At 35.8% G+C, this 1,153,433-nt stretch overlaps 5 protein-coding genes, 2 non-coding genes and 3 pseudogenes across 23 annotated transcripts; 4 read left to right on the plus strand and 6 right to left on the minus strand.

The window, feature by feature from the left end:
- The first annotated feature begins 104,457 nt into the window (after positions 1–104,457).
- LRRC7 (leucine rich repeat containing 7) lies at positions 104,458–658,107 on the plus strand. Of its 4 annotated transcripts, none has more exons than XM_043575239.1 (27): positions 104,458–105,210; positions 208,753–208,850; positions 299,735–299,937; positions 347,696–347,813; positions 370,913–370,991; positions 380,190–380,279; positions 386,060–386,116; positions 451,652–451,715; positions 508,629–508,703; positions 514,648–514,792; positions 520,107–520,179; positions 538,674–538,803; positions 539,811–539,926; positions 544,758–544,827; positions 546,790–546,889; positions 548,803–548,927; positions 550,948–551,196; positions 556,106–556,306; positions 564,168–564,279; positions 564,492–564,672; positions 566,573–568,253; positions 572,198–572,338; positions 581,667–581,786; positions 612,568–612,789; positions 626,065–626,157; positions 640,330–640,404; positions 656,944–658,107. In XM_043575239.1, coding segments are annotated over exons 1-27 (4,728 nt in total). In that variant the 5' UTR covers positions 104,458–105,208; the 3' UTR covers positions 657,052–658,107. The 4 variants fall into 4 exon arrangements, with proteins under 4 accessions (XP_043431174.1, XP_043431176.1, XP_043431177.1 ...); XM_043575240.1 differs by lacking the exon at positions 104,458–105,210 and adding an exon at positions 249,425–249,500 and having other exon boundaries at positions 208,770–208,850; XM_043575241.1 differs by lacking the exon at positions 572,198–572,338.
- Positions 149,483–150,139, minus strand: LOC122481978 (annotated as a pseudogene).
- Positions 653,741–653,870, minus strand: LOC122482364. Its single transcript, XR_006297149.1, has one exon. It is a non-coding gene; the product is annotated as a small nucleolar RNA SNORA51 (small nucleolar RNA).
- A 13,856-nt stretch (positions 658,108–671,963) lies between the features above and the next one.
- On the minus strand, positions 671,964–723,494 carry LRRC40 (leucine rich repeat containing 40). Of its 3 annotated transcripts, none has more exons than XM_043575243.1 (15): positions 723,234–723,494; positions 712,195–712,376; positions 710,729–710,802; positions 708,850–708,979; positions 705,249–705,372; positions 701,663–701,805; positions 700,249–700,421; positions 698,184–698,271; positions 698,022–698,067; positions 691,436–691,544; positions 688,669–688,776; positions 684,932–685,042; positions 682,795–682,872; positions 680,047–680,232; positions 671,964–677,836 (listed from the first exon to the last, which is right to left on the minus strand). In XM_043575243.1, exons 1-15 carry the CDS (start codon positions 723,382–723,384, stop codon positions 677,731–677,733), a joined length of 1,809 nt encoding a protein of 602 aa, XP_043431178.1. In that variant the 5' UTR covers positions 723,385–723,494; the 3' UTR covers positions 671,964–677,730. The 3 variants fall into 3 exon arrangements, with proteins under 3 accessions (XP_043431178.1, XP_043431179.1, XP_043431180.1); XM_043575244.1 differs by having other exon boundaries at positions 680,066–680,232; positions 723,234–723,433; XM_043575245.1 differs by lacking the exon at positions 684,932–685,042 and having other exon boundaries at positions 723,234–723,435.
- A 22-nt stretch (positions 723,495–723,516) lies between these two features.
- On the plus strand, positions 723,517–768,285 carry SRSF11 (serine and arginine rich splicing factor 11). Of its 11 annotated transcripts, none has more exons than XM_043575246.1 (13): positions 723,517–723,623; positions 740,315–740,536; positions 746,965–747,098; positions 750,856–750,965; positions 752,910–753,002; positions 753,732–753,781; positions 755,191–755,318; positions 757,147–757,228; positions 761,025–761,156; positions 763,675–763,764; positions 766,136–766,252; positions 766,648–766,786; positions 766,892–768,285. In XM_043575246.1, exons 2-13 carry the CDS (start codon positions 740,337–740,339, stop codon positions 767,087–767,089), a joined length of 1,473 nt encoding a protein of 490 aa, XP_043431181.1. In that variant the 5' UTR covers positions 723,517–723,623; positions 740,315–740,336; the 3' UTR covers positions 767,090–768,285. The 11 variants fall into 11 exon arrangements, with proteins under 11 accessions (XP_043431181.1, XP_043431186.1, XP_043431189.1 ...); XM_043575251.1 differs by having other exon boundaries at positions 766,157–766,252; XM_043575254.1 differs by having other exon boundaries at positions 766,157–766,252; positions 766,895–768,285.
- LOC122482288 lies at positions 743,908–744,007 on the minus strand (annotated as a pseudogene).
- A 4,782-nt stretch (positions 768,286–773,067) lies between the features above and the next one.
- On the minus strand, positions 773,068–864,162 carry ANKRD13C (ankyrin repeat domain 13C). Of its 2 annotated transcripts, XM_043575258.1 has the most exons (13): positions 863,390–864,162; positions 840,117–840,158; positions 823,308–823,412; positions 817,739–817,824; positions 816,518–816,563; positions 812,666–812,732; positions 807,638–807,782; positions 801,488–801,619; positions 798,210–798,371; positions 787,935–788,014; positions 786,143–786,241; positions 780,914–781,014; positions 773,068–775,701 (listed from the first exon to the last, which is right to left on the minus strand). In XM_043575258.1, exons 1-13 carry the CDS (start codon positions 863,832–863,834, stop codon positions 775,571–775,573), a joined length of 1,641 nt encoding a protein of 546 aa, XP_043431193.1. In that variant the 5' UTR covers positions 863,835–864,162; the 3' UTR covers positions 773,068–775,570. The 2 variants fall into 2 exon arrangements, with proteins under 2 accessions (XP_043431193.1, XP_043431194.1); XM_043575259.1 differs by lacking the exon at positions 786,143–786,241 and having other exon boundaries at positions 863,390–864,156.
- A 35,532-nt stretch (positions 864,163–899,694) lies between these two features.
- Positions 899,695–923,737, plus strand: CTH (cystathionine gamma-lyase). Its single transcript, XM_043575260.1, has 12 exons — positions 899,695–900,060; positions 903,074–903,155; positions 905,657–905,752; positions 907,751–907,860; positions 909,891–910,022; positions 913,937–913,994; positions 914,453–914,530; positions 916,074–916,226; positions 917,321–917,442; positions 918,912–918,964; positions 922,553–922,691; positions 923,158–923,737. Exons 1-12 carry the CDS (start codon positions 899,893–899,895, stop codon positions 923,182–923,184), a joined length of 1,218 nt encoding a protein of 405 aa, XP_043431195.1. The 5' UTR covers positions 899,695–899,892; the 3' UTR covers positions 923,185–923,737.
- A 63,958-nt stretch (positions 923,738–987,695) lies between these two features.
- Positions 987,696–989,536, plus strand: LOC122479415 (annotated as a pseudogene).
- A 2,141-nt stretch (positions 989,537–991,677) lies between these two features.
- LOC122482254 lies at positions 991,678–991,784 on the minus strand. Its single transcript, XR_006297057.1, has one exon. It is a non-coding gene; the product is annotated as a U6 spliceosomal RNA (small nuclear RNA).
- Positions 991,785–1,153,433: the final 161,649 nt, after the last annotated feature.

A 1,153,433-nucleotide genomic window follows, 5' to 3' on the forward strand; every position in this document is an offset into this window, starting at 1 on the left:
GATTGTACGAATCTGGTAGACCTTCCATATTGAAATATGAGTTATCTATTTTTTGTATAACAAATATTGCTTTAAAAATAAAAAGTATTTTAAAAATATTAATTCATTAATCCTCATATGCACCTTATGAAACAGATACTATTAGTACCCCATCTTACAGATGAGAACTGTGGTAAACAAAGGTTAAACAACTTGTTTAAAAGCACCAAGTTAATAAATGTTAGAACTGAATTTATCAACCCATGCCATGCTGCCTATGATGTTAAAATTGTATAATTCCCTAATCCACTTTATAGTACTAATTCAGCTTCATACTCTAGATTCCTAACTACTGTCTTGTCTCCTCTCTCTCACCTTTGCTGAGCCTCTCCACATGTGCACACCTGCTCACAACTCACACACACACACACACACACACACACACACACACTTCAGGCATCAGAAATATAAAACTGCTGGTAGTTCTCATAACACAACTCACTGATTCCTACTTACATTCTTTTGTATATGCTTCCTCCTCCCTAGTAGGCTTTATTTTACTGTATCAGCCCAGAGAGCACCTGCAATACACATACACACTTCTGATAGAATGTTTAGCCTTTTTTAATCAACGAGGTCTCTGACACTTATATATACTTTTATTTTTGCAATTATTGTTTGTATGCCTGTTTCTGTTATTATACTCTAAGAACAGTGAAGATAAGGTTCAAGTCTCATTTACCTTTATACCTCCAGTGGCTAGCACAGTTGCTGATACATTATATATATGTATATATATATATATATATATATATATATATATATATAATACTTGTTATGTTTAATTCACATTCATTATTGCCATTCCTTTGCTTAAAAAAGACATTCAAAACTTCCTACTGCTTGTGAAAAGAAAAAGCCTAAATTCCTTAGCACTGAATTTTAGCCCTCCTTATTTTTTTTCCTTCTTTAATTTTTGCCTCCAATTTACTTTTCTAACTTCAGTTCTCATTTAAGCATATACAAAAGCACACATCATTTTGGGCTCCAGTAGAAATAAACCAGGACCACTTGAACATTCTAGAAGATAATTTCTTCTTTTTTTATTGAGATTATAATTGGCATATAACATTGTGTAAGTTTAAGGTATACACAGTATATATATATATATATATATATATATATATATATATATATCTTGCAATATGGTCACCACTGTAGTGTTAGTTAACAGTTCTATCATGTCCCATAATTATCATTTCTTTTTTTTGTAGTGAGAACAATTAAGATCTAGTCTCTTAGCAGCCTTAGAAGTTTGTAATACAGTATTATTGACTCCATTCACTATGCTGTACATTAGATCTCCAGAACTTATTCATCTTCTAGTTTCAAGATAAATCTATTTAACATCTCCACAATTATTCTGCCCTCCAACCCTGGTAAGCACCATCCTACACTGTTTCTACTAGTTTAGCTTTTTTAGTATCCACAGATAGTGGGGGAAAATTCTAAAATATTTGGGCCAAAATTGATCATTCTACAAGCATATGCTGTAGTTTCTTGCTTTGAAAGTGCCTTTTCTCACCGTCTTCTCCACCTAGAATGCGCTTATCCAATTCTCACTGTTGTTTGAAATTCTGCTGAGCTTTCCATGCCCCACTTAAACACCATCCTCCATTAAACTTATTCCCTAAATAAGATCAAGTTTACATTTTTATCTTTTGTGAGAGCACTCACAAAAGATAGTCAGTTTTTCTCCCTTATTTGTATATAGCTATGGTTTATTGCATGCAGTGCATCGTTGTTTTTTTGTTTTTTGGTTTTTTTTTTTCATGCAATGCACCTTTAGGTCCATGGGGACAGGTGCTTATTTACCTCTGCATCTCCCATACCTACTCCCCAGAGCACATTTCATTGAGGCTTTCCCTCAATAATTACTCAATATTAGCTACTGCACTGACAGTAGAATGGTATTCTTGTCTGCATGCCTACTCATGGCTAAGTAATTATAGACATATGTATATTATGACTCAATGATTAGATATAATCAATAACAGAATAAATGTTTGCAGTCACATTCCATGCTGATTCAGAAAAATTGGAAAAATGAAGCCAGAAAGTAATACAAGTAGCTGCTATTTATTAAATGCAAAAAAAAAAAATTAAAATGAAACATCCAGTTTTAATTTTTTTTTAATGTTTATTTATTTTTGAGACAGAGAGAGACAGAGCATGAACGGGGGAGGGGCAGAGAGAGAGGGAGACACAGAATCGGAAGCCCGTTCCAGGGTCTGAGCCATCAACCCAGCGCCCGAAGTGGGGCTCGAACTCACGGACCACGAGATCGTGACCTGAGCTGAAGTCAGATGCTTAACCGACTGAGCCACCCAGGCGCCACTGAAACATCCAGTTTTAAAGAAATATACTTGCTTCAACTAATTTGTGCTGCTCATCCAGAACCATGGGGGTTTTGCCTTCACTGTCTTAAGCATTGAGGGTATAATTTAAGGAGAAAGATTGAGATGCGCTGAAACATATTATTTCTTTTGAAGCCTATGAATTAGATAAACTCTTCTATTGGTTTTACTCAGTGGATCAGGGTGATTTTTATGGTTGTGGGATAAGTATTTTAAGGTTTTGAAGTCAGAATCTCTATTTCCTGCCTTTTCCACTATCTACCTGGGTATTCTCTGGACGAACGGGAGATGAGTATGTGCTCTAAGAAGATGAAGACAACCCATCGACTTCCACCCTTGTGCTGCCTGCAAATGTTTCATTAATACTTACAGACTCTTTTCATTTTTCCTACATTTTGGATTACCCTACTTATTGTGACTCAGTATACCCTTTGCATGGTGCTCATGACCAGTTGACATTAGAAAATAACCAATGACACTTTCAGACCTGATTTTATCAGAGTCAATAGCAATAATTCTGCCAGTGCTATCTGGTTTCTTTCATAACTTGATTGCAGCAATCGTGTCCCAAGTGGTACTCAGTCATTCTAACCTAAATGTTTTATCACACTCCTTATTTCTATCTTCTCTACTAAGACAGACAGACCTTCAACATGCAGCTGTTACCTTCAATGCATGCAATCGAACATAGCATTTGGGAACAGTATTTTGGAGTGATTTAGAGCTTACCCTCTGAAGTCAGCAGACCTGGGTTTTAATCCCAGCTCTAACACTGACAAGGATGTTATTTAACCTTTCTAGAATCAATTTATCACCAAAATTAATACAATATCTTGTAGGACTGATATGGGAGTTAAGTAAAACAATAACCTAAAATCCGGTGTCCTTAACTTAGAATAAGTGATTGGCAGATCATAGTCATATTTGTTATTCTTTTTATAAAGTTTTTAATTAAATATAAAGTGAAAATTTCAAAAATCTTTGGTATACAGCTTGATAAAGTGAATGAGTATAGGAGCCATGTAGAAACCACACAAGCACAGGATATCAGTACCCCAAATCCTTGCTCATGCCTTCATCCAAGTCTTATCTTAAGGAAACAATATTTTTACTCCTATCACCATCAATTAGTTTGTATTTGATTGGGTAATTTACATCAATGGAATAACATTATACATACTCTTTTGTGTCTGGCTTTCTTTTCTCAATTCTTTTTTTTTTTAATTTTTTTAACGTTTCTTATTTATTTTTGAGAGACAGAGACAGAGCTTGGGTGGGGGAGGGGCAGAGAGCGAGGAAGACAGATTCTGAAGCAGACTCCAGGCTCTGAACTGTCAGCACAGAGCCCAATGCAGGAGTCAAACCCAGGAACCGTGAGATCATGACCTGAGCCAAAGTCGGACACTTATCCAACCCGACTAAGCCACACAGGAGCCCCTATATTTCTGACTTCTTTGTGTTTCTGCCTAAAGCTGCAATTTGTTTCATTCTTATTTCTGGGTTACATCAGTATAAAATTTTTTATTCATTTTTTGTTAACTATTTTGATAACTATTCTCCTGTTAAATATTTGAACATTTATTTCTATTTTGGGACTATTTTGAATAAGGCTGCTATGAACATTCTTGTACATGTCTTAGTTCTCAGTTTGGGTGGGTTTATACTTAGCCTAGGGTTGTAGGACCATAAGGTACATATTTTCAACTTTAATTGATATTGTAAAACAATTTTCAAAATCACTGATCCAATTTATACTTCCACTAGCCATGTATGAAAGCATTAGTTGATCCACATCTGCACCAACGGTGAGTATTGTGAATTTTTCAACCATTTTAAGTGGAATGGCATCTGATCTAAGGTGTAATTTGTATTTTCCTGATAGTTAATGACATTGAATATATTTTAATATGCTTATAGTCAAGCCAACATATTTGTTCATCTTTTGTTGATATTCCTATTGTGCCACTTGTCCCTTTTTTATGGCTTAATCCACATATGAGTTTTTTGTGAAATATCTGTACTGCAAATATTGTTATCTAGTCTGTGCCTGGGGTTTCATTTTATGAATGGAATTTTTGATGAGCTTTTTTTATTTTAATGTAATTCAGTGTCAATCTTTGCCTTTGTGATGAATGTTTTTGGTTTCCTAATTAAAAAAAAAAGCCTATCTCAAGGCCACAAAGATATTCTCTTGTGTCATCTTCTGGAAGGATTATTGTTTTAAATTTCACATGTAAGGTCTACAAACCATGTAAAATTGTATTTGTATGTATGAATTAGAGATTAAGGTTCATGTTTTTCCTATAATTACATCAATCAACACAGCATCAATTACTTAAAAGACCATCTTCCTCCATTGCACAGCAGTGTCCCATTTGTTTATGGACTGTTTCTCTTCATCAGTCTATTCGTTTCTCCTTGCACGAGTATCATACTCTTTTTATTAGAGTAGCTCTGTAATAAGTTTATATACCTGATATATAAATTTATGCTCAAGTAGCTATTTTATTTTTAATATTATCTTTGTTATTCTTGGCTTTTTAGATTTCCATAAACACTTTTATTTGGCTTTTTAGTTTCTACCCCTCCTCCCTCTCAAACAAACAAACAAACAAACAAAAAACACCTTTGGGATTTTAACTGGGATTGTATTGAATCTATAGATTATTGATGAAAGAAATATCATATTTACAACATTGGGTTTACCAATACTTGGATACACAATACCTTTTCAATTATTTAGGTCTTTAGCTTTTCTCACTATTTTGTAGCTCTATCTGTAGATGTCTTTCATTAGGTTTATTTTTGGTATCAGATATTATAAAAACAATTTTTTAAGTTTTTATTTTAATTCCAGGTAACATAGTGTTATATTAGTTTCAGGTGTTTAATATAGTAATTCAGTAATTCCATACAACACCCAGTAATTATCATGACAAGAGCATTCCTTAATTCCCATCACCTTTCACCCATCCCCCACCCACCTCCTTTCTGGTAACCATAAGTTTGTTCTCAATAGTTAAGGGTCTGTTTCTTGATTTGTCAGTCTCTCTCTCTCTTTTTTTTCCCCCCTTTTATTTGTTTGTTTCGTTTTAGAGTCCACATATGTGTGAAATTGAATGGTATTTATCTTTCTCTGACTGACTTATTTTGTTAGCATTATACTCTCTAGTTCCATCCATGTCTTTGAAAATGGCAAGATTTCATTCTATTTATGGCTGGATAATATTCTGTTGTGTGTATATATATATATATATATATACACACATATATATGTATATATGTGTGTGTGTGTATCTATATTAATATATCTATATCTATATCTATATCTATATCTATCTATATCATCTATATCTATATCTATCTATATCAATATAACATCTTCTTTATCCATTCACCAATTGATGGACCCTTGAGCTTCTTCCATATCTTGGCTATTACAAATATTGCTGCTATAAGGGTGCCTGGGTGGCTCAGTTAAGTGTCTAGTTCTTGATTTCCACTCAGGTCATAGTCTTATGTTTTGTGGGATCAAGCTCTGCACTGAGCTCCATGCTGACAGCACAGAGCCTCCTTGGGATTCTCTCTTACTTCTCTCTCTGCCCCTCCCCCAGCTCACACTCACTCTCTCTCCTCCTCCTCTCAAAATAAATACATAAATAAAATATTTAAAAACAATGCTGGTATGAGGTGCCTGGGTGGCTGAGTCGGTTAAATGTCCAACTTTGGCTCAGGTCACGATCTCATGGTCCATGAGTTCAAGCCCCGTGTCAGGCTCTGTGCTGACAGCTCAGGGCCTGGAGCCTGCTTTGGATTCTGTATTTCCCTCTCTCACTGCCCCTCCCCACTCATGCTCTGTCTCTCTCACTTTCAGAAATAAACAAAAAAAATTGTTTTTAAAAACAGTGCTGCCATAAACATTGGGGTGCATATATCCCTTTGAATTAATGTTTGTATTCATTGGGTAAATACCTAGTAGTGCAATTGCTGGGTCATAGGGTAGTTCTATTTTTAACTTTTTGAGGAATCTCCATACTGTTTTCCACAGTGGCTGCAAGAGTCTGATTCCCACCAACAGTGCAAGAGGGTTCCTTTTTCTCCATATCCTCACCAACACTTGTTGTTTCTTGTATTGTTGATTTTGGTCATTCTGATAGGTATGGGGTGATATCTCATTGTAGTTTTGATTTGCATTTCCCTGATGATAAGTGATGATGAGCATCTTTTCATGTGTCTTTTGGCCATCTGAAAGTCTTCTTTGGAAAAATGTCTGTTCATGGCTTCTGCCCATTTTTAATTGGATTATGTGGGGTTTGAGTGTTGAGTTTTATAAGGTTTTTTTTAATATATTTTTGATACTAACCCTTTATCAAATATATCATTTGCACGTATCTTCTACCCTTCTAGAGGTTGCCTTTTAGTTTTGTTGATTGTTTTCTTTGCTGTGAAGAAGCTTTTCATTTTGAAGTCATTCCAATGGTTTATTTTTGCTTTTGTTTCCCTTGACTTTGGAGACATATCTAGAAAAAAAATTGCTATGTATGATGTCAAAGAAGTTACTCTTCTGGAAGTTTTAGGTTTTAGGTTTCACATTTAGGTTTCTAATCCATTTTGAGTTTATTTTTCTGCATGGTGTAAGAAAGTAGTCCACTTTTCTTTTCTTTTCTTTTCTTTTCTTCTTTTCTTTTCAAGTTGCTGTCCAGTTTTTCCAGCTCCATTTGTTGAAGAGACTGTCTTTTTCCCATTGGTTCTTTCCTACTTGTCAAAAAGTAATTGATCATACAGTTGTAAGTTTATTTTTGGATTCTCCATTCTGTTCCATTGATCTATGTCTGTTTTTGTGCCAGTACCATACTGTTTTCATTACTACAACTTAGCAATATAACTTAAATTCTGGAATTGTGATGCCTCCCTTTGCTTTTCTTGTCCAAGATTGCTTTGGTTTTTTGGGACCTTTTAGGGTTCCATACAAATTTTAGGATTGCTTGTTCTAGCTCTGTGAAATATTCTGTGGGTATTTTGATAGAGATGGCATTAAATCTGTAGATGGCTTTGGGTAGTATAGTTATTTTAACAATATTTGTTCTTTCAATCCATGAGCATGGAATGTCTTTCCATTTCTTTGTGTCATCTCCAGTTTTTTTCATCAGTGTTTTCTAGTTTTTAGAGTACAGGTCTTTTACCTCTTTGGTTAGGTTTCTTCCTAGGTATCTTATTATTTTTGGTGCAGTTGTAAGTGGGATTGTTTTCTTAATTTCTCTCTGCCACTTCATCATTGGTGTATAGAAATGTAACAGATTTCTGAAGATTGGTTTTATATCCTGCAAATTTACTGAATTTGTTCATCAGTTCTGGCAGTTTTTAATTGAGTCTTTTGTGTTTTCTATATATTGTATCATGTCATCTGCAAATAGTAAAAGTTTTACTTCTTCTTTACCAATTTGTATGTCATTTATTTCTTTTTGTAGCCTGATTGCTGTGACAAAGACTTCCAGTACTATGTTGAATAAAAATGCTGAGAGTGGACATCCTTGTCTTGTTCCTGACCTTAGGGGAAAAGTTCTCAGCTTTTCCCCAGTAAGGATGATGGTAGCTGTGGGTTTTTCATATATGGACTTTATTAAATTGAGGTATGTTCCTTCTAAACCTACTTTGTTGAGAATTTTTATCATGAATGGGTGTTGTACTTTGTCAAATACTTTTTCTGCATCTATTCAAATGATAATATGATTCTTATCCTTTTTTTTTTCATGTTATCTAACACATTGATTGATTTGCAAATATTGAACCACACTTGTAACCCAGGATCAAATCCCACGTGATTGTGGTAAATGAGTTTTTTAAATTTATTGCTGAATTTGGTTTGGTAGTATTCTTTTGAGGATTTTGCATCTATGTTTATTAGGAATATTGGCCTATAGTTCTCTTTTTTTGCGGTGTCTTCATCTGGTTTCGGTGTCAGAACAATGCTAGCCTCATAGAATGAATTTGGAAGTTTTCCTTCCTTGTCTATTTTTTTGGAATAGTTTGAGAAGAATAGATACTAAGTCTTATTTAAATATTTGGTAGGATCCACTTGTGAAGCCATCTGGTCCTGCATTTTTGTTTGTTGGGAGTGTTTGGATTACTAATTTAATTTCGTTAATGGTTATCAGTCTGTTCAAATTTTCTATTTCTTCCTGATTCACTTTTGGTAGTTTATATGTTCCTAGGAATTTATCAATTTCTTCTGGTTGTACAACTTGGTGGCATACGGTTTTTCATAATATTCTCTTATAATTGTTTGTATTTCTGTGTTGTTGGTTGTTATTTCTCCTCTCTTATTTGTGACTTTATTTGAATCCTTTCTCTTGTTTTCTTGGTAAGTCTGGCTAGAGGTTTATGAATTTTAATGATTTTTTTTCCAGAGAAGCAGCTCTTGATTTCACTGATCTGTTCTATTATTTTTTATTTTCCATATCATTTATTTCTTTTCTAGTACTTATTATTTCCTTCCTCCTGCTGTTTTTCGTTTTGTTTATTGTTCTTTTTCTAGCTCCTTTAGGTGTAAGATTAGGTTGTTTATGTGAGATTTTTCTTGCTTCTTGAGGTAGGCCTGTTATTGCTATAAACTTCTGATTGGTTGAAATTCTTTAGTAATATATTTGGATTTCTTTCTCTTTACTCTTTGCATATCTATTAGTGTTTTTTGATATATGTTATCATTAAGTTTGTATATAACCCCTTTTGCATATAGCGGTCTAGATTAAGTTAATGGTCATTTTAACTTTGAATACATTATTACTCCTCCCTCCCCACATTTTAGGTGCATGCTGTCATATTTTATATCCTTTTATTTTGAGTTCCATGCCTGATTTTACACAGAAATATTAATTTTTATTGCCTTTGTTTTTCCCACCTTTATACTGTCACTTTTTGCCTCTCTTTTCCACTGAAAGATTCCCCTTTAATATTTCTTGCAAGGGTAGTTTAGTGGTCGTGAACTTCTTTAGTTTTTGTTTGTCTGGGAGAATTTTTATCACTCCTTCTATTCTGAAAGACAGCCTTGCTGCATGGAGTACCATTGGCTGGATATTTTTCCCATTCAGCGCTTTGAATATATCTGGCTTGGAATGTTTCTCTTGAAAAAATCTCCTTCTAACCTTATGGGTTTTCCCTTGTAAGTTATTGTTTTTATTTATCTTGCTGCTTTAATTTTTTCTTTATCACTCACTATATTTTGCCAATTTAATCACAATGTGTTTTGGTGTGGGTCTGTTTTTGTTGATTTTGATAGGAGTTCTCTGTGCCTCCTGGATCTGGATATCTGTTTCCTTCCCCAAATTAGGGAAGTTTTCAGCTATTAAAATAAATTTTCAAATAAATTTTCTGCCCACTTTTCTCTATTCTTCTTCTGGGATTCCTATGATAATGAATGTTATTACATTTGATGGAGTCACTGAGTTCCCTAAGTTTGTTTTCATTTTGCATAACTCTATTTTTCTCTTTTGTTCATCTTGATTACTTTCCATTACTTTGTCTTCAAGGTCATTAATTTGTTCTCTTCTTCTTCCATCTTGCTCTTCATTCTATCAAGCATGTTATTCATTTTGTTTATTGAGCCCTTTAGTTCTGCTATGTTCTTCTTTATCTCTGCATTAAGGCTATAACTCATGTTTTCCACTCTTTTCTCAATTCCAATGAGTATCTTTATGATCATTACTTTAAATTATCTATCAGGCATTTCACTTCTGTTTTGCTTAGATTTCTGACTGTGGCCTTGTCCTGTTCTTTTATCTGGAATAAATTTCTCTGGGAGAAATTGACTGGGAAGGATGATTCCACTTGAGCATGGGAGGGATGGGCAGGGCTTGGTGTAAGCAAGTTAGGTAGCAAGTGTGGTTCTGTACTGGTTCGCACAGGTGGCCTTGTGCTTATGCTGAGGGGTTGGGGAGGGAAATGGCACCTGCCATTTCCTTTGTTCCTGGAGAGGTCTCTCTGTGAACACTTTCTCTGAGACATGCTCTGAGATGGGCAACTATTCTCCCAACTATGTGCCCCAGGCACACTTCAGATCCCTTTCTATGCTGTATATTCCCAGACTATTTGCTGTCCCTCCTCTCCAAGAGCAGCCTCAATGTCCTCTGAGCTCTCCCAGAGGCAAGCATGCTGAACTTTAAAACTCCAGGCTCTAAGCCCTGGTAGTTGCAAGAACTCACAAAATTCAGCCCCCCTTCATCTTCCCTGTGCACTATGCTGTGTGTTAGTTTGTCTCTCACCATTCTTCGTGACCTCAGCTCCCTTCCCACCACTGTGGCCATGATCCATTTCTCTCTAAAACCACATTGCTGCATTTTCTACTGTCTTAATTTTGGCTTCTTTTCTACCATTAGTTGTGGAGTTTGTCCTGCCACTCTTCAGGTCAACTTCCAGGGTATTTAAGATGATTTTGTATTTGTGGGATGAGGTGAGCCTAAGTTCCTCCTACTCTACCACTATCTTCCTCTCCCCAAGAATATATAAAACTATTTTCAAAGATATTTTTTCAATCCCATGTTCTAATTTACTAGAAGTGTGTAGAAATGCAAATGATTTTTTATATTGACCTTGTATCTGATGGCATTTTTAAATTCATTCACTAATTCCAGTTATTTATTTGTAGTTTATTTTGGATTTTCTATATCCATAATCAAAGCTTCTGTGAATAATAAAAGTTTTACTTCTTTTTTTCCAAACTTTATACTTTTTATTTGTTTCTTATTTTATTGGAATGGCTTGTTTTGCAGTTCAACATTGAAAAACTTGTGATAGGAAACATCTTTATCTTGTTTCTACACACAAGAAACTTTTGATATTTTTTGCTGAAGAATTTTTTTATAGATTATTAGGTTAAGGACATTCCTACCTATCCTTAGTTTGCTAACAGTGTTTATGAATGGGTTTTGAATTTTATCAACAGCTTTTGCTATATCTGCTGATATGATCATGTGGTTTTTCTCCATCTTGGTAACACAGTGAATCCCTTTGATGCCAAAACATACGTGCCTTCCTGGAAGTAACTTAACTTGGTTATGGAGTGTAATCTCTATTATATATTGTTAAGTTGAACTTGTTGATATTCTGCTTAGCATTTTGCAAATGTTCTATAATTTATTTTTCTTAACACCCTTTTATTTTGTTTTCAGTATAATGCTGATTTCATAAAACAACTTGTGAAGTTTTACCTCTTTTTCTACACTGAAAGAGTTTATATAAGATTGTTGTTATATCATAAGTGAAAGAATTGGTTTCATTAACTGTTGAGGCAATTTGAGTTTTTTTTTTTCTAGTAGTTTTCTTTGTTAGAAGGCTTTAGTTATGGATTGAATTTCTTTAATGAATATGAAATTATTAAGATTTCTAATTTTAATTTTATTAAATTATTTTGTAAGAAATTCCCATTTTTTTTAAATTTCAATTTTGTTTGCATAAAGTTTTCATAATATCCTCTCTTAAACTTTGTAATATCTTTAGGATATGTGATTATATCCTCCTTTTTATTACTGAAGTTGAGTCTTCATTCATTCTCTCTTTTTTTCTTGGTCACTCTTGCTAAAAGATGAACAATTTTATTTTCTTTCATAAAGAATCAACTTGTATGTTTTTTTGACCTCCTCTATTGTATATCTGTGTTTATTTCATTAAATTTTTCTCATATTGTCATTTCCTTTTCCCCATATTTAGGGGATAATTTGCTGCTGTTCTTTTTTTTTTTTTTTAGCTTTTTTTAAGATGAATGATTATGATCATTTATTTTCACCTTTTCTTATTTTCTAATTTATGGATTTACATCTCGACAGATCCCTTTAGCTTGTCCCACATCTTTTAATAAGTAGCATTTTAATATAATTTATTCAAAATATATTCTAACATTCATTTTGAAATATTCCATGGGTTATTTACAAATGCGTAGTTTAACTTAAAAGTATTTGGGGATTTACTGGTTATCTTTTTATTACTGAGTATTTGCTTAAGTACTCTGGTCAGCAAATGCTCTGAATTATGATGAGACTTGCTTTATGGCACAATAATTGGTCAATTTTAGTAAGTGTTCCATGTGTACTTGAATATAAAATGTATTCTGCATTTGTTGATGCTGTGCTTTAAGCATATAAATTAGGACATTTTATTAATCAAGATATCTAAATCTTCTATTCCTTAGTTCAAGTTATCTATTATATAGTTTGGCTTTCTTTTACTTACAGTTTTTATAGTATCTTTTTTTTCTTTTATATATACTCTTATAGTATCTTTTTTATTTTCTTTAACTTACAGTTTATAGTATCTCTTTTTTCTTCATTTTATTTTCAATCTTGGTCTGTCTTTATATTTTTCATCCCAGTTCTAATTTTTTTTTTTTAACTGGGCATTTAGCTTATACCCATATATAAATGCTAATTTACGTGGGTTTTAATCTTACCATATTATTTTTTTGCTCTTGTCCCATCTCTTTTGTTTCTATTTGTTTTCTTATATTTGTGGATCAATTATGTTTCATTATTCTGTTTGTTTCTGTATTGAGCTTATTAGTCATGCTGTCTTTTGTTACGCTTTTAGTAAGTTCTATCAAAAGTTCAGGAATAACAGAAGTAAAACCAATGAATTACCAAAGTAGTGATTAGTAAAAGTTTATTATGCACACACCAAAAAGGCAGTTTTCAAACTAGAAGCACTCATCCAAAAACACAGAATGAGGCTCAGGGGTATATAGCACATTATAAAACATTGTTATAATATAATATATAGTGGGAAGACAGTGGCCGTTTATTCTTCACAGTGATTGCTTACAATATCAGAATTTTTTAGATGATAGGGAATTGGTTAGTGGTTACTTCATATTGATTTTGGAAAACAGTTTTAAGTTTTGTTTATAATTTTCAGGGATGTAAGCAAGAAATGACCCAGGGCAAGTTAGTCTTGCGAAATAATCTCAGCTAAGCTTTGTTTGTATAACTACACTGGTTTTATCTCCTTAGGGAATTTTCAAAGCTAGCCTCTATATGTATTTGATTTTAACAGTCCCTTAGAGATATGGATAAATATCCTTGACTTGGTACTTTCTACCTCAAATTAGTATGTTTTCCATTTTTTTAAGACATGCCAAAGATCTTAGAAAAATAACCCTTTCACCTCACTCCCAATTTTTATGCTATTATGATACTTTGGATGTATCATCTGAACAATTCTTCTTGCCATCTGGATCAATGTAAAATTTTGTCATTAGAGGACTCTAGTGACAATGGAAGTCAATAGCAGCAAAAAGACAGTTTCCTTCTAGGTCAGGTCCTTCGGCATGGATGCCCTATAGCCCTCACAGACCAGTTTCAACCACACCCTCAAGCCCTGCTCTCCCCACCCAGAGGTCCTATTGTGCTTTTTTGGTAGCCCTGTCTGGATTCATTTCTCCCCACCCAATGGCTGTTCCTGAGAAGCCCTAGTGGGCTGCTTTCATAATAACTATGGTTGCATCTCAAGCAACTTTTTCCATCATAGAAAGCTAAGCTCCAAAGAACATCTTCAGCCTTCTCCTGTTTTCCAGCCATGATTGATCGTTCATAAAGATCAGTGCTGGCCTGTGCCCGCTGGAAACTGTCTTCACCACTATGAGGTAGCCTGCTCCTATGGGAGCCATGGTCTCTTTTTCAAAAATCTGAATTTTGGGGGCGCCTGGGTAGCTCAGTCGGTTAAGCGTCTGACTTCAGCTCAGGTCACGATCTCACGGTCCGTGAGTTCGAGCCCCACGTGGAGCTCTGGGCTGATGGCTCAGAGCCTGGAGCCTGCTTCCGATTCTGTGTCTCCCTCTCTCTCTGCCCCTCCCCCGTTCATGCTCTGTCTCTCTCTGTCTCAAAAATAAATAAACATTAAAAAAATTTTTTTTTAATCTGAATTTTGGCTTTAGGGTGCAGCAGGGGTAGTAGGGAGTGACTCTTAAGCCCTCAATTCCTTTATTTTTCATTCTCCCTCAGTCTAGAAATAACAGCTGGTTTTCTTTGTTTTGTTTTGTTGCCCATTCTATTTATAGACCCCCTTTACCTTTTTAAATAGTTAGCTGTCTTTGACTAGTGAACAAATTTTTATATTAAACTTTCTCTCTTCTAATAACTGGTTTGGTTTCCTGTCTAGATCCTGACTAATATACTCTAATTTCCAGTAGTGCTTCCCATTGTTTATCATTTTTAGTGCTCTTTATTCCTTTCTGTATTTCTGTGATTTCATCTCAAATAATTTTCTTTGAAGAGCACTCCAGTATTTTTAAACTGCATGTCTGCTGACAATAAATTATCTCAATCTTTGTCTAAAAATACTTTACTTTGCATTACCTGCTAATGAATAATTTTGCTTTGTGTAGAATCTGAAGTTGAAGTTACCTTCTTTTCAGCACTTTAACAATGCAATTTGTTGGCTTTGGCTTTATCATTTTTATTGATGAGTAAGCTGTTAGTCTCGTTTCTTTGAAAGTGATGTGCCTTTTCTCTGGTTATTCTTAAGGTTTTCAACTGTGTGTGTGTGTGTGTGTGTGTGTGTGTGTGTATGCATGTGTGTGTGTGTTTAAAGTAGATTTTACTAGTATGTGCCTAACAGTGATCTACTTGAAATGTCTTCTTAGGTTCATAGAAATCCTTGAATCACACTGACTGATATCTTCAATCAGTTTTAGAAAATTCTTAACTACTATTTTTTCAAATATTACTTTTATCCAAATCCCCTTTTTCCTCTTTCTGACTCCAGTTATATTTATATTAAGTCTTTTCACCATGACCCTTTCACTCTTTGTATATTTTCATCCTTTCTTTTTATCTCTGTGTAACAATTTGGAAACGTTTTATTACGTTTTAATTTGCTGTTGTTTTCTTCTGGTCTAATTTGTTGTTATAACAGATCTATCAAGTTCTTTATTTCCATTATTATATTTCTCATATGAAGAATTTCTATGTGAATCTCTTTTAGTTTTTTACACAGACCAGCTCTCTTTCAACAATTTCCTCTACTTCCATGAACATATCAATAATAATCATATGCCCATGTCCCATTACTCCAATATCTGCATCATGTGTGCATCTATTTCTGTTGCAAACATTTTTTAGGGGGCATTTGGTTCTGTTTCCTGAAATGTCTGTTAATTCTCGATTAAATATCAGAAATGGTATGAAATAATTATAGTTCCTACCTTGCTTTGCTTTTTGGTGTTTTTTAATCTTTGCATTGCCTTCCAAATAAAGTAAAAATTCTATATCTAAAGAAAATTAAAGTTTACATGTATACATTTTTTTTCTTTTTGATATGTGTATTCTATTATGGGGTATATTTCTGGAATTAAAATGTATAAAGTTACTATTTAAACCACAATATTTTCATTATCGGCTTTATTTTTTTATTTTGATATCTTCTAATACCTTTATATGTAAGAGTGCATGGAATGTATATTTTGAAAGGCTGTACCAAAGGAATATCAAATAAATATCATCTTTATTAAGGAAGTAGGTTGCACTTGGAAGAGGTTTGCTTTGCCTGAGGCATTCATGATATAAATATAGAACAGATAATTATATTTTAAGTCTAACAGTTGCTATTAAAATGAAAAAAATCTACCAAGCATTTGAAATTTTTTATAGATTTTGTTATTTGTTAAGTCAGTAACACATAGGTCACTGATAGATATTTAAAGTCCGGGTACATGTTTGTTTTAAAATCATCACTTATTATTTTAAAGTCAAAGAATTGCATATTGAAAAATACTTGTGGAGAAAAAAAATCCTTAAACAGCTGTGGAGAGAAAGAGAGATAAAGATGGGGAGAGACACAGAAGAAAAGGATACATAACAAAAGATAAATATTTCAATGAATTCCATATTCTACCATTGTGGGAGAGTTATATTTATGTCGGTCATATCTAAATATAACAGAACAATTCAGTATGCTGAAGACAGGGTATTAAAGTAGAAGTATTTAAGCCTGAATGTTAACAGGCAACAGGGCGGTCTTCAGATTTGCGTCTGGAAGAAGGTATTTTATTCCTGTGTTCTGGTTCTATATCTATACTTCCCGTGGGTGTAGATAAGCAACACTTTTCATAAGCAGCACTGTCAGCCTGAGTTGATTCACCTTGGAACCACTGCTATATACTTTTAACACCTACTCTTTTCTCCAGAGTACCTCAGATGTCTCAATTTTTACATTTACATTGGACATATATCAATATGGCTGTAGGGGCAGTGGACCAGGATATTGAGGGATCTTTATGTTTTTGGTGGCAATACTGTTAATTACACAATGACATGACTTATGTGAATACAATTAATGTTCTGTGTCTTTCTGTGTCCTACAAAAGTTATGTTTGTGATGGTCTAAATTAACACAATTGGGTGTCAAGATGTTTATTGCTAATTTTAGGATCTATAAAATATTGAACTTTGGTAAGAAAAAAGAGAGAGAATGATTACACAGTAGACAATAAAGTTTGTTACATAAATCTTTAATAGAAATTAAATATAGAGGGGCGCCTGGGTGGCGCAGTCGGTTAAGCGTCCGACTTCAGCCAGGTCACGATCTCGCGGTGCGTGAGTTTGAGCCCCGCGTCAGGCTCTGGGCTGATGGCTCAGAGCCTGGAGCCTGTTTCCGATTCTGTGTCTCCCTCTCTCTCTGCCCCTCCCCCGTTCATGCTCTGTCTCTCTCTGTCCCAAAAATAAATAAACGTTGAAAAAAAATTAAAAAAAGAAATTAAATATAGAAATATTAAATTAAATATAGAATATATGCTTATAGAAATTAAATATAAAGGTTAAGCCTTGTGGACTGAAGTTAGTTCCTAGATTTCAAGAGACATTTTAGGTATAAAACTTATCATACTACTATGAGAAAATTAAAAAAAATAATTTTTAGAATAGGAATTATTTTCTAACTCTAGGAATACATAACGAAATGACAAATTGAAAATACTTCATTTTAAATACTTCTTTTCTATTTATCAATAAGCATAATTATTCTTTTCTATGTCAATAGTCAAGTTTTTGTTGTATTTAAGAGGTATATATTTTGTTTTACAAAAGTATTGCAATGTTTCTGGGAAAAAAAATTTATGTCACTATCAGTGGTCATATCAACTTGGAATTTCTTTGAAAAATCTTACCCTGTTAGTGGCATTCCATCTAGACCTGTTTTGTGCAAGTAACTGTGTTAGGCACAGGGATAAAAAGATGAGTACTATAGATTTCCTGACATTAAGAAACAAGACATAAATTTACAAGAAGATGCTCTGTATTAGTTTAAGTATGAATTTCATTCTGGTGTTCTAACTTATCTTCCAGCTCCCTAGGGAAGAAATTTTCTAGATATTTTAACAGATTTTACATCAAATCATAGTAATGAATCAAAGTAAAATAAGTACAAGCTTTTTCTTTCCTATTTTGCAGATGACAGGATTTTTGCTTAGTTTAACTCATAAATAATAAACTTCATAAAAATAAGAAACTGTCTCAGAGATAAATTAAGTAGTAGTCATGTGAGATTTTGAGATTTTCTTTATAAAAAGAGTTCCAATCAAAATGCGTTTGTGAAATATTTTTGTTCCTTAATTTCTATGTAAATAATCCCACTATACATGAAATATCAAAATTTTTGAGGAGTCCTGTGATTTAAAAATTCTAAGTTTGTTTAGTCTAGCATTTCCCATTACTTAACCATAGATCCTCCCTTGTGAAGTACACACACAGTTACACACACTACATATATATGTGTGTGTGTGTGTATATATATACACACACATATATATACATGTATATGTATACACATACATGTATATATACGTATATGTGCATATACATATATACACATACATATATGTCTGTATGTATAGATACATATATGTATATGTATACACATATATGTATATGTATACATAAATGTATGCATATACGCATACATAAATGTATGCGTATACGCATACATAAATGTATACATATACGCATACATAAATGTATGCGTATACGTATACATAAATGTATATGTATATGTAGACATATACAAATATACACAAATATACGTGTATGTATATATACACACACATATATGTATACGTATATGGAAAACAGTAGCCTAAGTAGAGTTCACCCAGCAAAGAAAATGACACCTAAGTTTTTATTCTCAGACCTGAGTGCTTTTCACTAACCACACTTACCTGGCCAAGTAATGATAAAATGTAGTTATCATTCTCACATGAAGATTGAATCCATGGCTCATTAAGGCAAAAGGCCAAAAGGTGGGTTATTAACCTTTTTGCAAAAGGTGAAAGAAAGAAACTGTATTAGAAAGGGCAACAAAACTTTCCAGAAAAAGCCTATGTGGTAGTTAACAACCAGGGCTGTGAACCTAGACTACTTGTGTTCCAATCAAATCCAGTGTGACCCTGAAAATTTTCCTTACTCTTTATGTGCTAAATTTTGCTATATGTAAATGGAAATAGTAATAGAGGCTATCAAATCATGTATCATGATCACTAAATTAGTTAATATTGTTAAAGTATTTGGAATAATGTATAGTTCATAAGAAAAAGTACTTAAGTGTATAAATAAATAATCCTCACAATTCTTTGTCTTTGTTGGGTCTCATAGTTGATGAATTATCTTCTTTCAATTAAGAAATCCATTTTTTAAATAAATTCAAGCTCACTGGGCTGACACTCAACAAATATCATCTTTGAGAAATTTATAAAATGTGTTTATGGAGTGAATAGAGTAAAAGGAGAAGAGGAAATTTTTCTTTACACAATCTTCAGCCCATGTTCATATCCAATATCTTGGGGCATGTTCACTGGAGAAAACCAACTAACCTTATGTAATGAGAACAATAGATTATTTTCTATATCGGTCCCTGTTGCCTCCAAATATTTGCTTGTGGACTTAGTTACGCAATATTAATAATAACGATATATTTAGTGAGTGCTTACCATATGCCATGTGTTCTTCTTAGGGAATTTAGTGTAATTTTTTCACTGAATTCCTACAAGAATCCTACAATTTGGATTGTTATTATCTGATTTTTTATGGAAGGAAAAATAATGTGAAATGTCTTCTTACTACTAAACAAATTTACAGTTTTAAAGTATTTTTAAAAATTGCAAATATTTTAGTTCTTTCAGCATAGAAAATTGTCCTTTCACAAGTCTTTCTAGGATGGACTGCTAGGAAGAATAATTCATAGGTGGCAAATAATGAATATTCACAACTTTTCAGTGTATACATCAAAATAGTAACTCTTTGATACTCACCAAACCCATGAAGTTGCTTTTTTTAAATGTATAGTTATTTATTTTGAGAGAGAGAGAAAGAGAGCAGGAGAGGGGCAGAGAGAGAGGGAAAGAGAGAATCCCAAGCAGGCTTTGAGCTATCAGCACAGTGCCCTATGTGGGGCTCGATATCACAAACTGTGAGATCATGATCTAAACCAAAATCAGGAGTCAGACCCTTAACCGAATGGGTCAGCCAGGCACCCCCATGAAGTTTCTTTTATTATTCCATGTTATAGAAGCAAAGTGAAGTCAATTAGGTTAATTCACTTATCCATGCTCACAATGAAAATGATCCACTTATTACTTTCAAAATGGGCCAAAATATCATCTGATCATGAAGTACAACTACCTTTACCACTGAGGCTAGAGAAAGGAATGTTAGCAGTAATGGTAGATACATATGAGGTTATCAAACACAGGAAGGTCTCCAGTACTGAGCTAGAGAAACAACATAATTCAGAACAGTCTTTACTGAGAATTTTTTTCATACTGCTCATTTTCACTGTGCAAAAGCTGATTATGGATTCATTTATCTCATCAAGAACAAAACATAGGGAAGTTGCTTTAGTATGTACTAAATAGGACAAACATTTAGGAAATGAACATTTATATAATTCAGAATTTCCCATGCAGGTATGTGCACATCTCTAAATTGAACACAGGCCTTTGAACAACTATTGCAATTACAGGAGTTGTCAGAGGAAAATTTATAGTGATTTCTTATCGTATCTTCTTAAGTCTGGTCTCCCTGTCAAAATGACATGGAGCAACCTCTAAACAGCATAAATATGTACCTCTTAGCTATGTGCATATTTTGAAATCACTCCAACACCTTCAAGTTTTAACAGAAAATACATTGTTTTTCTATTTCTATGCAAGAAGCTTGCAATGAGTCTGTCTTCCACAGGAGCAAAATAAAGAAATGTCATGACTTTGTAATTATCATCTTGAAAACTTTCACACCTTAGTTTATCTATTTAAGAAAAAAAAATCTTCATAATGCAACTGATACTATTTATTTCATTGTAACGGTTGAAAAAACATCAACTAATTGTCAGGAAAAATCCAACTTTATATTCAAGGTTTCCAGCATTAATTATCATGAAAATGCAAAGAAGACCTTCTAGTTCACTTCTCACCCATTCTAGGATTTAGAGCTACTGCCTAAAATTAGATAAATTGTTGAGTGACAATTAAATTTCCTTTGAATATAAGTTATGCAAAGTAAAAAGAAATGTGATTCAACTCTCTCTTGTTTATATAAATGCAAGGAAACAGTAATCCAATGTAAATAATGTCTGGATTTAAAATCATAGCACATTCAGAGCACTTCAAGTAGTTACTTGTGGCCATTATGTGGAACATAGAATCCTGGGGTCTAGCAGTGGGCTGACTTGTATTTGAATTCTACTCAGCAATGTTACTAACTAGCTGTGTAACAATGGGCTAACAACTTTACTTTTTTAGTCTCAATATATTCTTTCCTAAAACTAAAATGATTATAAATATTAACTACTTATGAGGTATTATGAGAATTATATATTATATATCTATAAATGTTACTCAATTCCCACTATAAAGGAATGTTAAAAAACTTGCATGAGATAATGAATTCAGTCTCCACATTGTGTGTTGTAAATAGTAGGTACTATTATTACTTTGGCTAGATTAAAAATCCGATTTAAACCAGAGGGGTCATAGCCACAGCTTGCAAAATCTGTTATGACATATAAGGGCTTTAGACTTCATACAGTGTTAGACAATAGAATGCCACTGAACATTTTTACCCACAGGAGCATTGTGATACACTTTGCATTAAAAAAAATCATTTTGCGGGGCCCCTGGGTGGCGCAGTCGGTTAAGCGTCCGACTTCAGCCAGGTCACGATCTCGCGGTCTGTGAGTTGGAGCCCCGCGTCGGGCTCTGGGCAGATGGCTCAGAGCCTGGAGCCTGTTTCCGAATCTGTGTCTCCCTCTCTCTCTGCCCCTCGCCCGTTCATGCTCTGTCTCTCTCTGTCCCAAAAATAAATAAACATTGAAAAAAAAGTTAAAAAAAATAATAAATAAAAAAAAATCATTTTGCTGGGTCACCTGGGTCGCTCAGTCAGTTAAGCATCTAACTTCGGCTCAGGTCATCATCTCCTAGTTCGTGAGTTTGAGCTCCTCATCAGGCTCTGTGCTGACAGCTGATCCTGGAGCCTGCTTTGGATTCTGTGTCTCCCTCTCTCTCTGCCCCTGCCCCACTCACGCTCTGTCTCTCTCCTTCAAAAATAAATAGACATTGAAAAAAATTTTTTAAATCATTTTGCTTACAGTATGGAGGGCTAGTTGGAGGCCACAATAAGGAAAGCAGTTACAAGACTTTTTTGATAGTCCATGAGAAAAATAATAAAGACTTGAACCAAGTCAACCACAGAAACAACAGAGAAAGGAATATGTATGAGATTATAATAAGCTGGAAATAATGGAGCAGTCACTAACATAATGTTGCCCCATGTAAAAGGGAGGAAGCAAGAATGACACCCAACCTCCAAAATGATGATAACTTGGTCAGGATAGCAAATGCAAGAGGAAGCACAGGTGGGTGAAAGGGGGAAAAGGTAGAACTAGACGATTAAGGTAAGGTTGGTTTTGAAGTAGAGTTTGAGGTGCCTGCAGGATATAAAAGCACAATTGGAGCCTGTATAAGATTTTCTCTCTCCCTCTCTCTCTCTCCCTTTCCCTGCCTCTCGCTCCCTCTCTAAGAAAACACAAGAGTGCTTTTATCAACGGTACATTCTGAATAAGTTTTTGTGTAAGATTTGAGGATTAATTCAAGCTGCAGTGTTTTCCATACATATGGCCTAGCACCATTTATTAAAAAACGTTCTTTCTCCACTACTAGTGTTATCTCTGTAAGCATGTATGTGTCAATCAGCTTTTGGACTCTATTCCATGGGTCTGTTAGTTTTTCCTTGTGCAACAAGGTACTCTATTTATGACTGTCGCCTTCATATTAAAACCTTGATTGGTGGTAGACCTCAAGCTTTGTCCTTAAGATTGTCTTGGCTATTATTTGATCTTGTACTTTCATTGTATTTTAAAATAACTTGACATTTCCACAAAAATAAAATCCTAAAGTGATTTTGATTGAGATTTCAGTAAACCTATAGAATAATTTGGAGACAATTGATATTTTCATAATATTGAAACTTATTTTTTTAATCATACTTTTTAAAATGTTTATTTTGAGAGAGAGATAGAACATGAATGGGCAAGGGACAGAGAGAGGAAGAGAGAAAATCCCAAGCATTTCAATCCCATAAACTATTAGCCCACAGACCTGAGCTGAAATGAAGAGTTTGATGCTTGACTGACTGAGCCTCCCAGGTAACCCTAAAATATTGAAACTTCTAATTCATGAAATTGAGTGTTGTCTAGAGGTTCGTTCATATCATTGCTGATATTGTTAATTTGTTTCTTTTTATTACTGAGTAATATTTCATTGTTGAATATACCAGTTTGTTTATCCATTTTTCTAGTGAAGGAAATTTGACTCATTCCACTTGTTGGGTATTATGAATAAAGTTTCTATAAATATTCTTGTACAAATATTTTCATAGACATGTTTTTTAAATATCTACCTTGAATAAACACTGCAAATAGGAATTTCTTGCCATTTGTATAGTTTTTGCAGTGTTCAGTTCTTTACCCAAATTTTTAATTAGATTGTTTGCCATTCTGTTTTTGAGTTGTAGGAGTTCTTTATGTATCCTGGATCCCAGTTATTTGTTATATATGGTTTTAGAAATATTTTCTCCTAGTCTTTGGCTTGCCTATTTATTTTCTTAATGATGTCTCTCAATAAGCAGAAATGTTTAGTAATAATAAAGTCTAATTTATTAAATTTTCTTTTTGGTCACTAATTTTTGGGATTGGTCTAAGGAACTTCTACCTACCTACCGGTTAAAAATATATTCTCTTATATTTGCCTTTGAAATTTTTATCCTTTTAGTTTTAATGTTTAGGTCTGTAATACCTCTTAAAGTAATGTGTGTTTGTAGTATAAGGTCAGAAAAGGTTATTTTTTGCCATATATATATATACATATACATATATATACATACATATACATATATATATATACACATATACATATATATACATATATATATATATATATATATATATATCTCCAGTTATTCAGCACCATTTGTTGAAAAGGGTTTCCTTTCTTCATTGGATTTGATACCTTTGTTAAAAGTGGGGATTTGTTTGTGGATTATTCTATTACGTTGATTTATTTATCATCCCTTATCCAGCACCACACTGATTTGATTTTTGTAAGTCTTCAAGTTAGATAGTATAAGTTCTCTCACTTTGTACTTTTTCAATATACCTTTGGATATTCTGTCTTTTACATTTCCATATAAAATTTCAAATTTCCAATCAATGAATGAGATGGGTTGTCTGTTAAGTTCAATTCTTAAAATTTGCTCAAAAGTTTTTTTTTAAATATTCAGAGAAGAAATATTGTACATCTTTTATTACATTTGCTACTTAGTTTGGTTTTTGTTGCTATGGTAAAGGTAATTGGTTTTTAAATTTTATTGTCTGATTGTTTGCTACTGGCATGTAAAAATAAAATTGATTTTTCTGTATTAATCTTCTATCCCTACAACGCTGCTAAATTCAATATTGTGTTCTGTATTTGTTTTGTAGATTTCATTGTTTCCTCCACATAAATAATCATGTTATCTGTAAGAAGATGTTTTTCTTCCTTTCTGATCTGTGCCTATTGTTTTTCTTGTTTTGTCTTACAGCTAGGTTCTCTAGTACAATGTTAAATAGAGGTCATGAGAATAGAATCTTTATTCTCAATTTTAGGAAGTGTTATTGTATTCAGTTTATATTATTGAACATCATATTTTTCATATAATTTTTATCATATTGAAGGAGTTCTTTTCTATTTTTAGCTCGTTGAGCTAAAAGGTATATATATATATATATACATATATATATATACCTTTATATGTCTATATAAAGGTATAAAGATATATATATATATATATATATATATATATATATGTGTGTGTGTGTGTTATTTTGTGTCAATTGGGCTAGTTACATTTTTCATACTCATTTTTTTTCATCTAAGTTGACAAATATGTCACCATAAACTTGGCCATAAAATGCCCTTGTAATACTTTTAAGATCTGTACAATCTGTAATGATAAACTTTTTTTCATTTTTGATATTGAGAGTCTGTATTCTCTCTTTTGTGCCAAGTCTAGTTTTGTTCATTTTCTCTATTGCTTGTTTTCTCTTTTATTGATTCTTCCCTTTTCTTTGTTATTTTCTTCCCTGTTACTTACTTTGGCTTTAATTTTTTTTTTTTCTGCCTTCCTAATTTGGAAACTTAAGTCATTAATTTTAAATATCTTTCTATTTATGCTATATTGCTTTAGCTTAGATACTGCATAAACACTGCTTTATGGGGCGCCTGGGTGGCGCAGTCGGTTAAGCGTCCGACTTCAGCCAGGTCACGATCTCGCGGTCCGTGAGTTCGGCCCCGCGTCAGGCTCTGGGCTGATGGCTCGGAGCCTGGAGCCTGTTTCCGATTCTGTGTTTCCCTCTCTCTCTGCCCCTCCCCCGTTCATGCTCTGTCTCTCTCTGTCCCCCCCCCAAAAAAAAAAAAAAAAACACAAAAAAAACCAAAAAACACTGCTTTAGCTTCATCCCATATATTCTGATATACTAGATTTTCCTTGTCACTTTGTTGGAGATATTTTATAATTTCCCTTTGATTCCTTCTTTGACCCATGCATTATTTAGCAGTATGTAATTTAATTTCTGAGTATTTGTGTTTTCCCTAGGTATCTTACTGCTATCTAATAACTCTTAGTTTCTAACTTAATTCCCCTGCGGTCAGAAAATATGATATTACTTTAATTATGTTTTAATTTATTGAGAATTATTCTATGGTTTAAAAAACAGTCTATATTGATGAACATACAATATGCACTTGAAAGTGTACTGTACACGGGGCGCCTGGGTGGCGCAGTCGGTTAAGCGTCCGACTTCAGCCAGGTCACGATCTCGCGGTCCGTGAGTTTGAGCCCCGCGTCAGGTTCTGGGCTGATGGCTTGGAGCCTGTTTCCGATTCTGTGTCTCCCTCTCTCTCTGCCCCTCCCCCGTTCATGCTCTGTCTCTCTCTGTCCCAAAAAATAAAATAAATGTTGAAAAAAAAAATTAAAAAAAAAAAAAAAGAAAGTGTACTGTACAATTGCTGGATATAGAGTTTTATCAAAGTCAATATGGCTGATAGTATTCTTCAGATCATCTATATCTTTACTGAGTCTTTTTGTATACTATTCTATTAATTGCCAAAAGAAAAAAGAAAAAAGCTTCAACTATGCAGAATTGTCTGTTTCTCCCTTTATTTTTGTCAGCTTTTGTTTCAGCTTTTTGAGATTTTGGTATTAGCTGCAGAGACATATATGATGTTTAGTTCATCCTTATAATTTGACTTATCACTGTGAAGTGTTCTTTATCTCTGGTAACACCTTTATTGAAGTCCATTTTATCTAATATTAATATACGGATTCCAGACTTTTTATGCTTGCTGTTTGTACAATATATCTTTTCTATTTATTTTCAACTTCATTTCTGTCTTTATATTTAAAGCACAAACAGCTTGGTTTTGCTTTTTTAAATCCATTCTGATAATCTCTGACTTACAATTAGAGTGCTTACTACATTAAACTTTAATACAGTTATTAATGTGATTGAATTTGGGCCTTATGTTTTATTTTTCATTTGCTGTTTGATACTGTTCCCTACTCTGTTTTTGGTCTCTGTCCTTTCTTGCCTGCTTTTAGACTATTAGAATATATTCAGAATTCCATTTTAACTTCTCTGTTGGTATTTTAGCAATAAATTTTGTGTTGTTATTTTTGGTTGTTTTTCAAGATATTTCAATATATATCCATAATATTATGCAGTCTTAGAGTTAATATTGTATTAATACACAAAATAATGTAGAAACCCTGTAACCATGTGGGTTCATTTATCACCCTCCATCCTTTGTGCTATAGTTATGTAACATTTCTAGCATATATTATATACTCCACCAGAAAATGTCATAATTTGGTTTTAAATGGAACTTTATTTTAATTTAATTTGATTTGATTTTGTTTTTAAGGTGTGTAAATACCGTCATTCTTATTTACCCTGAAACACAGAGCTCGAACTACACAACTCAGGTTGGTTTTCCCAGTTGTCTCACAATTCGTTAGCCTACCCCTCCTAACTTCTCACTTCACTGTTTTTGTATTTATTAATTTATTTTTTTAATTTTAATTACAGTATAGTTAACTTACAGTGTTATATTAGTTTCAGGTGTAGAATATAGTGATTCAACACTTACATACATCAACTAATGCTCATCACAGCAAGTGTTCTCCTTAATCCCTATCACCTATTTCATTCATCGCCCCACCTACTCCCCTCTGCTAACCATCAGTTTGTTCTCTATAGTTAAAAATGTTTCTTGGTTTCTCTCTATGTTTTCCTTTGCCTGTTTTTTGTTTTGTTTTGTTTCTTAAATTCCACATATGAGTGAAATCATGTCTTTCTCTGAATATTTCCCTTAGTCATAACCTCTAGCTCCATTCATGTTATTGAAAATGGAAAAATTTCACTTTGTGTTACGGCTAAATGATATTCCATTGTATATATAAATGGCACCTTCTTCATCCATTCATTTATTGATAGACACTTGGACTTGGGCTTCTTCCGTAATTCAGCTATCATAAATAATGCTGCTATCAACATAAAGGTGCATGTATCCCCTTTAATTAGTGTTTTTGTATTTTGGGATAAATACCCAATAGTGTGATTACTAGATCATAGTATAATTCTATTTTTAACATTTGAGGAACCACAGTACTGTTTTCCAAAAGTGGCTGCACCTGTTTGCAGGTGCAACCTTGCAACAGGTACAATACAGTTCTCTTTTTTCCACATCCTCACCAACACTTGTTGTTTCTTGTGTTCTTAATTTTAGCCATTCTGACAGGGGTGAGGTGATATCTCATTGTAGTTTTGATTTGCATTTCCCTGATAAAGAGTGATGTTGGGCATTTTTTCATGTGTCTGTTGGCCATCTGAAAGTCTTCTTTGGAGAAATGTCTGTTCATTTCTTCTGCCCAATTTTAATTGGATTATTTGGGGTTTTTTTGGGGGGGTATTGATTTGTATAAGTTCTTTACATATTTTGGATACTAACCCCTTGTCAAATACGTCATTTGCAAATATTTTCTACCATTAAATAGGTTGCCTTTTAGTTTTGTTAATTGTTTCCTTCACTGTGTAGAGGCTATTTATTTTGATGTAGTTCCCATAGTTTATTTCTGTTTTTACTTCCCTTACCTCATGAGACATATCTAGAAAAATGTTGTTATGGCCTGTATCGAGACCTTACTGTTTGTATTCTTTTCTAGGATTTTGATAGTTTCCTATATCACAGTTAGGTCTTTAATCCATTTTGAACTTATTTTTGTGTGTGGTGTAAGAAAGTGGTCCAATTTCATTATTTTCCATGTAGCTGAACAGTTTTCTCAACACCATTTGTTGAAGAGATCTCCTCACTTCTTTAAATGCTTATTATGTCATTTATTATTATTACTATTATTATTATTTATTTTAATTTAAATCCAAATTGGTTAACATATACTGTAATGATGATTTCAGAAATAGAATTTAGTGATTCATTACTTACATATAACACCCAGTGCCCATCCCAACAAGTGTCCTCCTTAATACTCCTTGCCCATTTAGCCGATTCCCCACCCAGCACCCCTCCAGCAGCCCTCAGTTTGTATTTAAAAGTCTCTTATGGTTTATCCCCCCCCTTTGTTTTTATATTATTTTTGCTTCCCTTCCCTTATGTTCATATGTTTTGTATCTTAAATTCCACGTATGAGAGAAGTCATATGATATTTGTCTTTCTCTGACTTATTTCACTTTGCGTAATACACTCTAATTCCATCCACATTGTTGCAAATGGCAAGATTTCATTCTTTTGATAGTTGAGTAATATTCCATTGTACACACACACACACATATGTATGTACATCTTCTTTCTTTATCCATGCATCAGTCAATGGACATTTGGGCTCTTTCCATACTTTGGCTATTTTTGATAGAATGGCACGTTTATTTTAAAGGAATTATAAGATATTTACAATCACCCAGATTTTTAACAAATTGTGATGCTATTTATATTCTCCTAAAAAAAATTCCTATCTGGTGTAATTTTCCTTCAACTGGAAAGACTTCTTTTAACAATTTCAAACCAAACAATTTCGAACAATTTCAAACCAAGGTAAATACATCTCCTCTCGTGTACATAATCCACATAGGCATAGGGGAGCAAGCAACCACAACAGACATGGAATAGTCTGTCATGCCTATACTAACACCACACACAAGGGGGTCTTCCTGAGCACTGAGTGAATCTCCTCACCAGTCAGTACATGGCTTAGACCCATGAGGTGGGAAGGGTTCAGAATAAACTGTGTGCCACACACACAGGTCGGTGGTATTTCTTTTTCATCGAGAATAGCCCTATACTTGCTATAAAATCCTTGAAGGCTAATTCCAACATCTGGGTCTTCTTGCAGATGGCCTCCATTTTGTCTTTTCTCTTGCAATTGGGAAATGTTTGCCTGTTTTTCATTTTGTTTTTTTTGTATCATGATAGACATTGTGAAATTGTGTTTGTAACTCTGGCTTCTTTTCCTGTAAAGGGTTTGGGTTTGTTTGTATTGCCTATTCTTTTTCTTGATCCTATTTTTTCATTTATCAAAAATATATTTTTTAATGTCAGATGTTGCATCTGAAAGTTTATGGACTTGGATAATGTTATGTCCCTTTAGAGATGGTTTACCCTATTCTCTGATGAACAACAGAAGGCATATCAGCTTGATCTAATCATAGATTGAACTGACTTAAAGCTGGTTTTAGTGTCTGTTAGGCTCAAACTTTTTCTTTTTTGCCCATGTTCCTATAGTATAGCCCTCCAGGGGTCCCAGTTAACAGTCTGGGCTATATTTTAAAGCCCTCATTCTTGGGGGCTTCTAAACTCCATTTCTTTACCTCAACACCAGAAGACTACCAAAATTCTACTCTGCTTTGCAATCATTTTTTCTTGATTTCTTAGCTTCTCATTATGTGCAGCTGAAATGGCAAGTGTATTCATGAGTAAACATGTGCCCAGTGTCAAGGTGACTTATTTGCACCCTTCTTCTCACTGAGATTTTAAACTTTCAAATTCAGCCATCTTTGGTGACGCTAAACTCAACTTTTATCTTCCCAGACTAAAGAGATGGTCTTGAAACTCTGCTGGCTTCTCTGCCAGTGCCTATTCTGCAAGCTTCTTGGCCTTTTGGTCTCTTTACCTATGCAGAATATGAGCAAATATCCTCAGAGAAAAAACAACATGAAGAATGTTGGGCACACTTTAGTAAAGGTCTCTTCTCTGTTTGATATGGCCCCTCACATGCTGGTAACTTAGAAGCTCTCTAATATCTTTATCAAGATTTTAGTGGAGTTTTTGTTGTTATTATTTTTTTGTTTTTTAATTATTCTAGGTGAAAGTACTGGTCTACTAGATAATACTCTATCATCGCCAGCAGACTTACCTTGAATTATTATTTTTTTTGTTTGTTTTTTAAATTTGTTAATGTATATTTTTGTACTGCTTTTGTCTTTAATTTTTTTTAATTTACATCCAAGTTAGTTACTATATAGTGCAACAGTGATTTCAGGAGTAGATCCCTTAATGCCCCTTACCAATTTAGCCCATCCCCCCTCCCACAACCCCTCCAGTAACCCTCTGTTTGTTCTCCATATTTAAGAGTCTCTTATGTTTTGTCCCCCTCCCTGTTTTTATATTATTTTTGCTTCCCTTCCCTTGTGTGGATCTGTTATATGTGTTAGAGTCCTCATATGAGTGAAGTCACATGATATTTGTCTTTCTCTGACTGACTAATTTCACTTAGCATAATACCCTCCAGTTCCATCCATGTAGTTGCAAATGGCAAGACTTCATTCTTTTTGATTACTGAGTAATACTCCATTGTATATATATACCACATCTTCTTCATCCATTCATCTTCGATGGACATTTGAGCTCTTTCCATACTTTGGCTATTGTTGATAGTTCTGCTATAAACAATTGGGGTGTATGTGCCCCTTCAAAACAGCATACCTGTATCCCTTGGATAAATACCTAGTAGTGTAATTTCTGGGTCATAGGGTAATTATATTTTTAATTTTGGGGGGGACCTCCATACTATTTTACAAAGTGGCTGTATTAGTTTGCATTCCCACCAACAATGCAAAAGAGATCCTCTTTCTCCACATCCTCGCCAACATCTGTTGATGCCTGAGTTGTTAATGTCAGCCATTCTGACAGGTGTAAGGTGATATCTCATTGTGGTTTTGATTTGTATTTCCCTGATGATGAGTGATGAGCATTTTCTCATGTGTCTGTTGACCATCTGGATGTCTTCTTTGGAGAAGTGTCTATTCATGTCTTTTGCCCATTTCTTCACTGGATTATTTGTTTTTTGGGTGTTGAATTTGATAAGTTCTTTATAGGTTTTGGATACTAACCCTTTATCTGATATGTCGTTTGCAAATATGTTCTCCCATTCTGTCAGTTGCCTTTTAATTTTGCTGATTGTTTCCTTCATTGTGCAGGAGCTTTTTATGTTGATGAGGTCCCAATAGTTAATTCATTTTTGCTTTTGTTTCCCTTGCCTCTGGAGAAATGTTGAGTTGCTGCTGCGGCGGAGATCAAAGAGGTTTTCCTGCTTTCTCCTTTAGGGTTTTTATGGCTTCCTGTCTTATGTTTGGGTCTTTCATCCATTTTGAGTTTATTTTTGTGTCTGGTGTAAGAAAGTGGTCCAGGTTCATTTTTCTGCGTGTCACTGTCCAGTTTTCCCAGCACCACTTGCTGAAGAGACTGTCTTTATTCCATTGGATATTCTTTCCTGCTTTGTCAAAGATTAGTTGGCCATAGGATTATTATTTCTAAAAGATCACTAAATTACAGGCATACCTTGTTTTATTGTGCTTCTCTTTATTGTGCTTCACAGGTGCAGTAAAACCTTGGATTCCAAGTAACTTGTTCTGTGAGTGTTCCACAAGATGAGCAAACATTTCTAATAAATTTTAACTCCATAAAGAGCAATGTCTTGCAATACAAGTAGTATGTGACGCTGAATGTCACATGATCACAACTGAGCCAATGGTTCTTGAAATTCATTTGATATACAAGTGCTTTGGAATACAAGCCTGTTTCTGGAATGAATTATGCTCCCAAACCAAGGTTTTACTGTGTTAATGTTTTTTTTTAACAAATTAGAGTTTATAGAAACCCAGCACCTAGCAAGTCTATGAGCAACATTTTTGCAATAGCATTTGCTCACTTTGTATCTCTGTGTCACATTTTGGTAACTCTTGCAATATTTCAAACTTTTCCAATATTATTTTTATTATTGTTATGATGATCTGTGATTAGTGATTAAAACTTGTTGAAAGCTCAAATGATGGTTAGCATCTTTTAACAATAAAGTATTTTTTAATTAAGATGTGTATGTTGGAGCGCCTGGGTGGCTCAGTCAGTTAAGCATCCGACTTCAGCTCAGGTCATGATCTTATGGTCTGTGAGTTCGAGCCCCACGTTGGCTTTGTGCTCAGAGCCTGGAGCCTACTTCAGATTCTCTCTCTCTCTCTCTCTCTCTGCCCCTCCCCTGTTCATGCTCTGTCTCTCTCTGTCTCAAAGATAAATAAAAACATTAAAAAAAATTTAAGAAAAGATATGTACATTGTTTTTTAGAGATAATGCTGTTGTACAGTTAATAGACTATAGTATAATGAAAACATAACTTCTATGTGCACTGACTTGCTTTATTGCAATATTTGCTTTATTGCAATATTTGCTTTATTGCAATCATCTGAAACTGAGCCTACAATATCTCCAAGGTATACCTATATTTTTATAACCTAAATGTTAATGATCCCATTATATTTCATTGAATTGGTTTTATATAACTTTCTCAATGTCCTCCTATTTTATATTTATGATGATCTCATTTTAAAAAATGTTGCAGTTAACCTCTAAGTTTATATAGCTTTTTTTCTGAAGAATTATTTTTTCAGAATGAATTCAAATATATTGTGCCAATCTGTAGTACCACTTACAATGTGTACTTGCTGCATTTTTCTTTCTAGTTCTCTAGCATTAAAGACCTTTATAATAATTTATTTTATATTACTTAATAATTATACATAACACCTTATTTCAATTTGAATTCTCTTTGATCCCTTACAAAGTTAAAAACTGTGTTATATCTGGGGAGTGGGGAGTAATCTCAAAAACCGCATGTCAATAGGTTAGTTAGGTTAATATCCTATGATTAGATTAATACCTGTAATTATAATAACATATGAATCTATTTATCCAGTTGATAAATAGATCTATTTATCCAATTGATAAATAGTTGATTTATCCTGTATTCTTCTCATAATTTTGCACAATACCCAATATATAAGATATACTCAGTAAATATTTATTAACTTGAATACCATCTTACTTTTCTTTTTTAATAATTTTAGACAGTCTTTGAATAACATTTCAGAGGCTTTAGTTGTACATGGTACAAAATTGTGGCTTATGGTGTTTAAACCATTTACCATATATCTAATATCCTTCTTTCCTGGATGCCTCATTCTGATCTATCTTATCACCATGAGAAATAATAGATTCATTAGTTACATATCTGTTATCTAGAATTATATTGGTAGGATTTTCCTTTATCTATAGCAAACTACAAAGATGAACGCAACTATATTCCTGGACTTCAGCAGGCTCATAATGACAGAGTTTTGAAAAATGAAGACATTATTCATGGCTTCTAGATAAAGCATGTCAGCCAGAGTTTTGACTGGAAAAGCAGTCAGTTCTGCTCAGCCATCATTCTCTAAACTCCTATCTTTCTGTAAGCAAAGATAATGTAGCCAACTTGTCATCAGTAATATGGTTTTGAGTTGCCTTTTTGGAAGTAGTAACCAATTTGCAATGATCTTTTCTTGCATTGTAAAATTTCTGGACAAGATGAAATTGTGGCAAAGCAGTTTATTGTTATCAATATTTTTAGGAAAAATCATTTTCACAATACACTTTAAAATGTATACTATAAAATACCTTTTAAAATTCTTGATAAGTTTAAAGCATACCTTTACTTAGAAGCATAAAATATATCTTGATTTTCTCATAAAACCATTATATTTGCTAAATTAAGTTTAGAAGTAAGGATTATTCAACAATAACTACAAAGGTCCTAACTGAATTTTCACATAGTGTTGTTTTTTTTTAATGTGAAACCATAAGCTACATAACATGAAGGATATCATAATCTCTTGATATATTGAGAAACAGGACAAATTTTGTGGCAAATTTATTTAAAAAATTTTTAAAGGATATGTACGTTCGATCCACTCTTTTCTAGAGAAACAGGTAAAAAAGAACTTTTTTTAAAATGAGACAAAAATACAGGAAAAAGTCCTTTAACTCTTAAGAGAAAATTGTATTTATTTGGTTTTATTTTTAGACTGGAAAAAAACTTTATATATATTTTATTCCTCCACTATTCAATGAACAAATACCCTTTCTATCATTCTTTAACATAGTTACCTATACGCTGGGATTTCATGGTTGATGAAAGTTAGACATTTCAAGAGGTATCCAGGGAAGCCAGTGTTGGCTTTGATATCTTATCATTTTGTCAAGTTGAAGACAATAAAAATATCAACCAAGAAAGCCTAATATCTACAAATATCATTTCCCAATAGAAAGAGAGAAAGAGTATCTTAACATAAAGAAAGAAAGAAAGAAAGAAAGAAAGAAAGAAAGAAAGAAAGAAAAAGAAAGAGACACAGTTTGAGTGTTAAGAAAGGCTTTTCACTGAAAGATTTCACTTTGTGGAAAAGTCATAACTTTTATATTTTATTTTTTTATTTTAGCTTTATCACATAATATTTTATTTCTGGAACTGAATGTTGGTTACGGGGTGGGTTCACTTTGCCTCATAAGACAAAAATTATCTTAAAAAGAACAAAAAACTTCACAGATGAGAGTCCATTCCCAGACTAACATATACTACTCTAAATATTTCCAGCCATTGAAAACTTATTATTATTATTGATGTTTAAAGGTTAGAATCATATTAGTAATTTCTAAATGTCTTTCTGCCACATTTTATCATTTTCAGGGACTCCTGAAACCCAACGCTTTGAATGTCTTGAGAGCACCTTCATATAATTTAATGGGCTACTTTGTTTTTTGATTTTGTCTGAATTCAAGCAGTACATGAGCTTAAGATAATGGCGAGCATCTTGGAAGCAAGAAGTAATAACCAGAGGCCTTGCCCACAGAGTGCCAGAAGGCTTTTCTTGGCAGCATTTGAGACTGCATTTCCAGCTCAAATAGCTCGGTGTACTCTGTTCTCTAGCTGCTGGAAATACCTTTCCACCATGAGCCCTCATGTGCAGGATGGTTTTCCATCCTATTGAGTGCCATAATAGCATAGCCCTTATCTAATGAGAAGTGTCCCTGGAGGCAGACATGAATCTTGCTTGCTTTTGAGAGTTGTATTATTTGTCCTTGGTTACAGAAATAGTGATGATCTTTTCCTGTGTAATTTAACATCCTCCTCCTGCAGCATTTGTAGGAATCACTCTGGGGGAGTAAAAGCTGAGTAACAGTATTACAGTGCTTAACCAAAGGAATTTAGTTCTAATATTATTCCCATCCTATTTATTTTTCATGCTGCTACAAAACTACTCTGCAAATATGTTCATTGCCTTTATACTGGCACCTTGTAATTTTCAGGGTAAAATATGGGATCTTTGTGGCATGGAGAATCTTCCTGACCTGATTCCTCCTCTCCCTATCTTCAGGAATGCATGATCTTTTGCCATGACCGCCTCCCCCACCCCCCCCACCCCCACCCCCACACACTGAAAACTATACTCCCATTGAACCACCAGCTCCTCTGTGATCTTGTGCTGGCTACTCCCTTAGCCTAAAATGCCCTTTGCTACCATGCTTCTCCTGCATTATATACACCAATAGTTATCTCATCAAATAAGTTCTCTTTGTGCTCTCTCTGCCGCTCCTCTTTGTGCTATCATAGCACTCTGTGTGCAGCTCCATCCCAGCATAAACCACACTTGTATCAGAGCTTTAATTTTGCCAACCCATAGATTGTGAGTATCTTGAAAATGAGGATCTTATTGCATCCACCTGCGTATCCCCAGCATTTTGCACAGTGCCTAGCAGATGGTACTCTCCCTGGAAAATTTATTTTTCTTCTCCTCTACTTTGATAATTGATAAATGCTCTTTAATATGATCCTTTGTCAACCAGCTGCACACATTTATAGGACAACTGACAAGAAACTAGGATGAAAATTGAGAGAAACAAATCTATCTGCCTCCAATACCTATTGAAACAATACAATTAACCTCATTGCTGAAGTTGTCCAACCACAGTGAATAAATCATAAACCTTTCGGTAACCCCTGTCTTACCAGGAATAATGGGCATTTCCTTTCATGATAGTGCAGTGATGTTTGATGTTTTTGTAAAGATATATTGAGCTCTACTGCTAGTGACAACCATAGTGCCTATGTGACCACTGTGTGTAGAATAGCTGATGACTGTGAAGTCAGGATAACAATGAATTTGTCATGCTCTTTTACGGTGACAAGTAGAAAACACTGCTTTATATTTTCAGCTTCTTGGTAAATACAATTTGTATTTTCTTTAAAATATTTCCCAGTCATCATGCTGATGGATTGACAAGCTCAAAATCATTTTCTCACAGGGAAAATTTAGCAAAGCTTCACAAACCTGGTTCAAAATACAATGGAGTTCAGAAAATAAAAGAACATGCATAAAAGAAAATAGTGTGTGCATCAGGGCATACTCCACTTAGATTAAGGAGAAAAGTCAAAAGACATTTCTCTGCATGAGATCATCCCACTTTTATATCCATAGACACATGCATTATTTTTTTCATGCAGAAAAATAAAAAATAAATGCTGCCAATAGAAAATTGTAAAAACAAAACATTTGTTTTACTTAGAAAAAACCTATTAATAACAATCTAGTGACTACCCCTTTTAATTGAAATAATCCAACTAATTTTTCTTTATAACTGCATGTAAATCTGTTGCTATAGATATGACTAGTTGAATTAGCATATCGGTAGGGTGAGCCCCACCATTCTCAGTTGTATTCAATTACATGTATTGTGAATGTGGTATGTATAGAGTCAGAGTATTGTATGTGAGAAATGTTTACTTAGCACTAACTCTTTGCCAGGCACCACATCAGTTTCATTACATGATTATTTAATCTTACAAGGATCCTATAGGTATTTATATCTGCTTTTTAGAAAGGAGAAAAATGTGGCTCAAGTAAATAGCCAACTCAGGATTAAAATCCAAGCCAATGTGATTTCAAAGCCTCTATTCATTTCAGTGTCACATTATCCAAAGACACCTCACTTGTCATTTCATCTTCATATAGTCCATGTCAGTACTGAGCAGGATAACCTCCAATGGGTTTGTTATGGGGCAGCCATGTGACTTGATTCTGCCTGATGACATATGAGCAGAGGTGTGCTACAGATATCTGGTCATGTTTTTCTTGCTCTTAAAAAGAAACACATATCTCAAAAGGCTACATCCCATATGATGATTCTAACTCTCTATCTATGTGGAAAAGCCAAAACTGTGAAAGCAGTAAAAAGATCAGTGGTTGCCAGGGGATAGGAAGTGACGAGAAGATAAACAGGCAGGGCATAGAAGATTTTTAAGGAAGTGAAACTCTTCTGTATATGGTGAATGCATGTCATTATACATTTGTCTAAACCCACAGAATATACAACACTATGAGTGACCCCTAATGTAAGCTGTGGAATTTAGGTGATAATGATCCATCAGTGTAGGTTTATAAAGTGTAACAAATGTACCACCGTAGTGTGGGATGTCAATAGTGGGAAAGATTTGTGCATGTCTGAAGATGGGTATATGGGAACTCCCCATATTTTTCATTCAATTTTCCTGTGAACCTACAACTACTCTAAAAAATTAAGTTTTATGACTTTAAGAAATAACCACAAACCATATAATGTTACATCAAATTACCAAAATTATTTTAAGTGTGAAAGTAATATGTAGAAGTACTCATAATTTTTAAAATTTGGAGCACATTGATACAGATCTGTGTCTTTCCTGGAGAAAGGGATTTTAAATCAGTTTGTTCTGTTGTTTGCTTATTTCACTTGATGATAACTGTTGACTAAGATAGCAATTATAATTTTACTTCCAAAAAAGGACAAGCAATTGGAAACAACTTTCGTAAACCACAGTTCAGCAGTCTACACTTTCCTCATTAAATTGGCAGACCATATTCTCAGTGAATGATCCTCCACTTTCACCAGAAGAGACAGGATTGAAGAATATTCTTTATATTCCATTTATATTTTCTTTGGTTTTGGTTATAGACAATTGCATTGTTGTTTATCTGATTAGAGATAATCTCACAGTAGGGCTTTCAAAGTCTTAAAATCATCCCTAGAAGTGAAGGAGCACATTGCTGTTGAGTGAGTGTGTGTGTGTGTGTGTGTGTGTTTGTGTGTGTGTGTGATTATGGTTTTACTGTATTCAACAATAGTACCTTGTGCTTTTGTAAGTGCCTTCAATTCTTACCTTTCTGTCCTACATATACCTAGGACCTAATGTGGGACCATGCACATAGCCAGCATGATGAAGGAAAAGAATCTCCCAATTCCAATACTTAACATTGTGCATGGACTAGCTCCTTAGCCTCTTTGTGCCTCAGTTTATTCTTTGGCCAACACCTTTTCTGATAATTAACCATATCAAAATAGAATAAAATATCCAGTAACATTCAAGGAAAATGAGGGGTTACTATACAACAAAAATCTTACTAGACAGTAGTATTAACGTGGAGTGATAGGAAGCAATGGGATTGAGAACTGACAAAACTGGTTTTTGGTCTTCTCTTAATGATAGGGATGTTTTGAGAGTCTAAGAGGCCCGGTGAAGCCTCAGTGGTTTGAAGTTAACAAAGGTCTTGTGCCACCAGCACCTGTATCTGGGTTAATGCAGTGGAGAATAAAGCTGCTTAAGAGAAATTATCCATCTCTGCTGGAATCCAGCAGCCCAAATGGACATAGTGTTTGGACAAGGGCCTCCAGAATTAGGACAATGGGATCCAAGACATCTGGATTAAAACCCTCTAATAAAATGGGACATAAAGGGCTATCCCCAAAGCAGATAAATATTTCTCTAAATCTCAGGGAGTTTAAGCACTTTTGAACATATCTTGAGAGTTTGTTTGCTTGGTGGTAAAGGACATTTATTGACGGGAAAGTGGGTGTCACACAAACGTACTTTTGTTTTCATTTCCCTGGAAGTTGCCCCAAGTACTTCAAGTGAGAAGTGCTAGAAGAAACAGGGGGCTTAAAGCGAGTCTTTCTGAAACTTTAGTAGAAGATATGACAATAGGACAAAAATATTGCAGTAATGGGGTCATCTTTGGAAGAGCCTAATGTGGAGGAAAGGGACCACAGGTAGAATTTTGAGAAAAATCAGCCTCATAAGAGACATTAAGCACTTCAGGTAACCACTAGAATCTAGAAGAATAACAGTGACACTTCTAGCTCATGACGACAGAGTGGATAACAGTATGAATAATAAATGTGGCAGAGATGGGGAAGAAGGAGACTTTACCAGAGATACCAATGAATGATAAAGGGACTTGAGTCTCATCTTTTTTATTGTGTTGAACTTGGAGCCTCATGTGTCTTTTCAAACCATTCCTATTATCCACATACTTCATAATGTTATGATCCAAAGATGCAAGAGACACAAAAATAAGTACATTTAAAAACTAATCAATGATGAATATGTTGGGAGGGTAGTATTTGTTAAAGAAAGAAATCAATAATAATAGTAAGGCTAAAAGCAAAAGAAAATGAAAATACATAGATCTCTTCAGTAAGGATTCATGAATTTGTAAAAATAACATTGATTTACTTAATTCTGTAAATAAAATTTTTAAGGAATTAATTCTTAATTTGTTTAATTCAGTAAGAGATAAAGATCAGCCAAACTGAGGTATAAGTACTAGATCTAACATGTAGATCTGTCTTTGGTTCATATCAGTTCAGTTTCACAGGAATTTTTCCAAGACTATCTTCTTTGGAAAGGACCATAAAAACACTTCAGTATTTTCACCTAGGGAATATATAAGCCATCATTTTTTATCCTGAAAGTTTTTGTGTAATATTCAATGGGAAGACAAAATACCTGCTTTTGGAAATAGTATCAGAAAAAATATCCTTTAGACAAACTGAAAAAAATACTTCAGAAATGAATACACTTGAAATGAAGGTTTCAAACCTACAATGCTTATCTTTTATTTATTTTTTTTAATTAAAAAAAATTTTTAACGTTTATTCCTTTTGAGACACAGAGACACAGAGTGTGAGCAGGTGAGGGTCAGAGAGAGAGGGAGACACAGAATTCGAAGCAGGCTCCAGGTTCCGAGCCGTCAGCACAGAGCCCAACACGGGGCTCAAACCCAAAAACCTTGAGATCATGACCTGAGCCCAAGTTAGACACTTAACCGACTGAGCCACCCAGGTGCCACAATGCTTATCTGTTTAAACATATATCACGTGAATGAGATAAAAATATCAGTAGAAAGTGTGTTTGTATCTATATTAATCAGTATTCTTCATAGAAACAAACCAGTAGGATAACACACACACACACACACACACACACACACATACATACACATACCTACACCAATTTAGAAAGAGATTTAGAAGTGGAGATTTATTTGAAGGAATTGGCTTACATACTTATGGGGGATGTAAGTTTAGAATCTGCAGGGTGGTCAAGCAGTCTTTAGACCAAGGATGAGCTGTTGCAGTTCAAGTCAAAAGGCCCTCAGGCTGGAGAACCAAGAAAGAGCGAGTATGGCAATCTCTCGTAGAATTCCATTGTGCCTGGGAGAAGGTAGTCTTTATCTATGAAGGTGTTCAGTTGATTAGATGAGGCCCACTCAAATTGTGAAGGGCAATTTGCTTTTATGGTTTTAAATATTAATCTCATCCAAAAACCCTCTCACAGAAACGTCCTGAATAATGTTCGACCACATATCTGAACACCATGGCCCAGCCAAGTTGACGCATAAAATTAACCATCACAGTATCTATAAAATCTATTGATTTTCAAAATTTAGGCTTTCTTGGGGCGCCTGGGTGGCGCAGTCGGTTAAGCGTCCGACTTCAGCCAGGTCACGATCTCGCGGTCCGTGAGTTCGAGCCCCGCGTCGGGCTCTGGGCTGATGGCTCAGAGCCTGGAGCCTGTTTCCGATTCTGTGTCTCCCTCTCTCTCTGCCCCTCCCCCATTCATGCTCTGTCTCTCTCTGTCCCCCCCCAAAAAAATAAATAAACGTTGAAAAAAAAATTTTTTTTAAATAAAAAAAAAATTTAGGCTTTCTTTCCAAAATCATAAACATGTAAGAAAAGACCTCCTAAATATAAAATATTTCATTGACTGCCTACAATTATTAAATAAATAAACAATAAATAATAATAAATAATAAACATTTATTAAATAAATAATAAACCCATTATTATCAGTACTTCAGATAAATATACCCCTGACATTTTCTCAGCAATTTGTAAGTTAGGTCAAAAATTTGTCACAGAATTATATTTTTGCTTAACAAACATACAAAGGGAGTATGAGAGACTATTTCCAGAAAAAATTCTCTTCCTCTAGATAGCTTTACATTCCAAGCACCTTGAACATTACTAATACTGGACACACACAATGCCAGTTTACTGAAAGAACTGCTGATTGGGAAGCCCAACTTGAAAGGCAGTAGTGGTTGGCATATACTATGCATACAATAAATGTGTATTGAAAGATGGCCATGAATAGCATGTGTTCTTCCTTGCTTCTTGAGATGGCATAAGCCAAACATATTGAAAATTTGATGTCACTTGTATGAAAACCTTAAATAATTCTTAAACATTCAGCCCAGGCTTTATGTTCATGATATCAGCAAGCATTGCTCAAGCTGATCTTTGAAATTTTTGAAATACATCTCTTAGTACATGCCTATACCCAATTCTCAACAGAAATTTATGTATTTCCATTTTGTTATTATTCCTTTCTTCTCTCTAACTCATATTTTTTTCTTTTTTATTACTATCCTTTCTCATTATAGCTCTCATTTTTGTTTTCTTTTTTTCTTCTTGGTAGAGTTTTAAGTTTGATGTTGCCCTTCCCTGTCCCGTATCGTATTATTTAGGCCTTTTACAAGCACTTGAAACTAAGCAGCATTTAGCTTTTTAGTGATTTTAAACTCATTTGTTTTGCTATTTGCATTTGTGTTTGTCTCAAAGTTCTATCTAAAGTTCTATGGTTCTTTCTAAATGTCTATCTCACGAAGTATAAATGTCTATTGGCAAAGTGTAAAGTTAATCATAGGTGTATAAGGATGACGATGGTTGAAGATGATGATGGTGATGATGATGAAGATGATGATGATATCATGAATAATGGCAAATGACTTGCAGACTGAACTACTGGCAGTTATCAGTATCTTCCCTACCCTCCCTCATTTTGATATAATAGCTACCCTTTGACAAACATGGCCTTTACAACTTAGCTTTTTTTTTTAATAAAAGACACAAACAAACAAAATTACACTTGACAATTTTGATCAAGCCCTGGGTGGATACCTGATTCAGAGAAATACATATAGGCTGGCCAGTGACTTGTAGAATTGTTGGAAAATTGAACTTGGCTCAATCTGATTCCAGTTTCAGGAAGTTGAAACCTGAAAGACTTTTTGTTAATAAAATATGCTACAACTGGGAGGCCATGACATAAAGCTGAAGATTGTGGCCATTATCTGAATATATGCATGTATATACATTAATCAGGACAGAGCATGGTGGGGACTGGTGGTGGAGATAAATGCAGCCAACTCTGGAGCATAACTGAGTACAGACAGACCATACAGTGCTTGAGAGATACAGAGTAAGCTCCTAGTTTTCTAGTTTAAAGTTTCTACTTTCACTCTTACCTAAGACTCTTACCTAAGACTCTTAAAAGTCTAAGAGACTTTTAGTGGCTCTCTGTTCCTTGATACCAGAAGAAGCGTAAGAGTTTTCATGACTCTCTGCTTCAGAAAGAGGAATAATTATGGTTTATTTGTTGTCATATCTTAACATATATTCTACATAGCTATTCAAAATATTTATGCAGCATCTATTATAAATAAAAATCTACTCAGGAATCATAATTAGAAATAGAATACACCAATTTTGTATTTCTTCTTCATAGAATTGGATGACATCTGTTATCACTTCTTTCTTGCTGTTTAGTAACAGAACTCCCAAGTTTCGGTATGTCACATATTCCAGGAAAGTTCTATATCTCTCAGTGTCCCTTGCAACTAGGCAAGGCTAGGATTCATTCTAGTTGTGAATGAAAGTGAAATGTGCAACTTCCAGGCTAAGTCTCTAAAGGAAGGAAGCATGTTCTTGGCTCCTCCTTATCTCTTTCCCATTGGCTGGAATGTATCCCTTATAATCTTAGACTATATAATAGTCACACTATGATAATGGCAATCTCTGATATTATGGATCCTTCATTTAAGATCAGGACTCTTTATACTTGTATTCTTGCATGATATCTCTATGTTATTTAAACCAATGTTACTTTTTCTTTGTTAGAACATCCAAAGAGATATCTTAAACACAGACAGCATTAACGAAAAGGGGATTCTGTTAAAAAGAGGAAGGGGGACAAAATCAAAGGTAATTAGGTTAAATAAGATTATTTGGTTTTGGAATTTAATACCAAGGGTATACTTCATCAAAATGTTGAAAGTAATGAATAAAAAAGTACATCTAGATATATACGAAATCAACTGGCCTATGTTGAAATTCTAAATGGTTACTTTTTAAATTATTTTTTTAATGTTTATTTATTTTTGAGAGAGAGAGAGAGAGAGAGAGAGAGACAGAGACAGAGACAGAGCATGAGCGGGGGAGGGGCAGAGAGAGAGGGAGATACAGAGTCCGAAGCAGGCTCCAGGCTCCGAGCTGTCAGCACAGAGCCCCGCGGGGCTCAAACTCACGAACTGTGAGATCATGACCTGAGTGGAAGTCGGACACTCAGCCAACTGAGCCACACAGGCTCCCCAATAAATGGTTACTTTTTAAAAATTTGTTTTAATGTTTCTTTATTTTTGAGGGAGAGAGAGACAAAGAGAGGGGGTGGGAGAGCGGCAGAAAGAGAGGGAAACACAGAATATGAGGTGGGCTCCAGGTTCTGAGCTGTCAGCACAGAGCCCAACACAGGGCTCAAACTCAAGAACAGTGAGATTGTGACCTGAGCCAAAGTCAGTTGCTTAACCAACCAAGCCATCCAGGTGACCTGTAAATGGTTACTTTTAATTGGTATATTATGTTTCTATTGCTCGTCCTAAAATAATAAAAGTTGTATCTTTTTATCCTGAAAAAAAAATACTACATTTGGATTAATGCTCTAGTTCAATGGATTAAAGCCTGTTTGGGAAAGGAAAAAAAAAAAAAAAGAAGAAGTAGAAGAAGAAAAGGGAAGCAGAAAATTGCACAAAGTTTATGTGCTCTTAATATCACAAAAATGAAGTAAGTAAACAACACAGCAGGTTTTCACTGAGTATATACTGTGCTGCACATGCACTCCCCCTGATTGCCCTGGAAGGAGAACTTCTCTATGGTAATGCTATTATGGTGAATAATATTATATGTAAATGAATAAATTAGAGATAGAACTAGCCACACATTGTCTAATCAGCACCATGTCAGAATAGGTGCCATCACGAAAACTAAGGTCATGAGTGAAAGAGCTTGAATTGTACGCAGAATGCTTAATTTGAACGTGTGCTTGAAAAATCTTTTATGAATGACATACCTGTTTTTCCCTGTGACTTTGCTAGAAGTTAGGGTATATAATAAGTAAATAGTTGGGGCACCTGGGTGGCTCAGTCGGTTAAGTGTTCGACTTCAGCTCAGGTCATGATCTCATGGTTTGTGGGTTCAAGCCCCGCATCGGGCTTTGTGCTGACACCCTGGAGCCTGGAGCCTGCTTCGGATTCTGTGTTTCCCTCTCTCTTTGTTCTTCCCCTGCTCACGCTTTCTCTCTCTCTCTCTCTCTCTCTCTCTCTCTCTCCCCTTCAAAATAAATAAACATTAAAAATAATTTTTTTAAATAAGTTAATAGTTGCATATTCATGTGGTCTCACCAGTTCTACATATTGGAATCACTGTCTTAAAGAACTCTTTATCTGAGAAATGGTGTCAATTCCTTTTTCTTGGTAACCTGTGGAAGCTGCTTTGGGTTCAAAATGGTTGTAGAATCTTTCTGCTTAGATTATGTTCCTTGTGCTGATCACTATCAACCAGAGGGATTAGAATGGCCCAGAGGAGGCAGTGAGAGTAAGACAGACAGAAAACGATCTGTGGGAATTGTAAGGATTTAATTAAGATTCCAAAAACAAACATTCTTAATCCAGATCCTTCAACAACATGAAAAGGTTTTGTTTTGATGATGGTAGGACTGGACTGTCCTTTCTACAAACACGATAATGGTTAATTAGAGCTAGCATATAAAGTTAATCAAAGATGTTAAATATGTTTGTTCCTAACAAATACTGGCTTTATGTTTTGTATGATAATAATGACCAATTTTATAGAATTATATTCTGTTAAAGTAATTATTATTCATCAAGTTTTATAAAGGGCTGTAAACTTGGATTTCTAAGGACAGTGAGGAATGAGGAAGCAAATAATACTCATTCATGTGGGCGTGCCACATTTCCAAATATCAGAATAAAAACTTCTTATCTTACAAGACTCAGACTTACAAGACTTATGTACTCTGGGAAGCCTTCTCAAAATTTCTACTCTTGTGCCTAGGTTAGGTTCTCCTGTTCTGTGCTCCAACGGTACAATTTATTACCTCTATTATAACACTTTTGTGAATTTATTGAAGATCTGCCTCTGTTGGGTTAGGTCTCTTATAGTGGGAATATATATTACTGGATCCTTGTATGTTCCAGTTTTTAGTTGGTGCACAGCAAATGACTCTAAAGCTTTGTGGCTTAAAACAAAAGTAATCATCTACCATCTGGACAAGACTCAGCAAAGATGGTTTGTCTTTGTTCCACACAGTATCAGTGGAGTGGCTGAACCAGAGCAGGAAAACCAACTTCCAAGACGGCTTTTATGAATGGCTGGTATATTAGTTATTTATTAGTACATAACAATTTAACTGAAATTTAGTGGCTTAGAAAGACAAAAGCATTTGTGGGTGCTTTTGTTTTTTCTACACAGTTTCTGTGGGGCAGATTTTTGAGAGAAAATTAGCTGAGTATTTCTTCTCAGGGTCTCTCATGCTGCATCATGCATCATGCTAGCCAGGCATTGACGAGGACTGCAGTCATCTGAAGGCTTGATTGAGGCTGGAGAATCTGTTTTTAAAATGGCCTACTCACATGGATGGTTAGTTGGTATTGGCTATGGACGGAAGACCTTAGTTCCTCACCATGTGGACCTCTCTGTAAGGCTGCTTGAACGACCTTATGAAATGGCAGCTGGCTTTCCCCAATGTGATATGAGAAAGAGCAAGACAGAAGTTGCAATGGCTTTTAATACTTAGTTTACGAAGTCACACCATGTTGTTTCTGCAATATTCGATTGGTCAAGCATAGTTCAACTTAATTCAGTGTGAGTGGATATTATGTAAGGCCGTGAATACCAGAAAGTAGGGATCATTGTGGGCCACTTTAGAAACTGGCTACCACAGATGGCATATTGGTATTGGCTGTTACCTATGTTTTTCCATATGCCTGTTTGAGCTTTCACACAGTGTGGTGACTAAATATCAAGACAAAGAAGAGGCAAGAAAACCAGTGAGCAGGAAATGGCACAATGGTTGTGTCAGTTTTGGGGTGTGTACTCAGAAGTTTGTACCACATCATCTCCGTATTATTCTACCAATAAAAGCAGTTATTTATCCTACACAGAATATTCAATAGAAAGAATGTCAAAGGTTTTGTGGTCATCTTTAATTTTGGACAAGATTGTTTTGGGTTTGACATCATGTAAAAACAACCATGTGTGTGACATCTGCACTTAGCACAATGTTCAGTGAGCATTCATTAAATATGGGTTCAAAGAGCAAATGAACTTTGTGTTTATTTTGTAAAGTATTGGTCGGGACAGGTACATAGAAAATCATTTTAGGGGCACTTGGGTGACCCAGTTGGTTGAGCATCTGCCTTTGGCTCAGGCCATGATCTCCCTGCTTGTGGGATCGAGTCCCATGAGAGCTTGCAGCTTGGAACCTGGAGCCTGCTTCAGATTCTGTCTCCATCTCTCTGCTCCACCACACTTGCACTCTGTCTCTCTCTCTCTTTCTCTGTCTCTCAAATATAAATAAACATTAAAAAAATCAAAATCATTTTAGAATTGAGATTTTAACATGTATTAGTGCATTCACAAATAAAAGGAATAAAAGCTGCTTTTATGTTCTAGTTAAAAGACACATTATATTATTTAAGATTACTCATTAGTATTGCTTTTTCATAAAGAGAAAATCAAATTATAGAAACTGCTTTTTCAAAACAGCTTTCTAAAAACGAGTCTTGAGTAAGACCTGCAGCTATTAAAGGCTGTGATGACATAACATGGTTATTATTTAATGTTGAATTAGTAGGTAGTAAACATCATAGACAGTAAGGAATGGAATTCATAGAATTTCTTGCAAAGAGTTGAGGTCCTGGGTCACCTGGGTGGATCAGTCGGTTAAGCATCCAGTTTCAGCTCAGGTCACGATCTCATGGTTCGTGGGTTTGAGACTCACATCGGGCTCTGTGCTGACATCTCGGAGCCTGGAGCCTGCTTCAGATTGTGTGCCTCCCTCTCTCTCTGACCCCTCCCTGTCTGTCTGTCTCTCTCTCTAAAAAATAAAAAATAAACATAAAAATTTTAATAAAAATTTTTAAAAAAGAGATGAGGTCCTTATGAGGTAGAATCAGGAAAAGGTTCATAAGATTTCCAGATACCTTGTAACATACGGCTTATTCATAACCAATTTTAGTAAGAATATGTAATTTCAAATATCAGGCATGGGCAAGGGGGGCATTATTACACAAAGATATGTCCAAATTGGTTTAAGCAAACTCCTTTAGCTGAAGACAGCACCTGAAGCATCAATGTCTGTGTTGTTTACACTTTTAACAAAAGCTAACTGTATTTTTTGAAAGGTAGTAAAATAAAATTACAGTGCTGCTGAGTCCAGGCTCACCTTTAGACAATTCTTTCAACCAAATTATAAAGGTCTGGTAAAAGCAAGGTAGACATTTAATTACTATCACAAGAGCAGCACCATTCCAATATAGCCTTCAGTAACACATAATATCAATCACATTGAATTTTTAAGAGTGATTTGTGCAGAATACATACTTGATTCTGTACTCTGTGTCATGAATAGTTTTCTAAGGACCTTAATCCATATTGGCTTTAGCTCTGTTCCCTAGGGTTCTTTCAAGCATTAAATCTGGAGTGAGAATATGTAATGAATAAACAGCACAGTACAGTATCAAATAGTAGTATGCAAACGGTAACACAGACTGTTTTGTTGCGATTTCACAGTGAAGCACAAGCTACAGCAACTTGACTATGACCTGAATAATCAAAAAAAAAAAAAACCCTTGCATTAACTTTCACCTTGAATACTTATAGAGAAGTTTTATGTATCAAAAAAAAAAAGTCCATAAAGTCTTTTCTTCATTAGCACTTGTCCTAGTAAAATATTTTGAAAACAGCAAATTCTATAATACTTCGCCTTTATTAAAGGCTGTATGCCATGAAGGTAACTTACACTGATGTGCATTAACAACAACAAAATCTTCTTTTAATTTTTTCCCCATAAATCAATAAGTAGAAAATGCAGTTACTTTCAGAGATATTTAAACTTAAACCTAAACTATGAGAAGAAGCCAGATTTCAAGGAATGCCAGGATGATGATTCTAGTTATAGGAAAAGAGAAGTGCAGAGTCTGAGATAGGAAAGAGCTTTGCATATACCAGAGACTATCAGAAAGTGAATTTGGCTGAAGTGCAGAAGTGAAGCAAGAGGGAGACTGATGCAATATGAGTTTGGAGGGTAGGCAAGCAACAGTGCATACCCGTAGGCAGGTTAGAAAATATTTTGCTCATTTGAGTGTTTAATGAATAGATTGTAAGGGTGCAAAGTGAAACTGTAGAGACAAGTTAAGAGATCATTCAGATTGGACATGATGATACTTAAGGGCAGCAACAGTGATGGTAGAGTGGAGCAGACATATTTGAAATACATTATACAGAACCAATGGAACTGGGGTGGATTGGTTATGTAATCTACAAGAGATGGAGATATCAGGAATGACTCTCAGGGTTCTGAATTGAACATCTGATTCGATTTTAGTGACATGGGGGAAGCGTTTGGGGGCGATAGGTTTGGGGGGAAATGCAATAGTTTTATTTGAGGATATGTTAACTCTAAGATGCTTGTGAAATACATAACTGGCAAAGTCAAATATTTATTCAGTTACAGAAGTCAAGATATCAGAAAAAAATGTCAGGATTGTGGGTATAAGTATGGAAGTTGACAGTGTAAAGATAATTTTCAAAGTCATAGGAATGGATGAGCTCATCTAGCAAGAAAACATAAAGACAAGAACCAAGAACTGAGCTCTAGCACAGAATTTTAATAGCTGTATATAGAAAAAGCAGCTAAAACCTTTGTGAGAAAACCAATAGAGCATAGTGTTATAAAGATTGAGAAAAGGACTTATTCAGAAAGAAGGTCCGATAAGATAAGCATAGGAAATGGCAATTTCAGTTCCCTGGTGGGGATAGAAAACTTATTAGAAAAGTCAACAAAATAACAGGGTGTGAATAAATGAAGGGAGTAGATGACTTTCAAAATATGAACAGAAACAAAGAAATGTAGAGAAACAAGGGGACACCTGTGGGATCAAGGGCAGATTTTCTTTGGTAAGATGGGAAGAACTTTGGTAGGTTTACATACTGATGGGATTGGTACACAATAAAAAAGAGAAAAAATGATGATGCAGAAAAAGGGGGGTTATTGTCAGAGCATCTCTCTACCTGACTGAGGTAGAGATAAAAAGAAGGAAAGGGGTAATGAATGAAAGGTTAAGAGTTACACGAAGGTGTCAGTTGCTCAAGAAGGGAAAGACAGAATATAGAAAACAAGGAGGAGGGAGTCTTTATCCACCATAACTGGGGAAACAGGAACAGATGGGATAATGTGTGAAATAATTATTTCAGAGAGTGAGGAATGTTTTTTTATAGGAACACACAGCAGAAAGGATGTGCAGAATCAGGGACCTGTTTGAGGTTTGTAGGTATGAATCTAAAATGAAACCAGCACTCTATGGTTTTGTCTGGCAATATTCATTTCCTTGTGTATAGGCAAAGAAGAGAAAGGAATTTGGTTTCTCTAGGTTGGAGGCTATCTCAGGTGATAACAACAGAGAGAGAGAGAGGAGCAGGTAAGCTGAGGATGCTTGCCAAGGTGTGATTATAATTATAGACTAGGGAATTTAACCTGAACAAGGAATGTAGTAAAGACAAGAGGGAAGAGGAAAAGAGGTAGCAAGAAAAGCCAAAGTACAATGTTTTAGGTCTCAAGGAAGTTGAATTAAAGGAGCTGTGGTTCTATAGCAAATGTCTTAGAGGTATAGAGAAAGTTTTGATGAAATATTGGTGTGTCTGAAACTCAGATCTAAGAGAAGGCTCAGTTTCTGATGACAGCATCCAGGTGCATCCAGAAGAACAGATGGCTGAAATGGAGTGGAAGAAACCATCATTTGGAAGCGGAAAGAAAAAAACAAAACAAAACAAAACAAAAAACTGAGATTCCAGTTTCCACAGACATCATTGATGCATAAGTCACTAAGGATAGAGGAGAGGAAGAAGGTGATTCTGAGCCAGGAATGGAAGTATTAAATGTGTGCAGTAAACCAGATTTCAGTCTCCAGGCCTACAAGGAACAGAGCATATTTATTTCATTGAATTGGTCTTTTTAATGCAATCAGATTTATTTCTCTTTGGTTTACATGAACTCATGAAAAATGGAATTTTTTCAATAGTTTTTCAATTATGTTTCCTGAAAATTTACACATTGCAAACCAAAACACTGCAGTTCTGGGAAATGCTGAACCCAGAAATGACTGAAAAGAGCTGCTGAGGTAGCAAGACAGCACCAGGGGAGTCACAGAGGACCTAGACACCTAGGAAAAGAGGAGACAAAGGCATTCAATCGCAAATTACATGGGAATTGAAGACAGATATGAATTCAGAAAAAAATCAAATGCTTGTTTAAAAGGCATAGGTTAGGGGCACTTTGATGGCTCTGTTGGTTGAGTGTCCGACTTTGACTCAGGGCATGATCTTGTGGTTTGTGAGTTCAAACCCCACGTCAGGCTCTGTGCTGACAGCTTGCAGCCTGGAGCCTGCTTCAGCTTCTGTCTCCTTCTCTCTCTGCCCGTCCGCCTTGCTGTTTCTGTCTCTCTTGAAAATAAACATTAAAAAAAATTTTTTAAATAAATAAAAGGCATAAGTTGTGTAGTCAAATACTTTCTCCATTCTATGTGAACCAAAGACTCGATCATTACATAGCCTAGCATTTTGAACATTAACACAGAGATAATGCCCATGTCATCTGGTTGTTTTAAAGATCAAATGAGGGGAAATACATAAAGCCCATTTATTATTCACAGTATATACTGAGGTGCTATAACAAAAACACCAAAAATTATAGGAATTTGAAAAAAAGGAACATATGTCTTTGCCACTGAAAAGACCAAGATGGGTCAGTGAGTCCTGCTTTGCGAGGCCTTTCGGGGATATTAGTTCTTTCCATGTTGACATTTTCTCATATTCTATGGCATGGTTGTGCTCATGGTTGAAGCTGGCTGACCTCCACATCTGCATTTCTGTTCTGAGTGATGACAGAGCATGGAAGTCCAGGGTAGAGAGCTTGTTGTCAGGAAGTTAGCACACATTGTGCACATTATTTCAACTTCCATCCCACTGGCCCAAACTTTGTCACATGTCTCTAGCAGGAGCCTACTTCTCAGCCTTATTTTGGAGTTTGGGATTTAATACCAAAAGAAATAAGAGGAAAATGGAGACTGTAACTCTCCCCCATAGCACCTATCACAATACGTGGTCCATGTTAATGCTAATCATCAATTCCATTAATTACCCTTTTCAGGAATTCCTTTTATTCATCCTTTATAGATTCTGTTGACTTTGAAGTATGAACACATTGGATTTTTATTTATAAATATATAGTAAAATTGGATTCCTTGATGGTTATTGACATATCTATATCTAAATTTCAGGAACACTTTACAAGTATAAATGTTTAACCTGGTGTTTTGCCGAATCTATTCCCATAACAAAATGGTGGCTGACTATGGTTTAATTATATGGAGAACTTTCATATGGAGTCCATACTCAAACACTTGTGATGTCCATATATGGGTGGAAATGAATCTATTATTTGACTAAGTGCAACAAATTTATGTACATGGACCCAGCCCAAGTAAAACTACTCATAAGTAACAAGTTAATAAAATGGCAATAAATCAAGTTCTATTCACTTAATTTGGTAAATGGCCTCACAGCAATATATCATCTCTGCCAAAAAAAAAATCTATGAATGTCTAGTTTTGTTCCCTCTGTTTTACTTATTAAGCATTTTTTGCTTATGAATATCTCTGGTTGTTCAGCATATGCCCAGTGAAGCAAGAGAATATTTGCCTCTGATTCCATCAAAGCATTTCCAATAATGGGCCTATGCTGACTAAAGCAGCTGTAGCAGCACTAGGGACATGTAAATCAGGATGTTAATGAAGAACTGAACACTCAGATTTAAAGAGTTCACAGAAATATGGCTCATAGAACTAAATTAGGTCATTACAACTCAAAGTCAATTTTATTGGGGAAATAAAACACTTAACTTCTATTGGCAAATGAAGAACTTTATAACAAGGACCCTGAAAAATCAATGAAAAAAAATACAAAACTAATTCTGTTTAAAATAATAGCTTTTACATGTGGATCTCAATGGAGGGCAAATTACCTTCTCACTTCCCTCCTTTTGGTCAATATGTACCATATCCTTTAAAGTCATTTTATATTTTATCTTCTTCAAGAGACTTTCCTGGATTTCTTGTAATCTTGTGTTCCATTATTTTAATTTTTTTAATATTTATTTTTGAGAGAGTGCGAGTGGGGGAGGGGCAGAGATAGAGAGGGAGACACAGAATCCCGACCAGGCTCCAGGCTCTGAGCTGTCAGCACAGAGCCCCATGTGAGGCTCAAACCCACGAACCATGAGTTTATGACCTGAGCTGAAGTCAGATGCTTAACCGCCTGAGCCGCCCAGGTGCCCCTTGTGTTCCATTTTTTATAGTCTGAAAATATTTAAATTTTTTTAGACTTGTTGATACCTGGATTTGTAAAATTACAATAGTACTACTATGATTTCATTGTTTAGCTATGAATATCATAAATTTAAAATAGAGGAAAAGGGAAAGAAACTGACATATAATTGGCACATGTTATGTATCACTTACATTCACACACATATTTTCATTTAATCCTGTGCAGTGTTTTATGATAGTAGACACTCATGTTCTAGAATCAGACAGTCCTAGATTTGAATTGCCTGCTTGCCAATTTTTGTGTAGTTACTTTATGCAAAATAACACTAAATTTCTTCATTTTTATAATTATAGAAGCTACTCAGCAAAGTTGATGAGTGATGAAATAAAATAGGTATGTAGAGCACTTAGATTATGTGGATATGAGGTAAATGGTAAATAAGTATTAGCTTTATTGCTGTTATTACTAATTACTTCTCAAACTGCAGATATTTTGAATCCATTTGTATCAGTAACATATCTGGGTTCAGAGATTTTAGGTAACTTGAAAAATTTAAGTGTAATTGAGGATTTAGAATTTAAAACCAGGTCTAGAAATCCAAATGTGTCATGCTTTCCGATCACTTCTTGTTCTTGTTCTTGTTTTGTTTTATTTGAATCTTGCTCTCCTACAATATCCAAGCAAAACTATTGTTTTAGAAAGATTACTGAAACAGCAGCCCACTTCCAGCCAGGGGGCTAGTTGGATATTTTATATCCTGGATGGATTGGGAAAGAGAGGGAATAATTGCTTTCTCATACATTTTGGCTTTAGTTACTTTTCATTTTGGCATTGTTAGAGAGAACAGTATCTTTTATTATTAACTGACTTTGTTCTACAAATCCATCTGCCTCCAGGGGGAGGTGGTAAAAGGAACTGAAATGGGTCAGACCTAAAACTAAATGTATAGCCAATGAACAGTGAAAGAGTTCTGCACTCAGTGCTGAAAAGTTTGGATTACTTTCTGATTTGCAAGCTAAAATTTTTACTGTACTATGATATGCTGCTTTTCTTTGAAAGAAGCAATATTTATTATTTCGTTAGAAGTGAAGTAAGACTTTAAGAGCTGTAAGTATTGAGTCAAGCAGACTTTAAAGAAAAAAATCAGATTCAGACAGCAAAGAGAAAACATACAAATATCATATTTAACAATCAGGACTGCGAGTCACCAAGCTGCAATGTATTGTTCATCCTGTCCCTTGGGGGCAATTTGCAATGCAGCCACAGTTATGATATTCATATGGTTTGTACAGATTATCATATATATATAATATAAATAAAACCATATATATATAATTCATGGTATATAATAGTATGATATATAATAAATATTATATATACTATTAAATATTATAAATTATATATTATCTAATATATAATTATATATATATATGCATACAATCTCAATTGAGTTCTAAGACTTGGCACTTTGTTAATTCACAATAAATTTCTTTTATTTATCTCAAGACACAGCAGTGTTTTGACAGGCATGTTCTACTTCTACACAGATCTTTTTGTGAAGCCAGATGAAAAAATCCCTAAATGAATCCAGTGCTCTGGTGAACGGATCCTACTTTTAGAAGCAATGGATAGAAGTTGCTTTGGTGGGGGCAGGAGCAGTGGCAGGTAAATGGACAATTGTGAGATTTTAGCTAAGAGGTGATAAGAATCTGGATTAAGAGGAAACCTGGTAGAGAAGTATCAGGCTAGTTTAGTACTTGGAAGTTAAGAAGGAATACAGAAAAAAAAGGAAGGCACTTGGAATGAAACTTGACTTTGGACTATGATGGCAAGTGAACAGACTTAAAAGAAAAATTAAAAAAATTAAAGGGGCACCTGGGTCGCTCAATCAGTTGAGCATCCTACTTCAGATCAGGTCATGATCTGGCGATTTGTGAGTTGGAGCCCCGCATTAGGCTCTGTGCTGACAGCTCAGAGCCTAGAGCCTGCTTCGGATTCTGTGTCTCCCTCTCACTAACCCCTCCCCCACTCTCTCTCTCTCTTTCTCTCTCTCTCTCTCAAAAATAAATATTATTTTTTTTAAAAAAGTTAAGAACAAGTAAGGATTATGAGATAATAAAAGTCATTCAGATGAAAGTTAAATATACACATTAACGAAGTTTTGAGAAATTTTATGAAGGTAATTATTCAATCATTAATTATAGCAAACACCTATTCTGTGCTTCACAGTAGCTCTCTTACACATCATTTAAAGATTTTATTATTATGTTGAAATTTAACCCAGATAGAGATGTAGTATTTTGAAGGATATTAATTGAAAATGTTAAAGCTATAATAGTTTATTTCTGTTCAAGTCTTTTAAGTTTAAATATGTTTATACCTTTTATATCTATTTACAGCTTATTCAAAGATTTGTTTGGTTTCAATGTAGGGTTCTTTTACCCAATAGAAAGATATTTTAGTTTGGTTATTGCTGAACACTTGCAGACCACAGTTTCATAAATTATATAATGGGTTATATTTGTTTTAGTTAAAATGTTGTCTAAAAAGGATTTTAAAAAACCTTTAGCTCATTGCTTTGATTTCATCATAATCAAGTCACATTCATTCCACTTAGGCTGTGTCAGCACCCAGATTCAGGTCAAACATTCAGTTAATTTGGATGAGCCTGGGACATTGCAAATACTACCTCAAAACAACAATTCAGTTTTAGCATATTTTTCATCAAAGAAACTAAATTTCCTATGATTTCTTAATATTTCAGTCCACCAACTGTTCTGTTGTTATAGACAATCCAGTTCTTTACCAGAATTCAGAAGACTGATTCCAATTATGAATATAAATGAAATATGTGTTTTACTTTTATCTGTGGCATTTTATTGACACAACCTTAAATAAGACAGCATAACATAAATCAACCCTTCAGTTTTTTTTTCTTTCTGTCACAAGGAGATTTTCCATTTTAGATAGAGTGGATTGGGAATAGAAAATAATTTAGCAATGGTGATGACAGCTTTCTTTACCAATGTTCCCATTTTCCATATAGAGGCTATTAAGTAGGGTACAGGAAGCATGTTAATCATATGAGTTTTCTACTTGATTTAAGTCTCTTTTTCCTTCTTCTTGTTGAAAAACCAGATTGTACAAATTGTAAAATATTTGTCTATCTTTCTAGCCTCAAAGTAAATATGAACACAAAATGCATTGCCTTAGATTAGGAAAATAGTACATCATTGTAAGTTTTGTGACGATGAACAAGGCACTGAAACTATCTGAATTTCAGTTCCCTTACTTGTGATATTAAAATAAAGCAATATAGTTCTTACAATTAGTGCAAGAATGAGATAGTAATTGAGATAACAAGTAAGATAATAAGTAAAAAGGATTTTATATTGTTGTAAATCCCCATTAATTGCAAGGAATAACTTGTACATTCAACAAACACTGAATGCATTTTATGTGCCAGCCATTAGAGAGATGAAGAAAACAAGGCAAAAGCTCTGCTTTTAAGAATCTCTAGGCCTAGATGAAGGTATGATAAAATAAACAAAGACTGTAAATACAATGAGACAGGAAGCACAATAAGATGTGCCCATGGCTTTGAGAGTGCTTAGAGAATTACGTATCCAAATCTTTTGAAAGCTTAAAATAGAATGTTCTAAGTATCAGATGTTTTATGTAAGCCTCATGGTAACCCCCCCCAAAAAAAAAACCCAAAAAAATAAAGAAGATACACAAAAGAAACATAGAAAGGAATCAAACCATATCAATACAAAACAATCAGCAAATCACAGAGGAAGACAGCAAAAGAGGAAAGGAGGAACAAAATAGCTACATAACATAAAACAATGTAAGAAATGGGAATAGTAAGTCCTTAGCCATCAATAATTGCTTTTAATGTAAATGGATTAAACTTCACAATCAAAAGACATGGAGTGGCTGAATGCATAACAAGACAAGATGCAACAATATGCTTTCTACAAGAGACTCACTTTAGATTTAAGTATGTATGTGTATAGTCTAAAAGTGTATAGTCTACACTATATGTGCATAGTCTAAAAGGAAGCAGGGGTGGCTATACTTATATCAGACAAAGTAGAATTTATATAAATAACAGTCATTAAGAGACAAAGATGGTCACTATATGCTAAAAGAATTCATTGAACAGGAAGATACAACAATTATAAATATGTATGTACCCCAAATCCAAGCATATACAGAGCAAAAGTGTCAAATCTAAAGGGAGAAACAGACAGTAATAGTAGGAGTCTTTAATATCCCATTTTCAATAATGAATAGAACATCCAGACAGAAAATCATAAGAAGACAGTAGATTCGAAAAACACTTAGACCAAATGTACCTAAGAGAAGCAAACAGAGTATTTGACCCAACAGCATCACTCAAACAAACATGTAACCTTCTCCATGGATAAGTCCATGCTAGGTTAAAAGATAAATCTTAATAAATTTAAGAATACTGATATTATACCAAGTATCTTTTCTAACCACAATAGAATGAAACTAGAAATCAATAGAAGGAATAGTGGAAAAGTCACAAATATGTGGCAATTAAACAACACATTCTTAACCACTGAATCTAAGAAGAAATCAAAATTGAAATTAGAAAATATCTCCAAACAAATGAAAATGAAAATACAACATACCCAACATATGTGATGTAGCAAAAGCCATATAAGAAGCAAGTTCACAGCAATAAACACCTACATTTAAAAAGAAGATCTCAAATAAACAACCTAAATGCATACCTCAAGGAACAAGAAAAAGAACCAACTAACCCCAAAGTAAGCAGAACAGAGGCAATAATAAATATTACAGCAGAAATAAATGAAATAAAATAAAAAAAATAAAACAAATTTAAAAAAAGAAAGAAATGAAATGGAAAATTGCAAAATAATACAAAAAAATGTATGAAACTGAGTTGATTTTTTAAAAGATAAACAAACAGAACTTAGCAAGACTAAGAAAAAGGAGACTCAATTAAATAGAAACAGGAATGAAAAATAAGACATTTCAACAGATGCCTTAGAAATTTTTGAAAATTATAAGAAACTTTTATGAACAATTATATGCCAACAAACTGAATAATCTAGAAAAAATGGATAGTTTCCTAGAAACATACAATGTATCAAGACTGAATCAAGAAAAAATAAAAAGCTTGAAGAGACCAGTAAGAAATAAGAAGATTGAATCAGTAATCAAAACCTCTCAACAAAGAAAAGCCCAGGACCAGACAGTTCCACAGATGAATTCTACCAAACATTTAAACAATGATTACCAGTATTTCTTAAACTCTTACAAAAAAAAAAAGGAGACACATCTGAACTCATTTTATGAGGCCATTATTCCCTGATACCAAAGCTACAGAGACACTGAAAGAAAAGAAAGCTATAGGTCAATCTCCCTGGTAAGCATAGAAGCAAAAATTTCAACAAAATACTAGCAAACCAAATTCAACAGCATGTTAAAAGGATTGTATCCCATACTCTGGTAAGATTTTTCCTTGGGATGGGAGCATCACTCAACATGGAATAATCAATGTGATAATACCACATTAACAGAAAAAGGGTAAAATAGCATTATAATATCTATATGTGCAGAAAACTATTTGACAAAATTCAGCACCCTTTCATGATGAAAACTCTCAACAAATAAGGTATAGAGAAATTTACCTCAACACAATACAGTCCACAGCTATCATACTCAGTCATTAAAAACTTTGTTGTTCTTTAACATCTGTAACAAGGGAAGGATGCCCTCTCTCACCACTTGTATTCAGCGTAGTATTGGGAGTTCTAGTCAGAGCAATTAGGCAAGAAAAATAAATAAAAGTCATCCAAATAAGAAAGAAAGAAGTAAAATCATCTTTGTTGGCAGATGACATGATCTTTTATGTAGAAAACCTTAAGACTCCACACAAAAAAAATAATAAATTTAGAAAAGTTACAGGATATAGAACCAATATATTAAAATGCAGTTGCATTTATACATACTGGCAATGAACAATTGGAAATGGAAATCAAGAAAAAAACTTTATTTACATTAATATATAAAAGAATAAAATACTTAGGAATAAACTTAACAAAGGAAGTGAAAGATTTACATACAAAAATTATAAAACATTGATGAAAGACATTTTAAATGGTAAATAATTAGAAAAATATGCTGTGTTATTGGATTAGATGAATTATTCATTAAAATGTCTACTGTACCCAAAGCAATCTAGAGATGCAATACAATCTCTATCAAAACCACAAGGGAACTTTTTACAGGAAAAAAATCCCAAAATTCTTTTGGAAACAAAAATACTCTGCATAGTCAGAACAATTTGAGCATGACGCTTTCTAATTTCAAATATATTATAAAACTACAGTAACCAAAACAGGTACAGTTATAAAAACAGGTATATAGACCAATGGAACAAACTAGAGAGCCCAGAAATAAAGCCATGCCTATGTGATCAACTGAACTTCAACAAGAGTGCCAGGAATACATACTGGGGAAAGGCAGTATCTTCAATAAGTGATCTTAAAAAAACTGGATATCCACATGCAAAAGAATGAAATTGACCTTTATTACACCATAAACAAAAATAAACTCAAAATAGAATAAAACTTTTTTTAAGTTTATTTATCTATTTTGAGAGGGGAGGGAGGGGCACAGAGAGAGGGAGGGAGAGAGAATCCCAAGCAGGTTCTGCACTGTCAGTGTGGCGCCAGACACAGGGCTCACTCTCACATAGCATGAGATTGTGACCTGAGCTGAAATCAAGAATGGGAGGCTTAACCAAGTAAGCCTCCCAGGGACCCCTTAAAATGGATTAAAATCCTAGATGTACGACCTAAAACCATAAAACTCTTTGAAGAAAACATAGGGAAAAACCTTACCACTGGCTTGGGAATAATTTTTTTGGATAGAACACCAAAGGCACAGGTAACAAAAGCAAAAATAGACTATTAGAATTATGTGAAACTTGAAAGCTTCCACACAGCAAAGGAAACCATCAACAAAATTAAAGGCAACCTACAGAATGAGAGAAAATATTTGCAAACCATATATCCAATAAAGGGTTAATGTCCAAAAAATGCAAAGGACTCTTACAACTGAATAGTAAAAAATAAATAATCCAATTTAAAAACATATAAAGGAACTTAATAGACATTTCTCCAAAGAAGGCTTACAAATGGCCAACTAGTATATGAAAAGGTGCTCAACATTACTTATCATCAGGCAAATGCAAATCAAAACCACAAGGAGATATCACCTCACACATGTTAGAATGGCTATATATAATAATATAAACATATATAGTAAATATCAATTTTTATATATATCTAAATTAAACATGTATATTTTACATATATGTAAAATATATGTGAAAAATATAACGATAAATGTTAACAAGGATATGAAGGAAAGGAAACCCTTGTATGCTGTTGGTAAAATGTAAATTAGTGCAGCCACCATGGAAAACAATATGCAGATTCCTCAAAAACTTAAAAGTAGAACTACGATATAGTCCAACTATTTCACTGTTGAGTATATACCCAATAGAATTAAAGTCACACTCTCAAAGAGATGTCTGCACTCTCATGTTCATTGCAGTGTTATTTACAATAGCCAAGACATGGAGGTAACTTCAATGTCCACTGGTGGATGAATGGATAAAGAAAATGTGATATATGCATACAATGTTATATTATACCGACTTACAGAAGAAAATCCTGCTATTTATGAAAATGCGGATGAACCTGGAGGATAATGCTAGGTGAAATAAGCCATACACAGAAGGGCAAATACTACATGATACCATTATATAAGGAATGTAAAATAGACTCATAGAAGCAGAGAATATATAGTGGTTGCCAGAGGTTGGGGGTATGGAAGAATAAAGAGTAATAGCCGAAATGTACAAAGTTCCATAGATTGTGGTGATTGTTTCATGGGTGTATACTTATCTCCAAACTCATTAAACTATCTTAATGAATTATGTACAGCTTTTTGTATGTCAATTATACCTCAGTTATAGGTGGTTTAAAAAAAAAACAACAAAATTAATTCGATACAACTAATAGGGGAAATGATGAAAAAAGTAGTGGGGGAAAAGACAAATAGAAGTCTAAATTAATAATACCAAGTTTCTATTTGTTACCATATTATATGAATAATACTCATATTAATTCAGTATATTATTTCACTAGTATTCACGGAAAATTTTTGAGAGGAAAAAGATTAATATTGTGTTCATTGATTGGAATATTCATATTAAGGACATCAATTCTCCCCTACTTGATCTATAGGCTTAATGCAATTTTTATCAAAATCCTTGCAAGGTATTTTGTAGACATAGACAAGCTTATTCTAAAATGAATATGGAAAGATACAATCTCTAGAATAGCTAAAATAATAAATAAAGTGGAAGAAATCTGATATTAAGGCCTATTATATGGCTACATTGATCAGAACAATGTGATACTGATAATAGGCCCACACAAGTACAGCAAAATGATTTTTGCAAAGATGTAAATTCAGTTCGATGGAGGATGGAGAGGCAGTTTGATCTGCATGCAGGGATAACCATTTTTTCTCTTCATTATGCACTCTGTTAGTAAAAATATCTGACCATGTACCTCCAAGACTTGTGGACTCATTTAATTATTCATAAATTAACTGTGTGTTCTACTGTATTAACTTCTTATGAAGAACATAAGCAAACTATATACAATTTTTGAGTATAAGATAAAATATATATAATTATGGATTTTAAAAAAATTATTTCTATACTGCAGTGGATCATCTTGTGATGCAAGCCCTGCAATTTGATGATGGCCAATTGTAAACAAAGGGTAGTTACTTAAGGGTTCTCTTTTTACTCTTCTGTTTTAGTAACACTTTTTTTTTTGCCCGAAATCACTGCTTTGAAATATTACAAAGGACCAAATAATATAGGTGATATTCTCACAGTGTCCGAGCATACCAGGATTCTCTAGAGAATATTTTCTGTGTTGTTAATAGTGGAAAGTTAACCAGTTTCTAGAGGCAAGAGGAATGTGAAGAATCTTGGGTTTGCTCATTATATTTAAAGTATGTGTGACAAATTTTGCAGTGCTAAGAGTAAAGAAAACCAAAACATACTTTTTTCTGCTAATCAGTATCTCCTTATACTTTCTTCATATCTCCCTGCAAAATATATAGCAATTGAGAGCTGTAATTCTTTCACAGTATGCATATATGTATGTATACTTCAATATTTAGTAGTGTTGAAAGATGATGGGAATTTACTGAACTAAATATATTACTATAAAATGTTCATATCTTCTGAGTTTTTTTTTTTATTTTTTCCCGTAGCATATTGAAACAGATAGAACGAATAAGTCAGTTTTTTTTATAAAGGCAGGGCAATGCTTTTGTGTTTTATTTCTTCTTATATGACCAATAGATAGACTTTGGTAAGTAAATATTAGAATAACATGTATAAAGCATATATAACATATATATGTAACATATAAGTGACATGTATGTAAAGTATAAAAAAGTAACAAATATTCTAAGTGCACAATGAAGAGCACTGAAAGGGTGGACTTTCAACAAACATGGTAAAATTTTTGGAATAAGTATATATTAGCAAATAACCCTCTTTAAAACCCAAGGAATTTAACAACAAAAAGGTCCAACTGGAGATAAAAATATTATCTGTTCCAAAACCAGTGAAGAATTCAACCGCCTGCCACAAATTTTAGTGAAAACCCACCTGATACGAAAATTCTGAACCAACTTAAGGAAGGATACTGGTAACCAATGTACGGCTCGGCTCAGTTGTTCATGAGCATGGAGCAGTATTATGAGGAATAAATTAGAAAATTCTACCTTGAGGTTCTAATAGATGAAGGTTAAGTAAAAGTGGGCTTTGTGATAGGATATAAAAGACCCATACTTCTTCAAGTCATCAAATCAGGCATGACTAGAAGAACATTTATTATCTAACCTGGCCTTTTAATGAGAAAAAAAATGAGAGCTAGAAGTACAGGTATGAGAAATAACTATATGGAGATAATATTTGGACTATGATATAAACAAGTTTCACTAATTATGTGTCTCTCTCTCACTTTAGTTTTCAGCAAAATAACTAGGCCAGTCACAATAGAAAGGAGAATCTTAATTTCAAGGTAACTCACCATGAATGGGACAAGACATATTCCTGGTCTAATAGAATGAATCTAATGATTTAAAAAAAAATCAGGTAAACCACAGTGCATTGCTTGGGGTCCCAGCTCCTTGGGACCTCAGTAGACAATCAAAATACCAAACACTGAATTTATAACTTAGTTTCTAACATCTTCAGGAAAGCTTTACCTAATATTAGCTAAATATGCATCAGTTTTATAGTCATGCTTTACTACATTCCCACATGTCATTTTCTCCATAGTGTTTACTGATGTTAAACATCATCCTATGTATTTGTCTTATTGTCTAAGTTTTCACACTATAATACAACCTCCTGGAGGGCTGGTCTGTTGCCTGTCTTGTTAACCTTTATACCTCCAGGGTGAACAATAATGCCTGGTACAGATTAGACACTCAATAAATGTATGTGCATTGAATGAACAGATAAATACTAAGAGAGTCAAGGAGATTATACTTGTAACTTTGTGACATATAGGTGTGAATAGAATTTACCCTACTTAAACATAAGTAAACAGAAAAAAATAGGACCTCAGCAAAAAAAATTGACAAAATATATTTAAAAAGAAATATATTGCAACTCAGGACATTGAGGAAACCAGATTTTATGAAATAGAAGTTATGATAATAAATTAGATAACATAGACTAAAGCAGAAGAAGGGAAAAATAAAAGGGAACAATAAAGATAGAACAGAACTTATAAACAAACCGAAGTACAGAAAGAATGCAGTCTACTTTCAGATCAAATCGATGGCATGCAGTAGAGATTTCAGAAATCACATAATACCCTAGAAAGCAAATAAAAGGTAATTGGTGAAAAAGATAGCACATATCCAACACAGAGATTACTGGTATGCCAAGAGAAGAGAACTGAGCTAGTAAACAAGAAAAAAAAAATCAAAATATTAATGAAAGAATACTTTCCTGAAACAAAAGATGACATAAATTTGCACCTCCAAGGGACTCACTGAGGTCTACCTGTCAGAAAAAAATTGCAAAGCTTCAGAGTTGCAAATTCTATTTGTCGTTAATTTTATATTTAGCTTATCTAAGAAACATTCAGCTAAAATAAACAGGTCTCTTACAAAGAAAAAGAAATAGATTTACCTCACACTTCTCTTCAGCAACTTCGGATGTTGACAATGGAAGCAGTGTGCAAAGCTGAAGGCTAAGAGGCAAATCAGGACCTTTAGCCATTCAGATTGTCATCCACCTGTGTTGGCAGTATAAATACATATTAAAATACACCAGCACTCTACAAGCATCACCTTCGTATCATTTTTTTTAATTGTTTGAAGTCATCTAGTCAAGTGGGAGATGAGTCAAAAAGAATTTATATAGTAAAATTATAAAAATAAAACATGGAAAAAACAAAATACTTTTTTATGAAATGTTACATTTATTTTTCTCATAAAATATCTATTCATAATTCTATTTAAATTAAGAATTAAATTTTAATATCTATAACAATTGCAGCTATAAAACAGAATGTGAATGTAACTTAATCTGCTTAAACTAGAGGAGTTTCTGCTATACAAATGAAAACTGTTACAGAGGCATATACGTGTGTCAGGGAAGTGCAGTCTACTCTGAATGCCACCCTCCCTCTTTACTAATCTTCACTGCCAGACATATGGTCACACTCTGCACTGGCATCAGCTGCTGGTGTCACTTGAGTTCTTGTCCCATATTCCACAGACTCTGCATGCTCTTCCTTTGCCCTTTCAATATCTGTGACCCTCTACCATTGATGCTGGTGGGAAGGTCTTAGCTACTTGCCTGCTTGCTTTCACCAAATGGACAGTTCTTTTCAGATGATCTGTCTAACCACATACTCCCTTCCACTGTTCTTTAGTCTTACTGGGCATCTCTAAGAAGTTTGCATCCTCTCTGGATGTGGAAGTGCAAAGCCAAATCCCTGCTCATCTGTATAATTACGTTTTGGGAGGTCTCAGAGCAGAAAGATCATCTTTATCAAATACACACGCACCCATGTATCCACCTGCATGCACATTGGGATTTGGCCTGCAGGAGGTACTATAGAGATAGCTTGGGAATTTACCAGCAAATAAACGCTACGTCTCTCCCTTATGAGCTTCCTCTTTCTATAGTCTTGCTCTATGGCAATTTTTTTTTCAGTCCTCCCCAGTTTGCTTCTTATAGTTAAAACTCAGCTTATGAAAATAAGGACAATCTTCCCTTTCAACTAAAATCAAATATGTTTGACTTTAAAACCTTTGTGCTAGGTGTGCTCAGTCGGTTAAGTGTCCAACTTTGACTCAGCTCATGATCTCACGGTTTGTGAGTTCAAACTGCACATCTGGGTCTCTGCTGTCAGTGCAGAGCCTGCTTGGGATCCTCTGGTCCCTCATTCTCTGCCCCTTACCCACTGGTGCTTTCTTGCTCTCACAAAAATAAATAAAAACATTAAAAAATTTTTAAATACAAAAATGAAACCATTTTCCCATACTTGAAATTGATTTTTTAAATTTTTTTAATGTTTTATTTATTTTTGAGAGAGAGGCAGAGCATGAGTGGGAGAGGGACAGAGATAGAGGAAGACACAGAATCTGACGTAGGCTCCAGGCTCTGAGCTGTCAGCACATAGCCCAATGCGGGGCTCAAACTTATCAACTGTGAGATCATGACCTGAGCCAAAGCTGAACACTTAACCGACTGAGCCAACCAGGTACCCCCAGACCTGGAATTTAAATCTCTATCTTAGAACTTAATACTGAGCAATGAATTCCCTGACTGTTTTGTTCTAGTCGGTATCTGCCTTCTCTATGATATCCAACATTTCTAGTTTGTTTTTTTTTTTAATTATACATGGTAAGCTCAGAAATACTCTCCATTATAGTATATCTTCATAAATATATTTATAATATAAAATATATAGTAATATATAAATTTATTTTTCTGTTTTACTAGTATTGATGTTGAGTTTGGGATCTGTTTTATGGTATCAATTTTTCTTGAATTGTCAATGCTTCTTGGTTATTTTCTCATATTTGTGTTGAGATTCTCTTTTTGCCTGCCTGCCTGTGGTGCTTGTGATGGAATATGGGGATATGTAGACTGGAAGTTTGTCTTTGGCATCCAGGTGCCAGACCAGTTGGGTGCCAAACTTGGGTTGTTAACTACTGCGGGTATTCTCTGTTTCTCTGGTTTCAATGTACACTCTCACTCCTGTACAATATGCGGGCAAATAACCCAATTTACTAACTATTCAGCCAACCATGAGGAAATAAAGAGACAATCCCTAAACTGCTTCAAATACAGCTTACTCAGAGATCATCTTAACATTCTTCTTTTCTCCACTTCTATCCATGTGCTCTGAGCTTGGTTTCCCCAAATCACTCCTCCCTCCAGGGATCTCTCCCTGATACGCCCTATATTCTATCTCAGTAGTTCATCAGTTTCTGGTCTAATGTCCTTGCTGTTTGCACACAGCAGAGTAAGGAGTTAATGTGAAATAGGATAAGGGAAGACATCTGGGAGAGGTAACATTTCAACAGAGACCAGAAAGAAATGAGTCATAATATCTTATATGATATCTAATATATCTGTGAGAATAGTGTTCAAGGTAGTGGGGGTAACAAATTCAAAGATGCTGGGAGAAAAAAATAAAGAATCCAGTGGTACTAAAGTATAGTATACTAGTTATTTCTTGATGGCATTGAGAGAGGAAAAGCTATGGCTGTGTCATAATGTTATAAGGGTAACAAATACACACAAAGAAAAAAAATCAACTCCAAACAGAATAAGATGAAAAAACAAGAAGTCCCCGAATTTCATGATAAGTGACTGTAAGAATAGGAGAGATTAGTTAACATGATAGACCAAGCAAGATTGTGTGAAAGACCTCAACAGAAGTGTTTTATTTCTTATTTATGCAAAAGTGTAAGTTTGTTTGTTGACTGTATTGAATGACTTCATCAAGGGATCCATAGTTTGTAAAGTGTTCTTGCCTGAGTGGTATGAAATATCTCACCACTGTGCTGACATTGCAGTTAGCAAAAAGGGAAAATGGAGGATAATGTGAATCATCTCTTCCTAGGCAAGACTTGAAAATCACACATACCACGTTTACTTACACTCCATTGGTTAAAAACTTAATCATGTGGACAACTTAGCTGCCATGGAGATTTGGAAGTATAATCTTCATGTGAATTGCACTCTAGCTAGCTAAAGTCTCTATTGCTTTGGGAGAAAGGAGAAAAAAATGCAAGGGGAAACTGGAAGTCTATACTACACTTTTTAAGAAGAAAATATTTATGATTATAGTAATTTAAACCTATCCATTATTACACAGTTTAAAGCTCGAATGCTATAATGGAACTTGAGTTCCATTAACCATCTAAAGAATCACATTGATCTTTAGGCAGTGCTAACCCCACCTTTCATTATATTTAGCTTTAGATACTATATGGAGCATTTTTGACTTGTTGAATTACTTGACTAATAGGCTGTAGCATGAATTAAGTAGACACTCTACATCCAAACAACAAATACTTCATAGGTTACCTGTCAGATTTCAAATTATAATGAATAAAAGTTTTATTACTTTATTCTGCATCACACTCATGGATTTTTATATTACCATTTATAAGGGTCCATTCTATTTCAAATTTGATGGATGTGCATAGTATATGAAGCAATCTATATTTATGTTCCTTGCAAAGGCCAAAAGTTGACTAAACACATCTAGAAACTGTTCCTGTTGAAATGTAGTTGTACACAGCATGAATACATTATTGCTGCCGCAGCGTCTGCAATGCATTTGGCACAAACCACTGCAGACATCCAGCAGACTACAGCAAATGGCAAATATATGCTGCTCTTTTATCCAAAGGGGAAATACTGCATGGTTTTTGGTGAAGGTATGGTCCCCAAGTTAACAACAAAACACAAAAAATAAGTACTATGCAACAGTTGTGATTGTCTATAAATGGAGGGTTTGAATAATTCCACTCATACACTAATCTGCAAGAAAATTTGACTGTCCTATATTATCAGTGATCCAAATATAAATATGGAATGAAACTTAAACGTTAATCGCAATTTATTAATATAGTGGTTTTGTGACCAGAATGCCAAAGCTACCATCTACAAATCATTATATATGCAAATGGAATAAGTAATTCATAATTTATTAAATGATATAAGTAACTGATATTTTGTATTACTACTTAAATTGTCTGTTGATAATAAATAGTCCTATAGTTAAATAAAAGATAATACAATGAAACAAGTAGACATTTTAACATTCAGGTAAGTTTTATTTATATTTTAAAATAAAAGACTTCAAATTAAAGTACAGCCATCAAGAAATGATCGCTGAAGAAACTATTCCTAATATATACCCCATGGCCCATTGGTTTTGAAAAAAGCAATGAAGAACTGTAATTAATATGAGAAAGATAACATATTGCATTGATAAAAGGGAATTATATAAAAATGGAACAGAGAAGAATAAGTTTTTGAAAATGAGAAATATGATAACCAAAATAAATATATTCAAAAGAATAGTTCAAAGTGTTGAAAAATAACATCACCTAGGAAGAAAATAAAAAGACAAAGATCTCAAAAATAGGAAGGAAGAGATAGAAAATTAAAGAGTGTAGAAGGTTATATATATCTGAATAATAGAATTTCTTGAAAGAATAGAGAAAAAGGGAGAAGTTAGCAAATAATTAATAAAATACAGTTTTCATAACCAAAATATTTGACTATTCCCATTGATAAAACTCAGCAAGGATCTAACAGAGTGAATAAAAATGATACATATCAAGGCAGCATTATAAAATGTCGGAACAGTGGGTACCAAGAAGAGTTGGAAAACCTTTGGATGAGAAAAACAGGTCAGATACAAAGGAATAAGAAAACATTGTATTGAACTTCTCAATAGCACTTGCAGATACTAGAAACAATCAGCAGTGTTTTCAATATATTTAGGGAAAATCAGTCCCAGCTTAAAATAATGTATCCAACCCAACTCTCAATCAATTATGAGGGTAAAATTTTCATACATGTAAAGAGTAAAAATACATTACATTTAATTCATTATTTTAGGGGACCAATGATTGTTGAATCTAAGAAGAATAAGGAAATAAAGAAAGAAAAACCTAAGCAACAAAGAAATTAAGCAAAGGGGATTTCCAAAATAAAAGTGAAGGAAGTCCCTGGATAGCAGCTATTCATCAGGCTGAGAAAGAAATCTGTTCAAAGTGGAGCAGAAAAAAACAAAGGATTGCATGAAGGAAAACTAGAGAGAGGAGGGACACAGAGAGAAAACAGATGAAAATAAAAACATAGAAATGATAAATCATCTGATGTTTAGCAGTATTTGTGAACATTACTGTAAGGTGTTTGACAGACCTGTGAGAGAATTTAGAAAAAATAAATAAATAATTGGTACATGTAACACTAAGCAAATGGATAAAAATGAGACAATAATTAGCTTAGGTAAAATTAAACGTGTTTTTGCAAAAAAGAAATATATTCAGAGTCCATGACAAGGCTCAGCAACTTGCTTAATTCTAGTACTCTAAATACTCACAATTTCACAAAAAAATTATGATGTAGTTGTCTTTGTACAGAGAAGATAAAAGAAAGAATGTTAGCTCATCCAAACTCTTAACTGCTATAATGAAAAGTTTAATGGATTCTGTCAAAATTAATCAACCAAGAGAAATCAGAGTAGAAGTATGGATGTAAATACCAGAGGAAGCAGCTAAAAGGTTGAGAAGTGGCTGCCTCTGGGAAGCATGACAATAGAGAAGACATTCTGGACACAGATCCTTTTTGATATAAGGGTGACAATTTTATTTTATATATATGAGCAGGATTCAATAAGGTGCAAGTAGAAAACAAATTGATGCCTCCACTGCTCTTTCAAATACAATCTTCTGTCTCTTTATCTCTTGGGTAAATTTTCTTGTAGATAAAATAGCTATTGTAGGTTACTCATTGACAATAAAATGTACTCTGGTCATTTTTAGACGTAGCATAGTATTTACATTGTCTGGTTCAGGTGATAAGTGCAGAGAGGTATAGTCTTCCCCATTTAAAAAACTTTCTCTATTCTTCAGGGCTGTTATAGGCTGGGAGGCCTACAGAGAGGGCTGCGGAATAGTGACAGGAGACAATGGAAGACTTCTCTATTTATTGCTTTTCCTTTTCCCTCACCCTCTGACTTTTTTTTTCTCCTGTGGGTGGTGGCACTTTTGTGTTTCTCAGGGCTACTTGTTCTGGGGCTCCCCCAATAAAATCTCCCTTTTTTTGCTTTGGAATATAATGGCTCTCTCTGGTAACCTGCTCTCCTAGGTTGATACCCTCCATTTATGAATCCAGTAACACCTTCATCCTATAAGATACACTATTTTAACTTGGCTGCAGACCATGTACCTCTTATGGGTCCACTAGACTCATGGGAAAGTGTCACATTCCTGCCAGGCAAAATGGAAACGCATCTTTCTCCCAAGGAGAAAATGGGAAAAAATGTGCTCTGTTTGCTCTGCTGCAGGCAGGCAACTCTACATACTACTTTTTACTTTAATTTTCCTAGATGTGAGTCAGTTACGTGTATTTATGTCCCCATAAAATCTAAGAAGTCTATGCAAGTTATCAGACTGATCCTTTCAAGGCCCTTCTCATTCGTTTTGAGAGGGAGGCATCCCTCGCCCTCCACCTTCTAGAGGTGAAAACTATACAGTACATGAGAGCCTTCTTTGGGAATTCTCTTTCCCAAGTCTTTAGCCTCCCCTCTATTGGCTCTATTCTGGGGAATCATGAAAGTTGGGAGAATCAGTTCCACAATTGGTTAGCCTATACAGCATAAGTGTAGCAACTCGATTCAGAATACAGGGCTATTTGGTAATGATTTCTTTATTCTTGGCCTTTGGTCATCGAATAAAACTAAAAAAGACATTTAATTTTATTATCCTATTGCATACCTTTTTAGTACTATTTTTTGAACTATATGCATTTTTAATTAGACCAAAAATCAAGGTTAATTTTTCTTTAAAAAGGAAAAATTATGAAACTCCACAGTATAAACTAAATATCTTGTAATCCTGAGTCTTTTTAGTCAAGTTTCCTGATAAAGAAAGACTTGAAAATGATACATATCATGAAGCAGCAAGCCTTAGGTAAATTTCAAGGGTCTGATCTGCAAAAGTTACAAACTCAAATGCCTACCAGAACCAGACAAACAATAGGCATACATGAAGGAGGGTAACCTAAATAGAAACTGTGGTGCAATTCCTACCTCCCCCAAAAGATAAATATGTGAGTTGATGGATGTGTTAATTAATTAGATAAGGGAAATCTTTCTACAATGTATACATATAGCAAATCATTACAGTACCATGAATTTACATTTTAAATATGTTACAAATTTATCTGTCAGTTATGCCTCAGTAAAGCTTAAGAAAAAACAAAAACACTGCAGTGCAAACATACTGAGCAATGGCAACCATGTCAGAAAAGGAAGTGAGGGGCAAGAATTCTGAGAACCTGAACTATCTAAAGCAAACAGCTACAGAGGCTGTGTGCTGATGGCTGATGCTTGAGATTCTGTCTCTCCTCTCTGCCCCTCCCCCGCTTGTGCACAGGGCACCCTGCTCTCTCTCTCTCTCTCTCTGTCTCTCTCAAAATAAATAAATAAACTAAAGCCAACAGCTATTATGTTTCAGCTGTTTGTCATGCAGCTGATTTAAAATCTTCCAGTTTCAAAGAGAAACTAATTTCATGTAGACTCTTAAAAATTTTTTTGACAACTAATTAAAAAAATGTTGAAACGTATGTAAGACATACAAAACTTGTCTGTCAGCCAGACCCAGCAGGTAGGCAAATCCTGATCTTCAGATTTCTTTGCAACAATGCCTGTTGTATATCAATGCTGTTATATAGGTAAATTATTTCCCATGGTACTGTGCAATTTTCTCTAAGAGTGTTAACCCTAGATTATAGAACTGCCAAAATCATGGTCACTAACTAAATCCATTCAAGCATTCAACATATTTATTGAGTGCCTGCTATGTTTCTAGAACTATTCAAGGTACTAGAGCTATAGCAGTGAAAGCAAACAAACAACACTTCTATCCTCATGTAACTGAGTCCATTGGCAAACAAATAAGCACACCAGATTATGGTGAATGCATGTGTGTAGGGCAGAAGTGTTATCTTTATAAGCATCATTGCTGGTTATTGACTGAGAACTTGTTTAATCATCAGAATAAAAGATAATGAAGATGCCATTGGTTTCCTCATTTTACAGAAGAGAAAATTGAAGCCTAAGAGAGATTAAGTGCCTTGATTAACTTAACACAATTATTTGGCACAATAAGGGCTTGAACTCAACTTTGTCTAACTCACGAACCCTACATTATTGTATCATGTTGAATGAAGACCAACAAAACAGGTTTAGGAGGTAAGCAAAAACAGAGAGACTACGTGTGGGAAAATGATATGACGATTACACATGTCACAAATGTGTGACATCAAGGAATAACTTATAGCCAGAATATTGGAAAATAAGAAACACAAGTGCACAAACTTCATGTTTAGATATCAAAGGTAAAAAAAAATCTTTAGACAAACACATGATATGTATGCAGAAAAATTGTCTCAGCTAGAACTAAGTAAAAGAAGGCATGAACAATAGTAACTCATACGGGACATTTTGTATTTGCTAACAAAACTAGAAGTCAGTGGTCCCAAATTTGTTTATAGAAGCTTAACAACATTGTTAAGATCCCAAGTTTTGTTTCTTTTTCTTTCTTTTTTTTTTTCTTTTCAATTCTTCCTCTCAAGCATATGTGCCTTGCTGGCTTCTTGTCATTAACTTATTTTCTCAAGGTCACAAGGGTCTAAATGAAGATGAGAGGGAAGTGTTCTTCTTTCTCTCTTTTGTGAGTTCCTACCAGGGAGAAAAATATTTCCCAGAAGTCCTTCCATAGATGTTTGCATTTCATTGGTCAAAACAGTAACTGACTAAGATGAATGGGATTGTTCAAACAAATTATGATAGGCCTGGACAAATGTTGATTCCTCTATGTAGTCAGACACATTGAACAAAATTATGGTTTTACTAGCAAGGAGGAAGGGATAAATGGTTGTTGGATAAGCCACTAATGAAGTCTTCCAAAATAATAGAAAAGCAAATATTTATTGTGCTCATTATGTACAAGATTCGCATAATACTAAGAAATAAAACAATGCAATGATCTGTAAGTACAAAACCTTTATTTGTGTGAATATTACAGTCAGAATTTTGAGTCAGATAGTTCATGGATTTGATCAAATGTATTAAAGTAACTACCTGCAAGAAATGAATAGTGTTTTAAAGAAGAGTCACAATTGAAAACAAAAATACAATCTTGACCTGAGTACAGTAGGAAAGACAGTGGATTCTTGCATATAGAGAGCACAGGGAAACCAGAGGTGCCCCTTCCATCTACCCAGTACCATGCAGTTCCCCTAATCAATAACTGTTGTGTGTAGGAGTTCAACAGCTCCTGCCCTCCTGCCTCTGACTAGAACAATTGAGAGGTGGTACTTACAGTGTTCACAGACTTCTTGAGATTGAACCAAAGTCACCTTTGTGGACCTTTATCCCCTTGTTTGTCTGCCTTCCTTCCCATCTCAATTCCTCTTCCTAAATGCCCCCAACAACTTGTATTTGTTTCCTAGGGCTGTTATAACAAACTACCACAAACTGGGTGGGACTTTATTATCTCACAGTCCTGGAAGCTAGAAGTTCAAGATCAAGGTATTGGTAAGGTTACTTCTTTCTGAGGGGCTATGAAAGAATCTGTTTTATGCCTCTCGTCTAGCTTTTGGTGGCTTATTGACAATTTTTGTTCCTTGACTTGGATAAGCATCATCTGATCTTGGCTTTCAGGTTCACATGGTGTTCTCCCTGTGTTGGTGGCTATGTCCAAATTTCCCCTTTTTATAACAACACCAGTCATTATGGATTAAGATCCCACCTTATTCCAGTATGACCTCACCTTACCTAAGTACATCTGTAATGACTTATTTTCAAATAAGGTCAAATTCATTTGTACTGGGGGTTAGGACTTCAACATCTTTGGTGGGGGAGGCACAACTCAACCCATAACAAAGTCTGTCCTAATAAATCACTTTCACATGAATTCTCATCTCAAGGTTTGCTTCTGGCAGGCTCATTCTGTCCATCAAATATTTAATTACTGTCTCAGTTACAATGCTGTCACTTGCAAAGAAAAGATAGTTCAACTTAAATTTACTTACATAATAAAAGGAATGTATTGCTTTATGTAAATAAAAAATTCAAAGAGAGATCAGACTGTAGGCAAAATTTCTTTCAGAGATTCATGAGTCACTCAACAACAAAGTTTTCATTAAATGCCAACTCTGTGCCAGGAAATGTACTCTGTTTTGGAGATATAACAGCAAACCAAACAGAAACATTCCTAGAACTTATATTCAATTAAGAGAAGACAAAGACAAAAAAAGTTAAAATTAATAAGTAAAATGAATAGCAATTATATGATGATAAAGATGATAAAGGAAAAAATAATTCTGAGAAGGAAGCAAGCAGAGTTGTGGTGGGTGTATGTGGTAGACGGTGGGGCTTGTAATAATAGTGTGGTCTTAAAAGGTTTCACCTAAAAAGTAACATCTGAATAAAGACCTAGACAAAATGCAGAAGTGATCCATAAGAATATCTAGGAGGAAGGCATTCCAGGCAGAGGAAATAAGTAGTGAAAGAGCCTCAGGTAGGAGTTTGCCTGGGATGCTAAGAAGCAGAAAGGAGGCCATTTGGGTCTGAACAGAGTGAGGGAAAGTTAGGTAGAGAGCAATGAAAGAAAAGAAACAGCAAGAAAATAAACAGTGTTCATAGAACCTTAAGGGCTATTGTAAGAAGCTTAGATTTTACTCTGAATGAGATGGGAATGTCTTAGGGGACACTCAGCAGAGAATTGGCCAGATCACACATTTTAACAAGTCTCTTGGCTACAGTGCTGAGAATTGATTAGGGGCAAGGGTAGATGCAGGGAAACCAGTTAGAAAGCTATTGTAACAAGCCAAGTAAGAAATGTAGGTGGCTTGGACTAGGCCATAAAGATAGATGTGCAAGTTGGTCAGATCCCAAATATATTTTAAAGATAGAGTCAAAGGATTTGCTGAGAACTTTTTTATAAAGAGCAAATATCTTTAACATGCATCTACATTTCTTTACAGCTACATTTCTCTTTGATTCTCTCAACTTAGCCATCATTACGGACTAGGTGCGTCTTCAGATTGCTTTTCTCGTGGTAGGAAAACAGCAGCTTAGTGCCTTCGTGATAACATCCAGAAGGAAAAGAGGGCTTCTTTCATTCATTCATTGCCAATAATGTGCTAAGCTCCCTTCTAATAAGATAACTTTAGTCACATTTACTATGATCAGGAGAATATCCTATACCAGATGGCTTGGACCTGAGTTATGTACCCATTCCTAAACTATTAACTGTGGCAGGAAACAGAATTTCCCTGATTGTTTTAACCCAACTGTTGCACATGGGGTGGTCAAAATCACTGAACTAGCATGGTGGCCACAAATGGGAAAGAAGTAAAATAGATACTAGCAAGACAAGTCATGTCTGTTACAAATACCACTCTGTGGTCTAAAAATTACTTTCAACCCATAGACCTATGGCTTCCTTTGTAAATATGATCAGATATAAGCCAAATTGTGACTATATATATATATAGTCCATGAAAATTGCTAATTCTCCAATTGCCAATTCTGCATGTTTTCTTTGGTTGGTACACAGTCAGATATAGGAGAATGAGAAAAGAAAATAAGGGTCTAATCGTATATAATATTTTATGTAAATAATTTATTATAATTTACTCAGTCTATCCTGGTTATACTCTCTTTGATTATATTGTTCACTGTGGGCCTTACCAAATACTCAAGTTTAAGACTGATCTGTAGTATTGATACTATCTTTGATTATGTTAGCCCCCGTTAAAATGTAGACAACCACGGTTAACACAAATCCAGAAAATGAAAAAAGTCTTAGATCACCTGGAATCACAATTTTGCAATACTGTTCTTGTCCAGAATCTAAATTTCCATTTGGAAATGGCTCATTTGTTTTGGGTAACTAAATTCCACATTAGTCTAAATCCTTATAAATCCCCATAAACCTTAGTGATCTAAATAATTCAACATACATTTTCTTCTCCAATTTATCAGATGTTCTTAGCTACCTTGAAGATTCTCTACTGTCACAGTTATTACACTGGTAGTAAAAACTAATAGTCAGACTCATAGGTTTCAAGCATGGAATTGTGATTCCTGGGGGCTGGAGAGAGGAAGAAATGAAGGAGGACATACAGAATTATTTATCAATGGGCTTAAATTTTCATTTAAGCAAGATGAATAAGCTCTAGAAATCTATTGTGCAACATTATTTTACACTTAGAAATTTGTTATGGATATAGATCTCATGCTAAGTGTTCTTACCAAAATAAAATAATCAAAAATACAATCACCAGCAAAAGCAATAATAGCTGACTCATTCACTATTAACTCTGCATGAAGTACTCTTCTAAACACTGTACATACTTAACACATGTCATTCTCACAATGGTGTTTGGAACTCCATTCTGTGGATGGAACTGAGGCACAAAAAGGTTAAATAACTGACCCAGAATTGAAGCCAGACAGTCTCACTCCAGAGTCTGTAATTCTAACTGCTATGCCAGTGGAAAACTGCTACCCATTTCATTATTTTTGTTTATTTTTTTATTTCAAAAGAATTATTATGGGAATAAGTCAATATTTGTGTTGTCTCTAATTTCAAATCCAGTAACAAACATCGAAGCAAAATGCTAGATATAGCATTTTTTAATATTTTACTGTGAGTTTTGTAACATTGACTATTGATTTCACCATGTCAAGCAGCCACATTAAAAATAAGGAATTTTCAAACAAATCAATTCTGTTGTCTAAATAGATGTACCTTGATCTTATAAAGTACAGAATAAATTGATTCAGTGGTAATGGATGTTTTAAACACCCAGGTTTAAAATGAATAAAATAAACATTTTATTTTGTTAAATTACTTTACCCTTTACACTTTAGTACATTGATAAGAATCATAACATATTTGAAAGATAATAAAACTAGCATTTTAGTTTTGGTTCTGTTTTGATATTATTTCATCTTTGAAATAAGAAGAGAGAACTAAATTATCTCTAATTTTGCTTCTAGCTCTTCCATTCATAAATAGAAAACTGATAAAATATCTTAAAAATGTTTAGTCCCCACAGCTTAGCTTTGTATGAAATTAAAACATGATTATATCATGAAGTCAAAAGGATCTAAAACAAATGTTTATATATGTTTATATATATATACTGTATATGTATGCATGTCTGTGTGTTTGCATACACACACACACACATACTGTTTCTCATAATGTATTGATGTATTAATTAAACAATTGCTTTCTCTATCTCAGAATCTCTGGGGAGAATCTCTAGGATTCTCTCCGTCCCTCTACCCCTCTCTCTTACTCATGCTCTCTCTTGCTCTCTAAAACAAAAACAAAAACAAACAAACAAAAAAAAACCCAAATTTTTTTATTCTAAAAAGAAATAAGATAAGATAGGTATAAAATTTTGAATCTCAATTATTTTTTTAAGTTTATTTATTTATTTATTTTGAGAGACACAAAGACAGCATGAGCAAGGGAGGGTCAGAGAGAGAGGGAGGGAGAAAGAATCCCAAGCAGCCTCTGCACTGTCAGAGCAGAGCCCAATGCAGGGCTCGAACTCATGAACCATGAGATCATGACCTAAGCAATGACCAAGAGTCGATGCTTAACTGACTGAGCTACCCAGGCACCCCGATTCAAGTCAATTTTAAAGAAAAAGTAAGTTTAACTTCTTGACATGGAGTACAAAACCATTACACGTTGTTTTTGTTTTCTCCTATGTAGTTCTTACGAAAGTAGTCACTTATCATGATCTTACCTCGACCCAAAGACTTTGACCACATTTTAGATCTCAGGATAGGTAAAATAGGCACAGCACATAAAATATTGATAGAAAGTCTGGCTTCTTTCTGATATGGCTTTCATATTCTATAATCTCTCATTGAGATAATGCCTCAAATTTTCATTACATAGAATAATAGTCATGTTGTCTGGAAAGTTTCACCTACACTTACAAGCAGCCTTAGAAATAAAAGAAATCTGTATTTGGAGTTAGTATCTTGAATAATCATCTTGGTTGTAACTGTTACTTCTGGGTAATTCATTTAATCTCATCTTTGGTTTCCTTATCTATAAAAAGAAGATAAGGACCATACTTGTCAGACAGGGTTGTTGTTATGAAGTACCTAATAAGCCAAAAATGTATTATCTTCTTAGTAAATGAATATAGTAAATGAATCAGATCTCTCTCTTAAGCACTAGATCCCTATATCCACCCAGCTGCTCAATAGTGAAACAGAAAACTGGGGTTAATTGACCATGTATTATGTGTCATGATATAAAGAAATAAATTCCAATATTATGGCAGACTGGGTTGGCATGGAGAAGACTCCTGCTCAAATATATAGAAATACTTGATGAAATATAGCAATTTTTAAATACATAATCAACCTCAAATGGAAGAGATGAAAAATTCCATGTGACTGAAAAGAAGGTCAATTTAGACAGACATTGAGCCAGATATAATTCCTAGGGGTTGTGATTTTAACAAACAACAGGGAGTAGGAGATGAAACCTTGGACCAGAGTACAGTGAGGATCTGAAACCTAGATACTTATACTAAGGTGATATCCTGGAAGAGGTTATCTTGGCTCTAAAATAAGGAAAAGAAAGACTTCCATCTTACACTGTGTCTTACATAGTTTGGGGTTCATGTTGACACTACTCATATGTTATAGGAATTCCAAGGTATTAAGTATAAATATTGGCCCAACACAGGAAAACTCTAGGGAGTCCAACAAAAAACAAAAGTTTGCATTATGGAAAGTTTGAGAACCTAGAACTCATGGGATGCTCACAGAAAAGATACACACACACACACACACACACCAAAACAACAAACAAATAAAACCTCCAGGGTAGGGGGGGTGAGTACAGAAAAAAGCAAAACAAAACTGATAAACCTTGAAATTAAATCCTTACCTTACACAACTCACAAAAATGAACTCTAAATCAATCAAAGACTTAGACTTGAAATCATAAAACTCTTAGGAAAAAAATAAGGAAGAAATTTCTTCACATAGTCTTGGCAATGATTTTTTTAATATAACACTAAACACACACACACACACACACACACACACACACACAAAACAAAATGAAACATCAACATGTGACACTGTATCAAACTTAAAGCTTCTGCACAGCAAAGGAATAACCAAAGTGAAAAAGGCAACCTACAGAATGGAAGAAAGTTTTGCAAACCATGTATCTGATAAGGGGCTAATATCTGAAATTTATAAAGAATTCATCACAATTCAATCTGATTTACAACAGCAACACAAATCTGATTTTAAAATGGGCAGAAGAGGGGCACCTTAGTGGCTCAGTCGGTTAAGCGTCCGACTTGGGCTCAGGTCATGATCTCATTTGTGAGTTAGCCCTGCATCAGGCTGTGTGCTGACAGCTCAGAGCCCGGAGCCTGCTTCAGATTCTGTGTCTCCCCCTCTCTCTGCCCCTCCCATGCTCATATTCTGTCTCTGTCTCTCTCTCTCTCTCTCTCAATAATAAATAAACGTTAAAAAATTTTAAAAATGGGCAGAGGAGCTAAATAAGCATTTTTCCAAAGAAGACATTCAAATGGCCAACAGGTACATGAAAAGGTGCTAAACATCGCTGATAATCAGGGAAATGCAAATCAAAAACAAGATGATATGTCACCTCACATTTTAAGAATGGCAGTCATTAAGAGGATGACAGATAAGTGTTGGTGAGGATGTGGAGAAGAAGGAAGTCTTGGGCACTGTTGGTGGGATTGTAAACTGGTTCAGCTACTGTGGAGAACAGTATGGAGATTTCTCAGAAAGTTAAAAATAAAACTACCAGAAGATCCAACAATCCCATGTCTGTATATATGCCCAAAAGAAATGTAAACAGATTACCAAAGAGACTTATGAACTCCCATGTTTACTGCAGGATTATTCACAATAGCCAAAATATGGAAACAACTTAAGAGACTATCAATGAATGAAAAAAGACACACACACACACACACACACACACACACACTCACCGTATTATTATTCAGTCATGATAAAGGAGGAAATCTTGTTCTTTGGAACGATATGGATGGAGCTTGAGGACATTATACTGAATGAGATAAGTCAGACAGAGAAAGGCAGATACCATGTGATGCTTCTTATATGTATAATCTAAAAAAGATGAAATCATAAAAGCAAAGAGTAAAATGGTAGTTACCAGGGGTTGGGTCTTAGGGGGTGTGGTGGTGGGAGAGATGTTGTTTAAGGGTACATACTTGCAACTGGTAGATAAATAAATCCTGGAGACCTAATTCACAGTATAGTGACTATGGCAGCAAAACCGTATTATAAAGGTTGAACTTGTTAAGAGACTAGATTTTAACTGTTCCCAACACTAGAAGAAGTGATAACTATATTACACAATAAAGTTGTTGGCTAAGGCTACCATGGCAATCATATTGGAGTATAAATGTATCAAATAAATATGTTTTACACCTTAAACTTATATTTTATGTCAAGTATAACTCAATAGAAAAATGAAAACAAACAAACAAAAAAACTAGTTCTGGAAGCTCCCACTGGGAAATGGATATAGTCATCTTCTGCACATACATTCTCCTCTCAAAAAAAAAATTAAACTGATAAACCACTACCACGTAAGGAAACAATTCCTCATAAGGGAGAGTTAGAAAATATAAACAAAAGAATCAGCAACTTAAAAACCTGAGATAAAGAAAACGTCAAGTGAAAAAATATGCATGTTTAAAGTAGTAACAACAGTGATGAAGATTAATTTTGAACTTACTACGTGTCATACTCTCTTCTACTTGTTGTATATGCTATAAGATATTTAATGTTTACAGTTTCATGTACAACTTAAAAGACAGATTACCTTTAAAGAATGGTATTTAGGCAGACAACAATAATAGCAATAGTCATAAAGACAGAAAAATATTGGAATATTCAAAATGCTACTGAAAAGTAATGGAAAATCTGTTCCCATATAAATTGTGAATCAATGGGTCACCTGAGTGGCTGAGTTGGTTAAGCATCTGACTCATGATATTGGCTCAGGTCATGATTTCATGGTTTGTGAGATCAAGCCCCAGGTTGGGCACTATGCTGACAGCTCAGAGTCTGCTTGGGATTCCCTCTCCCTCTCTCCCTCTCTGCCCCTCCCCTGTTCGCATGCACACTCTTTCACCCTCTCTCTCTCAATCTCAAAATAAATAAATAAACATTTTTTTTTGAAGAATGAAAACAAGCACATGTCAGACAAAGTCTAACAGACTAGGCCACTCACAGACCCTGTTTGAAATCAGCACTAAAGTCAACACTTTACTATGGAGATATTCAAATCCAGAAAGAAAGAATGTGATAAAAGAAATTTGACAAGCATAGTAATTAGTATTGTCAAATCTAAATAAATATCAATTGTATAAAACCAATAATAATGATGATGGCTAATTTGAGGTATAAGATCAAGTTGGAGCTAAATACTGGATATTAGCATGGAATATGAGGAAGTGAGTTTAAATGCTATTGGATCTCTATAGTCTTCTGTTGTAAGCCAGAAATATGGATTAAGAATAAACTTCATTAAGTCAAGTATTCACCTAAAGAATAATGTGTAATGTACAAACTTCAAATCAGCTAAAGAGAGGAAAATCAAATGGTTATGAAAACTGCTGGAACAATCTAATACAAAGCAGGAAAGGAGGAAAAAAAGCTAAAAGTATGATAAGAAGAAAACACAAGTAAGATGTTCAATGGAAGTCAAAATATATCGGTTATAACAATGTATGTATATGTAATAAACTCATTAAAAGATAGTTTCAGTCTGTATTGAAAATACTAAAATCCAATATATGCTTCTTAACAGGACATCTGCTGCTTCAAGCATACACTGAACACCTAAAGATTGACAAAAATTGGAAATAAAGGCATGGGAAAATAATATGCTAGGCAAATGCTAATAGGAAGATGGTGTGGTTCCATTAATATCAGACCAAAGTGAAATAATGGCAAAAAAAAAATTATTTGAGAAAAAGAAGTTTCTAAGAAATGATAACATTCATCCTGAAGATACTATAATTCTAAATGTAAATACATGGAATAACATAGCTTCAAAATACATAAAGCAAAATTACAAAATTACATAAAAGATAATGATTAATCTATAATCAAAATACATTTTAATATACTTATTTAGTAACTGATGAATTGAGTATAGAAAAAATTAGTGAAATAATAGATGACTTGAGCTACATATTTATTAAATTTAACATAGAATTCATTGAGTAGAGAATTTGTATTCTCCTGAAGCACATATAAAACTTCCTCAAAATATGATCATCTACTAGAAAGAAAATATCCAAAAAAATATGAAAAAAATATAAATTCAATTATCTTATAAAATGTTTCAAAGAAGAAATCACAATGAAAGTTGCATAATGTTAAGAATTTGACAATAAAGACATTAAAAATCAAAACTTATGAGATATCTTGGGAAATCAATGGCATTAAGAAAGTAAAAAGATTGAAAATTAATGAGCTAACAGGTTAATTCAAGAAATTATAAAAAGAACAAAGCAAATGGAAATAAGAGAAAGGTGATAATGATGATGTATATAAAAAATTATTGAATAGGGAACATAATAGAATCAGTGAAAGCAAAACTAGATCTTTATAAACAACAAGAAAACAACAAAGTTGACAATGAGCTAGGCTTAGGAAAAGAGAGGGAAGAGAGAGAGAGTATATTTGGAAAGAAAATGGACTATAAAAATAATAATATTAGAGGGGCACCTGGGTGGCTCAGTTGGTTGAGCATCCAACTTTGGCTCAGGTCATGATCTTGTGATTCGTGAGTTCAAGCCCTGCATTGGGCTCACTGCTGTCAGCATGAAGCCCAGCATGAAGCATGAACTCTGTTTCCCTCTCTGCCCCTCCCCCACAGATGCTCGCTCTCTCTCTCAAAAATAAAGTAAAAAAAATAAAAAATAATATACTGTAAAACAAAACCCACTTTTCTAGAATGCTCCTCCCCAAATACCTATACCACTTGCTTCCTATGTTTATTCTCTCCCCAAATGTTCCTTCCAACTGATCGGTGTAGGTATTTGGGTGGAAAAAATAATATACTATTCCTCACTGATATGAGTGAATATGAGACTAGCAGACTCAACAAGTTCTGAGAACTAATAACTAAAGTCTAATAGCTAAATATTAATCAGTAAGAATATAAGATCACTGTCTAAAAGGGTGTCATATGTAAGAGATGAATCATCGGGTTCTACTCCTGAAGCCAAGACTACACTGTGTGTTAACTAATTTGAGAATAGAACAATTAAAAACAAAAAACAAAAAAAAAACCCACGTCACCGTGCTTGGTATCTATTGCTGTATAATAAACAACCCCAGACTCAAAAAAGAGAAGTAATAATTTCCATTCAATGTCAATATCAGTTGGATAATAAGTTTTCAATAGTGGCATTCATAATATTAAAATAATCTGTAGAAAAAAAACAAGAATAAATCTTAGTGATGAGCAAGATCATAAAGAACATGAAAGAATATCTGTATAAATCTAACAAACTAACATATTCATGAATGGATAGACTTGCTCTTGCTACAAGGTAAACTGTCTCAATTTAATCTGTACATTCAATGATATTCCAATGAAAATTTCACCAGGGTTATTCAATGATTTTGAAAAGCTTAACCAAAAAATTATATTTATGTTAGTGACTAGACCAGAGGAGCCAAGAATACTTTGAAATATATCGAAGGGGAACTTGTCTAACCAGATATTAAAACCCACTATATTTATTTTATTTTAGACTCATTTGATTGAGAGTCATTCATGAGAATGGAACAGAATTGGACTCACATGTATAGGGGAACTTGATTTATCATAAATACTGCAAATCAGCAGGGTAAAGACCAAATGATCAAGGCATGGCATTGGGAAAACTGGCTATACATCGGGACAATAATGAACTATTGTTATTTCTTCTAATTTCCAGGAATAGTCATCTAGAACACATTTCAGTTGTTCTCACTCTAGATCACACCCAGTGTTCCTGCAACTTGGAATTTTTTTTATATTTTATTTTATTTTATTATAATTATTATTATTTGCCTACAATATACCTCTTTCTGAATATAATGAGGAACTTGGTCCTTCTATTTCTGGTATCCATTTTATTTGTCCCCTTCTGACCTCAATTTCTTATCTGGATTTTTCTGTTGATTACATGAACTACTCTCTTGCCATCATGCTCAGATCCTTCAAATTCATGTTTTTTTGTGTTGTCCACGTAGCAAAATCTCAACTCTGGATCACTTTCACAGTGGCCTTTTCTTACTGAGTGCTGCTTGATAAAAATTTTATGACCATGCACATTGTTGCCACTAAATTCATGGGTTCTAGTATCAGCACCTAATTACTTTTTATATTCAGCTACTATTTTAGTCACTTTCTTTACAGAACTTTTCAGACCTCCACTATTTTCCTCCCAGTTTTCTTCAAACCTCTTACACTAATTACTCCCAGCAAATATCTTTAACAAAATGTAAGGCAGTCTGGCCTGAACCGCCATCATCTTCTCTTCACTCTGTGTAGAAACATTTGGACATTTATACACATGCACAGTTCCATCCTACCTGCCTCCAGGGCACATATGGCCCTCATCTTGTTTCCAGAGTAACCCTCTGTTTGTCATCCTTATCTGAATCATCTTTATGGCTTTTTGGACCTTGCTCCATTCTCCTTTCTCCTAAATCTCCAATAACTTTCTCTGAGTAGCTCATTATCCTTAGTGTAGACATGCTTATGCTTCAACCACCAAAAAAGAAGTATTCTTTATGAAGTGACTCCCCTCTAGCCACTGCCCTAATTTACTCACTTCTCAACCAAACTCCTTGGAAAACATAGTGTCACTCATTGCCATTTTCTTATCTCCTGCTTATTTCTCAGCTCTCTACAATCTCATTTAAAAAGTAAACAAAAGTGGGGCACCTGGGTGGCTCAGTTGGTTAAGCGTCCAACTTTGGCTCAGGTCATGATCTCACAGCTAATGAGTTTGAGCCTTGCGTCAGGCTCTGTGCTGACAGCTCAGAGCCTGGAACCTGCTTTGGATTCTGTGTCTCCCTCTCTCTTGGCAACCCCCCCCAAAAATAAATAATAAATCATTTAAAAAATTGTTTAAAAAAGTAAACAAAAGCTTCTTAACATCTCCAAGAAATTCCCCATTAATCACTTAGCAGTGTATCCCAAGTCTTCAACTTTCTGAAATTTTCTCCTGTATCTGATCTTGTGGCTCATTTATTCCTTTTTGAAAAACTCTAATGTTTCTCTGCCCCTCCCCCACTCATGCTCTGTCAGTCTGTCAGTCTGCCTCTCTCTCAAAAATAAATAAAAATATTTTTAAAAATTAAAAAAGGAGGGGGACACCTGTGTGGCTCAGTCAGTTAAGCATCCGACTTTTGCTTAGGTCATGATCTTGCAGTCCACGAGTTTGAGCCCCATGTCTGGCTCTGTGCTGACAGGTCAGAGCCTAGAGTCTGCTTTGGATTCTGCGTCTCCCTCTCTCTCCGCACCGCCCCCCCCCCCCCGCCCCATGACCAGGGGGTCATGCTCTGTCTCTCTCTGTCTCTCTCTGTCTCTCTCTCTCAGCAATAAATGAAAATATTTTTTTTAAATTAAAAAAAGAAAATCTCCAATGTTTCCCAAATTTTCAAGAAAATTTATCTCTTGAAATACTCTTTTTATTAAAGTTTTATGATTAAGTTTACAAAAGAAAGAAAAAAAAAAACCACGGCACATCTCTTTCCTGCAGTTCCTCCTACATTGTATATTAAAACGTCAGAGGATATACTTTACTGTCATATAAATTGTGCCCATTGTATTCTTTCCACTAGTATGGCCTTGGGAAGGGAGAATAGAATAAATGACTTTCCCAGAAGGAGTATAGAATGACTTAGGGAAAATACTAGTGAAATCTGGGGTAAGTGGAAATTTTGCCTGTTCTGACCTCAGATGAATGTTGGGAAGGTGGAGAAATCCTGAAGTCAAGGAATTAGGCAATAGGACCTGTGTGTCCCAATGTTTCATTTCCAGAGTAAAGAAGGGCTGTTTACTATATAAATGAGAGTCAATTCTGGGGGTGAAAGCTATTCCTTAACTAGTGTTGGTGAAGTTAGCCTTCTGCAGAATGATTCTGCACACCAGAGGCAAACCTATTAAACAAAATAAGGGCAGTGACACAGTGTGGACAGATGTTAACTAGTTACTCACCAAGTGTGTCAATGCCCAGAGTGCCCTGTGGTTTGGCCGGCATCTAGACATTCCCAAGTGCCTGCAGGGGTCACAGAAAGTAGCTTGCTGGTGAGTTTAGTATAGAGACTGCTGCAATAGAAGAAAGTAAGTCCAAAGATGCAGGTTAGGGTTTAATTGGGTTGTATCCAAAGTTCAAATGCCAGTGAAGACTCACGTGGGACCACATTATCAGGGAGGACAAGAGGCCCGTAGTTAAGCTCAGGGAAAACATAATTTCCACTTGGTCACAATGTCAGTTAAAAAAGCAATGACTAAATAGACAAGGAAATAATCAGTACAGAGTCCAAAAAAGACACCCCATTACCCAATGGATATGAAGCACCTTTTCTGTACTGATAGCACCACAAGGACACAGTATTCTCCCCTAGAATTCCAAATGCCATTTTGGGGAAGACCAAAGGAAGGATGCAAAAGTATGAAAAACAGCATTTATCAGTAAGGGACTAACTTAAGGTAACATCTGTTACAACTAGGTAATCTTTGAAACCTAGGTCTGGGATAGTACTGATTATTTTAAGAGTCCCATTCCCCCTTGTCTAGAGTTATGAAGAATGGGCAAGAGATTCAAGTCAAGCCAGTAAGAACCAGAGAGAAGTTTGGAAGTAGTTTCTAGAAAAATGATTCCTAACATTTAAAACAGAGTCACAAAAAGCCTTTAGTCCTCTCATCCCATGTCTGCATATGGACAAGAATGAATACAGCTTCAGTAACCACTGGCAAACACCCAGTCATCTAAGGTGCCTATGAGTAAGGATATAGAAAGAACCTGGGTTTTTGGTAAGGCTCTTGACATATTAGGCCAACCACCCCTGAGAACTTCTCTCCAACTGGAGCTCATATCTGAGCAAATTACTTTCCTTATTGTTTAAACTAATTGGAGTCCTACTTTCTGATGTCTGTAGCCAAAAGTATTCTAAGTGCAATAAGATAGCTATATTTTATTCTCAAACTTCCCATTAAGTAGAATGTTATAGATTTTTGACCTTCATCTGTTGCTTTCTTGCCATGAGGAATAATTTGCAGGGCAACCGATGTTCATGTTCTTCCATTTGTCTAGAACACCGTCCCCACCTATTTGGCTGATTGATTCAGGCCTCAGACAAAGTCTTTTCAAACTTTGGCTTTATGTTTTTTATAGCAATAATAATTTATGATGCTGCACCAACAGATTTGCTTTTTAACTACAATTGCTAGTGCTTAAACAAATTTATCTTCTCAGCACTTTTGAGAACTTTGAGAATAATATTATATCAAACTAAGTATTATATTGATGGCTATCCAAGGATGTTACTATTTTATTCAAAATGTATACTATGTTTTCTATATAATATTCATTGTGTGACAATAATACTAAACCAATAGATTAAAATATAAACTAACTGCATAATTTCTTTTACACCAGATCCACACTAACTCCCCATTAATCAGTTAGAATGATTTTGATTTCAGGTTAGACAATGCACAACTAAAAGTGGCTTCAGATCATCTGGGTTAATAAGTGGAAGAAGATAATGGCTGAGCATAGGCAACCAACAATATCTATACCTTTCCATCTCCTAAATGAGATGCAATTTAGCCCTTTTTCTTCTAAACAACTTTACTCCCACCAAAACCTACAACTTACCTCTGGAAAATCAGACTTGTTTTCACTTACTTCAGAAGACAAGCAGGCTGTTAACACAAACCAAGGGAGGGGAGAGGAGTAGCAGGAAAATCAGTGTCTCTACAAATGAGTCACCTATAATAAAAAAGGTGACCTAATCCAGTGAATTCGACACTTTGTGATTTAACAAGTAATGTATATATATATATATATATATATTTTTTAAATGACATTTTCACTTAAAAATTTAAAAAATGCCTAATCGCAAATGAGAGTTCTAATGAAGAGTAATTCAATTGTAATCTACATTGATAATAGGTAGATAAGTAGAGTTTATTTTTATTTTTATATTTTTTTAATATCCTTCTGGCCCAGCACTAATCCTCAGCCTCATCTAGCTTAAGTTAGCTAAGGACACATTAGAAGTAATATCTGAACAAACTGAGGCGTTAAAGAACAAGATTTAAAAGAAATACAAATCCCTTTGTCCAAGTCATTATCATATCATTTCTTTCTAAATTCCCTCCTAGTCCCTAATTAAAATAATCCAACTTTGGTAGTCTCTTCTACATGTCTTTTAATCCATCATCTTGCCTTACTCTTATAGATCAATTAATTAATTTAGTATCTTAACACTTTTTTGAGCATATATTGGATGTAAAGCATAGTGCCACATGCTTTAGCAATATAATGATGTTCAGAACCAGTCCATTTCATTACCCTCCTCATTCCCCAATTCTTCAGGTTCCCTTAGTTTTAAAACATGTTCCTTCAAATATTAAAAATCTTACCTAAATCTTATCAGGGAAAAGGAGAAACTGTTCAGCTTAAGTTTTCCTGTTTAAATTTTTTGTGTTATTTATTCTGAGTCTGCTCTTAGTTCTTACAATAAGCTATATTTATATTCTTTGCTATATTTAGAAGAACATTTTTAAAAGTTTAACTTTAGGGGCTCCTGGGTGGCTCAGTCAGTTAAGCATCTGACTTCGGCTCAGGTCATGATCTCACGTTTTGTGAGTTCGAGCCCCGCATCAGGCGTTGTGCTTTGGAGCCTGGAGCCTGCTTCAGATTCTGTGTCCCCCCTCTCTCTCTCTCTCTGCCCCACCCCTGCTGTGCTCTGTCTCTCTCTGTCTTTCAAAAATGAATAAGTATTAAAAAAGAAAAAGTTTAACTTTAATGTCAGCTTTACAATCAGAAACATCCTCCTGTCATTTGCTTCTGGTGCTTTCTCCTTCATAGCACTTGCCACAAGAAGTGTTAAACGGTAGCTCAATGTGCTTTTTTCCTGCTGGCCTGGAATCTCCTTGAGGACAGTCAGAGCCTGCTATTCACTATTTTATCTCCAGTACCAGGAACAATTCTTGAACAATTGTTAGAACTGAGCTAGTTTTTGTTGAAGGAATAAATGAAAGAATTCATAACCTTATTCAACGTCAACTTCTCCATTTTCTACTACTCAGTAATTAATCTGTATTAACACTACAAATATTCATCAAGCAAAGATTGAATGAAAATGTACTACATGCCAAGCAATGGAAAGATAAAAGCTTGTGATCTCAAGGAGCTCACAGTACAGTGAAACCTATTTAATCACATTTGAAAACTTGATTTTGATTTTTAAAACAGGTAACACTGGTGCCTAACATGACTGATGACTCCTTCATACCACTCTCTGGTTATTATTTTTCTTGGAATATTTTAAATACAATTTGAACATATGAAACTGATTTACTTTAAAATCAGAGCTGTATACTACTTTACTGTTAAGAAATCATTCAGGCAATAGAGAAGCTGAAGGAAAAGTTTGGAAGAGGAAAAAGTCATGCAAAGTGCATTCAGGACTATTTGTGATGTCACATGCTCATGGAGCAGAAGTTAGAGAATTGCAAGCACAAATGAATGAAAAATACACCTGAAATATCCAAATAATAATCACAATCACACAGATAATATTTCTTTCTAATTATATGGTGAAATCCATAAGAATTCTTAAAGAGTATTTTTAATTGTGAAATGTAGTCTTTTTTATCTTATTCTCCAGATATCCTTCTCTTGCTTCTAAATCTTATTCAAGTTCTGGCTCTCATAAGAAGTTTTCAGTGATTCTTCTACCTAAAAATAATTCTGTCTACAACACAGAATTGTCAGAAAGGATAGTAAGTTGAGAATAAAATCAAGAGATCATGGGAGAACAAATGTGTAGATCATATAAGGATTTATTTACCAAATGTATTAATCAGTTATTAGTAATTACTTTTTAAAATTAATAATTAAATATTTCCCCACTTGAGCATTCACAGTACATTTTGATGGTACTTTCTTAATGGTACTTCTTTAATGGTCCTTATCATTCTTTTCCTTGTATCAATGCTTTTATTCTCTATTAGATCACAAGATTAAATCTTACTTATCATTTACAATGAGCAAATCACTGCTCATAAAAATAAGAGAATAAATCCAAATCACTGAGTTGACTTCCATTAGTATTTTTATCATGAACAGATGGCCACAAACTTGGCTCCTCCTTCATATGAACCAAAGCAGGATTCAGTGAAATTTCACAAATTTGTTTAGTCATAGTCTGAATATCTGATTGACCCTCTGTAGATAAGTGGTTTTACAAATTTGGTTTGGGACCATTAAAAGTTCCATAAAAATTCCCCGGATGATACATATGCACCCAATAAGTAAACATGTACAGTTCAATGACATCCATGCTCTAAGACTTATAGGTATGGGATCGTAAACATGATAAACATCCCTGCCTGCATAACACTTATACTCTAATGGGAAGTTAGAACTCTATTTGTAGTTATAAAGCCACTAAGCCCTTTTTAGGTATGGTTTTATTTAATATTCATATAATATAGACAATTAGATATCATTTTCATTTTATAAAGGGAGACATTGAGGCACTGGCATTTTTTAATGCCAAAATTTGGGCAATAATTAGCAGAACCAGAAGCAGAACATAGAGTTGCCTGACTTCAATATCTTATTCTTAACCTCATAACCAGTTACTTCCACTTGGTAACTTTCTCTAGTGTAGGTATCATCAGGAATTTTTTATTTGTTAATTAATTTTGTATGGCAGAGGAGAAGTTTGGGTTCCTTGAAATTTGTCTTATTTCAGCTTGTGTATAATGTCCAGGACTATAAAAACATCCAAGTTACCAAGATATTGAAAATGGGTATGTGAATAATCATAGTTCAAGAGGACAATAAAGAGTATAAGTAGGACCCAGGACTATACAAATATAGTCCAAGAATATTAAATTTTAGTAAGGATAATACTTCATACTTAAGTAATACTTTAGTGAGGATAGTACCTAATAAACTTAGCTGTTATTTCAAGCTGTTTCCATATTCCTTTATAAATATTTTGTGGTTGCTTGGATCAATTATAAGAATGTAATTTAAGAGACCATGTCTTAAGTTCATAACATATCTTTCTGAGAACTCCAAAAGAAAAAAAAAAGACTCAGTTTTCTTCTCTGTCGCATAATATAGACAGAGGGGTGCCAAAACCTTTAAAGGAAATGCTTGATGCCAGAGTTTGAGAGGTTAATAATGATTTCTATGATAGACACTTGTCCCCATGTACAATAATCATAATTAGTCTCTACTGCCTAGGCTAAGAACAGGGCTGGAACATATTCTCATATTCTCCAGAACATAAATTCTGTTATGTATATTCTCTACTGGTGCACACAAGCCTGCTCTCCTAAGGAGCTTTAAGTTCTCCTGAGATTTGTGAGGTATGTAGGAAACTGTTGCTTGGATTACTATTTAGCAGTGGGTGGTTTTCGACATAAATTTGCAAAGGCTTAGAAATCTTCCCTTCTATATGAAGAATTTCCTGACCACCCTTGTCTGAAGTCATAAAATACTTCCTGTTGATGTATTCTTTCAGAAGTTGTTGTGTTCTTTCATAAATTATTACTTACATTTTCAAATGTAAGAGGTTCATCCTCATAGGCTGATATGACACTTTTCCCCTCTCCAGAAGTAGACTCCCCCATTGCTTGTTATAGAAATCTAAATACAATCAGCATTTCCTCAATCTAGCCCCATTTGTGAAGATTTGATGGAGTCATGTAACTGACTCATATGTTGGCATTTGACTCCCATAATCTCACCATCTGATTTTCTTCCCCAAACTATCTCATTCCCTGGTATATCTTCTATAATCCTACTCCAAATGGTGGCCAATATCCTAGCCTCTACCTTCTTTGATTTCCCCTTTCTATCTGTTGTCAACACTGCCACTGCCCACTTTACTTGCAGAATAATGTATTCAGTATGAGCTTCTACACTCAGCTCTTATACCCAGCTCCAAAACCTCAGAAAAATAACAATAGTAATACATTTATTCAGTTGTTATGAATCATCACATCCTAGAAAATAATAAGAATTATAAATAACTTATATAGATATGTATATATATATATATATATATATACATATGTGTGTGTTTGTGTGTATGTGTGAATACATGTCAAAGGCTTTCACTCTACTTTTCTATGTTATCCATAGACCCTTGCACTGGGTAAACACTGTATTAAATATTATTTAGTTTGCTTAAATAGAATAGACCATCAGATAAAGTAAATTAATAAAAAAAGATTTCCTTATCTCCAATGCTTCTGGAAAGGGGTGTATTATTTATTCAGTTTTATGTTACTGGAAAGGAGAGAATCCAGTAGTCCTTTTTAGTTAGGAGTTTTTCAAATACCATCTATGTGAACTTACTGGACTTTAAGCTCTTAGAAGCCAGAGACTTGGTCTATTTCATCTTCATTGTGAAAGGTCATGAGAATTTAGAGGCAGGAATTGATAGACACATCCATAATGGATGTAGTTTATAAAAGAAAAAAACTTGCATGACTGCCCTGCTATGTCATGAGGAAAGTAGGACAAAGATGGGAAGGAGGAAGAGCGAAGGTATATGCACATGTTCTGCCCATGTTTGTTTGTTTGTTGTTATTGTTGCTTTGCATATGTTTCAAACCTTATCTGTGTTACACTTTGATTTACTTTGCCTGAGAGAGAAGTTATGCAATTTATGGAAAAAAAAATCTTTAAGCTCTTGTGGTGGCATCATCAGAAAAAAGGTGTCTGGAGGTGGTGCATCACAGAGCAGCTGTGTGGAGGTGCAAATAATAGACTCCTTCCTGGAAAACAAAAACTTTAAAATGGAGTCTACCTTCTGGTTGCAAATTCTCGGCATCATAATGGGGCAAGGTAACAGATACTGTTATCAACTGTACACATTGTTGAATAAACGTCATTAATTGAATAGACATTTTTACCTTCTTCCTATTCTCTGAGAGACTCAAATGTCCATGCTGATCCGGGAGCCATGATACCGTCATTTATATTCTCCTTAAAACACTTAAAGCGTTTTGCATTAAATGTGTTGAACATCATTTTACACAATTAACCATACCTTTAGTATGAAGTAGAATTTGGAAACAGAATTCAAAGTTTTAATTTCATGGTCATTTTTATGAAAATCAGCTAACAATATAATTTCCAAAAAAAATGGATGTATTAGAGGGCATAAATATGGTGAAAGTATAAAAATGAATTTTTTTGTTAAATAATTTTGGTACAGATTGTAATTACAAAGACACTTAAGCGCACATTGTGGGTAGTATAAGCCAGCAACTTCAATTTTAAATTAAGGAGTTTTTAATGTAATAACTCTGCTACCTATATAAAATGTTGAGTTATTTCTGGGGAAGTAAAATAATCTCTTTAAATTTAATGTTACCATAAGCATAGAAATCTTAAGTTATCCAGGTGTGTACTTTAGAGAAACAGGAATATTATCTTGACATATTTAAAGAATACAATACATAAAGGTTAAATAGCAATGGTAAAATCTTCCTGGTTATTTTAGATATGCATTTAACATTATAATACCTTATTAGGCTTTAGAAGATAGTATACTCATCCAAAATCATTTATATAATGAAAGTAAACAAAACAAAACACACCGTTGCAGGTTTAATAGTATAAATAAATTATTTTCATAATGATTTTCATATTATCTATTTATTCTCAACCTTCCCAAATTCTTACTTGTTTTTTAAATGCCTTGTACATAAAGAAACTGTATAGAAACAAATGCTACTCATTTTTATTTGAAATATCAAGCTTAAGACAAAATGACTGACAGTGAATTATATCTAATTTTCTCTTCCTATGCAGGAACAAATACACTAAGTGATCCATGCTCAGAGATAGCAGTCTGTGGCATTTTCAGACAATGAAACTAGGAAAATGCTATTGAGCTTGAAGATTACACAATGTGAACTGTCAGTGTCTGGTAGGAAGAATAAGGTTATCAAAAACCCTTTGGCAATATCTATGTAATGGCCAAATTCCTGTCTGAACACTAAAACATTCCTTTCAGTCAACTAGGTGAAGGTTAGTTTATTGATGTGGTTTAAATCCAGGAGGATATCAGACATTCTCAGATCTGTGACCTTTTTCTTGGTAGAGAAATGAGAAGGAGCTGGGGGTTGGGATTGTGGGGATATGTAATGAATTGAAAGAACTTCAACACTTTTCCTTTTACCCCTAAAGTCTCATGGGATTTAACTAAAAACTGATTTTCTGTAGGGAAGATTTTGATTTCTGTACTGTTATCTTATTCCTGGTTATTTTCTTGCCACAGGTAGAAGATAGGATGAAATGAGACCATCTTATCCACTTACAAGTAATAAGGTAAACCCTCTGCATTTCAAATTTCATAAGAAGACATGCTTAACCTCAATTTAATAATTATTGCAGATATGCAAGTAATGAAATGTGCTTGTCTATTAGATTGGGAAGGTTTAAAAGATGACTGATACCCAAGATCAACAGTGGTGTGAAAAAACAAGAATTGTGATGCACAATTTATGACAACATGAATTAGTTTAACATTTTTGAGAGGGACTTTGGTACCATCTATCAATTTTTACATATTATCATTTTCAGTAATACTATAACAATTACAATATGACTATATTTTATATTATTATTAATATATATTTATATTATTATAAAATATTTAGTTTATCAATATTTCAAAAAATATATGCTATATATTCTCACATAAGAATACAAATACATGTGTACATGGAAATGCATTACAAAATTGTTACAATGGTGAAAAAATTACAAGTCACCAATAGCATTAATAGGAAAGAGGTTGCATAAATTATGGTATATCCATGGAGTGGGATTCTATAAATCCTAAGAGAAAAGGAGATTACTATATTGAAACTGAAATAGAAGGATATTTCACTATATGTTATTCAGCAAAGAGCATGTTATAAGGCAACATACATAGTAAGAATACCTTTCTGCCGGATAAAATTAATAATATAACTGTATATTACTATATACTGAGAAAAATTCAGAAGGATACACCATTGTAATAAATAAATGTAGCTATTTCAAGGGAAGAGGTTATAGAGCATTTTAATATTTTACCTCATAAAACTTCTGCATTTCCTGGGATTTTAACAATAAATATATATTTCTTCTATGATCAGAAAGGAATGAAAATATAAAAATGTCTGTCAGAGAAACAATTAGGTAATATTTAATATGTTCTTTTCTTTAACAATGCTATGTTGTTACTAGTCTCTTTTTCTTCCATAATTTTCTAGATTACTGAATTCACTGCTATCTTTATCAAAGAGTCCATGTATTCCAAATGGGGCTAAATTTGCATGTTTTTTTTCTTTTACGTCTCATATTTAAACCTTTAATTGGTAGATAAACACCATTCGTGATTCAAGTTGTTTGTGATACTGCTATCAGGGGAGTTGGCTTTAATCAAATAATAACTGAATGCTATCTCATAGTTCGACCTGTAATAATAATAATAATAATAGTAATAATAATAATAAAATTTCATTTAGTAGAACGTGTTCATTATCTAACTGATGAAGATAACTGGTATTGAAAGAGATTTGTGCCTACACTAACCCTGAAAATATATTAGGGAAATCAAAAAATAACTAAATGTGTTTTTGTTTATTTTACTTAAAATCTATCAGTCAGTAAAGTCACCACACTATCATTTGTAACATCATGGTGGCAAAGCTCATGCCCACTGCTACCACTTATAATAGCATGCTCTACAAAAAAGAAGTAAACAAATGCTATTTCAGCTAACTTCAACATTTTGACAACGAAAATATCACCTCAAAAACTGTCCTGTAAACAGATAAATTAGTTCCACTTCCAAAGTATGGCAGCCTAAATATCATGAAAATACTTGAACAAAATATCTAGAAATCCTGGAGCAAAATAACAAACTGCTTTTATTTATTATTTTGCGGACAGAGAAATTCCAAAAATAAGATAATTTCTTAGAGGTCAAAAATTAAGAGAAAACAGAAAATTATAGTGATAAGAAGCATTTAATTAAAAAAAAAAAGGAAAAAGTTGAGAGGATACATTGCCTGGTTGGCTTGGTTGGTAGAGCATATGACTCTTGATCCTATGGTTCTGAGTTCAAGCACCACATTAGGTGTAGAGATTACTTTAAAAAAAAAGAAGAAGAAGAAGCAGCATTAAATATTTAACTCCTCTGAAGGCATTATGCCACTCAGTAATCTAGAATGTACCTATTAACAGGCAGCTAAATAGAATACTAGACCTTTTGCTTAAGAAAGATGGGAGTTAGGGGAGCTTGGGTGGCTTAGTTGGTTAAGCGTCTGACTTTGGTTCAGGTCATGATCTTGTGGTTTGTGAGTTCAAGCCCTGCATCTGGCTCTGTGCTGACTGCTCAGAGCCTGGCGCCTGCCTGGGATTCTGTGTATCCTTCTCTCTCTGCCCCTCCCCTATTCACGCTCTGTCTCTTAATACTAAATAAACATTAAAAAAAATTTTAAAAAAGAGAAAGATGGGAGTTAACTGAGACCTCTATTTAGAAGGTGGGAAACACATGAAGACCTACATTTTTACTAAAAGGTTAATTTAAAATTATCTACCCCTGGTAAACAGGGATTACAAGGTACATTATCTGCTTCACTCTTGGCTCTGAGTGGAGAAGAAAGTCTTTCTCTGAGAATTTATCATCACAGCCATCTCCTTTTGATCACTTGGAACTTATTTGGGTGGCCTGGGAAACCCATAGAAGTTATTTGGGTAGCTAGCTCTTCAGGGCACCTGAAAAAACAAATATAGATCCTTCTTGGAGGAAAATATCTTCAGCCCAAGTTTCACATTATTTCCACATGTAACATCTAACTGAAAATGAGCTCAGAATCCAAGGTGATATACCACCCTGAATAAGAAAATAAGTCAGCACCCCAAATTAGACCCCTTGAACTTCAGATATTAAAACAAGTAGACACAGAATGTAATATAAAAGAAGGAATCAAAAACAGTAAGAAACATGACACTTTCAGAAAAGATCAGAAAATTTTGATACATAAAATAGATTTTGAAATATAAATATAGTTAGTGAGATTAAAAACATAATCATGGCTTAAATATTACATTAGATAATTGAAGAATTAGTCAACTGGGAGAAAAAGCACACAAATTTACACAAAATGTAGCACAGACAGATGAAAGGAAAAAATGTTAAAGAGTGGTTAAGAGACATGGAAGATAAGGAATCAGGATAGGCAATGATGGAGAGGCAAAATATATCCAGAGAAAGGCTTCATTTTTTTCCAAAATGAATTTTTAATTCATAGCAGCATAAAAAATAATAAAGGAAATAACATTAGATAAAATCTAGGAAATAAAAGAAAGGAAACCATTCCTAAAAACATCAGTACTCACAGACAAAAAGAAAATATCTAATAGCAAGAATAAAAGAAATGATTGGCTACAAATAAATGGCAGTTATATTGAGGGCAAATATTTCAGCAGCAACAATGAACACCAAAACCCATGGAGTAATATCTACAAAATACTGAGGAATAATAACCATCAACTTTGAATTGTACACTAGTTAGATTATTATTGAAAAATAAGGTGTAAGAAAGATTTTAATCTAACATAAAATTTTGGAATTTGAGTTTTTATAATTACATATTGTAAGATATCAGGTGAAAACTGTTAGGGAGAAAAAATCACTGAAATAAAATGTTATCAAATAAAATCCATACAATAGGAAGTTATTCTTATTAATCAATAGTATCATGACTCTATTTTCAACGTTGGCTATATTCCATGCTAAATATTACCATTCTGAAACATACAGAAAGAGTCTAGTATGATTTATGTACTGAAAGGCATTTCTTTGGCCTTGAAGTAAACAAAATAGTGAGACCTAACCAAAAAGTGCTTGGCTCCTGACTACATAAGATGTCTCACCCATTCCATGCTGCTTTTACTAAAAATAAGTAATTTAATCAACCCATCAAATTGTTTGGCACCACCATTTGACTATTTTCTCAGGCAAATAGACTGACAAGATTGTGCAGACTGAAAAAGAGAAAAAAACATAAAACAAAATTACCAAAGTTGTCACAGCTTGATATATCTTTCTATAATTAAATTAGGATTTAATTCTATTTAAATTTACCTTCAACATTTCCATCTCTCTTTAGATGTTATCTTACATAACAAAAACATACTCATAATATTTTTTTCTGGCTATGTCTATTTTCTCATCATTGAATGGAAAACTGTTCTTTCCTAGGAATTATTTTTCTGGACCAGAGCAAATTCATGATACTATAATTGAAGTCCAAGACTTGTGTTATATAAGAAAACAATTACAGATGGGCCAATATGACTTCATAATATTGACCATAGCAAGGCACTATTCTAGCAGGTATTTGATAAAGGAAAACTTGAAAAAACTTAATGGTAGCTAATTTTTCAGTTATCCATCTGAAGATAGGACAAACCACGAAGCAGAAAAAGAACAATGAATTTTTTTTGTCCTAACTTCTAAGGAAAGATAATTAGCATTTCTACATAGAAAACCTGGTTTAGCATAGAAAAAAAATTATCATTGCACAGATTCCTTAGATTAAAGGATTATATCATCTTAAGGGAAGTAGAGTGTTATATATGATCTGGATTGTGTGTACATGTAATCTTCTGAACTCTGGCTGGTTATGCAATTTGAATTCCTATATTTGTAAACCACTGGAAGTTCTTCAGTAGCTTATAGTTGCATTAAGAAAAAACTTTGCTGGGAAAAACATCAATTTCCTACCTGTTTTTATAATTCTTTCTTCAATTAATAATAATGTACTATATTAAAATTTAAGAACATACGACTATACAATTGTAGAATCATAAAGACCTTTAGGATGCTTCAACTACAAATATAAATGTTAGAATGAAAAGTGTATTTTAAATTTTGTACATAGATATGAAACTACCTAGAGATAACAAAGATGTTCTCAATAAATTTGTATGCATAATATGTTAGTTAACTCACATGCATTGCTTTTAAAAAGAGATTTCATTCCTGTCAGTTGGTCTTTTTCCTCACATGTTATCTAAGATAACCTTCCTGTTAGACTACTGGCATGATACATTTAGTCTGAACTGCTTGTGAGAGAGAATTGCCAATTTTATACAGCACTAGACAGAGCAAGATCTTGGTCACATCTGTTATCAAGATATCTGTGGTGTGAAAAACATTAAAGAAGCTCTCATGGATCTATACCATGCTTATAAATCAATATCCCAAAAGAAAGGATGTAGAAAAGTCAAAGACATTTTAAAGAAGAACAAGATGAGATGCCATGTTCTTCCTATATATCAGTATCGATTATGAAATGACAGCAATTTAGAACAGTTTTTAATTGAGACAGTATAGCAAGACAGATGGAACCAAATGCACAGGCCAAAAATTGACCAATAAGCTGGTATATGATAGAGGAGGCATCAGTTTCTCATGAGGAAAAAAATGGAAACAAAAATTGATCCCTTACCTCACACCATATACACAATCAATTTCAGATGGTTTAAAGTCTGAAAGTAAAACATTAAAATTATGAAGCTTTTGGAATATAGTATAGAAAAAGGTATTTTTAATGTTGGGATAGCAAAGGTTTTGTTAAACTAAATGCACAGCATATATCATAAAGGAAAATGCTGATAAAGTTAATAATACTAAGTTAAAACTTCTTCTCATAAAAACATCATGTTAAGGGCACCTGCATGGCTCAGTTGGTTAGGCATCCAACTCTTGATCTCAGCTCAGGTCATGATCTTAGTTCAGGTCATCTGAAGGATCATGCCCCGCATCAGGTTCTGCACCGATAGCATGGAGCCTGTTTGGGACTGTCTTTATCTCTCTCTCTCTCTCTCTCTCTCTCTCTCTCTCTTTCTCTGCTCTCCCTCTCTCTTCCCCTCCCTTGTGCTCACATGCATTCTCTCTCTTTCTCTCTCAAAATGAATAAAATAAATAACATAAAAAAACATATTAACCATATTAAGAGTGATAATTAAAGGTGAAAAATAACTGACAAAGGATTAGAAAACAGGTCACACACACACACACACACACACACACTCCCCCAAAATTGAAATAAGTGAGGTATATAAACCAAGAAATTCAAACTGGAAATGTGGATTATTAATAAACCTATGAAAAGGTCCTCTATTAAGTAACCAGGAAATTCTGCATTTAAACCATAATGAAATAACCATTTCACAACCCTAAGACTAGAGAACGTGAAAATATCTGATAATACCAAGAACTATCGAGATGTGGTTCAAGGGAGACTCTCATAAATGATAGTAAAAAAGTAAAAATAACTACCAAACTCCTCCAGCTGTTTCAAATTTTAAACATGTTTGTCTATTTTCCCAACGACCAGTATCTAACTAAGCTACTAACAGTTGGTAAAGCTAAAAGTGTTGTGCTTCCCATAGTAGTTTTACTTTAATGAGGAATTGCCAGAGAGGAAATCTTTTAAGACAAGGGTGACATTTCAGGCCTCCAAAGAGAAATATTAGGAAGATAGTTGGCACTTGATTGTTTAACATCACAATATGTCTTTATTCTCTAGGAATTTAATCCTGGGAATAGATTATCATTTCAAAAATTGTAGTAGTGTGAGTAAAAGGGATTGATTAACAATTTACAAAATTTTAGGGGGTGATGTCTAGCCATTCATAGATGTAATCTGAACGGCTAATCTGGTAAAACTACCTCAATCTAATTTTTGAAATTGTTGTTATTTCTGCTTTTAGACCTCTGCTTGAGTGACAGCCTAAGGGTATTCATTCATCTTTCTCCAATTATCACGCAGTCATCTGCATTTCCAGAGGGTTGATGACAGAACAACTTGGAGTTTAAAGACAGCACCTGTATTTGCATTTCAATAGTTCCATAATTCTATGAAAGCATTGACATCTCTTCAGTGTGCCTCATTGTTTAAATAGTGAAGGTAGCCACATTTTGTTCAAGATTCATAAATCTTAGAAAAAAAATAGGCCATAGTATCCAAAGCCTCTTCTACATAAAATATTCATCTCCCTCCTTTTCTTTTTTTAAATGCTAAAATTATGTTTGCTAAAAACCATAGGTACTACATCCCATCTGTACATATATAAAAACTTTTATCCATTTGGGTCTTTATAACCTGAAATCAAGGTTCGAGGATAAAATAAAAGGAAAAGGAGGACATATAGTTTGAAGTATATTAAAAGGACATCATCAATTTTTAATTTGGAGTTTCAAAACATCTGTCTCCCTGTTGGGAAGGAACAAGTTTGTTTTGAGTTAGGGACACAGTTCCATGTAACACAAGGGAGGTAACTTTATTGGTGGGTATGTAAGCAGTTACTTATAGTCATTTATGATTTTAAGTAGAATGATTTTTGTCAAATATTTTGGTACAAGAGAATGAATCCTAGAGGAAAAATAAGAAATTCTGAGTTCAAATACAAGGCACCTGGGGACCTTTCTGAGTTGAGCCTTTGTACCCTTCCTGTAAGTGTAGATAACATTATCCACCAAGTACTTTTAGGAAAGTGAAAATTCTGTGTAAACTATATCAAAAAAACCCTGGAAGTTTATAAAAGACTGCACAATTGTATAATTGTTGTGTGAGGTTAGTTTTTTATATTTTCAATCAGTACCTAAAATTTTTCATCTCACTGCATCCAGCTGAGACACTGAGATGTGGTAATACGTTTACAAGGACAAAACTATGGGTGGAAAAGAATAGAGCTCCACAGAGGTCAATTCAAAAATTTGTCATTTTAACATTCTTTTTCCATCTCCTTGTCATTTCAGAACCGTTCCTCTGTGGTGTTTTATAATACATTTAAAAAATGATCTGACTTTTTAAAACATATTCTCTCTTCCACATGCAAATGATATCAAATACTGGGAAGGTGTCCTTAAAAGTCAGCCCACCTTCATGGCCCAGGTAAAGTGGGAAATAATCCTTATTCTTGGTACTCTGCAGATTAGATGTCAATCTCAGAAGTATCTTCCTAGGTAATCCCAGCAGCCAGGAAGGTTTTTGACCTTGAAGATTTTAGCATTGCAAATCTAAGAATATAAGCAAGTGCATTTTCTTTTTAGCAAACTCTGAGTTTACATCCACCCCAGAGTGGCAATTGAATGCCATGCAGCCTGACTGTATTCTTAGGAAATGGAGATTCTTTCTCTTCCATGTGGAGGAAACAAAAAAACCCTATAGCCTATATTGCACAAAAGAATGATTCCAGGATAACAAATCCAGTTTCAAAGAGAATTCATCAGATGGGTTTAAAGAATAAAATAGAAGTCTAAAAATAGTACTAACTTCATCAGTATGTTTCTTAACATATTGCTGCTTATAAGAGTTTAAAGAGAAGTGTGTGAGAATAAAGTGTCTGTGTGTGCCTTTATGTGAAGGAGCTAGGAGTGTGTGTGAGTGTATGCTCATGGCAGGAGGAGTGGCGGGGAAACCATGAAGGGTAGTTGGGAAACCCCTTCTCTTTTTGCGCACTCCCAGGGTAGCAGCCCTGGCCACAGAATGAGAAGGAAATGTCAGAGCAGGCACAAAGGTCGCTGCCTTGACTGATGTGAAGTGACCGACCCGCAAGCAGAGACTTTTCTCCTTGGCAGCCAACAACCTGCAGCAGGAAAGGCGGGCGGGGGAGGAAACCCCGAGGAGGCGCTCCTGGCCGCCTCTTTGCTGAGATAGCAGGAGCAGCAGCCTGCGGAGCCACGAGCGCAGCGTCACTGAGCTGGTGCGGGTGCAGGGGCGCTCAGGGAGGCGCAGAGGCCCGGAGCCGCTACAGCCTCGGAGTCGCCCGCGCTGCAGGACGCCGCGCCGCGCCGCGCCGCGCCACTCGAGCGCCACGGGCCAGTCCGGCAGCAGGAGGAGCCGTTGGCGGAGCGCTGCCCTGCACGGTTCCTTGAGCACCTGCCTAGCCCACCGCGAGCTACGGGAGGAACCCAGAGATCTCGGCCTTTTGTCCCGTTCTCTAAAAGCAGCTTGTGAGCAAGCCCGGAGAAGGCGAGCATCTCAGTTCTCCGCCGGACTGGGATTTTTCTTCTCAATTTGGGGGAGCCCGTGTGTAGAGGTCAGAGAGGCAGGCGAGGATCCTCAAAAAGGGGCCGAGGGCTGTGAAAGTGGGCACCCCCTCTTATCACTGGAAAATCTCCTTGACATTTTTCACACTTTGAGGCAGCTGCAGCTGGTGTCGTCGGAAAAGGGGGTGGGAAAAAAGAGAGGGGGCGGGGAGAGCCGGGAGACACAGCCAAGAGCCACGAGCGGCGCCTCCTCGCCTGCCAAGCCTGGCACCTGTGCGCCGAGCCACTGCACGGAGGAGGACCCCACTCCAGGAGAACCTCGGGCTTGAAACCACGGACACCCAGCCCCTGGGCAGCGGGTTCTCGCCGGAGGGACCTGCAACCGCCCTCTCGGACCGCCGCTGTCGCCTGCAGAAGCGGGAGCGCTCGGCCCCTTAGAGCCGCCACTGCGCCGGGTCCTCGGGGATTCTTGCCCAGCGGCAGGCAGGGTGTGTTAGAGTTGGGTGCACGATTCGCCTTCTCTGCTCTCCTCTTCTCCGCCCGGGATTTATTGTCTGTGGAGCCTTCTGGGGGTGGGGAGGTAGCTGCGCCTCCGCCACCGCTGCCGCCGCCGCCGCCGCTGCTGCTGCTGCTGCGGTCGCTAGCGCGGCGCGCAGGGCAGGCGGAGGCAAGGGAGTGAATGCGCTCCTGCCTCCCTGGCCGACGCTTTGGGCTTCCCCTCAGCCGCTTCCCGCCGGAACCTCTCCAGCCGTCCACCTGAAGGGCACCGGCATCATGGTCTAACGCGGCACCTGGCTGGAATCCCCTTTCTCCTGGTCTTCCTCCTCCTACTCCACCCTCCTCTCTTCCTCCGAGGACCCTCGTGCCCACTCCACTGCGGACCCCCGAACACTTTAAGGAATAAGCCTTGGCAGCTGCACGATTCACTCTCTCTGGAACCTCATGGGCAGTTTCTCCCGCCGGCGATGTGAGTAGAACACTCTTGTTTCGTGGCCAGTGGGGGCTGCGGGGACCTCGCGGTTTTTGGCCTCGGCGACCATGAGCGCCCGAGGTGTGGGACATAAGCCCCCGCGGGGGGAGGGGTGTGGGGGGAGGACACGAGTCTTCAGCGCTCTCAGGGAGCTGCTCGAGAGGTGGCCCGCGGAGGCGGCGGGGATGTGGTAGGTTGCGGGGCATTTGGAAATGGGTGCTGGCTGTGTGGGTGCATGGGAGCACCGAGTGGCCTGGGCTGGCGGGAGACCCTAAAGGGTTACATACTGCGAAAAGGAAAGGTAAAGAGCCAGTGTTGGACGCTGGTGCTGGGACCATTGGTGCAGCTGAGGTTAGTCTTAGCTCCTCTTTATTATCTTGGGTATCTCCTGTAAGCTTTTTCTTGGAGGTGTTTGAGGGATGAAGCGCCCGTTTGATCGTGTCACACACGCACACACACACACGCGCGCGCGCACGCACACACACACACACACACTTGTGGAAGGTCGCATTTGTCCCTTTATCTTGGAAGGTGTAGTATTACGGTTTGGTGTTCGTTTGTTTGGCAAATGCAATTAGAAAATCTTTATGCCTTTGGAATTGAAGGGAAAGGGTGGGGTTTGTTGGGGGGGGGCTGGAGGGGGAAGAGGAGTATGACAGATTGGAGGACAGAAAGAAGTGGGTAGCAATGGAGTGAAAGCTTTTCCAGGGAGTCAGGGAGAATGATGCCTCTCTCCCCTTAAGCTAGACAACTCCTACCCACACATCTCCTTTGTGTTGCAAGGCGAAGCTGGTGAACCTGCACGATTCCCAGTCCCAGAGCTGGGCCCCCTTCAGCATCTTGCCTCCTCCTCTTAGAGTCATTAAGGATGCAGGACTAGTTTCGGATCCTACATTGAAAGAGGGAGGGAAGCACATTAACATTACGGTAATCATGGCATCCTAGCTCATGAACAATTAGATTGGTTCCCGAAGGTCTCTAGTCTCACAGTTTGCAGACTCAAGAATGAGGGTGAGGGGATAGGGGTTGAACAAAATGCCTTTTAAAATAGTGTGACTTCATAACGGAGATGGCTGCAAAACTGCTTCATTATACTACTTCTTGGCCATCAGGGCTGAATAAAGGACCCGCCTCCGCCCTCTCCCTCACTGTCTCCTCCCCACCAAGTCACAAAGCGAACGGGCTGGGCGAGAGGGCACAGCGCCAGGCAGAAAAGGGAAGGGGTCACTTTCACAACTCCCGGGAATCGGCTTCAGAATGCAACCATCTGCGACTCCCACGTTCCTTTCGAAGTTCTCCTTCAAAGGGGATTAGAAATGATGGGGGAGGGGTCAGTGAGACATAAAGGTTCTCCACCTGCGCTTTTCGATTACTTTCCCATCACACTTTCAACACACTGAATTTACCTGCAGTGGTAACTGGGTCAGCACGTAAATATGTGTACCTGTATACACTGAAATGTAGCTCTTTTGATAGATGAAAAGCAATTCGCATGACAGCATATTTTAACCTTGGCAAAATTTCTAAGCACAATAGAGATTTTTATAGCGTGGGCGAGAAGAGTGCATTCCAGCGAAAGCAGGACACGTGATCTCTCCGACGGGAGAGATACAGTATTAGGAACTCGATTTTCTTTGTTCCAGGCTGAGCCTATGAGATGCTCAGCATCCGGTTGCTTAAGTCCTCCTATTAGCAGGTAAAATAATAAAGTTGACCAGGGGCGAGAGTAGGAGGTGGAGAAGCACAGGTAGATACCGGTGGAGGGCTTGGATCTTCTCCCCTGCCGCCCACTTTTTTACCTCCCACTTCCCGCCCCACCCCTCGCCCCAGCTAGTCTCCTATTTAAAAGTGAGGCATTCCTTCCGGGAGACGTGGCAGAAAAGTTCTTCAGCCCCTGCACACGTGAGTTCTCCAGCGCCTCAGGACCTGCTGCTGCTATTCGCAACAGATTCCGTCACCTCCCCAGCCCGTGTCACGCCTCCATCCAGGCGTCTTGAGTTGACTTCACCTACTCTAAGAGAACCACCAGGAGATCTTTTTGCAAAAGACAGTAGAGGAGGGTCAAATCCCTGCTTCCTGAAAATCATTCATCGCACCGGGGCAAGAATGAAGAAGCAGGGATGTTCGAATGATTTTATTTTTCCTTAAAATTAAGAGTCCTAGGACTCAAGTATATCGAAAGGGGTGGTTTAGCCATATTTGCATTTGGACTCCCGGGGAGGTATCTCAGGCCTGTGGAATGTCCCAAGGTGTGATTATTTATAAATTTAATGGATGTAGAACGTGTTCTAGTCTCGCCATTTAAATAGAGTTATCTGACCTGGAGTTCTCTTATTTCATTTTTCACTGCTTGTTTTTTATTAGCCATCTTAATGGGCTGAAGTTTTAAAAATGTGGGCTATTTCTGTACTATACTGCATTGCATCACATAATACGCTGTGGTAGGGAAAGCAGAGTCAAATTCCATGACATATTATGAAGTGAGAGTTCTTTAGACATTTTTTTTATACTTCACTGTCCAAGAAAAGATGTGTACTTACCATGGCAACCCTTACATTCTCTGTCACGTGTGCCTGCACATATGCAGCTTCAGAATTAGAAACAACTTCTTAAAGAAATAAACCTGGTCCAGTGGCAGTAGCCATGTTTTATTCAGAATTTTAGCACTGTTTTAGGCTAGCATTAAAATTTTCTTAATTGAAATCTTATTCCACTTTCTTTTGTAGGCTTTCAATGTTTCTGTTTCCTCTGTAAAATACAGAACATAGCTTTAAGTTTTTGTGTATCTGTATTTTTGTTTGCTTTGGATTTGTTTTTAAATGTGCAGATACAAGTGACTATCACTATGAATTTTTATCACTTATGAAAGTCATTAAATAATTATCTTACCCACATGGAGTTAATTCCCAGGGGTATTTCTTAGCGCTCTCTTATTTGCAGTTCATAGTGTGTGGTAATACTTGATAGACAAACTTGGTCTGTTTAATCATGTCTTAAAATGTCCACTCTAGAACAGTTGAAAATTTGAAGATGTTATATTTTACCTTGATTAATTGATAACTTAATAATCTATGTATCGAAATTACACCTGTTTATACTATAATTTTATCTTTAGATGACTATGGTCTTAACATAAGGATAGATCACACATTCCATGGTATTATAAGTTCATGTATATCCAAATTAACAGAGTACACAAAGAGTAACCAACTAGTGATGAATTACCATCCAAGTTATTTCTGGATTCTTCTTACATTTTCTTATTTCACATAAATTATTTCATAATTTTCAGAAAATTCTTCATTTAAAGAATATATGTAATTCATTGAGTATAACAGTTGTAACAACCACACCATCAATAAAAGACATTATTTGGAACATTTTGTTCTTCAATAACAATGACTGCTCTATAGTGTTACCCATATTCTTTTTTGGCTGAGTCTAGTCAGTCATGTGAATTTGCAATATGACTCTGGGGAGATGATTAATTCAAATCTGTGACACAGGACACATCTTTTAGTTTGTGCCAAGGCAAATGGTCACTAACTAGTTCATATTTCCAAGGAAATGACTTGGAGATGACCCTAGGATCTTCTGAGAAGCCTGAAGTTGTTTTGTGTTTTTGTTTTTGTTTTTCACATTGACTCTCTTAAATCTAGAATCTTAAATCTTAAATCTTAAATCTCCACTATTCAGTGGAGAGGTTTTTATACCTCAGGTTTAAAAAAAATGGAATCTTAATATTAAAATAACAATTTGACCGTGTAGTATAGCAATTAAATTGTATTCTGAGGAAACACAAAAGCAGAGAGGCGATGCATAGATGGTAAATTTTACATATGTGTTGAAATACTGAATTGTGAATTGTCAAGGAAAACTCAAAATTACAAGTGGCACTATATATGAATCAACAATGTTTGGAAGATGATGACCCTAAAACCAATAATATTTTTCCTTTATGAAGTTTTTAGCCATGTTTGGTTAAACAAATTTGAATCATTATAAGTAGTAATGCTTTATAGAAAATACTCTGGTGAATTATCCTGACGTAGTCAAAGAGGAGTAAGAAAACCTTAGTTTTCTATGGTTTTCTACTTTTCTTACTTCCAGAATTAACATGTGATCTTTGGTAATATAAATTAGCCTCTTTTAATGCTATAAAATAAAGGTAGTAATAATTGCTAGTTTATAATTCTAGTGCATAGCAAGTAAGACAAAATGGTACATGAAAAGTGGTTTGAATACTTTAGAAGAGTGGGACATAAAAATTTGTGATACAAACCAATTTTCCTAGTCATGTGGGTGGTGGGGGGATGTTGCATATAGTGATGGCATAGTAGTATATTTTTAAGGTATGCCATTGAAATAGTTACACATATCTGTCTTCTATATTGGAATTAAGTGAGTATGCTCAGAAATCCATGAGCTTTCATGATTGGAAGTCATCCCTTGTCATCTTGATTCCCTTACCATAGTGCATGAACTATAATCATAATTATAATAGCAGCCACCAGTTACTAAATACCTATCATGATTCAGATGCTTTACTTCAAAATAGTCTTGCCAGAAGCTTATTCTCACCATGTGAAAGATTAGAAAATTGGGGTTCAGTGACAGAAATGACAAGTCCATGTGACATAGCTAGAAAGTGATAAAGATTTAAACCCAGATTTGGCTCCTATGATTTTTTTGTTTCATACCATGCCCTCTCCCTCATAGGTATAAATTAATACTTGTTAAATGACTGAGATCTGTAGATCATAGAATTATATCTTTTTTTTTAATTTATTTGTTTTGAGAGAGACAGACACAGCATGTGGAGGAGAGGGGGACAGAGTGGGGAGAGAGAGAGAGAAAGAGAGAGAGGGAGAGAGGGAGAGAGGGAGAGAGAAAATCCCAAGCAGGCTCCACACTGTCTGCACAGAGCCCTACACAGGGCTCAGACTAACAACCCTTGAGATCATGACCTGAGCTGAAACCAAGAGTCAGACACTTAAGTGACTGAGCCACCCAGATGCCCTTAGAATTATTTCTTAATGAATAAAGAAAATTTAATATCTCAAACCAGCTTTTCAAAGTTATTTACATATTTGGCAATAATGCACCATATTAGTTTTGTGACCGTAATTTAATATTGGCACAGAGATACTGCTTATCTTTCTGGTAATTAATTCATGACAGAAACATTTAATAAGCTATTAGAATCTGTCATATAAATGTACATTAAGGAGACTTTCAATAAAGCAAGTTTGAGTCAAGAGCTGTCATGTCTACTTCGAAACTATTATGATATATTTGATATATAAACCTCTGGAGAGGTATCATATGTGCTATTTAAGTTGTTAATCATAATAGAACATTATCATTTGTTTTTCAATGACACATGGAAAAAATATTAAATAAATTTAATGACCCACAGGAATTCCTGCATATACTCATTTTCATCACATTGTTCCTTGCTTGAAAAATTACTTAAAATCTCTATACAAAAATATTATTTTACTTTAATGCACATGAAAGCAACAGTCACCAGAGATGAAGTATTGAAATTTAAATTAGCATTGACATGATCTGCTTAAATATTTTAACAATGGAATAATTACATTGTTGAAAGAACTCATTTATTGGCTTCTTAAAGATGTAGTTTCTTCAGTTGTGCCAGGGTATTTTTGCTCCACATGAATTTCAGCAAGTTTGAGAACATATTTAACAGATACCATGCCCAAGGTAACAAATTTGTTAGGAACGATGGAATTGTAGAATTTGCATGTGCTTGTGTGTGTGTGTGTGTGTGTGTGTGTGTGTGTTCTGATGAAGAGAATTAAATTTTGTGCTATCCAGGAAGTAAACACATGCTATATGTTTTAATTCAATTATAGAAAATATTTTATAGATGGCTGGTTGCATTATCAAATTAATTGGTAATAGAAAGGCAGGAAATGAGCTTTTCTGAGATAGGGTCTAAGTGTTAGGAAGACATTTGTTGCACCAAAAACGTGAGCAATGGGCACAAACCTAAACTATTTTAACTAAATTTAAAGAATTAATGTGACATAAATAGTGTAACTAAAATAATTTATTTTTTTAAGTTTATTTATTTATTTTGAGAAACAGACAGACAGACAGACATGTGCGGGGTTGGACCAGAGAGAGGAGAGAAAGAATCCCAGGCAGGCTACATGCTGTCAGTGCAGAGCCTGACGTGGGGCTTGATCTCCTCAGCCATGAAATCATGACCTGAGCTGAAATCAAGAGTCTGATGCTTGACTGACTGAGCCACCCAGACATCCTGTAACTAAAATAATTTAAAAGTGCAAACAATTAGACTCCTTGAGTAGTAACTATTTAAGTATTCTGCATCTAAGGTATTCAACGTTATAGCTCTTACCATGAGCAGTCTTAGAGTCATGTAGGATGCAGGTGCACCTCAGACTACATATTGTGAACACTGATACCACATTGGATATTTACTCTGGTGTTATTCTGAGACGGTATAATTCAAGACATGAAAAAAATTTCTTCCCCACTTCAAGTGTGATTAATTTCTTAAGACAATTATAAAAGCTATTGTAATTAAATCAAATACCTATTTAAACTCTGAGTGATTGTTAAATATTAGCAATGTCCTTAGGGTAATACCATATTGAACATTGGGCATACCACACACATGTACATACATACACGCTATAATTGCTCCATTTTGTAACACACACACACACACACACACACACAGCTATAACCTTACTATTTCATGAGTTTATAACACTTTGGAGATGGTAAGGACTCTATAGGGTCTTACTTTACAAAATAGGAAACAGCCCCACTGTTTGTTTTCTTGCTCAGAGGCACATAGTTGTTAGTGAGAGAAACAGAAGTAGAACCAGATTTCTTGGCTCCCGACCTCTGCCAATAAAACCATACCCTTGGAACTATTGGAGTCCTTTACCTTTAAGGAAAGGGAAATAGGAAAAAGAAGCTTAATCCTATAAATCCAGTTAATGAAGCCAACCAACATGATGACTTTATCCAAAATACATCTATTTCTCATGTCATTTTTGGCCTGAATTTTGGTCTAAGTTTTTTTGATAATTATGTTATCTTTCCACTGTGATTTGGTGGCTTAGGCAGTTTAATACTATAAATTTAACATCTATTAAGTATTTTATTTTTTAAAGGATACTTTTATTTAGGAAATATGGACTTAATTTCACTCATATAAAATATCCTAAATTTGGATACTATATCCTTTTTAATGAATATTAAAATATTCTTTTAAATTACTGGTATTTTTTTTAGTATAATACCCACTAAATTAGTGTTGGATGATGGAGAAATGTTTAATTCATTTCAAATAAATGAATTATCCTCTAAATTTGCTAATTTAATTAAGGATCAATCATTCAGGTAACTTACCAAAAAATGAGAATGATTTAACTTGAGATTAGGCCTTTCTACATAATATTGCCTTAGATTTTTATTAAGAAAACATTTTAATCAAGAAAATAAAATGTGAAGAGTGCCTAGGTGGTTCAATTGCATAAGCGTTGCATATGACTCTTGATTTCAGCTCAGATCATGATCCCAGGGTCCTGGAATCTAGCAGGGCTCTGGCTGAGCATGGAGCCTGCTTACAATTCTCAATATCTCTCTCTCTCTCTCTCTCTCTCTTTTTTCTGTCTCTCTCTGTCCCCCTCTACCTCTTTCCCCAGCTTGCATGCTCTCTTGCTCTGAAAAAAAAAAAAAGAAGAAAAGGTGATGCAGTTGGAATTTGTGAAACATATTCATTTGTATGATTTTTTTTTGCATTACAAAGTTACATTTTGAAGGGTTCTTCGTCAAGTTTTCTCTAACTGCTAAATAACTGTTTATATATCTGTTATGGCTTAATTCTCTCTTTTTTCATGAGACAAATTTGAAATAATTTTTTACCATTTAATGTTTTTTCTAATGCTAAAATTCCGAGTTCACTTTATCAAGAAGTTTGGTTACTAGGAAACTTAGAGCAGGATGATTTTTTTTATTTTTTAACCTACTGCCAAAACATATTTGCAACAATTATAAAGCACTTTTAAAATTATGATGTACATCTCTTAAAATATGCATTTAATTTATAAGCAATGACATATAGAAATATTTACAAACAAAAGTATTGATTTAACAAGACATACCTACATAGTTACATCTAAGAATCCTCTTTCAAAGGGAAATTAGAACATTTTAGTGCAGCGCTGGTGTTTAAAATGGAAGAAAAACCATGATGACTAAATTAGTTCATTACATATCAGCAGATTAGCTATGCTTTTCATTTGTAGAATGTTTCCTATTCATGCCAGCTTTCAGTGTACTGTTCTGGGACTCGTGGGTGTGATAGAACGGAACATATTTCTGTATCTGTGAATATAATCCCACACACCGTTTTACATGACAAAATCTGAATGTCCTAAAACTCGGTGTTAAAGATAAGACAAGATGTCAACCTTTGCCAGTTCGGGATTTGAATTATCTCCATAATAATACCATTTTATCTTTCAAAGTATCTAATTTTATTTAAAGAGATATTTAGACAGGTAATACAAGGAGTATGAGTGTTTGTGTTTGCTCCCTTACTTGCTCTCTTGCCTTTTCTATCTTGACATAGCTAAGGTTCACTTGCTGCAGATAATCAGCAAGCCGCTAAAACTCAAACACAGTAGACAAACACTAAAGTAGGATATGAACAAAGGAGGAGAGGTACAAAAGTGATGTACTTTTGTACTTTGGAACAGGAAGAAACTACTAGAACTGTAAGGCACGTATATAAAAACCATAAAGAAAATAAGTTTTATTAATAGTTAATAAATATATGGATTAACAGGATCACATTCCATACTGAGATAAGTTACATGCTATTTAAGAAAAATACATTGGGAAGACTAGGAAGACAATGGGTAATTGAGAATCATCTATCTTAAAGTCTAAAATGTGCTGGTAAATAAAAAAAGTTGAAGATGGTTTGTATAAACAGTGTTTAATGTCTGCTTTTCCTAGATATAATTATACATATGTCAAGCTCTTAGTCCCAGGTGCACTCTTTGTAGATCTACCCAAAGATAGTTTCTGAGCCAGGCCAAGGGTACTTGTCTTCGTAGACACTTGTAGCAGTTATTGGGTATATACGTTCTCTAACACTTATTAATTAACGTGAATTCAGACTTGAAGACATGGTGTAGCAGTGGCTGCTAACAAAATAACATACCAGTGTCTGTGATCAGTCTTGAGGATGCACTTGTCACTCTTTTTGACTCTGCATGTGACCACGACAGCCCCAAACCTCACAGGTGCATGCCTTCTTTGCATGTGTAAAATTATCCGTAATTTTACAAACGTAATGTGTTCTTAATCTTATTCCCCTTTCTTCCTACATAGTTTCTTTTATTTTTAAAAAATTTTTAACACTTATTTTTGAGAGAGAGACAGAGCACGAGCAGGGGGAGGGGCAGAGAGAGAGGGAGACACAGAATCTGAAGCAGGCTCCAGGCTCTGAGCTGTCAGCACAGAGCCTGACGCAGGGCTCAGAATCACGAACTGTGAGATCATGACCTGAGCCAAAGTCAGACACTTAATCGACTGAGCCACCCAGGTGCCCCTTCCTATAGAATGTCTTTGTGTGATCATGTGTGAAAAATAGGAATGCAGAAAACAGAAAGTTGAACTTGAATTTGGGGAATATGAATGAATAATTTCTTGTTGTAAATGTCACCTAATATTTTTAATATTATTGCTTAACAATGGACAAAATAGTGTATTTGGGGTATAGAAGGTAGAATATTTTATTGGGAGTCAAGAATTATAGTCTGATGCTCACATTATAAAACTAATATGATGGCTTCTGGTATTTACACCAAAAAGGAAGGTAACAAAAACCTCTATGATGCTACTTGATAGACTACTTGAAGGATTTTGCAGTCTCTTCTGGGTCTGAATCAAGTCCCTTAATCTACCCTTAAGCTGAGTAAAGATCACTGTAAAGTTGTTAAGTTCTTTTTAGAGTGATTGAATGGAAAATATGTAGAATGCGAATGTAGTGTACTGAAACTTTAGAGTTCCTTGATTAACCTTTGTAAAATGATCCTTCTTTTAAAAAATTGTATAATTTGTGTGATCAAAGATGACTGTGACTTGGTCTTTTCTGGATAATGCAGTATGTGAATACACATCATTCTTAGCATTAAGTAATTGCTTGAACGACTGTCTCCAGTCTCCAAAACCAGCACATATATAGTGGTTTACTTGATTTTTTTTTATCCCTAGCAAATTAGCTCACAGCATATTGAAAAATGCACGTTACATCAATGCTTCTGAATGCTTCTAAGTGACTCTTGTAGCCATTAGTATTCCCTTCAATTTCTTCTTCTCTTTCCTTTCTAAGAACACCATTATACTCCTCAGTTTATCTTCAGTGTGAGGCATGGTATGTGACTTACTTTGGCCAATGCAATAGGAGCAAAAAGTGAGAAGTGTCTCTTTTGAATAGAAATATTTATGACCTAGTACACACTTTACTTTTTCCCTGATGAAGCAACTATAGAAATGTGTGTCATGATACGTCCTCCATCAGCCTGGTCCCTGAACAACAACACTAAATAAAGTCATCCCTGCACACATGCATTCAACATGTAGCATGAGAAAGAAAACTATTAAGATTTGGGGAATGAGGGTATTGTTTGTTACTGAAGGTAACCTAGCCTTTCACTCATTCCCTGAGTGAAATTCTAGTGAAAGTGGAGTCCTAATGTCCAGTATATGGTGTGACAATTAAAGGGATGTTATTTACATATGTCTCTAATTTTAATACAAAAATATATTTTATTTAATGACTGATTAAAATTATAATAATTAACAAAGGTATTTTTGAAAGATACAAAGATCAGGAGTGCCTAGGTGGCTCAGTCGGTTAAGTGTCTGTCTTCGACTCAGGTCATGATCTCGTAGCTCATGGGTTTGAGTCCTGTATCGGGCTCTGTGCTAACATCTCAGAGCCTAGAGCCTGCTTCAGATTCTTTATCTCTCTCTCTCTCTCTGCCCCTCCCCCACTCATGATCTGTCTCTCTCTCTCAAAAATAAATAAACATTTAAAAATTTTTAAAAAGAAAGGTGGCACGTGGGTGGCTCAGTCAGTTAAGCATCAGACTTTGGCTTAGGTCACGATCTCATAGTTCACAAGTTCGTACAAAGATCAATCTGCTTGCACTGTCAACAATTGCCAAAATATGGAAAGAGCCTAAATGTCTATCAACTAATGAATGGATAAAGAAATTTTGGTTTATATACACAATGAAATATCACTTGGAAATGAGAAAGAATGAAATCTGGCCTTTTGTAGCAACGCGGATGGAACTGGAGAGTGTTATGCTAAGTGAAATAAGTCATACAGAGAAAGACAGATACCATATGTTTTCACTCTTATGTGGATCCTGAGAAACTTAACAGAAGACCATGGGGGAGGGGAAGGAAAAAAAAGCTATAGAGGGAGAGAGCCAAAGCATAAGAGACTCTTAAAAACAGAATAAACTGAGGGTTGATGGGGGGGTGGGAGGGTGGGGATGGTGGGTGACGGGCATTGAGGAGGACACCTGTTGGGATGAGCACTGGGTGTTGTATGGAAACCAATCTGACAATAAATTTCATATAAAAAAAACAAAGATCAGTCTGCTTGAGAAAATTTGATAAATTTTAAACACTTTGACTTTCTCAATTTGTAATTTAGTGTGCACTCATATTTTTGATTCACTGAAAGTCTAAGAACTCTGCTACTGTTCTTGCACAATGTAATAACAGCTCCTCTGATTAGTAAACAAATGAAACATCTTCCTATTTGATACATATTTTCCCATTCTATAGATGGGTAGGGCAATGTATGTAATAAAGAATCTAACATATCTACTAGAATCTGTAAAATTTTCTCAGTTTAATGCATTTTATTCAAGGGTATGTATTCATTCATTCATTCTAAATATCTATTTTGCTGTTACTCTGTGCCAGGGCCTGTGTTAGGGAAGGCTGATTACAAATGTGACCCCTGTTTCCATGGCACTAATGGGATAGGCAGACAATAAATAAATAATCACTCTAGGGATATAATAACTTCATTGTTATGATAAGAGATAAGAAGGATAAGATCAAGGAACTGAGAAAGAATATAATGAGGGTCTGAGCAGAAGAAGTAGCATCTCTGAGGAACTGATATTTAAATAAGACCTCTAAGATGATAGAACTTAGCCAATAAAAGGGAGGAATCGGGAGAATTTAGGCCAGGCAAATAGTATATGCAAAGACTTTAAGACAGGAGAAGATGGTGCATTGGAAGGAAGAGTGGTTGGAAAGAGGTTGGTGTAACTGGATGTTAGGGATCAGAGGAAGATTGGCACAATATGACAAAAGCATGAGGCAGATCACCTCGGGGGTTATTGACCAGGTTAAAAAATTAAGATTTTTATTCTATATTCTATGTGAAGTCATTAAACATTTTTAAAAGGAAGGATAGTACAAACTGATTGATATTTTAAATGATCACTTGGGCTGCTGTGTTTACAATGTGTTAGAAGCCAAGAGTAGTAGTAGGGCTTTATAAATTAGGAAATGCTTACAGAAGGCTGGGCAAGACATTGAGGTGTCTTGGATTAGGATTTTGGTAGTGGAAATGGAACAATGTGGATAGAGCTGAGTTATGCTTTGTACAACCTATTAGATTCATTGCTGAATTGGTATAGGGAGACGGCTAGTGAGTAAAAGTGTAGTATCAAGAATTATTGCAAGATTTCTGACAGGAACAACTGGATACATGCAGGTACAATTTCTTGTCTGGGGAAACCTGGAGAGGGAGCTAATCTATTCACGTATAACCAGAATATTGACACTAATAGAAGGAAACTGAATAACTGGCTGACATATTGAGGAAACATGAATCAGAGCATCAATTTATAAAACTAAACATCCCTATATAAAATTACTGGAAATGTAGTGAATAAGTCTGTGGGGATAACAATTAGAGCTTCTTTTGAAGAAAACAGATTCTTTCAAATAAGTGATTTTTGAGTATGCATTAGAGTGACTCACTTATATTGCTATCATGGTTTTTTTTTCTAATTGTTCTTTGGCATGAAGAGAAAACATGAATTCATATACATTCCTTCTGAATACTGATTTCTTCCATCTTTCTCCATCATGCTTTAAAGTTTTAAAAGAACAATCTACTCCTGGTCCTTCTATATTTGGTTGCCGTAGATGTGCAGAAGGATGTTAACTACTGGTGGAGTTTGTTGAAACAACTCATCTCAAGTACTTTGTAGCACCTTGTAACTCTGTAGCTACCCAGGTATCCATACTGTGGACTTCTCTGGGCAAGGCCACACATATTTGCAACTTATCCTGTGTGTGTAGTCCCTTTCCTAGAACCTTTCACCATTTTAATTTCCTGGCACTAAGTTTTGTCAGTTAAGACACACTGTAAATTGCTGCCCAGAGAGTGCATATATAGGTAAAGTGATACTCATTCATTCATGTACATATCATCGGTACATTCTTTAGGAATGTGTTCAGCTGCAAGTAACCAACAATTAGTGGCTGCATTAAGATAGTGATTTTACCCCTTCTTCCAGTTAGCATTTGCAGTGGGCACTAACAATCCCCAAACATCTCCTTGGCTTACAACCACAGAGATTTATTTCTCACTTACAGATCTGTGAGGTAGTCAGAATTCTGTTTGGCTGTATTTACCAGTCTTCTAACTCCAGCATCCAGGCTGGAGGAGTAGCCCTTATCTGAGATGTGGTTTTCCCCTGGTAGAGGGCAGGAAGAAGAGGCCTCACTGACCCATTCAATGAAAGTTTCCACTCACATATAACATATTTTGTGTCCACTCATATTCCCTTGGCCGTAGCAAGTCACATAACCAAGAATGGCATGGCAAGAGAATAGATGGGTAAGCATACACACTGGTATTACGGCTCAGTGACGCCATCAGGAACTCTGACTCTTTTCAAATCATCATCCACCTTTTGGGTACTGTTCTTAGCATTTATACTCTGAGTTTTCCTACCTTAACATAATTGCCTTCAAGTGGACTGGCACCAAAGATAATAACAATGGTTATCAACTGCAATTCTCCAGTCTCTCTCTTCTTCTTCTTCTCCTTCTTCTTCTTTTTATTCTCCTGCTTCTTGTTCTTCTTGTTCTTGTTCTTTTTCTTCTTCTTCTCCTTCTTCTTCCTTCTTTCTCCTTTCTTCTTCTTTCTTCTTCTTTTAATCCTAGCCAGAATGCAGATCCGTTTAATATAGTAATACTTGTGAATATATTTTGTTTTTTTTCTTTGATTGAATTGAAATGTATTTTATAAATTTCTCTAATAAATTACTTTTGTTATGCCCTTCTATTTCCCTAGCACAACTATTTTCCTAGCATGGGGCACTAGGAAAAAAATAACATTCATCTTGAAATTTAGATTAATAGTAATTTGTTTTTAGCTTGGGAAAACAATTTCTTTTAAAGCACTGAAGCTTAGTTAAGAAATAAAATTTTATTTTTTAATGAAAATTTTGAGGATCTGTGGAGTGATTCAGATTTTAAGAATGGATATACTTTGGAGTTTTCAAGATGACTGTTAGTTGATAAAGCTATAATCTGAAATTCCCTTTAATGTTGAAACCTTATATATTTTACTTTTGTTCACGTCTACTTTAGCTATCACTTTGAAATGTAACCGTTGTTTGTTGCATGAACCATATTTTCACAAAGAAAATTTTAATTTTTGTTTTGTCGTATTAACATGTAGAATCATTAAAATTGATAATATTTATAATTAAAATGCTTCAGAAGTAAATAGATTAAATCATTCATGTTTAACCTCCTTTGGTGTTCTTTTGAAACCACTTGTACTCAGACTTTGGATTCATCACCAGTAGATGAATGCTTTTCAAACATTTTTGTAATTGTGGAACCGTTTTAGCAAGTGAAATAGCACAAACAACCCCAATGCATAAAACAAAGACAAGTAAGACTGCTGTGTTGGAAATCAGTGTGTTTTATATTCAAGAACCATCATGCCACAGTATAATTATTTTATAATTTCTCACATCTTATTTTAACAGAAATTTTTTTTACCCAAAATGAGGAAACTATAAGAAAGTGTAGGCATTATTTATTTTCTGCTACAGGCTACCAGCAGATTTAGAGCTGAGCAAAGTCATTTGAATTGTTCAAGGACTATGAATAGGGTTGCGTTGTGTTAGCTCTTCATTTTTTTTTCTTCAATTGACAGAGGGTGATATTATCCACACAAAAACTCTCCAGAGAGTTTCACTTTATCACGCCAATTATCAGTGTGTATTCGAGGCTTCTTCAAGACAGAAAGGTATTTGGCAATGTCACTTCTGCTTCTTAATGAGTATCTTCTGTGCCCAGCTAAATAAGCAAAATGGTAGAGAAAACACAACTCTGGGATAATCTGAGGCAGATGAAAAGACTCATTTTGCTGAATACAGCTCATTAGGATGGTTTTAGTGTTTCTACTTGTGAGGCCTTGGGATCACTTCTGTCATCCTAAATATCCTATTGAAGCAGGTTTCAGTTTTTATGAAAGTGGACCCCAGGCTGATCAGCAAAAAAGAACTTCAGAGGCAAAGGTAGACAGAGTGATCATTTCCTCAGAATTTCATTTCTCTGTTTTTACATATGACCGAAATATTTGAGGGTATTTTGAGGCCTTCTATTTCAGAAGACACGGAATTCTTATCACCTTTGTTGGCTAACCCATAATAATCTCTTACCATCTGCCACCCTGGACTTGAAATTTTTATTTTATTATATAGCTGTCAAAATTTTATTTTGCTGGCATCTGTAGTTTGGTGACATGTATAGTTGAACTGCAGGTAGAGCAAATACATGGGTTTAAAGTTTCTTATGGTACTTTCTTGCTAGGTGATCTTAGGAAAATTATTTTTAACTCTCTACTTCATAATTTACTAATCCTGGAAATGAACATAATAATACTCATTTCACTACTGTCTCAGCGTACTCTGGACATTCAAATCAAAATTACTTTATCTCCTACACATTGAAAATAGTTTATTGATTTCTATTGATTCATTTCTTTTAAGATAAAGGCCAAAAAGTATTTTGTCTCTTGTTGAAAAGCTAGAGAGTTACAGGAAAGTTTTATTACATAAGGAAAATTTCATGTTGTAGAATATTTTAATTCTTTTTCCCCCCAAGGATACACTTACACCACTTGCATAGATCAGACTAAATGAAATATAAAGCTTTTGAAAAGACGATGGTCTATATCTTGTGCATAATTTATATATTTATAAATGAATTCACTATTATAAAAATACTCCCATTACATATGGAAGTATCTATGATATCAATACTCATTTACATCATAAAAACAAAAAGAGAAGGTTTGAAAGAGGCTGCAGATGTCAAGAATAAGTTGTGGGCCATCACAGTAAACATTTCTTAGAAGTAGAATATGCGATAAAACACTTTCAGCCAGTTAAATGAGGGCCACTGACCTTGTCAGGATGACACAGCCAGCCACCAGGGAATTCAGAAAGAACTACATTAACTATTACCAGGAAATATATCCCTCTAAAATTTTTAGTTAGCAAACTGTTCCATTATTTATCTTATATGTTTTACAAGATGATGCCTTTGATTCCTTTATACCACAAATATGGTTAATACCAACTAGATAAAAATCTTTGTGTACAAAAACTTATTCTTAAAATGGAAGGACTGTGGATTCTTATATGAATCTGTAGAGAATAGAGGGTTATTGTGGACTTAAATCTACTATTGCCGTGTAGTGGAGGTACTAAGAACTGATCTGACACTCAGCCAGGCTTACTGGCTCCAGTTATGTTAGATGGTAAGCCAAAAAATTCCAAAAATAAATGTAAGTTTTTGTCTGTTTAAAATATTTACCCACTGAGAAGTTTTGTTTTTTTTTTTTTTCATTCTGTCTGCCTATTTTCTTATGTATAAGAATTTAATGTATTATTGTAATTGGTCTTTCTGACTTTAGTGTCCCTCACCCATCCGTCAAATTAATCCATTCTTTGTGAATGCCTTCCTTACAAAATTAATTTTCCTCTGGGAGATCTTTAGGAGTTTCCCACTGCTTATAAAAAGTCTTAATTTCTTAAGCTGAAGCTCACCAGCCTTAACATTCCGCTTACAGGTTTCTCAAACACTCTGCTTTTTCTTTCTACAAATATTCCACCCTGTTTAAACTGAGCTGGGTTCTCCAAAGTATGTTCCCTCAAGCAGACATGGTGAGGAGTTGCATGGGTCTCCATTCTACTCTGCCAGTAGGCTGTGAGCTTTGTGAGTCCAAAGCTTTCTCCATTCCCCTCTGATTGGGTTTCCTCCTCTTTCAAATGGGAACAACTCTGCAATAATAATTACACGTACCCTCATAGGAATGTTTTAAAGTTACATAGGATAATAGATACAGAGCAACATGTTTTAAAGTTACATAGGATAATAGATAATAGATACAGAGCCCAGCACTGCTAGTTGAGGCTTAATAAATGCGAGATCTCATACCACTTGCTTTACTGAGTTCATATATTCCCCAGAAGTACCAGTGAATTGCTCAAGGTCACAGTGAAATGCCTGTTTTTGATTATGAAGACAAAATGAGAAGAGAGATTGTGTCGATTTTGTGGTCAGGAGCAAGAGTTCCAGCTTCAGCTGGTCTGGAACAGGTTCTAGTGTTGCTTCTTTTCATCTGGGGGACTGTGGACAGATTAGTCTCTCATTTTTGATGTGTAAAATATGCAAAGTATTCCTGTTCTGATAGTGTATTGAGGGAGGATTAATGAGACAATGCATGTCATTTACCTAAAATAATTTCAGTAAGTCTTGATAAATGTTATGTATTTTTATTGTAATTGAAAAACAAGTCTTTTGTTTAGTAGATGCCAATGTAGATTTTTAAAATGAAGCCATTAATGTAAAAAAGCATTTTTACCTGTTATTCTTGGCATTTCAAGTGTTACTTAAGGCTTTAATTCACATTTCATAAAAACTTGTTTTTTATTTCTCTAAAATACAGTTCTTTGTCCATTACTAAGCAACAAAATCTAAGGTCTTAAGAAATCCCATTCATTGTTAAACCTTAGTTTTACTGTTTTCTGCATTCTGAGGAACAAAATGGAAAGTGAGTGATTCTAATAACTCCTAACATATTCATGCCCTTCTCACAATTGTATCTAAAAAAATGTCATTTGTAGGAGGTATTATTTTCTTGGCCTTAACGTATTTACCTGAAGAAATATATTGTATGTGTTTGTATACCTAGATGTCTGTTATTAGGAATATTTTTAAGTTTTCATATGTTAAAATATTGTACAATATCATTGAGTACTTTACTGCTATAGAAAATGTCTTCTTCCTTAAATCACTTCTCTCTGATTGTTGTTTCTCTTCCTTCCTCAGTAACCCAAACTTGACATACCTTACTTTTCCTTCCCTTATCAACATAAGCTTTTTCTTTTAGTTGTATGATTTCTAATTCCTAAACAGTTTTCAAATTCCTTTTCCCTTATTGGTTCGACTACTCCTCTCCTAGTTCAGGGCCTCCTTAGGCCCTACTGCAGTGGCCCCTGACTTCCTCTATACTGTTCTTCCTCTGTGAAAAATAGGTCTACCAGGACAGTTCTGGTTAAAAACCATCCCTGACTGTCTGTGCTCAAACTCCTTGACATGGATGGCATATACACACAGAAACTTCTGCTCCAACTCTGCTCCCATATGCCTTTAATATTTTGGCCATATTAAGCTACTAGAAGTTCCAAAAATGTACCCAGCTTTTGTGCCAAGCCATGGCATGTACCAGAAATACTGGCAAACTTCTTCTACTTATTTTTTACATTCTAATTCCAAATGTTACTTTCTCCATGAAGGCCTTCTATAACCTTTCTCCTTCTAGCATTCCAGAGTAAATTAGTGGCTTTTCCTCTGTTTTGAAAGTAATTTGCGTGCATCTCTATCAAAAGACTAATTCTGTTGTATTTTAATTGTTTATGTGTCCTTTCCACTAGGAAGACCATTGTGATATTAGAACTAGCATCTTATTCTTTTTTTTTCTTTTGGTACTCCCAGCTCTTAGCACACAGTACCTATACAATAAATATTTGAGGAATAAATGAATAGTAAAAGTATAAATGAACTTGATAAGAAATTGACAACTAACCTATGTACTCACTGCTAATTATTTCAGGCATAATGTGATCAAGTCTGCATTCTAAATTACCTTTTTATTCTTGTCATTAGATGCTGATTAAAGAATATACTAAGCATTTAGTTTCCTAAATTGAGTATATCAATATTAAATAAAATGAAGCCATATAGAGTAGTGGAGAAAGCCTGAGCTTTATCATTTGTAGAACCTAGAATTTGAGTTCTGGCTTTCCAAGAAATAACTAGGAAATTTGGAACAGGCTACATAATTTTTCCAACGGTTTGTTTTTTTTAATCTGTGTAAAGAAACTAAAAATATTAATGTCTACCTCACCATCTGTCCATAAGAATCAAATGAGACAAATATATTGAAATTTTTTATAAACTATTAGAGACTGGATGTTTTTAATTTAATATTTTGGTAGGTTTAAATTTATAGTCACAGTCACAAACTCTGATGTGCCAAAATGTAACTCTAAAAATCTACTTTTACCTAATGTCAAAGTATCTCCCAAGGTCTCATTTTGTTCTTGTTAAATGTATATATCCTTGACAAATTTATCAAGTCACTTTTTGTCTAAAATAGTCTTTGTCTTTCCTTCTCTACACTGCTGTGTGTGTGTGTGTGTGTGTGTATGTGTGAGTGTGTGTGTGTGTCACATACATTGGGTGTGGGATACCTTATCCTTTAGGCCCTTCTTTTCCTTTGCTCTCTGGCCTCTGCTGAGCTGAGGTATCCAACCACTGGGTTAGCCACCATCACCATCGCCTCTATCACCCTTAACATTTCTATATATTGTTACTTTCTGTATGTTGTTACTTTAGCTCAAATGTCATAGTATTTTATGTTCTCATTATCTCAACTCTCCATCCCTAAAGATGCCCATCTTTTCAGCACTTCATGCTCACCTCAGAGAGTTTTAGTTCACAAACTTTCACAAAGAACTATGGGATATGAAGAACTCTGTGAGGTGGCTCTTGGCCCCATGTCTATAGAGATCTCCTCAGTTTTTGCTCAGATACCAATTGTAGATTTGGGGTAGTTTTTTAAAGTTTATTTATTTATTTTGGGGGGGGGAGGGGCAGTGAGAGAGGGAGAGAGAATCCCAAGCAGGCTCCATGTTGTCAGCACAGAGGTAGTTGTGGGGCTCAAACTCACAAACTGTGAGATCATGACCTGAGCCAAAATCCAGAGTCGGATGCTTAACTGACTGAGCCACCCAGGCGCCCTGTAGATTTGGGATGTTTTAAGAGGCTTGTAAACTTCTAGGGTTATATTTTTGGGAAGATAAGCACAAGCCCTGAAGAGATGCCATTAATGCCACTTGGATATTTCTGTCCCTTCCACCTGAGATTTTGATCCGAATAATGGGCTGATCATTACCCACCCATGGTATCCATACTCCAGTTTTGTTCACTTTGAATCGTTCTGTCTTATATGGTAAATGCCTGTTTCCTTTGGGATAGGAAGTCAGGTATTAAGTCATCAAATACTTGTTGGTATTCTGTGGCTGACAGTTACAATCTTTGCCCTTTCTCCTAGCTTATTCTTGATAGTTAATGTCCAGCTTTTGAAATTCCAAGAAAAACCTTTATCTCAACAGGTATTTGGCTTTCTGACTATTGTGCCAGATAAGGGCTTTGAACACTCTATTTTGAAATTTAAGGCTGAGCAATAACTTCTTTGTTTTCAGCCATATTCACTCTCTCCCCCTAAAATGAAGGCCAGTGGCTCCACAGTTGCAGGGGACATAGGAGGTTGTAGACAGGGAATGTAGGAAAGAGTATTATCCATAAAGCATCTCCAAATATTACATGGTCATAATATTATTAGTCTGTGCAATTTAGATTCTGTTTCTTTAAAATAAACCACCAATTATATCCCACAATTTCCTCAAAAAAGTAAAGTAACAAATTTGTTTGTTCTGTCTGTTCTGTATCCCCAAGTAGATCAGAAATTGAAGACAAAAGCTATGCTTAACTTTCTTTATCTACAAACCGGGTATAATAATGCCTACCCTGTCAAGTTACTGTGAGCATTAAATGTGATAATATCTGTAGAGCACCCAGTTAATTCCTAGCATGTGGTAGGTGGTCATTAAGTTAGCGCTCTACTCTTTCTTTCATCTTGTATTCTTCCATAGCTCTTAACAGAGCTAATCAGCGGTCAGAATTAGCAAAGTCTAATAACATTAGCAATGATGCAGTACTAACAATTGTTGCTTTATCAGCCAGCTATGGTGGACTTTTGCAAGTGTTACAGAAGCTTTAGAAAACATGATATTTTGCACAAAAGAAGCCTACTTTACCCCCAAAATTGTTGGCAACAATGGGCTTTGGAAAGTTTTTCCCGGAAGTCACTACCACAATAAGTGATACACTAGTATAAAATTGACTGGGATGTAATGTGAAGATATGTCTTTGGAGCATTTAGGAAGTAGTGGATCTTATGTTCCAGGTTTCTAACTTGATGGTATGTCCAGTTAATCCTGACAATGCCAACTATGGTATTGCATCTGCCCACAGATGTTCTGTTCAGCTCTTAGCATGTGCAGTCCTAAGCAGCTCATTAATCCTGGCCTAATATCAAATATGAGCTAATATCAAAAATATATAAAAGATATGATCTTTGTAGAAATTTAATCTCTTTTAATTCTGTTACTTTTACAGAGTTGCAAAAATTGGAAAGAAAATAAATAAGAAAACACTTTAAAATATAAGATGCAGTAAAATATCATAGATAATCATTTATTAATATTATTATGTGAAGAAGTAGTGGTTAGAAACTATAGGTATTTTGCTTACAAGTAGAAAATCTTAGCCATACATAAACTGAAGTTTAATTTTCATCAGACGAAGATGATAATCATTAATTGAAATGGGAAATAAACTGTAAGAAATCCTATGAAAATAGCAGGATAGAATCTTTGATCTTTGATTGTGGATAGCATACCAGAGGCTGTGGTCAGCAGTTATAGGACTTCCATTGCTTTCCTCCTTGCAATTTTCGAGATTTCTTCAAAATAAATGGGCAGAACCAAAAACAGTGATAATCAATGACAAAAAAAGATAGCATGTTCAATTAACACGGAAGATCACTTTACATACATTTTAGTTCTTTCTTTATGCCAGTATCTAATGTTAGGAGCATTTTATGTTGCTGCTACATAAAAAGGATGGGGGTAAGAGCTATTTGGCAGAACAGTTGTTTTCTCATAGATGTCAAGAGGAAAAATCTCTCTACCCAGCAAACATAAATCATACATGCTTTGAAGTAAAGCTATATGATCCTCAAATAATCTCCCTATAGAAAAGTATAATAAAAACGATAGCTTCCATGATGGATTTGTTCTATGGACATTTATAAATCTGATCTTTAGTATTTTGACAACTCCCTCTGATTTCACAGTTTTTCATAACTTGGTATCACAAAGATAAATATTCTTTATTTTTCTATATTAACTGGAAATCCACCAAAAATCTAATCTGTGATTCAGGATGGATGATCAAGTGGTACTTAACTATCCATTTCTTCATCCAATTAGAACAAAGAAAAATTAGATAAAGAAAGAATGGACATTTTTTATTTTTATTAATAAGACATTAGCAAATTTATCCTATCTATCTGTACGATATCTCTGTAAGGTTTATCTACCATTTTCCCTCAGTAATACACAATCTTTCCTCATATCTTTCTGTTGGCAGTCCTCCTTTTATTTCCCCCTTTATCTTTTCTGTCTCTTGTCCTGTAAACACTTATTTAAAAATATATTAATCTAACCATGTTCCCTATGTACAAGGAACCATGTCAAGTGCTGGGGATGGCCTTAATTTCTACTGTTAAACACTTTACTGTCCAGAGGAGCAAAGGCAATTATGTTACTTTGCACCACGTGCTGTGATAGGGTGGTATAGTTTATCTTGCCTCATATGCTCTTCCTTTCTCTTTCCTCCTTCCCTGTCTTCCTCCCTCACACACGCACACACACACACACACACACCCCAACACACAAGACACAAACCAACCCTCATACCATTTCTCTTCAGTCTTTAAACAGGAACAGATGTGGGCTCCTGGGTGGCATAGTCGGTTAAGCGTCCGACTTCGGCTCAGGTCATGATCTCACGGTCCGTGGGTTCGAGCCCAGCGTCAGGCTCTGTGCTGACAGCTCAGAGCCTGGAGCCTGCTTCAGATTCTGTGTCTCCCCTCTCTCTTTGCCCCTTCTTGGCTCACACTCTGTCTCTATTTCTCTCAAAAAATAAATAAACATTAAAAAAATTTTAAAAAGAACAGATGTTCCAAATTAATGAAAGTTTTAAATGAAATTAAATCATTATGTAAAATCTACTGATTCAAAAGAACATAAGAACATCACTTGAAAAGGATCAAGAATAACAAATTTAGAGCAATTATATTTCATTCCTAACAAAGGAATAACAAGAGAAAAGAAAGACAGAATAAGCAATATTTTCTCCCAGAAAAGCTGACTTTTTGGCAACACTTGATCGTTTTCATAACTTTTGAGTTTTAAGTCATCCCATTGTAAGTACTGAATGCTAGCCTACACCACTGTCAATTTTCTATCTAAAGGGCAAAGATTGCCTGATTTGACTTCATGACTGAATTTATGGCAGTGAGCATTTAGGGGGCACTGTAGAAATTTAAGAACTTATATTGGAAATAGAAATGCCAAGAATCCTATTTTTAGATTTAAAAATAACAGCTAACATTTTCATTTATCAGGCATATGTTAGTAATGACCAACATGTACTTAAGTTTGCCAACATCTCTAGAAGAAAGGGAATTTTATCTTCCCAGTTTTACTAATGAGGAGAGTGTAGGTGTGTGATTGGATAGGATAGTGATTTTCTCAGAGTCTTATGAGGTGGAGCTAGAATCCAAACCAGGAATCCTGACACTTAAATGCTACCTCTTAATGCCTCATAAAAGTTTCAGTTTTTTAAAATTTTTACATGATATTTTTAATTAATATCTCATTTTATTCTGTGTACAGGTTTTTCAAAAAATCAGCTTTTTCAGAGAATGGAGTTTATTTAGGTTTGTAGTATGTAGCATGTAAGAAAGGCTGAGTAAATGAAGCATAGAAAATGAGAATTCTATAATTTGGATCATTTAAAAAGTTGATTATTCTTAGAATTTTAGTTGAGAAAGAATCATATTCTGTTTTAAGCAAATTGGCGAAAAGTAATGTAAGTTCATGACCACAGTAGAATCCAAGTGGTTTTAATAATAACAAAACTATATTTGGATATCTAATACTTGTTTTGTATTGTTCTGCTTTTAGAACCAATCCATAGGTAGTTAATGAATTTTTCATATATATTCTTAAGGAAATAGTAGCTACTGAATAGCTATTCTTTGATTTTTTTCTTTTTTTTTTAATTTTTTTTAACGTTTATTTATTTTTGAGACAGAGAGAGACACAGCATGAACGGGGGAGGGGCAGAGCGCCGACCACGAGATCATGACCTGAGCTGAAGTCAGACGCTTAACCAACTGAGCCACCCAGGCGCCCCTTCTTTGATTTTTTTCAAGTGTGCTGACAATTTGAGATGTCATCAAGAGACTTGGTGTGTAAAATAGAATATACAATATATTTTTCTAAACTCTAATATCCACATATTTTTAAATGTCCTTTCAGAGTAAAACCAAATTGCAACCTAAGGAAATTTTAAAACTTAACAGAACACAACAGTTCTCATTTCTCCTGTCTCCTTTTGCTATTTACCTTTAAGGCATGCACATTTTACATAGACTGCACATGGCATTCATCTCTTCTTATTTAAACACAACTTGGTAAGCCTGGTGTTCAGAGCACAGGTTTTGTAGTCAGGTGAACCGGACCTGACCTTAAATCCTTGTTCTGGTTTTCATCTGTGGAAGTGGAGACTGTGGACTTCTTACAGCCATGAGCACATATAGCTGGCCCTATCCCTTAACACAAGCTATCCACAGCCCCCATCTCCAGTCCCTTTGCCACTCATTAGCTGGGTGAACTTGGGAAATTTTCTTAATTTCTATGAAGCCTAATTTTCTAATTTGCAAAATGAGAATAACAGTACTTACTGGGGCCTGGGTGGCTCAGTTGGTTAAGCATCAATTCCTGGTTTTCTGCTCAGGTCATGATCTCATGATTCTTGAGTTCAAGCCCCCTTCGGGCTCCACGCTGACAGTACAGAGCCTACTTGGGATCCTCTCTCCCTCTCTCTCTGCCCCTCCTGCACTCACACTTGCTCTCTCTCTCTCTCTCTCTCTCAAAATAAATAAACTTAAAAAAGGGCTGACTGTTGAGAATTATGATAGTTAAATAATCTAGAAAGTGTACTATACTATGTATAAAGTACAATAACTCAGAAAGCGGTAGGAGTTATTACAATCTATAATTCTTGTTGTCTGTATAACATTCTATGAACTTGATATACAACATGACTAGTCTCTTCCTGAAGGTCATTCAGGCCATGCAAACATTTTCTCTAATGTCAGTTATGTTCAAAGTACATCTTTGTGGACACAGTTTTTTATCCCTGTACTGACTAAACTCATTGAAATAGTTTATTGGAAGTGAAATTCTTATATGGTTGATTATGAACGGTTTTATGACTCTTTATGCGTACCGTCAAATTGTTTTCCAAATGGATTATACTAATGTTGGGCGCTTACTGTGACCAGTTTTATTTGGCAAGTGTTCCAGAATACAAACACTAACAATAAATGCAATTGTATACTCTTCTTCAAAGGAACCCTTAGGAAGGCTCTATTCTGATGCTAACAATTCTGTTATGGCTCCTAACGGTCCTGAAATGCCTTTGGAATTACTCTTATTACTTGCTTCTCAGGACTTGATATTGAATTCTCCCTCTCCTCAGCATCCTATATCTTATTCATTACTAAGTCCTGTCCATACTCTCCATACAGATTTTCATGCTCGCCCATGTTTTTCTCTGCTTATTGTCAATGCCATAGTCTAGATCCTCATAATCTCTGGCCTGAAATATTCTGATAGCATTTTACCTGGTCTCTCTGCCACCCCTGTCCCCCCACCCCCTTGCACTAAGTCATAGTCTCTGGTGCCAGCAGAATCTGGTCAAATCCTGCATTTATTTTTCATTCATTATGTTGCTTCTCTCCTCAGTGACTTTGCTACCAGTTTGCCTGGCTAACTCCTACTCAACCTGGAGGAGGTGTTATTTAAACTATCTTAAAAGATGAGAAGGAGTCTTACATCATTCTCTTTTAATATCAACATACATAGAAGATGATGTCACTGAACCTAAAGAGAATTTTATAAAAATGATCAGTGTTAATTTTTGTGATAGTTGTCATGTATCAGGCACTATTTTAAACATTTCACATGGATTTATTCATTTAAACCTCACAACTGCTTCATAAGATAGGTACTATCATTGTGTCCGTTTTTCAAATGAAGAAAGTGAGGTATATGAAGCTTAAGTAACTTGCCCAAGGTCTGTAGCTGGTAGTGGATTGGGCGAGTTTCAAACCCAGGAAGTCTGGCTTTTAACCAGTACAGGGCAGACAGCTGCCTGACAACTTATATCTTTTTCAATAGTAATTATTGCAGCTGCTAACTTTAGAGCATTATTCTCCCTACCTTGGTTTCCTTGCTCTAATGGTGCAGTAGACACTACCACACGTGGTAAATTTCAACCTATTCTGGCTTTACTGCATGTCGGATGTGGTGAAAATGTGTATCATGTTATTCATTCCAACAACAATTAACTCTTCCAGATGGCACTTCAATATTATATGATATGATGACATATTATGAAATCTGTATAGATATCCCATCCTTTGCTTCTTTTGAAAATATTGAACTACAATATACTATTTGACTTTTCAGTAAATTTTCTTTAACCTGATTAGCTTTTATAATAAAGCACATGTTGTTATTCTGAAAATATATTTAATAATGTATTCAGTAAGTGATTGCCTACTCTTAGGATATTAAACTGTCTCATAGAGTAGCTTGTATGGTGTGATTCGACATGAGGTTTTACTTGCCTTTTACTTGACTCTTCTAAGTAAGAAGAACGTGTCCTCAATCACGCACACGTGGATGGTCGTACCTGTGGGTCTACATCTGTAAGAGAAGGACTGGCCAGGTACCTTAAAGCAAACACTTTTTTTTTTTCTGTTCTGAGTCCAGTGTTTCGTCATAATAAGAGCACTTAGTCTGTGCCACGCATTATTCTAACTACTGTACTAGGATTGCCCCCTTTGCTCTTCACAGCAAAGCTAGTGTCAGTATCATTTTTAGATATAAAATTAAAAACCTAGAGAAGTTAAGTAACTTGCTTAAGACCACACAGCACATTAAATGGAGAAACCCGAACAAAAACTCTGACCATTTGATTCTAGAGACCTTATTGTTAACCACTGTGCAACAACTGTCTGGTAGAATGTCTCTGTGCCTAGATTTCTGCATAGAAATCTAATCATACTTACTGCTTCACAGAGCTTAACCAAGGCACAAGCAAGCTGGCACATAATGGATGCTTTGTATTATGGAGATAAACCAATGGATAGAAACAGCAGTATCTGTTGAAGTGTCTCAGAAAGATAACCTGTTTTATAACTAAATAGTGCTTATAAATACATTTTCAGCTTTACTTGGAATAAAAATAAACTTTCTTCTTCCATCTCAGTTAACAGGATATCAGGCATTTGGATCTGTGGGAAATTTGTTACTAGGTTTAGCTAAAACCTGGAACACATATTCTCATTTGGAGTTAAAGCTTACTTTTAAGCATCTCCTCACGCCTATTTTGAGCGCAGAAATGGAGTTCACCCACAAATGTACCTTTCGACTCAGTTATGAAGTATGTGGTTATAACGTAAGCAGCATTTCCTTCCCCTCTTTGACTGGTGTAAGAGCTGCACATAATTTACACTGAGCTGGTTTGGGAACAGGCCGGTGGCGTCACTTGGTGTGTTGGCGAAGCAGGCAGATTAGCTTCAAAAATTAATTCAAATTTTCATTCGCTACCTTATAAAACTGAGAAATAGAAACCATAAATACTGGTATCTTTCATCAGTATTATTATAAAAGGATGTTTTTCTGATTCAGTATTACTGATACTACCTGGCACTTGGTCAGTAATTCCCAATTTGCTTTCATAAATATTATCTTACTTAACCTTCACAGAACTCTGTGTGGTTTGTACTATCAGAGATTCCCAGCCAAGTTGGGATGGGGTTAACAAAATCTGGGGCTTTAATCTGTAAACCAGAGTTCTTTCTATGGTACGTGCATTAATTTATTTCATTCATGCAACAAATATGTATTGAGTAATTAGTATGTGCCAGGACTATTCTAAGACCTCAGGGTAAAGCACTGAACAAAATAGTCAAAAATCCCTGTCCTCATGGCTTATATTCTAGTTAGGGGGTATGGCATAAGACATGTTACTGTGATGAATCTAAAAAATAAGTACTTTATAGAGTATATTGGAAATAAAAAGTATTTCAATATCAATAACTGATGACCTAGTTAATTAACTAATTCATATCCAGATATGCTTTCTTAAGCAGAACATGTTGAGTATTTAATTCTGATTTTGATATACAGCCTTGAAGCTTAACACAGAATTTCTGAATGAATACATGAAAGAATGAATGAGGTAGAGACATGAAGATCATTAGATTTGGGGAATGGCTGTGTAATTTCTCTATCGATTGTGGTGTAACCGATCCAATCACTTATTTATCTGACAAATAATTATTAAATATTACTGTTGGCCCTAGAGATAAATATCAGTCAAGAAATGCCTGGCCTCTGCTGTCAGAATGTTAACAGTTTTGTGGGAGAGACGAATAAAACCAAGACAAGCATTATAATTTTATGATGGGGAAATTACATGGTGACATCAGACAGGAACATACTCATGTAACCAAGACTCAAAACGAGGGTAGATCTGAGTGGAAGTGACATTTACATTTTGGGATGAGAAGGGGAAAAAGCTGGAGAGACAGTCATGGATTAAGGGGAAGAAATCATGTACAAAAGTCCAGAGACCACAAAGATTGTATTTAATTTTCTAAACTATTAGGATCCATTATCATTTAAAGGGCTTGGGTTCTTAGAGCCTTTAGAAGGTAGGAAAATTTACTGTTTTTCCTACCTTTTCTAACCTGTCTGTCCCCTTCTACCATATAGTATAAATATAAATTTCCATTAAATGAGACTGATATAATTTAAGTAATAAATCTTCCAGGTTTAATTCAAACCCCAGCATCAAGCACAGTGTATCTAGCACCTAGGAAAATACCAGATCCATAATAAATGTTCAGTAAATTACTGTAGACTGAAAAGTGGTTATTGACTTGAAACCCCAAAGTGAGTGAGTGCAGAAAAGATACTAAGAAGAAATGTGTGAGAAGCAATCTGCTAGACTGACTTAACTATTTCAGATGATGTTCATTTGCCTTTAACTTCAATGTAGACTGCTAGCATATTAAATAAAATGATATATAAAAAAAACATGTAGCAATGTGATTGCTTTCCTTATAATTACCACTTTTGCAAATAGAATACTTTTGTGACTCATTGAGCTCATTTCAATCATAGTCATAGAAAATAGGGAGAAAGAAAGAAAGAAAGAAAGGAGTACTTGTCAGGAAAAACAACACTAGGGAATGTTCTATGAGGGACTGTTCCCAAAAACCAAATGGAGTTTCACATGCGTTGATATTTATAGCTATCTTGTAAGGTAGATGTGATTACCACCATATACTAAATAGAGAAAATAGAAGCCCAGAGGAGTAAAGCAACTAAAAAGAAATCAAAGAAACTTACCAAGAATTGGGAAATAACAGAACTCTAATTGAAATCGAGTCTTCTGTTCTCATTATATGTGTCTTTCCATTATGTCAAGAAATGTTTAAGGCAGGCTCAGTATACATACTCTATTAGAGTTCTCTAGAGAAAGAACCAACAGGAGATAGATAGATAGATAGATAGATAGATAGATAGATAGATAATGTATGTGTATATGTATTTGTGTGTGTGTGTGTGTGTGTGTGTGTGTGTAGAGAGAGAGAGACAGACAGACAGACAGAGACAGAGAGGATTGATTTCAGGAATTCACTCACGTGAATATTGTGGAGGTTTGGTGAGTTCAGAATCCTATGGGGTAGGCCAGCAGGCTGGAGACTCAGAGAAGTGTTTCAAGAGAAGGGTGTAGAGCTATTTAGCCATGTTTTAAGTCCAAAGGGAGTTTCTAACAGAATTCCTTCTTACTTGGGGAGGAGGTCAGTCTTTTTTCTATTAAGGTCTTCAACTGATTGAATGAGGTCCACCCACATTATGGATGGTGATATATTTATGCAAAGTCTACCAATTTAAATATTAATTTACCTCATCCTAAAAAACACCTTCACAGAAACATCCAGAATAATGTTTGAACAAATACCTGGTCACTGTAACCCAGCCAAGTTCATACATAAAATTTACTATCACAAATACCAAGGTGTTTTCAGCCAAAATGTACTAAAAGATATTGGATGTAATGGTTAAGTGAAGGATGCCATTATCAAAGTCAGTGATCCAACATTGTTTACAAATTTTGCATTCTTTAGTATTTGTACTGGACGTTATTAACTTTGGCCCCATTCAGGAGTACTTGTGCACGCTCTCTCTTATTCGCATATTTCAGACAATTTCACAGTCACCATGGATTTCATATACTTTGCTCACACACTATTTTTTTACCTGACCTGGCATGGCAAATGAAACATAATAATTGCCACAAATGTGCCTCAAGCTCTAGGAAGAGTCTCTATAGAGAAAGTAGAAACAGACAAACAGGATGTATTGCTCTTTTCAAGTGTGAGGTAGAAATGATCTCAGTCTTACAAGTGAGGAATCAAAGGACCAGAGAGGGTAAATCATAGGCCTAGGATCACAGGAATAGAATGCACATGTGGTTCACACTAATTTCTTTTGGGTGTATGTGTCCTTTTACTTTTGCTACATTTACCAAGAATCCTTGTGCACACCTGGAGAAGCACACTGGCAGCTTTCTGCATCTTTTATCTTGTTATAGTGCTTCTCTAATCTGTAAGCACATGCACAGGCTAAATTTTCACGAGACACTTTACTGCATTGCTTAGGACCTTCTATTCTCATGAAATAATTTATATAAATTATAGCAGGGAACTAGGCAGAATATGGAATGAACTCCAGTCTGCATCCTTAGCCATGTTGTAAGTTATCTGTCTTTTTTTAAGTACAATAAAACTATAAGACTTTTTATTTATTTTTTTAATGTTTATTTATTTTTGACAGAGAGAGAGAGAGACAGGGCATGAGTGGGGGAGGGGCAGAGAGAGAGGGAAACACAGAATCTGAAACAGGCTCCAGGCTCTGAGCTGACGTGGGGCTCGAACTCACAGACTGCAAGATCATGACCTGAGCCGAAGTTGGACGCTCAACCGACTGAGCCCTCCAGGTGCCCCATATAAGACTTTTTGATTACATAAGCCTTAGAAAATAATATTTCATTCATCAGGAAGTCACATCTGATAAATTGAAGCAACATACTACAAATGAAAAGGAGCAGTAGTTGGAGCCTGGGATTTTTTAAAGCCTTGGTTCTTTCATTTACTTGATTGTGGTATGGCAGCAGACATAACTACTTATATATGTGACATACAGTACCTTTTTCTGCCTTGCTGCCAGAACCATGATTTTATTTGGGCATTTTTTTTCAGGTATCTGCCCTCCCACACAAGTCTCAGGAGGAGGTATCTCTTTCCATCTCTAGGGTAAACTATAAGTAGTCTAGCCCAGTTATGACCATTTCAATCTATTGATCAAGGATTGGTTAGACCCAGTTCCGGCCAACAAGACATGAAAGGAGGTCTGAAAAAAAAAAATTCCTCACTCTTAAGAAGATACATGCACACACACAAATAAACTGCCCTTTTTATTCTTTTGCATATTTTCTTATTTGGATATTATATCTGAAATTGATGCACCCATATTTGACCAAAAAACTAGCCTGTCTTAGAATTAATATAATTTAGGAGTTGACAGAATAGGGAGATAGAAGCCTCCCAGTTCTTTGGTGACACTTCCAAGACACTGCTCAGACTAAGTCTAGAGCCACTCTAAGATTTACCTTATATGTCAAGTTAAAACAGTATTCTTTATTGTTTGAGCCAAAGAAGCCAAGTTTTCTATTACTTTCAGTCAAATCCATTCTAAATGACACAATTGACTTTAATGAAGAAGAAACAGCACCTTCTTGGAGTGATGCTGAGTCTTGCATCTTTTTTCTCTACTTTTTCCTTTTGCTGTTGTTTATGAGACCTAGAAAAATTAAAATGTAGCAAGAATTAATAAAAAAAATCAATAAAATATCACTCCAAGTTGAAAAATAATGCCCCCCACATTTCAGCACCAAAGCTCATATGGGCAAGACATTTAAGGTCTCGAGGGCTCAATTTCCTTATCTGTCAAAGGAAATGGTAATAAGTCTACTACATAAGGATTTAATATAATAATGGATATTATGCACTTTAATATAGTGCTGGACATCTTATGCTCTATGCTCATTTTATGAATTCTAAGCTTTAAATAAAGGCTGATCCTCAATAAGTGTTTATTGACTATTTATACTGTTAATTTCTACTCTAAGTATTTTTTGTTTCAAAATTTTTGTTATAAAGCTTAGTTACCTATTTGCACTTCCAGGAGAAAACAAATAAAATAACTATATATAGACTTTAGCATATGTCTCATTGTATCCTTATACAATCCTTAGAAGCTCAAAAAAGGTTACAGATTTGTTTCAAATTATAAAGTTGTGAACAAGTGGCAGGACCCAAGACTTCCAACTCTGTTGCTTGTGTTCTTTTTAATACAATGTAGCAGACTTCCCAGAAGTAACAGAAGTGAGGAAGGGAACTGGCTGTTGAAGGGTGGCAAAGTATATGACAAAATGAAAACTAGAAATATGGTCAGGGAGGTAGAGATAGCTGATTACCACCATGTGATTGCAAAAACCAAGTTTAGAATTGCAGGCAAAGCACACATACTTACACTCAGGGAATCACTGTATTAGAGAAAAGCCAAATATATGGTGTTCAGAAAAGATATTTAGTATATTCTGTTAACTAAAAAAGTAAAATGTACAATATGATATTTTCTAAGTGCTACTCAGTATTTTCCAATTAAATCTACCGGTAACAAATCACTGTGAACTCCGTTGAAATGATGCCACATAGATAAAGTATTATTGAATTATGTCCAGGGTCAATTGAAATGGGATCAGCAAGTAACAGAAAACTAAAGCCGTGAGTTTTATATTTGTCTTCAGAAATAGATTGATATTGTAGTATAGTGGACAATACATTGAACTAAGTATAACTCTCAGTTTATTTCATTTAATAACTTTTGTGAGCATGAGCCAATGTGTATTTCAGTTTCCTACATAAGCTGAGGTCATTGGAATGGGGGACTTATTAAGCCCACTTCTTCCATTAATATAATCTTTTTTTTTTTTTTACTGTCTTGAAAGTAAGTGTATTACATTACAGAGGGCTCCCATATACCGCCATGCCCACTTTCCCCTTTATTATGTTACATTAGTATGGTACATTTGTCACCATTAATAAGTCAATATTGATATTGACTTATAATTATTTTTAATTAAATACCATACTTAATTCCTATTTTCATAGTTTTTACCTAATGTCTTTTTCTGTTCCAGAATATCATCCTGAATACCACATTGTATTCAGCCATCATATCTCCCAAGATTCTTTTGGCTGTGACACTTTTTCACATTTTCCTTATTTTTGATGATCTTGACAATTCTGAGATATGCTGGTCAGGTATTTTCTAGAAGTCCCTCCACTGAGACTTGTGTTATGTTTTTTATTATGATTAGGCTAGGGCTATAGGATTTGGGGAGGAAGAACACAGAGATAAAGTACCAGTATGGACTCATGGATCTTTGTTTTATACTTGAAGTTATAATCCAACTTTATTTTATTGTTCAAATTGCTTCAGCTTTAACCATTAGGTACTCTTTTATTGGACTCCTATGTTCCTTTGACATACTTTTTTTTTAATTAAAAATTTTTTTAGGGGCGCCTGGGTGGCTCAGTCGGTTAAGCGTCCGACTTCGGCTCAGTTCATGATCTCACGGTCCGTGAGTTCGAGCCCCGCGTCAGGCTCTGTGCTGACAGCTCAGAGCCTGGAGCCTGCTTCAGATTCTGTGTCTCCCCCTCTCTCTGACCCTCCCCCGCTCATGCTCTGTCTCTCTCTGTCTCAAAAATAAATAAACATTAAAAAAAATTTAAAAAAATTTTTTAAATGTTTATTTTTGAGAGAGACAGAGGGCAAGTGGAGTAGGGGCAGAGAGAGAGAGGGAGACATAGAATCTGAAGCAGGCTCCAGGCTCCAACCTGGCAGCACAGAAGTCTTGAACCCACAAACTGTGAGATCATGACCTGAGCCAAAGTTGGACACTTAACTGCCTGAGCCACCCAGGCGCCTCTAAAATTTGTTTAATGTTTATTTATTTTTGAGAGGGAGAGAGACAGAATGTGAGCGAGGGAGGGGCAGAGAGAGAGGGAGACACAATCCAAAGCAGGCTCCAGGCTCTGAGCTGTCAGCACAGAGCCTGACGCAGGACTAGAACCCACAAACTGAGAGATCATGAACTGAGCTGAAGTCAAATCCCAACACCGACTGAACCACCCAGGTACTCCATCCTTTGACATACTTTTTATCACTTCTTTACTTTGTGTCCCTACAAGATGCTTCCACGGTCATCTTGTATATTTTCTGTCCCAGTCCTAGAAACATTTCTCAAGAAGCTCTGGTACATTTTGTAAAGAATGTAGCAGAAAAGAAAATGAGAGCACTAGCTGTGGTATTGCTACTAGGGTATTACTGCTTCTAGGCCTTCTCAGCTGACAGAGCAAGGAAATGTATGTGTGCATACTAATATGTGTATATATACATATCCAGAAATATTTCTATGTGTAACCATGTATCTATATTAATTTAAACATGAATTCTTACGGTTTCTAGCCCATTACCACATGGATCATTCTATCCTCCACCTCTTGTTTCTCTGAGATCCCCTACTGCAACAATAAGAAACCTGATTTCTAGCATTCACTATCCATTGTTCAACACCACTATATATATGCCAATGTAGTCATTTTTATCATACAAAACATACAACAATGTAATCTTCAAATTGGTCATGAATAATATCTTAAAACAAGTATCAGTACACAAAACTTTTCCCAGCTCCACGTGAGAAAATAAAGATACTGGGGAAGGAACACCAGGGTGGTTTAGTCAGTTGAGCATCTGACTTTTGCTTTCTGCTCAGGTCATGATCCCAGGGTTGTGGGATGGAGCCCTGCGTCTGGCTCCACACTCCAGGTCCACTGAGTCTGGAGCCTGCTTAAGATTCTCTCTCTCTTCTTCTGCCCCTCTTCACCACTCATGCTCTCTTAAATAAATAAATAAATAAATAAATAAATAAGTAAATAAATAAATATTAGGTTATGCTATCCACTTCTTTTGTATTGTCTTTTTTCATTTAACAATAATGACATGAGTATACTTGTCTTGAGGCTCAAATGATTTTCATGTTAAAATTTGGTAGTTAAAGTATTGCTTTTGCACCTTTAGAAGAAGCCACAGTTTCAACAGCTGGATTTGGTTTTATAAAGTTACTTTGATTGGTTCACACATATATAGTTTTTCTTTGCAGTTTTATGATAAACATTACTTAAATAAGAAAACTGAAGTATGCAACCCCAATAATGTATAAAATATGTTCATATACATTTCAGTTTATTTCAGAGAGAATCTCAAGGAGTTATATAGGCAAGTTTTGTCAGTTTTACTTTACAGATAAAGAGAGATTTAGTTAATTTCATGATCATATGACCTTAAAATGCCAAAGAAACAAAACCCAGATCTCTGTCTCCCTGTTCAATTATAATTTTGACAGCATTTTTCTGTCATAAGCAAATGGATTCATTTTAATACATACACTATTATTTTTTTTTTTACATTTTTATAATTACTTGATATTACTAGATTGCATAAGTAGGGGCACTTAGCTGGCTTAGTCTTTAGAGCATGCAACTCTTGATCTGGAAGTTGTGTATTCGAGCCCCACGTTGGGTATAGAGATTATTTAAAGAAATTAAATCTTAAAAAAAAAATCCTACTTAGAGGTGCCTAGGTAGTTCAGCTGGCTAAGCCTCCTACTCTTGGTTTTGACTCAGGTCATGATCTCACGGTGTCATGAGTACGAGGCCCACGTCGGGCTCTCTCTCTTGCTGTCTCTATCTCTCTAAAAATAAATAAATAAACTTAAAAAAAATTAAAAAACAATCCTGCTTAGGGGTCCCTGGGTGCATCAGTGAGTTAAGTGTCCAACTTGTGATATTGGCTCAGGTCATTGTCTCAGTTTCTTGAGATCAAGCCCTACATGGGGCCCTCTCGGCTGACAGTGTGTAGCCTGTTTGGGATTCTCTCTCTCTCTCTCTCTCTCTCTCTCAAAATAAATAAATAGACATTTGTTTAAAAATTAAAAAAATTTAAAATCTTGCTATAAAATAAGTGAATGAATAATAAATAAAATAAATAACATAAGCAATATTCCTTTTTTTTTTCAACGTTTATTTATTTGTGGGACAGAGAGAGACAGAGCATGAACGGGGGAGGGGCAGAGAGAGAGGGAGACACAGAATCAGAAACAGGCTCCAGGCTCTGAGCCATCAGCCCAGAGCCCGACGCGGGGCTCGAACTCCCGGACCCCAAGATTGTGACCTGGCTGAAGTCGGACGCTTAACCGACTGCGCCACCCAGGTGCCCCTATAAGCAATATTCCTAATCAGCAGTGCGGCATTGACCATAATGCTTAGTACTTATAATATTGTACACAAAATAAGCTGTAAGAGAAAAAACGTACTTTGAAATAAACCAATGATTCCTCAAGTGTTATATGCCTAGATGACATGGTACATATTTCATTATATATCTGAATTTTATGAAGTCTTATAATGGAAAATTTTAAATAAGAATTTTGGTAAAATAAATAAAATTTTCTTAAAAATTATTGCTTTCATTATCATTTTTTTACCCTTGTTCTATATGTTATATTAGTTTCCTGGCACTACCTTAACAAATTACCACAAAGTGGGTGACTTAAAATAACATAAATTTATTCTCTTATTGTTGGAGACTATGAAGTCTGAAATCCAAGTGTTAGCAGGAGTGGTTCCTTCTGGTGGCTCTGAGGAAAAATCAGTCTATTCCATGCCTCTTTTGTACATTCTGGTGGCTGAGACTCCAGCAATCTTTAGCTCTCTGATTTATACATGTATTACCCCAGCATCTAACTCCATCTTTACCTGGCTTTTCCCTTGTGTCTCTTTTCTCTTTTTCTGTTTCTGTTCTATGGACACTCATGGTTGGCTGCAAAGCCTACCCTAAATTTGCATCATCTTGAAATCCAAAGACCCTGTTTTCACATAGGATCACATTCATGGGTATCAAAGTTTACGACTTGGACCTATCTTTTTGAAGCCAGTATTCAGTCTAATATAGGTACATAGCTTAAATAGTAGAATTCAGATGACTCAGAATAACATCAATAAATTTTGTTCATTATCTGAGCCTGGTGAAATTTGGTAATGCTGATGATGGATGTGATAAATGGAAGAGCTCCCTTGATTGTTAGGAAAAGAACTTAAGTATGTTGAAAATAACTTGAGATGTAATAGTAATTATATTTTATAACTTTTCATTTCATAAAAATGTAACTACTACATTTAGTGTAAGTCATGTTATGGATCATTACTGAAACACCACTTTACCAGATATTCTCTACACATTATAATTTCTGTTTGACTAATATCTTAATCCAAGGACTCATGGAAACAGAAGTTTTTAAGGAAAAAATAAGTAGAAATTTTTGTTTCACTTATTGCTTTTTAGATTCTAGGGCCTAGATATTTGATATCAGAGGGCTAAAATTATTTTATTTTTATGCTATATCTCATTAATAATATTCAAATTTCTGACTCATTTTTAAATTTAAATTTACTATATATTCTTTAGAATACCAGAATGTAGATGACAAGGTAGGAGGCACAGTAACTACTCTCCTTTGTAGTTGCTTTGCTTATGCCTTTCTCTTTCTGCATCCTTAGTAGTTTGGTTTCATTCCCAAAAATTTGGTTAAAAATAAATGGACTATATTCAAACATATTAACAGTGTAAAGTAATTCAATTTATATCAACCTTATGAATTGTTAGGGTTTTTGTTTTTTGGGGTTTTGGGGTTTTTGTTGTTATTGTCGTTATTGCTGTTTTTTGTTATCAAGCTCTTGAATATTTTAAGATCTTTTTTCCTTTTCTTTGGACCTGGAGAATCAAATTTTATATCTGGGACATTTTGGAAGGAAAATTATAACCTCTCTGTTGTTATTTTTAAGACTTTATGTAGGTAGATATGCTTTTTTCAAATTCAAGATCTAAAACCTCAAACTGCTAAAAAATTATAAAGTTTCTGATGTTATTTTACTTGGCCAAGTCATTCCAGATTTGAACCTAGCCCACAGAGCTAAATACTGCAATTTTTTTTTGATTTTCATAACAGTATGATTTTTAATTTTAATTGTCAATAAGAAATAATCAGTTTTGTATTGACCTTTTCAAATAATTTAAAACTTGTAAAATCCCCAAATAATCCTCTTGATTAGTGAGAAGCAGATGAGTTACAGAAGTCTTCTGTTAAGATTAAGATGTTATGTGGAACTAGAAAAATATTGAGTCAATAATACCTTAACTTGATTTAGTGATTTGGTTTGTTGGATTACTTCTACTAGAGAACAGAATTATATGCATGATAGATTAGGTTTTGAAGTACTATGATGTCTTTGGCATAACTTTTTATTGTTTCATGTGTTTTGCTATAATTACTTTATAAGTAGTTTTAAATCTGCTGACATTTTTATCACAGGCAGCATTAGGGTAGCTCTAAGAAACTTCCTGCCGTTTAGGATTTGAGTGATAATACAAATCAGTAAGTGTGTACTCTGTAAAAGAAAGTTAAACTATTTACTACTCTTGCTATTACACAAGAAGGTAGAAAAGACACCTCATTTATGTGATAGCAAATATTTTAATAATAAAATATTACAAATAAGTCATTCAGGAAATCTGTGAGAGCAATCTGGTTTTGACATATGGCACCCCACTGGACATCTGAGTGATTGGCTAGGTAAGCAGGTGTGTTCTCAGCTCAGTGAGGGTGATTGTCCTGATAGAACTGGACTGTTTTATTAAATATATAGAATGCATTCAACAAAACTACTGACAACTTGTTTTGTGCAAGGTACTTGATACATGCCATAGAGGATGCCAAAATTAATCAGACAAAATGTCTTCTTTAGAAGTATTTAGGTCTATTAGGGACATGCAATTTGTATACTGTTAGTGTCAATTGAGGTATATAGATAAGTGTTATGTGACTATAGTTCTGATTAGATAGATGAAACTACTGGCTCAGGTACTCCAGGATAATCCCTGGAAAAGAGAATATTTGATGTAAGTCCTGAAAGATGGAAAATATTTCAGTAGTTTAAGATGAGATAAAGATATGGTATGAAAAACACACATAGAAGCAACAGAAAGACAAGTCAAGGAATTGATCCCATTTACAGTTGCACCAAAAACCATAAAATACCTAGGAATAAGTCTAACCAAAGAGGTGAAAAATCCATACACTGAAAACTATAGAAAGCTTATGAAAGAAATTGAAGAAGACACAAAAACAATGGAAAAGGATTCCATGCTCCTGGATAGGAAAAACAAATATTGGTAAAATGTCAATACTACCCAAAGCAATCTACATACTACCCAATGCAATCCCTATCAAAATAACACCAGCATTCTTCACAGAGCTAGAACAAATAATCCTAAAATGTGTATGGAGCCAGAAAAGACCCCGAATACCCAAAGCAATCTTGAAAAAGAAAACCAAAGCAGGAGGCATCACAATCCTGGACTTCAAGCTATACTACAAAGCTGTAATCATCAAGACAGTATGGTACTGGCACAAGAACAGACACTCAGATCAATGGAACAGAATAGAGAACCCAGAAATGGACCCGCAAACGTATGGCCAACTAATCTTTGACAAATCAGGAAAGAATATCCAATGTAATAAAGACAGTCTCTTCAGCAAGTGGTGCTGAGAAAACTGGACAGCAACATGCAGAAGAATGAATCTGGACCACTTTCTTACACCAAACACAAAAATAAACTCAAAATGGATGAAAGACCTAAGTCTAAGACAGGAAGCCATCAAAATCCTCGAGTAGAAAGCAGGCAAAAACCTCTTTGATCTTGGCCCCAGCAACTTCTTTCTCAACACGTCTCCGGATGCAAGGGAAACAAAAGCAAAAATCAACTACTGGGCCCTCATCAAAATAAAAAACTTCTGCACAGTGAAGGAAACAATCAGCAAAACTAAAAGCAACTGACAGAATGTGAGAAGATATTTGCAAACGACATATCAGATAAAGAGTTAGTATCCAAAATCTATAAAGAACTTATCAAACTCAACACCCAAAAAACAAATAATCCAGTGAAGAAATGAGCAAAAGACATGAACAGACACTTCTGCAAAGAAGACATCCAGATGGCAAACTGACACATGAAAAAATGCTCAACTTCACTCATCATCAGGGAAATACAAATAAAAACTACAGTGAGATACCACTTCACACCTGTCAGAATGGCTAACATTGACAACTCAGGCAACAACAGATGTTGGCGAGGATGTGGAGAAAGAGGATCTCTTTTGCATTGTTGGTGGCAATGCAAGCTGGTACAGCCACTCTGGAAAACAGTATGGCGGTTCCTCAAAAAATTAAAAATGGAACTACCCTATGACCCAGCAATTGCACTACTAGGTATTTATCCAAGGGATATAGGTGTGCTGTTTTGAAGGGACACATGCACCCCCATGTTTATAGCAGCACCATCAACAATAGCCAAAGTATGGAAAAAGCCCAAATGTCCATCGATGGATAAATGGATGAAGAAGTTGTGGTATATACATACAATGGAATATTACTCGGTAATTTAAAAGAATGACATCTTGCCATTTGCAACTACGTGGATGGAACTGGAGGGTATTATGCTAAGTGAAATTAGTCAGTCAGAGAAAGACAAATATCATATGACTTCACTCATATGAGGACTTTAAGAGACAAAACAGAGGAACATAAGGGAAGGGAAACAAAAATAATATAAAAACAGGGAGGGGGACAAAACAGAAGAGACTCATAAATATGGAGAACAAACAGAGAGTTCCTGCAGGGGGTGTGGGAGGGGGGATGGACTAAATGGGTAAGGGGCACTAAGGAATCTACTCCTGAAATCATTGTTGCACTATATGTTAACTAATTTGGATGTAAATAACAACAACAACAAAAAAAAAGCATGTAGGGGGGCATGAATTTTTATTGGTTTTTTTACTTATTTGTTTATCTGAAATGAAAATCTATGGGGTGCCTGGGTGGCTCAGTCGGTTAAGCCAAAGCGCCCAGCTTTGGCTCAGGTCATGATATCATGGTTCGTGGGTTTGAGCCCCATGTTGGGCTCTGTGCTGACAGCTTAGAGCCTGGAGCCTGCTTTGGATTCTGTCTCTCTCTCTCTCTCTCTCTTTCTCTCTCTCTCTCAAAAATAAACACACATTAAAAAAAATTTAAAGAAGAATTAAAATCTATTTTGACTAGAATATAGGGCTCATTGAGAATTATGGCTGGAAAAATAAGTGTGCCAGGTATAGAGAATGATCCTAATGTTAGGCAAAGATTTAGAGTAAAATAATCTAAACATTAAATTTTAGATCAAACTGAGAATTATGTTTTTATCTTATAAATATTATTTTGAAAGGCACAAACTACACTTGCTTTAAAACTAAAGATATATATATATATATATATACACACACACACACATATGTGTGAACATAGGTCTCAAACTTTCTGAACTGAACTAATTCCCTCTCATTGGTTGATGAAAAAATTTATATAAAGCAAGTAGAAACTGTCCTTGACATTCATGCATTTAATGTTTTAAATTTTTGACTCAATAAGAGTTATCCTGAAAATCTGCAACACTAGTATTGTGATTTTGCTGAAGCATCACTTTAAGCACCATATTTTTAGAACTAATTCAGAGATAGTCACTTACTTAGTTCCTGAGCCTAAGAAATCATCAGTTCTCTAATCATGATCTCAAAAACATTTTATTTGAGAAATTAAGTACAATAGTGGTATAGGGATTTACATGCAACTTAAGGCATGCTCTGAATGTCCAGTAGTTACTTTACTGAAATATTATTTTAAGGAATTTCAAAAGCCCCTCTGCTTGTCTTCAAAAATGATGCACTTTCATCTCTTGCTTAAGGAAAAAATGAAGATGCCAAACATAATAATTAAAATATCTGTAGATAACATGGAACAAACTGATGATTAGCAAAATGGGTGAAGGGGAGATGGAGTTACGGGCTTCTAGTTATGGAATGAATAAATCATAGAAATAAAAGGCAAAGCATAAAGAATGTAGTCAATGATATTGTGCTAAAATTATTTGGTAATAGATGGTAGGTACGTTTGTGGTAAATGTAGGATAATGCAAAAACTTGTAGAATCACTATGTTATATACCTGAAACTAATGTTACATTGTGTGTCAACTATGTTCAAATAAAAAAGTAAATTAAAAAAATAAAGAAAACATCTTATTGATTTCCGATGAAGTATAATATATATTTTGAATATAATTAGGGTTACAGGCAGTATAAGAAATCTGCTATAATCCTATAATAGTACTTAAGTCCAGCTATGTATATTTAAAAATTAAGCTTAACTTTATTAAAGGCATAAGATAAAACATATTTTCAGTATAGTTTTGAAGAAGTGTTCATAATCTATAGAGTCCATGACAGTTTGACCCATGGCAGTTTGACCCAGTGATGTACCACCTTACAGATTCTCTGTTTGAGCAAAGAAAGGGAAGAGGTACAGGACATATTTCAACAACAATCATCTAATTCAAGTGCCATTGTATTTGATTTATATTTTTTAGAGTTGTAGGTTTTTGTGTACACACACCTAAATAAATTCCCTTTTTTAAATTTCAAAGCGAGTTAGAGTCTTGTAGCTCATGCTGAATGTGTACCTACATTTAGGCAAGGTCAAGGGCTTTCTTTATTCTTTGATCTTTTTTTTGGAAAAAAGATCTAATTTTCTGATTTTTACTAAAGGAGACAAATAAACATTGATGATATCTTTCAGAATAAGATGAGGTGATTGAAGAGTTTCAGATGGCATACAGATAACAGTTTGTGTTGGTTTGGAATCCTTAGTTTATTTTTCACTGGTATGTTTTAGTCTCTTTAGATGGAGTCCTGGTGATCAGGCTCCATATGATTTACTGGCAATATTTTGAAGTATTCACAAGCATTTTGGAAGGCAAATAGAAGTAATTATAATAATCTCTTAGACTTAATTCATTAGTGCTCATTTCAGGCTCATTGCTTCTTTCTTGTCTTTAGAATCATTTCTTATTTTGTTTTGTCAGAAAGGAGTAACATAAAATCAAATTAAAATTGTAAGCATTACTGGAACTGATAGTGCCATCAAAATATTTCTTGGAAATAGTTCTTTATTTAAAATTTTCATCCAGGCTCCCTCTATACTTTGATGTACACATTGATTTTCTACTTCTGTTAGCTTTTCTTTTCTATTTTTCTTCCTTGTGAATTTCTAAGTTTAGTTTTAATTTGTTCAAATTTAGCTTTGAAGATAACTTCTTTTGTGTTGATGATCCTTTCTAGGTGAATCAGCCTTGGTAATAATTTTGTCGTTACATTGACAGAGTTTTGTTCTACATTTTCAGCTAGTGTGTACGTTTACTAGAGGATCTGCAACTGTTATTCTTTTCAATTCAAAAGATTTCCCTGGAAGTAACTCATTTCAAAGTCATCAAAGCTATCAAAGTTACTAAGATAATTAAAACTTTTCTTCCAGGTGCCATGGATGGATAGATAGAATTCTGTAAAAGATATTGTTAGTAGATTACGTTCACCTGAACTGGTATATTCAAAATCAAATTGTCTATTTTGAGCAATAGCAGGTATTGGCTCTTCTATTTGTAATGATTTTCCTTGTTCTGGAAAGTCAGCTTCCTGAGGAGGAACTTGATATAAACACCTTAAGTCTTTGGAGTCATCATTACTATTGGAATCCATTCCAAAGGGACATACTCATTGGTCCTGAGCAGGTTTTCTTTGTTCCAAAATATGTTTTTCTTTCCAAGCAAATAGCTGACATTCAAGGTAGTAGCATTTTTTCTCAGCTGTAAGGTGATATCTTGGGCTTCTCTCACTTCGGATCTTTCATTTTCCAAATCTAAAACTTACATTCTATTGTAGTTCAGATAATCTTTAAACAATATAGAAATGGTGATTATTTGATATAGCATAGCTACAGATGATTTTGAGTTTCTCACTCTCTGTTAAGTTATTATTCCTTTTTTCTCTCTTTACATCTTCAAGACTAACCTGAAAAGACTTTTTGAAGCACCTCTCTTAGGCCATCTTTTTTTAGCCACCACCTCTGCCACAGCCGTCCTCCTCACGTCCCAAGGTTCTTTGAGGCTGCTGGCATGCCCCTTACCCTCAAAGACTGTGACACCATCTTCTGTCTCATGCAGCTATTGTGGCCACCTTTGGAATTCTCTGCTGCACTCGCCCATTGGCTCACTGGATGTGGTCTTGTGACATGAAGGCACTGCCAGTCACTCAGGGAGAGTCCCTCTGTGCCACTGTCCCACCACATCTTAAAATAACTTAATAAAAAATATCATGACCAGTTACCTTGCCATATACAGTTCCTAACTTAGTTTCTTTTCAGCTTCTTCAACAAATTCAGTAAATACTTGTTAGATGTTTTTAATATACTAGACATTTTGCTGGGTGATGGAGTACAGAAGTGAACAAGACTTATAAGAACCCTGTCCTCAGAGGTGATATATTCTACCACGTGTTTTGCTTAAATAGCTTTAAGGTAAGAACTGCTATTTTCTCTGAGTCACCATGTATGTCTTTAACTTTACATACTAGAAAAAGTAGAATTTATCAGAATACATGTTCATATAGTTTAAAACAACATGATATTTATGAAATTGGTATTTCTCCATAGAAAAAATTTCCAGATGAATGGGATATTTGATGATTAGCAGAGGCAGCATGAAAACATTAGGCTTTCTAGTTGTGATGAGAAATAACCAGTCTATAAAAGCAGACAAAGAAGAATGGTAGGAGACTGTGGATTTCACAGTTTGACCTTGCTTTGTTACAATTGTTAGAATACTGCTTCTATTCTCTATTTCAGTCATATAGCACTTTATTTTACCCTCTAATTATTCAAATCTAAACCACTTATACATATTCATAAAGATGATTAGTTACATAGAACAATAATAGAAAATTATTCAATATGTTAATCTTTACATTATTCTAATCTTAGCTAAAGAAAAAAATTTACTGTATGAAATCAAAATATTGGATAAATTTATGAGCCTATCAATTTTTACATATATATGTAATATATAGGTATTATATATATATATATATATATATATATATATAATAGAAAAAAAACCCTAAAACTATAAGGAAGAAAGGAAAAAATCAACACGTATCCCATAACCCAGAAATAAACACTAATAACACTTAATCTTAAAAATATCTCACTAATATGAGTACTATTATTATGGATAAATAAATTGAGGCTTAGCTATGTTAAGTGACTTATACAATGGGGCTTAGATAGTACGTGGCATAGACATGATTTGAACCTGTCAACTTCGAAGCCCTGTTTCAAGCCAATGTGAATAATTGTTCTTATGTTATGGTTTCTAATGAGTGGTATGTGTGGGTATGTGTATTTTATTTAACCAACACTCCATTTTTGGATAGTTAGATTGTTACATTTTTTGTATACATTGCTGCAGTAAACACTGGACATCTTGTCCACTGTTTTATTTATAAAAATGCCTAAAAATGAAAGAATTTGTACAACTGACATTTTACAAACTACCTTTCACAATTATTTCCCACAATTTGTTCATATATAGAGAAAAAGTAAAAAGAATATTAAAATGAACCCCAAAATATCCCATCAGCTAGCTTCAACAGTGATCACTTTTATGACTTTTGTTTCCTTTATACTGATGTTTATTTACTATAATTTATAAAGAAAATTCAGGTAATGTATCACTTTACCCATAAGTGCGTCAGAGTATATCTCCAGCAGATAAGAACTAAACTTTAAAAAAAAAAAGGAATTCAAGTTTATAATGATTTTCTGTTTCTTTCTTGCAATTTATGTGTTGAAGAAATAGCATCATTTTTCTTCAGCAAATTTCTATGCTATAGATTTGACTAATCTATTGTGATATTGTTTAGCCTGTTCATTTTCCCATCTTTTATTTTTTGTTTTCCCACCTATCTCCTCCTATGAACTGGTGGTTAGATCTAAAAGCTTGAGGAGAAGCATCTGGATGGCTTAAGTCAGTAAAGTGCCGGACTTTGGCTCAGGTCACTATCCCAGGGACTGGTTCCTGGGTTGGAGCCCTGCATCGGGCTTTCTGCTCTCTGCTCTGCTCTGCTCGCAGCATGGAGCCTGCTTTGGATCTTCTATCCCCCTCTCTCTTCCCTTCCCAGCTCACATGCATATGTGAACTTTCTCAAAAATGAACATTTAAAAGCTAAGGAGATTCAGGTTTTTTTTTTTTTTTTTGCAAGAATACTTTATCAGTGGTACTGTGTACTATATTAGGAAGTATACAATTTCAGGTTGCTGCATTTTTAGCGATGACAAGATTGTTCACTGGGTTCAGAGACATATCCTTTGGTCGATGTTCCTTCTTAACTTCCTTTCCCTTCCCTTTCTTCCTTATTCATTTTTTCCCAATCTGATAGCCTAAAATTAGTAACTCATTGTTTTTCATTTCTATGATTACTAGTGATAGCGAGGTGTTTTTTTTTTTTTTCACATACTTATTGATTGGTGTTTTGAACTGTCTTAATAGATTGTTTCTTGGTCTTTTGTTCATTGCACTATTTGCCATTGTGGAAAAATGAGCAAGTCGTTTGTTGTATTATAATGTAACCTGGCTAGAGACATGTTTAAATTTTTTTTTATATAAAACATTTTTAAGAGTGCTTTAAAAGTGTTTCTAATGTAATAGAAACCTTTGTTATATACTGCCTTAATTTATAACACATCGTAGGTAAATGATTATAACACTGGTGAATTTGTTCAGTCTTCAAGACAAAAGTATTTCATAAATTTAAGGAAAACACAATTTTCTACACAGAACATTTTTTCAACATTTTATTTATTTTTTTTAATGGTCATTCACTTTTGAGAGAGAGAGAGTGCGCGTGCGAGTGAGTGGGGAGGGGCACACAGAGAGGACACACAGAAAGAGCACACAGAGAGGGAGACACAGAATCCAAAGCAGGCTCCAGGCTCCGAGCTGTCAGAATGGAGCCTGATGTGGAGCTGGAACTCACAAACTGCGAGATCATGACCTGAGCCAAAGTCAGAAGTTTAACCAACTGAGCCACCCAGGTGCACCATACACAGAATATTACTTTTAAATACAGTTTTCTATGGCAAACATTTTCAGATTCATATGGCAATAGTTCTTGAATGTTTACTAAATCTGACTATAGGAAAGATCTTTACTCTTATTTAATATACTTAGATAAGAAATCAACTCATGATGAAAATATATAAAATGAGTATAAATTTATGGAAAATGTACATATATATTTGCTAATTTTCTCCAACAAGTTAATGAATAACTTGGTGCTTTTAATCTGAAAACACTTATGTCAATAGCTTTTTAATGTTTTACTTCAAGTTTTTCATTAATAGTCTTGAAATTTGTGACCAATGATTGTATTTTCAATTTTAGCAAAAGTGAAATTTAAGTCATTTAGCTCTTAATATGTTTTATTTTCACATCCTTTTCTATTTTTTTAAATATATTATTGATACTAAACCTTTGCTGCCTTAAGTACTGTGAATATTTTCCTAGATTGTCATTTGCCTTTCACCTTATTTACCTTCCTTTAGATGTATAGCAATTTTTAAAAACTTTTTAATGTTTATTTTTGAGAGAAAGAGAGACAGAGCACGTGTGGGGGGAAGAGCAGACAGAAAGGAGGACACAGAATCCAAAGCAGGCTCCAGGCTCTGAGCTGTCAGCACAGAGCCAGACGCAGGGCTCAAACCCACAAACCATGAGGTCATGACCTGAGCAGAAGTCAGATGCTTTACAAACTGAGCCACCCATGTGCTCCACGTAGTAATTGTTAAATTATATCAGATAAAATATGACAGGAGAGTTTTTTTTTATTTCATAGTAGTTACATTGTTAATAAGTTGCTGCAAACATAGAATAAGTGAATATTAAATCATTGCTCCTAGTAGAAATACAAATTTAGGTTCCTGTGAGACTCTGGTCAAGTTTTTATTAACCAATCTGTATATAACTTTGTTTTATGTGTGTTCTCTTTAAAGGCACCTAATTGAATATATATTATTGATTCATTAACATTGAATTCATGGCCAGAGTACTCTAACACATGTTTGAACAGAACTTATCTAATGTATTTTCTCTATAAGATGCATGACAGCCTTCTCATGCTTAGGAACACTGACAGCATTTCAACAGTTATGCTTGGGGAACATTTTAAAGAGAAAAATTTCCAACAAAAAATACAAAAATGCCAAAATATGACCCTAAAGACCACAAAAAGGACACTTGTTTAAAATATGAGTGGTGGAGCAAGAAGGCAAAGCATTCCACCTCGGCTGGAAGTGTCTATATTGAGCTATTCCATTTTTTTGCCACCATGTATCCACCTGACCACAAATGGCCAAAAAATATGGCAATTTTTATGTTACAAAAAAAATTCATGTTACAAAAAAATTTTTAAACTTAAAAAAATTTTAAAAATTTTGTGAAAAGGCAACTTGATAAATTCAGAATCTCCAAATATTGAGGATTGACCATATTTCCTTTCTGATTTTTAATTTGCTTTTTTAAGTCACCCACATTTTAATGATGTCTTTGAGTAATTCCTATTATGCTCTAATGTTGATGAATCTATTTCATTAAAAGTAAATAATTGTATTTCAGCAAACTGTGACTTAAATAATATAAACCAGTGTTTTCTGCAATAAAATACTGTACTATACATTCTTAAGAATTTAAAAATCTACATGACTACATCAGACCTTGATCTGAGAAGATTAAAAATCATCACTCATGCCTTTTTTCAATTAATAACACTTATATTTTATATAACTTTCTGTATTCTCTTATTGCAATTAGTATTCTAACACCTCGAAAATATTTAAGTACATGTAAATTAAGTTTGTGAGAGTTTTAAGAATTTGGTTATTGGTTGTTCTGCTATATGCTTTAATACAGAGTTTAATTACTAGAAAGTGGCCATAGCCTGGCTTGAAAATAAGCCCTTGTGAAATATACTTAATGAGAAGATTAGCTTTATTCTGAAACTCTTGTTACTTATGTAGAAGCTTCTTTTTGCCTTAAGTGCATACCCATAATGGTGAAGGGAACACATCAGGAATTTTAAAGTGTTGGTATGAGGAACTGTTTTCTTAAATTGGTTTGTGTTTTATACCAGGTAATGTAATTCTACCTGAAACGTTTCTAATGTTTTTAACTTAATTAAGTAAAATAAATATATGCACACACACATAGGCATTTTTACAACTCTGTATTAAACATATCATTATTTTCACCATACAAATGAGGAAACGGGCGAGGCTTGGGGGCTTAAAGAGTTTACCCAAATCAACTAACTTGTCCAAGATTACATAGCAAGTAAATGCTAACACCAAGGCTCATCTTTTCACCCTGTGCACTGTCAGCTCTAGTTATATTAAACAAATCACGTTCTGTAATTTGGAACATTCTTTCTCACTTTTTGTCCTTTCCATATGCTAGTTCCTTTTCCTCAATCTTATCTTTCCCCACCGTCTTCACTTAATGAACTTTGACTCATCCTTCAGTTTTCCTTCCCTCGTCTTTCAGTTTTCAGTGCAGACCCTACCTTCCAGTCTGTGGGAGGTGTCTCTCAAGTAGAGGCAGGAAACGCTCAACACATTTCTGTTGATATTGACTACATTGTATTATGTTTGCTGCTTTTCTTACTTGTATGTGCAATCAGGGAATCTGTCTTGTTCATTGTTGTATTCTCAGTCCCTAGCATACTGACTAGCATATAGTGAGCCCATTTGATTTGAATTTTTTGCTGCTTAAATAAAGGTATATTTACAAATGTTGAACAAAGCAACCTGCTTCTAGATTCAGCAAATGTAAGCATTTTGTAACTTTTGAGATGGTTAATTTCCTGATGCTATTATAATTGACTTATGAGAGAAAGCTAGAGAAGAGGAATTATCCTGGAAAGGTGTTTTTGTAGTGTCATTAAGTTATACTTGCAGTTAAATGACAGTATAAACATAAATGTGTGTGTGTGTATATATATATATATATATATATATATATATATATTCCAAGGTGTATATATAATTCCAAGAGGAAAGGATAATAAAAAATAATTATGGCTTTTCATTAAAAGCCTGGACAACAGGGGTGCCTGGGTGGCTTAGTCATTAAGCTTCTGACTTCGGCTCAGGTCATGAACTTGTGGTTTGTGATTTCAAGCCCCCTATACGGTTCTGTACTGATAGTTCAGAGTCTGGAGACTGCTTTGGATTCTGTATCTCCCTCTCTCTCTGTTCCTCCCCCACTTGTACTCTGTCTCTCTCTCAAAAATAAATAAAGATTAAAAATAGAAATAAAGAAAAAATATTTAAAAAGGCCTGGAAAACAGTAAAAACTAATGTATAAAAATACTTACCTGACATACGTTTGTAAGAACACAATATTATCATTCATAACGCATTAGCAATTAGAAAACATTCATCTCATCACATATACAATCGCTCTTTTCTTGACAAACCAGTTCATTTTTTATTTCATATTAATTAAGATATATCCATGAATATGTCATATTTATACACGAACTCTTTATTGTAAAATTGTATTGGTTTACTTACATTTGTATTTGTGGGGTGCCTGGTGGCTCAGTCAGTTAAGCTTCCAGCTTTGGCTCAGGTCATGCTCTCATGGTTGTTGGGTTCGAGCCCCACATCAGGCTCTGTGCTGAACCTGCTTCAGGTTCTGTGTCTCCCTCTTTTGCTGCCCCTTCCCCACTCACACTCTGTCTCTCTCTCTTTCTCAAAAGTAAATAAATATTTAAAAAATCAAAAGAGTGGGGCGCCTGGGTGGCTCAGTTGGTTAAGCAACTGACTTCGGCCCAGGTCACGATCTCGCAGTTTGTGAGTTCGAGCCCCGCGTCGGGCTCTGTGCTGACAGCTCAGAGCCTGGAGCCTACTTTGGATTCTATGTCGCCCCCTCTCTCTACCCCTCCCCTGCTCATGCTCTGTGTCTCTCTTTCTCTCAATAATAAATAAATGTTAGGAAAAAATTAAAAAATAAAAATAATAAAAAAATTAAAAGAGTATTTGTTAATCATTTTTGTGCTTGAAGGAGCACATGAGAGGCACACCAACATGAAATGACTGTAACAAACACATATCCTCTTCTCAGAAACTTGTTAAGACAGACACCCAAGAGCATAATAATAAACTGTTCATTATAACAAACAATTTCCAAGCCCAATTCCATTGTCAACATATTTCAAACAATATTAAATACAATTGGAATACAACCCTGGAGTATGTGATAACTGTGTGTCGCTCTTTTCTGTGCCACTAAAACTGAATGCAAACCAGCTAGGGAATGTGTTTGTTTTTACCTATCAGTGCTGTAGGCAGATAAAACTCATTTGTCCTGGCCTCTGTGGCATGTTGATATCACTGACCAAACACCAATTTGGGCTGTGTTCTTTTGTGCAGGAAGGAACAGGAGCAATTTAAATCACCCTTAGGCAACTTTCATTGTCTTCATTCATGTTCCCTTTCTTGGCACTGATTACTTATCTTGGCTCTCCTATTAACTTCTGTGTGACTTGAGGGATACAGAAATTTAACAATTTGTGTGATCTATCTCATTTGTAAAATGCAACTAATCTACTTACTGTGGAAATGAACAGAATTCCTAATAATACCAGGCAACTCTAATTACTAGAATTACTAGAAACAATTTGCCACAAATTTGGAGACTACATATAGGCTGTATAAAATGTCTCTCAGTGTAACATAGAAGTATCTCCACAATGTACCCCACTGGGTAGGATAAGATCTAGCTTAGATACACTCTATTTGTGTCTTTGCAGGAGCCTAGGGTAGTTTTCTCCCACTTTTCCTTATTTTTAGCCAAATATTTGGCATCAGATATTCAGATTAAATATAAATATGCTGGGCTATAGATCCATGTAATTACTCTTCCCGCTCTAAAATCATCTGTTAGATTTTATCAACATTTGAATCCCTTTTGTAAAGAATTTATGAGCACTTTTGCAAGAAACATTCTTATTTCCCCTCTCTCTCGCCACTTGAGTTTACCGAGGCTAAAAATATAATTTCTCCTTTCCCCAGCCTCCCTTGCAGCTAGGGTTAGCCTTGTAATAATAGTTCTTGTCAGTGAAACAGCAGATTACTGGGGGAGGTTCTTGAAATGGTAAAAGAAGCAGAGGCTACTGATACTGTTCCTTCTCCCTTCTTATCACATTGAAAGAAATCTGCAGTAGCCATCTTGAAAAAAAGACTAAATTATAAGAGAGAACAAGGAGTTGACTTTGCTGAGCTATGAAATCTATACCACCAGATTCCTACTTTCAAAATTCTAACCATGTGAAGAAAAATAAGCCTTTATTTATTTAAATCACTCTAAGTGGATTTGTTGTAAGCTAAACACATTCCTGAAATGAGAAAAGAGTATAAATGTACATGCAATACTATATATATGCATATATATGTTAATGAAGCAAGCAATTTAAGAAGGGGGGTGCAGAGATATTTAATTTATGAAATTTTGGCTCATGTTGCGATGAGGTTAATGAAAATCACTATTTTAGCAGAAATAGTATAATTATAAAGATTTAAAAAACGTATACTGTTATAACCACATACTGCATTGAGAAAATCCCCACTGATCAAGCAGCAATCACTTCCTAACATCTTTAGGCATCCCCCTTCACACACTCACCACAGAAAAGGTAAGAATTTTAACTCTCTTGGGGCTGGTCAGAGGGTAAGTCTTAATCACTGATTATGTATTGCCAAGATTCCTATTAATGAAACTATCAATTTACTGTAACTTAAAAGACAAGGCAAAATTGAAATGTGATTATCAAAGGAATTCAATAAATATTTCTCAAGTGTCATCTGTGAAAGCAGTGCTGTGCTACCATTGCAACGTTTAACAAAAAAGCATGATTCTTAATATCTGCTGTTAAGAAGCTTGCAGAAAGTATTGAATGTATTTAAAATAACCTTTAATGTAATCATGGTGCAATAAATAAAATTTAATGTCAATTTCAGCTACGTAGAAAGTGGATTTTTATTAGTAAAATCCAGTAAAATTTTTATTTGCAAGAGAATTAAATTAGTAAAAGTATTAATTTTTTATTAGTAAGAAAATCCTTTTTGTTATTGTAAAAAAGTATGCCTACCTTTTGTACTCACATTCTAAAATAATTAATAGGTCAATTATTCTCTGTTAAAATAAATTCTTTAGTAGTACTAATACCACATATAAATCCAGAGTACCCCCTCATAGGCAAGTTTTTAATAACATAAAAATACTCTATACTGTACTAAAGCCTTAAAGTCCTGTGTGTTTGATTCCTCAATTAGCTTACCAATCTTTTATTTAAAGTTACCATTATTATGATTTAGACAATTCAATGGGAAATTTCCAAAGGCTTGATGACTTAATACATTCATGGGCTTTATGATAAGGAAAAATAATAATCTAAAGCCTAGAAAGACCAACCAAAAATAAATTTCACTTAACATATTTCACATTGCTAATGAATAACGAAGGTCAGTCTGGCTTCAACCTTAAAGATATGTTGTCAAAAATGTTAGCCTTAGCAGGTTTTCAGAGAAATGAGATGACCTGTATTTCAAAGTGAAAGGGACACATTTAGACTAGGCAAAGGATAGGCTAGAGTGGGAGCAATAAGACCGATTGAAGCATTGTTGTCTAATGAACTACTTAATACTCAATGAAATGTCCATGTTCAGAATGTACTGCAGGAAAGTGAGAGGAACATGTGTTCCTGAACTTAACTTTAAACCACTAGAATATTTAAATGTTGGACATCAAAGTTATTCATTGTTCTTTGAGAAGAATTTAATTTCCATATTGTATTTGCATTTTTAATCCTCCATCTATTTCAAGCTACATGACAAAGAAATTCAATTTCTAATCAGTAACACAACCAGCAAATTGTCTGGTGGCAAGTTTCATTGTTAGCACTCCTTTTTTTAAATACATTTTACTCACAGCTGTGATATTTGAATGGATGTCCTCATTACATTGGAATATGGGTGGGAGCAGCTAGAGATTAGAGTTCCACTCGAGGAAGGAGTAGGATGGCATCTAACATAAAAGCAAGAGGCTATAAGTCAAATGCAAATAAGTCAGCAAAAGCCAGCGTATTGTTTTTATGATGGAAAGGGATCACATCTGATTTGCTTACCATTGTATCACCAGTACCTACAACAATGCCTGGCACATGGTAGGTTCCCAATTGATAGTTATTGACTCTCCAGTTTAAAAAAAAAACAATGTCAGAAATATCTTGAGAGTATGATTTGTAAGAAGAACACTTAGCAACAAAGATAGGATGTGGTGCAAAAATCTTTGTAAGATGAAAGATGCGTTATATGCTTAGAGTAAAAAATCGGAAATACTCTGAGAGCTGGTGGGGCTTAAGTCCACAAATGGAAGAAATTATTTTGTCTGAAGAACTCAGCAGCTCAGTGTTTATAGTCAGGGTAGCTGACTGCTATAAAAAAAAAACACAACAAAACAAAACAAAAAACAAAAAACCTCCCCAAATGTCAGCAGATAATTATAATAAAAGCTTTATCTCATATTCTTTTGAATGTCCAATGCAGTCCAATAGACTGCAATAGAATGTCCAATAGAGTGCATAATGTGCACTCTATACAAGCAGTCATCCAAAGATCCAGGGTCCCTCTATTTGTTTTTACAAGTATTTCCTCTAAATCTTTAGATTTTTCTCCATCAGCCAATAGATGAAGAAAGACAAAGAGGTATTTATGTACTCAGAAATTGGTACACATCACTTCCATTCACATTCCATTGTTTGAAAATAAGTCACAAGGCCACGCTTAAAGGGTATGGAAAATGTACTCTCACTTTGCTCAGGAACAAGGGGAGAACATGTAAATTGGTCAGTACTAGTGGTGTCTGTCATAGTCCTCTTTTCTGAACATCACTGTTTAACTCTTTTCCCATGCATAGAATATACTCCTTTCTCCTCCAGAGAGACAAACCAAAATCACATTTAGTCACTGGATCCAGATCAAAGCACAAGGACAGTACTTGGGTGATAAGCAATCTTTGTAGGATCTCAATGTTGTTCCTTGTGGGCCAGTAGCCTAAGAACTGAAAGGAAGAGCAATCCACACTCTCATATGTAATAATATGCAGTGACTGAGCTTAATAAAAATAACACAGTAGAAAATTGTTTGTAGAGAAAGAGCAGAAGACACTCGTCCATAAAAATTATGAAGTATGACTAGACAGGATGTGAAGACCCCCACTGTAGTGCAATTGAGAGGGATATTCCTTAATTAGACTTCAGTTCTGCTAAGAACACATTGATCCATTTTTTTCCTAAGACCCCTGGCTCCAGACTCTGGGAAGTTTTTCCTCTTCCATTAGCTTCCATTGCCAGATGTGGTGTGAGCACTGGGTGTATACCTACCTTGGTTGCTGCCCCATATTCACAGCTTATTGCTGGCAAATGCAAGTATTGGGGCCAAAGAGCTATTTTAAATATCAAATAATGTCAGGCTCCTGGTTTCTTTAGCCATAAAATTTCCTTGAAAACTTACTGGGCTTTGATCTATTTGATTCTAGTTAATTCTATGTCAGTAGCTATATCCAAAGTTCTTTCTTGTACATGCCAGTCTCTCTCCATTGGATGGTGGCTACTTTAGGCCATCAGACATGGATGGAGAGGTTGTATCCTGAATCTGATCTTTGCCATAAAGGCTAACACTTAGGCCTTTGAATCCCAGAGATCCCAGAGACAAATTATTTCCTATTGCTTGAAGCCTAGAAGTAGTTGTCTTCAGAATTCCTTCAAGCCCTCAAATTTGTGGGCTTTCTCTTAACTATCACTTCTGCTAACAACCCTGCCCATTTTTGCTTAAGCTCATCTCTTTCTCTCAAGATTCTGCTAAAAACAATAGCGTCCACCACTTAGACATGTGGATTCTTTCTCATTACTTTCCTTAGAGCTATAGGCTCTGTGAACATGTGCCTGATTTCCAAACTCTTGATAGTTTTACCAAATGTTTGAAAAACAGAATAGGGCTTTCCAGCCTTGAAACTTCTGATTCCTTGCCATCTATGGCCCACATGCCTGCATTAGCTTAATGCCCTCTATCTCAGTTTTTGTTATGGTAGCACCCAACTTCAAAGTACCAATTTCTATATTCAGAGAAGCTCACTGCTGCAATCTCAACATTGAGTGGCTTAAGCAATAAAAGTTTATTTCTTACTCATGTCACAGTTAAATGTAGCTCTATGTTGAGTTCAGGGGTCGGCATGTTGACAGGCTTTACTTTAGTGCCTCAGCGATCCCTGCCCCAGTTACCTGTGACCCTGTGACTCCTAGACCAACAGTTCTCAAATTATGGTCCATGGACCTTTGTAGGGAGGTGGTGTCCTATAAGGCCAAACTTTTTCTTTTTATTTTTTAGTAACTTGTGGACATTATATGACTTTTTCAGTATGTTGACATTTGTACTGATGTAAAAAAAAAAAAAAAAAACAATGGTAACACTGCTGGTGCCTTTTCACCAATCAAAGCAGTGGCATCAAAATGTAATAGTAGCTCCTGTCTTCTTCACTGCGACTCACTTGCAGTCAAAATGTAATCAGTTTCTTAAGAACGTCCTTGATGAAGGAAGAATAATTATCTTAATAAATCTTGATGTTTGAGTGCAAATCTTTTTTGTTAAGTTTATTTATTTATTTATTTCTGAGAGAGACAGAGACAGTATGAGCTGGGGAGGGGCAAAGGAAGAGGGAGAGAGAATCCCAAGCAGGCTCTGCACTACCAGCTGAGAGCCGGTACATGGGGCTTGAAGTCCCGAATCATGAGACCATGACCTGAGCTGAAACCAAGAGTCAGACACTTAACCCACTGAGCCACCCAGGCACCTATGTGCAAATCTTTTGTATTTTGCATGAAGAAATGTTTGTATGCATAAAACAACTTACGTTGAACACCAGATTGTCTCAAGAAAAAAGCCCTTTTTCTATTGTTTTTTTCTATTATTTGAGTTTCAAGCTAAACTTGTCTTTTTTTCTGGAATACTATTTCTGGTTGAAAGAACAGACAAGTCAGACTTTGGTATTTTGTGGAAATATCCTCAAAAATTAACAAAGTGAGTCAACTATTTCAAGAACAACAATTGTCAGGGTTTGTGACAAATGGTAAAATTCAAGGTTTCGAGTAAAAATCAGAATTTTAGAAATTTAGAATATAGAATTTAAAAATTTAGAAATTTGTGCTGCTATGAGCTTAAAGGCTTCTCCAGTGTTTAAGACTTTTCTGATGAGATTGGTGGTAATATTGATATTGTATAATGATATGTGTCAACATTTGGAAGATAATTTGGAAGAAATTGATCAACTTGGTGATCAATTGTTTTCCAAAGGACCACTGCTTAGTGAAAAATCATGTACTGGTTAGCTGTCCATTCAGAGTGCAACATAGAACCATGGATTTTAATGTAACAGAATATTAAATGTTTGCTGGTATAGTTTCAGATTCTGTATTTTTTTAAAGTTTATTTATTTCAATAGAGAGATCCTGTGCATGTGCAAATGGGGGAGGGGAAGAAAGAGGGAGAGAGAGAATCCCAAGCAGGCTCCACGCCAGCAGCACAGAATCCAGTGCAAAACTCAATCCCACAAACTGTTACATCATAACCTGAGCCAAAATCAAGAGTTGGATACTTAATCTACTGAGCCACCCAGGTGCCCCCAGATTCTGTATTGTAATGAGGTTTAAGAAACCAGGAGCTTTTGTGAAGTATCCAAAATCATCTTAACATACTTGCCTTTTCCAACTATTTGTCTATGTGAGGGTATTTTTTTTCATATACAGAATTAGACATGAAAATCTAGTTATATTAAGCCAGCATTAAATAAATTTGCATACCGCAAATAATGTCACTCTCCTCAATATTTTTTGTGTTTGAAATTATAGTTATTTTTTATGTGCCTGCAAGTAGAAAGCTCTTGACAATATTCCTCCCCTTACAAGGATTGTTCTCATCTTTCTCTATTCATTTCTACTTGGTATTTGTTTGTTTTGTAAATATGTGTCCTCTTTTCCGTAATTATCATTTATCAAGGCCGCACTATGAATTGATCTTGACAAGGTTCTTTACTTTTACATTTAAAGTAATACTCAAAAAAATTTCATGAGGAAGGATATCCCCATTTTGCAGAAGAGAAAATCTAGGTGCAAAATGGTAAGGTAACTTAGCCAACCTCCTCTGGGACCAGATTTCAAACTAGATTTATCCAACTGCATTGTCTCTGTTCTTTTCACTTTCTTATATTCCATTATGGGAAAATGACTCTCCCAAATCAAAGCCTGGCCATCTAATTTTCTATTAAATTATATTAGTATTAATAGATTTTCTACTCTAACTCACATTGTCTGGAACCTTAGGATTTTAGGAAATCTTTAGAAATTAATTCAGAACATGTTCTTATGTCACATACAAGAGATTTCCTCTCACTAGAAAACACCCTGGCTGAAATACCTTTGTCATTTAATAATTACCCTCAATCTCTTTACTAGAATATGGCATTTATTTTTCTACTCTTGAAATGTTAGCTTGCAAATTGCCTTGTCAGGTTCTATCATTTTTATTTGTAAAGATATGTTAGTACCAGACTTTCTAACTAGTTTAGTAGCAGCCACTCTGGCAAGTTCAATCCCTGGAATAAATATGCAATAAATATGCTCTAGAACTGTTGCAATAAATATGCTACATAATTCACCTGCTTTTCCTCATTTTTTTCTATTTTTCTCTGTCCAGCTCTTCCTACTCATTACTGACTGGTGGAACCACTCCCATGTTTCAAACATTCAGTGCCCCTCAAATGTCTACTGAATTAAGTATAAATTCCAACTTGGAATGTATTCAAAGCCTCTGCCCATGCCTTGGCACTTCTTCCCTTACTGCCATGGACTTTCTGTAAGCCTTTATTGGACTGGACCACTCTTTTTCTAACTTGTGTTGTACTCTCTCAGCCCTGTACCTGCCTATGCCTTTTCTTCCATTAAAAAAAAAAAAAAAAAAAAAAAAAAAAAAAACAAAAACAAAAACAAAAAACAACAACCAAGGAAGTCCTCTCCATCCTATTCAGACCTAATTAAATCCTTTTGATTTTTCAACATTTCTCTGAATTCTGACCTTTACACAAAGCTTTACCAGATTATTATATATACTTCTCTTCTCTGAACTCCCAGTTTCATTTGTATCTTTCTTAGAGCCACTATTATGTTTTATTTTACCTTATCTGTTTGTGTACCTGGCTTACTCTGAAATTAGACTCATAACTTCCTTGAACAAAGAAATCCAGCCTTACTCATCTTCTATCTTAATAATGCCTTATGTATAACAGTTGTTCATTTTGTGTAACTGGAGGTAAATATGCTTTTTATCCTTCTAAGTTTACTAATTAATATAAGCAGAAAATTCTGTGAAAATGAACATCACATAGAAAGTAGATGATTTTTTAAATTATTATTTTCTTGGCACTGGTTTTTGGATGGAAACTTTCTTATCCATGTGTGGATTACTCTTTCACTGTAGTTATTCATCAAATGATGTTTATCCACATATGGCTTTTCGTTAGTTCAGGACCATTTTCTACATGCTAATCTAGTCAAAAAGGTCAAGAAAAGATGAAATCTGTTTTTCATCTTATAACTTGAAGATAATTCATTATTCTGTTTGGACTTAGCATCTCTGATATGGACTTTAGGACAACCCATGATTCTTCTATAACTGGAAGAAGAGATTATGGACTTTATTATACATTAATACCAAAGGTGTATAACTCCTAGGAAATACTGGCTCTCACTGAAACCCAAGACCTTGGGTAATGTTCAGAATGAAGAGAATCTGGAACACTGTACAGAAACTCACCTTGAAGTGGTGGTAAAATGAGCTATATAATGGATTTTGAAGAGGCTCAGTGCCTCAGGGAAAATAACAGTATTCTCATCTTATACGTTGCTTTTCCAAGTATAAGAAAGCTCTTTGCAATAATTCCTGATAACATATCAGAGACCAAACTATATTCAGTTTAGCAAGTGAAAGCTAAAGATACTAAACATGCTCAAGTATTGGAAGCTTACAACTCTATTAGAGGTGATTGCTCCAAATAGATGATGGGCTCAAGACTGGCCTCAGGTCCTTCTCGAGGCTACATCTTGAGTAGTTCTTGGTTCCTGGTCTGCCTGCTCAGGGTGGAAACAATTTGTCTGCCATCCCTGAGAGTGCTCAGAAAATCTCTATAAACTACAGTTCAGGTTTTCTGCCCCTTGGAATTTTGAGAAAGGAAAAACTGTGGGACAGGTGCACACATTTCTTTTGAGTATTAGACACCTTATAGTCAAATGGCTTGGTAATAAGATGTATGTATATTCAACTTCAGTAGCTAATGCCAAAGAGTTTCTCAAAATTGTTGAACTATTTGCAGCCATTCCAGCAGAGAATTCCTGTTGTTATTCATTGGCCCCTATGCACAGTACTGTCAGTCATTTTTAATTTTAGCCATTCCAGTGGACATGTAATAGAATCTCACTGTGATTTAAATTAACATTTTCCCAATGACTAATGATGTTGAGCACCTTTTTATATGCTTATTAACCATTTGGAGATGTTTATTTATGAAGTACCTATTCAAGACTCATGTACTTTTTTATCGGTCACCCTTTTCTTATTTATTATTTCTTTAAACATTCTGTATAAATGTTTTGTATTGATTATATGTGATTTAAATATCTTCTCCCACCCCGTGGTTTGTTTTTTTCTGTTTATCTTTTAATAAAAGAGGGTTTTAAAATTTTTAATATCTAATGTATCAGACTTTTTTGGGTAGGATATGTTTTTGGTGTTCTCCTTAAGAAACGTGTGGTTGCCAGAGTCATGAAGATATTCTTTTCTTTTTTTTTTATGTTTACTTTTGAGACAGAGAGAGAATGAGACAGAATGAGAGGGGGGAGAGGCAGAGAGAGAGGGAGACACAGGATCTGAAGCAGGCTTCAGGCTCTGAGCTGTCAGCACAGAGCCTGACGTGGGGCTCGAATTTAAGGACCGTGAGATCATGACCTCAGTCGAAGTCAGATGCTCAACCGCCTGAGCCACCCAGTCACATAGAAGATATTCTCTTATATTACAGTCTATAAGTTTTATCTCTGCTTTTTATATTTTGATCTATGTTCATTTAGATTTAATTTTATATGTGGTATAAAGTAATAATCAAGTTTTATTTAATTTTCCTATTATGGCTACCTAGTTCATCTAGCAGTTATTACTATTCAAATGGCCACATATGCATCATTTGTTCCTAGACTCTGTTCTTTTCCAGTGACCTATTTCTCTATCCTTAAGTCATTACCACATATTTTAATTACTGTGGCTTTATAATTATACTAATTGTGAGAATAGCCCTCCCTCCTTGTTCTTCTATACTGGCTTGGTTATGTGCTTTATATAGTTGACTATAATTTCCTATACTTGTATAGATTCCTATTTCTATTACATGATACTAAACTATACTAGGTCCATTTTCATATTCATTTTAGAAACAATTTGCCAAATCCTTTAAAAAAAACAACTTGTGATTTTTATTAGGAATTATTAAGCCTGTAAATAAATCTAGGAAGAATTGACATCTTAATAATGTTGTATCTTCCAATCTGTATATCCTCTAGCTCTATAGATCTGCTTTACTTTCCCCCCAATAATGTGCCATGATATTTTGTAAGATATTATATGCATAATTCATTCTACTCTTATGTATTTGTATGCTATTATGAATGGTACTTTTTAAAAAAATTTATTGAAAATTTTATTGAAATAATTGACATTTGCATATAATTAAGGTATACAATGTGATGGTTTTGTAAGCATATACAACATAAGAATAGCGAAGAATTTCTTTAATTAAAGTATCTATAAAAACTTTTATCAGTTATCATACTTAATGATGGAATATTGAAAGTTTCTTCTGGCTGAAAACCAGACAAAGGTACTCACTGTTACTATTTATATTTTATGTTGTATTTATATTGTCATAAGGTAGGAAAAAAATTCTGATATTTGGAAATAAAGTTGATTATTAATTTATATCCAGCCACTTTAATAAACTCCCATGTTAATTAAAATAATTTATGTTCAGATTTTGGGGGATTTGTATCATCTACATTTGTACTATCTTTCATAATTATTATAAATTGTGCTTTTTTTTTCTAAATTATGAGCCTAATTTTTTTCATAATAGCCTTCAGTTTTTAATGTTATAGAACCTCTAGTGATGAATTCACTTTCTTTCTGGTATTATATATGCTTTATCTATTTTTTTCTGAATCAGACTCAGTTATGAGCTTTAGTAATTTTGTCAGTCTTTTCAAAGAACCACCTTTCAACATTGTTAATTTTCTCATCTGTGTGTTTATTTGATATTTTAATAATTCCTTCTATTCCCTTTAATATTTCCAAACTTCTTGGGGCACCTGGGTGGCGCAGTCGGTTAAGCGTCCGACTTCAGCCAGGTCACGATCTCGCGGTCTGGGAGTTCGAGCCCCGCGTCGGGCTCTGGGCTGATGGCTCAGAGCCTGGAGCCTGTTTCTGATTCTGTGTCTCCCTCTCTCTCTGCCCCTCCCCCGTTCATGCTCTGTCTCTCTCTGTCCCAAAGATAAATAAAAAACGTTGAAAAAAATTTAATATTTCCAAACTTCTATACTTTGAGAAGTTTAATATTTTACTTTTTCTAATTTCTGTAAATGGATGCTTGATTATTGGTTTCAGTCTTTGTTTTTAATTAACACACTAGTCTATGGCTATAAATTCTCTTCAGTTTTGGCTATAAACAAGTTTAGATATAAACAAGTATGTCTATAATTTTTCACAAGTTTGGCATGTAGAATTTTTATTATCATTCTTTTAAAAATATTTTCTAATTTTCACTTTGATTTCTTCTTTGATCCATTATTTGTTTGTTTGTTTTAGAACACTTATTCTGGATTTCCAAACATCTGGAATTTTTTTTAACCATATGATTTCATTTATATTGGAATTAAAAACAAAAAAAAAAATACAAACCAACAAACAGACTCTTAGAGAACAAACTGCTGGTTGCCAAAGGACAGGTAGATGGGAGGGATAGGTTAAACAGATACAAGGATTAAGAGGTATAAACTTCCAGTTGTAAAATAAATGAATGGCAAAGATGAAAACTATAGCATAGGTAATATAGTCACTAATATTGTAATAACATTGTATGGTGACAGATGGTGACTATACTTATTGTGGTGAGTGTTGCCTGGTGCAGAGAGAAAAAAAAATATTCAGAAAGGAAATAGAGATTTTTAATTTTAATGAAGTCCAGACTACCAATTCTTTCTTTCATGCATCATGTCTTTAGTCATGCACCTAAAAAGTCATCATCAAATCCAAGGTCATCTAGGTTTTATTCTATATTATTTTCTAGGAGTTTTATAGTTCTGCAATTGACAAGTAGGTGTGTGAGCCACAATGTATAAGTTCTATACAAGGAAAATTAAATAAATGGAGATATATTCCATGTTTATTGGCTACAGTAATCAAGACAATGTGCTATTGGTGAAAGAATACACAAATACTGTGGTTTAATATAATGTCAATAAAATCTTGCCAAGTTATTTTGTGGATATTGACAAATTGATTCTAAAGTATAAAATAGCCAACACAATTTTGAAGGAGCCACAGAATGGAAGAAATCCATAAAAGATGTATCTGATAAAAGACTTTTATCCAAAAAACACAAATGGGCAAAAGACCTGAGAAAGACACATAATCAAAAAGGCATATAAAAGATTCTCAATACCATATATCACTAGGAAATTGCAAATTAAAACAACAATAAGATACCACTATATATCTACTAGAAAGGCAAAAATCTAAAACACTGATAGCACCAAATATTGGTGAAATTGTGGAGCAACAGGAACTATCCTTTGTTGCTAGTAGGGATGCAACATGTTATAGCCGCTGTGGAAAACAGTGTATTCACACAAACTTGCACACAGATGTTTATGAAAGCCTTATTCATAATTGCCACAACTTGGAAGCAACCAAGATGTCCTTCAGTAGATGAATGGATAAGCTGTGGTGCACCCAGACAAAGCAGTAGTATTCAAAGCTAAGAGTGAGCTATCAAGCTGTGAATAGATGTGGAGAAAACTTAAATGAATATTGCTGAATAAAAGAAACCAATGTGAAAAGGCTACATACTGTATGAGTCCAGCTGTATGACATTCTGAAAAAGGCAAAATTGTGGTAACAGTGAAAAGATCAGTGATTGCCAGACTTTAGGGAGTGCAGGAAAGGATTAATAAGCAGAGCACAGAGGATTTTTAGAGCAGTGAAACTATTCTGTGTGATACTATAATGGTGGATACATACATGTGTTATACATTTGTGTTTTACAGTTATGTAATAACACACAATGCCTACATAATATTATGTATATTATCTGTTGATCAAAACGCATTGGTTGTAAGATTGCAAGAGTGAATCCTAATGTATATTAGGGACTTTGGGTGAAAAAGATCACAACGTATCAATGTAGGTTCATCAGTTGTAACAAATGTTCCATTCTGGTGTCTATGTGGATACTAGGGAAGACTGTGGGTGAGAGTAGGGCAGTGAGTGTCTGGGACTCTGCACTTTCTGCTCAGTTTTGCTCTAAACCTAAAACTTCTCTAAAAAATAAAATCTATTTAAATAAAAATCTATTGTTTTTTTCTCAAAAGGCATTATGATAACCGCTTTGAAAGCATTTTTAGTTGCATAAGAATTTTGATAAACTTCAAATAAAACTTTACATTAAAAGATTGATTGATTGCTCCTTCAAGGAGCATGTTGTTCATACCTCGGATGTTACCAGCTAGAAATGCCAACTCTTTGTAACCTTACTTAGGTCTCTTATTGTCTGTAACCTGCCTTCTCTAAACTCAATCATCCTATCACCATTCTTCAAATGCTTTGAGATTCCATTACCATGACAACTCTACACTTTTTATCGATTCTGTTTCATCTCAGTTTTGACCTAGTTTTGATCCTTACTACATCACTTTAACCACTGTCTTTACAATGTTCCCTCAATTCCTTTCTCTTTGTCCTTCTTGGTCAGTGACAAGTTTTCTCTCTGCTTTTACTTAATTATTGACAAAAGTAAATAACCCCAAGGATAGGTGCCATTAGAATTAATATTTCTATATTTTATTATTATGCTCTTGTCCTCAATATATACACAGGCTCTTTATTATCTTTTTTTACTTCCCCTAAATATAACTTGACTATATCTCCTCCAACTTGCAGAAACTAAACTACTTTTAAATCAGAGAGAATATAGACATCGTCAGATGTGAAACTTTTCAATCTCTTGTCACTAAATCCACAATCACACTGGCGTATGTACCTATTCTCTTCTGTCCCCTCCTACAGTTCTTATAAAGTGAATCTTCTGCTCGTGCTTAGGATTACATTATCTTCTACTTCCATCCATCCATTACCTATGTAATGTCTTTGCATTTTAACATCTCTCTCTTGTTCATTTCCTTCCTCATTTAAACTTCCACAATTATCTTTAATTAAAAACAAACAAATTATCCTCCACTACTTTGGTTTGTGTCCACTCTATCTACCATCTATTTCTGTCCTGTTTATAACAAAACTTGTTGAGAGGGTAGTCTAGTTTCACACTGAGGACTATTTTCAATATTGTGCTATTCAGACAATAGTGAAATTAGCAGATATTTGTGTAGAGTGGAGGTACAGGATTGTTACTGATGGGCTATGGGATTTTAGTGTTTAAAGACTCTATAGTTGCTGCCAAATTGACTTACAAAAATATCCGTAACAATTACCAACACATCAACAGTTCCATTTACCTATACTTGCCACCATTACTTTGTTACTAATAACTAATTTTGGTTAATCTAAAAGTTGAATGTTATATTTAATTGCTTTAATTTTTTTAATGATATTGGTACTTCCTCAAATATTCATTGGCTGTTTCTTTTTCTATTAGTTGTGTTTACCCATTAGCCTTTTATCTTTATGTTTCTAGGATGTATTAGTAATGTATGAATATGTATTACAAGTATTTTCCCATCTGCCACCACCTACCCCTAAAACTTTAAGCTCTACTTTTGTATATTATTACACTCTGGCTTGCTGCTTGATAAAGAAATGCAACCCAATGATCAGCAAGCAGCCTTCTCTCAGTGTGTTCACAATCTATTTTCAACTCTGTATCTAGCCACTGTGTTCATCTTAATCTTAAATCTGATCATGTCTATCTCCTACTTAGGTCACTCCACAGACTCCCTGTTGACCTAAGGTTAAAATCTAAAACCCTTATCATGGCTTAAAAGACTTTTTGATTGACCCTTATTTCCTTTTTTCCCCCCTTTCTGAATATTTTTCTTCTCTCTGCACCAGACAGTCTGAATCTTGTTTGTATTATCTAATAAAATGTGTTCTCTCTAACCTTATGGACTTTTCACAAGCTGCTCCTTCTGGCCAAGACCCCATGCATTTCCTGTAACCCTTTCTTGAACCTCAAAGACAGGGTGAGTGGCCACTCTTAGTTGTGCCCATAGCATCCGTTGCTTCTTTCCATACACTAACACTTATCACATTATATTTTTCTTCCTTGGATACTTTTTGTGGCCCCCACACCAGACTTTATGCTATATAAAGAAATAAAACCGTTGTGTTCACCATTTTATTCCCAACACCTAGCACAGTACATGGAGTCTATTATATAGTCTATAAATATCTGTAGAATTAATTAACCAAGTCCCAAGTATCCCTTTATACATTTAAAATTTTCTACATGATTTGTTCTTACTTTTGCATGCTTTTGATTAGTCTTTTTACATAATTACTATGTAAAATGCCACTCTACTGCTTTTTTCTTTCAAAAGTTATTTTATATTTATTTTTCACTTTAACATCTTTTGGTACTCCAAATCACTGTTTTATTAATCACCATGTTTTGTTCTTGCTTTTCTCAGCGTTTTTTCCCTCTTTGATTATTTGATAACTTACTGGTTTACTGAATTAGTGGCTGAATGAGTTAATAGGTGCCTTTCTTTCCTCACCAACAAAAATATAAGCTCCATCCAAGCAAGGACTGTGTTGTCTTATTTATCACGGCAACCTCAGAGGCTAGAATAGTGAATATATATAGGATTAATGAATAAATACTTAATTTTAAGCCTATAATTTTAACTAGTTTGAAGTTTCTATTTTAATTTTCTCTCTAGCTTAAGAGTTAAATAGGACTTTCTTAATAGTTTTTTTTTTAAGTTCATTTATTTATTTTGAGAGAGAGAGAGGGTGGGGGAAGGGCAGAGAGAGAAAGAGAGAAAGAATCCCAAGCAGGGTTGCAGTGTCAGCACAGAGCCCAATTCAGGGCTCAAACCCATAAACCATGAGATCATGTCCTGAGCTGAAGTCAGGCGCTTAACCAACTGAGCCACCCAGGCACTATTTTTGTCTAATAGTTTATTTTAACATTTTCTGTCATTTTTCTTTGAGTTAAATCCTGATAAATAACTTACAGCTGGACTTTGTCTTGTGATCCAGTCTGTGAGAGTCTTTGCAGTCTGATAGGATTTAACTTATTTACACTTAGTGACATAAAAGGCAATGTTTAATAATAACTAATAATTTAGAGGTACTTACAATGTGTTCTGTACTGTTCTAAATACTTTTATCTAGTATTGCATTCTTATAATGGCCCAATCAGATCACTATTAATAATATATACATTAATTAATACATACATTTTACAGATACAGAAACTGAGACACAAAGAGATTCTAAGTGATTTGCTAAGATTACAGGCATAGAAAAATAGAAGAGCTAGGAAGTATACCTAAGCGGTCTGGCTGAAGAGTCTGCTTTAACCACCGTGCTTAATTTCCATGTAGTTTTATGTTGATTTTGCAAACTTTAGATAGTACCTTACATAATTATTGTGAGGTATGCAAAAATCTTTGAGACAGTCATTTAAAAATACTGTTTTCATTTCCTTTGGATATATACCTGGAGGTGGGATTGCTGGATAATACAGTTGTTCTATGTTTAATTTTTTGAGGAACCTCCATATTGTTTTCCATAGTGGCTGCTCCAATTTCCATTCCCACCAGCAGTGCACAAGAATTACCTTTTCTCCACATCCTCACTGATACTTATCTCTTGTCTTCTTGATAGATCAAGTTATTTACAGCAGCCAAGGAAACAACCTAAAGGTCCATCAATGTATACATATACATTGAAGATATGTGCACACACACACACACACATGCACATGAGCAATGGAATATTACTCAATCATGAAAAATAAAGAAACTACTATTTGCAGCAACATAGGTGGATCTTGAGGGCATTATGCTAAATAAGATAAATCAGAGAGAAAGGCAAATACTGTATTATGTCACACGTATGTGCAATCAAATAAAGGCAAACTTGTAAAAATAGAAAGTAGAATGGTAGTTACCAGTGCCTAGGAGATGGGGGAACCAGGGAGATCTTGGTCAAAGAGTACAAATTTGCAATTGGAAGATGAATAAGTTCTGGTGAGTGGCTCAGTCTGTTAAGCATCTGACTTCAGCTCAGGTATGATCTCACAGTTCATGAGTTTGAGTCTGACATCACGTGAGCTCATGCCCCATTTCTGGTGAGCTCATGCCCTGCTTTGGATAAGAACAAGCTCCACTTTGGGTGAACATGAACCCTGCTTAGGATGAGCCCTGCTTCTCTCTCTCTTTCTCTCTCTCTCTCTCTCTCTAGCCCCCCTCTCCCCCATACCCCCTGGGATTCTCTCTGTCTCTCTCTCTGCCTCTCACTCACTTGTGGCCTCTCTCTAGCTCTCAAAAAGTAAAAAAAAATAAAGTTAAATCAACCATGCATTCTGGGAATAAACATATTAATAAGTTTTAAATATTTATATCTGAATGGATTTAGTTTGCTAATTTTATTAATATTTCAACTATGTTTATGAATTAAATTAGACTCTAATTTTTTTCACATTTCCCTGTCTTGTTCTTTGACATATGATGATTCCATATTATTTGGGCAATAGTCTCTCTTCCCTTCCTTCCTCACTGTTCTTTCCCTTTTTCTCTCTCTTTTCCCTTACTTTCTCTTCTTCTCTTTCCTCTATCTAGAATAGGTTGTGTAAAGTAGATTATCCAAACCATCTAGGCTTAGGGGTTTTGTGGTAGTATCTGATTTTGTGTTTGATTTTTACTGGGTGGATGTTTTTAATAATTCTAAATAAATTTAGATTTGGTAATTCTTCCTGGAATTGTTTACATTCCTTTACATTCTCAAGTTTAAAAGAACGATATTGTTTATAGTCTTGGCATTATTTCTAAAGAAATGGTCAGTATTGCAGAATTAGGCAGGAAAATACTAATATGGGACTGGTAGTTACAAGACCTGATATATTATCACATCTCTGTCACTAACTATACATGCTGGCTTAGGCAAGATATTTAACTTCATCAATTCTATTTCCTTACTGAAAAATTTAGAAAATTGGCCAAGTTATTCTGAGATTTAAATCAGATAATTTATTTAAATTGTCAGACTCCTTCTAAGAGAGGGATCACCAATTATGTTAGTTTTCTTTTTCTTTTTTCGTCTCTTTTATAGCTGCTTGAAATCTGTAAATTACCTTTTGTAATTTCTCTACCTTATATAATTCCACTCCCTATAGTCACCATACTCCCCGGCCTATTTCTTTTGCTTTGTGTGTTTATACTTAATTTCATAGAATAATTTTAATATGTCAGTGGCTGATTTTCTAAAGGACAAAGAAATTCTTAAAAGATAACCAAAGATATGTCTTGGTCAAACAAAGCTAACTTTCTTAAGCCTAGTACAATAAGTAATAAAATACTACCGTGAGAGAATCTTGGTAGTATGTCAGAATAGGGAGGTCAGGGTGGGATCTTTCAGGGTTTAAGAGAGTAGAGATTTTCAGATAGGTTTTGCAAGGAAAGGAATAAGATGGGATTGGGATTGAAGGGCAAAATGAAGTGAGTGTCAGTAAAATATAATGTTGACAAATAAAATTTTTGGTTAATCCACAGAATTATCTTTCAGAAACAAGTATTTACTAGAACAAAAACCAAGTTTATTTTGCTTGTTCTTGATGTTAACATAAGGACAGGAAACTATGCAGTATCTCAGCATTGGTTAATTTAGATGTAGGAAAATACTCCTACTCTTATTCTTAACACAGTGTCAAGAAATTACACTTATGGTAGTCTTTAATCACATTCTTTTGTTCATTTCTAATCCTAAACTGCAATATAGGCCATCAAACAGAAGTAAAGGTCCGGACTAACTATTACCAGACCGTATAATTTTAAGGTGAATTACAAGGTAGAGAATTGGTTAGAGTTGGTCAGTTTATGACATAATAGCTTTGAATTGTTGGGCACAGCTGGGCAAGTGTCTTGAATCAGTCTTGATGAGTAAGCTGATAGGCTTGATGTATAAACTATTTTTATTCTCTTTTTAATCTTGGTAAACTATTTTCATTTTAGTTAGTTCACAATCTCATTTTATAATGCCAACTATTTCCTGTAACAATTTATTGTTGTCCGTTGTCAGTCTGGGTTAACATAGGGACAGGAAGGTGTGTCTGTGCCTGGTATTGTTAAACACAGGTAAAAATTATGTTGCTTTCCATCCTGAACATTAGAGAAGTATGGATCATACATGCCATATGATTCTATTTTATTTTTGTATTTTATAGCAGTAACTTAAAATTTCTGTTAAAGTTCTAGAGACTCATATATATTTGTTTTACTTTATCCTTTTTTCCATCCACTAAGAGTATTTTTAAAAAGGGACATCAAGGTCTGTGAGATCGAGCCCTGTGTGTGAGGCTCTGTGCTGACAGTGAAGAGCCTGCTTGGTATTCTCTCCTTCTTTCTCTCCCCCTCCCCCACTCATTCATGTGCATTCTCTCCCTCTCTCTGAAAATCCAAATAAATAAATAGGAATTGTGTCTAATATATTACCAATAAATATTTATGAAATAATGAAAAACTGTAAGGCAGTAGTCACTGTAATTCACATATTTTTGTTAATCAAGCAGGATTTATTAGTTTGTTTTGTTTTTATAATAAAAATTTATCAAACATTATTTTTGTTTGAATTTACATTGAATAGAGTTATACCACTTCAGGCCTTTCTTTCCTATACATCACATACTTAGTTCCTTTATTTTTTTTTTCTTACAAAGAAAATACATTTCTGGTTAAAAAATTATTCTGAATTTAGTTGGTAGGATATATGTAACTTGGATTATTCTTACTTAGCCAAAGATACCAAACAAGGGCTCAAACTAACTTAGCAAGAGGTCTGAAGGTGGGAGAGTCTACAATTCATTTGTTTTTAAGAGCTTGATAATATTCAGAACTCTATGATTCTCTTTGCCTTTCTGAATCTAGGTCTCATACGGATTCCTTAGTCTCAAGCATCCCTAAAAGAAGGAAGATTTTTCTTTCTTTGAGGTGGAATAACATTCCCAGAAATCTCTCAATAGTCTTACTACCCATAGGCCAGAATCAGTCCACATGCTCACATCTAAGGAGGCTTAGAAAACGTATAGCAGGGAAAGAATTGGATTCGCATATTTGTTTTAAAAAGCTTGTTCATATTCTGAGAATAAGCACATCACTTTCTTTCCTTTCTTTCTCAACTAACATCTCTCTCTCTCTCTCTCTCTCTCTCTTTCTGGTTTCAGGAGTAGACTTTACTGATTCGTTACTTACATATAACACTCAGTACTAATCACAAGTGCCTTCCTTAATGCCGATCACCCATTTAGCTCATGACTCCATCCACCTCCCCTCCAGCAACCCTCAGTTTGTTCTGTCTTTAAGAGTCTCTTATGGTTTGCTTCCCTCTTTGCTTTGACCTTATTTTATTTTTCCTTTCCTTCCCCTGTGTTCATCTGTTTTGTTTCTTAAATTCCACAAGCACTTTCTCAAACCAGTTGGAGTTTAGTTTTAAAAAAAATGTGAATCACTGCTAAATTGGCAAGTGATAGGCTTTCCCATATTTACTGGCCCACAGTGCTTTGGTTTTTTGATTATCAAAAGAGGTGTGGCTTTCTTTTTCTATGTTAAATAAAAACCTACTAAAAGAAAAACTGTTTAAGACTTAGAAAACTGTATTCATGAAATGATTTTACTATTCCCTTGCACACTTGCAGGTATTAATAGTAAAAAATGAGTTAAGCATTTGAAGAAATTCCAAAAATTCTAAAGAGGAATAAAAACCACTAGTTACAAACGTCATACAAAATTTACTTCAGAAAGATTCCGAAACAGTCATATTATATTCATCAAAGAAATACATTTTGACAATTTTTATCCTCAAATGTTAATACATAGCTTTATCATCTGGGAATTCACGACTATTTGTTAAGTATCTAGCATGCTAATTTGTTACAAGTTAGGTTGTAAAATTCAGTGATTCCTTGAGTCAGTTTGAATATAAATGAAAATACCTTTCACTAATATGAAAAATATTTTAAGCTTAGCCCATAATCCTTTTTTTTCAGATTTATTTCAAGGAAATTTAATGATTCAATAAAAAATTGTGGATTTCCTACTACATGTTAGGATCTATGCTAAATGCTAGGTTACTAATAGAAAACAAGGTAGACGTGACCTTGCCCTCATGGAACTTACCCAGTAAAAGAAAATGGAGATTTGTTTGTCATGAGTGTTGGTAGGTTTCAATGAGAATCTGTATGGGATTTAGTGTCTATCCCATTTTCATCGCTCACAAATTGTTCACTATTGTTCATTTTATTAAAAGATAATACTTAAAGTGTTATGAGAAGTGAATTGTATGGTTTGGTGGGAGAATGTAAGAGGAACAAGGAAATGTTCCTCAGGGAGGCCTAAGAATGAGGCATTGACCAAACGCTGAGCCTGTGTGCCCTTAGGGTCAGTCCTTGCTCTTCCTCTACCTGCTCCAGGGGATGTCCTGTTGGCTGGTTTCTGAATGAAGCTAACCAGTGGGAGATTCCGGGTGGAGAAGAGAGAAAGGGGAGAGGGAGAAGCTAGAGTAGTTCTCTCCCACTTTGTGCTTAGGGGCTTAGCTACTGGCAGCTACGTCTCAGTCTGGTTCCTGCCAGACCAGCCTATTGTAGTCCCTGCTTGTGCCACATGAACTGGATACGGTGGACTTCAGAAACACACCTTCCTCCTCTCTTACTACACACCAGCCTTGACAGTGGCTTCCTGCTAGTGCTAATCTCCCTCCCCTGTTGGGCTTCTCAGCTCCTCCACCTCCCATTTAACCAATTTCTCCCCATTTACTTCTCTCTGTTATAAAAATTTGAAGTGGTTTTTGTTTGTTGGTTTGTTTACACCATGAGACACCAGGAAAAAACTGAGGCGACAGGACATGTTGTAGATAGCACAGGCATGTTCTAGGAAGCACGGAGTATGCGATACTCTTTCTATGCCTTATGGAAAGCCACCAGAAAAGGTTGAGAATGTATTATTATTATTATTATTATTATTTTGAGAAAATAATGGTGTGCTGACACAGAAGTAAATTTTTATTAATAATCTTCAGTTGCAGTTTTTCAAAATCTTCAGTTTCTCTAGAGACAATTTTTACTGGAATGTGAGCATACATTCTTTGATTCTCTGTCTCCCTCCCTATAGTCTTCAAATCCCAGTTCCACCACTTACTTATTACCTGATGTGTTAAGTTACTTTACCTCTCTGTGCCTTAGCTTAGTTATTTGTAAAATGGGAAATCATAATAGCAACTCTTCTATTGTACCTCAGAAAGAGCTTAGAATGATGCCTATCATACAAGGAGTACTCTAAAATTGTGAGTAGTTATTATTATTATTTGCCAATTGTGAAGGGGCAGGAAACTACTTTTTGCTCTGGAAAATGGGGAACAGTTTATTTGCTTTGCCTAAACTAGACTTGAGACAGACTTGCAGGGCTATGGCAAATGGAACTGAATGCTGAAAAGGTTTTGAAGGACCTTGCATGACATATAAAGTTTCATTAAATATCTGGAATATAAGGAACTGTCAACACTTAAGGGGATAGTTAATTATAACTATCGTTTCGTAATTATTTTTTTTAGAAAATAGCCTCTGATACCTTTGGGTGATAGAATTGGAAGGAGGTGAGAGTGGAGACTGGGAGGAATATAAGAAAGCTCTAGAAACCCTCCAGGACAGATGTCAACAAAGACACTGCTAGCCCATATGGTGCCTTTGCGCTAATTGAAAGGAGACTCCCCTTCCTTCATGCAGATGGAGCATCATGCAAGAACATATGGTTTGGTGAACAGACTTTCCAAGCCAAGAGTCCTTGTTCAGTTAACAAACTGCCCCAGTTTGCATAGCAAGCACCTCTAGACTTTACCCAGGACCTGGCAAAGGCAGTTAAGAATGAATAAAGAATAAGGTGGATATCAAATAAGATGCCCTTATAGGCTAATACTTGACCTTCAATGACAGTCACATGGGGATGGGGCTCTCTTCTCAAGGATGTTTAATCTCAGTACAGGCATGAATCCCTTATGAATGGTGACAGGCAAGCATACAATAAGAGATTATAAGATATAGTAAGAAAATCCGTCAGTATTTCCCACACAAAATATTAAAATAAGCGTGGCTCTCTGCTAATGAAACCAAGGACATAGCACAACAGTAGAAATATTACTTTGTTATTTATTTTGTGTTTTTCTTCTTCAAGGCAATTCTTTCCGTGTCATCTTACTGTTAATTCTGTTTCTTCCTCATAAAAAAGAACAAATTTACTTCTTAGAAAATGCTTTGGAGCACTGTCAAAAAACTTTCGGATAAAAAGCCAAACATATATCTCATTTGTTATAGAGGAATACATTGTTTCATTCACAAAGCAAATATTTATTAACCACCTATTGGGTGGGTGGGTTGTCTGTGAAGTCTTCAACTGACTTTTACATGCAGGCCTGTAAGCTTTGTGTTCAGTTTGTGTTTCTAACCGCTCCTTCTGAATAAGATGTAACGTGCAGTTTTTTATAATCAGAAATTTTTATTCTTTCTTCTTAAATGCACTCTGAGTGCTTCAAATTTGCAGACACACTTTGGCAGAACATGAGAGCAGATTGCAAGCATCATTACTTTGGCACTGTCAATAGCTTACCTAATTTAATGGGTATATTTTAGCACATTTTTCACTCGATTATAGCTGCCACAGATAGGAAGGCTACCCTCATGTGAAAGTTACAGCAGTGATGACAAGTATAGATGTCAATTCCAGAATTATGGACTGAGGCCTCCAGCTAAATCATTCCCCGAGACAGTTTGGCAGATCTAGATTCATAAAAATAAGTGATGAATGTCAACTCTTTCTAATTAGGTGACAAGCCAAAGGTACAACCTGAATATAACTAAGTTCTAGAATAAACTTAACAGACATAAATAATTATAATATTTTAAATATTTTATTCCTATTGTTCATATATAGTTTCAAATGTGCAAGTCTATTTAAAGAAATAAATACATTTACAAAAGTTGTTTGCTGAGGGAAGTTTAACCTAGTTTACACATCAGCTATGACACTGATTTAAAAAAAAACATTAAAGTTTGCAAGGAAAGTAATTTTAATTCTTTTTGTAGTTGAGACCAAATTATGTATCCTCTTTGGTCATAATGAAGTTTTGAAAACCCAATTACATCTGTGAATTCAAAGATTATTTATTTTGCCTCACAACATCTACTAGAGGTATTTTAAAAGGCAGTAGCAGATAAAATTAACTGGGTAGTTTACATAAAAGTCAGAAGCAGAGGGAAAGCATAGACATGATACTAAGAACCTTATGTTTATCTTAGAAACAGGATAAAATATCAAAATATAGCAGCATGAGAAACTTCAGATTGTTTCATTCAAAACAATCCAGATAAGAAAAAATATACTTTAATTGCGCTTATTCCAGTTTAAATTCCTAATCGATACTTGCTTCCCAAATAAGAGTTGAGATAAGAAGAAACAACAATCATTCTTGAAGTAGTCACTCTTATCACACAGAGTATGTGTCATAGACCTTACGATGCCTGCCTGCCAGTGCACTTAGGTAGTGATGCCAGATAAAAAAGCAAAGCTATCATTCTTAAGACAGAGCATCTGACTTTTCAACTTTAATAAGTTATTTCTGAATCCTTGCCCAATGTACTTATTTTATGCATTTTAGGTGCATTTTTAAATTTTTTTTTTTCAAAGTTTATTTTATTTTTTTGGGACAGAGAGAGACAGAGCATGAATGGGGGAGGGGCAGAGAGAGAGGGAGACACAGAATCGGAAACAGGCTCCAGGCTCCGAGCCATCAGCCCAGAGCCTGACGCGGGGCTCGAACTCACGGACCGCGAGATCGTGACCTGGCTGAAGTCGGACGCTTAACCGACTGCGCCACCCAGGCGCCCCTTAGGTGCATTTTTAAAAAGATGGTAGCTGCTATTAGGCTACAAGAGAAACTGTACATGTTATCGTTTGCAAACAAGTGAAAGTTAAGTTAAAAGAGGATATGGCAACTTGCCTGCCACTTATTCACCGTTAATAAGTGGTAAATTGTTTTAATAACATAAATGGGTTACCCTTCTCAGAAATGAAATTAATAGAAAAATATACACTTTGATGAAAAATTATCAGAATTACCCACAGCAGATATGCTGGCCAGTATCTCAAAATTATTGGCTTCAGTGTGTGTACCCTGTTGCCTTTCATCATGATCAAGGTTTTCTTCTAAGATGGTATAAGATCCATATCTCACAACTAATTGGTCTCCTCAGGCCAGTAAGCAAATGAATCCCAGGAGTAATTAGGCAGGTTGAAAAAGCTATGAACTTGTTCAGATTTCTGTAATAAAATTCTACTTAATAAATATTTAATGAAATTAATTACAAGAACTCACAGACCTTATATATATGCTTGAATACGTTTATTACTAAAAGATGTCTGTACAGGTTATGGATTACATTCAATTTTTAGTAATACGAGTCCCCCAAACTGACTGTGACTTAAACCGGTATTTTTTATTTTTCTATACTTGTCTCCACTAGTAAGTAGTAATAACAGGCTGGTGAAGTAGCTCAGAGATGTTGCCAAAAACACCAGCTTCTTCCAGCTGTCTACTCAGCCATATACTTTTTGTCCTGCTTATTGCCTGAATGTTGCATGTGCCATCGCTAACATCATATCCATGTGATAATCAGGACAAAAGGACAACACATAGAGAAGAGGGTAACAGTGTTTGCCTCTTTTAAACAGTTTCCTCAAAAGCCCCTAGACTTTGACTTATAGAACTTTAACCTGATTAGGTCACATTGCCACCCCTAGATTCAAAGGAGTTTGGCAGATGTAGGATTTTAGTATTTAGGGAGCAAATACCTTGAACAAAATTGGGACTCTATTAGTAAAGAAGGGAGAAATGAGTAGAGGACATCACCAGAATGCTTCTGAGAGTTTGAAGCATTCACTTAAAAGAGATTTATTTCAGACCCAAACACATATGCATATTGAAAGTGAAGAGATGGAAAAGCATTCATCATGCAAATGGAATTTAAAAGAAAGTTAGGGGGCAGCAATATTTATATCATACAAAATAGATGTTAAAACAAATACTATATAAGAGACAAAGAAGGACACTATATAATCATAAAGGGAATAATATAACAAGAACATATAACAATTATAAATTTTTATGCACCAACATGGAAGCCCCAAAATACTTCAAGAAGCTAATAACAAACATAAAGGAAGTAATGAAGAGTAATACAGTAATAGTAGGGGACTTTAACACTCCACTTACATCAATGGATAGATCACACAAACAGAAATATCACAAGGAAACAGTGGCTTTGAATGACACATTGGACCAGATGTATCTAACAGATACAGTCAGAACATTCCATCTCAAAATAGTAGAACACACATTCATTTCAAGTATGCATGGAACATTTTCCAGAATATATCCCACATTAAGCCATAAAGCAAGTCTGAACATGATCAAAAGAGCAAAGTCCTACCATTTATCTTTTCCAATCACAACACTATGAAACTAGAAATCAGACACACATACACACACACACACACACACACACACAAATCTGGAAAAAACACATGGAGGTTAAGTGACATGCTACTAAACAATCAATGGGTCCACCAAGAAATCAAAGAGTAAATGAAAAGATACATGGAAACAAATGAAAATGAAAACACAACGGTCCAAAACCTTTGGGATGAAGCACAAACTGTCCTAAGAGGGAAGTTTGTAGCAATACAGGTCTACCTCAAGAAGCAAGAAAAGCATCAAATAAACAACCTAACCTTACACCTAAAGGAGCCAGAAAAAGAATAAACAAAACCCCAAACCAGCAGAAGGAAGGAAATAATAAAGATTAGAGCAGAAATAAATGAAATAGACACTAAAAAAAAAAAACACAATAGAACAGAATAATGAAACCAAGAGCTGGTTCTTTGAAAAGATTTTAAAAAATGATAAACCTTTAGCCAGACTCATAAAAGACAGAGAGAGAGAGAGAGAGAGAGAGAGAGAGAGGATTCAAATAAAATCAGAAATGAAAGAGAAGAAATAACAACAAACCCCACAGATAGAAAAGGATTAAAAGAGAATATTATGAAAAATTATACACCAACAAGTTGGACAGCCTAGAAGACATGGATAAATTCCTAAAAACATATACTTCCCAAAATGGAATCAAGAAGAATTAGAAATTTAAACAGAATGATTGCCAGCAATGAAATGGAATGAACAATCAAAAAACTCCCAACAAACAAAAATTCAGGATGAGATGGCTTCATGAGTGAATTCTACCAAACATTAAAAGAAAAAGTAATACCTATTTTTCTCAAACTATTTTAAAAAAATAGAAGAGAAAGGAAAGCTTCAACTTAGTTCTATGAGGCCAGCATTATCCTGATAACAAAACCAGACAAAAGACTGCAAACAAAACAGAACTATAGGCCAATATCTCTGATGAACATTGATGCAAAAATCCTCAAAAAAATATGAACGAACCAAACCTAACAGTACATTAAAAAAAATTATTCACTACAATCAAGTGGAATTTATTTCTGGGATACAAGGGTGCTTAAATATTCACAAATCATTCAAATTAATATGTCACTTCAACAAGAGAAATGATAAAAGCCATAGGATCATTTCAATAGATATAGAAAAAGCATTTGACAAAGTAGAACATCCATTCATGGTAAAAACCTTCAACAAAGTAGGTTTGGAGGGACCATACCTCAACACAATTAAAGCCAGCTATGAAAAACCCACAGATAACATCATCCTTAATGAGGATGAGAGCTTTTCCTCTAAGATCAGAAAAAACTGAGAGCTTTTCCTCTAAGATCAGAAACAAGACAGCAATATCCACTCTCACCACTTTTATTCAACATGGTACTAGAAGTTCTTGCCACAGCAATGAGACAAGAAAAATAAATAAAAGCTATCCTAATTGGCAAGGAAGAAGAAAAACTTTCACTATTTGCAGACGACATGATACTAGAGATATTGGAGAAAACTTTAAAGATGCATCAAAAAATACTAGACCTGAAAAATGAATTCATTAAGGTTGCAGGATACAAAATCAATGTACAGAATTATTTGTATTTTTACACACTAATAAGAAAGGAACAGACAGAGAAATTAAGAAAACACTCCCTTTTACAATTGCATAATGAATATTAAAATACCTAAGAATAAACTTAAACAAGAAAGTAAAATACCTATACACTAAAACCATAAAACATTGATGAAAGGAATTGAAAATACAAAAAAAAAAATAGAAAGATACTCCATGTTCATGGATTGGGAGAACAAATATTAAAATGTCCATACTACCCAAAGCAGTCTTCAGATTTAATGCAATCCCTATCAAAATACCAGCAACATTTTTCACATAGATAGAACAAACAATCCTATGGGGTCACAAAAGAACCCAAATAACCAAAGCAATCTTGAAAAAGAACGACACTGGAGGTATCACAATCCCAGATTTCAAGATACATTACAAAGCTACAATAATAAAAACAGCATGGCACTGGCATGAAAATAGACAAATAGATCAATGGAAAAGAATAGAAACCCCAGAAATAAACCCACAATTAATCTTGTCAATTAATCTTTGACAAAGAAGGCAAGAATATGCAATAGTAAAAAGACGACTCTTCAACAAATGACATTGGGAAAACTGGACACCAACATGCAAAACAATGAAACTAGGCCACTTTTTTATACCATACACAGAAATAAATTCAAAATGGATTAAAGACCTAAGTGTGAGACCTCAAACCATAAAAATCTTAGAAAAGAACAAAAGCAGTAATTTCTCTGACATTGGTCATAGGAATATTTTTTAGGTGTGTCTTCTAAGGCAAGGGAAATAAATAAATAAATAAATAAATAGTCATTGGGACTACATCAAAATAAAGAGCTTCTGCACGGAGAAAGAAACAATCAACAAAACTAACAGCCTGCTTATGGGGAGAAGATATTTGCAAATGACGTATCCAATAAAGGGTTAGTATTCAAAAGAAACAAAGAGGGGTGCCTGGGTGGCTCAGTGGGTTAAGTGGCCGACTTCGGCTCAGGTCATGATCTCATGGTCAGTGAGTTCAAGCCCCGCGTTGGGCTCTGTGCTGACAGCTCAGAGCCTGGAGCCTGTTTCAGATTCTGTGTCTCCCTCTCTCTGACCCTCCCCCGTTCATGCTCTGTCTCTCTCTGTCTCAAAAATAAATAAACGTTAAAAAAAATTTAAAAAAAGAAACAAAGAATTTATATAACTCAACACCAAAAATAAATCATTCAATTAAAAATGGACAGAAAACATAGAGATATTCCTCTAAAGAAGACATCCAGACAGCCAAGAGACATAATGAAAGATGCTCAGCATCTCTAATAATCAGCGAAATGCAAATCGAAACCACAATGAGGTAATACCTCACACCTGTCAGAATTGGTAAAATTCAAAACACAAGAAAGAACAAGTGTTGGTGAGAATGTGTCAAAAAAAAGAACCTTCATGCACTGATGGTGGGAATGTAAACTGGTACAACCCTTGTGGAAAACAGTATGGAAGTTTCTCAAGAAATTAAAAATGGAATTACCATATAATCCAGTAATTTCACTACTGATATTTACCCAAAGAATATGAAAACAGGAATTCAAAAAGATATATGCACTTCTATGTTTATTGCAGCATCATTTTCAAAAGCCAAATTATGGAAGCAACCCAAGTGTCCATCCATAAATAAATGGGTAGTGGTGTCTGGGTAACTCAGTTAAGAATCCAACTTTTGATTTCGGCTCAGGTCATGATCTCACAGTTGTGAGATGGAGCCCCATGTTGAGCTCTGTGCTGGACATGGAGCCTACTTAAGATTCTCTGTTCCCCTCTCCATCTGCCCCTCCTCTGCTCATATGTATTCTCTCTCTCCCTCTCTCTCTCAAAAAAATAGATGACTGGATGAAGAATATGTGATAGGTATAGATATAATTATACACAGTGGAAGAGAGTATAATGCTAAGTGAAATAAGTCAGTCAGAAAAAGACAAATACCATACGAGTTCAACCATATGTGGAATTTAAGAAACAAAACAAATGAACAAAAGGAAGAAAGAGAAAGAAAGAATCAAGCCAAGAAACAGATTCTTAACTATGGAGAACAAACTGATGGTTACCAGAGGTGAGGTGAGTGGGGAGTTGGGTGAAATAGGTGAAGGGGATTAAGAGTACACTTAATCATGATGAGCACTGACTAATGTACAAAATTGTTCAATTACTATATTGTACACCTGAAAGTAATATAACACTGTATATTAATTATACTGTAATTAATTTTTATAATAATTAAAAAGGAATTTGAAGCATTCCAAGAACAGTAACCAACAAAATGGAAACATTCTTACTTATCTGTCAAATTTTGAGATTTTGCCCACAAATATTAATTTAAGAATTGCTATAATTTTGAGTTATTAAATTTATGAGGTTGTATATAAGCCATAAATTGATCTGATGTCTTTTGTGATAATAATACGCTATATAGGGGCACCTGGATGGCTCAATCAGTTAAGTGTTTGACTCTTAATTTTGGCTGAAGTCATGATCTCATGGTTGATTTTGGCTCAAGTTATGATCTTATGATTTGTGAGTTCAAGCCCCACATTGGACTCTGTGCTGACAGTGCAGAGCCTTCTTGGGATTCTCTCTTCCTCTTTCTCTGCCCCTCCCTCACTCTCTCTCTCTCTCAAAATGAATAAATACTTAAAAATATATATATGCTATGTAGTAACATGAACAAAACTGCAAGTGTTTCAATGTTAACAAGGCTTGATGAGGTATCCTGCAAATAGGAAAGTATTATATAACAATTGTTATATGAACTTATATAACACTAGGACTGACTAATGCTTTTTGCAACAATGTGACAGTTGGTTTAATTCACCTTATGTTGAATGGTAACTTTTTCTTGATGCCTAACTCATATATTAGCAGGTGACACTCCCTCTTAAATAGTGCTTTATAATTGAAAAAACTCCAAGTCTTATGTTATAATAAAAAAATTTATGCCAGCATTTGTTTATTTAATATTCATCAAATTGATTACTGATCTATCCCAACCACTTTCATTGACATTGAGGCTATACTAGTGAACATGGTTTACTTTCTGGTCTCAGGAGTTGATAGTCTGACGTAGTGAATGCCAGTTTGAGCTCATGGTTGCCAGGATCCACAATTCCACAGGCCATCATTCACATTGTACTCTAAGTGAAAGATGCCTCCTCCCAGGTTGTTATAAAGAGAAGGCTTCAGGTTACTCACATGTGTATTCCAAGAACTTCTCATTTTTCCACCATATTTGGGAAATGGAATTTTTCTCAAAGGGAAAATGTTATAATGTTGGTTGGAGGATTAAATATGATTCCATATAGACATTTTATAGGTACAATAAATTTTAGTTTTAAAAGAAATGTTCAGTTCTTTTGATTAACAACAGTGTGGGTTCTGGAGCCACATTGCCTGAATTCAAATTTTGGCTCTGCTGTTTTCTAGCTGTGAATGACCTTGAGCAAGGAATGTCCTTCTCTATGAAATGTTGACCTTATAGGGTTCTTGTGAGGATAAATGAGCTATGTAATTCCTGTAATCATACATTCTCAATACATTTTGGCTATTAGCTGATTACTTGATTCTGAGTTATTAAGGCTCAACATCCATTTTATTCAACAGTATTTGATAGATATTTTCCTAGCCATTTTATGCACTTTTCTTTGCCTTTGTTAATAAAATAAATATATTTTAAACTTTTCCTCATATTTAAATACCATTACTACAAATATTGATATACTACAATTTTTAATTTTCGGTAAAATTATCTCACATTTATTGATTACTTACTGAGCACAAAGGACTCATATAAGCATTTAACATGTATAACCTTACTTGAGTCTCAGAACAAAGTTTGCTATTATGAAATTTAGAGGTTTTATTTTATTTTTGTTTTATTGTTGGTGTCTTTGCATAGTGTCAGCTGCAATTTATATAGTTGAGGATTTTTAATAATAGAAAATAAGTAAAAATGGATATTTTTAGTACTTTGCAATGAACACTGCTTACTAAGCTCACAAAAGCATTCTAGCTTAATGTTTCTCTGTGTTTTCTATAGGATAGGTATATACCCACAGAAGGAGAAGCTATGATTCTGACTTAGAAAGTTACCTCCACCCCCCACCACAACTGTAGCTATTTGATTTACTCCCTGTTGAGAATTAGTGCTCTTTGGTATTTGGAAAAATTATGATAAGCCAAGGTAGTACTTCATGTAAAAAATCCCCATCCACAGAAAATTATTTAATGCCAATAAAGAATTCCAAATTTATAGAAGAGATTGTTTAAGAGTTAAGCTTTTGTTTTAATGGAGGATTCTTATTTTTAAAAATCCTGTTCTACTCCCACACCATAAAGTCATTGTGTCTTCATCTCAATCCAAGACCACAAAATCTGAGTTAATAAAATAATCAATTAACCTTTGACAAAAAAGACTGATAGAGATGCAATCTGTGTCATTTTGCTAAGGATGTCATGACAAACTACTGGATGCCTTAGACAACAGAAATTTATTTTCTCACAGTTTTGGAGGCTATAAGCCCAAGATCAAAGTGACAGCAGGTTTGGTTTCTTCTGAGACTTTTCTTATTGGCTTATAAATTGCTACCTTTTCACTCTGTCCTTCAATGGTCTTTTTTTTAGCGTGCATGTCACTGGAATGTCTTCACATGTCCAGGGTCCTCTGCTTATAAGGATACCATTAAGATTGGATTAAGTCCCATCCTAATGCCTGATTTTAATTTAAGCATCTCTTTAAGGACCTTATTTCCATATAGAGTTACATTCTGGCATATTGGGGATTAAGGCTTTAACACAATGAATTTTAGTTGAGCCCATAATACAATCTATTTAGACATCATTTTTCTTCCATACCTCCTTATTTATTATTACACTTAATGCTAAAATGCACAAAATAAGTAGTAATATGAAATAATATATCTTTTCATGTTGTAGTAATACATCATGATTTCTGATCAAGAATTTGCTATTATTTTAACAAACAGAGGGTAACTTATTTAAGTACAAGGTCTAATAAAATCTTAGTTTTTGTGATGAGAGCCATTTCAGATTAGATAACGAAATTGACATATAATGTCATTAATGCATCTTTTTAAAAAAAATTTTAATCTTTATTTTTGAGAGAGAGAGAGAGAGACAGAGAGAGAGACACAGACAGAGTATGAGTGGGGGAGGGGCACAGAGAGAGGAAGACACAGAATCTGAAGTAGGCTCCAGGCTCTGAGCTGTCAACCTGACGCAGGGTTTGAACTCACAAACCATGAGATCATGACCTGAGCTGAAGTCAGATGCCCAACAAACTGAGCCACCCAGGTGCCCCATCATCTATTTATATAACATTATTTTTTACCAATGCCCATTTAATAATGCTGGCTAGCATAGGGAAAAAATAGCATTCTAGGTAAAAAATTTAGGACTTGTGCCATTCAACGCTAGCAAACACAACTTTGATTCAATACTAACAAAATAGGGTCTGATTGATTATTTTTAAAGACTGCTATGTAAAGTAATATTGCTTTAAAAATGATAAAATATATTTTTTTATAAAGGATAGTAGACTCAGGAAAGACTGTTTTCTTTGTTGCCATTTTTGCCTTTTAAATTTTCTACTGAAATTGAGCTGGGTTTATAAAGGAAAATATTTTTTTCTTTTTTTTTCCTCTCTTACATTTTCAGATAAATCTTGATTAAGAGCTTTTCTGCTGTATATTGGCTTTTAGAGTTTGTTTCCTTATTCACTTGTGCATATTATATGCTTATCATTATGGCGCTGCCAGGCACATAGTCCTCAAAATCAGTTCAGTGTGCAACACTTCTGACTGGGCAACACATTCAAATATATCTACCTATATTTACAATTGTACCTTCATTCATTAGACATGGTCTCTGGTGCTATTTTTTGAATGCTTACCATGTGCTAGGAACAGAGGTAAAGTTTTCCTTTTGCTTTTTGGTATTTTTCCTTAAGCTAGAGTATTACCAATCTCCAACTTATCATGCTGGTCAAGAATGCCATGTTTTCCCAAAAGATCCTCTCCAAGATCATGCAATTCACTGGTCCCTTGCCACTGGAATTTCGCAAAGCAGGGGTATTTTTTTAAATAGTTTGGACATTTTATTAGAATAATAATGATAAATTTACCATTTATTATCACCACCATCATATGAAAAAGAACATCTCAACACCAAAACGTTGCTCAATGCAGAGTTCAAAACTTTGCTTATTATTCTCATTTCCCTAGTGAAGCTTTTGACATCCACAGTCCAAAATTTGGGAACCACTAATCTAGGAAAACAGAACAGAGAAAAAGAGAGGCAGTAAATATCAATAGGACTAATTAAAGATCTATGTATAGAATAATGCATCTCTTCTGAACATGTTAGTGATTTTCTAATTAAAACATAAAAAAATGTTGCTGTGTAACATTTGAAAGAATGATATTTAGCTTATTTAGTATATGGTAATTGATAAATAGGAAAGAATATTTGTTAAAAAATGTGAAGTCATCCACTTCTGGCTTTAGTTTCCTAACAAGACTTTTCATGTTATTTAACATAACTTGTAATACAAACATTTCTCTCAAAACAAAAAGTAGAGTTTCAAAAGAACTTTTTCATTGAACAGAACTTTTAGAACCTAAAGATTGATTATATGCTGATAAGTATCTATGATGTTAATTATAGTAGAAATAAATTAGAGTGACAATATAATGGAAAGTATCAAGAAATTACTATAATCCTTTACTACATCATAATTATTAAAAAATGAAAGAAAGAAAGAGAAAGAAAAAGAAAAGGAAAAAGGAAGACAAAAATATTTGATTAGAAGCAAAATCATAGTTGTTTGTTAAGGTATAAAAAGCCACAGTCAATTATAGACACAAAATTAGATACTTGCATTGTGAGTCTGTCTGCATATGAGAGAGATACTGTTTACTGACCCAAATTCACATGACCTAATTTCTCACTCACAGTTGTGTGTTTCCTAATAGTAGTGATAAATGTTCCCGAGATATGATTACTATATGATTAATGTGAAGGACCAAACATAATAATATTTGTAAAGTATAATGACTAGTCAAAAACGTTATTATTATTTGTTTAAAACAATAATTTCTTGGATTCTTTATTTTAATGTTTACTTATTAATTTTGAGAGCAAGAGAGAAAGAGAGCACACACGTGGAGGTGGGGCAGAGAGGGAGAGAGAGAATCACAAAGCAGACTCTTGGCTGCCAGAGCAGAGCCGGACATGGGGCTTGATCTTCTGAACTGTGCGATCACGACCCAGCCAATATCAAGAGTCAGATGCTTAACTGGTAGAGCCACCCAGGTGGCCCCAATCTCTTGGATTCTTAATGGCATTATCTTTTGCATAGATGACTTTATGTAAAGAATTATCAGTGCTTCAAGAAAATTCTTATAGGTAGAATTACTTCAGAATGACACATAGAACCATATGTGGAAACAATATAGACAATATCTATATTGTCCAATTTGAAAAGTACTATAAAGATTCCCAAGGATCCCCTTCATCCAGGTGCTGTTTCTAAACCACCATAAGTAAAATGCATACATATTCTTTTGCCTGATACATCTTTCCTTTATAAAATATTCTAAGGGGTAATATTGATTGAACCCACCATAAAACGTTGTTGACTTACCCAGATCTGCAGAGACTGGGAGAAAGCGGAGAAAGCATGGGAAATGAGAGAAATGAACAAAAAGATATTTGAGGGCTAATGCAGATTAATTTTTTTCTATTTAAAATTTTTGTCTAGGAATAATTTTGGATTTTTATCATGCTATCTTGCAGGTTCATTTATTTCCTGTTTTTTACCAAGTACAAATATTTATTGATTTATTAATATTGTAAATGATGGAAATCCATTGGTTAAAAAAATCTGTATACTAGTTTGCTAATATTCTCTGGTGCACCTTGTAGCAGCTGTTTTTAACTCATCACTTTTATACTAGTACCATGAGAATTTAATGGCTCTTACTTGATCTCAAAGTAATTATTTATATTCTTAGCAATATTATTCTGATACAATGCAAGGAAGCCAGGGTTAACAGAGGTCTTATAACATAGAGATTTTGAAATTAGAGAAATGTGAATTTGAATCCTCTCTTTCCTACTTCCTATCTGTGTCATATCCTATAGCTTACATATTTAGCATTTCTAAGGCTCAATTTCCTCATATCTTGAATACAGTGGTAATATTTTAAGTAATTCCTATTAGTTTGTTTTCACCTTAGCAAAATATATCATGGTAACTGAATATGTTTGTTTTGTAAAAAAAAAAAAAATGTTACTTCTGTTATTGTCAGCATGAAGTACTGCATACCCTGAAAGAAACTTCCCACGAAAGCAATTTAAAAATCTGGATGAAATATAAACTACATTTCTTTAAATGAATTGCTGAGCTGGCTAGAAAATAAGGAAGTAGCCAAAAGTTAAATCAAGGAGAAGTCCATGGAAGATAGGTAAGAATTGAAACTAGACTTACCCTAAGGCCATCTGCTAAACTGTAGGAAACATGAGCTCTTGTTTTAGTGGCTGGAAATGGCCAGGCAGTCGGGAAGTAAATCTTAGATATTCTCTGGACTAAACACACTCCAATCAGGACCTCAAAGAATCCTCAAAGATAAAATTTCCAAGAAAAATGAGCTCATCTTATAATGTCACAAAATGCATAAAGAAACCAGAAACCATAGGAAGCATGGCACTATAAATCAGTATCAGCAGAAACAAGAACCAAAATCATCAGATCACAAAGTTTTCAGACATTAGAATTATCTTAAATTTATGTGTTTTAAGAAATAAGAAATGAAAATGTGAGAAAAGAACAGGAGTCTATAATCACGTGGATTTATAAAATCACAATTGGCAGAACTAAAGAAATCAACAGTGTATGATGAGGCATTCTGGGGCTAACAACAGCAAAGAGCCATTTTCACACCTGTGTCTAAAATAGCATGGAAAAAGACAGATTTTGAGAAACTTAAGAGAGCTGTCTTTGTAGCTATAGCAATGCATCTTCTGAAAGGAACTGCAAACTTTGGTAGAAGAATGCAACAGAAAAAATAAGTACCCCTGCCTCTCTTCTCTCACACTTAGTTTCCTGATGATACCTTTCACTGGTCAAACACACCTGGATGTCAAAGGCAGGGGGACTTTATTGATACATGACATGGAGGTTAGTGTCCCAGGATGCAGAGCAGAGTGGATGAAATGGGGCAAAGAGAGAATTTCCAACACAAGATGTTAAGAGACATTTAAGATCGAGTGCAAAGGCCTAAATTCCATTTAAAGTTATAAAAAGAGAAAAAACAAGAACGAGCAATAATCAAAGGTACAATGAAAAACTTTTCAGAATTGCTAAAAGACAATATATCTCAAATCAAAAAGCAAAGCCAATATAAAAAGAAATTTATAAATAGACAATGTCATAGTGAAACTGAAAAACAGAAAAGACAATGGAAAGATCTTAAAATCAGCTAGACAGGAAAGAAAGGTTAACTCGCAAAGAAGAGTAGTAAATCATACCGGAATTCTTTACAGCAACACTGGGGCTGTAAATTGCAAATAACACCTTCAATGAGCTCTAAGCTGTCTGTCCACATTTAATTCTTTATCTTGTAGAGATATCTCTTAAGAAGATACAAAATGTAGACATTTTCAGATGAGCAACCAAGAAGTTTAAAATCTCCTGACTCACTTCGAAGGCAATTTTAAGGGATGAACTTCAGGAAGAAAGATTCTTATCAAAGGGAGAATGTCTGAGATGGAAAAGAATAATGAAACCAATATTAAATACATGAATATATCTAAACATAGAGGTCATAATTTCCAAATGAGAAGACAAAAATAAAATGAAAATAGAAAAAAAACCCCTCAATTTGAAAGAAGAAAATAGACAATCTGTATAAATAGAAAGCACAAAATAAAACTGCAGGAATAAATCCAAATTATTTTCAGTAAAATCAGATAAATGTAAATATAACATTCTGATTTCAAAATGAATCTGTAAAAAGCTAGACTTAAAATACACAATATTTTCTTTCCAAGAAATAGAACTTACTTATAAAGACCCAAAAAAATTTAATCCAAAAGTATGGAAAGTGATATTCCAGGCAATTGCTATCCATGAGAGTTCTTGCAACTGTATTATCAGATAATTAGATTGTAAGGTAAATAGCCTTATTAGATCTTAAAATCACTACAAAATGACAGAAGATTCAATTCATCAGGATATTATAGTTATAGCTTCTATATACTCAGTAATATAGACTCAAATTGTATAAAACAAAAAAAAAAAATGACAGAAGTACAAGGAGAAATAGACAAATTCACCAGGCATACAGGGAAAGTAGTCATACATTTCTCACTAATTAATATATGTAAGCAAAAACAAAAAACATCAATGCTTGGATAATGGTAATATACATTCTTTTCAAAGCACACATAGACTTTACAGTCAATAAGCAATTAATTTTACAAATAAGTAGATTAAAAGATTATGTTGCCAGTTGATAAGCCCTAGGGTAAAGGAAAAGCACAACAGGGCAAGAGCGATCAGAAGTATTGGTGCATGAGTGAAATATTGGGAGAGTTGCTCAAAGTATGGTATTAAATGTAGTTGTTAGGATAGACATCATTGAAATAATGTAACCTCTGAATAAAGAATTGACAAAGTGAAGGAATTCCGCACAGAGGACACTGCCAGAGTATGGGCCTAAGGCAGGAGCATAGTGTATATGCTCAATTGGATTGACTAAGAGGGAGAGAAAGGGGTATGAGGAGAGGCACCATAACAAAGGGCCCCACAGGCCATCTTAAGGACTTTGGCTTTTCATGTGAGTAAAATCTGAGTCCTCAGAGTGCTGGGAACAGTGCAGTACAAGATCTGACTCCTGATTCAAAAAGACTCCTTGGGTGCCAAATTGAAAATAGACCATAGGGAAGCAAGGGTTGTACCACAGACCCTGTGAATGTTTGCTCTAATATTCTTTTAATGGATAATAATGTATTTACATATGTACAACAGTAGGCAATAGAAGATAAGCAAAAGGAAACAAACAAAAAAGCAAATCCCTCTGGCAGGGTAATGGGAAATCATTGTGACAAGAAATGCCAGGTGAGAGGTTCTGAGGTAAAATAGCCATGCACCATGTGACATGATCCTTCCTTTGATCCATAAATTTTTAGAAAAAGCAGAAAGATTTTTTAAATGCTCCTAGAAATAGCAAATAATTATGTGATGTCCATCTGAGTAGTTCAGGCTGTTCGGGTACTCAGCCTCAAATAGGAACTTAATTGGGTTTTTCCCAGAAATCTATCTTCCTAGATGAATCATCTTGACTTCTCTTTCTTAGTAAAACATACCACATATTCCATATTCCATAAAAGATTGAAAGTGTTTATGCTTTAAAATATCCTAGAAATTTTAAATATGTTTCTGATTATGATGTCATCTGCTTTTGTCGTCAGTAAGAATTATAGCCATCAAACAGTACTCACTTGATTAATCATAACAGTTCATTTATTTGAAGAACATTTTGAATATCTTCTGTGATTCTGCACCATATGCAACAATTTTAGAGGAATTACTAGAACATTGTCCTAGCATTCAAAAAAACCTCAGTGTAGTGACCGTGAACCATTGACCTGTGGGCCTTTTCTGTGACTAAAAGAGATTCATCAGGAACAGGATGCAGAAGAACAGGCTGAAGACAGAGAACTACAGGGAAGAACATGGTCTTCACATCCCTACATTGCAAACAAAGACTGATGCCATTCTATTTATATATTATACTATATGGTTAGATATTTATGCACATTTTGAGAAGAATAATATTTATTCATATTTGCCAACTCTCCCCATTTCACTTTGAGAAAGGAATACATTCTATTCTTGCAAAATAAATACAGAACTTTCATATATATTTTTTTCTGCATCTAAACAACTACCCTATGTGATAGTAATCCCCTGTCTGAGACTTAAGAAGGCTCCTAGTGAAAGTGGAATCATCTTAAAAGGAGCAGAGCTGTTCCTTCATTTAGGCAGCTGTGCCGAGGTGGGAAGATCAGCAGGAATCCAAAAATATGGACATGAGTCTGGCTTTGTGCTGACCTTGGGTAAATGAGTCTCAGTTTCTTCATCTGTAAAATACTAAGTTCGCAGGCTCTTTATAAGGAATAAATATATGAAAATGTTGTATAACCATACATCACATTAGAACTGTAGAGGACAGGGGCGCCTGGGTGGCGCAGTCGGTTAAACGTCCGACTTCAGCCAGGTCACGATCTCGCGGTCTGGGAGTTCGAGCCCCGCGTCGGGCTTTGGGCTGATGGCTCAAAGCCTGGAGCCTGTTTCCGATTCTGTGTCTCCCTCTCTCTCTGCCCCTCCCCCGTTCATGCTCTGTCTCTCTCTGTCCCAAAAATAAATAAACGTTGAAAAAAAAAAAGAACTGTAGAGGACATACATTTATTTCTAACACCGTTTATTCATTTAATCACTTAGAAAGGAATATTTAATTTCCATTGTAGTCTATGAATTGTGCTAGATCCTCACAGAGGAGACAATTCTGCCCTCAAGGATTGTTAGTGGAGGCTGGGGTGATAAGATATATGCATAGGACCCTTAATAGGACAGAGACAGAAGATAGTTGGGGAAGTGGGCAAAATCATAGAAGGCTTTTCAAAAAAGAGATGATTCTGTATTCTGGTGGCATTAGTATTCTCCTTTCATAAATGTTGACTCAGGTGTCTTTCTCTTCTTTAAAGTCAAAGGATGGGTGGAAAGAAAATAATGTGGAAAAGGAATCAAACTTAGGCTTATAAATGTATTTTTAAATTTTCTTAATGTTTATTTATTTATTTTTGAGAGAGAGAGAGTACGCACACAAGCGGGGGAGGGGCAGAGAATGAAGGAGACCACAGAATCCAAAGCAGGCTCCAAGCTCTGAGCTGTCAGCACAGATCCCGATGTGGGGTTCAAACCCACAAACTGTGAGATCATGACCTGAGCCAAATTCAGGTGCTCAACCAACTGAGTCACCCAGGCGCCCCAAGGCTTATAAATGTATTAAATTGTAATAATTTCTAGATGGCAGGTAATTTAATTATATTTCTGGATTTCAACTTATTCAAAATACAATTTTTTAGAGGAATAATTGCCATATGCTATTAAATTTTAAGAATGATGGATAATTCATATATAATTTGTAATGTTATCATAATCTGAGTGGTAATATTACTGAAGAACCTAGCATTATTGCTCTGTCTTTGCTCTTGAGAGTGGTTTGGATGTATTGATTTTATTTTTTATTATGCCTTCTTCACATTTTTGTCATCCTGTGAATGTCATTCATTTTTGTAGGTGAAAGTCTCTGTTAATTTAGTCACTTCATTTGTATAATTTTAAGGAATTTTTTTCAATAACTCTGAGTTTAGTGAACTTAATTGATTATCCTTTTGTAATTTTGGCAATGAATATGTTCTTAAATCTTGCATGTAACTATTAATTTATGTAAGGACTTTCATAAGGGAAGCTTGCTACACCTTGTACCAATTGAATTTGTCAATAAAGTACCTTCATATAGATAACAGACTTCTGATACAATATTATTCTGTGTATGGGTAAAAAACAAAAATATTTTTTCTTAAATAGGAAAGAAGCAAATCAGTTTAAAACTAGAATTTTGTCAATAGTGTGCTTTCCTGAATTTATGAGGAGCTAGACTTTTTTCCCATTGCTAACACATGTTCTTCCCATTAATTTCATAGATTTTTATGGGACAATTGTCTGCTGTAACCTCTATAAAGTAAACTATATGTAACCCTCCACTTTTCAGGTCTGATTTGTGGTTTACAAAAGGTAGAAACAATATACTGTAGACTTTTCATCCCTTAAATGACCATGTAAAAACAAGCTTCTACTCTTTGAAACTATGGATGATCCCTGCAGTTTTGGTAAATCATCACTGGCCCTAGAACTCAGACATGTGATACTTTCCCAACTCAAAAGTGTGTTGTCTCTTTCTGTTCTGTTAAGCATTTCAATCTCTTTTCAAGCAGTTTAACTGTAGTTAAGAAGTGATTTCTTTTCACAATAATCTTGCTCTTTAACTTCAGTTTGTCCTTATTAAGTATCATCTCAACACATTTGGGTGAGATAATTGGGTATTGATTATCTTTGCTATGTCATTTGCAGTTCAAATTGGGTCTTTATAAACACTCGAGACTTTTTAATGGCTATTGTTTGCTCAAGGTGCATGCATAGTTTTATGCTGGGGTTTGGTTCACTGTGCTGAATTTGGGCTGAACTTCACTCACAAGAAAACAGCAGTTCAGTGATAAAGCAAGAGCACTTTCATTGCTTCTTCAACTTTTTCCCTTTTTTTCTTGAATTCTAAGCCAATTAAGGAATTCTGAAACTTGGCTTCACTTGGGGTCACTTGGCTTTAGAACTTGGTGAGGTTGGATAGTCACAGCATGCTGCTCCCTAATTCTTTTATTCCTTTGGGCAGAACAAACCACTAATCATTATTTCCAAAAATAATAGAAATCTTATCCTTGCTTCTTCCGTATGGATGCTTAAGCACACTTTAATTTTTTAATCCCTATTATTTGTATTTATTTTAGTTTACTATGAATATTTTTGTTAAGTGCTCAGCCATACAGAAGAATAAATTAAAGTGACAATTATTTGTAACTATTCAGTATTTTAAGATTTTTGAATATCTATGACTCACTTCGTAAAAATCTTACCATACAAGACCCTAGCAAAAAGAAAAGAATAAATATTTTGTATGCATGGTGGCATGTGAAATGAAGAGGGATTTTTAGAAGTCAAAGAAACAGAGTTCAAGTCCTAACTCTGGCTTTTCTGTGTCACTTTGCACGTGTCACTTAGTAGCTCAGACTTCCAATTGTCTCATCTATAAAATAGTGACATACTAATATCTGTTTCAGAATTGTCATGAAAATGAAATGAAATAAGATATGGGGAAACATTTTAACAACCGCAGTGCACTATATCAAAGCTCTCAAATAGTTTAGAATCTATATGAGTAAAGGGCACAAAAACTGAAATGGAGACTAATACTAACTTGAAAATTGCTGGTTACTCTTCCAACGTTTAGTAGATATAATATGGAAAATTCAGAAGGCAACCACTGAATATACTTGAAGTGGTTGGATTTGTTTCTGAGTGGAACTGGGACTGAAAAATCGGCCTTCAGGGATGGCACCTGGTTCTGCTGGCAAAAGTTCCCACAGAGCAACATCATGCTAAGGAGAGCAGCTCCCTCATCACCTACCATTCCTAAGCCCTGCAACGAAGGGAATCCAGGATTGTCCATCCTGCTCTCTGATGTCGTGTAGCCTTGGCAGCTGAGGGGAGTGCAGTGCTGAGAGGCTGTTATTGAGCTCACGGTATGGGTAAAATTTGTAATGGAAAAGAAGAATCTTCCAAATGTTCCTGCTAGGAAGGAGCAGACTTCATTCATCCATTTATTTATTCCATCTTTTGTTAAGTATTTATGGAGTATTTACTGTAGTCTAGGCACTGTGCTAAAGAATACCATGGAAGATGGAGTGCCTGTGGAAAGAAAAAGATGTTTGACTTTTGTCACATGATATATATTTTAATCTTTGGACTCTGATGAGTTAAAAGGTAGTATGCTCTTTACCACAAAATTATTGGGTAAATTTTCTGATTGTAGTCAATATCATATATATAGCTCTGTACTCTAACATAAATGCTCCTTGTATATGACTGTTAAATTTGAAGGCAACAAATGCTACCATATTTTACTATATATATTACTGAGCTTCCTACTCATATTGATTGCTATTTTAAATATAAGGGGTTGTGTTCATAGGTATGTAGTTTATTGTGTTTCATTCTGCTTATAATCAAATTAAATAAAAGCTCAATGGAAAGTAAGTCTGATTTTTTTAAATGTCTGCATTTGTTCAAGGTTATTTAATTAAAAATAATTATTAAGACATACTTGAAATGTTTACTGTTTTAGAAACCAAGTCAAGGATATTTACTCTTTATAATTTATTTTATATCTACTTAACTGATTTAAAAAATTCCTTCAGGAGTCCTAGGGAGCCTACAGAGCACAAACAAAGAGACTTGCAAATACTCAATTCATTGCTTGTGTGCTGAACTTCATTTAAGGGCTTTATCTAAATTGTCTATTCATCAAATAAACCCACTAAGCACTATATTTCTCCAGTTTGAGGTGTGTTCACAAAGCAGCAAATATAGTAATAAGCTCAGTGAGAAGGGAAAAATTAGCCTCAGTATATTTGGTATCTTGTAAGCAAAACAAGTTGATTTCACTTTTTAATCCATTTCCTTTATGTCATGATTAAATCACTCTCCCAACACACACACCAGTTGGGGCACCCGGTTCTGCTGGTGAAAGTTCCCACAGAGCAGCATCACACTAAGGAGAGCAGCTCCCTCATCACCTCTCATTCCTAAGCCCTGCAACGAAGGGAATCCAGGATTGTCCCACCTGCTCTCTGATGTCTCGTAGCCTTGGCAGCTGGTGGAGAGTGCAGTGCTGAGAGGCAGTTATTGAGTGCAAGGTGATGGCCTAGTAGGAAAGTGTTAGGAGGTGCTGTTGAATGACTGAGGGGAAGCACATAGGTTGGGGATGAGGGAACAATAGCAATATTTAGAAGGTCACTCACTAGTTTAACTACCTGGGTCATACCCAGTGATCCCAGAGCATACAATTTCCCTCATGGAAGGATTAGGAAAGGCAGGTTTATTCATTCATTCAAGCAGAAAATAATCCATGAATGCCAAACACCATGCCCATTTCTTCACTCCACCAGTAAGGTGGAAAATAAAATCAACATCGTCTCTGCCTTCATGAGGCTTATACTCCAAGAGGAAAGCAGACATTAAATAAAAACTTTGGAAGACTAATATATAATTGCAATTTGTGATAACTGTTATGATGGAAAACTTCAGGCTGTAGGATGGAACCATATTTTGGGATCTCATTAGATTAAGGTGTCAAAGTGATCCCTTATTATCTCAAAAAGTGATATTATAATGAAGACTAGAAGGATGATTATGAATTCTTCAGATAGGGCCACCTGGGTGGCTCAGTTGGTTAAGCATCCAACATTTGATTTCAACTCAGGTCATGATCTTATGGTCATGAGATTGAGCCACACATCAGACCACTTGGATTCTTTCTCTCCCTTTCTCTCTGCCCCTCCCCTGCATGCACACACTCTCTCTCACACACACTCTTTCTTTCTTTCTCTCAAAATAAATAAATAAACATTTAAAAAAAGCATTATTCAGATAGATTAGGAGAAGAACTCATTCAGTGTTATATGTAGAGGCCCAGAGATAGGAATGAGTTTTAAGCACATAAGGAAGGCACTTAGATGTACTACAGGCAGAGTTCCATAGTTGAAAACCATAGTTGCATGAAAAAGTATTTTGTTTAATGTTTATTTATTTATTTTGAGAGAGAGAGAGAGAGCTCATATGAATGGGGGAGGGGCAGAGAGAAAGAGGAGAGAGAGAGAGAATCCCAAACAGGCTGTGCTGTCAGTGTGGAGTTCCACTCAGGGCTCAATCTCATGAACCGTGAAATCATGATCTAAGCCAAAATCAACAGTCAGACGCTCAACCAACTGAGCCACCCAGGTGCCCTGAAAAAGTGTGTTTCTGCCAAGAGGCTCCTAAGAGGTCACTGTGAACCAATTCTAGGTTGAAGAAGAGTTCATTTGTTCATTTGTCTCTAAAGACCTTCATGTGGAATACTTGTCCAAGATTTTACTTCCCTATCAGGGGCACCCGGGTGGCTCAGTTGGTTAAGGATCCGACTTCAGCTCAGGTCATGATCTCACAGTTCGTGAGTTCAAGCCCCACATTGGGCTCTGTGCTAACAGCTCAGAGCCTGGAGCCTGCTTTGGATTCTGTGTCTCCCTCTCTCTCTGCCCCTCCCCCACTCTCTCTCAAAAATAAATAAACATTTAAAAAAAGATTTTACTTCCCTCTTATTGACTAATTCAGAATTCTTCAGTGGAGAATTGTATTTTTACCAGTCATGTGCTGAACGGGGACTTCTAGGCCTGTCGTGCTATCTACTACAGTAGTCACATGTGGCTATTGAAATTGAAATTTAAATAAATTAAATTCAATAAAATTTCACAAATCACAAATTCAGTTCCTCAGTCACACTAGCCACATACTCAGTGCTCAATAATTGAATATGGCTAGCAGCTACTGTCTCAGCACAGATATTGAACATTTCCATCATCATAGAAATTTCTATTGCACAGTTCACATAGTAGCTAATAGCCTGGGCTCTTGAGTCAGACATATCTAGATTTAAATCCTGAATGTTGCACTTACTGTATGATGCTAAGTAAGTTACTTAACATGTCTGAAATTCAGGTTAACCATGAATAAAATAAGGATGACATAGATAATGCATATATAAAGAACCTAACATAGCACCTGACACATAATGGACATTTTGGAAATACTTACATCTCACGGTTCTCTTCTCTTAACCAAACACCTTTGTCTTCCAGTGACTCAGTCGTTCTCCCTCATCTTCCTCCATCCAGTACGAATTCATTTCAACCATATTTATACCCAAGTTTCACTTCCTTTTTCAACTAGTCATACTCCCAATCCAACCCACAATTCTCAATTAATCCAAACTTGTTCTCTGTTCCAGCTGAGTCTACCAAACCTTGTTGGAGGAAATCATTTCACTGTTGAGATTATCAGCCTTATCAGTGGGCAGCCTCCTGGTTCATCTGGTGGACTACCAGAGAACTTGGCAAGCCTTTGACAATATCTCTTGGGCTAATCTTCTCATTTTTGATAGTACCTGTCCTAACTGCAGTCTTTTCACCTTTGTATCAGCAAATGGCTATATCCTGGAATGACTTCACTGAACTTCCCTCCCCTGTATCTCCCAAGTGTATATTTTTTATTTATAGGGTTTCCCAAAAGCCAGTTTTGGGATCAGTGTAAGGCTACTTTAGAAGTATTTGATTCATGTTAAAAAATACATCTACTTGTACTTGACCCCTGCCTACTGAATGAAAATCTTTAGTAGTGGGAATGGGGGAATGTGTACTTGTTTAAAGCTCCTCAGGTGATTTTGTGACCTAAATTTAGGGTACACACCAAGAGAGCTGTAGACACCTTTGCTCATAATCTCTGATTTCTTTTTCACACTCTTTAATATTAATGTGTCTGTCTCAATTTCTTCCCAGCAGTTGACATGTAGGCTGCACTTTTCAGAGCTCTTCAATGAGTTGTTAGAGCATCTGTCTTGCCTGTGGTCATCACACTTAATCTCTCCTTGCTGGCACTGTTAACACACTCCCACTGGCGGCTTGCCAAGTTTGAAAGTAGCAAGAAAAGCTCCTTTGCTGTGTCCTGGCTGTGCTCCAAAGCTTCATTTTTGGTCTTTTTGTCTGACCATTTAATGCAAACTGTAGATCATAGATGACACCGGTGGAAGAGTTCATGTAACCAAGAGTGTAATCTCAGGAAGATGGAAGTCTCACAGTTATGTAATAGTTTGGACATGAATATTGCTCTGTAAAATTTTAACTTAATTCAAATTGTGTTTTCTACTGGGCATAACATTTGGCATTCCAGAGAAAAAATGAACTTTCAATGCTTTTTACAATTTTTTTCATCTATTAGTGTGTTGTATATATCATTTATAGTGAATTTCTTGGCTCCAGTTATCTTTTTGGCAGTTATCAAAAACTTAAAATGTAATGAGTTTGAGCCCCTCGTTGGGCTCTGTGCTGACAGCTCAGAGCCTGGAGCCTGCTTCAGATCTGTGTCTCCCTCTCTCTCTCTGCCCCTCTCCTGCTCACACTCTGTCTGTCTGTCTCCCTCAAAAATCAGTAATAAGCATTAAAAAAATTAAGTAATTAAATAGTCACTGATAGAAAGGAACATTTTAGTGAAAATAGCTGAATGATCAAAAATGAACATGTAATTAGCAAATAAACTTATATACTAATATATATGTATATATATATATACTTGTGTAGTGTTATGTTTATATAAATATCTAATATGTATACTATTTATATACAGGCATAGATTAATGTAAATATTGCTGTGTTTAAGAAGAACGTTGCCACTAATTTTTCATTACACAGTAGAATCTCAAGTATCAGTTTCCTAGTGGAATTATAATGAATAATCATAGACTCATGGAAATAATAGATTAGGAAACAAGTAGAAAAAGATAAAAAGTCAGAGAATCTTGATTAAATCTCAGTTGAACCTTTACTTAATGTGTGGCCATGAGCAGGTTACTGAACATTTCTGAGCCTTCCTCATTATAAAATAACCTTTCAGGAGGTTGTTGTAAAGACAAAATGGAATAAACGATAAATGGTAATACATTATAAGATAAATTCACTTGTTGCTAAGGTCAAAGGGCACTGTACAATTCTGAAATATCTTATAAATTCTCTAAGAATACATTATGTAGCACTTTAGTTAATTTATGGGAATAGCAACTCACTTTTATCCATCTTAGTATCCTTGAAAGATTATCATATAGTAAATCTTAAATCTTACTAAATAAAATGAAGTATATTTTATTAAGTTCTTTATTTCTGAAAATTGGCAATTCATATGCATGGATGTAATAAATAAACATTTATTTAGCCAGAATTTCTTTTTTCCTCAACATTGCCATCTGCTCTTTTTCTTAGTTAAATAAAGGCAAGTTTTCATACTTTTCCTAACATACTAGACATTTAAAATTTTAGTATATGATTTCATTTTTACTTGGGATAGTTAGGATAAATAATGGATATATTTGTTGAGCCCTCAAAGTGTGATGGACACAATGTAAACTATTTTACATGTATTTAATCCTCACAACAGTCCTATGAAATGGCTTGTGTTCCCCATTTACTGATGAAAAAATAAGGCGCAAAATAGGTTATCTTTCTCTAAAATCATCCTTTCATAGACAAAATGGAAGTTTGAACTTAGGCAGTCTGATTCCCAGAACCTAGGCTCACACATTTAAGCCATTGCTAATATTGCATAATCTGCAGATCTGCTTGTGAATGTTCTCAGAATACAAGCTTTGGTCACCATGATTCCTGGGGAGATTGACCTGGAGATTCTTGGGTCCAATAGCAACCATATGAGTAAAACTCTCCTGGACCCCTAGTAATGCTTCCTGACTTGTTCTATAAAAATAAAAAAATAAAAAAAATTAAAAAACCCACCATAATTATATGGAATCAATTTCACATATTCAGTAGTCAGAGATACAAAAGGAAAAATAATAACCCATCCAAGAGAGTGGTTTACATAGATTCTGATCAGAGTAAGTTGTCTGAGTAAAATTGGTTTCTAAAATCACATCACAATTTTATGCAGACATTTGTATGCACAGGTTATGTTTATTGTATTTTACTGCCTTGAGCTTGTAAATACTAGTGAATAATTATTAGTTCACTTAAAGTTATTATTAGATCTAATTGTAATTTGTATATTTGCTGAAACGTGTAATCAAAATTGTGCATTGAATTAATTCAAGAGTCAGAAACTAGAAAATTTTATATAATTTAGTTTATACAGCTAATCTTTATGGTTAAACTGTAGGGACAGGCCTGAAAGCTAATTTTCCTCTCATAAACAGTGCTAGAGTAAATTATGTCTTAAACCCTTCAGGTTTTTGCTTTGTTCCCTGTCACTGTATTGCTATACCTCAAGAGAAGTAATTCTTTTTCTCAGTTGAAATGAACTTCAAGTGAAACTAAGGCCCAACTTACCATCACATACTAAGAAACATTTTCTTGTACTTTACATACACAGGCATGTACATTTGAACATACATGGACACACATATACACACACACAGAAGCCCCTACAAACAAATGGATTAATTTCAGGAAGTATATTGAAAAGTTTTTTTAAGAACTAATGACCATTTCCCATAGAAATAGTGTTATGTTACTACCCCACTACAAAAGATTATTTATCTCACATTTTACATAATTTTAAATAATGCTTTTATGGGATTGTCCTCTCCTAATTTTGCCCCCTAGACACCAGAAACATAATCTTCTGCACCACTAACTAGGAGACCCTACACCACTATCGCCCATAATAACCATGCTGTTTTCAATGGTATATATGCTTTTGGCAGCTGTTATCAAAACCAGTGATATCCCATTAGAATAATCTTGTAGATGTTAAGAAGCTATGTTTATATTTTCAAAGTGATAATAGATGGTTTTGTTCTGAATTTTCAAATTCTGAACTCTCAGTAGTTTTAGTGTTATCAAAATGAGTAGACTATGTACTGGTGGCACAAAACTATGTTTACTGAAACCAAAAAATACTGAACACAAAGTATGTGCTATAAAATATGCTAGTCCAACTTGCATTTAATTCATTTATTGTTATTCTCCAGTGGTCAGCATCATATATTGCTAGTAGCTGAGAAGTTACATAGGGGATTTCAATGCACAAATTTGGGGATGGGGGGTATTCAGTTCATAGCAACCTGTAATTGGAGAGTAGGTATATGAATTTTGTCTACGTGGTGTTTTTTAATTTTTTTTAAATTTAGAACTCCTTGGAAAAGCCAAGCACTCTCCACTTGCCACAGTCCCTGCCACTCCCTACTGTCTCATTCCTTGACAGACACTTAATAGTGTTGTCTACCAAGCCTTAGTAGATACTTGAATTATTGACTCTTGATTTAGACCATTTGGAGAGTCAAAATTTATAAAGATTTTGGTATTAAATTTAGTTTTGATTCTCTCTTATAGGATGGAGAACCTAATAAGGGGAAGGAATCCCCCACAATATCAGAGAAGTCCTTGTAAAGAAGTTCGTGCAGCACTCAGGAAGAGGCCTGAAGAAGAGTGTAAGTATGTTTAATAGGGTTATGTTCTAGATAGAGTTTGGTGAGTAGCATTTACAATAAAAGATTAACTTTTAAGTGATTAGTCAAATAACAGAAGTACTTAATAAATATTTATTGAATCAAATTGAATTTATTTTTAAAACCGTATGACTAAATGATGCCTTGATTCAGACACTAGGAACATTGTTCTGTTGACTGTTTCTCTTGTACATCAAGATATTCTACTGATAATTGGGTTCCATGTTCAAATGAGATTGGAAAAGGCTGCATAGTCTACCACGTCTTTGTTAGATATTCTTACCATGAATATTAATGTTTCTGAGGAGTCCTGATGTAAAAGAACTTTTGAAATGTGTTTCAAATCAATAGTTTCTGGTTTCATTTGACCACAACACTCTTTCAACATTTTTTAAAACTGAGAACCCCTTGAAAACCATTGCATTAGACTAAAGAATAAATATCTAATGGTAAACATAAAACCATTGCTCAAAAGGAAACATTTGATCAAAAACATTGATCAAAAGGAAACAATCAAATTTACGAAAATATTTTGAAAGATGGAAGTCATATGTCTTACCATAAAATCATGTTATTCCATCTGCAGATTAGTAAATATTAGAATATGGAATTGTCTATGGAGACTTTATTTTAATATTTCTAGCCTGTAGCATTGTTGGAGACGTTTTACATAATATTTGCATTTTAAGTTTATAAGATGACCAATAATACTAACTTTCCTCTTGCTATTTGCATATAATTATTTTCAGGGAACTAAAACACATTCTATTATGACCAAAATGTATGTGATTTTTTTTCCTTTTACAGAACTTACATTTTATAAGGATAGAGCTAATGTGGTTGGTTCACTGGCATATGTAGTTTAATTGACTTTTTAGATAATATTGGCATTTTAAATTAGTTTCGAGTATGCAGTTCTGAGTAAAGACCGTATAATTAGAACTGGGCACACTCATGGCAGGTAGAGTGTTTTCATTCTATTTTGTTTTATTTTAAAGTTAATAGACAATCTGATTGGGTTATCATCTATGTCATTCAGGATAGTGTTAGTTTTTTTAGTGTTAGTTTTCTTTTATTTCATAGATTTATGGCTTTTAACACTATAACAATATCCAATTAAAACTAAAATTTGAAAATGAAAATTGAATTCTGGGCATGATAAAATTAAAAGTATAAGAAGCGGACTCTTACATAAAAGTACTGCTCTTTTATTGGGTTCATAGGGAAGCTCTGGGGTTTCTCCTCTATGCTGGTTTAACACAAATAGCTTAGTTCTCTATAAGTTTTATTTTAAAACTTATAAGAAAGTTTTGTGAATGAATCTACCAATGATTCTCTCAGAATTGCTATTTAACATATATAAAGTGTTTTTTCAAAACTCTGAGTTAGTCTAGGCCAGAGGTTGACCATTGAGTCCATTGACCAAATCCAGCCTGACACTTGTTTCTGTAAAAAAAAAAAATTTTTTTGAAACATAGCCATCTCTGTTTATTTAGGTATTGTGTATGGCTGCTTTCACACTACAGAGGAAAAGTTGAGTAATTATGACAGAGATTAGATGGCTCACAAAGCCAAAAGTATTTACCTGATTCTTTACAGGAAAGGGTTTCTAAAGCCAGATCTGGGCCATTGGTTCTCAAAGTATGCTCTCCAGAGCAAACACAGTAGCAGCATCTGGGAAGTGTTTAGAAGTGCAAATTTTAAGAGCTGTGATCCACAACTACTGAATCAAAACCTCTGAGAGTTGGGTGCAGTAATCTGTGTGTTTAGAAGAAACCCTGCAGAGCATTCTGATGCCAACTTAAATTTGAAAACCACTAGGCTAGGTCAAATGACTGGCTGCAGATGATAGTAAATCATCATGGATACAAAAGACTAATGAAGGTAGGCATATTTTAGAGTTAAGTTTTATTCTTGTCTTATGGAAGGTATATAACATAACTGATGCTTGTATTCACAAGTAAGTCCTCATCAATTGTATTGTGGCAGTCAGGGCATTTTTCAAATATCATCTCAGGAACTCAGTTGGGTTGACTAAGTTATTGAACATGGGAAGACATAATAAGAAATAAGAAACTTATAAAATGTTATTCTTTTCTAAAGAGGTCTTCGTTATCCCTTGTTAGTATAATGAACAATTCTTCTTGCTTTGTTACCAAACAGTGTTAATTCCCTAAGAAATCCTCTTTTTCAGAATGGAAGCAGTATATCATATTAATTAATTAATACATTAACTTCAGAATCTCACAGAAGAGTTTATTCTCTAATGTGACACTAGTATGACCAGCTGCAGGAATCTGGGTATTATTTTTTTAATCTAAGATGCCATTTACTAATCTGAAAAATGAGGATAGTGATAGAGTCTACCTTATAGTGTTGTTTTGAGAATTAAAGGAAGGTATTTATACAGGCATACCTTGGAGATATTGTGGGTTCAGTTCCAGACAATGGGAATATCATAAAGTGAATATCACCATAAAATGAGTCAAATGAATTTTTTTGGCTTCCCAGTGCATATTAAAAGTTATGTTTAGGGGCGCCTGGGTGGCGCAGTCGGTTAAGCGTCCGACTTCAGCCAGGTCACGATCTCGCGGTCCGTGAGTTCGAGCCCCGCGTCAGGCTCTGGGCTGATGGCTCAGAGCCTGGAACCTGCTTCCGATTCTGTGTCTCCCTCTCTCTCTGCCCCTCCCCCGTTCATGCTCTGTCTCTCTCTGTCCCAAAAATAAATAACGTTGGAAAAAAAAAATTTTTTTTAAGTTATGTTTATACTATACTGTGGTCTGTCAAGTCTGCAATAACATTATGGTTAACAAATTGATGTACAATCTAAATAAAAAAATACTTTATTTCTAAAAAGTGCAAACTGTATCTGAGCTTTCAGTGAGTTGTAATCTTCTTGCTGGTGGAGAACCTTGCCTCAGTGTTAATGCCTGCTGCCTGATGAGGGCAGTGGTTACTGAAGGTTGGGATTGCTGTGGCGATTCCTTAAAACATTTTGCTATACTGATTTACTTTTCACGAACGATTTCTCTGTAATATGTAATGCTTTTTGATACCATTTCACCTATGGTAGAACTTCTTTCAGAATTGGAGTCAAATCTCTCAAACCCTGCCACTGCTTTATCAACTAAATTTATGCAATATTCTCAATCGTTTGTTGTCATTTTAACAATCTTCACAGCATCTTCACCAGGAGTAGTTTCCATCTCATAAAACCACTCTCTTTGCTCATCCATAAGAAACAACTTATCTGTTAAGGTTTGATCATGAAATTGCAGCAATTCAGTCACATCTTCAAGCTCCACTTCTAATTCTAGTTCTTTTGCTAGTTCCCCCACATCTGCAACCACTTCCTTCACTGAAGTCTTGAGTCCCTCAAAGTCATCCAGGAGGTTGGAATCAACTTCTTCCAAACTTCTGTTAATGTTGACATTTTGACCTCTTCCCATGAATTACAAATGTCCTTAATCACAAATGTAGAATAGTGAATTCTTTCCAGAGTTTTCAATTGACTTTGCCCAGAGTCATCAGAGAAATCACCGTATATGGCAGCTATAATCTTACAAAATGTATTTCCTAAATAATAAAATTTGAAAGTCTAAATGATTCCTTGATCCATGGACTGCAGCATGGAGGTTAGGTTAATAGGCAGGAAGACAACATGAATCTTTTTGTACATGTTCATGAGAGCTCTTCAGTGACCAGATATATTGTCAGTAAGCAGTAATATTTTGAAAGGAATCTTTTTTTCTAATCAGTGGCTCTCAACAGTGGACTGAAAATATCTGGTAAACCGTGCTACAAACAGATGTGCTGTCATCCAGGCTTTGTTCCATTTATAGAGCATAGGCAGAGTAGATTTAGAATAATTCTTTTTTTTAATTTTTTTAAAAAAATTAGTGTTTATTTTATCTTTGAGAATGAGAGACAGAGCATGAGTGGGGGAGGGGTAGACAGAGAGGGAGACACAGATTCTGAAGCAGGCTCCAGGCTCCAAATTGTCCGCACAGAGCCCATAAGCACAGAGCCCTATGCAGGGCTGGAACTCACAAACCAGATCATGGTTTGAGATCATGGTTTGAGATCATGACCTGAGCCAAAGTTGGACACTTAACCCACTGAGCCACCCAGGCACCAATGATTTAGCATAATTCTTAAAGGCCCTAGGAGTTTTGGAATGGTCATTGAGCACTGATTTCAACATAAAGTCACCAGGGGCTCTAGTCCCCTAAGAGGAGAGTCAGCCTGTCCAGGCACTGATTTTTCCTTTCTAACTAGGAAAGTCCTAGATGACATCTCCAAACAATAGAAGTCTGTTTTATCCACATTAAAAATCTGTTGTTTAGTGTAGCCATCTTCATTCATTATCGTAGCTAGATTTTTCTGGATAACTTGCTGCAGCTTCTACATCTGCACTTATTACTTCACCTTTCATTTTTGTGTTATTAGAGTTGGTTTCTTTCCTTAATTTTCATGAACTAATCTCTACTAGCTTCAGACTTTTCTTCTGCAGCTTCCTCACCTCTCTCAGCCTTCATAGAATTGAAGAGAGTTAGGACCCTGCTCAGGATTAGGCTTTGGTTTAGCGGACTGTTGGGGCTAGTTTGATCTATCCAGACCATGCAAACTTTATCCAGATTAGCAATAAGGGTATTTTGCTTTCTTATCATTCATGTGTTCACCGAAATAGCATATTTAATTTCCTTCAAGAACTTTTCCTTTGCATTTACAACCTGGCTAACTAGCACAAGAGTCTTGGCTTTTGGCTTACTGTCCTCACTGAGCTTAATCATCTCTAGCTTTTGATTTAAAATTAGAGACATGTGATTATTCCTTTCACTTGAACACTTAAGAGGGTTATTAATTGACCTATTTCAATATTGTTGTGTCTCAGAAGATACAGAGGCTTTAGGAGAGGGAGAAAGATTAAACTTGCCATCTTACATGAGCATAGTTTGTGGCTCCCCAAAACAATTGTAATAGCAACATCAAAGATCACATGATATCACCATAACAAATATAATAGTAGTGAAAAAGTTTGACATATTGTGAGAAAAATGAAATGTGACAGAGATGTGAAGTGAGCAAATGCAGTTTGAAAAATGATACAGATAGACTTGCTCGACACTGGGTTGCCACAAACCTTTAGTTTGTAAAAACACAATTATCTGTGAAACAATCAAGTGCCATGAAATAAATTGAGGTATGCCTGTATTAAGTACTTGGTGTAGAACCTGGGACATAGTTTTCTTTTCTTTCTTCTCTCTTTTGTTTCACTTATTATTATTCTTATTTCAAACTTAGCATCTGTGTGAAGATAATAAAGCATGTTTCTGATCACAGAAATGGAAATTAATAGAAATAACCACCACTATCTTTAGAAACAATAATGCACAGCAAGCAACAGTTTGTGAACAAATGACATAAATCTGAAATTCTTGCAGCAGTGTTAAATAGTAATTCATGTTAGGTAGTAATTTTTTCACACAGCAGCATTGTTCTTTATTATTCTACAAATTCCATATGGGATCTTGACCAAGACTTGCTGGGTCAATTCCCATGGAAAGCTGCCACCTTAGAAAGCCATCATAGAAAGCTAAATGTGGCTTCCCCTTTGAATTGGAAGGAACAGTAGAAATTGACTCCTTTAGATGCAAGGAGAAGTCTTTTTTATTTGGAGATATTGCATACAGAAGGTTTTGCTAAGTAGCATAATTCATACTGCTCTCTTTTATAATATTTTATACTTTTCTGCAGTATTTTCAAGTGAAGATCAACATTAGGTCACCAGACATAACTCTTAACCAATTATTTCATGTGAATTATATCTTGATATTTTACATCTAGCATAGTCAAGCAAACTTTCAGTAAAAATAAATTGCTCCCTGTAAAAGACAGGCTTTGAAATATGCTCAACTTACATCCTATTAAAAAAAACAAAGATATAAATTTGTCTGCCAAACCACAGCCCCATTCAGCTACAGCACTACATTCTGTTTTATTCCTAGGTAAGCCTCTGTAAAGAGTCATCTATACTCACCCCATTTACTTATTTCCCACTCAGTCGTCCAAACCCATGCAATCTGGGTCCTACCCAGTCACTCAACTAAAATAGCTTTCATTCATACCACCAATAATTGCTTTGTGTTGCTGTTATTTGTTTTTAATTGCCATGCAACAGATTACCCAAACTTAGTGGCTAAAACATCATTTATTATCTTGCAGTGCCTGTGGGTTGGGAGTCCAGGGTGGGCTTAGCCAGGTTCTCGGCTTCAGGATCTTACCAGGAGCTCAGTTGAGGGAACATCCATTTCTGAACTTACTCAGGTTGTTGGAAGAATTTGTTTCCTTGTGGTTGTATGGCCAAAGCCCTGCTTTTTGCTGGCATCTAGCAGAAAGCCATCTTTAGGTGTTAGATACCTCCTACAGTTCCTTGCTACATGTATGTTCTCAGTATGGCTGCTCACTTCATTGAGACAACAAGGAGACTCTGTCCTCAGGGAAGGCCCTATCCATCTTTTAAGGGCTTCCAGCCGATTAAGCCAGGCTCACCCAAGATAATCTCACTTTTGTTTAATTCACAGTGAACTGATTTGGGATTTTAACTACACCTTCACCTTTTCCATATTCTGTTGGTGTCATTGACTCTAAGTCTAAAGTTCTCTTTTGGCCAGCAAAAGAGCAGATGCAGGATTAAAGCAAGAGATGGCTAATGTCTGGTAAAAGACAAGAGCCCCAAACAAGTGTCCTTGCCCATTTTTATTAAGATCAGAAGGCTTACAAACATGGCGATGGACGTGCACAGACAATGAATCTGTGAACATTAACTTGTGGACCTGAGCAAAAGAGGGTTTTGAAGATACTTGGGATTAGGGGTCTGGGTTAATACAAAACAAAATCTGGGATCTGGGCAGTTGGAAGGAAGGTTGTTTACAGGGGGCATGAAGCAGCACCTCTGTTTATCTTAGCTAGTCTAGGGGATGAGACAGGTAGGGGAAATAACCTCAGGGTTGACAAGGCACCTTTTCTTTTGTTAACCATCTCCGTTCTGGTCTGCTTTGCCTGCAGTGGAGCAGTCCATAGTCCAATTCACCAATTTACCGAACTTGGCCCTATTCTCCTGTGAAAGCAGCCTTTATGCTATAGTACTAAATTAGGGGTGCTTCCACCATGAATATCTAATCTTGTTTATTTCATATACCTATGTATTGTGCACCTTTGTGCCCGTTCCTATTTTGGGCCTTTGCCCCTCCAATTCTATTCTGGGGGCCCTGGACCTCCTCTCTATTTTGGGGTGTCTTTGCACCTCCCTATTCCTGGTACCTTTGCATCTCCCTATTCATGAGGTGCCAATCTGGTTTACCCAAACTTCAGTGTAAGCATTTATGGCTTTGTATTTCTTTATGCCTTGTTAACCCATTGGTGTAATCCCAGGGCCTTCCTAAGCTTATCCCCCACATATTGGCTATAAACAAATCACAGATCCTACCCGTATCCAAGGGGAGGGAATTATATAGGGCTTGAACTTGGGGTTCTGAACTTGGGGTTATGATGACCATGGGGCCACCTTAGAATTCTGCCTACCACTTGCTAAATTCAGTGAACAAATTTTATAATGTCCTTTTTATTTAACTTCTTAGCACAAATAAATGCTATTGATTCTCTTTTGAAAGAAATTTTTTTGACTACCATAATACAATACTGATTTTTGTCCGTCTCTCTGATTACTTTTTTGCATGCTCAACTTGCTATTTCCATCCATTACATATTAAAATTTCTGAAGACTGTTTGAATTCTTCTTCCAAAAATACTCTTTCCATGAACAATCTAATTACACTCACAGCATCAATTATTACTATAATCAGATTCCTCACAGATTGGTACCTCCAACCCAGGCCTCTCTCCATATATTGGAATATCTACTTGACACATTCCCTGGTTTTCTTAAAAGTACCTCAAAGTGGATGGCTCAGTTGGTTGGGTGTCTGACTTCTGCATGGGTCATTATCTCACAGTTCATGAGTTTGAACCCCATGTCAGGCTCTGTGCTGACAGCTTGGAGCCTGGAACCTGCTTTGGATTCTGTGTTTCATCTCTCTCTCTGCCCCTACCTGGTTCATACTCGGTTTCTCTCTCAAAAATACTCTCTCTCTCTCTCAAAAATAAACATAATTAAAAAAAAATACCTCAAAGTCTCAAAATCAGTGCTCTTTCCCTCAAAACCTGAGCTTCTTCCACTGTTTTTTTTTGTCTGCATGTTGTATCTTCTGAACTGTCCAGTTTCAAAAGACATAAAGCTAGAAGTGATTATTTTCATACCTTTTTCTCACTTTCCTCCTATAGCCACCATAATTTCAAGGCTTCTTAATTTTGCCTTCTGAATACATTTTGAATCTGCTCACAAATCATTTCCTTTGCAAAGATTTTAAGATTCTACCAGATACTCCAAAAAGTGGTTCTCCTATATACACTTCTTAAAATCTTTCATTTTGAAATGATCCTATGGATTTCCATTGCTCATTCAAGAAAGACAAAAGCCTTACTATAGTTTATAGGACCTCCAAGAGTCTAACTTGTACCCACCCCTTCAACTTCATCTAACACTCTATCCCTTTACTCTCTGTATTTCAACCACATGGGTGTTCTTTTAATTCCTGAACATATTCAGTGATAGGGGGACAGAATATACATATTTTTAAATGGTATAGAATCAGAGAACAACAACAAAAATTACCTTGGAAAGGAAGAGTATACCTTTGAAAAATATTGAATGTAGAAATGAAAAAAAATAAAGTAGTATGAATTTTTTAATAATCACAAGAATATAAATATTCTATTAAATACTTGCAAGGTATAAAGAGATTTTTTGAACATTTATTTATTTTTGAGAGACAGAGAGAGACAGGGCACAAGTGGAGGAGGGGTAGAAAGAGAGGGAGACACAGAATCTGAAACAGGCTCCAGGCTTTGAGCTGTCAGCACAAAGCCCAAAGCAGGGCTCAAACCCACAAACCTCGAGATCATGACCTAAGCTGAGGTAGTACACTTAACCAACTGAGCCACCCAGGTGCCCCATTGCAAAGTAAAAAATAAGGAAAAGGCAGGATTTTTTTTTTGACAAGTAAAAAGCAGAAATAAAAATGAACTCTGATGAGGAAAGGTATTAGACGAAACTTGACATAATCTTCATGGGAGTCCATAAAAGAAAATTTGACATTGTAAAATGTTAGATGTTTTTAAAATTTTTATTTGTTATTTATTTATTTTTGAGAGAGAGAGAGAAAGAGAGAGAGAGAGAACCAGCAGGGGGGGAAAGGGGCAGAGAGAGAATCTCAAGCAGGCTCCATGCTAATCGTAGAGACTGACATTGGGCCTCAATTCCATGACCCTGGTATCATGACCTGAGAGAAATCAAGAGTCAGACGCTCAACCAATTGAGCCATCCGAGCACCCCAAAATATCAGATATTTGAAGAACAAATATAGAAAACCCATGAATACAAGGGAAATATGCCCCCCAAAAAGATGAAGGGAAATAATGACAAATATATGAAGAAATAAAAAATGAGAATCCAACCTAAGAATTACAAATTGTTTTAAGAAAGAAATCAGAGTGATTCAAAGGAAAAAGTCATCAGACTTAGTTGAGTATACTTGTCCAAGTAATAAACACATGTGACTACATATTAAAATCTCTTGCAGTATGCTATACAGTCACTTAAATGAGATCTGCCTCCAGAAACATCTAGACAAACATTTTTATTTAAAATTTTTTAACGTTATTTTTGAGAGAGAGAGGCAGAGTGTGAGTAGGAGAGGGACAGAGAAAGAGGGAGACACAGAATCCAAAGCAGGCTCCAGGCTCTGAGCTGTCAGTACAGAGCCCAACATGGGGCTTGAACTCACAGACCAGGAGATCACTACCTGAGCCAAAGTCAGATGCTTACCCAACTGAGCCACCCAGGTGCCTCTTGATAAGCTTTTTTAAATCACACTATCAACTCTTTGAAGAGCAAGATATCTGTCTTATTTACCATTATATCAGCCACACATAATGTAGTGTCTCGAACGTAGGAGATATTTAACAAATATTTCAGAAAAGTGAAGAAATTAATTACTTAACTTTTAAAATAAAAGTGTACCATAAGAGTCCCCTTGAAAGAGAGGGGAAGAGGAGAGAAAGAATTAGAAACAGACAAAGACAAGGAAAGAGAGAAAGAAAGAGAGAAACAAAGGAAAAGAGGAAGGAGGAAAGGAAGGGAGGGAGCAAGAATGGAAGGACAAATTTTTCATTTTAAAACAGATGCCAAGAACTCAGTTTTCCCTGATTTTCCCTTCTAATTTTCCCTGAGAATTATTCAGTGAAAGGACTCTGAAAGCTTAAAAGAAGAAGAAAAACTGGCTGGGACTTCAGTAATTGAGGAAAGACAACATTGTGTGTTTTTTGAGTTTTGTTTTGTTTTTTTTTTTTATCTTCCATATATCCCTGGACTGGACACCATAGACAACTGCAAACTGGCACTGTCAAAAGACATGAATAACAACAACAACAAACACATAGTAATAAGCAAGAAAAGCCTGTTCTTCCAATCCAAAGGAATGGGAGAGAAGCCCAGTAGATATCTTTTAGAGAGCCCTAACCAACATTCTAAAATCCCAGCTGACAAGCACTTTAATCCACCTTCAGTAGCAGGTAGCAGGGGAGAGTGGCTGTGAAAGCCTGTGTTTTCCCTGCCTTCCACCCAGTGGCATAAGTAGACCCAGACCCTGTGGTTTCTGTGCCTTCCCAGAAAGGTACTCTGCAACATTAGGGTTCCCAGAAAGGCACTTTCATTGTGGCAGATGTCACCAGTAGTGTGTGAGCAATAGCCCACAGTGCCAGAAGAATAAAGCAGACCAGAATAGCATTAGCATTACAAGGGATTAGAAAACTGTCATTGTAATTAAAACCCACAAAAGTAGTCCAGAATCTATATGCTAAATCTAAGTAGGATAAGTGCCTGGTAAAAGTAGAAGATTCTTACAGGTTCAAGAGTCTCCAACCATAACAACCAGAAATGTCCAAGATAGGATTGAAAATTGTATTATTCTGGGGTGCCTGGGTGGCTCAGTCAATTGAGCATCCAACTCCAGCTCAGGCCATGATCTAATGGTTCGCGAGTTAGAACCCTGCATCAGGCTGTCTGCTGTCAGTGTGGAGCCAGTTTTGGATCTGCTGTCTTCCTCTCTCTCTGCACCTCCTCCACTCACACTCTGTCTCTCAAAAATAAATAAACATTAAAAAAAAGAAAACTATTATACCAATGGATTTACTATATATTTGTAAGGCAAAAATGGTATTATACTAGTATATCAAGAACCAGGAAAACCACAATTATCTGACACCAGTACTAAGATGAATCAGATGTTGAAGTTATATGACAAGGAATTGAAGCAGGCATTACAAAAATGCTTCAACAAACAATTACATAATCTCTTGAAACAAGTGAAAAAAATAGAAAATCTCAACAAAGAAATAAGTTATTAAAAATAGAAATCATATAACTGAAAAGTTTAATAACCAAAATAAAAATCTTGCTGAATAGACTCAATAGTAGAGTGAAAATGGCAAAGAATAAGGTAAGTGAGCTGGAAGACAAATTATTCAAATTTACTCAATCTGAACAACAAAGAGAATAATAGACTTAACAAAAATGGACAAAACTTCTAGAATTTCTGTAAAAATAATAGGGTCTTAGAAAGAGAAGAGAAAGAGCATCTAAAAAAAAAGAATTTGTAATAGTATTGGTTATACTTCCAAAATTGTTAAAAGACATAAGTTTAGAGATTCAAGAGGCTAGATGAACTCTAAAAATGATAAAACCTAAAAATCCCCAATAAGATATGTCATAATTAAACTTACGAAAACTAAAGATAAAGAAGAAAATCTTAGAACCAAAGAGAAATAACAAAGACTTAGCCCTTTACCTATAAAGGAACACAAATTCTAATGATGTGAAAGAAGAACAACAAAATTGAGTAAAAATAGAACTAAACTTAATAGGACATTCTTTTCTGTCATATTTTATTGTTGAAGTAAAAATTATAGCAGAACTTGATAAAGTGCACAACATATGCAGAAGAACTAATTAACATAAGAACATATATGAAGTAGGGAGAGTAAAGGGACCTAAATGTAAATAAGGATCTCTATTTCACACAAAGTGGTAATGACATTGAAAATCCAGTAAATTGTGATAGTTACATAGTTATGTTATACAGAGCAACCGCTAAGAAAATTATACAAAATTATATACTCAAAAATCATAAATAAATAAAAATAAATTATAAATAAAAATTGAGCTAAAAATATCCAAATAACCCATATGAAGGCAAGAAAAAAAAAGCCAGAGGAATGAAAAACCAAGGAACAAACAAAAAATAATAAAATGGCAGCATTAAGCCTTATGATATCGATAATTACATTAATTATAAATGGTGTAAATGTTTCAATTAAAAGGCAGAGCTTGTTGGAGCACCTGGTTGGCTCAGTCAGTTGAGCTTCCAAGTCATGATTTTGGCTTAGGTCATGATCTCAGGGTCACGGGATTGAGCCCACCATTGAATTCTGTGCTGAGCTTGGAGGCCTGTTTAAGATTATCTTTCTCTCTACCTCTGCCCCTCCCCTGCTCATCTTCTCTTTCTCTCTCTCTCTCTCTCTCTCAAATTAAAAAAAAAAAAAAAAAAAGGTAGAGCTTGTGAGATTGGATAAAAAGGAAAGACAACATGTGTTGCCTATAAAAAAAATCTCTTTAAAGACACAGATGATTAAATATAAAAGGATAAAAAAGTATATATATATATATATATATATATATATATCATACTATTTAAATGAAAGCTAGAGGAACTATAATTATATTTTTAAAAAGTTCAAAATCAAACATAATAAAGAAAGTCATTCCATAATGATAAACAATCCTCAATTTATTTTTTACAAACATATTTTCTTTGATTTTACCTGTATATAACTTTAAACTGTATATACTTCCCCTTTAGTTTAGCTTTGTTATAATGTTTGTTTGTTTGTTTGTTTGTTTTTATAGTTTCTTTTTCAAGAGCTGTAATTCTAAGAACTGTAATACTAAGAAATTCTTGGTAGCATAGTTATGACTCTGGCCTATTTAAACAAAAACACTACTATTTTTATATAGGGAAATGTTTATGAAGGTGTAATTTTTCCTCAGAATTAAACTGAGTCTGTATTATGGAAACTAAAATTCCACAAAGCCTATCTATCTATTGAGTTTCTGAATAATAAGAAAAACACATTGAAAAGGTTTTTTTATTTAAACTTCTTATAGAATTTAAATTCCTAAAAACATAATTCTACCCTCATGGCAATGACATTATACTTTCTATTAACAAAAAAAATCTATTTGATATTATCAGGAGATAACACTTAAAATTATATTGTTTTCAAATAATTGAATGTTACCTTTCCAAATGCCAAATATTCTCGTATTAACCAGTTTAGTGAAAATCGTGATGATTAGTCATGTTCCTTCCTTCATGTTAGAAGTTATTGAACATGATTGAAACTTCTCCTGATGATTCAAGGAGTTTTATAGATTCCCATTACTATGAACTGTGGTAATAGAATTCCATCTGTGCTTTCTTCCATATCAAGTTGTCATCTGTCACTTTTGCCATGATAATTATTGCTTTTAAGCTACTTCTTTTTGACATTTTGTTTACTGTCTTAGTTTCCTCCTTCAAAAAGGTGATAAACCATCCTTGTTAAGAATCATAAAATAAATGTTAATGAATCAAGGATTGAAAAACAATCAAGCCTTGGATGATCTATGGTAAATAAGATAAAGAATTATAGAACATTCAGTTGCAGAAGTGGTGTGCTTTATTTTAAAATATCCTGAGGTTACCTTTTTTCTAACTGACCTCATTTCAGGTCTGTGCTAGCTTTCCAGATACTTGGGTTCTTTTCTAGCAACATGTTGTAGTCACTCAACCATGATGTTAGCTACCTGGTGCTACTGTCATTTCGCTCACTTGGTTGGGGACTTAGGCGTTGGGGGATGGAGGGGAAATCTAATGAAGATCATATCCAATAAAGAAATCTAATGAAATTCTCAGGCTATACAGTTATAGACCTTGCTTATGTGTATAACAATGTCAAGGTACAACGAAAATTTCCTGGACTTCTCTTTCTGCTAGAAAATCTCCAAGAAGCTCCTAGAAAATGTTCCCTATCATTTCACTAGCTTAAGTTTTGTTATATATCTGTTTGTGTACCATTACTGTATTCCAGGGAAATGCTATACAGTCATTGGCTTAAGCCTATAATAATGTGCCAGTCACTTTAAAGAGTTAATTTAGTATTAAAAGTAATCTTAGGTAATGTATTTGCCATTTGGCTTCTCATATAGTTATCCAACACTGTATCACATACTATGGCTTGTAATATTTGTAGTATTTGTCTATATTTTTTCAGCTATCCCAAAATATTTTAAGGTTGGGAATAGGAATAAAGGAAAGAAGGGATGTTACCTGGAAGATCAGAAATCTGCGCACTGATATTAAAGGGACCTCATATATAATTCAGCACCTTATTTTCCTATTCAAGCTCTACACTTTATGGGCAGTTTGTGTTGCCATTATTTTCAGTTTTTCCTTTAATTTTCTTTTTTTTAATATAATTTATTGTCAAGTTAGCTAACATACAGTGTATACAGTGTGCTCTTGGCTTAGGGAGTAGATTACCATGAGTCATCGCTTACATACAACACCCAGTGCTCATCCCAAGAAGTGCCCTCTTGAATGCCCATTACCCATTTTCCCCTCTCCCCCACCGCCCCCATCAACCCCCAGTTTCCTTCTGGTTTGAAATGAGACCCACTTCTCCTGTATCTCCCATTCTGGGGGTAGCTCTTCTTACTTTCAAGCTTAAATAATTATTAGTCACATTTTATAGATGAGGCTATAGAATCTCAGACTTGTTAAGTAATGTATACAGTTTTCACACATCTATGTGCCAATGCTGGAATACAAACCTAAGTTTGATTCTGAAAACCATCTAATTTCTTCTGTTGCATTCTACATAACTCCACTATGCTGTGTCCTCATTTTAGTTCTTTAAAATTCATCTTCTGCTTAATCCTTACAGATTTTTAAACATAAAATATCATATATACAAAGAAATAGCATATATGTACAGTTTAAAGAATTATAAATTAGCATTGATGTGCCTAAAATATCAGAATTTCTAAATTGCATATTCCTACCCACCTCTGCTCTTCTCTTTTAGTTCAATACCTCCATTCCAGGAGACCAGTCTTCCCTACTCCTCATTGCTTAGACCCATTTTTAAGGTGAACATTTAAGTCCTACAACAAAGCCAATAATGTATATACTTTTAATAGAAGACAACTCAAGAGAAATAAATGGTCAGTGATTGCTCATTGGCTATGAAGACTTACTAAATGTTACACTTCTAGTAATATTGTAGATTGTGATTATGCAGCGCCATAACAAAAACTGACGTTGCACTCAGTTGAATCACCACTTGAAATTAACATATGTTATTGACTAATTATTTTGGCATGATATAAAAATAAGATTAAAGGAAGATTAGATTAAACTTGATCTGCAGACTGAGCATTCTTAGACCTATTAGAAAATTGAAATCAGGCTCATGCAAATTCAGTATAGAGTTGATATATTTTAGATACATCATATCCAAGGTTGTAATAGAAATCCAGGCAAGTAACTTACAAAAAATATGTCTTAAGATCTCTGGAAAGTCCATAGGTTTAAGCCAGCATGCTTAGTTGTCACTGCAAACAGCTTCTTCCAAGATTTTACTTAAGATGCAATTTCAGAAAAGATTATTTTGTAGCATCACTGGCTTAACATATCATTCATTCGTGTTAGGGTTTCAACCTCCGCTGGACTTCTAAAATGCAAATTCCTTCAAGGGGGAACTCCAGTCAAATCATGAAACTTTTTGACATAAAAGCAATTTTAGGTCACTGACCTTAATAATTAGAAGGAATCAAGCATCAAGACATATTTGGATGCCCAAGAAGAAAAGGAAAGTTCTCCGAAAAAAGAAAAATACATAGATGAGGAGTTTGACAAATAAATTTGACTTGCTACATATTTTTGCTAAGAGTTGGTTCTATTATCTGGTGAAAAGCTTTTTCACATAAAATTTCAGCCTTTTCTACATCCTTCCTCTCATTTCAGTAGTAACCACCCTGCTAATTCATTCCTTCTTACCGAAGCTTCTCTTCTTGACAGAAGGCAGTACCTCCCTCCTATCTGTCTCTGGAACACTTTGTGCAGATTGTGAATGCAGTGCTTAGAGCACAATATTTTATCCTGTTGCTTGCATGTCTATTTCCTCTCCATTGGATTATAAGTGGCTTAAGGGCAAGCGGACACATCTTATTCATCTATTACTAGCATTGAGCACAATATTTGATATATAGTCATTACTCCAATAAAAATTTACAAAAAAAGAATGAATTGTGAAATTTGCAATTTGATTCAGTCATGACACCTACTAGAGTTTAAAGACATCCAGTAAATAACTGCTGCATTCTAGAAAAATTTTGGACCAATTTAAATATTGACAAAATGTCAGAGATCAAGAATCATTTTTAATGATAGATAGGGGGACATAGCTAAGATGTTTGGTAACAATTTGCTACTTCATAGTACACTTCAGATGTATGCATATGTACTGACTCAGCCACAGCAATAAGGAAAAAACACAGGCTTCTTTCTGTGGGGAATTTCTCTTAAAAAATTTATAGCATTGAGGAACAGATCAATGTAGCTTATCTCCTGAAGCAACTTCATCTCAAAGAAACATGCAGGAACAAACTGGGCTACACATGTCTACTTCCCCTTCAAAATTTATGAATTACATAAATTGCTTCACTTCCTAACAAGAGTTAGAAAAGAAATAAAGGTCAAGGGTGCTGGGGAAATTTCTGCACCCAGAAACTAGATGAGTGCATAAGAAGAATCTCCACTTACAATGTTTCCTAGGGTTTTTATCTCTTAAGCTACTGGGCTTAAACTTTAGGTCCTCAGACAATGCGGGGGGTAGGGGGCGGTGGGATTTATTAGGGCAGTCTCTAACCAGACATCAAGTGCTGCTCTTCCATGGATCCTTTTGGGATCATTGGGGACAGAGAGAAGTAGTATAAATTTCACTCTAAGACCACTTTAAAACAAAATCTTGACACTTCATTTCATGTTCTACTTGTCATCCCAAATAATGTCCTATGTGATTATCTAGGGTTCTGCAATACGCTTAAATTCACTCATTTATTCAACACATATTGATTGAGTACCTGCCTTGCACCTCTCACCCTGTTCTGGGTGTTTGTGATACATAGTGAGCAAAAATTTAAAAACCAAAAAAGGCAAACTTTCCCATTCTCAACAGAGTTATATTCTAGTTGGAGAAAACAGACATTAACCAAAATAAATAAGTAATAGTTCATTAGAAGGTGAGTCATTTTGTAGAAAAATATAAGCAAAGTTATGGGGGGTTAGGACCAGAGAGAGATTTGAGAGCAATTTTAAGTGGGGAGAATAGAATAAACCTCACACAAAGGATGTCATATAAGCAAGGAGGTAAAGCTGTTAGCCACACCAGTCTACTACTTATCTAGAATCCATGACTTCTGCATTTAAATTCAGCTGGGAGAACACCCCCAAAGATTAATTTTGGCTTGATGCATTTATGATATGTCACCTGTATATATAACCTTCTCTCAGAGGCTATTAAGAGAGTGGGTTTTTTTTCCAAAACTTAGAAATTTATAATGATGAACACTGTAATCATCAGAGTGCCTTTCTTTCCCATGAAATATTTCCAAACTTTTAATTTTAATTTTTGGCACTCTTTGAGTGCCATCAATGCACTGAATTTGAATCTGTCTAATGGCATGTATTTTACAGTCTGGTGAGCAAGTGTCTTTGATCCTGGAAGCCTAGTGGCCACTGCCATGTGCATTGCTGTGGAATTTCTTAGACCTGTACAACCGCTGTCATTCTTGCCTGTCTCTTGTGGGGAATTAACCTCAGCATGTTCCTGACCAAAAGCAGCCATTGTTATGGCTGAATTGTGTGCCTCTGAAGACCTCATGAGGGCAAATGCCTCCTCTTTGGAGAAACTTGCTTTCCTTCACATTATATTGTTCCAGATATATCTTGAGTAGAGTTTCTTTCTACTGTATCTTTTTGATAGAAGTGACATAGGCACATAGTGTTCTATTCCTTTTAGAGTAAGGTTGACAGATAAAATACAAGACACCTGGTTAAATTTGAATTCAGATAAGTAATAAATAATTTTTTAGTGTATGTCTCAGACAGTATTTAGGGCACATTTATACTAGCAATTACTCATTTCTTATCTGAATCTGAAATGTAACTGAGTGTCTGTATTAGGGTTTTCCAGAAAACCAGAAACAATAATATATCCATCTATCTATTGTTAAAAAAAAGTCAACCAAGTAAATTTGAAGATCTAAATGCCTTTGTTAAGTGATTCATGAATTGGGCAGCATCCCATCCAGCAAGTAGAGAGATGTTCTGAGGAACTGTACGAAAGAGGTTTATATAAGAAGTGTGGGGCAAGAGGTTATTAGCAAAAGACAAGAAAGGATTGTCACATCTTTTTGTGGGGGGAAAGGATGGCAGGGTTTTTATCACACAGATTACCTCATTAGTGCTGTTCTGGAGATTTTAGATTGATTGGTAAAAGCTCACATTCCTGGGAGAGGTTGAAACTGTAATTAAGTCTTGGTGTGCTATTGCGGGGGCAAATGACTCCATTTGGGGCTTGTTGTTTCATTTTTAACACTATATCTAATTGTAGGCATAGGCATAGATATCTATATCTGTAGATACAGATAGATCTCTGTCTATAGATCTCCCTGTGTGTATGTATGTGTGTTTGTGTGTGTGTGTGTGTGTGTGTGTGTGTATGATTTACTAAAGAATTGGCTCACATGCTTATGGAGTCTAGCTAGTCCAAAATCTGTAGGGTAGCTTGGTAAGCAAGAGACCCAAGGTGGGGCCAATGTTGCAAGACAAGTCTAAAAACCATCTGGTAACAGAATTTGGTTTTTCTCAGAGATCAATCTTTTTCTATAAAAGGCTTCAGCTGACTAGATGATGGTCTCTCATATTATGGGTGACAATCTGCTTCACTTAATGTCCAGTAATTTAAATGTCAATCTCATCTAAAAACACCCTCACAGAAACATCCAGAATAATGTTTGACCACATATCTGGGTACTGTGGCTAGGTTGATGGTCAGATTAACACAAAATTAACCATCAGAATGTCCTTTATTTTTGTGTGCTAAATCTGGCAACTTTCAGGGGGCCTCAGTTGAGTTTATAAGAGTTTAAGTTGTGCCTTTAGTTGATCTATTTCTTTCTTTAACAGTGTAAAACTAGTATTACTTATTGGTGCCTTTTGTTCTGTTTTGTTTTTCATTGCTTTTGGATTCAAATATATTTTTTTCTAATATATTTTTTAAATATTGTCTTGTGAGGTCTCCCATATGAGATATGAAATCAGTAAGTACTGAGTCTTTCAAAGCCTTCAGTCTTTAAACAAATCATATCCATGACCTCCTTCCTGAGTTGGATAATCCCACCCAGGAAGATTCCCATGAAGTAACATCAGGCTAAAGCCTGGACTTAAGCTCTTATTATTCTGCATGCTTTTCCTATAATATGTCCTCTTTAATATGTCTTGTCTTTCTTTGCTGGATATTTCCTTCCTTTCTCTCTTTCTCTCTCTCTCTTTCTTTCTTTCTGTCTTTCTTTGCCTCTTTCTTTCTTTCTTTTTAGAGAGAGAGAGCACCTGTGGGTGCACATGAGAATGAGTGGGGGAGGGGCAGAGGGAGAGGGAGAGAGAAAATCTCAAGCAGGCTTACACAGCCAGCACAGAGCCCCAGACTGGGCTCCATCCCACTACCATGAGATTATGACCTGAGCTGAAATCAAGAATTGGACACTTGGGGTGCCTGGGAGGCTTAGTTGGTTAAGCATCAGACTTCATCTCAGGTCATGATCTCATGGATCCTGAGTTCAAGCCCCATGTCCAGCTCTTTGCTGTCAGCACAGAGACCGCTTTGGATTCTCTGTCCCCCTTTTTCTCTGCCTGCCCCCACTCATGTATGTGCACACTCTCTCTATCAAAAAAAATTTTTTTAATTAAAAAAAAGAGGTGCCTGGGTGGCACCTAATCAAGGTGCCACCCAGGCACCCCTTTGTTGGATCTTTCTTTAAAATGCTGATTCTTTAAATTTCTGGAATGTTACCCAAGGGCAAGGCATTACTTGTACCATTACCTCTAATGGTTGTGTCACTTTGAAACTCCTCCAAGAATGCTTTAAATATTTTGTGTTGGTTTTTTGCCTCCTACCCTTAAATTTGTCCAGGTTTTCTGGACCCTTGGTATAGTTCTCTATTCTTCAAGTTGTAATTCCCAATAGCTGTCACTCTGAACTTTTCATCCACACATTTAAAAGGCCACATCCTCAGTTCCTCTGATCCTGCCCTATCTCCAGGATTCATTTTAGTTTGCTCTCTCAAATTCTATCACCCTGCTTTGGTTAGATTTCTTTAGGATCCAGTCACAATTGTTTGATTTATACAGCTGAGACATCTACTTTTCTACTTGGCTTTTTAAGATTAGTCAGAGCTGGGTCTGCCCATTTCCTTTAAAAAAAAATTAACGTTTATTTTGGGGGGGAGAGAGACAGAGACAGAGCATGAGTGGGGGAGGAGCAGAGAGAGAGGGAGACACAGAGTCTGAAGCAGTCTCCAGGCTCTGAGCTGTCAGCACAGAGCCCAAGGTGGGGCTCGAACCCACAACCTACAAACCGTGAGATCATGACCTGAGCTGAAGTCAACTGCCCAACCGACTGAGCCACCCAGGCACCCCTGCCCATTTCCTTTTAATATTTGTTTCTCTCAGCCTTCAAGATACCATTTTCTGCTTCATATCTGTCTAATCTATCCCATATGATTTCAGTATTTCTCCTAAGGAAATCTCTTTTTCTCCAAAGGAATAAGCTAGTTTTCCTGTATTTTGTTTTTATTTTTTTGTTGTTGCTTCTATTCTGATAATAAAACTGAAGACTCTTTTCACATCACTGCAATTCATTCTGGATACCCTACACAAACTCACTTCTTAAAGGCTATGTGTTCCAAATGCAGGCTTTATTATTTCTTTGTATATCCATTAGGTATGCAATAATTTCACTGACTTGTTTGTTATCTTTTTCAATTCCACCTAGGAAAGGGCATATGCTCATTATTCTAAGGGCTCCATTTTACTTTCTATTTGTTTACTAATCAGATTCACCATTCTACTGTGAGCGCCTCCACAATGAGTGTTCTCTGAATTATAAGACCATGGACAGTGCTTATGTGCTTATTCAACCCAAAGCTCAGGTCATACATTAGTAACACAAGCCCTGTTGCTACTATCCACTAACGTCAGCAGGGCCAGTACAGTGTTGATAAAATAGTTCCACCTGTACAAAAACAACCACTTCCTTGGGAATAAAACTGCTGTGAACTATAACAAGTGCCTAAATCAAATCCTGCATGGCTCACTTGTTAAAGCTGAAAGCCCATAGTCATATGCCCTGGTCCCATCAAAAACTTCTCCAGGTATAATTTAAATCACCCAAATCTACTTTTTGTCTATTTATGTTTATTGTTGATAAAACTGACATTGTAGGATGTGGTTCAAGTATGTGGCTACAGTCTGAGAATTAACCCATGTAGCCTCATCTCATGTGGCCTACTGTAGTACAGCTGAGGTCTTGGAGGGTAAAACCAAATTTTCACAGGCAGGCTCTAGGAGGAAGAGAGGGTAAGGATCCAAGCTCTGCATCTATGCTCTTTCTGAAGAAAGAACCCTCTACATTCATGGAAAAGAGAGAATGGGGCAAGTGCCTAGGAAGTTTAGGAAAGTTTAGGAAAAATGGAATCTGAGAAGTAAACAATAAGTCTCTCCTCTCCTACTACACTCCTATGTCACTTATAACCATGAACTGTCTCTGGCAGAAGTTATCCCCATTCAGTCTGCCATGATGCATGCCAATACTTAGAACACTTGCTTCAGAATGAAAAGCCAACCCAGAAAGCTTCTCCTGATAAGACTTACCCATCCATGAGGTACCATAACACCATACAGATTTTCCTATATTAGTTAAATTTAGTTTTCAACCCCCATACTTCTTAGGTTGAGCCACCTCTCTGGTACCTGACAAAATTGACCTCCTGCCAAAATACTTGACCCAGAATGACTTCAAAACCATGCCCCAGAAAGCAAAGACTCTATCCAAAGCTGCCATTAAATAAATCAACAAGAAGCCTCCCATAATTTGAGAATCCAACCTGACTCTCCTTTTATTAAATCTACTCTCCAGGAACACATAGAAAAGTGCACAAAATTTCTAGAATCCTCTCGTATCCCTACAACCAAATATGTTGCATTCTACTTTTGTTCTAGACATCCCTATATAATCAATATGTTGAGCAACCACATTTCATGACATAATTGAGATGCAACTATATTTTTTGTCTCCCTGTATCCTTCTAAAAGGGGATAGTCATCTCCGGGCCCTAATGGTATTGATCCACTCTTAGGGAATAGTCAGCATTGTAATTGCTTTAAGTCACAAATCACAACCTCAATTTTGTCATTAGACTATGTCAGTACAAATTATTGATTAATGCTTTAATCTTCATTCAAGTTTAAGATTTTTCTTCCCTCACATCCCAGTCCATTTGTAGCTGTTTTTTGACTTTAGGCAAGTGGGTGTGGTCAGAACCTCTTAAGACCAAAAAAGGAAGTGGAGAAACTTTAAGTGACATGGAAGATCTTGCTTGGCTAGAGATGTTAAAAGTAACTATTTGGGTAGTTATTTCTATGGTTTTTCTTTGGCAAATCGCTTCACTGGCAGAACTTCTCCCTAGTCTTTGCAGAAACATCTCTTTTCTGGATGTCTTTGCAACATCTTCTGCAATTTCTAGGAATCCAGAATTTGCTTCCAGGTTATTGCCTCAGGGTTCATCTGTCCTTCTAGGCAGCCATATTGGACATAAACAAAGATGACCCCACCTGAGTTCTCTCTTTTGTGTGCCCTACTTCAATGGACAGGTACACTTACACATCTCTTGCTCAAAAGTTGGGCATGCATACAGATCCTGAGGTAGCCATGTAGCCTCCCATAAACTGCTGTACATGCTGCGTTCTCACTCTGAGCATGAGTCAAATACCAGTCTTGTGTGTTTCCAACTGCAGAGACTATATTTCAAGCTCTCTGAACGGTTCCGTGGATGCTTCACTCAGCAAGCCTGAAGTGATGGAAGGAACATCAAGAATTCCTTACCCCTGGGTGGGGAAAGTATTCATAAATGCCAGTAGCTTCTCCAAAGAAATCTTTTCATAAACTCTTTCTCTTTCAATATTTTGATCCCTTATAAATTATTGATTTGGCTGGGAAATCCAAAAGTTGCAGAACCTGAAATTAGGTAGCATAGAACAATTGGGAGTAGTTTACAATACAGATCCTGTAGCCAAGCTGCCTGTGTTCAGTAACAGCTTTACTGCTTAACTAGATGTGTGACTCAGGGAAATTACTTAATCTCTCTGTCCCTCACTTTGTTCATTGAAGACAATGGTAAGGATTAAATTAGTTAACATATATAAAGTTCTTAGAACAATTGCTGGCATACAGTAAACACTATATAATGATTTGCTATTATTATTCTTTTGTAAATTCTGTACACAGATTTAGCTTTGGAATATCGTGTTTATCATATCTTTCTGCCTCTGCTGAATTCTGTATTTGAACATCTTGTTATACTTGTGAGTACTTCCCATTTTTCTGCTGGCTAACAGAAACCCACATTAACCTGGCATCTTCATGTCCTTCCCCACACCATTGGATGGAAAACCAGAGTAAAGCAGTGAGGCCATGAGAGATTTCTACCTACTATGAGGTTGGTTCCCTTACTTCATAGAATAGCAGTGCTAGCCCCAGGGGGGGAAATCATCTAGTAACTTGATGATACATTCAACTTCCTCACTCAAATAAAAAAGAAAGAAGAGGAAAAAACAAAACAAAACAAAGAAAAGACAGGGACCTACAAAATTCTAGGGAATTCAGTTAGGATTCATGGCTATTCTCTCTCAAGTGACACCATTAATGTGACTCAGATCCAAAGATTAAAAATCACCATCTCCCCCATTTCATGTTTTATTTGTAAGCAGAGAAATGATACGACCAGTCAGTTTGAGTCAATTCTCTGTCCCCCAAGTCCAGGGTCATGCTGCATTGTGTACTAAAGCCATTACCAGAGAGAAAGAATTTTCACTGGTCAAATGATTCCCAGGAGGTATCCACTGCAGTTTGGAGCTCATGACTTTTCTATGTCCCATTTTGGCTACCTCTCTATTATTAATGTCTGGCATCCTTGACTTCTGACCCATTGCAGCACTAGCTGCAAAATGACAGGTGATTTGCATTTGGTTCAAATTATTATTTTTTAATTGTACTTTTGGCTTTAAAATCATGGATAAAAGTGTAGACAAAGCCTCCAGAAACTTCTTCTCTAAATTGTCAAATCAAATGATGCATTGAAAGGAACCAAGAAGGGGCGCCTGGGTGGCTCAGTCGTTAAGAGTCCGACTTTGGCTCAGGTCATGATCTTGCGATGCGTGAGTTCGAGCCCCGCGTCGGGCTCTGTGCTGGCAGCTCGGAGCCTGGAGCCTGTTTCAAATTCTGTGTCTCCCTCTGTCTCTCTGCCCCTCCCCCGTTCATGTTCTGTCTCACTCTGTCTCAAAAATAAATAAACATTAAAAAAAATTTAAAAAAAAGGAACCAAGAAGTATATATTAAGAGAATAACCTGTCAGTTAGAAAACCAATGCAGTTTAAATGTTTCAGGTTTATTGGAATAAACTTAGTGTAAAATACCCACCAAAAGCAGAAATGCTTCTAGATAGAATGTTGTGTTGTGAAGTTTGCTTCACTAGATTCTTAGTTCTGTGGAGATAGAGATGGTGCCTCCATTGCATCTGCATCACCAGTGCTCAGCCTAGTGCCTGGCACATGGGGATGCTTGCTATAAACTTACTCATTAAATGAATTAATTAATGAATAGCAGAATAAATATGCATTAAAAAAATACACACACTTCAATTTTTGTTGTTTCATCTATCTCCCATGCTAAAATGAAAAAGAAAGTCATTACATTGACAGCATGTTAAAGCCAGTGGAATATATATGAATTCATGTTCCTTGGAGTTTGTTGATAGACCCATAACCTCTAAAACTCTGATCCACATGAGGCTGTTTTTATATGTAGAATAAGTAATTGTTTCTATTAAATAAAGGTTCTGAAACCAAGGAATGTATTCTAGCCCCTTTGGAAGATTCTCTGGTTCTATTAAAGAAAAAGGTTTAATTGGAGCATGCTATTTTAGAAAGAGTTGGCTTAATTTATTTTCAGATTGGTACACAGAGGGTATCTGTACTTAAAGATTCTAAAATGGCATCCTCAGTATTGTACAGGCCAAAAGAAGGATGACATTTTGCATATTTTAACTACTTGAACTGATGGTGTGTCCATATGGTACAAAGTGCAGAAAGTCTTGCTCTAAATTCTGTTTTTAAGTTAATTTACATTTTTTATAACAAATGCCCCCAAACCAGGCATCGTGTTGCTTTAGTTTGTGTGAGTTCGAACATTCTGTCATCAAGACCAAAGCTAAATACTTCCTTCTTAATTTTCAATGTGTAAATATATGTGACTAGTTCTGCCATTTGGCTGCATCCTGAAGAGTGACTAATGTTACCTATGTATTCATGGGTCATCACACACCATGTTTAATCAAGAATATATTTTCACCTCTGGTATTTGACATGTCACATGCCTATCAGTTTACTGTCAGGCAAGATAGAACATGTCAAAATGGGCATTAATTCTTACTGCTCTCTTATGGAGCCAAGCACTGCAGATGACAGTGAATATGACAGCTTTTGTGATCAGCAACATTTCTGCTGGCATCCTGTTATTAATAATACTTTGGCTAGACAGTATTACCAAGGATAATCTATGGTGGAACAATAAATAGTTCCTGCATCATTGGCCACAGAATGATTTTTAAGCTTGTTCTAAGGCTTTTAGTTTTTCAGGCATTTTTTCCCCTTCAGGCAAACTCTTAACTAAACTTGTTATAAAATTAATTGGAAAGAGGAAAAACGGAAAAGTGACTATTACAAGCTCACTTTTTCATTCTTGGCTCAAAGGCTATATTTACCAATTTTTAAGAACTGCAGTGCATATCGAAGGATATCAAGACTGAGTATGATAGAGAGGTGAACTTAAAGATTATAAATAATGCAAAAAAAAAAGATTTTTGATTAAACAAATAATTATATCACTTGGGAAACTTATTATTGAGATGAATATTTCTGATGATATGTGAAATGCAGGCAGTATCCTCGGCATAGTATAATATGTACTTAATAGCCACAATGACCTTTGTATTAAAAAAATTCACTAACAGTGAGGAAAGGGTGAGCAGCTTTATGGCTAGCATTATCCAGACATGTTTTTCTTTTACTCCTAGGATCAACTGCAATGGTTATTGCATAGACATAATTTAAATTTCTAGTTATGTATTACCTACACCATCATTAAGCAAAGTTCTTGAGGTGGCCAATCCCTGGTTCACTGATCCATCTGCGATTGGATCCATCCAATCCAGCCTTCAATTATTTAATGCTTTTTAGTGCTTGTGAGACCCTGCAAGATTCTGAAGAGAAAATACCAAAAGTTTTAAATGAATAATACCTCAGATTTACCAACCCCATTTTATTTTTACCTTGTCCTGATTTATTTTGTCTTGTAAAATCTCAGTGAAATGAGTCTCTCCTCGCATCATTTTTAAAGATTACACATGGTTGGGCACCTTGGTGGCTCAATCAGGTGAGCGTCTGACTCTTGACTTTGGTTTAGGTCATGATCCCAAGGTTGTGGGATGGAGCACCACATAGGGCTCTTAGCTGAGGGCGCAGCCTGCTTGAGATTCTCTGTCTCTGTCTCTCTCTTTCTCAGCCCCTCCCCCCCATTGGGCATGTGCTCTCTGTCTCTCTTAAATAAAATTTTAAAATATATATTTATTTTAAAAAGATTACACATGGTTAAGACCACATAATTACTTTTTCTAGTTGTTTAATGCTTCAAAACAAAAGCAAATAAATCTTATTTTCCTTTGTTTCATAAAATTGGTGCTGTATTTTAAAATTTCAATGTTAAATCTAGACAAATTTTATATGGAAATATGAGAATTGAGAAGGTTATTTTTTAATCTTAAATTTGCACTTCTTAGCTTGTTTACCCAAGGATACCATAACTTTAGAGTCTTTTATGATAGCACACTAACTACATATTTATATACCTATGTAAGAATAAATTGAAATTTCTGATATGAGGGAATCATACAACAGATTATGTAAATGTTTCAGATCCTCAAGATGGTATAAATGTGTTTGTGTGTGTGTGTGCCTATGTCTCACGTGTATAATGCATATGGTAAAATCAACTTCATTGTGAGACTTGTTCTTTAACTAATGACACTGATTTATCACAAAAGACTATCAATATAAAAGTATAGAGGTAATCATGCATCTGACAATCACTTTTGTTTGATTTATCAAAAGTTCTTCCATTTCTTCTTAAACTTGAAAAAGTAAAGGACTTGGTTATGTTCTTATTTAGAGGTATTCTTGGTTAAAAGGTACATAAATCAACAAATTAACACCCTTTAAGAATTTAGGATCAGAATTAATGAGCTTCCTTGAAACTGACTACCAAAATTTGTAGCTTGTGCTTTTCCACTGTTGCCTTTCTTCCAGGAAGCAAAAAGATTCATTCAATGCCAGTCTTTTAAGAAGTTTTTTCTTTCTTTTCCTTTTTATGTTTTCTCTATTTTTTTACTTTTTTTAATTGTCCACAGAAAAATCAGACAGAATAATTTTCTTCCAATATGCAAATATCTGTAATAGCTAGAACTTCATTTAAACCTGATAGTTTATGGCACAAAAACAGACACATAGACCAATGGAATAGAATAGAAACCCCAGAACTAGACCCACAAACGTAGGGCCAACTCATCTTTGACAAAGCAGGAAAGAACATCCAATGGAAAAAAGACAGCCTCTTTAACAAATGGTGCTGGGAGAACTGGACAGCAACATGCAGAAGGTTGAAACTAGACCACTTTCTCACACCATTCACAAAAATAAACTCAAAATGGATAAAGGACCTAAATGTGAGACAGGAAACCATCAAAACCTTAGAGGAGAAAGCAGGAAAAGACCTCTCTGACCTCAGCCGCAGCAATCTCTTACTCGACACATCCCCAAAGGCAAGGGAATTAAAAGCAAAAGTGAATTACTGGGACCTTATGAAGATCAAAAGCTTCTGCACAGCAAAGGAAACAACCAACAAAACTAAAAGGCAACCAACGGAATGGGAAAAGATATTCGCAAATGACATATCGGACAAAGGGCTAGTATCCAAAATCTATAAAGAGCTCACCAAACTCCACACCCGAAAAACAAATAACCCAGTGAAGAAATGGGCAGAAAACATGAATAGACACTTCTCTAAAGAAGACATCCGGATGGCCAACAGGCACATGAAAAGATGTTCAGCGTCGCTCCTCATCAGGGAAATACAAATCAAAACCACACTCAGGTATCACCTCACGCCAGTCAGAGTGGCCAAAATGAACAACTCAGGAGACTATAGATGCTGGAGAGGATGTGGAGAAACAGGAACCCTCTTGCACTGTTGGTGGGAATGCAAATTGGTGCAGCCGCTCTGGAAAGCAGTGTGGAGGTTCCTCAGAAAATTAAAAATAGACCTACCCTATGACCCAGCAATAGCACTGCTAGGAATTTATCCAAGGGAGACAGGAGTACTGATGCATAGGGCCACTTGTACCCCAATGATCATAGCAGCACTCTCAACAATAGCCAAATTATGGAAAGAGCCTAAATGTCCATCAACTGATGAATGGATAAAGAAATTGTGGTTTATATACACAATGGAATATTACGTGGCAATGAGAAAAAATGAAATATGGCCTTTTGTAGCAACGTGGATGGAACTGGAGAGTGTGATGCTAAGTGAAATAAGCCATACAGAGAAAGACAGATACCATATGGTTTCACTCTTATGTGGATCCTGAGAAACTTACCAGGAACCCATGGGGGAGGGGAAGGAAAAAAAAAAAAAAAGAGGTTAGAATGGGAGAGAGCCAAAGCATAAGAGACTGTTAAAAACTGAGAACAAACTGAGGGTTGATGGGGCGTGGGAGGGAGGAGAGGGTGGGTGATGGGTATTGAGGAGGGCACCTTTTGGGATGAGCACTGGGTGTTGTATGGAAACCAATTTGTCAATAAATTTCATTAAAAAAAAAAAACCTGATAGTTTAGAAAACTTTTATAAGTAAACACGCATTAATATTTTAAAGGTACAAAAAAGAACAAAGTACGTTTTAGGAAGCCTTTGAAATCTATTTTGCAATTTGTGGAATTATTAAATCGAGTAAATTACCATAATTTTGGCTTTGGGCAACTTTAATTCCTCTATGCCTCTATTTCCTCATCTATAAAATGGGAAATATGGTACTGCTTCATAGTGACTTCTGTTATTGTGAGGTTTTAATATTATAGGAAGACTTTTCTGCACAGTCAAGAGTATTTATGGCTATTTGCAATTTTAAATTAATTTTTATTTTATAAGTTAAATTTTTTTACATTTAAACCTGGCTTTTCAGTACTTTTTTTAAAGCTAAACATACAAATCTTCCTCTATTTATAAATCTGGTACATTTTAACAATTAGTTTAAAACTTTATTATTTAAAATCTATTAAATTTTTAAAATATTTTTGTTTTCTTCATAAATCTAATACATTTTATGTTCCTCAATTATGTTCTTCAAGCTGTGATGTAACATGCAAAACCTCCCTAAGCACTTAAACCACTCTTGCAAATGTAATCAATTAAATGTATAAATGTAGTATATTTTAAGTTCTTTTAGGCATCACAGTACTATCGTTAACCAAGTAAATAAAATTCTCCTACACATTTCAAATAAACATCTATAGGGGCAGGAAACTTTCCCTTTCTTCCCCTGCAAGTGCTTTGTCTGGCCTGGTAATTAAATTGACATAGACAAATTAACAGGGGAAAAATGAATTTAATTTTGTAGACAAAAGAAAGGATAGACAAAGAATACATTTGTAAAGAACTGACAAAGAGGTTTGGGCTTAGGGTAGTAAATTAGTGAAGAAGTAACAAGATTTGTTTGTACTGCTTCCTGAGCCCTATAATTCCCTATTTTTGGGTGTAAGAAGACCTTCCACTCTTCTGGTCCAGTGAGGGTACCTTTCGCATGGGAAAATTTATTTCCTGCTTTCGGGAGACAAAGGAGAGTCGGAGCGTCTTTTTTGTACCAGCTGTTCTGAAGTAACTTTAATTCAAAATAATTAACATGCCAAAGTGGCATATTCTGTTCCCCATCACATTACAACTCAATAATTCATTTCTCATTTTGTTTGGAATCACATGTTCTTATGCCCTCATATGTCAATTTTTTTAAATATTATAAGCACTTTTAATGTCATTTATAAATTTTTCCTACGTTAAACTCAAAATTATGAATAGAAAGTGGTTTTCTTCATGATCTCAATTTTTAATTTGTAAATTTTCCCGGAATTAGAAGGACACTTTTACCCACTTCTTCTTACACAACTTTTACCATTCCAGTAATAACCCCAAACCTTAGTGTTTAAAATAGCAAAAATTTATTTTTCACTACCATTACACGTTGGCTACACACTGGCTGGGGCTCAGCTCTGCCTTCTCTTTGTTTCAGAATCTAGAAAGAAAAATGGAGCTTGTAGCTAGGGTTTGCCACAGACAGCACATAGCACGAGTAGTAGCACAAGCTGGTGTAAAGCTTTCCCATGGCTTATATTCTATTAGCCAAAGTGAGTCACATGGCCTGGGCTAACATTGCTGGAGCAGGAGCTATAATCCTCCCATGAGAGGAGGCACCTACAGGAGGAGCCTGATAGCATGGGAAAATGCTTCACGTATTTTGATCAATCAATGCATTCTACAACATCTTTCCTCAAAAAAAAAATTGGTTATATTATCACCTAGTTATTTCTTATATGAATTTTTACTCTAGTGCTCAGTTGCTTCTTTACTGCAAGACTGAATGTTAAATTATTTTCTTGCTTTTGTCAGGTCTTACAGCCATATTGATGACCTTGTCCTAAGGCTTAAATGAGATCATACAAATGAAAGCATCTATACATTCTTAGCAAATATAAGTAGGAATACATTGTGGGTATTTTTTTATTCTCTTATTTTTTGGCTTCATCCTTCCTGATTCTGTTTTGCTTGTATAGTTTATGGTTTTCGTTCAGGCCCAACTATCTAAAGCAAAATCACTTACCTATGCATGGATAAAAGGAATTTGCTATTCTATCATTAGTTACTTTGAGTTCCAGTCATTTTGGCCTCAGAAACAGTGTTGCATTCCACCAGCACTCACACCCTTCCTTTGGCTGCTCTAAATATTATATTTACATTCACTGAGCCTTTATTTTTTTTTTGAGAGAGAAAGAGAGAGTGCGTGTGTGTGCAAATGAGTAAGGGGCAGAGGGAGAGGAAGAGAGAATCCTAAGTAGGCCCCATGCCTAGTATAGAACCCAATGAGGCTTGATCCCACAATGCTCAGATCATGACTTGAGCTGAAATCAAGAATGGGACGCTTAACCAACTGAGCCATCCAGGCACCTCTCATTTAGCCTTTTATATTGGACTTTCTGGAGGCCAGATCACACTGTTTTCTCATATTAAGCTAGTTATTGACAATAAGCAGCCTGTAAGTCATTTTTACATGTGGCTTTAAGCAACATTTCATTCATCCTATAATGTATTTATGCACAATTTTTTTAAGACGCACGAATAATCTAACTAGCCAGATTATAGAAGGAATTGAAAGTTAGGCAGAGGAATTTAAATTTAATGATGCAGGAAATAGGAAATAATTGAATTTTCTGAGGCAAGAAATAGAAAAACAGCATGGTATCATTATCACAGTACGGGATTTTATGTCAGACCATCCTGGATTGGCATACTGTCACCACCAATATGGCCCTAGTATTCCCAGTTAGTAATGAAGATCATACTACCTACTTCATAGAGCTGTCATTCAATAATAGATTCAGCAAATACTGTGTTCCTACTTTGTACTAGATGTCTTTGAACAAAAAATGAACTTCATTATTGACCTTGTTATGCTCACATACTAGGGACAAATACAGAAATATATTGTGGGTCTCCTGGGTGGCTCAGTTGATTAAGCATCCGACTTCAGCTCAGGACATGATCTCATGGTTGGTTAGTGGGTTCGAGCCCCACGTTGGGCTCTGTGCTGACAGCTCAGAGCCTGGAGCCTGCTTCAGATTTTGTGTCTCCCTCTCTCTCTGCCCCTCCCCTGCTCACGTTCTGTCTCTCTCTCTCTTTCTCAAAAATAAACATTAAAGTTGTAATCATTTGATTTTAGTTTAAGAAAAAATAGTGAACAATTGTGATATAGGCTTAGAAGGAAAGGAACAAATGACAGAGAACTGGGGTTTGTATTTTTAAATTAAGTGATCAGGAAAAGCCTCTGTAAAATGGTGACATAATTCATATGTGGAATTTAAGAAACAAAACAGATGAACATAGGGGAAGGGAAGGAAAAGTAAGATAAAGATAAAAAAAGAAAGGGAGGCAAACCATAAGAGTCTCCTAAATACAGAGAACAAACTGAGGGTTGCTGGGGGGGTGGGGGGGATGGGCTAAATGGGAGATGGGCATTAAGGAGGGCACTTGTTGGGATGAGCACTGGGTATACTGAATTCTATTCCTGAAATTATTAATATACAATATGTTAACTAACTTGGATTTAAATAAACTTTAAAAATTAAAAAAATAAGAATAAACAAGAAAAAGGTTCTGTAGCTGCGGGGGACCCATCCATGTCCTCTTGATCCTTAACATTCTACTGTGTGCCCATGGTATCTAAGTGCAAACACTGTTGAATCCTCTTGAGAACATTCTTCTAGCAAATGTTCAGTGCAGCCTGGAAGTACATAGGAGTGGATGCCTCCCGGTGCAGATTCAGTCATTGACAGATGGGAGTGAGGGAATAAATAGCTTACCTTCCTCACCACCCACCCCATACCCACCTGACATATATTCCATACAGATACAGCTTAAGTTGCCCAGAGTGGCACTGGCTTCATTAAACACCACTTACTGGCTTTCTTCCCTTCCTTGTTTCACTTCTTTACTCTTAAACTGGTGTTTCATAGGATTGCCTCCTAAATAAAGCATTTATTCTCTAATCTATGCCTTATGCAGAATCTGCTGCAGGGGGAAACCAATCTGAGAGAAATATCATCTCTAGCCACTTAGGATAATATCTGTAACAGATTATGTACTCAGTAAATGCTAGTTCTCCGTTTCCTCACCCTTGTTCCCCCAAGTCAAGCATGCATGATGAAATGTTTTAGAAAGTCATCTCTAGACTTTATTATTGTTTTGGAGGTAGCTAAAGCTACAGTCCTAGAAACCAGTGAAGAAGCAGACAACAGCTTTAGGGCTGACAAAAAGCAATAAAACCCCAGTCAGGACAATGTGAGATGCCAGTAAAATGTAGTTACAATGGTCTGTTTATATTCTTTTGCATACTTTACTGCACATTATATACTCTGCTGGACTACGTGGTTCAATGGAATATTATAAGACAGTAGTGGCGCCATAAAGATACCACTGGGTAAAATATATATATCTATATATACATATATATAGATATATATATGTATATATAGATATAGATATAGATATAGATATAGATACATACACTTTAGGCCAATAAAAGTAGGCTGAGAGATCAGCAAAGCATTCTATAAGATTGGTCCGAGATTATCTGTCATACTAGGCTTGTCAGGTAGCAGTAGCAGTGGAAATGTGAAAGGACCTCTGATCTCCATCAGCACTCAAAGCTGCTATATATACAGTTGACCCTTCAGCAGTGTGGGGATTAGGGACACCAACTCCCCACTCCCATGCAGTCAAAAATCTGCATATAACTTTTGACTCTGCAAAAACCTAACTACTGTAGCCTACTGTTGAATTGAACCCTTATCAATAACATTAGTAGGGGTGCCTGGGTAGCTCAGTTAAGCGTCCGACTTTGGTTCAGGTCATGATCTCATGGCTTGTGAGTTTGGGCCCCACCTCGGGCTCTGTGCTGACAGCTCAAAGCCTGGAGACTGCTTCGGATTCTGTGTCTCCCTCTCTCTGCCCCTCCTCCCCTACACTCTGTCTCTCTTTCTCTCTCTCTCTCAAAAATAAATAAACATTAAATTTTTTTTAAAAAATAACATAAGGGGCGCCTGGGTGGCGCAGTTGGTTGAGCGTCCGACTTCAGCCAGGTCACGATCTCGCAGTGCGTGAGTTCGAGCCCCGCGTCAGGCTCTGGGCTGATGGCTTAGAGCTTGGAGCCTGTTTCTGATTCTGTGTCTCCCTCTCTCTCTGCCCCTCCCCCGTTCATGCTCTGTCTCTCTCTGTCCCAGAAATAAATAAACGTTGAAAAAAAAATTTTAAGAAATTTTAAAAAATTAATTTCCTACCAGGGCATACAACATCTGACCTGTCACCTCCTTATGTCTCAATCTATTCTTGGTTTACTCTCCTTCATGCTGATTAGGCTCAGGCATAGTGGCCATTATTTAGTTCCTCAAAGTATGCCACATGCATTAGTGTCTTTTTTAATGTTGATCTTTCTTCCTGGAATTTAATTATCAGCTGTTTACATAAAGAGGTCTCTCTCATTCCTTAGGTGTCTGCTTAATTGTCACCTTCTCAGTGAGGCCTTCCTTGACCACCTTATCTGAGATATATCAGTTATCTATTACCACAGTAATACTGCATAACAAACAACAAAATCTCAGTGGCAGGCAATAATGAACATTTTTTTAGCCCAAGTGTCTGGGGGTTGGCCGGGGAACTGTCAAGGCAGCCTGGGCTTCACTCAGTGCCTCTGCTGATTTGTTCATGCCTGGAGGTCAGATGGAAGTCAGCTGATCTCTGATGCTTCTGCTCTACAACTGTGCTCCATATATTTCTCATTTTCCTCCTGGGACCAGTGGGCTAATCTGAACATGTTCATTTTATAGTTTTTATACATGGCAGAGGTGTAACAGTATGAACAGAAACACATAAGGCCTTTAAAGGGCTGGAATCAGAACTGGTCCACCATTACTTGCACCTGTTCTATTGACTAGAGCAAGTCACAGAGCCAAACCCAGCATCGGTGGTTTATTCCTCCCATGGAAATAAGAGGGGTGGGAAGGGAACACAACTAAATACTTATGATCCAATATACTGCAAAAGGTCTTCTCTTTTTATTCCAGTTTAAAGTGCTCAGTTTATTACCTTCCAAGCAATTTTGGCTTTTTGTATTCCATTGTCTACTGTTTGTCTCACCTGTGAAATTTTATATTATATGAGAAAGGAAGAACAGACCATACTATGGTAACAAATTAAACCCCAAATATCAGCAGTTCTATGCTTGTCTATTCCTCCTCCTCCCTGAAGAGTTTAAGGGATTTGAAGAGGGGAGTAAATATAAAAGGAACACAAAGGCTTATAGTGATTCACAAGGCGCTGTCATATTGGTCTTTTTATTGGCCTTCAAAGTAATACATATACAGGGAAGAAACTTAAAGAATCTTGGTTTTATAAATTGAAATTCAATTAAAATCTAATAAAATGTATAAAATGTTCAGGGCATCTAAGTCACTGACTGATCACCGAGTCAGAGCCTTCCAGAAACTTCCAGATTGTGTCGAGTGCCCCGCCACCCCAGCTCCCGTAGCAAAATGTGTGCACTTCTAACATATCCTGTCTCAGTTTATACTTAAATCTGCTTTGGATCACTGCCCCTCGATGATCAGCTCTTCTAGGGTTTATTCATAATTTATCTGAGAGCCTACACAGGCAGGATATCTAGAAGGCCTTAGTCTCATACTGGAAATTCTGTTTTGCCCTCCGGTTTCTGAAAAGCCTTCATATCTGAACTTGCAGGCTCTTCTTTAAAGTCAAATGACGTACAGTGCCACTACTAAGACATCCTTTGCTCCACTCAGGTCTCACAAATCCAGTTTTAAGTGTATGGTCTCATGCTTTTTGGAAAGCCTTCCCCCTAGAATTCTTATAGGTTGATACTTGCAAGATGTGACAACAAATCCTGAGTTTGCTAAAGATACTGATGACCTTCAAAATACCTTCACTTGCTAAGGAGGGCTGTGATGAAATTCCTCCTACAACAGACTGTGGGTATTTAAAATTTGTTTTAACCTTGTAATTCAACCTAAGTTTGTTCCCTACCACATAAGTCTTTCCTGGGTTGATATTATCAAGTTTCTGTGATAAGCAGAGTCTGTACCTCATTAGCTCTGAGAACATTACTGGCATTAAATAGTTAATGACTATTAGTAATCACATCACAGAAACACTAAGAGAACATTAACCATGAGACAGAGTTAAACTTCTTAGCTAATTCAGTATCTATTTCACAGCATTCTTGACATTTCAAACCCTCTGAATTTTCATTTATCCAGTAGTAGTTGGAAACCTATGTCTAAAATTTTAGTGTTGTCAAGAATACCCACTGTGCCCTCTCGATACGAAAGGTTAATTTTAATGAACATTTAAACACTTATATTAGGCAATATCATTTAAATATAATTGAAATGTGAAGCTGGGAGTTGTAGTGCTTAGCATCCAAATCTGGCCTGTTTACTGCATAGTCATAGCTCAAAGGCTGTACCAGTACTTGTTAAATATTACAGCCTCTACAGAGTGAGACGCACTGGCTAGAGCATAACTGAATATAGACTTGCCCCCCCCCCCGCTGTATTTTAATTAGTAACCCATACTTTAAGGACTTTTCATATGCACTTTGTTCTTTTGAGTAGCAAGTTGAAGATGCAGGTCAGATTGGGGTTAGTGCAGCTCAGACTATCAAAAGATATGGACAGTTTGGGAAGAAAAGGGGTGTAATAAGGAGCACTAGCTAGTGATAATTAGCATCCATTTAATGCATAACATGGATTGTTTTTGTCATCCTTTACATACAGTTTAGGCACTGAGTGAGTAGGTTATATTGCAAGACTGTTGACTGAAAAACTGGAAACCAGAAATACCACAAAATGAGTGTACCCTGAAGCAAGAAACCTTCCAAAAGACTTGCACACAATGCTTCCATATGTAAGCTCTTGCACTAAGTCTTTTAAAATGGACTTTAACCTGGGGCTCAGGCACTTAGCCAAACATACAATGCACCAACTGGGGCTCAGGCACTTAGCCAAACATACAATGCACCAACTGGGACAGTGATAGTGCTGGGAAAAAAACAAACAGAAAACAAAAAACAAAACACACACACACACACACACACACACACACACACTGGAAAATTCTTTCTCTTTTAAGCATTTTAAGTTATTTAGTAAAAGGTTGCCATCAAGGCTGGTATGCTAGTCTCTATTATAACCAAAGAGTTCCTTTTTTCCCCTTCAACATCAGCTTTAAAAATGTGGTTTTATCTGTAACTAAGTATATTAGGTCATTTATAGAAGTAAAATAAAATACTGTGTTTAAAAGAGTGTGTGTCCTCCTAACATTGTTTCCATTTCCTGCTGAGTGTGCATGCCCAGCTAGCCATGGCAAGGCCCAATTCCAGTGATTTACAAATAACAAAAGCAAATCTACTCATTCTCAAAATAACGTAACTATATATTATACTATAATAATATAATGATATAACTATTATAATAGTATAGTATAGCATACTATACTATCGGATCATATAGTATAATAATATAACTGTAATAATAATATTAATAATTCAGACTTTTTTTCATTATATTGAAAGGGAATCTGCCTGAAGTAGAGGGACAATTTTTATTTCCAACAAAGTAGCAAGAAGAAAACAGAAAACAATAATATAATAATTTATTTTAAAGTATATATCACTTTTTAAGGCACTAGAATAGTATATTTTAAGCTTATAATTTAATTGTTACAATAAAACAAAATAATAGCAAAGACAGATCTCCTAAGTTGTATGCTTAGCTACTAGAAACTTACTTTACTTTATATTATTTTTTTAAAAACTATTTGTGAGACACTTAAGGTTAATTATTATCGCCGCTATATAGATAAAGAAGTTACAATAGATGATTCTAGTTTTCTAATCTAGACTCTAGACTATGTTAAATGGTATTGAATCAGACTGCATCTGTGTAGTTCTACAGAATTCAGTATACTATATTGCAGGCTGTAAGCATTTCATTATGTAACCTGTAATGGTGGTAGGTAAATCATTTTTAATTTTAGTATAAATGAAAAGACAAAAGTATTAAGAATAACTACAAAAATTGTTAATTTCTATTTCATTTCAATATTGCATTTATAATCAGAAAATTACTTTAGCCTAAACATATGGTTTGCTAAGCCTTATTTTAAAACCATGCATTTTATACAAGTAAATAATTGCATCAATTAAATAAACATAATCTCCAGCATTTTAATTGCTATTTATATATTTCATTACAGTTTTTATCTTCCGAAATATCTTTTAGAGTCTTAATTTCAAGAAGAGATTTTTTTGGTACCTGAATGTCACCATGTACAATTGGCTTTATTAAGCAGATCTTGAATATTTTCTTAGCCCTTTAATGCCCCTTTTCAAATTTTTTATTAGATAATTGTACTAAAATATCAATAAAGCTTTCTTTTATGACTCCTAAAACACACCAGGCTCTGCCTGACTCTGTGTCGACTAAATCCTTCTCTGTTCCACTGATAAATGGAGGTTCCATATGATGAGGTTTTTGGGGTGACAGTGGGGTTTGTGGGGTTCATGGGGTCTGGAGCTGATAGCCAAGAAAGAATTCTTGAAGATGTCATTGGTGCAAAAAGGTGATTTTATTGAAGCACGGGGATAGGACCTGTAAGTTGGAAGAGCTGCCCTCGGACCATGAGGAGACACTGGTTGTTGGGGGAGGTAAAGTCCAGGGGAAGTTTTCAGTGATATTTTCATATGCTAGACAAGACTCCCTGTATAGTGGAGGCTTAGCTATTGTCTAGCTTAGGGTTATTTTTTCCCTCTAGCAAAGTATTAGCATTAAGACAGTAGGGAGTTCCAGGAGAAATGTTTTATTCTGCCAGCCTCAAGTGTTTGTCAATGGGCTGCAGGTTAGAAGGAAATTTCGTTTTGTCTGCCATTTCCTTCTACTTTGGTTTCCCACATCACTATGGAGGGGTGATGGAGACTTAAGTCCTGCAGGACTATGATCTCTACCACTTAGCCATTTGTTTTTCTCCTTTCCTTTGTTCTTGGGCAGCCAGGAATATCACACATATCCCACCTGGGGGTAAGGGGTAGAGCCTTTGAGGCCTTTCAGCTTGCCTTAGGTTCCCTCATCGCCTTATAGTCCTGACTTACACATTTAATAATTATATCAAAATTCTTGGGTTTTATAAATATGAAGCCTTTACATTAAGTATTCAAACAAATAATTTCAAGGTGTCATTTTCTTCTTTATTTCCCCTGTCAACCATAGGTTGTAACATATCGAGTGCAAACTACAATACTAAATAAATGTGCGTATGTGCATTAATCTCATTAAAGTCACTTTAAAAAAATAAATGTGATTATTACAAATGCATATGGGTATTCTAGGCTGGGTTATTTTCATTGTACTATATCAAACACATTAAGCTATGAATATCCACACACGTAATAAGTGCCAGTGTCAAAGCACTTTGTTTTAATGATCACTGGGAATTACCAAATCAGGGTTGAAGGTGTAATAGTGAGAACATAAAACTTTATTCATTCAAAATAATTAGAGGAAAGGCAACTCTTACCTGTAAGAATCTAAATTATGAAATATTTTAAAAGAAATTCTGTTTCTGTAATTTTTAAAAACAAGGTAAAAATAACATTTCACATTTATTATGTAGTTATTAGGAATCAAACACACAAGGAAGAAAATCACTATACAAAGAATTTTCCTCGCAGAAACAGAATTGTTTTTAGAAGGAATATTGGACAATATTATCATTCTTTGTTCCACACTGAATTTATATATTCAAAGCTCAAATATTTAAAATGGTAGTGTTTGTGGAATTATTCTGATTTAAGATGTGTAATCTGACAATTAGAAAAACATCTGATTAAGCTCTTCACATTCCATTCTTGCTTATTATGTTCATTTAGATGCATTTGTCAATTTATAAGTACACTTAATTAAAATTTTTTAAATTTTCTTTTTTTTTTTTTAAAGGAGCCCGCTACATGAAAAAAATGCAAGTCAAAGTGGTCACAACCTAGAAGTCTGCAGAGACAGGAATAACTAGCAAGTAGATACTATGTTATTTTACTATGCTTAAGTATATAGAGTTCAGTAGTGTTCTGGGAATTTTACTCTATAATTACAAATAGCCTTGTAATTTTAAATTCATATTTAGTAGTATTTGTGTTAACTATATTACATCACAAAAATAGTTAGGAAGAAAATTGGTAACTATGGATTTCAGGAAACAGATTTTTGGTCAATAATAATGAAGTGATTTTGGTCAAAAAGATGAGTTTAAATATTGTATCTTTTCCTAGGTCTTATTTTTAGAGACCTAATTCAACAATATATTCCTTTCTGAAAAGACTGATAATCTCCCTGTATCTTGCAACACATTCAACCACTGTATAAATGTATTAATTCCTCTCCTAAACCATTAATAGGAATTATAATACAATCATGCTTTTAAGAAAGAGAATGAAGTTACATTCACTTTTGAAGGTTACATTTTAAAAGTTCAAGGTGATATCAAATGAAATCCAGACATAAAGCAGGAACTTTCCCTTCATCAGTACTCACTGACATTTTCAAGAAATGAAATAGGAGGTTCAATGATAAAAGCATGTAATGTTTGGATGAATGGATTTTAAAAAAGACTTAAGAATGTGGAAAGGGTAAATAAGATTATTTGAATGGCAACAAGAATCTTTGAAAATCTCATTGTTCCATATTAAAGTGTTTGAAGCTGATTCTTTCTCCTGAAATGCATCTTGGAGATTGTAATAGAATCAGAAAATGTTAAAACTAAACTCATTTTAGAAAGTATTTGCATCAAGTCTTTCATTGGTACGGATTAAGGAACTAAGTCTGCACTTAGAAACTGATTTTACATGTTAAAATTACACATATACACACACATAAACATATTTATATGCACATAAATACATAATATACATGTATTTTTCAGGATAATAATATAATTAGTTCTTAATTTAACAGATATTTTTCAATGGATGGTGATTAAGATATATCTGCAAAGAAAAATCTATAAGAAATTATGGCAGTATCCACAATCAAAACTTTTAGAAATTATATATGTATTTTAATTTAAAATCCTATAGTAGTAGAAATTTCTATAATTACAGACATCATTTAAAATTATATTTCAATTGCTTAACAGTACAGATTCCTAAAGAATTATATAAGCCAAAAAAATTTCTTCCCTTTCAGCCTTTTTGTTAAGGCTTTATAAATGATAAATCATGGTGGATAAACACCTCACATACAAATTATATCAAATGTTTATACAATTGAAACCACATATTTTGATAAGAAGAATGCTAAACAATAACTCAAAAAACACTTCAGAGATAAAAAAGCATGAATGAAAGCCTAATGAATCTGGTTTATAAACTTAGACTTTTTATCTTAGGATGTCATACAGTGATACAAGCTTACACTATAAGGTGTAAGAATTTTGAAATTCAAAATTCAGACTTTTGAATAGTTCAGTTGGGCTGTCTTTGTATTAAATTAGAGAAAATTCTGAAAATGGGTTTAGAAATGCCTTGGTAATAGTTAGCATCAATTTCAGCTCAGAAGGAAATGAAGAAGACTATAATTTAAAAGGAATTAAAGAACTTAAAAGAATTATTTTTAAAAAGAAAAACATCTGGAAGATGAGAGTCTGGTGGTGGGAGCCCAGGAAACTGACACTTGCTGGGGAACTTAGGACTCAAACTAAAGTGATGGCATTAGAGAGAGAGAGGAGGACTTTGATTTGAAACAATACCTTCTTCACTGGATTCTATAGGAACTTCATTTGGATGCATAGTGACCCCATTATTTGAAATCTGGAGCATTAAGAGAAGAGGAGTTTACCTTCAGTAAAAGATGTTAAAATGGTAACTTTAGTTCAGAATGTGAAGTTCAGGTGCCTGGAGCATATAGCAAAATGGGGACATCTCAGGGTTGGTGGAAATGCAGAACTGGAGGTAGGACTAGAAGATTTCTCTGAATAGACTCAGTGGTTGAAGCCACCAGGATTTCACCAGGCAGAAAACATGTACACAGTGGAAGGGGAATATTACCATAGGTATAGTTCCTAGGATCAATATTCAGTCATCAAAATTCTGCTTAGAGAAAGAGGAATCAGCCACAAAAACTGAGCAGTGGTCAGCAGTAAGAGGAAAACTGGCTTCCAGTATTTTGTTCTGTTTTTTAAAGAAACAAAAGCAGAAATATTCATAGAGGTTAGCCATGTCAAACGCTGCTGAGACGCCTTGGAGGAGGATGACTGAATGAGAAAAAACTTTTAGATATCTGTCAGTGCTTAGGAACCCCATGGAGATAATCCAACTTTGGAGGCCAGATGAATTTGTGAATCCTTTCCAATATAGCACCTTTATTCTTTACCTTATCTCCTTCATATATCAATCCCAATAATAGAATTATGTTTTTCAGATTTGTCTTGCATAGTCTCATATTTTTAACTCAGATTTGCTTATTCTCAGAGTATCATCATAACTCCCTGAAACTTCTGATTTGAATAGCTAATTCAACTTAATGTATTTTGGTTGAAGAACTCTTTCTTACAGGGTAATCCTATCAATTATATATGGCCCATTATTATTTCATGTAGTAATCTCATAAATGATTTCCCATTGTAGGCTGACAAATACTCCATTTGCCACTGTCAGGAAAAACCCAGTCCTTCTCCTGTGTTCCTTCTTTGCTCTCACATGACTGCCGTTCTCACAACAATTCTAACATGTCTGTCTTTCATTTCTTCCTACATGTCTTGTAGCCCCTGGAAGCCACCATTCTACTTTATCTGAATTTGACTACTCTAGAAACTTCATATAAGTGGGATCCTATGGTATTTGTACTTTTGTGATTGGCTTATTTCATTCAACATTAATGTCCTTCAGTTTTGCACATGTTGTAGCATATGTCAGAATCCTCTTCCTTTTAATATGGAATAATATTCCATTTCACGTATATACCACATATTGTTTACCCATTCATCTGTTGATGAATACTTGGGTCGCTTCCACTTTTTGACTATTGTGATTATTGCTGCTATGAACATAGGTGTGCAAGTATCTCTTTAAACCCAAGCCTTCAATACTTTTTGGGTATATATCCAGAAGTGGAATTGCTGGATTATATGATAATTCTGTTTTTAGTTTTCTGAGGAATTGCCGTATTGTTTTCCATAGTGGCTGCACCATTTTACATTCCCACCAATGGTGCAAAAAGCAAGCCAGTTTTTCTACATCTGAGCTAACACCTGTTTGTGTGTGAGTGTGTGTGAGTGTGCCTGTGTGTGCGTGTGATGGTAGCCATCTTAATGGATATGAAATGATATCTTATTGTAGTTTCAATTTCCATTTATCCTTTAATGAGTGCTTTAATGAGCATCTTTTCATGTGCTTATTGCCTTTTGTACATCTTTGGATAAATGTCAGTTCAAATCCTTTGCCTAATTTTTAATTGAGCTGGTTTGGGTTGTTGTTATAGCCTTTTAAGATTTTCTCTTCATTTTTTTTTTTTTATTTTCAGCAATTTGATTATGATACACCCAGGGGTGGTTTTCTTTTCAGTCTTTTTCCCATAGTTTACAGATTTTCCTGGGCTAGAGCTTTTCATCAAATTTGTAATATACTTAGTCATCATCTTTGTAAGTACTGTTCCAATCTCATTCTTTCTTTCTTCTTTATGGGACTTTAGTTATATAGGTCTCTCCACTGTGCCCACATTTCTCTTGTACTCTATCCTTTATTTTATATTCTTTTTCTCTCTAATTGGGTACTGTCTATTGATCTGTTTTCCAGCTCATTATCCAATTTCTAATATGATTTTTTTTAATTTTTTAATGTTTATTTATTTTTGAGAGAAAGAGACAGAGCGTGAGGGGGAGAGGGACAGCGAGAGAGGGAGACACAGAATCGGAAGCAGGCTCCAGGCTCCAAGCTGTCAGCACACAGCCTGTCACAGGGCTCGAACTCACTGTGATGAGATCATGACCTGAGCCGAAGTCGGATGCTCAACCGACTGAGCCACCCAGGCGCCCTCTAATATGATTTTTAAAATATTTGTTAAATTCTGAACTTCAGAGATTATGTTTTTCAATTACAGAACATCTATTGGATCTGCTTTTATAAATTCTAATTATCTGGAGAAATTTTATTTCTATTCATCTGATCTATCATGTCCATCTTTTCCACTGTGTTCATGAACATATCAATTGTAGTTATTCTGAAGTTCTTGTCCATAATACCGTGATCACCTGCAAATCTATTTTTAGTGTCTGTTTATTCCCTTATACTTTGGCCATTATGAACCTACCTTTTTAAGTAATTTTTTATTAAATGCCAGACATGGAGTATGAAAACTTTTAGAGTCACCAGGTGATAATATCCTGGCAAGTAAAGCAGAAAAAAATATTCCACCTAATTTTTTTCAGGGATTAAAATGAGTAGAGGCTGAATGCTTCAGTCTGTCTCTGGTTGCTTCCTTTTCTGAAGCATAGCCCTCTAGGATTTTCAACTGAAATCTTGGAGTGTTTACTATGATTCTTGCCCCTCATGAATTTGTTGATAAGGCAGGACATTTTGCTCTGTGTTTTAGACATTTTTATCTAAAACTCTAGTGTTCTGTGTCACGAAGCATCAAAATATACCAATGACTCTCTCTCAAAGGGGAGTATACATTTAAGGTTCCTCAATTCTCCAATGTTTACATTAGGCTTTCCAGACCACCCAAAGCTGTTATCTGTCTTTCCCCAGTTGTGGCCCTCTGATCAAACTAAACCCAGATTATCAGACTCTAAATTCTATCATAGAATTGGCAAATGCTTCCAGAGAAAGGAGATGAGCTGGGCATCAAAAGTTCCTTTCTTTTTGGTTCTCCCCACTTTGAAAACTTACCCAAGTAACTAGCTTTGTTGCTTCCTCAGCTCTTTTAATCATTAAAGCAGATGTTTACATTTACATGGGTTTTCCAGTTTCTCTCTCTAGAAGCATTGATGCTGCAAAAAAACACTTTGTGTGCCTTGTTTTTGTGTATCGTGGAAACTTTTACATGTCAACTAGCATAGATTAATGTCTTTTTTCATTTCTTCTTCTTTTTTCTGTTAGAATTTTTTCTAAAGTAGACTTTTGGGTTTTTTTAGAGCAGTTTTAGGTTTACAGCAAAATTAAGTGGAAACTACAGAGAATTCCCATATATCACCTGACCCTGCACATGCATAGCCCCCATACCATCAACACACCTCACCAGAGTGGTACATTTGTTACAATCAATGTTGACATATTATTATCACCCAAAGTCCATAGTTTACATTAGGCTTCACTCCTGCTGTACATTCTGTGGATTTGGACAAATGTATGATGACATTCATCATTATAGTATTACACAGAATAGTTTCACTCCCCTAAAAATCCTCTGTCCTGCATCCCTCCTAATCCCTGACAACTGCTGACCTTTTTACATAACTACAGTTTTACCTTTTTTAGAATGTCATATAGTTGAAATCAAACAGTATGTAGCCTTTTCAGATTGGCTTCTTTCACTTAATAATATGCATTTATATTTCCTGAATATCTTTTTGTGACTTGATAGATAATTTTTTCTAGCACTGAATAATATTTCATTGTACAGATGTACTGTAGTTTATTTATCCATTCATAATGTAATCTTTTTAACAGTTGTATTAGATTCTATAATATCTGGGTACATTTTATTAAACAATCCCCTACTCGGGGATGATTTACTCTATTTCCAGTTTTTCCCTCTTAGTATAATGGTATATGAGCTAACTTGAATATATCCCCATTTATTTACTTGTGTTTCCAAGGGGGAACATACCCAGATATAAGCTTGGTAGGACATAAATACACTTTACATTTGTAAATTTGTACATATATAATTTTTAAATTATATTATTTTACTTTTATATAGGACATAGATTTTAAATCATTTCATTGTGATAAAATACACATAACATAAAATTTACCATGTTTAAGTATACAGTTCACTTGGCACTAAGTACATTAGCATTGTTGTACATCAATGTAACTGGTATTGTCAGTTTCTTATATAGACTTCCAGAGATATCTCTCCAATATATAATAAGCCTATGTATACACACATACATATTTTTTCTTTCTTTTCCTTAGATTATGGCATTTTTTCCCCAGTAAGGAGAAAATATAAGACATAATTTCATATTTGTTTTTAGAAAACTTGCTTATTTTATTTTCATTTTTTAAAAACTCCTAAATAGCACATTTGTGTGGATTTATATAACTCCCAGTCTTTTGCTATCACAAAAAGCTACTCTAAATGATCATATGCATAGCTTATTTTGCATCTATGCAAGCTTATCATAAGAAGAGTGGAATTGCTATATACAATGTCATGCCTTTTTGTAATTTTGGTAGAATTTGTAAAATTGACCTGCATAGGGCTTATTCCAGTTTTTACCATTATCCATAATGTGGTGCACATGACTTTCTATATTTAATAGGTGAATATTGTACTCAAAGCTACAGTGATTTATAGTGTCACAGATATGTTAACATCCTTTCCCACATTGCTACTCAGAAATAAGTCATAATCACCGTTTTCTTATTTTTCTCATTCTACTGGATATAAAGTAATATCTGAATTACCTCAGGTTATTCTTTCCTGACTACTAGAGAGATGAACCATTGTTTCATATGTATATTAGTCACATGCTCCTCTGCAATTTGTATATTGAGATTTTTGCCTACCTTTGTATTGTGTTGGCTTTTTCTTATCACTTTGTAACTGATCTTTTTATATTATATATACGAGCCCTTTTTTCTTTCATATATATTGCAAATATTTTCATCACCTGAGGTGTGATTTTAGTGTATGGGGAAAATACATTTTTTCTTTGTTGGTAGAATTAATTCTTTTTTTGCTATAATACTTCTATAGATAATTTATGTTGGTATTTATTTCTTTAGAAGCAGTTGGGAATTTCTTATAGATTATGACAGGAAGTCTGTCTTCTTGAATTATTTTATTATTTTAATCTTAATTCACTTGTGATAATCAAAGAGTTTTTACAATTATGGAACATTTTATATTTAATGTGGAATACAAAGATGATTTCAGACTTAAAAATTTGTTTTTATTTTATATGCAGAGAGCAAGTGCAAGCTGGAGGGAGGGGCAGAGGGAGAGAGAGAGACAGAAAGAGAGAGAGAAACAGAGAGAGAGACAGAGAGACAGAGAGAATCTTAAGCAGGCTCTACGTTCAGTGCAGAGCTCAGTGCATGGTTCAATCCCATGACCTGGGATCATGACCTGAACCGAAATCAAGAGTTGGACACACAACAGACTAAGCCACCCAAGCACCCGTAAAGATGATTTCATACTTTTATAGCAGCTATCCTGAAAATGTTATTTTATAGATAAGAGATGTCAAATAAATGAGAGATAGTAAACCTCATCTGAGACTTACTGGGTTAACAGAAAAAAAGTACCACAAAATGCCAAGATGGGGAGAAGAGTATTGGTGTTTTTTGTTTCAGTTTTTGACACTACATAAGTTGCCAAAAGTCCTTGGGTTCTCTCTTATTTATCTCCATGTTTTATTGGCTAGTTGCCACAAAGTTTTAGGAAGATCACTGGGAATTAAAGCTTTCTTCTTATCATTATTCATCTTATGTGATATTTAGAGTCCCCTATTCTTTTCAAGTTACGGTGTTAGATATGCACCAAGGGGTAACAAAGATGTCTACGCCATGAAGGCTGCAGGGTCTAGTGGCTGAAGTCCATGTTCTGGAGTTGAATTATCTACTTTAAAGTCCAGCACTTCCACTTAAAGCTGTATAAAATAGAGCACATTCTTTAATTTTCCATTGTTTCTGTTTCCTCATTTGAAAAAAAAAGACATAATAATCGCATTTGCCTCATAAGATTGCCTAGGTGTTGGGAATGAAGCAGCAAATGAAAATGACAGAACCCATTCCTTATAAATGAGGAACTTTGAGCTATTCATGTAAAATTTAAATTTGAGAACAGTATAAGAAATAGATTGGCATAAGAAGCAACAGAATACATGACGCATAGCAAGCACATAATATGCAAATAAAGAAAAAAGAAACAAACAGAAGAAACAGACTTAAATATAGAGAACAAACTGGTGGTTGCCAGAGGGAAGGTGGGTAAGAGGATGGGTAAAATTGGTGAAGGAGATTGAGTACACTTATTGTGATGAGCACTGAGTAATGAGTAGAATTGTTGAGTCATTATATTGAATGAAACTAGTATAACATTGTATATTAATTATACTTGAATTAAAAACCCCCAAAATCAATAAATAACAAAATAAAAATAAAACAAAAATAAAATAACGTGTTTGAGTCAATAAATATAAACCAAATTAAACAAATTTATTTCAAAGGAAAGCATATTTAAAGCAGAATTTGTATTCAAACCTTAACCTATTCTAAACTATTTTGAAAAAAGTTTTCATTTATAGTTTGTAAAGGAAAATATAACGTTAGAAAATTATACCCCAAAAAGGACAAATTTATGTTATTTTTAAATAGGATTTATTTATTCAACCAATATTTATTGAGCATATACTACAAGCTTCACCCTATTCTAAGTGCTGGGGTTACAGCAATAAATAAAATATGAAATCCACATTCTCTTGAGTGTGTGCGTCTTGCACAAAGGAGTGATCGTTTAGGCCTATGAATTTGGAACACAAATCCTGAGAATTGTGCGACATATGGATTGGAATAGGGAGAAACAGGAGATGTAGGAATCACTCAAGATGCCATGTCTCTTTTGAGGTGAGAAGTCAGAGGTCTATACTTATAAATGGCAGAGAGACTTACAAAAATTATACAATAATGTTACTGAATTTTTGTAAATAAAATCATTTCAATGTACAATGAGGATTTGCTATTTTTAAATAAATCCTCTTCAACTGTTTTCACAAATAATTATGTATTCCTTTATTTGGTTTATATATTTGGTTCCCTTAAAAATGTAGTAAGCCTATACTACAAAAACAAAAACAAAAACAAAAACAAAAAACAAAAAACTAACCTAAACCACCTCCAAGTCAATATCTTACTGAAAGTGTATCAGTCATGTTTGCTAGAAATTTAAAATAATTTAATATGGTTTATTTGAGAATAACCTAAAATTGAAAAACAGCTGTTACAGATTACAGATGGCATCTATAGGGACAGATATTTAAAATATAAAAGATGAAATTGATGCCATCATTCTTTAAATCCTATAATATCTGTATATAACTTAGATGTCAAAAGGTTTTGAATATTATGAGAGGAAAGAAGTCACTAAATGCTGGGGTAAGCCACAAAATAGTGATCATAGGAGAGGGAAGCTATAGGGAAGCAGTGAAGTTGATACAAATCGTACTTGACTGTCAAGGCCACGATAAGCAGAGAGAGACTATGACCAGGTGCATACCCCAGGCTCCTGGCCAGATGTGTGCTGCTCTGGGGATCTCTGCATGAACCAGCAACTGGCTTCTGCACCCTGAGGTGTTCTGATGCCAGGTGAATGAGTTCCCAGTGCTGCCATGTCTATCTGACTTTATACCTAATTATCTGTGCTGAACGAAGAGCCCACTTCCTACCTGTGGTCTGGTTGAGCAGTTTTTAGCTGGAATTTAGAAACTGAGTTGAGTTGTTTAAAGCATAGCTGGAGCAATAAACCTAGAGAGGAGAGGAAGGGCAGAAGGGAGAGAACATGACATTTATTGAGTAACTTTTATGTAGTCCAAGTACATTTATACACACATTTTCTCACTTAGCCCTCATGATATCTCTATAAGAGAGTTGAGGAACTGAGCTGCAGAGAAGTTAGTTAAGTGACTTTTCACGGTTACCACAGTTAACTAAAGGGATAATCAGCATCACAGTCTATTTCTATATGACTCAAAGGACCATTCCCTTTCTACTGTATTGCCAGCAAGAAAGTTTGCATGAGAGAAATTGGATGGAGAGAACATCATAAAATTTCATAACCATTATAAAACTGTGTAGAGTCATAGGTTTATGAAATAGAAATGGAACAAGTCCTTCTTAAAGCAACAACAATGGGACAGTGACAGTGGCAGTAAGCATTGAAGCATTGAAGCATTGAATGTGGTACCTCTGGTCATAGTGTGAAGGGTAAACTGGTGGGGATCATGGAGGTAGAAGAATGTCTATTGGGAGCAGCCATATAATATCCAGGGACCAATACCTAGTGGGTTTCTGAAATATAGGACAGAGATCTGAGCTAAATATTTGGATTCAGAAGGTTTTACTATGAAGATGGGGACTAAAGCCAAGAGTGTATATGAGATTTCCCAAGAAAAAGTACAAAGCAAAGTAAGAGGAGTACTGAAAGAAAAACTTGAGTTAAAACCAAAAGCAAAAATGGAAAATGCTTAAAGAAGTAGGAGGATAACCAGGGTAAAGCAGTTACATGTAAGCAAGAGTATAAAGAATGCTAAGGGAAAGACAATGATCAACAGTTAGATAAAAACTACAAGGTTTAAGGGTTCATGGAATCTGGCGGTTAAGATAGTGTTGAGGACCTGTGGAGGACTTTATAATTCTGTAGAATAAGGAATCAAATGTGTCATAGATTGGGCTCCTTGGAAATGGGATCTAAGGATAAGGATAAGGATTATTGGGGAGTGTTGAGTAGAAAGAGAAATTAACTACAGTGAGGTAGTAACAGAGGCTTCGACAGAGCCTATTTGTAGCACTGGAGCTGGGGAAGCCCTTCATAATTATGCCAAAGTGAGAAAAGGTGGCTGGGATTTTAAACCAGCATGCACCAGTTATCAGAGGAGTATAACCTGGGCAAGATAATCCACTTCAGTAAAAGGCAGTGCCAGAGAGGAATGCACCTGTGAGCCATTAACAGGCAGCCTTCCAGCAGCTGGGAGAATGAATGGTTCCATCCACAACCGGATCTGGGTTGGGCAGCCACCTCACAGCATCGGAGAAGAGAGTGGGGAAAGGAATAGGAAGTGCTAAGCTTCTATTTTATTTTATTTTTTAAATGTTTATTATTTATTTTTGAGAGAGAGAGAGAGAGCATGAGCAGGGAAGGGGCAGAGAGAGAGAGGGAGACAGAATCGGAAGCAGGCTCCAGGCTCTGAGCTGTCAGCACAGAGCCAGACACGGGGCTCAAACCCACGAACTGTGAGATCATGACCTGAGCCGAAGTTGGACGCTCAACCGACTGAGCCACCCAGGTGCCCCTAAGTTTCTATTTTAAATACTTTTTTCTAAGAGATTTTTATTATTTCAGCCATTAATGCTCTCTTCCTTTTTCTTTCCCGCCACCATCTTCTTGCCAGCTAACTCCTTTATTGCCAGGTTTTCTTCTTAGATGTTTCATTTACTCACATGGCCTTCAATTAAGTGGCTCTCTTTTCTTTCACTGTTCTTCACTGTTACTCTTGGTCTATCCTGTACCATATGAGCAGGAGTAAGTTCAGAGGATCCTTATAGCACGTCCATTAATACATGTTATGTGAAAAATAACCATATTTTACAGAATTGCTTTTTCTAGATCAATTACCATTACAAAGGAGGTTTTCCATGGAAGCTCTAAGTTAAGGAGTTTGGAAATTACAAACCAAGACTTGATGTATCACTGTAAGCCCCTGTATTGAAGAGTCTGGTTTTACATATTTCATGTGGGGCTTTATATTTCCTTAGAAGACACTAAATAAACAGACTCTACAATTATAAATATGAACTCTTACTATAATTTCACGCTCATGAATACAGAAAAGGTTAAATAAAAGCTGTTAATCAATTTGATGATTATTAATTTATGGCAGCTCTGATGTAAGGGTAGTATAAAAATAGTTCCCAGGAGGAATTTAAGTCAACATGCGATATATCATTATGTCAACCACTTTTTAATCATCCTGCATCCTTACGTTCCTGTAGTGCTTAATGCATTATCAACTGCCTCTGGCAGTCACCTGGGATATATATTTACTGGCAGCTTTATTACTTTTCTCAGAATATATAGGGCCATATTTTTATTTATCTTTTTAAATTATCAATAGAATAGTTTGATATTTGTGATGTATTGGCTGGGTTTTCTTTCGGCGGGGGGAAACTATGAAGTTCCAATATATTGAATTCCCATTTAATCAAAAAACACCCCTCCCCTCTCCCCCCACAAAACAGAATCATGTGCAGTTTTACGGAGTTCTAACTAGAGACTATTTGAAAAGGCAGATTTGTTCTTGCTTTGAAAATACCATATAAACACCAAAAAAAAGAAAAAATCCATCCCATCTGTCAAATTGCCTGGAGTATGCATTTAACAAGGGATGAAGCTACACATTAAAGGCAATAAAATATGCAGCAAGGGAAAAAGGGATAAAGCCATCCTGCAGTTCACTGACTGCACCTACTGTGTGGGTCCCTCCTTGTGAACAAGACAGATTGGTTATTTCTTGCTACATCAAATATCTGCCATTGTGGAGAATAAGAGAATTGGAAAGAGAACACTGGATTCTAAATTCCAGCTTCTTCCATCATCAATAGCCAAAGAATTGTGAAAATTAATTACATTTCCTTCATTTTAAGGAAACATCTACTTTTTCTACTAGGAAAAAAAACCCCACAACTTTTTTATTTGCAATCAAGGAATTTGACACATGAAAGAAGTAAACTTTGATGTATAGTTTTGCAGCTATGCCCAGGGGAAAGGAACACATTGCTAAAAGGTATGCTTTATAAGCTAGGTAATGCCAGTTGTCTGTGGTTGCTATTGTTTTACCAAAACACGGAAACATCACATTATACACAAATGTATAAGATACATTTGGAGGATGGTAACATAAAACAAAATGCACCTGACTTATCTCTGGCAAAAAAGAAAAAACAAAGTATTTAGACACCCTTTACAAGGTGAATTTTTACTTGGATTGTAATATTGAAAGGTGTTCACCTTCTTGTAGAATAACACATTGGAAAACTGCATCTGGAACAAAATATTCAATGCTAAAATTATTGAAAGTGGTTTCCATCTGTGAATGTTATCAAGTCTATCTAAGGATTCTCTATTGATACATTTTGAAGATAAGATAATATCAAATGTTCTGAGCAGTTATAAGCAATAGAATTATGAATTAGGAGTGACATTATTAAAAGATCTTGCTTATTAGTAATAAGAAGTTATTGCTTGATATTTACAGCTGAAATGTGAAAATGTCCTTTATACTATGTGATAGTATATGTGATAGTCCTTTATACTATCCCTAAGTTTTCTCACTTTACAGAAAAATGAACATTTTTATTGCTAACTAGTTAATTTAGTTTAAAAAAATACTAGACAAAGAATTTTATTTGATTTCTTTTATACAAATTATGGAACTACTCTTCAAACCATTTAATGCTTAGAAAATGTATTAAAATACAAAAACAGTCTTTCAATTAAAAATGTATTAAACTTGCAAAAAATTCCAATTTAGTAATATTAATACTTAGCTAATTTTTAAAATAATGACTTCCTTTAAAAAGATCTGAATCATGGGGTGCCTGGGTGGCGCAGTCGGTTAAGCGTCCGACTTCAGCCAGGTCACGATCTCGCGGTTCGTGAGTTCGAGCCCTGCGTCAGGCTCTGGGCTGATGGCTCAGAGCCTGGAGCCTGTTTCTGATTCTGTGTCTCCCTCTCTCTTTGCCCCTCCCCTGTTCATGCTCTGTCTCTGTCTGTCCCAAAAATAAATAAAAACGTTGAAGAAAAAATTAAAAAAAAAAAAATCTGAATCATAACTTCAGGAAAAAAAGAGGAGTTTTTTTTTTAAATAAAGGAAACATTTATGTTTTTATAAAAGAAAATCAATTTTTGAAGGTTGTTTGTAGTTTTAAAAAAATCAGACAGTGTTGCGCAATCTAATGAAAGATAGGAAACATATATGTAGCTAACTGTTCAAAAGAAGACACATACAATTATGACTAAAATATGCAATCACTGAGAAATCCCAAAACTTCTAGTCAATTAAAAAAGGTAAACTTAAAAACTTAGAAGTAAAGAATCTAAATATCTCATCCAAATTCAGGAACTGTGAAACAGCAGTTATTTTAAAGCTCTGTTCATTAACATTCTGTTGTAAGGGAATGTAATAAAGATTGTTTGACATTGAGAAACAAGGACAATAATCTAGAGAAAAGTGAGATTTCAGTAAATATAATAATGAAGAAGATACAGCCATCTCTTGAACAAGATACAAAAAATTTATTCAATGCTCAATTGGGCTTAATATGTACTTGGCAATATTTTGACTCTAAATTTTGAACATACATGTTTGCCAAATTATTTCTATAGTGTAATCCACTCTAACACCTTAGAAATAAAGCATTTTTATGGTTAATAGGACTCCATACATTCCTGAGAAAGTAGAAATCAGTCAGTGGCTCCAGAATTGATCCAGAGGCTCTGTACCTCTGTACAGCTAGTTGTGAAAGCAATAGCTAATTCCTAAGGGAGATCTCAGTGTAGGAAGAGATCTAGATGGGTTTGCATAGAAAATACAAGTAAAGAAAAATTAACTGGAACATGTATTTTCTTATCTATTTAAGACATGGTAAAGTTAGAAAATTATAGTAATGGGGACCAGGGTACTCTATTTATAGATAAGAACACTTAAAAAGTAAAAGGTGATTTGATTCAGATCATGTGGCTACTTAATGGCAGAACTGGGACTAGAATTCAGGTCTCCTGACTCTTAATCCAAAGCTTTTTAGTGGAATTCTGGCAAGATTCCTGATGATACTTGATGTTCCCTGTTAGACACGCAATTAAGCTTATAATTGGTCCTTGTTCCACTTCTCTGTGAACATGCCTTTCCTCAGATTCCATAAGATGACACATTATTCACCCAGGGACAGAGAGAAGAGTGTGCAAATTAAGCCAGTGAAGTAATTTGATTTAAGTTGTACAGAAAACAGGGATAATAACATGATTTGATTATTTATTTTCTGCTCATGTTTCCTTATTTGCATTAATGAAGTACCTGATTCATCTATATTAGGTACAAGTGACTCCCAATTTTTTTTTAATTTTATTTCTGAATAATGGTGGGAAAAATTGTTGTATATTGGTGCCTCTCACATCAATTTTTGCAGGTTTTCCCTGAATTTTGGTGTTATATGTCATGACCAACATTTCTCTTCTTTAAGCTATCAAACCATTCTTGGCTAAGACGAAAAACCTCTTGCACAGATTTCTTAACACTGCACGTGTTTTTTGTTGTTTTGTTTTTTAATGCAGAGAAATACCGTCTTTGATAAAATTGTCATTTTCTTCAAAGGCATTTAGCTTTACTCCTCCATTTATGACTACCTAAAACTTTTAGAAAGTCTTAGCCAGTCATCTTTTTAAATGTCTGAGATACTGAATTTGTCAATCGTTTCCTCATTTTTATATTTAGGTAACCCCTCTGGACAAGACTACCAGATTGTTGGTGCTGTATGCTTTTTGTCACATCAGGAAGCATATAATATCATTTTTTCCCACAACTGATGGTCCTAAATTTGACCACATAATTGAGGTGGTGTCAAATCCCTCCATTATACATTTTTGCGTTTGTGATTGGTAATTACTGTGTGGGATTTGAAAGCTTATGAACAGCCTAACTCCAACAATTTTTTACCCAATAGTTTTAGCATCCACTGATGATCCTTAACTGAATTCCCATTTAGGATTGCAAAATGGTTATGTTCTATCATTTTTCTACGTTGTACTTAGCATTCTTATAAAAAGTTCCCTTTTTCATCTATCTCTCTTTCTTCACGAGGGACTCGTGAATTTATTTTTAATTCAATGAATTTTTTAAGTTCAGTAAAAGCAATAGAAATTTAATTGTAAGTCTAGCTCACTTTTTCTGGTAAAATGCTCAGAATTTGGTGCTTGGAAAATATATACATTTGTTGACACTGGCATTGCTCTCTTCTTTTTAAAGTAAAATTTTTGCCGCTTTTCTGCAAGTCTCACTGTGACATATGTTGAAATTAATTATTTCACAATTTTCTATTTTGAAAAATGACATTTGGAATCTGTGAGATTAAACACTACAGGAAAAGTGTTATATAGCTTGCTTTTTTAATCCCCATAAGATTTGATTACTTTTTCTGACTGATTACTTCTTCTGAATAGACAATTGAGAATAGACAATTACTGACTTATTCAGTAACTCTATGATATTTAATATTTGAACATTTGCTAAGTCACTTTGCTGTATCTTCACCTCTTAGGAAATAAGAGACTTTATATATAGTTACTATTTCTCTATTTTTAATTTTTTACACAAATAAAAATTACTTAATGTTTTCTTCATATTTAACAAAATCCAGTAGTATTTCAATGACAATGAGACATTTTCAAAAATACCTCATTAGTATGCATGAATAAGTTAAGTAATGGTCTTTCAGAGGAACAGAACACCTTCTAAAACAGAATTGCTATTTAGAAAGTTGCAGAAAATCTGAGTTAATTTTCGTACAAAACTTCATTCTCATGATAAGAAGAGAATGTATATAGAACACAAATACAGATTTTGTACTTAAACAGATTTCATGTGTTTGAATCTCCATGCATTCACTGCTTTGGGACTTAGTCTCCTTATTTGCAGTATAAAGGGATTAAAGCTCCCAACTCTTTCTTAGGAGATTCATTATAGGCCCTCACCTAATTAAGGGAGCCATCATGATTATTAATATCATCATCATTGTCTTTACATTGCCTTTGATATTATCAGCCCCTGACTTGAGTGGAGACAATAAAGTTGTAAACAAAGGTTCTGAAAGTATGAGTCTTGGTTATATAAATTAGTTAAAGATGACCTCTGTGTATTGGCCCCTATATTTATTTCTTCACAGCAAGCTAAGACTGCTGGCTCAAAGCCTGCCAGAGCCAAATTCAAATTCTTCTGTATCCAATTGCTTTAAAAAGAGTCCAAATAAGTATTTTTTTAAAGCGATTTCAAGTCTGCCTGCTTTGCATGCCCCACAAAAGTGAACCCATTATGCTACCTATAGATAAGGCAAACCTTATGGCTACAAAGGCCTCAAATGGCTGTTAACCTTGGCACCTCTCCAACTCAGAGACTCCCTATTTTGCTGCTGAGCAACATACTCTACACATAAAAGCCCCCTCTCCATTGCCCCATTCCTCTTCTGAGTGCTGATCTCACCCCACTGTCTCTGGAAGGTCTTCTTTCCAGAGAGAATTCCCAGAACTCTTGCAAACCTGTCCATGTGCTACGCAGTAAAGCTTTTAAAATACTGCTTTATTCTGATATGTCTTTCCCTTGATCAGCCCTAATATATTTAAACTTCCCACAGTCTATACTGGAGTTTTGGATCAAAGATTATGAAGCTGAGTCTTTTAATAATTAGTAGGTCTGGAATTTATTCTTGCTTTTTTTAGGATAGGCGGGAAGGAAAAGAAGAGCTTTTGGCTGCATTTATTTCACACCCTCACCCAAGGGAATTTGACTGTAGGCTCACATTGCACTTGTCCAACAGGGAATATGACTATGTTTGGCAGAAACTGCCTCATTTTATTCCAGAGGGAAAAATGTCTTGTCTGGGCTTACTGAGAACCTTTTTGGGTGCCAAATGAGGGCTGAATTGTTTGAGGAAAGCCATCTTCGGCTCAATGAGACCATAGAAAATGGGAAATGTATTGAGGTCTAATAAGGAATTTTGCACTAATTATTTTACTCTGTCCTATTTAGAAGGGGACATCTCTATTTTAGTGGGAAAGTTAACTGTGATTATAGAGCTAGTAACTGGTAAAGCTGTGAATTTGAACCTTGATCTTATAATTCCATGGTCCATGTTCTTGACCTCTCATTCTGCTTTCTGCTTTCCCTACTCTCCAGCTAATACTAATCTGCAATTGAGTGTCTTTTGGGACCTCTGATAGTGCTATAAACCTATTTAAAAATTGTTTTTTCTGCCATTTTTTACTGGTTTTTTTTGGTCAGTTCATCAAATGTCTTCTAAAATTGAAACCTGGAACTCTAAAACAAAAAGCCTACCTTTAAAAAATTAATGTGTTTTTCTTGTTATACAAAGTGTTAGTGTAATAGTAGGCTGCTGTTTGAGCCAATTGCTGAGAAATATTGAATAGTACTCCTTTGAGAGAGAGAGAAAAAAGCCTATTTTTATTCAAAAACAACACACTGATGGATCTGTTAGTTGTAAAAGGCAAGGCCCCCCAGGGGTAGTTTATGTGAGAGAAATGAGACACGGAATGAGCTAGACTGCTTTACTTAATAAACTATCAGGAATTACAAATATGACTCTTGGCAGCTTGAAAAGAAAAAAAAAACTTAAGTGGACCCTGGAGACTCAGTAAAAAGTAGATAGGCAGGAGTAAGTCCTTGGGAGACTCTTAACAGCTTGGAAACAAACAGGACCTAAAAAAAATGGCCAAGTGAGAAATTCCTTAGAGAGGAAAAACAAACTATAATTATGCCCCAAACTGCAGTTTTTAGGTTACGGGGTATAATGCAAAATTCTTATATTGAACAATAAAGAGGGGTTGAGAGACTTGACTAAAAGCAAGATAGCAGTAGCTGGTCACTATGGTAACCAGAGGTGAAATGATGCTGATGGGAGAGTACACTGCTGAGATTATGTTGAGCTTATGTATAAGGGCTATAGAGAAAGCAAATCAGGTTGCTTTTCCCCATCTATTCTTTTCTAACTTGGAAAAGAAAAGATAGAGGGATAGGGACTAGCTAGGAAATATCATAATTTAAATTATATAGTTTCCCCTGCCCTCACTGGGGCTAACAGAAGGCAGGCCAAGATAAGGGTAAGCATAGTAATTAAAGGTGCTGGCCGTAGAGCTGTGGGCTTGCAGCACGTCCATTCTAAGCCCAGGAATATAGAAGAATGAATGCTTTCAACTCACAAAGATCAGGATGGCTTGAGGCCATCTTTTTACTGCCAAGACTGCTTAGGAGACATGGGACGATTTAAACTGTACAGTCTCAGAATGGATACAACATGAGAGAGCACAAGAGTAAAATAAGATTGGGAGCCTACTTTTAGAAAGTTAATTGATTTGACTGTAGGCCTGTGTGTTCTTTTTCTTTTCAATTGCTCTGAATATTTATATTTTTATTATCAGAGGAAGCAGGCTATTTGGTGGTTTACGAGGCAATTCACTGGTTAACTGTGCTAGAGAATTTATACCTCATTTAATTTAATGAAAAACTAGCTAACGAAGATATAGTCCTATTTTGCCAAAACAAAGTTTAATTTTTGTACAATGGTGGCTATAAGTCTGAATTTTCAAGATGTCAATCATCAGAGGAGAAACTGGCTCCTGGTTTACGCTATTAAACAAAGAACTATCATTAGGTAAATTGAATTCATCTGAAAAGTTTACAATAAAAAAAGCCTTTGTCATCTGTCAGTCACAATATGGTTTCATAACTACCCAGCATTCACAATATGAGTAATATCAAAAATACAAATACAAAGAGCAACCAAATGGAGAAAATAAACAAGAGATGAGTGGTTATGGGCTCTATTGTATGATTGGTCAGTTTTCTAAATAGAAGGGAAAAAGCATATTGATTGATGATGGCTATGCATACCAAAGATTGCTATATTCATCCCCTAGGGTGGCCATAACAAAATATCACATACTATGTGGCTTAAATAGAAAGAATTTGTTTTCTCATGGTTCCAGAGGCTGGAAGTCCAAGATCAAGGTGCTGGCAGGCTTGCTTTCTCATGAAGCTTCCCTCCTTGGCCCACAGATAGCCACCTTCTTGCTCTGTCCTCACATGACCTTTTCTCTGTGTTTGTATGTCCCTGGTGTCTCTTCCTTTTCTTATAAAGATACCAGTCCTTACTGGACTGGGGCCCATTCTTATGATTTCATTTATCCTTAATTACCTCTATAAAGTCCCTCTCTCCAAAAAGAGTAACATTTAAATTAAGGTTTCAACCTATGAATTTTAAGGGGACACAGTTCGCTCCATAGTATTGCCAAACCCCAAACCAGAGCAAGTTAATAGAAATATCCATCCATAAATGTATACACCAAATATCCATGAAATATCCACTATGTGCCAGACACTACACTGGGCACTGGAGGAACTGCAGTAAGGAAAAGGAGACTTAGAGATCTTACTCTGTAGATTAGTGGTGAAGGGAACCATTCAAACAACTAAAGTATATTAGGTAGAAAGTGCCAAATTCATTGAGCTATGTAGCATCTAGCGGCAATTCTCTCTTGCCAGATAAAATACAGAATGCCCAATTAGATTTGAATTTCAAATAACTGTCCCAGATATTGCATGGGACATACTTACACTATCCATTGTTTATTTGAATTTTAAATTTAATTGGGCATCCTTTTTTTTGGTTGTGCCTGTTGTTTGCCATTATTATTATTATTATTATTATTTATTATTATTATTATTTTGTTTGCTAAATCTGGCAACTCTACAATCCAGGAGTATCAGGAAGGCTCCACAGAGGTAACATATAACCTAAGACCTGAGGGAATGAATAAGACTAGGAAAAGAATAGGAAACCAAAAAAAAAAAAAAAAAAAAAAAAAAGCAAGAAGAATCCTGGCAAAAGAAAAATGCTAGAGATCAGTTGTGAGTGTAGAAATCACCAAAATGCCAAGTAGAGAGAAATAGTGGAGGGAAGCAGGCGTTTGGGAAGCAGAGTAAAGAACAGAGGAATGTATGAGGAGGAGATAGAAGAAATAACCAAATTTTACTAGCCCCCAAAGGTACTCTGTACAGGAGCAAGCTAAAGGAGATTTACCAACCATGACCAGTCAATCACCAAGTTTTGCTGATTATAACTGTAATTTATCTATTTGTTTCATCTATTACCATATTTATTTCTCTTTTCTCTGTCTCTCTTTTGGCCACAGAACTTACTGATAGCTTTCCTAACCTTCTTCAAATTATTCTCTAGCAAGATAGAAATGAAGACCTGATCAGATCCTTTCCACTTAGAACACTCAGGATATTTCAAGATGAACTTTCATCTTGTTTAAGCTAATACAAATTATTCAGAAAATGATGCTAAGATTTAAAAGCTAGTGGAGATTTGGGCATAATTTTGAAAGAGCAAGAACAAAACAGAAATGATATGTGTGTATGTGTTAATGTAAATTATGTGACACAAAAACTCAAAAGGAAAACTCTAAAATTCTTACAGACTCTAAATAAAATAAAACAGAGCTAGTTATATGCAAATAGTTAGAATTATAAGCTATTAGTTTTGCTAAAGGTCTGAGAAATTCCAGTAAAAAATTATTATTTTACTTATGAAGAACTAAACACGAAGTAGTTTAAACTTATTGGTTTGAACTATTTAGAATTCGTATTGCTTAATATTTGAATACAATATACTTTAACAATGCTACTTTGTATAATTTATGTGTAACCAACTAATAGAGAATATTTCCAGTGAAAGGATTTCCAAACCAATAGTAATTCTGAAGGCACAATATTTTTGTAAGTAAAATAATTTTATGTCATTTTATATATTTTGTTTTGGGTGTGTTTAGTGTCTTCAGATTATAGTCATTAGAAGATATTTACATATGTGTGTTTGTGGGTATAGTTGTGTGTGTGTGTGTATGTGTGTGTGTGTGTGTGTAAATATTATAAGATATTTCAGTAATGGCTGAATATATAATGAATAATTGGGAGATATAAGACCCATTTATTTAATAATATTTTTACCAACCAGTTTCAGCACTTAGCATGGTCAATCATTCTCAAATTAAATCAGAAAAATTATATGATTTCACAGAGATATGTCATAGTCCTTCATTATTTTAAATCTTTGGGACTAAAATATATTAATGCTCTCAATTTTGTCAGCCATTTTCTTATTGTTTACAGGGCATAATTGTAATGTATAAATGACAAAGAATTTTAAAAACATATGCATTGTTTTATGCTTAAAGCAGAATTACTAAGTATATAAGATATCCTATTGTTAAAGAAATCAGGGTTGGTCTTGTTTATTATAACCTGCCAGGGTATTCTTTAGAACATAAATGTTATTATAGAAGACATTTCATAAGAAGTATGATTCATCACTTAGATGTCACCCATATGTAATGTCTAATAAAGGATGAAAGTGCTGTGACTCGCCTTTCTGATGAAATTTAAAAAGAAATTTGAATTGTTAGCTGGTTAAGGATGGACACTTATAAAATAAAAAATTCTGGAATTGTCTGTCTTGATCAAGACTGAGTAGGTTTGGGTTGTGATAATTCTTTAGAATGAGCTTTGACAATTTACCACAATCAATGCAGAAGGAGGTCTAAGGGCAAAAGAAGAAAATATCTTAGATTCTAAGGAAGTTGGAAATGATTTGAAGAGGGAGTGACATTTGAGCTGTCATGAGGATGAATGATTAAGATTTCTACAAATTAAAAAAAAAAAAAAAAAAGGAGTGAAGATCATTCCTGGCAGAGAAAAGCATTTCCAAAAGCATGGAAGAAGGCAGAGGCATCATGGATGTGTTGGGTGGAAAAAGTTGACAGCATTTATAGGGTAGGCTATGTACAAACCAACTAGAAAGTTATTTAAGAAATCAAAGGAAGAGGAGAAGCAACATAATCCGACATTCCTGCAATGATTACAGAGAGGAGCCACATTTGAAAACCTGACTCATTTGTGACATTGAAAGAGAATAATGGTAGAAAATATAGAGTGGGGGATGATTCTGAATGTTTAGTTTAGGAGACTGGATGAGTGTTAATTCATTAACTGCAAGATGGCAGTACACTAAGAAGGTCAGATTTGGGGGGAAAATAATAAAAGCATCAGTTCAAAGGACAGTGATAGTAGTTGTCAATTAGAGAATCTGTACAGGGGCAGAAATTTACTGGGAAAAACAATCTGAGATATTTATCTGAAATGTAAACTTCTCTAAAAAATTGTATTAAGTTTTGAATTTAATTCCAGTATAGTTAACATACAGTGTTATATTAGTTTCTGGTGTATAAGATAAACAATTGTATATGTTTCTCAGTGCTCATCTGATAAATGTACTCTTTAATCCCCATCACCAATTTCACACTTCCCCCCAACCACCTCCCCTCTGGTAACCACCAGTTGTTTTCTATAGTTCAGAGTCTGTTTCTTATGGGTGAGTTAAGATTGTGGAGGAGTAGGGGGACCCTAAGCTTGCCTCACCCCTCAAACACAGCTAGATAAATATAAAATCATTCTGAACACCCAAAAAATCGATCTGAGGACTGAGAGAACAAACTGCACATCTAGAGGTAGAAAAATGGCTACATCATGGGAGATAGGAGGTGCAGAGAGTTCATTTGGGGGAGAAGAATTGTGAGTGCTGCAGAGGGAAGGGAGCCCTAATCATGGAGAGAGAAGTGAGAGGGAAAGAGAGAAAAAGAAAGAGTGAAAGCGGCATGCAGGGAAAGGAAATCTCTTTCCCAAAACCATTCACAGGGAAAAGAAGAGGGGCTGACTACCACAAGTTTTTATAAGCAGCGGAGCTCTTATAGGCATCAAGATCTTACAATGGTTAATATTTATGCCCCCAGCTTGGATGTACCCAAATATGTAAATCAATTAATAACAAACAAAAAGCAAATCATTGATAATAGTACAATAATAGTAGGGGACTTTAACACCCTACTCACAGCAATGGACAGATCATCTAAGCAGAAAATCAATAAGGAAACAATGGCTTTGAATGACACATTGGAACAGATGGATTTCACAGATATACTTAGAATATTTCATCCTAAGCAACAGAATACACATTCTTTTGGTGCACCTGGAACATTCTCCAAAGTAGTTCACATACTGAGTCACAAATCAGTCCTCAACCAGTACAAAAGTTTGAGAATATATCATGCTTATTTTCAGATCACAACACTACGAAACTTGAAGTCAACCACAGTAGAAAGTTTGGAGAGACCACATACATGGAGGTTAAAGAACATCCTGCTAAAGAATGGTTAAACAGGAAATTAAAGAAGAAATAAAAAATAATAAATGGAAGTCAATGAAAATGAAAACATGACAGTCCAAAACCTTTGGGATGCAGCAAAGGTGGTCCAAAAGGAAAGGATATCCCTCCCTCAAGAAGCAGGAAAAGTCTCAAATACACAACCTAACCTTACATCTAAAGGAGCTAGAAAAGGAACATCAAATAAAGCCTAAGTCCAGCAGAAGAAGGGAAACAATAAAGAGTAAAGAAAAACAAGCAATATAGAAACTACAACAACAACAACAACAACAATAAAAGAGTAGATCAATGAAACTAAGAGCTGATTCCTTGAAAGAATTAATAAAATTGATAACCCCCTAGCCAGACTTACCAAAAAGAAAAGAGAAAGCACCCAAATAAATAGTCATGAATGAAAGAGGAGAAATCACAACCAACACCACAGAAATACAAAAAATCATAAGAGTGTTATGAAAAATTATATGCCAACAAATCAGGCAATCTGGAAGAAATGGACAAATTGTTAGACACATACAAACTATCAAAACTGAAACTGGAAGAAATAGAAAATTTGAATAGACCCATAACCAACAAATAAATTGATCGCTCATAAAAAATCACTGAACCAACAAAAGTCCAGGTTCAGGTGGCTTCCCAGGAGATTTCTACCAGACACTTAGAGAAGAGTTAGGGGTGCCTGGGTGGCTCAGTTGTTAAGCATCTTACTCTTGATTTCAGCTCAGGTCATGATCTCATGGTCATGATATTGAGCTCTGTATGGGGCTCTATGCTGAGTGTGAAGCCTACTTGGGATTCTTTCTCTCCCTCTCTGTCTGCTCTTCTGCTTGCATGAGTGCTCTATGTCTCTGAAAATAAATAAACACATAAAAATTAAATAAATAAGGAAGAGTTAATACCTATCCTTCTCAAAGTGTTCCAAAAAAAATAGAAATGGAAGGAAAACTTCCAAACTCATACTATGATACCAGCATTGATTCCAAAACCATACAAACACTCCACTAGAAAGGAGATATATAGGCCAATATCCCTAATGAACATGGATGCAAATAGTCTCATCAAGATACTAGAAAATTGAATTCAATAGTACATTAAAAGAATTATTCACCATAGTCAAGTGGGATTTATTCCTGGGCTATAGGGGTGGTTTGATATTGGCAAATCAATCAACATGATACACCACATTAATAAGAGAAGGAATAAGATCCATATGATCCTCTCAATAGACAGAGGAAAAGCATTTGACAAAATATAGCATCCTTTCTTGATAAAAACTCTCAAGAAAGTCGGGATAGATGGAACATACCTCAACATCATAACGACCATATAAAAAAGACCCACACACAACTAATATCATCTTCCATAGGGAAAAACCACTTCCTCCAAGGTCAGGAACAAGACAGGGATGTCCACTCTTAATCATTACTATTTAACAGAGTACTTAAAGTCTTTGACTCAGGAATCAAACAAAAAGAAAAAATGCATCCAAACTGGCAAGGAATAAGTCATACTTTCACTATTTGCAGGTGGCATGATTTTCTATGTAGAAAACCTGAAAGACTGCACCAAAGGCTTGCTAGAACAAATACATGAATTCAGCAAAATAGCAAGATATAAAAATCAATGTACAGAAATCTGTTGCATTTCTCTTTTTTAATGTTTATTTATTTTTGGGACAGAGAGCACAAGTGGGGCAGGGGCAGATAGAGAGGGAGACAGAGGATCTGAAGCAGGCTCCACACTATCAGCACAGAGCCCAATGAGGGACTTGAAGTCATGAACTGTGAGATCATGATATGAGCTGAAGTTGGATGCTTAACTGAGCCACACAGGCACCCCCGCTATACGCCAATAATGAAGCAGTAGAAAAAGAAATTAAGGATTCTATCCCAATTACAACTGCAATGAAAACAATGATATACCTAGAAATAAACCTAACCAAAGAGGTAAAAGATTTGTTCTCTGAAAACTATAGAATGCTTATGAAAGAAATTGAAAAGGCAACAAAGAAATAGAAAAACATTCCATGCTCATGGATTGGAAGAACAGACATTGTTATAACGTGTATACTACCCAAAGTAATCTATACATTTAGTACAATCCCTATCAAGATACCACCAGCATTTTTCACAGAGCTAGAAGTAACAATCCTAAAATATGTATGGAACCACAAAAGACCATGAATAGCCAAAGCAGTCCTGAAAAAGAAAAACAAACCTAGAGGCATAGCAATTCTGGACTTCAAGCAATATTACAAGACTGTAGTCATCAAAATAGTATGGTACTGCCACAAAAACAGGCACATAGATCAAGGGCACAAAATAGAAAACCCAGAAATGGACCCACAACTATATGGTCAATTAATCTTTGACAAAGAAGGAAGGAATATCCAGTGGAAAAAAGATAGTGTCTTCAACAAATGTGTTGAGAAAACTGGACAGCAAGCAACATGCAGAATAATGAAATTGGACCACTTTCTTACAACACACACAAAAATAAATTCATAATGGATGAAAGACTTAAATGTGAGACACGAAACCATAAAAATCGTAGAGGAGAAAACAGACAACAACCTCTTCAAACTTGGCTATGGCAATTTCTTGTTAGACACATCTTCAGAGATAAGAGAAGTAAAAGCAAAAATGAACTATTGGGACTTCATCAAAATAAAAAGCTCTGCACAGTGAAGAAAACAATCAATAAAATTAAAAGACAACCTTCAGAATGGGAGATTATATTTGCAAATGGCATGTTTGATAAAGGGTTAATATCCAAAATATAAAAATAACTTCTCAAATTCAACACTCCAAAAACAAATGAACCAGTGAAGAAATGGGAAGAAGACATGAACAGACATTTTTCCAAAGAAGACATTCAGACAGCCAACAGACACATGAAAAGATGTTCAGCATCACTCATTATTAGGGAAATACAAATCAAAACTACAATGATATATCACCTCACACCAGTCAGAATGGCTAAAATTAGCAACATAGGAAACAGCAGGTGTTGGCAAGGATATGAAAAAAAGGGAACCCTTTTACATTGTTGGTGGGAAATGCAAACTGGTGCAGCCACTCTGTAAAACAGTATGGAGGTTCCTCCAAAAGTTAAAAATGGAACTACCCTATAACCCAGCAATTGCACTACTAGGTATTTACCCAAAGGATACAACAATATAGATTTAAAGGGGTACATACATCCTGATGTTTATGGCAGCATTATCAACAATAGCCAAATTATGGAAAGAGCACAAATGTCCATTGACTGATGAATGGGTAAAGAAGATGTGGTATATATACACAATGGAATATTACTTAGCCATCAAAATAATGAAATCTTGCCATTTGCAACATTGTGGATCTAGCTATAGTGTATTATGCTAAGCAAAATTAAGTCAGTCAGAGAAAAACAAATACCGTGTAATTTCACTAATATCTTGAATTTAAGAAACAAAACAGATGAACATATGGGACGGAATTTTTTTTTTTTTAAAAAAAGGGATAGGGATGCACCCCATAAGAGACTCTTAACTACAGAGAACAAACTGAAGGTTGAAGAGGGGGATGGGAGGGGGGTGGGCTAAATGGGTGATGGGTAATAAGGAGGGCATTTGTTATCATGAGCACTGGGTGTTGTACGTAAGTGATGAATCACTAAATTCTGATCCTGAAACCAATATTACACTATATGTTAATTAACTAGAATTTAAATAAAATTTGAAAAGAAAAAGAGTCTGTTTCTTGTTTTGCTCTCTTTTTTGTGTGTCTTGTTTCTTAAATTATACATATGAGTAAAATTATATGGTATTTGTCTTCCTCTGACAGACTTATTTCACTTAGCATTAATACTCTCCAGCTCCATCCATATTGCAATTGGCAAAATTACGCACACACACATACACACACACATATATATATACCATTTCTTTCGCATATATAGTATATATGTACAAATTTCATATATATTATATTTTATATATTTTTTATATTTATTATACATATGATTTATATATTATATATATGTACCATTTCTTCTTTATCAATGGACCACTTGATATGTGTGTATATACATATATATATATATATATATGTATATACACACATACTATTTCTTCTTTATCTATTTATCAATGGACACTTGGGCTGCTTCCATAATTTGCCTATTGTAAATAATGTTGAAGTAAACATAGGTGTGAATATATTCTTTAAAATTAGTGTTTTTGTATTCTTTGGGTAAATATTTAATAGTTCACTTGCTGGATCATAGGGTAGTTCCATTTTTAACTTTTTGAGGAATCTCCATACTGCTTTCCAGAGTGGCTGCACCAATTTGCATTCCCATCAACAGTACAAGAAGGTTCCCCTTTCCCTGCATCTCTGTTGTTTCCTGTGTTGTTCAATGTATCCATTCTGACAGGTGTGAGGTAATAACACATTGTGGTTTTGATTTTTATATCTTTGATGATGAGTGATATTGAGCATCTTTTCATGTGTCTATTGGCCATGTGAATGTCTTCTTTGGAAAAATTTTTTATTCATGTCTTCTGCCCATTTCTTCACAGGATTATTTGTTTTTGGAGTGTTGAGTTTGAGAAGTTATTTCTATATTTTGGATACTAACCCTTTATCAGATATATCATTTGCAAATATCTTCCATTCTGAAGGCTACCTTTTAGCTTTATTGATTGTTTTCTTCACTGTGCAGAAGCTTTTCATTTTGATGAAGTCCCAATAGTTCATTTTTGCTTTTACTTACCTTGTCTCTGAAGATGTGTCTAGTAAGAAGCTGTTATGACTGAGGTCAAAAGAGGTTGCTGTGTTCCTCTCTAGGATTATTATGGTTCTGTGTCTTACATTTAAGTCTTTTATCCATTATGAATTTATTTGTGTATGTTGTAAGAAAATAACCCAATTTCATTCTTTTGCATGAAGCTGTACCGTTTTCCCAGCATCATTCATTGAAGAGACCTTCTTTTTCCTATTGCATATTATTGCCTCTTCTGCTGAAGATTAATTGACCATAATCATGGATTTGTTTCTGAGCTTTCTATCTTGTTCTATTGATTTGATTATTTTTGTGCCAATACTATCTGTTTCCATTACTAGAACTTTGTAGTAGAACTTGAAATCTCAAGTGTCATACCTCTAGCTTTGTTTTTCTTTTTCAAGATTGTTTTGGTTATTTGGGTTCTTTTGTGGTTCCATCCAAATTTTAAGATTATTTATTCTACTTATACGAAAATTACTGTTGATATTTTAATAGGGATTGATTTAAATCTGTAGACTGCTTTGGATATTATGGACATTTTCACAGTATTTGTTCTTCCAATCCATGAGCATGGAATATCTTTCTATTTGTGTTGACTTCAGTTTCTTTCATCAATGTTTTATAGTTTTCAGAGTATAGGTCTTTCATCTCTTTGGTTAAGTTTATTGTTGGGTATTTTATTCTCTTTGGTACAGTTGTAAAGGGGATTGATTTCTTAATTTCTTTCTGTTGCTTTATTATTAGTGTATAAAAATGCCACAGATTTCTGTACCTTCACTTTGTATTCTGCAGCCTTACTGAATTTATTTATCAATTCTAGTAGTTTTTTGGTGGTCTCCTTAAGGTTTTCTACATAGAGTATCATGTCATCTGCAAATGGTGAAAAGTTTTCCTTCTAACCTTGCCAATTAGGTTGTCTTTTATTCCTTTTCTGTCTGATTGCTGGGATGAGAACTTCCAGTACTATGTTGAATAAACGTGGTGCAACTCCATATTCAACTCTTTTTCCTGAGGTTAGGGGAAAAACTCTAAGTATTTCACCATGGAGTATGAGGTTAGCTGTAGGTTTTTCATATATGGCCTTTATTATGTTGAGGTATGTCCTCTAAACCTACTTTGTTGCATGTTTTTATCATGAATGGGTGTTATACTTTATTAAATGGGTTTTTTTTTTGCATTTATTGAAATGATCCTAAGGATTTTATCCTTTCTATTGCTGATGTGATGTATCATTTTTATTTATTTGTGAATACTGTACCACCCTTGCATCCCAGGAACAAACTCCACTTGATTGTGGTGAATAATTTTTTAAATATATTGTTGGATTTGGTTTGTTGACATTTTTTAAATTAATTTATTTATTTTTGAGAGAGAGAGAGCACAAGTGCAGAAGGGGCAGAGAGAGAAGGAGAGACATAATCCCAAGCAGGCTCTATGCTGTTAGCATGAGTCTTGACTCACGCTCAATTTCATGAACCATGAAATCATGACCTGAGCTGAAATCAAGAGTCAGATGTTTAACCGACTGAGCCACGCAGGCACCCCTGGTTTGCTGATATTTTGTTGAGGATTTTTGCATTTATGTTCATCAGAGATATTAGCCTGTAGTTCTCTTTTGTTTGCAGTCCTTTATCTGGTTTTTGTGTCAGGTTAATGCTGGCCTCATAGAATGAATTTGGAAGATTTCCTTCCTCTTCTATTTTTTTGAATAGTTTGTGAAGAACAGGTATTACATTTTCCTTTAATGTTTGGTAGAATTCACCTGTGAAGCCATCTCATCCTGACTTTTGTTTGTTGGGAGTTTTTGGTTATTGATTCAATTTCATTGCTGGTAATCAGTCTGTTCAGATTTTCTTTTTCTTCCTGATTCAGCTTTGGAATATTATATGTTTCTGGGAATTTATTCATTTCTTCTAGGTTGTCCAATATTTTGGCATATAATTTGTCATAATAGTCTTTTATAATGCTTTGTGTATATGTGGTGTCAGCTGTTATTTCTCCTCTTTCATTTCTAATTTTATTAAGTCCTCTCTCACTTTCTCTCTCTCTCTCTCTTTTTTTTTTTTTTTTTTTGGATGATTCTAGCTAAAGGTTTATCAATTTGTTTGATCTTTTCAAAAAACCAGCTCCTGGTTTCATTGTTCTTTTTTATTGCTTTTTAACTTTTTATTTCATTTATTTTTGCTATAATCTTCATTATTTCCTTCCTTCTGCTAGTTTTTTGTTTTGTTTATTCTTAACTCTTTTAGCTCCTTTAGATGTAAGATTAGTTGTTTATTCAATATTTTTTCTTCCTTCTTGAAGTAGTCCTGTATTGCTATAAACTTCCCTCTTAGAACTTTTACTGCATCCCAAAGATTTGTACCACTGTGTTTTTCTTTTCACTTGTCTCTGTACTTTTTTTTAATTTCCTCTTTGATTTCTTGTTTGATGCATTCAATGTTTAGTAGCATGTTATTTAACCTCCATGTACTTGTGCTCTTTCCAGATTTTTTCTTGTGGTTGATTTCTGGTTTCATGATGTTGTAGTCACAAAAGATATATAGAATGATTTTATTTTTTAAAAATTTATTGAGACTTGTTTTGTAGCCTAATATGTGATCTATTCTGGAGAATGTTCCATATGCACTTAGAAATAATGCATATTCTGGTGTTTTAGGATGAGCTGAAATGTAAACTTTTAAGAAGAAAAAAATAATTATTGAGGTAGTATGGCTGTATATATTTACTCTATTTCTATTTAAAAGTGGAAAATGTCTAAAATATATGATTACCTGCTCTTTAATTTCTATACTCTGCCCAATTATATCTATTATAGTCTTTACAAAACATACCACAATACTCATGATAACTGTGAGACAAGCAGAAAAAAAATAATTATTCTAAATATATCCCCTTTACTGTGGGGAAAATATTTTTAAAAATATAAATGAAATGTTTATTCTAAGAAGATAAAAAGATTACTTTAATAACCAGGTATATTCATTTATCTCAGTGTCCAGCTTTTTCCCTGCTCTGAGCTCTACATGCTCTTAACCTCAGCATACACATACAAACACACAAACATGATGCATATAAATTCATTTAATGAGTTCCTTTCTAATATTATTAAAAACTAAGAAGATGTTCCAGGAGAATAATGACATTATGTTACTTTTTTGCTTTAGATTACAGTTGGCCCTTGGTTCTTAGCCTGTCTAGGAAGACTGTTGTTGCTACTTACTGAGAAATTAGGTGCATTTTTTTCTCCATTGATGCTTATCTCTGTACCTTGTTTTGTTCTACATATATCTGGAAAATGTGAAATAGAAAGAAAACTTGTTCTGACAGCATTTATATGTTTATCTCACTATAATTGGCAGAGGTAGGTTGCCCTCTAACTGGGTTCATGAAACAAAGGAAAAACAGAATTTATATTACTATAAAAATTATTTGCTCTGTGGCATCCTGTATAAGTAAGAAAAATAAGTATTCTTGATTTAAAGTTTGATGCAAAATTTCAAGGTCAATCAACATAAGTGCTATCAAGAGGCATTTCCATTTGAAAGGATCCATCTATGACAGTGGAGAACAAAATCTTATAATTTTTCCCCATTTATTCACATTATTGTATATAACACTTACATGAAACACAATCAAACGAAGGATTAAATTCTATTACCTCTTCACCTATAAGGATACATCCTTTGTATGGTCATTTATGTTGTTCTCTTGGACACACCTGCTCAAAAACTATGACCAATAGTAAACCTACAAAAATATCTGGATTATTCACACACGAAGACTGAGACTAACTGATGAAAAATAAAATGTTTCCTATTTGAAGCCACTGAGTTAAGTCCATTCAGCAAACTGATTTTATAAGCACAAAGAAGGAGCAAACAAAGAAAAGGATTGAAAACACTTCAAATTATACTTTCCTCTATCAAACTTACAATGACTGAAAATAAACTGATAACATATATTATTCAAGGGAATAGATATTCATATATAATATTCTGGGCAGTAGCAATTGGGTGGTTTTGTAATATTTATCAAGAAGGACAAAAGTGTTTAAATCTCTCTCACCTAGTAAATGCACAAGAACTTGTATTTGAAATTGTTTATCAAGGTATTAGTTATAATTAGAGAAAATGGCAAACATATAAATTTAAAGCATAGAAGAAAGATTGGTTACATAAATTGGTAGACATATTCACAACAGAATATTTCATCATCTTCAAAAAGTATGTTTCTAGGAATGTTTAACGATATGAGAAAATGTTTATAGTATAATGCTAAGTAGAAAAGTACAACACAGAACAATATATTTAATTTTAATGATATGCATGTGTGTTGCATGTTTGTGCCTGTGTGTATGTGTCTGTATGCATGTACCTAGAGTACAACATTAAGTGAATGATAGAAAATACTCCACTATGTTTGTAGTGCTTTATATCTGGATAAGAATGTGGTGAATTTTCTTTTATTACACTTTTCTATATTTTCTAAGTTCTTAATAATAAATATGTATCACTTTTATATTCTGGAGAAAATAACAAATGAGATTTTAAGTAGCAATATTTTGATTGAACTGAACTATGTGCCCACCATGTCTAAACAACTCTTCTCTCATTATTCTTATTTTTTTCTCTGTCAGTACAATAATATTCATTAGGAAAGTATCCTTCAGATGTATTTCACATGATCTGGTAGTTAATAGCGTACTTTCATGTCGTAGACTCCAGATCTAGAGTTCTTTCTTGTCCAGCAAGAGAGCGGATGCAGGGTTGAAATGTGAGAGAGGCTAATGTCCAGGAAGAGACAAGAGCCCTGAGTATGGGTGCTTGCTCCATTCTTATTATGATCAGAAGGCTTACAAGCGTGATGGACACGCACAAAGAGAAAATGAAACCATGAACATTAACTCATGGGCATGGAGGAAAGGGGGTTTCGAAGATATGTGGTGTTAGGGATTTGGGTCAATACAAAACAAAAGTCTGGTGCTGGGTGGAAAGTTGTTTACAGCAGATGTAAGGCACCACCTCTGTTTACCTAAACTAGCCTAGGAGACATGAAAGACAGAGCATGCTACCTCAGGGTCAACAGGCACCTTTCCTTTGCTAGTTAACTCCCCTGTGGGCAACTTCTCCCTGCTGTGGTCTATAGCCCTGTTTACCTGTTTACCTATTTTTGTCCTTCCTTCCTGTGAAAGCAGCTTTGTGCTATTGTACTAAATTGGGGGGCATTTCCTCCCTGAATACCTAATCTTGTCTATGTCATTTTTGATGCTTTTATCCTGAGGCTTTTCTATTCTATGTCTTTGTCCTATACTGGGGACTTTGCCCTGTTTACCTAATCTTATTTACCCAAACTTGGGTGTGTTCATCCTGTGCTTTCTAATTCTTTGTGCCTTGTTAGCCCATCAGTGCGGTGCAATTCCTAAGCTTATTCTCCACACTTTCAAGGTAACATAATTTCTATTTTTATTCTCTTTCAAGTGTTCTTTAATTTACTTCCATTATCAGTTTAGGAGGTACATATTGACATATAGTGCTATCTCTTTTCTATTAGAACTGTTCCTTCTAAACAAGATATGCCCATCATTTTTGCATGATAACTACCATATCCATTTTTCAAGACACTTCTGAAATCTTTATTTAAGTCTTTGGGTTAAATTTTTATGTTAGAGTAGTTTATTATAGTCACTATGTGTATTCATGAAAAACACTGACAGTCATTTCTTTTCCAGGATGTTTATTTCTGAGAATGAGGAGGTAACCTATCCATTTTGTTCTTCCTGCTATGTCACACATAGCAGAGTGTCTAATTTTATACTTTTGTTGGGCAATTTTGTCTGTAACTGAAACTGAAGTTTTAAATTTACTTCAAACAGTTGGTGAATTTAAGGCAAAACAAAAGTTCCATCTTTGCCTGTCTTCATTAATCAGTACAAAAGAGAATTTCACATTGCATGTCTATCTTGGATTAGGAGAACAACATCAAAAACAAAGGACAGAGCTTATGGTCTAATTAAGAACTCACACTACCATGGAGTGCCTGGGTGGCTCAGTTGGTTAAACGTCTGACTCTTGATTTCAGCTCAGATCAAGCCCCGCATTGAGCTCCATGCCACCAGTGCAGAGCCTGCTTGAGATTTTCCCTCTCTCTCTCTCTCTCTCTCTCTGTACCTCCCTGGTTCATAGGTGAGTGCACTCTCTCTCCCTTAAGATAAATAAATAAACTTAAAAAAAATAAAAAGAAGGAACTCACACTACTTCAGGAGACTGACAAGAAAACAATTGTAAATAAGTCTTTGCCATATTGGGCCCTGAGTTTTATAGGCGCTGGTTAAGGGCCACCTAACTTTTGAATGGAAGCTGATAAAGAGAGTTGAGTTAGTTTGTTAGGGCTGCTATAACAAAGACCACCAACTAGATAGCTCAGAATTTCTGGTGAAATTCTTTGTCTCATAATTCTGAAGGCTAGAAATCCTAAATCAAAGCATTGTTAGTATTGATTCCTTTGGAAGACTGACGGATGGATCTGTTCCAGAACTGTCTCCTTGGCTTATAGATGGATGTCTTCTCCGTGTCTTTTCACATCTTCTCTCTGTGCGCATCTCTCTTTACATGTCTTCTTTTCTTTTTTTAATGTTTATTTTTGAGAGAGAGAGAGAGAGAGAGAGAGCATGAGTTGGGTAGGGACAGAGAGAGGGAGAGGCAGAATCCGAAGCAGTCTCCAGGCTCTGAGCTGTCAGTACAGAGCCTGACAGGGCCCAAACTCATGAACTATGAGATCATGACCTGAGCCACTTAACTGACTGAGCCACCCAAGCGCCCCCAACATGTCTTCTTTTTATAAGAATGTCATTTATATTAGAGTGGGGTCCCATCCTACTCTGTTATGACCCCATATGAACTAGTTACACCTGCAACAACCCTATTTTCAAATTCTGAGATATGGTAAGTTAGAACTTCAACACATGAATTTTAGGAGGATATAATTCAACTATAACAGGGATAGTAGAGGAAATTTTTCTACAAGGATAATCCCTGAGTCTAGTTAAAAACAGTAAGGAAGAGTATTCCAAAAGAGATGATCAAGCAAGATAGTTACAGGAGAACAGGAAATACAAAGGCACAAAAGCATGGAATACAAGGCAAAAGTGTGGTTTGCTAGGGAGACTGTAGTCTTGGCAGAGGCTTATATTCTGTGCTTCGAAAAATAGGATTGATAGTGAAGGTAGCAGGGAGCTGTGAAGAATTTTACATGTGTTTAGATTTGAATTTTAGAAATGTTTACTCTGGTAGCACTGTGATCTTTGTGAAGTACACTCTGTCCACCAAAATGACCCCATTATTTAGGTGTGCTCTTTTCATCCCAAGAGCTCTCCTACCTTTCTAAAGCTTTTTCCAATCCTCTTTGCAAAATGGTTTTTCCTGGTTTCATTCTCTTAATTCTTTCAAATTCTGTTGCCTTTTACCATTTCCTAAGCACTTTAATTCAGTAAGAATTTAAGCAAACAACAAAAATTCTATATGTAGCATTTGTTACTTACAAAATGAATAAAGATAAGCATTTAAATACTGAAGATGCTTTAATTTGTTATGTGAAATTGTACTTTTACTCATATCAGACACTAACAATGAAAACCATCTCAGAATTATTACAAAGTAGTTCCTTTTAAAATGAGTCCTTTTAAAGTTGAGCCTGGGTGGCTCAATCGGTTAAGCATCTGACTCAATTTCAGCTTAGGTCATGATCTCATAGTTTGTGATTTTGAGCCCCGCATCAGTCTCTGCGTTGATACCACAGGTCCTGCTTGGGACTCTCTGTCTCCCTCTCTCTGCCCCTCCCCCATTCATTCATTCTCTCTCTCTCTCCCCCACCCCTCTCTCTCTCTCTCAAAATAAGTAAATAAACATTTTTAAAATATGAGCCTCTGATTCTGCCATGGTAACTTTCATGAACATTTCATTTAACAATTATTAAATCTCTAAGTGTATTATGACATGCCTTTAACTTCCTAGCAGAAAGCTTCTTAAATTAATTTTTCTTTTATTTTAACTCTTTTTTCAGCCTGAAGGTGACATCAAGTAGGCTTATGTGTTTCATAATCTCTTAAAATCTTTCCAATTATAAAGTAACTGCCTAGATTTATACCCAAAGCAACTTAATTGATTAAAAGATCATCACTACAAGCTCTGTTTATTTAGTTGTTTCAAAATGGCAACATTTGCTCTAACCTGAAGGCACAAGTACCACCATCATCAGCATTAATTAAAATATTAATAAACATAGACAGTTTTAGAAGTTATCTATAGTTATGATTGAAGAATGAATATAAAGCAGCATGAAATACCATTTAAAAATCCTTTGTTCAATCTGCTTATGTCAGATTGAAAGCATAGGTCTTTTATCATGTCTTGTGAAAGGCACTATATTGACATTGTGTCAACATCACAAAAGGCAAGGAATCCCTGAGATGAGAGAACTACATGGAAAATACTTTCTTAATAGCTTCTACTAAAGCTCCTACTCAAGAAAGTATGAAATGTTTCACATAAAAGGACTTTTTACAAAAATAAATATTGGTCATCATATAACTAGATTTTCATTAAATAAAATATTTGACCAGGACACCTGGGTGGCTTAGTCTGTTCAGTACCCAACTCTTGAATTTGGCTAGTCATGATCTCCAAATTTCTTTCGTGGGTTCAAGCCTTGCACTGGGCTCCATGCTGACAGTGCAGAGCCTGCTTAGAATTCTCTCTCCCTCTCTCTTTGCCCCTTCCCTGCTCATGCTCACTGTATAAATAAATAAATCTAAAAGAAAATAAAATATTTAATTAAACTACATCTAAATATACTATACATATCTCTAGCTCTTCAATAAATCCTGCTGAATAACTGATCTTTTCCTAGTAACTCAGCCATCATTAAGAACATAAACCATTGTCTTATACCACAGTATAAAAATATCTCAGGAGATATCAGAGTATAAAACCATCATCTGAGTAGCTTATTCAAGGATGAGATAAGTGATTAGGCTAAACTTCCAAGCAAACTTAAGTTTCTAGTAATTAAATAGCTTATATCTGACTACTTCCAGGCTACTACCTTATTCTGTATCTCTGTCTAAACAAGCCTTCAGAAAATATTTTAGAAACATTATTTTAGGTTTTCACCTTATTAAAGTTAGATCCTTGAAAGTGTCCTAGTGGTTTGTAATTGGTTTCTTCGTGCTACTCTTGGCTGAGGTTCACAACTTGCCTGAGAGCAATATTCTTCAAAAAATATAACTGTAACAGTTTTTTTTTTAAAAGAATTAGAACCTTTTCCTGAACTTGAGCTATTTTTAATCTAATCTTGAAGTTTGTTCTCTACTGTCTTCTATAGCTATATTTTCACCTTTAAGTCAATCAGCAGATAAAAATTCTAAGACAGGATGTATGGACAGAAAAAGAAGTATTAAAATATTGTTATTAATCTATGTGGTACAATAAGGAGAAATTTTGAGTAAGTATATGCCATTACTTATTACAAATCTTCTCTCAAGAGATTTTTTTTCCAGATTGATTCTATAATCCTTAGGTTGATGTTCTTTGGGGTAGTTAGTGTTATGATGACAATATAAATAATGAGGAGAAGGAAGACAAGGAAAGCAGCATTATTTATAGTCTAGAATACTTAGACAAGATTTTATAAAGAAGAATTTAAGCTTCCATAAGTGATCCAGACTCAAGTGGATTTTTTCTAACAGCACATACTGTGACCAGTAGGTGAGAAAATAAGTAGAGTGAAAAAAAATATTCCATTTATTATTCCAAGAAGTTCCATTCCACAGAGTTTTGTAACATCTGGTACTGTGATGTTTTAAGACCTGAAAATCAATTATAATAGCCAACAAAAGAAATCACTCAATATTATTTATAAATATTTAAGGGTTTTATCATAGATTGGTTGGATGAGTATAGAAGAAGAAAATGAATAAGAGACATTAGGTATTAGGAGTGGTGCAAGCTAGAGCATAGAACTGGAAAAATATGTTCCTAGAAGTAAAATGGATGAAAAATTAGGTTGAAGATAGCTTGAATGCCAAGCTAAAGAAATTTGTAGACTAGCCTTTCCTAAAATGTGTGATTCAGAACACTAATTCTTTTCAAAAATATTTATTTATGTATTTATGTATTTATTTATTTATTTATTTATTTATTCATTTATTTATTTAATGGTTTATTTTTTTTTAAGTTTATTTATTTTGAGAGACAGAGAGAGCAGAGGAGGGTCAGAGAGAGAGGGAGAGAGAGAATCCCAGGCAGGCTCCATGCTGTCAGTACAAAGCCCGAGGCTGGGCTCAAACTCAGAAACCATGAGATCATGACCTGAGCCAAAACCAAGACTTAGACGCTTAACTGACTGAGCCACCCAAGTGTCCCAATTTATTTTTGAGAGAGAGAGAGAGAGAGAGAGAGAGCACTTGTGCACAAGGGCGGGGAGGGGCAAGAGCACACGGCCTGAAATCTTGAACCATGAGATCAACCTGAGCTGAAATCAAGAGTCAAACACTTAACTGACTGAGTCATACAGACACACCCAGAATACTAATTCCTAATTAGAGTGATGAACTTAAAGTTTTTAGCTTTTAAGTTTTTTTTTTAAGTGCCTTAGGCAACACTGCTTTGAATAAAGATAAGCATATTTCTTTATCACAAGACCTTTCTGAGCCCTTAATATGCTAATGTACACTGCTTATTTCTTGGAGGAGAATATAACCCAGGAACATGGGCTGGGACATATTACTGTTGAAAACGTAGACTCAGTGAAGCTTCTAGAACAGGGGAATGGAGATCATTTTAGAAAACTAATCAAGATATTTAATGTACATGTCCATATATAAAATGATAAAGCATTAATATTTTCTTTTATAGTAATTATCATAATGTGCAATTATAGATTTATTTGAAAAACTCTTTATTTAATATTCATCTCCCTCACAGTCCAGTGAATTCATTAGAGCAGTGACCAGAGTTATTTTACTCACTGTTTTTTTCCTAGCATATAAACCCGTATCTAGCACATAGTAGACATTTAATAAATATTTGTTGAATAAATGATTGTAGAGGAAAGATATCTGGAAATAGTATACTTTTATTCAGTAGTACTTTCAGCAATACTACTAGGAGATGGCAAGCGTCTGAACTAGATTGAGTGCATGGTAAAGAAAGGAAGGGGAAGATGTAAAATGTGTAATACAGAAGAAAGAAAAGGAGCAATGAAAGATAATGCCAAGGTACAGACTTGAGAGAATGAAAACACAATCAAAACAAGAAATCAAGAGAGCACAGTGTCTGGTACAGAGTAGGAGCTTAGTAAATGTTTCCAAATTCTGCGTTACACAAGTTGAGTTTTAATTAAAGAGTGAGTGGTAGCTCATTAAGCAGTTAGAAACTAAATCGGGGATAATGGTTTATATTAGAAATCATTCATAGAAACTCTTTGAAGTCTCTTTGAAGTCAGTAGATGAAAATTCCTGGGAAGACTGTGCAGAGAGAGACAGAGCATTGCCGTTCTTAAAATAAGTAACTTGTCTAAAAGCAGAACTTAGAAATATTTTTAATATGCTCCTTCTCAGTACGAGGCATCATGCTTTCCTTCTTGATTTCTTGTTTTGATTGCTGGCATGATAGCATCAGCATTAAAAACTACAAGGGGGTTTGTCCTAATAACAGTTCATTGATCTTCATGAAGATAAACTGGTTTCCTTATGTTGATAGCAAATCAAACCATGTATAACAGTTGCAGGCTTGCAGATATTATAATGATAAAATGAAAACAAACCCATGAAATCTGAGTATTTTTTTAAATATAATTATTTCAACAGTCAAAAAACAAAGAAAGAAGCCTCAGATGTTCCACTTGGAGTCCCAGAATCACCGTGTATCTTGTCTGGATAAGGAGGTTTCAGAGACATACTTAAGGTTAGGTAATGGCTGTAAAGATGTTTCTTGAAGTAGAGCATGGAGAGAGTTTGGCAGGTTTCCATATCCCTGTGGCACACTTAGTAAAGCAAAGGGTTTCTCAGTGAATAAATTAGAAACATTTGTCATTTGAAAAATGTAAGACTGTGCCAGCTAATGAGGACAGCCAGAGTATTTATCACAAATCTTAGAAAGTTTGAACTTTCCTTTGTCCTTTTATCTTTCCAGGTATGGAATATTAGATAAGGATAACAGGGACAAACATGGGTCTAAAAGCCTAGGGAATGCAATGGTATAAATCCAGGTGTTTTGATACACATATTCTTATTGTTTGAGTCACCTATCACAGGTATAATTCTCAAGTGGTTGAGATTATCTTTCATTTAATCAATAGAGAAGGATTTGAAGAAAGTAGCAAGATAAGTCTTTTTGTTACTTCGCCTATACTAGTCCAGGTTAGCAAGCCCTGCTGTATAAATGTGTTTGACTTTGGGAGAGTGCTTGAAAGGGGGACTATTGATTGCACAGTGGTATGGAAGAAGAAAAATCTTCTTTAGCAATTCATATATATATATATATATATATATATATATATATATATATATGATTGAGTTTTAAATCCCTTTGAAAAAACAAAAAATCTAAGAATTACTTTTTTTTGGATATGTGCTAAGGATCTGTGCAAAGGAAGTCAGACTGCTTCTGAGTTAAAGTACAAATATTGGATGTGGAGCTTCTGTGGTATACTGGGCACTGTTTGTGTTTCAGAGAAAACCAAATATGTACTTCTGTATATTATGTATGTAACATGTATGCGCTTTCTTGTGTTTTGGGCTCTTCTCAATTCTTGAAACACTTTCTCCATTCTAACTTACTACATTCCCCTTCCTTTGACATTCAAAAAAGTCTTTAATACTGATTGCTAGTTAGGAGAACAATGTTATTTGTACCTATGTAACAATGATATTGTACCTATGAAATATTCTATGTGTAAATCACTGTCAAGTGTGTGTGTATGTGTGTGTGTGTGTGTGTGTGTGTGTGAAAGAGAGAGAGATAGAATTACTGGTAAATTAATGTCTTAGTAAATTTTTATATGTTAATCTATATACATGACTGCTAATGTAATACATAGTCTGCTAAAGGAAAAAAAAATCAATGGCTTTAGAGTAAGGAGATATGAGATCTAATTTCAGGTATATTAATTATTTTGTGTGTGATATATACATCACAGACTCACTAACTTCAGATTATGATTAAAGTATGGAAAATATGGGGTGCCTGGGTGGCTCAGTTGGTTAAGCGTCCGACTTCAGCTAAGGTCATGATCTCACAGTTTGTGGGTTCAAGCCCTGAATCAGGCTCTGTCCTGACAGCTCAGAGCCTGGGGCCTGCTTTGGATTCTGTCTCCCTCTCTCTCTGCCCCTTCCTCACTCACAGTGTGTGTGTGTGTCTCTCTCTCTTTTGAAAATAAATAAACATTACAAATAAAATAAGGAAAATAACATATGAATACTTATTTCTTGTGAAAAAAACCAAGGTGATAAATTGTAAACTGGTTTGAAAATTTCAAATACCTGCACAAATAAAAGTCATATAATCATGTTTAGCCCCCAATTTTCATTTAATAGTTAATATTTAAAAAAAAATTTTAAGGTTTATTTATTTTTGAGAGAGACAGAGCATGAACCGGGGAGGGGCAGAGAAAGAGAGACACACACACACACACAGAATCTGAAACAGGCTTCAGCCTCTGAGCTGTCAGCACAGAGCCCAATGCAGGGCTTGAACCCACAAACTGTTAGATCGTGACCTGAGCTGAAGTTGGATGCTTAACTTACTGAGCCACCCAGGAGCCCCATAATAGTAATATTTTTAAAGTACTCTGAACCAGATACTAGACAAGTTACTGGAAATATGCTTTGTTGAACAGACTAAACATGGTACCTCTCTTCACAGAGCTTTTAATCTAGTGAACACTATCAATATTGATTAAATTATTAAAGTGTGAGAAAAGGGAATTGCAGCATATAGTTGGAACATATTCTTAGAAGTCATAGCCTGCCTTGATGAATAGAGGCTATTTTCCCTTAATATTATTTTTTTAAAGGCAAGGGAAATTGTGCTATATAGAGACAGCCCTATTTCTGAAGACCCTAGCTAAAAAAAAAAAAAAAAAAAAAAAAAAATTAGTTTTAGTAATGTGAAAGAAATACTGAATGCAAAGAGCTCAGAAAACAATCAGAAAAGTGGAACCTGGCCAGGCTGCAAGGGGGCTAGGTGTGAGTGTGGAAGGTAGGAGTTAGACCTATAGGACTATATTATTCTTAACAGGCCAGTAAAAATTTTTGACTTTGCCTAGAGGGCAGAGAGGACTCAGTGAAGTATTTGCAGCAAGAAGGTGATATAATATTTGTTTTATAAAGGTCACTCCTGCTGTACTGTGGAGGGAGAACAATAGAAAGACAGAGACAAGTATACATGTAAGAGATAATAGTCTGAGCTAGGTTGCTGGGCACCAGAAGTGAAGAAAAATAGGCTTCATTGAAGAAATATGTAGGCTATTTAATCATTACTACTTGGTGATTGTTTGATGTGGAGTGTAGGTACTAGAGGAGTCAAGAACAATGCCAAGGTTTCTATCTTGCAACACTGGGTGAATCGTATTGCTGCTCACAGAGACGGAGAACACGGGAGGGGGAAGAGATTTAGGCAGAACAGTAATTGCTAGCACTTAGTGAATGCTTAAAATCTGAAGACACAATTCTAAGTGCTTTGTACGCACTCTGTTATTTGATGAGGGACTAAACATAGGGATAAAATAGTGTGCCTCGTCACACAGCCAGGGAGTTTTGGCTCCAGCGTCCAAGCTCTTGACTGTGATGATGGGCTCTATACCTTTCAAGAGCATCATGTCAATTTTGAACATGTTATGTTTGAGATGCCCCTAAAATATAAAGTGGAAATGATGAGGGAAATAAGTCTGAGTAGATATAAAAAGAAATTTCATAGCCACCTATTGTCAAAGTTAAATGAGGTCAGAGTTGAGAAAGGTGAATGAGATTGTAAAGGGAGAACTCTCTTTACAGTTAGAAGGGTACCAAGCCTGAGGACATGGGGGCATATCTAATATTATAAATCTCAGGGTTTGTTAGAGAGGACGGCACCTTCTCAAAAGACTTAAACGGAAGAACCGAAGTGGAAGGATAAATGTCAGAAGAGAATGATGTCAGGAGAGCCAAAGGAAGAGAACATTCTCAAAAGAAGGATGTAGTTCCCTGCCCAGTGCTCCTAATAGGTTAGATAAAAAAGAAAAAAAAGTATGACAAGGATTAAAATAAAACTTTATTTTAAACATGGAAGTTAATCCCTCACCATCCTTATTTATCTAGTCTTACAACCCAAATTATTCCATTAAACTAAAAGAAAATTTAAAATACATATACTCACAAGGGCAGAGAAAATAGAAGAGAAGGTATCAGGAAATACTAAATTTCAACAAATTTTGAGATAAAAGTGAAAGAAGATGTAGTTAATATCATCTACATACAAAAAATACACTGTTAGCTACAATATAAAGTACCCACAAAGGGATATGAAAACTGATTTACTGCATAGACCTCCTTAGAGTCTGGGAGATAGCAAATACCAGGCAAGGAACTGAAGATACTTAGTACTGAAAATAGGAAAATTGACTGAACTACTCTCTATTTAAAGCTACATCACTGTGTCCCAGACAGAAGACCAGAATATTCTTTGGCTTACTGCCAGATCATCCTGCAGTGAAACCTATCCTGCATACCAAACTTCCAATTAACTTCTTAGAGCTTCACTCTTTGATACTAAAGGACAGTCACGAATCACCAGATATTTATAGAAAACCCCTATTACAAAAGACAAAGATCAAAAGAAACAAACAGAAAAATAGAACTCAGAAATAACATAAGAAGCAGGGGACAAAGACAAAAAGTCTATAGTTAATATCTTCTGAAAGAAATGAAAACAATATTGCACCCTGAAATACAAACAGGATACTATGTAAAAATAGCCTTCAGGAAGCAACAAATAACTTTTGACAGTAAAACTATGCCATCAGATAAAAGATCATTTAGAAGATAAAGTTCAGAAAAATCTCTCAGAAAATAGAATAATAAGACAAAGACAAAGAAATTACAAAAGAAAAAATAAATAAATGAATTACAGGGTAAATCTAGGAGAAAGGTCTTACATCCAGCTGATCAAGATTGAAGAAAAAGAGAAAATAAAAACAAAGAAGATGATAAAATTAACAATTAAATAATAATAGAAAATTTAACAGAATTAAAAGACAAGTGCTTCCAAAGTGAAAGGGTCTGTCAAGTACCCAGTACAGTGGATTAAAAAACACATCAAAGCACATTATCATGAAATTTCAAAACACTAAGGATAAGATAAAAATCCTAAAATGTTCTCATGGAAGAGAAAGGTAGGTATAAAACAGGATTTTGAATAGTAATGGAACTGGATTTTGGGGCAACAACTTTAAAAGCTGTAAAATAAAAAAGATGTCTTCAAATTTATGAAGCAAAATTACTTCTGACCTGTAAATATATATCCTGTCAAACTTTCAATTGTTTTTGGTGAAGTTAAACCATTTTCAGACATGCAAAGCTCTCAAAAATGTATCTACCTGAGATCCTTTCTCAGGAAGTTACTAGACGTTATGTTCTACTTTGGCAGTTATATTCCAATAAATCCAGAAAGAAAAAAAGACACAGGATTCAGAAAATAGAAGACATAACATGAGAAAGAAATGGAAAATTCACAGAATGATAGTGAAGAGACATTTCAGGAAAATATATATATCAGATCTAGAAAAAAACAGACATTCAAGATAGGAACAAGAAAATACAAACAAACATAAAAATAAACAAGAGGATTATTTCAGAGGAAAAAATGACAGATTACACTTATTTGACTATACTAAGTGGAGATAGTCAGAAAATCGAATTAATAAAAGGTACACAGAAAAATCAAGCAAAGGAAAAAATAAGGAAATTAAAAAAAATTAAAATGTGATTGAATTACAATAGTGTATAGTCATAATAAAATAAATCCTATTGATTTGAAACAAAATTTCTGTATTTTTGCTTGGTTAGAATAAAAGTGTGTTGGAATTTATTAGAAGGAAGTTAAACCAGCACATTACATGTTCGAAACCTGCAAGGGGTGGCTGAGTGGCTCAGTCAGTTAGGCGTCTGGCTCTTGATTTCGGCTCAGGTCATGATCTCATGGTTTGTGGGATTGAACCCCACATCAGGCTCAGCACTGAGAACATGGAGTCTGCTTGGATTCTCTCTCTGCCTTTCCCCTGGTCACTGCTCAGGCTCTCTCACTCTCTCACTCTCTCTCAAAATAAGTAAACATTAAAAAAAAAACAGTATTGAAAAATAAAGGAGGAAAACTATAATCAAGTTATTTAGAAATTTAGAATGAAGAAAAGCTAAAAAATTGAAAGTTATTAGATATAGGGAGTATAAATCAGGAATGGGAGCAGTTATGATTAAGAAATAGTCCAGGTAATGAGATACCAAAGTCATCAAAGGGTGAAGAGGAGTGTTCAAGAGATGGTAAATGAATGGCATGAGGAACAGAGGAAGGATGTTACTGCTAGGTAATAAGACTACCAAAGGAACAGGGGTTTTATAGGATGTGAGAAAAGTAATCAGTTTTAGAGAGCAAGGGGGAAAGCAATTCCACTTTCCAGCCCTGAAGTATTTAAGGCATGAGAATGTCAGCATGCTCTACTTTTAAAGGCTTCAAGTGAACCAAGTTTTAGTTGAGACTGAGAGAGCATTCAGTGAAGAGGACAAGGCTCAATGAAGTTTTTGATCATGATATAAGGCACATTCTCCATGTGCACAGGGAATAGAGAAGAGAGAAATTGGGCCAGGGGAAAACTTCGGGACATTGTGGGGATGAGAGAAGGGATACAGAGGATGACCAACAGAGACTCCATTTTGGGGAAGTGAAAGGGAAAGAAGTCTTAGTGAACTCAGTTCCTAAAGTCTTGGTGGACAGTGGATCCTCTGACCAAATGGTTTAGGTGCAGGCCTGAATATTCTTTTTCCTCTTGGTTTATAATAAAAAATTTGCAGTGGCAACAGCAGACAAGTATCAAGACATAGTCACATGGTTCAACACAATAGGGTGAGTGCAAGTCACTGGACAACACAGGCAGGGACAATTGATTCCACATTCATCTGTGGGTCAGAGAGGCAGACAAGGGCATGTATATACCTTGAGTTAGCTCTATGACAGTACAGCTGGGTGGTTGGTGTGAGTACTAGTGACTCAAATTAAAAATCTGGCAATCTTTCAAGACCTCTCCATCCCTCCCTCCACAGTCTCCCCTTCCATCTCTCATTTAATGTATCACCAACACATTGGATTCTGTTTCCAAAATGTCTTCCTAATCCGTCACTTCTCTCTATCCTTGCTTTCATTCTCATAGTCTAAGCCATCATCACTTACCTTTATAACTGTAATAACTTCAACAAACATTTACTAGGTGCCTAATATGTGTCAGATATTTACTAGATGCATTTACTGGCTGCCTAATATGTGCTAAAGCCCAGGTAGAGACATGGAAGCCACCAACTGACAATCAGGGATTTCAAGTGTCAAGTAAAATAACAGTTACAAAACTTTCTGATTCAGGTTCCTAGAAATGTAAAATGTAGGAGTTCAAGAGATAGAAAGTAATGAAGAAGAAAGGTCATTTTTTACTAAAAGGCAACCAATGGAATGGGAAAAGATATTTGCAAATGACATATCAGACAAAGGACTAGTATCCAAAATCTATAAAGAGCTCACCAAACTCCACACCTGGAAAACAAATAACCCAGTGAAGAAATGGGCAGAAAGCATGAATAGACACTTCTCTAAAGAAGACATCCAGATGGCCAACAGGCACATGAAAAGATGTTCAACGTCGCTCCTCATCAGGGAAATAAAAATCAAAACCACACTCAGATATCACCTCATGCCAGTCAGAGTGGCCAAAATGAACAAATCAGGAGACTAGATGCTGGAGAGGATGCGGAGAAATGGGAACCCTCTTGCACTGTTGGTGGGAATGCAAACTGGTGCAGCCACTCTGGAAAACAGTGTGGAGGTTCCTCAAAAAATTAAAAATAGACCTACCCTATGACCCAGCAGTAGCACTGCTAGGAATTTATCCAAGGGATACAGGAGTACTGATGCATAGGGGCACTTGTACCCCAATGTTTATAGCAGCACTCTCAGCAATAGCCAAATTATGGAAAGAGCCTAAATGTCCATCAACTGATGAATGGATAAAGAAATTGTGGTTTGTATACACAATGGAGTACTACATGGTAATGAGAAAGAATGAAATATGGCCCTTTGTAGCAACGTGGATGGAACTGGAGAGTGTGATGCTAAGTGAAATAAGCCATACAGAGAAAAACAGATACCATATGTTTTCACTCTTATGTGGATCCTGAGAAACTTAACAGAAACCCATGGGGGAGGGGAAGGAAAAAAAAAAAAAGAGGTTAGAGTGGGAGAGAGCCAAAGCATAAGAGACTCTTAAAAACTGAGAACAAACTGAGGGTTGATGGGGGTGGGAGGGAGGGGAGGGTGGGTGATGGGTATTGAAGAGGGCACCTTTTGGGATGAGCACTGGGTGTTGTATGGAAACCAATTTGACAATAAATTTCATATATTGGGAAAAAAAAGAAAGGTCATTTTTTTTAATGTTTGTAGTTGGCCTTCTACACAATACTAAAGGTAGATAACCATCTGTAAATTCTAACTCATAAACCTGTCCCCTAAATTTCATTTTATTAATTTCATAAGTTAAAACTTGGGCTGAATGTCCAACATCTCCTAAACATTTTCTACTCATTTTCCTCCAAATAGGATTTAACCTGAGCAATTTAAAAAGCAAAATTCTGGGGCACCTGGGTGACTGTTGGCTGAGTGTCCAACTTCAGCTCAGGTCATGATCTCACAGTTCATGAGTTTGAGCCCCACATTAGACTCTGTGCCCACAGGGCAGAGCCTGCTTGAGATTCTCTCTCTCCCTCTCTCTCTCTGCCTCTCTCTCTGTCTCTCAAAATAAATAAATAAACTTAAATAAATAAAAAGCAAAATTCTATATTGTTTTTATAAACTATCACTACTTTCTAGCAATAAACTTATGCTGGTGAGTCAAATAAATGAACCAAAATTTGCATGTTTCAAGTTAATGTTCATTTAGTATTACTCTGCAGCTGGCAAACTGTACTGTGTCCGTGAATTCAAAGATGAGTAAGACAAGAACTTCTCCTCAGAGAACTCACCTAGTGGGGAAATAGAACATGTAATTGGGAAGAAATATGATTAGTGCTCTGAGAACTCAGAGGAAGACTGTAATCATTCTTCCTGGAGAGACATTCACAGAGATAGTGACCTTTTAGTCAGAATGAGAAGTGCTTCAAGCAAATTATCCATAGCTGATGGTGGTTGGGCGGGAGGGAGGGGGGTCCTAAATATATTCATTTATTCATTCATGAATTCATTTGTTTATTCTACATTTATTATGGAATAAATTCATCTACCATATGTCAAGCATCAAGACAAATACAAAACAAATAAAACACTGTTCTACTCTCAAGAGACTTACATTCTAGAAGAATGACATGAAAGTTAATAAATTTGATAAAGTGTTATAATGGCATGTTATAAAAGGCACAGGCCTGTGCAAGATTTTATGGCATTTGGCCAGTTTAATCTAGACAAAGATGTTACAGGAATTCCTGCCATGATTGTAACCTGTTTTCTCCCAGTGAAATCATAGGATTCATAAAGCTAGGTTCTCATTCTGAAGCAAATAACCAGTCTAACTCTAATCTGTAGTTCCAGTACAATAGAAGCTTCATGAAAACAGGGACTTTGTTCAATTTATCACTCTATCCCACTAACTACATCAATGCCTGGAACATAGTGGTTATTTAATAAATGTATGTTCACTAATGGAATGAATTTGTGGGTAAAAAAGAGGTTATCATAAACCTTAGGAATGAAACTTGAATATTTTGGTGGAAATGGAAAAAATATAGTTTTTTCAACAAATTACAGATGTTTGTGTTCTGTAGTGTAATATGCGTAAAATTAAAAAATACTGATTCGTGTGTCAAATGAGAATGTAAGTATGGTGATTGCATTGCACAGAGTCAGGATTGTGTTCTGACTAGATTCTGCCATTCCAAAGCTGTGTGATGATGGGAAATCTCTTAATGTCTGTGAATTCCATCTCTTTGTCATTAAATGGGAATAAAACCTATAGCTTACATACCATACAGGGCTATTCAAGTGTTAATAATATAATGCGCACTTTCTATATAAATTTTAAAGCATCACATAATTATGAAATTTATACTAAAAGTAAATTTCTAAGGCTTTAAATATTACAGGAATTCCCTTCAAAGGTAGACAACTAAGCAGATTGTTTTTCTCTTTTTCTCTAGTGCAGTGCCTGGAGATGACCACCAAACGGAAAATCATCGGCCGACTGGTGCCGTGCCGATGTTTCCGAGGTGAAGAAGAAATCATCTCAGTTTTAGACTACTCCCACTGCAGCCTTCAGCAGGTGCCAAAGGAGGTCTTTAACTTTGAGCGGACATTAGAGGAGCTTTATCTAGATGCCAATCAAATTGAAGAACTACCTAAGGTAATTTTTGACAAAACCTAAAGTATATATACTGTAAATGAGTATTTCATAATTTCAAAGACTTTACTAATGATGTTAGCTATAGCCTTCTATCTGGAAAATTGACAAATTGTTCAAACTGATATAACTTTCCCCAATATTCTTTTTACCTTTTAATACCACTCCATTTGTCATTTCACGTGATATGCTTATAACCAATTGAACTCCATGGAAATCATCATTTTATGAATTATGCATTTAGATCAATATTGGTGCATTGAGATCAATAGTTAGGTTTGGAAAAGAAAGGAAAAACATGACACTCCATTCTAGAACTATAATTTGTATGTTGTGTATTAAGGTAACATTGTTTTTAAAACTTTGAATTGTATGTTCTAAGTCTAGGAAATACTTTTACACACACACACACACACACACACACACACACACATACTACTATTATGAAAACCATGCTGTCGTTTCCGGAATTTTGAATCTTTGATTATTATAGACATTACTGGATTTATATGACATACAAGTATAAGCACAGTGTAGCTAAAAATTTTAACTAATATCAAACTTTGTGCACACACGCATACATACACATTGCCATTATGACATTATGCTATGCAAAGGAAATGTCCTTGTTCTCTACCGCAGAAAAGATTGGATGATAAGAGAGTAGCTAACGCAGACCAAAACCGCACAGCAGAGAGTTTCAAAATCTAAATCATTGTATATTAATGATCATTTAAATAAGTGACTTATATTAAGTAGTTGGTATGGCATTTATCTGTGAAGGATTTACACCATGGCTCAAAGGGAAACAAAAAAATGTCTTGCAATACATTTCCATTGCTTATGCTTAAAAAATGCATATTAAATACCTAGAAACCAGAAAAAGAACCTTCCATAATAAAAGCTAGCTTCATTATCAAATTCTGAGAATAATATGCTGATCAAAACAAATTATGATTAGTTGTTTCCACTTAGGATTATGAATTATGGTGTTTATATAATACTTCAGAGACAGGAACTATTTAATGTGTACTTCAAAACCAAAATACTTCATTTTTGACAATCAAAGTATATAGTGTCATCTTGGATCTTTGGTCAGGAGGTGTGGGTCAGTCCTAAAGGAAGTTTTAACTATATAGATTAGCATGTACATGCACATCGAATAGAGACTGGCATGAGCTGAGCTTTTTCTCCCAAAGAATATGAACTTCTTGAGAACAGAGATGGCACCTTATTCATCTTTGCCTCCCTGTACAGGAACATTCATGGTGACTTTCACATAATGGATATTCAATCTCTTTGTTGTTGCCGCTAGGTAAAACAATGCAGAGAACTTCGTGTATTGCAGAACTTGATTAGCAAAACTGTGTAAGGTTTAAATGATTCATAAATGTGACATTTAGTTTGAATTTAGAAAAATAAGTACAAGTGTTTTTTTAGAGTAGGCTAATATAAGATTGCCAGATTAAGTAAAGGACATCCCATGAAATTTGAATTTTTAACTAAAAATCAGAAGATTTGTGGTATAATTATGCTCTAAATATTGCATTTGATATACTAAAAAAAAGGATTATTTATCTTAGCATCCTGTATTTTTGTTTGTTAAATCTTCACACCCCTAAGCCAACTAGTTATTTAAAATCATTTTCTAGATCCATGCAACAGTTTCCATAAGACAAATAGTAAAAGCATGGTTACTTTTTTTTAAGTTTATTTATTTATTTTGAGAAGGTGTGTGTGTGTGGGGGGGGGAGAGGCAGAGAGAAAGAGGGAGAGAGAGAATCCCAAGCAGGCTCCAGGGCTTGAACTCACAAACCGTGAGATCATGACCTGAGCTGAAGTCAGATGTTTCTCCTACTGAGCCACCTAGGTGCCCCAAAACATGGTTTATTAATCAAGCAAGTATTTATTTAGTGTCTATTCTTTTTACATAGTGTTTGAGGCTATAGGGGGATACAAGAGACATAAATCTCAATCCTTACTCTTAAGGATCTAACAACCTAATTACAGAGAAAACTGAAGCATTAGAAGCAAAAGCATGATAGCGTGTAATCAGAGCCCAGGAGCCAAATACCATGGTAGAGGAGTTTCATCCTTGCAGGTGGAGTGAGAGGGCTTGACCAAAAGGTATAGATGCAAAAATTGAGATGGTATATATGGAGAGGGAGATGAGAGTAACAGCAGAACTGTGATGAGTCTAGAGCTGCAGTTACATGTGAGGGAGTGTCAACAATATGTAGGTAGAAGAGAGAGAACAGGGAAGACCCAGATTAGGAAAGGTCTTGAGAGTTGCACAGCATTGTTTGACTTGATGCATTAGGCAGATAATGTCATTAGAGAGCTTACATATCAAGTAAGTAACTAGGAGCCTAAGTGAGCTTGGATTAACAATACATATAAATTGGGTGGCTAAATTGATTAAGTGTCTGGCTTTTGATTTTGGCTCAGGTCATGATCTTACAGTTCATGAGTTCGAGCCCCACATTGGGCTCTGCAGCCAATGGTGCAGAGCCTGCTTGGGATTCTCTCTCTCTTTCCCTCTCTCTCTGCCACTTACCCTCTTGTGCTCTTTCTCTCTCAAGATAAATAAATAAACAAAAAATAATAATACAAGTGAAACAAAGACTCAATGTAATTTCCCAGTGTATTGAATTGAGGAAAAATTGTTGGTATGCTGTATATATTTCAAATATTTTTCACATAATCTCTCAAGGTTTCTTTGAGTTTCCAAATTCAAAGTTGTTGCTAAAACAGTCCTGTGTTACTTTCTTCTAATGTATTTGATATTGAGATATGTTCTAAATTATCTGACATTGAGATATGATCATAATAGTACATGGATATATTTGTGCATATTAGAAAAATAAGAAGTTAAGAAATAAAAACTCTCTCTTTCTGAGAAGAGCAAGAAAGTCCTTATTTGTTCTTAGGTCTCATTGGCCTTAACTGTGTTACATGTTCATTGCTGATCCAATCCCTTTGCTGTGAAATCCACTATGGCAAGAAAAATGAGATTACTTTGATTGAGTTAAACAATGATGAGCCACCTCTGTGGATTTGTGATTGCCGGCTGAAACAAAAAGCAAAAAGGGAAGGGATGCAAGGACTCTAGGGAGATTACCACAATGCACACTTCAAACAAAATGTTATGCAGTCATTGCTTCGTGAGGAAAAGTTGCTATTAATCAGACAATTTACAAAGTTTTTAAGGATTTGTAAACAAAGTATTGAGTCTCTAGGGAGTTTAATCTTCAAAGTTAAATGAAATGAAACCCTATTTGTCTGCCATCTTATTTTATTGTTTTCTTTGTGTTTCCTTGGCATTGTTACCATGGCGACTTCAAATTTGTTGAGTAAATGAGATAGCTATTTGTATTTTTGATTTTACATTATGGTAAGAATTACCTTTTGCAAATGTTTTAATTTTCTTTTTCTTTCTGATATTTTATACTGAGAATTTTCTAGCTGGCCAAGAATTTCTATTGTAAGATGTTATACAACAGGTATAGAACAGTGTCAATGTTAATGACATTAGAAAAAAGTATGTCAAAACTGTCAGAAAAGATGCAAAAATAGAAGTGAAAGAACAGGAAGTTTTTTGATTAAGAATAGTTCAATCTGGGGGCGCCTGGGTGGCGCAGTCAGTTAAGCGTCCGACATCAGCCAGGTCACGATCTCGCGGTCCGTGAGTTCGAGCCCCGCGTCGGGCTCTGGGCTGACTGCTCAGAGCCTGGAGCCTGTTTCCGATTCTGTGTCTCCCTCTCTCTCTGCCCCTCCCCCGTTCATGCTCTGTCTCTCTCTGTCCCAAAAATAAATAAATGTTGAAAAAAAAAAAAAAAAAGAATAGTTCAATCTGTGTTAGTTAATTTTCTGTAGTAAAAGGTAAAAATACAAAATGACATGTCTTTCACACAGTGATAGAAAACCCACACAGCTTATAATTTAGTACTGTTTTGCTTTCTATTTTGAACCAGGAACTTAAAATTATATACAGAGTGATAGACCATAACAGGTGTATATTATATACAAAGTAGTATGGGAAGGCAAAGTAAAAAAAAAAAAAAAAAAAAAAAAAAAAACAATAAGGAGAAAAACTGCTGAGAAACTTCTTGAAACTGAAGGAGAACTCTAAAAAAGAGAAAAGAAATAATTTTGGAAAAGTTAATATGTGACCAAAATTGAAAGATATAGAGAGTGATTTGGGTAGGTGAGGTCAATTTAACCATATATAAAAGAGGATGGAACTAAATCTGAAGCACCCTACCTACAAAATTTTCTTCATATTAAAACTTACAACCTACTCTTGAAATATTTTACAGGTTAAGAGCCTGACCTTTGGACCCAGACAAACCTGGGATTAGATCATAGCACTGCTTTTTGGTTGAGAAGATATTTTATTTTCTGGGAGTCTCAGTTTCATCTTTAGCAAAACTGGGAAAATAATAGAGGTTACTAGTAGTGAGATAGATGACAGATAACAGGTAGATAAATAGATGAGTATTGGTGAGATAATGTATGTGGAACACCTTGAATAGAAAAATATTCAATAATCGGTATTCATTATTCTCCTCTCACAGATGAAGGAAAATTCCCATGTTAATTACCCTGAGTAAAAGAAAAGTAAGATTTTGTAACATCTCAAGGTAGTTCTGGGCATTGGCTCTCTAACAAAAACTGTTGTGGCATGACTTTATTTCTGCCTGAAAGTTCCAAAGACAGCTTCTAGGAAAACAATTCCCTGACTACAATGGGTGATAGGTTTTTGACTCTACCAGCTGCACCAGCAGGTTTGTGATAGCATCACTGTTTTCCCAGAAAATTTCTTTGATTCACAGAATCACAATGTTGTATTATTTTTAAGTAGGAGCAACCTTGGAGATTATTTTATTTAGCCCTCAATTATTACTAATAAGCAAATCCAGGCCAGGAAAGTTAATTAGCTTCTCTTAGCCCACATAGGATGTTAGATTCCTGTCGAAAACTATTACCAAATACGGTGTATTCATTAGGGTAGAATAGGTTATGCTGCAGTAACAACAAGTCAAAAGTTCAGCGCACAAATGAACAAAAGTTTTTCTTGGTGTCCAGTGAGTGTTGGAAGGAAGCACTGCCCTTTAGGTATCCACAGTCAACTAGTCTAACTTTCCACCCAGTGCAGAAATGTTAACTTTTTGTTGCTCTCGCAACACTCATCCAACCTCTTCATGAACATTTCTATTAGTGAAAGAAATCATTAAATTAAGAAGCACATTAGTGTATTATTAGAAAGTTCTGGTTATTAGAATGTTCAACAATATGTTAATGATGTTTACCCATATTCATTCATCTAAAACTGCGTGAGGTACTTGGTGTGATACAAAGATTATTAAGGCATGCCTTCTCTGGACAAGGAACTATGCTTGAGCCTTCAAATATTTGAAAGGCATTCATATGCTTTGCCTTAGAGTTCTATTTTTCCAAGGCAAGTTTCCAAATTTCTCTGACATTTTTCAAAGACATGCTTTCTAAAGCTTCACCATCTTGGTTGCAATATTCTGGACACATTCTAATTATTAGCTTGGCTTTAGACATTGATACATCAATTAAAAAAATATCTGTCCGTGTGGAAATATTCCACAGAGGAATAAACAAAATGTGAAAGAACTCAGGAGAGAGGTCAGAGTTGGAGATGGATTTAAGAGTCATCTACCTAGAGTTGAGAATTAGAACTAGAAGACAAGATCATGTCCCTGATTGCTGAGAAACAAATAATTAAAATTTTAAAAACAAAACGATAGTACAAAACTACCAGAGGACTTGCCTAGAACTTAACCTTGGTTTCCCCCCAGTAGTCATGGCAACTGTATGTACAAGGATAAAATAAGGAAATTTTATTATGCTCATGTAGGTAAAAATAAATAAATAAATAAATAAATAAATAAATACCTCCATGGGTAAGAGGAATATGACATCTGAATTAATCTTGATCTCGGTTTCTATAGCTTACAAAAAACTATTGGTTCATAAAGAATAGAAGATAAGGATAGCCCTAATTGTGTAGTACTATCAAAGCTAATTCTGGAAATTTCCAGTCTTCCAAGACATTTGAAATTGAAGGTCATGAGCATTTTACTTAGAAAATATGAGATTTAAATACGAGAAAGGATAGGTTCTAGCTTTCTATCAAAATGCCATAAAACATTCAGAAGGTCACAAAACAGTTATCATCATACAACATTTAATGATACAACTATTGTAAAATGATTAGCAAGAAAACCAAAGAAACAAATATTCATTTGAATATTAAACTTTACATTCTTAAACCTTGCTGATTATCTGGAGGCATATTGACAATGTCTCCAGGCGGCCTCTGTTTCCCCAGCCTGACCCACATCAGTTGATTCCTCACTTCTGGATTTCAAAATCCAGCAAAGCATGGCAACTGACATTCTCTTTCTTGCTAAATAAACATTTTAAAGTCTCATACAAGACTTTTATTATTTTACTGTAAAAGAATGCTTTCACAGCCAAAGTGGAAAACATTCATAAACACAGAATAAATGGCATTCTTTCACAAGAAAAGGTAGGCAGTAAACCTACACTCTTAAAAAAAAGCAGTTTTATTGAGATATAATTTACATACCTATCAAATTCGCCCTCCCAAAATATACAATTTAGTGCTTTTATTATATTCGCAGAATTGTAATACCATCACCACTGTCTAATCCTAGAAAATATTAATCATCCCCTCAAAATGCACTCTACCTGTTAGCAGTCACTCCTCATTCTTTGCTTCCCCTAGTCCCTGGAAATTTCTTTATGGTTGTGCCTATTTTGGACATCTCATCTAAGTGTAATCACACAACATAGGGCCTTTTGTGACTGGCTTTTTTCACTGAGCATAATGTTTTCTAGTTTCATTGACCTTGTAGCATGTGCCAGTACTTCATCCCTTTTTATTGCCAAATAGTATCCCTTTGCATGGATATACCACATACCACTTTTAAAAATAAGATATGACACTTTGTGAAATGCAGGCAAATTGCTAAAAGTGTTATTTTTCTGTAATCTAAGTGTGTAATTATTTTCCGAATACAAATACATCAGTTTTGAGCTTTATAATCCATAGTATACATGAAGTTGAGCTCCAGTATCCAACTACCTCAGTATTTTGTTTTCAATGAAGCAGTTGCTTAAATTCAAGTTCCCAAAGGTATATAATAAAAATGAAAGTAAGCTCTTACCAATATACATCTAATATACAGTATTGTCAGTAAGCTGACAGATCCTAGAAAAAATGCCTACATATCTATCAGTTGCTTCTCCAGGGAAACAGACAGATGCTTGGGATCCAGGGACCAGGCAAGGGCTACATTAAAAAACATTGTTTGGTGGGGGTGCCTGGGCGACTCAGTCAGTTGAACCTCTGACTTCGGCTCAGGTCATGATCTCACAGTAGGAGAGGTGGAGCCCCACATGGGCTGAGTGTTGACAGCGCAGAGCCTGCTTTGGATCCTCTGTCTCCCTCTCTCTCTGCCTCTCCCCAGCTCTCTCTCTCTCTCTCTCTCTCTCTCTCTCTCTTTCTCAAAAATAAATAAACATTAAAAAATGTTTTTTAATAATAAAAAAAATAAAAATTACAAAAAAACATTGCTTGGTGCCCACTGCTCACGTTGGTCACTCACGCAGGGCTGTGCAGCTGAAACATTGATCCTACAACCTGAAGCAGTCAGGAATTTATCAAAGAGGGATATTTTAGACGGATGGAAATTTTGTCATGGCGTGGCTCCAGTCACTGGGCCATGAATAGCAAAAATCCTCACTGACTCTACAGAAAATAAACAAGCAACAAAAATGCTCCTGAATTGTGCCAGCAGCCAGCAGGTAAAATAGAGCTCAAAGTTAATGACCGGCAAATGAGCTATGACAACTGTGTTGGAGCTGTTTGTCCTGAGCCTGCACGTTAAAGCCAAGGAGCCCTCTGCTTAGAGACACGGCCCCTGCTCCTCCCTTTGCCAGCATTCCACATGGCCTGTGCCTTCATTTCCTTCAGGTCTGTGTTCAGACATCACCTTACCAAAGAAGTTTTGACCTTCTATGAAATAACAACACCTGCCACCACTACCACCACCACTTGATCCTTCCAACAAAATTTAAGACTTAGTTACATCTCTCGAGTTTTTGTACATTTCAGTTGTGTTAACCAGTATTAAGATACTGCCTAAATACTTAATCATCGTAATAAAACATCAGCATAGATAGCTTCCTCTGATATGTCTGTTAGTTTAGACATAAAATAGTTATTGCTACAACTACTAGTTGTTAGTTATTTTATCAAAGAGTATGACCTTTGATGGTGGCCAGAGGTGAGGAAGGACAGGAAAAATTAGAGCATATCAACCTAGGACACAGAAACTAAAACTCATTTAATGGTGGTTTGTTTAATTTTTGATGCTGATTCTGGGAGTTGAAATGAGGTACGGTAATTTTTGTGGCTTCTCCATAATTCACGACCTAATACCCTGCAGTCTCCATTTTTTGTTTTACTCTCACAACTCTAGGGTTGTGCCTATTTCGGACATCTCATCTAAGTATAATCATACAACATAGGGCCTTTGGTGACTGGCTTTTTTTTCACTGAACATAATGTTTTCCATAATGTACTTTAACCATATAAAGTAAATCTGTCACAATATTTTCTCAAATTAAGGAAGATTAAGGAATGTGTTCTCTGACTCTAAAACAGTCCACAGAGGGATGTCATGAAGTGCACTGTCACATATATGGGGATGGAGGAGGAATAAATCCTCTAAACTTAATTTCTTTCAAACTTAATGTTTTGTGATTCACTCAGTTGAAATTCCTTTTAAATAGATAACAATGATAAGCAATAGAAGAAAGTGTTCTGACAAACAGAATAGTGACTGTAATCACCGGTTATTATCACATAATAATGGAACAACGTAAAGAAGTCTAGAGAAAGCGGGCCTAGGTTTAAACACAAGTTCTGATACTAGTTAGCTATGTACCTTCAGACATATTATTTAACCCCTTTGAACCTTAGCTTCTTCATTCCCAGTAGGTACAAACAAATTTGTTCTTGTTCATTTCTGAGGAGTGTGGTGAGGATCCAATAACATAAAGTATCTGAAAGCTCTATGAGAACAATAAAATGAAAAATAACTCTTGAGTAAACAGAAATGACTTAGTGTGGTAAGAAAGGGCACATATTTGATAAAGTTGATTTTTTCATTAATAGAAATTTAGACAAATCCAGTGGCACAATCACACACAAAAAATTTAATTGGTAAACAAATGATGGGGATTTTCTTTGAATATGGATTTATAGTTGTCTCAGTTTTTTTTTTCTTTTTGTTTTTGTTTTTTAAAATATAGGCCACAAAACCAACTGTCCAGTTTAGGTAAAGATGAACATTTATTGGAAATATATCAGGGGCTCATTAACTTAATAGGAGCCTAGAGAACTTTACCTGGGAAAAGGATAAGAACCAAGAGAGCTCTGGATTGCTGCACAGAATCCGCAGCACGGTAGCAGCATGGGTCGCGCACTGCTGCTCTTGTGAGGAACGCAACCTCCAAACACCCCCATGTAATCATGATGCTTGTCCAAGATACTAATTCCACATTCCTCCCCAAGTAATATACAAAGAGAGATGCCCTTGAAAGGAAGGTCAAGGTTCTAATGGAAAAAGAGGAGAGTGGATGCTGGACAAGCAAAAAAACAGTGTCCTCCAATGTTTTACGTATCATATATCTTCAATTTAATTGATTCTTTTTTTCTTTTTATTCACTGATATTTGCTAACCAGGATTCAGCAGTCTGAGGGCATGTTTTCCTGAGGCCTTTGAAATCAAGGGCACTTGCTTATGTTGTGAGAAATCTAATGAGATCAAAGGAGCCACAGAAGAAATATTTTAGGGCATACAAATCTCAAAATGCTAGTTCATGATTCTAACTTTAGTTTATCAAAACTTGGATGATAATTGATCCTTTTTTCTTCTACTCCAAGGAATCTTTCAAAATGGAAGGCACTACTTGTATGACTATAGTTGCTGATTAAACAATTGTCATGATTGAGAAATATGAAAAGCCTTGCCCTAGATTAAACATGGCCTAAATTTACAAATGGCGAACATGAAAACTACCACTTGTTTAATAAAGTTGCCTCAGTTTTTGAACTGCACGTTAACAAATAATTCCTTAAGTATTTATCTTTCAGACACAAAGAATTATCCATAACCTTGGCATTTTACATGAATAAATAGCCTCACATATATCTATGGAGGGTTCTTCTAAGATCCTGGGTTTAAATAAAAGGGGGGGGGAAAGACCTTTTTAATTCTATCACTCCCTCAAAGATATTCATGGTGCATCACTCCCTCCTCCAGTGCCAGAGGTATGGAATTTATCTGAATATATAAAACCACCTCCAGAATGACACTTTCACATGAGTGATGCATACGTAATCAAAATTTGACTTTGTTTAATCTCTTGCCTGAAGCATCTTTCTCCAAATATGTTAGTTTATTACAATTATTTTGGCATTCAAATGTGTACCTTTTTTTTTCAGTAAATAAAGATGTAAATGGATTCTGTAGGGGCTCAAGGGACAGTGAGATGAAGAAAAAATTTGTGAAAAACATAGTTTATATGTGGAAGATTTTAGATCATTGTTATCATACTCTGCTTTCTATTTTTGTTTAAAATATTTTGCTGTTTGAATGTTTATAGTATCAATTTCTCTTATTTATGTATCAGTGAGAAACTAGGGCATCCATAGTAGCCCAGTCATTTTTTGAACTGTTTCACAATCTTCCAACTGAAGTCTTACTTATCCTATCATTTATTTCTTACCTTTACCCAATATCAAATCTTGTTGAAATCTGATTAAGCAACCCATTTGCTGACTTTTACTGCCAATATTTTTGGAAATGGTATAAAAAACACATTTTAGGCAAAATATATTCATTGATTGATTTGTTAGTTCATCCAGCAAACATTTCTTGAGTACCAATTATGTATATAGACTAGGTACCAGAGATACATTATTGAGCAAGACCTACAAGTTCTGATTTTCACAAAATCTACATTGCTGCAAAAAGAGATTGCAAGTGATTTTTAAAAGAAAATGTTACGTAACAGCGAGTGCCATGATGGAAATAAAGCAGAGGAATTACGTTGTATTTTGGGTGACAGAGAAGAGTCAACTATGCAGTTCTGACAAGAGCATTCCAGGCAGAAGGAATACTCTAAGGCAAGAATTAATGTAGCATGTTCAATGAACAGAAAGAAGGTGGAGGTGTATTGAGTAAGGGGAAGAGGGGTACAAGATGTAGGAGGAGAGGTAGGTACTTAGTGAGGCTAAATAATGCAAGGTCAAGTAAGCCAGGGAAGAACTTCAGATTTTATATTTTAAGTGAGATGAGGGGCCACTGATGGATTTTAAGGAAAACAGGTGATGTGAAATAATGTATATTTTAAAAAATACCACTCTGGCTGAAGTGTGGGAATACATTGTGACTAGTGGAGAGTGAAGGTGAGGAGATTAGAGGCTATGGTAGTTATTCAGGTGAGAAGTTAGTAGCTTCAACTAGTTTGATAGAAGTGAAGAAAAAGAGAAACATTTCAAACTAAGTTTTGTAGGTAAAGTTAATAGGATTTGCTAAGGATGTGGATTTGAGAGATAAGAGATAAGGACCTGCTGAAAGATTTAGAAAGAGAACAAGGAGAGAAAGGACTGCTGTGGGTATAGGAGGAGGAAATCAGGTATTGTCTTAAAAGCTAGAAAAGAACAGAAAGTGATCTAAGAAGAGGGAGTGGCAAACCAAGAGATTGACTAAAATGACAGAGGAGGGACCATTGTATTTGCTAATGTGGAAGTAATTAGTGACCCTGATACGAGGAGTAGCATGGAAACCCAGTGAAGTAGATTGAAAAGAAAATGGAGATACACATCTTTCTTAAAAGGTTATACTGTGAGGAAAGGCTGAGAAAGGAGACAAACTAGAGAGAAGTTTGAGGTCAGGATAAGTATTTTGTTTGTTTTAAGATCAATGACATTAGAGCACATTTGTACACTAATGAGAAGAAATTAGAAGAAAATAATTCCAAGTCTTGAAAGTAAAAGGACAGAGAATTCACAGAATGCATGAAGGTGTTACCTTTGAGAGAAACAGACATGCTTCCTCCATTTTAATAAGAGAGAAAAAAGAAAACATGGGTACAGATGATGATGGTTTGTATAACTTGAGGGACATGATGGATATTGACATTTGGTTCAAATGGTAAGGGTCTCCATGTGTTAAAGAAATGCTGGAGCCATTGAACTGAAAGGATACGAAGTGTCAATCTTTATGTGAGCTGACAGGGTGAAAACATGGGTGCATGAAGTTTAGGATTACAGAGGATTATAATTTACAAAGAAAATTGAGAACCTTAACTGTATAAAGTAGCTATATTATGTAATGTTTCTTTCTTGACATGGTCGGTAGCCAAGAAACACATGCAAGAGGCAAGTTAAAATTACATTAGCTTACGTGCCTGGACCAGTGTGTTAGCTGTGGAATCAGAAAAGAATAAAAAAACAGGTGACAGGGCAAGTAAAGAGAAGGCAGGAAGTGCAATGGGTATTTATTGAGCACCTACTGTGTACTAGGTACTTCACATGCAATAGCTCTTTTGTCTTCAGAGCAACCCTAACAGATAAGTTTGTTTTCTTCATTTTAAATGTAAAGGCACTGAAGCAAAATGGGTTGAAGAATTTGAAATAATGAATTGGCCTATAGCACTACAAATCTCATGTTCTTTTCACTTTGCTAATCCAAGGGAAGACCTTTAAGAGTTTGGCATTGGGGCGCCTGGGTGGCGCAGTCGGTTAAGCGTCCGACTTCAGCCAGGTCACGATCTCGCGGTCCGTGAGTTCGAGCCCCGCGTCGGGCTCTGGGGTGATGGCTCAGAGCCTGGAGCCAGTTTCCGATTCTGTGTCTCCCTCTCTCTCTGCCCCTCCCCCGTTCATGCTCTGTCTCTCTCTGTCCCAAAAAAATAAATAAACGTTGAAAAAAAAATTAAAAAAAAAAAGAGTTTGGCATTTAGTAGACTCAGGGATGAACAAGGATGGATTAAAGATGATAAGATTTTCATCCTAGAGAACTGGGAAATAACACTATTGAAAAATATATTGGAAGAGGATATTATGTAGAAAAACATGACAAATTGTGTTTTAGATGTATAATATTTGATATTAGCAAAAATTCTCAAAAAGATACTAGAAGATCGTGATAGATCAGAAACAGCCTCATCAGATCAATACTAGCAATACATATCTATTCTTCACCCACAGGACTGAAACAGGAAGCCATGTTTTGTTAGGCCTGTCTATGCTTTTGTTTTGTTTTCTTTTGTTTTTAATGAGTTAGTGTTCAAATTATAAAACATCAGATTTTACTGAAAAGTCCACATTGCTGGCTTGTCTTTAACAACAACAACAAAAAGGGTAGATCTGGTGGAGTCCATATTCCTAACTGGTAAAAAATAGGTAGAATTGAGTATTGAGTATTACTGGGTTCTTTCCCCACCCCCCAACCCCCATTGAAAATGATATTTTATTTAATTAATTTTTTTATTTACATACAAGAAAGTTAGCATATAGTGCAACAATGATTTCAGGAGTAGATTTTGTAATGCCCCTTACCCAATTAGCGCATCCCCCCTCCCACACCCTCTCCAGTAACCCTCTGTTTGTTCTCCATATTTATGAGTCTCTTCTGTTTCATCCCCCTCCCTGTTTTTATATTATTTTTGCTTCCCTTCCCTTATGTTCATCTCTTAAAGTCCTCATATGAGTGAAGTCATATGATATTTGTCTTTCTCTGACTAATTTTGCTTAGCATAATACTCTCTAGTTCTATCCATGTAGTTGCAAGTGGCAAGATTTCATTCCTTTTGATTGCCGAGTAATACACCATTGTATACATATACCACACCTTCTTTATCCACTTACCCATTGACGGACATTTGGGCTCTTTCCATACTTTGTCTATTGTCGATAGTGCCGCTCTAAACATTGGGGTGCCTGTGCCCCTTTGAAACAGCACACCTGAATCCCTTGGATAAATACCTAGTAGTGCAATTGCTGGGTCATAGGGTGGTTCTATTTTTAATTTTTTGAGGAACCTCCATACTGTGTTCCAAAGTGGCTTCACCAATTTGCATTCCCACCAGCAGTGCAAAAGAGATCCTCTTTCTCCACATCCTCGCCAACATCTGTTGTTGTCTGAGTTGCTAATGTTAGCCATTCTGACAGGTGTGAGGTGTTATCTCAATGTGGTTTTGATTTGTATTTCCTGGCTGATGAGTGATGTTGAGCATGTTTTTATGTGTCGGTTGGCCATCTGGATGTCTTCTTTGGAGAAGTATTTATTCATGCCTTTTGCCTATTTCTTCACTGGATTATTTGTTTTTGAGTGTTGAGTTTTGATAAGTTCTCTATAGGTTTTGGATACTGACCCTTTATCTGATATGTCATTTGCAAATATCTTCTCCCATTCTGTTGGTTGCCTTTTAGTTTTGTTGATTGTTTCCTTCTCTGTGCAGAAGCTTTTTATTTTGATGAGGTCCCAGTAGTTCATTTTTGCTTTTGTTTCCCTTGCCTCCGGAAAAGTGTTGAGTAAGAAGCTGCTGAGGCAGAGGTCAAAGAGGTTTTTGCCTGCTTTCCCCTTGAGGATTTTGATGGCTTCCTGTCCTACGTTTAGGTCTTTCATCCATTTTGAGTTTATCTTTGTGTGTGGTGTAAGAAAGTGGTCCAGGTTCATTTTTCTGCATGTCGCTGTCCAGTTTTCCCAGCACCACTTGCTGAAGAGATTGTTTTTATTCCATTGGATATTCTTTCCTGCTTTGTCAAAAACCAGTTGGCCATATGTTTCTGGGTACATTTCTGGGTGCTCTATTCTGTTCCATTGATCTGAGTGTCTGTTCTTGTGCCAGTACCATACTGTCTTGAGAATTATAGCTTGGTAATACAGCTTGAAGTCTGGGATTGTGATGCCTCCTGCTTTGATTTTATTTTTCAAGATTGCTTTGGCTATTTCTGGTCTTTTGTGGTTCCATAAAAATTTTAGGATTGTTCTTTTCTCACTCTTTGAAGAATACTGGTGGTATCTTGAGAGGTATTGCATTGATTATGTAGATTGCTTTGGGTAGTATTGACATTTTAATGATATTTGCTCTTCCTATCCAAGAGCATGGAATATTTTTCCATTTTTTTGTATCTTCTTCAATTTCCTTCATAATATTTCTATAGTTTTCAGTGTATAGATTTTTCATGTCTTTGGTTAGACTTATTCCTAGGTATTTAATGGTTTTTGGTGCAATTGTAAATGGGATCAACTCCTTGATTTCTTTCTGTTGCTTCATTATTGGTGTAGGAATGCAACTGACTTCTGTGCATTGATTTTATATCCTGCAACTTTGCTGAATTCATGGATCAGTTCTAGCAGTTTTCTTTTGTGGAATCTTTTGGGTTTTCCATGATAGAGTATCATGTCATCTGTGAAGAGAGGAAGTTTGACCTCCTCCTGGCCAATTTGGATGCCTTTTATTTCTTTGTGTTGTCTGATTGCTGAGGCTAAGACTTCCAATACTGTGTTGAATAACAGTGGCCAGAGTGAACTGTCTTGTTCCTGACCGTAGGGGGGAAGCTCTGTTTTTCCCCATTAAGGATGATATTAACAGTGGGTCTTTCATATATGACTTTTATGATCTGGAGGTATGATTCTCCTATCTCTACTTTCTTGAGGGTTTTTAGCAGAAAGGATGCTGTATTTTGTTAAATGCTTTCTCTGAATCTATTGAGAAGTTCATGTGGTTCTTGTCCTTTCTTTTATTGATGTGATGAATCACATTGGTTGTTTTGCAGATATTGAACCAGCCCTGCATCCCAGGTATAAATTGCACTTGGTTGTGATGAATAATTTTTTTAATGTATTGTTGGATCCAGTTGGCTAGTATCTCGTGGAAGATTTTTGCATCCATGTTCATCAGGGAAACTGCTCTATAGTTCTTTTTAGTGGGGTCTTTGTCTGGTTTTGGAATCAAGGTAATGCTGGATTCATAGAAAGAGTTTGGAAGTTTTCCCTCCATTTCTATTTTTTGGAACACCTTTAAGAGAATAGGTGTTAACTCTTCCTTATGTTGGGTAGAATTCCCCTGGAAGGCCATCTGGTCCTAAACTCTTGTTTTTTGGGGGATTTTTGATTACTAATTCTATTTCTTTACTGGTTATGGGTCTGCTCAAATTTTCTATTTCTTCTGTTTCTAGGAATTTGTCCAGTTTTTCCAGATTGCCTGTTTTATTGGTGTATAATTGTTGATAATATTCCCTTATAATTGTTTTTATTTCTGCTGTTTTGGTTGTGAGCTCTCCTCTTTCATTCTTGATTTTATTTTTTTGGATCCTTTCTATTTTCTATTTGATCAAAGGAGAAGTGTTTATCAATTTTGTTGATTCTTTCAAGGAACAAGATTCTGGTTTCATTGATCTGTTCTATTGGGTTTTTTTTTTTCGGTTTTGATAGCATTGATTTCTGCTCTAATCTTTATTATCCTTTATTCTGCTGTTTTTGGTTTTATTTGCTGTTCTTTATCCAGCTCTTTAAGGTGTAAAGTTAGTTTGTATATCTGTGACCTTTCTTCCTTCTTTAGGAAGGCCTGGATTGCTATATACTTCCCTCTTATGTCCTCCTTAGCTGCATCCCAGAGGTTTTGGGCTGTAGTGTTATTTTCATGGGCTTCCATGTATTTTTTAATTTCCTCTTTAACTCTTGGTTAGCCCATTCATTCTTTTTTTTTTAATTTTTAATATTTATTTATTTTTGAGAAACAGAGTGAGACAAAGCATGAGCGGGGGAGGGGCAGAGAGAGGAGACACAGAATCTGAAGCAGGCTCCAGGCTCTGAGCAAGCAGTCAGCACAGAGCCTGACGCAGGGCTTGAACCCATAAACTGTGAGGTCATGACCTGAGCCGAAGTCGGACGCTGAACCGACTGAGCCACCCAGGTGCCCTGTAGCCCATTCATTCTTTAGTAGGATGGTCTTTAGTCTCCAAGTATTTGTTATCTTTCCACGTTTTTTCTTGTGGTTGATTTCGAGTTACAAAGTATTGTGGTCTGAAAATATGCATGGTATGATCTCGATCTTTTTGTACTTATAGGGGGCTGATTGTGTCTCAGTATGTGATCTATTCTGGAGAACATTCCATGTGCACTGGAAAAGAATGTATATTCCACTGCTTTAGGATGAAATGTTCTGCATATATCTGTTAAGTCCATCAGGTCCAGTGTGTCATTCAAAGCTGTTGTTTCCTTGTTGATTTTCTGTTTAGATGATCTGTCCATTGTTGTAAGTGGGGTGTTAAAGTCCCTTAGTATTATGGTATTATTACCAATGAGTTTCTTTATGTTTATGATTCAGTGATTTATATATTTGGATGTTCCACATTTCAAGCATAAATGTTTACAATTGTTACATCTTCTTGGTAGATAGACCCCTTTATTATGCTATAATGCCCTTCTTCATCTCTTGTTACAGTCTTTATTTTAAAGTCTAGATTGTATGAAGTAAGTATGACCACTCCGGCTTTCTTTTGTTGACCATTAGCATGATAGATGGTTCTCCATCCCCATACTTTCAATCTGAAGGTGTCTTTAGGTCTCCAGTGGGTTTGTTTTAAACATCATATAAATGGATCTTATTATCTTATCTATTCTGTTACCCTATGTCTTTTGATTGGAGCATTTAGTCCAATGACGTTTAGAATGAGTACTGTAAGATACGAATTTATTGGCATTATGTTGCCCATAGAGTTGGGGTTTCTGGTGGTGTTCTCTGGTCCTTTCTAGTCTTGCTTTTGGTCTTCTTTTCTTTTTTTTTTCTACCTTTTCTCCTCTCAGAGAGTCTCCTTTAAAATCTCTTTCAGGGCTGGTTTAATAGTTATGAATTCCTTTAATTTTTGTTTGTCTGGGAAACTTTTTATCTCTCCTTCTATTTTGAATGCCAGCCTTGCTGGATAAAGAATTCTTGGCTGCATATTTTTCTTATTCAGCACATTGAATATATCCTGCCACTTCTTTGTAGCCTGCCAAGTTTCTGTGGATAGCTCTGCTCCAAACCTGATCTGTCTTCCCTTGTAGGTTAAGGACTTTTTTTCCCTTGCTACTTTCATGATTCTTTCCTTGCCTGAGTATTTTGTGAAGTTGTCTATGATATGCCTTGTTGATGGCCGTTTTCTTGTTGAATCTAATGGGAGTCCTCTTTGCTTCCTGGGTTTTGATGTCTGTGTCTTTCCCCAGGTTAGGAAAGTTTCCTGCTATGATTTGCTCACATAACCCTTCTATCAATTTTTCTCTCTTCATCTTTTGGCACCCCTATGATTCTGATGTGCCTTTTTAATGAGTCATTGATTTCTCTAATTCTTAAATTGTGCTCTTTTGCTTTAGTCCCCTCTTTTTTTCTGCTTCATTATTCTCCACAAGTTGTCCTCTATATCACTAATTTGCTGCTCTGCCTCATCCATTCTTGCTGCTGTGGCTGCTATTCGAGAATGCAGCTCAGTTGTAGCATTTTTTTTTTTAATTTTTTTTTTCAACGTTTATTTATTTTTGGGACAGAGAGAGACAGAGCATGAACGAGGGAGGGGCAGAGAGAGAGGGAGACACAGAATCGGAAACAGGCTCCAGGCTCTGAGCCATCAGCCCAGAGCCCGACGCGGGGCTCGAACTCACGGACCGCGAGATCGTGACCTGGCTGAAGTCGGACGCCCAACCGACTGCGCCACCCAGGCGCCCCAGTTGTAGCATTTTTTATTTCATCCTGACTAGCTTTTACTTCTTGTATCTCCACAGAAAAGGATTCTAATCTATTTTCAACTCCAGTTTGTATTCTTATTACCATGATTCTAAATTCTGGTTCAGACATCTTGCTTTTATCTGTGTTGGTTAAGTCCCTGGCTGTGGTTTCTTCCTGCTCTTTCTTTTGGGGTGAATTCCTTTGTATTGTCATTTTGAAGGAAGAAAAGGAATTAATAAGGTAAAAAAAATTTTAAACTAAAAAATTAAAAACAGCACACACAAACAAATAAAATAAAAACAAATCAAAGAAAGGTCCTAGATCCTAGGTGTGTTTTGGTCTGGTTGTTGAAAGGAGCTTGATAGATTAGAGAAAAAAGGGAGTAAAAAAAGAAAGAAAAACGTTTGAAAATTTGAAAAATGAATACAATGAAATAGAATAAAATGAAATGATAGAGGTAAAATAGAATTTGAAAAATTTACAAAAAAGTAAAAAGTATAGTAGAAAAAATAAAATATTTAAAATATTTTTAATAAAATTTGAAAATAAAAATAAATTTTTTATCTTTTTGTATTCAAGAAAAAGAAAAAAAACGAAAAAGACAAAAAAGAATATTGAATAGTTCGACCAGCAAACAGACTGAAATATGATTGAAATTACATCATTTTCCCCTAGAAGTCAAACTATGATGCACTTTATAGTCTGTACATTAAGCAGGCAGAGAGACTTGTATTGTTCCTGAAGAACCAGGTTGGCCCAGCCAGGCAGGGCTTAGTGTAACGGCTCTGTTCTCCACTAGAGAGTGCTACTCAGCTTACTGTGATGGATTGTTGTGGCGCCTGTAATTGTGTATGTGCATGCCCAGGAGGGGTGAAAATGGTACCACCCAGCTATTCAATCTCTAATATCAGAACTCTGTGCTTTCCCTGACAAACAATTGTGCACCCCTCCTTTGCTTCCAGCTTCCGTCCACTCCCTGCTTTTACATTCTCCATGACCAAGCCGTCATATTGCCAGGAGGCACTTCCCTCCTGAGTTTTATCTCAGATGCAGCTGTGTTTCCCAATCCCTCACTTCTGAGGGACTGTGGCTTTGACCTGCTCAGACATTCTGGTGGAGGGTCTCACCAAGAAATGGCTGGGTGCTGGCCACACCAAGGAACGTTGTGGGACCGTGCTGCTGCTAATGCCCAGAGACTGCGGCTGGGTGCCAGCCTGCCCCAGAAAAAGTTCACACAATCATGTAGCAGCAGTGTTTTAGGAAATATAGGAAATCACAACACACATCTGGCACCAGGCTTCATCCTTAACGTCCTTGTTCCAGCACCAGTGAATGTGGTTGTTGTCTGGGGTCAGCTAGGACCTTTGCCTGTGGGGTGGCCACACAGCCTCTACCAAATGTCCTCCCAGCAGGGGAACTGCCTTTCCCTGTGTGGCCCAAAGACCACCTGGACCTCACTCTGATCCTGAGGATTTACCCTTCCCACCATAGCACCACCAGGTATTGAGCCGTGGAGTTTCAGACTCTGTGCTCCCCCTGTTTATAGAGTCTTAATGGAATTTAAACCCTCTCCTTTCTCCTTTCTCCCTTTTTAGTTCAGTCCCTACGGCTGTTTCTACTTTTCCACTTTCTTTCCAGCTGCTTTTGGCAGGGTGGGGGGTGCTTTTCTTGTATTCTCCCCCAGTCTCCATCCTCATTCTGCAAGCAAAAACTGCTACCTGCCCTCCACAGCTTCTCTCTCCCCCAGTTCACCTCTCCTCGCTGTGTACCTGCTGAGTTCTGTGGTTCAAGTTGTGCAGATTGTTGCTTTAATCCTCAAATCTGTTTTCCAGGTGGGCAGGATGGTTTAGTGTTGATCTGCTGTATTTCATGGACATGAGATGCAAAAAAACTTCCATGCTGTTCCACCATCTTGGCTCTTCCCCCACTTGCTGGGCTTTTTTTGATATAGCAGATCTAGTTTGCCACAGATTCCATGCAGTCTGTCCCCTAGCATTGAAGTTGGCTGTCTAGCTCCTATAGAAAATTGGAGTTTGCAACCTAATATAGATATTCACTATTTTTTTCATGAAAAAATAATTCACTTTTGCTTTGTGCCTGATACTTCTCTAGTCACTGAGAAGCAGCTGTTGAACAGATGTATGTACTCTGTAGCATGGAAGTAAGACATTGAACAAATAACTGTATAAAGTATACTGTTTATTATGATGGGTGGAGAAGGAATGGGTGTTTTGGAAACATGTAGTGGGGCATCCTTCCTGAGTAATGTCATTGCAACTAAGACTTAACGACAGTAAAAGTTCACTAGAAGAGGAGAGAGCTGTATTTCCAGAGACAGTGCAAATGAGGCATATTTAAGGAACTGAAAGAAGTTTAGTATTGCTTAAATATACAGTGTAAGAAATATGGTGAGAAACAAGGCTGGAGAGTTATGAAGGCCATCTACTCTAAGATTGGCAGTTTGAATTTTATCCTGAAATATATGGAAATTTATTTGAGAGTGTATCTGGTAATAGCATCATCACATAGTTTTGAAAGTTCTAGCTACACTAAGAATAGAAATAAAAGAGTAGTCCCAGAAGCAAGGAGACCAGTTAGACATATCTTCTAGAAATCTATGAGGTGTGATGATGGTCTGGCCCCAGATGGTGACCCTTGAGGATGGAGCAAAGGACACAGATTGGAGATGCTTTTTGGAGGCAAAATTTACTGGATTTGGTCATCTGCTTTATATCTATATTTCAAAAGAAGAAGTAAAATGAGTGACAGGTGACTCAGGTTTCTAGAAGAGGATGTGAGTGTAAACCAACAGACAAAGTATGGAATTTGGGAAACCAGACCCCAGTTCAGGGGACTGGTAATGAGTAACTATGGAAACCATGTGCATATCACACTGAGAGAACAATCTGCCAAGACTGGAGCTGGCTACACAGGATGCAGAAGTGAGTTCCTCCAGAATCAAATTAAGATGAAATTTATCTAATGTGCTTTAGCATTTGAAAATATAATTGCTGGGCATTTGATAGAGCTGTTTGAGCATTTGGGGGAAAAAATAAGGATAGATGCATAGGAAACCAAGCAAATAAAACCTGAAGGAACTTCAGGAAAAAAATCTTTTTTGAGTAAACAAAAAGACAGTGTACAATAAACATTATTAATATTAGCATTAACTACTGATTTGACAACAAATTAGGATGTATGTATAATGGGAAGATGAGGAAAAAGAGAGGAAGTGATGGTGAGAAATGATATGATTTTTCAACTGCCATAATGTGAAATACACTTGGCCCTTGAACAACACAGGGGTTAGTGGCATCAACCCCTGCACAATCGAAAATCCACACATAACTTTTGACTCCCCCAAAAGTTAACTACTGATAGTCTACTGTTGACCTGAAGCCTTACCAATAACATAACAGTTGGTTAACATATTTTGTGCTATATGTGTTATATACTGAATTCTTACAATAGAGAAAATGAAACAATATTAAAATTATAAAGAAAAGAAAATATACTTATAATACTTAACTGTATTGATAAACACTCACAGATAAGTGGTCCTGTGCAATGTAAACACTTGTTGTTCAAGGGTCAGCTATATATAGACAATGTCTACAATTGATAAAAGAGGACGTTTAGGGGTGTCTGGGTGGCTCAGTTGGTTAAGCATCCAACTTCAGCTCTGGTCATGATCTCATGGTTTGTGGGTTTGAGCCCCATGTCAGGCTCTATGCTGACAACTCAGAGCTTGCAGCCTGCTTTGGATTCTGTGTCTCCCTCTCTTTCTGCCCCTCTCCTGCTCATGCTCTCTCTCTCTCAAAAATAAAAATAAAAAATATAGTAATAATAAAGAAGAAGAAGAAATACATGTGTAATCTCTAGAAATATGGAAGAAATTATAAGAAATAAAAGCTTAAAAAGTTGAAAACAACTGCTTCTATAAGAGGAACTGTAGGTTGCAAATGAGAGGACAAAGAAGTGATGTAATGTTTTTATCAAGGTAAACGTTAATTTAAAAAAAAAAAATTAAAAGAAAGAAACTTGAGCTGGAAGAGAGAACCAGGGGTTAACCTCTTGCTGGATCTGACCGTATTGTGGTCCTTTTGAAAATGATCTGTAAGATGCAGTGGTGAATGCAAATGTCCAGTGCTCAAGTAAATTATAAAGTATTATTTGAGAAAATTAAATGATATAAGAAGTAAAAATGTAAATGTACAAAGGTGGGTCAGTATCTGCTATCTATTGTTTTAATTAATTCTTACAATAGTTATTAGCTGATTATTACTTGTTTTGAATGTTATTTGTTTCCTGGCTCAGTCATTATTATGTGAAGTGGTTCTAATGCAGAGGGGGCATTTTACTAAAAAAGCAATTTGGACTCACTTCTAGAATGATATCAGCCTTTAGGGAACTGATAGAGGATTATTTCCCTAGAGTATAAATGAAGTTGCTTCATTTCTTATTTGCTTGTTTTTTTTTTATACATTTATCCTCTAAATTTCTAGAGAAATTAGGGCACAATTCCTCTATCAAATGTTTTATTATACTGTAGAGAAATAATGCTCCATCAGTTCCCTAAAGGCTGATTTCATTCCAGAAGTGGGTCCAAATTGCTGCATTAGTAGAATGCCCTTTCTGATTTAGAACCACTTCGAGATCCAGTTTTTGACCAGGGACTCCTGGAAAGTCAGGCCACTCCCAACTTGTGATTAGGGCATGAAATTCCTTCAACCTGATTATGAGGCTGATCTTCCATAGATTTACCTCTAGTCATATGTAAAAATCACCATGTGAACATTTGCTTCCAAAACTCAGTACAGACATATGAGGCCGTGAGTTAGGATCTACTCTAGTATACATGTGCTATGTTTTTCCAGAATGGCAACTAATTAAGAAGATTTCTAAGAGAGAAATAGGAATACGTTATAAAATCAAATACAAAATTCATCTACATTGCAAAGTTAACAAGTCATGTTCACCGTATTCTGTTGTTAGAGGTACTGTACCGTGGCAGAAAAGTTTAAGAGACCCTCAACTAGACTTCAGAGATAATGAACTGTTCCCCAGGTGCTGAGAAATGATAGGAAACAAGAGAAGCAAAGGATATGAATAATGTAAACTCACACTTATTGCCTGCTAGCTGGTATTATTTAACTTGGAAGGTCAGCTTCATAATTCCACTAGAGCCTGTAGTTGCTGAGACAAAGAGAAGTTAGAAATGAAATGTCTGGTGTAGTGGAAAACAGTAGGGCTTTAGAACCAGGCAGATTTGAATTTGAATTGCAGACTTCCTGAAAGCCCTGCATCTCAGTTTCTCCCCTATTTAAGAGATAACCTCTACCTTCCAGGATTGTTTTACCAGCATCTTGTGTTTGTCATTTATTGACCTTGTGGTAATTCTTTGTTGTTACAGATTAAAAACAATGCGTGTGAGGTGTGAGTGTGGGACCTGGCAAAACCTCATTTGTTAGCAGCTGCTAGACAATAAAGGACACCAGAAAGCTGACTTTTTTCTGTGAAATGAGAAATGATAAGCCACTTTACAGAAAGGAAGTTATTTCCTTTTTTAAATTAACAGTGATATGAAAAAAGAAAATCTTTTGTAGATACCTATTCTTCCAGAAATTATGTGAAAATTAGTTTTCTACAAAATCCTGGAGATATTTATCCTTTCTATACCAAGAAGTAGTTTGCTGTGTCTGTAAGGAACCCACAACAGCAATAAATTAGTTAAATCTTAAGCATGGATTAGAGGAAATGCCAATAATCTATGTATCTCTTTAGAAACGTTTTGCTTGATTTCCTAGTATCAAGTAGACTCACTGTTGATTTTTCATTTTGGCTTCAGTGAATATGCATGTGCATGAGTGTGTGTGTGTGTAGGGGGGGGTTATTTATTGCCTAAAGAGTTAACTCTGTTGTCTTTAAATTTTAAGCAAATGAATTAAACATTTGTTCTCTTTTTTGAGGTGGCAATAAAGGTTAATTGTGTTAAATTTAACTCTCAGGGCCCTCAATTGTCCCTTGTCTGTGTCAGTGGCCTTTAATAGGAATAAAGGTTCTCTTCTTTGTTCTAAACAATTAAGAATTGACTACATAAAAGCTTGTAATATACATTCACCACATGAATCTACTCATTAACATTAACGATGGCTCTTTCTGTCACTGCCAGGGAGGGACTGTCAGCAGCCTGCTCAGAAGTTCTAACTCTCTGGAGAGATGGAGCAGGGTACAGGCCAGAGGAGCAGGGCATGGGGGATGCTAACAGGGAAGTCCGAACTCTGTTAAGAACAGAGCCAAGGGAACTAGGGAGCGGAGAGTTCTAAGGAGGGACTGATGGAATTGTCGAGGAACGGGGATGCCATGCAAGGCGAAAACTAGGTAATTCGTTAGACTGGGCAATACAGTTTTATTTATGCCTTTTACAATAACAACTTGAGGCTCTTCATCTTCCCACTTTCTCTAGGTTATCACATTCATCCATTCTCGTGCTCTTAGCTACTGTACTGAAGACACAAATCTATTTTGCCTGCTCAGCCCTATCTCTCAGTCTTCAGATTTATATGTGCTTTCTGGATTTTCTTGAATATTCACACTCAACAAGTCTACTTTCCTCCCTTTAAAACCCTTCCGTTCTATATTCTGTCTCAGTTGGTGACTCTCCTTTCAGTAGCAATAGCAGGACCCTGTCATTCTTTCCCTCCTTATTTACCTTCCACCTCAAGTCAACAGCAGTCGTGTCAATTTTGCTACCAAATATTTCTTAAATCTAATCTCACCTCTCCACCCTGTAAACAGAGCCTTTGTGAGGCCCTCAGCATCTCATTCTGGACTAATGGAACACTCTCCTTATTGATAGGCCTGAAGCGTGCTCTTTTTTGCCCCAATTTATTCCTCACACAGCCAACAGTGATATATCCAAATGTAAATATGACCAGGCCACAGCATAGACTAAGACTGTTCCCTGTCTCCTCTTTAACTTACAGAACAAAAGCACGCAACTGAGCTTATCATGCTACTGTGAGGCATTGTCTGGCTACAGCTGACCTTGCCAGCCTCTCACCTTTGCTGTCATGTGAAGTGTCCCTCAAACACAAAACCCTTTCTTGCCTCTAAGCTCTTTCTTCTGCCTCATAGGTCCCCTTAAAAGTCACCTCACTTGTCACCTCCTCCCACAACCATCATTCTTCACTCACTGGCAATTATTTAACTCTCCCCTGTGTCTCCATATTACCACGTGTACAGTTCTGCAGTGGCACTTACCAAACCTAAGGTAATTGTTCATTCAATACACATTTGTTGAATACCTACTGGACTCTAAGGAAATAGGGTTGAGGAAGAAAGGCATTAGGATATGGGACTATGTCTATTTAGTCTTTGTTTCAACAGGAAACACAATGTTTGGTTCACAGTTAGGGTCTCACTAAATATTTGTTGCATAATTAATTGGAATATGATTTTGTAAAAGTGGATTGTAGAACTGCATACACAAGATTATATGAAACCACAGTAGAGAGACAACCAATCATGCTTTGCTGGGATGCGGGGTCGGGGGGTGGGGGTGGGGGTCAGGGAATTATGCTGGGCAGAAGTGCATTGTTAGAGGTAATACTAGAACACAATCCAACTGGGCTTTTGGAATGCTAAATTGAGCCTTAGAGAAAATGTATGAACTTGCTCAACAGCAGGTGGCTAGTTAGGGTAGAATCAGAATTCAAATCTAGGTGTGTTTGATTCCAAAGTTTATAACTTTTCTACCATGACTACAAGTGGAAAAGAGACTCCAGCTATACTACAAGCCATCTTTTGTTTGATTTACTGATTGGCAGGGCTATCCAGCACAAGTTGGATTTTTAGTTACCTGTAACTGATCAAAGCATAAATAGAAAAAAACCTTGCTATCTATATAGGAATCTCTAAATTAATGCCATTCAACCCAATTGCTCACAAACCATATTGATTACTCTCTCTATAGACAAAGCCAAGACTTTTATAAATGTCAATTAGCCAGTTTTTTTTTTTTTTACCAACTACTAGTTACTAAAAAGGCAACAAAAGAAACCCCCAAGGTATACCTGTGGGCACACAAGCAACACCAAAACACACGTGCATATGCATGCCATTGCATCACTTGTCTTAAATATTAGAGAGATACCAGGAATTTGCCCCAAATGCTTAGCAGCAAGTTCAAAATTAAGAACATTTAAAGTGCTGCTTTTGGGGGCACCTGGGTGGTTCAGTAGGTTAAGCCTCTGATTGTTGATTTCAGTTCAGGTCATGATCCCATGGTTCATGAGACTGAGCACTGCGTCAGGCTCTGTGCTGACAGCGTGGAGCCTGCTTGGGATTCTCTCTCTCCTCTCTCTATGTCCCTCCACTGTTCATGCATGCTCTTGCTCTGTCTCAAAATACATACATACACACATACATACATACATACATACATATTTTAAAAAAAAAGTGCTGCTTTTATATTCAGCTTTTACTTTTTTTCTATTTCTTTTTTGGTATTATTAGCTTGCTACCATCAAGTGAAGTAATTATGGATATGTGAGTTTAAAAACATTTTCATTTAAAAACTTCCAAACGCATGTTTTTATCAAGAAGAATGGTTATGGCAAGGTTGCTATGCCTTGTATATTCAAACTGACAGCTGTTACTCCAATAAAATAGATATATCTCCTTCCTTCTAAGATGATGACAAATGCTAGAATAACCTTGCTGTTCTAAAGGAAGAAATGATTCAACAACACCCTTGTACAAATTGTTGCTGAAAAAGATCTATATTTTAAAAACAACAGCAGTGATGTTTATTGTTTTCTGGGATAAAATGTTTAGGTATTTCTTGTAGTTGTCATCTTTATGTGAGGGAGAAAAGAGCTCTTCTCTGCAGCACATTCAGTATTACTAAAACGCCCTAGAAGGGTTTTTAAGTGCCCCCTTTACCTAGAGCTGCAGTCTTATTTCATGCATCAGCACTGCCAAGCCCACACCTCCTACATCAACCTATCGCTCCACTGCTGCCGGGGATCTTAATGTTTCTTGTACCCCAAAACCCTCCCTTCCTTGACTGCCTCAAATCAAGTCTGAAGGATTTCTCCTCCCAGTGTGTCTGCCTCCTCACCCTTCCTGACAGTGCCTTAACTAAGACTCTTGTTGTTTTTAGCCTAGCTATTTTCCGACCACCCACCTGTCTGCTTCTGGTCATAGGTGCCAGTTGTTTCTCAAAAAACAAAAAACAAAAAAGAAAAACCTGAGTCAGTCACTTCCCCCAATTATGAACACTTAAGGAGTGAATATTAATGGATGGGAACAGTATAGAACAGTTTGAAAGGCACGTGAATCCACACATCCCAATTCTCTAGGTTAAAAGCAAGGTCTAGAAGTGTTTCTTTGGAAATAAAATGCACTTTGCAAAGGCCTCTTTTTATTATAGTATTTATTTCATTGCATTATATATTTTTTCTGTATTTATAACTACTAGCTGACTGTATACTTGAGGAAGGGGATATTTTGTTATTTATCTTTGGGTCCTGTCACTGTGTCTGTTACTGAGTAGATGTTCAAGGGTCCTCCCTGAATGCAAGCAGTCAGGAAGGAAGGGAAATGAGAAAAAAGGCAGAAGTAAGGAAGAAATGGAAGGAGGGAAGGAAAAGAAAAGGGAAGGGAGAGAGGAAGAAAAAAAACAAGCAAATGAACATCATAATTAGAAGCTTACAATTTTATTTTTTTACTCTATTATTTTTGAGTTGGCTTTTTCTAACTAAAAATAATTAACATTTGTATTAAACTAAAGAATCTTCAAATTGTTATTATAATGTGCATAAAATTATTATTTTTTAAACAGCTTTCAAAAGAACTTGGAAACACCATACTGCTTGAACACTTGTAAAGGGGTTCAAAAGAAGAACATCTAAGAAACCAGCCATTCAGCAATGCCAACTCATCAGACAGTCATTTTCCCTGTTGGAATCCCCTTGTGCCAACACATGGCATTAATAAACCTCTCATTGAATATTTATAATCTTATATGATACTTTTCTGGAAAAGTGTTTATTTTTTAATTCACAAGCAACTAATATTTTTTGTTTGTGGTGGAAAAATAAACATCTTATATCTTAGTTTTTCTAAGGAACTGTTTTGAGATATAGTCATTCACATTCATGACATTTTTATTGTGCCCTTAATTTTCCAAGTCTGAGTCTAAAGGTGGCAATAAAATGTTAATCCAAGTTATAACAGCTTGCATTTGTATAGCACCTCAGGGTTAGCAAAGTGCTATAACATATACTCACATTTACTCTAATTTAGGTCCTTGCTGTTAAATATAGTCCCTGAATCTGAGTTTCCTTCCCTAATCTTCCTGGGACCATAATGAAGGGTTCAAGGTTCCCACTGTCTTATTCACTCTTCCCTCTTAGGCAGCTGCCAACTTCTGTCAGTTGTCACTGTTATCTTTCCAAAACACAGATCTGATGGCGCAGAGGGAGCAGCGTGCTGCAGTAGAAATGGTTTTATAGCAGACAGAACCGAATTTGAATGCTGGCTCTGACACTTCTCAGGTGTCTGATACTGGAAAAGTTAACCTCCCCAGTTCTCTCATCTGCAAAGTAGGGATAATAATGCCTTCCTTGCAACATTGTTGTAAGAAATAGAGACGATATATTTTAAAATCTAACTTAGTGGCTTGCACCTATATAATAGACACTCAGGAAATGGCGCCAGGACCAGGACTATCTTGTTATTTACCATTCCCCTGTATTAGAAAATTCATGAAAGAACAATGGTTTACTGAGAAAGTACAGTGTGTCAAGCATGGCATGATACCCTGCAGATGCTGCAGGAACTACAGAAACTTACAGTCTAACAATCTCCAAATAGTGACATCCAGGCTTCAATAGGGATAAATATCAAATTTTGTGAGTGTACATGAGTAGAGCCAAGTAAACTGATATTAAGCTGTGACCTGAAAGACTGGAGGGCCTCATCTTGGAGATGGGGTAGAAGGGAGGTGGGATAGGGTGGAATGGAGAAAAGCTTCAGCTGAAGACCTGGCTTTGCAAAGACAAGGCAGAGTAAAGTGGGTACAGAAACTGGAGCTGCTGAGTGTGGCAGGAGATATGGTAATGCAGGCCAGTAGAAGGGAAGGTGTAAGGAAGAGACGGGACAGGGGAATGACAAGATGAGAAACAGGAGAGGTGAAAGGCATTGAAAGCCACATTGAGGAATTTGGGCTCTGCTCAGAAGAGAGCAGGAAGACAATGAAAACATAAGCAGGGGATGGACCTGATTACATCTGCTTTTCCAGAAGTAACATGTTATGACCTACTACAAGGGTTCTTAGCCTGCTCCACAGATCCAAGCATGGGCTTCTGGTGGTTTGCAAGTTCTTGAAATGGGTGGCAAATATGCATGTTTGTGCATGTGTGTGCGTGCGTGTGTGTGTTTCTGGAGATAGCAACTGTAAAGTTGACACAAATGATTAAAGATTACCATCCAAGCGCTTCCTGTAGGATAAAGCCTAGGCTCTTAGACCCTCTCACATTCTGGCTAAAACCTTCATTTCCTGTTGCCTTCCACAAAATTTAGATGGTCGCCACTTTTTTTTTTCTTTCCACCATTCCTAATATGTCTCTGAGCCTTTCCTCCTAGTACAGCTTTCTAGACTGCTCTGCTTTTCCCAGTCTATCTTCACCTCCCCAGCCCACCTTCTGCTCACAGAACTATCCCTTTCTTAAAGTTGGATGAAATGTTTCTACCTTCTTGAGGCATTCTCTGGTATTTTTCCCCTGCTATTCTCTAGCACAAGACAAAGTCACAGTCATAGATTTCTGAAGATCCAGCTGTAATAAGAGATAGATAAATAGACCAATGTACTAGAAATAGAAAGTCCAGAGACTAACTCATACTTACGTGGAAATCAGATATACAACAGAATTTGTCTTGTAAATTGGTGCAGAAATAATGGACTGTTTTAAAAATGGTGCTAGAATAACTGATCATCTATAAAGGGAAAAGAATGGATCCTTACTTCACATCCTTCTCAAAAATAAATTCCAAATGAGTCAAGTCAAAGCATTAAAGCTTTTAGAAGAAAAGAAAATAGGAGACCATCTGTACATATTAAAACTGAGGGATAAATTTGACTACTGTAAATGACTTTTTATCAAAAGATACCATAAAAAGAATGGAAAGAGGAGCCATGTATTGAGAGAACTGGCAAAGAATTAGTATCCAGAATATGTGATGGAACTCTTTCAAATGAATAAAACAAGAAAAATATGTTCAATTTTATTAGTTATTAGGTAAAATGTATTACCATTGTTTATCCCACAGATTGGGAAAATATTATATAGTCTAAAAATACCAAATTTCAGAAATAGTATGAAGAAACAAGAATTCTTATCCTTGGAGCACCTGGGTGACTAAGTCAGTTAAGCATCTGACTCTTTGTTTCAGATCAGGTCATGATCCATTGGTTCATGAGATTGAGCCCCATGTAGGGCTCTGTGCTGACAGAGAATCTGCTTGAGAGTCTCTGTCTCCCTCTCTCTCTTCCCCTAACCCGCCTGTGCAAGTCTCTTGTGATCTCTCTCTCTCTCCCTTTCTCTCAAAATAAATAAATATTTTTTAAAAAAGAATTCTTATCCTTGTTTGTGAGAATTTAAATTGTTACAGCTACATTGGAAAAAAATTTCTATAACTTAGTAAATTTGAGCATATGTCTACCTCCTTAGAGAAATTTCTGTATATGTGCACTAGCAGACATGTATAAGAATATTCTTAGCAGTATTGCTTTATATTAGAAAAAAAGGAAAAAAAGACAAAAGTCTGTCAATAACAGAATATATAAGAAAATTGTGTTATATGAAGTGCAAAGTAGTAACAGTGAATCAATAGATTATATACATCAACATGGAATAATTTTGATAATATTGAGTGACAGCAAGTTGCAGAAGAAACCATGCAGTATTATTCCAGTTTATATAAGTGGACTAATCTTAACAATATGTATTTTAGGATTAGTAGACTTGTGGTAAAAGTACAAATAAAAAGTGAGCAAATGAGTAAAATAAAATTCCAGAAACTGGTTGCCTCAAGATGGGTCAGGTAGGAAACAAAGGACATGACTGGGAGGAGCAGAAAGTAGCTTTTTAAACTGGATTGAGGAATATGGGGTTTTGTTGTATCATCATAATTTTTATTTTTAATTTTTTATACTTATTTAAATTTTTTTATACTTATTTATTTTCAAAAGAGAGGAAGAGACAGAGCATGAGTAGGGGAGGGGCAGAGAGAAAGGGAGGCACAGAATCCAAAGCAGGCTCCAGTCTCTGAGATGTCAGCACAGAGCCTGATGTGGGGCTTGAACTCATGAACATGGTTCCTTTGCTTAAGGGACTCTTCTTTATTTTTGTTTTTTTCTACATTATGTTACCATTTTTCTCTCTTTTTAAGCTTCATACTTAACTCATTCATTTCAGCCTTCTATTTTTCCTAATGTAAGCTTTGAAGGCGACAAATCACTCCCAATTTCTCGAGCTATCTCCTGCCATTCTTTTTTTTTTTTTTAATTTTTTTTCAACTTTTAGGTATTTTTGGGACAGAGAGAGACAGAGCATGAACGGGGGAGGGGCAGAGAGAGAGGGAGACACAGAATCGGAAGCAGGTTCCAGGCTCTGAGCCATCAGCCCAGAGCCTGACGCGGGGCTCGAACTCCTGGACCGCGAGATCGTGACCTGGCTGAAGTTGGACGCTTAACCGACTGCGCCACCCAGGCGCCCCTCTCCTGCCATTCTTAAAACACGTTTTATTATCACTTACTTGTATTTTGTAATGTCCAATATGATTTCTCCTCTGACTCAAGAGTTCTTAAATTTAAATTTTTACAAAACTTTTAAAGTTATCTTTTGGTTAATAATTTATAACTTGAATTATGGTCCAAGAATTTGGTCTTTTTATTACAAGTTCTTTGAAGTTTGTTGAGAATTTCTTTACATCTGGTACATGGTTGATTACAAGTTTTTCATATGCACCTTTAAAAACATTTATTTAATGTTTGTTTGTTTGTTTGTTTGTTTGTTTGTTTGTTTAGAGAGACAGAAAGAGTGTAAGCAGGGCAGGGACAGAGAAAGAAGGAGACACAGAATCCAAAGCAGAGTCCAGGCTGTGAGCTGTCAGCATACAGCCCAAAGCCCAGCTTCAACCCACGAACCATGAGATCATGACCTGAGCTGAAGTCAGATGCTCAGCTGACTGAGCCACCCAGGTGCCCCTCATATGCACTTAAAAAAAAAATTACTATGTAATGGTTGAGTTCAGTGTTCTCTATGTGTCCATTAGTTCAATCTAGTGGCCATCAATTCTATATCTTTTCTTTTATTTTTGTTTGTTTATTTTTTATTTATTTTTATTTTTAATATAATTTATTGTCAAATTGGCTTACATACAACACCCAGTGCTCGTCCCAACAATGGCCCTCCTCAATGCCCATCACCCATTTTCCCTGTCTTTTGATTTGCCTCCATCCCTCTCTGTAACTAATTTTTCCCCTTCCCTTCTCCTATGGTCTTCTGTTAAATTTCTCAAGATCCACACATGAGTGAAAACATATAGTATCTGTCCTTCTCTGACTGACTTATTTCACTCAGCATAATACCTTCCAGTTCTATCCATCTTGCTGCAAATGGCATGATTTCATTCTTTCTTGTTGCCAAGTAGTATTCCATTGTATATATAAACCACATCTTCTTTATCCATTCATCAATTAATGGACATTTAGGCTCTTTCCATAATTTGGCTATTGTTTAAAGCACTGCTATAAACATTGAGGTACATGTGCCTCTATGTATTAGCACTCCTGTATCCCTTGGGTAAATTCCTAGTAGTGCTATTGCTAGGTCATAGGGTAGTTCTATTTTTAATTTTTTGAGGAACATCCACACTGTTTTCCAGAGTGGCTGTACCAGTTTGCATTCCCAACAAAGTGCAAGAGGGTTCCCATTGCTCCACATCCTTGCCAGCATCTGTAGTTTCCTGATTTGTTCATTTTAGCCACTCTGACCAGTGTGAGGTGGTATCTCAGTGTGGCTTTGATTTGTATTTCCCTGATGAAGAGTGACATTGAGCATCTTTTCATGTGTCTGTTGGCCACCTGGATGTCTTCTTTAGAGACATGTCTATTCGTGTCTTTTGCCCATTTCTTCACTGGATTATTTGTTTTTCAGGTGTTGACTTTGGTAAATTCTTTATAGATTTTGGATACTAACCAAAATTGACTAACCTTTATCCAATATGTCATTTACAAATATCTTTTCCCATTAAATCAGTTGCCTTTTAGTTTTGTTGATTTATTCCTTTGCAGCACAGAAGCTTTTTATCTTGATGAGGTCCCAATAGTTCAATTTTGCTTTTAATTCCCTTGCCTTTGGAGATGTGTCAAGCAAGAAATTGCTGTGGCTGAGGTCAAAGAGGTTGTTGTCTGCTTTCTCCTCTAGGGTTTTGATGGTTTCCCTGTCTCACATTTAGGCCTTTCATTCATTTTGAGTTTATGTTTGGGTATGGTGTAAGAAAGTGGTCTAGTTTCATTCTTTGGCATGTTGCTGTCCAGTTCTCCCAGCACCATTTGATAAAGAGATTTTTTTGTCCATTGGATGATTTTTCCTGCCTGTCAAAGATTAGTTGGCCAGACATTTGTGGGTCCAATTCTGGGTTCTCTATTCTATTCCATTGGTCTATGTGTCTGTTTTTGTGCCAGTACCATACTGTATTGATGATTATAGCTTTGTAGTAGAGGCTAAAGTCTGGGATTGTGATACCTCCCACCTTGGTTTTCTTCTTCAATATTACTTTGGCTATTTGGGGTCTTTTGTGGTTCCATACAAATTTTAGGATAGTTTGTTCTAGCTTTGAGAAGAATGCCAGTGAAATTTTGATTGGGATTGCATTGAAACAAATGAAAATGAAAACACAACAATCCAACCCCTTTGGGATGCAGCAAAGGCAGTACTAAGAGGAAAATACATTGCAATCCAGGCCTGTCTCAAGAAACAAGAAAAATTCCAAATACAAAATCTAACAGCATACCTAAAGGAACTAGAAGCAGAACAACAAAGAAAACCCAAACCCAGCAGAAAAAGAGAAATAAGAAACATCAGAGCAGAAATAAATAATATAGAATCCAAAATAAAAAACAGTAGAACAGATCAATGAAACAGAGTTGGTTTTTTGAAAAAATGAACAAAATTGGTAAACTCATAGCCAGACTTCTCAAAAAGAAAAGAGGGAGGACTTAAATAGATATAATCATGAATGAAAATGGCTTTATCACAACCAATCCCTCAGAAATATAAGCAATTATCAGAGAATATTATGAAAAATTATATGCCAATAAACTGGACAACCTGGAAGAAATGAACAAATTTCTAGACACCTACACACTACCAAAACTCAAATGGGAAGAATTAGAAAATTTAAACAGACATAAAGCTAGTGAAGAAATTGAATCATTTATCAAAAATCTCTCAGGAAATAAGAGTCCTGGACCAGATGGCTTCCCTGGGGAATTCTGCCAGACATTTAAACAGAGTTAAATACCTATCCTTCTCAGGCTGTTCTTTTTGTCTGTTTTCAATAAATTTTTGAGATATATTTGTTAAAATACCCTATTATCATGTTACCTCCATGTAGGCAAGTTAAACTTTTCTTCAAATATTTTCAAGGTAATGATAGTAGGTGCATACAAGTTTAGAGTTATATATTCCTCATGAGCTGGTATTTATTAGCAGATGGGCACTCTCTCTCTAGTAATACATTTTGCTTCAAATCATTATTGTTGCATAAACTTTCTTTTGATTAATTATACAAGTTTTATTATTTTTTCATCAAGTTTTCAGTGGATCACTAGTAATAAGATATAGCTTGACTTCTTTTAAATGTTTATTTATGTATTTTGAGAGAGAGTGTGAACAGAGCTGGGGAGGGGCAGAGAGACAGAATCCCATGCAGGCTCTGTGCTGCTAGCACAGAGCTGGATGCAGGGCTCGATCCCATGAATGATAAGATCATGACCTGAGCCAAAATCAAGAGTTGGATGCTTAATGACTGAGCCACCCAGGTGCCCCTCACTTGAATATTTTTAATATTAATATACATGATAGTTTTTGTTTTTAATTGGAGAAACAAATCCATATTTATTGAAGGCTACTCTGGGTATATTTTCATTAATATATTCCATACTAGTCTTCATTTTTATCTATATTGCTTCTGTTAAGTATTTACTTGTTTTCCATTATATTTACTAAATATATATGTTTTATTTTTATCTTATTCCATTTATCTTGCTTCTACCCTGTAGGAAATTATGCACCTTATTAATATTGCTTTAGTTGTTACCCTAGAAATTTTTTAGCTACTGTAGAAATTAATTTAAAGTTAATCAGTATCTTTAACCTCCTCATAAAGCAAATATCTGAGACTTTTTTAATAAGATTATCTTTTCCCTGATACATATACTTTTCTTCTTCAGAATTTTAGTTCTATGTAGATTTTTCCAGCTTTATTGAGCTATTAGTGACATGAAACATATATAAATTTAAGGTATAGAGTGTGATGATTAAATACATGTATATATTACAAAATAATTACCACAATAAGTTATCAGTAAGTTACCACATCTCCATCCCTTCACATAATTATGATTTGTGTGTATGTGTGTGTGTAATAACATTTAAGATCTACCTTCTTTAAAACTTTCAACTATATAATATAGTATTGATAATTATAGTCACCATGCTGTGCATTAGATCTCCAGATCTTATTTATCTTATAGCATGGAATTTATAACCTTTAACCAATATCTTCCCATTTCTCCCATCCCACAGTCCCTGACAACCACCATTCTACTTTCTGTTCCTATGAGTTCAAATTTTTTAGATTCTGCATATAATTGAGATCATACAGTATTTGGCTTTCTCTCTCTGATTTCTTTCACCTAGCATAAAGCCATCAAGATCCATCCATGTTTTCACAAAAGGCAGGATTTCCTTCTGTGTATGGTTGCATAGCATTCCTGGAGATACACACACACACACACACACACACACACACATATATATATATATGTATTTTGAAAGAGAGAGGGAGAGAGGCAGAAGCAGAGGGAGAGAGAGAATCCCACCCAGGGTCTGCACTGTCAGTGCAGAGTCTAATGTGGGGCTCGAACTCATGAACCATGAGATCATGACTTGAGCTGAAATCGAGAGCCAGACACTTAAACAACTGAGCCACCCATGCACCCCACACCATACCTTCTTTCTTCATTCATCTGTTGATGGACACAGGTTATTTCTATGTCTTGGTATTATGAATATGCTGCAACGAATATGGATGTGGAGATATCTCTTTGAAGTAAGTGTTTTCATTTCCTTTGTGTATATACCCAGAAGTGGGATTGCTGAATCATGTGGTAGTTCTATTTTTAATTTCCTGAGTAAACTCCATACTGTTTTTAATGGTGGCTGCAGCAGTTTACATTTCTACCAAGAGAGCACAAAGGTCCCCTTTTCTCCACAGCCTTGCCAATACTTGTTTCTTGTCTTTTTGGTAATAGCAATTCTAACAGGTAGGAGGTGATGTGTCATTGTGGTTTTGATTTACATTTCCCTGATGATTAGCGATGTCAAGCATATTTTCATGTACCTGTTGACCATTTGTATGTCTGCTTTGGAAAAGTCCTTTGCCCATTTTTTGATAAGATCATTTTGTTTTTTTTTTATTTTGTTTTAGTATTGAGTCATATGAGTTCCTTATACATTATGGATATTAGCCCCTTATTCGATAAATGGTTTAAAAATATTTTCTCTTATTCCGTAGGTTACCTTTGTATTTTGCTGATCATTTCTTTTGGTGTGCACAAACTTTTTAGTTTGATGTAGTCTCACTTGTTTATTTGTGCTTTTGTTGTTTGGGTTTTGATGTCACATCCCCAAAATCTTTGCTAAAACCAATGTCAAAGAGCTTTTTACCTATATTTTCTTTTAGTAGTCCTACAGTTTCACATTTTACATTTAGTATTTAACTCATTTTGAATTAATTTTTGTAAGTGATATAAGATAGGTGTCTGATTTCACTTTTTCCCATGTGGTTATCCAGTTTTCCCATCACTATTTACTGAAGAGACTATCCTTTCATTTATTGGCTACCTTGTCAAAAATTAGTTGAATGTATATAAGTAGGTTTATTTCTGGGCTCTCAATTCTATTCTGTTGATCTATATATCGGTTTTTATGCCACTACCAAACTGTTTTCAGTTACATTTATGTATGTATGTACGTACGTATGTATGTATGTATTTACCTATCTCTTTACTTTGAGAAAGAGAGAGAAAAAAAGGCATATGGACAAGCTGGGGAGGGGAAGAGTAGGTGAAAGAGAATCCCAAGCAGGCTCTGCACTATTAGTGCCTGATGCAGGGCTCTATCCCACAAACCTTGGGATCATGACCTGAGCCAAAATCAAGAGTTGGACACTTAACTGACTGATCCACACAGGTGCCCCCTTATATTGATGTTTTAAACCTTAATTAAAATTTTTGCCATTTTTATTTTTATATAGCCAATGCTTCTTTAGATTTAATGAACTGTGTATTTTAAATTTTTAAAAATGTTAATGCTATTACTTCTTGTAGCTCAGACCTCTCTGCTAGAGTCATTTGCCTTATTCCTAAAAGATACTCTTTGACAGTTGTTTTGGTGAAAGTGTCTTGGTAGTAAACTCAGTTTGTCTTTTTCTAAAAATGTTGTCATGTTGTCCTTTTCCTAAAAAGTAGCTGTAAATACTACATTACTTACTCTTAGTATTTTAGTAATAACATCTAATGAATCACTGCTTTAATTGGTAAATCTTCTTTCTCTTTCTCAATCTTTAGAAGGTAATCTTTCCTCTTTGGTAATATTTAAGATCTACTGCCTTTGATACTCTGCAGATTCATATAAGTTTACATATAGTTATTTTTGATTTATCTTATTTAGAATTTGTTGAGCTTCCTCAACCTGAAGATGAGGGTCTCTCAACAATTCTGGAATTCCTTAAGAACCTCATCCTCTTTTTCTCTACTAAATTTTATGTACATTTCAAAAAGCTCTTCTTACTGTATTCTTCATGCCATCTAACCAGTCTTTTCTATTTTCCATCTCCATTTCTTTCATTCAGTTCATTTCTTCTTTTTTTTTTTAATTTTTTTTTTTAATTTTTTTTTTCAACGTTTATTTATTTGTGGGACAGAGAGAGACAGAGCATGAACGGGGGAGGGGCAGAGAGAGAGGGAGACACAGAATCGGAAACAGGCTCCAGGCTCTGAGCCATCAGCCCAGAGCCCGACGCGGGGCTCGAACTCACGGACCGCGAGATCGTGACCTGGCTGAAGTCGGACGCTTAACCGACTGCGCCACCCAGGCGCCCCTGGTTCATTTCTTCTTACCATCTAGTTCACAATTACTTTCTCCAGCCATGTTTATTCTTCTGTTCTGTGAGCTCTTTTTGATAATGTCTTGTTTTATCATCATGCTTTCTTTCAAATCATACTTTTATTTCTGTGTATAAATTGCATTTTGTGTTTTATAATTCTAGTATTTGCATTATTTAGAGGCAAGATTATTTTTCTGTAATATCTCATTCAGTTGATTAATTGTATATTTAGTGATTTTTTTTTAATGATCCCATGTTTCTTGGAACTTTATCTGTGGGAATTCATTGAGGCCTGAATTTAAAATACATTCCTTCAGAGGAGACTTGTATTTACTTTTACCAGTTATTTGGGGGCAGTAGTAATCTAGACCACCTGTAACTCTGGATTGGGTTTTAAGGAGCTTTATAGAAACTGTGAATTCCACACCCTAACTCCCCTAACTCACTGGAAGATAGGCTGTGGTTGGAAATCCCTAGAAAGCTAATTTTTGTTTTTCTTTCTGTGTCTTTTTTATTTCTTCCTTTCTTTTTCTTTTTCCCTACCTTTTTCCTTTCCTTTCCTCCCTCCTTCCATTCCTTTTTTGTACCAGTTTTCCTTCTTTCCCTTCCTTTCCTTAGTTGTTTCTTTTTTTTACCTTTCCAACTTTTTTCTCTCCCTCCTGTCTCTTCCTTTCCTTTCCTTCCCTTCCTTCCTTCCATCATTCCTGTCTCCCTCCATCCCTCCCCTCCCCCTCCCTCTCTCTCTTTCTCTCCCCTTCATTTCTTCTTTCTTTCTTTCTTTCTTTCTTTCTTTCTTTCTTTCTTTCTTATTCTTTTCTTTCTTTTTTCTCACTTCACTCAGAGCCAAACTGAAAAAAAACATGCATTCCCCACCAACCCTCTTTGCAGGACTGTTTTTTCTAGTTCATTCACCCTTAGGAGATCCCAACTCTAACTGGTGTGGTCTGTAAGCCAAGCTCCCACTCTGTTCAGATCCCAAGCAGTTTTCCATCCTTCTATTTACAAAACAAAACAAAACAAAACAAAAAACACCTCAGTCTTTAGGCACCAGGGACCAACAGATATCACTGGAGCAAAAGTTAAATATAGACCTATTTAACTCTATGCATTATAATTTTCTTTGTTATTCTGGAATTTGAGGAATTCTTGTACTTTACAGCCAGAATTTAGTTGTGTGTGTGTGTGTGTGTGTGTGTGTGTGTGTGTGTGTGTAGCTCTGCTTCACTACAATGTTTTTCTTTGAATAGTTAGTCCACCATACTGTTAAAAACAGAAATTGACAGTATCACTTCATGTCTTTATTTTCAGTGCTAAACATAGACTATAGCATATGATAGGTATTCACTAAATGTATTTTAAATGCATGTAAATGTTGTAGATTCAGAGCATTCACTCAAAGATCCAAGTCTCCTCATGCTTTGAAACTAATTATCTGAAACTAGTTTCAGTTACACAGTCTTTGAGTGGGAATATCTTTAAATGCTACAGAAAGTCCCATTATTATCCCTCTTTCGCCTTCATCTGGCTAACTTGTGCTGTCTCTTGGGTGATCCATTTTTTCATTGCCCTGTCCAGGTGTACTCTCATGAGTCAACCCCACCACTATCATCAACATAATTTGGTGCAGATATTCTCCTTTTGTGTTTTCATCACACCTGATATTTATCTTGGCAGACTTTTTATTCACATTGTATCTAATTTATTGTCTAAATATTAAATTGTAAGCAATCTGATCGCAGTTGCTGTGTCTTACTCACTTTGTGACCCTTTCACTTAGTAGTATGTAGTTTGTAACAAGTATCAGTTAATGGTTTTCCATGAATAAACGAATATTATGCCTTTTAGAATATACATTTTTGGCTCCGAATATGTTTTATTTCAACACTCAGACCTTATCTTTTGTATCAGCTCTCTCAAAAAATATCTAACCATTGGGGCGCCTGGGTGGCTCAGTCAGTTGAGCATCCCACTTTGGCTCAGGTCATGTTATTACGGTCCATGAGTTTGAGCCCCACGTTGGGCTCTGTGCTAATAGCTCAGAGCCTGGAGCCTGCTTTGGATTCTGTGTCTCCCTCTCTTTCTGCCCCTTCTCCAATGTCTGTCTGTCTGTCTGTCTCTCTCTCTCAAAAATAAATAAACATTAAAAAATGTTTTTAAAAATCTAACCATTGCTTTCCGGAGTCAGTAATTTAAATTGTGTACTCTTCTCAAACCAATTTCTGTCAGAGTTAAACTGCTTCATTTAGCCCAAGAACACTTCACTACAAAAATATTTTAAGACTCAAAACAATTTTATTGTTTTTGAAATGTGAAATATCATTAACAAATGAAAACCAGGATAACCATTACCATTAACAGGCTTACTCTATTAACTATTAATTATGTTTTCTCTTTTATACTGTATGAAAGAATTGCAGCTATTTCATAATCATTATTTCATTTTCATTCAAAGCTTGAATCTTGCAAGAATCACTAAAATGCCTTCTTAATTTCTTTGCCAACTTGTAGACGTTTTGACTCATGTTCAAAGCTGACTGCTTTGTTCATGAAATTTAGATTCCACTGAGATTGTTTACCTATCTGAAATTTCCAGTTCAGTGAAGTACCACTCTCGGCTGGAATTTGCCGCTTTCCTCATTTTTCCCTTGGCTTATCTAAGTGTACTTTCAAAGATATTTATTCAGCATACACTATGTACAAGACACTGTGCTAGCTGCTTTGGCATATACAAAGGTGAAACAAGTTGATATCAAGATGAATTAAACAAGACTCTTGCCTTCAAAGACCTCATCATATAGAAAAGTAAGAAATCAATTACTATAGGTATGCCTCTGTATCTGCATATATAAATACTCAGAATGTCTAACAGTTATCAAGCTCTTACTATGTGCCTAATACTTTTACATTTTCATAAGTTATTCATTTCATTAAATCCAAGGCTATTAATCAATACAATAAGGTATGCCATCATGTGCCACTAAGAAAGGTACACTCCTTAAAAATTGTAACTTGCTCACGATTGTACAATTCATTACAAATATCAAAGATGTTACTATGTAAAAAAATGCAGTACTTAAAATTCATGAAATATATTAACTCGTTTAAATATCTCAACAACCCTTCAAGTTAGGTAATGTTATTTTCCCATTTTTACAAGTTAGGAAATTGATAGAGTTCAGAGATGTTAGGTAACTTGCCTAAGATCACACAGCTAATAACTAGATGCATGGGAATTAAACCCACATCAAGCTGATTCAAAATGCCATGCTTTTAACCTCTATACCAGAGGAGTCTTCAATTCTCCATGTAATAAGGCGTTTAGGAGTTTTTAGAACTATGCTCTGGACATAGATCATTTAAAAGTGAAAAAGAATATAGTGTCCTCTATTAATTATTCTTTTTATTTTATTTTTTCCAAGTTTTTATTTAAATTCCAGTTAGTTAACATACAGTGTAATATTAGTTTCAGGTTTAGAGCTTAACGATGATCACTTTTATACAACACCCTATGCTCATCACAACTACCCTCCATAATAGCCACCACCTATTTAAACCATCCCCCTGCACACCTCCCCTGTAATCATCAGTTTGTTCTCTACAGTTAAGAGTCTGTTTCTTGGTTTGCCTCTCTCTTTTTTCCCCCATGTTCATTTGTTTTGTTGCTTATATCCACGTATGAGTGAAATCATATGGTATTTGTCTCTCTCTGACTTGTTTCACTTAGTATAATAGTCTCTTTGCTCCATCCACATTGTTGCAAATGGCAAGATTTAATTTTTTTTTATGGTTGAATAATATTGTATTGTATGTATATACCACTTCTTCTTTATCCATTCATCAGTTGATGGACATTTGGGCTTTTTCCATAATTTGGTTATTGTTGATAATGTTGCTATAAACACTGGTGTGCATGTATCCCTTCAAATCAGTATTTTTTGTATCCTTTTGGTAACTACCTAGTAGCGCAATTTCTGGGTCATACGGGTAGTTTCATTTTTAACTTTTTTTTTAAAAAAATTAATATTTATGTATTTTTGAGAGAGAGACACAGTGTAAATGGGAGAGGGACAGAGAGTGAAACATAGTATCTGAAGCAAGCTCCAAGCTCTGTACTGTCAGCACAGAGCCCAACATGGGGTTTGAACTTAGGAACCATGAGATCATGACCTGAGCCAAAGTCAGACACTTAACCAACTGAGCCACCCAGGTGCCCCTGATTTTTAACTTTTTGAGGAACCTCCATACTGTTTTCCAGGGTGGCTGCACCAGTTTGCATTTTTTCACCAACAGTGTTAAAGAATTCCCTTTTCTTCATATCCTCACCAACACCTGTTGTGTCCTATGTTGTTAATTTTAACCATTCTAACAGGTGTGAGGTGATATCTCATTGTTAATTTTTATTTGTATTTCCCTGATGATGAATGATGAGCATCTTGTCATGTGTCTGTTAGTCATCTGGATGTCTTCTTTGGAAAAATATCTATCTATGTCTTCTGCCCATTTTTTAACTAGATTATTTAGGGTTTTGGTATTGAGTTTTTTAAGTTATTTACATATTTTAGATTCTTTTTTTTAATGAAATTTATTGACAAATTGGTTTCCATACAACACCCAGTGCTCATCCCAAAAGGTGCCCTCCTCAATACCCATCACCCACCCTCTCCTCCCTCCCACCCCCATCAACCCTCAGTTTGTTCTCAGTTTTTAACAGTCTCTTATGCTTTGGCTCTCTCCCATTCTAACCTCTTTTTTTTTTTCCTTCCCCTCCCCCATGGGTTCCTGTTAAGTTTCTCAGGATCCACATAAGAGTGAAACCATATGGTATCTGTCTTTCTCTGTATGGCTTATTTCACTTAGCATCACACTCTCCAGTTCCATCCACGTTGCTACAAAAGGCCATATTTCATTTTTTCTCATTGCCACGTAATATTCCATTGTGTATATAAACCACAATTTCTTTATCCATTCATCAGTTGATGGAAATTTAGGCTCTTTCCATAATTTGGCTATTGTTGAGAGTGCTGCTATGAACATTGGGGTACAAGTGGCCCTATGCATCAGTACTCCTGTATCTTGGATAAATTCCTAGCAGTGCTATATCACATATGTCATTTGGAAATATCTTCTTCTATTCAGAAGGTTGCCTTTTAATTTTGTTGATTGTTTCATTCACTGTGCAGAAAAGCTTTTTATTTTGATGAAGTCCCAATATTTATGTTTTCTTTTATCTTCTTTGCCTCAGGAAACATATCTAGTAAGTAGTTGCTATGGCCAGTGTCAAAAAGGTTATTGCCTGTGTTTTCCTCTAGGATTTTAATGGTTTCCTATCTCACACTTAGGTCTTTAATCCATTTTGAATTTATTTTTGTGTATGATGTAAGGAAGTAGTCCAGTTTCATTCTTTTGCATGTTGCTGTCCAGTTTTGCCAACATCATTTGTTAAAAACTGTCTTCTCTCCGTTATAGAAAATCCAACCCTCCCCCACCCCCGCAAAATTGCCAGAACTGATACATGAATAAAGTCACAGGATACAAATTCAGCATACAGAAATCTGTTGCATTTATATACACCAATAATGAAGCAACAGAAGGAGAAATCAAGGAATCAATCCCATTAACAACTGCACCAAAAACCATAAGATTCTTAAGAATAGACCTAACCAAAGAGGTAAATGATCTATACTCTGAAAACTATAAAATGCTGAAGAAAGAAATTGAAGATGACACAAAGAAATGGAAAAAACATGCTGTGCTCACGGATTGGAAGAACAAATATCATTAAAATGTCAGTATTATCCAAAGTAATCTACACATTTAATGCAGTTCCTATCAAAATACCACCAGCATTTTTCACATAGGTAGAGAAAAATAATCCTAAAATTTTTGTGGAACCACAAAAGACCCCAAATAGCCAAAAAGATCTTGAAAAAGAAAAGCAAAGCTGAAGGCATCACAATTCCAGACTTCAAGCTATATTACAAGGCTGTAGTGATCAAGACAGTATGTTACTGGCATAAAACCAGACATAGATTGATAGAGCAGAATAGAAAACTCAAATTAACCTGCAACGATATGGTCCATTAATCTTCAACAAAACAAGGACTTCTAATTAATTCTTGAGATAAATTGAGAATTTTGTGGTGATGATGAAGCTTGAATTTAAAAAAAAAAAGCTTTTTGAAAATAATTTGTCCGAATTTTGAATAAAATGGTTATAGTAATCAGATTAAAGAGTTAGTACATCTTACCAACATCAATCATGAGGCATTTGAATTTCCAAAATCTTTATATGTATAACTAACCACATTGCATGTGGGTGGACCTAATGGTCCTAACAGAATGATAGAGACTGCGCAAAAATTTAAATTCACATCTACCATGAGTATAGACATCTGTTTTTCTATTTTTTAAAGGGAAAATTAGTAATTAGTAAAAACAATCCATCAAAGTTTTTGTTTGTTTGTTTTTGTCTTTTCAGTTTTTTGGTTTTTTTGTTTTTTTAGGTTTTATAAAAAGAGGTAGTGACACTTCTGTATGGCATTTTGAAATTCTAGCACTATGTTAAGTATTGGAAATAATCTTTATAAGGAGCCAAAAATGACCAACCAAGAGCAAGAAACTGTATGTTTTATCTTAAGGAAAAACCAGTGCAATCTAGTTTTTAAAAAACTAATGAATTAAGAAATAACAACCATGTATTACATTGTTTTTGCCTATAAATAACTAATTCCATGAAAGAATAAGCACTAGGTAAATGCTCTGTGGGCCAATTGCATAGTCCTGGATACCAGACACTTTATCTGTGGAAATTCAGCAAAATACAATTAGAAATGTCAAATAGAAAAAAATCTCATTAAGATAATTCTTCCAGAAATAAATAAAAAATTCTGCCCCAACTGTTCATATCTTGAGTAGTCAAAATGAGATTGACAGAGCTAAAAAACCTAACATTGTTTCCCAAAATATGGTACTGGAAACACCCGCATTAAAATAATCAGATCAGTAGAGTGTATTGTTTAAAAATGCAGATTTTGAGGGGCACCTGGGTAGCTCAGTCGGTTAAGCGTCTGACTTCGGCCCAGGTCATGATCTCACAGTTCATGACTTTGAGCTCCACATGAGGCTCTGTGCTGACAGCTTGGAGCCTGGAGCCTGCTTCGGATTCTGTGTCTCCCTCTCTCTCTCTGCTTCTCCCCAGCTCATGCTCACAGTCTGTCTCTGTCAAAAATAAATAAACAACAACAAAAAAAAATGCAGGGGTGCCTGGGTGGCTCAGTTGGTTATGTGTCCAACTTCAGCTCAGGTCATGATCTCCTGGTCTGTGAGTTGGAGCCCCGCGTTGGGCTCTGTGCTGACAGCTCAGAGCCTAGAGCTTGCTTCAGATTCTGTGTCTTCTTCTGTCTCTGCCCCTCTCCTGCTCATGCTCTGTCTCTCTCTGTCTCAAAAATAAATAAAAACATTAAAAAAAATTTTTTTAATGCAGATTTTGATCCCCATCCCAGACCCATCATGTCAGTACTTCTTTGGGTAAAGCCCAAGAATCCACATTTGAAACAAGCACCTCGATTTACCAGTGATTAAACCATGCTGGATGTAAGAACCATTGCTTTAACACTTAACTCTTCTCCACGTAGTACTTTGGACTGATGGCAGATATGAACCAATCACTAGTGATTTTTTTAGCTAAATATCAGAAGTTAAATGTTTTGGGGCACGTGGATGGCTCAGTTGGTTAAGCGTCCAACTTTGGCTCAGGTCATGATCTTGCAGTTCGTGAGTTCAAGCCCCACTTTGGGCTCCATGTTGACAGCTCAGAGCCTGGAGCCTGCTTCAGATTCTGTGTCTCCCTCTGTCTCTGACCCTCCCCTGCTCACACTCTGTCTCTCAAAAAATGAATAAACATTAAAAAAAATCTTTTAAATAAAAAAAAAGAAGTTAAATGTTTTATTTGCTAGATGTTTATGAAGCACTGTGGAGGGACACAGAGAAATATGAGCCCATGTATTCAACTGTATCACAGTACTTGCATGCCAAATAAACAACTGTCAAATATGGTTAAATGGAAGTAATACGTGGTTGCAGAGAAAGAGAATTGAGGTTACCCTGGCAGCTGTGGGAATAGAAAGGAAGGGACAACTCCAGAACATATTTGAAAGAAAAAAAATCAATAGGATCAGTGGCAAATTGAACATTAATAGTAAACAGTAGGGGAAGAAACAGAATCCCTTGTGTTTTGAATTTGGATAGCAGAGAATAGTGAGGCACTAACATGGAGATGGAAAATGAAGCATTCTGAAAAGAATTGAGAATATGAGTGTGGAAGAAGGTGAGACTTTTGCAGCTGGTCCTTTTATTACCCCATTTATAAAGATGGTGATTTGAATTTTGTTGCTGAGTTTATGTATGAATGGATTTAACCAAATTGAAATCTAATTAATCATTATTTTTTTTACAGCAATTGTTCAACTGTCAAGCTCTAAGAAAACTAAGTATTCCTGATAATGATCTTTCAAATCTGCCAACCACTATTGCTAGTTTAGTTAATCTTAAAGAACTCGACATCAGTAAAAATGGTAAGATTCTCATCTTATCTCTAAATAATTTGAATTTTTATATGAACACATGCTTTGTTTTCTGTTAGCAAATGATATAACACTTTTTATTTGATTTTGTTTTAACTCCAAGTTAATTTTGTTGAAACGTTAAATCTTAAACTATAAATCAAAGACAGAAAACCTCTCTCCCCTCCACTTACTAATATCTGTGGCTCACTCAGGCCTTATTTCCCCCCTGTATTCAGATATGTGATTTAATCTTTTGCAGAACATTTTACTATCTTTACACCATTTATTTTCCTCATAATCAGAGTAAAATTTTTTCCTACATGTTCAATGAGGTGTACCTATTCACTGTACTTGGAATTGAACTCCCAATTTCCCTTACTTTGCTCCATGTTTCCACATAACACTGACCATCTTCTCAGTATTATAGAATTCACTTACTTATTATGGTTACTGCCTATCTTTTCCTGCCTCAGATTGTAAATTCTGTTATTAGGCAGGAGGGATTTTTCTGTTTTGGTCACTGATATATCTATCTCAGATGTCTTGAGCAGTGGCTGGGAAACAATAAGTGCTTAGTAGTATTTGTTATATTCTGGCCAAACTCACATGTGTGGTGATGTTAATGCTGATGCTAATGTTGATGTTCATGTTGATGACATTTTCCTTTAAATGTTTGTGGGATTTCCTGTGTTCTCATATATTCATAAATCTTCCAAATTAACTTGGCTCCTTATTTTACTAGAATAAAAGAAAGATTAGTCAAAAGGGTTATGTCCAGGCACTATGAGGATATAAAACATTACCCTCAATCATTAAACAAGTTGGTTAAACTTGTGTGTGTGCATGTATGTGTGCATGTATGTGTGTGTATGTGTGTGTGTACATGTGTGTGTTGCTTTTTTTTTTTTTCAGGCAGTATGTTTGGTGCCAAAGGAACAGGCGTAAACAAAACAAGTCCCTCCCTTCATGAAACTTACATTTTAATGGATGCATTAGACATTAGACAAGTAATTATGGATGATTTAATAAACAATTAGTGTGAAGATACGTTGGATGTGAAGGGCATGTATACTAGTAGAATAAATTCAGTTGGTGTGGTTAGGGAAAGTTACCCTAAGAAATGATACCTAAGCCCAGACAGGACAAATAGAAGTTGTTATTCAGTAGCTGTAAAATTTCATTTATGCTGGATGAGTAAATTATAGAGATCCACTTTACAACATGGTGCGTATAGTTAACAATGTTGTGCAATTCAAAAATTTTTAAGAAGGTAAATCTCATATTAAATGTTCTTACCACACAAAAAATATGGAGACACAAGGAAACTCTGAGATGTTTTGGATAAATCTATTACCTTGTTTGTGGTGATGTTATCACTGGTATTTGCATATGTCCAAAGTCATTACGTTATATATATTCAATATGTGCAGTTCTTTGTGTATCAGTTATACTTCAATAAAGTGTTTTTTTAAAAAAAAGGAAACAAAAAAATAAAGGAAAAACTAATAAGCATACTAAAAAAAAAATAAGAAGAAGAAGCAGCTAGGTAAGACTGGTTTGACATTCTAGGTACATAAGGATCTTAATGTGTCATTAAAGACCACCAGAAAAATCTCTTGATCACATGTAAACGTAGCATACCTAAGAAACTCTGGAACATCCCATTTAAAATTAAGATCCTGCTGTTATTATCCACTAGATACACACTCTATTTCCTTTCCCCATTTCATTTTCTTTATACTATTTATGAGAAACTGACATACTACATATTTAAATTGTTTATATATTGTCTAGAGTCCCATTTACTAGAATTAAATTCAGTAATGTTCCAATTTTGTTGTTCTAGTCACTGGTATATCTTTATTGCCTAAAACAGTGTGTGGCATACTATAGAAGCTCGATAAATATTATTGATTGAATTCATGAATGTTCCTTTCGGAACATGAAACACTTGTTGATAGTACCAGTGTGAATTGCTAGTGATTTCTTCAAGTCTATCAGTCTAAGAGTCATGGAGACATCTACAGTGTCACTAGGGAAATAGGACTAACACCTATAAATAAATATCATGAGGCTGTACAATGAGATACTTAAGTATATGGCACAAGTTACAATGATAAATTCTTAGAAAACTAAGACTATTTTATTAGGGAATTATTCAATAAAGGCTATGGATTGAGGAAGTGAGAACATTTCATTTGAAGAAAACAGTATGCAAATGGGGACACACACATCTCTCTATACCAACCTGACTTACCACTTGGAGGGTTTTCAGGAAGACAATTCTAAAAGGACCACATGTTGACTTAGAATAGCAACTAAATTTAAATCCATTGAAAGATGACATTACATCTACCTTTATTAAGAATAGATTTATAGGCCACATATTTGTGTGGATTGATATTTTGGTACATATATATTGCTTATATATTTACATATATTAACACATCAAGTTCTATTTTGAAATTACAATTTATGAAAAATATTATATGGACAAATATAATGCATCCCTTGGTTTTCAGTCAGCTTTAGCTGAGTATTCTGAGTAAATAAATATCTATTTTTTAAGAGGATTAGAAAAAACTTTTCTAAATATAAACATGAAATTCGTAAGAAATATGTTATTTTTATAATTATCTCCTAGTGGCCCTCTTGCATCAAGACATTTTTGTTGCCAGGAAGTGAATTGAGAGTTGTATGTCCTCAATTCAGAAAGAACTCTGTGAGCATCCTTAGAAGTCCTTGTGAATATTATTAGGGACTTTTTGCTGTGCTTATGGTCTCTATGTTCTGGAAATATTTATGCAAAAATACATGCTAGACATGTCAAAATAATCTGTAAAGTTAGCAGCACAAAAGGTTTGAGGAACACGATGATATATCAGCCATTGCTAAAAGTTACACAAACAGTAAAAGATTTTGACACATCAATACTTTCACAAAATTGTACCTAAAAAAGCTATCCCTGAAATCTGTGGCAGAGATCTAGATAGTTACTTAAGAGCCATAACTCATCCTTTGGGAATCTGTCAAGGGAAGAAAGACTAGATAGGAAAAAGTAAGGGCAGTGTCAGCATCACCGTTGACAAGGTTGGAATAGTCCTGGTGGAAGAGTCAAGGCATGAGAGAATATAATCTGCATTGGCATTTAGGTACAGACAGTAAAATGATTAATTTGAGGCAGTGACTCACTTAAGTACTCGTCAATCTAGGTAAAAATTTGCTTGAAATGTGCTTGAATTTGATATGTGACCTTTTATGACAAAACTAATTCACTCGGAGGCTGAGGTTAAATCTGATTTTAATTGTCCATGTGGCCCCCAATCTTTACTTTTCACATCCATTTCTGCCACTTGAAATCCTGTTCACTGTTTAACTTCCATAATTTAAAATTACTCTTTTATATTAAAACATTAGATAAGTGAACTATTGTGTATAGAAAACATCTACACTATTTGTGTGAATAGCTTTCATCTACCTCTCTAACTACAACTCCAAAGGACCCATATCCCCTTGCATTTCATCCTCAGGTAATGCCAGATTGTTGTTCCCAAATGCATCAGGCTGGCTACTCATGACACAAGGAAACAATACTATTTTGTCTGCCCCAAATATTCCTTCCTTCCCACTGCTGTAACTCCTCAACCAGAGTCCTCATCACCTTTAAGAGACATTTCAGATGTGATTTATTCTGAGATACATTCCTGACCTTTATACACAAAGAGAATTAATTGTTCATTCGTCTGTGATAACTTTATGCCTTGTATATATTTTCATTTTGAACTTATCTCACTGTTTAATTTCTGTATACCCTTATATATATGATTATATTATGCAACTCTTGAAATCAGGCACTATCTTATTCATTTCTGTATTTGGAGCTGCTAAAACAAAGGCCAGCAACCATGGCAGGTGCTCAATAAATATTTGGCAAATAAATAAACATTATACAGAAGCATTTTTTAACAAATATACACTTGTATATTTATATTATATTCCATTAGGGACCTACATAGAATAGGGTCCCCACCTGCTATCCTGGGGAACTGTTAAGTGTAACTGAATGCTGGAAAAGATGGAAATGGCACTGTAATACATAATGAATAACTACTAAAATCAGCACTAACCTGACATGTAATAATATATTTAATATCTTTGCTCTCTGGAATAATGACTACTTTGTGTCAAGTTTTGGTCTCTTCCTTGAGCTTCAGACTGGTATAGCCAACTGCAGGCTGAACATAGCCATAATACGTTTCACAAACACCCCAAACATTGTATTTAAAACCAAATGTCATCTACCCTAACCTGCACTGTTAGAATTTCACTGTTACATTAGAGAATCTACATTGTAGCCTATGTCAACTGAAGTACATTAAAGAGGAGAATAACCTAGCCATATCTGCAATTTAGAAAGAGTGCTAACGCTACTTTGTGAAGGATGAGTTTGGTAATGGTAGTGGGAATGGGGGGATAGGGAAACCAATTAGAAGGCTACTTAACCAGTCTAGCAAAGAGACAAAGGGACTAAATTAAGATTGTAACAATGGGAATGGTGAGAAGGAAACAGACATGTTTCCTCCATGTGCATTGAGGAGATAATTTGCAAGATTTGGTAACTGAATGCATATGGGAGTTGAAGGAAAGAATGGATTTTTACATTGAATGCCTACAAGTATTTCATTCCACGCATGTTTCTGAAATTTGTCCTTAAATGATCAATGTACATGTAATGATAGTAGCTAAAGTATCAATATTCCCACTGTTAATGTTCTTGCCAACATTTGGGATTATTAGATATTTTAAGTGTTGGCTAATCAGATGAATATATAAGGGTAGGTTGGTCATTTGTATTTCCATAATCACCAGTAAAGTTGGCATTTTTAAATTTCTTTTTATTGGCAAGTGTAGATTCTTTCTTTACAAATTGTCTTTTTGGCACATTTTCATTTTGGCCCATTTTATTTCTTTTATTGTTTGTCTGTTAGGTTCCTGGTGATTCAAAAGATCTATTTACTGTGAACACTTTTTCCTTGTTAGTTAAATGGGCTACAAATATTATCTCCCAATTTGTGGTTTGTCTTTTCACTTTGCTTAGGATGCCTTTTGTCACGGAGAAGTTGCCAATTTCAATGTAATAAAATTTGTCACTCTTTCTTTTATAGTCTGTATTTTTAAAGCTTATTTAATAACTTCTTTCCTACTTTAATATCATAAATATATTTCTCTATATTTTCTCCCAAAAGTATTAGTTTTTCTTTTCACATTGAGGCCCTTAATCCATTTGCAACTTATTTTCCTATGCTGTATATAATCAAAATTTATTTTTTCCATATGAGTAAGATGATTAATTGGTCCAGCAACATTTATTACATCATCCCTTGTTTCCTCATTAATTTTTGATTCAACCTCTTTTACATATGAAAGACATTTTTTTCCAAACTCTTTCCTGCCCTGTCAGCCCACTTGCCTGTTCCTGTGCCAATATCACATTTTTATGATCACTATAACTAATATTAAGTTTCAATATCTGATAATCCAAGACCTCATTTTTTCCTTTTCAAGAGTGTCTTGCTATTCTTGGTACTCAACTCTTCCATATGAATTTTAGTTTTAACTTCTTGAAATTTTTAAACAATTTATTGGCATTTTTTAATCGGCTTGGATTAAAGGTTAATTTGGGAAGAATTGATATGTTTGTGACAGTAACGATTGTAATCTATGAGCATACTATGGAACTTTAGCTTTATTTAAGTCTTATTTTGTGTCTTTCAATAAGGTTTTGTGATTTCCGTCAAGAGAGACTTTCACACATTTTGTCAAGAGTTATCTCTAAGCAGTTTAAGTTGCTAGTTTATATTGTATTCATTTTTTAAAAGTGATTTTTACAGCTTTAGTTCATGTTATATGGAAACATTATTAATTTTCATATTTTAATCTTACATTCAGCAATGGTGCTGAATTGTAAGTTCTCATACATAACCACTAGATTCTTTTGAATTTTTTATGTATAAAATTATATTTTCTGCATGTGACAGGTTTTTCTTTCCCACCCTTTATATGTTTATATATTTTGAGTCATTTTTTAATAAGTTATAATTTCCAAGGAAATCACCTATCCCATCATGTAGATATTCAATTTTATTGTCAAACATCACCCATAGGCTTCTCTTATGTGTTTCATATATCTCTACCATATCAGTGGCCATTTGTTCCTTTGTATTTCTAATACTGTTTACTTATGACATCTTTTACTTTAAAAAAAAATTTAAACATTTATTTATTATTGAGAGACAGAGAGAGACAGAGCATGAGAATGGGAGGGGCAGAGAGAGGGAGAGACACAGAATCCAAAGCAGGCTCCAGGCTCTGAGCAGTCAGCATAGAGCCTGAAACGGGGCCTGAACTCACAAACCACAAGATCATGACCTGAGCCAAAGTTCGGTACTTAACTGACTGAGCCACCCAGGCGTTCCATGTCTTTTACTTTTCTTTTTTTTAATCATCCATCCTGCCAGAAGTTTTTCTACTTTACTAACTTTTCAAATAATACTCTTTGGCATGTTAGTGTCTCTATTGGTTGGCTTGTTTATTTTCCATCATTGATTTTTACTTTTCTATTTCCAACTGCAGCAATGTTTATCATTCTCCTCCTTTCTTAGGATTTACTCAGTTACTTTCAGTATTCTAACATATTTGAGACATTTTTAGTCATCACATTATTCTTATTGAACCATATTGCAGACTACATGGTCTAGATTATACTGATTTCTCCTTATTGACTTTCGCATTGTGGCCAAGTGTATTGTCAATTTTATAAATATTTGTTTTTGTTTGTAATAAAAATACATATTTGGGTTGCCTGGGTGGCTCAGTTGGTTAGGCTTGTGAGTTTGAGCCCTACATCGGGCTCTTTGCTGACAGCCCAGATCCTAGAGCCTGCTTCGGATTCTGTGACTCCCTCTCTCTCTACCCCACTCCCTGCTTGCACTCTGTCTCTCTCTGTCTTCAAAAAATAAATAAGTGTTGGGGCGCCTGGGTGGCGCAGTCGGTTAAGCGTCCGACTTCAGCCAGGTCACGATCTCGCGGTCCGTGAGTTTGAGCCCCGCGTCAGGCTCTGGGCTGATGGCTCAGAGCCTGGAGCCTGTTTCCGATTCTGTGTCTCCCTCTCTCTCTGCCCCTCCCCCATTCATGCTCTGTCTCTCTCTCTGTCCCAAAAATAAAATAAAACGTTGAAAAAAATAAATTAAAAAAAAATAATAAATAAGTGTTAAAAAATACATATTCTCTGGTTATTGAGTACACACTAAGGATCTACTAATAATATAATATAATTATATAAGATGATTAGATATAGATAGATAGATATAGATATAGATATAGATATAGATATAGATATAGATAGATACATACATAAAGACACAGAGAGGGGAGAGAGACAAGTAAATAAACATTCATGCTGCATTTAAATCACCCTTCCTCTCTTAAGTCTTTTTGTTACCAAAACTACATGCAGCAATCCATGGGTAAATGCATCACTTTCCATGCCAATGGATTTTTTATTATTTATTCGTTAGATCTTAATTCAGTAGTAAAATAAAAATCCTGTTTATCAGAGATAAACACATTTTATGATATTGTGATCTCTGAATAAATAGTCTATGCCTTTTTGTAGAGCTGATACATGGTCATAATGGAGTAAATTGTTTTATATGGTAAAGCAAGACAATGAATGATAAGGTTTAATTAGGCAGTGGTTCAGTTTTAAGTCTGATGTTGATTTATCATAGCTTCAGAGAGACTGATGCTATAATTTAACAACTTTAATGAAAATGAATTAACATGAAAGCCCTTCCTAATTCTGCAGCAATTAAGTGATTTTTCTCTCATCCTCTAAAACTTATTTCTATGCAAGAAGAGATTTGAACAGCATCATAGTGGGCAAAATCACTATTGTTAGTTAAAATGAAAGGCAATCAGAGTTGAAGGCATTATTATGTGTTTTACTAACTTGCCAATTATTCCACCCTTTCCCTAAATGCATGCAAAACACTAAGGACAAATAATATCCTCAACTTTCTATGAGAGTGAGTTTCTCTCAAACACACTAGAAAAAGAAGAAATGAGCAGCCAATTATATGATAAAAATCTTTAAAATTTTCAGCATAAGAGAAAGAGATTCAAGAAGTATGTATATAAATTCTTAGGGAAGTCTATTTTGGGATGCTTTATTATGAGCTGGGGAGAATATGTTACCATGCAGTTGTTCTTAATTAACAATAAATATGCTTTTTGATGTTTGGCAAATCATTGGACCATTTGTTTAGACTAAAGCATATTATTTTGCCCTATTAAATGGCTCGCTCACAACACTCTTAATGTGTTATTTATCTGAAAATCACTAGCACTTGCCTTACTCTAAAACAGGTTTCCTTTCTACAAAGCCCATTTCTACGCAAGATTACAGTGTTAAAATAAACTAAGGATTGACTCCCTGTATTTCCATTAGAGAATATGATGGCAACAAATACCAGGCCTGTGTCCTTGTCACCTTCTCAGCCTGATGCCAGGACTTTTAACTTTTTCTGATGTCTTCGTCAGGAAATAAAATCAACAAGCAATGCTTATGTGTATTATCTGGATTTACTCCACGGGGTATGGAGTTTACAATCGGATAATATAATATATATTTTTAAAAAGGAATTACCCTCACCTTCTCATCATTCTGAGGTCTGTTCTGTCACCTAAACTGAAAACTTTTCCTTGAGTAACAGCAGAGCCTTTTCTGAGCTGAGTGATTAACCTGTTTTCTGTGTCTTTGTAAATCCTGGAAAATTGTAAGAGAAAAAAATTGAACTGATAATGAAGCATGTGAGCCCTCTCTCTACTACTCTGACTCCCTCCCCGCATCAGTATAAACTCCTTGAGAACAATAACTGCTATACCACACACTCCTTCTCCATCCTCAGTGGCCACATCAATGTGCAGGCAGTAAGTGCTCAATGAAGTGGTTGATTGATAATGAAGGAAGAATTCATCGATCGACTATGAAGTTAGATTATGAAGCAATTCATTTCACTGTTAAGAATGTTTGTTTTTCAATGTGCTTATTTTTGAAATAGAGAAAGGGAGAGAGGGAATCAGGTATCACTCATTAACTCATTTTATCTATGTGAGATTTATTCCTCTGTGAATCAACTCATTGTTGGTCAAGGTCACAGAGACTTCTCAAAATGTTTGCCAGACATGTCCCTAAGGCAGAATCAGTTGCCTGACTGTCTGGAATTATTCATTAGCGTACCTGCATTTAGTTTTTCTCTTCATAATACCACTAAAATAGACATAGTCTTGCAGGAGACTTTTTGATTATCCTTGCTTACCTTCCTACCGAGTTCTCCATTCTCTTCACCAGAGTGGTTAGAGGTAAAGCAAACCATTCCAGTCTGTTTATTCTTCTTGTTTTTTTTTCTCTCTCTCTTTTAAGGTGTAACTTGCCTATACAGTTTCTCACAAATTTACTAATCTAATTCCTGGCTGTGTTTCCTTTCTCATGCAGTAGATTGCTCCCTCTGAAATCTCCCTATAATCATTGCTTCCTACTCAGTGGAGTATTGCCTCATTTACCAAGTATCTTTGGGGAATAAGGGTTTATATACAAACTAATTTTCCAAAATAAAATTATAATTTATCCTTCTATATATCAAAATTTTTAATTTTATTTAATCATTCTGGTTGGAAATTGTTCCAAGGATGTTTCATATTGCATTATCTTCTTTAAATTGGTGTAATTAATGCAATTTAAATTTTCCAGGTTGATTTGAGTTCATCATGGGCTGTCTTATTGAACTTTTATTTTTAATATATGTAGCTGCTTGCCTCTAAGAAAGATAAGAATGATAGACTTGAATAGTTCTGTTATTAATTTTGTAGTTTTCCCCATCATCCCTTCTGTTATCAGATTATCAGTTATAATTTATTCATACTGGCACCCCTTCCTATTTGTTCCTTCTAATAACTGTCAGTTGAATGGTATATAAGGAATACAAACATTCTGAACTAGGTTTATAGCACTTGTTGCAGATATGTTAAATTCAGAGATAAGGAACTTTATTCTTGAGCACTATACTTAAAGTTTCAGGAAGTTGATATCATCTGAAATTTGACTGAAGGTAATTATACAACAAATGCAGTTTACTATGCACCATGTAAGAATGCTACGTAGTCAATCATGAATGTGCACTAAATTCAGAGTTCCAGAAAGTTTAGCTTGTTTGTAGTTGACGTAGACAGTATGTATGGAACAAATGCAATATATAGTGCTTTGTTATAAATGCTACCTTACGAATCTTGGGTAGCTAAGACTTATACCCCAAAGTAGTTTAAACCCTAGATTTGATGGAGACAGCTTAACATAGATAAAATTTGATAGTATTTGGAATAAGGTTGGCCTTGTTTCAAATCCTGGCTTCCCCCGCAAGCCTCAGGTTCTTCATTAGTTAAATGGGAGTAATAAACCACTTTATAAAATTGTTATAAATATGAAATAAAGCAAGGTGCTTAAAACTTCTCCTCAAAAAATTCTATTTTTATCTGCTCCTAAATCTAATCCAATTTACTAGATATATAAATAGCCTGCCTGCCTTCTCAAAATTGAAAACAAAATAGCAATTATAAAAATTGGTATCACAAAATAGCATATAAAAATATTAAATTTTTCTAAATTTATTTTCTTCCTTTATTTTATACAAGACATAATATTAAAGTTTTTGTCTTTTATCAGCATATGGCACTTATATCACATAGTGAACCATTTAGACTGATGATATCTGTGAAATTCAGTAAACAAGTTTTTCAACATGCACTATCCACAACTATTATCATGCATACTAATTCATACAAAAATTATAAGCAACAAAAATAAATTTGGTTATTAAAGAGGGTCTTCTTTTTTTTTTTCAACATTTTTATTTTTGGGACAGAGAGAGACAGAGCATGAACAGGGGAGGGGCAGAGAGAGAGGGAGACACAGAATCGGAAACAGGCTCCAGGCTCTGAGCCATCAGCCCAGAGCCCAACGTGGGGCTCGAACTCACTGGCCGCGAGATCGTGACCTGGCTGAAGTTGGACACTTAACCGACTGCGCCACCCAGGCGCCCCAAAGAGGGTCTTCTTTTTTTTAAAAAAAGTTTATTTTATTTATTTTGAGAGAGAGGGAGAGAGAGGGAGAGAGAGAGAGGGAGAGAGAGAATGAGCAAGTGTGAGCAGGACAGAGAGAGGGAGAGAGAGAATCCCAAACAGGCTCCATCCACACTGTTAATGTAGAGTCCAATGCAGGGCTCGATCTCACAAACCATGAGATCATGACCTGAGCCAAAATGAAGAGTCGGATGCTTAACTGACTGAGCTATCCAGGCACCCCAGTAATAAACATAAATTTTAATGCGTTAGAGAACACTAAATCATTCCAAATTTGGTATTTGTAGGAAGTCTTTTATGTTTTTTTCTAAATATTTATCTTAGAGAGAGAGACAGACAGACATAGCGTGAGTGGGGGTGAGGGGATTGCAGAGAAAGAGGGCGACACAGAACTCAAAGCAGGCTTCAGACTCCAGGTGTCAGCACAGAGACAGACATAGAGCTCAAACTCAGGAGCCACAAGATCACGACCTGAGCCGAAGTCAGACACTTAACCAACAAGCCACCCAGGCACCCCAATTTTATGTTTGAATAGAAAGAGATACCTTTCAGTCTAAGCCCACTGACTAAAATCAAGTTTCTTTCCATATTTGTAAAGTATTTTAGTTCATTGCTTCAAGGTATTGATGTGAAAATATAATTAGATCCAATTTAATAAACACTGACTTTTCATTGTTTTCCTAGGTCTGATCTATACTGTCAGGAATATTAAGAAATTCATGTCAACTGATGAATCTCACTCTCTAACTCCATCCTCCTATTTTTCCAGATGACTTTCTCTTATAGCTCGAAACATGATTTAGCCCTGTCAGAACCACCAATCTATTAATATTCTGACATATCTTTCCAACTTTGCCTTTTTGTTCATATATTTTCTTTTTCCCTCTTTACATGGCTTGGATTCTGTGGTCACTTGTCAAATGATACCCTTGACACCTTTCCTCCTTTTATATCACTGTGCTGGCTCAGTAAAATTACAAACCTGGTTGAACCCAACTCTCTACCTATTGGTAAAAGGATCTGGAAAAAACATTCAATCACACTGATATCACTTTAAATTCATGATTGAAAATCTGAAATGCAGCCTTAACACTTCTCCAAAGTCACGTTTTACTTCCTTAATCCATTGCCTCTCCTCTTCTTGTGATTATTTCATTTGTTTTACTCTTTCTTCAAACTCCCATACCTTCTCTCCTATCTTTATGGCTACTAGATTCTACTCCACTGAGAAAATCAAAGCTCTCGGATGATAACTTCCCCCAGACACTTACCATCATATCTACCCATCCACAAATATCTGCACTCATCTTCTCTGATTCCTGCCCATTAGTACAGATGAACTATTCCTGTTCCTCTCTGAAGCCACTGAATAACCACCCTCTCTTGCCTACCCATGGATATCACTCCAACAATTCTCCTTGCTTTCTACTACATAATCAAGGTTTTTTTCTGATTGTTTACTCTAATTGGTGTATGCACATGCTGTTATTTTTCCATTCTAAACAAAACTTCTTAGCTCCTCTTTCCTGAATGACTCCCCCTCCCCCTGCTTGTAGCAAAAGCACTAGGTGGGGTTGTCTGTATTCTCTATCTACAATTTTGTTCCTCTTCCTCTCTCAAACCACTCTTATCTTCAAGCCCACTACTCCAACAACATCATTCCAGTCAAGATCACCCTGATTTCTTCATTACTAAATCTACAGACAGTTTTTGGTCATTATTTCACTTGACCTATCAGCATCATTTCAAACAACTGATCACTTCTTCCTACTTGATACATTTACTTCATTTGGCTTTTAGAAATCAATACTTACTAATTATCTGTCCCATCTGTCAGATTGATCTTGTTCAGTCTCCTATGTTGATTCTTCTTCTTCTCCCTATCCTCATTTTGGAGTCCTTCATGGTTTGGTTCTTGGTCCTCTTTTCTTCATTATCTCACTCACATCATTGGTGTTCATATTTTGTCTCATGGTTAAATACTATCTATGTGATCATGGATCCCCAGTTTTTTGACCTACAGTCTAGACCTCTCTCCTAAACTCTAGATTCATAAAAAACAACTACCTGACATCTCCTCTTAGAAGTCTCAAATTACACATGTCCAAAAAATGAACTGTTTATCTTCTCTTCAAAGCCTACTTCACATATTGCTTTTTCTCATCTAAGTTAAAGGCAACCCCTTCATCCAAGTTGCTTGAGGCAAAAAAGCCTACAGTCATCCTTGATTCCCTTTTTTTTCTTCATGCTCCAGATCTAATCTATCAGGAAATCCTATTGGTCTTACATTCAAAATACATTCATGCTCCATTCATTTCTCTCTCCTTCCACTACTTTCACCCAGACCATCAACTCTTTTCATGTTTTACTATACAGCCTCCAGTTGTCCTCCCTCTTACAAAGGCCACCTTACTCGGGAACCAAAGTGATCCTCTTAAATTATAAATTAGATCATAATACACTCATGTCCTTCAATGTCACTTTATTTCATTCAGAGTAAGAACCAAAGTCCTTGCAATGGCTTAAGAAGCCCCAAATGAGTTGACACCCCCATCTGCTCACCCACATACACAACCTTATTATCCCTCTGACTTAATGTTTTGCTACTTTACTCTTCCTGGCTGTGTTTTAACCACTCTGGACTCCTTGCTATTTCTAGAATACACCAGGCATACTCCGGCCTTATAGAATTTTCACTATTTATTCCCTGTGCCTGAATGGCTCTTACTTTCCACCCTCAGACATCCAGTCATATGTGTCTCTATCTCTCTCAGTTTCAAGTCCTTGCTCAAATGCCATCTTCCCAATCAATGAGGCTTACCCTAATCACCCTGGTTAACTTGGACATTCCCAGGTATTTCTGATCCTTTTCATTCTGCTCTAATTATCTTTTCCCATAGCATTTCTCATTGCTAAGATACTATATAATTTTATACATTTATATTTCTATTAATTATCTTTGTTTTATTATACAAATTTCTCTGATAGAATATATAAGCTCCACAAATGAAGAGAATGTGTCCTTCTTTTTCATGCTATATCCCCAATATTTTTTTAATGTTTATTTTTGAGAGAGAGAGAGAAAGAGAGAGAGAGAGGGAGAATGAGTGGGGGAGGGGAAGAGAGAGAGGGAGACACCGATTCTGAAGCAGGCTCCAGGCACTGAGCTGTCGGCACAGAGTCCGACGCAGGGCTTGAACTCACGAACTGTGAGATCATGACCTGAGCCGAAGTCGGATGCTTAACCGACTGAGCCACCCAGGAGCTCCTGTATCCCCAATATTTAGTACAGTTCTTAACAGAATAAGTATTCAAATATTTGTCTAATATATGAAATGACCCATTTCTCTCAGGGACCTTATTATTATAGTTAACGACTCAAATATCAGAGAATATCAAATATACAATAAGATGGTAAATCAGTGAATCTTCAACTTATAAGCAAGTACCATGTCTTATTATTTTTTGAGTATCATTTCATTTCAGACATTATATAATCTAAAATGCTAAGTATTAAGAAGAGAGAGCTACATGTCCTAAAATAGCTAAATAAATTATCCTGCAGATCATTGAATATAAATGTATTTTTATGGATGATATTTAGACTGAAGATTTAGGTGAGAGAGTGGATGAGGACAGGTAAAAATTATAACACATTAAATAAATATATTCAGAAAGTAAGATTTAAAAACAGTTTATATGTTATGTAAATGTCTTACACTCAGGTTTGCCTTTCATTTATGATCATAAGGATCAATGTTGCTTTTACTCTTGTTAGGCTCTATGTGTGAGAATGACAAAATTGTTTGCTACATTTAGACTCTAAACTTATCTATTTCAGGGGAAAAAACATTTGCTTTCATACTTTATTGCCAACTTAAAACCTACTTAAAGCCTAACCCAAGATTTTAAAAACACTTGAGTTTTGATTTTTATTTTGACACCAATAATCTTTTTTATAGTTAAATAAATCTGAAAACTATATTACTTACAGGTTTAAGATCATTGTCAAGACTTAGATGTCTGCATTAGTTATAGATAAGATACTCCAAATAAAAGCAATTAACCAGGTATATACTAAACGTAATGACTTTTCATTTTCTATCATGCTACACAGGAAAGATCCATATTTGATTGATTTCAGAATTCTCCCCTTTCCCTTCTTCTGCACACCCTCTGGAAGAATGACTGAGATAGAAGCAGCAGGAAAAAGGACAATAATGAATAACCCACAAAGGGCATAAGTTCCTGAATAATTTTGAAAGTTGAGCAGGAACTTTTTGAACCCATTTTTTTAAAGGAAGGGAAAAACAAAACAAAACAAAACTCCACAATTAATCAGATAAAATAGTCAATCATATCTTTTCTACTTCAAGGTATTAATATTCTGTTAATGCAATTTTGATCATTACATTACATTAAACATTTATTTCTGTTTTAAATTCAGAATGCATAAATCTAATTTTTCATTTGATGGTATTTCTATGAACATATTCAAAATAGGTTTTGTGATATAGTTACTGAAGTGAACATATGGCATTTCAGCCTAGGTTTGAATCTATTCTAAACATAATGATCTTGAATCTCCAGGAATTCCCAAAAGTGAACTCTTCATGGCCTTAGAAGAGAATTCTTTATGGGCCTGTGTTAGAAAGTTTATGTGTTATCTCAGCTGAAAAACAGGGAGTAGAACTTGAATTGTAATGGCTTAAAAATGTTTGAGCTCACTTCCTATAGTAATCACAAATTAACATGATTGAAGTATATGTGTTGTTGAAGTACAGGATATGTATCCCTCTACTTCAGGATGAATACATTTGAAAATCGAAACAAAGTTCATGATAGAAAATGTGTGTGTGTGTGTGTGTAGGTGTATCTATCTATCTATCTATCTATCTATCTATCTATCTTATCCATCTAAGTGTCTATCTATATATCTACCATATATCTATGTAAAACAAATATCACCTTTCTTATAAATTGAAAACACTGTGTTTCAGAGGACCATACAGATCAGTTTCAAAGACTGGTTGATGAAGATGTGGATTCTATAATTAAATCAAATGTAATTTTAATAAGAATAACATAATGAAGTAAAAAGGAACAAAAGATATAGTGTTAAAAAATTGAATTAAATCCTACCTTATACATTCTCATCTGTAAACACCCATTAGTATTTAAATAAGTCACTGAATCTTTGTGAATGTATGGTTTGTCATCCATAAAATGCAAATAATATTGCTTAATATATCTTCCCCATAAGACTATTAAGATAAATTATTTTACACAGTGGTATAGAGAAGAGTAAGTTACCTTAATTCTTATTAATATATGAATTATATCTAGTGCCATACTAATTTCTTTACCTTCCTACTATCTAATACTCAGATCAACTCTTTGAATTAGACAAAAAATGAATAAGTGATGCTCAAATATTATATAAAATAATATCTAGTTAAGTGACAGCACTGAGATTCAGTTACGATTCCAACCTGTACTTTTAACTTTGATAAATGACCTCTTCATGTTTAGGTTGAACTATAAGTTAAAGTTATGCTCTAGAACTTAAACTCTAGGGCCCATATATTAGTATATATGGTAAAGTTCCCCCTGGAAACCTTTGAACATTTATCTCAGATACTATATTGATGAGCTATAGGGATCCTTCAGCACACTAATTCCTATTTATTTGCTGTGTTCTCTTAGGTGGATAAATTTTACAAATGTATTACCTCAAGCCAGCCCATTTTGATATTTGGTTCCTTTGTTGACTGACACAGTCTTCTTCCATTTACTGTTGACCCTTGAACAATACAGGGGTTGGGCACCAATTCCTACATAGTTGAAAATCCACATAAAACATTTTACTCTCCCAAAACTGAACTATTAATAGCATGCTATTGACCAGAAGCCTTATCAATTACACACAGCCAATCAACGCATACAAATGTATTAAATACTATATTCTTACAATCACATAAACTAGAGAAAAGAAAATGTTAAGAAATTCATAGAAAAGAGAGACTTCATTTACAGTACTGCATGTATTTATCAAAAAAGAATCCATGTTTAAGTGGACCCATGTAGTTCAAACACATGTTGGTCAGGGGTCAACTGTATTTCCCTTTTTTTTAATAATTTATTTTTTTAGTTAGCAAAAGGTGAAACAATGATTTCAGAGTAGATTCCTTAATGCCCCTTACCCATTTAGCCCATCCCCCCTCCCACAACCTCTGCAAGTAACCCTTTGTTCGTTTTCTATATTTAAGAGTCTTATATTTTGTCCCCCTACCTGTTTTTATATGACTTTTGCTTCCCTTCCCTTTTGCTCACCTGTTTTGCATCCTAAAGTCCTCATATGAGTGAAGTCATATGATGTTTGTCTTTCTCTGACTGACTAATTTTGCTTAGCATCATACCCTCCAGTTCCATCCACATTGTTGCAAATGGCAAGGTTTCATTCTTTTTGATTGTTGAGTAATACTCCCTTGTGTATATATATATACCACATCTTTTTTTTTATCCATTCATCCAAATATTTGTTATCTTTCCACATTTTTTTCTTGTGGTTGATTTCGAGTTACAAAGTGTTATGGTCTGAAAATATGTATGGTATGATCTTGATCTTTTTGTACTTGTTGAGGGCTGATTTGTGTCCCAGTATGTGATCTATTCTTGAGAACATTCCATGTGCACTGGAGAAGAATGTATATTCCACTGCTTTAGGATGAAATGTTCTGCATATATCTGTTAAGTCCATCAGGTTCAGTGTGTCATTCAAAGCCATCGTTTCCTTCTTGATTTTTGTGTTAGATGATCTGTCTATTGCTGTAAGTGAAGCGTTGAAGTCCCTTAGTATTATGGTATCATTACCAATGAGTTCCTTTATGTTTGTGATTCACTGATTTATATATTTGGGTGTTCCACATTTGGAGCATAAATGTTTACAATTGTTAGATCTTTTTGGTGGATAGACCCCTTAATTATTATATAATGTCCTCCTTCATCTCTTGTTATGGTCTTTATTTTAAAGTATACATTATCTGATATAAGTAAGGCTACTCTGGCTTTCTTTTGGTGACTGTTAGCATGATGGTTCTCCATCCCCTTACTTTCAATCTGAAGGTGTCTTTAGGTCTAAAGTGGGTTTGTTGTAAACATCATTTAAATGGTTCTTGTTTTCTTACCCATTCTGTTACCCTATGTCTTTTAATTGGAGCATTTAGCCTATTGATGTTTAGAATGAATACTGAAAGATATGAATTTATTGCCATTATGTTGCCCGTAGAGTTGGAGTTTCTGGTGGTATTCTCTGATCATTTCTAGTCTTTGTTGTTTTTGGTCTTTTTTTTCTCCATCTTTTCTCCCCTCAGAGAGTCCCGCTTAAAATTTCTTGCAGGGCTGGCTTAGTGGTCACAAACTCCTTTAATTTTTGTTTGTCTGGGAAACTTTTTATCTCTCTTTCTATTTTAAATGACAGTGTGCTGGATAAAGAATTCTTGGCTGCATATTTTTCTGATTCAGCACATTGAATATATCCTGCCACTCCTTTCTGGCCTGCCAAGTTTCTGTGGACAGGTCTGTGGCAAACCTGATCTGTCTTCCCTTGTGGGTTAAGGACTTTTTTCCCTTGCTGCTTTCATGATTCTTTCCTTGCCTGAATATTTTGTGAATTTGACTATGATATGCCTTGTTGATGGTGAGTTTTTGTTGATTCTAATGGGAGTCTTGTGTACTTCCTGGATTTTCATGTCTGTATCTTTCCCAAGGTTAGGAAAGTTTTCCACTATGATTTGGTCACATAATCCTTCTACCCCTTTTTCTCTCTCTTCATCTTCTGGGCCCCCTATGATTCTGATGTTGTTCCTTAATGAATCACTGATTTCTCTAATTTTTAAATCGTGCTCTTTTGCCTTAGTCTCTCTCTTTTTTTCTGCTTCATTGTTCTCTATAAGTTTGTCCTCTATACCATTGGTTCACTGCTCTGCCTCATCCATCCTTGCTGTTGTGGCATGTATTTGAGATTGCAGCTCAGTTATAACATTTTTTATTTCATCCTGACTAGTTTTTATCTCCACAGAAAGTGATTCTAATCTGTTTGCAACTGTAGCTAATATACTTCCTATCATGATTCTAAATTCTGGTTCAGACATCTTGCTTGTGTCTATGTTGATTAAGTCCCTGGCTGACATTTCTTCCTGTTTTTTTTTTTTTTTTCGGATGAATTCCTTCGTTTCATCATTTTTGGAAGGAAAGGAATTAACATGGTAAAAAAATTAAAAATAAAAACTTAAAAACAACACAAAAAAATCAAATAAAGGATGCTAGATCCTAGGTTGTCCTGGTCTGGTTGTTGAAAGGAGCTTGATAGATTAGAGAAAAAAGGGAAAAATAAGAAAGGGGGGGAAAAAGGAAAAAAGAGGAAAATGTTTGAAAATTTGAAAAAGTTAATACAATGAAATAGAATAAAATAAAATGATGGAAGTAAAAAAAATAGAATTTTAGAAATTTACAAAAAAGTAAGAAATATAGTAGAAAAAATTAATGAAGAATATTTGTAATAGAATTGGAGAATAAAAATAAAATTTTTCTCTTTCTGTATTTAAGAATAAGAACAGGAAAAAAAACCTGAATAGATGGACCAGAAAATAGATTGAAGTGCAATTGAAATTACATCCTTTTCCCCTAGAAGTCAAACTATGAAGCACTTTATAGTCCATAAACTAAGCAGGTGGAGAGACTTGTGTTGTTCCTGAAGAGCCTGGTTGGCCCCGTGTGCAGGGCTTAGTGTAAAGGCTCCATTCTCCACTAGATGCTGCTCCTTAGCTTACTGGGGTGGTTTGTGCAGTGCCTCTAGGTGTGCATGTTCATGCGCAGGAGGGGTGAAAATGGTATCACCCAGCTACCCTGTCTATAGTATTGGAACTTTGTGCTGTCCCGACCAGCAGTCGTGCACCTCTCCTTTGTCTCCAGAGTCTGTCCACTCCCCACTTTTACACTGCCTGTGACCAAGCCATCAGGTTACCAGGTGACACCTCCCTCCTGAGTTTTATCTCAGATGTGGCAGTGTTTCCCAACCCCTCATTCTGAGGGACTGTGGCTTTGACCTGTTCTGACCCTCTGGGGGAGGGTTTCACTGAGCAGTGGCCAGGTGCCCACCTGCCCCCAGGAATGATCGTGGGACAATGCTGCTGCCTATACCCAGAGACCGTGGATAAGTGCCAGCCTGCCCCAGAAAAAGTTTATGCAATTGTGTAGCAGTAGCCTTTGAAGGATTATGGTAAATCACAACACACATCTGGCACCAGGCTTCCCATTTAACATCCTTGATCTAGCACCAGTGAATGTGGTTGTTCTCCAGTGTCTGTTGGGACCTTTGAGTGTCAGGTGGCCGCACAGCCTCTACCAAATGCCCTCCCAGCAGATGAACTACCTCTCTCTATGTGGCCATTGGACCCCTTGGACCTCACTCTCTTCTCCTGGGGATTTGCTCTTAACACCATAGCTCCATCAGGTATCGAGCTGTGGAGTTTCAGACTCCACGCTCCCCCTGTTTAGAGTCTTCATGGAACTTAAACCCTCTCCTTTCTTCTTTCTCCCTTTTTTCTTTCAGTCCCTCATGTACTCTTTCTTTTCTGTCCAGCTGCTTTTGGGCAAGGGAGATGCTTTCCATACTCTATCCCCACCCTGTGTCCATCCTCTCTCTGCCAGCAAAAACAGCTCCTTGCCCTCTGCAGCTTTCTCCCTCAGTTCACCTCTCTGTGCCACATACCTGCTGAGTTCTGTGATTCTGGTTGTGCAGATTTTGTGTTAAGCCTCAAATCAGTTTTCTAGGTGGGCAGGATGGTTTAGTGTTGATCTGGCTGTATTTCAGGGATGAGAGACTCAAAAAAATTTTCCATGCTGTTCCATCATCTTGGCCCCTCCTCTGTATTTCTAATCATTATAGGTAACATTTATGCAGCACCTTGTGCCAATTGCTTTGATGCTTTATCTCTCTATGCTCACCACAACTGTCTTTGAAACCATTCATATAATCAGCATTTTTCATAGTAGACACTGAACATTTAAATGGGTTACCCAACCAGTAAGTGATGAAGTTGGGATTCCATCTTAATCCAATAGACTCAGCTCTGATCAAGTTTAAGTTTGAACTACAAACAGCATAATATGTTTTTAAACAAATAATTTAGTAGTATTTTCACCACAAAAGGGAATTACATTTTCAGTAGAAGATAAAGAGATACAACCTTTTCTTTAAAATTATTTTTTAATTTGCTTCTGCTTCTATGTCTTGGTTTACACATAATTAAGAAGGCAGGCACGTGTAGAGATAAGGCATCGGGTATACCAGTATGCAATGAGCCCCAACTGGTTGCTGAACAAAAAAGCTCAAGTCATAAAGGAAGCCTTACCCACCTGTTGGTTGCAGATACCCAAAGGAAATATAAATACCATAGGGGAAATATTGAGGACATCTCAAGGATTGACATATTGACCTCTTTGCCATTTTATTCAGGTCTAGTTAATGAGGGTGGCTCTAGATGTTATGGCCTTTCCAAAAAAGAGAATTGGCTTTTCTCATTCAATCTGTATGTAACAGAGCTCCTACACTTCCTTGGGTTCTTAACTAAGAAGCAAAAATACTTCAGCAATAACTTTAGGACAGCATAGTTTCTGATGAACTTTCACATAGGGAGAAAAAGCATGAGAAATGTCTCCATACCCTCTTTTGTACCCTTATTTTGCAGTGGATAAATGACCTGTCTTGGTTTGACTGTCCTCCTGCTGCTTCACTGGGCTTCAAGGTTCTGTGGACATGGTGGTGTAGGTCAATGGAATCTTGGAAGGTGGTGGTTTTCTTTCTTGACTGTACATCATTAAAAAGTTGAACAAAATCCTGCCACAAAATGTTCCTTATCCTCTTGTGAAACATGAAATACTGAGCAGGTCTAGTACTTTATAGGAATATTACCCGCTTAATAATTTCAAAAATTTAGAGCTGGTAGTATAATGTAGACATATAGGAATAGCTTCATATTGCTGCCCTCTCTTCTATCTCTTGTATAACCTACTATATTTGATTCATTTGTATCAACTGAAATATCCTCCACATCTTTTATTTCTTTGACCCTCACATTTATGGATTAGGTTTGTGGCTTACTGAGTTTCAGTTTTGTAGAAAGACCTGTTTTTCTGTTACATAGCCCACAGCACAACTTTGACAGCAGATGAGCAGTTCTCTAAGAGTGATAGGGTGATGAGCCAGGCTGGCTGCCTCAGAGACTGGAGAGAGGACCCGATGAAGAGTTGTTCACCTTTTCACCCTTTCAGGCAGATGTAGAACTACATTCTGTGCAGCCAACAAGAAGAATTGCATAAAACTTATTAGAGACCCACATTAGTTTGGGAATATCTATTGGTTTTGTCATATATCCCTATGTATCTTTCACATGTTCAATCTTCCAATCTTATAAAAGAAGCCAAGGTTTTCTTTTCTGTTTTCTTATATCTGCTGATATCCCCTTACTACAGTAGTAGCACTTAATAATCAAATACCTAGTTATTTTTATTGCTTTAAATTAGTAAAAACCCAAGACCTATCTTATGCTGAGCATACAATTGTTTTCAATTTATAACCAATTCTCAAGTATTATTGTGCTAAAATATTATTTAACATTTAAATTTTATTTTTTAAATGTATGTATATATTATAGGACACTAACATATTATTACATTGTTATACTTATTTAAATGATTATCCTAATGGTATATTTGTACTATATCTGTACTATATATTAACTCATAATTTTAGTTAATTATTGTTAATATTAGAACTATAGTTTGAAGAGTTTTTGCTGGGACATTTTCATGTTCCTTTTTATTTATTTATTTATTTGTTTACATTTTAGGTGTACAAGAATTTCCAGAAAACATTAAATGTTGTAAGTGTTTAACAATTATTGAAGCCAGTGTCAATCCCATTTCTAAGTGAGTATGAATGATTACATTTTATTTATATTAATGTTTCCATTGGATAATAATGTACCCATATAAAGGAAATTCACATAACAAATGAGTTTTAAATCATGCATTTAAAATTCAATTTAACAGAATGATGGGGGAAAATAATGAAATCAGAATAGTTTAACAAAAGATGATTAAAAGCTTTGCTGAATAATGATGAAGGCCTAATCGGCACAAGATGGCATTACTATGAAGCAGACTATGTCATCACTTTCCTGTGCCTTTCAGGCAACATTCCATGAAAGAGCACTGAAACTAAGGAAACAGTTATTAGTTATGATCATGATGGAAAATTAACACTAAGGATGCGATGAAAGTTCACGAGAGTGCAAGAGGTTAATAAATTGATAGGTGCATGAAAATAGTTGATCATGTAGTTCAGACTGGAAAATGAATTAAGTATGACCAGATAAGGAGAGTATTTGTGTACCAGGAAGAGAAAAAAGACAATTCTATGAGGATAACAAAATGGAAGACTTGGATGGTAAAGATGCTGTGATCAGAAATGGGATATTTGTGGGAATGCCTGGGTGGTTCAGTCAGTTAAGCATCAGACTCCTGATTTCAGCTCAGGTCATAATCTGTTGAGTTCATGGGATAGAGCCCCATGTTGAGCTCTGTGCTGACATTGCAGAGACTGCTTGGGATTCTCTCTCTCTCAACCTCCTTGTCCCTTCCCCACTCGCACTCTCTGTCTCTCTCAAAATAAATAAATAAACATAAGAGAAAAAGAAAATCATCTTAAAAAAAAGAAATGGGTGTTTGTGGCTTATGATCTGTTAGTAGAGAAATGCCATGGGAAGATGAGAGCCAGCATGTGTCAATGTTGGCAAATTAATGTTATGTCATAGGGATACAGTGTACTGAGCAATCAAATAGGTCAAGAAACCATGGAATGAATGGATTGGATAAATCATGAATCTGAATGTTAAAGTCACTTAACAATTGAAGTAGAAATAAAACCTGGAAAGACAGTAGTAGCAATATTTGGGAGAGATTAAAACAATTCAATGGTATGGGACACAGATAAGTAGTCTCAGAGTAAGACTGACATTATAATTATACAAAAACTGATAATAGAATTTGAAAAAAAAATCCTGAGTCTTCTGTCTGTATGGAGTTGGGGAGACTAGGAAAAACTGAAGCCCACTAGAAAAGCATTTAATGAGTGGAGTGTTTTTTAGAAGACCAAAGGAAGTTTATCAAAGGGAGTGTGAAGGGAGATTTTTTATCAATACAGTTAAGAAGAGGTAGTAATGAGGATGCTTTCTTTATGGATCATGAAAAGAGTCTGTAGATAAGACTAGGAACAGAATATAAAAGAAGGAGATAGAAGTTTAGATGGAGATCTTTACAGTGAATGGTTTGTAAAATAATTTAAGGCCTTTAGTAGAAAGTATGGAACATCAAGAAGTAAGATATGTTTGAAAAATAACAACTTTTCTACCTTAAAAAGAGTATGGAAGTAAAAAAAACAACTGTGAAAAGTGTTTTCCAAAACTTTTAAACCAGAATGCAATTTTCTCAACAAAGAATAGGCATTAGTAACTTTTCACACCAAGACTGCAACCAAGTCCTTGACTTGAGTTATAATCCAGGGCAGATGATGAATTGTTTTGACTTCTATTTCTTTAATTCTAATAGCTCATCTTATTTAGGAATCATGATAATGTCTTTGGGAGTAGAAATCTGATGATAATTTATATCTTTAAGAAGCTTAAAGACTATGGTTTGACTATGCCTCTGAATTCCTTCCATATGTTTAACTTTTCAAAAGATGAATGAGTATGTCCTACTTCATCAAAAAATGCCTAACACTAAAAGCATTAAGTAATTTGGGAATTAATAAAAAATTACTCAATACAAAAATCAATTTAAGTAGTATACTAATTGTAAAGGATTTTTAAGATATATTTTATATACGGCATGTATAGCTCAGTGAATTTATTGTACGGTTCCCAGCCATGTTGACCTTCTCCATAAGCAGTCCACAACATAGCAGCTTGCTTCTTTAAGGCCAGCAGCTGAGTAGTTAATTTTCTAACAAGACAGTATTATAATATAGTTATGAGAGTGACATCTCATCATATATTCCATATTCCATTGATTAGAAGCAGGTCACAATTCTTATCACACTCTAAGGAAGATCATACAAAAACATAAGCATCAGGAAGTGAGGGTCATGGAGGCTACCTTGGAATCTGTCCACCACATCTTTGATATCTGGTTTGCTGAGACTTTTTATTATCAATGGATATCGAATTTTGTCAAAGCTCTTTTTTTTTCAAACATGTTGACATGATGATGTGTTTTTTCTTCTTCAGTCTAATGATATAGTGAATTACATTGAATGTTTTTTGAATGATGATCGAAATTTGCATCCCAGGAATAAACCTTAATTGATTAGGAAGTATTACTTTTTTATAAATTAATGGCTCTGATTTGCTAATATTTTATAGAGGATTTTCCCATCTATATTCATGAAGCATATTAGTCTGAAATTTTTTTCTTGTGATTTCTTTGCCTGGCTTTGGTAACAGGGTAAAAACTGGCCTCATAAAAATAGTTTGGAATCATTCTCTACTATTTTCTATAAGAGTTTGTACAGAATTAGAATTATTTCCTCCTCATATATTGGTAGAATTTGCCGGTACAGCCATCTGAGCCTGGACTTCTCTTAATGGGAAGTTTTTTAATTACAAATTTAAATACCATAATAACTATTGAAATTACCTGTTTTTTTTTTTGAGTGATCTTTGATAGTTTGTGATTTTCAGGAATTGTACATTCATATAAGTTTTCAAATTTATTGGCATCTTAATTTTTAGAATGTTCTTTTATCAGCCCTTAAATATCTACAGGTTCTCTAGTGGTGCTCTCTCTTCCATTCTTGTAATCCATAAGTTGTGTCTTTCTTTTTTTTTGCTTGATCAGTCTGACCAGAGATTTGTCAATTTGTTGCTCTTTTCAAAACACCATATTTGGGTTTCATTGGTTTTCCTCTCTTGCTTTTCTGTTCATTTTCTTTGACTCGAGATTTCTATGAAGCAGTAAGTCATAAAGACCCTGGGACATAAAAGTTACAGTTTTCAGTATTATTATCTTAGTTTTAGTTTTAGTTTTAGATGTGAACTTTATAGTATAGTCTGAATGCCTTAACCAAGTCATTGGTGAAAATTACCATGAAAAAATTGAAAACAAAAACTACTTAATGAGAAAAGCATGGACCAACATTTATTGAGAGTCTATCATGTCTCATACTTTTAGATACATTATTTCATTTTCATCTTTTCAGTAACCTTATGAAATAGGTAAACATTATCTGTATACCCTTTTACAGATAGAAACACATTAAGATAGTATTTAGATGCTTGGGATTCTTTTGCTGTATTTCACCAATTCTGAAGAAACATTTGATTTTGGTTTAAATTAAAAGCTACATTTTGAAAATTTTGACACATTTTAATGCATAACAGTAAGGACATTGCTAATAAATTATGGTACATCTACTGGATGGATACAAAGATTATATATAGGGTAACCATATGTCTCTGTTTGCTCAAATCATCCTAGTTTATACCACTTGATGTGACATGATTAATAACAGCTCATTTTTAATTCTCAAAAATGTCCTAGTTTGAAAGATAGATTATGTAGTGATTCTGATTATGTAGCAAAATTGAAAGATAATTACAAAGTAAAGGGAGAAATCATGATCCTATTTTTCAGTGATGTTAAAACATTTAACTGGAAAATAGATTAGAAATACCTAAAATGGGGCCACCTGGGTGGCTCAGTCAGTTAAGCGTCTGACTTTGGCTTGGGCCATGATCTCGCGGTTTGTGAGTTTGAGTCCTGCGTTGGGCTCTTTGCGGATAGCTCAGAGCCTGAAGTCTGCTTCTGATTCTCCCTCTCTCCCCCTCTTCCATCTCAAAAACAAGTAAACACTAAAAAATAATAAAAATTTTAAAAAAGAAATATCTAAAATGGTAATTATGGCTGTGTTAAGAAAGTGGATTTATGTGCAATTTTTTCTTTTCCCTTTATATTCCAAATTATACTGTAAAATAGTTATATTAATTTTATAATTTTACAATGTATAAAATAAAATATTTAGATGTAAGTATCTTTTCTGTTAGAGAAGATTTTACATTGACTTCTTTATCACAGTTTATAAAACCTGTAATGTAATTTGATTAAACTATTCTATCAGGGGTCAAATAGGTTTTCATTTAACTTCTAAAGTAAATGTAATTAGAAAAAAGTATTGGAAGAAGGAGGTTGGTGGCCAATCTTAATTTGCCTATTCTAACAATAAAGATAGCATTAATAAAAGTATTTAAATTAGTACTGTAGTTAATATTGAAAGATCAGAATAAAAGTAATACCAAGGACAAGTAATATAATTGATCTCATTTAGTGAGTTCTTACTATGGGGCAGATAATCATTTAATCACTAGAGCAACTCTGGAAGTGGATAGTAGCATCATCATTTTACAAATAAGGAAATTGAATCTTGCAAAGATTTACAAGGTCACAGAGGTAACAACTAAAAGAACTGTGATTCAAACCTAGGTCTTTTGACATCAATGCCCATGTGCTCAACCACTAAATTATATGGGTGTTTGCTGTAGTAAACTTTCTTTTTTTTAGTTTGAATATGTCACTTTTAATTTAAGTGATTAATAAAACGAATGTGCTTCTTTACTAAAGATTTGCCAATATATATAAAACATTTCTTTGTTTTTTAATTTTTTATTAAAAATTTTTTTGAACATTTATTCATTTTTTTACGTTTATTTATTTTTGAGACAGAGAGAGACAGAGCATGAACGGGGGAGGGTCAGGGAGAGAAGGAGACACAGAATCCAAAACAGGCTCCAGGCTCTGAACTATCAGCACAGAGCCCGATACGGGGCTCAAACTCACGGACTGCGAGATCATGACCTGAGCCGAAGTTGGAGGCCCAACTGACTGAGCCACCCAGGCGCCCCTAACATTTATTCATTTTTGAGAGACAGAGTGTGAGTGAGAGAGGGGCAGAGAGAGAGGGAGACACAGAATCTGAAGCAGGCTGCAGGCTCTGAGCTGTCAGCACAGAGCCCTACGTGGGACTTAAACTCACAGAGCGTGAGATCATGACTTGAGCTGAAGTCACATGCTTAACTGACTGAGCCACCCAGGTGCCCCAGACATTCTTCTTTGAATTCATTTTATCAGTCAAATGTGGAAAATCATCAGTTACTTTTAGATAGTAAAAGCATTTCATTATTGTGAGCTCCCTTAGTGTAAAATGTTAGATTTAATTGAAGCACTTGGATAAAAGTTCTATCAGTTTGGATTAAGGATAAAGACAATCCATGATTGTCATCTTTATCATTGTACATTCCTCTGTAAATGGTAATATTGATAACTGAGGCCTTGTCTCTATTAGAAGCTACAAAATAGTACCATAAAATTAAAAATCAATAGAATTAAATATCTTCTTTAGCATAGCTACTGACTTTATATATTTTCCAAATAATAGGTTTTCAAACTGAAATACTAGATTTACTCAGGAAAATTTTAAAATTCATTGTCCCCAACGAATTTATCCCAGGAATAGAAAGTGCCCAACACTTGTGCAAAGCAATTAGTACAAGCATTTATTATAACCAGTTTGGTATAAAGCAATTGGTATGAATTTTGCTAAATCTATGAGTGTAATTCTTCCAAGAAAGTGAGGAAGAAGACATTAATTTTGAATCTAAGCACAGAGTAACTACTCAATAAATTCTTGTTGAAGTGAATTGAAATAAAAATACACATAGTATTGAACAAGACATACTGTATAAATATACACTTTAACTCTACATTCTTTAAAAAATAAAGGTTCAATATAAAATGGCACCACATGTTTGTTTATAACCAGCCTGAAAATAAGCTATCTTACTTTGTATTCTGTTTTTTGATGTAACTTATTTTTAGCAGTCCAATCTTACAATTTGAATCTGCACAATGTGGTCAATTCTTAAATCCTTAAAGAAGTGTTCTATATAGGAAACCAAATTTTCCTGCAGCATAAAAAAAAACCCTTTGCCAGAGAAGCAGCAATAAAGAAATACATTTTTGATCAAAGAATAGAATAATGTAATACCATTTAGGGCACATACATATGCAGAATAGTACTCTAAGGGAAGCTGGATGGTTCAAACTGTCCCTATAACTAGAAATTTAGCATTTTAAAGCCTTTTTATGTGTTAGTAACTAGAATGTTAAAGTAAATTATTAGATCAAAGGTTTTAACTTTCTTGTCACTTTACATGTATTAATCTTCATTTTTAAAAATTCATAAATGATACCTTCTTTCCAATAAGTGTAGGAGCCATAAGGACATTAAAGTAAGATAGTAATTAAATGTGTATTGAAATCTATTGAACATCTGTACCATTACCATAAAAACTACCATACTATCAGGATATGAGCTAATGTATTACAACAAAAGATAACTTAGAGAAAAACAGTGATCTCCCTGAGATACCTTTTAATCCTATAGGATAGGGCTCAAACCTTTGAGTTAAGCATTTAGTACCTTCTAAATCCTGTCCCCTACCGACATTCTCAAATCTTCTCTCCTAATATCTTGTACATAAAGTATTTTCTCTAGAACTCATCTTCCCTTTGCCACTCCTCTAAGGTGAATTCTCACCTCTATTTATAAAACCCTTACTCTTCCTCTGCCTTCTTTGTCTTTCTTTCCTATTTTCATGAATCCTACCTCTCTTTAAGGGAAAATTTGTGGAAACAAACTCTATGTAGTCATATAAAAACAGTCCAACTTCAAAATACAAACTGGCAGGCACTTGGATGGCTCAGTTGTTAATAAGCATCTGAACTCAACTCAGCAGCTCAAGACCCACTTTAGGTGAGCATGAGCCCCACTTCAGGTGAGTTTCAGGCCCACTTTGGATGAACATGAGCTCCACTTTGGGTAAAACTTGAGCCCCACTTTGGTGAGACCCATTCTCTCTCTCTCTCTCTCTCTCTCTCTCTCTCTCTCTCTCTCTCTTTCCCCATCTCTCAGTCTGTCTCTCTGTCCCTTACTCATTTGCACCCTCTCTCTCTCAAAAAACAAAAACAAAAACAAAACTGGAGCAAGATATTTACAGTAAAAACAATCAATATAAAAATAGTACCCTAACTGTGTAAATAATTCCTACAAAGTAATGTAAAAATATTAATTGTGTTTAGTTTGGACTCCCCAGAAACAGGTGTTTAGAAAAGAATTCACACAGTATATTTAGGAACTGGTCTCAAGAAATACTTGTTGAGGGTATGTTATTAAACTATTTACTAGTATGGACAACTGGACCTTAATCTCTCTGAGGGGGCTCTGGGAAACAGCATAAAACACATATCACAGAGTTGTGAAACATAATGGGTGAAGGAGCTGAGTCTTACTAGTCATTAGTTGAGGGCTGTTCCTGTGGCACATTAATCCCTTATGATGAGGGATATAACACGTAATCACCAGGACATATGTTAAAAAAATATTTACACAAACAATATTTATAATACAATAACTAGAAACATCTTTAGTGTTCATTAAAAAGGGAATAATAAATAAATTGTGGGGTAGGCATACAGTGGAATAGTATATGATGGTGATCAGTCATTATTGACATCAAAATGGGTGAATTTCATACTAATGCTGACTTTTAAAAGTTTCAGGAAAATATTCCTGAAACTGATTTGATTCCTGATTTGATTTATATAATGTTTAAAAACATGCAAAAACCACACTTTTTTTTAGGGTTTAAGAAGGTATAGTAAAACTAGAAAGCAGATTGATAAGAATCATTCAGGAATTTGAGGGGCGAATAGGAGGATGAGGTAGTTGGGGATGGGCACTCAGGGGTTTCTTAAAAGCACAGGTTCTATTTATTAAATGATGTTGTGGATGCATACGTATTGTTCTGGATACATAACTTTTCATAACAAAAGATTGGCCAGAGGAAGAGAAACCATGGAATGAAACCCAGAGTATCCCAGAAAGAGGAGGAGGGGAAATTGGAAAAGGGTGTACTAGAAGCCAAGAAAGAGAGAACAATCAATGACAACTGTTGCTAGGCAGTGCTAGATACAAAATGAAATGAAGTTAATGGACTTGAGACTTAGAGGTCATTGGAGGCTTCGGCAAGTGCAGTTGCAGAAATAGAGTTGGGGTAGATGCCAGAAAACCATGGCTTGTGGAGTAATAACAAGCAGTGAGTATAGGCAGGTCTTTAAATAATTTTGTCAGTAAATGCAAGGAGGGAGATAGGCTGTAATTTGAGGGGAAGGCAAATGTGAACACTATTGAGAAGTATTTTATTAAAGAGCATAGTCTTATCTAGACCATTGATGAAGTCATTAAAGATCTTTAAATAGAAATTTAATCATAGGAAAAAATTAAATCATCTGCTAAGAAAAAGTCTCCAGGAAAATCCTTGAATTAAGTCTTTCTGGTGAAAAATATTTAAATATTGCAAATGATTATTTCATCCAAATGGTAAATTTTCACAAAGGATATATCTTCAACCTTTTTAATGCTTCTTAAAGCTTTTAGGATTCTGTATATTTATAGTTTCAATCTTTTTGGTCATTTTTGTTAAGAATTGCACAAATTTAAGTTACAATTCACATACATTATCAGTTAGGGGGACAGAATGCTTCTTCTGTCCTTTTGGCCAACTTTGGTCACCATTGCGATAAGGTAGACACATATGTTAATGATTTAGTGAAAGAGTAAGGAAATACCCTTGCCTGATTATAAATGTGAATATTCTGTTAAGAAAGAATATTAAATTTAAAATTGCAAAACATGGCATACAACTTGAAATTTCTATAAAAAATATCTCACTGGTGTGCATGAGGTTAGGGCAACAGGAAGAGACGATATAATGGTGACATAAATCTCAGCATAGGAGGGCAGCGTAGAGGTGGGTGAATGCCATTTATTTTAATAACAAGCAAAATTTTCAAGCTGTAACAACATGCTCAATAAATTCTTCCATTACTATGATACCAAAGGAGAGTTGAAAAATGTATTACGCATCTATTTTCTCTCCTTAGAGATATATATTTTTGTTCTGTTTCTATGGCAACATCCATGCAGTGACTAAACCTTTAACTCCTTTCTAGACTCCCTGATGGCTTCACGCAGCTTCTAAATCTGACCCAGCTCTACCTGAATGACGCCTTTCTTGAATTTCTTCCAGCCAATTTTGGAAGGTAAGAATAAGAAATTTAAATGATGAAATTTTATTTCACCATAGGTAAGTGAGTATGTTACCAGCACCGGTAGGTGAGGCTTCAAAAGTGACAATTGTGATTAAACATAGTACTCATTATTATTCATTAAGTGAGATAAAGTTAGTAATGAAATATTTTGTACAAAATTAAGTAAAATTAAGTTTCTACATATCATTAAAAATCAAATAAATTCTGGGGAAATTAAAGAGTTAAATATAAAAAAATACAATGAGAGCTTATCTGGCAAAAAGCACACATGAATATTTATGGCTCTTGGACTGAGAAATACCTCTACAGTTTAGAAACAAAGGAAAAAATAATAAATGGATAGATAGGTTTGACTACATAAATACATTTAAAATAAAATAATATCAGAAAGTATTTTAAAATTAAGGTAAAACAATAAACTGAGAAAACATTGTGCTATATATGGAAAGCAAATTATATCATTAACATATAAAGAATTTTACAAATGCGTATGAGGACAAAGAGCTCATTAGTGGGAAAAAATGGGTAATTGACAGAATGAGCCATTTATAATTAAATGTACAAATTGCCAGTGAACACATGGAGTGTTTATCCTCACAAACAATAAAAATAATACAAATTAAAATGAGAATAAAGAGCTTTGTATTCTGTCATATAAAAATTGTTTATAGAGTTTAAGGAAAAAGATCAGTTCACATACCGCTGATAGAATTGCAGAATGTTATGACCTTCATGCAGACCAGTGTGTTTTATTTATTTTTTATTTTTATTTATGTATTTATTAATTTATTTTTTAATATATGAAATTTATTGTCAAATTGGTTTCCATACAACACCCAGTACTCATCCCAAAAGGTGCCCTCTTCAATACCCATCACCCACCCTCTCCTCCCTCCCACCCCCCATCAACCCTCAGTTTGTTCTCAGTTTTTAACAGTCTCTTATGCTTTGGCTCTCTCCCACTCTAACCTGTTTTTTTTTCCTTCCCCTCCCCCATGGGTTTCTGTTAAGTTTCTCAGGATCCACATAAGAGTGAAAACATATGGTATCTGTCTTTCTCTGTATGGCTTATTTCACTTAGCATCACACTCTCCAGTTCCATCCACGTTGCTACAAAGGCCCATATTTCATTCTTTCTCATTGCCATGTAGTACTCCATTGTGTATATAAACCACAATTTCTTTATCCATTCATCAGTTGATGGACATTTAGGCTTTTTCCACAATTTGTCTACTGTTGAGAGTGCTGCTATAAACATTGGGGTATAAGTGCCCCTATGCATCAGTACTCCTGTATCTCTTGGGTAAATTCCTAGCAGTGCTACTGCTGGGTCATAGGGTAGGTCTATTTTTAATTTTTTGAGGAACCTCCACACTGTTTTCCAGAGTGGCTGCAGCAGTTTGCATTCCCACCAACAGTGCAAGAGGATTCCCGTTTCTCTGCATCCTCTCCAGCATCTATAGTCTCCTGATTTGTTCATTTTGGCCACTCTGACTGGCATGAGGTGATATCTGAGTGTGGTTTTGATTTGTATTTCCCTGATGAGGAGCAACATTGAGCATCTTTTCATGTGCCTGTTGGCCATCCAGATGTCTTCTTTAGAGAAGTGTCTATTCATGTTTTCTGCCCATTTCTTCACTGGATTATTTGTTTTTCGGGTGTGGAGTTTGGTGAGCTCTTTATAGATTTTGGACACTAGCCCTTTGTCCGATATGTCATTTGCAAATATCTTTTCCCATTCCGTTGGTTGCCTTTTTGTTTTGCTGATTGTTTCCTTTGCTGTGCAGAAGCTTTTTATCTTCATGAGGTCCCAGTAATTCATTTTTGCTTTTAATTCCCTTGCCTTGGGGGATGTGTCAAGTAAGAAATTGCTACGGCTGAGGTCAGAGAGGTCTTTTCCTGCTTTCTCCTCTAGGGTTTTGATGGTTTCCTGTCTCACATTCAGGTCCTTTATCCATTTTGAGTTTATTTTTGTGAATGGTGTAAGAAAATGGTCTAGTTTCAATCTTCTGCATGTTGCTGTCCAGTTCTCCCAGAACCATTTGTTAAAGAGACTGTCTTTTTTCCATTGGATATTCTTTCCTGCTTTGTCAAAGATTAGTTGGCCCTACTTTTGTGGGTCTAGTTCTGGGGTTTCTATTCTATTCCATTGGTCTATGTGTCTGTTTTGTGCCAATACCATGCTGTCTTGATGATGACAGCTTTGTAGTAGAGGCTAAAGTCTGGGATTGTGATGCCTCCTGCTTTGGTCTTCTTCTTCAAAATTCCTTTGGCTATTCGGGGCCTTTTGTGGTTCCATATGAATTTTAGGATTGCTTGTTCTAGTTTCGAGAAGAATGCTGGTGCAATTTTGATTGGGATTGCATTGAATGTGTAGATAGCTTTGGGTAGTATTGACATTTTGACAATATTTATTCTTCCAACCCATGAGCACAGAATGTTTTTCCATTTCTTTATATCTTCTTCAATTTCCTTCATAAGCTTTCTATAGTTTTCAGCATACAGATCTTTTACATCTTTGGTTAGATTTATTCCTAGGTATTTTATGCTTCTTGGTGCAATTGTGAATGGGATCAGTTTCTTTATTTGTCTTTCTGTTGCTTCATTATTAGTGTATAAGAATGCAACTTATTTCTGTACATTGATTTTGTATCCTGCAACTTTGCTGAATTCATGTATCAGTTCTAACAGACTTTTGGTGGAGTCTATCGGATCTTCCATGTATAACATCATGTCATCTGCAAAAAGTGAAAGCTTGACTTCATCTTTGCCAATTTTGATGCCTGTGATTTCCTTTTGTTGTCTGATTGCTGATGCTAGCACTTCCAACACTATGTGAAACAACAGCGGTGAGAGTGAAAATCCCTGTCGTGTTCCTGATCTCAGGGGGAAAGCTCTCAGTTTTTCCCCATTGAGGATGATATTAGCTGTGGGCTTTTCATAAATGGCTTTTATGATGTTTAAGTATGTTCCTTCTATCCCGACTTTCTTGAGGGTTTTTATTAAGAAAGGATGATGAATTTCAGACCAGTGTGTTTTAAAAGATTTGAAAATATTTGCTACTACTGCCTTTGTAATTTATTTCTAGAAATGTATGACATCCACATCAGATACCACACTGAGAGTTATGGGCAAGGATATTTGTCATTATTTACAATATGAAAGAAGTGAAGGCACACATCTGTCTAGGAGATTAATTGAATATATTATGACACATCTGTATGACAATACTATGTCAATTGATAATCTGGTTTAGGGAAATAGTTCTTTTAATTCCTATGATAAGTTATATTTAGGAGTATATTATAATAAAATATATAAACTATATTTAACCAATTTCAATATAAATTATGAGTGAGCTAAAAGACTGGTTCCTTGGAAGTGAAATTATGGATAATTTTAATTTTCATATTTTTCAATGTTTTCCAAGTGTTCAACAATGAACTATTTTTTATATATGAAAGATGTATCTTAAAACTTAAGATATTTTTCATTTATTATCAACTGCATTTTTCTAAGTGATCACTTTTGACATTATTCAAATAATAAATTGAGTATAACTCAACACCTATCTGTTGGTGTTAAGAACTCAGTAGAGAGGCACTTGGGTGGCTCAGTCAGTTAAGCCTCTGACTCTTGATTTCAGCTCAGGTCATGATCTCACAATTAGTGGGTTCGAGCCCCTTGTTAAACTCTGTGCTGACAGTGCACAGCCTCCTTGGGATTCTCTGTCTTCCCCTCTCTCTGTCCCTCCCCCTGTGTGTGTGTGTGTGTGTGTGTGTGTGTGTGTCTTTCTCTCAAAAAGTAAATAAATAAACATTAAAAAAAAGAACTGTTGGAGTGACTCAGTGGCTCAGTCTGCTGAGCATCTGACTTTGGCTCAGGTCACTATCTCACAGTTTGGTGGGTTTGAGCCCTGCATTGAGCTCTGTGCTGATAGCTCAGAGCCTGGAGCCTGCTTTGGATTCTGTGTCTCCCTCTCTCTGCCCCTCCCCCACTCACGCTCTGTCCCTCAAAAATGAATAAATGTTAAAATAATTTTTTTAAAGAACTGTTATTTAAGTCCCTTAACATGTAATAGCCTCATTTTATATACAGAGAGCAAATCAACATTTCCCAAATTCCATTACTTTTGCGGATCATGATATCATACACCTACGAACACAATATAGTTGGACAGTTTTTAAAATTCACAGATCTTCAAAAGAGCATTTACCTAGTTTTTAATGAATTGACATTTCAAAATTTGTCCATATAACTATCTCTGTCCTCTGGTACTGACTCCAGCACTATAATTACACTTTTTTTAATTTATCAAATCAGAGAATATTTATCATCCTAGACCATACTTTTATGTGTTAAATTTTTCTCAGTTCTCTTTAGTACTCCTAATGTGAAGGAAGAGATTTGGGCCAACAGAAAACATAATACCAAATCCAAAACCACTTAGAATTAGAATTTAATTTTGTGTAAATTGTCTGCCAAAATATGTTCTACTATATTATTGTAATCTAAACAGTTGTTTAACCCTCAGCTGGATAGCATAACAAAAGAATTACTAACTTTGGAGCACCTGGGTGGCTCCATTGGTTAAGCGTCCTACTCTTAATTTCAGTTCAGGTCATGATCTCATGGTTAGTGAGTTCGAGCCCCACATCAAGCTCTGTGCTGACAGTGCAAAGCCTGCTTGGGGTTCTCTCTCTCCCTCTCTTTCTCTGCCCATCCCCTGCCCTCTCTCTCTTTCAAAATAGATAAATAAAACTAAAAAAAAAAAGAATTACAAAATTTCCTTCCAAAGCCTGAGATTTGGTGCCCCTAAAAGGCAAAAGAAGTCACAAAATATCTTCACACTAGTAAAAATATTGAGAAGATTTGAGACATATAAATGTTTAAGAAATCTTACTAGTGATATACCCGTGCTCTGAATAACTGAATCACTTTTTTTCATATAGTGATGAGGAGTTTTAAAATTAAAATTAAATTACAATTTGATAGGAGTCAAAACCCAAAGAAAAGAGAAAGAGACCTAGATGAATATCTAAAAGCCCAGTAAATGTAAGAGACATAGCTCAAATAGTGAAATGTTCCCAAAACACCAAGAATTCAGAGAATCCAATTAATATTTGTTGTAAAGTAGCTTCAACTAAGTACATTTGAAAGCTCTATTGACATTGTTAAACTAGACATTTTAACAATAGTGTGTTTCACACTATAGATCTTAGCAAGTAGGTAAGTATGAAATGTAGGATTCATAGATGAGGAAACTTAAGTTAGGAAGGGTTGATTAATGCACCCAATGTCACAGTGATAGAACATGAAAGAGTCTGGATTTCATCCAGATTTAACCACAAAACTCAAACTTTTAACCACTATACTATGCTATTTGCTATACAAGTTTATTTATAGTCTCTTGAGGGACAGTATTACCATGTTCCAGTGAATACAGCACCTGGTATTAAGTAGATATTTAGTAATCTGTGACATACAATTAAATAACAGTGAATATATTTTTATAAAACATGAAGTTTAGATTACTTGGACCCAGTGGTATCTTTGAATAATCTTTATTTTTAGTAAAATGATATTTGTCATTGTCCAATGTTGATACAACTCTACTTATAACCGATTTGTATAATTCTTTAAAATCTGTAACCATGATGTGTAATGTCCAGACATAGTTGTTTGGATAATACAGTGATGCTTGACTCTATCAGAGGAATAGGATTTTATAGAGAAATATTAAGAAGCAATTTTTTTATTCACTTCTCCAGACTTGTCAAATTGCGAATCTTGGAGTTAAGAGAAAATCATTTGAAAACTCTACCAAAGTAAGTGACTGTGTCTTTTCTAAATTTTGAATTGTGGTTTTTCAGTAATAGGAAAAAAATGACTATTTTTATTTTGGCTATGCATAGCCATTTTGATTGAGTTTATTTTTCTATTTTCTTCTGAGAGCCTAAAACAGTACAGTAAACTATAAAACATTCACATTAAGAATGTATACTGCTTTATAAAACTGTGTGATTGCAAGTCTATGTGGGAAGAGCCATCTAAGGTTCTTCTCATAGCTGAACACACACACTAGGAAGTTATTTCATTGCAATTTATGAAACTGACATTTTTATAGCTCAAAACAATCAAAATGTTCAACCTAATCATTTGCTTAATTCTTCAAGTTAATTTATGGGTGGTGATAGTTTTCAGTTTTTAAATCAAGAATATGCAAAAATATTTCATAAAAATGATTAAAATTTTTCTAAAGATCCTAAAATGGTTTGGCAGAAATTTTATACATTCTTTCAAAAACTTTCTTTCTACTAGTCTATTTAAAATTTGGTTTATATAAAAGCATAGGATATCTTTATGCAAGAACTAATCCCTTAAATTTTACACAGCGTTTAGTTTAATAAAATGCTTCTTTTGTCCTGCCTTGCCATATTTATGTCTAATAGTAGAATTTTGTATTTACAGAAAAAAATATTTTTGAAAGTCAAACATTATTTAAAATGGGTAATTTTTTGCACAAATAAATCAATATGGCTTGCATATGTTGCTATTAAATTATAGAAAGTACTGTTGTTGGGGTGCCGGAGTGGCTCAGTCAGTTAAGCATCCGACTTCAGCTCAGGTCATGATCTCATGGCTTGTGGGTTCCAGCCCTGTGTCAGGCTCTGCACTGACAGCTCAGAACCTGGAGCCTGTTTCAGATTCTGTGTCTCCCTCTCTCTCTGCCCCTCCCCCATTCATGCTCTGTCTCTCTCTCTCCCCAAAATAAATAAACTTTTAAAAAAATTAAAAAAAAAAAGAAAGTCCTGTGTTGCTATTATTACCCTCCTGGGGTCTTAGAGAAAAATATTGAATACAATTATTAGTTTTCCAACATATCAGTCAGACTTTGAGACCTTTCCTCTGCTGGACCAAAACTCAATTTTACTTTTTACTTTTTAAATTCTTTCCCTAAGCTAACTAGACTTAATTTCATTGATATTTTTTAACCTACAAGTACATTTTATATATGACACTATGTATGGAAATTCTGTCAATGCAATATAAAAAGTTTCAATAATGATATGATCCCATTTAAAAATATATATACATAGAAATAAAACATCTATTCATTCCTCCATATGTGGAAGACAAGGAGAAAACATGAAAAGGAGGAAATGTCTCTATAGATGGGCACCATATGCAATTTTGAGTAGCTTTTATCTAAGCTAATGTATTATTATACATAGGTCTAATGGAAGCACCATGTCCCAGGTTAGGGGCATAAACAAAGATGGGAATATGGGAATGTGGTTGGGAGTGTTACTTGTTTAGCAATAATGTGCTAATGCAAATTGCCAAAGTTTCCATCCCCAATGTCTCCATCCCTAATGCTATAAATGTCTACATTTAAAATAGAGTGGAAATATGGCTCAGTGGAAACCAAACCATAGTGAAAGAGCAGTTATCCCATTTGTGTAAATGTATACATTTAGGTCAAGGAGAAAATATTAAGTATGTGGATGAAAATCCTTTTTCCAGAAAATCCTTTCTGCTTGCAAATAATGGTGTTGATGTGAAATATAACATAAATCTGACACAGATTGTCAGGGTTTTAAGTATATATTTTTAAATAGACATTTTAAATACAAATTAAAATCTGATGTAGCTCTGTTAACTGTTCAGAGTAATGAGTAATGATGCTCATAATTGGTACAGGGGTATCCTTTAGGCTTTGAGAGTATGGCCCACTATCAAACATAATGAAAATTAGTAGGATAACATGGATTTAACTATGTTTGGCATTAAAAAATCTTGTAAAGATGCGTAGAAATTACACTAAGTCTCCTTGGCAGACCGCTATGCATGTATGTTGTAAAGCTGTTATAGTTTTTACATTTAAAAATCATTTTCAAAGTTATGTCCAGTCTACTGTATTATTTTTTAAGTTATAGACAGAAATCTGAAGATCCAAGGGCATGCATAGAATGTGGTGAGAACTGTAGTTTAGCTTTGGTGTCTATAAAATGAGAATTTCATGAAGTTTTATATTAAATAAAAATAAACTTTTTCACTAAGTATTTTATACAATACCTTCTGAGCACCAATCTAGACCTGTAACTAAGAGATATATGAGAGCTTTCTACTGTCCTTTATTTTGTATTTTCAATGAAAATAAAGGAAAAATGTAATTTTAGGAAAAGCAATTTTAGTTTTAGAACAGTTACTCCAACAAAAGATAGCTCAAGGATACAAATAAGATGCTAAGTCTTTATTGGGTACTCAGTGATTTTCTCTTCTTTTAATTTTGTCTTAAAAATCAATCTGTGCAAAATGTAAAAATGTTTAAGAATTAAAATATAATATATATTAAAATGTGTATCCTTTAAGTAAACTAGAATTTGATACATAAGACGTTTTGATAGATGCAGATTCTAGAACAAATTATTTGTTACTAAATACAAGTTAGTATTATAAACTTTCTTATGATGTTCCTTTATCATCATTCTTCTAGGAATATGAATAAGTGAGAAAAAAATTTAATTCCTCAGATACACATTTGCTTAAAAATCCCTGAAATAGTAGGTCTTGATTACATGTAATAATTGAGGGTGTTGAACATCTGAAAAAAGTAGATAACCAAAAAGAAAACTTTTAAGTTTCATGGTACAATTTTCCTCATAGCAGAAGTATCTTCTTAATTATATGTTTTTGAGGGGAAGTACAACAAAATGAGTTTGCTCTCATTTTGGAGCTTTTGCACCAGCTATTTCTCTATCTAGAACTCTCCCCGCAAAACCTTGCATGGCTACATCTTCTTTCTGAGTCACATATTTCTTCAGATGTTGTCTCCTCAGAGGCTTTCTCTGATTACATCACACAAGATTGTCCTTTCTTAGCCTCTGTGCCATTTCACTATTCTTTTTGATTTTCTTCATACCATTTATGGTTCTCTGAATTATTTTGACTTTGTTTACTTGGAGATGATCTCCTTAGAAGAACATAAGCTCTGTTAAGAAGACTTTTTTTCTCTCTTTCTACTGCTGTATTTTCAGTGCCTAAAACAGTGTCTGGCAAATAGTTGGCACTCACTAAATAAACAAGAATGTTAATACATTGAGTCACGATTAGAAATATCTGTTCTGTGACCTGGACATTTTGTGTCACCTTATTACTTTTCCCCATTGAAAATTATATGAAATATCAAATATTATAACCAGATGAGTCTCTCAATAGCTGATAGCTGAAGCTTGATTTTTAAACCTACATATAATATAATACATACATGAACACACACACACACACACACACACACACATGCACACACATGGTCCCTCAGTGGTTTTAAGTTACATATAATAGCTAAGGCATGACAAGGGAAGTAAATAATTTCAAGTCAAGTTAAGGAAATTAATATCTGACAACTAAAGAAATGCCCAAAATACTATAACTTATTTCTTTGCTTCTGTCATTAAAAGATCATACGTTTAGTCAAGAAATGTGTCAGGATAAAAATGAAAGGATAGAACAGTTTTTTAAAATGAAATTTAGCAGTTGTTTCCATGGAAGTAATGTAGCAGCATATAAATAGTGATAATGGTGAGTTATTTATAAATAAAAATTCCCCATATTTGTGAGAATGCCTAAGGGCCCACACACAACACATGTATAACTATTTATAGATGGTGCCAAAACATTATACCTTATCTGGACATTCTCTAAGAAAAAAAGATCCCTTGAATTATAAATATAAATTAAAACCAGAGCTACATTAATGCATTATTAATGATAGACATTATATTATGAAAGTCAAGAAAGACTGAGGGGTATTTCTGATTGAAGAACACGGAAGAGACATTTTAACTATGAGCAGTGATTCCGAATTGATTCTTTTTCTCTAAAAATATTATTGGTACCTGGTAACACTTGCATGGACTCTGAGAATTAGATGGTTGCAATGTAGCAATGTAAATTTCCTAATTTGGATGGTTGTATTTGATTTGGTTGGAGAATGTTCTTGTGTGTAGGAAATATACACTAAAGTGTGGAATTGATGGGGTACCAGGTTCTCAGTTTACTCTCAAGTAGTTCAGAGCAGTTATTTGTAAGGCACTTTGAAACTTTTTAATTTTATGATTGTTTTAATATAAAGTTTTATTTTAAAAGCTGTTTTAAAGTATAAAATCTTTGAAAAAAAGAAACAGTATCACTGTGGAGAAAATGATCAGCTTCATTTCTGAAATATGTATGTATATAGAATATAAGGGGAGAGTTTCATTTACATACTAAAATAGCTATAAAGATGAATATTTTAGGGATTAAGGTTCTACTTATGTGAAATATTTATCTATATCTATATACATCTATATCTAATCTAGATACATATATGATTTATTATTTTCCTACCTGAATGGTAACAAATACTCTATAATTATCACTCAAATTTTTATTCATTTGCAAATACATGTTTTTAGTTTTCATGTCAGTTCATTTTCTTTTTAAATAAGATTGCTTTATAGGCAGACTTACAAAAATATAATGTACTCATCATGTGTTCTCTTTTAAAACCTCTCTTCTTTTATTATCTATTTTACTACCAGTTATAGTCAGAATAATGAAGAAAAAGTCATAAAATAATATGCAATCTGAACTGGACAGGTGTGACTAAGTCATTTTCTATTCTCATTTCAGGATCCTATTAATGAATTATCTCATTTGGCATTACTGTACAAGTTACTTCAATGAAATACATCAATAGGTTCCTTAGTGCTATTGTAACAAAAAAATTCCATTGTCAGGCACAGCTTACAAGAATAGCTTTTTGATGTTTCTATTAACTCTGTTTTTGTGACTATAATACATAATTGGATACAACGTGTTTTTACAATCATATTACCTTATGCTTTTACCAAGATATATCAATTTATAAGGCATAATGTTTTGTTAAACACATTGTACCATCCCATCTTGGGTTATCTTTATTGAAAGCAACAATATGATTGATATGTTAACTAACCAACTAATCATATTAGTGACCTCTGGTTTCAGAGAGTTGCACTTAGAACTAGGTATTTTCTTTACCTCTGCTCATCTGGTCTTATATTTTAAAATAAAATGAAATAAATGATATTTATGGCATCCTGTATTTAAAAGCATGCTATAAATGATAATGCATTATAATAATGTGATTATTAGAGTCCCTTCTAACATATCAAACATATACCTTCCAAAGATTAACCAAAGGAAAAGCTGTGAGCTCTCTTGACTTCTGAACTAATTGTACTTCTTTCCAGCTTTATGTTTTTAACATAAAATTAAGACTTAGAATATTATGGTTAATAAGGTTATGTCAAGTCCAGTCAAGAGATTAGGAGAGGGCACAAAAGCCAAGTAAAACTGTGGAACCAAATCATTTTTTCAGAGAATTTCAATTAATAGCCACTCTGATCCCTTATGAGTAAATTTTCCAAAAGATGAAAACTGCCTTATATACTAGTGAGGTTGAAAGTGCTATGGCTTCAGTTTCATAAGAGCTTAAGGCTTAATCTCTCACAGAACAATTAGCGTGTATTTAGTTCTATTTCACCTGAGAAGTGCCGTGATGTACTTGAATGAGTCTATACTTTGCTCTTAGACAACCCTAGTCTGGTGTTCAAGCCCTTGCTGCTTGGTTATTGATTTACTTAACTTCTCTGAACTTCAGTGTCATCATTTTTAAAGAATACTCGGTGGTCATTACTTCCATTAAACTGGAAAATACATTTTAGATAAGAGTTGATGAATTGAATCTTGTGATCATCTAAAACTAGAGAAGTATTTAAACAAAAGTTGTTAAATTCTGGCACTTAGAAAACTCGAGTGTATGTTTAAAAATCGCATGAATCATGTTTTTCATTTTATCTCATAAAAATCTCTTTATTAGAAAGGGAATGGTGTTTTTTTTATTATTTACTTTACAACAAAGTCTTAAAAATAATGTGCAATGCTAATATGCCCTTCTTATTTTTTAAGCAGTGTTGTAATGAGAACTAATATAAATCATTGTCTCCCTTTAATAAAAGTATATAAAAACTTTATCTACTTATCAATTCTTAAAGTCTGTTTTTTTTCCATTTTAAGATTGGCAAATCTTTAAAATTGGGTAAATTGAGGAGCTCCTGGATGGCTCAGTCAGTTAAGCATCCTACTGTCAATTTCAGTTCAGGTCATGATCTCACAGTTCATGAGTTCAAGCTCCACATCAGGCTGTGCGCTGGCCATGCAGAGCCTGCTTGGGATTCTCTCTGTCTCTGTCTTTGCCCTTCCCCTGCTCACACACTCTGTCTTTCTCAAAATAAATAAATAAACTTTATAAATGATAAACTGTAGATTGAACTCAAATTTTAAAAGACATGTTAAAAAATAAAAGCTCTCAACAAGCACCATAAGAAACATATCCACCATTTATGACTTCCTGTACTTTTATAAATCCATTCCCTGCATATTTGCAAATTCAAGTTATTTAGTGTGAATGATTGCTCTCTTTTATGAATAAATGTAGTCTCTTTACTAAAGATATTTTCTGAACATCATAGACCAAATATTGATCTTGGTCTCAGAGTCTTGGGCCAAAAAAAAAAAAATACACAAAGACAGAAAAGACCTAGTTAACAGATCTATTCTTATGTTCTCAGATATTACTTCCATGGTTGTGAATTGCAAATATGTACCTGAATTCCATTTCTATATTCTAATAGCCAGATCTCAAATGGAATATTCACCAGTATCAAAACTGAAATCATCTTTATCTCTCTCTTCCAACCATCACTCCATAGTAAAACAAAACCAAACCAACCAAAACAAAACAGAAATCCCAGGTTTCTAATTATATATTACCTAATGACAGTACCATCCGCCTATTACAGAAATTAGAAATTTCAATCCTCTTTTCCTGTCCTACTGCCCCCAAATCTCCTGGCCATCAACTTATGTCACATGCAAGCACTCTTCCCTTCCTTCTGTCACTGTCTGACTTGAGGTCCTTAACATGACTTGCCTTAACATCCAGTAACTCCTTCTTCCTCTTCTCTTCCCCTATTGGAATTCATCTTCTGTCATTGTCACAGCTTCCTTACTAAAACACACCATGACACATGTCCATTTAAAAATCTCATGGGGCGCCTGAGTGGCTCAGTTGGTTAAGCCTCCGACTTCAGCTCAGGTCGTGACCTCATGGTTCATGAGTTTGAGCCCCATGTTGGGCTCTGTGCTGACAGCTCAGAGCCTGGAGCCTACTTTGGATTCTGTGTCTCCCTCTCTCTCTGCCCTCCCTGGCTCATCCTCTGTCTCTCTCTCAAAAATAAACATTAAAAAAAATTAGAAGCTCACAATGACTGCTCACAGATCTTAGAAGACAAATCTGTCAAGATCCTTCATAATTTGGAATCACCATTTCTAGTACCATTACCTCTCAGCATTATATCCCACAGGATCTCTCTGCTACATCTAATATACAATGCACCTTTGTATTTACAAGCATTTCTTGGTAACTTCCCTGTTTCTGTCCTAAAAACAACAAATCATCCCTTAATTTTCCCACTACTTACACTGTGAAATTAACCATAGATTCTGCATTCAGTGTAGTAGCTTAGGAAATCTCCTAGATATTTTTCAAGGCAAAGTTTTCACAGGAATTTTTCTCTAATTATAGTTTGACTCAAAAACCTTATAATAAGCTTCAGCTCCATAGTCCAGCTATCAACTAAGCAATGCCAAGCAGTATGCTTTTCCTTCCCAATTACAAATTTTGTAATGGTACATAGTGTCAGCAACAGTGGGCACAGAAGAGATTTGGTGAATTGATTTTCATTAGGGCCCTTTTACAGTATTCTATAAATGCACTTAACTTCTAGTAAGTGCAGGAAAACTGATCTTCAAGAGATACGTTTTTCTCCAGCATTTAAAAAGTTTTCCCTGCCATCCATCTTTTGATTTTTACTTTTAAAAAGGACTAGTATATGAATAAATAACAAACTATAGTTGGTTCAATAAGACCAATAAAACAGATGAAATGTATCTAATTCTATAGATATTTTTGCTTTCTTTATGTTTCCACTCTCCTTTCTACTCAAATCAGGGTTAATTCAGGTATTTTAATATGCAAAATACATCCTAAAAAAGCTTGATTTTCTGCTGAACAAGAGGAATCTTTCTAAGTTGCTATGTTTTCCAGTTTCTATGACACATAGTGCCATAGCAATTTTAAAAGTAAAAAGTCAATAACTTCATGACATTACTTTCCTTGAATGTATATTTTGTTTTATTATAGTAGTGTGAGATTTTAGGTGTCCTTTCATGGCTTTTAAAAGTTATTATTTCTTCCTTCCCAAATTTCATATTCCATTATGTTTAGTTTTATATTATTTATCCTCAAAAAGATCCCAAACCTATTCCTAACTGCATTGTCTTTCCATCCATTTATTCTTTATATTTAAACTTTATTCAATATGTTAAAAAGACCTATGTTAACATTTAGCATATAATAGCAATCTTTTCTAGATATAAAGTAAACTCTAATTTTATAAGTAAGAATTGAAATAAAATAAATCAGATTGAAATGATATGACTTATCAAGCATTAACTATTCAGATTTATATTTGCTCTAAAAACATGGGATAGAAAATATTATGCTACATGAATTAAAAGATAAGAATAATACATTTTCTACTAAGAAATATTCAGTGGCAATTTAGATAAATGAATTACTTTTGTGTTTTAATTACATCAAAATGCTATGAAGGCTATTGATTCTTCTGATTATATTGAAGCCTTTCTAAATTAAACAAATTTCTAAAAGTAAAAAGTTTATTTTGATGAAATGTTTCATGAAATTTCCAGAAGCAAAAGAAAAAGCATTTCTTATGCTAAATAGAATTATAAAGAGTATCTCTTTAATTATTACATCCAACTAAATGGATATACATTTTGAAGTACATACCTAATTTTTATAAAAGAAAGATCTCATACCTGAAGGCACTATTTAAGAGAGAATATATAATTTAAAAACTTTGGTTTTCCATAGCTTGTACAGTAGCATGCAAACTACTAAATATACCATTCAAGGCCCTTCACAGTTTGACTCCTACCTTCCCTCCAACCACCTCTCACTGAATTATCTAAATATGACTTATAGGTTTGTGTCTCTGCACATTTACTGATACGTTCTCACTTCATATAATAAACAAGTCAGCTTAAAAATAATTTTAATTATTTAAAGTTATTTAATTAAAAAGTTATTAAAAGTTTAATTAAAAGTTATTTAATTATTTAATGTTACATGTGTCAGACCCAATCCAGGTGCTAGAGGATATGACAATGAGTAATAGAGACAATGAACGGTAGATTCTCTCTTCTTCAATGACTTTCAAGTCTGATGGAGGGAGACAGACAATAAACACAAATAAATAAGAAATTGCTTTAAAGAAAATGGGATGATTATTATATAAAGTGTTTGGGGTTTTTTGGTTTTTATATTTAATTGGTGGGTTGCTGCTTTTGGAGTTTTTTGTTTGGTTATATTTTGTTTGTTTATGGAGTAGGATGGTCAGGGAGACCTTTGTAAAAAGGTGGCATTTGCATTTAGATTTGAATATTGAAAATGATTTGAAATTCTAGAAGAAAATCAAAAACCACAGCAACAAAAACCATTAGATGTAAAAGCACTTGTGATGGGGGTAAGCCCAGTATCTCAGGAATAAAAAGTCCAGTGTAGCTGGATTTTAGGGAGCATAGAGTGAAGGAGTATGAGATGTGATTAGAGATCAGGTGGGGTAAAATTATGAAGTGCCTTGTAGGCCATGATTGAAAATTAGGATTATATTCTGATTGTAATTGAACAACATTTGAGGATTTGAGCAAAGAAGACATATGATTTGATTGAAGCTTTACAAAGATCAGTATGGCACTTCTACAGAGAAGGGGTTTTATGTGGACAAAATGAAAGAACACTACTTAGGAGATGATTGCAATAGTAATGACAAGAAATGATGATGGCTTTGTCTAGGATTGTATTTTTGTAAATGTTGAGTGGTCAGATTTAGGATCCATTTGGAGGAAGAGCCTTGTGGATGGAAAGAATTCGTGATGACAGCCAAAGATAGGAATCAAATACTTTCTCCAAAATTGGGTTTGACTAGCAAGATGGAAAGTGGCAAAATTTTCTCACATAGAGAAAATTTGAAGAGGAGTAGATGAAAATAATCAGAGATTTGACACTGGCAGTGGAAAGTTTGAGATCCCTATTAGACAGTCAAGTGTACATAACTCATATGCTCAGGAAGATAGAGATAAATTTTTAAGAGTCTTCATTGAATGATGATATTTAGAATTCAGACACTGGTTGAAGTAATCAAGGGAGAGAATATGGAAAAGAGACAAGAACACAGAATTGAACCTGGAACACTTTAACATTTACAGATTAAGTATGGAAGGTGACTCTGTGAAAGAACCAGAGTGAGCAACCAAAGAGTTAAGAAGGAAACCAAATGCGGGAAGTACCACAGAAGTCTAGAAAAAAAAGAGGAAGAAAGGATTCAGTTGTATCAATTCCACTTAGAAGTCAAGTAAAATTGCAATAGAAAACTGAGCATTGGCATTAGCAAGAAATAGTTCATTAATAAGAGCTATTTCAATAATGCATTATGTGCAGCCTCGTTGGAGTGGTTGAGGAGAGAATAGGGATTAGGAAAAGGAGATGCAAGTTCAGACAATTCTTTCAAGAAATTTAGTTGCAGAATGGAAGAGTGAAAAGCCAGCAGAAACTGGATGGAGATATGGTGTCCGGGAAATTATTTTTACAATGTATAATTTCAAAACATATTTGCAAGCTGATGGGAATGATCTAGTAGAAACAGAGAAAATAAAAATGCAGGAAGAAGAGAAATAATTATAAGACCAGATGCTTGAGGAGGTGGGAGAATGGGGTGCAAAGCACAAGTGAGAGAAGTGGCTATAGAAGCAAAAAATTCTTCTAACATGGAAACATAAGGGTCTTAAAGAAAATGGATATAAACATAGATTGCTGGCTTGGGGGTGGAAAAATAAGAACATTCTCAATTAATTGCTTTGGTTTTCTCTATGAAGTATGAAGAAAAATCATTGACTGAGAGTAAATAAGAAATGTTGGATTGGAGATGTGAGAAAGTGTGAAAGAGTAAGTTGTCTTATAGAAGGGGAAGTGAATATGCAAGGGTCCTGTCATAGTATCATCTGGTAGTGCTGACTGTCCAGTTGAAATTTAAGGTTATATATTTAAAGGGAATCCATTCAGCAAAGTTGAGACCTCTTCTTCAGAAAGTCAGATACTTTGCTGTAGGCCCAGCAGAAAACAGCTCCTTGGTTTTGCCAGGCATTCCCAGTGGAGGGAGCTCAGGCTGTGTACAGGAGAGTGCCTGGGATCAGGGACTATCGAATATCAGTTATACAATGGAGGTAATTGAGGATATGAAACAGTCAGGGAAGAATGTCTATTTGTTTTTCTCTCTTTTTTGCTATACAATCAAAATTAATCTTTAAAATATAATCCTATACCACTTTCTCTATAAAAGTGTCTCTAGACACTTAAGGCACAATTATTCCTTACTCTTTGCTACCGTAGCATTGTGTACATTCCTCTCTGATAGCCTGTATCACATTATATTGGATTTGTTGTCTAAGAGTATGTCCCAAGACTGTAAATTTTTAATTAGAAGGACTGTGTCTTATTTGTTATCTTTATATTCACAACAATGTGGGGCATAAGAAAAGTTTTCAATGAGCATTTGCTGCATAAAGGCAGGCAGTGCGGTATAGAAAGAAGGGCTTCAGTGCCTAGAACAATGCCAGGCACATGGTGGGTACCTGGTGGGTATCTGATTGATTGTAAGGATCAGAAATGAATAGAAAGTTAAAGTCTTGATATTTTCTCATTAAATAATCTGTCCACTGCAGCTGGTTCTTGACTATTTAAAACTTAACTCAAGCATAATGCACATTGTTTTTCTTTTTTTCTTATTATAATTGCATAGTTTTTGTTCATTCCATTTAATCTTAGCCTGAAATAGAGTGCATTACAGATGTCAAATTAGTATTGCTGTCTTTAATTTCTTTTTAAATGTTGACAATATAAAGGCATGTCTTAAACTGACATTATTAGTTATACATGGACTTTACTTTCTTGGATTAGTTAATTTAATATGTTAATTGTTTCAATTGAAAAAATAAATATCAACTCTGTACATATTCTTTGTTTATATATTATATGCACTATGTATATTGCATTATATTTCCTTATAAGAATATTTATTATAATATTTTTTATGGAATGAATTTCCATAGAATTATGTAAAATGGAAATGTGTTCTAAAGAAAGAAATAATGAAGGCACAGTGTATTGTGAGGCAATATGGCCTCTTCTAGACTGTCAAATGTTGTTGCCAGGGAAGCAAACCATTCAAAACACTTTGTATCTGAATATCCAAAATGCAGTTATAATTTGCTATAGACATATTTTACCAAAGTTTCTGTGGCTTCCCAAATGAAATGTTTACAAAGTCTTCCATTCATCCACCAGACCAAACTGTGACTGCTGCCCATCTCCGTGATGAGACTGCTATCATGAAAAACAATAAAGTGAATAAAAACCGCTAATAGATGAAACACAGTGTGTTCCATTGTTGTACTGAAGGAACCATTATTTGGTGGTTTGTGAACCACCTAAAATTGTAAAATAAGCCATGTTTTAATGGCATTGTGTTCTACTTGAGTTATTAAGAAATTAGCACCTTTTATTTTTTCATTTAGATATAATTCCTGATACAAAATTTTGTGCTTAAAATAAATATTTGAATTGTTATAAGAAGTGTGCTGAAAGAGTCTAATCCAAGATGAAGGCAGAACTAAAACTCAGCAAATAGTGGAAGAAAGTAGATGAGAAATATAAACTCAGTTGATTTGGGCAGTGAATGGCTGTTACCGTTTACAATAACAATAAGAAAACTGAAATTCTTGCTTCAATTGTAATTCAGTAATTTACATAATATTTTGTATATTCCTTATCAAATATAGTGACTAACATCCAATATTAGTTCACAAGTAAAGTTTACTCCCTTATAAAATCTAGCAGACCTTCCATTTTTAAGGTTATGGATAGATGATACAAAATTCCATCAAATAAACTGATTATGTTTGATATTCCTATTATGCCTGCAAAATAAGTATTAAATAAGTAAGTCAACATAGTTTTAACTCTAGCCTGTTTATAAGTTGAGACTTTGAGTATAACTGTAACATAATTTTAGCCTGTTTGTAAATTGAGATCTTGGATATAATTGTAACAAGGATAATTAAGTTCCCTAAGTTACTTCCATTGTTTGTTACTTTTTTCCATCTGTATCTTAAAATAGAAATACACACTGTTATTTTTCACTGTGATTACTAGACAAGGAAGAGAAAACAGGAATATGAATTTTCTGGTATATCATAAAGTATTTTTTAACCATCATATTTAGGATGACCTGATATAATGGGAATCCAGAAATTCTTAGTAATTTCACACAGAATAAAGTTATTTCTTGACAAGTATGCGATAAAAAATAAATATTGCTTTGAAAAAAAAACAACAACAGTAGTTAGATGAGTTGTTCCAACAGTGTAATAGTAAATTTAAAAATCTTTAAAAATTCAAAGCAAATTTCCAAAGGACACCAGTATTTTAAAATATCAAAAATTCTATTGATAATATATATTTTTAACTTTACAGAATAAAATCTGGATTCTTTTTCCTTAACTCAACCTGCATCGGGAGCAGGAAAAGCACAATGGCCAAGTGGAAGGGACTTAAACTTTAAAGTGGGCAAACATGATTTCAAATCTCTTTCACCACTTAGTATCTGTGTCCCTTAGCGTGAACAATTTAGCCTCTTCACACTTCAGTTTCCTATATGTATCATGAATTTAGGCATAATAGATAATATAGTATGTATATTATACCCAGTAGTGTTTGCACATAGTTGATGCATGATAAGTGAAAGTGTGTCTTAAGCTTCAGAAGGAGGGAACAAAGAAGAAGCCCTGAGAAACTTCTCACAAAGAATCAGATATTGCAATAGTCTTTGCTCAAGATAAAAAGAAATTCAGAAAGAAGGGGACCATACCCATAGACTACACCAGTATTGCCATGCCAAATCACTCCTGGTGTTCTCTTTTTCCTTTTCCCTTTCATCCTTTGAGTTGGAAACTTTGACAGGGCCTCTGGATTCCAAGTTTACCAATTCTGCCAATTCTGCTCCTGCTTTATACCTCACAGAGTGGCAGTTACACAGCAGGGGCCAGGTAACAACTGCTCAGGAAGCCAAAGTACCGATATTAGAATCACCCCCTCTGGCTCACTAACCGTGATTCAAAAGATATTTGCACTAAACTTGCCATGGCACAAGTGCCCACTTTGCATTTCCTGAGTTATCTGACTTGTAGTTCTTTAGGAACTGTTCTCTGAGTCCTTTTATTGATTGTAGTAACCTCTGAAATGCCTGGCATCCTTCCTTGCACAGAATTGAATAATTGATCAAAAATTGCTAAATAAATGAAGACATGTCATTAGTTTTCACAGGATGCATGTTTTAACTTGGAACCAGAAGTTCTGATGATACACCAATAGCATAAGTGCAACCAGACAGTATTTATAGATATACCGTTATACTCTGTACTCCAAATCAGACATCATGTGTCTCATATGCTCATGCTGAAATCTGGCAAACTTAATCAAGGCAAAAACCTCATGAATCAAATCCCTGAGTAGATATATGGGTCATTAATGTGACTGAAGAAAGATGTGTTTATTTATAGAAACAATGTTTGAAAATTTTCAAATTATTATTTTCGCTTCACATAGTGGATAATGAAGTCTGTATATTTATGCTATTGCTAATATTTATACGTTTTATAATACTTTAAGATCAAGTATTCAACTTTCTTTGTTATTTCCATGCTTAGTTGATAGTAAATACAGCACGTTTTATGCAAGACTTAAGATCTATCATGTTTTCAAACTTTTCTTAAAAATACAATGTAAATGTTTGAATAACTATGAAAACCTTATAGAAATAAATTCAAAACCTTTATTTAGAATTATATCTGGCTAATTTTAATTTAGACAAGTTGTTCTTAGCCAGAATGCTGTGGCACATGAGAACCTCATCAACATTTCAAAAGCAAGCCAAACGCAATTAACATATAAATGTTATTTTTGCTTTAATTGGACAGCCATATTATTATGGCAGTGAGCATCAGGCAGAATACTGTCCTGAGTGGGGACTCTGACAGTGGGTGGAAAGGGACACGACTTCCATAAATAAGAGAACAGAGCATACAGAGTCAGTCAGCCCCTACCAAAAGAAGATGGCATGCCTATTGAAACAAATGATAATTTTTCTCCTGAATATATTCTAATTCAGGTAAAGGCAGTAAACAGTATTATTCAAACAGACAAAAAGTAAATAAGGATAAATAAGGAATAATTTAATGTTATGGGTGCTTTCATAAATACTATGTGATATTGTTACACTCTCATAGCTACTGCATTGAATTATTGCTGACTTCTTTAATGTGCCATGAACCTTTTAATATGTCCAAAGCATGATACCATAATTTATAGTATGAGAAAACCTATAGAGAATACAAAAAGAAAATACAAACCTCAGCCTAAAATAACCCATTCAAATTAATGAAAATGTAAGAAGTAGATCTACAGGGACAATTAGGTGCCTCATAGGTTGAGCGGCAGACTCTTGATTTTGGCTCAGGTCATTATCCCAGGGTCATTAGATGGAGCTCTGCATGGAGCTCTGCTCAAGATTCTCTCTCTCTCTCTCTCTCTGTGCTCTTCTCCTCTCCCCACCCCCCCCCCAACACTTTCTCTTTTTCTCTCTCTCTAAAATAAAAAAAAAAAGTAGTTCTAGATGTTTGACTTGATTTAATTATTCATTTCTTTCCTACTGCAAATGTTTTCTTGGTGAGTCTTCTGATGAGGCAATTTCAATAGAGGATCGCTGGTGTTAAGGAAACTATTTAGCAAAGGTCCTTATTCCTGATTCTGTGACACAGAAAGAATAGTTATTAAAATGATAATCTTGCTCCATATAGCTTCGAAGAGGCAAGATAACTTACTGTTGTTTTTTTATAAGGAAGATTATAATTTTTTTGAATAGGTGTATGCATAAAACTCAGTTAGTTGGGGGCGCCTGGGTGGCTCAGTTGGTTAAGCATCCAGCTTCAGCTCAGGTCACCATCTCACAATTTGTGAGTTCAAGCCCCGTGATGGGCTCTGTGCTGACAGCTCAGAGCCTAGAACTTGCTTTGGATTCGTATCTCCCTCTCTGCCCCTCCCCTACTCGTGCTCTCTCACTCTCTCAAAAATAAACATTAAAAAAAATTTTTTTTAACTCAGTTGAATTTCTGTCGATGTGCAACAAAGAGCCCCTTTACACAGAAATAAGAAGGGTAAAGCTTGGATTGTATTTATATTCCAATCATGTGTTTAATAGAAAATGGCATTAATGAGGCAATCAAAGACACTTTATAAAGCTCTATAAAGGATAAAGTTTAAGGAAATGGTTTTTGCAACTATAAAGTGTACTCTTAAACCTAGATAACTGATCAGGAAATAAATGTCACTATTTACAAACAAAAAATAAGCCCCACTGCTCCCCTCAAAAAAGCTTTCCTAGGTCAACCCAAACCCAAATACACTGCTTCATACATGGCCCATAATATGGGCATGTTTCTGCTGAGAGTGGCTCACTTTGTACCATCTGTATGTATGAAGATTACATTAATAAATGTAATTGATTTTTTATAATTTTATATATATAATTTATTTATAATATATATATAATATAATATAATATATAATTTTATATATAATTTTTATATAATTTTAAATTTTTATAATTTCCAAAAATTAGATGAAGACAAATAGATATAATTGATTTTTTATAATTTCCAAAAATTATATGAAGACAAATGAAAACACTTTTTAATGTGCAGATAACACATGCATTGTGATTCTTGCATTATTCAGATTAAAGTTTATTCTTTAGCTTTTCTAACATATTATATTAGTATTACATGCCTATATAATAGATTTACTATATATGTATTATCAAAACTATCATTATTATATTGATTATGATCCCCAAATCCAATGTCCTATTGACAAACAGCTAACCCGAATATTCTGTCTTCTCTTTTCAGTTAGTATAGGTTTTTATTATAAATTGAGCCAAGAATTTTTCTTCCCTTTTATTTTTCACTGGTGGCAGTTAGGGTTAATGGATTCTGATATTAAATCTCTTTCCTTTGACAAGTGTAAATTAATCACTTTTGCGGAAGCTTTTCTTAGCTAAATTATAAAAATTTAAGTGTTGTCAACCTTTCTCTGAATGTAATGATTTTGTTAAGAGTTAGCAAAGTTCAGAAAGGAATGAGGACTTCAAAACAGTATGGAAATTTTCTTTAAACCGACAAATACAATGTGTTAATTTTGATCCATTTTTAAATCAACAAAAACTTTCCTTGAGAATTACATTTCAATATGTTTTTTTGAAGAAATTATTACTTTTCTTTTATTAAGAAGTTAAATTGAACTAAATGATGTGAGCAGACATTTATACTGGACATATTTATTTCTGCTGTAGTTATGACTTATAAGTTCAATTCTCTCTTCCACTGGTTCCCACAATTCACAAAATTTAATTCACCATTCTCTTTCTCTTTTATTTTTCTTTCTTTATGCAGACATCAATTCTATGATAAGAGTTTTTTTTAACTGTTACTTTTTTTTAATCTGAAAAGGCTTATTGGATGAAATATGTATGCTTTGTTGGATTGTATTTTGCTAAATAATCAGATATCTTTGTATTTTTTGTTTGGGTTATTTTTTTTTCCATATTGCATGGAGAACCTGTTGTTCTCCAGAAGAAACCAAGCCCTTATAGCTAGCCTATTTAAAAATCTTATATCTATTCTCCCTTTAAATATTATTAGGAAGCCATACTACTGGACAATTTACAGTTATTACTTAAAACTGATTTTCTGCCTGTGAATTCTTCAGCAGGAATAGTAATAATAACGGCCAACATTTCACAGGGTTTTATACCTTCCAGGCACTGTACAAATGTGTTTTGTATTATCGATATATTTAATCCAAATGACATAGATACCATTACCAGTTTACATTTTATAGATGAGGAAAATAAGCCTTACAGAGGTTGAACAATTTGCCCAATATTGTATAACTCTTAAAGGTAGATAAGGTTTCAAGGATAAAGCTGTCTTCTCAATGAATCGGGTAGAAGTAACTGATAGTGACAGTTATATTACTTACTAACCATACAATCATACTTATGTACATTTAGTGAATCTAAGCCAAAATATATTACTAAAATGATTAAGGTGTTTTCCACGTGGTTGGAGACAAAGTAAGTATATATGAATATCAATATTTTTTCCATTCTAGAAAAAAATAGATAAAAGAAATAGAAATAAATGTTTCATTCCCAATAGAAACCAGAACTAAGTAATATTTAGGAATAAATTTAACAAGAAAGGCATACTTCTTATGAAGAAAAACTATAATTCCTAATCAAAAGTCATAAAAGAAGATCTGAATGAATGGAAATACATATCATTTCATTTATAAGAATATTAATGTCATAAAAATATTATTTCTCCCCAAATTACTCATTAAAAAAGTTCAATATTGGGGCACCTGGGTGGCTCAGTTGGTTGAGCGGCCGACTTCGGCTCAGGTCATGGTCTCATGGTCCGTGAGTTTGAGCCCCGCGTCAGGCTCTGTGCTGACAACTCAGAGCCTGGAGCCTGTTTTGGATTCTGTGTCTCCCTCTCTCTGACCCTCCCCTGTTCATGCTCTGTCTCTGTCTCAAAAAGAAATAAACGTTAAAAAAATTTTTTTAAAAAAGTTCAATATTTATTTAACCCATCTTCCCTTGTAATTCCAAAGGTTTTCAATTGGACAAAACAATCTTAGAATTTGTATGGGGCAGTCTAGCTTTCTGGCACTTTTAAAGTTATCTGCCAAGTAGGACAGGTTTATCAGGTCCAATTCCTTGGGGTTGAGCCTTCTCTATTGAGATCATATTTCATTGTGAAGTTGCAGTAGCTGTGCATTTATGTAGAAGGGCACCCTCTGGTATGTCTGATGCAAAGAGCACTTCATACCTTGGATGATCATCAGTCAATACAACACCTTCCAAAATTAACCAAAAGTATCCTCAGTAAAGAAGTCTAATTTCCCCCCTTTTCATCTATTGCAGAGTGGGAACTACCTAAAGCCCAAAACAGTATTGGAAACACAGATTTGAATTCAACCCCCTAGGTAGAACATGAAACAGTGGTAGTAGTCCTGACATATGACATATAGGTTATTTTGCTGGACAGAAGTATATGATGAGATCCCAAAAGATCCGGGCCTCTTTCAACAGAAGTGAATCTATTTTTATAAGAAAGCAGATATTTAAAGAGTACTGAAGCATTATAGTGAAAAGCACAGTAGAAGAGTCCAGATTCCAGATTTCTGCCTGGAAATAAATAGCCCTATCTCAAGCCTACCGATAATTAATAGTCATGCTGTATTTAGATGACCACATTAACAGAAAATTTTGGAACAGGAGAGTGTCTACTGGCCCTGAATAGCAGAAGGTATTGGGAAGACTTTCAGCAAATGCAGTCAACTGAAGATATTGTCAAATAAGAACTTAACCTAGAGAACACTATTGCAACAATCCTTTAGAGTTGTAGTCTATATCCTTTCTGTTCTTAGAAAGAATCTTAAAAGTGAATAACCTATGTATTTCAGTGCATCACAGGTACCATAAAGTCAACAGTTCCAACGATGAACTTATCATTTACATCACTATCTATAATTTTTCTAGTATCTCTAAGCGCATTTAGAAATAATGGAAATAACATTTTCTGGATCCTGTGAATCATCCTAAGCCTATTTCTTACTCCCACATCCAATCAGTCAACAAGTTCTGTCAAATCTGTCTAATTCGCTTATTCATTTCCTTCTGTCTGGAACTCTCTGCTCCCAGATCCATCCGTGGCTGCCTCCTTTTTTATCATCTAAATCTTAAATCAAATGTCACTTGTCCCAAAAGTCTTTGATAAACCTCCAATTTAAAGTAGCCACTCCCACCCCATCACTTCCCCAAAACCTTATTTTAATTTCTTTATAACACTGAGTACTATCACAAATTCTCTTATTACTTATGTCTCATCTTTCTAAAATTTCTCCATGAGAATAGGAATCTTGCCTAGTCTGTTCATCACTGTATGCTCACTGCCCAGTATATTGTTTAGTTCATAGTATACATTTAATATGAATGTACTTTTTGAATTTATTCATTTATAGAATTCATTCAACAAACACTTATTAAGCACTTGTATGTCAGGCACTGTGTTATGTATAGGAAATACGGTGGTGGGGCAAAACCAAACACTATCTTTGGACTCAGGGAGCTTATATTTAATAAAAGAGACAGCTACTAATCAAATACTCACATAAGTCAGTGTAAAATTACAGCTTTGAATAGTTACTTTTAAATACGTTTTCCCTTCTAATCTCCATTACCATTGCTTTAATTCAGGTTATTGTTAATCTCATTCCTCAGCTATTAAAATCACCCGTTTTCCTGCCTCACTCTTGTCACACTCCACTCTCTTTTTCCAAAGTTGAAATGCAAATTTTAAGTTATTTTCTACCTTGAAATCCTTAATAACTTCAATGACCCTCAAGAAGAAAATATCTACCCTCCTTAAGTAATGGCTCTTTGTGACCTGCCCCTCAGCTCTCGCTCCTTTCTCTGATCACCACTTCTTCCTCCTCCTCACACTCCATGCTCCAGTCATCCTGAATTATATACTCTTATCTCTGGGTCTTTATGTACATTGTTTCTTCTGCCTAGTACATCTTTCACTACTCTTTGATTAACTAATTTACTTATCCTTTATAACTCACTGGAGATAAGCTCCTACAGAAATCCTTTTCTGAACCCACTCAGATTGTCCTAGCCATCCATTTTCTGTCCTCTCATAGCAAAAAGAAATAAAATTTAAAAAAATACATAGGGGCACAGCTCATTTGATTGAGTATCCAACTCTTAATTTCAGCACAGGTCATGATCTCAGGGTGGTGGGATTGAGCCCCACATTGGGCTTGGCACTGAGTGTGGAGCCTGCTTAAGATTCTGTCTGTCTGTCTGTCTGTCTGTCTCTCTCTCTCTCTCTCTCTCTTCTCCCCCCATCCCCTGCTCATGCTCTCTTTTTCTCTCAAAAAAAAAAAAAAAAAAAAAAAAAAGAAAAAATATATATATCCTTGTTATACTATAATTGTTTATCTACTTGCCTGTTTTCCTCACAGGCCTATAATTTCCTTTATAGCAGAATGTCTTTCATATTTCTTTCAACATTACCTAAAGCAGTAGTAAGTGTGTAGAATAAATAGAAGGATGGTTGTTGGATGGATGAATGGATAGATGAATTCATTTGACAAACTTAAAAATAAAAGCCCAAGATGATATTCAACACAGCTTCAAACATATACATTATGTGTATAAAAAAAAACATACTGGTCTTCTAGAACAGAAGGATAGTGAAACCCATTTGGGATATTCCAAACACTGTGACAGGCAATACTCAGTAAGTAATTTATTCACTAATTTTATTTCATGTTTGTTGATATTTAAAAAAGAACATTAATTCTCTAGAGCCCTGTATTTGAAGTGTTGGAAGATAAAGCAACATGGCAATTACATCATCAGATTGAAAGATGGTTTCCAAGATTTCTACCACTGATGAAATACTGCTTAAAACAAAGGGTTTAACATCTTGTAGTCTACAGTGAGGAACTTTGTAACAAAGGAAAAGGTGTGATTACAATCTTTGTAAACTGGATACAGAGAGTCATGAAGGCAATACCATATCATATGTTAAGGAAGCTTGAATATTTAGAATAATAAATAAATACAGTGCAGGCTGACACTTACTAATAAATATATGGCAACTATTGCTGTCCAAGGGAAGTTGACTATTTTTTTCAAGTAAAGAGGAATATGAGTGCACAAAGATAAGTTGGTTTCTTTTTTGCAGCCAGAAAGTTCCTTGCTGCAGTTAACCATGAGAGATAGAATGAGTATAAACCAAAAGTATAAATATGAGGTGATTCTAGTTGTTCTACTTGAGAACATCCTAGTATAGGGGAACTGCTTCTACCCAAACCTCAACAAACCTGCAAAAATAACTTCTTTTGCCTGAAAAGGATTACCTAAGCACCGATGCAAGTACTTACATACCTTCTATGGTCCTAGTAGAGATGCCAGTTGACAATCTGCAAGACATCTGTCCAGTATTCAACAAATACTCATTAAATAACCACTATGTTTCAAAAACTAATTATCAGAAGGAAGAACTAATGGTAGCTGATGCAATGGAGCCATAGTGAAATTTGATGTCAACACTAATAGCAACCAGATTCCAATAGCCAAGAGATTAAGGTCCTCAAGAGCATCAGAATAAGTGAACCACCCAAGAGAGTTCCTTTTATATAAACGACAAAGACAGAGCCACTGAGCAAAGTTTTAGTCACTTTAAGAGTGACCTGAAAATCAGCCTGTAACCAGGATAACTTTAGATTCACCAGCAGTAATCATTGAAGACATAGCTCTAAAGTGCTATTGCCAAGTGAAAAAGAATATTTAGTGGTGGATGGAATGCTTGGAAAAAAATAACTTTGCCTAAATGTACCTCATCTAACTTTTAATCATGAGTAGATTTGTAGTGGTCAAGATAACAAATTCTCAAATAGCAAAAGAAAGAAACCCAAATAAAATTCAACAGGACGCTTTTGCTTTAGGTGTATTATTTTTAATTTATTTGTTTAAATTCAAGTTAATTAACATACAGTGTACTACTGGTTTCAGGAGTAGGACCCAGTGGTTCATCACATACATATAATACCCAGTTCTCATCCGAACAAGTGCCCTCCTTAATGCCCATCACCCATTTAGCCCATCCCCCCACCCACCACCCCTCCAGCAGCCCTCAGTTTGTTCTCTGCATTTAAGAATCTCTCATGGTTTGTTTCCCTCTCTGTTTTTATCTTATTTTTCCCTCCCTTCCCCTATGTTCATCTGTTTTGTTTCTTAAATTCGTCATATGAGTGAAACCATATGATATTTCTCTTTCTCTAACTTATTTCATTTAGCCTAATACACTCTAGTTCCATCCATGTTGTTGCAAATGACAAGATTTCATTCTTTTTGATTATTATTTTTAACACTCAAATTTTGGAATGATAGAGCCCAGAAGGGTGAGCATTCTAATAGAAAAAGTAGATTTGTTGTGTTTTAAAATTTTTCTTAGGTCACTACATCTGAAACAAAGAAAACAATAGGTGGATAAAATGAGAGAAAGTAGAATGTTCTCCTTAATTCCTGTCCACTAAAGCTAAAGGTTCTTTATGGGAGATGTGGTTTTCAGAGCAGATAGGGTTGCCTTGCCAGAGCTGCCAGAGGTGCCAAAGCTGTAGGGTCTGGGCATTGTTAACCTTAACAACAACAACAACACAAAACAAAACAAAAAACAGTTATTTTACAGTAAAAATGGGTTTACTTGGGAATAACAGAGGATTTCAATTCAGGACATGGAAGCTATGGCAAAACCATAGGCAAGTCCAACAAACAAAGGAAAGGAGCATTTTTTATGGAGAAGAAGGGGCAAGATGGTAGGGTTGTTTTGAGCATGAGTCCTTTGGAGAAAAGCCTGTGTGATTATGGGTGACTATGGTTTCTCATTGGCTGAGTTGCAGGGGTGGGTAGTCAATTTCTTATAAGAGATTCGATGTACACGTTTCTTTCTGGGGAGGCATGGATGGCACTGTAATTGATGATTCTTTCCTGTCAATGATTCTTCTGCTAGGGTCTGGTAATTGACAGTTCTTCCCATAATTGGCCTTTAGTGGTACAGCTCCCTCTGTTGCCTCCCCTTCTATCCTTCCTGCCCCATTTTACTGAGGCTTCCCTTTATTAATTTCCACAAAATGGAGCAAAAAATAGAGAGAATGTGTGGAACCAGCAATCTGTGATACACTACAGAGGGCTAGATATCTTTTCATTCTCCCAAAGTACATTTAAATAAGTTTTAAGGGTTAGGATCTGATGGCAGACTTTTCAGACTTGTACCTTCTGATTCCAAGGGTTACTTACCATTTCTTGTTCACAAAACTTCTTATTATACTTCTGCCCCATATAATGAATGCATCAGAACATTCTTTAAAAGTATAATACAAAATTATAACAATATAGTAGTGTTATTCAAAGAAAGTTCCTTTTCAATTAGCTTCAAAATTAATTTGTTAGTGCTGAATATCAATTCTACATTAGTGTTTCTTTGGTAATTATTGCTTACTGTCAAGCCTCCATTAAGTTTCCATGTTTGAAATGATGAATGTGTACTTCTATTGATTACTGTGTGTGATTTAATGAGTTATTCTTAGAGTAATAATGTTTTTAGCAATATGCTTATTGTTTTTCTAACATTTGTGAATTGACTAAACCTTGGGAAGTTTATATATATTTAAACTTACAATAGGAGTACAAAGTCTTATTTTTCTCAGGCCCTGTGAGACACTGGTATAAATATACTACTTTATTTTTATTTAAAGCTTATTTATTTTTGAGAAAGAGAGAAAACACAAGCAGGAGAGGGGCATAGAGAGAGGGGGACAGAAGATCCAAAGCAGGCTCTCCATTGACAGCAGCGAGTCTGATGCAGGGCTTGAACTCACGAACCGTGGGATCATGACCTGAGCCAAAGTCGGACCCTCAACCGACTGAGCTACCCAGGCACCCCTAAACTACTTTAGTAAAGGCTCCATTATGGAGAGCTTCACAGAATTATTGTATGTCTCCATGCCAAAAGAATTTAGAAATGAAAAAAATATTTTATTTCTGTTCCGATTATGATTTTACCCAAGGATATTTTTTAGTCTCCTCTTTCTCTTTTAATATTCTTCCTACCTCAAACCTCCAGTGAAGATTTTGCCAACACGGATATTTAAATTCTTTAATAATTTTTATTTTTTATACTTTGTTTTTCCAAGTTCCCAGTTTGGGAGTGGATTCAGGCACACAGACACTTATGTAAAGTCACAATATAGTTTTTCAAGAAACACTAAAATGAAATGGAAAAGTCAGGCTGATTTCCTCAGGGGGTTGCAAAAAGGATTGAATAGCAAAATATATATTTAATGTATAATTTACAATATATAATTATATATTAATGTATGTTGTATATATATAAATATATAATATTTTATAAATATTATATTATATATAGTATATATAAATATATATATATATATATATATATATATATATATATATATATATAAAGCACCTATTACAGTGCCATGAGAAATGGTTGGAATATAGGTTTGTTTTAATTTGGATTGTACAAGACAATTTATTAAAGCCAACCTCAAGCAAAATCTGAAATCAGTGGAATGTCATTAAGAACCTTTCCAAATAAATCCTCATGGAAACAAAAACCGCATTGAATTCCAAGTATTTGTAAAATTTAAAAAAGGTAACATCTCAGTAAATAACTCAGTTATTTATTCAACACCACAGTTAGGACATGGTTTTGAAGTATCCAGTGATCCACTGAAGCTATTAAGCTATGGACTGACATGATCGGATTTATATCTTTAACAGTTATGGTGAAAGTTATGAAGCAATTTGAGGAAGATAGAATTGAGGAATCTGGAGAGAGAGGGGGTTGATTTAGGGGCCATTCCAGTGGTCTAGAGATCATGTGAAAGAGTTTGTATCAATGACAGTAGAGTGGAGAGGAAAGACACAGATCTACTTAGGAGACAGAGTCAAAACATTTTAGTGAATGATTGAATTTGAATTAGGAAAGGCTGACAGAAAGAAAAGTCAGGATGACCCACTGGCTGCTAGGTTGGGAGACTTGGTGAATTACTGTGGTAGAGGTGGAAAAGAGGTTTGGGAGATATGGGACGGGTGAGAATGTAATAGTTGGAAATACTGAGGTTTGTTCTGGACTAAGTTTTGGTAAAATGCTCAGGTAATGAGGACCAACTCATAAACAGATGCAAATACAAGGAAAGAAGTCTAGAATTAAAAGTTTGGGAATTACAACACACAATTCATTATTAAGCCCATTCAGTGAAAACTTACAGATTTCTAGTTGTGGAACAATGATTAGATGAATCAAGGTAAACCAACATGGTAAAACATATTATGGAGTCATTAGTGGTTACATTAATTATGTGTTTTTTAATAATAAAAAATGCTTAAAGAGTAATATCAAATCAAATAAATGCAGAATGCAAAATTACTCATATAGTAAAATTTCAGTTGTGTAAACATCAGTCTTAATTAGCTAGAAGGAAAAGATTAAAGAGTTATAATGGTCATATTAGGGTTAAAGGATATGGTGATTTCCCCCATTTTTCTATGTATCCATGTTTTACAGCTCTTACTTCTACATTTCTTAAAAACCAAATTAGGAAATATAATAATTAAGTTGATCTAAAGGACTGGATAGAAATCAGCCCAGTTAAAAGGACAGTAGTAGCAGAAGTACAAAGGTAAGGAATACAGTTGGGCAGTGAACTATAAGCAGTGGAGGGTCTTTTAAGTTTAGTATGACGACACACAAGGGTCAGAAAGGAAGCTAAATAGAAAGGTGTGGTAGCTCTAGGGAGGCTTATTATGTTGAGATTCTATCTCGTGTACTTTGAACAACTGTTAAAGAAATATAACAGGGTATTATATTCTTTTGCTAAGTCTACCATAACAAAGTATTACAGACTGAGCATCTTAAACAACAGAAGTTTATTTTCTCACATCTGGAAACAAGCAGTCCAAAATCAGAATTTCAGCAAAATTGGTTTATTCTGAGGTTTCTCTCCTTGATTTGTGAATGGCTGTCTTTTCTCTGTGTCTTCACTTCCCTCTGTGAATCTATATCCTAATCACCTCTTCTTATAAAGACACCAGTTATATTAGGTTAAGGTCCCCCCGAGTGACCTCATTTTAAATTAATTATCTCTTTAAAGACCTTATTTCCAAATACAGTCACATTCTGAAGTACTGGGAATTAAGACTTCAACATATGAATTTGGAGGACAAGGGAGACTATTCAGCTCATAAGAGGGTGGTGTGATTAAATGTCCTTTGGTAACCATGTGGAATATAGATTTCAGGAAGAGGGAACAGATTAACAGGCAGTTGTAATAATCCAGGTAAGAACTCATGATGTACTTCAGAATAATGAATGTAAATCAGTGAAGGTAAATGAATATTTTTTTTAAAAGTCCAGAGAGAACAGCTGGTTTAAAGGGGAAACAATGAATTCAATTTAAGAAGATTCAATTCTATACAGGGAATACAGTTAAATACAGGAATCTGAAGCTCACAGAAAATTTGGTTGGAAGGATAGATGTAAGCATCGTTAGTACATATGTTATTTTAGATTGTGGGAGCAGATCTTTGTGTATTGAGTGATGAGAACAATGGAGTTAGAACAGAAAACCAACATTTACAGAATAGGTAGAGAAGGAGACACTAATGTGTGAGATGAAGCACAAGATCACTGTGTGTAGAATTTAAGGAAGAGCTTTGATGAAGGGAATAATCAATAGGCAAAGAAAGCAAAGAAATCCCAAAAAGATAAAGACCGAGAACTGTTAGTAGGATTTGGAATCAGAAAGATTTTTGGACACTGATACCTAACAACAACTCCTTGAACTTTTATGTGCCAGGCCCTGGGTAAAGAGCTATAAAGCATACATTATATTTCATTTTGAGCTTCACTCAGTAAACTGAGGTAAGTGTCATTGTGACTGTTTCATACATTAAGAATATGATGACTCAAGGAAAGTCAAATAACTAGCTTAAAGTCAGCAGATAGCAGGAGATGTGGGTGTCAGTTCTAGATTGCTTTTTATTCACCAAAACTGTCAGACTCACCACTAGCAATACTAACTCCCTAAGAGCAAGGCAGTTTCATTAAATTGGAGGGGTAAGGGCACCTGGGTGGCTCAGCTGGTTGAGTGTCTGAGTTCAACTCAGGTCATGATCTCATGGTTTGTAAGTTTGAGCCCCGCATCAGGCTCTGTGCTGATAGCGTGGAGCCTGGAGCCTGCTTTGGATTCTGTGTCTCCCTCTCTCTCTGTCCCTCCCCCACTCATGCTCTGTCTCTCTCTCTCTCAAAAATAAATAAACATTTAAAAAAATTATTTAAAAAAATAAATTGAGGCAAGAAATCTAGAGAGCAGTGGGGTGATGACTGAACATTTGATGAAGAAGGAAGATAGAGTGCCCTTTTCAGAAGAGGAGAAAGAAGACAGAGACCAACTCATCTTGCTCTCCATTGTTCAATACATTGCCTGTCACAAAGTAGCTGCTCAATGAATTTTAGTTCAGTGAATAAGAAATAAATGTTAACATGAGCTAGGCATAAAGTATACATGTTATGGGTAGAAGAGAAGATAGCTGACTTGTAGGATGCACACAGCCCAAGAGTAAGGAACCAGTAGAGAGGATATCACTGAAGAAGAAAGAGAGGAAAACTTAAGAAGCCTGATCCTTCCCAGAAAAGATTGATAGGATCTGGGATTAAGTGCACAAGTAAGAATTTGACCGAAATAGGTGAAGAAATATTTTTTTAGGCTGAACAAAAAGAATGGGGTATAGAAATAAATGTATAAGGACACGTGATAAATTGCTTCATTTTCCAACAACTCCTTCCATGTTAAGCTCCTTTGTAAAAGAATACTATTTAGAAGTCATTTGCTCCAAATTTTTAATATTGTTTATACATGCAATTCCATATGCCTAGAATTTCTTCTTTATGCTTATCTCTTATTAAAAAATAAAGACTCAGATTATAGGTTATCTCTGAATTATTTCTTTAATTCATCAAACAGAATCTTGTCACTCCCTCTCTTTTATACCTCTAAACGCATTACTTCTGTAGTGACTTACCATAGTTAAAACACTCTTCCACTTATTTATTAAACTCCTGAGGTGCCCAGGTGGCTCAGTTGGTTAAGCATCTGACTAATGACTTCACCTCAGGTCATGATGTCACAGTTGTGGAGCCTGCTTAAGATTCTTTCTCTCCCTCTCCTTCTGCCCCTCCCCAATTCTTTCACGCATGCTCTTTCTCTCGTGCAAAAAAACAAAGCAAAACAAAACAAAAACAAAAAACAAAACAAAAAACAAAAAAATTAAACTCCTTTGAGATACCTTAGTATATCAACAAAACATTTTTAAATATTATAAGGTATGTTTTAGAGCAAAGGAGTCTCAGAAGTTGATTTAGCTGGTACACAATTGCATTTTATTATTTATTATTACTTCAACCTTTTATATACAAATAATATTTATAGCCTAAATTTTCTTATTTGTCAAATGACTACATTTTGTGATAAAAGCACATTCTTTGTTCCTTGAGTTTTAATAAGCTTAAACTGCAAATGACACATGGATTGGGGAATTTTATCCAATGTATTTAAAGAATAAAATATTACTTGCCATTATAAAGATTTATCTATTAATTGCCTTTGATGTTTAAACAAATGATTTGTACTTGTCCTCTATCTTCAAAGACAAATTGGATTCTGTAATACTTTAAGATTTCAGGTGCTGTTGAATTCTGGCTGGTTCAATATTGGAATGAGAATACTGAATGCTATATTACTATTCTGTTAGACAAATTCATTCTTGAATAATCTATATGCCCTATGAGAAGGTCAAATGATAAGGCAGAGAGATCTGAGACAAAACTCTAAGATTTAATTATTTTGAGTCTGGCAGCTATCCAACTGCATATTTCAAATTATTCAAGAAAAATACATGAAGTGTACAATTATATTCAACTTGAATTTGAACTGAAGCTACATAGTATTATCTACATCTAACTTATACAGTAGAATATATAAAATATAAAATTAATATTTTTGTAATATTTGCACGTACTGTTATTTTCCTTATGTCACTAAAGTTAAGAATATGGATTTAATTCTTAATAATAAGAATCTGGACTATATATTGGGATCATTAAAATAATGATGTGAAATAGCTATGTCAGTTTGTAAATAAACATCTCTTTTAAATAACTACATCATATTACACCAAGCAAGAAATAATGAAACTAAAATTCTAGCAATATCTGTGAGGCAAAATATCATCACAAAGAATCTATGTATCGCCTGTCAATTAAACATGCAGATAAGTAATTTTTATTCAAATAGTTTATGTGCATTCTTAATGTACCTCTTATAAGCCTGGAATTGTTCAACTTTTAGAAAATCTGCCAAGTTCTTCTAATTTAATTAATAATTATATATGGTTTGAGGACTCTATTTCTTGCCTTCTGTGAAAATGCTTTAAGATTAATGTGCACTAATTTCAGTTGTATGCAAAAATATTGTAATGTAAAAATACATTTTTATTTTTTAATTGAAAATATAGCAGTCTCTTTACATGGGCCAAAGAGAATTTCTATTATAGCTAAAGCACTCAATTATCATTTAATATTATGTATAACCATAATTGCTTTTATGTGAGAAGCCATGATTTGCTTTGTTTTTAAGCATATCCAATTTTTAAATCATTATATGTTAGGAAAGTTATAGCATTTAATGAATTTGAAAAAATGTAGTGCATCAAAAATTGTAAATAAAATATGTATAAGTCATTAAGTGAAACGTGATTGGTGGCTTTTCTGGAAAAAATGGAGAGCAGAATTAGAGTAATGGCATGATTAATTGATTCAGGATGGCTCCTGCTGAAAAATTATATTCAATAAGAATCTGTCAGTATAATTTGTGATCATTTGTCCCTTTACAGTATATCAAATAAAATGGATTCAGGTGCATAAGCTGTATAAATGACTGTCATAGGAATGCCATTTTTTAAATAAAAAAGATGGTTACTTTACTGATTTAATTAAAAATAACCATGGTATTTTAAATTGCACTACTTCTGTGTTTCCAGAGCCGGTAAATATTTTGTAAATTGTTTTGTTCCAACATTTGCATTTATCATTTTTCATTCAAGTCAATGATTTATAAAAAATTATGTTTCAAGATACAAATTACACATATGTTTATTACAATGTGAAGATGCTGGGCAAAAGCTGCGGTTTAAATATTTAATTTTAAAAATGGGAGCAATGATCAATTTTTACAACCCAAAACATTCTTTCAATCAAAATTCTTTTTATACAATGCAGTTTTCTACAGTATGTCCTCTTTCATATATATCTCTTACTGGTTTCTTTCAGTGATATCTTCTCATATAAAAGCTTTTTCTCAAACACTATACAGATTAAGCTGAATTATTCTATGTATGATGGGAACTGATATATTTAAGATGAAAATTTCATATAACAGAAGATATTCATAAAATAAAGTCTGTTATTTTCAGAGAGAAAATGGAATGCTGAAATTCAGAGTAAAATACCAATGGATCCATTCATATTCTGCCTTAAACGGCATTCATCAATAATGTTTGTTATTGTAGAGAATTAATTTAAATGAGCAGAAATTACCTTGGAAATGGAAGCTTCAGCAGATTATTTTCATGGGAAAATATCACTCAACGATCTTTATGTGAATATTTTGCTTTCTCCTTTCAGGGAGTATGCATGTTTTTAGTCATCTGGTCCAATTCCACTCAGTGTACTTTTGTTTCTGTCTTGTCTAAAATGCTTCCTAATCCTAGAGCTGTACCTCCTTACAACAATCTTGTTTAAAACCTATTTCTATGGAATTACGTAAAAACGAACAAACATCCCACTTCCCTGTCCTGTAGACCAATAGGTAATTATTTTAGTCACCTCTGCATTAGGAGTTCCATCTTTTGGGCATTGAAATTGATTTTTCTCATCTTAGCATCTGAAGATCCAGAGTGTGCCCCTTGCCCAATCGCCTGAGACTATACAGTGACACCTACAACAGAGGATGTGGAGGCAGCAGCTTTTCGGGCGTCAGAAATGGCAGCATCAGGAGCATCAGCACGAGTAGACTTTGTAGAGGTAGTTCTCCCAAACTGTATTATTGAAACCAAACATTTTTGGTGTGCTGCCTGCTGATGGGGGCTGCCTTCCTACTCCCTAGATTTATGCAAAATGTTTGGTCTTTGTTAAAGTTTAACAATGACGTTTCTGACTAATACTGAGAAACCTGATTTTTGTTACAAGTGTGTTCAGTTGCCTTAAATTTCAATGAATACAACATTTTCTCGGTCCCAGAAAAACATTAATACCCATATATTCTCAAATTTATTTCATTATTTGTAATATAAAGCTGCTGTCACAGATAATTTCTGTATGAGTATTTTTGAATAGATCAGAATAATTCATTTTAGAAGTCATCCTAATGTAGGAAATAGGAGAATTTTTCTAGTCAGTTATATTCTTCAGAGACAAAATATGGTTGCCCAGTTTTTCTGCTGTACTCTCAAATAATGTTTCATTGTGAAATTATTTTCCAAAGTGATAGATTATTCCCAAATGGCCCCAAGTCAAAATATGAAAAGCCAGTGATTGATTGGTTTAGGTATACTTGCATTTTATGTGATTTACTGTGAAATAGTTATATAAAACACATTTGTTAATTAACCACCTTGGCTTTATCTGTACAGTTCAATGACTTAAAGCATTTCAATTTGCATGTAAAATGAGTCTTTGTAATGATGATTTTGCAAAATAAATAACAATCAACATAGTGGGTGCATGTACTTTTAACACTGTATACATAGGACTTGGAAATAGGGTATGTTTCATACTGAAACTTTGAAGAGTTTGAAATTCAATTTACAGAGGGCTTCATCGTGGTGCAGTATGACATATTCATCCTTTACCCCATCTTAACTTGTTTTTTGGAACAAAGCAAGATACAAAGAATTTATCCTCGTTTTATTGTATATATCGAGCTTAATAGCTCTTCCTTTTTGTTTTGTTTTATTTCTATTCCATTTTGTCATTTAGGATGTTACAAATGGCCATTTTTTGCAAAACCTACACTACAGAGTTGAAATGCACTTTTCTGAATGTTTCTATTCTGTTTTAATGTATTTTAATTATGTGAACTATATAAAATAATAAAATTATGTCCTAAAATGCGTAGCCCTTTGTAAAAAGCACATATACATAAAAAACTATGTTGGTTTTTTAGTTAAAATTGTGTGAATGCTGATTTTTTGGGAGTACTTGTGAAGATCTGTAGGTAAAAATCCATAAATCTACTTAATTGTACAATATCACTTTTAGCTGTGTGTGCCATATGTTAATTGATTTCTGTCATTCTTACATACATTGCCTATATCTTTAGAAACTGTAGTTTAAAGGGTATGTTGCTATTCTGTGAACACAGAAGTAAATCTCTGACTCTGCTTTAAAATAAATTGGGCTATTTTAGTGTAAATTTATAATATGTTCTCACCATGTCCTTCATATGCCATTTTAGAGATTATTTAAACATTCTGCATGAAAGGGGGTTTAACGATTAAGGAAATACTGCTGTTCTGTCTCTATTATGTTCCAAGGGAGAAACTGGACTTTCCATTGTTAAAGTTTTAAAGTCTTATAAAGCTGCAATTAAGTCTGTAGCAATGTGCAGAAGTTCTGGTGGATAATTATTTTGTTGGCATGATCTTACTGCAGTAAACCATTTTGAGTTTCTGGTCTTATGATAATTACAATTGAAAGCTTGTGTTTGTAGATAAAGGAAACTTCTTTTTAAAAGTTTTTTTTCAACATTTATTTATTTTTGAGAGAGCAAGAGAGACAGAGTGCGAGCAGGGGAAGGAGCAGAGAGAGAGAGAGGGAGACATAGAATCCGAATCAATCTCCAGGCTCTGAGCTATCAGCACAAAGCCTGACTTGGGACTTGAACTCACAAACCATGAGACCATGACCTGAGCAGAAGTCAGACACTTAACCAACTGAGCCACCCAGGAGCCCCAAGGAAACTTTTCTTAATGAGAAGAAATTGCAACTAACTTGAATAACTATTGTCAAAACTGGAATGGTTTAAAACTTCATCAGCAGAAGTGATTACAAAAGTAAAATTTAAACTAATACCATTGAATATAATACTTGATTCATTTTTGACCCCTGTGGATGTTATGCATCACTGTTAATGTCCCAACAAGTATAAATTATGGTAAATTCATTCACAATGTTTATATCACTCTAATTTTATTCTAAGAGGAATCACACATACCAATTTAACAAAAATATTAAGTGTGTTCTTTTTGTAGTTACATAATTTTTAGCCTCTAGATCTATTTTTAACTAGATGAAATGGTAAGAGAACAAAATGTATTTTGCATTTGGAGTTATTGAAATAATAATAATAACCTATTGTGCTGCCTTTTAGAAATATGTTGATTATAAATTCATGGGTAATGGGATTGGCATATTAAGCCAGAATTTAACAAAATGTACTCGATAAAAAACAAAACTAAAACACAAAATAACCCTTAACAGGAGGGAAGCTCAATATATGCTTATCGATCCTCCAGGATACCAAGTCAAGCAGAAGTTTTTCTCTCTCATGATATAAATGTCACTCCCAGAAACCTGGGCCACCATGTAAGCAACATACTGAATTGCCCTTACCATCTTACTAACATCTCATGAAGCAAAATCCAATTTTTATGATTCTTAGCAATGCCTCAGAAAATAGGATAAATCTTCCCTGTGTTTCTTAGAAGTTGCAGTTTCTTGCAAGTTCATTAAGAATTTCATATACTCTCCCATCCCTATTTTTCTGTTCATATCAAATTTTACCAAAATTTTTGCCAATTTGTATTTTTTTAATCAAGTCAAGTTTTCCTAGAACAAAACAAGCAGGTCATCTAAATTTTGTCACACACACACACACACACACACACACACCCTATATATATATATATATATATATATATATATACACATGTGTATATGATTGTCCTATCAGTTTTTCAGTTTTTAGTAAAAAACAAAATGTAACGAAGCCATGTTAGGTGTTGTATGTTTTATTTTATGTTGTTTGCTTCTGCCATTAGTGATCAACATAAACTGAATAAAAACAGATAATTTATATTTATTTATCAGCATAAAAATCAAATATTAGTAGGACAAAGGTACAGCAACTGGATGTCAGTACAGTAAAAATGACAGGTTCAGAATAGAAGAAGGTTAGAACAACCTGAGGATGTACAGACTACAAAGTTGCTCAAAATCTCATTAAGGTAAAAATCTGTCAAACCAGTAATTGTGTCTTCCTCCCCCCACCTACAACTTTCTTTGGTTTCAGAGGTATGATACATATGGATATAACATTTGAAATCCAAACTCTTAGTCACCACTTGGGCAAATTTTGGAGCAAATACAAATCTTTAGTTCAGTCCACTTCAGTAAACATCGATTGAAGACCTACTGTGTGCTAAACATTGTGACTATTATTAGACACACTAAGTACAACAGATACCTTTGTGTTAGGCAGGTTACAGTCAGGTAAGGAACATAGAGAAGTAATGCATTACATACAATACAGCATATTACATGGGATTATACAAGTGTGATGAATGAACAGAAATAGTGCAAAGAAAAACTTAATCCTATTGGTAAAGTCCACGTAGGAATTGCAAAGGACATGAAGTTGGAGGATTCTTTTGGACAATAAATTGTAATTTAAACAGTGGGCAGTAGGAAAAGGAGTGTTGCTAAAGAGGAACATATCACAGGTAATTAAATGTGCAAATAGTACGCATGAGGAAAGAGTAACCATGATGGAGGGGATCATGTGCCATGATTAGACTTCATTTAGTGGGCAATGATGAGGTTTTAATGAAACAGGTTTGAAAAGAGAAATGGTAAGTTAGATTTGTGAGTGACGGGATAAAATTTAAGTAAGAATTCTCATGTACCCTCCCAGCTAAGGAAACTAAGGAAAAAAGTCACTCAGATTCTTTTTTTCACAGCTTTACTGAGGTATATATTGCACAGCATAAAGCTCACCCATTTTAAATGTATAATTCAATAGTTTTGAGCAAATTTATAGAGTTTTGTGATCATCACCACAATGCAGTTTTGAACATTTCCATCACGCCCACCAAAAATTCCTTGTGCTCATTTGCAATCTATCCTCATTTTTATATCAGTTCCCACAACAGCCCCAAGGAACAGCTAATCTGCTTTCTGTCTTTATAAATTTCCTTTCCTGAGCACTTCATGTAAGTGAAATCATACATGTAGTCTCTTTGTCTGGCTTCTTTCACTTGGCATAATGTTTCTGAGGTTTCTGTCAGATTGTTAGGAGACAAACAGAACAGCAATATTCCACTCCCAACGAGAAAATGCATAACTAGGAAAACAAGATGTAGAAGAAGGATGTCCTGTGAGCCTGGCCACTGTGCGAAGCATATCCTTCACTGTGTGAAGGACAGAGGACCTAAGATGGTGAGGATAGGATGGCACAAGAAGACATTTCAGTGAGGGTAGAAGAATCAGAAATGCACAGTAATGTGAAAGTAGAAGAAAACATATCTAGATATTTTAATAAAATTTGCTGAAGACTAAATCTCAAATTTCAATTTCATTCCCATCTTAAAGGTTTGTAATAGGTATTTGTAAACATTGTGAATATTTGTAAATAGGACTTTTGTGGCTACTATCTGTAGATATCACAAGCTTTGTTAGCTTCTTAAGTTAAAATCACCTGTCTGAAGAATGCATTACTGTAGAGAAAGCCAAGAAATCATGACAGACTGACATCTGCAGTTAAAGTATAAAAGCTCAAAAGTGAATCTAGAACAAACTGTATTTTCCTTGGAAAACCACTTGGGACAATGTGATCATTACACTGAGATTAGAACTGTAATTTTTTAGAGAATGCAAGATTGGTTTAGGAATTCTTGTTCAGTTGGAGAAGCATGTCAGCGGCATTATTAGGCTACCCAAGTATTGAAAAAATTAAAGTTCTTTCTGCAAAAGAAGATAAGGCTTCTGGAACATTCCCTGAGCTTACTTTCAAGCTTTACCTCACTAGCTAGAAGGGCTGCCCTGCTGATCTGGCTATACTGTAGGACTGAAGATAATGCAAGCTTTGGAGTTACTTGTATAGATTACTAGTTACTTAAAAAAAAATCACAGGATTCCAGTGCAGCCGATGGAATAAAAAGACTGGATGCTGCCTGGAATATGCCTACCATTTGAGTAAACCAGGAAGGACAAGTTCAGCAACAAAGAGGTAACTCAGTAGAAGAGCCTGACAAAAATCTCCAGGTTTAATGTCATGATTGGCCTCAGGCCAAGAACCAAGTGAACCAGACAAGGTTGGAATCTCAGAACAAAATCACCAGGACAGGTCTCCAGAGGGCCTATCAACAAAACTCCCTCCCTGGAACCCCATCCTTGTGTCCCTGGAAGCTGGAAATGCTCTGTGATGCCCCAGTATTGGAGGGGCTCTTTGGTGCACTGTGGTCTCTGGGAGGTGATGAGCAACTTCTCAGCTCTGGCCAGTGACCCTCCGGAGCCATCCCAGAGTAAGGAATAGAAATAAATCCCCAAGCCACAGAGTTAGGGTCTCCTGGCTTAGCCCTGGGTGGATGAGACAAATCTAGAACCCTATGTGTTGGTGTTTTTGGTTTATTTTAGAGTAATAAGGAGCATTCATCAACTACAAAACTCAAACTCCTGTTGTCTTAGAAAGATAAGAAATTGACTACTAATTCTAATGTACTCAAATCATAAGAAGTTGCTATTCCTTTGTGAAATGTCCAGAGAGATGTTGGACAAGTATTTGCATACTCAGGGAGAGAGAGACACACATTAAAATGGAATGTGATGAGATGGACATTTTTTTTTAAATAAATTATTTCAACGTTTATTTATTTTTGGGACAGAGAGAGACAGAGCATGAACGGGCGAGGGGCAGAGAGAGAGGGAGACACAGAATCGGAAACAGGCTCCAGGCTCTGAGCCATCAGCCCAGAGCCTGACGCGGGGCTCGAACTCACGGACCGCGAGATCGTGACCTGGCTGAAGTCGGACGCTTAACCGACTGCGCCACCCAGGCGCCCCAAGATGGACATTTTTATATTTTCTTCCACTCTGCCCACTTGGCTTCTTCCTCCACCTCCATTTTCTGAGAGGAGAAAAGACAACAGTCACTGGAAGATTCTTTCAAAGAAAAGCTATCAAAGGAGGAGATTGTAATCCCCTGTGGGCTTCATGCGTAAGCCAGAGGTGAGGGAACATGACCCATGAGAAGCGTACACTGGGGGACTTCTTCCTGTGTAGAAGGCCTACACTTCTATCCTTTGGTCCTCTGTATTCCACCTAGATTTTAGTCATTTATTTACACACTTTCCTTCTGTATTTTCCAAATTGTAAGTTTCTTAAGGACAGGTATTGTGTTTTATTCATCCTCCAGGGTACCTAGCATAAAGGCTTGCATATGGTGCGTATAGCTAAGGAAGAAGAAAGAAAAGAAAGATAGAAAGGAAGAAAAGTACCGCCTACCCCCCTCCCAAAAAAAATACTTAGAGAAAATAAAATTATTTCTGTTTGGGAGGAAGAGAGGGTAGATTTGAGAACATTTGATCTAGTCTTTAAAAGGGAAGTTACATTTCAACTATTGGGGGATAGCAGTCAGGGGAAATGACAGGTGGAGAAAAGTCCAAGGGCATATCTATGGAATAAGGAAAGCTCTAATTTTGCTGATACTTGAAATAAGTTAATAGGAATGGTGAAATAAAAGCATAAAGGTAGATTGAGGAGTTTGAATCTGGCTAATTGGTAGATCTTAAAGGATTCTTGACTATATGAGTAACAAGGAAGAGTTGGTATTGAAGTCAGAAGTTAAAAACTTAAAAAAGAGAAAATACTTGTTAGTGCAACATCCTATAAATAAAGCAGTTGATATATTTAAACACAGTACTCTACTTATTTTTAAATCTCTTCTGGGCATCCTGGCACTTTGATAGACCTGAAGATGCATGAAGGCATGTGCATTACAACTCAAACTTTTTCTTCCCTACTGATAAAAGAATAATCTGGACAGGGGCCCCTGGGTGGCTCAGTCGGTTAAGCATCTGACTTCCGCTCAGGTCACGATCTCACAGTCCGTGGGTTCAAGCCCCACATGGGGCTCCACGCTGACAGCTCAGAGCCTGGACCCTGCTTCAGATTCTGTGTCTCCCTCTCTCTCTGCCCCTCCCCTACTTGTGCTCTGTCTCTCTCGCTCTCAAAAATAAACATAAGAATTTTTAAAAAAAAATAATCTAGACAAAATTGATTTAGTTTACAAGTGGGCTTGTATTCTTGACAATGAAGGGAAACTAATATTTATTTAGTGGATATGAAAGAATCTTTACCCACAAACATGATTTCGTTAAAGCTTGTAACAACTGTGTAAGGTATATGTTACCACATTTTTACCAATGGGAAAACTGATCACTCTGATAGAAAATGGGAGAACCTGGATTCAAATCCACTGCTATCTGTAATATTCCATAGTGTATCAACTTCACTGTTTGCTTACAGATTATAGTTCTGCTTTAATTATATTTTTAGCAATTTAAATTATTTATGCTGATATTGCTCATTTGATTGATTTACCTCCACAGCACTGCACTTGATTAGAAATCAAATTATACTGATACCTCTACTAGATTATAGACATTTGTCACACATGACAAGAATTGCTTATTCTCTTGAGATATATGTCAGGGTGCATTTTGTGTTCTGGAATCATAAGTCAACTGCTCAGTCCACATGATACCTTGAGGAGATGATCAGTGAGTTTCATAAGGTTATGACTGTCAGTTTATTTGTTAATAATATAATTATTGTACCACCATTTTATGGCTCAATATCCTTAACTATCAATTTTATCTTTTCAAACTTTTAAAATAAAGGTGTTTTCTTTTTTTTTCATTTCCTAACATACAAGATTATAAAGGTAACGATACCTCATATGGCTAACATGCACATTTTTCAAAGCCTATTAAAAAATGCTTTTAACAGTATGTTTTTTTGATCTATACATTAGCCTGATAAGGAAAGCATAAAAAATACTTCCCTTTCAGCTAATAAGAACTTTAGTGTTATTTACTATCATATAAATAATATTGTTTGTGCCACAGGCAGTACACTAATTTTTGTGTCAGCTTATACTATTTATTGATGTCTATTAATTCTATATTATGTTTCTCCTTGAGGACAAATGTTTAGAACTATAATTTTTATTATAAGTTTATGCTTTGCAAAAGGATTTCACACTAACTGGTAAAACTTGTTGAAATATAATTGCTTTAGTACAATAATTACCATAAAACACAGTTAAGCAGTTTTGAATGTTTCTATACAGTAATTACTGAACAATGTACTTTCAATATTCCTTAATATAATATATATAGAAACTATGTAGCTTCTCATATCCAGGCTTTTGTCATTCTATAACATTTCTAAATTTACTTTTTAATATAAAATTTCTCATACTTGAAAAACAAGCTCTTATTTTCTGTGATGCAGATCATAGGTGTGCATTTTGTAATTTACCAAAAAAAAAAAAAAACGGAGAAACTGGATAAAATTTTAGGAAGAAGCAAAAGAACATCATTCTTAGGGCTCTTGGGTGGCTCAGTTGGTTAAGTGTCTGACTTCGGTTCAGATCATGATCTCAAGGTTTGAGTTCAAGCTCCGCATCAGGTTCTGTGCTAACAGCTCAGATTCTGTGTCTCCCTCTTTCTCTGCCCTCCCCCCCACTTGTGCTTAGTCTCTCTCTCTCTTTCAAAAATAAATAAACATTTAAAAACATTTTTTAAAAAGAACATCATTTTTATCAGCCTGCTATGGATTAACAGGCTTATGTGGGCATCTATAATTAATTGTAAAAGAAGACTGGGGAAAAAAGAGGATTAAAAAAAGAGTAGGAAATGTGGACACAGTGAGATGCATATCTATAAACTGTCATCCCAGTTTTGTCATTTACTAATTCTAACAGAAGTGCAAAATGGTACATTCAATTAACACCAAGCTTAAGGGACAGGATAAGAAATAACTGTATTTAACATTAGTGACAGAAAACTCAATAAAAGAATGAAAATTGGAATCAGGGAAAACTTGCCCAACATTTGTTGAAAACTTACAATTTGGTGAGAACTACACCATGTGTTGAGAATTTCAGAAATATATTCAGTCTTCTTAATGAGTTCTTGATTCTCTGGAAGAGATATTCTAAGCCACAGAAAAGTCATGTGCAAAAGCAGAGAGATGGGAGAGAAACTGATGAATTATGTAAAGTACTAGGAGATTCATTTGGGTAGGACATACTGACTTGTGCACGTCAAGAAACGAGACTTGGAAAATAGAAGAGAGTTTATTCAGGGAGGGTGTTGTGTGCCAGTATATGAGTCAGATCAATACAGAAAATAAGCCCAATTCAGTCAATTTTGCAAGGAAACTGCCCATTTAATTTTACCTAATATAGGCACCAGAATCTCCACTTCTTTATGTAATACAATTGCTAATATTGATTGAGTTCTAAATTCTTTACATATGTTAACACATATAGCCCTCACATTAACTCTTTCAAGTAGGTATTATTATTGTGCCCATTATAAATGAGGAAACTGAAACCTAAAGAAATAATTTTTGCCTAGTTGTTACAATGCCTGTAAGGTGAGGGGGAAGGATTTGAACCCTGACAGCCTGACTCAGAAGCCTTATTTTTAATTACCATGGCACAGCCAAGTAGAATCCACCCAAAGTGGATTTTGAAGATATGTGTTTTGAAGATATGTGATGATGTATTTTTTTAGAGGTTTCAATACATATTGAATTCAGGAAGATTTTGCTAATACTTGTTAGTAAACTACCCAAATCTCCTTTAAAAAAACACCTTTATTTAAATATAATTGCCATCGGATAAACTATACATAAAGTGGACAACTTGATAAGTTTTGAAATATATGCACCAGTGAAAACATCACAATGATCAAGACAATGAACATTCCATCACTCTCAATGGCACTGCTCACCCACTTCTCACCCAGACAAATACTGTTGTGCTTTCTGTCACTACAGATTAGTTTGAATGTTATAGAATTTTATATAAATGCAATCATAAACTATATTCTCTCTTTTTTTTTTTTGGTCTGGCTTCTTTCACTGAGCATAATTATTTTATTTGTCCATGTTGTAGTGTTTATCAATTTCTATTGCTGAATAGTATTCCGTTATATAAATATACCAGTTTATTTTTTCACCTCTTTATGGATATATGGGTGGTTTTCTTCCAGTTTTTGACTATTACAAGTAGGCTTCTATGAACATTCATGCACAAGTCTCTGTATAAATGTTTAGGGAAAGAAGCTGGACACAAGGAATATATAATATATGTTTTCATTTACATAGAATACAACATGAGACAAAACTAGTCTATGCTATCAGAAATTATAATAGTGGTTATCTTTTGAGAGGTAAGGTGGTGATTAAAAGTGGGTACCTAGGGGGGCTGCTTTTGTACTCTGGAATATTTTGTTTCTTCATCCTGGTATTGATTACATGGGCAACAAATTCAGGATACAAAAATTTAGTGAGCATTATACTTCTGATATGTATTCTTTTATAGGTACCTTATTAAAATAAAAGTGAAGCTAACGAAATTATTTGGTTTAGTCCAGACGATTTCCTATATGTTGTTTGGCATGTCTGTTCTTTATTTCATAGCCCTTACTACTATTCCAGGTATATACTCCTAGAGTATCCTTATATGTCCTATATCATTATCTATATACCTTCTATCATAATTGCTTGTTGTCTTAATTACTTGCTTGTTTTCATAATTACTGTATGTCTTTCTTGTTACACTTTAAACTTTCTGGGAAAAAAAGATAATGTCTAACTTTCTCACTTTCATGTCCATTTTCTGGTGTGGTGCTTGGTACATGGTAGGTATTTAGTGAACACTTGGATGAGTGATATGAATGGTTGTTTATGTGCCACTCAAAGCTTAGCATCTGAATCTTCTTTTGTTTCTACTAAAGGCTTTGTTTCCCCTACGGTCTATAAGTTATTGATTAGATTCTGCGATACTGAAAGATTTTCTTCCTAACCTCAATTCTCTGAGTATACATTTTTCAAGATAGCAATAACTTCAATTATTGAATATTTACTGTGTTCTCTGAAACTTTTACATCCACTAACTTATTTAAGATGCACAACCCAACAGTATAAGTATTCACATTGTTTCCATTTCACAAACAGGAAGTTAAGGCCCAGAGAAGATAACTATCTTGTCCAGGATCACAGAGTTCATGGTTGATCCCAGACAGTCTAACTCCAGAACTCATTATTTTATTCAGTATAGTCTTTTGTGTTTATATATATATATATATATATATATAAAACGTATATAAATATATACCTTTAGGTATATAAATATATATATATAAAAGGTATATAAAAGTATATATACTTTTATACTTTATATTATATATATAATATATATACTATATATTTAGTATAATATAACTGTATATAACTATATATTTTGTATATATACTATATATACATTTATAGCATATATTTTGTATATATATATTTTGTATATATATATACATATATATACATAATATACATATATATAGTATATATATACTACATGTATGTATGTATATATATACATGTATCTATTGTATGTATATGTATATATATATACATATATATATACAAAAGACTATACTGAATAGTATAAAAGTTTAGTCTATGTATACTTTTATACTATATATTATATATGTAATATATAATATAACTATATATATAGTATAACCATATATTTTGTATATATACTACATACAAAAGACTATATACTATATATATAAACACAAAAAGCTATATATATTACTTTATGTCATTACATTTCCACACTTTCTTCAGAACTTTGATAAAATGTTAGCTCTTCAGGGTGACTTTCTCTGACCACTTTATTATGAAATAGCTGCCCTCCAAATATGCTTAGTCATTCTCACCCTGCTTTATTTTCTTCATAGCACTTAACACGACATGTTGTATTATATACTTATGCTTATTTCCTTCTTATACATCTCTCCCCACTAAAATGGTAGCTCCATGAGGGCAGAGACTTTATCTGTTTTACTTTCTGCTATATTCTTATACCTTAGAACAAAGCCTGATCCATAGTAAAAACTTAATAAATATTCGTTGAATCAGTCTGCGATATGCCACTGTTGTATTACAGGGATGGCAAAGATTTTTAAAAATCCCTTTTAACAGACTGACTCTCTGCTTAGAATAGAGACCTAAAAGGCTCTCTATCAGACAAAAACATGGACACCAAAATCTATTTCATATAGCATAATTGGACATGCACATGCCTTGGAAATTTCAAGAGCATTTCTGGACATTCCAGTATCTTATGAATTTTTATTCTGGAACCAACTCTGTTCTCCAAAAGGGAACCAAAAAAAGCTTTTATATGACATCATATGACTTGCATTTTAACAAGATTTCTGTGGCTTCTATGTGGAGAGTGGATTATAGAGGTCACAACTGCAACCATGATAACAAGTTAATGAAACCATGGAAATAACACATGGGTAAACAAAACTTTGAACTAGAGCTATAAAGGTGACTATAGAAATGAGACGAAATAGATTTTAGAGGCAGTAGAATCCATAGGGCTTGGTGAATAATTAGTCATGGCTTTCTGATTTAGATAATATCAACTGCGTAGACAAATAAATAGAGGAGGCCTGGGAATATGACTAGTTTTGTGTTCAATATGATAAATTGTAAATTCATGTTGTATAGTCAAAGGAGCTTCTCAGTAAACAATTAAAAAAATGTAGACCTGGAACTTAGAAGAGCCTCTGTGACTGGAGAGTTATATTTCAGTCATCAAATGCATGAAGTTGCACAGGAATATTATGTAGAATACGGTTCCAATATCAAAGACTTCTTAGTTGATCACACAATAACCAATTCTGTATGCTTTAAGCTGAAGACTTTAGTGAGAGGACATTAAATAAATGAAAGAATCAACCATAAGACAATAGGTAAAACTTAGAACACTGGCAAAAGCAATTTTAAAAAGAACAGTGTGGTGAAATGCCACTGTGAAAGCCATCGTTTTCTCTGGCCCCCTGCCAGAGCTGGGTGCTGACCTGTGCTGCAGTCTCTGTTGTTATCACTGCTCTTGCTGCTGCTGCTGCTGCTGCTGCTTAAAACTGTAGTGATTACTCCACAGTCAGTGGCTTTTGTGGAGTAGTTGATGCATCTGGCTTGTGTACCCCAGGTGCCCAATTCACTAATGCCAGAGAGCCTTGAAAAAAGGATCCTAAAAGGGATTTTGATAACTAGCAAGTGAAGACCACCAATTATACCTACTCACCAACATTAGGTGTATTAATTGCTGCACCAAGAGAGGCTGCATACATTGGAGCACCATGGAGCATGTCAGTGAGAGGGAGTTAGAAAGGACTTTGTAGGTATTTTGGAGAAGTTTCAAGAACATGGTTGTCTTTTCTGGATTGGGTATTCTCTGAAAGTGGGACATTTGGTTATTGGAGATTCTAGTATTTTTAACCTATGAGACCAGGGGAACGGAGAGGAGCTGGAGCTGCTGTTGGAGAAGAAGCAGTAGCCCCTCAGAGTAGAGGAGGCATCAGGCCTTTGTATCTCCATTCAGGTATGATCTGGTAGTTGTCTTGTTCTTGTTTTGTTCCATCGTGACCATAAACAGTCCTCAACTGAGGTTGATATTTTATGAAGTTGTTTGTGATCAGTGGGGAAACACCAGGGCCCAGGGAGTAGCAACCCAGCAATCTACCAGCTGTCAGCTGCCAGGGCTGCTTTTCCCTTTCTCAGTAGGTAAGCTTTGCCTCCCACCAGGACCCTTCAAGCATCAATTACCAAAACGCCCGATGCTGGGCTGCCAATTAAAAAATTACTCAAGCCTACAATTTCCAACTATTAGGTATTGTATTAGTCAGCTTGGGCTGCCATAACAAAATACCATAGACACAGTGGCTTAAACAACAGGAATTTATTTCTCGTAGTTCTGGAAGCTGGGAGGTCCAACCAAGACCAAGGTGCTGGCTGATTCTGTTTGCCAGCAAGGGCCCTCTTCCTGGCTTGCAGGTGCCTCCTTCTTGCTGTGTCCCCACATGGCAGAGAGAGGAGGAGCTCTGACAGACTCTACCTACTGTTTCATTGATGTTTTAGGCCAGACTTCTTTACATAGTTTTTTTTTAAGTTTACTTTACTTTTATTTAAATATAGAATCATTCATATTTATAATGATAAATATAATAGCTCCTTTTCTTCAGTTTTATTTCAGTTTTATTGAGATATAATTGACATTGATCACTGTGTAAGTTTAAGGTATATAGAATAATGGTTTGACTTACATATATCATGAAGTGATTACTACAGTGGGTTTAGTTAGCATGCATCAAAGATTATAGATACAATAAAAAGAAAAAGAAAGAAAACCATTTTCCCTTGCAACGAGAACTCTTAGGATTTACTCCCTTAACAACTTGCATATAGATCACGTAGCACTGTTAACTCTAGTCATTATATTGCAGTACATCCCTTACGTAGATTAGGTAAGATCATTTCTTATTGGTCAGTTTCACATGAGGCACTTTGTATTGGTTGCATACAAACCAAAAGCTTTAGGAGTTTTTTTTGTGATCTATAAAAATTATGACTTTTTTTAATAACAACGTTCTTTCAAGAAGTGAAGTCAAAACAAATACTTTCTCTAAAAATTCCTCTTTGTGAAATGCAATCCCAGTAAAACCTTGTATTGTGAGTAATTTTTCTGCGAGTGTTTCGCAAGATGAGCAAACATGTCTAATAAATCTTAACTTGGTAGACAAGCAATGTTTTATGAGTAGTTCAGTAATAGCTGAACATCACATGATCACAAATGAGCCAATGGTTCTTGAAATTTCTCTGATATACAAGTGTTTGGGATTACAAGCATGTTTCCAGAACGAATTATGCTCACAAACCAAGGTTTTACTGTATTCCCAATTGCATTTCTTTTTTTTTTTTTTTTTTTTGTAATCTGAAGAGTCCTCTGAGATACATTAAATGGGCCAAACTTTGTCTCATGACCTCCAAAGTGAAATTCACCAGAGAATGGCTCCATTAGAAAACCTAACTTTTAGTGCCATTTGGCTTATTATGGCTATAGTTTATAATATGTAGAGGGTATTTGCAGGCAATAAAACCAGAAAGGAAAGCTGGTGTCAAATTACAGTTAACCCTTGAATAAGGTTCAAGTTAGAGTACCATCACCCCAGGCAATTGAAAATCTGCATATAGCTTTTGATTCCCCAAAAACTTTACTATAGCCTACTGTTGACTGGAAGCCTTACTGATAGCCAACAGTTAAACACATATTTTGTATATTTATTGTATATTGTATTCCTACAATAAAGTAAGCTAGAGAAAAGAAAATATTATTAAGAAAATCATAAGAAAGAAAAATACAGGTGCACCTGGGTGGCTTAGTTGGTGAAGCATCTGACTCTTGGCTTCAAGTCAGTTCATGATCTCATGGTTTGTGAGTTCAAGCTCCACACTGGGTTCTGTGCTGACAGTGTGGAGCCTGCTTGGAATTCTCTGTCTCCCTCTCTGCCCCCCCCCCCCGACAACTCATTCTCTCTGTCTCTCTCTCTCAAAAATAATTAATTAAAAAAATTTTTAAACAGAAAGAAAAATACATTGCTGTGAAAATGCTGTGTTGTATTTATCAAAACAGAAAGTCCACATATAAGTGCACCAGCATAGTTCAAATCTATGTTGTTCAAAGGCCAACTGTATAAGGTTCCTTGAATGCAGTGTGGAGAAACTTAGACCTATTCCTAAAAGAATTTGATTTCTGAACCTAGATATGACATCACCAAATTATTTTAGGGGTTATTCTGGTAACGATGATAAATATGGATTGGAAGGAGCTGAAATTGGAGACAGGCAGACTGGTGAAAGGCTGTTAGAAAGGCCGGGGTTACCATAGTCCAGAAAGTAAGAAGAGCTAATCTAAAATAGTAACAAGTGCCTAATTAAAAGTAAATACTAGGAAGTGAGAGGAGCTAAGAGACTGTTAATCTCCTAAACCCTAATTCTAGTATAACCTGATATGAAGAAGCTATGTCTGGGTCAGGCAGAGGAGATTGAAAGAGAACATTCAAGACATATAATGGAGGTGGCATAAACAAGTGCTCATAACTGACTAATTTGGACAGTAATGGAGGAAAAAATGTTTTGAATGACTTCCAAGTTTCCATTTTAGGATATAGGGAGTATAGTGGTAACATTCACCAAAATAAGAAAGAGATAAGTAAGAGGTAAGTTCTTTCTATCATTGCTTTATTGGGACACTCTATCCTTCCTCTCCTTATAAGGAAAATGGGTTCCATCTTCTTATTTTGGATCTGATGTTTACTCCATCTCTAAGAATGAGGTGCTGTTCACGGTGGGAAGGTCCAATATGATTTCACCCTCAGAACATAGCCTACTGTAGCCTGACAGGTGAATACTTCTCTAGACCAGTCTCCTCCATGAATAAATTGCTTTTGAAAAAGAACTTTCTGTCTCTTCTTTAGGCATTAACGTTAAGGAAACAAGCAATTCCTCTGATTCCCTCCATGTTGCAAACAATTTTATTTAGAATATACTTTGCTATTTCAGAACGTGTCTAATTTTTTTAAACACCTAGGTTTATACATCATCTTCTTTGCTTGGAATTTCCTTCTGCCTTCTTGGAATCTGCCTTCTCCATCTGGTGAACTCTTCATTTCTTAAACCCTAATTCCAGTATTACCTGACATGAAGCCATCTCTAGGTCAGACCCTAAATTACAAGTTCTTATAGCATTCTGATATCTAGGTAGCATGAGTCCCAGGCTTAATACATTAATTACATAATCATTTAACTTCTGAATTTTCTAACAGAATGGAAACTCCATCAAGGCTGTGATTGTGTCTGTTTTGTTAATCCCTGAATCACTGTCACACACATAATAAAAAACTAACAGTATTCATTATTATTGTTAGTAATAACACAACTAATTGTAACTAATAGTGTAACTAATAATGTAGCTAGTAATAACATAGCTAATGTAAATAATTGTAAGCTTTTATGATCATTCCATTGGGTTGTGAGGTACCTGAGGCAACAATCATATCATAGTATGATATTAGGCTAACATAGGCTTCCTTAGGCTAACATCTGATATGTTTTCAATAGATGTTTGTTACATTAAAGAAAGAATTATTTGGTTAATGAATTTAAAATCTTAATTTACACAGAATTCATAAAAGGAAGTATCAGTAGAATACAAAGGTAAAGATTTTAGATAATAAACTTACTACTTGGTCCACAATGATAACAATGATATGAAGACTTAGGCCTTTCTTCCTATTTGGACACTTTGCTAAGTGTTTTGCCACATTCACAAAAAGTTAGTCTTTCCTTAATAAAATTCAGATTCAGAGATATAATTTTTCTTGAGAGTATGTCAGGAAGCACTGGTTGAACTCATGACTATTTTAAAGCAAGATTTACTTTATATAAGTATAATTAACCATAAGAAGTAATGCAATTAGACTTCAGTGTCTTTTAAAGTTCTTAGATTGAAATGATTTTTCATTATGAAGCACATTTCACAGTGGTCTCATTTAGGGTAGATTTCTTACCCATTGTTATTTCTATTGTATAGTCCATTGTTTCTGATAGGTATCCTATTGTATTGTATTTCACAACTTCTAAGTGCTGATTGTTATAATCATATTTTAGCATGATAATCTTTATGTCAAGTTATATCCGTGGGGGAAAAAAATTAGTCCTGGTTAAGGCCAACCAGAAATTCATCCTAGGTGAAATTTGTTCTCAAATTGCTATTTGAAATGAATGTATGCAGCTGAAAGCATATACAAAGTATCATTCCAATTATTAAATAAAATCCAGTTTTATTTTCATGTATTGATAGACACTATCAAAAAATATACCAGTTCGGGGCGCTTAGGTGTCTCAGTCGGTTAAGCGTCAGACTTCAGCTCAGGTCATGATCTCAGGGTTCATGGGTTCAAGCCCCGCATTGAGCTCTGTGCTGACAGCTCAGAGCCTGCAGCCTGCTTCAGATTCTGTGTCTCCCTCTCTCTGTTCCTCCTCACCTCTCTCTCTCTCTCTCTCTCTCTCTCAAAAATAACGATTAAAAAAATTTTTAAAAATATATGCCAGTGGTGTAGGTTTTAGCATTCAAATGGTAAGGGAAGACTCTCTAGGGATAACTTTAAAACAAAATATCTAGTTGAGTCTGACACAAAGATTATTTTAAGAAGAAATTGAACCTAGAGAAAATGATTTGTAGAGTAATTCTCTTTGAAGATATAATAAAAATAAAAAGGAAGAGGAATACAGACTTGAAAAATATGAACATCTTTACCTGACTCCTGAAACTATAAAGTAATGATAAGTAAAAGAAACAGAATACATATAGAATCACAGTCATGGCTTCTGACAAGCAGAAATTATAAACATCAGGCATCACACCAGAATAATTTATGAAAATGGAATTCTCAAAATGGAAAACTAGAATATTGAAGTCAAATGCAGGAAGAAAAATATCAACTATCCTAAACCTTAAATGATTTGTAGAAATGTTTTTTTAACCTTATGATAAACACATAAAACTGTGCAAATATTTTCCTGTTTATTTTGTTTCTTTTAAAATTATTTAAAATGCACTTTATCTCTCATGATCCCCAAACACTAGAATTGTAGAATGAGTGTAGTAGGAATAATGTTTTTGGCTATAAGAAACAGAATTCTGAGTAAAAGTGACTCTGAATAGGAAGTACATTTGTTGCTCATAACAAAGTCTCAAGGTAAGCAGTTCCAAAGTTGGTTTCAGTAACTTAATGATTTTATCAAAGGCCTGGGTTTTTTTCCCATTTTTCTATACTGCTATCCCCAGAATGTTGGCTTTTATCCTTAGACTTGTTACCTCATGGTTACACAACATCTGCTGCCACTCTAGACATCACATTCTTATCCAATCACAAGAGAAAGAGGAATAAAGGGGCTAGGGCTGGGGGGGGGGGGGTGGATTCCCGTGCCCCCACCTCTCTCTTTTAAGTTAAGGAGGAAATTTTTTTTCAAAATCTCCCTCAGCAATCAATCCAGAATTTCTCCTCCTCCTCTTCCTGTTTTAGTGGCCAAAATAGAGTCATGAGTTCATGTCCTAACTTCAAAGGAGGTGTGCCTAGGGACTATCTGGCTTTTCAGTCTCTGATGCAAAGCGGAGACTGCTGCAAAGAAGAAGAGGGAGGAAAATGGCAGTTGTCTGGGAACAGTTGCCAGCCTTGGCTGATTATTTTCAAAGGCTTTTATCTTCTTTTTTGTTTTTTTCTCTCTCTCTCTTTAATGTTTATTTATTTTTGAGAGAGAGAGAACACAAGCAGGGGAGGGGCAGATAGAGAAGGAGACACAGAATCCGAAGCAGGCTCCTGGCTCTGAGCTGTCAGCGCAAAGTCCTATGCAAGGCTGGAACTCACGAACCTTGAGATCGTGACCTGAGCTGATGTTGGACACTCAACCAACTGAGCCACCGAGGCATCCCGAAGGCTTTTTTCTTCTGAAGTTCAAATCTTCTGGCACCTTAGGAGCAGGATTGCATCCATCCATATTATACATCAATTAGGGTATCAATAATCTAAGGCCAAATCTATGTAAAAGTACATGAATTAGTATTTAGAAAGCCCAGCGCAACCAGTGATAAAGTTTTCTATGAAGTATAGCCAGGAAACGATGAGCCTGAATCAAGTTCATGTGTGTGTGTCTGTGTGTCTGTGTGTGTGTCTCTGTGTGTGCACGAGTGCATGTATGTGTTAAAAGAATCTCTTGGTAAAGGAACTTGTCGTTAGTGTTTCCTGCTCAGTTATCTATAGGAGTTTTAAAACAGCTTAAACCGCCTATTTTTTCAGTAGCATTCAAAATATCTCCATAACCTCATAACGTAGGTTGCAATATGTGGTAATGAAAATGAGCATCTTCGTAGCTGATTCTGTTCTTAATAACATTTTGATCAGACTGCTGCCGTGCAAGCCAGAAGTGTCAGTTCCAGCAGGTAGCCATACACAGAGACAATTGTCATAGTTCCTGATTATATGGCACCTTTCCCCTATGAAGAGCTCAAAAAGCCTTACGAGTATAATTACATCTTTGCTGCATTGTCATGAGTTAGGAATGCACAATAATTTTGGCCAGTGGGAAAATTCATATAAAGAGTGAATGAATGATTAGTTCTGGTTATAAACCCAAGTAGACTGTAGAAAATGGAATGAAATGCAGGCTTCTTCTCTAAGGAGACCGTTCATTAAAAGGAACAGTGTGGGGTTGCCTAGGTGGCTCAGTTGGTTAAGTGTCCGGCTCTTGGTTTCGGCTCAGGTCGTGATCTCATGGCTTCGTGGGTTTGAGCCCCGCATCAGGCTCTGCACTGGCAGCATGGAGGCTGCCTGGAATTCTCTCTCCCCTCTTTCTCTACCCCCTCACCCTCTGCTTATGTTCTGTCTCTCTCAAAATAAATAAATTAAAACTTAAAAAAAAAAAAGGAGCAGTACAGAATTTGTCCTGTAGCCAGTTGCTGTCCTTATGGTTCCGTTTTTCACTTTACTTCATTGGACAAGTATACCTTACTGTATGAACTAGAAGTATTCTTTTAGATTATTTGTTTTTAATTTCTTTTAACGTTTGTTTATTTTTGAGAGACAAAGGGAGACAGAGTGCTAGCAGGAGAGGGGCACAGAGAGAGGGAGACACAGAATCCGAAGCAGGCTCCAGGCTCTGAGCTGTCAGCACAGAGCCTGACACAGAACTTGAACTCACAGTGAGATCATGACCTGAGCCGAAGTTGGACGCTTAACCAACTGCGCCACCCAGGCGTCCCTGTGAACTAGGAGTATTCTTGAGAGACTACTTGAGAGTTTATTTCTTCATACAGAATGTTTCTTTCATGTTCTGCCCTGAAGTAGAGATAAATGATTACAAGAAAGAGAATTTTTCCTGTAAGACATCATAAAATCAACATAAACCTTTAAACGTTGAATGTTTAAAAGGAAAATATATTTCCAAAGGAAATACTCAAAATATGTGACAACTTGATGTAAATTATATATTTTAAATGTTTATTCTAATAACTTAAATACTGCAGGGAAGAATATCTTAATTGAGAAACATTAATAAACTTGTCTAAAAAATTGTCTTCCCAATATTCTTTGACAAAGTAATAGATGTTTAGTTTGGCTACATATCCATCTGGAAGATTCCAGGAAGCCAGTTTAGCATTTTGTTGTTCTTGTCCTTAGGGGGAAGTTGAATTGAAAAGATGAAGAATAAAAAATTATAGCTGTGACATGGGTTTAAAATATAGTAATAATCAAGGGAGAATTTTTATTAAAATATTTGATCAAAGAAGTTATGCTGTATCTGCCTTCAGACACTATATTTTAATTTTTCCTGGTTTGTAAAGATAATAAGTTTATCTTTCTTCAAAATAAGTTGTGCCAGTAGTTCCATTTTTAAAGAATGTCGAGTCTTGGGCCTTCTAGTGTTTACTGCTTACACTGTAAAGAATGATTTTTTTTTTCAAAAATGTATAATATGAGCATCATTTGAAAAATTATTAACAAGAGAAGAACATGATAATGTGGCAAACTTGGCAAGTCTGAATTATAAAATACTTATGTTCATTAAACATAAGACACAAATTAAGAAAAGTGGAAAGGTAATATTTTCTTTCCCTAAGTCTCAATAAGAGAGAAATAGAGGACATTAACAAAGGAGAGTTTTCCTATCCTTGTGCCATGAATAGCCACTAATTAGAGAGTGTTTGAGCACATTTGAAAGACAAGTTAAAAGCTGGAATGCATAAACCAAGGCCAAAAATTGGCAGAATCCTGTGAGAGTCAGCAATCCTAAGTTACTACACTGGGAATTTATGAAGAAACATGAATTCTGCCAACTTTATGTGGCTTCAGGGATAATTGTACATTTAAATAAAGTCTCTGCATCTGATAAAAAGAAAACCATACATTGTATGCAGATGCACCAAGATATTGCATCATTTTCTGTCATTGTTCCCATTGGAATCTTATTCCAGATTTGCAACTGAAAATTCTATAAAGTAATAGCATGCTAGTAAGGACTCAAATTTCATAAACACAATCAAAATGACAGTATTAAGAACAAATGTCCCTGGATTCCAATAGCTTGTACCCTAAAAAATGAGAATTTCAAATAATTAATATAAATAGCTATCTAGTGGAAATTCCCTAATAATGTTCTCAGTTCTTAATTTATCTATCATATCTATATTCAAGGTTTTGAAAACTTAAGTATTTTTAGGGACCAGACTTAAATCACAAACCCATAAAGCCATCTAGATGTGAGATTTTAAGGAGTGATGTAGACTAGGAGTTGGGAAACTATAGCTTATGATCCAAATCTGGCATCCCTGGGTTTTTTTGTAAATAAAGCTTTCCTGAAACAAAGCCATGTCCATGTGCTAACATATCATTTGTGGCTACTCTTGCACTACAATAGCAGAATTGAGTCGTTGAGTCAGAGATCCTATGAGCCACAGAGTCTGAAACATTTCCAACCTGGCCCTTTGCAGATAAAGTTTGCTGGCCCCTGGCATAGACTATGGTGAGCTATAGAGCACATGCTTTTCATAAAAGCATTCACATTTAAGCAATGATCAATCCAAACATTTCAGGCCAGAGGTAGATGGCTGGCCCGTGCTGGGAAAAGAATGAGTCTACCATTCTTAACCTTGTTATTAACTTTCTGTGTGACCTTGAATAAGCCACCAATTCTTCTCTAGTAAGAAGTGAGCATTTCCTTTTACTGAGGTTGTGGTGCCTAAGGTCAAATGGCAAAAAATAGCATGGTCTTTCAGGAAAATGTGAAAGGTCAGAGAACTACATCCAAAACAGTCATAAACGCAAGGAGAATCTAAAGTCAGTATTGAGAGTTGAGATGCAGAGCCTAAAAGGTCAGAAATTCAAGCAGACAAGGGGTGCCTGGGTGGCGCAGTCGGTTAAGCGGCCGACTTCAGCCAGGTCACGATCTCGCGGTCCGTGAGTTCGAGCCCCGTGTCGGGCTCTGGGCTGATGGCTCAGAGCCTGGAGCCTGTTTCCGATTCTGTGTCTCCCTCTCTCTCTGCCCTTCCCCCGTTCATGCTCTGTCTCTCTCTGTCCCAAAAATAAATAAACGTTGAAAAAAAAAAAGAAATTCAAGCAGACAAATGAGGGTAATCTGATCGAATTTAAATATTCAAATAAAGTATTTAAATATGCCTAGGCCTATGTTTTCATGGACAAGAACTCGGTTTCCTCATCTGCAAAAAGTTTTCCAGAGTGTGCTCCTAGTCTGAGAAACGTCCTATAGGAAAGAAAAAGTAAATGTCCCTTGGTCACAAAGACAAGAAAAAAGTCTAATTTAGTTTCATCTGTTAGAGAATCAAAATGAACATTTATATATTTTACCTGAGAAGTACTGCCAATAAGAAGTAAAACTTTACCTATGTGCAGATGACATGATATTATATATAGAAAACTCTAAAGACTCCAAAAAACTACTAGAATTGATGAATGATTTCAGGAAGGTCACAGGATACAAAATATACAGAAATCTTTGCATTTCTATGCACCAATAATGAAGTAGCAGAAAGAGAAATTAATAAAACAATCCCATTTACCAATCCCATTGCACCAAAATAATAAAATACTTAGAAATAAACAATCAAGGAGGTGAAAGATCTGTACTCTGAAAACTGTAAAATATTAATGAAATAAATTAAAGATTACAGAGACAAATAGAAAGATATTCCATGCTCATGGATTGGAAGAACCAATATTGTTAAAATGTCCATAGTACCCAAAGTAATCTATAGATTTAAAGCAATCCCTATCAAAATACCAATAGCATTTTTCATAGAACTGGAACAAATGATCTTAAAATTTGTAAGGAACCACAAAAGACCTTGAATAGCCAGAGCAATCTTAAAAAAGAAGAACAAAACTGGAGATACCGGTGAAATAAATCAGTCAGAGAAAGAAAAATACTGTATGATTTCACTCATATGTGGAATTGAAGAAACAAAACACAGAAAAAAAAAAGAGGCAAATAAAAAAAATAGACTTAATATAGAGAACAAACTGATTGTTACCAGAGGAAAGGTGGGGGGGGGGGGGGGGGTTGGGGGGGCAATGGTTGAAATAGGTGAAGGAGATTAAGAGTACACTTATCCTGGGACGCCCAGGTGCCTTAGTTGGTTAAGCATCTGACTTTGGCCTAGGTCATGACCTCAAGGTGTGTAAGTTCAAGCCCTGCACTGGACCTGTTGCTGTTAGCACAGAGCCTGCTTCAGATCCTCTGTCCCCTTCTCTCTCTGCCCCACCCCTGCTGGTTCTCTCACTTTCTCTTTCCCTCTCTCTCTGTCTCTCAAAATAAATAAATAAATAAACTGGAAAAAAAAGTGCACTTATCCTGTTAAGCACTGAGTAATGTATAGAATTGTTGATATTGTACAACTGAAACTAATATAAAACTGTACATTAATTATACTGGAATTATTAAAAAAAAAAAAACTTGGAGGTATCACAGTCCCAGATTTCAAGATATACTGCCTTTAACATTTTTAGCGAGCTTTGCCAAAATGCACTGGCCATCTGAAATCTTTTTTAAATTACGCCATACCTATAAATCCTTAAGAATACTTTAGGAAACTCTGACCTAGAAAATCTCTGAAGTTATTTCCAACTCTGAAAACCTTCATATTTTAATAGCTAACTCTTACAGAGCGTTTACCATTTATCAGGCACTATTTATGTGCTTTACCTAAATTAACTATTTTAATCACACAACTCTATGAAGTACGGATTATTATTATCATCCCACTTACAAATAAGAACATTGAGGTGCAAATATGTGCTTTAATTTGTTCAAAATCAAACAGCTGGGGTGTGTGGGTGGCTTAGTCGGTTAACTGTCTGACTCTTGATTTCGGCTCCAGTAATGATCTCACGGTTCATGAATTCAAGCCCCACATTGGGCTCTGCACTGACTTGGCAGAGCCTGCTTGGGATGCTCTCGCTCCCTCTCTCTCTGTCTCTCTCTCTCTCTCTCTCTCTCTCTCAAAAAATAAGTAAAGGTTTTTAAAAAATTAAAAAAAAATCAAACAGCTAGTGAGTGGTAGAATAGGGATTCAGACTCAGGTAGTCTGAATGTTGTGGCCAAAGCACAGGAAAAGGTGAGATACAATTAATTAAAAAAAAAAAATAGTATCTCAATCTCACTGGGAACAAAAAGTAGACATAGCATGTAAGAGGAATAAGGCTCTGGAGGGGAGGTTTGGGGTCCATGCCCTCAACTACTCCACATTCATAGTTTTGTTGTTATGTTTCAGATATTCAAGAGTCAAAAACCTAACTTAAATATGTCACAGAATATTTCTTTTAATATTTGCATTTTTTAAAAACCTATTATTGGAAATATCATTAAGTCAACTTAACACAAGATTTAGATATCCAGAGACTAGTGAACCTCAGACTTACCTGCTTTTATCATCATACATAGTTCATAATAAATGAGCTAATGTATATTCATTACAGTATTCATTAAAACAGCCCTATCAGGATATCTCCTTGGCAACTGCTAATTAATTGTAGCTGCTTCCTTGGCAACTGTTAATTAGTTGTAGATACCTGATAAAAATTGAGTGGTTTGTCTTTGTAAATATTCTAGATGCAAACTTCTCACTGATAAAGAATCATTCATTCATGCACGGGTGAATGTCTTCATTAAACAACCCTGACTGAAAACCTATTTACACTGTGAACAGGACTAACAACTTACTTGCTCTCATGGGATGTTAGTCTAGCATGGGAAAAATAATTAGTAAGCAAAGGAAAATGATTTTAATTTTCAGTCTTAAACATTTGATTAAATAAAATATTTAATTAAATAATAAATATTTCCAGTGTTAAGAATTAAGAATAAAATGAAACACAAGAACATATAAGGTGAAGGTGCAAAGGAAGTTTTATTTTGAGTAATGGAGATGGACTATATGAGGAGAAAATGTTATCAGCAGAGTTGAGGAAAAGCAGCCAGCTATTGGAAGATATAGGGGAAGAATATTACAGTCAAGAGAAACAGCAATGATAAAAGTGACAATCATAGAAATACTATACACTTATACAATTTTTACGTATATAATATGACCATAGTTGGTAAACATTATTTAATACAACCAATTACTATGGAACTTGCACCATCTAATTACTAGACAAACTTACAAATGAATCTAAATAATCAGCAAGATACTTGGTTCAGGCAGATGAAGATCAAATTGTCAGCATTACTGGTAGAAAATGTGGCCCAAATTTGTGACCAGGTCCTAATATTTGCTCCCTGACCTATGGTGGTGATCATGTCTTCAAGGCCAGCCATTTGTAAGGGGAAATCACACCAGTTGGATTTCCCTGTGGGGATGGAGAGATAGGCCCCAAACCCACATATGCTTACCATACATAAGGAGCATGGTCAAATGAGTGCATCCCTCAAGCAGGTTGGCATGAACTGCATAAGGACGGCCCACATGGGAACCCACTGGTGGAGTAAGGACATAAACAAATGGACATAAGATGCTCAACTCCTACTGATCAGTAAAGAGAGGAGATAAAGGTCTGAAGTATTCCTCTATCAAGGTATATCTCACCTAGAGATAATTTCCACCCCCCACCCCCACTTTGCATCCCCAACCAGGGGATAATTGACAACGTGTGGAGATATTTTGGTTATGAAGACTGAAGAGAGTGCTTCTGTTATGCGGCTAACCATCCCACAGTGTACAAGATAACTGTATCCCAGCTATATTGTAGGACAATAGGGTTTCCTGCAACAAACTACAATGGGAATTTTTAGTTTTTTCACTTGGGACCAAAATCTTTCACAGCCTTCACAGACACATGTTAAAATGTTGGACTTAAGCTACAATCTCAGAAGAACCTCAGCTTTAGATGTACTCTTTCTGTATTTTCGTTGCTTCTTTTGATATATGTAAATATTGCAAGGTTCTCCAAAACCCAACTGAAATGTCACCTCTTCTTAAAGTTTTCCCTAATTACTAAACTGTTAGATGTTCCTTCTTCTGAATTCCAATGGCAATGTATACATATGTTTACCTTAGCACTTATCACCCTGGGAAGTAATTACTCTTTTAAAGGTCACTCCCATTTAGAAAATAAGTCTTTCCGAGTAAAGACTGTGTAAGATGTGCTAAACATTCAACAATGCCACAGTAGGCTCCTATCAAAGAGTTTATTTGTCCAAAATGTCATTAGTGCCAAGTTGAGAAACCCTGAATCCCAGAAATCTTTGTAACTCCACAGGAATCTTGGTAACTCCAATGCCCAAGTGGTGCCTGCCATAAAAAGTGCAAACTAAGTGAATGAATGAGTACTCACGAAGAACACGACTAACACAAAACACCATGGATTCTATTTTATTTTTCTCATAAAGTCTTACTTGTTTCTATCCTGATGAAATTTAAAACCTATTACATACATTCAGCTAAAAGGAACATTTTTTGGACAATTGACAGAACGATTATAGTTTAACAACTAGCACCTGAACAAGAAAAGCAGTGGGCTGTGTTATGAACCGTCTAAAATCTTGTGGGTAAAGGCAGTTAATTTTAAAGGTGTAAAAATGTAAGAAATAATATTAAATGACATCTTCAAAAAACATAAATAAGAATGAAATAATTTTAAAGTTATAAAATGTAAGAAATCATATTAGAAAGACAACTTGAAAACAGAAGAATGTAATGACAGAAGGAAACTTTGGTGACAGTAATTAAACTTTAATGGAAAGGGGGATCATAAAAATAAAATGGATAAGATTAAGACAAAATAAATGCTATTTTTAAAGTATCAGAACTTAAATAAGCTTCAGGAAACATTCAGAAAACCTCATGGGAAAGCCTTTTTTTTTATTGTTCCAGAACAAGCAAAAGAAAAAATGTTGCCCATTCAGAAGAATGGCAAAGGAATGGTAGGAAGCTATGTTATACATTTAAAATATGATTTCTAGGTATGAATTTATGAACCAGGGGTTTCAGAAGCAGTAGCCCAAGACTAGGATGGGAAGAGAAAAATGCTTAGAGATGACATAGAGGCTAGCTATCCCCTCATGAAAGCAATCAAACTTAAACTACACTGGATACACATAAGAGATAATAGTTTCTTCATACATTTTCTTGGTCAGCCCACATCTAGAGAATAGTGTTCATTTCTGACTATCACCTGGCCCTCAAAGATAAGAAATGTTTTGGGTTCTGTGGTCCATATGATCTCTGTCACACCTACTCAATTCCACTGTTGGGGTGAAAAACAGCCATAGATAATATGTTAACAAATGGGCATGGCTGTGCTCCAATAAAGCTTCACATACAAAAGCAGAGTTTCCAGATATGGACCTGGCCCTGCTTTGGAAGAGAAACATTGATAATCAGATTATTTAGGGGCCTGGAAATCCTAACATACAAGGATTGATTTAAAGTGTCACTAATATTCAGGGGCACTTGGGTGGCTCATCAATTAAGTGTCTGACTCTTGATTTCAGCTCAGGTCATGATTTCATGGTTCTTGAGCTAGAGCCCACATGGGCTTTGTGCTGACAGTGCAGAGCCTGCTTGGGATTCTCTCTCTCCCTCACTCTCTGCCCCTCCAAGCATGTGTGTTCTCTCTCTCTCTCTCTCTCTCTCTTTCTCTCTCAAAATAAATAAATTAATTTTTAAAACTTAAAAAAAAAGAAGTTAGTAATATTTAGCCTAGAAAAAAGATACATCCTAGAATTAATAAAACTTGCCTTAGGACACTCAGGTATAAAGACCTCCCCATTTCTTCATTTAATAAAATTAATTTTGTCTTGGTTCTCCACCATTAAGGCTGGGAAAAATATGTATTCTCAGGGTTATGTGATGATTTCCTTGGGGATCAGTGAGAACTATAGAGTTCAGAGAATCCAGAAAATTGTGCAAAGGCCTTTGGTCTTAGGCTCATGGTGGTTTTCACTAGAATATTTGTTGCCCAAGGCTACACCATGCTGAAGTCAAATACATGTAGCTCTGTTACTCATTGTGATTATTTCTCATTCATTTGCCACATCTGGCCACTTGGTCCTTCACCTTGGCTCTCAAGGCTTTGGTGCTTATCAGTTACTTATTGGGCTTTTGGTGGAGCAACAAGATTTGCAAGAATTCACCATTCCTCAATATTCCCAGGCTCAGAAGAAAATCTAACTCTTTTTTCATGGGGTCCAGCCACTACCATCCCCTTTCCTAGAAACACCTATTCAGTGGTATAGATTTGGCAAAAGGGGAGGCAGATGTTCTTCTTACAATGCTGGCCACAGTTTCACAACTTTTTTTGGACTGATGGAGGTCCTGCACAGACCCTTCTGGACATCTTGAAACATATTTTAAGATCTAAGTGGAAAAAGGAGGCATATGCTTGTGAGAAATGGACAATTCAAGAAAGCAAGTGGGGGGCGCCTGGGTGGCTTGGTTGGTTAAGCGTCCTACTTCAGCTCAGGTGATGATCTCACAGTTCGTGAGTTCGAGCCCCGTATTGGGGTCTGTGCTGACAGCTCAGAGCCTGGAGCCTGCTTCGGGTTCTGTGTTTCTCTCTCTGTGTTCCCTTCCGCATTCTCTGTCTCTCTCTCTCAAAAAATAAATAAACATTAAAAAAATAAAAAAGAAAGCAAATGGTATGTGAGTTAAAAAGGGGGGATAATTTTCAGGTGGAATAGACAAAAAACATTTATTTATTTTTCAAATTTTTATTTCCAGTCAAGAGCTTTTACCTGAGCTCCAGTCTCTCTCCCTCTCTCTCTCTCTCTCTCCCCTCCTTCCTCTCTCTCACACACACATGCATACATACACGTAATACTTTTCTCTAATTCCATTCTAATATTCCCACACTGGTATTCAATCCAGAAACTATTTTAAATTCCTTCCTCTCCTTTACCTCCCACACGCAATCAGTCATCATCATCACCAAGTCATTTCTTCACCAGAGCATCTCTCATTGCCCACTCTATCATCCATACTGCCTTTGTCTTATTTCTGACCCCGTTACATCCTACCTGCATTTCAGAGCAGTCTTATTAGGCCTGTTTACTAGCATATCCTCTCCCCACTTCTCTCACTGTTCCAAGCTGCCAAAGTGAGCTTTCTAAAATACAAATCTGATCTAAATCCTAAAGGCTTCTATCTCCTTCAGGCTAAAACTCAAACTCCCTGATTTGATATGGATGAGCTTATAATACGGCCCTTGCTTACGTATTATTTCTTATTTCGTACCAATTTTCTCATTTCTTATTATTTCTTATTATGTTTATGAACCTGCAATTCCTTGAAATGGGCCATGATCTCTTTCAACCCACCCCTTTGACATTTCTTCCAAAAAAGACCATATCCTCTGACTCTATAGTCTGATCAATGCTCCAGAATGAAATGTCAGCCAGGCCTTTTACTCCCAACACTGAGAGAGTACTTCTCCCTGTGCTCTTTAGAAACTTACACATATATTTTCTATGACATTTACTTCACTGGTAAACATTGTCCACTGTCTTAGCTATACATCTCAAGATTATGAACTACTTGGCAATATGAACATAGCTTTCATATTGATAACCTTAAAACTTGAGAGATAATAGGAAATCAATATATTTATGTTATTGAATAAGAAATATTTCGACGTGTATGGGTATGACATATTGAATGGGGGGGGGGGAAGAGCATTAGCAAAGGCTTAAACATAAAACTGATCTTCCCAGAGTGACCACTAATCTTCACATTATTAAATCAAGTGATCAGTTGTCAGACCTATCAGCAGTTTTTGCCACAATTTGTCATTTCCATCATCTTGAAAACACTTTCTTTACTTGACTTGCACGTCTTTATACTCTTTTTTTTTCCTATTGTCCCTTGTCACTTCTCAGGCTTTTTTGTTGGCTCTTCCTCGTGTCATCTTAGACTTATTCTCTTCTCATCTCCACTCAGTCCCTTAATGATCTCATGTTCTCAAGATCTGATGCTGTCTCTTTGCTAACCATGCTTAAATTATCTCTCTTTCCTGGACTTCTCTAAACTCTAGGCTTGTGTATATAACTGCCTGTTTTACATCTCTAGTTGGCTTTACAATAGAAATTTCAAATCTGACATCTTTTTTTTCCTTCAACTTTATTGTGGTATAATAGACAAATAAAATGTAAGACATTCAGAGTATATAGTGATCATTTGATGTGCATTATGAAGGGAGTCCTCCCTATCTGGTTAATTAACACATCCGTCACCTCAAATATTTACCTTTTTTTGCAGGGGTGGGTGGGTGAGTTGGTGGGGTTAAGAACATTTAAAACCAAATCTCTGAACTACCTAAAACCCTGTTCTACCCTGTCTTCCTTACCCACCAATTATAACTTCACCCTTGTAGTTGCTCAGACCAAAACACACTTGTAGTTACATTTGACTCTACATTCTCTTATTCCTCATAGATATTTCAGCAACAAGACATTTGACTCTAATCTTAAATATGTTCAGCAGCCAACCACTTCTCACCGCCTTCACTACCACCACCCTGGTCCAAAACTGCCATTTCTTCTCATTTGGTTTGTTCCATTAGCCTCCTACTTGATCTCCTGGCTTCTACTTTTGTCCTTCTCAGTCTGTTTACAAGCCTGCCATCACAAATAGCCTTTTAAAATAAGTCACTTCAGTCACACTCTGGATCAAAACCTTTTACTGACTCTCCATCTTACACAGAATCAAAGCCTACATCTTACATTGGGCTATAAGCCCTCAGATTATCTAACTTCTCATTATCATCGTTTTACATCCTTTCTCCCTCACTCTGCTTCAGATACATGGTCTCTTAGGATGTCTTCAAACAAGCAACATGTCCCTGCTTTAGGGTCCATGCACTAGCATGCTCCTTCATTTCCTTTAAGCGTGGTTCAAATTTCATTTTCTGGTAAGACCTTATCTGGATCTCCCTATTAAAAATTGCAATCCCCCTATGTCTATTCTTCGTACTACCTCCTCTGCTGAAGTTTTCTACATAGCACTTATAACCTTCTAATATATTATTATATTTTACTTAATCATTTTACTTATTGTAATTCTCCCTCCACTACAATGTAAAGTGCCTTTGGACAAGAGTTTTTGTCCCTTTTATTCACTATTGTACTCCAGACCCAAGAAGATTGCCTGGTGCATCATCTTTCAATAACAGCTGCTGAATGAAAACGGGTACATGCATTTTTGCATGTCTGAGTTCCTGACAGTGTCTGGATTACAGTAGTATTTTAAGGTTCAAAAAATGCTATGAGATAATTGCTGTAGCCATTTTAAAGATAAAGGAACTAAAATTTCTGAGATTTGAGCCAATGAAGCATCTAGAATTTCTGTATAGTCATGATTTAAGGATAGCATTCTGGTTAGTGGGAAGATAAAAACTTGGAACTCAGAAAAATGTGATCTTTTCTTACACCGTATACTGTACTTGAGAATGGCTTAAGAAATGCTGACTGCATGTGTCATGGGCTAGGGTACTTCTGACCTTTGGCACCTACTCTACCCAAGGTTTTACCATTGCCGTTTCATAGGGTGGTGCCAGAATCCCAGACAATATCTTCAGGAGACAATGAATACAACAGTCTGTAGCAGAAATTCACTTAGCAAAGTCGATAATGAATACTGATGATGAAATTGTGGCCATTTTGTGGGGCATTAGAATGCTTTGCTCAGAATTGGGTTTATTCATTGGTTCCTAAACCTGTGGTGATTCTTAAAAATATATTTGTTGTGGACGTGCTAGTCTAGACATTAAACAAGCTTCCCAGATTTATGTTAAACAGCCAGCTCTGTATTCCCAACAATAATGGGCATTTGGAAATATGATAAGCAGGTGACAGTTTGCATACATTGTTTTATATTTACAGTTTGCTTCTCTCTATAAAATACCCCAATTCCTGTGCACTATAAAACCAGGTAAATCTGACAGAGGGTGGGTAGAATGTCTTTTGGAGCAATGTGTCACGGACTGTCTCACAATAGTATTTTTCTCCATCTGTTATAGGTCAATGCACAAACTGGCCCAGTTGGAAAGACTTGACCTAGGCAATAATGAATTCAGTGAGCTGGTAAGCGAACGCATTTTCTAAACTTGATAAATGCACCCCAGGAGATTATTTATTTTGCTCTGTCTCTGTAACTGCAGGTATTAAATTATCCAACTGCACATTTGCATTTGCTAAATATAACAACAAAATGGAATCCGGGAAATAAAGTGATTGTTTGACTGTATAGAAAACCACAGACTACTGGATAATATGAGATGCGCTAAAAAGAGAGAGAGGAATAGGTAAACAGATGCAAATTGACAATTTCGAGCACCAGTTATGTAGCAGGCACCAAGTTCAGCGTGTCACTTATGTTATCTCACTTAACACTTATTTGTTATGTTGCCATGTTAACTTTATGGAAATGAGCTCAAAGTGGTCACCAGTTTGCACAGCTTTTATGTAATTGAACAAGAATTAAAGCAAGACTTGATTAACTCAAAGTTCATACCTTGAAGACTTCTTCCTTTAGGGATGCTTAGTGGAGAGGAGTGGTTAAAATCCTTCTATTTCTAATTGTACTGAGAGTGTCTTTCTAATGAATACACATTCCAATCTCACTGCCACCAAAACTGAAAGAAATTCTGACTTCTCCTTTCAGGACTTAAGTTTTCTTTAAAATTTGCCTGAAGACCAGAATCTCAAATGCAAATTAGAAAGCAAATACTCCTTTATAAGCAGACTCTTTTTAATTCAGAAGTCTCCACTTGAACATCTTCAAGTTTCAAAAATGCAATTCATCTGAAATGTATTTTAACTATTTTTAAATTAAAACATGTAATTAAGTAATCAACTATTCTCTCCCAGCTGTGTTGCTAGCAATGTGACCTTGTGCAAATCACTTCACCTCTCTAAGCCTCTTTTTCATTTTCTATAAAATGGAAATTAAAATGGCTCCTCCCTTGCAGGGCTTATGTGAAAATTAAATGAGATAATGCATGGGAAAAAGGGATTCTCAGTAAATGCCAGTTTACAGGGTGTGATTTGCACTGCATCTTGAATGTGCAAAGAAATTAGCTTGTTTAGCTTTGACCATAACTAATCTGGCCATTATCCCAGCCTCTATCAGCTGTTCACTGAGGGTAAAAGCTGACTTTCATTCTTCTGCAATTAAAAGTTTCATCTGATTTAAGAAGTTACAAGATTCCTTTGAGCTGTGGTCATCTTCCTCGCATAAAAATTCTTTCTGTCGTGTGTCCTCTCACCTTCCCCAGCTTCTCTTCATAACATGGATCTTGGGTATGTGCAAAGGCTACATGTCTTTCTGACCTGAGGGAAAGGGACTCTCTGGTCTCAGGCTGTTTTTCAGAAGTGTCCTGCCAGACATGCTGGCCTTAGGGCTGATGTCTGCAGCTGCCCCTGCCCCTTGTGTTAAAGCTAGAGTTCTGAAGCCATAGTCAATTTTCTAGGCTCAGGCAATACTCCTTTTGAGCACTGGCCATTTCTCCCTTGTTTGCATTGCTACCACTCAGCTCTCTTTGGCTGTAGATATATTAGTCTCTGCCCTGTCTTCCCTCCAGTATTGGGCTTGGCCGTCCATCCCCGATTTCTTTTGTGAAGATACCTCACCAGCTTTAATACTAGTATTAAGAGCGTACAGGCTCTGAGAGTCCACTTGATGTGCAAACTGAGAGAGCCTCTGTAAAAAGTAAACTTCAGAGCCTCCTTCTGCCTGCTACATTGCACCACCAAGTTTGCTTTGTTTGGGATACACTCAACTTTGTGATAGGACAGCTTGCAAAGTGACCTCAACACAAATACTAGAGCAAAATGACCCAGTACACAATCTAATGTACCTACCCCAGGCTTTTATAAAGTAGATACTTACTAATAATGTAGGAAGAGAGATTGGTAAGGGTGGTGAATAGCAGTGACAAAACTATTTTATACTGGGAGTTTAAAAATCAGTTGTTAAGAAGTTACAATCTGCCCATGCTTCCATGAAGAGATGTAGCATGGCCTACTAGTTGAAAGAATATGAACCATGGATTCAGACAACTGAGGTTTCACTCTCATTTCCATCACTGGCTAGTTGGGTACCTTTGAGTCTATATAGCTCACTCTCTATCCTTGGTGTCCTCTTCAATAAAATAAGGGCATCAAAGGCATCCATTTCACAGGCTTTTGGGAAAAGTTCTATGCAGGAGAATCTATAATAAGCATTCAATATATGTTTCTATGAATTTTGATTCTGTCAAGTGTATCATTTTGCAAGCCTTTCACATGGATAGTTTAGGAATCAATGCGTTACTATAAATTTTGGACCAACAAACATGAATAAAATATGTTTACTTTTTTGAAAGTAGACATACTAAAAGTACACTTAGAAACAAACATATTGTAACTTATGCTTCATGGTATCTAAGAAATCATCACTTGAGCAGAAACATTTTTTTTTTATTTTGAACTCTCAATCTTCCGTGTTAGTCACAAAACAAATCTCTCTAAAAAAATTTCTTTTGCATTTGTTTTAAGACCCTTTATTTATTGATAATACTCAGTTACTTGGCAGAGGGAGGAAGAGATGGGAGTGTAATTATGGAACTTCACATCTCTTATGTCATTAACTTTTAATCAAATGTCTGACTTTTATTAGTCATATGTGTGGGACTAGCTGTTATTTCTCTGAATGTAACAGCTTTTAATGAGCAAATAAGAGAATTTGCTTTGATAAGAGGCCTCTAGGTACAATGTCATGTGCAGGCAAGGGTATAAATTCCATTCTGTAGCTAGGTATTGTCACGTAGGAGATTACTGTTAGAGAATTCATTTGTGTGGCATGGTAAAGAGATATGGAGAGAAGATGATAATAAGTTAAAAACAACAACAACAAAAAACTTACAATGTGAAAGTCTAATAAAAAGAACAGAAGCTTGCTTGTTTGAGACTCAATGTAAATATGCTAATGAGGTTTGAAGTAGAAATATCTACTTCAAAAATCCTAAACAGAAGGTATTATTTTATGTTTCTAACAGCAGTGGCCACCAGGAAATACTGGGCAAAGTTCCAGGAACATAATAGATTCTCAGAAGTTTTGTTGTTGTTGTCTCTTTCATGGCTTATTTTTGTCAATATAAAATTAATATATTTCCATTAAATTTTTTAATATTTATTCATTTTGAGAGAGAGAATGCACACAGTGGGAGAAGCAGAGAGAGAGAGAGAGGAGAGAGAGAATTCCAAGCAGGCTTGGCTCTGTCAGCACAGACCCCAACTTGGGACTCCATCCCATTAACCATGAGATCACAACCTGAACCAAAATCAAAAGTCAGACACTTAACTGACTTAGCCACCCAGGCACCCCTCCATTTTTTAAAATTCAGAAAGTTAAGAGGATTGTAAGAATGATAGCAAAAGTCATCCATAATCTCAACCCCTTATAAAACCATGATTAGTGGTTTTGGTATATTCTCCCCCCACCACCACCATTTTCTTTTTTAATGAGGTCAGATGAGTATTATTGGGGCCAGGTCAGAAATGAGACACTATTAGGTTGATGTGTTGGATACCATCAATTCTTAAAGCTCCTCTACATACTCTGGGTAGAACAGCCTTCTAACTTCCACAGAGCAATCAGGAACTTCCCATAGTCATAGAATAGTCAGGGACACTAAAACAGGTTCATTAACTGCAATGGGGCCCAGAAGCCATATTTCAGGTGTATATAGATCTATCTGATGAAATAAGAGTCCTGTTCATCCTGAACTAGTAGTGGAAATAACAGAGCCCCCAAAGTCAAATCACCATGAGTGAGAAGAATCCTGGAAAAGGAAGCAGATTGAACAGCAGAACCTGGAGGAAGATGGGATCAGTGGATCCAGAATCAGGGTGAGGCTATGGCTGACCATCCCCCAATCTAGCCCTAGCTTCTAGCTCCCAGTCTCCTACTCCCTGAGCTTTCCCCTTCCTGTATTGAAGGAGGGCCCTGGTAATAAGTAAGAGCCCCCAACAACTCTGCCGTGGGAGCTTGCATCAAGAGTCAGCTCTAAGAAACAAAATAAGAATGCTTCTTTGCAAACCAGAAAGAGAAAAGAGGTGAGCCCAGAGGAGATAGACAGTAAACTGTTAAGTGGTCTCTACGTGGTTCAGAGTACAGCAACGTAATGGAGGCAGAGTGTGACACAGGCAACAACCTGCCTACCGCAGCATGAGTGACAGTGCGCAGCAGAAAAGGAAAACATGGATTACAGAGGTCATTGGAAGAGCATCTCCTGTTATGTGGGAGGTTCCTTTGTCTCCACTCACCTTCCTGCCACAAAAGGAACTCCTACAAGCAGTAACTGGGGAGGAGGATCCCAGGAAAGGCCTGATTTCTTGATCTCTTGCTCTTCAAGTGGAGGGAGGTCAGAGAAGTGAGATTTGAAATTTCACTGTAACCGTGACATAATAATACTGCTTATGTGTGCTTTTATAGAGATGTTTCTGTTTACCAAATTGGAATTACAGTTTTCATTCTATTTTATATTACTGTATGATTATCAAATTCAAATAAATTCTTTACAGACATTATAAGTTAGAAGTTTTCTCCGCAACTAAATTAGGAAGGCTGTCAAATAATAGCCAAAATATAAGTAGTGAATTGAAATTTACACTTAAGAGAAAATAATAAAGTCAGGGAGGCTTGAAATTTTACAATATCATATTTGATGCATATAAAACAATATATATAATATATGTTTAAGTTACAAAACATAATATAATGCATCCCTGTGTACCCACCACCATATTTTTATGAAATAGAATATCACCAGTCCTGTATAGCTACCTATTTGCTCTTACCTAATTCTGCCTCATTCCCAGAAATAACTACAATCCTGAATTTTAACATTCCCTAAATTTATATATATGTCTAAACGTTATATTATTTCACTTTGCTTGTTCTCAGACTTTCTAAAATATGACTATATTGCAACTTATATACTTATTTCTTCATAGTCATTTCTGTCCAGCTTTTATTACATTGCTGCTATGAATATTCCTATAAGTGCATGTGTGCAAGAATTTTTCTAAAGCATATATTTAGAAGCAGAATTTCCTAGTCATTAATTGTGCACATATTCAACTTGAAAAATAATGCTTTTCTTTTTTTGTTTCAAAATAGTTGTACTCATTTACCTGCACTGTATAAGACCCCCCATTTCCACCTCTTCACCTACACTTGATATCATCAGACTTTTTTTGCCTCTATAATGGCTGACAGGGTCATCTCATTACTATCTGAATCTGAATATCCCTCAGCTTTCACGAGATTCGTGCTTTTTTTCCATATGTTGGTGGCTGATAGTGTTTCCTCTTCTGTGAGATGCCTGTTCATGTATTTCTGCCCATTTTTCTATTGGATGCCTTTTTCTTGTAGACTTACAGGGAACTTTTATATATTCTAGATACTAACCTCTTGTTGGTTATATGTAGCACAGATACCTTCTCCCAGTCTCTGTAGTTTTCTTTTTACTTGCTTCTTGGTGTCTTTTGATGGCCTGAAGTTCCTAATTGTAATGTAATCAAATGCATACTTTTTTTATGCCTAGCATATTTTGTGTCTTGCTTAAGGAGTCCTTGCCTTCCCTGAGGTGCCTGTGTGGCTCAGTCGGTTGAGCATCTGACTCTTTTGATTTGACTGAGGTCATGATCCCAGGGTCATGGGATTGAGCCACATTGGGCTCTGCACTGAGTGTGGAGTTTTCTTAAGATTCTTTCTCTCCTCCTCACTCCTCATGCATTCTCATTCAGTGTCTCTCTAAAGTGTGTCTTCTTTTTCTAGAAGTAGAAGAAGAAGGGGAAGAAGAACAACTTGCCTCCCCAAAGTCAAACACATCTTTTATTCTAAAAGTTTGAAAATTTCATTACTTATAGCCAGGTGTATTTCCATCTAGGCTTAATTATTTTACATTGCATATGTTATTCTTTTTCTGAACAGATAGTTTTCCAAACAACATTTATTAAGCAGTCCTTCCTTCTCCTCTGAATGAGTGCAACTTCTTAACAAAATATGGTATCCATATATTCATAGGTTACCTTCTTCAATGGTTAGTTTATTTTCTGGGTACCAAAACCACACAGTCTTAATTAGCACAAATAATAAGTTTTTCATATCTGATAGGATAAGTCTCTACCACTTAGGCATCTGGACATTTAGTTTGCATATAAATTTTAGAATTCGTCTATCAAGTTGCTTAAAATGGAAAAATATCATTGGAATTTGTTTAGAAATGCATTGATTCTAGGGGCGCCTGGGTGGCGCAGTCGGTTAAGCGTCCGACTTCAGCCAGGTCACGATCTTGCGGTCCGTGAGTTCGAGCCCCGCGACGGGCTCTGCGCTGATGGCTCAGAGCCTGGAGCCTGTTTCCGATTCTGTGTCTCCCTCTCTCTCTGCCCCTCCCCCGTTCATGCTCTGTCTCTCTCTGTCCCAAAAATAAATAAACGTTGAAAAAAAAAAAAAAAAAAAAGAAATGCATTGATTCTATAAATTAATTTTCATCGGTTTGTGATGAATTTATATTTTTCTGTTATTGACTCTCCTTATGTGTGACATATCTCCATTTATTTGTCCATTTTAATATCTTTCAGTGAAGTTTTATGATTTTCTTCAAAAAAGATTTTTCACATTTTAGTGGATTTTAATTGGATTATTTGTTTTTTGTATGTTCATTTGTATCAGTTATTCCTATACTTTGAATACTAACCCTTTATCAGATATGTCCTTTGCAAATATCTTCTTCCGTTTAATAGGTTACCTTTTAATTTTGTTTATGTAGAGGATTTCTAATGTAAAACTACCTTTGCATTCCTGAAATAAATCCAACATAATCCTAATATGTTGATGATCCTGACCTTCTATATAAACTGTATTTAATTTAATCCTTTCTGGGATTTTTAAAAATCAATGCTTATGCATTTGATTTGTATACATTATTCTTGTGTACTTTCTCTATCTGTGGGTTTGTGTTTCTCATCAATTTTGGAAAATTATCAGACCTTATCTCCTCAGATATTTCCTTTTGTCTATGTGTTCCATATATCCTTCTGGACTTTGGACTAAATATGATATGAATATGATATCATAAGTGATTTTCAAATGCTATTTTAATAATTATTTTGTAAGGTCTTCTTTGAAAAAGCAATCAGATAAGGGGTAATTTTAAAAATGTTTATTTCATCTCCTTAAAGAAAATCTTTCTGCCTCTCTACCTAAAATTATCCAGTGTTAATTCTCCAGAATTTGAGACATGATAGTGATATCATTTTAAGAGTACTTTCAGGGGCGCCTGGGTGGCTCAGTTGGTTAAGCGTCCGACTTCAGCTCAGGTCACGATCTCACAGTCTGTGAGTTCGAGCCCTGCGTCGGGCTCTGGGCTGACAGCTCAGAACCTGGAGCCTGCTTCAGATTCTGTGTCTCCCTCTCTCTCTGCCCCTTCCCCGCTCATGCTCTGTCTCTCTCTGTCTCAAAAATAAATAAAAACATTAAAAAAAAATTTAAAAAAAAAGAGTACTTTCAACTCTTTGGACTATTTGATGTACCAGCTACTGACAGAGACATCTCTAAATAATGGGCCACTCATTCTATATTAAAGAACAAAACATAAATTTAAAAAACAAACACCTGGGGTGCCTGGGTGGCTCAATCAGTTAAACATACAACTTTGACTCAGGTCATGATCTCATGGCTCTTGAGTTTGAGCCCCACGTCAGGCTCTGTGCTAACTCAGAGCCTGGAGCCTGCTTCAGATTCTGTGTCCCTCTCTTGTTCTACCCCTCTCCCACTCTTGCTCTGTCTCTCTCTCTCTCAAGAATAAATAAATATTTTTCTTAAAAAACTTTAAAAACAAACACTTAAATTACAGCAACAAAAATATTTAAACAGTAAAAAGTATATATTTCATATGATGAACAAAAACTTTTAATTTTTGAAAGACAATGCAAAGACGGGTTGTATTTTAAAGTCCAGAGAATTCATCAGGAAATGAGTACTATCAATTTAACTATCTAATATTTAAGACAGTATGTTAAGCAGTCTTTATAAGAACATTTCATAAATTCAGCCATCCGTGAACTACTAAAGGATTGATATTCCATAAAACTTCTTTTCCGAAAAGCTTAAAAAATATTCTGCATTCCACAAATCACCATTTTAAATGCTTAGTAAGTCTACAGATCACAATAAGCAAGAATTTCTAATCTCAGTATTCAAACTGAAATAGTTTTGTTGATTTTTTTCACTTTATTCGTAGGGTCAAATAAAAATGTCAAATAGATAAATAAAAAATGGAGACACTGAGAAGAAATGCCAATAGTTGTATAGTGCTGGAGTGGAAAGATTTTACTTTAGCCTTCAAGATTCTTCCAGCTGATCTAAGAATTAATTTTACATGAGACAAATTAACAGGAGGGGGAAGAAAAAGTTTAATGTGTGTGCACGAGGTCCCCAAAATGAAATTGAGACCCAAAGAAATGACCAAGACAGGCAGTTTTTATACTTTTTAGACAAAAAGACAATAAATCTGTGTGAAGTTGGTGGGACAAAAAAACTTCATGTCGGGGGCTTTCAATTAGTAAGGAATTCTAAACAGAATTTGGACTAGGCTGGAATAGTTAGTCAATTACTAAAACTATAAGCTTTGTTTATATAGCTTTCTATGCTCTGAATTCCCTATCTATGATGGTAGGAATGTCCCTTTACCTGCTGGTACAGGGAGAGTACCTTTCACAAGGTTGATTTATTTCCCGTTTACAGAGACGAAAAGGAGTCAGAGTGTTCTTACACTTAAGTAATTTTTAGTTCAAAATAATCAGTGTGCCAAAGTAGTACCTTTTGTATTACCTACCCTTGGCTCCTACAATAGAATATTTATTTAGGCTATATAAATTACACAAGTGTTCTTTCATAGAAATTTGAAACAATCAAGTACTTTAGCTAATGTTTTAACTTGTAATTTAAATTGATTAGAATTAAATTAAACTCATTCTACTAAAAGCATAACTGCCAATGGTTTCACCTCCCTAGTTTGCCCAAGGTATTCTCATTTTTAATTACCTAGGATGTATGTGTACCTAAGGCAAGCACTATATTTACATATCTGGTAATTTTTTTATGAGTTATTATAACATAGGTTTGCCATACCTACTAATCAGATTTTGTCAATTATTTTTCAGATAAAGCTTATAAAAAAAGAACAAAATAGTAAAATACAATTTGTAATCATATAACTGGCCTCATGTTTTTAGGGAAAATATTTGAGAGATCCTAATTATTACCTCCTCCATTTCCTGCGTTTGTAAAATTACTGTGGACATTGATTATAGATATATATATCACAAGCATTGCCAAAGGTTATTAACATATCAAGAGAAACATTATAAATGAAACATTTTAAAAATTATTAGAGGCACATCAATTTCTTTATCAGTCCAGGCCCAGTCAGGGGGTGGGAACAAAATCCATGATTTAACAAAGGAAATTTGATATAAAGAACAGCTATTCATGTATTAGAAAACAGAAAGTACAGAAAGGGGACACGGAAGGATCACAGAGGTAATAACCCAGCTAGCACTTCTAGGGGAGAGAACAAATGGAAAAAGGTAGTATAAGGAGCTAGAAATAATTAAAGCTAGGAATCAAGGGGAGCCTGGGTGGCTCAGCTGGTTAAGTGACAGATTTTGGCTCAGGTCACAATCTCATGATTCATGAGTTTGAGTCCAGCATCTGGCTCTGTGCTGACAGCTCAGAACCTAGAGCCTAAGTCAGATTCCATGTCTCCCTCTCTCTCTGCCTCCCACCCCCCCCCCCCACACACACACTGTCACACTCTGTCTCTCTCTCAAAAATAAATAAACATTAAAAAGTTTTTAATAAATAAATAAAGCTGGGACTTAGACCCATAAAGAGGCTGGTCCTGGGGTCTCTGAGGGGGCATGATAAGGCTGGTTCTGGTTGTGCGGAAAAACTACACACTGAAATCTGCTGCAGTTGCTGAAGTTTAATGTCATTGCAAAGAGAAGTATTGCTGTTGAGACTGAAATGACCAGGAGTGAACTAGAAGGAGCAAACCCCATCTTCCTCCTGTAGCCTCCCAGTCTCTCTCCAGTCTCTCCAGTCTACCCAATTGTCAGTGTCTGACACCGAGCAACCTGTCAAAATAGAAATGTTGTTAACCTCAGAATTGCAAAGTAGAATACAGAAAAGTGGACCCACTGCTGAAAAGACAAGAGCTTACACATTTAAAATAAAATGGATATTTGCTTTGGCGGACTCAGTTTTGACATCATTTCCTCCAGAAAGCTTTCCCTGCACTTAGCAGAGCTCCATGTCCCCAACTGGCACTTGATAAATGTTTTTGAATGAATGAATGAATCATTTAATTTTAAAGTGAATAGTTCAGTCGATTCTCATCATCAAAATCGTGCCTATGTAAATTGGAAATTTTTAATTCAAACTAAACAATAATAGAGGTGGAGGCACTACTTTAGTTTACCTGCAAAGCAATCATTCTACAATTAGATATCCTTTGAGGAATCAATTTCAATTCACTTTGAGACAAACTTCCAAATGAGTTTCTCCATGAAACCCTAAAGTACACAATTTGCCGCTGTGATCAATAAGTAAATAAAACTGTATTTCCACTAACTCTGGAATTTGAAAGGAATCCTTGATGAATCATTCAACTAAAATGTATTTTCTGACTGCAAATAATTGTGGAGGCTTTTTATTAGTAAGATGATGAAATTGGGGTCTCTATTTTTATAAATACCACATCTGTTGACCTGGGGTTTTAATAAGCAAACCCAAATGTCACACATGCAAATAAAGAAAGTCATTTTCTTGCTTTCAAACTTTCCCTTCCCTGGCCATAAAATAAGTCATCTTTGCCTGTTTTCTCTCAATTGCCATTTCTCATTACTGCAATATCATGACTGGATACCATGAATGAAATTAATTAGCTCTGTTTGCCTTTCCATAGATAGATTTTTCTAAGAATGGCATATATCTCAATGCAGTCAAGTGTCCTCGTGTTTCTGTCAACAGTTTCTACCGGAGAAATTAAAGGAAAAAGAAATACTCCCTAATTGAAGCAGGGTAAACTACATCAAATAAGAGTATACATTTATAATCAAGGCTTTCCCAAGAAAATGGAAGTATTATACAATCATGGAATAACCCCAAAAGAATAATCTTGAGTTGTGAATAGGGATTATGAATCATCCAAAAATAACAGAAAGACTGTATTGAAAGTAATCAATTAAAATATACATCTTCCTCACTTATGTACTGCAGCGGTAATATTTGGACATACTATCTGAAATAGAAGTAATAGAAAACGATGTATTTGATTTCAGGTTTCGCAGTAAACCAAAACTAAAAGACAATGAAAACTATCAAGAAGAAGACGGATAAAGTTGTGTGTTTACAGAAGGTGTAATTAGTTAGGGTGGCTAGGGAAGCTTCACTCAGAAGGTGACATTTTAGTAAAAATCTAAAGTAGGAGAAGGAGTGGGGCACCTGGGTGGCTCAGTTAAGCATCTGACTTCGGCTCAGGTCATGATCTTACAGCTTGTGGGTTTGAGCCCCACATCAGGCTCTGTGCTGACAGCTCAGAGCCTGGAGCCTGCTTCAGATTCTGTCTCCCTCTCCCTCTCTCTGTCCCTCCCCCCACTCACACTCTGTCTGTCTGTCTCTCTCTCTCTCTCTCTCAAAAAATAAATAAAGAAAGAAAGAAAGAAAGAAAGAAAGAAAGAAAGAAAGAAAGAAAGAAAGAAAGAAAGAAAGAAAGAAAGAAAGAAAGAAAGAAGGTGAAGGAGTGAACCATGCAAATATCTGGGTGTAAGATTGTTCTAGACAGAGGAAACAGGTATTACAAACATCTGATATGAGAGCAACACTGACATGTGAACAGGAAGAAAGACTAAAAGGGATGGTACAGAATAAGTTGGAAGAGTAGATGATAAGTCAATTTTGGAGGGAAGGTGGAGGTAGAGAGAATCCTGTAAGACATTTTAAGGATTTTGTATCTTATTCAGAGAAAAATGGAAGCCCTTTGGAAGGTTTTGAACAAGTAGAACCTGTGGTCCGATATATTAAGTTATATTACATCACATTGCATTATATTACAGTATGTTACATTACATGTTACATTAATTACATTACATTACATTACATTACATTACATTACATTACATTACATTTCCAGGATCACTTTGACTGCTGTGTTGAACGTAAGTAGAAAGTGGGGCAAGGTGAAGTCAAAGAGACCAGTCAGAAAGCTATTGCAATAATATAGGCAAGGAATAGTAGTATCCTAGATTGAGGTAGTAGCTAGCAGTGGAGACAGTAGGATTTAATTTCGGGGTAAATTTGAAAGATATAGCCAGAAGTAGAACCTGAACTTGTAATTTGGAGATACTCTCTTTCAATAAATAATATAAAAATTAGGAATACATAATTAGTTACAAAAGTGAATGTCTACTTAAGATGGAAAAAGAAACTATGAATTTTTTTGAAGCTGTAAATTTTAAATTACAAATTGAAGTTAATAAAATACAATTTTGAAAAATTAGCAAATGACATAGACATCATTAAGTCAAGGAAAACAACATAATGACACATATCTATAATGTTCTCTTTCCCCCTACATTTTGGCTTCATGCTCTTTGACAGTCTTCACATGACATACATTTTGTAATACCATTTTCTATGAAAATAATAGAAAAATAATCCAATCTCTACTCTACCATGGTTTTTATTACTGATAATTCAGAACCATTCATTTCAGCTTTACAATTTTTCACTGATATGCTTTGTAAAATTTTAGGATTGTTGCCATATTTGGGGAAATGTCTGGCTCCAAACATTTCAAGCCTGTTTCTCCTCCACCACCTACGTACTTCTGGTGCTGGGAACCAAAGGAATGTTCATCTTCCAATATATCCTCTGGCCCTGCATTTTCATGTCATGATGGTCAGGGGAGTTTGCACAATGAGCAGGAGTATTTCTGAAAGTCTTTTCTATCCTAGTTGGCTAGTAACAAGTTAACTATATGCAAGCAAGATTGCAAATCATAAAATATATTCCACTAAACCTCTATTACCATGAAGATTCCTTGTGTCCAGCTCCCAAAAATGTCTGTGGCCAATCCATCACTACATGACATGAGGGAAATTGCAACATAGGGAAAGCCATGATAGAAATTATAGAAACATTTTAACATGTCTTACTTTTAACCCAGCATTCTGGGACTAGTTATATACCTATATCCCTTTCCTATTGCAGAATTGTAAAAATCTCAGTGGCTTAAAAAAAATACAAATTTATTATCTTACAGTTCTGGAGGTCACAATTCTTAAAATCAAGGTATCACCATGGCTTTGCTCCTTTCAGAGGCTTCATGGGAGAATACGTGCCTTGCCTTTTCTAGCTTCTCGAGACTGCCTACATTCTTCCACCAGCAGCCCCTTCCTCACATCACTTCATTCTCTGTATCAGATAGTACATCTCCTACTCTGAATGCTTCCATTATTATATATCTTTCTCTGTCTTCTCTGACCCTCCTGCTTCTCTCTAGTAAGAACTTTTGTGATTTCATTGGGACCACCCAAATAATCCAGGAAAATCTCCTTATGTCGAGACTCTTAAATTAATCATATGTGCAAATTCTGTTTTACCATGTAAGGTAATATATTCACAGGTTCTGGAGATCAGGACATGGGCATCATTGGAAGTCCATTATTCAGCCTACTATAGTCGGGCCTCTACTCCCAAAGATTCATGCCTGACCCACATGAAAATGCTCACCCCAACCCAAGTTTCTCAGAAGTTTCATCCATTATAACATTGACTCGAGTGCAGAATTCCATCTAAATCTTATCAGCCCAGAAGTCCCAAATTTGATCATCTAAAGCATCTAAATTAGGCATGGGTAAAGTTGTGGGTATAGTCCATCCTGGAGCAAAATTCCTTCCCATCTGTAGACTGTGAGACTAGAAAACAGTTCATCTGCTTCCAAAATACAATTGCAGAATAGGCATGGGGTAACAGTTATAGGGCGGGGGCATGGGGAATAGGAGTACAAAGGGATTCTACACTCAGAAACAATTTCTGAATCCAACCAGAAAAAAAACACATTAGGTTTCAAGGCTTGGGAATAACTTCTGTAGTTCAAGATTTATTGCTCTGTGCCTATGGCTCCACCCTCAGAGTCACCCTTCCCTTTCCAGGAAGGAACACAAGTTTTTGCAGTCAAGTAGATTGAACAACCTGTTTTCTACCTCTAGAATTTTGGAACCCTTCGATATTCTTTCATTTTGTACTCTTTCTGTCCCTTTCAGTACATGCTGGCAGTAGTTCTGTTGATGCAGCAGTCTTAAGAACCTTGTGGATCTCCCTTGTATATCTTGACAATTTCTCCACTGCCCAAGAAGTTCCTTCACAAATCTTACTTAGATGATCCCATCTCTATTCCTGGCTTCTTCTAAGATGTCTGACAGGTTCCGTGAGACACCTACCTGATAGCTTCAGAACGCTCTGTGTGAATGAATGAATGAATGAATGAATACTCTGACTTTTTAGTACTTACAAGGCACTGGCAAAAGTCTGACCAGACACACCCTTGACTTTCTTTCTGGAGCACACTTTCCTGGCAGTAAAATCTCCTAATTTTAGCTTTTTTTTTTTTTTTAATCTGTATAGCATGAGGATCCCATCAAGTCCTGGTTTCTTTTTGCTTAAGCGATCTTTCAATGTATCTCTTTCCTCTTGCAATTATATTGTAATTAGCAACTAGAAACCAGGACACACCTTCAAAACTTTGCTTGGGAATCTTTTCAGCGAAATATTAAGTTTATGTCTTGAAAGTTCTGCTTTCCACATAATTGTATGACACGATTCAGCTACTACGTAACAAAGACCTCTTTTCCTCTGTTTTCCATGTTAACATGTTTTTTCATTTCCTTCGGAGCTCTCATTAGTAGTGCTTTTAGGGGGCGCCTGAGTGGCTTGGTTGGTTAAGCGTCCTACTTCAGCTCAGGTCATGATCTCACGGTCCGTGAGTTTGAGCCCCGTGACGGGGTCTGTGCTGACAGCTCAGAGCCTGGAGCCTGCTTCGGATTCTGTGTCTCCTTCTCTCTCTGCCCCTCCCCTGTTCATGCTCTGTCTCTCTCTGTCTCAAAAATAAATAAACGTTAAAAACAAAAGTAAAAAAAAAAGTAGTGCTTTTAGCATCCATGTTGCTATCAGCAGTCTTTTCATGATGATTTAGGTATTCTCTAAGATGATACAGATTTTCTTTACCATGCTCTTCACTTCCTTCAGAGTCTTCCTTAGCAGAGGGTCATTATCATCTACACTTCTGCTAACACTCTGTTCAAGGCAATCTAGGCTTTTTCTTTCACAAATTTATAGCCAGAATTTTTCTAGCCCCTGCCTAATTCCAAGACACTTCTACATTTGTAGGTATTTATTATGGCAGTAACCCACTTCCAAGTTCCAAAATATAATTCCTATTGTCAAATGATAACAAATGATGACAAATTTAGTGGCTTAACATAGCATAAATATATTATTTTAAAGTTCTGTAGTGTCATTAAAGCTGTGTTCCTTCCTGAGAACTATTCATTTTCTCTTCTTTTGTAGCTTCTAGAAGCCACCTACCTTCCTTATCCCATGGCCCCTTCCTTGCATCACTTCAGTTTCTGTTTCTGTCATCATATCTCCATTTTTGCCTTCTCTGACTTTCCAGCCCCCACTTATAAGGACAGTTGTGACTACATTAGGACACTTGTATAATCCAGAATAATCTCTCTTCTCCATCTCCAGACCTTTGAAATAATAATACCTCTATTCTCCTTTTCCATGTGAGGTAACATACTCAGTTTCTGGACATTAGGATGTGCACAACTATCAGGAGCCATTATTCCCTTTACCATGTTACCCCCCCCAAAATTTAAAGTATATGTCCACACCAAATCTTATACATGCATATTTATAGCAGCATATTCATAATAGCTAAAAAGTGGAAAAAATCCAAATGTCCATTAACTAATAAATGGATAAGTGAGATGTAGTATACCCATACAGTAGAATATTTGTCAATAAAAAGATAGTGAAGGACTGATATAGGTGAACCTTAAAAACAGTATGGTATATGAAAGAAGACAGAAATAAAAGACTATGTATTGTACAATCGCATCTATATGAAGTTTCCAGAATAGACAAATCCACTGTGACAGAAAATAGATTTATACTTTCCAGGGTATTAGGGGAAGGGGAGAGAGGAGAGACTGAGTATGGTCGAGGGAGGTGATGTATTCTGGGGGAGGTGATGAAAGTGATCTACAATTAGATGGTTGTTACGATTGCATAACATTGTAAGTATACTAAAAGTCACTCAACTCTATATTCTAAGAAGGTAAAACTTATGGTATGTGAATTATATTTCTATTTTTTTTAATCTTAAAAAAGAAAACAAGCTTAAAAAAGAAAACAAGCTTAGTTTTGCAAATTGCACACAACATGGCCATGTAAACACACTGCCAAACTTCCTCCCAGGATCTGGCAAGGAGTTCATGCAAATAAGGTCCTGAAAGTTTGAACCTCATTAAATTTAAAGTACACCTGCCTCTAGGTAGAAGCAACAGGATTTATTGACATATTGGATGTCAGGAATGAGAGGGAGAATAGTTAATAATGACTTCATGAGTTGAGACCTAAGCAACTAAAAGATAAATTTTCTACTTTTTTTCAAGTTTTTAAATTATATAACTATATAACTATAGTTATATATAACTAAACTAATGTCAACAAATATGGTAAAATTGGTTTCAGGTGTAGAATTTAATGATTCATCACTTACATATAACACCCGATGCTCATCACAACAAGTGCCATGCTTAATACCCACCACTCATTTAGCCCATCACCCACTCACCTCCATCCATCATCCCTTCTGTTCTCTATAGTTAAAAGTCTCTTATGGTTTGTTTCCCTCTCTCTTTTGCTTTTTTTCCCTTCCCATATGTTCATCTGTTTTGTTTCTCAAATTCCACATATGAGTGAAGTCATATGGTATTTGTCTTTCTCTAACTTATTTTGCTTAGCATAATATACTCTAGCTCCATCCACATCATTGCAAGTGGCAAGATTTCATTCCTTTTGATAGCTGAGTGATATTCTGGGGTGTGTGTGTGTGTGTGTGTGTGTGTATCACATCTTCTTTTTTAAATATTTTTTATTTGAGAGAGAGAGTGCAAGCAAGGGAGAGGGGCATGGAGAGAGAGAGAATCCCAAGCAGGTTCCATGCCTAGGATGGAGCCAGATGCGGGGCTAAATCCCACCACATTGGGATCATGACCTGAGCAGAAATCAAGAGTCAGATGCTCAACTGAGACACCCAGGTACCCCATATATATATCACATCTTTTTTACCCATATATATACCACATCTTCTTTATCCATTCATTAGTCCAGGGCCATTTGGGCTCTTTTCATAGTTTGGCTATTGTTGATAATGCTGCTATTAACATCAGTGTGCATGTGCCCCTTCAAATCTATATTTTTGTATCCTTTGTGTAAATACCTAGTAGGGCAATTACTAGGTTGTAGGTTTTTAACTTTTTTGAGGAACCTCCATACTGTTTTCCAGAGTGGCCGCATCAGTTTTCTCTTACATTGTTGGTAGAAATTTCTACTTCTGGGTAGACTACCCTACCAGATGCAAGGTTGTTGTTTATTTTTTCAATTCTTTTTTGTTTTGGGGTGGGGGAAGCACATAACGTTAGCTACCCTCTTAACAAATTTTTAAGTATACAGTACAGTATTAACTATGAGCACAGTGCTGTACAGCAGATCTCTAGAACATTTTTATCTTGCATAACTGAAGCTTTACACCCAGTGAAGAACAGCTCCCCATAAACCCCTCCTCCTGGAAACCACTATTCTACTTTCTGCTTCTATGGGTTTGAATACTTCAGGTACCTCGCATAAGTGCAATCATGTAGCATTTGTCCTTCTGTGACTGCCATGTTTCACTTAGCATAATGTCCCCAAAGTTCATCCCTGTTGTCACATGTTACAGAATTTCTTTTCTTAAAGCTGAATAATATTCCATATATATGTGTGTGTGTATATATATAAATATATGTGTGTATACATATGCGTATATATATATATATATTTATATATACTCATGTGTATATATATATATGTGTGTGTGTGTGTGTGTGTGTGCGTATCACATTTCCTTTATTCATTCATCTGTCCATGGACATTTATTTCCACATTTTGGCCATGTGAATAGAGCTGAAATGAACATGGGAATGCAAATAAATCTTTGAGATACTTATCTCAGTTCTATTTGATGTATATCCAGATATGAGATTTTTTAAGACACCTGTATACTGCTTTCCATAGTTGCTTCACCATTTTACATTCCTACCAACAGTGCATTAGAGTTCTACTTTCTCCACATTCTTTTCAACACTCGTGATTTTTTTATTTTGTTGATAATGGCTATACTAATACATAGGAGATGATCTCCTTATGGTTTTGATTTGCATTTCCCTCATGATTAGTGATGTTGAACATCTTTTTATATACTTGCTGGATATTTAAAAGTCTTCATTGGAGAAATGTCTACTCAAATTTTCTGTCCATATTTTAATTGAGTCTTTCTTCCATCTTGTAGGAGTTGCTTCTTTTTTTTTTTTTTTTTTTTTGCTTTTTTAACGGTTTTTTATTTATTTTTGAAGGAAAGACAGAGCGTGAGTGGGGGAGGAGCAGAAAGAGAGAGGGAGACACAGAATCTGAAACAGGCTCCAGGCTCTAAGCTGTCAGCACAGAGCCCGATGGGGGGGCTCAAACTCACGAACTGTGAGATCATGACCTGAGCCAAAGTCGGATGCTTAACCAACTGAGCCACCCAGGTGCCCCTTGTAGGAGTTGCTTCTATATTTTGAATAGTAATCCTTTATCAGATATGTGATTTGTGAATATTTATTCTCATTCCTTTGGTTGCCTTTTTACTTTGTTATTTCCTTAGCTGTGCAGTAGTTTGATGTAGTCCCTCTCACCTATTTCTGCTTTGTTTTCTATGCTTTTGATATTATATCCAAGAAATCATTGCCAAAATCCATGTCATGAAGTTTTTCTCCGATGTTTTCTTCCAGGCATTTCATTGTTTCAGGGCTAATATTTAAGTCTTTAATCCATTTTGAGTTGATTTTTATGTATAGTGTAAGATAAAGGTTTAGTTGCTGTCTTCTACATGGAGATATCCTGTTTTCCCAACATTGTTTGTTGAAGAGATTATCCTTTGTACATTGTGTATCATTAAACCCTTTTTGAAGATCATTTTTGAGTGGATTTACTTCTGGGCTTTCTATTCTGTTCCCTTGGTCTATATGTCTCTCTTTACGCCATTGCCTTACTGTTTTAATTACTGTAGCTTCATAATGTTTTGAAATCAGGAAGTATGAGACCTATGCCTTTGTTCTTCTTTCTTAAGATTCTTTTGGTAATTTGGGATCCTTTGTGATTCTGTAGAAATTTTAGGACTGCTTTCCATATATCTGTAAAAAAAAATGTCATTGAGATTTTCATGGTGATTGCATTGAATCTGTAGATCGCTTTGGTTAGTATGGGCATTTTAAAAATATTATGTCTTGCTATCCATGAACCTAAGACATCTTTCCATTTATTAATGTCTTCTTCAATTTCCTTCATCATTGTTTTGTAGTTTTCAATAAAGAAGTGTTTCATCACATTTGGTTAAGTTTATTTCTAAGTATTTTATTTATTTTGATTCTATTGTAAGTGGGATTAATTTTCAGATATTTTATTGGAAGTGTAAAGAAATGCAGATTCTTTTTGAATCTTGATTTTGTATCTACAACTTTGTCAAATTTTTTTATTAGTTATAATGAGTCTTTTTTTTTTTTGGTGGAGTCAAGATTTACTACATTTAAACCATCTCATCTGAAAACAGATACTTTTACTTCTTCCTTTCCTATTTGAATGCTATGTATATGTTATTTACTCTTGCCTATATGTTCTAAGATTTCTAGTACTGTGTTAAATAGAAGTGGTGAGAGCAGGCATCCTTGCCTCAGTCATGAGTTTCAGTTTTTCACCATTGAGTATAATGTTAGCTGTGGGCTTTTCATATATGGCTTTTATTTTGTTGAGATACTTTATTTTTATTCCTAATTTCTTGAGTGCTTTTATTATAAAAGAATGTTGAATTTTGTCAGTGCCTATCCTGAATCTATTGAGATGATCATGTTATTTTATTCTTTCTTATGCTAAAGTGGTGTATCCCACTGGTTGATTTTCTTATGTTAAAACATTCTTGCATCTTCTGAATAAATCTCATATGGTTTTGGTGGTTCATCCTTTTAATGTGCTATTGAATTCTGTTAGCTAGTATTTTGTTGAGGATGTTTTTCAATTATGTTTATCAGGGCTAATGGCCTGTGATTCTCTTTTCTTGTAGTATACTTTGCCTGATTTGGGCATCAGGGTAATGCTGGTTTCATAAGTGAGTTTGGAAGTGTTCCCTTTTCCCTAGTCTTTTGGAGAGATTGAAAAGGATTGGCTTTAATTCTTCCAAAACAATTTTGGTAGAATTAACCAGCAAAACTCTCTGGTCCTAGATTTTCTTTCTTGGGAGGTTTTTTTTTTTTTTTTTTTTTTTAACTTTTTTTTTTTTCAACGTTTATTTATTTTGGGGACAGAGAGAGACAGAGCATGAACGGGGGAGGGGCAGAGAGAGAGGGAGACACAGAATCGGAAACAGGCTCCAGGCTCTGAGCCATCAGCCCAGAGCCTGACGCGGGGCTCGAACTCACGGACCGCGAGATCGTGACCTGGCTGAAGTCGGACGCTTAACCGACTGCGCCACCCAGGCGCCCCTCTTGGGAGGTTTTGATTACTGATTCCATCTCCTTATTTGTTTATTCATCTGTTCAGGTTTTCTTTTTCTTCGCAATTCAGTCTTGGAACGTCGTGTATTTCTAGGAATTTATCCATTTCCTCTAGGAATTGTCCAAATGTTGGTGTCTAATTGTTCACAGTAGTCTAATTGTTTTTATTTCTGTGACATTAGTTGTAATGTCTCCTCTTTTATTTCTAGTTCATTTTTTTTGAGTTTTCTCTCTCTCTTTTTTTTTAGTCTAGCCAAACAGATGTCCATTTGTTGATCCTTTCATAAAAACAACTTTTAGTTTCATTGAGTTTTTTCTTATTGCTGTTCTCTACTCTATTTCATTTTTGTTCTAATTCTTCTTATTCTTTCTTTTTGCTAAATCAGGGCTTTGTTTGTTTTCTTTTTTCTAGTTCCTTGTTGTGTGAAGTTAGGCTGTTCATTTGAGATCTTCCTTCTTTTTTAATATGGACATTTATTACTAGAAGCTTTTCTCATATTACTGCTTGTGCTGCATCCCATGAGTTGTTTTTTGTTTTTTTTTTTTTTTTTTAGCATTTATTCATTTTTGACAAACCAAGAGAACAGAGCTTGAGCTGGGGAGGGGCAGACAGAGAGGGAGACAGGATCCAAAGAAGGCTCCAGGCTCTGAGCTGTCAGCACAGAACCCTACATGGGGCTTAAACTCATTGAACAGGATATCATGACCTGAGCTGAAGTCAGACGCTCAACCAACTGAGCCACCCAGCCGCCCCCCATCAGTTTTTATTATGTTATGTTTTCATTTTCTCTTGTCTCCAGATATTTTCTAATTTCCCTTTTAATTTCTTCTTTGGTCCATTGCTTGTTCAGGAGTGTGTTATTTAATTTACACATATTTGTGAATTTTCTAATATTCCTCTTGCTATCAATTTCTAGTTTCATTCCATGTGATCATAAACTACACTTGGTATTTTTTAATCTTCCTAAATTTGTTAAGACTTGTTTTTGACCTAACATGTGGTCTATCCCAGAAAATGTTGCATGTGCATTTGAGAAGAATGTGTGTTCTGCTGCTACTGTGTGAAATGGTTTGTATATGTCTATTAGGTCCATTTGGTCTATAGTGTGATTCAAACTTCTTTTCTTTATTGATCTTCTGTCTGGATGTTCTATCCATTAGTGAAAGTGGGGTTGTAAAATCCTCTACTATTATTACATTGCCATATATTTCTGCCTTTAGTTCTTTCAATTTTTTTCTTTACATGTTTGGATTTTCTGATATTTTCTGGGTGCATATATACTTATCCCACTTGTTCACATTCAGCCTGTGTGTGTCTTTAAATCTAAAGTAAATCCCATGTAGACAGCATATAGCTGTGTCTTATTTTTTTAATCCATTCAGCCAAAAAACAAAACAAAACAAAAACAACCTGAAAGGCCATGACTCTGTGTCTTTTGACTGGGGAGTTTAATCCACTTACATTAAAGTAATTATTGATTGGGATTGACTTACCATTACCATTTTGTCAATTGTTTTGTGTCTGCTTTGTAGCTTTTCTGTCCTTTTCCTCTTCTTGTCTTTTTTCTGTTTTGTTAATTATTTTTGTGGGTACATATTTTGTTTCCTTTCTTGTGTGTGTGTATATGTGTGTGTACTATAGATACTTTTTCTTTTCTTTTCTTTTTTTTACTATGAAGCTTACATAAAACATAAGAATGAGAATTTATTTTATTTATTTATGTTTATTTATTTAAACATCTTATGAGAATTTATTTTAAACTAATAACAACTTAATTTCAATTATATACAAAAGCTATACTTTTATTTCTCCCTCTACAGTTTATTGAAGTGTATTACATCTTTTATATTGCCTATTAATTTATTTTTATAGTTAATTACTTTTTGTACTTCTATACATTTAACTTCTATATCAGAATTGACAGTAATTTGTGTACTACTGTTACAGAATTGTACTATTCTGCATGTGTTTATGTATTTATATTTACCAGCAAGGTTTATACTTTTGTATGCTTCATGTTCCTGTTTAGCATCTTTTCATTTCAACTTGAAGGATTCTTTTTAGGATTCTTGTAAGGCAGGTATTGAACTCTCTCAACTTTTTTTTAAGTCTTTATTTCTCCTTTATTTTTTAAGCATAGTTTTGCCAGATATAGTATTCTTGGTTGGCAATTCTTTTCTTTTATCACTTTGGATATACCATCACACATTATTCTGGCCTGTAAGGTTTCTGCTGAGAAATCCAATAAGAGTCTTACGGATGTTCTCTTGTATGAGACAAGTGACTTTCTTGCTATTTTCAAAATTCTCTTTGTCTTTGTCTTTGACTTGATACTTTGATTACAAGATGCCTAGGTATTGATTTCTTTGAGTTCATCCTACATTTACAGTCTTCTTTAACTTAGATGATCACTTCTTTCCCCAGATTTAGGAAGTTTTCAGCCATTATTTCTTTAAATATGCTTTCTGCCCTATCTCTCTCTTAGTCTTTTTCTGGGATATCCATAATGCACACATTAATACATTTTATGGTATCCCATAAGTCCTTTAAGCTTTTTTTTTAAGTTTTTAACATTTATTTATTGAGAGAGAGAGAGAGAGAGAGAGCATGAGTAGGGGAGGGGCAGAGAGACAGGGAGAGAAAGAATCTCAAGCAGGCTCCACTCTGCCAGTGCCAGACCAACACAGTGCTTGATCCCACAGTGAGATCGACCTGAACTGAAATCAAGAGTCAGATGCTTAACCAATTGAGCCACCCAGGCACCCCAGTTCCTTAAGCTCTTTTCACAGCTTTCATTCTTTTTTTTTCTTTTTTCTTTTCTGACTGGATAATTTCAAATGACTTATAGTTTCTTCTCCTTGATCAAATCTGCATTCTTCAGCTTGATCAAGTCTGCTGTTCAAACCCTATCGTGAATTTTTCAGTTTAGTTATTGTATTCTTTTTTTTTTTAATTTTTTAAATGTTTACTTATTTTTGAGAGAGAAAAGAAAGAGAGAGAGAGAAAGAGAGACAGAGCATCAGTGGGGCAGGGGCAGAGAGACCCAGAAACACAATATCCAAAGCAGGATCCAGGCTCCCAGTTGCCAGCACAGAGCCTAACGCAAGGCTCAAACCCATGAGCCACAAGGTAATGACCTGAGCCAAAGTTGGACACTCAACCTACTGAGCCACCCAGGCGCCCCAGTTACTGTGTTCTTTAGCTCCCAAGTATCTTGTTTTTTAAATATGTATATTCAATATATATTTAAATATTAAATAAATATTTAATATATTTATATTTTCTCTACTGAAATATTTATTTTGCTCATATATAGTTTTCATAAATTCATTGATAATTTTTATGATGTCTATTTTGAATTCTTTGTCAGTTAATTAATATATTTCCATTTATTAGCATTGATTTTAGGAAATTTATTTTGTTCCTTTGTTTTGGCTATATTCCCTGTTTCTCAATGTTCCATGACACTTTGTTTTGGTGTCTGAACAAAACCACCTACCTTTCCCCGTTTTTTACAGATTAGCTTTGTAAAGGGGAAGACCTTCGTCAATTAGCCCAGCTAGAGATTTGGGTTACAAGAAGTGTAGTTTTAAAGGGGGAGATCAGGAGTTCTTTTCTAGAAATCTGAAGTTTAATATGCCTATTACAAATCCAAGTAGAGAATTCAAAAAGTCTATTAATTATGAATCTGGGAAGAAGTTCAGGCCAGATAATATATATATTATCACATATATATACATGCATAGATAGACATATATATATATATGCATGTATATATATATACAAATATATATATATACATATATACATACAATATATATGTATATATGTATGTATGTATACACACACACATATATATATACTTGCATAGATAGACATATATATATATACATATATATACATACATATATATGTCTATCTATGCATGTACAGATATACATATACGTGTGTATATATACATATACATATGTATATATATACATATATGTGTGTGTGTACATGTGTGTAATTTAAAATCATGAGACTAGATGTGATTACCAAAAGGAGGGGTATGAACAAAATGTAATAACAACAATTTATACAGACCAAAATTGTGTATAATAGATAAAAGTAGTCACTCTGGTAAAATGAGAGAGGTGTCTGGTACCAAATAGTCTTCTACTTTCTCTAGCTCCACAAAATGCAATTCTATGGTTTGTATTAATAGGCTCAATTAACAAATTGAAGCCATTATGAAACACAGAATTCTAAAATGACCCCCAAGATCTGTACCTTCTGGAATACAGAAGTCTTCTCCCAGTTATTCAATCAAACATTAATACAAGTACTGCTAGGAAGCAATGTTGCCGATGTAATTAAAGTTCCAAGTCAGCTGACTTTAAATAGAAAGATTATCCTGGGTGGATCTAACCTAATGAGGTTATTGTTAAAAGGGAATGGATTCTTTTTAATTAAAGAGATTGGAAGTGTGAGATGGCCAGGGAAAGAAGCCATATTTCAAGGAATGTAGCTAGCTTCTGCGACCAGAGAGTGACCCCAGCAAGGAAATAGCTGACAGCAAGCAACGAAACAGGGACCTTTCTCTTGCAACCCTAAGGAATTGAATCTTGCCACATCCACCCAAGCTTGAAAGAGAACTCCGAGCTCCAGATGATAATGCAGGCTAGCCATTACCGTGATTTTAGCTTTTTGAGACCCTCAGCAGAAAACACAACCATACCACGTCCTGATTTCTGACCTAAAGACTGACAACTAATAAGTGAACGTTGCTTTAAGCGGCTAAGTTTTCAGTAACTTGTTATGCAGCATTGAAAAACTAATACACTATGTTGTACTCATTGTTTTTGCAAAGATTACAACATGTTGGGTAATTGAAAGGATTTGCAAGTCTCCACAGAGCATACTCACATAAGACTTTCAATAAAGGCAAATGATACAGTAGAGCAGTAGAAAGAATGCGGTCAAACATCAGGGGACCGAGAACCTTCCAAGTGCAGCTTCCCAAGATCCTTCGCATTCACACAAGTATGTGCTTCATCTGTAAATAAAACCACCACAATTTGAATGATAAATCTTAGTTTCAAGAGAGCTCCTAAAAGGTATACCTTTCATGCCTTTTGTGCCCTTCTGTACACACAGCTAGACCAGGCTATCTAACTGGTGATGCCAGGCATAAGCCCCAATAAACAGATCAGTGCTGGGTATCACCAGGGGAGTTTCAAACTTTAAATAGTACATTATAAATTATTAATTAGCTCATTGCCCTTATCTCAGCCAAGGGTCGGTGCTAGACTTATAGTCTTCCCTGAGAGATAAGCATAGAGCTGCAGCACTTCTACTGTAAAATAATTGCTTAGTTCGGTTTCCCTTTCCCTATTTCACTCTCCCTGGGTCCCCAAGCAGGGTACTACATATTGGCTATGGTAAGTGAGCAAGTAGGTAGACCAGCAAGCAGATGTCATTTGGGGCCTGCAAGAAAGGTAGATGGCAGCAGAGGGCCCTTCTTTACATGAGAAACCTCCAATGCAAAGCCTGCTGCCCATGCCTAGATAATTAATGCTGTGGTCAGCCACCTGTAAGGAGACACTCTAGTTAGGTTGCAGGTCCCCAGAGCAGTCCTCAACCCATCATTTTGTCTAGCCATTGTCAGGGGATTCTTAGGGGCTACAACTGCACTTGCTAGCAAGATGTGGAGGAATAATTACTGTTGAGGATAAACACATTATAGAATTTCACTGTTGCTTTGATTGTGCCAGCCTGAAGTTAGCTGGAATACTGCCTCCTTCTCTATTTGACCCTACCACTCATATTAGAAGCCAGTGGGCAGATCTTTAATGAGCAGTTCCAGCTAGTGAAATAACCCGAAGTACTAATCTCCAACTATCTAGAAGTCCTTCAATTGCTCCTTATGGGCTGACCATGGCCTATTTTGCTCTCAGCCCCTGCTATTTCACATCTGGAAATTTTCTTTGTTTAAATTGTTAAACTGTTTATATGGCACTTTAGTTACAAAAGTGATTTTAATACAGAGGTATAAAAAGGAAAAAGAGAAAAAATCCCCCTCAGCAACTTCCTGGTCTCACTCATCAGAGGTAAACAAAGTTTAATGTCTTCATGCCTCTTCTTTTTCTATGCAATTACAAAGGTGCATGTGCATATGCATTTTTTTCCCACTGGAGAACATAAAATGGACACTGTACATCTTTTATTCTGTTTTAAAAGTTACATATGGCTTCCTAGAGTGGGCATGACATTATTTATTCTGTAGACTATTGGTGGACATCTATGTTGTTTCCAATATTTTGCTATTTTAATAAGGCGATGACTAGTTTTTCCATATACATGCAAATATTTGCCAAGAACGGCTTGTTAGAGGAGAATTGCTGGATTGTCTGTTACACATGTTTTGTTTTAGTGGGTCCTGCACATTTTCCCTCTCGAAAGCCGTACTAATATACACAAACTTTTGGAACTCATTAGAGAAACCAAACAATTCTGACTTCCCAGAGAGACCCGTTTTGGTTTGTAGTAAGTCACAGGTGATTAGCATTGAATTTTTAAAAAATATAATTGAATCTACTTAGTATCTTCTAAAAAACTCTCTAAGTTTCTGGCTTCTTAATTTTACCCTTTCCTGTTCACTTGCAGCACTGTTTTTTTCCCTTTTGTTTGTTTTGAATTTTGTTTCTGTTTTGTCCTCTTAATGGAACTCGGAGAGAGATGGGAGATAAAACCCACTTTGACATCTGAATCAACTTGCTGTTTATTCATTCACCATACATTTGCTCTGTATTTATGCAGTCGCTGCAAGCACTGAGAATACAAAGATGAATAAAACATAAATTTACCTTTCAGAAATTTTGAAAATGCAAATGATAGCACCACAATTAGCAAATAAAAGGTAGTTGGAGAAATGGATTATAAAATAGGAGAACCGAAGAGTGACTTTGGGAGGAAAGACTTGAGAGGTTCAAGGTGAGGAAAGACTTGAAAGATAAGTAGAGGAGAGAGAACAGCTCATGGAGGTTTCAAAAGAGTAGAAATTAGAAGAGTAGCCTTGGAAAGCTTGAAGTGGTTAAATATGGCTGGAGTATAGATTCTGTTGTAGGATAAAGGGAGGTGAGATTAGAAAAATGAACTAAAGTAAGAGCATCAGAGGCTTTGAATGTCATGCTAAGAATCTGGCAGTTATCCCATGAACGACAAAGAGCCTGAAAATCGTTGAACAGAAAAATAAAATATGCAAGTCTGCGTTTTAAAATTTACCTCTGAAATGAAGCATGAATTAATCACCCAATGAATATTTTATGGATAACCTACTACGTGTCAGAAATTGCAGTAGCAACTAGAACTTTAATAGGAATGGATTAAATACAGTGATAAGCAAAAGTTATTGTAATAGTTTAGGAAACAGATTATATGGACAGAAGTAAGAAATGAAGACAGGAGAAATGAGGGGGAACAAAATGTTGGATTCAAGACATAAAGAACTAGCAGAAAGGGATTGGGTGAAAAGAATCAGGTATGTTGCTTTTAGTTGTAACTAAATGAGATGCCAGAGAGTATTATGCTAAGTAAAATAAGTCAGAGAAAAATAGTGTGTGACTTTACTTACTTATATGTGAAATCCAAAAAGCCAAACCACACCAAACCCATACTCCTCAATGCAAAAAATAAATTGGTGGTTGCCAGATGCGCAAGGGATGGAGAGGAGCAAAATGAGTGAATTTTTTAAAAATAAAGGAAACATGTATACAATCAGAAGGGAAGGGTGTTGTGGAAAATAACAAAGCAAATGAAAGTTTTACAAATTTAAGATATTAGACAGTATAACTAATTACTGTTTTTGCTATTATTGTTGCTGTTGCTGAAACAATTTAACCAAAGTACTAGATCTTATCAGAATTTAAGTTTCACAAAATCAGAGATTTTGTTTCCCTTGTTTACCAGCATTTCCAAGAACCTAAAACATTTTCAAATAAGGGGTAGGTTTTCAGTAGATATTTCTTGCCTTGTCTGGATGTATTTATTGAATGTGTTATACGTGTTTGTTATAGGGTGGATTAGGGATCATGGCTCTTCAACAGTCACAAATCTATGAAGAGTTTGAGACCCAGTTCTATAACTTTGAAAAAAAAAAAACTCCAAACAAAACAAAACAAAACATGTCTTCCTTAAATTTGTAGCCTAAATAAAACTACAACAATCAGTTATTATTTTTTAAATGTTAGAACTGTTTGTTGTATAGAACAGTTACTATTTTTTCCATCCCAAGTACCCATGTTTATATTATGCTAATAAGACAGATACAAATTTAAGAAAATATTTATAGTTGATGTGAAGAAAACAAAAAAGGAGCGTGCCTCTGTAGTAAAGTTCCCAGTGGGCTGGAATTGCATTATTCATTTTCTGACACTTCCAACCTACTCAGAGCATGACCCCTGCGATTGTTGACAGTGATAGTCTTCTCATATGTGGTGTCAACAGAGTAGAGAAAACCCCAGTGGTTCATGGCCTTCCTGCGTGGTATGGAAGCCTTCCTTGTGGAAACAAAAGCAATCCCTCTTAATCATTCAAGAAAATTTTTTGAACTCCTGCTGTGTGCCAGACATTGCACTGCATTCTGAAGGACTTATTAAGAAGTATGAAACATTTCCCTTTCTCCAAGAAAAGTATAAGCTTGCTGGAGAGACAAGGCATAAAAAGTAGAATATATTAAGTGTCAAATGAGCTGTCCAAGGAATAAATGTTACTCTAAGTTCTAGTACTCGAAGTTTTCTGAGACCTGGTCCAGTTTACCTTTCTAAAGTATTTCCCTAAATCTAAAACTATAAGAAAAATAAAAATTGTCCTTCTTATGCCTTTCACTAGCCCACACCGAACTGTTTGCTATTCTCCATACATGCAGCTTGCTTTCCTGCTTCTGTGTCCTTGACTGTATTAATTCTTCCTTCTGGAATATCCTTGCCTTTCCTCATCTCTATATTATAGTTTATAAATCTTACCCATCATCAAGGTTCAGCCCAAATGCAGCACTTCCTCAAAATTTCTCTGATGTTACTAGCTGGAAATTATCTTCCCCTTGTGTAAATTTCTCTATAAAGAAATCTCTACAGTACCCATTACTTCCCTCCTGATGTTACAACTGTCCCTATCTATGTAGGTACATGATCACAATACACAACCTTCCCTTCTCCCACCCCTACTGCTTGGCAAATATCGTCCATAAAAGGATTTCAATCCCTCAGAAGTCAGTGAGGCTAACTTGTGGTTTCAGTGCATCCAGGGATATTGACTCTTTCTATCCTCTATGATTCCTGAAATCATTTCTCAAGCCTATTCTATTTTTTAATGTAATAGTTACATAATATTTGATTTGTTTTGTTACTAACCACCTGCCCTAACTAGGATGTGAGTTCCTTGAGGGCAGAGAATCTGTATATTCATCTTAGCAACCCCTATGTACAAGCAATGTGTATTAAGGAAACATCCTTAAATTACCATCAACACTTAAAAATTTTTAAGTTGAGACTTCTGGGTCATACTTTTAGAAATTCTGATTCAGTGGGTTTCATGTGAATCCTAGGATTCTACATTTTATCAAACATCCAAGATGATTCTTATCCACAGTAAATTTGAAAATGGCTACCAGTTAATAAGTCTTTGTTAAATTAAGGCTGACTTTTTTTTCTCTCTCTCTTAAACTATAGCATCATAAGGGAAAGACTTAATTTTTGTGTTTTTCCCGTCTATGGCCTAGCTATTGGAAAATAGTAGATCCTCAGACTCTGTGGGATTGATGTATGTTAATGGGATTACTGATGACTGGTGTAATTTAAAAAAGTTTTCCATAAGAAACAGGATTTGCTGGGCTTCAAAGAATGAGCTGGATTTAGATAGGTGGGGAGGGAAGAGAGCATCCCAGCCAGGGGATTGATAAGATCATAGGAATGAATGCAGAGGACAAAACACAAACATGCTGAGGGTTGATGATTAGATTAATTTAACAAAAGCAAAGTTTCTTAGGCAGAGGAATGAGAGATGAGGCTGCTTCCCCACTCTATAAAATAAACCTTTGTTAGCAGAATTCTCATTTTCATCTTAATTTAATAAAAGCAAAAATAAGTGGTTTTGATGTGATTAATGACCGACAAGGGAGCTACAGTGCAGACTTGGCAAGCATCCACCTCCATGGCACGTGTAGAAGTACAAGATTTAATACAGAATTAACCTGCCCAAGCATCTGTTCACAACTCCGTATTAAAAAGAAAAAAATAGACTAAAGCATATGTTTCAAGTTGAAGTATGGACAACTTTTTTTTCATATTACGTTGGCTGGAATTCACATTTTTAGCAAAATCCCTTATTGATGTGTTCATGTGAATTTGAATATTAATAACCATAGTAATGATAAGGCAACATTTAAAAAAAAACATTCTGTTCACATGTGAAGAAGAAATGAACTTGTTATTAAAAGGATAATAAATTTTCAGTTAAAATATATTCCTTTGGTCTTATAACACAGCTGGCATCACCTGTACATCTAAAATTAATCCACTTAGAAATTAATTCCTTCACTAATCTGGCAAATAGTCGTTAGCAATCTACGACTTGCAAGGCACTGAACACACAATGTTAATCATAAAGCACCATGTGTAAGATCCAAACTAAAAGATTTATCATTACATGGAAGGCAGAGATGGAATCATTTGTTTCAACAAATTGTCCCTCATTCCTTTATCCATTCATCCTTGGATGAATGGATGTAGCTGTATGAGTTTACTTTGTTCTCTGCTTCATCCCACATACTAATATATTTTGGTTGAATATATTTATTGATCACTCTGTCAAACTCTCATATACAAAAGTAAAGTGAAAACAAAGATAGTCCCTGCCCTCATGGAGTTTATAGTCTAGTGAGGGAAACAAATATTAATCAAATACACTCACAAATATAAAATTCCAGCTATGATTAGTGTTGAGGAGTCTATAAAGGAATGTGGCCAAAGACTTTCCTGAAGAAGTGATCTTGAAATGAAATCTAAAGGATGAGTACAATTAATCAGACAAAGAGAAGGAGGAGGTAGGTAAGGTGAAAGTGTATTAAGACAACTCTTAAAGAGTTCTGGAATTATAAATATTATCCAAGGTTATAAAATAATGGAATATCTCATTTAAAGTTGACATAATACAAACTGTTTCCAGTTATAATCTTGAAACTCATTGCTCATTTGTAATATAAAAAAAGTTGTCCAATAAAACATACAATTTTTTACAGAGATGAGCAAAACAATCAAGCATGTAATTTCAAATTACATAGCCTTGATCTTTGTAGATTGCACCAATAAATATTATAATTTTACTAAATTACATATTGGCAATTAGCTCACAAATGGGGGTTAATAAAGGAATCAGCACAGTACCATAAGAATAATTTGGGTGTACTGATGTGGAACTATATTGACAGTTTAATATACCCTGGCAAACAACTCATTCAACTGTTGTATAAAACTAATTAAAAATATATATATTTAATTGTGTAGTTCACATAATAGAATTTGTGCAGGAAAAGTAGAGCTAAGACTAAAGAGCTTTAAAGCAAATGTGGAAAAAATGAAATGTTAAAACCTGACTGAAGACACAATTGAATTTATTTTCTCCCTAGTTACTATAAGGTATTTGGTCAGGTAGACTAATATTATTTTCCCCAATTCATTTTGTTTTTCTTTGGCCTTATATACTACTATAATTTCCACTACAATAGTTAGCTCTCGATCCTATGTCTCTCTCCATTAACCTGTATCGACATTTTGTCTGAGATTATATTACAATACTTGAGTTTTCCCTCCCCAACATGCACGTGCACTTATATCCCTTAACACAGTGCTGGATATGAAGTTAGTGCTTGGTAAGTACTTACGAAATCTTCAGAAGTGACCAGTTATACTATTTATAAATAAATAGTGTATATTTTAATACTAATAATGAGAGGTAGTATAAGCTGTTAGGTTTAGTTTATTATTATTATTATTAATTATTATTATTATTTAGATAATAAGTATTACAGTAACCAGGTTTAGGGATAGATGTTGTGGAATGTTATAAATTTTCCTTACCACTTTATATTGTTTATTAGGGATATAGAAAAAATATAAGAAATATCCAGCAATCCTTCCACCATTTGTGTTCTGATCTGATTCTTAACTAAGAATAACTGCATAACATAATAACAATAATGTGCATAACATAATAATGTGCATAACTGGAGAGTAAGAATATGTTATAAAAGTATGACATATGACATATGCACAAATGAAGATGACATATGCAGGAACAATAAACAAAAATATATTAAGTAATAATAAAAGAATAATATGCAAAATAAATAACTCAAATTCTACTTAAAATAACCCATAAAACTAATAATGTTTATAAATATTTATGTCCTCAAAATGTAGTTTAAAATCCCATGATGTATAACATGCAAACATTTTTTGATGTGTAGAACATTACTATATAGTGAATTAAAATAGGATAAATATAAGGGTTTCCACTTTTCTAATGGGAAAATTAAAGCACAGCAAGATTAAAGGCTTCTACTCATAATACTAATAATTTTCTTTTTTCATTTAACAAATATTTATTAAACATCCACTAGGCTAGGTGGTAAAGATACAATGGTTATGACTCAGTATTAGAATTTCCTAACTGCTACAAATTAAAGACAGAATGGCTTTGGAATTCAAATATAAATGGGTCTTGTCTGAATCCTTTCTTGCCTGACTTTAATGAACTACCAAACACAACAAAATGGTCTTCACATGGAAAGATTTACAATTTTTAATATAGGTCCTCACTTCCACTGAACAAACCTAAGACACTGACATAAAATGTAATTATCTGCCTTATTGTTGACTGACTTTCAGGCAGAAAAGTTAATGCACACACACTTGACAGTTCAGCTTCTTATTTGCTGCAATTCTTACTGTTTAGCAGATTAGTGGAAATTTCTTTGTTATTTTCTGTTCAAGTAATTGGTCATTCTGTGGTTTATGGAGAACTAATTATCATATATACCATTGATTGATTACTGACTTTCAAGAAATTTAAATCCTGAATTTCATTGAAATCACTCTGAATAGAAGTAGTCTTAGATTCAAGAGTACTTCAGTTTTGCAGTACACCTCTATGATCTTCAAGGGTCATTGCTGGTATTTTTTGCAACAGGCACACTGCTCAGTGTTAGGGATTCAGAGACGCAAGATATGCTCCAGAAGTTAGTTCAAAATAGTGAACTTTCAGTAAAACTGAAAGTTTAAAGAAATTTCAGGTTATTGGCTTGCTGGATACACTAATATTCACCATATTTAAGTGAAATCCAATAATGATATCAAGAAGTACCAAGACAAAAAGTTTTCCAGTCCCTATAGAAAATCAAACTAATGCTATAATAGATTCTTATGTACATCTCATCAATTTCATTAAAAACATTTCTCACTGCTATTATAAATTAATCCATGTCAGGGGATTGATCAATGGTGGTAAATAAAAAATAGTGACTCAGATATCTATATTGGAAAGATACTTACCTGCTACAAAACAGTTTTAGGTATTTTCAGATTAGCTCATAGAAATTTGTAAATTATGGAATATGTTATAACTATAAGTATATATTTGCAACATTTCAAACATTAATAAGACATTGGGAAAATAGACATAACATAGAAATTATACAGTTTAATATAATTATAATTTGCATTAATTAATATCCATACATCACCTGAAGATTCTAGAATTTAAAATTGCATTAGCAACTGCTAATTTTTTTCTCCCATGAAAATACTTACAACCATAATATTTCCTTTAGTTAATTGGACTTTAATGTAATTTCTTCATTTCTACATTTAATATTTTCCCCCATGATTTGCTATTTACCCTGTACTATCTGACTTTAGCAACTAAGCACGAAGTCTGATGTATGTAGTTGTATTTTAGGGACCCTCCTACAAAGTAGAGGTAATAATGACTTTCACAAGAGCAGTTTTCAGTGATACCTCAGAGTGTCTTAAGGGTGAATGGCAAATAAGGAAGCCAAGGCAAATAGTGACAAAACTTTTTCTAAGGTGTCTCTGAAGAAGAGCAGCAAATGGGAAAGTAGCTGGAAGAGGCCATAGAGACAATGAAAATAGTTTTATTTTTTGTTTTTTGGGGTTTTCTTTAATGATGAGAGAAACTAAAGCATGTTTGTATGGCCTGGTAGCCACACAGATTGATGCATGTGAGAAAGGGATAACTCCAAGTCTAGATCCCTGCAAAGACAAGACATGGAAGAGACGCGATCTAGAGCTCAAATGGACAGGAAGGGGATATGCATTTGGAAGGGCCAGAGGTGGTTAATGAAAGAGAACCATAGAGGTGACTACAAAAACACATAAACATGTTGTGCTAAATCCAAACTAAATGCATCCCCAACTCAATTTCAACTAAGCCAGATCCTGAACGTGCCACATTATGCCCAAGGAAGTATGATGGAGGGAAAGTCTGTGTAGCAAACCACAGCAATCTTAACCGATTGTCTCTACAATGTATTCCTTTGAAAATTTGTCTCAACATGTATGTGAGAGGCCTGAAGTCTAAGCTTCATTACCTCTGGAGTGATTCCACTTCTGATTGCTTGTTTGCTTATTTGTTTGTTTCAGTGAACAATAGAGTAGGTTAGGAACTGGAGTTAAGAGGAGCATGCAATCTTTAACAAGACTGAAGAACTCTGAAATAGTCTCAGAGAATTGAAAAAAGACTTCTTGAGGAAAAGTAATATGGTTGTCTAGCAGTATTCAGTCCTCGTTTCAGGTATTTGTCATGAATTTAAAGTGAGACAAACAGCCACCTTGTGATTTCTTCCAACAAAGTTTAGTGCAGTAAAAAAAAAAAAAAAAAAAGCAGAAAGTTGGCTTGGACCCAGGTTAAGTTCAGTTAGGTGAATGTGATGAAAGGAAAGAGGACAAATTTGCCAAATGATGTTTGCAAGAAACCATTTATAATGATATAGGGTTTACCATGACTCTCAGCTGAGTAAAGAAGGAAAGATAGATGAATAAAGGTAGATTTGGCATGTCAGTCGTACCAGTAACTGCTCCAGGGGAGTTCTATGTTACTGAAGCAAGTGGACTGGCAATATAGGAGCTGATGGTCAGCCAGTGGGATATTTGCAACTGAGATTTCAGAGTCGGTACAGATACTTGTGTTGACAGTTTAAGTGGGATATTGGGAGTGAGTTACTGAAACAGAGTCGAGGAAAAGATTGATTACGAATGTGGATTGTTTATTTTGTTCAATTCAGATAGAATGTGTGAAACACTAGCATGCACAAGTTACCATGGAAAGTGTTAAAGATACAAAGGTAAATAAGCAGTTCCCTGCTTCAAGGAGCTCACAGTATAATATGCAAAGTGCTCCAGTAGGAATTCCAACACGGAAGGAAGCATACCTAATGCAATCCATGATCAGATCAATAGGCTTAGAGAACAATATTTGCAAAGGCCTGATCGTGGGATAAAGCATGATGCCTTTAGGAACAGCAGAGTTAGGTTTTCTTTGAGGCTCCAGTTTGAGGATGTAGGGAAAGAAAAATGTCAGATGACAGTTGTTTTCTATTATATGTAAAGGTATCTGAGATGTCTATTCTTTGGATGGTAGGAAAGCTTTGTTTCAAGCAAAAGCAGACATAATGAAATGGCCTACTGGCTGCAGTGTAGATAAAGAATGGAGGAAGGAAGTGGATGCAGTTTTTTGGAGAAAGAACACTAGAAGACCAGTTTGAATTATGAGATGAGAATGTATGTGTTATACACTTTTCACTCTTAAATTTGGATTTAGTCAAGATCATCAAAACTTGTAATCTCTGTGGGGTAGTGGGTAGCATATTAAAATGGAAATTATGTAATCAGAATTGCTTCCTTTATCTAATTGTTAATGTGTTATGGGACATTAGGAAACAGGAAACACCAGAATGTAATCTCCATGAAGGCTTGTTTTGTTCACTACTGTTCCTCCAGTGCCCAGTTCAAAATAGACTCTGAATAAATACTAATTGAATACACTGAGTGAAATAAAGTCTCTGATTAGCATCTGATCTCCTGCTTTGGCACCTTCATTTTAAACCTACCTGCCCAAGTAGCATCATACTAGGCATGAACCACTTAGTCCTTTTCTCTGGGATACCCCTCTCCTTTTGAACCTTACTCACCATCTAACAAAACTTCAAGATCAGGCTCTTGCCTTCCCTATATATTAGCCATAAAACTTTGAGCACAGTGATTTGCTTCTTTATGCCTAAATCCCCTTGTCTGTAAGGTAGGGATAATAGATAATACTCATTGAGCATTATGCACAAACACTTTTTAAAACCAGTGTTCCAAGCAGTTTAAATATTTTAATACAGTTAATCCTCATTAACGTGCCGCTGCCATTCGCCTAGTAGAGATAAGGAACCCAAACCAAGATTTTACAGCATATAATCAACAAAACCTTGAGCTGAACTCAGTTTAGCTCCTGAAACCTTGCTCTTAACCACCCTGCTTACTACCTGTCCAATAATCATACCTCCCTCATCGGATAGTTGTTGAGATTCAGTAATGTGGATGGAACTGAAGGGTATTATGCTAAGTGAAATAAGTCAGTCAGAAAAAGATATATGATTTCACTCATATGTGGAATTTAAGAAATTCAACAGTTGGGCATAGCGTAAGGGAAGGAAAAATAAGATAAAAACAGAAAGGGAGGCAAACCATAAGAGACTCTTAAATACAGAGAACAAACTGAGGGTTGCTGGAGGAGGGTATTGTTGTGGGGGGCGGGGAGGGTTAAATGAGTGACAGGCATTAAGGAGGGCACTTTTCGTGGGGCGCCTGGGTGGCTCAGTCAGTTAGGCCTCCAACTTCAGCTTAGGTCATGATCTCATGGTTCGTGGGTTCGGGCCCTGTGTCGGGCTCTGTGCTGACAGCTCAGAGCCTGGAGCCTGTTTCAGATTCTGTGTCTCCCTCTCTCTCTGCCCCTCTCTCTCTGCCCCTCCCCTGTTCACGCTCTGTCTCTGTCTCAAGAATAAATAAACATTAAAAAAAAAGGAGGGCACTTTTCAGGATGAGCACTGGGTGTCATATGTAAGAGATGAATCACTGGGTTCTACCCTTAAAGCCGAGACTACACTGTATGTTAACTAACTTGAATATAAATAAAATTTTTAAAAAGAATAATTTATGTAAAAGCACTTTGAAAAGTGCTTTACTGTAGTCAGTACCCAATAGAAGTTAGCTTTTGTTGTTATTTTTTTATTCTTATTATTTATATCTTCTTAGGAAACTGTGTGTTCATTTGATAGAAGAGTCACTCTCTACTAGAGAAAATTAGATTATTTCATTTTAAACAAATCTAGTTGGGAGAAAGTCACTCCTTTTGCAATGCTTACTTACATCTACCTTCCTGCAACTTTCCTCACTGATTCAAGTTCTGAACCAGGGAGGAAGATACGACAAATCCAACCTCTCTGCATACAACAGCCCTCAGATATTCAAAGACAGGTGTCTTTTATGCCTACATCTTCCATTCTCCAACCTAACCAGTTTACGTCATTTCAGCCATTTCTCCTATGGCATGGTTTCCAGAAATTTTGAGTAAACTCTAGTTTGTTGAAGATACCTTTACACTTGGGCACCTAGAGGGGATAGAATTCTGTAGTCCTTCGGTGGGTTGATGATTGCATATACAATGGGGCATTAACAGAAAGTATCTTAACACAGCCCTTCACAGTCTGAATTATATTCCCAGAGATCATTGTAGTGCCTTCTTTGCATGGTGCAGATAGTATTTCTTCACTGAATGAATGCACCTATAAACAAATGAATTCACCAACACTGAGCTTACTTTTGACTTAAACCCTGTTTTCTTCATAGGTACTTCTTCCTCTCATTTTTATGTGTATAATTGGTGTGAGACATATGGCAGGATTTTACATTTCTCCCTATTGAACTGCACATAATTAGAGCTATCCAGTCTTCCAACATTTTCAGATCATTTTGGATACTAATTCAGTCATTTCATGTATTGTTTCTCCCCCCAGCATCATGTCATCAGATTTTTTTTTTTTACTGTGTGCCATCAGTATACTCATCTGAGTATTTAAATGGATTATATTTCATTCATATTCATATTAAAATATTCATTAAACTTTATGGCTGAAAGTGTTTCAATTAATTATAAATTAATCACATTTTCTCAGCAGTAGATTTTATTATTAATTGCTGTTAAGAATATCTATTTATTTATTCATTCAACAACTTATGGAATATACAAATATATTCTTAAATATTAACTAATTACAGTAATTGAATTAAAAACACGGCTTTAAAATAAAAACATTGTAGTGGGAATGACATCTGAAATAAAATTAAGAACTAATGTAAAGTGGAGATAGGTTGAAGAGACAGCTAAACTTTTCATCACCAAAGAAATTAACTGAAGAAGTTAAATGGTCTCAAGGCATATAGGAGAAAACAATTGAGAGAATGAACACATATGCTTGTCATCAGAGCAGAACAATTTTAATCATCCAATTTTGTGTATCAGAAAGGGTTTCAACTGTGCACTCTTAAATGTGTGAATGAAAAATTTTCCAGTTATGAGACTAAAGGGCTAGTAATATTCCAAGCATATTATTAAATAAAAAATTTAAAGAAAAATGGGAGAAATTTTCTTGAAATGTAATTTTTCTTCCTTGGCAATTTGCAAACACTAAAGATTATCATTTTTTACATTTACAAAAATGGTAAATGTAAGAAAAAATTAAATTAAAATAATAATTTGAAGTATTGATCTTAAAATTTCAAAAAATGTAGTAACTGAAATATCTCAGTTAAATATCATAATTTATGTCGGTTTGTTAGAGAATATAATTTTTCAAATTTTCATTTAGTACTTTACATTTGTTGGTTTTAGAAAACACCTTTTTATTTATCTGCAGTCTATTTCAAAATGTAGATTCTATCCTACTGCCTTTTCATTATACATATTTTCTGGGAGTAACAAGTTGCTATATCACCAGATCATCTAATCAACTTTAAGGAAGTTAGAGTTTAAAGTCCTTTTCTTACAATTTAAGATTTTTAATTTTCTTAGTTTAATTTTAACAAAATTAGATAAATTTCAGTTAATATGTTTTTCTGTTAGTATTTCTCTTAGTCTCATTGAAGGAAAAATTTAATAGATATAAAAATGAATACAAACTACCTCTATTATGCAAATTATTGGAATAAAAGTATTACATATATTCAAATAAATAGAACAACAGACAATTGTATATACATGATGGAAGTTATTGCAATTTGTTGCAGTATTACAAAATATATGTTCCATTTATGTTAATACTGATGTGATAGTTTTCTTAGCTTATTTTAACTAACCAAAGTAAGGTCACTACAAAAAGAATCCTAAAGTGGTTTAAGTGGTTATAAATTTAGAAGCCTAAAATGTTCTCTAATATTTTTATTATTAAATGTAATACCTACATGCTGTAGGAAATTTGCAAAATATAGAAAAAATGTAAAAGAAGGAAATTTTTAATCACGTGTAATCCCACCACTGATATTTTTTAAATTAATATTTTGACATAGTTTCTTCTGATATTTTTTCTTTTATTTTATTTTTTAATTCATTTTTTATTTATTTTGAGAGAGAGAGAGAGCAGAGGAAGGGCAGAGAAAGGGCGAAAAAGAATCCCAACCAGACTCGGCACAGTTCAATGCAGAACCCAATGTGGGGCACGAACTCAGGAACCTGTGAGATTATGACCTGAGCTGACATTAAGAGTGGGATTTAACCAACTGGGGCACCCATGTGCCCCTTTCTACCTTTAAAAAAATAAAAACATATAAAAAAGTATATTTTTATAAAGTATATAAATATTTAAATAAAATATGTCTTTATAAAATGTAAAAATTTTAATTTTTTAATGTTTATTTTTGAAAGAGAGAGAAAGACAGAGCATGAGTGGGGGAGGGGCAGAGAGAGAGGGAAACAGAGAATCGGAAGCAGGCTCCAGGCTCTGACCTATCAGCCCAGAGTCCCATGGGGGGCTCAAACTCACAAACTGTGAGATCATGACCTGAGGCGAAGTCAGACACTTAACCAACTGAGCCACCAAGCGCCCCTAAAATATAAAAATTTAAAGTAATAGGTCAAACTCCTACCAACCCAAATGAACACATGTTAACTACTTTTTGTGTTTGAGATCAATCTTTTTTTCAAAGAAATAAAACATTATAGATCAAATGGAAGTCTTTTATGTTCTCCCTCCTAGTCTTGTTCCTATCCCAGCACAATTTCAACTTTGAATTTGGTGTGCTTCTATTCCATATATTCCTATTTTAACTGCATGTATATATTTGTGGTGTATGAATTTTTATGCCTATTTTTTCACTCAATATGTCTGCAAGCTCTATCCATCAGCATACTTAAAAATATAGATAATTCACTTTCATTGTTGTGTACTATACCAACATATGATTTTATCATAATTTGGTATTCTGTTCCCTTAGGCTATTGTTTACTTAGATTCTAACCAACTTTTTAATATTATCAATTACTCTGCAACTATGTTTTTCTACAATAAGATTTTTCTATATTTCAGAGCATCTCAGTAGAACAGTTGCCTGAAAGCAGATATGAACATTTTTGAGACATTAGAAACATATTTGAAAATGTTTTCCTGAGAAGGCTATGCTAATTTGTAATCTTCAGAGCACTTTATGTGAGTGCTCAGCTCATACACCTTCACCAGCATTGAATACACTAAGCCATTCTTGAGTAAATTCATTCATTTTTAATGGAAACAACTAACTTTGATATGACATTAAGTACAGATATTCCTTGACTTCACATTGGTTCCACACAGTTTTCAATGTTAAAATGATGCAGAAATGATACTCATTTCATAGAAACCAGATTTCAAATTTTGAATTTTGATCATACCGCTAGCAATATCTGCTGGGATGCTCTCTTGTGATGTGGGGCAGCAAGAGTGAGCCACGGCTCCCAGGCAGCCAGAAGAGCACAAAGGTAAACGGCCAATACATTTATAACCATTTTGTACCCACACAACCATTCCATTTCTTACTTCCCCTACAGTATTCAATAAATCACATGAGACATTTAACATTTTATTATAAAACAGGCTTTGTTAAATGGTTTTGCCCAACTGTAGGCTAATGTAAGTGTTCTGAGCATGAAAGCAGGATAGGCTAAGTTATGAAGCTCAATAGATTAGGTGTATTAAATGCATTAAATGCATTTTTGACATATAATAGTTTCAACTTCTGATGGGTTTATCAGGATGTAACCCCATCACAAGTCTGGGAAGATCTATAGTGTTTTTAAAAAGGCAGTTTATGTGTAAGGTTGAGTGTAAGCCACATAGTTTCATTCCAAGAGCCACTTAAAATTGTTGATTGATCATGAAATGGCATTGCATCATCTTCATGTTATGGCTTTTGTTTCAGCAAAGTCATGTATTGATCTACTAAATATATTTTCTCTCTGCTATTATTAGGAACTAGCTGAAATTTCTTCTGTGGCATATGTTATTATAACATCCAGTAATAAAAATATTATATATTTTTTTAATCCAGCATATGCTTTACTTTCTTTATTGGGTATCTGTGATCACCAGCATGCTTCATTATTTCAGGATTTCAGTTTTAAGTGGTAACATGATGTCATCTTTGGAGCTAGAAGATATGAGAAACAATCTCAGCTATAGTTATGCAATCCTCATAAAATCATTCTCATTTTCCTCAGGAAATGATTATTGGATTCTTCATCCATAAAGTAGGACTATGATTATCTTATTATGTTATTAAATAAATTAAATGAGGACCTTTGAAATAAAGTAGAAATATAGATTGACATTAGTTATCCTTTTCCAAGTAGTCATAGATGCCTCGGGTTCCCAGTAGAACCCAGTGTGAGAGATATTTTAGAGGTATAATTGGTCAGCTTTATCTGCCACTTTATCTGGCACAGCCAAGGGACCAAGTTACACAGTGCATCAAAGCCTACCCAAAGTTGTTTTTTTTTTTTAATGAAATTTATTGACAAATTGGTTTCCATACAACACCCAGTGCTCATCCCAAAAGGTGCCCTCCTCAATACCCATCACCCACCCTCTCCTCCCTCCCACCCCCCATCAACCCTCAGTTTGTTCTCAGTTTTTAACAGTCTCTTATGCTTTGGCTCTCTCCCATTCTAACCTCTTTTTTTTTTTTTCCTTCCCCTCCCCCATGGGTTCCTGTTAAGTTTCTCAGGATCCACATAAGAGTGAAACCGTATGGTATCTGTCTTTCTCTGTATGGCTTATTTCACTTAGCATCACACTCTCCAGTTCCATCCACGTTGCTACAAAAGGCCATATTTCATTTTTTTCTCATTGCCACGTAATATTCCATTGTGTATATAAACCACAATTTCTTTATCCATTCATCAGTTGATGGACATTTAGGCTCTTTCCATAATTTGGCTATTGTTGAGAGTGCTGCTATGAACATTGGGGTACAAGTGGCCCTATGCATCAGTGCTCCTGTATCCCTTGGATAAATTCCTAGCAGTGCTATTGCTGGGTCATAGGGTAGGTCTATTTTTAATTTTCTGAGGAACCTCCACACTGCTTTCCAGAGCGGCTGCACCAATTTGCATTCCCACCAACAGTGCAAGAGGGTTCCCGTTTCTCCACATCCTCTCCAGCATCTATAGTCTCCTGATTTGTTCATTTTGGCCACTCTGACTGGCGTGAGGTGATACCTGAGTGTGGTTTTGATTTGTATTTCCCTGATGAGGAGCGACGTTGAACATCTTTTCATGTGCCTGTTGGCCATCCGGATGTCTTCTTTAGAGAAGTGTCTATTCATGTTTTCTGCCCATTTATTCACTGGGTTATTTGTTTTTTGGGTGTGGAGTTTGGTGAGCTCTTTATAGATTTTGGATACTAGCCCTTTGTCCGATATGTCATTTGCGAATATCTTTTCCCATTCCGTTGGTTGCCTTTTAGTTTTGTTGGTTGTTTCCTTTGCTGTGCAGAAGCCAAAGTTTTAGAGACCATGCAAGGCCTTATGTTCCCACAGCATCCTCCCCTGCCTACACACCAAGATTTCATACTACCCAAAGTTCCAGCTTCAAGTCTATCATTGCCTGGAACCACTTGAGAAATCTTAAACTCCGAACTCCTGCTCTCATTCCAATTTTTTATCCTCCTATTTCTCTCAATGTGTCATTTCTACTACATTCCTCACTGACCTCATTGGAAATCTGAAGTCTCTTGCTTCTTCTTTTATTTTTCTAGACTTCAGCCCCCACATGGCCCCCCAAAAAGTTAAAATAATTATCATTGACAGGACTCTTTTGATTGCCCTTACCTTCCTCTTTGACTCCCCTCAAACTATGCCAGTGTGTACCATTCTCCCCAAGTGCTGTATGTGTACAAATTGCTTGACCCCTCCTGCTCAACAGGTTACTTTGCTCTCTACTTCATCAAGAAACTTTGAGACTTTCACACATGCCCTATTTCCACTTTCAGCCTTTCCCCAGTCAAGCCCACTTACAACCACACCACCTTTACCATCTTCCCTGGAGTCTCAATGAAAGAGATGTCCTACTTCTATTCAAGGCCAGCTTCTCCTCTTCTGTTATCAATTTCACTTATTTGCCACCTTTTAGAATTTACTTAATTAATTTTATACCATTTTATCTGTCTTTAATCTGCCTGTCTTTACTAGTATCTTCTTATCAGCTTTCTTTTCCCTTGACTTCTTCAATTTCTTCATAGCCCCTCAATTTCTCTCTATCACTAAGGTTACCATTATACTACTATTTCCAAAATTAAGTGGACAGTTTCAGTCTCTTATTTCACTGGACATCTCTCCTGTAAATGATACTTTTATTCACACTTCCTTATTCCTTAACACAACTCAATTCATTGGATTTTAGTAACCTCTTTCTCTCCTGGACTCTATGCCCTCTTGCCTTCTTTTGAGTTTGCTCTTCCTGTTTTCAGCTCTCGAGTGTTAACGTTACCCAAGGTTCTTCTCTCAGTCAGCTGTACCTCTGGTTTCCTCACATTCTTCCATAGGGAACTCATCCACATGTATTTATACTTGCTCAGACCTATTCCCCAACCTTCAGATTTTAGTAATTAACTGATTCCTGGACATCTCCAACAGTATCTCACAGTAACCTAAATCTAATCATGGTCAAAACTTATTTCAGAGGAGAGAGTTAAGATGGCAGAGTAGTGGGGGGACCCTGGGCTTGCCTTGTCCCTTGAACACAAGTAGATTAACATCAAATCACTTTGCACACTTAGGGAATTTATTTGAGGATTAAGAGAAAAATCTGCAAAATTAGAGAGAGAAAATATGGTGGTTATGAGGTACAGAGATGTGAATTGGGGTGGGGGGGTGGGGGGAAGCTGTGGTGCTGCAGAAGGGAGGGAGCCCTTTCCATGGACAGAGAAGAGAGAGAAGAAAAGGGAAGAGGAGAGAACCCATGCATTGGGTTCATACAAGAAAAACATCTTTCCAAAACCATTGATTGAGGAATCAAGAGGAACTGATTATCGCAAGTCTTTGCAAACAATGGAGTTCAAATTCTGAGGTTTTTTAAAATTTATTTTTACTGTTTATCTATTTTTGAGAGAGAGAGAGAGAGAGACAAAGCAAATGGGGAAGGGCAGAGAGAGAGGGAGACACAGAATCCAAAGCAAGCTCCAGGCTCTGAGCTGTCAGCACAGGGTGCAGTGCAGGGCTTGAACCCACTAACCATGAGATCATGACCTGAGCCGAAATTGGTCACCCAAATGACTGAGCCACTCAGGCACCCCTAAATTCTGAGGTTTTCAAAGTCCACGCCATTCACCAGAGTCAAGCCAGGCGGGCAGCAGTACTCCTGGAAAGGAGGGCAGAGGCCAGGGAGCAGACAGCATGGTGTAGGGATCCACTAGGTCGCACTGGGAGAGAATACTACCCTTCCTGGAGTACATTTGGAAGAGGATATATTGCTTCTCTAAAGACAAAAGACCCAGTGGGCACCATTGAGCAGACATTCAGCAGCAAGGGACAGAAGTATGTGCAGAGGGCAGATAATCTGTTTGAAGCTTTTCATCGTGATTCACCATAAACTCCACGCACCTGTGTAGCCCTGTGACTGCTTTTCTGGGACAAAATGGCACCAGATACAGCAAAGTGAAGCTCTCTTCTAGAGGAGAGGAGCAGGTCTGCACCATGCCACATTCTTTAATATTTAGAGTTTTGAATCCCAGCTGCACACCAGAGATAAAGCACACGAGAACTGTGGCACTGGGCATGCCAATAGCCAAGGCAGATGTTGAGGGCTGGGATCTGACAGAAGCCTGGGACACAAGAGGGAGAGATTGTTTGCTTTTTTGGATGGGCTTCCTGACCAGTGACAGTCATGAGCTTCCATCTCCAGGGATAAGAGAGCAGGGTGACACCATCCACCAGCAGGGTGGGACTTCAGTGAGCAACACAGTGCCTCCAGTAGAGACTGAAGTCACGTATACCAAAACCCTGCCCCCCTGTGTTCTGCAGAGACATCTTTGCTAGGGCAGGTCTGATTGTGAGCCTCTCCCCTAGAGGACCAGCACAGCTCTCCCCACCCCACGCCATTCACCAAGTCTACTGATTATAGAGTATTCCAAAGCATCAGCTTCGGTTCTGGTGAAATAGTACCAAGCTTTTTTTTTTTCTTTTTCTTTTTCTTCTTTTTCTTCTTCTTTGGAATCAGGCTTATAGTTTTTTGTTTGTTTGTTCATTGCCTTTTCTCTTTTTTTGGATCAGTCTTCTTTTTTAACTTTATTTTCCTTTAGAACCAGGCTTATAGTTTTTTTTATTTAATTCTTTGTTTTAGTTCCTTTTCCTTTTCTCTTTCTAGGATCAGGCTTTTTTCTTTTTTTTATTTTATTCTTTGTAATTTTTAATCAGGCATATTGTAACAAACAAATAAAAGCACACCTCGTTAAAAGTCCAAACACTCCACACTGCAAGCAAGGAGCAGCTCTGCAGAGGACTGGCCTGTGGGAAAGAGCAGCCAAAACACAACAGCAGAGTGCATACAGCATACACCAGAAACACTTCCTGAAGTAACAGGCCCTGGACAGTGTATGACACCTTCTTAACATAGCAGTACTCTCAAGAGCAGGAAATATAACAAGCTTTCATAACACGTAAAAGACAGAAACCTAGACAAAATGAAAAGACAGAGGAATTCTCCCCAAAAGAAAATCAAGAAGAAATCATAGCCAGAGATTTACTCAAAAGAGATATAATCAATACATCTGAACAAAAATTTAGAACAGCAATCATAAGAATACTAGCTGGGCTTGAAAGCAGCATAGAAGACATCAGAGAAAACTTGCTGCAGAGATAAAAGACTTAAAAACTAGGCAGGCTGAAATAAAAAATGCCATAACTGAGATGCAAAACTGACTAGTTTTAATCACAAGAAGATGGAAGAATCAGAGGAGCTAATAAGTGATATAGAAGACAAAATTATGGAAAATAATGAAGCTGATAAGAAGAGGGAAATAAAACTATTAGATCATGAATATAAACTTAGAGAACTCTCTGATTCCATTAAGTGCAATAATATCCATATTATAGGAGTCCCAGAAGAAGAGCAAGAAAAAGGGGCAGAAGGTTTACTTCCATAAAATATAGCTGAGAACCTCCCTAATATGGGGAAGGAAACAGGCATCCAAGTTCAAGAGGCACAGAGAACTCCCCTCAAAATAAAAAATTTAAAAAACCGAACAGGTCAACATCAAGACATCATAGTGAAACTTGAGAAATAAAAAGATAAAGAGATAATTATGAAAGAAGTTAAGGACAAAAGGTCCTTAATCTACAAGGGTTGACACATAGGGTTAGCAGCAGACCTGTCCACAGAAACTTGGCAGGCCACAGAAACTTGGCAGGCATGATACATTCAATGTACTAAATGGGAAAAATATGCAGTGAAGAATACTTTATCCAGCAAGCCTGTCATTAAGAATAGAAAGAGAGATAGAGTTTCCAAGACAAGCAAAAACTAAAGTAATTCATGAACACTAAACCAGCTCTGCAAAAAATATTAAAGGTCATCCTTTGAGAGGGAAAGAGAGACCCAAAGCAACAGAGACTAAAAGGGAACAGAGACAGTCTACAGGAATAGTGACCTTACTGGCAATATAATGGCACTCAATTCTGATCTATCAATAACAACTCTGAATACAAATGGACTAAATACTCTAATCAAAGGACAGGGTGTCAGAATTGATGAAAAAAAAAAAAGACCTATTGATAGGCTGCTTACAAGAGATTCATTTTATTTATTTATTTTTTTAATGTTTATTTTCTTGATAGACATAGTGGGAACAGGGGAGAGGGAACATAGCGAGAGAGAGAGGGAGACACAGAATCCGAAGCAGGCTCCAGGCTCCGAGCTGTCAGCACAGAGCCCGTCATGGGGCTTGAATCCACAAACTATGAGATCATGAGCTGAAGTCAGATGCCCAACTGACTGAGCCACCCAGGCACCCCCTAAGAGATTGGTTTTAGACCCAAAGACACCTCCAGTTTGAAAGTGAGGACATGCTAATAGACATCAAAAGAAAGCTGGAGTAACCATATTTATATCAGACAAACTAGATTTTAAACAAAAGACTATAGTAAGAGATGAAGGAGAGCACTATAGGATAATAAAGGGGTTTATTGAACAAGAAGATTTAGCGGTGCCTGGGTGGCACAGTCAGTTAAGTATCCACTCTTGATTTTGGTTCAGGTCTCATGGTCATGAGATTGAACCCTGCATCAGGCTCCATACTGGGCATAAAGCCTGCTTAAGATTTTCTCTCTCCCTCTTCCTTGGCCCCTTCCCTGCTTACTCTCTCTCTCTCTCTCTCTCTCTCAAAAAAAAAAAAAGTAGATCTAACACTATTAAGTATTTATGCCCCCAACTTGAAAGAGGCCAAATGTGTAAATCAATTAATAACAAACTTGAAATTCATTGATAATAATACAATAGTAACAGGAGACTTTAACACCCCACTTACAACAATGGACAGATCATCTAAGCAGGAAATCAACAAGGAAACAGTATCTTTGAATGACATTCTGGACTGGATGGACTTAACAGATACATTCAGAACATTTTATCCTAAAGCGGTAGAATGCACATTCTTTTCAAGTGCACATGGAATATTCTCCAGAAGAGATCACATACTGGGTCACAAATCAGCCTTCAACCAGTACAAAAAGTTTGAGATCATACCACACATATTATCAGACCACAATGCTATGAAACAAAGTCAACCACAAGAAAAAATGTGGAAAGACCACAAACACATGGAGGTTAAAGAACATCCTACTAAAGAATGAATAGGTTAACCAGAAAATTAAAGAAGAAATTAGGGGTGCCTGGGTGGCTCAGTCAGTTAAGCATACAACTCTTGATTTCAGCTCAGGTCATGATCTCATGATTCATGGGTTTGGGCCCCACTTTGGGCTCTGTGCTGACAAAACAAAGTCTGCTTGGATTCTCTCTCTCCCTCTCTTCTGCCCCTCCCTCCTCAATATAAATAAATAAACATTTAAAAGGAAATAAAGAAGGAATTTATAAATACATGGAAGCAAATGAAAATGAAAACACCACAGTCCAAAACCTTTAGGATGCAGTAAAGGCAGTCATAAGAGGGAAGTATGTAGCAATATAGGCATTTATTAAGAAGCAAGAAAAGTCTCAAATACACAACCTAATTTTACACTTTTAGGAGTTGGAAAAGGACAGAAAATAAAACCTAAAATGAGCATAAAGGAATTAATAAAGATCAGAGCAGAAATAAATGATATAGAAATTAAAAAAAAAAGAACAAATCAACAAAACTAGGAGTTGCTTCTTTGAAAGAATTAACAAAATTGATAAATCTTTAGCCAGACTTATCAAAAAAAAAAAAGAGAGGGGCGCCTGGGTGGCGCAGTCGGTTAAGCGTCCAACTTCAGCCAGGTCACGATCTCGCGGTCCATGAGTTCGAGCCCCGCGTCAGGCTCTGGGCTGATGGCTCAGAGCCTGGAGCCTGCTTCCAATTCTGTGTCTCCCTCTCTCTCTGCCCCTCCCCCGTTCATGCTCTATCTCTCTCTGTCCCAAAAATAAATAAACGTTGAAAAAAAATTAAAAAAAAAAAAAGAGAAAGGATCCAAATAAATAAAATCAAGAATGAAAAAGGAGAGATTACAACCAACACCACAGAAATATAAAGAAATATAAACAATTACAAGAGACTATTATGAGCAATTAATTATATGCCAACAGATTGAGCATTCTGGAAAAAATGGATAAATTCCTAGAAACATGTAAACTACCAAAATTAAACAGGAAAAAATGGAAAATTTGAACAGACCCATAACCAGCAAAGAAATTGAATCAGTAATCAAAAATCTCCCAACAGACAAGAGTACAGGACCAGATGGCTTCCCATGCCAGACATTTAAAGAAGAGTTGATACCTATTCTGAAACTGTCCAAGAAAATAAGATTGAGAGGAAAACTTCCAAACTCACTCTATGAGGCCAGAATTACCTTGATTCCAAAACCAAAGACCCCACTAATAAGGAGAATTACAGACCAATATCCCTGATGAACACCAATGCAAAAATTCTCAAAAAGATACTAGCAAATCAAATCCAACAGTACATTAAAAGAATTATTTGCCATGATCAAGTGGGATTTATTTCTGGGCTGCAAGGGTGGTTCAATATCTACAAATCAATCAACATGATACATCACATTAATGAAAGAAAGGATAAGAACCTTATGAATCTTTCAATAGATGGAGACAAAGCATTTGACAAAATACAGCATCCTTTCTTGATAAAAAAAAAATCAAGAAAGTAGGGCTAGAAGGAGCATACCTCAACATCACAAAGACCATATACAAAAGGCCCACAGCTAGTATCATCCTCAATGGGGAAAAAGACAGCTTTTCCCCTAAGGTCAGGAACGCAACAAGGATGTCCACTCTGACCACTGTTGTTCAGCATAGTACTGGAAGTCCTAGCCTCAGTAATCAAACAACAAAAATAAATTAAAGGCATCCAAACTGGCAAGGAAGTTAAACTTTCATTATTCATAGACGACATAGTTCTCTATGTTGTAAACCCAAAAGACTACAAAAAAATTTTTGCTAAAACTGATACATGAATTCAGCAAAGTCTTAGGATATAAAATCAATCTACAGAAAGCTGTTGCATTTTTATACACCAAAAATGAAGCCACAGAAAGAGAAATCAAGGAATCAATCCCATTTACAATTGCACCAAAAACCGTAACATACCTAGGAATAAGCCTAACCAAAGAGGTAAAAGATCTGTACTCTGAAAACTATAGAACACTTATTAACAAAATTGAAGACACAAAGAAGTGAAAAAACATTCCATGCTCATGGGTTGGAAGAGCAAATATTGTTAAAATGCCTATACTACCCAAAGCAATCTGCACATTCAGTGCAATCCCTATCAAAGTAACACCAGCAGTTTTCACAGAACTAAAGCCAACAATTCTAAAATTTGTATGGAACCAGAAAAGACCCCAAACAGCCAAAGTAATGTTGAAAAAGAAAAGCAAAGTGGGAGGCATCATAATTCTGGACTTCAAGCTGTATTACAAAGTTGTAATCATCAAGTCAGTATGGTACTGGCACCAAAACAGACACATAGGTCAATGAAACAGAATAGAGAACTCAGAAATGGACCCACAAATGTATGGTCAACTAATCTTCAACAAAGCAGGAAAGAATATCCAATGGAAAAAAAAGACAGTCTCTTCAACAAATGGTGTTGGGAAAACGGGACAGTTACATTCAGAAGAATGAACCTGGACCATTTTCTTACACCATGCACAAAAATAAAGACAACATGGATGCAAGACCTAAATGTGAAACAGGAAGCCATCAGAATCCTAAAGGAGAACACCGGCAGCAACCTTTTTGACCTCAGTCACAACAACTTCTTACTAGACATGTCTCTGAAGGCAAGGGAAACAAAAGCAAAAATGAACTATTGAGACATCATCAAGTTAAAAACCTTCTGCACAGTGAAGGAAACAATCAACAAAACTAAAAGGCAATCTATGGAATGGGAGAAGATATTTGCAAATGGCATGTCGGATAAAGGACTAGAATCCAAAATTTACAAAGAACTTATCAAATTTAACACCCTAAAAGAATTAATCCAGTTAAGAAATGGGCAGAAGATAAGCAGACATTTCTCTGAACAAAACATACCAAATGGCTAACAGACACATAAAAATGCTCAACATCACTCATCATCAAGGAAATACAAATCAAAACCACAATGAGATATCACCTCACACCTGTCAGAATGGCTAAAATTAACAATTCAGGAAACAACAAATGTTTGCAAGTTTGCACAGAAAAGGAGTGGAACCCTCTTACAATGTTGGTAGGAATGCAAACTGGTGCAGCCACTCTGGAAAATAGTATGGCAGTTCCTCAAAAAGTTAAAACTGGACCTACCCTACAACCGAGCAATTGCACCACTAGGTATTTCTCCAAAGGATACAAAAGTTCTGACTCAAAGGGGGCACATGCACCCTATTGTTTATAGTAGCGCTATCAACAACAAAGAAAGTATGGAAAAAACCCAAATGTCCATGAACTGATGAATGAATAAAGAAGATGTAATGTGTATGTATATATATGCAATGAAGTAGACAGAGCTAGAGTGTATTATGCTAAGTGAAATAAGTCAGAGACAGATAAATACGATATAATTACACTCAGTGGAATTTAGGAAACAAAACAGATGAACACAGGGGAATGGAATGAAAAATAAAATGAGATAAAAACAGAGAGGGAGGCAAACTATAAGAGACTCTTAAATATAGAGAACAAACTGATGGTTACTGGAGGGAAAATAAGTCAGGGGATGGGCTAAATGGGTGGTGGGCATTAAGGAGGGCACTTGTTATAATAAGCACTAGGTGTTGTATGTAAGTGATGAATCACTAAATTCTACTCTTGAAACCAATACTACACTATATGTTAACTAACTTTAACTTAAATAAAACCTTTGAGAAAAAAAAAAAACACTAAATTCAGTCTCATATGTCTCCAGCCCAATATTCTGCATCTCCATTGGTGGCAACTACCAGGTGCTGGGAAACTGGGGGACGTGCATGACCCTCACTCTCACCCCTATATTAAGTCACCAAATCCTATTGTTTTCATTGTCTAAGTGTTTTTTGAATTCAACTTCTTTATCTTTAGTCCTCATTATCTCTTTCGTAACTAGCCTTATTAAGATTTCCTGTTTTTGTTTTCTTTTCCTTTTTCCAACAGGATAGTTATATATATATAACACCTATCTGCCACAATCACTTCCTATTAAAAATCTTTTAGTGATGTTCCTTCACCCATGTAATAAAGTTCTACCTCCCTAACATGAGACCTTTACAGACCCCACCCTCTTTTGTTAGCCTCATTTTCTACTACTCACTCTATTTCAAACTTAACACCCCAGTAAAGCAAAGCACCTGTTGCCATTCATACATCATGCTATTTCTCATCTCTCTGCTTCTGGCTAAAATGTGCTTCCTCTTCTCTCCTCTTTACTGACTAACTCCTTCTCATCTGAGCTCCATGAATAGTTATGTGGCTTCCTCATTACAAGGGCATATAGGTTCCCCTTTCTTCATTTTCCCATAATGCCATGTATTTGCTTTTTGCATATTTGCTGCAGAAATAGACCATGACTTTCTTGAGGACAGAGACCACACCATGCATTATGACTCTAGTGTAATGCCTAGAACTTAGGTGATGTTTAATAAGTACTTACTGAATGAAGGGATAACTGACTTATTGAAGTACTTTGTATCCATTCTTGCCATTCTTTATATATATATATATATATATATATATATATATATATATATAGTGTCACCATGTAGCAGGGACAGTAGTGTTCACCAAATAATTCATGAATTTCTCTTATATTTCTTAGGCTTTCTTAAACTTGAGGCCATAGAAATAGTCTAGATAATTAGGTATAATCAGAAGTGATATATGTCCCTTCTAGTCTGAGATCTTTAAGAGCAATGACTAGTTTTCTATACTGTCTTCTCTGCTTTGGCTCTTCTGGAAGTCTTGAGATGGTGGCAACCCATGACACTGGATGTAGTGACAGTGGGAAGTAAGCCTGTGGTGTTAAACCACTGAGATTTTGGGATTAATTTGTTACCACAGCACAATAGAGTTTATCTTGAGTAATGTTCACCATTCGAAGTTTATAAATTAATCTCTATCTTATCACATACATAAGGATGTATTGAAGTTTCCAGTATGCAACTCTTATCTCTTTTCATAAAGTCTGCATGGTGCCTGGGTGTAGGAAAATCTGCACCATATGACTGATGTTTTCCAACTGGCCTGACTATTCCTAGCCAGCCCTCTGCTTCAAAGTCTCTGCACATCAGAGTGTGCTTCCTACGACTTGATTTATGTTTTCTGTCCTTGCCCAGCTTATCATACAGTTGGAGTAGTTCACTGCCTGTTTGCTCTTGGTGTTAGTAAAAGTAGGAATATTTTCCTACACAAAAAAAAATCCCCCACACTTACTCACACATGCCTCTGAGTCCACAGCTGAATGCCACTCTCTAACTTTAGATTTTGATCTTTGTTGTAAATGGAATTTTTCCAAGGAATAGTACCATGTTTAATTGCAATTGCAAGCTAAAGGTATCAGAGCCTCTTTCCAAACTAGTCCTAGCAGTTTCTGAAGCCCTTCTAATGTGTCAAAGATGTGTGTACATAACTCCTGCTTACCCACGATTACCAATATTCTCATCTTAACATATATACAATTCCATTCTTTCACACTATTATTCTATAAAATACACTAGTTTTCCTAAGTAGGTCTCAAAGTTTACTGAACTATGGTTGTACTTTGTTTCAGTGATATTTTTTTTTCAGTTAAAAGAGATAAAACATCTGATTTCAGGTGTGGCTTAATTTTGGCCTAATATGATGTCATCAGGATCCATCTCTTAACTGAAACAGCCTTCCCCTTTTCTTCACACCTGAAGCTCCCAGGGCTGTCCCCTTCCAGTTTCTAATCCAGCAGGGAAGAGCAAGTCTTTCCCCCTGAAGCCTCAGGGAAAGAAACATTGTTTCTCAACTGCTCTGAATGGATCATGTTCCCATCCTCCAGCCAACCCTGTGGCCAGGTGAATACTATGCACCAATTAGCTTAGGCCTTCCTCACTTCCCTCCTGGAAGGAATCAACTTCAAGGGAAGCTGGTGGCCTGAATAGGATAATTTCTAGAGAGAAATCAGAAAAAGGTCATCACAAATAAAAAGATAATGATGGTAGCAAAAGCAACCTCTAACCTTTCCATATAGTCTGCTGCCCGTGAGGTACAATTTAGAGAATGCTTCAATTTGGGAATTGAAATTTCATTATGCACTATGTGTTACACCTTGATCATATTCTCTCTCTCCTTTCTCTGAACTTCTCTACATTATTCTTTTCTCCCATATGCTACCTTCTGTTTCTGCTATTTATATGCATTTGTCTGCTCAATTAGATCATCAGTTACTTCAAGGCAGTAACTGAGTTTGAATAACTGTGGATCGTACACTGTGCCTTACCATAGTAGGCATCCCCACTGTTCAACCAATCAAAATTTGCTGAGTAAATGAAGAGATAAGAAATGAGTGGGTCTGATTCATACTATTATCATATCTCAGTAATGCAATGCCTGGGACGGTGGGGGAGGGGGCAATTGTGTGTAAGGCTCTAACACATACTCATGATAAAAACCTATTGTGTGTCAAGTACCATGGCAAGCAATGGGGATGTGAGGAATAGTGATTAAAAAATAAACATGGGAATGCAAGCTGGTGCAGCCACTCTGGAAAACAGATGGAGGTTCCTCAAAAAACTAAAAACAGAACTACCCTATGACCCAGAAATTGTACTACTAGGCATTTATCCATGGGATACAGGTGTGCTGTTTCAAAGGGACACATGCACCTCCATGTTTATAGCAGCACTAATAAACAATAGCCAAAGTATGGAAAGAGCCCAAATGTCCATCGATGGATGAATGGATAAAGAAGATGAGATATATATATATATATGTATATATATATATATATATATACACAATGGAGTATTACTCAGCAATCACAAAGAATGAAATCTTGCCATTTGCAACTACATGGATGGAACTGGAGGGTATTATGCTAAGTGAAATTAGTCAATAAAAGAAAGACAAAAATCATATGACTTCACTCTTATCAGGACTTTAAGAGACAAAACAGATGAACATACGGGAAGGGAAACAAAAATAATATAAAAACAGGGAGGGGGACAAAACAGACTCATAAATATGGAGAACAAACTGAGGGTTACTGGAGGGGTTGTGGGAGGGGGGATGGGCTAAACGGGTAAAGGGCACTAAGGAATCTACTCCCGAAATCATTGTTGCACTATATGCTAATTTGGATGTAAATTTTTAAAAATAAAATATAAAATTAAAAAAAATAATAATAAAAATTAAAAAAACAATAAAGATGAAAAAAACAAACATTGCTCTGCTCTTTAAAAGCTTATATTTTAGTGAAGAAGACAGACACATTGAGTAATTAGAGTGTAATAAATGCTACAAAGGATCATTGTAAGGTGTTAAGAGAGAGGTATAGATTTTAATTTTTATTAATGTTGTTCTGATTGTTTCCAGATGAGTTCTAAGTTAGCTATACAAGGGACTCTCAGTTTTGATGAAAGTCTGTTAAACTTAGAACTTCTTAAAGGATTAACATTAGATTCCCAAATAAAGTTTCTAGATTCAAGAAATTACACTTCTATTGTGCTAAGAAAAGACTAATTGTGTTGTCTTTCTCCCTACCTCTCTTCTAGCCTGAAGTTCTGGATCAAATACAAAATTTAAGGGAGTTATGGATGGATAATAATGCATTACAAGTGCTACCTGGGGTATGTAAGTTTTTATTATGCCACATTGTCTAGCATCTGTGCTATATATTAATGGTAATGATTAATAATCTTAATATATAAATATCAGTGTTTGCCTTTCACAATAAAACATTTGTTTGGTTACCAAGTGTTTTTTCACTTGTTTGTTTGTTTATTTTTTGTATTTCACATACCTTTTGTAAATAGTATAGGTATACGAAATGTATGGAAGATTCTCTTGTTCTCTTAGGATTATATTTTTCATCTCTCCACATACCGATTTTTAAAACTGAGAAAATTATATTGTTATATACTGAAAAAGAAAATGCTACATATAATACCAAGTCTTATTTTTGCAAAATCAAACTTATTCGTATAGGTAACTAGATAATAGTTTCTGCTTATGTTAGAGCTTTTCCAGAAAATAAAAATCTTTCTCTCAGTTTGGGTGATTTCCATTAGAACCCATTTGAATTTTCGAAATGGTAAATGGCAAATTATCAGGTGTTAAAAATAGAAAGTTCAACTAGAGTCCATTTTTTTTCTACTAACACACAGACAATCCAGTAATATCTCCTAAGTAGTAGGTTTACCAGTTAACTCATTGAGTTTGAATATTTAGCCTTTCCCACTCAGTGAAATAGTGGCTTCCAATAAAAACATTGCCTCTTGCCACTCATAACACATGCAGTCAAATAAGCATGTACACACACACACACACACACACACACGGCAACCACAATTGGGCTGAGTAGCCAGGGCAGCTGGATTTATAATAACTCTTCAGCCACTGAGATTTTGATGTGTGTTCCCAAAGCCAATTTTATTCTTCTTTTGACTTGACATTAAAAATTCCTTAAAATAATTGCAAAAGCAACAAGAACAAGAAGTGTTTCTCTTTTGAACAAGCATGAGACCACATAAAAGAGAAAATCTGGCAAAAGATTAAGGAAAAAATACTTTCTTCTCTTATCAAAAGAATACATTTATACTATCATCACAGACACAAAACAAAAAAGCATGCACATCTTTTATATATTGATTTATTCAAAAACCGTTTACAAATACACCTCTATGAACCAGAAACCATGCTAATGTTAGAGCTACAAAGATAATATATTCAATGACCTTGAATACATTTGTTTGAGGAGCTCACACATAACAGGAGAGACAGATCTAGATTCCACTACATGTAGTAGAGCCCAATTTGTGCCATAGCCAAAGTATGTACAAATCCTGGGGCAACACAGGTAAGACACTCACCAATTCCCTGTGCAGAGATTGAGGAATCGGAATGTATGTCTAATCAGAAAAGTCTATACCCGCTTCTTCAATATATTTACTAATTCAAAAACACCTAAATAATGCCTAACTCATGATAAATGCTAGATGTTTTACAAATAGATACTCCTTGAGTCCTCATAATAAGCCTATGAAGTAGGGTTTCCTACTATCCCCATGTTACAGATGATAAACTGAAACAGAAAGAATAAGAAACTGGCCCAAGGTCACGCAGCCAGTAAATAGTGGAAGTGTAATTCAAACCAACACCAGGGGCTGTTGTTCATTCTCAAGCTCCAAAATCCTGCTGCTAGAGAATCAACAAAGGGCACAAATGAGAATTAGGTTCATCTTATTTTTCATAGTCATTACATTTCCAAAATCCAACCTTAACAATCAATTCAGACCTCATATTGTTTAGTAAGCTTTTTATCTAAATAGAAAAGTAGTGTTGAAACCGTCTGTGAACAGATAAGTGTTGTGAGAATAGATTTTTCTTATATACTGCTTTACGTAGATTTCTCACTTTAGTACACTTGAGTTTTTATATTTTATTTTATTCCTTGTGGGAATACCCCCACCTCCCTGCCATAAAGAGGCATGGCTTTCTGAATGTCTGTGCTGGCAATAGTTGTTATGCAAGGACCTAGAAACACGTGTCTTTGAGAGACTAATCTTGAATGCAGCCTTAAGCTAGCCCGTCTATCAGTTTCACAGAATGATTAATCCTAAATATTTAGTGTTATAAGACCCAGGGAAAAAAGCAAGATGATCTTATTATTAGTTCATGTATCATTGTACATTAAAGTAACATACTTTTAAAATACTTTTGGAAGCCTGAGCTATCATTTTACTACTCCATTTTTCATAAATCAGAGAAGAAAGGAGATAATGATCAGAAGTTAGTCTTCTACATAGCTATCTTGTTCACTGTCACTCTAAGATCAATCGACCAAAATGTGACTAAACAATGCATTGAATCAGTATTTATTTTTAAACAAACTCCAGTATCTTCTTTTGTGATGGCTTTTACTTTTTTCATTTACTATCTACTGCTCACTTATAGAGCCCTCTGTATCGAGAGATGTTGGAGCAACATTCAATATCCCCAAGGATTCTGAGACATTAGACTTCAAAGGTCTTTATCACCGCAGGCTACTATTGCTTTTATAAGGTGTTTGAAAGTGAGGGTTTAGAAAGACTCAAAAATAAACACCAAAGCGTTGTTTTGCTTCTAAAAATGATGTTTAGAAACTTCACACCAAAATATTGAGTTGCGTTGGAAATAACAATGAAGAGGGCTTCAAAGAGTAAAGAAATTTCCTCATGATGAAAGAACAAAAAAGAGCCCCCCCCACACACACACACACATCATTCCTTCCTTGCTCACCAGAAGAGAAGAATGGTTATGGTATCATAATAGCTCCTTAGGGTGGGAATCTATACGTAAAGTGACAGTATTTTTCCAAGTGACATATTTCCAGGTGTAGGGAGAATTCAGCCCTCTGGCTTCACTCACCCAAAGTACTCAGTTCCTAGCCTAGCAACTATTCATCTATTCCAAGACTTCACACATTCTGTGCCTCCATGGGGCGTGAGGTCACAGACCTAGAGATATATGCTGGATTAATTAGGGAGTTAGAGGTCAGTGACTGCTGATATAATCAATAGGCTTTGTGGTCTGTAATCTGAGAAAAGTGATTTGAATTTTAGCTCCACCCCTCATTAATGGGGTAACCTTGGAATGTTATTTGTAATAATTGCTGTCATGAATCATCCTCCTGGAATGAAGAACTTACTCTCTATTCCTGAAGCTTCTGGGAATACTGTTTGCAGCTTTCCACCTTCTTCAGGATTTGCTCCAGCTGAAAAGAACCAGGGTCACATCTCTAGTCTGGGAGACCTGTACCCAACGACCAGTGATAAAGGCCTGGCTCCTCCTCCTTACTTAGACTCATCCTACTACTGCCAGGCAATCCAACTCAGTGACTCTTAAAGGGCCACCCAAGAAGTTCCTCAAGATTTCATTCCAGCTCAGCTGCTTCATCTGCCTAGCCGTGCCTCCTTTCTCCTCTCTGTCTTCCCACTGGTATTGATCCTAAGAACACTCTCTCATAAACTTCTCCTTGTCTCTGCTTCCCATTGTGTGACATTAATTACGAAATTTCATTGTGCGTTGAAGTGCAGATTCTGATTCAGTAGGTCCAGAGTGCGTCTGAGATCTAAGACTGTATGTTCCTGACAGGCTTCCAGGTGGTACCAATGCTGCTGGTCTGCAAAACACATTTTGAGAAGCAAAGATATGAAGTATTAAATCAAATAATATAGCCAAAGTACTTGGCACAGTGCCAAGTGTGTACTTGTGTGTGTAATGAGTTTATTTATTTTTTTATTTATATTCTGTCAAATAAGTAGAGACAATATATTAAAATGGATACGGGTAGATTAAACGGACAGATGATCCACTGAACACAGTTATGTGTAGGGTATTTATTTGCAAAATATGCCCTGAAAGAAACTGAAAATGATGACTCTTATCTTATCCTGACTCCTGTGCTCCATGTCCCAGCTAAGCGGTCCCTGTTACTCCTGTTCACAGTATGACTTTGTTCCTTCCCTGTCCTCAGCAACTAGTTACTAGTTTAATTATTCCACTTCTGATTTTTTTTTTTGAGCCCATCCCTTCTTCTTCCTCACTTCCGCTGCCTTAATTCAGGCCCTTATCTCCTCAGCTAAATTGTTTCTAGGGGCACTTGAGTGGCTCAGTTAGTTAAGTGTTCGACTTTGGCTCAGGTTATGATCTCATGGTTTGTGAGTTCAAGCCTGGCATCAGGCTGTCACTAAAGACTCTGCTTGGGATTCTCTCTCCCTCTCTGCCCTCCCCTGCTTGCACACTATCTCTCTCTGTCTCAAAATAAATAAATAAACTAAAAAAAAACTGTTTCCAGATCCTTGTGATGGGTCTTTGCAACTCTCATCAAAGAATCTCTCCTTTGTAGTTCCCTGAAGCTGGATTTTTAAAGCACAAATCTGATCATGTCATTCTTTGTCTTAAAAACCTTGACTACAGACACCTGGATGCCTCACTCGGTTAAGGGTCCAACTTCTGATTTCGGCTTAGGTCATGATCTCGTGGTTCCTGGTGTTGAGCCACTCATTGGGCTCTGTGCTGACAGAACAGATTCTGCTTGGGATTCTTTCTCTCCCCTCTGTGCTCCTCCCCTACTCCCACTGTGCTCACAGGCACGCTGGGGCACACATGCTCTCTCTTTCAACAAAACAAAACCAACAAACAAAAACCTCTTGAATAGCTTTCCTTCCTTAAAAGATAGAACTTACATCTCCTCATATAATATGTAAGGCCTTTTAACACATGTCTTCTTATAACCTTATAAATCAAATGTCCCACTCTTCCTCAAACATGCCATGATTTTTCACATTTTACTATGAACAGTATATGTCATTTTCTCTTTTAGGTCCATGTTCTTCTTTCCTTGACAAGCTGTGTCTTCCAGGCAATTTGCAGCCCTGTGCTTCTATGACATTCTCTACATGTTTTTTTAATTGCATATATTATAGGGTATTGTAATTATTTGTTTGACAGTTTCCTCCACTACTGTGAGCTCCGTAAGGATACAGATTTTGTCTGTATCATGACAAGTCTCTCCTCATACTTAGTTGACTTATTCATAATTGGTCTCCATGTATAACACAAGCCCTGTTACATAGTAGACTCTCAAAAAGAACTGTTGAATAACAGAATATTGAATCTGGTAGGATTTAAACCCTTTCTTATGTATTTGAAAGTGTAAGAATCAATATGTCAACATATGCTGTTTGGGTGACAATTGTTATTTATTTTTTTATTATTAATTAATTAATTTAATTCAGTGGCAACTTTGAGATTGTTGTGTTTTGTTTTAACTGTTGTACTGAGATATAATTCACATACCATAAAATTCACCCATTTATAATATGCAATTCCGTGGCTTTTAGAATACTCACAGGTTGAGTAGCCATCACCACAATCTAATTTTAGAACATTTGCACTATCTCAAAAAAATCCCTGAAGCCATTAGCAGTCATTCCCATGTCCCCTTACCCCCAACCTCTAGAAACCCTAATCTACTTTCCAACTCTATAGATTTGCCTATTCTGGACATTTCATACAAATAGAATCATGCAACAGCTGTTTTTTTTTATTACTGGCATTTTTCACTGCATATATTTTCAAGGTTCATCCATTTTGTAATATATATTTGCATGTATTGCAAAATAATAGTACAACATATGGATATAACACATGCTGTTTATCCATTCATCAACTGATAGGCATTTAGGTTGTTTCCATTTTTTGGCTCTTGTGAATAATACTGCTTTAAAGTTTGTGTTTTTGTGTGGACATATATTGCATCCTGGAGTATACACCTAGGGACTGCTGGGTGATATGGAAACTCTATGTATAACATTTTGAGGTATGGCCAAACTGTTTTTCAAAGTGGCTGCACAATTTTAAATTCCTGCTAGCAATGTACAAGGATTATAATTTCTCGACATTCTTACCAACACATATTATTGTTGTAGTTGCTTTTAAAATTAGTTTTACAGTATTGTGGTTTTTACAACTTTCAAATGTCTTGTGAAAGTTTCTCAACTAATCCTGAGTTTACGCAATGTTATCAAGTCTATAGGGAAGTTAAAGATGTTGGTATACCTGGATATGTCAAAAAACAGAATAGAAACGGTTGACATGGAAATTTCTGGATGTGAAGCCCTTGAGGACCTCTTACTGTCATCCAATATGTTGCAACAGTTGCCTGATTCTATAGGTAAGAATATTCTATTGTGTCATGAATGTTTATATGAAATATATGAAACTTTCTTTTTTGGCATAGTCTTAGTTTATCAGTAGATATAGGGAATATACTGTTAGCCTGACTGATAATAATGAATTACAAACTTCATTATTCAAAGTTCATTATTACTGGTATAATACTATTTTACCAATATCTTAAAATGAAATGGTAAATAATTGTCAAACTCAAGAAGGCTCTACTATTAAAATACATGATCCTACCAAATTGATATATTTTTCAATTCAAATCTTTTAAGTTGTAAAATGTTACTGTAAAAAGTAGATTTCTTAGATTTAGAGTAATTTGATAACCATGTATATCATCTTTTATCACCATAAAATTACAATAGCTTCTATCCACAGAGTGTTCCTATATCCTATTTTCAATACTGTTATAACACTGCTATAATCTGAAAATAACATAAAGATATAATAAATATAAAATCTCTTTGTAATTCTATTATTTAAAAAAATGCATTTTCTTTTATATGCTGTTAAGATTCATGACAGCAGAGAATGTCTGTTAGTATTTATCAAGCACCCAATCCATTTTTGTTACAAATTTTTATATGAGTAAGGTAACTAAAGAATCTAATTTAATAATAAGTAAACTGTTTTGTGTACATATCTTACTATTATTTATGAGAGGACTTAGGAGGATAATCAGCAAATTACCTAACTTTGGGTGTTAGTTTTTAAACTCTTTGAATACAATGTGTCATATATTCTTGAACTTATTAAAGCTTCTGAAAATTAAGTTACACCTAGGTACTCTAATTAGAAGGAAGCTAGAAGATAAAGCAGTTTTCCAAATTTTTCTTCACTATTTGATTGCTTCCATTTTCATATTCCTTCAGGCTAATAGAGGATACTAGTTTTGAAAAACAGGCTAGAATTTCTTTCTGTCTAGATTTAATAACTTTTTGATTTATATAATCACATACTGTACTATAACAGTATTTTTCCAACTCATTCCATTGTAAGACTTATCTGACAGTTTTATTAGGCACTTACACATTTCCAGGCTGTTTCTCTGAAAATTCTGATTCAGTAAGTTTGTGGTAGGCCCTCTAATTTGTTTTTATTAAACATCCTAGATGAAACTTATAATTAGATAAGTTTAGAAAATACTCTTTTGGGGCGCCTGGGTGGCGCAGTCGGTTAAGCGTCCAACTTCAGCCAGGTCACGATCTCGCGGTCCATGAGTTCGAGCCCCACGTCAGGCTCTGGGCTGATGGCTCAGAGCCTGGAGCCTGTTTCCGATTCTGTGTCTCCCTCTCTCTCTGCCCCTCCCCCGTTCATGCTCTGTCTCTCTCTGTCCCAAAAATAAATAAACGTTGAAAAAAAAAATTAAAAAAAAAAAAAAAAAAGAAAATACTCTTTTATGTTGTAGAAAGTGAGGAAGTGTAATGGTTAAAAAGAGCATCCTTTAATTAAGATGACAGTGATGATCATCTAGTCAAGATAACCACCTAGTCAAAATACATGCCTTATACTCCCACTCCAGAAACTTGGGAGTCAGGGGAGGTAACTACAAAACTATCAGGCAGGGAGGGGTGAGCATCGGTAAAGAGAAAACATTCACTTTCACAAATGAGCATGCAAATGAAAATTTTAAAGTAAAACTAATGTTATAACCACAACCAAAAACTCAAACAAATAGAAAAATTTACCCAGGAGAAACCGAAGTCACCAAGAAATGTAAAAAATGATTTTTAAGTATGTGTAGATTGTCAAATACACAAAAGTTAGGATGACATTCATAAAAATAATAACTAATAAAACAAAAATAAGAACTCTTACTAAGAATAGGTGGTTTTTAAAAAAAAATTAGAAATCCTGGAAATAAAAATGGCACATAGTAAAACAAAAGATGATATAATTATTTGTTTAAAATATCTTCCTTTAAGAAAGAAGACCAGGAAAGTAGCTTTCTGGTCTGGGGAAGACAGCATGGATAAGTGATAGAAAACATCAGATTGGATACTTGGCTGACATAAAGCCAACTAGGATAGACAGGTGATACTATGTATTTTAATACCTTAATTAAGAATCTGAATGGTTCTCAAATTAGGAAAGTAACTTTGTTATAGTAGCTTACGCCTCAGACAAGATCTTTAAACTCCATTGACCTTTCAGGGAAGATTACATTTATGCATCTGCAGAGTTGCCAGAGTCCCTGATTATACACGTACAATAGCTGACTTCCCTCCAAAAATCCCCTTCTTGATCAAGAGAAGTATCTGAGATAGGAGACTGAGAGCTGTGTCCTCAGGCCCTAAAAGAATTCATAGATTCTGATTGGGATTGATTCTGATGGGAAATTGCATCTTGTCTTCTTTATTTTGACATTATTGGGCTACCAACATTTAAAAGAACAAAAGATAAGAAATTCCATAATACCAATAAAGGAAAATAGCAACTAAAATTAAAATCTTTACTTCCTTCACATCTATTTTAGTTCTACAGCCATGAGGTATTTGAATGGAGTGATTTACTCAACAACCCCTGCATGCTGAATCCCTTTCCTTGTCTGGTTCCAGGGAAAATGAAGGGGGTTCTTTTGCTCCTCTAGAGAGAGCTTTAATTAATTTTTTTTTTTACTTTCCAAAATAATTTATCTTTTTTACTTAATGGTTAAGGACACAGACTTCACAGTCAAGTTACCTGAGTTCAAATTCTGGCTTTTCTATCTTACTAGCTTTGTGACCTTAGACCAGCTACTTAATCTCTCTGCGCTCAGTTTCTTCATCTATTAAGTGGGGCAGTAGTAGTACCTGCATCATGGGATTCTTTTCAGCAATAAGTGAATTCATATATATAGAATTGCTTAGGATAGTAACTGGCACATAGTAAGTGCTTGTATTAGCTATTATAATAATATGACAATTATTATAATCTCAGATTTGATGAGCACACAGCTATTTGGTTTTTCAAAGTTTTATTACATATCTGTAACTGTCGTGTAAATATTAGCTATTTTGATAACAAATCATATTAATGTTTAAAACATTGCTGCTTATTATATATTTATATATAAGTAGCTAAAACCATAGTAAAAGGCCTCCTCTTTCTTTCTCTTCAATACTTCTTAGTTGGGAGTGTAGGATAAAGAAGTGGGGAATTAGGGAAAAACCCAAATAGAGGGAAGGAACAAGATAGAATGCCTTTGATTCCTGTAGAGTAGAAGAAAGCCCAAGAAGATATGATATAGAAATGCAGTAAAGGAATTATCTGCCCGAGGAAGTCATGAGCAATGAAGGTAAGGTTGATGCTCTATTTCTGCTCTACAGACAACCATATTCCTATAGAAGCTCCAGAATCTGTCCAAAGAGCATCCTCTTAGATAGAATATGTGAGTGACAAAGTTGCCACATCACAAATGAGTGAGATTCCTTTAAAATCACAGACATGGAACTAAGCAAAGAGACCTAACTTGCTTCCACCTTTAAAGCTGCAGAAGCTTCTATCAGCTGTCAGAGCCTCTACTCCATTCTTCGAAAAACTTTGTTGCATCAACCTTTTGGTTTTAGTCCCTAACATGCTTCAAGATTTTTTCACCACTACTTTTAGACTTAAGTACTGTCATTCTCTTAAAGGATACCTTGCAACCTGGCTTCATGGTGTTTGCACAGCCATTTGTGACCCAGCTCAAAACTTCTTATGACCCAGTCAAGTGATGTGGAGACTGTCAACCACCTTCCAGCTGCATTGGTGGGCAGGTGCAGTCGTTTGATTAGGGCTACCAAGTCATAAAAAATTTAGCTGTAATTCATCGTCCCCTGTTTTCTTTTCACAGTTGATGAACAAGCTTAGGAGTTCTTTCATATTTCCAAGGTTGACATTTTTTACATACACACTAGAGAAGCTGAAGTGATTCACTCACCCTTTAAACATAGATAAATATGGCAGTGGGTGTGCAAACTTCAGAGACAAATTACCCCAGTGAGAATTGTCGTCCTTCCCAGGTGCTGCTATCTTCAGCAGTGTATCCTGGGGGCACAAGCTGATGTATTAAGTTTTGATATTTTGTAGATATTTTCTCACAGCAGTTTGACAGTGAGACCCTTTCTCTTCACTAGAGATTCTGAGTGCTTCTACAGAATATGTAACTGAGGGTACTGCAATTTTAAGTGTAATAATTGGTTTTTACTTCATATATTCTGACTTTATGCTTTTAAGGAATCCTCAGAATATTTGAGGTGGATGGGCATGATCTACAGCGATGCTTTTCAAAGCACATTCATCAAACACTAGCTGAACAAGACCCTGCACATTTACACACATTCTGCAATAACTTTGGAGAGTCACATTGCTACATTAACATATTAAAAGCTCCTAGGAAAACTTCATTTAAGAAATATGTTTAATGTTGTTTAATTTAGTAATTCCCAAACACATTTTACCATGGAACCTACCATATCCATCAAAACTAGTTTTCTGCAAAACAAGTAGCCTACAGCTTATATGCATATTTCTAATGTAAAACAAAAATTAACCATGCTTTGCCCTTGGACTTTGGCTATTTAAGCCATATTGATACCAGAGATTAAATTATGGCTGGGTAAAGGAAGCTGTACTTCAATTCCTCTGTGGCTATTACTCCTTAGAACCCTGGGAATAGAGTAGGCAGTAAGGGTATGGAAGGCATAAATCTGACAGTGAAATATAAATAGTTGAAACTTCAATTCTTGGCCACTTCTACTCGGTATATTAAAATTGCAAGTTTGTGTACTTTCTGCTGATCCAAGTTCAAGGATTTATGGTAACAAAAAGAGTATGAGGTCATATGTTGTAATTTTCCAAGTCCATAATTATAATCACTGCATCACAATACCTCAGTGCCCATTTGTTGATCATTAGGCTTAATTCAGATTTGTTTTTAATTTGTATCACAAATAAAAAATGTTATTTTTTAGTGCTTACGAATTAATTATACATTAAATCACAGCTGGCTTAAAATTTTTCATCTGGTCCATTTGCAGCAAAATAGATAAGGGAAATGTGGTAGTATTGCTGTCAACTTAAGTTTCTATGGAGCCCTACATTTTGTTTATTTGTCTCCTTTGATGTACTTGAACTCCCACTGATGTAGGTAAAGTTTTTGCAACTGGACAGTCAAAACTAGAGCACATGCAAATTTGTAGGTTTATTTGTAGGTTTATATGAACAGAGTGCAGCCTATTGGCATGACAAATATTCCTCACAAGTGATTCCTTTTCTTTCATATTGTATTTTCTGTTAGAGATCTGTTCTTATGTATTAATAAAACTTCTTCTCTGTTTTAGGTCTTTTGAAAAAACTAACTACTCTCAAAGTAGATGACAATCAACTTACAATACTACCCAATACAATCGGAAAGTAAGTGCCAAAGTTTCATACCAGTCAGCCCCTCTAAGCCAGAAACAAAACGATGTTAGATTTTTTACTTCAAAACATTTTCTACTATCTTAATTTACTTTTATATCTGAACATTGCATTGACATTTAACTATATAATATCACAAGAAATAACTATGACTTTTTCTTAAGCAAAGGGATTACCTAGATCTTCAATTATGTTATTGCCTATAATTTCCCAGATACTATTAGCTTGATGTTTTTGACTGAGTAGAAGGTCTAAATTCACTTGGATATGTCTTACAAAATCAAATAAATTTGTATAAACTCTGTAGTCTATATTACCATTACACTATAAATGATTTATATATTATATTAGTAATTGTTTTATAGCAATAGTGCCATATAATAGTACTGTAAAGGTTACTTATAATAATATAATAAAGTTATATTACCAATTGATATTTATAGAAGTTCAATGTATTTTTAAAAGCTAAAGAGATAGACACCTGTTTAACATGCATTTTTTAAATGGCATATGCCAATTTTATTATCTCAATGCTAGCATTAAATATCAAATGCTAATGGGTGATGGGTATTAAGGAAGGCACTTGTGTTGAGCACTGGGTGTTGTAAGTAAGTGATGAATCACTAAAATCTAGAACAATATTCTACCTCAGGAGTAGAATTTAGTGACTCATCACTTAGATTTTAAATAAAAAATTGAAAGAAAATATAAAGAAAGAAAAAATAAATATGAAATACTAAATAATCAAATGGAAGTGCAGAGCTTGTTCAATTGAATTTTTATAGTTTGTAGTAAATTATATTGCATTTCTCTTAAATTTTTATTACAAATTTTAATGTGGTTATTCTTGAATTTTTTAATTCAGTTTTTATTTCAATTCCAGTATAGTTGACATACAGTGCTATATTCGTTTCAGGTGTACAATATAGTGATTCAGCAATTCCATACATCTCCCAGCAATCATCACACAAATGCGCTCTTTAAATCCCCATCACCTATTTCAGCCATCTCCCCACCCTTCTACCCTCTGGTTACCATCAGTATGTTCTCTATAGTTAAGCACCTGGTTCTTAGTTTCTCTCTCTCTCTCTCTGTCTCTCTCTCTTTTTTCCTTTGCTTGCTTTTTTTTTCTTGCTTCTTAAATTCCACTCAAGCGAAATCATATGGTATTTGTCTTTTTCTGACTTAATTTCATCTAGCATTATACTCTCTATTAGCTTGCATTTTTGAAAGTTTCAAGGTGATGACTTCATAATTGCCTTTTAAGGATAAAATATATTCCATTTATTTGAGAGCAATCTCTTCCTAATTTTATGTTGCCATTAACATTTGGTTCACGATTCTTTAAGAAATATGTATTGTTATCAATGTTTCACTGAAAATGGTTTTGTTTATAACTTGTGTGAAGTGAGGAATTGATAGGCCCTCTTCATTCTAAAATTATGTAAGTTCATTGTATAGGAATCTTGCCTCACACATCAGTATGAAGAATTACAGAAATCCATAATTTAACAGATTTGGGTATATTTGGGGAGTGAGGGAAGAGTGGCCATTTTTTAAAGTGAGATTTGGGGCACCTGGGTGGCTCAGTCAGTTAAGCATCTGACTTCAGTTCAGGTCATGAACTCATGGCTTGTAAGTTCAAGCCCTACATCAGGCTCTGTGCTGACAACTCAAAGCCTAGAGCCTGCTCTGGCCTGTCTCTCCCTCTCTCTCTGCCCCTCCCCTGTTTGATCTCTCTCTCTTAAAAAACTAAACATTAATTTTTTTAAGTAATATTTAATGTGTGTAATTGACATGTAATAAACTGCACATATTTAAAATCTACAATATGATAGGTTTTGAAATAGATCAAAAGCCATGAAACCATCACCACAATCAAGATGATAAACATATTCTTCAATCCCAAACGTTTCTTTTCCCCTTTTCTCTCTCTCTCCCCTCCTCACCCCAAGTTGGCAAGTAACCACTGATATGGAAAATGGATATGGAAAATCCAAGAGTAGAACAATTTGACTAAATTCAAATACCAATATCCAAACTTTAGAAAGTAGTGAAAATTTCAGCTATTTTTAAAAATCTCATCTATTTTTAATATTTTAATGTTAATACCATGCAATATATTTCTCTCTGCGTTTATTCACAATGTCTCCAATATAGAGAGAAATTAACTTTCCTTTGGGGTACACAAAAGTAATCATCTTTATCAGCCTGATGCTTTAAAAAAAAAAACAACTCTTCCTATATAATTATATTCTTAGGCACTGATTTTCTTCTTTAGGTCAATACTCAGGAGAAACTGAATTCAAATCCATTTACGCCTACCAAGATCATGCTTGATATTTTACCACTCATGTTCACATAATTTTATATAAATATATAAATTAATTACCCTAGCTCTGTGAAGACAAATTAAAAAGGGTGGATAATCTAAAAATACACAAAGAAAAGTTGCTTTTTTAGTATGCAACTTTTGGTGTAAATTTGGTGTGAATTCGGATGCTAGATTAGCTGTGAATTTGGATGCTAGGTTATTTCCATACTTAGTCTTCTTTTAAGCATTTTGATTTTTAAAAATTAATAATTATTTGCCTTTGAAGGTATGAAAAAATATTCATCAAAGATAAATGGGCCTATTTAACTCAGAAGTTGATTACTGGTTTAGAGGGATAAAGGTTAAGAATTTTATCATAGAAGCTCATTTTTTTTTTAGTTATTTTAAGTGTCATTATCTTAATTTGATTATTGTTTCAAGGAAAATAAAAGGAAAGTATTAGAGACATGGACTGAAAAAAAAAAAGGTGAAAAAACAAACAAACAAAAAGAAGCCACTGGGAAGTGTGTGGGAAATCTCTATAGCTTCTATTCACTTTTGCTGTGAACCTAAGACATAGTCTTCAACAAAAAAGAGAATGACTGACAAACTGGTTATTTAAACTTGGGTTTTTGCCAGACATTTTGTCAAAAATGAACAAAGTGAGCTCATCACTTCAAGGAAAACAACTGACAGAATTTGTGACTGACAATAAAATTTGAGCAGTCAAGCAAAAATTGGAATTTTGGAAAATTCCTATCTGCCACTGTGAGCTTGACAGCTTCCCAATACTTATAGGCTTTTCTGATAAGACTAGTATGATATAAATTAACATAATTTGTTGATAGTGTATTATGAAATGTGTCAACATCTGGAAAACCTGTGCAACTCAGTGAAGCAACGCTTTCCAAATAACCAACGCATGAGTTACAAGATCAGGCATGAGTAAAAGACCCATTCAAAATGCAGAATAGGCCAGTTGATTTTAATGTATTGGTATGAAGAATAAGAAAAGTTCATTGATATAGTTTCAGATTCTACATTGCAGTTATCCCCTAAAAAACAGCCACTTGGCGAGTTTTGGTGTAGTATCAAAGAATAATCACAATTATCCAAAAAGACTATTGAAATACTCCTCCCTTTTCCAACTACGCATGTGTGTGAGGCTGGATGTTTTTATGCACAATTCAGTCAAAACAATATATCACAACAAATTGAATACATCAGCAGATAGGAGAATATAATATCATCTATTAAACCCAACATTGAAGAGATTTGCAAAAATAAAAACAATGTTACCTTTTTCACTAAATGTTTTTGTTTAGAAAAATATCATTACTTTGAATAAAAATATGTTATTTATCTTAACATGTTATAGGTTTATTATTATTTTACATAATAATTATTTTTAAAATTCTTGTTTTAATTTATTATATAGTAGATACCAATAGATATAAAAAACATAAATGCAAGTTTTTAGGGTTATCAATAATTTTTAAGACTATAAAGACCAACAAATTTGAAGGTATCTGTTTTATATCACATCATGGTTTGTATAGTAAAATTACAAGACCATTTTCTAACTTATATTCTCACTTCAATGTAGCACTTGCATATATATAATTTAAATTTGCATGTATGGCAAAAAATATATTATATATCTAAAATTGTATAATATACTTTAATAAGCAATCTGTATGAAGTAAAAATAATAACAATAGCAATAATAATAATAGTTTTATTTTTCTTAGGGAATTCAGAATTGATACATCAGAGGTTCAGTGCAAAGGCTAGAGGTGAAATTTGATTATGATGTTATTTAATGGCATCCCAGATCACATGCAAAAAGTGTTTTGTGAAAAGAATAGTCGGCAGTTTATTATTAAACATTCTACCTAGAACTCTCCAAAATCCTGGAAATGTTATGACCAGCTGTAGTGTTAATCTCATTCTACACTTAGAGTGTTTCAATATGTTAGACTTATCTTTGTTCATTTTTATTTTTATTTTAGAGAGGGAGAAAGCATGCTAGTGGGGGAAAGGGCACATGAAGAGAGAGTGAGAATCTCAAGCAGGCTCCATGCTCAGTGCGGGTGGACCTGACATGGGGCTCAGTCCCACGACCCTGGGATCACGACCTGAACTGAAATCGAGAGTTGGACACTCAGCCAACTGAGCCACCTAAGTGCTCCTCTTTGGTCATTTTTAATAGTCCAACTAGTAAAAAGTGCTGGAAGAATTAATTTTTCAACATTTTTCACAGTTGAAAAAGATTCCATGACTTTTGTGTGAAATGACTTGTAAAATTGATTATTTTTGTTGTCCAACATTAAATTGTACCTAGGAGTTCCAGCCACTCGAAGAGTCAAATATACAATGAAAATAATAATAACTTTTTTTTTACTCACATGGCACCAGATACCATGTTTTGTGCTTTACCCCAATTCTTATTTAGTTAAAGTCCCCATTAACACCATTCTATGTATATTATTATCTTCCCATCAACAGTTAGAGACTGAGGCTGAGAGAAGTCAATAGATTTCATAGCTAAGCTGTCAATTGACCTATGATGCCTCTTAATACTATATATGATAATTGTATCCTACATTTCATAGTATTTGGTAATTTAATGGGTAGAGGCAAATGGGTAATTTAATGGTAATGGGTAATTTAATGGGTAGAGGTAATTTAATGCTGTAGAGGCAAAGGATTTTCCATAGTAAGAAAAACTGCATACTAAGCCCTCTCTTTCTTAGCTCCATTGTCTTGGTCAAAAGTCATAAAAAGTTGGGGTGCCTTGGTGGCTCAGTTGGCTGAACTTCCAACTTTGGCTCAGGTCATGATCTCACAGTTTGTGGGTTTGAGCTCCGTGTCAGGCTCTGTGCTGACAGTTCAGAGCCTGGAGCCTGCTTCAGATTGTGTGTCTCCTCTCTCTGCCCTTCCCCCATTTGTGTGCGCTCTCTCTCTCTCTCTCTCAAAAATCAATAAACATTTTTAACAATTAAAAAAAAAGCAATAAAAACTCAAAAATGTGAATGGAAATTTTAAAGTGTCATTCCCTCACAGTGTATGGTCAAACAAATATTTCTGGACTAGAAACCAGACAATCTATGTAACTTAGCAAAGCTGAGTAAGACCTTTCTTCTTGATGGGCCTCAGATTCCTAAGGGATAGTGCAAGGAGCACTGCCTGTGGAGTCAAACATCATGGATGTGAATATTGGCTATGCCACTTACTGTGTGAACTTGGATAAGTTATGTAACCTTTCTGTGGCTTAGTTTCCTCACTTATAATTTCTACCTGCATCTAAAATTCTCTAGTTCTTTGATCCTGATGTTTAGCTTATATGATATCAATACCCCAGATAGTAAATTCCAGTAGTCTATTTACTATACTGTTATCACAAGAAAATAAGTGAGCTTTATTCTAGGTACCTGAACACTAAAAACATTCTTCCTTCTGTTTTCCTGTTTCATAGACGGATACATAAGAAACTAGAAATGTACACCAGTTTGGGGAGGAGAATGCGGGAGCTGGTGAATAGAGAAAAATAAGGAGACTTGATTTTATCAAATACTCTGTATTTCTTGAATTTTCCATTATGTAATGTTATTCTAGTCAAAAAATTAAAGACAGGGGCACCTGGGTAGCTCAGTCAGTTGAGCATCTGACTTCAGTTCAGGTCATGATCTCATGGTCTGTGAATTTGTTCCCCACATCGGGCTCTGTGCTGACAGCTCAGAGCCTGGAGCCTGTTTAAGATTCCGTGTCTCTCTCTCTCTGCCCCTCCCCCACTCTTGCTCTCTCTCTGTCTCAAAAATAAATAAATGTTAAAAAAAATTTTTTTTAATTAAAGACAAAACACACACACACATGCACACTTCACTGGATGAAACTGAAATCCATTTACATAAATATTCAACTTTTTACATGGTCTAAACTGGTGGTTTTCAACATGTGGTTGTCTGATCAGCAGCATCAGCTTCAACTGGGAATTTGTTAGAAATGCACATTCTGAGACAAACCCAGGTCTACTGAATGAGAAACTTTGGGTGTTGCGCCCTCAATCTCTGTGTAAACAAGACCTTTAGGGGATTATGATATGCTAAAGTTTGAGAACAACTATCTAGATTCAGTTTACTGTTATCAGCTATCTTTTCAAACCTGAATCTGTTGTGCCTGCATCAGAATTACCTGAAGTGCCAGTTTAAAATGAAGCTGCCTTAGAGAGGAAGTTTACCATAGTGTTGATAGCTTTGGTTCTGGAGCCAGACCTTCTGGGTTCAAAACCAGGCTCTTTGATTCGTTATTGGGCAACAAAGCCTTAGATTCCTCCTTATAAATAGAAATCATAATAATAATGCCTACCTCATAAGAATGTTGTGAGGATTAAATGTATTAATAAATAGAAAGTGCACATATTCAATAAATGTTTTCAAAAAATAGTTTGATAAAGTAAAAAATTACTGACTTATTTAATTTGCATTTCCGGGTTTTGGATTCAAGAAATACGTTTACTGTTTTTACAGCTTAATTCTTATTTCTTCTGCCCACCCAGACTGCTACAGCTTCCTCTTCTAAATCAAAAGCTCTAGTACACCTACAAAGTAGACCAGCATTTTCTGAATTATATTACTCAAAACAGTTATTATTGGGAATTTTAATAGGTATGACACAAAGATAAGTTTCATGGACAGATAAGTTTTGGGAACTATATATATAAGGTAGAGAACACTCTTAACTTGTGATATTTTTTCATTTGTTATATAAGTTCTTTATTTATCTTTTGTATCATGATTTAAACTTTTCCATTATTTTGCCACGTCCTACCAACTGGAATATAGGCTCCTTAAGGTCTGAGATCATGTTTTGAGAATATTTAATCTCCTTCATTGTACCTAAGCAGTATGGCAGAGGGGCATGTTTGCAAGCCTTGGAACTAGACAGATTCCAATCCTGGCTTCTCCACTGATTAAACTAATTGACCTTGGACATGTCACTTCACATCTCAGAACTGCAATTGTTTCATCTGAGAAATGGAAATAATAATTCATCTCAGAGGTTGTTGTGAGACATCTCAGAGGTTGTTGTTAGATAGCCTTCAAAAAATTATAATAGGCTTTAATAGTAATAATCAAAAAGACATTTATTTACTGCTGTTTATGTTCTTTTGTGTGATGATTAATAACATGATAACATCAAGTTCTTAGAAAAATGTTTTATACTGATTTGCAAGTATAATAATATATTGTCTTAGTCTTCTCAGGCTACCATAATAAAATATCACAGACTAGGTGGCTTAAACAACATAAATTTATGTATCACAGTTCTGGAGGCTGGGAAGTCCAGAATCAAAGTGTTGGCAAGATAGGTTTCATTTTGAGGTCTCCTCTTTTGGCTTACAAGCAGCTACCGTCTTTCAGTGTGCTCACACAACCTTTTCTTTGTGATGCACAAAAAGAAAAACAGAAAAAGAGGGAGAGAGGCTGGTTCTCTAGCATCTCTTCTTATAAGGGCACCGATCCCATTATGAGGGCCCCATCCTCAAAGACATCATCTAACTCTGATTTACTTCCCAAAGGTTCACATCTAAACACTATCACACTGGAGGTTAAGACTTTAAAATATGAATTGGGAAGTGGGACAAAAACATTCAGTCCATGACATACATATTTGAACTTATAAAATATACTCTCAAGAAAAGCAGTGTTTTAGGGGTGCCTGGGTGGCTCAGTCAGTTAAGCGTCCAACTTCCACTCAGGTCATGGTCTTGCCACTCATGGGTTTGAGCTCTGCATGGCCTCTGCTGACAGCTCAGAGCCTGGAGCCTGCTTCCGATTCTGTGTCTCCCTCTCTTTCTGCCCCGCCCTATTCGCACTCTGTTTCTCTCTCTCTCAAAAAATAAAGAAAAACATTAAAAAAGAAAAGAAAAGAAGAAAAGAAAAGAAAAGAAAAGCAGTGTTTGAAATTATTCTATGCTTTTTAGCAGAGTCCTCAGAGATAAGCTTTTAGAATCATAGTATTTGGTTGAAAAGTCTAAGGAGCTAGAGAGAGAAATTTAAGACACAAAAGAAAAAGATTATAATCTATTTCCTGAAGTGGTCGAGTTATCCTTACAGAAAAAATAAAAGTTATTGAGAAAAGTACAGAGAAATGATCAAATGGAATTTCATTTATGATTGTATAAGATTCCAGTTAAGGGACAAAACCAGCAATGATTTCCATTTAAGAGCCATTGTCCTCTACTGCCTAGTTTCTCCTTCACTCCCTGTCCCAATATTTTAGGATTGTGACCATTTATGGGCTGTCGCCAAATTCTAAATGCAGCATAAATGAAATGTTTCTACTTTTTTGTAGGTTAAAAAATCTTTCAGTATCCTATCTTGAAGCATATAGAATCTTTTTTTTTTAGTTTATTTATGTATTATATTGAGAGAAAGAGAGCGTACATGCAAGCAGAGGAAGGGTAGAAAAAGAGAGAAATCCTAAGCAGGCTCTGTGCTGTCAGAATTGAGCCCGACAGGGGCTCAATCCCATGAACCACGAAATCATGACCTGAGCCAAAATCGAGTCAGACACTTAACCAACTCAGCCATCCAAGCAACACATATAGAATCTTTTTTTAGTGGTCTTCTTCAATGGCAAAGCTATTTTCTACTCATGGGTTATAGATACGTTCACTTAAAACAATACTTTTAAATAGAATTTTACATTTGGGTGGTACTTTTCTCCTATAATTAAAAAAATATATAGATTTTCTTTTCAGTCAACTTAATTAACTTCCTAAAGGGTCCAAAGGAAGGGAAAAATCAGTGATTACTTTGGAAAAATGGGAAAATTGGATCAAATGAAAAGTATATTATCTTGATAATGATGGTAACTGTTCAAAATCAGTTAACATAGATGTTTCACGGGTAAAATCTCTAAATGATTGACTACTCTTAACAAATGCTGTTTCCACCACAGTTTGACTGATTTCATCTTAGACTGTAGGATTTAGTATAAAAACTGGGTGAGTTTCATTTAATAAACACCATAGAAAAGAATTAGTTTCATTTCTGTTAATTTCTTGCATTATTTAGAAGTAGCACAAGTGACTTACCAAATATTAATGAGAAAATTAAGGGTAGAGTCTAAAACTTGATTCTTGGCCTAAATTAAATGAAATTTATTTTACAACATATGAAAATAAGGATAATGGCAAAAGTTACTTAGCATTCACTATGTGCCCATTCTAAATGTTCTCCAAACAAGTTTTATATCTCTCCCTTTAGTTATTACAGATATACCTCATTTTATTGCACTTTGCAGATACTGCATTTTTTACAAATTGAAGGTTTGCATTAAGCAACACTATCAGTGCCATTTTTCCAACATCATTTACTCATGTCATGTCTCTGTGTCACATTTTGGCAATTATCACCGTAATTCAAACTTTTTCATTATTATTATATTTGTTTTGGTGATTGATCTGTGATCAGTGATCTTTGATGTTACTATTGTGATTGTTTGGGGGCACCATGAACTGCACTCATGCAAGATGGTGAACTTCATTGGTAAATGTCGTTTGTGTTCTAAATTGTCTATCAACCAGGCATTCCCCCATCAACCTCCCTCTCTTCAGCCTTGTCTATTTGCTGAGAAAGAATAATATTGAAAATAGACCAATTACTAACCTTACAGCAGCCTCTAAGTGTTCAAGTGAAAGAAAGAGTTGCAACACTCACACTTTAAATCAAAAGCTAGAAATGATTTAGCTTAGTGAGGAAGTCATGTCAAAATCCAAGATAAGCTTAAATCTAGGCCTCTGGTGCCAAACAGACAAGCTGTGAATGCACAGGAAAAGTTCTTCAAGGAAATTAAGACTGCTATTCCAGTGAACACACAAATAATAAGAAAAACAAGACGGTCTTGTTGCTGATATGGAGAAAGTTTTATGGTCTGGACAGAAGATCAAACCAGCCCCAATATTCCCTGCCCCAACAATGCCTAATCCAGAGCAAGAATCTCTTCCAATTCTTTGAAGGCTGAGAGAGGTGAGGAGGCTGCAGAAGAAAACTCTGAAGCTAGCAGAGGTTGGTATAGGAAGCTTAAGGAAAGAAGCTGTTTCCATAAGATAAAAGTGCCAGGTGAAACAGCAATTGCTGAGGTACAGGCTGCAGCACATTATCCAGAAGATCTAACCATAATAATTCCTGAAAGTAGCAACACTAAACAATAGATTTGCAATGTAGATGAAACAGCCACCGATTGGAAGAAGATATCATCTAGGACTTTAATAGCTAGAGAGAAGAAGTTAATGTATGGCTTTGGAGTTTCAAAACACAGGCTGTTTTGAAAGGCCAATGCCTTTCAAGAGGCTAATGCCTTTCAAGAGGCTAATGCAGCTGGTGATTTTAAGTGAGATGCCAATGCTCATTTACCATTCCAAAAATCTTAGGGCCCTTAAGAGTTTCACTAAATCTCCTCTGCCTGTGCTCTATAAATGGAACAACAAACCTGGATGACAGGACATCTATTTACAAAATGATTTACTGAATATTTTAAGTCCACTGTTGAGACCTACTGTTCAGAAAAAAAGATTCCTTTCAAAATATACTGTTCATTGAAAATGCACCTATCATTCAGGAGCTCTGATGGAGATGTAGAATGAGACTGATGTTGTACACAACATCCATTCTGCAGTCCATGGATCCAAGTCATTTTCACTTCCAAGTCTTATCATTTAAGAAATATAATTTGAATTGGGGCACCTGGGTGGCTCAGTCAGTTAAAAGTCTGACTTTTGACTTCCACTCAGGTCATGATCTCATGGTTCATGGACTCGAGCCCCACATCAGGCTCTCCGTGAGCCTGCTTGGGATTCTTTCTCTCTCTCCCTCTCTCTCTCTCCCACTCCCTGCTGGCTCTCTCTCTCTCTCTCTCTTAAAATAAATAAATAAACTTTTAAAAAAGATATAATTTGTAAGGCTATAACTGCATAGATAGTGATGCCTTAAATGGATCTGGGAAAAGTAAATTGAAAGCCTCCTAGAAAGGATACATTCTTCTAGATGTCATGAAGAACATTCATAATCCATGGGAAGAGGTCAAAATATTAAGATTAAAGGAAAATTGGAAGAAGTTGATTCCAACCCTCATGGATGACTTTGAGGGGTTCAAGACTTCAGTGCAGGACATACCTGCAGATGGGGTGGAAACAACAGGAGAACTGGAATTAGAAGTGGGGCCTGAAGATGTGACTGAATTTCTACAATCTCATGATGAAACATTAATGGATGGGGAGTTTCTTCTTATGGATGAGCAAAGATGGTGGTTTCCTGAGATGGAATCTACTCCTGGTGAAGATGCTATGAAGATTGTTGAAATGACAACACAGGACTTAGGATATTACATAAACTTAATTGATAAAGCACCAGCAGGGTTTGAGAAGATTGACTCCTGTTTTGAAAGAAGTTCTACTGTATGCAAAATGGTATCAAACAACATCACATCACAGAGCATTGTTCATGAAAGGAAGAGTCGATTGATATGGCAGACTTCACTGTTGTCTTATTTTAAGAAATTTTATGAAAACCTTCAGCAACCACCACCCTGATCAGTTAGCTGCCATCAACAAGGCAGGAGCCTCCACCAGCAAAAGGATTACAACTCTCTGAAAGCTCAGATGATGGTTAGCGTTTTTTAGCAAAAAAACATTTTTAATTATGGTATGTATATTTTTTATACCTAATGCTATTATACACTTAATAGACTATAGTATAATGTAAACATAACTTTTACATGCACCAATATATAATAGGAAAACCAAAATATTCATTTGACTCACTTTATTGCGACATTCACTTTATTTTGACAGTCTGGAACCAAACCCACAATATCTCCATGTTATGCCTATATATCCATTTCTACTAAATCTTTGCAAATACAGTTTAATTTAATTTAATTAATTTAATTTCTTTCATATCACCTTAAATTTGTCTAGCTTCCATGCCTTACTAATCAATTTCAGGTAGTTTTACATTTTGTCTACTAGAAGGTTTTGTTTATATGAAAAAACTCATTTTAAAAACTGAATTACCACAGGATAACTTTTACGTATTTCAAAAACATTGTTCAAGATTTTTTTTAGGGTGCTCTCCATCTTGGCCATTTTAATGGAGTGCCATATCTATACCAGGGGCTTAGCATACATTTAGTCCTCTTTGAAACTCTATATAGTAAGCATTATCGACCAATTTTATAGATGAGAAAACAGGAAGTAATAGTAGACAAAATTACTCAGCTATTAAGTGGCCACACTAGAATTAGAACCCATGCCTGTCTGAATATTTTCTACTGAATTACATTATTTCTAATGAGTGAAAACTGAACAAGGAAAGTGAAGCTCAAACCTATTTATTTTTATGTTTTTTACCATCTACATTAATAGAAGATTTAATAGTATCTAATGGTTTCTAGTGGTCCTGAATGATGTTAAAGTGAAATTATAGATTATCTACATAATATATTCACAGTCTTATCATTTAGCTAGGTACTTGAAGGTTAATGTTACAGTAATAACTTCCCAGCCAAAACTAGTTCATGAAAACCAAACTAGAGAAAAACAGAGAGGGTAATTTTAGAAAATGAAGTCAATACCATTATTGTTTAATTTCAAGCATTACTACCTTCAGTAGCATACTTCAGTAGTAGTAGTCATGTGTGAACTAAGGCAAAGCTTTACAGAACGCAACTCTTGTAATAGTTATGGAGATTTTATCTTTTATGAGTATGTCTGGTGTGTGTGTGTGTGTGTGTGTGTGTGTGTGTTTAAGTGTAACTCTGGGAATATTTGTAAGAGCTTTATTTATTTAAAGCTTTACAACAAACCCAGTGTGTGGCCCTAGGACTAGGGGCGTTTACATCACCTATGAGCTTGTTACAAATGCAGAATCTGGGCTCATCCCAACCACTGAATCTGAATCTGCATTTTAATAAGTTTGGCTGGTGATTCATAGGCACACTGAAGTTTGGGAAGCACTACTTTACACTTTCCTTGCTGTTGATTTTTCCTTTTAGTGTGTCCAATTATAGACTATAGATAACAATTCTAAAAAAAGGGAACTTTTGGTCTTTCTCTTGCAAAAACTATAACGAATGTGTTTTTTACTAAGATATAACTGATATAACATTACATTAGTTTCAGGTGTACAACATAATGATTCAATATTTGTATATATTGTGAAATGGCCACCACAAAGTTTAGTTAATAGTCATCACCAAACATAGTTACAAACAATTTTTTTCTTGTGATGAGAACTTTTAAGATCTATTTTCTTAACAACCTTAAAATATGCAATACCGTGCTGTTAACTATAGTCACCAGGCTGTACATTATATCCCCATGAAGTATTTTGGAAGTTTGTACCTTTTGACCACACTCATTCATTTCTCCCATCCCTTACCCTCATTTCTGGCCAGCACCAATCTGTTCTCCGAATCTATGGGCTCAGTTTTGTTTTGTTTTAGGTTCCACATATAAGTGAGATAAGACATTATTTGTCTTTTTCTAGTGACCTATTTCACTTATTTTGATCTATCTTTTGAAAGCCAGTGATAATCTGAGTAAATGTGATATAACTCTTTTCAAAGAGGATCCTATATTAGAATACCTTAAGTGATTTCTAACAAGATAACTATCAGCAAAGTCAGCTGGAATGTTATGAGTTTAAATCTTTTAAATGTCAGAAATCATTGAAGAGTGTGTGTTTTGCACCACTAGCTTTCTCTCTAACCCAGAGATGTAAAATATTTCGACTATAAATTATTAATTCAGTACAGCCCTTAGTGCAGTCAAATGTTGTCTTTTTAATGCAGGAAGTTCTCACCTTGCACAGTAGCGGAGGATTGTGGAAATGGCCATGGAAGCTGAAACCATGCAACGGTCTTAATAATCAATGAGGGAAAACCATGATAGTACTGCCTGAGGTCTTTAAAACCTTTTTCAGAACATTAAATACTGTTACGGTTGGTTATAATTGTATAGGGAAATGGAAAAATAGTAAAAGTAATATTTATCTTGTTTGCTGTCTTTGCAAACAGTAGGAACATCAAGAATTAAAGTGATATTTTTTGTAAAAAAAAGTTATCAAGATTAGTTTGAACATCACTTGCCTTTTCATCATGTAAATTATAGCTCACAGTGAATGTCTTTTCTATGCATCAGTGAAGTGACGTTTTAAGCTTGAATTGTCTTCCAAACTTCTGTCCTTTGTGCTTTTGTGTCATGAAACCTCTCTGAGAGTTCCTTTACTGTGAAGTTTATTACCAGCATGGCTTCCTCTAGGATGTCTTCATCCTTTTCATTACAACCACTTTCCTTTTATGTCAATGAGTTTACCAAGTTCCTCTGGCAGCATATTTACAGTACCTTGAATAGTGACAGGCATTATCCCCACAGTCCGCTATTTCTTATTGTTTTTTAAGTTTATTTATTTATTTTGAGAGAAAAAAAGAGAGAGAGAAAAATCCAGAGCATGGGAGGGGCAGAGAGTGAGAGAGAAAGACTCCCAAGTAGGCTCCGCACTGCCAGCACAGAGCCCGAAGTGGGGCTCAAACTCACAAACCTGTGAAATCATGACCTGAGCCAAAATCAAGAGTTGGATGCTTAACAGACTGAGCCACCCAGGTGACCCTCTTTCTTCTACAACTCCAGTTATGTTTGATTCAAGTCCTCCAAGGTTGTTCGCACATTGTGTTAAAAGTTCCTGCTGTAATGCACGTGTACTACTTGCTGTTACTTCCTGCCATGATGCTTAAATACTTTCATTTGTATGCTTTATGTCATATTTCTTCCAAAACTCAGCTAAATAAATTTCATGATCTCCAGTTGTAGCATTGATGGCTTATTGCAAAGTCTGTGTAAGATAATAGGCTTTCAAAGTTGAAATAACTCCTTGGTCCATTGGCTGGATTAGTGAATTTGCTCTTGGTGATCAAAAGCAAGTTTTCACATTTTCATTTAACTCACCAAGGGCATTAGGGAGACCAAGAGATTTTTCAACAGTAATAGTGCTATAAATATTGAATTATTATACCTATAGTATCTATCTACTGCTGATTGACAAGAAGGCAATGCAACTACATGATGTACTGTTTGTGTGTGAACTGAATGGCGGATGTTCAGAGACAAATCACTGACAGACTTTGAAGGAAGTAATGTGACTAGTCATGATGCCCATCTGTTATTTACATTGTGATTTGTGGACCCAAGAGTTAAGAGCGAAGTTTATACTTTATGCAGTTTCTCACAGTTAGTAAGTATACTGATGTTTGAGCCATGTTGTGGGGGTACAATGTTATTTAATGAAACCATGATGATTGAAATTTGTTCATATCAGAACCGCACAAAAGGCTGCCTTACTGTGACTCAAAACTAAACTCAAAACATGGTTTTTTTTTTTAATGTCTATTTATTTCTGAGAGAGAGACAGAGCGCAAGTGGGGGAGGGACAGAGATAGAGGGAGACACAGAATCCAAAGCAGACTCCAGGCTCCGAGCTGTCAGCACAGAGCCTACCCGGGCTTGAACTCACACACCACAAGATCATGACCTGAGCCGAAGTCGGACGCTCAACCAACTGAGCCACCCAGGCGCCCCTCAAAACATGTTTTTAGAAAAGAAAAACGAAAAACGTTAATTATATTTTGAACTATTTAAGTCTTTGACTTCTTCTCTGAAGGTACATCTGAAATGTTTATTTTTGAAAGCCTCTGGCACTTTTATGACCGGTCACTTGCTGAGTACATAACCCTAAATCATCCATACATGGTTTATTCAATTCTACCAAATATATTAAGTACACTAAGTACACTATGTAAGGCACTATGCTAGACTTTTTTTAAAGAAAAAAACTGTTACAGGGTTTCCCACATACATTGATTCCTGCCCCCACCAACACACACACACATACACACACACACACACACACACACAGAGCCATACACACCTGGTACCCAGCAACATAACCACCCCTGCATGTGCGGCCTCAAAGGTTTTAGAAACGAATTCATCAGGGTTCACTAATACAAAGAGAAAACATTTCCTGAGCATGTATTTTTATGGCAGGATTTAGCAAAGGTGCTAAATCCTTTACTTACAATATTTCATAAAATACTCAGAGCAACTGCATGAGGCAGGAATTGCTAGTATTCTCTTTGCAAATGTGAAGAAACTAAGGCTCAGAGAAAAAGGAAAATTGTTCACTTAAGCAGCACTTGCTTATGAGATATTATTCAAAGCTGAATGCTGTGTTTCACTACATGTGGTTCTAAGTAGCTGAAACTGTTAAGGACTATGAATCATGAGTTACCTCGGTTCGGGGTCAGACTTAACCTACCAAATTATTCTTTCCTGACCCGTGGTTAACAGGACTTGATTTATGTAACAGTACACAGGCTTGTGAACTCATTCCACCCTCTTCATAATGCAAATTTTGATCGTTAATGAGCATATCCCACTGTTACCCACCCCCTTTGGGCACTGACTTTTCCCCGTCAGAGCACTACTCCGTGAATTTCTTCCCTGGTATGTTCCTTTGCCTGGCAGGTAAATAAAATCAGCTTTGGTGTTTGAGCTGTGGTCTTTGTTTTATTGTTTGGTACCCAAGATAACACATCTAGTAAGTGACAGAGCTTGGGCACAAATCCATTCTGACTGACTTAAAACCTATAATGTTTAATTTCTGTGTTTACTCATTAACTAAATGATGGGGGTAAATTGCATTCAAGTCAGCTGATGGAAGCTGATTATACAACTTTAAATCCAACTAACTCTAATTCATCCTTCGCTTTATAACAGCAAGATCCTTGCTCTTGGGGGTTCCTTCCTATCACAGTAATAATGATGTTATGAATGGTAATAACAGTGTAATAATATTAACAACAACATCAGTGAAAACTTAAATACAGATAGTGCTTCCCTAGTGACAGGCCATCTTTCTTTTCCAGCTATCTCAAACCAGATATTGAAATTTCTTGTTCCCTGGTGATAACTTGAATGTGCATTTATAGAATTTCTTTCTGTAGATCTGGGTCAAAACTGGCTATATATGGGGTAGTAGGGATTGTGATAAACTAAAGAACTGTGTTCATGTGAAGGCAGCAGCCATTACTCTGTTTCTATTGCCTGTCATGGAGAAATATCAACCCAGTATTGCCAGATCTTCCTCTTTCAAGAGGTGCCAAGAATCTCGATCATTATGTAGAGTTTACCACATTTTAAAATACTATGTAAACCAAACTGAACATATCTGCAGGCTGAAATGAGCCCTCTCTGTACTCTTGGCTACTTGGCTACAGATGCACTGGCTAAGAGGCAAGAAAATACAGCAGAGGCATACTGTGTGCATTTAAGCTCCCAGATTTCCTACTTTGTGTGGCCCTGGGCAAATTACTTAGCCTCTTTCAGCCTCAATTTCCTTATCTGTAAAATGGGTTTAAAAATAATAGCTATCTTATAGAGTTGTTATAAGGTAAAGATTATTTTTATCTTTAAAGTGCTTAGTAAACCTAAAATTTAATCAGTGATTTGTTGTTAATGTTTTGCCCCCCTTACTATTCCTTTGTGGACCTGCCCTTCACACCCTTCTACCTATCCCATGCCACTTCTATGCATCCACTCCAAGGATATACATTATGAATATCAAGCTATAAATGACACTTAAGTTGCATAAAACAAACAAACAAAACCTTGTGTCATTTTCTTTTTTTTTAAATTTTTTTTAGAGTTTATCTATTTTTGAGAGAATCAGAGAGCATAAGTGGGGGAGGGGCAGAGAGGCAGACAGAGAGAGACAGAGAGAGAGAGAGAGAATCCCAAGCAGTCTCTGCATGGTCAGCACAGAGCCCAATGCGAGGCTCAAACTCATGAAACGTGAGATCATGACCTGACCCAAACCAAGAGTAGGATGCTTAACCAACCAAACCACCCAGGTGCCCCATAAATTGAGCCACTTATTAAATAGCATTGGTTGAACCATTTGGCTGAACTGATAAAACAATTTATATGTTACCATTGTAGTCATAAATGAATAACTTTTTTTTGTTCAGTGAACTTGGATATGTGGCCTTTTAAAAGCTCTTTTGCCATTTTACCTTTTAAAATGTCTAACTAATGTATTTAACTTTTCAGTTTATCTTTATTAGAAGAATTTGACTGTAGCTGTAATGAATTGGAGTCTCTACCTTCTACTATCGGCTACCTTCATAGTCTTCGAACGTTAGCAGTCGATGAGAATTTCCTTCCAGAATTACCCAGAGAAGTGAGAAATAAACTTGTTTTTGTTAACTAACTTTTAATGAATATGTTTTGGGATTAAGTCTTAACTGGTGCAGTAGCAATGTAGATTCATGAGTTGAGCTGTCAATGTATATAGGAGTTATCTGTATAAGTATTTATTGATTATTATCCTTTAAGTAATATGTGATAAGTGCTTATATTTGACTCAGAAAATGCATTTGACTCGAACACTACTTGCAAAGAAAAGTAATAAAATATTGTAAGTTACTCAATGCTAAGGAATGCAGTTTTAGATAATTTAAATATTTTGCTCTTAAGAATAATGATAAATAGCATTCTGGGATCATTACATTTCCATTTCTGAAGTGAAAGATTTTTAATGTAAATAGTTTTTCTAGGTATCATGTGGCATAATAATATTATTTTTATTTTAGAATTCACCAGGAGGTTCTGTTGGTTTTTCTTTCTAAGTGGTATTTTTATTTATTAATGTCAAGAAAAAAATGTGGGGTATATTTTCAATTTAACATTTTATACTAAACATTTTCATAATGAAGGAACAATAATCAATATGCCATTATTTTAAAACCAAAAGTTATGAATAGAAATAACAAGTACCATTGCAACATGAAATAAAACTAACTTTGTCAAGGCAATGTCAACATCTTTTGAGTATGTATGATCTATGAGAAACATAGATGTGTTAGCACTCACTTGGATGGACAATAAAAACAATGTAACTTATTAAAACAATGAAGTTAATGAGCATTCTAAATAACAAAATTATAAAGAAAATTCTTCCTTCCTAATATGCAAAAGAATATGAGATATATGTTGCCTTAATACCTAGAGGAATATATATTATATATACACATATTTTAAAGAGTGGGATTATAAAAAATAAAACAATAGACATATTAAGGGAGTCTTAAAAGTGACAGGGAAATCTGTAAATTGATTATTTTTAAATTAAAAATTAATATAAAATGGTTTACAGTGTATTTCTTTATTTTCTTTTGTTACCCATAGATTGGAAGCTGTAAGAATGTAACAGTTATGTCTCTACGTTCCAATAAACTGGAATTTCTTCCTGAAGAGATTGGACAGATGCAGAAACTAAGAGTCTTAAATTTGAGTGACAACAGGTATTTCTGCAACATTTCACAATCACATATTAGCTATTTACTAAAATTAAATTATTATTATATCTTGTTAATGATTTAAAAAATATTTTCTGTCTTATGAGGTTTATAGAATGTAGATATCCATGTTTTTTTGAGAAAATGGCAGAAGCTAAATTATTTTTAAACTGATATTTCTAAATTTTTGCATTTGATTAATTTCAGATCATATATTTATTATATGTTTAAATTACATAAAATTTGTACACCCAAATTTATATACTAAAACCCTCCTATATTCAGAAATCATAATATTATGAAAACATGAAAAAATTATAATAAAAAGCTACAAAATTTATTACTTAAAATATGTTTATAAGTATATATGTATGTATGCATATGTATATATTTTTGTGTACATATTTATGTCTCCAGTAAATTAACTGGACAATGCGTGTCTTGTCGACACCATCAAAATGCTGAAAGAATATTGCCAATTAGCTAATATCAAAAGCGATAAAGTTTGTACATTATGGTAAAGACAACCAAATGGCTACTTAGTCATATTCAGAGCAAGGCAAAAAAAGAAAAGATAGGTGCTCTTCTTGTGACAAAGTTGTTATAGTGGTGGATACGCAAAAACATAAAAGCAAAACTGCAATTCATCTTTGTTTCCACCACAATTGCCCTCCAATAGGAAAGGATAAAAATAAATATTGACTGAAGATAACTACTCAGTAGATAAAATGATTATAGAATAGAACATATAAAATAAATTTCAGTCAGACAAGTGATAGAATGAGAAACAGAGATTGCAATGAAACTGTCAAAGATGGAATCATTAAGAATGTTCAGATCTGTAAGTTTCAAGATGGATGTACGAGTTCTCATTTGTTTGTTGGTTTGAAGAAAATAATAATAATAATGTGATTTTCAAAAATCACATTCACTTAGTAATTCAATAATATTCCATATAAGAGAATAAGGCATTTTATTAAAAGGTTTGGGATTTAATTTTTAAAATCAAGATGACAAGGAAGCTTCATACCTTGGTACAAGAGTAAGTCCAATCAAATCAATCTTATTCTCCTGTTTGGACTGGACCAGACAGGAAAATGAGAGAAATGCTTTGAATGTTCTACATGACTTTCAGCAAAACATTTTTCAAAATTTTCTAATTATAGTCTTATGAATAAGATTAGGAAATATGATAATGTAGATATAATAGGAAGATGGATTCTCAGTAGATTCCATTACAGTCCCCAATGGAACTGAGCTCCATTACTGTTGTAACTTGGAGAGGGGTTTTCTCTCTTATATTCTTGGTCTGCTCAACTTTTATTCAGTAATAATCTGCATGATGATATAGAAAATATGCTTATCAAATATTTAAAATGACCCATAATTATAAGTAATACTAATAAAGTTGTTTTTTGACTATTTTTATTGAGGCATAATTAACATATAGTATTACATTAATGTCAGATGTACAATATAACGATTCAATAATTCCAAACATTACTCAATGCTCATCACTATAAGTGTACTCTTAATCTCCTTTATTGCTTTCAGCCATCCCCTCACCCACTTCCCCTCTTGCAACCACAAGTTTCTTCTCTGTATTTAAATGTCTTTTTTTGTTTGTTTCTTGTCTTGTTTTGTTTCTTAAATTCCACATGAGTGAGATCATATGCTATTTGTCTTTGTCTAACTTGACTTCACTTAACAGTATGCCCTCTAGGTCCATCCTTGTTTGACCTGGAAAATAGCAAGATCTCATTATTTTTTGTGGCTGAGTAATATATATTTATAGATATAGACATAAATATCTATATATCACATTTTATCCATCAATTTATGGATGGACACTTGGGTTGTTTCCATACCTTGGATATTGCAAATAATGCTACAATAAGTGTAGGGGTGCATATATCATTTTGAATTACAGCTTTGATTTTCTTTACCTTAGGTAGATACCCAGTAGTAGAGTTACTTGATAATGTAATATTTCCATTTTTAATTTTTTAAGGAACCTCCATACTGTCTTCCATAGTGGCTGCACCAATTTACAGTCCCACCAACAGTGCAGCAAGGTTCCTTTTTCTCCACATCCTCACCAACACTTGTTATTTCTTGTCTTTTTGATTCTAGCTATTCTGACAGGTATAAGGTAATATCTCATTGTGGTTTTGATTTGCGTTTCCCTGATGATTAATGATGTTGAGCACCTTTTCATGTGTCTGTTGACCATTTGTATGTCTTCTTTGGAAAAAAAAATGACTATTCAGGTCCTCTGCCCATTTTTAAATTGGCTTATTTTTTGTTTGGTGTTGAGTTGTATAAGTTTTTTTATATATTTTGGATATTAGCCCCTTATCAGATATATCATTTGTAAATATCTTCTCCCATTCAGTAGACTGCTTTTTGGTTTTGTTACTGGTTTCCTTCACTGTGCAGAAGTTGTTTGGTTTTTTTTTGTATAGTCCCAATAGTTTAATTTTGCTTTTGTTTCCCTTGCCTGAGGAGACATATTTAGAAAAATATTTCTATGGCCTATGCCAAGGAAATTACTGCCTGCTTTCTTCTAGGAGTTTTATGGTTTTAGGCCTCACATTTAAGTCATTGATCAATTTTGAGTTTATTTTTGTGTATGGTGTAAGAAAGTAGAAAGTCTGCTAATGAAGTTATTTATTCAACAAATAGAGGATAATTCAGTAACCACAATGGGACAGACATATTGCTAGATGGTAGGGCAAAAGATATGAATAAGTCATTGAGAATCTCACAATATCCAGGAACTTATTTCATCAGGTCAGTTATATAAGCTTAATTTTTCTCCTACTACAGCGACTAGAACATAGTATAGAGCCAACTAATATTTCTTAGTTAATGAATTAATCAATGACTTGACTTGCAATTAAAATCAATATTCAACCAAATCTGAGGCCAAATTTAACATTACTATCAGAGAAAGAACTGGATAAAAGATTAAGTATGAAATGCTTGGATAAAAGATTAAATATGAAATGTCATCCAAATGTCATGACTATCACAATTTCACATTTATAATAGAATGAATTTTAAAAATTTTGGTATTATAGTTTAGGAAAAATTATTCCCATGCACTGTCAACTGCAAGATTGTTCCTATGGTCAATTTATTGCACATTTGTGATACTAAATAGAAGCTCACTTTTAACACACGTTACTGGGGGACTAAGGAGAATTGAGTGTAACTTGTCCTCCTCTAATAGTCTCTTTTCCTTACACTCCACATTTATGACTGGATTGATGATGATTTGTCATGCATTTTGTTGTATGATTCTGGAGAGTTTCCCCCTCACATAATTTTGATGTGGCAGAATTGATATTCTACTTTCAATTCATCTCCATATGATGTGGAAAAATTCTTCCCATAACACCTTACTTCATAATTCCTGGCTTCAGTGAAATTAAATAACCAAAAACTACAAACAGTTTTTACGTAATTTAGTTTCATGTTATAAATACTAGTATAATAAATAATTTCATAAAAAGAGAACTATGATATAAATCAGTCTCCATTACTCTTTATATGCTTATTTATGTTTTATAAATATTTATGAGCTCAGAGAGGTTATTATATTCTTCCTAAAGTTATCTGGCTAATGCACACTGTTGCTATTTGTATTGGCTATCAATATCTTTTCAAATTTACTAAATCATTTGAAGTGGTCACTCCTTTTGCATATAATATAAACCATTTCCACAATCCTTATTAATTATTGTAATATTTTCCATTTCCATTGTCAAAATATATGTATTCACGGATTGGCTGAAATAATTCCAACATATTAAAGACTTAAGGAAATTTTCATTCCAAGTTCTATCTAAAATGTGTACCTCTATTCAAAAGTGAATATGCAGAAATTAACAATGAATCCAGTGGCAGGCTTTGTTTATATTACCACTTTGCTGAGTGACTATGATGGCAATCACATATATGCCTATGCAATCACAATTTATGCATCACACACAATTTCAGGGATATCAGATAGTACGTTGACGTAGGCATTTGGCAATTTGGTCCTCCAAAGGCTAAAGCCAATACTCATTTCAATTGACTATCATAGCTGATGCCAAACTTCACATACCTCAAAATGCATTTTTAAAAATTCCCTCTTGGAATACAAAAAGGTGACAGAACAAAAGGACATGCTCTCGGGAGTCATCTATAGGAGCTGTAGATTCCTTTAATAGTATGACAGACATGACCCCTTCCCGTCATGGAGTCTACAGTTCTGTGGGGAGTTCAGCCAGCAAAACTGTAATCACAAAAATAAATATATAATTACAAACTATGATGTGTTCCATCAAAGAAAGTATAAGGTACTTAGAGACTACACTGGGGAAAGTTATTTAAATAAGGAGGCAGGAAAAGCCTTTTTGAGAAAATGGCATTTAAGAGCTAAAAGACATGTGGGAATTAGTTAAGTGAAGTTGTGGAGAAAGAATATTCCAGACAGATAAGAGTTTGGCTACTCCTTGTAGTGGGCTGATAAAAGGCCAGTAAGTGGCGCTGGTAGGACTAAGCCAGGAAAAGAGTAGCAGAAGTTTCTGGAGGGGCTTGGAGGGCCAGATCTTGTAAGATCTGACAAGGCATGGTAACAATTTTGGATTTTTTTCTAGATGTGATAGAAAGCATTTGGAGGATTGCAAATGGGGATTTTCACTTTTTAGAGATTGCTCAGACTACTGAAGGGAAAGAATTAGAGAAAAGAATAAAATCAATAAGTTACAGTATTTTAAATAATTCTTCATAAAAATGAACTATATCTATCTTCACCCACGCTATTAGAATTTTCTTGTTTTCGCAGGTTGAAGAATTTACCATTCTCATTTACCAAACTTAAAGAACTTGCAGCTTTGTGGCTTTCTGACAATCAGGTAAAAACCGTTATTACCTGATTTATTTTGTTTATTAAGATGAACTATAATTTAAGCTTTGAATTACTAACTTATTCCCAGTAGCTACCTTCGGCATATACTACAAAATATAGATCCCTTTATCTTCTGAAAGATTTTTGTAAAGATAGCAATTCAAGTGTGTATTTCATTGCTACAGATAATACAGTACTATAATCTCCACCCTCTTTAAATACTTTGATTTAGCATCGACTTCATTCTCATGTATCAAACACACAAAACGATCATTTTTATAGCTTTGTACTTCTAAAAGGTACCTCTGTGTCCTTAGGGGATGTTCTTTAATTATATCTCTGAAGGTAAGGAATAAGAAATCACAGAGGGAATTATTATCCAATGTATTCCTTTTTAAAATACTTTCAATTATAATCAACTTAATTCTAAAATTTTATACAAGGGATTTTCAGATATATTTTGTGACTATTATCAGTATTTTCTGTGAAATTGGTTTGATATTATTTTTTATAATCACGAAAATAGATTATATTCAAATCAGTAATTGAGTGTTAATGAATAACTTTAATAACTGGAAAATAGCAAAAAATAGTTGAAGACATCTGATTTGCCACCAGAAAAAAAAAATGGTGGTGAACAATTTTGACATGGCTTATTAATCTTTACTTTTTTCTCATAATCCCAAAATTTTGAAACACCTTTTTGCAAATATGAATAGCCAAATGAAAACAAATCATCTTGAATTTAGTTTGTTATCATTATCTCCTGAGCATAAATGCAGCATTACAGGTAAATGAATTGACCAGATTTCTAAGTATTGGGCTACTTCTGTGAAAAAATTAAATCTCTACAAAACATAAAATGTAAGTGTAAGAATAATGTTTGTGTCCCTACAGTCATTATAGTACTTGCTTCCATCTGCTGAGTAGAGAAATTATATTCAAATCCAAATCTTATCAATGAACTATGGATTTTTCAAGGCATTAATATATCATTATAAATAAATAATTTCTGGATTCAATGTGAGTTATGCTAATGGAACAATCTATTCTACAGTCTTTCATTGTGAAAAAACATCTGCTAATATCATGATTTATTATTCTTGTGGGAGACTGAACTGAACAATGACTGCATCATTTAACTTTTATTTATAACAGTGATTTAATGTGTTTCTGACTCAGTTGCATGAGACAAGTTGATATGCCAAATCCACTTTGTGTTTCACTCCTATTAATAAATGTCATGAAACTAGTGGATTTTTTAAACATTAGATATCATCATTTCCAATAAGGTATATATATATATATATATATATATATATATATATATATAAAATTTAATATCAGAGTTCTACAATACCCTTCAATACCCTTCAGAAATTGTATTTGTAAAATCAAATTAATAATAAAGAATTAAATATTACCATCCACAAAAAATATACTGATACATCAGGTACAACAAGAATAGTTGCTTATTTTTATGTGGACTCTGTCTTTGGTTACAAAAATATCTCTCAAAAAATGCTTCTGTTTTAACCTAATTAAATTCATAGATGATCTTGCAGTAGCATGGATTTGATAGCAAATCCCATTTGTCTTTTTAGGGCAGCAGTTTGTGAAAATGAATGAGCATATAGAACCACACCAAAAGCTTACTTAGTTGAATAATTTAATACATCTTGGTCTCTTTAAGACTAAAACTGACATTGCTCAGTGAAGATGATAGGTTTTGTAAAAAAGTATCCTACAGAAAAAGAAATTCTCAGTATGAAGACCTTAGAATTTAAGAATATTCCTCAGCAATAGTCTTTTATGTAATCCTTAATTATTTTATTACTTTTTCCCTTGCCTTTCTTTTAATTGTTCATTCAGCTCAGTGAGGCCAAACTATTGGTCATGTCTTATATAAAAGTAATATTCTTCATATTCACTATCTTATTAATCTATTTTGTATGTTCTTTGCGTCTAGTCAAAAGCCCTTATCCCTTTACAAACTGAAGCCCATCCAGAAACAAAGCAAAGAGTATTGACTAACTACATGTTTCCCCAGCAACCTCGTGGTGATGAAGGTAAATTATCAGTAAAAATTTCTCCTATACTTATATAATTATGGATAAAAGGGAATAATTTTATTCTGATATCTGGCCAGGAATACTGACACATGGGCAAGGCTATGAAAATAATTAGATGACACATATAAGTCATCCAGCGGTTAACCCTAAACATGAATCTTATCTTCCACAATCAGCAAGGAAGAAGTAAAACCTTCACTATTTGCCGATGACATGATACTCCATATAGAAAACCTGAAAGACTCCACCAAAAAACTGGGAGAACTGATAAATGAATTCAGTAAAGTTGCAGGTTACAAAATCATGTACACTATACTATTTTAAATAAGATCCCAAAAATGTAACTCTCCCTCTTCATATCTTATATGAAAGTGTTGATTTTTGGGAGCAACTTCTCTTGGTGGATTCTAAGACATAGGACTAGTTAACTAAATGTAGTACCCAGCTCACTGAAATGAGCTAAGAAGGGTCTGATCTTAAGGAAGGTTCAGTGAACTGGTTTATTTCCTGTGTTCACTAATTTCATGAACACAATTTAAACATTAGTCTGGTGATCCCAGGCCCCAAATTATTTCATGTTAAGAGTCGACCATAAAGAGATAACTTGAAAATAATGACCATTCTTTCTCTTTCAAGTTGAGTTTCTCTAAATGATGTCAGTAGCTATGATAGATATACGTGTTGAAAAACCTAAACCTAAACTTTACTTATATTTTCATATTAGTCCCTAGATTATCAAAATATTTCATTTAAAAAATAAAGGGAAAAGTGAAAAGAATCTCAGATTTGCTGGTCATTTCTGAGCTATGGTTGCACAGATTGAATCCCTAATTTATTGTAGGGAGTGAGGTAGATCTAGTTAGGCAAAGTGTGATGTTAAGGAATTAGCCAGGTTTTGTTTTGTTTTGCTCTCTTTTGAGGAAAGAAGAGTTGGTAATAGAAAAATTTTTTGAACTTTAAGCAAGTCACCCTTTGGCTTTTCAGGCAGAAGTATAATAAATGAATTTTCAGAATCCCTTGCAACAAACAAGTACATATATGATAAGTGTTGTCCTTTGGGAAAGAATTTAGCCTGAACGAAGTACTTGTACTACATTTTCATGTGATCTTCACAATTAATGTTGGCAAGGAAGATATTACTATTAGTCCATATTTTGATATAAATTAAATATTTATAAGCCACTTATTTTCCTTATTAATTGGGGATATATATACACTAGTTGAGACTGTAATGTTAAAGACTGAATTTCCATATGTTCATAACCCTAAAAACAAGCTCCCCTCCATTTCCTCCCAACCACATACACACAGCAAAAATAAATAAATAAATAAAGCTTTCAATCTTACACACTTTACTGAAACACCAATGTTATATAGTACCTTTTATAAAATCCTGATAGAGTTTAGTGGCTACAAATATGGGTATGGGCTGTGTAATCACACAGACATGGAATAGAATCCTGCACTGGCCCAGAGAAAACTATAGTTTTCTCATTAACAAATTGAGGATATATTAGTACTACCCATAGTGTGCTGGTGTGAAGATTTAAAAATTAATATTTTAAAATGTATAGCCCAGCTGTCTTGTATTATCATTAGTAGTAGTATTTGGAGAGCCCATTCTCTGCACTAGAAAACTTCCCATTCCCAATATGTAACTAATATGTACTTAGGAAAGCTGAATTTGAATTAAGATGTAAAAGACCATGTAACAAATATCAAAGGACCTTTCCTCTCTTTTTCTTTCCTTTCTTCTTTATTTCTTTCTTTCTTTCTCTTTATTTTTCCTTTTTTTTTTCATTTTGTACTTGTTTATAGTACCTATTGCCATTTTTTTGCATAGTGTACTAAGCTCTATTAATAACACTTCATGTAAAAAAAAGCAATAATACTTTGGAATCTAACTGTAGATTTCCAGTCAGACAGTGACAGCTTTAACCCAACACTGTGGGAAGAGCAGAGACAACAACGCATGACTGTTGCCTTTGAATTTGAAGAAAAAAAGGAAGATGACGAAAATGCTGGGAAAGTTAAGGTGAAACTTTTAATTTTGTTTCTTCTTTCTTCTCATTATCTTTGTTTGTCCATTGTTATTAATACAATAGACTTAGGGACAAATTGAGTGACCTCTGCTTGAAGGTCAGATATATCTTCAAGTGTTCTGGTGGTACCTTTCATTATAGCAGGATGGTAATTTGAGAAGCATTGGTGTGCTTCAGAATGAGACTAATGTCTCTGAGCAAATTTAATACCCATCTTACTGAGTAACAACATGAAAGAGATTCAAGGTGAGAGAAAGCCAAAACAAACAAACAAATCTGGCTGATAGACTTTACCTAAGCATCTTATTATATTTTTGAAACACTGAAATGGTTTTCTTTTAATCGCCAAGCAAGGCATCAGGCAGGCCATATGAGACCCAAGTACACATTTAAGGAAAAACCAACAGATTAATATATTACATTGGCATTAAAATCTCTGAAAGATTCAATGTCCCTGGGGTATCTGAGAAAATTTTCTGAGTTTTCTTAAATATGAAAACAAGTTTTAAAGGAGGCAAGAATACCAGGGGATATTCAGTTTTTCACCTCAAATATATATTTTTAAAATTCTTCATTGGAACTAACTTAAGTCAAGTAACAAGGTGAAATTTTACAATCTATATTTTTAAGTATGTAAGCTTGAAGATATCAGAAGTGATATAGTTCTTCTCAACATCAGATCTTCATATTAACATCATGGCAACATCTTGAATCTCTCACTAATTTTTTATAGTATTATTTGTGTACTTTTTCCATCATGGATACTAACAGCTCTCACTCTGAGTGACTAATTGCCTAAGTAATTGTTATGTGCATCCTGTTAATAGATATAGATTGTGTAATGTGTTCTTCTTTTCTTTCCCCTCATTCCCACATTTTCTAAACTTCTTTCTTAAACCAACACACTCTGGAACCTTACTAGATTTAGACAGTAAGGTAATTGACAAGGCCTACCTCTACATCATTGTGGAGAACCCAAAACGGACTCCCAAATCAAAATGATAGCTTTGTTAAAGATTTGGCTTTGAAAAAAATGTTTCTGGATGCTTGGTTAATGCTATCTAATAACCAAAGAAACATTTTTTTAACTTGTGAATTGCTGGAAAAAACAATGCCAAACTAAAAGTAAACAAAGACCCTTACAACATCTCAGTTCTTCTTTTAAGATTTCGTACGTTAAATATAGAACCAATGGATGATGCATTCTATACTGGACCTCTGATTCATTCTTTTTCTTCACTGAATGTCAAAAACTACATACTTATTCCTAAAAATCCATATTCAAAGGATCCAACAAGAAAATAGTACGTTTAATATACTCTGGTATATGTGTCAATGAAAACATAAAATATGGTAAATGCAAACCGTTATTTAGAAGCCCTGTTTGTGTGTTATGTGATCAGGTTTGTTTATAATCAGAGTAGGCTCATTATACTTTAGATTGCATTTTCTTTATGCTTATTTATGTTTGATTTATCTATATTTTGGCGAAACAATATGTGTTTCAAAAATCTCAAACACTTGGTTTTGACTAATTTGAACATTTCCAATGCCATTGGCTATTGGGCAAATTAGAACACAAACAAACTTCTAAATAAATCATCATGGAAGTATGATGAATGGAATGTATGGAAATCTTATAGTAAATTAATCACACGGTTTTGGTTCATTACATATACATTAAATTTAGCACCATTTTACCTTTCATTTACATAAAATCTAAAAAGGAACCACTGACCTATGCCATCAACTTCCAAATGGACTAGAGTATAATGCCCTACTTATAGAGTGTACAGTGTAGTATAACTGCTGCATTGTGTGAAGAAGTGGTGACCCTTTAGCTTCATTTGATATTGCTACCATTTTGTTAGAGAGTTTGAACTAATTTTCTGTGGTTGTTTTAAATGCATTACCCAGAGTGAAAAAAAAATCAAGAGTAGAAAAATGATAAAGTGAAAGTATTGCTACAGTGCTCCTCTTTCTCCCAGAAAATGGAGATTCCTTCTCCCACAGGATCACTCTTGCCAAGCCCCCTGGGAAAGGGGCCAGCGTGGGATTACTCTCCAACCTGCCAGACTGTCTGGCGATTGCTGCACACCATGGGCCAGGTGTGATCAGCAGATCCAAGATATGCCCGTCCCCCAGAATGACCCACAGCTGGCATGGGGTTGTATAAGTGGCCTCCAGCAGGAAAGGAGCATGTGTACTCCATTGCCAGTTGCAGCACAATCCACCACTCTTCCCTCTCTAAGTGGCAGACAGGTAGGCCTAGGTGTTTGGGGTAGGAGAACCCCCCATGTAGAGGCAACCTTGGAACAGTGGTTTATGGGGTATGTTCTGCATGATTTGGGGTAAGGGATGTCGATCCTATAGAAACCATCCAGTTGCCAGTGTTCGATACCAATTTAAGTTTTTGTTCATTGACATTGGCAATGGGGTGGAGAGAACCAAGTCAGGGGAGGGAACATTAATAATGAGGTGCCTAATGGTGGGATATATGGCATGATTTTTTAGTTGGGTGCTTCATTTTCATTTATGTTTTCATTTTTAAATATTTTTTTCTTTAATTTAAAGTGTGGGAATACCAATAGTCGGGCAGAATGTTGATGACACTGTTGATAACATCTAAATTGTCCCCATACATACATGCATTTTTGTATAATGTCAATTCTGAGGGAGATTAAATAACTAAAAATTGATTCATAAAATAGCATGAGATTTGAATTGGGATTTGCTGAGAGTGGACTTTGAGTACAAAGATGGACATTTGTTGAAAAGTATCGATTTCCCTCTAATTTGAAGGCACAGATGATGAGAATTCCTGTAAGAGAAGATTGGTTTAGGAGTTGTGGCAAATAGGGCTTCCTTATCTCAGTGGGTTGGGTGTTTAAAAGTTTCATTTAAAAAAATGTCTTAATGGGATGTGAAAGAACACTACATTTTTGGTAAGCTTTACCATCCACATGTAATGGACTACATTCTTATTCTGTGTCTTATATTCTATGCACAATATAAGGCCAGCTGAGAATCCTCACTGAAACTGCTATAGGTTTCCTTTCTGTATAAAATGTCCTAATTAAATCCCAGAATAAGATATTTAAAAATCAATAATCAAGGCATTCACTATTATTTCTCTTACCGGAATTTACAGCCAAACCAAATTAGAATTTAATCATTACATAAGAAAACCACGGTTTTCTTTGTGAATTCAAGATATCATCTCTAAATGCCTAGCTATTTATGTTAATTCTTTCTTCCATTGCTAAACTTTTGGGAGTCTCCAACATCTTGCAGCTGCTATTTGCATTTACTGCACTTGTTTTAGATCTGAGATATACAGAATGTTGTGAAACATTGCTATTTTTCTAAAATTAAAGTGAAATAACATTGCAGTACAAAATCTTGCATTTTAATAAAATGTATATGTAAAATGAACAAATACTTTATGGTGAGTGATATATACAACATTTTGGTAAGAACATAAGTGACAATTTTTCCCACCTATTTGTTTTTCCATCCCATATTAGAATAAGGGAATATTTCTAGCCTATATATTTAGAAATATAAAGAAACTGCTTTTGTATTGGGGCATTACTGAACTATTAATAAAATTGTGTTTATGAGCATGTTTATTCATTTCTAAACCAGTGCACACATGAGTTGAAAAGTTGGAAGGCATAAAAAAAGAAAAGTAGGAAGGCAAAACAATCTGTGAAAGGATATAAAATATGTTTTTACAGAACTTACAAACATAACAATTATAAAATATTACAGCGTTATTTAAATTTTAAAAGGAATTATAAAAAATTGTTAGCTTTATGTTTTTAAAAATTGAAATCATCTTGTTATTTAACTCAGTAAAATGTACATTATAGATTTACAAACACCATTTTTTCACAAGATTGTACAAGTAATGTGCTGCACTTCTATCAGACAATAGCTCTGAACCAAGTAACACTTCCATAGCATAGGCTTTGGAGTCAAAGACCTGAGTTTGAATTTGGGCATTGCTATCTATAGCTGTATGACTTTGGACCAACACTGTTCCCTTTTGGTAGAATGGGAACAGATGCTATAATGAGTTATGCAATTTAAACTATGTTTAATTATAATTGTTTAATTATTGTTAATTATAATTAGTCAGTGTTTATATTTAAATCTATATGATAAATAATAAAATAAGTATTATTTATCATATAGATAAGTATTATTTATCGTATAGATAATAATAAATTAAATATCCTTATAAACATATTGCATGTGCCTGGCAAATGGCAGATACTGAATAAATAATGGTTGCTGCTGCATACAATCTGAAAAAATCCAGATAGTTACAGGTAGTATGGTGTTTATATGTATATACATATGTGTGTGTATATATATACATATATGAGTATATAGTATATATAATAGAATCTAAACTGCCAAAAGAATTGAGATTTTAAAAATACCTAAGTAGAATCTGATTTTATATAGTATTTAATCTCTGAATAGAATTTACATATTTTCAAAAGACTGTCACAGGTATTATCTCATTTTAGTCATATATTCACCAAAGATATTATCATTCACATTTTACACAAGTGGAAACTGGACAGAAAGGTTAGTGGCTGATAGCTTGTTTGAGGTAAATCTGTGGCTTAAATTTAGATCTTCTGACTCCAGGTCCAACAAGTGGGAAACAAGGAACTTATTGGCTAGGTGAAACAAATCCAAGTTGTATGAGACCTGAAACTCCCACAGTTTGGAGAGGGGCCTCTTTTAAGGAAAATGATATAAAATAACCATTTAAATACATAAGTAGGGCCCCTCACAAGGCTTTAGAAAGAGGCTGTGCAAGTGACGGGCTCTAAAACTGAAGCTTCATTAAATTCATGACAAATCTGTTTCTGTTTCTAAATTTAAATATTTTTCAAAGATAAAGTACCCAAACATATTCTGGTGATGTGACCAAAATATCATATTAACTTGTTTATAAAATAACCCGAAAATATTGGCACCATGGCCATTATTAAATAGTCATCTAATTTTGTCAGATGAGACATAGCATCTATAAAAAATAGATTACATTATTCAATGAAGAATCTAATTCAATTAAAGAAGAACATTTCACACTTTTTTTTTCCTTTTGATTCAATTTAGGAGTATAATTTTAGCATTGAGAATTTTTTAAGGTACATAGGATTTTAATTCTCTACCTGAAAATTATTTTTCATTCATATACCATTGGTTATTAAAAATTAAAAGATGTTCTTAATTGGCATAATAGTCATACCACTCTACAATCTATATTTTTAAATGTAGTTTTTTGACTTTTAGCCCTTTGATATCAAGTACTTTTAAATGAGTTCAACAATATCATTTAAAACTTAGATTTAATTTGTGATGAACATTTCTAATACCAACTTAAACAGCAGATCCAAGAATGCATGCATCCCAATGGACTTTGTCTAGCATGGATATCATTCTCTTTATGTTTACTTAAGAATGCATTATAAATTAAGTACCCTGAGCTATATTTATATTACATTCTAACACCTTACACTTTTTTCCCGAGAACTCTAAATTTTCCTTGGGTTATATTTTTGTAGCTTTATTTCTATATATTATGAAGTTCATTCTTATTTGTTTGGGAGTGTAAAAGACAAAATTACATTTAAACAATATTTATACTAGCAGAATTATCTGGTTTTTCATCAGCTTTTCAAAAATGTATTGGAAAAATAATTTTGTATGTTTAGTCTTAAAAGAAATGTTAGAAATCATCCAGTGGAGTCCAATCCCAGCATTTGATATGGAAAATGAGCCACGAGGAAGATGAATATGACAAAGTTGGTGGATTTGCTAAATCTGCAGATGAGCAAAAGTGTTTGAATTCATATTTACAATCCTCAGATCTATACCACCATCATAGTTTCTTACATCCCATGAATTCCATGGGTGTGGGCAGGTGGGGGTGCATGTGCCCCCCCACTTTCTCCTTTCGTCTCTCATTCCCACTCTTTCCTTCTTCAGCTTTGCTTTCCCCTTCTCCGTTCCTTCCCACCTACCCCCACACACACTTTCCACAGACACATACTCACTACAATCACATAAACCATTCCATTTTGTAAAGTTGGTTCTACTCAGATGCAAAAAGTTGTGACTACTGGAATAAGCCAGGCCAAATAAATCTGCTCCTTATATTTCTTCCCACTCCCTTTTAATCGGCATGAATAAATTGGATTTATTCCAATTTAGGTATATTTTAAATACTCTGATAATGGGATATTCCATAAGGAAGTGTCTCATATTTTCTCCCTCTAAATTAAATGTGAAGAATGAGCATTAATATATATTCCCTAAAGGCAGATTGATACACCAAAAATGAATTCAAGAAAGGGGAATAGATATCTGGGTAAATATAAGCCAACATTTATGTGTTTACATAGAATAGAATATCTTAGAAAATCTCCTCAATTTTTATTTTTTTATTTTAAGACATTACCTATACAAAGGAGTATTTTAAGATTTTAAGTATTTTAAGGCAGTACCTACAATGTTACTTTATTAAGGTAAAAACTAAATATAAAAGCCACCCTGAAGCATTTTTTTTAGGTATTAACAAGAATTAGCTACCCTACCTTTTGATATAACATGCTAATTAATTAACATTGAGCTGATGCATATTTGGTAGCAGATACTGTCAATTCCCCATTTTTTAAAGACATGATAAACTCTACTTGTAAATCTTTTGGGGTCTCCTCCTATCATCTATATTAATGTTCCAAAGATATTTTTAACATGAAAATAATTACTTATAAATAACTAAGATAGGGAAGAAACAGCCTCTAAAGTATAAAAGCAGCTGACAGTAATTTGCTTAAAATCTTCAGATTGCTAGTCACTTATATGTTTGACCTACTCCTATTTCAATGATCCTCAGGGTAGGTCTAAAGCTAGGATATAATCCCCAAATTATTTTTAATCTAGAAGGTGGGCGTGGCGGGAAGAAGCCCCATGAGGGCAGAATATGGAAAGAACACCACTGACAGCAACAGTACAGTTTCTCAGCCAGCTCAACACTCACTATATTGCATTTGGTTTCACTACTGCACATAAAATGGAGTAGTTTTGTGAACATGTTTGCCGAAGGTATTTTTATGTGAAATTTCTTTTTATAAACTTCTAGGTTGAAATAAACCTAAAACGATATCCAACTCCTTACCCAGAGGATTTAAAGAATATGGTAAAATCTGTTCAAAATCTGGTGGGTAAGCCAAGCCATGGAGTGCGTGTTGAGAATTCAAACCCAACTGCTAACACGGAGCAAACTGTGAAAGAAAAGTATGAACACAAGTGGCCTGTAGCCCCAAAGGAGATTACAGTGGAGGTATTTCAAGGTTATTGGTAATTGCCAGTGTGGTTTGGATTTTTTGGAATTACTAAATTCTATGTTTTTTTTTAAACTGATTAGATCTCTGATAAGTGCATTTTTTTCCCTAAGATATAAATGAGTTTCTCTACTTTTTCAAACTATGAGAGTTGCATTTACTGAATTACAGGTAAATGACACCCTCATGGCCTAAAATTATAATACGACTCCAAAAGTTCCAATACACACAGAAGGAATACTTGCTCACCTAGCGAGGTCTGGCCAGTAAGTGCATTATACCATTTTCATGGTACTGTTTTGGCTATCCAAACTTTTATTGTATGAGTCATTAGAAAAGACTAAATGAACTTGGGTTTCTTTGTGTGTGTTTTTGTGGGGGTTTTTTGTTTTGTTTTGTTTTGTTTTGTTTTGTTTTTTTACTCTGCATATCTCAGTAAAATTCTGGATCAGATTTAGAGCCAATTTTTTGTTTGTTTGTTTTAGGGTTTGGGTTAAAACCATTATAGGAAACACTACTATAAATGAAAAACAGGAGATAACTTTGAAATTTAGCTTTTCTGGATCTAGTCATGTGAAGCTTAATTCCTATATTCTAGAATAAACTAGATATTCATCCTTATCAATTTGTGTGGTCTGAAAAGAATTCAACTACATTTATGCCACCTCTGTACTATCTCATCAACTCTTCAGCCAATTTGGTTATCACCTTTTTTATCTTCATTAGAAACATAACTGGTATGAGTACATCTAGAAGTTACTATACGCACTTCTCAAAAATCTAGATTCATGAAACTCTTTTACAAATCTGCATTTCACAGCATCAATTTGTTGCATTGATAAAACACCAACTGTATATTTAGCACTGTGCTAAACACTGTGAGAGAGAGAAAAGAAATATAAAATGTGCACATAGTCCTCAAATAATTTAGAGCCTATCTAGGTAAAATTACCACAGATAAGGTGATTAGAGAGCATATCATATAAAATACAGTCACATGATTTGTTGAGTGATGGCAAATATAATACTTTAAGAAATTGGAGAGAGACGCAATCACGGCCAATCAATTAAAAAGTTACGTGAAACAGTTTAAAGTTGAACCGCATATTGATATTTGGGTGATTCATCTAAAGTGGAAAGAGAGGAAGTCATTCCAGACAAAGGAAAAAGCTTGTGCAAGAATAAGCATGATGTGAACATCTGCCAGTGGAGGTACCAGCCTGCCCCAGAAGAGAAGAATATAGCTGGATATCTAGGGAGGAAAATTTAAGTACTCATTTTGGGTTTTTTTTTCCATTTACTTATAAAATCAGTATTATTGTCTGATATTGTCTGATAACAGGCTTTTATCTCTAAGATATTTCAATAATATAAAAAGGAAGAAAGCCAATGTTTAGGAGGTACACACTGGAGACACTTTGTATTTAAATCTCATGTAGTCACAGTTTAACATCCAAATAACTGTGAGGTCATGATAACCCATAAACTGAGTAATTTTACTACAAAATAAGAAGATTCTAAACTTTCTTAATTCAGGGTTGGGATAGGTGAAGCAAGGAAAAGATGGCTTTGGTCATGAATTTAATAATAACCCTAGTAGAGAAAATAAATCTTAAAATTATCCCATAAGCACTTCAAATGAAAAATCCAAAATTAAATCGGATGTTTCTTCCCCAGTTTTGCTTCTGCTCTTATATGCCCAATCTTGATCTCAGCTTGTACCATTATTTTACTAGTCCACTCAAGGTAGAAATTTGGGAGATATCCTGATTTCTTATTCCTTCTTTCTCTGCATTCACTGCCCCTTCCAAACAATCACCTAAGCTTATACATTTTCATCTAAGTGTATCTCCTTGACTTCTTCAGGCCCTCAACTCTGTCCTGCATTTCTATAAAACCTGTCAACTTCTTGACTTACATTGCCTCAGCCCCCTCATTACTCTGTTAATGATCTTTTAAAAACAAATTTAACTTTCTCTGCTTAAAAACACTACAGTGGCTTCTTATTGCCTATTTAATTGAAGCTCAGTCTTAGTCTTTATAATTATTTCAGTGATTCACCCCACCTTTCTTAAGTTTTCTTCTCCTGGCCCTTTATGTTGAGTAGAATTCTCACTGGTAAGTGCGATACTTTTTCTAAAACTTAAATTCTAGATCTTCTTTACCCAACTTTTAGCCATCCCAGAGCAAAGAGAAGCCAATTCTTTATCAAATTACTCACCCAGATTAAGGGGCCATGCTCCATATTTTCAACTTTCAGATATAATTAATACAGACAACCGGGTGTCTAGCTGATCAATGTATATTATATTAAGTGTATAATATTTTCTTGTATGTTTTGCACTTGTTTGCCATTTTGAGTCATTATTTAGTTCATATTCTCAAGAATGTGGAAGAGAATATCACTCACTGCATGACAAATTATCTGTGTGGTTAAATATGGAAAATGAAGGAAAAAAAAGAATAGAGGTAGGCAGAACCAGAAGCAGAAAACAGTAAGAAAAAACAAGGTAAACAGATTACAAATTCAGCAGAGAAAAAAGAAAAAGGAAATAAATCAACATTTATTGATCACTTTGTTTGCCAAACCTATACCAAGACTTTTAATATATGTTATGCTAGACAGAGAATACAGCTGGGAGAGTCATATGAACAAGGAGGATGGGGAGGTATGAAGGTTCTCTTCTACTTCCAAATTCCTTTTATAAAGTTTACATTTGCTTTTTACCAGTGTCTTCATCCATTCAGGCTGCTATAACATAATACCATAGACTGCATGGTTTATAAACAACAACAAAAAAAAATTTATCACAGTTCAGGAGGCTAAGAAGTCCAAGATTAAGGCACGAAGAGATTCAGTGTCTAGTAAGGGCCTACTTTCTGGTTCATAGATGGCCATCTTCTCTCTATATCCTCACAAGGTAGAAGGAGATAGGGAGCTTTGTGGGGTCTCTTTTATAGTGGCACTAATTTCATTCATGAGGGTTCTACCCTCATGACCTAATCACCTCCCAAAGATCCCACCTCCAAATATCATCATATAGGTTTCAACTTATGAATTTTGAGGGGACACAAACATTCAGTCTGTAGCACCCAGGTCCAATTATATAGCTAACACTTCCATATTTTTCCAACCTTCAGTTTAAAGATTACCTCAACAGGAAGGCTTTCCCTGATCACCATGATCAGTAGAACCTCTGATTTTCTCTATCACATTATCCTGTTTATTTGTGTTACATATAATAAAAATATTTCTAATTATTTTGTTTATTAACTACAGGCTGTGAGTTTCATGAGGTCAGGTATGTCTTGTCTCCATTGCCTTTCTGGGGTCTAGCACAATGCCTAGTACAGAATTGGGCACAGTAACTACCTGTTGAGTATATGAATGACTCTTATCTGATAACATGTGTGTCTCTACATCCAATAGAAGTTAACTGAGGGCAAGAACAATTTCTCTTGGGTTTTTGTCACGTTCATAATGAATTAAGTATTGACTGCAACAGTTATTTATATTTTGTCACCTATGTGTTGAAAAACATGTATTTTAGCAATAACAATTTGCTATATTAATACACTAATATAATATTATGAGTAAAGGCAAACTATCATGATGAAATATTGGAAGAGTGAGAAAATCAAGGAAGGAAAGAAGAACAGTATGGTAAATAAAGCTATGATGTAAAATAAGTAAAATCTGGGGGTTCCAAAACCCTTGGCATACAAATGCCATTAGTATCTTAGTAATTTTGTTACAAGGACCATAGTCCAAAAGAAGTACCTAACAGTTCCATTTATTAAGTAGTTAGTTCTGAACAATTTATAAATATTCATGCCCTGCCTAGTGGCCATTTGAAAAATAATGCACATACACTAAAAGGGGAGATAATAGTTTTATTTCATGCTTAAATAACAAAAGTACTTGATGAAATGTGTGTACCTGTTGGACACCACTTATCTTCTCAAACCTTGGAATCACATCAGTCACTACAATTCTGTTTCATATTGATTTTTGGATGACACTTGATTTTTAATCATAGCAACCACCAAAATCCAGCTTCACAAAGACTGTCATCAAAGGAAAGTGCAATCTAATGTTGAAACTGAGAGCCACCAGTTCACACAATGTCTGACTGATGTCAAGTATTGCTTTGTTTCCCTCAAATATTTAAAACAACCCATGTAACCCTGTGAATTAACAACAGCATCACAGGTACCTTGGAGCACAGTTTAGGAACAAGGAGAAGTGCTTTCAAGTCCAGGAGACATTAATTCAAATCTTGAATCTACCTTGTTACCAATTTTGTGACCTTGACAAGTCATTGAAAACTTCCTAAGCTTTGCTTTCTTTATCTTAGAAATACAGATACCAATAATACTTAGTTTTTGTGGAGATGAAATCAGACAAAAGCAAATACTTTTATACAACTGCAAGCACAGTTCTTGGCACAGAGGAAAGTTACAACAAGTGATAATTCCCTTCCCTTCCACAAGAGAATCATGTACTAATCCTGCCCAACCCCCTTTAATCCTTTTGCGGGCCACTATCTTGCATTACAGAAAACTTCTCACTGGATACCTGTTCACCATGTCCACCATGTTCAGAAAGGTTTTGGACTTTTTCCTTTGTTAGGAGACTCCACCTAATTTCTTTATATAGAGAAAACACATCTTTCTCCTGGTAATAAGTAGTCAATTACCATTGAAAATGTCCTTAAATGCTTTTATTAATACTAGGCCTGGACTCTTGAAAGCTCAGACACAAGCTTTTCCCCACCTCTCACTTCTGTCTTCAGCTCCCTTTCACTACAGCCATAGCAGTGGAGATTTAGTTTGAATGGCACAAGATCAATGGAGTTAAAGAAAAAAGAGATTCTACCTTTTCTTTCTCTCCCTCTTCTGTCTCCTCAGAAGCAAATGCGGCTCAATGTGCTTAAAATAGGACCTTCATTATATTTGATTCCCTACCAATAGCCTCCACTGTCTTCACCATAGAAGTAGTCCCAAAAGCTTCACCCACTTTTCCAACATGAACCTGATTCCTCCAGCCTCTTTATAAAAGAATTGATAGAGACAAAGTTGATGCTTAATTTCCTTTGTTGGACAGTTAACTTGTCTTTTCTGTGAAGTCCATTTGGTAGGTGAGCTTTTATCTGGGTACACAATACATAATATTACAGAGAAGACCTTCCAGTAAGACAGATCCAAGTTCAAATCTTGGCTCTACCATTCACTGAAATTGTGACTTGGAATTATGACTTACCTCTCTAAGCTTTCATCTTCTTAACTGCAAAACAAAGATGATGATAATAAATAAAATAATAAATAACAGTGAAAAACAAAGTTGTCTATTAAATAATTAATAGTACAGATGAAGTGTTTAGCATAGTAGCACAGTAGCAGCCATGTAATAGATTCTCCATAACTGATGGCATCGTCATCTTCATCATCATCATCATCATCATCATCATTATCATTTTGTTCATAAAGATAATTGAGTCTAACTGGATCAGTGCAAATCCATTTTTCTTGCTTCAGTGTTAGTCCTCCTAGGTGGAGGGTCTCACAGAACTCTGGAGAAAGGAAGCAGTTCATGATTAGCTACTACCATACTCCCTAGTCACTATGGCTCTTTTTGATTCAAAATAGAAATTCTTAAGCAGTGAGTCACATCATAGCCACCATGCCAAGCTCCAGCCACAAAATTAGGATACAAATTTGAAAATTTGACCTATACATGCAATATAACTTGCATACTAAATGTGTAAGGCGTAAGGGAAAAAAGTAATGAAACCCTTAATTTTATTTACATTTCTATGTTTGTACAACTTTTGGGTTGTTTTATTGACTAAAACAAAATTCCTGTAGTTCTCTATCAGGTGTCATAAGAATATTTCCTTTTTAAAATATTGTTTCAAAATATTATTTCAATGTAACTATAAGTTACATTTAGATTCATAGGGTGTTAGTACTAGACAGAAAATAACATTAATTCCTTTCATCTATTACCTTATTTTACTGGTGAAATGAATAAGGTACACAGAAGAACACTGACTTGTGCAAGATAACCTGATTAATAAATGATAAAGCAGGAATAGAATATAAATATTCCACCTTGCAACTGAAATAGTTTTGACAAAACTTAACATATTTTATACCTTTCCATAGTACAATTTCTCAAACTTGGGTCTCCTGTAGTTATAAATTTCTACAAAGATGTGTAAAGGCTTTACTCTCTATTCTGTCACCTTAAAATTTTATCATGAATTTCTTATGCTAAGCTTTTGAAATAGTTTTCAAAATCCATGAGAACACAGATTTCCCTCTTCATCTCCAGAATTTCCATCAATCCTACTCTCTTTCCTATCCCTCTTCAACTCTGGAGCTGGATTTTTAGTCTCAGATGTGCTCACAGCTGAGCACACTAGGAGGCAGCACAATATAAGGGAAGATCATAAGACTGGAACCCCAGAATCCTGCCTCTATGTTGGATCTTGGTCTAATTATCTCTGTAAGCGTGGACCTCACTGAGTCTCAAAACCCACTTGTAGAAAATGAAAGAATTTGACTAGAAATGTTTTTTTAAATAATTAACACATATCAGATATACCCAGGTTTTTCACAGGCAAATATTCTCTTACAAACCTAACCAAAAGTAACCCCAAAAATAAAACTTAAGCCTCAAGTTAAAGAAATGGATTTTTCTTTGCAATACCCAAATACTTGAGCCTGTCACTATGTTGGGCAATAAAATGTATAATAAGAGTTTCTGACTATTACCAATTAGGTGTAAGAACACATTTCACTTACTACATTTTTGTGTTCAAGTATATGCTTTCTTTGACTTAACAAAATATTTCTAAATGTTACATTATTATTTTAAACTAACAAGTACTAATGAATGAGAAAACTGAAAAATACTAAAAATTATCTTTCGAATTGAAATTAACTTAAGATTTAAGAAAAAAAGAAATGAAGATAACTGCCGTGCATAAATTTATATTGCTACCTCCCCATGGGTATAGACAAGACATTTTTATATGTGGAAGAAAATGAGACTTTGGTATTTTACTTTCCCCAATGCCATCTCACTATCTGTTTAACTGGCAATAATAATTTTAATTATAGAAGTTTAAATTCATACTTTTTTTAACATGTTCATTTGTCTTTATAAAGTTTTATTCTTGTACCAATGTTGGTCATTACACTCAATGAATGGATTTAGAATGAAGATTCAGCAGGCTAGTAATCATGAGAAAACTAGAAATGTTAGGAAGAAGTCATGATAAAACTGAAGAAATTGAAGATAAGACCACTTGTTAAATAGCACTTGTGCATAAATATGACTAAGGATGAAAAAAAATAGTTGGTCAGTGATAGACTTTCCTCTTAGAACTCTTAAGGAAGTTCTCCCTTTACATGTGTATATACCATATATACATACATACATGTATGTATATATGTCTATATGTATATATCATATACTCACAAACAGCTTATCATAAGTCAGTCCTGTGTTGTAATGAGATATAGCTTATCTCCCCAATTAGATTATAAATTTCCAGGGGCCATGGGTGACATTTTATCTTTCTTTGGAAAGTCCACAGTTCTTTGCACAGTGCCAGGCATATAAAAGGCATTCAAAAAATATCTGATGAATAAATGGACTCATTTAAATTAGAAAAGCAAAATATTTTAGTACTTAGCTCAGAGAAACATATGCACTTCTCCTAGTGCTCCATAGTGACTTAAATTCTAGAGCCCCAATCTTTAAATCTGAGCCAAATAAAGATATTGCCATCTTGGTTAACCAATGTTTAAATGTTTACTTTCCTTGTCCTATATTATTATATCTCTCAGGATTCTTTTGTTCATCCAGCTAATGAAATGAGGATTGGGGAACTTCACCCTTCATTAGCTGAGACCCCTCTGTACCCACCCAAACTTGTTCTGCTAGGGAAGGACAAAAAAGGTAACATTGTGAACCTGATGTGGAAAATATGCCACAAATGCATGTGCATGATGAATCACCAGTTGTAAATGATGATACACCATAGTCTGTAGAAATATTTTACAAATATATATTCCTAACATTGTTATGCTATCTGTTTTTCATACTTGCTTTTCTGTGTTTATTCTTGTCAATGTGCATAGCATTATAACATTTTCCCCTTTACATTTCAGAATCAACTGATGAGTCTGAAGTTGACAAAACTCACTGTCTGAATAACAGTGTTTCCTCAGGCACTTACTCAGACTACTCACCTTCTCAGGCTTCCTCAGGATCCTCTAACACCCGGGTTAAAGTGGGGTCCTTGCAGACAACAGCTAAAGATGCAGTACATAATTCTTTGTGGGGTAACAGGTGTGTTTAGAATTCCCTTTTTTCTGCTCCCAAGTGCTTTCTTTCAGCAGCTTTAAAAAAAAATCGAATCTTAATTTTTGAATTGTATTCAGCACATGAGTGGCATAGAAGACAGAACGGGCAGGTAAGCAAAAACAGTTCCCCTGGGACTTCCAGGAGAGGATGAATGGTTTCAAGCAGCAAAACCCTTGTTTAAGGGAGAGACAGTGGGAGATTATCAGGTTGAGATGATAGGACAAGAAATTTTATTTTTTTGTAATTTAAAAAAAAAAATTTTGAGAGAGAGAGAGAGCATGTGCACATGCAAGTGGGGGTGGAACAGAGAGAGAGGGAGAGAGACAATCCCAAGCAGACTCCTCACTGTCAGCATAGAACCCAAAGCAGGCTCCATCTCACAAACTGTGAGATCATGACCTGAGCCGAAATCAAGAGTCAGAGGCTTAACTGACTGAGTCATCCAGGCATCCCTTATAAATCAGAAACCAAAAGCCCTGTTTGCCCAATACTTATTTATGACACATGTGCACATTTCACTATCTAAAATGGGTTAAAGTAAGATGCACGGAAAGCACTTATTGCCTAATGTGAAGTAAATAATAAAATTTTCAATGCTATCATCATCATCATCATCATCGTTATCATCATCATCAATTTATCATCAGCTGGAAAAGTTAGGATGTAAGTAAAAATATTTAATCTTTCCAAAATAGTTCCTACTATATTATTTCCATTTTACAGATGAAAAATTAAAAGACAAAGAGCATAATAAAGTGACTCCTTGAGGTAGTACTCACCCAGTTCTGATTCTTTGTTTTGTAACTTGCTATGTTTTATGCTATAAACAGCAAATACAAATCATCATATGATGTAGGTAGTCACTGATTTTGACTCATATTTTATTGATAACATCAGTACTGTTAGCAAGATATTCTTTGGTAATTAATGAATAACTATTTCTACCTTTCAATGCCCGTGATGAAAATATTAACTCTTTCAGTTTATAAGTTCATTATTTGGTTTTTTAAGTTCATATTTGTGACATAAGCTGAGATTAATGAGGTACTTTGGAAGGTACTTTCTAAATGTACTCTTTTTCAATTAGCAAAAACAAAAATCTCTCACTGATAAAAATATATATAATTCAATGTTATAACTGTGCAAATCATTTACAATAAACCTAGAAAAATGAACATTTTCTAAAGATACTTTGGTCACTAGTGTAAACAGGCCAATGACCAAAATATATAATATAATATAATAAAATAAAATATAATATAATATAATATAATTTACATTCTAAGAAAATGTGTTCTCTGTACAATGGATTTAACGTCTTCAATACCTGACCTTCAAATATATGCTATTTGAAGATAGTCTGAGTTCATTAGACATATCAAGTATTTATAAGAAAGGTACTCTCAAACAATAGTTTGGAAATGTAAGAATCAGAAATTCCAAGATGAGGACCAGGAAGGAATCATGGAATTCTAATTATGGGACAAGTTTCAGGACCATTACTGAAGACCCATCCATTTCTCTCACTCATTTAATCATCCAACAAACACCTACTATGTGCCTACGATGCTAGGCTTGAAGAGAAAAAAAATTCTGCCCTCATGAGTTTACATTCTAGCAAAACGACACACGACAAAACGCGATAAATAAAATAGGTAAGTAAATTATATGATATGTTAGAAGGTGATAATTACAAGGAGGAAATAAAAGTCAGAGAAAGATATAGGGGTAGATATGAAATAATAATGCTATCTTAGTCATAAGTGAGGTGTGGTTGGATGATCCGTTAACAAAGGATTGTGGCATTTTTGGATGATGCTTCTCTTTCTCACAAAGACCCAGCTCTTCCTCATTTTCATGTTTCTTCTTCCCACTGTCTTCACAGGATTGCACCATCTTTCCCACAGCCTCTTGATTCAAAGCCATTACTCAGCCAGCGGGAGGCTGTTCCCCCAGGAAATCTACCACAGCGTCCTGACCGGCTGCCAATGAGTGATGCCTTCACTGACAACTGGACTGATGGTTCACATTATGATAACACAGGGTTTGTTGCAGAGGAGACCACAGGCGAGAATGCCAACAACAATCCTCTCTTAAGTTCGAAATCTAGAAGCACATCTTCTCACGGACGCAGACCTTTGATTAGGCAGGATAGGATTGTTGGTGTTCCCCTGGAACTTGAGCAGTCTACACACAGACACACACCAGAAACAGAAGTGCCTCCTTCCAATCCTTGGCAGAATTGGACCAGAACCCCTAGTCCTTTTGAAGACAGGACTGCTTTCCCTTCCAAATTAGAGACAACCCCCACCACCAGCCCATTGCCTGAAAGGAAAGACCATATAAAAGAATCTGTTGAAATACCTAGTCCTTTTTCTCCAGGAGTACCATGGGAGTATCACGATTCCAATCCCAACAGGAGTCTTAGCAATGTCTTTTCTCAAATCCACTGCCGCCCAGAATCTTCTAAAGGTGTTATTTCCATTAGCAAAAGCACAGAGAGGCTTTCCCCACTAATGAAAGATATCAAGTCCAATAAATTCAAAAAGTCACAGAGTATCGATGAGATTGACATTGGTACATACAAGGTTTATAATATACCATTAGAAAACTATGCTTCTGGGAGTGATCACTTAGGAAGCCATGAACGACCAGATAAAATGTTGGGACCAGAGCATGGTATGTCCAGTATGTCTCGAAGCCAGTCAGTCCCAATGCTGGATGATGAGATGCTCACTTATGGAAGTAGTAAAGGGCCACAACAACAGAAGGCTTCCATGACAAAAAAAGTCTATCAGTTTGACCAAAGCTTCAATCCCCAAGGAGCAGTGGAAGTTAAAGCCGAAAAGAGGATACCACCCCCCTTTCAACACAATTCTGAGTACGTGCAACAGCCCAGCAAAAACATCGCCAAGGATTTGGTTAGTCCTAGAGCTTACAGAGGATACCCACCAATGGAGCAAATGTTCTCATTTTCTCAGCCATCTGTTAATGAGGATGCTGTGGTGAATGCCCAGTTTGCAAGCCAAGGTGCCAGGGCAGGCTTCTTGAGAAGAGCTGACTCCCTGGCGAGCTCCACAGAAATGGCCATGTTTAGAAGGGTCAGTGAACCTCATGAGCTGCCTCCGAGTGATAGGTACGGCAGACCTCCATATAGGGGAGGTCTGGATCGCCAAAGCAGCGTTTCAGTGACTGAGTCCCAGTTCCTGAAAAGGAATGGCAGGTATGAAGATGAACACCCTTCATATCAAGAAGTGAAAGCTCAGGCGGGAAGTTTTCCAGTTAAAAACCTTACCCAGAGGAGGCCACTGTCTGCAAGAAGCTACAGTACAGAGAGTTACGGTGCCTCCCAAACCAGGCCAGTTTCAGCTAGGCCTACTATGGCAGCTCTTTTGGAAAAAATACCATCTGACTATAACTTGGGTAACTATGGTGACAAGCCATCAGATAACAGTGATATAAAGACGAGGCCTACTCCTGTGAAGGGAGAGGAGAGCTGTGGTAAAATGCCTGCAGACTGGAGACAACAGCTGCTTAGACATATAGAAGCTAGAAGGTTAGACAGGGTATGTCTGGCATTTCTCTGTAAGAATATCCCTCCTGCCTTTAGTTTTACTTTATTGGCATTTCTAAGCACATGTAGTGAAGCATGAACTACATGAATGAATAGATGATCAGCATTTTATTTATCTCTATATTGTGGGGAAATCGATCATAATAGTTTCTCATGGATATTGTTTACTGCTCTTCGAGAGTCCATAACCTGTAGGTGAATGATTTATCAAATCTAGCCTAAATATTGTTAGTAAGAAAGAATTTGACTCTATTATATGGGACGGTGCTTCAATTGCTTTCTGGCCATTAAGGCAGAATGCCTCTCCTAGGACACAGAACTGTTCTCTAGTGACCTAAGGAGTACAATTTTTATTGAATCTATAAAAAGTGAGTATTTTGCCCCTTAATGCACAGACTCACTTATAATAAAGTCAAGCCTAATTTGTTTATAAAATTTGCATACAGTTACTGCTATGGGACTCGTAAACTTATTACTTCTAATGAGCAATAATCTTCCCAGCAAGAAACAGAAAGATAAAATAAGCAGAGATTAAATGCCCTCCTACACATTACTTTATTAAATAAAAAATCCTGCCATTTCAAATGTTGGCTTTTATAAAGAAATAAATGTTTAAATTCAAATCATACTATAGGCAACAAAAATAGCTGATGTCTTTATGAAGACTACAAAGGTACAAATTAGTGTGAATATTGCAACAACAACGCAAAAGGAAATTAATCCCAATTCAGTACAAACTGAGTCATAATAAAGCATGGAATGAATAGTGATTGAGGAGAGTAAAAAAATATATATATATACGTACTGTTTTAAAGCTGAGAATGACTTTTTGTTGCCTGTTCATATCTATCTCTCTAAGAAAAATCTGGTATTCCATTTTGTAGAACTATGATCAATTGACCATTATCAGTGAGTATACTTCATGGCTTTGGTGTAGAGGGCTTTGCGTACTCTGCATTGACCTTAGAATCCTCAGGTCTCTTGTAAAAATAGAGCCTTTGTTCTCATTTCCTAGGGTTGAAAAACTTAGTGTAAATTGGGGCTCTGGGTAATAATTAATAATATACCATTAGAAAGTTTTGCTCAATAGTTTTATTATTTTATTTGGTGTCCTGTTAAAAACACAGGTCACTGCATTTATTATATATTTCTTTAATATTGAATTTTATGTTTTCAGGTATACTCTTTTTAAGTAATTATATTGTTTGGAGGTCGTGTCTACATGACAAGAACACAATTATTTTTAGGGAAAAGTGAACTGATAAATGGGGGTGTGGGTATTAGTTTTTCAATGTGGAAATTGGTTCTGCCTTGCAAAATATTTCATCAGAATGTCTGTTTCAAATAGGTGTGCTCAGTCCCATTGAAGGGAGCCTCATCAAAGCCTCATGACTGGCTGTCAGTGGGAGACACCTGGTCAGTTGTCACCATGCCTTACCTCAACTTTTACCCTCCATGTAGACAGATAACTTGGAGGGCGAAAATATTTGGGGCCAAATAATACAGTACAGTTTGGGAACTCTGGCCTCGTGTAGACACGACCATACGTAACAGGGTAAGATGAACTAGTCAAGAAAGGTTATAAGAAGCTTTTCGGAGCATATGTGCAATGGCTAGTAATTTGAGGCAAGAGAAGAGTGAGTGAGAACAAAGCATGAGAAAGAAGACAAAATTCTAAGCATTTGGTACCATCATTTATTTACTGGTTTCTCAGATAAACAGTTCCTCTCCTTTGATCAGAGCTACTCCGCTAGCTGGAGCAGGAATTTGGAAAGAAGAAAATAGGTCTGGGGGAGGGGGATTTGGATCAGCAGAAGTTTGGAAGCCTCCTGCCAATCCCAGATCCAGATAATTAAAAGTAAACTCATGTGTGTTTCCTATTGCTGTGCCCACACCTTCCTTTTTAATTAGCTTCCACGTTTCCCCTGTATGTTTATAATTCCCTCAGTCTGTCTTTCATTCCTCAGATCAACTTCAATGTATGTGCAATAGCTTCTTATTTTATTCCAAGAAATTAAGTTACCTGAGAGTATTGCTTCAAGCCACTGGGTTCTGAAAGTTCTTTTTCTTGTTTCCTCCACGTAACATTTCTTCCCCCCCTCAATGGAGTTATTGAGCTTTTCAGGCTGTGTCTTACTTAAAACTTTCCAGCTATTCACAAACATGAATTCAGGGTACTGAAGCACAGTCTCGTTATATAAAACTAGTTTAGACATAGCTGTGCTACTTCACATACTGTTCAAAGTCAGACTGCACCGGAGATTTGGTGTGTTTCTTTCCCAGTGAAATTTAGGTGAAGATTTCAATCTGGATATCAAATAGTTATGTTAGAAACCATAAGATCTTTGTCCATTCTTCATAAGACAGAACTGCCTAGAGGCCTGGACATTGGATAAGCTTAACAGCCCAAAATGGTGTTGGTTAAGGATCTTGCCCGGTGTTGACCTTGGAGAGGCAGCTACAGATAAAAGATGCTGTTTTCTCCTGTAGTTTAACCTCAAGGCTCATGCTTCCACTACAGAGTCCCACTGTGACTGAGAGAATTTAAAACCTGAACCCCTATGTCCGAGATTGCTACTCTTCTGCAGGAACTAAGAAGGCACTAGACTGAAGTAATTTTAAACCTTAAGGAATCATTCAGGTGCTAGATTGAAATGTTCAGTGTCCTTTTCAACTTTGGCATGGTGACAATGAAAAATCTCTGGATGAAATGATCAAGGATCCATAACAAATGTGATTGGTAGACAAGCACACACCATCAGGAGTATAGTCTTTCAACTGAGTTCAGTAAAACTGATGCTAAAAGTCATTACTTTGCAAAAAACACCCTCAGAATAGAATAGCTGTTGGCTGTTATTGTTCAAGAACATTCAGTCTTTAAAAAGTGTACTAAGTTAATTTGTGTAGTTTTTTTTCTTAATCCAAAATAAGAGAATTACTTAAAAGGGCCAAATACTGTTAATTATTACATTTTTATGAGAGTTGGAAAGTGGAGATTGTACTAATGGAAGCTATTTGATGACAGGGCCTACAAAATATTTTAATCTAAATGACGTTCTGTAGAAAAAAATTAGCTATCAGACACTTGGGATAACTTTAGATGCACCGATTGAAGGATAACCACGATGCAGATATCACCAGAGTGCTCTAGATAGTTAGGTATTTTTGATACATAGCACTATGCTTGCTTTGGCAGCACATATACTAAAATTGATACATAGCATTAATAGTTCAAAATTCCTATAGATTCATTATGAAATTTCTCCATTTTAAAATGTAATTTTTAAGCAACAAAAAAAAAACCCTTAGAATCCTCAGATCCACATACAAGTTATTTGACTGGTTTTACTAAATTAATCAGTAAATTCAGTTAGCCAATAGTCAGATTGAATGATTTTTGACCAGATCTTTTTCTGAGTTGCTGTAATTATGTCTATAGACAGAAATAAAGGACACTGATTTTGGCTTTAACATTGTAGTACATTCATTTTAAGGCAGCATTAGAAGCTGGCATTTGTCTTTTGTATGTGTTTATCTCACAATGTGAAAGAAACCATGAGATTTGCAGCTGGCAGAATTTGATAAAGATCGCAGTTTGAAATTTTTGAATCAATAGACTACCACAGATGAACATTTGTCCAAAGTCACTACTATCATGATATAGAAGAGATAGGTTTTATGCCTTTGAGTTAGCAGCAAATGTAAAACAGAATGTATCCTTGCTTTTTTGTCTTTTCTGTAGTTTTGGATGGTACTCATTATGTGCATAACTAACACTGTTTACTGTATGCTTCTGTCTGATCAAGTGCATGTTTAAAAGGAAGTTACTGTTTGCCCGCTTAAAGTTAAATGTTATAAATTTAAACATGTTCATGTAATAATCAGTTTGTTGAGCATGTGTTCACACCCTGTCACATGATTATTTCCTCTACTCAGAATGCTGCTTACAAACACAACACAGTTAACCTTGGCATGCTGCCCTATGGAGGTATTTCAGCAATGCATGCAGGCAGAAGCATGACTTTAAACTTGCAGACTAAGTCTAAATTTGATCTACAAGAACTACCTCTTCAGAAAGTAAGTATGGACTGCCTTACATGTGTCAGCATACCAAAGCCAATTAATGTTGTTTGTTCACTTAATGTGTTTAGGCTGTACATACAACCCTGCTTATAGACTCTCCTGAGTTCAAAAAGCACAAGGGCAAATGATGTGGAGCCCAAACTCTTAGCTGCTAAATGAATCTTTGGAGCTAGAACGATTCGCAGGTTCCTGCTTAATAGCTTTGCTTTTTGGATTGAGCAGGCACATGGCTTTTTGAGTTGCTCTAAGGCTCATTTTCTTATTACCCATTTCTTTTTCTTTTCTTCTTTGTTTTCCTTTCTTTCGTGTGTGTGTAGATATATAAACATATATTTTTAAACCTTTTCGGAGATAGCCCTATGTTCCCTTGCTGACACATTCTGAGAACAGAGCTAGAAATTATTGTTGGATTTCAGTTGATTCCTTTGGAAATGACATAGAGACCTAAATTAGAATGGAAATGAAGTGTTTGGCACTTCTCGATGCTCCTTCAGCCCATTGTCTTTGTGGGAAATATTACACAGACATAAAACGTGAGGAGCAAGTTGTGGTTTAGCTAGCAAATTGTTACTCACCCTAGACTAATGGGAAAGGAGCACGTTAACATGGCCTTAAGTGAAATTGTGGGCTAATTTGAAATGAAATATACCGGAAGAGGAAACATTTCCATTGTCAAAAGAACATTTCTGCTGTTTTATTCAGGCAAAACTGAGAATGCACATTTTACCTGTTGAAATGGATTAATGCCTCTGTCTTAGGTACATTTTGATGGAGGCTAATGAGTCATTTTCACACAAGATGTCATTATGACTATATTATTAATATAGTCATTAACCTAGTAAGTTTTATGAAAAAAGCAATGCAAAGTAGGGATAACAGAATGACAGTAGCCTCCAAACACTTCTCTCATAATAAAATTGATGAACATAAGGAAAAAAAAACCCATCCCAGCAAAATGAGGGTCAAAAGACCTTGAATCCATGTTTTATTGTCAAATTAGTCTTAATAACAATCCCTGACTCTGGATAGTTTGCTTCCTACTGTGAATAGAGGAATAAAACCAAAGAGACATTTATATTCACAGCTTTTTCCTCACCCACAATTATTTTGGAAAGAAGAAAAAAAAAGACTAAATTAAGAACTTTTGAATGTTGTTTTTCCTGTCCTCAGTCTCCTGTGGCAGGACAAGGGGTGTGTAGGTAACTTTCCTTCCAGGGAGAAGAACAAACCCTGGTTTGTGGTGTTTGCTAATGTCTGTGATGTAACCACTCCCTCTATGGCCAAATTCAAGGTACTAACTTAACATCGCTGAACACAGAACTGGGACATGAGTCCAGTTAGCTCTCACGAGCTAGTACAAGTCAGCTCCAGCACACTATCAGCAAGACCCTTTCTATGGCAGCCTCTACTTTAATGGAACCTTTTCTTCATGTCCCCTCAGATGCCCAGGGTTCTCATCTTCTGCCCTCACAAAACCAGCATTCAAAAGACCCTGAAATGTGTTTGCACTAAGGAGTAAATGAGACATCACAACTGAAATAGGTCTCTCCCCTGGAGGGCTTGGCACTTGGTAGAAATCAAACCCTTAAACTAAGCGGGTGGAATTTCAAAATTCAGTGAGCAGATTAGAGACATGTTGATAGGAAGGGAGCTATTGCTTGAACCCCCTCAAATTATATGGAAAACCCCTTATTTTGTTTAATGTTTAGTCCTATTTGCTTATCCATCTATAGAATGACATAAATATATTCTGAAAAATGGGGCTATACTTGAAACATATATTTCTCAATGTCTGCAGTGTTCCCCAGATATAAATTCAGTACCTCTGTGTTGCTGTATTAATTTTCTGATCTTGTGTGGGGTAGCCTAGAAAATGCATTCATTAACTGTTACTATAGCTCTAAGATCATTTATATCGGAAATATTACAGAGTTATCATATTTGGAGACTTTTCAACCTTCCTCGGTTAGGTACAGAGATGAGCTAAAGGAATTTTCTTTGGGAGCTGCATTAAACTGCAAACCAAGAATAATTCAAGTATTGAAATATTCCATCTCAAAACGAATTATCATCAATATGTTATTATCCACGAGAGAGAGAGAGAGAGAGAGAGAAGGCAAGGGAGGGAATAAAGAATACGGACAGGGCAACTACTCCATTACCCCTAAAGGATTTTATGACCCTAAATTATCAGTTTAAGGCCTATAAACTTTGAGCTTTAGACATCTGGGACAACTTTCCTACCTGCTTCCAGTGCAGGAACTTTATTAGGTATGGGCACTGAGTGCTCGATATCTCAATAATACTCCAGACCCTACTTCCATGGATTCCAGTCTGTCTCTGCCCCGTTATCTTTGTGCTCAGGCACATCTCTTCCACAGAGCTTCTTTAATTTGAAAATTTCTTTGGTTTCTCTGCCAAGTTTTAGAGACAGCCTCTCTTAAAATTTTCCTTTCTTGGCTCCACTGGCCATTGCTAACAGATCCTATGTTTGAGGCTTAATTTCCCTGAACCCTTCTCACCAGGAGAGGAGACAGGCAAAAATTATTTTCCTTTGCATAAAAACCTATTACAATACTTTCGCTACTTAAGATAATAAAAATTAATGTCAGTAATTTAAGATTTCTTTTCAGTCTCTAAATGCTCGTGAGCCACGAGAATTTCATTGAAAATATAGAGTAAGAGCAATTTATAAACAAACATTTTCAGTAGATAAAATTGACAAAACTGTTCATGTTCCCGTGGAAATACTGAGCTCTTTTTATTTATAAAATTCCTAAATGACAATCCTGGCAATCCTTAGTTAGGTGCTGTGGTAAATGACTCTGAATGTCGAAGGAATCTAAATTAACATTTTCATGCATTACCACGGAAGCACTGGAATTCGAGTTGCAGCTACTTTTGTGTAGGTAGTGCCCTACCCGGGGAACATTCAGGGCTGAAATCCACACTCTTTCCCCATACTCTGTTTTCAAGCCTTAAACTCTCTCAATTAAGAGAAAGGAGCACTGTTTGTATTTTCTCTGTCACACTGAGACTATCTTTTTGCAGGTTGCCCAGAGAGGGCACCTTTCAGTGCTTCTGACCTCCCCTGACCTCCATTTTGGTAATTGACAGAAAGTCACTATTTGTGCTAACTGAGGTCCTGACTCAGTGTATTATTTGTTTTTTGGTTTGAGTTTCTATTTAAGTTACCAAAAATATCTAGTTTTTTTTTTTCAATTTTTTAAACAAATTTGTAATAAATTATTTAAAGGATATTTATTAAAGGATATTATTTAAAGGATTTGTGAATGAAGATCAAAGAATCTATACTTCTATTTTAAAAGTGAATATTTATGTAGATGAAAAGAAAAGACTTTCCCAGATTTTGCTGTGCGTTGAATATTTCTAATTTGTTCATATTTATTACATGCCAGGTCAAGTATTAAACATTTTTCATGAATTACATGCCACATATAGGCTCCATACTATGAACAGTAAATTACATATTCTATGGTAATTTTATGACATCTGTTAAGATATTAACAGAATGTTAATAAATACAACAAAATTATTTTATTATTTTTTAAATGTTTTATTTCTTTTTGAGAGAGAGAGAGACCATCAGCAGGGGAGGGGAACAGAGTGGTGGGGCCCAGGATCCAAAGCGGGCTCTGTGCTGACAGCAGCAAGATCAATGCGGGTCTCAAACTCACAAACCATGAGATCATGACCTGAGCTGAAGTCAGACGCTCAGCTGACTGAGCCACCCAGGTGCCCCAAAATTATTTTAATATTTAATATTCTTTAATGTTTTTATTCATTGATATTTATTTTAATTTCCTAAAAAAATTAATAGTACTTATAACCAGAACACTTAACCTATATAAATCAGCTATTAAATTATAAAATTATTAATATTTTCTATCTATTCATTTATTTATTTATTCATTCATTTATCCATTTATCATTTATTTACTGCCTCTCCAAAAAGCATTTCAAGCAACTTTCTATGACATTATTAATGGTTCCATGTGCTTCTTTGGATGTGTTCTGTTGTAATTGAGCTTAGCTATTGTCTTGAAATTTTATGTTATTAGAGAGAAATCTAATATTGTAAAATGTCAGTTCAAAATGCCATTTTTATTATCCAGATTAATGGTAGAATAAGAATTTCAACAAGAGAATAAAGACTAGGATTTATTAAGAATCTACTGTGTACCTGGTACCATTAGGTACCTTAAATATGTTTTTTCACACTACCCTCATAAATCCACAAAGGAAATATTTATCTCATTGTACAAATGAGGAAACTGAGGCTCACGTGTCACACAAAGGAACTTCCCTCAATTCTGTTTTACTACTGTAACCCTGGCACTTAACATGGTAGTAGGCAAAATTTGAATCTGACTCTGCTTGGCACCCTGGTCCCTGCTGTTTTTACTGTACAATGAAGCCTTCTCAAATATTTATAAAACCTGGCATTTTCAGAGAACATAACTCAAAATAATTGATAAACTTTGTTCATATACATTATTATCTCACATCATCTTCACAATAATCCAGAAAAATAGATATTATGGGATGGAGAAGAGAATACACAAGTCGAATATATTAACTAATCCAAAACCTATCATGACCCAAATCATTCCCTCTGTGCTACAGACACAGGGCTCTCTTAGCAGAATTTAGTAAATGGTTAATGTTACCTTAAGTAACCTTACCTTACCTTTACCTTAAAGTAACCGCTTAAAGTTACCTCATGCTCACCCATTTCCTGGGCACTCAGTATCACCAGGAAATATGCTTGATGGCAGGGAAAGGCCAAAGATTGTGAACCCCCCAAAACCACAAGTTAATCATTCCTGCTACTGCAGCCCCAGAGACAAGTGGGACTGGGGAAGAAATCATTGGCCTCTTCTAATTCCACCTCTGCAGGTGTGTGGCTGGGGTATAGCATGATCTCTTCCACATTGAAGAAACTGATACTTTTTTGTCTTGTTCCTTTCTTTTCAACTTCTACCACCATATTATACCATAGCACCCACTACTTAGTGCCTTATTGGAACAGACACTAATATAAATTACAATTTCAGAGGAAGGGAAGTTGCAATGATGGAAATATATGTATTAAATAATCTTTTCATAGAATTTTGCCTGGAAGAAGATGACCTTGCTATCTGTTTTATTACTTGATACTCATCCTACTATCTTTTGAATTAGAGAAATTTAGATAGAAATGTTTGCACCTATTTAAAATTATTTTTTAAATTTCTAATGTCCTTTCTTACTGGATCTATGCACATGATTCAGGATCAAATAGTACCAACATTTGATATGCATTTATTCACCCTACTCTCATGGGTTACTTAATCCCATTTTTTTCTGCTGAAAGCAAAGCAAGATTTATGTAGCACCTTGGGGCTATAGTTTCTATTGCCTATAGTTTCTATTGATTCTGCTGGATTTATTATTGGCTATCTATCACTCAAGGAAGATTCACTTATCTTTCTAATTATGAAAAAAACCTCCAGCCTGTAAATCCACATAAATCCTCATGGACAATGACTAACATTACCAACATAATAATGTTAGTACTCATACATACGCTTCCTAAGCATAATAATGAAATGCTGGTTTAAAAATCATCTGAACATTACATTACCACCTTCAGATTGAACGCCTTGAAATCAAAATCATTTATATTGTAACTTTTTAAATATATGTGGAAAATAAATTATATTCCGATTTTCACTGGAAATACTTTTGGGAAAATTGTTTTTAAAACATTTTTGAATCTATGGTAATGCCTTTGAAAACATTTTTGAATCTATGGTAATGCCTATAGGCTAATTACTAAGCAAAATAGATCCTTGAGATCTTAAGGCACACATCCTGAGACATTTGCAAAGTGCCAAATGCTAATACCACTCTCATATAATTTCTCCAGCTAAATGCAGTAAGTATAATTTGTCAAGCATTCAGTGTATCCATTAATTAGCTAACCCAAGTAAAACTACTGGGTCAGCTAAGCTCATTTATTCATATACGTGAATCTTGCATATACACACATACTCACATAGGCACATATAAACACATGCATGCACACATTTATATACATGCATATATATATCACACGTTTTCATGCATATTTATGTCTCAGCCAAATTAGAAATTACTTCTTCCAGTACACACTTGTGCTCATTCACAGTAGTCAAAAACATAAATGTTAAATCTATAAATGTCCATGGTCATTTTTGGGACAGAGTCCCATCAGCAAAACTCCTAGCATTGGAGTATTTCTTAACAAATATAATTTCTGATTTTTCACTAAATCATAATGACCATTTTGTCTATATTTTGAAATATTAAAGATCTACAGAATTTAGACGCTGAGAAAATGGTGCAATATGGTGATTTTCAATGTCTTCTATATTTAATTGGTTACATATGCTGAGGAAAAGAAGATTCATTCCTACTTTTTTAAAGTATCTAAAGAAAACATCTAGAATGTAGTATTAGAAATAATTGAATGAGTAACTGAATCTCAATTTGGTTATTTTCTCTGAAATAACAAATTTCAACAATGATAGCTTCATTACTTTTTTAGATGTTTTTCATTGCTCCTTTTAACCTTTGTTAGAATTTTCACAACTCAGCAACTGCATTTACATACAATTCAGTAGCAGTTTGTGAAAAGTATAATTTTTTAGTAAATAGCTGTACACCTTAGGAACAGAATGTGAACCCACTGTATAATTCTTTTTTAGATTACCCATCCCCGCCCTCCCCCCAACATTGATAAGCTGTTTTCATGGTCTTTCTACTTCTCCAAACTTAAACTCCCCTTCCTCCTAGGATGTCTCACTTAAGAAAAACAAAAAAGGCCAGAGCATTCTTGAAATGAATAAAGGAAATTGCTTTCAGGAAATTCCTTTAATTTCCGTGTCTAGTGAAAGTATTTTTTTCACGTGTCTGCATGTTTATGTTTTCTTTGACCCCTGTAATGTAGAATCGATGTGGTTGCTAATTCTAATTTTAAAAAGAGAGATTCCTAAATGAATGAAGAACCTACACCATTACGATATTAGGATGTCAACTAAAGGGTTTTCACCTTTTTTTTTTTTAATTTTTTTTTTCAACGTTTATTTATTTTTGGGACAGAGAGAGACAGAGCATGAACGGGGGAGGGGCAGAGAGAGAGGGAGACACAGAATCGGAAACAGGCTCCAGGCTCTGAGCCATCAGCCCAGAGCCTGACGCGGGGCTTGAACTCACGGACCGCGAGATCGTGACCTGGCTGAAGTCGGACGCTTAACCGACTGCGCCACCCAGGCGCCCCTTCACCTTTTTTTAACACCAAGAAAAATTCTGCAATTCTCAGTTGCTCTCTGTGACAAAGAGTCCTGTCTGGGAAGCTGAAGCAGGACTCGTAGAGGAAATAGAGAAGGAGATGGACATGATATAGAGGGGGGAAAAAAAGGGATATCTGTGTTATATATTCTGGCCACTTCTTAAAAGTGTATTTTGCAAACACCTAGCCAGATGAACACATTTTTTATCCCATTTCACTGGCAAAGAAATCAAGCCAGAAAGACATGGATATTAATTTAAACTAAAAACAAACAAAAAAACACCAGCTAGGAGTGCTTACCCTGAATACTTATATTTTAACTGCTTAATTTTAATAACTTGATTTGTTGTATTTTAATATATAGAAAAACTGTGGGGGGGGGCATATGCAAACGTGTTAATCTGAAAAAGGAAAAGACTATAATGGAAATATTATAAAGGAAATATTAGGAAATAAAGGAAAATTAATGCTTGAAAACAGACAGACAGGGATTTAGTAGCAATCTGTTTTTTTTCAAGTAATATGTACTTTAAATGTGTTACCTACATGCGAATTTTCAAACAACCACAAGTGAATGCATTCCTAGCTAACCCAGAAGCTTCAGTTCAGGATGGTTTTTCTCTTTGTTCATAGTTTCTGATAGACTCCTGAAAAAGGAATTCACATGGCCAAAGTACAATAAGAAAATTGAGTTACCTCCTTACTTTTCATTATATCCATTATACCTTAGGAAAACTCCATCTGGTATCATAACCCTGTTTTAAAATAGTTCCAAGCAATCCTTTTTAAAAAACGCATGCAATCAGCATGCAGATTGGATGGTTATATAATTGTTTTTTTAAAAACCAACAAGGACCACTCTGTATAACCAGATGAGAGCTGCCAAGCCGCCCATCTGTGCAACATTGTGAAGAGAATGGCCCAGTTCTCCCACCCTGGGGTTGGACACTTCCTCACACAGAATAGAGCTGCACATGCACCCTCTAACTAGGCTTGATTTATCCATAGGGATACTTCAAAACATATACAGAAAACGGTGTACAAAACAGCATAATTTCTCATCCACAGAAGAATTCCCCAGCAAATCAAGGAGTAGCTGCGTATGTGGTAGGTTAGAGAAGGAGAAAAGTCATTGAGAAAAGTTAATCTCATTCCACAGGAAAAATATATCCCTCTATGGGAGCCCATCTTTCTGATGGTTGTAATTACCTGCTCAGGTCAAACTATGGAACTCTCTCCCATATCAAATACTAATAATAATAAATACAGGGGTATTATTATTTGTTAAAAATAATAAGCAGTAAATCAGCTAAAAATATATGAGGTGTTTAAACTTAAAGCACAAATGATCTATATAAATAAATTTAGAAACACAACAGTCAGATTTATTTTATGCTGTGATTCTAATAACACAACTTTTTTGATGTTGCTTTCATATTTCCCTAAAAGCTATCTGTAGATAATGTCATAGTACCGTAAGTCTTACACTATGCTATTATTAACACTATTTTGGATTAGTGCAACGCATGTTCTCCCAGAATCAGTACAGCCTTATAAAATTTGTTTTAGGTTTGGAATATTGAAAGTTATATACTATGTATTATATGGTTTCAGTTTATAGTCTAAACGGTAAGATTATAGTAAAGAAATGAATTAAGCAATTTTTAAATGTTGTGGTTTTTAACAATTGGTTAATGTTATTCGGATTATTTTTTATTCAGGTATTGTAAATAATCTAAACTTTTATTTAAAATTCAGTAAATAACTCTAAAGTGGTTATTTTCATTGAATTTCTCATTGCTTCCAAAAACCTGTCAATTCAGAATTCTTATTAAGTAAATAGTGAATAATAATACTTCCAGTTCACAATGTTTGTTTTTCTGCGATTAAACACAATTAATCTTACAGTCACTAGGGACTCTTTTCAGAAAACTATGATAAACTTCTATTACATCACTAAAGAATGCCATACCATTTTTGCAATAGACCCCGTCCCAGCAAAGCAACATTTTAGACAATGGACAAGAAGATGTATCTCCTAGTGGCCAATGGAATCCTTATCCTCTTGGGAGGCGGGATGTACCTCCGGACACCATTACTAAAAAGGTAACCAGTTTCAAATTAATGACACAAACCATGAACCTTGTGCATCCATTGTAATATGTAATCCATATTTTATGTCATAACTTCATTTCTAATTTTGTAATAAATTTGGACTAAATATTTTCCCACTATAAGGAGTCTAGTTAACCATAAGTGCATGAAAAGAATGAAAAATGAACACTGCCAAATGTTCAGAGTTGGTAACAAATTTTTATAAACAATATCCTGCCACCTCTATGGATACTATCACCTCTTACTAGTGTCTGATACCCACCTTTGAAGTGCAAGTAGAGGATTGTGTGTAATATACACTTCTGACCCTCTTGAGTTTAGCAGTATGGTGTAGCCAATTTGTGTAAAATGAAATTCAACTAAAACGATTGATTTACCATTTGTAAAGTCATACCAGTTCATTCATCTAATCATTCACTCGATAAATACTTACTGAGCAACTGTGCTTAGCTATGTGTTGAGCAGTTTTTAGATTCTGGGGAACAAAAGTAAGATATGGTGTCTTAACTTGAAGATCTTTTAGTCTAGTGAGGTAGCCTAAGTGATAAGTAAGTAATTATAATGCTACATGTTAAATTACCATAAAGGGAATAAGAAGAAAGCCACAACCCAGGAAAAGATAATTACAACATATATGAGAGACAAGGGATTGCTATTCCAGAATATATTTTTTAAAACTCATATAGTCAATAAGAAAAGACATACAACACAATACAAAAGAATGGTAAAATACAAGGAGAATTAAGAGAGTAAATAAACATTTTAAAAAGCAGAATATTTTTGTCAATCAGAAATGCAAAAAAAAAAAACAGATGCTACTTTATACCTACTAGTCCACAAAAATTAAGTCTGAAAAATGTAAACTGTTTGCTAGTATAAGAACAATGGAAACCTTTTCATAGTTCCTGTAGGAATAAAAACAGCCATTTTGGAATCAAATTATCTTATAAAGATGACCATGAGTGTACCTTATATTCTAAAAATTGTCCTCCTAAGATGTTATTCAAGACACTTTTAATGTTTACAATGGTAGGAAACTGGAAAAACCTACCACCAGAAAACTATGTAAATAAATTCTGTTATTCACACAAAAGGATATTTTAAATCAATGAAAATTGCTTTAATTAATCAGTAATTATGATAATATGTATAAACCTTAGAAACATAATTTTAGTAAAAAACAAGTTTCAGAAGATGGAACACATCAAACCTATCAAATTTATAATTCTCAAAAATAAGCAAAACTAAAATATGTTGTTTAGGCATAAGTACATGAGTCAGAAAACTATTTTTAAAAGGGAATGGTTAGCAAAATTTATGATTAGAGGTATCTCTAAAGAGGAAACTGGGGTAAGATCATGGAGAAAATTTGTATTATTCTTGCTACTGTTTTATTTCTTAGGTTGAATTTTGTAATTATGCTTCATAGCTTACATATATACTACATAATCACATACTTTCTTTGTAATTTAGGTGATGATTTTCCTCTTGATGACTACTTCAGTGCTTTTTAAAATATATATATATATATATATTAAATATCAAATTATTTTACCTCAAATAGCTGTTAATACCCTGATTACAGGTGTTACACATGTTATTAATCTGCCTGTTGGGCAATATTTAACACAGCAGATAAACGTAATGTGTGATTAGTGCTTTGAAGTTGGGATACAGGGTTATGAGATTTTCTGGAAAGGGCACCTGTTTAGTAAAGAAACTAAAGTTGAGAGGAGTGGTGTAAAATAAGGCTGGAAGGTAAACAGAAGGTTGATCGTGCTGTACTTTATTCTGAAGGAAATGAGAAGGGGAGTTTTGAAATGTTTTAAACATGAGAAAGCAAAGATTAAATTTTCATTTAAAGAACATTCTGATAGCTTTTCAGAATATGAATTATAGAGAAGAAAGACTGAAGGCAACTGGACCAGTTAAAAAGCTTCTACTGTAATACAGGGGAGAGTAAGTGGAAGCAATGGGTGGTGGAGCGAAATGCATAGATTCAATATCTTCTTAAAAGGTGAGCCAACTTGATGTTGGGATTGACTGGACATAGGGTATAGGAGATAGATATAAGTTCCATAGTTGAGACACAGGTTTCTCATTTGGACAAGGGACTGATGTGCCATTCACTGAGACTGGAAGCACAAGAAGAGTTAATGGTTGGAAGTGGAGGAGGCAAGCCTAGTTTACATTTTACTATGTTGACTTGAGGTATCTTTAGGGTATCTAAGTGGTAACGGTTAGTGGATATTTAGAGATATTTATCTGAAGTTCAGGAGAGAAATCTTAGCTAAAGGTACAGACTTAGCAATCATCAAAATATATGTCATAATTGAGCTGTGAGGCAGATGGATGACACAGAGCTCCATGGGACACCAACATTTAGGGATGTTCTTAGGAAGAAGAACAGAGAAGGAATAACGATAGATTTTATCAATAGGGTCTACCACAAGTTATAGAAACTTCAAGGGAAACAGCCTTGAATATTAAGTAAACATCTAGCTGATTATCAAGATCTAGAGTAAGCCTCAGATTTAGTCTTCAGTTATATTATTTTAAATACTTAGGGTTTTTCTCCCTCTCCGTTCTTCTATCCATATTGTTGGCTTTATCCCAAAATTGGTTCCTCTCATTATTTAAGTTGTGTGCCAGTGACAATTAGAGATACAAGCTTCCTCTTCCAAATCCATCAAGGGAAAGAGCCAAGTTTCCAAAAGCAGTCTGTTACAAGCAAAACTTTTCAATCCTAAATCCCTACCTCTTATTAGCAAAACTTTTCAAAACTTCAAGCAAAACTTTTCAACCCTAAATACCAATGTCTTCTTAGATCTCATTGATCCAAAATAGTGAAGGACTTCCCACCCCTAGCAAGATGAATGGAATTATATGATTAGCTTTGACTAATCAGTTGGAGTAGAATAGATAGGGCTCTCAACTCCAGTGACCAATAAAAAACTAGATGGAAAAAAATGTTTTAAGGAAGTAGAGGTCAACAGTGTCATGTGTTGCCAAAAAAAAAAAAAAAATCAAGCAAAATAAGTATGACTAAAGGCTCTCTGGATTTAGAAACAGATCATTGGTGGTCTTGGCAAAAGCAGTTTAATACCTACTTGATGGAGTGGAATTCATTGGAACCTACATTAAGGAGTAGGTAAACATAGAAACCTAGAATATCAAGAAAGGAGCTTCTTCATAAGGAATGAAAGAATTATGGTAGAATATAAAAAGGGATGTAAGGAAGACAGAAGGAATTTTTAAAGTGGCAGACACCTGATCATATTTGAAGGCTGATGAGAAGTACCGGTGAAGAGAAAGTTGAAAATCTCATTGAAGAAAGGAGGGGGATCTACTTCTTTTTGAGGAAAGATAAGAGGATGAATGTGATGACAGGAAGTTGAAGGAATACCTATCAGAGCCAAGGGGGAGGTTGCCTACCCAAGGGGGGAAACATATCCACTTACATAGTGGCAAAAGCTACTATAATTTTCCCATGAAAGAAAAAGCTTTATTCACTTATTACTCTGAATGGAATTAAGAGCTGTTTACATTAACCATCCATATATGCACTTTACCTGAAATCTATTTTCAAGCTCCATAATCATATCATCAGTAAAAATCATGATAATCATTTGCTTGCTTCTCTACTTTTTTTAAGAACCCCATGCAATCCTGTATTGATTAAACATTAGTAAGGTAGTTGGTCTTATTTAAGACTAAAATAATTATTTCATCTATGTGAAAACTTCATAACCTTTGATACTTCTTTTCAAATGTGAAATAATGTAGTATGTCTTTCATGTGTAAACTCATATGTATCTTCTTCCTACTATCATGATATGCATTTTCAGATTACCTGAAATTTGCCTAAAATCTGGAATTTTAGAACGTATAGATGTGTCTACCTATTATCTCACAGAGTAGAGAAATTAAAAGATGCTCTAAATATCCAAATTTAGTTTATTATATTCTAAATGAATATATTAAGTTAATATTCAGTGAGAATCAATTTAAGGAAATGAAAATGGTAATGGGATTATTAACCTGGGCTTCAGGATTCACTGAAATAAATATGAAAAAAATACTATTTATTGTGTTTATATTTCATTATACAGTGAATGTTTTTAAAAATCAATATTACTTTTGCAGTTGAAGTGAGTAGTCAGGGTAGACAGAGTGAGAATGGAAAATTAAGAATTGGACTACAAATGGAATGGGGAATCAAAGGAGAATAAATGATGAAGTCGTAGCCAGCTCCATTTCAGTGTATTTCTTGAAATCTCTGTATTAGAGTTTTTAAACAATCTTATTATTATTCTTAGAGTTACTCCTATGTTACTACTGTGATACTTCAACTGTGTGGTATTTAGTGCTGTGATACTACCATGATCAGAAACCCTGTGGTGCTTCAGAGATTCAGGGGGAGACACAGTTTCAGAAAGGCTTTGATTGAACTGTGGCTCTCCGTGCTGGCTATCATAGCTCTTTGGTTGAACTAATATTGGTAGTACTCACGGATATGCCTGTGAGTACTGCAAACACTATAGGAGAACAAATTTGGGTACCCTCCAACACATCAAATATTTCAGACACATAAAATAGACAAAAGGTGCTCATCGATCAAAAAGGATTTTGTTCTTTATCTACTATTTCTGTCCTGAGTACCCGAGAGTGGCTAATCCATGGCAAAATTTGAGGGTGTTAAATCCCGACTTGTTTTTTTGCTCTTTTTTTCTGAGTGGCAAGAGGTGGGATTTAACTGACTTTTTTTTTTCTTTTAATGGTGTAATAGTAGGTGGTAGTTTTCAGTTCTCTCTTGCTATGTCAGTGTCCAAAATCTCAAATTCTAAATATCCGTCAATGCAGAGTCTGGGGGTCATTGCTGGAAGAACATGTCACAGCTATGTAAACCTCCCCCTGAATTCCAAACATTACTACACAAGCACTTTAAGAATTGCTATTAAAAACTTTTGAATGGCTGAAAACAACAGTGGTTTCAGGAATATTTGTACGTTAGACTGCTGTCACATCTCTGCTTTCACAGCTGTCATCTGTTGGATTATGCTAAAGTCACTCTGGTAAGAACTATTATGTACCATATATTAAATATTACTCTGTGTCAGGTATTGTGCTAAATGTCATAATGTATTTCTTCATCTAATCCCCATGACAACCATATCAGGTAAGTACTATTATTTTCATTATTTTTTATTATTTTTATCCGCTGTACGGAAAAAGAAACAGTTTCTTCCGAGAGATGTGGGGTTTAAGTTAGATTACTCACCAAGATTTCACAGGTGACTACATATTTTAGATTACATTCCTATACCTAAGAGAAAATAGTAGGAAGTTCATAGTGAAATTTTGTTTTTCCTTTCTTATGTGAAAATTTTTTCATTTTAAAGCCAGATATTATACTCTGATTTGGTAGACTCCTTCCATAGGAATGACAAGGCTGTTTTTCCCTACTTCTGAAATGACAAACTCTTTTAAGAATATTGAGAGTCTTAAAAAATTTTTGAGAGTCTTAAGGTTGCATATCCTTGAGGAGGTTTAAAATTGAAGGATAAAGCCCGTAAGGATATGTTGCAATGTTGGAGCAGAAAAGCATTGTGGCAAAAAGGCTAAAGTGGCATATTAAAACAAATGAAACTTAAAACATTCCCTTTCTGGAAAGGGTAACCAAGAAACTTTAAAATCCTAGTGATATTAAATCTGAAAATCTTTTAATATGTAAAGACTAGACATTCAAAGGTCTCTTTCAGCATTAGCAACTCTTCCCTCCCCAAGTGTCTGTTTTTCTAGATTAAGTGCATAATGAGTTGGCAGCTAGAATAATAAAGATAGTTACCAAGGGTCAACATCAAGATGGACACAGTTGAGAAGAAAAGTATAAAAATGCAGCTAATTTAGTCTTGGCTCATAAACTTGTCCCTGATGCTGAATTTGCCCAGGATTTTCTCACATCTACAAAGCCAGCTCAGCCATTAAGGGCTTCGTGATTGCCAGATGCTTGTCATCTGTGAGGCATGCCCATGAACTCATTAGGAGAAACTTAAAGAAATTTAAGAAAAATTATGTGGTTTTTTTTCATCATTTTCATTGTCTTTTTATCCTTTCTTTCCCAGGAACCAAATTAGAATTTTTGCTTTTTCAAATCATATGAAGTATTAAATTTTTTTTAATTAAGTTCCTGGGAAGGAATATTCATTCCTTATTTTAATTTTGGCATTTTTCATGTATCTTAGTATAATGCATTTTACCATTTCTTTCTATACATACTTAGAAAGATAAGATCTAAAATACCTTCTGAAAATCTTATGTTGCCTTGCTATTGACCATATGGTCAAGATATCATTTTTATTTTAAAACAAGTGAATCAAATTTTTACTAGAATTGGTTTCCACTTGGTAATAAAAGTCCATCTATTGTAGAACTTTCCAAAAAAGTGAGATCATTTTTAAATAAAAAGTAGATATTTAAAAGTGTGACAGATGAAAATTAACCTGCATATTTAGTTGTTTAAATAAAAAGCATTTTACTATTCTGCCATAGATATCATCTAAAATATAATGATTAGAGATGGCTCAGTTGGTTGAGCATCAACTCTTGATTTCAACTCAGGTCATGAACCATGGCCATGAGATAGAGCCCCACATCAGGCTCCATGCTGAACGTGGGGCCTGCTTAAGATTCTCTGTCAAAGAAGCATATATTTGTTAGGCAGGGGAAGTTGAGATTCTGTCTCTCCCCGCTGCCCCTCTCCCTCACTGTCACTCCTCTCTCTAACATTAAAAAAAAAAGTATTTATAATACATGATTATTAAGTTATAGCCATTGAAAAGTAACTTTTTCCAAACCCTTTTCCATTAAGAGCAAATACTGCTATACGCACTGTATATATGTGGAACTGAAATAAAAGTAACAATAATTCACGACTTTTGTAATTTAGCTGAGACACAGCAATAGTGCTGTTGGAATCCCTTATATCAAAGGCAGGGAGGCAGGTAAATATAGCTTGCTTATATGGAAATAGTGGAAAGTCTAGAACAGGTAAGAAAGAGAGATGAATATTTAAATACTGGAAAAAGTAAGGATGGCAAAAGTAGAGTAGATCTTGAGGCTATAAGAGAGCAAACCAATATGTGGAAGAAGCAGATAGGAAAATCAACCCAGTAAACCTTGCATATAGGAGGTAAGATACAGGGAAGTAGGTATGTTTCTCATTTCCATCAACTACATCAGAGTCAAGTTCCAGCTTAAAATAAAAGTGAAATAAAAAAAATATTCTGAAACTTAGTAATTGTCAATTCTGTAGCTAACCTCTCCTTTTGTACAGAAAGAAATATGTCAGGTATAGTAGGTTTTGCCTGAGGCTTTGTATTTTTCCCTCCCAAAGCAATGCACATTATTAACAGTAAAGAACCACAAGGAATAAATGCCTCGACTTTGTCAGTCCATAAGCAAATGAGAACAACTTTCCCTATCACTGTGAGTAATGCCAAGCACAATCCTGGCTCCTGCTTTTCTGCTTCTCTTTTCCGGGCCTCATTTTTCTCCTCTGATAGAGGCACATTTTGCACTGGCCAGAGTAAATATTTCTTTAATTTTTCTGGTAGACTGGGCCATCCCTGAAAATCAAAAACAGGTTGGAATCCTTTATATAGTCATTTTAAGCTCCAAACATTTTTTCTAAACATTAGGAAAAGATTTTTCTGAGTCACCTGGTAGACTGAGATTCTCCTTGTTTCCCTCATCCTCTTCCTGTCACTCTCACTCACGGTGGTGTGACTTAGGACTCTGTATTGAGCTCTATCGAGACCACATTGATATCCACGGTGACAGCATATTCCACTGAGGCTGCTGAGCTTCAAGAAGAAAGACCAGCCAAACTCATTCACTGTCAGGGAGCTCTGCCCAAAAATGAAGAAATGAGTCAGTGAAAGGGCAAATTGATGACGTCATACAATTATGGATTTTTAAATTAAAAAAAAAAAAAACTCTTGGCACAATCTGTTGCCCCCAGAGAGACATTTCCTACACTAATATATGCAATTTTTCTCTTGACCAAAAGCCACTTCTTTCAGGGAACTAAAGTTTAAAAAGGACAGGGAACAGTGGGAAGATAGCAAATGCATGAACCTTAATCCCTAGCAGGATTTTGAAGACAACTTTATGGATCTACAATAATGCAACTATACTTTTCTTTGATATCCTGGAAAGTAGGGTTTTGGTATCCAGAAATAATCTGAAAATGATTATTTGTGTGCATAGTAAGTACCCACTCCTTAATTTTGCCCTTAGATTGAAAAAGGAGGGTTTTTTTTTAACGTTCATTTAATTTTGAGAGAGAGAGCTAGCGTGACTGGGAGAGGGGCAGAGGGTGGGTGACAGAGGATCTGAAGCAGGCCCTGAGCTGTGAGCGGAGAGCCCCACGTGGAGCTTGAACCCACAAACCATGAGATCAGGACCTAAGCTGAAATCAAGAGTCAGAGATTTAACCGACTGAGCCATCCCAGCACCCAAAAAAAGGAGTGTTAAGCAACACACGAGTTGCCTGGGAAGCAAGCATACCCACCGTCATACAAATCTCCTTCCAGGTTAGGAGGGGTCAAGAGTAGGAGAGGGAAGTAGGTGAAAACTCTATCTTATATGATTTATGGTTAAGTATCAATTATTGCTAATATTGTTAGGCATCCACCAAATATCCATTGGAGGCTCTTTGAAATTTCTGATGCTTATATTTAGTGACTACATTAAGACATGCACTAATGTCCCCTGCCTAACAAATATATGCTTTTATATCTACTAGCGTAGCCTCAGCATGGTCTTTATGGCATAAATATCAGTTATTGTTCTAGAACAGGATAAAAATGCACTGCTAGGTGTTAAAATACATACAATAATCCAAAGAATAATTGTAGGAATCGTAAGCTAAGGGCTCAAATCTAGTCTTGAGAATTTCAAGTTGCACTCCTTTTATGTTACCAGTATCAGAACCATTATTCAGATGAATTAAATGTATGCTTTTAAAACACAGCTTCCTGATTGATTGCCATGTTATCTATTCCAGTAAATCAGTGCAGCCATGTCTTTCACTATACTAGAGAAATAAGAATGAATGCATCCAATTAGATTCAATGCCCCCCATAATTGCGAATTATTGAAATAAGAGAGAGAAGCCTGAGTAAATAGTAAGACTTGCTTGTTAAATAAGAATTAATTGCCAAAGCAAGAGTACATGGCCTGTAGGAAGTCAAAACTTTCATGGAAAGGGGCCCCTTCAGGGGCAGTTCCACGTCCTCGGTAATAGTAGCTGAATCAGGAAGAAGCGTTTGAAGAAATCAATGAAGTAATTTCCTCTATTTAATGATCCATTGCAAAGATTTATTTTGTTAATCTGACCAGCTAGAATGGTATGTTTTTAATCGATTGATGTACTATTATTAATGTGGATAGGAGTTTGTAGAAATGTGAGTGAAAAAAATCTCTAACTTGAAGCAAAAGTGGCAGTTGAGTAAAACCCTGTTTAGTTTCATGCTTGCTATTTTTAATTATTTTTTTTACTTAATACAACACTAATTCTTTAATTTCCAGAGTACATCCCTTTATCTCCTAATATAAGTACAACAATACAGCTGTGTCCAGTAGTGAAAGCCATCGCTGTTATAAAATCAGGAGATTGCTCTCATCTAGACTGACTCTAAATTATTTCCTCAGTGAGAGTGCAAATCCAAAGAACGTCTATCAAATGACTGATAAGTCAGAGGTTAAAAAAAAAAAAAAAAAACCTTGCCACAGATTAAAACAATAAAGTGGCAGATTTACTTATTCCATCAATTCTTGTTGTTCCTTAAAACAAATGACTATTCTGCCTAGGAAAATTGAAATAACTCAATAACATTTATACTATCTTCATTTTGGAAGACATATAAAAGCAAAAGGAAAATGAAAAATTAATCCAGTGAAATAAAAATGTCCATGACCAAGTATGTAATTTGAAGATCTAAACAACATGGCAACTGGCAGATGGTCAAGGATTGTTGCCGAATAGAAGATATCACAAGAGTAAGATCCCATGTCTTGCCACTTGATTTTTATCTGACTTTATCTGGCTATCTAAAGGTTCTAATAAATCTTAATGGTGAAAGGAATAATTGTCAAATTTTTGTTGTTACTGTTAACATCTTTTTATTTTATTTCAGGAATGTAGTAAGTTAGCATCATCACAAAACAAATTGTAGGTTGAAGAGTATAGACTTAGCTCTAATTTCATCATTTTCGCTACTGTGGATCCTTTATTGTTTTTTTCATTTGGTTAATAATTTCCAGTTCCATAGCTGTGTTTTATAAGTTGACATTTAATCATAAGAGAATATGCTTATGAGATTCAATAAGCCGGAAAAGACTGTCTGCACATATCAGCCAGCTGTCATCCTAAGGCGTATGCACTGAAGGGAAAGGGCCTATTGCCTCACCCTTTTAACTGTCATTTGGGGCATTGAAGTATATCACCAGTTTTTAACTCTTAAAAAATTGAAGTCAACAAGTATTTTGAATAACCCCCTCTAAAAATATTGCACTATGCCAGCAGAATGCAATGTCACCCAGTCCCCAGGACAGGAGAAAGAACATCTTCCTGCCCCCTCTCTTTTAAGCTTCTGAGCTCCCTTCCAAGTATCTCTGCTTAATTGTCCTCTAATGCCCAAATGGGAGAACATAGATTTTTGGCATCAAAACTGCCCCAGCTGAATATTTAAAATAGAGAGAGAGAGAGAGAGAGAGAGAGAGAGAGAGAGAGAGAAGAAGAAGAAGAAGAAGAAATAATGCTGACTAGTTTGGTTAACATAATTATAAAACAATTTCTACAATACAGAGTAGGACTGTACTAAGTTGTTTAACATAGACACTCTCGTATCATCTTCACAACAATCTTATGGGACAGGGAGCCAGAGGCATGGAATTGAGGAACACAGGATTGGAGCCTAGTAATGTCTGCTTCTACAACCTGGTCTAACTACTATGTTATACTACTAAGGTATTGTATCCCTCCCACCCCACTCAACCAAAAACTTTCAGAAAACATATAGCATAGACCTGTTGTAATAGTAAATAACCCTCAATATCAGCAATATATTTGACATGTAGTTAGCTAGAACTTTTTGCCACAACTTGGTATTGTTTCTTCTCTTCCATGTTCAGAAGAGAGAAAGAAACCCTGGCACCAGTCATGTACTTAAAAATAATTTTTGAAAAAAAAATAATAATAATAATTTTTGAGTCCTCTTCAACTTGTTCTTCCCAATCCTACACAGATCGAGTTTAGATCTTAAATGCACTTTTTTCCCCTAAACCTTCATTTTCTTTCATCCAAAACATTTGCAAGTTCTTTACTTACTTTTGTGAATCCAGAAGGAACAGATGTAGGAGCACTGCGCATGACTGAAACCTACCTACAGATTCTTCTATAGTATTGAATTTAGTTCATTTTTTAAATTTTGTTTCTCAATAATTTAGCTCATCAAACTTCCTGATTATATCACCTAAGATTCCAACCACCACCCCCTATTTAACACTCTCTCCATTTTCCACAAAATAACATAAATCCTGTTACCAAAACCACTGGTAAACGTGATGAAACTGCACTGAATATTGAATTAATCCCTGCAAAATGACAATTATACTAAAACATAAAAACTAAATAATGCACTAAAGCTGCAGGGAAAAAAAATCTCAATTTTTTATTAGTTCTTACGATCGTGTTCTTTTTTTTTTCTTTTAAGCAGGAGTGCAAGAGAAATTATGAACTTGAACTTTATCTTTGATTGGCCCTTGCGCATATTAAGCTTTGCTGTTGAATTTCCAAAATGGGGGAAAGAGCACAGTGATGCATACCTTATAGAGTGGTTCTAAAAATTAACACCATGATGTAAAATATTTATCACAATGTCTGTCATATAAGTGTTTAATTATTGGTATCTGTTATAATATTATTTTGGATAAAAATCTGTTAATTAGGGACAAGCTAAATTTTCATTTAGCGGTGTTCCTAACAGCAGGCTGTTAATGAGACCAAGGTCATGAGTTAGTGTCTCTTTTGAATTACTTATACATTAACACTGGCTGTACTCTTCATCTGGACAGTTTTATGAAATCATATAAATAATGGGGATGGAAGTGTCTATGGGAAAAAAATGAAGGTGAATCACTGCAACTTAAAATATTAGCTGTATTAGTGAAGAGTGAGTAGCATCATCTCCACTTATGACAGAATTGTGTTTTTTACTTTTTTTTTAATGTTTATTTATTTTTGAGAGAGAGACAGACAGACAGGCAGAGCGTGAGTGGGGGAGGGGCAGAGAGCAAGGGAGACAGAATCTGAAGCAGGCTCCAGGCTCTGAGCTGTCAGCACAGAGCCTGATGTGCGGCTCCAACCCACGAACCACGAGATCATGACCTGAGCCAAAGTCGGACTCTTAAATGACTGAGCCACGCAGTAGCCCCAGAATTGTGTTTTTTAAATTTGTATATGCGGTATCCCTCCATAAAGAAGCCATTTTTCAATATCTGAAGCAAAACATAATTTACTGCTTGCTAACAAATAATTTGTAAGGTACAATCTCTGAGTAAAACCACAATCTGAGGAAGCATGGAGTTCAAGAATTGATGGATTTTCAGAAGTTGGAATATTTAGGGGTTAATTGACCTTGAACTGGGGAAGCATGGTTATTTGAGTGAGACTCTTGCTGATTGGCTAATTTTCAGAAGCAGTTTATAAAGCAAGTTGACATTGATTAATTGCCACAGGTTTAAAAACAGTTCTTTTGGGTGATTATCTATTGCTATGTCCAAAGAACAATCAGATCTTTAAGCAGCAGAGAACTTTTTATTCTCATTGCAATTATTGAGTACTTACTATGTACCAAGAAATTTGCTCAATTCAATACATTGTCTTCTTTATTCCTCACAATATTCTATGAAGCACTTATTATATCTACAGTTTTCATATGATAAGCAGAGGGCTTAGGTAGCTTGTATACGATTGCACAACTAAAAGCAAGAAATAAAACCCAGAGTAATCTACCTTCAAAGACTGTGTTATCTGTACTGCCTCTTATTTTTTAAATTAACTCCTGGCATTTCTACAACCCTCCATTTCTATAATTTTGTTGTTTGAAGAATTTCATACAAATGGAATCCTATAGTATGTCATCTTTTGGGCTTAGCTTTTTTACTCAGCATAATTCTCTGAAGATTCATTCATATCGTTGTGTGTGTGTGTGTGTTAATAGTTTCTTACTTTTTATTGCTGTTTTGTATATTATGGTAAGGACACATCTGTTTGTTTGACCAGTCACCCACTGAAAGAAACTTGGATTGTTTCTATTTTGGGGCTGTTATGAAGAAAGTTGTTCTAAACATTCATGGACAGGTTTGTGTATGAATGTTGGTCTTAAGTCTCTAGGATAAATGCCCAGGAATATTACTGCTGCATCATATGGTACTCCTTGCATGTTTAGTTTTTTAAGAAACTGTTAAATGTTTCCAGAATGGCTCTTACCATTTTACATTTCAAGCAGCAGCAGCCTCTGAGTTTCTCCTCATCTTTGTCAGCATTTGTTGTTGTCACTATGGTTTACTTAGTCAGTCTGATACATGTGTAGTGATATCTCACTGTGGTTTTAATTTGAATTTCTCCAATAGCTAATGATTTTGAACATCTTTTCATGTGCTTATTTGCTGCCATCTGTATAATCTTTGGTGAAATGTTTCTTCACATCTTTCAACATTATTCCAAATGGATTATTTAGTTTCTTACTTTTGCATTTTGAGGGTTCTTTGTTCTTGATCCCATTCTTGATTTGCTAATCTTTTCTGGAATTCTGTAGTTTGATTTTCATTCTCAACATTTTACATTTAAGTCTGTGATCTATTTTGAGCTAATTTATATACATACAAAGTATGAGACGTAGGTCAGGTCTCATTTATTTTGCCTATGGATGTCTAATGGTGCCAGCACCGTTTGTTGAAAAGGCTATCTTTTTTCCATTGAATTGCTTTTGCACCTTTGACAAAAAGTCATTTGGGCAAATTTGTGTGAATCTATTTGTGGGTTCTCTGAACTGTTCCATTTATCTGTCTGTCCCTCTGCCAATATCACACAGTCCTGATTACTGTAATTATAATAATCTTGAAATCAGATAGGCTTATTCTTCCTGTTTTCTTCTTCTTTTTCAAAATCATTATAGTTATTCTATTTTTGCTGCCTTTCAATATAAATTTTAGAATAATCTTATACATATCCATTAAAAAATCATGCTGGGATTTTTATAGGAATTTGTTAAACCTGTGTATCAATTTGGAGAGAATTACGTCCTTACTATGTTAAGTCTTCCAATCTATAAATATGTCTTCATTTATTTAAATCTTTGATATCTTTCATCAGCATTGTGTAGTTTTCAGCGTATAAGTCCTGTGCAAGCTTTGTTTGATTTACACCTAAATATTTCACTTTTTTGTGTGTGTGATTGTATATGCTGTTGCTTGAAATTTCGATGTGCACATGTTTGTTGCTAACGTACATAAATACATTTGATGTTGTATCCTGCAAACTTGCTCGACTCACTTGTTAGTTCTAGGAATATATTTTTGTTGATTCTTTTGATTTTCAATGTAGACAGTCATCGTCATATGCAAATAAGGACAGTTAATTTCTTCCTCTTCAATCTGTATGCCTTTTATTTCCTTTTCTTGCCTTAGTCTATTGACTAGAACTTCCAGTACTGTGTTTAAAAAGAGTGGTGAGTGTGGACATCTGTGCCTGTACTTCATCTTAGGGAGGAAGTATTCAGTTTGCAACATTAAGTATAATGTTAGCTTTAAGTTTTTTGGAAATGTTCGTTATCAAGTTGGGTAAGTTCCCCTCCATTCCTATATATCTCAGAATTTTTGTTATGAATGGGAGCTGAATTTTGTCAAATGTCCTAGGCTTCCATTGATAAGATCACATGATTTTACTTCTGTAGTCCATTAATATGGTGCATTGCATTGGTTGATTTTGAAATATTGAGCAAGCTTTGAATCACTGGAATAAACCCTACTTGGTCATGGTACATAATTCTTTTATATATATATATTGCTGAATTCTATTTGTCAATATTTTGTTAAGGATTTTTGCATTCATCTATGAAGGATGTTTGTAGTTTTCTTTTACTTCCTCTTTTTTTTGGTACTGTCTTTGTCTGGTTTTGTTATTGGGACAATACTAGTTTTATAGAATATATTGGGAATGTTACTTCCTCTTCTGGAAAAGAGTGTGTGGAATTGACGTTAATTCTTATTTAAATGTTTGTTAGAATTCTCCAATGTAACCATCTGGACCTGGAGATTTCTTTCCTGGAAGATTTTAAATTACAGATTCCAATCTTGATAGTTACAGGGCTATTGAAATTATCTATTTCATATTGGATGAAATGTGGTAGTTTGGGTTTTTCAAGAAAGTGGCCCATGTCATATGAATTGTCAAATTTATGTGTAGAGTTATTTTTAGTATTACCTTATTAGCCGTATGATGTTTATAGGACTGAAATGATATTCCCTTCTTCATTCCTAATTTTGGTAATTTATGTCTTCTTTCTTTTTTCTTTTTAAGTCTTACTAGAAATGTGTCAATTTTTTTATCTTTTCAAAGAACCAGCTCTTTGTTTCATCTATTTTATCTGTTAGTCACTTTCCATTTCACTGATTTCTGCTTTTTTTCTTCTCTTTTTATAATAAAAACTATAATATAATAATAACTATATAACTATATTATTATATAACTTAATAATAAAAACCAACTTGCTTTGGGTTTATTTAGCCCTTCTTTCCCTAGGCTCTTGATGTAGGATCTTAATTATTGATTTGAGGCTTCTTCTTTTCTAGTACCTACATTTAGGGTCATAAATTTCTCTCTTAGCACTGTTTTAGCTGTGTTCCACAAATTTTTATGTGCTGCATTTTCATTTATGTTCAGTTCAATATATTATTTTATTTCTTTTGAGACCTCTGTAACCCACACATTATTTCAAACTGTGTTGTGTAGTTTACAAGTGTTTAGATAGTTTTATCTTTTTGTCATAAATTTTTAGTTTGATTCTACTGTGGTTGGAGAATACATTCTGTGTTATTTTATTTCGTTTAAATTTGCTGAGATTTGTTTTCTGGTTCAGGATATATTCTATCTTAGTAATTTTTCTATGAAAACTTGAAAATACTGTGTATTCGAATGACATCAGGTGGAATGTTCAATAAATGACAATTAGATCTGGTTAGCTGATGGTATTGTTGAGTTCTTCTGTATTCTTGGTCATTTTCAGTGTAGTTCTATTAATTGTTGAGAGAAGAGTGTTGAAATCTCCAACTCTAATTGTGTATTTGTTTATTTCTCTTTAAGTTCTATCAATTTTGGTCACGTATTTTCAGCTTTGTTATTGGAGCTATGTATGCATTTAGGATTGCTATGTCCCCTCAGTGGACTGACTCTTTTTTCATAACATAAGATCCCTCTCTATATTGAGTGTATTTGCTCTGCTCTGAAATCTACCTTATCTAGTATTGATACAGCCCCTTCTCTTTTCCTTTAACTAATATCTGCATGATGTGTGTTTTTAATGCTTTTACTTTTTATCCTCCTATATTGTTATATTTGCAGTAATGTCTGCATGTAGTTTTTATAGTCTGCATATAGTTGAGTAATGTTCCTTAATCCCTTCTGCCAAGATCTGTCTTTTAATTTGTGCATTTAGTCTCTTTGAATTTAAGAACTGACACATTAAGGTTTAAAGATTTAATGTAATTTTTTGTTTGTTGTTTTCTCTCTCTCTTTGCTTCTCTGTTTTGTCTTTTTTTTTTTGCCTGCTTCCTGTATGTTATTTGGACATTTTTTAGAATTTCTATTTTATTTATCTACAGTGTTTTAGTAAACCTCTTTGTGTAGCTTTTTAAATGGTTGCTCTGGCTATTATATTCTATATACATAAATTATGAGAGTCTGCTAGTGTCATCACCTAACAGTTCAAATGAAGTGCAGAAACTTTACCTGTCTTTCTGTCACTTCACCCTCCTCTGCTTATAGCTGTCTCAAACATTTCCTCTACACACATATAGAACCACCTCAGATAATGACATAGTTTTACTTCAGTCATCAAACATTACTTTGAAAATTCAAGAAGATAAAGAAGGCTCATTATATGTATCCATATATTTGTTTGCTATGTTCTTTCTTTCTTTCTAATGTTCCAAGGTTTCCTCTTTTATTATTTCCTTTTTTATTTAGAGAACTTTCTTTAGCCATTATTTTAGGATAGGCCTGGTGGTGACAAATTTTCTTCATTTGTCTTCTGCTGAGAATGTCTCAATTTCTCTTTCATTCCTGAAGAACATTTTCACTGGTATAAAATGTTAGGTTGACAGTTCTATTCCTTCAGCAATTGAAAAATATTGTGCCACTTCTTTCCTTTCTCTTTGGTTTTTGATGAGACATCCACTGCCATTTGATTTGTTTTTAGTCTCTGGTGAGATGTCACTTTTCTCAGGCTGCCTTAGGACATTTTTCTTTGTCTTAAGTTTTCAGAAGTTTAATTATAAGGTGTCAATGCATGGTTTTCTTTGAGTTTAATCTGTGTGATATTCTGCTTCTCAGATCTGTAGGTTTTTGTCTTTTGACAAATATCAGAATTTTTCAGCAGTTATTTCCTCATTTAATTTTCAGCCCCATTCTCTTCCTCCTTTCCTTTTGATAATATGATTGTTAGGTCCCTAACACTCTGGTCATTTGTTCCAGTGTGTTTTCTTTATTCAGATTGGATCATTTCTATTGCCCTGGCTTCTACTTTACTGTTTCTTTTCTTTGTTTTCTATATTCTGCTTTTAAGCCCATCCATTGAGCTTTTCAGTCATTGTATTTTCCAGCTCTAAAAATTCCATTTGTTTCTTCTTAATATCTTCTATTTGTTTGCTGAAATTTTATATTTTTTCACTGGGTTTTTTTTCATTTTGTTTAAGCATATGCATAATTGGTCATTGATACATGTTTTTAATTAGCTATCTTAAATTTTTTGTCAGATAATGCTAATATCTCTGTTCTCTCAGTGTTGGCATTTAGTGATTATCTTTTTCTATTTAGTTTGACATTTTCCTGGTTCTTGGTATGATTTACACCTAGAAATTTTGTAGAATGTTATAAAACCCTGGATTGTACTTAAACCTTATGTTTTAGCTATCTTTCCTTGAAACCACTCCAACTGGAGAAGAATGGGGCACTGCCTCATTCAGGCCAGGTAGGGAGAAGTCCAATTTTCCCATTCAGTCTCCATTGACACTTGAGGCAAAGTCTTCTTGTTATTGCTAGATGAGGATGGAATTTCCAGCTCCACAGAGGGTCTCCACTAATACTTCAGTGGGAGTAGCCTCATTGAATGATAGAGAAGGTCCTGACTCTCACAAAAATAAAACCCAAGAGATTCAGTGCCATGTTGTTGCTTGGTCTCCAGATCCGTAATTGATCTGCATTATTCTGTCTTCTTTCCAGAGTTCCCTTATATTTGTTTATATAATTTTATATATATATATATATATATATATATATATATATATATATAGTTTATATATTTGTTTTATATTATATGTCCAAGTTTCTTTATTATGTCCAAGGTTTTAATTGTTCTTAAAGGGAACAGGGAAAAGTCAATCTACTTCATCTAACTGGAAGCAGAAGTCCAATTGTCTATATTTTTTAAACTTAACCTGCTTACTAAAAAAAGTCACTACAGAACATATGGTATAAATGGAAAGTGATTAGGACTGTTTTGTGGTTTTTGTCGTTTTACAAAATTATTGTAACTGACTCATTTAAATGAGCGTCACTGGTTCCTTGAAATTAGTTACTGAATTATCCTTTTTAGATGATTCTGTGTTGTTGACACTGCTCCCAAACATTTTTGAACTCTGTTGGACTTAATGTGAGAGAATGAATTGTGTCCATTTGAATATTCTCAGCGGCATAAACTGTCATCTTTCGAGGCTGTTTGATTTTTGGAAGCAATCCTAAGTGGTTCAAGAGCCAAGGTGGCTAGTAAAACAGATGACAGATGAATTGGGTAATATACTTCTCAGTCTAGCATTCTTCACTTAGAGAATAGTGTGAACTAAAGCAGCGTTGTAGTGAGAAAGTCATTTCTTTTATATCCTATAAAGCCTCCCAAACACTTAAAATTTGTATGTAATAAGCTGGTTTGGCTGTGGGCAGAATTTTGTATGAACAGTGCCATTTGGTATCAAATCAACATTTCTTTCCTGTGATGTTGACATAAACGTTTTCTTGGGTTCTATGGATATTGGACTTTTTCCCTGTAAATTCTGACAGTATGGTTTTGGGTCAACTTGAAAATACTATGTTTCATCACTATTCTCCTCAAATACATGTTATTTTGTCCAACCTCCCCTTGAAAGTTCAAAACAAATGTCAGATCTACTCTATTTCTTTTTATCATTCAAAATGTGTAGCACAGTCTTTACAGAAAGCTTCATGTTCAAATTCCCCTTCAGTATGAGTCAGTGTTCTCAAGACTAACCCTCTGCTTGAACAAATCGAGCCTCTGACATTTTCTACATTTTCATTAGCCCTTTGTACTTCATCATAAGCATCCTCATTACCTTTCTCAAGCCTTTGTGCCAGTCAGAAAAAACCCTCTTTACAGTCCCTCCAACACTGTAATTGTCCCATTAGATATCTTATGTCATTTATGTTTGCTTAACTTCACACAAAATTTAGTGTTAACTCCTGGCTTTCTTCTGTATCTCCCTCTCCCCATTCACTGCAGCCTGTATCCCCAATAGAGAATGAAAGAACAGTACTGATGCAAACAGAATCATTTTACAGCACATTCTTTTCATGCCCATTTGATGTTTTACCAAACCATGTGAGAACATGAGCTTCATTACTTCATAATTATGGAAAGATTGCTAAATACACTTATTTGCCTAACTATAACAATCTGTCACATCCATAGGATCTAAAATAGATAACAGACCTAATTCAATAAGTAGGAATGGCCCTTTGGCAAATTAAAGAGCTGCTAAAGAAATCTAATATATCCTAAACCTGATCCTTTTGTTCCTTTTCAGAACAGAAAAGTCAATTGGGGGGTAAGGAGATTGCAGTATAGTTTTGTGTTTAAGAGAATGACATTTAATAGTCAGACAGCCTTGGTTCAAATCCTGATCCTGTCAGTTTACCACTAGTGCAAATTACTTGGGAAAGCTACTTAACCTCCCCAAGACTTAGTTTCCTCCTTAGCAAAATTGGGTAATATTAATTCATAATAATTAATCTCTAATGCTGTTATAAGGATTAAGGAGGTAATATGTATAAGGTAAGTTTTAGTGCATTGTTTAGCACCTAGTGTTTGGATAGTAGTCATTATTTATTAAATGCCAGTTACTGTGCAAGTCATTAAAGATGATAAGTAGGATATAGAGCTTGCCTTCAAGGAGTTCCAAATCAAAGCATAGTCCTGGGCTGCACCTATCCCATGAGAAGGTAAAAATAAACCAGAAAAATAATTCTACAGGCTATTATATAATATATTCAATCAGCTTTTCACCCTTGGATAGACCATTATAAGAATATTCTAATCAATGAAGGGGTTGTTAAGCAGTCTTTATTGATGTTTTCATGTAGATTATGCATCCATGGGTTTAAAGTAATGTTCTAGACCACTCTAAGTTTTTCTTTTTTTTTCTATAATTTGCTTATTTTTTATAATTTACATCCAAGTTAATTAGCACATGAGGCAACAATGATTTCAGCAGTAGATTCCTTAAGCCCCTTACCCATTTAGCCCATCCTCCCTTCCACAACCCCTCCAGCAACCCTCTGTTCATTCTCTATATTCAAGAGTCTCTTATGTTTTGTCCCTCTCTGTGTTTTTATATTATTTTTTTCTTAGATACCATTTTTATTTTTTTCTTTTTTTAATTAATTAATTTATTTTTTAGTTTATTGTTAAATTGGTTTCCATACAACACCCAGTGCTCATCCCAAAAGGTGCCCTCCTCATTACCCATCACCCACCAGCCCCGTCCTCCCACCCCCCATCAGCCCTCAGTTCATGTTTTTATATTATTTTTGCTTCCCTTCCCTTAAGTTCATGTGTTCTATATCTTAAAATTCACTTATGAGTGAAGTCATATGGCATTTGTCTTTCTCTGACTGGCTAATTTTGCTTAGCATAATACCCTCCACTTCCATCCACATAGTTGCAAATGGCAAGATTTCATTCTTTTTGATTGCTGAATAATACTCCATTGCATATACATACCACTTCTTCTTTATCCATATATCCATTGACAGACATATGGGCTCTTTCCATACTTTTGCTATTGTTGATAGTGCTGCTATAAACATTGGGGTTCATGTGCCCCTTTGAAACAGCATACCTGTATCTCTTAGATAAATACCTAGTAGTGCAATTCCTAGGTCACAGGATAGTTCTATTTTTAATATTTTGAGGAACCTCCATACTGTTTTCCAGAGTCATGGCACTAGTTTGCATTCCCACCAACAATGCAAAAAAGATCCTCTTTCTCTGCATCCTCGCCAACATCTGTTGTTGCCTGAGTTGTTATTGTTAGCCATTCTGACAGGTGTGAGGTGATATCTCAATGTGGTTTTGATTTGTATTTCTCTGATGATGAGTGATGTTGAGCATTTTTTCATGTGTCAATTGGCCATCTGGATGTCTTCTTTGAAGAAGTGTCTATTCATGTCTTTTGCCCATTTCTTCACTGGATTATTTGTTTTTTGGGTGTTGACTTTGATAAGTTCTTTATAGACTTTGGATACTAATGCTTTGTTTGATATGTCATTTGCAAATATCTTCCCCCATTCTGTTGATTGCATTTTAGTTATGCTGATTGTTTCCTCTGGTACACAGAAGCTTTTTTATTTTCATGAGGTCCCAATAGTTCATTTTGCTTTGGTTTCCCTTGCTTCCAGAGACAGGTTGAGTAATAAGTTACTGCGTCCAAGGTCAAAGAGGGTTTTTTTTATTTTTTTTAATGTTTATTTATTATTGAGAGACAGAGAGAGAGAGACAGAGCATGAGCATGGGAGGGGCAGAGAGAGGGGGAGACACAGAATCTGAAAGCAGACTCCAGGCTCTGAGCTGTCATCACAGAGCCCGACTCGGGGCTCAGACTCACAAACCGCGAGACCATGACCTGAGCCGAAGTCAGATGCTTACTGACTGAGCCACCCAGGCACCCCTAGGGTCAAAGAGGTTTCTGTCTGCTTTCTCCTCAAGCATTTTGATGGCTTCTTGTCTTACCCTGAGCTCTTTCATCCATTTTGAGTTTATTTTTGTGTATGGTGTAAGAAAGTGGTCCAGGTTCATTTTTCTGCATGTCACTGTCCAGTTTTCCCAGCACTATTTGCTGAAGAGACTGTCTTTATTCCATCGGATATTCATTCCTGCTTTGTCAATGATTAGTTGGCCATATGTTTGCGGGTCCATTTCTGGGTTCTGTATTCTGTTCTTTTGATCTGAGTGTCTGTTTTTGTGCCAGTACCATACTGTCTTGATGATTACAGGTTGTAATACAGCTTCAAGTCTGGGATTGTGATGCCTCCAGCTTTGGTTTTCTTTTTCAAGATTGCTTTGCCTACTCGGGGTCTTTTATCATTCCATACAAATTTCAGAGTTGTTTGTTCTAGCTCTGTGAAGAATGCTGGTGTTATTTTGATAGGTATTGCATTGAATACATAGATTGCTTTGGGTAGTATTGACATTTTAACAATATTTGTTCTTCCTACCCAGGAGCATGGATTTTTTTTTCCTTTTTTGTGTGTGTCTTCTTCAATTTCTTTCATAAACTTTCTGTAGTTTTCAGTGTATAGATTTTTCACCTCTTTGGTTAGATTTATTCCTAGGTATTTTATGATTTTTGGTGCAATTGTAAATGGGATTGATTCCTTGATTTCGCTTTCTCTTGCTTCATTATTGGGTGTATAGGAATGCAACCCATTTCTGTGCATTGATTTTATATCCTGCGACTTTGCTGAATTCATGGATCGGTTCTAGCAGTTTTTTGGTGGAATATTTTGGGTTTTCCATAAAGAGTATCATGTCATCTGCAAAGAGTGAAAGTAAGCCTCCTCCTGGCCAGTTTGAATGCCTTTTATTTCTTTGTGTTGTCTGATTGCTCAGGTTAGGCCATCCAATACTATGTTGAATAAGAGTGGCGAGAGTGGACATTCCTGTCTCCTTCCTGACCATAGGGGAAAAGCTCTCAGTTTTTCCCCATTGAGGATGATATTAACGGTGGGTTTTTCATATATGACTTTTACAATCTTGAGGCATGATCCTTCTATCCCTACTTTCTTGAAGGTTTTTATCAAGAAAGGATGCTGTATTTTGTCAAATGTTTTCTCTGCGTCTGTTGAGAGGATCATGTGGTTCTTGTCCTTTCTTTTATTGATGTGCTGTATCACATTGATTGATTTGTTGATATTGAACCAACCCAGCATCCCAGGTGTAAATCCCACTTGGTCATGGTGAATAATTTTTTTAATGTATGGTTGGATCTGGTTGGCTAGTATCTTATTGAGGATTTTTGCATCCATGTTCATCAGGGAAATTGGTCTACAGTTCTCCTTTTTAGTGGGGTCTTTGTCTGGTTTTGGAATCAAGGTAATGCTGGCTTCATAGAAAGAGTTTGGAAGTTTTCCTTCCATTTCAATTTTTTGGAACAGCTTCAAAAGAATAGGAGGTCCCTCTTCTCTAAATGTTTGGTAGAATTCCCCTGGAAAGCCATCTGACCCCAGACTCCTGTTTTGGGGAAATTTTTATTACTAATTCAATTTCTTTACTGGTTATGGGTCTGTTAAAATTTTCTATTTCTTCCTGTTTTAGTTTTGGTAGTTTATATTTTTCTAGGAATTTGCCCATTTCTTCCAGATTGCCCATTTTATTGGCATATAATTGCTCATAATATTCTCTTCCTATTGTTTGTATTTCTGCTGTGTGGGTTGTGATCTCTCCTCTTTCATTCTTGATTTTACTTATTTGGGTCCTTTCCTTTTTCTTTTTGATCAAACTGGCTAGGCGTTTATCAATTTTGTTAATTCTTTCAAAGAACCAGCTTCTAGTTTCGTTAATTCACTCTACTGGTTTTTTTGGTTTCTATAACATTAATTTCTGCTCTAATCTTTATTATTTCCTGTATTCTACTGGTTTGGGGTTTTGTTTGCTGTTCTTTTTCCAGATCTTTAAGGTGTGAGGTTAGGTTGTGTATCTGTGACCTTTCTTCCTTCTTTAGGAAGGCCTGGATTGCTATATACTTCCCTCCTATGACTGCCTTGCTGCACCCCAGAGGTTTTGGGCTGTGGTGTTATCATTTGCATTGGCTTCCATGTACTTTTTAATTTCCTCTTTAATTTCTTGATTAGCCCATTCATTCTTTAGTAGGATGGTCTTTAGTCTCCAAGTATTTGTTATCTTTCCACATTTTTTCTTGTGGTTGATTTTGAGTTTCAAAGCATTGTGGTCTGAAAATATGTATGGTGTGATCTCGATCTTTTTGTTCTTGTTGAGAGCTGATTTGTGTCCCAGTATGTGATCTATTCTGAACAACATTCCATGTGCACTGGAGAATAATGTGTATTCCACTGCTGTAGGATGAAATGTTCTGAATATATCCATTAAGTCCATCTGGTCCAATGTGTCATTCACAGCCATTATTTCCTTGTTGATTTTCTGTTTAGATGATCTGTCCATTGTTGTAACTGGGTGTTGAAATCCCCTAGTATTATGGTATTATTATCAATGAGTTTCTTTATGTTTATAATTCATTGATTTATATATTTGGGTGTTCCACATTTGGAGCATAAATGTTTACAACTGTTAGATCTTCTTGGTGGATAGACCTCTCAATTATTATATAATGTCCTTCTTCATCTCTTGTTATTGTCTTTATTTTAAAGTATACATTGTCTGATGTAAGTATGGCTACTCTGGCTTTGTTTTGGTGACTGTTAGCATGATAGATGGTTCTCCATCCCCTTACTTTCAATCTGAAGGTGTCTTTAGGTCTAAAGTGAGTCCCTTGTAAACAGCATACAGATGGATCTTGTTTTCTTACCCATTCTGTTACCCTCTGTCTTTTTAATTGGAGCATTTAGTCTATTGATGTTTAGAATGAGTACTGAAAGATATGAATTTATTGCCATTACGTTGCCTGTAGAGTTGGAGTTTCTGGTGGTGTTCTCTGGTCCTTTCTAGTCTTTGTTGCTTGTGGTCGGTTTTTTTTTTCCCTCTTTTCTCCCCTCAGAGAGTCCCTCTTAAAATTTCTTGCAGGGCTGGTTTAGTGATCATGAACTCCTTTAATTTTTGTTTGTCTGGGAACCTTTCTATCTCTCCTTCTATTTTGAATGACAGCCTTGCTGGATAAAGAATTCTTGGCTGCATGTTTTTCTGATACAGCACATTGAATGTATCCTGCCATTCCTTTCTGGCCTGCCAAGTTTCCGTAGATAGGTCTGCTGCAAACCTGATCTGTCTTCCCTTGTTGGTAAGGACCTTTTTTCCCTTGCTGCTTTCATGATTCTTTCCTTGCCTGAGTATTTTGTGAATTTGACTATGATATGCCTTGTTGATGGTTGGTTTTTGTTGAATCTGATGGGAGTCCTCTGTGCTTCCTGGATTTTGATGTCTGTGACTTTCCCCAGGTTAGGAAAGTTTTCTGCTATGATTTGCTCACATAACCCTTCTATCCCTTTTTCTCTCTCTTCATCTTCTGGGACCCCTCTGATTCTGATGTTGTTCCTTTTTAATGAGTCACTGATTTCTATAATTATTAAATTGTGCTCTTTTGCCTTAGTCTCCCTCTTTTTTTCTGCTTCAATTTTCTCCATAAGTTTGTTCTCTAAATCACTGATTCACTGCTCTGTCTCATCCATCCTTGCCACTGTGGCCACCATTTGAGATTGCAGCTCAGTTATAACATTTTTTATTTCATCCTGACTAGCTTTTATCTTCACATAAAGAGATTCTAATCTGTTTTCAACCCAGCTAGTATTCTTTTTTTTTTTATTTTTTTTTTATTTTTTTTTCAACATTTATTTATTTTTGGGACAGAGAGAGACAGAGCATGAACGGGGGAGGGGCAGAGAGAGAGGGAGACACAGAATCGGAAACAGGCTCCAGGCTCTGAGCCATCAGCCCAGAGCCCGACGCAGGGCTCGAACTCCTGGACCGTGAGATCGTGACCTGGCTGAAGTCAGACGCTTAACCGACTGCACCACCCAGGCGCCCCCCAGCTAGTATTCTTATTATCATGATTCTAAATTCTAGTTCAGACATCTTGCTTGTATCTGTGTTGATTAAGTCCATGGCTGTCATTTCGTAATTTTCTTTATTTTGGGATGAATTCCTTCATTTCATCATTTTGAAGGAAGAAAGGAATTAATAAGGTAAAAAAACATTAAAATTAAAAACTTAAAAACAGTACAAAAAAAATCAAATAAAGGATGCTAGATCCTAGGTGTGTTCTGGTCTGGTTGTTGAAAGGAGCTTGATAGAGTAGAGAAAGAAGGAAAAGATAAGGAAAAAAAGGATAAAAAAGGAAAATGTTTGAAAATTTAAAAAAATGAATACAATAAGATGAAATGATGGAAGGAAAAAAAAAGAATTTGAAAGTTTTACAAATAAGTAAAAAATAGAGTAGAAAAAATTAAAGAAAAATATTTTAATAGAAATGAAGAATAACAATAATTTTTTTCCTCTTTTTGCATTCAAGAATAAAAACAGAAAAAAAAATGAATAGATGGACCAGCAAACAGACTGAAGTACAATTAAAATTACATTGGTTTCCCTTAGAAGTTGAACTATGAAACTCTTTATAGTCCATAAACTAAGCAGGCGGAGAGACTTGTGTTGTTCCTGAAGAGTGAGTTTGGCCCAGTTGGGCTGGGCTCCATTCTCCACTAGATAGGGCTGTTTAGCTTAGTGGGGTGGATTGTTGTGGCACACGTAGGTGTGTATGCACATGCATGGGAGAGGTGAAATTGGTGTCACCCAGCTACCCAATCTCTAGTATCAGAATTCTGTGCTCTCCCTAACCAGCAATTGTACATCTCTCCTTTGTCTCTGGCTTCTGTCCACTTCCCGCTTTTACACTGTGACCAAGCCATCAGGTTGCCAGGCAGCACCTCCCTCCTGAGTTTTATCTCATATGTGACTGTGTTTCCCAACCCCTCACTTCTGAGGGACTGCAGCTTTGACCTACTCAGACCTTCTGGGTGAGGGTCTCACAGAGCAATGGCCAGATGCCAGCCCACCCTCAGGACTGTTTGGGAGACCACACTGCAGCCGATGCCCAAAGACTGTAGCTGGGTGCCAGCCTGCCCCAGAAAAAAATCATGCAATCATGTAACAGCAGCATTTCAGTGATTATGGAAAATCACAACACACATCTGGTGCCAGGCTTTCCCCCTTAACATCCTTGTTTCAGCACCAGCGAATGTGATTGTCTCTGGGGACCATTTGGGACCTTTGCCTGTGGAGAGGCCGCACAGCCTCTACCAAGTTTCCTCTCAGCAGGGGAACCGCCTCTCTCCATGTGGCCTGAGGACCCTGAAGACCTCTTTCTCTCTGCTTCTGGGGATTCGCCCTTCCCACCAGAGCACAACCAGGTATCAAGCTGCGGGGTTTCAGACTCTGCACTCCCCCTGTTTATAGAATCTTGATGGAATTTAAACCCTCTCCTTTCTAATTTCTCCCTTTTTTGTTCAGTCCTTTGTGTACACTTTCTTTTCTCTCTAGCTGCTTTTGGGCATTGGAGGTGCTTTCTGTATTCTCTCCCCCTCGCCGTCCTCTCTCCACAAGCAAAAACAGCTCCCTGCCCTGCACAGCTCCTCCTCTCCCCTGCCAGGTCACCTCTCTGCACTGCATACCTGCTGAGTTCTCTGGTTCAGGTTGTACAGATTGTTGTGTTAATCCTCAAATCAGTTTTCTAGGTGTGCAGGATGGTTACATTTCAGGGACGAGAGATGCAAAAAAACTTCCATGCTATTCAGCCATCTCTGCCCCTCTAGATCCCTCTAAGTTTTTCTGGGTGTTAACAATTCTTTGCTTGTCTATGTGATCACTTTCATTTAAACTGATGGTGTTCCTCTTTTCCACTGGCTCAAGCACTGACTGAAGACCCATGAATTATGACAGTGGAGGTGACAAGCAGGTATAAGTGTAAAATCAATTTATTGTTCCATAGCCAAGTTGTACAGCTTCAGTTGGCCTACATCATCAGCTCCTCTAACTCCAGGAAATCAATGTCTAGCTATGTAACTTAGCATAGTTTAGCATGCCAGTGAGTTCATTCAGAGTATAGCAGCTCAAAATGTCATACAGCTTATCATGGCTTTTCTCTCCTACTGAACAAGAGAATGTGAAATTCTATAGAGGTAGGAGAGAATTAAACTAAAGACAAAAATTTGACCAGGAGGGTGTTCAGTCATCTAGACTAGATCTCAAAGTTGCAACATCTCCTTTCATTTAGATTTCTGAGAAGGGAATAGGTGCAATAAAGAAATATATTTTTGCCCTTTATAAAGCTATCTTAGTTGTGTTTATGATGTTATAGTTTTGCCATTCTTGGTTAGTTGTGTTGGATAACGTTGGATTGGTAATTATTTTCACATTGTGCTCGTTTTGCCTGACACTTTTTTTGCATCTTTTCTTCCAATTTTTCATGACTGATATATGTTTAGTGTTTCTGAATGTAAAAAATTGTACATGATAATAAGCTAACCAGTTGGGGTCTAAATATATATTCAAATGGTTGTTTACTTTGCTATTCATATTGTGAAGTAATAACTTTGAGAATTTTTTTACTGAAATCACCTTTTGTTTGGAACCAAGCAATATGCCTCCCATCTTCTCCAAATGATATTCCATGATCACTATTTTCTATGTCTCACATTGCTCTTTTTTTAAGAATTTTTAAAAATTCAAATTAATCTCTTCCTTGAATACATGTTTAATAATGTTTCCTTTATTCCTCCAATCTGATTTCTTAATCAAAAATCTTGATTAGTCAGACTTTCCTAGCTAATGAATTACAAATTTGTTACTAATAGCAAAATTCACAGCCTTTCCTAGCTAATGAATTCTAAGGTAAAATTCACTTTTGAATTCCAAATTATCTACCCTTAAAAGATCAAAAAAAAAAACTAGTTCAGGAAGTAACCCCTCAGATGTTTTCCATAGTAATAGGTGATGTACCAAGCACAACAGTAAAACATATGTTTAAAACTATTAATGATAAGCATTCACTTTCCATGTTAGACCTCCATGTTAAACCATACATAATTTTGAAAGGCGTATGCTAGGTTACCAGCCCACAAGCAGAACTGCTTGGTTGGTGGAAAAAGTTTCAGAAAGAACGATTCAAGGAACCAATGCTAGAACAAAGGCGAGAAAATCAAAGTGAGCACAGAACAGTGGTATGCACCATATCATTTGAAGATTGGAGACCAAGTGAACATGTCTTCTCCCTCCAACAGCCACCCTTAAGAAGTGAGAAATGATCATTACTGGGACAATTGGTTGGCTCAGCTGGTTAAGCGTCCAACTTCAGCTTAGGTCATGCTGTCATGCTCATGAGTTTGAGCCCCACGTTGGGCTCTGTGCTGACAGCTCAGGGCCTGGAGCCTGCTTCCAATTCTGTGTCTCCCTCCCTCTCTCTGCCCCTCTCTCATTTGCACTCTGTCTCTGAAAAATAAACAAACATTAAAAAAAAGTAGATTTCTTTACATGAGGTACTAATAATCTCTCTAAAACTCACAATGGGATGATATGCATGCAGAGCTCACTTTGAAGACCTTTCCATATCTAGTGCCTCCATGAGTTACAGATACTCACAAGAATTTATCATATCATTCATTTTCAATGTGACTTAAAGATTCCCAAAACCATACTCTTGATTTAATAATGCAGAAAATGAATAAATACTGATTAAACTCACCTGAACAAGCTCACTATGCACTGTGGCACAAAGGAATATATACACTTCAATTCTTTTGCTACAGAATTAGGAACTGGGTTCTGTCATTCTCCCCCTGATGTTTCCTATACTACATCTCTCTCCCTGCTGTTATTCAAAATAAAATGCCAGAGGGGCGCCTGGGTGTCTCAGTCGGTTGAACGTCTGACTTCGGCTCAGGTCATGATCTTGCAGTGAGTTCGAGCCCGCGTCCGGCTCTGTGCTGACAGCTCAGAGCCTGGAGCCTGCTTCAGATTCTGTGTCTCCTTCTCTCTCTGCCTATCCCCCACTTGTGCTCTGTCTGTCTCTCAAAAATAAATAAATGTAAAAAAAAATTTTTTAATAAAATAAAATAAAATGCCAGATAGAACTCCACTTTATTTTTAAGTTGTGACTTCTTTTTCTTCTTGAAATTTTTCAGGGAGAATTTTGCTCCCTTAAAATCAGGGACAAAATAATCTGTGCCAAGACATCAAATGACTATGAATGTATTTATTGCAACCTTGCTCCAATATTAACATTTTCACAAACCACAGTAGGCAGACCCTTACTGTTTTTTCATTATCCTTTCCAGCAGTGGCCGAGAGCCCAAATGATGCCACTTTACCAGAGAGGTATTCTGTACATGTTTTGTACTTTAATCACATCCTTTCAACACCATGAATCTTCGTCTGACAAATTATCTTCTCCACAGGCAGGAAGCCACATCCAGACTTTGATGGGGTCCCAAAGCCTTCAGCATCGGAGCCGGGAGCAGCAGCCATATGAGGGAAATATAAACAAAGTGACCATCCAGCAATTTCAGTCACCATTGCCTATTCAGATCCCCTCTTCACAGGCCACCCGGGGACCTCAGCCTGGACGGTGCTTAATTCAAACTAAAGGGCAAAGGAGTATGGATGGATATCCAGAGCAGGTGAGGAGAGTTTTTATAATTGATGAAGTTTCAGGGAATGTTCAGGGCAGTCCAATGAATCCATGGTTTACCTTCTCTCATTTATGTAGTCTGGGACAAATTAATGCTGTCACCATGTTGAATGGAGTGGAGCATTCTTTGTAGGGGTTTTCTCATTATTTTCAGTGGTTAAACACTACAACACATAAAAATTGATTGTTGATAAAATGTCCTTTTCACATAAGGAAAATCTGATGAACTGGAAGTTTTTCTTGTTTATCCTACACCATCTACTCAATTTCAACTCCAATTTAGCTCTATTGCACGGCTTTTGAATATTAGAGTCAGGGGATTAAGTGTATTTACCAAGGCCTCTGGTGAAACTGACAGTGTAAAACTGTGGGACAGTGGGAACCTTTTTTGAAAGTCCTATCTTCTGATTGCTGAATAAGACAAAGATAAAGCTTTGCTCTGAAGAAAATGATAAAGAGCAGTTTGAACGGAAACATTTCTGAAATGCTCCAAAAACTACTGACAAATACCAAGTAGCACAAAAATTGCTTCTCCTTTGACGTATCTAAAATTAGGATTTACTTTTCCATTACAGAATCTGTTTTTCTTCCTTAGAACCAGAAAACTGAATAGGATCTTATCTATTAAATTATATTACACTTAGAAAGCAAGACATTAAGATCTTAATACTCCCATAAAATTAATTTCTCTTATTTCATTCTTCAGATAACTTGGCAAAGCTTGTACTGACTTCACCAACTCCTTAATATGGTATATAAGGATTTCATTTTATTACTGCCTACTCTAAGCTTCACACATTACCCTACCTTATTTTCTGAACATCTCAGACATTACCTTCGTCCTCCAGTTTTTTCTTTTACACTGTTAATAGCCATTCATTATTTGGATCCCAGCTGCTCTAGACATTGCCTCTATTTCTTAAAATCCTTCTTGAAGCTGAGATTATGTCTTAATCATTCTCAGAATCATTGGCTTTTTTTAAAAGACAATTTTCTTCCTATCCTGCCTTGATCTAGGTCAAGTGTTGGATTTAAGGTAATAAGGTAAATAAACCAGAAAGATGCCTTTAATCAGGTTATGATATGGTGTTTTTAATTCTCCAGAGATTCTTAAACATTGATAAAGTTTTAAATTATGCCTTATTTACAGGCACCTAGAAGGCTAAAAATGATTCATATTTCCTCTCCCACAAATATCATAACCTAACCCAGTTCTCTGATTTAGTTATTTCTATTAGCAGCTACATGATCTTTTTTCACCTAGAATCAGCGCATTTAAAAATTCACTAAGATCAATGCCCTTTTTTACCTACTTTGAATAATAGGTTTAGTGAGCACTGTAATTTTAAAGACTTTTTTACCTTATTTCTCAAAAATACATAAATTGTATAGTTTGACCAATGAGAGGTTTACTAAATTCTACAATTATATACTAATTAAATTTAAAACATCATGATTCTTTTAGAGAAGGTAGTTGTAGTTGCTTGCAAATGTTTTGATCCAGGTGCCTTTCAAACTGAGAGGTAAAAACTGAAACATTCAATGGCTTTGTTAAGAAAGGGACTTAAGCAAATTCCTCTCAGCTTCCCAATTTTTTCTGCATTGGTTTCAGACTGAAATGGTTTGGAATGCTGAGATTAAACTTTGGATTGACCATGAGAAGCCTAAGGAGTCTTTAAATAATGAGCACTAGTCCCCAAACTATGCTCCCATTCCCCTGAGCTATAAATCTGACATTTTCTCAAAACTTTTTTTCACAATTCACTGTAACATTTTACCTACCACCGGTGGTATGCTAGATTCATACTGGGTCGTTACTTCCCAACTCCTCCTTCAGTGACATCACACCATAGGATGAAACTATGGGCATAATTACACCAGGGAAATTAATGAACACTACAAATCAGGCTATCCCTTACCCTCAGCCAGCTTGTAAACATTTTCCAGCACACCACCAAGTACTACACTGTTTTCTTTCATCTCTTTTTTTTCCCCCTAACTTCTCCACCTCTTCACCTAACCCCATAGCATTCAGGAAAGCGAATACTAGGGGTGGGTCTCAGAATTTGGAGTTGAGTCTCATGTTAATGCTTATTAGTTGTGTGACCCTGGCCAAGTCATTAACTCTTTCTGAGGTTGTTTTCCTCCTTATAAAATGAGAACATTACCACCCACAAACAACGTTCAAAGATTTTTGTTAAGAGTCAAATGATACAATTCTACACACACAGACACACATAGTTAGCCTGGCACTGAGAGTACAGAAATAGGAAATAGAAGAGGTAGAAATACATTTTAAGAATTAAAATATTGGAGGGCACTTCGTGATACCAGTCCCAACCTCCCTAATCTACAAACAGAAAATCAAAGCAAAATAAAACCAAAAAGAGAGAGAGAGACAAAGAGGCTGAAAAAGGTTATGTATATCACTCTCATAATGAAAATATTACATGTATTTTTTACTTTTCTGGGTTATAATTCCTTTGAAAACTCAGACCTCTCCAATGTGTGTGTGTGTGTGTGTGTGTGTGTGTGCTCGCGCGCGTGGGCATGCTTTAACGACTTTTATCCCATATTTAACAAGGGAAAAAAAGCGAGAAAAATATTTAAAATATTTTAAAGCTATATAGTTTCACATGAAAACTATAGAGTAGTGATTGAAATGCAAAGATCAAGGAAGTAACTGAAAATTTCTAATGTGGGTTCCAGTCATATAAATCAAGACACTCTATTTTAATAACGCATTTCTAGTGGTGCAATTAAAAAGCCATAAAGAGAAAAACAGAGTTTTCTTAAGTAATGACAACAATGTTAGTTTGGCCAAGTACAGACATCTCCCAGCTTACAATAGATTGACTTAACTATTTTTCAACTTTATGATGGTGCAAAAGCAATACTCATTCAGTAAAAACTGTACTTTAAATTTTGAACTGTGATCTATTCCTGGACCAGCAATATGCAGGACAGTACTGTCCCCTGAGGCTGGGCAGTGGCAGTGAGCTGCAGTCCCCAGTCAGTCACAGCATCACGAGGGTAAACACTGATGCACTTATAACCATCCTGTACCTGTGCAACTGCTCTGTTCTCTTTTTTAGTAGGGTATTCAATAAATTTCATGAGATATTTAATACTTTATTATAAAATAGGCTTTGTAATAGATGGTTTTGCCCAGCTGTTGGCTAGTGTAAGTGTTCTGAGCACATATAAAGTAGGCAGGCTAGGCTAAGCTATGATGTTCAGTAGGTTAGGTGTATTAAATGCATTTTATGACTTACAATATTTTCAACTTATGATGGATGTATTTGGATATAATCCCCTTGTAAGTCGAGGAAGATCTGTACAGTATGGAAAAAACCTAAATCATTCATAATTTTTAAGTGCAAGGAGACATTATAAACATAGTATAGAGAGACTACACAGCATGATGAAGCACCATAATTTCTATTAAAGTTTGGAGATTTTACATTTAAAAAAAACTAATCATTTTAAAAAATAAAAATAAAAAAGGGGTGGGGGCGCCTGAGTGGCTCAAATTGTTGAGCATTCAACTCTTGATATTGGATCAGGTCATGATCCCAGGGTCATGGGAGAGGCTCCGCCTTGGACTCCACACTGAGCATGAAGCTTGCTTAAGATTCTCTCTCTCGCTCTCGCTCTCTCTCTCTCTCTTTTTCTCTCTCCCCCTCTGCCCCTCTCCCTGCTCCTGCTCTCTCTCTAAAAAATTTAAAAAATTTTTTTAAATAATCACTTATTGCAATGCTATAGTTGAAAAAAATCCAATTAAAATGAATACAAATTTTTTAATTTAAGGAAAAGAAATCTGAATGAAAATAGGAAAAGAAGTGACAACAGTTACCATACATTGAGTGTCTGCTATGCTAAATATACTATATACAGTAGCCCCCCCCCCTTATTCATATGGGATATATTCCTACAGTGAATGCCTGAAACCATGGATAATATCGAGCCCTGTATATGCTGTTTTTCCCATACATACAAATCTATGATAAAGTTTAATTTATAAATTAAGCAGGTAAGAGATTAACAATAATGACTAATAATAAAATAGAATAATTATAACAATAAACTGTAATAAAAGCTATGTTAATGTGGCCTCTGTCTCTCTCAAAATACCTTATATTGTACTCACTCTTCTCGTGATGATGTGAGATGATACAAGGCCCACATGATGAGATGAAGTGAGGTGAATTATGTAGACATTGTGACATAGTGTTAGGCTATTATCAACCTGCTGAGGATTAGTCAGAAGGAGGATCATCTGATTCCAGACCACAGTTCACTACGGATAAATGAAACCATGAAAAGCAAAATTGCAGATAAGGAGGGACTACTGTATAGTATATATGTCGTATATACTATGTATATTTTTTAATGTTTATTTTTGAGAGAAAGAATGAACAGGGGAAGGGCAGAGAGAGAGAGGAAGACAGAAGATTCAAAGCAGGCTCTGCACTGACAGCAGACAGCTGACGCGGGGCTCGACCTCACAAACCGTAAGATCATGACCTGAGCCAAAGTCAGATGCTTAGCCGATGGAGCCACCCAGGTGCCCCTATATTATGTATCTTAAACACAGGCAGGGCTTCAGGGGTGTGTGACCAGTGCAGTTACACAAAGTCTTGCACTTAGAAGTACCTCACACTTGGTTTAATGCTCTGCTTTTGCCATTGTGTCATTATTAATAATCATTGAACAAGGAGACTCACATTTTCATTTTGCACCACTAAGTATATAGCGGGTCCTGCTTACACATAATGTTTTATCTAATCATCACAATAACCTTTTCTTCTTTGTTGTAAATGAAGAAACCAAGGCACGGAGAAAATAAGTAACTTGTCAAAGGTATAATTGGTCAAGTTGGAATTTTACCCTAGGTTTGTCTGACTCAAAACCGAAGTTCTGTGTTCCAATTCAATTAACCACATGACCTCAGACACTTGCCCGCTGTGGCCTCAGTGTCCTCTTCTGTCAAATAATATTAATTAAATCTGCTTCAGCTACAATTCAGACTTACAGAACTGCCTTATGCAGATGGAGTGTTGACTTGAACTCACATGAGCACTTCCAATGCTTTGAAAATCAAAAAGTACTGAATAAATGGAAAGTTTTATTATTAACAAAAACATAGCTCTGCATCCCTTAATGTGACCTAAAGAACTAATGCATTTCTAATCTTATTAGAATAAACTCCATATAGCAATAAGCATATATAATAAATGCCACCACTGAGGACATTGAATGAATTAAAATGAATGTCATTTTTTACCTGGCCAGAATTCTTAACCTTGTTTAACCATAGAAAAGCACTTAGTAAACTTTGACGTTCCTCCTCAATGATGAAACATCTCAACTTTCAAACCACCTGCCACAACAAAACAGGGCAAAATGTCCAACAGTTCTAATTTAATGCACTTATATTTACATATTTATTTTTCAGAGGTGTTGAAAATCAAGTCTGTTTTCAACTCTAGGATTAATTTAAATAAAATATATGGAAGTAAATTTTAAACCATAAAGTGCTACCCAGAGTCAAGTCTATTAATTTCTATAGACTATAAATCTGATTTCATAATGGATGTTCTTTTTAACAAATTATTTACAACACAAAACCATGTGCATATTACTTGAAGTTCATTTTCAGGGGATTTTACTTAGAGATTTCAATGCATAAGCCATCTTGACTATTGACAAACATAACAGAGGATTTGAGTCAGAATTACATTAAGCAGTGGAAGAGTCTCAGCTCTTCCCTTTGTTTCCCAATCCTAGTGAGGATCCTAGCCTTACCATCCCCTGTACCGTACAATACTGTATATTGGTTGTTCTCAACCTCAGCTGTACATTAGAATCTGTTCAGGAGCTTTAAAACTGACACCTTGGCCTCCTTCCCAAAGAAACTAATTTCATTAGTCTAGATGTGACCTGGTTAATGGGAACTTTTGAAACTCCCCGAATGAATTCTGTTGTGTGGCCAAGGCTAAGAGCCAATACTTTAGATATTGTATAACTCAACAATTTACTGCTGGGTAATTACATTATTGTCACTAATTTGATACATACATTGTCCATAATTTGCTGAATATTTTTAAGAGGAACTAACATTAACTTGGTTTTTCTTTTTTGCAAATGTATAATACAAGGCAAAGTATATTTATATATATGTGGAACATACAGATATCAAAGCAGAAATAGGAAAGAAAAACATCAACATGATGCTTCAAACATCTCAAAACCCTTTCATGTATTAACTTATTTAATCCAATTAATAATGATCTGATAGAGGTAGAGCACTTTCTGTTTTATTAACTAGAAAAGTAAGATTCAGAGAAGTTAACGTCTTGCCTGTGGTCACACAACCATTTAGAAACTAAGCTGGTATTAAAATCCAGTTTCTTGAGTCAAACACATTATATGCTGCAGCCTGCTGCACTATAGCCAAACACAGAGATCAAGAGCAAGCCCACATGGAAACAGTAAACTATGGAAAAATAAATCCCTGAGTCCATGTCTGCCCCAGACAAGAGGACACACCCGCTAATCGATCTAACATACAAGGATGGCAGGAGTTCCATAGATGTCTCTTGCCAGTTCCCATGAGTATACATTCAAACTAAAGTTTGTCCCTGAAAGAGAACTTACTACCTTCGAATTACATTAGAATTAACTTCTGTGAGTTATACAAAGTGATCTGCATCCCTCATATTCAAGGGAAAAGAAACAAAACAAATTCCAAAACCACCCCAGTCTACCTTGGAAGAAATCATTTTAATATTTAATAATATGTGGAGTACATGAAACAGTTGGTGAAAAGATAATATTTCAGACATTTCTTTAGATGCTCTGGTCAGCTGCCTAAAGAGCTCATAAGGGTGAGCCTTTCATCTGTTGAGGCCAAGTGAAGAAAACATTATTCTGAGTGTTTGATATACGAATAATAACTTGGAAAATTTTATTTAAATTATGGATTTTTAAATTAAAAGGTAATAATTTGATGAAGATGGTTAGAAAATAGGTATTAAAATGGTTTTAATATATGTTATTTACTCAGTTTGTTTCAGGGACATCCCATACCTCATTCTATTCCACTTAAAGTATTCCTATTTATATTTTTCCTCTAGAATTTTATTCTTCAGTAACCAAAATAATACTGCAACTCTGAAGTTATAATCCACAGTTTGAAACAAATAATGTGTAACTCAACACCACAAATTCTACAAAGTAGAGTTCAGTAAACACTGCAGTAGGAACAGAAGGCCTCTGTCAGTGTTCCACTAAATATATGTTTGATTTCCTTGGTTTCTTTCCTCAAGTGAAGGAAATGAAGTGAATGACCTTTATAATTTATTTACAGACAAAAAAGCATTTGAGTTTCTTTTTTTATTTTTATTTAAATTTTAGTGAGTTAAGCATTTGAGTTTCTGTTTCTTAGATACACACAGAGTCGGCTACTTTTTTCTGGAAGATCTAGAAAATGGTACATCAGAGGACTTTACTCATTAATCTTTATTTAGTATGTCTTTTCAAAAGATTTAATTAGCACTTTGAGTTGGACTTACATCTCTAATTCACAACAAAAAAAGGTATGAACATAGAAGAATAAAAAAATTAACTATTCCTGAATATTAACATTTATATATTTGATTATATTATGTAATTATCACATATTATCACATAATTATCACAGTATATAATTATATATAGTATATTAATATATTATGTATCACGTAATATCAGATCATGTCATTATATAAATCATATCATGTCACACTTCTGCTTAAAAAGCCCTAGTGGCTTTGAAATTTCTAGAATTATATATATCCTGGCCCCTGCCAGTCTCTTTCGCTTTCCTTCCACTATTCTTTCTCTAGTCATGCTGAACCTGTTGTTGTTACAGCTTTATTGATATAATTTACACACCTTGAAGTTCACCTGTTTCAAGTGTACAAGTCAACGGGTTTCGTATATTTATAAAATTGTGCAACCATCACCATAATGTAATTTTTAAACATTTTCATCATTCCAAAAAAAAACTTTGTACCCATTAACAGTCACTTTCCATACGGCCTCCCCTTCATTTCCTCCCAGCCCTAGACAATCACTCATCTACTTTGTGTCTCTATACATTTCCCTACCCTGGGTATTTAATGTAAGTTAGATCATACAATATGTGGGAGTTTTGTGACTGACTAATTTCAGTTAGCATAATGTGCTAAGTGTAGAATGTATTACTAATTCATCCCTTTTTGTATTGCCAAATGATATTCCATTACATGGATACACCACAAATTATTTATCCATCAGTTCATGGACATTTAGATTATTTTCACTTTAGGGCCGTTATAAATAATATTGCTAAGAACATTCATTTCTAAGTCTGTGTGTGGATGTATGTTTTCATTTTGGGGGGGGGCAGTTACTTAGGAATAAAATTTCTCAGTTTCACAAAATGGTAATTGTCATTTTGAGAAGTTTCTAAACTCTTGTGTATAGTGGCTACCACAAACTACATTCCCACCAGCAATGAATGAGTATTCTAATTTCTCCACTTTCTCACTATTATTTATTATATTTATATATATTTATTACATATATGATACATTATATACGATGATTATTATATATAAAATAAAAAATATAGATATATCTATATTTTTATTATAGCTACACTCTGAAATAGTATGTCATTATGATTTCAGTATACATTTCTTTAATGACTAATGATGTCGAGTGTCTTTTCATGCATTTATTAGCCATTCATATGTCTTCTCTGAATAAATGTCTATTAAAATTCTTTGGCCATTTTTAATTAGGTTATTTGGCTCTTTCAATTCCTGAACTGTAAGGGTTGTCCATATAATCTGGATATAAGACCCTAATCATATATATGATTTGCAAATATTTTCTCCCATTCTGTGGGTTGTCTTTTCATTTTCTTGGTGGTCTCCTTTGGAGCACCAAAGTTTTTAATTTTTATAAAGTCAATCATATCTTTTATCACATTTGACTTCATATCTAAGAAATCATTGCCTAATTGAAGATCATGGAGATTTACTCTTAGAGTTTTATAGTTTTAGCTCTGACATTTCAGTCTCTGATTTAATTTGAGTTAATTTTTGCATGTGGTGTGAGGTAAGGGTAAAAATCATTATTTTGTACGTGGATATCCCATTGTATGGGATAATGGTACATTGTCTCTGTGCCATTTTTTGAAAATACTATTCTTTTCTCATTGAAGCACCTTGGACCTTTTGTTGAAAATCAGCTGACCATAAATAGGTTTTGTTTCTGGACTCCCAATTTTATCCTTGTGCCATCTTGTTGTTTCTTGATTTTATAAATACCCATCTGTCTTTAGGGCATTTAAAATAACTGAGTTGGAGGCTGGCAATTTTGCCATTTTTCTTTTTGTTTGTTGCTTCATCTTTTACATTATTCATACTTCTGCTAAAATGTCACTTGAGCATTTGAAATGTAATTTCTTGGCTGTTCTACCTAAAATAGCTCCGCACTCCTGTTCCATCACTCTCTACTACCTTCCCTGCTTTATTTTTCTCACAGCTCATCTCACTATCCAAAATTGTTTATTGTTTACATGCTTACTATCTGTCTTCCCCACTAGAATGTAAGTTCCATGAGGGTAAGGATATTTCTTCTGTCTGACAAGATACCTGGCACGTAGTAGGAAATCAATAACTATTTGTGGAATAAAGGCATGAATCATGATTTCTACAATTTTTATTTTCAAAGCTATAATGGTTTTAGCAAGCAGGTAATTTATTAATTGAAGCATTCCTTTGAATAACTAGCATACTTACTAATAGCTGATCACATGTTTTAAGAAGGAACCATTATATACTTTTGACAATGCATATTTGAAAGTATCTTTTGTCACACATCATATTTCTAGGGGATATGGTGCTTTGTTTAGGCCTACATAACATGATCCATCCAAAGCATATAGGCTGAGAATAGGAAAGTGGGTGATTATTCAAAGAGAAATTAAGGTTATAGCTACCAGAATTAGGATGAATGGATCTTGAGCAGCAAAAGCAATAGGTATCCATTGAAAGCTTTTATACATACTGCTAGGAAAGAGAATGGTAATTAGAACATAGCATAGTAAACCGGTTCATTACAACATCACCAAATATCCTTCTGTAATGCAACTCCCTAAACCTGAATGACACCTCCCAACACACACACACACACACACACACACACACACACACACTCATATGTGTTGTTTTTATGTCATGTGTATACACAAGTGCTACCATTTCCTTTGTTCTTGGCACTAGGTTGTAGAGCATTGCAAGGCCAAATCAGATTACTACCTTCTAGAGATTATAGACTATGACCTCACAGGGCCTCACTGCCACATTAACAATTCATTTTATCATAGACATCTCTAAATTAAGACCCGGTATTTTAATTAGAGCAAGATTGACAGAGACCCAGATGCATCAAGTGATGGAAGCAGTCTCTAAAAGAAGCAAATACACCCTTGACTTCCAGGCTGATGTTTATATTTTCAGCCAGAAATTTAATTCATTGATATCAATATATTAATAGAAAATTGAAATGCTATTTTCATTAAATAAGCTATTTATTAGCCTCTTAGTTCTGACCTTTTGCTAGAAAACCACGTTTCCGCTTTGATAATCCTCTTTCGTTTCAGACTGCTTCTTGGCTGTGAGGTATCGTCTCGTCTTACATTTTATGACCCTGTTACCAGGCAGGTGGAACTCCTTATATTTGAGATGATACTCTCTCTGACATGCTTTATGGGACACAACAGTCACAACACAACCTATTAGCCATACCACAGCATGCCCAAGGGCAGTCTAGCTTCAGATCAAAATTTATGGCTGTTTGTCACATTTATAAAACCACAGTGTCATCTTTATTATTTCTATTATTAAAAAATTTATTGAGGCAGTTCTTCATATAGTTGGCACATACGAAATTTGTTTCCCTTAGATTTTTAGTGCCTTCCAGATTGACAATAATATAAAATAGATACAGTTGGTACATTGAAAGAGAACGACTGGAAAGTACTCTCAGCAATTTACTTTGTAAATAAAATGTGTTGCATATGTTTCCTTTCAGGTTTTATAGTGGCCTGGGGAAAGCCAAAAGTGTATATACCTTCCACATAGTTCATTGTACAATATAAAATGTTCACATGAGAAAGATGTAACCCAAATCTCAAATAATTTAATTGGAAATGCACAGATATATGGAAAAACACAAAGATAAAATGTTTAAATTATATTAGTTTCTCTCTTCCTATTTTCTAATTAACCACTAATAACAAAAAAGGGCTACAAGGTAAACCGGTATATTGAATAAAGCAAAAATATTCCTTCAAGCTACATCAAGCTATTATATGTTCATATCCACAGATGGTGAGCCATATAAATACAAAGCTATTATAAACTGTAGTTGCTAATACCCTATGATAACTAGTTTTAACAAATCTAGCTCAATTAGAGGAAAAGTTATAATTAAACATATCTTTAAATAAAAATATGGGAAAGTACTTATGGTAATTGCAGTTACCCATAATTTAGAAACTATTCATGAAAGACTCTACCATAAAAATCACATTAGTGGACAGTTCTTTGCCCTTGTGTTGTAAGTGAACTCTGTAATAGTTTAACATTATATTTATTATTATGAAATATGATAGTAAATTAAGGGTAGTCTCATTAAACAGCCAAACCTAATTAATCCAGTTCCCGGCAACTCATAATATATGCTAATTAAGCCAGGCACAGTACTCAAGTTTGCCTTGATCTAAGAGGTAGAGATTAAAGATACCTTGAAAATAAAAATAGAGAGCATTTGGGCATGTGCATTTGTACATAAGCAAATCAACGGGCTAACTAAGCAGGATTGCTAGGGAAAATAGTAAGCTACTTAAGAAAGCAAACATTTCCAATCATCTTTAGGAACTTTCCCAGTATATATTTACATAAATACAAAATATATGCTAATGTATTTCTTTAGGTTTTCTTCTTAATTCCTTATTAATCTTTTGCCTCCCAATCTCTAGTAACACTTGGTTCACCTAGTTCCAGCACTTGTTCTGTGCTTAGAAGTTATAATAAAAGTGTGGGGGTTTTTTTTCTTTCTTTCTTTATGTAACCAAAGTGTATGCTACCTCTGGGGTCCCAAGTCTTTCAATCACCTAGGGTCACTCCATCCCACTTTTCATGAAAAATTAGCTTTTTCACCATGGTCCTCATACATATCCTAGCTCAGAATCATCAAGAATTCCTAGGTTTGCTATAATTCCTCTAGGTCATTCATGGCAATGATTTTCCTTCTGCTGGGTTCTTGATCTACATTTTGCATACACTCTTACAATAGCTAACATCTTTACTACAGCCTTAGCATGATTTGGACTTATTCCTGGTGCCATCTTTTCCCCATAGGTCTCAAAGCACAAGGCTCTTGTGTTTAACAGACTTTCATTTGAGCTTAGGAAGATAATAAAGCACAGAATACTAGAAGATTATCCTTCACTTTCCTAAATACTCATCGACTATTGCCTATCACCGTTTCTCCATATCCTTGACCTCTTTCTTTTCCAGTGTCTTCTGTCTTCCAAGGGCTCTAACTGTCCCTCCAGGAGCTGGTGACAAACCCAAAATATTTATTACTGAGTATTTCATTCTTCCTCTGTTCCACATACACTCAGACTATGTTCAAAAGTTCTACTCTTTTTCAAAATAAAATCCCTATATTTCTAAACAATAGAACCATCTACCACAGAGATGAATTGAACTACTCTCCTGGAAAGCAGTGGCAACTTAATTAAATAACCATATTTTCCCCAAATGTACACTTGCAAATTTTCTTTCACTTATTCATACAGTCCCTTCTAAATTGATCAGAATATATGTGGATTTAAAGTAGGTAATTGAAATAATGTACACTCTTGTTATTGTTATAAATCTTAATTTTTAAAAACTGTTTGTCAAGATGTATTCCTACACATAGTAATGAGTGAATTCTTACTAATATCTGCTTTACCAGGTAATTTCAAGCTAGTTTCAATGATACCTTATGCCTATAAGAGCACTAAATAGTTTGTTTGTCTTTTCTGTACTAAGTTAATATAGGCTAACCCTGACAACTTAAGTGAAATGTGAATCTCTCTACTGTGATGCAGTTATTTGAAGATATTTAGCCTTGATATATAGTTGATCACTTTTTTTATATCTTTTTTACATAGTTTTGTGTGAGAATAGAAAAGAATCCTGGCCTTGGATTTAGTATCAGTGGTGGAATTAGCGGACAAGGAAATCCATTTAAACCTTCTGACAAGGTAAGAAGTGAATTTCTTATTGACAGTTTTAATTAGGAAAACACTGTCTTCTACCAAAGGAAAAAAATGTCAGAAAAAACCTACTGGGCTTTAATAAACTAGCTAATTATTAATCCAATTACACACTTTTTCAGCACAAGGGAAACGGAATTCACTGCAGTGCTTGACAAATCCTAAGAATAGGGAGAAAATTAAGCATTCTCTTTGAAAGAAAAGGTTTTTTGGTTTTTTGTGCTTTGTTTTGCTTACATTTGTATATATTTTCAAAGAAAACTATACAGGCAATTTATTACAAGTTGTTTCCAAAAGTTTACTTGTAGATCACTTATTTGGGAAAATGTTTTCTCATAGTAACAGAATGATTAAATAATGCTTCATGGCCAGGGCCAGCTGACTGAAATCTCTTTAAGTTATCATGGTCATAATGTATTTCACTAATAGAAGTATGGACTGAAAGACCACCGAAAATAAATATTCTGTGGGAAAATTAAAGTTAGCCATGGCAGAAAAATCAGGACCTCCTCTTGTGCTTAGCCCTGTTTGTCACACCATGAGTAAAAGTTCACCACTACCTCAATGCTGAACACCGAACATGCTGTCCAAATTCATATCTGGCCTGTATGATCCCTTTGTGGACCTGGACCACGTGATTTTTTTTTATTTTGGAAAAGTTACCCTGAGCTACCCTGCTGGCATCAGAGTTTAATGCTCTCAACTTTGAATCAATCAGTAATTATAATTATATTATAATTGATGATAATTGAAACTATTTGCTTTTGACCTCATCAAATTTAATTGCATTTAAGTGGCTTAAAACTTTGGGATGATGAAAACAGACAGAAATTAGATATGAATGAAACTTCCACAAGGTCTCGGTTTACCTCTGAGTCACAACCTGGGACCGATTCTTTCCACTTATCACTATTATTTAAAAAAAAAAAAAAAAAAAAAAAAAAAAAAAAAAAAAAAAAAAAAACCATACATCAATTTCTGATCATAAAACCTGCTTCTGAAAAACCATGGATGCCCCTGCTCTGGAGATTTCTATAGCCTGAAACAGGATTTTATCTCTTAATTTCCTCTACTTCTTCCATCTTCTTGTTTTCAAATGTTGTTTGTGCCCTTCTTTGTTTCCTTTCTGGAGAAGAAGAGAGGAAGAGGTAGACTATAAGGTAGAATTATTCACACCCAACATATTAAGATGGAAGGGACTATAAAGAATTCCCCAGTGGCTATAGATAAGCGTTCCTTTGATCGACTGGTTGGAGCAGCTATTCATATATAAGTAATGTATATGAGGCAGCCCTATGTAATTAGGGGAATGCCAGTTAGAAATGTCTGTGCATCATTAACTACTGCCTTTCTATTTTGAAATGATGTTGAGGATAACCATTGATATAGAATTAAAATACTCATGGTTTAGCAGGACCAAGTGTTTATTTAATTTTGATAAATTATCAATATATCTTAAGACAAAAAAATTATGAAAGTTCACAGTTATCAGAAACATATGGTGGTATTTTTAAAAGACTCAAATCATTATCTTTTATTCATCTTAACCCTTCTCTTTGCCTATGGTTTCACATCTTCTCCCTAAATTCTTCCGATGAGAAGTTAATAATCTTATCATTCTTAAGACAGTTAAAATCCAAAAGACATGTTTTTCACTCCTTTCTCAAGAGCATGTACATTTTTTATTATATCTTTGGAAGGTACAGGGTAATAAATGTTTTTAAATTAAGGATGAACAGATTGCTAAGTGGTCAAGAGGTCTGAATGCTGTTGATTTTCTGCTGTGATTTTCAAGTGAAAGAGACAGTAAATGTGAGACTTTATTCCTGTAATTATTCCACTGTGACAAATATGAATGCTTTATAACTATTAATTTAATTTCACATTTATGACATTTTGATGTCTCTAGTGAGACTGAACTATTTCTATGACATTATAATGTGCTCTTGTGGTTAAATACAACGGATATAAAGCTTGAATTGATACTGTGTCCACGAAAGATTTCCCCTTAAAAGCACTTTTATTCACCTGATTCCTCTCTAAAACACTTCACAATCTGAAAAGTGAATCTCTATTATTGCAAAATTGGTGAGAGTAATTAAAACTTCCAAATCTGCAGAAGACTGTCAAGACTTCTCTTAATTTATTGACCACTTTTGATGTCACACCAAACATATGGTGGATATTTAATTAGAAGTGTCCAGAGGATCTAAGATATTGGCTCTGACAATTATTACAAGAATTTAATTCACTCACAAGGAAAGGGATTAATCTCTTGGAAATTCAGTTGCATCTCTTAAGCCCCATGTCCCATTCTTATAGTGGTTGCATAAAATTTAGAGTAGCACCCAATGCCTAAATTAAACTAAACTATACTAAACTAAACTAAACTAAAAATGCCAAACAGTAAGAAAATGAAAATGAACTTTAAAAATACTCCTCTCTTCACTGCTGAAAAACAGACTGTTTTTTCATCAGGTGGCTGATTTACAGCTGAGGGTGAGGAGAACCAAATTAAACAGATGCTTAAATTCAACAGATACTACCTGAGTCAGGGTGGATGCTTTGTAAGGAGTCCTAGTCAAAGTTAAGAAAAAGCTTAAACTTTAATATGATATATATTCACTTTCAATAAACAACTCATGGATTAGAAATATTCTCCAGGGGCTCTTGGGTGGCTCAGTCAGTTGAGCGTCTGACTTCGGCTCTGGTCATGATCTTGCAATCAGTGAATTCAAGCCCCGCATCGGGCTCTGTGCTGACAGCTCAGAGCCTGGAGCCTGCTTCAGATTCTGTGTCTCCCTCTCTCTCTGTGCCTCACTCACGCTCTGTCTTTCTCTGTCTCTCAAAGATGAATAAATGTTAAAAATAAATAATAATAATAATAATAATAAAATAAATATTTAAAAAAAGAAATATTCTCCAAAGCACACTGTATTATTTTACTTGCTGTTGATGAATGAATGTATGACTGTTTTGTAATGACACTCAAAATTCTAAATATCCAAGATGCCTGGATGTCTTCAAGGCATTGAGAACTTTCTGTATAAAGTAGCCAGTAGATTTGTTCCATTCTCTTCATTATGATTAATGGGAACCACTGTTTCAGCCAAATATCAAGGTCTATTGTGAGACAGGATCCGAACGGATTGCCTATAGATAGCCAGATAAGGAAAGCATGAAGTGTGAAGTAATCATCCCAAAATGCTGGAAGTATGAGAATAGGGCAAGCGTGAACTGTGTTGTTCAGTCTGGTAGAAGTTCCAATTTAAATTCTGGGGTTGCATGAGTTTATGCAGAAAATACTTAAGACATTCCAAAAGCTAACTGAGGCTTTAGGGGGAATTCAAGATTAATCCAGATATGGGGACTATTTTGTACTGGACTTTGAGAGCTTCAGACAGCACCTGGTCTTATAAACTTAACTCCTCTCAAAGAGCACAAGGTAGTCCTAATCAAATATAGTCTCCTGGGGCTAAATGGATGGAGTACCGTTAGTCCTACAGCTTGTGTCATTGTCAGAACAATGTTTAATAACTGAACAGACCAATTCACTTATCATGGAGTTCATTATTTTGGGCTCACTGCCAGGTGAAAACTGCTTTTACATACTTGGAAAGAGAAAACCAGATGAAAATGGCCCTATATAATGCTTGCCTCTGTCCTCCCAGTAAGTGGATGGAAGCCATGATCTGGTCTCTTATCGTAGAGAAACATTGCTGTCAGGATAGCCATATGCTGCAGAGAGATGAAAGATTTTGATCTAACAAATCTGATGATAATAATAAAAGGAATGAGAATAATAGCCTTTAATTGAGTATCTACAATGTGCTGGTCACTCTGTTAGGCTCTTTATGTACATGCACTTATCTGATCTTCCTAACAACTTGTGTTAGTTGAGTATTATTATCTGTCATTTTGCTGAGGCCCAGAGGTGTTAATTAACTTGTCCAAGGTCATTTGGGTAATATGTGGCAGACAAGATTTGAACACAAATTGATCTGACTCCAAATCATTTTCTCTTAATAAGCACTATGATGCATGCCACACTCTGCAAATGCCACTTAGCGGAAGAGCCACATGACAAATTTATACCCTGTAGAGTTGAGACTAATATGATATTCTAATATTGAAAGTATTACAAAATCCTTTAATTAGTCAAGTCTAGATATTTGCTTCAACAAGTCCTTGGAAGTCAGCATGACTTCAGAATTCTCCATTGAACCTAGATAATTAGAAGCAGACTGTACACAGTGGATTGCTAAGCAATTATATAACTTCTGCACTAAGGTATCATTAGAGTGGTGATTCTGCCAGTGGAAGAAACCACAATAATCTCTGCCTATTTTTAAATGTACATGGGATAATAACTCATGATTGCAAAATTCAAATAATTGACCAATACAGTTTCCACTGGATGTTGTTAGAAAGAAGAGACTGGATTAATGGATGACTGATACTGTATTGTTGTAGTGACTTCGTAAGTCAGCCCAAGACTCTGTAGATGAGTGAATTTTAAATGATGCGTTCACATAGTTCATCATTCAGAGACTGCTATCCCTCCTTGCCTTATTTAAGGAGGAAGGATTAAGCTCCTAAAGTTTAAAGATATTAAAGAAAACTCTTAGTCACTTTTTCTATATATTCTAAAAGTATAGTACTGAACAGTCCCACGAACAATCATCTAGTCATAGTATCAAAATGAAAGCTATATTATGGATATCCTCAAAATACTTGATATCAGGAAATACACATACTGGGGCACTGGGACCAAAGAATCACTTATTCTCCACCATTTTATCATAATACCCACATTCAATTGATGCCATAGAGTCCACCCATATTTCCATGGATTTGGGCAATCTGTATGTAGACACAGAAATGAAAAAATGAAAAATTTAAAAATGCCTTAATTTGTCTACAGTACAGGTGAAGTCCCAAGCCCAAGAAAAATATTGTAAATATGGCAAATGTGAAATATAATTGCCAAGAAACCCTAAATAAATGTTCTGGAATTTCAGAATAAGTTATTATATTCTATCCTACGTCACTTCTAAAAGATTGACTCCAGATGCCAAAACAGCCTGCAACAGGACTCAACTTTACACTATTCCTTCAACACCTAGAAAAACAATGGGATTTTTTCTTTGTGTGGAGATGAGTACTACATCAAATGAAAGTTTTTATATGATAAATATTAAGAGAAGATGTATTCTATGAGCAGAATCAAAGCATTTACTTGATACCTTTACTCAGGAATAATAACACTCAGAGGCACACTGGGCAGTGGCAAGTTAGAAAATGCACAAGAATAATTTTCCAGGTTTGCTTAGATTCATGGCATTGGGTAATTGGTAAACAAAAAGATTCAAAAGATACGTTCTTGGCCTATGAAAAAGGTACATGCCATATGTCTATTTCTTGTCATGTATTCTTCACAGATATAAAAACCAAGAATAGCAAACACATTTGTCTAGAACTCCACATAGCATGTGATTTATATTTACTACATAAATATTAAACTGCATATAAAGGGCCACCTGAGTGGCTCGGTTGGTTAAGCGTCCGACTTCGGCTCAGGTCATGATCTTGCGGTTTGTGAGTTCAAGCCCCACATCAGGCTTGCTGATATCAGCCTGTCAGTGCAGAGCCTGCTTTGGAACCTCTGTCCTCCTCTCTCTGCCCGTCCCTTGCATGTGCTCTCCCCCCAAAAAATAAAATAAAATAAAATAAAATAAAATAAAATAAAATAAAATAAAACAAAACAAAACATAATACATTCTGGTTTCAAATGTGTGCAACTGCAAAGCCCTTTTTCTTTAACATACACTTTCTAAAAAGTTACACAGATAACAAATGAAAACATTAACATATATAATTTCAAATAATATAGCAATATAGAGAGACAAGAAAAACAAAAACAAAAACAAAAACCTTCCTTGTCACTCCACGCTATACTGCCAATGCACAGCCTTGGCCACTTCATCAGTCAGTGTGTCAGGAATTTACAACTGTATGCCTTCCAGACATTTACCACTGGCCTTTTTGACCTCCTGAGTTCACTGCCATCTCTGAACAACACTTCTAGCAAGGTCTAACTATACAACGTTGTGTCAGCCATTATATAAAGCCAAATTAAGTCTAACAGAATCATAGTTTGACTGAATATAGCTTACAAAATAATTTTTCACTTAAAAAATGTTATTTTAGCATAAATGACAGAAAAAGTTTTCACTGAATTCTTCACTTTTCACTTCATTATTTTGAAATGGACAGATAGTGTCAAAAATTATACCATCGAAGGGGCTTTGAGGAAGTCTGCAGTGATGATAATCAGAAAGCTGATTACCGATACTATTTTAGGAATTGCTTCAAAGAAGAATCCACAGGCACCTACAGTAACCTACTCCTATTTTTAATAGTTTCTACTATTTTATGCCATATAGGAAGCTGGAAATAGAAGCCACGAGAGGTCCTGACAGAATCAGTAAACTGTAGGAAGCTCAGCAACCCAAATATTCAGTAGCAGTTGAGGTGGTTTATTAAATATAGACTTTAAAGAATTCATAAAATAAAACAAATGAAAACATGTTTTTATTTTTTCCAAAGAGGCAAAAACCTGAAAAGACAGTGTGTGAAGGAGTGTCATGGTTTGTCTTTAAGAGAAAATATGAAAATCAAATGAGAGAAACCTTTTTTAAGCTCAGGAATTTCACCAAGAAACGAGCAGGAAGCAAAGGTACTTTCAGTCACCATGGACAGACAGCCCAGAGATGTTTCACTGTTAGTTAATAATTGGAATACTGGAACAATTAATAAATGGAAAATTAGGGGTGCCTGGGTGGCTCAGTCAGTTGGGTGACCAAGTTTGGCTCAGGTCATGATCTCACAGCTCGTGAGTTCGAGCCCCACGTCCGCCTCTGTGCTGACAGCTCAGAGCCTTGGAACCTGATTCGGATTCTGTGTCTCCCTCTCTCTCTGTCACACACTGTCTCTCTCAAAAATAAAAACTAAAAAAAAAATTTTTTAAAGAGTAAAATTATAATTGTAAGGTAATTAAAGCCAAATATAATTTTAACCCATATATTCAGAAAAGAATACTTCATGATGATCAGGATCAAACCATAAAAAGATTCTAGTAGTTAATTTGTCATTTCTTAAGGAATCTCAAATAAAGGGGAATAAATAAGTTATTTTGGATGCTTTTAGCAAATCAGAAAAGCAGTATCTTGAAAAATATATATATATATGGCTATAATATAAATAGCTACGTATATTATGTATATATATGTTATTTGGCTACTAAACATATATATTTAGAATATATATTTATATACCATCTATAGTGGTATTTATGTATATTTAGTATATATAATACAGATTTTTAAAAAATTTTTGGCTACTAAACAAACCCTTAAAATGACCTCAAAGAAGGATACAAGTCTAAAGAGCAAACAATGTGTAGTTCTTCCTCTCCACTATAGTGCCACCAGGATGTTTGTAATCATGTAGTTAATTTCTATGGGTTTTACCAGTCTCTGTGTTGCTCTAATGAATTATTAGTAATTTTTTTTACAAATGAAGGCGAGTGATTTCCTTTTTAATGTTTATTTAAAAACCTGTGAAAAGGAGTTTGGTGTTCCTTTAAACATCTGTGCGGAATATTTTTGTGAAATTTTTAGTGGACTTTGGTCAGTTGTAGCATATTTATATCTCTGTTTTTTTTGAGGCTCAAGTTTTCTAGGCTTCTAAACAATGATTTCTGTTTATCTTTTATGGATTTTATATTTCATTTGTTGACTTAAGTTCATTCGTACACTGAAGCATCATATTCAGCTGCTAATGCCTCTTTTTCTTCCTCTCACCCTTCCCACTCCCCTTCAGTTTCTAATGACCATGGTATACATTTCTTGTCTTGGTACATATAGATTCCTCAGTTGTTAAGGTAGCAAATTGTTCAAAGCCAAAGGTTTGATACTCAGCAGTTAGTCTTAAAATATTTTATGATCACACTCCTCATTCATACTGAGGAAAACTATTGATAATAATACGTTTATCCTTGATGTGGCACGTCTTCCACTAATCACAGGGGTTAAATTTAGTCTATTTTATATGTGTAATGCTGCTTCTATGAGCCACATCCCAGCTTCATATTAACTTGGTCCAACCCATGAAAAAAAAAAATATTTGCCCTTTTTTTGCTAAAAAAAACAAAAACAAAAAAACTTTAAAAGCTATTGAATCTATAGCTGTGTTTTCTCTGAGTCACTGTTTCCTCCAAAAATACTTTTTGAACTATCTTAAGTATATGAGAGCATAAAATACTATATTCTATAATATTTAACCAAGGTGTTCTGAATTGTAATGGTAATAGTATGCAATTTTTATTTGAGATATGGCCTTCCTAGAAACCAATTTCTTACTGTCAGCTAGAGCCAAGATTTTTCAGAATTTTAAAGAAAAACATATTTCATAAATTGAAGTTACGGTTCCCTTAAGACAAGTTCTATTTTGGGGTCTACATTTACAATCGCTGAGACTGTCACAGTCATTCACCTTCATCATTAAAAAGCCATATAAAGTTCCTTTCTCCTCTAAAGTTAGAACGTTCAATGTTCACCTTGTAGACTAACTTTCTGAGTCCATTAAAGTTTATGTCCAGAGGTATATAGACTAGGTAACCGGTAAGACAAGGTCTGATTTTAACTCCATGAAGAACCTCCCATACTCGCGACTTTTCAAAATTACTTGTGAAAAGTAAAACTGTTTTAAAAACCCATTCTGGGTACTTTTAGAAAAAAAAACGATTTATGACTTGCACAAAGAGTGATTTAAAAAAAAAATGGGGAAGAAAAATGAAATGGCAACAGGTTCACCTATTAGTAGCATCTGGCCAGCCCTCTCTAGATTAGCACTGGTTCAAACCTGTGGGGGTCCCTCTGTGATGCATGAGTCCAGGGAGGCTGTGTCAGACTCAAGCACACCCAGATATTGGTGTCTGAGGAAAGCAAACATATATTCTTCAGAAAGGGCTGCAGCACATATTTTGTGGCTCTGTTGTGAGATGCTGTCTAGAGGGGAAAGTCATTATGCTGGTTGGGAGATGTTACACATTAGAACAACACACTCAGAAATGCCATAAGCCAGTAACTAGACTCTAACAGCTATTACTACAAAGAGCTAACACTCCTGACTTGGAGCTATGAAAGGAAGTAGCACCTGAAAGTTACTAAGAACCATCAGAAAGCCCTCTAGTTGGCACCCATGTCCACTACTGAGAGTGAACAATAATTGGAGCCATTATCACTGAGAGCCACCACTAGGAAACCACAGATGAGATAGCAGAGACTTCCCAGCTCTCTTCCTGTCCTCTTCTCTAAACAGGAGATGCAAATCCTTTTATCTGATGGGCATTCAAGAGAAAGATAACAAATGTTGGCCTTTTAATATACTCCCAATTGAGGGTAAAGAAGAATTTTCAGACAACCAATCTAGTACAATTGGAGACTCAGAAACTCTCAATATGGGTTTTACTGGCTACAAAGACCTTGGATTGTAGCTCAGATTTCAGACTTTCAATAATTATAATAACATTTATTGATGCTACACTGAGTGCCATGCACTATTCTAAGTATGTTTGCATGTATTTACTCAATCTAATAACTATGAAGTACGTGCCATTACCATGCCCATTTTACTGATGAGGAAAAGATAAATACACAAAAGTTAATTAACTTGCCCAAAGTCACCAATTAATGAATGGTAAACATAAGCTAACTCTAGAGCTATGCTCTTACTCACTTCTTACACTATGGGGAAGGCAGAAAAAAAAAATGGCCCCCTAAAGATAGCCACATCCTAATTCCTAGAACCTGTAAATATGTTACATTACATGGCAAAGGGACTTTGCAGGTGAGTTTAAGTTCTGGACCTTGAGGTAAGGAGATTATCCTGGATCCAGGTGGGCCCAGTCTAATCATGTAGGTGAGAGAATCTTCCTTGGCTGTGGTCAGAGGGACATATGAACATAGATAAATGGTCAGAGAGATGAACAATTGCTGACTTTGAGGATGGAAAACGGGACAATGTGCCAAGAAATGTGTTCATTTACTAGAAGCTGGAAAAGGCAAGGGAACAGCTTCTCCCCTAGATATTCCAGAAAATAATGCAGTTGTGCCAAAACCTTTGTCTTAGCCCCATTAAGACCTGTTTTGGACTTCTAACCTACAGAGCTGTAAGATAATAAAATTGTGATATTTTAAGCCACTAAGTTTGTGTTAACTTGACAGCAGCAGCAAAAATACTATATATACAACCTTGTTGAAAAAGAGTTACTGAGGCATTTTCCTTCCTTGGGCAAAATGGTCTTGCTATAACCTTAGGTATATAGGTTGTTTCGCTTGTTTTGAATGTATTACATGATAGTTTGTCCCACATTTATCATTCAACCAAATATTACAAGAAGCTAAACATACTTGGGGCACCCAGGTGGCTCAGTCAGTTAAGAGTCCAACTCTTGATTTCAACTAAGTTTCATTGAGTCCGAACCCATGTGGGGCTCCGCGCTAACAGTACAGAGCCTACATGGGATTCTCTCTCTCTCTCCTCTCTCTACTTTCCCCCCTCTGCTTGCACTCTCTACCTCTATCAAAATGAATAAATAAACTAAAAAAAAAAAAAAGAAAAGAAACTGGACATACTTTAAATCTTGCAGCAGAGTTATAAAATAGATAATGCCGTGATGTGGATCTTTGATAAGTACATGATGGTTTTTTACCAAATAGTAGGAAGTTATTACTCTAACATTTAGAATACAAATAGTTTGATTCCTTACCAAATTCTGTCATCAGTGCCAAAGTATTCTTTGAAGTCTCAGATAAAATGAATTTGTTGAAAAGATGAATGACACATTACTATAATGAGATTTCCCAAAACTGCATCAAAGTCATCAATATTCATCATAGCAGAGGCCACAAAATGGGTTCAGAGTTATTTTTTTTTTCCTATGGCTGTATTTATGTACATAAATAGAGTGAAAAATCAGGGCACTGGCCTTTGCAGGCAATCTTTTTGGAAACATTCCACTTACACAAATAATGAATGCCACAGAGCATTATCAAAGATAACACTCATTGCTATCTGTTTCAACTAATGTGGCAGTATGCAGCCTGATCAGACATGTATGTATATGTAAAGGAAAAAAAAATACTATACCAGTGGGCACTAACAGTTAACATACAGTGTAGTAATGGTTTCAGGGGTAGAATTTAGTCAATCAATAAATTTCATCAACTAAGAAACTAATGTTGATTTAAATGTTTTAAAAGGGAAGGGCACCTGGGTGGCTCCGTCGGTTAAGCATCTGACTTTGGCTCAGGTCATGATCTCACAGTTTGTGAGTTCCAGCCCCGCCTCGGGCTCTGTGCTGACAGCTCAGAGCCTGGAGCCTCCTTCAGATTCTGGGTCTCCCTCTCTCTCTTTCCCTCCCCCACTTATGCTCTATGTCTCTCTGTCTCTCAAAAATAAATAAATGTAGACAATTCTTTTTAATTTTTGAAAAAGGGAAAAATAAAATGATTTAAAAAAAGAAATATTAAAGCTTTAGAAAGCAGCAATAAATGCTTTGGAAGACTCAGGCCACCATAAGAGTAAGCTTCAAAGCAAGTCTTCAGAACAGCGATTGAATCCCACAGAGCTTTGTGATGGATGAAATTAAACCTGTCACGTACATTACACTTGTATTCTTTCAGCAGTCAGGTTGTGGAGCATTACTATTCCTCCCAACATTCAGATACAATACCCATAATTTAGCTCTTATGGTCTGGATTCATGCAAACATTATTAAAAATGGCTCCCATAGAATAAGCTGAAGAAAGGCAATCAAAATTAACTAGGATCCCAGACTTTGACTGCTGGGATAAAGTAGTATTCAAAACAACTTCACCTCTGGCACCCAGAGATGTAGTGGCTTATTTTGGGTAACAGTGACAATCTGCCTGTTGCACAGAGACCCCGAGGGCAAAGAGGGGGACTACCAGAGGGACCAATTGCACATACAGTGTCCTGGACTGATGGCATGAGTGCTATATGCCCAATGTGTACAGGGCTGTAAAAATTATATTTATTTTCATCACCAGTGCCATTCACTGGTCGGGTGGATTAACCATCATGCCTTATTTTACTGTCCTTTTCAACCAGTTTTCTTATTCCTTTTGAATTGACCATCTGTACAACTGAAGCTGAGCACTCTGTCACTCTGAACAGTGACATTATTAACCTATTTTTTTTAAGTTTTATTATTTTCTTAATGTTACATGTAGGACATAATCATTATAGAAAAATTAGAAAACACAGAGAAGCAAAAAAGGAAAAAATATACATTATATACATATATGAAGTGTCATTACCCAGTAACAACCACTGTTAATGTTTAGGAATATATCCTTCCAGATATTTCCCACATAAATATGTATAAACATGTTTCAGCAAAGACAGTATCATAGCATAAGAATAGCATCACACAGTATAATGTTTTATTGCCCGCTTGTTTCACTAAGCACTAGTGAACTTCTATGCCTGCCATTTAGGACTTCATTTTTAATGACCACATATCATACTACTGTATGAGTTTACTGTAATTTAATCAATTCCCTGTTATTAGAGTTTTATGTGTGGTTGGTATTTTTATTATTACAGATAATTCTATGATTAATGTATTAGTAAATGAATGTTGCCACTTGTCCAATTACTTCCTTAAGATAAGTTCTAGAAGTTGAATTACTGGTTAAAAGTTATTTATGCAGTTTTCTAAAGATCTTGATGACTGTCGTTCCATCTTTAATTTTTTTTTCTTTAATATTTGTTTATTATTGAAAGACAGAGAGACACAGAGTGTGAGCAGGGGAAGGGTAGAGAGAGAGAGGGAGACACAGAATCCGAGGTAGGCTCCAGGCTCCAAGCTGCCAGCACAGAGCCCGACGCGGGGCTTGAACTCACAAACTGTGAGATCATGACCTGAGCCAAAGTCAGCTGCCCAACCAACTGAGCCACCCAGGCGCCCCTGTAGTTCCATCTTTAAATGGGAAGGAAAACTGCTTAAAATCAGAAAGATAAAAACCATTCAGATGCTTTAAATGAATAATTCGTAAAGATCTGAAATGCTAAATAAAAACACACAAAGACGTATTTCAATTCGGGTCTTTTTGTTAAGCCATCACACACGCATATAAAGCTAATGGGCTTAAGGGAGAGTCATCAAGTTTACAAATCAACAAATAAGATGATTTACTGAATAACAGGCAATGACATTAAAATATTATCTTCTATTCTATTAATACTTCTTAGGAACAAAAAAATAATAACTGTATTAAGATATAATTTTTATACGTTGATACATATTTTTATATAGATTATTTATATTTTTAATTTTTTTATAATTCTTGTTTTCTTGGCTTTTACTATATTGTGAGCTCATTGAAGCCAAAAATTATATTCTGTGTATCACTATAACACTAGCAATCGAAACCTAGCATATGGTAGACATTCAATAATGCTTGCTTTATATACATGATCAAGAAAATTGTTTTGATTTTTTATAAACTAAATTAATCAATTTAGGGGTTTTGTAACTATGTGGGTAGAAACTTTATGCTTGGAATTTTTTTATGCTTAATTTGTTCATACACATTTTATATTAAAATTCCCAGTAACGTACAAAGTAATACTGATTAAAATAAACCAATATTTACATGTAATTCTGATAAGGTTTTTAAAGTGTACACAGATTACAACCTATTGAATAGAATACATTTTCAATGAAGAATACCTTAGGGCAATTTCAGAATTATATGGAGAATGGCTTAGTACCATATTTCAAACTATTTAAGAAAGCGATTAAGACTATGCTATGAGATTAATTTATAAATTATAAGTGTATTTTAAAAACAAGATAAACCTTTGTTATCCAAATAAGATGTTGCTTCTCTCAAACTTGACTTCAAGAGTGGTACCTTGCTTAAAATGCTGTAATAATCTTTGAAGCTTACATATGTAAACTTTTTCTAGTCTGTTTTCATTGTTTCTATGTGAATGAAAAAAATTTTTTTTAACTAGGGCTAGTTCTTGATAATAATCCTAACCTCTGTTACTTCTGACTTATAGGGTATCTTTGTTACTAGGGTTCAGCCTGATGGACCAGCATCCAATCTGCTGCAGCCTGGTGATAAGATCCTTCAGGTAAGAGAGATAAAAAGCATTGTTTTCAAATGACAACATAAAACAAATATGTATCCATGTTATTAAGTTGAATGACTTGAGTTAAATGATTGGCAATAAGTCCTTCTCACATTTTTTATTTGCCTTTATTTGGGGGGGTTGAGAGGCAAGTCAGAAACAAACATAATCTCATATAATTCTTTACGTTCCACGATTTGGCATATGGTAGATGGTCTGCATATTTTTGTTTATATGAATACTGTTATTTGGTAATGGAAGAAGAATTGAGACATACAAGAATCTATGCATAGCTATCAAATATGAGTCATGAGGTACCAAAATAGGGTATCTATGTGACTTTGGATGAGGAAGAAGGGACTCGTCCATATTTAATTCTCAACAGTAAGCTTATTACTGTTTGAAAACTGTGAAACACATGGTTATATCTCCCTCCTCCCCCTTCTCAGATGCTTGAACAAGCACGTATATATAAGATGACTTATTAAAATGTACTGTCTGAGAGAAAGGACTTTTTCTCTAACTTAAAGCTCTGTGGAACAGAAAAGGGTCACTCCAGTAAACAGCTAAGTAAATGCTTGGTATAACCATTTTGCTTTCTTTGTTCCTGTCTCTGAATTCACTTCTGCTTAATTATTTCCTACATTGCAAAGAAAGGGACTTAAGTATCATCAGTTTATTTAAGCTTCAGTATTTTCACTTATGACCCCAGAAATTTCTCGCTATATCACTAGGCGGAAGTATTTTTCATCACAGATATTTAAGCATTTGGAGCAATTATGAAATGGTTCAACATAATCTATCAGGACACTGGGAAGAAAAGACATGTCAGAAAGGACCCTTCTAGATTGGCTCTGCAAACATTTACAACAATGCAAGGGCCCAGTACAACTCAGCTCTGAGGAGATCTTCTATCTATTTACCAAACACTTTTAAAAAGTTATAGGAAAGTAGAAACCCTATATAACTATATATACATATATTTTAATATTTTACTCCCAGAAATATTTTTTATTTTTTTTTATTTTTTAAGTTTATTTATTTTGAGAGAGAGAGAGAAAGCACAAGCAGGGGAGGGGCAGAGAGAAGGAAAGACAGAATCCCAAGCAGGCTCCACACGATCAGTGCAGAACCCGACGTGGGACTCGAACTCACCAACTGTGAGATCTTGACCTGAGCAGAGATCAAAAGTCAGATGCTTAACCAATTGCGCCACGCAGGTACCCCAGAAATATTTTTTTTAATGTTTACTTATTTTTGAGAGAGAGCTTGAGTGAGGGAGGAGCAGAGAGAGAGGGAGATGGGATCCAAAGCAGGCTCCGCGCTGAAAGCACAGAGCCTGATGAAGAGCTCGAACTCACAAACCTTGATATCATGACCTGAGCTGAAGTTGGGTGCTTAACTGAGTGAGCCAACCAGGTCCCTGCTCAGAAATATTTTAAACTAACTAGCAGGATCATGAAAACTCAAGTTTTCAAAAAATCATAGTTCTCTGAAAAGACTATGGGTTGCTCCGACCTGTAGCATTGTCACAGTAGAAACAGCATCCAACAGGTTTGAGTCCAGTCCATGCAGGCAGAAGACCAAGCCAGCAGTTGATCTCTAGAGTTAAAATATTGAAACAAAATAGACACATAAAATAATCTAAATTTATTTTTGCCATTTTGTTCTGTAAGTTCTATATTTTTGGATTTCCTAACTAGCCCTTTGACCTTAAGCATTTTATATCATGTCTATGGGACTCACAACTATGTGTAGAATGAACTGTGGTTTATGTTATATCTAAGGTCCTCTCAGCTTAAATATTCAACTCTTCAATGATTTTATAAATTTCAATGGAAAACAGTCAAGAATAAATTAACAATGTAATTTCCTAACACTTGGTAAGTGCTACTGTTTAGCAAAGGAAAGGGCTAGTTTTGTTTTGTTTTGTTTTTTCTCTACTGAATTTCAAACAATTATTTTGAATATCTGAGCCTGAAAAAAAGGTAGGCAGTTAATCTCAGATCTCTGATCTTTGGAATGCCAGGCTGCTTAGAGAAGTCTCCCATAACTTGAGATAAGGCGAAGAGTTGTCTTCATTCATGACAGAGGTAACAAAAGAAAGATTTTTCTCTCTGGATTTAGGAGAATCCAGATATAACGCATAATATATGTTTATGTTACATGCTAAAATGTTACATATCCATATATCTATAGGTAGGTGAGAGATGATGGTAGATAGATGGATAATCAGTATAGATGAATACAGATATACTGAATAAGGGAAATGAGAAATCAGTTAGTGTCTAGTCTCAGGGTTAGAATACTCTTTTTTAGCTGTGCAATTCTAGAAGGCTTATATGTAGGAACATGGGAGTTTAGTATTTCTAGTCCTTAAGAGGTATACAGCAACAGCAAAGTGCACTAAGGAATAATTTCCTAATGCAAGAAGTAGGAAGGAATCATAAACCCAATCTGTTAAAAGCCAAAAATCTGCAGAAGAGCTGCACCCGGGTTAGCTCTTCTCTCCACAAATGACTATGAAAGATTAACATTTTATTTTTTGCTTTGGAACTCATTTGTATCAAGTACAATAAAATCAAAATTCATTTTCAGCAAAAGAAAAATGCACATAGACCTTAATCAAATTAATTACTATATTCACAGTTCTACTCATACTAGTTAAAAAGCAGACGTGGGTTATACTTTCAGAAAGAAATAGGAGGATCTTTGCTCCTTACTGGAGCAAATTTATTTACAAGCCTTGTTACCAATGTAACAGCCTAGAAAATCAAGGTAAAAGGAACAAAGAAATAAACAAAAATCAACAAATGAGCTCCCTAAGTGATGGGAGTTATTGGGTTTGATCTAACCCAATAGCAAATAACAAAAGAGATATTAAGTAGCAAAAAAGATATACCTTTCCTAAATCTCCACCAAACCCCAAATTTATTATATAAGAGCTGTCCCTTTCTTTGTCTAGAACTTATTTTACCCACTATTCTCTTCTTACTCTGCTATGGGATCAGGAACATGTCATAGGAATTACATGAAGAGGTCTGCATTAGAGGATGATCTTAATTAAAATATATTTGCATGATGTTTCCGACATTTCACTGTTCATTTTCCCAGAATAAATACACTATAATTAATGAGCATATTCAAATGACCTACTGTGTTTAGTGAGTCATGTTGCTTTATGACCCTGTTAGATGAGAAGCTAGCGCCATGCTGGGAGACTTGAACCCTCCCAACCTCATCTTCCTACATAAAGTCAAATCCTACAGGAGTGAGAGAGAACAATAAAAGCACATTCATCACAAAAATATTATTAGATTGAACCATGTGAATTTGCCAATATTTGACCATTTTTGGAAGTAGTGATTTTGTTGGTTTAAAATCATAGTTTCTGGGGCGCCTGGGTGGCGCAGTCGGTTAAGCGTCCGACTTCAGCCAGGTCACGATCTCACGGTCCGTGAGTTCGAGCCCCGCGTCGGGCTCTGGGCTGATGGCTCAGAGCCTGGAGCCTGTTTCCGATTCTGTGTCTCCCTCTCTCTCTGCCCCTCCCCCGTTCATGCTCTGTCTCTCTCTGTCCCCAAAATAAATAAAAAAAAAAAACGTTGAAAAAAAAAGAAACTTCCCTGGGGAAGCTATTGTTAAAATCATAGTTTCTTTTTTTTGTAACGTTCTTTCCAGTTAAAAAAAATTTCAATCTAACTTATTATACATTTTAAATGTAAAATATGTTAAAATGTAGAAAATGTAGGGGTCTCTGGGTGGCTCAGTTGGTTAAGCATCCAACTTTGGCTCAGGTCATGACCTCGCGGTTTGTGGGTTAGAGACCCACGTTGGGCTCTGTGCTGCTCAGAGCCTGAAGCCTGCCTCGGATTCTGTGTCTCCCTCTCTCTCCGCTCCTCCCCTGTTTGTGCTCTGTTTCTCTCTCTCTCTTTCTCTCTCTCTCTCTCTCTCTCTCTCAAAAATAAATTAAAACATTAAAAAATTTTTAACTATAGAAAATCTATTAATTATAGTTATTCTGTTGAAAAATGAATAGACTAGAGAAAATAATATATTGTACTTGATAGTTAACATGGCTCACAGTTATAGCATAATGCTCATTTAAGTAAGTATATTGTATATTATATTACATATTATATTTATAAGTATAATATTCTACTATATGACTGTAGTCAAAATATTCTCTTCATTTGTCTGTCCACCCCTAGTCCACACACAAGTGCCTAACTTTGGCAGGAGAAAAGAAATTAAATGATTTATAAATACTTATTAATGACATCCAAATTTTACCAGTCATCAAAACAGATTTTTCTCATATAAGGTATACTAATATGATACATAATTGCAGATTATTTCATACTCTCTTCTACCTTACCATAATTTTAAGAGTTTCCCAAAATATATTCCTGGTCTATGGCTATATCTCTAAGATACCAAAATAAAATAATCAAAAGATATGATAATTCAAAAAAATAAGATATTTCCCCCTTGTTTTCTAGTCATAAGAAACTCTGGTTGTACAATTCATATAGACAATTCAAGAACCCACTCTCAACAAACAAGTCTATCAAGTTTCAGCTAGCTGTCAGTAGGTTGTTTGACTTGGAGTGTCTTATCAAGAGAATTTACTCTTGACTGAGCAGGAGTTGGGTGCCTTGGATGGCTCAGTCAGTTAAGCATCTGACCTCACAGTTCATGAGATGGAGCTCCGCATCAGGCTCTGTGCTAGAAGCATGGAGCTCGCGTGGGATTCTCTCTCTCTCTCTCTCTCTCTCTCTCTCTCAAAAAAAAAAAAATAGAGAGAGAGAAAGAGAGTGATCAGGAGTTACCCCAAGCTTAACAGGGAGGAGAAAGGAGTATAAGTAGCAGGAGGAATAGCTGTGGGCTAGCCTGGCAACACTGTTAAGGAGAAGAGGTGAGAGACTCAATTCAGAATGAGTAAGTGTGGAGTTCAAAGAGAGAATACTGGAGAGAGAAATTGCAGGCTTAAAGAAAGAAAATCCTAGAATTTTAAGATTTTGTACTGAGTTGGAGAACTGAAACACGAAGGGGGCTTAGAATGGGGAGGAGGTGGTGAGATACAGCTTTCAAGGCTCAGAATGTGAGAAAAAAAGTTTAGACTTCCCAAAAGTCTAAATGAAATGTCCACAGATGCCTGAATCTGTCATATACAGATATATAGTGTTGTATCTGTATCTGACCACCGGATCAAACCTTCCTTGTCTGAATGGAAGTTTTATACATCTTTGAATGACCAGTAGGTGTGGTTAGCTGCTAACAGTGTTATCTTACTTAGCTTAGCATATTTCTTCAACAACCTCAAAACAAAGTGCTTCTGAGAAGCCATAATTAATGTCACAAAGCCCATGCACTAAATATCATGCCTTTTACTCATAAGACCCGATTTCATACTTGGATACTTGGAATCTTTTGCCTACCTTTCCAGACCACCAAGGAGAAACCCTCTGGATCCAGGCACATCGTCAGAAGCAGGAAGTCATAGCTGACAGCTTCACTGTGCAGGAAGGGAGAGAAACTTCTTTTATTTTTTTTTTTTTCACTATATGAAATTTATTGTCAAATTGGTTTCCATACAACACCCAGTGCTCACCCCAAAAGGTGCCCTCCTCAATACCCATCCCCCACCCTCCCCTCCCTCCCACCCCCCATCAACCCTCAGTTTGTTCTCAGTTTTTAAGAGTCTCTTATGCTTTGGCTCTCTCTCCCACTCTAACCTCTTTTTTTTTTTTCTTCCCCTCCCCCATGGGTTTCTGTTAAGTTTCTCAGGATCCACATAAGAGTGAAACCATATGGTATCTGTCTTTCTCTGTATGGCTTATTTCACTTAGCATCACACTCTCCAGTTCCATCCACGTTGCTACAAAGGGCCATATTTCATTCGTCGAGAAACTTATTTTAAAAGACAGAGACAAAATTCAAAAAGTACAGCAGGGTTGTTAAGTATAGACTATAAGGTGTTTCCCAATGGCATCCCTTAAATTATCTGAGCCACCTCAGATTCTATCCCTTGCTTCAGTATTTCACAATGTATTAAGCATTTCAGACCCTGAAAAATCTTTCAGACTTATATTTCCCAACATATTTAACCATACATCCCTCTTAATAACAACATCAATTAACTACCTCCACAGAACACACTTTAGGAAATGTTTCTTATAGAAGCATCTAACTGGACCCACAGCTTTATCCCACAGAGAGTTCATGTTCATAATTATCATCATGAGTCATTCAGAATGGGTTAGAGTATATTCATGTCTCTGAATTTTTAAATTTCTCCCAAAAAGGCTACAAAAAGTAGAGTGAGAAATTTTCATTATGGTTAAAAGGAAGTATGAGACTCAAAAAAAAAATAAATTTAAGGTAGTTGGAAATTTCACTAAAGCATTTCCCAGCAAGGTCAAATGAGTTAATGCTTTTCTTTATGATTTTATTTGGTGGTTGAAAATCAAAAACATAAGAGAGGCTGGAGGGAAAGGTGGGGGAGGGGGTCAGTAATCATGTCATGTCATTCTTAGTGTTTAGAGAAACTATTGCTTATAATGATGTGATACATTCAAAGAATAAGATTTTTTGATACAATTTGATTAGAAGACAACAAAAACTTATTTTCAAAATTGTTTATGATTTTATATGCCAGAGTTTCACTCCATATCTCATTCCATTTATGAAGTTCAGTACAGTCAGCTAATAAAAGGTTGAGTAAATACTTATTGCACATCAAAAAAATAAGAGATAAGGAAAACAGGTAAACCAACAAAAACAAGTTAAGCTCATTAGTCTGCCTTTAACTTCCATAATTTGGCTTAAATAAAAATAACAATTAAGTACCTCTATTGTATCTTTTATATCACAAGACAACCCTGCAAGGTATCTACTGTTGACAGAGGTTAAATAACTTATTTGACCTTCTTCCATTATACAATACTGGCTTTACTGCAACAAATTTTACTGATAGCATCATATTCATCACATTTGCTATTTATATATTTGGAAAATATGTGTTAAACGCCCACTGTGTACAAAGTATTTTGCCAAGCAATGTGAACAATGTAATAAAGAATGTAACTAAGTCCCTGGCTTCATACAACCTAGCCCAGGAAGCAGACATGCCCAAAATTACCTGAGCAGAAAACGAAGAAGGAAGAGAGGATAGATAGAAGGGGACTTTAAACATTTAATAAAATCAGCTCCCAGTCTGTCTTCTTTTAAGAGAAAATGTTTTACCAAATGGAAACCAACATGGCTACAATGAGCCCCTGAAAATGAGAAGTTGATTTTGCAGTTCGGTTCACTTCACAGTTTCTATTTCTTTTAAAATAAATAACATCTATCTTATCAGGGAACTGCTCTGCAAACCAAGGTAGGGAACCCATTTGTTAGAGATGCTCATTTAAGATGTTTGATAAGAAGAAAACAGCATTCTAAAATCAGATAAATAAGTAAATGTCTTCAAGATGACTACTATCAGTTCCATGCCCAAATTTTTTAAACTTTTTTTTGTTAAAAAATTTTCTTAAGTTTATTTATTTATTTTGAGGGGGAGGGGGCAGAATCCCAAGTAGGCTCCACACTGTCAGCACAGAACCCAATGCAGGCTTGAACTCAAATACCATGAGATCATGAGCTGAGCCGAAATCAATAGTAGACACTTAACCAACTGAGCCACCCAGGTGCCCTCCATGCCCAAATTTGTAAACCAAAAATTGACAAAGTATTTAGTTTAGTTGAGTCTATTCTATCTTAACATGTCTTTTTTGAGCCTGAATTCATGAAATATTCAAGCAGCAATACATGTGTGCACTTCAGATAGAAGAGAAATTCTTATCTATGTTTTATTCTATAAAGAGTTTTTAATACTAAAGTAAAAGCCATTAAGACTTCAGACTTCTCACATTTAAAAAGCTCTGTGTAAACTTTTCATAGGAACTCTCCCAGAATTTAGGATCTATAGTTCAGATTTTTGATAGAAAGGAAAAGTTTCCAAATGACTTGGCATAAAGTCAGTGTAGTATTGATTATGCAGTATATTCAATTCCAAATATATGCCAATATTTAATGAGAGCACTCTATCAGATTAAAATTTTGAAATGAGAATTAATTCCAGGTAGCTAATGTGAAACATAATTATAATTATATAAGATTTCTACTGTTTCTCATAATGTCTGGCTGTCAGGATTAAACACCATGAAGGCTTGCCCTTATAACTCTAATATGGTTGCTGTATTTTTTTTTTAAGTTTTCCCTCATTCCAAGAGCCTAGGCATTCAAAGATATTAATGTACTAATGTATATCTACTATACGAAATACATGCATATGGGGTGACTGGGTGGCTCAGTCTGTTAAGCATTCGACTTTGGCTCAGGTCATGATCTCGCGGTTTCCAAGTTCAAACCCCATGTTGGGCTCTGTGCTGACAGCTCAGAGCCTGGAGCCTGCTTCAGATTCTGTGTCTCCCTCTCTCTCTGCCCCTCCCATGCTCACACTTGTCTCTCTGTCTCTCTCTGTCTCTCTCTCTCTCTCTCCAAAATAAACATTAAAAAAAAATTTAATTAAAACTGCATCTATGCTGACCCTTTAAATATTTGTCCTTGAAGGTGAGTTTCAATCAACAAAACTCACACATCTGAGTCTCTAATTCCATTTCTTTTTTGTATCCTAAAAGAGTCATGCTGTCCGTCTTATTGGATAATACCACCTACCTTTCAGCCAAGACTCCTTCGCAATTAGTTTTTAAATTTAAAGCTTTGAATAATAAGGGTACAACAAAATTCCTGAATCTTGAATTACAGAATCCTCTGTAGAAGTTCTATAGTATAAACATCCATAATTTATCCATTTAACAAAGCATTTACCAGAAGGAAATCAAAGATAGATCTTGGAAGGAAAAAAAGGATGAAATCCAGAAACCAAGTATGTTTTATAGTAAATTGATTACCATAATTGCAAAGCTCTACTTTTTGTTGTTATTGTAAATATTGTTTTTCATTAACCCTCCATCTTTCCATATCTAAATCATGCAAAAGGGCAATTAAAAATCATTTTATGGCACAGATATCAAATGGAATTTTTAAAAGGTAGGATATCTTCTGGAAACAATATAAAGATTATACAGTAAAATGTTCCTTTATACTTTCAAATCGGCTAAAGCCAGAAATCCATTAGCCATATATTCTGGAAGCATAAAATTTTCAGAGTATCTTTTCATTCCTAAATTTTTTTTATTAACTTCATTTTAACTTAATAAGCCATTTCATTTATTTCTCATTTTTTCATTAAATTGCTATTTCCTCTAAAATGCACACATTTTATTATAATCCACAATAGACACTGTGTTTATATAAACATGTATGTGGCCAAATGTGGCAATGTATTTTAAAATTTTATTAATTTAGCTGGGGCACTTGGGTGGCTCAGTCAGTTAAGCATCCAACTCTGAATTTCAGCTCAGGTCATGATCCAGTCAGAGTTTCCTCTGGCTTCGCCCTGCCCAGGCATAGTTCACCATCTTTCGGGTCCTAACACGTGCGCTCATGCTCCACCTCCCCCGCGTGGCGGGCGAGACGGACCAGTGATGTGCCCTCGGCTTGTAGGTTAGAGCCCCACATCGGGCTCCACACTGGCAGCACAGAGCCTGCTTGGGATTCTTTCTCTCCTTCTCTCTGCCCCTCCCGCACTTATGCACACATGCTCTCTCTCTCTCTCTCTCTCTCGCTCTCTCTCTCTCAAAATAAATAAATAAACATTAAAATTTCTCTAATAAATAAAAATTTCATTAATTTAACATATAGTCTTCCAACCATCTTTTGCATTTCCATTATATATAGCCAAATTATGAAATGCACAAATGTCGGTTATATGCATCACTTTCAAAGCATCATTGGATTTATACCTTGCAATTAATATTGCATAGTACTGTCCTTTATTTCCTCAGCTCTTTTTCTAGTCAGACACATAAGACAACCATAAGTATTCAAACCCCTCTTCCAACCCTTTCCATCATTGTATCCCCCAGCATCAGGTCTAACATAATGTTCCATATCAAGAAATGGTTCAATTAATATTAAATATTGAATTCATGTAATGAACCTAAAACAGTCATTACCAACCTCACAACATCCAATGGGACGAATTATGCCAAGATGCAGAGTTGACATCTGTGACATAAATTCCCACCTAGTCACTAGCACTCTGAGCTTGGATATTTCATGTACTGTCTCCGATCCTCCTCACATTTTCATCTTAAAAAAAAATTAAGGTTAACTAACAAGAAAAAAGAAAAGTTCCTCTGACATTTTGTCCTTCTATTTGTGACTCCATGAAAATTCAAGAAAATAATAGTGACGTAGTATTAATAGTAGTAGCTAACATTTGATTGATTTATAGTTTGCCAGGCCTAAGCACCTGACATATATTAACTCATTTAATCTTTAGTGAACTTTCTCAAATAATGTGCTTTCTGATCTTTCAGAGTCCTCCCGGTATTTTGAAGCCATTCCCAGGCAGTCCTTAGTTGTGGCATTTTGAACAGTCCTCTTGAGGTTCACCAAAGCTTGGGTTTTAGATCCAAAACATGTCTGGGTACTAAAATTGCATGTAGAGTCCTAGTGTTTATTTCACTTGGTGATCTAAGTTATCAATCTGCTTATTTCCTTCTGGAAAATCAGCCCTGTATTTGAGTTTCCAACTACATAACTCTCATTTTTCACTTACAAAGCGTGAAAACAAAAAGCTGATATTTAAAGTGATATTAAAAGCTCATTTATACATGGGATCTTTCTAGCCTTGAATTAGAACCCGGACTGTGATTCGGAACATCTTGAAGCCTGTTTTTTGGAAACAGACCCAGATACAAGGCCAGACTTCATCTAGCTATTCCTTTTCCCTGCTTTTTTACTCTGCTGCAGAAAACTAGGGTTCACTGGGGCCACTGGAAAAGATTTTACTTTCTTGGATTTCCTGCTACTTTATGAGAACAGTACTTTGATCCCCCTTCATGACAACTCTTCCCAGTTATTCTCCTCCCGGGAGCTCTCAGGAACCCAGCTTTCCTATTCTCTCCCCTTCGTGCATCGGTCCCATGGGAATCTCTGTTCTATAGTTCTGCCATCCCTGGGCAGGAAGGATTAGGCTCTGCTTTACCTTCCCCGTCCTTAATTCAGACAGGTTTTCTTTTCTTTTTTTTTTTTTTAATTTTTTTCAACGTTTATTTATTTTTGGGACAGAGAGAGACAGAGCATGAACGGGGGAGGGAGGGGCAGAGAGAGAGGGAGACACAGAATCGGAAACAGGCTCCAGGCTCTGAGCCATCAGCCCAGAGCCTGACGCGGGGCTCGAACTCACGGACCGCGAGATCGTGACCTGGCTGAAGTCGGACACTTAACCGACTGCGCCACCCAGGCGCCCCTCAGACAGGTTTTCTTAGATGCCAAGGTCAACAGCAAACACTATCTCTCAGCTCTGCTCTCCATGTCCCAAGCTGCAGCCCCCTCATACTCCCCTGGTTAGATTTTCCTTCTTTCACGGTGTTCCCTTTTAAACTTATTTTCTGATAAATCTCTCAGCCTTCCATGTGGTGAATACCAAACTGCAGTAAAACCTAACCTCTGTTGCTAATACTGCCATTCCGACCTCCTTCCTGAACTCTACTCTTTTGTTTCTAAATGTATGATCAATGTTTCCCTTGCACACATTGCCATGGCCTCAAACTCCATTTTCATTTCCATTTTTCATTAATTGTATCACAGTTTGATTCTTATTTCTTATACCCATGTTCAATGAGATGCCAAATTTATAGATTTTACCCTAAAATTTTTCTCCTTTTTTAATCCATTTCCCCTCAAGTTTCCTGGCACTGTCCTAGCAGATAGCCTGACTTAGTCTTTCCACTTTTGAGAGCGAAAGCTCACATATGGCTACAAGAACCCAATTAAGCCAGAGTTAATACTATAATAAGAATGAGAGATTCAGCATTTCTGGAGATGCTAATTTAGGATTAAATGTTATTTCTACCAGTATTTTTAGAATGAATTAAGTTAATCCTGATAGGAATCTGAATGAGAAGTTAGGTTTTGCAGTGAAGAACAAAATTATGTCAGGAGGTGATATAGCAATAATTTCAAGGGGAAAATGTTCATTATTTTAGCATAATCAGTGAAATGCCAGCTCAAATCGATGGAAGCAATTGTAGTCTTATTATTTCAGTGAAGTATTGAGAGGAATAATGAGAAGAAATATTATGGTATCAGATTATTCAGCCCTGGCTATGTGGCCTCAGTCACTTAGCTGGTCTCTCTGAGATATAACTCTTTCATTTATAAAATAACAGGATTAGCTTAGATCATGCTTGCTCTCACTCTCACGTTTTCTCTCTCTCATTCCCTCTCTCTGTCTCTCCAGAAAAGTTCTGTTTAAATGTTTCACATACTGAACTATCTCTCTTCATTTTGAAGAAAGGAATCTATGAACTAACCCCACATCCTATCAAGCCCCTCCACATTAGTTTAATCTTATGGTTGCTTCTTATGCTAAAGCCTAAGATCTCAACTCACTGGTATTTTTATTTTTAAATTCTCATTAAAATGATTACATACCTGGATCATATAAAAACTCTTTTCCCTGCATCGATTGTTGAAAAATTTACTTGAAAGAGCCAATTGTTCACGTGTCTAAGGCTGGAGAGAACCCCAGCCTTGAGACAAAACATTGATTGTGGCCCTTCACTAATCACATTCCTGCCAGATGTGACTACCAGGGAAACTTCTTATGTACCTCAGAGAAACAACTTCTCTGGAAATTTAACCTCTCTCTTTTCCTTCCACTGAGCTACGCTAGTACTTTATTTATCTCTTCTGATATTAATTCAATTCAGCAACTGCTGAGTCCTTACTACAGGTAAGGCATTTTCTACATTGTTTTTAGTTGTGTCCATGGCTAATTTCCCCTTCCATATAGTCACCTCTTTGATGGGAGTGTCCCCGTCTCATCTCTTTCTTACTTCCTATCCCCAGTGCCAAGCACAATGCCTTGGGCACAGTTAACACGTAAAGATTTATGTTTGATTGAAAAAATGGTGGAAACAGAGCAACCTTTTTTGAAGAACTTTTGATAAAAGTATCACTAAAAATGAACAGCTATGATTAATTTGCTATCTGGGTTCTGTGTCACTTATGCCCTTAAAATTGGTATTATTTTTTTTTGAAGAGCCAACCACAATCCCTCCCTGCCCAGTTGCTATGTCTCAAAGCTACAGCCTCAGCTCTCTCCATTTCTATTCTTTGCCTGGAGAACAGGGAACAAGTCAGATTCAAAACCTCAACTCCATGTCCCCCCATTCCCAACACAGATGAGGCAAAGCACTGGGCTGGGGTGTATATGGGTGGATTTACTCTGCCTCTTCTTTCTGTACAGTCAGTATAAGAATACAGCTTGTGGTAAGCACCAGGAGGCTCAAAATTGACATTATTTTGAGACTAGTAGTTGCTAAAACCAGGAATGGTGAAGTCTAATGGTGGACAATATACCATTGATGGCCTCCAAATCCCAAAACATTCCTTTTCCCTGAAACACCAAGATATTTAAATTTCAAACAATGCTCTGAAAATTCTTGGTGGGTTTGAGTTCATTCCAATTCCAGGTTCTGAGTCTTCTGATAGAGGAAATCTGAGCACTCACAAAGTTATTAACAATATTTAACATTCAAGGACTCCATGGTTAAAGTTAAATTTAGAAGCACTTGGCTGGCTCATTCCGTAGAACATGTGATTCTTGACCTGAGGGTTGTGAGTTCCAACCCCATATTGGACATGGAGCTTACTTAAGATAAGTAAGTAAATAAGTAAATAAAGTTAAATTTATTTCACAATTAAGGCATGCCTTTTGGTCAAACTGAAGCATTAAGGTAGTTAGATTATTCCTCAAAAATAAACATACCTTTCACCCAAGTTTGCTATTATTCCTCATGTCAGATACAGATTGAGAATAAAAAGAATGTACCATATGCTGTGCTCTCTCTATTCCACATCACCGTCTAACCAGAAATAACATCACACAGAACCCAGTTGTCTGCTTTTAACTATAACTTAAAGCAAGAAATTTGGGCTGTGTAACAAACCCAAAGTTCTACCCAATTACTGTTTCCTGCCACTGCAACAGCCAATGCCAACCTTGATAGGCATTTCAATTAACTAAATGTTATTATACATATTAAAGGAGATATAGATAGATGATAGGTACAGATATATATACATATATATATATATATATATATACATACAGAGAGAGAGAGAGAGATGAAAAGAGTAAGGAAAAAGAGAATGAGGGAAGGAAGGAGGGAGGGAGAGAGAGGGAGATTCTTTAATTCAAAATAAATTTAAACTTCTAGTTATATGGGTTTTCATGGGTTTACTTTTTTGTGTCCTAGTATTTTCCTTACTTGTTAGATGTACTTTGGTTTAAAAAATGCAATATTTGGGGCGCCTGGGTGGCGCAGTCGGTTAAGCGTCCGACTTCAGCCAGGTCACAATCTCGCGGTCCGTGAGTTCAAGCCCCGCGTCAGGCTCTGGGCTGATGGCTCAGAGCCTGGAGCCTGTTTCCGATTCTGTGTCTCCCTCTCTCTCTGCCCCTCCCTCCCCCGTTCATGCTCTGTCTCTCTCTGTCCCAAAAATAAATAAAAAAAAAAAAGTTGAAAAAAAAATTTTTTTTAAAAATGCAATATTTTAGGACTTTCTTTTTTATCACATCATTGGCCAACCAATTTTAACAAACTAGTGATAACATATATTGTGTCCCACGATTTTTATCTATGATATAAAGACTATCCAGTAATGCTAGAAAGCTGCTGTTTTCAATCTTATTTATTTGTTATTTATTTATTTTGAGAGGGAGAGAGAGAAGATGAGCAGGGAGAGGCAGAGAGAGAGAGGAGAAAGAGAATCCCAAGCAGGCTCCCTGCTGTCAGCGCAGAGCCAACATGGGGCTCCATTTAAGAACTGTGAGATAGATATAACCTGAGCTGAAATCAAAAGTGGGAGGCTTACCCAACTGAGCCATCCAGGTACCCCCTACTCTTATAAATTTTAAAAAGTCAAAATCAGTGAAATATCTTGAGTGGTTATGTGAAATATTAATCATATTTTAAGAAAGCATTTAAAAAATAAAACAAAAAAGGCAATGGATTCCCAAAATTAGTTTCAGCAAATTGAAAAACTCAACCAATTAACTGGCTCTATTGTCCATACTTTGCCAAGTAGTCAATTTGGCTGACTCTTCCAAATCAGTGGCGTCCCAGCCTATAAGGAAAACAGTTACATAATTGTTGCCTATTAAGTTTCCAAGATTTATTCCTACCAAATTCCAGTAAGATTGGGTTTTATTTTTTCCGTCATGACAGTGAAGGTTTATGGGATCCACTTTTGTATATATTAATAATAAAAATCATTCCAATCAAGAGAATCTGTAATTTAATGTAGAGAAGAAAAATTAAAAAAAAGAAAAAAGAACCATGAGCAGTCACTACAGAAAATTTTTGAAATGTTAAATAATAGTTGGAATCCCAAAATTGAAACCTTAGGCTAATTATGTTTACAGTGGACTTGGGGGGCAGCCTGGGTGGCTCAGTAAGTTAAGCGTCTGACTCTTGATTTCGACTTAGGTCATGATCTCAGCATTCAGAGGATAGAGCCCCACATTGGGCTACACACTGACAGTGTGGAGCCCCTGCTTGGGATTCTGTCTCTCCCTCTCTCTGCCCCTCCCCCACTCTTGCACACTCCTTCAAAATAAATAAATAAACTTTCAAAAATGGATTTTGAATGCATAGATTGATGATTCTTAACTAGAAGATGGCAAGCATCTTCACTGTTACTAATGTCAATGTGCTTTACCTCTGAGGGATCGATCTCTTAGGTATATTAGATGGCATCCTTGAGAACCACTGGTATAAATAATGAATATACTTGCATTTAGCAATGGGAGAAATAAAAATGATCTCTTTCGTATAAAAATGCATAAACTAAGAACTTTTCAGTAAGGCAAAATAAGATTTAATAATACTATGAGTGCACAATCATGTGTGTCATGAGTGAAATATTCGACCTTGCCGATGGATTTATTCTATCAGAAATTAAATGGCAAGAAGGCAATGGTCCTGTGGGCACTTCCAAAACATCTCAACTAAGTTGCTGCGAAAAACAAGCAAATCAAAAGAACAACCACAGAACAAGTACCATATTTCAAACACATTTGGCTCTTATTCACCAGTGTATCTCCATGATTAGCAGAGTGGCCAGGACAGTCCCAGATAGGACATACCGGATGCTTCATAAATATATTTGTTGAATTAATAAAATGAGTCATACTGGATGAAATTAATTCATTGTTTCCATAGTTACAATTCTGTGGATTTTAAAAACTGATAACTTGTGGTTGCTCAATACTCCCTTGACTCTTATGATGAGAAACAATGGTGAAGAGACATACAAGTATCTTGCATTGATTGCCCTGTTTTATTTGTGTGTTTACAGGCAAATGGACATAGTTTTGTACATATGGAACATGAAAAAGCTGTATTACTACTGAAGAGTTTCCAGAACACAGTAGACCTAGTTATTCAACGTGAGCTTACTGTCTAAATATTTTTTATAAATAGTGAAGATACGTCTAGCCAGACCTAATGTTCAAAAAATAAATTTATACATAGAAACAAATTTTGCCAATTGCTGGACCAATGGCAAACATTAGTGCCAAATGTATAATACTATATGTTAGCACTGATCATCCTTAAAAATGTTAACTATATAAATATGATGTTCATGTGGTTATGTATTAGTTTTAATTGTCAGCCTCTGGCTGTGCATTGGTGCAGTTTTGTTTTTGTTTTTGGTTTGTTTTTTTAATCAAATAAGTTTCTTCTCGAAGTGGATTTCATATAATTTCAGAGCACGGAAGCACATACAAGCTCTTTACGAATTCTGCTCTCCATCAGAAACACTGCCTCAAAGTTGTATATGCCTTTATATAGAAAATACAAATATAAAGAATTGTAATTCCCATAAAATATTTCTAGCACAGGTATATGTTGGCATATATACAAAAAGAATATAGAGAAAAATAATATTTTCATAAACTAAACATCTCGGATTGAGAAAGAAACTATATCTTAAAATAAGACTTTACTATATTGAATCTTTTTCAATAAAAATTACATGATAATGCCTTATGAAAGTAACTGTACATATGGTATAAAGTGTTTATATTTGGTTCCATATTCATTTGCTAAATTCTCATAACACAGAGTGAAATATTTCATAAATTAGCCATTTATCTCTGGGACCTGAATAAAAATAGGACAAACTAATTTGTTCAATGCCTTTAGCTAATTACAATACACACAGAGTTAAGATACAGACTAAAGGTCATTATAGATAAATCTTTTTCACCACAAATTTAAGCAGTGAATGATGGGTGGCAGGAAAGATATTGCTTTATTTCTTTCAAATTTATGTTGATTATAAAATGTAGCCCCTGTGATTTCTTTACTTGTAAATGTGGAATTTATTTGTGTGTTGCTTTATCTAATTTGCTACTTTTAAATCATTTAAAATGAGTTTTGGAGATTGATAAAATTTATCATTAAGAAAGACTGTTGTTAGAAAGTTATGGTGGATGATTAAAAAACTTTAGTATTTAAATATGAAACTGCAAATATAATTTCTCAGAGCTGTGGTCTACCTGTAATATTAATTTCAGTGCCTGTTTTTGTGGGCAAAAATAGAGAAAATACTTTTTTTTCCAAAAAAGTTTCAAAGTATATAAAATCCTGAGTCTGTCTTACTGGAGAGAAAGACAAGCATAGTTAATATAGAATTAGTTATTTTTTACATTAGAATTGTTTTCCTCTATAAATGATCAAAATTCATTTTATAATCCTTTAAAAATATTTCTTTTATATATTAGTCATTAATTTGATTAAAATGTTCATTTGAAATTCCAGAATAATTTCCCAGAGTTGGTTGTATGCATGTTCCCCCTCATAGTTCCACATTATATATATATTATATATATAATGAATTTAGTTTATATGCTAGCGTTTCAAGTATTCTATAAGGATTTTCACAATAGTATCACATATTGATGTCACCAAAGCTCTGAGAGTAATATTTGTAAGTTAACTGTTTTATGGGGACATTGAAAATACTGTATTTTTGTAGGGTCTATTAAAATGAGTGTCACTTATTAGAAGTACAGTGGTATTTTTTGGCAATAGAATTTGTCACTTGAAGGCAAATGATACTTCACTTTATAGATGATGCACTAATTTTGATGTTGCTTTATGTCAGGGTGACATTATACCATGATTTTATAGGGTTTGACATTTAGCAAATGATTAAATGATTGGCCTATTTAATATGTTTCCCAGAAGTAACTTTTAAATGCATTTTAATATATTGACAGTTTCTGATGAGAAATGTCTTTCAGAGCCTAATTTTCTTTGTCAAACACTCACACCAAACCATGGTACCACTGTTTCCAGCTCCTAGTATAGAATGATCGTCATGAATCAAGATAGATGCCCCCCACCCCGCCACTGGCCTCACAAGATCACGTAAAGGAAAAACAAACTCATGGGTATAGTTTGGTGGCAATGAAGCATCTCAAGTCATCCCATCAGTTTTGTTTAATCTTTAACAGGAGAGGTGAGAGAAGAGCCAGATAGAGGACTTCCCAAGTCTCTTCTTATGTCAGGTTTCCACATCAAACCCAGGGTTTCAGGAGATGCTTCTGAGGCACAAAGCTGAGAGGATCATAGTAAACACCTCTGCCACTCCTGATGTGACAACGTTGTCCTGGGCCAATGCTTTAATCCTTCCTCTCCCATAGGAAGTGAGAAAAAGTGAAAAGGGATCCCTGACCAAATGGAAAAGAAATGTGATGTGCCAAAGCACCTCATTGTCACTTGTACTGCCATGCTGCATACTGAGAAAAGGCAGGTAATAATGAAAAGAAGCATTTTTTTTTAGATTGAATAAAATCATTAATTACTTAAGGGGGTTAAAAAATCTAATTTATTCCATACGTGACCAAAACCAATAATACATTAATTTGAGTATTGACTTTTTTTGGAATACCTGCTTTTCCTGCCTGAATTTAGAATCTGGTTTGTATTAACCGCCCCTCACCAACCCCACTCCTCCCCCAAAAAGTTAAAGGTGTGCCTTTAAAAAAAGAAGATTGACAACAACAAAGGAGTGGAATTCATGATGGCTCCAATAGACTCACCTCTTGGTCTTTGATTTTTATTGAGATCTTTTTCCTGAGGCAGCTGTCTATATCTGGTGGATCAGTAAGACACAATGAAGGGGAATGAGAAGGATCAGAGGTGCAAAGAACAAGCACTGAAAAATACTGGTAGAATTCCTACAGATTTGCAAGCCAAATAGACATTAGTGGACAACTTTTAAAAACCAACTTACATGGTTTATAATACATTGTCACAAAAGCTCCCTTATGATAATTTCCACCTTCAGACATAAGTCATCTAGACATAGTAATTTCAAAATATGAGTGGATTTTTGGCAAGGAATACTCAAAATCAGTATAACATGCTAATATTTACATCGTGCTGATTTATCACTCATTGAAACCTGTAAAATACATGCGTCCCCGTTAATTAGAACTGTTAATTATATAAACATCTAACAATCCCAGTCACTTCCGGGTCTTCCATTGGGTTACCACTTTCAATATGAAAAAGGCAGTTTTAAAGAGAGGATGACAAATCAACATTAATTTGTTTTTAATCCTAAAGATGGCTGCACACATATTACTAATAAAATTGCTTGCTTAAAAAGTAGTACTGAAATATATTTCACCAGGTGAACTGAAGAGAAAGTGTACTCAGATGAAAGAAAATGAAGAAATTAGATTTATACATTCAAATATTAAGTGAAAAGTGTTTGAATTTGCCAAAATGACTAGATGAAGGAAGCCAGAAAAAAACATTTTACTATAAATCATAAAATCTATTTAATATCTTCACCAAAATTTAAATATTTAGAAAACATGGTGTGATTCCTAACCTGTCTTTTCATTGGCTGTTAATGCCATCCTCAGTCAATTTCTGCCCCTCATTGGCACACAGATCAAGAATGTCTACTCTGATGGAGACACTGTTATCAAGAGGCAACAATACAACATAACCAGATAAACCAAGACTATTACTCTAAGCCTTTGGTGAATTCAATCAGACAATATGTTTGACTGACTCCTGATATACTGACCAAAGAGCAGGTTTATTAAAACACTAGGTCAGTAAAAAGTTATGCAAATAATGAAATTCAATAAGTTAGGAAGATGGATCCTTTACGTAGTATCAAGAAGAGCAGGGTTGAGTTTCCAGTAAAATTCCTCTCACAGCAATGCTAAATCTTTGTGAGGCTCAATAAAATGCTCAAACACTGGGTTGGTGATGTGCCCTCTCTTATCGTTGTAGTTATCTGGTCATCTGGTTATTGGGGGGAAATCTTCAGATGTGAGATAACCTGCATGAACCTTTTTTCCCAAGCAATACAACTGCTTTCCACTAAGAAAAGCATCTTGCCTTGGCCCAGAATGTTTCCCCATCACTCAGTAAGACCATCACCCAAGTATACATTATAGAAAGATAAGAGAACATGGGCTGTGGAAAAAAAGATGTGCATAGAAAGCGTGTGGGTTAATATAGAAGATCCTGGGTGTCAGCTCTCCAATGCAGCCTTTCAGCTTCATTTGATCTAAACATTTCAGAGAATGTATTTTCTGACACATCCCACTCTACAAAAGTCAAAGCAGATGCAGTCAAGTTTTCTAGTTATATTTTGAAACTTTCGGGGTCATTTCTGTTTCCAGTATGTAAAACTGACCTCTCTTCATTGCTGCTATTGCTGCTATAGATTCATCCCTCTAACTCCCCATGATGTTCCAAAGGCAGTGGCCGGCTGCTTCTATCCTGTTGACACAAGACTAGGAGGGCCCCTTAGAGTTCTAATTGTTTGGAGACACTTGAGTATCTACTGATGGTTCCAGCTTCCAGCTTGGGAAGAACTTTCTTGGGTGATCGAGGAACCTGGATTAGTAGCATTAACCAAGGTGCAAAGGTGGAACACTTCTGTCTCTGACAACAAACTGTGTGTTCAAGAGCAAGGGTGACAATGCCTTAATAGAACCGTGTTTCCACTTCTGTTTTTTAAGTGTTGAATTTTACCATATCGAGGACTCTCTCTAAGCCTGCCAGCTGATTGCTAGTGGGACAGGTTCCAATCTTCCTCACCTTTGACACTCTCTGCAAGAGAATGGTTTGGAAACATTCTCTTGTGAGGATATAGATTGCAAGCCTTCTATTTTGGAGAAGCCAGAGATTTCTGATGTTTGATTAAAAGGAATAAATGAAAATCTAGGAATATTGACTCCCCTGGACTTTTAACAATGTGATTGTCATAATCTTCCCAAAGAGCAGTTCCAGGGGAAGTAAAGAGAGAAAACTGAAAGGGAAGGGAAATAATACGCTGGTTCCAGCTCTAGAAGCATTACTTCATCTGCTAGTTTCCCTTGTTGGATTTTGTTGTAGGACAGTAAGCTCACACTTGGTAACAACTCACTGAGCACTAAGCAAGATAAGAAATGGAACTGGATGTAAGCCAGGCACAGATAAGGATATCTCTGAAGCTGTACCAGTATCTCCCCAAATTATGCTACAAAACACTTTTTTTTTTGCCTAATATTATTAATTGCAGTACCTAAAGAGTGGAAGATTGTGAAATCCTGACAGTGTTTATGTAAAAAGCACTGAAATCCTGTGACTCTTAATAGTCTGGTATCAGAACCAATGTAGGCCTGACCCAAAGAAAAAGCCATGGGTCAAATTTTTACAAATATTATTTTCAAACCTACCATAATTTTCAATGAGTGTGGGAATGAGTGTTGAGTAAAAGTTAAATAAGTGATCCAATCTTTCTCTAGTTTGAAAGGTATATATATATATATATATATATATTCATTCTTAAACTATCACTGTTGCACAATTGTATTATTTGTGCTAGTTTTTTTTCCCCCCAACTTTAACATGTGTAAGCAGTGTATAGTCAGGTATCTCTATACCTGGAGTAAAACATCTTACACAGACTTATTTTCATCAGAAAAATCCATATTTCCTCCACAGGAAAACAATTACTATAGCTGAATCTCAGAAGTTTAAGGTATGTCATTCAAAATTTAAAATATGGGCATTTTATTGGAGAATATAATGAAAACATTAAGTGCAATGTTTACAACTATTTGTGGAGCATCAACTATAGACCAGGCTCTGCAAGGGATACAACATGGTCTCCTCTGCACAGAGTCTCACAACCAAGTGGGAAGATGAGAGAGCTTCCAGAAAAAAAGACAGTACAAGGCAATGTGGTGAGTCCCTTTGTCCCTGCCCTCAACCTGTGTATAGCAAAAGGAAGTAGCATCTTTATCTAGTCAAATCTCTCTTGGGTTTGAGCATGGTTGTTCCATTTGGAGCTACACATAGGTCTCCCTACTGGGTCTTATGGCCTTTGGGAGGCCATTATCAATGTTTGCCAAGATTTAGGGCAAGATTTGATAGGCTAGAAGTAACAAGAGAAGAGACCTTACTGGACAAGATAAGTAGCAACCAGAGTCCCTTGAATCCGTGGAAGAGAATTTTGCCAGTTTGTTCGTTCTAAAGAAGAGAGAGAACATAGTGAAAGATGGTGCTCCTCAACAGCACTGTGTCTATAGGCCCCTGACATGTTGGGGGAAGGAGATGGAAGCCAGTACTTTAAAAGACATGGACTGTTGGATTGAAGAGTTTCTTCTGTGTTGTGTCCCCAAAGGGTTGCTCCTATGACCACTGCCTCTTACCGACTATTGGGGAGCATGGGAGTCCTGATTATCCAATGTTAGAATGATGCACTCAGAAATGCAATGAAGTGAATATTCATTCAGCAGCTGCATTTCCTGTTTGTTTACTTCACTTCCTTCAGTGGGGTGAGGGACATTTTCGCTGAAGGCTGTTCATTCCACCCCATGACTTTGCGTGAGGTTAGCTCATACATATTTACATATCATAGACATCTATTTATTCTTCCAAGGAAATCTGATTCCTCTGAATCTAAGAATTGTTGGTTTTTTCTTCACCTTAACTATACATAACCAGTGATGTAGATACCTAGAAATCCTTACATTTCCCTGAGTATTCCTGTGATTTTCAACCTCTGCCTTTACCCACACTGGTCCCTCCACTGTGATGTCTTCCTCTTCCCATTCCCTTTCTAAATTATCGAAATTATATCCAGCTCAAGCATCACCACCATCATAAAACTTTACCTGATCTTAACTGGAAGAAATTTCTCTTCCCTATAATAATAAGGTCTTATTTTTTTTTTTGCATATTTTATAGTACTTACCACATTCTGTTCTATCTATAGCACTTATCACATAGCTATTTGGTATTTGTTCGTTCTCTCCCATCAACTCCTTGAAAGGATCAGACAATACTTAAAAGAGGCATTCTAGACAGAAGAGCTTCCAGACGGCACATCTGGTTGTGCTTACCATGGATCGTTCGTGCCTGTCATAGACTCAGAAGCATAGTAGGTGCTCAATAAATGTTTATACAATAATTAAATGGATGACAGGATTTTTAAATTAAGTGGGAAGTTTATGTCCAGTTTACACAATCTTAACTCTCAGTTTATTCACCATTCTTAGTCTTTTGTTTCTAGTGGTTTTTTTTTTTTAATTCTCCCTTTTAATCTAATCTTCCTCCCCTCCAATCCTCCAGATCCTCTCCTAAGACCTTTTAAGATCCTCTTCCACGTGTTAGCAATTGTGTTTAATTTCCCTTATTTGTGTTCTAAGGACCTTAACATTTTCCAAAAAGTTTAAGAAATGGCTTTTGTTCATGAATTGGAATATATAACATCTATCCTTTTGATATATTTGGGGTTTTTTTTCTCATCTTGGAAGAAGTCATGCATATAGATTCCAGAAATATTTCAGAGAAATGAGTGCATGAGGTTGAACTTACAGAGCCATGGTTTTGGCCTTACAGAAATCTTAGAGATAATCAAGTCCTGTTTCCTCATTTTATCAGAGGCCCAACGTCCTAGAGAGGTGATGTGACTGTGAACTGAGAAGACAAACAGATGGCTGGATCTGGTTTTAGACCCCTTTTTAAGGCTCTTCTCCCTGTACATTACAACTTGGTAGATTACTTTGCTCAAGCTACTTTTAAAATTTGGAGGCATGGGGAATGGTAAAGAGTTGGGTTGGGAAAAGGATTAGGGAAAGGTAGTTGGGAAGAGGGAGTCCCCAACCCTATTTTAGCTCTAAAATTTAACTTCTGCCTCATGCTGTCCATTCTAGAATAAGGAAGAGTCTGTCCAGAGGCCTTTGACCATAGTTCACTCTGACAATGTTTACACATTGCATTTTGGCATCATTTCATGGACAGATTCCACCACCTGTATCCCTAAAGTGAAAATGTCATATACTCCAGCCAAAATTATCAAGAAAAGCCACAAAAGCTATAGCATTAACATGATGAACTATTTAGATAGATCACAGACAATCTTCATTACTTGATAAAATCACGTGCCCCATGCCAAACGTTTATAGAGGTCAGAATCTGGTCTGTTGATATCAGAGTAGAGAGAAAATTATTTATACTGCCATTAGCATCAGCTTCATTAGATACTTCCCTCATCTAAGGGTTTGAGGGGAAGCAGAATGTAGCCCCTAAAAAGAAAAACAGCATCTAAGAGAGAAAGCCCTAGGTTGGTAAGCTCCTAACCACATTTCCTTCATTGCCTCATAGGATCTTGATTTCCTTCTAAGTAAAGCATTTCTTTCTTAGCTTTCTCTCAGAATTATTTCCCATCTTTTTCTATTTGAGTTTCAACACAAACTGACTACAGAATTGAGTGAAATCTTCCCAAGGTTAAATCCATTTCTCATCTACTATTTTGCTTATACAGATAATATTAATTACTCCATCTGCCTGTCTTTTAATCTCTTTGTGTGAGGGGAACTTGCTACCTCTCATTATACGAGGAGAACTTGCTAGCTGGCTGATGATGGCTTCTTTTCAGGATTTTTTAAATTCTAGAAACCATAAATATACATTGAAGGAAACTCTCATCATCATTTCCTTTAAGAGTATGGTGCCTCAAACTCACCAGAGACCTACGCTTTGCTCTTGTAGCCCAGTGTTTCTATATTTATAGAGGAAAAGAATGCCAATGTCCGTTTGAACCAATTAAAGTGAAAAGTGAAAAGTAAATTATTAGTTGATAGAGTAACATTTTAGAGTAGTAAGAATATTTCAGAGTAGTAACAGTAATTGAAGTATTTTAAGTAAGAGTATTTTAGAATAATAAAAGTGAAAGCAGGCGTGAGAGCTGGTTGGAGAGAAATTAGTACATTAGGGAAGTAAGGATGAGAAAAAAAGGGAAAGAAGGGAGGTAACAGAGTGATAGAGAAGAACAGAGAGAAACTGGATGACAGAAATCACATTCAGATTCAGACACATTCTCCAGTCTGTTGGTGACAAAGCCCCTCCTTCAGACAGTTCCAGAATTCCCTTCCCCTCCCTCTCCTCTCTCCTGGCTGGTAAAGTGATCTTTCAGCTCTCCTTGGTTTCTGGCCTCCCTCCCACTCTTCTAGAAGTAGAAAGAATTCAAAATGAAAAACTGAGGCATGTATTAGAATTATATTTCATTTAATTGCTATTTGTTTCTAGAAACTACTTTCATAATGTAGTGGATAATTTTTTGGACAAGCAACTTCTCAGTATAAAGAAAATCACCAAAAGTTATCTCCTTAAAAAAAATAACAGGGAAATTTTCTGAAATAAAACCTAATATCAAACAATATATCCATAAGTAAATTCTGAGGGAAAACAAGGGAAATTATTGTCTTATCAGAAGATAGAAAAGGACGTTGAGAAGATCTGGTTAATCTGTCTACATTCTGGGAAGAATTAACGCTTTTTTAAATTCCTCCAGAGAACAGGCTCCCACTTTCCTCAGTAACCCACCATGCAAAGGAAACAAAACATATGTTTCATCCCAATAAGACCCTCCGTTTAAATTGCTGGATTCAAATCTGACATACACTGTCCTCATCTGTAGTTGCACAGATCCACATATATTTTAGGAACATGTCTGCAGTTAGGAAGAGCTGCCACTAGATGGAGCCCTTATATCTATATTCTATATCCAAATCCTGGCAATTCTCTAGTTTGGAATACCACTCTCGACAGTCCATTCTCATACCTGTTATGCTGATGTACCTGTGAATAAGTAAGTGTTAATAAATTGTTGATGAAACTTTTAACACCCATTTCTATACTCTTTTGAGACAATTAATTTGAAACAATGCTTTAAATTTAAACAATATAAGAAAACAAATGAAGAGCTTTGGGTTTATTTTAAGTAGTTTCTATATTTTTTACTAAACCTTTCTGCTTGTATCCCAATCATAAAGAGACCCAATCATAGGGCTCTCTCTAAGCCTCAGTGAATGTGTGATTTGAAGTTTTGATATTCCCAATTGTTCAGTTTAATTATTACATCCACCTTTTTAATAGTTATTCTCTAATCTCATTGTGATTTCCAAATATTTTGTGCCTATCTGCCATTATTGTAAGAAGCTTCCTTACAATGTGCTCATTCTAAATATGTAGAAAGATATTTGCCACAAATTATTTAAAATACATGTTTTTAAATGAGCTAAAACTTAAACATCAAGAAGTAAGTGTGCCTAGCATAGCCTTCCTTACACAGTTCTACAACTAGTTCAACCCAAATATGTGTGTATCTGTGTATGGCTTTATTTCCAGCTGATATCTGGCAGTAGCTAGGCATCTAATATAAACTCCTAACTTATCTGTGTAATTAGCATAATATAATCAGATTGTACCTTATTATAAAGGGAATAAGGAATGTATTTCAAAAGATTTCTCATTAAGTGATAATCAGATTCCAAAGGTAGTTTAAAATCTCCCCCACCTCCCTTCTTTCAGTCAGAATGTCTGGGTATTGAAGACAGAGAGCCTCTGGCAGTTTGGGTGACTTGTCCTCAAGCTGTTTTGATTCTTAAATATTTGGAACTTCAGAGTGTCTGATGGCTCGATCATAGTTTTAAAACCCAAATATTTCTGTTTACTGCTTCTAAGCTAATTATATCCTCACCCTCACAACTTAGCCAGCACCCTTGTATGGGACTCTCCTTTGCTAATTCCATCGGTCCTATTTATTTGTGGGTTCATGGTTTCTCTTAAAACCATTTAATCTTTTCTTCTTCCAACCCCAAGCAAAAATAGAAGGAAAACAAGTTCTTCTTTCCCGAAGTCTATGTAAAACTACTTAAATCCTCTGGTGTTTTCCTCCAAAGGAAACCATTTCCTTCTGGCCCCCTGATCGGGAACCACTAATACAGTGCACTCTTAGAGAATTCATTCAACCTTCTTTGGGGACTAGTCTTTGAATACAATTCTTCAGCCATACTTGTGGTGTCATTCAACTTAGCAATAAGTATTTTGCACTTGATAGAATCACACAGCCTTGTTATGATCAAGACAGATTTCTCTAGCAGGCCATCTCTATGATATGTTCTTTATAAAACCATGAAGGCTGCTGGCAAACATTATAGATATAGGTTTGTGGCCATTTCCCAGGGAAATTTAAACTTGGGACTCTGTGTCTCACACGCACGTGCACACACACACACATACACACACACGTCAATCATTTTTTAGGTTTTCACTTATTTCTGAAAAATGATATTTACTATCCCTGTGATCTAGGGACCCAAATCATCATAAACCACTCAAAGGTAAAATACTATAACTTCTTTTATTTTTTAAACTTTCCATAAATATCTACAGCATCTTCACCTACACCCTCACAGTATATACCCATATTTAGAGCATTCACCCAGGTCTGTGTATCTAGCTTCAAGAGCTGTTAAAGCATTCTTCTCTAAGTCTTCCTCTGGACCACCCTAAGATTTCATCTCTGGACAATCTATGTGTTTATTCTTTTAAAAAAGTTATCAGTAATTAAAACAGTTTGTGTTGCTGTATATGCAATTTAATCAACAAATATTGATGAGCAAAGGATTTTGAGGACAATGGGAGATATAAATAAGCCACAGTGCCCCCTCTCAAGAAACAGTGTAGTGGGGAAACAGACACAGAAAGCCTAATAAATGGTACTGTGTAGGTACAAAACATGAGGGGAGAATGGAGCACAGTGTATTATCACCTTCTCTCCTCCTCTAATAAGATGGCGAAAGCTTCCTTTCACCTTTTTGTTTTAACATAATATGAATGAGGAATATTTTTCTATTTCCTTACGAAGAAGGCAGGCTCCTGTCCCTCATAGATATCCTTTTCCAAAAAGGACAATGTCTCAGGTTAATGGAAATAACTGTAGTCCTCCTCTTGAATGAACCATATCAGGGAGGGATAGTCTCTAGGCTAGCTGAGTTCTGGCTTTCCACTTTCTCTTGGCTTTGTCCTTCCAAGGGGTTGTCCCTTAAGGGCCAAAGTCAGAGGGGCTGAAGGACTCAATGGCAGCTCCTGTTTCCTGGGGAGAGAGAGAGTACTTGGCAACAAAGGCCTAATGTGCCGCTTGAAGAGATCAGTCTGAAGAAAGGAGAGAATAGAATGGTGAACGTTTGCTGTCTCTTGAAATTTTGCTTTAAAGTATTTCATTTGTATTTTAAACACAATTAATTCTGGTAGACTTGCATAGTCTAAATATTTATATACTTACATAAAGGAAAAGATCACACTCTTTAGTATTAGCAAACACCTCACCATTAGGGGGATGCTTTGTGTTTAGGAACAGAACAGGACTCATTAGAATTCAGTACGAAAAGCAACTTGAAGAGCACCTATAATGAAATTTTCTAGGAAGCAAAAAACCAGAGAGTGGCTGGACAGAATGACTAGCAGATACAGATGTGCGCTGTCCAGAGAGATAGACAGTGGAGGTGCTATGGGGCCCATCCCCAGACCCTTCTCTAAGGTCCTTCAGCATCGGCAATTTCACCTGGCAACATCTCTAAGCACTCAGCTGTGGCAGCCATCTAAATCCCCGTAAGTTATATCCTGAGGGGAAAATCTTGTCAGTGACTACTACATTGGCAAGAGAAAGAGAGATACGGTTTTACATCCAACAAAATCCCAGCGTTTTTGTTTGTTCTTTGAGGTTAACGTGAAGACTTTTATTTATTTTACTCTGGTTGGATTGAGCCTAGAGGTAGAACAGCAACTATATAATCAAGGTGGGTTCAAAAAGTATATGAGTTCAACCATGGTCTGAAAAATTAGTTGCCATTTGGAGACGAAGTGGTGGGTTTTACCTTAGAGCAATTTAGTGTCTTTGTGCACCAACTTAGAAAATATAAGTTTATTAAAACTATGCAATGGATTGTGAAGCATGCTTACAGCTATGAGTTAGTGCGTCTTCAATACTTAGTGGGTTTCTGATCCTCAAGTACCACTTTGGACATAGTGCTGGAGATGAAGTTTGAAAAGTATTGGAAAAAGCCCGGTATCCACATATATTCAGTGGCCAACATGAAAAAGCCACATTTTTTTCACTATTACATTGAACTGTTTATTTATTTAACAGCTATGGAGTGTGATGCTCTTCTTTTTTAGTGTTTTTTTTTTGTTTTTTTAAAAAATTGTATATTTGAGGTGTACAACTTGATGATTCAATATACAAATACGTTGGCGAATTATACTACAGTCAAGCTAATTAACTCATCTCCTCACATAGCTACCTTTTTTGTGTGTGTCTGGTGAGAGCCCCTGAAATCTACCCTTTAGGTGATCTCCAGTATTTAATATGATTTTATCAGCTACAGTCCGCATGCTGTACTCTAGACTTATTCCTCACATTCCTACTATGCAAATATTATCATTCCACCCATAAGACAGCTTTTATATTTCTAAACTGTTGTGAGAGATGAAAGCAATACAAGTCCTAATATTGGCAAGAGTGGTTCTTTTGTGAACTGTATACTCAACTGTATGCAAAACTAGAGGAAACTCTGTAAAAGTTGTGTCTCTAACTCCTTAGGGTTCGTGATAGAGCAGGGAATCACTTACACAACCTCAAAGAAAATGGAGAGGAAAAACCAAACTGATTAAAATATTTGAAGGCATCAAATTTAAATTCTCAATACATCATGACATTTGTTAGGACAGTTTTTTAAATTGGCTGAAGAATGAATGGATGTGGTAAAACTAATAAATACAAGAGTGTCAGAGGTGGCCTCCCAGCCTGGAGGAGCTGAAGTTTGTCTAAGAAAAGATCTCCCAGTGAGACAATCAGTACAAAGTCACAGAAAAAGCTAATCGTTTTAGTTTAATCCAGAACAGTTAGTATTCCTCCAGGCCATCTGCTGCCTGCTTTCAGAGACCATATTAGAAATGAAAAGAAGCGGTGTCGTATTTATGACATGTCAAATTCAAAGGCATAGCTGCTTGTGAAGGCCCTGTTATGCTTTGTTCACCTCAGAAAGATATGTGCTTACCTGTCTGTCCCTCGTACAAAGCAGTCCTGCATGTGACTGTAAAGATTAGTCCTGTGTCAGGTCATTGTAATGCCCCCTCCCTGCAAAAACCAACCATAGATGTCTCCAATCCTGAAATTCACTGGAATATTTATATCAGAAATTATTTTAGCGTAAGCAAGATCACTGTACTCAAATCTCTGTTTATCAAGTTTGCCTTCAACTCTGCAAGTGGAGGAAAATTCAGGCATTTTATTGGATTTCAGAATTCTCCAAGAACTCTTGAGAAAACAGAAATTCAAGAACCCATTGCTGAGATTATCAGAGGCTTCAGTAAGAAACTCACACAGAACAGTAAATCATTAGTAAATAAACATTTCTAGTGAAATCTATCTCCAGTGTACTTAGCACTGTGCAAAGATCATATTTTGTCCAGACCATTTGCAATTAGATGTACCCTAAAGACAGCTATCCAACAATGGCTTGTCTCCTACTTCCTGGATGGTGTTTCTAGTTTTTAATGTGTGTGTGTTGGGAGGGCGGGTCAGGGGAAGGGTGTCACTACCACTTGAAAATTAGCTTTCCGGGAAGGATCCAATCGAGTCATCTACACTGTGACTTTCCCTCATCTCCTCAGGACAACTGCATTTAAATATGGGCCAAAAGCTTAAGTCACAGGAACGAGGCAGTAATCGTTGGATTTCAGAAAATAGCCTTTTGGGAAGCTTAAGAGACACAATGGTGCAGTCTCCCTAGAACCTCTGAAAGTACAATGTGTACGTCTGCCTTCCTCAGATTAGGTGGATGCTTCAAGTCCCGGGTGAAGATTGCCCTGGAATCCTAGAGTCTGGTTTGATCAGTTTATGATCAACTCCAGAATGACAGAGGCATATACATAGAGAGGACTTGTATTGGGTGAAGTGAAATAATTATTTCCTTAATGAAAAACTAATCTAAATTCTAGGTTACAGTAGCTGCTTGTTGGGGGCTGGCAACCACAAGTTTAAAGTTGTGATTTTTTTTTTTTTTTTAATATTCAGGAATGTGTTTCAAGCAATAATATATTAGGTGTGCAATACTTTCATCAGGTAGATTGTCCTGGCTTTGGAAAGGCAAGAAGAAAATTGTTATGGCAGTCTGCTTTTATTTTTCAGGTTAAGCATGGACATGCCTTTTGAGGGCAGCTTTGATCATATGGTTAACTTGACGTTTGGACTGACGAGTTTAACCTCACCAGGGATGGGACTGGATTTGAGTCCCCCTTGTCCAAACTACAACACGCTTACTGCCTTCTCCCCCACATCCCCCACATCTCAGCCTCCAGGATCAGCTACCAACAAGGCATTTTGTCCATTTTCATTGGTCTGGCCACCCGAGGAACATCCTGTTTCTTTAAATCCCCAGTGCTCAAATTGCCATGTAGAAACCAACTCCCTATCAATTTTCTCCACATTTAATCCTCAGCTCCTTGTCATATTTTCATTTTTCTGCATTGGTTCCCATGGTAACGAGTCTATTGGCAGAGAAAGTGTGACTCTGCTTTTAGCCTTGCACACAATACAAAATCCTTCTAGTGATCCTTGGGCAAGTGTCATACTAAAAGGCAGGAAGAGACTACAGTTCCCTAGGCTAATGCCTCTAATCCCTTACCCTACTGCATTTATTTCCCACCTATCCCCAAACCAGACCCACGGCCCAGAATCCCTTCACCTTTTGATACGAGTATTCAAAGCGCCCCCCCCCCCAACCAACTACAGATGCAAGGATTGAACCTTTTGTTCAGATGGCTTCCTCTTCTAAGTGCCAGTAATTTAACTGACATAAATGTATAGTTGATGGCAGTGGCCATTTGAAGGCAACATGGGAGAAGCAACTTGCACTCATTTTTCTACGAAATATCCTCAGTATGCATCTAAGATGTATACAGACCAGGGAATAAGTATGTCCTGAATGGAGCCTTAGGTCAGTGTCTAATGTTAGGGATGGGGACATTTAAACAGATTTTCTCCTGACTAGTTAGTGGCACATGAAGGGAAGCCAAGGAGTCATCCCAGAGGACGGAGCTCCTGAGGAAGAGGAAGAGATAACAAAGATGTAGATGAGTAAAGAAAACATTGTAACTGGTGGCTGAATGTGGGCAAGGGAGCTTCAACTGGCACAATTCAGGGTTCGAGTAGGGAAAAGGTAAGAAAACCATTGAAAGCTAAGGAAATGGAGCATAGAGAAAAAAGGAGTTTTTGAGCTGTCTGCAGAAAGGGAGGGAGCCTGCAAATGAGAGAATAGCTTTACGCAGACTTTGGCCCAACTGCATCTACAAAATATTTTTCCAAGTAATGTTTCTCTTAATAACAGATTATATTTTGTTTTGAATTTTAGAATTCCATTGTGGCTTGGCAGTTAGTTATATGCCTAGCAACCCCAAATCTCCTATGTCCTCAATATTTAGAAAAAAATCAGGAACTGTTCATCAGAAATTAAACAGTCCTCATGCTGAATGTGCTTTTTATTTATTTTTTGAAAAGTTAATGAATTCAGGGGAATGAAAATAGATGTTAGAAGTAAAAATGTGGGTATCTATACTTAAGAAAATTATCAAATGTAAGTGATCTCTTTTTTCGTTGGGTCTTATAAAATATGTGATACTTAAGCACATTGAAGTTTTCAAGTCAGCTGATAATATTGTACAAAGGTATTTTTGGCCCTTTAAAGGTTATTTTCCTACATTAAGAAAAGTTTTCTTACACTAAAAACTTTTTATTGTGACTCAGGTTTTGTGTCTTTGTATAGACACACATATGTAGGTGTTTTTCTTTGCACACTTGTTTTGCACAGGTAAAGCAATGAGATTAATGCCCAGGTATGCAGGTCAACCGACTTTTATGATAGCTAGATTAATGAAGGTATTTGATGAATGGACAAAAGCAATCATATTATAACTCTTTGTATCTTTCCATCTCTCTTCCCCTTCCCCAGCACTCTACTAAAGAACATCTCTTATTTAGTCAGGAAATCTTATGTAATTTTTTGGAAAGTCCACAGGAAAACCAAGTTGCAAGTCTCAGGCAGATAGAACATAAAACAGTTCCATATTTGTTAGAATGATCATTAGTTTTCAGAATGTAGTGCCAGAATCAATTCCATATTCAATACTTGTAGTCTTTCCTTGCAGAGGACTCTTACTGGTCTTGAATGTGGAAAAGGCATCTGTTCAGGGCAGTGAGTAGTGTTGTCTGTTAAGTTTTACTCTGGTAATTTGGTTTTAGCTTTGATGACACCTAGTGTCAATGGAATGCAATAAATGTTTTATACCGCTTTATGATGTTTAGGTATTTCCCTTTAACACCCTCAACTACATTTTTCTCCTTGGAAACACAAGCCTTACTGTTTTCTGTTTGAAATGAAGAGAAAGATAATAGATAGGCAGATAAGCTGGATATTTTTGTCTCAAAGCCAGTCAAGTTTCTCTTTGTACTCAGCATAGAGAAGGGACTAAAGGAAGCTTAAGGACAATGGCACTGTCCTCATATAAAAGAGCAATTTTTTCCTAGTTAAAAAATCAGAGGTGAATCTACCAAATTGTTTGCAAATTTCAAAGACCATCTCAAATAACCTTGCAAAAGTAAGGCTGCACGTACTATAGTTTCATTTTCCCACTGTATAACCACCTAAGGGCACCCTCCCCACCCAGCTGCATATAAGTAAAACATAAGGTGAACTATGGTCTCTTTCTACTCAGAAAAGAAATATTAACAGCAGCAATTCTAAATAGACAGTGCTAGACTTTTAATTGGTCTGTAAAGAATTATAAGTAAAAGGATACTAGATGCAGGTTTTTAGAATTTTAAGTACCCATGAAAATTATTCTTTCATTCCTAAACTACTTGACAGTTGATTACTTTGGACCTTAGTTACTTGGAGGGACACAGTCCTTTTATTACTATATAAAAAAGTTCTAATTCCACCTGTGTATATTAATATTTTTCCATATGCTAAACACATGCACACACATATAAACTGTCCATTTTTCCTTTGAGAGCATATAATCAGCTAGTGAAATATTTCACTCTTCCGTTTAAGGTTTAAGAAAAATTCCTATGCAGTGATGCAACACTGGGCCACTGTTTTAGTAAGATGAAGACAGTCTCTAGACTCATTCTTTTTCAACATCTGACTTCACTACCATATGTGCAGCACAACAGTGACATCTTAAGGCCAAATAACTAGAATTCCTTTAGCCAGAGAATTGGGATCTGTTTTCAAAGAAATTTCATTACGTTATCAAGTAGTTTTCAAGTTCACAGTTTGCAACTGGTAGATCTTTATAAATGCTTCTTTATGACTTCTTTTGCAGTCTTTGTGAACATTTTAATGTGCACTGGTAAACACTAACATTTTACATAGACATATTGTATATTAATGCATGCATTTCATTGCATAGTTTATTGACACTCCCCTTGTAAAGCTTTTATGGAAGAAGCAACAAGCCACAGCAGTATAGCAAAAGAGGCTTAATCTTTATAAATTGGGGCCTTTTCTGTCTCTTTGCTAGGCTAGGTGGCTGTATACAAATTCGGGTGGGAGGGGCAGGAAACACCTCTTAACATTTAAGGTTTTCTACATGGGTGAACTGTAGCCAATTCAAAACAAATTGCTTACTTTAATAACAAATTTTACCATTTTATAAAAAACAATTAAATCATGACATGTTTAATTGAAATGGCTGTATTGTAATTAATATTTTGAGATAATTGTGATTTTGAGCTTAAATTATATATAAAAAGTTGTCATTTTTGTATGTGTTAACAAACTGTATCACAATTAACAGTACTTTTTAGTTGAACTACATATTGATGTAAATAAAAACTGAATGAAGACATATTTACTACTTTATTAACATAGATTGTGAATGTACTTAATGGTTTTTTTCTTTTGCAGTATAAGACCATAATGACCTTGAAAGCTGCTTCATTTTATGTGCAAAGGAGTCCTATGAATCTATATTTTAAATTTACTGAATCAGTGAAATTACTTTGTCAGTTAATTTGCAAATGCAAGCTGTATTCTCCAGTTTATTTTATGTACTGACACTAATTGGTAAAGGTGTACAATGTGATTAGAATGCATTTTGAAGATGCTTTCTGTACAGATACAAAATACAGGGACTAAAATAATGCTGTGCAGTGTATAGCAGAGCCATTTTTCGGCTTTGGTGTACTCAACTTTTTCAGTATTTAAAAACGTGTTTTGAATAACATAAAAGTCTCTTTATTGTATAAATAATAAAATGTCACCTTATTGTAAAGTGTCTTTTGTTTAATATCAAAGCCGATTTCTTAGCCACAGAGTTGTAGTGTGAAAAAGGCATGTTTCTTTTAAACCAAAAACATAACCATTATAAGCAATATTTGAAAAATGTAACTTTTATTACGGACATGTAGCTATTTATCCTTATTGGCAATGTTTTGTTTTGTTTTGTTTTCCCATAATATGAGCATGCCACAATCACTCAAAAGCTAGCTAGCTAGCTAGATACCTACCTGTCTATATAAATTAATAGACATTCTGTTGACTGGTTACTTAATAGATTCACATGGTAAGTTTCATAATGACTGATCAGCCTACTTCTGGTATTTTTGGTGTAAATAAAAATGTTTATATTTTATTTTTTACTAAATCAAGTTAACCTATAACAAATACCCTTTCAGAAAATTACCACATTAACTATAGGTTCAGTCTTATGAAGATTAGAAGCAAATTTGAAAAGTAAGGCTCTAGAAATAAAAAAAATGCACGAGGTTGGGTTAGAACACACCAAAAGAGTAGGTTATGTGTACAAATACCTAAGTAAGTATTTAAGAAAGTACAGGTCAAGATTTCATTGCAGTATATGTTGTTAGTTATTTTCTGCTGCTGATAACTATAGAATTAATAAAATAAGGTCTTCAGGACTTTAAAAAGAACAAAAGTTATTTTTAAACACTCATACTTGGGAGATAAAAATATGCAGATCCAATCTCTTTAAATTTTTTGAATCCAGAAGTACTAGATTATATTAGTACAGAGAAATAGACATATTGTATATTAATACATGCATTTCATTGCAAGTTTTAAATTCAAAATTGTGAGAAAAATTATAACACTTTTACTGTTTTCTCTACCAGTAACTACTCTTCATGTAGCATTTCTGGACAAAATGGTTTCATAAGATATGGGGAAAAGGCTAGATAAGAAACATTTCAACTAGATTAAAACAAAAACAAGACAGTGAATATTAATTTAAAATTTATACCAAGACTAACCGTATCACATAAGTCTTATCATGGGTAAGAAAAAGTCTTATTTTTTTAAACACCAAAGAACAGTTTTGAATAAAATTCAATCCAATTTTATATCTAACAAAAAGGTAGAAATTAGATGGTCATATTCAAATTCATTGGTCACATTATATGTAACACAATGAGAAATGGGGAGAAAAAACCCACTTCTACAAAAATGCTTTATCATTATAAAAATATTAAACTACATTAAATAAAAATTCACATCTGAAGAAACTGTTATCTTATAAGGAATGAAAGTAAGATAAATCTTATGCAAAACAATCAGAATAAATGCATTAACACTGTATGTGGTTATCACCATTATAAATGCACACGATACCTTAGAAAAACATTACTTATCAATGTTAAGAAGTCTAAGAATGAACATGATCAAGATTATAAAACAGCTCCAATTTAAGTAGGAATCCGGTCTCTCAAATATTCCAGAATAGCAGCTGTTCCTTTCATTAATATGGCTGGTCGAGGAACACGGAATGGATTTCCATCTAGCAGTAATGTTCTAAACAAAAGAGAGAATTAAGAATTTCAACATTTTCCATTAGGAAGGCTTTTATTCTAACTTCATTTTCAACTTTATACATAAAATGTGTGTATTATTTTCTACTTGTCCCTTTTCAAATCTAAGCATTTCAATAGTTGGAATTAGAACTACAATAATAACCCAAACAACATTAACTGAACACTTATTATATGAAAGGTATTGTGTTGAGTAATTTATATTCACTGACTCTCTTAATCACCTTACAACCCTATGATCTAGACAGCATTAATATTCCTATCTAATAGATAAGGAAGCATAAATCCTGAGGAGTAAGAAAGACATATCCAAGATCATTCAGCTACTAAACAGAGGAGCTGTGACAGGAGCCCCCATTTTACCCATCCTCTTCTCAATCTTATAATGATCATATACAACATGGTTCAATTATATTTACACATTAGAATGAGCATACTGACAAGTACACATACCAAGGACTATAATATAATCCACATATCCCACTTCCACCCTGAGAAACATTAACACGTGTCTGCTCTCCACCTCCCTTGACCAGATACACATACAAAATCTATTCACATGTTCTGAAATGAGGTTTAATTTGAGATTTGAGTGCTGTTTGATTTGTTTCTTTATATAATGAATGAAATAAATTATAAAATAAAGAGACTTTTATTTTAATTTTCAAACTTAGGTGTGTAAATAAAGTCAAACGATTCACACCATATTATACAGTAGATCTAAATTACATCGTCAGTATTTCTATGGTCCATGGGGATTCTTTTAAAGGCTGTTTTCTTAATTTATAAAAAGGAGTTCATTACAGTCAATCCTCCTTATTCACAGACTCCTTATGCACTAACTTGCCTATCGTCAAAATTTATCAGTAACCCCAAATCAATACTCATGGCACTTTCGAGGTCATTTTTGGATATTGCACAGGGCAGCAAAAAATTTGAGTCAATCAATAAGCACATTCTCAGCTGAGGTTAAACAGGTGATGTTCTCCCTTCTTGTGTCAGTTCTCATACTGTAATCAAGTGTCCTTTCTGTAGTCTACTTAGTACAACATTTTTTGCATTTTTGTACTTTGTGTTGGTGATCTCACTGTTTAAAATTGGCCTGCCAAGTAAGGACTCAAGTGTTGTCCAGTTTCCCTAAACACAAGAAGACTATCGTGTGCCTTACAGAGAAAATACATATGTCAGATAAGCTTCGTTCAGGCATGAATTATAGTATTATTTGGCCATAGTTAAATGTTAATGAATAAATAACATGAAATACAGAAACACACAGAGAACAAGGTTATGTATTGACTGGTTCATGAAAATGTGACCAGAGGCTCAAAAGAACCTAACTCGATACTTCCCCAGCAGAAATGGCTCAGTATTCATGAATTTGGTGTTCACAGAGACTTTATAGAATACAAACTACAGCAAATGACGAGAACCAACAGTACTTTACTCTTACATTCACTAATACGAGGTACCAAAGCAGATGCCAGTGCATCCTAGTAAAATATGCCAAGCCATCATCAGTTTCAATAAATTACTTCTGAAACATTCTGCTTAAGCACTTGGCTTTCTGTTGACATCTCAAACTCACTTTCTATTTATTTAACCAGCACGTATTGGGTGCTTACTGTGTTCTAGGCACTGGGACAACTCTTTTCTAAAGGAGGTAAAAGAAATGGTATAAATGAGTCCAAACAAATCAGGATGGAAAATCAGAGGAGGGACTAACTGCTTGGAGAAGCGAGAAAGTTTTCAAAGATGATACTTAGGTTGATTGCTGATAAAAGCAGGGTAAAGGCATTTGAGACTAAGGTAACAGCTAACACAAAGAATAAGGAAAACCATGCTGGGCTTGAAATACATGGTGACAGTCTGTAACAGATTCTGAAAAACCTTACATGCACAACTGACATTTTTACACAGTGGAGTTTCAAGTTAGACATATATATAGTGATGACAAAAGTATCAGAAAACAGTTACTACACTATATTATACCATATAAGCAAAGCTAAAAAAATATATATTTGCTAAAACCTGAAAAGCACAATTGGTATTCTGGATTTTGTGACCTGTTATTTTTAATACAACATCAATTTTTTTACTTCAACTGTCCTGCAAAAGTACCTCAATAAGAGAGAAAAAAAAATCCTTACAAATCAATAAAATCAATGGAAAACTCTAGTAGAATGGTGTAGCTACCTTAAGTTCACACAATTACCAAGCTCTGGTGGAATCTGAAGTAGGTCATTATTTTGAAGGTCCAATGTGATCAGCTTTTCCATTGCCTTCATTTTCTGAGGGTCCACAGATCCAACCTGATTGTTACTAATCAAAATTGTTTCAAGTGTGGGGATGTGATACAGAACTTCAGGTAGTATTTTGAACCTATTAAAATATGAACAGAACACCTAAATATATTGGGATCAGGGCAAAAGCATTCTTTCAAATAGATTATCTTAAGTCTGTTATCATGATGTAGTTTTCTTTAGTGTAATTTATTTTGTATTTGGTATAAGTCCTCTATCCCAATTTTCAAGAAAATGAACTGATTTTGGAAACCTTGAAATATATGTTAAGTGGACAGACTTGTAACACTTTCTACTTATTGTGTAAATCCAACAATGTTTTTCTCCCATGTTTTTCTCTTCACATTTAAGAAACCAGGAAATCCTTCTGAGATTCTCTATAAAATGTCTCCATGTAGGTATTATTCCTTAGCTCATTTTTACTTCTTATGAGACAGAATTACTGCCAATGTTTTAAGTAAATGTTAGAGATTTGTATTTTGCTTTGATGAAGCTTCCAAATGAGTGTATTCTTGGTTCTTCAAAAGATGACAGACTAACATAGCCTGCTGCTTCCTCATCCAAAGCAACACTGAAGATGCCACAAGAAAGAAGGGAAGGCTGACAGCTCTCAGCAATTAATGCAACATTATTGAGGATCTTTTGGGGGACAGTGGCTGGTTTGGTTTCAGTGTGAGATAAACTGTGTCATGGACTAGAAATGACAAGGGATGGGCTGAAGGACAGTTTTATAGTTGTGGCCTTTTTACTTCCACATACAGGCCTTCTTTTGCTGCCTTGATGTAGAAAAAGAGAAAGAAAGAAAGAAAGAAAGAAAGAAAGAAAGAAAGAAAGAAAGAAGAAAAGAAGAGAGAGATGGAGGGAGGGAGGGAGGAAAGGGGGTAAGGGAGAGAGGAAGAAAGAAAAGATGAGAAAAGGAAAGAAAAGAAGAGAAAGACTAGCAAAGGTAAACTCAAGGCAGCTCTGAAGTTCCAGAGGGACTGGCGAGTGAATAACTAGGAGCACAGATGGACTGAACAGCCCCTAAGCGGTCCTTCCTCTTTTTCCACACCAATGCATGAAGAAGCTAATTTAAAAAGGTGTAGCTCACCTGTTCACACAGAAGTTAGGTTAGCTTTTGCCATCTCCCCACAGACGTTACTTGACAGTGTGATTGACAGCTCAATAGAAAACTTAATAGAGAACTGATAGTTTGATTCACAAATAAAAATTAGCAGAGATCCAAGAAGTGGATATATTTTTAAATAATGACAATAATGATATCACTGTTGACCTACACATGAGAAAGCATGAGCAATAATGAAGCAGACAGGACAAAAATTTAAAGAGGCAGTATTTTAGTTACATCACTGTGCCTTAGCCTTGTCAACTGCAAATGAGGAATAATAATAGTACTAAACTTACACACTTGTTATAAGGACTGAATAATTCTATTTCAGCTGGAATACAGTAAGTAAATGTTAGCTATTAATATTTAGATTGTTAGCAGAAACACTTTCATCATAGGAAACACTATGACATAGTTGTTAAGAGGCCAACTCGTGGAGGCAAACCACCTGGGCTCAAACCCCAGATCTATTACTTACTATTTATGTGAACCTTAGGTGAGTTACTTAACTTCTAATCCTTGATTTTTAAGTGAACATAGTAATACAGAACTATAATGACAGAAACCACCTTTTCTGAGGATTAAATGAGATGTATGTACTTAGTCCTCTATCAGCAGATAATAAGTTCCCATTAAATATTAGTTTCTCTTCTTTTTTAAATGACTTTATTTATTTATTTAGAGAGACACAGAGAGAGAGAGAAGAGTGTGCAAGTGGGGAAGGAGCAGAGAGAGAGGGAGAGAGAGAATCCCAAAGCAGGCTCTCTGCTATCAATGTACAGCCTGATGAGGGGCTCCAACCCACAAACCATGAGATCATGACCTAAGCCTAAATCCAAAGTTGGAGGCTTAAATGACTGAGCTACCTATATGCCCCAATATTAGCTACTCTTAATTATTAGCAGTATCTTTATAGTGTTTGCAGAATAAAATCTATTATTTAGTATATAAATCCCTCAGAGGGCCTGCTACTGCTTATATGCCAAACTTCATTTGTTACTTCTACTTCTCTAGCCCCTTACTTTATGGTCTGATCCATATCAAACTGCTTGACATGTCCCAAACACAAAGTGTTCTCACATTTTTGTGCCTTAGTACATGTTATTTACTCCACCTTGGATGCCCTATCCCTGTGTGTCTGGCCAACATCTAATTTTCAAGTCTTACTTTCAATGCTGTCTCCTCCACCTTCAAGCAATCTCGGGAAATACATTTACCTATGCACTGTGTTTTCCCTATAACAATTATAATTATTTATTTGCATATCTGTCTTCCTACTGGGCTGTAAGTTTCAGTTTCTTAAAATTGTTAAAAGGAACAAAATGTATACTAGACATCAGCTGTGAAAATTCTAAGAAAGCAATATCACTTTTTAATTCTAAGTAGAATAAAGTGAAAATAGACCTGAATATTTAAATAAAGTAAACACATGGGGCTGTTTTATTTGGTTCTTTTAGCTGTATTCTCTAGTAAAACCTACAAATTCTCCACAGAAAAATCCTTAGTCATGGATTAGTCGGTTCTGTCTCTCACCTGTTAAAGGAAAGATTAATTGTTTGTAGTCTTATCAGTGATTCCATTTCTTCAGGCAAAGAATTTAAAAAATTGTTCCTAAATTGGAAAAAAAAAAAAAGATGATTTACAAAGTTTGAAAATCTGTACAACTTTAATTTACACTTAAAGTGTTGATCAAACAAAAAAATTACGTAGCTTGGTTTCTCAGTCCTTGATCTATCTCATTAAAGCTAAGTCCTAAGAATTCTGAATTAGTCAGCTGTCTCAGGTATTTGATTTGTATGCCAAATCCTAATGCCAATATGCAACCAATTGATAAAACAACCAAGTCTTTAATAATAGATTTAACAGGGCAACACTGTAAACTAATCCCTTATCTCCTTTAAACTGAGCTCATCAATATTTCTCACAGATAGGGCCCTTGAGATCATGCCTATGAATATCACATTATTTGATTCCACAAATATTTGATTGGTGTTTAATACCTATATCTTGCACAAAGACATGAAATTCTACTCCAAGCAGAAGTGTAAAATTATATGGAAAAAAAAAAAAAAGAAGGGAAAAGTAATGAGATTCTATGAATTTAGAAATTTGGAGCTTTCTACCACATAGGCATTAAGCAAGTCCATTTCAACTCTAAGTTTATAATTTCAATTTGCACAATGCATATGGTTTTTTTTAGAATCTTATGATGAAACATGGCAGTAAACAGAATCGCATTTATTGTTGGAAGGATCTGGGAACAATGTTAAAAGAAAGGCTAATAAGAAGGTAGAAGGATTCTAGAAACTATATAATTACTAATAATAGAAAATATTTGTGAGAAAATTATATCCAACTAGATGGCTACCTATTAGCTGAATTTTTTCTAAATTTCTTTGCATTCCAAAGTCAAGCCTAATATGTTAAGTCATACTTTCTACACCTATGTTCTTTTTTTCTTTTCTCCGTACCTTTCTCCAGTTATAAAGACAGTTATTATTAAGTTGTACTGAATAACTCACTGGTGATTTCTATCCTTTTCCTAGAGTCATAAATACCTACTGATATCAGATATAAAGCATATATTAGTCACTTAATTAGAAACCTAAAGGTATAGTTATAGACAATGGCATACACACACACACACACACACACACACACACACACACACACACAAGAATGAGACAAAAGTATAGATAGCAAGAATGAGTACATGAATTCATTCCCTCTGAATTCATTAATTCTCCATTAATACTAAACTAAAATATGGTTTTACACTACTTTGCCAGTGTAACTACCAACTCAAAACAAGCAATTCTACATTTAATACGAGCAGAGTATTAGATTTGCTTTAATTCCATAAGAAAAAATAAAAAATGTCTCTATAGAAAGAATAGAGAATAAATTCCCAAACAGATATAACTTAGCTTGTTATTTGCCTATTATTTGAGCAGAATAAGAGGAGCTATGCCTTAAATAAACTAAAAGTACACCCAGTAACAGTATAGGAGCAGGAAGCCTAGAAAATAGAGATATAGCTTTCAAATAAATACTTAAAGCCCAAACAAATAAATGACTATCTACCCCTGAGCCATTTATTATTACCCTCAAAGAACTGTGACAATTCTGATGCTGTCTCTTCAATTTGGGACACATTTAAATTAAACTTCTTATTAGCACTGCAGGGCTTTAAATAGTTTCTTTCCTTTTGTTGCCACTCAGGCTGTTCTTTTTCTTTATTTCTGGCCTTGCACATTTAACATAATATTTGAAACCACAAAGGTTCTTTTTAAGAGAAGCCATCCTAGCTGCTGTGCCAGCAGAGGATTTTGACAGTTTTAATTTACTTTCAGGAAAGGAACAGTGTGAAACAAACACTTTCCATGTGTTATTTGTAACTTTGCTTACATAGGAATTTAAAGAATGTGTTCATATTTTCTAATTTTTCAAATCATTATTTCTTATTTAACTTATAAACTGCCTACAAATGATAGATGTTTGATTAAATTATTTCCTAAATGCTTAATTTTAGACTTGTCCTAAAATGTTTTTAATTACCTAAAGACCAATTTCCACGATTGGTTAGGAAATATGAGAGAAAGGGCAAATGTTAGGCAAAACTCAAAGACACATTATAATGAAAAAGTGAAGCAATAGTATCAATAAATACCTGAGATCTAAAAAAGTCAACTTTTGAAGCATGCATAAATCCAAGGATATGGAGGAAAGCCTATTAAAACTGAGATTGACATCAGAAACCATTTCCTTCAGTTCCACAATCCTGAAACAAAAATCATTTTAAAATTTTAGCCCTTGAATTTACTGTCAGAACTTCAAAACTATAAGCAGACCATAGGGGGGAAACTCTGATATAATTTTTGCTAATTAAGATTTTCTAGGGGCGCCTGGGTGGCTCAGTTGGTTATTGCCTGACTTTGGCTCAGGTCATGATGTTATGGCTCATGAGTTCAGGCCCTGCATTGGGCTCTGTGCTGACAGCTCAGAGCCTGGAGACTGCTTCAGATTCTGTGTCTCCCTTTCTCTCTGCCCTCTCCCACTCATGCTGTCTCACTCTCTCAAAAATAAATACATTAAAAATTAAAAAAGTAAAATAAAAAGATTTTCCGTAACTTTTACTTTTCTCACAAAATTTCAGTTTAGATGTGTATTCTATTATAGTAGTTTTCTTTAAAAAAATTTTTTTCCCAACGTTTTTATTTATTTTTGGGACAGAGAGAGACAGAGCATGAACGAGGGAGGGGCAGAGAGAGAGGGAGACACAGAATCAGAAACAGGCTCCAGGCTCTGAGCCATCAGCCCAGAGCCCGACGCGGGGCTCGAACTCACAGACCGCGAGATCGTGACCTGGCTGAAGTCGGACGCTTAACCGACTGCGCCACCCAGGCGCCCCTATAGTAGTTTTCTTTTTAGACTGCATAATACAATATTCTCAGTATCTGAGTACTTCACAATCTTTTCTATGATATGTCAACATTTTCAAGTATAGATGATATGTCAACATTTTCAAGTATAGTATTTTTTGTCCAAATTATCATTAATCATGAATGGAAGAAAACATTAAGTTAATTCCTAGGTTTGGTGTCACAACTAAGCAATTTAAGTCAAAGACTTAAATGTTTCTAAGCAAGCCTAATCAACATTAGTCATTTTAAAGCATGCTACTAACTATAAGAACAAAAAATGTTATATAAAATTTGCTTAGAAATGTAAGTTAAGCTATAACTATAAATCATTTTTTTCTATTGTATTAGCAAACTGAAGAAAGAAAGAGTTATCAGCTGCTAAAGAAAGATGAGCTTGGTTAAGTAACTGATAAGAAAATTTGGGAAAGTTTTTGGATATTTGAATTGAGAGTCATACCCCTCTTAGGAATTCTCCTGGAAACCTGGCCTAAAGAAACAGAATGTTTTGCTTTACTTATTGCCATAATTAACCTATGGTATATAGATGAATTAGATTTTATTTTTATTATTATTTTTTTTAGAGAGCAATACAGAGTGCAAACAGGGTAAAAGGGCAGAGAGAGAGAAAGAGAGAGAGACAGAGAGACAGAGAGACAGAGAGAGAGAATCCCAAGCAGGCTCCACATTCACCATGGAGCTTGACACAGGGCTCAATCCCACAACCCTGGGATCATGACCCAAGCTGAAATCAAAGTCTGACGCTCAACTGACTGAGCCACCCAAGTGTCCACAGATAAATTAGATTTTAAAAGTAGTGTTTACAACATAGGGAAACACCTATGACATATAAACCAGCTGGGATACAAATGGTATATATAAATCTAAATGGGAAATAGCTTGAAATAAAACATGCCATGAATAGAATAAATCAGAATAAATCAATAAATAGAAATGATCTGTCCCTTCATTTAGTTCAAATGTTTATGAATAAGTATTATTTTCATAATCAGGAAATAATATAGTGAAAACTGTGACTTGTGAAATAAAAATTTAAGAAAGAGGGAAAATGACTAAAACTCTAGATCAAGGTATGTCTCTACTATCTTTCTTCTTTGGCCCTCTAAATTGCTAAAAAAAAATATGAGGAAATAACAGAGGTAACAGAAAACCATACTGTTGTGCATACGAACAACCAGATTGTCGGGTAAAATGAAAAAGTAAGTTATAAGGTGATATCTTTTAACTCCTTCCATCTTCATTCCCAGTTTTGATCCAGGATCTCCAAGGCAAACTTATCCTGAGAGCAAATCTAAGTGCTTAGTTATTCTGTCAAATACACTCTGAGCCCTTTAAACAAGAGATGAACTAGTTCTCCTTTTGCAACAGAATCTCAAAGTTAATTGTCTTTTAAGATCTGTGTTCTCCGGGGTGCCTCATGGCTCAGTTGGTTAAGCATCCAACTTTTGGTTTCAGCTCAGGTCATGAGCTCATGGTTTGTGAGTTCAAGCCTCGTGTCAGGCTCTGTGCTGACAGTGCAGAACCTGCTTGGGATTCTCTCTCCCCTCTCTCTCTGCCCCTCCCCTGCTTGTGATATCTCTCTCTCTCTCTCTCTCAAAAATAAACTTAAAAAAAAAATCTGCATTCTTCAAACTATGGTCTGTAAAATAGAAAGCAAGTTATACTTTGTCTGACTTTAAAAATTTTGAACATCTAAAAATTTTTTTTGGCAGTCAGATGAAAGCCATTTTATTTTCCCACTCTTTTTTTTTTTTTTTTTTCCTAATACTGAAGTGCTTACTAAGTGGTAGGCACTGGTTAAATGCTTTGTGGGGATTATGTCATTTAATTCTTATAAAACAGGGACTTTATGTCTTCACAGGTAGGAAAACTAAGAGCAGCTAGTTAACCTGTTCAAAGCCACACAGCTCACAGATCTGGGATATAGATATATGCAATGACTCCGCTGTCCAAGTTCTTTATCATTTCACCATTCTGTCTCCCATATTGTTGTTTTCATTGCAAGGTTACTTGTCAACTTTCTTTGGGTATACAGATTACTGTAAGCTAACAATCATTTTAAAAGTTCAATATCATAAGGGTGCCTGGGTGGCTCAGTCAGTTGAGAGTCCGACTCTTGGTTTCATGATCTCACACAATGAGTTTGAGCACTGCATCAGGCTCTGCTTTGATAGCAAGGAGCCCGCTTAGGATTCTGTGTCTTCCTTCCTCCCTGCTCCTCCCTGCTCGCACTTTCTCTCTCTCTCTCTCTCTCTCAAAAATAAATAAACATTAAAAAACATATATATATATGTATATATAAATTAAAAGTTCAACATTATAGTAAACTAATTTTCTCTCATAACTTAAAGATTTTGCTATAATTAATATCAACAAAGATACACTGAATAATACAAAGTACAATGCACATGCACTAATATTCGGAAGTCAAGAATTCTTTTTTGGGAGGAAAATATTAATAGGATTCAATCTGTTTTGCTTTTACTATCAATGAAAAAATTCAGTGGCTTGGTAATTCATTAACATGAAGCTCAAAATGAAAATTCCTATTAAGCCACACGGACCTGGCTTTGGATGGTATCTTAAAAATGTTCTCTAATATTTCATTACATGGAAAAAGTAACTTATACTTTTAATAATTCTAATGACTACTTATAGGTATATTATATTATAGGTATAATAATTCTAATACCTATTTATATTATATCTAATACTTATCAGTAATTCTAATACCTAAAATTCTAATACCTATACCTGTACACCTCTCAGGACAAATGTTAATATGTCTCAGAGAATACTTAGGTGAATTTTGCTAAATCCTTCAAGACACATTAATGAAGAAAACTATACATATACTTTCAAGTTAAAAAAAACTGTGAAAAATAATAATTCTTGGCACTGAGGTGCAAAAACCACTGAGAATGAGTCACAACTTAATAGAAATGACATGATGAGCAATTCTCACCTTTTAGGAATTTCACATAGCTGATTCTTACTGAAGTTAACAGAAGTGACAACGTTGCTTTTTACTGCGTCAAATACTTCATCAGGAATCAAAGTTGTTTGTTTATCACTAAATGGAAAATGGTTTAAAATGCATCATTCTTAACAGTCCAGGAAGATATGATTATTACTTTTCACTTTTAAAGGACTTTAAAGATTTTATAAGATTTGTCAAGGCAGTTGGCTATGAAGAACATTTTGAAGTTCTGTAAAGAATGGCACAAAAACCTGCCAACTCACAAAATGTTCACCATTAAGAATTCAGACAACATGTTGTATCATAATACATTGTATCATACCTTCTGAGCATTCACATACTCCATGTGAATAAAAACAGATATATCTTCAGAGTCTAAGATGCTTAGAAGCCATATAGTAAATGGACAGTAATCAGTAAATGGATTCCTCTACCTCAGAATAGAACTAAAGCTATAATTTTAAAACTGTTGTCATCAATTTTCTAAAAATCTCTAACAGGGACTATTTGCCAATTTTATGTGGTGTATAGTTAACTTCAAGGTAACAATAACTTTTTAAAAGTTCAACATTATACTAAACTGTTTTCTCATAACCTCAACCAATTTCTCCCTCCGTTAGCGTGTGACAAAGTAGACAGGATAGTGGCCTTCGACTAAACTATCCCTGGTCTTACTATTAAGGGAGCTTTGTAATTTACTTTCTCTTAGCCTCAGTTCTGTGAAATTGAATCTAAAGAGTTATTCATTGTTATGTGTGTCAGAAGTTTTGCAAATGTATAATGTATACTGTAAATAAATTTCCTTTTCAATTAAGCATACATTTAATCTTAAATGAAATATAGTAGTACTCTGACATTTGCAGATTTACTAATTTGTTGTTATAATTAGCCATTTACATTCTTCTTTTACAATTTTCAATGCCTAATATGCCATCCACTTAAAATAATTGTTGATGGAATGCTAAATTAATGACTATATGGACAAGAAAACAATTATTACATATAATGTGTAATATGGAGGAACTTATAAGAAAGGCATTGTAATATAGATAGATAAAAAGACAGCCAAAATTTCAGTTTTTACGCCTTCGGCTTCTGCTTTCGGGCCCTATTTTCTATTGTGCAGATGTAGCATTTTTATCTTTTCCATCAGAAATGCTCAAGTCACAGGGAACTGATTTAATCAAATGCTAAAGATTCACACTCTTAAAAAATTTAGTTCAAGGCATTTATGCCTTGAGATTGGGACTTCATTTATATTTTAAATGGAATACTCCTTTCCAGTTAAAGTCTCTGAGGAAAATAAATTACAATAAATTTAGAATCAAAACAATCTAAGATGTATGGTCTTCAGTGCTATCTTTATAACCCTTTTGTGATATCTGTGACTTTAAAAAGTGGGAATGGTTATCTTAAATAAAATTGTCTCAGTATTACTTTATAGAATGTTTGCAGGATTAAAAGCAACAGCATCTGTAAAATATCTAGTACAGTGCCCAGCATAGAATAGGGACTCAATAAATGGTACCCATTTATTGGATTGAAGGAATGGTGGAGGGAATAAAGGCAGAGAAAAAAGAAATTCTAAGGAGGAATCAAGTCTGTCTTATCAACATTTGGTGTATCATGACACCTAGCATAGGATTTGATACCTATTAGGTTCGAAAATATCTATTGAATAAATGGATATATTATGTGTAATATAAGACATGCTAAGTCTCCATGCTATGCTATGAGAGAAGAAGGATACAAATTTAAGTATGGAAGAGTATTATCTTGTGTTATAGTGTCAAAAAAGGAAGTTGGTTTAGAGCAGTGATTTCTACATACACAGAAGACTGTCAGACTAGAGGTAAAAACGTTAATGAAACAACAGATCTGAAATAGAAATTGTATCCTGACTGCTGAGAAGATGGTTCCTACTGATACAGTAAGGCAAAGAGGCTAGACACTGATGCTGGCTGTTAGGTAACTAAATAAATAAATCTAGTCACCTGACTTGAATCTGAGTCTGTATTCTTTTGTATTACCGTTATAATACCCAGACACAAGCCAATCAGTGTAGGAGCTTTGACAGTATTGATTAGTTTTATCATTGTTGCCTAGATAGTATTGAAAAAAGACTTGCCAACCCCTCCCAACCTGTACATAGGTATCTTCTTTCCCAGTTGAATAAACTTCCATAATATAAAAATGGTTAAGCTTTTGTCTCAATTTATATAACAGTATTACAATTGTTTCAGGTTTAATATATGTATACTAGAGCATAATATTAGGCTCCAGTATATTAGATTTATATACTCTATAATATTGGATTTATTAATGGGGTACAATCTCTCAAGCTTTGACTGCTTGAAGTCTTCATTAACTAAATGATACTTACTTACTAACATAGACCCCAGCAATATAAAATTCTTTCTTGATGCTGGTTACTGAGTCAAAATTTATTACCAACCAGTACTGTCACTCTTTTATTTTTGATAATAATAAAATATTCTTTATTATAATAATTTCAATATTAATATCCATCTATATACCTCTTAAGTGTAATAAACACAAAGCACCTAAGGAATGGGCATTTAAGTTCACTCTACTTTTAATATGTTTTTATCTCATTACTGATTTTACAAATGCTATTACTTTAAGTACTAATGCACTCTGATGAATTCTCCCTTACCAACTGTCCTTTTATCTGAAGGATTATTTCTCAAAGTTTCCTATGTGTTATGCAGTATTTAAGAAAATTACATACCTATAGTCTAGTATTTTTAATGTGACGATAGCGTGTACATTGACTCTGGATTCACTTGGTAGTGTCATGGCAGTCTCAGTAACAGGATCACTTTGGCTAGGTTCATCATCTGGCAAGAAACAAATTATAAAAAATCAATATTCATAGTACAAAGTCATTTTTAAATTTTCGAAAATATGTAAAAATGGTATGCGTGATTTCTAAATTATTATTGGTGAGAATGTCTTTAGTCTTTTACTGTATTTCCAATGACTCAAATCTGGGTCTAGAACTTAATATTTAATTAATAGAAAGTAGATAACATTACTACTATAAGGCTTTAAAATCTTTTAATAAATCTTACCAGAAGGAAATTTAGGAGTAGGAAAGAACCTTCAAAGAATAACAACAATCTCTCAGAATAAACAATGACACTAAACTTCCTTCTTAAGAAAAATAATATGGTCTATTAGAAGAAATTTGTTAACAAAGGAAAAGTATTATTTCCCACAAATGTCTACCAAATATGCATATGCCTATCTTCTCAGTTTAGGACACAAGGAAACTGATTATTCTCAATCACTTAAAACCTGGCAATTTACATAATCAAGTAAGCTTTTGGTACGTTATGTTAAGAGTTTTTCTTAGCAAATGCAAGATTTTATTTTCAATAGATGTTTTCTAACATATATGCATACTCACACATTCACACACAATCAACCCCCTCACTAGTCTCCAGACACTGTTTAACACTGCCATCATATGGTAGAAAGAGCAAAATAAACACAAATCATACATTTTAAAAAGGAATGGCTTTACGATTTTTTGACAAGAGACCACAGCAATCTAGACAAGAGTAAAAAAGACAATTTTCAACAACATGAAAAAAATAAAATAGTCTTAGCATTCATATGTTAAGAAGGCACACTAAAAGAATATAAAAAAAAGTAGTAGTATCCCTGGGAAATTAATGAACATTTGTTGAATACTATAAAGTACATTTCTCTTGCATTGAGTTCATCAGTTATTCACTAATCAACAATCATTAAACTAGTATTTCTTATGCAAATATATGGATATTTTATTTATAGAAGTAGCACAAAATAAGACAGTATCAAATAGAAATAGAAGACATCAAGATAAATATTAGCATTAAGTAAATGCTTTGGTATTTAGAAGTACCCTGGCAGTTTGGTTATGTCACTTTAAAGAGTATGTAATATATATATTGCCAAATTATACCAGCAGATAGAAAACATCAAACCAGCAACAAAACCCAGCATTATTTTTTACATATACATGTACACTAGCATGATTGCATACTAAGAGTATTCTCAACACTTTCCAATGAGCTATTTTTATTTATTTTTATTTATTTATTTTTTTAACGTTTATTTTTGAGACAGAGAGAGACAGAGCATGAACGGGGGAGGGTCAGAGAGAGAGGGAGACACAGAATCTGAAACAGGCTCCAGGCTCTGAGCTGTCAGCACAGAGCCCAATGCAGGGCTCGAACTCACGGACCGCGAGATCATGACCTGAGCCGAAGTCGGACACTTAACCAACTGAGCCACCCAGGAGCCCCTGAGCTATTTTTAATAATCAGCACCGAGGAGAATGTAAAGAGGGAAACTATTATCCTTTGGGAAGGGACTATGAAAGAGATGGATTTTCTTCTCATTATATATTTTTGTATGTTGGTTGAATTTTTATCATCAGCATTTTACTGACCTTTTAACTAAAAAACCTAAGATGGCAATATTCCCTTAATTGATCTACAGAGTCAATGTAATCCCTATCAGAATCCCAGCTGATTTCTTTGTAGAAATCAAAAAAATGATTCTAAAATTCATGTGGGGTTGCAAGAAACCCACAATAGCTAAAACAAGCCTGAGAAAAAAAGAATAAAGAATTTATACTTCCCGATTTCAAAACTTCCTACAAATCAATGGTAATCAAGATATCGTGGTACTAGGACAATATAGACATACAGATCCATGCAATAAAACTGACAGTCCAGAATGAATCCTGTAGTTATGGTCAACTGATTTTCAACAAAAATGACAAAACCATTCAATAAGGAAAAAATAGTATTTTCAACAAATGGTGCAAGGAAACTAAATAACCACATGGAGAAGAAATAAATTGGAATCTTATCTCATATTATATATAAAAATTAACTCGAATCAAATACTTCAGTATAAAAAATGAGTCAAATACTTCAATATAAAATCAAAACTTCAAAAAAAACACAAAGGAAATAGTTTTCACAAAAAAGATTTTTGCAAAGGATTTTCAGATGTGAAACCAAAAGCATATACAAAAAAGAAACAAAAACAGATAAATTAACTTTATCAAAATAAAAAAACAAAAATAAAAATTTGTTTCAAAGGACAGTACCAAAAAATGAAAAACCAAACCCACAGAGGACTAGATATATGCAAATCATATATCTGACAAGAGATACAAAAGAACTACTACAAGTCAATAATAAAAAGATAAAAAATTAAAAATTGAGGGGCACCTGGATGGCTCAGTTGGTTAAACATCTGACTCTTCCATGATCTCACCGTTTGCGAGATAAAGCCCTGCATTGGGCTCTGTGCTGACACTGTGGAGCTTACTTGGGATTCCCTCCCTTCCTCCCTCCTTCTCTCTCTCTCTCCTTCAAAATAAATAAACTTAAAAAAAAAATTAAAAATTGGGCAAAGGATCTGAACAGACATTTCTCCAAAGATGTACAAATGGCCAATAAGTACATGAAAAGATATTCAACATCATTAGTCATCAGGGAAATGCACATCGAATCTAGAGTGAGATACCACTTCACACCCACCAGTGCATCTAGAATCAGAAAGTCAGAAAACAAGTGTTGGTGAAGATGTGAAAGAATCAGAACCCTCATGCAATGCTGATAAGAATGGAAACTGGTGCAGCTGCTTTGTAAAATAGTCTGGCAGTTCCTGAAATGACTAAACATAAAATTACCATTGATCTAGCAATTCCACTCCTAGATATATACACAAGAGAAATGAAAACACATGCTCACACTGAAACTTGTAAATAATTGTGTATCACAGCATTATCCATAATAGCCAAAGGGTATGGAAATTCTTTTTGAGGTAATGAAAATGTTCTAAAATTGACAACTCTGCCCACAAATTTAGTAACCTAGATGAAAAAGACCAATTTCTTGAAAGACACAATCTGCCCAAACCCACACAAAAGAAACATACAACCTGAATGGGCCTGTATCTATAAAAGAAATTCAACCAGTATTTAATAACCTTCCAAAACAGAAAGCAACAGGTCCAGATGGGTTCACTGGTGAATTCTACCTAACATTTAAGGAAGAAATTATATCAATTTTTCAATCTCTTTCACAAGCTAGAAACAGAGGGAATACTTCCTAACTTATTCTACAAGGCCAACAGTTATCCTAAAACCAAAACCAGAAAAGATATGACAAGAAACTAGAAAGCATTATCTCTCATGAATATACATGTAAAATTCCTCAACAAAATAATAGCAAATTGAATTTTAAAAAGTATTTAAAAAATTATACACTGTGATCAAGTGGGATTTGACCCAGGTATACAAGTCTAGTCCAACACTCAAAAATCAATCAATGCAATGCTTCACATCAACAGGCTAAAAAAGAAAAATTACACGGTCATATCAATAAATGCATAAAAAAAATCTGACAAATGCCAACACCCATTTATGATAAAAACTCTCAGTAAACTAGGAATAGAGGAGAACCTTCTCAACTTAAGAATATCTACAAAAAACCTACAACTCACATCATAACTTGGTGAGAAACTTGAAGCTTTCCCCCTAAGATTAGGTACAAGGTAAGGAAGCCCCCTCTCACCACTCCTTTTGAACATTATACTGGAAGTCCTTGGTAATGCAATAGGTAAGTAAATGAAATAAAAAGAATATAAACTGAGAAGGAGGGCATAAAATATTCTTTGTCCACAGATGACATGATCTAGGTAGAAAATCCAAAAGATGTGACAAGAAAAACCCCCTGAAACTGGTAAGTGATTATAATAAGGTTGCAGGATACAAGGTTAATATACAAAAGTAAATTGCTTTCTTTTATATCAATAATGAACAAGTAAAATCTGAAATTAAAAACACAATACCAATTACAATTACATTAGCATCAAACGAAACGAAATGGTTACATATAAATCTAACAAAATATGTATATGAATTCTATGAGGAAAACTACAAAGCTATGATGAATGTAATCAAAGAACTAACTTAGAGAGATATTCCACGTTCATGGATAAAAGGACTCAATATTGGCAAGATGTTTATATAGAGCTGCAAAAGACTCAAAAGAGCCAGCACAGTATTGATGGAGAAGAACAAAGTTGGAGGACTGACATTATCCAATTGGAAGACTTACAATAAAGCTACAGTAATCAAGACAGTGTGAAATTGACAAAAGAACAAAGAGATCGATAGAACAGAATAGACAGCCTATAAATAGACCTCCATTAACACACTTAATTCATCTTTGACAAAGCAGCAAAAGCTATAAAAACAATGGGGCAAAGATGGCCTCTTCCACAGTGGTGCTGAAACATCAGAAGATCCATGTGCAAAAAAGAGTAGATTTATTCATAATTGCCAAAATTTGGAAGCAACCAACGTATCCTTTAGTAGGGTAAATAAATAAACTGTACTACATCCAGACAATGGAAATATTATTCAGTGCTTAAAAAAAAGAACTGTCATGCCATGAAAAGGCATGGTGGATGCATAAATGCATGCTACAAAGTAAAAGAAGCAAATCTGAAAGATTCTAATTACATGACATTCTGAAAAAGGCAAAATTATGGAAACAGGGAAAAGATCAGAGATGGGTGATAAGAGGGGATGACAGGATAAACAGGCAGATCACAGAAGATTTTTAGGGCAGTAAAAATACTTTGTATATTATAATGGTAGATATATAACAGTTGTCCAAATCCGTAGAATACACTACACCAAGAGTGAGCTCTAAGGTAACTATGGACTTGGGATGATTACGTGTCAATGTAGGTTCATCCTTAGTAAAAGAAAAAAAAAACAAAAAAACAAATGTACCATTTAGGTAAGGGATGTTGATAATGGGGGAAGCTATGCATATGTGTGGGCAGAGGATATAGGGGAATATCTGTACCTTCCTCTCAATTTTGCTGTAAACCTAAAACTACCCTAAAAAATTTAGTTTTTAAAAAATGTTTGGATTATTCTGATATGACACCTAACTGATTATTTCAGAATTACATTTTTCTGGGGGAGAAAGCATACCTAAAAATTGACAGGAAATGAAAGTCTTACAAAATTATGTTAATTTATTGGAAGGTCAAGGTGGAAAATGGAAATTGCTGAAGCATTCAATTACCTTATTCATTTTTTTTAATGTTTTATTTATGTATTTTGAGAAAGAGAGTGATCAAGTGCGAGCAGGAAAAGAACAAAGAGAGAGAGAGAAAGACAGAGACAGAGAGAGAGAAAATCCCAAGCAGGTTCCACGCTGTTAGCAAAGAGTGGGGCTCGATCCCAGAAACCATGAGATCATGACCTGAGACGAAATCAAGAGTTGGTCTCTCAACCAACTGAGCCACTTGGGTGCCCCTGTTATTCATTTAACATACGGGCAATATGGTGCGAGGCTAGGCTGTGCATAACCAACAGAGTTGTGAGCTAAATTGACAGTTGCTTTATCTAGCCACTAAGTTGTAGAGTGTTTGTTATGCAGCAATACACTGGTAGAACTGATTTTTTCTAAATGCTCTAGTGTATCCTACAATGACATACATAAAATAAAAATTGGGATATAGCACAATTTTAGTATAGCATTAAAAATTAAATGTATAGTGGGGCACCTGGGTGGCTCAGTCTATTATGCGTCTAACACTTGGTCTCGGGTCAGGTCATGATCTCGTGGTTTGTGAGTTTGAGCCCCGCATCGGGCTTAGTAATCTAATAGTTTACTGAGATTTCACATATGCATATCAGTGCGGAGCCCACTTGAGATTCTCTCTCTCCCTCTTTTCTGGCTTTTCCTGCTAGTACTTTCTCTCTCTCAAAATAAATAAATAAACATAAAAATTTAAAAACAAAATCAAATGTATAGTATCACTTTCTCTTTGGGTGCATATTCATACTAAATTAACATATCCTGCAAAATGTGTTTTATCTTTATATCTGTTAGAACTTACCAAAACTATGCATGAAGCAGATATTCAAATACTATTAATATACTACCAGTCAATAGAATTCATTTACCATAAAAGCCAAGTTTTGCTTTTTTTTGCAAGTTAAAGCACTAGAGTACTTATTGAATCTTTGTTATATTTTCCAGTTGGTACAATGTAGCACAAATCAAATAAATTAAGGATAAAACATTATTATTGTGAATTTAAGCATGTTTTTATAATTTCAGCATATGTATGGCCTATTTGATTTCAGAATTAGAACCACACCTGCCATGGACCATTTCCTCTAATTATTTATATCCCAAATACATGTAAATTTATGTATTGTTAGCACTTCACTACCTTTCACATTTTCCTTCAAAATACAGGAAAATATAGAAAAGTACCTTTAATCTTGCTTCGCAGATATTTTAAGACTTCTTGGGTTCCTTTCTGAAAACATGGAGAGAAGATACATATTCACCAAGACATACTGTGCAGTTTCATAGATCAACATGCATGTTTGAATTTCAAATTTAAAAACATAGCTGAGTTCCAAATATGCTTACATTTATAATTTCTCTTCGAATCGTTCTCAAAGGATTTCCTTCTAGTGCCAGAAATTTCAAATGAAGTTTTCCCAATGAACAGGGTAGACTACAAAAAAGATTAAACATAATTCAACCAAATAGTTGGCTATAAAACTAGTAACATTTGACAAACTATATCATATAACCATGTCAAAAACAGCCCAAGTAACATACGCCTAAAATAAATCCCTTTGAGATAAATGTTTAACATGTAAAAGAAAAAATAGATTTATTTTGAAATTGTCATATTGTGATTGCTAAAAAATGTGAACTTTAAAACATTTGCTAAATAAAAACCATAAAAAGCAAATCTGAAAGAGTCAGTGATTCAGGATAGCTATACTCATTAATATTAAATGTTTCGATTTTGCCCTTCAAGTAAGCAAAGAAAATTCTTCCCTAATGATCTAATAGTTTACTGAGATTTCCCATATGCAAAACCACTCCTATCCCATGTATTCAATCTATAATCACCAATTTTTTTTAATTTTTTAATGTTTATTTTTTTTAATTTTTTTAATGTTTTATTTATTTTGAGAGCAAGAGAGACAGAGCATGAGCGGGGAGGGGCAGAGAGAGAGGGAGAACTGGCTCCAGGCTCTGAGCTGTCAGCACAGAGCTCAACACAGGGCTCAAACTCACAGACTGTGAGATCATGACCTGAATTGAAGTCAGATGTTTAACTGACTGAGCCACCCAGGCACCCCATGTTTATTATTTTTTTTAATGTTTATTCATTTTTTGAGAGAGGGAAAGAGAGAGAGGGAGTGAGCAGGGGTGGGACAGAGAAAGATAGAGACACAGAATCCGAAGCAGGCACTGGCTCTGAGCTGTCAGCACAGAGCTTGAGCATAGGGCTCGAACCCACGAGCTGCAAGATCATAACCTGAGCTGAAGTCAGTAACCAACTGAGCCACCGAGGTGCCCCAAGTTTATTTATTTTTGAGAGACAGAGCACAAGCCAGGGAGGAGCATAGAGAGCAAGAAACACAGAATCTGAAAGCTGCAGGTTCTGAGCTCCGAGCTATAAACCCAGAGCCCGACACAGGGCTCAAGCTCAAGAACCATGAGATCACAACCTAAGTGAAGTTGGACACTCAACCAACTGAGCCACCCAGGCACCCCACCAATTTATTTTTTAATGAGAATATAATCAAACTGGTTCTGCTCTTAATGTTTCAGTAGCTTCCCATCTCTTAACAAATGAAAACTGACTTTTCACAAGCATTTTACAGACCACATGGCCTTAACTTACAAGTCCTAAATTCCCACAGTCTGCCTTAATGTACCTTATTTACCAGGTAAACTTGATTCCTTGCTGTTCTCTAAATATATCCCTACAATTTCCTGAACTTTCAAAGCTTTCTTTGTACAGTTTCATCCTACCAAGGCAATCATTCTAATCACCTTACATGTGTACTTAAAAATCGCAGTCATCCTTTAAAGATCACATGGTGGGACTAAAGTGAGGCACCACCCTGAAAGTAGGTATGATCTTAAATTTTGTGCTCTTAAACACTTAACTTGCTTCACACTAGTCTAAGTCCTAACGATCATCTAAAAACATTTCTTCTTCTACATAGTCTGCCCTGATTCCTCTCAATAAATGGCTGGTTCCTGTATCTCTTTTAAGCCCCCAAAGCACTTTATATCTCTCCCATGTCTTTACATTCATTTGATAAATTCAAGAAATATTTATCAGGCACCTTCTATATACCAAGGCACTGATCTAGGAGTTAGAGAGAGCGCAGTGAACAAAACAGTTAAATATCCTGACTTCTTAGTTTACGTTCTAGTGGATTAGAGTAACTTGTAAAATAGATCTGATTTTATTAGTATTTTAAGCTTCCTGTCAAGGACCAAATCTAACTATTCTTTGTAGGTCTGTACATGATACTTGTTTACTAAATATTTACTGAATTCAATTTAGAAAAAAAAAGATCTCCACATGTTTTTCTCAAATATTATTAACTTATTAGTATTAACTTCTGAATTATAAGCAAATGCAGGCATGATTTCTTATTCATTTGATCTTTAAACTTACCTACTGATATCATTGTTGCTTAGGTCAAGCCTTTCCAAAGACTGTAGCAGTGTAATTTCATCTGGAACAGATTTTAACTTATTATCCCGCAGGTCTAGCACAAGGATAGAATTCAGATGCTTAAGATGTTCTGGCCCTAACATTTCAATCTGGTTTTCACCTACATGTAATTCCTACAAAACCAAAGATCAATCACATGTATTTCTGTATTCAATTTTTATTAGGTAATAAAAATAATATTGAAATCTAATCACTGAAAAACACATGGAAAAACATGTTTCTAATTACTAAGGTGCTTAAATTTTCAATTACAAGTAAGCTATCTTACAGATAAAAATGGCAAAAACAGAACACTTTCAAGGATTTTCTGGAAATTTAAAAATAATTACAGATTTAGTCTGGCAGAAGCTCAAAATCTGTAAAACCAAACCACAGAAATTATTTAGTAGTTAACATTTATAGAATAAAAATACAAATCTAAGAACTATACTAATAAAAAAAAAAGTAAAGTTTTAATACAAATCAGAATAAGCTTAAAAAGTTAGTTATATCACAGTTTGTTATTCAACATTTTCATTAGTGATTATTATATATACTGATTTCCCATTAACAGAATCTATAAATATTAGATGTATAATTAATCTTTAAACAATAACATTTTCAGTTCCTTTTATCACTGCCACCATTCTGTTTAAAAGAAACCTTTTGGAACACCTGGTGTCTCAGTGGGTTAAGCTTCCGACTTCAGCTGGCTGGAGTCATGAGGTCACAGTCATGGGTTTAAGCCCCATGTCGAACCTTTCCCCACAGTCAGTGCAGAGCCTGCTGTGGATTCTCTCTCCCCCTCTCTCTCTGCCCTCTTCCACTCACACTTTCTATCTCAACATAAAACTTTAAAAACTAAAAAACAAATAAATAAAACTCTTTTAACTCTAACACATAACAGTATACATGAAGAAAAACAAAACATGACAAATTTAAAAGACAATGTTAACACTATATACTTAAAACCATAAGAAAGTAATTAATTTTAAAGAGACCCAATTATGATCAGGTAAACATGAGAGGTGGTAACTTACAGAATTAGATACATATTCCTCCCTAGTATTCCAGGTCTCCTACAGTATGGCTCCAACTTATGACGTTAGTCTCAACACCTACTTCTCCAGTTGTATACTACTCCCCAGATGAAAGAGACAAATTCCTATTTTTAAGTTGACTATTTCTTTAAAAAAAAATCTATTACTAGCAATACCATGAATGTATTTAGTCATATTAAAATTCTGAAAAATATAGGAAAAACATAGCACCTATAACTAATACATATTCCCAAGGTAAATCAAGATTAAAATTTTCATTTTCATAATTAACTTTCAGAAAATACATAGTTATTTAGTAATCAAGTAAATATTACCTTTAATAACCTACAAGAAGGAAATTCTGGTAGAAAACGTAATTTATTCCTCCGCAAATAGAGCAATTCTAGTGACTCCATGTTAGCCAATTCAGGAGGTACAGTTTCTAAGAAATTTGAATTACAATCCAAATGCTTTAATCCTGCAATACATAGTAAGTGAAAAACAAAAATATCTTAATAAAGAAAAATATTGGTCTATAATTATATATACATTCAAAGAATGTGTACATCATCATAAGGATCATCATGAGGACTTATAAACTCATGCAATACTGATAATAATCAAGAATCCTAGAATTAAATAAACGTAAAGATTTTTTTTTACATTTAATTATAATTAAGGAGAACTGATATTAAAAATAATGTTTAATAAAAGTCCAAGTCATCATATTACTTGGCAATCAAAAAGAATGAAATCTTGCCATTTGCAACTACATGGATGGAACTGGAGGGTATTATGCTAAGCAAAATTAGTCACAGAAAGACAAATATCATATGACTTCACTCATGTGAGGACTTTAAGATACAAAACAGATGGACATAGGGAAGGGAAGCAAAAACTATATAAAAACAGATGGACATAGGGAAGGGAAGCAAAAACTATATAAAAACAGGAAGGGGGAAAAACATAAGAGACTCTTAAATATGGAGAACAAACAGAGGGCTGCTGGAGGGGTTGTGGGAGGGGGGAAAGGGCTAAACGGGTAAGAGGCATTAAGGAATCTATTTCTGAAATCATTGTTGCACTACATGCTAACGAACTTGGATGTAAATTTTTAAAAAAACAACAAAAAAAAAGCCAGCCACATCTTAAACTCACCAAGTTGTGCACATTAAATATGTGTAGCTTTTTGTGTCAATCATTCATCAATAAAGTGGTTTTAAAAAATAATAATAATAGTCCAAGTAATCTTTGTAATGGTAAAAACCGAAGTACTCCAGTACTCTAAGATATTCTAAAATATATAAACTACACACTATGAGATATTATTTCCCTCAGTAATTATACATCCTTAAAAAAAAAAGCTTAAGGTAGTTAAAGACATATAAAGACGCAGGCATACTAGCTGTATGAATGGATATTAAACAACTATGGCTAGTAGTAGCTCAGACATATATATTTAAATAGGCAAGTTGACTTTCTGTCAAAAAACCTCGGATTTCTATGTATGCCTTCCTATTCTTCCATCCACCCATACTACTTTTCTCTCCCTGTGTTCTTTCCTTTCTTTTTCTATTTTTGTTTGAATTACATGTTTTTTTCTAACATCTTAGCTAACACTATGGACAAGAATGCATACTATATAGCTCAAGAAGGATGTTCTTACTTGCAGCATCTCTCTCTTACCTCCTGGATCTTTCTTTCTTAAAAGGCAAATCAAAAACAAAATGGATAAAAGTAAAGGTCTGCTTTCCATTAAGAATTCAATAAGCAGTACTCCCCCAACCCATATCAGATTCTTCAACTTGCAATGGCCACCACACCATATTTTCCACAATTCAGTCTCAACTGTCTAGTTTGAATAGATGATATACATTTTTTGCTGTATTTTGAGCCTACCAATTTTAACATAATGCAAGACTGAGTTGATACATTGCCTTAAAGTGCTTCTTTAAGTATTTAAAGAAGTTGTTTTTCAAAAGAAATGTACTACTTTCAACAAATAATGTAGTAATTTATGTATTATTTGGCTACAGCATTTTTAAAAATGTCACAATGTGATCCACCCCAAATCTAGTAAATTCTATGAAGAAAAGTTGGTTTTAAAAGCTACAGACCTATTATAGGGACCCCTGGTGGCTCAGTGGGTTAAGCGTCCAACTCCTGATTTTGGCTCAGGTTATGATCTCACAGGGTCATGGAATCTAGACCAGCGTCAGGCTCCATGCTGAACATGGACCCTGCTTGGGATTCTTTCTCTACCTCCCTCTCTCTGTCCTGCCCTCACTGTCATACATATATGCTCTCTCTCTCTCTTTCAAAATAAATAAATAAACATTAAAAAATAATAATAAAAGTTAGAGACTACAGTTTTCACAATTGTTTGCATTTAAGAGCACTGACTGAGAATACAAGCAGTGTGCAGTGGAAAGAGCAATGGGGATGGAGTAAGAGGATTCAAGCTCTTATAGGATCCTTGGCTTTACAATTTATAAGATAATTTCTAAGTCTAGGCTTATGAATCTTTAAAATGTAAAAAATACACATCCCCCTAAAGTACAGAACCTTTGTAATGGCAAAACAACATATGTAAAAGTATTCGTTACAAAGCATCACACGAATGTTAGAATATTGTTCTTAGGATCCAGTCATTAATAGTGAAATAATAACCAAATGTACTACTGGTGATAGTTTAAAAGTATCATTGTCATGGCTAAAGGAAGAAAGTATCTAATCATGAATTATGCTGCATATTGGGAAATTTGCCATAAATTCAAAGTATTTTTCTATTGATTTCTCTATCTTTTCCCATCTCTCAAGATAGGTCCATCTAATTTATGGAAAAAAAAATCCATGCTTCTTACATACTAACTAGAGATAACATTTTATGTTTAGCTCTACTTTTTAATATGTTTACTGAAAAATGGCAAAGACAAGCAAAGTCTTAATTACTCATAACCCAAGCAAAGGCTCCCCTAGAATATCTGGGGATAAATCTGATTTATGGCAGATTTAACTTATGCATTCCTATTACAAATGACTATTAATCTAAACTAAAACAGCACAATTTTACAAATTTATCTCAAAATGATCTGTAATCAACTGCACAAAATCACTTCCATAACTTCTACAAAAGGGAGGTTTAAAGAAATGAAGAGGGCTTACATATGATTAGCAGAAAAGACTATTTAAGGTAAACACTGTAAGGCTGACACACACAGTGTGCTCATTAACCAAGAAATAATAATAGTTTGCCTTTAAACAACAACAACAAAAATTACCAAGATTTTGGCCTCTAAATCAAGAATTCTAAGATGATTAAGTATAATTATTTAAAAGGTACTGAAATCTGCCTTCTATTTTTTTATCACTTAATATTATTAGTTCTAGAATACATTAAATATAATGGTTCAATGGTAAACTTCAATAGAACCACTATTTTAACCTTTTTTAAAAAAAAAATGATTGACCATTTGGACAAAACTAGACCATCCCTGACATCATTATTTCTGGACCATGAGGAACTACAGCTATAATGTAACCACGTAAGCAGAATCACCAATGGGAGGGGAATAACCTCTTAGTGAATGTTGAATGAATGAATGAATGAATGAATGAATGAGGAGATAGCATAGCTCAAAACCCTAATCAATATCTCAGATACATAATTTTACCATAGTTCATAATCATATTTTATTTTCCTCTTTTTGATATGCCAAAATATGTTATTAGTAGTAGCTGTTTAGGAAGTTAAGCTAAACAATAATGCTCTGAAGAAAATCTGACTACTTGCTATTGTTTGCTTTGCCAGTATAAAATCTATTATTTTATTTCTCTGTAACTAACTATATTAAAATTTATTTTTCTAAATATAAGTTGCACCAACTTCAAATTTATGTATTTTTTAAAATAGAGATTTACTTTTCATTCCACTTATTTCTGCTGGCAAACTCTTCAGTTGATTACTGGAAAGATTGAGTCGCACCAGACTGGACAGAGAACAAAAGCTAGCAGGAACAGTTGTAAGACGATTATTGGAAAGATCCTTTAGAAAGAGAAAGAAAGAAAGAATGAATGAATAAATAAATAAACAAACAAACAAACAAACAAACAAATGATCCCTAAAAGGGATTTCAGAAGTTTGAGGAGATTGCAACCTAAAACAAGACTATTTCAGAGGTGGTATGTTTTGTAACCCCCATTCACAATTTCACAAGTTGTCATTCATTACCTCAGTATTCTACAGGACCACTATGTGCCTAATAATGTAGCAGGAAGAAATCAGAATGAATTCTGACTTCAGAAATATTTTACATAAAGGTTTCTGTTACTACTAAGTCATATCATGCATCATGTTTTTAATTTAAAAACCCATTTGTTCATCCAGTATTTATTGACTACCTACAATAAATTAGGCAAACCATATAGGTAAATTGCAATATGAAATGAAAAGTTTATTTGCAAGAAAGAAAAATTCTTCAAAGAAAAAAAATAAAGCTGAGAAAATGGACATTTTAATTTTTAAGGGAAAAATAGTCCCTCCATTCTTCTGCTGATCTCAGCAAATCTGCTTTAATAGAGTCCAGAAGTTTGCTCTCTATTTTTCCTTCATTCAAGCTTGCCTAATTAATGTCTATACCTGTTTCTTTAAATCACTGTTTCTATTTTTTCATTAAAACATAAACAGTTATGAGAGAACATTTTTTTTGAAACTGCACTTAAAAGACAATCAAATAATACTTAATGACAGTTGAATTAGGTGTAAGTACTTCACTAGCTAACAGCAAACTGTTAGATAGGGACAATTGCAACAATAGATAAGAAAAAAAAAGACTTGGGGCGCCTGGGTGGCGCAGTCGGTTAAGCGTCCGACTTCAGCCAGGTCACGATCTCGCGGTCCGTGAGTTCGAGCCCCGCGGTCGGGCTCTGGGCTGATGGCTCAGAGCCTGGAGCCTGTTTCCGATTCTGTGTCTCCCTCTCTCTCTGCCCCTCCCCCGTTCATGCTCTGTCTCTCTCTGTCCCAAAAATAAATAAACGTTGAAAAAAAAAATTAAAAAAAAAAAAAAAAGAAAAAGAAAAAAAAGACTTAAAGTAACTTGTTCTCTGAAGACTTTCATTTAGTCTAACATGAAACAGTTGCATTTGTAACCCTAAATCAATTAAGATGATAGAAAAAGGTAAAAATGCTAGATCAGTTATTTTTTATAAAACACACTGTTACTATCATAAATAACACAGCATATCATAAACTACAACAGGAAACAACAATCTACAACTCTAATACTCTATATACTAAGAGATTACTAATAAATAAATATTTTGTTAATATCAAAAGTTACTGACAATAAATGCAATGTGGTATTCTGGATTGGATCCTGGAACAAAAAAAAAGGACATTAGTGGAAAAACTGGGAAAATCTTAAAATCTATAGTATAGTCAGTAATATTGTACCAATGTTAATTTCTTAGTTTTCAAATGTGCTACGAGTATGTAAATTGTCAACATTAAGGAAAGCTGGGTGAAGAATATATGAGAACTCTCTGTACTATCTTTACATTTTTGTAATTCTAAAATTATTTCAAAATAAAAAGCTTAATTAAAAAGGGTTTTGATACAGAAGAGATATTAATTCACAAATTCTTAAAACATTTTAAATAACCCAAATCAACAAAATTTACTAAGAAATTAAACATTATTGCAGTTAATAATTGTATTAGATATAAAGCATTGTATCTAGTTTAATGCATCTACTTTATATATCATTAAATACATTATATATAAATAAATCCATATTTATGCTGTCATTCCTTCAGTAAATATTTATTTAGTACCATTGCTAAGCAGTTTTTATATACCTTTAAGAAATACTACTAGCTTGGGATGCCTGGGTGGCTGAGTCAGTTAAGTTTCTGACTTCAGATCAGGTCATGATCTCACAGTTTGTGAGTTCGTGAGTTTGAGCCCTGTGTCAGACTCTGTGCTGAGAGAGAGAGGAAGAGAATCTTAAGAAGGCTCCATACTCAGCGGGGAGTCTGATGCAGGGCTCAATCCCACAACCTTGGGATCATGACCTGAACCAAAATCAAGAGTCAGGTGCTCAACCGACTGAGCCACCCAAGCTCCCCTAATATGCTTATATTTCTAATGTTGTAATATATTAATGCTCACATTTATGATATGATAAATGAGTCCTTAAGAACACAATTCTCAACTGAAATATCCTTTCATTATGCATATGCCTATCTGGGAACCCATAAAAACAACTGGGAACTGCTATAGTTTATTACGTTTCCTTTCTAATCTAAATACTCTTCTTTTTTTTTCATCAATTGCTATCTTTTACCATTAAACTTTATAAGAAAATCTGATGGCTCCCTCCTTAGCCATTCATTTTATCTACCTATGCCTTTTGCTTTCCAAACCTTATATCCAATTTGATCAGATTGGATATTGACAGATGCTGAAGGAATGTCTGAGGACAGTATATACATTGATTTCAAACACTACAGCAGATCAGGGAAATATCAAGGAAGATGTACTTAAAAGTAAAAAAACAGAGGTAAAAGAATTACTTTTTCCTTTAATGGGAAATAAACTTTAAGACTAAAGTGATATAAATAAGTTCTTCAAAGTATGTAATAGGGAAAAGAACAAGAATATAAGAGGAATTAACCATGTACAATAGAGAGTATATATTGGAACAACTAATCTCCATCTAATCTAGCTAAAGTCTTTCAGATTGCAGATTTTACAGTGGAATCTTACTCCTTCAGGGGTATAGTGGAAGAAAAAAAGGGATACATTTTGGAGTCAAATTGACTTATGTTAAAATCCTAAATTCCTTACTTATTAGTCATGTGACTTCAGATGAGATGTTTTTTGTTTTGTTTTGTTTTGTTTTGTTTTGTTTTGTTTCGTTTTTATAAACCGTAATTCTGTATCTATTCTAGGGGATAAAACTATGTACCTTGCTATAGGTAAAGCAAAAAGCCAAGTGCCTACTGTTTCTATTATTCTTAAAATAATATCGTATTGCTTTACAGTTATTTCTATTTAGAATATGACAGATAAAATGAAAATTTTGTGAGGTAATGTGGACATTTTGAAAAATGGGGACGAAAAGGCAGGCCTTAAAGGGATTATCTAGACACTCATAGGACAGGAGGGTCATAGAGGCAATAAAGGAGGATGGGTATACAAAAGAGAACTGGTATATGCTACAGACACCCGTACTCTATTTTGCAAAACCATAAAAATCCTCTGAATAACAGTCATCCTTGTCACCCCTTTCCCACACTCTCTTCCTAAATTCAAACCTAAGTTGATTTCATAAGAAAAAATAAGAAAAACTGATTTTATAATACCTAATTTAGCAATCTAATTGAAATGCAGTTTCTGATAATCCAGTCATGTAATCAGCTGTCCATGTTCTCATCATTTCAATCATACATTCAATTTCTAAGCCTGGTGAAAAATCCCACCTGCCCCAAATTACATAAAAATTGGAAAATCACAACTTACCAAGTCTTCTAGGTTGAAAAGTTGTTCAAATCCCTCTGGTATGCAAGTTAGTTCATTATGCTGGAGATAGAGGCCCTTCAGGTTTCTCAGATTTGTAATTTCTTCAGGGAGTATTTGCAGTTTGTTATGGCTATTGATTGATAAAATAAATGCTGAGTGATTTGGTCACAACACAATACATAATTGTGAAGGTATTTTTGCTAACTACATGGGCTCATTTTAAAAAATAAAATATGGTGACTAATTTTAAGGACTTCTCAAACTTCACATGCTAATGATGTTAACTCATTAAAATTACAGTAAGCTAAAGCAATCAAATAGAGAGTTTCAAAGAAAACAAAGAAATACAGGTTTTTAACCAAATAATTTATGAACTTTTAATTGTTTCCTTATAACCTACTCTTGATTTTATATGCAATGTGAAAGGATATACTGGAAAATTTTTCATACTATGTCTGAATTTTAGAATTTTGACAAGAGACATGGGCACACATACATTATAATGAGAGTCACAGCTCATATGGGGATTATGTTTTTAAGCTAGCACTCAAGACAAAAATAGCTCTTTTTAAGAGCCTGGCATGTCCAGTTGAATGCAATATGTGACTCCACTCTTCTTTGTACTTAGTCTTAACTTTTCTACTCAGTTCCTCTGTAGAGATACTTGGTTTATTGTTTTAGAAGTCCCAAGTTACTGAGCATGATATATTCCTTGATAATTAAGAGATGACCTGACTTAACCTGTTCCCAGATTTATCTTAACTATTTACTTAGGAATCCATTCTACTTTCACACCATACATAATTACTTAACAAGTAACAGGGTGAAATGAGAAATATAACAGGGTAAAAATAACCTTAAATTACATAAAAATAAAACTAGTTAGAACAAAAATGCCAAAAGATGCATTCTAAAATAAGAAACACTAAAAAATTGTCAAAAATTGGTTACTATTGGGGCTCCTAGGTGGCTCATCTGACTCTAGACTTTAACTCTAGATTGTGGCTCTTGCCTTTACAGGCCATACCCATGCCTTTGACTTCTATGGGGAAGAGGTTCTGATGTAGCTCTAAACAATTAGCACCTTTTGTGTGTAGCTATTTTTGCTTTTGTGGTAATTTTAAGTTTCTCACCAGATGAAGGATGTAAATTAAGGAACCATTTTCCCTCAAAGCAATGAACTTACCTCCAGAACACAGAGACTTGACTATGCTATGTTAGATCTGTAACCATACCTATTTTATAAACCACAGTTTTTCAAACTATGTTTTGAACACTTAGACCTCTTTATCTACTAAATGAAATCTTCCCAAATCCCTTTTCCCCTAACCTGTGCATATATAACATATAAGGTAGTTATTTCTTAAAAGTCTAGAGGTATAGATTAAAGGGCAAACAAAGTTAGTGAGAGCCTTAGCCACCCGGCTTCCCACATACCTAACGAGTACCAGAACCATATCCACAGAGTCCTCAGAAAAGTTTAAAAGCTACTAATACTAAAGCCATGACATTTTTCATCACTAATGAAATAACTGTTTCAAATTTCTTCCTTTGCTTGACCTGGATATTTTAAAGAATATCAAAGTAACTTAAAACCTGAGATATTAACAAAAAGGTTTTCTAAAATAACCACTAAAAACTGTTATATAAAAATAAAACAAAAAGTACTTTAAGAAAAATCAACTGGACATTTGTAAAATCAGAAAAACATGTGGGCAATTAATTCTAAAACAAAAATAAATAATCTGAGAAAACTTAAAACTCTTACCACTTTCTGAGATCATACAAAAATATTTTCTAATGTTAAAAAATATTTTTAAAATATTAGATTTATACCATTATATTAGCAATACTGAAATTAAATAAGCTTAAATTTTACCTGACATTAAGTTTCTGAAGATTTTCTAACTCTCTTATAGCAGAAGGAAGGGATGTCAGCTGATTATCATGTATCTAAAAGTTATTAAAAGACAGTCAATATCTTAGTCTTATAATTAATGATACATGAGCATGAGTTTGTCACTGTACTGAATTCTTCCACAATAATTTTGTTACTGTAATTCAACAGTATTGAGTTGGAGTCTGGTAATTTATTCCACATACAGAAGAGGAAAAGGAATTTGAAGTTGACCACAATGCTGTTCAGAAACCGTGAAGTAATAAAGTCATCAATTTTAAATATTACAATTAAAAAAATAACTTTATCTCATTGAGTGGAATTTCAATCTGAAATGAGAGATGAGAGCTTTAGAAACTAATAGCACTTTGATGGTATGATTTATGTCAACATATAGCAAAAAAAAAAAAAAAAAAGAGAGAGAGAGAGAGAGAGAAAGGGTAGGGGGAACCTCTCTCATGTTCTCACAGAACCATATTATTTTGAAAGTACCTGAGAGAACACCTAAAGCCAATCCATTCATTTTACAAATGAAGAAAATAAAAACGTATCTAGAAATTTCACCAGATCCAACTTTTTCAAACACGAATTAGAAGATTTCTGATGTTCCTACATAAAGTACATCAGAACTCTGTAGACTGTGAAACAAACTACTCATGCTTTACTTCACAACACATGGCAACTAGAGACTAAAAGCAGTCTCTTAATATACACACAAAAATTTAAGTTCAATAATTTAAGTCAGCGTTGAAGACAAGTTTAGAATAAATTAATTTTAAGTGCTGCTTTCATGTCTAGAATAATGATGAGAAAAATAATAGCAATGAAAACGGATAAGCAGCAGCAACCACCTGTTAAATGCTGATTCTGTTTGCATGCAATAATGCATTTAGTTCTAAGAACAAGTTTTGGGGCGCTTGGGTGGCTTGGTCGGTTGGGCGTCCGACTTCGGCTCAGGTCATGATCTCACGGTCCGTGAGTTCGAGCCCTGCATCGGGCTCTGTGCTGACAGTTCAGAGCCTGGAGCCTGTTTCAGATTCTGTGTCTCCCTCTCTCTCTGCTCCTCCCCAGTTCATGCTCTGTCTCTCTCTGTCTCAAAAGTAAATAAAAGTTAAAAAAAAAATTTTTTTTTAAAAAGAAAAAAAAAATAATTCTAAGAACAAGTTTTAAAAATAGGTAGTAGTGTCAGTCCTGGTTTATAAAAGTGGAAACTGAGACACAATGAAGTTACTTTGCAAGGTTACACAGCTATCAAGTGGCACAGTCAGAAACTGAAGCCTGATGTTCTGTATGTACACTCTTAATTATTATACTATACCCACCAATAATTTGTTATTCTTCCTACAGTCTACCAATTAAACATGGGTTTTCTACTTTTTTCTGCTTATGAAGCCTAAATTTAGCCTTAGAGTCGCAACTAATGACATATTTAGAATCAGTCAACTTACATCAAGAACAGTGAGTGCAGGCAGCAGTCGGAGATCATCTGTAAGTGACTGAAGTTTATTGTTGGATATGATTAGTTTGGTCAAATCCGTCTGCTCCCACCATCGCTCAGTAGCACTGAATGAAAGATTCTGATTAGCTTCCTCAGGGATATCCACATTTATTCTCCAGACACACTGAGGTACTATTTCCAACACCACCACACCAAAAAGAAAAAAAGGAAAAGAAAGAAAACAAGAAGTGAGATACTAAGTGGCATATTTTTATAATAGCCATGCAGTTCATCTATTGGAAAGTAATTTCTGAAACATTAAAAAAAAATACTTAAAAACAATTCAAACGAACAATGAATTACAACTAAAGTTGATTTTATTCAAAAACAGAATATGATATGTATTTTACATATTAAATCTTTTATCTTCATTCAACTATATTTACTATATACATACTCTGCACAGCACATTGCAGTCGACATATAATGCAAATAAAGAAAGGACTCTACCATTGCACTAATAGAATAGGGAGAAGGCATGGAAATCAACATTTATAAGGTGATGTCATAATTTTATAACATTAGTATATACTGTCTGAGAAAACACTGATGTTAATAATAGCTAATGATAATAGCTAACACTTACAAATACCAGGCAATTTTCTAATATACTATTTAAACCTCGTAACAACTCTGCGAGATAGGTGTTGTTACTATTCTCGTTTTATAGACAAGAAAAATGGGCACAGAGAGAATGTATAATTTACCCAGGGCTACACAGCCAGTAAGTAGCAGAAATGGGATTCAAACACCTATAAAATTATACTACTGTCTTGACTCTCGGTGGATATTTGGAAAGCATAACTGACTCTGGTAGCTGCTCTCTATTTTACCTAACATACAATTTTATTTCTTCCCCCATCACACAACATTGTGTGAATCCCATTGGAACAAATATCACAACTCCTGTAACACAGCAAATAAGACTGTAAGTTGAACATGGAGAGTTGAGGTTCACCACTATAAAAACTGAAACCTCAGGAAGGTACTAACTTGCTATAGCGTTGTAGCAAAACTATTTTAAAGAGTCCTTCATTCCATCATATAAGTAGGACTATATATCAGTCTGATTTAGAACTTTGAGCGTTATTAATCAAGGCAACAATCAGTTATACCCTGCAGTCATTGACTACGATTACAGAATGATACTAAATGAAAAAGTGCAAAGTTTCAAGTTCAGGATACTGAAGTACAATTCAGGTTTACTAGTCTGATACATTGGATTTATGGAAGCAAAGCAAATCTCCTTAAATCTATGAGACTTATACACACTCAAAAAAAAGGTTTCTATGAAAAAGGTACAGCTGACATTATACATAAAGGTGAAAGACTAAGGGCTTTCTCTTAGTGTTTTCTTGATGCACATTCTCACTACTTTAGAATGTTACTATGGATCCTGACCAATGCAATAAAACAAAAGAAATAAAAGACGTTCAGGTTAGAAAGGAAAAAGTAAAACTGTCTCTTTAAGAGACAACATGATCATCTATACAGAAAATCCTAAGGAATCTATAAAAAAAAATTATATGTAATTTTAGAAAGTGCACATATAATTTTAGAAAAATTATATGTAGTTTAGAAAGTGCACAGAATTCAGGATTAATATACAAAACTCAACTGTGTTTCCATGTATTAGCAATTGATAAATGAAAATATTCTTTATATGTTTAAAGATTTAAAAGACACACAATCTAAAACCATGAAATATTCAGGGTTCAGCTTAACAAATATATGTAAGTCCTGTGGTATGTAAATATAAAATATGAAAACTTAGAGAAGATCTAGGTAAGTAGAGAAATATACCACATTACAAACTAATTATTAAGATGTCACCTCTCCCTAAGGTGACTTACAGCTTCAGCATAATCCTAATAAAAATCTCAGAAGGCATTTCTATAGAAATTAACAAACTGATTCTAAAATGTATTATCAAAATGCAAAAGAACTGAAATAAGTTAAATAATTTTTTGAAACAGAATAAAGTTCTAGAACTTAACAGTACTTGATTACAAGTCTTACCATAAAGCCTGTCAAGACACTGTGGTATTAGCATAAGGATATATTAATCAATAGAAAAGAAAAGTTAAGGAAAATTCTACACAATAATATATTATCCATTGATTTTCAATAAAGGTGCCAATTTAATGAGAAAGAAACAGTCTTTTCAACAAATCACACTGGAACTGTAAATTCATATGGATGAAAAAAGGAACTTCAACATTTACCTTATGACATACTCTGAAATTAACTCGAAATAGATCATAGACTTAAATATTATAGCTAAAACTATAAAAATTCTAAAAGAAAGCAGAGGAAAAATCTTCACAGCCTTTGGATGTAGAAAATTTCTTAGTTCAGAAAAAGTACAAAACCCAAAAGAAAAAAAAATGATAAACTGGACTTCATCAAAATTAAAACCTTAAGTTCTTTTAAAGAAATCATTAATCCTCAGACTAAGAAGATATAATAGATTATCAATAGAGATAGATATCTGAGAAGTACTCGTATCCCCAAAATAGAAAAGGTCTCATAACTTAAGACAAATAGTTCAATTTAAAAATAGACAAAAAATATGAACACTTGGCAGATATACAAATGGTTAATGAGCAGTTGAAAAGATGCTCAACAACATGAGGCATTAAGGAAATGTAAATAAAACCATAAGGACGTACTACAACACAATCCCAAGAATGGCTAATGTTAAAAAGGCTGACAATAGAAAATGTTGGTGATGACGTGCAGCAACTGATTCACTCATGTTACTAGAAGCAAACAGCTTGGTAAATTCTTAAACAGTTAAATGTACATTTATTTATCACTGTATGTCCACAAATTCTACTCTTAGGTATGTAACTCAATAGAACGATAATGTATGTCTACAGAAAGACTGTATTTGAAAGATCATGGCAGTTTTATTCATAATAGTCAAAAACTACAAGCAATTTGAGGTGCCTGGGTGGTTCAGTCGGTTAAGCATCCGACTCTTGATTTCGGGTCAGGTCATGATCTCGTGGTTAGTGAGTTTGAGTCCTGCATCAGGCTCTGCACCTTAGTGCTTGGGATTCTCTCTCTCTCACTCTCTCTCTGCCCCTCCCCTGCTTGCTCTCTCTCTCTCTCTCTCTCTCTCTCTCAAGATAAATAAATAAACCTAAAAAAAAAAAAAAAACTAGAAGCAACTGAAATGTGTATCAACAAGTGATTGGATAAATAAATTGAGGTATATACATACAATAGACTTACTCAACAATAAGAAAAAAAAAACTACTGATATAAACAACATGGATGAACCTCAGAAAACATACTAAGCAAGGGAAGGCTAAAGCAAAAGAAATCAAAATTGCAAATGTGTAATTCCATGTAAATAAAATTCTAGAAGAGACTAATCTATATTGACAAAAAGCAGATCATTGGTTGTGTAGAACTAGCAGTAGGGATTGACTGCCAGAAAAGGGGCTTAAAAGGTAATTTCTGAATATTGAAAATGTTCTACATTTTGATTGTGGTAGTGATTACACAAATGTGTGTGTGTGTGTATGTCAAAACCTACTGAATGATACACTTAAAATGGATGCATATAGGGCACCTGGGTGGCTCAGTCAGTTGGGCATCTGACTTTGGCTCAGGTCATGATCTTGCGGTTCGTGGGTTCGAACCCCGTATCAGGCTCTGTGCTAACACCTCAGAGCCTGGAGCCTGCTTCAGATTCTGTGTCTCCCTCTCTCTCTCTCTCTCTCTCTCTCTCTCTGCCCCTCCCCCACTTATGCTCTGTCTCTCTCTTTCAAAAATAAATAAACATTAAAAAAATTAATTAAAAAATGATGTATACATTGTTTGTAAATTATACTCCAATAAGGTTAATGCAAAATAAAAATACAGATGATGTAATATATCAAGATAATCTTATTAACATACACACATTTATTCATTTATGTATATATGTATCAACAAGTGAATGAAAAAACAAATTGAGGTATATACATGTATAAATACACATACATATATACACACTGGTATACTACACACACATACACACACACACACGTATATATTTCTCTCAAGATAATAATTGCCTTGAAGAGCACTACCCAATACAACTTTTTCAGTGATGAAAATTTCCTATATGCTGCACTATATGATAGCCACTGGCTGCATACAGTTATTGAACGTTTATTAAAATGTGGCTAAAGTGACTGTAGAACATGATTTTTAATTTTCTTTAATTTTGGTTAATTAAAATTTAAATAGCCATAGGTGACTAAGGCTTCAACACTAGACAGAATGGCCCTTAACAAAGACTGAGAAAAGATTTCTTTACATGTTTTTTTGGCATATTACTCTTTCTTCCACTTACAATAGTTAATTATAGAAATGGGGAGGGGCGCCTGGGTAGCTCAGTCGGTTGAGCGTCCGACTTCAGCTCAGGTCATGATCTCACAGCTTGTGAGTTCGAGCCCCGTGTCAGGCTCTGTGATGACAGCTCGGAGCCTGGAGCCTGCTTCAGATTCTGTGCCTCCCTCTCTCTCTGCCCCAACCCACTTGCATTCTGTGTCTGTCTCTCTCAAAAATAAATAAACATTAAAAAAAAAGAAAAGAAAAAGGGGGAATACAGATGGGCTGATGGTAGAGAACTATATAATATGGGGAAGATACTTAGAAGTGAGTAAGGGAAGAAACAGAGAAGAAATAAAAAAAAAAATGATTAAAATGGTGTTTACATGGAGAGATAAAAGAATGTGCAGCCAGCAAACCATAGGAGCAACAGATCATATGAGATTTAAAGGTCTTTTTTGACCATTTTAAACAGTCTCATAGATATAAAGATTGCCCACCATATATGATGTTTCCTTAAGTAGAAAACCATAATCATTCCCATTAAGGTCTATACCTACTCTATGTAGATTCCATCTTCTAAAAGGCTATAAATATATTAAACTATGATACACAATAGGACATAATGGGTGTATCTCTGACCAAAGAGTCAGGGAACTAAGATTCGGTGCAACTAATCCAACTGATTGTCAATTAATATCTCATCTAATATCTCTGGTTACCAATTTCTTTGTTGATTAAATGAGAGGGCCCCATCATAATTTAAATGCTAGGATCCAACAACAGTAGTACAAAAAGGCTTTTTCTAGGTGCAGAATAATATTTTAATAACAGCTTATCCTACAAATGCCATTCAGTAAACTGTCTACCCCATTATGAGCATTTTTAAAAAATTATGAGAATTGAATATAAACCAGTAAGTCTAACACTATGTAAAAGATTAGGAAAAGCTCCATTGATAAACATTCCAAATTTCTCCACAGTAGTTTATTCATGACAACCAATGGGCTCATTACACTAAAGAAAGAATCCTATATCAACAATCCACAATACTATGTCACTTTCAGACTATCTTTAAAACTTAATAAGAAAAAATACACGCATACACACACACACACCCCAGAATAAAATTATAGTTACATAGAAGGTATTAACTCAGTTGCAGCTTGAGATTGACACAAAGAGATGTATCTTTGTGCTTTAGAGCACCTGAGTCATTGTTACGTTAGAATACATGAAGAGAATGGTACTCTTGAAGTCCAGCAGGATACTATAAGAAAAAAATGAAACAATGTTTAACATATAAAAAAGAAAACATTTTTACCAATCACTTTAAGAGAAAAATATGCTTGAATTTATTACTTTCACTTGAGAGTACATTCAGTTTTACAGTGAACATAAGCCTCACTGAAACTGTAATTCCATTCTTCCCAATAATTTTTTTTCCTGTGACAATATATGACAGATGGCATTCACTTAACTCTCTTACTCAAGAAAACATTACAATGCAAGTTAATGAACATGACATTAATATAGAGATAAATTTAAGTTTGCACTCATTTATTAAGCAAATTTTGGCACTGACAATAACTTGAAATACACATCAAGAGTTTGAGACACTAAAGTTTAGAATTATTCTAACAGATCAAGAAATAGGAATGGAACTTTTAATTAATTATCTAATTCCTTGTTCCAGACTTCCCTGGATTTCAGTATGCTAAAAATTAAATGTTTACCTCAAGATTCTGCCATCATATACAGATTAAAACACTTTCCTTTTGCTTTTATTTCTAAGAAATGTTCAAGAATTAGCTTGTTTTAATGATCTACTCATCTGGAAATATAGTTTCTTTCTGGAATTATTTGTTGTTAAAATCTGATACTTTGGTTAATTCTTATTAGCTGTTTAGAATATTATAGTAAATTCCATGAAGACAACCAGTAGTCAAAATACAGAGTCAAGGTAAATAATAAAGCAGAACATGGTTAATACAGATGTAAGGGTGGTTATTTAAAACTTGGGAAGTATACGGTTTATGTTACACTTTTTAAAGTGTCATAACAAACTCTACATACTGAATAAGACAAATTCTCACTACCTCAAAATAGACGACATGACATCTGGAGGCCTAGAAGCCCTGGACCTATTTACTTAATTCCACAAATGGAAACTAACCAAACTGCTCTTTGAAAGGTAAGGCAGGATAGCCTTATACCTTTATTTCCCTTTCAAATAATATGGTTGTTGAATAAACATAATTGGTTTGTTTAATAAATTATCCACCTACCAATTTTCTTGTCAGTTCAACAATGAGGTTTCTTTAAAATTTACAGCATTCTTTTGTTCCAAACTCTGGCCCCTTTTTCTTTCATTGAGTTTTTGATGAATCACCCAAAAACATGTTCTATACTATTGTTCTACCAATGGCAGGCAACCACAAGGCAACAATCAATACCTCCTTTTCAACTCCATCTTTATTTTATCTGGTCCAATGAAAAAGCTGCAATATCTATACTAAACCAAACAATGATATATTTTTGTGTACTTGCTCAGAAAAAAGAGCAGTCATTTAAAATTTCCAGAATATTTCTAATGTTCTCTTTGAAGTTGGTTATTAACAGTTATTTTGTTCAGGCATAACTTTGTGAGTAACTTATAAAACTGACACTCATGAATGGTAATTTTAAAACTACCAATAACATTCAGATGTTTAAGAATATTATTGTAGTCATAAGATGAAATATTATGGTCATTAAAAATAATCAGATTATGTAAGTAACACCAAAAAATGTACAAACAAAATTCAGAAAAGAGGACTCAGTACAATTCTTAATTTGTTAAAAATAAAAAATAAAAGGTAAATTATACATCACATTCACACAGAAAACTATAGAAGAAAAACCTTCAAAATATCAACAGTGATTAACCCTGAATGGTTATTTTCACTTTTTATGCTTTCTATAGATAGTAGTTTTTCTGTCATAGATACAATGCTTTATAAAGAAGAAAATAATAAATGGGTATTTCCATAAAAGAACTACAGCCTATAAAAAGAAAGGGTACTAAAAATCCCCAAGAATACTCAGATTTCAGTTACATACAAAAATTAATCTGTACTGGGTATCAGATAACACCCTATCAGGGAAATAAAGTGTCCCATTGTTCTTAGAGCTTCTGCTAAGAAGAATCAACTCAAGGAGGCCACCATCTAAGAGAAAGAATAAACAGACTGTTAACTGTTTTGGGTTATATACCTCAAAATTAAAGGCTAGGTTCTATTTTTCCAATGTAGAAATTATGGACATGATGGTACATTACAAATGTACCTATGCATTACTGCATAAATAAGAAGGGAAGAAAGACCTGGAATACACAAAAAATTTGTTATTTAACAAGTGAAATTTTTAATAAACAAATTTGAATAAAACATACCAAAATGCTTATGTGACTATAAATTATCTGAAGTGTCAATTTGCTTCTTCAGCACAATATCTGGAGAAAACATACATAACAGGTATATAACAAATGCAATGTAAATAAGTATTTGTAGCATTCAAACACTTTCATATGCTCATATCTGTCATATAAATATCTCATGATATCTCATACATATTGCTAACAATCTGAAAGAAGCTAAGTGTGATAATCGTTTTGAACATAATACATAATTTTAGGTAATAACATTTGGAGATAATTTAATGAGGAGAGATAATATAAATTTGGAGATAATATAAATAATGAGAAGACTTTTTAAAAAAGGAGTATGTTTTTGAAAAGTATAACAATGTGTAGGCCAGTAAAAGGGACAAGTTAGTAAAAGTTTATCAGAAAAGAGTAGTAATCATTTTTCTGCAATTACTTGGTCAAAAAAAAAACCAATACTTATATTGATTTTATCTACTCTTCATATAATATTGACTTTAAAAAATCCTGACTAACAGGCCACTGGCCTTCTTCTATATATCACTTATTCATTGAATCCTGAGTTACTGAACAGAGACATGTTGCATGAAAAGACAAATAAAGGACAACCATGCTCAACAATAAGAAAACAACCCAATTAAAAAATAAACAGGGGTGCCTGGGTGGCTCTGTCAGTTAAGGGTCTGACTCGTGGTTTCAGCTCAGGTCATGATCTCACGGCTCATGAGTTGGAGCCCCGCATCGAGCTCTGTGCCGATGGTGTGGAGACTGCTTGGGATTCTCTCTCCCTCTCTCTGCCCTCCCCCACTCACTCTGTCTCTGCCTCTCTCAAAATAAATAAACTTAAAGAAAAATGAACAAAAGATCTGAACAGGCATCTCACCAAAGAAGATATACAGACGGCAACCAAGCTTATGAAAAGATGTTGCACATCATATCTAAAACATTGAGATAGGACTACACACTCATTGGAATGGCTAAACTCCAAAAACCTGATAATACCCAAAATGGCAAGGATGTGGAGCAACAGGAACTTTCATTCATTGCTGGAAGGAATGCAAAATGGTACATGCATTCTGGAAGACAGTCTGGCAATTTCCTACAAAGCTAAGCACAGTCTTCCTATGTGATCTAGAAATGGCGCTCCTAGGTTAACACCCAATTAGTTGAAAATTTAGGTCCACACAGAAACCTGAACACAAATTACAGCTTCATTCAAAACTGCCAATAACTGGAAGCAACAAAGTTGTCCTTCAAAAAGTAAATGGATAAAATGGTACATACATCTATACCATAGAATATTATTTAGAAATAAAAACAAATGAGTTATCAAGGCACAAAAAGACATGGAGGAACCTTAAAGGCAAATTGCTTAGTGAAAAAAGCCAATCTGAAAAAGCTACATATGACTTCAATTATATGACATTTTGGGAAAGGCAAAACTACAGGAACAGGAAGACTGGTGACTGCCAGGCCTCAGGGGAAGCAGATAAGGAATGAATAAGTAGAGCTTGGAGGATTTTTAGGGCAGTAAAACTGTTCATTATGATACCATAATGGTGGATACATGACATTAGGCATTTGTCAAAGATAAATCCTTTTAAAAGGATATCTTGATGATGACACTGATTTAGAGGGTGAGATTTAAAGAAATCCAGGAAAGCACTTAGAAATTTATTACAATGTTAATAGTAATAACAGTAATAATCATTTTTACTGTGTACTTTTTAGTACCAGACACTTTGTGTGTATTATCTCATTTAAACCTTAGTAGGTCCTATTATCACAAACACATTATAAATGAGAAAATAAGGCACAGTAAGATCAAGCATCTCAAAGTTACATGAGCAAAGATATGGAGATAAAGAGCATGGCCCCATAAGGGACTTTACATAGTTCAGAATTACAGTGGTTTGGGTGGCAAAGATTGAATGGCAAGAGAAGTTGAAGGCTACAGTTAAACACCTTCTACATTATGGTAACAAGGATTTCTTTTTGATAATAAACTACAAATACCATGTGCTTCTCCCATTTATATTTTTCTCCCCTATGAAATACTATACATCCACTTATTCAACATAATTTATGGAGTACCTAATATGTGCCAGTAATTTTGTTAGGTTCTGTTTATACAATGATAACCTAAACGGCCCTGATCATGTCATTCATGGAGTTCAGAGCCAAAATTCGTTTGCTCCCTTAAACTTACTAGACAAAATCATCTGGGTCCAATCAAAAAGTACATTCCAGTATACCACTTAGTATTTGCAAATATTCATTCATTTACTTATTCCTTCCACAAATATTTATTTAATAAGAATCTATCACGTACCAAGTACTATTTTGGGTTGTTAGTAATAACAACAACGAATAAAACAAAGCTCCCTGACTTCTTGAAAATAACATTCTATTGAGAAGGCAGGGAAGACTATAAACAAATACATAATAAATTCTGATAATGACAAATGTTATTAAAAAATCGAACAAGAAAACAGTGTTAGCAATGGTGTTTGTAGATAGAGTAGTTAGGAAGGGCCTCTGAGAGGTGTGACCTCTGAGCAGAGTCCTACAGGAAGCAAGTAACCCCCAGTCAGGTATCAAGGAAACTGTACCAGGCTCTGAGAAAAGCAAATGTGTATGTATATCTGTAGTTTTAAAGTATTTATGTTCCCACTGATAAAAAGCTTTTGCAGATAGAGCAGAGATTTTACGTCATATACCCTTTCATTCGTTCAGCAAGTATTTGCTTTATCTGCTCTATACATGGCACAATAAAAAAGCAATCATTAGATGAAAAATGGAAGGTTTCAATCTCGGATCGCCTAAAATCTGAATAAAAGAGAAAAACACTATGGGAAGAATGCTATATTCTCTCTCCCCACTTCCCAGTCCCTCCTTTATACAACAGACAATAAAAAGAGCATTTGGCTATTATTCATGGTGTCCAAATCTGTGCTTGTTGATCTTTACTAGGTTTTTCAGGATGGTTCCAAATTCACTTTGTGTGGCATCTATCTTGATCCTCAATTTAGGAAATATGCTCACTATTCCTTGAGAGAAAGTAGGAACCGAACCGTACTGACCGAACCAGTGTAGCTGTGATGAGTGCCTGAATTAGAGCCTGGGAGTCCAAGCTAGGAGACTGTGGCAGTGGCCAAAAGCAGGCCAAGGAAAGGGTGCCAGACAGGGGCAAGTGCTTTCTAACAGCACGATCGGGTGGTACCTCTGGATCTTACCTTCACTAAGATTCCGACCCGACAGGTTTAACTGGCCGCTCTTCCTCGCTGCCTTTAAAAGCCCCTGGGGTACGGAGGCACCGCAGTCTCTCCTCTCAGCTCTGAAACCCACTCGGGGATCCCGCTCGGCCACTCCCTTCAGGCGCGACATGTTCAAACCCTCAAGTCCAGAGGCAGAGCCCCGCGCGTGACGCTTAAAGGTGGCGCCCGCGTGTCACCCCGCCCCTGTCGAGAGCGCGCGCTCCGCGCGCTGTGCTCGTGGCCTTGAGCTGGGCCTTAGCTCTCGCCGGCGCGGCCCCGATGTCGTCACCGCCAGCGCCTGGGCTGGAGGGTAGAGGAGCCCTTCCCGTTGCCGGTGCCGGCCTTGTGTGTTGGAATTACTTTGCTCAAGTAAGTGCGCTTAACGGACTGAAGAGGGACTTTGGGCTTTATTGTTTGTACTGTTACTGCGACTCCAACCTACTCTTCTGGGCTCCCGCCTTGGCCAGGGTGTCGGGGAAGGATAACCTTCTCTCCTCGCCTGGCCTGAACGTGGGCCTTGACCAAAACTTGAGACCTGGGCGCGGTCTGCAGCCTCTCTGGACCCTAGCCTGGGTTTGTCGTTTGTAGTGGTGGCGCCGGACATCCGTCTGGCGTAGAAGATAAAACAGATTTCTGTTCTTCGCGCATATACCGCGATTCCTAGAATTCGTGCAGCTTGCCTGTTGTTGTATTTAGTTTATAGCCCAGCATAGGAGGTAGCGTGAAATGGAAGGGCTGGCATCAGACAAGGAAAAAGAAAGATCAATGATAAATGTTCTCTCTACTGGACAGTTTACGGAGATAAGCGGAGGCGCAAACTTCAGTGTATTGAAAACAGCTTGGACTTTGAAGCGCAGGAGATGTGAGTTCGAATGGAGCTGCTTCTGTAGCTTACCAGCTGGGTAACTAACTGTAGGCAGTTTGACCGTTTTTAAAGTTTACTCCTTTTTCATGAATTTAGGGATAATTCCTCTCTCATTCGTTTTTTTAAATAATTAAGTGAAGATAGAACTTTAAATATTGAGCGTTCGGTGAGGAAAGGGACTCCAGGATAGAAGATAAAAATTTTATTCAATAAGTCGGTTTTCCTGGATAGTTTTTCCCTGAAATGTACACCTGTATTGATTGAGTCAACAAATAATAAGGAAGTCATCATCTTCAGTCCTGTGCTGGGTGCTAGACTTTTCTTTTGGCTGAAGTGATTTTGTTTTAAAAAGCATGCACATAACCGGGAAATCTCCAAACCCTCCATCAACTCGGCTGCGAACCAGGAGAATTTTGAAAAGTGCGATGACGGCCCACTGACAAATTCTGCAGCCAGAGTCCAGGTTCTTGCTACCTGTAAAATTCGGTTTTTAACCCCCTCTCGCTCTGTATTCTTCTTAGTTCTTTGGAGTCCTTTACACTGAAAGTGAGTAACAGCTAGGTACCTACCAACTAGGTAGGTAGTTACACTACCAACGAAGGAGAGTGGGTATTAATGCAAGGATCGTAATAAGCCTCCTCCGCAGCCCAAGTTTATCTTGACAGTAATGATGATTGTCACCTTACTAAGTGCCAGTCACAGTGCTAATAATATCTCCTTTGCTCTTATTTAGCACAATAACTATTTTTCAGGTGAAGAAATTGAGGCTAAAAGGGATTAAGAAACTTGCTGGAGGTCACAAGTTTCTGTAAGTGGTATGGTCAAGAACGTGAACCTAGTTCTCTCTCCAAAATCTTTCTTGTTTATCATTATGACTTGCCTAGTGGCTTTTATTTCATCATTTTCAACACCTTTATCCTAGAACCATTTTAAGGGACACTTCAGTTATGTTTTAAAGGAGGCTTTTTATATTAGAGAAAACACTTTTTCTCTTTCATAGGATTTAACAGCCTTTGGAGGGTGAATTACTCAAGTATAAAAGTTTACAGTAACCACCTCTCCCTACCATAGATTCTTTTTTTCAATATTTTTTAAAAGAATGGGCAAGGGGGGCGCCTGGGTGGCGCAATCGGTTAAGCGTCCGACTTCAGCCAGGTCACGATCTCGCAGTCTGTGGGTTCGAGCCCCGCGTCGGGCTCTGAGCTGATGGCTCAGAGCCTGGAGCCTGTTTCCGATTCTGTGTCTCCCTCTCTCTCTGCTCCTCCCCCGTTCATGCTCTGTCTCTCTCTGTCCCAAAAATAAATAAAAAAACGTTGAAAAAAAATTTATAAAAAAAAAAGAATGGGCAAGGTATAATATTTTCATTTATTGTGCTTCTATGTGAAGTTAAATACTTCATTATTGACATATAATAAACATTGCTGCACTTTGTATAAGAAGAGCGTAATTCTGCTTAATGGCAAAGTAATTCTGAAAACTCCAAGTGACCATATACTTGTGGTAAACTTCAATAGATATAAACTGACAGAGGTAAACATTTTACTAGTATGTATCTATAGTAAACTGTATATTGTACTGTGTACCAAGTGCAGATTAAGTAAGGGTGAAAATTATTACCTCACACAGAAAAGTTACATATTTTATCTCAAATTGATAGAAACTGAAAGCTTATCAACTTGAATTGAGCTCCTTTATGAGAGAGTATAGTTTTATATATATACATATATGTATGTATGTGTTTATATTCATGGGACTTAGCAATTTATAGCAGTTGTATTACTTTTGGAAGAATGCATTACAAACAAAAAAGCAATCCTTTTTCAACTTGAGCATTTCAGCAAAAGCATTTACTTAAAAAAAATGGATTTTTAAAATAATATGAAATGGATGTCTCCTGTGCAGGGGCAGGCATCTACTGAATAATTACCTTTTGAAACAGAATTTGCCAGGCTGCACTTATTATATTCATCTTAATAAGGTAATGGAAAGTTTCTCTCTTCTATTTTGTTTGCCAGATGAAAAAAAAAAAAAAAAAAAGAAAGTGATTATCTTCTTTGCCAAATGAAAAAAGAAAGTGAAGAAACAAAAAATATATGAGCCTAAGAATTACATCAGCCAGAGATGCCTAAGTGGTTCAGTTGGTTAAGCGTCTGACTCCTGATTTCGGCTCAGGTCATGATTTCATCTTCTGTGGGATTGAGCCCAGCATGTGGCTCTGTACTGAGCATAGGGCCTCCTTAGGATTCTCTCTCCTTTTCCCCTGCCCCTCCCCTGCTTGTGTGCACATGCACAGTTGCTCTCTCTCTTCTCTCTCTCCCTCTCAAAATAAATGGATAAACTTTATTAAAAAAGTACATCCGCCAAAAATGCTGTTATGTTTCATAACAGAAAATAAACTATTATCAAAGTAAGATAGAGTGGCATGTCTCTACCATTAAAATTTAATAAGACATTTTCAGACATATCCATATTACTCTTATGAACATTGCTACATGTTAGATTTTTTCTTTTTTTTACCTAGATCTATGTCTCTATACCTATTATCTCTATTATCTATCTATCATCTATTATCTACATACATATGTATGTATGTATGTATCCATCTATCTATCTAATCTATCAAACTAGAGATAAAGAGAAAGCTGAAAACTAATGAAGGCAAGGTTTCTATGTTTAAATCTTGAAGGGAATTCCTTTTTCTTCGCAAAATCTGTCTTTGCTTTTAAGGCCTTCAACCAACTGGATGAAGCCCACACACATTGCAGAAGGTAAAGTGCTTTACTCAAAATCTACTGATTTGAATGTTAATTACAACTTAAAAAAATATTTTTACAGCAACATCTAGAGTATTATTTTATCAAACAACTGAGCACTATAGCCAAGCCAAGTTGACCCATAAATTAACCATTATAGGAGACACTGAATTTTTAATCAGGAGAGAGACAAGGTAAGTTTTTTCTTCCAGAAGTTAACTTTGGGGATGAACCCAGGGAAGAAAGAGCATGTATGAAGACGGGAGGTATCTCCCTAGGAAGATGATGCATGAATACAGATGAGAGATGACACTGGATTGTTCCTGTTTTGATCAAGAGGACTATCTAGGAGTTTGAAGGATGTAAAGGAGGCAAGATTAACAAGAGTGGGTGAGGATTACATATTTGATGTAGAAGGTAACAAAAGGAAGGCATCAAGAATAACCACTATCCTTCCATAGTTAATTTGATTTTAAAATGGAAGCCTTTCTACTCTTTCTTTTTTTTCTTTACATTTTTTTTTGAATATATGAAATTTATTATCAAATTGGTTTCCATACAATGCCCAGTGCTCATCCCAACAGGTGCCCTCCTCAATACCCATCACCCACCCTCCCTTCCCTCCCACCCCCCATCAACCCTCAGTTTGTTCTCAGTTTTTAAGAGTCTCTTATGCTTTGGCTCTCTCTCCCACTCTAACCTCTTTTTTTTTCCTTCCCCTCCCCCATGGGTTTCTGTTAAGTTTCTCAGGATCCACATAAGAGTGAAAACATATGGTATCTGTCTTTCTCTGTATGGCTTATTTCACTTAGCATCACACTCTCCAGGTCCATCCATGTTGCTACAAAGGGCCATATTTCATTCTTTCTCATTGCCACATAGTACTCCATTGTGTATATAAACCACAATTTCTTTATCCATTCATCAGTTGATGGACATTTAGGCTTTTTCCACAATTTGGCTATTGTTGAGAGTGCTGCTATAAACATTGGGGTACAAGTGCCCCTATGCATCAGCACTCCTGTATCCCTTGGGTAAATTTCTAGCAGTGCTACTGCTGGGTCATAGGGTAGGTCTATTTTTAATTTTTTGAGGAACCTCCACACTGCTTTCCAGAGTGGCTGCACCAGTTTGCATTCCCACCAACAGTGCAAGAGGGTTCCTGTTTGTCCACATCCTCCAGCATCTATAGTCTCCTGATTTGTTCCTTTTGGCCACTCTGACTTGTTAGATTTTTTTCAAAGCTGAAAGGTACAGTAGGTAAGATGGATTTACTGAGGCAAAAGAGAAACTGTAGTAAAGGAAAATGGCATTAATTTCTGCAAAATTTTTAAGCACATTTGTTTAAAAAATATTACCAACTAAGAGCAAAGTGAATTTGCTTTTCAGACATTTCTAGGAAGGATGTGTGTGTGTGTGTGTGTGTGTGTGTGTGTGTGTGTGTGTAAATTAAGAGATTTAGATGTAGCCTACTTTGAATTAGTATTGTTTATCTTTCAGAATATTGCCTAATCAGTGAGAACTGCTATCTTATTGTAAAGTTATTGAGAGAGCATTTCGCTTTTTAATACTGTTGTTATTGATTGGAATTGTTGAACCTAACATATATTGCTTATTAAATGTTTTCTTAAGTTGAATTTTTTACATTTTAATATACTTACTACTCAAATTTTTTCTATGTTTGTCCCTTCCTCTGTCAGTAAGTTATTTTATTTTATGTTTTTAAAGTCTTTATTTATTTATTTTGAGAAAGAGAGAGAGAGAGAGAGAGAGAGAGGCAGAGAGGGGGGAGAGAGAATCCCAAGCAGGCTCCACACTGTAAGCACTGAGCCCGATGTGGGGCTCAATCTCACTAGCCATGAGATCTTGACCTGAGCCCAAATCAAGAGTCAGACACTTAACCTACTGAGCAACCCAGGTGCCCCGTCAGTAAGTTATTTTAAATGATCAAAATTGAGAGGAAATTATATAGGCCAGGGGCTCTCCATGTTTTAAATATTCAACTTTTCAGATGTTTGTTACCCACGTCTTTCAGTTTTCTTTAAAAATTTCATTTTGCAGTTTCACGTTTGTTTTCCATTTATGCCTATAACTACCAATTTTTAAACATTCTATACTATTTCATTGAAGACAGTACATATTTTGCATTTTTATTCATAGTTTTAAATCTGGATTTGAATTGTATTTTGTTGTAATAACAACAAAATTTTTGGTAATTTTTTCTGATGGAGAGAGTGCATTTTATTTTAGGAAATTCATTTGTATGTTCCCTGTGCTTTTTCACTTTTGAGTCATAAAGCAGTGAGCTTGTTCTAGGTAGTTTAATATTTGATTCAAGTGTTGGGTCTTATATTTCTCTCTACTTTCAATACAAGAGAATTTTGGTCCACCAGCTTTAGGAAACTATCATTTTCATCTTTTATTTATTTATTTTTTATTTTTTTTTAACGTTTATTTATTTTTGAGACAGAGAGAGACACAGTATGAACAGGGGAGGGGCAGAGAGAGAGGGAGACACAGAATCGGAAGCAGGCTCCAGGCTCTGAGCCATCAGCCCAGAGCCCGACGCGGGGCTCGAACTCGGGGACCACGAGATCGTGACCTGAGCCTAAGTCGGACGCTCAACCGACTGAGCCACCCAGGCGCCCCTCATTTTCATCTTTTAAAAAGGCTTTTACATGCTAGTGTTTTTCCTGTGAAGAAAAGTGGAGGAACTAATTAAAAAATACATTTTTTAAAATCCTATTACTATTAGTTTTATTTTTTGGTTTATTTCCTTTCTATTGAAAAAAAGCTGAATGGGTGGTTATAAAGCAGTCTTCTTCTGTCATTAAATAAAAGGCACTATGGTATTGTTTATTGTTTTTTCTAAAATCAGCTGAGATTGTTTCCCATTCCCAGTGATTCCTACTCCTAACCTTTAATAGCTATTTTCTTGCTCATTTTTCCAAGATTAATGTTTCTCTGACTGAAAATATTAATTTTATAGGGTTTAGGAATTTGTCTGCTTTAAAGTAGTAAAGTAATACAGAGAGAAAATTAGGACACCAAATCCTAGAGTGTGCTTTATAATATCATTCTATCTTTATATTAATACATACAAAAGCACTAGTAAATAAATCTGTTTAAACATGGTTGGTTTTTTTTCCCAATGTTTATTTTCGAAAGAGAGAGACAGAGTGTGGCAGGGGAGAGGGAGAGGGAGAGGGAGACACAGAATATGAAGCAGCCTCTAGGCTCTGAGCGGTCAGCCCAGAGCCTGACCTGGGGCTTAAACCCACGAACCATGAGATCATGACCAGAGCCGAAGTCGGACGCTTAACCAACTGAGCCACCCAGGCCCAACCCCTAAAAATTGGTTTTAGTAAAAATCCACTGTTTTAAAATTTGACTTTATATCACCCCTGCTGACAATTTTGTTCCGTTGAATTCAGCTTGCAGCTTCATTTGCTCAATACTTTAAGAAAAAAAAAAAGGAGTAAAATTACATGATTATACATGGCGTATATTGTTCTATATGAACAGTTTTTATAAGGTTTTAATAAGACAAGATATATGGTCACTGTGACTTTTTTCTTAGTGTCAACTTAAGTTGATAAGAAAGAAATATAAGGATGATTTGATAGTTTGTTGATAATCACAATCAAGAGATTTTTATTTAAAAATTTGATACTCTTCAAGACAGAATATTTATACTCACAACTGAAATTAAGATAAACACTAGTTTAACTTTAAGAACCTTTAAGACTGTCCACAATTTTTTCCCCATCGGTTTTTTTTCCCTATCATTTAAAATATCACAGTTACGTATACTTCAATAATTTGAAAGGTACCATCATTGGGATATTCAAATACTAGTGAACATTTAAATACCTGGTCCTGGGGTGCCTAGGTGACTCAGCCAGTTAAGCATCTGACTCTTGATTTCGGCTCAGGTCACAATCTCATGGATCACAAGATCGAGCCCTGTGTTGGGATGTGTGCTAACAGCACAGAGCCTAATTGGGTTTCTCTCTTTCCCTCTCTCTCTGTCCCTCTCCCACTTGAGCTCTTTCTCTCTCTCAAAATAAGTAAATAATTTTTTTGAAAAAATAAATACATACCTATGTACATACATACATATCTGGTCCTTACAAGGCAAATCTGTGAACCCAGCTTTGTTCTTCATCATTCTGGAGATACATGTTTTGCCCTCATTACTGAATTTACATAGTTAATACGGCTTTGATTATTTTCCATTTTAGAGAGACTGACCTTTTTTGTTTTTAATTCATTTCCAAGAAAGTTACTTTTCCACCATCTCTTCTATCCAAAATAATTATTTGATCAACATCTCTGTGTTTTTAGACCTTAATGTGAGCTAATTGCAGTTCATAGTTACAGTTTCAAGTGACTAGAATGGCATTTGGGAAAAAGCATTATGGTCTTTAGCTTATCGTTTGTCAGGAATTCAGATGGTCTCATGTACTTAGTAATATTTTCCTTTTTTTTTTTTTTCTGTGCTTTGGTCATTTGATGGTCTGTTGCTCTAACCCATGTCATAGTACTTTTAAGATTAATCAAGCATATATGCAATTGCTTATGTCTTTTAAAAATAAGAATACTAATACTCTTGCTCTAAAAATGTAGAAAAGTAATTGAAGCCTTCCTAGAAAGATTTTTCCATGAAACATTTGCATTTTACCAAAAAAGGGATGCTTTGTTTAGCCATTATCAATTATTTGTGCATGCTGTTTGTATTAGGATCAAAATGAGTATGAAAATTTGAAATCTGTTGGTGTCATTTTTCTGTTGTAGCAACCTCTGAAAGAAGAAAGGACACCTAGTAATTAGTTTTACATGTTTACTACCAAAATATTTTCACGTTTGACAATAATGCTCTGAGGGAAGACATTGAAAAGATAAGGTGAACACAGACTTTCCTATAATGATAGATACCATTCATTGAGTGCCTATGTTCTGGACACTATGCTAGGTGATTCATATTCATATTATTTTTAATCTTAAAAACTCTGGTACTTTTGTCCTCATTTTTCACATAAGGGAATTAGGGCTCACATGGCTAATTATAGGCAGCCCCTATTATAAAGGTTGAGAACATGCACAGAGGAGTGGAATGGGGGACTTGGACTTTTTAACATTTAAATAGTTTTAGTATTTAACATTTGGCATTTATTACTTTATAATTTTTAAATAGGCCAAAAACAAAACCTATGTTAAAATGTGAAGTCTTGGGGCAGCTGGGTGGCTCAGTAGGTTTAGCATCTGACTTTGGCTCAGGTCATGGGTTGAAGCCCCGCATCGGGCTCTGTGCTGACAGTGTGGAGTCTGCTTGGGATTCTCTCTCCCTCCCTGTCTCTTGCCCCTCCCCCATCAGTGCTCTTTCTCTGTCTCAAAAACAAACAAACAAACTTAAAGTGAGATCTTAAGAAACTCTTCTATATATATTAGCTTTTCTGATTAATATCTTTCATGTGAATGATGTCTAAGGCACAGTACTAGCCTAAAATATAGTGATAGTGTAAATAAAATGGAACCCAGTTGAGGTAACTATTCATTTTTGAAAATGGAAGATTTTTAATTTGTAGAGTAAGGATAATAATAGAAGTTAATATTTTCTTTTCTAAGCATTTGTATTAGTATTTTCATCCTCATAACAACCCACTCTTATCCTTATTTTTCAGATGAGGAATGTGAAGCATAAAGTAGTGAGCCAAAGGTCACAATTCCCTTCATTGGTGGTAGAGCCCCTTTAGTTTAACTCTAGGTCTGCATTCATAATCCCTTTAAGTGTTGCCAGGATTAAAAGGCGTTATAAAAGCATTCCAATGTAGGTCCTCTTTTTACTGAGTTGAACACACTTTCTTTTTTTCCCAGTTTTATCAGACCTTAGAAATAATTTTCCTTCATAAACAGAAAGTGTTATACCATAGGAAAAAAATAAGTGCTCAAATGGTGCAGATGCCTAATTCCTTGATTAAGGATAACTTTAATATTAAAATGCTTGAAACTGCTTACTTAGAATAAAGATACGTGTAACTCTACTGAATTTTTTTAACGATTGTGAAGTAGCCCCTCAAATGGCCTTTTCTCAGTTGAAACTCCAAAAGAACCTTCCATAACATAGAGGATAGTATTGAGTTGTATCTGGAGCTTCTCCATCCAAGTATTTATGTTGACCCTCTTCAATCCAAAAAGCCAAACAAATCTGTAGAAGTAAGTCGTGATTTTCCAAGTAATACATATGCATTATGGCTGTGAATACTGTGCATATGTATATATAGGCAACAGCATTTTAATGCTCCAACTTCTACTTTTTTTCCTCTATGTTAATATTCAAGGTATTAATAGACTCTGTGCTGTCCAATTGAAAAACATAGATATTCCTGCTACTGGTAGACAGTACAAATTAATACAAAACTAGTATTTGGAAATAAATTTAAGTAGACTTTTTTTGTGTCCTAGTATGTGTGTCCATTCATCCATCTATCTGTTGGTCGCATAATGCTAACTATCCTTTAGCTTCTCCTCTTCATTTAGATGGAGAAGAAGAAAGGGGAGCGTGAGATTTACAATTTTGATATTAAAATAGATATTAATATTTATAGAATTATCTAATTTATAGAATTAGAAATATAATTCTCTAATTGTAAATTAGAAATTCAAATTAAGGGGCATCTGGCTGGCTCAGTTGGTGGAGTGTGCAGCTCTTGGTCTCAGGGTTGTGAGTTTGAGCCCCACGTTGGGTGTAGATTTTATTTTTTAAAAAACCTTAAAAACCCTTTTTTCAATGAAATTCAAATTAAGATAGATCTGCAGATAAGTTTTTTTAAAGCTGAGGATCTGTAAGCAGCAGTTTATTTCCTATTTTTTTTTTTTTAATTTTTTTTTTCAACGTTTATTTATTTTTGGGACAGAGAGAGACAGAGCATGAACGGGGGAGGGGCAGAGAGAGAGGGAGACACAGAATCGGAAGCAGGCTCCAGGCTCCGAGCCATCAGCCCAGAGCCCGACACGGGGCTCGAACTCACGGACCGCGAGATCGTGACCTGGCTGAAGTCGGACGCTTAACCGACTGCGCCACCCAGGCGCCCCTATTTCCTATTTTTTCTTACTACTTTCTATAGCCATAGAGAAAAAAATGTATAGCCAAATACTTGGAAAGTTTATCTCAACCAGATTTCCTTGTAAATCTAACAAGTACATTCCTGTCTGCATTCAGCAAGCCTTTGCTGAGTGGATTATGTGAGTGAGGCATTTGTGAAGTTTCTAGCACATAAATGATACTTCCTAAATTTTGTCAAATACTGACTTTGTGGGGCGCCTGGGTGGCGCAGTCACTAAGCGTCAGACTTCAGCCAGGTCACGATCTCGCGGTCCGTGAGTTCCAGCCCTGCGTCAGGCTCTGGGCTGATGGCTCGGAGCCTGGAGCCTGTTTCCGATTCTGTGTCTCCCTCTCTCTCTGCCCCTCCCCCGTTCATGCTCTGTCTCTCTCTGTCCCAAAGATAAATAAACGTTGAAAAAATAAAAAATAAAAAAAAAAACACTACTTAAGATCTTTCTTTACCAGTATCTAAAAAAAAAAAAAAAAAAAAAAAAAAAAAAAAATACTGACTTTGTTCTAGTGTATTGTTGGGCATCAGGAAACACGAAGACAAATACATTGTCTTCCCTGTCCTCAAAAAGTGTTATTTGCTAGAGAGAAATTGCTGCTTAACAACTAATTTGATTAAAACTCTGTTGCTTTTGCAGATTCGCAAAATTGTGTCAATTTGGAGGCCTTTTCTATTAGTGTGCACAAGCATATCTTAACAATAACAGGTGACTTGCTTGACTTATCCAACTGGAAACATGGTATCCAGTGGGTAGAGTGATAATACATACCTGTGCCTATTCTATCTTTTAATTGAAGAAATTCCAGCTGAAATTATGAGATTTGTTTTTTGCATTGGAAATATCTTTATAAGTATTCTTTTCCTAGTCTTATTCAGATATAATTAGCACACAGCACTGTATAAGTTTAAGGTGTACAGCATAATGATTTGATCTAAATGTATTGTGAATTATCACAATAAGTTTTGCTAATACCCATCATCTCATATAGATACTAGAAAGGAAAAAATGTATTTTTTTAAATAGTCATTTTCTTTTTCATCTCTAGTGCTTATTTATCTTATAACTGGAAATTTGTACCTGTTGACCACTTTCTTCCAATTCCCCCTACCCTCACCCCTACATCTAGTAACCACAGATCTGATCTCTTTTTCTATGAGTTTGGGCAGTAGAGGGGAGAGGTTAGATTTCACATATAAGTGAGATTGTACCATATTTGTCTTTGTCTGACTTATTTCAGGGACCATAATGCCCTAAAGTCCCACCCATGTTGTCAGAAATGAACGGATTTCCTTGTTTTTTATGGCTGAATGATAATACAATTGTGTATATATATACACATACATATACATACCACAACTTCTTTATTCATTTGTCAGTGGACACTTCGGTTTTTTCTATGTCTTGGATATTACAAATAATGCTGCAGTGAACATGGGGTTTATATATCTCTTCAACATAGTGTTTTTGTTTCCTTCAGATACAGTCTCAGAAGTGAGATTGTTGGATTATATGTAGTTCTATTTTTAATATTTGAGAGACCTCTATACTGTTTTCCTTACTAGCTGTACCAATTTACAGTACCACCAACAGTGCTCAAAGGTTCCCTTTTCTCCACACCCTCCCAGCATTTGTTGTCTCTTCTCTTTTTGATGCTAGCTAGCCATTCTGATAGGTGTGAGGTGATATTATAGTTTTGATTTACAATTCCCTAATCAATTATTAGTGACACTGAGCATCACTTCATATAACTGTTAGACAAATGTCTACTTAGGTCCTTTGCCATTTTTAAATTGGATTTGTTTGTTTGTTTGTTTGTTTGTTTATTTATTTTTGCTCTTGAGTTGTAGGAGTTCCTTGTATATTTTGGATACTAACCCCTTATCAGATCTATGGGTTTGCAAAAATATTTTTCCCATTCTGTACTTTCATTCATTTTGTTGATGGTTTCCTTTGCTATGCAGAAGCTTCTTAGCTCGATGTAGTCCCACTCATTTGTTCTTGATTTTGTTGTTTGTGCTTTTGGTGTCCAAAAAATTATTGCCAAGTCCCATATCAAGGAGCTTTTTCCCTGTTGTTGTTGGGTGTGTGTGTTGGGGGGGGGGGGTTGTTTTGTTTTGTTTTGTTTTTTGCCTTTTTTTTTTTTTTGCCTAGAAGTTGTATAGTTTCAGGTTTTTAATCCATTTGAGTTAATTTTTGTGAGTGGTGTAAGATAGAGATCTAGTTTCATTCTTTTAAACACGAGATCTTTGTAGAAGCTTTAAATTGGAAAGTACTAAAGCTTGTTCATTATGACTAAGAAGCTTGGTATTATTTCTGAAGATTTGTGTAAAGTATTACTTTCTAATATTCTTTTACAGAATATCAGCATATTCCTGCCAATATCTTAGCAGTGTGATAATGGCTGTTCCCCACCTGTAAGTAATAGGACTTCATTATGGGGAACCTATAAGTTATTTTCTATATTCCAAAAGCCTTTTAGAAATCATGCACTATAGGGGCGCCTGGGTGGCGCAGTCGGTTAAACGTCCATCTTCAGCCAGGTCACGATCTCGCGGTCTGTGAGTTCGAGCCCCGCGTCGGGCTCTGGGCTGATGGCTCAGAGCCTGGAGCCTGTTTCCGATTCTGTGTCTCCCTCTCTCTCTGCCCCTCCCCCGTTCATGCTGTGTCTCTCTCTGTCCCAAAAATAAATAAATGTTGAAAAAAAAAAGAAATCATGCACTATAACATGCATATATAGGCCAAAAACAATTATATGACTATATAAGCCATAATATGACTGGTATATAGGCCAAAATGACAGATTACTTTTTGCTTTGGATTAGAAATAGCATTAAATCTTGGTTACACTGGTAATATTTCTCATTCAGATATAGCTGGAAGCCTTCCCAATCTACTCCCAAAGATCAGCTGTGACCCTTCCCTTTACATATTTCTTTCACTTCACTTTCCACATGATACTGACAGGATCTCCTTATAAGTCTCTCTGAAATATAAACAATGATCTTCCAACTTTTCTTGAAAGCTTCAAACTTATTCTTGCCCTTGGAATCTTTTTAATTTGCTATTTCTCATGTTTGGATTGCTCTTCCCCCAGAAATTCAAAAGGCTTGCTTCCTTCTTTTATTAAAGTCTCAGCTCTATAACACTTTCTCCCCTATCTTTTATCCTGGTTTATTTTCATCATGGCATATTATTCACATACATCTTTGTGTTTATTCATTGAAAGTTTGTCAGACTAAAGTTATATGAGATCAGGGACATTGACTATCTTTTCTCTACTGTATTCCTAGTGTCTAGGAAAATCCTGGAACATAACAGGTGCATAATACTTGAAGGAATTTGTAAGTTTTTAACAACATTTATCATATGGAGGTTAAAGTAAATTAAGATGACCATTATACCCATCTTCAGATTCTATATTATAGTTATGTTTAATCAGGAGCCTAAACAAATCTGAAGTGATTTAAAACTACTATAGATTCAGGGCACCTGGGTGGCTCAGTCAGTTAACTGTCTGACTTCAGCTCAGGTCAGGATCTTGCTGTTTGTGAGTTCAAGCCCCATGTCGAATTCTATGCTGTCAGCTCGGAGCCTGCTTCAGATTCTGTGTCTCTCTCAAAAATAAATAAACATAAAAAATAGATATAAAAATAGATATACTTGTTATTTACTTTGATATGTTTATTTGCTTTTAGTTATTTCTATGGGCATCATATAACAATAACTCAAGGTAGTTAATTATTTAATCTACTTGTTAGACCTACAAAGATTTTCATGATTATGATTCAGGTCCTGATTGAAGTAGATTCTTAGAAGTGAAGTGAAATTTCTTCAAATCACACTTTATAAATGACAGGGTGGTATTCTGACCACTCTTCTGGCTCTAGATCTAGTGTTTTTTCTACCTATCAGATGGCTTGAAAATACTGAAAAATCCTCTTTATTATAATAAGATTCTTTTTTGCCACATTGTTTCTCCATTTGGAAACACCATCTATTGGCATATTTAGTGAGTCATTATACATAAACTGGCTTCTGATGGTTTAAAAGATTTTATCTTACCACAAAACTCTCTTTGGTTTGAATGTATAATTTTAATTATGAAATATGTCAGATATATGTAGAGTAACATAAAAGATTTCTGTGTATCCACCAGTAAAGAATAAAAAGATGCTAACATTAAAGAAAAAAAAAAAGGCAGGTATGAACCCTGCCTTTGTGTTGTCCTTTTATCATAGAACAATGTAGCAGGATTGGCACATGATAGGTACTTCTAGTAAGTGTTGAACTTTTCATATGACAAAACAAAGCAAAAACAATTTGGTAATGAGTTTGATGTCCTTTATTCCAGGGAAGACAATCCATAGATTGGGGGATTACGGTGCCTCACAAACTGTTAAACACCCTTCCCAAAAGATTTTGGACTAGAGCATGTTCTAGAGAAGATTAGGAGAAGCGGCACAGAAATAGGACATGATTGGCCAGGAGGTTGAGGGATTTTCTTATAAAGCTAGCAGGCCCTGTTTTCTAGATAAGATAAGTTCACTAAAAGCTGAGTTAGACTGTGATTGGTGTAAGTTAGGTTTCTTGAGGTAGGTGTTTCCCGTAGGTGCAGGCTGACTTAGGTTTAGATTTATGACTTGGGCCAGGCCACTAGGGCAGCCTCAGTTTTGTCCTGATACAAATTAACTTTAACAAATTGAGTGTGTAATTGGCAGTTACATGTGTTAGCTTCAAAGTGAGAAAATAAATTATCAGACATTTTTTATATTCGCAAGTACACACCAATGAGTGACATGCCATTAGTTGTAATTTGTAATTTTACCGAGGCTTACATGCAACCAACCTACCCCTTGTTTTTATAAGAACTAGTAGAAGGGACTTAGTGCATAAACCTAGCTAATTGCCTCTACATCCAAATCTCAATAACTTTGTGTTCTAATCTCTCACAAATCACACTCTTGACTTCTTTATTGCATAGATGTATTAACGAACAAAAATATCCTGTAAGACCTCAGGTTTTACCTGAGGTAAACCTGAGGCTACCTCAGGTTAGCCTCCGAAAATATTTAGGGACAAGTAAAATATTTAACAATCGTCTTAGAGTAAATGGCTCTGTCATTAAGGCATATTTATTCATGTGTTTAATACATTTATTGGACATTCACTATGTGACAGACATTTCCCTGAGTCTTAAACTGACTCAGAAAACTCAACGGCTTTGGGAGGAGATACATGTCAACATAACAAATACAGTATATGTATCCTCTGTTGTCGAGCAGAGAAGAGGAAGCCCTAAGTCAGCTTGCAGAAGTTGTGTGAGGGAAGGAAGGCCCCACAGAGGATGGCAGATAAAATGAGGGAAGGCATTAATAATTTGTATAAAGGCACAGTGAAATGAAAGATTTTGTCAGGTTTGGGGAACTGCACGTGTTTGGATAAAATGGGTGAGTAGTTAAGATGAGGTTGAAAAATTAGACATTTTTCATCGTCAAAGCTTCAAAATTATTTTAAGCAAGATAATATGTATGTAAATCAAGTTTTTCTGTAGAAATTTCAGATCATATACTTGAATATATTTAGGTACTATAAAGTGTGCTTTTAAAAAGTCAACTTGTGAAATAAAATGTGTGTGTTAAGCGCTAAAGTAAAACACTGAAATCTCTTTTCAAGGTTTTAGTGGCAACGCAAATTGGTTAAAAAGTTAATGTTTCCAAAATGTATGTAAAGGTTTATAACTGTATAGTGATGGGGAGGAAAATTTGGTAACTAGCGAGGAAATTTCCGTAGTAACTGGACAGATCTGTAGCTCTTCTGTGTGAAGAAATAAATACCGTGGTCATTTCTAATAAGAATAGTTGCTAAGGTGTGCAGTTTTTTGCAGAGGAGTGAATGGTTATTTTTTAAAGTTAATGCCTTCCGCTTCTTAAAAAGGAAAAAAAAAAAAAGGTGGGGGTAGCGAAGAGGGACGACGACCTCCATTAGACCGCGGTGCCTCGCATTTTTCTGGCTGCGGACGAGGCTTGCTGGGCCTGCGCGAGGCGGGGTCGACGGTGACGCGCCCTTGCGCCGCAAGGCATTGTGGGGAGCTCGGGCCCGCGAGTGAGGTGGTTGGAAAGCGAGGTGGGGGCGGCCGTTTGTTTTCTCGTGGTCTCGAACTCGCGCGCTCTCGCCCCCCCCACCCCCGACAAGCGGCGGGGTGGAGGAACGGCGGCGGTGGCAGCGGCGGCTGTAACAGCGGACACACGTCTGTCTCCTCTCCGGCGAACCGGTTCCTCTTCCCCCTCCCTCTCACTGTTTGTTGTGTGTTTGATGTGTTAAAGCAGGAGCGAGAACGCGAGCAGCGCCATGAGCAACACTACCGTCGTCCCCAGTACTGCGGGCCCGGGCCCCAGCGGCGGGCCCGGTGGCGGCGGCGGTGGCGGCGGAGGCGGCGGCACCGAGGTAATCCAGGTGACTAATGTCTCCCCGAGCGCTAGCTCTGAGCAGATGCGGACCCTCTTCGGTTTCCTAGGCAAGATCGACGAACTGCGCCTCTTCCCGCCAGAGTGAGTATCGTCCACCATCACCGTTTTTACTAACTCCTCCCCGTTCGGGGCCTAACTACACCATTTCCTAGGCCCTTGTCGACGCTCCCTTGGACCAGGTTGCTTTAGTTGAGGCAGGCTGTTGATGTACTTGGGAAAGAAACTGCGTATTAGGCTTAACGCAAAGAAGCGAAGACAGTGTTTTGGGGATTAAAGAGGCACAGCCTTTTAAAATCTCAGGATTTGGGGTTTTTTCTTAAATTGTGCCAACGTGGTCGTTCTTTGAGCATTGAGAGAGAGGAAGGCAAACTAAATTTTATGAATTTTGTATATAGTTTGTGTTTTTTTTAAGTCAGATGTTTGAGTTCTTTGAAAAGTAACAAAATTATTCATTCCTATGTTAATTTGATAATGAAGTTTGTTGTCAGTTCACTTAACTGTTATGCATTGCCGTTAACTGATTCTGGCGCAGTGAATATATTTGAGTTAATATTCTTTGACAATTCAGTGAGCCTTAATACTTAATTTTTTTAATGACAAAAATGGGTTATGGCCGAAACGTAAGGTTTTCTTTTGTTTAAAAAACGTACACCTTTATGTTTCACAATTGTTCTTGAGAGGAATTTAATAGAATGTTACATTTTTGAATTTCAATTGATGGCTTTTTGTTTTTATTCTGTTGTCTCATTGCGAAAATATTAAATGAGTGGGTTAATTGCAAAGAAAAAATAAAGCTATGAAGTAAGCTACGTGATAAATACTAGAACCAACATTTGAAATAAAATGATGTGCTCTTTGTGAAGAGTGAAAATTCAAATATTACTGTCTAATGAACGCAGGGTACCCGCTGTACATTGAGAGTTTTATGATGTCACTTAAGTACTAAACAGGAAATTGGAGTCCTCAAGGAATCCACTGTTGTGGCTGTAATAAATCATTAAGTACATTTTTACTCTAAAATAACAGGTTGATTATACTGCAGTATTAAGTATTTCGCATATTTCATCACTTCTTAAAATATTTTCAAATGATTTCTTAGTGTTTTCAGATTGGTGTGTTTAATTTTCGGGAAATATTCATGCAGAGAGATGCTTGATTTTCACGAAGTGTAGAATTCGGGGAACATTTTGTTATTTTGAATGGAAACTTGACTGCCTTTGATAATGGAGGGCAAATAGCTTTCATAATGTGAGCATACAAAAATATTTTATTCCATTTTCCCACGACATACCATTTATCAAGTTAGTGAAATTAATAAACACTAAAAAGGCAGAAAATGAGAATGACAGATACGATTTTTGTAATCATGTTATTTCTTGAAGTATTTGACATACTGGATTGATTATGAAATAATTCTTTCCAGTCTGACAAGTTATTAAGAATATCGTTACAGTTGCTAACTTTACAATGTTTTGTTAGTTTTGAAAATGCTGTTCTTATGATGCGTTTATAAACAGATGACAGAGGTATTGGCTGTTTACTGGTTCCTCTTTTACCTAATGAATGATCAACATCTTAGAATCATGATGGACCAGAGTCTGACTTTTTTGCTTTATTATCAAAGGAGTAGTTCCATCAGAAACAGAATAACTGATGTGCATCAGATAACATGATCTGGAGTGCTGTGCATTAAGAACTCTTTTCCCTGTTTTGGGGAAGAGAGCAGATAAATATTGACACATTTTTGCTCTTTGATCCCTTCATATATATTTCTACATACAATTTTCTCATCTGAAACTGTAAGGTTACAATATAGTAGATGCTAATATTACCCTAGTTGCCTTCGTGATTTGAATAGTATGGATGTAGATTCCTACTTATGTTGATTTAATGTTGTTAATGTAAGTCTCAGTTGCTAATCTGACCTGCATAATTTGGAAATACTTTATGGACAGTTTCTGTAAGCTTACTACAGTTTTCGGCGGTAGCTTGCCAGGGATAATGTGGTATGGAGTCTGACATAGAACTCTAGAAAGGTTCATCATTCCAAAATATTCAAAAACTCTACTTTTTTACTTAGAGAATAATATTGAATGGTTGAGAATATATAAAGTCTATTGTAAACACATTTGCCACTTTTTTAAGGAGGTATATGTATTTTCTATTTTCCTCAAAAGGCATTTATATTCACCTTGAACTCTTTTCACCTAGAGGTATACCTATGACATGCTTATTTCCTTTTGTTACTCAAATGTCACCTAATCAGAGAAACTTTCCCTGATCACCCTGGATAGAAATAAAACACTGCTGCTTCCTGCTTTCTCTGTTCAACTTAACTGCTTTGTTTTTCTCTAAAGCCCTAATTACCAACTGACAGGTTAGGTTTAGCTTCCTCCCTCTTTTAGAATATGTGGCCTCTTGTGTCACCAGCATCACCTGGGGAGCATGACAGCCCTAACCCACCACTGCTGACATGCTGATTTATAAATGCCTATTGGCAGGGGCTAGGGAGATTCTAGGACCTGGGATTATGCCAGACATTTCAGTGACAGTCTCCTCAAGAAGGTTTCTCCCTTTGTTTCATTATTGAGTCCGCCTCTTGGTTCTTTTAAGAAAATCACCGGCCTATAATTTTACCCAGTGATAATAATGTTTCATAAAAAAATAATATTCTAACCCTTTCTTTGGTATGACAGCCATACAGCTATTTGAGAAGCTTCTGTTGGTGTTCCCTCACTCTCTTTTAAAGGAAAATAGTTAATTTGATTCTGTTTGTTCCTAAATTGCATATTGGAAACTCAACATTGTCTGAATGTCTAGTATATGCTAGATGCTTTCCTATTTTATCTGAGCCTGTTTTACGAAGAGTGAACTGAAATTCACTTAGTTTGTTTTGCACTCCCAAACTACTCTACCAGTGTCAGAACTAGCATTTCAACCCCAGTGTTGTGATTGTCCTTCACTGCTTTGCTTAATAAGGATTTCCATTATTTAGCCAAGCAACTTATGAGTGGAATCATTCTTTTACAGTTAGTAGGTATTCTTTAAATGTGTGGTTTTAGTGTATTTCAGAATGGAGAATATAACCAGAGAGTTCATTGGGTTAATGATCCCAGGGAAGCATGTGTCAAAGTTACACATTAAGTTGAAGGTTGACATCAGTAACTTAAATAACCAAAAATAGATTATTTTTCTATAGTTACCAAAAGACTTTATTTTCAAGTGAAGGCATAGCCAAGTAGACCCAGCTCCATAACTATAGCAGACTCTGACGTAGTATATATTTGATATTTCAAGTCGCTGAAAGTTAATTCATGGAACTCATTTGCTTATTCCAACTGGAAAACAAAAATAAAATTAGTTTTCTTTCACAGCAAAAAAAAATTGTAATACATTAAATTTCTGAGGAAAAGTTTACAAACCTTGTAACAAAAAATATATTAGAAAAAATTAAAAGTATGGTACATGTCATGAATTTGAGTGTTACTGCACAGGGGCTATGCTAATCTTCTATCATTCCAATTTTAGTATATGTGCTGTGGAAGTGAGCACCAAAAATAAGTATATCAGGGGTAATAAGTATAAGCAACAGAATAGTTTGGTAACGTTATCTTTAAAAACTTTTTTTTTTAATTGAATGCAACATTTTACTGTATTTCTTTATAACTGAATAAGGACACAAGGAGAGGGCATATTAGGGCAAGAGAGTCATATTTTCAGGTGAATGTTAACATTGTCACTGACCTGTTGTTTTGGGAGCCTAAGAGATGCCTTTGTTTATGATTGTATGCTCAAAATTTTCCACCCAGAAATGGTTTGGTTAACAGTACTAAAGTGGGAGTTGAAAAAGTGTTATCGGTGGCCTAAACTAGTTATCATACTTTAGTTGGCATGTATATTAACAGTGGATCTTATGAATCAAAGCCCTCCTACAAAAGGGATTCTCAGATTCATTAGGCTTGATGAAAAACAGAAATCTGAATTTTCTTTGTGCATCCCAAAAGATTTGGAAACAACCCTTAGAGGACACTTTAAAAAACAGTGGAAAAATACTATCACTCTGTACCTAAAGGCAAAAGCATCATACAGGGCTCAATTTTTCCTATCTTGCTTCTCAGTTCTTTTCAACAGCCCTGCTTCATCTATATTAATTCTTACACGATTATATTTTTGGAAGTGGTACTTGCACAAAATTCTAAGGTATGAAAATTAATTTCAGGGGCGCCTAGGTGGCTCAGTCAGTTAAAGCGTTGGCTCACGTCATCTTGTGAGTTCGAGCTCTGCGTCGGGCTCTGCTGGCAGCTCAGACCCGGGAGCCCACTTCAGATTCTGTGTCTGGCTCTCTGCCCCTCCCCTGCTCGTGCAACACTCATGCTCTCTCTCTTTTTGTCTCAAACATAAAAAGAATTTAAAAAAATTAATTTCAGGCATCAGTCTGAAACTAACATGCTATCTTATTAGTATGTGTCTTTTATTAATAAATTCTAAGTGAACATAGAAAAGTGTACCCATGGGGCCAAATAGTAATGGTTTTAAAAAAGATCTTTTGAAGTGGGGGGAGATGAATTATTTGCCCTTGTGTGTTGTCTTACTGTGACTTACGACTCTCTTTTCCATAGTATTTAATTATTCATGTTTTTAGCTTCCCACCACTTACAGGTTTGATATAGCTAAATAATAGCTGCAAGCAATAGCTGTAATATTGCAATGACATGAATGGATAGAAAAAATACTAAGCATTTTAATTGCTGAATTAATGGAAATACACTGTGAACACGTAGGCAGTATTTCCTAATTTTCTTATAAAAAGAACTGTTCACTGGGTTGATGTCTTTTAACAGCTTATTACATAGTCATTTTCTCCTTTAGTCAGATGACAGTGTCAGAGAAATAGTAGAGATCACTTTTCCAGCAATTTAAGTGTCTACTTCCCAAGCCATCGTGGTAGGTGTTAAGAATGAAATGATAGCATAATTTAAAGAACTTTTTAATTTTGTGCTAAAAAGGTGGATATGTAAGAAATACAAAGTGATACACTTTCTAAAAGTGATGCTATTTCTAAAATTGTTGAAAGGACATTCTTTCCACTACTATGGGTGCAGCATTGTTAAATTATAGACCAGTAGTGCTTCACATTAAAAAGATAAAACACCGTGTCCACGTTAAAAACACTGTATCCTTTCAAAAACATTAGGCATTAAGCTTCTGTAATAAGATAGCTTAAATTCCCTTTGGATGTACCTTATCAGCTGTGCTTTGAACCTAAATTTGGGTATGTGCTTAGCATATGGGCAGTGCCTTTCAGGAAACATTAAAAGTTCTAATGGGTTTGAGTTCTTGAGCTATTATATCTTCATGTTAGTGCTTAAATTATGAGGAAAATCCTTGCCACAACAAATGCTTATCTGAAATACCTAGTGTAGCCAAACCTGATGTAATTACATTTTTATGTACACACGAAAATCTAATTTACTAGAAAAGTTAGCAGCAAGCCCCATTCTAGTAGCATTCCAATATATTTTAGGATTTACCTTTTCATTATTGAGTCTTAAAATGCAATTGGCTGTTATAATAAAGCAGTCGTGCTTTACTCTGGGTGCATGTTAAAATCGTCACGGAGAATTGAAGAAGGAGGAGGCATTCAGTACTTCAAAGATCTTGATTTAATTTGTGTAGAGTGGGGAACCTGGGTTGTTTTGTTTTGTTGTGTTTTACCCCACTGGTGATTACTACTGCTTTAGGGCATTGGTTCTCAAATAACTTTTGGTGTGGGGTTAAGAGAAAAATCCTCCTCTAATCTTTGTTACCCTGCCATAAGTTGCACTTCACTTGTTACACCTATAAAAACAATTAACTGAGGGAATTTTTGAATATTTGTGTAATACTTGGGGTTGGAGTACTGTAGAAGTGTACACATTTTTTGTGTGTTTTTCTGAAGGTGGTCTGAGTAAGGCAGCCTTAATTATTTATAATGGCTAGGAGTTTTAACATGCTGTAGGTGAAAGAAGACAGCATTTAGTAGTCAGGTCAAGAAACTGCTTGATTGTCTAAAAGATGTACCTTCTTGCAATATTCGTTTATCCCTGAAGTGGAAATTTTTTGTGTTTTTTACTCTGAAAAGTTACCAGTAATGAAAATTTTTCTAAACCAAAAGTAATTATTTTTACCTGTAATTAAAAAGCGGGTGGTATGGTATTAATGGAAAAGAATGTTGACAGTTTTGTGGTCTGCTCAGACTCTTGAGATTATAGTTACAAACTGTTTTTTAACTTGACACACTGTAAATTTAAATAGTGATTGTTTTTCTCTACACGCAATTTGCTAGGAGCTCAGTGGGCGGTACCTTATTTGAAACGTCATTTTCTTTTGAAGTGATTAAATAAAGTAATACATACGGTGGTATGTATTTTTATCTGCCTGTTTTACTTTTGGAATGTTTGTGAGTCATACATTTGTGTTTTAGCTTATATCCTTTTTCTCTTTTTTTATGTTATTTGCTTATTTTTTAGTGATTCACCTTTGCCAGTCTCTTCCCGTGTCTGCTTTGTTAAGTTCCATGATCCGGATTCAGCAGTTGTGGCACAGCATCTGACAAACACTGTATTCGTTGACAGAGCTTTGATAGTCGTACCATATGCAGAAGGTTTGTGCTTTGTTTAACTACCTATGAGGGCATCCTATGATGACCATCTACCTCAGTATAGTCGTAGAGTGAGCGTTAGTAGCATGTTAGAAATTTAAGCTTTTAACATTTTGAAACCCTTGTTATACTGCAGTCTATATTTTTACTTGCAGATTTTTTTAATTCTAAAAATTAGAAATCAGGCCTGTTTTTATAAGATATTTAACTTTTTGCATTCTTTTAAAACATTTTAAGTTCATTAAAACCATATCCCTATTGTAATTCCTTAAGATATATCTACTTAGTTAATGTTGAGTTTTATGAAAAAGTCCTGAAGGTGAATGGTTCACTCCATGCACATTTATGTAGAAACCTTCAAATAAATGCATGATGTTATTTCTGTTTTGAATATGACTAGGTTAGTATTATTTATGTAGTACTTCTTCTCACAGATAACTTAAAAAAAAAATCCCACATTGAATTCCAGTATACCAAGGGTTGCAATGATTTTGGTTTTTATGAAAGTTCAAGATTTCCTATAGCTTAGGTGCCAGCTGGGCACTGGGTGAATTGTTTTTATGCCAGATTTTCTTGTTCATTCTTGCTATATTTTCTAGATATCTCTAAATAATAAATTCTTCTCTCTGTTATTTGTGTGTGTGATTTTTGTAGTGGAGAAGGCAAATGCAAAACTCTTCCAGATGACTGAAAAACAGTGGGTCCTCTGCAGCTACAGGGGATTCTAGACATTAACTAAAGGCCAGCAAGCACTCAAGTCCCCCAAGTGTTTTCCTGGTGTAACCATTTGTTAACTACATTTTCTCTCTTTTTACATTTTAGGCTGTTAACGTAATTTGACAGAAAAATAATGAGCAGGGTTTTTGGATCTAAAAAAGCCACTGTGACAAGACAGCACTATTTTAATTCCATTTTGTAAAATTTTCTGAGACCTTTTATAATTAGTTTGTTCCCAATGTACTGCTACTTTATTTGCTTTTTGTTACTATAAATTTTGATCAAAGAAATCACTGAACTATGATAAAATTACTGGATTTTAGGCTAATAATTTAACATATATACTGACCAGAATTTAAATGCTTTCCCCTTAATGAACTGGTCAGTGGAAGCAGAATCTTGATATTGTTAACTTTAGATGCTATCTTAGATCTTGAATACCAGTGTGAACATTTACACCATACCTTGTAAAAGTTGTGAACTGTCTAGTCCTTAAAATTTAGAAGAATTGCCTTTGTGGTTTTCTGAAGAAATTAAATTGCATTCTTAGATGGATTAAGGCATGTTATATAATAATAGTACATCTATCTCCATGATATTAAAGTGTGTGAACCCTATTTTAAGGTTTTAAATTATATATGTGCTGATAAACGTTTGAGTTTAGTGTGTTTTGATTAAGCAATTTCTCTTATATCGGTGTGCCTGTTGTAGGGTAAGACTTAACACCAAGAGAAAATTTCCAGAATTCAGATTTAGGATAAGTAAAATGCAGTTTTTGAAACAAGGTTCAAATCATGTGAGTAATGTGCAAAACTATAGTTAGGCTTTAAATTTAAAGAATTCTTATTGTCTAAGTATCATAGTTCCCAAGTCCTGAACATAATACAGTATATCATATAACTGGCTTTCTTAAATATTGTTAGGCCATAGTAAACTTTCTAGTATCTGTTATGAAAATGAAATGTTTAGGAGTGTATATAGAATTACAGAAGTATTTAGTTCCAGTATCTGTTTTTGGTGTATTTAATTCTTGGTATGATATGCTGTATTAATGTTGCCACCGTTAAATAACTGATGTACTCAATCCCTTTGTCACCATTCACCCTAGTTTTAGCTCTTACACTTTGGTGTTGGCTCTTGGTCAGTGTTTTAAAAACAATAGACACAAAGTCTACGGTAAGGAATAGTCTTAATTGGTAAAAACTGAGATAGCTGGATATGGAAGGAACTCTTAATAGTAATGGATTTGGGGGTTATTTAGGTTCCTTGGTTAATGTTTGTTTCTTTTGTCTGTTTCTTTTTCTTTCATTTCTACACATTCATGCAGTATTTCATGGTTCTATCAAAGCAGCAGTAAAAAAAATACTCTTGACGCATGAAAATTAACTGGTGAGGGGCCTCATTGCTATTTTTAAATTGTAGTTTTATTTTTAAATAGTCTTTTTTAAATCAGAGGATCAGATGCATGACTTTTTTTTTAATGGATGCAGATCTTCTATCAGGTGTCTCACAATATATTCAAGAGGATGTTAGTTTGCCAGAAATATGTTGCAAATGCACTAATTTGAGTAAGATGTTGATACTTAATATTATCCTCTTGAGACATAATTTTGCATGCAAAATTATCCCATAATCTTTGTAGGTTTGTTAATATTGATGCATTAATGCCCTATATCTAAATGATCTTCTCCCCCCACCCCTCCATAACTCTTGGTATCTAAATTGATGACAGCTCTGACACAAGCAAGATAACAGTGCTGTGTAGTATACATTTGTTTATATTATCGGCACTTCTCAGTATAGGTGGAAGGAACCATTACCTTTATTTAACAGTGGTTTTTCTTTTTTGTTGTTGTGTTTTACAGTTCTTTTCCCTGGTTCAGCCTGAACTATATACCAGGCCCTGCTGAAAATACCACCCAACAGTTTTCTTCTGCAGCTTATCCAGTTTCTCTTAAGTGCCCTGTACATATTGTATGTTTTATGATGAGATGCAGTTTCTTAATATGTATTACAGAAATACTACTGGTATTTGCAAATATGTAGTTTAATTGTATTATTGAACTCTCATTTTGGGGGCTTGGGCACATTAACAGATTAATCCATCTGTATAGGGCTTTTGCTGTTGGATAGAATTTAAATTGTCTACATAAATATTTGTCTTAGGACCCTTAGATTTTATCTGAATACACAGATTAGGCTTTAAAAACAGACATACATGTTGTTTTTGGCTTTAGGAGTTTGGCTAAGTTAGCTTTTGAACTGACACTCATGTAGCAGCATTTTTGGTATGGTTAGCATGGCACATGTTGGAACATAAAGCATTTTACTATACAGGTAAGGAATGTGCCATGTTGTTTTACCTATTCTCTCTCTTTCTTACTCACTTTCACACACATCCTGTGTGTATTCAGAGACCTTCAGAAACATTCATATTCATTTTCATGAGTCAGCAAAAGCCCTACGCTTGATTCCAACAGAATATTTCCTTTACATACTTTTCTTCTCTTAATTTTTACAAAATTTGTATGGTAGGTGTAAAAGAAAATCATAGTAACTGTACCATATTATTAACCCCTAAATCAAACTTTTTTTGTCTTGTGTATCTTGATTTTTCTGTGTGCTTTATAGTGAAGCAGCCGACACGAGTCGTTGTTCATAAAACAGCTTTTGAAAGTTGAGAGCACACCCCTGGAGAACCGACTGTGCTTGCTTACGTTTGGTTCATGACTTAAAAATCGAGTACAGGTGATGAAATCTTGGCAGTGTTAACAAAAAAGTAGTGTGTATTGTGCTATTTTTTTTTTACTCTAGAAACTTAACCATTTGTAGAGAAAAAGGAAACAAATTTTCACACATTGAAGTTTCATTCTGACATAAAATTAATGATAAATAATCATAGAAGTCAAGCTTTATATTTTAGCGAACATAAGTACTTTTCAACAAACTCAGGTGGTGTATCAGGGAGACATTTTCTGGGTGTTTTTGTGTGTTTTCTGTCTTGCAAAAGAGTGTGTTCTAATGCAAGGATGTTTCTCTGCAGGAGTTATTCCTGATGAGACTAAGGCTTTGTCTCTGTTGGCACCAGCTAATGCAGTGGCAGGTCTTCTGCCTGGTGGTGGACTCCTGCCTACCCCTAACCCACTTACCCAGGTACTAGTTTCATTGAATTCTTAAAGGATAGAAAGGAACACAGAATTGTGGATAAACCTAATCGTATTTGAGCTTTTTAAGTGCTGTTACGATCAGTGTACAGTATTGTAAAGCCTATAATGTAATCGTAGATACTAGGGAGAACATCTTGAAAATTTACATTTTAAGAACATTCTGAAAATCACAAATCTGTTATATTTGGTTTTGCCACTCTCAGAATAACTCATAAGGAACAATTGGGGGTGGGGGGGGAACCTCATGAGGCATAAGACTTCTGTTGAACATGCTATTAAAAATAGTATGTTCATTTGGACCCAGAAGGAAAGGTGAAATTCAGACTATTTTTTTCTTTCTCAGTGCCCTTTTGATCTTTTACTCTTATGGGGTTTGAATTAAGTACATGGCTTGAAATAAAGATGAATTCTTGATGGAGATTTTTAACATGGGGAAGATGAAATAAAGTTGGAGAAAATTTTTGGTAGGTAATGTTTCTCATCGTGATTGGATACTGTAAGAAGTATCTCATTTTAGGACTGAAAGCACTTCAAATTGCATGTGTTCTTATTCAGAGATTATAACTGGTCAGTGAGTGGTTTCACAGGTAATAGTGAACAGCGAGCTTCAACTAGAATTTTATAAATAATAGCATTTTTTCTGTTATTTTACCTGTCTAAAGAGTTCAGTTGACTATTAAGTGACTGGTATGGTACCAGAAAAGGATGACATTAGGAATTCCCATCTTTTTGAGTATGACGTCGTCACTTAGCTCCTAATTTTTTACTTACAAAATGAGGATCTGGGTAACTTGTAGGTAGATACCATCAATATATAAAATTAGGTAATTACTAAGGCAGATATTTTTATAGTAATAGTAGCTATATTTTAACTGTTCTCTATAAACAGTTAAAGTACAGACAGTTTGGTACCTTTTATTTATTAAATATTACTAGAAGCTAGGAGAGCTTTTTGCACAGTTCTTACAAAGAAAGTCATACTGCCTGTAGAGCTACAGGACTTTGCGTGGTTTGCATCTATTATTGATTAGAATCATGTCAGGCAAGAGAGAAAAGCACATAGTAATTTGAATAGGAGAAGTTTAAAGAGTTACTAGTAACAGGAGATTACTTAGTGCAACCCCAATGAATACAGTAACCACAGGTTTAAGAAGCAACTGTTACTCACTTCTAGAGCTGAGGAAGAAAGAACGCAAACACATTAGATGAGGGTATTCTTCTTCTCTCAAGGCTAAGTTTCACACCTCCTTCAGAAAGGATGCATAACACAGAAATTCTCTGGGGTGCCCACAGAACTTACAAGAAGGTGCCCAAGAAGATGGCACCAAAACTCACTAAAAAGATGAAAACCAACCACGGGGCATCCCCCTGCAGTAACAATCAGAAAGGGGACATAGGAACTAGGAAGAGAAACCCCTTCCACAGTGTCTTTCTAGGTCCCCCTACAGGTAAAGCTTAACATCCATCATGCCAGATGTCAAGAGAGAAATATTTATAAGGGTGCTACTTCCATTATCACAAAACAGGGCAAGGACAGTGGATTTGGAGCTGAGAAGCAGTAAATATTTAGAATTGTTAGCACAAGAATATATTACATTTTTTAAAATACTCTTCTAACTTCTGGCCATAGGGATAAATGTGCCGTAATAAGTGAAAATTGAGGCTACTGTATATTGCGGGGGTAGGCAAACTACAGCCTTTGGGCAAGACCCCCATTTTTGTTAATTTTTATTGGAACACAACCATGCCCATTTGTTTAGTATTATCTTTGTTTTGAAGCTACAGTGGCATAGCTGAGTAGTTGCAACAGAGCCCACATAGCTACAGACTTAAATTAGTTACTACATTGTCCTTTAAAAGAGGGGGGAAAAGTTGACCCTTCGCATAAGATACAAAAATTAAATTTTAAATAAAATTTGAAATTTTACAGATTGGCGCTGTTCCACTGGCTGCTTTGGGAGCTCCTACTCTTGATCCTGCCCTTGCTGCACTTGGGCTTCCTGGAGCAAACTTGAACTCGCAGGTACAACTTAAAAGCCTTCAATTTTGAGCTCATTTTTATAATTAAAGAATTTGTTCCACTAACTGTTATGTTTGCGTTTCCAGAACAGGAAAAAACTGATTGCTGTAGTGTAGTATTACTGTCTTTTATATAAACTTGTGAATGAAAGGTTTAAAAGGTTACTGCACTAATAGCCGCTTAACCATTAGACAATTTCTCGTTTTATATAGTTCAGAGTAGTTTCACAAGAAGCCAGTACATCATTATGTTACAGAGTCAGAGTAAATAGTCATGAAAGGATGGGAACATAGATTCATAATTCATGTTCTTGTTATTTAGTCCTTTGGAAAGTTTGTTTTCTCTCACTTTAATTTGGCTAAACTTTTTTCTAAAGTCCTTACATTGTGGAAATCTTGCATTACACTGCCTAAGCACTTGGAGTTCTGTTTTACATTTTTCTTTGAAATGTTACCTCCTCAGAAAGTCTTAAAATAAGCAGGAAGTAATGTTTTATAAAACCTAGACTGTTCAGCATTATGATATTCATATTTACCTTGGTAAAGCAGCTCAACTTAATGTGACATGTTTCACTGACATTATATTTCTGTTGGTTACCATTGATTGTGCCTAAAATAATGTTACTTTTTGGAGGTTGGCCAGAGCATCCTAAGACATTCAACATGCTGGGAAAAAAAAAAAAAGCAATGACTTATTTTATGTATTCTCACTGTTGTATTTTTGTTTTTGCAGTCTCTTGCTGCAGATCAGTTGCTGAAGCTTATGAGTACTGTTGATCCCAAGTAAGGATTTTTGTCTGTATTTCCAGTGGTGATAATGTATATAGTATGTGAATGTCTGGAGAAGTTACTTTTTGATAGTTAGAAAGTTATCTCAAGTTGTACAATACATAATTCTGTTTTCTAGAAACAAGGAGAAAAATTCAGAAGTAAGCCCATCTGTAAAGGGTTTTGTGTTCATATAATTTGAGTCTTTCTGAACAATTGTAAATACTTTCTGCCAGGATGACCAGAAAAGAGCTACATGTTACCTTTAGTTAATTATTTTGAAAGATGTATACTGAGTACCTGCTGTAAGTCTGTAACTTCATAGCATTTATACTGTAGTCAGAAAGGGAGACATTTAAATATAGTAAGAGTATGTGCATCCAACAAGAGGAAGTACACAGGTGCTGTGGGGACTTATTACAAGGAGAACTTCATATTAAGATCAGAGAGGCTGAGCCTGGGGCATGAATAGTAGATAGGGAGACAGCAGTGAAGGAAACAGTATCCCAGAGCAGAAGAGTAGTGAATGTCACATAATGCCAACATCTTTTCTTAGGTGCTTTGCAAGTTATCTTTGTGCTATAAGTGTACATTCTCTAGTTGATATGTGGCAAAGTCCTGAGGTATTTTAATAGATAATTTCTCATGTTAAATTGAACTTAATGCTTTTCCTACTTAGTGCATTTTCACTATCAGCAAGTGGGAGAGCATGGAGTGAGGGAGAACAGAATCATTTGACTAGGGTAGTTGCCTTTTTTCTTAAAACTTATTAGATAAAATCTTAGCATGTACCTACCACCCAGCTTATAACCAGTACTGTTGAAATTTCTTGTGTACCCATTCTTGTTTACATTTCCCTCTCTCCACAAATAATTACTACTGTCCTACATTTGTTTCTAATTTTTTTTTTTCTCACGTGTGTGTAAATCCTTGAGGTCCATCTTTCCGGTCAGCAATTCCATGAGTAACTTTGGTGTGCCATTGGCCTCTGCCTCATTTTCTGTCTATCCTCAACCTTACAAGTAATGCTCTTCCCCAGCAAAATTTTGCTGCTGTAGAAAGTTTTTAAATCATGAAAAATCGAAATCTTAATCTACAATCAAAAATCTACAGCATCTGCGTATTCCCATGTACTAGCATTTCTCAACATGTGCTATGGAAAGTTAATGGGTGTTCAGCAAAATTAAGCAGGTATTTTTTTCTTATTCCAGAGGTCTCTGAATCTTTAAAATGCAGATGCCATTGTCAGTATTGAAAAGGATACTATATTGTACGTGGTTTTACCAAAATTATTATGAAATTCTCTCCTCTTTTTCAAGTAGTATTTTCCTAGAATGATGATATATAAAACATTTGTACATTTATTTGAAATACTGTTATGCATTTTAAAATCCTTCAGATCTCATTTCTTGGTTCTGTTTCAGGTTGAATCATGTAGCTGCTGGTCTTGTTTCACCAAGTCTGAAATCAGATACCTCTAGTAAAGAAATAGAGGAAGCCATGAAGAGAGTACGAGAAGCACAGTCCCTAATATCTGCTGCTATAGAACCAGGTAAAGTATTGTAGGCATTTGTGTTGAAAATATATGATTGTTTGTGAAAATGATTCTTGCATAAGCTTGGAAATTTATTGAGTAATACTATAGTCATTTTTTTTTTTTTTTTTAATTTTTCAAATTCTGATGAAAGATCATGTAGTGGAGTGATCCTAGGCAAGGGGAAAGGGACGTGTCACCTTGACATATTTGAGAATACCTGGGGATACCTAATTGTCATGCTGGTGGGTAGAGGGTCAGATTGTTACTAAACATCCTACAATCCTACATCCTGCCGGACAGGCACCATACCCCATCCCTCAAAGAATGATGCATTCTGAAATAATAGTGCCTAGATTTATGTTTGCCTGTGTTGGGATAGCCCAGTTGATTTTAGTCTTTAATTTGACCAAAAGAACCTACTAAAGATGCTTCTATTGTGACATTTGTTTAAAGAAAAGCAAATACCTAAAAATAGTACCTTATTCTTTGCAGATTGTCTTTTTGAGATGAAATGAATGGTTATCGTATTGTCTATCTATATAGACTGGATGTTTGGTCCCCCCTTTAAGTAACGATTTTTTTCCCCCCCGTTAAGTAGCGATTTATTCATTTTTCACTCTTCTTAATGGAAGGTTTTACATGTGTACGGGATTAGGAAAATAGTTATAAGTATAATGTTGGGTAAATTAATACCAAGTGCTTTATGTCAGTTATTTAATCAACAGACTGTTAATTAATCCAAGGCCACAAGGCAAGCTGTAGACATAACTGGATCTATGACTACAAAGCTAGAATACCATGCTGTAACTTTCTGTGTTATTGAAAATTAGTAACTAGAATTACTAAAAATAGTTTACTTATGAATCCCCCCCAAGAATTTTGTTATTAATATTGACATTTGCAGTAAATTGAATTCTATTAATGAAATGGTCTAAGTGTGAAAGAAGTCTTCAATCTCACTTTCATACAAACCATGTATGAAGAATGCAATAGCTTTATTTCTCTTAAGTCCCAAGTTAAAGGAATTGCTTATGTGTACTATTTAAAATCGAGGAAATGGGAGTCAAATCATTCTAGATCTGTCTCCTACACTTACACAGTTGAAAATTGGTGGCAAAGAGGAGGGATCAAACAGATTAAGACAGCTTGCTTACTAAAACCCAGTTCTATCTTGGAGTGTAGTGAGAACAGTGGACGATTCATGACTTTTTGGAATCAAAGGCCAAATATTGAACCTGTTTATCAACCACTAACATAACTGTATAGGAATTTGTTTAGCAGAGGAGCTTAGGCCTAAGTGGTAAAGAAAGAAGGAATATCTTAATGGACTAAGAACTAAAAATGTTTCTATTTCTATTATAAATCTATTAAAAATATGTATCTTGTAGTTAAGTGCTGGTTGGGAGGTGTTGTTAATATATAACACGTGAAAATAATTTCAGTCTGGGTGAATTATGGCTATATTTGGGAAAGTAAACCTAGGAATGGAAAAAGGGACTCCTCATTTAGAGGATGAGAAAGGATCCTCATATAGAGGATTCTCTATAAAGAATAAGAAGGTTTAATCCTTTTCATCAATTGCCTTTTCATCAATTGCTTATGGACATTACATTCACAGCCTTCTCCAAGTCTGGTGAAAATGAAATAGTGAAAGGAACTTTTGGCTAGCCGAAAATCAGAAGCCTAATTTGTATCTACCAAAAGCCTGGATAAAATGATCACATAACATTTAAGGATGATATATGAAATCTGAAAATTAATAAATTCTTAGAATAACTCACGAACGGGAATAATATTCCTATTTGATGATTTCTAAATACAGATTCCTTTTTTTAAAATGTAGATAAGAAAGAAGAAAAACGAAGGCACTCAAGATCAAGATCGCGTTCTAGAAGGAGGAGGACTCCCTCATCTTCTAGGCACAGGTTAGATTGTTTATGGTAGTTCACTGTACCACAGACAAAGATAATTTCTATACCTCACATCCTTCTTCATTTACTACCTTTTAACTTACTTAGCTCTTGGTTAAAGTGTGTTTTAGTAACTTCGCTTTAGTACAGTGTGTGAGTTCACATATGTGTACATGAAGAAAAGGTATGGGCTAAATAGATGATCGGTACTTTAAAACTCCAAAAAATCCAGCGATGGGAGGAAGGTACTGGGATTGGAGCACTGAATAGAGTTAGAACTATGGAAAAAACACTAGACTTGAAACTTTTGGCCTGAATTCTAGTTCTGATTTTTTCACTAGACTCTTAACACTCATAAGTTGGAAGGTCATCACTCAACCTACAGATTGATTACCCATCTAATGCATGAATATTTGCAAATGATTTTCTATTCTTTTGGTAATACCACCATACATCTCGTCTGAAAACCCTTTTAAGAATCTGTCATGTTCACTGTAGTGGGTTCAAGTGTTCCAAAATTTAATTTTCTCTTGAAAGTTCAGATGTTGTCATCAGCGACAAGTTTGTTTTTCGTGAAATGATAGCCTTTGTTCATTTTTTTCAAGAGAATGTCTGCCAGTACCTAGTCTGAACAAACATAGTTTGTCAGACATATTCTTCCAGGTAAAGGTGATAGTTCAGGGGAAAAGCAGTTAGTTACGCTCACAACTCAGTCATGACAGTTTCTTTGATAACAGCCATTGGCCTTTTAATAAGTACGAGAAGTGATTTTTGCGTTCATTGGACAGAACATTGCTTCAGGGACTAGATTTAATATTTAGTACTCAATACTATGTCACTAGTATTCAAGGAGCCACATTTTCTGTGTACCTCCATGTTTTTGCTCATAATGTTCCTTTCTGCCTAATGATCTTTACTACATCTTCACCTGCACCTGAGGAACTCGTTTTTGTTTGTTCAGGATCAGCTAAAATTTTACTCTGGCATGAAATATTGGTCCTACTTATAATCCTCATCTTCCAGGACCATGCTATTCTAGGTTAGTTTACAGTAAAAAGGAGAACCTAAGTTTTTTTTCTTCTGTATATACCAAACTACATAGTAGCGTTCTCAGATTTTAATTTGAATTATTTTAATATGACCAGTGGGAAATATTTACAATGAAACATGTATTTCCTTGAACAGAGTGTTTTTGGACACTTGTAATAAACAACACCTCATAACAGAATTATTATGGGTTGTAGTATCTTAAGCATGTTGATCTGTAAAATGACCAGTTACTTTTAACAAACTTCTAATATGCTGCTATGTATATTTTTCTGATTTCTTTTTTAAGAGCTCATATAAGCTAGTGTGTTAAAGTGGCTCTACAGCACATCACTCTTAAAAAAAAATAGCTGTTTTAGGACCTTAGTAAATTTATGGGTGTGGTACCCCTGCTTATTAGAATTTTTTAAGATATTTTGTATTATTAATCACTTTTGTTTAAAAAGAAGCTAAGAATGTGCTTATGATTTTTTCTACATCTGTAATTTTTCTGTATACATTAAAGGCAGGAAAAAGGAGTTAATAACTCAGTTTAGCTAAATGGTTATCGACCATTAAGTTTTCTGGCTTTAAGTTTTCTTAAAGCCAGAGTCCTCAAAAGGTGAGTAGTGCTTAATTCTAGTAACATCAATTTTTATTTTCCAGAATTTTTTTTTAACCTTCAAGAAGAAAGTGATTATTCTGATATTTTGTATTCCATATCACCCAAAATATACTATTATTTCCCTTTACTGAAGTTAGGCAACATAGTAGTTGTTAAGAGTAGAGTGTTGAATAAGGTAGACATGTATATAGTCTCCATTTTTATTAAGCTTACAGAAAGGTACGTAAGTATTACATGAACATTTCCTAGGCTATAGACATGTATTGAGAAGGATTGTTCATAGTAGTTTCCAAATACAGTAAAAAAAAAAAAAAGTGATTTTTTTTTTTTATCACAATTTTTAATTCCAAAAATTTATTGAATTTGGTAAGACACTAGTGATAGGTTTTGAAACACCAGTTTGACATAATGAGACAAAAGAAGCCATCTTAGCACATTAGTAAGAGGAAAGAAGGCAGTCAGTATTTCTTACATACACCTACACTAAGGCACTGAGCTGAATTTTATTTTTTATATTTTTTAAAATTCTTATCTTTAAGAGAGCACAAGCAGGAAAGGGGCAGAGAGAGACACAGAATCCGAAGCAGGCTCTAGGCTCTGAGCTGTTAGGCAGAGATCCTGACGCGGGGCTTGAACTCACAAGCTGTGAGATCATGAACTGAGCCTAAGTTACAAGCTTAACTGACTGAACCACTCAAGTGCCCATGAATTCCTTTTTTTTTTTTTTTTTTTTTTTTTTTAAGAGAGAGAGCATGTGAGTAGGGGAGGGGGGAGAGAGAGAATCTCAAGCAAGCTCCATGCCAGCACAGAGCCCAACACGGGGCTCAGTCCCACGGCCTTGGGATCATGACCTGAGCCAAAATCAAGAGTTGGACATACCAGGCAACCTGCCCCACCGCAGAGCTGAACTTTTTAATTTCATTTTAAATGACGAGTACTTGTAATATAGGTGCTGTTGTTTTTCCATGTTCAAACAATGGGCTCAGAATGTTTTAGATGTGCTGCCTTATAATTGAGATTTGAACACAAAAATCTTTTTCATTTCTAAAGTGTCTATCCTCTGGACAACTTGAAGAAGTGAATGCAAAAAGTTTAGACTATACTAGAAATTTTCCCTAGAAACAAGTTGAATGGTCCCTATAAGTTAAATGACAAAAGTCTTGGGGCGCCTGGGTGCTTCAGTCGATAAGGATCCAACTCTGGATCTCAGCTCAGGTCTTGATCTCAGGGTTGTGAGTTCAAGCTTCACATTGGGCTCCGTGCTGGGCATGAAGCCTACTTAAAAAAAAAAAAGTCTTAAGCAAATGATACAATTTATTTTTAATTATTTGTAAAAGAGGATAAAATATAAGAAGGAGGATCATTGACAACATCAAAAAGTTAATTGTGCTTAAGTTCTGGAAGAGAAAGTATATAGGATTGGAGGTAAAGGAGGAGAGGACACAGAGAGAAATACTTCTGTTACAGGACTGGAAAGGGGTGATCACTTAGAGATAATGATCATGTTGACGGGAAATGAGAGTCAAAGAGACAGTTTGTGCTGAGTTGCATATTTTTATATAAATCTGCATTGCTCGGATATCTCTTAAGTTGTAAATCAAGTGAAATAATATCTCAGAGAACAATTAGAAATCATAGATGGCAAGAACACGTTAAGTGGATTACATTTAAAAAATGCAAATAAGAATGGTACCTACTCAACAGGCTTATTGTGAGAACGAGTATTTGTAAGGCACATGGTAAGAATATGTAAGTATTTGGTAATAGATACATAGATTTAACCTGCAGTAGTGAGGATTCACGTAAGATACATGATAAAATTCTGTGTAGTTGTGGAAGATGATGCAAATGAATCATAACTTTCTATTTTCCTTCATTGTCTAGCACTGTTTTTAGGCTCAGACTTGTAGGGCATAGGAGGACTATTTTGACAGGTAAGGTGAGAAATTCCAGGTGTTAAAAAAAAAGTATTAATTTCTAGTGTATCAAAGATGTTTTATTTATGGACTAAATGAATAGTATCAGCAACTGACAGAAGATTACCCATACTTATTGATGGTTAACCCATATGTCTGAATCATTTGATGCTAAATGAAACAGTCACAGAGCTAGTCTTTCTACATTTATATATGTGTATTGGCTTTCTTTTTGCATTATTAGGCGATCAAGAAGCAGATCAAGAAGGAGATCACATTCTAAGTCAAGAAGTAGGCGACGATCCAAAAGTCCAAGACGGAGAAGATCTCATTCCAGAGAGAGAGGTAGAAGGTCAAGGAGCACATCAAAAACCAGGTACAGTAGACCAATGACATTGAGTGGGAAGACAAATTTTAGTTTCCAAGACTTAAATACAGTGCTACTTAATGACAAAAGAGGTGGTGAAAGGGGATAGGGCTAGACTCGAGAAGAGACTCTTTAAAGTTTGAGGAGACTGACATTTGTTTTCTTGTGCCCTTTTGCAAACTTGAGGCTTCTCCTTATAGCTGAAAACCTAGATAATAATTTCTTTGTAATAAAATTTCTTAGCTATCCCACTGCCTTCTTTCATTTCCTTCTTTTCACTCAACCCTGCTAAGCATATGGTGCTACCAGCCATTCCTTTGGTCTGCTAAAGAGTTCATGGTAGACAGCCATGCCTTAATTCATCTTTACAAATCTCATTGTCAGCACCTTATAAATATTTTTTAAGAACTGCTGAACCATACTTAGAGTGTCTCATCCCAAGATTTGGAACCAGCAGAAGGCTAAAGTTGAAGGATTCATTAAACATCCTACCTTAACATTTTATTTGGACTTAAACAAGCATCCATTCAGTAGTCTTTTTCATTTAGGGCCAGACCCTTTTAAGTTAATATGTAGTCCTGAGTAACATCTACCAAATCATTGGTTTTGTTTTTTCATTTCAGCCACCTTTAAGGTGACAAGAGAACTATCACATTTTAAAAGTGACTAAATTTTTTCTTCTCAAATTTTAGTTGTCACATAGTTTCACAATGTTTTTTTAGCAACTTTTCTTACCACTTTCTATAATATTTGCCTAAATTTTTAGAAGCAGACCTTTTATTTATTTTAGACTGTTATCCATTTGTATAATTATGTAATTACGATAATAAAGACAACTGGTATCCAGAAGAATTTATTTTTGGTGAGCATATAACTCAACTGGGAAAGGAGGCTTTGTTACTATATTTTACAGAGTGAGTCATCTTAATGCAGTCAATCAAACAAACTTGTGTAATGAAACCTTTATTATACAAAGAGGAATTGGGCATTCTTTTCCTCAAGGAACTTTTCTTATATAGGAGAGATTAATGTGATTACCAAGGAAGTATCATTGTTAGTTGTGTTAGAAGAGACTTGAGAAGTGACTGAGTATTGAATTCTGATAGATTTGACGGGCACCTGGGTGGCTCAGTCAGTTGGGCATCTAACTCTTGATTTAGGCTCAGATCATGATCCCAGGGTTGTGGGATCGAGTCCTATGTCACGGTCTACACTGAATGTAGAGCTTGGTTAGGATTCTCTCACTCCTTCTGCCTATTTCCCACGTTCTTATGCTCTCTTTCTCTCTCTCTCTCTCTCTCTCTCTCTCTCTCTCTCTCTCTCTCTCTCAGATTAAAAAAAAATCTGAAAGATTTGACTGGATTTAAGAACATGGTTTCAGGTGTAGAACGTAGTTTACAAAGTTAGCATACATTCTTAGGAAAACAAGTATTTTGGTGTAGGGGAACTAGGAAATGAGGTCGGAAAAGTGTAAGGAGACAGGTGACACACGGAAGGCTGTGTTATTCACACTTAGACATACCTGATCCAGGAGGCAGTGTTTCCAGATGGAAAAGTTAATGGAATCAGGAGCTATTATTTTCAGATTTGTACTTTGAAAAGATTTCTGATAAAGGATCAGCTTGTGGAAACATGACTGGGTCTCCTTAAGGGACTGTTAGAGTAATTGGAAATTAGATGGTAAAGACTTGAATGAAAAGAGGAGGTAACTCAAGGAAGCAGGGTGACCAGAGAAGGAAAGGAGTGAAATAGAAACTGTAGCATAGGGCAATTAGCTTAGTGGGGGGGGGGGGGGGGGGGGGGGGGGGGGGGAGAGATACTTTAATGTCTAAAATTATAGAATAGTTGAGGATGGGTATGTGTACGTTTATGGGGTTAAAGGACTTCTCATTCAACAAAGACATTGGTTACCTTTTGCCCAGAGTCTTGGAGAAGTTGAGGTATGGTTGTAGCAACAGTCCATTATGATGGGAATTATTTTGATAGCACTGAATAGCCCAGAATATGTAGCAGGAAACAAAAGTAGAAGGTTGGCTTGGTCCATGGTGAAATTAACTAACAACATAGAGTATGTGCTTTAGAATATCGGTAATGTTGACGATTAAATCCAGTGGCACATTGTGGGGTTTGGCTTGATAGTAGAGGACATAGAGCCATGGTGGGTTGGGAAACTGGTACTCAGCTGAGAGAAGAGGTTTGAAGAGCCTAGAAGCAGTTATTAAAACTATTGGTGTTTCTTGCCAGAGTATATACCAAGAAATTGGCCATCATCCTTTATTATTTTCTCATCATACAGTCTGTTTTGCTTTGTTGGAGAGTTTTATGTGTAATACCAGGAAAATGGGATTTTTTTAAAATTTATTTCCTACAAATATGCCACTTGAGCTATTATTCCCATACTGTTTCTATAAGAATACCATTCATTTTTCAGGAATGAGATTAGATTTCATTGTGCTTTTTGTAGTGCTATATTAATTTATATTAGCTGACTCTTCTTATGCATTCATAAATTGTGTTCATCTATTAGAGAAAAAAAGAAAGAAGATAAAGAAAAGAAACGTTCCAAAACACCACCAAAAAGTTATAGCACAGCCAGACGTTCCAGAAGTGCAAGCAGGTAAGGTGGCGTTAGGAGTTCTTGGCGCCTTTTAAAACTTTGTTTGCAAGAATAGTAGACTGTGAGCATTAAATGTTTTCTAGTACATCAGTACATACTTCAGCGTTGAAGTTTTTTTAAGGCAATTTTGAAGAGTAACCTAAAGTTCTGTTTACGTTTTATGGTGTTACATTTGAAATGACATGAAATTCAGTTATAAAGGTCAGTTTTTATGTTTGCTGTATACATTTCACATCCTGATTTGGTTTGCTTGTGTTCTTTTCCTAACAGTTAAGTTTTAATGTTAATGTATGCTGAATTGCTACATTAAGTTCATTTTATTACAGTAAGTCATACTTAAAATATCCACATACATAGTGGTTTATTGATAAAATGAGAGGCCATATGATTTGTTCAGAAATCATAGAAAGGATGTACAGAAATACATGTGCAGAATCATAGAAAGTCAAATAACCAAATTTAAATTTGGCAAAGGATCTGAAGTGACAATTCTCCAAAGAAGGTAAGCAGGTGTCCAATAAGTGCATAAAAAGATGTTCAACATGAGTCATCAAGGAAATGCAAACTAAAAACACTTCACACCCACTAGGATAGTCATATTTTAAAAACCAGATGGTAACCAGTGGTTGGTGAGGATGTGGAGAAACTGGAACTCTGAACATTGATGATATGAATGTAAAATGCATATGGGTGGTTCAGTTGGTTGAGCTTCTGACTTCAGCTCAGGTCATGATCTCACAGTTCATGAGTTCAAGTTCATGAGCCCACATCAGGCTCGCTGCTGTCAGCCTGTCAGCGCAGAGCCTGCTTCAGATCCTCCATCCCCTCTCTGCCCCTCCCCAACTTGTACTCTTCTAAAAATAAATATTTTTAAAATGGGGCAGATACTTTGGAAAACTGGCAATTCCTTCAAAAGTTTGAATTTCTTGACACAGCAGTTTCATTCCTAGGGATGTACCCAAAAGGAATGAAAACCTAATTTCCACACAAAAACTTTTGCATGAATATTTATAATAGCATTGTTCGTAATAAGCCAAAAGTTAACCCCAGTGCCCATTAACTAACATGGGTAAACAAAATGGTATGTTCATACAATGGAATATTATTCAGCAGTAAAAAGAAAATGTACTGATAGATGTTAAATTTTTGTTGCATACATACTATGTGACAAATACAAAACATCTGTTCTGTCTAGGGTATTTGGAGTTTCGATTACACAGAGCGGTAGCAAAAAGAATGAGGTATACAGACTTGACAAGCTTAATAAATATTTGATGAATGAAAAGTTGTGTGTAATGTTTCTGGTGGTAGAGGTCCCAGGGCTGTAAGAGTCAAAAAGCTTTTTTTAAAAAAAGACAACCGAAAATGTGGGATTTTGATTATTTTTTGTGCCTAAATTATTATAACGGTCATCTTATAAGTCTTAAAAATTTTCAGAACAATGGCAGGCAGAATATTTGAAAAGAAAAACCCACAGTTTTAAAGATGAGAAAGGGTATATACATCTTAAAAACAATTGCTCAAAGCAGGGTTGACGGCAACATGATTTGTTGGAATGTGGGGAGTTAGTTTGATCTCTGTTATTACTAACTCTACTCCTTGAATTTTACCTAAAAAAAAAAAAAATTGTCCTAGAGTTTATTAGCAATTGACTTTCATATCACAACATACTTTTATATACCTTTTCTAGCCACTGAATTTAAAACCAGTTTCTGAACATTTACTTCAGACTTTTTCCTCACACATTAGAACTTTTGTCTTTAAGAAAACTTAAGGTTTTCTTGAGGACATTAAAGAAAAAGCACACAGTTTGCAAAAACATTGCAGCTGTTTATTATTCGTTTGATTCTTCAGCTCAAAACAGTATTTGAAAATGGGTCTTTTGGAGGCGCCTGACTGGCTCAGTCTGTGGAGCATGCGACTCTTGAAGTTGGGGCTGTCAGTTTGAACCCCACATTGGGTATAGAGATTGCTACTAAAAATATTTTAAAAAAGAAAAAAAAAAACTAAAAGAAAATAAATGGATTTTTCATTACCAGAAACTTGTAGGAGTTCATAGTGGAGCTCTCTCATGGGCACATCTGCTATGATGTGCCTGCATATTTTTTTTTTTTTATTTTTTTTTTCAACGTTTATTTATTTTTGGGACAGAGAGAGACAGAGCATGAACTGGGGAGGGGCAGAGAGAGAGGGAGACATAGAATCGGAAACAGGCTCCAGGCTCTGAGCCATCAGCCCAGAGCCCGACGCGGGGCTCGAACTCACAGACCGCGAGATCGTGACCTGGCTGAAGTCGGACGCTTAACCGACTGCGCCACCCAGGCGCCCCAATGCCTGCATATTTTAGATAATACTGTATTTTAAAGTCTAGTTTGCACATTTGTGTTTCTAGAGAGAGACGACGACGACGAAGTAGGAGTGGCACAAGGTCTCCTAAAAAGCCTAGGTCACCTAAAAGAAAATTGTCTCGCTCACCATCCCCTAGGAGGTAAGAATATTAGTCATAGGGATCTGTACTTCTCTATATTTCAGAAACTGTTTTTATTTTTACAATTCTAGACTTTTCCTTCCTTTTCAGGAATTAAAGTGCTTAAGAACATGCTGATGTATTCATTCCCTCCATGCTTGAGACTGTGTTCTAATAAACAGTGTTTGTGAGTGAGCGTTTAGACCTGTAACCCGCTTCCAGTCCTCTTGCCTGTATTAGTTGTGCACAGCTTGTATCCGGTATTTTGAAATTGGATCTTTGTTCTTCGTGTCGTATGAATTTGGGTCAGGCTCACCATCTGAAGAAGTTTAAACTTACTGCTACACTTAAGGGTGAAACTTCTTGAGTGGTTCCTTTAAAGGATCTTTTTTGAGAATTTTTTACTGTCGTCCTAGACATAAAAAGGAGAAGAAGAAAGATAAAGACAAAGAAAGAAGCAGAGATGAAAGAGAACGTTCAACAAGCAAGAAGAAGAAAAGTAAAGATAAGGAAAAGGATCGGGAAAGAAAATCAGAGAGTGATAAAGATGTGAAAGTATGTTTCCAAACTAATTTACTTTGATACTTAGGGTAGTGCTGGTAATTTTAAGAAGTGTTTTTTCTGTGAAGACGTTTACTTTTTTTATTCTCCTTGGCAAAGCAGGTTACACGGGATTACGATGAAGAGGAACAAGGGTATGACAGCGAGAAAGAGAAAAAAGAGGAGAAGAAGCCAACAGAACCAAGTTCCCCTAAAACAAAAGAATGTTCTGTGGAAAAGGGAACTGGTGATTCACTAAGAGAATCCAAAGTGAATGGGGATGATCATCATGAAGAAGACATGGATATGAGTGACTGAATATTGCCTCCATGGGAATCCAACTGTATACATGCATCAGTGTCATTCCTTTGTGTGATTTCTTAATGCTGTATTTGTTCATCTCAAACCTAGATGTATACAGCTCTGAGTTATAAATGGTTATAAAGCTCCTGATATTGATATTAGTTATTTACATCCAAAAGCTTTTAGAAAATGACACATGAGTAACCAATTCTTGACATGGTGAAATCCGATTGAGTATCCAAGCAGTTTTACTATTCTGGTGCTGCTTCATAACAAAAATGAAAAGCTGCATGCATCTACAGCAGGCATGGATTGTTTATGTTGTATGATCTCCTTTATTATAAGTAAGTTCACTTATAGTATTTCTAGAATTTGATTCATTGCCGTAATAGAGCCATGTAGGGAATGCACTGATTGCATGTTATTGTGGCAGGAATATCCTAAATGTCATTAAAATCCTCCAACATGATGGATCTACTTATGGTCTTGTTTGTTGACATGACAAATTAACATTCTTACAGTTACACCTGAAAATGAACATTTGAAATAGATAATCCTTTAAGCCTTGCGGCTAAATTTTTGTGGCTTTTGTTTAACTTTGAAAGGTTATATATGCACTAACCTTTTTTGATGGCTGATTAGGCTTTAATGACAGAAACAAGATTTCAAATGAAACTGTCTTTGGCAGTGAGTAAATAGCATATTTTGAAGTAGAGTTGTATACTTTTTCATAAGGTGTTTGGGAATTTTTTTTTCCTGAAATAATTTATTCCACGTCTACATCAGTGAAAGCTTCTGCCTATCCTGAGTCCATCTGTAAGAGAAAAGTTCTCTCTTGTCCTGATTTTCACTTTTCCACTCTTTCATTAATTTGTTTTAATCTCAGTGTTGGAAAAAGAGGGTAGTGCATTTTAAATTGACCTTCATATGCTTTTAAAATAAGACAAATCTACTTGATAATGTACTTTTTATTTGATCTCAAGTTGTATAAAACCAATAAATTTGTGTTACTGTTACTGCAGTAGTAATCTTATGCACACAGTGATTCCATGTTAAATGCAAAGTAGTTAGGCAACTGTTTTCTTAGTTACAGGAGTTTCAAGCTTCACTTTTGTGCAGTAAAAACAAAAGTAGGCTACAGTCTGTGCCATGTTGATGTACAGTTTCTGAAATTGTTTTACAAGACTTTGATAATAAAACCCTTAAACTCATGTTCATGTTCCTGTAAAACTGTATTTGTATTTATTTACACTGTTGAATGTATGACATTTACCTCATTCATTTTACAAATCAAGTTCTTTCCCCTTTCAGTCCACATATTGAAATACAGTAATGAGATGAAATCCGTCAGTGTAGCGATTAGTTGCCATCAGAATTGTCAAAGTTGGTTTTATTTCTATCTAAACCAGTCTTAGTGTAATTTTATTTCTCATATTCTGGGCGTAGGAATGGGGTTGAGTAAAGCAGTTAACTTTAGGATAAATGATCCCACCTATATCTAGTAAATTTATATTTTCAGTGAAATATAAATATTTGCCTTTTCTGGAATAGTATAGAAACTGTCAATGGTATGTATCTACTGTAAAATACTAAATAGTATATTTATTCAGTTATGAAATGAGTAGTGTTTGGCTGGCATTAAGGAGAAAATGAGACTTGGAATTGTAGCTTTTATGCAAGTTTGAGTATAATTTTTTTTAACTTTTAAAATGCCATATAGAAAAGCAGCATTGTTTTTACAGTTTGTAGTAAGTAACTTTTTAAAGATTTTATCAAAGGAATTTTGTCTATAGTGAGTAAAAAGTTCTAGTAATGGTCCCATTGCGTTTTTTAAACACAAAGTTGCAGACAAATGACATTTGTTTAAACTTTCGAAAACTTTTTTAGTAAGGGTTGAACCATATGACATTGCCATTTTTGTAAGTCAAAAAACAAGTAAAATATTGGCAGTTTCATGTGATTAAACCTAATAGTAAAACCTGTTTCCTCACTTGTAATCTCTGAATACAAACAAATATACTAACTTTTCAAAAGCAGTTAAGAAATTTTTGGCTTTAAAATCGTGCCATTGACTTAAGATTCTAACAGTGAAGGGAATCCACACTTCTAGGTTATTCTTCAGTGAACATTTTATGCACAAAGGTAGGGTTGCACTGGGACACAACCCTTTACCACATAATCAGTTGAAATCAAGTGAATACTGCCTCCACGCTGAGTTATGTTCTGTATTTGGTAGTAAAAATGATTTAAAAATAAAGGTGGTTTTGTTAGAAAAATGTTTGTCCTATTTATTTACTTCAATCCTTGAGGAGTGAATGAGAAGTAGTAGGCTATATGAGAGTCCATTCTTACTTTGGTTTCATTCACCAGGTGGGAGACCTGTTTCTTAATTTTCCTGTCTAAAATGAGGGTTTTTGCCATGCATTTTGGTAGTTAGAAAAAAAATATGCCTGGGTCAGTAAATGGTACCTGCCATTTGATTATGGAGCTTTTCAAAACTATGCAATAATTAGTTTGGGATAATGTTTTAGCAGAAGCTCTAAGATAAATTGTGTGGAGATAAGGCTTTGAGAAGGCTATGTTTTTCTTTTTGTGACCGGATTTTGGATCACCTTCCTGGTAGAGATAACCTATTATGTGGAGCATAGGAAAATGTTAGGTACTTGGGGAAATCAAACTAGGCTTTCACTGGAACAGTAAAAAACTAATTTTCTTTAACCTTGGTGTTGCATCTTAGAATTGACTAAGGTTCTGTGGTGAGTATCAGCAGGCACAAGCCAACTTTCCCTCTAGCAAAACCAATACCAGTTTCTCCAGTTGGGCACCAGATTATGTACTTGGGATGTGGTGGGAGGGCATGCTGTTTGAAGATAGACCTTTCAAGCTGGAATTAAGATTTCTGTTCTTTTGCCTCAAATCTAAGCTAATGAATTTCATCCCTGTTCTAAAATACTTCTCTGTGATCAGGTACAGTAATTGTGTTTATTTTAGCTATCAATGTGACAAATGTTACTGGTACTTTTAAGAGTATGTCTATCACTAAGGCTTCATTGACACAAGCAGCTTTTCTAAATGAGACTAATCTGGAGTTGTAGATGTTTGAGATTGCTTTATTCAGTTTTATTTTGAATGCCGTTTTCATTTTATGTCAAAGTCTATGTGAAATACATTTAGACATTCTTTAGCAAAATAATTCATATGTGAACCATGCTAATTTACCAGTGGGAATATTCTAAAGAATATACTTAAAGTGTAATAGTAGATGTTATTGGTAATCAAAGAATTCACAGAGAAAGGATCTGATAGAACTATTTTTTTTTTTTTAATTCTGTCCTTACAAAAATCAGGGAAGTGATGTTCACGTTCTTTTAAAAGTCTTCTGTTGTGAAGGTTATTTTCCCAGGTCACGTCATTAAAATTAGTCCTTTTTTAAAGGATGTCCTTTTTTTAAAAAGCTGGTTAGCTAATGTATGATTTGTACATAGAAATTAAAGGTCTAGTAGGGTCACAAAGAATGGGATGATCCAAATGATGCTTAATATTACTTTTCAGTTAGGATACAATGCTATCAATATACCAGGTGTAAAAACTGCCTTTTTTCATTCACTGTGAAAAGTTAAAATTTGCTTAAGTATCAAGTTTCAGAAGACAAGTATATAGGTTAAGAATGTTTTTTTCTTATCGGTGTTCAGAGGAGCAGAATCACTGGAAGCAACCTTTCTTAACAGAGATTTGACCTTAATTTTGAGGGCAGGTTAAGGAGTCTCAAAGGTGTTTGTCTTTGCAATGCTGGAGATTAAAGCCCCACTGGCAGTCTACAGTGGAAGCTGGATAGTTGGGAGGAGTAGGAGTAAGATGGAACCACACACAGGAGCCAGAGCCCACAAGGGTGGGCTGAAACTTAGGTCCATCAGGTCTTGTTTGCTTCTGACCTCAGTGGCAGGGGTGTCCTGCAGAAACTAGGACCCTTCACTGTCCTGGCTGATAGTCTGAGAAGCTGAAGGAGGATCTAGGGGAAGGTGAGGCAATTGTAGGTCCAGCTACTGCCTCATCATCCCAAAGGGGCCAGCTGAGAAGCCACAATGTACATAAACTACGGAATTTCTGCTTCTGTCCTGTCCTCTGAAATTCCCACGCCACCCACATTCATTATTTAAAATACTAAAGCCAGTCATTGTTAGCCACCATTAGTGACCAAGAACTCTATGAGAGGTACAGATGATATAAGTGATGGCTTGTTTTTACATTACACTCAGGTTCTACCTTGTTTTCACCTGCAAAGCATGATCAAATTCAGGAAGGATTGCCAAGTACCTTTCTTTAAAGCCTTTAAGAGATTTTATTTCAGTATTTATAGGTGCTGTGGCCAGCGTGAAATTCTAATTTTGTGTACCATAGGTGCCATTGTGGCTGAAAGCACTAAACTGAGCTGTAACAGTTTTAAAAGTTCATCATTGGAGGGATGGCTGGGTGGCTCAATTGAGCCAACAGCTCTTGATTTCAGCTCAGGTCATGATCTCATGGTTCATGAGTTCAAGCTCCACCTTGGGCTCAGCACTGACAGCACGGAGCCTGCTTGAGATTCTCTTTCTCTCTTTCGGCACCTCCCCTGTTCTCTGTCTCAAGATAAACATTACACACACACACACAGTTACAATGTGATACCCTTGAAAAAAATTTTTTTTAAGTTCACTGGATAGTACTATAAGAAGGATCACATGATCCGAAAAATATGTTAATACTTGAGATGGTTTGACTAGGACATACTATTGCCACAGATTTCTGACATAAAATGCTTTGCAAAGGTAGTTTCTGCTAATTCATAGTATACAAATGATGGGCTTTTACCAAGTTGAATTTTGTTGTCTTTACAAGTGTCTAACACTTCCTGTCCAATTATCTCTGGGCAAGTTTCACCATCAGTCGTCTTTGAAACTTCCTAATTTCAAATATAACAAGTTTGGTAAGGATGCATTTTGTTGATTCTGAAAACATGGTTAAGGTACCTTTTGCTAGAGTTAACAGTAGAGACATACTGTGCCCCGTGCTACTCACTAATTCTCAATTTGAAAGACTAGGCTCACTAAAACAATCATTTACCACCATCCCCCAAGGTGTAAATAACAAACTGTACATGAACACCACCAGGAAAACCCATTTTTGAGTGGGGCACAACACCAGTTCTAAGCAGGAGAAAGAAACTATAGTTGACACTTAACATGGGTGTGAACTGTACAGCTGCACTTATATGCAGATTTTTTGATAAATATAGCACAGTACTGTATATTTTCTCATTTTCTTAATGTTTTTCTCTAGCTTTGTTTCAAGAATATATAATATATATAATGAACAAAATGTTTGTTAATCACCTCTTTGTCAGTAAGCCTTCCAGTCAACAGTAGGCTGTTAGTAATTAAATGTGGGGGGGCGGGGGGGAATCAAAAGTTACATGGATTTTTGACTGCGGGGGAAGGGGGGGGAGGTTGACACCGCTAACCCCTGTGTGTTCAAGGGTCAGCCGTTGGTAGTTCTTTGGCTACAGCTGCTATCGGCTTCTTTGAAAATGCGTTCATTTCCAGACCACTGTATGGACCTGCCTCCCCATAATCACAGCATCTGCTTTATGCTTCCCTGTGTGCCGTGTGACAATTCTCTGTATACAAATGACTACACACAGAGGCAAATTGTCTCTAGGGAACAATTTTCTTGAAGACAAGAATCCTATCTCCCCTGATTCTGTACTAGGTGGCAGGAATATTGAGCACTTGTAAAGGGCCATGTCAGGTGACCATTTTACAGTCTCCCAAGTTTAAACAGTTTCTTCAGTCACAGTTGGAAGGTATATAGAATTTTACAGACTTAAATAAACAAATCAACACAAAATCTAGATTTTCACGTGAGATTATCAAAATATATGGTTTTTTGATCTACTTACTTGAAATACAGCATACATAGCTTCATTAACTGGATTAAAAGGCACATTTTGAAAAGTCTAATATTGTGAAAAGTTTATTTGCATTAATTAACTCCTTGTTTTCACCATCATAAGAGATACATTTGCTTGCCCTCTGTGATCAGATAAAAGACATTTTGGTGGAGTGATAATACATAATACAGATATGTAGGCTCGTATCCCACCCAGAATGGGAGATAGTAGGTTGCCCTTTTAAAACCTGGATCAACCCAGAGGGGCTGATCCCTGAAAGACTGGGGATTCTTAACAAAGACTGAAGAATTCTTAAACAAAGTCTTTCCTGATTGCTTCATTAAATTTGAACTTTTTAATTTTATTTTTATTTAAATTCATGTTAGTTAACATACAGTGTAGTATTGGTTTCAGAAGGAGAATTTAGTGATTTATCACATATATAACATCCAGTGTTCATCACAACAAGTGCTCTCCTTAATATGGGTGCCCATCACCCACTGAACTTTTAAATAAGCTTCTATGAGAGAGTAAAAAAAAAAAAAAAAATTTGGAATGGATAATCTACTATTCTTTATGAAAGAAGAAGATAAGAGTTAAAAACAAAATCCAAGTGCAAAAGTTTTCAGTAGTCTTCCTACCTCCAGTGTACCCCAGCAAAATATTCACAGCCTTTAGGAGCTTGATAAATCCCAAGCTGCAATTTACCATGTTTCTTATCCATTAAGTTGTCTGTACGTACGAAAAAATCTGCAGTCTACTCCTGAAGCATATCATATTCCCACAAAGCGAGGGAGCCTAAAAGCAACAGTGCCCACTGCTGTTCAGTGTCTCACACCTCATATAATCACCGACAGGATAATTCAATCTCCAAGTCACTTGATCAACAAGCATTCCCAAAATAATAGGGATCAACTTCTATTCAATAAACCTAATCTGGGTTTACCAACTTTTTCCACAAAATTCAACAGACCCACACAAGGTAGTAATTGGTCTTTGAATTTTTAACTATGATTACTTCATTATAAAATGTATTTAATAAAATGTCAACATATGCAATGTAGTATGTTTCAGCATGGAAGATGCAGCTTTAAAGATGTTTATTATAAAATTTTCTTATGGTTGATGCTTTGGATTTTTAAATAAATCACCTCTTCAATAAAAGTCTCTAAATTCATTCAAATTAGTTAAAATCCTGGAAAAAGTTTAAACTATTTGGTCATTCTACAAAATTTGACAGATGCATTCTGACACATTTATCAGTACACATTTAAAAAACATTTCTTTAAGCTCTTTAATACAGCATAACATTTTATGACTGTAATACATTATTCTCCCTAATTTATTTTCATTCTTGGACCTTCAAACCATCTTGGAATAAATATGAAAAATTTTAAATGCAAAAATGAGTAACGCATGATTTCACTTCGGAGATTAATTAAAATCAATAAATATTTTCTTGTGACTTAAAAAAATAAACAGTAGGAATTGTCGATCCTGTGTACATTTCTGGAATTTAGCTTGTAACAAATATTGTTAGCATATAAAATGTTTTTACCTTACTTTGAAAGCATTAAATATGTAGGGACGTCCAAAATATGTGGGTTGTTTTTTTAAAACTGACACGAATGCATCCATGTTCCATTAAAAACAAAATAATCAGAATGATGTGCAGTTATTTGGAAGCAAGTTTAAAAATTTGTGGAGAATTTTTAAAGTGCTGAGATTTGGAAGAGGAGTATCTTTAAGCATGCTAACCACACCTTATCATGAACACAAAAAGGACTTTTAAACTCAAGTTTAGAAAAAAAAATTGAGGTTCTATGAAAGGAAGATTAGTAACAAACATTTTCCATTGAAGAAAGAATTCAGGTAAAAACAAATAGCACCACGATGAATTGCACTAAGGTGCTAAAGGAGGTACCTTATTCCCTGCAGAGTGAACGCTCCTTCTGAAATGTATTGCAACATATAAATGCAATTGTTTAATGGTTACCATTTGGTTCATTCATCTACAGAAAACTGCATTCCTTCTAGTTCATTATATTGAACAAACATTCAAATTACTGAACTATACATAATGTTACATAGTTTACATTTTATGAAAACAAAGCTTGAAGGAGTATTTATAAATATCACCTTGAATATAAGATGACAAGTTTAAAAGGGCTTCATATCTCTTAAGACATTTAATTTATGTTAATGGTCCAGGAGTGTTTTAGATATAGATATATTTATATGCATATATATTTCAACAAGAAGTGTAAAAATCTTTAAAAACAAATCACAGCACTTAGAGCTGTTTTACATAAGAAGTACTCAGGGTCATTAAGGTGTCAAACTAATACACTTATAATATGTATATTTTTAAAAAGACTGAAAATGGCACATCAGGAAACTTGCTGAAATTCTTTTTAAAGGCCCATTTCATCATATCATTTTACTGATGTGTCGATTCAATGTAATTCCCTTTTCTCCGCTGAATATTTGTCCCTTCTATTTGGATTCACTTCTGGGGTCTCTGTATTCTCTTGCTTTCCTTGGTCAGATGACATCATTTTCCATGTCAGTTAAAGATCAGGAAAACGGCTTGGGTCTTCCTTATAGTCATCAGGTATAGTAAAGATGGAGCCATCAAATTCATCGTATCGAAACTCCTGAAAAGTCACAGTGGCTGTGATCGTAGGAAACACGGGAATATCTAGAGAGGACGATCAATGATAACATCGTAAAATAAAGTGATCATCTATTTATACACCGTAAATACTATTAGAGATATCCATACTCCTTCAAATGTAAAAAAGCATTATTCAAGGAACTGATAAATCCTAAAATATGTCTAATAGTGAGTGTGTCTAGTTTGGAGAAGGGTTTCTATTGGTGAAAAGAGAAACACACCAAGGCATCAAGAATCACACCAAAAACACAAGTTCCCATTGCTTCCCAGTCTTAAAACTGTAATGCCAGACTCCACTGGTCTTTTTATCTTTTACTTGGGGCAAAGAGACAGAAACATTTGTGCTTTTTGCATTCTGGCATCTTTTCTTCTTATTACAGCATAGATGCTATTCTTAATCTGAGCTGATTTATTATCATTCTAATACAAAAGAAATATATTAGTCCCTTTTGTTTTAAAACACTAACTACAATCCATCGCTTAAATATATGTGATTAAAAAAATCCCATCAGAATTGGAATAATTGGGGTAAGAGTTCTAGACCTTTCACCAAAGACCTGAGGTATGAACCATACAGTTAGTTGTCTAGAGGGGGAAAAATCCCAAGTAGAGGGAACAAGCCCAAAAGCCCTAAAAAAGAAAGTGTCTGGTGTATCCTGGGAACAGCTAAGAGACCAATGAGGGGAAGATAAGGAGGAGATGAGGTTAGAGGAGAAACAGGGACCTAGATCAAGTGGGTTTGAGGTCCAGAAAAAGTCTTTGGCTTTTACTCTCCAGGAAATGGGAAACCAATGAAAGTTTGTCAGCAGAGTAGTAACGTGCTTTGGCTTATGTTTTAGCAGATGCAATGAGAATATAATGTAAGGTGACAAGAGTAAAAGGAGAGATGTGCTCCAGAAGCAGCAGCCAGACAGGCAGGAAGAAAATCAAGAGAGAATTCTATCAAGTCAGAGGAAATCTGAAGAAAAACTATCATTCATTCAGACGGGACTCTACAAAAATAGAACGCTACAGATCCTGGAGAGATTAAGAAGGATAACAGAAAAGCATTCACTAGATTTAACAATATAAATATCAATAATAAACATAGTAAGAGTGGAAGAGATCAAGAAAACCTGCAGTGAGCTGCCGGGTTGTTTCTAGTTGGGGCTTTTACAATCAATTCAACCCGTAAGGAGTGATCCAGCTTTTCCACCTCTGCACAAACATTTGGTGTTGTCACATGTTTTATTTTAGCCATTCTGTTAGGTATGTAAAGTGATACTTAATTTTAATTTGCATTTCTCCAATGGCTAATAATACTGAACGTTGTTCATGCACTTGTTTTCCGTTCATATATCCTCTTGGATGAAATGTCTGTGTCTTTTGCCCTTTTGTAATTGGCTTGTTACTGATGAGTCTTAAAAGTTCTTGTGTTTTCTTTCTTTTAACTGGGTATTTCACAGAGCAAACAGGCTTTACTTTTGATAAAGTCCAATTCATTGATTTTTCTTTCTATGGCTCATACTTGTGGTATGAAGTCTAAGAACTCTTTGTTTAAACCTATATCTGTAAGGTGTTTTCTGTTTATTTCCCAGAAGTTTTACAGTTTTACAGTTTTACATTTTACATTTTAATTCAATCTCTGGTCCATTTTCAGTTAATTTTTATATAACTACAGGACTCAGGTGGAGGCTTCCGTTTTTCCTTTGGATGTCCAATTGCTCCTGCATCATTTGTTGAGAAGGGTAGCTTTCCTCCATTGAACTGCTATTGCATCTTTATAAAAAATCAGTTGTGCATATTTATGAGGGTCTATCTCTGGATTCTTTGTTCTGTTAAGTTGATTTATATATTTATCCCTCAGCCAACACAACACAGTCTTGGTTACTATAGCTATATAATAAATATTGAAATTGAGTAGACTAATTACTCATACTTTATTCTTTTCAAAATTGCTTTGGCTATTGCTGTGCATCGAATTCTTTCCCCTCCAAAAATCTGTGTTCCAGTCCTAACTCCTACTATCTCAGAATGTGACCATTTTTGGAGACAAGGTCTACAATTTGCAGAGGTAATCAAGTTAAAAGTCATTAGAGTGGTCCCGAATCCAATATGGCAAGTGTCCTTACAACATGGGAAAGTGTGAAGACATACAGCAAGGACATTCGTGTGAAGATGAAGAAAAAGACTGAGGTGATTCTTCTCTTTGTATATGGCTTCTTCAGCCAGGTACTGATTATATATAACTAACTTATCATAGTCTCCTGGTGTCATCATTTTAGCAGTTCAAGTGAAGTAGAAAAACTTTGCCTCCCTTTATGTCCCTTCACCTTCTCCCATTTACAATATAACTATAAGTAGAAAGTAACCATGGAGATAAAAAGTAGACTTTCAAGTAGCCTAGCTATGAAAAGCAAAGATTAAAGGCAAGTGCTGGGTACGACACAGTTCAAGGGTTTGTTTTATATTTTACTTAGTTGGTTGAAATTTTTTTTTCTTTTCTTTTCTCTTTTCTGTCATTAATTTATTTTTGAGAGAGAGAAATGGCACAAATGAGCAAGGGGCAGAGAGAGAGAGAGAATCCCAAGCACGGAGCCTGAAGCTGGGCTCAAAGTGCTCACCCGATGTGGGACTCGAAGTCACAAACCGTGAGATCATGACCTGAGCTGAAGTCCGATGCCTAACCTATTATGCCACCCAGGCGCCCCAATTGGTTGAATCTTAAAAGGAGATAGATCTGAACAAAGTCTAACAGCTAAGAGAGAAAAAGCAGTAAAGAAGAGAGTCTGAATATAAAAGAGAAATAGGGGGAGATTGATAGAGCAAGCTTTTTAAAAGAGATGGGAGGAAAACAGATCCATAGTACAAATGGAGAGATTATTCAAGCTAAAAAGAGAGGCACCACTTCCACTGAGACAGGAAAGATAAAGGAAAAGATGGGACTTGCAGCAAAAAAAAAAGTCTGTATGGGGAGTGGTGAGTAATAGGGAGGTATTGTTTCAGATCATCTTTTTTTGAAGCAAGCTTCTTTTTATTATTATTATTTTAGAGACAAAGAGAGAGAATGCAAGTCGGGGAGAGGGGCAGAGGGAGAGAGACTCTTAAGTAGGCTCCATGCTCAGTGTGGAGCCTGATGTGGGGCTCGATCTCACAATCCTGGGATCATGACCTGAGTCGAAATCAAGAGTTGGATGCTCAATGGACTGAACCACCCAGGTGCCCCCGTGATTGTCTTTTTTTGGAACAAAGGAAGCAAAAATCATCTGCTTAGACTGTGGGAGGAAATCGTGGAAGAAGAATGGAACTGGTGAAAAGAGGTTCAAATTTAGCCTTTGAGCAAAATGGAAGGAGAATAAAAAGATTTAAAGCTTTGGCTGATTTTGAAAACATACAATTGTCTTAACAACAATTTCTAAATTTTTTATAATTTTCCCCCTCAATTGTATTTTTTAGACTGAACACAGAAACCCAGGACCCAGACCCAGGACCAGAGTTTCATAGGATTAATGCAAAAGAGGGACAAAAAGACAAAAGAGAGAAAGGTAAGCAAATTCCTGAAAACTTTAAGTATACAAGCAAAAGATTGTCAATTCCTTGTTAATAATGTGGTTCTAAACAGAGAAATGCCTGCAAAGAAGTATTGCAGACTCTTTTTTCCTTTTCACATAATCATATTTTTCTTTTGCATACAAGTCTATATTGTATTGTGGGCATTTGGGGTTTGGGACTTAAATAGATGTGAGTGCAGGGATAGTTTGAAACTGTCATATATTCAACCTGCCCGCTACTTTAGTTTGTCACTGTGCCTCTTTAAATACAGCACCTACAAGGGAATCCATTGCTTCAACTATTTTCTGGCTATAGAAAATTACAGTGGGATTTTAAGCAGAAATGCTCACATAATGATCCCTACCCACAGCTCAAACACACATCTCTTGATCACTTTAATTTTCTTTTTTTTTTTTTTTTTTAATTTTTTTTTCTCAACTTTTTAAATTTATTTTTGGGACAGAGAGAGACAGAGCATGAACGGGGGAGGGGCAGAGAGAGAGGGAGACACAGAATCGGAAACAGGCTCCAGGCTCCGAGCCATCAGCCCAGAGCCCGACGCGAGGCTCGAACTCACGGACCACGAGATCGTGACCTGGCTGAAGTCGGACGCTTAACTGACTGCGCCACCCAGGCGCCCCAATCACTTTAATTTTCAAATCATTTCTGCCTAAGGTCTTATCACTGGTTTCTTCAAGTAGATACTGGGTTCCCAGTGATTTTTCATCACAAAGGGAATCATAATGACATTTTGAAAACATGCTTTAAAAATCCATTTTAACCCTCAAAATGCTTACTTCCAGGTTGGGAAAGTTGAGAAGGTTATGTTTTTAGGAATTAAAGCATTATTTCTGAGAGAAAAGCATTTTGGCCTAATTATTGTGAAATGTGGTTTCAGTAATGTTGAATAAAAAAATAAAATATATCTGAGGGATTATATAAAGGTTATATTTATTATATATTATTTTTCTCTCCCACTGGAATGCAAACACTAAGAGAGACTTTGCTGTCTCTAACCCCTAGAAAAGCATCTGGCACATAGCAAGCACTGATTAAATATCTGCTGGCATATTAATGCCATCCAAACATAAAATGGGTGGTATGAAAGGTTCTCCTGAAGCTTAATGCTAAATATAAGTCTAAACTCCTAAAGAAACTTTTAACAGTCTCTTGTTCCCAGTTTTCTGATATACTTAAATAGTTAAATATGCACTACTATTGCATACAAAATGGGAGTTTACTATTTTTAAAGATCGTGCTTAAGATGAAATTAAGTTTAAACATTTAAGACTGAAAAATGAGGATTACTTTACCCATGAATACCGACTGCTGATCCCAGAAACATCCCCACTGTTCAGAAACTCAAGAGTCTGCTAAAACTTAGGGCTAAAATCCAGTCTCCCTATTTCCACGTTAAAAACATTATCACAGTGCATTGTAAGTTTACCCGCACCCCATTGTATGAAATACTCGCATATCCCTTATATGTAAGTTAAATCCAGTAGAATTAGAAATGCACTGGGCACTTTATATAGTTGAAAACATGAATCTCAATCCGTATCATCACAGAAAAACTATAAAAACATAAGCAACTAGGAAATCATTTTCCTTCAAAAGCACATTTCTTATTAAATGTTAGTAAACAGTTCCATGTTTCTAATAGGCAATGAAATTACCTATTAGGAAATGTAAATTTTTCTCTTACCTAGTTTTACAGGAAAGCCTGGAGGAAGCTTCATCTGAACAAATTCTCTAAGCTTGTTAAAGTGCTTGAAGGGAGCTATTACTTCCAAAACATTCAATAATCTGAAAAATGGAAGGAGAAAAAAATGTTATCATTTTTCAAATTGATTTGTGTCCTTATGTTGTTTTATAACTATATGCATCAAACTCAGACAGTATTAACTTCTAGATGTTAAGGATGAGGAAATGTCACCTCCTTCATCCTCATGACTCTTTATTATTCTTTCTATTGTCAAAGTTCACAACTTCTACATTTGAATGTGAAGCCACAATTTCCACACTGTTTGACTTTAGATCTATACTTAAATGAACTCAAGGCTTACACCCATGTTCTTTCTGAAGTCTACACTTTCCTGAGTTCTTTACTTAGCCTCACTGTTTGAGTGGCTGTATTTCACTGTCAATTCTTTATGTGTGATGGGCTCTTATGTGCTTAGTATTCCTTGATTTCTTGCAGATTTCATAAATGAGTGTTCTGTTTTGCTAGAGGGCAATCTAGCTGGCATAAAATTTCAGCTTATGCTTCTTTCCCTCTGAATTACAATTTCATGATGTCTCCCAGGATTCAGTATTACACTAGTCATTAACTAGAACTTCTCCTTTCATCTTTTGGTTGGATGGATTTCATTTTTAAGTAGTAGTGTTTTCCTTTTTAAAAATTTTTTTAATGTTTATTTTTATTTTTGAGAGACAGAGTGTGAGTGGGGGAGAGGCAGAGAGAGAGACACACACAAAATCCAAACAAGGCTCCAGGCTCTGAGCTGTCAACACAGAGCCCGATGTGGGGCTTGAACTCACAAATGGTGAAATCATGACCTGAGCTGAAGTCGGATGCTTAACCAACCGACTGAGCCACCCAGGGGCCCCTAGTAATAGTGTTTTTCTTTCAAAGTGGACCCATGGCTGCTATATTTCTTGAATTCTTCTGTGTTTTCTTCAACTGCCTTGATATGTAAATGACATCTTAGCCAGATACACTACCTGATCACACTTTCTTTGTCTCCAAAATGCCAGAGATGTGAAAAAATGTAAAGCCAGGTTTTTAACCTCTTTTTTGGATTTGTCAACAACTGAAGTCCAATAGTCTAATTGGGATAATTATTGTTACAATCATTACTGATTTTTCTCATTAGAACATAATATTATGTTACAAACTCAGGGTTTCCTTACAGAAAAAACGTCTTTTATCCTATTTTGAATACTATTTTGTTTACATTTTGGAGGCTCTCTATATACGTGGATCACCAATAATCCTTATGTTGAACCCTCTTTATCCTCCATAAACGCTACTTCTCCAATTACTTTAATCTCTTTTCATAAATTCATTACGAACTATCGAATTTTATTTTCCAGCCACATCTACTGTGTTCACTGTTGTTTCTAATGTATTTATTTTGCAACAGTGTTATTAGTGCTTAATTTATTTCCTTAGCTTTATAGTCTTTATTTCATTCTATTATCATCTCATCTTAGAATGATCCATTTCACTGATTTCACATTCCTTTTACGTTTTTCTTTTTCATTTCTTTTATGTTTATTTATTTCTGAGACAGAGAGAGACAGAGCATGAGTGGGGGAGGGGCAGAGAGTGAGGGAGACATAGAATCAGAAGCAGGCTCCAGGCTCCCAGCTGTCAGCACAGAGCCCGATGTAGGGCTCAAACTCACAAACTGTGAGATCATGACCTGAGCCGAAGTCGGTCGCTCAACCAACTGAGCCACCCAGGTACATTTTACGTTTTTCTATAGCATTTATAAGGAATTTTCTTCTGTTCTTTGACCTATGTTATATTCTAGAATGAATTTTTTGTCTGGCTTTTATATGCTATGTTTCTTTTTTTCAGAAGGAATGGTTATAATGACCACATTTTATAAATACTAATGTACCTGTTTTTTGTCACATATTAACAGTGAAATTGGGATAACTCCTAACATTGATAGCATATTACAATTAGCCACATTTTCTTCCTTATTAGAACATAAAACTGGTGTATCCAGTTTTATGGGTCAACTGGATCCAAGACAGGATGAATTATGCAGATTTGTATGCATGGCTAATGCCCTTGCCACATCTGGGAACTATCAATCTCCCTCTCTGATCTATAGATTGAGGGCTATACATAGGCCATTCTATTTTTCTATATTTGGGTTATTGAGGAGTATGAGGCATGTATATCCTTGGTAAAAAAATATGACTCTTTCTTTCTTCTATGAGAATTATTTTTTAATATACTAGGCCAGTTTAGAAGGGGAAGGAAGTAAGAAGGAAAAAATAGCCTGTGGCTTCAACTTACCCCTTACTTTAGAGAGGAGGCTAAAGCTATAGTTCTGTCAGTCAGCTCTATCGACCCACCTCTCCCATTCCACCCATCTCTCCAAACTGATTTTTTTTTAAATGAGCATCTGATAAGTACAGGTTTGAAAGGACATAATCAAGATGTTCATTGCAGTATTGTTTACAATGGTGAAAAACTGCAATCAAAATGCTTATCAGTAGGGGTACAATAAAATAAAGGATAGTACATCAATACTACAAAATACCAAGGAAAGAAGAAAAAGACATAAAAATGTAATTATTGTGCAAATACTGAGATACACTCATTTTTATTTATTATTTATTTAATATAATTCATTGTCAAGTTAGCTAACATACAGTGTATGCAGTGTGCTCCTGGCTTTGGGAGTAGATTCCCATGATTCATCACTTGCATACAATACCCAGTGTTCATTGCAATAAGTGCCCTCCTTAATGCCCATCTCCCATTTTCCCCATTCCCCCAACCCCCTACCCCCATGAACCCTCAGTTTGTTCTCTGTATTTAAGAGCCTCTTATGGTTTGCCTCTCTCTCCGTTTGTAACTTATTTTTCCTTCCCTTCCCCTATGGTCTTCTGTTAAGTTTCTCAAATCCCACATATGAGTGAAAACATATATCTTTTTCTGACTGCCTTATTTCACTTAGTATAATACGCTCTAGTTTCATCCACATTGTTGCAAATGGCAAGATTTCATTCTTTTTCACCACCGAGTAGTGATCCGTTTTGTGTGTGTGTGTGTGTGTGTGTGTGTGTGTGTGTGTGTGTGTATAGACACATACATATATGTGTGTATGTGTGTGTGTGTGTGTGTGTGTGTGTGTGTGTATAGATAGATATGTATGTGTACATATACCACATCTTCTTTACCCATTCATCAGTTTATGGACATCTGGCTCTTTCAAATTATTTGGCTATTGTTGATAGCGCTGCTATAAACATTAGGGTGCCCCTATGAATCAGCACTCCTGTATCCTCTGGATAAATTCTAGTACTGCTATTGCTGGGTCATAGGGTAATTCTATTTTTAATTTTTTGAGGAATCTCCACGTTGTTTTCTAGAGTGGCTGCACCAGTTTGCATTCCTACCAACAGTGCAAGAGGGTTCCCGTTTCTCCACATCCTTGCCAACATCTGTTGTTTCCTGAGTCATTAATTTTAGCCACTTTGACCGGTGTGAGATGGATCTCAAAGTGGTTGTGACTTGTATTTCCCTGATGATGCGGGATGTTGAGCATCTTTTCATGTGTCTGTTAGCCATCTGGGTATCTTCTTTGGAAAAGTATCTATTCATGTCTTCTGCCCATTTCTTCACTGGATTATTTGTTTTTCAGGTGTTGAGACTGGTAGGTTCTGATACTAACCCTTTATCTGATAGGTCATTTGCAAATACCTTCTCGCATTCTGTTGGTTGCCTTTCAGTTGTGTTGATTCTTTCCTTTGCTGTGCAGAAGCTTTTTAACCTGATGAGGTCCCAATAGTTCATTTTTGTTTTTATTTCCCTTGCCTTTGGAGACATGTCAACCAAGAAACTGCTACAGCTGAGGTCAGAGGCTGTTAGTCCGTTTTCTCCTCTAGGGTGTTGATGATTTCCTGTCTCACATTTAGGTCTTTCATCCATTTTGAGTTTACTTTCGTATATGATATAAGAAAGTGGTCCAGTTTCAATCTTCTGCGTGTTGCTGTCCAATTCTCCCAGCATCATTTGCTAAAGAGACCATCTTTTTTCCATTGGACACTCCTTCCTGCTTTGTCAAAGATTAGTTGGCCATACATTTGTGGGTCCAATTCTGGGTTCTCTATTCTATTCCATTGGTCTGTGTGTCCGTTTTTGTGCCAATACCATACTGTCTTGATTACAGCTTTGTAGTAAGGAATGAATTGAAGCCCCAGGCTATTTTTTTTTTTTCCTTCTTAGTTCCTTCCCCCTTCTAAACTTGCCTACTGTATACTCATTTTTAAAACAAAAAACAAGGGGTGCCTGGGTGGCTCAGTCTGTTAAGTGTCCGACTTTGGCCCAGGTCATGATCTCATGGTTCATGGGTTTGAGCCCTGTGTTGGGCTCTGTGCTGACAGCTCAGAACCTGGAGCCTGCTTCTGATTCTGTCTCCCTCTCTCTCTGTTCCTCCCCTGCTTGCACTCTGTCTCTCTCTCTCTCTCAAAAATAATTACAAGATTTAAATAAAACAAACAAACAAACAAACAAAACTGGGGCGCCTGGGTGGCTCAATCGGTTAAGTGTCTGACTTTGGCTCAGGTCATGATCTCACACTTCATGAGTTCAAACCCTACGTTGGGCTCTGTGCTGACAGCTCAGAGCCTGGAGCCTGCTTCTGATTCTGTGTCTCCCTCTCCCTCTGTGCCTCCCTCCCTCACACTCAGTCTCTCTCTCTTTCAAAACTAAATAAACATTAAAAAAAATTTTTTAAAAGAAAAAAAGAAAAAATAAATTATAAAGCAAAACTCACAGAACAAAATGTAAACTATCCCTCAAGCTTATAAAGAATGCAAAAACACGCAGAAAAATCTAGACAAAAATACTCTAGTTATTCACCAATTAACTATTAGTGAAATAGAAGTAAACTGTTATTTTTATTCTATAAACTTCCACGCTATTCGATTTTTTACAATAAACATATATTCATTTGCTACTTTTATAATTTAAAAACAATTTGAAAATATATCTGGTTAAAGTAGTAAAAATGTTAATAATTTGTGAACCAGAAAATGTATATAAGGGTGACATAGTATCAAAGCAGTGGCTATTTGCTTTTTTATTTCAAAGGCATCAAATGCAACACTCAGATGCAAATATCATTACAATCTTTAGGGTTTCACAGTTTCTTTCATAAACGTTTACAGTTTGTAACACACTTACGACTCAATTCCCAAGGGAAATTCCTGGCTCATGGCTATTGTAGCTTTAAACGTTTTCTTACTCTCTTTGCACACCAGTTCTCTACCCAGATGAGGAGCTCTAAAATGGGGGGAAAAAAATTAGGAAAACCTTTTCTACATGTTATCATCTTTCTATAAAGAATCTGTCATCTTCTAAGGACATCATTAATATTTTAATTTTTCTTACTCTGTGTAGAAATCAATTTAAATTATGTTAAAAGGACTTAAGACATATACAAGAAATGAGACAAGGGTAAAAAACAGAAGAAACTAGCAGAGTGAAAAGTTCAGAAAAATGATCAAACTCAACAAATTTCATATTGAATATAATTTCAATAACCACTATTTTTAGGAATAATTCAAATCACTAGAAAAAATAAACTTTAAAATATTGTATATCTCTAAAATCACTTATCCAATTGAATCTCTTTTACTGTGTACACTTCTTAGCACTGACCAATAAGAAGAAAAAAATAAAGAATTTTATATTAACTATAGACTATTATAAGATGGAAACATTTTGGAGAAGTTAGAAAAGTATAATAAAAAACCCTCAATAGAAAAAAAAAATCGTCATGACAACTTCTTCCTAATCGTGGAAGTAGGCAATATTTTATTTTCTCCACCAAAGGAATAATATTTTCTATAAACAACTGTACCTTCTTTGACACAGTTGGCCAGAAAAAAAAATCTTTTTACTTATTCATTTAAAATAAACCACTTTAGGGCACCTGGGTGGCAGTTAAGCATCCGACTCTTGATTTCAGCTTAGTTCACAATTTCATGGTTCCTGAGATAGATCCCCAAGTCAGGCTCCACGCCGACAGCAGCTGACAGCAAAGGGCCTCCTTGAGATTCTCTCTCTCCTTCTCTCTCTGCCCCTCCCCAGCTTGCATGCTCTCTCTCTCTCTCTCTCAAAATAAACTTTAAAAAAAAAATAAAATCATTTATTCACTCATCATCCTTTTATTCAATAAATATCTACTATATACAAACCATGTAATTGGTATTCTAGTAAGGATCAGTAATATAACATTTTTTAAATAATTTTCTTTAATGTTTATTTTATTTTTGAGAGAGAGAGAGAAAGAGAGAAAGTGAGCACAGGCAGGGGAGGGGCAGAGGCAGAGGGTACAGAGGATCCGAAGTGGGAGCCCAATGTGGAACTCGAACTGGCGAACCACAAGATGATGACCTGAGCCAAAGTCGGGTGCTCAACCGACTTAGCCACCCAGGTGCCCCAGGATCAGTAACAAAACATTAAGCAAAGTCTTTTGTAAGGATGATGAGAAGAAGTCTGGCACAGGCTAAAACAAAGAGATAAATGATAGGAGATGAGCTTAGAAAGGTAAAAAGTAGAAAAGCGGTGCATGGCTTTTCCCACCATGTAAAGTCTCAGCACAGTAACAGAATATAAAAGTTCACACATAATAATAGAAACACTCAAATAAGCAACTGCAGTGGGAAATTCCTCACATTATATTTTCTTTGAATGGCATCAGAAAGATGTGGGACAAAAGGAAACAGTGTTTGAGCATCAGGCAATATGAAAAACAACAATTCCATTCTGATGACACTTAATCGTATTTTTAAAAGAAAAAATAATTGCTTCAGACAAAACCATAATAGTAATTCTTTCTAAGATAATTTTACACCTGAATATTCATGTTTTTCCAAATTGTTCTTTCTAAAAACCAATGAACAAAATAAAACCAAAAGGAAAAAAACAACAACAACCCTTACTTACCAAAATAAAATAAAAAAAAACTTACTTTCCATTTTCAGCAGATATATATTCTTCCCATGTAATAGTGTTCTGAGGAGGAGGGGTAAGGGACTGTCTTCGAACCGGCTGCCAAAAAATAAAAAGAAACAAAGAAAGAAGAGACAAAGAGAGGGAGAAGGGAAAGAAAAATGTCTTATTTTTAAAAATATAAAATAAAAACATAAAATAAACTATTTAAATTGCTAACGTACTTAAATTAAATCTCTTCCATATAATGCTTTAGGAAGTACTTCTGAGATAGTTCCATGGTGATTTAAGCTCCATCAGTAAGATTATTTTTTTTTCCTAAATCTCAAATAAGATAAGTATCAAAGTAATAAAATCCATTCATTCAATGTTTTAATCATCTAAAATATTCCTGATATTATGCCAGATGTTGAACATGGGAACAAAAGAGAAATATAAAAACTAACCCTGACTTCAAGGAATTTACAATTCAGAGTTGGAAAGAAAAAAAAAAAACAAACATACAGACATAACAGTTAGTCAGAATTATAAAATATTACATGATTAAAGGCCAAATGAACTTACAAAAAACTGAGTAGTACTGAAGTTCAGAAAAAAGAACAACCTTCTATGGACAATAAATTGAGACTAGGAGATGGACGCTCAGATTTAAATGAAAACAAAATAAAAAGTATATTTTAGACAAGAAGAATTAATGATAAAAAAAAAGTAGTTGATGTATTTGAACTGAAAAGGGAAGTTCAGAAGAGAGAGTAACAATAGTGATAAAGATCATATCAGTTTTTAAAACTTACATGTTGTCTTTGTTAAATATCAATTTGTATTACCACAGGATGGATTTGCAATAAGGACTAAGGGAGTGGCCGCAGAAATTGAAAACTGCCAAGACAAACTCATGGAGCAAAGGGCAATCAATGAAAGACTGATATAAATAACAAGATAAAGAGTTGACACTGGGAGAGGGCCCCATTCAGAGAAGTACCTTTCTTTCTGGATATTATGAGCATTAGATGTTAATAGGTAGGATATCAGAGCTGTTAAAATCAAGAATTTTGAAGACAGCAAACTGGGTTGGAATCCCAGCTCCACTGGTAGTTGTAGAAATTTGGGCAAGTTACATTCTCTTATGTCGATTTAACTCCCCTGCAAAATGGGAGATGACCACCTATCTTATAGTTAAGAATTCAAGGAGTTAATGTATAGAAAGAGCATACTGCCCAGAACAGAATAAAGTATTCAGTAAATAACAGTAACAGTTATATCCAGGGAAGTTTCTAGAGGGCAGTTACAAAAAGAAAAGGGAAGAAATCAGAGTTAAAGATATGGGAATTCTCTGACTAGATTAAAAAAAAAAAAAAAAAAAAAAAAATATATATATATATATATATATATATATATATGAAAACAGGGTTGATGACTAAGTCCTAAAAATAACATGCATTGGTGGTTTTGGGGGGTGGTGGGAGAGACAGAAAGAAGCCAAATATTAATCAATAGAGAAAAAAGAAAAATCAGAGCATCAACTTGTCAGAGAGGCCAAAAGACTGTTAAATACAATGATACAAAGACTTTTAAAGAGAAAGAAGCCTGAAAAGGGGCCATACATTTTGTTGGTCAGAAGTCATTGAGATCTCTGAATAGCATCAAAGGATGTCGTTAAAAAGGAAACTAACAGTGTCTGAACACAGGCAGTATGAAAGCTTTTCCATCTGTGAAAAGCTTACAAGAGACACACAGAAAGTAGGTTATCATCCAGAATAATGGGGGCTATGATTTAGGGATCTAAAGGAGGACATAAACTCACAGAGAAGGTGTTTCTGACTCAGACTGGAGTGGCCAAAGGTAAGTGCCAGCAATCATGGTTCCTGAGCAGTTGAGTCGAAAAGAAAGAGAACAAAATCACCAGTTGAAGGAGACTGAGGAAAGCACAATGGTGAGAAAAATGCGGTGTACTGGAAAACTGCAAGTGTAGTGTGTGTACTTAGTGGGAGTAGAGTATGTGAAGAGAAACTAGTAAGAAACAGGGATAAGGGAGCAAGACAGAAATGAGAAAAAGTAGTTTGTAAGGGTTTTGTGCACTGAGTAGATCTGTATTTTTCTCAGGAAGCAACAGACAAATATTTTGAACAATATAATATGTTTTCTTTCTTTTTTTTTTTTTTTTTTTAACACACACATTTTGGAGCCAGACTGATTAAACCCTGTCTTCACCAATTACCAACTGAGTTTGGACAAATTATTCAACCTCTTTTGTCTCAGTTTAGTCAACTATATAACCTCACAAGGTTGTTGTGAGGATAAAAAAGACTGGTTAAATATAAAGTACTTAAAACAGTGCCTGACACGTAGTAATTACTCTATACATTTTAGCTATTGAGCACAGGCATTACAAAGTTCAATCTATTTCAGGCAGAGCACTCTGGGAGCTGTGTGTAAGTTACAAAGCTATCTCTGTAATCCAAATGAGAAATGACAACAGCCTGCTGTTTCAAAATGGAAGGAGAAAAATAGATTCAAGAAATCTTCAACATTTTGTATTGATCAGACACAAGGGTAAGGAAAGTTAAAAGAAGTCTAAGGACAAATTTCATGTTGCTGGCTTGGGTAATGGTAGTGATAATGGTGCCATCACTCAAGACAGAGAAGACAGGCAGGAGGAACAAAATTGTTTGATCAGATTTAAATATACTAAATTTTAGATACTTATGTTTATCCAAATGGAGTTGATGGAAAGCACTAAAGATCTGGTGATTAGGAGAAAAGTCACAGTCCAAAGTATATTTTGGGTGAGAGTTACCAGTGTTTAAATGATAACAGAAGCATCATCAGATATGTATCCAACCAATGAGACATTAGAGACCACTAGTTGTCTACCTAGTGTCTATTCTCCCATTCTTTATTGTAAAATAAATAAATACATACATACATAAATTAAATATATAAACAAACAAAACTCCCATTCAAATTTTTCGCTACACATATGACTTACTAGATTAAAGACTTATTTTTCTAGCCATCCTAGCCAAGTGTTACCATGTTACTAAGTTCTAACCAATGGGATGTGAGCAGAGTGATGTGTGCAACTTCTGATTGGGTCCTCAAACAAAACAGGCAAGTCCTCTCCTTCCAAACTATTCCAAACTATTATTAGGAATTACTACTATTCCTGCTAGCTGCAATACTAAATACATAATAAATAATCTTAAACCATGTGGATGAGAGTCACATCTAAGAATAGCAAAGAAATAAGACAAAAAAAGAGTAGGTCTGAGATTAACCCACAGAGCAGAGAAACCACACAAACTCAGATTTTTACAGAAGAAAAAAGTAATCAACACCAATTTAATACATGAAGTAGGACACTACACACAAAGCTGTGGTATGTGGCAATGGCTTAGTACAATAACAAGCAGGCTTAAAAGATAGTTAATGACCCTCATAAATATTGTGATATGAGGTAAAATAGTATCTTGTAGCATTGCGAAAGACAGACAGATATATGTTAACTAACAGAACCTGTAATTCTGGGGGAAAAGGCTAGAAAAACTTAAGACTGCTGCTCCAACACAGAAAAACAGCAAAAGCTAATCTCACCTCCATCTAAATTTCTAACTAAGTAGGCTATAATCAATTTCTCTTTGAACACTGCTTCAAATTTGTCTACTCTTGCTTCCAGTCTGGTTAATACTTATGTATATTTGACTATAACTGGTTTTATACTTGTATATATACATGTATTATCATACATATATACATATTATCATAATAAAGACTCATTTGCCAGGCTTGATTAGATAATGTGGCATGTCAGTTAAGTATATTTTTTCAGGTAATAAACTTCTCTAGGCAGTTCCTACCGTTTCTAATAAAATTCTTCCTAAACTGTACATTATACATTACCATCTTATAAAGAGACTGTAATAAATCTAATTTAACCTTTTATTGAGTACTTTACCTCATCATGATATCAATTATTATATTTTAATAAAGTCTTTCCTAGTTTATTCTAATTGGTCCTTTGTGACAAACTGACACTTGTAGTTACATCCTTTAGTGTTCCCTCAGCACTGCTACCATAGCTATCTAATGAAACAGGAAGACATGAAGGCTGCCACAGAATACCAGATGGTTTTCTAATGTTATTTCCCCAGGTCAGCAGGTTCTGTAACTGAAATGTTATCAAACCTTTCTTCATGATTAAATGCAAAAATTCAAATGCCTGTTTTCCTTGAAGCATATAAAAAATATTTTTAAATTTATTGCTAGGTTTGCCACTATTCTATTATATAGCAAAGGCTTCTGGAAGTTTAAGACATTCATTTATTTTATATCTATGTATTCCTATTTAGATTTTATATACTTAAAAAATACATAAATAGTAATAGACTTTAACTCAATATTATATTTTAAATATTTATATATTTAAATATATAATATATAAATTATATACACACACATAATATATACATAGTTTGTACACAATAAATGCTTTTACCAATGACTCTCTATCTAAGGTATAAATGGAGAATTGTTCCCTCCTCTAACAATAACTGGTTAGAACAAAAAGGGAAAAAAGCACCAAAAACATAGGAGCAAGTACCCATGACTTAAGAATTTCTGAGCACTTAAGTTTTCCTATAAGAAATATTGTCAAGGGGTGCCTGCCTGGGTGGCTCAGTCGGTTAAGTGTCCGACTGTGAATCAGGTTATGATCTCGCAGTTCATGAGTTCGAGCCCTGCATCAGGCTGTCTGCAGTCAACAGAGAGCCCACTTCAGATCCTCTGTGTATCAAAAATATACACTAAATATGAAAAACATATCTGGAAAGGAGGGAGAGGAAGAAGAGGCATGGCAAACTAGTTAAATGGCAAACAATTCCTCTTAAATGCTATCTATAAGTTATTTCTTATGGAAATTAGAAAAAATATTTGCCTAAAAAAAAAGAAGTAACTCAAAGCTATTCATTTACAACAAAGAATATAAATTTATTCTGAAAAAAATTAGACATTTATTTTTAAAAACTGAATTTCTATTAAAATGTGGCTTAAAAATATTATTTTCATGTTTTTTTAAATAATAAGAATAATTATATTTATTTTCTAGGTTCTTGAAATTTTCAATAATGCTCCAAAGCCAAACATATTATTTACTAATATGCCTTTTATGAACATAATTTTTTAAATACCACAATACTGATTTTTTTTTTTACTACATTTACCAACAGCATCTCTCCAGGATGGTATCTTAAGGTTCTGCCACTCCTCTTCCAACTTCAGCTTCCCAATATTTTGAAAGAAATTCTAAGACATGTTAAACATCTGAATATACAGAAAGAAGCAACTACGACCAAGGCAGACTGGAAAGGAATATACTTAAAGCAAGAACAGATTGGGTTAAGGGTCCTATGTTTTTTTAAACTCCTGTATATGTTTTTTTAAACTCTGTTAAGATTATAAACATAGTTCATCATTAAAACTCAACAGATCCCTCCCTTTACTCTTTTTTAACCCAAATTTTTAAACTTTTGCATGTTAATTTATATATACCTTTCCTAAAAAGCTCATGTAGGTTTAAAAGAACTATATTCCTAAAATTACCTACAAAATGCATTCAAATATTTCTCTCTTTTAATTCCCACTATTGAATATAATTAAACTAGTATCAATTTCATGCTGCTTTTCATGTGTTAGCAAATTCTATCTAAGAAAATACACGCACACACAAACACACATACACACACAAACACAGCTTTTTGTATCTTTTTTATAATTAGACCTATCAATACTATTTTGATGTTCTTGCATCCTGTACCTTACCTGATTCAGCCAAATCAAATTATATGTATAGATGAATATCTGACAGAATTACTATTTCCTTTAAATTTCTTCTAAATATTTATAATTGAACTCCAAAAAATTCTCAAATGTAATTCTTCAGTTCTTCCCTATCAAAAGTCCAAACTACATATGAGATACATACTTCCTTCATTCTAAAACAATTAAAAATACAATCTTATAAGGATTATAGAGCTAACAAATAACAATATAGTCATGGCTCTTAGTAATTCTTAATAAATTACTTCTGCCAGGTTGCAAATTAGTATAATGATTTTTTAAAATTCACACTGATATAAAAAAATCCCTTCTAAGGTCAGGTAAAAGGCATGGCACCTGCTCTCAGGACTTTTATTCAACATTATATTGTAGTGTTACTTCCCAGTTACTTCCCAGTATAATAAGGTAAGAAAAACAAACAAAGGCAAAAAGATTACCAAGGAAAAAGTAAACCTTTATTACCTGATGATATGGTCATCTGTAGAAAACCCTAAGAAATCTATAAAAACGATATAACTAATATATAAATATCATATATATTCCTATATACTATCAAGGAACGACTAGAAAATGAAATCCAAACACATTACTATACTAAGTGCTTGACAGATAAATTTAGTAAAATAATGTGTAAGACTCGTATACTAAAAACTACAAAACACTTCTGAGATAAACTATAAAAGACCTAAATAAATGGAGAGACATACCATGTTCATGAAATACAAGATTCAATATTTTTAAGATATCAAGTCTCCAGACTTTAATTTACAGATTCAACAGTACCTCAATAAAAATTCCAGCAGGTTATTCAATGGAGGAAGCATAGCTCTTTTTATTTTAATGGTGTTAAATCAACTGGCCATCAAAGACAAATAAAATATGGAAGGAAGGAAGGAAGGAAGGAAGGAAGGAAGGAAGGAAGGAAGGAAGGAAGGAAAAGAAAGAAAAGAAGAAAGAAGTAAAAAGACATTACACCTTATACAAAATTAACTAATTCATGGACTTAAGTGTAAAATGTAGAAATATAAGACTATATCAAAAACATATAGAAGAAAATCTTAGGGACTTGCAGATAAGCATAGTTTTTAGACTTGGTGGAAGCAATAAAACAAAAACTGATAAACTGGTCCTCATCAAAATTAAAAACTTTTCCTTTCAAAAAACCCATTTAATAGGATGAAAAGATAAGCTACAGAGTAGGAAAAAAAATACCTGTACACACATATGACAAAGAACTAGTATCTAGAATATATAAAGAACTTTGAAAACTCAACAGTAAAGAAACAATCCAATTAGACAATGGGAAGACATGAAGAAACATTTTATCAAAGAGGATATAAATCTGTATTTTTTATAGCAAATAAGTACATGAAAAGACATTCAACTACCACAAAACCCAGCAACTGCACCTGGACCTGACTGTAGTCTTTGTGTGTGTGTGGAGGGGAGGAATATGTACTCTTCACTATGGAGGGAGTTTTGAATGGACCAGAGCAAGAACAAGGTCTGGGCATTCTAGAGATAAGTATTGAGAGAGGACTTCAAATACCTCCATTCAACCTCCGTCTATACTTTCTAATTGATTAAGTTCTTCTTTCCAGTTATCTTTTAACTTGGGCAAAAACCCTACATGCAAAGCATCCCTTGATAGAAACTCAAACTATTCCTTTCAGCAATAAAAACTGTCAAGACACCAGCAAGACCCTGTGTGACTGACCTCAAGACAATGATCAACCTGACCTTTACTGTCCAGCTGCACGTACTCACTGACCTCTGTCCCACATTTTCCTTGCATAAACCCAGAAGTACTGTCAGCACTTTGGATAGTCTTTGAGACATCAGTTAGCTGTGTTCCCAGTGTTGGCCTCACTGAAATAAATTCCTTTCTTGTTTCACCACCACTTGTCTCTCTGCCTTTGGATTTTGTCAGTGGCAAGTGGCCTAACCTACTCTGTTTGGGATCATCAGAGCCAAGTGCTCTTGCACCCATGGGCCCCAGTTACAGTATGAACAGTACACAGAGTAGATACATCAAACAACTAGCATGAACCATGGTCCAGAGCCATCAGGGCAGTGGGGCACACAGAGTCCTAGGGCCCACTCCTTAAGGGTTCCCCTTGTCCATTTACCCCTCATGCACACACACAAACAGCCAGCTTCATGCATTCCCAAAGAGACCATTTAGAACATTTATTTACCAAAGAAATAAAGACTTATGTCCACACAAAAACCTATATGTGAATGTTTATGACAGCTTTACTCATAAATGGCCCCAAACTGGAAACCCAAATGTCCTTCAACAGGTGAATAGTTAAGCAAACTATGGTACATTCATACCATGGACTACTACTCAGTAGTAAAAAGAACAAACTACTGATATACACACCTGGAAAAACTACCAGGGAATTAAGCCTAGTGAAGGAGGAAGAAAGCCAGTATCAAAAGGTTATATACAACATCCTTGAAATGACCAAATTTTAAAAAATGGAGAAACAGATTAATGGCTGCCAGGGATAATGGACAGGGAAGGGGCAAAGGGGCAAAAAGGTAGGTGTGCCTATACAAGGGGAAGGAGGGATCTTGTGGTGATGGCCATGTTCTATATCTTGCCTATAAATGCAAATACCCTGCTTGTGATGATACTACTGTTTTGCAAGATGCTAACACTGGAGGAAACTGGGTGAGGCATATATAGAATCTCTCTGTATTATTTCTTACAACTGTGTATGTGAACCTACAATTATCTCAAAATGAAAAGTCAAATTAAGAAAAATCAAGCAGGCATTTATGTAAAAACTGATTGATCTACAGATTCAACATCATCCTATCAAAATCCCACCAAGTTTTTTTCTTTTATACAAATTGAAAAACTGAATCTAAATATTCATCAAGAACTATACAGTTCAAGGGGCTATGATTCACACAGGAAGTGTTTCCTTTGATTTCTGACCAGAAGTCAAAAGCTAATTAGTTAATTTATTTCATATTATTTTCTTCTATTATATACCTATTCAGAATTTTTAACAAGCCCAATAAAATTTAAATCACAGGGCAAGTCCAAAGAAATAGCCTTTTATCTGGTCAATAATGGGAGAGGGTAGCAGCTTTGTTAAAGATGGAGCTCAGCATTCCCTCTCTCAGTTCATCTTCTCCATATCTATTTCCTAAGCACATCATGTCCTACTGCTCAAGAGATCACTAAATACCCGAAGGCTTCCAGAAAATGAAACCCTGTGAGGCTCTATCCCATGGCCCAAAGAAAGTAAGTACAAGAGGATCTGGCAGAAAGGGGACAGGTCCACACTACACCGGCATAATCACAACTTTAACATTTAATGAGGATTGTTAAATACTTCATATCCTGTACTTATTTAACTAAACTATGGCTGAGTCACTTAAACACATGAACTTTCTAAACATTAAAATATTTTCCTGGCATGCACAGCGTTACCATGAATTAGCTGGAACCTGGCATACTAATCTGAAATGGTTATCTATTGCTAAAACATAATCTGACACCATAGGAGAGACTAAATGTTCAAGGAATTCAAGCCTCCTCAAAATAGCCTTTAAACTTTTTGCTATTGTGACACATTTTACACTTCAAACCAGCACTCACACATATACATATTTACAAACACATACACCCCTGAAACTTGGTTTCATAAAGAAATAATGACCTATACTACATGTGATGTCCTCTGGTTTTACTCTAACATCATTATTTAGATTCTAGTTTTTTTCTCTTTTAAAAAGGGTGGTCACAGCTTACTAAATTGATTTCATAAACTACTAAGGGGTCCCTATGGTGCCTTCGATTTGAAAAACACTGCTATACAAATGTAGTAAAATGTTAACATTTGGGGAATCCTGATGAAGAGCATCCAGGAATTCTTTGTACTGTTTTAGTTGGTTTTTGTAAATCTAAAATTGTCAAAATGAAAAATAAATTTAGGAACCCATCCAATTCATCTGATTAGGGAATAAGATTGCAGAGGCAATGATGATGTCCCATGTACCTTAGTATTTCCTAATTTCCCCTCCCCTTTCCTTACTGGCACACAATTCTTTACAGAAAGCATGCTCTCAATATACACATGCTGAATAAAAAACTTATGGGAAAGTATAGATTAGAAATGACTTCATTAAGGAGCTGGGCCTTCAGAGCAACAGATTTCAGTTGATGAAGTAGGAAAAACATATGCAAAGGGACACAGATTAAAAATTAACACTGGGTTTCATGCTTATAAAATGAGTTTAATCTGTTAATGAAGACTCAAAGACCAAGAATAAATTCACAAAAAAGTCACCAAAGGCCCTATCACAGAAAAATAAAAGGTGATACATGGTAACAAACAAACAAACAAATCTATGAATGTTCTTCTATAAACTCACTGAGCGCCAGGAATGAAGTCTACCCCTTCTCTCTTTAGAAAATTGTAAATTAGAAATATTATACCTCAAAATTCTGTTCCATTATGTTTCCACCTTTACTCAAACTCTCCATAATGGCCTTATTTCGAAGAATATCTTCTTCACTAAGATGTTCTCTTCTTTTTCTTGATTCTAAAACAAGTCCATTCACCAGATAAAAGTCTGCCAAAAAGTTTCCTACTCTTTCCTAAAACAAAATTAAATAATCAAAATAATAAAACATTCAAATATTTCAGAATAATAAAACAAATTAAGTTTATCTTAGATCAAAAAGAAAGTTTCAAAGTAATACACAATATTTTTCCATAAACATGTAACATTTAGGTGAAAATAAATATTCACTTGGTACTTGAACTTAACAAATTATTTTATACATTTTATTAAATTTAAGAATATATATACAATTACACATTTAAAATTTGTAAAGGAAAATTTAAAACACCCAAGATGTATGGTAGTTAATCTGCAAATGAATTAAATCTAAATAGAAATACCACATAGTATTCCTTTAAAATCTACTCCCAAGTAGCACAAAGCTATCTGAAAACTTTATTTAGCTGATAGTCAAACACCATGAGTAACAAGGAGGGGTCAGGGATAATTACTGTTCCCATTTTATAGATAGAAAAAAAAAAGTGGAATAAAAAGAAATAATCTAAATTACATAAGAATCTCTAGCATAACTAGAATTAATTACCTGTTCCAATACTCTATTCTCTAACAGGATCAAACTTCAAGTTACAGCTGCTTGCTGCTTTCAATAAAGAAGAGAGAACAACAGAATAGTTTTGCTCACCAATACAATTACAATTAAGTGCTTACATTATGGATTAGGGATAGGGAAACTCAAGTGATATAAATGATATCAAGAAAAGAATTATTTCCTTTCAATGAAGTCCTTCTTCAACATTAACCTTCACCTTTTTCAGACCCATGGGTGGTCAGTTTCAAACAGCTTACTACAAAAAACATGATCAATAACTTACTGAAAACAAGCTTCTCATTTCTACCTGCATGCAAATCACTTGGTCTCCATCCTCTGATATTTCCTGGCATTCCAAAACTATGTGTTTAGAGTTATTTCCATGTCCACCTTGTTTTTGGTGGCCTCCTTACCAGTCACCAAAAAGTAAGGCATTCTGCACCTGTTTCTACCTACAAAATGGGAACCATAAGTATTACTGACTCCCTCCTTACCTGTCAAAGATTTAAGAAGATCACCTAGACGCTGTTCAAGAGCTTTGAGCTGCTTAGCAGTAGTACTAGATGAATAGCAGCTTCAATTTTTATCTTCTCTTGAAGTGATCCTCTAATGCTGTCCAGAAGAACAGAGTACAAACAAATAAGACTTCAAGCCAACAAAGGGATTGCAGTGTAGGAGCTCACAACTAGGAATCCTATAATACTATTTGTTGCCAAACAGGCTTAGAGAAGAAAGTTGAGGAGCCTATATCTAAAAGTGAGAATTTTTCTGTGGCTGAGCAATACTCAGGTGATAATTCTCACTTTTTGAAATCTTCTAATGAGAAAGAATTTATTAAAAGTAAATTATCATATCAATAAAAATTTTAAGTGTATATTCTTCATAATCCAGCCATTCCATTTCTTGCTGTCTATAATAGACAATGAAAGGGCATGTAAATGGATGATAAACACAACATCATTTATAATGGCAGAAAACTGGGCACAAATGTGTGTTATTCATCAAAATGTCCATAAATAAGAGACTGGATAAATAAACTACAATCCATACTATGGAATACTATGCAGTTGTTAAAAAGAATGAAGTGGCACTACTGATAAGAAAAAGCTTCTAAACAAACTAAAGAGTGGGGAAAAAAAGGTCCAAACCAGTAGATATAACACTAGAAAAAAATAAAGAAATATCAACAACTAAAGCTACATATTACTAGGGATACATATTTATGAATGCAGAACATAAAAAAAAGTTGAGTATACTAATGGATAATCCTTTACAAAGGGCTCTGGGGACTGAGTACTCGTAAAGGGGTACTTTATAACTTTATGTATAAGGTTGTATGGTGATTACTTTTGTATCAACTTGGCTAGACTATGGTGCCCAGCTGTCTGGCTTAACATGTCTCCATGTTGCTATGGAGGTATTTTTTAGATGTAATTAACAGTTAAATCACTAGACTTAGAATAAAGTAGATTACCCTCCACAATGTGGGTAGGCTTCATTCAAACAACTGCCAACCTTAAGAGCAAAGACTAAAATTTCCAAAAGGAAAAGAAATTCTGCCCCAAGGCTGTGACACAGAAACCCTGCCAAAGATTCTAGCCTGTAGATTTTAGATTCAAGACCACATCGACTCTTACCTGAATTTCTGACCTGCTAGAGTGCTCTACAGATTTCAGAGTGGCCATCACCTATATTCACATACATCAATTCCCTTAAATAAATCAATCTCTTCCATACTCCTCCCTCCTTCTCTCTCTATATCTATATATTTATATAGAGATATACATATATCTAGATAGAGATACAGACAGAGATCTACTGATTTCCTCAGAGAACTCTAATACAAGCTGTTTTTATTTTTCCAGGAAGAATATGTTCATTTCTACCATGTGTAATGAAACATAATTTTAAATACATAATTTTTAAAAGCAATAAATCTTGGCCTTCACCTGTATGATGATATATTCTTAACTTTAAAACTTTACCAAATGCTTCTTCATATGTCTAATTAAACATTTTTAACATATTTTGAATAGTCTTATATAACCTCTTGCTGGCAGATGAAGTGGGAATTATGGAAAGAATTTACAATTCACTAATGAGGGAATCTCCATGGAAATTTAATTTAATGACAGTGTTATAGAAATGTAAGCTTATTTAATGTTAGTCATATATATGGACTACTGAGAAACAGATTCTGAGTGAGTAAATAGTTTTGAAGTCAATGTGGAAACAATAAAAAGGTCCAGGGAAATGAATTCAAAAGTGTATCCCTCTTAATGGTCTTCTTAAGGAATAAAAGCATTAGAAATATAATAGAACCATGTGAAGACACTGTTCCCTGTAAATAACAAGGCAGTTGACATCAAGAATCTTTCCCAACATAAAATTCAAATGAGCTGAACTTTCTCTCCTGGCTTCTGTAAAAATAACTTCCAACTCTGTAAACAACCATTATAATTCCCTATCTTTGATTCAAGGAGGAGAGAATAAACTACTGGAAAATAAGTCAGTAAGCTTCCTACACCTCCACCACATTATTTTGGCAACATTAAAAAATAAACAATTTTGTAAACTGAAAAATCAAGATTGGCACATACTGTTTTATCTTCCCGAAAAAGCCATCCTGTTTGGGCACGTGTGAAAGAAATTGATTTGGTTGATAAAGTTGCAGAGTAAATATCACTACTCATTAAGATGTCAACCTCTTCTTCTGTTTCCATCTCTGATTCCTGCAGTGGGAACAAAAGTTAAATATAAAAATCTATGTTTTCAAAGGTTATTAGTACTACATACGAAAATAATCAACAAATTAAAATGTTACAGATTTCAAAAAACAAAAGGTCAGATTCTAAAAAATGTGAAGTACTACTTATCCTAAAAACCAATTACAGAAGTTTAAACTCCATATATCTAACTTAGAATTATGATTAATTATAAGTCTATATATACAGGGTACATGAAATACAATACTTTGTGTTCAAAATATGTCATGGAAACAATACTGACTTATCCATTACAGAAATATAGAGTACGTAGAGCAATTTTAAAAGATTAAGAATTAAGTTGACAGGTCTGAGACAAAATTCCCATATAAAGGTTTTTTTTTAATACAGATGAATCTTACTTTAATTCTTTTTTCATCCAAAGACCCACCACTATCATTTGAGCCTTTCTTTCCTAATAGCTATAAAATGGAAGGAAAGGGGAGATGAGGAGAGAAGGAGAGAAGAGAGGAAGGAAACTTTCTCTATATTCCTTATAGAAAGAAATGGAATCTGAAAATATCAACCCATGGTTTCTAAACTTAGTAAGTAGTCTTATTTCAAGTTTATCCTCTACATATTCCCCAGGGCTGGCATATAATAACTGATTATTTTTTTTTTGCTTATTTTTTATTTTTGAGAGAGAGAGACAGAGCATTAGCTGGGGAGGGGCAGAGAGAAAGGGAAAAAACAGAATCCAAAGCAGGCTCCATCCAGGCTCCGAGCTGTCAGCCCAGAGCCTGAAGTAGGGCTTGAACTCATTAACAGAGATCATGACCTGAGCCAAAGTCAGACACTTAACCGACTGAGCCACCCAGGCACCCCTGATTGTTATTGTTTTAAATGAGAAAAAAAAGATTTGTGCTTGCTTCAGAGGCAGAAGACTTACTGATCAGGTGTGGGACGGTAAATGAGTAGGTATAAAATGAGGTTCTGTCCTGTAATAGGCCAAGAGAGAGAATCTCTGATACTTTAAGACTACAGTGTCCTAAGGGGGGGGGGGGGGGGGGGGGGGGGGGGGGGGGGGGGGGGGGGGGGGGGGGGGGGGGGGGGGGGGGGGGGGGGGGGGGGGGGGGGGGGGAAGAGAGAAAAGGCAGAAACTGGGGAAAAAGAATTGTCCACAGGATTTACATCCTGATTTCTAACTTCCTGAGAGGTCTGTTTTCTATTCTTCCCCACCAAACTTCACACAGATTTAGTCCATTTCTGAATCTATGGAACTACAGAAAAAAACAGCAATACCTTGGGACTGCAATAGTACCATTTCCTGCACACTTACAAGAGAAAAATGAAAAATCTTGACATTAATGCTAAAGCTAAAGAGGTAAAAACGTAGTCCCAGTGAACAAACTAATTCTGAACACAATTTTCTAAAGAAAAACTTTGGCTGTCATAGGTTGCATAGAACTAACTGTTAAACATTGTTTCAAATGTGTTATAAATCAATTAGGATTTTATGTATTAGCTTGCGAACAACACTTTAGATAAATAACACTATCTATGAAGAAACGTGCCTTAACTTTTGAAAACCCTCTTTTCAAATAAACTTTTGGAACAGAACTCTTCTATAAAATCATAGACTGACCATCTCCTAACCACATCATTGAAAAAGACCAATTGTTGATTCATTCATTCAACAAACATTTATTGAACAGCTATTATTTATGTATATTAGTATAAACAACCACTCCCTGTTTGAGGATTAATGTTTAAAATCTAGCTTTGCTGTATTTTTTTAGGCATAAAACACACACACACATACCCTAAATACCAATCCTTTAGTGATCTCATTGATACTATAACATTAGCTAATACTTATATAAATAGCCTTAATCTCTGGCTTCTATTTCAATACCATGCTTCTAGCTCATTTGTTGCCTAGTTAGCTATCCTGTTGTCTTTAATATGCAAGAGCTCAAATTATTTAACAAATTATCCGAGAGTCTAGAATAAAGGCTGGTAAACTACGGCCAGTAGGGCAAATCCAGTGTACCACCTGTTTCTATAAATAAAATTTTATCGGAGTATAGCCATACTCATTCATTTCAATACTGTCAATAGTTGTGACAGAGACCATCTGGTCCAAAAATATATCTAAATATCTGAAACATTTACTGTTTTTCCCTCTACAGAAAGAGTTTGCCAAACTCTAGCCTAGAATGCACTGATGCAAAATATCAGGAACCAGAGAATACAACTAAAAGAACCACAGGGAACAGAGTAAGAAAGACATATAAATGAATATAGCATTAGAAGCTCTATGATACCAGATTTAGTGGGAGCATAAAGAATATAATGGTCTCCTGGCAAGGGAAGAAGTGACACTAAGTAGGTGTCCCACAAGTGTGGAAGTGGTGCAAGAAGAGCATTCCAGGAAGCAGAAACTGTGAACAATGGAATGAAGTACTATATAGCCTGGCACATCTGAAAAACTGTAAACAGCTCAGTAATAAGGGTATCTAAGATAGCAAGGTAAAAACAGGGCAGAAAAGTGAGCAAAAGCCACATCACAGAAGGTTCCATGCCATGCCAAGGAATTTGGATTTCATTCTTTAGGAAATAAAGACCTTTTATTTTTTTTTATTTTTTAAGATTTTTTGTAGAAGTTTACTTATTTGGGGGTCGGGGGCAAAGAGAGAGAATCCAAGCAGAATCCACACTGTCAGCACAGAGCTTGATCTGGGGTTCAATCCCACAAACTGAGACATCATGACCTGAGTCAAAATCAAGAGTTGGATGCTTAACCAACTGAGCCACCCAGGTGCCCCAAAATAGAGATCTTTTAAAGTACATTTAAGGAAGGCAGATTTCATGAATTTGCTTTCAATGTTCAATCTATCTCCAATATGTGAGATAATTTAGAAGCAGACAAGAAGGGGGACAGGAAGATCATGTAGAAGACTTTTGCAATGGTCCAGTTGAGAAATAATAAATACCCAGATTGTGTCAATAATGGTATGATTAAAAAGAGGTAATAATAAGACATTAGGGAGACAGAAAGGACCACACATGTTCTCTAATTAGAACATGGAATATAAGAAAATATTTCAAAAATAACTCAGTTTTCTGGTTGAATAGAAAATGATATCATTCACCAAAACAAGGACAATGGGAGAAAGAGCAGGTTTGGAGTTTGGAGAGGAAAAAAATGAATTTACTTTTAGATGAGCTAAATTTTGAGGTACCTGGGAGACCTACATGATATCCATGAGGAATTTAAGTAGACAGATCTCCATTTAGAGATCTACCTGGTAGAAATATATATTTGTGAATCATTATAGCAGGGAATGAGAACCATACTGAGGATGCAAGAGGTGGCAGAGAAAAGGGAATTGGAAAAAAGAATAAGAAGAGAAGGGAAAAGAACCACTGACCAAAGTCAAATCCTAAGAAAATGAAAATTTTAAGAACTGAGTTACCAATAACAGCAAATACTTCAAAGAAGTTCGATAGATGGTTGAAGCAAGTACACTGATTATAGCAAACAAACATCATGTAAAATCCCAAACCTATTTCCATTTCCAGATCTCCTAATTCTAACCTTGGCACCACCATGATTCTACTCCAAGATAGAAGCACTACACTCACCCTTAAATCTTTCCAATTCTTAATTCACTACACTCAAACTACTAGCAAGTCATAGTCTTTCATTCTGGGAAATGTAAGTCATAATCTCTTTGTCTTAAGTATTCACTGTACCATCCTGGTCAAGATCCTTACCACTTCTCACCTGTGGAACTGTAAAAATGTCTCCCATAAATTCCCTGCCTCCAATGTCTCCCTCTTCCAATCCATCTTACATACTAGTTGTGTGATCTTGGAAATGTCATTTAACATCTATAAATCTTAATTTTCTAATCTGTAAAATGGGGAAAATAAAACCATTTGCTCTGATAGGTTATTTTAAAGATTTAATGAGTAAAGCTGCAAAGCACTTAAATTACTTGTGGATCAAATCAACACCTTGTTTAAAAATATGACTCTTGGGGCGCCTGGGTGGCGCAGTCGGTTAAGCCTCTGACTTCAGCCAGGTCACGATCTCGCGGTCCGTGAGTTCGAGCCCCGTGTCGGGCTCTGGGCTGATGGCTCGGAGCCTGGAGCCTGTTTCCCATTCTGTGTCTCCCTCTCTCTCTGCCCCTCCCCCGTTCATGCTCTGTCTCTCTCTGTCCCAAAAATAAATAAACGTTGAAAAAAAAAATTAATTAAAAAAAAATTAAAAATAAATAAATAAATAAATAAATAAATAAATAAATAAAAATATGACTCTTTGGGGGCTCCTGGGTGGCTCAGTCAGTTAAGGATCCAGCTTCAGCTCAGGTCATGATCTCAGGGCTTGTGAGTTCGAACCCCGCATCAGGCTCTGTGCTGGCAGTTCAGAGCCTGGAGTCTCTTCGGATTCTGTGTCTCCCTCTCTGCCCCTCCCCCACTCATTCTCTGTCTTTCTCTCTCTCAAAAATAAACGTTAAAAAAATATATATGTGGGGTGACTAGGTGGCTCAGTCGGTTAAGCATCCGACTTCGGCTCAGGTCATGATCTCACGGTTTATGAGTTTTGGCCCCGCATCGGGCTCTGTGCTGACAGCTCGGAGCCTGCAGCCTGCTTCGAATTCTGTGTCTCCCTCTCTCTCTGCTCATACTCTGTCTCTCAAAAATAAATAAATGTTAAAAAACATATATATGACTCTCTGGGGTTGCCTGGATGGCTCAGTTGGTCAAGCATCTGACTCTTGGTTTCTGCTCAGGTCACGACCTCACAGTTAGTGATTTCGAGCCCCGCATCAGGCTCCATGCTGGCAGTGCAGAGCCTGCTTGAAATTCTATCTCCTTCTCTTTATGACCCTCCCATACTCTATCAAAATAAATAATAATTTTTTTTTTAAATCTTAAAAAAAAAGAATATGACTCTCTGTTGCCAACTACAGCAGATCCTAGTATGTGGCTTTTAAAGTGTTTCATAAACCACATTCCCATGCTCAATAAGAGATCTTCACTGCAGTCAGATCTCTTTTCTCAAACAGACCATTCTCATTCCTATTTCCCTGAATTTATTCATCCCTTTTCTTCCATAAGGAATACCTCCTTTTTCTTCCCTTTACCAATCTAAATTTTCATTGCTCACTGCCAGTTAGGAAACTATGTCAGTATTGAATTAAATAATAATATTTAATATAAATGCATATAAGATAATTAAGGTCTCATGAATACATATGGTAGTAGGAAGGTCTAATCTAAGAGATATTAAGAAAGGAGCCACAGGATATGATGAATGACAACATGGGGAAATGAAGTGTTGAAAAATAAAAACAAAAGAAAAGCAACAGTGGCAAAATAAGATGTTGACTTGAAAACATTTTTAAGGCTATCAATGATACAAAGATACAGGAAAAGCTTTTTCTTGGTTTATAGTAGGGAAATGGCCATCCAGGGAACAAAGGATAAAAATAGTGTATATATGTTTTTCAACGGTGGTTGTGGAAACAATACCAACAGGGAAATATGATGTGACAGAAGGAAGATAAATTTGTATTCTAAGATGGAAAAGATAGAGAAAAGTAGCCAAAGAGTTAGGGATAGTAAAAGAGTACAAAAAGAGTGACAGACAGCCAAAAGAGGTGCTGCTATTAAGGAAACAGAGATTGTCAGCAAAATTAAAAGAAGCTAAGGTAGCAAGATAATAAATGGTAAAAGGCCAGCACAGGTTCAACAAATGAGAGCTACAAATGAGAACTAAGAGAAGCTGGAGATCCTTTAACCAGGAGATCATCAGTGAATTATGAAGAAACAATCTCATTGGAATGCTCAGGATGAAGACCAGAAAATTAAAAAAAAAAAAAAAAAAAATTTGTAGTAAAGAAATGAAAGCTTTGGGAATGAACCATCTCACCTATACTTTATGCCTTTTAAAACAATTACACTGAGGCTTGGTTGCATACATACATTTTTACAAAAGCATTTAGAGGAACACTGATAAGACGACATGCTCACCTCATGGTGTATTCGCTGATAAACTTTTTGTTCATTGTCTAATACTACAAAAGATTCAGAGGGTGCCGCATCCCCATTGAAAATGAAGCTTAAATCCCCTCGTTGGCACTTCATGTCAGTAAAGTCTATGAGAGTAGTGTCAAGCCTGTGAAAGACGGGTAGATGAGAAATCCTGACAAATAAAATTTTGATAAAACTCCATAATAATTAAACAAGCTTCATTGCTTCTACCAAGGTACTAATACCATACTTCAAAGTCAAACTTACTGTTAAGGCTAAAGTATTTTATTTAAAAACACTGAAAGAATATTTAAATAATATTCCATTTTTCCTATAGTTCATTTTCTGAATAAACCCTTCATTAATCCAGAAAAAAAAATATTGTTTCCATATTGTTCAAGTATTTCCCTAACTATACCCTTGTTCCCTACCATTTCCCTTACTGCAGCTACTCCATAAAAGTTACTTCAACTGTGAAGGGCATAAAAGGAAAGTAAACTTGTCTAACATTCTTTGATACCAATAAGACCATGCTGCTAGCTCAGCAGAGTATATAGAAAGGGTACAGAAATGGATGGACCACATTCTTAGATTAAGGACTGTGTTTCCAATCTTGCTCTTTTGATCTACTACATCTATGCCTTATGGTGAGCCATCTGATACCAAACCTTGCTTCATCCTTCAACTAGATAAATCATTTAACTTACTCCAAATTCTTGTCCTGTTTGACTCTCTGATTCAGATTAGCATTCTTTCCCAACATCTCCACAGCCTAAAAATTTATGGATCATTACTGTATCAAAGATTCACGGACTTAACATACTTGTATGTTTATTGTAGTCTTTAGTAACCAAGACCTGGCATGGTCTAGCTCAATGGATTGGTCTCAAATAAATTCCACAAACCACTGTTTGCTGAAATTCAGGAGAATACTAGAATGGAAAACTTCACAAGTACCCTAAAATGTTTCAATCTTGTACCAAACTTTGTAGGAGATCCCATTGGGACCTCTTTTACTGAAAGATAGTCCTTAATCGAAAAAATGGGTTGACAAAGCAGTTAAGAGATGCTGATCACACCCTGGCTGCTGAGTTTCTAAGAATTCATTACCTTGTAAGTTATTCAATTCTCATGCTAGACTAGGCAAAGTGAATGAGCATTCTTGGTTTCCCTACACAGAAAAAAATCTGAGAACTGAAACATATCTTATATGCTGCATCAAAAAGAGTAACTGGGGTCGTATATAATTTATCAACAAAACTAGTACCTTTTAAAAGTGAAGGTGATACCATTAATAATTTTGCCAGGACAATAGCGATGAATCAACAGCAAACAAGGAAGTATGGTTACCTTATGTATAAGGGCCTCCTTTCTGAGCCATATAAAATATATACACCCCTCAGAATGAAATCAAGAAGCCCTAAAAAAAGCAAGTCACCAACTCCTGTAGGAGTGAATCCTGCCTGCTGCTTTATAGCTGAATTCTAGCTCCTGATTCACCTCCAGGGGCCAGCCTGTACTACTGAACACATCCTGTTACTACTTGTACATGTGGTGTAAGAAAATAATGCCAGTAAAAGAGGCTCATCCCCTACCTCTGTAAGATGTGGGCTACTGAATATCAAAAAGGAACAGATAATTTTATATCAGTGATCTATGTGGACTTCAAGCTGCAGCTACCAGAAAACTCTATACCTCACATAAAAGACGAAATGAAACAGAACAATCTTCTGCATCCATTTCCTTCTTGCCCATCCTGGATGAGAGTGGTAGTGGGTTGGTAGTGGATGTAAGCGTAGTGAAGGGAGAGATACACAGAGACAGAGACAGAAAGACAAAGACAGACTGACATGGTGACATTTGAAACCTTAGATCTAGCTAGACCTAAAATGAGTCATAGTCAATTTTTATTTCATTTGTTTTTATAATTTGCAACTGAAAGACGACTGTCTAATGCATCTTCTACAATATCCCTGACATATTAGATGATCTACTAAGCTTTATTACACATGCCTTATAATGACATAACTTGTCATGATGGTATTTTAAATTATTAACTAGTCCTTGCTTTAAGCCTATGAGTCTAAATATATTCTATTTTTACCATGTAATTAGCCATTAAAAATATATAATTATACAAATGCAAAGATTGGAACTAAAAATGTTCAAAAAAATCAATAGAAAATGTTGTTTTTAAGATAAAAGCTTGGAGAATGCCAAATAACACTGCAAAAGGACATAATAGAGGTTTGCCTTGAGACAAGAAAAGCCTGAAATGAGGCAAAGTTTGCAAACTTTGCTCTGATCATTTCAGTCAGCGCTCATAAGATTACCTCATAATTATTAATAGTGAAAATGTTAATATTCTCAACAATAAAGTTGCTCATACTTTCCTACTTCCACTAAAGTATTAATTTCTCCTTGGTATCAGAAAAGGTATTTTAAATGATCACATGGCTGTCATGAAATAAAAGTAAACTTTAAAGATTTCTGTGAACATACTTTAAAATTCAGTTTCATTTGAAGTGATGTTTAAAAAAAAACTAATCGGGCGTGCCTCGGTGGCTCAGTTGGTTTAAGCATCTGACTTCAGCGCAGGTCATAATCTCAGAGTTCATGGGTTCAAGCCCTGCATCGGGCTCTGTGCTTCCAGCTCAGAGCCTGGAGCCTGCTTCAGATTCTGTGTCTCCTTCTCTCTCTGCCCCTACCCTGCTTGTGCTCTGTCTCGCTCAAAAATAAACATTAAAAAAAATTATAAATAAATAAAAACTAATCATCTCATGATGTTTACATTTGAAAGTTTTTATTTAATGTTAATGGATTATTTTTCATTACATTCTTCTCATCTATGCAAAAAACTTTTGCAATATGTCCTAAAAGCCAGCCTCTCCATTAACCTGGTAAACTTCAGTAATGACAGCTTTAGAACCTATCACATCTCTCCTTTATCCTCAGCTGCTTTAAGTCCCAGGTCTGAGTATCTTGCTAAATTATAGGAGCTTCCTCTTTTTTTTCTAAGTTTATTTATTTATTTTGAGAGAGGAAGAGAGACAGACAGACAGACAGACAGTACTAGTGGAGGAGGGGAAGAGAAAGAGGGAGAGATAATTCAAAGCAGATTCCATGCTGTCAGCACAGAGGCTGGTGCGGAGATTGAATTTACCAACTGTGAGAACATGAAATCAAGATTCGGATGCTTAACTGACTGAGACACCCAGGCACCCCTAAATTATAGTAACTTCCTTCTCATCTATATTCTCTGACACAATTATTCTCCCTCAGGCTTTTATTCTTATGTCTCTATTTTAACCATTTGCAGCTTTACTACCTGTATTTATTATATAATATGCATCATATCATTTACTTTTAAAAGTCATATATAAATGTGAAATAATTTTTAAAGCCTCTTTTTTTTTCTAGGAATCAAATAGAACTAACACTAACCTTTTTTAAAGTAGCACAAGGAATATAATAATATTCTCCCAAATTATCTGCTACCTTTGGCAAGCACCTATAGTAAACATTTTTATTTATTTTTTTTTAATTTTTTTTTTAATGTTTATTTATTTTTGAGATAGAGACAGAGCATGAACGGGGGAGGGGCAGAGAGAGAGTGAGACACAGAATCTGAAACAGGCTCCAGGCTCTGAGCTGTCAGCACAGAGCCCGACGCGGGGCTCGAACTCACGGACCGCGAGATCATGACCTGAGCCGAAGTCGGATGCTTAACCGACTGAGCCACCCAGGCGCCCCTATAGTAAACATTTTTAAATTGATGAGTAATTTTTGATGAAATCATATATATTCTTAACAGGTTGCTTAAGTAAATCTACATAATTATCAAATCCTTTCCTCCTTTTTTTTTTCCATGTTTTTCTGCATTTTGCAAGGTTTCTAATAATGACCATGAATTTAATGTACATAAGCACTTTCATAATTAGAAACATCATTAGAGGTTATTTTTTAAAAACAAAAACCTGAAACTTCTACCTTACTCAAATTCTATTTCTTGAGAACAAATACCCTAGAACTTACTTTCAACTAAAGATTATCTCTTCACTAAAATTCAATATATCTCATAATAAATCTCAGAGTTGACTCTAAAATTTCTGCCTTGTGACATGGTAGGAACAGACATGAAGTCAGAGGTCCTGGCCCAGCCATTAATTCGCAATATGCTCCTATAAAAATCACATCACCTGTCTGAATTTTCTCATCTATAAAATAAAGAGTCTATATGAAATAATCTTTCAAGATACTTCCAGTTCTAGACCCTTACATGTCCAAATTAATATTCTAGAGATATGCAAAATTATAGAGATAGATATACAAAATTAATATTCTAGAGATATGCAAAATTATAGATAGATATACAAAATTATATATATATAATTTATAAATATACTAAAATATGTATATATATAAGTTGGCATATTTGCCAGTTTTATATATTTACATATGTATAATTTATAAACATACCTGTATTAATACAAAGACATAAAGAATGATAAAAGTAAATTCTGAAATGAGTAACATAAATAATTGCCCATTAGATCGAAAAGTCAATATTAATTTTAAAAAGAAGAAAATTAAAATTAGCCTTCAAGTTTTTACTAGAAGGAACAGATGATTAGATGAATGGATGGATACAGGAGGGAAGGGTATGAGAGGGTTGGAAAAAAAAGGACAAGAGTTGTGTCTTCCTTATGGGTCACTTATTCTTTAAAAAAAGTCAGGATCAGAGAGATAACCATCTTAAATCTTCTCAGTATTATACCATGATCTTCACTGTTTCCCTGCTAGATAATCTGTAGTTGAATTAGAATTAATACCTTTGTTTTAGTCAAGATTTTATGTCTTTGGTTCCTTATCTGTAGGATGTCTCAAATAAGATAAAATAGTGTAAATATGTAACAGCATGTTTAAGTTATAAAATACTACATTCAAATGTAACCTATTACTACAGAAACAAAAGCTTCCTATAAATCTCAATTTTCTGTTACTCAGAAAAAAATCAAATCACCTTACCTGATATTGATACCTTGTTTGTATATCTTACATGCATCAGAAGGCAGAATTCGGGAAAGTAAAGGCACTGTATTTTTAAAAAGAAAAGATAAAAAATAACTACCTGAAGTTCTGAGACACTACAAATTTCTTAATTAGAAAAAGAGTAATGTAAATATTCTACTAATTCACTAAAATTGTAACAATTCTCCTTTAAAATCGTTTTTTCCATTTAAAATAGCATATAAGGCAATTTTGAGCAACTTCAAATATCTACTATTCAATTGTAATTGCTGTGTAGTTCACCATTCTGCCCACGCATCCACCCACCAACACACACAAGTAGCTGAGTCAATACAATGCCACTTTGGGGTACATATTGTAGGACATTATTATAGATGAGAAAACAGTGCCCTATGGCAACTAAACCATCAGGAATGGGTAACCTGACAGACCTGGATCCTATCTACTCCTATAAATACAATTTCATTAAATAGCAGGAGAGCAATAGAGCAATTTGCATTTTCCAATTCTACGATGACTTTTCCTCCCTCATGTAAACTGAACAATCAAGTTCTCTATATCTTAAATTATCACAGCATAATCTGAGAGTTTAACACAGCACTCCAAAAGTAGCATAATTCACTGAACTTAACAATGAACAGTCTGTATATTTTAATTTTGGTTTTGCTGTCATTTACTCCTTGGTCCTAAGAAAAGTTTCTAAACCTAAAGTTTTCCATTTATAATATACAAATAACAGTCTCAAAAATGGATATTTTGTAGATTATGAGATAAAGAAAGTTTAAAAACTACTAGTTTTCCTGTTGAAATGTGCTATATACGTGATGCTATACTTGAAGTCATGATTATGATACTATAAATTACTTAACGCTTTTACAGTATATAAAGGACTTCCTTCAAAAAATAATTTCATTTCATCCACACATAAACAAAATTTGTAATATCTGGGGCAGTTATTATTCCCATGTAAAAATGAAGAAACTGAAGGGGGTCCCTGAGTGGCTCAGTCAATGAAGCATGACTCGGTTTCAGCTCAGGTCATGATCCTACAGTTGTGAGATCAACCCCTGTATCAGGCTCCTTGCCCAATAGCATGGAGCCTGCTTAGGATTCTCTCTCTGCCCCTTTCCCGCTCAAGCTTGTGAGCGTGCGTGTGCTCTCTCTCAATCTCTCTCTCTCAAAATAAATAAATAAACTTAAAATAAAATAAAGAAAATGAGGCCCATGAAAGACATGTGATTTGCCACATCAAATAGGAGCCATGACTTCTGATTACAATTTAAAGGTTTTCTATATCTAAAAACCTAAGGTGGAATAGTTTAGTTGCCTTCAGATTTGCTGTTAACCAAGTCTGAGGCTATTTTCAGCCAAACACTAAATATAACAGCATGAGAAAGGGTGTGCATGCTCCACTACCTCTAAATCAAACCTAATCCTGGAGCTCAATATTTCTTAACTTCCTCTTATTTCTGGGTTGCCTTTTTTTTTTTTTTTTTTTAGTATTAGAGTTAAAAAAAAAAAACTGTCATGATTATTTAGCATTTTATGTTTGAAAAAGGAATTTATAAGTTCTCCCTTCTTCATTTTTTTTTTTTTTAAGTAGGCTCCACACCCAGTGTGGGGCTTGAACTCACAACCCTGAGATTAAGAGTCACATGCTCTACCAACCAAGCCAGCCACACACCTTGATATTAGGAGTTTTGACAATGGAAAGAATCATGCCTAAACTCTAGAAAAAAAGCTTACTAATCAAATCTAACAATAGGGATTATTCAGAGCTTTTTAATCCCAAGTGTCTAAATTAAATGTAGCCAATGAGTTTAGTTTTTAGAATTATACATGCCATCTAACCATCAGGTGCTAATAGTTTTGATATGAAAGCAGTAAAATCTTTTATCAACAATGAAACAGATGTGCTGACTTTTTTCTATCAATCCTCAAAGAAGCAGTACTTTTAACAAATACCTCAATGGTTACATCATGAATTTGATTACACAACATTTATAAATATATTTATAACTAGATATTTGCACAATTTCAGCAGTGATTACATCTATTTCCATTGCTTCATATAACTGAAACGTTACTTTCAAAATATTTTAAAACAGGGGTGCCTGGGTGGCTCAGTTGGTTAAGTGTCTGATTCTTGATTTCTGCTCAGGGCATGATCTCACAGTTTCTGAGCCCCATGTCGGGCTCTGCGCAGAGCCTGCTTGGGATTCTCTCCCTTTAATCCTCCCCTGCTTGCACTGTCTCTCTCAAAATAAATATATAAACTTAAAAAAAGTATTAAAATATTTTAAAACATTTGCTCAGCAAGATAAATTGACTATTTTAAATTTACACCACTAACAGTTTCTAAGAGAATCAGTTAAAAAGCCAATATACTCAAGGGACAACCTTGAATATAAGCTCACCAAGCAGGACTAGGGTTTCTAAAGATGCTAAAAAAAAAAAAAACAAAACAAAACAAAAACAAAAAACTGGGTAAAAAAACAGTAATCAGGCTTTAAACCAATCTAACTTGGAGTTCTTTTATTATACAAAGCTACTACAAACCTTTTTCCCTCAGTGTTCTAAGACACCTGGGCTTCTGAATGATATATAAAGCATAAAGGCAAGGTAGGCCTGCAAAGTAACAAAATCATGTGTGGTTTTGATACAGCCCAAACTAACCTGATTTGCTAGAGTTGTAACAATGTTGGAAAGAACTGACTATTTCACAAATCAAAACTTTACATTTAGAGAATAAACACACTAGGAAAACTTTAATCATTCATTCTATATACATTATTATGCAACGGTTTGAAGTACTTCGTCATGAACTAATATGGAATTAATGCCTAATATTAGATACATTAAGTAAAAATGACAAATTGCATAATGATATAATGGCATGATCCCATAAAAAAAAACTAATTCTGAGGATATATATACACATATATATGTATTCACACATATGCTGTGTAAACTTTGAAAAGGATGCGAAAGCATTCTCGTGAAACATTAACAGTGATTTTTATAGTTGTCAAATCTGATTAGTTTTATAATTATCACTGAGCATTCAAATATCTTTATATCACAAAAATTAATGCAGATGCTTAAAAAAACACATGTAAGCTCACTATATTCAAATCTATATACAGATTACATTGGTTTTAAATCTTCAAGAAAAAAAAACCTAAATTTAGTTGCTTTAGTAGTTGTTTAATTAGTAAAGGTCACTAGGATCAAACTTCCTATTTAGACATGAAGGTTTTCTCCCTAAATGGACTCAAACGGGGAGGAGAGAAACTTACCTTGCCAAGATAAACCATTAAATGACTGCAAAATATCTAGGGATTAAGGTTTTATAAATAATTGAAAAATTGAAACAGTGCACAACCAAAAAAATATGTTAAGAGAGTAGCTATAAAGTACACAATAAAAATGGTAAAAAGTATTGAAAGTTGACAAAATATACAAAATCAAATAATGTTAACCAAATTCTTCTCATTCAGGATCTGAGTACTATATTTCAAACTTCCTTAAATTCAGTAATCTAATAATCCCATAATTATTACTCTCTTCTCTTTGAGAATTGCTTATATTTAATGTAATATTTAATTTCATTTGGTTAAAAAAAGATAATTTTCAATCTTAAAAATAATCTTAAAAGTTACTAATCAAGTTCGGATAACTATTACTACAGGGCTTTATAACTATTACATTCAATGTGATGAGAAATATTTAATTTTCCTTAGGGCAAGTAACAAATTTGTTGTGTTAACATTTCCATATAATAGCTACTTTTGCACTTGCATTTTTGCAAGTGCACATATTTTATAGTAAAACATAGTACACTCTTACCCCAGCTTTGAAAATCCCAGTGAAGTTCCAGATAAAAGTCACCTAGCTGAGAAACAAAATACAAACAATTACTGAATGCACCTTAATAAGCAGTCCTTCTATTTACTGAATATTTTACTTAAAAAAAAAATCTACCATCATTAAAGGTCTATAGACAGGAATAGAAAGTAGTTTAAAAGTTTGGAGTTAAAAGAAAGAACAAAAACATATGATTAAATTACTTAAAACATTACAATAGCACATATTATTATACTTAACTACAAAGGAAAATATGCACCAACTATGGATTTTACAAGACCATTTTAACCACACAGGAATATCTGAAACTGACAGGCATTTAAACGTGCATCAATAAACAGTCCATTTTCCCAGCATAGCCAAAATAACAGTAACTATCGTTGTAAAAATAGCTCATAACTTTAGATGTGTTAAAAAATACAACTTCCAAAATGACTATTTGTGCAGCCTCAATGGATTATGAAAATGACACACTGAAATAGAAACTTTTTTCTATAAAATGGTAACACAAGTTTACTAAATCTGAAATAATACGTCATCTTATGAGATGTATAGTAAAAGTCTGAATTTTACAAAGTAGAAGTTAAAAAGCAAAACCTATAACTGTTAAGGAAACTACTGTGATCAAATATTCCCCCAAAAAAATCTATCGCTTGAGATAAAAAAAAAAAAAAAAAAAAGGCATACTTAAGAGGAGACAGTTATCATGATAGGTCTATCTTTCCCCCACAGTTATTTCAGACATCAAAACTACAGTGTAAGAGAATAAGAGAAAACAAAGCTCTCTTCCTTTTTTGAGCCAACACACCCAGCTCCTACCATCATGAAGATAATAAGAGTTTTGTTAGATAAAGAAGATGCTGTTCCCGCTAGCAGGTAGTGGCTTCAGCTCTTAGGGAATCTTTTATTGCCATTAATTATGGCTTACCCCCTTATTCTTAGATCTCTTATCTAATTTGCTGAAAACAGTAATTCTTTATCAACCTTCCTAGTTCAAAGTAAATGGTGCTTCCCTAAAATTAAATTTATACCTTATAATCAGAGTATTTTGTTTTATCATTATTGCTTAATTCAAACAGGATTTTGACAAACCATTTCTTAACTCTTAATCATCAGTAAGCATTAGACTGCATTTTTAAAAATGCCTTAAAGTACACTTACAATTACTCTTTAGGTAAAGATCAGCAAAGAGATATAGCCTACCTCTTTCAGGGCTTTTAATAATCGAGGTCGTTTCTCTTCAACACTTTCCCTGGATTGCTGCTTAAGCTTCCTTAAAAGAGCTGTAACTAGAATTTAAAAAGTTTCAATTTAAAATAACTTTCACCATGCTAGACTATTAATTATAGCCCAATTAAAAAGACTTATACAAAAAAAAATTTTTATCATGCTAGAAAACATCACTTACTTACTTATACAAAGATATATATAGATATAAATACTATATTAATAAGTTTAATAAAACTGTTATGAACCCCAAGGAAAATTGAGAAGAGACACCTCAACATGAACTTATATTCACACTAGTTTTCCTAGTTTTTAATTATCAGTAAGTATTTACGTGAGCCAAGATTTATCAATCTCAGTCAGATGATACAATGTCCTATTGTAACACTGATCTAAAAGAAGATCTCAAAGATCCCATTGGATATCACTTATATAAAAATTTAATTATTTGTAATTGTTACTGGGTGTATCTGTTCTTTTCTCACTAGAGACTGTACTCTCACACATCCCCACATAGCAGAAAAAAATATAAAAATGGATCCTATTTTATCTGTGAAAAGCGTTTCTGAATCTAATAAAACCTGAAGCCCTCCATAGTATTTTCTTAATAGTTCAGATTGAGATTTAGCTACAATGCCGAAGTGCAACTCCAGCTTCACTACTTATTAGCTATATGTAAATGTGAACGAGTTACTTAATTTCCCATAAATTTCAGTTTCTTTTTTTTTTCACTTGTTAATTAAAAATAAAATAAAATCTATGTGGAATTTATATAAAGGCTCAATATAAATTGGTTACTACTATGCCTGTAATTAAGTAAATATAATTTTTAGCTACTAGAATGAAGGTCTAAAACTGACTTGCAAAAACCAATCAATCCCTAACATGTATTGAAATAAGGGAAAATATTATACTTAAATGAAATAAACCTTACAAAAGATGAGAAGATGGAAAATATGCACTGAGGAAAAAAAATGTATATATCACTACATGCTGATTTCCTCCTAGTCCTGACATATTTTCATACATTATGTATATACATATGTATATGTACATGTATACATTCATATACATTAAAAAATGTTAGTTTTTACTATTTTATAGTATGTATTCTTATAAGCTACTTAAACCTTTATGTGGAATACAGAAGCAAAAGGTTAAAAAAAAAAAAAAAGTAAAAAGGGTGGCTCAGTCGGTTAAGCATCCAACTTCGGCTCAGGTCAGGATTTCAGAGATCGTGGGTTCAAGCCCCACATCAGGCTCTGAGCTGACAGCTCAGAGCTTGGAGCCTACTTCAGATTCTGTGTCTCCCTCTCTCTGCCCCTCCCCAGCACTCGCTTGCTCTCTCTCTCTCTCTCTCTCTCTCTCTCAAAAATAAATAAATATTGAAAAAAAAAATTTTTTTTTTTTTTTAAGTAAAAGGAAAGAAGACAGCAGTGAAAGCTTGGACGAGATTTGTTCTGTCCACACTGGCCAAATTAGGAAAAGCCCAGAGAAGAATCTGAAAATTAGTGTAATCTATTCTTCTAACCACAGGTCTAACCATAACCCCACTGTATTCAAAAAGCCAAAAATCAAAGAGCACATTTCAATTACTCAAGGTCTTTTGAAACAAGAGAAGAGGCTGAGACCTAGAAGCCAAGGAACACGGGACCTCATCTCAGTTATACACTAGCTCTGTGACCTAGGTTAGTAGTTTCCAAATACAAGTCTACATTTCAGTGCCAAACTCTCAACTTTCCAGTGATGTGCAGCAAAATGAAAAAGACTTGGAATCAGGTTGGTGTTTCTTCTTTATTTATAAGTTATATACTTTTTTTTCAATTTAAGGACTAATCTTTATACCATTTTTTGTTTCAAAATGTCTTTTTTAAATGAAATGGTGATCACAGAAGAAAGTAATTCTCTTTTTTAAAGCTCTTAGATGCTAATGGTGGCTAGGTGACTCAGCCAGTTGAGCATCCAACTTTGGCTCAGGTCATGATTTCTAATTCCTGAGTTGGGAGTCCCATGCCAGGCTCACTGCTGTCAGCGCAGAGCCCCCCACGGGGCAGGATCTCACCAACCAAGAGATCATGACCTGAGCCGAAATCAAGAGTCTGATGCCTAACCGACTGAGCCACCCAAACACCCCTAGTAGAATTCTTTTTATAATTCTTCTCTACTCAAATACTTTAATACTTTAATACTAAGCTCAAATACTTTAATCTTCCTTGCCTTCAAGGAAGGCAATTTGCCTTCAAATTCAAACAAACCTCTGTGAATGTAAAAAATGGAAAGAATTCAATTTGTAGATAGAAAAGATAGCTTAATGAAAAGCAGAAGCCACATATTTTTCACCAGGTAAATATACTGAACTGACTAAAGGCATGCACTAAATAATAATTAAATTAAAATGCCCAAATATTATTAAAAAGATAGTGACAAAGAGATTCTTGTTCTATGAAACTTCACATTAAAAAATAACACTGTGGTGGCACCTGTGTGGCTCAGTTGGTTAAACATCTGACTCTTGATTTTGGCTCAGGTCACGATCTCGAGATTCATGGTTTCGAGCCCTGATTCGGGCTGTACTCTAGCAGCATGCTGCCTGCTTAGGATTCTCTCTTCCTCTCTCTCTCTCTCTCTCTCTCTCTCTCTCTCTCACTCTCTCTCTCAAAATAAATAAATTTTAAAAAATAAAATAAAACAAAATAAAATAAAATATCAATTCAAACCGTCTTAGAAACATACATTCAAAATGCAATTATAAAAAATGACCAATCTTTCGGGGGGAATCAGTATGTGTACTCCCATATTAGAAGAATCTCATTAGTGATGACTGATAATAAAGATAAAATTAGTTTTAGAGGATTTAAATGATATTAGAATTCACACAAAGACTCCAATGAAGAACTCCAATAAACTACAACTTATCTTTCTCTTTCCTTCTTTTCCCATATAAAGTATTTTTTAAGTATTCAGTACACCTAAATTTGGATCTTTCTGCCCTCTACTTCTTTCTATGCTCCATAATAATTATTTCCCATTTCTTAGTTCTACCTAGATATACCACAGATAACTCAAACTCAACAAATCTAACATCAAATTGATTAAATCCCAGACTGATCTGTAATACTGTCCTGCACTGATCACTGTTCACCATGCAACCAGCATAAAGCAGGAAAGCAACATAATCCTAAATTAATTTTAAAATAAAATAATTCCTTTTAAATTTTTTTTTTTTTTTAGTAATCACTTCACCCAACATGGGGTTTGAACTCATGACCTTGAGATCAAGAGTTGCATGCTCTTCTGACTAAGCCAGCTAGGTGCCCCTCAAGTGAAATAATTCTAAAAAGTCTCAGATGAATAGTTTAGCATTATCTCACTGTTCTATAGCACAAAAACTTTAGCAGAAATCAGACCAAAAAAGAAACAGATCACAGTTTTTTCTAATAATGTATAATACTAGATTATATTTTCCTAATTAGATATTTCAGTAATAATTTATAATATTAGATTATCTCTGATTTTTCAAATAATGTAACTTTCTATGCCCAGAATGTTTTAATGTAACACAAGCTATCAAAAACTTAAATCATAATACTTAAAACAATCTCAAAGTAAAGACCAATTTAACACCATTATAAACACATTCATATTTTTATATTAATATTTCTAAGTACTTAAGAGTTATATATTAATATTTCTAAATACTTAAGAGTAGCATAAGAGTTGTTAGGTTTATTATCCTTTAAGTTAGCAGTTAAATATTTCCATTTCATGTGATGGGAAATGATTTTTTAAAACCACTGAAGAATTATGGATATATAATTATTCAATGATTGACAATGGAATACTATTCAGAATGTGTATCCAAGCCATCACTCTATAGAAGAAAATCACTTTAAAAGCAAACCTCAACTACTATGGGGCTCAATCTTTTAAATTAAAATCCAGTAACTGATTTTCCAGGAAAACTATTTCTTGGGCTACCCAATAGACTATAATTCCTCAAGAGCAGAGGCCATGTTTTCATTCTCTACATCTTACCCTATATACATGCTTTATAGTAAGGACTCATTAAAAATTCACTGACTCTAAATAAAAGTTACTGGGGTGCCTGGGTGGCTTGATTTCAGCTCAGGTCATGACCTCGCGGTTCATGAGATGAAGCCCTTCAATGGGCTCTATGGTGACAGCACGGAGTCTGCTTAGGATCCTCTCTCTCCTCTCCCTCTTCAGCCCTTCCCCCGCTCACTCACATGCTCACTTGCTCTCTCTCTCTCTCAAAATAAATAAATACAAACATAAAAAGAAAAGTTATCACTTCTCAGCCTTTTGGCTAAGATCAAGTGCAAAACAAAAAAGTTATGTGAAAGCCACAAAAGTCTCAGTGTAAGTCAGAAGCCCAGAAATCTATCTGGTTTCCTCTCCATTCTGCTAATGGCTTAGAAACATCAGAGAAAGTTTCTTCAGACTGGTTGCTGCAACTTTGACTTTATTCTTAGTTTATTAGATCTGTATATTTTCATCTTTTCCCTGACATAATTCTAGAATTAGTATGGTTTGTTACTTTCATAAGGGCTTCTTGATGTTTGTCCAGAAAGGACAATAAATAACAAAAAATATATATACTATATAATTGTTAAATCATCACTATTTTATCTCATTAAATCTTAAGCCCAAATGTAACTTCACCATTAAAAGTTGCTCAAAGTGTTCAGAAAGTCCACAAACATGTACTATGTGGATTACATAAAAGCTAAAGCATAAGAGCCCAAAATGTAGCGTCAAACAGAACTAAATCCATGGTAACATTCTGAGAGTGTTCAATGTTATACACTTCTTTAATAAACTGCCCAATTTTTTTTTACCGTTCCTTCCACAAGGCTAGATTTAATTATTTTCAGCCTCAAATTATAAAAAGATATTACCAGAAAAATAATATTTTTATTCATCCAGATTGAAATTTTATAGAATTTTCAACTATTGAGATGTGCTTGACATAAATAAGACCTGTATAAGTTGAAAAAATAAAACTTAGGAATAGGGGAGGTAGAGTAACTGAACACTCCGTATACTGTGAGAAAATACGTGACTTTTTTTTAATTCTCAAAGACTAAAACAAAGAGATTTGCTTCTCACTTTCAGCACAGCCTATACCCAGCAATTAAAGCAAAAAGATAACTGTTATAACACACTGTGATTATTTTCAGTTCCAATTAATGTTCCCATATAACTTAGTTGCCAAAAAGGACATTTGGGTCTCAGTGTTTTTAAAAATACTTTATACTGAATAAGTAAAACAATGGAAAAATATCAAGAGCAGAATACTGTAAAAGAAGAAAAAATAATAACATACTTTTAAACACGATTCCTCAATTCTTTTTGTGTACTACCCAATGTTCAAGTTCCTAAGTCATGAACAATTCACATACAAGTTTACAAATAACTACAAACCTTTCATACTATGGAAAGTTACACTAAATGAAAATTATGTCAAATGAAATCACTTCATATTTTTAGCATATATATCAACAACATAATTTATGTTGCTTACTCATCTGTCTATCTCCATAGCTGATGGCTTCCGCCAGCGGGCTCCATCCCTGAGCATTTTTCACCTTTACTGGAGCATTATGAGCCAAAAGTAAATGAGCACATTCTGAAACATAAAGTGGTAATAATATCAAAAATCATGCAATTTTTAGAATCTCTAAATATAAAAATCATTTAGGAATTTAAGAAACAAATTTAAGGGGCGCGTGGGTGGCTCAGTTGGTTGGGCATACAACTTCGGCTCAGGTCATGATCTCCTGGTTTGTGAGTTCAAGCCCCACATTGGACTCTGTACTGTACTCAGCTCAGAGCCTGAAGCCTACTTGGGATTCTGTGTCTCCCTCTCTCTCTGCCCCTCCCACTCACGCTCTGTCTCTGTCTCTCTCTCAAAGAAAGAAACAAACAAATTTTAGCATAAATAGATCTATAAAATAAACACTGTATTATGGAGAAAAATAATTTTTAAAAGCCCAAAATATCTAAACAAGATTATTTCAAAACCTTAGATCTCAGATTCAAGGAGTCTCCATGCTATTACTTAAAAATAAATTGGATCTCTCTACAAGGAAGTATTATGTTCCTTAATAATTGTTCCCAAGAATATTCTGAAAATATTTTCATAGTCTAAAAGATAACAAGATCCCCAAAAGTAATTTAAATCAAATTATCTATTAATCAAGATCAAAAGAGGACGTGTATGTATGGAATGTCAAATGGAAACTTCCTAATTTATTTCAGAAAAAAAATGTGCTTTCAAAAAGGACCAGTAATGTTTCCATAAACACTTCTTTTCAAATGTTACGATTCTTTTACTTCAAGAATAAAACCCAAAAGAGGAAAACATCTGTTTATGATTATAAGAACAAATATGGACAGTCTTTTTTTTTTTTAATGTTTATATATTTTTGAGAGAAAGAGACAGAAAATCTGAAGCAGGTTCCACACTATCAGCGCAAAGCCTGACCTGGGACTCGAACTCACAAACCCTGAGATCATGACCTGAGCTGAAGTCTGACATTTAACCAACTGAGCCACCCAGGTACCCCTGGACAGTCCTTCCAGTAGTCAAAGTAAGTCTAAGGTATAATCCTTTCTATAGGTTGAGGATACGCTTCTTAAAAAGTAGAAATAAGAAGTATATTAACAGGCAAAAAATTCAAAACTAAGGCTCATGGGAAATTTAGGATGGCTATCCATTCTAAATTTCCTAAATGAACGATTCATTCATTCAATCCATCATTCAGCAAATATTAACTAAGTCCCTGTTATATGCAATTTCTAAGCACTAAGTCCTGGATATAAGCAGTGAGAAAAAAGATTAAGGATTTGCTATCAGAAAGCTTACATCTTGGGGTGCCTGGGTGGTTTAGTCAGTTGAGCATTCAACTCAATTTTGGCTTGTGTCATGATCTCATGGTTTTGTGAATTCGAGCTTTGCGTTGGGCTCTGCGTTGGCAGAGTGGTACCTGCTTGAGATTCTCCTTCTCTCTCTCTGCCCCTCTCCTGCTAGTACTCTCTCTGTCTCTCTCAAAATAAATAAACAAATTTAAAAAAGAGAGACAGCATACATCCTTTGTTAGAAGAAAATAAGTAAACTATTAAGAAATATATATATATATATTATATATATATATATAATATATATATATATATATCAGTTAATGGTAAGTGCTCTGAAGGAAATAAGAGTGTTATGATAGTGTGATGTAGGTTAACTGAGATGGAAGAAGAATGTGATTCCTAGTCATAGAAGGAATAAACTATATTAGCACACAGCACTAGGAATAACTATACTAAATTTTATTAAGATAAAGTAAAATAGAAATTTCACAGAGGTACTTAGGAACATCTGTAGCAGTGTATAAGAATACATGTATAAGAATGTTTATTTTAGCAGTTTATAATGGAAAATACACTGGAAACTAAGTGAATATCCATCATGTGAGAATGACTGATTAATAGGATGTATCTATACCACTAGAGTAATATACAGCCTTTTTTTTTTTTTTATTGTCCATTTGGGCTTTATTGGTTCACATAAGGAGACAACTAACAGTTGCTGGTGTTTACTGAACACCTACAGCATGCCAGCTACTAAGCGCTTTATTTCTATTAATTCATTAATCTTTACTAACCCTATGAAGTAAGTACCATCGTTATCCCTGTTTTACAGTTGGGGAAACTGAGGTCCGGAATCCTTTTTTTTTTTTTTTTTCCAATTTATGAAATTTATTGTCAAATTGGTTTCCATAAAACACCCAGTGCTCATCCCAACAGGTGCCCTCCTCAATACCCATCACCCACCCTCCCCTCCCTCCCACCCCCCATCAGCCCTCAGTTTGTTCTCAGTTTTTAAGAGTCTCTTATGCTTTGGCTCTCTCCCACTCTAACCTCTTTTTTTTTTTTTCCTTCCCCTCCCCCATGGGTTTCTGTTAAGTTTCTCAGGATCCACATAAGAGTGAAACCATATGGTATCTGTCTTTCTCTGTATGGCTTATTTCACTTAGCATCACACTCTCCAGTTCCATCCACGTTGCTACAAAAGGCCATATTTCACTCTTTCTCATTGCCGCGTAGTACTCCATTGTGTATATAAACCACAATTTCTTTATCCATTCATCAGTTGATGGACATTTAGGCTCTTTCCATAATTTGGCTATTGTTGAGAGTTATACAGCCATTTTTTAAGAATAGTGTCATATTAAAAGACAAAGCAACCAGGTTTGTGTTTCTAATGTGATTCAATATAAAGTTCAAAATGTCACCTATGTAGTACTTTGTCCAGAAATGTTTAACTTGAATCTAATCAAATCTTGATAGCTAATTTTCAATTTGAAGAAAGATACAAGGAATAAGTTAAATCACATCATGAGAAAATAATCAGGCAAATCTGAGATGAAGGACATTCTACAAATTGACTGGCATGCAATTCAAAAAGTAAGGTATAAAGGAAGAAAAAAAAGCAGGCAAACTTTTCTATATTAAAATAATGTGATATAACAACCAAATGCAATGACTAAACCTCAATTAATTGAGTTTTGACTCAATATAAAGGACATATAAAGGACATTTTTGGAACAACTGGAAAAATTTTAATATGGATTAGATATTAGAGATTATAATAATATTAATTTTCTTAAGTGATAAGAATATTGTGGTTATGAAAGAGAATGTCCTTATTCTTAGAGATGCATGCTAAGGTATTTGGAGGTAAAATGTCATGATGTCTATGTGAAACTTTCAAACGAAACAGAAAAAATAATATATATAACACTAAGAGAAAGACAAAGCAAATCTGACAAAATGTTATCAAACACTGAACCTAGGTACAGAGTATCTGAATATTCATTGTGATCATATTTCTGTTTTTCTGAGTATATGTAATTTTTCATAATGAAGCACTGAAAGAAAAAAGAATGGAAACAAGACAAATTTTTATTTTGTTTAACTTTTTAAGTAAGCTTTACACCCAATGTAAGGCTTGAACTCATGACCCTGAGATCAGAAGTCACATGCTCTACTAAATGAGCCATCCAGGTACCCCAAAAACACATGTTTAAAAAGAATGAATTTAAGCCATCCCAACAGATATAAAAGAATGTCCACGTTGTACTGCTGAATGATATCACAAATCTGCTCACGCAGAAGTGTATTATGATCCCATTTTTTAGAAAATAACTTAATTACCTTTGTAAGTATGTGTTTAGATTCACATACACTTTTATATGTAATAATAAACATGGGGAAAAGTATGGAAGAATATCCAGCAGATTGCTAACATGTTTACTGAAAGAAGAGAGGTAAGAGGGGCAGAAGCTAAGATGGCGGTAGAGTGGGAGGAACTTAGGATTGCCTCGTCCCTCAAACACAGCTAGATAACTATCAAATCATTCTAAATACCCAAAAAATTTACCTGAGGACTGAAAGAAAACACTGCACAACTGGGGGAGGGGGGGCATACTGAGGAAGGTAGGAAGCCCAGAGAAGTGGTTTGGGGTTGAAAAGGACTACAGGTGCTGGGGAAGGGAGGGAGCCCTGGTCATAGAGAAAGACAAGAGAGTGGAGTGAACAGGAATAAGCACAAGGAGAATACTTCCCCAAAGCCATTGGCTGGGAAAACAAAAGGGGCTGATTTTCATGAGTTTTTGCAAACAGCAGGGCTCAAAGACTGGAGTTTTGGAGCCCTGTGGGCTTGGCTGGGATAGAGACCTGAGGGCACTGCCCTACTTCTGGAGAGAAGTCAGGCAAGCAACCCCAGGGCAGACAGTGCAATCTGAGGATTGCCTAGAGCACATGGAGGGAGACTGTTCCCTCTTCTTGGAGGTATCTGTGACAGGTGCCATTGCCTCTCTGTGAACAAAGGAGTTAGTGAGTGTCATTTCACTCCTCCATCCCTCAGCATAAGTGCAGAGGCACCTACTGAGGGTGGCTAACTGGGAAAATGGCTGTTTGCCTGCTTCGGTCCAAATCCCATGCCGCTGCATGCTGTCGTGACTACCTTTCTGGGTCAAACCTGCATCTGTCCCAGCACAGTGAGACCCTCACCCGGAAGACCAATACAGGCCCTGCCACACCAGGTACCTAAAGTTTGGAGTTTTAAAAGTCAGCAAGTTTGGCTGTGATAGAGCCCAAAGTGCACAGCACTGTTCCAGACAAGCAAGCAAGCAAGCAACCTGGAGACAGTGTGAAAACAGCAATCTGAAAAACACCTAGGATGCATGAGGGGAAGCAAGGAGAGCCTCTGCAGATGACTGACCTAAGGGAGAGAGCAGCCAAAATACAGCAGCAGAGTGCACACAGCAAACACCAGAGACACTTCCTGAAGCACCAGGCCCTGGACATTAAATGACCTCTTCTTCATAAAGCCATTAAACGCAGGAACAGGAAACACAACAGGATTTTCTAACACAGAGAGAAGACAGAGACCAAGACAAAATGCCAAGCCAGAGGAATTCATCCCAAAAGAAAGAACAAGAAAAGGTCATAGCCAAAGATTAAATTGAAACACATATAATATGCCTGATGCAAAATTTAAAGCAACAGTCATAAGGATACTAACTGGACTTGAGAAAAGCATGGAAGACATCAGGGACATGACTTACCACAGACATAAAAGAGCTAAAAAACAAGTAGGCAAAAATGAAAAAAATGCAGCATCTGAGGTTCAAAACTAATTGGTTGTAATGACCACAAGGATAGAAGCAGCACAGGAATGAACAAGTGATACAGAAATGGAATCATGTAAAATAATGAAGCTCAACAAAAGAGAAAGAAGAATGATATATCACAGGAATAGACTTAGGGAACTCAGTGACTCCATCAAACTTAGTAACATCCTTATCATAGGAGTCCCAGAAAAAGAAGAGAATGAAAAGGGAGCAGGTTTACTGGAGGAAATAACAGCTGAAAACTTATTAATCTGGGGCAAAAAACAGGCATCCAAATCCAGGAGGTAGAGAGAACTCCCATCAAAATCAATAAAAAGCAGGCTAACACGAAGACATATTATAATTAAATCTGCAAAATCTACTGATAAAGAAAAAATCCTAAAAGCATCCAGACAAAGGAAATCCCTAACTCACAAGGTAAGACCCATAAGGTTAGTAGCATCTCTCTCCACAGATACTTGGCAAACCAGAAGGGAGTGGCATAATATACTCAACATGCTAAATGAGAAAAATCTGCAAAGAAGAATACTCATTCAGATCAGAAGGAGAGATAAAGAGTTTCCCATACAAACAAAAACCAAAGGAGTTCATGAACACTAAATCAGCCCTACAAGAAATGTTAAAGGGGATTCTTTGAGTGGGATGGAAAGACCAAAAGTCACATAAGACTAGAAAGAAACAGAGAAAATCTCCAGGAATCATGACAAAACAGGTAATAAATCAGCACTAACACATATCAATAATTACTCTGAAATTAATGGACTAAATGCTCCAATCAAAAGACACAGGGTGTCAAAATGGATAAAAAAAAATAAAAAGCAACCATCTATATGCTGCCTACAAGAGAATCATTTTAGATCTAAAGACACCTGCAGATCGAAAATGAGAGGATAAATATTTATCATGCAAATGGTTGTCAAAAGAAAGCAAGAGTTACAATACTTACATCAAACTACATTTTTTACGTTTTATTTATTTTGAGAGAGACAGAGTGAGACAGAAAGAGAGAAAGAGAGAATGTGGGTGAGGGGCAGAGAGAGGGAGAGAGAATTCCAAGCAGGATCTGTGCTCCCAGCACAGAGCTCAAAGCAGGGCTCAAATTCATGAACATGAGATCAGGACTTGATCTGAAATCAGGAGTTGGACGCTCAACTGACTGAGTCACACAGGTACTCCCAGACAAGCTACATTCCAAAACAAAGACTCTAACAAGAGATGAAGAAGGGCACTATATCATAATAAAGGGGACTATCCAACAAAAAGATGCAACAATTGAAATATTTATGCCCTCAAATTGGCAACACCCAAACAGATAAAACAATTAATAACAAACAAAAGAGGTACTTGGGTGGTTCAAGTGGTTAAGTGACCAACCCTTGATTTCAGCTCAGGTCATGATCTCAGTTCCAAGGCTTGAGCCCCAAGTCAGACTATGCACTGACAGTGTGGAATTGCTTGGGATTCTTTCTCTCTCTTTCTCTCTGCCCCTCCCCAGCTCACACGTCTGCTGTCTCTCTCAAAATACATAAATAAACTTAAAAAAAAAAAAAAAACATAAAAGAACTCATTGATAATAATACAATAATAGTAAGCAACTTTAATACCCCACTTACATCAATGGACAGATCATCTTAAACAGAAAAACAAGGAAATACTAGTTTTAAATAAAAAACTAGCTTTAAATGATACACATTTTTTTTCAAATGCACATGGACCATTCTCCAGAATAGATCACATACTGGGTCACAAATCAGACCTCAATAAATACAAAAAAACTGAGATCATACCATGTATCTTTTCTGACAACAAAGCTATGAAACTTGAAGTCAACCATAAGAAAAAAGTGGAAAGACCACAACTACATGGAGGTTAAAGAACATGCTACTAAAGAATGAAGGGTCAACCAGAAAATTAAAGAAGGAATTAAAAAATACATGGAAACTCATAAAAATGAAAACACAGTCATCTAAAACCTTTGGGATATAGTAAAACAGTCATAAGAGAGAACTATATATAGCAATACAGGTCTATGTCAAAAAGCAAGAAAAATCTCAAACAACCTAGCCTTACTAACAGAGCTATAAAAAGAACAAACAAAACCTACCAGCAGAAAAAGGGAAATAATAAAAATTAGAGCAGAAATAAATGATATAGAAACAAACAAAAAAGCAGAACAAATCAATTAAACCAGGAGCTGGTTCTCTTAAAAAATTAATAAAATTAATAAAAATATTAATAAAAATTAATAAAATCTTGCCAGACTTATCAAAAAGAAAAGTAAAAGGACCCAAATGAATAAAATAACAAAAGAGAGAAGAGAAATAACAACCAACACCACAGTAATACAATTATAAGAGAATATTATGAAAAATTATATGCCAACAAATCAGACTATCTGGAAGAAATGAAAAGTCTTAGAAACATATAAACTACTAAAACTAAAACAGGAAGAAATAGAAAATTTGAACAAACTGATAAAAAGGAAAGAAACTGAATCAGTAGTCAAAAATCACCCAACAAACCAAAGTCCAGGGCCAGAAGGAATTCACAGGGGAATACTACCAAACATTTAAAGAGTTAATACCTATTCTTCTCAAACTATTCCAAAAAATAGAAATGGAAGGAAAACTTCCAAACTCATTTGATGAGGCCAGAATTACCCTGATTCCAAAACCAAAGACTCCACTAAAAAAAGAACTACAGGCCAATATCCCTGATGAACATGGATGCAAAAATTCTCAAAAAGATACCAGCAAATCATATCCAACAGTACATTAAAAGAATCAATCACCATGATCAAGTGGGATTTATTCCTGGCCTGTAAGAGTAGCTCAATTTTCACAAATCAATCACTGTGATACATTAATAAAAGTAAGGATAAGAAACATATGATCCTCTCATTAGATGTAGAAAAAGCATTTGACAAAGTACAATATCCATTCATGATAAAAACCTTCAGCAAAGTAGAGATAAAGGGAACATATCTCAACATAGTAAAACCCATATATGAAAATTCAATAGCTAGTATCAGCCTCAATGGGGAAACCTGAGAGCTCTCCCTCTAGGGCCAGGAACAAGACAGGGAGGCCCACTCTCACCACGGTTATTTAACATAATACTGGAAGTACTCACCTCAGCAATCAGATAACAAAAAGAAATAAAAGGCATCTAAATTGGCAAGGAAGAAGTCAAACTTTCACTATTTGCTGATGACATGATACTCTATATAGAAAACCCAAAAGACTCCACCAAAAACCGCTAGAACTGACACATGAATTCAGTAAAGTCACAGGATACAAAATCAACATAGAGAAATCTGTTCCATTTCTGTATACCAATAATGAAGCAGCACAAAGAGAAATCAAGGAATCAATCCCATTTACAATTGCACCAAAAACTGTAAGATACCTAGGAATAAACATTACCAAAATGGTAAAAGATCTGTACTCTGAATCTATAAAACACTGATGAAAGAAATTGAAAATAACACAAAGAAATGGAAAGACATTCCATGCTCACAGACAGGAAGAACAAATATTGTTAAATTGTCTATACCACCCAAAGCAATCTACACATTTATAGCAACCCCTATCTAACTACCACCAGCATTTTTCACAGAGCTAGAACAAACAATCCTAAAATTTGTATGGAACCACAAAAGACCTCAAAGAGTTAAAGCAATCTGAAAAAGAAAAGCAAAGCTGGAGGCATCACAATTCTAGACCTCAAGTTATGTTACAAAGCTGCAGTAATCAAGACAGTATGGTACTGGCACAAAAACAGACACATGGATCAATGGAATGAACAGAAACCCCGTAAAAAGACCCACAACTATATGGTCAACTAATCTTTGACAAAGCAGGAAAAAAATACCCAGTGGAAAAAAGACAGTCTCTTTAAGAAATGGTGTTGGGAAAACTGGACAGCAATATGCAAAAGAATGAAACTAGACTACTTACTTACACCATACACAAAAATAAATTCAAAATAGATGAAAGAACCAAATGTGACACAAGGAACCATCAAAATCCTAGAGAAGAATGCAGGCAGAAACCTCTTTGACATCAGCCACAGCAACATCTTACTAGACATGTCTCCAAAAGCAAGGGAAACAAAAGCAAAAATGAACTACTAGGACCTTATCAAGATAAGATGCTTCTGCACAGCAAAGGAATCAATCAGGAAAATTATAGAATGGGAGAAGATATCTATAAATGTCATATCTTACAAAGGGTTATATCCAAAAATCTATAAAGAACTTATTAAACTCAACACCCAAAAAACAAACAATCCAGTTAAGAAACGGGCAAAAGACATGAATAGACATTTTTCCAAAGAAGACATCCAGATGGCCAACAGACACATGAAAAGATGCTCAACATCATTCATCATTAGGAAAATACAAATCAAAACTATGATGAGATACTACTTCATACCTGTCAGAATGGCTAAAATTAACAACACAGGAGACAATGGATGTTGACGAGGATGTGGAAAACAGGGAACCCTCCTACACTGTAGGTGAGAATGCAAATTGGTGCAGCCACAGTGGAAAACAATATGGAGTTTCCTCAAAAAGTTAAAACTAGAACTACCCTATGATCCAGCAATTGCAAGACTAGATATTTACTCAAAGGATACAAAAATACTAATTCAAAGGTATACATGCACATCAATGTTTATAGCAGCATTATCAATAACCAAATTCTGGAAAAAAACCCAAATGCCCATCAACAGATAAATGGATAAAGGAGATGTGGTGTGTAATTATGTGTATGTATACACACACACACACACACACACACACACACACACACACAATGGGAATATTAGTCATCAGAAAGAATTTAATCTTGCCATTTGCAATGATAGGGATAGAGCCAGAGACTATTACGATAAATGACATAAGTCAGTCAGACAAAGACAAATACCATATGATTTCACTCATATGTGGAATTTAAGAAACAAAAGAGACGAACAATAGGGGGAAAACAAGAGAGAGGCAAATCACAAAACAGACTCTCAACCAAGGAGAACAAACTGAGGGTTACTGGACAGTGGGATAGGTTAAATGGGTGATGGGTATTGAGGAGGGCAGTTGCTCTGATGAGCACTGGGTATTGTATGTAAGTGATAAACCACTAAATTCTATACCTGAAACAAATTTTACCCTGTATGTTAACCAGAATAAATAAAAACTTGGAAAAACTGAAAAGAAAGAATTTTTTTTTCAGTTAAAAAGAATTTTATAAATAAATAAACAAGTAAGTAAGTAAAATGGATTCTCCCTTCAAGAAACCTACCATCAAGTTTTATGAAAATAGGTGTGTATGTGTGTACATATAAAGAAGTTAGAGGAACATAAACATTCATAAAGATCTATGAACTTGTACAACTATTTCATGATAAACTTTTGAATGAAAACAAAAATATAGCATAGTACTGTATATAGTGATTTAACTTCATTAAAAACAAACTAATCCCCTCTGTTATATAAAAAAGAAGGAAGATGTGCAAGGATACCCACTAGGCTATTTTTTTTTTTAAGCTTATTTATTTATTTTGAGAGAAAGTGTGTGTGTATGGGAGGGGCAAGGAGAGAGAGAGAGAGAGAGAGAGAGAGAGAGAGAGAGAGAGAGACGTCCATTCTCACCAGTGTTGTTTAACATAGTGTTAGAAGTCCTAGCCTCAGCAATCAGACAACAAAATGAAGTAAAAGGCATCTAAACTGGCAAAGGAGAAGTCAAACTTTCACTTTTCACAGATGACATGATACACTACATGGAAAACCTGAACGACTCCACCAAAACACTGGTAGAACAGATACATGAATTTAGCAAAGTTTCAGGATATAAAATCAATGTACAGAAATTGGTTGCATTTCTACATACCAATAATAAAGCAACAGAAAGAGACATCAAGGAATCGATCCCATTTACAATTACACCAAGAATCATAAAATACCTAGGAATAAACCTAAGCAAAGAGGTAAAAGATCTATATGCTGAAAACTATAGTAAGTTTATGAAAGAAATTGAAGAAGACACAAAGAAATGGAAAAACATTCCATGCTCATGGATCGGAAGAACAAATATTGTTAAAATGTCAACACTTCCCAATCTATACATTCAATGCAATCCCAATCAAAATTACACCAGCATTCTTCTCAAAGCTAGAACAAATAATCCTGAAATGTGTATGGAACCACAAAGGACTCTGAACAGGCAAAGTGATGTTGAAAAAGAAAACCAAAGTGGGAGGCATCACTAAATCCCAAACTTTAGCCTCTACTCCAAAGCTGTAATCATCAAGACAGTATGGTATCGGCACAAAAACAGACACACAGACCAATGGAATAGAAGAGAGAACCCACAACTAGACCCACAAATGTATGGCCAACTAATCTTTGACAAAGCAGGAAAGAATAACCGATGGAAAAAAGTCTCTTTAGCAAATGGTGTCGGGAGAATTGGACAGCAACATGTAGGAATGAAACTGGACCACTTTCTTACACCATACAAAAATAAACTCAAAATGGATGAAAGGCCTAAATGTGAGACAGGAAACCATCAAAACCCTAGAGAGAAAACAGGCAACAATCTCTTTGACCTCGGCCGCAGCAACTTCTTACTTGACAGGTCTCTGACAGCAAGTGAAATAATAGCAAAAATGAACTATTGGCACTTCATCAGGATAAAAAGCTTCTACACAGCAAAGGAAAGAAATCAACAAAACTAAAAGTCAACCAACAGAATAGGAGAAGGTATTTGCAAATGACCTATCAGATAAAGGGTTAGTATCAAAACTTACCAAACTCAACACCTGAAAAACAAATAATCCAGCGAAGAAATGGGCAGAAGACATGAATAGACACTTTTCCAAAGAAGATACCCAGATGGCTAACAGACACATGAAAAGATGCTCAACATCCCGCGTCATCAGGGAAATACAATCAAAACCACATTGAGATCCATCTCACACCAGTCAGAGTGGCTAAAATTAACAACTCAGGAAACAACAGATGATGGCGAGGATGTGGAGAAACGGGAACCCTCTTGCACTGCTGGTAGGAATGCAAACTGATGCGGCCACTCTGGAAAACAACGTGGAGATTCCTCAAAAAATTAAAATAGAATTACCCTATGACCCATCAATAGCACTACTAGAATTTATCCAAAGGATACAGGAGTGATTCATAGGGGTACATGAACCCCAATGTTTATATATAGCAGTGCCATCAACAATAGCCAAATTATGGAAAGAGCCAAATGTCCATAAACTGATGAATGGGTAAAGAAGATGTGGTATATTTATACAATGGAATAGTACTCAGCAATGTAAAAGAATGAAACCTTGCCATTTGCAACAACATGGATGGAACTGGATGGTATTACGCTAAGTGAAATAAACCAGTCAGAAAAAGACAGATATTGTATGTTTTCATTTATATGTGGAATTTGAGAAACTTAGCAGAAGACCATAGGGGAAGGGAAGAAAAACAAATTACAGAGAGGGAGGCAAACCATAACATACTTCTAAAGACAGAGAACTAATAGTTGATGGGGGAGGGAGCTTGGAGGAGAAGGGAAAATGGGAAATGGGTATTGAGGAGGGCATTTGTTGGGATGAGCATTGGGTGTTGTATGTAAGTGATGAATCACAGGAATCTACTCCTGAAGCCAAAACTACACTATATACACTGTATGTTAGCCAACATGACAATAAATTATTTTTTTAAGAAAATATATAAATGCAACAAAGAAGCTGGGCCTTAAGGAATATGGATAAAATGAAATTATGAGGAACAGAAATCACATATAAATAAGCAAGATTTATAAAGGTAATAAAATACAAAGAGAGAGAATAAGATAAATAGGACAGTGCAAACAAAAGAGAACATCCAGACACACTCTTATGAGAGTGAGAAATTATAATAACTCTAGAGTTATTTCAGACAAAAAATTTAAAACTGCAGATCCAAAAGAATGAATTGAAAGTTGAAGCAACTGATCTGAAGAACCTTTCTATGATGTCTAACCAAAAGGATAAGAAAAGATTTCTTTTGTATTTCTTCTTCTAAAGATTCCCGAAACCTTCTTTAAGTATGATGTTCTTTCCATTTCAGTTCAAATCTATAGTTCAACAACTTCCCAGCCTCAAAGGCCAACATGGTCAATAGACCCAGAAATACAGAAAAAAAATCAGATTGCAATGGTGAAAGGAACAGTTATTAAGTTAAGATGAATGACAGAAGTAAATAAAAGTGCAAAAGTCCTGGGGTACTTCTCTTTAAATCAATCAACAAATATTGTTTGGGTATTTTTACTGTGTTTACAAATAAGTATACAAACAGCAAGTGCTCCTTCAACAATGAATCAGTAAAGGTACAGTACATTTCTCTCTAAAGAAGAAGATGAAATGGAGTGGCATAGACTGAACAATGGTACCATGCAAAATTAAATTACAGAATTAATAAGGTAGATTCATATATATATATGTATATACATGTGTGTATATATATATATGTATATATATAATATATATTTTTTTAAGTTTATTTATCTTAAGAGAGACAGAGACAATGAGAGTTGGAGAGGGCAGGGCAGAGCGACAGGGAGGCAGAGAATCCCAAGCCGGTTCTGTACCATCAGTACAGAGCCTGACACCGGACTTGAACTCACAAAACCATGAGATCATGACCTGAGCGAAACCAAGAGTTGGACTTAACCAACTGAACCACCCAGGCACCCTTATATATTTGTTTAATGTTTATTTTTGAGAGAGAGATAAAGAGAGAATGAGTGGGGGAGGGCAGAGAGAGTAGGCAACAGAGGATCCAAAGCGGGTGCTGTGCTGACAGCAGAAAGCCTGATGTGGGGCTCAAAGTCATGAACCATGAGATCATGACCTGAGCTGAAGTCAGATGCTTAACCAAGTGAGCCACCCAGGCACCCCAATAAGGTAGATGTTTTATCTTCCACTACACATTTCAATAACACTCCTGTGTAATCAAATTTCAAAAATGTTTAAAGGTCATAAAGAAAAAAGCAAAAAAGAATATACAAGTAAAAAAAACGTAAATGGGGGGTGCCTGGGTGGCTCAGGCAGTTAAGCATCTGACTTTGGCTCAGGTCATGATCACACAGCTCGTGAGTTCAAGCTCTGCGTCAGGCTCTGTGCTCACAGCTCAGAGCCTGGAGCCTGCTTTGGATTCTGTGTCTCTGTCTCTCTCTACCCCTCCCCCACTCATGCTCTGTCTCTCTTTCTCTCAAAAATAAATAAACATTAAAAAAATTGTTTTAATGTAAAATGGATCAGTATTATTAATGGTTGGACCTACTCTATATGAAAAGGACTCAGAAAAAGCAAATATTGACATTATGTGCAGATCCTGAATCACTTAACCAAATGTTTCCCCAAAATACCTTCCACAGAACTCTAATCTCTCAGGATACATGTGGAAAAAAATCAGATAACTTTGGGGAATAATGACTCTATATCCAACACCTGCCCCAACTCAGAAGGTCACAGTGCATATAAGCGTATCAAAGTTCTAAGAAAGTCCATAATAAAGAAAACTGCTTAATAGTTATTAAACCCACTATTTTCCAAATCGATTTGACCTGGAAATATTTTCCCTTAAATATTATTAGTATGCCATAAAACTAATGTTCTGTGAAACATAATTTAGACATGCTAATATAAACCTATGATAGGGGCACCGGGGTGGTTCAGTCGGTTGAGCGTCCGACTTTGGCTCTGGTCATGATCTCGCAGTTTGAGAGTTCAAGCCCCGTGTCGGGCTCTGTACTGACAGCTCAGAGCCTGGAGCCTGCTTCCGATTCTGTGTCTCCCTCTCTCTCTGCCCCTTCCCCGCTCATGCTCTGTCTCTCAAAAATGAATAAATGTCAACAACAAAAAAAATTTAAACCTATGATAAAGCATAACAATACCAATTCTGTTTCTCTTTGAATACTATAAAAAATTTCAAACATACAGAAAAACAGATGATCTCAATGAACATTTAAATACTCTCTACCTAGGTTCAATAGTTGTTAACATTTTATCATATTTGCTTTGTCTCCTCTTAGTGTTATAAATATTATATCTATAATTTACATATACATAAAGAACAGCAGACACACCAGAAGAGATAGACAGATGGTAGGTAAGTAGGTAGACAGAGTCTGAGACATAGGTAGTCCCCATTTCTTGAGTTTCTACAATATGTAGCCTCTTAATAAATCTCTCTTAACTTTGAAGTTACTCGTATTTCTTGCAAGAAGGTAAAAAAAAAAAACAGCATAAAATAAATTTAAAAATGAAAACAAAATACGAGTCACCAATTTATACAGAATTAAAGTCAATATTAAATTATCCTACAGATCATGTGCTTAGGCATATAAACTTAAAAACCAAACTGACAAAAAAATTTTGTTTTTCAACAAAGCAAGTACTGATAACACCCCTGGGATCAGATCAAATGTTTACACTAACTGTATTATACTTTGTATCAATAATAGTTGTCCCAAAATGATACTTCTAGGTTATCAGAAAGAAAAAATGTTAACAAAAATTCATTAGCCTGTTTAAAAATTTAAGATTATGTTTTTAAAAGGTTTTTATCAAACACATCTAAAATTTAAAAATCCAGCACTCAAAATGTTACTAATCAGCTATCTGAAATCCTCACTCTCCAGGATTATTGGGACGCCAGATAACTAAGATTTTATCACTTCTAGGAATAACCTTAAAAAGTAAATATTTCAGGGGCGCCTGGCTGGCTCAGTTGGTTAAGCATCTGACTTCAGCTCAGGTCATAATCTCATCGTTCGTGAGTTCAAGCCCCCCATCAGGCTCTGTGCTGACAGCTCAGAGCCCAGAGCCTGTTTCCGATTCTGTGTCTCCCCTTTCTCTCTGCCCCTATCCTGCTCACACTCTGTCTTACTCTCTCTCAAAGTAAATCTTTTAAATCATCTATGAAGTTTTTGTTTTAAAGAATAAGTAAATAGGGGCGCCTGGGTGGCTCAGTCGGTTAAGCGGCTGACTTCAGCTCAGGTCATGATCTCGCGATCCGTGAGTTTGAGCCCCGCGTCGGGCTCTGGGCTGATGGCTCAGAGCCTGCAGCCTGCTTCCGATTCTGTGTCTCCCTCTCTCTCTGCCCCTCCCCCGTTCATGCTCTGTCTCTCTCTGTCTCAAAAATAAATAAAACGTTAAAAAAAAAAAAGAAGAAGTAAATATTAAGATTTTACAAACATCTAACATACAAAAGGTGTAGACTTCTGAGTTTAGATATATAAAACAGTCCATATTAAAGAATCTTATAAAACTCTCTGAATATTGAAAGTATTATAAAAGTTAACATATCTTAATATTTGGAAATTATAAATACTTCCTTGATAAAATAACCAAATAAGAAAAAACACACAGTTTCAAAAAGCATAAAGTTAGTACAGGATTTCCACTAACTCTTGAGGTGAACTACAGAAAATGAGAAAATGTTATTATTTTTAATATATTGATTCTTAACTCAATTAGCAAATAAAATAATCAAAACTCAAAAGACAAAATTCATCTTAAAAAGCTTTAAATGTGAAAATACATGAATGAAGTTAAACATAAGAAAGGAAATATTTACTAACCTTTATTTCCTAACATCACAGCAAGGTGTAAAGGAGTGTTTCCTAAAATTAAAAAAAAATTAAATTAGTGTAAAAACATAGAAAATTGTTATTTAAAAGTGGTTTTAGCTCCTTCAGAAATTTCACTGACAGATTTAAGTAAAATGTGACTGCAAAATGACCCTGTTTATATGGCAAATTCAAAGTCAGAGGATGCCATGATTTCTAAACACAATGTATTCTAAACCAACCCCCACCAAAAAAAAGGATAACCAGTTTGCTTTTGAGATTTCTTCTCCCAAGAGATTTCACAGATTCCTTTCCTGCTAATTTCTCTATCATATCATTCTTTGTTCATTCAGCAAACAATTTAAATACCTACTATATACTCATCTTTGGGGACAGATATCAAAAATACCTAATCCCTCAAGTCGTTCAGAAGTCTTCTGTTAGAGACTGATAGGAAAATAAATAATTGCTATTATTTATTAGAATAAAAGAGAGTATAGCATGATAATGGAATAAAGAACAGAGCTCCTAATTTTGTCTGTGCAAACAATTAACTATTAAAGAGGGACCATGTTGAAATAAGTCTTGAATGGGTTAAAAATTTATAGGCAAATAAAGCAACTCACTATTATACTGTGTTAAAAACAATTTAAAAATTAAAAACAATTCCCCCAAATTACATTCAAATGCAAGAACAGATCATACTTCGCAAACAACAAAAACAACAAAAAATGTTTATGGCCAGTGGGGGTAAAGAGAATAGTAAATAATGAAATTGGTAAGATAAGCAAAAGGCTACACTATGAGGTTTGGAATATATCCTTTTAGTTGATGTTATACAATGACTAATTTAATTTCAAAATGATACCCTAAGCCACACTAGTAGCCTAAAAACCTCTTGATTATAAAAGAAAGAAAACTTATAGTAATATTTGCAAATAAAGTTACTAAATAAAATTTGTGTATACTAATTTTCAGATTCAGTATTAGCATTAATACAGAAGGCACCACATGAACAATTTTTGCCTATAAAATGAGCTGCACACTTACCAAGAAATCATATACAGCATAAAACAAGATTTAACTACTTGTTCTAAAAACCTTATATATGATCTAAGGCACCTGGGTGGCTCAGTAGGTTAGGTGTCTGACTCTTGATTTTGGCTCAGGTCATGATCTCATAGTAATGAGATGGAGCACCAGGGATGGGCTCCACACTGGGTGTGGAACCTGCCTGAGATTCTCTCTCCTACTCCCTCTGCCCCTCCCCTGCTTGACCATCACGCACGCACACATGTGCTCTCTCTCTATCCAAAAGAAAAAATCTTTTTTATTTATTTTGAGAGACAGAGAGAACACACACATGCACAAGCAGGGGAGAGGCAGAGGAGAGAGAGTGAGAGGGAACCCTAAGCAGGCTCCATGCTGCCAGCACAGAGACCAATGTGGGGCCCTATCCTACAAACCAGGAGATCATGACCTGAGCCAAAATCAAAAGTTGGATGTTCAACCGAGTGAGACACCCAGGCGCCCCCCAAAAAAATTTTAAAACCTTGTATATGATATATCCCATTCTCTTAGTTTGACAAAACCTATCCAGATGGTTAAGACACACACACACACAGACACACACACACAATCTTTTGCTGAATAAAAGCACAGTGGAATAAGAACTGTCTGTAAAGACAGCCAGATAGTATTTTGTGCAAAATTTAGAAGTTTAATAAATTCAATAAACTTAAATTTTCTATGTAAGTAATTTTACAAAACAAAAACCTGGACTACAGTAAATTTCTTAGTCTTCACTATTAGGAACAACAACAACAACAAGACAGATTTGGGGACATAATTCACATTATATTTTCCCGAAATAAAATTTCCACTAGCAACTAGGCAATCTACTCCCCAGTTTTCATACTTCATAACTAATTTTACTTGAGATATGGAAACCACTATAATACACGTTGGTTTTTTTGTTTTGTTTTGTTTTGTTTTATTTCAAAAGAGAGTGAGTCAGGGAGGGGCAGAGAGAAGGAGAGAGAATCCCAAGCAGGCTCTGTCTGCACTGTCAGAACAGAGCCCAATGTGGGGCTTGAACCAAACAACCATGGGATCACAACCTGAGCCCAAGTCGGATGCCCAACCTACTGAGCCACCCAGGTGCCCCACATTGTTAATAATCATACACTGAAGCATGTCCCCAGATAAGAAGTTTTGCTCACAACACTATTTAAGAAGTAAACTTTATGAGTTGCCAAGTTACTGGCATAGGCTATTTTCCAAAAAAACAAACCAGTTCTCCAAAAATTCCAGACCTTTTAGGGAGCTAGCAATCTTCTTTTATGCTATTATCTAGTCCTATGAGGTTTTATTTTTATCTTATAGAATCAATATTCATTTAGATTTACTTACCATTTTTGCTGCTCTTCATTCCTTCCTTCATCTCCCACCTTCCATTAGAATTTTTCTTCTACTCAAAACATATCCTTCAGGATTACCTTTAGTGATAGTTTGATAAGTGATTTCCCTCAGGTTTTTGTTTGTAAATGTGTATTCAACTTCAATCTTAAAAGGATATTATACTGAGTATATAATTATTGATTGGATGCTATTTTTTCCTCACATTCTACGTGGTCTTATGGTTTCCTTTTTTGTTGAGAAGCCAGCCATAGAACTTTCTACTGCTCCTTTGAAAGTAATATGACATTTCTGGCTGCACTTATGTGTATGTTTTGTTTTGTTTTTCAAATTAATCAGCCTTTTCACTCCAGTGTGGATTCCTTTGTTTATTCTACTTGGGTTGGACTTGTTGAATACCTGAATCTGTGTCTTTCACAAACTTTGTAAAATTCTTAGCAAGTATCTTTCCAAATATTGCTTTAGTTCCATTTCCTCTCTTCTCTCTTGGGGTTCAATTAATGTAAAACTTCTTACCCTTTCTATTTAAAAAAAATTTTTTTTAATGTTTCTATTTATTTTTGAGACAGAGAGAGACAGAGCATGAGCAGGGGAGGGGCAGAGAGAGGGGGAGACACAGAATCCGAAGCGGGCTCCAGGCTCTGAGCTGTCAGTACAGAGCCCAAGGGGAGACTCAAACCCACAAACTGTGAGATCATGACCTGAGCCGAAGTCAGATGCTCAACTGACTGAGCCACCCAGGCACCCCTTACCCTTTCTATTTTTTTAAAAACTTCTTTCCCTTTCCATTTTTCATTAAAGATATTTTCTTCTAACCTATTTCCAACATCACGAATTCTTTTTCAGGGTCTAAAACTGTTAGTAAGCCTATTTATATAGTTTTAAATCCCAGTTATTATTTTTTTCCATTTGAGAATTTTTATTTAGCTCATTTTCTTTCTTTTTTAATTTTTTTATTGTTTATGTTTGAGAGAGAGAGAAAGACAGAGAGCAAGCAGGAACGGGCAGAAAGAGAGGGAGACACAGAATCGGAAGCAGGCTCCAGGCTCTGAGTTCTCAGGACAGAGCCTGATGCAGGGCTAGAACTCACAGACCGCGAGATCATGACCTGAGCGTAGTCAGCCGCCCAACAGGCTGAGCCACCCAGGCGCCGCTGGCTCATTTTCAAATATGTGATTTCAATTTTTATAGTTTCCAGTTCTCTGCTAAAATATTCAAACTGATCTCTTATCCCCCAAGAACATAATAAATGTTATTTAAAGCCTCTAATAATACTTACAATAAATGAAGTTCTGATGGGCTTCTTTTAATTCCTCCCCCCGAAACCCCAGTTTTCATCATGTTGTTCAGTTTCCTTATAATGTTGGTCATCTTTAATTATAAATGATTTTAATTTTTTATTTTTTTATTTTAGAGAGAGCATGAGTGGGAGAGAGGGGCAGAGAGAAACAGAGACAGAGACAGAGAGAGACAGAGAGAGAGCGAGCATCCTAAAAGGGCTCCACACTCAGCATGGAGCCCAACACAGGCATTGATCCCACAAGCTTGGGATCATGACCTGAGCTGAAATCAAGAGTTTGAAGCTCAACCAACTGAGCCCCCAGGCATCTCTAATAATATACTGGATATAGTATTTAATGAGCTCTCTCTATAAAAATTTGAAGCATAAGAAACAAACCACCCAGATACTTTCATTTGCTTTTCACATGTGGCCGGAACTACTAGACTTCATTAATCCAGGGACTGACATTTTTTCTGGCCCCCATAATGACACAAAGTTGTGCTTCAGCCTCCATCAGAGTTGATTTACTTTCAGTTCACCCTTATTCCTAAGGTGCAGTTCTTCAAGTTACATGCTAAAAGAGCAGAGTACTAAAGAGATATTCACACTTACTAGGCACTGGCCTCCACCTCTTGTCCTCTTACCTCAGTGAGGCCATCAAAAGTGCTGCTCAGCCTCTTAACTACTTCTTTTGGCTTTACAAAAGCTACTGGGGCAAAATAACCTAAAATGGGAGGCTTAAATCTTTGGATTTCCATCTTCTGCCAGAACTTGGCCCAGTAATTACTTCCTACCTTGTTTGATTTCCAATAACCTTAAGTTAAATATTTGATTCTTATTTGTTTCTAAGGAAGACTAATCCTGATCTAGTCCATCATTACTAGAGGCAGAAATGATACTTCAATTTTATTTCTTAACTTTTCTCCATATCTGTAATACTATGCCTTCTATTCTTTGGTACTATTAATGCATAAAAATGAGATAATTTTATGAGCACTAATGATCATAACTTCAATCAAAATATAATTATTCTTAGTACTTTTAAATCATTCTTATCTCAAGTTCAATTTTATCAGTAACTAATCTTTCCATTCATAATCTTTGCCATTGACTCAGCCATAAATTTTCCATTTTTTCCAATCTCCTTTAGATGTGTCTGTAAAAGTCTTTTCCCTTCCTTTTAGTAGATGCCATAGCTACTATTTTTAGACCCAGCTAGAATACTATTTCAGGGAAAGGCACAATTCCCACCTGGGACTGACTGACTTTCTTTCTTTTCTTTCTTTCTTTCTTTCTTTCTGTACTAGAAAATTATTTTCTGCATTTTTATTTTGGTGCTAGAACTGGCTGGGAAGACTATCTTTTGCTGCTGGAACCACAATGTTTTAAGGTGGTTCTCATATTCTCTACCACCTCAGTTACTGGTTCTAAATCAGGGACAATTTTATGCCAAGGGAACAGCTGGCAATGTCTGGCACATTTCTTGTCAAAACTGAGGAGTGGGGGTGCTAATGGCATCTAGAAAGTAGAGGCCAAGGATACTGCTAAATACCTTACAATGCACTGGACAATTTCATCCCACAAATAATTCTCTGGCACAAAATGTCAAGAGCAGAGGCTAAAAAACTGAAATAGATAAAGCCCAACTGCAAAAGGAAAAAATGGAGCTTTACCTAATAGCAAAGCTAAGAGATTATTAGAAAAAGAAAAAAAAAATGTTAAAAAGTCCACACAACACTGCAGGAGATCCGGATACATACAAACCCAAGATTAGCTCTTACTCTATCACTTTCAGTTATACGAATCAATAAATACCTTTGGGCTTAATCTAGTTTGCAGTGAGTTTCACTTGCAATGGCAAAAACCATTACTAATACAATAAAAGAATATAAAGCCTTATTTGCCATAATCACAGTTTGGGAAATTTCTATTTTTTAAAAGTGCTTTTGCTTTTTATTCTGTCTTTATCTGGGCTTTTAAAATGGGGGGCGCCTGGGTGGCTCAGTCAGTTGAGCATTCGACTTTGGCTCAGGTCATGATATCGTGGTTTATGAGTTCAAGCCCCATGTTGGGCTCTTGTGCTGACGTCTCAGAGCCTGGAGCTGCTTCAGATTCTGTGTCTCCCTCTCTCACTCACACTCTGTCTCTCTCTCTCTCAAAAATAAAAACACATTAAAAAATAAATAAATAAAATGGCATTTATTTTCTGCAGTAACACAGAATATAGACAGATTTTAAATTCTATTTGCAGTAAAATTTACACCTTTTTAGAAAATACTTTTAAACTTAACATTTATCTAACAGTCAAAAAATAAACCATACATTTGATTCCCTTTTACAAAAAATGAAGAAATTAATGCTTTTATTTCTCATCTCCATTTTTGTTTCACTAATTTAATCAATAGTTATAAATCTTTTTCTTACCCTTTATAGAATATATGTCTTAAATTTTGAAGCAAAAGATTTTTTTTTTTTTGGAAATTTGCTGTCAAGATTGTAATCATATTTACTATGATTATTAGATTTCATCTATGGTACATTTAAGTGGTTTCAATGTTCACTATCAATGCTTTTCTGACACAACTCCTCCTTTCTTGGGTTAATCATGTAAATTCATCTCTTATGATTTGGGATATTTCTTTGAATAATACTTTTCAGGAATGATAGCACGGTGGTTAATCTATTTTCTAGAATGTTATTGTTGCTTTCACAAATGAATACCTGACTAGAAAGAATTCTACAGGTAGAGGATGTTACAGCAAGTATGATCTAATATTGCAGAGGTCTGAGGCCAAACTGATATTCATTTGTTCAATAGCAATCTGTGCTCTTTACTTATATATGTATAGAACTCTTCATTAAAATTTAAAATATCACCAAGATATACAGAATCTCTTTTCATTAATTTTCTATGAGTTGTAACTTTGGAGTCTGAACCAATTTTAGATCAAAAAATGTTTTTCTTCTTTACTTATAGCTTTGAGTATTGCCTCTGTTCTAGTTATTCTGTTTTATTATCTGAAAATACATATTACTCATCAAATGAAATCCATAGAGGTATAACTCTGTATTTATAACTTATCCCTCATTAATTTTTCTTTTTCCTCTACAGTCTGTTTTCAAATTATTTTTTTTTTTTTACATCATTCATTTAATTTTCTATACTGTCAAGCCTTTACTTAACAGTATCTTCAGGATACTTTGATGGCACTTCTTTTAAATGAGTATTTTTCAAAGACTATCAAATGACTTTTTTTTCCTGCTCATCCATCCTGGAATGAAGATTTATTCAAATCTAGTATGGGAAAAGACAATCAGACTCCCCCCACTTTCCTCTCAGTTCATTCAAAAAATGAACCAAAGTAAAAAACCCTTTCTAAACTCTGAAGCTAAAAGAACAAGCTGATATCTAAGCATTTTCCTGTGACACTCTATTCTAATACTCTAGATAAAACGAAGAGTATCAGATAGTTGAGAGACAGAGGAGTTGTTACATAGAAATCAAAGATAAAAATAACAGTGCAAGACATATTCCTAAAACTATAAAATATCGATGAAAGAAATTAAATAATGCCTAAATAAGCAGAAAGACATCCTGAAGTCACGGATTTAAATACTGGTAAAATGACAATACTCCCCAAATTGGTCTATAATTTTAAAACGATCTCCATCAAAATCCCAACTGGCTTTTTTGAAGAAACTGACAAGCTGATCCTAAAGTTCATATAAAAATTCAGAGTACCCAGAATATATAAAAAAATCTTGAGAAAGAACATCAAAGTTGGAAGGCTTACAAATTTCAAAACTTACTACAAAACCACAGTAACCAAAACAGTATGTATTTGCATAAAGACACTCCTAAATATCAACAGATCAATCATACCATACACAAAAATTAATTCAAAATAGATCATGAACAGGCGGCACCTGGGTGTCAGTCAGTTAAGCGTCCGACTCATGATTTAGGCTCAGGTCATGATCTCATGGTTCATTAGTTTGAGCACTATGTAGGGCTCCACAAGACAGCACAAAGTCTGCTTAGGATTCTCTTTCTCCTTCTCTCTCTGCCCCTCCTCTGCATGCATTTCTCTGTCTCTCTCTCTCTCAAAAACAAATTTAGGGGCACCTGGGTGGCTCAGTTGGTTAAGCATCCAACTCTTGGTTTTGGCTCAGGTCATGATCTCCTGGTTAGTGAGTTTGAGCCCCATGTTGAGTTCTGTGTTGACAGCAAGGAGCCTGGTTGGTAGTCTGTCTGTCTGTCTGTCTGTCTCTCTCTCTGCCTCTCCTCTACTCTCTCTCTCTCTCTCTCTCTCTCTCCCAAAAATAAATAAATAAACATTTTTTTAAATAAATTTAAAAAAATAGATCATGGACCTAACTATAAGAGCTAAAACTATTAAAACCCTTGGAAAACAAAACAAAACAAAGGAGTAAATCTTTCTGACCTTGAATTAGGTAATGACTTCTCAGATACATCAAAAGCACAGCACAAAAGCAAAAATAAATTGGCTTTCATCAAAATTAAAATGTTTTTTGCTCCAAAGAATGGCATCAAGAAAGTGAAAAGAGAACCTAGGGAGGAAAATATTTTGCAAATTATAAGTTTGATAGTATCCAGATATATAAAGAACTCTTACAACTAAATAATTAAAAAAACCCGATTTAAAAACAGGAAAGGATCTGAATAGCTGTTTCTCTAAAGAAGATACACAAATGGCCAATAAGCACATGAAAAGATGCTCAAAATCATTAGCCATTAAAATGAGATACAACTTTATATTCACTAGGATGGTTATAATCAAAAAGACATAACACAAGTATTGGCAAGGAGGAGAAATTGAAATAAATCCTCATACAAAGTAAAATACTTTGAAAAACACAGTTCCCACATGGCCCAGCCAAAGGTATATATCCAAGAAAGTGAAAACATGTTCACACAAAAACTTCCATACAAATGTTGATAGCGGTGTTATTCATAATAGTCAAAAAGTAGAAACAACTCAAATGCCCATTAACTATAAATAAAATGAGGTACATCTATGCAATGGAATATTATTTGGCAACAGAAAGGAATAAAGTTCTGATACATGCTATAACATGGATGAACCTTGAAAACAATGTGCTAAGTGAAAGAAGCCAGTCATAAAGACCATATATTGTGATTCCATTTATATGAAATGTCTAGAATAATCAAATCTATAGAGAATGCAGATTAGTGGCTATCTAGGGCTGAGGCAAATGGGGGGGGGAGGAGGAAGTAAAAGGTCAAGAGTACAGGACTTCTTCTTAGGGAATGAAAATGTTCTCAAATTGTGGTGATGGCTACAGAACTTTGAATGCAACAAAAACCATTTAACTGTATAATTTAAATGGTTCAAATGTATGGTATGTGAATAATATTACAATATGCTGCTTAAAAATAAATAGAAGATAAATGGGGGATAAGTAAGGTTGCTAGAATTGCAGCAAATATTTATTCATGCCCCTAACGATTTTAAAAACAAAAGTCTTCCTTACAAAAGCCTTTGTACTGGACAACTTATTTTACCTAAAGAATCATCAGCCAGGTATGTCACCTGACTAAAATAAGCTTACTTGCCCACTTGCTTCTTCGATGTGAATATTTCTAAGATACTAGAAATAACTTTATTATTTTTCTACTGCTATAATCCTAAAGATAGCAATAAATGAAGGCAAAAAGAAGGGGTAGGCTTATTGTAGGGCACAAACTTGCCATCTGTTTCCCATATAGATACATTCTCATCCTCTAATTCAGGGATATGACATAAATAAAGTTTTATTAGAATATAACCAACTGCTGATTGTTTATGAATTGTTGGTAGCTACTCTCTCTTTTTTAAATTAAAAAAAAATTTAATATAATTTATTATCAAGTTATTGTCAATGTATACATACACCGTATATAGTGTGCTCTTGGCTTCAGGAGTAGATTCCTGTGGTTCATCGCTTACGTACAACACCCAGTGCTCATCCCAACAAGTTCCCTCCTCAATGTCCATCACCCATTTTCTCCTCTCCCTCACCCCCCTCCATCAACCCTCAGTTTGTTCTCTGTATTTAAGAATCTCTTCTGATTTGCCTCCCTCTCTGTTTGAAACCATTTTTTCCCCTTCCCTTACCCCATGGTCTTCTGCTAAGTTTTTCAAATTCCACATATGAGTGAAAACATATGATATCTATCTTTCTCTGACTAACTTATTTCATGTAGCATAATACCCTCCAGTTCCATCCATGTTGTTGCAAATGGCAAGATTTCATTCTTTCTCATTGTTGATGGCTACTTTCACACAACAGATGGTAAGGCCTGCAAGCCTATATTTACTATCTTGCACTTTTAAAAAAAAATTTTTAATGGAAGTATAGTTCACACACAATGTTTCAGGTATATAACAGAGTGATTCAACAACTGTATAACTATCTTGCCCTTTAATTATGTATGCAGACCCCTGCTCTGATCAGCAAGGGTTTCATGTCATATTGCATTGCTTCCAGGATAGAACACCTGTCAGTCAATATAATTTCTATATATAATCACATATTACTATTATTAAAATTTTTTTCTCACAATCTAGTTTACTTGATTCTAGAGTCATTATTATAGTTTAATGTAAATTAGAAGTTCAAAGGTTCTGTTATTTTTCCCTTTCATCTCCCAAGTGGAGATAAAATCCATTCATCTTCACTTAAGATTTACTGAGCATTACTATGTTCTAGGCATAGTGCTAGATATTAAAGAGTCAACCACTACGATTAGAAATAATTCTTGTACTCAAGGAGCTTATGTTAACAAAAGAGAGCAGAAAAACAGAAAATGAGACAAAACAGATTATGATAGGTGTTCAGAAAAATAACAAAGAGCTAAGACAAAAATTAATAAAGGGATACATAACTTTCTGATTCTTCAGGCAGGAAAACCTCTCTAATGAGATAATGTTTAAAATGAGATCTTAAAGAGGAGTAGAAACTAAGAAATCAAAGAATAAGAAGAAAAGCATTACAGTCAGAGACCAGGAATAACCTGGCATATTCAAGGAACTAAAAGAAAACAAGTATTGCCAGAAAAGAAAAAAAAGAGACATTTGTACAAAAGATTATATCAGAGAAGCAGGCAAGGGCCAGATCATGTGAGGCTCTATAACTATGGTAAGAAATATGAACTTACTTTTTAGTGGAGAAGGCACTAAAGAATCTTGAACAGGGACATGACATGATAAAAATGACATTCCAAGATCACTCTTGTGAAGGAAGGGGGACATGGGACCAGATATGAGTCCAGTGTAGCATTCCAAGGGAAAAAAATAAAAATTGTGTTCAAAATGGTGGCAATGGAGACAGAAAGTAGAATGATGCAAAATAACCTGTTAATTAGATATGCGTGGATAGGAGGAGGAGGTGAGACAAAGAATGATCCCAATAATTGAGGCTTGAGCAACCAGATAATTAATGATGTGATTTAATAAAGGACTGGATGGCCAGGTAGGAGGGGATAAGGTGGAAAACAATAATAATAACATTTTGACAAATGAATTTTGAAGTATCTCTGAGATTCCCAAGTGGAGATAATTATAAAATATGGGAACTCCAAGAAGTCTAGATTGGAGGTATATGCAAATTTGACAGTAAAAAAAAGAGACATTTAAAATCAAACACAGAAATTTGTGAATATCCACTTTTGCCCTAATAGTATAAAAGGTAATAATAGTTATCTTTCTTCACTTCTCTATCTTCCAGGAGAAAAAAAAAAAGGACCATGTTCTAAATGGTGACAAGAAGAAAACAAGGCACTGATAACACCAGTTGCTGTTAAGAAGGGTAACTGAGTGGGTAAAGATGAGTGGGAGGCAAACTATTTTTACAATGTATCTTTTACATCTTTTTATAATTTTGTAGCATGTGAATGTAATAACTATTCAAAAAACTACACAAATTAAGGAGAACTTACCAGAGTCTAGACAGAGCACCTAGGTAAAGAAAGCAGGCCTTTATGCACCTACATTATTACTCTATTTTCTTAAGCTTTCAAGGAAAATAAAGGTGAAAGGGCAAAAGCATCAGTACCTACTGATGCTTACAAATTAAAATTACTGTAACAAGTTTAAATTAATCACATTTTTAGAAGATTTATGAACTAGAAATGACTTTGCATTCAACTATCCAATCCCTCTCATTTTATAGGTAAGTACATAATCAGAAATAATATATTCTAATTAAAGATACCAAACATCATGCTTTGACTTCAATATTTTAAAAGCAAATCATCATCATTTTTTCATCATACTCCTTCTCTAGCCAACACTGGATTTGCTTTATTGGCCAAGTATGCCATGAAACTAAGTGCTCAAATGTCCTAGTTAAGCTTCATCGACCATCCCTTCAGTTTTCTAAGACCTCAACCTGCTGCTTAAGCTAATTTGTTACATAAAAGATACTAAAAACTTAAAATAACCTTCTGCCAATTTTCCACAATGTAGTTTTTAAATCTGAAATCAGATGCTGTGGTTCTAACTTGGTAAATAAACTGAAGTCTGTTCTGTCAAATGAATAAAAAATATTCCAGTAACATTAAGACCACTGCAGTGCTAAAGTATGCAAATTATCAACCAAAAGGCTAGATTTACAGGGCATCTATTGTATGTGCCCAGTACTGTACTATATATACTTCATAAACCTTATCTTACCCCAATACCCTGTGAGACAAATATTATTCCTATTTTGCAGGTAAGAAGAATAAAGCTAACAGTAGTTAGATAATTTCCTAAAATTATATATCTAGAAATTGTATGAGTCATGACTCTGAATTCTGTATGTTAATTTTTTACTAAACGAACAGTTTTCAAACTTTTTGTCTCAAGATCCCATTTATACTCTTAAAGATCTTGGGGCACCTGGGTGGCTCAGTCAGTTAAGCATCCTACTCTTGATTTCAGTTCAGGTGATGGTGTCATGGTTCATGAATTCAAGCCCCGCATCGGGCTCTGCACTGACAGTGTGGATCTTGCTTGGGGTTCTCTCTCTTTCCCTCTCTCTGCCCCTCCCTTGCTCGTTCACTCTCTCTCAAAATAAATAACTTAAAATGAAATCTTATTAAAAAAAAAGAATTACTTGAAAAAAAAATTAAAAAAAAAAGAATTATTAAAGATCTTTTTTTTTAAAAAGATCTTTTATGTGGATTATTTATATGGACAAAACTATCGATATTTACCATATTAGAAATTAAAATTAAATGTAGAATTTTATTAATTTTAAAATTACAATCACTCTATTACAAACTAATAAAATTTTTTATGAGAAAAATAATTGCATTTTCCAAAACAAAACAAAAAATAAATGACAGGAATGGTGCTATTTTAAACTCTTTAATTAAAAATTAAAATCAATTTCTTTAATGTCTGGCTTAATAGAAGACACTAGATTTTTATAATTATTTCTGCATTCAATAATGTGTAAATTTTGGGGCACCTGGGTGGCGCAGTCGGTTAAGCGTCCGACTTCAGCCAGGTCACGATCTCGCGGTCCGTGAGTTCGAGCCCCGCGTCGGGCTCTGGACTGATGGCTCAGAGCCTGGAGCCTGTTTCCGATTCTGTGTCTCCCTCTCTCTCTGCCCCTCGCCCGTTCATGCTCTGTCTCTCTCTGTCCCAAAAATAAATAAACGTTGAAAAAAAAATTTTAATAATGTGTAAATTTTGCTTTGGTCTGAAGAAAACCTACATTCAGAAGCTACGCAGTTGAAAAAAAGGAGGGGTATTTTAATAGCCTTTTTAAATAATTGGAGGTGCTCTTTGCTACTATACCAAAACTCAGTGGTCATTTCTTTTTTTTTTTTTTTTAATATTTATTTATTTTTACTTTTTTTTTTTTTTTATTTTTTTTTTCAACATTTATTTATTTTTGGGACAGAGAGAGACAGAGCATGAACGGGGGAGGGGCAGAGAGAGAAGGAGACACAGAATCGGAAACAGGCTCCGGGCTCTGAGCCATCAGCCCAGAGCCCGATGCGGGGCTCGAACTCACGGACCGCGAGATGGTGACCTGGCTGAAGTCGGATGCCTAACCGACTGCGCCACCCAGGCGCCCCTATTTATTTTTGAGATAGAGAGACAGAGCAAGAGCAGGGGAGGGACAGAGAGATAGGGAGACACAGAATCCAAAACAGGCTCCAGACTCTGAGCTGTCAGCACAGAGCCCAATGCGGGCCTCAAACTCACAAACTGTGAGATCATGACCTAAGCCAAAGTCGGATGCTTTACCAACTGAGCCACCCAGATACCCCAGTAAGTAGTCATGTCTTAAAGGTTAGCTGCAATGTGAAATCTAAAACTGTATCAATAAACTTTTTGCATTGAGTTATACTGAAACCCATTGGTTTCTCTTGTACTTTAAATGGATCTTTTACATGATTTTGAAACATCATGCTCTGATCATCTGAAAAATACCAGTTGATTGAGTTACGCAGATCTTCCAAATATTAACATATTTCATTATACAAAGAAAAAAAAATCAAAATACCATCAATCCAACCAAAAAAGTCTTTGGATCCTGGAAAACTGTCAAACTTAAAGTGACAAAGACAAGTTTCCCAAATTGTAATTTTTGATCCAAAGTCTGAATTTCTTCATTGGCAATAAATACTACCAATTGTCTTCTGTGAAGTCATTCACTTTCCAGAAAAATGTCTGCCAAGTATCTAAATTGGAAAAACCATAGTTTGTCTGGAAGCTGTTCTTTCAAGTAAAAATGGTGTTCTATGACAAAAGCTGCTAGTTTGGCTTACAACTCAAAGAACTATACAAATGTTTTCCCTTATTTTCTCTTCAGTATGCAGAAGAGCATCATGAAAAATCTGTATTATGTCACAAAGAATATCAAAAAGATACGTACTCAAGATTAAGACTTGATTAATCATTTCTACAGCTTCAACAAAGACATTAAGTGAAACTGGCTTTTTTTTTTTTTTAACTCGAATATGTGGCATACGCATTATGTGACTACACAGTAAATACCAGCAAGTTTGGTCTTTGATTCATACTCAGGTTCTGATAACTTTACCCACCACTGCTTTTGTGACATCAGCAAAAGTGTCAGCACAGTGAAAAAGGCAAGCAATGACTTTGTATTATTACAAAAATAGTTTTGATTGCACCCGCTCCCTAATTAGGGAGAAAACAGGAAGCTCCAGCTTCTAGACACCTTCAAATCCCATCCGAGCAAACATTAAAAAGGGAGAATTCCTGTATTTTCTCTCATAAACAGTACTATACTACTAAAACTCACACACACATAATATTAGACTCTAAACCAGGTCTACTTTTTCCTTATTTCCACAGCTACCCCTAGTTACAATAGCATGTTAAATTGACCCTTGCCCATCCAAGCTTTGCTTCATATAGCAGCAGATGGAGCCTTTTAAAATCAGATTGTGTTACTTCTCTGCTCAAAATCCTCACTTCCTATTTACTCAGAGTAAAAGCCACAATCCTTTTGGTCTACAAAAGCTCCACAGGCTTAACCCCCTCTACTACCTCTCAAGTCTCCTATCTCCTACCACTCTCCCCTGTACCAGTCACAGTTGGCCTTCCTTCTACCCCTTTGAACATGGGGCTTTTATGTTTGTTATTCTCGATCTGAAACTGTTCTGCCAGATATCTGCTCCCTAATTTTCTTTAGGTACTGCTGCAACCCCTGCACCTAAAATACTGTCACATAGTAGGAGCTCAGTATGTATCTGTTAAATGAAGGAAAGAATGAACAAAGAGAAGAAAAAATAAATAATTATAAAGAATCATTAGAATGGTGCTAAAATCGGGGCACCTGGGTGGCTCAGTCGGTTGGGCATCCAACTTCAGCTCAGGTCATGATCTCACAGCTTGTGAGTTCGAGCCCCGTGTCAGGCTCTGTGTGACAGCTCAGAGCCTGGAGCCTGCTTCAATTCTGTGGTTCCCTCTCTCTCTGCCCCTACCCTGCTTGTGCTCTCTGTCTCTCATAAATGAATAAACGTTAAAAATTAAAAAAAAAAAAAAAAAAGAATGGTGTTAAAATCTGTTTTTAACTTTCCAAAAAGCATTCAATCACAGAACAATGCAGGTTTCCACATGATTCTCTATGAAAGCCAATCAAAGGATATATGTGCTAAAGAGGATATTCAACACAGCATATAGGTGGTTTTAAAGAATTCAGTATAGTACTGAGTAAGAGAGCACATGCATTAACATGCCTGATAAATACTTACAGCCAAGAATCAAAACACACTACACCAGTAGATCAAAGATGACTTCTATGAGAGTCAAATAAACCTAACCCTTTAGAAGACTGACAGTATAAATTCAAGTATCAGATAAAAACCTCAACTGAAGTACTATCTAAACCTCAGGAACAAGAATGTCTTCTGCTGGAAGACACTTAACATGAAAACCGAGAGTAAGATATTGGTATCAATGGGTATTACTATTAAATGAGCCTTCAGAGTTAAAAACAGTTTCAAATGCAGTCTCCCATTCAAGACTACAGTACCCCACCCAAGGGGTAGACATTATTGTATCTTCTTATTTCAGTACTCAAGCAAATAGAATTTCATAAAAACCTCTTTGTAGAGAAGTGTGGCCTCAAACTAAGATCTAATTCCAAATATAGAGATGGCCTCCTAGTTTTGCAGATCATCTTTGAGGTTTCAACAAGAGTGACAGGCTCAAGAACAGATGAAATTCAACCAAGCCATACAGTTAAACTTAATATATCCTGATAACAAACACCATTCATAATCTTCAAACAGAAAGAAGACCTTTTTTCTTTTTCCTACCCTCAGCAATATCAGTCTTGCTCTAATAAAACTAAGGTTCCATCTGTCCCCCAATGAAATAAGTAGTATATGAACAGGAACATGTTGTTTGACTACCCAGCCCTCACTCAATTTTTGAAGAACTATGTTCATTTTCTAGAATCCAAAGCATCCTGACAATTATATTATACTCCACATTAGATTTCTATGACTTAAGAATGACATTAACTTGGGACAGACTGCCTAGAATTCAATTCTTCAAGGACTCCTCCAGAATTCTCCTGCCTTATTGAGGATAAAGGACACAACATGAAATAACTGCTCATTTCTGCTTCCTTTTTTTTTGCCAAAGCTGAAAGGTCAGGGATTCCTGAACCTATTATAGTTCAGTACAGGAAAGGGGAAAAGAGGACTCGTTCTACCCTCTTATGAGGTAGCTCTGCAGATGTGTTCACGTAACAATTCTAAGTGTCAAGTCACATTCTAATACTTATAACAATGCCATCAACAAACATAGCCACTTAACCCAAGGACAGTCCTACTCTGTTGGGAGATGCATATGGGGGAAGAGAGGTAAGAGGAAGGTCATATTCACATAGACATGAAGATCAACTGAATCAACCCTGACAGATCAGTGAAATGACAGATTTCACTGCCAATCCACCTTCATGCCAAGTGAAGGTACATGACGCTTTAATGGATTATCTTGGGCCTCCAAAAAGTACTTCACTTTTTTTTTCTAAGAGACACTGAGGTCTGCCTTTCAAAAACAAAGTCCAGAAAACACCACAAAACACAGGAGAAAAATACAAAGTTATTGCTGTTCTTTTAAAGATGTGCCAGCATTTTAACCTTCCTGGCTAAAACTGTTCATCTAACACTTAATTCTAAAAATTTTTTGAAAGCAAAGTGTAGCTTTATAGTCACCTCTTCTCAAACAGACATAAAATGCAGTATTTTCTTGCATCACCCATCATAAAGATTTTAGTGACAAAAACAAAGCACAGAAAATAACATCAAAATGAAATTTAAAGATTTATATAGAATAAGCCAAAACAAACATACCATACAGGCATCAAATTATCCTATTGCCTCAATTCCCAAACATATGTTTTTAATCTTTCTGATGTTTTAAAATCCCTGTCTGATGAATAGACACTTCTCCAAAGACATCCAGATGGCCAAACGACACATGAAAAAATGCTCAACGTCACTCACCATCAGGGAAATACAAATCAAAACCACAGTGAGATACCACCTCACACCTGTCAGAATGGCTAACATTAACACCTCAGGCAACAACAGATGTTGGCGAGGATGAGGAGAAAGAGGATCTCTTTTGCACTTCTGGTGGGAATGCAAACTGGTGCAGCCACTCTGGAAAACAGTATGGAGGTTCCTCAAAAAGCTAAAAGTAGAACTATCCTACAACCCAGCAATTGCACTACTAGGCATTTATCCACGGGATACAGGTGTGCTGTTTCAAAGGGACACATGCACCTCCATGTTTATAGCAGCACTAATCAACAATCTTTCAACTATCAACTACTTTCCAAAGTATGGAAAGAACCCAAATGTCCATCGATGGATGAATGGATAAAGAAGTGGTATATATATACAATGGAGTATTACTCGGCAATCAAAAAGAATGAAATGTTGCCATTTGCAACTACGTGGATGGAACTGGAGGGTATTATGCTAAGTGAAATTAGAGAAGGACAAAAATCATATGACTTTATTCATATGAGGACTTTAAGAGACAAAACAGATGAACATAAGGGAAGGGAAACAAAAATAATATAAAAACAGGGAGGGGGACAAAACAGAAGAGACTCATTAATATGGAGAACAAACAGAGGGTTACTGGAGGGGTTGTAGGAGCGGGGATGGGCTAAATGGGTAAGGGGTATTAAGGAATCTACTCCTGAAATCATTGTTTCACTATATGCTAATTTGGATGTAAATTTTTAAAAATAAAAAATAAAATTTAAAAAAAGAAGTAAAAATATAAATAAATAAAATCCCTGTCTGAAGAAATCTGCCAGCCACTGGGCAGAGAGGTTACACGTTAACCATTTCATTACCATTCCCTTGAGTTTCCAGCATTGGCAGCAACACTCTCAGTTGAGATTTAACTTACATTTGAAATCTCCAATCACTGTGTGTAATAGCTACACAAAGATTACATTACAACTCATTAAAAATGAAAATTAAGGGGCGCCTGGGTGGCTCAGTCGGTTGAGCAGTCAACTTCGGCTCAGGTCATGATCTCGCGGTCCGTGAGTTTGAGCCCCGCGTCGGGCTCTTGCTGACAGCTCGGAGCCCGGAGCCTGTTTCAGATTCTGTGTCTCCCTCTCTCTGACCCTCCCCCGTTCATGCTGTCTCTGTCTCAAAAACAAATAAACGTTAAAAAAAAATTTTTTTTTTTAATGAAAATTAACTGTATACAGAAGATGGCTTGTCACATGCCAGGCAATGTAATTACAGGCAGCAGAAACTGCCAAATTTCTCAGAATATATCAGGAATTTTTCACATCTAGGAAAAGCTGGTTTAATCAATTCGTATATCAAGGATTTCAATCCCTCTGGTACCTAAGAGCTTCTGATTAATGTCCAAAGGAAAATAATTTACGTCTGAGGATATTTAACTCAAGGGAAAAAACAAAATTACAAGTTTAACAAATGAAAAGTGCAGTCAAAATCAAGAAAGTCTTCTATATGCTTCATAAGCATTCTCAATTCTGAAAGTGCTAAAGAAGTAAAAATCATTACCATCAACTAAAAAATAGCATTTCACCATGATGCTTTAACTACCAATGTCAAAAAGTAATTCAGAAAATTTTTTACAATGTGAAGAGAGGCTTAGACTTAAACTTTATTCCATACTAAAGAAAAAATAGTATATAACTAAAGATATACTAAGGATATAAAATTTAATAAATTTGTGTATATTAGGGGCGCCTGGATGGCTCAGTCAGTTAAGTGTCCAACTCTTGATTTCGGCTCAGGTCATGATCTCATGGTTTGTGAGATCAAGCGCCACATTGGGCTCTGCACTGACAGCACAGAGCCTGCTTGGGATTCTTACATTCGTCTCTCTCTGCCCGTCTCCCACTTGCACTTTCTCTCTCTCTCAAAATAAATATATAAACTTAAAAAAAATTAATAAAAATAAATTTGTGAACATTTAATGTAGTGTATCTTTTTTCCCACCCCCCCCAAAACTTTACTAAATATACAATGAGTCACAATCATTTGGCATATGTGAACACAGTATACTCACGATGTTATAGCTATTACTGTATTTAACTTATATTTCCAAAGATTTGTTTGGATCCAAAGACAGTATTCCTCAAGATAACTGATGACTCAGAAAAAGCAACTCATACTCAACGAACATTTTATCACAAAAGAAAAAGTTCAATCCTTGCTCCTATTCAAGTCAGTAATTTGTAAATACACAAAAATACACAAAAACACATTTTAAAAAGTTTATCGAATAAGACATCACTGGAAACTGAAAGAGCTAATGAACAGTGAGCTAAATGACCAGATTAGGGCACAGTAAGCTTTCCAGCTAGATAGAATAAAGATCAAAACGAACAAAGTATGATTTAATAAATGTAAAGTCTTATTTTAGGTTAAAAAAAAAAAACTGTAAGAAGGGACAGCATGGAGAGACAGCCAATCACTTGAGAAAAAGCAATATTAAAAAATTAACATACTCTTGCACTGCATTACTTAATGTGTGCTTTTTAGTACACACTGGCACACTGTTCAGCTCTAAACATACATTGCTTAAAGCAACGAATATGCTCTCCTTTTTGTCTTTGCTTATGAGGCTACTACAGCTCTAACACTAAGGTTAGTTCTTAGCACCATCCTCAAAGGGAAGAATTAACAAACTGAGTTTCACTAAAAGACAATGATTAAGATTTTCATTTACTTATTTAACACACATATCTAGTATTTAATGTTTCAGGGACCATCTAAGCACTTTATAATCCATGCCAAATGAAGAATGGATGCAGAAGTTAGGAATGTTTAACTTAAAGATAAGAACATGACAGCTCTTGTCAAAGATCTAAAGGGCTATCATGTGGATGAGGTAGCCCATTTATTTGTGCCATTACATAAAAAGGAAACAGAACAAACAAGAGTGACCGGTTTGGGCTCTATAGCAACTCTGAAATTTGTCCAATGGCAAAATCTCTCCATAAGGCTACTATAAGGACTAAATGAGAAAATACATATTAAAGAACTTTGTTGTAAATTTCCACATTACACATTACTAGAATTTACTTCTGTACAGTATAATGGGTCCTGACTAACAGAAATATTTACCGAGGCTGACCACGGACTTTGGAGTCCTAGCTATTAGTTCAGTTCCCAGCTTTGCAATTTATACCAAGTATGCAACTTTAGCAAAGTTTCCTTGTATCTCTAGGCTTCACTTTTTTCACCTTTAAAATAAGGATAAAAGAATCTGCTTTGCAAGGTGATTGTGCAAATTAAATGTGATAATATAGGTAACATTTAGCATAGTGCTGACACACTCAGTAAATTGTATCTATGATGAGGATAATCATCGTCATCATCATCATCATCATCATCATGTTATAGAAGGTATCTCTGTGGTGAATATAAAACTATGTGGTATGATGTGGTATGACTGCATGGCTCTGCTATGCACCTGCATGAGTGTATGAAACTGCTATGCACTTATCATGTTACAACAATCCAAATATAATATACAGCTTGCATTTGTTTGGTGATTTTAAAAGCATTTATCTTTTGTAATGTGAAGGAAAAAATATCCTTAAAATCTAAATAAGTATCCAGGTTAGTAAAATATCAGGAATAAAAGTCATGTAATGTAATGTAATGTAATGGGGAAATTATGCAGCTACAGAAAGAAAAGGGACTAAAGAAGTAGCACATTAAATATAAGCTACTCTTCCTAGTTGACTTCATGGTGAGAGATGAAAATATATATTGAAGGGGGAAAAATTACACTTTTTATAGATATGTGAACCACTGGTTACAGTCATCAGAAATACCAACCATACAAGTGCAGCTAAGTTCAATGCAAACATTTGGTACATCAAAGCAATGTAAAAAGAGAAGTTCAGTAGGCTAAGGACAAGAGTATAAGGGATTTAGGATTCTAATTACTTCATTACCATCAACAAACAATATTATGCTTGTTGCAATAACAGTAAAATGATTGAATAAATGTAGGAATGAAAAACTGCGTGCAGCTTTCAGGTACTTTTTTGAGGATTTGAATTATGATCAATGACAGTGATATTATTACAATATTGGAAATTCAGGGGTGCCTGGGTGGCTCAGTTGGTGATGCATCCAACTTCGGCTCAGGTCATGATGTTGCTGTTCATGAGTTCAAGCCCCAAATCTGGCTCTGTGCTGACAGCTCAGAGCCTGGAGCCTACTTCGGGTTCTGTGTCTCCCTCTCTCTCTGCCTCTGCCTCTGCCTCCCGCCCCGCACTCTGTCTCTCTCTCAAAAATAAACATTTAAAAAAAGGCAACTATTTTTAAAAAACAATACTGGAAATTCAGATACAAGTGCAATTGTTAGAGAATTATACAACCAATAGAAATCTTATTTTTTTAATCTAAATTTTTGCCCTAATTTCACTTAAGAAGCCTAGAGTCCACTGGAATTAAGGGAGCTTATTCCTCAGGCAAGCATTTCATTAATGTGTTATATATTATTTTGAACAGAGTTGAGTGTGTCTTAAATGAATGTATACAATAGTCATGTTCAGTTAAAAGCAGAGCAATAAATAGTATTTGTCAACTACTCAATTTAAAATGGCTTATTAAATGTTGAAAATGTCAGTGTTGACGTGTTTTCATTAATAAATGTATTGCTGCTTGGAAGTCAACTCAATTACATCACATTTTTGAAATTAAAAAAACAAAAAGTTCAGCTGATGAGTTACGACAGAAAGTAGAAATACAGTCCTTGAATAATAAATGATACTCTATTTTGCCATATAGGTTATGATGAAGTTACTATGAAAAACTGTAGTACTATTTTTAGTCACAGTCATCAAGATGAAACATTATTAGCAATTATGTAAAACAAGCAAAACACTCAAAACTCTACTCCAAAATTTTAGCTACTTAAGTCACTTTACTTACTCTAGGTATCAAATGCCAACAACTTTCTACATTTTGGCTGTTAGAAATCAAAGCATTCTATATCCCATCTTAAATGCACAGTGTAGACACTTTGTATCAAACTAAGTTTCCTGAAAGCAGAGAAAAAGAAACAGACAACCTGGGGGCAGGTAGAAATCACAACCAGTTGCAGTCAAGTTGGGATCTGTACCTGAATAATGAAAGGGAGATGGGCCATTTTATATGTACAAAATTCGAGATCCCCAGGTGAGAGAAGGGGAGAGAAAGAAAAGAAACACAGTTACATAAACATAAAAAGGCCAGGTTGGACATGGGGCAATTTTCAATTTCTTAGTAAAAAATCAATACATTGAAGGCCTGTCTCAAAAATAAACAAAACAGCTTCTCAGAGGAAACTTTGAAGTGGGCAAGGAGGAAACATTCCTTTGCACCCACAAGCATCAATCCCCTGACCACTGGCATGCTATTACTGAAACGGTCATGATTTACAGGCATTTGGCCCGGATGACGAGCAAAGGAGAGGAAAGAAAGGTCTGTTGGAGAGGAGCCTAGGATTCCAGAGGCCTGGGAAGGCACACCCTACGTTCGGGAAAGGAGAGGTGGAGAGGGACGAGCACTCCTCACCGTGATTATCTTTCTGCCCGATATTGTGCGTGCGGATGAGAGAGGACAGTCTCCTCACATCCCCCTTGAAGACGCACTCGTGTACCGGGTAGTGTGCGGGACAACTGCCTCCATCTGCGACGACAGCAATGGGGTTGGTGCCCGCTAGAAGAGCCGGGGACTGGGAGGTGGTAGTCACGGAGGAACCGTGCAGCGGCAGGGCCGGGACGCCAGGGGGGTTGGAGGAGGCCGGAGCTGTCTTCAGCTGCAGCCGGCGGTGATGGTTACTGAAGATCTTATGACAGGCTTTGCCGCCCTTGCCGCCGCCGCCTGTCCCAAGCCTGCCTCCCGTAAAGGTGCCGCCTAGGGTAGCCGCCGCTTCCTCATCCCCGGGTTCCAGCAGGTCCCCCTCTTCTTTGCTGGGCTTGTGGTCTCTCCGCAGTGAGCGGATCTTCTCCCCGGTCATCGCCGCCAGGGGCAGAGAGGGGATCCGGGAGGCTCACCGCCCGCGACGGAGCTGGCGCTGCGGCGGCGCAAGGCGATTAGAGCGGTGGCCAGGCTCCTCCAGCGCAGCATGAACTCTCAGGGCGCCCCCGAGCCCGGGACAAACGCATCTCCTGGAGGGAGAAGAGCCGGCTCTCGCCTAGGCACGAAGGGACGCGCGCTCGCTGGGGGGAGCTAGAGCTCAGGTGCCCACGACACCAGGATCCCTGTCCCCGCTGCCGCAGCCGCCGCCACTACCTCACGCCGGAAAACAGGGCACGGCCATCTTACCCTGACTTCTCTCGCGAGAGCTCCCTCGGGAGGAGGGAGGAAACACCGCGATAAGTGAGCTGGCCGCTCCCTCCCTCGCACCGTCTAGTCCCGGAGAGTAACCGAGCTCCGCCCCTAGTTTAGGACCTGACAATTGGCGCTTCTGATGGGCGGTGTAAAACCTTAACTTGTGTTTGAGATATTCGATGCAGTTTGTAAACAATGACTGAAACCCTCAGACCTCTGGGTCTCCAGCAGAGTAATGCAAACTGACGCCACTGCACACAGGATGTGATGTCAGTATGATGTTGCACAAGATACTCATTCAATCAACGTTTACTAAGCATCTACTTTGTATCATACACTGAGCTACTAGATTTCTAAGACGCCACCCCTGGCTCCAAAGAGATCAACGCGGGAGGGAGGGGGGGACGATAAACAATTGGGAGCTGGGTTGAAAACAAAAACTAAACAAATAAAATAAATAAGAAAAATTTTCGCGTTGGGGTATCAGAAAAGACAACAGTTTAGGGGCTGACCTTGGAAAACAGGCTATTCGGCAAACGGGGTGAAGGGAAGTCAGATTTTTGTTAGATAAATGAGTTACAAACAGGTGTCAGAGTTTCAAGCAAGGAATGGACGCTGAAGGATGGCAAATAATAATTATGTAAATGGAATATCCTTGGACTAGTTCATGGCCAAACTCGACCCATCGTGAAATTCTGAAGAAACGTAAATCTGAAGTCTGGACCAAATAACTAAAGTTGTGGGGAACTTGAAGTGGGGTAGTTAGCAAAAACATCCTCGAAGTCTTCCTTCACTCGTTTTATCTTTTCGAAGTCCCGTTTACACTGACAGCTGCTTCTCTCAAATCTCTTCTTTCTTAAACTTTATTGCCACCTCCATTCCTCGGCAAATAAATAAATAACTGTGGGAGCTGGGGTCTCTTTATCCTTCCCTGCCATTCAGGTTTTCACCTCGCATCTTCTTCCAAATCTAGTCAAATCGATTTATTTCTACCCTGCTTTCTTTTCTTTTTTTAGCGGGGCGGGGGGGGGGGGGGGGGAGAGGGGGGAGGGGGATGAAGGTTGTTCCAATTATCTTCAACCATTACCTAATCAACATCTCAAAGGACCCTATCCTACTCATAAAGCAAGAGATACTGAACACATACATACAAAAACACTTTGTTCTTCCACAACAGCCAATATTTATTAACTCTAAGGCAGCCAATATGCTTGCCACTTTATATGCTGTTATCTCCTTGTGATATTATTTTTAATCTTCACTGGACAGTTGAAAAAACTTGCCCAATGCTTCAAAGCTGGAATGCAGCACAATGCGGCCTGATTCTAGAGCTAGAGAGTTAGGAAGGAGCCAGATCATGCAGGATTTTGTATGTCTTCTTCAAAGTTTAGACTTTAGCCCACAGGAAATGGACAGCCCTTTGGAGGCATTGAATAGGGGAATAGGATGATGAGATTTGCCTTTTAGAAGAGCCATTCACTCACTCATACTTTAGAAAAACATGTATCAAGAATAGACTACAAGGAGGCTACTCTAGAGACAAAGAAACTGACAGACTACTGCATAAATCAAAAAATAAATGTGTTAGTAAATGCATGTAGAAATATGGCAGAATATACCTATGGCACAGAGTGAACAGTGGTTAGCTTTGGAAGATGGGATTGCCAAAGCACGTATTTCCTACATTGCTTGAATGTTTATTTACAAAGGGAAAGGATTAGTTTTTATTTCAGAAAAAATTAATTTTTAAAGAAGTTTGCAGTAATTCAGATGGTAAGAAATTATGAGAGCATGAACCAAGTTAGTAAGAGTGATGCTAGAGAAGGTGCAAGAGTTGAAAAAAAATTTTTGTTCGCTTTTGGCATATTGAATTGAAGCTTCTTGTTGCTCAACCAGAAGAAGTAAGATGGTTTACATTTTGGATATTTTGAAATTACCCTAGAAGGCAGAGATCGCGGTTAAGATTCAGGAGTTATCATTACACAGTAATTGATGCCACAGAAGTCTTTGAATTCCCCCAAGGAACAGTGTGTAGTGCATAGTGTGAGAAATTAAGGTCCAGTCTAGAATAAAATACCAATATGTAAAGCTTGTGTATAAAAAGAGTGGCCAATATCCTATTGTAATCAAAAACCTACACCAAATAGTCTACCATTATAGCTAAGAAGTATCTTATCACTAGATCTAGAATTTAAAAGTACCTTATTAGTGACTGCCACTTGTAGATAGAAATGAAAATTCCTGTGTCCCTCTAGTAAAATCAAACACTGCAGACATCAAAAGTAATATTCAGCCCTTATTTTTAAGGGTTCAACAATATAATAGTGAAAAGTGGTGTAGAAATATAAGATTGCAACACATTGTGAAAAATACAAGAAATTATATGAGATCCTGATATAATACAGAAGTTATTAATTCTATTTGAAGGAAATGAAAGTCAAGTGATTAGCAAGTCTTTCTGAAGGAGATAATAGTCTGAATTAGGTTTTAAAGAATGTATAGAGTTGGCCAATTGGGCAAGGGGAAAAATATAGATAATAACAATAATTATAATAATAACAGCTACCATTTACTGAGAGCTTACCATGTATTAGACATTGTTCCAAGCAAGTTTCAATAACTTCGATTTAATCACACAACAACTCTATGAGGTACTTACTGTCCCCATTTTACAGATGAGGCAATTGAGGCACAGGAAATGATCATCCAGCTGATTAGTAGAGGTGAAAAAATAGTAGGTATAAATGCAGCATTATATTTTAGAACCATTGGAGCATAGTATGTGACAGGAAATGTGGTCGTAAATAAGACTAGAAAACAAAGCAGGAGATAGGTTATAAAGAGCAACCGTAAGACACTTGGACGGTATATACTAGGCAGTGGAGAGTTTGCAAAAGATTTCAAACACGGTAAAGACAGGACCACATATAATCACCATAATGTATAATCAACCCATCTTCCAAAAATAGGAGATTCTGCCAAACTTTCCAGCTTCGCCTCCTCCCACATTTCCAGATTCATTCCTCATTCTAACCAAAACAATCTGCTGGCAGTCCCTGATCCTCTCTCATGTTTCCATGCCTTTGCACATGCCGTTCCATATGTCCTAAACCCATTTCTATTTCATTCACCTAGATACCTCCTTCAGTCTGTCAAAATTAGTTTAAATTTTCTCTCTTCTTAGCACAAGGGTTTTTTTTTTAACATGACATAGAATTCAGGGGTCCAGGAAATTACATTGAACTAAACCTCTAAATAAAATTCATTTTAGCATGGCTTTCTATTATGAATGTAGGTCACAAACCACAATAGTATTGGCAGCACTTGTGTCTTTGCAATCACAAGAAAACACATTTTTGGGCCACATTACAGTTGTTACAGATATCCCAAAATACCATTTACACTCATCACTATCTCAAACTTGCGTTAATTAATATGTCCACTACTTGATCTTGTTTTTTAATGAGTTAATAAAGCACACTAATTACTATATCACATTTTTATTTGATTTCCATAGCTATTTGATTTGTTTTATTTTGATTTGATTTGTTTTATTTCATTAGCTATTTCCTTTTGTAACCCAAAGTATTTTATGCATTTAAAAACATTGTTCTGAAAATGGCTCTCTAGGCTTCACCATACTGCCAAAGAGGTTCTTGGCACAAAAACAAAAGTTAGTGCAAACTTCCAGTTGTAAAATAAATAAGTCAGAGAGATGAAAAGCACAGCCTGGGAATATAGTCAATAACATAATAGCGTTGCATGACAAACGATGACTACACTTACTATGGTGAACCCTGAGTAATGCATAGGACTGTTGCATCACTACATTGTACACCTGAAACTAGTATAACATTGCATGCCATCTACACTTAAATAATAAAAAAAAATTTTTTAAGTTACTCCTTTTTAGGAGTCTCTAATGACACCTCCTCTCTCCTTCACTCCTATCCAACATGCCACCATTCTGAATTAGGTGTCCTTCCTTTGCCTTCTTTCTGATTTCCCATTTTAATTTTTGCAAATTATATCTTGTCTGCTTCCTCAACTAGTCCTTTGAGCTCTCTAAGTCCCAGAACTATGTTTATCATTTCTGTATGCACAGTGCCTTTCAGATAGTGAAATAGTGAATGCTTAATATTAATAATTAACAGTTGTTGGATTAACCAATCAATTAGAACATAAAACCCCAAAGTATCTACAATGTACCAAGACAATTGTAAACTAAGTGATGAGATGCTAAATAAACAAATAATCCCAGTCTGACTACATTGAAGTTGACTACTACTCTCTTGGATTCTTATGTGAGACCCAAGAGAAAATATTTCATCTTGGATTGTTTTTTAATTTACAAATAACAACAAATTCAATGAAAACTGGCTTAAATTAAGTTGATTTATCAACTTATACTACAGAAAGGGGCAAAGATATGTCTTCAAGAGGGGCTTGATCCAAACTACATGTCAGTTTCTAGGTGACTCTTAGTGTGCCTCTCCCTGTTTGGAGTGTCCCCCCTGAAAGGCCGGTTTCCCTCAGGGAAGAAGATGCCTGCCAGCAGTTAACAGGGGCCATGTGTTCCCTCCTTCAGTTCCTGAAACAGGGCCCATGACCATAGAAGTGTGGTGCTTGACATTCATAAAAGGACCCTGTCCAATCCCTGTAGCTAGGAGAGTGCTGATTGGCTCAGGCCTGGGTTACCTAAACAACTCCCTGTGGGGGAGGTGGTTACCGTGATTAGTTTTGCCAATCAGCACTCATTTCTGAACTGGGCAAGTTGGGGATAAACCCTCACAAACTATAAAAACTATTTCATAATGGGAAATAGGTGGGAAAGATGAAAAGGAGACAAAGACAAGAGCAGTCAGCAAAAGTACTACATTCAGATGTAAAATGAGATTTTACTTGGGAAAAAAAAACTTGTGTCTTGAATTCAATATGATGAAATACATTGTGATTATCAATTACATAAACAGGTGAATAACTACACCATCCAACAACAAATTTACTTTTTATTCAAATATTACCAAGACAGAATTCAATACAACAGTGAACTGTGTAACTCAACTATTGAGCTTACTAGGTAATACTCTAGTCCTTAATCTCCCCCCTGGTGTAGCTAAGAATCCATATTTCTGAATTTTTTTTTGGAAATGTATGTATCTGTTTTAGCTTTAGACAAAGCACCTAATCCCCATTGTCTGGTTTAATGAGAGCAATCGTATCACAGTCTGAAACACAGAATGTACTGTACACATTAATAATATCTCACTTGGGGCGCCTGGGTGGCTCAGTCGGTTGAGCCGCCTTCGGCTCAGGTCACGATCTCGCAGTCCATGAATTCGAGCCCCGCATCAGGCTCTGTGCTGACAGCTCGGAGCCTGGAGCCTGTTTCGGATTCTGTATCTCCCTCTCTCTGACTCTCCCCCGTTCATGCTCTGTCTCTCTCTGTCTCAAAAATAAATAAACGTTAAAAAAATAATATCTCACTGGTTATATTTTATAAATACATCAAGAGACCTACAATTAAAATTGGTAGTTACTAATCTTACTCGAGAAACACATTTCTAATAGAAAAATTAAAGCAAGTTCAGTTTACATCTTTTTTTCCTCTTTCTCTAAAAGCTTGTATTTCATATTTTCACAATAATCTGAAATATTATTTCCTGCACTCCATATTGGTTGAGCTAGGTCTAGGAGAATTTTGTTTGGATAGATGATCCAGCTGCCTGACTAATGAGGTTATCGTCTTGAGCATCCCCTGACAATATTCCTAACAGTGCACTGAAAATGAAAATAACAAACCATGTAGATCAATACCTTCATCACACATTTTACATCCATCTCTCTAGGTCTCAGTATTTTCCTGTTTCCTCTCAATCTTCCCAATTCCTTTCTCTGAGGCAATGTTGGGCACTTTCCCTTTTTTCTACTATTTCTGATCAGTGACTATAAGTGATTTAGTCAGATTTCTTTTAAATAATCAGAAAAAAAATCAGAGAGGCAGAGGTTGCCAAGGAAACCAGAGCCAATAGCTGTGGAAGTTCCAGAACGAGGGAAGGAATTCCTCTGAGACAGATAAAACACACAGATTTATGCAGGGGAGAGAGAGGAAAGATGCCAGGAGCATAATGAGAAAACAAGCCAATATGAGATGAATATGAAAAGATACATTGCAACATTTATAAGTGAAATTATTTTTAGATTACCAACAAAGACTTGGAACAAGAGATAGAATAGGGATATGAGTGGATTTTTCAGTGAAAGAGGTTAAGATACAGTAAGTAGATATGTAAGAGATTAAGTGGAATAGATGGATAAGGGTCAGTTATTTGTGTCCATGGCTTCCTGGTTCTGTTTTATTGCCTAAAGTACATTCAACTACATGCTGTATCAATTAACCTAAATGTTCCTCAAGAGAACAACCAACTCCAACATGTCCAAAGTAGAGCTGATTTCCATCAGCAATCCCACTGGCCAAAATTGTGTGTAATTTCCACTATCCTAAATTCCTCCCTCTCTCTCAGCCCCACATTCAAGCAGTTACCAAATCTTGACCTTTATACTTTGCACATAGCTCTAAAGTTGAACCCTTTCTCTTGATTTTACAGTGGCCATCCTTGGGTTCAGGCAGCTACCACTTGAAACTGCCTCCAAATCGCTGTGTCTCCAGCTTCCATTTCCCACTTGTACATGCATATGCAGAAGCCTACATCCATTTACCCCTTGGAGTGCCAGATTTACCAAGTAAAATTACAAGACGTCCAGTTAAATTTGAATTTCAGGTAAACTATTTTTGGTATAAGTATGTCCCACATATTGCATTGGACAACATTGCAAGCATTGAAAATATTCATTCAATATTTGAAACATACTTTATACTAAAAGGTTATTTATTGCTTATCTGAAACTCACATTTAACTAATCTTGTATTTTATCTGGCAAACTTACCCACCTCTCAACCATTTGTGCTATTTAGAGTTACATGTGTAGTTAAAATACAAATCCAAAAGTGTAGGAATAACAACACCAAATTCAAGATAGTGGTTTCTGTGGAGCATGAAGGGAAAATGTGCCATTTCCATATGGAAAATCCATCATAGGTGTATTTGTGTTAAGCATGTATATCTAATTTTTGTTTTGGGGGTTTTATTCCCTTTTTTTTTTTAATTTTTTTTTAACGTTTATTTATTTTTGAGAGAGAGACAGAGCATGAACGGGGGAGGGGCAGAGAGAGAGGGAGACACAGAATCTGAAACAGGCTCCAGGCTCTGAGCTGTCAGCACAGAGTCCAATGCAGGGCTCGAACTCACGGACCGCGAGATCATGACCTGAGCCGAAGTCGGCCACTTAACCGACTGAGCCACCCAGGCGCCCCTTATTCCCTTTTTAAAGAGTATTTATGATTCATTTCTTAAGCTTAGTAGTGTATACACAGATTTTTTATATTACTATGCTTTTTGTGTGTGTCAAATATATAAAATATATTTTAAAAATCGTTAGCAGCCCTCTAGATGACGTCCAAAGAACTGAACATGGTTTACAAACATCACCATGGTTTCACTGACTCTGTTTCCCTCTCTAATCTTGGCACTTCTAGTTCTTTACACAACAGTCTGTTTGTCCTGAACAATTTCCCTCGAAAGATCATCCATTCTATTCCCTCTTTCAAGAACTTAGCCCCACCCTTCTTGCTCTTGTCCCTAAATCTTAAGTTAGTTATTAGTACTTCACTGGCACCTCATCTCCATCTGGCTTAGGTACTTCTATGTTCTTCCAGGGAAACCAGCACTTTTACCACCGCTTCCCATTTATTTTCACCAAGTTTAAATGCTGACTTATTTCTCTGTATCTCCCATTAGAATATAAACTCTAAAAATACAGTGACTGTGTTGAACTCATCCTAACATCTATGGCCCCCACCCAGTGCCTGGCACTAATGGACCATCAATAAATATTTTCTTTAGGAATGAATTAGTTAACATTCATGGCTGGTTTATTTAACATTCTTGAGGTGTGTTATAATTTTACTTTAATATGAACCCCATTTTAGAATCAGTATCTAGATGTAAACATAAAGGTTGCCACCTCACAGCATGCGGGTTAGAAGTCATTACCTGGAATAAAGTTCTCTTCTGTCATTTATATTGCAAAGTTTGGTTTCAATATCACCTGTCACCTAAACTAGGTCTTGCTTTTGTTGTTTAGAATAAACCCATAGCAAGTGTTCCTCGGGTTATACAAACCACATTTAGACTTACATATTAAGTTTCTGAAAAGTGCTTTGTGTATCTATAAATCCAAATTTGGTCAATATAGTAGGTATTATTACATTATACAGTAGGTATTATGCATTGATACTTTCCACTTGCATTTATGGACTCTATTGAAAATTTCATTGTTACCTGTATTTTCTTCTCAGTCTGCTCTTTTCCCTTAAATTCCCTTCATTTCCCTTAAAGTCCATGTGCTACCTAAAGATTGTGATGTACTAACAGCTCCTAATCCCATGTGTAAACATCAATGCATTGCTACCTTACTAAAAGAATAAAACTTTCCTTTTCTTCCTTGGATTTGCTTCCTCGAGCTTTCTCCTTCTTGTTCATCAGTTTTCTAGACACCATTATTAACTTTACAACACTTCCTTCAAATAGCAGAGGAACTTTACCTGATTTTAAGATGCTTCTTAGAATCCTTGCTCCTTAGCATTCCCTCATTCTCATTAATGGAAGAAAAGACAGATACTGGTGAAGAGTCTGGAACATGCTGAACAGGATAAAACATTATGTGAAACTGGTGTCATAAGTACAGTATCATAAGGATGCCATCTTTCCTCCAACAGCACCCTGTTTATTTCCATTTCTCAGGCTTTCTGATTCCAGCACTCAGGTAACTCCTATCCTCACATTCTACCTTTGTGGCTTCCAAAATAATATTACCTGGGTCATTTGGGGACAAAATCAAGAGTAGAAAAAAATAAGAAAAATAAACTAGGCAATCATATAATTACTGAGGACCCCTGTTGCTAAAATTTAAACCTACTGTGGTTCCTTGACTGTTAGAAACGTTTGGCCCAGGGAATGCAAAGAGCTATTGTTTGCAGAATATTGGCTAAGAGTCAAGAGCATTCTTTAGTTGCACTTACTATGTTGGATTCACCATAGTCTGTGAGCTTGTCTTCAGGGTGACAAGTAAAGAAATTTAATTTTGTCAGCTCTCTGAGAGTGAGTCCATTTTCTAGGGATGGAATTGAGATCACCAAGGATAACAGACTAATGTATCAGAATTCTAATCTAAAATTAATCATTGAGTACACTAGAATTATCCATCAGCACACCCCCCTGTAGACAAACTGCATACAAAGCCAAATAAGCAGAAGGCTGCTTAGTGAGCATGGAATCAGAATAAGAGGGGTCAGGTGTTTGATTCTAATTTTTAATGGCATTGCATTCTGAAAGGCTGATGTGCACACTTCCACAAGAATGAAATTCAGTCTGTGAGGCATATGGACACTCACCAGACCTAAGAAGAAATAATCCACTCCTCACCGGCATACCATGCTTTGATGGCCAGGGCCAACTTGTGCCTCTGTGACTCATTTTTCTTACTAACACTTCCATCCGCCAATCTCATATGCATTTACATGTTGCTTCTTTTTTCTTTAGATATATTAAAACATTCCATGAGACCTCAAACCATAAAACTCCTAGAAGAAAACATAGGCAGTAATCTCTTTGACATGGGCCTTAGCAACATATTTCTTGATATGGTTCCTAAGGCAAGGAAAACAGAAGCAAAATTAAACTATTGGGACTACACCATAATAAAAAGCTTTTGTATAGCAAAAGAAACCGCCAACAAAACAAAAGGCAACCTACTGAATTGGAGAAGGTATTTGCAAATGATATATTCAATAAGAGGTTAATGTCCAAAATATACAAAGAATTTATACAACTCAAAACCAAACCAAACCAAACCAAAACAAAACGATTTGATTTTAAAAAAATGAGCAGAGAACCTGATTAGACATGTTTCTAAAGAAGACACACAGATGGCCAAACAGGGATATGAAAAGATGCACAGCATTACTAATCATCAGGAAAATGCAAATCAAAACCACAGTGAGATGCCATCTTACACCTGTCAGGATAGCTAGTATCAAAAAGACAATAAATAACAAGTCTTTGGAGAGGATGTGAGGGAATCTATGTATACTATTGGTGGGAATATAAATTAGTGCAGCCACTGTGGAAAATAGGATGGACGTGCCTCAAAATATTAAAAATTGGAAATACCACACTATCCAGTAATTCCACTACTGGGTGTTCAAAGAAAACAAAAACACTAATTTGAAAAGATATGTGCACCTCTACATTTATTGTAGTATTACTATAATAGCTAAGATATAGAAGCAACCTGTGCCCATCAATAAATGAATGTATAAAAATGTGGTACACACACACACACACACACACACACACACACACACACACACTGGAATATTACTCAGCCATATAAAAGAGTGAGGTCTTGCCATTTGCAATAACATGGATGGACCTAGAGAGTATTATGCTAAGTGTAATATCTTAGAGAAAGACAAATACGTTATGATTTCACTTACATGTGGAATTTAAAAAAAAAAGGAACAAACAAACAAACAAAAAGCAGAAACAGACCCATAATTACAGAAAACACACTGGTGGTTGCTAGAGGGGATGGAATAAGTAGGGGTATAGGCAAAATGGGTGAAAGGGAGTGGGAGATACAGGCTTTCAATTATGGAATGACTAAATCACCAGAAAGAAAGGAACAGCACAGAAAACATAGTAAATGATAGTGTAATAGCATTGTACAGTGATAGATGGTAGCTACGCTTGGGGTGAGTATAGCACGAGGTTTAGAGTTGTCAAGTCGGGACACCTAGGTGGCTCATTTGGTTGAGCATCAGTGTTGATTTTGGTTCAGGTCATGATCCAATGGTCATGGAATTGAGTCCTGTGTTGGGCTCTGTGCTGAGAGTGGAGCCTGCTTAAGATTCTGCCGTTCTTTCCTTCCACCCCTCTGCCCCTCTCCCCTAGTTGCATGCACTCTCTCTCTCTCTCTCTCTCTCCCTCTAAAATAAAAAACAAGAGAGTTGTCAAATCACTGTGTTGTACACCTGAAACTAATATAACATTCTGTGTCAACTATACTTCAATAGAGAAACACAAAAACAAACAAACATTCCCTGTGATTATTGTCCAGTCCAATCCAGAAAGCCGTTATATTTCTTTGGATGACTTTGCACATCTCTACTCATATGTATTATGTGATGATTCCAATTTTTTTTTACTTTAGATAATTATATTTAATTGTATCTTTTAATAAGGTATTTATTTTTATTGAAGCGTAGTTGAGACACAATGTTACACTAGTTTCAGCATACAACATAGTGATTCAACAAGTCTATATATTATGCTGTTATCATTTCAAATTTTAATTCAAGTAACTATTCCCTTATTTTTATGTTTTGGGGAGGCTTTTCAATGTTGTGTCCATATACTGTTAACACATAAAATAAAAAGCAAAAATATTTTTAATATTTCATCTCAGGAAGTAGGAATTAGGAAAATTACTAACAAATGTGATGTGCTAATTGAAATATTTGCTAAACTTTTTTTTTTTTCAACGTTTTTTATTTATTTTTGGGACAGAGAGAGACAGAGCATGAACGGGGGAGGGGCAGAGAGAGAGGGAGACACAGAGTCGGAAACAGGCTCCAGGCTTTGAGCCATCAGCCCAGAGCCTGACGCGGGGCTCGAACTCATGGACCGCGAGATCGTGACCTGGCTGAAGTCGGACGCTTAACCGACTGCGCCACCCAGGAGCCCCTAAACTTTTTAAACAACCCTTTTACATGTACACGGGTACCTGTGTGCAAAACACACACACACACACACACACACACACACACACACACACACACAAAATACAGGACAATTATTCTTATTTCTCAATTTTCTAATTAGTTCTTAAATAACCATGAATAATATAAAGAGGAAGAGGGGGGAGGGGGGAGGGGAAGTGGAAGGAAAAAAAGAAGAAACACATTCAGATTAATTTTAAACAAAACATATTAGGACATATGTACAGCTTCATTTTGATAAATCAATCTCTAATTTTTAAACATCCAAGTGCCCTTTCATAATGCAGGCATTTCCTATCTTTCTCTTTCCTGAATTTTCAACAAGTCCTGCATATATGCTTTTGTTCCTTTCAATGTTCTACTATTCATTATACAAAATTAATTCATTTTGAATTTTTTAAAAAAAATTTAATGTTTATTTTTGACAGAGAGAAAGAGACAGAGACAGAGACAGAGCATGAGTGGGGGAGGAGCAGAGAGAGGGAGACACAGAATCTGAAACAGGCTCCAGGCTCTGAGCTGTCCGCACAGAGCTCTATGCGGGGCTTGAACTCACAGACAGCGAGGTCATGACCTGAGCCAAACCGACTCAAGACGCTCAACTGACTAAGCTACCCAGGTACCCCTTGAATTTTGAATATAATTTCAGTTTGTTTGATGCCATGGATGTTCATCATACATGTTGTTTTGCTATACCTGTATTTTTTTCATATCCAAGATATGTTACTTCAACATTTCTTTCTTTTTTCCCCAAGATCCTTTACTCACAGATCTTATCAAGCACATGTATTCTCTGAATGACCCCTTTGTAATTAAAACCTGTTGATTGGGTATATTTCATTCATACAATTATAATAATCTTTTTTATTGTTATTATAACACATTTGCTAATTAGTAATTAAGGCATTCCATATACACAGTATACAGTATGTTAAAAAATTAAAATATATACCTATTCTTCTCAAACTATTCTGAAACAGAAACAGGAAGAAAGATTCCTAATTCATTCTATGAGGCCAGCATTATCCTGATACTAAAACTGGATAAACACTCCACTGAAAAACAGAACAACAGGCCAATATCTCTGATGAACATGGATGCAAAAATTCTCAATACAATACCAGCAAACCAAGTGCAAAAATACATTAAAAAATTCATTCACCATGATCAAGTGGGATTTATTCTGGGGTTGCAAGGGTAGTTCAATATTCACAAATCAATCAATGTGATACACCACATTAATAAAAGAAAAGATAAGAACCATATGATCCTCTCAATAGATGTAGAAAAAGCATTTGGCAAAGTAGAATATCCATTCTTGATAAAAACCCTCTTTAATGGGAAAAACTGAGACCTCTTTCTCTATGGTCAAGAACAGGACAGAGAAGTCCACTCTCACCACTGTTATTTAACATAGTACTAGAAGCCTTAGCCTCAGCAATCAAACAACAAAAAGAAATAATAGGCATTCAAATCAGCATTGAAGAAATGAAACTGTCACTATTTGCTGATGACATGATACTTTATGTAGAAAATCCAAGACTCCACAACAAAACAAAACAAAACAAAACAAAACAAAACAAAACAAAACTGCTAGAACTAATACACAGATTCCCTAAAGTCTCAAGATACAGAATGAACATATAGAAATCTGTTGCCTTTTATACACAAATAATGAAGCAGCAGAAAGAGAAATCAATCCCATTTATAATTGCATCAAAACCCATAAAATACCTAGGAAGAAACCCAACCAAACAGGTGAAAGACTTGTACTCTAAAAACTATAATACACTGATGAAAGAAATTGAAGATGACACAAAGAAATGGAAAAGCACTCCATGCTAATGGTTAGGAAGAGCAACTATTGTTAAAATGTCTATACCATTCAAAGCAATCTACACATTTAATGCAGTCCCTATCAAAATAACACCAGCATTCTTCACAGAGCTAGAACAAGCAATTCTAAAATTTGTATGGGATCCAGAAAAAGACTCCCAAATAGCCAAAGTAATGTTGAGAAAGAAGACCAAAGCTGGAGGCATCACAATTCTGGACCTGGGTCCAGAATCCCTGGTGGCTGGGAATCCCTTTAGCGTGACTCTTTTGTCCTTAAACACTGTGTCTGACATTCTTAAATTTATATGTACACATATAAAAGTTAATCACTTTTTAATATACCAGTAATTAACAAATGGAACTGGAAATTGAAAACATAACACCATTTCCTCAAAAAATTAAAAATAGAACTACCGTATGACCCAGCAGTTACACTACTAGGTGTTTATCCAAAGGATACAAAAATGCTTATTTGAAGGGGCACATGGATCCCAGTGTTTATAACAGCACTATCAACAATATCCAAATTACCAAAAGACTCCAAATGTCCACCAGCTGATGAATGGATAGAGAAGATATGGTATATACATGATGAAATATTTTTGATGGCAATCAAAAAGAATGAAATCTTGCCATTTGCAACAATGTGGATGTAACTACAATGTATTATGCTAAGTGAAATAAGTCAGCCAGAGAAAGATAAATGTCATATGATTTCACTTACATGTGGAATTTAAAAAATAAGACAGATGAACACAGGGGAAGGGAAAGAAAAATAAAATAAAAAATAGGATAAAAAATAAGATAAGATTAAATACAGAGAACAAACTGAGGGTTGCTGAAGGGGTGTTGGGTGGGGGATGGGTTAAATGGGTGATGGTCATTAAGGAGTAAACTTGTTGGGATGAGCACTGGGTGTTATATGTAAGTGATGAATCACTAAATTCTATTCCTGAAACCATTATTACACTATATGTTAACTAACTTGGATTTAAAAAAAAAAATAAAACAATTCTCTCTCCCTCTCTCTCTGCTCCTCCCCTATTCCCTTGTTCTTTAAATTAATTAATTAATTAATTAATTAATTAAATGAATAAATAAATAAATAGAATTTAAAAGCAAGCAAGCAAGAAAAAGAAAGAAAGAAAGAAAGAAAGAAAGAGAAAAAGAAAGAAAGAAAGAAAACACAACATCATTTATGGAAGCATACCCAAAAATGAAATACTTAGGTTGGGATTGTATTAAATCTATAGATCAAGTTGGGAGGAACTTCTATCTTAACAATATTTAGTCTTCCTAGCCTTTAACATGGAATCTCTCCTTTTATCTCATTGTTCTTTGATATCTTTCATCAGAGTTTTAGTTTTCCTTTTATAGATCTTGTACATATTTTGTTAAATTTATACTTAAGTATACTTTGCTATTTGTCTTTTTAATGTATATATTCTCTCTCCCTTATTGATTTCAGATATCTTATTGGCAGGAATTATTTTTTGTATAAATTTTGTATCATCTTTATTCGAAACTACTAGTCTAGTGCTGTGACCATACAAATGTTTATGATGATGAAAATGCTAAACTTGGAATGATAACAATAAGTTTGGGATGATGATTACTTCAAGATGTTGGGGTTATGCCATACTTTATGTATCATATATTTGCCACTACGACCCTCACAATCTGTAATATTATGCAATAAAAATAACAACATTGGGTTGAAGCAGACCACCCAAAACCTGTGCAACCCTATGGCCAGAATGGTATCAAGAAAACAGTTGGTGCTTCAGAAGAAACTTTGAACAACCCAGTCAGGCAGCCCAATGTGTTTGGAGGCTGCTTTAGGGAATAATAAATATGCCAAAAAGCAATAGAGTAAAAATGCTGGTGTGAAAACAATGTAAATGAAGGATTGCTTTGATTTAACAGGATTGCTGTTTCTCCAAAATGGAGAAAAACCTCCTAACAGGGACACCTTTGAAGGGCATACCAACGGCTTTAAAAATTACACTTATACTCAGTTGACCATTAGTATTGGAATTAGGGGTGGCAGTTTGTTATCCACTGAGTCAGAACTGGAATTTGTTGGATAAGGCGTTGTATTTTTTTTTTTTTACCAAATACTATGCAGGGTTGCAATAACCATACCACATTCCCCCTTCCTCCCTGCACTGCCAAAATTGCCTTCCTCAAAAATCACCAGTTGGAGTCACATGATTTAGGTTGTTAATGAATTGATTCTTGGTCAGGAGATGGAATTTCATTGTATGATTCAAGGGAACTCATACCCAAAGCCTGATTATTAGGCTGAAGCCCTTTTAAAAAACAAAGTTTCATGTGTCACCGTAATGGAACTTGCAAATCTGCATCTTTCATACAGATTTGAGTTTTTTGCAAAATGGGTTTTCCCCCTCAGAAATTACAATAATTAACACCTACTGAATAATTATTTGCAAGGCACTGTTCTAAGTGTTTCACATGCATTCACTCTTTAATCCTCATAATAAACATTGAGACATAAACTATTATAACCCTTATTTTTTAAATAAGGAAATTGAAGCATAGAAAGGGATCAAATAACTTGCCTAAAGTGCATTATCGTGAGCCCATGCAGACTGGCTTCAGTGTTCCGGTTCATAATCAATAAACCACCCTACTTTTTGAGATGATGTCATGTGATATTACTGGGTCTGGTCTAATACAAATATTGGTTACTTTGTAAGTCATATTAGAATCTTATTTATAATTCACTGAGTAGCGTCATCTAGTCATCTAAAGTACTTCTAAAGGTCTTATTTATCAGAAGATGAGTATCAGGGGCACTTGGGTGGCTCAGTAGGTTAAGCATCTGACTCTTGGTCTCAGCTCAGGTCATATCTTACAGTTCACAAGCTTGAGCCCCGGGTCAGGCTCTGTGCTGACAGCACGGAGCCTACTTAGGGTTCCCTCTTACCCTCTCTGCCCTTCCCCTGCTTGTGCTCTCTCTCTCTCTCTCTCAAAATAAATAAATAAACTTAAAAAAAAGAAAGAGGGATCAACTTTTCATTTAATTTTTATATTTGAGATAGTTGTTTACTTTATTATTGTGGAACACATTGTTGAATCCTCCTTAAAGGGATTATTATAGAGAAAGAAAAATATCACATGATTTGAGTCATATGTGGAATTTAAGAAACAAAACAGATGAACATAGGGGAAGGAAAGGAAAAATAAGATAAAAACAAGGCAGGAGGCAAACCAGAAGAGACTTTGTTTGTTTGTTTGTTTAAATTTTATTTTATTTTTTAAATTTACATTCAAATTAGTTGGCATATAGTGCAATAATGATTTCAGGAATAGATTCCTTAGTGCCCCTTACCCATTTAGCCCATCCCCCCCCCCACAACCCCTCCAGTAACCCTCTGTTTGTTCTCCATATTTATGAGTCTCTTCTGTTTTGTCCCCCTCCCTGTTTTTATATTATTTTTGCTTCCCTTCCATTATGTTCATCTGTTTTGTCTCTTAAAGTCCTCATATGAGTGACGTCATATGATATTTGTCTTTCTCTGACTGACTAATTTCACTTAGCATAATACCCTCTAGTTCCATCCACGTAGTTGCAAATGGCAACATTTCATTCTTTTTTGATTGCCGAATAATCCTCCATTGTATATATATATATATACCACTTCTTCTTTATCCATTTATCCATCGAGGGACATTTGGGCTTTTTCCATACTTTGGCTATTGTTGATAGTGCTGCTCTAAACATGGGGGTGCATGTGTCCCTTCGAAACAGCACACCTGTATTCCGTGGATAAATGCCTAGTAGTGCAATTGCTGGGTCGTAGGGTAGTTCTATTTTTAGTTTTTTGAGGAACCTCCATACTGTTTTCCAGAGTGGCTGCACCAACTTGCATTCCCACCAACAACGCAAAAGAGATCCTCTTTCTCAGCATCCTCACCAACATCTGTTGTTGCCTGAGTTGTTAATTAGCCAACTGACCTTTGACAAAGGAGCAAAGGCAATACAATGAAGCAAAGATAATCTTTTCAACAAATAGTACGGGAACAACCCAACATCCACATGCAAAAAAAAAAAAAAAAAAATTCTAGACACAGATCTTATACCCTTTACAAAAACTAACTGAAAATAAATCATAGACCTAAACATAAAACACAAAAATTACAAAACTCCTAGGAAATAACATATGGGAAAACCTAGATGATCCTGCATATGACAATGACTATTTAGTTGCTACACCAAAGGCAGAATCCATGAAATAAATTATTGATAAGCTGGACTTTACTAAAATTTAAAACTTTTGTTCTGTGAACGACAATGTCAATCAGAAGACAAACCACAGACTGAAAGAAAATATTTGCAAACAACACATTTGATTAGGGACTATTATCCAAAATATACAAAGAACTCTTAAAACTCAAACCAAGAAGACAATCTAATCTAAAAATAGGCCAAGATCTCAACAGACATTTCACAAAGGAGATATACAGATGACAAATAAGAATACAAAAAGATGCTGCACATCATATGTTACCAGAAAATTGCAAAATAAAACAATGAGATACACTTACATACCTATTAGAATGGCCAAAATCCAGAACATTGACAACACCAAATGATGATAAAAATTCGGAGTAACAGGGATTTTCAATCATTGCTTGTGGGAATGTAAAACGGTGCAGTCACTTTGGAAAACAGTTTGACAGTGTCTTACAAAAAGAAACATATTCTGGGCACCTGGGTGGTTCAGTCAGTTAAGCTTCTGACTTCGGCTCAGGTTATGATCTCACAGTTTGTGAGTTCAAGCCCCGTGTTGAGCTCTGTGCTGACAGCCTGGACCCTGGAACCCACTTCCAGTTCTGTGTCTCCCTCTCTGTCTGCCCCTCCACTGCTCATGCTCTCTCTCTCTCTCTTAAAAATAAATAAACATTAAAAAAATAATAAAAAGAAACATACTATAAAAGCCTGCAATCTCTGTCCTTGGTATTTATCCAAAGGAGTTGTAATCTTATGTTCACATAAAAACCTGTATGTGGATATTTACAGCAGTTTTATTAATAATCCCAAAACCTGTAAGCAACCATGACGTCCTTCAGTAGGTGACTGGATAAACTGTGAACATGCAGACAATGCAATATATTATTCAGTGTGAAAAAGAAATGAGCTATCAAGCCATGAAAAGACATGATAGAAACTTAAAATGCATATTACTAAGTAAAAGAAATCAATTGGAAAAGGATAAACTCTGTATAATTCAAACTATATGACATTCTGGAAAAGGCAAAAGCCCTGGAGATGGTAAAAAGATCAGTGGTTGCCAGGAGTTAGGGGAAGGGACAGATGAATAGGTGAAGCACAGAGAATCTTCAGGGAAGCAAAGCTACTCTAGGATACTACCGTGAGTACACATCATTATACATTTGTTCAAGCCCAAAATACGTACAATAGCAGGAGTGAAACTTAAACTGTGAACTTTGGTTGATTTTGATGTGTCAGTGCAGATTCTTCAAATGTAAAAATGTGACATTCTGGTGAGGGATGTTGATAATGGGTGAGGCAATGCATAAGCGAGGGCAAGGGCTATGTGGAAATCTCTAGAAATTCAACTCAGTTTTGCTGTAAACCTAAAACCGCTCTAAAAAATAAAGTCTATTAAAAATATGTAGACATATATGGACATAATTTTATGTAAATGCAATTGTAAAATACTTTCATCAGGTCATCTAAAATTCCTTTTTACTTGACTCCTCCCATTTCTCAATAATAATAATAATAATAATAATAATAATAAATAACCTCTAGTGAGAACTCACTATGTGTTGGGCACTACCTATTTACATTATGTACATTAACTGGTTTATTCATCCTAACAACTGTATGATGTCTATACTGGAATCATCTCCATTTTGTAGATAAAGAAACTTAGGAACTAAGAGGTTAAGTGACTTGTCTAAAGTAACATAGTCATTAAGTGGTGCATCTCATGTCTGAACCTGTAAAGTTTGACTCTAAACTGAAGCTCCTAACCATTATTTTATGACTGTTTATAGTTTTCTTTAGTTCTTTATTTTTCTCCAGGCTTCTGTAATTCTATCATACACACACACACACACACACACACACACACACACACACACACACACAAAGTTTTTTTGGTCAATTTTATAAGTGTGGGATATGTACAATTATTTTCATCTTGCTTTTTTCATTCAGTAATACCTTAAAAAAAATTTTTAGTCAATTTAGTTTACTTCATTCTTTTTTGTTGTGATCATAGTAGTCCATTCTCTGGATATCTCATCATTTAATTCATCATTCCCCATTTCTTATGCATTTATTTTTATGTGCTGGTTGTTTTACTTATATAGGCTAGATTCCCAGGTTTGGAATTATAGGTTCAATAGCCACACACACACACACACACACACACACACACACACACACATACTTTTAATGGATGTTGTCAGATGGTTTTCCAAAAAGCTGTCATCATATCATCAGTAATGTGTGGGGTACACTTTCCCACACTCCAGAGAGATAAAATAGTGTAGTGGGAAGCAGGGTTCATACTGGGGTTAGCTGCTAAAGTGTGAGTCTTTCCTCTGCTATTTACTACCTGGATAAACAATATCAATTTCTTCCAATTCTCTGTGGCTAGGTTGTCTTATTCTTAAGGATAATACTAATACTTTCATCATAGGGTTGTAGGATTACATGAGCCAATTCATACAAATTATATAGAGGAGGGCCTAAATAAAATAAGTAGTCAATATCCGCAGCAGTTATCACTTGTCAGTTTTTAAAAAAAATTTTTTATTTATTTTTGAGGCAGAGAGAGACAGAGCATGAGCGGAGGAGGGGTAGAGAGAGAGGGAGACACAGAATGCTAAGCAGGCTCCAGGCTCTGAGCTGTCAGCACAGAGCCCCATGCGGAGCTTGAACCCACGAACTGTGAGATCATGACCTGAGACAATGTCAGACACTTAATCTACTGAGTCACCCAGGCACCCCAGGGTTTCTTTTGTCATACCAAAATCTTTTATTTTTTATAGAATCAAACATGGTTTTTGTTTCTGAGTTTCAAGGTTATCAGTGGCAAGCTCTCTAACTCCAAGCCTGTCCTTGCAGTTTCCTAGATTATACTGCAGCAAAACTTACTAAGTGATCCACCGTTTTACCATGGATCTAATTTTTTTCTCACTTCTGCTCACTGTTCCTTTTACTCCTATTCTAGTACCATATCTATGAAATCATGAAAGCAGTTAATTGAAAGAACTAGAATTAATAGGGTACAAGCAGAAGCAACATTATTCTCATTTCTGTACATTTATTTTTTTATTTTTACTTTATGGTATTTTTATTTAATTTATTTTTTTAATCTACATCCAATTTAGTTAGCATATAGTGCAACAATGATTTCAGGAGTAGATTCCTTAATGCCCTTACCCATTTAGCCCATCCCCCCTCCCACAACCCCTCCAGCAACCCTCAGTTTGTTCTCTATATTTAAGAGTCTCTTCTGTTTTGTCCCCCTCCCTGTGTTTACATTATTTTTGCTTCCCTTCCCTTATGTTCATCTGTTTTGTCTCTTAAAGTCCTCATATGAGTGAAGTCATATGATATTTGTCTTTCTCTGACTAATTCCGCTTAGCATAATACCCTCTAGTTCCATTCACGTAGTTGCATTATCTCTGTACTTTTAAACTCATTATGTCAAATGGCTTTTCTGCCTCTCACCTCCATGTCCATGAAATCTCAGTTAGATGCAATAGAGTCAGATTATTTTGTCATTTTCATTCAAATATTGATAAATAACCTTGCTTATCCCAAGCTTATGCCTAACTCAAGCTTGGAACTGAGAAGGTAGAGAGGCAGCATGGTTGGTCTTTACCATTGTTGCTCTGGGTCCTGCACTTGTTTCCCTTTCACTTGCTACTTCCCATTGTAGAAGTATTGCAGTCCTGCCATAGATGGGCAAAGGTAATTATTTCTCAGAGCATGATGTGGTCCTCACAGAAAAAACTATAAGAAAACTACCCAAGAAATCTATCTGGAGGGATGAGAGAGAGTCTATGTGCCAGGTGTATCACCAGAAACCATTAGACTGAGTAGTTACAAGTTACAAGTCTGTATCAGGGACCTATAAGGGATAATCCTTAATGATGTGTGTTAGAGATGGTCATGAAAGGTCCCCACAAGAGAGTTAGCATTTGGACGACTACCAAGACTAAGTACATTTGACAGCCAAGAGAGAACTAAAGATGGCATCAGTTCTCTTCCACTGCATGTTTATCCTCTTTGACCAGATTGATCTCACTCTCTTTAGCTCCCAGGCTAAAGTTGGGTGGATGCCATGGTGTGCCACTCAGATCTCCCTACAGAACACACTCATTCTCCCAGCTGCTTTGAATGTTGGTGACTAATGAGTCACTATTGAATCTCCCTCAAGGAATTGCCCACAGCTGAAGAGAGTCACCTCACCCAACAATGTACTCCCTCCCTGGGGATAGTCTACATCTAGCCACTGGTACATGAGGGGGCAAGTCCATCCATCTTGCCTCAAGGCAGGACAACGTTGAAGGGCTATTCCAGGTGCTGAGTGCCCAATAGTTACTACTGGAGCCTCTGTTGCAACGGCACAGCAGTTCAACTTTTCCTTCTGCACAGTTTTCTCTTACATCACAGCTGTTGCTACCTGGAATCTTCGCTACCCCTCCCCCCACCCCAACACATGAATCTTAGAGTTGCAGAAACCGTTTCTAGGGGAAACTGGTATACCATGGTCCCTTGAATGAACTGTATTTTCCTTTGTCAGCTTTGAGTTTTAAGTCTGGTTGTAATGGTAGCTGAGATATGATAGTACTGTAGGTGGACGAAGGCAATTCTGTCTTTCCCTGCATGGGCTGGTGGTTGTCTGCCAGTCCCTCATGAGGCTTTGCTGCCTCTATATGCCCTTATCTCCCCATACTCTCCCAGCCACAGGAAGGTCATGAGGACCAGGCACTCCCACTCCTACTAGGGCACTGATGTTGATTCCTGTCTGCTTCAAGCTTCCTATAGGCCCTATGTCATCATTTGGCAAGGAAGAAGCATAAGGATGGAAATTATGTGTAGAGGTCAAGAAACCTCATTCAGGGCAGCAGATTTCCAAGATCCGACTCATTTATTTATTTATTTATTTACTTACTTACTTATTTACTTATTTATTTAAAAAAATTTTTTTAATGTTTATTTATTTTTGAAAGAGACAGAGAGACAGAGTGTGATCAGGGGAAGGGCAGAGAGAGGGAGACACAAAATCTGAACCAGGCTCCGTGCTCAGAGCAGTCAGCACAGAGCCTGACATGAGGTTTGAACTCAAAAACTGTGAGGAGAGGCGTCTGGGTGGCTCAGTCAGTTAGGCATCTGACTTGGGCTCAGGTCATGATCTCACAGCTTGTGGGTTTGAGCCCCACGTCAGGCTCTGTGCTGACAGCTCAGAGTCTGGAGCCTGCTTCAGATTGTGTCTCCCTCTCTCTCTCTGCCCCTCCCCCACTCACACTCTGTCTCTCTCTCTCTCTTTCTCTCTCAAAAACTAAATAAACATTAAAAATTAAAAAAACAAAAAAACAAAAAACAAAACTGTGAGGAGATCATGACCTGAGCCAAAGTCAGACACTTAACTGACTGAGCCACACAGGCACCTCTCCAAGATCTTACTGTTTTATTTTATTTTATTATTTTATTTTATTTTATTTTATTTTATTTTATTTTATTTTATTTCTTTATTTTATTTTCTTAAAGTAAACTCGGTTACCAACGTGGAGCTTGAAATCACAACCCCAAAATCAAGAGCTGCATGCTCTATTTACTGATTGGGTCTGCCAGGTGCCCCTATTCTTTTAATTTTTAAAATCTTTTTAATACAAATAATCAAAAATTTCCAGATTTCAGATATTTTAATGAAATTGTATCTTTTAATTCGATTATCAAAATTTCTTATAGAAGTTCACTGAAATTCAAAAGAGAAGGGCAGAAGATATATGGGAGGAGGGGAAGGTGAAATAAGTATTTGGAAACTAATTTTTTTTTAAACATGCATGTACTTATTATTGTAGTTTTTGTTTTGTCATTGTTAAACTGCTGTTCTAGCATGTTAAGATTTCTAGGACCTCTCCCTAAGGATCTGTGGTGAAATTAGAAGCCAAGTATGAAACTGATAATAACTTATAAACATAGGGCAAAGTATAGTGCTCTGTATATAGTAGGTACTCAATAAATATTTTTGTCTTGATTTGGTTTTAAAAATCAGAGTGAATCAACACATGAGATTTCTTCACAACACTTTTAACGGACTTGTTAGCATTTTTCTATCTCTTTGGGAGTACATTTTTTGGTAAACAGACTATGCATGATTATAATAGATAACATTTATTGAGCATTTACTGTGTGCCAGTTACTGTTCTAGAAACTTTACTTGTGGGGTGTCTGGGTGGCTCAGTCAGTTGAGCATCCAACTCTTGATTTTGGCTCAGGTCATGATCCTGGGTCATAGGCTCAAGTCCCATGTGATGCTCAGCTCTGAGCACGGGGCCTGCTTAAGATTCTCTCTCTCTCTCTATCTCTCTCTCTCTCTCTCTCCCTCTCTCTCTCTCTCTCCCCCCTCCCCCCTTCCCCGCTTGCACTTTCTCTCTCTCTCTCAAATAAAATAAATAAACAAAAATTAAAAAAGAAAAATGTTACTGCATTAATTCACTTAATATCCCCCAAAACTAGACGAAGAAGCAGAGTGTTCCATGTCACATATTCCAGTTGTTAAAAATGCATACATTTTGCAATTTTAAATAAGTTTTAATTTTCTTTATACTAACAAAAGTAATTGGCCTTTAAAAATGCAAGGCATCCTAGTGAACAACCATAAGTGAAAGGAATTTATAGAGGTAAAGAAAAGGAAATTGTTCTTTCTGAGGCTGCAGAGTGTAGACAGAATTCTGAACAGTGAAGCTAGTTTAAGCTCTTTATAAAGGCATCAACTTGAGAACATTTCAAGAATACCTGTCTTTGTCTAATATATAGACACAATAGAAAATTTATATTTATAACCATCTTGTTCACTTTTCTGTTATTTTAAAAATACCCTTTTGATATGAGCAGGAAAATAAGTTATTTAATATACATAAGCTTCAAAGATTATATGAAATGTATCCTTTATTCTCTAAAGAGCTTTGCTTATTGTATTGCCTGTTTCACTTGTTAACTGGTTGTCTCCAGTAATAGTACTCAGATGAACACCTCTGATTTCTAAAGGTATAAAAATTGATCAGCTTGGTATTTTAGACAGAAGGGCCTTAGAATTTATTCTTTTCCTTTTGTCCATAAAGGTGAAACAAATCTATTGCTTTGATGAGTTCTTTATTTTAAATCGATATGTAAGAGTGTTTGTTATAGCACCTCTTGTGTCAAGAGAAGTAATAATAGTGCTTGTAAGATATATTTGATGTTATTCCCAACATCACAGAACTCTCACGGAGTAGAACTAGAATTTTAATTCAAGCATGTTAATTCCAGACCTCAGTAACTCAACCACTATTTTATACATCCAGCCTCCTTAGAGCAAGATTCCTACCACCCCCCACAAACAGCCATACAATGAGTGCAATTATTATGAGCTGAAATTATCTCTCTGCATCCTATGAGCATCTCCAAAACTTAGCTACTCTGACTTCTGTGCTCATATGGTATCCTCTATTGTGATACTTAACCTGACAAAACGAAATTATGTGTTTTCCCCACTAGTGTGTATATGAACACTTGCATGGAAAGAACCTGGTTCTATTCATCTTCACCTTCTACTTTGAGTGTCTAAGTCATGACTTATGCTTAATAAATTTGGCTGAATCAATATACAAGTAAAAAGTAGTCTGCCTTTTATCTAACTGGAATGCAGTAGTTTTTCTATGTTTATTTATTCAATAAATAGGTATAGCATACCTAGTATCTACTAGATACTGTACTAGCTGCTGATATATGTGAGGAAACAAGATAAAAAGTGTTGTCCCAAAGATTTTAATTCTAGTGAGGAGAAAGATGATATCTAATAAACATAATAAATAAGGAATTTATGTAGTCTGCTAGAAGACAACAAATGATATGGTAAATTTGGGGCAAAATAAGGGAGATTAGAGTTGGGGGAGAAAATGGTTGAGATTTTAAATAGTATAGTCAGGGGCACCTGGGTGGCTCAGTAGATTAAGCGTCTGGCTTTGGCTCAGGTCATGATCTTACGGTTCATGGGTTCGAGCCCTGCATCAGGCTCTGTGCTGACAGCTCAGAGCCTGGAGCCTGCTTTGGATTCTGTCTTCCTCTCTCTCTGCTCTTCCCCCAATCATGCTCTGTCTTTCAAAAATAAATAAACATTAAAAATTTTTTTAAACACTAAATAGTGTGGTCAGGGTAATCTTACTGAGGATAAGGTGGCATTTGAGCAAAGACCTGAAGATGGTAAAGCTATCATCCATGGACTATTTGGAGGAAGTGTCCTTTAGGTACACTGAATGAGGGAATAGTTGGTGAAGAGGCCCTAAGGCAGGAGCATGTCTGGCTTGTTCAAAGAACAACAAGAAGACCACTGTGAATGGAGGGCAGAAGAGTAGGAGATGAGAGCAATTTAAGGTCTTGTAGGACAATTTAAGAACTTTGGTTTTGGGGCGCCTGGGTGGCGCAGTCGGTTAAGTGTCCGACTTCAGCTAGGTCACGATCTCGCGGTCCGTGAGTTCGAGCCCCGCGTCGGGCTCTGGGCTGATGGCTCAGAGCCTGGAGCCGGTTTCTGATTCTTGTCTCCCTCTCTCTCTGCCCCTCCCCTGTTCATGCTCTGTCTCTCTCTGTCCCAAAAATAAATAAACGTTGAAAAAAAAATTTAAAAAAAAAAAAAAAAGAACTTTGGCTTTTACCCTGAGTGTTAAGAGTAAAAGTATTAAGGAGGAAGGACGTGTTTTGGCTTATATATTGAAATGATCACTCAGGCTGCTGTGTTGTATGGAGTGTAAGCTGGAAAAGAGAGGCCAAGACAGTAATCCATCAGAGAGACAGTGGTGAAAGGCAGTGGAAATACTTGTGTCTTTAATGGTTAAAATGGAAGGATCGTTCATAATATCAGTTGGGTGATGACATAACAAATAAGAATGTCTTTTAAAAATGACTTTCTGTGTTAAGAAAACATGTTAAGATTATTCGTTTGGTCTTTGAGGTTGGGGACTACGTGTATTCTGCTTATCACTGGATCTATATGTACCCAGCGTCTTGCACAGTACTTGGCACATAGTTTGAATTCAATAAATAATGTTCAGGGGCGCCTGGGTGGCGCAGTCGGTTAAGCGTCCGACTTCAGCCAGGTCACGATCTCTCGGTACCTGAGTTCGAGCCCCGCGTCAGGCTCTGGGCTGATGGCTCAGAGCCTGGAGCCTGCTTCCGATTCTGTGTCTCCCTCTCTCTCTGCCCCTCCCCCGTTCATGCTCTGTCTCTCTCTGTCCCAAAAATAAATAAATGTTAAAAAAATAAATAAATAATGTTCAATGAATGACTGGATGGTGATATTATCAACCCTAATAGTTGTGACTCAATTTTTGCTTAAGTTTCTGTTAATAAGTGAACATCTAGCACAAATAAAAGGACTTAGAATTTCTGTTTATGGTATCTCAGGGAATATATCTTGTCATGAAAAATTTTCTGCAAAGGTTAAAGGAATTTTTTAATAAATAACCATGGATTTATAAATGGAGGAACATGACTTTCTGCCCATTTAGAATAAACACTACGGTATGAGGAATTCAACAGTGCTCCAATGTTATTGAATAAAATTACCCAATGGTCTTTCAGGTTGAATAATTTGTTTTGTTGATGATTAGATAAGAGTCATGTAGAAGACAAAGTATATGAGTGATAACTTGATGACAGAAGACTTAAGAGCAACAGCAGATATTATTATGCTTATCTTTTCTCCTCCTTTTTCTTGAACTACAACCATTGGAAGAACAGTTTAATCTGCTAGCTTACTTTTTTCCTATTCTCCCATTTTCCATTGCTTCTTAACAACTCTCCCTATATTTTCACATTAATTTCCTTCTATGGTCATATTTGTACTTCAGAAGAATCACTCGTACAGACAACCAAAGATCTATGGATATATCTACAGCTGTCTTATAATCAGCTCTTTATAATTCACTTGGGAACAAAGTTCCTTTATAAAGAAGTTAGTTTTATTTAAAACAAGTAAAAAACACAGTAAATAGTGTGGCAATACTGGTGTGCTTCCACTATTTACTTAAAAGTTTATTGAGCATTTTTTTATGCCAGAAACAGATGTAGGTGCTGGTGATACTAAGACAAAATATTTCTCCCTTCCTTCCAGGAATATATAATTTAGCAAAAGACATTTAGACAAGAAATTTCAATTAAAAACACTAAGAACTGTTATGGAACCCATGTCTGTGGGAAGGAACTAACTCTAGGGATAGCAGCTTCAGATAAATTTTGCCAGAAGAGGAAAAGCTTGACCTGAGATATATATGAGTTAATTCACCTGGTGAGGAAGGGGGAAGAAAATCCCAGGATAACAATATAGACCCATAATCATGAAAGGACATTGGCATATTCAAATAGATATAGCTTGGTGTGGCTGGAGAAGAGTAGGGATGTGTTGGTTTGCAACCTTCTAAGAATCTTCTCTGTTGTAATCTGAAACTGGACCCTATATTCAGAGGACAGGGAGAGACCAGAAGAAAGAGGCAGGCCACTAGAGGTTGGTAGTGGCAATTTTAATAAGCAGAGAGAACTTACATATGAGGTTTGTCTCAGGAGGCGACAAGACAAATAGATCCCTGGACCCACCCACCAAATCTTTAAAAGTTTATAGAGGACTTAACTGGGTTTAGTCACATATACTGTGTAGGTGTTCTCAACACCACATCTCTAGCTCAAGGCTGTGTTCTTGGAGCAGGCTCTGGAAGTGGGAAGGACAAGCAGAACCCACATTCCAAAAACAGGGCAGGGAGTAAGGAGCCTGCAAGTGCTGGGATCCAGCTCACAACTCAACTGGCAGTCATGTCTTTTCAATGACATTCCCCAACAAGATGGGCAAGAAAACCAAGGTTCTGGGACACCAGATAAAGGAATTTAAACTTTTTCTAGGCAGGACAGACCATGAAGTTTTGTACCTTAACTTTTAATGTTCTTTCTGGTTGAATGGAAGCATTACAAATAGTCCAGGTGACAGGTAAAAGACTTAAGACAAGACAAAGCATTGTGATTGCACATAATTGGCATTGAATAGTTGTTTATTGAATGAATAAATTAATGAAGAATGAATATAGGTTAATGTTGGTAGTTGCCAAACATGCATATATAGCTCTAGGGACAAAGTCCTTTTTTTTTTTTTAAGTTTATTTATTTATTTATTTATTTATTTATTTATTTATTTAGAGAGCATGGGCAGAGGAGGAACAGAGAGAGAGCAAGAGAGAGCGCGCGCGCGCAAGGGGGGGGGGGGAGAAGGAGAGAGAGAGAATCCCAAGTAGGCTCTCTGCCATCAGCATGGAGCCCAATAAGGGTCTTGAGCTCACAAACTGTGAAATCATGACCGAAGCAAAAATCAAGAGTCAAACTCTTAACTGACTGAGTCACCCAGGTGCCCCACAAAGTCCCTTCTTAGGAGAAGCGACTCGAGAGTGCTGACATGATCAAAACTGTACTTTAGAAAAATGATTCTGCCCATAATGTGCAATGTCAACTGAAAAGGGAACAGAGTGAAGCACACAGTAGAACCTGATCAAGAATGCTGCAATGGGCACAAAAAACATTTAAAACACAAAAACATTTAAAAGATGCATTGATTATGAAAAGCTTAAGGGAATTAGGGTTGTTGCTAGAGAAGGATGAAGAGATTCAGGATTTTTTTTTTTTTAAACAGGAGGAGTTTGAGCATGGTTGCACCCTGAGGGTAAGGAGTTGGATGGAAGGATATAATAAAATGTAGGAGAAGAAGGTAAGGATAGGATCTGGAGTCTTAGAATCTTCATCCACTGACTCTATGACCGGAGCTAGTTATATAACCTCTTTGAACTTCAGTTTACTCATTTATAAAATTGAGGTAATTTCCACCCTCTGAAACTGTTCTAAGGATTAGAAATTATAGCTGGTCCTTGAACAACATGTGTTTGAACTGCATGGGTCCACTTACATGTGGCTTTTTTTTTTTTAAGTACTTATTTTTGAGAGGGAGAGAGAGTATGCATAGGGACGGGGCAGAAAGAAAGGGAGAGAGAGAGAGAATCCCAAGCAGGCTCTGCAATGCCAGCATAGAGCCCCATGTGGTGCCCTAACTCACCAACCTGAGCCAATCATGACCTGAGCCAAAGTGGTTCGCTTAACCAACGGAGCCACCCAGGTGCCCCTATATGTGGTTTTTGTGTACTACAGTAATGTAAATGCATCTTCTTTTCTATGATTTTCTTGATAACATTTTCTTTTCTCTAGCTTACTTTATTGTAGGAATACAATATATAGTCCATATAATGTACAAAATACGTGTTAATCGACTTTATCTTATCAGCAAGGCTTCTAGTCAACAGTAGGCTATTAGTAGTTCAGTTTAGGGGGAGTCAAAAGTTATATGCAGATTTTTGACAGCATGGAGTGGGGTGTATCAGCCACCCTAAAATTTGCATTGCTCAAAGTTCAACTGTAATTATGCAGAGCCCTTAGAATAAGCAAGGCATTCAACAAAAGGTAGTTATTATAACTATTATTATTATAAGAGTGTGACTTTCAGATAAGACAAGTACAATAAAGGGGTGATAAAAGCTGGGGCACAGAAAGGAAATTTAAGTGAGCTCACACTTAACTTTTCTGTGAAGGTATGAAGAAGAGAAGAAGGAAGAGAGTCTTGGGGTAGGGGTTTGAAAAAGAGTGGTGAAAGCCTACTGTAGCTGTAGTGGCCATTCAGAAAATAAACTGACCAATTGTGGACATCCCAGGGAATTTGTGATTGGTTTAAAGGATCAGAGGAAAGAATCTTAAAATACTACATTCCTTTTGCATTAAAAAAAAAAAATAGTGGAAGAGTTGGAGTTCCTCTACTACTTTCTTGACTTCTTTTCTCGTAAAGAAAAATTATTTTTAATGTTTATTTATTTTTGAGGGAGAGAGAGAGAGAGAGAGAGAGAGAGAGAGAGAGAGAGAGATGGAGATTGAGTGGGGGAGAGGCAGGGAGAGGGAGACACAGAATCTGAAGTAGGCTCCAGGCTCTGAGCTGTCAGCACAGAGCCTGACACGGGGCTCAAACCCACAAACTGTTAGATCATGACCTGAGCTGAAGTCGGATGCTTAACAAACTGAGCCACGGAGGTGCCCCTTGATCTGTCTTCTTTTACACTAGAATTATTTTATACTTTTTCTTAAATATTTTAAAAACTGCAGAGAAGCTCATTTTAAATTGCTAACCGAACACAGTTACAGCAGATATGGGAAAGGGGCCATAGGAAGAGTACATCTTAAGAGGCATATGGAAAAAAAGAGTTTTCCCTTTTTAAATATTTCTTACTTGGTTTCCTGCTCTTAGACTTCTCTGACCTTTTGTCATGCCAATAGCAGGCATTAGGAATCTAAACATGGCTGATTACGTGGTGTTTTCCAAATGCGTTTGGCCACAGAACCGTTTGTTTTGTACAGATATTCCTAGAGGCACAGTTCTCCATTTTATCCATTACCAATCCATTTTGTTTGTTGGAAAGACTAACTTCAGAGCAGTCTTTTAGTTCCAAACGCCATGGTTCTCAGCTGGGGTTGATGAAACAACGTGGGGGTGTGCCACTGGCCACCAGGAAGGTTAACTGCTCTGCAGTAAGCCAGACAGTCCTGAAACATGGAGAATTTAAGTGTTTTCCCTTTCTCTCTTCCTTTAAAGTGTTTTCTCTGTGATATAAAATTGTCAGCAAGAAAGTCAAGAGCTTTTCAATTGTTGTATCACCAGTTGAATAAGACTTCTGCATGTCTGGATAGTTCAAGTCACCTTATCTTATGTCTTATATTTTATCTCTGTGGTGGCTTATGAGCTGTGCAAAAAGACCTCACCCACTTTCTCCGTCGGACCACATGGCCTAAGAATAGTATTCTTTTGCAAAGATATTGAAATATTAAAAATATAAAAAGTGGCTTTCTGACCTATGTGCTATTCACTCAGTCTATTTGCCCTTACCCTATCTCTGCCCTGCCGTGAGCTTCTAAGGACTTTTTTTTTTTTTTGAGAACTGTCAAGTATTAATATTTTCCTCATTTTACAGAGGAGGAAACTGAGACTGACAGTGGTTAAGTAAATTGACTCCTCATGGTCACCGAGATAGCAGGTATTAGGGTACTAGAGTTGAGTTTCAAACCCAAGCATTCTGACTCCAAAACTCAGCTGTTTTAGTGTTAGTCAAAAGTGCCTGAGTCAGTCCTTCATTATGTTTTCAGTCATTTTTGGCAACATTTATATCATTGTTGAATGCATTCTAATGATTTCTGTGTTTTTTTTTTCTTCTTATCCCAATGAAGTTCTGTTCTATTCTCAGATTAGATATTAACTGTATATGTTAGCATGAGCATGTCACTTCTGTTTTCTGCATCTCATCATTCAAACAAAGCAACTGTGTTAGAAACTCACTGTCCAATGTCTCTCTTGATATTACATTTAGTAATCCCATCAACAGTATTAAATCTTTCATTCTCAAGATACGTCACTTTCAGTTATGTCATATCAAACCCAGATTGCTTCCTTTTGATGTTATTTTTAAAAGTTGTTCTCACCAGCAAGTGAAAGTGGGTGTCACCTGGAAGGCTTTGGCCGGCTGCAGTGATCTACAAACCCACAAATTAAGGACTTGTGCACTGTTCCTCAGGATTTCTCCCCATGCCCTAAATTCCCTTCTAATAATTTCATTGGCAAAAGCCTAAGGAAAAGCAAAACTTTTCTTCCTTTGAGGTAAAACAAAATAGATCTAATCATTTCCCATATGTAAACTGACAATAATAACGTAGTATGTGAACATCCTTCCAGGGTCCTTACTGTGCTGTTTTTGCTATTCAGTCACAGTATTTTATTTACAGCCTGCCTTTAATGAGAGTAGTTGAGGTCTCTGTGTATATATGCAAGAAGCACAGTGACATTTTCATAGTTTTTACAAAGTATATACTATAAAAGTAATAATGAATTTTGTGTTACATAAAACGATTAGAGAGTGAAAACATGTAAACAATGAGAAGTCTCCCATTTCCTCTAAAATATATGCCCATGCTGAATCTCAGTCTCAGGAGGAATTAATAGTATTTCAGTAGGTATGTTGATGCTATTTTGTTGTTTACAAGCTAATTTACATGAAAAATTAGCATACACCCCAAACTATGTAGCATTTACTATAAAGCGGCTACCTTTTATATTTATTTAAAAACTTTTTGCTAAATAACTTGCTTAACTACAATTTCAAACTTAGGACTTTTGGTATTATTATTGTTGAAAAGGTAAAATATGCCCATGGCATAAAACTTGAACACCAAAACAAATAAAACGTAAAGAACGTTCTCTTTCTACTACAGATCCATGGTCTCTACTACCAGAACGATTTTTATACACATTAAATCACATATACCTGTCTAAAAATAATGCAGCACGTTCTATACTCTTTTGACAAAAGTGGAAGCATAACATATACTTTGCTTTGCTGTCTCAGAAATTAGAGATCACATCATACCACCTCATCTCATCTCCTGCTTCTCTGCCAAACTGTACCTATCACAGAACTATGCCATAACTGACTGACCAGTCTCCTATGGTTGGAAGCTAAGCTGTTTTCTATTCTTTTGATATTAAAAATGGCAAAAAACAGGTATAAAGAACGTCCTGGCTCATCTTCACACACGTAGGAATACATATGAAAGATAAATTCCTACAATTCATGAGTCATAAGAATCCCTGATACAGAATACTAAACGATCATCGAAGAAAGTCTCCTCAATTTATTTATTAAACAATTTTTTAATTTTATTTTTTTAATGTTAAAAAAATTTTTTTTAATGTTTACTTATTTTTGAGAGAGACAGAGCTTGAGTAGGAGAGGGGCAGAGAGAGGGAGACACAGAATCCAAAGCGGTCTCCAGGTTCTGAGCTGTCAGCACAGTGCCAGACGCGGGGCTCCAACTTGTGGGGCTCTAACCTGAAAGATCATGGCTTGAACCAAAGTTGGACGCTTAACTGACTGAGCCGCTCCAGGCACCCCCAGTCTCCTCAGTTTATAAGAGTAAAAGAAGGCATAACATAGAACATTTATATTGGTGCTATCTTTTAAAGAATCCTTTCTTACAGTAACACTAAAAAAAAATCCATATTTGTACAATTCAGGTTTTGCTCATAAATATTAGGAGGTAAACTAATGAGGACTATTTAGAACCTCCCGGTCCCTAAGCATATCACATAAAAACATACCCATGTATAGTTACATATACCTCTTGAGTTGACATGCTATATTTTAAATAGAAAATATTAATTAAATAGATATTAATATCTATTAGTGTTTTGGAGTCCATCCATTTTTTTCTCCCAGGCATACACATTTTGGTAGGCCTCTAAAAGTTTTCAGACCCTCTCACACTGCTCCTCTAGTGTTTAATGGCTGAGTGTCCCTGAAGCTAATTTGAAAAGCAAATTGCCTTGGTCTTTCCAGTAAAATTTTAAGAACTGTTTATTCTGTTATCTCTTCTTTCTTGATGGCTTAATAAAGTTTTCAGATCTTCAGCTAATATTTTGTGGGAACAGAAATATTCCTAAATTCCCCAATCCTAGAAAACAGTCACAATAGTAAGTAGGTCAAATCTGTATTGTTTAGGAAACAAGGAGATTTTTGTTGTTTCTTTTAAATGAGTGATCCTTGAGAGTAGGACTCTGGGTGCAGGTGAGTAGTAAATCGCCACAGGGGATTGCTTCCTTTTTCCTACCAGGATGTGGCTGTCAGTTGTGCAACAGTGAAGTCATTTTGTGTAAGGATTTCAGGCTCCAATAAGTTTTTTGAAGCCACACACTCTTTTTCATCAGGGAGAGTTTCTCCGGGTCTTGAAAAGAAGAAAATGATGCTCGAAAAAAACTCAAATTCGGCTTTTAAGCTTTTAATTTTAAGCTCAAATTAAGCTGCCAAAGTTCTGATTAGAGATCCTCACTACAGCAGCTTTGCCCTTAAGAAAAATATAACCCTCACTCATGTTTCCATCATTGCAAGTACTGGGTCATTACAAAGTTCAGTGTACTTTAAAAGGCAGGCTGCCGAAGTTAATGAGAATCCAAGCTGCAGATATGGCAGATTGCGCCGCGGTTTTCGTTGGAATCTCCACTTGGTTGCTAGCGTCAGGTCAGCAACGCCCTAGGGCAAAGGGGGTTGGGGATGGGGTCAGGGACACTGGCTACACAGTAAGGGGAAGCTATTTGTGTGGCCTGTTTACAGGTTACTCGGTTTCAAACTGAGCCAGCCTTTCTCCCGGTCTCCGGCGAACCTCTGCCCTGAGGTCACACAGACGCCTCGGTGGCTCTCTGGAGCCAGTATGGCAGCCTCCCGCAGGGCCGGACTCAGGAATTTCGCCCGCAGGGACTAACACCACGTGGACACACTGACTCCCGCTTCACTCCACTTTCAGCACCGGGAAGGGCGGTCCCAAACGACGCTCCAGGCAACGCCTCCGCTTCCGGCCAATGAGGAACAGGGGTCGCGTCGGGGCCTTAGCTCATTGGGTCTCTCTGGTTCCGCCTGCGGCGAACGCAAAGCTCCCGGCCGGCTACTAAAGTGTCAGGCACTGAATCGGGGAGCCCGGTTTTTGTGCACTCGCGGTGGTTCACCCGCCGTTTCTTTGGCTCTCGTTCTTCTAGTCTTGTGTCTTTTTCAGGCCCGTCGTACCAGTTGTCTAGTTTTATCTTCCTCGCCTTCTTTCTCTTTCCCTCCCGCGCAGCTCAGGATGCAGGAAAAAGACGCCTCCCCGTACGGTTTCCAGCCTCGCTTCCAACATTTCGCCACGCAGGCCATCCATGTGGGCCAGGAACCCGAGCAATGGACCTCCCATGCTGTGGTGCCCCCCATTTCACTGTCCACCACGTTCAAGCAAGAGGCTCCCGGCCATCACTCGGTGAGCTGGGTCTGGCTGGGGAGGTGGGTGGATGGGGGTCAAGGGTTGGGCGGGAAATGAGAGATGGCTTATACATAAAAAGGCATGTAAATAATTTATAAGATGGCTTATACAAATTAAAAAAAATATTGTGTGTAGCCACTTTGCGTCCCCAAAAGATGTTTACTACACCTGTAATCTTCCTTGCATTAAATCTTTGTATTTGATGGTCAAGTGATCACATTTCTTTTAATAAGCAGGACTGGAAGGAACAGTATGTCCAACTTGCCATGTAGATTTAAACTGAAATTCATGTAATTTTGGGAAATTTGCAGTTCAAAACTGAGGGTCATAACTTTGTTGAATTACTTTCAGCAGCAGAAATTATAAAGACATACTAGGGAGTCAACCAAAAAAAAAAAAAAAAACAACTCGGGATCTGATAACTCACCTAGAATCAAGATGATGCCCAATGGCTGTATTGTTATTAATAGTTATTGAGTACTTGCTATGGGCTAGATACAGACTTACACATAGTATATCATATGTATTTCAAGTATGCTCTGGGATAATTCTCACAACAGCCCTAGTGTGAACTAGGTATTCATTTTTCTCAGGAAGAAACAGATTTAAGAGTGTTAAGTAACTATTGCCTAAGGCCACATGGCTAGTAAGTGGTGGAGCTAGGATTCCAACTCTGCTCTAGAACCCTGCTTTTAGACATTAGGCTACACTCTGCTCTACTCCAATAATACTAGTAATAATCTAACCCATTGCATCATTTATGCAGTGAGGCTTAGTGATTAAGAGCACAAATCACCTGGTCAGAGGAGCTAGGTTTGAATTCTAACACCACTTCTTCTGATCTGGGTGACCTTGAGCAAGTTGCTTAACCTATCCTAGCCTCAGGTTGATCCTGAGTAAATGGGTTAATAATAGTGTTTACCACATGAATTGTTGATACATATGTTAAGCTTTATCGTACATTATAATTGTTCAGTAGGTGGGTATTTCACGGTGTTCACATTCACACTTTCCCCAGGTCAGAGGGCAGGACAGGTATTACACAAGTTTTATACAGAAGGAACTGACCCAGAGTTAGAGATAATGACTTAGAAGGCTCTGAAGGAGGATTCTTTTTGTTACTCCCTTTTGATAACACATTGATGGGATCTTGAAGTATTTAAAATTGCTGAGCTTTTAAGGAAATAGATTAAATAAACCTTGTTAGGTCCAAAGCCTTGATTATATTTCAAAAACCTCTTTATTGTGTTATGTTATATAAATCTAGAAAAATTATTTTAAACCTAACTCTTTGTTTTGTGAGGTAGAATTCTTTTCAAAAAAACCTTTTTTTTTTTTTTTTTAAGTTTATTTATTTTTGAGAGAGAGAGAAGAGTGTGAGAAGCAGGCTCCAGGCCTGGAGCTGTCAGCACAGAGCCCAAAGGAGGGCTCAAACCCAGGAACTGTGAGATCATGATCTGAGGCGAAGTTGGACACTTAACCTACTGAGCCCCTGTGAGATAGAATTCTAAGGGCATTTCTACAGTTGGTTTAGGATACTTCTAGCTACTGTATTTTGGAATCAAAACGTGTTATACAATCTGTTTTCCAAGCATGCAGTCTGTTGCTGATGTAGGATTTTGTGAATATGTGGCTGCCCAATCTTGAGCTCTTGGTACAAAATTAACCATCTAACTAGATATTAATAATTAAGTATTTTCAGAGAGCCAGCAGGGATGGTAAAATCCAGGTAAAATCCTGTTAATACCTTTAAAAACTCAGTTGAGAGCGCTAAAGACAATCTGAGGAGCTGAATGAGAAGCATCTATTTCTCCTGTTCCATTTGGAAAGCCATAGAATGGGTGAGAGGGTGGGAATTTGCCACTGAGATATACTTCTTCTTCCCTCCCCCCCGCAAAAAAAGTTAAATATCTGCAGTGAATAATTATGGAAACATGGGGTGCCTTTCTGTGGCAGTGGCCACATGAATCCAAACATTTTTTTGTCTGGGGAGTACAGCTGCAGGTGACATCAAGGAGGTGATGGGAGGGAGGGTGGAGGATATCTTGGGACCCTATAAAATAGGTCAACTCAGTTTGTCAAAAACAAGGAAACAGACAAAGCAACAGAACTTAAAAAATATATATATATGTATATATTATTAATACCTGGGCTCCCAAATCAGAAACAATGTGTTTTGTCATGTGGTATATGAGGCATGGGGAGAAAATTATATTTTTAGTCAGTGTTTACATCCTGGGTTTGAATACTGGCTCTGATGTTCTCCATGGTCTTTGGCTTCACTTTTGTAAAAGCAGAGCACGAGGATTAAATGAAATGACTAGGTGAACATAGCTAGTATGGTGCATGTAAAAGGAGCGAATTAAAAAAATTGTGTGTAGCCACTTTGCCAAGAATTACTCTCCATATTTTCGAGTTGCTCTGGAGAGCCAAGATCTGAACTTTGAGCATTTGGGGGATCTGTTGATAGTTTCTTGTAGGTTGCTAAACAGGACTTGTACCACTGATTTCTTAGAAAATGAAATATAGGGTAGAAGTAAGTTTAGTCTGTTTGCTCTGGTGATTCCCTTTTCCTGATGCCCCCAGGTGAACGGGTAAAGGTGAGTCTAACATAGTAATACTACTACTAATAAAAAACCACTTTTCTAGTAGTTAGCATGTGCCAGTCACCATGGAGCAAATGTATTATACATTACATAGTTTTATCATCACAACAGTTTTACGAATTATTTTTCTGTGTTTGATTCCCATTTTATAGGTACTGAGCTCACTCTAGGAAACGTTAAGTAACTTACCTATTGGGCATACAGCTCATAAGCAGCAGATACCTAATTCTAATCACACTGGCTGCAGCCACAGTATTGTTCCTGTTTAATGGCAAGACATGTCATAACTAAATAATAGAAATTCATTATGGTAGGATGAACCTGTAGTTGTGGAGGTGGCTGTGTTAGGACACTGATAACTAAACGTAGATCTCTTAGGATTAACTCTCATTTCTTTTCTTCAGGGTTTTGAATATAGTCGTTCTGGAAACCCCACCAGGAATTGCTTGGAAAAAGCAGTGGCAGCACTAGATGGGGCCAAGTACAGTAAGTGATTTCCATTTCAAAGTTTGTGAAGCCTAGAACCCAGTCTTCTCTGTGTAGACAAAATCATAGAGACACAGAATTTTAAATTGGAAAGAAGTAGGGATTAGCTACTTAAAAACTTTTATTTTACTAAGACATTGAATTTTTTTGTCTAAGTTCCCACAGATGGCGTGATATGCGTATGTGTAATTATTAGGTAAAAATAAATACGATAAGAGGCAAAATGGCAGAATTTGCCATCTAGTATTTGTGTAAATACACTCTCCATCTGGAGCTGTCAGTGTAAATAGATAAATATTAACTGAGTTTTATAACACTGCCTCTGAGAATATAAACTTTCTTATACTCTGGTTCAGTCACCTGATAATGCTTGAGAATAACATCGGGGAACATTTACAATACCCAGGTACCCTTGACCCAGGACCCAGGTGACCTCAGAGATGAGGGATTAACTCCTTGAATCTTTTTTTTTTCATGAGAGGAGTGGATTACCGTTAAATCATCTTTGTACTTTTTATATAAATGTTACTAAATGAGGGCAGAATAGTGAATAGAAAATAAGAGTCTTCTGAGTTTTCTCATTGCAAGAGTGTAGGGGTTAGAAATCTTAATAAGAGCTGTTGGGATTTTTTGGGGGCATTTCCTTTTGTTTTGGATGAGGGGAGGTTTTTTTATTATTAATTTTTTAAATTTACATCCAGGTTAGCTAGCGTATAGTGCAATAATTTCAGGAGTAGATTCCAGTGATTAATCCCCAGTGTATAACAGCCAGTGGTCATTCCGAGTCTCTTCCTTAATGCCCCTTACCCATTTAGCCCATCTCCCCCACCCACAAACCCTCCAGCAACCCTTAGTTTTGTCCTGTGTATTTAAAAGTCTTATGGTTGTCCCCCTCCCTGTTTTTATAGTATTTTTGCTCCCCTTCCCTATGTTCATCTGTTTTGTATCTTAAATTCCACATATGAGTGAAGTCATATGATACTTGTTTTTCTCTGACTTATTTCGCTTAGCATAGTATACCCTAGTTCCATCCATGTTGTTGCAAATGGCGAGATTTCGTTCTTTTTGATCACCAAGTAGTATTCTATTCTCTCTCTCTCTCTCTCTCTCTCTCTCTCTATATATATATATACCACATCTTCTTTATCCATTCATCAGTTGATGGACATTTGGGCTCTTTCCATACTTTGGCTATTGTTGATAGTGCTGCTATAAACATTGAGGTGCATGTGCCCCTTCGAAACAACACTCCTATATCTTTTGGTTAAATACCTAGTGCAATTGCTGGGGTGTAGAGTAGTTCTACTTTTGATTTTTTGAGGAACCTCCAGACTGTTTTCCAGAGTGGCTGCACTAGTTAGCATTAGGGGAGTTCTTTTTAAACACTAAACTTGTACTATAATTTAGTACTGTATGGGGAACATTATTTCCTCCTGTGAGAGGTATAAAGGCTGAGTATTTATATATGTTTTGCCAACAAGTTTTTCAAGTGGGATATAGAAAACATGGTTGTTTTTAACTGGGCTTAAAGTTTAGCCTTCTATATGAATTCATTGCTGGATCACAGGTCTGCTGAGAAGAGAACTGTAATCCCAACCTAAACACTTCTGAGAAGATTTTATAATAATTACATTTTTCAAGTTATTGAATTATCCTTTCTACCATATAGTGATTTTTATCATCACAGTGATGTATTGACATTTTGTCAGGATATTTTCTTTTACAGTGTTTAATGTATACAATGCCAGGTTTTGTTTTTAAGTTGTTTTCATTATTTTTGTTCTATATGAGATTTCAGGATCATATTTGTTTAAAAGAGATTCCACATTAAAAAATCTTCAAAAACTCATATTTTTAGAATTTACCAGATACATCTCAAGTCTGATTTTGAGATATCCATATAGTTAATGAGTGATCCTATCTTAGCTCTGTTCTTCAGGCTTGAAATTTTTTTAGAGTTATTTTTAAACTGTAACTTAATTGGCAATTGGCCTTTAATCTCAGAATTTTGTAAAGAATTATTTCTTTGAAATGTTTAAATTTTATAATGAAAGCAGAATTATACATTTTGATGTTAAAGATATTTTATCTTTGGGGCACCTCGGTGGCTCAATTGGCTAAGCATCCAGTGCTTGATTTCGGCTCAGGTCCTCATCTCATGGTTTGTGGGATGGAGCCCTGACTTGGACTCTGGTTCCATGCTGACAGTGTGGAACCTGCTTGGGATTCTCTTTCTCTGCCCTTCTCTCTGTCTCTCTTTCTCTCTCTCTCCGTCTCTCTCAAAAGAAATAAATAAACTTAAAAAAAAAAAAAGATACTTTATCCTAAGCAGCAAGGGAATTTGGCAATTTTATTAACTGGAGGACTTCTGGTGACTCAGTAGTAATGGCTGTCCTTAACAGCAGAGAGAGGTACATAAAGTAAAGCAAGTAAATACTCTAGGTGTTTTTCAACTTTTAGGTTTAACTTTTTGGCTTACTCTAACTTGGCTTTTATTTTAGGTTTGGCCTTTGCTTCAGGTTTAGCAGCCACTGTGACTATTACCCATCTCTTAAAAGCAGGAGACCAAATTATTTGTATGGATGATGTATATGGAGGTAGGTGACCTCTCTCATTCATGTTGTGTCAACTGATATGTTAAAGACAATAAAGTAGGTCCAGAATTATATGAACAATGTTACCAGGCTTATTGATTATTTATTATCTTTTAAAGGTGTGAGGGATACCTCCATGCTGGCCCAGACCTGGTAAAGGAAGAGTGTAAACATTTAGGATCCATGCTCTGGAACTGCTTATAAGAGAGATTGCTTAATAATAATTTTATTTAAACTGCTAGAATGAGGATGTTGGACCTGATTTACCTTCTACATATATTCTACTACAGAGAAGATAGTGTTTAAAGAGAGAGTATTCTAGTGTTATTTAGAATTTTTACCTGTAATGAGAATGAGCTATAACCCAGGTCACTCTCAAGAGTTTACCTCTACCCACCCCTGTATCCCTGCCACACACTTAACCTTTTAAGAATCTATCGATGGGGCGCCTGGGTGGCGCAGTCGGTTAAGCGTCCGACTTCAGCCAGGTCACGATCTCGCGGTCCGTGAGTTCGAGCCCCGCGTCAGGCTCTGGGCTGATGGCTCGGAGCCTGGAGCCTGTTTCCGATTCTGTGTCTGCCTCTCTCTCTGCCCCTCCCCTGTTCATGCTCTGTCTCTCTCTGTCCCAAAAATAAATAAAAACGTTGAAAAAAAAATTTAAAAAAAAAAAAAAAAAAAAAAAAAAAAAAAAAAAGAATCTATCGAAAACTATGGGCCCCTTTCCCCCCAAAAAGTGTAGTTAAGATTACACCCAATGTTTATCATTTTAAGTTTAGGGTCAAGAAGTCTTACCTCTTGAAGTCCATCATGGATCCAAATTTAAGAACTTCAAATTTTAAACAATTTCAATGCGAGTAACTTAAAAATAAATAAATAAATGCAAGTTATTTAAAGTGGTGGACAGGAAGGTAAAGGAGACAGGTTGCCCTGTAAGCAAGACTGATTTTGTGTTCAAAACAATAGCAAAAATGTTGTAAATATATATATATATTCCACATGCTTCCAGATAATTAAAATGAAACTTCTAGAATATTATTTTATCTATCTCCTATTAACAAAAAGTTAAATCTTACTTTTAGTAATCATTTAACCCTCCTAGAAATTTGCCAACTGCTTGGTATTTATGGTTGTTCCCTATGATAGTTTGTTGAATAGAAATTATAAAAATAGCAAACCCTTAGTTGCTTTTATAATGCATTATAAAAACCTCATGGCACACTTAGGTATAAAATCTTGAAAATTGCTGTTAATTTTTAACAATTCTTTACATTCTTTTTCCATCTTACATTACTTACGGTTGGTCTTTATAACATCAAAGTTCAGTATATCTTTGGTCATAGAGTATTTTTTTTTTTTTGCTTGACTAGCAATAATATAAATTTTTTGTTTAATTTGCATATGTAAAAATCAAATCCAGAACAGTGTTTATGAAAGAAATTATTCTAGGTTGAATGACTTCTCTCTTTCACTGTAAAACTATAAGCTAGTAGTTTGATTTTTTTGCCTCATTTATCATTAAAGCTTTTAGAACCACATAACAAAAAGATTGAGAAAGTACAAAGAATAATAACCTGTTTTTTTCTATTATCAAAGCATAATCAGACTGAAAATTTATTTTGAATGTTTTACTGACAGTGGTTCAGTCATTTTAAATGTGATTACTACGAAAAAATTGTTAAAAAGATACTGATGCATGCATGCCACTTAATGTTTGAAGAGCAGAGATTGTATGTTTTCAGAAATATTTTCTGCTTCACTTCGTGTTCTTGGTGCAGATATCAAGTGTGTTTAACTTGACCCTTTAACTCTTAGTTTAAAATCCAAGCCTTATCTTCTTTATTATACAAGATAGCTAAATTATTTGACCAAAGTAGAATTGTTGATTTTGTTTTTATTGGTGATTGACACTTCCTTATATTTTTAAAGTATTTATACCTATAAGGAATAAACATTTCTCAGTACAGTGTCCTTTCCATTTTGTCTGATTCTCTTCTGCCTCAGGTACAAACAGGTACTTCAGGCAGGTGGCAGCTGAATTTGGATTAAAGATTTCTTTTGTTGATTGTTCCAAAACCAAGTTGCTAGAGGCAGCCATTACACCCGAAACCAAGGTAACTTAGTTAGTTTTCAGTTTTGTCTGTTTTCTGTGTGATGTTGTGTTTTTATAATTTTGTTTACTAGAGGACATAATTTAAATTTGCACAACAAATTTTATTAGAAGCCATTGGAAACCATCAACAAGATTAAGATAGGTCTGGCTTCTCGTGATATTCAGGAACATGAATTCCATAGCAGGGTTCAAGTTCTAACTCTGTATCATAGTTGGTGTATTATCAGGGGCAAATTATTTAAGCAAAGTCTCAATTTCTTCATTTCCAAAATGGGGATAATTGCACCTGCTTTATAGAAAGGTGGTTGTGTAAAGTAGATGAAGTAAGGCTTATGAAATGCTTAGGATTGTATCTAACACATAAAAACTGTTAAAAAGATTTGTTAGCAAAAGCATATAATTCTGTACTGCATTATCAAGCTGGTACTGGTAACAGTCATCACAGAGATTGGATTGCAGAAAAGGAAGCTTGCCAGACCCAAACCCTCAGCATACTGGATTTTTAAGAATTCTAAGTGATACTTCAGCAAAATAATAGTTACAAGTAGAGAATAGGCCACAAACAATCTTCAGCCTCCGTCCTGGGAATCTTGTATGCCACCGGAAGGTGTTTTGTGCCTGAGTGAATGGCATATGTGATATTCTTTCTTGGGGCCTCATTTAAATTCTGCACGGGTAAAAGAAGGACCAGTGTCTTTTATAAGTCAGCCTTTTCCAACTTTTTGCTAATGATTAAAAGGTTTCAATTGTATCTAAGATTATGTTGTGGTGAATGCTAAAAAACGAAAACCTTTTCTCACACAAATTATTACTTTGAAGATTAACACAGGGGTGAGCTTTGAGTGATTAAGGTTTGTTTTCAAAGGAACTTGTTTTTTATCTTGCTTAGGAGAAAAGATACTTATTAAAATAGCTGGTCTGAGTCTTTCTAAGGGAGGAAAGCAAATTGTGAGTATGTTAATTCTTGTCAACAGAACTTTATGTAGTGGCTCTTTACTGACTTGAATTAATACATTTTCCCCCCTGAAATATCTGCCTCGTCATATGAAGTAGATTTTTCAAGTCCCTGTAAAATCAACTTGGTATTTATTTACTTATTTTTATTTTAACTAATTTTTTATTGTGAATGGGAGTAATAAATTCTTACCCAAAGTATTTTTTTATTTTTAAAATAATTCAATTCTTATAGAATATGCATTAACTCCCTTATCTTTTCCATGGTAAAACTCTTGAGTCAGAAGAATACTGAACTAGATATCTTGCTCGTTTACATAGTAATAAAGAATCATTAACCCCTTTAAAAAGAAAGCTATAGGTAATGTCATTTAATGCAATGGCATCTTGTTTAATAAACAGAATTCTTTTCTTTGGTCTTTTCAATCACTATCAAGCATCTACTATTCAGTTCCTGAATTGCCCTAAGTTTTGGGGTATGATACTGTCTCTTAAATGAGCTGTGAGCAGGTTTTCTGTTGTGTGTAACTTCTCTCCTTTACTTTAAAACCCATGCTGTTCAAGTTCTGGATACTTATTTTACAGTTTCTAATGCATATGGCACTTTTTAAGTTAATATTTAGAATATGTTTGATAGCTTAGGGGTAGTTCTCCTTAATGAAAATTCTAGGCTGTAATAATCTTAGTGTTCTGTGTTATTTACCTTTGAGAACAAAATTCCTAGACACTGAACTATGTCTTTGAAATTCATCCTCTTTATAATGGAAAGTAATTACAATAATTAACTTGAGCACTTTTCTGCTTCTATGTAACATGATCTCATTTGATCTTTATAACAGCTCCATAAGATAAATATTATCAACCCCATTGTACAAATGTAAAATTTGAGGAATATGGAGGGTAAGTTACTTAGCTATGACTTTTCAGGAATTAATGGGGCCTAGGATTCAGATTCAAACCTTGCAACTTCATCACCCACACTCTTCCACTGTAGTCTGCCAGATGGTTACAATATATGAGATGTATGTTTGTGCAGTGGATTGTTATAAACTATTGTCATTTATTGAATTGTTTTAGCTTGTTTGGATTGAAACCCCCACAAACCCTAACTTGAAGATGATTGACATTGAAGCCTGTGCACATACCGTCCATAAACATGGCGACATAATTTTGGTTGTGGATAACACTTTCATGTCGGCGTATTTCCAGGTAAATGAAAATAAATTTTTTGGCATTATTAGTAGACCACACAGATACCTGTAACTAGGTAAAGGAAAGACTTGCTTCCATTAAAATCATTATCAAACTCATGGAATATAATCATAGTTCTTGATTACACAAAAAATTAAAATTGGACCCTTCTAGGGATGCCTGGGTGGCTCAGTCGGTTGAGCGTCCGACTTCGTCCCAGGTCATGATCTCATGGTTCGTGAGTTTGAGCCCCGTGTCGGAGTCTGTCCTGACAGCTCAGAGCCGGGAGCCTGCTTTGGATTCTGTGTCTCCCTCTCTCTGCTCCTCCCCTGCCCACACTCTGTCTCTCTCTCAAAAATGAAGATTAAAAAAAAATTTTTTTAATTGGACCCTTCTGCCATTAGTTAATATCTTTTGAAACCGAGGTTAATATGTAGTATGGGACTTTGTGTGTTTTAAATGTCTTAAAGCTTTTAAGTTCTCTTAGGATGTGTAAACTCTCTGAAGAGCTGACCTTATGTGATTTTATCTGTCAGTGCTTTATAAATAGTAGGGACTTCAATGTTTATGTGCTGGTTACAAGTCAGTTATATTATTTTTTATATACATGGTGTGACTGAAAAACAGATATGTTATATATTTAATGTATGTATTATGTGTTTATTTTTTAATATATTATTAAAATATATAATTAAATCTTAAGATATATAATTTAATGTATATTTAAATGTACTACTATATATATATATATATAATGCATTATATATATAAAACCTGGCTAACCTTCCAAATAAATGGAAAACACAGGCTATGCTCCATGACATCTCAGTGTATGTCACACGTATTATTTCTCCACTTTCCTCCTTTCTAGTTTCTCTTCTTTCAGTGCCTCAGTGTCCAGCTCTTTATAGCTTTACCTTATTTATATTATGAATTTCTTTATTTTTTTAAATTAAATTTTTTTTTTTTTGGAGAGAGGGAGAGTATGTGTACGTACACACATGAGCAAGTGAGGGGCAGAGAGAGAGGGAGAGAGAACCCCAAGGAGGCCCTACACCCAGCACTGAGCCTGACTTAGGGTTTAATCTCATGAACTATGAGATCATGACCTGAGCCAAAATCAAGAGTTAGACACTTAACTGACTGAGCCAGCCAGGCATCCCAGCAGTGCACCTTTTAAGCTATCTCTTTTCCTACCCCACCCCCCTCAAGCCCTCCCATTCACCCTCCATTCCTTTTCTTTTTCTTCCTACTTTTTTCCATATTCTTCTTTCTGTTTTGCTCCTTTTGGTAGATCATCTAGGGATCTCCTTACAATTGACTAGTTGTCTGCCCTTTTCCCACATGTTCTCTCTCTTTCCTTGGAGTAGCCCAATCTGTTTCCTTTCCTTATTAGGAGCTTACCTTCTCCTTGCTCTTTCCTTCCTGCTTGTACCTTATGCTCATTCTTAAAGCACTTCCTGCAGAGTTTCTGAAAGCCCAGCTCATTTTCTCCTACTCTTAAATTAGGCAGATGTTTATAGCCAATTGTTTATACTTGCCCCCTTTTTTTCTGGGTCCCTGAAGTTGGCGCAGGCTGCTGCCTTCATGACTGCCTTCAAGACTGGCCGATTTCCTGGGAGTTTATATAAACCTGTTCTTCACCTTCTTCTGTTTTAGTGAGAAGGCACTACCATATTTTCTTTTCTTTTCCTCAAACATGTTTCCTGGCTACATTGATTGGATAGCTTCATGGGCCACCTACATTTGGCTCACGATATATCTTTAGCTTCTTCTTGTATCAGGTAAAACAGTTTGTTTCCAAGTGAAAAGCTCCTGGAGTTCTCTATTTGTCCCAGGGGATTTTCACTCTTGGATTCTTTATCCCAACTTCTTACCCCATATACTACTTACACTAGGCCAGTTAACACAGCATAGCATTGCTCTAGCTGAGTCACATTAAGTCCTGTATATTCCCATGGAGACTACATGAATTGTTTTAGCCTGGGCCTGCCTAGATTACTCATCACGCCTGGCCCTTTTTTTCGCTATTACTGTCACTAAAATAGGTCCAGTCTTTCTACCTTTCTGAAGCCCGCATCACATTTCCTCATGCCAGGGACTGCAGTTTGCTCCATTTCAACCTGGATTCATTCCAGTTGAGTTAATCAGAATCATGTTGTCCATAAAGAACTGCATGTATTAATTCCATAAATCAAATCTTCTGAAGAGGTCCTCTCATTATTTTACCCTCCTGAAAACTGGATACATTCTCCTTCTTCCCTACTTTTTGTCTTCTGGATCTTCTATAAATGTCACAAAAGGCAAAATGGACATACCAGCATAAAGTTTCAGTGTTTCAGGATAGAACCTCTAGATTCATGTAGTCGGGGTGTGAGTGCCAGCTCTCCAGCTTTTTAATCTGAGTGATCTATTTTGTTTTTCTTAGTCCTTTTTTCTCATCTGTACAATTAGAATCTTAAGGTACTGATTTTATTGAGTCGGGTAAAATATTTTGTACTGTGCTTCCCTGGGATAGGTAAAGTATTAACATGGTTCTTAGCACATATTAAGCTCAACAGGTGTTAGTTATTGGTCTTCCTTTTCTTTTGACCAGAGTTTACAGAATGTTAGCATTGGAAGAGACCATCATCTAGTTTGACTCCATCACTTTGAAGATGAGCAAGCACCTATGTAGAGAGTGCTTTGAGTAATACCAGATTTAAAATATCCTGTTTTTGAAATAACTCAAATGAAAAAGCCCTATAGCCTCCTTATAGTAACACCTTCCAAAGACTAAACAACTGGTGAGGTTAATTAATACACACACACACACACACACACACACACGCACGCGCGCGCCCACACTTTCTTTTACAGAAAATGTAAATGTGAATAGGCTCCTGGCTGGCTGAGTCAGTAGAGCATGTGACTCTTGATGTCAGGGTTGTGAGCTCAAGCCCCACAGTGGGCATAGAGCTTACTTTAAAAAAAAAAAAAAAAAAGAGAATGTATAAATGGAAAGATGCTGATAATATATTGTTTAGTGAATAAGTTGATTATAACTTTAACTCTCACTATAAACAAAGACATTTTAAGACTAAAGGATTGATTTGCAGGAAAGTTGGGTGAGGGAAAACAATCCAAACAACTTTCTTACTAAGTGACTTTACACTTGGCACAACTGGTACAATAAAAGAGTAATTAAGAGTCAAGGTCATGACACATCAAGTGAATAATTACAGCATACATTATAAGGTTTTAATGATCAAAGATCTAAGCATATTAGTTTTATTTATTTATTTATTAAAAAAAAATTTTTTTTTTTCAACGTTTATTTATTTTTGGGACAGAGAGAGACAGAGCATGAATGGGGGAGGGGCAGAGAGAGAGGGAGACACAGAATCAGAAACAGGCTCCAGGCTCTGGGCCATCAGCCCAGAGCCTGACGCGGGGCTCGAACTCCCGGACCGCGAGATCGTGACCTGGCTGAAGTCGGACGCTTAACTGACTGCGCCACCCAGGCGCCCCTAAGCATATTAGTTTTATACTCACTTGATGAAACAGTTGCTGAATGTTTATGTCAACTACTTTTGTGTTTACTGAGTCATAAAATGCCAACATCTCTGCATTGTAAATTTAGTAATACACTTAGGGCCAGCTAGCAACTGCTCTAAAGAAACAAGTTCAGGAGACCAGTTGACCTGAGTTTATCTGCTATTTCCAGAAAATTTGTACTTTTTGGATTGAATACTGGGTCCAATACTTTGTATTTTTATTTGGTGGGGGGGAGAAAGGGAAAAGATAGCATCAGAGATCATGGAAAATTTTAAGATGCATGTGTTTTTGAAAAGTTAGACTAGGAATGAAATTTACAATAGCAAATAAACATGTAATGAAGCATATTTTCAAGTGCTTTACCATTGAAAATGAAAATCTTTTGTTCCTTTCAGCGGCCTTTGGCTCTGGGAGCTGATATTTGTATGTATTCAGCAACAAAATACATGAATGGTAAGATATACATAGTCTACACTTTGAGTGTTCCTTTCCATGGATACATGATAATACCATAGGGTTTGATATTTTGATATTTTTTTCTTCTATTATTCTGGTTTTCTCTGTGACTCATGTAGAAAGTAAAAAATTTATACTTTGGTTAAATATGGGATTCCATTTTATAGCAGACAAAACTATGCTCATGACTTATGAACAGAGGATTGAAATTTACTAAAAAAAAGTTACATTTTTATCCTACTGACAGCTTAAAAAGAAACATTTAATTTTTATATGATTTTTATTTTATTATTATAGGTATAGCTTTTGGAACTATCAAATTGAAAACAGTTTATTTAAACTTATTCTATCATTTTCCAAAAGAGTTTTTTCAAGTGAAAGTCATATTTTAGAAATTCCAGAATGAAGAATAGATGTGCATTGTTTTTAACTTGAAGGTTTTTGTTTTGTTTTAGGCCACAGTGATGTTGTAATGGGCTTAGTGTCTCTTAATTCTGAGAGCCTCCACGATAGGCTCCGCTTCTTACAAAATTGTAAGTACTGAAAAGTCCAGAATTCCCCTTAACCCCTCAGAGGGACTACATTTGATAATTTGTATTTCCACTAAATGTTGAGAAGTGATAGCTTTCTACTAAATTAGGAAGAAATGAGATGTGGGGGAGAAAGATTCTGAGTTTTAAAGGAAGTAGAAAAATTGGGATATAAAAATATAGTTAGATCATAGCAGGGCTTTATAACATGACTCAAGGGATCAATTTTGTTATTTTTCAAATCCATGTTAATTTTGACTGTAATTGGGTAAAGCCCACATGAATTTTTCATTTTCAAACTTACTAGATTTGTTTTTAAATAAAGTCTTTGGAATAATGGCTTTCTTATACTATACCTTTTATATCTAGAATGGTGGTTAATTTTAAATATCACTTAATATGTGAACTTATATATTTTCAACAGATGTCTAAACACCATGTCCTGTTTAGATAGTTTAGTTATCTCAAGTATAGGTAAGGGTTTATTTGAAGACACTTCGTTAACCATTGCAATTTGACAGATAAGAGAGAAACATAATTAGGAATAAAAATGCCTCCCTAGGAAGTAAGTATTAAAGTAAAACAAGGAAGCACCAAGGAGGAAAAGCAAAACTTATTGCTTGATAAATTCCTTTCATTTATATAAAGTAGAGGCGAGGTATGTACCCTGGAGGCATATTAACTCCTAGGCTGCTTTAGACAAAAGCTAAATAGAATGCTAGAAGAACATTCAGTAACAATAGGAGTTGAACTGCTATTTTTCTCTACTTTTTCAAAGAAATGTGAGGTTAAACTATGTGCACTATGTCATTTAATCAAAACCATAGGATTATTTACTTCATATTTGAAAAGTTCATATTGTATTCATGTGTAGTTTGTAGGATATTCATTTCCCCTCTCATTTTAAAGCCCGTTTCTGGGCCACCTGGGTGGCTCAGTCAGCTAAACATCCAACTTCAGCTCAGGTCATGATCTCATGGTCTGTGGGTTCAAGTTCCATGTTGGGCTCTGTGCTCATAGCTCAGAGTCTGGAGCCTGCTTCAGATTCTGTGTCTCCCTTTCTCTCTGCCTCTCCCCCACTCATGCTCTGTCTCTCTCCAACTCTTAGAAATGAATAAATGTTTAAGAAAAAATTAAAAAGCCCATTTCTTTGAGCATAATTTTTTTTTAATGTTTATTTTTTTTTTGCAAGAAAGAGCATGAGGAGGGGAGGGGCAGAGAGACAGGGAGACATAGAATCCAAAGCAGGCTCCAGGCTCAGAGCTGTCAGCACAGAGCCTGACACGGGGCTTGAGCTCACAAATGGTGAGATCATGATCTGAGCCGATGTTGGACACTTAACCAACAGAGCCACCCTGGCGCTCCTCTTTAAGCATAATTTATACTTCATTCTCATGCTTCTGATTGGATATATTAATTCCCTCCGAGAAGTCAAACATTGGCCTTTGTAGCTGGCTTCTGAGAGTCACAATGATGAAAAAGAGTGAGAGAATCTTCTGGGTCCCTCCCACCTTTCAGACTAACCCAGAATATGTTCATTTTCCAGCTCTTGGAGCAGTTCCATCTCCTGTTGACTGTTACCTCTGCAATCGAGGTCTGAAGACTCTACAGGTCCGAATGGAGAAGCATTTCGAAAATGGGATGGCAGTTGCTCGGTTTCTGGAATCTAATCCTAGGGTAGAAAAGGTTATTTATCCTGGTACGTTAATGAGACTCCTAGGGTTTCATGGGCAGGCTCTGTGGTGGGTCTGGTGGCGAAGAAGATCAACCTGATCTGTGGCCTTGTGTTGCATATAGTCTAGTGGCTGCTTGGATGTTAGGAAATTGATTTTATGTGTTAGATGTTCCTGTGATGGCCTTTAGCTTGGAAGTTTGTGTTTATTCCAAGATTACACCATTTTACTTTCCAGTTGATTTGCTTATAGTCTTGTCAGTCAACTATTTTGCATTAGCTCTAACTTTTATCTGATTTAGGTTGGGACTTGATATTCGTCAAATTCAGACTTGTTACTTACATACCAAAATTCCCCCAAAGCTCTCTTTTTGAATTTTTTCACCTCTGGCAACATCTAGAATGCTCATGTGGAGTTAGCAGACTTCTGTATTACTCTTTGAATTTATTTTATTTAAATTGTGGTGGTCTTAAGTAAATAGTTATTTTAAACCCTTTGAGGTATTTGCCATATAGTCTGGGTGGACAGGAGAATTAAGCCTGATCCCTGCCCTCAAGGAGCTTAGGTAAGCCAAGACAGAACTACATATGTACCCTAGGTAAAGAGCTGTTGACTGGTGTATATTTTAAATGGAAGGAGGGAGAAAAGTTTTGGGCTGTGTCTTGAAGAATGGGTAGCACTTGTTAGAAGGGCATGAACAGGCGTTCAGACTCATTCAGTGAATGCTTATCAGTTGCCAACTACGGACCAAGCTTTGTACTAGGAACTGGGATCCAGTTATTAACAAAAGAAATGGATTTCTCCACACGGAGCTAGTCTGGTGGATAAGACAGATATTAAGCAAGAAATAAAGAATGATATAAGTAACAGAGTGGCTGGGGTAATCAGTGTAAAGAAGGCCAATGTAGCTCCAGCATGGAGAGGGTAGAAAAGATACGTCAAAATGAAGCCAGAGACATAGAGACAGGGGCCAGAACAAGTCGTCAGATGTGACCATGGCATGAAGCTCATTATTAGGCTTATTTGCAGTTTGCTTTGGCCAACAGTGATTTTTTTTTTTTTTTGTTCTGAAATTACATGTTTGACTATAAATAAGACTTATTATGCCTCATGATTATAGGACTGCCCTCTCATCCCCAGCATGAGCTGGCAAAGCGTCAGTGCACAGGCTGTCCAGGGATGATCACCTTTTATATTAAGGGCACTCTTCAACATGCTGAGACTTTTCTCAAGAACCTAAAGGTAAACTTTCAAAAGAGGTATTTAAATCATAGAGGTAGGGGCTCCTGGGTGGCTCAGTTGGTTGAGTGTCTGACTCTTGATTTTGGCTCAGGTCATGATCTTATGGTTAGTGGTATCGAGCCCCGCATTGGGCTTTGCACTGGCGGTGTGGAGTCTGCTTGGGATTCTCTCTCTCTCTCTCTCTCTCTCTCTCTCTCTCTCTCTCTCCCCCTCTCTCCCTCTTCCTCTCCCTCTCCCTCTCCCTCCCTCTCTCTCTCTCTCTCTCTCTACTCGCCCGCTTGCACATGCATGCTCTCTCATTCTCTCAAAATAAATAAACATTTAAAAGTAAATAAGTCATAGAGATAAATTACAGCAGTTCATTATCTGTCATTTCCACCCAACTCGGATTAATGTTTTTGTACCTGCAAATCACACCCACAAACCTCCTTATCATGAAATGCATTGGGTTGGAAAATGACTTTGGCTCAGTAGCAGACATCTGAATATGTTTATTTACTTAACTCTCGAGTCATAGCCATGAACTCGAGAGAGACAGAATGTTCTGATGCATTGGTTTTTCAAATTTATTTTAAAAATTCACTTTTAAAAATTCACTTTCAAGTGAAATAGTACATGAAACTTCAAATTAATGTGTGGTCAGGGCACTGCACAAAGGATATCCTGAAATCCAGCCTACGAAGGGCTTTCTAAACCCTGTGCCTCCTGGCTGCGTCTGCCTGTGGTGAAGGAAGGGAGGCCTTTGTCTAATTTTCATGGTAGCAGGGGGCTCTCAGGGGCCCTGGGAGAGAGGTCTATGTAACTACATACACTGGGCTTACAGAGCTCATGCAGGAGACTCTGAGTTTTAAATACTGCAAGTCAATGAATAGGCTGCTGCCAGATTAGTCAAAGCCTACTGGTAACTAACAGTTGTACTAAAAGCAGAAAGATAGCATATATTTAATTAAATACGGTTATGAGAGTAATTTTAAAATATTTGTAAAATTCTGTGACACTATAACACTAAATACAAAAACAGGTTTTTTTCCCTTCTACTCCAGGAGGCAGTTAAATGGATGTATTAATTTAGTAAGTGATACATACTAACAAGTAAATGTATGTAACTTGGTAGACATATAGAGGTTTTATTTAAGAGTAACCACAGAACTAGGTCTCAAATGCAATAATTCTGAGGTTTTAGGGCTCATGTTAATTATTACTTAAGTATAGGACCAAATTAGGAAGGTATGGGAGATTCACTTTCCTCAACTTCTAATGTTTTATAAGTTTGCACATAATATGTCTAATGGGTGAAATCAGTGTTACGGATTTTATTTTCATTTTTTTCTCTGGGTTTCTTGCCCGACTGGTGTTTTCTTCATAATCCCCATTTTTTCACCATCTGTCCAGGGCCAGTCTATTAAAAACATTTAGTTTTGTATTTTTATTTTAGTGAAAGATCTAAATGAATGTTTTCTTTGCCATAGTTATTTACTCTGGCTGAGAGCTTGGGAGGATACGAAAGTCTTGCTGAGCTTCCGTGAGTATATTTCTGTTTTCTCCATGTTTTAACTTTGATGTCAGCTTTAACAATTGTTTAGAAAAAGAGTGTGGTAAAATCAGGAATAATTCAACATATTGAACAATAAGGGGTGCCTGGGTGGCTCAGTTAATTAAGCATCCGACTACAGCTCAGGTCATGATGTCACAGTTCGTGGGTTCGAGCCCCATGTCGGTCTCTGTGCTGACAGCTCAGATCCTGCAGCTTGTTTTGGATTCTGTGTCTCCCTCTCTTCCTCTCTTCTGCTTGTGTGCGTGCTCTGTCTCAAAAATAAATAAACAGTAAAAAAATTTTTTTAAAAAAGATCCTGAACAATAAGAACAGCATCTTGGTATCTAATCAGAATGGACTCTTAACCCAATAGAATGGAGACCCTGATAAAATCTCAGTGAGCTATATGTATCCCCGCCCGCGCCCAATGTTGCTTCCTTCCCCCTTCAGCCTGAAGGCGATTCCAGGGGACTTGTATCTTAGGACCTCTGAGCTCTGACTGTTCTATCCCACTCCACTCTAGAAGGGAGGTTGGAGACTTTGTATTGGAAGGGCTGATTTCAGGGGCGCCTGGGTGGCTCAGTCAGTTAAGTATCTGACTCTTGTTTTCAGCTGGGATCATGATCTCATGGTTCATGGGATTGAGCCCCATGTCAGACTCTGCACTGACAGTACAGAACCCGCTTGGGATTCTCTCTTCCTCTCCTTCTTCCCCTCACTCTCTCCCTCTCTCTCTCAAAATAAATAAACTTTAAAAAAAAGAATATATTTTAAAAACAAAGGGCAGATTTCAAATCTTCTTGAAATGTTGAAATGGGGACTGTGTCTCTGATAAAGTACCTCCATGCCCTCGATGGTCAGAGGAGGGCCCTACTAGATACTATTATTTTCTGTTCCTCTGGATAAACCCTGAATGACTTCCTGTTATTTGCAAGACAGACCCCAAATTTAACTTGGTGTTCTTGATCCAGTCAATTCATCTTAATTTTATCAAAGCACGAGAGGATGTTAGAATGTGCAGCCTGAGATCCATCAGTCCAACAACTTATTTTATAGACAAGGAAACAAAGATTCAGCAAGTTTTGCTGATTACTCCTAACATGGGAAAATGTTAGCAACTTCACTCTTGAAACTTCCCATGGAAACAGTGAGAGGAGGTAAAAGCAGCCTGGATCTGGGTTTGAGACTTGCCCCACCAATTACTTCACCTCTAAGCTTTCAGTGTTTTTCATCCATAAAATGTGATTGATAATTAAAATAATAATTGCCATTTATTGATTACCTGTCCCTCCTAGCCTTCCTGAGCTGTGTCCTGAGTTTATTATGTGTCACTCTGCCCACAGATTGTAATTATTGCAGTGGTAATTCACCATCATTACCTAATAGTTATCAAGTGTACTAAAATGTCCCTGGTATGTTTCTGTGTTTCAATTTTCATAAACATTTCTGGAATAACAATGTTCTGGAAGCACTGTGTTGAGGAGTGTCAGGGATTGCCAAAATTTAGGCACATTTGCTGCCCTGCCCTCTCACAGTAAGTAGTTTACAGTTTCTGGGAAGAGTCAGGCAGTTTCACAGAAAGTTAAAAAAAAAATCTATGATGCCCAAATAATTGTTCAAATAATTAAGATAACAAAAATAGGTTTTTGTGAGTCTTCAAGAAGATGCCTGCTAGTAAGTCTGGATGCACAAGAGGGCACACTCCGCATATGAAATTGGGTTATTTTTCATAGTAAAGAACTGTGTATTACTTTAGGTCTCTCTTAAAAATAGAGCCCTCTTGATTTATTTGGGGATTTGGTTTAAAGTTGCTTGGCCCTCAGATATTCCAGCTACGCCATAACCTCAATGCCTGCCAGTGGACGAGTGAATTTAGGTCAGGGCTTGTCTGTTCTATCCCCCTCCGTCTGTGACTCCCAATCACTGCAATGACTACAGCATTGCAAAAAGGGAGGGAGGAAGCGAAGCCAATGTGCACAGCCTTGGTCTGCCAGCCTGTCAACACATATTCACTCCATGGCCTCAGAAAAGTTACCGATGCTCTCTTAATCTCTCCTGTCCTGAGTTGTGAAATGTAGATAGCACTGTACTCAGCTCTTAGGGTTGTTATGGAAATATGGGGAAAAAATATCCCAAACCCAATGCCTTGATTCATAGCAGGTGCCCCATAAATGTCACCTATTACCAGGAATTACTATTTTTTATTAGGCATCTAATACACTCCATACTTGTACATTTACACTTGTAAATGCTTTATATGTGTTTCTTCTATTAATGACTGTGCCAAACTTTGAAATAGGTGTTATATCCAATGTGTATTCATTTTTTAAAAATGAGTTAATGCACACAAATAACCTCATAGAGTACCTGCCTTATGGTAAGCATATAATAAGTGATAGCTATTACTATTTTAGATAAGGACATCGATGCTGAGGACAAGTAACTTTTACAAGCCCACTCAGCCAGTGTGTGGAGGGACTGATTCATGCATAGGTCTGTTGGTCTCAGAGGCCTAAGTTCTTATTTTTATGTGTATACTCTCTTTTAAGGAATTAAAAGCCTGAAAAGTCAACATTTTAAGAAGGGTGTTTGCATGTAGACCTTCAGTAGAGTGATAAAAGAAGATACTCATTTACGTTGACCACGTCTGAGATTTTCTATCCATGGATCTGAAGTGAGACAGGACAAAGCAACTAAGGCATTGATTTTGCGGGTAGAAGCATTTTTTTGCAGGGAAAAGATGAGTATTGGTGACAGCGTATGTATGTAGGGCTCAGCAAGGCTACAATCTCCTCCATGATGCCTCCACCCACAGGTTTCTCCCTCCTCTAAATTCTGGCAATCCTTACTGTCCATACTTGTTTGGCATTTGCTGCAGACTGTTCTGTTCCATGAATTGTCATCATCTTTAGCTTCTGCTTTGTTATCTAGAGTGGAGAAAATATCTCCTTTTTTTGGTTTCCCAATTCTTATTATAGTGCCTGACCTTTAGGTAGGTGCTTTACCTTTATACATGTTGATGATGATGGGTTGCTAGGTAGTTTTGAAAATCCTTCCAAGCCTCTACATTCATAGGATATGTGCTGGAATTCCTAATGCTCACTGCTGGCCACTGCTGGTGTTCCTGGGTTGACTTTCCCTGATCAGCCTCATAAGGTGCCATTCTGGATTAATCCATTGATTCAGAGGGAATTAATTCTGGCTGGCTCTCAGTCCAGTGGACCCTCCATCAGTCTAGCTGCTTGGTCATGGGATTTATGACTTGGCCAAAGCCTCATTCAGGCAGGTGTTAAAACGCATACACTGGAGGCTGTTTTTCCCTCCTGCATGGGAGTGCTTGATTGGCACCTTCAGTGTCTGGATTGAGAACACTGATGGTGTAAAAACAATAAAAGATCTTCGTTTTCACTTAATGACTAGAAAAGATAATTTTCACAAATTTTTTTTTTTTTGCCTGTGAAAAACTATAGACATATGAAGAATTTGGCATCTAGAGTAGAAAAAAGTGGAAGATAATTGTAATTTGTTAATAAGATACCATATAGTGATCTAAAATTTGCTTATTCTTTCTTTTAGGGCAATCATGACCCATGCATCAGTGCCTAAGAGCGACAGAGATGCCCTTGGAATTAGTGACACACTGATTCGCCTCTCTGTGGGCTTAGAGGATAAAAAAGACATACTTGAAGATCTAGATCAAGCTTTGAAGGCAGCAGTAAGTTTATTTTGGGGTGTTTGTGTGCCTCATCTTGGAGGGGGTGGTAACTGTTTTCTAGAGTGGCCTCACTGTAAACTCTAAAGGTTTCTTCTCTTCCTGCAATAGACAGGGAACTCAGTAGAAGGGCAGATGTTAAAAATGGTAGTATTCAGGGCGCCTGGGTGGCTCAGTTGGTTAGGCGACCGACTTTGGCTCAGGTCATGATCTCACGGTTCACAGGTTCCAGTCCCGCATCGGGTTCTGTACTGACAGCTCAGAGCCTGGAGCCTGCTTTGGATTCTGTGTCTCCCTATCTCTCAGTCTCTTCCCCACTAGCGCTCTGTCTTTCTCTCTCTCTCTCAAAATTAAAATAAACATTAAAAAATTAAAAAAAAAATGGTAGTATTCAGAAAAGAGTCCTTAGAAGAAGTGAAGTCTCTGCCTGTGGGTCTAATAACATTTTTCTTGTGCACTTTTAATACAGCACCCTCCAAATGCAGGTCATAACTAGCATTCCAGGACTGCTAGTAGAAGTTGCTTCCTGAGAAGGTCAACTCTGCGTAATCAAATGGACAATTAAAGAGCCTTTGCAGGATTTTCAAGTGAAAATTTTAAGGCACCTCATTACCTTTCACAGCTCTAACCTTACAGGGATCATCCTTGTTAAAAACAGTTTCCTCTTTCTCTTGTTGTAATTGACAGGTCAATTCTGTTATTCTCTTTTTGATAATTTTGGTATGCATTTCCCTCTGAAGGAGGTGAGATTTGTGCTGCTTTTTGGGATTGTGATCTTTTTTTCATAGCTTAAGGTTTATATTGATCATGTTTACAATATAGTGATAATTCATTTTTGATGTTTTTCTGAAGAATTTAAATTATTAAATGAATGTTCTTAAATCAAGTGTGATATTTGCATATTGTTGAAAACAGCACTTAAAGCAATGGTTTACACTTAATTACCATAAGCCAAAAATCAAATACTTGAGAAGCCTACTGTGAAATTCTGCTGATTTAACGTTGTCCTTACTATTTAAAAAAATAAATAAATCTAATTATCAAATGCATCCTATTGTGATATTCCTATATTATGTGGCATTAACTTGGATTCCTGGGCCCTTTTAATCCTCAGCATTAAAGGTCTCAGCCACTTACAGTAATTTTTGTAAATTCAGTTGTGTAACTGTCATGTCCAAATCTTAGTGTTTGCAGATTCGTTATAGATTCTAGCAGGGGAGGTCAAAAGCCACTTTTATAGAGAGACATACTATTTATATTTTTATCTGTAATGGTAAATTTACTGAGTCTAAACAAATGCTTAAAAAAGAATCTTCTAGAGGGGCGCCTGGGTGGCTCAGTTGGTTAAGGGGCCGACTTCGGCTCAGGTCATGATCTCGCGGTCCGTGAGTTCGAGCCCCGCGTCGGGCTCTGTGCTGACAGCTCAGAGCCTGGAGCTTGTTTCAGATTCTGTGTCTCCCTCTCTCTGACCCTCCCCCATTCATGCTCTGTCTCTGTCTGAAAAATAAATAAATATTAAAAAAAAAACAAAAAAAGAATCTTCTAGAATTAAGTGCATTGTCAGCAAGTAATTGTCAAGAAGCCATAAATCAAATAATTAGATGTTTTAAATTGCTTTTATATTAAAGGCTTTTAGTCATTTGTCTGCTCTTGGCCATTTGTTTCACCTTAAAAAAGCATATTGTTGAACTTGATTAATAATGCCAGGTAGGCAGCAAATACACAAGAATACATATTATATATTGTGCATATTCTGAATTACATGATAAGAGTCTGGAAATTCTGAGTCTGTAGGCAGCAGCATTTTGAGGCAGGTCCTATCTTAGTACCTTAGGGCTGTGGAAATCACAACAACCACCCAAATCAGAAAAGCAAGGACTATTCATACTAAGCGTACAAGGGAGTCAGGTACTGTCACGTGTGTTTTGACAGAGACTCAAAGGCAAGCAGAGCATAAAGAATTGTAGAAATTTAGGGGGTACCTGGGTGGCTCAATCGGTTAAGCATCTGACTTGATTTCGGCTTAGATCATGATCTCACAGTTTATGAGTTCAAGCCCCTCACTGGGCACTGCCCTGCCAGCACGGAGCTTGGGATTTTCTTTCTTTCCCTCTCTCTCTGCCTCTCCCCTGTTCATGTTCTCTCTCTCTCTTTCTCTCTTAGCCTCCCTCTTTCAAAATAAATAAATAAACTTAAAAAAAAAAAAGAATTGTAGAATTTTAGAGGTGCCTGGATCGCTCTGTCGGTTAAGTGTGTATCCAACCCTTGGTCTCAGCTCAGGTCTTGATCTCAGGGTTGTGGGTTTAAACCCCATGTTGGGCTCTGTGCTAGGCATGAAGCTTACTTAACAACAAAAAAGAATTGTAGAAAATTTAGTATCTGTTGATGTGGATGAGAAACTAAGATTTCCATATTTAAAACTGTCAGAAGGGCCCCCTGGGTGACTCAGTCGGTTGAGCATCTGACTCTATTTCAGCTCAAGTCGTAATCCCAGGGTCGTGGGGTTGGGTTCTGCACTGAGCATGGAGTCTGCTTGAGATTCTCTCTCTCCTGCCCCCGTCCCCCACTTACTTACTCTTTTTAAAATATATTTTTAAAAAAGCAGGGGCACCTGGGTGGCTCATTTGGTTAAGCATCTGACTTTGGCTCAGGTCATGATCTGGTGGTTCATGAGTTCGAGTCCTGCATCGGGCCCTGTGCTGACAGCTCAGAACCTGGAGCCTGTTTCAGATTCTGTGTGTCTCTCTCTGCCCCTACCCCAATCACACTCAGTCTCTCAAAAATGAATAGACACTAAAAAAATTTTTTTAAAACTCAGAAGACTTTTAAATGGAAAACATTAAACCACTGTCAGAAATGTTAAAAAAAAAAAGCTGAAAAATTATGGCTGACAGGAGTGGAAAAGCTTTATAGTGTGAAAAAGTGAAGGTTTCAGTATGCCGTGGTTAGTGGCTGTTGGCATGGGGAAGCTGCAGGCAACCTAATTTGAAGTGGGATGTCCAATGCCATTGGTTAGGGGTGCATATGTGGTTTTTTAGGTTTGGTCTTCAGTTGAAAACACAAACTTAGGGGAGCTGTCACTTTGTCACTTACTAATCAAGTGCTGGCCATTTGGGGATGATTGTTACAAAAGTTAATATTTAGCTTCCTGGATTGTCACTAGAGATAGCAGGTCTGACTTCTAGCTGGCTGGCTTCCTCAGTTGTTTGTTGTTTGTAGATAAAGGGTTTGGTTTTCTGCAGAGATTGCTGCAGATTGTAGGTCAAAGTTCCATGTTTGTATAAGGTCTATCCATGGTCCATTTGTGTATTCAGTCTCTCAGAGCTTCTCGTGAGCAGTAACTACCCTTGTATTAGGGTTCTCTAGAGGAACAGAACAGAGAGAGAAAGAGAGTAAGAGATTAATTTTAAGTAATTGGCTAATGTTACTTGGGCTGGCCAGTCTGAAATCTGTGGGTCCAGCTAGAGATTCATTAAGAGTTGTTGCTGTCTTGAGTCCAGAATCTGCAGTCTCAGACAGGGTTTCTGTGTTGCAGGCTTGAGGCTTAGTTTTATGTTAAATTCTTTGCTTTTGACTGATTGGGTGAAGGCCCCCAACATAGAGACTGGTCTCCTTTACTCAAAATCTACTAATTTAATGCTAATCACATCTAAAAGTTATCTTCCCAATAACATCTAAACTGGTATTTGACCAAACAGTGGGCACCATAAGCATAGCCAAGTTGACGCATGATTAACCATCACAAACATGTCCTAGTCACTGTTCCTTACTTACTGCCTGAGAAGTCACCATTATGTTTATTAGGGTTTATGAGGTTTATCTACAACTTTTGGTTGTCTGCAAGCATATCTTTCTCCATTAATATAGTTTACACAGAGGCAGTGACTTAGTATTTAAACACTGCACCCTCCACCTTCCAGCCCCTTCGTAATACATCTGGTCTTGTAAGAAGGAAATAATACTTAGTCACCTTCTGGTTGGGTTAGCTGAAGTCAGGCTGCCAGAACACTGTTTTCACTGAGTTGCTTTATAGGGCACTTTATCCAAAATACCATTCTACCCTCGTGTTTACTACATTCACTGTTGGAATTCTGAATGAAATTAGTATCTTACACCAAAGCCAGTGGGTACTATCTTAAGTAGAAATACAGCAGTATGTTTATTATATTCAGCTAGATGACATTTAAGAGAAAATATTACAGAGTATAACAAGCTCATTTCTTTTGCTTGTGACTCAGTTTAGTCATATATTTGTACCTGGGAGCTTATTCATAGCTGGCTTCTGGCTGCTTTCTATTACATAACAAAAGAAATGGCACTTACCCTTCCTCTCGGTGTTCTTGTAGGTTTTCTTAGTTTTTTAGAGATTTCTATTATAGGTAAGGTTGGTAAGGTGGTCCATGATTTTGGAATTTTGTGCCAAAGACGACCAGCTCTGAGATGTGAGGAGTAAATAAAAAGTAACCATGAAATCTGGAATATTTTTTAAAAATCAAGACATCCTTTTTAATAAGAGTAGACTTAAATGACCTGAATTCCACAGAGAAGCCAGGAAACACTTGGGAACTATACATTTATTTTAACAAAAAATGGGAATCTAATATCCTGTATTTTTTAAAATGAAAATAATGTCACTTAATTACTCAGGTGGACCTAAAGAAAATTTTAGGGCAAAGGAAATAAAGCTTGTAATACACTTTAGAAAAACAACATAAATGCTTTATAAGAAAACCCTCAGGCCAATAAGCAAAAAAAAAAAAAAAAAAAAAAAAAAGAGAGAAATACTACAAAGGTTGTATTATTCAAAATAAGGGAAATTCTCTTAGGAATTACCCAAAGATAAACAAGAAAAAAAAAGAATTTCCATCTCCACAATAAAAGAAACCCTGATTCCATTCGCTTCATGATCCAAATGTGAACTTAGAAAAAAAAAATAAGTATAATGAAAAATATAATTGCTTTGGGTTAGAAATTAAAGATGAGTTGAGAAAAGGATTGCTGTATTATTTTTTTAAGATTCACCTTTGATTCAATTTTGACTTATTGGTCACAGAGTCAATTCAAATTTTTTCCCACAAGCGGGGGCCTGGGTGGCTCAGTTGGTTAAGTGTCTGACTCTAGTAGATTTCAGCTCAGCTCATGATCTCAGGTTTGTGAGTTCGAGCCCCGCATTGGGCTCCGCCCTGGCAGTGTGGTGCCTACTTGGGATTCTTTCTCTCCCTCTCTCTGCCCCTCCCCAACTCGAACTGTCTCTCTTTCAAAGTAAATAAATTTTAAGAAAGTATGGTAAAATATAAATTAAAATAAATAAATAAATTTGTTCCCACTGGAACTGTCGAAATTGCAAACATTCCCCATCTTTTGAGTAAAATGCCTCTGACAGAACACATATAGTATATAGTACTAGGAATTAGAGATTACTTACTTCATTATTATTTTTACTAAACCTTATATCTCAATTTCTTCAATTAGAAAAATGCTCAGACCTGATTGTTTGATGGGTTTTTGTCTTCATTTATTAGCTCTCTTGTTCTCACACTTCCCTGTTAAATTGGAAGGTACAAGTATAATCCATTTTCTACAGAGAAGCAAAGGAAGATTCGGAGTGGTCTTGTGATCCTTATCACATAGCAGAACCAGGGCTGGAACTCTGGTCTTCTGACCTCATTTCATTGTTCTAGGACACCATTCCTTAGTCCAGCATAAGAATTCCTAAACAGATTAGCAAACCACTCTTGAAATTGTGAAAGTTGTTATTATGTGATCAAGTCATTATAAGGAAAACCCTAGTTTCTGGTGGGGGAAGAGAATAGGGTGGGAACTCTCTAAGACAGACATGTATTTGATTCATACAGTTTATTTTATTTTGAATAAGAGTCTAGCAAAGTCTAGCCTTGGACTGCTTCTTAAGGGTTGGTCTCTGAAATAAATGCCCTACAGAAATGGGGAAAGAGGACTGGCCTTTTACAGTCCTGTATTATTCAGTCATTAGTTATGAACTGGGATGGAGAGGGGACAGGGAAGGTGGTGGTGGTGGGAGAGGGTTTGGGTAACTTCCCTGCTGAAGTGACTCCAGCCAGCACAAGGCAATTCTTTGGAGAAGGGTGGATGGGTGCCCTGGTATGGTAGAGGATATCCACTGGATATTAGAGTATCCACTACAAGTGTTAAGTTACTCCTTGTCCATTTATATCTGACAACCTCCAAGCTAGTCTAAAAAAGTTACTGAGGCTGTGATGTGATTATTGGAATATGATAAAATTTCTCCTTCCCATAGTATTTTTTTTTTTCTCTTTTGGCAAAAGGATTTGTTCTATAGAGTTTAGGGAGTTATAGATACGGGCCACTTTGGCATGAAGATTATTTTTAGTTAAAAAGCAATCAAGGATACACGCCTGGGTGGCTCAGTTGGTTAAACATCCGGCTCTTGATTTCGGCTCAGGTCATGATCTCACCATTCATGGGTTGGAGCCTGATGGAGGGCTCTGAGCTCACAGACAGTGCGAAGCTTGCTCAGGATTCTCTCTCTCCTCTGTCTCTTCTCCTCCTTTGCTCTTTCTCTCTCAAAATAAATAAATAAACTTTTTAAAAAATCTTAAAAAAACAAAAGCAATCAGGAACCTCTGCTCTGGGTGGCTTGGTTGGTTAAGCATCTGGCTCTTGATTTCAGCCTAGGTCATGATCTCGTGGTTCATGAGATTGAGCCCCCAATTGGGCTCTGTGCTGACAGCATGGAACCTGCTTGGGATTCTCTCTCTCTCCCTCTCTCTCTGCCCCTCTGCTGCTCATTCTCTCTCTCTCTCTCTCTCTCTCAAAATAAATAAACATGAAAAGAATTAAAAATAAATAAATAAAAATAATAAAGCAATCAAAACTCAGCAGCTTCAGAAAAAGGTTTTTACCCGCCCCCCCCCCCCCCCTCAATTTAGATAGAGGACTCTAGGAAAAGAGTTATCACCATAGATAAGTACATTATGCTATAAACTAGGAGTGCTAGACAAGGAAGAACCTAGTAAGGCCTGTTTGACCAAAACCCTCTATACCCCATTGTTTCCTTTTGGTCCAGGAAATATTTGTTTGCCAAACATTTACTCTTTTTCATCTTCCTGTGAATTGCATGTTATCTCTTTAAAGTTCCAGACTCCTACCCCTTTTCCTTAGTTCAGAAAGACATATATATATATATATATATATATATATATGAGATAAATATATATATATATATGAGATATATGAGATAAATAAATAAATATATATATCATATATATATATATATATATATATATATATATATATAATTTTATATATTTTCCAGACTGTCTTTGGAATGTCCATGTCTGTGTAAATTCCCCATATGAATGAAATTAAATTTTATTTTCTCCTGTTTATCTGTCTCATGTCAATTTGACTCTTAGTCCAACCAAAAGGACCTTGAAAAGGACAGGAAATTCTTGTTCCCCAACACCATAAAGGCAATTAAAAAAAAAATAGGCTTCCAGGGGCGCCCAGTTGGTTAAGTGTCTGGCTTCAGCTCAGGTCATAATCTCACAGTTTGCAAGTTCGAGCCCCACATTGGCCTCTCTGCTGCCAGAGCAGAGCCAGCTTCACATCCTCAGTCCCCCTCTCTCTCTGCTCTTCTCCCACTAGCATGTGCACAGACACTCACTCTCTAACTAAACATTAAAAAAAAAAAAAAAGCCTTCCATTATTAAAAGTGGAAATCAGACTGTTCAAAACCCCAGCTCATGTGTTTACCAGCTACTTGACCTTGTTTTGAGCAGCTTATTTAAATGCTTGAAGCATCACTGTCTGTCCTTATAAGTAAAATGGAGCTAATAACAATGTTTGCTTCATAGAGTTGTTATGAGAATCAACTGACATAATAAATGTAAAGCACGTGTGGTAGGTCCTCAGTCATCGTTAGCTATCCCTTGGCTTAGTTATAACCATCGTAAAATTTCTGTGTGTACACCTTCAAGTTCTTTTATAGACTGTTTTGAATAGTGGAGTCATGGCAAATAAAAACTGTCGTTCAACACCTCTTGCAGTTTAGATTTACAACACTTTGTTATTAAGTTACAGACTGGTTATTCTGGTTGGAGGGAGAAGCGGGGAGGTTTTTTTTCATTTTAGTTTAGCCACATGCTGCTTCCAACCAACTGGTGTGGGGGAATTCTTCTCCCTCTCCTTCCCCCTCTCCTCCTCTTTCTCCTCCTCCTCCTCCTCCTCCTCCTTCTTCTTCCTCTTCGTTTTTAGTTAAATGTTGCAGAAAGAAATGTCAGAAGATCTGGCTAACCCATATGTGGTAGCTAATACAAATTATAACAAGAGTGTTTTGAAATACAAAGCAAGATTAAAAGCTTAATCATCACCAAATAGCAATAATGTTCACTGTAATATTGCAGAAAGGTTTGCAGTTGTTCTTGTTTAAATTTTTTTTAATGTTTTATTGTATTATTGAGAGAGAGAAAGAGAGAGAGAGCACAGAGGAGGGGCAGGGAGAGAGGGAGATACAGAGTCTGAAGCAGCCTCCAGGTTCTGAGCTGTCAGCACAAAGCCCAATGCGGGGCTCGAACTCAAACTGAGATCATGACCCGAGCCGAAGTTGGACGCTTAACCAGCTGAACCACCCAGACATCCCTGAAGTTGCTCTTGTTTTGAAGGTGCCAAGAAAGGAAATTCATTGTTAAAAATTTTCTATGTTGGATGAGTTTACAGCATGGAAGATTTAAAATTATTTAGTGCCAGATATCCTCTTGTGGTTTTGGCTCTCAAAAATCAAATAGCCTTTGTAAAAGACAGAATAACCAAAATTGCAAAGAGTGATTTTGTTAAGCAGTTAGAGTGGCTACCTTTTGTTTTTGACTGCCTGGCATCCATTTAACCTTCTTTTCCTTTTTTTTTTTTTTTTTTGGTTAGGCTACTTTCTCTTTTGTTATCTTGTTACTGATTTTCTGAACAGAAATAACCCCCTCTGATATTGGAATGAAGGAAATATTTATTTACAAAGGATAATGGGAATCTTACTTATCTTCATATTTTTATTTTTACAGGTTGTACATAATATTATATTTACAGGTTTGATATTATATTAGAGTTCTCAAGAGAAACAGAACCAGTAGGATGTGAGAGTGTGTGTATGTGTGTGTGTGTGTGTGTGTGTGTGTGTGTTGCCAGAATGGAGATGCAGGGAAAGTCAGTGTTTCTGTTCAAGTCTGAAGTCCATCTGCTGAAGAATTCTTTCTTTTTGAAGAAAGTCAGTCTTTTGTTCTATTCTGGCCTTCAACTGATTGGATGAGGCCACTCGTGTCATAGACAGCAATCTGCTTCACTGAAAGTACACCAATTTCAATTTTAATCTCATCCAAAACACCCTCAAAAACATCCAGAATAATGTTTGATCAAATATCCGGGCAGTGTGGCCCAGCCAAATAAACCTATAAAATTAACTATAGTAATTTTTAAAAGTAACTATAGTAGTAATGGCCAATTTTCATTTAGCTTTTCCTATGTGCTAGGTACTTGACTAAGCTTTTTACAAGCATCATTTCAATGAATTCTCATACAATTATTTGAGCAGATGCTATCACTGTCTTCTTTTTATAAATGAGGAACTAACACTAAAGGAAACTAACCTTTAAAAAAACTTGCCTAGGCCATCTAGTAGATGGTAGAGCCAGGACATGAACCTGGTTTGTATGATTCCTAAAGGCCATGCTCTTAACAAACAAGCCATATTGCTACTTCAAGATTACCAATTTGTTTGCCATGCTTTCATCCTTTTTAGTAGAATACTCTGGCAGCATGGGAGAAAGAGTCTGGGATTGGTAATCAGGAGACAAAATGTCTTTTTTTCATTCAGTGTTTTTGAGCTATAACTGCTAGGAATATGTTATGTTTAGGAGATACCACGTTAAGTAAGACAAAGTCCTAGTTCTTACAAATTTAGTGGGACTTCTGGGAAGAAGATGTGCTAAATCATGCATGGAGTGTTATGACACCATACAGCAGGAATGTCTAACCAAAGTCCTGAGGCCAGGGAAAACACCTGGAACGAAAGATGTCCAAGTTGCATCTTGAGAGCAGAGTAGGTATTAGCCAGATGAACAGGATTGGAAGAACATTCTACAGCATAGCTAGGACACAGTTTTCTCACTGGTTAAAATTAAGGACTAAGCTAAAACATCACTAAGATCCCTTCTGTGTTAGTTTTATATCACTACCATAACAAATTACCACAAAATTACCAGCTTAAATAACACACACTTATTGTTTTACAGTTAGGAAGTTTAGAAGTCTGACTGACAGGTCTCACTGCACTAAAATCAAGGTATCATCAGCCAAGCTGTGTTCCTCTCTGGAGGCTCCAGGGGAGAATTCATTTCGTTGTTCAGCTTCTTGTAATAGTAGGAATAAGATCCCCGTTTTCTTGCTGGGTGTCATCTGTAGGTTGTTCCCAGCTTCTACAGGCCACCACATGCCTTGGCACAGGGCTTCCTTCCCTCCATCTTCAAAGCCAGAAAAAGTGGTTTGAGTGCCTCTCATGCTTTGAATCTCTTCTTTTTCCAGCTCATCTCTCTGACCCAGCTGGGAAAGATTTTCCACTTTTAAAAGCTCATATGATTAGATTGGGCTCACTTGGATAATCCAAGGTGTTATATATTCAGGTTATTCTGGAAAAGTTTACAACCTGCATGTGTATTCTCTAGCCTGGCATCTGGACTTCAGGTTGCAGAATCAAGGGGATTATGTTTTTATATTGTTTATCCCTCACCAAAATTGGGGTAGTGATCTCCAACACTGCTTCCTTCCTACTTCCAGGTCAGGTTCAAGGTTGACTGAGTTTTAAAGTCTTCCTCAACTCTAGGGTGCCTGGTGGCTCAGTCAGTTAAGCATCCACCTCTTGATTTTGGCTTAGGTCATGATCTTATGATCCTGAGATCAAGCCCCACATAGTGCTCTGTGCTGGGCATAAAGCCTGCTTAAGATTCTCTCTCCCCTTTCTCCCTCTGCCCTTCCTCTGCTCATGCACTTTCTCGAACTCTCTCTCAAAAAACAAAAAATCTTTCTCAACTCTTAGTTGATTTCTCCTTGCTCCTCAGACCTACAAAACCAGGGCCTACCCTCTGTATTGAGCTGAATCTAACCTGGTGGTAGGTAGGAGCAAGGTCATTTAGAAAAACATCCCCATTTTGGTGAGGGATAACGAACCTGAAACAATAAGCTTGATTCTTTCACCTGGATACCAGAGGCCAGATTTCCTGAATTCATATCTAGATGTCCCTCTACTGCCCCACTCACCAGTCTTCAAGAAAATGTATTATCAGAAGTAGAGAAGGGGAAAATTGTGCAAAGTATTGTTTTAACATAAATTGTATGAAATACAACTTTAACTTAAAAGATTAACATTTTAACTTGTAATACCACGTATTTTGCAACACTGTGAAATATACTTCAATATTATACATCACATACTGTCTCTAGAATACATCATACTTTTTTTCAAATACAAAATGGGATTGCAAGTATGGACTCTGGAGCCAAATGTCCTGAATTTGAATTCTGTTTTTACCTTTCATGGGACTGTCAGCAAATTACTTATTCTCCTCTCTGTTTCCTTATTTCTAAAACAGGGATGATAATGTCACCTACTTTTCTGGATTATTTTGAACCATAACTGATTGAATACTTGTAAAGTGCTTAGCACAGTGTCTGACATATATACAAGAACTTATTGTTGAAAGAGCACTGTTATTATCTCGAGGGTGTTGAGAAGGAGCTTGAAAGTGGTTACATGGCCAATTATGGTGGATCCAAGATCAGAGGTCATTTCCTGCCTGCACCCTAATCCATGCTCTTGTTTCTGAATCTCCACATAGCCTGTGTATGCGGCGATGTTGGGTGATATTTTTTCTCCTCATCTTAGGGAAAAATCTGTAGGAGAGAAGTATTTATCTTGTCTCTCTATGCCTCAAATCAGTTATAACCAAATTTGACTACATTTTTGCTTTGCTATTACAAAAGACACTTCAAAATCCCCCTCTCTTCTGACTTTTGACTTTTTCAAACTGGTAATGTTTTTAAAGTTGCTGGGTATTTTGATAATGTGTTTCCTTGGTTCTTTGTTTATAAAAAGACTTACTGTATTACTAATCCTTGGTAGATCTTCAAGAACATCTGATCTGGTGTCCAGAGTTTTATTAACAGTGTCAGAAACAGCAAACTACAGTTGGCTCATAGAGGGTTGAGGGGAATCCCCAACCAAAATTACCTAAACTTCAAACAAAGTAACTCACAGATGTATTTCACTGAAGTTTGCAGCAAACATATTCAGCAAGATTATATTGTCAATAAATTTGTTTCTAGAGAAGCATATCCACACTTGTCAAGAGAGATTATTTTAGGAATTTCCTTCTTTTTTTCTTTTTCCTTCTTCCTTCTTTTAGTCGTTCTCTCAGATAATTAATTTTAGGAGATAATATTTTAAACATACAAGGGGACAAAGAAACAAATAACTTATAAAATTATAAATCCAATTTACAATTGCACTAAGAACCATAAAATACCTAGGAATAAACCTAACAAAGATGTAAAAGATCTGCATGCTGAAAACTATAGAAGTCTTATGAAATAAATTGAAGAAGACACAAAGAAATGGAAAAAGATTCCATGCTCATGGATTAGAAGAACAAATATTGTTAAAATGTCAATACTACCCAAAGCAGTCTACACATTAAATGCAATCCCAATCAAAATTACACCAGCATTCTTCTCAAAACTAGAACAAATAATCCTAAAATTTGTATGGAACCACAAAAGACTCCGAAAAGGCAAAGTAATGTTGAAAAAGAAAACCAAAGTGGGAGGCATCACAATCCCAAACTTTAGCCTCTACTCCAAAGCTGTAATCATCAAGACAGTATGGTATTGGCACAAAAACAGACACATAGACCAGTGGAATAGCAGAGAGAACCCACAACTGGACCCACAAATGTATGGCCAACTAATCTTTGACAAAGCAGGAAAGAGTATCCGATGGAAAAAAGACAGTCTCTTTAGCAAATGGTGTCGGGAGAATTGGACAGCAACATGTAGGAATGAAACTGGACTACTTTCTTACACCATACACAAAAATAAACTCAAAATGGATGAAAGGCCTAAATGTGAGACAGGAAACCTTCAAAACCCTAGAGAGAAAACAGGCAACAATCTCTTTGACCTCGGCCACAGCAACTTCTTACTTGACATGTCTCTGAAGGCAAGGGAAATAAAAGCAAAAATGAACTATGGGGACCTCATGAAGATAAAAAGCTTCTGTGATCCCGTATTTCTGATATATACATCTTATGTCTTTATACTAGGATCTAGTCTTCATGTGAGTAAGGGGTTTGTCTTATTCTTCTATTATATAAAATATCTTTGAATGGAGGTGTATGATTGTTTTATTCATGGGAGTCATCTTTTATTACAGTTTATTATTCTGTCTCTCTTACTCTGTTTTTCTCTGTCTCTGCCTCTGTGCCTCTCCCTCTTCTCTCAATTTCTTTCCTCTGTTTCATGGCTAGTTGGAATTAAAATTAGGACAAAATGCTTTACATGCTGTGAAGCCAGCGTTTCTGAGCTCGAGTATTTTAAGAGTAGAACATGGGATTTATTAAGAACAAATCAGTCTTTGCAAAATTGGATTAAGTATTCTATCTATTTTCAAAGATTTCCATTACCATACCCACTCTAGTGTCAGTCTAATTTAGTGTGAAAGCTCAAGAGGTCTCTGCTTAACTAGAAAATCATTCCTCTGGACATACTCTGGGCTGCTTGCAATGTGGTTAGTGACATCCTTGGCTCAGTGGCTAAAAGACATTCCCTGGAGCTCTCAAAGGTCATTAAGCAGATGTCCAATTACACTCTAGATTGTATTTGGCAACATCACTACCAGATGGTTTCATTCTGGTTATGTTTCAATTTTTATTTCTTTACCCCTATTCATCCTTATGGGGTTCTGTCTGCAGTAAACAATTATGCCTCTAGGAAATCTTTGCATCACAGAATGTATTGATCCTGAGTTGGGTTCCTCAATATAGTAATTTTAGCACACAATCCAGCTCTCTGTTTTATAGGTGACATTTCCTTAGGCTCTTCAAAGACCAAGAAGATGAACTTGTGTATTGAATGAATGTCTTACTTCCAGAAGGGATAGCAATTTCCCTTTGGATGAGCCAATTAATTTGCCCTGCAGAACCCTGAGAAACGTCAGAAATTGGAAATATAATTCATAATGTAGGCATAAGTGGTATTAAAGGGGCCCCAAGATAGGGGATTATTTAAGAGTTTGTAAAAGAAGGAGTTAGATTGATCCTGTCTTCTCCCCCTTACTGACTAATTAGGTTACTAACCCTCTTCATTCCTACAGAAGACTAGAGACTTAGTCTTTAGAGAAAGTGAAACCAAATGTATTTACAAAAACATGCTGTGGGATACGTTTAGCCCTAGGGCTGACCCTGATAGTTAAGGAGCACTAGACATCAAAACAAATCAACCTAAAAAATGAAATCATTGGAGGAAGCAGAGATGATGCAGACAGCAGAAGGAAACATCAAAGGAACTAAAGTCATTATCCTTGGAGAGATAATAAATGTATGACATCCATTAATCAAGAACAGAATACAATAAAAAAGGTACAATCAGAATATGGAAGGATTCCAGGAAATTAAGATAAGCTGAATAAAAACAAACTCAAAAGAGAATCAATGGATAAATCTAAGAAAATCCCTAAGGGACACCTGGGTAGCTCAATTAGTTAAGCATCTAATCTCGGCTCAGGTCATGATCTCACAGTTGGTGGGTTCATGCCCCTGTGCCCCGTGTTGGGCTCTGTGCTGACAGCTTGGAGCCTGGGTCCTGCTTTGGATTCTGTGTCTCCCTCTCTCTCCCTCTCTCTGCCCCGTCTCCACACATTCTCTGTTTCTCTCAAAAATGAATAAACATAAAAAAAGAAAATCCCTAGAAAAATAAAAAAAGACAAAGAGATAGATAATAGGAGGGAAAAGATAAGAAGATAAGAAAGTAAAGATAACCTTATTTCTGAAGGCTTAACATCCTACTGAGATAAGTCCCAGTAAGAGAGAATAAACAGAAATGAATACATTTTCAATTAGATACTATACTGGAAAATTTCCCAGAATTGAAAGACTTAATGACTCCAGATTGGAAAAGCCCACTAAATTTCCAGCACAAGAAATAATGACACACTTTTTTCAAGGCTAATCATCATGGCATTTCAATACCAGAAAAAAATGCTTCAAATATAATACTTTGATTAAAAATTAGAATTAATTAAAACACTGTATTGGGAAAAGGTTCTGTACATAGCTGATTCTTGCTGGTTTCAAATCAGTTCCACATAAAAGAAATGCTAGTAGAAATTTAGCAATTATTTCTAGAATTTAGATGTAAAGGTACCACTAGTGAATAATTAAAAACATGAAATCTGGGATACCTGGGTGGCTCAGTCGGTTGAACATCCGACCTTGGCTCAGGTCACGATCTCATGGTTTGTGAGTTCCAGCCTCGCATTGGATTCTCTTCTGCTGACACAGAGCCCACATCAGATACTCTGTTCCCCTGACCCGCTGCCCCTTCCCACTTGCTCGCTTTCTCTCAAAAATAAATAAATGTTTAAAAAAAAAAAGCATGGGATCCTAGGAAAGTTAATTCACAATGGGTAACAGCCTTCACACACTTTTCGTATCTTTTAGCAAGATGCACTAAAATGATCAAAATCCCTATGCAAAAGATTGCACATTAGAACAATTTGGGATCCCAAAATCCTTTCATATTTTATCATTTGTTCTTTAAAAATATCACATGTTGAGGGGCACCTGGGTGGCTCAGTTAGTTAAGCATCCGACTTCTGCTCAGGTCATGATCTCGCTGTTTGTGAGTTCGAGCCCTGTATGGGGCTCTGTAATGACAGGTTGGAGCCTGGAGCCTGCTTCAGATTCTGTGTCTTCCTCTCTCTCTGCCCTCCCCCCACCTCAAAAATAAATAAACATTAAAAAAATTAGTAAAAAAATATCACATGTTGAAGAAATTTCTACTGCCTTTGAAGAAAATGTGAATTATATTTTGTTTCACAGACAGTAATTGTTTGAAGAATCAAGTGGTTTTTTACACAATAGTACTATTGAGGGACTAAATTAAGGTTGCACAAGTCAGCATTTTGTTCATTTTATTCGTTAGTTTATTGTGTCTTATATAGCATTAGGATTGATTTGCTCATATAAGAGTTGCCCCACACACTAGGATTCTGTTTCAGTGATCCAAGAATTAATACTCTCTTTTAATTTCAAGTTGTACTAACTTGGGCTCTTGGACCACTGTGAGTAGCAGGCCAACACCAAGGACATAACTCTTTGGTAAATCTTTAATTGAAAATATTCCCCTTCCTCCTGCATTGGCTGAATCAGGAACTTGTTTCCTTTACTAGAAATGAAGTGCTATCCAGTATCCACATCCAGATGGCCTGAGGTCTGAAGGGGACTGTGGATCTGTGAGAAGACTGTGTGTTGCTCTTCAAATTGGAGAATTACTCTTGTCAGAGGAGGGCTTTGAAGTTGCTGTGTGAAGTCAGCAAAAAGCATTAGGAAGCACCCACATGAAAGGGCTCTTTTCTTCATCAGGTCTGCTGCTCGCAGAGGGGATGATTACATGTCCTCATTCATCTTTCCCTGTGAAAACCGTGGACTTCTGTGCCACGCTCAGCAGGTGTCTTCTTCCTAAACCACCCAAGTTCATAAAATATATAAGTCTGCTTTTTATGAGCTATGGCTGTGTTCTTCTGTGGCTCTACTCAGAAATAAGACCTGTTAAAATGAAGATGTACTTTTTAGAAAAATGGCATGGTTCAATCCACAAGGCCATGGGGGGCAGATCTAATTTAGGAGCTGACACTCAGCAAGGGACTGCTGACATAGTGGAAAATGATGGGATCAAGAACCAGAGGCTCCCCAGACATGGAAAAGGTTCTGAGAGCAAAACTGTCCTATGGTTTGGTTTCCGGATATCAAAAATGTGCCCTTTTCTGGAAGTTAAAAGGTTCTTGGGGGAAATAAATAGAATTCCCAATTTGGTATATTCATGGTCTGAAGGAGACAAGAGAAAGTCCTTGTTTATAGTTGGGGTGCTTACTGTAGAAGCAGTATCTGACCTAATCCAAAGAAACTGGTTTAATAATTGAGCCTCCTTTGAGAATGTAGTCTTAGTTTGCTTGCTGCAGGAAAGGCACCCTGAAGGTCATTGTGTGGAGTCAGTGGGTTATGTCTGTGTGCACCCTTTTTCCACTTAGGGCACAGTGATTCAGGTGTGGTTTCCAGGGACCAGCCTGTCCATCAACCTTCGTCAACACCTTGAGTACATTATACCCTCTCTCCTTGCTGCTTTTTTTTTTTTTTGTACTATCTTTGCTGTACTAAACACTAACCTTAAACTAGAAAACCTGTTCTTGTTTACACTTTGTTTCAGACATGCTGTTCTTGCCTCTGTAATGAGGTTGTTCACTTCTTTGATGCAAGGAACCTGTCTTTTTTTATTGTTTTAGTTTTTTTTTTTTGTAATTTATTACTGCTTAGTGCAACTGGCACATAGCAGCTGTTCAATAGATAAGGGGTCTCCATATAATTTATACCCAAATTGAAACATCTTTGAGAGCAAAAGTGAATGCTTTTACTTGTCATGCTGAGACAATAGGTGTAAATTACGAATTACGACATAAGGTCAGTTTGTCAACATATATATACTTTTTTGAGTTTTATTTTTTAGTTTTAAAAATTTACATCCAAATTAGTTAGCATATAGTTCAACAATGATTTCAGGAGTAGATTCCTTAGTGCCCCATACCCATTTAGCCCATCCCCCCTCCCACAACCCCTCCAGTAACCCTCAATTTGTTCTCCATATTTATGAGTCTCTTCTGTTTTGTCCCCCTCCCTGTTTTTATATTATTTTTGTTTCCCTTCCCTTATGTTCATCTGTTTTGTCTCTTAAAGTCCTCATATGAGTGAAGTCATATGATTTTTGTCTTTCTCTGACTGACTAATTTCACTTAGCATAATACCCTCCAGTTCCATCCACGTAGTTGCAAATGGCAGCATTTCATTCTTTTTGATTGCTGAGTAACTGAGTATACATATATACTATGTATATATACCATACATTGTGTGCATACATAGATGTATACACACTACATCTTCTTTATCCATTCACCTGTCAATGGACAATTGGGTTCTTTCCATACTTTGGCTATTGTCTATAGTGCTGCTATAAACATAGGGGTGCTTGTGTCCCTTTGAAACAGCACACCTGTATCCCGTGGATAAATGCCTAGTAGTGCAATTGCTGGATCGTAGGGTAATTTTATTTTTAGTTTTTTGAGGAACCTCCATACTGTTTTCCAGAGTGGCTGCACCAGCTTGCATTCCCACCAACAAAGCAAAAGAGATCCTCTTTCTCCACATCCTCACCAACATCTGTTGTTGCCTGAGTTGTTCATGTTAGCCATTCTGACAGGTGTGAGGTAGTATCTCATTGTGGTTTTGATTTGTATTCCCTGATGATGAGTGATGTTGAGCATTTTTTCATGTGTCAGTTGGCCATCTGGATGTCTTCCTTGGAGAAGTGTCTATTCATGTCTTTTGTCCATTTATTCACTGTATTAGTTTTTTGGGTGTTGAGTTTGATAAGTTCTTTGTAGATTTTGGATACTAACCCTTTATCTGATATGTCATTTGCAAATATCTTCTCCCATTCTGTTGGTTGCCTTTTAGTTTTGCTGATTGTTTCCTTCGCTGTGCAGAAGCTTTTTATTTTGATGAAGTCCCAGTAGTTCATTTTTGCTTTGTTTCCCTTGCCTGTGGAGACACGTTGAGTAAGAAGTTGCTGCGGCCAAGATCAAAGAGGTTTTTGCCTGCTTTCTCCTTGAGGATTTGATGGCTTCCTGTCTTACATTGAGTTCTTTCATCCATTTTGAGTTTATTTTTGTGTATGGTGTAAGAAAGTGGTCTAGGTTCATTCTTTTGCATGTCGCTGTCCAGTTCTCCCAGCACCACTTGCTGAAGAGACTGTCTTTATTCCATTGGATATTCTTTCCTGCTTTGTCAAAGATTAGTTGGCCATATATTTGTGGGTCCATTTCTGGGTTCTCTATTCTGTTCCATTGATCTGAGTGTCTGTTGTTGTGCCAGTACCATACTGTCTTGATGATTACAGGTTTATAGTATAGCTTGAAGTCTGGGATTGTGATGCCTCCTGCTTTGGTTTTCTTTTTCAAGATCACTTTGGCTATTTGGGGTCTTGTCTGGTTCCATACAAATTTTAGGATTATGTGTTCTAGCTCTGTGAAGAATGCTGGTGTTATTTTGATAGGGATTGCATTGAATATGTAGCTTGCTTTGGGTAGTATCAACATTTTAACAATATTTGTTCTTCCTATCCAGGAGCATGTAATATTTTTCCTTTTTTTGTGTGTCTTCTTCAATTTTTTTCATAAGCTTTCTATAGTTTTCAGTGTATAGATTTTTCACCTCTTTGCTTAGATTTATTCCTAGGTATTTTATGGTTTTTTGTGCAACTGTAAATGGGATTGATTCCTTGATTTCTCTTTCTGCTGCTTCATTGTTGGTGTATAGGAATGCAACTTATTTCTGTGCATTGATTTTATATCCTGCAACTTTGCTGAATTCATGAATCAATCCTAGAAGTTTTTTTGGTGGAATCTTTAGGGTTTTCCATATAGAGTATCATGTCATCTGCAAAGAGTGAAAGTTTGATCTCCTCCTGGCTGATTTGGATGCCTTTTATTTCTTTGTGTTGTCTGATTGCAGAGGCTAAGATTTCCAATACTTTGTTGAATAGACAACAAAGAGAGTGGACATCCTTGTCTTTTGCTGACCTTAGGGGGAAAGCTGTCAGTTTTTCCCCATTGAGGATGATATTAGCATTGAGTTGTTCATATATGGCTTTTATGGTCTCGAGGTATGCTCCTTCTATCCCTACTTTCTTGAGGGTTTTTATCAAGAAAGGATGCTTTATTTTGTCAAATGATTTCTCTGCATCTATTGAGAGGATCATCTGGTTCTTGTCCTTTCTTTTATTGATGTGATGAATCACGTTAACTGTTTTGTGGATATTGAACCAGCCCAGATATAAATCCCACTTGGTCGTGGTGAATAATTTTTTTGATGTATTGTTGGACCCGGTTGGCTAATATCTTGTTGAGGATTTTTGCATCCATGTTCATCAGGGAAATTGGTCTATAGTTTTCCTTTTTAGTGGGGTCTCTGTCTGGTTTTGGAATCAAGGTAATGGGGGCTTCATAGAAAGAGTTTGGAAGTTTTCCTTCCGTTCCTAATTTTTGGAACAGCTTCAAGAGAATAGGTGTTAACTCTTCCTTAAATGTTTGGTTGAATTCCCCTGGAAAGCCATCTGGCCCTGGACTCCTGTTTTTTGGCAGATTTTTGAATACTAATTTGATTTCCTTACTGGTTATGGGTCTGTTCAAATGTTCTATTTCTTCCTGTTTCAGTTTCGGTAATATATATGTTTCTAGGAATTTGTCCATTTCTTCCATATTGCCCAGTCCATTTTATTGGCATATAATTGCTCATAATATTCTCTTATTACTGTTTTTATTTTTGCTGTGTTGGTTGTGATCTCTCCTCTTTCAGTCTTGATTTTATTTATTTGGGTCCTTTCCTTTTTCTTTTTTTATCAGACTGGCTAGGGGTTTATCAATTTTGTTAATTCTTTCAAAGGACAGCTTCTGGTTTCATTGATCTGTTCTACTGTTGTTTTTTGTTGTTTTTTTGTTTTTTTGTGTTTTTTTTTGGTTTCAATAGCATTAATTTCTGCTCTAGTCTTTATCATGTCCTGTCTTCTGCTGATTTGGGGTTTTATTTGCTGTTCTTTTTCCAGCTCTGTAAGGCATAAGGTTAGGTTGTGTATCTGAGATCTTTCGTCCTTCTTTAGGAAGGCCTGGATTGCTATGTACTTTCCTCTTAGAACTGCATTTGCTGCGTCCCAGAGGTTTTGGGTTGTGGTGTTATCATTTTCATTGACTTCCATATACTTTTTAATTTCTTCTTTAACTTCTTGGTTAGCCCATTCATTCTTTAGTAGGATGTTCTTCAGTCTCCAAGTATTCGTTACCTTTACAAATTTTTTCTTGTGGTTGATTTCTCATAGCATCGTGGTCTGAAAATATGCATGGTATGATCTTGATCTTTTTGTACTTACTTAGGGCTGATTTGTGTCCCAGTATATGGTCTATTCTGGAGAACGTTCCATGTGCACTGGAGAAGAATGTATATTCTGCTGCTTTAGGATGAAATGTTCTGAATATATCTGTTAAGCCCATCTGGTCCAGTGTGTCATTCAAAGCCATTGTTTCCTCGTTGATTTTTTGATTAGATGATCTGTCCATTGCTGTGAGTGGGGTGTTGAAGTCTCCTACTATTATGGTATTACTATCCATGAGTTTCTTGATGTTTGTGATTAATTGATTTATATATTTGGGTGCTTTCACATTTAGCACATAAATATTTACAATTGTTAGTTCTTCTTGGTGGATAGACCCCTTGATTATGATATGAGGCCCTTCTGCATCTCTTGATACAATGTTTATTTTAAAGTCTAGATTGTCTGATATCAGTATGGCTACTCCGGCTTTCTTTTGTTGACCATTAGCATGATAGATGGTTCTCCATACCCTTATTTTCAGTCTGAAGGTGTCTTTAGGTCTAAAGTGTGTCTCTTGTAAATAGCATAGAGATGAATCTTGTTTTCTTTTCTTCTTTTTTTTTTTACATTTATTTATTTTTGAGAAACAGAGTTAGACAAAGTTGAGCGGGGGAGGGGCAGAGAGAGAAGGAGACACAGAATCTAAAGGAGGCTCCAAGCTCTGAGCAAGGGGTCAGCACAGAGCCCGATGCAGGGCTTGAACCCACGAACTGTGAGTTCATGACCTGAGCCAAAGTCGGACGCTCAACCGACTGGGCCACTCTGGCGCCCCAATGGATCTTGTTTTCTTATCCATTCTGTTACCCTATGTCTTTTGATTGGAGCATTGAGTCCATTGACGTTTAGAATGAGTACTGAAAGATATTAATTTATTGCCATTATGATGTTTGTAGAGTTGGAGTTTCTGGTGGTGTTCTCTGGTCCTTTCTAATCTTTGTTGCTTTTGGTATTTATTTATATATATATTTTCATCTTTTCCTCCTCAGAGAGTCTCTCTTAAAATTTCTTGCAGGGCTGGTTTAGTGGTCACAAGTTCCTTTAATTTTTGTTTGTCTGGGAAACTTTTTATGTCTCCTATTTTGAATGACAGCCTTCCTGGATAAAGAATTCTTGGCTGCATATTTTTCTGATTCAGCACACTGAATTTATCCTGCCACTCCTTTCTGGACTGCCAAGTTTCTGTGGATAGGTTTGCTGCAAAACTGATCTGTCTTCCCTTGAAAGTTATGGACTTTTTTTCCCTTGCTGCTTTCATGATTGTCTCCTTGCCTGAGTATTCTGTGAATTTGACTATGGTATGCCTTGTTTTTGGTCAGTTTTTGTTGAATCTAATGGGGGTCTTCTGTGCTTCCTGGATTTTGATGTGTGTGACTTTTCCCAGGTTAGGAAAGTTTTCCACTATGATTTGCTCACATAACATTTCTACCCCTATTTCTCTCTCTTCCTCTTCTGGGACCCCTATGATTCTGATGTTATTCCTTTTTAATGAGTCACTGATTTCTCTAATTCTTAAATTGTGCTCTTTTGCCTTAATCTCCTTCTTTTTTTCTGTTCATTATTCTCTCTAAGTTTGTCCTCTATATCGCTGATTCTCTGTTCTGCCTCATCCATTCTTGCTGCCACTGCATCCATTTGTGATTGCAGCTAAATTACAAAATTTTTAATTTCATTCTGGCTATTTTTTACTTCTTTTATCTCCACAGAAAGGGATTCTAATCTATTTTTGACTCCAGCTAGTATTCTTATTATCGTGATTCTAAATTCTGGTTCAGACATCTTGCTTGTATCTGTGTTGGTTAAATCCCTGGCTGTCATTTCTTTGTGCTCTTTCTTTTGGGGTGAATTCCTCCGTTTTGTCATTTTGAAGGTGAGAAAAGGAATTAATGAGGTAGAAAAATTAAAATTAAAAAAATTAAAATTAAAAAAAATATTAAAATTAAAAAATTAAACACACACACACACACACACACCGAATAAATTATGCTAGATCCTACGTGTATTTTGGTCTGGGTGTTGAAAGTGGTTTTTTTTTTTAAATTTTTTTTTTCAATGTTTATTTATTTTTTTTTGGGACAGAGAGAGACAGAGCATGAACGGGGGAGGGGCAAAGAGAGAGAGAGACACAGAATCGGAAACAGGCTCCAGGCTCTGAGCCATCAGCCCAGAGCCTGACGCGGGGCTCAAACTCATGGACCGCGAGATTGTGACCTGGCTGAAGTCGGACGCTTAACTGACTGCGCCACCCAGGCGCCCCTGGGTGTTGAAAGTGGTTTGACAGATTAGAGGAAAAAAAAGAGGGAGAGAAGAAAAAAAAAGGAAGTCGTTTGAGAATTTGAAAAAAATGAATACACTGAAGTAGACTAAAATGAGATGATGGAGGTAAAATAGAATTTGAAAAAATATACACAGAAGTAAAGAATACAGGGGCGCCTGAGTGGCTCAGTGGTTAAGCGTCCAACTTCACCTCAGGTCACGATCTCGCGGTCCGTGAGTTCGAGCTCCACGTCGGGCTCTGGGCTGATGGCTCAGAGCCTGGAGCCTGCTTCCGATTCTGTGTCTCTCTCTCTCTCTGCCCCTCCCCCGTTCACGCTCTGTCTCTGTCTCAAAAATAAATAAAACGTTAAAAAAAAAGTTTAAAAAAAATAAAAAATAAAAGAAGTAAAGAATATAGTAGAAAAAACTAAAGAAAATATTTTTATTAAAAATTAAAAATAAAAATGAATTTTTCTTTTTCTATATTCAACAAAAAGAAAAGAAACAAAAAGAAAAAAGAAGAAAAAAAGGAAAAAAACCAAAATCGTTTGAAAATTTGAAAAAGCGAATACACTGTAGTAGACTAAAATAAAATGATGGAAGTAAAATAGAATTTTAAAAAATTTACATAAAAGCAAAAAATATAGTAAAAAACTTAAAGAAAAATATTTTTAATAGAAATTGAAGGTAAAAATGAATTTTTTCTCTTTCTGTATTCAAGAAAAAGAAGTGTAAAAGAGAAAAAAAAAGAAAGAAAATTGAATAGATGGACCTGCTAGAAGGTCCAAATTCAATAGATGGACTAGATTGAAGTAGGACTGAAATTGTTTTCCCCTAGAAGTCATTCTATGAAGCACTTTATATTCCATAAACTAAGACGGCAGTGAGACTTGTGTTCTTGAAGAGCCAGGTTGGCCCAGCTGGGCAGGGCTCAGTGTAACAGTTCCGCTTTCCACTAGATGGCGCTGCTAGCCTACTGAGGTGGAATGTTGTGGCGCCTGTAGGTGCGTATGCGCATGCGCGGGAGCGGTGAAAATCGCGTACCCAGCTACCCAGTCTGTTCTCCGGGATCAGCAATCGTGCACCCATCCTCTGTCTCCAGCTTTCGTCCACTCTCTGCTTTTTCACTCTCTGCGACCAGGCCCCAGGCAGTACCTCTCTCTAGAGTTTTGTCTCAGATGCGGCTGCTTTTCCCGGCTCCTTACTTCTGAAGGACTGTGGCTTTGACCCATTCTGCCCCTCTGCGGGAGGGTCTCACTGAGCAATGGCCTAAAGAGCAATAGCCGAATGTCAGCTGCACCCAGGAATGTTTGTTGGACCCTGCTGCTGCAGATGCCCAGAGACTGTGGCCAGGTGCCAGCCCGCCCCCCAAAAAGTTCACGAGACAGTGTAGCAGCAGCGTTTCAGGGATTATGAAAGATCACAACACACATCTGGCACCAGGCTTCACCCTTAATTACCTTGTTCTAGCCCCAGTGAATGTGGCCGCTTTCTGGAGTCTGCTGGGACCAGGTGGCTTCAACAGTCTCTACCAAATGACCTTCCAGCAGTGGAACCGCTTTTCTCCGTGTGGCCCGAGATCCTCCTGGACCCCACTCTGTTCCTGGGTTTTCGCCCTTCCCACCAGAGCACCACCAGGTATGGAGCTGCAGAGTTGCAAACTGCGCTTCCCTTGTTTACAGTCTTAATGGAATTTAAACTCCCTCCTTTCTCCTTTCTACCTTTTTAGTTTAGTCCCTGCAGCTATTTCCAATTTTCCACTTTCTCTCCAGCTGCTTTTGGGGAGGGGTGCTTTTCCCATATTCTCCCCCTCCCCAGTCTCCATCCTCTCTCCGCTCACAAAACACCTCCCTTCCTGCACCTCTCACTCCCCAAGTTCACTTCTCCCCGTTGCTTACCTTCTGAATTCTGTGGTTCAGGTTGTACAGATTGTTGTGTTAATCCTCCAGTCAGTTTTTTAGGTGTGTAGGATGGTTTACTATTGGTCTGGCTGTATTTCATGGACGCGAGACACAAAAAACTTCCATGCTGTTCTTCCATGTTGGCTCCTCCTCTGTCAACATATATTTGTAAACTAGAATTAATTTCTCCAATGATCCCCTAACCATAATTCTTAACCTTTAAACTTTCTTATCTCAGGAAATTTCCTACTGGGGCTTGAACAACTTCTCTCCCTTTAAAGCCTTTTTACTTAGATTGTGCTTTCCAAAACCACATTAGATGTCTTATAACTTGTTCCCTTTTTTATGAGTCGTTACACTCTACCCTATGCTCCAATTTGTTAAGCAATACAATCTAGCAGTGTTTCTCCCCACCCAAACTTTTTTTTTTTTTTGTATCCTGAGACTTTTCTTTCTTTTTTCTTTTTTCTTTTTTTCTTTTTGAAAGAGAGAGAGAGAGACATAGTGTGAGCAGGAGAGAGGCAGAGAGAGGGTGAGACACAGAATTCACAGCAGGCTCCAGGCTCTGAGCTGTCAGCACAGAGCCTGACATGGGGCTTGAACTCATGAACCACGAGATCATGACCTGAGCCAAAGTCAGATGCTTAAGTGACTGAGCCACCCAGGTGCCCCTCTCTGACCAAACTCTTGAACACAGACTCCCCAAGAAGTCATTCTATCCAAGGTATTTCAAATCATACTCGTGTTCCTGGATATTAGTTATTAAACCATCAGTCTTTGTTTTTAACAGATTTATAATTTGGTATGGGAGAAAACAGTCCCATTTATTGGGGCCTAATTATATTCTAGGCACCTTAATCCCATCTCTAGTTATCACAAAGCTCTTCCAAAGCTTGTCTTGTGAAATAGTAGATCTTTCTGTGTATTATTGAATATATGTAAAAAAAAAACTTTGAGAAAGTTACGTTAAAGTTAAAGACGTTTCTTTAGTGCAGCCATTCTCCACCATTAATAAGCTAGCGTACTTTATCAATTTCCAAAAGAGGTCTATAGTAAGCATTTTTGAACTAAGGAACTTATGCTCAGTTCACTCTCTTGGCCCTCTCTCCTTCACCCCAAAACCAGGGAGCATCAGCCATGTCTAATTTTTCAAAAAATACAGTTTGGAAAAATCTAAATTTGTAATACCTTTTACCTTTTAAGATCGAAATAGGCTTCATTACAATTTTTCAGTGCAGGCTATTCCTTGATTTGCAACATGGTCAGGAGTCTTGCACTACTCTGTTATCTCTAACTGGAGACTTAATAAAATGATTTGTTGGGAATAAATAAACAGACTTTGTAAGAAGAAATGTTTACCTTATGTACTTACATATAACACACCTTAAAGGATTCTTAGTTGTTTCAGAAATAATTCTCAATTCTCTTTGCTAAGAATCTAGTGACATCCCTTATCTATTGTGGCAGAGAAATAGTTTCCATTCTGGTCCTATCTTTATTCTGTTGAGTATGTCCCATATGGATCTTGTCCTACAAATATGATCTGTCAGTTTCTTCCTTTAAGGCTCTTTTTACAAAACCAGCCTTTGATTATGTACTTACTTAAAGTACAGTCTTTAAGGATCAAGCCCTTATTAATAGTCTTTTTACAAAAGGGTATGCTTTCCTCTAATATGTTTCCTCAAACCACTAGCTGTCTTTTTATTTGCACTAGTATATAAAAATGACTTCTTCATGTTATAGTTCCGTGTTTGTAGGGGGTGTGTTTTAAATTTGCTTTGGCAAATTCTGCTTAGACTCTGAATCAAAAATAGGCCTCTCCTGTCCCTATGCAAAATCACGGATGTTGTAAGATTAAAAATTCCTTGCTAGCAAAAGTTCCTTAGTGTTTCTTAAATCCCTCCAGTCTCTAGATTAATTTAACAAATCTGTAATGAAATCTTCAGATGTACTGTGCTTGTGCTAGGCACAGCGGGAACGAAGATAAAATAGACATTTGGGGTCCAATATTGTGTAGCTATGGGGATGTACTGTCTCTGTTTTTCAAATAGTGTTGCTAGGTCATTTAGGGGGAAAAAAAAGACACATTTGGTGAGAATTTATAGACCAAGTGGGAAAAGTTATGATGTAGAAACTTTAACCAAGACAATCTATATCATAGTTTAAATTTTATTTTAGATGGGCTCTCTTCTATTCATGCAATTACATTAACAGTAAATAATATATTAAGAAAAAGGATACTTGTATGACTGGCATTTATTCCCAGAACATAAATTTGAAGTACTATACTGAGCAGACTGTACATATCAGCTAGACCAATGGATATGTGCTTCTTAATTTTGATAGACTGTCATCCATGGGTGTTGTGCATTAATTTGCTGGCCCACAGCAAGGAATAAAAGTGCCTCTTTCCCCAACACTTGCCAACATAGGAAGTTATCAGATCTTTTTATCCTTGCTAATATCTGATGCACGAAAAATGGTGTCTCATTATAGTTTTAATTTGCATTTAGTGAACATCTTTTCATATATTTAAGAGTCATTTGTATTTTCTTTTCTACCAACTCTCTGTCTTTCCCATTTTCCTTCTGGCTGAGAAATGCCTTGGCAAAGATTTCAGTTCAACTGATAGCATTCTTATCAGTTTCTATTCTATTCTATTCTATTTCTATATTCAAATCCAACATTAACAACAAATATAGATTTATAGAGTCAGGTGATTTTTTTAAAGATGGAAGTGCCAAAGAGTGAGTTTTACCATATGGGTGATTTACATTTTTATTATAAAATTTAACCTAGATTAAATGAATGTATTCTATTTCATAGTTATTTCTTCTTGTGCTGTAAAGTGACAGAATTGTTCCCTACTGTATGTATTGCCGAATGTTTTTAATGGAGTTTAAACATTTTATAATTTTACTCACCATCGGGTTCTAATTAAAGATAAAATAGATAAAATAGTTTTGCTTTTTCTTCCTTCTTTTCATACTTTGTAACTGAGATACTTTTTTTTCTATTGATCTGAATGAAGTGTTGGCTAAAAGACAATGAAAATCTGAAATTAATAACAGAAAACAGTACTAAGGTTCCACCCAAAGAATGATAGTGATATTTCTGATAGCAAATCCTTTTTAAACATTTATTAAAAACCAAAAGTTTTCCCATGAAACAGGCTTCACCATAAATGTTCTGTAACCACTTGCAGAAACTGAGATGAGTCTATTTGCTCAGAATCAATCTACATGACCACAGTACTGTGAGGTTTCTCCATAGGACCTGGACACCATCCCCGTTTTATCTCATTTGCCAATTGCTACGAATTGTTATGTATAGTCTGCTTACTATGTACCAAGGGCAGGCAGCATCCAGAACTCAAGGATACAAATATAATTAATATTTTGTCCCTATCACGAAAGAAATAGTTTTAACGCATCTATGGAAGTGTAATTGAACTTAAAAGAAATCCCATATATCTAAAATATACAATCAGAAGTTTTGACAACCATGAAACCATCACTGCCATCAGTGATTGCAACCATCACTCCCCCAAATATCCTTGTGTTTCTTTGTAATCTCTCCTCTTTATCTTTTCTTCCCCCTGCCCCAAACAACTACTGGTCTGTTTTCTGTCACTGTAGTTTACTCTGTATTTTTAAAAATTTTATATAAACGGGAATATTGTATGTATTTCATTTTGCTTGGCCTCTCTTGCTTGGCATAATTACTTTGAGATTTATTCATGTTTCTGTGTGTGTCAGTAGTTAGTCTTTTTTTTTTTATTGCTAGAAGTATTCAATTGCAAAGCTAATCCTCAATTTATTTATCTGTTTATTCATTGATGGACATTTGGGTTGTTTTCACTTTGGGGCTATTATAAATAAAGCTGTTATGACGGTTCATGTACAAGTATTTATGTAAATAATATTTTTTCATTTTTTCTTGGGTAAATACCTAGGTGTGGAATGGCTGGGTCATATGGTAGGTAATATTACACTTTTTAAAAAACTGCCAAACTGATTTCCAAAGCCATTATACCATTTTACTTTCCTACCACCAGTATATGAGAATTCCACTCACTCTATATCTTTGCTAACATTTGGTATAGTCTGGCTTTTTAATTTTAGGCAATCTAATAAGTACATGGAAGCATCTTATTATGGTATTAATTTCCTTTGTTAATTATTAATAATGATGAGCATCTTTTCAGGTACTTGTTTTCCACCTCTGTATTTTCTTTAGTGAAGTATTGGTTCAAATCTTTTGTCTATTTTTTTTATTGAGTTAGTTGTTTTCTTATTATTGCATTTTGAGAGTTTCTTATACAGTTTAGATGTAAGTCCATTATAAGATACGTAATTTACAAATATTTGTGGCTCGCCTTTCCATTTTGCTATTGAGATCATTTTAATTCTAATGAGAAGGGGCATTTATTCAGTGATGAGTAGCTCAGAGAAATAATTACTGAACTGAAAATTGAAGGATGAATTGGAAGTCCCCTGGTTAAAAAAAAAAAGTGTGTGTGTGTGTGTGTGTGTGTGTGTGTGTGTGTGTGTGTGTTGTGTGTAGAATAAAGTAGGATGTCGTGAAAATCTTGGCATAAATTTGTTTATCAGGTTATTTTACTCCAGGATACAATATAAAAAAAAGTCAAAACTTGAAGCACTCTAGGAAAGAAAGGCTACTGAAAGAAAGGTAGCTGGGCCGTGTGGGAAGAGTGTTTAAAAGAGGATGGGGGTTGACAAAAATCTCACAGATTTCATTCTGACATTTTGCCCCCTCACTATTCTGTATTTCTTTTCTTTCAGGCTGGCAGGTGCCAAATAATTAATAGCTGGGGGGCTAAGTACCTAGATATGATGGGAACTTAGAGATGTTATCTTGGAAGTTAAGGATATTTGTCTTTTTAAATGGTAAATCAGGTGATTTGCATGTGACTACTCGAAGCTATTGACTATTAGGCTGGGAAAAGGGAGACCAATAGGATTCATAAAAGGTTTTTGACTCCATTGCCCAAAGCTCACTGACAGCCAAACAAGTATACAAATAATATCTCCAGGTCAAAGTAAATCAAACTGCACTCCTGAGCCAAGGAAACAAAGGAGAATGTAATTTTTATCTCAGTAAATTAAATCACCTAGATCTGTCTGCCAACTACTCTGCTCTGCCTGCCAGATCTGGGTAATGGATCCAGTTACCCTGAAGGAAGAAGCAAGAATTCTGTTTGTTGAGTTGCCATTTGCATTAAGATCAGTACACCCAGAAATACCATCTACCATTGGATCTGGCAATCAAGGGCATTGATTATGTTGGGGGCTTTCACATTGAAATCAAGTTCCTAGCAGGTCACAGATTGTTAGGTAGGCATTGTTTAAGACAATAAATAATATATACTTCATCTGAGAGGAATACATCCTGGTTTGAACACAAGTGGTGGACACTTGTATAAATATCTGGTTTATTCAAAAGGTTTGTGAAAGCCAGAAATCATTAAAAATGTTAATATAATAGATATTTTAATTTACAAGTGCACATTTAACTCATCAATCTTTTATGTAGGGCCTTTCCTCCCTCCCTCCCTTCCCCCTTCCTTCCTTCCTTCCTTCCTTCCTTCCTTCCTTCCTCCAATATTTATTAAACTCTTACTAGGTATTACTCCAGGTGCTAGAGATAAAACAATAAGTAAAATAGACAAACACCTCTGCCTTATTGCTTACTTAGGAGCGAAGTCAGGGTATGTGGGGGCCATGCAAATGCTCCCACAGACTTCTTATGACAGGCAGCATAACTGAGCCCCAGCTTCTTATGTCCTCCCTCCCTTCCTTCTTTTCTTCAAATACTTAGATAATCTCTCTTATAACCAGGCTCTCTGGAAGTTGAGGTTACTGCGATAAACAAGGTACAATTATTGCATTAAAAGAATGCCGGAATTCAAGAACACAGACAAGTAAATGTATAATTACAATACATAGTATTGAAATACATACAAATAATATGAATGATGAGTTACAAAAGCCCTCAAGAGGAAGTGATTAACTGTATTTGGGAGAATTAGGGACGTCTTCATAGAAAAGGTAATATTGGGTTGAATTTTGAAATGTTCGCAGAATCTATTGGGGAAAAAAGGAGAGAATGAGTATTGCATCCTCAAAATTTCCTGAGAGCTCAATATTTCAAGAGACAGTAGTTGAACACTTCCATGTTGTGTTGTGTAGGAATGGAAACTTAGAAAGCAAACCATGATTAAATGAAGCAATGGTTTTGTTTTTTAATTTTTTTTTTAAGTTGGCTCCATGCCCAACATGGGGCTTGAGCTCACCCCCTCATGATTGAGAGTTGCATGCACTACCAACCGAGCCAATCAGATGCCCCATGAAACCATTATTTTTAATATTTTTATGATAGTGTCATTATGGTCATGTTTTTTTAATTGTTTTTTTGTATTGTTTTTATTGAATCTTTAAGAGACCCATACTAAAAGATTTACAGGTAAAATTATATGATAACTGGATTTTCTTCAAAATTATATATTGGGGAGAGCAAGGGACAAGGTATAAATGGCCAGATGGGGGGGGCACCTGGGTGGCTCAGTCGGTTGAGTGCCCGACTTTGGCTCAGGTCATGATCTTGTGGTTTGTGGGTTCAAGCCCCACGTTGGGCTCTGTGCTGACAGCTCAGAGCCTGGAGCCTACTTCGGATTCTGTGTCTCCTTCCCTCTCTGTCCCTCCCCCGTTCACACTCTAACTCTCTCTGTCTCTCAAAAATAAATACATGTAAAAACAAAAATTTTTCTAAAAATGGCCAAATCGGCCATAAATTGGTAACTGGTGAAGTTGGGTGATGAGTACTAATGAAGATGGGTTCATTAGACTATTTTGCATAATAAACAGTTCAAAACAAAACAGTAAGACTTGGTTCCTGACTTTGAAAAGCTCATAGTGCCGGGGCGCCTGGGTGGCACAGTCGGTTAAGCGTCCGACTTCAGCCAGGTCACGATCTCGCGGTCCGTGAGTTCGAGCCCCGCGTCAGGCTCTGGGCTGATGGCTCAGAGCCTGGAGCCTGTTTCCGATTCTGTGTCTCCCTCTCTCTCTGCCCCTCCCCCGTTCATGCTCTGTCTCTCTCTGTCCCAAAAATAAATAAACGTTGAAAAAAAAAATTAAAAAAAAAAAAAAAAAAGAAAAGCTCATAGTGCTAAGAGGGAAGAGAGACCCAAACAGATAGTTTAAACACATTATGAGGAGAAACACTGAACCCAGTAACAAGGATATATAATGTTACAGAATGAAATAGTGGTTATTTAAAATAAAAATTAATGCTAGCTGGCCCTACAATGTAGAAGGTTCACTGATAATTCATATCAGTGACTAAATCTCCATTCAGCTCTCTTGCTTTTAGAGACTGGGGAGTTGAAGAGAAAAGTTAGATTCAGACAAAATGACTATGATTACCAGAGCATATGGAAGAGTCTTTGGATATATAAAAGGAAACCCAGAGGTGGTATTTTTGAAATGCTGGTGTTTGTAAAGAGGGAAAGAGAGAGGTGAGCAACATGAGAAGATGCTTCTCTCAAAGTTGGTGGGGATAATATTGAACTGTGTGTGTCACTGCTACCTAACCTCATTTATTGTCCTTATATCTTCACAAAAGGCTATCACACAAATGATCTCTTTTTCATTTTCCTCTTTTTCTGTTTGCAGAAAACAAGAAAATAAATCTGAGTTTCACATGATGGAACACCTCAGTCAAGGAAGGCGATAATGAAGGACTCAGGAACAAACACATTAGTGGTGACAGGAGAGGGTTAATCACAGGAATGCTCAATAATCCTGAGAGAAAGGATCAAGGATTCCACTGGAGGCTGGATATATGACATGTGAGTTAAAATTAGTATTGGTTGTGTCAAAAAGGAGGATGAAGCTAATGTATTTAAGTCACTACTGTTTTGTTGGAAACAGTTTTATCAGAGGCTTAATTCTGTTAAGCAAGGGGTAAGGGTCCTGGGCAACATTAATGCCTGTAGGTACCCATGAGGAAGAAGAGCTGTAGGAAGGGGCACAGGTATTTCTGAGAAAGGGGTATACAATACTTGAAAGAGGCTTATAAAAGAGAAATTTTCTTTCAAATGTGGTGCTCCCTGGGTCTTTGGCCTCTACTTTATTTCATGTTAGAAAGAGACAGACCACTGAATCTGAGGGCCTAGCAATGACATTTGCAGAAAAGTGCAATTATCATCTAATAAGATACTTAACTTTCGATGCTTGTTTGCTGTAAAATGTGCTTTAAGTAAAATGAAATCCATGTGGAATGTCTTTAGAAAATTTGATCCTCATCCAACTATTTTAATGATTTAAATTGTGTAATGTAGCTTTGTGCAATTGTTTGAACTGGCTCTTAAGCTAAAATTGTGGTCAATAAAATTTCTGAGTTCATTCACTTAGCAATCCTGTCACTGAAGAAAAATAATTTTACAGCCAAAAATAATGACAGCCAAAATGGTCTGGATAGAATTAATAGATCATAGTAAATAAGTCTCAGCTATTGAGTCAAGTGAAAAGTCAGTTTCTGTCCAAGTGATTTTTAAATGCTCTGGTGTGCCCTACAGCCATTACTTAAACCTCATTATATCTAGGTATTAAATCCTGCTTCTTTGAAGGGAAGATCAGGAGAACAGATTCTGGAAGGATTAGTGCACTTATTTTCAAACCTTTTTGAAATATCAGCTAAGAGTATTAATTAGCTGGGCACTTACACTAAAATAGAGTACCCTGAAGTTCCCTGACTACTGAGCTTCAAATAAGATGCTATTTTGAGAAGAGTCAAGGTATTTTTGTTCTGAATATAGACCAAGGATTAGAGCCTGCTTACCTTATGACACTTACTGTTCTGAATCATAACAAGCACTTAGTCACATCTAGCAAGGGCAAATGGGAACTTGGGTGGTTCTCAACCGTATTCATGGCACACTTTTGTTTTTTATTTTTTCATAGCACACTTTTAAACATAGCAATGTTTTAGGCATACTTGATGTAATTAAATTGCACTTAATTGATATTTATTGGGCGATGTACTTTCATGTCTTTCAATATTATGTTATTTGAACAGAACTGGTTATGGCAAGGATCTTTACACTATAGCCTGGCCCATCAACTGCCAAAAACATTGTTATGTTTTTAAAAGTGAGGTTCTTTTAGATATTAATACTAACCTTTTTATAATAAAATTATATGACACTTGGGTATTTTATCAGAACATAGCCATAGTAGGGGTGCCTGGGTGGCTCAGTTGGTTAAGCAACTGACTTTGGCTCAGGTCATGACCTCATGGCTCATGAGTTCAAGCCCCAAGATGGTCTCTGTGCTGATGGTTCAGTGCCTGATTGGGATTCTGTCTCTCCTTCTCTCTCTGCCCCTCTCCTGTTCTTTCTCTCTCTCTCAAAATAAGTAAATAAGCTTCAAAAAAAAAAAAAAGAACATAGCCATGGTCAATTTTTTATGTATTATCTGTGGCTACTTTTGTGCTCTAACAGTAGAGCCCAGTGGTTGTGGCAGATTCCAAATGACTTGTCCTGGCAATGCCTAAAATATTTAATATCTTGTTATAGAAAAAGTTTGCCAATATGCGGGTTATGGTCTTGACTGGATTTGCTTCCATGTTTAAGAAACAAGGTTCTCATATGTTCTAGAAAATGTGAGATCTAACTTTGATGCTATCCTAATACTGAATTATCACTCTAGCTTTTACTTACAGCAATTTGTATATGGTAAAGTACTGCTTTATATCACTCATTTAGCTCAATGATCTGTTCAACAGATATCGTCATAGTAGAATGTATCTTCAGGTAGGGTATAAAAATATCTATGCAATAATAAAAATTTGATAGATAGCTGTGAAGACTTCATGATATGCCAGTGTGCCATAACTCCAAATTACTCGGCTAGACTTTGTGTTATACACATTTGGATATGTGGATAAGATATCGTGGTAAACGCTTGTTTGTATCCTACCCAATCTTTGCTCTCCTATAATCTGGTAATAATGTGTTGGTTTATTTTGGGAAATATTTTTGTAAATGCGTATTTGTGAACAGAACATGGTCGGATTCTTACATGTTTTGAAGATAGAACCACTAAGATGTGTTGGTTTGTATGGAAAGGAGAAGAATTAAGAAAGATTAAAGCTTTTGTTCTCATCAGTTAAAAAAAAAGCATCTATCACCCTTTTGTATAATACATGCTTGTTTGTTTTTTGCCTTCTTCCACTAGTGGTTTGAGATCAAGGGCTTTCTCTTTATTCTTAGAAACTAGAAGAATACTGGCATATAATATACTTACAATAATTATTTGTTGAATAAATAAATAAATAAATAAATAATTATTTCTGTGGCATAGATTTCATAGATATGGAGGTATATGCAGTCAAAGAGAATGTACATATTTAATTTTGATATATTTGAAACCAACCTCTAAAATGAACTTGCCAAGTTCTGCTAACTGTATATAAGAATGCCAAGGCTACAAATGAATGGGCAGTTTAGTAGGCACAAATAGTGCCACTTCCAGCACCACATACCCCTGAAAAGTGTCCACTGATTGTACCACACACACTATAAAGATGTTTATGTCCTAATGCCCAGAATTTGTGAATAGGTTACCTTACTTGGCCAAAAGGACTTTGACATTGTGATTAAGGATAACGACCTTGAGCTAGGAAGAGGCTATGGTCAGAGTGACATGACAGCAGAAAACAGAAGTAGGGTCAGAGAGAGATGACATTGCTGGCTTTGAAGACAGAGGAATTTGCCTACACCAATCAAGCAGGAGTAATGGGGGTTGGGGATTAGCAACCCAACAGAGTAGCAGTATTGAAAATTGCAGTTTAAGTAGGTAGAAACAAATTGAGGAACTATTTTTAAGTACAGGTAAGTCTAACATTTAATTTTAGGTCATTTATGTTGCATTGACATAGACCTTATGCATTTCCCGGAACCTTCAGTAATGTCTGCTGTATAAGAAATGCCTTCTAACAAATCAAAGAAAATTGGCTGACTACCACATTTAAGTAAGTGTAGAACTGAAAGAAAGAACGAATTGTAGGAGGTGATGTGGAGATTCTGCTAATACCAGGAATTGGAGAGTAAAGTGTTCACGAGAATGAGTCTTCAGGAACACAGATATACTGGGAAAGATGTGGCATCAGCAAAAGGTTCAAGTATCATCGATGTTAAATTTGGAATCAGGGGGATGACAGAGAAAGAATATAAAATGTTTGAGTAATGAGTACTTTAATGTGAACTAGTTCCTCGATTGAATGTTCCATGTCCTAAAAAATATCAAGCATCAAAAATCCAGATATCTAAGAAAAGATGGATCTTTGGAGAGGGCAGAAATTGAGAAATTGTAGCAATGAGGTAAGGATAATAGAGATACTCCATCTACTTCTCTTATGGGTATGACAGGACTCCATGAGCCATTGATCACCCCCTTATATCAGACTGGCATACGTCAAGAAATTGAGTCCATGGGCCCAGCTGTATCCTCTGCAGGAAGTTTTCTATTTCTGCTTAGAAAATTATTTGTCTTATATGCTTATTTGCTTTGAAATATAATGAAATTAATATGAAACACCTTAAGGGACTTTAATCTCAATGAATTACTTTTATGATGCAGACTAGGTATTTAGCTTTGTGCACCTGAGTTCAAGCTAGTTCTTGGGCCTAAACTATGGAGACCAAATAAAATTATCTGTAAATTTGAGCACATACATTTCCTAGGCAATCTTGCCAATAAGGAATAAAGTTCACTGGCAATCAAGTAAGATTCTAATCATTACCAATATATTATAAGTAATCAACATGGGCATTTTGGGTAAGGAATAGCAGGATGATTTAATTTCTATTCAAATAATTTTCATTTCATCCACTATATAATCCCCTGATATCCTGGTATTAAATCCCAGAGCTCTAAAGTTAAGATCAAGCATCCAGGTCTATCTAGTGTGATTAATGTACCAGAAATGCACAAACACATTGTATAAGGAAGCTGGCACCTAAAGACATTAATTAAATTGGCTGAGATACTGAAAAATGATCCCTGGAGATTATTAACTATATAGCTCCCTGTAGTCCAATCTTTGGAGCTAAATGAACACATCCTGGTTTGAATGTAGACTACAGATTGGAGCCTGTTCCTGCTTCATGATACTTGTTGATCTGAATCATAGCATAAGGGCTCCAGGAGAATAACCTATTAACAGAGCCCAATTACTGAGTTGGGTTAAGTATCTTTATTTAGTTCACATAACATGTTTGAATGCCATCATATGTGTGGCATACTTTATGGAATTAATTTGCCTTCATATGTAGATTATAATTTTTTCCCTTTGATTTTCTCCAATCCTGCATTGTTACTTGTTTAGAAGTCTTATTTCTCTTATCTGACTCACTTATATATTCAAGGGGCAAAGTGTTTTGTGTGTGTGTGTTTTAATTTTTTAATTTAGAGAGAGAGAGAGAGAGAGAGAGAACAGGGGAGAGGGACAGAGGGAGAGAGAGAGAGAATCTTAAGCAGGTTCCGCACAGCATAGAGCCTGACACCAGGCTCCATCCCATGACTGTAGGATCGTGACCCGAGCCGAAATCAAGAATTGAACGTTCAACCAACTGAGCCATCCAGGCGCCCCAGTATTCTATGTTTTAATAAATAACTAATTATATTTTCGTCTCAGCTGGGAGTTAGACTATGCCATTTTGCTCTTTTATAAGTTGGATATTGCCTTACACCATTTTTCATGACCTACTTAGCTCAAAGTTTTGGCAGTATGATATTGCTCCAATATATAAATCCTCAGTTATAGTAAAAGTTTATATATCAATCTGTATACTGAAAGGTTCATGCTACTTTGGTGTATAATGGCACATTTATAAATACATTCATCATTTAGCAGAAATTTCTTGCCAAATTGTATGTGTTCTCAGATAGAACACATCCTTTACTATCCTTCTACTTGGAAGGATAGTAAAATGCACTTTCTCATCCTCAGGAATTTTCACTATATAATAGGGGGGAAAAGAAAGTTAACAAATGGATGTTCTATAAAGGATGGTGACTGAGTCATAAGAATTCATAGGAGAGAAAGTTCACTCTTAGCTGAGGTCAGGGAGGTTGTTAGGCCTATGGCAGAATTGGTGAGCATGAGCTCCTCACCCCCTTGGTGGGTCCCCACTTACTCCATTGACTAGATGCTCTTGTACAGGGCACATCCTGTACATCCTGTATAACTGCACCTTGCAGTCTTGGCTTGGGGTGGTTACATATGGCTTTATGTAAATAGCAGTTTTGAGCTGAGTGAAGGACTATACATACAAGTTTTAGGTGTGAAAGAAAAGCTTGGACATGTGGTTTAAGGCCAATTAGAGAGGGTTGTGAATTATAGGCAAAAAAGTTTTATCTTAAACTTTTAAATTACCAAATAATATATACATATCAGAAAAATTTAAGCAAAACTGTAATATTGACTGTCACTTCCATTTTCCAAAACCTACTATCCCATCCTCTTTTTTAGAGGTAATCATGCTAATCTGTTTGGACACGCACACACACACACACACACACACACACACACACACCTTTGAGGAATATATATCTATACATGCATATACATATACTCATGATTTCATAAACATTATTCCATCACACTGAAAAAATTAGCAACTTATCTTTGCCATATTTCCATGTCATTATATCTATATCAGTTTCCTTTTTTTCTGTTAAAATTTACATAAGCAACACACAAATATAGTTTTTGTAAGATTCATAGAATAAAAAAAGTATGAGCAAACTGTTAAGGTCCCTCTTTACCCACTCTCATTTTCCAGATGTAACTGCTGACAATATCATGTACATCTTTCTAGAGTCATTTAAATGAACACACAAAGCAAGTGCAGTTGACCCTTGAACAACATGGGGGCTAGGTGCACTGACTCCCATACAATCTAAAATCTAAGTACAACTTTGACTCTCTAAAAACTTAACTACTAATAGCCTGCTGTTGACCAGAAGCCTTATTGATAACAAACAATAACACATGTTTTTGTACATTATTTATATTATATACTGTATTTTTACAATAAAGAAAGCTTAAGAAAAATATTAAGAAAATTATAAGGAAGAGAAAATGCATTTACAGCACTGTGTTGTCATTTATTTATTCATTTATTTATTTTTTAATGTTTATTTATTTTTAAAATAGACACACACACACACACACACACAGATAGAGCATAGGTGGGGGAGGGGCAGAGAGAGATGGAGACAGAATCTGAAGCAAGCTCCAGGCTCTGAGCTGTCAGCACAGAGCCTGATGAGGGGCTTTGAACTCATGGATTGTGAGATCATGACCTGAGCTGAAGTAGGATGTTTAATCAACTGAGCCATGCAGGTGCCCCATTGTGCTGTATTTATTGAAAAAAATCTGCATGTAAGTGAATCTATGCAGTTCAAACCTCTTTGTTCCAGGGTCAACTGTGTTTTGTTTTATTTTTAACTCTCTTGGAAAAATTTCCATGTCACATCATGTAGGTCTAACATTCTTTGTAACTTTTGCATTTTATTCTACTAATGGTTTGGATATAGTTTATTTAATGACTCTCTTACTGCTGGGCAATTATTACCCTAAAGTAGGGTGACTCTCCAAATAAAGCAACTCCTCTCATTCTTGTAATGAGAACCCCCATTTCTTTTGGTCATAGTGAATACATAAACCTTCAAGGTAAAGATGAAGTGAGCAATACTTGTAATACTAATTTAGTTATTGCAAATACTTAATATCATGCATATTTCTAGGATATTAACTTAGCTGATTTTGGTCATTATTATATTATTATGTAACTATTTATTTATTTATTTTAGAAAAAAGGAGAGAGAGAGAGAGCATGAGCTGGGGTAAAGGGCAGAGGGATAGAGAGAGAATCTTAAGCAGGCTCCACGCTCAGTACGGAGCCCTATGCCAGGCTCAGTCTCATGACCCTGGGGATCATGACATGAGCCAAAATCAAGAATTGGATGATCAACCAACTGAAACACTCAAGCACCCCTAAAACAATTGAATCCAAACTCTTCTAATGTTGCCTTGTTATCCTTATATATCACTGAACCACTTTTTGACTCATTTGACACTTTTCTAAAGCAAAACATCTTCATTTCTATGCTAAGATTTCACTTATTTTTTTAAACCTGTTTATGATGCCATTATTTGAAATTGAGTACCCAGCCAAACTGAAAGCACATAATATCAGCATAATGGTAGGACAGCTGCATTTTTTATTATTCCTCTGCATAACCTACTTTAGTGAATTATTTTTTAAAAGTCTTTAAAAGGCTTGTTAATTGGGATATCCAACACTTCTAATTGTGAGTCATACTTGAGGGAATAATTACAACAGCTGTGTTAAATCTTTCTTTCTCTCAGTCTTTCTGATTAGAGTTTGTTTTCGCTAATACGTCTTTAAACATTATTTGGCTGTTCAAAAGAATGTGATTGAAAAGGCACAGAGAAATGTAAATTTGAATAGGTGGGAAGCCAATTATAAAGTGACTCTTCTGAGGGATGCTTTTGTAAACACCTTATGTAAATACCTTATATTTACACATCTGTTTCTAAATTTTTCATGCTTCATATTGTTGCATCAAACATACCTGTGCATAGGTCTTAGGGCACAAGTGAAAGTATTTCTTTTTAGGCAACATTTCTAACAGTGAGGTTGCTTGGGCAGAGAATAGAAGCTTGAAAAAGTTGAAAAGATATTGCCAAAAATGTATTCTTGAAAGACATCTTCAATTTATTCTGGAATTATACTGCTTGAGAATGTTCACTTTTGGGTCACCTGGTGGCTCAGTTGGTTAAATGTCCAACTTCAGCTCAGGTTCATCTCACTGTTCAGGGGTTTGAACCTTCCATTGGGCTCTGCAGCGTGGAGCCTGCTTGGGATTCTCCCTCCCACTCTCTCTGCCCTTCCATGACTCTTTCTCTTTCAAAATAAATAAATAATACTTAAAAAAAAAAAAAGAATGCTCACTTTTGGTAGCCAACTCCTAAATCATCCTCAGTGCCTCTGCCACCATCTGCTCCTGCGCCCCCTACCCTCACTACTGAGGAGCAAAAAAGCACCCCAAGCTGTTGGGCTACCTCCTTATGAGGTTCAAAATGAAGCACCTCCTAAATCATCTTGAAGGGACTTAGGTGCTCTCCTGGACTTAGACCGTCCACTTCAGATTTCCCCACAGGAGCCCCAGCTTATCTTTTAACTCAAGCAAAAGACCCAGCTGGCAAAGCATCCCATAATGGGAACCGAAACTACCCCTCAAGCAATAGGGACCGCTCTGACGCTAGCAAGACCTGGTGTGATTGACCCCAAGACAATGACCAACCTGACCTCTATTGCCCAACTGCAGGTACCCCCCCCACCCTTGTCCCACATTTTCCTTATATAAACCTAGAAGTATTTTCAGCACTTTGGAGGCAGTCTTTGAGATGTTAGTCAGCTGTCTTTCTGGTGTTGGCCTCATGGAAATAAATTCCTTTCTTTTTCACCTCCAAAAAAAAAAAAAATGGTAATTTTCTTAAAGCATTACTTGTTATTATCAATCTGTAATAAATTTGCCATTCAGATTGGCAAAAATAATATTTCATTTTTGTTTTTGATTTGCTTTTCTCTGATTAATGATGAGGTTAAACATCTTTTTAAAACTTTAATGGAAAATAACATTTTTATGTGAATTGCCTGAAACTTCTATCTACTTTCTATCTTTCCATGTACAACATACATCCATACACACACATTTTTTATGTGCGTGTTGGATTTTCTTATTTAAAAAATACTTTACAGAAACTGGCTATTGATGGTTATTATATATTTTACAAATCTCTTATCTGTCACATGCATTTCAATTTAGTTAATGGTTTCTTCTGTCACACAAGTTCTGAATTTTTATTAGGACAAATCAGTTTATTTTTTATTTATGTTTTATGGAGTTATGCCTTATATAAGATGTTTCTTTCTACCTGAATATTTGAAAATATTCTTTTATAGATATTAGGTATTGCTATGATTTTTAATACATTCATATCTTTAATGCATTTACTGTGTGTCATGAGGTAGGGCTAGTATTTTTTTTTTTTTTTACCAAACATTGATTTCCAAACTTTCTCTGAAACTCTGTATTTTCCAATTATACTAACACCATTTATCAACTAGGCCATCTTTTCTCCACTAATATGAAATGCAACCTTTGTTATAAGCTAAGTTTTCATCGATATCACTACTGATCCTTTCTTGGACTCTATTTTCTATTGTTTATTTTTGTATATACACATCATTTAATTAATTGTAACTATTACCATTCCACGTTCCTCATTTTTCTTCTTTTTTTTAACGTTTATTTATTTTTGACAGAGAGACAGAGCGTGAGTGGGGGAGAGGCAGAGAGAGAGAGAGGGAGACATAGAATCCAAAGCAGGCTCCACGCTCCAAGATGTCAGCACACAGCCTGACATGGGGCTGGAACCTACAGACCATGAGATCATGACCTGAGCTGAAGTGATGCTTAACTGACTGAGCCACCCAGGAGCTCCATTTTTGTTCTTTTTAAGAATTTGTTGACTCAGGGGCGCCTGGGTGGCTCAGTTGGTTGAGCATCCAACTCTTGGTTTTTGCTCAGGTCATGATCTCACTTTGTGAGGTGGAGTCCCATGTCAGGCTCTGCACTGACAGCTCGGAGACTGTGATTCTCTCTCTCTGCCTCTCTGCACTATCTCTTTCTCTCTTTCTCTCAATATAAACATTTTAAAAAATAAAAGAATTTGTTTACTCAAAAAAAAAAAAAAGAGGAATTTGTTGACTCCTATCTTCTGAGGAAGAAGAATCTAGTGGCTAAAAGCAGAGACTCTGGGTCAAACCAGCTGGGGTCAGAGGTAATGCTTCATCTCATTCATTCCAAATGACTTAAGGAAGTCATTTAGGTTCCTTAAAACCCAATTTCCTCATTTGTAATGATGATTTATGATCCTTGCAATAAGGATTATAAGATAATTTGTGACATGGAGAATATTAAGTAATCAGAAATTTTAGCCATTGTTTTTATTATTATGCACCTTTTTTTCCATATCAACTTTATAATAAGCTTATTGAATTTTCTAAAAAATCTTCATGATTTTTTATTGTAATTACTTTGGCTTTGAAGATTATTACAGTAGAAGTGCATCTTTGTAGCTTTATCTTCTCCCATCTGGAACTTTTATATTTTTCTGTCAATTTATTAAATTTTCAATTATATCTTTTAGAAGATTTTATAATTTTGTTGGTATAGGTTTTATACATTTTTTGTTACATTTTTCCTATTAATTTTATGGGTTTTATTGCAATTGTGAATAGGATCCTTCTATATTTTCTAACTGGGAACTTAACATTGTGCATTATGCAATGTTTCCTATATAAACATTTTTTTAAAATGTTTATTTTATTTTTGAGAGAGAGACAGAGCACGAGCAGGGGAGGGGCAGAGAGAGAGGGAGACACAGAATCCGAAGCAGCCTCCAGGCTCTGAGCTGCCAGCCCAGAGCCTGATGTGGGGTTTGAACTCACGAACCATGAAATCATGACCTGAGCTGAAATCAGATGCTTAACCGACTGAACCACCCAGGCGCCCCTCCTATATAAAATTTTTAATAAAATCTGTATTGTTCATCAATGCCTCCTGAAATGGATTTTTTTTTTTTTTTAATGGGGAGGTCAGTGGAATGCTGAATCTGGCTTTCAGGTCAGAATGAAGTGAAATCAGAAATGGCCCAAGGGAAGACAGTGACATTTGTTTAACACATTGGGAAAAAAATTCCTATTTTCTTAAAAATTAATGAAATTCGCGGGGCGCCTGGGTGGCACAGTCGGTTAAGCATCCGACTTCAGCCAGGTCACGATCTCGCGGTCCATGAGTTCGAGCCCCGCGTCAGATTCTGGGCTGATGGCTCGGAGCCTGGAGCCTGTTTCCGATTCTGTGTCTCTCTCTCTCTCTGCCCCTCCCCCGTTCATGCTCTGTCTCTCTCTGTCCCCCAAAAAATAAATAAACGTTGAAAAAAAATTAAAAAAAAATTAATGAAATTCAAAGCAAATGTTAACAACAACCTAATATAAGTATTATTTTAACTATTTTTTTATATTTTAACTGTGTATTTTGAAATAATTACAGACTTATGGAAAGTTACAAAATAGCACAGAATCTCACACATGTACCCTTCCCCCAGCTTCCTCCAGTGGTTTCATCTTATATTGCTATAGTACGATATTAAAACCAGGAAATTGACATTGGTACATTACTGTTAACTAGGCTGTTAAATCTTAACTATTAAGATTGCTGTTAACTAAACTATTAAAATGAACTAGGCTAGTAAGCAGAATATTAAGTAGTCTAGTTAAATAAACCAGACTTCATTTGCCCATCACCAATTTTTTTCACGGACCGCGAGATCGTGACCTGGCTGAAGTCGGACGCTTAACCGACTGCGCCACCCAGGCGCCCCCCATCACCAATTTTAACCTGCATTCTTTTGTGTGTGTAGCTCTGTGCAATTTAATCCCATGTATAGATTCATGTAACCATCACCACAGTTAAGATACAGAACTATTCCATCGCAAAAGAATTTCATCATGCTACTTCTTTGTATTTGATACCCCCCATTGACACTCCTGCCCTCTGCAAACTGCTAATCTGTTCTCCATTGCCATAGTCTTGGTATTTTGAGAAAATTATGGAAATGGAATCATACAGAATACAACTTTTTGAAATTGACTTGTTTTTCACTCTGCATAATGCCCTTGAGGACCTCCTAGGTTGTCATGGGTATCTATATATAGCTCTTTCTTTTTTATTGATAAATAGTACTCTATTGTACAGATTTTTATTCCAAACAATATGTAAAGTTTATTGAACAATTTGACCATTGATGGACATTTGTGTTTCCAGTACTTTGCTCTTACAAATAAAGCTGTTATAAACATTCATGTGTTATAAACATTCCACGTGAACATAAATTTTCATTTTATTTATTTTTAAGCTCTAACATATTAAAATTTTTTTCCTTTCAATATTTTCTTAATACTTAAGCTATTTTTACTTATATCATTTGTGATACCAAATGTGTGGGGTTTTTTTCTCATATCAACCAATCCTCCATTTCTCCAGACACCAACTGGGTGCCCACAATTCAATTCTGACACTACCTCTCTGGAATTAGCTTCAGGTCCCATGAGTTAAGATCTCAGCCCCACAGGACGGCTCCCAATTTAGATGCCATTCACAAGTCCCCACCGCAATGACGACCTACAAATTATAGGTTCCCACAACCCCCTCCTCAGATTTGATAATTTGTTAAAATGGCTCACAGAACTCAGCAAGGCACTACTTACTATTACCAGTTTGTTATAAAAGGATACAACAAAGTAACGGTCAAATGGAAGAGATGTATAGGGCAAGATGTGGAGAGGCTGGTTGGGTGCCCTCTCTGGACGTATCACTCTCCCAGTCCCTCCATGTGTTCACCAAACTGGAAGCTCTCTGAACCCCATTGTTCAGGGTTTTTAATGGAGATTTCATTGCATAGGCACACTGACTGAGATTTCTTGTGATATTTCTTTTTCGTTAAAGTCCATCAGTAGTAAATTGAAATAGTACTTGTGGAAAGGCTTCTACAAAGGGATTAACTGTTATTTTAAAATTGTTCTTTGGATGGGGGCACCTGGGTGGCTCAGTGGGTTAAGCATCGAACTCTTGATTTCAGCTCAGGTCAAGATTTCATGGTTCGTGAGTTCAAGCCCTGAGTTGGGCTCTGTGCTGACAGTGGAGCCTGCTTGGGATTCTCTCTCTCCCACTCTCTCTGCCCCTCCCCCAATTGCATGTGCTTTCTCTCTCTCTCTCTCTCTCTCTCTCAAAGAAATAAACTGAAAAAATTGTTCTTTGGATGCTTGTATAAAACTGAAACATTTGAAAACGGTGAGAGTTTTTTATTTCATCTGTATAGCATTATAATTTCTTATGGTGAAGATGTATCATGTAGGTCATACTGAGGAGAAAAATTGCTCAAGCTTCAGGGGTCCTTAGCTCTACTCTGAATTTAATCCTCTGGCAGGTGACAGTAGAAATAACTGAGCCACTTCTGCTCACAGTAGGAGGTTAAGTAAACTGAATAGTGTATGTGACTATAGGGTGACTATAGGCTGAAGACTTTTTGGAGGAAACCTATAAGCCAGGTTTCAGGAATGCATACCCAATGGCATAACATTTTGAATAGAAAGCCCAGATCTGTATATCCCTCCCTGAGTGACTTTTGTGGGCAAGCTATGCCTACCTTTTCTTGGGTACACTAGTTAGATTTATTACTGATTTTAATTAAGCTTCTTTCTTCCTTTTTTTTTGTCTGTTCTCCAAAAAGAAAGGCTGTTGTCAAAGAGTCCTCCTGACTACAATAGAGCAGTCTATAATTCTACCTCTCAATGCACAATTACCCTTTAGAAATTTATTCCAAGATGATAAATTTTGGTGGTTATTAGTATTACCTTTTCTGACTCATGCAGAAGTCATATGAAGTAATTATTCCCATCATTGCTATTTTAGGAGATATCAGAGCTCATAGAATGACTTGCCCAAGTCTGAAAGTCATGTCTGCACCAGGACTTGAATCCATGGCCTCTGGGCCTTCTGACTCTTAAAACTAAAAGACAAGTTGTTCCCTATCATTCAGAAGACCGCAGTGCATCCCAGAATGGGGATTACATAGTCCATTGCTTCCTCTCCAAACAACACAGTGCAGGAAAATGAAATAAAATTATATTTAAATCTGCCTATTTAAGCCTCTTAGAGATGATATATGATTGAAACCAAATAAGGAGTTTATTTTGTACAGTTTTACTCTTTGTAGGTTCATCTTAAACAAACTGTTGAGAAGAGCTTGATGAAGAGAAGTTTCACATAAACAAAAGTAAAGTCTTGGTCACTCACATTCTTCATTTTCTCTTCTCCCTAACTCAGTTCTGGTTCTTGTCTAGTCTCAGTGTCAGGCTGCCTGGAAGCCAGCACAAGAGGCGGAAAGCTGGGCTATGTTCCAGCGAGAGGGTCTTTTCTGGGTCAGTTTCACACATTTTTATACACTGAAAGCAGTGGGATTTTTTCTGGCTGAGGAAGAAGACTGGTTACTGTCTTGTCTTCCCTTAGTATCTCTTTGGAAAGGCTCAGCATTTTTCAGCTGACAAGACATAGAAGGAGTCATAAATAATATTTTCTCTTATATTTAGTCATCTGGTCAGTTTGTTTTCACAATTCATCCCCTGAGATGTTAAAAAATCATTGATGGCGGGGTGCCTGGGTGGCTCAGTTGTGAGTGTCTGACTTTGGGTTCAAGCCCCATGTTGGGCTTGGCACTGACAGAAAAGTACCTACTTTGGATTTTCTGTCTCCCTCTCTCTCTGCCCCTGCTCCAGTTGCACACTCTCTCTTTCTCTCAAAGATAAATAAACATTCAAAAATTAAAAACAAATCATTCATGGTAAAATTCATTTATTCTACTGAAACCACATTTTACTACCCCTGTTTAGAATGTCCCTATCCATTTCCCTAAAAATAACTAAAATCCCTCAAATCCAATAATAGATAACCTGCTGAAGTTCAGAGGAAGCACATTTATATTTTACTTTGTGAAACTGCCAGCAGGTGATAATTTGTATGCCAGTGACTATAATTTGTATGTTTCACATTTCAATGCTGCTGAACTTTTGGGGAAACTTGGAGCAACTAGATGACTGTTTTGCACTGCTTCATGTTTATGAAAAATATGTCATTTAGTAAGACATAAAGTGATATAAGGTGAGGGTTTTAAGGAAAGACCTCAAAGGACCGAACTCACATATTTTAACACCCCATGGCATTTTAGAGAAGAGGACACAACCAAATAACCTGTCACTTGCACAAGATACACGTCTCCTTCTGGTCATCTCTACCATTTCGGTAATCTCATTTTTTCTTTCCCAATCTCACTTTATATTAGCTGGTATTGCTTTGTAATATGCTTCGCTAATTAACTGGATTGCTGACTTCTAAGAAAATGAGTGAACATTAAAAGATTCTCATCAAATAATTAAGGACCTATCTTGCTTTTCAAATGAAAATCTAACTAGACACCCCACTGTGCACTATGGCAATGTGCACCATAGAAATAGGATATCGAAATGATTCTCATACAGCCCTGCGCTTTAAGGGGGTCTAACTCACAAAAAGACAATTCTAAGACAATGTGGGAAGTGCCATGTAGAGGTATGCAGAGCACTGAGGTGGGACCCCTAATTCAGTTTCAAACAGAGCAAAATTTTGGTAAAGATTTGTCAGACGTGATCAAATGAGCAGATTCTTAAAGGATGAGTAGCATTAAATACATAGGAAAAATTTGAAGAAAAATCTTTAGGAAATCCTCTCAAATAAGAAAAAAAAATCCACTGATGATCAATGAAATATTGATTTACACAGTGTTTAAACTTGTGAGACAAAAATTTTTATAAAAGGCAAAGGATCATTGTTACTACTCTGTGTAAGGAACTCGTGTTTATTTGTAGGAACCATTTTTTCCCTTTTGAACTTCATTTGGTTGGACCCTATTGCAAGGACAAAAATATCCTCAGAGTGATAAGCTTACTAACATTTTACATTTCAGATGGAGGCAACTGTTTTGTAGTTTGTTGAATTGGGGGTTTAGTATTCAGATTTCCCACCAGGCAAGGTAAAAATACATGCGACTTGTGACAGGGTGGTGAACAATTAGAAGACATTACTTGACTCTTTACTGATGCAGCAGAACTAATTGAATGAGTCACCACAGACTAATTGAGTCACCAAAGTGCAACCATTCTTTCAGGAGATCTTGAGGAGGTGCCACAAGAGGCAAAGGAACTCCATAAAAGGTTTACCCTAAAGGAAAGGAGAAAATTGTGAATATAAGAAGAGCAGAAAGTGCCACCTAGTGGTTTTTCTCAGAAATATGTGAAATGTACTTTATAATAAAGTGAAGAGTTGGAATTATTTTGTTGTTTCCCAACACAAATTTTTTGAGTTGCAAGAAATTCAAATAGTACATATAATGACAAGTATTTATAATTTTCAACTATGTTTGTCATGTTCTTTCAAGTGGCAAGAGCAGAGACATACTCAATTACCTCAAGTGGGTACAGTTTATGGAAAAGATAGTGTCCAAAAAAGGAGGTACAGGAAACTGAATTAGTGGTCCAAATGACAGATATCTTACAGAATTGGAACGATGGCTCTTTGTTGAAAAGTTACAGCAGTTCTAAGGATCCAAGAGTCACTTTGTCCATCTTGTCATCATATCAGAGGAGTTAGTCATTGTGTCCCACTCTCAACCATCCAGCAAAACACTAGCAGTTAAGATATTTAGCTTGTGGGCGAGAGACCCAAGACTTCTTCCCTGAAGAACTTAGCAATCCTATATAAAAGATCTCCCTATATGAATGCTCACTCCTCCCCAGATAACCCAAAAGCAGTGGTTCTACCTACATGGTTCTCAAACATTTGTGTGCATTGGGATCAGTTGGAGGGCTTATTAAAACTCAGATTTCTTGGTCTCAATTTTGGAGTTTCTGATTCACTAAGTTTGGGATGAAGCTAGAGAATTTTCCTTTTAACAAGTTTCCAGGTAAAGCTGAAGACCATATTTTGAGAACCACTCATGTGGATAGCACTCTCAATCAGTTTTTCAGAGCTTTTTTTCTTAAATATGCATAGACAAAGAAGGATCACTGTATTTTGGGGGGCGAATCTTGAGCAATGAAAAATAAGAAACATGGCAGGAAACAGAAGAGAATTAAAAGGAGCTTTGAACAAGCATCACATTCATTCATTCACCCATTTAACAAATACTTATTGAGTGCCAAATATGCACTAGGAATTGTTCTAGGAGGTTCTGAGGGTATAGCACTGAAAACTACAGTTTTCAGAAGAAAAGTGACTTTTAACTAAGTGTTCTTTATTCAAACTGTAACTCAAGTGGAGGACAGCTCAAATGCATTTTTAGGTATGGAAGTGTATCTTACCTGAATGACTTTTATTTCTCAGTAGAATTCTATGAAAATATACCCTAGTAAAATAGAGAAGTAAACCAACATGAGGCAGAGTGGGATCCAGAAGCTCAGTCTGCAAAAATCATTGGGATGATAGTCATGAAATAAATCTGAGAAACAGCCTGGTTGGCAGCAGAAAGACAGAAGACTCCAGGGAGGAGGTCTCTTGAAAAATAGAGATTACACAGAGGATCTGCTCCATTGAAACTTAAAAAAAAAAAAGAGAGAGAGAGATTAGTATAAAAAATAAATTTTATGAAGAGAAGAAAAACACTGAGAAACTCCAGGAAATCTGTACAGGAAAGGAAATATAATCACTGTAAAGTTCTTGGCTTCACAAATTCCTAAAATTATAAACAGAGCTTAGCAGTTTTAACTAAAACTTTATATAACTGTGTTGGGAGAAAGATGGAGAATGGACAGAGGGTGGGAGAATTTAAATATGCATACATTATAGTAGTGGATAAATAAAATCTAGAATAGCTAAACAACGAACAGCAACCTAAAAATATTTGGAGATTTGACACTAACTGCCAAAATAAATACTGAAAGGACTTCAGAAATGTTTCTCCACATTGGGTGTGGAACCTATTTAAAATAAAATTTAGAAAAATTAAAAAAAAATAAGTGTTTTCACTTAGAAAGTAAAATGGATAGGTGGAGGGGGTAACATAGAAGACAATTGTTTTTACTTATAAGTCTTTTGATCTTATTTTATTTCTGAACTGTATTCATGTATTATTACTTTGATAAAAATAAAAAAATATTTTAGAAAATAAAAAGCCACTGTAGGTAAAATTAATAAATTTTACCTTAAGCTTTTCTTCTATTAGGAAAATCAGTCTTTGTTCTTATTTTTATTAATTGAAAGTTAAGGGCTCTTTTGTTCAGAAAGGAGATTCAACATTTACAAATTTAGTATAATTATCTTCCTTTTCATCAGATTGGACTTAGAAAAATAAGCTTAGGAAGAAAATATTGGAGCCTACTAGATTTTTGCTGTAATATGCCTCATCAGAGTCTAGAATTTGATAGTGTAGATGGGCTTGCTTAAGACTTTGTCTAACTTTCCACTCAACAAATATTCATTATGCATGTGCTGTGTACCTTGCATTGTAAAACTAATGAAATTTATTGCCATTATGTCTAAAATGTGACTCTGCTATGTCAGTGTGTTTTCAGTCAGGAAATCAGAAATTGAGGAGAACTGGAATTCTCTCAATGGGGTCATTTCAGGATCTTCGGGCAGAAGGGAGATGGCAAGGAGTTCTGCTTTTACCGGCAAGAGAAGCACAATGGGTTTGGGGATTTAGGTTTCTCAATTGCCTGGATCTGTTCAAATTTTCCACTGCAATTCTGAAAGGCAGGGATTTTGGCTTACATTGCCATCCCATAACCCCAGAGGGTGAATGTGGGACTGAACACCAAAAATCAGCATCTGTCAAGCCACCTGGAGCATGATTCTTTGACTAGATCCTCTAGGAAAGCATTGTAGCAAGGCTGTGTTAAGAAATTTTCAAAATGTTTTGGCAGAATTTGCTTGTCCCTGTAGAGCTGCTCTTTGAAAAAATAATTGGCCGCCAGTGTTCTAATCCCTATAACTGTATTGGCTACTAAGTCCTTCTTTGTCTTTTTAGGTGTGGCCCAGATTAAGCACTTTTTTTTTTGAGAGATGATTCTTTATTATTGTTTATTTATTGTCCCCATTTCATCTCTAATATACTTTTATTATTGCAAATAATGACACCAGGAGATACAAATTCAGAAAGTAAGTGAAATGAAGATATCTGTTCTTTATTCCAAACATAGGCGACGGCATAACATCATGGTCGAGCATGTGAACTCTAGACCCAGATGGCCTGGTTTTATTGCCTGGCTCCACCACTTTCTGGCTAAGCGAACCATGGGCAGCCTCAGACCTCTCTGGGCCTGTGTTTCCTCATCTGTAAATGATGAAAATAATAATACATACTTCAAATACTTGTGAGAACTAAATGTGTTAAAAGACATAATCAATATTAGCTGTTATTATTTACATAAGTTTATATTCAAATAATATAAAATACTAAATATTTTAAAAGTCACTTGATCTGGGGCACCTGGGTGGCTCAGTCGGTTGAGCGTCCGACTTCGGCTCAGGTCATGATTTCACCTCTGTGAGTTCAAGCCCCGCGTCGGGCTCTGGTGCTGACAGCTCAGAGACTGGAGCCTGCTTCAGACTCTGTGTCCCTCTCTCTCTCCGCTCCACCCCTGCTGGTGCCCTGTCTCTCTCTGTCTTTCAAAAATGAATAAACATAAAAAAAATTTTTTTTAAGTCACTTAATCTGGGGTGCCTGGGTGGTTCAATCGGTTAACCATTTGACTCTTGATTTTGGCTCAAGTCATGATCCCAGGGTTGTGGGATGGAGCCTCACATTGGGTTCTGCTCTGAGCATGGAGCCTGCTTAAGATTCTCTCTCTCCCTCTGCCCCTCTCCCTCACTCACTCTCTCTCTCTCTAAAAATAATAATAAAAGATAAGTCATTCAATCAAATTGTGGAACATTTCAGAGGAAAAATTTTTTTGGATAGTTGGTGCATGTAAACCACTGTGGCAAACAGTGATATTTCATTTTCTGAAAATCCTGAAATATCTAGTAAAAAATGTGTAAGGTGTTTTTAAAAAAATGCTTATTTATTTAGTTTGAGAGAGAGAGAGATAGCATACAGGGGAGGGGCAGAGAGAGAGAAGAAGAGAGAGAATCCCAAGCAGTTTCCATGCTCAGCAGAGCCCGACTTGGGGCTTAATCTCACGATCATGAGATCATGACCTCAGCGGAAATCAAGAATCAGATGCTCAACTTACTGAGTCACCCAGGCGCACAACCCCCGCTTTTTTTTTAAAGGGAGGGAGGGCCACAGGGTGAGGGAGGGAGAGAATCTTAAACATGCTCCTTGTCCAGTGTGGAACCTGATGCAAGGTTTGAACTCATGACTGTGAGATCAGGACCTGAGCCAAAATCAAAAGTTGGCTGCTTAACTGATTGAGCCACCCAGGCACCCCTATAAGTCACTTTTAAGGCTTTTAACATCTGGGTAATAAATATCTTTTTATTGTAAATATCAAGCCATTTATAAAATGCTTAATAAAATACATTTATTATGGCATCAAAGTCAATATATGGTTCTTTTCTCTGCTTACTAAGAGTTACTGAGTTGAGAATTTTAAGTTTTCAGTCAATTCATTCAAATGAAGACTTGATTCTGCCTTCCTGAATTTCACTCGTTGTTTGAGCTGAGTTTTTTTTTCTTTGTCTGTTTGTTGTTAGCTGCTCTGTTGTTTTTTAAGTTTATTTATTTTGAGAGAGAGAGAGACAGAGAGAGTGAGTGGGGGAGGGGCAGAGAGAGAGTGGGAGAGAAAGAATCCCAAGCAAGCTCTGTGCTGTCAGCGAGGAGCCCAGTATGGGGCTTGAACTCATGAACTGTGAGATCATGACCTGAGGTGAAGCCAAGGGTCAGATGCTTAATCGACTGAACCACCCAGGCGCCCCTGCTCTGTGTTTTAAATTTTGTATCAGCATAGCGTTATTTTATAGGGCTTGGCTCTAACCAACCATTCAGTATCCATCCACCTTGCCAGGTTTTAGAGATACCGAGATAAATAAGATAAAATTCCTTTTATCAAAGTGTTCATAGTACTTCCCTGTAAGAAACTTTTTGTATTTGATCATGAACAGTGGTTTAAGCTCTCTATTGGAAGGGTTAAGAACTTTGCCGTTTATTGGTATTATAGCTTGCTAATCCTCTGCTTTTTGTTTTGTACAATATGAATAATAATAGAATCTACCTCAGGGCTGCATTAAGGCAGTGTTTCAGAAACTTGGCTGATTCTAAAAATCATATGAGGCATTTAACAAAAAATCAGATACTTGAACACCTCGCCTGAACTCTCTGATTCAGAGGTGATCCGAGGAGATACTGGGGCACTTTATTTTTAATAAGTACTGTAGGTGTTTTTTCATAATCGAAGTTTTGGAAACACTGTACTAAGGCAGTGGTTCTCAAAGTGATTTCTTGGATACTATTCTAAAGCAACTTAATCAGAAACTGATTTTTTAATTAAAAGGAAAGCAAAGCCTTCCAGATGGTTTTGATGCTCACTGCAGTTTGAGGACCACTGGTGTATCTTAAATTAGATAACCTAAGTTTAGTTTAAATGAGATAAACTTAATTAGCACCTATCCAAATTTATTCTAATGATTATTAATCACATTGAGAAGGCTTGGGTCAGCATATTACCTCTAAAACAATGAGTGAATTGATATTCTAGTTTCCAGGCATCTCTGCAATTTTTTGTCAGCACTGTTTTCCAGTGCAAACTTGGAAAAACTGGCTACAATTGCTTTGCAGCTTACATTCCGGATTTCGATAAGACAATTCCTCATAGACAAGGCTTGCTGCAGATAACATAGGCAGATTGATTGGTTCTTTGTTGGTTAACTGAACACATGTTTACTGGGCACTGAAGTGTCTATGAAAACATTTGAGATCATTCCTGTCGTAGTTGATGAGGCAAGAAACATGCATGTGATATTCAACCTTAAGCAAGTTATTTCATTTTTCTCATTTCTCTTACCCCATGACATATTCAAATAGTCATCAAATTCTGTTGATTCAACATCTGTAACATTTCCTTCCTTTTCTCTCCACCTGCACACCACTTTCTAACACCAGACCTTTTCCTTTCATCCTCTTTGGAACTTCTTGTCCTCCAGGTTTTTCCTTCCTTTCATAACTGGCTTGATGTTTATAATAAAAAGATATCATCCAGATGTCTTCACACTGTGCTCGGACAGATCTTCCTAAAAGACATATTTTATCCTGTTACTTCCCTTTTTAAAACCCTCAAGGGCTTCTCATTATGACAAAGTATAAGCTTGTTTACTTCTCCTTAAGGGTCTGGACAATCTCAATCATTTTGTCACAGAATCTGTCAAGCTGCAGGTCTGGCCTCACGTGGGAGTGTGGACAAGTTAAATAAGCCATACTCAAAGTCATGTTGATGAACTCACAGGGAGGATGGGAGAGATGACAAAGAGAATTTAGAAACCAAAGAAAGCTTGAATAGGCATTGCGAGCATAATTATACTGACCTTATGTGATCGATATTTTTAACATAATCCTTACCTATGACTGGAAGATGGAAGCAGGAAGCAGAAATAAATAGCCTCACTCCTTTTTGGGGGAGAAGATTGGCAGGAGATAGTAAGAGATACAAACAAAGGAGAATGGGTTTAAGAAAAGATGCCAGGCTCTGGACACCCGATCTTACATGCAAGGAAATCTGAATAAGATGGAAAATCTGTTTAATGGAGAAGCAAATTGAATGGAGCTCATCCATTTGCATGAAGTATAGGGCACAGAATTATTCCAGAAAGATATTGGACGACAGTGTGTGTTTCTCCTACTTTGGTCAGGATTAGGACAAGACATCAGACCCTGTAGGATCAAGGTCTCCTTCTGGGACAACATGAGAAAATTGGGGAGTGACTTATAAGACAGGATGTAATTAAATTCTCAAATAGGGAATACTATGTCTTACAAAAATCAGTAAGGGCAGATTGTTTAGACTACCTTATAGGGGTGATGGTTTCATTGAGAAAGCTGGACATGAATGTAAGAGTATTGAAAATGGATAGGATTTTAATAATATAATACAATATAACATAAAATAATATATATTACAGCTAAAACATATTAAATGGTTATTATGTGCAAGGCACTGTTGAAACATGATCTTTCTTAATCTTCCCAGTGGCACCTATTTTACTGGTGAGGAAACTGAGAGCCAAAGTTATTAACTGACTTGTTAAAGATCATGGAGAGCTAGGATTCACACTAACATTACAGTGATATCAGAAATAGCTTTGGTTAATGTAGCAATCGACCCTTTTCCATGAATCAGACAGAATCCCACTGATGGAGAAGAGGAAAAAGAGAACATAAAACACCATGGGGCACCTGGGTGGCTCAATCGGTTAAGCCTCTGACTTCAGCTCAGGTCATGATCTCATGGTTTGTGAATTTGAGCCCCACAACTGGCTCTCGACTCTCAGCACAGAGCCTGCTTCAGATACTGTCTCCCTCTCTGTCCCCTGACCCATTCATGCTCTCTCTCCCAAAAATAAAAACAAATGTCAAATAAAATGTTTTTAAAAAAGAGAACATAACATGCCAGTTCCCAACTTCTTTCTGTTTACAAGAAATGACTGAGTGGCATGCTTGGGTTGAAAAGCAGCCTGGTCAGATGTCCATTCTCTCCACCACTTCTAGAAATTCCTACCTGGAAGACCAAAGTGGTTATTAAAGGACTGCATATGGAAAAGAAATGGTATGTGGAAAATGATTTTCTTGAGTTATTTGAAGATCAGGAAGAAAGAAAAATCTGTCACCCCAAATTAAATACCATTTTCTTCTTTTGGACTTTAACTGCTTTCCTGCCACCAATGTTAGTATGATTAACCTACACATATGAGATAATTAACCTGATTTAAATCCTCAGTATATCATGTAAGTTAATCACAAGAACCATTTTAGTTTAGGGGACAGTGAGAGTTTATTTCTAATTCAAGCACAGACATTTCTGTTCTTTCCAAATTCTAGCAATCTTTTTGGTACTATATGATATTATTGGATTCTTAAAAATTATATTCATCCATGTGGTAAAAATAAATTTATATTTCTATATTCTATGGCATATGAAATATTCTATGGCATATGAAATATTCTATGGCAGAACAGAATATTTAAACAAAATAGGAAAATGGAGAGAAGTGTTGAAAAGTTCATTGTAGGTTGATTTTTCTCTTCTCATTCCCAGATCTTCCCCTTCTGGGAAGATCATGCTGGGAATGATTTTTAAAAGTTGCAATTAGATACTTGGAAATACACAGCTTATCTAAATGCATTAAATAAAGTTCTTAGAGACTCAGCATTATTTCTAAGACAACCTATAATTTTTGTGCTCCCAAGGGTTTGGTACATAAAAGTAAATTTTCACTGCAGCTCATTTTCCAGAAGAAGAAATCTAGTAAATGGTCTATGCTAAAAATAAAATTTAAGATGAATCAAAATACTGAGAATCACAGAGCAGTGGAAGCTTGCTGAATTAGGAAGAAGTTTATGATTTCCTTGATTAATTAATCTTTCTGCAAAATGGTAACAGGTTCATGAATTTCTGGCAAAATTCAATGCATGATCATTTGGAAAGATTCAGATTAAGCAAAGAAACCAATCATAAAATCTTCCAGTTACAGATGTCACCAACAGTAAGATTTGGGTGCATGTGCGACTGGTATGGCCATTTTGCTCTTTGCCTTTCCCCTTTCTGCTTGCCTGGGACACAGGCCTGAGGTCATGAGGTTCAGCCAACATGGATGAAAACAAAAGCCAGCAGAGTAGTGATGGTGGAGTGGGCAAGAGAAACAACCTGGTTCTTGGTGATATTGTTAAGTCATTGTCAGTTCTGAAATGCCTATCCCCAGAGTTCTTGTTGGCCAACCATGTAACCACCCCCTGCCTAATTTATTTAAGCAACTGTTAGTCGGGATTTTGGCTACTTGCACATGACGTCATTCCTAAATGATACCAAATCTCATGTGCATCTTTTCTTAAAGATTGGCTGTTTCCAAACAATTTATCAAGTAATCCATATTCCCTTTCCCTAATTTAAATAGCTTTTAATCATGTTCCGATTCTTATATGCACACATACCTTTTCCAGATGCATCATTCTTTTCTCTTCATCTATTTGCTTAGTCCTGTGACACTACCACACTGTTTTAATTGCTGACAGTCATGTTTCTTCTCGTCCTTCTACTCTTTGCTTTGGTTGGTATTTTCTTGGATTTTTATTTGTTTTATTGCCAAATTACTGATTTTACTTTATGCAGCCTTTCAAGAGTTTTGACTGTGCCATCTGTTTTATAACCACAATCAGTACAGTTGTTTGCCTTTCATTCTATGTTAGTACTTCCCACTTGTCCTCCCATTTACATGGTTTTTGGAATATTTTTTGGGAGAGGAATCAGCAGTATTCATTTTTATTTTTAAGTTTATTTATTTTGAGAGAGAGCACAATCATGAGAGCACAGAGAGAGAGGGAGAGAGAGAATCCCAAGCAGGCTCCATCCTGCCAGTGCAGAGCCCCACACGGGGCCCAGTCCCACGAACTGTGAGATCTTGACCTGAACCAAAATCAAGAGTTGGTCACTTAACTGACTGAGCCACCCAGGCACTCCAGCAGTATTAGTTTTTAAAGCAGCTTTTTAATGACGGGTATATGATATTAGGCCCAAAATTGATTTGGATTCTTTTTCTTGTGCTTTTTGACATGACCCTGGGTTGTGCCTGATTTCTAAGATACTACTCTTAGCACACATTCTCCCGTTTACCCCATTCCCATGAGAAGGACTTAGTAACTCTACCTATTTTACTCTAAAATCCAGCACTTAATTTTTATGTTTCTAACAATGGCCTGTTCTCCCAAGAACTGAGATTGAAAATTTTGACCCTCTAATTTTCCTTTCCCCATACATTTAATCCTTTAGAAGCCCCCAAATCTATCACCGTAATATTTCTCAGAGACAATTTTTCACTTCTTTTTCCACTGCCATGGCCCAATTTTTGACTGTCTTTACTAGTCTTCTCTATTATATTCTTAGTTTCTTAATCTGCACATCCATTGATTCTATTGGATTAATACCAGTACTGTTGGATTAATTTTTCTAAGAAGAGTTATGCTCAGAAACTTTGTGCTGGATATTTCCCTTCTGCCCTTCCAGATCCATTCCCTTCTCTGCCCTGGGAGGAGGACCTATTTAGACTGCATCAGTGAGATTTCTTGCCTCTGGCTTCCATTTGGGTTTGGCCAGTAGGGGGCACTAGGAGCAGATTGGAAGGAGCAAACAGGAAGTTGGGGTGTTTATTCCCCTGGTTTTCTCCTTGCTCAGCTATAGGTTGCTTGCCCACCTCCACAGAAGGCCTTGCTTCATGTCAGGAGGCATTTTCTTATGGTTATAGTTTCTCTCTGCAGGTTCTAGTAATATTTCCTTCCACTTCCCCCTTTGGGACTAGTGCTGCTGACCGTGCTGTTGTGGCAGGATGTTGTTCCCATCCCATGTTGGTATCCCTTACTCAGCCCACACCTTTTGTAAATATTGTCTTCATCCCACTGTACCCATTGATACCACTGGAATGTGCTATTTGCTTTAGACTCTGTCCGATACAAACCCTAAACCATTACCTACTACAGTAAGTATAGACTCCCCAGCCCCAAGCTGAACATCAACTTTTAGGCTCCTCTTGTTCTTTATTCCTACATTGACCATTTGTTCCAGTACAAGTGGGTTAGTCATAGTTCCTTGAATAGACCTGAAAAAGTACATTGTGCTTTCTTTGCTTGAGATATCCCAAGGCATAATGTCATATGCCAAAGACTTGTGACCTTTTTTCATAATTTATTTCAAATGTCACCTTTTCCATGACACCTTTTCTGAGGTCCCTGCTAAATTGTTGTACATTCCCTTGTCTTCTGATGCTTATATTTTCCCTAGTCTTATAGTTATTAATGTACATGTTGTCCTTCCTATTTTGTATGCTCTGCAGGGGGAGGGGGCTGACTGTTATATTCCTCCAGTTTTGTTTTGTTTTTTTTCCCCTGCATGGTCTGTGTCCACTAAGAAAACAGTGGATCTGGATAAATTGCACTGGCTAAAGTTAAAGATTCAGATTATTTTAAGGTAGGGTTAACGGTTCATATCAGATGGAACGTTTTATATTTGTGTATTACAGTAACCAAAGAAAATACAACTTTGGTTGACATGAAGGCAGATAATAAAATTAGGAGTAACCTTTCTGTCATTTATTAAAAAAATATTTATTAACTGTCTATTTTGTATCAGGCATTTTCCTAACCACTACAAGATGCCTCTATTGTTATCCAACAACACGGTTAATATTTAGAAAAAATTAATAGGATCCTGGAAAAAATAGAATTTATGATCAGTTACTCAATTGACAAATCCATAATTAGAAAAGTTTTTTTGGTGCTTTTTCATAAAAGCCTGACTTAATTCCAACAGTTACCAGGAAGTTAACAAAAATGTAATAATTTTCTTACTATATATAGTGTGACACAATTGCAGTGTAGCTGAGGATTTTCTAATGTTCCCAGAAATATATCACAATTTATAAGAGGACTATCTAGGTTTAGTTTTGTTTTTGAGAATTAGCAGAGACAGAGGAGACAGCTGCTAGATAAAAAAATGCCACAGGGAATATACATGATGGCATTCTAATTTATTATCATTCTTACATTATGAATTATGGATTCTTTTGTTTATCTACTTGATAAACTAAAACTGATTCTTGGGATTGAGGATCTTTTCCCGTGAATAAGAGGAGAAAAATGATAAATTGAGAGAATTTCTAATCTCTAATATTGAGAATTTCTATTCTGTTATACCAACCTCCAAAAGTGTTTCTTTTTTGGTGTTTTCATTCCATGACGGTGCTTTTTTTTTTTTTTCTTTTTTAAAGCAAGCTGGTATTGTATTCTTAAAGAAAGAAAAGGGTAGACCAAACAATTGTTGCAAGATAAGTGTCCTTATTTGGTCACAAAAATTTCAAAATTATGAAATACACATTAATTGAATATTTATAAAAAGCACACAATTATATCTTTCAGGTTCTTATGTACAGAAACTTTAGTGACAAGTGTCATTAAAGGGAACATAGATGACTAGACTATCAGAGATTCAAGAGGTGCATAAATGTGTCCTTTGATGCTCACTGTCACTCATTTTGAGTTCTCAGACTTCTCAGTTCTTGGGTCTTAAAGTGCTGTTTCAGGCTTGATCCAAGTCCTCCCGAATGTCGTGTGTATTTCAGCACCACGTTTTAATTGATTGATGTAAAAATTAATGATCTACTTCAGAGAAAGTTAATTTTATAATCTCTTGTGACTATTATCTCTAATAAGTTAGTTTTATGGAATGATAAACTTTATTATTTTTTTCTGATGAACAAAAATCAAAGGGGATACAAAGCAGTGAATATTCCCTAAGATTCTTAATATTTCCACCAGGACTTTGCAAATTTGGAACACAACACACATTACTCTGTGCTTGAAGGAACCTGGGTCCCAAAGATGAGGTTGCATTTTCCACTCCCAAAAACCAAACCAACAACAACAAACCAGAAAACCAGTTGGAGCAACTTCTTTACACATTTTTCCTTTGGAAATAATGATATAAGTTTAGTATTTGCTTTCTTTTATTCCTTTTATCTCCCAGAAGGATATTGCTCGGATGTCTGTGTTGCTGTGATTCACTTGAGTCTTTGGGAGTGAGGTAAATGGTTAACTCTGGTGGACAAAGAAGTTTACTCTAGCTTCAAACATTGGGTGCCACAAACATTTGGCTTGAAACCTTGCAACTTCCTTTTTCTTTTAGTTAAGTAATGGTACCAATGTCTTCCTGCTTCTGCTGGAATCCTTTCATAAAAGTTCTTCTGTGTTTGTGTTACAAATTTTATGTTTGCTTAACTTGAGAGGTAATTCCCAAATACGGTCTAATATATGATTTTTTGATAAATAAAATAAAGCAGTAGAACTTTTCACTTTAGTTGAATCCAAAAGGCTCAGCTACATTTTCTTTCTTTTTTTAAAAAAATAAAAATTAATAAATTTTATTATATAAATATATATATTATATAACTATATAAATATCATATAAATATATATTATAAATAATAAATAAAATTATTATTATATAATAAATAAAAAAATAAATATTATTTTGAGAGAGAGAGCGTGAGTGGGAGAGGGGCAACAAGAGAGGGAGACACAGAATCCAAAGCAGGCTCTGGGCTTGGAGCTGTCAGCACAGAGCCTGAAGTGGGGCTCGAACTCACAAACCGAGAGACCATGACCTGAGCCAAACTCAGGCACTCAACCAACTCAGCCACCCAGGTGCCCCTCAGCTACGTTTTCAGTGCTTACTTCTTCAACAAAATTTGACAATCTGATTTTTCACATTGTTTGAATATCAAATTCCTATTAGTGAGATGTGACTTGGTTATAAAAGAAGAGGGAGGTGTAACTTTTATTATACAGTGGTAATTTTTTCTTTAGGACACAGTAAGTTTTTTTCTAAGTGTTTATAAACTTATTTTGTTTAAGCTTTTATTTTAATTTCAGGTAGTTTGTGTACAGTGTTTTGTTAGTTTCAACTTACAGCATAGTGATTCAACACTTCCGTACAACACCCAGTGCTTGTCACAGCAAGCGCATTCCTTAATTCCCATCACCTATTCACTCATCCCCCAACCCTACAACATGATAAATTAAAGTTGATTTTGTTCCTCACATCTTCTTATTTAACTTTTTTTTTACTTCAAAAAACGAAATATCTACACTAAATTTCTGATATAGCTCTTGCATAGAGTATTGAAGTGCTATTATATATTAAGAATCTGAAGTCCTTAGTAACAAATTAAAGTTATTTGATTTCTTGGGGGTACTTTCAAGTCGAATATCTCATTGCCACTGCTGGTAGTTAGAAGGTTCTGGAAGCCTATCCACGTCATGGCATATTTTGGTAATGAACCCAAATGCCATGTGAGGAAATTGACAAGATTGGAGGAGAGGACAAAAAACAAAGAACAGTAGTTTTTGACCTTTGTGCAAGCATTATGTCTTCATTTTTAAAAAGTTTATTTATTTATTTTGAGAGAGAGAGAGACAGTGAGTGGGAGAGGGGCAGAGAGAGAGGGAGAGAGAGAGAATCCCAAGCAGACTCCACGCTATCAGCACAAAGCCCAACTCAGGGCTTGACCTCATGAATTGTGAGGTCATAGCCTGAGCCAAAACCAAGAGTTGGATGCTCAACCAACTGGGCCACCCAGTTACCCCAAGAATTATGTTTTTAATATAACACTGAACCCCATCACTGACTAAATTCTAGTAGTTTTCCAAAAGGGTGTTATCTGACTATCAGATTTCTATCTTTAATTTGTATCTTCAATTCCAACTTTATGTCATGGATTTCCTAGTTCTTCATATCTCATTCCTCACAAAGCTAGCCACCTTTTCAGATGTATTTAAACTCTTATGGAAGCTGAAATAATGAACCATGATACTGGAATCTCTATTGCTTCTAAAGAAAAAGACAGAGTGAATTTAATTCCAAGAGCAAAATGTTGCCTTTACTAGTCCCTAGAGGTCCCAGATTTAAAAGGAAAGTTCTTACAAATTCCAATTCATTTAAACTGCCTCATAGATTTTTCTCAGTGGTTTGTTTTAATGTCCTGAAAACATGTTTAGAAATCAAAAGAAAATAAAGTCACAGGGAGAAGGAAAAGAGGAAGACTTTTAGAGCCTCTCCAAGGAGCAATGGAGAAATATTTAACTGCTGAATCAATTTTAAAGCATTTTGAAATCTTCATAATATCTTGATGATAAGTGTTGAATCACTCACAGTGACTTCCATTTGCAATATATCTTAGGAGATAAAGTGAGAAGACCGTAAAATGCATTTTAAAGCCTGTTATGGAAGATACAAGTGGTGTCCATTTAGTGACATATAAAGTGTAAAAGCAAGCTTGAGATAATACTGTGAGTGCAGTTAAAATACTAATTTTGTGCCAGGCAGTGTGATATGTGCTTCAGAGGACACTAGCTAATGACATGTTTTCTTGTCCCCAAAGACCCCACAATTAAGTGGTGATAATAGAAGTGGAGGCTGGACAGTGGCCATGGTGGAAGTGAGCAGACATCTATTTGTCAAATGACAAGGTAAGGTAAGTAATCAATAATTAAAATAAATCCTGGGGTGCCTGAGTGGCTCAGTTGGTTGAGCATCCAACTTCGGCTCTGACTGTGGTCTCATGATCTCACGATTCGTGGGTTCAAGCCCTGCATCAGGCTCTGTGCTGACAGCTCAGAGCCTGGGGCCTGCTTTGGATTCTGTGTCTCCCTCTCTGTCTGCCCCTCCCCTGCTCGCACTCTGTCTCTCTCTCTCTCTCAAAAAATAAATAAACATTAAAAAATTTTAAAACAATAATTAATATAAATCCTGTATGAGATAGTAATCCTGTATGAGATAGTAAGGTTCATTTTTTTTATTAATTCATTTATATTTACTGAGTACTTATTATATGTACTATTAGATAGAGGGGGTACTTACTTTATCAACCTTCCTCTTACAGATTCTAGTGGAGAAGAGAAAACAAGAATACATCCTGGTCTTAGAGTGTAATGATCTGTAGATGATGTACTGTAGGGGCACAGGTTTGTACATGTGTGAAGGGAAGGGTTAGGAGTGACAGGATATACGGATGGAATCCTTGGCAGGGGTCGGAACATGGACTGCCTTGTGGACAAAGGACACCGGACTGTAGGTCGTATGGTGGGATGATACTGTAAAGCATGACTGCATATGTCCCCCTTTCCACCCAAATCACTCCTTTTAAGTGCAGGATTCTTCCCCATGTACTACTAGATTTGAGGCCTTTGAGAACCCCATTGCCCCTTGAAAACAGAACACAGGTACACATGAATAAATGCATATGAATATTATTGCTTTTAAGTGAAAAAAAAGCACCTCTCATGGATATATAAATTATATTTTGGGAGACTATAAGCTAGGTTAATGTGACAAATAGGTGTTTAAAATCTCTCCCTTGCACGCGAGCATGTCACTGGGGGCCATGCCCAAAGAGTGAGTACAGCCACGGTGCTGCCCTGTTGGAAGAGTCATGAGGGCTAAAAGCATTCTGACAACTAATGATGTTCCTTTGGATTTCTTAGAAGCTGCTAAAAGTGCAAGATAATAAAGAAAATCTAATGTAAATCAGATGAAAATCCTGGTGATGCAGGATCTTCACGTTTTGGGATTTTTTTTGAGAACAATTTAAAATCATTTTTTCATTCCTTTAAGCGACATTGAAACTCTACCTAAGCAGCAAGAAGACCAATGCCCTGAGATACCTTCAGGTGAAATGTGCTCATCTGGAAACCAAGATCTATGAAGAAATTATACTTAGAAATAAAGTATGCAGCATTAAACCCAATCTTTCCTTGGCAAGGGAAAAAAATTTCTGTGGTAGTGTTGAACTCCTAGAAGCAGAGGTAGACTGGAACAGTGAAAATGATGTAGAGAATAAATTGGCTGGAGTCCTTGCTATGGTCTGAATGTTTATGGCCTCTCAATATTTATATGTTGAAATCTTAAACCCTGAATTAATGGCATTAGAAGCTGGGGCCTTTGGGAGATGATGAGGTCATGAAGGGGGGCACTCAAATAGGATTAGTACTCTTATGAAAGAAACTCCAGAGATCTAGTGCAGTCATTCACCATGTGAGAACATAGTGAGCAGTTGGCAGTCTACAACCCAGAAGAGGGCTCTCACCAGAACCCAAGTGTGGTGGCATCTTGATCTTGGACTTTGAGGCTTCCAGAACTATAAGAAATAAATGTTTGTTGCATATAATTCACCCAGTCTCTGATATTTTGTTATAGTGGCTCAAACAATCTAAAACAGTCCTGAAAAATAAACAAGTCAAACCAGAAGTAAAAGCAGCAACAGTAGGAAACCCAGATCCCAAATGAATTTCAAAGTTCTGGTTTCCCTACTCTAGATATATTCTCCAACCTCTAGGTAGGTAAGTGAATTAGGACAGAAATACGATGAACAAATCCTGAACAACCTACAGGGTAGAATTTTCAGATCTGGTTGAGCTGTGTCTTGTTTTAGATTTCCATGTTGAATCCAGTGACTACTTTACCAAGAAAGTTCTGACAAAAACTTACAAGATAAAATCAGACCCAGATAAGGCAGAACATTTTTGTTTTAAAGGCCCTGAAATAGTTGACAGCTGGGTGTAATACTGATTATAAAATTGCTAAAAAGGAAAATTGTTACAGTTAAAACAATCAGAGAAACAGAAATATGGTGTCTAGGCATTGTTAGAACAATTACTGAACAACTCTGGAGTGATTCATTTTTTTAAAAATTAACTTCTTCAGCCTACAGATAGCATCTGGAGATGAAGAGTCATTGGACGAAGGTTCAGAATTCACATTAACATTGGATTTTGAAACTAGACACTTCTGGAAAACATGGTTCCACATACTGTGTATTACTTTTCTGGGGAAGCCATAGACATACTGATAAGTTTGAGGAAGGTGAGAAAGAAGAATAGGTTATAGAAAGAGGAAGGAGGAAAAGTTGGATAATGCTGAAGTTGACCCTAATTGTAATTTTTTGACTGTGTACCTTTCATACATTTCTAGAAAAAAAGCTACCCAACCCACTGAATGCATGCACCAGGAAGAAGCAAGTACACTACTGTGAAGCTTGAACAGGTAATGGATATGTCAGGGCACCAGGCTCAGTAGGCGGGGATTTGGTCATTGCTACAATAATTCTTATTGACAGTGTTTACAAATAACTTCTTTACGAGTGAATGGTTTTCATTTTAACTTCCTTCCTCCTTTTAAAAGTTTGCTTGTCACTCAAATGTTATCAGAAATAGAAATAAAGCTCTTACATCACTTTCTAGGGGCTTGGGTACCAACATAGGTGATCTTTTCAGGCCCTGCACTGAGGGAGGACCTAATAGAAGCCACATTGAGGTTGGGCATGGCAGGGGAGACCGTAGTGTTGGAATGGTCACTAGACAAATAGGGATGATAATATGCTAGTGTGGTTCAGAGGTTCTTAGAATCTTTTGTAACACTCCAGCAAAAGAATTTATTCTTTGTTTCTTTAGAAAAATTCCACATTTTCTTTCCAGCAACTAAAACCTGCTTCATGTAAAAACCACATCTTATGTGTATTTATGCTAACCAGCCAGACAAGCCAAGTTGAGTAAATTCATGTTCTTCTTACATTTTCACACTGCACAGTTTGAATTTTTCAGAGAATAGGGTGAGTGGGGGAAAGAGGGTACACTGGCTTTTGTGTGCTTCTTTGTGGGTTCATCCTCATATATATTAAAATCTTGTTTGTAGGCACTTTCACTTAGGCTATTGCTTATCTTCAAGATTTATGAAGCTATGTTTGTGACCAAAGGTCTGGTAACTTCGTCCAGAAGGAAATGGTGTCTATTAATCATTGTGAGGGGCCTGTGCAGAAAATCTTCATCTTCTTGCCAATAGCTATTGAAGGAGAAGAATTGTTTTCATAATATACAGGCTGGATTTTGCAGTTAAAAATTAAATGGGCTGCAACCAAGAGTCAGGTTTTATTAGTTTTTTTTTTTTTATTTCTCAACTAGTGTTGAGAAGCTTAGAATAGAAAGTATAAGTTTCTAATTTTGAACCATAAATTTAAATTCTTGTTTTATCTGTAATACTTTCATTTCTCAACTGCTCTATTTTACTTTGCTTTGAAAGCCCTGGATTTGGTACAATCTGTTTCTCGATTGACGTGCCGAATGTTCAAATGTATGGCAGCAGTCTGTTGGCAGGGCACTAGTAGAACATCAGCATCATCACCGGGCATGTAGAGAATGCCTTGCCTTACACACATTTGTAACGTACTGTAGGGTTTTCAATGTGTATGAAATATTTAAAATATTTTATTAAAGTTGTAAAACATAAATCCCGCACAAACGAAAATAAACCCAGTCAAAACAGGAATGGTGAACCTTCTGTGGGCTAGAAAAAGGAGACGAGTTGAGGAGATAATGGTAATGCTGAACGGGTGTGAAGGTCTCTGAGGAGGAGGGAGGATGGACTCCCCAGGAAGTATGAGTGTCTGTTTTCTCTCTCACTTCCTGCCTGGAGTCACACAAGAAGGCCACATCTCAGTATCATGGAGTCCCCATGTCACCATGTCAGGAATGCCATAAAATAGAGTTAGGGGCAGAGGGTTTAACGGAACTCTAGTGGTACTGGGGTGGCATAGTGTGCTAATTTTTCTCCATATTCTTAAGGAGGACAGCTGTTAGCTGTGAGAGGGAGAGAGAGAGAGAGAGAGAGAGAGAGAGAGAGAGAGAGAGAGTTGATAGAGCTGAGAAAGTCTCATATCCTTGATGAGGGACACTACAGAGGAAAGAAGTGTGGACCATAAAATCAAAGACCAGGTGGGAAGTTGGCTGCTTCAGCGAATGCCAGTGTGGACTGAAGACACATCTGAGCATTGACTGGGACTGGAATCTCACTAGATGGCAGCAGAGTGTAGGACCCAGGATCTATAGGGGAGAATCAGCTACCTTCCCTTCACCTCTGAGCTCCTACTTCCCACCCTTGCTTCTTTTTATTTTTCCTTCAGTTTCTTTTCTTTCTTTTTTATTTATTTATTTTTATTGGAAAACAGACACAGGGCATATAACAGGATAAAAATATGGAAGGCCTCATGCATTTGTGTGTCATCTTTGGGCAGGGGCCAGGCGAGTCTTCTCTGTATGGTTCCAGTTTTAGTATACGTGCTGCCGAAGTAAGCATTCCTACTCCTACTTCTTATGATGACCCTTCTTTGGGAACTTATATGCTATTTCTCTGAGAAAAGCAGAGATGACAAATTCCAAATTGGTTGAATTTAACCTGGAATGGCTGAATTTACTCTTTTTTTAAAACTATATTTTAAAAACAGTTTATTTATTTTAAGAGAGAGCGAATGGGGTGGGGGTGAGGGCTTAAAGAGAGGGAGAGGAGAGAATCCCAACCAGACTCTGCATTGTCAGCACAGAGCCTGATGCAGGGCTTGAACTCATGAACTGTGAGATCATGACATGAGCTGAAACCAAGAGCCGGCCACTTAACCGACTGGGCCACCCAGGTGTCCCTGAATTTACTCTTAAAGTAGTAAAATTTTGTTTCCTGTTTTCAAATACAGCTCTCAGCACCACCAACTCCCAGAATACTGCAAGGTCTAATCTCTTAATAAATTCCTTTTTCTGTATCAGTCACGGCAGTTCTTTTTCTCTGATTGAACCCTATTATAGAAGTTGACGTTGGATGTGGTTCCAGAAGAAGAGAACCTTAAGGATTGGTATCATGAATTGGCTCTGGATGTTTTTTGGAATTGGTTCTTGGGTGTGATTAGATTTAAAGGCAGTAATAACCTTGTTTCCATTGGTAAAAAAGAGCACTTGTTTTTCATGACATGCAGTGGCGAAATAGTACTTAAACTGTCAGCAATAGACACTTATAATCCAATCCCTATGTAAGGCAGAGGTTCCTTTCAGGGCAGTTATAGAATTTTGGGTCCTGAACAAGGCTTTGACTGGGGAACTTAAAACTCTGAGTTTACAATTTTCTTTCCCCTAGTTGTCCAGGTCACTCAGAAGCAACCAAAACACTCTATTAAACTCCTGATTTGTTCAGGACTGAGAGGAATCCTAGAATGCCCAAACTAGGAAAGTCCCAGGCAAACCAGGAAGAGTTTATATTCACTAAAGTGTTCTATGACAGCGTTTACTTGATTGCAGAAATTAGAGCCTGCAAGGACTTGGAAGATGCAGAAATAATCATTTCAACCACGGCTCGATTCAATTCACTGTTTGGTCTGTTTGGAAGACAGGCAGATCTTGGAGAATGAAAGTGGATTACTGTAAACTTAATCTGGTAGTAAATCCAGCAGCTCCCTTTCCAGATGAAATTTTGTCACTGGAGAAAATCAATACACCTTCTGGCATTTGGTAATTATTGACCTATTGAATGCTTTTTTTTCTCTATACTAATTAATAAAATTGTTAACAAAACCAATTTGCTTTGACTCAGCCCCTTTATTATCCTACCTCAACTATCTGTATCAACTCTCTAGCATTTTACCATTATTAGGGTGTATTACCAAGGTTCTTCACATAAAAAACCAATTGGATACATAGAATATAGGAAGAGATTTATTATGAGGAATTAGCTCACACAATTTTGGAGGTTGAGAAGTCCCAAGATCTGCTACTTGCCAGCTGGAGACCCAGGAAAGCTGGTGGTGTGATTCTAGTCTACATCTGAAGACCTGAGAACCAGGGAGCCCACTGTGTAAATTTCATTCCAAGGGCAGAAGACTGATGTCTCAACTCAGCAGGCTGCCAGGTAGGAAACACAAAAGAGCAAATTTCTCATTCCTTTGCCTTTTTGTTCTATTTTGTTCTTTTTGAAGGCTGTCAATAGATCAGATGAAGCCCACACACATTGGGGAAGGTAATCTACTTTATCAAGTCCACTGATTCAAATGCTAAGCTATCCAGAATCACCCTCACAGACACACTCCATAATAAAGTTTAATCTGGGCATTCCTTGGCCCATTCAAGTTGACACATAAATTTAATTATCATACAGGGATTAGCAAATTGTTTCTCTAAAGGCCCAGATAGTAAATATTTTGGGCTTTGTGGGCCACATAGAGTCTATCCTCCTTCTCCTTTTTCTATTCAATGTGAAAACCATTCTTTGTTCCCAGACTGAACAAGATTGGACTGTAAAACCCAGATTTGGCCCATAAATTATCATTTGTCAACACTTCTAGCTCATAGGTAAGTGACCTAGTTAATACAACCACCAATTTCCACAGATAACTGGAATCTCAGAAAAGTTTAATAACTTGCCTACGTCACACAGAGAATAAATGTATTATCTTGGATTTTAAAAAGTTCTTATAAGATTGAAAAACTATTAATCTTTTCATTGCACTGATTCTTCTCAGATTTGACCTTTTTGACTGTTTTATTGTCACAAATGAGGAGTGATCCTACGTAATAATATAACTTGTTGACAAATTACTGTTTGAAAGACTATCTAACCATTGATTCCACTAAAACGGAAATCAATGCATTTGACCAACATTTTCATTATTATGCTAATTAGTTTAACAAATATTTATTGAAGATCTACCATGTGCAAAGCACTCTGCTAGGATCTGGAGACATAGTGACAAAAATTCTTCCCCCTCTCTTTTTTGTTCAAAGATTTTTCCCTTGATCAAATTCTTGTTAGGTTCTTTTGAGATTTTTTCAACTAGGCTTTGACTTTTTGATTTTTGTGTTAATCTCTGCATTGTCCAGTTTTAGCAAGAACACTGCTGTATCAGTTTAACCAGAATCCCCCATTCTCGTTGGGGTATTCTGGGGGTATACTAGACAGGGTCCTTCATCTTGCATCATCCCTCAGGTGATGTCTGATTACCATGATCTACATTCAGCAAGAATGCCAGTAGGACAGTTTAGCCAGAATCGCCCTTATGCCTGCTATTTCCTCTTAGTAATTTTCCATTTTATTGACTCCCCTCCATCTCTCACTCCACTCCTTTGCTATAAATTTCCATTTTCCTTGTTATATTTAGAGTTGAGTCCAATCACTCTGTCCTACTGTAAAACTCTATTGCTGTGCTCTCCAGCACTATCATGATAGTTCTCTTGAATAAATCTGCCTTACTATTCTTTAACAAGTATCATGAATAAGTTTTGTTTTAAAAATGTTTGGGTATCAGGCAAATTTTCTCTGTTCTTATAGGGATTACTATCCAGCAAACAAACTTTAAACAAATAGTTGAACAATAAAAGGAATGGAATCATGATATTACTCCAAAGAAGTCAAGTTGCTGTAGTGTTACTAGTAAATGACTTTTTTCCCAATAAGTCAACACTTAGTCAGGGGTGTGGTACATGGAAGAGAGAAGGGAGCTTGGTTAAGGGAGAGAAAGTTTAGCCATGTGATTTGTTGAACGTTACCTTACTACTACTTATTCTGTCCAGAAGTTCTCAGCTGTTTTTTTTTTAGTTATTTTTTTAAAATTATTTTTTATTTTTTATTATTTTAAAGAAAGAGTGTGAGGGTGGGAGAGTGCACAGAGGGAGAGAGAGAGAGAGAGAGAGAGAGAGAGAGAGAGAGAGAATCTAAGCAGGCTCCACGTTCAGTGCGGAGTCCAATGTGGGGCTTGATCCCACCACCCTGGGATCATGACCTGAGCTGAAGTCAAGAGTAGGATGCTCAACTGAATGAGCTACCCAGTTGCCCCTCAGCAGTTTTAATTAAAGAGTCATACCTCCCATAATAAATGGTAATGTTGGAAAGGGTGATTTTAATGTGATAATTGTACCCTTTAGTTCAGTGACTTTCTAATTCGGTGTGACAGTTTACCAAAGTGCAGTGCTTATTAAACCTGCCAGTTTCAAGGCCTTCTTTCAGAACATGATAAGACCTAGGAGAATGCATTTCTATCAAGCATTCCAGATGATTCTGAGGTAGGCAGTCCATGACTCACATTTCTGATAAATACTGCTTGAGACAGAAGGAAAAGGTGTTATATAGATCTTTGTTCCCTCAGCCTCCCAAGAAGGAATACAACAGCTACCTTTAAAACTCTATTTTTAAAGAAGTTAAACCTACCTCAGACCTTTGTTAGGGAATCTTGTCCTTGGTAGTCTTACTTACCTCTAGCTCTTATGTACTTCATTCTTCCTCATTCCCATCCTGACCTTCTGAGGTATCATTGAATTTTGTTGTTTGTAATTACTTTCTTGCCTAGATGCTTTATGTTGTTTTTCTTATTTAGTCATTATTTTTGTTAAATACTGGCTTGCTCAAAATGTCACCTAAACAACTCATTGAGAAGGAAACACTGAATTTATTCTTACCATGGTTAGGGAGAGTACTGTGTTGACAATGTCTTCACATCTTAGAGGGAAGACAAAGTTGGGATATTTATGAGAGTTTTGAAGTCCAGGTTAAGCCTGGACTTTCAGTGTAGGGGCTTGATTAGAATTGGGTTAAGAGTTACTGTGTAATATTTAAAAATTGGTAGATTTTGAGGTGATGGGTTATAAATTTACCGAGGGCAGGACAAAGCTGATGTCCCAGCTCAACAGGAAGGAAAAGTTCCCTCTCACTCAGTCATTTTGTTCTATTCGGGTCTTCAATTGATTGGATAAGTTCCATCTATATTAAAGAGAACAGTTTGTTTACTCAGTCTACTGATTCAAATGTTAATCTCATCCAGAAACACCTCACAGACAATCCAGAATCAGGTATGACCAAATGTCTGGACACTCCATGGCCTAGTTAAGTTGACACATAAAATTACCCATCAAATGTGTTTTCTCCTTTGGGTAAGTAAAGTATTATTTCTTTGTCTTTGAAATTCAATAACTCAACTGGGTTTTATTAATTATTCTATGTCCATTTTCCCTTAAACAATTTAATCAAAGAGTCCCAGAAGCTGTTACTACTTATCCCATCCCCACCCTGTGACACTCATCAAAAAGAAAAAAATGTATAGGAAACTTCTTGTCAACAAGAAAGACATATTAATATCTCTTGGAATGAGAGATATGCTAAATGTATATTTCCATAATTCTGTAATTTTTAACAAATAGTGTCTACTATGCATTTGCTAGACTCTTTTCTAGGTGAGTTTGGCAGATAAAGTCTCTGCTGTCAAGTTGCATCTAATTTATGCATGATCCATGGTTAACTGCTCATATTTTTCATATCATGGCTATAAGGTATGTGTAGTACTCATGTGTCTTATTCATGGGTGCTACTATCTTTTCATGTACTGGAGAAATTTTGTTGTTGTGTCCCACCTCTAATGAAGAGTCAGGATGCAGATTAGTGGACATCCTTGCTGCTGCCACAGGCATGTGACATTGGCTTCAGCGATCATATGCAAAGTGTGGGACTTGATGTGGAAATGAGAAAGGTGGAAAAGGTGGTTTAAAGCAACAATAACTTAAATGTTTCTTATAATTCTGTCAAGAGTTTGGGCAAGGCACATGGGGGTGGTTTGTTTAATCTCCACAACGTCTGGGGCTCCAGCTGGGATGCTTGGAACGGCTGGGGGCTGGAATATTGAGGACAGCTTCTTCACTCATATCTCTGGCACTTGATGCTTCTTCATGCGACTTTTGCTCCAAATTGCATCTCATCCTCAGGGCCACTTTCTCTAGTTACTTAACCTTCTTACATGCCACCTCCGGGACCAAAGAGCATGAAGCAGAAGCTGCCGGACCTTCTTAAAGCCTAGGCTATGAAGTTCAAGATCATCATTTGCTCCAAATAATTTTCCTTTGATTTATAAATTATAATTTTCCTTTGAAAGTAAATTTCCTTTGGATTTAATGTGTAAATGGTTTGGACTTTGAAAATGTAACTTAAAACAATCATAAGGCTATGTATTGAGTTTTCTCCCCTATTTCTCCCAGTTTCAGGCAATCAATAGAAGAGTAACATTATAGCAGGTTTTCAGAAAACATTTGCTTATTTTCCACTGTTGATTTTAGACTCTAAAACATTCACAGTTTGGATATTATTGTAGATGTAAGTGTACATTTTTTCTGAAACCAAAAAATCATTTAAAAATCATTGTAAAAGGTACTATAAGAAGAATACACATGGTGTTTCAGAGAGCAACTTTGGAACTTGGCTGCCAAGTTCAAATCCAACTTCACCTCTTACTGGCCGTATGATGTGGAACATGTTACTTAGCCTGTCTGTGCCTTAAGTTCCTCAAATGTAAGGTGGAGATATTAACAGTTCCTCCCTTACTGAGTTATTGTGAAGGTTAAATGAATTCATACATGCAAAGCCCTTACTGTAACTAGTCTATACTAAATGCTCATCAATTTTAGCTGTTATTATTATTATACAAAACTATCAATTCAGTAGAATGTGGCAAAGGAGAAAAAGTGAAGACAAAAAAGAAAATGATAAAACTATGACTAGTGTGATAGTACATATGAAGATTCAATAAATGTGTGTTGATTAATCTTCACTATTAAAGGAGAGAAAATTAGATTGGGTAAACATTATAAAATCTAGCTATATGATGTATCCAAGAGTCAAATCTGGAATTAAACCACACAGAAAGATGAAAAAAATAAAAGGGTTATTAAAATACATATTAAGAAAACTATAATTAAAAGAAAGTTAGCAAAACAAAATAGTACAAAGTAGAAACCAAGACAAAAACATTAGTAGAGATAAAGGTTATCACAGAATAAAAAGGGAAGAATTTAGCAAGAAGATATAAAAATTATGAACTTCTGTGTACATAACATTGTCTCAAAATATAAAGCTGACACAATTATACAGTAAATCTGACAAATTCACAAATACACTGGGAGGTTTTTAATAAACCTTATAAGGAATTGATAGATCAAGTAGATAAGAAAGTAATGATTTTGAATAAATAGCTTGATCTACACCCCAAAATAGAAAATACACATTCTCTTTAAGGATACATGAAACAGTAATAAACATTGGTCAGGTATTAGTTGTCAAAAGAAGTTCCAGTAAGGTTGGAACGTGTCTTCTGAACACAGTACATTAAATTAGGAATCAAGAATAAAAAACTATTTAGAAAAACTCTATAGATTTATAAACCAAAAAAGTAAGACTGCATAAGAAATTAAGGGGAAATCAAAATGAAAATTACAATCTATTTAGAATTGAGTGACAACGAAAGTTCTATTCATCCAAGTTGCTAAGAAAAGTGCATAGAAGTTCATTTACAGCTCAATTTGAAAATAGCTCGAATTATTTAAGGAAGGACTTGAAAAGCTAAAGAAAATTGATGAAAGGAAATAAGATAAGATAAATGAATTAAATAAGAAACAGAAACAGAGGATCAAGAAGTTTATTAAGATTTAGGCTGTATTTACAAAATTTGGTGTATGTGAAATGTTCTCTCATGATTGCTCTCTCATAGAGACAAAGAAGGAAGAGGCATTCATTCAAAGAGGAGAATTTTAGAATTTTCCAATGAACTTTTTCTCTGTTGTCATGTTATTTAATCGCACAAATGTCTTCCTTTCCTTACTTTTTATTGTTAGTTTACATTAGAAGAAATAAAGAAATATTTTCCTCTTTGGAGTTCACATGGTCTAGGAAATAAATACACTTTCTAATGCATTTTCTCAAGTTTGCTCATCCCACTACAAATTCAAAGCAAAATATGTTAGACAAAATTAAACATAAATGTAGATATACACATTTAAGGGAAAAACAGTTACGCATTCCTCACAGAGAAGTGGAGTAGAAAGTGTAAATGGCAAAACCCAGATTCCTACCTAGTATGAGTTGAAACATATATGCAGTATTTCAGACATACATGTAAGAATTGGTGGAATGCACTCAATAAATCAGAAAAAAGTTTTCCTAAAATTTCAGGGCTCAGGTCTTGTTTAGTTGTACCTTAATATTTTGCAGTTACATCTGTCTTTTTAAGGAGCCTTGCCTTTTACATTATTCAGAATGATGCCATCTGTTTTATTATCAGGGAGGTTACTAATGGGAACAGTGTATAGACTGATTTCATCTATTTGCTATGCTAATAAGTTCTAGGGAAGAAATTCTATTTTATTGAATTACTTACTTTTATGTAACTGGAATTGCTGTCATTTTCTCCTATGAAACCTCAATTGCCTTGTTCAAATTGCTCAAAATAGGTTGCTATAACAGGTAACCAAATGAGGTTTGCAGTCATAGAATATCCTGGTGTTCTTATTTAACACAATCATTTTGAACTTTAAACCAGATGGGCTCATTACTTTATTTCTTCAACATCCTCATAGTTAAGGAAACATTAATATTAGTCTAGAATAAGAAGGTTTTATTGTTTCTCAACTCAAAACTTGTACTCTACTTCTTTTAATAGAATTATGTCTGATTTTGTGGTTTATAGATTTCCAATCTCATGAATTCATTGCATTGTCATTTTATTTTCAAGAACAAGCTGTGTACAGCTTGGATTACATTAGTATAAAATTTGCACTGCTAGTCATTGTTTTTAATTTTTTAAAATGTTTATTCTTTAAAAATTTTTTTTAATGTTTATTATTTCTGAGACAGAGACAGAGCATGAGTGGGGGAGGGGCAGAGAGAGAGGGAGACGCAGAACCTGAAGCAGGCTCCAGGCTCTGAGCTGTCAACAGACTGAGCCACCCAGGCGTCCCTATGTTTATTCTTTTTTTTTTTTTTTTGAGAGAGAGAGAGAGAGAGAGAGAGAATATGAAGCAGGCTCCAGGCTCTGAGCTGTCAGCCCAGAGCCTGATGCAGGGCTGGAACTCACAGACTGCGAGACGATGACCGAGCCCAAGTCAGATGCTTAACTGACTGAGCCACCCAGGTGCCCCTAGTCATTGTTAAAAGGAAATGGAAAATATTACTTTAGTTTAGTAGATATTTATTAAACATATAATATGTGCTTGTTGTTGAGAGGAGAAGAAAACATAAAAAATGACTGCTTATGTCACTCAAAACTGACATGAGTAGAGTCATCAATCATTCAAAATAATGGTGCAAACTTTAAGTGCTATTTTGGATATTTTAACTTTTCTTTTGTCTGCCAGGAGAATTATCAACATAGAAAGAGTTTAGTTCATTCACACGAATGGTTGGTGAGCACTTTCCATATATTATGGAATATAACTGTGAATAACACAAAGTTTGTCTTGCCTGGACAATGCTGGGAAAAACTTTGTAAAGGGTTTTCGAGGGAACACAGTGTTCCACTAAAAGGCGATTTCTGAGATTGCAAAAAATGATTACTAACGTGGTACTCTTTTCCTCTACACTTAAAAGAACCCCAAGAAGAGGCCTGTGATGACAGGCATGTTCTGTCTTGTCTGCATTGCTCAATGAGAGAAACATGGTTAATTGATTTCTAGGCATTTCACATGATACTTATCAAATGCTGTCATTCAGACTCTCATCTTTTGCTTGAAAGAAAAGCACACTTGGTTTGTTGAGACCATGTAAAAATGAGATTGTAGCTAAAGAACAATAAAACTTACCCTGTTTTTTAGGGCACATATTTTTTCTTCTTAAGAAAAAAAAAAGGCTGGTGAAACCAGGGAAAACATATACTAAATCAATATGCTCCTATTAAACTAAATGCTACAAAATGAATATGCTATAAATACTTAGAATCTTCAAGGAAAAATAATGCAAACTGGTAAAAACTGGTGGAATTTCATTGCATGTGATGGCTTTCTTGAATAGTATATATAAAAATATACAAGAAGACGTGCATATCCTCGGAGAATGTAAATATCAGGTATAGCAGTTCTCAGTCTGTGTTGGGTAATTTGCTAAGTGCTTTACATATATTGCCTAAACACTAATTTAAGCATTACAGCAATGCTTAAGATAGGGATTATCATTAGTGAGATTTTGTACATGAGAAAATTGATACTTGAAGAAGTAAGGTAATTATTACATTTCATAGAACTATAGGTGCCAAGACCTAGCTTTTAAACCAGATCTGCCTGATTCCAAAGCCTATTTTTTTAAACCATGCTGCTATACTGTTTAAGTTTTTATTTATCCAGCTTGTAGTTTCCTTTTCTTTCTCCCAAACATTCCTGCTCCTATTTCATATACAGCCTTGCAGACTTTTGTAGTTCAAAATTTAAGACTTAGCCCTTTGTCTGCAAAACATTTACTGACCCTCGTTAATATTTATTGGTGCTGACCACTTTGGCCAGCCCTGTTTTCATTGAAGTGCATTAATTACTACCATTACTTGAAAAGTGATTAAAATCAGTCTGAAGTCTATACATAGAGTCCTTGCAAAATATAATTAAAGCATCTGTTACATCTTTATGACATCAGAACATAAAATGTGTGAACTCTGTTTTTCCTCTTTTCCAACTCTGGTCTACCAGTTTTATTTTCTCTGCCCCATGTCTGAACACCTAATGCCCTTGTACTGCTTTCCAAAGATGTAGGATTTTGGAAAATTTCTGAGGTTTTCTGGAGAGCAAAAGTATTTAGCTGATGGTTCATAATCCAAATCTGATTTACAGAACTGGTATATCTACTTTGTCCATTATTTTTATGTTTTTTGAACCAATAGTTAAGACTCAGGAAGTTTGATAGAAAACATCTGGATCCTAACCATAATCTGACAGCATGTTCTGGATCTGAACTTCTATAGGTAAGAATGCCTAGCTCTTGGTAGTACGTCCCCCTTTACATAGGGTAGGTTCTCTCCTATTTGCCAGACACAAACCCGCATAATTGGCCTTCCAAATCTAGACCAAATGCCAGTTGTCATTTATCATTGTGCTTGCACTGTTATTTTATCACAGTAGAGAACTATTTCTCTGTACTATGTCTTAAAAGTGGGAAAATGAAAAATAGACCTAAAGGTCATTGTGCTTCAAGAAAAATGGAAGAAAATACATTTTTCTCTAGCTGTCAAGAATATTAAGCAATTTTTAACAAGCAATTAAAATACGTGTCTTCTACCAATATTTTTCACTAATTTGTGTTACCGCTCTGGTGACAGAGTTTATGACTTTGGCTTTGGAGTAGTCACAGACTTTGTAGAATTAATTAAAAAGAACAAGGACTCAAGTTCCCAAAATTCTCTTGGATTCAGTCTAATGCCTTTAGGGTCACCCACATTTCTTTGAAGTTTTTCACATAAAACTCATGAATTTAATTGAATCACTGAACAAATTCATTTGTGAAGAATTATGTGCAAAAGTAGGCTCTTCCATTGTTACTTTATCTTTAAAAAGTTTATGTATTTTTCTTTTGAATTTAATAAGATAAATAAGATAAGATAAATTTTACCTTTATTATATAGCAGGGTATTGATTTAGTTATAAATCAGTTGATTTATCCTTTATCCTTGTCCTTTATTCTTTATCCTTTATGAAGTATTCTTTACTAACTATGCAGTTCTCCTTTACTAACAGAAGATGTAGTTTTTTGAAGCATCAATGAAACTGAAAAATACTCATCTTCTGGACTTCTTTGCAGCTTGGAGTAGCTCTATGAGATATACGTAGAATTCAACTAGATGGGGCTTCTGAGAAAGACTTCTAAAATTTTTTTGGTTAATAACACAGCCTCAGTTGGCATGCTTCTTCTTCTTCTTCTTCTTCTCCTTCTCCTTATTTTTCTTTTTTTTTATTTTTTTTTTTTGGTACTTTACCTTAAATTTACTTCCTGCCTAAGATACATATGTAGGTCCTGAAGATGGAGCAGCCATTTTGTGATAATAAGGACTGAAGCCAAATGCTCAAGTTAAGTGGGAAAAAGAGTGAACCTGAGTCTTTTATAGTTTTATGGAGTTGCCATGGCAGACTTGGTCTATCTACTTTCATACTGCTAGTAATTGAGAAAAATAGTCTTCTATTTAGTTAAACTTCTGTAATTAAGTTTCTGATTGTATGCATTCAAATACAATGTGTAACCAATAAAGCATTTAAAACCTGGAAGTGATTGATATAAATACAAATCCTAAAATACAGTGGGGATGGGACTTTGGGGAAAAAAAATCCCAACAGAGACCACCTAAGTCTAGATTTGACTTATCTGCAAACTAGTGTTTGCCTGGGACTATTTCAGTCTTAAAATGGAAAGCTCTGCATTCTAGGAGCCCTCTTAGTCTTAGGCAAACCAGATGGTGGGCCACCTTACTGCAAACAAAGGTAGAAGGAAGTCCATCTTTAATATGGGAGATACTCTTTATCTCAGCCTGCAATCTATATTGACTGATAGGATAAAAATGCCAACTGCTTCTATGTCTGTCACCAAAACCAATGCAAGCATCATACTGAGGCCCTACTTCTCTTCTAAGTTCAGGTCTCTCCTAAGACATCCTAAGAAACTGTCTACACAAGATCTTTGATTATGATTGCTTTATAAAGAACTGAACAGAAGCAATACTTATTTTTTGAGTGAATTCTACTGCCAAAGATACACAAACTTAACAAGCAACAGACTACAATTACTCAACCTCTAAGGTTATCAGTAGACCTTTCAAACATACATAAGATACAAGGGGGTGGTGAAAACCATGCAACTCCAGGAAAGACATTCTCTATAATGTTCACCTCATTTATAGCCCTGGAGGGTGATAGATGAAGAGAATGCACCCCCCCCCTTGGAAAAGAAACTCTGTGGATGGCCATGGGTAGGGAGAAGATCTAGAGCTGTGCTATCAACGAAGTGACTGTAGTCATTACCAAAATTGAGATGTGCTATAAATGTAGATTATACACTAGGTCCCAAAGACTTAGTACGTAAAAAGAATATAAAATATCTAATTAATACTTCTTCATGTTGATTATAGGTTGAAGTAAGATTTTGGATATATTGGATTAAATGAAACTAATTTTCCCTGATTTTTCTGAGCAATGTCAGGAAGATGGCAGAATAGGTGGTCCCAGCCTATCTTTATGAGAAGTCAAGAATCTAATTAAGAAGTTGCAGCACCTCAGACAAACGTAAAACTGAAAACAGCTGCACTGAAATGTGTAAGAAGAGCAATTTCATTTTATCTGTGTTAGCACCCCCTCCCCCAAACTGGCACAGCTCAGTGCCAAGAGAGGTGAGGTCAGCCTGTGACTTCTCAGTTGTGTGTTGAGGGTGAGGAGAGTGAAGCATGCACTTGACCTCCCTCTCTTTAGTTGCACCCCAAAGGACTGGTTTTCCATCTTACCTCTCTCTGAGTGCTGAAATAACTGACATTGTCTGGATGCCTTGAACAGATACGAGAAAGGAAAAAGGGAGGGAATCTCCCTGAGGCCAGCATAGATCTGCAAGATTGGGAAAAGGCACAGAACTGAGGCTTCTCCCTGGGTAGAGAAGGAAAGGAGTGGAGTGTGCCTCCAGTGTCCCTAGTGTTTCAGTGCATTTCCCGAAGGCCTGGTTTCTGTCCTGCCTTGGAGAGCTGAAGATACTGGCACTTCTGGGCTTTTGAGGCAGCTAAGAACAAAGTAAAGTGGGCAGGTGGCTTTCTGCATCTGGCCCAGCTCTGAGAGATTGGGAAAAGACTCAGAACTGAGGGAGAGAAATAGAACATGTCTCTAACATCTTCAGTGCTTTAGTGTACTCCCTGGAGGCCAGTTACTGTTGATTGTTCACAATAAAAGCCAAAGGAACCAATATAGTCAGACGCCAGAGGGAGCAAGAGATTATGGGTTCCAGCAGAAAGAAAGAAAGAAAGAAAGAAAGAAAGAAAGAAAGAAAGAAAGAAAGAAAAGAGAAGAAAAGAAAGGTAAAAGACTGAATGCCTGGCACAGCTAGGTACAAAGGCCAGAATCTAGCTAGGTTGATTGGTGAAAGTCTTTCCCAGTCAAAGCCAGTTCAAAAAGTCTGGTAAAAGTGATGGTTTCTTCAAATGTGCAGATATCAACCTAAGGCTACTGGAACATGAAGAATTAGGAAAACATGATACATCCTAAGGAATAAAATAAATCTTTAGCAATTGACCTTAAAGAAATGGAGATATATGAATCTCCTAATAAAGAATTAAAAAAGAATCATTTTAAAGAAGCAGTCTGAGTCCCTTGGGGCTGCTATAATAAAGTACCACAGACTGAGTAGCTTTCAACAGAAATTTGTTTCTTATAGTTCTGGAGGCTGGAAGTCCAAGATCAGGGTACCAGCATGTTTGGGTGAAGGTTCTCTTCTGGTTGCAGACTTCTCATGGTATCCTCACATGGGGAAGGGGCTAGGAAGCTCTGTGGGGTCTCTTCTACAAGAACACTAATCCCATTCATGAGGGCTACCCCTTCAAGACCTGATCAGTTCCCAAAGGCCCCACCTACTAATATCATCACCTTTGGAAGTTAGGATTTCAAGATTCAAATTTGGGGTGGGGGTAGGGCACAAACACTCCTCAATCAAAGGACATAGAATAGCTGATGAATTAAAAAAATAACATCTAATTATATGCTGTCTATAAGAGACTCACTTTATTTTATTTTTATTTTTTTAATGTTTCTTTACTTTTGAGACAGAGAGAGAGGGAGAGAGAGAGAGAGAAAGAGAGAGAGAGAGAGCACAAGCGGGGAAGGAACAGAGAGAGTGGGAGACCTAGAATCCAAAGTAGGCTCCAGGCTCCGAACTGTCAGCACAGAGCCTGATGCGGAAGTTGAACTCATCAACTGCGAAATCATGACCTGAGCTGAAGTTGGACATTTAACTGAGTGAGCCACCAGGTGCCCTGAGACTCACTTTAGATTTAAGGACACATACAGGCTAAAAGTAAAAAGTTGGAAAAGGATATTCCATTGGAATGATAACCAAAAGAAAGCAGGGTGGCTGTACTTATATTAGACAAAACTGTCTTTAAGTTAAAAGCTGTCACAAAAAATCATTATATAATGATAAAATGGTCAATTCATCAGGAATATATCATAATTATAAACATATATGGACCCAACATCAGACCACCTAAATATATAAAACAAAAATAAATTGACAGATCTGAAGGGAGAAATGATAGCAATTCAGTAATAGTAGGGCACTTCGATATCCTACTTTCAATATGGGGCAGAACATTCAAACAGGAAATCAATAAGGGAACAGTGGACTTCCACAACACTATAGACCAAAGGAACCCAACACACATATACAAAACATCGTAACCAACAAGAGAATACGTATTCTTTTTAAGCACATGCAGAACATATTTCAGAATAAATCACAGGTTAGGTCACAAAACAAATTTAAAGAAGGTTGAAATTATACCAAATATCTTTTCTGACTACAGTGGAATGAAACTAGAAATTAATAAAGAAGGAAAACTGGAAAAGCCACAGATATTAAAAACACACTCTTGACAATCTATTTGCTCAAAGAAGAAATCAAAAGAAAAACTAGACATTACACAATATCTCAAGATAAACGAAAATAAAAACACAACATACCAAAACTTTTGGGATGTAGCAAAAACAGTACTAAGAGGAACATTTATAGTGATAAATGCCTACATTTGTAAGAAGAAAGATTTCAAATAACAATATAACTTTATACCTCAAGTTTCTAGAAAAAGAAAAAATTAAGCCCAAAGTTATCAGAGGGAAGAAAATAATAAATATCAGAGTAGAAATAAATGAAATAGAGAATAGAAACCTAGAAATACACTGATGAACCTAAGAGCTGATTTTTGGAAAAGGTAAACAAAACTGACAAATCCTTAGCTATACTATTTAAGAAAAAGGAGAGAAGATTCAAAATCAGAAATGAAAGAGGAGACATTACAATTTAAGTCAGAGTTTAAAGAAAGGATCATAATAAACAATTATACACAATTATGTACCAACAAATTGGATGACCTAGAAGAAATGAATAAATTCTCAGAAACATATAACCTACCAAGACTGAACTCTACAGGAAACAGGAAACCTGAGCAGACTAATACAAATAAGTAGTTTGAATCAGTAATAAAAAAACATTCTAAAAAGAAAACCCCAGGATCAGATGGCTTCACTGGTGAATTACACCAAACATTTTAAGAAATGACACCAATTCTTATCAATCTCTTCCAAAAAATTGAAGAAGAAAGTAAAGTTTCAAACTCATTTTATGAGGCCAGCATTACTAATGCCAAAGCGTCACAAAGAAACCACATGAGAAGAAAACTCTAGGCCAATATTTCCAATGAAGATAGATGCAAAAATTCCAAACGAAACAATAGAGAACCAAATTCAACAGCACATTAAAAGGATCATACACCATGATCAAGTGGTATTTATCCCTGGGAGGAAAGGATGGTTCAACATAGGAAAATAAATTAATTTCATACACCATATTAACAGAAAGATAAAAGTCTCCTGGTCCTCTCAATAGGTATAGAAAAATCATTTGTCAAAATTCAACATCCTTTCATGATAAAAACTCTCCATGGTATAGTTTTAAAAGTAATTTACAAAAATGCTTCATTTCTATACATCAACAATGAACTATCTAAAAATGAAATTAAGAAAATAATCTTTCACAATAACTTCAAAAAGAACAAAATACTTTAAACTTAACCAAGAAAGTAGAAGACTTGTGTACTGAAAACTATAAAACATTGCTGAATGAAATTAAAGACACTAATAAATGGAAAGGCATCTTATGTTTACAGACTGGAAGACTTAATATTGTCCAAATGTCAGTACTACCCAAAGTGATCTACAGATTCAATGTGACTCTTATCAAAATTTTATGTATGTATGTATGTATGTATGTATGTGTTTATTTATTTAAAGTTTATTTATTTATTCTGAGAGAGAGAGCTAGAGAGAGCAGTGAGGGACAGAGAGAGAGGGAGAGAGTGAATCCCAAGCAGCCTCTGCTCTAGCAGTGTGGCTGAAATCAAGAGTCAGATGTTCAATCGACTGAGCCACCCAGGCGCCCCAACAATGGCATTTTTAACAGAAATAGAAAAAGAAATCCTAAAATCCATATGGAATCACTTGGGATCATATGGAATGACTTCAAAGAGCCAAAGAAATCTTAAGAAGGTTAAAACTGGAGGCATCACACTTCCTCATTTCAAAATATATTACAAAGCTGCAGTAGCTAAAACAGTATGGTGTTGCCATAAAGATAGACATTTAGACCACTGGAGGGGTGCCTGGGTGGCTCAGTCAGTTAAGCCTCTGACTTCAGCTCAGGTCATGATCTCGTGGTTTGTGAGTTTGAGCCACTGCGAGTTTGAGCCCCACATCGGGCTCTGTGCTGACAGCTTAGAGCCTGGAGCCTGCTTTGGATTCTGTGTCTCCCCCTTTCTCTGCTCCTACCCTGCTCATGCTCTGTCTCTCAATAATAAACGTTAAAAAATTAAAAAATAAATAAAATAGACCACTGGAACATTTTAGAGTCCCCAGAAATAAATTCATGCATATACATTCTTGATCTTTGACAACGGAGTCAATAATATACAATGGGAAAAGGATAGTATCTTCAACAAATGGTGCTCAGAAAACTGTATATCCACATAAAATAATGAAATTGGATTCTTACCTTACATCATACACAAAAGTAAACTCAGAATGAATTAAAGATTTAAACGTAAGACCAGAAACTTGAAAGCTTTCAGAAGAACACTTATGGAACAAGCTTTTTAACATTGTCTTGTCAGAGATTTCTTGGATATGACATCAAAAACACAAGTAACAAAAAGAAAAATAAAGTGTGACTACATCAACTACAATACTTCTGTGCAGCAAAAGAAACAATCAACAAAATAAAAAGGCAATTTATGGATTCGGAGAAAATGTTTGCAAATCATATATCTTATGTTGATATATTGATTTGTTGATAATTGATAAGGAGTTAATATCCAATATAAACAAGGACTTCCTACAACTCAACAGCAAAGAACAAAAAACAAAAAACTCACAAATAACCTGATTTAAAAATGGGCAAAGGAATTGAACAGACATTTTTCCAAAAAAGATATACAAATGGCCAATGGGTAATGAAAAGATCCTCAGCATCACTAATCATCAGGGAAATACAAAGCAAAACCACAATGAAGTATCTCCTCACCCAAGGTACAAGGGCCATTACGTATAAAAAAGGTAAGTGTTGACAAGGATGTGAATAAATGGGTACACTTCTACACTGTTGGTGGGAATGCCAACTGGTACAGACACCATAGAACACTGTATGGAGGTTCCTCAAAAAACTAAACGTAGAATTATCATAAGACCCAGAAATCTATCTTCTGGGTATACATTCAAAAGACTTGACCCACCTATATTGTCTATAAGGAGCTCACTTAAAGGTAAAAAGATTGTATGCTAATATAAATCAGAAGTGTTGTCTGAAAGTAGAGCAGCAATCTTGTGGTCATAAGGTTAAAGCCACTTGTTAAAGTGGGTCGACCAGAGATCAGCAAGGAACCTGGGTCTTGGATGACTTTCTTAAGCACTGCACCAGCCCTGGACTTTGTGCCTCTAGTCTTCTTGTTATGTGATAAAAATAAACCCCTACTTGGGTAGATCCACGATAATTGTAACATATGACTGCAAGTAATATAACTGATACTGAAGGAAACTAACATTCACAGATGGTTCTCTAGAAGGAGCTTCACATATATTATTTTATTTAACCCTTATAACAGCATTTCAAAAATAAGGAAACTAAGACTCAGAATTTAAGTAACTAGCCTAGGGTTACACAGATGGTATATAGAGGTGCTTAGATATGAAACCTGGTCTTTAACATTCCATCATATCATTATCATTATCATCACCATCATTACAGGGTTTTAGCATTATTTGTTTCATTAACATGTTTACACTTGAAGTGTTTTACCAAGATGAGAATAATTCTTAACATAATTTTCAGTGAACATAAATGCCTGTTGATACTTGTAATGTATGTATTTTAAAAGTGTTAGGCAACAAATAAGCCCTTTTACCTGAAAACTGAAGTCAGAATAAGGTTAGGTGTATTGATTTGAACTTCATGCATAGTTTTGCGTGTGTGAGGTTTTTTTTTGTTTGTTTCTTAATTGTAAGAAAAATAAATCTCTGTATTTTTAAAAACTTTTATTTCTTTTCTCTGTATAACTGGTTACCAAGATATCATGATGCTAAGCACAAGAAATGTACAATTGGGAAAGAATTGGAGAGATTAGATTAGAAGTAAGGGATGTGCATTTACTCAAGGAGAAATATATCTTGAAGGCTAATAAAGAAGATATTACAGGCTATATTTACGTACTCTTTGTCATGGATGGATGAATCCAGATGATTTTGTACTATCAAGATAGCTTATACAAGTTTCTGGAAGGTATTAAACTCAGAATCATGTTTTTGTTGTTGCTATTGTTTTGCAAATCACCTTTGTCCTAAACTTTTAAAATTATGTCTGATTTGAAGGAAATATCAACCATCTGTTTCTGGTTTCTTTCCACTTTACTAGTCAACTAACTATTTTATTTGCAACATAATCTCTGAAATAGAGGGCTTCAGGAGCAGCTAAATTCAGTTTTCTTTTAACTTTCTTAAGGAAAAGCATTGGAAATCGAGTCCAAAAGCCCTAAATCCAAAGTTGTAATTGGTATGTATGGGCATCTCTTCAAGTTAGCCAGTATGTGAAATTGATATAAACTGGGGTCATTCTTCTAGTAAATTCTTCTTTCCAGAAGATTGCAATACTTTCTCAGTAGAATTGAGGAACTTAATTTTTATTAAACTCTGGAAGATTTTTCAGAGTTGCTTCAATTATGGAGTCTCAACAAGGGGTTGGAGTGTTTGGGGAATAAGAAAACTATAGTAGTCATATTTTCAACCCTCAAATAACATCAAGATCCATTGGATAGGTCAGGCATAAATGAATTGGAGGATGAGAAAGGTGTTACTGGTCTGGCAACAAGAGCTATAGATGTCTTTTGGGTTTATCAGTGGGGAGATATTCGTTAGGGCCACTGGAGATGTATGTGTGATGTGTGTGTGTGTGTGTGTGTGTGTGTGTGTGTGTGTGTGTGAGATTAGGACTTAAGAGATTATTAGAAGATTTCTATATGAATGAAAAGAAGGGCAGAAATGGGGGACAACAACAGTAGAGAGCATTTCATAGATCATTACAACATTACTATGATACAGGAATACCATAGATATTGGGGAAAGAGGTTCATATTATACAAAGCAGGTTTGTGAAAGATTTGTGTAGGGGAAGTAAAATTTTACTCTACACATATGTCTCTCCAAAGAAGCTTTACCTGGGGATTGGTTACTACTTTATGTCAAGTTCTCTTTTATCTTTTTATTCGTATCTGTTTATCTTTTTGAGAGAGGGGGAGAGCGAGAGAGAGAATCTTAAGCAGACTTCATACCCAGAGCCGAACCCAAAGTGGGACTCGATCTCATAACCGTTATATCATGACCTGAGCTGAAATCAAGAGTTGGACGCTTAACTGACTGAGGTACCCAGGAATTCAAGCTCTCTTTTAAATCATATAATTTTTCTCTCTTTTGTTCTTGTCACCTTCAGTTCCTTTATGGACTTAACTAAATAAGTAACTTCTTTAGCATGTCCAGGTTTGGTAGAAACTTTAAAATTAACTTAACCTTTGGCTTATCTAAATAAATATTTACAGTTACCAAACACCTTCCCCACCCCCACCCTCCAATAATTTAGTCTTTGGAATTGCTGCTTGGTTGTTATAAAAACTGATTATTTTTTTCTAGAAGAAAAAGCTTCACAGAAGACTGTAAATTTTCTAGTTTTCTAGTTTCACTTAACATTTTTGTTTTCAAAATATATTGGGATAAATATGGACCCCTTAAGTTACAGTTTTGAAAGAATGCAGAGAGATTTGGAAAATACACAATCTTAAATTTCTTCAGGCTCTGAGTAATATGGTATAGGCATTAATTTTACATGTGAAATTGACACTCTTGTAAATAAAATTTCTTTTATCCACTTATACAGAGGAAATGTATATCAAGTTGAAATTGCCAATTCCCTGTGTCTGCAAAGTAGTAATAGTCACCAGAGGGTAGAGTGAGGTGGAGAATAGTTTCCATTATTTATATGACTCTCAGTTGTTTAGCTAGATGTAATTTCTAAAATTGTCTTTGCTGTAGAAATAATGTCAGGTGGACTCCATCATGATTTCAATCTCACTGCAGTTCTGGGAATCCATCAATAATGAGAGCTGAAAAATTCAGGAGACTCTGGCAAGGAATATAAAAGAACACATAATTTTCCCTTTTTTTCCCCTAAACGATGAATCACAGTAAATGTATCCTCAAATTGATTGTTTTAGATATGCAGGCCTAGGAAGTGCAGATTTCAGGCCGTGAAGTACAAGAACAAATTAAAAAAATTTCTTATTTTTTTTATACCAATTCAGATTTTGAACCCCTATACTGCCTGCTGGTGAAGATCAAATCTTAATTTAATCATTTCCGGGGTACCGTCCCTCCTACATATTTCCCCTGTATTGTATCTAAGTTTTGGAGGACTTATGGGGGCTCTGGGAGTGTTTTTTCTCATCCTTGGTTATTGTCATCTATCCACTATGATTATTAGCTGAGATCTACATTAATTTTCTCACTGTTAGTTATCAGTCCATTTGTGTCACTTTTTTAAATTTAAATTTTAGTTAGTTAACATACAGTGCAATATTGGTTTCAGGTGTAGAATTCAGTTATTTATCATTTACATACAACAACCATCATAACAAGTGCCCTCCTTAGTACCCATCACCCATCTAGTCCATCTCCCACCTATCTCCTTCTGTCAACCCATAGTTTGTTCTCTATCATTAAGAGGTTCTCGTGGTTTGTTTCCCTCTCTTACCTTCCCCCATCTTCTTTATTCACTCATCAGTCAATGGACATTTGGGCTCTTTTCATAGTTTAGTTATTGTTGATAGTGCTGCTATAAACATTGGGGTGCATGTACCCCTTCAAATCTGTATTTTTGTATCCTTTGGGTAAATACCTAATAGTGCAATTGCTGGACCATAGGGTAATTCTATTTTCATGTGTGTCACTTATGTGTTTGTTGAGACATATGTGTCTGAATCACATGGCCTCTGAGCCCCATGTAGTATATAAGAAACCTCTGGTTCTGCTCCTGGACCACAGTGATGAACAGGGAATGTCTCCAACTTGACAAACGTTGCAAATATTCTGTCTACTACTCTCCTACTATGCTGAAGAAGGAGAACATAGCTGTCAAATCTTCTCAGAGAATACAGACCCCCCTCTCCTCTCAGATTCCAGGGTTCCTCTGCTTCCAACTCCCAAGACTCCAAGTGCTCATTTTTAGGGGACGAAAGCATGTAGCCCTCTTGCTTTCACTGTCTCTTCTCTTCTTCCTCTCCCTGTCCCACACACACCACCGTCAAAGGGAGTCTTTATGTAGTCTGGACTTTTCCTTTCTTCTTTCTAATTTATTAGGTAAAGCATACATTTAGTTTATTAAGAGATTTTTTAATTACACATTTTTTATTGAAGTACAATGAACATACAGTGTTTTTTTCAACTTTGCTAATAACAAAATAGTATTTGATCTCTTTTTGATGTGACTTAAGTTTTACAAACCATTTTCATTCATTTATTTTCACAGTGATGAAATTATGTAAAGGGCCTAAGGAAAATCTAGAAACACTTTTGAGAGTGAAGTATAGGGAACAGTTTTGGTTCAGTTTTTGTTTTTCTTTCTTTTTTTCTCTCCCCTCTATCTCTTTCTTCTTTCTTTTCTTTTCTTTCTTTTTCTTTCTTTCTTTCTTTCTTTCTTTCTTTCTTTCTTTCTTTCTTTCTTTCTCTTTCCTTCTTTTTGTTATTTATTTATTTTTAATTTATATCCAAGTTAGTTAGCATATAGTGCAATGATGCTTTCAAGAGTAGAATCCAGTGATTCATAACCTACATGTAACACCCAGTACTCATTCCTATAAGTGTCCTCCTTAATGCCCCTTGCCCATTTAGTCTATCCTCCACCGACAACCCCTTCAGTGACTCTCAGTTTGTTTTCTATATTTAAGAGACTCTTATGTTCCCCCCTCCCTGTTTTTATATTATTTTTGCTTCTTTTCCCTTATGTTCATCTGTTTTGTATCTTAAATTACATATAGGAGTGAAACCATATGGTATCTGTCTTTCTCTGTATGGCTTATTTCACTTAGCATCACACTCTCCAGTTCCATCCTTGTTGCTACAAAAGGCCATATTTCATTTTTTCTCATTGCCACGTAGTACTCCATTGTGTATATAAACCACAATTTCTTTATCCATTCATCAGTTGATGGACATTTAGGCTCTTTCCATAATTTGGCTATTGTTGAGAGTGCTGCTATGAACATTGGGGTACAAGTGGCCCTATGCATCAGTACTCCTGTATCCCTTGGATAAATTCCTAGCAGTGCTATTGCTGGGTCATAGGGTAGGTCTATTTTTAATTTTCTGAGGAACCTCCACACTGCTTTCCAGAGCGGCTGCACCAATTTGCATTCCCACCAACAGTGCAAGAGGGTTCCCGTTTCTCCACATCCTCTCCAGCATCTATAGTCTCCTGATTTGTTCATTTTGGCCACTCTGACTGGCGTGAGGTGATACCTGAGTGTGGTTTTGATTTGTATTTCCCTGATAAGGAGCGACGCTGAACATCTTTTCGTGTGCCTGTTGGCCATCCGGATGTCTTCTTTAGAGAAGTGTCTATTCATGTTTTCTGCCCATTTCTTCACTGGGTTATTTGTTTTTCGGGTGTGGAGTTTGGTGAGCTCTTTATAGATTTTGGCTACTAGCCCTTTGTCCGATATGTCATTTGCAAATATCTTTTCCCATTCCGTTGGTTGCCTTTCAGTTTTGTTGGTTGTTTCCTTTGCTGTGCAGAAGCTTTTTATCTTCATAAGGTCCCAGTAATTCACTTTCGCTTTTAGTTCCCTTGCCTTTGGGGATGTGTCGAGTAAGAGATTGCTACGGCTGAGGTCAGAGAGGTCTTTTCCTGCTTTCTCCTCTAAGGTTTTGATGGTTTCCTGTCTCACATTCAGGTCCTTTATCCATTTTGAGTTTATTTTTGTGAATGGTGTGAGAAAGTGGTCTAGTTTCAACCTTCTGCATGTTGCTGTCCAGTTCTCCCAGCACCATTTGTTAAAGAGGCTGTCTTTTTTCCATTGGATGTTCTTTCCTGCTTTGTCAAAGATGAGTTGGCCATACGTTTGTGGGTCTAGTTCTGGGGTTTCTATTCTATTCCATTGGTCTATGTGTCTGTTTTTGTGCCAAGGATAAGTGTACTTTTAATTGCTTATTATCTATTTCATTCATCTCCCTAAGCCACCAACTCTCTAGCAACCATCTGTATTTAAGAGTCTGGGTTTTTTTTTGTTTGCCTCTTTTTTCTTTGTTAATTTGTTTTATTTCTTTTTTTTTTAACTATTTAAGTTTTCAAATTTATTGTATGCACAGCATTGTTAATAACAGCAATGACAATTACAACTGTCTGAGCAGGTATCAGGTACAATGTGCGTCTTTTACATACATTACTATTTAATCCTTACAATGACCTCTTGAGATAGACATAATTCCAGTTCACAAGTGAAATTTAAAATGTTTCAGGAACACAACCATGAATACTCAGTAAATATTGGTCAAGAAATAAAACGCTGCCACTATATTAGAACATTTCATGCGTGATCAATCAGTCTTCTATCCCTTAAAGTAACCATTATCCTTACTTGTAGCATTATGGATTATTCTGCCTCTTTCAAATTTAATGTAAATGAAATCATACAAAATGTTTTATTTGGTATCTGGTGTCTTTCACTCAGTATTGTTTGTGGAGTTAGGGTTAGCGTGTAGTTGTTATCTCTTCATTTGCAATGTTGTGTAATTCTCCATTGTATGAATATGCCATATTTATTTAACTGCTGTAGTGTCAGTGGACATTTTTGTCATTTCCAATTTTTTACTATCCTGCATATTACTGATATAAAGTATCCTTGTACCTAGCACTCAGAGTACATGTGCGCACAATGTCATACTATATTCACCACTTTAGAGTAGAATCATTAGATCATAGAAATGGACATCTTCCACTCTAGTAGATAAAGCTGCACTGTTTCTCTGAGTGGTTGCCTTTTTCATTTGTTTTATTTCTTAAATCCCACATATGAGTGAAATCATATGGTATTTGTCTTTCTCTGATGGACTTATTTCACTTAGCGCTATAGTCTCTAGATCCATCCATGTTGTTGCAACTGGCAAGATTTCATTTTTTTTTAAGGCTCTGTACTATTCCATCATATATACATACCACATCATGCATTTTATATTTTTTAAGTTTATTTATTTTTTCAGAGAGAGAGAGAGAGCAGGGGAGGGACAAAGGGAGAAAGACAACACCAAGTGGGCTCTGAGCTGCCAGTGCAGAGCCTGACATGGGGCTTGATTCCAGGAACTGTGAGATTATGACCTGAGCTGAAACCAGTCACTCAACCAATTGAGCCTCCCAGGTGCCCCAAGAATAATTTTTGAGTGGCACCAAATTATTAACTATTCTAAGATGTATAAATATCTTGGTCTTGCCCTGGGTAGAATAATGACCATGGAGAGAAAGAGAAGTGAATATATTTGGCACATTTATCAAGGAACAGTTGGGGTGCATGAGTGGCTTAGTGGATTAAGTGTAGGACTCTTGATTTCAGCTCTAGGTCATTGTCTTATGGTTTGTGGGCTCGAGCTCTATGTGGGCTCCATGCTGACAATGTGGAACCTGCTTGGGGTTCTCTCTCTGTCCCTCTCTCACTGCTCCTTTCCCACTCACGCTCTCTGTCTCTTTCAAAATAAAGAAATAAACTTTAAAAATAAAAACCAATTGACGTGGTGATGAATTAAGAGGGAGGCTAGATGCAAGGGAGATGTAGGTGTCTTGGATGACTTCTAGATTTATTTCTGTATTAAAATGTGAGACATACTGCTATTGAAAGATAAACTGAGGCATGTTAAACACATTAAGAGTTTATTTGATCAAATGTCAGTTTGAATCAGGCAGCACCAAACTGGAAGTGGTTCGTAGTGCTCCACTGACAGGAGCTAGGGGTAAGACTTTTATAGAGAAGACATAGAAGGAAAGCAAGGAAATTATTTGATTGGTTATAGTTTAAATGGTTGCCTTATTTGGAAAGCCTCATTAGCTATTTGCAATCAGTTGTCTTTAAGTTTTGATTTCTTAACCTTGAAGTATTTACAGGCTAGATCTGGGTTTGCTTATGTAATTTGCCAAGGCAGTAGAATGATCTCCATTTTTGTTTTTTTTTTTAAAGGAAAAAAAAAAAAAGAACCATCTCAAGGTAATGGCCTGCTTGTCCAATTAATTTAACACTGCAAAGTAGGGTGAGGTTTTGTTTGTTTGTTGTTTTTTGTTTTTAAATAACTTGATAGATAATACACATCCAACAATTTTTAACTTCTGGAGGTCTTGATAGAATGTTAACTAAAAAATCCTTTTGTTCAAGTCCACCATAATGACCTTAAAAGAGATATGACTGAGATCTTAATTACATATGGTAATATCTTATTAATCACATGTTCTCCTTGTTCACACTGTTGAATGTCAATATAACTTTTAAGGAAAATATAGGTACTGGACTTGTATTTGCCCCATCGTAGTTGTATAGGTAATTATCAAATACATTATGCCATTTGTTCTTTATAATCAACCTGTGTGGTAGTTAGGGCAGGTATTACTCAATTTTGCAGATGAGAAAAATGAGGTCAGTGTATGCTAAGTAACTTGTCACAGTTCACACAAAGTTGACAGATAATTAGTGGTAGATCCAGAACTAAAATTCAGACATGATGATTCCTGGTCCAAAGCTCTTTGCTGTTATACCATCCAGTAGAACACAAGGGTGGGGTGGTGTCGGTGGATGAGAAAAGAGAACTGTAGGATGAGAAAAGTCTGAGGGTCCCTGTATTGTTTCACTTTAGACATAGATTTTTTGTTTGTTTGTATCATGAATGGTAAAAAGCATTTGTTTTGAACTAATAAGAGAAAGAAAGGCTGAGATACAGACTGTCAAGTGTCCTCAAAGGAAGATACTATGCTAAATACTGTACTTGTTAAAAGAGACCAGTACTAATTGTCATAAGTTTTTTGCTTGTTAAGACATATTATTCTTTAGTACTTTTGATATTAATTTGATTTTTTTTCTATGAATCATCTTCTTTTGATTTAGGGACAAGATTGCAGGTCCTCATTCTGCCTTAATCTGTGTAATCCCTTTCCAATTTCAATGATTATGCTTTTGGATTATCTGGAATTTATATATCTGATTTGAATTTTACCTGTAATTAAGGCTTATCTGAGCAGATTATTCTTTAAGAAACATGACCAAGAATGCAGTGTTCATGACCGTATTACCAGGGCATAGTACATAAGAGGCACTAAATAAGTACTTGATTGAACAGATGGATGAAAGGTTTTGTAAATTATAATAAAATAGGCTTTGTAAATTCTAATTTTGTTTGTTGAACCCTCAATCTTAATTAAGGCTTTGCATTTGGTTTTAGGCTATATACGTTTGTTGTTTGAAATGAATTCTGACCTAACATCTTGCAGTTCTAAGTAATAATCTGACCTACCCTACTTTTGCTCTGTCAGTCCTCTAAAAGCAATAGCCTAAACCATGGGACCTTATGAATCTCTTATAATCTAACTGTTGGTAATAGGTAAGACCAGATGAAGCCACAGAGCCCAGTTTGTTACAAATTATTTTTAAGTTCTTGAAAACAGGCCTTTAGAGGTTGCTAAGGCAAAGCAGGTTGTTTAAAGTTTAACCATGATCACGTCACTGTTTTCTTTGTTGTTTCTTCTAGAGTGCTACAATATTGGCAGTTCTATTATATTAAGCTTGTGGTTAGGTTATCCAAATAATTTATGCCAAGTACAATTTGGAAAATGTTAGATATGGTTCTTTTGAGAAAGAAGGACCAGCTTATGAAACACTGTGCTCATGTTGAATTCTGGGTAATGTTTCTTGTTGTTGTTGAGTACACAGTGTTGGACAAGGCTTTGGCTAATCTGCCATCTCTCTTTTCTTATTCCAAGTTCTACTTATAGATAAAACAAAACCATTTTCCTGATAATATCAGCCTATATTTGTGTGTATCTGCACTGCTTCCTGCTACAGTTTGTATGGAGGAGTTAGAATGTGAGGAGAGGTGCACCAGCATATTTTCTGGGTTTGTATCAGTTAGCGGGCAGAAATTGATTTACACAGTGGTTTGTCTAGTTAGTGTTTAAAGGTCTCCTCACATTAAAAAAAAAATTAAAAGGGGCGCCTGAGTGTCTCAGTTGGTTAAGTGTCAGACTTTGGCTCAGATCATGATCTCCCGGTTTGTGGATTCGAGCCCCACATTGGGCTCTGTGCTGACAGCTCAGAGCTTGGAGCCTGCTTTAGATTTTGTGTCTCCCTCCGTTGTTCATGCTCTGACTCTCTCTCAAAAATATACATTAAAATATAAAAATAAGAAATAAAAAAATAAAGGTCTCCTGGAAGAGAATTCATTTGTTCACTTATTCATAATTCATAATATTCACAAATATTTATTGAATACCTTCTATGTGCCAGATATTCTTCTGGGTTTTTAAGATACAATAGTGAATAGACCAAGATTCTGACCCTCGGGGAACTTACATTCTAGTGAGATTGAGATAGGCAATAAACAAATAAAACCCACAGTATGTTCTTAGACCATTATAAATGCTATGGAGAAAAAAGAAGCAGAAGATAGAGATTGTGTGTGCTTGTGGCAGTAGGATTCATTTTTTAACTAGTGTGCTCAGGGAGGGACTCATTGAAAAGGTGGCATTTGAGTAAAGAACTGAAATAGGTAAGAAAGTGAACCATTGTGTTTCTTTTTAATAATTGGTTTAAATTAGGTGGTTAATACTTTGGAAACTTAGTTGCATTTTAGCCAATTTTAAATGTATGTGCAACATTTTTTTTTTTTTTTTTTTTTTTTTTATTTTTGAGACAGAGAGAGACAGAGCATGAACGGGGGAGGGGCAGAGAGAGAGGGAGACACAGAATCGGAAACAGGCTCCAGGCTCTGAGCCATCAGCCCAGAGCCCGACGCGGGGCTCGAACTCACGGACCGCGAGATCGTGACCTGGCTGAAGTCGGACGCTTAACCGACTGCGCCACCCAGGCGCCCCTGTATGTGCAACATTTAAAAAAAATTTTTTTTTCAGCGTTTATTTATTTTTGGGACAGCGAGAGACAGAGCATGAACGTGGGAGGGGCAGAGAGAGAGGGAGACACAGAATCGGAAACAGGCTCCAGGCTCCCAGCCATCAGCCCAGAGCCTGACGCGGGACTCGAACTCCCGGACCGCGAGATCGTGACCTGGCTGAAGTCGGACGCTTAACCGACTGCGCCACCCAGGCGACCCTGTGCAACATTTTTTTAAATGACAAAAATTTATAGGTCAATTTGTTAGATGCAGCTAAAAGCCTTATTGCTATGTGGAGATTAAAACTGCAAAAGAGGCTTCTGAAAAATACCTTCCAAGGCAGTTTCTCATTAACAGGAATATATCTCCTTGGCTACACATGTGAAGGAAAGATGGGATGCCCTAAAACTCAGCTAGATGCAGTAGCCTTTTTCCCTGAGGCTTCTTATTAGAGACATAATTCCAGGGGATTTACTGGTTTTTAAGAGAAGTTATTTTACAAGTTATGCTGATATTAATTTTTTAACCCAAAGACCAGTATTTTGCTCAAATATTTTATGCAAAAAGCACAAATAATACTTTTGATATTGCAAAACTTTTAGCCTCTTAGTTGACTTTTACAGGAATATAAAAGATTTTCAATTTTCATATAGAAGACTTTGTTTCTGTAGAACTGACTTCTTGACCTTACACAAATGATTTAATAAAAATGAGTTGTCCATAGTCACCTTTCAACTGATTGCTGTCTGCATTTTTTTAAGCAAATGTTTTTATAAAACGATGTGAAATTTCAGACTATTGATAACATCAGATAACTTTATAGCCTTAGAGATAACCTGGGTCAGTCTTTTGCTGCATATATCAAAACATTTGCATCTAGTTATTTTCTTGAGGTCACAGTGCTATGGTTATTCCCACATCCTAAAATGCATTTGGTCCCCTTATAAAACGTGAAACAATGAAGTCAATGAATTCCTTGTCACCTTCAGATAAGTCCTGCTTATGGCTACCCCAGGAAATGAACTATCCCCTGACTCTGTATATTAGTCAGCATAGGATAGGATAGGATATATTAGTCAGCATAGGATAAAGTGGGCTGTGGTAGCAAGCAACCCTCCAAATCCCAATCTCAGTGCAAAAAAAGGTTTTGTCTCATTTTTTTAAATGTTTGTTTGTTTATTTATTTATTTTGAATGAGAGAGACAGGGTGCGAGGGAGGGGCGGAGAGATAGTAGAGAGAGAATCCCAAGCACGCTCTGTGCTGACACGGGTCTTGATCTCACAGATTGTGAGATCATGACCTGAAATAAAATCAAGCGTCTGAAGCTTAATCGACTGAGCCACCCAGGCGCCCCAGGGTTTTGTCTTATTTATACAAAATCTGTTGGGATATCTGGTAGACAACTGCCTTCCAAGTGGCAACTCAGTCATATAACTTGTTTCAAACTTCTCAACAGAAGGCTTGTCACGCTGGAGAGGAAGACAGACTGGAAAATCCTGCATGGGATTTTCACCACCACAGTCTGAAAGTGACACATGTCACTTGATAGCTCATTTATTAAAACTGTGGACAATTGCAAAGAGATGGAGAGGTATGTCCTCACAACAGTCAGGAAATAGGAAAAATATTGGATATTGGAAATACTAGTAATGCCTATCGTACCTTGCATCTTTCTTCAGGATATTTCAATAATCTAGTGTCTGATGTTGCAGTAACAGTATTAGTTAAATGTTTTAACCACTATTATCACTGTTTTAGAACAGCTCTGTGAGGTTGTAGCAGGATTCTCGCACAGAGTCGTGACACCGAGACTTTTCTTTCCAGGAAGCAACTTTATTCCTGCCGGCACCACTCAGCTGGGTTCGTACCCAAAGAACTGAGCCCCGAATGCCATGTGGTGTAGTTTTTTATATATCTATTTTTTACTTCTTTGTCTCCCATATATAGTAACACACAAACATGCAGTCTGATTAAGTGGTCTCATGTTACAAGGTCATGAGGGATGTTGTCATGTAAGTGGATAGCCAGGTTGCCTTGAAGGTTTTTTTTGTTTTTTTTCCTTTCCTTAGGGAGGGGATCCTACCACAAGGTAAGTATTGTTTTATCCCATTCAACAGGGGATTCACTATAATCCATAGAGGCAAAGAGGAAAGGGGGTTCTGGGGGAATAGGTAGTTTACCAGAAGAGGAACTCAGAAATAAGATGGAGAAATAAAGCCGCATTTACTGAGAATCTGATATGAACCAGTGTCTATGTAGAAATTTTACAAATGTTATCTGATTGAATGTTTATAATTGAAATATGGAGAAGTTCTCTTAGACTTATTTTACATGTTAGGATATGAAGGCTTAGAGATTTTATTTATTTTTTTTTTTAATTTTTTCAACGTTTATTTATTTTTGGGACAGAGAGAGACAGAGCATGAACGGGGGAGGGTCAGAGAGAGGGAGACACAGAATTGGAAACTGGCTCCAGGCTCCGAGCCATCAGCCCAGAGCCCGACGCGGGGCTCGAACTCCCGGACCGGGAGATCGTGACCTGGCTGAAGTCGGACGCCCAACCGACTGCGCCACCCAGGCGCCCCAAGGCTTAGAGATTTTAGATAACTTTGTGGATCATACAGTTGGTAAAGTATAGCTGGAATTTGACCTCAGTGTGATTGACCTTGACCCCAGAGTTCAGGTATTTATGTATGAATTAATTCATTAATTTATTCAATAGTATTTATTGAACACATCCTGTGAGGCTGGAATTATGCAATGAACCATATGTATAGCAATAAATAAGAGAGATAAATTCCTGTTTTTGTGGAGGGAAATAGACAATAAACAAGTAAAGAAGTAAATGAGCAAGATAATCAGAGAGTGATACAATTGTTGCAAAGACAAAATCCAGGGTAATGGGATGGAGAATATCCAGTGAATGAGAATCACTTCATTAGAGGTGTTCAGGAAAGGCTACTCTCAAAAGGTGATATCTGATCTCAAAGCTAGAGAATGAGAAAGAAACAGCTCCATAAGGATCCCAGGGGAGATCATAAAGACAAAAGGAGCAGTTGACACCCACATCCTGTTGGGAAAGAGATAGGTGAGTGTGCAGAACTTAAACGGGTGTAATTGGCTGGAGCACGCACAGCAAGTAGGGCAGAGTGAGTGAGGAAAAGAGGGAGAAATAGGCAGCACCACGTTGTTGGAGGAGGTCACTGAGAGGGCTTGACCCTGGCTTGACCCCGGCTTGACCCTGAAGCTGGCTCTGGGCAATGCGAGGCTCCTCTAGGCCTCCCTTGTTCTTGGAATGCACGTTCTGCTGCTAATGTTCCCACTGTGGGAGACATTTTCAAGGACACAGCCTTGAGCTATAAGGTGTTGTTGAGATCAGGACTGTATATATGACTGAACCCAGTAAATGCTTCTTTATAAACTTTTAAAATTCCGGTGTGCGAGTGCAAAGATCCACTCATCTTGTGGAAATGAGGACAACAAGCCTTCTAGGTAACTTGCCTTCCTTGTGAAACCCGCCTCCTACCATTCTGAAGTGGCCTGCCTCTTTCTTCCACTGTCTCTTCTCACCCTCCGTGTGCACGGGCCAGCTTCAAATTTCACCCAGGTTGTCCCCACTTTGCAAACTGACTCAGAACATGGATTGTGAATTCGAGTTCCACACTGAGTGAGTTCAAGCCCTGCTTTGGGTGAGCACAAGCCCCACATGTGGTGAGCACGAGTTCTGCATGGGGTGAGCACCAGCCCTGCTTCGGGTAAGCCCCACTTCTCTCTCTCTCTTTCTCCCTCTCTCTCTCTCTCAAAAAAAAAAAAATGTAAAGGAAAAGCTAGATACGAGGGAGTCTGTGAAGGGAGAAATGCAGGATTTGGAAATGGATTGCACATGCCAGGGACTAGATAAAAGAAAGGGGAAGTCAATGGTAGCTTCCAGATCTTGAATTTAAAGGATTAGGAAATGTACCAAATTGGGAATCTTGAGGAGAGGGGTCAAGGGAATAAGAAAATGATATTATTAAGAAATGTGGCCCATAAGAAATTATAGTAAAATAAACATGCTAAATGTAATGGTAGCTTTCTCTTTTTCTTTGAAAGTTTTATTTTATTATTTTTAAAATTATCATTACTAGTCTATTTTTAAAATTCCAGTATAATTAACATACAGTGTTATATTAGTTTCATGTGCATAGTATCATGAACAATAGTATGCATCACTTAGTGCTCATCATGTAAGTGTGCTCCTAATCCCCTTCAACTTTTTCACCCATCTTCCCACCCACCTCCCCTCTGGTAACCATCTGTTTGTTCTCTATGTTAAGAATCTGGTTTTTTTCTCTTTTTTCCCTTTGTTCATTTGTTTTGGTTCTTAAATTCCACATATGAGTGAAATCTTGTGGTTTTGTCTTTCTCTGACTGACTTATCTTGCTTAGCATTATACTGTCTAGATTTTTGCTTTTATTTTTTTTTTTAATTTTTTTTAAATTTTTTTTTTCAACGTTTATTTATTTTTGGGATAGCGAGAGACAGAGCATGAACGGGGGAGGGACAGAGAGAGAGGGAGACACAGAATCGGAAACAGGCTCCAGGCTCTGAGCCATCACGTCGGGCTCGAACTCACGGACCGCAAGATCGTGACCTGGCTGAAGTCGGACGCTTAACCGACTGCGCCACCCAGGCGCCCCTAGATTTTTGCTTTTAATGCTTGTGCCTTTGGTGTCAGGTTTAAGAAACCATTGCTAAGACCAATATCAAGGAGCTTCTTTCCTGTGTTTTCTTCTAGGAGTTTTATGATGCCAGGTCTTATGTTTAAGTCTTTAATCCATTTCAAGTTACCAACATTTATTGAACATATTATTTGTTAAATACCATGCAAAGTCTATGGGTACAAATATGAATAATACAGGATCCCTTTCATCAAGGGGTTTATAGTCTCATGGATAAGATACTCATTGTACATGGTAAGTGATGAGATGCACACACAAATAATAGAGAGGTTCATGTTGAGTGAAGACTTCTGCAGGAGATGTGCCCAAGGAGAAACTGAGGGATGAATGAGAGCGAGCCAATTGAAGAGAGATGGGAAAGAAAACTGCATTAATAAGGCATTCAGGTGTAAGACAGATGGTACTCAAACTCCAACATCATACTTTTTCCTTAAACCTTGCTTATTTCTTCCTTTTCCACAACCTTTTTTTTTTAATTTTTAAAAACTTTTTTCAATGTTTTTATTTATTTTTGAGACAGAGAGAGACAGAGCATGAGCAGGGGAGGGGCAGAAAGAGACGGAGACACAGAATCTGAAGCAGGCTCCAGGCTCTGAGCTGTCAGCACAGAGCCTGACGTGGGCCTCGAACTCACGGAGTGTGAGATCATGACCTGAGCTGAAGTCGGACACTCAACTGACTGAGCCACTCAGGTGCCCCCCTTTCCCACAACCTTATACTTCAAGCTAGAGGATACCATAATAGAAGTGATGATCTGTTTCATATTCCTAAGATCCCAGGAACAGTGATAGTGTATACGATTTCTAAGTTCAATGCTCTTTTAGTCAATGCTTCAGTACAAGAAACCTATTAAAGCTAAGAAGTCCAGTGACTTTGCCCCATGCTTCTCTGATTGCTGGCTTGCTGATTAGAGACTTTTGTTATATAACCCAATCCTGGACAGCATCAGGATTACTGCAGAGCTTTGGGCCCTCAGATCATCTCAATGGTATTTAAAAACAAAGTTCCTTTTCCTGGAATCTTAAGAAGTAGAAACTTTGAATAATGTTTATGTATATTTTCAAATAGCAAAAATGACTGCAGTTCTTTCTTGAATTACGAGGAAATCTCCTCTTGTAATAAAAATAATTGCTGATATTATCTGTGTCTTTTTTTAAGGGCCCCAGTTGTATTTCTATGAACAATACAGTTTTTCTTTGGAAACATGCAACAGTTCTGAGAACATTATCAAGTGAAGTAAGCTGATTATGTGGTGACCTGGAAAGTTCGTCTGTCTTGTTGTGTGTCTTTACTTTAGTAAGCATTAAAGATATGAAACTCTTTTCAAAGCTCTGTCAAGTCTTCCTGGAAGGCAAGGTGGGGCTGCAATACTTGCAAAGGGGCCCTGTTTTAGTCTGTATGGGCCACTATAGCAGAATACGATGGACCAAGTGGCTTACAAACAACAGAAATTCATTTCTTACAGTTCTGGAGGCTTGGGAGCTCCAAGATCAAGGCCGTGGTGGATTGATGTCTGGTGAGAGCCTGTTTCTTAGTTCATAGTCTTTTCATTGTGTCCTAATGTGGTGGAAGATGCAGGAGACCTCCCTGAGGCCTTTTTTATAAGGGCACAAATTGTATTGATGAGGCTTCTGTTCTCAGGCCATAATCATCTCCCAAAGGACCCGTGTCCAGATGCCATCACACTGGGGATTAGGTTTCAACATATGACTTTCAGGGGATTACAGACAGTCTGTAGCAGTCCTCTTTTCAAGTTCTTGGTTAGGGGTGGAAGTGGGCTAGAGGGTTTCTATAATATCATTTATAGCTCTTTGTACATAGTGGGCTCTCAATAAATGTTTATTAAGTGACAAAAAGAAAGAACGAATGAATGAAACTCTTATAAGTTGATTGGAGTGTGTGTGTGTGTGTGTGTGTGTGTGTTTCCAGTCACCTCTGAACTAATCTTTCTGCTTTTGCCTTTGTCTCCCATAGTCCATTCTACATAAGCAGCCAGAGTGATCCTTCTGCTTCTGTTTACACAGAAGTCAGATCATGTCCCTCCTTGGTTTAAAGCCTTTATGGCTTCCCATCTCACTCAGAGTAAAAGCTCAACTCCTAAAGCTCTAAAGCATTGCACAGGCTGGCGTTTGTTACCACTCTCACTTCATCTAATCTGACCTTCACTTCACTCATTCTTCTCCGGCCACACTTGTTGATTCTCATAGATGCTTGGCAGCATTGTCCCTCAGGGTCTTTACAATTGCTCTTCAATCTGCTTGAAATGCTCTTCCCACCTAAATATATAAAGACTCCCTCTTTCTTTTTAGTCTTTGCTGAAATGTCACCTCCTCCATGAGGGCTTTCTTGGCCATCTCATTTAAAATTACAGCCTGCCCCTCTCCTCAACCCCACCCATTTCCTATCCTTTTTATTATCATCTAACACATTATATATTTAGTTGTATTTATTTTGTTTATTGTCTTCCTCTTCCCTAACGTCTCTCCAAACTAATAGAATATAAACTCTGAAGGCGGGGGTTTTAATACATCGTTATTCTCTAATTCTTCTTTGCTCAGAATATATACATGGCACATAGTAGCATCTCAACAAATACTGGTTCAATGAATGACAAAATCAATATGTGTGTGTGGTCTTTAATAATATTTTTATTAAAAAAATTTTTTTAAATTTTTTAATTAAAAATTTTTTAAATTTTTTTTTTTATTTTTGAGAGAGAGAGAAAGAAAGAGAGAGAGAGCAAGACAGAGTGAGAACAAGGGAGGGGCAGAGAGAGAGGGAGACACAGAATCCTAAGCAGGCTCCAGGCTCTGAGCTGTCAGCACAGAGCCCGACATGGGGCTTGAACTCACATACTGTGAGATTATGACCTAAGCTGAAGTCAGACGCTTACCCAACTGAGCCACCCAGGTGCCCCTTTAATAATAATTATCGATGTTCATAAGCAAAGCTTCTGTCTGAGACTTCTATTTTCTGTGTCTTCTTCAAAGCCTAGGGCAGAACAAAATAAAGGAGGAAAGGAACAGAATTGACATGAGTCAGTGTTTAGCTGAGTGGTTTAAATTGGACCAACTAAGTAATGGAATGAAGGTCAGAGGAAGCAAAGGGGTAGGGTGTAAGTGTGCGTCAGGAGAGAAGAGATTTCTAGCATGTCTGGTGTGACAGAAGGCAGTGGGAAGGACACAGCCTAGAGTGTGAGAAATTCCTGTTCTCAAGTTCTGGCTTTACCGCTCAATTTCTGTGTGACTTTGGGCAAGCTCCTTGACTTTCTGAGGCTTCTACCTGTAAAAAAAAATACAAATACTACTTTGCAAGGTTGTTGTGAGGATTATATAAGGCAATATAAATAAAAAGAGTGGCATAAAGTAGTTTTTAACAAGTGTTCTTGTCTTTCCCTGAAAACTCTTCCTCTTGGCTCCCACTTCCTTTGGTTATATTAATATCTATTCATTCCTTGTTGCTTTCCTTAAACCCTGCCCACAACCTTAGCTCTTTAATTCCCTGTAGTTACCCAGCTTGGTTGTGCCCTGACTGACAAAGTAATTGGTTTCAAGAGTAGCCTTAGAATTTACATCCCTAAAGTGAAATTCTGAGATTGTATGGTCACAAATACACTTCTTTTCAAGGAAAGTGGTAAAGGAAAAGTTAAAGTGCCAAATGTCTACCTCTGAAATGAGTATAAAATCAGAAGGGCTCAGTAGCAGCTTTAAAGGGTTCCCAACTTCTGTAGTCACAGGACAGAGATGACTCAGGACCAGGCTGGAGTCTGATAGTCAGGAGGTGTGGGAGAGACGTGTGTGATGTTTCTTTCATGGTGGGTAGCAAGTGGGGAAATGTTTGCGCCTCGCTTACGTGTTGTCAGAGGGTATCCCCTGTGAAGCAGGCTCCAGTAATCAGGTTGACAAGACGTCTCTCCATTTGCCTTTTTCTCACAGCATGTGTATTAAGCTTTCATACACATATAGCTATGGCAGCAGTGTCAGAATCTCTGCATGAGCCCATAAACATTGGTTTCCCTTCACCAAATCTGATCCCGGACATGTATCATTCTCCAGGGGGACCTGACAGTCATCTGGTGATGTACTGATCACATCAAAGTTCTTTCAACACTGCAGAGGCTGTGGTTTGTTCCCATCAGAATAGACATGTGGTCTGGGTACAGATTTGTCTCTCTGACCACAGTGGTTCCATTGGCATGAGCGGTCATAGACTTACAGAAAGTGCTGTATTATCTATCACCAGGCTGTTTCACAAAGCATTTCCTCCACCACTGGGGCACATGTTACATCAAGAAAAGGGCAGCAATAGGTTCATTCCCACAACATTCACTGATTTTGCTTTACTTCAGGGAGCCGGGAGCAGTCACACAGTACCAGCTATGAGATGACATGCCGTAAGATTACGAGCTATCGTACAGATTGTGGTGTATGCCTTAAACCATCAGCCCACATGTGTTAGTCTCCTCCTTAGTCAGAATATGAGGCTCTGGGATAAAAAATGGAGACTAGAACTTCTTATTTCATTCTTTTTTCTTTTCTTTCTTTCTTTCTTTCTTTCTTTTTTTTTTTTTTTTTTACCAGCAAAATGGGTTTGTTTGGGAATAGCAATGATGGATAAACAAGCTATGGCAAAACCACAGGCTAGTCTCCCAAACAAAGGAGAGGAATGCTCTTTTACAGAAAAAAGGAGGAGTTGGGAAGTCTGTTATAAACAAAAATCCATTGGAGTAAACTTGGAGTTCTAAGTATGGTGGTTTTTCATTAGCTATGTTGTGGCTGTCTCTCATTGGCTGGGCTGTTGCTAAGTGAGAAGGAAAACCTTTCTTTTTCCCGCTGGGATAGTAAAGAAGTGTCTATGTTAAAAGTGCTTCTCTTCCTGTTGGGTCTGTACTTGATGAGTGAAAGGGCATGAATGCATCTCCTGCCAGCCTCCATACTGTATTCTAAATGAGATTTCCTTTTATTAATTTTCCAGAGTTTCAACCGTTCTGGAGGTTCGAAGTCTAAGGTCACCATGGTGCCAGCATAGTTGGGTTTTGGTGAGTTCTCTCTTCTTGGTTTACAGATGACCACCTTCTTATAGTAGAGAGAGGAACACTTTTTATTGAGAGAGAGAGAGAGCGAGGGGTGGAGAGAGATGGATACATAGAGAGAGAAGCGGGGCTCACCCAAAGCAGAGCTTGTGCTCACCAGATGTGGGACTTGAACTCACGAATGGTGAGATCATGACCTGAGGTGAAATCAGATGCTTAACAACTGAGCCACCCAGGTGTCCCGAGAGGAATACTTTCTTTTATGCCAAATGACATATTAAAATTGTTTTTGCCTCTTATATGTGTATTCCTGGGCTTGGTAGATTTGGAAGTCTAAGTGCCCAAGAGAGCAATGATTTAATCAGGGAAACTAGTCATAGTCTGAAAGTTCAGACTGCACTCTGGCTATTCTGGGCTTCTCATACCACTAAATCAACAGGCAGAGAAAGGAGTCACTGTTTGCCAACATGAATGAGCCCAAATGCCAAGGGAAAAATGGGTTGTTGCTCCATGGTCAAGGTAAGGAGAACTATGCCTGGGACCTAGGCAATTTGTTAGAACATCTTTTAGTACTCTCTGGTCCAATAGTTCTGATAACTGGTAGTTCAGTAAACTGTGGCAACTCAGTAAAGACTGAACCAATAAGGACTCAGGTCCTATAGAAATGAAGAGGGTAAGATAAACAACTTGGTTGTAGAAAAAGCAAGTTGTGGTATTCAACTGAGCCTTTGTATTTACAAAGCCAGTGACCATAGCACCTAAATTGCATGTTAATTAATTGTTGCTGCTTCCCCCTGCTGCCTTGTATTTAGAGTGCTGGTCATACCTAATGTTTTAGACTTTAAGTGGGATTATGGTCTGACTCTGCACTAAAGTGCTAATGATTTGTTTGCCATCTATAGCAGGGACACAGATTTATTTTTCACCAGATAAATGATCAGAATGGATGTTGAGGAGCAAAATGAGTAGACCGTGATGAATATCTTCTGCTGCCCCTCCAGATCCACTTCTCACACTTTGCCTCCTGCTCAGGTGCTTGAGGCTGACTTTTGTGGACAGCAGCTAGTGGATCCCTTTGCCCTCTGCCTTCCAGTTGGGTTCTGCCAATGGGAGATACTGAGGAGACATTGGAAAAAGGGAAGAGGGTGATGTCAGTGTGTTTACTGCCTAGCTCTCTGCCTGAGGTGTTACACTGGGTTGGCTGCTTTCCTCTGAGCTCTCTGGTTCTGGTAACTGCCACATCATTTGTCTCTCAGGTCTAGGGTTAGAAAGGACTCTTGCCATTGAGAACACTGGGCACCTCTTTGTTGCCTTCTCTAAAGTCTGCCCACTCATTTGTAAATACTTCTTTTGTTAAACCCTGCTGGATCCTCAAGGCTACAGTTATTATTTTCATTTAACAGACTAGGAAACTAAGAATGAGAAAGCCTAAGTTATTTGCACAAGTTTTCAAAAATAGTGAGCTGTGGAAATAAGTAATTGTGGAACTAGGATTTGCATCCAGATGACTACAACCTGATGCTAAGTAAATGGCATCAATCCTGATTACTGTGGCCCATATTGTCCACCAGGAGAAAAGTTTGAAAAGATAATTTATTGGCATTCAAAATCTCACTTTAAAGTTTATTTATTTATTTTGTGAGAGAGAGAAAGAGAAAGCACTAGTGCGAGTGGGGAAGGGGCAGAGAGAGAGAAAGAGAGAGAGAGAGAGAGAGAGAGAGAGAGAGAGAATCCCAAGCAGGCTCCATGATGTCAGCTGGGAGCCAAGCCAGACATGGGGCTGGAGAACCATGAGATCATGACCTCAGCATTTCTGGCTTGGCTCCCAGCTGACAGCACTGAGCAGCCTGCTTGGGATTCTCACCCTCTTTCTCTGCCCCTTCCCCACTCACGTTTCTGTTTCTCTCTCTCTCTCTCTCAAAATAAATAAAAAAGTCTCACATTTTAGATAAAGATGGCAGTAGGGAGACTTGAAATATATCTGAAAAGAAAGAAAAATAGCCAAATTTGAATATATCACGCAGATGTTCTAATATGATTTGCAGAACATAGCCTTACTCATCTATTCCGAAAAGACCCCTGTTGGTCTTGTAATGTGTGATCTTTACTTTTTCCCTGGTCTGAGGTTTCTGTCTTTGGTTATGAGGCCACAGGTTGATGGATTGACAGTGGTGGTGATGTGGACAGAGGTGTTTCACCAAGGGTTTTATTGTGGTCGCATTATGTTTTAAGGTGGAAAATAATGCCAGCTATAATGGATATGAAACAGGTGAGTGGGAGCCTGGAATGGTGGCCCACATGAGAGAGCTGAGTCTAGTCTGGAATCCAGAAGAGATAAGGGAAATGGGAACAATGAAAACAGCTCTATCATTTAGTCTTGGCTTTGAGACCTTTCTGAAAAGCTCATCCGGAATTAACAGGGAATGGACACATGGAAACACCATGGATATAAGACAAAAAAAAAAAAAAAAAAAAAAAAAGACCTTGTTTAGAAAGACAGAGAAGTGAAAATAACAAGGAAATCTGAAAGAGTCCATTAAGTCAGCCTCAGTCTGTGCCCCCTGCTGGAGAAAGGGGAAATTGGAATGGAACTTGCAAGGATGGAATTAATAAAAGACTAGGATCGTAAATACTTAATGTGTGAAAATTTTGAAAAAATGCACACATGCTGCATTATAGGACACAAGGGATTTAAAGATAAACCTGAATATATTTGCATCTAATTGGGTTAATGTGGCACTTTTGCTGATTGTGTCATTAGAGAGTGTGACAGAAGAATGTGGGTCTCACTTTGAGCTCTTCCCTGAATGATGGAACACAATATGGATGGAGGCTTGCAGAAGTGGATTAGCGTTTGGTAGTGCAGGGTAGAAAACCACAAGGCACATAAAACAGAAAGCCAAGTGTTACTTCCATTGTTCCATTTATTCAAAGGGGCAATGTTCTGTATAGAACTTGTTGATGTGATTTGTCATGCATTTCTGCCCAGACCTGCACATACACAAACAATCATGGGGGCTTTGTTGGCTCATGCTCCATATCTGGCCTTGGGATCAGAATTGGCCCTTCTATTCCTGGAGCCAAGAGGGATTAACTTGCTTCACCTTCTTGAGCCCAACCAGGCTTAAGATGGAAGAGAAATATGGATCAAGGAGGGAAGAGAAATATGCCAACGTCCAGGATCCTAAGATTGTGAGATATGATAAAAGAAACAGAAAAACACCCAGCTTGCTTAGGATTGTACTTAGACAAATTTATAATTTTTTTTATAACATTTATTTATTTTTGAGACAGAGAGAGACAGAGCATGAACGGGGGAGGGTCAGAGAGAGGGAGACACAGAATCTGAAACAGGCTCCAGGCTCTGAGCTGTCAGCACAGGGCCCGACGCGGGGCTTGAACTCACAGCCCTCACAGACCGCGAGATCATGACCTGAGCTAAAGTCGGCCGCTTAACCAACTGAGCCACCCAGGCGCCCCGGATTGTACTTAGACAAATTTAATGACTATCTGTAGATCAGACAATGGTAGTATATATATTGCCCTGGTGGGAAAGCCTCACCTGAGGGGAGGACATTCTGCCCAGGACCCTCAATGGGGACTTCAACTGGGCTGTTCACCATGGGGCTTCCCCAGTCAGAGGGCTGGATGGTATGAGTACCCGACTTGATGTATTAATCCTTCTTTGTTCTTCTCTATACTTCTCTCTCTTTATGTTTACTATAATTGTTCAATTCCCTATATTCCCTTTCCCTTATAATTAATACAGCTTTCCTCCATGAAACAGAAAGTACTGCTATCATGAATTATTATTATTCAGAAGTCAAAACAAATGAGCAATAATTAAGAGCAAGCTTAACTTTTCTCAGTAATAAGTGAGATGCCAAAGGAGACAAAGTACTCTGAAATGTGAACATTAAATGGGAGCCAGGCTTAGGAAAAACAAGTAGAAGGAGATATAAATACATGCATTAATAATATGTTAAGGACCCTACAGAGAAGAATAGTTGGAAAACATACACATTATATATATAATTCTACATGTATATTTTTTCCCATTTATATTTGATTTATATTTGTTGAATGTGGAGTACAATGGAGGGCAGGTCCAGCTAGCATGATAAATGACATAGAATGTATTCTATAGAAAGTGAAAGCGTGGGTACTATGAATTTGGCAGCCTATCTCTTGGGTGATGGAAATGGAAGAAATAGGCAAGAAGAGGAGTCCAAGCCAGGTCAGGAAGATGAGTTAGTAGAGGTGTGGCTCTAGGATAAGAATTAGGATCCTGGGTTGGAAGTAGGTCTGTCAAAACCAGCAAAGAATAAAATCTAGAGAAGGAAAGTGAGAACAGTATCTCTGGGGTCTGCATATAAAAGAAGGTCCATAAAACAAAGCACCTGGATCATGACTGTTGTGTCTAAAACAGTGGTTGTCTGCACTTTAGTTTTTAAGCACCTTTGTTGGGTGAATAGATCAGAGTTAGGAATGTTTGCTGCTCCTCAGTAATGGGGTTTGTAGATAATTGTGGCTGGTGGTCACAGGAGGACGAAGAACTAAGGAAGTGAGTCCTATGTGAAGACGGCAGACTTTTAAGCACTTCTATCTTAAGGTCATAATTTTTATTGGCTTAGATAATTTTTGTTTTGTTAAAATCTTTTTTAAACTTTTATTTTTATTTTTTAGAGAGAGAGAGAGAGAGAGAGAGAGAGAGAGAGAGAGAGAGAAAGAGAGAGCTGGGGTGAGGCAGAAAGAGAGGAAGAGAGAGAGCCCCAAGCAGGCTCTGCACAGTCAGTGCAGAGCCTGAAGCGGGTCTCGAATTCATGAACTGTGAGATCATGACCTGAGCCTAAATCAAGAGTCAGATGCTTAACTTACTGAGTCACTCAGGCACCCCTGGCTTAGGTAATTTTTATAATAAGCATAAACTGTTGAGTTTACTAGTAAGCATTTGAATTTTATTTTATTTTATTTTATTTTTTTGAGGATGTTATAGCTTTTTATTTATTTTTATTTTATTTTATTTTATTTTATTTTATTTTATTTTATTTTATTTTATTTTTTTTATGAAATTTATTGACAAATTGGTTTCCATACAACACCCAGTGCTCATCCCAAAAGGTGCCCTCCTCAATACCCATCACCCACCCTCTCCTCCCTCCCACCCCCCATCAACCCTCAGTTTGTTCTCAGTTTTTAAGAGTCTCTTATGCTTTGGCTGTCTCCCACTCTAACCTCTTTTTTTTTTCCTTCCCCTCCCCCATGGGTTTCTATTAAGTTTCTCAGGATCCACATAAGAGAGAAACCATATGGTATCTGTCTTTCTCTGTATGGCTTATTTCACTTAGCATCACACTCTCCAGTTCCATCCACGTTGCTACAAAAGTCCATATTTCATTTTTTCTCATTGCCACGTAATATTCCATTGTGTATATAAACCACAATTTCTTTATCCATTCATCAGTTGATGGACATTTAGGCTCTTTCCATAATTTGGCTATTGTTGACAGTGCTGCTATGAACATTGGGGTACAAGTGGCCCTATGCATCAGTACTCCTGTATCCCTTGGATAAATTCCTAGCAGTGCTATTGCTGGGTCATAGGGTAGGTCTATTTTTAATTTTCTGAGGAACCTCCACACTGCGTTCCAGAGTGACTGCACCAATTTGCATTCCCACCAACAGTGCAAGAGGGTCCCCGTTTCTCCACATCCTCTCCAGCATCTATAGTCTCCTGATTTGTTCATTTTGGCCACTCTGACTGGCGTGAGGTGATACCTGAGTGTGGTTTTGATTTGTATTTCCCTGGTAAGGAGCGACGCTGAACATCTTTTCGTGTGCCTGTTGGCCATCCGGATGTCTTCTTTTTTTTTTTTTTTTTTTATTTTTTATGAAATTTATTGACAAATTGTTTCCATACAACACCCAGTGCTCATCCCAAAAGGTGCCCTCCTCAATACCCATCACCCACCCTCCCCTCCCTCCCACCCTCCATCAACCCTCAGTTCTCAGTTTTTAACAGTCTCTTATGCTTTGGCTCTCTCCCACTCTAACCTCTTTTTTTTTTTTCCTTCCCCTCCCCCATGGGTTCCTGTTAAGTTTCTCAGGATCCACATAAGAGTGAAACCATATGGTATCTGTCTTTCTCTGTATGGCTTATTTCACTTAGCATCACACTCTCCAGTTCCATCCACGTTGCTACAAAAGGCCATATTTCATTTTTTCTCATTGCCACGTAATATTCCATTGTGTATATAAACCACAATTTCTTTATCCATTCATCAGTTGATGGACATTTAGGCTCTTTCCATAATTTGGCTATTGTTGAGAGTGCTGCTATGAACATTGGGGTACAAGTGGCCCTATGCATCAGTACTCCTGTATCCCTTGGATAAATTCCTAGCAGTGCTATTGCTGGGTCATAGGGTAGGTCTATTTTTAATTTTCTGAGGAACCTCCACACTGCTTTCCAGAGCGGCTGCACCAATTTGCATTCCCACCAACAGTGCAAGAGGGTTCCCGTTTCTCCACATCCTCTCCAGCATCTATAGTCTCCTGATTTGTTCATTTTGGCCACTCTGACTGGCGTGAGGTGATACCTGAGTGTGGTTTTGATTTGTATTTCCCTGATAAGGAGCGACGCTGAACATCTTTTCATGTGCCTGTTGGCCATCCGGATGTCTTCTTTAGAGAAGTGTCTATTCATGTTTTCTGCCCATTTCTTCACTGGGTTATTTGTTTTTCGGGTGTGGAGTTTGGTGAGCTCTTTATAGATTTTGGATACTAGCCCTTTGTCTGATATGTCATTTGCGAATATCTTTTCCCATTCCGTTGGTTGCCTTTTAGTTTTGTTGGTTGTTTCCTTTGCTGTGCAGAAGCTTTTTATCTTCATAAGGTCCCAGTAATTCACTTTTGCTTTTAATTCCCTTGCCTTTGGGGATGTGTCGAGGAAGAGATTGCTACGGCTGAGGTCAGAGAGGTCTTTTCCTGCTTTCTCCTCTAAGGTTTTGATGGTTTCCTGTCTCACATTTAGGTCCTTTATCCATTTTGAGTTTATTTTTGTGAATGGTGTGAGAAAGTGGTCTAGTTTCAACCTTCTGCATGTTGCTGTCCAGTTCTCCCAGCACCATTTGTTAAAGAGGCTGTCTTTTTTCCATTGGATGTTCTTTCCTGCTTTGTCAAAGATGAGTTGGCCATACGTTTGTGGGTCTAGTTCTGGGGTTTCTATTCTATTCCATTGGTCTATGTGTCTGTTTTGGTGCCAATACCATGCTGTCTTGATGATGACAGCTTTGTAGTAGAGGCTAAAGTCTGGGATTGTGATGCCTCCTGCTTTGGTCTTCTTCTTCAAAATTCCTTTGGCTATTCGGGGCCTTTTGTGGTTCCATATGAATTTTAGGATTGCTTGTTCTAGTTTCGAGAAGAATGCTGGTGCAATTTTGATTGGGATTGCATTGAATGTGTAGATAGCTTTGGGTAGTATTGACATTTTGACAATATTTGTTTTTCCAATCCATGAGCAGGGAATGTCTTTCCATTTCTTTAAATCTTCTTCAATTTCCTTCATAAGCTTTCTATAGTTTTCAGCATACAGATCCTTTACATCTTTGGTTAGATTTATTCCTAGGTATTTTATGCTTCTTGGTGCAATTGTGAATGGGATCAGTTTCTTTATTTGTCTTTCTGTTGCTTCATTGTTAGTGTATAAGAATGCAACTGATTTCTGTACATTGATTTTGTATCCTGCAACTTTGCTGAATTCCTGTATCAGTTCTAGCAGACTTTTGGTGGAGTCTATCGGATTTTCCATGTATAATATCATGTCATCTGCAAAAAGCGAAAGCTTGACTTCATCTTTGCCAATTTTGATGCCTTTGATTTCCTTTTGTTGTCTGATTGCTGATGCTAGAACTTCCAGCACTATGTTAAACAGCAGCGGTGAGAGTGGGCATCCTTGTCGTGTTCCTGATCTCAGGGAAAAAGCTCTCAGTTTTTCCCCGTTGAGGATGATGTTAGCTGTGGGCTTTTCATAAATGGCTTTTATGATCTTTAAGTATGTTCCTTCTATCCCGACTTTCTCAAGGGTTTTTATTAAGAAAGGGTGCTGGATTTTGTCGAAGGCCTTTTCTGCATCGATTGACAGGATCATATGGTTCTTCTCTCTTTTTTTGTTAATGTGATGTATCACGTTGATTGATTTGCGAATGTTGAACCAGCCCTGCATCCCAGGAATGAATCCCACTTGATCATGGTGAATAATTCTTTTTATATGCCGTTGAATTCGATTTGCTAGTATCTTACTGAGAATTTTTGCATCCATATTCATCAGGGATATTGGCCTGTAGTTCTCTTTTTTTACTGGGTCTCTGTCTGGTTTAGGAATCAAAGTAATACTGGCTTCATAGAATGAGTCTGGAAGTTTTCCTTCCCTTTCTATTTCTTGGAATAGCTTGAGAAGGATAGGTATTATCTCTGCTTTAAACGTCTGGTAGAACTCCCCTGGGAAGCCATCTGGTCCTGGACTCTTATTTGTTGGGAGATTTTTGATAACCAATTCAATTTCTTCGCTGGTTATGGGTCTGTTCAAGCTTTCTATTTCCTCCTGATTGAGTTTTGGAAGCGTGTGGGTGTTCAGGAATTTGTCCATTTCTTCCAGGTTGTCCAGTTTGTTGGCATATAATTTTTCATAGTATTCCCTGATAATTGCTTGTATCTCTGAGGGATTGGTTGTAATAATTCCATTTTCATTCATGATTTTATCTATTTGGGTCATCTCCCTTTTCTTTTTGAGAAGCCTGGCTAGAGGTTTGTCAATTTTGTTTATTTTTTCAAAAAACCAACTCTTGGTTTCGTTGATCTGCTCTACAGTTTTTTTAGTTTCTATATTGTTTATTTCTGCTCTGATCTTTATTATTTCTCTTCTTCTGCTGGGCTTAGGCTGCCTTTGCTGTTCTGCTTCTAGTTCCTTTAGGTGTGCTGTTAGATTTTGTATTTGGGATTTTTCTTGTTTCTTGAGATAGGCCTGGATTGCAATGTATTTTCCTCTCAGGACTGCCTTTGCTGCGTCCCAAAGCGTTTGGATTGTTGTATTTTCATTTTCGTTTGTTTCCATATATTTTTTAATTTCTTCTCTAATTGCCTGGTTGACCCACTCATTCGTTAGTAGGGTGTTCTTTAACCTCCATGCTTTTGGAGGTTTTCCAGACTTTTTTCTGTGGTTGATTTCAAGCTTCATAGCATTGTGGTCTGAAAGTAAGCATGGTATAATTTCAATTCTTGTAAACTTATGAAGGGCTGTTTTGTGACCCAGTATATGATCTATCTTGGAGAATGTTCCATGTGCACTCGAGAAGAGAGTATATTCTGTTGCTTTGGGATGCAGAGTTCTAAATATATCTGTCAAGTCCATCTGATCCAATGTGTCATTCAGGGCCCTTGTTTCTTTATTGACCGTGTGTCTAGATGATCTATCCATTTCTGTAAGTGGGGTGTTAAAGTCCCCTGCAATTACCACATTCTTATCAATAAGGTTGCTTATGTTTGTGAGTAATTGTTTTATATATTTGGGGGCTCCGGTGTTTGGCGCATAGACATTTATAATTGTTAGCTCTTCCTGATGGATAGACCCTGTAACTATTATATAATGTCCTTCTTCATCTCTTGTTACAGCCTTTAATTTAAAGTCTAGTTTGTCTGATATAAGTATGGCTACTCCAGCTTTCTTTTGGCTTCCAGTCGCATGATAAATAGTTCTCCATCCCCTCACTCTCAATCTAAAGGTGTCCTCAGGTCTAAAATGAGTCTCTTGTAGACAGCAAATAGATGGGTCTTGTTTTTTTATCCATTCTGATACCCTATGTCTTTTGGTTGGCGCATTTAATCCATTTACATTCAGTGTTATTATAGAAAGATACGGGTTTAGAGTCATTGTGATGTCTGTATGTTTTATGCTTATAGTGATATCTCTGGGACTTTGTCTCACAGGGTCCCCCTTAGGATCTCTTGTAGGGCTGGTTTAGTGGTGACAAATTCCTTCAGTTTTTGTTTGTTTGGGAAGACCTTTATCTCTCCTTCTATTCTAAATGACAGACTTGCTGGATAAAGGATTCTTGGCTGCTTATTTTTTCTGTCTAGCACCCTGAAAATCTCGTGCCAATTCTTTCTGGCCTGCCAAGTTTCAAAAGAGAGATCAGTCACGAGTCTTATAGGTCTCCCTTTATATGTGAGGGCACGTTTACCCCTTGCTGCTTTCAGAATTTTCTCTTTATCCTTGTATTTTGCCAGTTTCACTATGATATGTCGTGCAGAAGATCGATTCAAGTTACGTCTGAAGGGAGTTCTCTGTGCCTCTTGGATTTCAATGCCTTTTTCCTTCCCCAGTTCAGGGAAGTTCTCAGCTATTATTTCTTCAAGGACCCCTTCAGCACCTTTCCCTCTTTCTTCCTCCTCTGGGATACCAATTATGCGTATATTATTTCTTTTTAGTGTATCACTTAGTTCTCTAATTTTCCCCTCATACTCCTGGATTTTTTTATCTCTCTTTTTCTCAGCTTCCTCTTTTTCCATAACTTTATCTTCTAGTTCACCTATTCTCTCCTCTGCCTCTTCAAGCCGAGCTGTGGTGGTTTCCATTTTGTTATGCATTTCGTTTAAAGCGTTTTTCAGCTCCTCGTGACTGTTCCTTAGTCCATTGATCTCTGTAGCAAGAGATTCTCTGCTGTCCTGTATACTGTTTTCAAGCCCAGCGATTAATTTTATGACTATTATTCTAAATTCACTTTCTCTTATATTATTTAAATCCTTTTTGATCAGCTCATTAGCTGTTGTTATTTCCTGGAGATTCTTCTGAGGGGAATTCTTCTGCTTGGTCATTTTGGATAGTCCCTGGCATGGTGAGGACCTGCAGGGCACTTCCCCTGTGCTGTGGTGTATAACTGGAGTTGGTGGGCGGGGCTGCAGTCAGACCTGATGTCTGCCCCCAGCCCACCACTGGGGCCACAGTCAGATGGTGTGTGCCTTCTCTTCCCCTCTCCTAGGGGCGGGATTCACTGTGGGGTGGTGTGGCTCGTCTGGGCTACTTGCACCCTGCCAGGCTTGTGATGCTGGGGATCTGGCGTATTAGCTGGGGTGGGTAGGCAAGGTGCACGGGGGCAGGAGGGGCAGGCTTAGATCGCTTCTCCTTAGGTGATCCACTTCAGGAGGGGCCCTGTGGCAGCGGGAGGGAGTCAGATCCGCCGGAGGTTTGGCTCCGCCGAAGCACAGAGTTGGGTGTTTTCGCGGAGCGAGCAAGTTCCCTGGCAGGAACTGGTTCTCTTTGGGATTTTGGCTGGGGGATGGGTGGGGGAGATGGCACTGGCGAGCGCCTTTGTTCCCCACCAAACTGAGTTCTGTCGTCCGGGGGCTCAGCAGCTCTCCCTCTCTTTGTCCTCCAGCTTTCCCGCTTTCCGAGCAGATCTGTTAACTTACGACCTCCCAGACGCTAAGTCGCGCTTGCTGTCAGAACACAGTCCGTCAGGCCCCTCCGCTTTTGCAAGCCAGACTCAGGGGCTCTGCTTGGCCGGCGAGCCGCCCCTCCTCCCCGGCTCCCTCCCGCCAGTCCGTGGAGCGCGCACTGCCTTGCTGCCCTTCCTACCCTCTTCCGTGGGCCTCTCGTCTGCGTTTGGCTCAGGCGACTCCATTCTGCTAATCCTCTGGCGGTTTTCTGGGTTATTTAGGCAGGTGTAGATGGAATCTAAGTGATCAGCAGGACGTGCAGTGAGCCCAGCGTCCTCCTAAGACGCCATCTTGCAAAACCTCCCTCAGCATTTGAATTTTAAAATCTACCCATTCTTTGACTAAAAAATTTCACCCTAAGAATTTATATGAATGAAATACTCACTCATTTAGCTAATATTTATTGACAGCCTATTATGCGTTGGGCACTGGGGAATATATCAGTAAAAAACTAAGTCCCCTGTCCTCATGGAGCTTTCACGGCATAGGGGGTGGACAGGCAATAAACAATGAACAAAATAAAAAGCAAATGACTTAGTATGTTTGAAGGTGATCGATGCTACAGACAAGTAGAGCAGGGTTAAGTGTAGGCTGTGGGAGCAGTTTGTTAAAAGTTTTTAGTGAAAGCGCATTGAGCTGCTTCCATTTGACATAAGGCTTACAGAGGTAAGATAGTGAGTCGTGTTATATCTGGTGAGAAAGAGAAGAATATCCCAGGAAAAAGCAAAAGCTAAACAATAAATGCAAAACTGTCAGGCTGGAGCTCCCTGGCATGTTTGAGGAGCAGCATGGAGCCTGGGGTGCTTCAGTTGAGTAGGGAAGGGGGAGGGATATAGAGAATGAAGAGAGGAAGAGAGGCCACAGTTAAGAGACTGGAGATGCGAGAAACACAGAGGAAACCATTTGAAAAGTCCTGGGACCTCAATTCTGTTGGAAGGAAGGAAAAGATTAAAGAAGAGAAATTGTAAATAAAAACTATAGATTCCTCAAAAGAATGGAGTCGTGTTCTTATTTCTGAAATGTGAGATCCATCAATCTGTATCTATATAAATATAACATAGACATAAGTAGAAACATAGATCTAGATTGATTGATCCCACGACCACGCCCACGTATACACACGCCCACGCACACACACGGGGTGGTACTGTATTGTGAAAGAGAGCTTATGAGAAGAGAGTTCTGAGAAGTATGGATTTAATATTGTGACTGATGTGATTAGAAAGGCAGAGAAGGGAAGTCAAAGGCACATTTTTAGCTCAGCTCTGAAAACTGGAATTCATTCTTTAAAGCTTTACCTGCTCTGAAATATTAAAATATATGGAAATTTAAGAACATTTTAATTTAAGGCCTTAAAAGGGCAGTGTATGTAATAAAAGAACCAAGTGATCAGCCCTGACAACTGAAGTGTAAATAAAAATCACATTCATGACTTCTCACTGTAATACACTGCATTACATGTGTATGTCATTACATACATGTAATGTCACTGTATAGAGACACTGTAAATACATTACTGATGTATCAAAAGTTCTCTTTTGGAAGTTTGATGTGGTCAAAAGTGTGGACTGTGGAGTCAAATAGAATTTAATTTAAATCTTACTTTTTAACTATTTGCCCTTTGGCAAGCTACTTTATCTCTCTGCACCTCCACTTCTTCATCTGTAAGATGGTGATGATATCTACTTTTTAATGAATGTTATGAGTATTATATAATTTATTGCTCGTAGTAGTCACTCAATGATGATAGTTTATTAAAATTATTTTCTGTCTCCTCATGTGCCTTTCTAAACTCCATGAGGTCTGTGCACACTGAATTCTACAAGATTTTCCCTTTTTTTACTTGCATTATTTCCATTGCTCTCCCCTAAATTTTCTCTTTGATACAGATGAAATATTTAAAATCATAGAAACTTTAATCATTTAAAACTTTAAAATCATAGAAAAGAGAAATGACTCTAAGTAGAAGTTGAGTTGAATGTATGATTCTTTATTGTCAACAATAAGAGCTTGGCATTAATTCTACCTAAATCTACGTTTAGAATGCATGTTCCAATGTTTAAATAGACAAATATAAATGATTTCACTAAAAAGAAAAACCTCATTAGCTAGCAGTTAACTCATTATATCAGCTTGAACAAGATGTATTTCTCCTGCAGTAGCCATGTATTCTTAGTTTCAAATTGAAATGCACATATGAGGGCAAGATGGCGGCTTAGGAGGACGCTGTGCTCACCGCACGTCCTGCTGATCACTTAGAATCCATCTACACCTGCCTAAATAACCCAGAAAACCGCCAGAGGATTAGCAGAAGAGAGTCGCCGGAGCCAAACGCAGACGAGAGGCCCACGGAAGAGGGTAGGAAGGGCGGCGAGGCGGTGCGCGCTCCATGGACTGGCGGGAGGGAGCCGGGGCGGAGGGGCGGCTCGCCGGCCAAGCAGAGCCCCCGAGTCTGGCTTGCAAAAGCGGAGGGGCCGGGCGGACTGTGTTCCGACAGCAAGCGCGACTTAGCGTCTGGGAGGTCATAAATTAACAGCTCTGCTTGGAAAGCGGGAAGGCTGGAAGACAAAGGGAGGGAGAGCTGCTGAGCCCCCTGACAACAGAGCTCAGTTTGGTGGGGAACAAAGGCGCTCGCCAGTGCCATTTCCCCCCGCCCATCCCCCAGCCGAAATCCCAAAGGGAACCGGTTCCTGCCAGGGAACTTGCTCGCTCCGCGCAAACACCCAACTCTGCGCTTCTGCGGAGCCAAACCTCCGGCAGCGGATCTGACTCCCTCCCGCTGCCACAGGGCCCCTCCTGAAGTGGATCACCTAAGGAGAAGCGATCTAAGCCTGCCCCTCCTGCCCCCGTGCACCTTGCCTACCCACCCCAGCTAGTACGCCAGATCCCCAGCATCACAAGCCTGGCAGGGTGCAAGTAGCCCAGACGAGCCACACCACCCCACAGTGAATCCCACCCCTAGGAGAGGGGAAGAGAAGGCACACACCAGTCTGACTGTGGCCCCAGCGGTGGGCTGGGGGCAGACATCAGGTCTGACTGCGGCCCCGCCCACCAACTCCAGTTATACACCACAGCACAGGGGGAGTGCCCTGCAGGTCCTCACCACGCCAGGGACTATCCAAAATGACCAAGCGGAAGAACTCCCCTCAGAAGAATCTCCAGGAAATAACAACAGCTAATGAGCTGATCAAAAAGGATTTAAATAATATAACAGAAAGTGAATTTAGAATAATAGTCATAAAATTAATCGCTGGGCTTGAAAACAGTATACAGGACAGCAGAGAATCTCTTGCTACAGAGATCAAGGGGCTAAGGAACAGTCACAAGGAGCTGAAAAACGCTCTAAACGAAATGCATAACAAAATGGAAACCACCACAGCTCGGCTTGAAGAGGCAGAGGAGAGAATAGGTGAACTAGAAGATAAAGTTATGGAAAAAGAGGAAGCTGAGAAAAAGAGAGATAAAAAAATCCAGGAGTATGAGGGGAAAATTAGAGAACTAAGTGATACACTAAAAAGAAATAATATACGCATAATTGGTATCCCAGAGGAGGAAGAAAGAGGGAAAGGTGCTGAAGGGGTCCTTGAAGAAATAATAGCTGAAAACTTCCCTGAACTGGGGAAGGAAAAAGGCATTGAAATCCAAGAGGCACAGAGAACTCCCTTCAGACGTAACTTGAATCGATCTTCTGCACGACATATCATAGTGAAACTGGCAAAATACAAGGATAAAGAGAAAATTCTGAAAGCAGCAAGGGGTAAACGTGCCCTCACATATAAAGGGAGACCTATAAGACTCGTGACTGATCTCTCTTTTGAAACTTGGCAGGCCAGAAAGAATTGGCACGAGATTTTCAGGGTGCTAGACAGAAAAAATAAGCAGCCAAGAATCCTTTATCCAGCAAGTCTGTCATTTAGAATAGAAGGAGAGATAAAGGTCTTCCCAAACAAACAAAAACTGAAGGAATTTGTCACCACTAAACCAGCCCTACAAGAGATCCTAAGGGGGACCCTGTGAGACAAAGTCCCAGAGATATCACTATAAGCATAAAACATACAGACATCACAATGACTCTAAACCCGTATCTTTCTATAATAACACTGAATGTAAATGGATTAAATGCACCAACCAAAAGACATAGGGTATCAGAATGGATAAAAAAACAAGACCCATCTATTTGCTGTCTACAAGAGACTCATTTTAGACCTGAGGACACCTTTAGATTGAGAGTGAGGGGATGGAGAACTATTTATCATGCTACTGGAAGCCAAAAAAAAGCTGGAGTAGCCATACTTATATCAGACAAACTAGACTTTAAATTAAAGGCTGTAACAAGGGATGAAGAAGGACATTATATAATAGTTACAGGGTCTATCCATCAGGAAGAGCTAACAATTATAAATGTCTATGCGCCAAACACCGGAGCCCCCAAATATATAAAACAATTACTCATAAACATAAGCAACCTTATTGATAAGAATGTGGTGATTGCAGGGGACTTTAATACACCACTTACAGAAATGGATAGATCATCTAGACACACGGTCAATAAAGAAACAAGGGCCCTGAATGACACATTGGATCAGATGGACTTGACAGATAAATTTAGAACTCTGCATCCCAAAGCAACAGAATATACTCTCTTCTCGAGTGCACATGGAACATTCTCCAAGATAGATCATATACTGGGTCACAAAACAGCCCTTCATAAGTATACAAGAATTGAAATTACACCATGCTTACTTTCAGACCACAATGCTATGAAGCTTGAAATCAACCACAGAAAAAAGTCTGGAAAACCTCCAAAAGCATGGAGGTTAAAGAACACCCTACTAACGAATGAGTGGGTCAACCAGGCAATTAGAGAAGAAATTAAAAAATATATGGAAACAAACGAAAATGAAAATACAACAATCCAAACGCTTTGGGACGCAGCAAAGGCAGTCCTGAGAGGAAAATACATTGCAATCCAGGCCTATCTCAAGAAACAAGAAAAATCCCAAATACAAAATCTAACAGCACACCTAAAGGAACTAGAAGCAGAACAGCAAAGGCAGCCTAAGCCCAGCAGAAGAAGAGAAATAATAAAGATCAGAGCAGAAATAAACAATATAGAAACTAAAAAAACTGTAGAGCAGATCAACGAAACCAAGAGTTGGTTTTTTGAAAAAATAAACAAAATTGACAAACCTCTAGCCAGGCTTCTCAAAAAGAAAAGGGAGATGACCCAAATAGATAAAATCATGAATGAAAATGGAATTATTACAACCAATCCCTCAGAGATACAAACAATTATCAGGGAATACTATGAAAAATTATATGCCAACAAATTGGACAACCTGGAAGAAATGGACAAATTCCTGAACACCCACACTCTTCCAAAACTCAATCAGGAGGAAATAGAAAGCTTGAACAGACCCATAACCAGCGAAGAAATTGAATCGGTTATCAAAAATCTCCCAACAAATAAGAGTCCAGGACCAGATGGCTTCCCAGGGGAGTTCTACCAGACGTTTAAAGCAGAGATAATACCTATCCTTCTCAAGCTATTCCAAGAAATAGAAAGGGAAGGAAAACTTCCAGACTCATTCTATGAAGCCAGTATTACTTTGATTCCTAAACCAGACAGAGACCCAGTAAAAAAAGAGAACTACAGGCCAATATCCCTGATGAATATGGATGCAAAAATTCTCAATAAGATACTAGCAAATCGAATTCAACGGCATATAAAAAGAATTATTCACCATGATCAAGTGGGATTCATTCCTGGGATGCAGGGCTGGTTCAACATTCGCAAATCAATCAACGTGATACATCACATTAACAAAAAAAGAGAGAAGAACCATATGATCCTGTCAATCGATGCAGAAAAGGCCTTCGACAAAATCCAGCACCCTTTCTTAATAAAAACCCTTCAGAAAGTTGGGATAGAGGGAACATACTTAAAGATCATAAAAGCCATTTATGAAAAGCCCACAGCTAACATCATCCTCAACGGGGAAAAACTGAGAGCTTTTTCCCTGAGATCAGGAACACGACAAGGATGCCCACTCTCACCGCTGCTGTCTAACATAGTGCTGGAAGTTCTAGCATCAGCAATCAGACAACAAAAGGAAATCAAAGGCATCAAAATTGGCAAAGATGAAGTCAAGCTTTCGCTTTTTGCAGATGACATGATATTATACATGGAAAATCCGATAGACTCCACCAAAAGTCTGCTAGAACTGATACAGGAATTCAGCAAAGTTGCAGGATACAAAATCAATGTACAGAAATCAGTTGCATTCTTATACACTAACAATGAAGCAACAGAAAGACAAATAAAGAAACTGATCCCATTCACAATTGCACCAAGAAGCATAAAATACCTAGGAATAAATCTAACCAAAGATGTAAAGGATCTGTATGCTGAAAACTATAGAAAGCTTATGAAGGAAATTGAAGAAGATTTAAAGAAATGGAAAGACATTCCCTGCTCATGGATTGGAAAAACAAATATTGTCAAAATGTCAATACTACCCAAAGCTATCTACACATTCAATGCAATCCCAATCAAAATTGCACCAGCATTCTTCTCGAAACTAGAACAAGCAATCCTAAAATTCATATGGAACCACAAAAGGCCCCGAATAGCCAAAGGAATTTTGAAGAAGAAGACCAAAGCAGGAGGCATCACAATCCCAGACTTTAGCCTCTACTACAAAGCTGTCATCATCAAGACAGCATGGTATTGGCACCAAAACAGACACATAGACCAATGGAATAGAATAGAAACCCCAGAACTAGACCCACAAACGTATGGCCAACTCATCTTTGACAAAGCAGGAAAGAACATCCAATGGAAAAAAGACAGCCTCTTTAACAAATGGTGCTGGGAGAACTGGACAGCAACATGCAGAAGGTTGAAACTAGACCACTTTCTCACACCATTCACAAAAATAAACTCAAAATGGATAAAGGACCTAAATGTGAGACAGGAAACCATCAAAACCTTAGAGGAGAAAGCAGGAAAAGACCTCTCTGACCTCAGCCGTAGCAATCTCTTCCTCGACACATCCCCAAAGGCAAGGGAATTAAAAGCAAAAGTGAATTACTGGGACCTTATGAAGATAAAAAGCTTCTGCACAGCAAAGGAAACAACTAACAAAACTAAAAGGCAACCAACGGAATGGGAAAAGATATTCGCAAATGACATATCAGACAAAGGGCTAGTATCCAAAATCTATAAAGAGCTCACCAAACTCCACACCCGAAAAACAAATAACCCAGTGAAGAAATGGGCAGAAAACATGAATAGACACTTCTCTAAAGAAGACATCCGGATGGCCAACAGGCACATGAAAAGATGTTCAGCGTCGCTCCTTATCAGGGAAATACAAATCAAAACCACACTCAGGTATCACCTCACGCCAGTCAGAGTGGCCAAAATGAACAAATCAGGAGACTATAGATGCTGGAGAGGATGTGGAGAAACGGGAACCCTCTTGCACTGTTGGTGGGAATGCAAAGTGGTGCAGCCGCTCTGGAAAGCAGTGTGGAGGTCCCTCAGAAAATTAAAAATAGACCTACCCTATGACCCAGCAATAGCACTGCTAGGAATTTATCCAAGGGATACAGGAGCACTGATGCATAGGGCCACTTGTACCCCAATGTTCATAGCAGCACTCTCAACAATAGCCAAATTATGGAAAGAGCCTAAATGTCCATCCACTGATGAATGGATAAAGAAATTGTGGTTTATATACACAATGGAATATTACGTGGCAATGAGAAAAAATGAAATATGGCCTTTTGTAGCAACGTGGATGGAACTGGAGAGTGTGATGCTAAGTGAAATAAGCCATACAGAGAAAGACAGATACCATATGGTTTCACTCTTATGTGGATCCTGAGAAACTTAACAGGAACCCATGGGGGAGGGGAAGGAAAAAAAAAAAAAAAGAGGTTAGAATGGGAGAGAGCCAAAGCATAAGAGACTGTTAAAAACTGAGAAGAAACTGAGGGTTGATGGGGGGTGGGAGGGAGGAGAGGGTGGGTGATGGGTATTGAGGAGGGCACCTTTTGGGATGAGCACTGGGTGTTGTATGGAAACCAATTTGTCAATAAATTTCAGAAAAAAAAAAAAAAGAAATTTCAACCATAAAAAAAAAAAAAAAGAAATGCACATATGAGACACATGGACAATAGAAGTCAAACAGGTATACTCAAGGCCATGATAAAATTGCTTTGGCAGTTTAGATGTCTGAATATCTAGTCTAAAAATTTGTTAATTTCATGTTTTATAACTCAGAAGTCTGGGAAACATTTGTTCAAAAGATTCAAGGATTTAGGGGTGCCTGGTGGCTCAGTTGGTTAAGTATCTGACTTCAGCTCAGGTCATGATCTCATGCTTTGTGAGTTCAAGCCCCACATCAGGCTCTGTGCTGATCACTGGGAGCCTGGAGCCTGCTTGGGAGTCTGTGTCTCCTTCTCTCTCTCTGCCCCTTCCCCTCCCCCGCTCATGCTCTGTCTTTTTCTTTCTCTCTTTCGAAAAAAAAAAAATAATAAACATTAAAAGAAAAAAATTCAAAGATTTGAAAAAAGGATTTTGTATACTTTTATCTTTTCCCCAAACACTAACCAGTTTTCATTGATCTTGATCTGTTGCATTTCATGTATTGCTCATATATTAATCTCCAGATATTTAATAGAGTAAAAAATGTTAGAAAATATTATCTTTATTCTGTAACTTTTTTTATACCATGTATTTTAGCTCATGGTACTTTGGGAGTTTTCAACAAATTATTCACAACATATTCCCTGAATGTAAATAATAATGTAGTTAGTAAGAAATTGAAAGGATACATATTTGTATATGCATTCATTCAACAAACATTCATGCCTATATTCATTCAAGAAACAGTTATGGAAGATTTGCCATGTGCTGGGCATGATTAGTGCTGAAGTTTAGCAGTGAATGAAATAAGGCTTCTATAATTGTAGAACTTTGTGGTTCTATAGCTGTAAGAGGATGTAAAAGATATAGCCAAATCCACTGATTTTACAACCAAATAGGCTTATGTTGGAAAGCTAAGAAACTTCCAAGGTCACCTGATTAATGTCAGAATACTAACTAGAAGTTGTTTGATGATTTCTACTACAGCATCTTATCACCAGTTCTTGCTATGAATGTGGAAGAATACTAAACATCTTTATATATTTGCCTTGTAATCTTCTGCCTTTCCTGGGGCATAACAAAAGGGCTAAACTGCAGATGTTTAGGTTTAGGGAAGCTTTGCAATTTCTTATTTTTGTTATAGTTTTTACCCATCTGTCCTAAAATCTGTTCGTACATCCCAGACAAATTACCATGACAAAAAAACACCTGTGTTGATGATATACGTGATGCAGAGGGTGAATTCTGAGTCATTTTGGTTGTCTGCTACCTAATATTGTTAACATTGAGCTTAATTTATTTCAGGTATTTGGTTGGCCGTCCCTTGTTGATTGTTTTTTTTTTTAGTCAGCAATTTACATTGTCATTAAAATGCCCAGATTGTGAGAGGGACCTTCAGCCTTCTGAATGAAGCAATTCAAAGTTAAATTGGTCAAGGAGTACCCTTTCGTTCAAGTGTCCTGAACTACCTTCCTGGAAAATGAATTTAAAAGAGAACTCTGGATAACTTAATTTTTAATAATCTAACACATTAGTAATCATCTCTGGTGCTTTCCTTTTGTGCTGCCAGAAACTCTGAGAAATAGATTTGGCAGGGAAGGACGAAGCCTACTGAGTGATATAGTGCTTCAGTACTACACTGTAGGAAGTAAGCAAAAGCCAAGAGAACTTCTGTTTCACAACTTAATATAATTTCACTGATAAATATGAGATGCTAGAAAACTGATGCTTATGTCCCTGAAGGCAGTGTATAATTTAAATTTGCTGCCTACCTAAGCTCACTCTTAGGCATATTTTATTAGGAAACAGTTGAGACATGCATCAACCTTTATTAATATACAATGAACCAAGTAGCACTTCCTTTCTAAAACTCCATTACAGCAACATTATGGCAACATTAGTAAACCTGCCTATGGGAATATATTGTCACTCGGAATTGATTGAGGGCATCAAAATAATCTTTAAAAAAATTTTTAAGTTTGTTTATTTTGAGAGAGTAAGCAGCGGATGGGCAGAGAAAAGGAGAGAGAGAGAGAATCCCAAGCAGGCTCCACACTGTCAGCACGGAGCCCCATGTAGGGCTCAAACTCATGAACGGTGAGATGAACATGAACTCATGAGACCTGAGTGGAAACCAAGAGTTGGATGCTAAAGCCAACTGGGCCACCAGGCACGTCAGGCATCAAAATAATTTTTTGGTAAAAGATGAATTAGTGTTGTAGACTAATTCAAATGAAAGAAAACTTTGTCCAGGACCGGTCCCCAGATTCTCATTTTCCTTGTTGCCCTTGACCACACTTCCGTGAGCCTGAATACAGTACACGAGTGAAACTACACTTACAAGAACAATGGATCTGATCACTGCAAGGGGGGCACCTCTTCACCATGGTCCTCCCTGGACCTGATACAGACGTCTCTTTCTGTGACTTTCTTATTAACAGAAGCTTAAAAGAGCTTCCAAGCCAGCAGATAACAATTTAGCCCTTTGCCTGTAATGATGCAAAAAAGCATATCAGTGTTGTTTGATATTAACTTTTAAAAACACATTTTTCTTTTCCCTACATAACCTACTTTGGGAAAATAATAGCGACCATAAAATAAGAAGTGACTAGCATATAAGTCTTTGGAACACAATTTTCCCTTGCCGACCTCTCCCTCTGGGTGACATTTCAGAGAACACTGTTCATGCCAGTGCTCTAGAGACATCATGTTTATTTCCTCATTGTAGAAATTAAGGGGAAAAAAGTTAATTATAATTGGGATGCTGCCAGGGAATGTGTGTTGGAGGCATATTTAGGATGGGAAAGTGAGCATTTCCAAGTGGCCTGATGTATATTCTCAAGGTTTCTTTTATATGAATTTGTTTAGTAGTTTTTGTTCATCACCTTCCTTTGTCATTGTCTGTATTTGGAGTGGAAGAAGCTGGCTGTGGAAGCATAGATAGTAATTAGTCCTCTACAGATATGTAACTACTTCCATAATAAAGATAACTAATTAATTCAGCATAAATTATAGCATCCCTGCTAAGTGCCAGACACTGTTTCAGGTTCTGGGAAATATATCTGTGAACAAGGCAAAGCCCTGTTGGCATGTACATAAAATCTCGGGGTGAGGCAGACATATGAAACAGCAATTATGAAACAGTGTTAGTGCTATAAAAGATAAAAACAAAGGGGTCCCTGAGGGCTCACAGAAAGGAACATATCCTCAGTCTTGGGTGGTAGAGGGGACGAATGAGGGAAGTCTTCCTGGAGCAAGGGATGCAAAACAAATATCTAACAGGCTAACATCTATGACTTAATAGGCAGAGGTTCTGTGAAATTAAATTTGAGCAGATAACACAAGACAGTATTTACTTTCCAGTATGAAGAGGCTCTCACTATCCACTGAAATGATTTGCTAAAAGTCTTTTAAGAAATAAATAATAGTTTTTATCTACTACTCCATTACTTAGAGTCTGTCCTAAGGAAATCATCTAAAATATGAAATGGTTTATAATCTTGAATATCTTAATGATAGTGCTCATTATAATGAAGGAGTATTGGAAACAAAGTAAATGTTTATCAATAAAATAATGTTCATTAAATTTTGTTGCATCCATGCTACTATTAGTGTGGTTATGAAAACATAAAAAGTAGCTTTTTGCATGTCATAGGAGATAGAAATGGGGGGAAGAGCCTACAGAAAGACAAGAAAGAAAAAGGCAGGAAGTCCCAGAAAAAAGCAAAGTATTTAAGCCAGAATCAAGCTAGGATTTCTCTGAACATGAAAGCTATTTGTTCATCTTAAATAGTGATTTTCAAAACTGATTTTTAGAAGGGGAAATATTTTTGATAAAAAATTATATCTTCTGTGGATTTCTCATATATACAACTTATAAAATATATAAACAATATTTCATTAATAATTTATTTGAAAATTCCAACTTTTAGCACTTACTTAAAATAAGTTAATTAATAAGAACATTGAGACAGTTTGGATGAGCTCAATAACCTGAAATTAGGTTTTTTGGATAACAGTAACCATCTTCTGTTTATTTCTTTAGTTTGTTTTGGCTGTAGGGTATGAAGAAACTTTTGATTCATTCCAATGAATAATACTGACACTCTTGTAGAGTTTAATAGAAACAAATTATAAAATTCATAAAAAGAATAGAACAAAGACTAACTTAACACTTAAAGAAGGTTAGATCTGTGCCTATAGTTGGCAGGAGGTTCTGAATTCTGTCCGCTAAATAAAGGCAAGTGAGTTTGTAGCTCTTGTTAAGTTGGTTTTCTCAGATATGTTAGAAATTTTGTCATAACACATATGAATAAGCATGTTGGAGTTTATTCCAATCTTTAACAGAGTTTGCAAATACATGATTATACTGTGTATCTAAGTGAAATCTAATCAAATATTTGTATACCCGGTGAAGACAAAAAGTATTACATACATTATGCCTGACTTGAACGGTCATTTTCATAGATATATGGCATGTGCCTTTTGCTTTGCCAGGTAATGATATTTATTATAAATAAGATGTAGATAATTTTGTGTAATTTGGGGAAAAAGTTTTAGAGAATGCATTCTAAAAAAAAATAGTAAACCATTTTACTTACTCTCCGTATTCCTGTCCCCTATAATACAATAAATGTCAAACAAAGTAATAAATGCTATAGGTGTTCAGGGAGAGAGAGCAAAGCGAACTTGAGGAACAAAGAATCTTCAGAGGGATCCTTGAGTTTTGGCTGAATGTTAAACCGCACAGGAGCAGGATGACTGTATGAGGTCTTGCAAAGAACAGCTACAGGTTTTTTCTTTTTTCCTTTTCCTTTTCTTTTCCTTTTTCTTCCTTCCTTCCTTTCTTTCTTTCTTTCTTTCTTTCTTTCTTTCTTTCTTTCTTTCTTTCTTTCTTTCTTTCTTTCTTTCTTTCTTTCTTTCTCTTGGTGGGTGGGGAGCTGAACCGAGATTCTGGAGATTACATGGTGCTGAAAAACATTGGCTTTCTGACTAGACAGAATATCTCAACCATTAATTGTTCTTAATCTATGATTAAGGATGTGTAGGAATACAGGAACATCATGAGAAATGGAAGAAACACAAAATAACCAAATGGTACTTGTAGAGCTAAGGATGCCATACCCAAAATGAAAAAATTTATTGGATGAACTTAACAGCAGTTTAGACACTACAGCAGAAGAAAGAGATGAGTGATCTTAAAAGCATAGCAACATAAGCTATCCAAGATGAAGGATGAGAAAAAGACTGAAATAATATGAAAAGAGACTAGATTACCTATGAGGCAGGTTTCATAGGTATGCCACCTTTCTTTTCACATTCTCCCTGCATTCAGAAGGAGCCCTCATTTAGTTTATGCTCAACTGTTACCTTTTGGAATTCTTAGCAATTTTTGAATAAGGTATCCATCATTTTAATTTTGCACTGATCTCTTCAAATTATCTAGCTGGTTCTGCCTGGAGGATAATACTGAACAGTCTGACATTTGTGTAGTTGAGATACCAGAACTGATGGGCAATGGGAGTGGGAGGTGAAAAAAATGCTTGAATAAAAATACTAGTTGTAATTATTTCCAAATTGCTTCTGGTCCAAGAAGCTCAATGAAACTAAATCACAAGAAACATGAAGAAAGTCACACCAAGGATGATCATAACCAAATTACTTAAAATCAGAGATAAAGAGAAAAACTTAAAAGCAGCCCAGAACATTTGATTTTATTTTTTCCAGTTTTATTGTGATATACTTGATATATAACATTGATAAGTTTAAGATGTACATGTGTTGATTTGATACACTTATATGTTGCGAAATGATTATCACCATAGCATTAGCTAACATCTCTATTACATCATATAATTATCCTTTCTTTTTTGTGTAACATATCTTTTTTTGTGTGTAATATGTAACATGTCACATAATTATAATTTCTGTGTGTGTGTGGGGGGTATTGAGAACATTTAAGATCTATTCTCTAAGCAACTTTTAAGTATGTAATACTTTATTATTAACTATAATCACCATGCTGTACATTAGACCCCCAGGACTTATTCATTTTATAACTGGAGGTTTGTATACTTTGACCAATGTTTCCTGTTTTGCCCCACCTCCTAGTCCCTGGTAACCACTATTCCACTCCCAGTTTTTACAAGTTCATCTTTTAAAGATTCTACATATAAATAATATACAGTATTTGTATTTCTCTGACTTATTTAACTTAAAATAATGCCTCCAAGGATCACCCATGTTGTTGCAAATGGAAGAATTTCCTTCATTCTCATGTCTGAACAATATTCCATTTGTGTGTGTGTGTGTGTGTGTATCTTGCATCTTTATCCATTTTTCCATCAATGAACATTAAGATTGTTTCTGTATATTGGTTATTGTGAATAATGCTGCAATAAACAAGGGTGTGTAGATATCTCTTCAAGATCCTGTTTTCATTTCCTTTGGATATACACCCAGAAGTGGGATCACATGTTAGTTCTATTTTAGTTTGTTGAGGCACTTCAGTTCTGTTTTTTATAGTGGTGGTACCAATTTCAATTCCAACAGTGCACCAACAGTGCACAAAGTTTCCCTCTTCCCCATATTCAAGTCAACACTTGTTCACTCTTGTCTTTTTGGTGAGTGCCATTCTAACACGTGGGAGGTAATCGCTCATTGTGGTTTTTATTTGCATTTCTCTGATGATGAGTGATATTGAGCACCTTTTAATGTATTTGTTGTCCACTTTTATGTCTTCTTTGGAGAAAAGTGTCTATTCAATTCCTCTGCCCATTTTCTAATTGGATTTTTTTGTTGTTGTTGCTGAGTTGTATAAGTTTTCAAATATATTTTTAAATAGTGACACTTTATCAGATGTGTTTTGTGACCTAACATTTGATCAATCCTGGAGAATGCTCCATATGCACTTGAGAATGATATGTATTCTGCGGCTGTTGGATGGAGTGTTCTATATATGTCCATTAAGTCCATCTGGTCTAATGTGTAGTTTAAGTCCAATGTTTCCTTATTTATTTTGTCTGGATGATCTAGCCATTGTTTAAAGTGGGGTATTAAAGTTCCCTACTATTATTGTATTGCTGTCCATCTCTCTCTTCAGATCTGTTAATATTTGTTTATATATTTAGGTGCTTCTATATTGGGTGCATAAATATTTATAAATGTTATATCCTTTTGATGCAGTGATCCTTTTATCATTATATAATGACCTGTGTCTCTTGTTACAATCTTTGGCTGAAAGTCTATTTTGTTTCATATAAGTATAGCTACACTGCTTTCTTTTGATTTCCGTTTGCATAGAATATATTTGCCCATCTTTTCACTTGCAGTCTATGTGTGTCCTTAAATTAAAGTTTGGCAGCATATAGTTTGTTCTTTTTTTCCTTTTCCTTTTCTTTTCTTTCAGTGCATTCAGCCACTCCATGCCTTTTAATTGGAGAGTTAATGGACTTACATTTAAAGTAATTTTTATTTTTTATGAATATAATTTATTGTCAAGTTGGCTTACATACAACACCCAGTGCTCATCCCAACAAGTGCCCTCCTCAGTGCCCATCACCTGTTTTCCCCTCTCCCCCAGCCCCCCCATCCACCCTCAGTTTGTTCTCTGTAACAAATGATTTTTTAGTATAAGTATGCCTAATGCAATATTGGCAACATACTTACATTAAACATGATTTGTTGTGTTTGTTTTTGAAATCCAAATTTACCTGGATGTTCTGATTTTTAATTCTCTTCTTTTCAAATGAAATTTATATATCCATAAAGACAAAATAACCTGTGCCCATTCATGAAAATGCTATGAACATAATGAAATTAAGATTTACTTGTTACCTGAAGGGTGAAAATATAAATTTGATTTTCCTATTGCTCTTTTGCATTTCTTTTTATTCTTTTTTTTTAAATTTTCTTTTTTATTAAAAAAAATTACATACAAATTAGCTAGCATATAGTGAAACAATGATTTCGGGAGTAGATTCCTTAATGCTCCTTATCCATTTAGCCCACCCCCCCTCCCACAACCCCTCCAGTAACCCTCAGTTTGTTCTCCATATTTATGAGTCTCTTCTGTTTTGTCCCTCTCCCTGTGTTTATATTATTTTTGTTTCCCTTCCGTTATGTTCATCTGTTTTGTCTCTTAAAGTCCTCATATGAGTCAAGTCACGATTTTTGTCTTTCTCTGACTGACTAATTTCACTTAGCATAATACCCTCCTGTTCCATCCACGTAGTTGCAAATGGCAACATTTCATTCATTTTGATTGCTGAGTAATACTCCATTGTATCTATATACCACTTCTTCTTTATCCATTCATCCATCGATGGACATTTGGGTTCTTTCTATACTTTGGCTATTGTTGATAGTGCTGCTATAAACATGGGGGTGCATGTGTCCCTTCGAAATAGCACACCTGTATCCCGTGGATAAATGCCTAGTAGTGCAATTGCTGGGTCATAGGGTAGTTCCATTTTTAGTTTTTTGAGGAACCTCCATACTGTTTTCCAGGGTGGCTGCACCAGCTTGCATTCCCACCAACAATGCAAAAGAGATCCTCTTTCTCTGCATCCTCTCCAACATCTGTTGTTGCCTGAGTTGTTCATGTTAGCCATTCTGACAGGTGTGAGGTAGTATCTCATTGTGGTTTTGATTTGTATTTCCCTGATGATGAGTGATGTTGAGCATCTTTTCATGTGTCAGTTGGCCATCTGGATTTCTTCTTTGGAGAAGTGTCTATTCATGTCTTTTGCCCATTTCTTCACTGGATTATTTGTTTTTTGGGTGTTGAGTTTAATAAGTTCTTTATAGATTTTGGATGCTAACCCTTTATCTGATATGTCATTTGCAAATATCTTCTCCCATTCTGTCGGTTGCCTTTTAGTTTTGCTGATTGTTTCCTTCGCTGTGCAGAAGCTTTTTATTTTGATGAGGTCCCAGTAGTTCATTTTTGCTTTTGTTTCCCTTGCCTGTGGAGATGTGTTGAGTAAGAAGTTGTTGCTGCCGAGATCAAAGAGGTTTTTGCCTGCTTTCTCCTTGAGGATTTTGATGGCTTCCTGTATTACATTTAGGTCTTTCATCCATTTTGAGTTTATCCTTGTGTATGGCGTAAGAAAGTGGTCCAGGTTCATTCTTCTGCATGTCACTGTCCAGTTGTCCCAGCACCACTTGCTGAAGGATTGTCTTTATTCCATTGGATAGTCTTTCCTGCATTGTCAAAGATTAGTTTGCCATACATTTGTGGGTCCATTTCTGGGTTCTCTATTCTGTTCCATTGATCTAAGTGTCTGTTGTTGTTCTAGTACCATACTGTCTTGATGATTACAGCTTTGTAGTATCGCTTAAAGTCTGGGATTGTGATGCCTCCTGCTTTGGTTTTCTTTTTCAAGATTGCTTTGGCTATTCGGAGTCTTTTTTGGTTCCATACAAATTTTAGGATGATGTGTTCTAGCTCTGTGAAGAATGCTGGTGTTATTTTGATAGGGATTGCATTGAATATGTAGATTGCTTTGGGTAGTATCGAGACATTTAAAGTAATTATTGATAGATATGGGGTTATGTTACTATTTTGTTAATTGAGTTCTGTTTATTTTTATAATTATTTTGTTCATTTCTCCTCTTTGTGTCTCTTTTTTGATTTGATGATATTCTGTAGTGGTATGCTTTGATCCTTTTTCTTTATCTTTTGTGTGGTTATGATGAAGCTTACATAAAACATCTTATATTTATAACTGTCCATATTAAGCTGACAACAGCTTCACTTCAAATGTATACAAAAGCTCTACATTTTTACAATACTCCTTCCACATTGTGTTTTCTGTATATATAAAGCAACCACTTCCCAGTCTTGACAGAGAGGCCCCATGGGGGATGAAAGTTAACATTGGTTAGGCCTAGATTAAAGAAAAGGAAATTGAGGGGAGGAAGTGCAGAGCAAGGGAGAGAGGGAGGGAGGGAAATAGGACCACCTTTCCACCCTTACTGTATTGCTCTTCTAAAGCAATACAGTTCCAAAATTACTTGGTTTAACAGTTTATTTATTTATTTTGAGAAAGAGAGAGAGAGAGAGAGCACACAAGTGGGGGAGGGACAGAGAGAGAGAGAGAGAGAGAGAGCCCCAATGTGGGGCTTGAACTCACGAACTGTGAGATCATGACCAGAGCTGAAGTCTGATGCTTAACTGACCAGGGGCCCCAATTCCAAAATTACTTTTTATTTATTTATTTTTTTTGTATTTTTTTTTTCAACGTTTATTTATTTTTTGGGGGGGACAGAGAGAGACAGAGTATGAACGGGGGAGGGGCAGAGAGAGAGGGAGACACAGAATCGGAAACAGGCTCCAGGCTCTGAGCCATCAGCCCAGAGCCCGACGCGGGGCTCGAACTCATGAACTGCGAGATCGTGACCTGGCTGAAGTCGGACGCTTAACCGACTGCGCCACCCAGGCACCCCCAAAATTACTTTTTAAAGCTCACAATGTACATGCCACCCTTCCATCTACCCATTTTAGTGGTGCTCCATTGCTTACAAATGCAGTGAAAATTCTATAGCCCATTGATATGTCTTATTTATCAATAAAAAAATTCCATAGCCTTGTGGATATAGAGAAACTGATTCTAAAGTTTAAATAGAGAGGCGAAGATCCAAAATAGCCAACACAAAACTGAAGGGGAAGAACAAAGTCAGAGGACTGACACTTCCTGACTTCAAAACCTACTATTAAGTCATAGTAATCAAGACAGTGTGGTATTGGTGAAGGAATAAGCAAATGCATCAGTGGAACAGAAGAGAAAGTCCAATAATAGATCCACATAAATATCAATAGCTCTTTCATAAATGGGCCAAGGCAACAACAAGGGAGCAAAGACACTCTTCTCAACAAATGGTGCCAGAGCAACTGGACAATCCACATGCTAAAAAAAAAAAAAAAAAAAAAAAAAAACGTAGACAAAGACCTTCTATCCACCACAAAAATTGACTCAAAACAGATTGTAAAACTATAAAACTCCTAGGAGATAACATAGGGAAAAAGCTAGTTAGCCTCGGGTATGACAATGACTTTTTTTATATAATACCAAAGGCACAAACCATGAAAGAAATAATTGATTAGGTAGACTTTGTTACAATTAAAAACTGCTCGGGGCGCCTGGGTGGCGCAGTCGGTTAAGCGTCCGACTTTAGCCAGGTCACGATCTCGCGGTCCGTGAGTTCGAGCCCCGCGTCAGGCTCTGGGCTGATGGCTCGGAGCCTGGAGCCTGTTTCCGATTCTGTGTCTCCCTCTCTCTCTGCCCCTCGCCCGTTCATGCTCTGTCTCTCTCTGTCCCAAAAATAAAAATAAACGTTGAAAAAAAAAAAAATTTAAAAAAAAAAAATAATAAAAACTGCTCTGTGAAATATCAAGATGATAATAAGACAAGCCACAGACTGAGAGAAAATATTTGCAAAATACATATCTGAGAAAGGATTATTATCCAAGATACACAAAGAACTCTTAAAACTCAAAATAAGAAAACAAACCATTAGCAAATGGGACAAAGACCTTAATAGAAACCTCACCAAAGAAGACCTACAGATAAAAAGATGTTCAGCATCATCTGTCATTAGGAAATGACAAATTAAAATGATAGTGAGATACTACTACATACCTATTCGAATGGCTAAAATACAGAACATTGACAACACCAAATGCTGTTAAGGGTGTGGAGTAATAGGATTTCTCATTCAGTGCTGGTGGGAATGCAAAATGGTACAGCCACTTTGGAAGACAGTTTGTCAATTATATTAACTATATTAATTATACAATTATATTAAGAATGATACTTATCAATTAATGACTTATGCTGAACCCAACTTTCCCTCTTAAAACCTTCATCAAGATGATTTTTAAAGGTCATGGAAAAGCTTCTGTATAAAAACCACTGTTTTGGGGTGCCTGGGTGGCTCAGTTGGTTAAGCATCCGACTTCGGCTCGGGTCATGATCTCGCGGTCCGTGAGTTCAAGCCCCACGTCGGGCTCTGAGCTGACAGCTCAGAGCCTGTAGCCTGTAGCCTGTTTCAGATTCTGTGTCTGTTTCTCTGACCCTCCCCCGTTCATGCTCTGTCTCTCTCTGTCTCAGAAATAAATAAACATTAAAAAAAACCCACTGTTTTTATACTAAATATATATAGACTAAATATACTAAATATACTTTTACCTACCACTCAGGAATCACATTCCCTGGTATTTACTCCAAAAAGTTGAAACTTATGTCTACACAAAAACCTGCACATGCGTGTTTATAGCAGTGTTATACATAATTACCCAGACTTGGAAGCAACCAAGATGTCCTTCAATAGATGAATGGATAAATAAACTGTGATACATGTCTTGGGCTTATAGTCCCTTGGGTGAGAAGACTTGCCCAGGGTAGTTAATGAGTCAACAAAGATAAAAAAAAAACAAAACTATTTCATTATGAATTTGGTGGGACCCAAAGATGGCAAAGCATCAAAAGTATCAGTGCTTCTGCTGCCGTTGGATTGAGGCACATTGACCCCAAATGATCTCAGTAAATGCTAGTTTAAGAAGCTTCTGGAGTTTACCCAGTGGGAATGGCCAAGAGGAGCTACAGAAATAGCTCAAATTCAGATTCTTTTTAGGGGACGACCTCATAATGGCAGGTGGTGGATGTTTTTTAAAAAGTCTTTTAAAGATTACTTTAAAAACAGTGATTGGGATCATCTGCGGAGCTTTTAAAATTCTCGGGCCCAGATCCAACTCCCTGTCAATTAAGTCTGATTCTCTGGGGCTGACACCAGGCAATATATGCTTAAAAACTTCCCAGGCCATTTCAATATGCAACCACATTTGAAAATAACTGCTTAAAAATAATACTCTGAGTAGTTAACCTTGTGGAAATCACAAACATATACCTACATTTAGTAGAAAAAAGTAATATTATGCAAGTGTGTTTTTATCCCATAATAGAATTTATTGTGACTATATAACACTCATATTCAAAAAATGCTACATCTCAATCAACTTAGAAGTTAGGATGGTGGGATGGTTAAATTTATATGTCAACTTGACTGGGCCATGGTGCCTGAATATTTGGTTAAACATTTTTCCGAATGTTTCTGCAAGGGTATTTTTGGATGAGATGAGCATTCAAATTAGTAGATTTTAATATTAGATTACATTACATCTTAATTGTAGAGTAAAGCAGATTATCCTTTGTAATGTGGGTGGACTTCATCCAATCAGTCGAAAGGGTGAATAGAACAAAAAGAACGATCCCTCCCTCCACGAGAAAATTCTCCAACCGACTGCCTCCTGATTTTACCTGCAACATTGGCTTTTCCTGCCTGATGGCCTTCCAGCTGGATCATCTCTCTGTGGGTCTTGCACATCATTGGAATGCCCTGCAGATTTTGGACTTACGAGCCTTTATAATTGTGTGAATCAGGTCCTTATAATAAGTCTCCTCTCTCTCCCTCAGTATGTGAGTGTGTAATTTTATATTTTTTATAGTGTGTGTATGTGTGCATGTGTGTGTATTATTAGTTCTTCAGAGAACTTGATTAATACAAATGTTATTTCTATGAAACTGTTGACTTGTCTCAGAAAAGTGGCTCCACTGACGAGTAGGATTTTGATACTGAGAGGCATGCGAAGAGTTTGAATAAAGTTGTTTCATGAAATTTGAGGGTAGAAGAAAGTAATATTTTTAATGTAATGCATTAATTTACAGAATAGGTGATTTAAAACCAGTATGTAACTAATTAAATCAAATATGGAGCTATCTGGCTTTTAAAATTTATATTCTTATTAGTATGCATATATTCAATCAGGATTTTACCCTCATTGCAATTGTGTTTGTATTCTTATTTGGATATTGAAAGATCATCTTATATTCTGGGTTGTCCTATATCCAGGCCTATGTGGCAATTAATTTTATTGGACCTGTTTTCTTACATGTAATAGGGGATAAAATAGTACCTACCCCTTAGGGCTATTGTGAGAATGAAATGAGGTAATGAACATAAAGTGTTTAGAATAGTGCCTGGTACAGTTATTATTCAGTAATTATAAATGTATTTTTCTTTATCTTTTTCTTTATTTTAAAACATTTTTTTAATGTTTATTTTTGAGAGAGAGAGAGAGACAGAGCACAAGTGGGGGAGGGGCACAGAGAAAGAGAGACACAGAATCTGAAGCAGGCTCCAGGCTCTGAGCTGTCAGCACAGAGCCCAACATGGGGCTCAAACCCACGAACCATGAGATCATGACCTGAGCCGAAGCTGGATGCTCAACTGACTGAGCCACTCAGGCACCCCTAGTTTTTATTTTTTGAGAAAGAGTGAGAGCACACATATGTGCGAGGGGCAGAGGGAGAGGGAGAGAATGTCAGGCAGGCTCCATGCTCAGCACTCAGCACAGAGCCCAATATGGGCCTCCATCTCATGACCCTAGAATCATGACCTGAGCTGAAATCAAGAGTTGGAGGCTTAACTGACTGAGCCACCCAGGGGCCCCTAAATGTATTTTTTTCTTTAAAAGCATATTGTAAGGATAGAGTTGAAGCAAGAATTGGTAGAGTTGAATTCAGATAATTGAAACTAGATTCTATTAGTTTGATGTCATTTGTCCAGATAATTTCTCCATGCAAAAACGTCTTCATCATGTATTATTTTTGGGAAAATGTAATTGTTCTATCATTCTTCCCAATGGCTAGAAAAAGCAGCTGAGGTAATGAGCTTATTGCTCTGTGAAGACACTGTTAATTTTTAGTGTAATCCTGAGAGAGAGGGTTTAAATTTTATCAATTTGGGGGCAATGTATTAAATACTGCATAATTTTTGTTTGATTTCAGGAACAAAAAAGCTCTCTCTATTAGCACGATAAGGCCTTATAGGCCCTACTTTTTATAGGCCCTACTTCTCAAACACAAAAACCTCATTGCTGCATCTAATTTTTGCCTACAAAATTATAACTGCATATTTTATTATTAACAGTTATATTCAATTATATTAACTATATTAATTATACAATTATATTAACAATGATACTTATCAATTAACAACTTATGCTGAACCCAACTTTCCCTCTTAAAACCTTCATCAAGATGATTTTTAAAGGTCATGGAAAAGCTTCTGTATAAAAACCACTTGTTACGTTTTCTACGGTAATAATGTGAGAATCTTACTTGTTCACTCATTCACTCATTGGTTTCCAGTGCCAACAGTGTGGAAGAATGTTGTGTGTGTCACAAAAAAAGGCATAATCATGGTCCCTTTCCTCAAAGAGCATGGGGATCATTTTAAATCTCCCGGCTGAAGTAGACTGCCTCTTCAACACAGTCATCCTCTGTCACATTACTCAGTATTTTTCCTCATGACCTACCTAAAAATATATGTTACTTGAATGCAGGTAGTCTTTTCTCCTAGAACAAGGGCTTGACACTAGAAGATACTGAGTAGATATCTGTTTTTTGACAGATTATCTTACTAGTATTGATTTACAAGGTAGATATTTTACTGCCAGCTTTTTACAGTTTAGGAAATAGGCACAGAATGTTCAAGTTATTTCCTCAAAGTCACACAGTTGAGGAAATGTTAGAGCTGGGATTTGATCCCTGTTATGAAGGTGCACAAACAGTGCTGCAATGACACAGCAGATTAGGAAAGATGACTAATTCTTTTTGGTTGCACTGTAGGTAATTAATAGGAAACACAGTAAAACCTTCATTTGCGAGCATAATTCATTCCAAAAACATGCATATAATCCAAAGCACTTGTATATCAAAGCGAATTTCAAGAACCATTGTCTCAGTTGTGATCATGTGATGTTCGATGTCATGTATTACTCGGATTGCAAGATGTTGCTCATTTATCAAGCTAAAATTTATTAGAAATGTTTACTCGCCTTGTGGAACACTCACAAAACAAGTTACAATGTAAGGTGTTACTGTAATGCTTTAGATGGAAGTTGCTTTACATTCTAGAAGTTCTGAAACATCAAGTGGAAAAGCTTGGACTTGATTCAAAAAACAGAAGAGGCAGATTTATAGAGAATATGCTGCTTTTATTGCTTTGTCTTTGCACATACTGATCTCATTGCTCAGTCCCCTTCTCTCCACTGCTTCATCTCCTTTAGTGAGTACTGAAAATAACATTTTGTATTCCTGGTTAAACAATACTGGGTCTGGACATATTTTCTTGTCCTTATATTAAATAATACTGAGAATAAGCAAAAATAACTTAGCTACTTGCTCTAGGAAAGACATGTTCCTGGAAGGTAAGACAATGAACTAGTTAAAATACTTTACTTACTGAGACAACTGATTCATTGTCCAGACTGGCTAAAACCAACCCACAGTTATGTCATAAGCTCTGCCCATTCACATCCTACTCCCTGACTAAATGGGTCTAGTAAAACCCACCTTAAAGGCACTGAGCCTGGATCTCAACATCCTCTATCATCCCATGTCTTCACTCTTCTGAGACAAGGTGGTGTTATCCATTACTGCAGTAAGTCTCGTAAGTTTAGTTCTGATCTCCAGATTTTTCTGATGGACTTTTAGGGAGCTGACAGTTGACAGTTCATGTCCATTTTTCATAATACTCAGCTGAGGTATTTCCTTTGGTAGACCTGAGGTGTCCCCTTTAATTCCATGCCCAGACACAGTTAATGCTCTTCTCCTGTGCACCTATACTTCCTAACATACTTCCCATACTCTATCAGAGTGTGATCTTGCTGTTAGACTAAGAGTTCCTAAGGGCAGTGGCCATTAACTTTCATCACTGTATATTCTTAACACTACCTTGAGCATAGAGTGGGTGCTCAATGATGTCGAATTGTTGACTGTTGCACTTCATGAATGAATACATGTACAAGCAAGTGCAAGTAGAGAGACTTACTGTAAGGACATAAGATAGAAGGCCATTGCTATTGTTTTTTTTTTTTTAATTTTTTTTTTCAACGTTTATTTATTTTTGGGACAGAGAGAGACAGAGCATGAACGGGGGAGGGGCAGAGAGAGAGGGAGACACAGAATCGGAAAGAGGCTCCAGGCTCTGAGCCATCAGCCCAGAGCCCGACGCGAGGCTCGAACTCCCGGACCGCGAGATCGTGACCTGGCTGAAGTCGGACGCTTAACCGACTGCGCCACCCAGGCGCCCCTGCTATTGTTTATCAATGGCATAATCAGCACTAGTAAATAGAAATGAGTTGCTTCCCCCAAGATGAATCAAATCAGGAGAGTCCAAGTACCATTGGGAACATTTCTGGAACGAATTAAAGAGAAAAGACAGCCTTATATTTCTATTAGTGGTTTTCAACCCTGGCTGCATATTAAAATAAGCTAGGATGTTTTAAAAAATCCAGTGCCATCTTCCTGGGTGCTAACCTCACCCTACCACTCTTATTTAATTTGGACTGTTGAAAGGAAGGGCATTAGAATATTTTAAATGTACTCCTAAAGCCTCCAAGGAGCAGCCAAAGTTGAGAATCCTCAGTTTAAGTGCTCGGGGTTACTTGCTGGTTCTTTGACATCCTCCCAAGCCCAGGGATTCTTCAGGAGGTATAGTTAGTAGGAGGACGCATGAGATCCTCCTGCCAAGGAGGCTGAGTGAGATTTTGTGTGAAAGATATGGGATGATCACAGGTTAGCTAGTTTAAAAAGTGTATTCAATATGATCTTTTTTTTTTTTTAATTTGGAAAAAGAAGACAATTCTATTGTTTGTGTAATTCAGAGTATGAAACATAAATGCTAGTAAGAAAACAAAACACTGCAGTTCTCAATAGAGGCTCCTTTGGGAGTTTTTTAAAACTTTTTTTTTTTTTTTTGTGGGAGAGACTTGAAATGTGAATGTTTATCAGAAGGCAGCATGTGTTTAAAAAACTGTAAAACTCTGCATTTCCCACTAGAGTTACAAAAGTATGTATGTGCTTCTTCTCTGTGCTCCCTTAGCAGCCTCTATTTACCTTTATCTGCATTTCTCACTGTGCTTAGTGTGGAACTTCTGTTTCTCTTTCTCCCCATTAATTTGTAAGCACTTGAGGTGGGGGGGCAGGAATATAATTCTCTTTATCCCCAAGTTTAGTGCCTAATGACTCTTAATAGAGTTGGTTGGTTAGAAAGAATGAGGGCCAATAGGGAATAAAACATCAATCATTTGGCTAGATTTCACTACAGCATGATGCAAATAAGATCATGGATGTAAATTCATGCTGGCTCATGGGCAGATGGTTACTCAAAGAAACTGTCCCATGACCGTGTGACTGACTTAAACCTAGGTAGCTGCTTAGCATATGTTGGTGCATCAGAGAAAAATCTGGCCACTGTTAACACCTCAAGGACAAGTTCTAGAAATGGTGGCTACTAGAGACAATGTGTATCAAGATAAACTCCATTTATTTTCTCCTCTACAAATTAGAGCACATTACTTCTTACAGGGTAGTTGTGAGGACTGAATGAATTAATGTGTGAAAAAACATAAGATAATATTTAGGGAAGTTTCACTAACTGCCTTTGAAAGAGAGCACATTTGCCACAATATTGACATTTGGGCAGAGATATTTTATTCATTTATTTTCAGAGAGAAAGAGAGGGAGGAGCAGACAGAGGGAAGAAGAGAGAATCCCAAGCAGTCTCTGTACTGTCAGCACAGAGCCCAGTGTGGGGCTTGAAGTCATGAACTGTGAGATCGTGACCTGAGCCAAATCCAAGAGTTGGACACTTAACTGGTTGAGCCACCCAGGCACCTCTGGGCAGAGATATTTTATAAGGGATTCAAGAATCAGAAGAGTTGTTGAAATAGATGGATTATTAGGCTCCTTGCCATCCTGAGATTCTCTATTTTAATTGTCATTTCATAAATGAAGAAGGTAAGGTACAGAAAGCTAAAGGAATTTCCATATGACTATGTTTTACTCATCTTTTGGGATTCGGATAAAACATCATCTCTTCAAAGAAAGTGTCCCAAATACTACTTCCCTTAATCCATATTCTCTCTCTTAGTACTCTGTTGCTCTTATCACAAGTTGTAACTCAGTATTTATGTGATTATCTATTATTTATGTGATTATCTATTCAATGTCCTCATCCCACACTAGATTACAAACTACATGAGGCTAGAAGCTAAAGTCTTTTTTCGCCATAATCTATAGCCATCCAGAGACTAGCACACAGTTCTTGGCTCAGAGAAGGTTCTCAAATGTTTGTTCAATAAACAGATGCCAGATTAATTGGTCAATTATGTAATAATTAATTAATTTTAAATAATTATTTATTAATTAATGTATTTACTCATGCCAACTTACAGAAAGGCTTCAAGTGCATAAAGGGTAATGTATTATCCATTCATTTATTTATTCATTTACCCATTTATTACAATTTTATTTTATTATTTTATTTTTTAATAAATATTTATTTTTGAGAGAAAGCATGAGTGGGGGAGGGGAAGAAAGAGATGGGGGCGGAGGATCTAAAGCAGGCTCTGTGCTGACAGCAGAGATCCTGATGCGACGCTCAAACTCAAGAATGGTGAGATCATAACCTGAGCTTAAGTCAGAAGCTCAACAGATTGAGCCACTCAGGCGCCCCATTACAATTTTATTTTTATTGAAAAGATTAATTAATATAAAGTTTTTACATCTGATTAGTTGTTTCTTTTCCACTACTACTTTTGTTATTATTCTTGGCAACTGCAATACCAATTAAGATGAGTAGTTCTATACTCTGGCCTCTGGAGTCCATGATTTCCTTAATTCTGTATTTTATTCTATCCCACTTTAGCTACTCCTTTTGAACCTATCCTAGACTAGTGTTTTTCAGAATGCAGATTGTGACATATTGGTGGGGCTTAAAATTAATTTAGGAACTAGAATTTTAAAAAAAATGGGATGGAATAGAATTTAAAATATGGTGCATTTAAGTATTATGCTGTGAAAATTTGTAGATGTGCAGTAAACATCTATGTAAAATTTCTTTCTTTTTGAGGGTTATTGTCCAAAACAGTTTGTAAAGTACTAGTCTAGGCCTCATCGTCATCATCATCAATAACTACTGAAACTCTGGAACCTCAATTTTAAGCAGCCTAATCTTTTCTCACTACCACGTTCCTTTTTGCTCCACTAGCTTTGAACATTCTATCACGCCATGAAGACCTCCAATCCACTCCAACACACTTTACTGTCCAGTGTTTCCCCTTCTCTCTTTTCTCCTTGCCCAGGTTAGACTCCATGGTCTCAATGCTCTGTTACCCTTTCCTTCCAACTCGCTTAACTGGCAAAACCAATGACCTGCCCACTCCACACTGGACCCCATCAGGGAATGTGGCTGCAGTTCTGGAAACATACTTTTGCGAAGTGGTCTCACTTTGCATTTATGATTACTAATCTCAAGTGAGGCCTCAGAGCTATCTGTTCATCTTCCTACAATTCCCTAATAAATCTGCTTTCTAACTATGAGGTGCTATCATACCTTCTCTCTCTGTTAACTTCCAGTATCAGCTATGCCTTCTCTAATCCCTCTAATCTCTAATGAATAAGGGAACTTACTCATTTCCTGATGAAGAACCATCACAATACAACTAAGTCATCTCTCCAGTTCTAAATTCCCACCATACTTTCATTCCTCCCCATGTATTCTGTAACAATAGCCTGCTCTCACTAAAGCCAACCCTCCCACTTACCACCTGAGATATTGCCTGTGAATTTCCCCTACTTGCCCTTTATTTCTCTGCTTCTTAGTCACAAACAGATCAAAATACTCTAGCTGGGGAAAACACTGTTTGTTTTTGGCTTTTGTTGTTGTCATTCTTCATGCTTCATGACTTGCAGGGTATAATAGGAAGAGGATTGAGTAAATTGAGGAAGCCTGGGCTGGGCTGGATGGGGCATCACAATATGTTGCCATGAGCAATTAGGAATAACCAAATGCCATTTTGTGTCTGTTGATGCTCTCTAAAGGGCTAAATAGATAGAAAAGGAGGGGGAATGAATAAGAATACACTGTATACTTCTAGGAGTGCCTGACTGGCTCAGTTGGTAGAGCATGTGACTCCTGATCTTGAGGTTGTGAATTCAAGCCTCATGTTGGGTGTAGAGATTACTTAAAAATAAAATCCCAAAAAACAAAACAAAACAGAATACACTTTTAATTCTTAAATGTTCTGAGAGATGGCCCTGCATCTATATTATGATTATATAGCATGCTTTCTTAGTAAAATTGTCTAGCATTTGTGGGAAAGTATAACAAAATTCTTCTCCTTGCTTCTACATCCCCCTATTGTCTCTTTAAAATATGCTCTGCACTTCCTCTACTTCCCACAGTCATTATCCTGATGTAGAAGGCAAGGAAAGTTTAAAGGTCTTTCTCACTGGGACCTTGAAGTACTCATTTGCAGAGTTTATGGGAAAGAAGATCCTCTGTTTTCAGTCTCTTCTGATGCATGTATTTCCATTTCCTGACCTTTCCAAAAATGACCTTTCAGAAGCAGTGGTTATTGAGAATGGGAAATAATATGGACGACTCAAACTTTCTACCATATTCTGTTTTAAAATTGACCTCATGGTCATCCCTTAGACTTCTCATGACAGGTTCATCCACCTCAGGAAATTCATGGCTACCACAATTCTTTGCAAAGAACTGCTTAGAAAGATCTGCATTCTATCTCAGCTCCTCCAGTATGTGTTAATGATATTTTAGGTTCATAATTTAAAAATCTTTTAAAGTGTTTCCTTATCTATGATTGCCTTTTATTCTGGAAACACCTTTATGAATCAGATAAAGGGGTACCTGAGACTTAGAGAGGTTGTTATTGAAGTTACTGGGTTGTGTTTGCTTAACTTTCTAAATAGAGCAGGGCCTGGTGATAGAACTCAAATTTTGGAACTTTTCTCTCTGAGTATTCTTTATTACAGGATTACATTGCCTTATCGTGCAGGGCTCCATCAATGTTAATTTTCTGCCCTTTGAAGGATACTTATGGCCCCAAGAACAGCCCTATGTCAGAAGTGTATGTGATTAGATAGGTAATAATAACTGGGTTAAGAAAAGAGGGGGAGCACCCAGAGTGTTTCCTAATGAGAGGCTATATGTATGCGGATTGGGAAGCAAAGGAGACATTACAGGTGATCAAGGAGCTAAAATAGGTTCACTAGGGCAGAAGTGAAGAATTGGAGGTTGAAAGTAGCACACTTGGGGGAAGACGGCAAGGATTATTTAAGGCATGTTAAGATGTGTGTCTGATGTACCTTTGGAAAGCCACTATTTGTTGAATGATTGAATCCAGTTCTCTCACTTTAACTTTGAGAAACGTAAGAATCTAAGAGGTTGGGTAACTTACTAAAGGCCACACATCAAACTCATAGCAGAGCTGGGATTAGAATTTAGGTCACATTTCTGATCAAGTGCTGATTTCCTTATGCTATTTGATCTAATTTAGTGGTTTCAATACTCCCTATGATTGCCAGGGTATTAGAACAATTTGGGAGTTTAAAAAACTGTCAAGGACTTGAACTCATCCCCCAGAGATTTGATTAAGTTGGTTTGGGATGGGCCTGGGCATGCATATTTTTGAAGGCTATTTAGGATACTTTAATGTGTGGTGAGGTAGAGAGCCCCTTAATGGAATTGTAGAACTTTTTCTCATTATAATAGCTAATATAGCTAAAGCACATTCTCCAGTATTTAAAAAAAAATGTTTTTAACGTTTATTTATTTTTGAGACAGAGAGAGACAGAGCATGAACGGGGGAGGGTCAGAGAGAGGGAGACACAGAATCTGAAACAGGCTCCAGGCTCTGAGCTGTCAGCACAGAGCCCGACGCGGGGCTCGAACTCACGGACCGTGAGATCATGACCTGAGTGAAGTCGGCTGCTTAACCGAATGAGCCACCCAGGCGCCCCTCCTGTATTTTTAAAACAGAAAGAAGAATGCTTGCTTTGAGTATTATGTTTTGCAGTTTTCTTGAGTGTACTTTGCCTTAATGCAGTCATGCACATGGAAGAGCTTCGATCTCTAGGCGTTTAGGGGGATAGGAACAGTTCTCAATCCTAGGTAATGGTGATAATGTACACATTTAAACAGTTCTCCAGATAATTCTTATAGATCTTTCTTCCATGTGTCATCCCAAGTTGGTAATCCCTGTTCTGATGCACATAAGGGAGTTTATTTCTGGAATGTGGCTGACTTAATATTTCTCTAAATCTGCTCATCAATCATTATTTCTATTATGTGTATGAGGACAAAGGGCCATTTGCCATGGTGACCATTTATCTTCACATAGAATCACCAAATCATGACCTTAGACTGACTTTCTCATAGTGGTCAGTCATCTTGCATGTGTGTCCCATCACAAGAAGGCAAAGTGATGGAATACAGGTGGTGTGCATCAGTTCCACCTCCACTCTCACTGTTCTGTTCCAAACTAGAATGTAACATTCCTATATTATTCAACATAACACCCCAGGTAGGATTGGATGAGTTCTAGCTGTCACTTTTATAACAAAAAAATAATGCCTAGAAAACAAGAACTGAGTTGTTATTTATTGATAAGTATAGATGTGAAGCTCTGCACATATGAAAGCTGTTGATCCCAGGTATGTGTTTGTAATATTATTTGAAAGTATTTATACACTTTCCATTCCACCATGCACCTGTCATCCTCCTTCCTTGCTTTTCTTCTTCCTTCCTTCTCTCCCTCTTTCCACTCCTTCTTCCCTTCCTTTTTTCTTTTTTCTTTAACTTAAAAAAATCATATTTGTATTGCTCATGTATACCATCCTTTTGGTCGTGCTTCCTATCTGTTTTCAGGAACACTTAATCTTAAATATACAATCTTCCCTTACTTCTGTTATGTAGTTATCCTGAGTTTAAAGAGCCTGAGTCTTCTTAAATACAGAGAACAAACTGAGGGTTGATGGGGGGGTGGGGAGAAGGGAAAGTGGGTAATGGGCATTGAGGAGGGCACTTGTTGGGATGAGCACTGGGTGTTGTATGGAAGCCAATCTGACAATGAATTATATTAAAGAAAGAAAGAAAAGAAAGAAAGAAAGAAAGAAAGAAAGAAAGAAAGAAAGAAAGAAAGAAGCTTTCTAAAATAAAATAAAATAAAATAAAATAATAAAATAAAATAAAAAGATCCTGAGCTTATTAGCTACACACGAACTTGAAACAGTATGACTGTACTTCACTCTTGATTTCAGATTTCCTTGATTATATTGTTTACTTGCATGTCTTAATTTCATCTTCAAATTCATTAATCATAACTGCAATCACTTCACTTTTCTTGCAGGAATGACTACTTCAGGAATCTGTGGTCTTGAATTGGATTAGGAAATAAGCTACTTTTTTAAAAGGTTTTATTTTATTCTTTTAAAATACTTTTTTAATGTTTATTTTTGAGAGAAAGAGAGAGAGAAAGAGAGAGAGAGAAACAGAGCATGAGCGGGGGAGGGGCAGAGAGAGAGGGAGACACAGAATGCGAAGTAGGCTCCAGGCTCTGAGCTGTTGGCACAGAGCCCAATGTGGGGATCGAACTCACAAATCGTGAGATCATGACCTGAGCTGAAGCTGGATGCTTAACCAAATGAGCCACCCAGGTGCCTTGGAAATAAGCTATTTATTTTTTTAATATATGAAATTTATTGTCAAATTGGTTTCCATACAACACCCAGTGCTCATCCCAAAAGATGCCCTCTTCAATGCCCATCACCTACCCTTCCCTCCCTCCACCCCACCCCCCAACCCCCCCCCCCCGGCCATCAGCTCTCAGTTCGTTCCCAGTTTTTAAGAGTCTCTTATGCTTTGGCTCTCTCCCACTCTAACCTCATTTTTTTTTCCTTCCCCTTCCCCATGCGTTTCTGTTAAGTTTCTCAGGATCCACATAGGAGTGAAAACATATGGTATCTGTCTTTCTCTGTATGGCTGGAAATCAGCTTTTTTTGAGAAAGAGGTTGCAAGAGTAAGATTTTGGTTCCCAAAGCAGGCTTAGCAGATATTTGAGAGAAAACTTAGAAGAGTTAAATAAAAAAAATGAGGGGCTCATGGGGGGCTCAGTGTGGGTTGAGCATCTGACTCTTGATTTTGGCTCAGGTCATGATCCCAGGGTCATGGGATTGAGCCTTGTGTTGGGCACCACGCTGAGTGTGGAGCTTGCTTAAGATTTTCTCTCTCTTTCTGTCTCTCTCTCTCTCTCTCCCTCTGCCCCAGCTTGTGCTCATGCTCTCTCTCTCTCTCACTCTCTAAAAAGAAGAAAGAAAGAAAGAAAGAAAGAAAGAAAGAAAGAAAGAAAGAAAATGGTATATTTTTGAAACATGTTGCACTTGCAATTTGCTCATTTTATGTGGTAGATGATGGATTCTCCCTTCTGGTATCCTCCAGGTAAACAAATATTTTTTTTCAAAGATTTTAAATGTCTGGCCTCAGCTCAGAATATTCTCATTGATAACTACATTTATGGTCCTTTAGTTTTCCAGAGTAATTTGAAAAAAGACAAGAATCAATATATTTTGCAAGAGCTATGTAGGATGAAGACAATGTGATGTTTTAACCTGTATCAAATGTATACATTTTTAAAAATAATTTTTTAACTTTCAAACAAACCCCTACCTTGTAGCACAACATTACCGGTATTTTCCCATCTTTAGTTTTCTCCAAATATAATATAGTTGTTACCTATATTTTTTGATAGTGGTTTAGAGAATATTTTATTTTATTTTATTTTATTTTATTTTATTTTATTTTATTTTAAGTAGGCTCCACACCCAGTATGGAGCTCAAAGCAGGGCTTGAACTCACTTAGCTGAGATCAAGACCTGAATTGAGATCAAGAGTCTGACGCTTAACCGACTGAGCCATCCAAGTGCCTCTAGGGAACATTTTAGAAGAGAGGGTAAATCACACTTTACCTCTGCAAACTTTACTCTGTCCTAGGGAGTTTCTTTATGTTTATGGGATCTTATAATATTTTACTCAATAAACATTTGTGGCTTCCAGGGAGTTGAAAAATTAAAAAAAGTCAAAGTTAGAAAAAATGTTATTTGAAACTATTTATGTCTAAATACAGATAAAATATCCATATGCATGACTTCATTTTTAGATAATTTCAAAAGTCTAAGATTAAGCCCTCTTATACATGTGACGCTCAGAGTATCGCCCTCTTGTAGCTCTTTCTCCATAATAGATTCTTCCCTGAAGCACTGGGGATCAGGGTTTTACTCATATATTGACATCTGGATCTCTCACCCATGTCCACATGCACAATAAAATGAAATAAATTCTATGTGTCACTTACCAGAAAGATGAAAAACATTTAGGACAATAGATGTGGAGGTGGTTACACTTGATAGGTAAGTCTAAACTGTACAGAAATAGCATTCTTAATCCTGGGACAGCCTTAATTCCAGAGATCAGGTGCTTAAGTGAGAACCGAATAATTTATTATACTGAAATCATCCAAATTCTTTGACGTAACTATGAATAGCCCTTTATATCTTTTATACTTACATTTTTCTAAGTATTTCAAAATTCACTAGACAGATTATTATTTGAATTTTGGATACAAAGGAGAAAAGAAAAAGTTAAAATATCTAAGAAAGGTACAATTCAGGACCTTGTAAAAATCTGACATGATTTGTCTCTTTGCTAGATCTGAAATAATTGTTAGGAAGAGAGAACAAGTGAAGATTTTTTTTCTATTGTTTTCTTTCTACAACCCAAAAAGCGTTAAATAATATTTAGATAACATCTGCACTACTTCTCAGCCCTTTGGTGGTAAGTTTTCTATATCAAATGCCTGAGAAAGTTTGGAATCCCCAAGATAAAAAACAGATGTAGATTTGTCTGCAACCCATTACCGAGCCTCATGGGCTTGACAGGACAATGCTTCAAAGAAAGAGAGGTATTCTGTGCTCTTTTGTAACTTTCTCAGCATTTGGTGCATAGGTGTTATAATATCTGTGGCAAAGATGTTTATTTTCCTTGTATTTATTTTTCCCTTCTGCCTTTTGGTGATTAATTCTTCTTCCTCAAATTGGCAGTGCACTGGACATTACCTTTATCAAGCTCTTCTTTACCTATGTGTGGCCATGTGACCGTGTTATATACAGTAAGATGTAAGTGTGAGTAGAACCTCCACACAATATTCTTTTTTAATGTTTATTTTGAAAGAGAGAGAGGAGACAGTGAGCGAGAGTGTGAGAAGAAATGTGCACACATGAGAGAGAGGCAGAGAGAGAGAGAGAGAGAGAGAGAGAAGTCTTAACCTCAACAATCAGACAACACAAAGAAATAAAAGGCATACAAATTGTCAAGGACAAAGTTTCACTCTTCATGGACGGCATGCTACTCTACGTGGAAAACCTGAAAGACTCCACCAAAAAACTGTTGGAACTGATATATGAATTCAGAAAAGTTTCAGGACATAAAACCAATGTAGAGAAATCAGTTCCTTTTCTATACACCAATAATGAAGAAGCAGAAAAATAAATCAAGGAATTGATCCCATTTACAATTTCAACAAAAATCACAAAATACCTAGGAATAAACCTAACCAAAGAGGTAAAAGATCTATTCACTGAAAACTATAGAAAGCTTATGAAAGATATTGAAGAAGACACAAAGAAATGGAAAAATATTCCATGCTCAAGGATTGGAAGAACAAATATTGTTAAAATGCCTGTACTACCCAAAGCAATCTGCACATTCAATGCAATCCCTATCAAAATAACACCAGAAGTCTTCACAGAGCAAGAACAAGCAATTCTAAAATTTGTATGGAATCAGAAAAGACCCCCAAATAGCCAGAGTAATGTTAAAAAAAAAACAAAGCTGGAGGCATCACAATCCCGGACTTCAAGCTGTATTACAAAGCTGTAATTAATCATCAAGACAGTGCAGTACTGGCACAAAAAGAGACACGTAGATCAGTGCTTCTGAATAGACAACCTAGAAATGGACCCATGAATGTATGGCCAGCTAATCTTCAATAAAACAGGAAAAAACATCCAATGGAGAAAGACAGTCTCTTCAGCAAATGATGCTGGGAAAACTAGACAGAAACATGCAGGAGAATGAACCTGGACCACTTTCATACAGCATACACAAAAATAAATTCAAAATGGATGAAAGATGTAAATGTATACAGGAAACCATCAAAACCCTAGAGGAGAACACAGGAAACAACCTGTTTGACTTTGGCCACAGCAACTTCTTACTAGACATGTCTCTGGAGGCAAAGGAAACAAAAACAAATGTGAACTATTGGGGCCTCATCAAGATAAAAACTTCTGCACTGTGAAGGAAACAATCAGCAAAACTAAAAGGCAACTAACTGACAGAATAGGAGAAGATATTTGCAAAAGACACATCAGATAAAGGGCTAGTTTCCAAAATCTATAAAGAACTTATCACTCAACACCCCCAAAACAAATAATCCAGTGAAGAAATGGGAAAAAGACACAAATAGACACTTTTCCAAAGAAGACATCCAGATGGCTAACAGACACATGAAAAGATGTTCAACATCACTCACCATTTGTGAAATACAAATCAAAACCACAATGAGACATCACTTCACACCTGTCAGAATGGCTAAAATTAACAACTCAGGCAATAACAGATGTTGACGAAGATGTAGAGAAGGGAGAATACTTTTGCACTGTTGGTGGGAATGCAAACTGGTGCAGCCACTCTGGAAAACAGTATGGAGGTTCCTCAAAAAGTTAGAAATAGAACTACCCTATGACACAGCAATTGCACTACTAGATATTTATGCAAAGGATATAAAAATGCTGATTCGAAGGGACACATGCACCCCAACATTTATAGTAGTAATATTAACAATAGCCAAATTATGGAAAAAGCCCAAATGTCCATCTATTGATGAATGGATAAAGAAAATATGGTATTTATATATAATACCATGTCACTCAGCAACCAAAAATAATGAAATCTTGACATTTGCAACAATGTGAATGGAACTAGAATGTGTTATGCTAAGGGAAATAAGTCATTTGGAGAAAGACAAATATCATATAATTTCACTCATGTGGAATTTAAGAAACAAAACAGATGAACATAGGGGAAAGGAAGGAAAAATAATATAAAAACAGAGAGGGAGGCAAACATAAGAAACTCTTAAATTCAGAGACAAACTGAGGGTTGCTGGAGGGGAGATGGGTGGGGAGATTGGCTGAGTGGGTGATGGGCATTAAGGGGAGCACTTATTGGAATGAGCACTGAGTATCATATGTAATTCTACTCCTGAACTCAATACTACGCTGTATGTTAACTAACTTGAATTTAAATTAAAAAATATTTAAAAAAAAAGAATGTGTCTTCTGAACTGAAATAAAAACTGTAATTGGTAGTCGTCTAAACTTAGACAAGGTCCCAAGCATCTCTGGGTCTCAGGTTCAGTATCTGTCAAATAGGGATGATAATTATCGATTTAATCTCATTTACTTGTCACAGGATTAAACAAATTCATATATAAATGGACTATTATAACAGCAGTTGGCACAAAGAAAATTTATGTAAGCATATGATATCATTTAATTCATAAGGAGGTTAAAACAACTGGTATCTTCTCTTAACACTCCTAGAGTTATCCAAATTTATTTTGAAAGAACATATATGCTAACTCCAGTTAATCATTCAGTAAAAAAAAGTTTCAGTTGCTGCAGTATATGAAGTAGAAAAAGGCAGGTCCTGTGTAGGAAAAATATTTTTTGTGTAAGTGATGGTGAGGGGAGATATCGAAACAGATATTTTAAGGATGAGAGCTAACATGTGGTAAGCACTGTGTATAAGGTAAATGCAAAAATACTTGTAAATACTTTCTCATTTTTCAGATACTATCCTTTTTTCTACTTCTAACCTTATTTTCTCTAAAAATTCCTTATTATGTTTCCCCTCAACAGCTTCCAGGAAAACTGCGTGAGACTATATTGCTAGCTGCAGCAGGGCAGAGAATCTGGAGACTCTTACTTTCTCTGTCGTGTATAAATTGACCATTAAGATGGGAGGTCAGGGGTTTAAGCTAGTCAGTCACTTTAGCCTTTGCATTCAGTGGTAAATAAAACAACTCTAATATAAATAAATCAAGTCAAAATGATGATTTCTATAAACACTGACCACCTGTGAAGAGAAGGGCAATGAGAAGGCCATGCACAGACAGGTGGGTGGCCAAGACCTGACTTCTAGAATAGAGATCATATAATCAGCCTGAAATGACATTTTTATACAGTGCAACCAAAAGCATTCAGCAAGTTAATAATAATCTGAATAAAATAACAATCTTCAGCAATGACCGTAACTTGGCACATAGCATTTAAATTAGTTCTAGCCATTTATCTTCATTCTAAAAATTTTCTCTAGAAGGCTCTGTGATGTTTCCTGAAAGGCAGTGGGAATAAAATAAAAAGAACCTTATATACTGTCAACCTAGATTATAATCATTATTTCCCTTATGCACAAGATACACAAACAATATTTTCTCTCCGCAATCATACCCACTGATGGGTCTCTCCTCTGCAAAGGATGCTGTGTGTCCCTCCACTTCTGCATCATTTTTATTTAATTTGACTCAATAATGAACCACATCAATTTGAGCCATTTTTCCTACACTAAAGATTCCAGATCTCTTACTCAAATACTTTCTTTGTTTTGTAGAACATATATGGCATCTATAATACTAGTCTGAATTACTCTAAGAGAAGTAGTATGTAATTTTCCACTAAAATCCAGAAAAAAACCTTAATGGGACCAAGCGGACAAAGTTTAGCTTATAAATTAATATTTTATCCATCCCAATCTAACTATAATCAAAACATCTGTCCTCACTGTATATTCATCTTAGTTTCTGTCCTTGGATTTTGCATATCCATCAGTAAGTGATGAATTATGGTGGTGGTGGTGATGGCGGAATTTATAATAGCATTATAATTCCATCAAAAGAAAGAGGAACACAATTAAATTATAGTATAACAGAAGTTCATTTTACCACTCTGAATACCATCAAATCTAGTAAAAATCTTGACTCTGTGGCTAGTCAGCACAAAGGAAAATAGAGATCTGGTACTAGATAAATAAATTAAAAAGTCAAATTCAAATAAGACTGCCAAAGTCTATTTTGATTTTGGCTTAAATTATCCTGTTGTCTGTCTATATTGATCAAATTAACAGGATTTATGCCAACTTTCCACTTAGAACTATGTGTACATAGCTTATGAGTCTGGAAACATAGTTTTGTTGTACCTAAAGTGATTTTTTAGTGAAAGTTGCCCTGGTCAGCAACAATGGGGACAAGACCAGGAAATCAAAAGGTCCTCACTGTGAATCCAGAGAGCTTACTCTCATCATTGCTGATTCAAATTCTAGAAGCTGGAACTATGATTAGATCAGGACTAGAAGAATCCCCAAGTTCCAGGAAACATGTCAAGAACAGTCAGAAGACCCTTGGAAAACTCTTCTGGAGTTTTTATATTTTTGGCTACAAATGTTTTACCAGCATGGTTCAGTAAGCCTCTTGGGGAAATAAATGAGGACCAATGAAATGAGAATAGCCACAGCTGTTTATTCAGAGCTTGCTATAGCAAGGAAGTCAGCCATCTTCCCTGTGTTCTGGGAAGACTCAAAGGCAGGCAAAGGAGTTAGAAAGTTTTATAGGGGAAAAAAAGGGAAGGCTTCAGGTATGCCCTGATTAGCGCTGTTTGCATGGGGAAGCTGTGGGGAGCTAAGTAGAAGTGGGGTGTCCTATGTGATTGATTATGGAGCATGTTTGTCTTTCTCTGGTTTGTCCTACATTGGCAGCAGAGACAAGAATTAGAGAAGCTGTCAGTTATTGATCAAGTCCTGGCCAATTGGGGATGATTGTTACAGAATTCATTGTTTGGCTTTCTGAATTATTACTAGAGATTGAAATCTGACTTCACACAAGTCTGAAATAGGGGGCTGGATTCCTGGGCTGTTTATTGTAGATAAGGGGGATAACTTGGGTGGTTTGCTACAGGTTGTGGGTCAGAGTTCTACTTTCTAGCTATATGTTTGGACATTGCCTGTTTGTATATCCAGTCTCCTACTCCAAACATATTTTTCCAAAAGGAATATAGCTATACATATTGCAATAAAATAAAAGAAGGTAAGGGAACATGTAGTACTAGAAAATTCTATGTCCAAAGTTTTCCTTACTTTCCATTTTAATGTTTCCATTAGAGAATAAGGAAGGTGCATAGGAAGAAACTGTTCTCTGGAATCTCAAGTGAGGTAAAGACATTTCAGTGACGTTTATATTAGTTTATCACTGCTAAGCTGTAGCAATGGAGACCCAAAAATACAATGGCTAAAACAAGAGTCTCTATCTCATAGCAATCCAGACATTAGTAGATGACCCAAGATCATCATCATCATCATCATCATCATCTATTTTCCTATTTATTTAAGATAGGACTTCTGCTTTCAATTTTTTTTGAATATTTATTTTTGAGACAGAGAGAGACAGAGCATGAACAGGGGAGGGGCAGAGAGAGAGGGAGACACAGAATCGGAAGCAGACTCCAGGCTCTGAGCCATCAGCCCAGAGCCTGACACGGGGCTCGAACTCACAGACGGTGAGATCATGACCAGAGCCGAAGTCGGAAGCTCAACTGACTGAGCCACCCAGGTGCCCCAATCTGTTTTGTTTCTTAAATTCTACATATGAGTGAAATCATATGATATTTGTCTTTCTCTGACTGACTTATTTTGCTTAGCATAGTACATTCAAGTTCCATTCACATTGTTGTAAATGGCAAGATTTCATTCTTTTTGGTTGCTGAGGAATATTCTATTGCATATAAATACCACATTTTTTTTTATCCATTCATCAGTCGGACATTTGGGCTCTTTCCACACTTTGTCTATTGTCGATAGTGCTGCTATAAACATCAGGGTGCATGTGCCCTCTTGAATCAGCATTTTTGTGTCCTTTGGATAAATACCTAGTAGTGCAATTGTTGTGTCATAGGGTAGTTCTATTTTTAACTTTTTGAGGAATATCCACACTGTTTTCCTGGTGCCTGCACCAGTTTGCATTCCCACCAACAGTGCATAAACGTTCCCTTTTCTCTGCATCCTGAGTAACAGGTGCTCAGATGAAAAAAGCCAACTGTTCAGAAAGGAAAGGCAAATATTGCACCTACTCCACCAATAGATGGAGGAGGATTGGTCCTAGCCCACATTTTTTATTGCCTGAAGTTTTCACAGCTGTCTTTTGGACCCTTTATGAATGATGGGATTTAGATTTAGAGATCCAACAAACCATGGCCTTATTCCATTCATTATATTTATTTATAAATTATGACATGGAAAGACTTTGTTGAACCAAACTCTTATTCTTTCTTTTACTGTTTTGTTTATCAAATCTCTTCCTTAAAATAACCACATTACCAGGTGTAAAAGAAATAAATATCTTATTTGCTCCTGAGGTAGAGTACATATCTTTCTGAAGACATTCAAGTGATCAATTTCCCACCAGAATTAAAAACAAAAACAAAAACAAAAACAAAAACCAAAAGCTGAAAACATTCTGCACATTCAGGGAGAGTCAAGCTTGATATGTAGCCCTTGTGTTGTTTAAGATTTTCAGTTCTGCCATGACAGTTGGCCTTTGAAAATGTCCTCTTCTGCTGTTGGTAGGAGATGGTGATTTGTGCTTCTTACAGGAGGCAAATGGTCCTTGGAAGAGTTGTTTCCCATCTGGCCCAACTCCAAGCCAGTGGAAGGGGCCATTGCACTTGAATATTCCTCAGTTCTGGTCCCACCCTTGCTAACCTTAATTTGTTGCTGTGCAGTTAATGGCTTCCTGTCATTTGCTGAAGGTCTGAGAGCAGTTCCCCAGTTAATCACATGCTTGATACCTTGTAATGGTTTTATGTTTCAGCCAGATGCCAGGCAGGATATTTTAACTTCCCCCAGAAGCCAGGTGTTAAATGGCCTTATTTAAGATTATTATAGATGAATGGAGGCAAATATTGCACAGATTTTGTGTGTTCTAAAAAAAGGTGATAATGGTGCTAATTAAGAATTCTTTTGGAAGGGCTTCTCGGAAACTGTTATAGGGAGATAGATGATATGCATTAAAGTTATTATCAAAGCTATGGGTGTTTTATTTTAGGCTGATAGTAGGACATAATAGGAGTGCAACCTTTGGATAGTGGATTTTCAAGTTCTTAGCAACTCAGTGTTTACAAGCTGCTACCATTAGAGAAGGCTATTCACTGTCCTTGCTGCTGTAGGAAGGGTAAAAATCGTAGTTACTCCAGGGGAAAGTAATAATGGCACTCACAGTTTGTCAACATTAGAAAAGAAGCCCTTTTCCTATCATCCTGGGAGAGAAACTGCTCAATAAATGTCTAACACTGCAGTGTAAAGTCTAATGCTAGTCCTTTGCGTGTCTAAGCTGTTTAACCTGTGATATATACATTTTAATCTTAAAAGATTTTGAAAAAAATTTATTGCTTTGCATCTACCCTCAAGAAAGTGAGCAAATAGGGGTGTCTGGGTGGCTCAGTTGGTTAAACATCCAACTCTTTATTTCGGCTCAGATCTTGGTTTCACGATTCATAAATTCGAGCCTTGCGTTGGGCTCCGTAATGACAGTATGGAGCCTGCTTGGGATTATCTCTCTCTCTCTCTCTCTCTCCATAATAAATAAATAAACTTGAAAGAAAAAAGAAAATGAGCAAATATATTTATATATGGCTGTGAAAAGTCTAATGTTTGTGGTAACTTAACGTTAAGGGCGTGGAGGTTCCAGACGGTGGGGTGGTTAATTGTGATGGATAAAAACAACTTTCTAGGGGGGCCTGGGTGGCTCAGTTGGTTGAGCCTCCGACTTGATTTCCGCTCAGGTCATGATTCCACTGTCGTGGGATGGAGCCCCACGTCAGGCTCAACGCTGAGTGCGGAGCCTGCTAATGATTTTCTCTCCCTCTGCCCCCTCCCCTATTCGTGCTCTCCTTCTCTCTTTCTCTAAACCCCCACCCAAACAACAACAACAACAACAAAACAACCCAAAACAACTTTCTAGTAAAACAGTTTTATGTTCTAGTAAAACAACTTTCTACTAAAAAACTTTTGCTAAATCTTCTCCATTATGTAGCATGCCACATCACTTATCAAAACAGCAGTTAATACAGGCTTATGGAAGAAGGAAAAATTTCACTGAATTCTTCAAAGATTCAGATGATGATTGAAAAGAAGATAGAGGAAGTAAGAAATAAAGAGTTGAGATTAAACAATCAGGAATTTTAAGTCATACTGGAGTGTAAAACTGTCATCTCTATCCCTGCTTTCAACTCACACAGGAAAGTTGAATTTTTGTAGACTGCATAAAGAAAAACCAGCTTTTGACTCTCCCCAATGAATGACTGTATTTAGTCCAATTTTAAGATTGCTATTGTTAGCGTGTTAAGAGGCTTTTTTTTAACTGCAGTATAGCTGACATACAATATTATGTTAGTTTCAGTTGTACAACATAGTGATTCTCCATTTACATACGTTACAAAATGATCACTGCCATAATCGTAGTTACATATGTCACCATACAAAGTTATTACAATATCATTGACTATATTCCTTATGCTGTACTTCACATACCTGTGACTTATTTTATAATTAGAAGTTTATAACTCTTTTTTTTTAAATTTTTTTTTCAACGTTTTTTATTTATTTTTGGGACAGAGAGAGACAGAGCATGAACGGGGGAGGGGCAGAGAGAGAGAGGGAGACACAGAATCGGAAACAGGCTCCAGGCTCCGAGCCATCAGCCCAGAGCCTGACGCAGGGTTCGAACTCACGGACCGCGAGATCGTGACCTGGCTGAAGTCGGACGCTTAACCGACTGCGCCACCCAGGCGCCCCAGAAGTTTATAACTCTTAATCCCCTTCACCTATTTTACCCATTCCCCTACCCACCTCCCCTCAGGCAACAGTATGTTAAGAGACTTAACTAGAAATCTTAAAGAATGCAGTAAGACTCTTACAGATGAGGAAGTTTTAATCATATTTCCTCCACCCTCTCCAAAGGGTAGAATAACTAAATGGACTTTGAGACAATGAATTTAGGAAGAAACTATTTGTCACACTAAAAATTCAGGTGTGAAAAACTTTTGTATTCATCATTAAGAAAAACTGGCAAACCAAGTATTTCAATGCATCTTTATTTGTAACAATTCTGTCCATCGCAATTCTTACATGAGGTCTTTACCTCAATAAGCTGTTGAAATTTCTTAGGCCCCAGTTTCCTTATATATAAATGAGGGTGTTTGACTAACAACCTTTAATGTATCTTTAAGCTCTAACGTTTATGGGCCCTCCATAGATCATATGTTTTTCCATTTCTATCTCTTAAGGCATTTTGTCAATGTTTTAGGGAAAATTAAATAAATAAATAAACTTATTTTATAAATAAAATATAACAAATAAATAATATTTATGGCAAATTTAGAAAACTTAAGGATGGGGGATATAAATTCACTTTATGGGAAGATGTGTAACTGACATCCTTTTAATGGATAAATCAGTCTAGCTACTTATGAGATCTTCTGTGTTTCTTCTGATGCATGGCATACAATCATAGATTCTTCTAAGCAGGCAAAACTTGGATTCAGGTGAAGGGCGTTTCTTTCCCCAGGAACACCAAAGAGAAGGTAAGGCTAGAGGCAAAACAGAAATAATCTGAGAAATTTTTGTGAGGGTATTATATTTTGAATATTTGGTTGTTGGCTAAAAATTGAATCCAAAACAGAAATTACATTTTGGAAAATAATCATGGAAGACAGATTCTACAATTACATGAGGTTCAAATCTAGGAATGCTTTGACAATTCAAGAATAGCTCTAGAAACATATAGATTAGAGGAAACAAATGCATATGATGATTCTGGATCAGTTCTGGGGGAGATAAACTGGATGTGCTGTATTAGCAATTATTTCTGCTTATAATTTTTAGAAAGAAGACAAATGACCCTATTAGAAAAAATACACTTGGTTTCTCTAGGAAGCCATACCTTACGAATGTCTTTAGATCAGAAGTTCTTAAACTATGAATCATGGATTCTCTGATATATCAACTTAGGGGAAATCCACATGATTCCCCGAATTATACACAAATGCATACATGCATTTTTTATGGAGAAGTGATCAATAGTTTCAATAGATTCTTAAAGAAATTTATGATCCTCCAAAGTTCAAGAAACTGCTCCCAAATGGTTATTTAGAAAGTTGTTCATATCTTTAGATTGTAAAGGATGCTTTTCCCCCCTTTTTTCATTTCCTTTTTTTATTTACATTCAAGTTAGTTAGCATATAGTGCAATAATGATTTCAGGGGTAGATTCCAGTGATTCATCCCCTATGTATAACACCCAGTGTTCATCCCAACAAGTATCTTCCTTAATGCCCCATACCCATTTAGCTCATCCCACCCTGCCCATAACCTCTCCAGTAACCCTCACTTTGTTCTCTGTATTTGAGTCGCTTATGGTTTGTCCCCATCCCTGTTTTTATATTGTTTTTGCTTCCCTTCCCTTATGTTTATCTGTTTTGTATCTTACATTCCACATATGAGTGAAGTCATATTTGTCTTTCTCTGACAGACTAATTTCACTTAGCATAATACCCTCTAGTTCCATCCATGTTATTGCAAATGGCAAGATTTCATTCTTTTTGATTGATTGCTGAATAATACTCCAGTGTATGTGTGTGTGTGTGTGTGTGTGTGTGTGTGTGTGTGTATGTATATATATATCTTCTTTATCCATTCATCTGTCAATGGACATTTGGGTTCTTTCCATACTTTGGCTATTGTCCATAGTGCTGCTATAACCATTGAGGTGCATGTGTCCCTTCAAAACAGCACACCTGTATCCCTTGGATAAATACCTAATAGTGTAATTGCTGGGTCATAGGGTAGTTCTATTTTTAATTTTTTGAAGAACCTCCATACTGTTTCCCAGAGTGGCTGCACCAGTTTGCGTTCCTACTAGCAGTGCAAAAGAGATCCTCTTTCTCTGCATCCTTGCCAACATCTGTTGTTGCCTGAGTTGTTAATTTTAGCCATTCTGACTGGTGTAAGGTGGTATCTCATTGTGGTTTCGATTTGTATTTGTAAGGGATGATTTTTGATTTAAAAACATTTTTTAAAATATTTATTTATTTTGAGAGAGAGAGAGAGAGAGAGAGAGAGAGAGACAGAGTGTGAGCAGAGAAGGGGCAGAGAGCACAGAAGGGGCAGAAGCAGGCTCTAGGCTCTGAGCTGTCAGCACAGAGCCCAATGCAGGGCTTGAATCCAGGAACTGTGAGACCATGACCTGAGCCAAAGTCAGAGGGCTAACTGACTGAGCCACCCAGGCACGAGGATGCTTTTTTATTTTAATGCCCCACAAATAGTGAGTGGAAGAAATGTCAGGACATTTTAAACCACAAAAGGAAATTTTTTCTGCCCTAGGGATATTAGAAGACAGCAACAGGCAGACCAGATTGGCAAGCAATACTCAAAGACACCGTTCAAGAAAGAATGGTGCAGAAGGGCAAACAGAACAATAAAATCTTTTCCTGGATTTTATTAGAACTGGAATTTAGGATTGACTTCTGAGGGCTTTCAGTTCATCCTTTCAGCTGTGTCTGTTTCCTTGTCTGTGAAATATGGACACTAATGTATTATTATCTGGCTTTACTAGAATGAGAAAATTCCATATAAGCAGATTTTTCAGATAACTGGAGCACACTTCTTTAAGACCCGAGTGGTATTTATTTTAGCCACTTGTGATAAAATTCTTTCTAAATATTTTATCTTCTAAAGGAAACTTAACTAAACTAAATAATAAAAATAACAATAGCTAATACTTATTGGATTTTTACCATGTCCCAAGTACCTTTCTAAGCATTTTATGTATATCATACCATGTAATCCTAACAATAATGTTGTAAGATAATCCTATTATTTTCTTCATTTCAAATATAAAAAATTTGAGGCACAGCCATAAAATAACCTTGTGTTATTAATAACTAAGATTGTACAATCAGGGAAGATTAGAGGTGGGATTAAAACCCAGAGCCTACTTCCGAGCTATGCTCCAAACTACAGTGTCAAAATTAATGTCAACCAATCCCTCTGTGATCCATTGAGGCTTTCATGATCTCAGTACATTTGAGAAGTATAGCATTAATTATGGAAAAATTAAATAGCTCAAATTAATGCATGAGTTGTTATTCTTTTTCTTTTTATAGTACTTCTGTATCCTTTTCTGTGTCTGATTCCATCTGTAATATCTTATTACTGTCACTCTGCCTGATGATAGCTGTGTCATCTTTACTTAGGTCACAGGTCTTCAAATAGAGAGGAAGAATACTAAACAATCTACATTTGAAGAATGACACACAAGTAACCTCATTTACCTGGATTGAACTTAGATGATAAGATCTCAGATCTTGAAACTGATTCTAAAATAGGATGAAACTTTAGAAGAATTTTGGAAAGGATAAGCATACTTTGCATGTGGAATGGTTTATTATGCAATAGTAGAAAAATGGAAACTTGGGGCTCCTGGGTGGCCCAGTTGGTTAAGGGTTCACCTCTTGATTTCAGCTCAGGTCATGATCTCACAGTTTGTGGGTTCAAGCCCCACATTGGGCTTTGTGCTGACAATGCAGAGCTTGCTTGGGATTCTCTGTCTCCCTCTCTCTCTGCCTCTCTCCTGCTTGCTCTTTCTTTCTTTCTCTCTCTCAAAATAAATAAATAAACATTAAAAAAAGAAAAATGGAACCTGTACAATTATCTTGGGGGAAGCTAATCTATAGAAATACAAGCAGCAATATAAAAGAAGGAATCCAAAAGTATAGCTGATAATCAAATTATGCATGGCATAGAGTACCAGCATATTGATTGGATATCACTTCTGATTAGTAAGTGTCTTTGCCATGCTGGTTGTTATATATTTTTAATATAACTCCTATGTGTAACTATGTTTATGGCAGTACAGTTTGCATTGATGACCTTTTTCTCTTCACTCGCTGATACACTGCCTCCCCCCCCCCCCCCCCACTGGAAACTATAAAAGAGAGTCAATATATATCAATAGGGAGATGGTTGAAAACATTTGTTTCACTCCTACTATGAAATTGAGGTCACTATTTAAAAGAATGAATTACAGCTATATCTTCTGTCCTTGAGGGATATCCAGGATCTATATTTAAGTAACAAAAGAAAATTCTATGTAAAAATATCTACCACATTTATCTTGAGAAAGAAGAACAAAGGCAGATGTATGACAATCTCAGATTTCAAGATATACTACAAAATTATAGTAATCAAAATAGTATGGTCACAAAATAGGCACATAGATCAATGGAAGAAGATACAGAACCCAGAAATAAATCCATACTTATATGATCAATTGATCTAGATATGCAATAGGGAAATATACAATAGGGCAAGAATATACAATGGGGAAAAGTCAGTCTCATCAACAAATGGTGCTGGGAAAACTGGATTGCTAAATGTAAGAAGTGAAACTGGACTACTCGCTAACACCAGACATAAAAATAACCACATTCAGGTCCTTTAGATTAAGGACCTAAATGTAAGACTTGAAACCATAAAAATTCTAGAAGAAAACATAAGTAGTGATCTCTTGGACATCGGCTTTAGCAACATATTTATGGCTATATCTTCCTAGGCAAAGGAAACAGGAGCAAAAATACACTATTGGAACGACAACAAAGTTAAAAGCTTTTGCACAGCTTTTTAAAAAACCATTAAAAAACCATTAAAAAACCCCAACACCCACTTTACTTAGACATAAAAAAGAATGAAATCTTGCCATTTGCAACAACATGGTTGGACCTAGAGGATATAATGTTAAGTGAAATAAGTCAGACAGACAAAGACAAGTATCATATAATTTAACTTATATGTGGACTCTAAAAAGCAAAACAAATGAACAAACAAACAAAAAACCAGAAACAGACTCACCAGACAAAGTGGTGGTTGCCATAGAGGAGAAAGGTGGAGGATGGGTGAAATAGGTAAAGAGGATTAAGAGGTACAAGTTTCTAGTTATAAAATAAGTAAGTCACAGAGATGAAAAGGACAATATAGGGAATATAGTCAATAATATTGTAATAACAATATAATCACAGATAGAGACTACATTTATTGTGGTATAGGATTGAGTAGTGTATAAGACTATGGAATTGCTGTGTTATACACCTGAAGCATAAATAATGGTGTATGTCAACTATATAATAAAAAAATATTTCATAAAAAGTAAAAAAAAAAAGGTTTGTATTCTGCTGTTTGAGCATGGGGAAAGTTTGGAGGATATATGCTACACTACCAAATATGGCTTATCCCAGGAGATGGCATTAGAAGGAGAATCAAAGAAAGATTATTATCTTTATATGTGGTTGAATCATTTCCCTTGTTTCAGGAATCATGTTTAACTTTTGTAATAAAAATCTAATCAAGTTCCTTGTGAAGCTACAAAGTACTAAGTTTAAGTTGGTTATGGCTGGAATTAGGGCGAATAAAGAAGAGATTATTTTCTCTTTAAATCTGTTTGTATTTTTTTCAAGTTTTACAGTAAGAATTGATGTTTTTGTTAAATATATTCTAATTTTTTAAGTTCTTTTTTAATGCTTATTTATTTTTGAGAGAGAGACAGAGCGTGAGGGAGGGAGGGGCAGAGAGAGAGAGAGAGAGAGAGAGAGAGAGAGAGAGAGAGGCACAGAATCCGAAACAGGCTCCAGGTTCTGAGCTGGCAGCACAGAGCCCGAAGTGGGGCTCGAACTCATGAACCGTGAGATCATGACCTGAACTGAAGTCAGATGCTTAACTGACTGAGCCACCCAGGTACCCCTGTTCTTATAAAACAATTTTAAGATAAGAGTTCAATACGGTACTTTTCTTGCTAAAAATAACCTGTGTTAAACCCTAGAGTGATATATTATGATTGCTTATTTTGCTAACTGTGAAATGAAAACTTGCTTTGATTGAAGGAAGTCACAGTAATGGAGAGGAAAAGAAAGATGAGAAAAATACCCAAATGACTAAGGAAAATGGTAAACAGTATCCAGGAAGAAGTCTCTAGCAGTATGCATAAATGTCAACACAGTTTTAGGAGATTTTTTTTCTTCCTGAAAGGCCCTAAGTCTTGAAACTAAGAGATTTTCTTGTCTAGAGCAGATGTACAACTGGACACAGAAGTTCAGTACCAATTAGTTAGTATAGAGTTGTGAGTGAAACAGGCTTCAATGAAGGTGGTAAAAATTAGTCACGCTGCTTGGTATACTGATACACTCTAATAATATCCAGTATACTGATAAAAAGCCAAGTCAAAAATATATACACTGGAAAGTAGAGGGTTAGTGTATAGAAGAAACACTCTAAGCTCAGGGTAACTGCTGTAATGACACAATCCTAAAATCTCGGTGACTTAACACAGTAAAGGTTTATTTTGTGCTCATGTTCCAGTCCAGTGTTGGTTGGCAGAGGGACTCTACTCCAAGCAGCTATTCTGGAACACAGGTTCCTTTCATCTCGGGTACTGGCACATCCAATATTTTGATCACTATAGAATGGGAAGATTGAGAATGGGGCTTTGGTTATGGAAGATTTTTTACAGGCCAGTAGAATATATCACTTTCCATTTTCCCAGAACTTGGTTTTGTGATACCAACCAATCAGCAAGGAGGCAAGGAAATGGAATTTAGCTGTGTGCCCAGGAAGCAAAGGAGAGAAAGAATGTTGGTGAACTCCTGCAGGCTCTCTTAAGGGAGGGCCTCTTGGGGGAAGACTCCTTGACTGCCACTATTGAGGGGTTGGTGGGGAGATGAAGAAGCAGGAAGGAACAATAATGTAAAAGAGAACAACAGATGGAAAGCAGAAAGGGAAAGTGGTTGTTCATGTACTTTTTTGTGCAGAAATATTTTTATATGAACTCGTGATTTTTTTATATGATGTGCTAGGTGGGCACATTTTGGAAAACGTGCTGGAAGTGTATTCTCCTTGGTATTAAACAGAAAACACTATTATTTTCTGTCTGCAAAATTATATGTGAATTGAGACTTAGCTGCACCTGACTTTGATCAGTTTGTCATGCAAATGGGATCAGACCACTTTACTTGGAATGACTCATTAGTCTTTCCTGCTTTGTTGATGTTCTCCACATGTAACAGCAGTGTTGTGTAATCTATTGTATGGGTATTATCAGACAGATGTAGAAGAAGACATTTAACAAGTATTCTGGATATGCAGGTAACTATATTCTGCTATTTGGGTGCCAAAAGGGCTTTCTAATTATTTTAGGTGGCATTGTGATTCATTATAGCTCTGTACAAGGACAGGGAGAAGAATCCGTGCTAGGAGCCTGTCTAAATTGCCTTTACACTCCAGTATGGACCAGTGATAGGAGAAGGCTACAACTTCAAATGAAATGTCCTGTCTCCCCTCAAGATACAGCAGATTTTACCCTTAGCTTTATCTCCCACAAGTCTTTCCCCCAAGTCCCAACTCTGAACTCATTAGTACTTACTATTACATTCCTTGCTTATTCTGAACCTCCTGTCCTGGATTGTAGGGTGTCTCTCCAGACACAAGGTAACTCTCTAGAGAATCTGTAAGCTCCTTGCAGGCAGGGATAATTATTAGTATTTTATTTTTAGAATTACAAAGATTGTTGGAAATTGATGTGGATCATTCAAATTTGAAGTTGTTTGGGGAAATTTTATAGTTTGAGAAGTTTTTGTGTCTTACATGTTTCCTCATAACCAAAAGAAGCATTCAGAGTAGGTTTTGAAAGTTGAAAACATTATTTAAAAACAACAACAACAGCAACACATTACCTAGTATGAATATTTTAACTCTTACAATTTTACTTAATGAAAGTATCTTTGTATCTCTAGCACTTTCCAAACTTCAACTAAGGGCTAGGGGCATTATGTACATAGCCTTGTATACTTAAGCCTTTACTTAAAGTAAAGTACTTTACTACTTTACTTATTCTTTACTTAAGCCTATGTTGCTCAAATTGGGGCATGAGAATTCCCTGAGAGAACTTGAATTTGTAACAAGGGAACTTAAAAACCTCAGAATAAATATGGGATAAGTAATTGTAAAAAAAAAAACAAATAAAAAACCCCCCAAAAACAAAAAACAACCAACCAACCAACTCAACAGAAATAAATCTCTGGTTCACATAAAAACTTGTACAGAACTATTTATAACAGATTCAGACATAATCACCAAAAATTGCAAACAACCCAACCAGTCAATGAATAAGTGAACTGTGGTATGTCCACAGAACAGTATATTACTCCACTATAAAAGAAATAGACTATTGATTCATTCAATGAATGCCTATTCTAAATGAAATAAGGCAACCTCAAAAGACTTCATGGAGTTTATGTTCAAAGATATGACATTCTGGAAAAGGCAAACTACAAGAACAGAGAAGAGATCAGTGTTTCCAGAAGTTGGAGTGGGTAAAGATAAGACAGTTTTTGGGGTGGTGGACCTGTCCTGTCTCTTAATTTTGGCATTGTTACATGTCTACATACATTTGTTTATACTCATAGAACATATATCAAGAAAGTGCATTTTCGCTGTATATTAAATTAAAAAAAAACATTTTAATCCCAAGAAGCTGACGCCGGCAGAATGTTATAAAATTTATACTTTCACTATAGTAATTTGTTATATTTTTCAGAAGTGATTTAGCTCTATATTTCCAAAGCCATAATCTTGCTCATAGCTTTTCATCCAATAATCCCATTCTAAAAGCTTTACCCTAAGAAAATAGTTTAAAAATATGGGAAAACCATATGCTAGTGCATGTTTATCATCTTTTTAATAAATGAAAATGCTTTCCTATTGCTTTTATTTTCATTGCTATGTTTGCTTAGAAAAATGATATATTTTTCACATACTTATCGACCAATTTGTGGGAAAGAATAAGATTAATATCCTCCAGTGGTTGAAGAGTAGCAGATGTTCTGTTCTTCTCTGTTCAATAAATGCACAAAGCCATCCATTTCTGTGAAATAATTAGAAATAGTTAAAATTTCTACTGTTGTTGCTGTAAATAAATAAACAGATTATGATAAAAAAATTATGGTTGCAAGCCAGACTCCTTAGGGGGATTTTGGTTGAAGAGTCTTTCAGTATGTAACATACTTGGAAGTTTGTCCTAAAAGTTTTGTTCCTTTAATCCAACCTGGACTATTGAAGTCTAGAATATGAGAAATTAAAACAGAATAATAGCAGAATATGACAAATTAAAACTCCAAGTTTTGTATTCTTTTTTGTTGAGAGCTTAATATTTTGAACTCTGCCTTCTGTCTACTATGTACAGACAATGTTCTATACACAGTGATTTAGCTGTGAGCAAAGCAGACAACAGTTCCTTCTCTCATAGAACTCAAATTTTAGTTTATTCAGAAATTGGAACAGAAAGTTTAGTTCCTCCTCAGGTGTTTTCACCTTTTTGCTAAATACATAGGTCTTATATAAGGTTAATGATTTGGACAAAACATTGAAATGTGAATCCTGCTATGTTTTTTAAGAATACATTTTTCTACATTTACCCCTACCATTTCCCTACCTTTTTTTCAATCACTCTTTCATCTTCCAGAGAATACTTTTTCTGTTCTTAAACCATTGCTTTTCCCCTGACATTCTCAGTCAGTGAGCTTGCTTCACATTTCATTGAGAAAAATAGAAATAATACAAAGAAAATTCCCTTATCCTACCACTGAATTCACTAACCTGCATGCTTCTGACCTCATATCCACTGCTTCCCTTCCAATTGTTCTGGAGCCATCAGTGTGCCTATTCTAGGTCAATCCATCTCCTTGAACACTGGATCTAATCCTATCTGCCTATTCATGGAGTTTGCTTCTATAATTATCCACAGTCATTCTGAAATTATCAGTTTTTACCATCAGCATAAAAACATGATACAACATCTCTAATCTTAAAAAAACCATCCCAAGATACCATGTCTCTTTCTAGCTATGATCCCATGTTTTCCTTTTATAGAAAACTTCCTGAAGAAGTTTTTTATAGATGATATCTTGCTTTCCTTGCCTCTCAATCTCTAGTGGAATCATTGCAATGAAGTTTCCATCCTCATCATCCTTCTCTAATGATTCTTGCAAAGATTAGCAAAGACCTCCATACTGCTGAAGTCAATGTCAATATTTGGCCCTCATTTCTAAGAGCATATGATAGAGATTTTACTTTTACCTCTTGAAACCCTTTCTTTACTTGGCTTTGGAGATATTCCACATGAATTACCTCATGGACCACTAGCGCTCATCCTTCTTTCCTATATTTTCTTCCTTTTCCATTCTTTCAAACGTTGGAGAACTCAGGACTCCATCCTCAGTTTTCTTCTTTTTCTCTACCTATACTCACACCATAGATCATATCCCAAGGCTTGAATAAATACATGCTGATTATGCACAAATTATGTTTTCACCCCTGAATTGCCTCTGAATCATAGGCTACTCCTAATATCTGACTGGATGTCTCTGTAGCATCTCAAATTTAAAGTGTCTAAAAAGTTAACTCCCGATTTCTCTCTTCCAATACTATTCCTCCTATACTGTCCCCATCATAGCAAATAGCACTTCATTTACTGAGTTGCTCAAAAATCTTGGAATCATTTTCACTCCTCTCTTTTTCTGATGCCCCAGACTTAATTAGGAATGATGTCCTAAAGCTGGCCATGTCTTACCTCTTAGTGTTCAAACTACCACCATCTCTTGGTTGACTGCTTGCCTCCCAATTGGTCTCCCTGGTTCTGTAGCCAGATTGTGTCACTGTCCTCTGAGTATCCAATGGTTCCCCATAACATTTAGACTAAAATCCAGAGGCATTACCATGGGCGACAAAACTGCATGATCTGTCTCCTGACTACTTCTCCAATCTCATTTCCTACTGCTTCTCTCAATTATTTCTCTATATCCTGCTTCTTAAGTATCTCAAGATTATATACACTCCAGGGATTTTACACTTGTTATTTTATCTCCCTGGTACAAGCCATTTGCTTGTAGGACTGCCATGCTACTTTCCTGAAATACAAACTATGTCTTCTACTTTTATGATAAGCAGTTGCCCTGTTTGCATGTCTTACCTCCTCATATTCTTCATATTACTCGTCTTTCTTTGATGCATTATTTACCAATAATAAAAACCCTCCAATTAGAATATAAGCTCAAGGAGAGCAGGTGCTTATTCTGTTTGGCTCATTATTATATTCTAAGGGCCTGGCACATAGTAAGGCCCTGAGAAATATGTGTCAGACTAATGGGGTTGCCAAAATTAGCAAATAAAAATACAAGCTGTCTAGTTAAATTTAAATTTCAAATAAAAAGCAAATTTTTTTAGTATAAGTATTTCCTAAATATTGTCTATATTTTATCTGGCAAGCCTATGAATTATTAACCTTGAATAAGCTCAAACTATCTAATATTTGTTAAATACTAGTAACCATCACATCTATAAAAATCAATCTTTTTTATACAGTAGGCACTCAAATGCTTGACAACTAACTGAATTTGTAAATGAATATCTCTTCTGTCCTTAGGTCTGTATTTTGAGATGCTAGCAAACAGGTGCATTTAGGGGTAGATTTTTGAAATGTGCTATTTGGATAACATGAAGACTATTAGAAGAATCATCTATAGCTCTGTATAACTAAAATTCAAGAACATAATACTGAAGGGTTTTAATCTAGGCAGAATATATTTAATTAATTATAAATATCAGGACTGAATTATTTATAGAAAGGAAAATCAGCTAACAATGCAAATATTATTTAAATGGCATGATGCAGAAGAGAAAGAGTAGATTGGGAGTCTGGAGATGCAGTTTGTGGCCTCTGATTATCAACTCAGACACATGAGTGGTTGTGTCGCAAGACCATGCTGGGCTCTGTTCCTTTATCCACAAATTAATGGTGTTTGACTCCTTAATTTCTAAAATTCTTTAAAGCTAAAATCTCCTTTACTATATATTGAAAATATACATATCTCAGATGATAAAGCATCTGTTAAAATGATGTTGTGTATTTTGCTATGGTTAGAGAACTATGTGGGCAGGTTTTTGGCAAGTATAAACTTAAATATTAGTTTCGATATTTGTGCTTTAAACTTCATTTTTTCCTGCAAAATGAGGTATTTGCTTATTCATTCAACCAAAATTATTGGGATAATTTCCAGGTATAAATATGTTTGCTTTTGGAGATCCTAAATGACTATAGTAAGATTGTCTCTGCCCTTCAAGGAACTCATGGTCTGGTCGTGGGAGAAAGACATGTCAAATGCAAGGCCAGGATAAATTGTCCTGGTAGAAGTAAATACCAGGTCGCACAAAGGCAGAAAGGAGGAAGAGATAAATGTCTCCCTTTTGGTAGAGATTGAAGTGAGGCTAAGGATAGTTAAAAAATATCTAACCGAATATATATCTTGAAAGTTAAGATAGACATGACATTGTAGAAAGAGTGAATGTGGTCATTGTCTATGTGTGAATTTGTATAACTGTTTTTTTCACAGTCGATGTCCATGTGTGAATTTGTATAATTGGTTGATGTCTATGTGTGAATTTGTAAAACTGTTTTCTTCATGATTGATGTCCATGTGTGAATTTGTGTAATTTGCTTTTTCTTCCAGGGCCACTTTTGTAATCCACACAATGGAGCTAATACTTGCCTCCAAGCATTTTGGGCAATGTTGGATGTGAAAATTCCTGACACACCGAGTTCAGGATAATTTCCTGAATGACGACTACACTTTTAAGAAATAGACTAATGGAATTTGCATTGATAATGATAAGTAATTTTTAAAGGCTTTAGCACAAAAAGCTTTTGGTGGATCAGTGCCAGTACATGTCAGAGATTACAACCATCTTCAGGACACTGAGAAAAATTAGAATAAAGTCACATAGTTGTGTTAATGTCAGATGAATTATTATTATTTTGGGGGAAGCATTGTTTTTTATCCTGAGATTAAGCCCTGTGTAGTTATTTGGCTGGAAAAATATGCTTTATTTTATGAAAGGCTGATTAAGGAGATGGTTGATTGATTGATTTGAAAAATAATGTCCATACCTTATAAAATATGAAGTTAGCAATAATATGCTTGTCATATAAGTATTTTAAAAATTTAACATTTTTAAAAATTTTTACTAAAATGTAAAATTATGGTAACCATTGAATAAGAATATTTTCTTTATGATAAGTGAGGTTTAACATAATACTACCTTCTTTAAGTAAACGTGAATTCTCATTTTAAAGATATATTTAAGATGTATTTACTATTCTTTGACATTAATAAAGCCATTTATTTGCAAGGGATATAATTAATGATTTAAAATAAAAATTAAAAATAGTTCTAAAAATTTTTAATTATTGATAGTACATCATTCATTCATTTACTCTCTCACTCAACAACTATTGGGCACATACTCTATGGCTGGCACGATTGTAGGTATTTAAGTCAGTTCTAAACAGGAAAGACTAGATCTCTGCACTTTTGCAACTCATATCCCAGTGAAAGAGATAGGCAATAAATGAACAAATCATATTTAATATCTTATTATCATTGCATCAAGTTTTTTGCACGAGGGCCCTTGGCCCTTAGCTCTCATAATTATAATATTCTCTCTACGAATTTTGCACAGGGTGTTGAAAATTGCTCAGCTTACTAATGAAACTATGAGAGGCTAGTTGCATAAGAGTAAGACTGCTTCAGCTTCAGTCTCTTTGGGACACTGATGTCTCACTTTAGTAAAGTCAGATCTCACTTTTCTCCATCTGTAAAGTGGACATGAGAGAACATTGAAAAATAACGATTGAATGAGATAATGTGGGTGTAGTACAACTTGGTTAGTGCTCCACAAATCTTAGCTATTACCATTATCATTAAATATTAGTCTATTTACACTCAAGAACAAAGAGAGTAGGGTGTCTTAGCGGGCACAATATGGAGAAAGTTCTGGTGCCTTGTCTTTTAAACTACTTACTGATTGCTGACTCATAACAGGATTTTGTTGCAGGCAAAGTTTAGGATATATGTTTTGACTTTACAGTTATGCACAGATCAAGGGTGCCTGGGTGGCTCAGTCGGTTAAGCGGCCGACTTCGGCTCAGGTCATGATCTCTCGGTCCGTGAGTTCGAGCCCCGCGTTGGGCTCTGTGCTGACAGCTCAGAGCCTGGAGCCTGTTTCAGATTCTGTGTCTCCCTCTCTCTGACCCTCCCCTGTTCATGCTCTGTCTCTCCCTGTCTCAAAAATAAATAAATTAAAAAAAATAAATACCCTTACAGTTATGCACAGATCAAATGAACTCTAGCGAAGTTCACTTTTGTTATTTGATAATGTAAGGGACGCTGTATAAAAAGCGTACCGGTACTGTCGACTGGGTGGCTTATTTATCTCTCAGTAGTGTGCCTTGTGCCTGCGTGAAGTCACTGACACATCTGATACTGTGATTACTTGGTAGACTCTGGACAAGGAGCTATAATATACATGAAGGTGCAGTTTGCATCAATAACTAAAATGCTCTAACAATAAGAAGTTGGATATCATATGTGCTTTATTTTTCCATTTTATGATCCTCACTTCCAGTTTATATATAAAAGCAAAACATTTATTTTCTTATTATTCAGTATATTTGATAAATATTTAGAATGTTTACTCTGGACCAAACTTTCACTGAAAATTCTGAGCTTTATCTGACAAATAGGGTATATCTGATAACTTTACATCCTAGAGTCTACAAGTAACATGTTTTATTTGATGGGTCATTCTTCATTAGAAATATTAAAAAAAACATGAAAATTAGAGAGGCAGTATGAAGCAATTGGAGGTTTGAAAAAGTTGGAAATTTGGAGCCAGACAGATCTAGGTCCAAATATTAATTCTTTTATTTATTAGCTATATAAATGACCTCTCTGTACGTCACTTTCCTCATTGGTAAAAAGACAAGGATAGTATCTAGTTTATAACGATTGGATGAAATAAGGTAGCTAAAACTACTACCACTCAGTAGCGATCAATAAATGTTCATTTTCTTTCTGTTCTCTTGGCACCACAAAAGACACTTTTAAGTATAGATATGGACGTGTTTGATTTTTATCCATTTATTATTTCATTTATTCAACAGACAATTTTTGAGTAATCCCAATGAGGTAGAATATATGGGCAGTTGAATGTCCACACTGCAAGATGACCTACTCTGCTCCAGCATCGTGACTCTGATTAGGGCTGCCCATTTCCTCAGATGTTGGGGGAATCAATGCCATCCAGTACAGCCAGACAGGAGCTGGGCATTGCTGTCCACCAAGTGGTGGGAAGGTTGCAGCAGCTGACATTTTTATTGTAGGCAGGACTGAATGAACAGATATGCTTATTCATTAATAGGGGAATACATTAAAGTGATCCTCTCAGTTTGATTTTTCAACATTTAAAAAATGTATGTAAAACACTTGTGTATCAAATTTTTATACACATGCCAGGGAAAGATAATAAATTGAATTTTGGGATGGTAGGTTAAGTAGTGAACTGAGTCTATAGCCTGAGTGATTGATGAAATGTGATTGCTAACTATGGATAACAATAGCATGTTTGTGTGTATGAATGTTTGTTTGTTTGTTTGTTTGAGAAGGAGATAGATTCCCCAGACACTGCAGTAGACTTAGGTATGATTTTCCCTTTTGCTGTTGCTTTGAGGGCAGGACAAACCTTGGAAATAGGAGCAACTAGGCATGAGGAAAAATTTAAAGCTAACTACTGTGTCACTTGTGGGAAGTGGGCAATGTCCTGTCTTCCATTTCCCTAGCATCTTGAAGAAAAAAATCCTTGACCCGATTAACAATTATGGTTCATAACATAAAAAATAAACAGCCTATTTTTACTCCTGTTATTCTAGAGATCATGCTAAGATGTTGAGGGTACAAAAAGTAAAAGAACACCATCTCTCTTAAGTGTGCTGCATAGAGGTGGGGAGGAGGTGTATAGGTAGATACTTTAATAAATAAATACAATACACTGTTATAAATACTATGATCAATATCAGTATATGTTATAGTGTGGGCATAAACATGAATGGTCACTTTTTCCTGGGTCTATCAGTCCAGGTTCAGTCAGAAAAATTAAAGTTACTCCATATATTCCAGTTGTAAAAAATCAAGTCAAGGAATTAGAAGCTTTATATTTTTGAAAGAAACGGGGAATCAATTTATTAAAATTGCCACCAGTGTTCTTAGCCTAGGTGACCAGAGTGTGTATGTTTTTTTAGAATTCATCAGAAAGTATAATTTTCCACAATTTCTGGGAAGCTCCTATCAACTACCCCACCCACAACAGTGAGGTAGGTGGCTCTCAAGAGTATTGATGGTTTTCAGTATTGGCTTGTCTCTTACCAACTGTCTCCTCCACCCTAAAGTAAATATATTTACATATTATCTACCTTAATTTGATTCCCAGGTTTTGAGGTTTTGAGGTGTTTTTTTACCCCTTTTATTTTCTTTGCTATATCACAGGCTTATGCTTGAGTTAAGAAACTAGTTGATTTGGGACAAGATGCTAGAGACCTATTTACAGAAGATGCCAAGAAATCTCCAGAAGGGGAATTCATTCTAAGGAGAGAGAGAGTCGTGCATTCTAGTTAGATTCAGAGAAACATAGGCAAGGTGGATACCACCATGTCAAGCACACAGATCCTTTGTAGATTGAATCACCTAGGACTTGCCTACATTACAGCAAACAATTATAAAAAAGAGTGAAATACTCAAAGACCTACACTGGTACAAAATGATAGCTCACTGGCCCAAGCAACTTGTGCAGTGATGAGCAAGGTTAGGAATGACCATTAATGTTAAGCTTAATTCAGGAACTATTTCTCCTGCTCCCAACTTATAAGTTAACTACCTGTACTTTAAAAACAAAACAAAACAAAACAAAACAAAACAAAAAAACAGAAGTTTGGAGAAACTGGCTTTAAATGACCCTCTTCATAGTCAACAAATCCCTACTAAATCCTCCACTAGGTCCCCCTCTGTTAGCTGTCTTAAATTCCTCTTTCTTCTTTCCCTTGCTCTTTCTGCTTTAGGTTCAATGATGTATTTTCTGTTTCTCAAACACTGAATGTGCTATTTCATACTCAAAGTCTTTTCACTTGCTCCTTTATTTTTTTTCAGGTCCCCATTCAAATATCACCTTCTCAGGGAAGTCTTCCCTGATGGCCCCCCTTACTCTCCAGCCTGTTTTTCTCTGCATAGTGGATATATAGCACTCATGGATTTCCCCTAATATTTTATGCTTCCTCTCTTCCTTTTGACAGTGTCTCATATTGTGAATCCAGTACAGACTCCAATTTTTCTAATGTAGAAGTTAAAAAAAAAAGCATTTCTTGACAATGGAGTACAGATACCACTAATCACATGGAAGGTTTTGAGTTGGAAGGCAGCAGTGTGACAAACAGGCTGAGTGTGGGTACTCACTCATGCTAATGCAAATGTCAACAGAAGCCATGAGTCCTTGGGTTGGCAGGAGAGAAATCAGCCTTGTTGATAGTGCAAAATACAAAAGTTAGCAACAGTAACAGCAGCCATAGCAGCTTCCTGAGGTGAGTTTTGTAATAAAGTTCTGGAGGTCGTTGTTGTGTGAACTTTCTGTTAGCTCTTAATAAATTCCTTCCTGCAGAGACAACTAGTAGCTTCTATTACCTGCATTTTTTTTTTTTAAAAAAGTTTATTTATTTATTTATTTGAGAGAGAAAGAAAGTGTGAGTGGGGGAGTGGCAGAGAGAAAGAGAGAGAGAATCTGAAGCAGGCTCCTCTTGTCAATGCAGAGCCTGATGCGGGGCTCAAACTCATGAATTATGAGTTCATGATCTGAGCTGAAGTAGGACGCTTAACCAACTGAGTAACCCAGGCACCCCTTTATTGCCTGAATTTAAGACTCTGAATTATAACAACATGCATTTATTTTTCCTCATGGCATCCCACATATTATTTACTTGATTGTTGTGCTTACTGTCTACTAGAATGTATCCCAGGTATCTAGAACAGTGCCCTGATTCCTAGAAGGTGTTCAATAAATATTTGATGATGAGCAAAATGGGATAAACATGAAAGATCCCCTTTTGATCCATAGATATTTTAGCTATCAGTATTAGTTGTCTCTTATTACATAACTACCCCAGATGATAGTGGCTTAAACTTGCAAATATTTATCACATCACACAGTTACTATGGGTCAAGAATCTGGGAATGGCTTAGCTGAATGGTTTTGGCTCAGAGTTTCTACAAAATTGCCATCAAGGTGTTGGGAGGGGCTGCAGTTACTTGATGGCTTGACTGGAGCTCAAGGGTTTGCTTCCAAGATAGCCCACTTACATAGCTGCCATGCAAGTCTCTACATAGATTGCTTGAGTGATCTCATCATATGGCTGCTGACTTCTTTCCCTGAGAAGTAATGAGAGAGAGAGAGAGAGAGAGAGAGAGAGAGAGAGAGAGAAAGACAGTGGGGGGGGGGGGAGGTTACAATGTCTTTTATGACCTAGTCTCAGAAGTCTAACATACCCACTTCTATCACATTCTGTTCATTAGAATCACTAAGCACTGCTCACACTCAAGAGGAGGGGAATTAGACTTAAAAAAAAAAAAGATTTCATTTTTTATTTGAGAGAGAGAAAGAGAGCCCATGAGTGGGGGAGAGGGGCAGAGGGAGACAGAGAGGATCCCAGGCAGGCTCTACTCTCAGTACAGAGCCTGGCACAAGGCTCAATCCCACCACCCTGAGCTGAAATCAAGAGTTGGACACTCAACCAACTGAGTCACCCAGGTGCCCCAAAGGAATTAGCCTTTTGGAGAGGAGAATCAAATAATTTTTGGACATCCACTTAAAAACCAACTTCATGAAAGCATGGGGTGAAAAAAGCTGTAGTCCTATTTCCCATCTCTTTCTAGGACTGCCATCACATATTTCTTATCTCCTTTTCCTTAGTAATCATACCCCAATATTATTTGGATAAGCAATATGCTCATCTAAAATACCATATTTTCTGCCTCTTTGAAGTTTGATTTGGCCATGTGATAAGGTTCTGGGAAGCTGCTGACTCAATAGGAGGTGAACTCTTTTCATACTCCTCTCCTTTACGCCTTCCTGCTCTTTGGAATGTGAACATGATGGGGGGCTCTCCAACACTTCCTAGACCATGAGCCATCTTGACAATGAAATATAGAAAGCACAAAAATGGAAAAGATGATGATTTTGTGGAGTCACCAAACAAGACCTAAACTACGTATTCTATCTTGCTGAAACCAATATTACTTTGGGTTATTTATAGTCAAACTAATTCTGATACCTGTATCCTTGGGAAAGTGATTCACCCTGTCTTTTGTTTACTCTCTCTCTGAAATTGTCATACCCCATGGTAACTCACTGGCAGGGCTGAAAGGGAAAGTCTTTGATCCCTGTCTGTTTCTCCCCCATCACATAGATTCCACGGAGGCAGAGGAAAGTCTTTTTTCTACTCATCTTGGAAAAGTTAGTAATTACTGACATTTTCTTTCATTTCTTTAGATATCAGGGGCTTTGTATCATAACACACTTGAGAAAGTCTTCCAAATGCTTTACTAATTTTTGTTTTAAGGGGGATGAATATCTCTCAGCAGGAGAGATCCCGCTTATTTCATTTTCATTCTGTCTGCTGAGCTTGACATTTTATCCTTCACTCTATAGCTCACCGAGACTTTCTGATATCCTTTACCCTCAAATCTATCCCTTAGAGTCCTTTCCAGGCTCTAGAAAACTCCCTATAGTGACAATAGTATATTGTCTAAACATTTATTTTGTTATGTGCTTTATACCTTAGGGTAATTATTTCTAACCCTTGTGGCCATCCGGAACAGTGGCACTATTATTATCTCCATTTAAAAAGGAGGAAATCAAGCCCTGGAACCTTGCTCAGGATCACAGAGTTCAAAAGTGGCTAAGTTTGGATCCAGACCAGGCTCAGAACGATCCCAGAGCCAGTGTTCTTTCCACTTCGCTTGCTCTTAAACTCCACTGAGATCTTGCTGGACACAATTACAGTAGAAAGTATAAATATGGATTGAAAATTACAATGTAATTGCCAAATTGGCTGACTTTAGCATACACAGCCTTGGGAATCCATCTGTCTACAACATTTTTTTCTTAATAGAATTTGTTGAAACCAGATCAGCACATCCTTGCTAGTGGGGTCATTGGCCAGGATATGGGAATCATTTCATGAAATGAGTGTTTATGAAAGTAGGATGTTGCCAGAGGGTTGTGTTTTAAGTGACTATGTTACGGAACCATGCTGGAACTCTGGCAGAAAAACCAAGCGGCACTCAGAGATCTTGGTGGATCGGAGATTTATTTAACACCGGCGGGCTCAGAGGAGACAATTTCTCCAAAGATCTGATCCTGAATGCAAGCGGGAAGGGTAATTTATAGTTGTCAGCCTCCATATTTGTGCTGCATGGGCAGCAAACAGGGCAAGAAGAACCCGGAAGAGGGGTTTCTAAGCCAGAGACCAGAGTTTGTTTTAGTCCCATTGGTCATCTTATGGTGTAAAATTATATTCATTTTCCCAACAGAAACACTCAATGGTAAATAATTAGACCCTGCCCACCTCTCTGCTCACCCTCTCCTGAGGTCCTATCAGATGAGCAGTAGCAACAATGGAAACCAGAGACGTGCAAGATACAGTGAAGGCTGCAAGGGGCAGGAAGGAGGAGGGTGGAAGAAAAAGAGAGATGGTAGGAACATTCACATATATTTCCACCTAGCACAATGCAGGTTGTCACTATCTAATTTCAATGAATACTTTATTTAACCTTCACATACCCTATTGGCTAGGCTTTACTAATCATATTTTATTAATGGAGAAGCTGATTGTCAGAGAGTAAAGTCAATGAAATCATAGGTACAAAGAACGATCAAGTAAAGATTTGAATTCAGAGTTGTCTGATTCCAAAACTCATGCCCCTTGTAGTATATCATGTTACCTATTCGTGAGCAGTGATATTAATAGTATTGCCTATTTTTATCTTAGTTTTTATTTTACATATATTCTCTCATGTACTTTCATAATAATTTCATAATACAGTTGTGATAGTTAATTTTATTTCAATTTGGCTAGGCCACAGTGCCCAGGAATTGGGTTAAACATTACTCTAGATGTTTCAATAGAGGCATTTTTAGATTAGATTAACATTTAAATCAGTAGACTTTGAGTAGCGCAGATAACACGAGTTGGCTTCATCCAATCAGTTGAAGGCCTTGATGGAAAAAGACAGACCTCTCCAGGGGAAGGGGCACATCTGCTTTCAGACTGTCTTTGGACTTGAACTGCAACTCTTCTTTGAGCCTCCAGTCTTCCAGCCTACCCTGCTGATTTTGGACTTGCCAAGCCTTCCCAACTGTGTGTACCGATTCCTTAAAATAAATCTTTCTCTCTTTCTGTATGTATACATCCTGTTGATTCTGTTTCTCTGAAGAACTCTAATACAATAGTCATTATCACCCCTGTTGAGGATGTGTAAAGAGCTTCAGAAAGGTTTAATAATTCTCCTCTTAAACTGGTGAACTCTCCAAGATCGCACAGGTGATAACTGGAGGACCTAATACTCGAAATCAGTTCATTCATCTCAAGCCTATTTTTTTCTATGTTTTTTGAAATTATTCTTTAAAAATGAATACACAGTAAAGCTCAGTTTATAAGTTTCTATGGTTACTCTAACAAATTACCACAAACTTGGTGACTTAAAATAACACAAATTTATTCTGTTATAGTTCTAGGGGCTTTAAGTCTAAAATCAGTTTCACTGAACTGAAGTCAAGGTGTGGGCAGGGCTTGATGGAGCCTCCGGGAGAAGAATTGATTTCCTTGTCCTTTTCTGCTTCCAGTGGCTCTATGTTTTCCTTGACTTGTGATCTCTTTCTCCATCTTCAAAGCATATTACTCCAGTCTCTGTTCCCCACATCACCTTGTCTTTCTCTTGTCTGTGGTCAAGTCTCCCTTTTCCTCCCTCTTAGGACGCTGTGATTACATCTGATTCACCTGGATAATCCAGGATAATTTCCCCATCTCAAGGTCCTTATTTTAAAGTTTGTTTACTTATTTATTATGAGAGGCGGATAGAGGGGTGGAAGGGCAGAGAGAGAGAGGGAGAGAGAGAATCCCAAACAGGCTCTGTGCTGTCAGTGCAGAGCCTGACACAGGGCTCGAACCCATGAACCATGAGATCATGATCTGAGTTGAAATCAAGAGTCAGACACTTAACCAACTGAGCCACCCAGGCGCCTCTCAAGGTCCTCATTTTTATCATATCTGCAAAGGCTCTTTAGCTGTATAAAGTAACATCCACATGTTTCAGGGATTAGGACTTGGGTATTTTAGGGGCCGTTATTCAGCCTACCACTCTCAGATTTCTTTCCACTTCTCTCTCTCTCTCTGTAATATATCAGTTAGTTTTAGTTTGATTACAAAAATATGCTTACTTTTCCTTTACTTTCTCATTTACCTTGTTAATTCTATTATGAAATACATTCAAATGAGGGCTCTGAACAGGAGTGATTCGAAATATTAGAACAAAAGATATAGAATTGTTGAATTAGAAAACCCCATTACATCTATTCTCAAAAATTATGGTTTAGAGTCCATAGACATCCTCAGAGCCCATACATTAAACTTTCTCCCTCAGGAAAGTTTATCAAATCTATTAATTAACTGCAAAGGTAACTGATGAGTATCCCTTCCATTTAGAAGAACAACCGAAAAATCAGAGAGAAAACCAATGGAAAGCTATTGAGTTCGTCAGCCTGCTGCTCACCTTAAAAAGAGAATCTGACTTTTATTTGACTCTTAAACAAAATTTTCACAAAATTTAAGTCATTACTAATTACTTAGTCATCCCTAACATATAAATTTATTCCTAGGCCATTGAGTACCTTCAGACTACTTTATATGTGCCTTTTTTTTATTTTTTAATTTTTTTAATTTTTTAAATGTTTATTTATGTTTGAGAGACAGCAAACACAGCAGGGCAGGGGCAGAGAGAAGGGGACAGAGGATCCAAAGCGGGCTCTACACTGACAGCAGCGAGCCCGATGTGGGGCTCAAACCCTCAAACTGCGAGATCATAACCTGAGCCAAAGTCAGATGCTTAACCAACTGAGCCACCTAGGCACCCTGGTTACATGTGACTTTAAACAAGATAGGGCATCCGTATATCTTGTTTTTCACCTATTTTGCAGTCCATGAAAAATTTATAGTTAAAATAAGTTATCTACCTTAGAAATGTGACAAAATAAGCCAAAAATAAAATAAGGACCATGTTCTAGAATAATGGAGGACCAATTTCAGATTCTTATCTTTTTGAATTTATATATTTAATAAGAATAAGCAATAAAAAATGAATGATGTTACACTTTTGTAGGAAAATGGAACAATTTGGTTATTACCAAGATTATTACCAAATGACTTTATTTGCTTAAACCTTGAATCAAATTGTCTCTGAGCCTTTAAATGTTCTATGGTATCATTTTGAAAATTACCTATATTAAAACTTATGTAATAAAATATTTTAAAATTCTTCTAATGAGTTTTTAGTAAAAGCTTAAGAAAACGATATACCAGTTTTAGGTGTTGGAATACAATTTTTAAAATACTCATAATGCAACATCTTTTCTTTGTTTTATTTATTTTTATTTTTTTTTAATATATGAAGTTCATTGTCAAATTGGTTTCCATATAACACCCAGTGCTCATCCCAAAAGGTGCCCTCCTCAACCCCATCACCCACCCTCCCCTCCCACCCCCATCAGCCCTCAGTTTGTTCTCAGTTTTTAAGAGTCTCTTATGCTTTGGCTCTCTTTCACTCTAAACTCTTTTTTTTCCTTCCCCTCCCCCCATGGGTTCCTGTTAAGTTTCTCAGGATCCACATAAGAGTGAACACATATGGTATCTGTCTTTCTCTGTATGGCTTATTTCACTTAGCATCACACTCTCCACTTCCATCCACGTTGCTACAAAGGGCCATATTTCATTCTTTCTCATTGCCACGTAGTACTCCATTGTGTATATAAACCACAATTTCTTTATCCATTCATCAGTTAATGGACATTTAGGCTCTTTCCATAATTTGGCTATTGTTGAGAGTGCTGCTATAAACATTGGGGTATAAGTGCCCCTATGCATCAATACTCCTGTATCCCTTGGGTAAATTCCTAGCAGTGCTACTGCTGGGTCATAGGGTAGGCCTATTTTTAATTTTTTGAGGAACCTCCACACTGTTTTCCAGAGTGGCTGCACCAGTTTGCATTCCCACCAACAGTACAAGAGGGTTCCTGTTTCTCCACATCCTCTCCAGCATCTATAGTCTCCTGATTTGTTCATTTTGGCCATTCTGACTGGCATGAGGTGATATCTGAGTGTGGTTTTGATTTGTTGCAATATCTTTTCTACTAAAGCAATGGAAGTTATTGGATTTTGGAGACTGAAAAAAATGTCATTAATTTTCACTGAATAGAAAATGCTCTGAAAATGATAAAAACATTTAATCAATTTATTCAACCAATTCAAGAACAGGCCAAGAAAGAACAGCTTTTCCTAATCTTGCTGACTTTTCACCTTCTCAAAGGTCTGAGAAGACTAGACATTAAGAAATCTAGGAAGATCACTGGGCACATTAGACCTCTGTGCAAAGCCAGAGGCCTTCTCTCTGGACAATACCTTGTGAACATGTCTAAGGGGCGCTCTCAGCCCTTAGTTGTTCTCTTTCACTTGGTCTGTAGGTAGCAGGCGCCAGTGAGTGAAGAGCCTTAAATGCCATTCTCAGGAACAATTATTCAATTCTGAAGTAATTGGGAATCCATTAAAGATTTAGGCCAGAAGGTTTGGATATGATTCCATTAGCTTTATAGCAGGATCACCTTGGTGAAGGATATCGGAGAGGAGAATTGAGACTGGAGCTACTGGGGAGGTGGTTACCATGGTCAGAAGAAACAGAATGAAGACGTGAGCTTCCATAGAAGCACTGAAGATGCCCAGGTGCAGGGTAGTAAAACTAAAGAATCCCAAATGACTATGTGGGGGAGGAGACAGGGAAATGGAACAGTGAGGGGGATGAGCAAGCTAGTTAAAATTATGCTACTGAAAAGTTAAATCGATTCTGAGGTGACCAGGAGCATAGCCATGGGGTTGTAGCATAATTTTTAATTTTCAGATCTATTTAAGATAGTTGAGGTGCCAAGATAAATGACCTCCTGATTACATATTTCAGTGATATATGTACAGTGAATAAAAAATGAATCATGTTGCCGTCCACTGTAAACTCTCAAAGGTCAAGGACCAAGCCAAACTTTCCAAAGCTCATTTTAGGCATTTCACAAACCTCAAAAATGATAATATTTTCCCCATAAAAGACTCTAGGAAGAGAAGCCTAGAGCATAATTTGAAAGATTTTAGCTTTAAGTAGAAACATCTAAATAAAACTAATTGAATAAAAAATCATAGAATAAAGTATAATATCAGTTATAAACTGAAAAATTAAAATAATGTGTATAATTTGTTTAACTTCTCAAGAATTACTTATCAATATATTAGTTATTACTTATGAATATATTTTATGAGCAAAGCATAGCATGAATAAGAAAATTATTACCATATTGGTTAGCTAAAATTAAAAAAGGTTATTATCTGAAACACAGAGTTATATTGAAGGAAGAATGAATTTTTTATTAATAAATCAGAAAATATACACAACCCAAATGATGGTTTTTGAAGTGGAAGAGACTAAATTCTTAAAAATATTAATTTCTGTAAGTCAGAAATTTTATCCATGATTGCAACATAGCAGTGTTTTCAATTTCCTAATGAGATTTTTGTCAAATCTTTGAAAATACATAAAATGTAAATTTATTTAAACTAAAAATTATGCCAGATGATGTTTAGAGGTGAATGGGGAAAGGGGATGCTGGGAAATGAAAGGAAATAAAATGATTATACTTATTGAGATATATTTTACAGAAGTTATGCCATGAATAAATGGAACATATACCCAGAGAACTGGGTTCAAATTCTGACTTTACCAATTCTTAGTTGTGTCACCTTCATTTCTGCAAGCCTCAGTTTCTCCACTTGTAGAATAGGCCATAATTCATGTTTTCTTTGTAAGATCATTGGTAGCATTAGAGAGAATATAAAAAAATCACCCAGCATGACATGAACACTTGTTAAGTAGTAGCTCTTCTTGTTAGGTTGCAATCACCATTTGAAGACCAAGAGGAAGAATTTGAAAAATCACTTTGGTAATCTACTATAATATATTTTTTTACATGCATGTTGTAAGTATACAAGTTTTCTTAAGGATTTCAAAAAAGATGCAAATGAACAAAATGCTTTAAAAATCAATCTACTCCAAAAAATTCAGATAAGAGAACATAAGAATGCTACACTTGTTACTTGATCACAAGTGTTAATAACAATGTTTATATAGCTTCAGACACTCACCGAGCACATAGTATACAGTTCAGCCTGATCAGTATTAATTTTCCTTGTAAAAGCAAGATGAGACAAATGCCAATGATTTTAAGTTACTTTATTTATTTATTTTTTAATGTGTATTTTGTTTTTGAGGGAGAGACAGCGTGTGCACCAGTGGGGGGAGGGGCAGAGAGAGAGGGAGACACAGAATATGAAGCAGGCTCCAGGCTCCGGGGCGTTAGCACAGAGCCTGATGCGGGGGCTTGAACCCACGAACTGTGAGATCATGACCTGAGCCAAAGTCAGACACTTAACCTACTGAACCACCCAGGCACCCCTTAAATTGCATCTTTATGCATCTTTTCATGGCATTTTATATACAAAAGTAAATTTGCTGCATGTACAGGTAATGGAACTAAACAGAATGTATTATTAGAATCAGGGATAAGGATGGGAATATTCAGGGCACTGTTGCAAATATGGACATTGAACTGCATTCCTAAAGGTAATATAAGTCTATTTGCCTAAGGGATTGCTTTTTTTTTTGTTTTTTTTTTGGTTTTTTTTCTTATTTTGGTCTGGAAACATTGGTTGGTTGGTCCATAAATTTCTACTTGTGTTTTATGTTCCTGTTGGAAATATTTTTTCTACAAGAATTCTATTTCTCCGACATATACTTAAGTTTATTCTGTCTTCTCATGCTGGCTCAAATCTGGTTACTTACACAGTACTTCTGGCTAGCAAAATCATGCATATGGAAATATGTGCAAGGTTGGTAATGAATTTTTCACCATTACACAACACCCTGTCCCCAAAGCCATATCTGCTTTAGGGCTTTAATTTGATGTTAAGGTTCTGCAAATGCTATGTAACTGTAAATAAGGCAAAATAAAATCCCTTTGTAAAAATGAAAACCAATAAATCTAGAAATGAAATAAATAGAAATGAAGAAATTCAGGTGATGTAGAGAGTTTTGAGATACAGTTGAAATAGACTGTGAATGCCTCATATTGACAATAAATTAGCTACTGCTTAGCAATCTAATATGCCCACAGGAGCCCCAATATATTTCTCTATATTTTTAGAGTTATTCTGTCATAAGAAGAGAGAATATTTCTTTTTATTACCCTGGGAATTTTCTATATGAAATATTATTTTATGATCTAGCAAATAGCTACCAAAAATTGTCAGAAAATCCTCCACATTTCAGAAGAAAACAAGAATGATTTCAGGGAAATTCAGTAGAAAACAAAAACAAGGCCCCAGCAGATTTGCTTATATGGATAAATTGAGCAAGGAAAAAAAAAAACCACCTGCAATGATAATACACTCTGCATTGGCAGAGTCACATTGAGCAGAAGGGCAGAGGGAGAGGGAGAGAGAATCTTAAGAGGCTCCATGATTAGTGTGGAGCCCAACGTGGGGGCTCAATCTCACGACTATAAGATTATGACCTGAGCTGAAATCAAGAGTTGGACGCTCAACTGAGGCACCCAGGTACCCTGTGAATTTCACATTCTAATGTGGGGAGAAGAGGGACAGGTAAGAATAGGAAGTGCTGAGGGTAGTGAGGGTGCCTGTGTGGATGCAGCGGGGAATGATGTATGCACTGGGTGATGGTGGACATGACCAAGATATGGTGCCAGGGCGTTTCTCCCAAAGTGATATTTGAGTAAAGTCCTGAAGAAAGTGATGGAATGAGCCATGTGATTTTTTGGGGGAAGAACATTCTAGATAGAGGAACAAGTGAAAAAGTACAAATGAAAGATGGGAGCATGTGTAATGGGAGCTCTGGCTAGAGAAGCAGGAGCAAGGGGGAGAATAATGAGAGATTGGATTGGAGAGGTACCAGATTACCTGGAGCCTTGAAGACTATAGCAAGTGCTGCTGCTTCTACCCAAGGAGCCACTGGAGAGTTTTGAACAGAGGAGACACAGAATCTAGCTTCTTCTATTTTAAAAAAGATTACTCTAGACGCTGTGTTGAAAATAGACCACAACCTAAAACTGAAGCTTCCTCTTCCAGACTCCAAATGATTATTAACTTCTGTAGATTTCAAGAAAATTGGCAGCTGAGCTGTTGGCTGAATAAGAATACAGCTCTTCCTGTCTTATGTAATAAGTACACTTCCAAATCATGGGACACGAAAGAATGTGTTTGGTTGGCTTAAGCTGACTGACATAGTTAGCCTTATACCTATTTGCCATAAATCTTCTAAATCTTATGTGAAAACACCAGAGCAAGAAAGGGTCACAGATGTTTGAATTAGAAATGCTAATTCACTGAGCTATGACACCTTGGTCAAATTATTTCATCGGTGGAAATAGAGATGACATTGTTAATCTCATGGGACTCTTATGAAGAACCATGCATGCACACACCTACACACAATTGCCCAGTTTAGTGACTGACACAAAGTAGGCAAGCAATACATATTAATTTATTTCCTCCTTTGTGGACCTTTTGAAACTTAGTTATTTAATAACTGCAGGAGAATTAGGTACCTGGATTGAGAATGACTAATATAATTAAAAAAATTTTTTAAATGTTTATTCATTTTTGAAAGACGGAGACAGAGCACAAGCAGGGGTGGGGCAGAGAGAGAGGGGGACACAGAATCTGAAATAGGCTCCATGCTCCAAGCTGCCAGAACAGAGCCCGACATGGGGCTCGAACTCACGAACCGCGAGATCATGACCTGAGCAGAAGTTGGATGCTTAACCGACTGAGCCACCCAGGTGCCCCTAGAGAATGGCTAATATAATTTTAATTATAGATGATTTGCATTATTAAGGCAATTGCACTGTGTGCTGACCTCTATGGAAGGACAGCTCTAGTAGAAAAACAAAAGCTAAGCAAACTTACCCTCAACTGTATATTGTCATCATTAAATGTCATCCAGTGGACTAAATAGAGAATAAAGTTGACTCACTTAACTAAGGACCAGTATTATTGATTACTGAATAACGAGACCTACCCTACATAACTCTATATATTGGATTTGAAATTTTGGGGCAGGTTCTAAGTGATCATTTTCCCCTCAAATGAAGAATCTGCTCTCCTCCTGTATATCATTGCCTGCCCTTCCCCACCCCAGGTGATTTTCATGTATATTAGAAAAATAATGGTGATCAAAGAGTTGAGAAAAATTAACATGAGAAAAGCCTCTTGGACATTAATAAGTATTTTGAGGGGTGCCTGGGTCGCTCAGTTGTTTGAACGTCTGACTCTTGATTTTGGCTCAGGTGGTGAACTCAGGGTTGTGGGATCAAGCCCCACTCAGCATGGGGCCTGCTTAGGCTCTCTCTTCCTCTCTCTCTGCTCCTCCTTGGTGCTCTCTCTCTCTCTCTCTCTCTCTCCAAATTAAAAAAGAAGTATTTTGAGGTCCCAGATGTAGTGTTCTCTGCTCTAGCTGATTTGAGAAATGTTTTCTAGGCATTTCTTACCAAAAAATTACAGGGCTTCCCTCAGTACTTACCTAAGAACATGAACACAACAGGAGCTCTTATTTGAGAAATTCAAACTACAGATACTTTTGAAGCCTTTCTGTGTGCAGGTAGGATAGTTGTTTTTGAAGTGAGAAAAAATAGGGGTACCTGGGTGGCTCAGTTGGTTAAGCATCCAACTTTGGCTCAGGTCATGATCTCACAGTTTGTGAGAGCCTCTCTCTCTGTCCCTCCCCCACTTATTATCTCTCTCTCTGTCCCTCCCCCACTTATTATCTCTCTCGCTGTCTCTCAAAATAAATAAACATTAAAAAAAGTTAAAGTGAGAAAAAATTTCAGATTTTTAAAATGTTCACAATGAAGTATTACCTTCATAAGATATATGTGAAGAGAGAAAGCATACTCATTCCCAAATGTGTATTAAATATTTCTTATGTTCCAGGAATTTTTTAGATACTGGGGATAGGACAGTGAATAGTGGGCACAATTTTCTGCCCTCTTGGAACTTATCTTCCAATAACAGAAAAGAGAAAATAAAATAAACGAGTAAATTAAATAGTAAGACTGATGGTGATAAACACCATGGGGAAAAGTTTCAAGCAGAGAGGGAAGCAGGGAGTATAAAAAGCATAGGCTCAATTTTAGATAGCATGGCCAGAGAAGATCTGAGTCAGAAGGTAATATTGGAGCAAAGTCTTGAAGTTTAGTGAGCTAGAGAGATATCTGAAGGGAAGAACAATGCACGCACAGGGAACAGCAAATGTGAAGACCTTGGAGACACTGCAAATACTATCTGTGTGCTTAGAGCTGAATGAGCAAAAGGGAGAGTTGAAGGAAGTGAAATCAGAGAGGAAGTGAGGAGTAGGGGGGTAAACATTGGGGAGGGTCTTATAGGTTGTTACAAATGGATGTTTACCAGAGGGAAGGTCAGTGGGGGATGGGTGAAATAGGTGAAGGGGATTAAGAGTGTATTTATCACAATAAACACTAGGTAATGAATAGAATTGTTGAATCAGTATATTGTACACCTGAAACTAATATGACACTGTATGTTAACTATACTGGAATTAAAATTTAAATTATTAGAAATAGATTTGAAATTACTTATTTATTTTTTCAACGTTTATTTATTTTTGGGACAGAGAGAGACAGAGCATGAATGGGGGAGGGGCAGAGAGAGAGGGAGACACAGAATCGGAAACAGGCTCCAGGCTCTGAGCCATCAGCCCAGAGCCTGACGCGGGGCTCGAACTCCCGGACCGCGAGATCGTGACCTGGCTGAAGTCGGACGCTTAACCGACTGCGCCACCCAGGCGCCCCGGTTTGAAATTATTTAAAGGGATAAAAGTAAGCTTGAAAATACATGACACAAGTAACAAACTATAAAGACTTATCATTTAGATTAGACCAAGAAACCAAAAGGAATGTCAAGTCAAATTTAACTGCCAGTGACACCTGGGTCTGCTGAGAACAATTGGAATATTGATGGAAAGGGATTGTACCAGGTAATCACACAAAGGGTCCAAATTCATGCCAGTTCTTTCATATATATATATATACATACATATATATATATATATATACATACATATATATATATATATATACATACATATATATATATATATATATAATTGCTTTATGCTTATTTATTTATTTTGAGAGAGATAGAGAGAGAGAGCCAAGGAGTGACAGAGAGAGCGGGGGCGGGGAGAGAAATCCCAAGCAGATCCTGCACTGTCAGCACAGAGCCGGATATGGGGCTTGAACTCACGAACAGGTGAGATCATGACCTGAGCTGAAACCAAGAGTCGGATGCTCAACCAACTGAGCCACCCAGGCCCACCACTCATGCCAGTTCTTTACATTTGTTCTAAATTCAGTATCATCTGTATATTCCCCCTTACTGATCAGTCACATTATTACACATATCTTTCTCTTTTCCTATACCATATTTCTTCTTTCCATCTTTAATGAAACTATTTGTGGCCATTAGCTTGTCAAGGGTTTTGGAAAGGGACACAGGGGTTTTGAAGATCCAAATGTCCCCTATAGTTGGCAGGTTGTTCAGGAAGGGCTCTGTGTGGAGGTTCTAGGCAACTAGAACCATTTGCAATGAAATGGTTGCAGGCCAGGACATTTGTCTTCTATTCTCTGTTATCTCCCTTCTGCTTTTGTATGGTTACTTATCCATGTTCTCTATCTTCTTTTCCTTCTTTTCATTTCTTTCTTCATCTATTCAGAATAGTTCTTGGTAAAGCATTCTGATGGAAAGTTAAGAGGAAATTACGTTAATGGGGGCTAGAAATAGAGGATGTACTTTCTCACACAGCGGAGAGAAAGAGATCAGATACCCTGGCTGCAGGCTTCAAAGGAATGGCAGGTTGTTGTATGACAGAGCAAATCAATCAGGATGGATCCAAAATGTACAAATTATGTGCAAAGAAGGAGCGGAATGGCTTGAACTCTAACAAATGAGTTCGGACAATAAATCTTTTTTGTCACCATTATTAAAATAACTCTCACAAGAGATTTGTTATGTATATGATGATTTTTTAAACATTATCAGAAATATTATGGACTACAGCCTACCTTGCTATGCCTCAATATCATTCTCTATACCATGGGAATAATATTTTATTCTTTATGGGTTGTTGTAAAAGATTAATACATGCAAGGCACTTTGAACAGTGCCAGCCACACAGAAACTACTCAATAAATGTCAGTGACTCCTTCTCCTTTTATTATTTTTGTCATTACTATTATAGGAGAGGATAAGGTACATATAAACTAATGAGGGTGGTAATGGAGGGCATCCCAAAGGAATGATGCTCAACTGGGGATGGAAGTAAAAAGAGCATGGAAATTACTCTAATTAGAAAAAATTAGCATGTGCAAAGGCACTAAGGTCAGAGGTCCTCCTACAGTAGCATCTCCCTCCAGGAGAAGGAGGAAAGGGAGGACAATTTTGAGGAAGAAGTGAACAACAGGATTAAATGCCAGAGAGTTCGAGGACAGTGAGGGCAGAGAAAGAACTTTGGATTTATTGATTAGGAAGCCACAGTGTTATGGGCTGAATTGTGTCTCCTCAAACTTCATACGTTGAAAGCCTAACAGTACACCTCAGAATGTGACTGAATTTGAAGATAGGACCTTGAAAGGGGTGATTAAGTTAAAATGAGTCCATTAGGGTGGGCACTAATCCAACCTGACTTGTGTGCTTATTGGAAGAGGAAATTTAGACTCACCAAAAGAGAGGGATGTGACACACACAAAAAAAGACCAAAGCCCATGTGAGGGCACGATGAGGAAACAGCTATCTGCAAACCAAATAGAAAGATATCTCTGAAGAAATAAACCTGCTGACACATTGTTCTTGGAAGTCTAGCCTCTAGAACTGTGAGAAAATGAATTTCTGTTGTTTAATCCCCTGGTCTCTGATATTTTGTTATGGCAGTCCTATAAAACGAATCCATACTGTTACATTCAAAGAGAGTAGGTAATGCAATAGTTATATATAGTCATAATAGTCATAATGCAATAAGTTAATGATGAGTGGATGCCAAGGAATTAGAAGCTATTGGAAAAGTAATGGATTTTTAGGGGGTTGAAAATATACCATGATTTTTTCCCAGAGGATTTGGTTACTGTGGGGATAGTTTCTTCTAAGTGACTTTGAGATTTATACAGTTTTTGCTTTCTTTAAGATTTATTTTTATAATCAAATAATTTTAAAATTCCATGTAGAGAAATTACCTTATCGGTACTTGAGTGTCATAGCTGAATCTCTCTCATGACCACAGGGTGAGCCATGGTATTTACTCTTATAGTGATGATATCAGCAATTCCAAAGTTGGAAATGTTGTAGTTTCCCTAGAGTCAGGAAGAGTTCTATTTTTGTGGCAAGGGGTGGGGGAGGATGATCCTCAGGAAGAGACATAAAAGTATTGGGGGTAGTCTTTGTTTCCTTCTAAAATAGTATCTTTGTCTCAAGTTCCAACTCTTGAATTGCAGAAATAAGGCCACTCACACATTCAAAAAATATTCATCAAGCAGTATTAAATATGCAAGGTCAAGAATTCAGGATTTACAAGAGTTAACGATCTAACTTGATTTCATACCAACCTCTAAAGTTAAGCCTGTTCTTACTGATGCAAAGCTTCTTTGTGTCTCTGTGGTCTTGCCTGACATTCTCGTCATCCTCACTACAATTTTGGTTATGTTTTATTTATACCTGGAATAGCATTCAATCACTAGTCCAAAATATTCTCTATGCTTCTCAATTCTATTCCTCTTTTAAGTTCTGCTCAAGTCCTTCCTCTCATAATGAAGTTTTATCTATATACTCTAATCAAAAGGAGTCTGTTTTTTATTATTTCCCATAATGCTTATATTCTATCTATCCTCCAGAATAGGATGAGAATTATTGGCCTTGGTCTTGGACAAACTTTGGCTCAAATGTGAGATCTTTAATTTGACAGCCATTCAACTTTGGGTGAATTGGTTAATTTTTCTGAAACTTCATTTATTTTCTTGCAAAAGTAAATGAGTAAAGGATTGTTTAATAATTAAATTAGACTCTGTGTTTGAAGTACAAAGCATATAGTTGATGACCAAGAGTCTGTGTTCTCATGGTTAGAAGGAAAAGTAACTTACTCTAAGTAAAAATGAGGTTATCTTAAAGACATGAGGATGTCTCACAATAATCCAGGACAGACTAAACAACCAGGCTGCAGAGTCAGTAGGAATTGAGGCAATCTTAAGTGCCAGCCGCTTCCCCATCTTTGTCTTTCTGTCGCATGGCATCCTGTTTCCTCTCTGCAGTTACTCTGATCTCTCACTCACAGCCAGCTTCTCTGAGTCTCAATTTCCTCATAACATAGCTCAGAAATGGTCACTGCAGCCCAAACTCTAGATGAACCTTCAGCTCAAGCATCCAAATTACAGGTAACTATCTTGTTCTTTCAGTTCAAATTCCTCAAGCAGAGAGTCTAATTGGCTTGGCTTCTCTTCAAATGAGATCACCAAAATTGGTGTCCTGCCTAGAATGGGCCATCTCTGCCAGGGGCCAGCCCTTCCCACCCATTTGTTACCTGGTCACTTTGTAGTTTGCCATTTGCCATATGGGAGAAAGGAATGACAGATTCCCTAAGAGAGAGAGACCCTAGTGGAAGAAAGCTGGGGAGCAGCTACCATAAAATATTTCTAGGATTTCTAATGCAGTGTTCACTGCTCCTAACAATTGAACACTGATTTTACTCTATCATTTATTTTTAATACTTATTTGCGCCAAATGATTGTATTTCTTTTGTCAACCAAGATGTTTATAATACATGCCACATAACACTTTATATACTTTTAATATTTATTCATCAGCATTCATCAGACATTCATTAGACACCTACCTGTCAAGCACTATTACTACAGATATGGTAATAAATCAAATAAACACAATTCATGATCTTGTGGAGCTTACATTCTGAAATTTTTTGTTTCTATGTATGATCCTACTTAGGCACAGGAGATTGGAAGAGTTGTAATGACTTTATGTAATCATCTTCAGAGTGAAGCCTTCCTTGATCACCCAATTTAAAAGTGCAACCACTACCACTGTTATGCCCATTCAGTTTTCTTCTTTCCCTGCTATATTTTTCCTCCCTAGCATTGCATTAACACATGTATTATATTTATGAATCTGTGGTCTCTATTACTAGAATGAAAGCTTGTAAAAATAAGAATTTTTATCCCTTTTCTTCCCTGTGTATTTTCAGCACTGATATTTGTTGAAAGCATGAATAAGTGAAGGTCTGAATAAATCATCATACTTAATTTTTGTCAAGCACATATTTACTGTTAGGCACTGTGTGAGCTATTCTTGTACATATTGGTTTATTTACCCTTCACAATAACTCTGCGAGGTTATTTGTTATGAGTATCACCATTTTATAGGTTGAAAAAAGGAAGCATAAAAACTAAGTTTCTTGCCCAAATTCATGTAGCCAGGAGTGAGAGACAAACTTGAATTCAGGTCTTCTTGATTCTAGAGCTCATGTTCTTCACTGAGGAACCATGTACAACTTTTAAACGAAATACTGGCTTAGACAAATAATGATGGATCTGCACTGGTCCATGCCTCACTGTAATATTCATTTGTTTGATGACAATATGGATGTAAGTTGGACTTTTGGTTGAGGAAGCAGTGTAACTGGCTTGCTGTGCTTGAGTGTTCTTGGCTCCATATCCTTCCTCTCTCCTGCCAGAATTCTCGGGAAGTATGTACACCAGAGGAGAATAAGGAGATAGAGGGAAAGAGGCACTGTAGAAATGCAGCATAGCCATTCATAGAATTCTGAATTATTTATTCTTCCAAGGATATACGCATACCCACATCTCTTCTATCTAATAAAGAAGAACTCTTCATTGATGTGATGATTGATTCCAATATCTGTGTCCTGTAGGAATTTGTAGTAAAGTGGGGGTAACGAGGCAACAGCAGGGATATATGCTTAAGGTTGTAGGTCACATAGCACAGGTATCTGACTCAATGTTTCTTAGAGGAAGATTTCCAGGGTGCTGAGGGATGCCTGACACATGGGGAAGCAAAAGTAATAAAATACTGAGGTAAATCATGCATGGCCTCGTGAGCCCACCAAGAATGAGAAGGCTCATATTCCTCTTGAAACAGAGAGTAGGAGATATCTCCTTTCCTCTTCTCTAGTACTGAGACTACATGCCATAAATCCTTTATTCATAATATAATGAGTTCAGTCTAATTTGCTCCTGCATTTAAAATTATTCATTTATCTTTTATTCCTGATGGAATCAGAATCCTAGAACTAAAAAAAAAAAATTAAGGTTATCTACTCACCATTTTTTTTTCATTCAGGACATCTTAGTTTTCCTAATTAGATATAAAATCAGTGGGGGAGGGAGCTTCCTTTACCATCTCTTTGGTTCCAGATCCTACTGTTTTTCACTATTATCTTACAGTAAATATTTGCTGCCCTGGATTGTATTTCTTTGAAGTATTGGTCTAGGAGGCTTGTAGTAAACAAAAATATTTATCTTGTAAATAATGCAAGAAGCCAAGTAACAATATCACCTTGCTCTGAGTACAACATGAAAAGAGCAGATAAACCTGTAGGCTGTGTCCCCAAGCTGGTGTCAAGGCTCTGAGGAGCAATGAATGTAGCCACTGAGATTCTGAAGAGCCTCTTGTTCCAATAAAGAAGGACAGGACACACAGTTCATAATAAGCTCATCAAACCTTTACGCTTTTACTCAGAGACAGTTGTGAATCACCCATAAAAACAACTAGAATATAGTACAGGCTTTAAAATAAATGATAAAGTATAAAAGAGATCAAAGGAATCAGAATTTGAAAGCATAAACAACACATGTAAAAAACACTGAAATGGAGATTTCATACTGAAAACATACCAAAATAACATTGTGGCAATGATGGCAGGGTCTGAAATGATTTTCTGATGATAGAACTGAAGAAAAGAGTGCAAATCACAAACATGGTAAAGCCAGGTAATTGGACATTCTTAATTAATGCATTTGAAAACCAACTAATTCTAGAAATAGTAGCTTCCAGTCTTGTATTTAGTTTTCTTCCTCTTAATTTCAAATCTCAACACTGCCAAGAATGGAGCTACAAATAGCTTGTGTGTCTTCTGTGGAATTTCCCAGTTCCCTTGTGATTATGTGGAACTTCCATAGATTTTGTCTAGTGGATGTAACAAACATGGTAATGTTTAGTTGAAACAAGTTAAAAAACCAAAAGGTACACTCTGCTTCATGCTTCAGGCTAAAAGAAGAAAACAAAGCAAACCCAGTCATTAAAAGCAAACCCAGTGCTTTGCTTCCTGTTTTCAGTATGGGTCAAAGAAGGCACTGTCTCCCAGACTTGGGTTGTGTGAAGAACAGGCATGCCAGTAAAGGTAATTTAAATGGAAGGAAAAGTGATATTCAGGGACTGTGGAAGTCAGCAATCCACCCAGGAAACTAAACTACTTGTCTATCTTAAAAGAAATAAAGGGGAAATGAAGCTGTTGAGACCCGAGAGCCAAAATTAGAGTAATCACATTGTAGAAATATCTCAATCCTTCTCCTTTTCCCCTTTCTCCTCTTCTCTCCCCCAACCCTGCCTATCTCTGTCTCTGTCTCTCTGTCTCTGTCTCTCTCTATATATTCATATATATCCATATCCCTTTCTTTTTTGACGTATTCATGAAATTTTATGAAAACATAGAGGATTTTCCTGTAACAGAACAATATTTCTCAATGCTTAGTGTTTCTGTTAGTAGAAAAATGGAAACACTGGTAGTTGATTTAGATAGTATTAAATTAAAAATCTCTTGTTCTACTTTGTAAGATATTAAAAAAGAAAGAAGCTTTTTCAAGTACATCAGAGATGGACAGCTAGCAGCTGGGTAATTGTGTAATCAGATTTGAAGTGTACATTCATTAATCCATTCAGCAGATATCTCTTGAATACCTAATATGTGACAAACAGTTATACGGCTTTCCAAAACTCAGGCCATTCATGGAAGAGCTTTGGTATTCATATGTACTAATTGCATTTGATGGTATAGTGTGGCATCTTTTGAGAATATAAATGTATGTTATATTTAGCCTGTGATGAACAGTTGCTTGAGCCATTAGGCTCTTCTATGATATTGACATGACACGTTGGTCATATTTTGAGGGATTTTGCTTCATAACACTTTTTTTTTCAGGTTAAATTTTGCTGGCAGATCCTTATTTCCTCAGAGAAATCATACACATGCACCTTGTTGACAATTGCAGGATATTGAATTTAAGAAAACAAGTTTTCAGGAAATTGTTAGACTTATAGAGTGAATTACTGTCCTTGTAGTGTGAATATTTTCTTGATGCCTTGTTTTTTGTTTTTTTTTTTTAATCATTTTCTACATATTCCATTTGAATGCTGGAGACAGTGTCCTCTAGAATAAAGAATGGAGGAAACTAGACTGATCTCAAAGGCTTAAAATAGAAAGAACAAAAGCTGTTGTTCAAAGGCAACTGAACAAGGAACTAAACAACGTAAGTTCTAATCCCAACTCTGGGACCAAAGAGATAGACCATTTTCATTAAGACATGTGTCCTTTCTATACCTCTTTTATATTAGTTGCTAGCATTTATTGAACTCTTACTATGTTCCAGGTAACTGTTTTAGAATGTTTCATGTGCTAGCTCCTTTCATTCCCTATATGTCTGTGTGTGTGTGTGTGTGTGTGTGTGTGTGTGTATTTAATTTAAATTCAAGTTAGTTAACATGCAGTGTAGTTTTGGCTTCAGGAGTAGAATCCAGTGATTCATCTCTTACATATGACACCCAGTACCTTCTTTTATTCTTACAACAATATCTATTGGTACTGTGATTATCCCCACTTTACAGATGAGTGGGGAACAGAACTATTAAGTAACTTGCCCAAGCATGTATAGTTAGAAGTAGAGGGGCTGGTGTTCAAACCCAGGCAGTTTGTTTATCACTACACTGTACTGCTTCCCTACAATACCTTTTATTAAATCACTCTAATGAAAAAACCAGTGGGATAATGGCTACAATATTCTGAAATTTTCCTTTTTGTTCTTTTTAGACTATTTAAAATTATAAACATAATACTTAGCCAGTTACATAGTCTATAAAGTGAAAATTAAGATATTTTATTCCTTAATACCAATTCTACAAATTTGTCTGTTAACAGTTTGCTGTGTATCCTTTCAGAGATTTTCTATGCTCATATCACATGTATTTTTTAAAGCAAAAACGTAATATAGGGTAAGTATTGTTCCACATTTTTCTTTTAAAAGAGAATAATTTATGATATACATCTTCTACATCACTGTGTATAAATTTAGCAATTTTCTTAAAGAACTGCCCACAATTCTACCTTATGAATATATAGCAATTAATTTAACTCTGCTTCTTTTTTTTATACGAAATTTATTGACAAATTGGTTTCCATACAACACCCAGTGCTCATCCCAAAAGGTGCCCTCCTCGATACCCATCACCCACCCTCTCCTCCCTCCCACCCCCCATCAACCCTCAGTTTGTTCTCAGTTTTTAACAGTCTCTTATGCTTTGGCTCTCTCGCACTCTAACCTCTTTTTTTTTTTTCCTTCCCCTCCCCCATGGGTTCCTGTTAAGTTTCTCAGGATCCACATAAGAGTGAAACCATATGGTATCTGTCTTTCTCTGTATGGCTTATTTCACTTAGCATCACACTCTCCAGTTCCATCCACGTTGCTACAAAAGGCCATATTTCATTTTTTCTCATTGCCACGTAGAATTCCATTGTGTATATAAACCACAATTTCTTTATCCATTCATCAGTTAATGGACATTTAGGCTCTTTCCATAATTTGGCTATTGTTGAGAGTGCTGCTATGAACATTGGGGTACAAGTGGCCCTATGCATCAGTACTCCTGTATCCCTTGGATAAATTCCTAGCAGTGCTATTGCTGGGTCATAGGGTAGGTCTATTTTTAATTTTCTGAGGAACCTCCACACTGCTTTCCAGAGCGGCTGCACCAATTTGCATTCCCACCAACAGTGCAAGAGGGTTCCCGTTTCTCCACATCCTCTCCAGCATCTATAGTCTCCTGATTTGTTCATTTTGGCCACTCTGACTGGCGTGAGGTGATACCTGAGTGTGGTTTTGATTTGTATTTCTCTGATAAGGAGCGACGCTGAACATCTTTTCATGTGCCTGTTGGCCATCCGGATGTCTTCTTTAGAGAAGTGTCTATTCATGTTTTCTGCCCATTTCTTCACTGGGTTATTTGTTTTTCGCGTGTGGAGTTTGGTGAGCTCTTTATAGATTTTGGATACTAGCCCTTTGTCCGATATGTCATTTGCGAATATCTTTTCCCATTCCGTTGGTTGCCTTTTAGTTTTGTTGGTTGTTTCCTTTGCTGTGCAGAAGCTTTTTATCTTCATAAGGTCCCAGTAATTCACTTTTGCTTTTAATTCCCTTGCCTTTGGGGATGTGTCGAGTAAGAGATTGCTACGGCTGAGGTCAGAGAGGTCTTTTCCTGCTTTCTCCTCTAAGGTTTTGATGGTTTCCTGTCTCACATTTAGGTCCTTTATCCATTTTGAGTTTATTTTTGTGAATGGTGTGAGAAAGTGGTCTAGTTTCAACCTTCTGCATGTTGCTGTCCAGTTCTCCCAGCACCATTTGTTAAAGAGGCTGTCTTTAACAGGATGTTAAAGAGGATGTTCTTTCCTGCTTTGTCAAAGATGAGTTGGCCATACGTTTGTGGGTCTAGTTCTGGGGTTTCTATTCTATTCCATTGGTCTATGTGTCTGTTTTTGTGCCAATACCATGCTGTCTTGATGATGACAGCTTTGTAGTAGAGGCTAAAGTCTGGGATTGTGATGCCTCCTGCTTTGGTCTTCTTCTTCAAAATTCCTTTGGCTATTCGGGGCCTTTTGTGGTTCCATATGAATTTTAGGATTGCTTGTTCTAGTTTCGAGAAGAATGCTGGTGCAATTTTGATTGGGATTGCATTGAATGTGTAGATAGCTTTGGGTAGTATTGACATTTTGACAATATTTATTTTTCCAATCCATGAGCAGGGAATGTCTTTCCATTTCTTTAAATCTTCTTCAATTTCCTTCATAAGCTTTCTATAGTTTTCAGCATACAGATCCTTTACATCTTTGGTTAGATTTATTCCTAGGTATTTTATGCTTCTTGGTGCAATTGTGAATGGGATCAGTTTCTTTATTTGTCTTTCTGTTGCTTCATTGTTAGTGTATAAGAATGCAACTGATTTCTGTACATTGATTTTGTATCCTGCAACTTTGCTGAATTCATGTATCAGTTCTAGCAGACTTTTGGTGGAGTCTATCGGATTTTCCATGTATAATATCATGTCATCTGCAAAAAGCGAAAGCTTGACTTCATCTTTGCCAATTTTGATGCCTTTGATTTCCTTTTGTTGTCTGATTGCTGATGCTAGAACTTCCAGCACTATGTTAAACAGCAGCGGTGAGAGTGGGCATCCCTGTCGTGTTCCTGATCTCAGGGAAAAAGCTCTCAGTTTTTCCCCATTGAGGATGATGTTAGCTGTGGGCTTTTCATAAATGGCTTTTATGATATTTAAGTATGTTCCTTCTATCCCGACTTTCTCAAGGGTTTTTATTAAGAAAGGGTGCTGGATTTTGTCGAAGGCCTTTTCTGCATCGATTGACAGGATCATATGGTTCTTCTCTTTTTTTTTGTTAATGTGATGTATCACGTTGATTGATTTGCGAATGTTGAACCAGCCCTGCATCCCAGGAATGAATCCCACTTGATCATGGTGAATAATTCTTTTTATATGCCGTTGAATTCGATTTGCTAGTATCTTATTGAGAATTTTTGCATCCATATTCATCAGGGATATTGGCCTGTAGTTCTCTTTTTTTACTGGGTCTCTGTCTGGTTTAGGAATCAAAGTAATACTGGCTTCATAGAATGAGTCTGGAAGTTTTCCTTCCCTTTCTATTTCTTGGAATAGCTTGAGAAGGATAGGTATTATCTCTGCTTTAAACGTCTGGTAGAACTCCCCTGGGAAGCCATCTGGTCCTGGACTCTTATTTGTTGGGAGATTTTTGATAACCGATTCAATTTCTTCGCTGGTTATGGGTCTGTTCAAGCTTTCTATTTCCTCCTGATTGAGTTTTGGAAGCGTGTGGGTGTTCAGGAATTTGTCCATTTCTTCCAGGTTGTCCAATTTGTTGGCATATAAGTTTTCATAGTATTCCCTGATAATTGTTTGTATCTCTGAGGGATTGGTTGTAATAATTCCATTTTCATTCATGATTTTATCTATTTGGGTCATCTCCCTTTTCTTTTTGAGAAGCCTGGCTAGAGGTTTGTCAATTTTGTTTATTTTTTCAAAAAACCAACTCTTGGTTTCGTTGATCTGCTCTACAGTTTTTTTAGATTCTATATTGTTTATTTCTGCTCTGATCTTTATTATTTCTCTTCTTCTGCTGGGTTTAGGCTGCCTTTGCTGTTCTGCTTCTAGTTCCTTTAGGTGTGCTGTTAGATTTTGTATTTGGGATTTTTCTTGTTTCTTGAGATAGGCCTGGATTGCAATGTATTTTCCTCTCAGGACTGCCTTTGCTGCGTCCCAAAGCGTTTGGATTGTTGTATTTTCATTTTCGTTTGTTTCCATATTTTTTAATTTCTTCTCTAATTGCCTGGTTGACCCACTCATTCGTTAGTAGGGTGTTCTTTAACCTCCATGCTTTTGGAGGTTTTCCAGACTTTTTTCTGTGGTTGATTTCAAGCTTCATAGCATTGTGGTCTGAAAGTATGCATGGTATAATTTCAATTCTTGTAAACTTATGAAGGGCTGTTTTGTGACCCAGTATATGATCTATCTTGGAGAATGTTCCATGTGCACTCGAGAAGAAAGTATATTCTGTTGCTTTGGGATGCAGAGTTCTAAATAGATCTGTCAAGTCCATCTGATCCAATGTCTCATTCAGGGCCCTTGTTTCTTTATTGACCGTGTGTCTAGATGATCTATCCATTTCTGTAAGTGGGGTGTTAAAGTCCCCTGCAATTACCACATTCTTATCAATAAGGTTGCTTATGTTTATGAGTAATTGTTTTATATATTTGGGGGCTCCGGTATTCGGTGCATAGACATTTATAATTGTTAGCTCTTCCTGATGGATAGACCCTGTAACTATTATATAATGTCCTTCTTCATCTCTTGTTACAGCCTTTAATTTAAAGTCTAGTTTGTCTGATATAAGTATGGCTACTCCAGCTTTCTTTTGGCTTCCAGTCGCATGATAAATAGTTCTCCATCCCCTCACTCTCAATCTAAAGGTGTCCTCAGGTCTAAAATGAGTCTCTTGTAGACAGCAAATAGATGGGTCTTGTTTTTTTATCCATTCTGATACCCTATGTCTTTTGGTTGGCGCATTTAATCCATTTACATTCAGTGTTATTATAGAAAGATACGGGTTTAGAGTCATTGTGATGTCTGTATGTTTTATGCTTGTAGTGATGTCTCTGGGACTTTGTCTCACAGGGTCCCCCTTAGGATCTCTTGTAGGGCTGGTTTAGTGGTGACAAATTCCTTCAGTTTTTGTTTGTTTGGGAAGACCTTTATCTCTCCTTCTATTCTAAATGACAGACTTGCTGGATAAAGGATTCTTGGCTGCATATTTTTTCTGTCTAGCACCCTGAAAATCTCGTGCCAATTCTTTCTGGCCTGCCAAGTTTCAAAAGAGAGATCAGTCACGAGTCTTATAGGTCTCCCTTTATATGTGAGGGCACGTTTACCCCTTGCTGCTTTCAGAATTTTCTCTTTATCCTTGTATTTTGCCAGTTTCACTATGATATGTCGTGCAGAAGATCGATTCAAGTTACGTCTGAAGGGAGTTCTCTGTGCCTCTTGGATTTCAATGCCTTTTTCCTTCCCCAGTTCAGGGAAGTTCTCAGCTATGATTTCTTCAAGTACCCCTTCAGCACCTTTCCCTCTCTCTTCCTCCTCTGGGATACCAATTATGCGTATATTATTTCTTTTTAGTGTATCACTTAGTTCTCTAATTTTCCCCTCATACTCCTGGATTTTTTTCTCTCTCTTTTTCTCAGCTTCCTCTTTTTCCATAACTTTATCTTCTAGTTCACCTATTCTCTCCTCTGCCTCTTCAAGCCGAGCTGTGGTGGTTTCCATTTTGTTATGCATTTCGTTTAAAGCGTTTTTCAGCTCCTCGTGACTGTTCCTTAGTCCCTTGATCTCTGTAGCAAGAGATTCTCTGCTGTCCTGTATACTGTTTTCAAGCCCAGCGATTAATTTTATGACTATTATTCTAAATTCACTTTCTGTTATGTTATTTAAATCCTTTTTGATCAGCTCATTAGCTGTTGTTATTTCCTGGAGATTCTTCTGAGGGGAATTCTTCCGCTTGGTCATTTTGGATAGTCCCTGGCGTGGTGAGGACCTGCAGGGCACTTCCCCTGTGCTGTGGTGTATAACTGGAGTTGGTGGGCGGGGCCGCAGTCAGACCTGATGTCTGCCCCCAGCCCACCGCTGGGGCCACAGTCAGACTGGTGTGTGCCTTCTCTTCCCCTCTCCTAGGGGCAGGATTCACTGTGGGGTGGCGTGGCCCGTCTGGGCTACTTGCACCCTGCCAGGCTTGTGATGCTGGGGATCTGGCGTATTAGCTGGGGTGGGTAGGCAAGGTGCACGGGGGCAGGAGGGGCAGGCTTAGCTCGCTTCTCCTTAGGTGATCCACTTCAGGAGGGGCCCTGTGGCAGCGGGAGGGAGTCAGATCCGCTGCCGGAGGTTTGGCTCCGCAGAAGCACAGAGTTGGGTGTTTGCGCGGAGCAAGTTCCCTGGCTGGAACTGGTTCCCTTTGGGATTTTGGCTGGGGGTTGGGCGGGGGAGATGGCGCTGGCGAGCACCTTTGTTCCCCACCAAACTGAGCTCTGTCGTCCGGGGGCTCAGCAGCTCTCCCTCCCTTTGTCCTCCAGCCTTCCCACTTTCGAGCAGAGCTGCTAACTTATGTCCTCCCAGACGCTAAGTCGCGCTTGCTGTGGGAACACAGTCCGTCAGGCCCCTCCGCTTTTGCCAGCCAGACTCGGGGGCTCTGCTTGGCCGGTGAGCCGCCCCTCCGCCCCGGCTCCCTCCCACCAGTCCGTGGAGTGCGCACCGCCTCACCGCCCTTCCTACCCTCTTCCGTGGGCCTCTCGTCTGCGCTTGGCTTCGGCGACTCCGTTCTGCTAATCCTCTGGTGGTTTTCTGGGTTATTTAGGCAGGTGTAGGTGGAATCTAAGTGATCAGCAGGACGCGCGGTGAGCCCAGCGTCCTCCTAGGCCGCCATCTTGACTCCAATTTAACTCTGCTTCTACTGATGAGTTTATACTGCTCCTAAAATTTCATGATTACAATAAATTGACAGTGAATACACACACACACACACAGGTGTACATGTGCATGTATTTCTAGAAAATGGATTCCTAGAAGTAACATACTTTTGAAAATCATGAAGGATAATATTAATTTAAAGAATCACTGTGACTAATTTACTTTTTTTTTTTTCTATGTTTTTTTTTTAATTATTTGTTTTGAGACAGAGAGAGAGAGAGCAAGCAGGGGAGGGGCAGAGGGAGGCGGAGAATCTCAAGCAGGCTCCACACTGCCTGAGGGAATTTGGAAAAAAGGAGCAGGCAGAAGTCAGGGACATTTTTGTTTCCTCCCGGCAGGGGCTATGCTGTGAAGGTGTGCTGTCTGGAGCTGTTTGCTGTTCCCTTGTAACCAAGAAGACATATGCCCAAAGATGAAAATCAGTGTATGGAAGATGCCAGAGCTCAATCAGCTGCTGAACTAACTCTGGAGATTCCCTACCTCTGGACTTTTTGTTAAAAGAGTTACAAAGGTCTTGATTGTTTAAGGAACTTTTACTTGTGTTTTGGTTAATGGTACCTGGAAGCAGTCTAGTTGATTAATAGTTACTAGTTCGGAGCACTTCCTCAGTTTCAAAAGCCATATTAATGTATCCTACAAATCTTATTTTGCCAAACCAAAGTAAAAGTTTCAATTATTATCCAACAAATTCAGATTATGTAGAGAACCTCTAAATCAGGCTTCAAAGTCTTCTTTTAGCAATAGAAGTTTAAGCGGGGGAAAGAGTGGGTCCTAAATTTGCTTTTCCTTTGACTGTGGAGGTAAGTTGAGAATGTTATAAAAAAATGCAGAAGTGAGAACAAAGTACAGGTTTTCCCTGCTAACAGGAGAATGTTCCGATGGAAAATTTTGTAAGCTGAAATGGTATAAAGTGAAGAAGCGGGGCGCCTGGGTGGCTCAGTCGGTTGAGCGTCCGACTTCGGCTCAGGTCACGATCTCATGGTTCGTGAGTTCGAGCCCCGCATCAAGCTCTGGGCTGATGGCTCAGAGCCTGGAGCCTGCTTCCGATTCTGTGTCTCCCTCTCTCTCTGCCCCTCCCCCATTCATGCTCTGTCTCTCTCTGTCTCAAAAATAAATAAACATTAACAAAAAATTAAAAAAAAAGTGAAGAAGCAATCACCATTAATTTATGTGGAAAAAATTTTCAGCACTTCCAGGCCCCCAAAATAACCTCTTTTAGGTTTTTCTGATACCTAGGACACATTTTGCTAACACTAGCACAAAATAAATTGAGATAAACACGGACTCACAGACTCAGTTCAGAACTATGGCAGCTATTGCTGAGGTGCTGAGTGTAGTTCCCAGGGAAAGAGCTTGGTGGCGCCATTCTCGCTGTTCAAGGTGCGCTGCCTAACAGGTTCTCTCTGAAACAAATGAGGAATGTTATTTTCGATTTTCACCTTTTCTCCTAAGAGTGAAAATCCTCTTCAGATTTCTATTAGTGAAAATAGGTACTAACATAGGTTTTCTGTAAAAGGGAAGTGGCATAATGCAAAAATTCTGAAAAGCAGGGGATATTTTTGTACTCTTTTTCCTAAGTTGTGACTATTACAACACCATCACACAGCGTGAAGGAAAAAAAAATCTCATAGCCATTTAATGGACACCAACTGTTTTAGAGAGTGATGAGCTGATGGAGACCAGTTTAGCCTTTCTTCTAAAAGTTCAGAATTCCCAAATATAAACAGTTTAATTTCATTGCATTCTAAGCTTTTGAGCAAAGTGTTCTAAACTTATGAGATGTTGTCTGGCATGCATAATTTATACTAAGTTTATATTTTGTTTCCAAAGGGTCATTTTTGTTTTGTCTATCATTGTCAAACACTTGGGATCTGAAATTAAAATCTTATTCACAAAAGAAATTAGCTCAACACTTATAAATTAACAGGACTCTCATGGAAATGGATCTGACCTAGATAATCAAAGCTATTCTGCTGGAGTTTTGATCAGAGTTTTGATATTAGCTTAATCAGAGGTAACACTCTCTAAATAAAACACAAGGTATTTTATTTCATCATATAGTAATTTAATTTTCATAATTTAAACTGGGAGGCTCAAATTATATCATTTACCACTTTCTGGTATTGTACATTCATGTTTAAAAAAAGATAACGCATGCTTACATTGATGATTATGAAATCTGCACGTTCCTTCTGGATCAGAAAATGCCTACTGAATGCCTACTGAATGTAATGGTCAAGAGTGTGGTGTTTGAGGTCATGTACTTCTGGATTCAAACACCTACTCTCATTTACTTTGTCATCTTGCACAAATCATATTATGGCCCTCCAGCCTTAGTTTCTGCAAGTATAAAACGGAAGCAGTGGAGTGTTATATGAATAACGTCTACTTCATAGGATTTGAAGAGCAAATGAAATTATGTAAGGTACTTAGCATGGTGGCTGACCCATTAAAAGTGCCCCCAAAATATAAGTTATTGTAGACAAAAATACTCAACTTCCTTCTGTTTGTGTAGATCATTAAATTTTCTAAATTATTTCTTATATCATCCCAATTTATTTTGAGACAAATGAAAAGATAAGACAGATATTAACATAACCATTTTATAGAAGTTGTAAAAAGGGATTGTCAGCAGGCCTGAGATCATTCATTTTATGTTCATTCATTCAATATTTACTCAAAAAATATTTATTGAGTGTCCACTATGGACCAAACACTGAGCAAGGCACACCAAGATATAAATTAATGAAAGAATCAAAACAAGAATTGTCTGTTATTTTTGTGACCTAGTATGTGGTCACACCAACCCCCTTTTTGTGCAATTTACAATTTCTTTCTGGAAAACTTATCCTTCCCTTATTGTTTGCAACCTTGATGGTACAAAGGGACATGGCATAAACTAAGGAAGCCAGTCTCAGTAGCCTGGGTTTTGGAAACTTATGGGGAAGGACACGAGGATAAAAAGAATCGCAGCTTGTTCAGCCCAGATGACGCTTTCCATTAGTCCATGTAAAGATGCTCAGAGCTGCTCTAACTTAAGCCCTGATTATCTGATGCTATAATGTAGGTAAGATTCTCTCTTTCTCTCTCTCTCCATATATATATTCCCCCCTTCCTTAGGTTAACCAATGTCAGATTATATTGCTTTCAACCAAAGAAACTTAACTTAGAAACTTTGAAAGTGTGACATCACTCATCCCCAGAAGTCTTGGAATCTGTTTCTAAGAAAACATTGGTATCATGGAGTGTGGTTTTAAATTTTCTTTATAGTTTCTGCCAGAGTTAGCTTGCTTTTAACAGACAAGCCTTGACATCCATACTTACCAAATTCATCCCATCTAATTACGATCTGCTGATATTTTCTAGCAGTGCATCAGAGATCTATGCTTTTACTTAATATCTGCTCCTTTGTTCCCATATATGTACATAACAAATTGAGTTTAATCCTGCACTGAATCCAATCTGTAGTGTGCTAAGATGCTTTATAAAAGGACTGTCCTAGAACCTAGATTCTTGGTCTTCTCTATTCTTTCAGAACCTCCTCAATCTTGGGATTGGTTTTCCAGCTCATATCCTTCTTAGCTTGTTATATGTCAGGCACTGAGTACTCACCTTTCGTTTTTACTCTGAGTATCTTTCTTTCCTGGAAAGCCTTATACTGTAGTCTTTGTGACTACTCTATCTTAGTTTTATTTTGTACCTAGGAAGAGAGAAAGTACTAATTTATTAATGTTTCCTTTACAGCTGAAGCAAAACCAAATAATGGCATTATTTTTTTTAGGCTAATCTATTTCTCTGATTCTTCATTCCCCATGTTTGCTCCATTTCTCTTTTCCATTCTATAACAATCCAGGCTCTGCCTTATGTCTTTCCCTTATGTAGTCAATTTTCTTGGTATAACAAACAACTTCAAAATCTCAGTGACTTCGCACCAAAAAAAAATTTTTTTTCACTCATGGATCTGTTGATGAGCTGAGTTTGGCCTCAGCCTGAATGTTGGGTGCAGATCTGCTCCATGTATCTCCTTTCTTTGATAGCATACGTTACTTTCATGGTGGATGGCAGAGATGCAAACTTCTGAACCAAATCCTGAAGGCAACCTAAAACCTCTGCTTATATCATAGCTGCTACAGTATGTTGGCCAAAGTAATTCACATGACCAACCCTAGTGCCAATGGAGGTGGGCAACATACTATTTACTTGGAGAGTGATACTGTAAGGTTGTGTACAATTTTATAGCAAGGTGGGAGGGAAGAATTAGAAACCATAATCCGGTCCACATCTCCTTATGTTCTCCTAGAGCCTGGCATATATCCATTCTATTTATCTCATGCCTTCAGAATCTAAGGTGAGCTAAGAACAGAAGAAAAGCAGAATCCTACATAATACAAACCCATTTAACCTTAGTGTTAGACCTTGCAAATAAAATACCATGTTAGTTTTGTTTTTGTTTTTTTTTTTAACCAAGAGTGTAGAGAGGGAATAAAGCAGTATTTTATGGTGTTCTGGCAAAAGCATTTAGACCATATTTCATAGGAATTCTATATATATTCTAGACAAGTTGCCTTCCATCTATCTTGAAAATATAAACATAACTTTATTGACTACTCAGTATGTGGCAAGTACAATGTATGTTCTTTATGAGCATCACCTTTTACAATTCTTATGAAACCTCTGTGAAGTTTATTGATAAAGAAACTCAAATTTAGAAAGGTTTAGTTTTCACAAAAGTAAGATTAATTGTTCTGTAGCCATGGCAACAATTAGTCAACAGAACTGTTTTTAAATTTGTCCCTTACAGTGAATGCACTTTCATAAGCCAACTTATCAGGGCCAGTCCTCTGCTTCTGAAAGTTAGCCATTCAGAACTTGCACCAGTAAACACATTGCTGAGTTTTAACCCACCAACAGCAGTTTTTACACCTAGTAATCAGGTTTCTACAGATGCCCCTAAAAGTCTCTATGAACTGCATGCCTCCCCAAATTTTATGGAAGACCAGCTGAGCCTGTGCCTAGCCAGTCTCACTCTTTCTTGCTGTAGTAAGAATATCTTCAGCCTTTGTCTTTTATTTCAGAGAATGTGTGATGGTTTCATGGTCTTTTGAGAGTACTTTATCCACATTTGCACAGCTGGAAAATGGTAAAGTCAAGCAACAAACCTATTCCATTTGATTTCAGAGCCTAAATCCTTACCTAACACACTAATCTGCCTCTCCTCATTCCACAGTAGTTACTGCCCAGGTACTCTTCCCTGGAACAGTTTAGCCTCTGGGTTAATTCAACCTTTGGATTGTAACTTAATTTTGCATATCTTAACTATCCAACTAACTTGTAAGATCAGTTGAGTCTTACACAATTTCACATTCCCAGTGACTAATTTATCCATTATTCATTATTAATTTAAAAGATATTCAATGGAGTACTTAATATGTGCTAGGCACCATGATAGTGATGAAATTAAGAACTTTCAGCTCTCAAGGGCTTAAATGCAATGTGAAATGTATCACCACCCATACAGGGTACAGCAGGACCTGAGAGGTAAGAGTGCCTATGTCTGTCGTTAGCATTATGTAAATTGCCAAATGACTGTTATTTGTATATTCGTTCTATGAAGCAATTATTTTATGGCAGAGAAAAATAGTCCTCAAATTGTTAAAACCATTCATAAGTCAAACATTGAATCAGGAATTGTTCTAACCCAAATATGAGTTCTTTAGAAGGAGGTCACATCATAAATTTGCAGTTTATCAAGTGATAAGACATTTAAGACTGTCATTTTCTGTTTCTACTGCCCTAAAGGTTTTTATTATTTATAAATGCAGTTATAGTTTTCTAATATAGAATATTACACATTTCAGATAACTGATGCAAAACATTGAGAAAATATGGAAAAAAACTTTCATGATATGTAGTAAAACAGGAACTGGCTTAATAAGGAGACAGAAATTCAGAGTGATCCTTAGTTTCCAATTATACTGGTTCTTTTTTATTTTGGGGCACAGCTATTTTTCTGGACACTTCCTGCTCCTTTTCCTTGGTATTCTATCAGTTTTGAAACATAACGTAATCACTAAAATAAAAGTGTTGTAGTTTATACAGAAGATGTCAGTGCTTTAGGCATAGAAACAATGTTTTCGTTTAGTCTTGATTAATGAGTGGGCACTGCCTAGGATTTCAGTACTTTTTCTTTTTTTGGTCTTTCCCAAACAACTTTGACCTTTGTTGATAAGTTTCCTGGAAGAACCATGAACTCAGGGCCACTGATTGATTGTCATGTCTGCCTCAGGGAGAACCGGATTCTCTTCTGTCTGCTACTGCTGCATTGAGTTGTTGTGAGGTGATATGTGACATCTCCTGAGTTACAGTGATCTGTGGTCATGATTAACCAAAAAGGCAGTAATTTTCAAAAAGTTTAAAACATCAGTGGAAAAGCGATAATTCTGACTGTGATTACTGCAGTTTGCTTTTGATCCCTTTCTCCCTTATGGAATCTCTGTGACTCCAGACTGCCCAGCCTCCCCTCCCAGTATACCAGCACTATTTAAAAAAAAATTTTATGTTTATTTATTATTGAGAGAGAGAGAGCACAAGTGGGGCAAGGACAGAGAGAGGGGGAGACAAAGAATCTGAATCAGGCCTCAGGCTCTGAGCTGTCAGCACAGAGCCCGATACAGGGCTCAAACCCACGGGCTATGAGATCATGACCTGAGCTGAAGTCAGATGCTTAACTGACTGAGCCACCCAGGTACCCTTTAGCACTTTTGAATCCTGAAAGAAATATTTGCTCTTGTATTCTGAATCTATATGTCTTCCTTTTGTCCAGAGTGTGCCTATTTACAAACCCAACACCAGAAGTTAACTGATCACTGGGATTCGATAAAATTATTCTTATACTATTAAAAGCAATATACTAACTATAATTTACTGATCATTTCTTAAGTTCTATAAAAACTTAATGTCACTTAATCCTCAGAAAATCTATATAAAACAAGTACTATCATTATCCCCATTTTATAGATTACAAAGCTAAGTTTTAGAGAAATAAATCATTTGCTCAAGTTTTGGTAGTCATGTTCTGGTAGTCTGTTCTAAGTGGCAGACCAGGCTTCCCATCCAGGTTTTCTTGATTCCAAAAGTCCTAGTCTTTTTGCAGAGCGGCCTAACATGTATCCGAGACTGATAAGGGTTTTAGAGGGATCTTTATAGTTTGGTAAGAGATGGTGTCCACAGAAATGCTGTTCACCTTAGAATTTTAAACATCAACAGAAACTTGTGGGGGAAAGATACTTTTTATCAAGTGGTAGCTTTCCTGAAATTTCTCAAAAACTGCCACATAGAAAGGTCTCTCATATGCTAGAATCAGGCTAGCTGTGTTCAGCACACTAATAAGTGATACCAGCAGGAATCTGTGGTATCTGTGTTCAGCACACTAATAAGTGATACCAGCTGTGTGTTGGATGTACACACAGCAGGAAGGGGAGTTCACTGATGTGTGCAGCCTTTTGCCTTGTGATGACTATTTATCCTCCTGTACCTAATCAGTAAACAAGGGAAACATAGAATCATAATGCACAGAATTATGGAGCATTATGTCAGAAGTGATCTTAGAGGTGACTGAATTTAAACACTTCATTGTCAGAGGAAGAAACTGTCCCAGAAGTAAAGTGACTTATGTTCACCCAGCTGTGAATTAGGTGGTGGAGTCAGAACTCAAATCCTTTCCTCCCTCCCCTCACTCTCCCCCTTCTTGCTCTTCTTGATCTCTTTTTTTCCCCCTCTGCCAGCATTTATATGTCTGCTATGTGTCAGTCACTGGGGAGTGGGAATACAGCGTAGTAAATGCAATAAAAAATCCTTGCCATAATGGAGTTTATGTTAGTGGGGAAGGGCATATTAACAAACAAACAAATAAATCAATAAAATTTATGCTATGCCAGATGGTGATAAAAACTATGGGAAAAAATACAGCAGGGAAGCGTGAGAAAGTGATAAGAAGAGAAGGGAGTGATGCTATTTCAATAAGGTCCTTCTTAGAAAGGGGGTCATGAGGAGAATTCCAGATGGGGTGACAGCCAGTGGGGAGCACAGTTGGCTTTAACCTGTTTGAGGAATAGCAAGGAGGCCCAGGGCACTGAGAACAGTGGATGGGGGAATAAAGCCACAGGACGAGGATAAGAGAAGCCAGATGATGTCAGCCATCTGATCTACAAGTAAGCACCTTTACGTCAACTTCGCTGCCTCGTTTCAAGAGGCTCAAAGAATAGTGAACCTAATATCTCTTTTATGGCCATGGCTTATGTCAGAGACCCTCTCAGTAGAGATATGTAAGGAGTATAAACCTGCTGGACCCGGAGGCAGCATACCCAAACCCAAGTCCTGCCATAATTAGCTACATCGTTGCCTTGTTTAAGCTTCTTTTCTTAGCTATTTCCCAGAGTTTTCATGAAAACCGAAGGAGATAAAGCAATTTATGTGAAGGCAGTTTATAAGTTGGATATTTTGAGTAATAGCAATCAGTCAGTCAATAAATATTCTTTTGATCACGTCCAGGGTGAATGTAGTGTTTGCCCTCTGGCATCCAGGAAGCTGTTGCTACATCTCTGTCTGGCAAGGTATTCAGAGAGAGGCATTATAACTGGAAGAAAATAAGAAAAAGAAATGATGTTCATCTTTATCTCTGTCTTTATACCATGACCTTCAACTTTATTACTCACTTGACAGAAATAGAATGTGGGAGATGGCTGTGAGCAGTGTAGTCTTCAGTTAACCCTGTAATTAAATATAGTTTATTTTCTTCACTGCCGGGGTGAGGGAACTTATGAAATTAATAAATCGTATGAAAGTGATGTGGTTTGCTAGATTTGCAGACGCAAGTCTGTTTTGAAATGCACCTTGCAGAATGAATTGGGCACGTGCAGAGTAGCAGCAGCATGGTAGACAAGGTCAGTGAGCAGAGTGCTAACCAGGATGACGTGTGTCTTGAGTGGTTAAAGGGGGTGACATGAGGTGATAATAGTTCAGGTGATGATAAAGGTAACGACTTTATGTTGGACACTAAAAGTCACAGGAAGCCAATGATGTGATATGACGTGATGTATCTTGAAGTCTAGGGAAGTTTCTGGTGAGTGCAGGCTCTGGGACTGTATACGTTGGCAAAGAGAAAGGGAAAGTGAAGCAATTAACTCGTAAATTTTGTCAAGATGAGTGGACATATGGATAATTCAGGCATGCACCACTGCTTTTGATCACAGTGTTGGAATGACCAGAGAAGCTCTCATACATTGACACGTGCAACATTTGTTAACTTGGTGTTTCTAATAACACAAGTTATTTTTGTCACATCCATGTGTTTCCTATAATATTATGTACTTAATATTTTCCTTTAAATGACTTTAAATTTTGAAAAATGTACACACATTTATTTTTTTAAAGGGAATTTACTGTAAATAGGAAACCATCTGTCTTCTCCTAAATGGAAGGTAAAAGTACTTAAGATAAATATATTGATCACAGACCACCTAAAATCATCTCATCTATCATGAATAATGAACATACTCTGGTTTGGAAAACATAGCATTATCTTATTAGATTATTATTTCAGTATTTTCACTACTTTATCGGCCAAGCAAGAAAGGCTAAGAAAAATAAAGTTGGTGCTTAAGGTCACACTGTTGCTCACAAACACAGCTGGGATGAGCACCCAGGTTCTTTGTTCTGGTCTGTACTTATTATGGCCCACGAAGAGGCAGATGCCAAACAAGAACCTAAGTAGGTAGGTAGACGTGTGTTCTCAGGATCACCAGGAAGCAATGCATTGTGGTGGCATTGAGACTGCCTAATGGAAAGGCCCTGGACTCTTTCTTTAAATGCCTAAATGCCCCCCATTGTGAATAACTCCCAGGACAGGTTGATACTGGGGCCTCATCCTCTCCAGCACCCGTCCCTGGCCACTTAGAGTTAATCCTAGTCTGAAACAAAAAGGAGCACTAGGAGTAATTTTCAGTCTGGGAGGTTCTCAGAAGCCCTGGGAGTCTTACACTTATTTAGACCTAGAGCTTCTTAGAAGACTTTTGGATTGGACCAGGGGCCAAGCCTCTGGATGAGCATAGGTCAAGTGGTAGTCCTTCAGCTTCTTTGGTGCTTTGAGAATCCCATCCAGTGACATCAAATCTATCAACATGGTAGGACACAAGAGATATGGAGGACTTCAGGGTAGGATGGGGGAAATGAAACTTTGGGTCATTCCTGAGGGATTTCAGGTCCTGGAAACAATACTAGTAATGTAGCAGGATTCTCACACAGAGAGTCATGACACCAAGGCTTTTCTTTCCAGGAAGCAGCATTATTCCTGCAGGCACCACTCAGCTGGGTTGAGCCCTGAATATCAGAATTGAGCCCTGAATATCCCGTGGCATAGTTTTTTTTTTAAAATACATTTTCTATTTTTTTGTCTCCTATATATGGTAACACACACAAACATGTAGTCTGATTAAATAGTCTCAGTTTACAAGGTCATGAGGGATGTCGTCACGTAGGCGCATAGCCAGGTTACCTTGAAGTTTTTTGTTTGTTTGTTTTTGTTTTTTTCCTTTTCTTTCTTTTTTTTTCTTTCCTTAGGGAGTGGATTCTACCACAATAATATCAGAGGAAAGTTAAATGACATATTCCTTAGGGTGAAATATCTTAATTTTTTTTAAGTTTATTTATTTTGAGAGAAAGAGAGTGAGCATGAGTTGGGGTGGGGTATGGGCAGAGACTGAGGGAGAGAGAGAATCCCAAGCAGGCTCTGAGCTATGAGTACAGAGCCCAAGGCAGGGCTTTACTCGTGAATGGTGAGTTTATGAACTGAGCTGAAATTGAGTCAGATGCTTAACTGACTGAGCCACCTAGGGGCCCCTAGAGTGAAACATCTTATACTTAATTAAATATGCAGTGGATACTAAATAAATGCTTATTTGAAAATACAGCAACATTTGAAGTCTTTTCCATGATGAGAGATTATACACTGGGTTGCACCTTTTTATAGATAATAATGACTCAATATTGGTAATTTTATATAGTTCAATCTGATATTTTGGCAGAAAGTGTGAATTGGGCATCATGGACTTCTGTCATAATTCAGTAGTGAAGGTGTCATTAAACTTGATCAAGACATGCAACTTTTCTGGATCTCAGTTTCTTCATCTTGGTATTGATATGGGAAAAGATTGTTGGTTCCAACTGAGAAATTTGTTTGTTTAATTAAAATTGGAAAAAGAATGATTACTTACAATTTTATTCAGTGAAAATATTTCAGAATATCAGGCCCCAAAAAAACAATTTTTTGTATGTGAAATTTTTTTTATTTTGAGATACTTTAGGTTCACATGTTATAAGAAATAATAAAGAAGATCTCTACATATTACCAGTTTCCCACTGGTAGCATCTTGTAGTAGTACAATGCAGAACAACATTACAACAACCATTGTACCAGAACTTGGATCTTGGTCTATAGTTTTCTTTTTTTGTAGTGTCTTAGTCTGGTTTGGTATTAGGGCAATACTAGCTTCCTAAGATGAATTTGGAGATATTTTCACCTGTTGTATCTTCTGGAAGAAACTATATAGTGTTAATTCTTTAAACTTTCAATAAAATTTTCCAGTGCAACCATCTGTGCCTGGAGATTTGGGGGGAAAGTTTTTAAACTATGAACTAAATTTCCTTAATAGTTTGAGGGCCTTTCTAATGATCTATCTCATACTGGGAAGTTGTGGTAGTTTGTGTGTTTTGAAGAAGTGACCCATTTATTCATGGTTGTCAAAATTTTGAGTGCAGAGCTGTTTGCACCATTTTAAATTATCCTTTTGATTCTCTAAGACCTGTAGTGATATCCCCTGTTGATTACCCAGTAGGGGCAATTTGTATCTTTTCATTTTTTCTTTGTCACACTTGCTAGAAGTTTGTCAACTTAAATGATCTTTTCAAAAAGCCAGGTCTTTGTTGCATTGATTTTCTCTGTTGCTTTTTTTCTGGTTTCAACTTCATTAATTTCTGCCCTTATCTTTGTTATTTCCTTCTTCTGGAGTTTGTTTCAACTTTGTTTTTTAGGTTCTTGAGGTAGAGGCCAGATCGTTTATTTGAAACTCTCTTTTCTAATATATGCATTTAAATGATATAAATTTCTCTCTCAGCACTGCTTTAGTTGTATCTTATAAACCCCGAATGCTATGTTTTTGTGTTCTTTCAGTTAAATGTATTTGATTTTCTTTGAGACTTCCGATTTGACCCATGTTTTATCTAAGAGTATGTTATTTAGTTTACAATATATAGTTCTTCTCCTATTATATTTTGTCACTGATTTCTAATTTGATTCTCTTGTTACCAGAGAACACACGCTGTATGATTTTAATTTTTAAAAATTTGTTAAGCTTTGTTCTATGCTCCAGGTTATGGTCTATGTTGGTGTATGTTCTGTGGTTATTTGAAAAGAATACTTCATTTTCTGCTTTGAGGGGAGGGTTTCTATAAATGCTGACCAAATCCATTGGTTTATGGCGTTGTTGTGTTGTTGAATATCCTTGCTGATTTTCTGTCTAGCTATTGTACCGTTGCTGAGGTATTGAAGTCTACAGCTATATGTGTGATTTATCTATTTCTCCTTTAAATTCTTTCAGTTTCTGTTTCATGTATTTTGTAGCTTTGATGTTTGATGTAGAGAAAATACATCTTGGATTCTTATGTCTTCTTGATAGATTGAGCCTTTTATAATTATATTACATCTTTCTTTGTCTCTGGTAATTTTCTTTGCTCCGAAGTCTACTTTATCTGATGTTATCCAGCTCCTTTTTTCCCCCTTTGATTAGTGTTTGTTTTTTTCCCATCCTTTTATTTTCAACCTGACTATAGTAAAAGCTTGCATTGCAAGTAACTTGTTCTGTGAGTGTTCTACAAGACAAGCAAACATCTCTAACAAATTTTAACTTGATAAATGGACGATGGCTTGCAATATGAGTAACACGTGATGCCGAACATCACATGATCACAACTGAGCCAATGGTTCTTGAAATTCTCTTTGACATATAAGTGCTTTGGATTACAAGCATGTTTATGGAATGCATTATGCTTGCAAACCAAGGTTTTACTTACATTGTTACTTTAAAGAGAGGTTCTTGTAGATAGCATATAGTTGGGTATTTTTTAATTTGCCCTGTCAATCTCTTTTAATGTATTCAGATCATGTATTGTAATGTAATTATTGTTGTGCCAGGGCTTACGTCTGCCATTTTAATTTTTATTTTGTTTGTACTGGTTTTTTTTTTTATTTCTCTGTTTTCGCTTTCCAATCTGTGATGGGTTGCTTGAACATTGTTTAGAATTCTATAGATTCATATAGGTTTGCCTATATGTCTTTGAGCATATCTTCTTGTAAAGCTTTTTTAATACTTGCATTATGTATTGCACTGTATATACGTAACTTACCACAGTCTATGGATGTCATCATTTTACAAGTTTGGGTGAAGTACAGAAATCTTATCTTCCTTTATATCTCTTTACCCTCTCCATTTCTAATCGTCTAACATGTTTCCTCTTTTTATATATTTAGAACGACAACAGAGGGTGTTAACAATTTTGGCTCTAGATGTCAAACATAATTTAGATAACTCAAGAGGAGAAAAAAAACCCTATATTTACTCATACGTTTGCTTACTGTGTTCTTTCTTCCTCATGTCCCAAAGTTCTTTTATCATTTCCTTTCTTTTACAAAAGTTCTTTTAGGCATTCTTTTAGGATGTATCTGCTAGTGACAAATTTTTTGTTTTCCTTCATCAGACACTGTCTTGATTTGTCCTGAAGGACATTTTCTGTAGGTATAGAATCATGTGCTGATACTTCTTTTCATTCATTACACTGGTTTCTAATGAGATATTTCTTATTTTTCTAATTATTTCTCTCCTATAGGGAAGGTGTTTTTCCCTTCTGGTTGCTTACAAGATTTTTTTTCTTTGCTTATTGTTCAGAAATTTAATTATGATATTTTTTGGCTTGAATTTCTTTAAATTTACACTATTTGGGGGTACATTCAGCTTCTTGAATGTATAGGTTTATGGTCCTTTCCAAATTTGGCATGTTTATGGTCATCATTTCTTCAAGCACTGTTCAGCTCTCATGGTTCTATTGATCCCCATATCAGGCTCTGTGCTAATCGTGTGGAGCCTGCTTGGGATTCTCTCTCCCTCTCTCTCTGCCCCTCTTTTTTTTTCTTTTAAAGTTTTTTTTAATGTTTATTCATTTTTAAAAGACAAAGAGGGACAGAGCACAAGCAGGAGTGGTACAGAGAGAGAGGGAGACACAGAATCCGAATTCACCCTGAAAATGTGAATGTTAGATATTTTGTCCCACAGGTCTCTAGGCTCTGTCAATTTTTTTTAACTTTAGCCTACTTTTTCTTTTTTCAGCTTAGATAGTTGCTATTGTTCTGTCTTCTAGTTCATGGATTCTTTCCTTTGTCATATTCACTCTGTTGGCTAGTCTATTCACTACACTTTGTATTTCTTCTTTTTTTTAATTTTATTTATTTTTGAGAGAGAGTGTGTGTGCACACATGCACATGAGTGGGGGAGAAGAAGGGGCAGAGAGAGAATGGGAGAGAGAATCCCATACAGGCTCTGTGCTGTTAATACAGAGCCTGACGTGGGACTTGAACTCGCAAACCATGAAATCATGACCTGAGCCAAAATCAAGAGTTGGACACTTAACCAACTGAGCCACCCAAGCACCCCTATACTTTGTACTTAAACAATTATACTTTTTTGTTCTAAAATTTCCATTTGATTTGTCTTTATATCTTTTATGTCTTTGCTGAGGTTTTCTATTTTTTTTCACTTGTTTTCAGTAGGTTCATAATTGTTGATTAATGCATGGTTAACATGGCTGCTTAAAATTTTTGTCAGATCATTCTACTTTCTGTCATCTTGGTATCAGCATCTAATGTTTTTTTTTATTATTCGGTTTGAGATTTTTCTGTGTTTTGGTGTGAGAAGTAATTTTTTTTGAAACCTGAATCTGTGTTGTACTATGAGACTGTGGTTATTGTTTAAGCATTCAGTTTTAGCTGGCTTTCTCTGGCATTGTTCAAGCTGTGGAGGGGGTGTGCCACCTCATTACTACCACATAGAGGTTTACTGTTACCCTCTAATGATACCAGAAGAGAGAGCTTCTCATTATCGCTGATTGGAAATGGGAGTTCTGGTTCACCGCATGGTCTTCACTGATAGTGGAGGGGAAATGAAGAGGAAGTATGCTTGTTATTGATGATCAGGAATGAAGTTCCTGACTCCTTACTTGGTCTTCTTTGACAGTACCCTTGTAGGAGTGGTGAGACATCTTGTGATAGCCTATCATGGATGGAAGCCTAGGCTCCCCACTCAGCCTTTGGTGGTGTGGGTGTGGATGGATCCATGGCTATTCGGTGATTTGGCTGTAGTAAAGCAGTTGTTGTCTAAAAGTTTTTTGTCCTGCTTGACAGTGACTTTTCTGGTCTTTTTGCTAAAAGAGTAGACCAAAAAAAGTTGGGACTTTTTGTGTGTCTGTCCATTGGCTTTTCCAGGTTGCTGACTTCTTCAACTTCAGGTTTGGGATATATGAAGCAGAAAGGGCAACTCACCATGGTGTTATTCCATGGGCCTCAAGGTTCTTAACCAGTCTTACTCTTCTCTCCTCTTCTCTGTACTTTTTAGAGTCTTCTTATGGTCATTTTCATATGTGGTCCATCTACTTGATGGGAGGAAAAGGAAAAATTTATCTATCCATTTTCCTGGAAATAGAGGTCTCAGGAAACATACAATTTAGAAGATCTTTGGGGAGCCTGGGTGACTCACTTTGTTAAGCATCCAACTCTTCATTTCAGTTCAGGTCATGATCTCATGGTTCTATTGATCCCCATATCAGGCTCTGTGCTAATCGTGTGGAGCCTGCTTGGGATTCTCTCTCTCTCTCTCTCTGCCCCTCTTTTTTTTTTCTTTTAAAGTTTTTTTTTTTTTTTAATTTTTTTTTTTCAACGTTTATTTATTTTTGGGACAGAGAGAGACAGAGCATGAACGGGGCAGGGGCAGAGAGAGAGGGAGACACAGAATCGGAAACAGGCTCCAGGCTCTGAGCCATCAGCCCAGAGCCTGACGCGGGGCTCGAACTCACGAACCGCGAGATCGTGACCTGGCTGAAGTCGGACGCTTAACCGACTGCGCCACCCAGGTGCCCCTTAAAGTTTTTTTTAATGTTTATTCATTTTTAAAAGACAAAGAGGGACAGAGCACAAGCAGGAGTGGTACAGAGAGAGAGGGAGACACAGAATCCGAAGCAGGTTCCAGGCTCTTGGCTGTCAGCACAGAGCCCAATGCAGTGTTCAGACTCACCAACCATGAAATCATGACCTGAGCTGAAGTTGGACACTTAACTGACTGAGCCACCCAGGTGCCCCTAAATATAAGGTTCTTTTAAGCTTTATCCAGTCATCCTTGTTTCTGGGAATAACATCCTGACCAGCTGACAGACTCACTGACTAACTGACTGATTGATAATAACCAATCTTTATGTTTATCAATATAAGAAATGATGATATATGTGTACTGAGGACAGAGTTAACACTCAATGATTGATGCAGAGATACATAAAGGCTATTTTTTCCCATATTGAAATCTTGTTTTTGCATTATCTAACAAAAAAAGAAAAATTCTAGGGACTCCTACCATAAATTTGCCTATTTACTTTCAAGTTCTCTTGGTCACTATGGGTTTAAGAGATTTAAGAAATGCAGTTTTGGGGGCACCTGGGTGCCTCAATCAATTAAACATCCAACTTCAGCTTATGTCATGATCTTCGTGTTCATGAATTTGAGCCCTGCATTGGGCTTTGCCCTAGTGGTGCGGCCCTGGTTGGGATTCTTTCTCTCTCCCTCTTTCTCTTTGCTCCTTCCCCACTTGCACGTTCTCTCTCTCAACATAAATAAATAAACTTAAAAAAAAAAAGAAATGCAGTTTTGAGAAAATTGCCCTATTTATTTTCAGGCCCAAATGTTCTTTATGGGGCAAAGAAAAACTAGTGGTTCTTCGCTCATGTCACAGATAAATTATCTGGATATTTAGCTTGACTTTGTTGTTTAGATACATCTGAACAGTAGGAGAATAAAAAGTAGAGCCCAGTGATTATGAACCTGATGCACTTCTATTGTGTAAACTTAACGCTTATTGAGTTATAGGTTTGTTTGCTGAGTTCCTGAGGCTATCCACAGACTCAGGCAATCACTTCATGAAGTAACTGCCTCATCTCTACAGCACAGCCAAGTACCACAATTCTAGCTGGAAGTCATGTTCTGTACTCAATATTGTAGACACAGTAATCTGGCAATTGCACAGCTAAGTAACTGTTCTATAATAACAATCAGTGTCTGTTAATGACTCAAAATGCAATTGGCAAAGACAACATTTGATAGTCTGAATGAATGGAAGAAACACATTTTCTTCCTCAGCAGACCACACAAAATCAGTGCCTGATTATCAGGCTGGCGGGTGCAATCATTCCACCAGCCATAATGGTTATTGAAATTGTTTATGGGCCTCTCAAAAAGATCCTGGGAATAACAATGGATAACATGTTTCAACTGAAGGAGCCAAGACCAAAGAATTACATCTCACAGCCAAAGCATAAGAGACTGTTAAAAACTGAGAACAAACTGAGGGTTGATGGGGGGTGGGAGGGAGGAGAGGGTGGGTGATGGGTATTGAGGAGGGCACCTTTTGGGATGAGCACTGGGTGTTGTATGGAAACCAATTTGTCAATAAATTTCATTAAAAAAAAAAGAATTACATCTCACAAAACTTGTTAGTAAAAGCAAATTATTCCTGGTAACTTCAATAAATGGCAAATTACTCTTGGCAACAAGTGATCAATAATGTGTCATTGCCAGAAACAATCATCCACAGTTCATACCCAAGTTAGGAAATCATCCCTAGCATTTTGACAAGTGGGGGCCACAGCCATACTTCACTAATGGTCATGGTTTGATCATAAAGTAGTATAGCAGAAATAAAATAATAATAATAATAATAGTAATAATAGTAATAGTAATTGTTATTTTCTGTTTTCCTACAAACCAGCAGCCATGATATAATTTTGTTTGGAAAACATCCTTTACTTCTCTGGACATACTATGGAAGCATGAGGATTATGTGGGAATGCACAAAAGCCTACTCTAATCATTATTTTCCCAGATAATGTTAGTGGTAGAACATGGCTCTCCTTAACACCTCATAGTCCAGGTTGAGAATAGATAAGTTTATTGTTTCTTTTCCATGACATATCACTTACATACTACATACTCATCTTCGAGCCCTTTATCTTTCTATTCTTCTGTCTTTATATCTAGTAATTTATGCCTCTATTCATTGACCCTCCTTTGTACCCATCCACCTATCTTTCTTTTTTAAAATTTTGTATGTATGTATGTATATATGTACGTATGTATTTAGAGAGTGCGTGCATGAGTAGGGGAGGGGCAGAGAGAGACAGAGAGAAAGAATCCCAAGCTGGATCCACACTTAGCACACTTAGCCCCTATGCGGGGCTCAATCTCATGAGCCATGAGATCATGACCTGAGCTAAAATCAAAAGACAGACACTTAAATGACTGAGCCACCCAGGCACCCCCACCTATCTTTCACAGTACCTTTCTCTCTAACCAGAAAAAAGTAAAATAGGAAGAAAGAGGAAGGAAAGTAAAGGGAAGAAAATATTTTTAAGAGGCATATAGAACATAAAGAAAAGGAAAAACAGCATGATGAAATAGGAGAAACACGTATTTCTGGATTCACAATGAACTTTTTTTTTTTTTCAGCTCCATTAATTCCTGGCTATATGACCAGGGACAGGTTCCTTGAATCTCACCTCCTGTATTTTGCAAGGGATGATACCATGTCTCTACTTACCTCAAAAGATGAATGCAAAAAGTGTCATCAGTTAACAAACATGAAGTCATTCTGTAATTGCAAGGTGCAAAACAAATTTAATATAGTTTTTATAATGAACTTGCATATAATATAGATAATATACTGGATGTTTTCATTTTGTAAGTGTGCATTCTTCTCTAAGAATTTCTTCTAGTATTTGTGTGGTTTTATTTTAAAAAATTTTAATATCTATTTTAACTGGAATTTATCCTTTGCAAAGTATGAAAAAGGCACCAAATCTTTCCCCCCCATATAGACCTGTAGGTGTTCTAATACCATTTATTAAAAAGTTTATCTTTCCCACTGATTCAGATGCTGCTTTTGGCATATACTAAATTTTCATATGAAATTGGATCTATTTTGTATTTTTAAATTTTGCCTATCTATTCTTATGTGAATACATGATGTTTAATTCTATGTTCTTCAAAATATGTTTTCCTATTTGATTCTGTGCATTATTTTCTTTTATCTCTCTTGATCACAGTGTTTTCTCTTGTCCATGTTTAAGTGAAATCATTTTTTTTTTCCACACACTCTCAGAAGAGGAGTGTTGGCCAGCATTTTCCTAGCTTCACAGTTGTAAAACGACATCTTATTATTGCAGAGTGGTCAAATACATTATTTACACTTCTATGACCCACCTTCTTTGTTCTCCTCCTGTACTTTTACCTAGATCTTTTCTTTCATTTAGTCCTAGTGTCTTTATCCTGCTCAGTTTACATTCTACTCCCAGAAGACTCTCCGGGAGGCTGGTCTTTGTCCTACAAAGGAACTTTAGTTGTTTTATTTAAAACTTTTATAGGGTACAAACTGACCCATACCATCTGACCTTTTGCTGTCCCTTTGCACTCACCCATGGCTTGGAGTCTGTGAAACCAGTTCCCACTTTTGGTGTTGTTCTAAGAAGGACCCATGAGCTTTCCAGAATGGATCCCTCAATCTGGGGTTCTTGGGCAATTCAATTTCTGAATCCTTCTGCTTTCCCAGCTGTCAGAAATTTCTCACCTTCTCTGCTTACTCCCTCACAGTCTCCAGTACAACCGTTGTAGTCAGTTTGCTCTCAGTTCCTCAATGTTGGGGTTGTTAGAGAGAACTTGTTTCGTTTTGCTATTTTAGTTTTCTTTAGATTTGGCTGCTTTGTTTTGCTATACTGTTTGCTTTGTCTCTTTTGTAGGGGAGTTTGGAAAGTCAAAAACTATCCTGTTCCCCTACAGTCTTCCTTTGAATTTCACCCCTCGGTTTCCTTATAATAGTTTCAAAGGTTTGTCTTTCTGTATATAGCTATTGACTCTATGTTTTATTTTCATGTGGGATATGAAATAAGCATTTAACTCTATTTTTTTCCATTTATATAATTTCCCCCCACATACATGCACCTTTTCTTCTTATGATTTATAATACCATATCTCTCACAGGTTTTCATAAATGCTTGGCTCTGTTCTGAGACCTGTATTCTATATTTCTATCCCTACACCAAAATTGCTGTGCTCCAATTACCTTAGGAATTCTCTTTCTTGATCTTTGCTGCTATAAGTCCTCCCCACACCTCTTCCCTATTCTTTGTTGTTGCTGTTCATAATGTACTTCTCTATTCTTTGTCTTCCTCTCATCATGTGGGTTTTATTATCAGCTTGGTAATTTTGCTAAAAATATTGTTGGAGTTTTGGAAAGGCCTGGCTTTTTAAAAACATATTGATTCTTCTCACCTATACATGTGATATATCACCATTTATTTACAGATTTTATGTACATTGAATCCAATAGCTTTCTGAACTCTTTGTTAGTTTTCGTAGATTCTCTGTAGAGTCTCTTGAACACTCTTTATAGATAATATCATCTACAAAAAATAATTGCTTTCTTTGCTTTCCTAAATTTATATTTCTTTTCTTTAGCTCATTATTCTGACTGGGCTTCCAATTTGAATTGTTTAGTAGTGGTGGTGTAAATAACATTTTTATCTTGCTACCGTTACTAAGGAGTATACTTCCAATCTTTTACCATAAAACATGATGCTTGTTCTGTATTTTTAGCAGACATTTTTATCCAGTTTAAAAAAAAAAAGATACTTCATCTCTTGCTCCCTAAGAGTTTCTATCATGAGTAAGTGTTGGATTTTACTGAAGGTAAGGTCTTTCTTCATCATTTTAGCATTTTGTGTCACATGTTTTATTTTACTTTAATCTATTTACATGATGAATATATTCAGAATTTTTTTGCCCAGCATTAATCATACTTGCATTATTGGTTAAATCCACCTTGTTGATGATATATATTATAATTTATGTCTCTAACACGAATTCAGAAATAATGCTATTGGCAATTGGTTCCTGTCTTTCACAAAAGTTCTCAAACAGGGTGGGAGAAAGTACTTATCTTCTTGGAAAAATGGGTGGTAAAGAAGGGAGGTAAGGGAAATGGAACAC

This window comes from Prionailurus bengalensis, chromosome C1 (genome assembly GCF_016509475.1).
Source record: "Prionailurus bengalensis isolate Pbe53 chromosome C1, Fcat_Pben_1.1_paternal_pri, whole genome shotgun sequence".
NCBI classification, from domain to species: domain Eukaryota; kingdom Metazoa; phylum Chordata; class Mammalia; order Carnivora; family Felidae; genus Prionailurus; species Prionailurus bengalensis.

What these genes read in the sequence shown, in the direction of transcription:
- LRRC7 (XM_043575239.1), top strand. An exon ending in CTACCCAATACAATCGGAAA is followed by an intron (nt 520,180 to 538,673) that starts GTAAGTGCCAAA and finishes TTAACTTTTCAG; the next exon opens with TTTATCTTTATTAGAAGAAT. An exon ending in CGGACACCATTACTAAAAAG is followed by an intron (nt 581,787 to 612,567) that starts GTAACCAGTTTC and finishes TCTTCTCCACAG; the next exon opens with GCAGGAAGCCACATCCAGAC.
- SRSF11 (XM_043575246.1), top strand. Translation starts at nt 740,337, where the DNA reads ATGAGCAACACTACCGTCGTCCCCAGTACTGCGGGCCCGGGCCCCAGC. An exon ending in CCCCTAACCCACTTACCCAG is followed by an intron (nt 750,966 to 752,909) that starts GTACTAGTTTCA and finishes GAAATTTTACAG; the next exon opens with ATTGGCGCTGTTCCACTGGC. An exon ending in AGAGTGATAAAGATGTGAAA is followed by an intron (nt 766,787 to 766,891) that starts GTATGTTTCCAA and finishes TCCTTGGCAAAG; the next exon opens with CAGGTTACACGGGATTACGA.
- ANKRD13C (XM_043575258.1), bottom strand. Translation starts at nt 863,834, where the DNA reads ATGACCGGGGAGAAGATCCGCTCACTGCGGAGAGACCACAAGCCCAGC. An exon ending in CTATGGAGATAGACAGATGA is followed by an intron (nt 817,825 to 823,307) that starts GTAAGCAACATA and finishes TTTAAATTCTAG; the next exon opens with TTACAGCTCTTTTAAGGAAG. An exon ending in ATCAGCGAATACACCATGAG is followed by an intron (nt 801,620 to 807,637) that starts GTGAGCATGTCG and finishes TTCCCACTGCAG; the next exon opens with GAATCAGAGATGGAAACAGA.
- LRRC40 (XM_043575243.1), bottom strand. Translation starts at nt 723,384, where the DNA reads ATGTCGCGCCTGAAGGGAGTGGCCGAGCGGGATCCCCGAGTGGGTTTC. An exon ending in TTAAAAATACTAGACTATAG is followed by an intron (nt 688,777 to 691,435) that starts GTATGTAATTTT and finishes TTTTCCATTTAG; the next exon opens with TGATAAACAAACAACTTTGA. An exon ending in GGTAATTGTGTGAACTTAAG is followed by an intron (nt 677,837 to 680,046) that starts GTAGCTACACCA and finishes TCTTTTGTTTAG; the next exon opens with AACATTACTGCTAGATGGAA.
- CTH (XM_043575260.1), top strand. Translation starts at nt 899,893, where the DNA reads ATGCAGGAAAAAGACGCCTCCCCGTACGGTTTCCAGCCTCGCTTCCAA. An exon ending in GAAAGTCTTGCTGAGCTTCC is followed by an intron (nt 918,965 to 922,552) that starts GTGAGTATATTT and finishes TCTTTCTTTTAG; the next exon opens with GGCAATCATGACCCATGCAT. An exon ending in ATCAAGCTTTGAAGGCAGCA is followed by an intron (nt 922,692 to 923,157) that starts GTAAGTTTATTT and finishes CTTTTAATACAG; the next exon opens with CACCCTCCAAATGCAGGTCA.